Consider the following 930,634-nt stretch of genomic DNA (forward strand, 5'->3'; position numbering starts at 1 on the left):
GGTCAGTTTCTCACCAGCTGAAGTCATAGTATCATTAATAAGGATGTCTTTTAAAAAACTCTTAACGTCCTTGCATTTCCACTTCGTGGCCTTAAGCTGAAGCCCCACTGACTAGGTTTCTATAAACTAAAAGTGCAGGAGGACCTGCAGTCTTCCCTTGTAAGGACTCAAAAGCACTTGCAGAAGGACCAGCCAAACCTCAGACCCTGTTCTCACTGGCAGCACATTCTCAGAAGCACGGGGCTTTGGGAGGTTCAGGTTTTCCTAGTTCAGGGGAAACAATTTAAGAATAGATTAAACCCAACATTTCTTCAAAACAGAACTTTTGCATTTCACTGTGCGAATTGCTTCAGCTCCTGTCTCTAGCATGTCTGAATTTTATTGTTCCCCTGTTTGTGTTGACCTCCCTCAATAGTCTAACAAACACCAGCAAATCTCACTGCCTTTGCTTCTTTTTGCTCTCTGAGTTATGAAGTAGAAGACAGTTGTGATTTAGCCTTCTCCTTTCACCCCAAGCCACTTCTACCTTCTAGGTCTCTTTGTATTTGATCCATCTTCAAGTTCCTTGTTCCCTTTTCAAGGCCTTCTGAGCGAAGAGATTTTGTGGTTTGCACAGCATGGTTGAAAAGCCTTCCTGAACAGAGCAAAGACTGAAGTGGAGTACTCAGCATCGGGGGGGGGGTGTCTGGCTTTAATCCCTTGATCTGCCTTTCTGACTCGGACAACAAGTCAAGGAAACTGAGGCATGTACGGTGAAAATGAGGGCGCAGGTTTTTCTGGGTAGTGGTGGAGTTGGGGTCATGGAGGCAGCTGGAGGGATCACAGAAAATGTGTGAAAGCAGGTGAGAAACTTTGCTTCCTGTAACTACACTGGGAGAGTTGAGAGAAGAAAGCCATGTTGGGTTTTGATAATTACTTGTTTTGAGTCACTAGTTGTGATTTTATAAGCAGGGACAGCAGTGGTGCACAAGGGGCTGAAATAAGATGCATGAAAGCCAGCAGGAGTGGAACAACAGGAAATGTCCTGTTTCTTTGACCAGAAAGTGCTGAAGGAGAGGAAAACAGATTTGGAACAGAGGACATCGGTGCAGTCAGGAGACTGTGTAGGATGAGAGACACACAAGGGAAGCAGGGGATGAGAGAAACTGGTAAATACTGTGAGAGGTGGGAAGTGGAGGAGTCTATACATCTGTTTCCTAATTAGGAGGGAGTATGGAAAAGTCTGTAGTCACAAACAGTCAGGGATTGGAAGGAGCGGGAATGCTGTGAAGAAGAGCGGGGAGTGGCTGAAAGAGATGGTAAAGTCAGGGAGGGAGAAGCTGAATAGAGAAAAAGGAAGAAATGCGTAGTGAAGGCAAGGTCAAGCAGGAGGCTGGGCTGGTGAGTGGGATGCTGCAGGGTTGAATGCGAAGGTAAGATGAGGAAGGTACAAAATGTGAGGTCTCAGCAGCCTAACAACGTGAGAATTTAAGTTATCCTCAGGAGAAAAGATGAGGGAGTGAATAAAAAGGGGAGCCAGATGTTAAGGCAGAGAATGAATGGGGAAGAGATGGGTGGGCACAGACAACAGCTGCTGAGTGGAGGCACGAGAGAGAACAGGGTCTGCCTGGACAATGCTCGAAAGTGTGGGAGGCAGGAGTTGGAAGCAGGAGTAGCACAAGAAAAAACTGGCATTCTCACTTATTCGGCACTGTGCTGCGGTGAACCAGCTTGCACGTGGTCTTTTGCTGAAGTCTGGTGTATGGTATCGATACAGCTACATTTAAACTTCAGCTAACATAAACAGGGCTGCAGATTTAGCTGGGACACAAACATTTCTCTTTAGCTTTGAGTAACCAGGAGGTTTTCCATGATTCCTGCAGCCTGCGTCATGGGCAACGTGGACTTGAGGCTCATCTGCTCAAGAACCCGTTGCTTGGTCAGACGTATCCTCCAATTTCACACACGCAGACCCGAGCTGTTACACTGCGGAGCGTGCAACTGCAAAAGAGCGGTGCACTATTTGTTTCATCTCCTGGACATACACATTCAATTTGTTCAATGTACAAGTTAATGTGAAAGCAGTCACTCCTGCGAACCTGACCTAGCATCTGAAAAACTGACCGATGCTCTTTGTAATATCCCAGATATTTACTTCACAACAGTGAGCAAACCATTGGAAAGTAGGAGTAATTTCACGTTACTGAAGTGTATCCAGTCTTTCCATGAAGCATAACAGCAGCCACACACATCACTGTCGGTTTAGGCAGAAAATTAGCAACATCATGCTATTTTTGTCTTGCATTATCTCTCTCAGTTGAAAAGCATCTACCTACTGGGAGTTTGGCTAGTACTGACGTGGCAAAGCATCCTTCATCATGGCTCCTCTCCTGTGTGCTTTACTGAACTACATATCAAACCAAGAGATCTAAGCCTTAGGTCTCAACGGACTTTCTGCTCCTAATCCGCTGGGGCTGAAAACCACAGGTCGTAACTTGATGTTTTGTCCCCTAGAGAGCAATCAACAGGCAAATGATAATCTGTGGCAATGGATTTAAAGCCAGGGAGTCTGGATCTTTCCAAATCTTCCCCAAAGGGTAGCACTGAGAGGGGCCCACCGCGTACGCATTCGTTTGTGGTCAGCCGTGCCCACAGCTGCTGCTGAGCACTGGTCTGTACATCTGGCAGGGAGACGAGTCAGAAGTGGGCTGGCTTGGATGTCTGCAAAACAAGATGGGGAGCTAGCGATCTGCCCTGGAAACCCTGGTGGGAAGCAGAGCAGGGAGACATGCAAACCCAAACGCTTTCATGTCTCTCCAGGTCTGTTGTCTCTACTGCTGTCCGCAGCTATTCCACAGGCAGCAGTGCTACGGCGTAAACAAAGAGATATTTTAATTGTTTCCAGACCAGCGGTTAGCAATGGTGCTGACACGCATACTGTGCGCTCCAGTACTGGTTCCTATAGACTGCCCCCGAACACCCAGCGAGAGGCTCATTGGGATTCACTGCTGCAGCCCAAGCTTGTTCGGCTCAGGTGCAGTGCCGCGGAGGCAAGGCGCTCACAGGCAAAGAGAACAGCCCCAGATGAAATGCAGAGGATGCTTCACAGCAGGGCGGTGCTCCATGCGTGGAGGAGCTCCCCATCAGTCATGCTGGGAGAGAAAAACTACGTTCCTTTAGGGTAATTAAAAGACAATTTTGCTTACCACCCATAACGATTCAGCTCGCTCTTCAACACCTTCTTAGAGGGGGATTAGAGGTATCAAAGCAGCTCTGGCAGGGCGGCTGAAATTTTCTTTGTTGTAAGCAGCCTTCCGTAGTCTGGACCTAAAGACGCAATATGAGGGAAAACTTGATTTCTTGTCTAAAGCCACTGATCCCATACAGCTACAAGAGGTTTTGCTGGGTACCTACCTGTGCAGAACAAGAGGGTTCCCGTTCAGAGCTGGTGCCAAAGACGCGCCGTCCCCACGGAGGCTTCTGGGCCAGATTCAGTGTTGATGTAAGCCACTAAGTCCATATAAATTAAAAAATGGGACAGTTGTGTGCATAGCAATTACTACAGCCATTGCAGGGGTTGGAAAGGCAAGACCCGGGATGGTTTAAGCTAACGCAATCCTTTCCAACACTTCGTTTCGCACCCACCTGTTAGTTGCTTTTCCTGCTACGCTGCTTCTGCGGTGAGTGCAACTCCTGAATGCTAACTGTTGCGACTTCATCAGCATTCATTTTCAACCTCACCGACACCTCTGCTTGTTGCTGCTGCATTTGCCTAGTGAGATACTCAAATCCCATTCCTTCCATAGCAGTCAACAGAAATTAAAAGTAATTTATTTCTAAATCCTGCTAAGAATGGGATCCTAGGTTACACTGATGCACGGGTCTAGAAATAAGGCAGAGCCTCACGGAGGGCTGAGAGGCCATCCAAACATTAGCAGGACTGGGTTGTGGTTCCAGCTCTTTCACTGAATTGCTCTGTGCCTTTGAGTAAATAAATTAATATACATTTTCCTCATCTATAAAATGGGAATGGTCATATTTAGATACCTCAGGGAAGTTGTGAGGCTTAATTAGTTAATGCTAGAGCCTTGTCAGCTCTCATTACTATGGTATCTCAGTGTTTATTGCTTTGAAATTGTGAAATGCTACGTACATGCTAAACATTGTTATTCTAGGTGAGATGGAGAGACTTAATCCAGTTTTTCGGTAAATACCAAGGGCAGGGAGTTGACATTCCCAGTAACGGCTTTGGTATGAGGTCTGGCCTACTTGGAGAAAAGTTTCCCTGACATATAAGAAAAAATATTTATTTCCAGACCCCTAATGTAGCTGCTCTTGAACCAGTCTAAGCTGCACTTTTACTGGTTTACTTAGTTCAGTATACGTAATTAAACTCATCCAGCATAAACACAATTTAAACTGGTTTAGACACATGCTTCGTTCCAGTGCAAGGAAACCAGCTAGGATCGCTTCCTCTGGCATAAATAACCCAGGCAGGTCTCAAGCAGAACAAGGTCCATGAAAGGCTTTCAAAACCTGTTTGAATGTCAAGCCGCTCAGAGAAAAGTGATTGTAGGCAGCTTGAACTGGCTGGCAGATTTGTGGAGCGAAGGGATTTTAAGTGCCCAGCCTCAAAGGGAAAGAGCTAGTGGGTAATCTGGTTAGTCATCTCCAGACCTTTCCCAGAACAGTCCTGCTTCTAACTAGGGAGTTTTAAGATACTCCGCTTTTTCTGTTGACCAGTGAAGGGAAAGCCTGACTCTCCACAGGAGCACAGTCTTGACCTTAAGGGCTATTTCCATTAGTGCCAAATGTGCATTAGAACAGACCTGAGATGCTGGCAGTGGGGTCAAGGAGCTGCCTTCACCCCTTCTCGCCCCAGCCTCTCTAGCAGCTGTGTCTAGTGAGGCAGAAGGTGCCTGGCTAGCCAAGGGGTGACAATCAGGCTGCTCTTCCTACTGCACGTCCACAGGGGCTGGGAAATGCTTTTATACTTTGCATTTTGCAGACACCAGCTTCATTCTTCCAAGGCACCAGCAGCTCATTGCTGTACCTCGGGCCGGTACCAAGCCCAGAAACATTCCTCCCCGGGGTCTGACGCAGCCTGAGTGCCGCACTGTGAATGCAGGAGGGCTGCAAGGCAGCGTGGCTGTTTCCATTACGCATGCTGCAGTGCACAGGGTGCACTGAGCAGTACGAGTAGCAATGTGGGGTGCTACTGTCTCCTTAGACCCCCAGGTTCTCTTGTCCTCTCAGCATACTGCTTTGTACATGCAGCTAATACTAAATCAAGGAAGCCTGGGCCACTGGTATGGTTTTGGACGTGCTTGTGCAAGGTTTTGGCTCCAATCGCCATAAAAATTGATGTTCTGAAGCTGCCCAAAGGATTGCTTCCTGGACATGATTTGCATGGCAGCGGTCTCCTTAGGGATGAAATAACCGTCTGCTGGGAAGTCGCCCTGCTTGTCCGATGGAGCCTTTGTGTCCTCCATGGCAACTCTACTGTTCAGAGGCTTTCAGAGGTGTGGACTTAGGCCATGCAATGTATTTAAGACAGGCCACACAATGACAGCAGCTGGTCACCTCTCTTGGTCGCTAGTCCAGTTTAAACTAGCAGTGTAGAAGTGGTAAGACGAGACTTGCTTGTGCCATTAGTGACACTATCATCCATTGACTCCTCCAGCTGGTTTTCATTTACTACCTCTCATCAAACACTTGAGGCTCAGCTCCAGGGTTTCCCATGCTAATAGTATGTCAATACAAGCTGCTAGCACTCCATACAGTCAGGCATTAGGCAGGAGGAACGCCGTAGGCTCCTGAACAGAGATCTGATAAATATATCACAGTCTTGGCCAGAGGAACCTCTAGGCTTCAGTTCCCAGCTTCCCAAACATCTCTGCCAATGCCCCTCCGTTTTTCCCTGTATTCAAGATGAGGGTCCTGCCACAACCGACCTGGCTGTGGTGGAATGGTTGCTCCCATGGAAGCACCTGAATTGTTTTAAACCTGTGACTTGATGAAAATACGAGAAGATATGTAATGGAGAAAGGCCTGCATTAGCAGGGAGAAGGGCCAGCTGATTTATTCTTTCTTCTGCACTTAATAGCTTTCAAGTTTTGGGTTCCCACATCCAGCCTTCCTGGTTCACCTTCACGTCTAAGCCTCATTTTTCTGCTGGGAAGAGAGGGATATATGCCAGCAGCTCTGTCTGTCCGCCTCAGCCCCCGAGATGCCATCTGCCCTGCTAGACCATGGCATCAAAAAAATCAACTGCTTGAAGTTAATGTTGTATGTAATCACCTAGATAAACAGTCCGATTTGCAAAGTAATCAGCACCCAACCATCCTGCTGGTTATCTGAGTGGCCATCTTTGCCTTGCCTGTTCCCAGGGCCGACTCCCAGCAATACGCAGACAAAATGGGGTAACTTTGCTGGCAGCTGTGGGGGTGACCCCACTTTATGCTCTGGGTGAGGGCAGAGTCTGCCCCCGAGCCCTGAAAGGCAGCAGCAAGGCTTTGATTTATACATCTAGACAAAGCCCCACAGGGAACTGCTGTATGGAAATAAAAAACATTATGCTTTACAATTAGAGAAGAAAAAAGACTTGGGGGGGGTTACAATATGAAGTGGTCAAGCTATTAACCTTCTCATTTAGAAGCAATGGTCACTAAATTATGGGGCATGTCTCCTTCCTCCTCCTCCAAAGAATGGGCCTTTGAAGATGATACTGGTCCGTTATGTGAACAAGTAATAAAGCGTAATTAATCCTGCTCTGAAAATATGATCAAATACCGGCAGTGAGTCACAGATGAGCCTGAGGGGGTTAAGGAACTTAAATCAGAGAGCCAGCACGTCAGGCAAATAGCAAATCCTCCCACTGCCTCCTGTCACCCCGAACACCCAGCTAGGGCTGTCCCCATCAGTGACATGAAGCCTGCTACCTCACGTGGACTCCACAGGGGGAAAGCTGGGTTCGTGCGAGCTCTCCTTAAGGTGGGCTGGCTCTGTATGGGACAGAAGGCCTCCAAGGGAGACCTAGGAGAGCACGGGAAGCACATCCAGAGTCAGCAATCTTCCCTCTGGGTCACTGCTGGACCAAGTGCGGCACAGTGCTTGGGGGCATGTGTGTGTTTGGGAAAGAAAGCGGGACGGAGTTTCCAAAGATCCTATCTTTCAAGAAGTAATATTGTATATAGGTCCTAGCGAGTCCTGGTGGTTAAAAATCCCCTGGCACTGTTTGGGCACACGTGTGCCGGGCATATTGCAACCTGAGCAATTGCATTTTGCTGGTCTTAAAGCAATTCCAGACAGCTTCAGCTGGAGGAGAAATTAATCTTCCCCTTCCCTGGTGAAATGTGCCCTGCTGTGCATGGTCTATGCTAGAAGCAGCTGGACTGCTGGGAGGTGGAGAAACGGCTTGTTAGTACATACTGCTTCTGGGTGAAACATGTTTCGTACATTCGATTGGCGGACAGAGGAAAGGGGACAGGGGAAAGTCTCTGGAGACAAGACGGATCCTGCAGCCCCCATTCAGGCGAGTGGCAGCGCGCAGCTCAGGTATTCTGAGATGTGTATACGGGGCCGATCACCTTATCCTGGCCCACTTGGCTTTCAATGCCTGCTCTCTGCCAAATGCACTGCTAGGGCACATGTGTTCTCTGTGAAGCAATAAGATGGGAGAAAACCCTTGGCAGCGTGAGGGAGATGTGGCAGAGAAGCGCTCTCTTGCTCACCGCGGCTGTGAGATTTATGGCGCACAGTTCACACACCATAAGATCATGCCCATCCTCCTGCTCCTCTGGGCGAGACTCTACAAAGAGCAGAGAAACAAAAGCCACCCTTCTTTTTGTAGAGTATCATCTGTCAAGAAGCATTGCCTAGCTGCCAGCCATACTTCATGTTTAAGTCCACTGCTCTTTCAGCTGGGGGTTGCGAAGAGGCAGGAGCTGGGCAGGCAGTTTTTTTGGGCGCACGTATCGAGCTGTACCCGGTTCAGGCAGCTCGGGCACCTCCTGCCAAACGCCTGCGTGTGTTCAGAGTGGAGTGGGATGGAGAGCCTGCCTCTGAGCCAGCACGTGGAGAGCCGTGGTGAAGAGCCAGCAGCGTAGGCTTCGGCACGAACTGGACCAGCCCACTCGAGTATGAATTTGGTTTATCAGTGACAAGTATCCTTGTTATGTTATGACTCGGCTGGCGAGCTGGCAGCTAGTGTGGGCGTGCCTGCCCTTGCCACCGTCACTCTCATTTGACTGTGTAGGCACACCTGACGTCAGCGGTCTCCAGTCTTCGCTGGCCCAAGGACATGAGCAGTAACGTACTGCAGGCAACACGGTGCTTTGCTACCTTTGTTGGAGGCGGGAATGATGCCAACAGAGGATAAAACATTGCTCATTGCAGACACCTGAAGAGCTGATTTTTTGTGGGACCTACTCAATGAGCTTTTTGGTTGGGATGACCATATACAATCTGTTGTGCTTTTTCCAATTGAAGCTTCTAAGCAGCCACTGCATCTTGCAAGAGTGAGCCCTCTTCCCAGCACATCTCGTCCCTGCGTCCATTGGCTGGGCTGCTGGCACATAACATTCAACTTTAGCTTGTGCTCTCCCATCAGCCCCGAGGCCGCAACTAACAGGTTGCCTGTGAGCTCTAGGCTGAGGCAACCACCTAAATGATTTCTGGGTTTGTGTTCCCAGCTTTCTAAGGTCTCAGAAAGGGGCCCCACATAAGGCCACTGTTTTCTGGGGAGTCTCTTTGCTTAGAGAGGCGAAACTTCACTACTTTTCCTTTTCTTTCCCTCCCCTCTCTTTCTGATGTAAATAGAGTCTCTAAATACCCATCACAACTCTACCTTCACCTTTCCAAAGCAAGTGCTTTTCTCAGCTGATTTTTCTTTCCCATTGTTCTGAGGTAGCATAGGAGTCAAATTGAAAGCAAAAACAAGCAAAAATTCATGTAGCAAAACATTCGGATACCATTACAACAGTGATATTAAATATAAACCAAACTGACAGTCAAAAATTCCTCTGCAGTCTTCCCAACCCGAACTTTGAAGACCGTGCTGGGGAAGATTAAAAAACAGAAAGAAAAGTGAAGATGACTTGAAATTAAAGAAAAGCCAGCCAAACTAATTCCTTTGATCCAGCTGAGAAAAATTACAGGGGGGAAAGAACTAGCATAAATAATAACCCTTTTTATTTTTAATGCTATCAGTTTTAGTAGTCCAAACTGCTGTTAGTAAAAGTGATCACTATGCCTCAAGATAGTTGTCTGTGAAATGAAGATGTTGACATATAGTTGTAGCTATATGCAATTTTATTAACAGGTCTTTGTTAAATGCCCTTAGATACTATAGGTGGAAGACTATAGAGGGAGGCAACAAGTGTTCTAATGAACTGTCAAATATGTTACTGGTTGCTACAAGATCTGCTGAACTGTGTGTTACAGACTCCATACTGCTAATAACCATGCTTTGGCTTTATTGCCTGTGTTCGGAGCCTACATGGTTAGGACAGGCAAGAAATTCTTACAGTGTTATTAGTGTGAGGAGGCCTGTGCGTGCATGGGCACATATCTGTGCGTGTAGACGTGTAACCTATATAGACTCTCCCTTTTTAACCATTCTGCTTAGGAAATTGCATGGAAACCTCAAAGCTGCTGAGCTATCTAGCAGCTCAGGCCAATCCTTCATCTGAAGCGGCACGGGAGAGGGCAGGGTTTGGGGAGAAACGTTTTATTGCTGGCTATACCCACAGGCTGCTAGGCAGCTCGCGTCGATGGCTGTCAGCCCGTTACATCTATTCCTGACATCTCCATGTCAGTGATCAATGCCTGGTAAGAAATGGTCCTCAGAAAAAAAAGTCTGTGAGCAGTAGCTGGGGGGTGACTTGAAGTCACTGGTCACTTGCTGATTTAGTGGCTCGTTGCTGTACTATCATTTGCGTAGCCTGCCCTGGGGAACTCAGGGGGTCTCCCTAACTGTTCTGCCCTGATTGCAAAGGATGAATGAGAGGCAGGATAGCATATTTTTGGTATACCCAGTATAATTCCCAATCCTGGAAGGAGTGTCTTTCATGCCAGGCTCCACCACTGGCCTTCTCTGCCCCAAATTTCCTCCCACCTGCAGGGTGGGGGACACAGAGGAAGGCAGAACTTCTCTGCAGCCCCAAGATTCAGTCAGAGTCATGAAGTATTTTAAGCACTCTCCATCCTTTTCCTGCTGCTGGCTGCTGCAGCTGCTGTGCCCCATGCTGTTTCTTTGTACCAGAGAGAGAAGGACAGAGGCATATTTTCTTTTCAGCACTTACTGCCACTCAGTGTTCTTCACCATCTCCTGGCTGCGGGCAGAGCAGTTGCTGCTACTCCTCTCTTGTCCTTTCCCAGACAGATGCCTCCTATGGTTTAGCACCAATTTCCTAAAAATAATAATGAACTTTACTGAATAAGGAATCACAGATTTATTTCTGTTCTCTTAGTCCACCTGCCCATTTTGGGTGAATCCAGTGCATAAGTGCCTTTACTTAAAGGCTACAAACAGCCTGAGGCAGTGATTGATTTGTCCCACACATATGTGTTGTACCTGGCACCCTGGGCTCTAGACTGGGGCCTGATGCACTACCACAGCTGAAAAAAAATACCTGATCTGAGAGAAGCCTTGACATAGAAAGAGAGAAATACTTGTATGATAGCACAGGGAATAGTTTTGGTGCTCACTTACCCCTTGTGCCCTAACTTTAACAAAAAAAACCCCACATCTAAGATTTTTTTTTTTTTTAATATATATTAAGCTGGCAGCTGGCTTTGCTTAGCTCTCTGAAGTTATGGCTATGAAACATCAGATCAGTGCCAAGCTGAACTCTGTCACTGCGGTCATACCCATCATGCCAGAGCCTCCCTCTATTCCTGTATAGATATAGTCCAGGAGACGCTACCAGCAAAGCACTTATGGCACAAAACCAGCTAAAATTGCAGTGCTGTGCTTTGCGGTGCTGTAACAAACCTCTCCCCCTCCCAAAGTTCCCCTCCAGATCTGCAGCTAATAGCACCTTGCAGGGAGATTGGAGTCTGCAGAGGAGCAGAAGGAGCACGGTCAGTGCACCCAGCCTCCTCGCACCAGCATCCTTCCCAGCACAGCCACCGCTGCCCAAAGGCACCCTGCTCCAGGGCCAGGCTGCCTGGGGCCCTGCTGCTGGGACAGGCAGCCACAGGGAATGAATCTGCCTCTCACCTATTTATTCTGGAGTCATGTGGGGGTTAATGCTCCTCTTTCCCAGTTGCAGAGTGACCCAGGTGGGGCTAATGAGTGCTTGCCTTGCTTAGCTAATTAGAGGCACTGAGAGCAGCAGACTGCAGTTCTAAGCATGGGGCACTTGCAGAGGGAATATAGTGTGGGGGGGTTTTATTTCCAGCCTTTTTTTTTTTTTTGTCAAATAACCTCTGGCAGGACTAGCACAGCACAGATGGGAAAGAGCAGTGAGATGAGGCTCCATAGCACCCTTCCTCTTCTAATCTGCATTATTCTGCGGTTTCAAGAGGAGGCAGGAGCAAAAGATTAGGAAGGCTGGGCCATTTGTTCCCCTTCAAAGATAGATTTAGTATCTGATCCAAATTAGCATAGTCCTTTGGAGTCCAGCCTAAGCCTCCCCACTTCCAAAACTCACCTCTTTTACACCACCCATCATCTCTGCGGCGTCCAGCAGAGCGTGTCCCCGTGGCACCTGCAGCCTGGCGGGTGGCAGCCCTTGCTGATGCCTGTCTCTGCCCAGAGGCACACAAAGCTTATGCTTTGCATAGGACACTTATGGACCCCAAAGTGCTCTGCAGGCCGGTCAGAGAGCGCTTCACCCACCCTCCCTGTCAGAAGTGCAGCTTCCCTACGAGTGGGGCTGTCCAAGGATGCTGAAGGATAGCCTTCCCTCTCAGAAACGGTGCAAGAAACCAAGGAAGCCCTGATACAGCTGCTGGGCTCAGCAGTCTTGCCCTGATCCCTCCTGCTTTCAGCCCCCAGAGGCTTTGCCACTGGGGTACAAGACCACGGACAGAGAGACGGACAGACAGTGTGCACCGCAAAAAGCACTGCCACCAAAAGCCTTGCGGCCAGGAGGATTTGGGGTGTGGGAGCCCTGCATAAGGGACCATGCTTGCCCCGCGTGGCTTGGCCTTGCTTGTTTGGGAGGTCACGGCCAGAGCTGCTAACGCTGCTCCAGGCCACCCCATGTGTGGCAGTGGGCTGGCCAGCGCACGACAGCTCGAAGGGATCTGGATTTTATTACAACATCACCTCTGTCATAACACACGCAAAGAAGGCCCTTAGCTGCTGACGAGCCTGCCCCGCACTCACAGGCTTGACCTCAAAAAGTTGTGGTCTGAGCTCTCTTTTCCTTGCCTGCCCAGCCCTTTACATATAAATAGGAGTCAAAACCCAGCTGCTGCTGAAAGGTGCTTATTTTTCCTCTCACACTTGCAAGCTGCATTTCCCTTGCCTCTTTCAAGCCATTATTTAGTTCCCTTCATGTTGTTTTCCCCTGGCTTCTCCTTTGTTTCTTTCCTAGGGAAGCAGCACATCATTGCAGCTGGTCTTTCTCTAGAGCTCTCCTAGCCGAGGTCATTACTTAGCGTGCGAGATCCAACGAGGTTGCTGTTTGTATGGCTGTGAGACCTATGAAAAAGCAGCTAATCAATTCAGAAAATCATCTGGGTGGTAACCCCACTGTCAGCTTATTTTCTTCCCTTCTACTTAGACATCAAACTGGCTGAAGAGGGCTCTGGGGAATGAGGCAGGCACTGAGAGCTGCTCCTCTGCAGACACATCTGTGTCTTTCATCAGCAGGGCTCAGGGAATACCACTAACCCGAGAGGGGAAAATCTCTTTGGAGCTGAGAGGCTTGCGGTCTCCATCCTCTCGCTCTGAAGAGACCCTACCCAGTGGGGAAGCGATCGTCTGAAAAGTGGCTAATGCACTAACGTTGTTTGGCAGAAACTGTCACATTATAGACAGAGCTGGGGGAGGACGGCGACAAAACACACAGCAAGGAGGGTGGCGTTAGGATAGCCTCACGTCAGCGAGCAGACCCTGGTTGCCAAAATAGCTCGTGATGGCTAAGTGGAGAAGCAATTGGCAACAGCACAGGCAAACGGTCTTCTGGCAAATGAGCTTACTAATTGTTACACTTTGCTTTCACCCACTCTTTCTCTGGTTTGTGTCTTTGGGGACTACACCAGGACAGCGCACGGTCAGAGCCGTAAAGCCTTTACCACCACCAGTTTTAGTAATTAGAAGTATAGATGCACAGCGCCTCGTACGCTGGGCCTCGGTGGTGTCACAGCTCATTCAGCGAAGATAAGTCACATCTGAAAGGCATTCTCTGGCAGACCAGCTAGCCCTTTGAAGGGTGGGGGTGGATCTGCGTGCGCGTGTCCTACCCGTGGATTTGGCCAGCAGTCTGGAAAATGTCAAGGTTAGGAAAGGCTGAGCTTCATTTGCTTTTCACAGATCCGGGTAATGAATTTTTCATTTTAAAGTATTGTTCTAGCTTGAAAAGCAAGTCTGTAGCACTGGCATCATGGGGTTCCACATCTGTCTCTCAGTTGCTCCGGACCACGTTTCCCTAACGTACTAAAAAGGGAATTTTTTATGTTTTGCAACCCTGCAAACTAAACAGGAGGCCTGAGGCTTTAGCGGGCTTTTCCTCTTCGTATGCCTTTATCAACGTGGCAGATTTTGCTCGCTAACCCTTTATATTAATCTCCTACGCTGGCGTTGCTTTTGCATGGAGACCAGGCAAAACCAAGGTGCAGGAAGGGGAAAAGCATCAAGAACTTACTTTTGTCACTAGACGGAGTACTTTTAATTCTGAATGCAAATGGGAAGCAGAACTGCACAATAAAAACAGAAGCATTTTCCTCCCCATCAAGGGTTGAGTCCAAGTCTTTTTTTCCCCTCCTTTCTGGCTGCAGCTTGATAAAACTCCATAAAAGAATGAGCAGCTTGAAAAGATTCACTGGGAACTCATCCCCCTGTTTCATTGTGTGAAATGCAGAGATATTCAATTACATTAGAAACAGTATCAGGACAATTAAAGGCAATATCTTTTCACACCATTCACATCTTACCTGTGCAACTTGCTTCTGCCGTGTGCGATGGAGCCCAGGGGTCTTAGCAGGAGTCAGAGAAGAGTTCAGCAGGTCTCAAACATTTTTACAGATGATATTAAAAGCTATAATTAGAGCAACAAAAGCTTCTAGTGATGTAATCCCTGCTTACCAAAGCAGAATTCAACCTTCGTCTCTGAAGTTTGGGAAGGGTTTCATAAGTAGGGATGTTTTCCTGCTCCTACCTACTGGAGGTTTTTGTGTCCCTGCCTGTGATGCTGACCCCTGGCAAAAACAGCGCTAGAAGAGAGGAAGAGTTAGTCTGATCCAACATAAACCAGTTCCTCTATTTCTACTTTAAGTGTCAAGTATTGAATATGCCCACTGTAATCCTGAACAGCCCTGAGGGCGATGCAAGGTTAGAGGGATGGCTCGAGGGTGATGCCTGCAGGGTTCTTACTCCAGTAGGGGCTTGTGCTAGGGGCTTGTGAAAAGGTGCAAAAAATCCTTTGCCTTAAACAAATATCTTGAGGCAGCAAGTTCCACGGCTTAACTACCTGCTCGAGTGGGAAACAAACAAGCAAACTTTCTTTTTATCAGTTTTATTTCTGTACTACCGGCTCAATTGGGAAGAAAACAAGCAAACTTTCTATCAGTCAGATTTATTTCCCCCAGAAGTTGGTTTCATTGGCCATGCTGCAGCATTGGCATTTCCAAAGAGAAAGTTCCCAAACATTTTCTCTCTAAAAGTGTTTTACCCATTTTCAACATCCCTGAAGGGTGCCCGCATCACACCAGCAGTGTGCACGTACCAACTGCAGTCACTAAAGGGCTGCTGGCAGCCAGAGCACGATTCCCCCATGTCACTGGCTGCTGCAAGCTGTAATGGAGACCAAGGATTTACTGGCGTCCAAAAAGGGACCAGCCCGGTGCCTGCTTGATCATATGAGAACAACCAGAGTTAAACCACCATACCCTCACACTTAGTGGTGTTCACACGTGCGGTGGCCTGTGGCAAGCCAGCAGCTGCTGAAGTGCAGCGGATGAGTGATGAGGGAGAAGAGCGGTGCCCCGGCCATGGCAGGACCGCGGGAGAAAGCACCAGGGTCGCAGCGTAAGCAAACCCAACAGCAAATGTGAGCGTGCGTTTAGGGGCAGTTCTTAGCAGAAGCCACAGCAACTGCTCGTCGCGAGCAGATTGTGACTAACCATGAGCATCGCCGGCAGCGGATGGAAGACCAAGGCATCCTGTTTGTCCTCGTGCCTTTCTCCTGCCCATTGCTGCCCGCTCTGCCTGGCTGTGCGGGCAGGAGGCACACGTGGGGCCGCCTTGCCCACCCTGCCTCGGCCGGGCGTATGTAGTTTCCTCCCAAGGTGCCCACTTGTTTCCCGGCTGCTGCACGCCGCTTGATCGGCCCCGCGGCTGCCGAGGGGGCCGAAGCCCTGCAGGAGGAGGGCGCAGCCGAAGGGGCAGAGCACTGAGCATCCCCAGGGGGGCCGCACATGGGATTTGGGGGGGGGTGATTGGAGGTGGGGAGCAGGTGGCGTGGTGCTGAGCTGCTCAGCTGTTGTGTGGCTGGAGAGAGACGGATGCAGCTGGGCGAGGGAAGGGAAGAGCTCAAGGTCTGGCAGTCTTTCTGCTTTACAGGTCTGTAGCCGGCACAGAAGAAGTGGAGAGTGATCCAGCTGGGACATGGGGCCCTGGGTGCTTACGGTCTCGTGAGGGGCTGTGCCGTGAAGCACCCTCGCAGGGGTGCGACATGCGTGCATGGGGGCCGCGACAGCCTCACCCCGAGGCCTGTGCTGCTCTGTGCCCAGGCGAGTAGCCTGGCAGCAGCCCCTGCTGTGTGCCAGCAGGGGCCCTGGCAGCACTCTCCGGGGCATACATTTATATCTGCTCATGCAAATAACCTGGAAGTGTCCCCCGGAGTGGGACAGCTGGTCCCCGGCAGCGTTTTTGGGAGCATTCTTTATGTGCCCGTGTAAGCACCCTGGCGATCTCTTTTGGGGCTCGCCAGCAGGGGCCCTGGCAGAGGCCAGGAGGCAGCGTCTCAGTAGCTGAAGCCATGCCAGCTGAAGCTTTCCAACAGCAAAGCTTTCTTCTGCCCCGAACAAAGAGCCAATGTGGCTAGCGTTATTGATCTGTTTCATGCCTTGCTGCTTTTAACGTGGCAGGAAAATACTGAGAGGAGTTTTAATTTGTCCAGATGATTTTAGACAAGGTTAATACAACTCATCGATAAATGCCGCTTTTTATTAAGTTTTAATTACAATGTCATTTCAACAGGCTGGACATGCCCTGCCTCCTCAGCGTAGCCGGTGGGGTTTTTGTTTAAGGTGCACTTCCTTGAGCTTCGGTGATTAATTTCCATTGCAGACCCAGGAGCTGACAGGCTGCCGGAGAGCCCGACTGTCTCAGCGCATTCTCCTTGGCCCCAGTCCCCGTGCTGGCAATTACAGCTTTACGTCAGCGCTGCCATCGGCGATGCACGCTGGGCTGGGACTGCGGCGGGAGAAGGTGGGCTGGCGGTGTCAGAGACATTAAGGTATCCACAGACTAAATGCAGTTGTTGGATCTTCTTTCTTCACGCTAATGGAGACTGTCCCTTCCAACAAGCTGCAGCCTGGCTGTGTCTCAGTGCCTGTGGCACAGCCCTCCATGTGTTTTATGAAGCCTGATTTCTTGTATTGCAGTAGGGCCTCGCCAGGGCAGAAACGGGATGCAGAGTTTAGACCAAAATCTTTGAACCGAGCACACTGCTGTACCTTGATACGTCTTCATCTTGGCCCAGAAAGGGTGCTGGTAGCTGCTAGCCCCCTCTTCTCCTCAGGGCCTGGTGAGGATGGCACGAATTCCGAGCGTTTCGTCTTTCCTGTCATCTCCCAGAGGTGGGTTTTGAACACCCAAGAGAGATGCAGGTAAGATCTGGTTCAGGTCCAGCTCACAACAGGGTGAATAAACAGAAACTACCAGACGCACTGGAGTCAGTTAGAAGTTCAGCTTGGCTTATAGTTATCCCTCTCCAGAGCGAAATCGTGAATACTCTTTTAGCATAAGAAGCTGTGTGTACGCACGTATTACCCCTGAGGCAGAGTTCCCTCCTATGCACTGCACTTCTTTCTGTCCCCAGCACCATTTAAAAAACTTTGTTAAAACACAGTTATTTTTACATGGTTGGCAATTTCTCTATTCGCTTCCTTTTTTTTACAGCAACTTTCCACATCCTTTCCATGCAAGCAGGATCTTTATAAGAGCGGAGAACTTCACTGCTGCAGCAGGCACAGGGGTGCCAAGCCACTGCTTGGTTGTAACGCTACAAACTATCCCTCTCTCCACTGCCCTGTACCTTCCAGAAAAGCCGGGGAAGTGGCATTGGTGGTACTCAGCCTTTAGCTCTGCAAAGAGTGCCTTACACAGATGGGCAGGGAAACTAGGGCTCAAAGTTGCAGAGAACTCACAGCGATGGAAAAGAAATGGCAGCCGGCCTTAAGTGGCACTTGCTGTCAGATCAAAAGCAAGAGGATAAAAAAGCCGGAGGCAAGATTTGGTGAAACCACAGTAGCCAGGTACTAGTGCATGGTTTGCCTCAGGTTGTATTAGGGCAGGGCTTGGTGATGTTCAAGGAAGCAGAACTGAGGATCAGTCTGCTGTACGAACACCAGTTATAACACAGGCTCGTCCCAGCCAGGCAGAGAGCTTGGAACAGAGGTGAGGGGTGTCTGAGAAGAGTCTTTTCCTTTAAAATGCCTGCTGCTGTTACCATGGGCATTTGTGATGGGGTGGTGCTTGAGTCTGGAGATTGGCAGCAGATTATATTAATCCTTGGCATCTATACCTGCCTTGAGAAGGCTTACACAACATGGCAGCTAGTGTCAGGGCCCCGAGCACATCCCCTGGGGGTTTGGCTCCCTGGGCTCAGGGCTGCCTTAGGTAATTGTGCAGGTGTCTGACGTTGAAGACGGCTCTTCAAGAAAGCTCTGCTAAAAAAGCCTCAGTGAGGGCCTGTTCTGCTGTTCACTTGCAAGCTGAGGCTCTTGCACTTGGTCCCTACCTGGGCTACGTCATAGCTGTGTTGCAGCCATGCCTGTGCCATGTACCCTGTTTATGTGGACCTTGCCTGTGGACTTCAGTGCCTGACTTGACCTTGGATCTGTCTCATCATCGCAGGCTTGCCCAGCAATCGCTGGACTCTTGGCTGAGCCTGGTTACCATCATCAGAGCTGCTCTGCTCTTGTTGCTTGGGTATGGAGGGACTGTGCCTTTGCCAGGGTGGCCGCTGCCCCGTGCCTGCTTTGCTGTCGCCCCCAGCTCCAGGCTCACTTTCCCTCGCGGAGCAGCTGGCCCTTGCTGCTTCCTCGCAGCTGACATGCTGATTGATGCCTACGTCCCTGACGTTGCTTGTGATTTTGCCTTGGCTGTCACGAACGGAGTGAAACCACAGTGGGAAATAGAGTTGTCCGTCTGCAGAAGACATATCGATCAGGCAGAATATAAAGGAAGCAGCTCTCACATATTATAATGCAAAGCAGCGATGGGCAGCATTCCTGCACGTATGTGGCACATACCAAAATCTTAATGTGTGCTAGAGCTATGAGGGCTGTCTCTCAAACTGAAGAAGGCCATGGGAACGGGGAATTTTAGGCAGATGGTGATAATGGCTCCCTAGGGCTCCTAACATGTCACTCTGGAGGTGGGGGGCTATGCTAGATGTGGAGTGGGATCCCAGGGAAAGGCAGAGGGATTGGTCCCTGCAGCCGTGCTTCCTCCCATAGCTGATGATCCAGGTTACACAGCGGACCTTGTAGCAGCACATTCCCCATCCTGTCCCACAGTGTATTACTCACACAGGAGCCATTCTCAGAGCTGACAGTGAGGTTCAAGAGCCAAGGCTTGTTCACCAGTGATTCAAAGAAGGTGGGCTTGAGCTCTCTGTTCTCAGGGTGAGTTGAGAAGTTGTTGTATCCTCATGACTACCAAAAGACATGGGCTGTTTGGCTTGAAGACCCTACAAGCCGTATCCTTGAAGCCTCTGTCTGTGCCTGACTTTGGGAGGTCACTGATCATATTGCAGCTTGTTGCTGAAGGGCTTTCAAAACTGACACTTATTGTGTGCTTCATCCCTTTCTTGTCACCCAGGTTGGGACGGGTGCATTGAGGACTTCTCTGCTTGCTGTGGTGATGCAGGCAGTGCTGTAGGGCTTTAGGGAAAGAGCATCTCTTGGGGCGATGCAGCAATTTAAGCGAAGGTAATATTGCACTCATCACTACCCGCAGGTGAGGGTTGGGTGGTGCCAGGGGACAAGAGGCAAAGTGTTATGGGCTGGGCTGAAATGCCTCTGAAGAACAGGATGAACAAGTCTAGGCATGCCAGAAATGCCCTGAGTTTTTTCTGTAATGATCCCAAGTGGCTGGGCTCTGCTGTTGAGTGTGTACCCTGGGCAGGTGACTGTTGCTGCGATGAGCACCCTTCACCTTGCTTTAAGCTCTGTTGCTCAGGTGTTGCTACAGTTGATAGCAATATAAATCCCCGCAGAGTGCAACCTTTCCTAAGAAGCTGGGTAACGCTTGGGGGGAATGATGTTTTGCTGGCAGCGCTGCTAGCTCTAACTGGCTTGAGGCCAGTGTCTGCATTTGCGGTGATGGTGTATGGAGGTACCTGTAAAGGGAACAAGGCAGAAGCTTTGTTTTGACATATCAAGGCTTTAATAAAGTTTGGAGGTTTGCCGAGGCAGGATGAAGCTTGGCTACAAGACAGACACTTTAGGGGAAAGCAGTCAGTTTTTAACTCAAATGTTTCTCACTGCCGTTAATTTTGTAGTATAAACCTCTTCTAAATGCCAACTTGCTTGCCTCATGCACAGGAGGAAAAGAAACCATACACAGTGGGGTGACTTCTGAGCAGCTGCCGGTGTGCTCCCCAGCCTTTGCTATCCTCTCTCCCAAAGCATTTCTGGAGCCTTAAAGTGTATGATAGAGCCATAGCTTTGGGATGCCGTGTAGCGTATGTGTCTTCTGGTGGGAATTCCATGAGAGCCCGGGGTGAGAGAGAGAGAAGCCATGGTGCTGTGCCACTGCAAGGCCTCGTACTTCTTACTGATCAGGCTTGAAGTCTACGTGACGGTGGAGCAACCTGAGTGATGTAGATGCAGAGAAATGGAGAGCCAGTGAGAGAAGATGGTTGACACTGTGGAGACACAGGGTGTCCTGGCAGAGGTCACAGGGATGCCCCCACCTGCAGAGTGACCAAGGATGAACTCAGATCTTCTGTATCAAGGCCTGATGGACTTCTGGGGCAGAGGTGGGGGGATTAGGAGTCTGGGCAGAGATGCGGTTTGTTTTAGGTTCTGGCTGGGGAAGCCAGGTGGGTGGAGCAGGAGCCAGGGAGCGAGGGGGATGTTTAGATGGAATATAGCTTTTAGGAACAGGAATTTTGCCCTGCTTGTTATACTAGGGCCACTCCCCTTCAAAAATAGACAGCCCAGGGTGGGCAGGAAACCTGATGTGACTAATGCAAAAAGCAAGAAAACACTTCCCACAGTGGCACTGGGCTTCTTCCCTCCCTAAAGTCATTCCCTAGAGTGAGTCAGATACTCTTGCTAATCCAGGATGTTTCAGTTGCCTAGTTTGCTCTCATTTTTGCCCCTAGTAGGTAGGCAAGGGAGAGAATACAAATAATAAACTCAAGACTCTGCTAATATTCTTTGGGAGTCTTTGCACAGAAACCTTGGAGACAGCTTGGGACCTGCCCTGGATGGTGCCGAGCCTCTTTCTCGAACACCCAGGGCTCTCAGCTCCTGCCCTGGGAGCCCTTGGCAGCTTGCTGTTTGCTCCCAAAGCAACAGTGTGCTAATACACACTGTCTCACTTTGTTTTGTCCTTCTCCTTCCCAGTCCTCTGCTGTGGGGTGACAGCAGCAGGGAACAACCCTGGGGTTAGGGATTTTGAAGGAAGCCATGACGTTTGACTTACTTATTTGCAAGCTCAGCTCAGCAGCAGCGCAGCAGCAGCCTGGCATGCGTGCAGGCTGCTGCCGGCGAGCACTGCTGGCTCCACTCCAGAGGGCGAGTGCCGCTGAAGCTGTTGGGCTCCCAGAGCTATGAGCCCTGCTCTCGTGAGCAAGACGGATTTGAATTTTTGCAGGTGTGCTGGGAATAGCCCAAAGCACCTCGTCTCGGTCGCTGGTCAGAGGAATTCACGGCTATTATATTTGGGAGCCAGGCAATGATTACAAATCAATGACTCCACTCCCCGAGTGATTCATTGTTAACTTGGGAGTTTAGCTCTTTCCCTGGCTCTCTCCATTCCGAGTTCCAGTTCTTGTAGCATCTCAAGTGTCTTATTTATTTTAAATCATCAGAGAGCCGCAGATGTAGCTGAGGAGGAGCAGAAGGACAGATGGACGGAGGCATGGTCAGGCAGCTAAGGGGAGGGAGGGTTTCTGAAGGGGGATGGAGCACCTTGAGGGTGAGCGGAGCTTGGCTGTAGGCTGAGGAGCAATGCTGCCAGCATGACCCATGGCAGACCAGCATCCTCTCTGCTGCAGGGCTCCCACTCACCTCCTTGCTTGGCTGGTAAATGGCCCATATTTTTGCCTGGCTGGGCACAAAGTGTGTGTGTGTGTGTGTGTGTGTGTGTGTAAAATAGAAAAAAAAAAAAACAACCTGTGCCCAGCCAGACCAAAGCAGAGGTTATTTAGCAGGCCAGTGGGGAGGTTTTACTCATCCCAAACATCCTGGGCCAGTCTATTCTTAATAATAATTTATAGCACTTAGCACTTTTACACATTCTAAGCATTTTGAAGGCATTAACCATGGGCTGGGACTGCTCCGGACCAGGGACTGGCACTGCGGTCTCTCCCAGGCCTAGCAGAGAGGTAGAGGTTCAAGGAGCAGGTTTTCCACAGCCTGCCCTCGTTCACTGCCGCGTCTCCCCACGTACGGCTGTCTTCAAGCCCCTTGTCCCACCTCACAGTTTTCCTTGCAAAACTAGAGTGTGTCCCTTATGCAGACTTGCTTTAAAACCACAGTCATCTAGCTGCTGGCCTGGGGAGTGTGGCTATTTCACCAGCAGGTACAGTAAATAATCACCACTGTCAAGCAGGGCAGCTAGGTAGGGAATTGGTCCCATTTCACAAATGAGGCAGCTGGCAAAGAAAGGATAGCTAATTGGTAGAGCTGGGAATGGATTTCCCAGCTCCAACTTTCTCTTCCAGGCCTTACAGTGATATTTACAGAGCATGGTTTAGACTTCAGCATGTTCAGAGAGGCTGGGAAGCTAAAAGATGCCCTGACCCTCTGTACTATCAGAAATACACCTTCGTTTGGATTTGGCTTACGCAAAATGGGTTGCCCACACAAGAAATACAGCCGGGTCCGCACCACCCCTAGGTCTAGCCTCTGCTGGATTTGTCATCACTGTAGCTTTTGATATCATCTACACACACTGCAGGGCTTTAATCTGGGGCTGGTATCCGCAGCAGCACACAGCAAGCTGATCCTCCATGCAGAGGCTGCAGCAGAAGGATGGACTTTGCAGGACGCTGTAAAGCACTGTGTGATATGGCGAGCTGAAAGATGAAGTGAAAAACACACGTCCACAAGCCTGCTGCTGCCTCTGCAGTCTGCCTCTTCCCCCCTTCCTGCACTCTGCTGCTGGGGACGGTGCCCATGCTCCCTGTTGCACCGCTGCTGCTGCAAGGGACCGAACGGTGGGAGCAGACACACAGCTGTGGCGGCAGCAGGGAAGATGCGGGAGGGAGAGGTGGGGAAACGTGCTGGAGGAGATGGTAGCTGTCGCCTCCAAGAAGCTCGGAAGGTTTGAAAAAAACAGGTTCGCATATGGAACTGAAACTGAACCAAGGGGAATTCACTGAGAGTGCTAAGTGGTGGCCACCAGCTATTTAAAGCTTCTTATGCATCTGATGAGCAGCTGGGCATAAAGAAAGGGTGTGCCTGCAGCTTGCACATATGTACCCATGACAGCTTTGAAACAGGGCTTTTGAACACTGCTAGGTACAGCTGCAGGACTCGAGAGGTCAGCATGGGCTAGAAACCACCCAAGAAACCAGGGAATAGCTGGGGCATTTGAGGAGGGAGCAAGCATGACTGGTGCCCCTATCAGCCCTAGCTAAACAGCAAGTGGGACCGGAGCCAGGGAGTTTAAGATTATTTCAGGAGCCAGTCAAGACTGGACAGGAACTGCAATCGCGGTCTTGTAGACAGACACACAGAGCTATTACACAACCTCCAGCCAGGCTACTCACTTCTCAGCAAGAATTCAAACTAGCTAAGAGATGCGTCGGTGTGGAAATGACCCCCGTAACATTCCTTGTTGGTCCTTTATACGGGACAAGTCTTCCTATACCATGCTTTGGTTCCTCAGGAGGTCTGAAGCCAGAGCTGTGAATGCCTGCAGGCACTAGAGGAACCCAGGTCCTCCCACAAACCGGGCTCCTGGCTGGTGGCAACCATACCCTGGCGTGGGGTTGTCCTGTTCTCCCTCCTTCCACCCTCCATGGCCAGACAGGTCCTGCCTAAAAGCAGCTGTGGTCTTATTTCACCAGTGCTGGCCCCCCATGATTTTTGTTTTCAGAGCGTAGACCACATTTTAACAGAGAGAAAAGCATCTCAAACACCTTCTTATTTCCTGGCACAACCCTTGCAACATCTGTACAGCACTCTCCTGGCCATGGCTGCAATTGCTTACATGGAAAAGTCCCATTAAAGAAGTGTTGTAGCACTGGACTTTGGTTTTGTTTTTCAAACTCGATTTGATGGGATGAACCAGTGCTGCAAATCTCTGAGGCACTCTGGCAGGCATTTCCAAGACCCCTGCCTGGCTCTGAGCTGCTATTTGAGGTCCTTTGCACAGCGTTTTAACCCCTCTCGATGCTCCTCCCTGGGAACCTGTCTCTAGCGCCCAATTTCTCGCTGCAGAGATGGCTTTCGAACTGCCTAGCCTGAATTCAGTTTTATGGTGCTAATGCCAGGCTTTACTACTCCAAGATAATTAGAGCAAATCCCTTCCCTTGCTTGTATTGTTCCCTTGAAGGTATTTGTAGGCAGAATGCTTGTCCTTGCTGAACCATCCCTTTTCTACTCCACAGACTTCCCTTTGCAGTCTCTCCCCATACCTCCTTGGATTGCTTTCATCAGCTATGCAGACCGTTGCATAGCTGGGTCGTCTTTCCGCTCCTCTGATCTCCCTTTGGGAGCAGGATCACCTCGGGACTCCAGAAAAACCCCATCCTGCCGAGGAGCGGGCAAGGGGCCGCAGCCGCCCTCCAGACATGCTGCCCCAGCTGGGGCTCAGAGAGCACTGGGGCATCCTGGCTGATCCCTGCGTGAATGCTGGGACTAATCTTGGTGACAGCACAGGGTGAAGGGACCAGGAGAAGAGGGAAAGCTGGCGAGTGTCCAGCTGAGATATTCAGGGGGGCCTCTCCACCCTGCTTTCAATCTGTTGCAGTGGTGCCAGCTAATGAAATTTAACATATTATTGGCCAGATTCTACTTTCTCGAAAACGGGCTTTGTGACTGCTGTGGGTTGTTTTCAATAGCTCTTGTCTTACGAGATCTTTCTTTTTTTATTAAAAAGAATTAAAATCGTTCAAATTTTGATTAAATTAAACCAAATGGACTTTGTTCTCCACTGGAAGCTGTTTATGTAACATCTGCTTTAAATAACTTTAAAACTCAGTCCATTCAACTGTGCAAAATAAAATGGTGAAATTACAATATTTGCTGTGATTTTTTTTTAATAAAATCAGACTGTACCCACCTCCACCTGATTTAGTCCCCAGGAGCAAGTTTAGCCCTGTGTGCCCAATGCAGCCCCGGTGTGGCTGGTTGGATCGACGTCTGCCTAGTTCACACAGCTGGCAAACAGTGGGCAAAATCATGTAAAACTACTTTCCCAAATTACTGTTTTCTCGGAGAAAAACCCATTAGTAAGTAGAGTTTGCAGTGTTGTTGGCATTAAATACACAGTGTTCTACATCAGATTAGATACCCAAGCCCACGTGTATTCTTGGGACAGCCTGAGCGGGGCTCAAAAGTTTCCCTGTACAGGGAACACGTGCCTACACGTTTCTTCCAGGATATTGAAAAGCTGCATATGCGTATCAGGGTATGGGGAAGGGCTGCACAGACAAGCCCCTGATCGCCTCGCAGGCAGGCAATGACGGGTTAAAGAGCCCACCTCTATCCTGTGCAGGAGCTGGAGGGGTTCCCTTAGATGACCCCGCTGTTTTGGCCCCCCTTGGTTCCCAGCCGAGTTCCCTTCAGCTGCCTGCCTAGGCGCCTGTGTCCTGCTTTCTCATAACCTCCCCTGCCTCCTCCTCCTCTTTATATATTCATGAAGCGGTAGGGACGGGGATAAATAAAAGCTGAGCAAGCCAGAGCGACAGCACAGGAAGAGGAACTGTCTGCGCCTGCGAGTGCCTCGCTCTGCACCGCCAGGACGGATCCTGCCGCTTTATCTTTGCTGGGACAGTGCTGGCTTGCAAGAGAGATAACTGTTCCCTGCTCTCTCTCGGGCAGCAGCTGGATGAGCTCTGGATGCAAGGAGGAGGAAAGTTAACAGTAAGTGAGTCAGTCTCACCAGGGATAAGATAGTGCCTTCTAGGATGTTTCTTTTACTAAGTTCAGAGCCAGGCCTGACATGGGGCTGCATCTACCCCCCTGCTCTGTTCCCAGCAGATTGCTCCCCCAGCACATCTTCGTCTCCTGGGACCCACTGGTGGGGCAGAGGCTGAGGGGCTGGAGGCACCACGGGTGGAGGAAGCAGAAAACACATACGCAAACAGGGACTTACTATGTAATTCACAGGGGACCATTTCAAAATGTTGAGCCTTTCTCCAGCCTGCTTTGGTCTGGAGGGACTGGTGTAGAGGGTCACTAAAGCCTGGTGTTGAAGGATTATATTGCAGCTGTGCTTTTTTTGGGAAGGGCAGAGTTCTCCGAGTTCACATGTGCCCGTCTCCTGTGATCTCTTACTACTTCTGTGGTCTCCTTTCTGTCCTCTTTCTGCTGGGATTGCAAGGAAGAGACACACCTCTGTCACTGCAGGGGAAGCCAGGGGTTTTCTGCCCATAAATTAACCCCTCTGATAGCTGGAATATACTATAGGGGTGCAACAAGGTCTTGACTGTAAGGAATCAGGATCTGATTAGCTCAAGCAAAAAACAAAAGCACCTCAAGTGCTATGGGCCCCTGCTTCCCTCCCTGGGATGCTGGCAGCACGGCCGGCACCTTGTCACCAGCACCCCTTCTTCTGCAGGGGGTCCATCCCAGCTTGCAAGCCAGAGTCCTGACCTCACCACTCCCCCATTCCAGGGCAAGACCTTTGCCAGATTGCAGGTCTGTGTGATGTGCTGCCAGCCTGATCCAGGGAGCAACATCTCCTCTCCACCCTGCACACAGTCTTGCTGTGTGCAGACAGCGTCATGGGGAGTGCGTGAACGCACAGTCCTAAATACAGGGGATGCAGGTACCAGATGCTCCCCCAGTACTGAACATCCAATTAACCCACTACTTCTGCAGGATGGGCCAGCAGTTTAACATGCCAGTAGGTCATTGCTAAGATGTCACCTTCTGACCTGTGCTAGTGCTCCAATTTTCTGTTATTCCCCCCTCAGGTGCAGTGCTAAGATGAAACCTCCATCTGGGCAAGGCATAAGGTTGGCATACCTTCTCCTGAATTTGGCTTCCCTCTGCCTTACCACCCCACTCTGGAAGGACCGGGACTCCCTAATGCAGGAGGAGAAAGCCCATGAGACTGGTGGCAATCTGGTGCTGAGTAGACAGGAAGAGCAGCTCAGTACAAAGCTTGTAAGCCTCAAGAATGAGGAGGTGGCAACAGCCATGACTACGGGACAGTTTCCTCCAAGCATGCACTTCTTTCAGGCAAAAGGCCTCATTGATCAGAGCACAGTGTTCAGCATCTTAAAGCGCATGCCGAAAGGTAGGCTTGGCCTAAGGGTTGCTCATCTTAGTCATCCTCCTCTCGCCTTTTCCTTTCTATGCTAGAGCTGGGACAAAGCATGAGGAGATGTGGCAGACCTTTGGTAGCAGGCGAGCTTTGAGAGCTGTAAATCGTGCTCGCTGGGTTGCAGGAAGAGCCCTGCCTCTGAGCTTGGGGACGGGGCAGGGGGGGAAGAGGAAGAGTGGGATGGATTGGATGAATACACGTTTCCAGCAATTGTAGCATTGCTATAAACTTACAATATGGATCCTTCAGCCTTTCAAGTGTGGAGAAAGGGCAGAGGAAGCAAAGACAACAAGACATCACAGGCACTCTCATTTGTTCAGCGTGTTCCAGCCAGGGCCTTTCCTTTTTCCACACATACCACAGACATGCTACCAACCTTCCCTTAGCCCACTTCGTAGTCAAAAGTGCTGAATCCCCCAATAAGTTTTTGTATGGGTGATTCTGCAGCAGGCCTGGAAGTCTACTGGAAAGTCTGGGGGCACTAGAGGAGGAAGGTGCTACCGCCAACACTGCAAGTTTTTTTTACTTATTGAATGGAAGTCAAAACCTGTGTTGATGTGACCTGCAGAATATGATATAAAAACATATTCTCAATATGATATAAAAACATATTCTCTCACTTAGTCTTTCTTAATCAGGTTCTGTTCTGTGCACTTATAGGAGATCTCTGCTTATAAGAGCAGGCATTTCTCCTCGTCTTTAGTTTAGAGATATCGTTTCTCCCCTGTCGTGCAGCAAGCTATGTGCTAATGGGCTGCCATGCCCTATACCAAAAGGGGCTTCTGCACTCTGCAGTGCACACAGTTTTTAAGGCATTTGGAACATTCTAGGTTAGATAACGGCATGAGATTGTCCCATACCTTCACCATGTCACCCTGTGCATCCTCTGACAAGCAGCTGGGACACAGCAGCATTTGAAAGCTCAGTACTCTGGTTTGTCATGGAAAGGAGGAAAATATATTTTTAGGCAAGTAGAAATCCAAGCTGCCTAGGTTGTATAGCAGGAGGCCTGGTGTCTCCAGGTCCCTGAGCCACTGACAGTTCAGCAGAGAGCAGGAGGTTGAGATGATGACAGGAGGAAGGCCTTGACTCCTAACTGACTGGTTTCTCCCTCTGCATCTCTCACTCAGTAAGGACGCATTTGAAAAAGGTGCCTTCCTTAACTGAAGATATGAGACAGTTGCAGCAGACATTGCCAATACCCCTGTGACTCTGAACACTATGTCCACCCTTCCAGGCAGTCCCTCTTTGGATGCAGAGTCTCATGGCCTTGCCCATGTGGCTGCCTGGAAACAAGTTGGTGGCCTGCTTTGGAAGATTTGGGAGTCAACTTCTCCACAGAAGCATTTTTCACTTGCAAGGCTGTGGCCCATGTGGCCCATGGATAAGAGCCATCTTCCTCAGTTCCCAGCTTCTCCCTCCCAGCCTCTGGTGTGGGATGAGGATCCCTGGCTTGCAGCATCCTAATCTGTTGCCATTACCCTTTCATTGCTGAACTGAATAGTAAGGAACTTAAAAGTAACCCCCCCCTCTTCAGTGGGGATCTTTGATACCAAGGAGGAATCAAAACAAACAAACAAACAAAAACAAACAAAAGTTTTCGATCCAGGAGATGCTAAAATGGGTTCTCAGAATCTTTGCAAGAGCTATAAGCTTTTAGGGCCAAGATCACATCCTTCTAACTGCTTGAGTAGTACCTAGTCTTAGAGGCCTCAGTCTTGATCAGAGCCCCTGGGGAATTACTGTTGTTTCAAGCACTATTGTAATTTCTATTGCTGCGCACATAGGAAAGAGGGTGGCATTGCCAGCGAGAGGAAGGTCAGATCTAGACAGCTGTGGCGCGCCCATTCTGGCACACTAGCTCTGGTGAGAGCAGTAACCACAGTTGCTCAGCTCAGACCCTCTGTAGTGAGAGATTATAGACATTATAGTCTATATTAGATTAGTCCACTATAGATTATAGTCTTGAAGTTTGTCTAATGTCACATGCGTACCAGTCTTTTGTTTTGTTCCTCTTACTCATGTTCTCCCTTTACCCCTAAGGGCATCAAAGCTATTTTGACTATGAGGTCTCCCCTAGGCTAATAAAATACATATCTGTAAGACTTCAGCTCTCACAGTATCTTCCCCTAACAAAGGTGAAGTTTAGTTCAGGCACGAATAACGTAAGAAGTCTCTGTGAAAGGAGAAATTCTAGCAAAACAAAAGGATGGGCTGAGCACACAGAGGACGCTTCCTATGCCAGGAAGACTGGGAGTTGCCAACGTACTGCACAATAACAGAGCATCCCAAAGGCCCTTCGTGTTGGCCAGCAACAGATGTACGATGTAAGTGAGCATGCTTTTGATAAGGGATAGAAGTAGATGGTATTTCTGCATCTGAGTGCAATTCCCCGGTATGTCATGGTCTGGGATTTTTGTGTACGCCAGAGTTTCAAAGAGATGAAAGAAGAGACACAGACTAGATAGATACAAACATTGAGGCTGGGGTTCAAACAGCTTAGATACAGAGGCTCGCTTCAGGTCTGCCACTCAGCTAGTATGCCTTGTAAACTGCTGCCTACTGTGCGAGTTCCTCTTTAAATCAGTGGGGCCTGAGCCAGCTCACAGCAAAGTCTGTCTGAAAGACCTTTAATAACTCGGAGCATTTTCCATCCCAGTGGAGAAGCAGAGCTCCCTATTGATTTCCCCCCTCCCTCTGCTCCCAGGGAGCTGTCACGCTCTGCCTGCCCCGCATTTGATGTGGAGGGGGCCACATCCCCCGGCATGGGGGAGGCAGAGCAGCCACTCCGTCTCTCTGCTGGGAGAGGTCACTTGCAGCCATCTAGAAGCATTTCCAGATGCCTCGGGATGGGCAAACTCAAACTATTATCACATTAAAACTCTGTTCCTTCTTTTCAGCTGCCTTGTCTCATTAGGATATACTTTTATTCCCTCCAGGTGCTGTCTTACACCTGCATGACTATGCCATCCTGAGTGTGGAATGGCTGGTGTACAATGCCACTTACCTCCCCGACTGCTACATCTGCTTCACCCACACGGGCACCGTTCGTTTTCGCTTTTCCAAGCCTCACCCTCCTCACCCAGTGCCAGCCCAGTGCTCCCAGTGGGTTTTGCTGGAGACTTACCGGAAAGAGCTGCACAACGTGACCGAGTTCGATAGCAGGTGAGTGAAGAGGAGTTGCAAGCCTGCCAGTACTTCATGAGAGCATTGTGTAGCTGACAGGATCATCCTGGTCCAACTTTCCCATTTGCTTGCTGCTCTGAAAGTGTGGGAAATCTGTTTAGGGCTGCATACATAGAACAATCAAATAGCAATATAAGAACTTGAAGGCTGCAGCATTAAGTACACCAGAGTTAGAGACCATGAAAATTGGAGTTTTCTGTGCACCCTCACTCTGTTCCTTTGCACAGCTGTGTTGAAGACAGTGGCTTAAGTAGGTTTCTGTGACCTGCCCCCACCTCTCCTCAGCACCCAGGCTGGATGTGCTCCCAGCATGGGACAGGGATGCATGGCAGAAGACCTTGCCTCATCCACTGAGGTACCCAGGAACAGGATGAAGAAGTGGGGTAGCTGAGGAACGGGCTCTCCCCAACAGCAGAGAAGTCATTTGTGAAGTCATTGTCTTGATTCAGAAGCAAGAAGCTGGGCAAACTACTTCTGTTAGTGCACTAGCAAAAAAACAAAACAAAACAAAAAACACAAAGCAGCCCAAAAGAAAACCCAACCCAACCTCCCCCTCCGAACACCATCCTTGTTTTCTGAGGGCTCTCTGAAACCCCACTAATACCCACCACACTGAAGCATGGGGCACTCATTCCCAACAGGACCCTCAGGCACCAGAAACTGTGACTTGCCCTCCTACCCTCAGCCAAGGGCTTAGGTCTCAGCCTGGGCATTGGCAGAGCCAATGAACCCTACACACAAGTCCTCTGCCTGGTAGCACTCCCCCCTCAGCATGCTCCTGCTAACAAAGCTTCTCCCCTCACAGGTGAGGCCTCCTATAGCAGTCCAGGAGCTCACACCTCAGATGGCTCCCCAAGGCATCACTCACTCTCTTGCAGGAGCTCTCTTCCCTGCAGGCAGCTTCTACCTTAACTGCTGGCAGACTTTTATCAGGACCAGGTGTTAGTTGGCTGCTCAGCAGCCACCTACCATTTAATCACTTACAGGTGGGCGGGAATAGCCTGGCTCCCCCTCCAGCCGGTGGCCGCAGGAAGAGGGAGCCCTATCTCCCCAGCCAGGGGCCATTGATCCTGGGACAAAGTCCTGCCGAAAAGGCCGGAGGAAGAGCATGTAGTTCTGCGTGACGTGCAGGGGGCTGGAGAGAGCATGCTAAATAATGCATGAAGTCAGTCACTGAGTGATGAGGACAAAGGAAAATATTGAGTAGTGATCCATTCAGAGGGCACTACCATCCGTGGCGCTCCAGGGGGCTGGGGTCCTGCAGAAAAAAATAGTATGGGGTGTCATGTAATTAAAGACAGTATTGTCATACCAACACATGAGGAGAAGGCTGGATTAAGGTGATGCAGATGATCCTAATTACAGCATTTCCTAAGTGAAACTTCATGTTTTTTACAGTAGTGGTCTTCAGTGAGGGTGCGTGCTTTTAAATAGAGACCTATTAACACTTACGGAGCTGGTATCCCCTTCACATGGAAGCTGTCTGGATCTGTGCCCTACAGATCTGGGAAGGAGGTCACGTTGGGAAGCTGAGGAGCTGCCAGACCTTTGGCATGGTATTGCCTTCCCTCCCCAACAACAGCAAGGGGCAGGGCAGAGGGAGCTGACTCTCCGGGGCACCCACTGCCCCTCTCCTGCAGAAGTTTGAGCACTTCCAGAAGAGAAGGAGAAGGTAGTGCCAGACCCAGGGCTCTTGACCTTTTATACCCTGAGACTCAACTGCCTTGACATGTGATGGAAGAAATAAGATCCAGTGAGAAATCACTTATCTATGTCTTCCAACGAGAAAACTGGTTCCCCATTAGCTCCCTTCCATTTCTACTGGGGGTCACGATGAGTGAAAGACCATGGCACCAGCTCTCTTCAACCCCACCAGGGGACCCATAAATAATGAGACTGGATTTTGAAACAGCTTCACTTCCTTAAAGCCCAAGCATTTGCACTGGGTATTCCAGAACCATCTCAGGAGCAACTCTTTTTTGTATTTGTTTTTGGTTGTATTTCCGTAGCGTGACATCTCTTTCTGGCTGAGGCTAGAGACCACGGCACCCTATACACCTAGGAGGGTGGAGCTGTGCACTGGTTGGTTCCCTATGGTCCTGTTTGGGAACATGACTTCTTTTCAGAGGCGGTGTTATCACATTCCTATTCTTTTGTATTAGTTGTCCGACAACATCTAGTAGCCACAAGTCAGATCAGGACTCCAGAGTGGCAGGCACTGCACAGGGACAGAAGACAGACCCCACTACAAGGGTCTCCCCAAGGGCAGAGGAGAAACCGAGGCAGAGACCAATGAAGTGATTTTCCTCAGCAAATGCCTGCCAGAGCCAAGTACAAACTTGGATCTCTCACATCCTGGGTGCTCAGACTTACTCATTTGAGTATGTTTTCCTTCATTTCTTGCCCTTCTGTGCTCATCTTCACAAAATTGCAGAGGAGTCATTGCACATAATGTGCAAACACATGAACAACAGCCACATTGAGGCGCTTCCCCTCCTATTTTCATCTAATCCCTGGGTACTAGTCTAGGGGTTAGGAATGTTTTTTGGCCGCCTGGAAATAGGTCTCTAGCCAGGAATAGGCCCCAATCTGTTCTGCTTCTCAGTTTCTGGAAACTCTCCCAGTCTCTTGAACATGTGCATCCCAGGCTACCTCTTTCCTGCACTCCTCTTTGCCCTTGAGCACTGACAAGCTGAGAGAAAGCAGATGTCAGAGGAAGGAACGGATGGATAGTTGGGAGGTTTCAAGGAAGTGTCAAGGGAATATGGCAGCGGGAAGGGCTCTCATGCAAGACACGGTGGATCAGCAAATGTGAAGGGAACAATGGAAATGTTTCCAAGAGGCTGCGCCTCTTTCACCTTACTGCATTCCTGACCAGGAAAGGATGAGGAAGAGAGGTATCTGCATTACATTTTTGCTGTTTGCATTTTTAGGTACATATGCATACATATACATATGTGTGTGCGTGTGTTTTGGAAGGAAGTCTTTTTGTTTGTTTCCCTCAAAAGAAGGTTTAATCATTCCTATTCAAAACACACATCGTATGGGCCAAGACCCTGGAGTATTCTGTTACTGGTAAGCTTCCAAAAGGATGCTATTACAGGAGTCAGGAGACCACAGGCCAAGAGACAGAGAAAGGAAGGGAATTTTGCTTTGAGACTTAAAAGAAAAAGTAATCATCACTTATTTACTTCACAATCAATTACGATAGAGGAGAATGCCATTTTTTTCCTCAAGATGCAACATAATGGCCACCGTCTCTAAAGCAAGAGCATGCCCCTAGATATTTAGGGAAATAGTGCTGACATTCCAGATATTTGTAAAATACCACCGCACACACCCCCCCCGCCCCCAGCAGCCCGAGGATTAGGGCCGTGCCCAGCAGCGCAGCTCCGGCGGCCCAGCGGAGCTCTCTATCACCAGGATGAAGTCATCTGTGAGGGAGCTGACACCATGGCCGAGGCTGCAGGGACAACTCCCCTGGGCGCTAGCGGCTGCCTGGACCGCCATCACCTTCCCCTCCATGTCCTCCAACTGCCTTATCTCACGGAAAAATAGGGCAGTGTGTGCATTAGAAGGAAAAAAAAAAAAAGAATAAAAATCCACTATAGAAACAAAGCACTCCGCTCCCTCTACAAGTCACCCCTTGGGGAGAAGGAGAGGGGACGAGAGAAAGAGAAAGCGAATGAACCACATGTGACAGATGTTAGTCACACTATTTAATGCACCACTGGAAGACATTCAGATACTATGGTGTGGAGAGGGGTATAATTACCCATCGAGAACAGAAAAAGAAGCAGGAAAAAGAATCCCTTTAAAAACGAGGCAAAAAACCTGTTCGCTTTGCATTATATAGCGCAAGAACGCAAAACAGTTAGGGGGAAAAAAAAAAACAGGAAAAGAGAAAGCAAAACCACAGTTGAAAATAAATAATCCTTAGCTGGTCGTTTTAGCTGTGCCCCTTTGGGCATATGCATTGCAATAGCATTGTTCAGTGCATATATGACATGACATGGAAGGCTATTTGTAGTCTGCACCTGATCACTGGCGAGGGCCCATTCCAGAAAAGAAGCAAAAAATGTGTTTATGAAGCTTTTCTTCATCTGCATGAGCTACTGATGGCAAAAGCCCCTGAACCCTTAGGAGATTATCCAGTTATCAAGGATGGATCACTATTACGCAATAAATCTTCAACAGTTATAGGGATCAATAATCAGTCTCAAAGCGAAGGGGATTATAAAAAAAAGTATGATTTGATTTATGTGCTTTTAGGAGCAGGGTGGTGTGGGGATTTATTGCTTTTTGTAGCCCAAGAGCACAGGCTAAGTAAACAACCACAAGTTTGTACAGCTAGATTTAAAGGCAGGGAGGGGAGCCCCGTGTGCGCTCGTTGCTGGAGGAGCCGAGTTCTCACAGGACAAGGGGAGAAAGCGGTGGGAGCCCGACTAACCGCCCCTCCTTATCTGAAATGAAGCTGCGTGGGGTGGCGAGAACGGGCTTGCACGGCCTTTTGATCCACGGGGAGGTTTCTTCCTCGGTGCTTGCAGGGCTGGTGGGAACGGCCCCGCTCGGCTCTCAGCTTCAGGCAGGTGCTCTCCGCCGGCGAGCGGGGCTGGAGGGAAGCTGCCCTTCGGCCAGGGCTGAGGCCAGGAGAGGAGCGGATGAGTCTGCTTTCTCCAGCTCTTCCCACACGAAACCTCCTCTCCCCTTCCCGCAGAGCTGCTGCACACCCTCTCTTCTCCGGCAGCTGGATCAGCGCTTTCAAGATGCCCCTGGCTCCCGCATTCCTGGTTTCTAGGGTGATGCTACGGTGTTTCCCGCTCCTGCATGCTCCCCACTGCCCGCCCAAAATGCTGCCCGCCCCAGCCATGGTCCAGCTGGGTCTGTTTGGTTGCATGGATTACTGAACAGTAGCTGGGGTTGCCCAGTGTCCTGTGATAATGGCACCAAAGCCCCTATTGTAATGCACAGGAGGGCAGAGCCAAAGTTGCTGTGGAAACCTTAACTCTGAATTTTCCTGACTGTTGAGCATTTAAAATCTCATCCTTAATATGGTATGAGCGTCTCTTTATGTACAGTTTTACTTCTAAAATTGTTCCCGGCAAAGAATTTAACAGAGTGAAGAAGAAATGAAACTGCAGCCACTGGAAGAGGGTCCTTAGAGAATGAAACAGCAGGCAGATGCTGGGGGAATGGGTTCCATCTTATGTGCAGGATGGAGGGATTCAAAAGGGATGTCCCTGCCCAGGATGTCTTAGTTCATGAGTTTGGACCAGATCACATTTTAGGTCTGTAGGAGGGAGGTTTTTAATTCCATCCACAGAAGTCTCCTGGAAGAAGATAATAAGAGCACAAATCAAACCCACATCTCCCATATAACAGAGCAGAGCGCTGCACGAGGATGGGGGGCAAGACATCAAACATGAAACATTATTAAAGATCAGTAGCTGTTATTGAGGGGAAACAGTATACTTGGATGAAAGATGAAGCACGGTTGAAGGTATTTCTATCTCAACCTGCTTAGCCCCTGACACTAGATAAGCATCAGGCCTGGCCAGACTGGTAAGCCCACCTGCCTGCAAGCAGCCGGCTCTGTAGCTTGCTGCGATGGCTTCAGTTTGTCCGCTCAGGAATGAAGTTAATCACCCCTGTATTGCCATTCAGACTTTGCCTACCAGCCTGAGAAACGTATTACAAACCCTTCTTCAGGTGGCCACCAGCGGAGGGAGAAGAGCTGTTGCCAGAGGCAAGGCTTCGGGCGGGATGAAGGCTACCGGCTTGTCAGAGGACAGCACTGCCGCACAGACGCTCGCCCTGTCCTAAATGCAAGCTGTCACCCGCAACTAGATAATCTTGCAATTATTGGCTCCCTTAAACTCTGCTTGATAAAACTACCCGCCGCCTCTCTGGATTTCTGAAAGAGGCTTAGAGGCCAGCTGAGTCTATGGAGGAAATAAATACGTTTCTGTCCCGCTAAGGAAAAGCCAGGACCTGCGATTCTTATCAGTTGTTTCCCAGCAGACAAATCTGAAGAAGTTATCTCAAGGCAGGCAGGATATCAGGTTTGTTACACTTGGGGGGAAAGGATTTCTGATCCACAATCATTTTCCCCCTGCTTATATTAGGTGACATATTTTGACAACACAAAGGTACCAGGGCAAGTTACAGGCTTAGTAAACAGGTTGATGGTGGCCCAGTACATGGCATCTCCTGGAGAATCTGGCTGCCTTTAGGTGGTGAACAGAGGGCCGTGTGTCATAACTTTTTACATGCATTGAAGATGTTTGGGAGAATATATTGTCTGCAGGAGTGATGTACTAGCCTACTTTCAGATTAAGGATACCCCTGGGTAGCAGAGTGCAATTCTTATGATATAAAATCATCATACTTCCTTTTGTAACTCTATTACTCCTCAAGATTTTGCCCTCAAAAAAGGAAGGGGCAGGTTTTGAACACCTAGTCTTACCCTGCTTGTAGCTCAAGATGTAGCATGTGACTTTTTACCTGTCAGCTATTATCTGTACCAGCCATTGGAAGAGTAAATATAGGTAGCAGAAAAACGACCTGAATGCTTCTTAGTTGCACCAGTCGTTGTTACGCTCACGTGTATTGCAGCGCCAACAGGTTCCGAGTTAGACATTGGGCCCCTATTGTGGCAGGAGCAGTTTTGCACCTTTTCGTGGTCCTGCCCGAAGAACACGTGCCTCTTTCAGCACAGCTGGGCGCTGCTGCACCCCGGAGCATGTGGGTGAGAGAGTGTCACGTCCACAAAGCTTGGTCTCGGACAATAAAACTCACACCGATCTTGGAGGAATCCTGTTTCTTCCTGCACTGAACACCCAGCTGCCAGCCGACGGCTTTTGGCATGCTGAAAGCCAGTTGACTTGTTTGTTCTTCTCATTCTTCCTCTTTCCCTCACCCTTTTCTACAGCTTGCTGAGAAACTTGACCCTGGTGACGGATGCCCCTGAGCTGGCCTACCCTTCTCAGGCTTTCATTTGGAAAAGATTTGAAGAAGTCTTTCTCATTGCCTCTGGACTTATCTGCTATGCACCTGTGTTCAAGGCCTATTTCTACCAGGGGCTGCTGGAGCTCTATGAAGATAACATACAGTATGTCGAGATAAGAGCTATCCTGCCTCCGGTACGTACTTTTTGGCTTCTCTAGTTATTCTTTTAAATCCTTATTTCTCTATAACTTTTCTCAAGTCCTATCTTGAATTTAGTTTTTGGATGTTTGCATACCTGCCGTTCTAAGGATGCTGGAAAACCTTGATCATATTCAAAGGTCTTTCTTTGTTGGAGATTTGCATAGGCAAGGGCTTGAAAGGAGAGATACTTTGTTCTTAATGGTTAAGGAAGATACGTACCGTGGCAACAGCAAAAAACTGCATTGTACAGTCTGGCTGGGAGCTGTGTCGAAGTCTTGCTGGTTGGGAAGATGTATCTCAGCTTTGCCTGCGCCAGAATCACCTGTTCTGTGGCAGCTCTTCTGGAACAATTTCCTGCCTTGAACAGAGACTTTTTCTGGAATAGTTACGTTATTTTAAATCCACAGCTTATTTCAGAATGATTTCTCTGAAGAGGCTAGTAAACCAATTGGCAAAGCAGAGTCTTCCACACTTTGCAGACAACCTGAAATTTTGGCTATGTATGTGAAGTATGAACTGCTCCTTTCATTGCCACTAACACTAAAATCTGTTGGTAATAGTTTAGGCATTTCTCCCTGCGTGTCACCCAGAGCCAGTGAGATTGTCCTACAATCCCAGGCTGCCCCAATGCCTTCCCAAGCACCAGCAGACGCCGCCACCCTTCTTCAACTATACCGGTTCCCACTTTCCCGGTGGCAGTTTTGACACTGCAGGCACACCTTTTCCATACAGCTCTCCAGACGCACTCCAAGCAGGGCAGTGTGGGGTGAGAGCTCTGTCAGAGAGGCAGATGCCTTATCAAAACAAACAAACCAGGGCCGCTGCTTCTCGCTACACCACCTGCCTCCATGGTCTTAACAGTCCATTGCAACGGGAAAGAAGCTGCCGTGCAATGTCCATCCGGCAGCACCTGAAGGACCAGGTGGTGGTGGCGGGTTGTGCATGGGAACGCAGGTAGCAGCTTGCTGCTGGCACCACGGCATCCAGCGGACAGAGCAGCCATGCTGACGTCCCACCGGTGGCCTGCCAGCAACTTCCTTAAATCATTGCCCTTGCATGCAATGGCTGGTGGGACCCAGCCAGCTGCAGATGAATGTCTGTGCCCCAGCAACCACCGCTGCTGCTGGGCAGGCCTCCGCAGCCACCCTGTCAGCAGACAGGCAGGTGCTGTGACAAATTTGGAGGCTGATCTGGCTTTGTGCATGCCTCCCCTCCAACAGCTGGGGAGCGGCGCTGCTAACCCTGTTGCCGCTCAGGCTGGCCCCATAAGAAAATAGTGCTCAGTGTCAGGGCTGCAGGCTGGCACTCTATCGTGCCTGCGATGAGGAGGGTATACTGAAAAGAAAAAAAAAAAAGGAGGGGGAGAAGACCAAAAAGCTTGTATGTATCTTACTTTGCTGGGGGGTGGTCATGAGCTAGTTGCTCTGAACCCAGTCACCATCTGTCTTTGGGGTACCTGGAAAGAGAAAACAACAGCAATGTCAAAATTCCTGTGCTGTGAGACAGCGCAAGTGCTGGCATCCCCCCCGGTCACACAGGTTTCCTGGCCAAGAGTATCTGCGATGATACGAGTGCGTGGGCCTGACTGGAAAATACCCTGCATTTACCGGCAGCCTTTAGACACAGTTGTAATGTCTTTTGAAGAGAGGCTTGGCAGGGAGGATTTGCTTCCCATCCAGCCCCTAATGCTGGCTCCAGGCCTGGGAGCCTCCAGAGCCCCCGGGCTTGCTCGCAGCCGGCAGCTCGGCACGCAGCGAGGTGCAGGCAGGCGGGCTGCCTGCAGCCCAGGTAGCGCTGCAAGGGCTGCGAGGAGCTGGGGGTGCGCTGGGCTGCCAGCCCCGATGGGCAGCGCAGGCGGCGAAGCACCAGCTAGGCTGGAGCCGGGATGAGAGGGAAGGGAAATGCTTCGCCGTGAAAGTCGAGGTGAGCAGGGTGTGACGGGAATAGCGAGATGCTTGTGTGCCTGAAGATCCTCTACAAGGCTTGGACAACAGCGCTGACACTCTGCAAAAGCTCGCCTTGCAGCAAAGCCCGCCAGAAGCGGCCCCTGAAGTAAAGTAAATGAAAGTCGGGATTTAGTGCGAAACAGCAAACATTGTGGAAAAGCCCCCCAAACCCAGCTGTGTTTGCAAATTCAGCTGTGTAAAGTCTCACATTCCCATGGGCTGCAGCAGGGGAAAATTCCCTCTGAGTGTCTGCAGCCGACCCACAGCTCCTGGTGCCTGCAAGGGGGACGCCACAGCGTGACGGGGCGCAGGGGCTTAGCGAGGGGCATCGCTGCAAGGGCAGCGCCGGAGGGCAAGTGAGAAGGGGGAGTGGACCAGTTAAAGGGTAGAGGAGAAGGATGAAGGAGAAAAGAAAGGTGAGAAGGATAAGAACAGAACGGACAGAGTGATTTCAGCCGCTGTTTGCGAGCGACTCCAGGCTGAGCCTTTGTGGATTAGTATCAACCAGGGAGCGCAGGGTCTATGTCCCTGCTGAAATCAGGGCAAAAGCCCTGCATATAGGCCTGGTAGCGAGGAAATCACAAAGTAAGTTGATGAGACAGAGCATGCCAAAAGGATTATTTTTCCCAGTTTGCAGCCAGAACTGGGAAACCGTGGCAAGAATGACCGACTCAAGGTCACAGAGCAAACCTCTGGCAGAGGGGAGCAGAAGCCCAGCTCAGCTGGTAGCTTATGGAGCTCAGCCCTCGCATGCCTTGGGGCTGCCTTGGCTGACAGACTGCCACCGCAAGGCACAGAGTGTGTGTGAGCCGCCAGACGGCTGGACAAAGCGCTCCAGCATTTGATACAGACATGAGTAAGAGGTCATGGTCTCCTCTGGGTACTCAAGGGCACTTGCTTGCCATGTCTGAACATGGAGAAACTTGTTTCTTGTATCACATACGAGGGAGGAAAACCACTCCTTGGTTCTTGCCAGCTGGTAAAGGCTTCAAGAAGAAAATGTTCTGCACAGATTTAACTGCTTTTTTCTGCCCTGTTGCCAGGACCACAGCACATTGCTTCTACCCAAGGTTTTCTTCAGTTCATTTCTCCTCCCCTCCAATAAAACCCCTCTTCCAACTTCTGCTTGCCATGTGCTTTTTGTCCTGCAGGTGTACGAACTGGATGGCACCCGGCACAATAAATCGTGGTCCGTGGCAACCTATCGGGAAGTGACCAGGCAGTTCGTGAAGGAGCACCCTGACTTTCTTGGAGCCAAGATTATATTTACAGCGCACAGGTAGAGGCTGAGCAGGGCTAAGAGCGGCTGTGCGTGGCTGGCTGTGCTACGGGGGAGGCGGGGAGAGAGGGCTCCAGGCCAGGAGAAGCGATGCTGAGGGCTGGGCTGAAGCGCCACAGTTGGTTAGCAATGCCTGCGTGCATCGTCAGACCTGGGGTGTTGACTCCCAAAGCATTCCCTGGCACGTGTAAAAGGCTGAGGATGAGAAGTCATCTATATAAGTCTGCGTATGTGCGAAGTGACCAGGGTTTGCTCATGGCGTGTGCCGGCAAGACAAGCTACTGTGAGCCCAGGGTGCAGGAATGAGCAAGGGGAGGGCTGCTTGTGTGTGTGCGTGTCCAAGCCGTGCGTGCTGTCTTCCCGAGCCTGGACATACTCCTCCTCTCTGCAGAAGCTGAAGCAGTGAGAGCAGTGCCCGAGTATGGGCACTCAGAATTGCAAAGGTCCTTGTGGGACCCTGCAAACGCTCTTCTTCCAGCAGCCTTTGTACGGTATGTTCGTGCTGCTGTTCGCAGGCAGGCACAAGGCTGCTCTCCAAGTCAGCCAGTTGCCATGAAGTCATGCGAGGTGATCCTGAGCAAATATAACAGACCTCTCAGCAGCACTTACTCACTCCGGCTCGGCACGATGCCGTTTCCAGTTCAGATCTGGCTTGCCCCTGGCCAGCTTGGGTATGGACAGAGTCTGTCTGCAAAATGCACTGTGATGTTTAAGTCTGATAGGGCTGGAAGAAATCCAAATTTCTTTTCTCTCTTGAAATGCAGCTACGGTCCCACCTCCCAGCAAAACAGTTGAGAGAAAAAAAAAAAAAAAAATTTAAACATTTTCTCTCCATGCTGTTGTGTTCCCTGCTTGGTAGATGGGAAAGCCAGTGAGTCTTAGACAAGCATGCCTCAACTCAAGTGGCAGCAGGGTCTAGCCAGGCATTTCCTGGTCTTTCAGGGGTTTCCGTTCATAATGTCAATTTTCTACTGCTGTTACACTGGAGACTTGAGGCCGCTTGTCAGATTCAGGAGCAACTTGCATTTTGGAAGTACCCCCAGGGGCCCTGTTTCACAACTCAAACCCGAAGAAGGCAGGCCCGTGGGAGTGAGCCTCTGCACTGCTCTCTCTCTCTCTTGCTTTTTAGGATGCTGAACGTTTCCCAGATTAAAGAAGCCATCGTCACTGCCATGGCACTCAGAGCCCACTTCCCAGACACCCTGGCAGGCTTCGACCTGGTAACCATATTCCTTCCGTGGCTTCGCGTTAACCCCTAGAGGTGCGATATAACTACATGTATAATACACCATATGTTTTATACCAGAGCCAGATCCTCTGCTGCTGTACTGAAATAAGTGTAAATGAAACGCAAATTCTCCAGCTAAGGATTTTGTTAAGGGCAATTAACAAAATCCCCTGAAAGAATCAGCTCCCTACCCCACAGCGCTGTAATTTCAGTACAGTTGGCACGTCAGTGATATACAGCTGTAAGTCCCACCATCTTCCAGAGCATGTTCAAAAATACCTTTCCTCTTTTTCCCAGGTTGGTGATGAGGATGAAGGTCATTCTTTATGGGACCTGAAGGATGCTCTGACCATCCCGTATTCCCTGGGGGTCAACTTGCCATACTTTTTCCATGCTGGGGAGACTGGTAAGCACGAGGACTCAAGGCCTGTTACTGCTTGCAGATGCAAGAGGTGAAGTCTTGCAAAGCACAGAAGAAACAAGTCTGGCTGTATCACGATGATGTGTGTGTGTGTACACATCTATATAATTGGTTTTCCCTGTGCTTCTCCCCGTATCATCTTGCTGCTGTAGCATTTCTACACGGCTCCTCCCCTACCTGCTCCCTGCTCTTGACTGTAGGCGTCTCATGTTGCTCAGCATCTTTGCCCTGTCTGTAACATGGAGTCATGCTGCAAGAGTGATTGCTGGTAGCCATTTCCTCCTCGGAGCAGCACTCACCTCCCATCCACAGCGGCAGCAGAATTCCTCGACCATTATTTTACATTTTAAGGTGAAGGAATGTCTGAGCCAGCCTCAAGTCAACTGAATACGCTCAAAGTAACTGATCATTACCCTTCAGTCCTGGGGAAATGTATGATTATTGGCAATACATTATTCAGTCCATATGGGTGGGATTTATCCTAACCATGCATGACAGTTGTGTCTAACTTGTGTGTCATGCTTGTTGCATGTTGACATCTACAGAGAAGATGTCTACATCTGAACTAGTTACCCTAGGCTCCCTTTATGGCCACGGACAGTAACAAGCACTTCTAAGGCACAATACATCTCATCCTAATGCACAGGCTACTCCCCAGAAATTATTACTTTTCTCCATTGACTATGAATGGAGACCAGCATGATTAGCTTAGCTGTGAGAGCAATACTGTGGACATCTAAAGCCAGGTGAGATGAGTGGGTATCTCTATGCTGGGCAATCTCCTGGGCAGATGTGGATCCCTGTTTCACTGAAAATGCAAAGTGGGAAGTCAGAGCATGAGCAACCCTCTCACCTTGCAACTGAGACATTTATTAACAAGACCATCTAGCAGTTTGAGAAGATATATTTCCTCACAACACTGCAGTGATTCTTACCTGTCTTTGCTCAGACTGGCAGGGCACCTCTGTAGACAATAACGTGCTGGATGCACTGCTTCTGAATACCAGCCGGATTGGCCATGGACTTGCCCTCATTAAACATCCAGTAGCCAAAAATTTGTCTCTGAAGAGGGATATTCCTGTAGAAGTCTGTCCCATCTCCAACCAGGTATGTTGGGAAAAGCTTAGGTCTTGGGACTGGGACACTGGAATGGGATTTACCGTAACAGCTAGAAGCAGCAGGGAGCTGGGGGACAGCTAGATGTTTTGTTGCACCCGGGCTGGCTCAGTTTCCTTTGCACCACATTACGCTGCGGTCTGCCACATAGACACACGCTGTGTATATATAAAGGCTTGTAATACCAGTCAGCTCAAAATCATTTAAATTCCTGTCCAGAGCAACCTGGGAAGGCAGTCCTCGCTAGTGGAGATGAGGCCCAGAGCCAGGGAGGTGCCCAAGGAAACATAATGGAAAATACTTCAAAGCCAGGAGGGCCAGAGGCTGATAAACTGGGATTGTAACTGGAAATCTTTTAGTTTTATAGAATCACAACCAGGGGGAACTCTTTTGCAACACATTAGCATGGTGTGCATTGTCCCCTGGGCGCAGCAGAAAGGATGCTCTGGGATAGAGGTACCACTGTGAGCCTTGAGGGAGAGAACCCTGATACCAGCTCCAGATGCCCTGGGATAAGTGTCATGGCGAATACATTACCAAAAGCTTGTTCCTGAAACGCTCACGGTCAAATTGTTATAAATAAGCAGAAGTTATTCACCCCACTGGCCTTGATTTAGGTGATTAATTTAAGAAACCAATCTCTTTGTATAGTCAGTGGAGACAAGCAGGCTCCTCCTGCACCAGTTCAGAGCAGAACACCTAACATGCTCTGAACAGCCCTCTGGAGGCTCTTCCTCCCTGATGACTACCTGCTGACACAGGCAGCTATAGCAGGTACGTGGTGTGATGGGTGCTGTAACGCAAACACAGCTACAGCAATAACCCAACGTCGTGTTGTCTTCCACCCTTCCCCACTGAGGTCCTGCTGTTGGTAGCTGACTTGCGGAGCCACCCCGCAGCCACCCTGATTGCTGAAGGGCACCCCGTTGTGATCAGCCCTGATGATCCCCCTATCTTCGGGGCAAAGGGTGTCTCCTATGACTTCTACGAGGTGTTCATGGCCATCGGAGGGATGAATGCTGACCTGAGGACCTTAAAACAACTTGCACTCAACTCCATAAAGTAAGTTCTTCACCTCTCTCATCTAGCCATAGTAATGCTAAGGGGACTATCAGCTTGCTCCCTGGAAACCCGCTGTATTTGGGTTTTGGCCCCAGAGTCTCCTCTGCCACATGAACTGGGCTTCCATTAATCCAAAGTCCCCTCTGTGTGTCTCCTTGGAGGCAAGGGCAAGACACAGGGACCCCAGAGGCTCCTCTGCCCGTGCCCTTGAGTGCCTTTCTCTAACTCAGTGTCTCGGTTTATTCCTCCTTTTCCATCCTTTGCGAACTTGCCTCCAGCATCTGGTTCTGGGTATGGAAGAAATGTTGTGGTTTTGTATCAGTTGTCTTATTTCTGCCGAAATCTGACTTGCTGTGGTGTTTGCCATGGCCCACTGGGGGAACACAGGAAAACAATCTACCAGCATGTAGTTTGGGTATGTTTAACTGCTTTTTCTGTTTATCTGGACAGCTCTCAATGTCCCAAAATAGTTTGGATATGGTGCCCAGGGTCTTTCTGTACATTCCTAGACTCTTGACTGTTTGCCAAATCCTGTGCCAGTCCTCATGCCAATCCCAAGTCCCCACGTGGCCAAGGACACAACAAATACTCTTATTTCCTACCGACTTGGACCAAGCCCAGGGGACATCCGAAAGCAACAGCAGCGCTGCCTCTTCTGTACTAGTCACTGGGTGCCACCTAGCAAATCCGTAGCTTATGCAGACTGAGCTGTTTGTCCTCATGGCACAGGACTCGGTAGCTGTCGATATGGCCACAATGCTCCTCGTCCCAGCGTAAGCACAGCCGGCAGGAGCTCAAGCTCTTTACGCTGTTACTCTGTGCGGTGTAGGTATGTCCTGCAAGGGTTAATCTGTTGCTGCTCCCTGCCTTTTAATTTTGGCCACTGATCTTGAAAGAGCTGCCCTCTTGTCTCCTGTCTGATACTGACTTTTCTCCTCCTCACAGATACAGTGCCATGCTACCAGATGAGAAAGCCAAGGCCAAAGAGGTCTGGCAGAAAAAATGGGACCAATTTGTGGCTGACCTCTCTGATAGCTTCTTGAGGGAGCTTTAGAGGGGAGAAGACTCATCTCAGAAGGCATTTGGCAAGCCAGAGTGAGCCAGGCTTATTGCTAAGAGGGACACTGCTTCTTCCATGTGACCTGAGCAGACGAATGAACCTCAAAGTCTCACCTGGCAATGGGCGATTCTGGTCAGCTGGGCTTAATGCTAAGAATGAGCTGCGCTATCCTGTGAAAATCATGGACTGGAGGTAAAAGGGAGCAGTGAGCCTTTATAGCAACAACAAAAGAACACCCCACTCAAAATAGTCAAAATGATTAAAAATTGCCAATGACCAAATCCTGACATCCTTATTCAGGAAAAACACTCTTTCTAATTAGAGTTAGTGGGAGATTGCCAACACGAGGATCTCTGAATTTCCCCTTATCATTACAAAATGCAGACCTTGTCCGGAAACAGCTAAGACAAACATCCAACCATTTGGGCCACTGACCTTCAGGAAAGCAAGGACTGAAAATGACTCTTGTTATGTTTAACCCTGGGCCTGCTGCCAAAATAACACTGCTAGGTCGAAGAACCAGTCATAGGTCTGATGTCTGCCATATCAGGACCTACCATGGCTGGAAAGGAGCTGATGGAACTTGCTCCCAGAACATCTAAGCCTGGTTGCACAGTGATCATAAAGCCAAAAAGAGGTGCCTCAGTTGCCGACATTTTTTTTTTTACTGCAAAATCTTTTCCTGTCCTCTGGTCACAAGGAAGCCACAACACTTTTCAGCTGAGAAAAAAAACCCAACACCCTGGCTTCCTAGATCCAGCTTAATTAAAACTGTCCCCCTGCACTGGGCCATGTTAACACAGGCCTCTGCATTTATAGGAAACACCTTTTGATTTCAGGGGGTTCCACTACCAGCCTTTGTCAGCTAACTCAGAGTGCAAACGTGCCCTTATTCAGCCTGTCAGACAGATTTTCACCTTGGTGGAGAACTACTCTCACACTGTGGATATCCACTGTGTTCACTTGGACCTTTGTAGTTTCCAGCTCTTTGGCAAAAAGGTATTGCAGCAACTACACGATAAATAGTGTCTGGACAAGCAGATTCCCTTTTTTAACATCATCAAACATATCGGGAGAAGAACTAGTTGCAGGGAGATTAAAAAAAAAAAAAAAGAAATCTTAATCAGAATGCTAAATAAATTCAGCAAAATCCTTTGGCACATATACCCCAAGCACGCAGCCAGGATCAACCGGCGTCTCTCCCTGACTTCAGTATGATCATGATGGTTTGCATCAGCCGAGGGAGAATTTACAGAAGTTCCCGCCAAAAGACGTCTCCCTCCTCTGAGCCGCAGACTTGCGAGGACTGTTTCCTGATCTGACCAGCTTGGGCAAATTGGCTCTCTTTATGTTTTCTGTTAATTGTCTCAAGCTGCCTGGCCATAGTGTTTATTTCCACTGACCTTGGTTAAAACACCTTAGCAGGAGGCAAATATACTTACTACAGAAGTGGATCAAGCTGCACAGCCCGTGCGTCCTGTATTAAATTGCCCACACTTCACAGGCTGCTAGTTCATCTCTAGTTATCTAGTTATAGAAAAAAAAAAACCCACACTACAAACCCCATAACAAAGAACAAATAAACCCACAACAAACCAAAGGTGTCTACATTGCAGAAGCCAGCAACACAAACCACAGAAAGCAAAAAGCAAGAACCCATTCACACACCTTGCTAACCGAGGGGGTTGAGCGCCTCACACCCTAGCCCTTTTCAGCCACAGCTGCCTCTGCTCCAGCTCTCTGCGCCCACACACCCCACACCTTCCTCTGAAGCACCAGCAGCTGCTCCTTGCAGGCTGGGCTTCCTGGGCCTTGCTGCAGATTTGGTCCTGGGATAAGGTTTATACTGGAGGAGGAGCCAGAGCAGAGCCACCTTCCCTCCTCCTCCATGGGTGTTGCACATAGAGCTGTCTGAAGTCCCCAAGGTAGGCTTTGGTCATGGTCAGATTATAAATGCTGACTTGGGAAATGCCTTATTTGTAATGCTGCTGAGGAAAACTGCGGCAAACGGGTGGCATGGCTGCTAACTAGTGACCCAAAGCCATGTCCCTCTGAGCCCCCTGATCTTTCAGCTTTGCTATATGTGGATGGAGGAAGAACTTTTATTTGCCGTGAGTTAAGTGAGTCTCTGCTGCCAAGGTGAAGCTAATCATTACAGAGCCACTGTGGGAGGAGCTGAGGTCCTCAACACAGGTTGACCCATGTCCCTTCCTCTTCTGCTGCAGTGGAAAGGTTTCAGCTCTTCCTGCACATGGTCTCTTGAGGGCTTGAACCACTTTGGTTACCTGTAGTCCTTCCTCTTTATTACCCGTATTAGCAGCAGGGCTGGATCTTCTGTTTGCCAAACACTTGCCGGGACCAGTTTACCTGTTGTGTCCAGTTTGTTCCTGCCTTCCTAGGAAAAGCCTGTTGTGCACTTGGCCATTTACCTACTTTGTATCGGGAACCGTGCCGTGATGCGGCCCAGTGTCTGGAGCCACCAGTGAGTGATGCTGTTTGGGATTACAGCACAGAAATCACTGGGGGTTTAAAATTCTACAGGTCCGAGGTGGTCTTCAGATGAAGCCCTCAGAAAGGTGAAACTTGACCCTACAGGGCTATGTTTGCATTTGTGACTAGCCTAGTGACTCCACTTCTGCTGAAGGTATCCATCTTAGGGCTGGTCAGATAGCAGAAACTTTCCTGTCCAGATCACACATTTTTTAAATGGGAACCTGAACTGCATGGAGATGCCCGACTCCATTGGCGTAGCCTTCCCTGGATCCCTGCTTGAACAGGGCATTGCTGTGTGCGGTGACTGCGGCTTCCCAAGAGTCCTCTGGCAGTAGATGGGCTTTAACCATTTTTAGGGCCTTAGAGTCAGACGGGAGGAGAGCCAGCCTGCTTTACTGCTGGGGATCAACTCTTCCTTAGAGTGTGTCTTATTTCGGAGAAAGGTGCAAACTGACAAACCCAGACTGCATCCCCACCCCTCTAACTCTAGCTGTGCAAAGAAGGAGGGATTTAGGCTGAATTGCAGCCATTAAGAAAGATCAATCCATTCGGATATCCCCAAAGCTTCAGGTACATTTGGCTACAGTGCTCCACTGGGACTTAGCTGTTAGCATTCACAGTAACACAGCAAGGATTTTGCTGCCAGTCCATTCCCTTACCCTTACCTTGGCTCCCTGCTCACGTTTGTTGGCAAATGCATTGCATATAATGATTCCTTGCCTGTCTCTTTCAGAACATAGTATATATTTAAATTTTTAAACCTGTTTTAATTGTGGCGGTTTGCCTCTGGGTTTTTTTTTCTGTTAAAAAGAACTGGGGATACCTGGGTTTCGTGTGAGGTTTTAATCTGGAACGTGCGGTGGAGGGGGCATGTTTTGCGTCACTCTGCCTGGAGTACAGTTATGAGGGGTGTCTGAAACGTCTTCACAGCATGCTGCAAAGGGCAATTTGATCCAGGGGGCTAACACGCTGTGGAGTCAAGCCCCAGCCACCTGGCAGGGACATGACACAGGTCCCCCAGCCCCCCCTTCCCCAAACCACACGGTAGCTGCATCCAGCTCTGAGCTGCGTTTTCATACAGAGACCACCCGACGGACGTGATTTGCTTGTGTTACCTCTCCTACCAGCTACAGAACCTGAAGACCCGAGATGAAAGAGGTATTTGGACAAGCAGGGCTGGAGGCAGCCACGAGGGTGATGGGAGGCTGAGCAGGGCAGACCTAAAGGGGCAGAAAGTGCCCTCCTTCGGTCTCCATCCGGACTCAGGAGCAAGGAAGGAGAGCAGAAAATCCATGGATGTTTCTGTGCTGCTTACTTCAAGCAGCCATAGGAGTACAGCAAGCCTTATGCCTGTTATCTCCCCCACCGGGCTGTCCCTGTGGCCTCTTCAGGTTCGATTTATTTAAATGGAAGGTGGATGGAGCTCTGTTCGCAGCACACCGTGTCACAGGTCTGGCAGTGTTTTGTTGCAGAGCAGCTTAGACCGCCTTTGGGGCACTTTAGCAAATGAAATGTTTGCCTCTTGGTCACTCACCGGCAGGAAATGGCTGATCCAGCACTAGTCGTTCCTGTCAAAAATCATGCCAATAAAAACAGAGGAGTAAAGTAGCTGGCTGAAAATAGAGATAGGCCCAAGTGAGCAGCTGGATCTATATGTCATGTGAGCCTCCATCACTGCAGTGGGATTACGCAGACGCCAGATGCTAAGCAAAGCCCTCTGGCCATAAAACAAGGCTATAGAGGTGTTTTCCACCAACTCCTGACGTTCAGCCGGCTTCAGGTTTTTCTCCTATAAGTCTCTGAATTAATCTCTTCACAGGTAGCAGAAGGACATTTCTTTGGCCAGAAACTTGAAGCTCTAATTGGCTCAGTACTTAATTCCTTTCTTTGCAGGCTTGCAGCGGTTGCAATCACGGCAGGTCTATCGAGTGTTTTCTGTCCGCTGAGGGACAGGCAGGTGAAGGGTCTGGCTCTCAATTCTTCTGGCTTGTCATTTTTATCAGGCTGTGTCCTCCCCCTTGGTCATTACAGGATAAGAAAGGCATTTTACTGTATTTTCTCAACCTTTAGCTTGTCCATCATTCCATGAGCAGTCTGCAGCAGAGAAAGAGAAGAGATAAACCCGGGGGGGTGGGGGGAGGGTTGGTCCAGGCCATTAGAGCCTCTGCAGTAAGAAAAGAGACGGAAGGTAGGGCTGCTTTCGAGGGGGATGTTAGAAGGTCGGGGGGGGGGGGGGTGATGACAGGGCTACGAGTCCAGGGAAAACAGAGCTGCAAAGTTTACACAGGAACCCACGGGAGAAGGCTGTGGGCAACTGCCTGTTTTGCTTGTCTTTAAAGGCAGCTATGAAAGAGGGTGGGGGAAACATCAAAGTACAGTGTAGGCAGGGGAAGAAGAGGGAGTCTCCTGTGGGCTGGCGTGAGAAGGGCAGACAGGCCATCTCTAGGGGTGTTAGGGGATATGGCTGTCACCAGACGTGCCTGCAGCAGAAATCCTACGGTCCCTCCATGTGTAACATGCAAAATGGGAAGCTCCTAATGGAGTCACAGAGAAAGTCTCAACTCTGGAAGGGAAAACTACACAACCGGGCGCCGAGCGCAGGGATGGCGGGGTAAGGCCTGGCTGCTGGTGCCGGGAGGACGGGGGTTCAGCAGCCCGAGCAGCCGTGCTCGGCAGCCGGGCCGCCCTCGCTCCCCGCCAGGCGTGCCAGGCTCGGCCTGCGCCCCACCGCTGGCAAACTCCCTCCCCGTCGGTTTAAAAATAAGCGTTGTTGGACAGCCTTCCTTGCAAAAATAAGCGCGGCGGCTGTGCCAGCCTGCCGGGACGGCTCGGGGGCACGCCCGCTCCTCGGGGGCACCCCCGCTCCTCGGGGGCACCGCGTCAGCGGCGGGCAGCCCGGCGGGGAACACGGCCGCCCTCTCCACCCACCCCCCTGTGTCGGGGGCGCGGTGTCCCCCGACAGCCCCGACAGCCCCGACAGCCCTGCCTGCGCTGCGGCGGGGCCCGAGCCACGACAGCGCTTTCTGCCGCGGCGGAGACAACGCCGCGAAGCACGCGAACGGCCTTCACCTCCCCCGGGGCCGGGAAGGTCAGGCACCGCCCCTCCGTCGCCCCGCACCCCCAAAGCTCGCTGCGGAGCCAAACAGCGCCCCTGGGGCAGCCCCGCTGAGCCGCGGGCAGCCCTACGGCGGGGCGGAGCGGGGGACGGGGGACCCGGGGCCGCAGCTGGGGGCGGCCCCGCCCCGCCCCGCCCGCGCGCCGGCGCCGTGGAGCAGAGGGGCCCCCTGCCGGCCGCCCCGCGCGCCTCCCGCGCGGCCCCGCCCCGCGCGCCTCCCGCGCGGCCCCGCCCCGCGCGGCTCCCGCGCGGCCCCGCCCCGCGCGCCTCTGTTCGCGGCGCCAACAAAATGAGGGGAAAAATCCCCGCTTCGGGTCGGCCGCGGCGGGGGCTCCTCCGCCGGGCTCCTCCCCAGCGCCGCCATCAAAGCATCGGGGCTTGGGCTGCAAGGGGGGCGGGGACGCAAACAAAAACCACTCACCCAAACCCCCAAACTCAATGATATTTAGATAAGCTAAACGTTTTAAAAATCAAGTTCTACGATAGGGAACCGGCTGGATGTCTCTCTCAGCGATTTGTCAAGCCTCAGGAAGAGGAAGAGAGCAAAAGCATCCTTACAGTGAAAAAGAAGGGACGGACGGACCTCAGCAATCCAGTTCGGTCAGCCCGATCCCAGCGACTACAGGCCCGTAACCAAACCAACCCATCTAACTTGCGAGTGGCCGTATCGTTAAAACGCCATGAATCCACGTTAGGCAATACTGAAGCACAGGTCGCAGTGAATCAATCACAATTTTTCTCTGCCAGGAGCAACCGCCTTAGCGGAGAGCTGAGAAACGCTTGAGACGAGGTTCCTGTGGTTGTCATTAGCTTCAGAAAGCCTTTGCCCCTCTCTCTGGCTGTATTTTTCATTGGCGGCCAAGGGAAAGGAGGGCTTCGGGTGGGCTGTCCCTAGTCTGTAAGCGGGTGTAGAAGTAGTTGGGAAGGCATACTTCAGAGTACCGGCTGCCTTGCGCCGGCGGAAGAAAGTTTGAAGCCCGGTTCTGCAGGCCCTGCTGGAGCTAAATACTTTCAGTAACGTCTCCAAGACCAGCATAAATTTTGCCAGAGCAGGAGGAGCTGCAAACACTTCCGAGAAATAAAAGTGATCTTGGCAAGTTGGGGAAATTATGTAAAATAAACAGTAGGTAATTCAGTTAAGGAGGAATAAGCACCTGTACAAATGTATAACCCTGCGTTGCCAGTGCTTTAATAGCTCTGCAGGAAGGGCTCCGGGTGTTAAAGTGGGTCAAAACCGAATTAACGCTGGTGTTCATGGCAATGGAAGCATAAAACCAAACAATTAGACTGTTTGTGTAATCGATGCCTGAAGTCGTACGTGTTAAACCTGCCGTATCGCGGGAGTAGGGAGATCTCAAGCCTAGCCAGAAAGCAAACAAACATTGTTTCATCTCCACGGACGTGAAGTGAACCTTTTGCTTTCCTCAGGTCTGGAAGGGCCTCAGCTGAGTTCAGCGTCAAGGTTCCTGTGCCACGCTGCAGGAAAGAGAGCGCGGCTGGGACTCAGTCCGTCAGACAGCAAGGAAAACGACCAGAGTTTTAGAAAACTTTACGATCTGTAGGAAGAAGACCAGAAGACTCGGGTTTGTGTGGAAAAGACTGAGCAAAGGCAGGGCGGCAGCTCGCAGTGAAGACGCTCGCCTGCGCGCTGCAAGCAGGGCGAGCTGCAACCCGCTTAGACCGACACCGGGCTGCACCGGGGGACGCCTCTGCAACCGCACGGCACCGGCGCGGCTTGGCGCACGAACCCGAGGGGCTCCCGTTCGTCGGTTTTGGGAACGGGCTAGGCAAACCCGGTGCGATTGCTCCGGAGGGGTCTCAGCCTCTCGCTCCCTCCTGCCCGCCCCTCTCCCCGTCCGTGCCGCGGCGGGGCCGCTCGTCCCCGCAGCGCTCCCGCTCCCTCCACCGCGCCCAGCCCCGCTGCCGCTCCCGGCGCCGGCTTTTGCAGCCACCCGCCGTCCCCGCTTTCTCTCCCAGCCCTGCCCAAACCTGCAGCCCTTCGCTCCGGAGCAGACGGGACACCGCGCCCCCGCGGCTCCCTGCCCGGGGACCGCGGGCAGCGCCTGCCCCGCCGGCTCGGGGCGAAGGCCGGCAGCCCTCCGCCGCGCCCCCCGCTCCGCCCGCCCCGGTCCCGCCCCGCCGGGCCGCGCTGGGAGCTGTAGTCCGGGAACGACGAGCCCCGGCGTTGGCCGCCGCCGCCGGCCGCGGGGCCGGGCGGGAGCGGCGCGGCATGGCGCTGCGCGGCTGCCTGCGGGCCGGGCGGGGGCTGCTGGGCGCCGCGGGGCGGCGGGGGCCGCCCGCCCGCGGCGGCTGCTCCGGGGGCCGGGTGAGCGGCGGCGCCGGGGAGCCGGGCCCGGCCGCCCGCGTCCTTGCGGCGGGCCGGGAAGGGCGTCGCGGGCCGGGGCCGGGGCCGAGGCCGGGTGCGGGGCGGGGGGAGAGGGAAGGGCTCCCGGCGGCGGGTGACCTTCCCCTCCGCTCGCCTTGCAGCCGCCGGCCTTCGGGTTCCTCTTCGACGTGGACGGGGTGCTGGTGCGGGGCAGCCAGGCGCTGCCCGCCGCCCGCCAGGCCTTCCGCAGGCTGGCGGACGGCGGCGGGCGGCTCCAGGTGCCCGTCGTCTTCCTGACCAACGCCGGCAACTGCCTGAGGTCGGCCAAGGCCCGAGAGCTCTCCCAGGCGCTGGGGCTGGAGGTAACGGCGGCAGGCCCGCGCCCCGCCGGGCTCCTCACGGCCCGGCGCCGGCGCCCGTTCAGGTGTCCCGGCTTTGGGACACCGGGAGGAGGAGGAGGAGGAAATGGGAGCCCCCCGCCCCCCGGCGCGACTTCCCCGGGAGGGGTGAGGGGCTGGGGGCGGCAGCACCGCGGAGTGACCGGTCCTGCCTCGGCCTGAGGGGGTGGAGGGAGGCAGGTGGCAGCGCGGGGAAGGGGTGCGACCCCACCGCAGGGGGAAGGGGGGAAATCTTCCCCACGGGTCCCCCGACCGCCTCTCCTCCCCCCCGCAGGTGTCTCCGGAGCAGGTGATCCTGTCCCACAGCCCCCTGCGGCTCTTCAGCCAGTTCCACCGCAGGCGCATGCTGGTGGCCGGGCAGGGGCCCGTGGAGGAGAACGCCCAGAAGTATCCTTTGCTGCGCGTCCCGCTGCGGCTTCCCAGCTACGCGCCGCTGCTCCGGCCCTGCCCGCGCCCCTGGCACTCGCTCGGTCAGCTTGTAGAAGCGCAAGGAAACAGAAGGGCCGTTGGTCTCCTCCTGCGGGGAGGCACCCTCGCGGAGAGGCGCGAACGCGGGCGCTTACTGTTGATCTCCATCTTGGTCGCCTCCTGGCTGTCCTTGGTCTGTGTTTGGCTTCTCACTCCCATTACCTCTCCCGTGAGCTGCTTTGCCGTTCCTGCTGGTCGGATGTCACCATGAGGACTCCATCCGCTTTGGGCCTCTCTCACTTTTGAGATAAAATTGTGCTCCTTCCCGTTCTTTCTAATGCATTAGAGACCACTCCCAACTCTCCCACAGCTAAGGTTTTCCCCAGGAATCTGACAGCAACTGAAGGAACTCAAATATCTCTAGAACCAGAGCGTCCCAGTACAGGGACATGGTCTAAATGACAATTCCACATGCATATGTGGCATGCTGAGGCGAGGGCGCAGCAGGTCTGACGTATCCCGTGTCTGCAAGGAGGTGAGAACTGCCTGCAGGGTCTGCGATGTCTCAGCCTGTGCGCACAGAGTCACCCCTTGTACTTAACATTTGACTTCATTTGGGACAAAACCTTGACCCAAGGCCAGTAGGGTGAGCTAAGGGCAGTGTTCTGAAGGCAAATGCAACTCATCCTTCACTTGCATTGTTTTATCAGCACAGATCATTTTCCTTTCACTAGCTAAGCTGACCAGAGCTTCACTGATTCTCCTCCTAGCCAAGAAGCCTGACCAGCCCCCTGCACTGCACCAGTATGACAGCGCTGGCCTTAAAGGTCTCCCAAAGCACATCCGTTCTGTCTTGGAGTGACCTCTGCTCTTTGCCTAATTCCAGGGATTGCTGATCACAAACTAAATCACCCCAGTCTGGTCTTTTTTGCAACCGCTGGGGCCACCTTTAGGTTGAAGCACAGCATACAGTTTGACTGAAAGCCAGAAGGTTATGCATTACCAGGTTAAATAACTGCTCTGCTATTAGGACTTGTGTTCCTTAATCCTGTAGATGCTTTTGCAAGTAACTTAAAAAAAACAGTCACTTAAAAAAAGTCAGTCTCCACACTTTCCTTGATGGTCTGAAATAGCCTGGGGTTCAAGAACGTGGTCACCATTGAGGCACTGAGGAAGGCATATCCCCTCTTAGACATGGTGGATCAGAGCCGGAGGCCAAAGGAGCTGGTAATTTCCTGATGCATCAGCAGAAGGGGTGGGCTGGCGCGGTGGTGCTTACAGCGTATAGCGTGGGGCGGAGAAGCTGCAGAGGCACAGAGCAGCTGGCTGCTAGTGACTTTCTTTAGCGAGAGCCTGGGACTGGTACTGAGCAGCCAGCATCTCTGTGCTCTTTCCAGCGCTGGCTCCTGCTGGAAGGGCAGTGACTTTCCCCTTCCCTTTCTCATGCCACGCCTGTCTTTCATTGCTGTTCCTTGCAGTGAGTGGTAAGATGGTTTGGTTGACATTTCTAGCTCCAAGACAGGAATGCAAGATCTGTGAAATCCAATCTGGGATAGGGGGGGTGGGGGAAATCTTTCTTCGGGATTCCAGGTGGCCTTGTCCTGCCTCTTTATGGGAACTGCTTTGGGGACGGTCTTAGGTTTTGCGTTACTAACCTGCCCTTTGCTTTTTTTCTGGCAGCCTCCTCCAACCACTGGCTTCCCTACTATAGAAGGTAAGCAATAGCCTTTGTTTACATATGAACAGCAAGCAGAAATAAGTCAGGCAAGCCAGCTGGGACGGGAGCTAATGATGTGCTGTTGGCTCATCAGTATCCACAGGCAGCTTATTCAGAGGGTACAGTCAGGAGGCAGCCTCGCTGCCCTCGTGCAGCATGAAGCACCGGCTGATGGGAGCAAAGCCAACTTTTCTCTGTGCCATGCTCCAACATCTGGAAGCAGTGGTGCACGTGGTACAGTGATACGCAGGCTGGAGCCCTGGCACAAGCCATGTTCAGACAGTAGCCATATAAGCCCTGGCATCCCAGCAGAGGGGTGCTTTTGCTAATGGGACTTGTACTTGGACGCTGTAAGTTCCCAAGCATCTCTTGAAATCTTCCAGGAGTGATTCTGTTTGGTGAGCCAGTGAGGTGGGAGACAAGCCTGCAACTTATCATTGACGTACTCTTGAGCAATGGGAACCCTGGGGCGGAGCCACAAGATATACCTTACCCCCATCTGCCTGTCCTTGCCTGCAACATGGATCTCCTGTGGATGGCCGAAGCCAAAATGCCCAGGTGAAAAGCATGTGTGGTATTTGTTTTAGCCTATTTCATACATCTCTCCTGCATATGATCTTTTCTTACATACTACATTTTTTAGTATTAGAGTCTTCCTGTATGGCTTAACTAGCAGCAGAGACATGAAAACTGCATGCAAAACAAAGACTAAAACTTTCAAGAAGCAAAAGTGAGACCACTGCCCATGGAGGCATGTGTGTGTAGATACCGTGTCCAAACTAGGCAGTACCCTGGCTACAGCAGATGGTCCTCCTCACTGAGGAGTGTTTATACGTAAGTGGTGTGACTGGAGATACTGATGACCTCCTTTCTGGAGCAGGTTTGGCCATGGTACTTTCCTTCTCTGCTTGGAGAACATCTACAAGAAAGTGACAGGCCGGGAGCTGAAGTACGAGGCCTTGATTGGCAAACCCAGCACAGTCACCTACCGCTATGCCGAATACTTGATAAAAGAGCAGGCAGAGAAACAGGGCTGGAAGTCACCCATCCGACGCCTCTATGCAGTTGGGTAAGAGACTTTTTCCTGCCGGTTTCCTTACGGGGTTGCGTACTGACTTCTCTTAAGTGTTTGGGTTTTTTTTTAATGGAGATTTCTAAAATGAATACCAAAATCTCCATGGTGTCTCTGGAGCTTCACATTCTAGAACAGAGGCTTGCTAGCTTTTTGCACCCTACGCTTTTAATAATTTGAAAGGCACTGTCAGCCTAGCAAAGCTGTTACTGTGGGATGCAGAGTACATGTAGCATGGCTGGACTAAAGAAGAATTTACATAAAGAGACCCAGATGTAGTACCATTAGCCCCGTTAGGCCAAACACTTTGGGATTGTAGGGTATACATTACAGTAATGGCTGAAACTGCTATGGGTGCTTTGGACGTGTCTTTTCCCCTTTGAAAGATGTTTGTGGGGCATGTGGCCTTCACCACAGCTGAACAGGACACACCAGTAGGTGAACTCACTGGTCCAGTCTGGGTGGTTCTCTTGATGTTACAAATATCTTGTGCCCCTTCCTCCCTCAGTGCTGCCTTAATGCCAGTCTGCCAGAGCCAGGAATCGATGCATGGGCTAGTTTCTCATTTCTGTTTCACACTGTGACCTTATCCAGGGATAACCCTATGTCCGATATCTATGGGGCAAACCTCTACAACAACTACCTCAAGTCAGCTCACCAGAACCAAGTCCAGACTGGGGTGAAGAGGAGCCCACAGGCAGCCGCTCCCCAAACTGAGGATCACCTCGAGCTGAGGAAGGACTGCAGCAATTCAGTGGAGAGTTGCGAGTCGATTCTGGTCTGCACTGGGGTCTACCGCCACAATGCAGATGTTCCCAGTAACACGGAGGAGTGCACGATGGAGACAGTGTTCCATGGCCATCGGGACTTCTGCTTTGACCCCAGCCTGGTGGAGGCATCTTACGTAGTTCAGGATGTGAATGATGCTGTGCAGCTTGCTTTCAAGAAGGAGAACTGGAGCTAGGGTTAAGACAGGTGTGCCTAAAGATCTACTGTCAGGGATTTTATGTACTGGAAAGGGAAGAGGGGAAGAATGGGGAGAGACCTGGGGTGATCTTCTAATCTAGCCAACATGAAAGAAAACTCCCTGTCTCAGCACTAAAAGCCCCTTGCTTTTATTGGTACTCATCTGCAATCCTGACAGCTGCCAGCAGGCTTTCAACTGTGAACGTTCATTGCTGCCATCAATAATTGAGCCATAATGGAAACAGGGTATAAGGAGAAGGCTTGTCCCAGCAATCCCAGTTTTGTTCAGCCATTGGAGTTCTTTCTTTTCCACCCTTTGTGCGTGAAGATCAGGCAAGCCCGCCCTCCTCCTCACGATGCGTTTGAGGATGAAGGTCTTCCCTGTGCAAGGAGCCACCGTCAGCCAATGTACATTCATACAATGTACTGTTTGTCCAGTCTGTGACGTGAGTGCACCAGAAGCTGTGTTGCGGTGACACTCTGCCAAGGGAAGGCTTTAAGTCTTAATATTCTCCTTATGAAGAATAAGTGCCTATGGACTTTAACAAATTCTGTTTGCTTGGGGATTTGCCACTGCATCACTGTCAGTCTGAAACAAAGTCCCATTTTGCAGTTCTCCGGCAGCTATGGAGAGGCAGGGCCCCTCAAAGGAAGCTGCAGTAGCCAGAGCAACTTGCTGCAGGGCCGAGGGGAAAGTTATATTATTCCCTCCTCCCCGCTATTTAGCATTCTGTGAACACTTCTGCCTTTTCGCATCCCGATAGGGAGCCAGCAGCCTGCTCTCAGTAGCAGAGGAAACCACCACAGATTCTGAATTTCCAGAGGTGTCTTTGCCGGGAACTCAGTGTTGCAGCAAGAGGCTGTTTTGGCATGTACCCTGACCCCAAATGCTGCAAGGCTCACCCACCTGCTCCAGCTGGCACAGCTTCCAAAGAGGGGCCCCTCTTTGGAGCAAGGGCCAACCAGAAAGAGTCACAGCCCACCTTTGCTTCCTCCTTGTACGCAGGGATTGAAAGAGGAGTACCATCCTGGCTTGATGATCCTGAGCCCCAAATCTCCTATCCTCATCTTTAAGAGTACAAATGTGTCTGTCCTTCACTTCCTTTTTTCCTCTCTTCCCTCATGTGGTTTGCAACTCAGGGATACCCCATATGGTCTGATCCCTGTTCCTCCTCTTCCTTTAGCACGCAGACAGAGTCCCCCTAAGATGAATTAGCAGCTGGGACTTGCCTGCCCAGGAACATTTCCATGTCCCTAATGACATGCACCTTCCATTGCGTCTGTTTTCCTAGCTTGGGCTATCCAGAGAAAGATCAAGCCCTGTGCCTCCTTAGACAGTCCAAAGAAGTTAAGCAAGCATTGCTTGAGAAACTCCACGTGAAAGACTGGCTCAGCAAGGAGTGCCTTAGTTCCAGAGGAGCATTGTGATTTTAAAAGCGTATATCAGCCTGCATATCTGATGGAAAGCCTTTGGAGCCAGCATAACTGAATTGGTGTTCCTCGTTATGCTCAGCTCACACCACACAGAGATCAGAAATAGGTCTGCTCTGCCTCCTCTTTCTTCCTTCCTGCTTTACCCGGCAGCTCCATACACAGAGTACAAACAAGATGTTCTGCGCAGAAGTTTGGGTTGTTCTTCATTAAAATCTCAGCATCCATGTGCACTGACATTCTGCTTCAGCAGCTCTCCATCCTCTCGATACTGATGTATCTTCCTAGCAAGGCCACACTGCAGAGCGGGCTCTTTTCTTACGTTATGCCAGGCTCTGTGTCTGAAGGGGACTGGGTGCTCTGTCAGTGACCCAGGCAACGAGGTCCTTCTCCGTGGCTTCTTTCTCTATACCTTATTTTCTGAATAGGAGCAGAAAAGTACCCCTTTGGGTGAATTTCCCTCCTGTGAAATCTATAGTGGGAAGCAGTCTCTTCCTCTCTTAGCACTAGCTAGTGCTTCTCCTTTGTCTTATCAAGACAAGAATTGCTTGGCTGCTTCTAAAAGCAGCTGTAATATGAGGAACACAATCTTAGATTTGAATCTTTTGCCTTTCACTGGGAGGAAAAAGAAATTACCATTTCATCTGCCTACACAAGACAAGGACTTGTCTCCAGTTCCCAGGAGGATAAGTACAGGGAAAGACTTTGCATATAACATAGGGAACGTCTTTTAGCTTTCAGAGCATCTCCACAGTCACAATTGTGCTGTAGACCCAGTGTGCAAGGCCTGAAACCGGAGGCTCAAAACCCATTTATTCATAAACTAGCTCCAGCGTCCCTCAGCCTCACTTTTCAGAGGTGACATCCAGTGCAGAAAGAGGAATGCTCCCTTTCCTTGCAATAGTTGCTAACTTGGGTGATAGCTCTCATAAGATTAATTGGGAACTGTCTTCTAGGCTGTGATTACATAGACCTCAGAGAGCTGGTTGCCGGCAATAACGTCTTCAATTTGGTAGGTACTTATTTGCAGAAGTACTAAGGTCTGTCCATCTGTGTGCAGTAACCTTTGGCAGAGCTCTTTCTTGTTACTTGTTAAGATGGTGATGTCAGTTGCTCAAAGACAAGGTGCTGCTGAACCAGTGTTCCCTTAGGGGTGTAGCACTGCTGAATCTATCCCCAATGGGGCCAGATGCACGGGCTGCTGCTCCGATGATGGCGGTAGCATTGTGGAAGGAATGTGCAGAAGAATTTTGAGAAATCACAAGCGGTTTGTAATTTCATATCAGCATGCATGGCACATCTCAGCCAGAAGCGAGGTAGGTAGCAAGAGGAAGGAGGTAGCACCTCCTTCAAGAAAGGAAGAGATTTGCATTTGCTCATAGAGTGAGCCAGGCATCTCTGTCTTTGGAACAGCAGTGGAGGTGAGCTGGCTGATGTGAATCTGCTTCAGATTCCAAGTCTGCTTTTAGGTCCAGTTTTTTTTTTTTTTTTTTTTTTTTTTACCGTGGTGGTGGTGGTGAAACAGTGCTCGGAGTCTTAAAAATGCGTAGGAGGAACTTCAGTGATAAGGAATTCAAGAAATGCTTCACTTGCGAGTTGAAATTGGACAGAGGGGAGGAAGAGGAGAAATCTAGAAGAAACTTGTACCCTTTCCCCAGTTCTTACCAAATAAGGGTGCATAAAAGGCCCTGCTTGTTGGTCTGTGCACCGATTAGTCAGATGGGCTGAGCAACACTGAGAGCTTTCCCCTCTTCCCCTGCTCAGCTCCTTGAAACAGTGCACTTTGTCCAAGTCACTGCCCAGGAACTGCCTGGGCACAGTGGATGGGTAGGAAATCTGGGTTCCCCAGCTGCTGTTGGATATTGGATTGTGGAAGATTTTTACAGAGGAAAGAGCTTGCGAGGTATCCTCTCTTCCAAGCATTTTGTGCTAGAGTGCTGTGCAGGCTCCTAGCTTATCTGCAGTTCATTTATGGACATCTGTTATTGCTAGAATTCAGTGAAATCCTTTTTCCTTGGAATTGCAGCTTCCTGGAATTAGCTTCAAGTGTGGCTGGAACAAAACCTTTCCTTTGTCTCATGTATTGCACAGAAGTGGTATTTCTGAAGCCGTATTTCTCTCATTTGGAGCAAGCATACATCTGTGCAGGACCAAGCAGGAGAGGGGACTTCACTTGCTGATGTAATACCTTAATATTTATATGGTGCACTGCCCTATACAACAAACATGGTGAAGACCCGATCCTAACAACTCCATCTTCCACAGATGGATGGGTTTTAGTCAAGCCTAAAGGGAGTAGGCAGTGAGGTGAGGCAACTGAGAATAGCAGGGAGGAACCAGAGGAGGAGTAGACCTTGTTTTGGGTCTGAAGCAGAGCTCTTTTGTGTCACGCAATAACATGGTGGGCAGAGAGGCCAGCTCCTTTATTCCACAGGACGCATGCAACTACTACCCTGCTGTTCAGGGAGTCGTATAACACTACAGTCCCCTTTCTTCCAGTCTTAACCCTGGTGTGTCTTTTTCCCTCCAATAAATGGGTAATGTTTCAGATTATGTCACGTAGACTGTAGCAGAATGATTACCTATCATACAGAGAAATCACAAGCTCTGATTGTTTTAGATTTCATATTAATTTTGACCCGGTTCCAGAGTTGCTCCGTTGATCTAGCACACATAAAAATAATAAAAGATGTTTCCTTTGAAAGAAATTTTAAGGTGTTGTGTGTACATTTCATGAATATTGTCCCGATCTCTTTCATGTCTTTGCCCTAGGAGACTATCAGGACAAATTCTGTCTTTTGTTCTGTTCATCAAGCCATTCTCAGATTTTCTTGAGAGAACCACCCTGAAAGATACCGCTTCAGTAGTTCTTTTGATTGGGCTAAACTGTAATTCCTTGTAAGCTCTACACCTGCCATAGTCAGGCGAGATGAGTGCAACTTTGACCGCTCCCCCTCTGAAGGGGAGAAAAAAAGGACATATCACGAGCTACGATGCCCTGATTGACTGTTCACAGTCAAGACTAGTTTTGGGATGCCAGCCCATATACAACGGGATGCTTTCAGGGTAGGCGTTTAGTTGTGACCTGACCTAAGCGGTTGTTTGTAATGGTTACTTCTGCTGGGTGGGGAAGCCACAAGCTAGATGCCACCAACTTAATCTGCTATTGTAGATGAAGAACCAGCCTAAGGGCATATGGAAAGCCGTCCTTACCGCGAGAAGCTTACTCGGCACTGTGTTAAACCCTTTGTGATCATAAAAGAAACCCAGTTTGTTTGACAAGGGCTGAGCTCTGGTACCGTCTGAGAAAGGTGAGTGGAGTTAGGGGGACGTATACTAACTGGCAAACTTTCAGATCAGAGCCAAAAGCTTCCACTGATTTCAGCAGGTGGAAAATTAAAGATCCCAGCAGGTGAAAACCATCAGCTTTAACGATCTAGAAACAGCCAGTTCACTTGCATTGTTCTTATAAGATATTCCACCAGAAGGTTTTCCATCTACAAAGTTCACAGCTCACAAGAGGCACGTTAGACAGCAAAACAAGCATGATTCAGAGCCCTGAGAACTTCTCAATGCTGAAAGGAACAATTGATAAAAGCAGTAAAAGCAGTTTTGGAGGGACAGGACAAGGATTCCCGTTCTCAGCAGAGAAAGAATCGAGCTGTATTCTACATCCTGAAGAAACGACCTACGGCCCCGACCTCAAATAATAATAAAAAACATTAACCAGCCCCCTCCTTTTATCCAGGACTCGGGTAGTTGGAGCACTCGCCCAAGATAGGGTGGATCAAGGTTCAGTTAGGCAGAAAGAGATCAAAACCTGAACCTCTCAAATGCTTTTAATCACTATAGTATTGTCAAAGCAAAAAGGCAGCCTAGGGTGAAGGTGTCTCTTGTAGGAGACAGCCTTAGCTGGAAGCTAGAGCCCCATAGACATCTTTAACCAACATAAGGAGCAGAGTTAAACACTGGCATCATGAAACCCTGAAGAACGAACAACTCGAAAAAGAGGGACCGAGAGCCCTGTTCAGGTTGGAGTTCGCTCCCAGGTAGATGCAGTGAGAAATGCCTACTAGAGTAAGCCCTGAGAAGTGCTTAGTCTATGGAGCCTGGGGGGCCTTGAACACAAGCTGAGCAGTTACCTGCTCACCCTGGTACAGACGTTGGCCCTCAGGGGCATGCCCAAACCCTTCCTTTACTGAATCTACCTAACCTCAACTATAAAAGCACAAGTCTTTATGGATTTTTTGCAGCCACACAGGCAATTTGATTACAATTATGCACCTAAAGACCTTTATGGATCCAGGCTGCCACAGTGTAAAACCCCACACCAGCAAGGCAGCTACACGTTCTCTAGGAACCAAACTGTTCCATCAAGAAATCACTTTTCTCTAATTCACTGTAATAAACCTGCTTTTCCTTTTCAGTCAGTTCAGCTGCTAAGATTGTACACTTTCTCCTCGAGGTCAGTTCCTTTACACGCTGTGTGCTGAGACTAAGCGCAAAACACTAAGAGCAACCTCCCAAATCCTCTTCACTCTCCAAACCCCTGCCCTGCTACAAGCATGAAAAAAAAGTCTCTTTGCATTTTATGCTGGTATCGAAAGCTCTTTGAATTGAAATGTCATTACAAGCAATAGACTGTTACACTTCTACACCCTTTTGAAGAGTATCTGTATTCCCCAAACCATAATACTGGATCAGCAGTTTAGTTACAAAGACTCTGCATTCAGAGGCGGACGAACCGAGGCGTCTTTCTTTGAATTTTGGTGCTGGCCAGGTGAAACTCTTCTACACTTCTCTATAACTTCAACCCTGATGGTTTGAGTGGATTAGGTAAGTGCAGCACAAAGCCTGTGTCAGAGAATCCCAAAACCTTCCTTTCCCACACAAAAGGCATTTTAAGTATGGTTAGAGCAGATTACTCTCAAACGCACCGAGATCAGCTTTGCCTCCTTCCCTCCCACTGCTGCCAGTTTCTGACAGCTTACTGCAGGGTATAATTAGGGATTTAGTTTCAGGTCTTTCTTTCAGGCATATATTTGCCTCTTTTTTTTTTTTCCTTCCCCCAAGAAATTGAGTCATTATTTTGTTTCCTCTTGAGTTGTGCCCTCAAGAAAGTTTTGTCTTTCCCCCAGCAGGGGTATTTTTGAGGGCACACTACTTGTTTCCACTAGGAGTATAAACTAAAAATGGTACCATTTTAGATATTCAGTATGATTATTTCACAAAACTCTGTTGTCTGCTGCTTGCCTTTAGATATATGTATACACACAGATATCTATGCATACACATAAATACATAAAGAAGCCAGAAACATAGCTTTGGAGCTGCTGAAGAGTAGAAGCTATTTATAGTTTAACCTTTTAATGTTTTAACAGTAATGGTTAAGCACTAACGCTGCCAAAAACTGCACATTGCATTAAATAACTGGATCACATGGGAAGCATCAGCTTGTCATATCCCATCCTACAGTGTGCTACAAAAAGCTCTTCAGTGCTTTCTCAAGTAGAAGACGTTTCTCCCCTCACTCCCATTTTAAGGTACAGGCACAATTTCTGCTTCCTTCCCCACAAATAAGCTCTTCTCTCATTCTCCCCTGTTTGTCTGGGTTGTGTTTGCCCTGCTGGAGCCCATGATCAGTCCAAGGAAACCCTTGAGCTCCCACCCTCCTTCCCAGTGCTCCCCCATCCCTGCTCATAGCTCCCCTTGCCCTATAGCCCAGCTCCCTGCTCCCACCTGCCTACCTTGGACACAGGGATCTTCCCAGCCCCGGCAGGGATCCTTCAGTCTCTGGAGAACCATTTCCATAAGGCTCCTCTTGCCCTGCTCAGGCAGCCTCAGCCCAGCAGGATCACGCTCCCCAGGGTATAAGAGGTGCAAGCCCTTCGCCAAGCACGTGCTAGCCCAGGCAGGCCCACTTAGCACCCAGCTGGCCCCCAGGTGCCTTGCTTCACCCGTTCCCCTGGGCTGAACTCGCCCCATCACCTGGCTGGGGTGTCAGAGCCCATTTCCCCAGGTGGGCAGGCCAGCTGTGGGTGACAGACCATCCCTCCCGAAGCCCAGGGACCCCCATCCAATTGCACTTACCCCAGCAGGTGGGACAGACACCAGTCCGGTAAGAAACGCACCCAAACCTTTGTGAAACGAGGCTTCTTTGTGAAACGAGCCTCTGGCCTGAAAGCAGAGGAGACGCGAGTGCCTCTGGGCAGACTGCCAGGGCAGCTAAGCGAGCACGTCCAGCCGGCGGCACCCAGGGAGGCGCATTGCCCAGGAAACCTGGAGCACGAGAGCCAACGAGGCAAAGCCGTCACCGTCTGCTGCCCAGGTAGGGCAGGAGCAACCCTCTCTGCGTGAGGGCTGTTGCCCTGAGCGGCCCAGATGGATGCTTGGTTTTCACTCCATGTCCTCTCATAGAAGTGAGGAGAGAACTTTTCTTGCAGTGGAATAGGTGAATGTGGTAGGAGCAAGACCGATTTAGCTAATCCTCAGGACTGACCACACATTAATCATGCCAGTGACACAAGTGTTGGCTTGCCCTGAAAAGGGTCAGGTGAATGTACCCACCTTAGATAAAGGCCAGGATCCAGTACGTAAGAACATGGTTTTACCCTCTACCCTTGATCACACACACACTTACACTGCTATCTAACCCAGCCTTCCTGTGGAAACAAATTAGGAGACACAGCTGGTGTCGGTCACAAACCCTCGCTGCCACCCTGAGCCATCCTGAACTGGGCAACCCCTGACACCAGTCAAAGAGAAGTAGCACTGGGCCCTGCTCGAACCTGAAAGTGCAAGGCAGCCAGCAAGCACCCTCCTTGGCCACGGCCTCGAGCCTCACGCTCCCTACGCAACAGAGAGCAGCTGACAGAGCCCTACGCAAGGTGGTTGTGGGGTTGCACAAAAATTGTAGTCAAAACAATCATAGAATCACAGAATCATTAAGGTTGGAAAAGACCCTTAAGATCATTAATTCTTAATTCTTTGACCATGTTTTTTTCTTTGGCAGGCAAGTCTGTCAAAGAGAGAAAGCTTTGCCAGCAAAACACACAGCGCTCGGTGGCAGAGCCCAGGCGCAGCGCTTTCATCTCCGACAAAGTCCATACACCTTGAGAGGCTGGAGAGCAAAGCAAACATGATGGGAGCGTATCTGGCAAGGAAAGGAGAGGCGGCTCGCTGCTCGCTGTCTTCTTGCATCTTGAATAACCTCAGACTAAGCTGCTCGGCTGAGACTGGTGCAGCATTGCTTCTGTCACACACAAGCTTGCCATTTTCTCGTGCTGGGTGGCAGCGGGCCGGCACCACACCCCAGCAATGCAGAGGGAAGAGTGTCCCCTGCGTCACTGCGGAGGCAGCACCGTGGCAGTGCCTCCGAGGCATCGACGTGGGATGTGGATCATGGGGAGGAGCCCCTGGGGAAGGGCAGCCCCATGGATCCGTGTGGCAGAGGGGATGCCAGAGCTGTGACCCCTGGGCCAAGCGCCTTGGCAGAGGCCCAGGAGCTGCCCGGACTAAATGTGGGCAGCGCTGTACAGGGCTGTCAGGAGCCTGCCGTGAGAAGTCCTCAGCCTCAGGCTGCCATGCAGTCACCTGCCGGAAAATAAATGGCGACAGCCCTCTTTGGACTCACCTGATCTTAAACTTGGGAACGCCAGTGACGCTTGTCACAGTTACAAGGCTAGCGGTGCTGCCTGCTGCACCCTGGTCCCTCTGGGCGCATCTGCATGGGGGTCCTGCCTGTTTTGCCCTGGGGTGAAGCCTCGTGTCCTCCGTCCTGGCACCATGCTAGGATACACCAGCCCATTCACCGCCCTCCAGGCTGGACTGTTCTTTTGAACACTCATGTTTCTTATGATCTGCTATAACTCCTGACCTTCTTGAAGTGTTTTTATTTGCTAATTGAAATATGGAATTAGGGAGACAGCAAGAGAGCGCATGCGTGTTCAGTCTCATCTGATGCTACATGCCATGCCAAGGTGAGTTAGAGGAAGGCAATGAACGCAAGTAGCGCTGATGCAAGGTTGACCCTTGGCAAGTGTAGCCTAGCATTGAAAACACAAGGTGAGTGCAGCAGAAAATAGGTGTCCCCCAGCCTAGCTGCGCCCCAGACACGCAGGTTACGGCAGCAGAGGTGCAGCAGCGTGGACCTTAAAGCAGGATAGCAACCAGCGTGGGAGCCCATGGGAATGCCTGGTTGTTGCTAACCCAGTTCAGAGGCTGTACCACTTCAGTACTGTGCTGCCCAAGTAACTATATTAAAGCTTGCATAGCCTCCAGCTATCTTTTTTCCCCCCGCTGTTTTGACCATGCTTTTAGAAAACTAATTTACCTGTGCCCCCTCACTCCAGTCTCCATTGACAGTAATGCGTTTGCTGTGATTCTTCTTCCCCTGCTTTTCCTCTTGATTATTGCTATGTGTCTAAAGAAATCTTTGTGGCGACCCACCACAGGTTCTCCCCTTCCCTTTCTCAATTATTTCTTTGTTTCAGGTTTAAGCATGAATTCTCCTGGTACCCCAGACTGATTTCTCCTTGTTGCCAAGAGCAGCCAGTGACATTTACTGGAGTAGGGCTCCTCAGGGGCCTACACCAACATGTATTAGATGGTTGTCACTGCTGTCCTGGATGTCCTTTCCCAGTACTAAGCATCTGGGGTTCACTCAGCCCCTTGTGTTGATTCGCAACACCCTCAAAAGTCAAGCTATTTCAGATCTTTATCACGAAGTGTAGTTAATACAGCTTATTCAGTATGCTTCACAGCATTGACAGGCAGCACCCGGCTCATCATCGGTGGGCACAGGTAGGAACGAGGGACTGGTGATGCCGAGCACCAAGCCACTTTGCACCATGATGTGCCAAGTCATTAGTGCTGGTGCTGTGGCAGATCCCGCCAGCCCAGCTCAATTTGAGGCTACTCTTAGCAGGTCAATAAAGGCCCTGACAGGTGCTTTCAGTGGAAACTGGCGCGTTAGGGCTATTCACATCAATTTAAAGCCACTGCCCCATCAGGGCAAGCTGGGCAGAGCCCGCACTATGCGGCTTGGCTCAGCTGAGGAAATCGGGGGGGTAAAAGCCACTTACTTTGATGTACAATTACTTAAAACAGACAGAGAGTATGGGCAGCCAAATGTCCAGCACCACAGATGAGGAGCCACAAGAGAGTTGCTTGGCTGCGGGCCCTGCGCCAGGCCACTGGCCCTCGTCTTGGTCAGCCTAGAGGGACTGGGGGAGACTGAAGTACTTCTGATTTTCTGGAGTGGGGGTCGGGGGGGCTGTGGCACGTCCACGGGTGACTGGCCCAGGCCCGGCTGGCCCCGCTCCCGGGGGCCTGGGGGGCAGGAGGCAGCCGGGCCGTGCTCCCCGGGACCTGGCTCTATGGCAGCCCCGGGGACGGGGCGGGGGGCGCCTTCCCCCCCTCCCCTTCTCGCCCCCCCTCCCCCGGCCGCACAGCCGCTCTCCGCCCCCCAGCCCCCCCGCCGCCAGCGGCGACGCCCGCCCCGGCTCCGGCAGCTGCTGCGGTTGCGGCTCGGCGCCGCCCCCGGCCTCCCCCGCCGCGCCCCGCCGGCTCCCGCCGCTCGGGCTCTCGGCACCGCTGCCGCTGCCGCTGCCGCCGCCGCTGCCGGTGCGGCGGCGCGGGGGGCGGGCCGGGGGCGGGCCGGGGGCCGCGGCGCGGCCGTCGGGCCCGGCGCGCCGGCTCGGGGGCCGGGGAGGACCATGCACCGCGCTGCCTCCAACCAGCGCTCGGTCTCCTCCTCCTCGGGCTCCTTCCAGCCGCCGCCGCCGCCGCCGCCGCCGCCGCTGCCGCACGCCGCCGACCGGCAGCCCCTCTTCCCGGGGGGCTCCAGCAGCGGCGGCAGCCGGCGGGGCTCGGGGTCGAGCTCGGGCTCGGCGCGGGCCCGCCGCCCCCGCAGCCCCCGCAGCAGCACCGAGGAGGAGGAGGAGGAGGAGGAGGAAGAGGAGGAGGACAGCATCAGCATCAGCAAGCCCCTGGTGCCGCCGCCCGCCGCCCCGCTGCCCGCCGCCGCCTCGCCGCTCCCCAGCAGCAGCAGCAGCAGCGGCGGCGGCGGCGGCGGCGGCGGGAGCCCGGGCCGCAGCATGACGGCGGCGGAGCTGTACGGGGCGGCGGCGGCGGGCGGCGGGGCGGCGGGCGGCGGGGCGGCGGCGGGGGCGCTGCTGGGGCCCGGCGGGGCGGCGGGCGGGCGGCGCTGGGGCTTCCAGGCGCTGTCCCTGGTGCTGCTGCTGGGGCAGGGCGCGCTGCTGGACCTCTACCTGATCGCCGTCACCGACCTGTACTGGTGCAGCTGGATCGCCACCGACCTGGTGCTGGCGGCCGGCTGGGGCATCTTCTTCTGCCGCAACAGCCGGGCGCGCCGCCGGGAGCGGCCCCCGCCGCCCCCCGGGCCGCCGCCGCCGCACCCGCTGCTGCTGCACGGCCCCCCCGGCGGCCGCGGGGCCGGGGGCCGCGGGGCCGGCGCCCCCCCCCGCGGCGGCGACTTCGCCTACGCGCACCTGGCCTGGCTCATCTACTCCATCGCCTTCACGCCCAAGGCGGCGCTGATCCTGGGCACCTCCATCCTGGAGCTGATCGAGCTGCGCCTGCCGCTGGGCACCACCGGCTTCCGCATCACCCTGGCGCTCTCCGCCCCGCTGCTCTACTGCCTGCTGCGGGCCATCGGCACCGAGGGCGCCGGGCAGCTGCTCCTGCCGCCGCAGCCGCCGCCGCAGCACCGCGCCGCCGCCGCCTTCCTCGCCACCTGCCTCGACCTGCTCGACAGCTTCTCCTTGCTGGAGCTGGTGCTGCAGCCCGGCCGGCCGGCGCCGCTGCCCGCCCCGCTGCGCTACCTCCTCATCGCCGTCTACTTCCTCTGCCTGGCCTCGCCGGTGCTGTGGCTCTACGAGCTCAGCGCCGCCCGCCCCCCCGGCGCCGCCCGCCTCGCCCTCCACCTCCTGCTGCCCGCCGGGCTGCTGGACGCCCCGCTCCTGGCGCTCCGCTGCCTCCTGCTCCTGCGCTACCAGCAGCCGCTCTCCCTCTTCATGCTGAAGAACCTCTTCTTCCTCGCCTGCCGCGGCCTGGAGGCGCTGGAGACCTGCTGCCTCCTCCGCCCCGCCGCCCCGCCGCCCGCCAAGTACGGCCCCGCCGCCGCCGCCCCCGCCGCCGCCGCCCCGCTGGCCCACGGGCTCTCCGACGCCGACGTGGGCCCCCACGGGTACGTGAACGCCTTGGCGGTCACCGCCCAGGGCTGAGCCCCCCCGGCCGCCGCCCCCGGAGGGGCTCCCGCCGCCCCCGGCTCCGCTCCCCGCAGAGTCCCTCTGCGTTTCTGCTCAGGTTCCCGCCGCCGTGGCCGCGCAGGGGAAGGGGCGCGGGCTCCCCCGCCGGACCCTGGCTCTCCTCCGCCCTTTCCCGCGGACAAATCCACCAGCGGAAGCTCGGCGCAACCCCGGCCGCCTGCAGGAGCCTACGGCCGGCGCTCGGCCCCGGCAAACGCACCCGCCCTTCCCGACGAGTCGTCTTCTAGCGCTTCTGCCCCTCCGCCCCGTTTGGAGGGTCCCACTCTTCCCCTCCCACTCCCCGCAAGGACATGGTGTTGCTTTGTGACCATAAAGGTTTAGTTTTTCCTTTCCCCCCTAAACAACAGGGCCCGGTGGATTTTGTCCCCTCCTTTGAGGACTCCTGCTGACCGCGATGACGAGAGGCGAGCGGGGTCTGACCAGCAGAGACGTGCCTTCGGGGTGCGGGCAGGACAAAAGGAAGCACGCTTTGGTCTCGCTGGGGCTTGCAAAGCTGCCGCCTCTGTCTCCCAGCAGCAGAGCTGCAGAGGGTCTTTGCGTGCCAGCCGGGGAACCTCTGGGAGCACGCCGGCCCTTGGGTCTTTTCAAGCCTAGGAGCCACTTTCTCCAAGCCGAAAATGTCTACCTCTGTGCTTCAACCTTTTGCATCTTACGTTGACTTCACGCACTAAAGAAACACGTGAATCCGGCACGGACATAATCCAGGGGCTTAGACCCCATTTTGCTATCACTGAGACACTTACTTCTGGTGAGAACAGGGTTTACAGCAGCCTGCTGCTTGCCTCAGACAGCAGCACCCACGTGCTGAGGCTCTCATTTCTCTGTGAATATGCATGTTTATGGGATCAGTGTTGGTTTTCTTTTACGCAGAGCGTAGGGACTCCCTTTACGTAGGCCGGGAAGGCTGGAAAGATTTCCTCTGGCCCCCCTCCGTGTCTGTTTGAGAGAGCAGAGACGGGGCTGAGCCCGCAAGCTGCCCCCTCTCAAACAGCAGAGCAGAGGGTGTCGGCGCTGCTCGGGGTGGGCCCTGCGCTCGGTGAACCTCACTTTCCAGCACACCGCTCGCGAGCTTTGGGGAAAGCCCACGCACCAGCATCCTGTCCTCCATGTGCATGTGGTTAAGGACGGGTGGGGAAAAAGTTAATTGTTAGTAACCTCTCATAGAAACACAGTTATCTTTGGTTTTAAGCTCCATGAATGTTCGGTGGGGGTTAAGGCCTGCTCTTCTGCCTGGCTGCGGCTGCTCCTGAAACCAGCCAAATGGAAGCAGGAGCACAGAGGCCATGTTTGGAGGAAGGACTTTGCCCCTCGCAGGCTTATATTTTGTTATCTGGGCAAGGCTGCACTCACTGGGAAAATGCCAGTTTCCTGTCCCGAGCCATTTCTCAAGCTGTCCTGATGGGAAGGGGAAATAAAGCACAAGCAGCTGCTACCCAGAGCCAACAGCAGGACGGCAGGCGCGGCCCAGACTCCTGCACATGCATCCATTCCCTCCTTCAGGGCTGGGGCTCCAGCGGGACCGAGCCTCTGTCCCACCTCCCTTTCACAGAGTGGGATCGACCGCCTGCTCCAGAGGACTGCTACAACAAAATGTTTACAGCCTGGCATCTTCCAGCCCCCGCAGGCAGAAGTGGGGGTGCCGTGGGGCTCTTCTCCCCCAGCTCTCGGGTGGCCGATGGATTTCGAGGGGCTCGAAAAGCCCCCGGAAGAGGTGGGGCAATAGCGCTGTTGTGTTCAGAGCTGCGGCTGGGATGGGTGACTTGCTGCTCTCCCCCCGCCAAACGGAGAGTTGGCAAAGGCTAGGCTTAACTTTCCCACCAGTGCTTTATTTTTAACCTGAGCCCTTACGTGGGCAATTGTGTGAATTTTGGCCAGTGGCCTTTCTCTTCAGTAACTTCTTTTTGTCTGGACAATCTTGGTGCTGTGAGTGACTGTGATTGTAAAACTTGGTACTGTGAACTTTTCCTATGTGATGTGAGATGTGTCGAGGGGATGCTAAGTTCCTGGCCAAAGGAGGTGTAATTACAGGTATATTACGCTTGTACAGATATTTGTTTCCTTGCACCTTCCTTTTTCAGCATTAAACAGATAGTAAAAGCTCAGAAAGAACTACAGAGGGAGAATGAGACGATACGTGTACCTAGGAACACTCCATGCTTCAGTCAAAGAGCTGAAGAAAAAAAGAAAACAAACAAACAACTTTGCCAAAAACAAGGTAAAGGAAAAAAAGCTGCTCACCCCCAACTATGTTTTGCTGCTCCTGTGGCCAAGTTCACGATAGCACCCAAGCGTCTACAACAACATCCCTACTACACTGAAGCGTAAGCATAGTTGAGACACTAGAAGAGTCACAGCAGAATTATTAACAAGTCTTACTTCAGTACCCCTTCATAGCACATAACAAAGTTGCTGTTTCAACAGTGAGTGCCTTTTTCCATTGAAGACATTACCGAGAAAATGGCATATTTGAAATTTATCTAGTCACGGCACATTTAAACCATTGACAGTGAAATCGCAGTTCCAATTTGTCTGTGGATGCAAAGGTTGCCTGGGACAGATGACCCCGCAAAGTGATGCTTCTGTTGCACAGAACTCCTTTGTAGAAAGAGTGGTTCTCTGTAGCGCCATGGTTCCTAGGTTGTTAGTAAGCGTGCTGTTTGGAGAGTGTGAAGCGCTCGTAGTAGCTGGCCGTACAGAAGCTCCCTTGCAACTAGAAGGGCAGCTCTGCTGCCACTTCAATTACTACAGAGAAACATTCAAAGCTCTTCAATGTCTTGTTTATAAGCCTGCTCCACCTTTTGAATTCCCTTCTCTTTGGTAATTGAGCTCTCACTTCCATTTAAACCCTTCCGCCGCATAACAGATCCGTTTGCAGGAGAGACAGACAGACAGTGGTGCCATTAAAGTGCAAACAATACCTCACCCGACGCCCCCTGCACACCTACTGTATATTCTGCCAACATTAAGTTACTGGTCCAGGTCAGTAACACTTTGCTAAATGAAGTTGTGCCATACTAAGACCTACATCCCTTGGGATTCTGTACAAGCCTTGTAACACAACTCAGCTATTTAGCATGTTATCGCTCTGTTTGCTATCCTGACAAGAGAGACGACTGCTCCCAGGAGGGGAAACTGAAGTGAGAGATAAGGCCTGCGGCCAACGGACACTTGGCATCCCCCGGCATTAATCAGAACTTGTATTTTTTAAAAAGCAAGATTGTTAAAATAAAATTAGAAACTTGTGACGGATTTTGCTCTTTTCTTCCCTCCTTTGAGTCTTGCTGGCTATTCAGTCTTGCATTCACGACCAACAGATGCATTAAAATGACTTGGTTTCCTCATGTTGGATTGCTAAAATAGCATCTGGATTTTTCCCTCAAACAAACTTCTTGTAAGTGAAAGTGAATTGTAAAAGCTGTAACACCAAGGGAGTTATCTGAGAAGGGAATGACTAAGGCAAGAGAATCCACATGACACTTCTGAGCTTCCTATTTAAGTGATTTACAGGAATTCATACCACTTGAAAGAGGCTCATGGGGGGGGGGGGGGGGGGAATCAGATTTACATGTTAATTGCTGTAAGATAAAAGAAACTTTAAGAAGTGGGATCATCAAGATGACAATTATTCACATAATCTGAGAAACGAGTTCTCACTGGAGAAGCATTGGGATCACAGCTGCCTCTCGCTCAGCTCCCGCTGGGCTGGGTCCTGCACAGATGGGAAGCGAAGGTGGCACCCAGTCTTAAGCGTGGATCTGGGCAGGGACTGCCCCTTTGTTAGTCTTCCTAGGCATCTGGCTGCGGAGAAAGCAAGTTTTCTTAACAGTCCTGCCTTACTGGCGAGCCCTGCACAGAAATTACAAACATTTAACTTTGTTAACAGCCGTTTTGAAAGAGCATGCGCTTCCCATGCGTGAGGGCCCTCAGCTGCATCCAGCAGCGCAGTGCTTCGCAGGAATGTTTTAGTATTTGCCAGCCAGTTCAGTTCTGGTTCAGGTTTTCCCTCAGATTTCTATAATACTAACATAAAGAGTTAGGCAGAATTGAGGACACCAGTAAATATATCCAAAAGTATTCTTGTTTTTTAATTTAAGAAGCAAACCACAAGTTATAAACAAATAAAATTATAAAATATACATAATACAATATTGGTTGCAAGTCAAGAGAGCAGATTATCTTCTGAGATACCAGATTTTTAAAAAGTTGAAGTAAAATTCTCTTAAGGATTTTTTTGACAAGTAAACTTAGAAGGACAGGAAGATGACAAGCTTATCTGAACACAAAGGAGAGAGGCCTGGATGTATTTACATCTCACAAGCCGTTATCCAGCAGGCCGGACTGCAGAAGCCGTGATAAATAGGGTAAACGCCAGCCTCGACTATTCCGCTACCCAGTCAGTGCTACGTGGGCCAACGTGCAATCGCTCGCAGGGAACAATTTTTTTCCTAGTGCATCATCCCAATCTTTTAAAAACACTGGAATTGATACAGTTACCATCACTGTTCCCAGAAGATGAACCCCTTAGTCTATTAAGTATTTCACAATGGTTCGCCTGAATTACCTCTGCTTGATTTTATACCCCCATAAGTAAATCTTACACTCCTTTTAGCTCAGCCTCCCCAACTCAGTTATAATCTCCACTCTAAAACAGCATCTGCTGAAGCTACACTTTTTCCCCCCTCCAAAACAGTCTTTCATTTCCATAATTGCGTGTCACTACCCACATCTTCAGTTCAAGTCTTTCTGGCGCTAAGATGTCCAAAAGCAAACAGCCATGCGTTATAGAATACACCAGACTCCCCTGATTCAGTAATTCTGTATTCAGTCCCAGATTCTTCTTATAATTGTATAATAAGCCTGAATCCCATTTTTTGATCTATTAGCCCCTTTTCCCCCTTCCTCCTATGGCTGATTTTCAAGCACATCCCTTCCAGCAGGGAGGGTTATGGAGATTCCTAATTAAAAGTTTATCCCACTGACTGCTGAGTTACTCCATTTCTGAATGGCCATGGAAATGCAGTTGCAAATGAATGAATGAGTGGCAAAAGAAAAAAAATCTCCAGATACACATATCAACCAGGCAGAGAGAGCCCTAACCTAGCTGAAGTTTAAGGCACACATCTTTAACACAGTATTTACAGCAAAATATTTAAAATGTGTATTAAAACAGCAACGCAAATTTTGCCATATTATCTAAATCTGTTTTCCAAACCCTGGCCGTGACTTTTATCCAGTGCAATAGAACCAGTACAGCTGGAGGGCATTTTGAAGGCACAAGTGGATGAGCTACAATAATTTTTCTGCCATCCATCCGTCAGGACTCAATGTAATGCATTTCCCCAAGGAACAGAACTACTGCCTGTTCTTTCACAGGGGTGGCTAATATTTCTTGCTTCTCTCCGCAGAGACTGGAAGCAACGTTACCAGTCTGCTGGGCAATCCTGTCTCCTAGCAGCAGACAGGAAGGTCCCACCAGTAAGTCATTCACAATACAAGGACAAGGATGGTGTTGGAAATGCAGTTTCAGCACTGTGCACGGTACCACCTTCCATCCCTGTATTTCAAATGGAGCAGGTCCCAGATAGCGCCTAACAGTCCTCCAAAGATTGGCCAATGTCCATCACCTCAGCTGGATACCCCCAGTCAGAGCTCCGTTGAATGTCCTGGAAAAACAGCTGCTGCTGGAGGCTCTTTAGACTGTTCAAGACCTCTGGAGAGAGCTCATGGAAGACCACCTGTTTTTCCTGATCCTCCTCCTCTTCTTCCTCCTCCTCCTCCACAAGGTCATCAGGAGGCAGAGGAGAACACCTAGAGATGTAGCCCTGGTCTGACTGCACTGACTGTCTTTGGTCTTTGCATTGGTCATCAAAAACCAACTGGTGTTGCTGGTTAGCCTCCTCTTGGCAGAGAGATGGCTCTGAAGGAATGACACTCTGCTGATAAAGAGAGTACATGAGTCCATTCAGATGGTGTCTCAGTTCACCTGAGAGGTTTGCAGGACTCTGGTCATCTATTGCTGAAGCTTCAGAGTCATCGTGGATGATGATGCTATTCCTCCTTGGAAAGCTTGTCTCTAAAAGAGGAACTCCTTCCATACAGTCCTCATTGCTCAGCACATGATGACCAAGTATATTTCTATCTTCCATGGAAGGGACTGGCTCCACTACCTGAACCAGAGCAGTCTCATCCATAGGAAGGACCATAGTCTGAGAAGTCGGATCCCCAGACAGATTAAGCTGAGGCTGCAGTTTAGAGCCTCTGCTTTCACCTTCATGCATGTGGAGGTTGATGACATAACAGCAGCTAGGGTCAGGCTCCCGTAGGTGCAGCTGGTGTTTCACAATTCCACCCGGTTCACTTAGCAATGGATCCACCTGGCTCTCTCTGTTTAGAGACTGCAACTCTTCATCATTATCCAAGCAGATGGTTTCACTCTCAAACCAGTCTGGGTGCTCCGCCTGCCAGTTCTTGAACTTTTGTACTGCCTCTTTCAACTTCCTTCCACTAGGGGTATCGATGTAATTTTCAGCTGTGATTTCCTGGATTCGATGGATGCGACCAGGTTCAAACTTCTCCAAATCCTGAATCCGAAAATAAATATCCTCAAACTTGTCCATCAGTTGGTACCTGGATGTGACGTTGAACAGATCAGGTATGTCTTTCTCACTACTTATCCCCTCAAAATAGCAGACTATATACATTCCAAAACAGGCTGGCTTCTTGAAATCTGGCAGGATCAAATTCAAGGCTGGGGTGAACAGGTCTCCCATTGGCTTTTGCTGATCTTGCTTGAGACATACAGGCTCACTCCCAAGCATGGCCTGCCATTTGGCCTGGGTGCCCCGTGAACATAAGATGATGATCTTTGAAGATAGGTCTTCCATTTCCTTCTTCTGTCGAGTAAGCCAGGGTAATGGCCCTAACTCTGAGATCTGATGATCTTCTAGCAGATCTAAGGCTACAGCAGTGCCACAGACCGTCATCAGAAACTCGGCAAACTTCAGCACCACATCCACGTACAGCAGGTGATCAGCAGAGTACACAATCCAAACCTTTCGGGGCTTCAAGGGTGGCAGAGGAACGTCGATATATGGTGCTGCTGAAAGACAGAAAAATATTCATCCCAGCCACATTCCCAAAAGTGTAATAGTACAATAGTACAAGCCGGCAGCAATCAACATAGGAGAACATTAACAAAAGGTTCTAACAACTACCAGTTTTGAAGCTATTTTGGCTTCATTGTAGAAATTTAATATGAAAGTCCAGACAGTGGAGCTGTGATTTATAATAATGCCTGGATGGTTCATGGAATTTCACCACACAAGTAATACACCAGCTTCAAGAGGCTTGCAAATGTAGCTATATTCTCTGCTGGAGAGCTGAGTGCATCCACCCCAAAACAATCTCCTATTGCTATGGCTTAGATGATTAGCAAAGGTTCTTTTGCCAGTACAGCCTCAGCTGGGTCAAAAGCCTCACCACTTCACAAAGCAATTATCTCCCATCTGCCAAATACAGCATTTCAACTTCCATGTTCTCTGTCCGAGGCTATTGCATATTACAAAGTTTCTTTTAGCTGAACAGGAAGGCTACATTTTGGTTTTGAGAAGCACCTATAGAGTAGCAGAGCCTACAAGAGCCCCTTCTGGACAACTGCGTGAGACTTTCAGAATGCGTTAAATGTGCTTGATAAAACACAGGCAGGACATCTTACCAGTCTGCAGATCATTGTGGTTGCATTTCCCTCGCCAATGTCCTGGAAGAGAGAGAAAGTCACTGTCAGTTCTGAAAACACAAGATAAGATTAAACTCTTAAAATGAGAACACCTTCCAAAGATTAGGTTAAAAAAAAAAATCTTTACCTGTGCAGGGATAAAACCATGAAGGAGAAGCCTAGTAAAAACATATACTAAATGAATACTCTTCTACAGCCAATTTTGCTATGTACTTTGCTACATTTTTCCTTTGAGAGGAGAAGGAATGCACTCAAAACCAATTTTCTCCATCTTCCCCAGATCTGGCCAGCCTCAAGAAGTACAGAACCCTCAATTGTTCTGCTACCTCTCCTTAAGGAGAAGCGGCTTTTTAAAGATAGCTTTTTCTTAAGAGGCTTCTCTGGAGATGCAACTAAAATGTCCCTAGCTACATCTTATCTATAAGTTTGATGTTAAGAAATTTTCCAAAAGATTTCAAATTACTCCTCTCAGGTAAAAAAAAGACCCAGTGAGTTGCAATTTCACTGTGATAACTGCCTCATGGTTGCAGCACAAAAGACTAGGAATTAGTCCTTAAGTACCCAATTTTCCAACCTGCTCAATGTCAACCTCTGCATCCTGTTTTTCTTCTTCCTTCGTAATTGAAAAACATTATTTAAGCTCAAAATAGTATGAAAATGAATTTTGTAGACACTTTGGGGGACAGGGGAAAGACTACAGTCTGGACAAATAGGAAGCTTCTGTCCTGCAAAAAACTCTTATGCAATGCAGGAGAAAAATAAATGGAAGAGATATCTGTAGCAATTTGCAGGAAACAAAGGGTTGAACTATGAAGTTCCTTTTTTCCCCTCGTGACCTCTGAACTGCTATGAAAATAGAGTAGCAGACAGCATAACCCATGGAAGGCTTTACTTAACTAGGTGGATGGTATTAGGATGTTACAAGTCCTGTGATGTAAAACAGAAGAAGGTGTTTACATAGGCATTATCTCAGTGGCAAGACATCAGAACAGCAAGGAAGAAAACAGCAACAGGAATAGGTACAGAAGTAGGAAAAAATATAGTATTATTATATTGACTCTTTTCTTCCTAGCTGGTATGAGTCTTACCTGCTCGTTTTTTGGTGATACAAATCACACCTGCTATGACTGATCCCACCAGTAACACACAGATCCCAGTGATACACCAGTAGAGCCATATGATCATATCACCTGCAGTACAAAAATAGTGCTCAGACATTGCTTTACACAAGTAGTTCCACCAAAGAACAGAAGTTTCTTGAGCAGCAGGGGCCAAGGGAGAAGGACCCTGGCTCTGCCCAAAACCACGGGTAGTTCAGCACTTCCCCCTTACAACATACCGCAGTCACTTCTCAAAATTAATTCCTGCTTTCACGATGATGCTCTACACCATAAACTTGCCCCACAAAGAACCCTAGGTGCAGCACGTTAAAGGAGCAGCAGCTGCCTGAGCATTCACACACCATTCAGGGAGTCGCACACACACCACCCGAGACTTTAACTGCTAGGACCCACGTCCCTTCGCAGCGGGCAGCTCCAGTGAGCTGATGGGCGCCCCTTTTCAACTCCTCACTCACACACACACTCACCCTCGGGCGCTTTCTCTCCCCTCAGGCTCAACCCTAGGTTTCCCTGAAGCAGAGTCTCTGACACGACCTATATCAGGCAAATTTTTTGAGTGGTATGGTAGTGAAGAGTAGCTTGAGCTGGATGCCTCCGGGGGGAACCCCAAACAGAGAGATCCCTGGGCAATTATACCCTTACAGTCTAGAGTTCCCCTCCCCTCACACAGCGGTTTGGTCCAATAGTAATATTTGGGCCTGGGGTCTTCTTGTTCCTTATTGAATCCTTCCTTTGCCTCCAGGCAGGACGTTTCCTATCTTGAATAGCTGCAGCTTCTGCTGATGGTTTCGGCTACCTTATCTTCCCAGTTTGCACTGGTTTCAGAGCCTTCCTTCATGTAGCTAAGCAAGAGTTCAGCATACAGTCAGTGTATCTAGGTGTGAGTTCACAGCTTGCGGTCTAAGGTTCCAACAGGCCTTGCTGCTAATGCTATGTATTGGATTCTGTTTGAGCTAGAAAGTGACTTCTACAACAAGCACATCGAAAACACAGATCAATAACCTTCCCCTGAACAGCAATGTTTATCCAGCTTTGACACGCATACCACCCATGTCCTGCCCGTTCATGTAATCCATCTTAAAAAAAGAAAAAAATCACAGTTTTGGGTGATGTGCTTTTTCAATCTACAGGTGCTTTTTTTCTTCTTAAATCTTGGTCAAACTAACTCCTTACAGGTGTTGTTGCAGCCAAAAAAAGATGTCAAATCATTATGCACATGATTTATCTTGACATTCATAAAAATGAATATATGCAAGCTATTCTCTCCAAAAGCTGCTTTATATTATGCAAATTTTTTAACACTGAGCAAAGTGACAGAAAGTATTTTATATTAAGACTCCTCTTGTCAAAACTGTTTCTCAAAGAATTTTATGCGAGTGAAGTGTCTCTAAAAAACTTGCTCTTTAAGGTTCACACTGCATACAAATACTTGCCTTGTATAATCATGGTGAAGTAACTCTTAACACAATTCACTCTGAATTCAGTGTTACAAGGGGACATTTCCTGCCCATTGGGTCATTCCCAGGGAGGATCATTTGTTACTCTATATGACAGGAAAAGAGCAGCAAGAAAAGTTTCAGGGTATTGGAAGAACTTCTTACCTGATGGGTCTGTACCTGCAAAAGACAAGAGTTACATTAAAAATTCAGCTCTCATCTGTAAGACAATGGCAATCTAGTTTACAGAAAAGCAGTTCTCACTTTGAGCTGGTGAACATGGGATGAAAGCAGAGTGTCTCGGACAGTCTGTGCCACAGTTTGCAAAGAACGGCTGAATCTGCAGTTGAAAGAAATTCAGAAAACAGAAGCTATTCTTAAAAGCAGTTCTGTTCCCCACTTTACTTTCCCCCTGCCTCTACATTCCCTGTATCTTAGCACAGGGACACAGAATTCCCATTTCCCTTCAGAAAACAAGATTAATCAAGAATTCTTACACTATACATTAAGAAGGCAATGAGCTCCTGGGGTTGCATACTTGCCATTCCCACTCCATAGTCTCTGACTTGGCAACCCTATACTAAGGAAAAAACACTGTCTACAGAGAACACCTATATAAAAAAAACGTTCTTTCAGCCATCATCATCATTTCCCTGTTACAAGTAATTAGGCATAAGGCAATCTCGGAACAAAACACTGTGTAAAAAGCATAACATTCCTAAACTGCTCATTGTGGTGTTGGTGAAGGAAGGACACAGGGACAACAGTGAGATCCTACCTGTATTCTGTAGGTGCAGCAAGCTCTTATGTTCTTCTCCATTTTGATTGTGACATTCACTTGCTGTTGCAGTCCACCCTGCAGAATCAGATGCAAGTTATAAGGGAAGGAAGAAAGAAAATGGAATGAAAGCAGGAAAAAAGAAAAGGAGTTGACGTGACACTATGGAGTGGTCCAAAGAAGCAGAAATTTCTTTTTTTTTTTGGAACAAGAAGCCTACAGAACAAAACGGATAAATGGTCTGGCCACCATCACTGCACGTGTCCTGTGTGACAGACATGGTAATAGAACAAAGACAGCAGGCGAAGGTTGCACAGGTAACAGGAAACAATTAAGCATTTACATTGTAAAACTTCAAATGTGTTAACTTAAACTTAGTTTCTTAGCAATATAAATGTCTTCAGTTATTTAATGTGTAAACATTAACAAGCTTCCTCGTTTAATTAAAAAAGCTGTCAACACTGCTGCTTCTGACACCAGAACAGACAAATAAGTTGTCCTTGTTACCTGCTGTATACAATCAATATCATGACAATCTAAATATATTCTTGACAAAGACTAACAGATACATAGTCCAAAATGAGGTATATACCCCTCTGCCAGGGCAATATGCACACAGAGCTGTACCAGCTGTGTCAGCAATAACTTAATACATATTCATGCACACGATACAAAGGGTTTTATATGTGGAAGGAATGGAAAGATTAGGCAAACTGAATGCCAATATATCTGCTCTCCCCCAAGGAAGGGTGGGGACCGGTACCAAATACTCAGCATTTCTCCTCCCTCAGATGCCTGAGGGGGAACATTTCTTATGTCAAAAGACACTCTGGATCTACTCTGAGCTTCTCAAAAACACAGGCTGTAAGACCTACAGGAGTTGATTCTCAGTTTGATTGAAACATCTGTTACAAAACCACTCATTCTTGATCTTGATTTATTCATACTTTGCACCTCAATTTTGGCTGATTTAGTCTTATCCCCCAGGCATTGGCTTGACAAAGGCAATAAAGCCCAGACAGTCAAGCACCAAATTTCCGTTTTCTTTGCAGATCTTTACAGACTGCTCCGTGCATTATAAAACCACTTCTTGCTCTTCTATCCACCAAATTCCTGAAGTAAAGTTCCCCTTTCCAAAGGTAATTAAAAATTTGTGAAAATAATCCCTTGAAAATTGCTGTACAAGTGCATTTGTTGCATCTCCTACATTAGGGCTCCAACTCCTTGCTTAGTAACCATTAAAGAAATGTTTGTCTAAATTACCATAGAGGATATAATTTAGGAAGGTAGTTACCTCAGTGAAATCATGTGTGATCGTTTTACACTTCTTCTCATTCAGGAAACTGTCCACATGAATTTGGTATCGGGCTGACTCCATCCATGGGTTAAAGCTCACAAGCAGAGTTGTATCATCTAGACTTTTACCTTGGATCCTGGGCTCCCACAAGCTGCCTGGAAGTAGTACAGATATTCCCAAGTTTCTCAACTGTCAGAAGTATTCACAGGCACTCATGTCTACGTGACTCAAACAGAAAAAATTTTACCTGTCTTTATACATGGGATGGTTCTTTTCATTAGAGAGTCCTTGCAGTCTGCAAGAAAGACCATCAGTGACTAGTCAGAAACATTGTACTTCCATTTAGGAAAAACACCCATTTTCTTATCAGAAGCCAGACACCTAACTAAGCCCTCCTTGATGAGGAGAGAGCTTTGGGAGAGACCTTTGTTCCAAAGCAGAAGCAACATTCTGCTGCAGAATAGTACTGGTTTCCAACGTATAAACTAGCCCTTCCACTGATTTTATGGTGTTTTTTTTCCAGAACAGAGATAATTAATAAGAAAAGACTGAAAACATACAATACTGTTATAATAGTAATATTTGACAAGTCTCGCTAATGTAAGACTTGTGCAGAGAGGGTCAGAGTGGAATTAAAACTTCATATTGATCTCTGGACCTTGGGAATGCCACAGTGGCAGATTCCTCCAAAAGCATTCTGCCCCAGGAAAACTAGGAGGCTGGAATCTTTCTTGATCACAAAACACTGTTACACATTTATAATTCTCTTTGCTTCATTTAGCAGATTGGCTCTGCTCTTTGGGACTTTCTTCAGAGTCAAATCCAGAGTTACATATTTAACATTTAGCAATGTGGGATTTACAAGTCTCAGCCTAAACTATGTCTCTCCTCCAGGGTTTGGACACAAAGGGAAAGGAACAACTCCCTGCTTAAACAGCTGAAAGAAAACATCACATATCTTAAATTTCCAGCTTTCAAAGTTGGAAAATATATAGCCCCTCTGTAATCCACAGGTAAGCTCTAATCAGCAAAGCTCCCTGCAACTGCTGAGCTTGACACAACGCACTAGGTTTCTGAAGAGCAGTGGAAGATAAAAGCCAGGAAGCTCTCAGCATGACCAGGTATAAGAAAGGATAAGAGGGTTGAAAACCAAGTGCCCCCTCTCCTTTTACAGCTTACGTTGACTGACACACCACATACTTTGCCATTTTATAACTAAATTCATGTTGACAACTATAAGCAAGTTAAGAAGAAAATTATGAACCAGTTTATTGAGTGCCAAATATTTATAAACTACTCAGTGCAGCCAGAGGGCACTGCAGATGCTCAGCATCTTCAGGGAAAACAATAAAAAAAAAGTTCTTTTTAGTTATAGGAAAATTTTCATATACACAAGAAAAGGTCAGGCACTCAGCTCTATCAAGTTTCTTGGTAAATTATGCCTAACTGTGCCTTTGAAATCAAACTTCACCTGTCTAAATTTAATATTAGAAGCCAAATTTTACTCCTTCCAATTTGGAAATTCTGGCCTGTACTTCCAGCTTCCACAAGCAGAGGGGCAACTTTGATAGATTTAAAATTGAGTAAAAGCTGCAGCAATAGCCTGCAAAGAGCGTGAAAGATTACTCTACAGCCCCATTCATGTAGATGAACTATCTTTGTGCCTGCTCCACTGATGAACATTTCAGCAACAAAATCCAGGAGACGTATCTTCAGACAGCCTCTCAGAGGAGCACCTATACTAGTTTTCAGATTTAATTACGAATTTCTTTTTAACCATAGCTGTAGCAGAATTCTTGACAAGCTACAAATGCCATTTCTCAGAAATCAAAAGGCCCAAGTCCAAGGTTTTGTCCAGCCTCCTAGTGAGCACATAAAATTTCTGTAGCAGTATCTTCCATGTAGGAACTACAGGCAACCAGAATCAAAGGGTCCGGCCTTCACAGAATAGTCCCTCCACATGCACTTTATTCCAAGCAGAGATTTGACAAACTTCTGCACACAGGATGCCAGAAATAGGGATGGTGACTTGTAGCACATGCAGTTTGGATATATACCACAGGGGTACTGTAGATAACGCTAGGACCATGGACTTTCTAAACAGCAATATTCAGAAAGGACAACAGGTTTTTATAATACTGTCACCCTACTGCCAAACTTGCTCACATTTTATGGGTCTGGTCTGGAAAACAAACAAACCAACCACCCACCCACCCACAGGTCCACAAACCATCAAAGTGCTAAGCTCAAGGCCTAGGCAAACTAGAGCATCTCTTACCAGGTATTCTGAGAGACATGGACTTGTAATTGTAGTCTCCATCTACGCTCACTTTGGGCAGGTGGTAGACAGTCACCTGGTAAGTCTGGCCAGGTTCCACTTCAAAACGGTCAAAAGTGAAATTCCACTGAAAACAAAACACATTCACAAGGACTTAAAATGAAAATGATGTCCTATAAGGCACTGAAATTAACAGCTGACTTGGTCCTGTTCCACTGTGTTCCCTCACCCCATATAACCCTTTTTCTGAAACTTGACTATAAAAAAAAAAGTGGAACTCAGGTGTATTAAATATACCAGTCCCTTGGTCTATCTCAAATTCTTCTGTTTGGAATGAGAAAAGTACAGTTATTTCTTGGGATCTCTGAACTGATACAAACAGTCTCATGCCAAACAACTGTGTGGAGTTTCCACTTAATTACATTCCGAACTGAAAGGAAATGAAGCTAAAATATGCAGTTTTGAGACTGAAATTCTAGTCTAGTATGAATCTTGCAGTGTTGTGCAAGTGCTAAGCATTTAGAACTGCCCTTATACATATATAGTTCTGTACCTGGCCATTCCATAAATATTTTCTTAAATCTATACTGTTCTCCACATATCAGCAATGCTGTGCAAATTCTGGGAGAGGCACTGGCTTCATATGGTAAGCCAACTATGGCCCAATTCTGTGTGATAACAAACAAACTCCAGATTCCTGTTGTTCGTAAAGGGAGTTGTGGATGCTCAGCATTTTTCTGACAAGTTTCCTAGACCGAGTGTAAGCTGAAGAACCACCCCCAAAGGTTGGTGCTTTCCTCCACAGCAAGACAGTACAAGAAAGAAGTGGAAGTAAAAGGAAGGGTTGAGTTAAAAAGAAGGCTATGTCACAGCTGTCAAGCAGAATGCAAAAACTCCTACAATTATTTGCTTTAAGCAACATCCAGTATGATAACACGTGCTAGGCACGGCGAACAACAATTCTTAAAACCTGAAGGATGGGAAGAGTGAAAGAGAAGCCAAGACAAACAAGCAGCTTGTACACAGTTACACACAAGTGTAAAACAAACTGGAAATGACAGCAGGTCTCAAGCCCAATACCTTGTTTCATCAACTCTTCTAACCAGTCTGTACTTTTTAATCGATAACCTTGCTGTATGACAGTGAAAGCAGAAACAAACCCATGGACTAGAAAGAGTAGTTTAGAGCCCTTTGCACTCACCCGGCCTCCATCCGGACGGACCTGAAGCGGCAAGCTGTTCTGAAAGTCAAACTGGGCACAGATCTGTTGATTGCTGTTCACTTGCATCACAGCCAGCTCTGCCCCTCGGAGACACCGGATGCTAGCTGCAGGCACAGGGACAGAGAGATGCCTTTTCCCATCATCTGCACGGGTAGAGGTTGCAGCCTCCACAGAGATTACCACTGTGCCTAGCCTTGTCACAGCGTTACTCCTTTGAAGTGCTGGGGACCCCAACACAAAGACAACTGGCTATGAAAAAGTGAGTGTGCAGGGTTGACTAACAGCACTTTCAGCTTAAAGGTTGTCCTGCACGGCCAGAGCTCCATCTGTGCAAATGAAGGGGCAGAATAGAAGGCAACTTCATTCTTCCAGACACCCTGGCAGTTCCACAGGTTCAGTGTTGTGTTTAGCTCTGCTTCTCAAGGCTGCTTCGTGCACTTTGGGCACCGGAGCAAATACACTTTTATTTTGGTATTGACAATCCCAATGAGAAAGTTTATAACCATAGCCACACAAAATGACTGGGTTACCCGAGTCACACCTGCTTCTACACTACTGTAGCTACACTGAGATAACAACTCTATACAGCCCTCAGACACAGGCCCTGCAGAAGGAAGAAATGAACATATTTAATTCTGTCTTGAATCAGTGCAAAACCATAGACAAGAGCATGCAAGGGAAACACTGTATACAAACAAACAAAAAATAATCAAATATAATTTGGAGAGGCAGAAAACATGACTTACTAGCACTCATTTAGGCTCTAACAATGAGACAATTATTCCTTTATCAAGACACATCTGCATATATGAAACCTAAGTTACAAGGACTAGATTACTCAAAATGGGAGGAACTTGCACTGGGTTAACAGTGTATAAGTTGTTTGGGCTCTTTCAAATTAATTCTCATTTGTTCAGTTCACAGATGTAATTCCCCTGTGTGAGACTGCTGTAGTCATTACTATGCCTTGAAAAGTGCGACCCTCCTTTCTCCCCTCGCTGCCATGGTAAAGGTGTGAGTCACTTGATTCCATTTTTATCTGCTTTTCCAATTTTAAATATCATTATCCCATGCTAGTGGAAACATTTTAAGTTCTTGAATACCCAGGACACACAAAACCCCAATTCGGTCACCAAGAGAAAGCAAAATCATCCCCCAAAACAAAATGAAGCAGCCAAACCCCCAGATTTCAAACCTCTGCTATCATGATTAGATCAGTAAAAGACTTCAAGTCATAGTTCTCCTCCCTATCCTTACTAGATGACACCTAATTCCTTTGCTCCACATTCACATTAAACAACCGCCGCTTACCATCAGTGGCTACTTTCCATTCTATCCGAAGCACAGGGAGCAGGCTTCCATCCATCTGACGGAAAACATCAGAGGAGACATGAAGACTGCTTGGAGCAGAAGGAGTCCACTTGGGAACCTGCAGCCAGCTCACCTCCATGCAGGTACCTGTCCAGCAAATGCAAGCCACCGTTTAGAGGGAGGCCGAGGAAACTCTCCTTAATTGCAATTATGTTCTGCCCTTTGGGTTAGGGTGATTCAGAAGGCAAAACTGGGTGACAGACTGCTTCACAGTTCAAAAAGGCAGTTTTCAGCATGCAAGGACTTTATAAACTGCCTGTAATATTCTGAACTCTCTCATTCTAGTAAATTACACTTCCTCTTTTCCTTAAAATCCATTAGTAATTATCACAATCAATGTAGTCAGGTTAAACAGGTCAAGTAAGTTTACTCATATCTCCTGCAGCAAGTCCACACCTTGCTGCTGAAACAGACCTATGTTAGAAGACTAGTACTAATTTCCAGCCTTCCAATGATAAGACGACTATCAGATACCCAGTGAAATTGTTCCAACAGTTAATTACTTTCTGTTTAAAAACTGCCTTACTTCTCATTTGAATATACATCTGAATTTAACTTCCAACAACTGCTTGTTATGCCTTTCCTAAACTAATGAACTCTCTGGACAGAAAAATAATTTATGCTAGTCAATACAGTGTTAGGGAAAACTGGTCCCGTAATCTCATCAGAAAATGAAATCAGGTATGACAGGCATTAGACAGACATGATCTACTTAGACTTTTGTAAGACATTTGACTTATCAGTGCATATTAAAAATAGCTCTGCTGAATATCAGTGAAGCACAAACACAGGAAGAACTAGGCTGACAAATCAAGGAGGAGTTGCAAGTGGGAAATCATTACTGTTTGAATGTTTTAAATAGCTCTGTGGGGGTGAGTGTAGGCCCAATGATATGCATATTTAAAAAAAGATCAACAATCTAGAAGTAAATATAAAATAACTGATGACAGAGCGTATGACAACTTGAGGGGAGGGGAAGGCAGAACCGTCAATAAAAACAAATCTGAGTCACTTTGTATACTGGACCCATTCAGACAAAACACTTCTTGACACACTGTAATATACATCTGAGCACATGTAGCACAGGCCATATTTACCTAATGAGAATTTATAATGGTATTTATTTATAACAGCACTGCTGAAAAACTAGCAGAAAAACTACAGAACATGGGCTGTGTCATGCAATCTGTGAATCATATGAACAGGCTAGTGTGATCACTGAATATATCAAAAAAAGAAGAAAAAAGGTAAAACGGTTATACAGGCTTCAGAGAGATTGGTATGATTTTCTTTAGCTATTTGTTGCATCCACACTCAACCACTGTAATACTGAAAAAAGAACAACGAAGAGAATAAATTTGTAGGTTGAAATCCTCAAAAGCAAAACGTTTTGCTACCAGTTTCAGCTGATAGAAATTCATGTTGCTAATGAAAGGTTGCTCTCTTGGCTACGTTTTCCGCTTATTCCCTTGCATGAGTTCAAACAATCACGTGGCTGTGTGATGATCTGGTTTGTAAAAATGACCCAAACAAAGATTTCCCCCTTTCCTTGATGGGGAAGGTGATGAAGCTACTCCATCAGGGGCACTATCCCTTCTTGGTTCATCCCAGCATCGTTTTAGGCTTAGGAAGTAATTAGACAATCCTCAAATGCTCATGCTACCAATAAATATCTATAGAAAACCTGATAAGATTAAAGTACCTTTCAGAAAAGAGTATTCTAAGCACTAAAAAAAAAAATCTTCCCCCTAGAGCAGAAAAACATAACAAGAACCCTAAGGCAGAATTTAAACCAAATATTCAAATAAGGCAGCATTTTAATGGTGGAGCTGCAGTTTGGCTTAGCCGTGTTTTCAAGCTGTATTCCAATGGCTGTCTGCCAGTGGGAAATATGATCCAATCTGATCCCACCCAATCCCTCTCCTGCCAAAAAAGTTTAAAATCTGGTTATTTTCAGCCTAGTCATCTCCCTGATCTGGCACGTCAAGCATGGCTGCAAAAATACGTGTGCCAGTACGATACAGGGTTGGACACCGAGGCAGAAATGAGCCTGCTTAAAACGACGACTGCAAAGAAAAGCCGAGGAGCTCTGCAGTGCTGTCCAGACGGCTCCGTGTACCAAACAGACAAATGCAGAACATTCTCCTTTTTTTAAGAGCACTACCCATTATTATACTAAAGTGTTTCAGATGTGTGCCATTGCTAAGGCTTGACCCCTTACACCTGATATGTCCAACACATTTGTTCAGTGGGACTTACAGCAACTCTAGCTTCCTTTTCCAAATCATAGAATCATTTAGGTTAGAAAAGACCTTTAAGATCATCGAGTTAATTCCTTGGACTTTATGCCCAATAATTTACATTAATTGCTCTCAGCTGCACCCCTTTATGCCCTTTTTTAAATTCTAGTTCATACATTAATTTTTCATCAAGTACTATCATAGATATAATAGCTTGCAATGAACATTTATTGACAAACTTGTCCGAAAATTCCCATTTCTTTAAAAACTGACCATCCCAGCTTTAAATAGAAATTAAACAAGTTGTGTTCCACCCACCCCCACCGCCAAACTCTATCCCGAAAAAGACAACTTCCGATTCCTCTTTTCGCTGGAGATGATTATGGATCAAAGCAAAAACTCCCAAAGCAAGGCATGATAGCAGTGCTTCACTTTACATCGCTCAGATTCTAGTGGGAAGAACTTGCTGTATGAACCCAGTTAGGAAAAAAAAAAAAAAAGCATGATTCGATGAGAAAACCGCAGTGAAGAAAAAAAATTACTTACTATTTCTTACGAGGCAGTTTAAATCCTGTGGGGGGGAAAGAAACAAGAATATTAGTCTCAGAATAGAAACTGGATTGACAGTAATTTGCTTCTGCTTGGTGGCAGGAGAAGGGCAAGAAGAAAACAATTCAGTGAATAGTGACGCATACAAACTGGAAGAATTAACCATCAAGAAACATTGCACAAAGTTGTTAATCAGAAAACCAAAGGACGCAGGGCATGAAACCTGTGCACACCCGAATTGCATATGTGACAGTAGTATTGCAATAATGGAAAGAAATTGGAGAGGCAAAAATGCAAGATGATGATAGTAAAAACCTTCCAAAATCCAGAACTGTGAAAATAGAAACCAGTGTGACATGAAAGACTGCTTGAAGTAGATGGGTATGGTTTTTAAACACCATTGCTTTAAGTTGCTGCTACCCAGCACTGATCTTGCTGGTAACGTTTGCGAGGTCTAAGCCCATCTGACTGCAAGCATGAGCTCTCTGCAGCTAGGCTTGCCACTGAAGTACTGGGTTACGTACTGCCTATTGCAGGGCATCCCCTTCATCTTATGTTTAGGTTCAAAACCACTATGTAATAACACTCTAAAAACGTAAATTCAATAAATGACTAGTAGCACACAGTGATGAAAGGTCCTGTATTTCCTGAACAGAAAGGCTGCATCAGTTATGGCCGGTCTTTTTCCTGATGCCTCCTAAGAAAAAGGGAAGGGAAAAGACAACATTTAGTAAGCGCCAGGCTTGTAAGTAGGATATGGTGATTTTACTTTCTAGAAATATATTTGAGAGGCAAACCATGAAGAAAAAAAATTAATCAGAATTAGACTGTTTCATATTAAGGATAAAGATGTTCTGAACATAAAGAAGCAACCAGAAGGTAAATGGGCTCTGCCTGGTTTCCCTCAGGTACATTTCATTTACACTGGAAAACCCCATGGTCACCGGGAAAAAGCACGTAAGCTTGCTTGATTAATGTGATGCAAAATCCTAGCGATAAGGAAGTCTGAAGTTTTCACTGACATAGTAAATCAAGCTGAGGGCTAGGTTTCCTCCCACTTGTTTCCTATGCCTTGACATATAAAAGTGGATATTATTGTCACAGTGTTGCCACAATATAATTCATTCCAGTGGAGGAGGCAAGGCAGCAGGGTTTTTAATCTCTCTGCAACTTGTTAAGGTCAACTCCGAGTGTATTTGGGGCTTAGCTTATTAATGCGGCATAGCCAAGGCTATCCAAGGTTGTATTTACATTTTCAGGGACAGATGCTTATAAAAGCCAGCTATGCCTTTTCAGTAGTGAACAGGGCCTCCAGAGCGGCACGGAACAGGGAAGTTTCACAGACGCTAAGCTGGCATTAGACACCATCGCTGCCAGAGATGCAGCCCTAAACCTCCCTTCACTGACACCCCAGCACTGCAGCCTGCCCTGTGCTGGCACAAGCATGCGTGTGACCACACAGGCACCCGGCTACAGCCTGAAACCGACTCAAGGGGAGGAAGGGAGGTCAGTTGTGAACCAGATCTTCTGCCGTGCCGCACCTCTGCTCCTGCTTGTACAGGAGAGGCTGGGAACAGACCACCAGGTCTGGCGGGCACTGCTCTTTCCCAGCTGTGCTGGCTTTCGTCTGCTTGTAACAAGCCAGAACTACATCCTGCCTTTGAAGAAGTCCTAGTGAAAACAAAACATCACATCAACTAATAAGCTTTTTATTATTTGAAGGAAATACAAAGTATAAGCAATTGATTAAATCGGATATCATACCAGCTGTGCTGAGCAACACGTTTCAAACATGAGTAGAGTTCTACTATGAAAAAAAATACTTCCGACATTAACACTCACATTTCAGCTAATATTTGTTTTCCTACAAACCTTGAGTGAAAGCAGGCAGATTTGGCATTAAGCTCCTCATGCTTACATTAAAAAAAAAAAACCAAAACCAACCAACCAACTGAAAATCTCTTCCAGACTTTTGTTACACAAGTCAAAACAATACACAGGTATAAATCCAGTCTTCAGGCACCCTTCACGAGTAATACATCCACGCTCCAATAAGCAGTACTACAAATGTACCCAAGTTACGGTACATTGACAAAGATTCAGTGCAACACCCAGGTTGTGTAATACTGACCAACTTTATTATAGTTTAGGAAATATTTCAATCAGTTCAAAGGAAGGAATCTGCCTAATTGGCCACTCTGACCTTCTAAATATATACAAATCTATATAACAATTTGCCTGAGAACTAAACTTTGGTGAAGAATTGTTTTCCTACCAGACAGCTAGTGACATTGTCTTTTTCAAACTGAAATCATCTTTGCTGCACTAAGTTAGGACTAAGGCAACACCCCAGAGTCAGAACAAATATTCCGATTACTTTGCACTGTTAATCAAAGTTTCTTTTATAAATGAGGAGGGAAGGGAGATAAACAGTGACAGACTTAACCTTTCCTTGCCGTTCTCTCACTCTGTTCTCTTCCTTTCTCCCCCGATCCCCAGATGTTAGCAGCTCACCTGCAGAAGCCACCTGCCTTCTCCCTTATCTTCGTTCTGGATCTTCTTTCAGAGTTTTCAACTCACCATTGGATCCCCAGCCTCACTGCTAGGTTGTGGCATTAACAACTCTGGAAACACCCAAACAGGGTCTGGCTAGATGGGAGTCTTGGGACAAATGGCCCCAAAAGCTCTGTAGCAGTGCCTGTGTGGTGCAGAGGAGCTCTAACATAACCAAGAGCAAAATAAATCTATGAACTTAATGTCAACGTGTAACAACATGTAAGAGGTACTTTTCATTACTTTCGTTGTGCTCAAAAGGTCAAACCAGCCACAACTAGGGGAATCAACTCGATCAATTTGAATATAAATACAATTTAGTCTGAACTGTACTTTAACTCTTATACTGCACCTAATTATTGCAGGCAAATGTACTGACAAATCCTCCATTGAGTATTTAGATCCTGTTGGACTTAAGGTGGTTACAAGCATAGTTATAGAAATGTTATTGCAACTTTGCACCTCCCAAATCAGGTTTCCTTCCCCCCCCCCCCCAGCTCGAAACACTCCCACATAGCATCTGCAACCTAAATCCTTTGATAATGGGAAAAAACCTAGAGAGCAAGCAAGCAAATGCTCATTAAACCAAACCAAAACTAGCTAAACTACAATCACTGAAAAAGAGAAAAATATAAATTGTAACTACCAGTATGGAAAAGCAGATTAAGCTATGAAAAAAAAAAAAAATTACTCCTAACACTTCAAATGCTTAATCAGACTTTCTTAGGTAAATTATTTAGCCTGATAATGCTCCTTGCATAAACAGGTGCAGTGGTTTTGGCTAGGATGGAGTTAGTTTTCTTCACAGCAGCTGGTGTGGTGCTGTGCTTCGGATTTGTGACCAAAACAGTGTTGATAACGCAGGGTTGTTTTAGTTATTACTGAACAGTGCTTACACAGCATCAAGGCCTTTTATGTTCCTTACACTGCTCCCCGCAAGCAGGTAGGCTGAGGGTGCACAAGAATTTGGGAGGACGCAGCCAGGACAGCTGACCCCAACTGACCAAAGGGATACCCCAGACCATATGACCTTGTGCTCGGCAATTAAAGCTGAGGGAAAAAGGAAGGGGGGGGCATTCGGAGAGATGGCGTTTGTCTTCCCAAGTAACCATTACATGCGATGAAGCCCTGCTTTCCTGGGGATGGCTAAACATCTGCCTGCTGATGGAAATCAATTCCTTATTTTGCTTTGCTTGTGCGCACAGCTTTTGCTTTACCTATTAAACTGTCTTTATCTCAATCCACAAGTTTTCTTGCTTTTGCCCTTCCAATTCTCTCCCCATCCCACTGAGGGGTGAGAGTGAGCGGCTGTGTGGGGCTGAGCTGCCAGCTGGGATGAACTCACAACAGGCAACAAAAATAGTTGGCTACTAACCATGTTTTTTGTTCGTAGTTTAATGACTTCTATTAAAACCTATCACTTAATATTCAGTCATTTTGTCCTTGTGCTGTTGCAGTTATCAGTAATTATTGTAAATTGCATAATGATAAAACCCTTATATAAATTATAAGGCATTATTTGCCTGAAGAGCAGCAACATCTGCTTTCATTTGAGTGCTGGTGTTTCTGTTTATCAGCATATAAGACATGGTTAAATGAGGAAGTGCTGCATTTCCCCTCTTTTCTTTTATGATCAATGTGAATATTGAACCAGCACAGCAGATAAATGGATTCTCTCTTCCTCCAGGTCTATTGTCCCAGGTAAAGTGTTCGCAATGATGTTCCCAGCATGAATGAGGCTGTGCCCTTTCTGACAGTCATTAAAAAGCCAAGAGCTTAATCAGGAATCATCAGTCAGTTGATGAGGATTCAGAACTGAAACTTGACAATATATCTCTTACCTTGCAACACTGGGTTTCTACAGGGACAAACAACAATCGTTTTTCTGGTGTGTCACTGTTCCCCAGCCCTACTCAGGATTTTCAAGGGGCTACCTACATATGTTTTTTTCCTGCCCCACACTAGCCTGTTTATCTGCTGTGCCAGTAACATTTTTTTAATGTGCAGCTGACTATGTTGGAGTGTTTTAAGCCGCCACCAGTTAGTCAAGAATTTAGCAGGTTTACCACAAGAGGGGGCAAAAGGATTCTCCCACCACACGGCAGCCTGCACCAGCTCAATTGTTGGTCCACTCCCTTTGCAGTCTCCAAAGCACTACAGGGATGACCTAACAGCCCAAAACGCCCACAAGAACAATTCATCCAGCCAGGAAGTCCTTGCTATTGGCATAAGAAAGTAAAGATAACAGAAGACGACGATAAAGCCACAATGCAGGCAGAGACAGAACAACCCCAAAGGATACCTAGAAAGCAGTCACCAGGAGAACCCTCATCTCCTTTTTGGATACTGCCCAGATGAATTGGTCTGGGCTGCAGCTGAGGGCACACTTTTGTACCAAGAAAGTCTAACTCCAGAGAATGATGTCCAAAAGTCAGGAAGCCATTTGGTTTTGCAGTAAAATAAGTCAACTGCTTCCAGATTTGCACTGGCTACCTTCTCAGCACCGGGGGGAATACCTGCTGGTTCTCCCTTGTAAAGGTCCAACCATCCCAAAACCTTATCTGATGCATTGGCTCGCTCAGAGTGCATTAACAAGCTGTGGTCAGCAGAAGTTCTTAACCTAGTTTCCCTACTTGAGCAAGCACAAATTTAGATGATACAATAGAAATAAAATCACAGCGCTGATTGTTTCTGCTCACCCACATAAAGCTAGAAGCACGTTAGAAGCGTTGATGGAATTGAGATGTGTGTAAGTCCGCACACAACAGACAAGCGGAGAAATGGGAGGAGAAGAAACAAAAACGAAGAGCTCTACAGAAAAACTGAAAATGGAGCCCCACAGCCAGGCAACACGCTCTGCCTGTTATTATAAAAGAGGCTTAAACTGAGATGCTCTCTTCTCATCAGCTTCCCATTGCCTTGCAGGCCCAACACGCAAAGCTACAGACATGGGAGGCATAAATATGAGAAGAACACGATTGTGAGGTGATGCCTGAAACTATTATCAGCAGAAAATGACGGGCACAGTCACCTCTTCATGTTTACTTGCTATGTTTTCAAAGAAAGCTAAGCAACTATTTCTTTCACCCTTTTTTCCAAGATTTTTCTTGCTTTTGACATCAAAAAAGAACAGACCATATGCTGTGGAGAATCGTACGAATCTGAAAAAAGTGGGAAACTGATTAACAGCACCATGGCATAACAATTCAATTAAATTAATAGGAGGCCAAGATTTCCCAGCAGGATGCTGTGGTAACTAGCAAAAAACTGCTGTGAGCTGGGCAAGCATCCAGTTTTCCTTTAAAGAGCGGCTGCTGAATGGGAAGGACTCTGGCTTCCCAAAATCTCCCTTTCACGTAATGAGCCATTCCACATATCTTCTGGGGCTTGGCCAATTTGAAGTTTACTGCAGTTCCCCTTTCCCGAGTCCTTAGTTAAAAGAAGCAGAGATCAATAGGACATGAACACATTACAGGAATAACTGCCAAAAGATGGTTTGTTTAAGGCTGGTAGGAAACAACTATCTTCTACAAAATTGTTTTTATTTTTTAAGCATTTTTCTCTATAGTTTCTAAGTTTTTCTCTTGCCCTCATATAAGTTCTCAGCAAAATCAAATCCAAACTCAAAAGTTGAAGCTTCTTCACAAAAATCAGTTTTAAAGTTTTCTTTATCATATTTTGGTAGTTTTGATCACTAACCCTTTTTATGCTGAAGTTCGGTGGTTTTCATCACTAATCCTTTTTGTGCCAAGAAGCCCAGAAATATTTTAGCAGTGCTAAGCGTCACCATGGTTTATAGTAACATTCTACACAGCAAAAAGACGACACAGAGGGGAATGAGAGAGGTCGGTCAATATCAACAGCAAAATGAACACATTTGTAAAGGAGGACCAGGAAAAGTCTTCTTCACATGCACCACCATTGCTCATCTTCACAAAGATGTTGCATCGATTGTTCTCCAGAGACTTTTAGTGAATACCCATCAAGCTGGCAAGATGGATTTCAAAGACCAAACTACACACACCTATCCAGCCCCTTAAAGATGGCAGGGTTACAAACACTGCATTCCTCCAGGACACGAGGCATGCTGTACTGTGAAACAGTTACGGCCCAATGACTGAACACAGTGATTAAACACTTGATGGTGAACAACCCAGATGGGTATTTAAGCTGTGGGATGTTTTTCCCCAGTGCATAGAAAAAAAACCCTGAACCCTACCTCCCTGCAGAGGACATATTCAAATAATAGTTACTAGAAGGAACTGGATTTGCAGGTCTACTATTCAGCCTTACATCTAAGCAGGTTTGATGGAGTGGTGGTGAATAAGGCCCATTAAGTGCATTTGTTGGCATTTTAATAAGATGAGCTGTTAACGAGCATTTAGTTTTACTTTCGCAATTTACAGGTGTCTACCGATACTGATATGGCACCTTCCCTCCACCACTCCATCTCCAAAACAGCCTCTGCCACATGAAAGTTTTACTGAAAAAACTGCTGTTGCTCACCCTGACCTACTCTGAAGCTCAGCAGCAGCAGCAGCTCGAGTGTAGTGGGTTAGAAAAAGGAAGTGGGTCTTACCGACCCCGCTCAGCAACGGCTTCCCTTCTGAACCACACCGCAGTCACTCACTGGAAGGGTTACTGAATCATCCTCTGAAAACAGTGCAACCGACAGAAAGGGAAGGGGAAATTGCTTTCAACTATCATAACTTCAGTTGATGGTACTTTTTCCTATATGTGTCAGCAGCTTCACAATTGCTTCTAAAGAGGCTGCTCATTGCCTTAAGCCAACTAACTTTTCTTAAGTCTCTCTGCATTTTAGAAAGCAGCTTACTGAAAGAAAAGGCCAAAGTAGCAGGCTTACACGTTCACTGATCTATGAGCACACCCAGAGTGTGGGGCAATGCGTTTCTGCAGTGAAAGTCGGTGATGTACTGGTGAACCCCTCACCAAGTTACTGTGGTTCACGTTCCCTAAAAAGAGAGGTACAGCCAGGAAGACAAAGTCAGTCAAAGCCCAAGCATCCAAGGACTCACAGAAACTCCATAATGTATCGCTCTCAAGGTCTGTGTGACTAACAGTGTTTGGGATATCCATGGTTATGTTAGATGCCTAAGCAATATTGTAATGCCCTCTTTCCCCTTTGCTAAGATTTTGCATTTTGTAATTCCACAATGTCCAGCCTAAAGTAAAAGTGCAGAAGTGAACTATTTTCTTGGGGTAAATATGAGTGAAGGCAGCAGAGCAGAGGTCAGGTAAAACAGGAGTAAGGATATGGTCAAACATTAGGAAAGCAGGCAGAACAGACAAAGGATACGAAACGTGTACAGGAAAAGATTATGCAAGCTTTCATCCCAAAGGACACATTTTAGTTTATTTATGTCTATAGCTACATCTGACTAGCTGCCTTCTCTAGACTGCTGAGAGTGCATCATGACATCTAAAACTTTCTAGCTTAGAAGACAGCTGCCCATTATGCTGTTTGTGCATGTAGTGCTATTGTTAACAGAAATAAAAAGCAAAACTAGATCTCTTCGTCCTCCTACACCCCCTTTACATGTATCTTAAACAAAAAACAAAACCAAACAAACCAAAACAAAACCAAACCAGAACAAACCCCAAAAATCCCCAGAGAGAGAAAGACCAACTAGGAGTTCATACTTCAGGCTGCTGAAGTTACCTCAGGTTGGTTAGTTCACTTTTTCTATAGACACCACATCTGCATCTCTCAATCTATATCCTCTCTGGCTGGTTTCACACTGAGAAAAGGCAACCAAAATCTGCCTTTTCAAAATTTCAAGTACATATAATGTTTGTTTACCTACTCCTTCAGCAGAGATTCCCTGCTTCCTCCTAAAAAACCCTCAGCTGCAAGGAACAGGTTAAAACATTTAGGACATTAGGCAACCTCAACTATTAGCAAAGACTTACATCCTGCTCAGTAACTTCAGGCAGTTTTCGCAAATCTCAGCCCCAGCTGCAGCCCCTCATGTTAGTGACAGGCATTTCCTGGCAGCCAGGCTAATTCTGCAGTATTTATAATTCTAGTTTAACATTAAATTAATGCAGTTGTGCGCTACGTACAGTTGCTTTGATACATATAGCCCACATCAACCACAACCAACCAACCGCCCCCCCCCCCCCCCCGTACTAAAGCAAGTACCGGGTCTTAACTGAGCAACACAGAGTGACGCAAGGATGAGGTCAGCAGCAGGACCATAACCGCCACCGACCTCGGACGGGCCGAGGGCACCCGCTGCCGGCGGCGAGAGCTCGGCGGGGGGGGGCCCGTCCGCCGCCACCTCGCTGCCGGCCCGGGCAGTTCCCCCCGCTTCCAGGCTCCTCTTCGGACCGGCGCTCGCCGCCAGCTTCGCCCCGCCAGGGAGCGCTGCCCTCCCGCGGCTCTGCCCGCCGGGGCCGCCTGCGGACGCGGGGCCACGGCCGGGACTGCGGTGGCTCCGGGGCCGTTTGCCCCAGCGCCACTTGCCGCTCCCCGCTTGTCAGGGAGCGGAACGGGCCCAGGCCCCGGCCGGGGGCACCGCGCCCCCCGCCCGACAGGCGCTGACGGCCGCAGCCCCGGCGGGGAAGCCGCTCCCGCAGCGCAGCTTCCCGGCCGCCCCCGCCCCGCCGGCTCCTCGCCCCTCTCCCGCCCCGAGCCGCGCGGGGACGGCCGCGCGTGGGACCCCCCGGCACACCGGCGGTTAGCGCCGTTGGCGGCGCGAGAGACGGCAGGAAGCGGGAAACCCCCGCCTCCCGGCCGGGCCGGGCCCGGCCCGCTGCGGAGGCCGCGAGGACGCCGCCGGCCCCGTGCCCTGCCCGGCCCCGCCGCCCGCCTGCCGGCGCCCCCGAGTTCCCGGCTCTCCCGACCCCGCCGCGCTTACCGGCTGGGAGCAGGTGAAGGGCGGCGCGGCGCCCAGCAGCAGCCGCAGGGCTGCGCCGGCGGGCGGGATGGGGGAGACGACGAGAAGGAGAAGGAGAAGCGGCAGGGGCAGGGGAAGCCGCCGCGGCCCCGCGCCCGCCATGGCCCCGCCGCCAGGGCCTCGGGGCTTCCGGGCTCCGACCTGGGCGCGGGGCGGTGCCGGCCCTCACCTGAGGAGGGGCCGTGGCGGCGGCGGGGCGGCGCTGAGGTTGCTGCGGGGCGGGGCGGTCGGTGGGGCGGCGGCCCCGTCCCGGGAGCCCGCCCGCCAGTAACCGCTGGGTCGGGCGGGCGGACTGGGAGGGCGCGGCCGGGCCGGGCCCGACCCGGCGGGCGTTGCACCGCCCCGGCCTGTGCCCGCGACAGGCGGCGGCTTCCCCGGCCTCCCCGCCCTGCTTCGGGTTGCTGTGAGCCCCGAGCGAGTCCTGACGGGAGGCGCGGCCCCGCTGGAGGCAGCTCTGTGGGCAGAGGCCGGGGCCAAGGAGCCAAACCTGGTTTTGCCCGGGGTTTGTCTTGGCGTTCACGAGTAGACGGAGGGGTTCCCGAGGTCTGCGTGCTCATCGTCCCTGCCGCACGCCCCTGGCTTCGCCTAAATACCGTCAGCATTAAACGCCGGCATCAGCAGCGGTCTGCAACCACCCCATAGAAAGCATTGTAGGTGTACGCTGTGTTTTTCCTGTCGCGGGGCTATTCTAAATGCATCCCGTTCACAGGGGGCTGCGCAAACCTTTCGCTCGCTCCTGACGCTCACCGCGTTTCAGCTGTCTCACAGGTTTCGCTCAGGGGTTTCACACCGTTCTTCGCACTGCAGGACACCCGCAGCCAGCTTTCACCCGGTTTTTGCCGTGTTTTTCACCGCATGGTTTTCACACAAAGCTGTAGCCTGGCCCCAGGGAGCTCAGCTGGGTTTCCAGCTCAGCGAGCTTTCCAGCAAAGCTGACCCGTTTGCTGGGCTTCCACTGACAGCCAAGAGCACGGCGGTTTCGTATGGTTTTGTGGTAGCAAACGTCTAACTGAGGGCTGGGCTGAGCCTGGAGATAACAAGGTTTCTGGTGATCGTTCTGCCATTCCAACGCCTCACGCTGATGACATCCACAGGTTTTAATCACCTCCTGGGTTTTATCATTTTGTGACACCACTAATAATAGTAGCAGCAAAGCCTGCAGTTCTGACATTTGCGTGCAAATCAGGGAAAAATATATACACACATGTAACTGAAGAAAAACATTCTTTTTTTTCTTTAGACATTATTTCACTCGATCTTATACCAACGCACTCAGCCTGGGTACACTATGATTTACAGTGCTGCGACAGCAAATGCAGTGCTCAGCTGGCATTGCAGCGTAATTGCTTGATAACCATGGTAGAACAAATTTGTTCAATCGAAAAGTAAATGCGTGGTATGTTACTTGTTATCGTCCCATTAACTTTGTGGCTTACGTATATACTAATTACGCTCTATTTAGGCTGTGGGCATTCATTTTTTGATGCATACACGTGGTGAAAAAGAATCCTGTGGAGAAAATGTTGCGTAGTTATGCGTGAGTCACACTTTGGACATCACGACACGGCAGAATTTCTGTAGTGACAACAGTACAAAGAGTGATCGGATTTCCCAAGTTACTGTTTAACGGGGCAGGCTGTGACTGTCCAAGACTGTTCTGCAGGCCCTGAAACGCATGAGAGAGAGCCCTTGAACGGCAGCGGGACTGGCGATGGGAAATAAGGGGCTGCAGGAAGCTGTCTTATTTGTCAGCCACTGCTGAGAGAAGGGAGCAATGTCAAAGAAGTTCTGATAACATTTACAATATTAAACAAATCTGGACATTGTTTAGAAATTTATTAGCAATTTTAAAATAACATCATTCCTTAGATAAAAATGCAATCTTACAGGAATATACATTTGTCCCACACAGAGATGACCCTATAGCTCACTGGCGGGCCATTCACTCTAACTTTCCTCTGTTGATTTTAAAACGTGCGAGAGGGCAAGACGGACTCTGGCACTGATGACAGGCTTACATGACGGTTACAAACTGTACAGCATTATTTACAAAAGCATTTCTGTGGGTTCATGAAAACTAGATATAAAATTGTGGAAGGAGGTGAAGAATTGAGACGGGGAAGGGCTTGGGTGGAGGTGCAAGGGAGGGCTGGGAAGGTGGGCAGGGAGTGTAGGGAAGAGTGGGAGAGGAGGTTTATATCTGGACTGATTTATACTTGAGAGAGGTCATTTTACAGCTCCGGGCAATTCAAATGAAGGCAAAACACTTATATTTATCAACATTTATAGCTGATGATCAGAGCAGGAAATGATGCTCCAGGGCCTGAACTTAAGAGGTGCTGAGGAACCCCATCTTCCCTGAAGTCACTGGGAAACACAGGTATGCAGTACCTTGCCGGGCCAGACCCAAACCATGCAGATGCAGGCCAGATACAGTACCCCCCAGACCTTAAAGAGTTTTGATCCTGCAGTGCTCAGTCATTGGCGCTGATGTGAATTCAGACTGAGTGAGAGATCAGCTCCTAAATTACACTTTCACTCCTGAAACTGGACTAGATTTCCAACCACTTCTTGCCAGAATTCACCCAAAGCGACTTATCCCTTGCTCTACCAAGCGGCAATCGTTTGGAGGGAGATTCCATCATTCAGAATTGATTTTTAAGGCAGTTTTAAAAGTATCTCCCCCTTTTTTTGTGTGTGATGCAGCAATGTTTGTCAAAGAGATATTTACAATCTCACTCCTCCTCTGAAATCATCCCACATTCAAACTGTCAAGACTGAATGAGCTTGAACTTCTGTGAGCAATCGTAATGTTGATGATGTTTAGGTAGTATTGGCTGCCAGTCTACCTAGGTGCTTGAGATGGGAGCAGACTGGCTTAGGATGCTTAAAATATTAAAAGCATTACAGCCTGTTTGGGAAATAGCTTGCATTTTGCCTGGCTGGACAAAATGCAAAATGCAACAGAAAACCACGGGTATTTCATAGTCTGAACGATGAGGCTAATGAATGGTGTCTGAGTTTGTGGGTCTGTCCTGAATAGGAAAATGCTTTGGAAAGGGGCTGTTCCAAGAGTGGCAGAAAAATCTGTTGTTGGGTGGAGCGACGCCTGCTCTCGCCTGGGCTTGCCCCCGCTCCGCTGGGCCTGGGACGCAGCCGCTAACCCTGGCCTAAGGTAAGGGCTGGGCAGAGCGCCGTCAACTTCAGGCTGCAGGAGCGGAGGCTGTCTGCCTGAAAAACAACAGCATGGGAGCACGGAGATGAGCTCCTGATCGTGCCTAACTAAGCCCTTGGTAATGCTAATGAAGATTCCCTTATTACATCAGTCATTGGTGCCGCTCCTCTCAATTAGCCCTTTAGAAAGGGACTTGATTAAGTTGCCTAATTGTCTCCTGCCTCCTGAGAGCTCTGCCATGCAGGTGGGGCTGGTAGCTGTGACACCAGCCCTGGGGAAGAGTTGTGTCTTTCAGGACCAGCTGCTGCAGGCCGGGCAGAGTACTGGTGGGTATCTCAAGTGGCAGTAGGTGCCCACATTTAGGCAACTGAGTCCAGCCCTGTGCCCCTAAAGAAGGCCTGGTTCTTATGCTCAAGTGTTAACAGTTAAGTCCCCTGTAAGGGGCAGGGGGAGAATGGAGGATTTAACTAGAACACTAAAGTTCATAGCAGAAAAGGTTTTTTTTTTTCCCATTCCAGTGTGATGCTACTGACTTCTCTGAAAGCAATTGGAGCCCAGTCTGTCTTCAGTACAGGACATATCTCTCAGCTGTGCTTCTGCCCTCACCCGCCCCATCTCAGGGCTCGTAGCAGCAAGGCCATAGTGGTTTCAGCTGTCCAGAAACAAAGCAGCAACAGAGAGCAAAGCTCCATGGACTGAGATCCCATTGGAAACCTTTTGGATCCCTGGGCTTGCTAACCCAAAATAAAACCTTAAAAACTTTGCAACATTCAAAAGAAGAAAAAAAGAAACCCTGTGCAGCTATTGAAATTTATATTTCTTAGACTGCTTTGGAGAAGAAAATAAATGGAGGAAAGATATAATCAAATTTTTCTGGGCTCAGTTCTGTTTTCCACATTCTTTGCATCAATACAACCTCGTTGGCCTCTGGTGCCCTCCATCCTTGTGTTAGCAAGATGGGAAATGGGGCTTCTGACAGCCTGGAATGTTTTCTTTATATGCACTACAGTTTTCATTATGGGAACTGATAAAATCTCACTGCTACCAGAAGATCCTGACTGGATTTACTTATTTTATCAACTTTGTTGCGCTCCAAATTCCCCATTCAGTGTTCCTCTCCCCCACCCTGCCCCTGCCACGGGGACGGTCACAACGGGACCATGCATATATCTTAGGATACTCAGTTCTGTCTCAGTAGGGCTGCTTCACTGCAGCTCACTGGACCAACGGATTGGGGTTTCTCATCTACACGTACGAAGCAAGGCCTCCAACTTCATCTATGACACAGGTGAACAACCCCACGGGCTCGCGGTGCCGTCACCTCGTACGATTGTGTCTGTGTGCAAACACGCATACTTTTCATACAGCAATCTGAAACTATCAGGCAGAAAAGACACAGGAGCCTGGCTGAGACCCATACAACTGTTATATTGGCGTCAGTCTAAAGAAAGCAATGATACATTGCTTTGGAAATTATCAAGAAATGTAAAAAATGCATTTGCCCTTTTTTTGTTGTTGTTGTTGTTGTCATCGTTGTCGTAGTCATCGGGGGCAGGGTTCTGAGTCAGAAAACAAAGCAGAAATAGATGCGATTCTGTACATGGCGCCTCTCTGGCTGTCCCTCCGCGCTGGGGTGTGGTGGGCAGGGTAATAAAACAGGCGGGACCCCTGCAGTAGCAGCAGCATCTACACCATCATTGTTCACATGTCCAGCTGAAGAGGCAGATGATGCAGAAAAGGTCTGTGGATAACGAAACTCCAGCTCTGGATCATGAGTTCCACTTTCTTCCCCATCACGTCAGCCACACAGAAATAAGGAAGAAAAAAAGAAATGCACCCGGTGTGGCTGGCCCAGTACTGCCTGGAATAATGAGCAGGAGTGATACAGGGAGGAGGTTTGTTGTTTTATAAGAAACGTCTTTAGTCTGCAGCGTACTCTTGCAAGTCAGAGATGCTCAGTGGCAAACAGCAGATCATTTTCCTCATTCTTTTCTTTCCTTCCATGCCACTCCTCAGCCATCGGTCCCTTCAAAGCTTCCATCCACAGCACAGTGATTGTACCCACCATCCACTCCCATACATAGGGAAAGAAGAACACTCCAGGAACTAAACCTGCCCCCGCCTTCCCACCGTCCCCCAGACGCCACCTCACCTGAAGGAGGCAGTAGCTCTTTGCTCAGGCCTGTCACAATGTGCGCATTGGAAGTACCTCAAATGAAAAACAAAAAAAAATGCTGCCCTCCCCAGAAAGAGAAATTTGCACAGCCGGCACCAGCAATTACTAAATTTAACACCTGCCCCTCAAACTGCAGAAGTAATCTGCATTCTCTGCTAGCCACGTGTTTTCCACTCTGCAGGACCTAAGGGGTCTTCCAGCAGAGAGCGGCGTTTCCCCTGGCCGTGGTAGGTTCTGACCCCCACGGGAGTCACAGCTTTCACTGGGAATACGTGTGGGGCACAACCCTTTCCACCATTTTCCTTCCCATCAAGAAAAATCCTAAAAGATGACATGCACCATCAAGCATCCAAAACGCCCATTGCCACCACTAATTTAGATCAGCACTTTATTTCTCAGGAGCAGAGAATACCTCTGTCTCCCACCGGGAGGGTCAGATGGACTTTCTAGTGGAAGGAAATGAGATAGGGAGCCCTTACACTGATTTCATTTTCAGAAACAGCCAGGCAGAGCATTATTTCCCTTCAAGTCACTTGGGAGCACTTCAGCACTAGCAGCAGCAAACTCTCAAAGGGAGACACTCTCGCATGCCTGTCTCGATACAGGCACGAGGGATGGAAAGGATGAGCCTGACTGACATCAGCTGGTTACTTTCTCCAGGGAAGTCTTGAATTAGGACTTTGATGCCAGATGGTTGTATAAATGGATTCATATTTCTCTAGTTTGAAAGGATTTAATTTTTTTCAAGGTACCTTGAACGGCTACTGGCCGGTTCAAAATGACACTGAAAAAAGTGCACTGTCAAAAATACCCTTTGCTATTTCTGCTTTATGCCTCAGAGAATCAAGAAGAAAAACAAGGGCATTACAAAAATAATGCACTCAACATATGCAATAAATGATGTTCTCAGACATCTGCAGAAGCTCAAGATTTGAATGAAAGTTTAGCTCTGAGTCAGATCACACCTCTTAGCTCAGCACTGATCTGCAAGTTTGTGAACCGCCTTGAGGAGGGAGAAAAAACAGCAGTAGTCTAGACAAAAATCAGTTGCATAAAATCTAACAACACCTGCCTGGTTTTTCAGCCTCTCTCACGGGTTAGGGCCGAGTACTGGTGTGAGGAAAGTCAAGAGAGGTTCACACTCATTAGTAGGGAAGTATGGCTGGGACATGCTGTGCCGTCAGATGTTTTGTGACTTAGAATCTGACCCATCCACTAAAGCCTGGGAAGAGGGATGAGACCGTGCATAGGAACACAAAAAAGCCATTTAACACCTGCATCGTGACCAGGCTGCAGCAATTCTCCCAAGCAAGGATCCGGGGCTCTCTCCCTCACTTACCCTCTGCTTTCAGTCCAGACCAGAGTTAGATAATTTTACTTCGCTAACGATTCTGCCTCTTGCATTTGCTCATCCCAGGATGCTGTTATAATCAATCAGGGCCAGCTATTTAATAAAAGAAATTTGAAAGCAGATTTTTATTTCCCCGCTCCTTGAATTGCTGGTGCCAGCTGAGTATGTAGGATGGATCTGCCAAAGGGCCTTGGGGGTCTTGTCACCCTTGAGTGGGACGAGACCTTTAGAGAAACTGAGCAAAAGGAAAGAGAATAAAGCCTGAATAAAATGTCCCGGTCTCGGGAAGAAAGATTCTCTACCAATAAAGTCATCGTGCATGTTTAAAGGGAGTGAGGAAGAAGGAAAATGAACACAAGATATGCAAAATCAGTAACGTTCAACCTGTCAGTGGATTGCAGAATAGTTACTTACACCAGGTACACTTTGTTCATTGTACAAATTAAAAAAGGAAAAAAAAAATAGTACCCCTTTCCCCAACCACACGTAGAAAAGCACTTAAAAGTTCAAAGGTAAAGCTTGGCACATTCCAAATACGAAATGATTCACTTGACATGCAGCAAAATATACAAGAAGTGATTCTTTTTTTTCTTTTTTTTTTTAAACAAACTTAATTCAATTCATTATCTTTGCTTGGCACAATTGCAATTCATTTTAAAAAAATATTTGAAAAATACTGAAACTGACCTGAATTCAAGTATAACGGTTTCTTCAACAGAAACATTATCAATGCAATAAAACATCACACGGAATATATCGAAGCTTAACGCCTTCTGGTTTTTTGTTTCCCCCCACCCCCGCAATTTTTTTCTATACAGTTTTAATGCCAACACAACTTACAATTGTATTTTAAAATTAATATTATTGCATTGTTTTTGCATATCTTGTGGAACAGAAAATGCAAAGAGTTACTGATTCCCCTTTCCAAAGCAGAGACAGTGGTTTGTTTTTGCATTCAAATGGCCCCAGATACAGATCTCCTGCAGCTCAAACCGGGATGCGGAGAACTGCATGCACTTACACACACATGCGTGCGCACGCACACTCGCTCTGTATTGCTCCCACACTCACAGATACGCTTAGCACTAAAAAGAACCCAAATCAATCACTCAAATGTGCAAGACTATATCAAGTGCATTGCCTACTATCTTTAAATTATAAAACAACAACAAAAAAAGGAGGTTTCAATTACTAGCAAATAAAATTACAAATTCTCGGTGTACATAATGGTTGGTAAAACTCGTCTATTGTTATACTTCTACCAAATTTCAATGGAGGAAAAAAAAAACGGTTTAAATAATACAACATGATCAAACCAATTTAACATTTGCAAAGGTGAAAATAAACCAAAACAAAAAGGTAGGTGATTACAAAATGCTGTAAACACTCCCTTCTCCCTCCAAAAAATAATAATAAAATAGTCAAAATAAAAACTGCAACATGCTTTCAAGAAAATACCAAACTGCAAAACGAGGAGAGATCTACACAAGCCCACCACCACCTCAGCGATGCGGGGCAGGCGGCTCCGCCCCGCCGCAGAGCCTGCTCCCCGCTCTCCCATTGGCTGGCACGGCTGGCTGTCTGAGCTCTGATTGGTCGGCAGGAGGCTGCCGGAGCTCGGATTGACTGGCAAGTGACTGCTCGAGCTCTGATTGGTTGGCAGGAGTGGCTGCCCGCGCTCGGATTGGTTGGCAGAGACCGCTGCCTGGGAGTCTGGGCAGGGCTGGGCAGCGTCGCCGCCTGCCCCTCGGGCGCCCTCGGGCTTCTTCTGCTTCCTCCTCCCCTTCGCGGTACGGGAATCCACAGCAGAAGAAGTCCTCCTCCCCTTCCGAATCAAAGGGCCTTGGCTTCATGGAGACGGTGAGGCTCATACAGAATATGTGCAAAATGATTTTTACAAGCAAAGTTGAAAGACACCCGTTTGACGCAGGGTCCTTTTGGCTAGGGCCATCCGCAGGAAGCTGAGGCTCCCCTTCGCGCTCGGGAGGCAGTCCTCGTTCCTTGTGCAGGGACTGAAAAAAAGAGGGAGCTGGCTCTCCTCCGCTTCCTCCTCCTCCTCCTCACTCTTTCTTCATGGACACGTGCTCGGGTTATATCCGCTCCTGAAAAGCTTTCTTACACCACCCAACTCTGCGACTCGTCCCAACAGAAATGAATGAAGAACGCTGTTCCGGTTACTCCAGGTCACGAGAACAGTGAGGCACTTCTGAAACAAACCCATTAGGAACATTGAAACAAATAAAAAACCAGCATCGCTTCCAGCCCTGGCAACTACAGGCTGCTGATATAAATCCTGCTGTCCTTGAGCTCCTCCTGACTTTTTCTACAATCCGGGTTCTGCACCTCTTCCTCTTCCTCTCCTGCACTGTCCTGCCCTGGGTCCCTGCAGTTAACAAAAGGCAAGAGGTTGCCATTGGGGCTCTGCTTGCTGTTACCATTGAGAATGTTGTCTGCTGCATTTTCCATCTCTTCTATCGTCATGTCACAGGCATCTGCGAGCTCCTGGGTTGTGACCTCAATGAACTTTGGATCTTGAGCAAACTGCATCAGTCCTTCCGAAATCAAGACCTTCAAAAGCAGGTGAGGAACCAGAGACAAAGACATACGTTAGTACTCTGCATCACCAACCCTATCGCATCCCATCACAACCCTCTTTACCGCTCTATTTTCCCCAGCGGTCCGTCTCCCATTCATGCTGCTAACCCCTGCTGGGAGATGGGCTCTCCTGCTCCTCGGCATTGTGAGCAGGAATATATCTGTTGCCCTGCTCTTCCGAGGGCCGCATTTCTAGTTGGCCTCGACACTGCTCGTGTCCTTCGTGACCCTGCAGTCTTACCGCTTCGACCAGGCTGCCAGCGCTGCCGTGAAACTGCCTGCTGCTCCCTCCGGTCTGGCTGGGGACGGTGAGGGAGACCGGCCTGGCTCTCCTCGGGCTGCTGCAGCCGGTGTTGTCAGTGTACCGAGAGCCGCAGTGGACCGACGGGAAGCTGCTGTTGAGCTTCTCACTAGACTCCGCCCCGTCGAGGCGCAGAGTCGGGATGGTCTGTTGCGGCCAGCCACGGCTGCAGGGTGTAGCAGGGGGCGTAGCACAGAGCCGAGAGAACATGGTGGGGGAATGGCTTCGCTGGAGCAGGGGACTCAGGCCGGCCACTGCTAACGCCTGTGGACAGAGGAGGAACAAGATGAGTGAGAGCCTGCTCTTAGCAGCAGGGCTGGAAGGAGGAGGTGCTGGAGAAACTACCTTAAGAAAGGCCCGGAGGGTCTCGAGGCTTGTGAAAACAGCTGCCGGCTGCGGGAACAGTTTGGACGTTTCCTGCAAACTCATTTTGCAGGCTTTCCTTTAAATGGTGTATCCTGCACTCGTGCCAAGCACCAGACTGAAAACTCTCATGACTGCAGTTCTTCAGCCTTGGAGCCGCTGTACTGTCAGGAGGGATGCAGCCCCACTCCCCACGGCCTTGCCAGAAACACCACCTCTTCTCCAGGGGGTGAGACAGCGATTCATTTTCCCGCCCCTGCCACCACCCATACCGCTAGCTTTTACTGCCAATTGCTGTGTTTTCTGTAAGTATCTACTGTGGAACCTGACCAGATACCAGATGTGAATTTTAGATGTGTCTGCAAGCTGGCAATAACTACAAATCTACCACTGGATTTTAAGGCATCTGCTCTTGGTGGGAGGACCAATATCTGATGATTATGCTTCGAGCCATCCCGTCCTTCCTGTAATCATATACACAACCGCTGAGTCATCCAGCCTCCTTTTATAACAAATTTCTCAAGAAGCCCCTTGTTGCACAGGGCTGATCTGATGCCTTATTCATGGCGACTGCTGCCTTTTTCCATAAACAATGCCATCAGAGTCATAAGCTCATCTCATAGAGCTCACTACTGCCTAGTATGAGCAAATAAATGCATAGAAAATACAAAAGCACGTGGATTGTGTTGCAGAGAATCCTCTTGTTCGGGCTGGGGTTAGTCTCATCCAGCTTCAGCTATCTGAAGGCTATGTGTTTAGTGTAAGCTAACTACTGTGTAGAGACGCACCGGCAAGCCTCCTGCCTCTTTTGGATACCTGCCTGAAAATGCTGTCTGGAGGACAAGACTCAGACAAGACTTATACTTGCCCTTTGGAGGTGCTCTTTCCCTCTGTTGACCACAGTGAGACTGAACTGACCGGTTTAAACTAGACAGCTAACTTTAAGGTATCTAAAGTTAAGTGAAGCTTGGTCCATCTGCCACTGAAATCCCTGGGAACTGATAACCCATGCTGTGCTGATGATTTCAGTGACAGATGAACAAAAGAATCAATTATTAGTCACCTACAAGCTTCACCAAGATTTTCTCAAGAATTAGATGTCAGACTCCTATCAAATTTCAGTGAGGAAGCAAGCTCTTAAGAACTCATCTGTATAAGTCATGCCCTGCAGGCTACGATGGCCTCAGCACGTCCCTTAAACTGCTGGGACTTCAAGGAGAGCCCTGGATCTGTCAGGCAGGACAGAACTGAACCAGTTTTTCAGCTTGCCAGCAGAAACATTTACAAGGTGTTTTATCCAAAATGTAAGGTACTGAGGAGGTTAAAAGAAGCTCTTAGGGATTGCTTTGAGCATCCGCTGCATATATTTACATATCATGATGTATGAGTATTTCGTGAGAATACCCCTTCAAGCATTCACGAGGAACTGAATCCATTGCACTTAGCAGAGGCAACCTTTATGTTCTTGTTTTAAGCACTGTTGCAGGCTAACATTTTTGTAAACATGTGAACACTGCTGAGTGTTGTCAGCTGGAGGCCAGATGCCTGTTTCAGTGTAACCCTTCAGTCTGGCTGAGTGACGCTGGGGCGGATAGAGCCCCATCCCTCTAGGTTTGGAGCTGCATGGTGGGATGAGGAAGGATGAAGTAGCTCCATCCTCTTTGTACAGGTTGGAGGGAGGTGATTCTGCCGGCTGGGTGGGATGAGAGAGTGGGAGGCAAGTGTCCCCTCTGCCTGGCCTGCTGTGGGAGGGCAGGGAGTCTCAGGAGGGCTGTTGCTGCTGTGGGGAAGGTGGGAAGCTGCCCACTCCTCCCTGCCCCAACACATTTGATAGTTGTCCCTGCCACAGCTGCACCTCTCTGCGGACCACTGCTTTCTGGACTTTGATCCTTAAAGGATAACTGGCTGGGAGCGGAGGTGAGAAAAGCCGAGGAGCCTCAAGTGCGCTCATCTCTCAGTCCTCTGCTCTGACTTCTCGCTCCTCCTGCCCCTGCCGCGTGGCATTTTCTGCCCCTGTGGCAGCTTAAGGAGGTGGGAAGGCCATTCTGCCCTGCCCTGGGGGACTGCAGAGAGCAGGACGCCTCACTTGCAAGGCTGGCACTACCATCTGCACCTGTTTCTTTTATGGTGACAAAAAGTGGCATCATCGAACTAAAAGACACAAATCTACTTTGGACTATGACAGCTGGCTAATCATCTAGGTACGTGCCTAGGCATACATTTGCTAGGCTGCTGAATGCAGTTACAAAGGGCTTAAGAAGCTGATTAATTACATGTAATCAGTTTATGTTTTAAAATGATTAATTACAGTTACTGGTTACCTTTAATTAATATGAAAGTAGACCCTGCACATTTTATTCATATGCATACTACCATCAAAGCCAGTTGCAGCATGCAATTTAGGTAGTTATTTTTATCTTTTAGCTAGTTTTTTTATTTTACTCTTTCATGGACATCAGAAAATGATAACTCTGCAGACTCCAAAGGACATGTTCCTGTGGCATTCTTCTGGGAATGATAAAAGTCTTGAAAGTAGGAATGAACATGATGGCAAATACGATTTCTAAAAATTGGACCTTTGATATGGGTGAGAAACTATCCCAAATGTTTTTTAAAAAGTTGGCTGGGATACAATGGGGGGGCACTGCAGATGGTAGGGTCTCAGTTACATTGCTGCGCCCTTTGTGGATATTAATGCTTACCTGATGATGTACCAGATGCAGAGGCAGAACTGTCTTCTGCGAGACGTCTACGCCCTGGTTTTTCTGTCTTTTCAGACACTCTAAGTGAAAAGATGCTCTTCGACCTGAAACAGCAATCAATCACACACAACTGTGTCCATCACTCATTCTACACTGCAGTTAATCTGATTTCAATTTCTTTTAGTGCAGTCCCATTGGAGATACAGCAAAGACACCCACATTTTAGGCTCTGTCCACTTTCCCTCAACACGTTGCCCTTTCCAAAGCCTTTATATTTACAAAAAGCAGTCACGCATCAGGGACCAACCAGCATTACCTTCCAAGCAAGCTGCAAGATAAAATTCTGGATGATGATTTTTATTTTTCCTCTTTTAAAACACTGTCCTAGTAGATACCACGCAGCTGATTTCCCTCCTAAGCAGTGGAAGTGTTCTCAAACCTCTCTGGTTCAGGTAAAGCCCTCAGCAGGACTGATGATGGCAGCCGAGGCCCTGGTGCTCTGCCTGGCTGTACAGAACGTGCAGGAGGGGACGTCAGGCTGCTAAGGTGACATCGGCCTCCCGCTTGCATGTGATCTGTGTCCCTTAGCTGCCAGACATACCACAGTTTAAGAGGCTGTGTCTATAGCAAGGTCAAGTGGAAGTGAATTAATGGCTGAATTCACCGGTGAATAGAAGGCTGCTTATATAGACATGAAGCATTTTCAAAATTTGGAAAGAAGGAAAGAGCAAAAAGCTTTTTTTTCTTGGAAAAAAAAAAAAAGATTTTAGGGGGAACTACTGAAACAGACGCATTGTTTACTTGCTGTAAAGTTAAACTTTACTTCTGTAAATATGAGGAAGGTACTCCTTATGCAGGAATTTAAAAGTACTGCAAAGTATGTTTATGAACAAGTGCACAGGCTTTACTTCTGAAGAATGGCAAATAAATCCAGTATTAAAGATAGAGCTGCATGGCACACTAAAATAGTTTGTGGACTTCTTCATCCTGTTGATATTTTTCTAAAGAAGGAAAGAAAATTAGAATTCTGAAAATAGCAAGTATCTATAATATTGATTTGTTGAGAAAGGGCCCTCTCAGGGGTTGGAGGAAATGTGTTACAACCCTGAGAACGAAGGGTACAATGCAGATAAAAAGTATTTCCTCATTCTAGAGAAAAAAAATGGTAAAATGAGTATGATATCACTGTATAAATATTCACCAGAATGTAGTTAACGAAGCATTGTATCAAGGACTGACTGCAAATTTGGTCTTACAGATAGGTATAGGAATGGTCATTGCCTAATATTTTAAGTTTTGAAATAAAGTAAATGCTTTTACAATACTCAATTGTACAAGCATCCTGAAGGATTTGAGTGAAGACTCAGTAGCCTCATTTTAAACATTACACTACCTAGTCTCTCACTTTTCTTTTGTAAGGATATATTTTATATACAGGATTCTTTTTAGTTTCTCCCCCAAATATCCTTCTTCTCCACACCAGTACTCAGTAAAAAGGCTGAAAAATATTCTACATAAAAGAGCTCATTTTCTTCCAGACTCTGACATTTGTCCTGATACTTTCATAAAATCTCGTGATGCATGGATTTCGCCTGAGCATAGTCTGCACGCTCAAGCACTTGAAAATCTCCAGGTACAATTAGAGCAGAAAGCAAATTTGTATTGTATTAACTTAATCTGAAATTAACTGTTTTCCTCGTAGCAGACAAAAGAGACAACATCTCCTTTCTCCCTGTTGAATACAGACAGAACAGAACACCATATACTCAAGGCTAGCCCATTCGGTGACTCCCTGGTGATTGTTTGGAGAGTCTACAGTGCACTAATAAACTGCCCTAATTCCCAGGCAGGCTTAATCAAACAGACCACATGGACTATCCAAACAGCCACAGATTCATCTACCGAGTGAGTGTGAAGTCAGTAGAGTCATGTGCATGATCAGGATTGTATGCACGCCGTGGGATTCCTGGTCTCACGAGCTAAATGCAGCAAACAGCAACACCTGTGCCCACACATGCTGGGATTCCTCCAGCAAGATGTGAGAACTCGGTCGAGGCAAAGGAGAACACAGCCCGCATGTCACGCTGGGATGTTACCTAGTGCTGAGGAGCACAGAAACCCTTTCTTCGGAGAGTGCCGGGTGTCCTCTCCTTTGTTGTTTTCTGGTGGAGTAAGTTGTCTGTTTTCATCATCTTGGTATGCAAGCCTGGAAAGGAGAACAGAGGGATTCTAGAAAAGCAGCTGATATTGGACAGAATAACCCCTCTTCCAGCAGAGAAGCCAGGAAGATCATGCTATCAAATAGAAGCAATAGCGAGCTAACTTTGAGCTATAACTGGTGCAGGAGCAGTGAGAGAGACCACGGGACAGAGAATGCTCTAAAGATGAGATCTGGGAACATTAGATGGTAGAAGGGAATGGGCGGGGGGAGGCCCTGCAGATCCAGACGTCTCATTCAGAGGAGAAAGAAAATGCTAGGTGAAAGATATCCTTTTCAATGTTACTTCTCAGGGCTGAACTGCATTTTTTAAAAATTATTTTCTGATATTTGAGTTGTCTGACTAAAGTCTTCTGGCCTTATCCCATAAATTGGAATTTTTGTAGAAAAACGGCACCTCTTCCCACCTCTCCCCCTTAATTAAAGAACCACCCAAACACCTTGACTAGCTGCAAAGCTCACATTTCAGTAGAGAGCAGACTTGGTTCACTACAGTACTCAATGTCTTCGTTCAAATTTTCATCATAAGTCTCATCCTGAGACACTTCCTCTTGGCAAACAATTGCCAGCTGGCTGTCTCTGGAACTGGAGCTAATGAGCAAAAAAGACAAGTCAAGATATGGAGATGGTAAAGACAACCTGTTATAAAGACAAGAATGACAGGCTCCATCTGTCTTAGTTTATTATAATGTTGAAGAGCTATTAGAGAAAAATCAATGACTGAGCAGAGCTGCAGAGTTCACAAACACAAAGCAACAACCTTTGCGTCCTCTTTCAGAGAAAGAGTTTCTTAAATCAATGCTGCACAATACTGCAAACATACTGTTGTCATTTGTGACTACGTGTACTCTATAAATGTGCACATCACACTGACCACATTCCCAAAGATACACCTCACTGAACTCAAAGTAAAATCCGAGATGGGCTCTTGCAAATACAGCTTTTTCCCTTGTTGCAATAGCCTCGGCTATGAATTTCAGAGAAGCCTCCTAGACACTAACTGTAACCCTCTCAGCTCTGTGGTGTATGGTGTCTGCCTCCCAAATTCCTTACTCCGCACCATCTCTCCCCTCTGCCTCCTGCTCATGTTCTCGTTCCTTGCTGTCTTTTCCATCTTTGGTCCCTTTTTTCTTATCACTAACTGCAGAGTGCTTCTACTGAATTCAGTAGGATCTGTGCAAACCCTTAAGCGTGACAGCCCTTAATTCCCTGCTTGCCTCCTCCTTTTCCCTCTGTTTCATGTCTCGGCCCTCATATTTCACTTCATTCTGAGTTTGTGTTTTCTGAGGAGTAAAGTAAAATCTGAAGGTAGTGTGAATCTTTGAGATACCAACATGGAGGTATTGGAGCCAATATCAGTCTGTTACTAGCGTCCACAGAAGAGAGCAGTGTGGCAGGTTTTTTTTCATCTTTCAGGGACTGGGTAGGATACATTATTTTATCATTTGAGCAAAAAGTACTAGGAGAAATGTGCATATGCATGGTATAGCACAGCCTGTAGGACAGTGCTGGAGTGACCTTCCTTCTGAGATGGGAGGCAAGTAAAATTGCTAAGGTGCAGAGGGGAGAAATCAGTACATGGCAGCTCCCCCTATTCAACAGTCTGTGTTTAGCCAAAACCATACAGAATTTTTGTATGAACATGCCAGGGTGTACTTCACTGTGCTGTGACCAGAGAGTGCCTACATGTGTGAGCTTGGCTAGAAACTCTAAAAAAACCCCAAATCTAGAAACCAACTAGAAGCAATCCATGCATCACTACCTGCCTGTGGGCAGAAAAGCCCTGAGTTGGGAGTATTTTCTGGAGATGTCATGGTGATCGTTACCTCTTTTTCAGCCCTACTGACACCACAAAGAAGAGCTTATATTCAGCATTAATGAGGATCTGGACTTTCAATGGGACAAACAATGGGTCTTACACCCAGAGAGCATTAGAGCATGAAGGAGAACACGTACCGTCCCAGTGTTTCGTAGTAATGCGTCCTAATTCAAGGAAGATACCCAAGGAAGCAAGGAGAGAAAAGAACACCATGTTAGCAGTGTCACATCAGCACAAGTCAGCAAGGGGGAGGGCAGATGGTAACACATGTTGTGCAACTCCTGAGGCCTCCCTCAGGAAGACATGAAATAGAAAAACCACTGGACTCTGCTTGGGCAATTCTGCACCCACTGAATTTCCTCCATCTTATTGTCCTATTCTGTCCTTTGCTGGGGCAGCATTTCTCCACTTTTTCACATTGCCCACTCTCTGCACTGGAAAAAATTTTCCATCTCCTTCCTGCTGTTACTGAAACAGTTAAAATAAATCCCCCACCGATAAAAATAATACTCCTTTTGTATTCGTCATCTGTGTGTAGACAGCCCGAAAGCTGCCCAGAGAAGGGGATTTTTCTTTGCTTTGCACAGTATTGCATTTCCGAAAACCTTGCCTCCCTCCTCCCAGAATGCCTTTGGTGACCTCTGTAGGGATGTGACCCACTGAATGAAAAAGCACTGACTTCCACAAAGCTCCCTATTGGGTGCTGAAGAGATGAATTGCAGTCCCTTTGTCTTTCAGTTAGCAATTGATAAAACACCTCCCTGTGGTGAAGGAGGGATAAATAAGGCTCCTTTTGGTTCTTACAAAGGTTTCTTCATGATAAAGCCCAAAGAAATCAAGTGTGTTGGTCAGTGAGAGTGCTGCTTCTTTGCAGTGGTCGACTGATGCATGTCTGTTGCGGTGTGGGCTTTACACAAGTGGAGAACCAGAAGGCTCAATCCAGGCTGAAGGCTGGGTGATGTCTGGTGGGCAAGTTCAGCTAGGCAGCAGTGTTCTGGTGTTTGCATGCATGTTCCTCTCCCTGGTCCCTTGACCCACTCTCTGGTCTGTGAAACTTACCTTTTGGAAGGTAGTTTCCAAGGAGCCTCCTGCACACGTATGGTGGGTGACAAGGGGGTCCCGTGGCCTTCCACTGTGCTGACAGTGCTGGGGTAGCTGGGTGGGCTGGGGAAGCGGCACAGGGCAGTGTTGTTGGCATTGTTGATGTTGGCATTGGAGCCTGAAGATGAGTAGCTGCTGGGAGTGAAGGTGGAGTCCACCAGCTTCTCATGAGATGGAGACTCGGTATCTCCCTGGTTGTTGCCAGACTTATTGATGTGCAAAGGTCGCTGGGTGGTGAATGTCTGTGGGAACGCACTCCTGCCATCGCTTTGGTAATAGCTGACATGGTTTCCGAACAAGCCTCCGGCTCTCTGTCAGAGAAATAGAAATCATTTTCCCCTTGTGAGTGAGAAGATGTGCAAGGGCCCTGGTGTTTCCTGCTTAGCCTGTTGTTGAGGAAAAAAAATGTGAGGACCAAAGTGTGCATGATGGCACTGGTGCTCTCTCTGCCAGAGGATAGTGCATGGACTTCCCTGTCAGAGAGACTAAGTACACGTAGGTTGTGAAAGCTTTAGCTTTCTAAGATATTTCAGAAGACTGGCGAGGTGGATAGGTGAGGTAAAGGTGTCTCTACACCTCCCACCAGTCATGGGAGTACAGGACTGGGTAGGGATGCAAGAATCAGGTAACTGCTCTCTGGTTTTCACAGTGCAGTTGCAAAGCAACATTTAGACATGAGAGGGAATTTGAGAAAAGCACCAGAAACTATTAATCACCTGGAGGAACCAATGAAGAAAGATTTAATGAGCTGGTTGTGTACTGTTTAGATGATAAGTAATGAAAGGGACCGACAGCATCTTTCTGTAAGAAAAGGAGGAAAATGCCAAAGGAGACAAAATATTACCAGAGGAGACAATTATAAGAAATAGGAATGAAATAAGAAAGAGAAGATTTAGGTAACTTGCTCAGAAAATTTCCTTCTTCCATAGAAGCTCTATTGGGTTCTGGTGTACTTTTTGGAAGGACGCTACTTGTGCCACTGAAAGGAGGAGTGACAAAACACCAAAGTGTGCTGCTCTGCAGACTGTAGGATGGCTGAACTGGCCTGCTCTTCAGACTCTTTGGCCATTCTCATTCTGATTTTATTTAGGTTTTATGAGGAAAACTTCCATTGAAAAGAAAATGGGATAAAAACTGTGCAAAGATCTCAGAACCTGGCATTCTGAGTCCACCACTCTAGGGTCTAGAAAACAAGAAGGAGGGCCCAGCTGAAATACAGAGTGCATAAAAGAGGATGTAGCACTCTGAGCTCAGCTACTGGTCTAGCCTGAGCTTGTAAACTTGTTCAGCACCTACCCGGAAGATATCATCTTCAGAGGCAGCAGAAACAGCTTCTTTCATGGCCTTATCTAGCTCTTCTTCAGCTGTCAGGTCTCCAGAAATTGCTCGTCGGATCTCTGGCCCAATGTCGTGAAGTGTGCGCAGACCAGCCTGCAAAACAGCAAACTATAGAGCTTCATATCTCCGAGTGGGTATATGAGAAATAAAAGCAGTGCTATTTCTTCCTAAGCACTGTGAAGCCCTTTTACTTAATATAGCATCCCCAGCTCCTAGGAAAACACCAACAAATTCTGTCATCTCCAGCTTAGAGAGGGAAAAGCTCTTAGCCATTCAACACCAGAATGTTTGTTGCTAGTCCCCTGGCTTCATCATAACAGAGGACATAGACATAAATCCCCAGGCTTGACTAAGCAAGTCTGTGTGCTTTCAACTTTGGGTTCTCAGATCCACAACCAGAAGCCCTAGAGCAGCCACAGTTCCAGCTGAACCATGTACTCGGTGCCTCTGAAAATCCTCTTATTTTTAATCAGCAGCTTAAATATGTATTTAATAGCTAAACTTCTGGCATGTGGACCTGGACAGTCCTCAAACCCCTCACTGACTGGAATCCGCTCCAGGGACTCCATCCAGGGAGGTAAGCTGTGGCTATGCCAGGACCTCAGTCTGTATCTGTGCCTGCGTCACAGCACTTTTTAGCTTGCTGGAACCCCAGAGTCACCCTTCTTCCTTACTGTACACTCCAGGGACATAAATGGTGCTGCTGGTACAGTCAATGGGGATTTCTCATTCTTTCACACAGCCTGGTAGTCCACCCAGTGGACACGTAGCACAGTGGTGAACAGATCCCAGGTCTCAGAGCCTGATGCTCGGTCTGTTTGATGGCCTTGGCGTCCAGGTATGCTTTTTGCGTTTTAACTGATTTTGCCTCCTGGCAACATGCTCTCCCTGACCGTGTTATAGTGACTCCCCTCAGAAAGGGCAGAATGAATGTGGGAATAAGCAAATGTCTGCTGGACACTTCATACCAGTTCTCTAAAAGGAACTCAAATTTCAAATATTACCAGCAGATTGATGAACTGTGGATATACCTCACTTGTGCCTTCCACCTCCAGAGCTAAGGCATGTGGCCTGTCGTACATACATATTTATCCAAAAGGATTGATGTGGTAATTCAAGAGGTCTACAAGCTCCTTTCCAGTGGGGATAGCCCATTGCAGCCCCCAGAATGGTTGAGAGGGAAGTGGGGTCAAATGCCTCTACTGTACCACCCCTGTCCGTCCTGTGCCCGCTTGTCACCTGTAAGGAGAGTGCGTTGCGCTGGGAGGGCTTGCCCACCAGTCCCTGTTCTTTACGTTTCTTGAACTTCCGGAAATACTCCTGAATCAGGAAAGTGGCGTAGAACTTCCCGACGGTCACCTCATCATCTGCAAAGGGGTATTAAAACAAATATTAAATTAAATACGCAACTGATTTTAAACAGTGTATTTGCTAATGGGAGCCTTGCAATTCACAGCAGAAACACTAGGCACCGCAGTACATCTCTGCTTTTTATGGCATCAGGATGCAGGGCTGAAGGAAAGGATTGCTCTGCAGCCAGAGCTTGCTGTAAGTAGTCAGGAGGAGAGGTGCATGTGGCATTTGGATAGACTGGCTCTGCTGGCAGAGAACCCCTACAGCTCTGCATCTCTGGATGTACGTTGTTTATGGTGAAGTGTCTCTAACCTTTGCAGTCTCTATTGGTTTACCACATAGGATCTTGCTATAGCAGCAGCCTCCCAGTCTGGGTCAACAGATACTGCTCTGTCTTGTGATAGCCTGGGGTAAAACATACTCAGAGTCTGAGCTCACCAACAGCATCTGACTGACCATCCATCCCAGACCTGATCTTGCCCTTCTCTGCATTGAAATTCTGTCTGGTTGTGCCAAGCATGGGTGTGAGCGAACCAAAATGATCACCTCTCCCCAGAAATGCAGTCATTGCTGTATTCTCACTCAATACAAACTGTCAGTGGGCCAAAATGTGCAATGAGGTTTTACCCAGGTAACTCTCCTCCCTTCTCCAAACCCACTGGCAATTTTATAAGACATGGTCCACTGACTACAGAGCAGACTGAGCAGCATTCAGGATCTGGCTGCAACTCTTAACTAACTGCCAAGTGTTGTTTTGTGCTATAGCCCCTGGAGCCACCTGGAAGGCCAGTGAAGGCCACACTGGATGCCCATGCACCTGAGGTCCTAAGAAGACTAGCAAAGGAGTTGCCTAGAGGCCTGGTAATTACAGCTTACCAGGGACACTGCACAGAAACCCACAGCAATCTGTTACATCAGTTCAGACTGGCTGAGGAATATGCACAGGTACATGAGTCTCTGACAGATATCATAGTATAAAGCAGTTATGTGAGTAAAAAAAAGAGTTATATGCCATAGTAAAGGCAGTTTTGCTAAATATGAAGAGCTTATAAGATGGGGCTGCATCCTTAACTTGAATGTAAGGACATAGCTCTTATGCAGTCAGATAAAGTCCACATCATCCTCCTGGAGCCACTCAACTCTGCCTGCTTCCTTTGCCTCCAGCAGGCACCAGGTAGCATCCAGGGGAGCAAATGCCTATGATCAAACTGGGGCGGGATCTAGGAATAAAGGTTTCTAACTCCTATTGATACACCTTTTCTTCCTTCCCTGATTTCTCAGCAGTAAGAACATGTTATTCATGTTAGTACAGGCAGAAACAGATCTCAGCCTGATGAAATACAGGTAACAGCTTGTAGAAGAAAGCTTGTCCCTCACATTCCACCTGATGATCATGAGGTGCAGTTAGAAATGTCAGGTGGGGAAAAAGACAGAGATTCAGAGACTGGGACAAGATCCTGCACTCACCACCTGCGGGGGGCACCACCTGGTCCAGCAGCTTCATACTGGTGCGCTTCCAGATTTTCTTAATTATTGCTCTCAGCTCTTCGTTGGCTTGCTCCAGGTTACCTGCAGGGTGAAAATCATCAGAGACAGGAACTAAGCAGACCCTGCAGAGGAGCAATTTCACGTCTGGCATGGCAATCTTAGGAGGAAAATATCAGAGTTTTTTCAAGAGTGGAAAGTTTTGGGCAAAGAGTTGCTCTGACCATTGCTAAAGCCCCCTCACAGCAAGAGGTCGTCTTCCTAAATATGCATAGTCATCTTAGGGTAGGAAGGTGACTGTGTTACTGTTTGATAGTCTGCAACAGCCAGAAACAACAGAACCATGGTGGTACTTTATCCCGAAAAGCAACAATGTCATCTAACACTTCAAATTTTAACTGAGACTGAGTGAAGGTTAAATATGATGAGAATAGAGATCAGTTAATGGAAAACTACAGATTGGGGAACACAAATAATTGGTGGTAAAGATGCATCTAGAAATCTGAAGGGCCTGCTTGCAGCACTTCCCAAGAATTACATGTTGCAATCCCTGCCTCCCAGCAGATATCAAGTTCTTCACATGGTGCCAAGAGTCTACCTTGGAGAGTCTGCACAGTGCTCTGACAAGGCACTCCAGGCATGAGCAAGCCTTTCACTGTCTGACTCAGAGGACTGTCCCAGGTTATTCGTGTTTATTCTCTGAAGAACAGCACAGGCTGTAAGAAGCCTTTTATGTAACTGTCTGAACTTAGACTTTACATGTTGCTCCAAGGGGCTCCGAGCTAAATGAGGCATTAAGCAAGCCACACTACCCCTTTGAGAGTGAGTGAAGCAAATTTGGTTTATATCCTTTCCCTCTAGATACCCATTTCCTCCCAGACAACTCACCTTCAGTTTAATTTCCCGATTTATGTACATTCAAACCCCTTATAATTGAAGCTTTCTTCTCTCTCTAGTTGTGTGGAAATCACTATCTTGTCCTCCTAAAGGTGCTGTTCCTGCAGCTTTTCTTACTGCTCCCCAGCATTAAGGCTCGTCAGCGTGCTTCACAGGGCTCTGCATGGCAGTAGCTCTCTTAACAGGATGCAGTGAAGACAGGGACACTAAGTAACTCACTGGGGATGAAAGAGGTGGACAGCATCGAAGGCAGAAATCTGACTCAGGAAGGCTAATTCCACACTCCTGCCCTAACCATTTACAAGATCCTGCTAAGGCAAGAAAGAAAGCAGTTTGAGGCTTTAGGTGGTTTCCCAGGAGTTCACTGGCAATGACTCCAAGAGTTTGAGGCTAAAACGGGCGAGAAAATTGAGTCTTTTTCGGGTCTCTGTTACATAAGACACAAGATGTCCTAGAGGGGTTGCGGTTGGTTTTTTCCTCAGGAGAACCTCTTTGGCTACAGTCAAGTTCTGTTTAGTGCAGTTTTCAAGGCCTTAATATAATTTTTTAATTTTACCACTTTTTTTTTGGCTCAGCTGTCTGCATAATCCTGGCACGGTAAGCTAGGGTTCTGCTGGTCTCTGCTTTCCCATGCCTGAAATATAATGCAGCCACTCCTGAGGCAGAGGTGTTTAGCTGTGGATCACAGATGTACATGCTCTTTTAGAGCATCTCATTAATACACGAAGCCAGGTTTTGACTCAGGACCAATATCTTTCATTACAGCAGGTGACAGAGTGCAACAAAGGGGACTAGCTGAGCCCAAAATCTTGTCTGCTTTCCCCAACTATACCCGCTGGTCTGTGCAAAGCTATTAACAGTCCCTTTGCTTCTCATCTGTCTTTAGGCCTACAACACCACTGTCACTACAATGTGATGTCAACTCATGCTAATGGAAGCACAGGAGGAGTTTTAGTGAGGTGAGACCTCAAGTCCAAGCTCTTTTGCCTCCCTTGGATTGGAAGATCAGTGGCAACAACAGTCAAAAAGTGGCCCAGCTCTGCAGCCAGTTTGCACATGGGGAGGCTTCTTTGCCCTTCTTCCTTCTCCTGATTGCTGTTTGAGCAAACATTGATCTAAAACTTTTAACTTTGAGACCATTGTAAAGAATGTGATCAATAATCTGAGATGATGCCATGGGAAGCACCAGCTTTCTAGGAAACTGGTAACACTGTTCTCTCTCTAGAAGATATTATTCCTCCAAACATCTTTACGTTGCCTTTTGTACCACGTGCTGCATATGAGTAGCTGGGATCATTTTACACAAGATGTCCTTATTGTTGTATTCCAGCTCAGCACCCTTTGGTGTGAACACTGCTCAGCTGCCTTTGTACCCTTGTGGTCAGCAAGCTTCTTACCTTCTGTCTTGATCCTCAGTGCTGTTCTGACCAATGCAAAGAGAGTGGCATTGAACATGACAGTCCCATCACTGTTCAGTGGCATATTCATGGAGACAAGGCGCTGTGGAGTAAGGAGAAGAAAGAGAACAGTCATACTGCAGACACATGGACTGAAGCATGCTCTTCCTTATGCCCTCATGATGCCCTCCAGACCTGCCACCCCTCTTATGTGAGCATCCATGGCCTGTAGATTTAGTTACACAATTATAAAAGTACTTCTCATATCCACCGATGGTCCCAACCATGGTGTGTTTGCCCTGGGGTCTCTCTCCCATTGCTAGATACTCCATTTTTTTCAATGTGGCTATCACTTTCTAACCTTTGTTTTCCTCAGTGGCCAGCGGGCATTTGCCCACAGTGTATTACACGGACAGAGATTTGTTCCAGTCCCCAAACCATTTGGCTTTTAAATGACACCTTTTTTTCTTATCACAGCAAACTGATTTCTTCATGCCTCACGAGGCACTTGCAAACTCACCTGCACTAAAGCTGTGCCTGGTGCAAACGTGTATAAACAGAGAGCCAGAATTTTTTTTTCAGGTGACAGGCTTGAAGAAAGGGGATTAGCCGAACCTGAAAGCTGGTCTGCTTTACCCAGCTATTCCCCCTCTCCCTTTTAAAACAAGGCTGTATCTGCGCTGCAGTAATTCTGTAAAGCCACGTAGGACAGAGAGCGAGTGCTGAGTAATGTTGCAGCTGCAGGATGAACTTCAGCGAGACCAACGACATGCCTCTGAGACAGATGTAGCAGAGTCACCAGATCTTAAGTCCTTACTTCTGTCTCAGGAGGCAAGAGACACCAGGGACTTGGTTTGAGCTCTTATGCTTTCAGGGGTTGATTTTGTTTGAGCTCTGTCTTCTGCCACTTTCATGCAACAGGCCTGTTTGGTACCAAACTGGAGGAAAGGGTGTCATCCCCCATCACTACCACTGCAATCATAGACTGGGGGATTTGAACCAGATTGAGACAACAAACTATTGCTAGACAGCAGACTGAAAGGGATCGGCTGTAGGCCACAGAAGTCATACATTTCTGTGTACAGGCCCCAGGCTCTGTATTTTGCTCTGAGACTGAGATAAAAAACAACTACAAATGTCACATACAAACTCTGGGACTTGTGAGGAGATGAACAAAGAACTTCAAGTGAAGGAAGCATAAAGGTTATAAACATGCCATTATTCACTAGAGAGAGCCCCTTTTCATAGCCGGAGTCTCACAACCAAAGAAATGAGTACGACATTTTCACAGTAAATCTGTCCTTGCCCTTCCTGTATTTTAATACCACGCTCACCTTGCTGTTTAATATCTGTCGTTTATTTAAGCAAGAGTGAGAGGTTACACTAGATTTTTTGGTGCGCTGCTTAGTCCAAAGAAAATCTCAGAGATATTTTTGCTTGCCCTGTTATTTCTGTCTGTCCTCATCTGTCTTGGTACGTGTGGTTGATACTGCAAACATATGCGTGGTTGATTCAGTGCTCGATATTTGAGAGCTGCAGTTAGCACGGATGCTCTCTCCTAGCCACAGCGAGGGCTGGCGCTGGGCTGATGTCTCCGACCAGCGGCCAACCCGCCTGCTGGTCACCCTCCAGCCCCGGGCAGGGCTGTTGCCGCCCAGAGGAGCCGGGGAGCGGCGCAGGGCGGCCGGGGGGGCGCCTCAAAGCCGTGCGGTTGCCGGCTCTGCCGCGGCGGGGCAGCAGACGCCGCCGCTCCGGCCCCGCCGCCGCCGCGCCCCGGCGGGACAGCGGCAGCCCCCGCCCGGCGGCCGCGGGGCGGAGGCGGCCGGGCTGCGCGGCGGGCTCCGCTGGGAAGTGCCATCGCGGGGTTCTCGGCGGCTTGCGACTTACTTTGCAAGCCACCCGGTGAGGGCAGAGCTTCCCGAAGCCCAGCGGGGGCTGAATCCGCCGGAGCAGCGTCACCACGTCCAAGTGTTTGATCCGTCCCCTAAAGAAGAAAACACCGTGAGGGTCGCATCCGTAGCGGGGGGGAGCTGCTGATCCGCCCGCAGAGCGCGGGTGCACCTAGAAGCATCCCTGAGATCTCGCCAGCGCTGCGCTGCTGCTCCCCGTAGCCTGGGCATAGCTGAAGGTAGCATTTCAGGCCTCTTGCATTCGGGGCATCCCTCAGGATTTGCCCAGCACTCATGTAACTCCTGCTAGTACAGAAACCCCGGCTGTCAGTCGCACACCAGTCAATACGCGCAAGAATTGACTTCAGTGTTTTGGATGCTGCAGTTCTGTGCATGAATGGACCATTTGAGGTTGTCCCCCTCAACCCCGACCTGCTCAAAATCTACAGCTGCTTCTTTACCTGCCAGTCTCAGGTCTATAGCAGGCACAGAGGTGCAAAGGGCTTCTTTTTTCCTGGTGCTTTACCTTCCACATAAATAGCCCCAAGCCACTGTCTTTTGATACGTATTTGTGCTTTGGGCTGTCACCGGAGCCAGTGCAAAACAAAGCGCTGAATTTCTTCCACAGCAGCAGCTGGGTTTCTTTTAAGTTCTGTAAATGGCATCTCAAAAGAAGAATTTTCTCATGGAGGGAGGAGAGCTACCAGAGCCAGAAGTGGGGCTTCAAGCATGGGACGTGGATGGGGAAGAGGGAAAGAAAGAGCTTCCCATTTATAGATGGGAAAGAACAGGACGTCATCTCGGCTGTGCGGCTATCTATTATATGGCTTCAGCCACTGCAGTCTTGCCTTCACACAAGCACCAATAGTAGCATCTGTTTTGTTAACAAACAGTATATTTATTAGAATTCTGTGCTTATCCCCTATCCATATTAAAAGTCTCTCTGGGCAGTCACCACAGATGGGAAGAAGGCTTTCAATTTATGTATCACTCTGATAATGTGACATGGCCTCACATATTGCAGAACCCCAGCCCAAATTAATCTTGACACTATGTCTCCTAAAGAGATCTGCTTTTAGTTTACGCCAAGGTCTCTTTCCACAGTTTTTGCATTATGAAGGGGGCTTTGCAATTACAATTGTCAACTGTACTGTAATGCCATAGGGATCTAACTGCACTTTAAGCCTAAGCATGTGTCAAACAGAGCATATAATACTGAATGTCAGTTAAGCCCTTGTGTGAGTTGTTCTTGTGTAACTTTAAATCCCTGCAAGTCTGCTGATGTGAATAACCCTGCAGACAATGTAACGCAGCCATGTGAAGGTACAGGTTGTGATGGGCCTATATGACATATGACAAAACGGAGATTTCAGCGCAGCAGCTCCACTGTGAGTAGAAAGTCAAATAGAAGAGTCACAGCTCAATATCCCAAACATACGCAACAATAAACCAAACCTCTACCCTCCTTTGCTCAGTCTTCTGCTGCCCCTCCCTAAACAGTCTGTATCTCCCCCTGACTGAAAGTGAAACAAACTCCTGCCAGGTAACACCCTAAATACTGGGATTTTTGTGTGTATCCTTGCACTGCTGGCTTATGGATTCACCAGCAATACCTTGGGGAGGTATCTATTTTAGGATTTTTTCAGAAAAAAAAGTGTTCCTGCAGGAGGAACATGGCACTTACTGCACTGGGTCTAGAGAACAGAAAATAACGGGCCTGTTCTCCTGAGGAGCTCTGATATCCAGGCTGGGTTACTTACTTGGCTTCAGGGTCATACTCTGCCCAGATCCTTTTAAACTCATCCAGGTGGTGTGGTCCTAAAATGGACCAGTCCCGTGTCAGGTAATCAAAGTTATCCATTATAACAGCTACAAAAAGATTGATGATCTGCAAACAAGGACAGAAATGACTTGATGGATGAGGCAGGTAACAGTAGACTTTACCGGGTTCTCCATTTAAGGTCTGGATTTGGACTCATAAAACTAGGAAGCCATTGGGGGTGGGTCCTCTGTTCCCCCATGCCAGCCCTGCAGTTTAAATGGGAAGATCCCAGAGGCGGGATATTCTCAGCTGGTCACATTTTCCCTTTCGCTACTGAATGGATGAGGCCCAAGTTTGCCGAATGCTTAGACATGCTGTGATGGCTTTTATTTACCTGTGTCTTTCCCAGCAGAACGGGGTAGTGGTGGGAGAACCTGGGATTTATCCTCTACAGGCAGTGGGGCTGAGGTAAAGTCCTTTCTTCTGGCCCAAGACCAAAACTTTTAAAATGTTGCTGCTGTTCACTGGGAGAGTTTTGCGCACTGATGCCAGCTGCAGAGCATGTGCTGTCGCTCTGAGCAATGCCGCATTGCCAACACGGAGCAGATGCAAGTGGGATATGTGTATTCTCACAGTCATTGCTGCTGGCAGGGGAGGAAAAACCTGCTCAGCAGCCAGAAGGAAGGTAGGAGGGAAGGTGGGAAGTGTGGCTGAGGCGTTGCTAGCCTCAGCACAGCCCACAACACGCTAATTTGGTTTTCTCATTGAGGGGGAGGGGGCAAGGGCGATCCTTTGCTGTGCACAAAGGATTGGGATTGGAAGCAGAGCATCCCCCACAGCTGGAGGGAGGCAGGAATGGCAGTGGCCAAAGGGAGTGTTGTCACTGAAAGGGTGCTGCTGGGAAAGACCTCATGGGGAGGTTTCCCCTCTGTGAGATCATTCTTCTGCTGTGCAGTGCTGATATCTGGGGAGGCAGGGGCTCAGTCTGACAGAGGGCAGGTTTTGGTTGCTGGGGCGGACTCACCAGGAAGGCACAGAGCATGTAGAAGCTGATGAAATAGAAGACGGCAAAGCTGCTGCCACAGGAGTGATCGGCTTCAGTGGAGTTGGCCGGCTCCGACTCCGGGTCACACTTCTTGTCTGGGAGACATGCCAGCATGATTTCCTGCCAGGCCTCACCAGTGGCACACCTGGGCATGGCAAAGGGCAAGGGGAGACGGCAGTGGTCTTTGATGTGAAAGAGACTGGCACATTAGCAATCTGTTCCTGCTCCCATGAACATTAATGGGAATTTTCCCACTGAGATCAGTTAAGAGCAAGTTAGGCTGATGGCCGGGCTTTGACATACACTGGCATACACTGGTCCTCTTTTTGGCTTTGTTGCCATCATCAGTGTGTTGTTCCTGACTGGCTTTGCCTAGTCTGGGTACAGGGCTGTCATGTTCCAACCAGCCAGAGTCATCAGGATGCCTGTGACATAGCTATGGATTGCATGAGAAAACTCCTTGAGAACAAGGAGAGAGTGTTTAATTTGTGCCACCTCCCCACCCCTTCAGCACCCCTCCCTGGCCCTGGCACACCTGGCCACAGCTGGAGCAGGATGATGTGCTAAGCTGAGCTGGGCATGGCCGTGCTAAAGCACGAGCGGGAGTTCATGTCCCTTTCCCTGCTAAAATAAGCTGGAAGTCATACTGGCTTGATTTGAACAAAAGGAGGAGTTTGTGATGCATATCAACGTTTGAGAGCACTGAAAACTGGCTACCTTCCTTCTGAGTAGGAGGACTCGCCTCCCTCCCCAGCACTGAGTGTTGGCCAGTGTCAGCTGGCAGGGTACGAGGCTTAATGGACTGGTCGTTTCATCTGATGTAACTCCTAGGCTCCCCCACTACGGGACAACATGTTTCTACTCACCTCGTGAGCGTGACACGGTAGAAGGAGATAAGCTGTGCCCAAGAGCAGAGGAATCGTGCTCCCAGACTGACACAATCCAGAGCTGTCAGACACCCACCTGAAAAGCAGCAGCACTGCCTGGGGGAAGGTCTGGAAGTTGTTGTTGCGGTTGATTTCTGTGGTATCGTTCAGCGCAATTTTACCAAACACCTGGCAGAGAGCAGAGGTCTTTTCAGGTTAGCCCTGCAAAATCCCCAAACCTCTTGTCACCTGTAGCTCTTGGCCTCACTCTGACTCTGATATTTAACAGAATCTGCTCTTCTCAAAAAATCTTTTCCACAGGTCTTTCATATTTGCTGTTGCTTCCCTTGCTTGTGCTTTATCACCAGAAAAGCACAAATAAGTGCATACGAAATATGTAACAAGAGGCATCTTTTCTTAAAACAAGACATCCTTCCTTATTTCATACACTGTGAATATGTGATATGGGGCCTTATTTTAACAGGCACTCATATGGGGATGGGATCCAGCTGAAAGAAATGAATAACACAGAAGAAAAGGCTCCTTCCGTCATTGCTTATCTGTCTTCACCAGGGGGAAATGATAGCAAAGACCAGCAGCTGCAAAGCCTTGAGCTCCCAACTCTGTGGGGTGCCTTGGATCTTCCCAAAACAATGTAAAGTACGTTGCCTTGGATCTGGAGATTGTCCAAATGCTTGCCCTTCTAGTAGCCACGCTTGTCACCAGCAGGTGTTTCAGGCCCCCCACCCAGAATGCAGCAGTGTGAGGACGATGACTAGATTTGCCCAGACAAGGATGGCTTACAGCTTCCTTCCACGCCCAACCCACCCTCGCTGCACCAGCTAGTTCATCCAGCCACAGGACGAAGCCTGCAACCATCAGCAAACCTTTTTAGGGGCCTGCCCTCAGATGTGAAGTCCCCAGTGCAGGAGAGTTTCAGGCTTCTTTGAAAAAGTCATATATAGCTTTGGTACTTTTGGGCACCGGGACTGAGAGCTTAACAAAGCTTGCCTGGCAGAAAGGTCTCTGCACAGCATAGTCAGTCAGGACTATTTATTCCCCATTGATAGCAATGTGACAGAGATCTCAAGGACTGAGAGCTGTAATCTCGTAGCCAAAATGAGCAGCAGGAACAGAGCAGCTCTGAGACAACATGGAGCTTCTTTTCAAGCAAATGTCACCGATAATTAACACCCCAAAAGAAATGACGACGTGGAGAGAAGCGCAGGGACAATGGTGGGGAGGCCATGCCAGATGGGAGGGAGGGTCTGCACATGGCAGGCTTTCTGCAGGGGTTCCTCACGGACGTGTGGGCCTTCCCCAGCCCCGACCGCCCCCACGCCGTGGGTAGCAGTGACAGCCCCAGCTGCACTGAGGAGGAGCAGGAGGACAGATTAAATGCTCAGAGGCAGTTTGAGCTGAGGCAGCCCATATTTTTCACTTCAGGCAAGCGTAGGCAAGGGAACTTCCCATGCTGGAAGTCTGATTTTCCTTTCGACCCTGAGGCTTCCCTCACACACAATGCACTGGCAGCAGCTACTATGGGTGCTTTGCAGTAGGCACCTACAAGGAGCTGCAGATAGAGGTTCCTCCCTCATGGCCTCTCCAGTCTGCGCCTCCTGGGCCCTGATGTCAGTGGCTTCATCCATCAGCATCAATTTGGATTTTTCCACTTGGGCACATTAGGTAGCGAGGCTTGAACGTTGTTACGCTCCAAGTCAGGGCAGTAGCTGAGATAAAGTAGTAGGTCTCCTTTATGTGGGATATTCTTATATTTTCATCAGATCTGGTACATCTAGTCTTTCAAGGTAGCTGCTTAATGGAGTGAGGAAGGATTTTCCTTCCTATGTGTCCCTATGTGTGAGGGAACTCTCTGTGTCAGCAGGTTCAAGAGAGCAGCACACAAAACGTCTGAGATGCCATTTGGATGAAAAGTAATGATAACAGGTCTCTGGGCTCTAAGCAAAGAGGGAAATGAGAAAAGTTGGTTTTCTCATTGGAAGACAGAAGGGCAGGGAGCGATCTAGTAATCTAGATCAATGTGAAAGACAGATGTATGATCTTCAGGCTGCTGAGATGATTAAAACAGAGGCTTGAAAGTAAGCCAAGGATTAAATAGCCAACTTAGAACTAGCTGACAGAAAAGGGAACAGAATTACAGAATAAAATATCTAGACCTGGGAGCACCCTGATCATTGTAGACCCCATTTGCCTGGGTGCTTGGAAGCCATTTTTAATGCTTTGTGTAGCTACATAACACTAGTGTAATACTTTCAAGTGATTTTCTGTATAGCACAGGTAATCCTGTAAGATCTTGACCATTTGAGCTAGTTAGGTATTAAAGGCAAAACTGCCAAGTTTACAGTATGAGCCTAGTAGACTAAATGACAACTATAATTACTGGGGGCAATTGAGATAACCTATGATAAGTCAAGAAAAGACTAGTTTTATTTTTCAAACTGGGGGAGGGTAGATGGAGTCTGTGAAAAGATATGATTATAATAACAGGAAACAAATGAAAACGAGGTCACAGAGGTCAGATGAATTTTGTTACAAATTCTGTCGGCATTGTGAAACCAAGAAGCCTGCCATGTTTGAAAACCTCTGGAAGCAATTATACCATGCCTTTCTATACTTTGGTCTCTGGTCCCAGATGGCTGACTTGTCTGAGATCTTTGATTAACACTGAAGTGGAACGTGAAGCTTAGTTTGAAAAGCAGCACAGCAAATGAGGCTGGGACTGTCACAGACTGTGCCTATATCACATGCGTTCTTCCATGGTCTGTATGCAACATCAGTTCCTTGCACAGATGAACGCTCAGGCCAGTTCCAAGTTCAATTTGCAAACTGAATAGGATATTGTATTAATGCAGGTTCCTGAAGAACTGGCACAAACACAGAGCATCGGTATGTTGGGTCTGATCCCATATTTACCTTCATGGGTGCAAATCAAAAGCTGCTTTTTACAACTCAGTGGAAGTTACACCAGTGTGAAAGTGATGCGAGAGAAAAATTGGGTTCGTTCAGTGCAGCACGGCCATAAGCCCACTGAAACAATTATTTTGAACCAACGAGCGAGGCAGTAAATCTCCTTTGCCACCGCTGCTGGGTATGCCTCTGAGAGTGTGGAGGGCAGGCATGGTCTTTTTACTGTTTGCATATTGCATTCTGCCATTAAATGGGTCATTTTTTGTGTTTTTTCTGGAGCACGTTGTGCTCCTGTTGGAAGTGCATAGACAGACAAGCTTTTCCAGCCAAGGTTAGCTGCTGTCTTACCTTATTGGGCAAAAATATTCTTGTAAGCCCCTACAACCATACATTGATCTAGTTACTTTATAAGTCAGTTCCTAAAACTCCTAACAGGAGAAGACAGACACAATTAAGCTCTTTAGCATCACTTACCTGCATCCCGATCACAGCGTAGATGAAGAACAACATCACTATTAAAAGAGCCACATAGGGGAGAGCCTAGAAATGAAAAAAAAAAAAAAAAACAGAGAGCACTGTGTCTCCACCGAGTCCGGGATGCTGGAGCCTGGTTCATGCTCCTGGCTTTGGGAAACGGCAGAGGCTGGCCCCAAGCGTGGAGTCTGTAGTTTGGCCAGGTGGCCACTAGATGCCTCTACAGGCCCATATTTGCTTGCTCTCCCCGCCACCACCCTGCTGCCACCCAGCTCAGGCAGGCTCTGATTCTGCTCCCACTCGTGATGGTGTAGCTCTGCTGCCTTCAAGTCACTGCTGCCCTTGACGGAGTGAAGAAAGCGAGGGCAAAACCAGTGTCTACACCTGCTTACCATGAGGAGAAAACTCTCATAACCAGTGTTATCCTGGGACTAATGGCAATGTGATTTTTTCTGGATCCAGTCTGGTGACATCAAAAATGCAACAGCTGCCGAGATCCAAATTCAAGGCTTCTGCTACAATGGCTGGTACCATCCTAAGTACCTAAAGCAGCATCAGCTTTGTTCCCTGTTCAGTGTCAGGTGTCTGTGACGGTGCCTGCAATGCACTAAGTGTCTGTGATCAGCTGCTGAAGAGGAAATGCAGGGCCCTGATATGCAGAGCTGCCTCGTAAGGAAGAGGCCGGTGCAATCAGCAAAGTGTTGAGTGCTATCGGTTTCCTCCGCCACTAGCAGGAATCAAGGGCACAGCTCAGGACCTCACAGGCTCAGGCTTTTGAGGAGGAATTTTCTACTCTGTTGCTTTTGAAATATATAGCGCTCAGACAAGAGATTTCTAGACCTCACTTCAGAGGCGATGGGAGGACACATTCATTCTGAAAATGTGAGTACAGTCCCTGATCTGGATTTTGAACACCCCATTTCACAGAGTATAAAAAGCCTACAACATTATTTTTTTTTCATATAAGATTATTTGCACATTTTATGTTTATGCCTAAATTCAACAGGGCTAAATCCTACAGGAAGAATCAAGGAAAAAATTTCACTGACCACTATGGAGATTTGACTAAGACCTGCAGAAATGTCTGCAGAAATGCAGAAACAATGTCTGTAATCATCATCTTGAGGCTCATGGGCAGATTGCTCTGTGTTTTATGGGGTCAGACAAATCTGTATGATTACCCCACAATGTCAGTGGAGATACACCAGCTCAGAATTGGGCTTCAAACATTTTGGGATGATCTAGTTGTGACTTGATACACAGAAGACCTAAGAAGAGCTCCTGGGATAGTGTCCAGACAGGACCTGAGGTGCATAACCTTACCAGTTCTTCTATCTTTCAAACAGGGATTAGGAAAGTGTCCTCTCCTGGCCGTCTGGCCCTCTACTTTCTTTCTATGTTCTTCCGCTCAGCCCACTCTTCTCCACTGGTGCACCTTCCTACTCATCTCTGCTCCGTATTCCCCATGGCTCCTTCGGCTCCCCACCTCCCATATTCCACTCGTCTGGCTCTGTCCTCCTCCGTCTCCGTCCTCCCCTGGCTTTACCACTTTGTCCTTGTGATTCCCACGGCCTTGCCTTGCCCTCAGCACCCCTCTCACTTCCTACTCCTCCCACTCGCCAGCCTGGGCTCTGTTGCTGTCTCTGCAGGCAGAAACCCCGCTGAGCATTTTCCCACCACGCGCTCCTCTGACTGGTGCCTCAACTTGTACGTAAGCCCTGCGTGCCATGCGCAGGGCACATGATAGTTACGATGGGCTCTGAACTCCACCGCAAGTTCATTGCTTACTAGGCTGCCCTGTGTGAGCAGAGACACTTCCTGGAAGCATGTGGGGACACGGAGAAGAGCCCGTGCCAGACAAAGTCTGCAGGGATCCCAGATTTTGGCAGTGGGAGCGGCTGAATTAAGAGCTCTGCAGAGTGGCTATTCTTAGCTACCAAAGGAGCCTCCCAGTAGTTGCAAGAGGAGGAGCTCTGAGCAGAGAATACCATGTTATAAATGGCTAAAGGCTTTCAAGGGAAAAAGCACTTGCTTGTGGTGCTATTTCCCCCCCACCCCCGCTCTGAAAGATACCTCCCTTGGTACTTTCTCCCATCACCCTACAACCCTGCCTAAAAGTGACTCTCCAATAAAAGAGGTCTGAAGGTCACTGGAGGGAAGTACCAGGCACTCCCTTTCCCATCCATCTCATCCTCTCCAGCCAAGAACTGTGGAGAGCTGAGCTCAGGATAAGAGCGAGCGATTGCTAAAGAGGCTGGAGGGGCACAGGGGCAAGGGGAGGAGAAGCAGGAACTGGAAAGTGTGACTCTGTCCCCTGCATCAGGGATGGCTGAGCTGTGCCAAGGGAATCTCATTCCTATGGATGCAGACAAAATGGTTCCCACTGGAGCCACTCAAATAACAACCTGGAAGTTAGCAACCATGTAAGCAATGGAAAAAGTTGCTTGTGGTACAGATGTGTCAGAAAATTGCCGTGCAATATTAGATCCTCTAGCAGTCAAGGAGTGTGCAAAATAAGAGTCCTTTGCATGAGCCTGGTGGTCTGCCTACCAAGACCACCTGAGAGCTGCACTGGAAAAGGTCCAGATTGATCCCTGGTGTACACGTGTGCTACTTCTGCTGACAGAGACAGAAGTTGTGGTGATCTACAGCACTGCAGGCTTTGGTCCCAGCTTGTGTTGTAGCTGGTGAGGTTTAAGTTTTAAAGCATGGATCAGCTCCTTTCCCATTTGAGTCAATACAAATGCTGTTGACCATTTAAAGCCTCAATCTGAGGGATATGTGGTTGATTTTTAAAGGCTTGTGTGTTGCACAAGTTACTCTTTCATGCTTTTATCGAGTGGCGTCCTGCATCTTTTCTCATGTTTAGACCATCCTTTGTATTCCTGTGCTGTCTTTCCCCGACACTTCCTCCAGACCTGACCCAGCTAACATCCAGGTTGTGCTGGCCCAGTAAATCCAGGTCAAGTACTTGTAAAATGCAGGAATATGCTATGCTTCATCTCTAACTACCATTTTCTATGCATGGCTAGGTTAGAGGCTGGTCTAAAATCAGTTTTTCTAGCAAATAGCTATCTCTTGGTGTTTGTTTTACCCCAGAAGTGATGATTCTTATCCAGTCTGGTCTCCTTCACCTTCCCCTACCTACTCTGGTACTTTATCTACCACTGAAATGCAACCTGCCTCCAGGGCAAAAGCAGAAGCAATTTAATAACTTGGCATTCTTACAAGGGCCAAAGGTGTGGGGCCAAGAAGGTGAAATTCTTCCTGGATGAAAGCATGGGAGTCACACACCTCTAATACTCACTGGAAATCCTCAAAACAAGGCTAAAGGGAACCTTAATTGAGACCCAGGCCTTCCCCAGAGCTGTGTATTTTGCTTAAAGCAACAGATATAAAATACAGCTAAAATAAAAAAAAAAAAAAAAAAGAGGAGACTGCAGGGTTACAGACAGGCAGTAATTGAGTTGAACTGAACTATCAAGGCTGTTCAGGAAGGTCTCAAGCAATTACTCATGCTTTAAAGATGAAACTCATACCCAGGCAGTCATCCCCTGTGAGCCCCATTTACTCGAGTCTCATTCGTGCCACGCGTCACTGGCGCGCACAGCCCTGACCAGCAGCCTTTCAGCCCAGGCACTTGGGTGAAACCCCACCCCGAGAGGCCACCAAGGGGCAAAATACCCTGTTAGGTCTTACTTAGAGATAAGCGAAGGAATACCTGGAAGGACTTGATGAAGGTCCAAAGCAGCGTCCGGATGCCCTCCCCTCGGCTCAGGAGCTTCACGAGACGCATCACGCGGAAGAGTCGGAAGAAGGTGATTGAGATGCGAGAGTTTTCCTCTGCGTTCTGGAAGCCATTGGCACAGAGGCAGGAGTTACAACAGCACGGGAGGAACAGGGGCCCTGGGCCACAGAGGACGCTACGCCGAGAGCTCACTGCACTGTTCCTTGTCCTGGTACCACTCCCTGGGCTTGCACTGCCCCGGCACCCCAGGGACGGGCCAAGGCTGGTTAAGCCTGCCCTCTCTCCCATGGTGGTGAGGTTACTCTACAGGGGCTCTCGAGGCCATTAGCCTCTCCCTTCAGGTTGCCTGGACTTTTGGGGATTAGGGATATGTTATGCTATAAACCCCTCCATTACATCTCCTCGCATTGGAAAGATGCAGTTCTCCTTTGACATTGTACTGGAGGAGAAAGATGCTTTCTCTTTTGACCTGTCAGGGATGTTTTACCCCAGCAAGTGCCTCAGCGAGCAGTTCTGGTGAATCTGGTGTCGGGCATTAGCCACGTGCCGCTTGCTCTGCTGGGAAACAGTAGCAGGTCCCCGGTCTGCTCCGGGGTGCGAAACCCCGCAGGGGCACGGCACGCACTGCCCCTGCCCGGCTGCTGGCGTCACCGGCACCGCTGGCAGCCCCGCTGCCCTGCGCGGCTCTGGCCGTGCGTCTGGGGGCTGGGCCGTGGTCGCTCGCTACCGCTGCTCTGCATTCGGGCCTTTCGCATTTCTCATGACCCCTTTGTATTTCCCACAGTCTGCACACTGATTTTTTTTTTTTGATTTTTTTTTGAAAAGATTTTATTTTGGCTTCACTGCTACTGTTCAAGCGTGCAGTATTTTAAAATAGTCTTTCTTCTGGCCTGTTTTTTTCTCACAGCATCTGCTTTCTCCCTAAGCATTTTCCCCTGGGCCTGTAACCAGCTCTGACGTTCCTCAGCCTTCGCACATGTGAAGGCAACGTTGGTCTGAGCGCTGCCGTGGCGGCAGGCTCACCTGGGCCTTGGCGGAGGACCCGCTGCCTAGCTGGAGGGTAGGCGAGGCACAGCACAGAAAATGCTGTGTTTCCCAGTTTGTTAACCCCTTAAAATACTGTGCGAAGCCTGCCGAGCTGGTGGCTGCCACTAGCAGCACTGTGGGAATGTGACCTCCTGTCACAGGGGGAGATAACACTGTCACCCTGCCACTTGACCTGCTGTGGAGCAAAGAAGTGCACAGAAGCCCCCTCTCTGTCCCCGCCCAGGCTGCAACCACTGCAGTCTGAGTCTGAACACCACTGAAAGAGCAACATTTAGGAGGAAGAAACAGTGCAGATCACCCCTGCTGTTAACTACTCACCACTGTGTAAACCAAGAGAGAACAGACCCTTTGGATTTCCTGTCACCGGGCAGCGAAAACAGCAGCTGCTTGTCTGTCTGCTCCTGATAAAACCCAAGGGAACCGCCTGGATGTACGTTTCTGGGATTAAATGTCCAGATGAGGACGTGTACCTGTGTGCTGTGTGTGCTCCTGTTTCCAACCCAGGAGGAGCAGATTGGTGCTCAGCTCTGTCGGCCCCCGGCTGGGTCCATGCCTCAGCTCCTGCTGCGCAGCCCTGGGGGCACACAGGGGCCATAGCTGCTTGCTGGTGTCTGTGAACCCCGCTCGCACAGAAAGCTCAGCGTTGTGTGCAGTAGTTCAGGATTGCACCCCAGTTGCAGTTTGTCTGTCTATCTGTGGTGAATCACCAGTGGGTATTTTGGGTAGCTTCCTCCAGTTTGCAGCAAAGGCTGACGCTCGCTGCCTGTGCAGTAACCGGGTGAAAAAGATTAGAGGAACGGGCTGTGTCAGGGAAAAGCCTGAGTGCTCCCTGCATCTTACATCACGCTCGTTTTCTGACTTGGACAACAGGCTGGGGGCTTCAGTGAATCAGAGGGAATTGCTCTGAGATGCAGGAGGGAGTGTGGCCTCCAAGAAATCAAAAATCATGGCATTTAATACTGTCAGCACTACAGTCCCAGAGGGGCTAACTATAAGGTCACACACCTCTCCCAATCCTACAGAAGTCCTGTCACCTCCCTTCCACTTTCTCTAAGAAGCTAAACTCCAATACCACCTTAAAGAGAGTTGAGGTGCAAATTTAAAAGTTGTGTGGACAGCAGTACTGCTGTGGTTGTGACCACACACACACACAAAAAAAGTGTTTTCTTATTCTACCTGCTGCTGCTCTTGTTGGCTTGGCCCTTTAGATGGCACCAAGTTCGGACAGGGGTCTGGACAGAGGTTTTAGCATTCCTTCTTCTTTCCTTGCTGAGAGGAGGCAGCTGCTGTAGGCAGAAAATTATCCCTGTCCTCCTAGGGTCCAGGAGTAGGCAAAGTCTAAGCAACAGGTGAAATAGAACAAATTCCTCCCTGATGCAAATCTGAAACTTACTGGCATAAAACCACTTAGCCAAAAACACTCAGCGATGCCTCAGGAGATTACAGTCATTTTAAGACTAGGTGGCTACAGATTAGCCGGTGCCTGAGTAGCCTTGCTTGCTTTCGCCTGGCTTTCATCCAGCTTTTTGAAGGTGTATCCTTGCCAGAGGAGGGAGGTTCTGCAAAGTGGCAATCAAGAGACTGGAGTTACTGCAACTCTGTTGGGGTGGTGTGGGAACTGCCTTGTACACCAAGGCAGCAGAGTTTGTGTGCACCATTGCACAACTTACTCTTTCTGTGCAAAGTACAAACTCAAATGTTACAGTGAATCACGTCATTGAAAAGGAACTTCGGAGTCCCAGTCCTTTCTAGTCTGGAGGCTTGGACATGAAGTCACAGTGCAAACTCATTCAGCATCACATTGATAGTGACATAGTTTGTTGCTAACAAGAAATCTTACCAGGTCTAGTTCTCTCTTGGTGAGCCATTAGAAGGCAGAACGACAGTTAACTTGACCAAAGGAAAGCTCAGGATGCACAAGAAATACACATGTGCAGCATATTCACAGCTCATGTGAACACCAGACTCACACCAATACACAACATGGCAGCTTCATGCACAAATAACTAGGCTGGGCTTGGAGAGAGAACTTGTGATCACGGGGAAGAGAATAAAGGAGTGTGTTAGAAAGAGTGTCACAGAAGCTGGGAGGGTGGTCTGTATTTTCGGTCTTACCATAGAGGAAGAGCATTGGGTATGTTCAGCTGGCTTTAAAGAAAGGCAGACAGAAATAAGCTGTAATAAGTCTCCAATCAAGAGCCCTAGTACACTAGGTCTTGGCTAACACAGGAGCAACAAAATGGCAGGAGAGGGCAAAAGGGAATTTGAAAGAAATGCACAAGAGGCTGGGCTTATTCCCTAGGATGCCCAGGATCAAAGCTGGCTGTGGCAGAAGTAGGTACAACTCCCATTGAATTTGATGTAAGCTGTATCCACTACCACCATATGTGAATTGCACCCAGTATCTCCTGAGTGCTAGACATCCTGGCATCCAGGCAGTGGAGGTACTGATATTGTTAAAATGTTTCTTGTATCACTGTTATCAAGTTCAATACAGGATCTGATTTAGCTCCCCAACTCAGATCCAGGCCATGTCTACACAGGGACCAGCCAGCTTCTAGTGCATCAGTCTGATTTGTAAACCCATAATATCCCAGTGCTAAAGCAACACTTTCTATTTACATATCCCCATTCCCTTACATGTAGTTCTGAGTGATAACGTTGTTACTAAAACAATGGGTTGGGACAGTCTAATTGCCTCTTGGCAACCCTGCAACACCCACCACCAGCTGTGGAAAGTGGGTTGGTAAAGCTGGTTAGCTTGCTGTACCCTCACCCACCTCATAGCAAAGCTCCAGAGACCCAATGGATGTGTCCTTGGAGGCCAAGCTGAGCTGAGCTGAGCCCTGGTCACGCCTGGAAGAGCCTATTTGCTGCAAACACTCTGCCTGACATTCCTTGATTAACTTCAGGGGCCATTTCCAGTACTGAGAGCAATTCTAAAAAACACCCAAGGCTGCAAATACCCTTAGGTGTAAGAAGCAGAATTGAAAATTAAATAAAACCAGCTTTATCAGGAATCCTTCAATTCAATAGATTCAATAGTAACATAATCCTTCAGGCCTAACCTCTACCATATGCCCCATATGCCAACCCTGTCTGTCATTACTTCTTGTGACTACATTAGCAAAGCTGAAACTGATGTATTTCTTCTTCTGCCAGTGGCAGAATTCACCTCTAGTGCCATGGAGGACTCCTGCAGTGTGCTCCTGCTCTCCAAGGACACTGCAGTAACCAAACTGTCATTGTATTACCTAAATAAAAACTGTAGTCTGGATGCACAGCCTATTTGGTGATATAGGCAAATGAGAACAATTAAAAACCCAAGGTACACCTAATCATATAATAGTGTTTTGGGTAGTGTCAGCTTTCATTGCTTTTATCCTTCTCTTTCGCATGTTTGCTCTTGTGTTTTCTTTTCAGATCACATACAGGCAAAAGTTGACTTGAATACCAAATTAAGGAGCGGTGCCCATAAAGACATTTCTTACAGACCAGGCATAGATTTAGATTTTGTGTTACTGGGTAAACATCTCCTTTCCAGCAAAGAGTTTCTCTGTCGCATCCCCCTTCCTCTTTCTAGTTTTGCAAATCATCTTTTCTAACAGTAGAAGGACCCTTATTCTGCTAGTTGCTGCATTCCTGGTAGAAGGTACAAAGCTCTTTCAAACTAACTGAAGGAAGCCCAAAAATTTTCAGCACCTTTCAGGATTCTCCATCCTTCCTGGCTGACAGTGTTGGTGCATCTGTGACTGACTGGCTGAAGAAGCCTTGTAAGTTACTGTGGAATATTATACCTTAATCGCCATTTTGATATTGTTGGTATTTCATCAGAAAGCACAGATAATAGTAATGTACAGAGTAAAAAAATCTGTATAAAAGGATATGACTATATAAGGCACTGTTGATATGGGATGCTCAACTTGGAGGAGTTGCCATCACATTGAAAAACTAGAAACCAAAGGTTCTGAGTATCTTTGGCACTGCTAAGAAAGTGGAGTAGAGGTTGTCTTACTCATCTCTTATTGCCTGAGCTAACTGGCCTGTGTTTTAAGATGGAGTCAAATATGTAGCAAATTATATCATTACCTACAGTAAAGGCTCAAAAGCAGCACAGGAAAGTTTCCGTTAATGCTGGCAGGTGGTATTTGTACAAACTGTGGCACTGTGGGCTGAGGTTCCTGATATGCTTGTGCATACAGTATTTTGTGCATGAGTATGCCAGGGGGAAATCAACCCACAGCTGCAGGTTGCTGAATACATTTTCTGATATCCACTGATGTTTCAGAGAGGAGCCAAATCCTACCATTTTCCACCTGTGCCAAAAAGTCACCAATGGACCTGAGCACGGATATCTGAGAACCCATTACTGGGACTTTCAAGCCATTCCTAACTGTAAAGCCGAGAGAGCTATTGCTAGATTTTCTGAGAATCTTCAACCTTGCAAGTGATGTGGGTATGCCAATTTTAGGGCAAGGACAGGCACCCGGCACCTGAGAATGTAGCAGTCACATCAGTTGAGAGGGATGGAGGCATGGTGATAGGTACTTGGAATTAAAGCCAGTGTCTAATGCCCATCTGAAGTGGACAGGATTTCACTTCTACAAATCTCAGAACATGTACAAAAGCGAATCCTCATCTGTTTAATGTCTTTGAAGGAGCTTCTGAAGAAGCTACACCACTTAACAGAAGGCAGCTTTCGCTGTACTCTGTTTTACTTGAAGTCATCTGTTCCCCTGCATGTGGTCTAACCTGCAAAAGAACTTCAAGTATTCTACCCTGCTCTTGCCATTTGGGGCACAAGTAGCATGCACGTAACTGAATGAGAAAGGGCAACAACAATAACAGCGAGATCAGTCAAGACATGATGCTCTGCATAATTTCTATCATAGCGAAAAGGAACCTGAAGTATAAATCACAAACAAGTCCAGGGGCATACTAAGAGTGATGTAGAAGGGAACCTGCAGGCTAAGAGTGGGAAGAGAAATAGGTGAAGCAGGAAAGCAGGATGCATCTGTGTAAAGACACTCAATGGGGACGAGTGCAATGAAACTGCTTGGGCCATTTCTTTTTTTTTTTTTTTCCCCTCTTGATGTCACCATATTAAAAAAGGTAATAGAGATACTAAGGAGCAGAAGAGGTCAAGAAACAGAAAAGCAGGTTCTAGAAGCCAAAGCAAAGATTCAGTAGCATAAAGACTGAGGGATCCCTGAAGCATGTCTGAAAAGCTCCTTCGAATATTGTTGCCTGCATATATCTCATTTTAACTATGTTCAGTGTGTACTAGAGCACCAGCATTTAAAACAGACACATTGCTCAAGCTGCTGCTAAACTGTGTGCGTCCTTAAAGCCCCTACAGGCACAAAAGCGAAAGGCACAGCTTATGCCCATCATGAATTCAAGATCCCAGGTAAGAAGGTCTCTGGGAAAGAAGACAGGTTTATTCAATGGAGAGATACTTAAAATCTCAGAGACCACAGCACTGAATAAGGTAACTGTACTGTGTTCCTGCTAATCGTGCTTCACCTGGGTAGGTGGGAGTGAGGCTTGCCGGCAGCTATTTGCAAAGAACATACCACCTCTGGATGGGTACAGGGAGCATCAGAGTCTCCTGAACCTCCACACTGACTCACATATCAAACTTGGTGTCTGATCTTGCCATCAAGTCAAGGAAAGTTTATAACAGGTTGTGTTTATGGGTTTCCAAATCCTGATTATAGCATGAATGCTTTGGAAGCTAGGAGAGGATAAAATTTGCACTCCAGGAGAACCAGTTTCAATGTTTCAAGGGCAATACGTAACAATCAATATCATACGATGTTTGTGCTGTAATGTAATCCATTCCAAAATTCTGAGAAGGGATGACTTGCCTCTTCAGAGCTGTAAAGACAGGAGCAAAAACATGAGCAAAAAGACTAAAGGCTTTGTAACATCATGGTAGTATCAAAGCCCCTTGAAATATCCATGGCTTAGAATATCTACCAGATAGATAAAGATTTGGCAGAAAATAATAACGTGTGTTAATAAATAGATTCAAATGAAAGCTTCAGTAGAAAAATCCTGAGAAGAGATATCAATCCCACCTCAACCCTGTGGAACACTGGAGATGGAGGACCATGTTGAGAGGTTCGAGTTCCCTGGGGTTTTTGGCTGGTTTGCTGACAAGTATAATGGCTATCCAGAGAAGTAGCACCTAGAAATGCCTGAAGGGGAGCTCCATTAGGTTTGTACAGCCTAATCAATATATCCAAGGAGGCTCCTTGACTGCTGGGTAAGGATGTTTCAGTAGTTGTAGAAGCCTGACTGCCACTGAGATGACAGTACAGGCAGGCGGCATTCCCATTACCAGCACTGTTGATGGTAGTGATTTTTTTACACCATGGGACACACTGCAGATGATGAGTTCATCTCCTTCAGAGGATCCAGTCTTTGCTAGGAAGTCCAAACTGATTTCTTCCCAATGTTTGAGGAGTAAAACTTCCTTACTGATAGTTTTTTTTCCTTTCTAACAAGATTTCTTCCATTCATAGGGGCACAAATCTCTTTTGGCAAGACAGAATCCTTTGAAGACACAGTCTTTATGTTGTGGAGAACTTTGGCCTGGCTTGATCTGGGGACCATTTAAGCAGCCAAATGCACAGTGTTATTGTTGCTTTGTTAGTCAGAGTTGTCTCAGTCAATGCAGTTGTACAATGGCAGCCTTCTAATTTTGCCCGGTAGCCCTAGCTTTGAAGAGATGAGAGGAAATCTGTGTTTGAGACTTTGGCACCATGATATGACAGAGTATCTTCATATTTCTCAAGAAAACAAATGGTCAGATGCTTATGTTGCCTTTTGTGACAAACAATCTATAATGGCATTTCTCCACTGAGGAAAATATGGCTTGTGGATGAAGCTCTTAGGAGACTACTTGCAGTAGTTAGTTGTTGGTGATGGATGTCTCCTAAGATGTTTCCTTGATTGCTGTTGACATTTGGAAAATGAAAAGTTACCCATGAAGATGCCGTATGTGTTGGAAACTTGTCCATTGGTCTGTCAACCTTCTCCCATGAGGAAGGAGGTGATAGATGTTCACTTCTTGCTTTTTGCTGTTCATTGCAGGAAGGGTGCCTCTGAGACTCCGCACTGTAGAGTTCACCTGAGGAGGCTGCAGTGATGTGTAGCTCCTTTGCAGTTGTGGGAGATTGGTCTTTTCTAGCTCAAGTTCTTTGTATCTAGAGGTCCTCCAAGAGTCCTGCCTACTTTAGCCATACTGCATCTGTGACCTTCTTGGACGCAAAATGAAGGGTGGAAAGAAACAATCTGGGTTATGAACTCATTGTACAAACACAGATAAGATTTTGAGGGGAATTAAAAGCAGTTTCATTAAGGGATACGTGATGAGGAACAGCTATTTGATTTTGTTGCTACAGGGAGTGAGAAAGAACTGAAGGGCTTTTTCAGCTGCTTGACCACTTTCATCTTGACTGGATGTAAAGGGCACAAATAGGGCAACTGCAAGCCAACAGCACTACTGTTCTGGAGCTTTTTCTTTCACACTTGTGGGTCACACGCAAGCTGAGATGGGATCTGCAAGGACATGAGCTTCAAGAAGGACAAGAATTTACCAGGGCATACGAAAAAAAGAGATTTAGAATTTATCGGTGCTGTGGAGACATGATAAAAGAAAAGCCACTAGACTTTTCTGGCATTTGTAGTATCAAAAGTCTGAAGTGACCTCAGGAAGCTGTCTGAGTAACAAAAGTCTTTGTGGAGAGCTGGAAAAAGTCGGGGTTTCAAATCAACCTGGCTGCTGGCAGGTAATAGCCTGCCATTACACTGGGGAGTTACCACAACCCCCTCCAGAGTCATCTGTCTGCCACTGCTGCGTGTGGTTTTAATCACAAGAACTCTAGAGATAATCCACCTGCCACCGAAGTCTGTGAAGTTATTATAAGACCAGGCAGAAATGTATCTGGTATTTCTCTGACAGGGAGTATTACTGGATTGCAGATGGCATAATTCTCAATTCCCACAACCTTACGGTGAAATCAAATTATTAGCAGGAAAAAAAATAAAAAATAAGCCAGGCAAGCTGCTCAAACCCTGAATTCTTCCATTAAGTGTGCCGTTCTTTGAGAATTTCTGGGAATATTTTGAATAAAACTAGCCAGAATTATTTTGTTTCTACAAAAAAAAATTCCATTAGAAGATTGCTGATGCTGAAAGTGAAATGTTCTGTAGAAACATGTCAATTTTGAAAAAGCATTTAAGAAATGTAAGAATGAAATCTCACATTTTCTCCTTGCACATTTTGAGTTTTCATTTCAATTAGAAATGTTATATAAATATGAAAAAAACAGTCCTAGACTAAACTGCTTCTACTTTACTTAAGCAAATGTTTTGATTTTCCTCAATTATTTCTGTTGGAATGATCTTTTACTGAAAATATTGCAAATTTTAATTTTTATTCTATTTTAAAACAGAAAAAAACTGTTACAATTACAAGGAGCTTTTGTGAAACAAAAAATCAAGCTTTCCTGTAACCCTAATCTGGGTGAAGCACTAGAGGTTTTTTGGATAATTTTCATAAATTGAGGTTTGGGTTTAGTGCCTGTTAGAAAAGGGTGCCATCTTACAGGAAAAGAGGGACTAAAGGTGTATGATGCTGCCTCTACTGGGGCAAATGGTGAACACCTTGCTGATTTCCCTGGAAAAAGCCCCGAGTTGTTCCAGTGCCATGTAACATGGTAATCCTCAGACAGCTCTGCAGAAGAGACTGAAATCTCTTGCACTAGGGAATTAAAATTTTATTTGATGCAATAAGAGGAATTTGGAAAAATGTGACACCTGCAATGAAATTTGCCATTACATTTCTGCCTGCACTAACTCATGTGGGTCAATAGACATGAAGTGTCAGCTCATACAATGCAATGTATATGCGTTTATACTTCACATAGATTCCACATGATCTCAGATCTCGGGGGAAATATTAGCATATCTGTATGCAACAAAAGCCTATTTTGAATACAGTTAATAAGGTCAAGGTAACTTTTAAAGCAAATGTGTCCTGCAGCTATCAGGTTTTTTCCTTCATTTCCTATGTATTCTAAGATTTTGAAATTCTAGAGCTTGCTTTTCTAATTAGCTTCAACTATGCAAATCATACCAATTTGAATAGCTTATTAATTAATTTCATATATATACCCATGAAATTGTCAGACAGTAATCTTATGGTTCCAAGTGCTTAAGGTAAATATAAGGAAAGTCAATTGCTTTAATTTGGTTATGCAGATTACCCTAGATTGACAATTACTGGACAGTTAATGGAAGAGTCACTTTTTACAGAGCTGAAAGCTCTATTTTTTCCCATGACTTTCAGAAAAGCAGAACAATTGGTAAAGTATGTCTATGCAAATTATTCTTAATTTTCAGGATGTTTTAATAATCCTTCTCATTAGCTCTGGGTAAATGATGAGTTCGAGTCTTATGTTAATCAAGCCTGGGGGGCTCCTGAGAAACAAGCAGATATTAAACACTGTCAAAGATGTAGCGCTCATCTTCAGGTACAAGTACCGGTCTGACTCAGAGAGGCACGGGCAGCTTGCCTGTGTTTTATTATTTGTGTTTTGTGGGACAGGTAGCCAAAAAAAGCCCCAGAACATCTGGATAGGAAGGCTCTGAAGATAAACTGAGCCACGAAAATAAATGTTGAAAGGCTACTTGTGTGCAGGACCTTTTACTTTTGTTTTACAGGTGGATTGACTTAAAGGATTTTCCAGTTTGAGTATCAGCTGAGGAGAGGTTTTGCTGATTTGAACACCTCTGCCAGAAGCCATGTGTGACAGAGTGGACTCTCTTCATTCAACTTGCCTTTGCACTTGACCAATTCTTGATCCACAGGGCAAGGGCTCCCAAAGGAGGCAATCAGGCTGTCCCAGCCCAGAGTGGACTGAGGGGGATGACCCTGGGAACAGACCAGACCACTGAGCAACACAGACAGAGAACAAGCGTGAAAATTTAGAGTTCCCAGGTTTCCAGCTTTCCTCAGCTCTATTACCATCCATGCCAATGGTTTCATCATTGCTGTTCCTAAGTAGTCCAACTTGCCTCACTGCCTTTCCTTGTGGCAAAGTTAATATGGCTTTTAAACACCAAACCCAGCAGTGAATTTATCACTGTGCTGAAAAGGGCAGTCTTCTTTTCCTCCACCTCTTTAGGAAGATTTATGTTCTCTCTTACATTGGTCATTATTCTCTTCTCTTTTTTTTTTCATTGTCTGGGAGGGAAGGAGGGAGGGAAATCTGTGGGGCTGGTTTTCCAAAAGGAGCACAGCCTGTATCTGGTTTTGACTCGTTCCAAATGACAGTTCTTTTCATATCCACATTCTCCCATCCCAAACACCCAAATAAATCCATCATCTTGACTTCTTATCTGTAGCAGTGTTGTGAAAGCACAGCTGCTCTGGAGGGCTGCAAGTAGAGAGATGGTCTCTGACATGGCTTGGCCTGCTAAGGTTCTTGTGTACTAAGACCATGCCACTGATTTTGATCTTGAAATGAAACAGAAGAAAGAGACTGTTCAAAGCATTCATACCGGTCTTCGTTACTTTAAAGACATGCTGTTGTGTGCTGTATAAGTTATCGATTTTTCCATTACTTGTACCATCCCACAGCCTGTCTTGGAAAGGACAATGGCAGCAGAGTTCTCCTCTAAGACAAATTTCCTGAGCCATAGGTAAGCAGGAGCTTTCCTTGTCTCCAATGCTTTGCAATACTTCATTAGTACTGAGAGGGTGAGTAACATCTACTGGCTTCATCTTCCCTGGGGGCTGATGATTCCAGGAATTAAGCAAACTCCCAGAAGCATGTCCTTCTTCTGTCATGGCTGTGCTTGTCTTCAGTGCACTGAGCGTTTGAGCACTTCTACAGCTATTTGTTAATTACTTATTAATTAGCTGATAGGATTCCATGGTGTGGGAAAAGGATAAGGAAGAAGGAAAAATGAAGCACAGATTGAAACTTGTTGCCCTCTGTGTATTGGTATTACTGGGGTTTCTCTGGGCAGCCTCACCTGCCTAGGGCAGAAATGAGGCTAGAGACCTTTGGACTTCATAGGGCTCCATCTGTGAAGAGGATGGGAACTCAGTATGAAGGGTTTACTGTGATGTGGTTGGCAGGAGCATGTGAATCCAGAAGGAAGCTTCAGTAGCATCTTTGCAACTCCTCTATAACTGATGGGGAATTACACTGGTGGTGTTAAGGTCAGAAACGGGCCTGTGGTCTGCAGCAACTCCACTCCTCAGTGTAATAACTCTTCTGGGGACTAATGGAGCCAGATGGAGACTAGATCATGAGCAGGTTTTTCCAGGGAGGAAGGCGGGCAGTCTACCAGCTCAAAGACTCTGCATGCAGCGTTGCCAGGATCCTTCCTTTGGCAAGCCCAAAGGCTCTGGGACAGGGTGAAGATGAATGAGCCATCTTATGCTTTGATGAAGGTGCTGAAAGAAACTACACATGCCATTGAAAACAGGAGAAAACCCCATCTGCCTTCATTCAAAGGCAACAGGACTGTGGATTGCAAGAGACAGTAGATACAGGTGAACTAGCAGCCCCTGTTACTTTTGGGTGATGAATCTCTGCTCAAGGGAGGATAGGCAGGGATACCAGCAGCCCAAAGAGAGAGTTTGTTATGGACTGTTTTCATTTGAGATTTGTAGCAGTTAGTATTTAATTCCCAGACTGTGTCTTTTCATTGGCTTTTAAATTAGAAAGTTATTTAATGTTGAGGCAGAATGTTTCGTAGAATAAAGCAGCCTACAGAGTCATATTGGATTTCTGTATGTTCATATGGGATACAATAAAGCCTGAGAGCCTTTCTGGGATTGGAAATGCCAATCACAGGCATTATCAGAGCACATTAGAGGTGGTCATATGGAGACTGCAGCCAGCTGTTACAAAGCTACCGAGCAAGAGATTTTTGTTCTACACCTCTTTCCAAGAATAAATGATTATTGATTTGATGAATTCTTTGGTTAAAAAAATAGGAGGGATAGTCTGGATGATATGTAATGCTCACTGTGTGTGACATACTGTGTTCAAGTCTGGGCAAACAGTTGAGCCTCAAAATCCCTAGCTCCAAGTATCAATTTGTTTTAGTGCCTTTCTATTAACAAGTGTTTCTTTACTGCTGAGGCATCTTTGCCTTCATGTCTGTTCAGCTTAGGAAAAGATATCACTTGATCTGGCTTTGGGCGAAGCAGATTTTCTCCCAGTCACTCAGACAAGGCTCAGCAGACAGCACGGCTGACTGGTGTCTCCGAGTTTAAAAGTGGGTTTTGAGAGAACGACTGGGATGTGGCCAGCTGGGATGTCCCATTACTCTGCAACATTGTCAATTTTACTAGCAATTAGAGCCAGAGCCACATTTTTGGCTATCAATCAGCTGACCATAAGCAGCAATCCAGTCTCTACAGCTAGGTCATCTGGATGCAGCTGGGAATGGGTCCCATTTAGCAGATGTCTAGGAAGATATATGAAGCAGAAGTAATTTTGTTGGCATGTTGTGCCAGATGGGCTCCACAAAGAACAGACCAGCGAGGGACAGTAAGAGCACTGCCATTTTAAAAACAGTTGTCTCATGAGAAATAAAAAAACCCCACCTTATGTTTGCCTGGCTGGTACATATGAGGGTAGAGGGAGCAGGGCAGGAGCTAAATGAGGGTGCTGTACTGACTGTATTAGAAATGGTAAAATTAGTTTACATGTGTTTACCTTTGATTATAAATCTGGCAGGGAGGCCACATTCTCTTGCCTACCAGCAAAAAACCCACAATCAGGTCTTTACTTAATGGGAAGCTGAAAAATTCCTGTTAGTCTGCGCATTTGGGTTTGCAAAATGGTACCCATCACCATGCTGAACTGATGCTGAGTGCCTGGCACAAAAACCTTCCCAACGGGGAACAGCCTTTCCCCCATTCCCAAGATGGTATCTTGGCTGAAGACAGACAGGAAAAATCACTGATACAATAGGTAGAGGGAAACTAATTACTGCCTTGCTGAAAACTACTGCTAGTGCTCCTGGGAATGGGAAACATGATCTCTCCTACCCAAGATTTCAGCAAAATTTGGAGAAAGTGACTGGGCATAAGAAGATGGGGGAGAAGAGAAAGTTAAAGAGGAAAACAAGGAAAATACTTGTGTGTGTTTTCCCTTCTTCCGTCACATTCATTGCTTTCATTGCAACTGGCAGTGCAATCTGGAACCAGTTAGCAGATCTCTAAATATGCATAATAGTAAGAGGGTGCACGCAATGAGGTCTTGGAGAACCGATGTTAAAAGGTCTTGTAATTTGGATGAAGAACAGAAGCTTTTACAGCAGAACTGAATGAGTGAAATACAAGGGATTGTGCACGCTTTACTACTTCAATCTGCGTGTGGAGAACAGCAACGTTGGAAAATTCCTTAGGCATTCTAAACAAAGTAGGTCTTAGAAAAAGGAGAATTAAATGCCAGAAAACATCTTTCACTGCTTCAAGGAATTGTGTTAGGTCACAGAACTAGCTGGATTTGAACTCACTTGAGCACATTTTTGACCATCTAACTTAGGGTGCCTGGGGAGCTATCATTAATTAACATTAATATATTAACAGATGATCTAAGGAATCAGATTTTCTGTGGACTCATATAAACTTGCAATCTTTACTAGAGTTCAGGGAAAGTTAAAAGAAACATTTGCTAGGCAAAAGGAATGATTTATCCTGGCTAGTAAGCCAACGGAAAATATAACCACCTTAGAATAGTTCTAATGTTTTTTATTGTTTTTTCTTTTGAATGTTTTAACTAGCTTTGTGGAAAAACATATTGGCATTAAAAGGAAAATGAAATATAACTGTATTATATCACAAATGTTGATGCCAGAATATTGTAGCATTTTTTTAAAGTGATGTGATAGAAAAATGACAAGAAAAATTAAATACTGCTCAGAAAATCTGGACGTAGCTTTTTAAAGAGCTCTTTGTACTGAAATGTAGTTGCCACACACTTGTTTTACCATCAAACGAACACAGGACAAGACCTGTGGTACTTTGTGTTTCCACTATTAGCTGTTATTGTTACTGTAACAATAATTTATGGTCAAATAAGAAATCAGGACTCCTTCCCTAAAAGCCTTAAAGCCCAACGAGGTTTTGGGCATGTGAAAGCCTGCAGTGATTAAAAGCACAGTTCACACCTCGGTGCAGTCAATGAGATGCTGTGCCCCACCGCTTTAGAGAGAGCTCTAAACATTTTCACTCAGAAGGACTCCAGACAGGTTTGTGCATCAAGCCTTACAGCTATAGGGCTATCTAACTTTCTTTTTACTGCTTTTACAATTAGCTTTTAAGAATTTGTTCTCCTGGATTCTTTATCTTCAGTTTCTCGTATTTTAATTAACTAGCATGCGTGTGGTTATATTTATCCAGTATGGCAAATTTATTTTTATGTTGCTTTTAAATCTCCCCTGCATTAAAATATGTTCTGATTATTCCATGCACCTGGAATAACGTCAGAAGCCAGGTATAACAAGTAGTTTTGTGGAAATCACAATATCGAGGTATTTCCTCAAAAATGGGTACTATGGAGACTCTTTCAAAGTGGTTTTCCCCATGGAAACTACATGTTTTCTTCTCACGGTGCTAATATTGCCGGTCATCAGTAACAGCTCTACTCAGGTAAACTGAGGAAAGAGTAATTTGCATTCACTATCCCCTTTTCTGCAAAAAATACATACATTATTTTTCTGTTTGCCCATATTTCATATAGAATTCCTTACAGAAGAAGTTGTGCAGTTACCAAAATCACCTCTTTGAATGGGCAAATCGTATTATGAACTCTGGAAATGCACTCAGAATACCAACATTTTTAAGCCAAAAGAGAAAAAGAAGAGGCCCCATCTTCATGACAAAACTATACATAAATAAAAACAAAACAACCCTGTTCAAACATGGTTGTGGTCAGACAGTCTTACCATACTTCTTTCTCACCAACACAATGTGAAAAACATGCACTAGAATTGTTGATTAAGCATGGGAGGTGATCAAGTTCAAATTAATCTAAGCCTAATTTGGGGAAGAGTTGAAGGCAGCTCTCCTGATGTTCACCAAAGGCAAAATAAACTTGTTTACTAGCATTTGCCACTGCTACAGCTCACAACCATGCTTCAACGTGGCTACCTACATACAGAAGCTGGGGCCACTGTGGTGTGTTACCTGGATTATTCTAGTGACAAAAACACCACCAGATATTAAAAAAAGCAAACTAAATCCACCCCCACATCAATTTTATCAGTAGTTTTTTCAAAAAGAAAACAAGTCATATATACATACATATACACGCACACAGGGATAGCTCAGGACTACATACAACTTCTAGGATGGCAGCAGTACGGGTATGACAACACAAGATGTCAAAAGAAGCCACTGTGCTTCTCCAGCCCTTTGCTACGTAATTTGGAGGCCTCTGCTACCCAGATGGCATTTAAGAAAGAGAGAGAGGGAGAAGGAGAGAGGGAGGGAGATGTTTTCTGCCTCTTCTGGAAGGTTTGGGTAAATGAACTTGCAAGTTCTAGGAATTGCAAAGATTTGTGTCCAGTGGCAGCTGATGGCCAAAATCTGAGCAGCAAAGGGCATGGAAGCGGAGAGAACCAGACAGGCAGAGACAGAAAGACAGACAGACAGACGCAGCGACAGAGATGAATGCCAGTCCCAACTGAGGTGCAGGCTAGATGTATGTCGTCCTTCCACCGATCCTTGCTCCCATTGCGGGGGGGTGTGTGTATAGGACTGTGTCGCAGGGGCCGACCGCTCCAGTCCTTGCGCAGGCGAAATGCCCTGGGGCAATTCTGCCTGAATAAGGACTGCAGGATTTAAGCCACTGGTTCTCTGCCTTCAGACACATTGATTGAGGGTGAAAATGAACTTGTGAGGTTTAGTGTGGCTGGAGACGAGGGAAAGGAAAGCAAGGGAGAAAAGGAAGAAAGGCAGGGGGTGGGTTAAAAGGGAGAAGTGCAGGAGAAGGTGAGAGGGAGACTTGAGTATAAGCTGTCAGATATTCCAAAGAATGGGAGCAGGAGCCCATGACAAATCATAGGAAGCCTCTTGACACCAAAAGCATGATGACTGTAAGGAAAGGCCCCATGCGCCTGGTTTAAGCCTGAGCTGCTTTACTTCAGAAATAAAAAAGACTAGAGGAGAAATCACTGCACAGGTCTCCAAGCTCTTGGGAGCTGAATGCTTTAGTATCTCTCTGGCCTTACTGCACCAGTACTCAGGAATCAACCAAGCTGCAACTCTCTGCTGACTTCCTACCAGAATTTGGAAAACTTTTCAGAAGTGCAAGATCGCTCCTGAACATCTGATAGACAAACGCCAAACCACTACCCAGCAGGCCTGGGCACAACAGACCTGACTAACATTTTCTAGGGGAAGGAATACAACAAGATGGGTTTTGGGTTTCTCTAACATTCTTCATAGGGGTGCTACTCCCTGAAGCACCCAGGTCCTATGTCTCCCAGATGCCACCCTGGATCAGATCACACACCACATTTTACATTCCTGTTTTCTCCTCTTGTCACCTCTCCCAGTAAAAACCCCACCATTTCCATCAATCCTCAGACCAGTCACAACGCTCACTCTTAGGGAAACATGTACTGCTACAACAGGAGGGCAACTTATGCAGGGAAATACTCCATTATTTCACAAAAGCCTGCAAGTCACCAATTCCCTGTCCCTGATAGTTCTCATCTCGTATCCATGCACACCTCCCTGGCTCGTCACATCTGCTGCATCGCATTGCGTACCTGTCACGGGTACCTCCTCCTCCTCCTCCTCTGTACTTCCTGCAGTGTTCACAGACACACTCAGACATGCAAGCATGGTCACTGAGTAGAACAGGTGGGATGGATACCAGTCCAGATGGTTTTGCTCAGTCATCCGCATGCACTCCCAGACACAGCTGATGAACACAGAGGTACTCACACATGCAGACACGCTCAGAGGCACCAGCACAAGCCCTCGGCAACAGGCTCGCAGGTGGGCGCAAACCCTCCCTCCCTGACATCCTTTCAAGACAGACAGAGTCAAACACACGACATCCCCACTGTACCTACGCCGGTGCTCTGGAAACACACATGCTCCCACCTGAACATGCCTCCCTAACTCTCACACATCTGCCCACCGTGAACTGCCCACTGCAGCTGGATGGGCCAACCTCTCGGCTGGCCACAGGGACTCATCCAGCTCAGTGGGCACTGCTATGAGCAACACTTTGGTGGCAAACGAAGACTCAGCCACAGCAAGTCTTTGGTCTGATGCTGGCAGGGGAAAGGGTGACAGAAAAAGGACCCTATGGACCAGAAAGGTGTCTGCTTTTCTCTCCGACTGAGAGGAAGGATATTACTTTAGCAGCTTTCCCAGTGACTCAGGGTCTGACTGTTTTTCTTTCATCACTTTGGGCACCATAGCACAGAGCACAAATTGAACTTGATTTCCCTCTTTGATACAGCACAACAAATAGTAATGAGCAACTTTCTTTGCCTGGACGAGGGGACAGCAGGCTGTCATTCAGCTTCACAGCACTCAACTCCAGGCTGTGTCTACTGACGTGGAAAGAAGGAAATGCAAGCCTGTGCCTGGGGCTACTTCTGGGATGACATATTCCAAATTTGCTGACTTTTATTCAACTACTATAACATTTTCTTTCCTATTATTATTATTATAATAGATAGTAATAATTTTTACCACCTTAATGTGTTCTTCTGAGGAACTTAAAGTGTTTTGTAAGCACTAATCACAATGCTTTCTTAACATAGGGAATAATAACAATCTCCAGTTTACTGATGGGGAGACTGAGGTATAGGGATCTTAGTCAAAGTCGAAGGAATACAACGCACAGGCCCTACCTCCCAGGCCTCATATATTACATCATCTTTCATCTTATTCCCCAAAACCCATTCTTGGTCTTAGCATTTAAAGAGAGTTGACACATGTGGTGTCTGCCTCAGAAATTCTTTTTTTAATAGCAGATTAAAAAGTCCTCCCCTCCCTCTTTAGTTACTTAAGAAGTGGCTTAAGAGTGGCCCAAAATAGAATCACTGAATATTTCCAGAAGATTTTGAAAAAATCTTCATTTTGTGGCTAGGAAGTTAGTTGTGTAACATTTACTGAGAAGCAAAGCTCTGAAAATGCATCGTGAAAGTAAGGCAATTTGAAAGTGAATTTAGCAGAAACTGTGCCATTCTGAAGTTTTCAAACCCAGCAGATTTTAACCTGCCCTGTGCCCTTTGCACTTACTCAGTTGTGTGAGATGCTCCTCTGTGTGTTTGTGGAGCTGGCTGGGGGGACTTGGGAGATGTTCCCAAGTTGCAGTAAACAAGCGGGCCTAACGTGATGCAATTGGACTTATCACTTGACATATCTCCACACCATGAAGTGTTTTAAGTGGAGGCTTCCTAAAGGACTCAGAAATGCTGAAGGCAACCTGGGGGCCTACCTCATGAGTACATGCCTTCCCACTATTTTTGAATGCACAGCCATGCTAACAAAAATATGCTGAGCTTGACATGCAAGTGTACACTCACCCACAGGCATGCAGATGAACATGCCTGCATACAGGAAACTCTCAGATAGAAACACCCACCCGTAAGCAGATCAAACTTGCACAGTAAGATAGCTACGTTGGCTCAGAAAGCATGTTCATAGACTCAGTTACATACACAACAACCCATGTGTCTCCATCAACAACCATTCACAACACAAATACGCATGAAATACGTATGCTTGCATACACACTCTCTTCGCCCCCCCCCCCCCGATTCACGTCTGTACACTCTTCCATGGATTTGTAGCCCATCCACAGGCATCCAAACACATTCAGGAACATATACTACAACCAATGGAGTGCACACACAAAGACCCACCCATGCACACTCACATATATCTTAACGAAGGTTTTGGTCTGGGAAATTCCTTTTCAAGAAACAAAAATAATTGTCAAAAGGAAAAAACAGAGCATGGGGAACTGCACAAATAGATGCAAGCACATACCTACACACACACTGTGGAGCTTGTCAGTCAGGGTTCCCACCACAACTACAGCTATTGCAGCTCAGCACCTGCTGGGTATGCTTCCCCTGAGTGCAAACGTCTGGTGAACCTCACGGAGATTTCAGGCTTAGGTGTCTATGTCCACGTGTCAAACTGACCTGTTCCAGGTTTCTCTGTCTTCCCTAACTGACAACAATGAAAGCTGTCCCTTAGCTCCAAGAGCAGCACCTTCCAAGAGCCTACCGCAATCATTCTTCGGCTTCTAAGGAGTTGGGCAGAAACATCTTACCTGCACCTGACCAGGCTAAACATCTCCAATTAGTGGAGTTTATTGGCATTTTAAAGTTGTTGGTTGTTTTTTTTTTTCAGACTCCAGGTCTCTTGGAACAAGACAAGACAGTGTACAGAAACACAAGGCAGGGTTTGCTCAAACCCACAAACAGCAAGAAAGCAACAAGCTCCTGAGGAGAAGGGGAGAATTGTATCTGACAAACTGCCTCACACTGCTCGGGAAGGTGACAACTGTCCGTCCAAGATGGGCTGCTACTTCCAAAGCCCATCTGCTACAGATGTAACAAATCAAGTGCTGCTAGCAGGAAGGGAATCCAACAGGACAAACCAACATACACAACATTCTCTTATTCAATAAGGGTTATAAGTGCAGAGGGATTTCAGAACATTTCAGAACAAACTTCATCCATAGCTGCTGCTCATTTATCAGTGCATCAAAAGATTGTGCAAGTTTTTAGTAACAAACATTAGAAACTAGTAGCAAAGAACTTGTCTAGATAAAAAGAGAAGATTTAAACATGCCAGGTAACAAAAAGACGTGTGCAGAAGTCTGTAAAAACTGTATAGAAGGAAAGGATTCTTTAGAGGAAACAGAGGGACCATCATGAAATGCTGTTCATAACCCTGACTCTTTAGTCAGGGCCACTCCTGCTGCCTCCTCAACTAAGACAGGTGATGGCTGTTTGGACAGAGGCATACCCTCATTTTTCATAGACTTCTGCAACCAAAAACTGGATTCTGGGCCTTGGCTGACACGAACTTGAATTTAGACAGGGAATGGAAAAGAGAAGGAGCCTTATCGGTGGTAATTAAACACACCAGTACGGATAGCCCTGGAGACTGAAGCTCTGAACACAGCACAGTTAGCAGCAGCGTGCCCTTCTCAACAACATGCTAAGAATGAACGCGATTTATCCTGCTTAAATTTAGCGTCTGAGAGCGGGGTGTCTAGACAAACCTAACAAACCTAGACACTCTCCAGTCACTGGATGGGCACCTCCAAAGAACAATTCATTTTCCCTGTCACAGGCGTGTACGGGGAGGCACCAGTTGGCGTGGGGAGGTGTGCATTTCTCTCCAATAATTCTGAGGAAGCCTGGGTGACTATCTGTCTTCCTCTCAGACGACTAAAGTTTAATGAGATGTATACCAAAGTGTCTTAAACCATGACGTAAAAAGTTGTTTAATTTATTGGAAATTACTGAGAATTTCTTCAAAAGGATGCATTAGATTTTCCCTCCAGTACAGGGTTTCTGACTATGATAGACCTCCATTTATTTATCAAAACACAAGGATTTCCCTCCTTTCTGCTTGGAAGACTTTTGTACGGATTCAAATACATCAGTCAGGAAAGTCTTGTGGATGTTTAGCATAATTCATCTCCAGTTAATCGTACTTATTTCCTCAATTACCACAGACAGTTCTGCCTCTATGGATGAGAATTGAACTGTTCCACAATCTGAAGGCTACTGCCAGGGTCCCCATTTAGTTTTCTTGTAACAAGCGTGGCATAAAAAAGGCTTTCATTTCATTCTTTAAAATTAACAACTTCACCCTGCTGATCATTGTAACTTCCCTCTACAAAGTCAGCCCAACCCTAATATCTCTCTAGTAAAAGGGTAACCAAAATTGTTTACGTCATTCTGGGGGAAATGCTGCAAACAATTTTTTGTGTCCAGAAAGTAGGACATTTAAGAGATGTAAAATAAAAGTTCATTTTCAGTTAGAAACTATTTTCTATTCTCTCAAAAGACAAAATAGACTAGTGTCAAATAAAATATTTCATTTATTCTAAATCAAAATATTACAACTTGGATAAATGTCCCTCTTTCAGAATTAAAAAAAATGAACTTGAACAGAAATTAAACTAGAACCAAGATATGAAAACATTTTGTTTGATAAATTCAAAGTAAGGCATTTTGATTTTTTCAAAATGTTGCCTATGTTTTTCCCTAAACACAGCACTGAGTGAAAACTATTCTGTCACTTTTCTGCTTGCGCTGGGTTGCCTCTACAGTACACAATTCCAAGCTGGAATGTTTATTCAACAGCCACATCATTTTGCAAATTCATGATTGTTTTGCTCTTCGTTAACATATTTACAGAAATTTTCTTTCAATCTTTCTATCTTCCTGGCCTCACTAATCTGGATTTTGCAGTGCAATTTTTGTCCATGCTCATAAACTTAGCGGGTCCTTTGTAGTCTTTCATTTGAGAATCTGTGTGCTTCCTGCCTGTCCTTTGTCTATTTATCCTGTAATTCTATATCCATCCACCTCCAAAAAAAGAGAGGAAAAAGTTTGCCTGAGGGGATTTATTCCTTGAACACCAGCTGCTCACTTCAGTCTCCGTGGCTCATTCAATCCTTCACCTGTCTGCTGAGGTGGGCACCAGTGGGGCCAATCAGTGTCAATTGTGCTGGTGGAATTTATCAGATGGAGCAAACTGGGTTGCAAACCCAAAAAACTGGGTTGAAACTCTGGCGCTTTGTTTTTCTTTGGGCTTTCTGTTTTGTTTTTATTTTATCTACCTTTTTCAAATTAGAAACTGAACATTAGGAGCAGGTTCCTCTAAACAGAGATGATTTGGTCTTTATTCCTTGTGGAGGAAGCCTGGGTAAGGAGGCACAGGGAGGATTCCTGATTTGGTTCCCGCAGTTCCACCTCGAAAGAACTGACCTTTAGATCTCTGTGGGGTGGAGAGTATTGAACTGCCATGGGAAGCAAAACATAACACTGGGTAGACCAAAGTGCTGGCCTGGGACTATTCTAGCAGCTTCCCATGGCGCAAATAGCTTATTCACTTACACTCCACGTTTCCCATCGCTTTTCCTGCTATACAGTTTAATTCATGCCAGGCGGATTATGAAGGGAAGAAAATGATGCAACAGTCAGAAAGTCCTTTAAGTCGTTCCAAAAATTAGAACAAAATAAAAAGAAAACAAAACAAACAAAAAAAAGAGAGAGCTTCAAAACTAAACAAAAAGCTCTGAAAACAAACTCAAAAGAAAGGAGGAAGGGGGAGGAAAAAAAAAAAAAGAACCCGGGAAAGACAAATGAATGTTAGAGCAGGCACGATCATGGACAGACGCCAGCTACTTACGTTCACCTCGGTGATTGCTATATCAACAATGCTACCCACAACAATCAAGGCGTCAAATGTATTCCATGCATCACAGAAATAGTGCTGCATGTGGCAGGGAAGCCAAGGAAAGAGAGAGAGAGAGAGAAAGGAAGAGAAAGGAAGAGAAAGAAAGAATGAGAGAAAGAGAGAGAGAGGAGGGAGAGAGAGAGGGAAAGGGAGAAAAGAGGGAAAAAAAGTAAAAAGTAAAATAAAATAAAATAAAAAACAAAACAAAACAAAAAAAAGCATGAAAGAGGGAGAGAAGAGGAAAAAAATAAGAAAAGAAAGAGGTTACGTGGGCATATTAAATAGTCTCTTACCACTCTACAGTATTGGTTGCTCAAACCTCTGTAACGTTTCACATGATGGAGGGTATCAACAAAAGCCTGGTTAGTCAGAAAGTTACACTCAAGCATATCTACCTTTTGGAGGGAAAAAAAGCACACACACCCCAAACTCTGTGCGCTTTCACCAGTCACAGCCTTGGGGCAAGCTATGACAAGTGAAAAAGAAGGAGGCATTTCCCCCCCTCCTTTTTTTTTCCCTGGGAGAAGGAGAAGGACGACGGCAAGTTCAAGAAAAGCATGACTAGAGGGAAAAAAACCAGAAAAAAAAAAAAAGAGAGAGAAAGAAAGAGAGAAAGAGAGAAGGAACAGCAGAGGAGGAGGAGGTGGTGGTATCCTGGGGAGGGTAGAGTAATACTCACATTAGTTTCACTGAGAATGACGTCTATAATGCTGCCAATTACGATGAGGAAGTCAAAAACATTCCAAGGATCACTAAAGTAACCCTACATAAGGAAGGGGCAGGCAGGATGGGGATTAAAAAGGAATGTTAGACAGACAAAAACAGTTCAAAATTACCATTAGAATTACTGCCCTGATACCTCAAGGGGTTTTCCTCTTAAGTCTACTTGTTGCGTCTCAAGCTGTAGCCCAGTCCTGGGATCCCTGACTTACGTGAGCAGTCCCTATCCAGCTAATGCGATCCCAGGGCAGCCAGTCCTCCCTTCCAACTCTGGGACGGAGCAGGGGGCGAAGGGAAGCCACACAGAGCACTTTGAGCATGGCTGCTCACAGGAGTAGGGTTTGTAGGACCAGCTCCTCCAGGCATCTCCGATTCCTAGCGACACTGCACCCTTCCCCATTTGGCTTGGATTTGGCGGGGGGAAGAGTACAGGAATGGTGTCATACGGTTCTCTCAAAAAACGTCTCCCCTTCTGCCAGTGTGAATATCAATCCACCAGTCCACATTCCAGATGTAACACTCTGTGTGGCACTGGGAACAGCCGGCTGCCGCGTCACGATGGAGCAGAGGGCACAGTTGAGCTGGGGACGTGCTATTTAAACCTCACTGGTTGTCTCCTTTATCTTTACCCAGCCACAATGAGTATTACAACAATGATTAACCTGACAGTTTCTGTTACTAATGCTTGAGCTCCTGTCATAAAACTACACAGCAGGGCTGGTATTTTTGTTACTCTGAAAGCACGTCTGCACCACAAAATGAAGGTGTGAACGTAGCATGTGCTGGCGCATCCCACCAGAAAGGGGTAAGAATGAGAGCAAAGTTGGCTTTAGCATGTGCTTAGAGACCTGTTGCTCACTCATGCTAAAGATAGTGTCACAGCATCACTGCAACGTCAGCTGTCTCGGACAAGCTATGGCACATCCGCTACCATGTGCTAAACTCATACCTTCGCTTTGCTGTGCAGAATTACTTTGGGGGCTATCTCAAACATCTCATTGTCCTAAGCAGGGCTCAGGAGATGCTAATCAGCACTGCTTGCCATTCCCATCCTGCATGATTTTGGCTGGATGGGCCATAAGGATACAGGACCCTTTTGGAAAAGGTGCCATTCAGCCCAGGAGGTGAGCTTCTGTATGTAAACTTCCTGTCCCAGTCAATGCCACAAGCAAAGAAAACTTATCGTGGCTCACTGAACACCTGCGCCAACCTCTTCCCCTTGTTCTGCAGTCCTAAAAGGAGGCAAACATACAAAATCCTCCGTACTCTTTTTATGTGTTTGATTTTGTGAGCATAGGCTAATCTGACCTCCCTGTTTCCCAGCTGCAGCATGTCTCCAGTGAGACTGAACCCAAGTTGCACTGTGACTGCTATTCTTAGCCAGAGAGTCAGGTCATGGGTAAAGTGTGAGTCTGTGTTCCCAGGCAGCGCTGCAGAAAGCAAAAAGGAGAAAAGAAAAAAAAAAAATTTAAAAATCCCAGCACTGGCACTGCACAAGCCAGGCTTGGGAGCCTGAAATTACTGTGGGTTCAACCACCACATGGAGCAGGCTCTGGCAAAAAGTATCTTTCTAAACACTGAAACACTGCCTCCAGGGTGCTTTGAGACTCATGGTTACAAACTGCATTATGTTTGGGGCAGGAAAAATGAAAAACAAACAAAAAGATGAAGCAGAGAAAGCCACTGCCCAGCTGGTTCCACACCAGTGAAGGGAGCTGGTAGAGTGGACTTTGAAATCTCCTCAAAATCAGAAAAAAACCACCCTTTATTCTGCAGCCTGAAACAGGCAACTCTTAGCAGATCTACATTGGGAGGAGTAATCATCCCATGGCTACACATTACTATGCAATTAGCTACAACAGGGAGGAAGGAAACAGGAGCAAAAGCAAATTCAGAGAATATTATTATTCAGCGTCCAGCCTAGAAAATACACAACAAATATTAGAATGAATTCAGCGGTGATGTCCAGCATCATTAGCAACCAGATGGACCTGGAATAAAACTGTAATTAGACTTCACCAAGAGGAAGGGGAGGGAGAGAACAGCAGATTAAATTGTAGAGGCAAACGCATTTTGAATAAATAAAGGACAGACACAGACCATATAGAGTTGCAAAAAGTGCCTTTGCAGCCTGATGAGGCCTTGGCAGAAAGTACACTTGCAGGATCAAAGAGAACGGAGTAGAAGACGACAGACCCAATCCTCCTGCCCCTGTTCATGTGCACAGTCCTGGTGAAGGCAACGGCACTGCTCACATGCCAAATGAATACGTGCATTCAACAGCATGGCTACCTTCCATTTCCTTCTCAAATTGCATAGTTTAGGAACTATTAAGGATTTCAGCAAGAACCCAAACAACTCCAAAAAAACAGAGTTTGCTTTTGGGCAGCTTCAAGGGTGAAGATCCAAAACATGTTCAGGTTTTGCCCATGAAAATGATGACTGTCTATTTTTAGATCTATGGTGATAGATAGGTGGTTATGCTTACTACGATTGGCATCATACTGCAAGAAAGTTTTTGGTGTAACCATATTCACAATCTCACAATTTGTTTTTACTGAGCAACTCCAGACATAGAGCCCAATAGCCATTGCTGCTGGTAACACAGCATTTGCTGTTGGTACAAAACCCAGGTGAAAACCAGCATCAAATCCTGTCCTTAGATGACCACTGAAGCCAGTGAATTAAATTTTGCTCCCGGTTGCAGTAACGTAACCTCACTGGAAGCAACGACACTGCACTGACACAGTTGGCACATCTCAGGAGAGACTCAGGCCTGGAAAGAAAAGGTCCCTTTTTCATTGCTATCGCAAATAGATGCTTTGGACCTTTGTGGCACTGCAGCACATCTGGAGTCACTCTGCTAACTTCTGTGGAGTTGCTCCAGATTTACACTGTGAGCTCTTTCTCCTGGAATGCTGTGCTGAGTCTCATCAGCCAGCTCCTTGCTTGAAAGTCATGGGCTGCTCTGCTCTGGGATCACAGAAAGAGCATTACCATGGTATGTTATTGTGTAGCCGTAAGGTGGACTCATAGAGCTTTTTGCTTCCTCCTGTACCTCTTAGATGAGTGATAGAGAGGAACCATGGATATGAATGCAGTTTTACTCAACCCCACATCCAATATGCCATTGTTGAATTAAGGAAACACATGAATTTAAAAACCTTCCTTTCCTCCTCACCTGCTCCCTCTGTGTTTCAAACAGAAGTGTGAAAAATAGAAAGATATTATTCACAGCAAGAGAGCTCAAAGAAAACAGAACATAGATGCTTCATTTGCGTGCAAGGCAATGGAATCCTTCCTTAAAAAGCCACCCTCTTAGAGACATTTACCTATGAACAGCCATGTGGTTACTTAGCTTTGGATCGGACCTCATAATCTTGTCAGGAGTTATGAGTACATATTGAGAGTAAACTACACCCCTTGGGGACTTGCCTCTTGCGACCTCAAAGTACCTCTTCAAGCCACATTCCTCGCTGGAGTGTACCAGGGTGGCTAATGAAAGACAAGCTGAATGAAGGAAGAGCTTTCACTCCAATAAAGAGGTTGTATTTCCAAACTATTTTTCCCACCAGAAAGTTCTGTATACTTTTCCCAAGGGGGTGGAGGTCTGACTGGAAATGAATTGATGGCACTGTTTGTTTTTGCAGTACAGGAATTTAGAGTGTAATACCATATTTTACCCTTAAAGGGAGACGCTTGACCCTGATTTAGCTGTATAATTACATGTCACATAATGGCAGCCTCAGGGGCTTACTGGGGAATGGTAGTCGCCCTCTCTTGTGGGATGTCTTTGGAGATCCATGAAGCTTTTGGGGAGAAAGAGGACAGAAAGAGACCAGGAGGATTGGACTGAATATTCAGGAAGCATGAAATAGCCCCACCATTAGAACACGTTTTTTCCCCATTTTTTTATTTCCCCAAAGGTAGCAAAGGATAGTGTATCATCATGTGATCAATAAGTTAATGAAAGGCTGAGCATAAATATGCAGTAGCTGACTGGAATGGAATCTCATTTGTGCAAGGGGAGCAGACATCGTAGCATTTCAGAATGAGTATGCCAATCATTTTTAGGTTTCCTAGTTGCTGAGATTAGCTATCAAAGAAGCTGTGGTTTGTTTTGCTACTCATGGAGCCATTGAAATCTCTGGAGACCATTTCTTTTACATTTTGTGAATATGAAATCCTAAATGCAGTACCTAAGAAGCCTCATTAACAGCAGAGAAAATTGCCCACTGGAGTCTATCTGAAGGTCTGAGCTCAGGGTCACCTGGGGCCCATAATAGGAACATGTGGTGGCTGGAGAGCTATGCATCTACACTGAAGCACAGAAATCCTCAGGGGAAGGGTGCTGTTGAGTCATGGTACCAGCTGGGTTTTGAGCATCCAGCCCTGTGGGAGCTGCAGGGTCACTTGTGTGTTAATTGATGTGCAGTTATTTATCTGTTTGGTCCCAGGTTTTCATTTCCATCTCTTGTGAGGTGGCTAGCAAAAATTAAAAAAACCCTCTGAGAGAAAAGCCTCTAAAGATGAAGAGCACAGCAAGGGTCAAGGTTATTCACTGGGTAGGATCTGAATGTAGGTTAGATAGTCCCCAGTAGAAGACGCTGCAATGTCATAGGAAAAAAGGGAAAGACAGAAATGAAGCATTGAGTAGGAGAAACGAAGACATATAGATAACTACACAGCCTAAAAGGAAAGCAAACTACACGAGAACCTTGCTAACACCTATCTGAAATAAACCTGCAAGTTAAAACAACAAAAAAGAAGCATCAATCTTAATCAGCTGGAAAGTATATGGGAAGGAGAGAAAGGGGCTGATACCCTGATATTCAGTGTGATTTCTTAGGAAAAATTTCCTGCTGATTGTAAGGGGCACCAAAGCTGGGGATCTGCAAAATGAGATGAACTGCTAGCTTGGCTGATGGTTGCTTAGCATGCAAATTCGTTTCTGAAAATGCTGCAAGCTATTTGGAGCTGTGAGAGTCTGTTCTCAGACTTCATTAAAGGAGGCTTTCCCTGAAAATATTTTTGCAAAAGGGACAGTTTCATTGGAAAACAGTATCGAATCAAATGACATTTACACAGTACCATGGCTCTTGGCATACCTTCTCACAGCAGATTTGAGCAATTCGCATGTATTCTGAACAATCTTATAAAGCTACAATAGCTCCCGACACCAAATGGAGATTTGTGTCAGATGCAAATTCTGTTATGCTAAGATACATTTAGCCATAACAGCAATCAGGGAAATTAGCAGAACCTAATAGAGAAGGAATAAAGTGGAGGATGCAGCTGCTTGGATCTCCTGACAGGCTGCAGTAAAACAGCATCTATTTACATACTATCTATCAGCTCTCATCCATTGATGGATTAATTCTGAGACACAGACTCCCTGCAGTTCACCTACCAGTCACTGTAATGAGTCACCGCTGCAGCGAATTGCACAAGGGCCCCCTGTACTCCGTCAAATCTTTCTGCAGACAGGGAGTGAGGAGAGGAGCTTTTCAGCTCCCCAGACTATTCCAAAGGTCTGGTCAGTTCTGAAGAAGCCTCCTGCCTCTGTCTGCTTATTCCATAAGAAAACAAGACCAACTTGTAGACCAAGATAGGTGCTCAATAACTTTGATGTCTTCCTTTATCCTGTCTCACTGTTTCATGCTCTCCCTCGCAATGAGGTCATTGGTGAAAGCAGACAGGCATCCCTTGGGGTACGAGGGCCTGCCTAGACATACTGGCCACTCTGCTTGATGGAAACAAAGGAGTTGGAGGACTTGAATGGCTCTGTGATCTGGAAAAAAACCTCAAATGTTTATTTCTAGGTCACTGGTATAAAACTGGGGTAGCTTGTTACTGGTTATAAGTGGCCACCTTCTGATTATTGTTTGAGAGCCTGTAGGTCCTAAAGAAAACTATGGGTCTCACCTGTGCTTCTAGTGGACAAATGGAAAACATCACAGGAAAACAGAAAAAACTCCACTGTCTGAACCAAGGTCCCCAAGCCACTATTTGACAAACTTAAACATTTATGGAAGCTGGAACTATATAATCTCTTGTGTCACAACAGAGCCTTTCTTATGCTCTCCACACCTACTGATAATTGACAACATCAGGGGGCCATGCCTAGAAAAGTCTTTATCATACCTGTTCTGTGAACTGAGAATTCCCATTTCCAGATCTCGCAGCCCCGTTCATTCCACCAGAATTGTATTTTCTAGATGGTCCCAGGAGCCCCTCCATGCCCACCTACATGGTGGTACAGTTATCTTACATCTCTCTGTATTTAATTTACTGTAAAGTGGCTAGTAGTACACAAGCACTCAGCCATGTAGAAGGCTTGAAGTGCAATGTTAGGGTCCCAGGTTCTCCAAAGACCAGGAAAGAAGCATAGCAAAGGCAGTACAGAAGCATTTATCATGAAAGTATCTCTTAGATGTGGCAAAGATTGTATTTTAAGGCAACATGCTGAGAAGGCCTAAGAAAATGATAACAGTAAAACATGCTGAAACTGGATGATTCAACTAGCTGACCCTGATGTAATTTTTGGCTTGGATTGGTCTTAGCTGCCTTTGAAGGGAGGGTGAGTAATGCCTCAGAACAGTAATGCCTAAGGCCTCCTTGATATAAATGCATGAAAATGGAGGCAGAGTAACAGAAAGCTCTCTCATAAATTCTGCTGTCCACCTAGAAAAATAAGATAAACATTCTTGATTTTCCTACAGCTATGTTGTGGTACAGTGATACCCTGTGAGGAGTTGGGCTCGTTTCCTTATGAATAGTAATTACATTGCAATCATTTAACAATCACTGTCCTTCAGTCAGAAACCAGACGTTCTCAGCAAAAAGAAACAAAATCAACACCAGTCTTTCTTACTGGAAAGACTGAAAAGTGAATGTGACGACTTGCTATGTCTGAAGAGATCATTTATCACAAAATGCATTCCGTGAGAATTTTGCTGTCAAATTCCATTAGGAAGAAGCTGTAAACGCTCAAAGACTTTGCAAGGTCTAGAAAAAGCCAGTCTTGATAAGAGCCAACAAATAACTCTTGAAGGCAATAAACCAAACCAGCAACATGAAACAGTCCTATGAAAAGAGCAAAAGGATGGGCTTTGCTGTTTAAGGTAGTCTACCTTCTACAGTTGAACTGACATCCCAGCCCAGGGAAGAAAGATTCAAAAGAAGTAAAACTCAACCTGTAAAAACAGAAGTGACACATCTTTCAGAGTGAAGAGCCACTTACTGTTGTGGGAAGATGACACAGTGGCAAGGGTGCAGAAGCATTCTGAATATGGGGCTGGACTTGGAATAGTTTCTGTGTCTCCATATGCACCATGGAAAAAGGCTATGGACTGCTCTGACACAGTTATTGTGTGGCTGGTGGATACTCACGGGAAGAAAGGCATGACCTTCTAGAAACAGGCCGGTAGGTATGAGCAATAGGTTTTTGCATAGTTTCTTTTTTTGTAAGTTACCTCCATTTTCAGAAAAGGCTTGATTTTATATGGATTAGAGCAGTTAATAAACTAGTGCTTACTTTCATGCAATCCACCAATCATAACTTTCCAAAAGAGGATGGTTACACTCAGTTTACACTTGGGGAAGCAGAAATGTAAAAAACTAAAGTTTCCAAGGTCCTGCAAAAGCCAGATGCATGATAGAAAAATCAACTCTCGCAGAGCTCAGCAAGGTGACCATTTGGCAGTGGAAATGTCATTTCCCACCATGATGAACAGTTCCTAACACAGTCTGTTACCTGGTATCATTCTTATGTGAAGAGAAGATTCATATCTGTGAGAACTTTTGACCCTTTAAAGGAACCTCACAAGAAGTGATAGAGGCTTGGGATTTTTCTTCTGAGAGTGAGAGCAAGTCACTTTTCCCTGGAACTGTTCCTTTACATGCTGTTGCTGACGCTGTCGACGCTGTTGTGAATGAGACCCCAGTTCACCATCCCACTGGGCTTTTAACACTGTGTGAATAATTTTCTGTATTAAATAATTAAGTGTAATAGCTAATACAGTACTTCCCACACTGCTGCATTGTGCAGTCATATCATTATTTTTGATCATTTATAATGACATTAAAACCCCCAAGTGCCAGACTGAAAATAAATCTGTCACAATGTTGCAGCAATATGCAAATTTTCTGGGTACGTTTGCTGTGAAGGAAAAGGTCCTCTCTCATTGAAAATTGCATACAGCTTCTTTAACAGTTTTTTCTGCCTACTGAATTCTCCATTGATCCTTCAGAAAGCTGAAGGATTACATAGCTCTGGCTGATCAGTGTTAGAAATTTCACACATTATATATAGTAATTAGAGGATCTATTTGTGTGCAGAAAATTGCTGGCCTCATCCTCCAGGAAGGAGAACACCCTGCATTTCAACGCGTGTAACATTGGAAGCAGCAGATCAAACAGCCTTTTTGTCCCTCACCAATTGGTTCGACCACAACATGAAAGGACAAGTTTTTTTGCACAGAGGGAAGTTTGTTCTGTATAGTCATTGCATTCTTGGCCTCTTCTTTGGGGGCACCAACGAAGAAACCAGTTGGGATCAACTCTGCTGATGCCTTTCCACAACATACATTTTCCATGAGGGTATGGGAAAGAGACCAGTATACTTCATACAGGATGTCAACTAGTGTTCAGAAGGAAGACTTTGGATGCTTCCTGAGCCAGATTCCACTAGAGGTATGAGCTAGGATTTACTGTGAAATTCCATTTCTCATCATCCATCTAGTTTCTTCTGTTACATTCACCTACCAAATGTTTTTCACACTGCATGACTTGTTTAGGTGGAGTCACGCCTATGCCATCTCAGAATATAAGCATATGCACAATAGAAAAACTTTAGTCTGGCACTACTTTCCTTTCCTTCAGAGTGTCAGGAATGGCCAGACTTCCCCTCCCACACACGCTCAGGAACTGGTAAGGAACTCAGTGAAATCTAGAAGTATCAAAGAGGATTCCCTGTACTTTCACATGACAGAGAAGGCAGTTACTTGCTTGCTGACTCCTCATTTGTGGAAATTGTTGCTAAATCAACCTCATCCCTAATGTTCTGTTGCAAATTTTCTGTACTAACTGGAGGATTTGTTGTTACATCAGGTATACTGTTTAGCTTGATGGGCCAGCACTCTAGGATGTGGTTCATTCTTTCAGTGTCACTTCCTTGTAACATGTTGGCAGCACAGACTCCTGAGTAGTTTTGATTTAAGGCTTGGAATAACAAAAGCAGCTGCTTTGGCCTTTGGCTGGTGGGATGTCCTTCCACGTTCTATGAGAAAGTCACAGCGCGGAGCTGCTGCGAGAGTGTTGTGGCACCGACTGTGCTGCAAGAGGCCCAGTTGCTTTTTTAGCCTCTCTTTTCTTGGACATATGGGCAGATAGAAATTCTGTCAAACAAGCAGCATCCAGGAGCAAGCCTACCGATGATCCTCTGGTTCCAACGCATGGATAAGTATAAAGGATTGGGATGACCTGATCATCTGTCCCGAATAATTATCCCAAGTATTTCTTCACATTAAAGTCACCTAAACATGCTGCTCTGACATACAGTACTTTTATTATTTACTTTTGCAGGAAGGGCTTGGAAAAGAGGTGCATTCTTTGTCCCAGACCTGGGGACCTGAAAGACCATATGGTCAAATCTCCACATGACAGGTATGCTATGCAAAATGCATAGTAATGCAGGTAATCACAGTAAAGAGAAAGTAGAGGAGTGATTAATGAGGTGTTAAGATTTTTTCACTTTTCTACTGTATTTTCAAAACCCTTGAGCCTGATTCAGCAGTTCCTTGAGAGCCTTGGACTGACTGCGCACATACAGTGCAGTGCCTGGTCGTGCACTACAGAGATGTCGGGGATTTCTGGTCAATGTGGCTCCTGGGCTTGTTGGAGCAGCTGAGATTAATTCCAGCTGGGCTACTGGCTGTACAGAAGATCCAGAGGAATATACAATATGTTCAGACTTCACCCAGATGAATATTTGGGGTGAAAAAGGAAAGCATTTCTGGGGTCACTTGCTGATGCATTTTGCAACGGGGCTGAGATTAATCCACAGAAGTAGGGAAATACATTGCACCCAACTTTTATTGCAAATTATTCTGGTGAGACAGTATGCAGGGAGGCTCTGTGGCTGAGATACCGATGTGTTTGAACATGGAGACCTGGGATGTCTGCCAGGGAACTTCAATAAAATGTAGAAGCAAAAAAAGATGTTCATTAGCTTAAAAGCTATGGGTTTTAATTCAGTTTTTAATTTTCTAAAAATCCCTTTCCATGTTTATTTTTTCCTTTCAGCCTTGTTTCTGTTTTTCTTTTCCTTGCATTATTTTTTTGTCCAATCATTTCTTTCTCCATTTTATTAATACTTTCCTCTTTCAGGGTCTTTGGTGTATTTTTTTTTCTTTCTGCTTTTAAGGATATTCTGTCCGTTCACACTCTCCATTATCTGTGTATGGCTTTTCCTTCCCTCCGGGTTTGGTTTCTCTCTCTTCCCCTCCAGGCATAGTCCTTCCTGTTTGTTTAGTTCTCTTTTTCACTTTCTTCAGTTCACACAGTCTTACCTGACTATTCCTAGTTCTGTCCATGCTCACTATTTCTTGCCCAACATCAAGAAGAGCTCAGTCTTCCTTTCTGTTGAATGAGGTATATTTTTTCTCCACCCACAGATCCTGAAACATATTAGCTTTCTCACCCCTTCTTTTGCCTTTTAAAACACTTGTTTCAACCAAAGGCAGGGTGGTGGTTGGAGACTGCCCTTCCTATTGCATGGGGCAGATGACTGCAAATGCTCTGTGTGTAGATGCTGTCCCTCCAAAACAGAAAGGGTAATACTGAAGCTGAGGAGAGGAAACAATTAGATGACTACTTAGGTTAAGAACCTGCCAAAACCAGCAGAGAAAATCTGCAAAGTAAGAGCCATTTGACAACTAGAGTTGTGTGGCCAAACTCCATGAAAGGGAGGCAGCTGCCTGCACCGTGGGCTCACGTATGCATTTATACAACCTAAACTACTAATTTATACCACCATACTTCATCCTAGACCATATGATTTTTAACTAAATATGACCCCATGTCTGTTGGATGGACCTGAATTGTTTTTCAGTGCTGAGTAAAAGACTGCTCAATTGTAACCAGTTTTCCTGACATTTTTCTGAGTGCAGAATGTCTTTACTTTGCTTTCTCCGTATCAGCTGGAGAAATAAAACTGTGATGAATGATGCCAGGGCAGCATCCTAAGCTATATAGGTGTTTCTAAAGGTACTAGAATGAAGAAGTGCCAAAAGCATTAGATTTCCAAAATTAACCAACCTTGTTTCTGTAGTGCAAGGGGATAAATTGGATATAAATTTCAGTTGTTTTTGAAAATCCTGAAGGCTCTGTCCTGACCAAGGAATGACAGATTATGGTTACAGTGAGAAAGAAGAATGCAAGTAGTATGAAGTAGCCAGAGTGACTTCAGGAGAGATTACTCAAAGATCTGTTTATAGGCATAAATGTACTAGAAATGGAGTAGTAAAAAGGGAACAAAAACAGATGAGTCATTTTGCAGTTTTGAGAAGAGATATCAGTGCATCAAATGCATGATAAATGCTGACTGAGAGGAGCTTTAAGAGGAATAAAGAAGGGCAAATACATCAGGGGAGAAAGAAGTACTAAAGACACATAGATCCTTCAGTAAATGGAGACTAAGAAATAACCATGGGCGACACTCATGACTTTCCCTACTTAGAGGGTCATAGCTCTTCCTGGGATCACATGGGATTATATGCCTTGTACTGAATGTGAAACTTGTTTGAAACAGTGCACAAAAATCTGAACTCTGCTACATGAAAATGACATTAAAGAATGGCAAGAATTCAGAGTAAAGTAGCAGTGATAAATGAGGGACCGAACTAACAATCTGAGACAGGACAGATGGCGTTGTTACAGGCTGCTTTACAAGTAACATCCATAAACACCCAGGGAAGAAAGGTGCTGACAGTGTCTGGTAAATGGAATAGACTTGTGATCTGTAGTCTCTCTGATAGTCATAATTCCACACAGGAAATCCCCAAGATTCCCTTTCCACACACAGACCTGGATTTGACAAAATATATGAACATGTGCTTTACTTTATGCATGGAAGTCATTCCACTGATATGTCTTGCCTACTTCGAGATGACAGGGACAGCGGTAGAAAATTCATAGCTCTTGGATTGCTAGTCCTGCCTGAGCTAATAAGAGGATAGATGAAATGTTCCCTGAAAGAAAAAAAATAGATGTGGTTTGTCAGTAAAACAGCCCATTCCAGGAAGCTGGAAAAATCTGAAATTCCTGGAGGAATATCCATCCCCATATTAGCACGTACGTTGACAGATGGCACAGCTTCATATCAATAGGAATTTTAAGTTGTTGTCTTTGAGTTGAAAAGATAAACCCTAGGCAGATTTTGTAGACCAGCTGGTCCTTCATGGACTGGTGCTTGTGGGGATTTCTTCTTTAAGACACTGGGACAGTGGTAGCTGTGAGCACCCCAGAGAGCACAGAACCTCTCATTCCCTTTAGTAGTTTTCTCTGGAAAAAGCACGAAGTAGCAGCAGCTTGCTCCATGCTCACCAGACTGGCTGGAGATTTTATAAAAAAAGAAAAACAAAGCAGCAAAAGACCTTGGCTCAACAGCATTACTTTTAGACTGTCTCTTTGAAGTAACTACTCTTGAATCAGTTTATGAGCATCAGCCAAGACAAACACTCAGGTCCGTTTGGGAGTTTTGCTTCAGAGCAGCACATTAATACTCTGTAAGGAGATGCAGGGCATGTAAGTGGATGTTTTCTTTATCAGCAGCCCTAATCATCCCAAATCTTGCTTGCTCATTGTTAGCACACCCCCCTGTCAGGGCTGCATCAGACACAGATGAGCTGTCTTACACAGTGCTTAGATTTATCCTGCAAAAAAACTGGGAGAACTGACCGTTTCCACCAGAAAATGCAACATGGGGGCTCTCAGAGACTGGCCTTGTCCCTGCCTGGCATATACTATATATACCAGCAGCAGCTGCTCCAGCAAATGTACCCCTCTTCTCTATAGCCTCCTTGGAAGCTAAACAAACCAAAAACTCCGTTCACAGATGGTGGCCAATAAAAAGGACAGGTAGCAAAGGGACTTGCTGACTAGAGCAACCAATCTCAACAGTAACAGTATGTTTAGTTAGGAAAGCCCTTGTCTTTCTGCCCCCTTCACATACTTTCTGTAAGTGTTAGGAGATGAGCCCTGACTCAGACTTGGCTCCTTATTCCTACAGCTGGCTTTTCAATGAGTAAACCCTTGCTCCTACCAAAAGAACTAGTTGCAGGGCTGGATTATCCATGTCAATTCTTTGCATTCAGGCACATACGTGATCCTACTTAATGTCTGTGCAACTGGCTGCATTTGCTTTTTTTACCTTTACTATCAAGAGTAGAAAATAAGAAGGACGTGTCTCCTCACAGAATACCAGTGAAAAAATAAAAACTGGATACAGTAAAAAAAAATCTATTCAGTCAGAGACTGCCACCTTTTCTGTTGTTACGCATGTAATACACAGGTAGCGTTGTAGTGCATTGTATTACTTAATATAATAGTGATTGCCACACCGCTGCCTGCAGCAGGAACTCCATGTATTAGGAACTTCAGGCTTCCCCCAAAACTATTTGTCATGGGCACATCCCTGTGGTGACTTCTGCAAGAAGCTAGGGCAATAGCAGCTCTGAGTACGTCAGAGATCTGTCCCAGTTCCCTTAACAATTCTCTGTGGTAAAGGTATGAATAAAGAGCAGCTTGTTCCGTCTTGCACAGATGGAGCAAACCGTGGTCCTCTGTTGCTGCTGCAGACCATTCATTCCAAGGTGCCTTTAGGAAGTGACTGTGCAAGGGAGAGCTCTGTGGCGGCTGCTTCAGAGTTACAAGTCAGTTACTGCACTGCTTGCTGTAGCTGAGGGTTAGCTGCAGCACCCACTGCTGGGCTAAGCGACACAAAGTTGGAGAAAACAGAGCAAATTTTACCACCTTCAGTTCTGTGCTCAGTTCTGTTCTGCCACATTCTGCTGGGGTTTGTCGCTAAGGCGAGGACACAACACCTTCAGCTACCCAAGTTTCCTGCTTACTTGTTGTCAGTCATGAAGCTTACAGCTCCCTCATTTTAGGGTACTCTCAGATAGAAAGAAGTGATGTTTGGGCACAAATTCAAAATGAGACAAACAGCTTAAATGAAGGCTGGTTTGTGTTTTATTGCTCTGGAAATGGCAGCCAAATCTGTCTTCAGCAGAGATCTCATGAGCATTTAAGCTTGCCATTTCACATCTGGGAAAAACTAATATCACTTAGCATCTCATTTCTTTGTCTGTGTGACTTGATTGGTTAGAGGGAAGAGGATGATGATTGAGTTGTAGTGATGTTCACGCAGAGGACAATGAAATCCTTTTGGACTTTTTCAGCTGGCGTTCCTGAGGACAACCTCCATCTGCAAATGTATGATTTGCATTGCTTGATAGGAGGACACAGGACACAAGGTCTGGCCAAGCAGAGGGCTGAGGTAACAACTTTTTGCCATGCTGGGAGACTCCCACATCAGAACATATTCTAGGCAAATTCAGGTTCAATCCCAAATGTGCAGCCTAAAGAGAAGGAGATTGTGCCCCCCAGCGTTGGTCCACATCAGTCCAAATGGTACCGAAAAGCCAATGGCAAGTTACACGAGGCATTCTGATGTTTCCAAACTTGAGTCACTGAACTGGTTCTCAACATCATCCAGTGTGTATATACTGCTGCAAGCGAGTCTTTTTGCTGTATCAGTTGTTTTCACAAGTTCATTCCTGTTATTCTTCCCTGTAAATCCCATGGTTCTGTTTTTGAAAATGTTGTTTATTTTCCTGAATTATTTAATTAAAATAGCAGTTTAATAGTTAGCACTATTTTTGGCATACAGGCCAGACTAGGACTTGAAACAGATTTATTCTTTTCACTGGTTGTTCTTTCAACCCGAGGTGGTTGTCTGATCCTTAGTTGAGAAGACTTTATTAATACTCTACTGTTCTGGTCAAAAGGAAAACTTCTTTTATATTCTCACTTTTACTATAGTGTAGTAGCTGGGGATTTAGTTTGGAAATTACAGAATCATAGAAAATTGGGCTGAGAGGGATCTCGTGAGATGGTCTAGTCCATTCCCTTGTCCCATGGCAGATCATACATTCCTAAACTGTTTCTCATGAAAGGTTCCCCTAACTTAATCTTAAAACCTCAAATTATGGAGATTCCACAATCTCTTTAGGCAACCTGTTCCAATGTTTCACTATCCGGAGGATACATGTTTACCCTCAGGTGATTTTGTTTAATACTTTGTTGTGCAGCAAAACTTGAAAAGGAGATTGAACACAGGAAAGTAAGACACAGGGAGCAGAAAGGACCTCCAATGTCATCAAGTCCGATTTCTTGCTGTTAGAGGCAACCATGTCAGGTAAAGCCTTCCTTGTATATGTACAGAGCTCAATATTTGAACTGGTTGAACTTTTCCCCTAAATGCTCAAAAGAAATTCTGCTGAGAATCTCATCTTTCTTAAAATTAAGAATCTCCTGTAAAGTAGAACCATGAAATCAGAAGAACATTACAAAGCTTGTGAGATACATTTTTGGGTATATAACGTGCAGATAATATTTTTACAAAGTGCCAGAAAATTTACTTGCTAATAGACATGGCAAAGTCTCAAAAGTGAAAGGTAGATCCCTCCTGAAAACTACAATCCTTTCTGAAACAGATAATGATACTTCTAAATTTCCAAAGACAGTGTTTGAGATCTCACAAAAAAATAAAATCAGTCCTTCACCAGGACTGCACAAGATGCTCTTAACTTTCAAGAGAACTACATCTGAGAAAGGATAGTGATATTGGGCTCAGGAAAGAAATAAAATTGTGACTTAGAAGAAGAAGTCCTAGAAAGTGTGGAAGAAGAAGAGAGAGGCTGGGTGGGAGTAAAGTCAACACAAAGTTAACAAGAAAAAGTAAGACCAAATTTAGCAGAGTTGGAAAGCAAAGTTTCTGAGCTAAGGATGAGGAAGATGTTAGGTTAGAGCTGAGAGGAGCTATTAACTTCAGTGATCCCCTAAATGTTTAACATGAAGGACAAGAATGACTATCAGACATGATTTTTCTCATCTTTACCAATGTCATAACTGATGCTTCAGACAGTATTTGCCAACTCCAATGTATCAAGGTGTCCTTCAAGATATAACCCCAAGGTATCACTGAAGACATGAAATAGCATGAAGTACCTGTGTTTAGGTATCTGGATTCCACTCCTTATGACACACCACTGAATTTAAACCCCAAAGAAGAAAGCCTCGTGTCATCTTAAATTATGTGAGGTCAGAATCTTTGTCCTTGTCTTGCAGCAGCTGTGCCAACTTAGTTGGAAGAGCTTGTAGGTTATAATCATACCCCATGGTGCACATATGCTAGCAGAATGCCATGGCCCTATGGACAGGACAATACTTTCAGACAGGACCTGCTGGGGTACTGAATATTATCAATGAAGTCTTAAATTCAAAACTGAAGTAACCCAAACTATCATTGAGATGTAGCCCTCCCAGAAGAAACATTTTTTTCCAAAGCTCATAACTCAAAATGCGTCATGCTTGATTAACTTCACTTGGGCCAGGAGACTAATCATGGGATGCTATTTATAGTGTATTTAAGGAAAGTCAGAGAGAGCATTAGAATAACATTCAGAATGGAAAACATGTTATAGCCTTAACATAGTATCACTATTATAACTTAATGAAAACAGAAAACTAGGAACCTTCTCTATTAGCAGGTGTTGCCTTTTTTTTTTTGTTGTTAGTGTGTCTACTCTCCAGTGAAAAAGTTATTAAATATATGTGAGACTCCAATCCAGAGAGCAACTGTCCAGCTCAGTTATTGGTGGGGTAATAGATCAGAAAGTTTCACCTCCTCCTTCTCCTCACAGCTGCCCCGCACACATGCGCACACACACAGAGGCCAGGAAACTCTACGCCTAGAGCACCTACCTTGGGTTTGAAGGCGATTAATTTCAGGACCATCTCAACAGTGAAGAGGCCAGTGAAGAGCATGTTGAGGATATTCATGGCTTCCTTGAACATGCAGCTCTGACCGTAGTGCTGAAAAATAGCATCCCGGCAGCAGTGTGAGGAATGGACACACCAGCTAGTTAGAAATCCACAGGGCCCCTCCTGACCTCCCTTCATGTTGAGGTTCTCTAAAGAAAACCCCAGCACGCTCCATTTTTTCAATTTAGAATTCCCATCTCCCTTCACATATAAGCATTTCCATACCTCTAGTAATTTTTGCCATCTGGCTCTGGATCTCCTATCTTTTAAAAAAAATCTTTCTGAGTGGGGATTACCAAAATCGCACTTATCATTCCAGTTGAGGGCTCATTATAAATTTGCATAATGGTACAAGACAGTTGCCAATTGTGTTTGTTATCTCACCCTTCCATAACACTTGGATTACTTTTTTGTTTGATTGCTACTGCACAGTGAACAGGGGTTTCATTGAGCTGTTCATAATGATACCAAGCCATTCCCCAAGTAATTACACTTAATTCAGGATTCTGCAAAGTACACGAGCAGCTCACATCATATCTTTCCAATATGCATTATCTTGCATTTGTCAACTCTGAATTAAATTTGCAATCATGCTGCCCATTCACTTAACTTTATTAAGATCTTATGAAGTTACTCTCTGTCTTCTATTAATTAATTCAAATAGTGTCTTCTGCAAGTGTTGCCACCTCACTCTTCATATCCCTATTTCCAGATCGTTATACTTGAGACTGATTGCACTGCCTTATTCTAAGGTCATCTTCCAGGTCATAAGACCCCATTTGTAGCTGCTTAACTTTGAAAAAATTTAACCAGCTGGGATGAATTTTCATATTCTGCATTGGCTCAGGTTAATCTATTTAAAGGAGTTTCAGTTAAAACAATTCAGCTACAGCTGAAAGCCAGGCCAGGGAAAAATACATTGTTGAGGCGTTTTCAGAATTTCTTGTAACATTTTCCTTGAAAGACTCTAGTATCTGCAGGACTCTGCTTAAAAACCTGGAATTTTACTGGAATGTGGCTTTTGTGTTTGCTGTCCCTTACGTTGTTTGATCCAAATCTGGCCACAGTATAAGCCTTTGAAAAACTGTACTTTTCTCAAGATGGACATAGACTTCCTAGAATCTCCAGAGATGCTGTGCTGCCCGTGGGCTCACAAACATCTCACAGCTTCTAGCCCTACCTGCCCTGGGCGTGGACCATTGTCACAGCAACTGAGCATGCTTCAAAGCTTCAGAGTGAACACAATAGTCCCTCTCCATTGCTTCATGACAGCAGGGCAGTAGATACTTAGCTAAGAGCAGAGCACTTTCTTGTGCTCATGCTGCCTCACTCCTTTGTTGGTACCTTACACAAGACAGCAGAGGAAGCCTTTTCAATAGGGATGGTAAAGAGCTAGACCACATGAAGAAAAATTAGAGGGGGTCAAGAAATCTGGTGAGATTGGACTAGAGGCAGTGAAAGAAAATAAGGTAAAAGCTGACTGTGAATACAGACTTAGACTGTTAATGAGTGACAGGAAACTGAGGCTAGTTTTGAGGGGAGGCTGGGAGTGGGGCAGACTGGGATTGATCCAGCGGAAAATGTAGTGGTGGGATGCTAAGGTCAAAAGGGAAGTTGGTGTAGGAGTGCATGGAGAGTTGGACTCACAGTAAGGGACAAACCAGAGAAGGGAAAAAAGTTCAGTAGGCAATCAAATGGAAAGGGCAGAGACAGACCAGAAAGGAGGTCCTTGGAGGGGTAACTGCAGCTGGGAGTCTGTGTAGAGAGGAGAAGAGAAGGACTGGTTGAGGGGTGGGATCTGGACTGTCTGGGCCACAGACCAGGGAAGGGAGTTCCGAGACTGACTGGGTGAGGAAGAAGGATGGGTTTCAGGGAGGAGAGTGATGGGAAGACTAGCTCTTAAGCAGACAGAGTGTAGAAAGGAATGGGGCTCAAGTGGCCAAGGAAACTGGGAGTGCGGAGACAGGCTTAGCAGGTGGAGTCTGGGACTAACTGAAAATGGAAGGGAGGTGAGGGAGGCCTTGGGCAGAGACAGACTGGAAGGAACAAGCCAGGAAAGTACAGATTTAGGGAAATGTACAGAACTGTGTGTGTCTATGAGGGCCCACTTCCTGACTGAAAGGAACGTAAGACTTCTTTTTTGTAAGCTGGCTAATTAGTAAAGGTTTTGACTCCTTCCCCTTTAGTGCTGTTCCACCTGCACACGTTAATCTACTACCTCTGTTTGCTATTCTTGTAGATTCAGCTGCAAATGTTTCTTTGGTGGATTCATATTAGCTGTTTAGAAAATCTTCACATCGTAAGGAAAATGAACGCACAGCTTAGCAGGTAGTAAGGCAATCAGTAGCACCAGTAATGAAGCAAGTTAGGCAAACACCTATCAAGAAATGTTTTAGGTGGAGCTGATCCAGCCTTTAGGTGATGGGAAATGACAATATGGCCTCTAGAGGTTCTTTCTAGACAGTTTCTATGGTTCTTAACACAGAATAAAGGAGATACTAGGGCCTTCCTACCCTCTATCCCCAGTTTCCTTGATTGCCTTGTTTGCCAAAATATTTGCTCTCTACTTTTTAGCACAGAAAAGCCCAACATTTAAGATTCAGATCTCAGGTGAGTGGCAGTTCCAGGCTTATTCCTGCATTTCATAGAAGACAAGTCAGAATTGAGAAGTCACTTGTTATTATAGTGGCCACTGAATTGGTCTGTGATGTAACTGTTGGGTTTTTTCACTTGTTTGTTTTTAAGGAGTTAAAACAGAATTGTTGAAGGTGTCAGATATTAGCAGGAAGAGGAGGAGAGGCAGATTCCTCGTTTTAACTAAAAGTCACCAGGAATGAACGTGGTACAATGTTTTTTATCATGTCCCTACCCCTCTCCCTCAATACATGGTGTGAAGGTGAAAGTAGGTCTCAGCCTCTGCCATTTCTACATTTTCCCCAACAAAGTCTAATAATTTATCACCTGTAAGGTTTTCTGCTTGCTTACTTACTTGCATGGCCAGGCAGATGGTGTTCAGCAGGATCAGAACGAACATCAGGTATTCAAAATAGGTGGAGTTGACCACATACCAAACTTTGTACTGGTACTGGTTTTTAGGGATGTATCTCCGCAGGGGCCGGGCCTTCAGGGCATATTCTACACACTGGCGCTGTGAAAGAGGCAGGGTAGATTTAAAAATAAGAAACAAATTACAGAGTTTGTCAGCTACTTCCAAATATAATAAAAACACAACGTGTTTCAAGTTTTTTACTGAAATGAAAATGCTTGGTAGAAGAATTTCTTCTAGGTCATAATCTGAATGTGTATATTCTACCCGTTGAAGAGTTCCATAAGCATTTACTCTGGCCAGGCAATGCTGCCATGCTCATCTAATCTCAGTGAACCAAATGGTACAGCACACATTTTTAAGTAAATGTTGTCCCTTGAGCAAATCTTACAGCAAGATTTTTTTTATCTGACTCCTGAAAGATGGCAGTGAAGCCAGCTTAGTGTTTTATCTTGTTGGCAATCTTCTCGTGTTCCTCTCCCAATGTATGTATTTCTCTCTTAAATGCTTACTGTCAATGTATTTTCTACCTTTGGTGGCAACGAGTTGTTGTAAATTACCTGGTTTTTGTCCAGCTCACAGTTCTTGTACTCCTGTTCTCCTTGTTCCTGAAATGTGACGATGACGAAACCAACGAAGATGTTCATCATGAAGAAAGCAATGATGATGATGTAGATAATAAAGAAGATGGAGATCTCAACCCTGTGATTATAGATGGGTCCCACATCCTCCATGTGGGAATCAATGGACCTATACAGCAACCTGAAAGCAAACAGGAGCCCAATGCAGAGAAAATCTGCAACTGCCTTGAGGCCTTATAGGTGATGTTATAAAGTTTAACTTTGTGATTTTCTTTTACTTGCATCAAAATTACTTCACTCACAGATGCACAGACTTGCACTGATCTGAGTGTAAACTCTTGCAAAAGAGAAGACATGGCTCTTACTAACTTTACACATTTGAACCTGTTCAGGGGTGAAATGTTTTCACAGTTGAACAATTAAAATTTAAAACAAAAGCATGCCCTTCAGTTAACAGAAGACAAGAGAGTCTGTGTTGTTGGGAACTGAGTTTTGTGAGAAAACGGGATCTTAGTACTTTTAACATTTGTTAACACTGCTGTTGGCATCACCTGGTGACACAGTTCAGGGTCAACCTCCTGATACCCTGCATGCCCATGTCACTCTGACAGAGTGGAGCTGTGAGAGTCCTTGGCCCCTGTGACACAGACAGCACAGCCTGGTAAGACATCCCATGCCTGCCCGTACTGCAGAGATAGCACTGCTGTGTTTCATATTGCCCCGCTGGCTCCATTGCAAAACTTGCAACACCTAGCAATACGGGTAAGTGCCTGACAGGCATTTTACATGCATTTATATACATAATATTTGTAACAAATATTGCTATCACTGCTACTACTGGCAATCCTTTTTTAAGAGCTAGAGACAGTGCTGTGCACTGTTTACAAGTACAGGAACAGCAATTCCTGCAGGCCCTGAGGAATTTACAAAGTACATAATACTACAATGACTGCTGCTACTATTGCTACATTTAATGCTTTAGACTTATTTAAATACTCAGAATGGGAAAGACTATGCTCTGTGTTTGAATTTTCTCTTTTGAAATGAATGAGGACATTGCTAGTGTTGCACTGGCCCACGAAGCACTCACTCTGGCCAGCCCTCAAAGGTTGAGACAGTGAAGAGGGCCATCATGGCAGTCAAGACGTTGTCAAAGTCAAACTTGCTGTTCTCCCAGCTCCGGGGCTGTATCATTGGCTGGTTGACCTCTCCATCCTTGTATGTAATGTAGTACCCTCTGTGGATGGAGAGCAGAGAGAGAACATGGCAGAACCGCACTTCCAGTACGAGGCCCTGAGAGTGCGTGGCCAGTGAAGGGGGCAAATTGGGAAAGGTCAGACTCACCTGCATTCTGCTGCCGTCTGCTTGGAGCTATCAGTGCAGCTGTACAGCTTACCCTTGAAAAGGAAGAAAGAGGAATGAAGCTTCCTTTCCTGACAGTGCAAGGGTTAGGGCAGATCATGTAGCAAGGAGACTGCATTTACTACTTGCTTAACCAACTATGAGTATGTTTACATGCTCTTTTGCAGGTAGATGCAAACTCGATTGAGAGTTGCCTGCATCTGGCTAGTTCAGAGCGCAGGCTTCCATCTGCTTGCACAGTACTTTTATGTGTATGTCCTGAGGTACATGACCACTGAGTGCTGCAGAACAGTAGTTGTCAGAAGGGTGGTGAAGGGCAAAGAATTAAAAGCAGACATAAAGAAGTGAATGAATAACCTCCCATGATTATCCGGCATGCCCTTTCCTTTACAAGATGGGGGGCAGACAGTCTGAAAGTACCAATCCTTTAGAACAGCCCCCTTCACCTCCTGGGCACTAAGTCATGCCACAGGCTAAAAGAAGAAGGTTACTGATGTTACTGATGATTTCTTACAACTACCAATGAAGGGCAGGAATTCTGAATATGCCTGGTCCAGTTTTGGGGAACTCCTGGTAGCAGGAGCCCAGGTAACACTGACAGTGCCCCAAATGTTTTCTCTTTCACACAGAAGATTCCATCTTCCCTTCCTCAGGCTCCTTCATGCTATTTTTCTTCCCACCACGGAATACAGCTCAGTGTAATGGATGAATGAATGGGCCCAATGGTTTTACCTTAAACAACTGAACTCCAATGCAGGCAAACATGAACTGCAGCAAAGTGGTGACAATCACAATGTTTCCGATGGTTCGGATGGCGACAAACACACACTGGACCACATGCTGCAATGGAAGATAGGAACAAAAGTAACTTGCAGGATTGTTCTGAGCTGCTCTGGCTAAGGGAGAAGACCAAGACTAAAAATACAAATAAAAGAATTTCATTTAACTATTGCCCATTAAGTAACATCTCAGGAAAGGGGAGAGAGGACCAACTTGTTATGTTCCTCACTGTACTCTTAGAAGCAGGCAGAAAGGGATAGGAAAATACCAGAGATCAGCTCTCTGAAACTTCCAGCAGCACCGACTTACATAGTTGGGCACCCACAGCCCACAGGAAGGATTTTATCTAATACAGCAAGGCTATGTTAAAACAGGCTTGTAAGCCCATCTATAACCCTATCAAACTATATCATTTAACCTCAGTGGTGATGCTGGGCCACCCTGCTGGAAAGCAGCTTGGCAGAAAAGGACCTGGGGATCCTGGTGGACACCAAGTTGAACATGAGCCCTCGCTGCAAAGGCGGCAAATGGTATCCTGGGCTGTATTAGGCAAAGTACTTCCAGCAGGTTGAGGGAGGTGATCCTTCCCCTCTACTCAGCACTGGTGAGGCCACACCTGGAGTACTAGGTCCAGTTCTGGGCTCCTCAGTACAAGAGAGCCATGGATGTACTGGAGGAAGTCCAGTGAAGGGCCACACAGATGATTAAGGGACTGGAGCATCCTGAGAGAGCTGGGACTGTTTAGTCTATAGAAGAGAAGGCTTGAGGGAATCTTGTGTCAATGTATATAAATACCTGAAGGGAGCGTGCAAAGAAGACAGAGCCAGGCTCTTTTCAGTGGTGCCCACTGACAGGACAAGAGGCAACAGGCTCAAACTGAAACACAGGAGGTTCATCTGAACATCGGGAAACACTTTTTTACTGTGAGGGTGACTGAGCACTGGCACAGCTTGCCCAGAGAGGTTGTGGTGTCTCCCTCCTTGGATATATTCAAAAGCCACCTGGACATGGTCCTGGGCAACCTGCTCTCTGTGGCCTTGCTTGAGCAGGGTTGTTGAACAAGACAACCTCCAGAGGTCCCTTCCAACCTTAATCATTCTGTGATTCTGCTGAAACACTACTTGAACCATTGAAAAAGTCCTTGTAGCTTGAAATAGCTTGACTTTATATTTTTCAGAATGTATTATGAATCCTCTAACCTTTAGTCCTTTGGCTCTGTTGATGGCCCTCAGTGGTCTAAGCACTCGCAGAACACGCAGAATCTTCACCACATTGATGGCACTGGACCTGAAAGAAAGTATCGGAAGGTTTGAGAGATACCACAATATAGGGGGTGTGCTGCAAGGGCAGATGAATTTCACCCACTCTTTCTTGTTTGAAATCCTACATAGCCTTAGACTGCTTAGGATAGTTAGAGAGTCAACAATTTGCTACGGCACTTCAGGGGTAAGGAACTACTCTCTAATGTTATCTTCATAGGCCTTGCTTCCTGCTCTGGGCAGGCTCAGTATTACATTCTCCTGGCTTTCACCATCTTTCCTGTATTAATGAAGGGAATGGAACATGGGCAGGTTATTTTTTTAAGCAGGGCAAGCTGCCAAATACTCTGTAGATATATAATGGAAATTGTGCCAAGACGTAGTCATCACAAGACATTTTCAGATAAGGGTCAAAGAAGCACTTCACTGAAATATTCACAGCAGAGTGGAAACTCCAGGTGACTCCAGCATTAAAGGTATACTCTCCACCTGGACTTTGATCCTGCAATGTGTTTGACCTCTGATCCCACAAATCAATTAAGTGTGTACATAAATTTAAGGATGTGGAAACTCCTACTGAATTGATTAAGATGACTTATGTACTTAATTTTAAGTACTGAACACAACTATCTACTACAACAGAGCTCTCTGCATCTTCCAAGACTAAAACCCTGGCTGAAAGTCTTCTCCATGCTGTATGACGTCAAGCCGTCCCACTGATTTTGGGAACAGTTTTTTTGCTAACATATTAAGAGTCTGGTTAGTTCTGTAAAAAAGAAACAGCAGGTCAAAATGAGCACTGTGCCATTCTTAAGATCTTGACTGAAAGCCCAATGGACCTGACAAATTGTTCTGCTTGACTTAGCTCTGGAACATAACATACATGAGCTGCTAAACTTTAATGGGAACAATTGGGAGCTTATTTCTTATCAGATGCTATACTATTTAGGAGACTCCTCATCCAACACATTGAGTTCCACATATTCAAGTAAATCTATAAATTTATTAAGCAAATTAACAGATCAAGCAACACAAAGTGGCACGACAGGAGCAGGATCAACTATCACTGCCACCAATACTCTGCAGTTTCTCACACAGCTCTTCAAGTGCTTGATGGGCTTCCATTGACCAAGACCCACAACATCTTAGGAAGCAGCAAAACATTACCATTTCATTTTCCAAAGACCTTATGAGAGCTCTAGGAGGGAACAGTAAGTCACTTAACTGTCCTGGACTGATACAGTGAATCAGAGAGCTTGGAATAAAGCTAAGTGTCATGATTCCCAATGAACCAAGTTTCTTGTTCTCATTTGCTCTTTCTGGAAGATCCCCCCCTCGAGGTCACTACTGTAGCATTTCCCAATTATTTCCTCCCCTCTTGAGGATGAATTTTAATGGTCTTGAATAATTTGAGAAAAATACCTCCAGGCTCATAAGAAAAATCTTACCCAGATAAGACAATGAGACTGAGGTATCACCTCCCAACCCGGCCCTACAATCCCAAAAAAACAGCCAGTTGAAAATAGCTCACTCACTGGATCCCAAAAGAGATGAGAGAAACGCTGACCACCAGCAGGTCTAAGATGTTGAAATAGTTTCTGCAGAAGGAGCCTTTATGGAGGAAAGCCCCGTATGCGGTCATCTGCAGGAAGGCACATGAAGACACAAGCACACTTTGCCATTAGCATGTGTTCAGGAACCAAACCCATCTGGTTATGCTCAGAGCATATAATTGGGGAGGGGCAGTATTTCTAACATAGCAGGCAATTTACCCCCAGACCCCAAAGGAGAAGTTGAGTCCCCATTGAAAGAAAAGAGAGTGAAGAAGACAGTAAGATAACTATGAAAGACTAGGGAAAGCCAATACTAGGTTCAGTGAGAAAAATACGCACTTTGAGTGTATAGAGCACATAACTTTTAGAATCAGCAAAGCAGCAGAATGACTGCTTGCAAAAACTGCTCTTTGCAATCATCTGCTTTTCCCTTTTTCTTCAATGGCAGAGGACTTTTGTGAATATGACGCTTTTATTATATAAAGGCCTCTTTAGCTAAATTGAATTAAAAATATATTAAAAAAAAGGCCCCTTTTGTAATGTTTTTCAGTGCTTAGACCAGCTGCCATGGACAGTTGAGCTCTCTTCCCTCCATGAAGAAAAACCAGAATTCTTCAGGGATTTGATGGTTTAGAGCTGAACTGAAGCACCAGGAGGAAGCTCTGCTCTCTTTAGTTTGCTCCTTCTGTTCAGCTCAATTCTCTAGCCCTTTTCCTACCCCTATCCAGCTTCCTCCATTTTTATTCTAGAAGCAGTTGCATTTTCCCCAGCCCAAGGTAAGATTCCACAAGACCGAGTGGTTTCTTTGTGGAGGTAATCATTATGAACATCACCCAGTAGAGGAAGGGAAAGATTTTACATATTTTACAAGGGACTCTCTGCCCCTTCTGGGTATGAAGGAGTACTGAATACCTGCTGGTGTTGGGGAGGATGTCACAGCTCCAGGATTGGATTAAGTGACAGTGTAAACAGAAATGGGTCTCAGCCACAATGTCAGACCTAAACACTTCTGAGCTCAGAATTTGAATTTTAGACTGAGCTCAGTTACAGAATGTGACTAAATGAGTCTGGCGTGGTTACAGAGTGTGAGGTGATGGGGGTGTTTGTACCACCTACCTTAGACTCGGTGAGCGATCTAAAGTAGCTGCTTTGAAGAAACCCCATCCCCACGAATGCTAATCTCCCTCCATTACCTGGGTTAGGAACACAGGCTTCTAAATTTGGTCCTCCGTATCTCATATAAGTTAGATGTCTAACATAACTTGAAGCAGACTCCATGAGACTGTTACTCAATGATGAGCTCTAGCCAGACTCCCAGCTGAGAAGTGTGGACTAAAAATTCAAACTGGAGTTTTCTAGCTCGCGCTAATAGTTCAGGATGGCATACCTGCTAGTGGTTTCAGCCATGCCTACCTGTGACAACTTTATTCAGAGGAGGGTGGAAAGGCACATGGTATATTAGATTATTGTTTTCACCAAACATCCATGACATCAGGGAACTGACTGTCAGTCAGTCAGACAGAACTTAGAAGGGGAGGAAGTATAAACTCTGGTCTTGGCTTAGAATTTATACTCATAGACACATTCAATTAGGGAAGGGGGGAGGGGTTCTTGCCATAACAAAGGTGGTAAAAGTGCCCTTTACTGGTTAGATTTTGTATGGCAATCTTGAAAGAAAGGAGACACCATTGAAATCAGGAGGGGAAGCTCTGCTGAGTCTAAGTTCTATACAAACTGTGGTTTTCTCAAGCCTGTTGAGAGATTTTGTTATCTCAGAAGAGACTCTCAAAGAGTGTATAATCTATGCCTGCCTCCCATCTGGGGCATTGAACAAGCTTTTAAGATGCCAGTTAAAAAAACCTGGTGGTCACCTTGCTAACATTCACCAGACTCCACCATGGCAGTGTGAGGCTTGCAGCTGTCATCAGCAACATGAGGGCAGATGAACCTTGTTTCTCTACAGCCTTGAATGGCCATTTATTCTTTTGTTTCTTACCATTTACACTAACTTTGCTGTTATGCAAAACATTGTGCGCAGTGCAAGGCAGCAGAGAAACACGCCCTGAAAAACCAAGCAACTTGTGAGGCAGGAACTGACAGGGTAAGAACAGAAGAATTTCTTAAAACATTTGTAGGCCTTGCACTCTTCTCCCACTTGAACCCAGAGAATATCCAGGGGTGTTGACATAAATCCACTGAAGTTAACAGGAGGACATCGGGAAGGCTCAGGTACTATGCAGTACACTCCCCTGATGAAAACAAAACAATATGCCAATGGGTTGGGTTAGGTTCTGCTTCCACTGAAGTCATTACGAGTGTTACCGTTTGCTTCAGCGGGAGCAGAATTAGTAATTGCAAGTTCAAACAAGTGCCTTGAACTATAGTTTTATTGTTAAATGTTGCTGTTGAGATGTTTTCCTTTTTTGACAGGCCTTTTTGATCAGCCATTTGGTATGTGCACGTTCAGATTTATTGTGTAAACATAGATGCACACTGCACAGAAGAGTAAAACGTACACCTCTGTGGAGAACATTATGGCTTTGGTGATTTTAAGTCATATCAGAAAGCACATTTCTCTACAAAAATATGCAGGGGCCACCCTGCTTGCCAGCCTTCAGCACTGATACTGTTATTAGGGTCTTGAGCTGTGAGATTTGAGCAACTCTAAGGTACTGCCTGCCAGCACTTAGAACTAGCTTGCTGAGAAAAAAATCCAAGCTGCCAAGTGAACCTAGCATTTACAAAGCCAGAACTTTGCTCAATTACTGTTATTTAAATTATTAGCCTACCAATTTGGGAAAATTAGAGTTAAGAACAAGGCAGCCTATTTTTATTTTCTTCAGAGCTAAACCATTCTCCTGCACATTTCCCTTGGTATAGAGCATGTTCCTGGGAAACGGGAAGCTGGGTTTCAAACAGGCGATGCAGCAATTCTCATTCGCAGCTACAGTCCTTGGTATTTCAGTGATTTGTACTCTTGGTTACCTCTCCACACGTAAAAAGTGAGCTTCTGCACTGCGGTCCCTGTCTCCTACTTGACTGTGCACCCTGTAACCTTACAGAAGTCATCGGCCGCCCTCTGGCCCAGCCTCATGACTTGTGCAGAACAGAGACCTTCTCTTTGGGTTGTAGCACGTGTAAGGGGAGGTGTATGTGCTCAGGGTTCCTTGCACAGCAAACAAATCCTCTTTTGGAAAGACTGGCCAGGGCAGAGAGAGAAATTTATGGGGTGATGGCCTTTTTCTTGGTCCCCTCTTACTTTTTCCCTACAGGATCATCCCTTCATTGCAAATCTCCTAAAAAGCATTGTTTTGATATAGGCTCTGAATTACAAGTTTGACTATCAAAATTTCACAGAAGACTTTTTAAGCAACTACCAAAACGATAAAATGAAAAGATAAACAATCCCTTGTGTTGAGATAATAATGGGTTAAAAAAAAAACAGAAAAAGAGAGTGATAGAGAGAAAGACAGGAAAAGAGAGAGAGAGAGAAAGAAAGAGAAAGAAAGGAGAAAACAAGTGTATTGCTCAGATTGGTTACCTTAAGAATAATTTCTAATGTAAAGATACTAGTGAAGACATAGTCTGCATTGCCTAGGATCTGAAAAATAAGCACAATCGGGTTAGTGGTACTGAATGTGACCCAGGAACAAACAGGCGTGTGTGTGTTAGCAACAGATAGTGGCAGAAAACTAGTAAGCTTGTGAACACGTTATGGTAGAGAAGATGGGCACTTTACCTTCAGAGCAATTTCAATGGTGAAAATGACAGTAAAAACTATATCAAAATAAAAGAGAATCTGTAAAAACAAAAGGGAATAGGAGCAGGGAGGGTAGACCAGTGACTGATCACTTGAATGGGAAATCACAGTTCAAAATCAAATACATATGCCTTTTAACAAGGGAACAAGGAGGACTATATAGGAAATGGTTTTGTAACAACGTCCTGTTGAATGCAATGAAGGTACTGGCGCAGAGGACAAGAAGCACATTACATGAAATCTTTTCCGAGTTACAATCCCATGAGAGCTCTAGAGGCAAAATAACCTTTTGGTTGTTGTTGTAGGATTTTCTTCAGCTTTTTTTTTTTTTTTTTAAATCTGATAAAGAACAGACAATTAAAGGGTTTTCCCAAATAGACTTCCAAACTGAGAATACAAGGATGCCTGGTCTCTCAGTGGAAAACATGAGATTCCTTCTTATTAACTTATATTCTGGCTTGTCTGTGCCTCTTGCAAAGGAAGAAAAGCAAACTGCAAATTCATGCTCTAGCACTTTTTTTTCTCTATCCTGATTTGGCTTGGATTAGGATGAATAACAAAGACTCTGCCAATTGAACAGAATCCCGGCTCTTGTATTGCAACCATAATTTAGTCGTGTGCTAAAGGTGCCTAATTTCAATCTTGCATCTTTCTATTGGCATCCTGGATAACAGGCAAGCTGAAACACTCATCATTCCCATGAACTTAGACCTAGTGATGGGGATACTGCTGGCATGCATAGCAGGCCACAAAAAGTGGCCCTAGAGTGTCACAGAAGGCAACAGCAAGTCTGGAAGCGTAAAGTGATTTTCAAAGTAACAGCATCAATGACAGAAACATCTTTCGATCAGTTGACATCCCACAAAAGCAAATGGGAACTTTCTCATTGACTAACAGGACCAGAATTGAACTCTTTGTTTCCAATGTATTCCAGTATCCCAAGCCATTTTAGTGTTATCTACACTACAAATGGTGAAAATCAAAAGTATCATGCCCTTGGATTACTGTTCTTTTAGCTTAACCAAGTTCTAAACCGGAAGGTCAATATATGGAAGCTGTAGAAAACTGATCATTTGTGAAATTTAAATCTTTACTGCTAAAACACTAATAAACATACAGCAGTAAACTGTCCTCTCCCATCCCACAGGTGTTTATTGTATCTCAATGCCCGTACCCTAACTCAGATTTATAGGTGGCTAGATTCTGACAGCATGGTATGCCATGGGCAGTGGGGTAGCTACTGCAAACTACAGGGTTATTTTAGATTGCACTGTTTAAGCATGATCCAAATCTGGACTGATTTGCAGACACTGAATGTCAAATAGGGGGATGTATCACTTACTGCTACTGTGTAACTTAAAATTCTTCAGGTCATTGCTCAATTTTTGACCCCAAGTTGTTCTCGCTTCTTCAAGGCTGTCTTGGGCTCTATCAATTTTTGCAACTTAGAGAATTCAAAAAGGGCCATTTCAAGGATGGACAGATCTCAATTGCATCCTATATTAATTTACACACATTATAACTGGAAATGTCCCCTTGCATTGCTGCCTTGTAGGTCCTGACATTTGGTTATTATATCAATGGAATAATTTTATAATCAATGGGTCAGATTCATGGGTACTCTCAGGCTGCTTTGCATGACTCCACCAACATAAAGCAGCCATAAACTTGATTAAAGTAGATGATTAAGCTGTACCTGCAGCTACTTTACATCACGAGAGCACTGCAAAGCAGCTAGAGCATACTGGTGAATCTGGCCCCAAAGCTGCAGCTAGTAAAGACATCTCTTATAGATGAAATCATGCTTAATGAAAATGATCACTGCTCCACCTGTGCAGGCAGTATCATTTATCAGTAGGCATATTTATTATTATCTAAATATGAATTTACTCTAGAATATATTAAAATGAATGAGCACCTTGCCAAGGTGCAAACAGGAGAATGTTGTGAGCGCATGAAGTCTTAGGACTTGCTTGGGCTTTAAAAGCTGTTTGATCAGGCTGGGGAGGCACTTCAAAAAAACTTGCTGCCTGAGCCCTGTGTGACACAAGACAGACAAAGACGCAGCTGCTAGCCCACCCCGGAATAGAAGCAGCCTCCAAGTCTCTTTGCTAGCCCATGCTAGAGGGTGTTCTTTCTGTTTCTGTCTTCCTGCCCTGGACAGTTTGTGTCAACAGCAGCACTAGTCTGCACGAGTCCTTGAGCACAGGTTAATGCCTGATTATATTGTCCCAGAGGGAAGGTAAAGGCAGTTGGTTTGCTTTCAGCTTGGTTTCTTTCTTTCCCTCCCAGGCCTCTGTGTGGGCACAGGACAGGACACAATCTTACTGTTCTACTGTCAAAGTGTAAAGGCAGACCACATTTGCAACCCAAACATCTTGTCTGTGTCCCCTTGTATGATACATTTTAAACATCTGTACCTGCAAAAATTAAACACAGATTTTCATGCAGCATCAGTGGCTTCAAATACACAAGACAACAATTTGCTCCAAACCTTCAGCTCTTTTATCCAGGACAACCAGCTTTGACTACTTTTTTTTCTCATTTAAATGTCTCTGCTGCAGATTCTGCAGCAGCTTCCGTGGCATGTCAGAAGCCCATATACCAGCTGACATCATGCTGCAGTGCTAATACATATTGACATATGTTTATCCCTACATGGTGGGCACACTCAGCCGTGTACTAGTGGGTCATTGGAGGCACAGGTTTGACTATTATTTAGCACCCTACTTCAGGACAAAATGGAAAGCAGCTCTGAGATAAGCTCAGGAATAAACCTCCATTAACACCTTCTCTGCATGCACATATGTGTTTAAATGCATGCTCGGGTCAGGATATTTCAGGGAGGTAGAACACTGAGCATTAAATTAAGGTTTTATTATTAAACAACAAAAAAAAAATTGTCCCACTCTTTAAGCCTAGCAAGCTCTTCCAGCATAATGGCACCAAAATGCCATTGCAGACAGCAGAGATCAGAAGTCTCACATATGACTACTGACTCTTCTGATTTCTGCAATGACCCCAGATTAATGGAAACAATCACTGGCAAAGTTAAGGGAGCACTGAACGTTTCAAAAGGCTAATCAGAATGGTCAGGAAAGAAGGTGAGAATGTATCTCCATGCTGAATGCCTTCCTCTTCTCCCCCCAGGCTGGTGAGGAGAGGAGCACAGCATATTTTCTGAGGATTATCTCAAATTTAATGATAGCTTTGCAGCTTACATTCAAATAGCCTGATTCTAACCTTGATGACACCAATTTCCCCCAGAGTGACTGCATCAAACTCAAGAATGTTACTCCTGATTTACACCAGCGTGAACAAAGCAAAAATCAGGCCCTGAACTTTTTAGTTCAAAAGAAAGCACGCGGCAGGAGAACCTGCAAATAATTAGAATTATCTGTATTCCAATCAATATTTCTACAGACCATTTCTAATGCCTTAATCCCAGGGAACAATAATTTCGCTTCAGCCTCCTGTCCTTCCTTCCCCTGCACACACTTCTGAAATGAATTAGAGGCCAAATTCTGCACCGACTCATGTTCCCTGCAAAGCCCAATGATTTCACACGCAGCCTACAAAAGCACAAATCAGGGAAGAGAGTCACTCCCAAAGCCTCTGATGCAGTCTCTTCTGCCTTTCCTGACTTCAACTCATGATCTGTTTGTACCACACACAGCGAGGGAAGGAGGATGGGAAGCATACTTGGTTCCTAAAGGAGAGGTGTCGGACGGGGTCCTCAGCTGCCAGGGAGATGCTGCTGAGCAAGATGAAAAATAGGATCAGGTTGGTGAAAATGTTATCGTTAACGATTCGATGGCAGTGGACACGAAACCTGCAAGAGAGAGGAGAGGAATAACTTTATCTCTCAGAAAACAGCAAGACCTGGGAAAAATTCCCCCCTCCTTTTTTGCCAGCAGGACTGGCCCCGGAGGACTGTTCTGCAGAGCAGCTTCCCTCTGCCTCAGCAGCAGGGAGATCGATGGGCCCAGGCAGCTGTGCTTGGCCCTGCTGGGTGCTGGGCAGCCTTGGCTCTCCACGTCATGCAGTGATGCACACAGAGTGATCGGCTGCCTGCAGGACTCACGCTTGGTGCGTTTGAATGGAGAACAGTCACTCCCTCGTGACAGAGCCTTTTGTGATTTAGATGTGGTCTGAAACCTGCCAACCCAAAATTATATCCCTTGCTTTCATTCACAGAACCATTGCCCATTCATTTAGGGGGAAAAGCAGTAGAAACAGGCTCCGGGGTGGCCGATGTCTTTTTGAGCTGGGACTGGAGTGTCACTGAGCAGGAGTAATGTGGGAGCTACCTTGCTAACAGCACACAGATCTGGCCAAATGGATATAGGGCATGCTGGCATTTGCAAAGGGCTTCTGGGAGGACATCGTGCCATGCAGGGCATCTGCTAAACATCACTGTAATATAAAGCGCTTGGTGCTCTTAGTGGGAAACTAGCAAGTAAACAAGTAGCAGTCTCCCATCAACAGCAGTATATTTACTGGAGACCATTACAGCACCTTCCATACACTGGTATCAGGATACGAGGAGTTAAACCTCATAACAGTCCTATGCATAATTCTAGAGGCACTTCATTAATCTATTTAGCTCTACTTTTGGCTGTTAAGCCTCCAAGCCACTATTACAGCAATTTTACAGATGATTGCAGAGGTTAATTTACTTCTTCAACAAGCGACAGTGGGTGGGTGGCAAAGCTGGCATTAGAGTCCATGAGTCCCAATTATCATCAGTCCCTCCCTGTTGCACATACCCAAGGAGGAGTGGCACTAGCCCTGCTGTGGAAAGACTGTCTCTGAATTCAGATGTACTTTTAGAGCCCTGCCTTACTTTGGGGCTGTGTTTGGAGGCCAATTCCCCAATGCGGGGGATACATGGTATTGCACAGACCACCGGGCAGTGAGCTCACTTCTGCACCCTTGGGAAGATATATTCCCCTGTGTCATAGCTCAGCCTGCCACTCACAGTATTGGTCTCGCACATCCGTGTTGGAAAGACAGGTAGGGCAATGTGAAGCCACACTGCAGGAGCCAAAGGGAAAAGTGTGAGAGAAGAATTAATCTTCTCAGTCTCCCCTCAGAGCTATGGACTCTCATCCTCCTCCCTTTTCTTGTATGCTTGTCCTTGACGCGTAAGAATGAGCAGAGACACGTGAACTCCCTACTGGGAGTGGATTTTGAGCAGCCATTAGGACAGGAAGCTCCTACCTCACGCTTGACTGATTGCATGATGGCTTGCTTGCCATTTGGACCTGAATATGTTGGGGAATTCCAATTACTGACTTGCCTCCAAGTCCCTTATTTCTGAAGCTTTCATGATTTGTGTCTTCAATCAGCCTTGCAGGTGCCATGAACTCCCACTGAATATTGTTAGGGGGTTCCCTACAGTTGTGCTTTCATGAGGATTTCATGCCAGGGCCTTTAAAGGAGTGACCGGTCAAAGGAGGTCTCTGATATGAACTGCTGGAAGGGAGCTCTACACCACATAACCTTTGGGGCCCAGCATGGAAGGGGTACCTGCTCTTCGCCTCCTTGTTCCAGCTAAGCAGTCTCTTAAATACCTGTTGTTAGGACTGAAGATGAAAAAAGCACTGGCATCAGGCATGGGCACAGCCTTTTCCTTGAGGTGCAGCTCAGACATTGGGCGAGGCCGAGGGCCGACAGGCATCTCAGGTTCTTCCTCATCTTCCTCTGCTGCAAGAAGCATTTTTGTCTTTTAATGCAAAACACAACCCGTTCTGAAGTGCTGGGGCATTTGTCGCTGTCATAACTAGAACTAAAAACTAAGAATTATTGAAATAGGATGATGAAAGCTTGAGGTTCCTTGTCCACTTCCTTTCTCCAAGGCAGCATCCACTGCCCAGTGCTTGCCCTGGCAGACATTGATCTAGTCTCTCTGTAAAACCATTAATGCTGTACATGCACAATATCCTCACAACGGTCTCCTCAGATGGTTCACTGTCCCTTCTGCAAAAAACGCTTCTTCTAATGACTGACTTGAACCTTTCTTGCTATGGTCTAAATCCATTACCTATTCTCATATTTTCCATGGACACAGAAAACAGAGAATTCCCTTCCTCTTGCAGAAGGCTTTTACATACTTGAGAACCGTTATCATGCCTCTGCGAGGATTTCTGGTTTCTAGAGCAAAACGACAACAGTCTTTCCTGAGGTGCTGTGTTCCTTAGGTCTCTGATCATTCTCACTACTTTCCTTCAGTATTAACTGCAGGATTAACCTGCAGTTGAGTTTCTACTGGTGCAGTGGAGAGCTGGATTACTTCTTATATTTTATAATACTATCTTCCTGTTTAAATGTCCTTCATAGGCACTTCTTTTCATTACACTCTGGCATTAATTTGCCATCAGGTTCTGATGTGCACAAAGCACAGATTATTTACCACAGAACGGCTGCCTAGCCTGTCACTCCCCTCTTTGCATTTGTGCTGCTGATTATTCCCAAGAGTGGCACTTTGACTTCATCCTTATGGAACTGCATCTTATTTTCTTCAGACCATTCCTCCAGTTCATCAAGATCTGCTTTCCTCCTCTTTGGAAGGCTCTCCATAGAGCCACTGCCACATCTGGGATTGTGTCTGGATGAGCGCATGTATGCTCCAGAGCAAACATGGAACATGGCCACTTTGACTTACACCAATCAGAAATTCTTAAAATTGTCCCCTTTCATAATTCAGTGGGGGGAAGATTGAAAAGGTACAAGGAACAAGGCTGACACTCTTGAACCTGATGCCTGTGGAGCAGATCTCCAGGCACTGTGCAGATCAGTGAGCACCCTCAAGGAATAAAACACAGAGATGCGGGCTAAGCAGTATGTGAAAGAGAACCTTCCACCTTTGAGGATTTCTTCTACCTGCTGAAGTCAGATGCTGTTTTGTAAATGACATGATAGGATTTTGCTATTTTAAAGATCCCAATCCTCTCACTTAATCAGCAAGACAGGAGAAAATATTTTAAGAAAGGAGCCTGACAGGTTAGATGCAACTGATTCATCTTCCAGCCAATGCAAAGGAGGAAACTCTAATTAAAAGGTTTATCTTGAGTCCATAAAGTGAGGTAAATTCCAGAAAGAGCCTGTTCCTTTAGGGTCAGGTACTGTACTCGATCTGGTAATGGACACATCAGAAAGAACAGATGAATCAGCACAGATCCTAATCTAGATGTCAGAGACAGGAGAAAAGTGGCCTTTTCAATGCATGCCATTATTGCATGCAAATAGGATTCTTTCTTTACACTTCTAGTAGCAAGAGTTCAGCTCAAATTCACTTCATAGATTTTTGGATAGATGTTTAGCTGGTACATAGAGCTTGTACTTTTTAAGGCAGTCTATTTTTTAACAGCTCAATTTTATGTTGTAATATACTTTATAATGCTCTTTCTACAGGCTTTATTAGTTAAAGAAACATTCTTTCAGAAGTACTTTTATGCATAGTACTTGTAAAACTGGTGTTAATGCTCATATTTATATAATATTACAATACTTTGCACTTGCACCTTTTATCTACAGATTTCAGAGTGGGCTGACAACGAGCGAGGTAAAGAAATTATTTTTCTTCTTTAACAGTCCAGAATACCGATGCCCATGATCACATAGGATATTTGAGAGAGTGAGTACTAGTATGCTGAATAGTATTCTGAGTCCCTGCTCTGTGCCTTCACTATTAGATCATTCTTTTTCTTTTACTTGGAGGAATGCTTAATAAAACACTTTTAAATGGGTATGGAGCAACGTCTCAGGAAAACGGACTCCTAGCAGAAGGATCAACCCCATAAAGACCATAAAGAACACTGTTCCTCTCCTCTTTTTCTTGTGTCTGCCATACAGCAAGGAATATATTAATGACTCTGGCAACCACATACCTTCAGACTGGAAAACACATTCAGTTCCTCAGCCATAGATAAAGAATAATGTTCTAAATATTTTTCATTTAAAGTAGGGTCTAGGGCACAGAAGAAAGGAAACACTGAGGCCCAAATACGCAAAGAATAATATCATTACAGCCTTAGCTCAGGTCACTACCTAAGCTATCTTCCTGCATATAGAAACAGTATGTTGCACACTTGCCAGCATTCCTAGAAGCAAAGGTCAACATGGTATTCACAGATGGGCTGGGCAGCACATCGGCTGCAATCCAACACTTGTTCTTTGACTGTTTTCTATACCTAAGGTATATTTATGTTTAAAAAGTGACCCTTCTAGTCAAGCTTGCCATGAAATCATAAAGAAACATGACTCAGAGCTGCCAAGTTCAGATCTAGGTTTGAACTCTTCTAAAGTTCCAGGAAATTCAAATCTGGGACTGTCATCTTGACTTGTCATCTTCATTAGAATGGTGATGTCCTTTGGTAGTGAAGCTGTAAGCACACACAGGCTACAGTGCAGCATCAGTGAGAAATTCGACGATGAGGATTTTTTTTTTTTTTTTTACTGTACAAAGACCAGAACTCTTGTGTAAGGACATTGCTTTGCTTCAAGCTCCCATGAATCATCACAAGCTTTTACCTTCATCTGACGTTCTGAATTCTTTCTCTGTTTCTGTACTAGACTGCAAGACTAGCTCCCTGTCTTCCTATAATAAACATATCATCATAATAATCCTTCTAGTGTATACAAATCTCTGCAAGAATTAGTCTCTCCTTCCAACAAAGAGGATAGGTAATCTGATGAGCTGCGAGTACACAGAGTATTCTGAGGGCTAAGAGGAACACTGTGTAGCAAATAGAGTCAGAAGAGGTTATTGAGAAAACTGGTTGAAGCAGCAGAAACAAATAGGAGATTGAGCAACGTAGGTTGAAAGAATAAAGGGAAAACGAAGTGACCATTTCAAATTGTTTCTGAACACTGAGTTAGGGTGAAGGATGTTTTCAGAGGATGGAATGGTACACAGCCATGGAAAGGTCACAGGCATTAACAGCTTAAATCATAAACAGAAAATAGGTAGAACCAGCTGACTGCATCTAAGAAGCAATAGGATGCTTCACTCAAAGCACAGCCGAAATGGATCCACACGCAAGTGGGCAAGAAAAGCTGTGTTCCCAGATGGGCTGTATATGGCTGCACAGCATCTCCTGTACCACAGCTGGACCCATCAGCAATCAGCAGGATTCTGGACTGGTCAGATGGCCACAAGGGAACGGGACAGGTGTACATGTGGGCACTGGGAAATTCTTTCTTGCTAATGCCAAGGAAAGACTTGGAGCCTTGTTCCCCAAAACTGACAAGGCAGATATGACATGCCACATCAGCTCTGAGAGGGCCTGAGTGTGTCTGAGCTTTATACAGCAAAATGGAATAGATGACTATGGTAAATCTGCTGTAACAAGGAATTTACAAAACTTTACTGCATCTGAGTCATGGTTGACTTTCATGAACTCTAAAAGAAGTGGTCAGGTAATTTTGTGACCTGTTAGAGATCAACTTCACTCTTCACAAAGAATTGATACACAATTTAGAGAATAGGCCTGGTTAGAAATGGCATCATACAATGGCAAATAACCAAGATGCTGTTCCTTTGCATTTCTAATCGGAAACCGGACAAAACCTGACCATCCATTCAAATTTTAGGTTCTGTTCAAAAGTATGCCAAGCCAGGGATTGGCACCCCAAGGCAGGAGGAATTAAAAGTGTTTTTACTTAATTTTCTGTGCTCTAATCCGATGCACGGCTGCAGATAAAATGTCCACGACACAAACTGTAGATGTAGTTTTTGTCATATAGTTCACATGCCGGATTATTTCTAAGCTATCCGCAGAAGGTAACTAAAACACAATTCTATTATCAGTAGGCTGAAATTTGATATGCAGGTGACTGTACCTTCACTTGAAAAAAATGTAATGGTCTGCAAATCCAAGACAGCTGTTTTAATCTGTGCTTCTGACTAAAGACTCCCACAAACCCCTTAGCAACTGGGGATGTGTGTCCAATAAGTGCCTCTGCCTATAGAGGTGCTGGGAAGATTAAAGACAGAGTGATCTGCCCCAGGCAATGTTAAAACAGTATTGCATGGTGTTGAAACCACACTCTATTCCTGAGAAGTGTGCTATAAACATGGATGAATACAAGTATAGCAAATGTGGGCATTTTTTGTACTGAAAATCAAATGCAATGAACAGTTTTCCTTTTCGCTTGTCTGAAACCCTTGTCCATCTATTTAAAATGAACTATTGTGTCTTTTTTTACCCTATCACATCAACCTATTATCAGACATTTATCAGGAATCATGGAATTGAAGACTGTGTTTTATTACCTATTACAGCCTGTTACATAATCATAGAAATGCAGCAGAGCAGGAAAGGATCACAAAAGGCCCTCTGGTTCATGCCTCTGCTAAGCCAGGATCAACAAATTATTATACCTAAGCCTTTTCTGGCAGATATTTTTCTGACCTGTTCTTAACAACATTCAATGATGCTGGGCTTCCACAACCATCTTCAAGATCTTTTCTAGCCTCACCATCAGAAAATTCTCCCCTGGTGTGAATCTTAAATCTGTTACTTCTTCATAATGGAGATCATTCCCCTCCTACCCGTAACAGGCTTTCATGCATTTGAAGATATTTCTCCTGCCTTTCCCAGCTCAAGTGACCACAATTCTTTCAATCTTAGTTCTTGCTTCCTACTAGCATTGTTTTCACCATGCTCTTCTAATTTCCTTCCAGGTCAGCCCCACTTCTCCTAAGCAGAGCACCCAAAATGACATATGATATCCCACCTGAGATCTTATCCATAGTGAACAGAATAAAACAATTGCTTTGCTCTGGTTAGCTTTCACTGATCAGTTAGAAGAAACCCATAACTGGACTAAGGGTCATGTTTTCACTGTTTATAAATCTCACTACTTGCTTGCCTTTTGAAAGACAGCAAAATGTTGTTGGCACCTGTTGAGTTTGTGATCATAAGATTCAGATTCTTTTCTCAAGGACTGTTACCTAACTAGCTGTCACCTAAGATCCTTTATTTGTGAATTGTTTATTCACGTCTACGTGTAGAGCCTGGCACTTTCAGTTTTATTTAGACCATTTATCCAGTTCCTCAAGAGCTCTTTGAATTCTAATGCTGCCCTCCAGCATGCTTCCTGTCCTTCCTAGCTTCACGCAATCTGCAAATGTAATAGGCATATTTCCTCTTCCATCATTCGGGTCATTAACAATGAACTGAACTGAACTCAGGACAGGCCCTTGGGTTGTGGAACCTCACTTGGGTCATCATTACTCTCCACATAAAGGGTCTGACCAATTTCTCTCCCAATCGTCTAGACCATGTTTTTCTAGCCAGCTTATAAGAATGTTACAAGAGACAGTCAGAAGCCTTAGCAAAACTAAAGAATATGACATCTACTTCTTTTCTCCCATCTACAAGTCTTGTCAGCCCCTTTTAGAAGAAAATAAGGGTGGTTTGACGTGATTTGTTCTTGGCAAATCTATGTTGGCTAGTTATCTTCTTATCTTGCAGTCATATAGTTTGTTTAATCATTTGTTCCAGCACTTTTCCAAGAATGGAAGTTGAACTGACTAGCTTATAATTCTTCTGCTCCAACCCCAGCCCCCTATTCAGGATCTCTTGAAGAAAAACTACTTGAAGTTCTGAGATTTCTTCAGCCAATCTTTTAAGTATCTGACGATAAAGTTACTTAGGTCCAACTGACCTGAAGACTAGCCTAACTAATGATCTAGCTTGTTTTTTCCAATTATAGGCTGAGATCTAATGCCTTTAGAATTATGTTAATAAGTCACACTGTCTTTTTTGATTAGAAAAAAGTGCAAAAAGGCATTCAGCACTTTGGCTTTCATGAGTATCTGTTGTGAGTCTCCCCTGACTGCTGAATACTGAGAAAATGGACTGAAAACAGTCATATGTATATTTTCATATACAGACATTTGTATATAATTTGATTTGGTTCTCTGTAAAGCTCTGTATTTCCAATATACCAATCAGTATAGGGACTGCAAAGGACCAAGTCCACACCTGTGCAAACACAGGCAAGCACATCATCCTGTCCCATCATGAAAGCATTACATGTTCAGCATATCTGTTATCACAATTTGGCTTTATGTGCATTAGCAACTGGAGCTTCTCTTTGTCGAATCAGGGCTAAGAAGAAGAAGATACATACCTGGTGCTTCTGTTGTGGGATATGGGCTCTTTTCTTCATTTTCATTGGGCTGATAATCATCCACGTTGATCTGACAGAAATGGAAGAGAAGCAAAGCCTTTATCAGACAAGGCAGAGGGTTTTCATTCCCTCAGAAACTCAAGCTGTTCATGCCATCACTGCACAGAGAGCGCTGGCTGGCAGCAGACCTTACCTTGGTAGCAGGCGGGGATTCTCCATCAGCAGTGATCGATTTCAGCTCAATTTTCTCCTCCTTTGTCTCCTCCTCCACAGCTGTTTTTTCTATCTCCTGTTTCTTTTCAGGACTAGCAGTCCTAACAATTTTACAAGATAAAAAGCAAAGAGTTGCAAAGGTGAAAAGCTGTTTCCCTTTCAGGAACTTCACGTAGTACAGCACACACCATGAGAATGATCAGCTGCCTGGCACCTCCATTCTGAGTCCAGCTCACATACCAGCAGCTCCGCCTTGTCCTCATCTGCAGGCAAAGGCAGAAACTCTGCTCTAATTCTATACAGCATCCTTTTATTATATAGCTTTCTCAATGCCATGGGTTTGTGTGTGGGGGGTGCACGTACATGTGGAGGAAGTATGTGCTTGTGTGTTTCTGCACATGCGTATTCTAGGTCTGTCAGTAGAGATCTCTTTGTTCACCCAATGACAAAGGCATGAACCATTTTCAGCCCATATCTTGTGGACTTCCACTAGGTTGCACACAAGGTTTTGCCCCTCGCTGCACTCCCAGAGCCAGGGAAACCTGCTGACTAGCATACAGGATGAAGCAGAAAGATCTGCACAAGAGATCCCCCCCAAGCATCCTGGAAGACAGTGAATAGAAATAACCAGTAAGGAGAGGCTTCCCCACTGTGGGCAGCTGGGAATGACAGAGAAGCTCTAAATCTAGCTTGTGCCTCCTCAGAGTCTGCAGAAACACTAAAAGAACTGGCAAGAGAAGAACAGCATGTGGCATCAAAAGAGAAGGAAGCTGCTGAATCTTGTGGGGGGAACGACGGGTCTGAAAATATGCCTTGTGGTCCAAAGCAATCAGAAGGTAACAGGGAGATTCAAATGGGATTGTGGCATTGACACCATTTCACACTCATTCTCTGCTGATGCCCTGAAAGCTCATCAGTCACCCAGACTTCCTTTCTTCTGCTCACATCATTGCAACTGTAGGGAATCCCAGCTCATGACACCTTTTTGTCCTTTAGTTTGAATTCTTTTACATAAAAATTTATATATACATAATTCCATATATAATTACATTAGTCACATATATAATCTATACACACCTGCACAGAAGTTATATATTACATGTACACACATACTTACTTGCACATATATATGTGCGTAATGTGTGTAATTATATTCACAGGAATGCGTGCATGTGAGTGTAGATCATAGAATCATAGAATCGTTAAGGTTGGAAAAGACCCTTAAGATCATCGAGTCCAACCGTTAACCCAACACTGCCAAGTCCACCACTAAACCATGTCCTCAAGCACCACATCAAAACATCTTTTAAATACCTCCAGGGATGGAGACTCAACCACTTCCCTAGGCAGCCTGTGCCAGTGCCTGACTACCCTTTCAGTGAAGAAGCATTTCCTAATATCCAACCTAAACCTGCCCTGGCGCAGCTTGAGGCTGTTTACCTCTCATCCTATCACTTGTTAACTTGGGAGCAGAGACCGACCCCCACCTCGCTACAACCTCCTTTCAGGTAGCTGTAGAGAGCAATAAGGTCTCCCCTCAGCCTCCTCTTCTCCAGACTAAACAACCCCAGCTCCCTCAGCTGCTCCTCATAAGACTTGTGCTCTAGACCCTTCACCAGCTTCATTGCCCTTCTTCGGACACGCTCCAGCACCTCAATGTCCTTCTTGTAGTGAGGGACCCAAAACTGAACACAGTACTCGAGGTGCGGCCGCACCAGTGCCAAGTACAGGGGCACTATCACCTCCCTGGTCCTGCTGGCCACATTATTCCTGATACAAGCCAGGATGCTATTGGCCTTCTTGGCCATCTGGGCACACTGCTGGCTCATGTTCAGGCGGCTGTCAACCAACACCCCCCAGGTCCTTTTCTGCCAGGCAGCTCTCCAGCCACTCCTCCCCCAGCCTGTAGCGTTGCATGGGGTTGCTGTGACGCAACTGCAGGACCAGGCACTGAGCCTTGTTGAATCTCATACAGTTGGCCCCAGCCCAACGATCCAGCCTGTCCAGGTCCCTCTGTAGGGCCTTCCTACCCTCCAGCAGATCAACACTTCCACCCAACTTGGTGTCATCTGCATAGGTGTATCCAAATGGATTTACCTAGCTAGCTTTTTCCTTTCTTTTTCCTCTTCCTCCTCTTTCTGTGCAGACGTTAAACTCTCAGCATCAGCAAGGTTGTCCACAGCAATGGCCAAAAATACATTCAGCAGGATATCTGTTTGTGTGCTACTTAAAGAAAATGGACTTTGAAAACTGCAGAACAACATTATACCAAAGGTTTCTTAATTGAAATTTTTTAGCAACCTGTCATCAGATCTCTTGTATTTTCCAAACTTCCATTTCACATAAATGTTCAGGATGTGCATATCCAGCATGCACAAACCTACACCTTCCATCCAAATGGCTAACACACTGTGTGGGGTTTCCAAAATTTCACAACAGAATGACTGATATAAAACATCTAAGTCCAGACTTACATTTTAGTTTCCGATTTCCCAAACGAGTCTTACTTTGTGCAACAAATCCCACTGAAGATAAGGGAGTGCCGAATGCTTTGCATCTTTGACAGCTTAGGTCACTTTTTTTAAGACACTTATATTCAAGAACTTCGTACCATAAGGAACCTGCGCTTTCCATTTTTCGTCTATGTACTTGAGTTGAACAACCTCATTATAGGTATTCCCATAGACATGAGTGGATTTTATGGACAGCAAGCATAGCACTCTCATTAGCATTTCTGAGGCAACCAAAAAGAAATTGATTTAGTCTGGGCATTGAAGGGTTGAGCTTACAACTCTGCCATCTCCTAGCAGAGAGTCCATGCATGGCCAGTCATGCCCATGTAGCTGAAGGGCAAGGAATCACAACTGTTTTCTTGTCTTGCCAGTCAGCGTTCAGATCTCATGTTACAAATATGAACATCAGCTTCTTTTATAAATTTCTTAAGAGTGGGTCTTATTACTCCATGATAACTTTTACGTAAACCCCAGTTCAAGGCTTAGTCTGGAAATACAGCCACCCCCCTCTCTGGGCTCCAAGGTCTAATGGCTCCAAAGTCAGCCAGCATGTAGAGCTGGCTCACATTTTCCTCTGCAGTTCACAAGGAGATCCAAATTGTAGCTTTTTTAAGCTGGAAGGCAGACTGCCTACCTCGACCTTCAGATAAGTGGAATTGCACCATCTCACTTTGAAGAGAGGGCATGTAGGTCAACTGAAATGTCAAATACCAGGGTTTGAGAGATCTGAGTTATGAGGAAAGGCCAGAAGAGCTGGGCTGAGACTACAAGGTGGCTTTATAGAAGAATCAGTATAAAAAGAAATGTCTCCTCTGACACAGGAGGGCCATTTATTAAGGAAGCAGAAACTAAACATGAACAAATTTGGAGCAAACTGAGATATGGAACAGAACCACAGCTCTATGTTATATGCAAATTCCTGTGAAAAGACACTCACAGCCTAATCATGCAATGTGCTTTGTGCCTCCTCGGATATGTACAGTGCCCTCACTTCACCTTGAAGCCAGAGAGAACTGAAGTTACTTAACACCAGCACAGGCTGGAAGATAACAGAGCACGCGATTTTCTGTTTGAAGAACACATAGATTGCAGTAACTGAAATGGAACGCAGTTCCTGTTAGTTTATACATGAATTAATATATGATCTCACATAAATCAATTATGTCAAACATATGTTACTCCTATTACAGCATTTGTATATAGCATATTGTAGATTATACATATTTTTATTCCACATAAGGCTTGGATGAAAGCACATGGAATATATTACTGAAAAGGCAATTAAAGCAAAAATATGCAGTAAGTCCGGCAGGTACACACAGAGATTAGTTTCTGGAGGAGGCAGGAAAGAAAAACCTACGAGAGAATTAAGGGGAATGAAAAATAAGAACACTAAACATGTAAAGATACTAAATAAAAGCTAGCATACGGACCTGGCATGCAGCTGGCTCTTACATCTGTTTATATGCCTTAGCACTAGCTAAAATTAAACAAACTTGTTTAACTTTTGGCAGTGCAAAGCCAAAATTCAGACCTAGGGAAAAGGTAAAAATGTAAGGTATTAAATTCATTATTTTCTGACATAACAAAGTAGTAAAGGGTGGCTTTAAATTCAGCCCCACTTGGAGAAAAGAGTAGCATCAAAGGATACAGTTTCCACAGATGAAGAGGATGATGAAGTAAATACAGACCAACATTCCTGGAAAAGAGGGGCCGCCATAAGCCATGATCCCATCATACATCACCGAATTCCAGTCCTCCCCAGTCAGGATCTAAATGACACATTCCCACCAATAAGGGATACAGTGTTAGACCACACAGAGAATTTGAAAACCCCATTAACACAAAGATATCTACTATCCTAGAGAGCACCCCCTCCCCCAGGATGGTTGGAGATTCTGGCTGTGTCCATCTAGAAAATTAAAAAAAAAAACAGAACAAGGAGAATGCAAAGAGGGCCTGTGCTCAAAGTGTAAAAAAAACCCCAGATGTCCCCTTGAAGTTGATGGCTGAAGTCAAACGTCTCTCCCAGACAGCTCTGCTGAAGTCTCCCCACCTCTCACAGGCAGTTCACTCCCACATGTCTGTTGTTTCAGACAGGCTGCACAACCTATAGCACTGAAGACATCCCTCAGCACAGCCCTCCCTGCCACTTCCCTTCAACTTGCACATGAAATCATGATGCCGATGCTCTCAGCTGATCACTCCCAAAACTGCAGTCAGCTTAAAGGCCATTTGATTACTTCTCTGGTGTTGTGAGCAGATACTTGTGCTCCAGTAGTGTGGGAGGGGGGAGAACAACTGCAGGGTTGGGCTTTGGCATGCAGGTGCTGCCCTGGGAAATGGCAATAGCCATTCTCTTGTCCTACCCTGCTAAGACCTGGTGGCCTTGCTACACGCAGGGGCTGTAGCCTTGGTTCCCCAATTTGGGAGGGAATACCCCTCTGCTGGCAGCACAGCATGGTGCCTTGCTTGTGGAGCTGTTAGCCTGATGTCCAGTCTTGGGGACTGTCTGGCTGCAGGGAAAGGGTGCAGGACCTGATCTCTGTTTCGCCCCGCGTAAACACAACGTGTTGGCCCCATTGGGACCACTCTTGCCCTTACCTGAAACACAGTGAGGAGGGACTGGGGGAAGTTGTCGAATGTACTCCTCCTGGTCTGCATCTCATCAAAGTTAAACTTGCCCCCAAAGAGCTGCATCCCCAGGAGTGAGAATATGATAATGAAGAGGAAGAGAAGCAGCAACAGGGAGGCAATGGAGCGAACTGAATTCAGGAGTGAAGCCACAAGGTTACTCAGGGAGTTCCAGTATCTGGGAGAGAAAATAGAGACAGTTAAAATTCCTTCAATCCAAGACAGGTGCTCATGGACTGCACAGGATATTGGTTCAGGCTGCCTTCTGCGTATAAGGAGGCATTTCCAAACACCCTGTTAAGCGGTGAATCATTGATGTGCTTCCCTAAGATAATGAGACCTACTGCAGCTAATGAGTAATTTTACTACCACACATATACATACACAATTCCCTCCACCCCCCACCCCATATGCACACCCAGAAGATTATTGCTGCACTCTCCATCTAAGGCTCTGCAAATCTTATATCAATATACGGTGATTAGTTCTTGCTGCTTCAGTGAGTTACATTCTCACCAACCTCATTACAACAGTCACAGATGTTATGGCAGCCAGAATACCTCACTCCAGAGAATGGCCTGTAATAACTAACAAGAGCAGATGGGGAAACAGTTTGGATGCAAATACAAACTTGTCCAAAATCTGGTGTATGTAAGTATGTGCTCGGGCTCACTCATAGATAGAGGTTCCTAAGCTTTCCTGGATTGAGAGGAATGAGAAAGATATTAAAGGTCCTTTTACATGGACCCTAAAAGAGACTCCAGATCTGCACCCGTAAAGTCCAGAGTTTCCTTTGCTCTTGGAAGAGTACACCATCACTGCTTTTTTGGGTATCAAACCCACTATACTTCCTCAAACAGGCTGCAGAACACTTTGGAAGGGCTTCATTCAAGAAAGAGGATGGCTAAGACCTGTTCTCCCAGTGTATTCAGGCTTGTGCCCAGATCAGACTGATGTATCATGCAGAGAAAGGATCTTCTTGCCCTTGAGGTCCCACTTTAGGGTTCAAAGAGATGCCAGCAGCATGCTCTGCTGCAGCATGTCAGTTTGCTTGCATTCTTTGCCAGCCTGCAGAGTAGCCATGTGTTGGAAAAAGGCTCTAGAAAAAATTTCTAAAGAATCCACCACATCACCCTTGAAGCAACTTCCATGTTGATCTTGCATCTGCTCAACCACTCCTAGTCTACTGCTTAGCTGGTCATGACCACTTCTCTTTTATGCAGTTTTGAGTCTGACAGAGCTTTAAGACTGGGCTGAAGATTAGCTGTCATCTTCCAATCACCTCATTTTGAACGCACATTACTAGCAAGCTTCAACAGCTTTCACAGGTCAGCAAGCCAGTAGTTTGCCTGTGATCTCCAAGTCTTCCTTCTAGCACCATCTCTTGTGGCCTACCACCATGCTTGGAGATTCCACCATGGCCAATGTCCTCCAATCCCTTCTCCCAAAGCCCATAACATTGAACCTTTCTTTTCTTAGAGGACTCTGAATTTCTAACCATATTTTCCTCAGAGACAAAAGTTCCACTTGAGAAGGATGGCAGACATGTCTAATGCTCTCGGTCCTTTGAGGAAAATCCTTCAACACACAAATCTGTTCTGAAGGTACTATAGTCATTAGAGACAAGGGTTCTTAAAATTCCAGTTAAATTAATATTTTTAAAATGTCAGTGTAAAAAGATGACTTTCCTTGTCCCGTGGAAGACAGGAATGTTTGAGCAGCCCAATCACTTTATGAAGGTTAGCTATCTGATCTGCAGGGGGACACCGCCATGTCCTCTGAAGTTCAGCAACTGGTTCATCTCCAAGGGCTGAGCTTCAAAGAGAACTGTGATGTTTTCCCTCCAGCCCAGCTTCAGCACTTCAGAGAAAACTAGAATGCTTTAAAGTTTAACTGCAATTAAAGAGATGAGCAATGAAAAACTACAGAGCAAAGGTAAGGGCATGGAAGCTGTGGGCTCAGTGCCACCAAATGTCCACGCTGAATGTGCAATATAACAGCTCGCTGTATTTGCGTTGATGCTTACAGCTCACATACTTTCACACTTTGGGAGGAAGGGAAAGTGACACAGGAAAAGGGGAAAATTCATTTCTGATGAAACTTGACTGGCTTTAGCATCCTTAAACCAGAAACTCATGGGGTCCAGAATATCTCTCCAAGCCCTCCAATGTCAGCCAGGACACACATTTTCTAGGTCTTTCTAGCAGTGCCCTTAAGAGGCATACAGTAGAGCTGTTACCCATCTAAATAGTCCCAGTGACTCACTTTAAGCTTATTAAATGGCTTGCTATCTCAGAGCACAACTGCACAGACTTTTATCAGCTCTGTATTTCTTACAAATGGCTCAGTACCTGAGATTCAGTTTCTTATGTAACTATCAAACTTAAAGCAATTAATGAAGATGACCTGGTGATAAGATTAGTGCTGTTTTATCTGTGCACTGAGTGCTAGCTAGAAATACAGCACCATTAGAAAAGTAAACAAACCAATCAGGGAAAAAAAAAAAAAGAGAAAAAGGAAAAAGAAGAGGATAAGGAAGGCTTGACTTGACTGGGATGTGAAAATCACAATTGTCTTATCTTAGTGTCCTAGAAGCCTGAACTGTTACCATCTGTCACATGAGGTAGTTGCAGAAATAACATGAACACCATCTCAAAGTGAGATCTGGGGTTACTCAATGAAACACAAGACTTTTAAGCCAGGAATGGATGAAGCTCAGACAAAGAAAAAAGTTTCTCTCACTACTTTGTCCTCTTCGGTTAATATACTACAAAGAAAAAACAGTTACAATAAATCTGATGGCATTGTTGGATAGATTCAGAAGGTTTGGACCAAGCAGCATATAATGGGAGGTATGAGAGGAAGCACTGATGCTTCCTCAGACTTATAGGGAAATGAATGTGCTTCTTAACATCTCCCACTTGCAGATCTCAGACCCTTGAGGATGCCAGTGAATGAGGCACTGCAAAACCCCAGTGAGCAGGACGTGATTATGATCCCTGTTTCAAAATGGACAAATGATGCAGAGAAGTTAAATGGTTAGTTCAACATCTCACACAAAAATCAATTACAGAACTGGATTAAAACTTAATGTGTTCTTTTATTCTCTTTCCTCTCCTCTCCATTGCCTTCCACTATGTCTTTATGATACTGGCAATCACAGATGCAGAGCTTAAAACAGCAGCAACAGCTGGCAGTCTTATTGTAGAAAAGCTTCCCACAGTGTTCATCCAATATAAAACCACTTTGAAAGCAGGTACACAAAAAAAGGTGCCCTGTCTCTACTCCCTACAGTTAACAGTGACATATCTAGTGGCAGGATTAGGTATAAAATATCAAATTTCAGTATGCTGTTGCAAATAAATTTATTTTTTAAGTATAAAGGACTAAATACAGGGATTTATAAAGCAGTAAATGATGATTTATGAAGAGAAAATAATTTGTCTTCTCATAGCAAAGGGAGATTTTCTGCAGAGCCCTGTAAAAATTAGGGAGAATAAAACAAACAGTTTATATTGTCTGCTTATTGAATGTACAAGACTAAATGATTCTGAAGAGTATTCATAATTTTGGAAGAACTATTTGCTCTTGAAATTCTAAATGTGGTTTCTAAAATGATGTGTTGTTCATCAGATGGTGTCTTTATTTGTTTCTATTATATTAGGGAGCTGTATTTGTGTTATTCCTAGAAGTGTATCATCTTGACACACCCAGAATTTGTTTGTGCTTGGTGTTTACCATGGAAAATCCATACAAATACATAAAGATCAGGTTACCTACTGATACACTCTCATCAGAGTAATTTTCCTGCTTTGTGCCTTTTTAATGCCCTTGATTATCACTATTTCCAGCTCCACTGTATGTCCCCATGTCACTGCTCATGACTATATATTTGACATAAAACATTACACTATCATCCCTCCTACCCTTCCCAGCTTTCTAGGATTGTATCCTTCTGTATTATCATTGCACTAAGGTGGTGTATTCCACCAGTATTGATAACGACGTCAATAAATCATTATTGTATTTAGAACTGAGTGAATAATGGAAAAATATGTATTTTACTGGAGAACATCAGAGGTAAAAGTTTTGCTTTAATGCCAGCATATTCTCTCCTGCAGTAAGACATGAGTGGGCCTAAAACACTGCTTTGGAGGCTTGTGCTAGGGCCTTCCACATGAGGGTGAACTTCACCCACGGAGGGGAAAAATCATGAAGAAAATTATGAATAATTAAAAAACACAGATAAATCTGAGACTACTGCAACCTACTTGCCAATATTTTAGGAACGGGAAAGAAGGCAAAATCTGATTAATACATTATTCATTATGAGTTATTCCTCAGCTCTGTGCTTTACATATAGACCCCTGTACAAATTGCAGGAGATGTATTCCAGGTAACATTTGCTTCCATGCAAAATTGTATTTTAGTTCTGCTGCAGAATGAAGGTAAATATAACTAGTCCTACTGCTGGTTGGTTCCAACATTACATCTCTGCCAGAAGCTTTAGGAACATTTGAGTACTCCAATAGCTCAAGCTTCCTAAAGTATTAATGATATTCTCTCAGCATTTGCTTTCTATTAGAGAATTCTCTTAGCTAGATTATATGTTTTGTGTAGAAGTGGAGAGATGTCTTGAAAAAACAATGACCTCTCCAGGATGCTATGTTGAAGCTTATGCTTTTATAGCTATTGGTATGTTGCCCTGGGTGTATCTGATTACCCAATGCCTGAAACAGCTACTGGTTTCCTCAGAAACCAGGCCTGGAACTCAGTGATGATAGCTTTCAGACCCAAAGATCCAGGAAAAACAGTCACCAGACCAGAGATCCCCACTATTTCTGAAAGGGCAAAGATGCCTTTCTTGCTGGAAACTCTTGTTAGCTGGAACATTTTTCCCTCTTTTATGATCACACATCTAAACAGACCACTTTTTTTTCTTTTTTAATAGTTGTAGGCTTGCTTCGGCCTCTCTCTCTCAGACTGCAAAATGCTTTTCTGTCTCCGCCATCTGACCTTGAAAACAACCCACCCTGCCAGAGCACTGAGGCTCAGAAGCTTTAAGGGTAAATCTTGTATGATGCACAAGTCCAAGTCTGTTGTTTTTTCTGCCTTACAGCTCTGCCATCTTGACTGTCTTCCAGTTTTGGTCTTGTTTTTCTCATGTGCTGTGTTTTTTATCTCAAATTTGTCAGAAATTTCCTCTGGGGGAGTTTATAGCAATTCTAGGGACATATTCATAGCTGAGCTTGCAGAAAATACACTCTTTCACCACCTCAGTCAAGCTTTTTATAAGGTGCTGACTGGTGCCCACATGGGAAAAAGCAGGCCCTGCGCTGCTTCGGGTGAGCACTTGGATAAATTTGTTCCAAGAGCTCCCATCTGGGTAAGCTGGGAGCTGCTCTCTCCTACAACCTCCCCTCAAGCTGAAAAATTCCTGCCAAACCAAGCTGGTGTTTTGGAGGTACCTGACTGCAGGAAGCAGCAACTGTTTAATAGACACCACCGTGCCTTTATGCAGAAGGAGAGGAGAAAGAAGGAAAAGGAAAAAGAGGGGTGACTGGAGTCTGGAAAAGTCTGGTTTCTTTGTGAAGCTGCTGCTTCATGCTGGACGCCTCTGAAGGAGAAGGGCTGGCAAAGTCCTTTGCCTATAGCTGCTGGTGTTGACATTATTTCCCACTCAGGCCACTGTTGAGTCTACTGGAACTGGCATGGGCTCCCCAGTCCAATGTTGTTTTGGCTCAAAGCAGTCTTTCAGGCTCCTCTCTGTTACCATAAAGCAACAGAAAAGGTCACAAGGCTATCTGCTGTTTTGTTTTCGCTTTCCATTTCGCAGGGAACCCTAAGAGCCCACACTCAGCTCTCGTCACCCTTCCAGATTTTAGTTTAACAATTTGAATGGCATCAAGTGTCTCCAGCCCCCTATGCCAGACTCTTCACCGATCCTTACCATTCACATCAGGGATATCCAGTCTGTACAGCCCTCCCCATCCTGCCACAGACTTCAGAAGATGAGGACTGTCAATCTAGCACTCTCACTACCCAATTAGTAGTAGAAAAAGTGAAAAAACAGGGATGTGAGTGACTTGTACCTATATATGTTGTGCATTGAGCAGTAGCCCTCCTTCATTCCCAAAGAAGCACAAAAGTACCTTGTGATTTTAAATATTCTTAGGAGTCGAACACATCTCAACACCGAAATGCCCAGTGGTGACATGATCTTTGTCTCAACCAGAATCGTTTCCAGGATTCCTCCACACACAATGAAACAGTCAAAGCGGTTGAAGAGGGACACAAAATAGGCCTGGAGACCAAGGCTGTACATCTTCAGCAGCATCTCTGCCGTGAAAAGGGCTAGCAGCACCTTATTGGCAGTGTCTCATGAAAAACAAACAGAAACGGATTAATGAAACTTAGTCAAAAGATCATCACATCTAACCACCATAGGCCCTTGCCTATAAGAAACCTCTTCTGGGATCAGTTTGAAAGGTTAACTTCATATCAGCTTGGGTCAAAGAATGGACTTCAAAAGCATGGGCATCTCATTCACAGAAATGTTTTACAAAGATGCTTACAGCAATTCTTATGTACTGCACATACAGCTGTGGTGTATTACACAACCACACAACCTCCATGGCAGGGACATGCCTTCCTGTGCACGACCTCCCATCACACTTGTCATCTGCAGATGAGAGTGGGAATAGAAGAGCTGCTGTGCTACCTACTGTTGCTTAATTAAGCCTTTCAGCTGCTCTCACCTCCAGTGAGGATTCAACTGTTCTGCAGACAGAAGAACTTTACAAATCACTCTTCCTTCCTCACCTCCGTGGTAACTAGAATTTATCATAAATGCCATTTCAGGGAAAATCTTGGAGAAACTGTGGCTCCCAGTAGCTGTCCATAAATTGGAAATCCAGTTGCTGCAAACATATACTTAGCATAAACTCCTGATTTCACCTACACCCAGTGGAACACTGCTGGAAACAAGGAACTTGCATTTTCCCTGAAACTTCTCCCACTGCAGGCAGATATTTTGTTGTATTATTTAAGATCCTCCACACACAGAGGACTATTCGGAGCTGTGTATGCTCCTTTTACGTTGTGTGCACTAGCTCCTCCCTCAGCCCCCTTTTTTGACACTGACCACAACAAACAGAACCATCAGCCTCTCCTCACCTTGGACCTCCGTGAGCCAGTCTGGCTGGTTGTAGTGTTCAGAGGCAATGGTAAGGGTGTTGAGAAACACAAGGAAGATCACCAACCAGTAGAAAACATTGGACTTGACAGCGGCACGGCACTTTCTCCTGCAGAATCGATTCCATCGGCGCCAGTAGCGACTTGAAAAATTGGAAAAGTTCTTTTCAGATAGAGATCCTTAGGCTATTGCAAATCTCTGTCAAGAGAGACTCTAGTCTTGATTTATTGTTCAAGAGTGGTAGAGAATAACATTAAAGTTCACCCTGAGAAATGTTGTCTCATTCTCATCTGAGTCGACAGTTATGATCATCCTTCCTTTAGCTATAGGAATAAAGTTAGTCTTAAGCTAATTTGCAACATTGAAGGGTGAATAAACCTCTTCAAGCAATGTTTTAATCCGATTAAGACATCCAACGCAGCTACCCTGAGAGGTTTTTTAGCCTAGTTCCCACAAAAATAATTATTCTTCTTGTATTTAGTGCTTGTGGCCTGCAATGGGACCTTGCCCAGCCTCAGGATAGTCAATGAAAAGATACCCTCTATATACTATAGACCTTTGGATTAAGTCCTTGGAGAGATGAGGTCAAATAAAATCCATGGAACATTTCCAACATTCAGCAATGTTTAGGAGTAAGCCCGATATAAGAGCAAACTGTGAACAGAAAAAAAAAAAACTTAGGGGACCTCAGCATCTCACCTTCATGCCTGGAACTAAGGATACCATTTGCTAATCAACAGACCTTTTAAAGTTTGCCTTCCATGAACACATCCCCTTGTGTCACTGATTTCTGAGGGTAATTACTAACCACAGAAGATATTTAAAGCTAATTACACACCTCCTACTCTTCAGAATTTAACTTGCATAGCAACCAGTTTCCAGGCAACACTTGTCACTGTATAATAAATCTAATAGTTTTATATAGATATTATATACATATATGTGTGTGTGTAGTGCACGCATGCACAACATTACATGAGGAGAGAACTTTTCTTGGCTAGTCTTCTCTTATCTGTTATTTCCAGTGATAAACTATGGCTGTGCTTGAGGTCAGGGTTCAGCATCTATATGAACTAAAGCCAGGCAATGTGAACATTGCACACTGGCCGAGAATTTTGCAACATTTTAACAGGTAATCAAATCCAGGCTGTTTTAGCTATGCAATTTATAAAGGCACCCAGTCTAGCTAGCACAAACATTTAATAAGGGTTGTGTGTTTTGCAGTGGATTTGGGACAAGAAATGATCTTCCCAACTTTCAAAATGGGCACAATACTTAGACATTCATGCTGTCATTAAATCATTAGCAATCCCACACGCTTTTGTGTGTACTTGTGCACAAATGTGCATGCACCTGACCATGTGAGGATACAAGTGGTTTTTTGTACTTACACCTACATACAAATAAATCTGCGGATTGTAGGAATGTGATCATGTATGCAACTCTATGCACAGGGATGCGTATAGGCAGTACGTACACATATGTGCATTCCTGAATTTACATTACTGTTCGTTATTTAGGTAAGCTGAAGGACAGAGTTGCTCACGTGTTCCAGTTATTCTGAAAATTAATTTAGTTTTTTTATAAAATTGACTTTGAATTCAGAGCTATGGAGGCAGCTGGGCTCTTACTGAAGAGGCAGAAATGGCCTGGGACCTCAGTAACCAAGTTCCATGAGTTCAGTCAGCCTTTGCAATGGAAACCCACAGATGACCACCTGGGGATGGCTTCGCATTTGCAAAAGTTTTAAGTCAACAGAAAGAGAAATACCACCAGAAAAACTCCACGTCTCCCATGGTGAAAGGGAGCATTTCACAAATAAGATGCAAGCCTCATCAGTTGAAAGATTTACAATCAAGCAGAGTAGAGCAACAAAGTGTAGGAAAGGGAACCTTGAGCTGACAAGGTTGATTGTTGATAGATGTAGTATCATTATGTGGTTGAACTTTTTCCTTCTGCTTTTATATTTTATGGCTTGAGATATGGAGGTAGCAATCAGATAGGTACTTCCGAGTGAAATACTGTCAGTAGTCCCTGCGCCTTCTCATTTCAGTATGAAACTAAGAAATCTTGATTTTTGGTAGATGACTGACTAAAACCTGACAGGTTTGGCAGTATGTCCTAGAATCACCATTGTGTCCCACAGGTCCAGCAGTAAACCACTTCACAAAGTAAGGAACAAAGCCAATGGAAAGGAGGAAAAGCAAGTCAGTTTTACTTACCTAAACTTTGATTTTGAGATCCGATGCCTGAAAGATAAGAATTGCCATTAAAGTCTCTGAAGCTGTCCCGTACCTCCCAGGCTTTTAGGAAAGTAGCAATAGAAAAAAACAAAGTTAAGCTCAATTTATTTTTTAATGGATGCTGTTTTTCTCTTGAATCCCCTGTAAGTCAATGTAGGTACTGGGCATGGCTAGAATTCCCTGATATGCAGATCTTGGTTTTTGGCAGGAGTCATGCCGTGATGGGATTCTACCACCTACAGACATCAGTGAACTAGCTTTTCTCTTGGGTAAAAGGCTGGCCTAATACTAGGGGCACTCTACATCTGCTACCAAATTTATTTTTCAAGTATTACTCTCTTTTCTTTTAGTCACTAGTTTTTTTTCTTATATTAAAATATGTATGATTTTATACAGACAGACTTGTTGCTTTCACACATCACCTGTCACTTCAGGATATATAAGCACGTTATGAAACCATGGGGAAAATAATTCTTTTTTTCCAGCAATTGAAGGAAAGACAGTGCATGGTGGATATTTTCAAACTTAGAGACTAACATTTATTTTTTTAATCTATGTAAATTGGTTTGAACTCAAAAGGGTCCAAACAATACCAGATTCTGTTGCTATCAATGAAATTTTGGGAATTAAGCATTCCTGAAAATTTGACCATGTTCCGCCTATGTATGTTTTTAAATATCTAATTCCATGCACTTGGATTTATTCACCTAAATAATTTCATTAAGCTTTTACAAGAAGTCACAGGCAAAGCTAGAGATAGACCCCAATTCTCTAACCACTGTCTTGCTCTGCTTGACACATCCTGTGAGGCCTTTGAACTCTCTGGCTGTCTATTGGTACGTACATAATGGTGTGCAGAGAGAATTAAAGGCATGTGGATGCAATGACATGAGTCAGAGGTGATTTAGGAAGCTGCAAAATCCACTACCAATAACAGAAGAAATGAGAATCTGGGGAGTGACTATGAACAAGATATTTCTTCTGGGTTGAAGCATTTCTTAAGGTTCCCTCTATGATAGGAAAGTGATTCATTGTTGACAACAGTCAGCAAAGGTCTTACTGTACTGGCTTAAAAATGGATTCACTGTTAGTAGACATGAGACAAAGTAATTCTCAAAGCATCTCACACTACTTTCTGTAGCAGTCTTAAAAATGCTTATGTCCCTGTTTGAGGACACCAGTCACTGACAAGTAATCAGTGATGGGTCAGTTTCCTTATGTGGAAGAGATTTTAGTGATAGGAACATTTCACAAGCAGATGGTCCAAGCCAAAAAAAAAAAAAAAAAAAAAAAGCCTTTGCACGGAATGCATCATTCCTGCTGTGTCACAGGCAGCTTGTCTAGGCCACATACTAGGCAGCAGTGTGGTTACAGACACATGCAAGAACTCCTTTGATAAAGAAGAAATAATGCACTGGCTGAACAGAATGCTAAATTATGCTGCAGAGACAAAGTGAGCTTTAACAAGGATGACGAGTGAAGCACCTACAAAGCACATCCTTAATGTTAAAGCTATCCCAACTTCTCATTGAGAATTCTTGCTTGATAAGCACTAGCTACAAACTGTAACGGGTCAGATTTACAGGCAGCAGGAAAGATGGCTCAGACAAAGACAGGGGAAAGAAAAAGAGGAAAAAATCACAATGAAGGAGAAAGCTGGGCACAGAAAAGGAGATTGCGAGGACTTTCATAGGAAAAGGTGGGGGCAGGAGGAAAAGAGAGCAAGAGAGATGTCATGGGAAACCTGCCTGGTGAAAGGTGAAGGACAGGGAGTGTGAAGTCCTCTGGTGACCTCTCTGGCTAATGGTTTCCCAGCAAGGGAGCTGTATGGCATTTAAGGAATCTTTTATTTATTTAAGCAAAAGAGATGTGGCAGGTGTAGTACTCATCATGCATGTGATAATTATATCTTTGGAGCATTATGAGCAGCAGCCAAGTGCATTCAGTGCTCCCACAGGTTAGTTACAGCCCCCCCCCCCCCCCCCCCCCGCCTTACTGCTATGGCAGAAGGCTTTATCACATGTGGGTGTGCTATATATATAGAACAGGACAAGGAAGGAGGAAGAGATTTATATTTAGAGGCAGAATCCAAGAGTGAAATGGAATTTTGGAAACATGAACTGTACAATAACCGATTCTGAAAACATTATGCCTGAATCTGAGACACATTTTTCAACTAACCCTTATGATCAAGAATCTTTTGTCTTTCAGAACCAGGGTTAACTATGTCATATAACAGAAATGCCTTTATAACATCACTAGGGGCTGTCAAATAGTCTGGATTTGGGGCTGTGCCATGGCCTCTTTGTGACACTCCAAAGTGGCACTTGCCAGGGGTTCAGGGTGGACCAGATTCTCTGCTGAGTTTAAACATGGATCTCTCACATCCCTGGTATCCTGGGAGCTTTATGTCACTGGGAGAAAGAGAGTGTCCCCATTTGTGTCCAGCTCTGGAATATCTTGAGAAAATATTGTTTAAAATCATGGTATAGGAGTCTATATAAAAAACATTTTAGATCACTACTGAGTGTTTTTATCATAGCAACTATGTAAATCAGATTATCTTTCAGAAAGACAAACACAAAAATCAGACCTCTACTCTTTGACCAGCTATCTTTTAAATTCTCTAAAACTCTTCTAACCTTACATAGTCATGTACCACATACAGGTAAGACAGTGAAACTTTCTATCAACATAAGCTCAGGATAATCAGCATAATTCAAATGTAGTAAGATATCCCACATTCTAAGAGATAAAGTCTTCATAACTCCGTTCATGGTGGACACCAGAGAAGAGAAACTATGCACTTGTGAAGGATGTGACACTCTTGTATAACAGGGATTGAGGACTTTGTGTAATTGTACACACAACAAACAATTCTGGGAAAATCTTGTAGGTCTCCAAGCATGACACAAAGGCCATGTTACAGTTGTTTTCTGGGTGCAGAAATTACTAAACACGCCCATGAAATTGTCTGGCATGCTGGTCACAACTACTTTTACACTATATGATCCCGCCTATAGGCAACTATCTTCATAAGGACTTACAAAAGCCCTTGGATACTAGTAAATCTCAGAAAATCAGTAACACAGAAATTTACTTACTATGCCTCTAGGTTATGCATGACTTTGGGGAATGTCCAAAGAGCTGCACTGTGCATATCTTACAGATTTTAGAAATGTGAGAACACAGTCCTGGTGTGATATTGATTCTGTTTTGGTGCAATATGGTCATTCGTGCCATTACTGGTCAAGCAGCACAAAAATTTTTCCCTCTCTCTATTCCCGCTGATGATATTTCATTGCTTCTAGTCAGGATGCTGGCATCCCCGAAGAGATGTCCATGCTAGGGTCCTTTTTCCACATATTACTGGGACAAGAGCATATAGTGACTTGGCATTTTCAGGAATGTATGCTGCATACCTGATAATCTCTCAGCCTAACAAAGTGTTAGGGCTAAGTTCTACCCTCAGCTAAGCCTCTGCGATTCACACTGAAGCAATGGGCCTCCATCCTTCTGCCTGCTATCCTCCATACAACAGAATTAACACTGGGCAGTTGTACAGGGACATGAAATGACCATTTCTCATTTCTGACCATTAATTAAAAGCTTCCAGCAAAGCAGAACAGATGACTGGCCCTGGAGAACTTGTGTTCTTATGTGGACTGAGATCCTCCTGCTGGGGCAATCACCAAATTTCAGCAGAGTCTACACAGCAATGCCTCTTCTCTTTTTTTACATTCTTGCCCTTGCAGAAGCAGTGGAGAGCATGCCGACCTGATGGGAGTGATGCTGGTTTTAAGAGAGAGGTGTTGTTGGCCAGCAGCAGCAAGAAGCTACAGAACATCCTTAAGAAAACTGGATCTGTCTAGCTTAGAATTGAGCTGGTTTGCTATTCAACAGGCTTTCTTACAGGCTGGGAAAATAGGCCAGCACTTCAGCATTTAGTGAATAATCTTGCTCTCCCTGTGGCAAGTCACAGGCAAAGCCTGTCACAGAATTCGAAGTAGGAAGATAATTCCTCCTCCACAAGGGCATGCTATTGTCCTTTAGACGCATATCTAGAGCTGACTGTGAATATCAAAACCACCTTGCTCATAATAAATCGGAGAGCAGTAGCTGAGGCTGACACATAAGGGTTGATCCTGCTGAAGTCAGCAGTGGTTTCAGAGCTTTTGGCAGACTTTTCTTACCACTGCTCCTGATGTGATGTGGACTTTGGTCCTCACAGAAGGAGGCTATCTTCTCATTAGGTGAAAAGCAGCAGCAACTATAGCGAACCTGCAAGCAAACTGACTCTTTCGCCTTTACCACTGGCTTCTACGCTGATTATTGCAAGAACTGCATAGGATCTATTTTCCCAGCCAGAAAAGCACCAAGGGAAAATCACTGATGGTTCAGCTGCCAGGGAAAGCTTCCATTGTTCATAATATTTTCAGGACATGCTGTTTTCAGTTGGAAAGCCAGTGTAGGTTGTTCATTTTGTTTTATCCTGTTTTATTGTTTTAACCCTCTTTGATGGAAAAGCAATTGAACTGTCCCCCAAATGTATGGAAATCCTGGCCAAGGTGAAAATGCCAAGTGGCTTACTGTTTCAATGAAAGCAGATAATTTTAAGCTCTCTTTCCCTTTGAGCTCAATTGCTTCACTTTTCTATTGAGGCTCTATGGAACATTAGCTTCCACAAAGGTCTTTTTTTTTAGCTAATACATATGTATAAAAGCAAGCCCTATTGTGGCACTCCAGATCTGTATGGTTGTATTAGAAAATTAACATTCTGGTTGTATTGGAAGATTGTATATGCTGACATCCCGCACAGAACAGATTACTACTGATTATGAGAAATAGCCTGCCTTCAGGAATCTAAGTCCTGCACAGCAGTAACCACAGAGGCTCAGGAAAACTACCCGCTATTGGGAAGTCCTGCGTATAAGGCCTTCCTGTAAACAGTAACCCATTGCTCCTAGTTCTGGGTTTATCCCACTGATGCTTGCTGCAGAGGGAACACGTTTCTTTGTACCCAGAGGCAACAGGTTATTAAATCTGTGACACATCAGAAGTAAGATAAGTTCCACTTCCAAATGTTGTCCTTGAGGATAAAAGCTGTTGTGTTTCTACTGCAGGGCAGATATCAGTGCAGTACAAGGCAAAACCATGACAGGGATGATAGACTGTGGAAGTTGTGGGATGCTTTTCAATGTCCTGTGGAACCCTACAAAACCTTTTTCAAATTCAGATGCCTGATAAAACTAACATCCATGTTAGGAAGGGAACTACTCCCCGCCACAGCTCTCCTGGTGGCAACAGAATTACACCAGGAATGCATATGAATGAGGGTTTTTTGTTTTAGTTCTAAGAAACTGGATTTACACAATAAGCAAAGAGAGATTAGATGTTAGATTCCTCCTGAAACTCCTTTTGCTGGTTTGAAGACTGGCATTGCTCCAGACAGCACAGCTGATGAAGGCAGTTTCTATAGTATGGATACTATAGAAATAAAAGCTTCTTTGAGACAATTCATCAGTAGGAGATAGCTTGTGTTTGAGAGGTACTCTCCTGATCTCACATAGCATATGTCTCTGTGGAGCTGAGAAAGGCTGTCAGGGAAGATCTCCTTTTCCAAAAGGCATGCTTGAGCCTGGCTTCTCAAGCAGATCTTTCTGTCATTCACAGACCCAGCCTTTCAAAGCTCTACAGCTTTTTATAAGAACAGAAGGAACAGCCAGTAATTCTAACGTCAATAAAAGTGCTTTTTCTTTCAGTCTCCTGGGTACTTTTTTCGTTTTATCACGAGCACATTCTGATGACAAGGTCAGCCTGTAACCATGGTGGTGGTGCTGGGGTGGTTAAATGCCCTAGCAGCCTGATGCCACTAAATAAATAAATATATTACCTTTGACTGGAAATCTCCCTGTTGCTTCAGTCATGTCTGGTTGCAGCCTGCCCAGTGCAGTCTCTGCCCTCTGGGAAAAAATGTGTTTATAGCAAGGCAATGGGGACTCATGGCCACTAGGTGATTTTAGCAAGCTGGTAAAAATGAAGACTTGTCTGCAATAGATGAAACTCAACAATTGAACAAAAAACTTGTCTAGCCATTTCAACTGTAAAAACAAAATCCAGAGGGCAGATGACTGCTCAAAAGTCCGGGCCTAATCTTCAACTACAGTAAATTAGGATAGCATGACTATCATTATTAATGCTTACTGAAAGTCACCACTACTAGATAAGGAACTTACTTGAAAAGCTCAGCCAACTTCCCACATGAATTACCTCTACTCTTGAACACTAGGCCATATTCTGATGCTTTTAGTCATGTTCCAATAAAGGAAAATACTCATTTGAATAGATTTTTGCTTACATTTTATATGTTCCAGCAGGAATATTGGCCTATGGGAGGTTTAAATGAAGACTCAGTAAGAAGAAGTGGACTTAATACTTCTTGAAACCAGGAAAGCTGGTTTCTCTCTATGCATGAGTGTGTGATACAGTTACAAAACCAACCAGAAAGGAGTCCAAGCCTCAGAATTAAAGGCAGATCTGAATTTACCCATAACTGAGGAATTTGCAGCTCTACAAGTTTGAAGCAAACATTTTACAAAAGCAGAAAGCACTGGCAGAATTTGTATCTCACTCCAGAATTTAAAATACAATGACCAACCAGGAAAATGAATGGCTGTAAGGAGCCTATCCATCTCTTAGAGATGAAAAGCAGTCTGAGTGAGGCCTTGAGGATCTTAACTGTCCTTGGGTAACGGGTAAAAAAACCCATCTCAATAACAGACTTCAATTCCCCTACTATACATCACTCATTTTCAAATGAAGTGGAAAGTGGCAAGGAAACTGTTTATCTCCGTGAATCCTACATGTCCTGCTCTGGTGAAACTTAGGGCCTTGTTTTAACATTTACAACATGGGAAGAAGAAATGAAGCTCTATTTTCCTGTCATTTTCCTATGTCTTCTTCCCTAAAATGTGTTGGACATAGCCATCACTTCTTCTAATGCCAGGAGTGTAGTGATAGCAGTACCAGACTGCAGTACTGCCACTCTCCTGTGGGCACATTGGGCTATTTTAAGTAAATTCCATTCTAAGTCACAATTACGTTTAGAGTTGGGTTTAACTTCAGCTCTCCTGGCCACATTCCAGCTAAGATAATTATGTTCTGCTTGCCAAAATTCCCCATGCAGTTTCAGTGCAAAACAAGCTATCCCTCATACATCTCCTTATACACTTGTGCCCTTTGTTTTTAACCACCTGTCACATTTTACCCTGAAGGTAGCTGAACTCTAATGCTGTGAAAACAATCCCTGCATTTACAGTTCATAAAGTGCTTTAGGATCCTTTGGGATTAAGGACATTAAATTAATGCAATCTGTAATATTAAAAATATATGCAACTTTATAGTAACAGCTGCCATTGTTGTTGGCACTGTGTAGCACCAGGGGACCCATTGTGTTGGGAACCATAACTGCAGAACAGAGGTGGTTCTCCAAATTGGATCCAGCTGGAAGAAGTGGTCACATATATCCAGCTGCTCCTTCCTGTAAGGCAACAAGAGCACAAGCAACTTGGCGGGGTGCTAAAGGGAGGGCTACAACTGCCTCAGTGCTGTGAATAGATCTAGCCTGGTTCCTTCAGAAAAGAGTTCATAATCTAAACTAAAATGCCAGACTCAGCAGGTAGGCAACAGCAGGCAGGTGAAGGAAAGCTATCACAAATAATTTCTCCTTGGGTTTGTAAGTCGCTGGCTGACACTTACAGGAAAGCAGATTGAATTTACAACATATTCCACATATTACATCTTGTAATGCAGATAAGACCTCCTCCTCTTCAGTTTGTAGAGGAGAGAGCCAAGGGTGTGTGTGTGAGATACAATCAAGGTTTACAAAGTCATGAAAGTGATAGATAAGCTGAATGTGGAACTCTTGATCACCAAATCTCACAGTATTAGAAGGAGAGGACATTGACCAAAAGTAGTAGTAGATCAGCTTAAAATAGATGCAAGAAAGTACTTGTCTACGCAGCAGGCAGTGAACTTCTGAAACCTGTTGCCACAGGAGACTATGAGGGCAGACAGCCTCAGTGGGTTCAGATAAATCCATGGATGACGGGTCCATAAATGGGCACCAAAGGCAAAAAGCAGAAGTGTGGCCTCTAACATCTCTAACCCAATAATCATAAATTTGGGGGCAGTAAAAGGGGACTGGAAAGTGGGAAACGGCCAGGCTTGCACACTTGCCCTCCTGTCACTGTCAGGACCTGAACACTGGGCCAGCTGAACCGCAGGGCTGACAACTAGAGCATTTTGTGTGTACTTAAGACCAGCATTTGACCAACACTGAAGGGCTCAAGGTATGCCCAAGGACAGGACAGAGCCTCAAAATACTGCAGCATGGTACAATGTGTAGCACTGATATTCTTAGCCCATTTTTCAAGGAAATTTGGAGGGACTAACATATTCCGCCACAGCATAAAGTCCATTCTTGTTCAGGTCACTCAAAAAGGAAGAAAGGACCCCCCTTGCCTATTCTTGCTCTCTGTGATGCTAAAAAATACACTATATAATATGATGCTATCTCACACATTCTTGAGCATCTCCATTAATACAATGGTGCAATTTCAAGGAGACATTACTCCCTCCCAACTGATGCATTTCTTTGTCACTACAGTATTGTGTTCAGCATTTAAAGGGTATAATTCAGGCTGCAGGATGGGAGTTATCATCCATGTATTTCTATTACAAGACACCGAAAGGACACAAGAATCATTAAAGAAATTAAAATAGACCAGTCATTTCCACTCTTTGGTCTACATATACTGGATTTGATTATCTATCACCAAAGAGGAATTTAAAAATAAGAACGCTATTATCCATCAGTTCTTCTTTTAGCTATTATGCAAAACCAGATCTGCTTATCACGGGCATTCTGTGCCTTATTTACATCTATGTAAATCCAGAGGCTCTCCACTAACGTCCAGAGTGAATTTACACTGCAATTAAGATAAGAACCAGGATCAATATATCTTACGCACTCTCTCCTTTCACCCATTGTGGGGTTTTCTTCCCCTTAAAAAGCCTGGCATTTGCCCTGGCTTTAACCCACCAAGCTCAATCCAACCCCTAAATACATATATCTGTATACATGTACTCACGCTAGCCTAGCACCGCAGTTTTCGCCTTCAATATCTGCTCCAGGGACGTTGTCTGTGTTCACGGACTCGGTCTCACTGGTGGGCATGCTCACTGTAAGAGTCAAAGGGAAGAAAAAGAGAAGGTTGGCCATTAGAACCTGGCACATTTATTAATGAATCACATGAGCGAAGGAACTGGCTTAATGAAAAGACCCTCAGCTGCAGCTCCTGAGGATTAAGCAATATGCCGAGCAAGTCTAGTGCCTCCCTGCACAGGCCAGGCTGGGCAGGTAGGCTTCAGGAACATACACAGGTTACTCAAATGCTAAAGAAAAGGGAAGAAGCAGCGCTGTCTTTCTTTCAGAGTCAGTTCCTGGAAATTTTATGAATGAGAACCATTGAAAATTAGAGAACCTGGCAAAGCCAACAAAGAAGCTTTTGCTTGATTCAATGGAACACTTAAAAAAATGCCCCTTTACTTGCACCAGCCCAACCATCTCACTGCCCTCCCCAATCTCTTGCGCAATGAGTAGAGTGCAAATAAAAAGTACCGGATTGACAGGTATTCATACAAATGGCTTCTGTTAGCCTGATAGCAAGTACCACATAAATAATACTGATGGCTCATCTGTCATATACTAACTATTAATGTGTTTCAACCTTACACTTATAAACTAGACCTACAGGTATAAAAGGGGAACTCAGACTCTCTGACCCATTCAGATATTACCAACAAAGGAACTAATGAACATAGACTATGGTGGAGATTTTATGTTGACGCCCACCAACTGAGAACTGGACAGAATCTCACAGGCTTTTACAGAAGTATCATGGAACAAACATCAAATGAAAGCAACCTCAGGTGTGAACCTATCTCATCTGGATCCAAGGACCTGTCACATCTTCTATCTGTTAACAAACCTCAATATTTTATTTGCTTCTACAGATCACAAAAAAAAAAAAAAAAAAAAAAAAAAAAAAAATCACAATTTCCATTCCACCAGTTGCTCCCAGCTCCTGTATGAGCTCTAATAACTCCTTAATATATAATCATTGAACATAAGTTAGGACAATGGATAGATCCAACATGTGCCCTCTTCCCTCCTCCCCCCTTTTCAAATACACAAAACAAATGAAAAAAATGATACTTAAAACTGAATTAAACAGAGTTAAACAGATCTCCCAGATGCGTGGTAGAACTTCAGAACATGACCTGTATTAGTAGTTGGATATATATCTCAGATGAGACTTGAAAGCATGCACTATTAGGCATGCTTGGACAGGCTTCTAACAGCCTGTAAGCAAGAACATAACTATTTGTGGATCCTTGGTACAAAAAGAGGCCACGTAGAATAAATAGGTTCTGCATTTCAACTGGGCAGATGCTTAACGGGCCATGGGACCGGATCTTCTTTCAGAGGCTAGAAAGATATCAGAAGGTTCTTCCAAATAGGTCCTGGGTTCCTGCTTTGAAAGCATTATGGTAGAAATGTCCCTCAAAGTGAACTATCTTTCCTTCATCCCATCCCAACAATTCACATGCCTACAACATACGTCTTGGGAAATCTAAAGTTCTTCTGCTGTGTTCTTAGGACCATATAAAATAATGGACTCTCTAGTACTCTTGACATAACTATAAAATATTGTACTCTAATGGTGTCTGTTGCTTTACAAAGACTAGATGTTTTAATAATCTTGTCTGTTTGGAAAGGCAAATCAAGGAATCAACTGAATTCATATTTTGATGCACATGAAACAGTAAAGTAAGCTGTAAGAAAAAACAACATTCATAATTAAAATTTTTCGTCCAGACTAAGCCCTTCAGGAAAAAACCAAAACATCGATATTTTGCAAGTCATCTTTGAAGATGAGGTAAAGCACTTTCAAGACATATTTGAGCTTATTTGCAAATGGAAAACAATTTTGAAGACATCAGCATGAGATCGATTTGCAGAGCAGCTTATTATCTTGAGTGCATGAAGAGGACACTGCGCAAGCAATAGAAAAAGCAAGGCACGCACATGCAGAAGTATACAAAGCTATATTATATGTCAGTCTGTATAGAGATATATAGACACACACACACAGAGATATATGCAGTGTGGACACCGAGTGCAGTGGAACATTACCATGGGTTTCTGTGGAGTGACTAAACCAAGCAAATTTTCCTTTCTTCTTATCGGGCAAGCCAGCTGGAGTGTTTCCTTTCACAGACAAGATGGTCAGTGTCAAGTACCAGGAACAAGACATCAATAGAGAACATGCAGCCAGTGACAGGCAAAAGAAAAAAACAAGGAACTCAGCTTACACATGACATCCACGTCTATCTGAAAACTTCATCATGTGAATTAGAAGTACAAAATTAAAAACAAAGGTATATGGAAGTATGAAATATTATAACAGATCATCACCGGATAATTCTTCCTTGCTTTCTGCTCTTTTTTATACCTGACTTTTGAGAACATGAAGTTGTTGAATCCAAGTTTATGGGTAAAATCCTTTCCCCAGTGATATCGATGGCAAAATTCATCTTGTTTGACTGTTAGACCTATCGAAATTGATGAGACTAAGGCAATCGCATTTTGCCCCCAGGCTATCTCCTGATCCTAAGGGTCAGAATCTGGACTAGCCAATTTTTGAATGAGGTTCCTTGGCTTTCTTCCTAAACTGCTCCAATATCTAGGAACTCTCAAAACTGTCAGGGCTGCTAAAGGAATGTTGTTGGGGTAATCACATTTCTCTGTCTTCATCTCTAGAGATTAACAACCTTCATCAAGCACTCAGATGTACACTGCCTTACCCAAACTAGGATACCCCTAGACTATGTCTCATGATTTCTATTTGAGTTTACATCTGGCACTGGCCCTCTGGTGTCCTTCTGCTGGATGGCTTTTCATGGCATTAGTTAATGTTGATCCTCTGCCTACCGCGCACAAAGATCCTCAGCCCACGCAGATCAGATGTGCATGCACAGAGAAGTCTTAGATCGTACTTCACACTTCCCTAATCTTACTGCTGCAGAAAGCCAAATTAAAGTGAGGGGTGCAGGTGCAGTGGCACACAGGCTGAAGCGACTCCTGTGGTTCAGGCTAGCGTGCTGCCACGAGCTCACAGGCATTCATTACACTGCACTGATGGAAAACGTTAAGGACAATAAAAAGTATTAAGATGGTATCAAGTATAAGAGGAATGATGGCCTAGAAGTTAAAGGTCAGGACAGACAGGAGATTAGGACTGTATTCCCCAACACGGTATGCTCTCAGCGGGGCAATCGCTTATTTTACGTGGCACCTCACATCACCTTCAATATCAGGGGATAATCATGTGTGCAGATGCTGTGAGGTTCGTTCAGGCCAGTTAACGAAACCTGAAAATAGAATGCTGCAGGAGAGATGTATATAAACTGGGGCTGAATATGAGAGGAAGTAAATCAAATACTGCCCAGATGGCTTTGTTATCTGACTCAGTTCTCAGAGACACAGACCTTGTGCCCACACCCTGGCTCCAGTCTAGAAACAAGGCAGGCATTTTTTGCAGTCTGGGTAATTAATTACTGGAACCATGTACCAAGAATGCTGGTGGTAAATCCACCACAGGAATGTTTTAATCAGGAAGAGATGTTTTTTCTAAATGGTGGGCTCTAGTCCAGACCAGAGTTATGTTTAGGACCATGGTATACAGACTATGCCATCTCACTGACCACTTCCTCCTTGAAATTTTGGGAGCTGAGACAAAGGCAAAAGAGAGGCAAATGCAGATTTGCTCCCACATGGGCACAGAGCAACTTAGCAGTGGAAATCCTGGTGCCTCACCTCCTATGCCATGTGTGGTTCTCTGTCAACTTCAAGAAGTCCACCGCTTGTAACCAAATCAGCGATCACCAGGGGGCTTGGTTCTGCCAGAAGTAGAGGGCACATTGTCTCTCTGTGGGCTCCCCACCTCCCGCCTTGAAGCAGACCATTTAATCTTCCAACTACCACATACTTTGCATTGAAGGCGCTTCAGTGTCCAAACTGCAGCATGGGCAAGGCAGTGATCGATCCCTGTGTGTACTATTCAACTGCCCACCTAACACCCTCAGGTATTAGGGTTAAGCAACTAAATACTGATGTTCTATATAGGCTCACTTCAACCAAACGAGCACAGTGAACCACTAACAACAACACAGGGATAGGTCTCATAGAAGATATTACATATTTCATAGAATCACAGAACGGTTTGGGTTGGAAGGGACCTTTAAAGATCATCTAGCCCACCCCTCCTGCCATGGGCAAGGACATCTGTCACTAGATCAGGTTGCTCAAAGCCCCGTCCAACACGATGAACACTTCCAATGAAGGGGCATCCACAACTCTGGGCAACCTGTTCCAGTGTACCTGTTCCTGGGGCCAATCATGGTGGCTTTGCATACATGGCAACATCTCTTTTTGGATTTATCATCACAGCCATAATTCACTCTGGTTGATGAAATCTCCCATTAGTTACATATTCTCTAGATAGCATAGTATAGCATTTTTTTTAAAGGGAGGTGAAACAACTTTTTAAAGGCATGCAAGTATTTCACAGTTTCAACAGAGTGCAAACCCTAAGGACCAGTAGGTTTTATACTCTCTCTACAGTTTCTTCTGAAACCTTTGCACTTTGCACTTCTTGTATCTTGCCACAGTGTGGCCCATTTCTGAAGGTAGACTTTTCCTCCTGGACTACCTAAACTCCAGTTTCACATTACTTACATAGCATTCCTGCAGCAGCTAAAGCAACAACAAAAGCTATGTAGCAGCTTCCTTAAAAATAAATCTGAGAAATTCTTCATGTTATGTTAATTCTATCTCTGAGACCCAACAGACAGAAATAAGGACAAAGCGTCTGCAGTCTGTGACTGGCTAGACAGACAGATGTGCAAGACCCTTTGAGAGCCTCTGTTCCATGTCACTGGCATCAAGCATTTACACTCGCTCTACTCTTGCACTAACATATGTCGCTCCTGCAACAAAATGCCCCACGGACATACAATGAATTATTAGATGGCAGGTTGCCAAAAGACAGCCAACCACTGAAACAGAAAGCTGGCACAAGCAAATACCCTTCTGTGTAGCCCTGAGATAATTTTCCCTTTACACACTTGGAGAATAATATTTGCTCCGAGTTCAGAAATATCATTACCACTGTTGAGTCTTGCATTTATGACATATTTGTCATCTCGGCAGTGGAAGTAATTCTAATATCCAGGTTTATCTCCATGGATTATATAATGTTGCCACACTTGTTGCTGAATCTCACTTTAATACTGTGACAATTTAAGACCCAGAGAAGATCATGCCTGGGCAAAGGGTGCCCAGTTCCACAAACACAGACAAAGCATAAATTTTTCACAGATTTTAATGGGACATGTTACTACATGACTTTGCAGATCTGGGCATTAGTTTTAGAACTAGGTATGTCAGAGGCTATTCACATTGCCTGACTTTACATCTCAGATTTAGCTGTTTCAGTTAGGCTATAGAGGCAGATAGATTCCTATCACAGGATTTATGAATGCCATACTGATGTCTCCCTCAACCGTATGGACAGGCTGAGCATTTACCTTATGCCCTTGGGTTAGGTACCTGACTTGAAACAGTATGACTATCCAACAGTATGTCCATTCATATCGAAAAAGACCCACAGTGGGTTTTTTAGATTATGAAAAGCAACAATACACTTGATTGTGTTTTCTAATATGGTCACTTAGATGCCAGTTTCTCCAACACGCCAGTTTCTACTGGTATTGAATTACTTTGCAAAATATGGGTCTAAATCACACCTTTTGCCCATGACGGCATTTGAGGCCAGAAAGACCTGACGTGACTCCACCACCATTTCACCTTCATGTGTCACCCTGGCCATATGACCAAGCCTTTCTACATATCTGTTCAGTTTCTCTAAAAGGAGGATTATAATTCTGCACTCACCTTGCAAATCTCTCTGAGTTCTGCAGATGAAACACATTACAATAAGCGTTAAGTACTATAGTTATTGCTGATGCTAATGTCTCCCAAGTGGGACTCTGCAGAACTATAAAGCAAATCTAAAGAGCAGAGTAGTCCTGTGAATTCTTCAGCTGGGATTTAAGATTTCTTTTTCCATCAAGCACAACAAGAATAAATTGCAATATCTAGGCTGCTTCCTTTACCAGAATGCGCATCAAGTGAATGACTTTGTCTCCAGTAAAAGCCCTGCTTCCCGTGGTGTCTCTCATGGCCATCATTTCATGAATGAGTCTATGGGCAGCTGTCAGTATATCGATCGACTCATATTTTTTCAGTGGAGAGCTCTCGTTTTAATTAATACATGAATATTCCCTAGCTTTCCTCTTCTCATTGCCTGTTTTGGAAATGCTGCACTCATTCATCTTATTCATTAATTTAAATAAGATACAGCTTTCATTCTGCTACATGCATACAGTGTCTTGGGAACGATCAATGAGTATGTTTTTAAATGCAAGCAGTATGCAGAAAGTAAACTGCAGAGGTATATGATTAGTTTTCTCTAGATCTCCTGATTTTGTCAGGAAGATATACCAGGTATGACTGGGGAACTCTTTTGGGTTTTCTGTTTTGAAAAGGAGTTCTGCAGTAGGAGAGCTTCTACAGGAGAAGAGGCAAGGAAACTTGAACTCTACGTAGGATCTTGGTGGCTACGTACCTCCCAAAGTTAGACAGAATGCCAACAAATCTAATGCAGTAAAAAAAATCCATAAAAATTGTGAAGACACTTTGAAAATGCCTACCAAGGGCTCAGAGGCCAATGCCCATACAGACAGTATTATACACACAATATTACATTAAATACATGTAATATATGCACTTTGCATGACCTAATTTTGGGTTACGTACAAGTGAATGCAATTGCAAGGAGAGAGCTTGATTCACACTTTCACTCAAGGTCAGCCACAGAATCTAGGATAGTAATAAAGAGCCATAAAGTGATTGCCAGCTGTATCCACTTCAGTTAAATAGAAAAGGGTTTTTCGGTAAAACGATCTTTACACCAGTGCACCAGCAGCAAAGATGTTGCAGCTAGTATGTAGTAACAAGGCTTGTCATTACAGCGAAACCAGGCTGGGCATTGGACTGCATCACTGAAGGCTGATGCAGTGTAGCACAGTTTACTGAATGGAGCAGTAGAAAGTAGAAACATTGCTGATACTAAGATGGAGTATCGTATGGTCAAACCTTTCATTCACAGATAAATTATATATTTTATAATATAAATCGCAATGTTTATTTTTTTATATAAAAAGACTTGCTTTTACATGTCCTCCTCCCCTTATGGAGTGTCACCAGATGCACATGTACATCCTATGGTGCTGAGGGGACATAGCCTCGGGCTAAGTGAATTTATACCATACACAAAGAGGAATAGGAGCGATAGCAATATGTATCAATTGTGCAGGCATGTGATTAACAGATCTGTCATTACCACATGCAGGTTACTGCGCACCTATGAATGCGTTACCTTGCCACTAATTAATCTTCCTGGGACTTACTTTAGTATAACAACCTCCTCAGCTACTTTAAATAGCTACCGGTTTTCTTCTTTTTATAGCAATATTGACAGTAATACCCAGCGTCCCACAAATATTTGTTCATTCCAACCGGTAAGTGGAATGCACGTTGCACAGAGGACCACATAATGGGCACAGTCAAACTCCTGGCCCTGCCAAGAGATGGCCTTTGCAAGCCTCACGCATGTTCTGTTCTGTATTTGAAAGGAAGAACTTAAAATCCTCTTTGCACTTCTCTGCCTGAAAAGCAAAGGTATTCTTTGCATAATCTGTGGTATCTCAAATGTCTTGTAAACACAGGATGTAGGACTCACCCAAACAAGCAGACTTTACAGAAAGGAGTCTAACTCTCTGCTAAAAAGGGCAAACCGAGCAATCTCCCTGGGTAACTGGTTCTACTGCTGAGCAAACATCTAAGCCTGTGATAGGAGTCCATTCACTGCAGAGTATCTGCCTGCAAGTGCAATGGAAGTAACTCTCTTAATCCCGGTGGCTGAAGAAGGACAGATGGGCTGGGTCACAGGGTGACAGAGCTGCTACCAGAACAGATCTTGAAAGATGTCTCTCTCCTGAATCTGGATCCTCCTATGGCATCCTAAACTGGTTTTCTTGTCTGATAAATGACTTGCATTGTTTGCCTTGTTAGCAGCAACAACTAATGTGCCAAAGTGCAAGGCATTTACTTGCCAGGACATGGTTTATAGCGTAAGTGTCTGGTGTCAGTCTAATACTTTTTAGCAACCCCTCTGGTTGCCCACAGAATTCTGAAGCAATTCATTAAAAAAAAAAAAAAAAAAAAAAAAAAAATAGAAGAAGAAAAGAAAGAAAAAAGGAAAAGCAAAACAATTGAGGATCTATGACTCTTTCAACAGTATTTTGCGATGGTGAACAAATCACAAACAGCACATTCTGAATGGTTCTGCAAGATTTCTCTCTCATTCTTTATGATTTTTAGTAGAGGAAGGTTGGACAAGCAGCAGTGCCATCAAATGCACCTGAATCTACGCTGTAAAATGATACATGGGCACAACAAGCAGGAGCATCTCACTTGAAAACCAGAAGGATTCTATTACTGCAGGCTGGTCTGGCAGGCGCCTTAGATATGGGGGCATGAGAGCTGCAAATACTCCAGATAATGCGTTGGGAAGTGATACAAATGTTGATAACGAACAAAACAACTAACCACAAAGAAAGTGCCCTCAAGACAGTGAGACTGACAACTAAAAGAAAAAATCCCTCCTGCTTTGATTGCTTTTGTCCCTCTAATAATCATGACGCTATTCATGTTTTGCTCACTAGCATTGTTGTTAATGAAAATAACCAGCACAAAAGTTTCAAGCACAAAAGTGGTTTTAAAGCTGGCCACAAGTTTCCTGAAATTCCTGTGCATGGGGGAACTTCTGCATCGGCCCACCCGTACAAATATACACCTGGGTGGTGAATCAGTAACATTGATGAGGACGGCTACTTCAGCAAAAGCATCTTTCTTCTTTCAGTTCACAGCCCTGTGAATTCACCTTCCCTGCAGAGCCCAGAAGAAGCAAAAAAATTACAGAAGCTAGTTCCAGCTCAATCTGCTTAGGTCATCAGAAACTCCCTGGGGAGAGTAGCTACTCGCCACCTAAATTGCTGAGCTTCAAAGTGACAGATACAGCTCTGGCTGTTTTACGACATTCCTGTCTGTCACAAGCCATTTCAAGGCGGGTGATGCCTGAAAACTCAGTGAGTGGCCTACAGTTTGTGAGCTACAGCACATAAGAGGATACATCAGGACAGCAGGGACGGTTTGGATGGTGCAGTGGGTGGGGAGTCAGGCCCTGGTAGCTCACAATGGAAATCATTCCCGGAGGGAGCTCGCACAACCCTGCAGCCAGGGAGCTCAGGCAGGAATTGTGCCAACGAGAAGGTAGGTCTTTCTGAGGACTATGTCTGGTATAGAAGAAGGAAACTATTCTCCTGGAGGCTGGCCCTTGTTGGCAGAACATCACAAAAGAAGGAAAAGTGAATGTGAGGGAGAAATTGGGCTGTATTATTTCAAAGGACAGGCAGGGCAACTGGGCAGAGGCTGGGCCACAGGTGAAGGGACTGTGGGAAAGAACAAGTGACCAAATATTTTCATCTGAAATACCACTCTGCAAGCTGAAAGAGTAGCGTATGCTTCCTGCGTCTGGGAAGACTTAATTTAGGAGTGACTTGCTCAAAATATTTAAGCATTAATATTGTCAAGAAAAGAGAGCTGCAAGGCCCTGTCCACCTGAGCAGTCCCGTTGCACAGGCAGTGCCTGACAGAGGTTAATTCTCAGCAAGTGCAGACATTTTCTAATAGCAGTATTCATGTGGGATGTGTGAGAAGGCTTCTGGATGATGCCTTCCTTGATGGTAAACAATCAAGCAATTCAGTTCACTGATCAACAGGTACAGCAATACACACATCAGATCTAGGTCACTCTGGAGCTAGGGCTGTGTGAAAGCGCTGGACCCCTGTAGTTGCATTCATGGATCACACTGAACAGATTCTATTCAGCTTCATGATCTGAAATGGAAATCACCTCTCCTATTCTGAAATGTGCATAAAATTCTGTTTTGAAACCCCAGTCTGCTACATTTCTTCTGTGCCTAGTAAATAAAATGCTTGTGATTTTGTGTGCTGCTCCTGCATGTGGTGTTCTTTCAGACACTTTTGCTAACATAATGACTAGTCTGATACTAGACGCTATTATCACAATATCATATGAGTCAGAAGCATGAGACATGCTAGCTGGGCAGGCTGTGTGTTACTGTGCAGCCAGGAGAAAAGCAAAGAATTGAAGTTAAAGAGTTTTGCCCTTAAAGACAGCTTGTCAAACCTGTAATTAAAGCTTTTACACCTCTTGAGTAGGGCACTGAGAATAGGTCAATTACCCCAAGCCAAAGAAACAGGCATTTTACAGTGGCCTTGAAATAACAGATTCCTAGTTTGCAAATACTTCTAGCATGCAGGAGAATGAGGGACTGATAACAACAGCTTGAGCTAAGCTTAGTGTGGGCAGGTGTTATGCAAGCTTCCCTCACACAGCTGTTTTAAAGCAAGTCATTCGTGACCTGGCATAGCCCTGTTATTCTGCTCGTGGTTCTTCAAACAGCTAGATAACACACTTACATTTTGATCTGCACATCTGTGAGGATCCACGCAGCTCTGCACTGCATCCTTGTTCTGATGTTTAACCCTTCTGCTACTTAAGCCTTCGGATTTTAATGTAGTTGGTAACATCCTCATCCTGATCTCCAGTGACCCCCGTGCTACCTGTCGTTGGGTCCACTACAAGATCTCTATAATTTGTACTTAGAGGGACACATCTGATTGCAGTCCTTCCTCAAGTGGACAAGGAGAAGTGAGATGCATCCCACTGTGGCTTGCGAACTTTGTAAATGGAAACGAGGACGTGAGCAGCACTACAAACACCCATGCGCCCTAAAGCTGAATTTGAATTTAGGCCTCAAGATCTGAAAGGCCAATTCTCTAATCTGTTGACTTATCTCTACAATCCTGCTAACTGAAGAGCTGCTGTAATCTGCAGGCAGACTCAGTGCCACAGCTATTTTCAGTTCGGTTCCCCAGTTGGAAACATTTTCCTTCCCCCGCCACCTCTCCAGGCTTGATGTTGTTTATGAGATAACTGGGATGGAGAGACCTGCTTCTCTTCCCAGGAGCAAATACAACCGGAGATTTTTATCCTATTAGCAGTCTGTACTGGAGTGGATGGGAAGTTTCTCACCCAATAAGCGGAAGCGAGCAGGCACAGAGCGAGAGTGTGACTGCTGCTCCGTAAGAGCCGTGCCTGTACTGGGTCCTGCTGCAACCTTCCCAGGCTTCCTACCAAAGTGCTGAGAAGGGCTGGGTGCCATTCACAACTGCTAGTTCTTCTCAGCTGCACCAGCACTGGCTATCAATTTGGTAACATACATACTAGTTCAGCTGTGTAATGTCGCCCAGACTCCTTGTCTCCGAGCTCTGCCGCAGGAACATCACAGCGTCACAGACCTCCTGTCAGCTACAGCTCATCGCGCTGCTCCACTGCCCTGCCTTCACAACAGCAGGGGCGGCTCTCTAACCCCACTTGCATTTAAAACAAAACACTATTATCTTTGCATGCTTGTGTGCTCTCTTGTGAATCCATTTAAGAAAGCGATGGACTACTCGAGCTACCTTGCAGTCAGGGGCAGGGAAGATGTGACAGTTTCCCCGGGAGAGCTCTGCTAATGTACCTCCTGCCTCCCTCAGCCTGTCCTGGTCTCTTAGAGGCTTCCCAGTTTGACCCCATCCCACCCAGAGTTCTTGGTCTGGGCCAAGGAATACAAGGTCTGGACCTCAGTATTTATCTTTCTGCACATGAATCTTCAAGTTATAATATAAAATACATAAGGAAGAAAAAGAGATAAGTAGATAAGTCATGATGAATACACACTTAGACCAAGGGGGAAAAAAGCTCATATCAGAACAATTTCTGTTACAGTTGGTCCTGTCGCATTTTTCTATCTACCAAGAACATTTTAAAGACATTTAGCTTACAAGATCCATATTGAAGGTTCTAGTTGTACTAAATTTTCCTACATCTCTTTGGATTAACCACACTCAGTTGCCTGCTCTGAGGCACTGAATGGGATTTTTTGACATCCCACCTGGGATATGCCCTTCCAACTATCACACCACAAGAGCACAAGCCCCAGATGCTGTATTTTATCTCTCAGTCTACAATGAACGTCTCAGGTACCACAAAGTGTCTAAATTGGCATGAGATGAGTGTGTTTAGGCAGCTGAACCCCACCTATACCAGCTTTGGTTTCCTGTAAAAAGGAAGTACACACATATACTTTTAATTTGTGTATATACAGTGTTAGGCACACTGTGGCTTTGATCTCGGCTGGCATTACTGTAATACAACTAATTCTCACCCCCAATGGTTGTTTCTAACTCCAAACACATGCTCCATGTCCCTCAGCTACCATTACTGAACACCACAACCTCTCTCCTGACAGTTCTTTATACCATGTTAAAAAATCCTCAGGGTTTCAGCTGCTATCAGTCCTGCTCACCAATGCTTTCTTCTCAATGAAGAGACTCTTAAGGCTACATCCTCAATGATAACTGATTTTCAAACACTGATCATGGGCCATTCTCACTGACTTCAGCAGGAACTGCTGAGTACTCCACAGTTTTTAAAACCACTTTATAAGTGCCCTTATAAAGATTTAAGCACATGTTAGGCATCTAAAAAATGGCTTTGCTGTATAAATACTCAGCCTGGGGGTTCGTGGCATTTATTCCTAAAATTTTCTCTGGAGATCCTGATACTGAATGCCTTCTACGCCTCTCTAACCATGGGAAATAAAGCACGTTCAATTTGTCAGAAGGTATGGCAATGGCAGTTTTCTCATAGACTGTTTCCTCTAATGTCCCTTCTTGACAAGTGGAATCACAGTGTCAGTGGATAAATCCTGCCAACTTCAAGAAGTTCTTCCCAACAGGGCAGACGGAGATTAATTTATTTGCACAAAGGTGGTGTCCCCAGCTATATAAACAATGGATTCTCTCTAAAGCCTTACCTTCAAAGATATTTCTCTCTAACATATTCATACTATAAGAGGATTCCTACATCAACATAAGTCTCTCTTCCAGCAGGCAAAACAGAGGTGTTATCTCACCAGACAGTCTCTGCTAGGGAAATAGCTTTTACAGTAGATAAACTTAATGCCCTGTCAACATTAATGTCAGCCTCTATATGCTGTAGCTGGTCACACATCACTGCTCTAGCAGTTCTCAGTGTAATGTTGTTTGCACTCCAGGTTACAAGAATCAGGGAAGGGAGAAGCTGGAAAAAACTGTAAGTTGAACAACACAAGCCAGATCCTCAGTTGCAAGAGAGCAACAGCACAGGTAGATCACCACAAAACTTTTTCAGTCACAGAGGATCTTATAGGAAAAGTTTCTTTCCAGGCATGAACTATAGCAGCCTGGGAGCTTATCTAATTTATGTAGCTTTTGATGCCTGCAAGGGAGTAAGAAATAAAAATTAGCCCGCGGGCAGAAATTAGCACAGTTTTGGAGTTTGCTCTCCACACTGCCCTCCCTTCTTCCACGCAAAAGTGGCAGCAGTGGCACAGAGATTTGGTAGATGCTCACTGCCGTGACCCTTTCAGGGTCAGTTAGTTATCTCAGAGCTGTCACTATTCACCAGCACTCACTCAAGAAGCTGGCTGCTGGAGTCAGACACATGCCTGAATTCGGCCCACCTTCCCCAAACTGAAGAGCTACTCTGCTCTACTTTCTAGAAATGCTTTTCCCCCTTCACCAAACAATATCAGGCCTTCTGATGCTATGTTGGAACTTCAGAATTACTTCAGAATTATAGATTGTAACATTGGCCACAGCTTTGTCCTGAGGCTTCCTGAATACCAGCAGCTCTTTCTTCTTTTGCTCTCCATTCAAACAAAGGAAACAATTTGTTTTCTCCATACTGTGCTGTGACATCAAACACAGGCTTGAGATAAACAACTTCTACATCGCGTTTGGTTAGATGGGATTTACCTACCCTCAGCAGTAACTATCAGCAGAGAGGAAGGGGAAGAAGGATTTCAAATGGTTGCTTGCTTTTTGTTTTATGATCAAAGCTTCCTTTCAACCAGAAAGAGAGAGAAAAACTGGGAAGTTGTGAAATCTACAGGACAACGAACCTAAATGCTGCTTTTTGATAAAAGCTGGGTTGTTAAATTATATTACTAATAAAAACCAAACCTGTTGATTAACTTACACAGAGCGAACCATCTACACATTCAGGGGAACAAGAAAATTTTATCTGTTGAAGTGATTAAGATGATTATGGTGAATTCCCAGAGAAGGAAAATAGTTCAAAACCACCCTGATCAAACCGGCAAATGCCTTGTGTGATGCAATCCAAGGTCAAAAATCTGGTCTAGAGGGAAGAGAATGGTGTGAGAGACTCCGGCACTGAGAGGGCAGGTGACCTTGAGAACACCGTTTAGCCTTTCTGTGCCTTTTTCTTTAAATTAGGCAAAAGAGCCCAGAACAACATTTCTTCCCTCTCCAAATATTAACCTGCATAAATATTTTAAAGAATCAATGTTGTATATGAAACTTCTAAGCACAACTTGAATGCCAAAGTTTTTAATTTCACTTTGTTGAGACAACTAATTTTTTCCTCTCTAAGTATTTCCTTTTTTCTCCTCTTGGAAAGAGGGAGGAAGACAAAACAATCAAGGATAAGGCCCTACTACTTCCTTGCTTTTTCACTCACAATGAAAAAAGAAAGCCACATGTGAAGAGAGTCAGGAGGGAAGTCTACTCTCAGTTTTGTTTTCATTCCAATAGGAAAAAGTCAAATGTTGGCGTCATAGTTTTGTTGACATTGATGGAACATGGGGCAAAAGTGGAAGCACAATCACCCTAAATGATCTTTATTCTGCTACTTCAGCTGCACGGAAAGTTACACAATGAAAGCGACACTTTTAAATGGCAGCTTTACTTTCTCTCACCTACAGCGCTGAATATCGTTGCCCTAGGAACTCTGCTACCGCAGCTACCTAAAGGGTCACTATGAAGCCTCACAAATGCTTTCTCATTCTTTTCTAACATATGTTGTTTTTCCTTTTTAAGATATAAAAGTTTATCTGGGTCTGATTCCACATTTCCTTAAGTACAGCTATGGAAGCAAAATGTTAGTAACGACAGTGGGCCAAATTCATGCCAGATATAACTGCATTTTAGCCTGTGGAATTGTGCACTGGGCAAACAGTATTATCTGGACTATTCAGTTCTGTAAGCAATTTCAGATCCTGAATACCTCATGCTCTCCCTTTGGCGGACGACAGTTACACAATATTGAAGTCATGTGTGAGCAGAGAAGCCTCTGGCGCATGAAGACCTCACATTGGGCAACATTTTCAAGCGCTGACACTTGCATGTTTTGTTACTAACCTCAGATGAAACAGATTGGGGCCCAAGTCCTTACCCAGGCAAAATCCCCAGCAACTTTAGTAGGATTTTTGCCTAAGGACTGCAGGAGTGATTCAGCCCAATGTGAGAACTAATGTCCCTGAAGCTTTTTCTAGGCAGCATGCTAATTATAGACTCCAGCTTGACATCTGTAGCACAAACCCATGCAGCATTTTGCAATCTGAGCTTCTCTGTGAAGAAGAGAACAACCACACAACAAAACCAAAGCTGACTTATCATTTACAAAGGCCTTTTAGTAAGTGCCCTCAAAGTGTAGTATTTATATTAAGAGCAGCGTATGAGCTACTTCAAAAGATAGCAAGGTAGAAAAAGGCCACTGGGACCGTTTTCTACAATGCATGCATTGGGCACAGCACACGCCTGGGAGCTGCTGTCACTCCTGTCCAAGCAAACCACGTTTTGGAACCTCCGCAGCTGAGTACATGGAGGTTTGTTTTTCCCTAGAAGAAACTGGTGGTGCAGCAAACACCAAACCCCACTTCTTTTGTCCCTCTGTCTCCAGGTGAAAGAGAATAAATCTCTCACAGTTACTAAACTCCTTGTGAAACACCTATCAGGCGCCCTTGTGAAATGCCTACACTTGCTGGCACTGCAGCTATTCTTTTCTTAGTTACCAGATGATTATTTTCCACAACAGTGGACAACGATAAAGGCAGATGACATTGTGCTTTCTTCCGCTTTAGGTGAGGTTTTGACAGATAATAAATCATTTTACAACACTGGCTTTTATTTCCTTGTATTTACGCATGGAAAGCAAAATGCAACCAAGTTATATGATACCATTCTTAAATCACCAACTAGTGTTGGAGGAACTAAACTGATAAAGGTTTCTTTTTCCAGCCTGTGCCTCTTAAACCTTTTGCTTAGAGGATCTTAAATCCCATGCGAGCATCCTGTGGTTTTTTTTAATTGCTTTTTGACAATAGGCAAAAATCCTATAAAATATCAAGCTGTACATGCCTGTCAAAGGGTGGTTGCCCATGTCCTTCCAGGTGTATGTGAAATACATTGGGTCAAATTCTGCACATGAAACTAGAAGAAATCAGGGTGAACTGACTTGCTGTCAACAGAAAAGTTCAAGTGCGTTTTAAGTGTGTTCTGTTAAACAGGAAACAAAAATTAACTCAGTACATCATCTTTTTGCTCGTAGAGTAAGAAGACACAATTTTAAGACAGTGATGGTCAAGACCGAGTTTAAAATAGACACCTTGTAAATATACTTTCTCATTTCCCCCCTCTACATCTTCCGTGTTAATTTCCTAGCTGTGCATTTCCCATTATATTTCATCATAGAAAATGCACCAAGAGTTTTTTAGGCCACCCTGAAATTTTAGCCTGTAACCAAGTCTTTGAAAACCCTGTTATGTACTTTCTGCCTTAGACATTATCCCATAGCACCATGCTATTTTTTCAGGTTGAAAGTAATAAGCTGCTTCGTTGTCAGCACACTAAGCACATGATTCGGAGGCCACAGAGCAAGCTGACATATGAAATGACTAAATGTAAAATTTGAACAAGTTGGTGTTCTTTTGTCTTGGTATCCCGATTAGATCCGTGCACAAAACTCTCTCTAGCCAACAGCTTCAAACCGCTGCCTTTTCCAAAGGGTTGCACAGGATTTAGTGACAACTTCCATTAAAGTCAATGGAAAGTATTTGGTACACAGCCTCACTGAAATCAGCAGAGTCTTCTTATGGTATAAAAGTTGACTTTGCAAGAGGAAGTCAAGTCAACAGGAATTTGATAGATAAATCCTAAAAAGCCTGAACTTTTAGAGAAAGGTGGTCATGCTTTTATCCCTGTTATATAATAGAGTCAAACTACTATTGGAGCTTTTCGGAATAAAACCCTGTTTGGGTTGAAATAACTGAGGCTTCTATTTCTAGATTTCTCAAATTTCTCTTTTCCTATTTGAACCATCAGCTCTCCTGTTCTCATTTCTGTCCTGATGTTCAGAAGCACAAAATGTTTCCATGAAAGACACAGATTTTCCAAAAGTTCTAGTGGTCCAAGAAGTCCCAATTTCTCCTAAAAGTTTTACTTTTGCAGCTGAAAACTCCCTCCCTGTCTCAAAATCGTTTTCTCCTAGGGAAGACTCTCATAAGCCTGTGATTAAATGCACTCTACTGCCCAGTCATGACTAGTGCTGTTCACAAGTAACACTGGTTGTAGGAGTGAGACAAAGTTTGTGGTCCACCAAAAAGTTATGTTGCAGTTGATTCCTTAAAGGTAGTGAACTCGGATGTTAACAAACATTTCCAAAGGTCACTAAGGCACTAAAATAATTGCTCTAAAGGTGAAGATTCAAGACTATTTATTTTTAAACAGCTTAGTTTTTTACGTATTTTAGAACCTGCCTGTATTTCTGTACTTTTTGTCTTTAGTAGGGCACTTTCTATTTCCACTTTAACTGAGGCATAAATCTGCATGTACAGTCAACCTCCCTCCCATACCTTTCATTATTTAATGTACTGTCTGAAGTATTGCTATATGCTTTTGATAGGCAACGCATTGATTTGTATTGCTTTTTCTGCTGTGTTACATTAAAACCTGATTATCTACAGTCATCAGTCCTATTACAATAGAGCCCTGGAGTATGATTAAACTTTAAATTTTTGTAGGGTAAGCTACTTGTGAATCAGCTCTTGAATTTACAGTACTACCTTGGATATAACTTAACTAGAAGAATGAGTTGTCTTGAATCACAGAATGCCTTTGTTATCAGATCCCAGGCCAAGCAGTGGGCTGTGTTACTCTTAGGGACTCTGTTGACATTAATGTGGTCATACTGACACTGCAGACAGCAGCACCAAACAGAACTGAAATAGAGGGAAACGAAGGGAGGGCAGAATCTGAGCAGTCAGAAACATCAAATTACTTCTCCCTGCCCATTCACAGCTTTTTCCTGACCCCAGTGCAGTCAATGGGAGTTTTGCCAATTAATTTCAATAGGAGGAGAATCTGGGTTGGATTGAGGTTTCCTGCTTCTGCCCACAGCAACACAGATGCATTCCAGATCACTCTCAGGAAGAAAAAAAAAAAAAGGGCCAATTCCCAGTTACTGTAGCAACAGGAGGGATGGTTCTCTTTGCTATCATGTAATTTTGAAATTCAGTAGCTGTTTTGTGCCATGACATGTGTTTCTCTCCTCTGTCAAATTAATGTTTTCTTCCCGTGCGGAAGGCCCATCAGGGAAAGAGCATAGAAGAAAACCATCAACACAAACAGCCCCCAGAAGCCTTTTCACATTTCCCACCTCACATCTGCCATAATGGCAAAATCATGTTTGCAAACAACAAGGAAAAACTGCCTTAAACATGCACTTCCCAAAACACAGAGAATGAATTCAGCCTGCTCTGTGAATGCCCCTCTATGCATGTGAGAGACAACTGGTAATAAACTGCCTCAGAAGAATGCCAAGACCTCTGCTACGGAGAGCATCAGCTAAAGGCTGCACAGATTGTCCGACTCTGGCTGCATTTATCTTTCTTTCTCACCCTTTCCTCCACTAAGGCTCTTGTTGTTGTAGTCCTTGGACTTGTTGACCATTTCATTAAGGGTTGTAAACACCCAATGAGACTTAGGGCAAGGTTTGACAGCTTCAGGAAAGCAGTGGCATATACAAAATATGACTGATGATGCCCTAAGGACTGGCACAGGCAGCCAAACCAAATGGGGATGCAAGTGAATTTCTCTTCCCTTCCACCTTGTGTTCTCTGTTTTAAGGGGGCAGTTCCTATGCTGACAGGCAGGCAGCCCTCTCTACAGAGTAAGAGGACAGCAAAACCTGCCTCTGCAGCCAAGGACAGAGAAGAAACTGGAAACATATGTTCTCTGTGTTTGGGATGATTCAGTTTAGGTAGACCACCTGGGTCAGAGCCCAGATGCTGTAAACTGCTGAATCTTAGAGTTTACATTAGCTGAGACTCTAGTTTAATAAATATATTTTAATTAAACTTCTGAACTCTTCTGATATTCTTTATAGAAAAAAAACCCAAACTTCCAAACAACCTCCAAGGGGAAACTGAGGAAACAAAAACTGATGTGACTTCTTTAAAGTAACGGTGTGAGTCACTGTCAGAGTTCAGGCAGGAGCCCACAGCTCCTGAGCATCAGTGCAATATATCTGATGCAAAGGCAACCCCTAAAGCATGTTAAGCTAAAACAGCAGCTTTGGGAGGTCTGAAATGCCCTGTGCACTTCAGTGAATTGATATCTGAAAGGCTGAGGGCTGATACCTTAAAAGTCAACATTATTAATTAATTCATACCGAACAAAGTGTGCTGGCAAGAGGCAGTAACACTCTTCTGTGGAGTTTGGGACGTTGTGCTAGAGATAGAAGGCAGTGAGCTTTGAAGAGTGCTTGAGAGAGAAGCACACTGAAGCTGCATATGAAGCATCTGAGCTTTTTCAGCAAGAGCTAAACACAAGAAGACATCGGACCATCAGCAATGCAAGCTCAGCAGAGCTATCAGGTGGGATTCAAATTTCTTGGGGGCAATCAAGCCAAAGAGATTCCTGAGGGCATTTTCAACTCTGCCTGAACTGCTGTGCCGTCTGTCCCTTATAGTTGGCGTTTATTTTGTACATGGCTTTTGGAAGAGAATTAATACCATCTTTCTCCCTCAGTTTAACCCTACTGGTGATTGACTGCTGGCAAGAATGCCAAAACATTCCACACAGTAGATAACACACACAAAAAAAACCCAAACAAAACACCCTGTCACTTACTCATGGCACCTTTTCTGTGGTATTATCTTAAGCTGAAGCCATTAAGGAAAGGGCCTCTAGTTCTCTGTTTGATTTGGTTACACAGTGTTCATTCAACCCATTTCTAGCAGGTATCTATCAAGCCCCAAGAGCAGTACAGCGGCAATGTGACACAGCTTCAGGAGAGCAGACAGGCCTTGTCAGAGCTGGTTAGTAAACTAGTCTCCAGCACCTGCCTGGGTTGAGATGGTTCTGTGAAAGGTATGTTCATAGGTGGTTAAGATAAGCAAGATGTGGAATCACATAGGTAGGTATAGTAAGTATACCAGCAGTTTCTTCCCATATGACATACATGACCGATAAGCATGTCAACCAATGAAGTGAGTATGACATCTTAGGAGAGGACGCCTGCAAGCTATTTGGCTTTGAAAATACATTCTCACTTCTCATGTGAATAAAGATTGAAATTCAGAAGTATTAAGAAATACAACAGAGCTTAAACAATACGGTACCTGCAATTGTGCAAAAGTAAATACAACAGCCAGAATGTGAGCTCCGCAACTCTGCTGGGTGGGGGCATGCATCTGGGTATTTTTATTGGCCTCGTGATGGGGTGGGGGGTGTTGCTCTTTATCATCTGTATCCAGAGGCTATTTGCTTCCTCACCAGAGGACAGCAGCACAGAGACCCTTTACTTCCATAGTCAAAAAAGCCTGTGGCGGGAAGAAGGCCAAGGTACGGCACTGGATAGTACACCAAAGCTAGAAGATACATTAATATAGCATTCATAGATACAGGCCACAGGTGCTAAGAAGAATACTGCTAGCAACAGCCTGCTCTAGATGGGGCACATATGTCAGAAGAATAGGCAAATAAACTTCATGGAGTGACCTGTTTGCTTGGTCTCTGCTATTCTCTGGTGCAGAGACTTTAGTTAGCATGACCATTGTTCCCAGTACATGGCCAAAATCAGTCCATGGCCTTCCTTTGCATCCTGAGCAATTCATCTCCACAGAGGTATAATTCTACTGTATAGCACTAAGCACTGAGATATCTGTTCCGAAGCCTGGTCTGTCACGTAACAAAAACAGATAATGTGACCCAAAACCACAATGTCACAGAGAATGATATGCTGTGTACTAGGGACTGGTCAGCAACCACTGCCCTTAGACCCGACCCTTGGAATCAATGGCATTGAATCATAGAATTCCAGGCTGGAAGGGACCTCAAGGGTCCAACCTTTCTTGGCAAAAACACAGTCTAGACAAGATGGCCCAGCACCCTGTCCAGCCAAATCTTAAAAGTGTCCGATGTTGGGGAATCCACCACTTTCCTGGGGAGATTATTCCAATGGCTGATTGTTCTCATTGTGAAAAGTTTTCCTCTTCTGCGCAGTCGGAATCTCCCCAGAGTAACTTGTACCTATTACCCTTCATCTTTTCCATGTATTCCATCTTTTTCATTATTAGTTTGGAAAACAAATGGGTAACAAGTTAGTTTGCTAATAGCATGCAATTCTGTCATTAACAGCCAACTGTGAAACTCTAGAGAACTTGTGAGATGTAAGAGGACTGATTTTATAAACCATATCTTACAAAACTCGCCTTATTAAATTGAATAGGAAGAGCTAAAGCAAGCTGAGCATATTCAGTTCTTAACTTTACCACCCATAAAAGGAGCTTGTTAGCTCAAATGTGGATTGACACCACGCCACAGCACATGCAATGAATCTACATCTGACACAGTTCACAACTCTTTTACCAAAGCAGCATTATGTTTGTGTTAATTAAAAAGGAAAAAAACTTCAAATCTGCTAGTAACCAAGGCAGGTTCTCATCATGCTACCTTACCAGTATGCCCACACTTTAGCAGGCGTGTCCCTAAGAGGAAATGTGATAAACATGACCCAGTTCCCACTGAAGTCAAGGGAAAGCCTCCTGGTGACTTCAGTGCAGCTGTGTGTCAAGCCAGCCATTGGCCTCCCCACTCAGATGTCATATAAGTATACCAACCAGAGACTACTGCAGTCAAGTTCGGCTTTTTTTTTAAATAGGAAATTCTATCTACAAAGTAATTAATCTGGATCACCAGACATCACCTTCCGTGTATGATATGCATCAGAGCTGCAAATTTTGGCCATGAATAATAAATTCATTTCTGAGTGATTACTGAGGTTAAATTGAGAAAGTAAGCTATATGTCCTATGAAGCACCAATATAAATAAAAACAACCTGATTTGGGGAAAGTCTGAGCAAGTCACCCCAGTGAATCCTTCAAGTCCAGACACTTAAGTATCATGGGTATGACCTGATATAATGACCCCGCTTTTTTTTCTAAAAGAACTTAAATGTTCTGGCAGCAACAGGGAGCAGTGCTTACTCCCCAGATCACAAGCATCTGATACAAATCTTCCTTTACTCTGTAGGCACAACTTTCCCATGTCCAATCTTCCTATTACTAGGATATGTTTCTGATTGGATCATCCCATGGATTTTACTTGTTTGGTAGGAAGGGTGATCTCTAGGGAAATGTTTCATGTCTTCTCTTCCAAAATCAAACTAGGAAAACGCACATTTTTGTAATGAAAGCTAAGCGTAGAGCCAGTGTCCATTAACAACTGTGTAACTGTCTAAAGGTTCCAACTCTGACATTTCCCAAGTGCATGACCCACAATGATAACTGCTAGGTGTTTCTTAAGTGTTACATAGCCTGTACTGGTAAAAGAGGAGGTAGAAGGAGAAGATTCAATGAAGGTAATGAAATGCAGGGAATCACTGCTTTCTTCAAGCCCTTCCTTCCTGAGGATTTCTAATAAGAAGAAATAGTTGGTGAATTCGCACTTTCCACAAACATCATCTCAACTCCAGAACAGAAGAGTAAGAGATAGTTCTATTACAAGAAAGGTCTGAGCGCTTAATTCCAGCCTGGCAAAAGCAAACACAATTCCACTGATTTCAACGGAGTTACAGATGGCCCACTTAATGTACAACAGGGCTGATTTGGCTCTTCTCCCATACTGTAGCACTGCTTTGCCTTGAAACCTTTGTTTTCGAAGTAATTAACCATGTGTCAACAGTCTGCAACACTAAACTGAGACTAAATAAATGGAGATAGGTGTATATTTTAAAACTTATCCCAGTAGTGGACTTCTAACAGCAAGTACCGATCTTTTTTCTGTTTAATATCAGGATCTTATGTCAGTATCACAAACAAGAAACTGAGGATCTGCAGAACAATATAAATTATTGTACACGTATTTCTCCCGCCCACAGTTTCCTACAGGAATTAAACTGGAATAATGTATAAGCATAGTGAGAGTCTCAGGAATAACTTGTTCTTCCTTATAAGCAGTCTCAGCACTAGAGCAGGTGCGCACGGGCTCCCTTGCTAAAAGCACAGAGAGAGAGACAGACAGAAGAAAATTGCTTACTGTTTCGAGGCTTCTCCTCATCCATGCCTTCATCTTCATTTTCTGGGTCAATATCTTCTGCTTGAGTTATCCAGTCTAAGTACCCTTTCAAATCCTCCTCTAGCTGTTGTTTTTCCCGTAACTTCTGGAAATCGCCCCGAGCCTTAGCCTTCTCTCTTTCTTTGGAAAACTCCCTAGCAAGAGGGAGGGAGGGTCAGGGCATGGGCAGAGGGAAGGAAGAGATTGAAAAACAATGGGTTAGATTCATATCCACTAGAAAGTCTTCACATCCCGTGTAGCACATCCAGCTTTCTCTATTCTTTCAAGACAGACACATAAATGGATTATCCTTGCTAGATACACATGTAAAACAGCTGGAGTGTCCACATTTTTACCAATGCTTAGGAAAAGATGAATACCTTTTTTAATCCTTTCATTCTCCACATTTGATTGACAATTCAAATAAAACGCATATGTAACATTTATGTACAACACCATACACTTTCTTATATTCTTGACCACTTGATATTCTCCAACAGTTATCCATAAATACCTATATGAATAATGGTTAATTTAATTCAATGATGAACTGCTTGACAATAATCTGACATCTGGAGAGTGAGATGGTGGCTCTAATTTTTAGCCAGGCTTCAATCTGTCCTTAAGATTATATGTATAATCACAACAATATTGGGTTAAGTGTACGGGTAATTAATGGTACTCACAATTCTGTACACACTTAATTATGGGCAATTTCATCCACAGTACCGGACAATATATTTGAAAATTCAGACCTCAGTGTTGTACTGCAGACTTTCAGTATTCAGGGCTGTTACCTGACATGAAACAAGTTTTTCAGATCTCAAACTGGGTAGACAATCATGATAGATTATGTGTAGACAAAACTAATAGTTTCTGCCAGAAAGCGAACTAGTGTTGACAGTTGATAGTTTTGTGAAAGACCACTGTTGGGAACACAGGCTTAAAACAGAGGGCATAGGAACAAGAATTTCATGTTCCTTAGTTATGAACATGGCTGCTTGCTTTGCCTTCTTTTTGGCTGTGGTGCTGCTTCTTCCTGTCTTTCAGAGACATCTATACTGCATTATTTTTTTTTTCCAGAAATACTGACCTACCTCCATTTAGAGACTCTCCTATGGTTCTAAACCAGGTTTTAAACACTTGTATTTTAAAAAGTAGAGCTTAATGGTTGTGAAAAGTGCTGGAGCAAGAGTACTTAAGCACTGTCTTATATCTGCTGAAGCAGATCACTACCGAAGATGCACATGGCAGATAATATGGCCCTTCTGTCTAGAAATGAGAGGCAGTCATCCTTTCCAATGCATTATCCATTAACTTTGCTCATGACTGTCAGCAACAAGTGGATTTAAAAAAAACTCCACCTAATATTTGTCTTAGGTTTGCTCCTGCAAAAACAAACAGGAAACCTAACGCTAACTTTGGTGGGATAATATTAGGATTATGAAAATCCTACCCAAAATGTTAATGAATGCCACGTGAAGTGTTCTCAAGCAACTGAGATGGAGGCAAGTTTCTAACAGTGATGGTGAAGTACTTCTCTCCTGTCTGGTCCAAAACCCACAGAAAGATTTCCATTGACTTCACAGGCTTTGGATCAGGCTTTCAATATTATCAGCTGTGCACAAATCAGCACTGCAGCAGAATGAAAGTAAGATGATGCCTTTATTTCAAGCCAAAGTATGTGACAAAGTATGCTTGTGTGATCTTCACCCCTGCCACATTGCTGAGGGTTCAGCCCATCCCATGGGACTGTGATAATGAAGGTGGAAATAAAGAAGAGAATCTTTGGCTTCTCAGGCCTGAAGGTAGATCATAGTCAACCCTGGGACCAAACTTAATCGCAAGGCAGAAACAGCTATTGCAAGCATGGCAAGAATGAAAAATCAAATTTTCTCATGCTGGTAGCGATATTTTGCTATTCAAAATGTAAACCAAACAAACAATCCCCAACAACAATAATAAAAACTGTACAAAGACTTTTTAAAAAATCCAATCAATACTAGTTATATTTTCTGCTTTAATAACATCTTTCCTCTGGGTCTCACATAGTGCCTTATCCAAATTAATGAACTCACTCTCAAAGAAAAAAATAAATCACTGAATGAAGCTATATATTATTAAACCTGTTTGATAAATCAAATCCTAATATTTCAATAGTTGACTCCTAAACTGCTTTTTTAGAATCTAGAACAAATGGATAACATTTTGAAAGGGACTGAGCCCTCAACTCCAAGTGGCAACTATTTGTATTTGCATGGATATAACTTGCAAGGAGCTGTTTTAGAAACCAAAGTGGAAAACATCATGAAACAGCCCAGCTTACAGAAAGTGAAATTCCTACTGTGCACTGAAATGGATCATTTATGTTGGATGCATCTAAGCTGCCTGCCTGCTTGGGTCTTTTCATTCCCCACTTATTGCCTTTCTCAAATGGGACTTGGGCTGGGGGGAGAGCTGACTACACTGACGTGAGATTTTAGCATGTCTTTACACTGACTGTCTGCATAGGAGTGAATTTGTAACCCAGTATTTTAATGGCACAAGTAAAAATACTGTGATTGCCTAGTCTAAACAATCTGCAATTGCATGTCTTTTTCCTTTGTAGAATGTATGATATTCCACATTCCAGATGACTGTCCAAAGAAGACAACTTATTTAAATTATCTTAACGTCTATGCTCTACTAACATTAAACCATTGAGAACGGGTGGCTGAGGGAATTGCTAATGCAATTCAAACCACTTCCCATGTGGAATGCCAGGCTGTACTCAGGCAAATGTGGTTCACTACCAGTGGTCATTTACCACCCCATGTGAAATGAGTCGGTGACCTCAGTCCAGTTCCTATTGCAGGCAGGTGTGCACATTACCTCTGCCACCTTTGCAGTTGGCAATAAATGGTCATTGTTTGCAGTTTCAGCAGGGAGGCCAAAGACCAAATAAGCTTTCTGATGGAAGTGCCATCTTAAGTCTGGAGGTGGTCTTCTCAAAAAAGACTGCAATATCATGTCAGGATAAGGTCGACAAAGGCTTGCAGAACTACCAAGCAGTCTGTATCTTGACAGTGAACACAAGAACATCAGTTTAAGAGCTGGTGAATCTGGTTGTTTTTACCAGAATTCAGTTTGTGACACCTTCCTTTGCCTCTCCCAGAGAATTATAAGATATATATATTGCCATATTGCCAATGGAAATACCAAAAAGCAGAGTATTCGGGAGAGGTGTTTTCTCTGTGTGAAGTTAAAGTGGGTCAAGATCATAAATATAAACACCCAGCTCTGTATCCTGTGCTGTTCCAGCAGAAAATTTCTTGTGCCCACCCTGATGATGGACTATAGGTAATTCTTATCTATATCTGATCTCAATATGATTTTTCATGTTTAGAGGAGTAACGGAAAGTGAGCAAAACAGCAGAATTCTAGCAGTTCAAAACTCTTGCTTACTACTAGAAGTGCAGCACAGTCCTTCAAACCTCATCCACCCGGACAAGCACACCAAGGAATGGGAAGGGTTGGAAGAGGGGACAGAAGACTAGGAAAAAGTCCTGAAAGGTGGCAAAAACTGCTCCAGGAGGAGCTACAACCATAGCCAGCCTCCCATTTCCCTTCCTTGGCAGTAAAAGCGTCAAAAGCAGCCAACTGGGTTTTCCAGGATCCTCTCAAAGCAGAAGAAAAGGCTGTTCTCCTGCCCTCCATTCACCCTATGCAACTGCTTGTTTGGCCTGTGTCCTGGGATTTGCATCACTGCTAAGCAAAATATAAAAGAAATGTGAATCTATATGCTTGGGCGTGCGGGTCTGAAAGTTGAACCCACGTTGCCGTTTTTTTTCCTCACTAGCTGACTGAAACAGATAACACAGACGTTGAACATCTCTGATCTCAAGAGACCTCTAAGAGGGACTTCCCTGCTCACAGCAATGATGTGGAATCCTTTTGCCTGGGCTTCAGGAGATCTACTGTGTGATCTGCTGACTGGATATTTCCTTTGGAATACATGAATTTTATATTGTGCTCAGTGAATATAGGAAGAGGATTATAGCTCTATATATGAATACTCTGTCATACTGTTTAGCTTAGCATGTGACTAGTAAATTCATCAGAAGGACCATGAATGGATGACATACCTGAGGAAAAACAAATTACAAATGAGCTCTTTAGGCAGAGCAAAAGTCAGCATTTGATTTTGCAGGTGCAATCAAAGTGTCTTTGTGAGTACAATTAATTACACTTACATATTCAGAAGTGATTAAAAAAAATAAGCTAATCTGTCATTGACGAAGTCTACCTACACGACATGCTTGGTGAAGTTCCTGAAATAAATAAATGGGAAGAAATCAGAGATGCCCAGAATGGATGTACAAAGATTCCCAGGAATGCTGCTTTGTATCTACATAGAACAGACAGGTGGATCATCTACATAGATCAGACTAATAGCAATAACAAGTCTCTAAAAAAAAGCTGAGTCTGCAAAGTGAAGACACTTTCCAACTCAGCAGAATTTAGAACTGCTTTAGAAAGTTAATTGTTTAAGAACTGCTTATTTAACCCCCCAAAAATCTGGAACATTTCTCCCATCATTTCTGTTTCGTTGGTTTTTTTTTTTTTTTTTTTTTCATGGATGCAAACTCTGAAGTTTCTTTTTACTTTTCTCCAGTTGGGAAAAATTTTGCAGAAACAGTGCAGCTGTCATAACACTGTGAACACAGCCAGAAAGAGTGACTCACAGCTTAAACAAGGTGAACTTCATCTTTGGTATCAGTTCTCTCTACAGACTGTTTCCATCTCTTACCACTAGCTGTGGTGGTCTAGCTGCAGTATGTCAGGAGGTGGAAGATCTACGCCCCAAAACACTTTCTTGAGTTGAAAAATGAGAGAGAGGAAATTCAATTTTTAATTATGTACAGACACAAATCCAAGCGTGGGTAAATTGAATCAGGACTGCTTCAACAGTATGCACTCCTCAGGGCTGGGGTCACAGGTACTGTTTATCCAACCAGACACTATATAATCTTTAACCACTATCTTATATGGTCCTTGAGTGCACCTATGATACAACAGATCACTTTCCCTCTGTCAGCTGGTCATCCTCCTCCACTACTGCTGGCATCCTTACCTGCTAATCAGAGTATCCATCTGGAGAAACGAGGAGTTTACGTTTTAAAATTGTACCCAGAGTTATCACTCTCCAGATATCCAAACACAGACTATTGCCTCACACTTCATTACTGGGGATATTTTCCTTCTCCAGTTACTGCTTGGAAACCCTTCACTTGCAGCAGTTGTCTTAGCTGCATGTCTCCTTCAACGGAGTAATGAAGATGGTAGTAATACCTCTTGTAGATTTGCTATTACCTGTCTCTTTGCAGGATGGCCAATGGTGGATCTTCTTCTCTGGTCCTGCTACTCCCCCCTCCTATGTTGTTGGCCCAAGTACTGAGGACATAATTTCGGTGAGGCATCAAGTCCTCTCTCCTGCTCAGAGATCATTTTCCCTCTCTTATGATTAAAAGACAGGGGACTTCAGGGCTGCCCACTCAGGCACCAAGTACAGGCTCTGACCAAATTCATTTAGAGCTCTTTAAAGTAGGCAGGATGTTAGAAACAAAGAAAAAGAGGATACATAAAAGTCCTCATGCTGTATTTATCCATGTACATAGAATGGCTGTAGGCACCCAGTCATGCCCAAATATGGAATTAGAAGCCTAATTCTAGGAGATCTTTTTTTAAAAATATTGTGAGGAATGTTTGCTGGCTTGATTCCTCTAATTATGTGGCTCCCCAGTGGCAGTAAAGTTTTTAACTACTGGGGACAATATCAATTGTTTTAAATCAAAGCTACTAAAATGATGCTTTGCAGTGAGGGTTATACTGCAGAACTGAAATACAGCTATATGTCTTAGGGATGCTTAAACACTAGAAGGAATTCTCCTGCTTCTCTGTTCATCCTTAGAAAAAGTTAAAGGGAAATGATCTTTTCTCCCTGCATCATGCTAGGTTTGTAATCCGCACAACAGAGAAGATGTGCTTATTGAAGAAGAAACGTGCCCAAGATGCTCTCCAGGGAAAATAGTCTCCCATTAGGCTGTGCTTTAGAGATACTAAGCAATATGAAAATTTCTCATGTGAGAAGACATAATTTGGCAGGAATCTCATCCCACAAATGTGAAGGGATTTATCTCATGCTCTCATTCCTCCTTCAGTCCCACTGACTCTTCCAGAGATTTTACTATAACCCCCTTCTTCTATGGTGAATGGTATGCTTTGCCCACAGGGGAGCATAGTGTTGTCCTCTTCCCACAGAGCACAGGCAGAGGTTTTAGGGAGAGGAACACGTTATAGGCAGAGTTGTCTCATATTGTTTTGATTTAGTCAAAAGCCTCCTTCTATGCCATTAGGAATGCCATATTTTGCTACTGGCACAGCAATAGCCTAGGCCTTCTATTAATGTTCCTGAAATCAACCCACCACTGCCCGTTGTTTTGGTAACCAGAGAGTAGGAATAGAAATACAAATTTTCAAAAATAAACAATAATAAAACATTTTCCTGGTACTGCTTACCCGCTAAGTACACCGAGAACCAAGTTAAGTACAAAAAATGACCCTATGATGATTAGTGTAACAAAATAGATCCAGGGCCAGTCCCTTCCTATGGCATCATTGACCTGGAAGAGTGGAATGATAATTAGTGAGACAAGCTCAGATTCTGAGCACTGCAAGGCTCCAGCCAAAGAGATCCCAAGTCACCAGCAGTAAGATTTTTTAATAGCCATTTTTTTTGAAATTTATGACAGGTTAACATTAGCGATTTTGAATGCCCTGAAGTTGAATTGCTTTGTCAGAGAATAACACCTCTTTTGTTACCTGTCTTATTTGCAATGTTTGAACATTTTGTCAAAATATTTGAGAGCTGATGTGAAGCTTCCTTGGATTCAGATTTTTAATCCCTCTGAAAGAATCCTGGTGACAGGGAAGAACCCTTATTATGGAGTCTTGCCCTGTAGCATTGGAAAAAGGACACCAAAACTGTCAGCTTACCCGCTCAACACACCAAGAACCAGATTTAGAACGAAAAAGGATCCAAAGATGACCAGACTGACAAAATACACCCATGGTAACTCATAGCCCATAGCGTCCTGCATCTGGAAAGACGAAGGAAAGTTAGAAGACAGAGAGGGAAAGCAGAAATGATCAGGCAAAGGAACAGATGGAAAGGTTTGTAAACAGAGCCTGTGGTTGGTTTACACATAATCATAACAAGTGTTTCTGTATGTTCTTTCTGATGTGACCACTTCTTTGATTGCTTTTTTCCTCTAGCTGTTTCCTTACAGACAGTGATTAATATAGGCTGAGATATAACCATGTGCCACAACAGCACTTCTTTGGATGCTCAGAGTTGCAGACAGTCACTTTCTGGTGTTTACCCACAGCACCACAAGGGTCCATCTGATGACTTCTAAACTTCTATTCTAACCACCGCACATATGTATGACTCTTTGCTGCCAGTGAAAATATTGCTAGGTTTTGCTAAGCATTGCCAGAGCGTGTTGTCAGATCACGTTTACTTCCCATATGTAGCGCAGGTACCTGTACCTCCGACAGAAGCATGTAGTAACTGTGGGCAAATACTGATCTTTCCCTGGCAAAGCTCTGGTAATCTTCACAGTTTGCCACAGTGAGGGCAGTCTCTTTATGCTTTTGAGGAATGTCCTTTCAAGGCCCACCATGTTCTGACCTGGTCAAAGTGTTTTCTAAAGCTTTCTCACAACCTTCCTTTCTCTCCTGGAAGGATAAATCTGTCCTTCAAAATGTGATTCGTACACAACTTCAGAGACTTTGAGACTATAAACTGAATGACATGAGCATAGATCTGGCTTTCATACTACGATAAGAATCTGCAAATGAAGCAGGCAGACTATTGTTTTAGCACCAGAACCTGTATGATGTGTAGAGCAACTCTAGCACATAATAAGATATTGTATATATTCTAAAAGCATCTAGTACATAAACACAATTTTATCTTGAAATCTCCTTCAAAGTTCAAAATTTTGGAAAGTTGCTGGATACTTTAATAGAATCTCACTTTCATGATGGTATCAAAAATATCAGTCCCTTCTTCTTTACTTTTCATAAACACTTATCTCCTGAGCCAGACATAGCATCATTAAAGAAACAGATGGTGGTTAACATTTTCAGGAGCACTAATATGATTTATGAATGTAAATTGCAGACTTAAAAGTACCTAAAGGCATAAAGCAGCCCAGGTTCCTTTGTTTTCCGTGCTTCCGAAAATTTTATCTTATGTTGTCCTCTCCTTCCAGGAAAACACCCTCTCCTTTGCAACCTAAGCATTTGTTGTGATCACAGAAGAAATATTCTTCCATACATGGGCACCAAGACACACTTCAGGGGAAGCAATCTGACTCAAGATTCATAACAACTCAGGAAAGGAATTTCAGACCTTCAGTAAGACAAGGCAGGAGAGTAACACTAATATAATCAGTTCTTTGCGGATGGAAGTCCATTATCCATTTTTCTTTCAAAGTACAGCCACTAAAGTCCTTGTCTGGCAATAGTCCACAGTCAATGGGCCGATCCAGAACTCTATCTCAGGGCTCCTTCAGTTTCAACTGAACTGAAGTAGACTCATTAAAAAAATAAGCTCAAAATGTGCCTCTGTGAGAACAGTTCATCAGCTCCTTCCTCACAGGATTAATATATTTGGTGGTCAGAAGAGAGTTCCTGAACACCTCTCTTCAGTAATCCAGGAGTCCCTCTACCATTCCCTAAGTATATTCAGTTTCCCTTTGAATACTTTTGTAGAATTGTTCAGTTAGTTTCTAAATAATACTAATTATTCTTTATGTTTGCAAGCCGTATTTCATCCCACATGACCAAAAAGTAGACACCTCTGGTGTGAAACATCAGTGCTTTAAAGAGAACAAAACATCATAGTACATAAAGATAGAAGCAAATATTCACCTGAAATCATAGTGGAGAAATCAGGCAGGCAAAACGTAACTACCCAACTGGAATTAAGTAAGGAAATGAGACTTAACATCCTCTCTCTTCTACAAAGAACACCACTATCTATATAAAGCAATCCACACAAACAATAAGTATGGATGACTTTGAAAAACTGCCATAAGAATTTACCAGTGCAGGCACAATGATGACTTGACTTCCCTCTAATTATGATGGATGGTGATTAAAAAAGCTTCAGCTGTACGGTATTTATCTATCAACAGGGTTGTTTTCATCAGCTGGGAAAGTCAGCTGGAAAAGTAGAACTTCTCAAAGCTGTGGTACAAGTGAATCCTAAATAGCAAATGCCAGGGTATCGGGTACAGAATTCTGGTGCCTGTCCTTTTGTACTACTCTGGCATGAAGAAATTTCCAGATGGTAAGAAGCTTCCATCGTGGCCTGGTAAAGTACATAACTAGAGTATAGCGTACTCTGGCTATTCCCAATGCCTGCACGATTGCATAACGATTGTACCAGCTAACATCAGCACAAACTAGTCATGAAAAATAGACCTACATTCTGGTATAGCAGAGCATTTGGGACTTCTCAGACTGAACATTCAGGAGGTTAGCTTTTCATCTCCTTTTTATTGCCCAGTCATATGCGTAATGGAGAAGCTGAGAGGAAGAGACAGTGACAGTTTCTCAAGTGAAGAGAACCCATCGGTATCTGAGTACTTACTGTCTCTCTGTTGTTGGACTCCCTATGTTTGGTGCTCTCTCATCTAATTTTCTTTAGTAGAAGGTGAGATTATTCCATACATTGTGGGACTGAGCCACAGGTAACAGGAATGTATGTTATATGTTGATATAACATTAGGTATTCGGTAAATTATGTTAAAAAACCCCTTTGACAAGGAGACAGTACATTGTGAGCTTACTATTTGCTCTTGAAAAACGTCTGCAGGAGAAATGCAGACATATAGGCTGCTTGGCAGAAGTTGGGGGAAAAAAAAGAAATAGACTTACTCAAAACAGCAACAGCAACAGCAACGTATCAACATTTAAGAAGTATTAAGTTCTTGGCTAAGATTGTATCCTTCCAAATATCTGGAAATGCTTCCTCCAAAATGGAAGTATCCTGGAAGTCCAGGACGGACTGTCTTCAATTGAACAATGCTCCCATGCAGTTATCACTAAAAAACTTGCACCTGTGTTTGAAACGGCTTCCTGGAAACTTATCATCATTCTGCAAATATGTAGCTATTAATCATGTGTGTATGCATACGCGTGTCCTGTTGACTGCAGCTGGAGGCTTTCACTTGCAAGCATAACTTAGGTGGTAGAGCTGATTTTTCTAATTATGCTATTGAAGTGGAGAAGCTGCAGAGGGTCATGACAAGACCAGAAGGAGTGTTACCTTTGGTACACTACTGAGTGCAGAAAACGAGGTCTGCAAAACATATTTTGTACTGTTGTCTACAGTGAACAGAAAAGGGTTCAGTTATAGGTTACCTCTCTAGGACAGACAGTAGAACTCCAGCACTCTGGTCACTGAGTGTACTACTTCTCCTCAAGTGTTTACTATTAACTATGCAAATCTCAACAGAAAAGGTGGATCATCTTCTAAATTTACAGTTCTGAACAAAGACTATCAGCCAGTGTAGGTCTGAATTATAATATTCCAGCTACAGTAGTCAAGATGATTGCAACTTGATGTCAACTTGAGCATGTATGGGACAATTGTTAGGTCAGCTGGAAGCACAGCATTGGTGGGAATCTACAGATTGTAGTTTATAGAAATAATTCCGCTTTCTGAGTCAAACTGCCTGACCTTTCACAGCTCACATCTCAACACTCACATCTGGCTACTCGCAACAGTGACAAAGTTGGTACATTTCTGAACATTAATGCCTCATCTCTCAGAGATAAGGATCTTAGATTGCTTCTCATGATTTGCTACATACCCTCTCTGGCACTGTGGGGACATCATTTTGGCTCACTATGCTTCAGCTTCCCAATTTGCAAAGTGGGATATTACCTGGCCTCACTGGGTACTGTCAAAGAAACCACTCAGCATCATGACAAAAAGAGAGTATTTAAGCATATTTGAGGTCTGATGGATCTTGTGTACTGGGGAAGAGCTCTTCCTTTCCCAAGCATTCTTAATTGCTATCATGACTACAGCATTTCAATATCCAATTGAAGGCTTTTCTCTCAATGATACAGATAATCTCCTAGAAATAGCACCAGGATTTTTAATTCTGTAGCTTGCTGATCACAATTACAACCAGCAGTTTCCACAGGGGCCAAGGAATAAAAGTCTATTTATCTCTATAAATAGACCTTTGTGCCTATGTCTTCTGGTTTTTCAGAAGACAAAGGTGAAGACACAGTGGTAAAGCCACAGGAGATATGCATGCTTCACTTGCTTAGAGATTTTTTTTTTTTTCCCCACGGATAATAGTCTGGTACATTTTGCAAGTATCTCATTCACTACACAGGCAACATAGTTCAAAGATAATGTTAGAGGCATATTATCTATTAAAATAAAGGTTGAGCATCACCAAGCACATAGTGGAGGTCTTTCAGTCACTTAATGGGAGGGGTAGTAGCAAATTCTGCTGACTTTACAGTTCACACACCCACACCCTGACACTTTGTGCCAAACGTCTTTCAAAAATAACTGAAAGTTACAGGAGAAGTTTAATCCATCATAGAAGGGCAGCTGTCACTGGAAAGCAGCAAGCTGAAGAAAAAAAAAAAAATGAAGTCTGTCTTGTTCAGTGCACAATACTGGAGAGTTGCAGCTTAGTGGAAAGTAAGTTAGCTAGGACTCCAGGGCTAGGCTTCTATTACTTGAATAAATTGCTAATTGATTTCTAATGACTATAGAATGTTATGATAGCCTTTTTCAAACACAAGTCAAGTGCTTCAAGTATTCTATAATGAAGTGTATAACCTTTCACAGAATAACATTAATCAAGAGGAGCAGAGTACTCAATAAAATTAAAGGGCAGTAAATTTGGAAATTTTGTGTAGAAATTCTATTTTATGCAGCCTATCTGTGGAATTCACTGCCTCAGGAAATGATCTAGCCAAACGTAACGGTTATGGCCAGTAGCAAAATCGCTAGTTGAAACCAAGTCTTTCTTGTAACAATATAAAATTGGAGAATATTGGGAGCAGGAGACAGCAGAGAGAAGAGGTAACAATTGTCAATGAATATATCTTCCTGCTTGAAGCCTTCATTTTGAAAACCATCTTTTTCAGGAAAATTATTTAAGCACCTTCATAACTTTAAGGATGCGTAGAAGTGATTTCCTCAGCTTAGATCAAAGATCAAATGGTAGCCTACTGGCAGGCATGGCTCAGTTGATACATAAAGGGCCATGCATATACTAATGTGGGATTTAGATATTTATCATTGATCAATTACAAAGTAAAGAGATTTAGATTAAAACATAAATTTTCCTTTTCCACTCCCTCTTTCCTTCTCTTCCCATGAATATCTGGGTGAATGCATTTCATTCACACATACGCTCATGGAACTACAACTTTAGACTCTGCTTAAACAACGCTAGAAACTTTTTTTATAGGATGATGCACTGTTTTGCACTGTGAGGGAAAAATGTTTCCTCCCAAATTTTTTAGTCAGAACTCAGGTACAAAAACAATTAAAATAAACGGGAAGTTCCAGAGGATGGAACTTCACCCTTCACAGCTATGGCTGTGTTGACAATTTTAAAGAAAAAAAAAAAAATTCTACATTATAGACAGTCAGTAAATCCTACATCTTGGGCAAGGGCTATGTGGCCTAGAAAGGAAAGTACTCCTACTCTTCTATTATTTCTTTGGCTTCCATTATATCTTCACACTGCTTTCATGATAGTTAAAGCTTTGCTTTGTTTCTGAAACTTCACAGACTGACTAAAATGTTTTGCATCCATACAATCAGTGAACAAAAAAGGTCTCATAAAACCAATGTAACACTTCAGAAGTAACTAAGGTGGGGTGAATTTCCCAGAAAACGTCTGGATAAATTTGTCCAGTGAAGAAGCAAAACTTTGAAAGATTCATTTTTCTACCTTTCCTCATGCTAGATATATTACATCAGCAGAAATAGCTGAGGAACAAAATATTCATCCCAAATGCGAAAAAGGATATTGCTGGCAGTTCCTAAGAACATCCAGCTAACAACTGCAACTGGCAATAGCATGATTTTTGAGGCTGCTCTGCAAACAAAAAATAAACTATTCGTTCAACGAATCATTCTCTTCTGGTTAACTTCTCAACCGCAGAGCTGATTTGGGCTATAAGAACACCTTGGCTCTGCAGTACTTGCAGTCTTTGCCTTGAAAGTTCTTGCTAGTAGTCAGAGCAGGCAGAGGACTTGTGATGTGAGGGTTTGACTCCTTTCTTTCTCTTGACGACTTCTCCTTAGAGATCTAAGACATCTGACAACTCTCTCTTTAGGGGTCATGCTCTTAAACAACTCATAGGCAGGTAATTGGACTGTGAGTATTGAGACCATGACACAAATAAACCAACCCCTAAACATGCAAAAATTTAGTATTGTTGGTTAGCTCTGGTAATAAATCCTGCACATTGTATTTTTCTCTGATCTCTAAACAGTACACTGCTTATGTTATACTGGTTTTTTATGTAATACTTGTGATAAATATATTAATTATGCATTTTGCAACTTATTGTAAGCCCAACTGCTCTTAATATTGCTTTTAACAAGGAAATTACTCATTGTTATTCACGATTTCTAACTTTTTCACAAAGCTATAAATGTTTAAGAGAAGCCTCAGAAAGATTTCAATGAGGTGACACAGAACTAAAGGTACAGTAAAAAGGGGCACAGTACTAAAATTGACTTTCTATGTGTGTTGGGCACCATAAGCACCTTTTCCAACTTGTGGGGCAAACTATGAGATTGCTTCTTTAGCACTGAATTCCTACACATCCTGAATCTGCTGATTTGTTTGAAGCCTGAATGGTGTGAGGCTGCTGCATGTCATGTCAATAAAGACATGAAAAAACCACATTTTTGCTTGAGAAATTCCTGGCTGGTCTCCACATACACCTCAAGTAAGTCTATACGCAGTATGTACCCATCTGACTTCACCATTCACAGAAGGAGCAAGAAAAGGACCATATTTCTTATTACCCATCATATGTTCTTAAAGCTGGATTTAGACTTAGTGCATTATTATCCTAAGGATGAAGATTCCATCTCGCAGATCCTTCAATATTTAAAATCTAATTAGTTGTCTTTGCTTGGTTGGTTTTTAATCCAATACTCATGTATGTGCCTAATTTAAGGCATATGAATAATTCCATTGAAGTCAATGGTCAATATTATTGTTACCAGCAGAAATGAACTGATATGCATAAGTGCTTTGCTTGAATGGGATGGGGCACAGGTTGGGAGAAATAAATGAGGAGGAGCTCATTTTCTGAAATTCCCTGGGAAAAATTAGAAGTTTAATGTACATGGTGACTAAAAAGTGACAAAAAGATTTAAGCATTTCAGTCTAGACATTGTAGTGCATCATGAGAAGTATTGTAATTTATCTTGTCAACCTGAAATACTCTTTCAGCCTTCCTGAGTTTTTAAGTGATAAGGAATGGGAATTTAAGGTCTCAGAGCTGACTCAAGGCAAAAGGACAGAGATGGGTGTAAAAAAATACAAAACTCCAAACCTTGTAATTAGCAAAAATATAAGAACTAAAATAAACTAGACTTACTTTTATGGACTTAGGAACAATGGAGTAAAATTGCTTCTGGATGGCTTAAAATATAAGGAAAGATCTCCAGATGCCTTTGCTCTTATTCTGTGTAGAATTTCTTTCTAAGCATCAACATTCTAATAGTCTTAAAGGGACTCCAAGCCACGGTTGCTCCTTATGACTGTTCTGAAATACTCTGCGTTTTGTAGCTGGCACTATCAGATGGATGCAAAGGAGAGACTGAAGAGTTCAACCCAGCTTCAGTCTGAACTGGTGACACTCAAAGGAAGGAGCAGCACTTGATCAGTTGCTCCTGTCAAAAATTATTTGACAATCACATTTATTTTTAAGTACTGAAGGAGAAGGCAAATTTTAAGCTCAGTTCTTCTCGCCAAGCACTTATTTTTAAGGGTCTTCTTACCGTGTTACCTCAATTATAGAATTTTACAAATTCCTTATGTGCATTCTATATGTACATATAGACATCTATAACCTTTTTTTCAGGGTGTCTTCAGGAGAAAGGCAAGACAGAGCTGGATGAAGACAAGTGTACAGGGATCACGAACCAGGGCAGAGAATGCTCCAGACAGGTTATTCTGCTATACGGTCACAGTAGGATAAAAGCAAATAATGTAGGTGAGTTTCATCGTACATGGGCAGTGGGAAGAATAATATGATTCCTATGTGTACCTTGGTTCCCCAAATATTCTGTATGCTCTGTAGTGATGTAAAGAAAAAATTAAAACTCCACTCTGAGTTAGAAATATTGGCAATTTGTACAGAACTCTCTGCAGGAGCTAAATGGAGCCATTAACTGAGAAAGGACTGCCTCGATAAGGACAACAGAAACATCAAGGGAGGAGATTAATCTGCAACAGAGAACCCTTGAAAAAGAATCAAAGAAACTGCAGCAATGGAGGATGAGTCCAGAAGACAGAAGGGGAAGGGGGCAGACAGATCTGAGAAGATGGAGTCTGCAGAGGTTGCTTCTTCACCTCTGCTAACAAAGACTATGTTGAATCTGCTGTAGATGTCCTCACCCAAGGACACCTGCTCTGATCCAGGTGAACCATAATTCCTGGTTTATTTTAGAAAAACTTTGGGTATAGCTGTAGTTCATTGCTATGCTGCCTGATCTCCCTGACAAGAGGGTGAAGTCTCCAGAACTGACCAAGCTTTCCACACAGCACTAGAGAGAAGACAAGTGAAAGCAGTGCTGGGCTCAACCTCAGAGTCGTGAGAGCACACACTCCTGCAAAAGATACACAGTGACTGGCATGAACTTCTTGGGGAGACACTGTAAAGGCAGGAGTCCTGCAGAAGAACCCTACCAGGCTGCTGAAACCTATGCAAGAACACAGCTAGAGCAGAGATACAGAAGCACTGCCTTATAACCATGTCAGCTGCTTGATGGCAAAGTGAAAACACATAAAATAGTTGTTTGAGCTTCTCTGAAACTATGCAATCACAGTGGAATGCCATTTTGCTGTTAAATGAACACCCTTCAATGAAGAACACATAAAAGATTTGAAGCAAACTGTATTTGCTTTTTGTTGCATACAGTATGCGGGAAGTGCATTGCTACCAGTAGAATTTGCCAAGCTTATTTCTTTATAACAGCACTGAGTCATATTCTCATCGCTCCTGAAATACTGGCCCCACCTTTTCAAGGATACACTTTCTCAGCTAGGAAAGACTGTATAAAGTCTGAGACATATAAAAAAACCCAACTTTCAACCACCTAGCTCTGGATTACTGATACTATATGCTGACAGTGAATCCTTCCACTGTGTTTTTTAGCCCACGGTATATAACCACTGGACTCCACAACATTATTTCATTCTTTAGTGAAGTTCTATATTCATATTTCAGCTGTTTTCAATTTGGGTGCACATTGGTTTTTGCAGTCAGCTGTTCTTTAACAGACTGAGCTATTATGGGAAATATAAGGTCTCTGTCTGAGAGTGGGAAGAGAATTAAAACGTGTATTCAAATACCAGCAGGTCAGAATGTCTGTGGCACACAATGATTGCGCTGAACTGTTTTTTCCACTGCAAGCTATTTCTGTTGAAAATGCTTACTGATCCCATACTTCTACAGCACGGTAGTTTGTGCTTGCTGGAGAGGTAGGGGGACAATATTGACTTGGATGTATTTACTACTGTCTTAATTAAATCTGTAATTTTAAATGGCCTTCACACAAGTTTACTGTACAACTTCAACTGACAGCAAAGGCCACTGGCATTTGACTTCACAATTTTCATTTCAAAATAGAGGAAAAAAAGTTAGGCTCTCCCTTGACTTAAAGAAAACAGCAGTGTTACTGGGTTTTGTTCTTGAAAAGTTGCAACATTTATTAGCACTAGTAATGTTCCAAATGGACATGGCTTACCATGGCAAATTAACTATCTGAAAATTGGATTTTGCTGACAAAATCTCAGCATATTAAATTTTGTTAGTGCAAGGACCACTGGGAAATTCCTATAGTCAACTATACTAGGGGAGGGAAACCAGAAATAATCAGGAAGCTACCATTTACACCTCCTCCCATCCCACCTGTACTCTTTATGCTTTCTTATGGGACTTCTCAATTTTTCTGTGAAAACTGGAGGGGGCTACGTACCTCTGCAGCATGTTTGGCAATACAGGGATTCTGAACTCCCACTGAAAACATTAGTTACACAGCGAGAATTCCTTACATCAAAGACAAATTCTGAGCTCCAATAAGCCTCCTGCTTTGCCACCTCACTCTCTTTCTCCAGGTTTAATACGTAAAAGAGTAAAAAATAATTAAATGTATTTCAATTCAGTTTAGCATAGAACACGTTACCCAAAAATGAAATACTGATATTCATTTATTGCTAAGTGATAAAGCAACTGACATTTTAGAGTGTGCTGGAACAGTTGCACCTTGAGGATGTAAATAATTCCCTCTAAACTATTCCCTCAAAAGTGTTTATTTGTTTGGGGTTTGTTTTTTCCAGTGGTGGCTCAGGTCACTCACTGTCTTCATTGAGGCTGACTGTGTCATACAGACTAGCTGGGAAAGAAGAGGCCATACACTGACCCAGGCAGAGCTCTTAAAGACACCAGGCCCAGACTGAGCAGGTCTTCAGGACTTGCCACAAACACGGCCTGGAATCTAGTACACCAAGCCCTTGCTCTCGATCCATTCTGCTTTTTGATACAGATGGCTGACAGACCATTTTCCCTACCTCTTTCCTACTCAACAGCTAACTTCAATAGTGACATTACTTTTGCCTTCTTATTACACTACTCTTGGTTCCTGAACCTGAAGATCTACTTAAAGGAGGTTCATGTCATTGATCCATCTGCAGCGTTCTGCCAAAGTCAGGTCCCTAATACAGGTAACAGCACCCATTAAGGCTCTCCGTTCTCTCACATGACCAATTACATGAGTGGGTTAGCTTGTTGGGTGAATTTGCAATTTGCAGAAACACCACGTAGCGACCTCCAAAAATTATTTGGACTCGTGCGACTTAATCAGGATTTGAATTCAGGCCTCCAGAGACAAAAGTCACAGAGCTTTATGTGAGTTGCTTTGTTCCTATGTAAGTGTGTATAGCTTTTTTTCCCTTTAAAAGGAAAAGGTTGATCTTTGAAAAAGTCCAAAAGCCCCAAGGCTATTTAGCCACAGGGCTGATAGTTCTTTCATTACAGCAGTTCCATCTCTTACTGCTGCTCAGTTATTTAAAAACCTTTCATCTTTTAAAGGCTTTGGAAATTCACTCCAAAAGAATGAAGTGCTAATTTCAAGCATGAAAATACCCCCTAGGATGGTGGGTTTCCAAATCTAAAGATTTCATTTCATCTTAGAATTCTGGGCTTTCCCTTCCTGTCTCTGTTTATTTTGTATTTACATTTGCACAGCTGATTATCCAGAAAGGATTTGCTGCCTGTTTTACTGTATTGCTGTTTTATAGCTGCTTCTATTTATCTCAGTGCAGACGGATAGCAAATTCTACCACAAGTATATCAGAACAGCACTGATTGCTGCATGCGCAGGAATACACAAGCACATAGTGTTCGTAGATTTACATAGTCAATTAAGTCCTTACAAATAAAGATAATGAAAAACAGTACTGTAAGCTGTAAGTAATCACTACCTTCTTTACTAAGTGGAGGCATGACTGTTGATTCTTTTTTCGCACTTGATCAGTATATCCCAGTTTCCTTTGTAGCCAGTTCCCAATCTATGATATTCCTAGAAATCCATTCTACATTGTAGATGATGAAGCCTGCTTTCAGTTGTGAAATCACACCCAAAAGTATCAAATAAAACGTACAATATCTAGAACTCATAGCACACAGCTAATAAACCTTCATCTTACAGGCACACTAGCTACTCACAGATATTGTATAAGCACCAGAGGTTCACTGGAGAAACTACTATCAAAGAGCCTGAATGAGGTGCAACTGCATTATCAACAGACAAGACTGCCCCTTCACTTTTTCTTGTGAGTCTTATCAGCAACACCAAGTAGGCAAATTCAGCATGATGTCCAGGACTGATTTCTTCTAGATATGCTTTAAAAATCCACAGTGTGGGTGTTCTGTGGTAAATATTCCCCTGATTGAGTCCTAAACTCTTAATTTTCTACTTCTGGTCACCTTGTATCTTTAGGGACATGTGCCCAATATTGTTCTGAGGCCTCCAATTTGGGTGCAGTTCAGAGGATTGGAGTTAGAAGGAGACAGCTCTAAAGGAGGCCACGGGTGCAGCTAAACTATACATTTATGATGGTATGACCACCCATCATACTGAGCCCTCAAGTCCTGCTCAGGCAGAAATCCCACTGAAATCAATGACTAAAGCCAATATTACTGGACCAATTCTCTTTGTAGGCAGGACTGTAAGATTGGTGAGGGATTAGTTATATTGCCCTTTGTCCTGAAAACAAGATGTTGAAATAAATTAAACTGAAAATAAACATGAGTGTTATAAATAGTCAGTTCTAGAGCCACCACTTGTGTTCTGACCTTGGGCATACTTGCCAGTCTTTTTCTTTCCCAGGGTCTAGATAATGAACCAAAGTCTATTATTTGTGAATCTGTCTAGTGGATATGGGTCCAAACTTAACAACTCTGAAGACGATTGTTTCAGAACACAACAATCATCAGTTCTTGAAAAACTGGTAGTAAGGCCCAAGCAGTGCACCCACAAACAGCAGCACTCAAAATCCTACATCATATAGAAGTGTCCCAGTAGCTTAGCTCTTAATTTTATAGCTCTGGGATCAAAGATTAAAGACTAAAGACAAGGAAGGTCTCTGTGGTGATTAGACAGCAGCAATTAGGGAAAAGACTAAGGAAGAACAAAAGAAGAAAGAAGAGAGAAAGGGCAAGAGAAAGACAGGGCTATTAAAGAGGTCCTTCCCACGCAGGAGCACTGGGCAGAGGGTCTCTATTAACACCTTCCCATAACCAACCCGAAGAACCTTATTTTTAATGGAGAGTTTCTTCCATATAGAGGAAGAGGGCTGAGAGCTCCGAAGTTGAGGTCTGAAGGGCTCACGAAAATTTCATTTCACACAATAAGTGCCTATTTTGCGTTGAACAAATGTTCAGCAGCAGGTTTTTGTGGCAGGTGGCCACCAGCAAGTCACTGCTGTTCCTCGCTTTCAAGGCAGCAGAACAGGCAACTGTGACAGTTGCATGCACAGTTGTTAATGAGAAAAAGGAAAACAGATTTAGGTCAGCATGTTTGCAAATTAGGTGTGGACACTGCTTGTTCATTGCATGAATGCTGTGGCCCTTCAGTGCTCTGAACTATGGGCCCTCTCCCCTTACCCACCACTGTTACAGCAGATGGAGATGAAATAACCTCTGCAGTCACAGAGATGGGTTGCTCATACTTGCGTGCTTATTCTTTGTAAATTTTTCACATCCATGCAAAACCCTGCCAAAAAGATGATTAAAAAACCTCGACCCCACAACAATAAAAGCCCAGCATTTTCTTGGAGGGGTGGGGGTGGATGGGGAATAAACACCATGGAAACATGTAGACAGATATATTCTTAGAATCAGATCATTCTCTTGTGTGGAAAGCCTTACTAATTCAAGCCTAAGTGCTGCAAGAATAAAGGGTTAGAAGGAAAAACACAGCTGGCGAAAATTGGGGGTTGCAGCTCTGTGTTTAATGTCTTCCACTTTGTGGCAATATCTCTGTATTCCTCACAACATCTTCCTCATTGGCTGCAACAGGCTGTGGGGGGATGAGAAAAGCTCACAAGAGATGTCAATGCTGCCAGAAAAGTAAATTATATCTGTTGTCCAGTTTGTTCCGTTTTGATTTCATGATGGGAATTGTAAGGGTGACTGTGAGTTCCAGTTTCAAGCTCATTTAGTGGCTCTTGAAAGTATGATCTCACAGATTCAGAGATGGAATGATCTTCCAGGACAGCCTGTCTAACCCACTGAGTCTATGTATGCTACTCTATGCTGTCCTTGGGGATGTGATGCTTCTGAATGTTTCCACTGATTCAATCTTACTATGTTGTGGCTCTCATTACATTGTGGTGGCTCTACTGCACTGTTTTAGACTACTAAAACGTTTTCTTGCCTAGGGACTGGGCAAGCCTACCAAGGATTGTTCAGTTAAATTTCAGGGAGTCAACTTATTATGTGCCAGTTCAGGCATCTCTTCCAGGGACAGGTTAGTGCCCTGGATCTCACCCAGACCTGGCTTTAGTCCATCTAGAATAATACCACACTCTTCAGTTTACAGTTAGAGCCTTGAGGTAAACTGTCCCTGGAGGCAGTGCATGTTATTTTCAGAGACTCAACCAAGTATTCTGAAGCGTTGTCCAAATGACATGGGACGAAGCCAACACTCCAAAAACAATGGCAGGCTCAAGGCTGCTCGTTATTAATAATCATCAAGCAGATCAAGTAGAATTATTTGATCCTAGAATTCAACCTGTAATGGGCAAGCTGTACACAGAACATCTCAAGACCAGGTTCTCCACTACCCAGCAGTAGGAATAGCCCAATGCAACAACGTATGGTTGCGTTTTGCACTTGCTCTGCACTCTGTTTTCATTTCTATACATGATTGTTTAGATGCAGGGGAGTGGAGAGACCAGGCACGTAAAACTGAGGCTGCAGTGGGCAGTTTTGCATGCAGTGTCACAGGGCTCCAGCTGCAGAAAGCAGATTTCACACAAAGATGAAAGCCTTTCTAGAGACAGGGCACTGTCCGAATTGTATTTAACTCAGAAGTGAAGCTTCCCCTGAAGGACAGTAACAAACTGATTAAAAATAATTAAAAAGAAGCCCCATTAGGGAAGGTTGAAAGAACTGAATCTGCTCAGATTAGAAAGAGATTAAGGGAAGACAACAAATGCCTACAAATACTTAAACAGGATGTTACAAACTGCTCAAGGATTATTTTTTCTCCTTAGTCAACAAGGCAATAAGAAATAATGGACTGCAGCAGAGACTAATTACAAAATACCAAATGACTCAATTTGTAACATTTGGATTTGCATCTGCTGCTGGAAGTTCCCAAGACCGAGGGGTCTTCAGAAATGGATCTTGGTGCCTGCACGAGGGAGCTAGCTGCTAACGCTGGCTGATCAGACATTAAGAAGAATTTTGAGAATAATAAGCTCAATATTTCTACAATGCATCAGAAAAATTATGATGTAACATATCATAAGTGCCTGTCAACTCAAATGATTCTATGAACTGGCTGCATGTGAGACCAAGCCACCTGGCAGTTATACTGGGGCAAAGTAAACCTTGTAAGACTGAGGCATTGTAGGAGATGTGCTCCTATGAACACTTAACGTTCCCTTCAACAAAGATCAATTCTTCAGCGAAGAGTCAACAAGGCTGTTTTACACAGATTTTCATCCGGTCCAATATAGGTATTTTACATTAAAAATTTGGCTCCTTATAAGTAATTGCCTTACCTGCCGCTATGGCAGTGTCAAACTGTTTTTGCTAACATTTTTCTTTCACATTTCAAAAGAAGCCAATCTACTCACAAGTCTTATCTGCTGAGTGAAAGAGGAGATTGGAAAGTGTATCGATCTTACTAATGTCAAGTCCTTCTAGGGAATAAAAGTTCATTGCTTTCCCATCTCTGATTATCTTTTTGTGAGGATGTGGATCACAGGCTGGGAAATAGTACTCCATGAGAGAGGAGACAGGCTTCACTACAGATGTGAAAAGCTGAAGGAGGTATGAGGGGAAGCACGAAGAAGGAAGCAGGAAACTGAAGGTAAAATTTGAAGAGCTACTAAGCGGATTAGGAGTCCAGGGCTTGTGGAAGGTCATACAGCTTTCTAACTTTTAAACATGCAGGTTTAACCTTGTGAAGTGTGGCATAAGACAGAGAGGTTTCATGAAATTACTAGTATATTTTTCAGGGCAACATGCTGAAATGTGCTAAGCTCCTTCCATTCCCACTGAGAAGAATGCAGAGATCTAGGTACCTTTCAAAAGCTATTTTTCAGAAAATAGGAAGATATAATTAAAAAGCACTTATAGAGAAGTTCAAACCAAGGGAATTGCTCCATTGGCTAAACATTTCCAGCTAAGTAATTCAGCCCAGAGCTTTATCTGTTGTTCTGCTGAGTTTTAGGTCAGGCTCTTATTTTCAAATTTAAGGAGGGAGCAAAGAAAACTCCCTACATCCACATGTATGTCCTTGGAAGACTACCACAACAGACACCAAGGCCCTGATTAGGCATCTCTAAGTCCTCATATTGTGCACATGACCGCATGTGGAAAATCTCAACAGCATGATCAAGATTTTACAAAATAGAAGGTGAGATCCTGACCTTTTGAAATTAATTGGAATTTTACCATTGACCTCAGCAGGACCAGATTCAAACCTTGGTATCTACCCTGAATTGCAGAGATGCTAAGAACCTAACAGTCTGCTTGAACTTTGAATGTTCAGCACTTTTAATATGAACCCATTAGCTTACATCATTAAGTTTAAGCAATGACTTCTGCAAATCATCACCTAAAGTTTTCAGCTGCAAAATTTTCTGATTTTCAGTCAACATTTTCTTATACCGTTCTTGAATCTGTACTTTCCTTTCAGCGTAAAATGGACAATCAATTCTCTGTCTCAGGACGTAGTTGGAGAGAGGGGATCTTTTAAGTCTGGATTTCTAATTTAATTAACTGTGCAGATTTATTTTCTAATAAAGCAAATTTTAATTTCCATGACCTCACTGTGGAGCCAGGAGATCTTTCAAAGTGTTGTCTACTTGAGAAGAGAATAGGCTCCTATCTCTGCACTCTTGTGGAGATGCAGCCCCCAATGGGTTGTCTATGACAAGTCTGCTCTTCCTTGGCTGAAAAGGCAAAGGCCAGGGAGCAGAGTATATATCAGTCAGATTTCACTAAAGAAACAGTGGCTCACAGGAAATTTAAAATATTTATTTATACCCTACCCCACTTACTAAAATTCTTCCTTCACTCTCAGAAATTGAAATGTTGAATCTTTTCTATTCTTTACTATCCAGAAATACTCTTCCTTTTGATCTGCCTGGAATGCCCTTTGCATGGACTATAAAACTTACTGTATAAACCACAATAGATATGGTTTGAAACACCCACATATGAAATGACAGTGTGAATGTTTAGAAACTCTTTCTACATATAAATATTAAAGCCACAATGCTCCTCATAGGTGTGCCCTGCAGTAATTGCCCAATCAACATCTGCCCCCGGCGTAGCACAGACCTCTCTGCAGAAGGAAATACCCGTCGCATCTCAGATACCTTCTCTACCATATGGCAAACACTGATTGGTGCTGGCTTCTATCCACTTTGTCAATATAACACAAAGAGGCAAAAAGTCATATGGCACAATAATACTCTTAGGATTGTTTACAGCAGCTTAACCGAGTATGTCTGTCATCTCAGGCGTTCAGGTATTTACTCAAATTTTGTATTTCATGGCCTTTAAACATGGGTGATATTTTTTCCTTTGCAAAATAATTTCCTCCTCCTCAATTACTGAATTTTATCTGCAGTGCTACCTCTTCTCTTTTGTAGTCTTGTCTAGGAATAACTGGGAACTGATAATAACAAATATTTCTTTTGTTTCCAAAGCAAGCATTCTATCAAAGCCATAATCTGAAAGGCTAACTATATGGATGCCCCTAAAAATAATGACCATCAATCTATTAATTTCAGGTCTCAGTTCACCATACTGTCTCTAAAGGAAAAAGAACAGCTCTGGAAATCAGTGGAAAAAGCTGGCTGAATATCAAACAAAAGGCAACAGCTAAAATCCAGGTTGCTGCAGGGATGCCATAAAAAAATCAGACCATCTGCAGCAGTCATGGTAGAAAATCATTTAGCAGTGAGTATATGCTTTTGGCTCCTGTTATTAGAAAACTGTGTTCTGAACAATTCACATCCAGTCACGCAAATGACGCATGGAGCCAAAAGTGTGGGGATTGGCAGGGTCTTTTATAACACGTGCCTTTGGAGAAAATTGCGATAACTTGTGGATAGGTTTCACAATACTAAATGGTATACACTGCCAAAGCTATTTTAATGTTTATTTCTGATATCTTTTACTCTCTCCTATTTCCCTTGAACTACCTGTTAATCCTCTCAATCACACAGACTGGAGGAATGCGAGCTAAATGTGATAAAAAGACAGGTATATTATATATAGCCATAATTGAGCAGTGGAGTAGTTTTGCCCAGTTCCTTTTCTGACTTAACTACTGTTCTTCTTCATTATTTTATTAATCTATACCCTCTTTCAAGTAAAAGCAATTTTTGTGCTCTGAGACCCAGACTCCCCTTGTGGTTTGATCTCTGCCCTTTTTCTCAGGCATTATAAGGAAGCTAGAGTCACAATTCTAATCTAAATTTATGAGGATAAAGAGACAACTGCTTGCTGTTCCACATTGAGAATATCTATTTCAGATAAGCTAAATCTTCAAAGGGAAATCTTGTAAACTCTAACTTACTGGTGGGTAGGAAGCAGCTTCAGGCTCATGTTTAAGAGAGAAGCTGATGTTGATTAACAGTGCAAGCTGCCTCAGTCCAGTTTATCCTTTTGTGTGCTTTGGGTCTTCTTGAGTTAAATTCCATCATACATTGTAGCACATCCTACCATCTTGGAGAACCAGGAGTCATAATATGCCAGTCTTCAAAGTTAGTCAGAGTTCAGGTTAGTCTTATACAGATGGGACTGGGCTGTGTGTGAATTAAATTCCTGGACCATAACATATTGTTGCAAAAGTTGATAGCAAGAGCTGAATCCAGAAACATGTTTATATCTGGTTTACAGGTGAAGGCTAAATTTGATTTTAACTCCTACAGTATAATTGTATTGCCATTGAATTTCCCAACACATTAGGAATTACAAGGTAGAAACTAAAGCTACTGAAACTTCCAGAATTAGGGTAAAGGACAAGATGAGACTGCATTTAGATTAAAAAATAATATCATGTTTCGGCTGAACATGTAACCATGATTGATACCAAGATCAGAGTCAGGACAATTTATTCTAATACTATTATGATGAAAGTCATAATCAGAAGTAGTGCTGGCATGAAGAGGGATTTCTGAGGCCTTATAAAACCTATGAGCTGATCAGTGTAGTGCCTTTGTAACATTAATGCTATGGGTAGAGCACAGAGTTATCTGTCACAAATACTTCTACATCAGTAATCCAGAGATGTACGAGATACTTCACTCCTGCAGAGAGGGTCTTTACATGACATTCTGCTCAACAAAGGTACATTGCAAATCTTCAAACCAATAAGCCACATGCCATCTTCCAACATTAAAATACCAATGGAAAGTCAACATTTACATTTGATTTAACTGTGCCAGATAAACCCTCCCACTTTATCCACTAATATTCTGAGTTAATTAAAGCTCCATGCTAGCAACCATGCCTTCACTATATAGAACAAGCAAGAAAGCCAAAGCCCCAAAGTTTCAACATAGCCAGAGCACATGAACAGGCCTTTCAGCTTGTCATTTTCGGATACGTACCCAGTACAGTACATCTGTCCAGCCCTCCATCGTGATGCACTGAAACACCGTCAGCATGGCAAAAGCAAAATTGTCAAAGTTCGTAATGCCGTGCTTAGGACCCTCCCAGCCTGCCTTGCACTCCGTGCCATTCTGACACTGCCGCCCATGCGCAGACTGGGGGGCACAGGGAGATGGATCATCTTCTGCAGGCGTATCTTAAAGGAGAGGAGGGAGAAAACGGCAATGAAGAGAACTAATTGCTATTTGACACACTGGTAAGCAAGTGAAAGATAGCTGATTTTAACACATACATTTTTGCAGTGAATTTGACAGATTCCTCCAGGAGTACACAAGGAACTCTCTTAATTTTAATGGGTAGAGGGATGTGTTGTGCTTCACTTTCTTTTTGTAAAAATAATGGCCGAACTGTCAAATTTTGCAGTCAAAACTGAAATGTCTTTCAACATGAGAGGGAACATTAGAGCAAGTCTATTACATTTCTTTAGGCTGTATGTTATGGCTGGTGTTTTCATACCGCAGTCACCTGGCATCTGGGTTAATCCTGGAAGGGAACTGCAGCACTGACTGGCACTCTGTTGAAGGAGGCCGAACCCCTGCAGCAGACACGCTTCTCTCTGGAGATAGGCTGATATGATGCTGGGCCACTGCTAAATTACAGCAGAGAGTCTCTGGAGCTCTGCTCTTTTGGAGTTTAGAAGCTGTGTGGCATTTTATCAATAGCCCAGTAGCACTCAGAAACTCTCCAAGACTCTACTGCTTGATTATCCACCCCTTATTCTGTACAGGTGTTTCCAAAGATCTGAGAACCCACACAACAAGCCTGCCTAGATGCTTTGGTATATGTGACATGTTACAGAAAACATTTTTATGAGTACAAAAATTCCTGCAATAGGATTTTTTTAATATATGGATTTCAGCACCTATCGCTACATTTATAACAGGTGCAGGTATGCATGTGTGTGGGAGCAGGTAAAATGTTTGTTTCTTATATGGCAAAAAATGTAATTTTCTAAAAGTTCTGATCATATTCTGATCATTAAAGCATGCCAGAAATAGCAGTATTAGAATTAGATGCTGTAATGTATAATAATTATAATAATTTCCAGAAAAAGAAATCTACCAACTTTTATAAAAGTAGAAAATATAGAACTTCTGAAACAAATTCCTGCTGTACAATATTTTCTTGGCTACCAACTGAACTGGGTTCTAGACATTGGCACCCACTACCACATGGGGAATCACTGCTGCTCAAGTTAGATAAAACAAATTAAAAAGAGCAGATGGTTAGGTGAGTGAGTGACAATACAATTGAAGTATTTTGAAACATGAATATTTCTTTCTGTAAATAATTTGAAAGCTCTTTCCTGATGGATTTGGTGTAAAAAGTTTCTTCCCATTAATACACTTTTCCTTTCTTATTAGCTGCACTTCTAACTACAGTTGCAGCCTGTGATTAAAAAAAAAAAAAAAAAAAGGCTTCTAGACCTCAATTAGATACTCCTTTACAATGATGCCAGTTTAAAATGAAGAGGTATTTGTGTACAAGATTAATAATAAAATATAAGAGTTGTTCATTTCTGTGATGCCATCTCATTTGCAGCTCAGTCTACTAGTGGTGAAATCATCACTACTTTAGTGTTGCTTGAGCCTCTGAGAGATTTGTTAAAGAACTCAGGCTGGCTTGTAGTGCCAAAGGTCCACATTAAAAAGTCCACCACTCCGTTTAGCAGGAATTGACAGTTCTGCTTGTAGCCTTTACAGACAGGCCAACAACTGAGTGCCCAAGATGAGCAAGCTAAACTCTCACCGTTAGAGACAGTCTCTCTACATCAAAGGTGATTCATATCCAAGGAGCAGAACAAAGGAATCACCACTGTGAAACCCCAAACGGGTACACAGCAGGGAGCAACCACCACCCGTCTCCTGTGCCAGCACAAATGCTTCATTATATAAGGGAAAAGCCTCCCTCAGAAAAATCTTTGTATGCATGATATAGTGTTCCCCTTACCTATAAGTCCCCCTTGCACATGATAGCAGGTTTTATGCATCTTCCCCATGAATAACTCCAGTCCAATGATGGCATAGATAATAATGACAAACAGCACCAGCAGGGCAATATGCAACAAAGGGACCATGGCCTTGATAATTGAATTTAAAACCACCTGGAGACCTGCAGAGAGAACGGAAGGAAGCACTTATCAGCAAGAGAACAAAATTTAGAGAGGCGATAAATTGCACAATAATATGTCATTTTTATTTCATTCCCCCTCACCCGAACTCATTATCTTGATGATGTAAAGACGTACATTTACAGATCACCTCCCTCTAAAAGATCCCTAACATTTCAGAAGTTTACCATTGCAGCCTAGATCACAGACTAAAGTAAAACAGGTATTACCTCACCTGTCACTGACATACCACCACCCCAGGGAGGGAATACATTAGCTATTTTGCCTGTTCTTGAAAACCAGACCTAAGCTGATCCCCAGACAGTACTGAGGAGAGTTAAAGCATGGAAAAAACAAAGAACAACCAGAACTGAGGCAGGACAAGAAGAACAGTGAGACACACAAGAAAGCAAATGCTGGGGTACCACAGAGCTGCACCCCAGAGCATGGGGAGAGGTGGTAAACTGACATTGTGTCCCTACTCTGATTCTGGGTTCTTCCAGAGGTCAAGTCAGTCTCAGGCAGAGCCTGAGCTGCTGAAGGCCCACCAAACCCATACTGACTGGGAGCTCCTGCCCTCTTAGGATCTCCCTGCACTTCAGATCCACCTCACCTTCCTCCAGTCTGAACAGAGGGAGAGTCAGAACCAGCAGTGCTGATTTTGCCCCAGGATTTAGGGATCACTCTATAACAGTGGTCGTTCAGGTCCCCAGAAAGGGGTATGAACAAAATACTATTACATGGCTGTTGTTAAGGCATGGGACTGGTGTAAGTCCTAATCACGAGTAAGCCACACATTACCAGGATGGTCCAGGGAAGGTGGCTTGTAAACAAGTTTGCTAAAGTGCTAAGCAGCTGTACCTTCAGATACAGTTAACTCAAGCTGCAGATTCATGGGCTTCTCTGTGTCTCCTTCTCCTCATTTGTAAAACCAGAATAACAACGCCAGTCTCATAAGCCCTTAGTAAGGATTTGCATTTACAAAGGTCTTAAAGTTATTATCACTGGTGGCAGTGATGGCAACCACTGTCACTGGCAAGTTATTAATGTTGGAAGTATTGAGAGACCTCTAGAACTCTATAGTCTACAAATAGCCAGATCAGAACAATTACGAGCTCATGATTTTGCAATGACTGAGAGCCAGAAGCCATTAATGTCTCCTGCAAATGCTGTCATCTCCTCACAGAAGTTGATATTAGCTGTGATTTTTGAAAAATATGATTCATGAGTTGTAAATGTCTGTTATGTATCTGCCAAGAGAGTTTGTGATAACTATTAACGTTTAAAATCTATCATCTAAGATCTTAGATTTTCATTTTTATTACTTTTTTTTTACTAATTTAAATACTTTCTAATAAGGATGACACATCTCTTGACAAGCACTTTCACTCGTAGGCAATCCACTTGTCAATTCACAGCTAAGGCTGAGACTTTGCATTTGCTCCCCAGCGACGGTGGAATGCAGCAGAAGCAACCAAAGGTGGCATCAGCTGCCAGGCCAGCAAGATCATTCGCTGCCTGCTAGTAACGCAAAGCTCGCTACTAGCATCCTTCTAGTCAGAACAGTTTTCCAGGTGTCTGCAGTCAGTTCAGTTATCTCTTAATGGTTCATGCTACTATCCAAAGGGAGTGATATTCAGCATGAAATATTCTGACTTTCACAAAGAGATCCTTACATGAAGTATGATACTGACAGGATCAAAACTCATCCTGTACAAGAGTGGGATGTCCTGCTCATTCAGTTACCTCTAGGTACTTACTCTGGATAAGCAATGTCTTTGGCGAAAAAAATATTGCCATGATTACATGAGGCATTCAACCTTTTCTCCTCATTCAGTCTAGTAATTCTAAATATGTACAAAACCAAATTGTACTCCGTCTCAACATCACTCCAATACTTACAGCAGTCAAAAATGTAACATTCACCAGAAAATTAAAAAAAGGCTCACCTTCTCCCAAACAACATACAACAATACAAGAAAGTTAAAAGACTACAGATGTCTATGAACCTGAAAAAACCCCCATAACTTTGCAGACTGAAATATTTGTAGCTTCAAATAAAGTTACGCAAAAGCAAATAAAGCCCTCCATCATTTTTAGTGATTTTTAGGAGCCTTGTTAATCTAAAATGTAGCCAAGATTCCAAGGTCAAGAGTTCTAATACCAGGCCTTACGTAATTTACTCTTTATTATTATTATTAATTGATTTAATACTCATCATAGGATATACCCACTGCTCTTGAGAGGGTAGCGAGGACAGACACAATGATGAACAAAAAGCTCTCTCATCTTACATGTAGATTCATTATCACCCATGCCATGAAAGTGCTTCAGTGTATTGCAGATATCCAGAAAAGATAACAACTGCACAAACCAATGCCCTTCGTGTTAACAAAGCAGTGCTTGTGAAATCGAAGGCTTGCACCATAAACATGAGACGACAAGGTGTTTAGACAGTCAAGGGGAACATGTACCACCAGAAGATTTACAGGAGCTTCAGCTAGCTTAATTAGAGAAAAGCTTCTTGACTATAATAAACCAACTTTGAAGAAGTAGTGAGCTATTGAGTAGTGTTAGCATGAATTGATGTGTGTGCTGTGCAGTACCCTGTTAGGACAGTCTAGTTTTAAATCCAGATGATTCCACTAATTAGCAAGCTTACATACATTACCATTAAAGTGTTCAGAAAGTTTCTAAAAGTTCAAAACATCTAACTATGCAGCAACTTTAGAAATGTCCTCTCAGAAGATGTAACGAATGCTACTTCTGGAAGGGCAAGGGATATATGTGCATCACCGTGCTTCCCGCATTGCTGTCAAGCCTATTGCTGCAATATAGCAGCTGCCAGTAAGTTACTTTAACTTCAGTTCAGGCAGCCACTTGCAACATGAATAGCTGTTGCAGGGAGTTGCATGAGGAATCAGGCCTGGACAATCAGAAAAGTTGGTGTAGTAGCAAGGGGGGAGAGAGCAGATAAAGAAGGATTAAAGCACTGAGGGAGAGCCATGGGTAGGTACAACAGAGACTTTTTTTTAATTAAAAACCCACATGCTTCAAAACACATCAAAACTGTGTCCTGAAATCTGAGAGGTGCAGATCAGTGTCTGGATGATCAGATGCATTTCTGATCAGGGTAAATCAAGGCGGATCATCCCCTTACATGCAGACACACAGCTTTTTCTAACCAATGGTGAGAACTTCAGCACACTTTCACATGCTCTTTCCCAGTGCAGACGAAGAAAAGGCAGTTGAAGTTATAAAAAAATGACTTCTCTGTCCCAACTCATGCACGCTCTTAATCTTTGCACACTGCGACACACAGATATCACTGAACACGGGTGCTCACAATATAGGAGCAGTACAGTCCCGCTTGCCTGATGCTCTCGCTAATACATCATTGCACATCTTTGGCATTTTCTCCCTTGCGGAGGTAAGGCTTGCACTTCTAGCGATGAGCTGTGCAGCTTATAATCATGATTAAATCAGAATGCCTGGTGACCTGTTCAGACTGAAAAGCTGGCATCTGGATTTCAAGTAGGTGATGCCAATAACTGCTTTCCCACAGCAGAGCGAAAAGCTGTTTTTACACTGCTGTACAGAGGCTGGCAATGCCATTATTGGCCAACCATAACCACAGAGTCCTGAATTTATGTCCCAGCAAGTAAATATAAAAATAAATGGTTTTCAAATATTTGGCATTCTAAATGTACTTATTCATTCGTGGAAGCTCTCTCCATATGCTAGACACTCTAGAGACATCCATGAAGGCACAGTATCTGCCTTGAGGAGGTCAATCCAGGCTGGACAAAGAGGTAACTTCACAGAGGTTAGGGAAAGTGCCACAAAAGGGATTGTTTGCAGTTTTTCAGCCCATGCTTTTCTTCTGTTAATAATTGAAGATCTTAAACAGCTCTTAGTATTTATTTTAAAAGCACTTTAGTTTACCTTTAAAAAAACCCAGCTTGGCTGCATTCTGTTGGCTGACATTGACTCCATAAATGTTTCAGTAAGCAAAACATGTTAATGCCATTCCCTGGGCTCACAGAATTTAGCATTTATTTACACTGATAAAACATTTTAAGTATTTATTACATGTGAATAACATTGCTTTTTATACCAGGTCAAGCCCTTTTCAGCCTCTAGAAAACTGCGTTGAGCCAAAGGTTTAGGGCACAACTGGGGAGTAGAGAGAATGGGGAAGAGAGAAAGAAAAGAGCTTATACCAAGCAACATTGATCTTTCTCAAAGCTATGGGAAATACACTGTTAGGGATGCTGCAGGTGTTTTAGAGTTGTCATATGATGCTGTATTTTTCTCTCAGGAAGACAACCATGAGAGGTGCTGGTTGCTGTCTCATCAATTCAGGCAGCAACTGAGGAATGTGCTTATCTCTAAGCATGTAAGTGTCTGCACCTAAAGCAATAGGATTACCTACATACCCCATTGTGTACTTACAAGCTTTTTTGGATTTCAACCAATGCTCAGCAAGATGGCACAAAAAACCCTGTACACAGGACCCAGCTGCTAAAATGCACTTGGCATTGTTGCACTGTGGCACATATCCAAGGAAACTAATGGTAGGTTGGTCTCAGAAAAAACATTTGGGCCTTTCCAAGCACAGCTACTATCTCACATTTTCATGTGTCTTCAATTTTGGATCAAACTTGGTTTGCTGAACAGGGTGGTTTCCTGTTCTAATCTTTTAGTAGTCCAGATCTTCAGAGAAAGCGTATCCTGAGTCTACTTTATTGGTTTTGCAGGGCTACATTTTGCCTACACCATGGCATTGCCTGAACCAGGAGTATGAGCAGGCACAATTTCATACAAATGACCTTCTGGGAATGAGCAGGATTAAAAGGGAAAAGAGAGGACTTTCACCTCCTTCCATACTGCCCCCCCGATACATACACACACACACACACACAGATTTTCATATTTAAGCCAGTGCCAAGGGTGTGGGAGGTAATTATTTTTCTGCTAATATAGTTCAGAAGAAAACTACTACTTTCTGCAAGGCAAGGAGGAAGCAGATTTGTGACTCAGCACAGTGCCTGAGTCAGATCACTTCTGGGAACCACTCTTAAGTGGTAGATTTTATGCACCATCCCCAGCCACAAGCTAGGCCTACCCACAAATCACAGTTATTTCTGATGATACACTAAGAGACTGCCACTACAGTTATCTCTATTTCCAAAGCACAAGCATATAACCAGTAATATTCCCCAAAGTAGATGTTTATCATTTAATGAACATAGGCATTGGCTAAGAAAATTGAAAAACATTAAATATTCATAAATATGAAAGGTTTTATACCAATTTTAAAGGAAGCCTTCAAAATGACAGACATTTTTATCACAAAACGGTCCACAGTCATGGCAAGATATCTTAGATAAGTATACCTGCAATGATCTGTGAAGGAAAACACTGAGGACTTTCTTCACCAGTGTTGCAAAGGGAACTCATACGGCACAGTTCAGTTAAGGACAGCTGTACAGTAACAATTTGGGGAGGTAGTCCTTTACTGTCTTGCTGGAGTCTCAAAATACTAGTGGCAGATTGCTAGATAAACCAAACTCTGTGGGTGTAGTACAGCATTCTTGGGGCTTCAGATATCATTTCTATTTCAAGAATAATAGAGAAGATCTTGGAATAGGAAGGAAAGACACAACACAGGACAGAAAAGACACTTTTCAAGATGAACAGTGACTGTTTTGGAGGAGGTAATGCCCTTTAAACATATACGAACATACAATTCAAAACCATGTGCTGGAATGAAGAGAAAAAGAAAGTTTTTGGCATCTGCTCCCAATGTTCTCATTCCTCTATTTTCAAACCATGTTTTCATTGACTTTTCAAACTGAAATACACACACACAAAAGGAGATTCATACAAATGGGCATGTGTATGCGAACACAATTGTTTTATATTTGTCAAGTCTTGCAATACCACCCTTGCCTCATCCTTTGAGGTGAGAAAGGAACAGCAGAACAAAAACAAAAGCCACAACAAACACCAGCTCTTCCTTCTGGATCCTTTTCTCTTGGGAAGCAATGCATCTTCCGTATCCTCTGCTTGTCAGAGTGACCTAACTTAGACAGCCAAACAATACAGCTTGCCCTCAGCATGGTGGCCACACAGCCCCAGCTTTTGGCTGCCTGGGGAGGATGGTTGGATAAATGTACACACTGCCTTAGGCTCTTTACCTCTCTGCTGGAAGAAACCTCTACTACTACTCGTAGAAGCATCTCTCTCCCCTCCTGGGGGGCTTTAACCTTTTTTAATAGCTTTTTGTTCAAAGTATGTAAGTGTTCACTTTCTTATAAAGTTGTTTGCTGATCTTGCTCATCTTTCCATTCTCAAGACATTAGGTAGCTCCTACACGCTCAACTTTATTCTCCAGCCATTTGATCCTAGCTCAGTTCAGCTGAGGATGAGGTCCAGGCAAGATCTACAGACTTTCAATGTAAAAAAAAAAAAGGCATAGTGTCCCTCCCATGCAGCTACCTGTGTATAGAGAAGGAGCATGGAGAGAAAAGTGGCAACTAACTTCCTACTGAAAATTACACATTACAGAAAGACCATTTTGATCAAAACCACAAATGAAGTTCAGTAAGTTAATTTTGAGGCTGTTTTGAATAAGGACCACAGTGTGTTGTAAAGTAGTCTTATGCTGAGAGGGGGGAGGATGAGTTCAAGTATTCACTGCCAGACAGGGATTCCTAAATATGGACTGAAAGTAAGGCAGGTAAAGGGCATGCAGAAGCCCTGCCAATTCCTAGGCCGACAAGGATCAGCTGTCACCCTTTCCCAGGAAATAGCTTTGATTTTCTGCTGACAGGATGATCATGGACTCAGAGAAAATAGTTCTTGCGCTCATTGTAAAGGTTTTACCTATACTTAACCACTGTCAAGGATCACAAATAGGAAGAACTTTTATTTGCCCCTCTCCCTACAGAGCTATGCAAAACCAAAGATGGTCTGGCCAGAAGACTGCACCAGTTCTCAGTGAAATGATCCATCACACTTCCACTTTTTTTAATTTCTTCTTGCTCAAGCACAGCTGTGACAGAGAACAGTCTTTCAAGCTCCAGTACAGAAGCAAATATTGGCCTAGTCCTGTGCCACTGGATTCAGTCGCAAAACTTGTATAGGAATGTGTCAAAATGCTGTACTGTCATTAGACTGGTCACGTGAGCATAACCCTCCCGCCCCCTCCAACCCAATAGTTAAGTAACCTCTGAACTGAGATAATGATGAAAGAGCTTTGTTTCAGAATGCCAAATGCTGTTTGTACGCAGCTCTGAGGAATGACTACACACATTTACTGTGTCCTAAGGATGTAGTTTTTGAAACAAAGAACTAGGGACACCTGTAACTGCTAAACCATCATGGTAACAGAAATGGGCTCAGAACACTTGAGTCCCAATTGTGCGTGTACCAGCATTTAAGTGGAGCACAAATGCCTTGGTAAAGTTGCCAAAATCTCAGGGGCATGAGCAGCGTTATTTTTAACTGTTTATTCTCATACTTCCCTGGGTAAGTGGACATTAGCTCCTTTTGTTCATTGCTAAATAATCCTTTCTGTCTTATAAATAATAAAGAATCTTTTAGTTGCCTGAGCTCTTCCTCCTGAGGCTCTAACTTACCACTTGTGAACAGGTTTAGAAAAGGTAAAAGCTAGGAAGGTAACAAATGTTAACAGGGATCCTGCAAATATAAAAGTGCACTGAGGGATGATAATATTACAGTCTTGTAGTACTTGGAGAAAAATATATTGATGACAAAATTTGATCTTCTTGCAGGTTAAACACTGCTAAACACTTTCTATCACTTTCTCGTGATAGAAAAAGTGCAACAAAATACCAGATAAACCCTAAAACTTTCTCTTTGGATGGCCATCTATGTAGAAGCGCAGCATCGCATCTAACAAACACAGGCTATATAGCCCTGGAGAAGGAAACCCACCCCACCTCTTAACTTGGGATAGTGCTTAATGGGCAGAGTTGGGACTAAGCTCTGGAGAGACATAGCATTACATTGTCAAAATCACTGCCATACAGGGTTTTCAGGAATATTTTGAGAACCTAAAAATAGAAAGTTGCCTGATCAGGTAATGAAGGAATTTACGTGAACCACACGATGTGCGATCACTGCTGTGTTACTGTCTTGATGCACACATGGGCTTCGTTTTCTCATTTTAAACTACTAAAAATGATGTTAATGAAAATGCATGGTACAATGCCAAAATCCTTGAAAAGACGTGGCCAGACAAATCTGAACAATTTTGCCTCTTAGTTTTAAGACAAGGTTTGGATTTAGGGACTCATCTATTGAGTGGTTAAACACTCTCATCTCAGAATCCCTAAAACTCCAGCTTTTTTTCTTTTCCACACTAGTAATACTGTTGCTTTTGATCTTTATAAATCTGATTACACTTAAAACTCTGCTTGCAGACATCAGATAATAAAATAGCTTTAGGGGAAAAAATGCCTTCTGATATAATAAGCAAAACCTCCTTTAGCTCGCTAGGTAGCTCCAGTATGTTTGGACAGGAAAATTAATGGTTGCAGTTTTCACAAAGATGTATTTGTCAGATGAAAAAAATGGTTCTTTATTGATATTTACTTTCTTTGTAACTTTCTTTACCACTTCCACAACTTAAAAGATTTTTTGTACAGATTGTATGTATTGCTGGAATGCCTTGGAACTAAACATTTATTTATTTTGAATTTCCTTTTACATATAATAAGCTGTCAAGAGGGAATCATAATAAGGCTCTCCTGCTGCAAAATGAACAGCTAAATTAAATTATTTACAAATACAGAAATCTACAAATACAAATCTGAGTGGAATTTGGCCCCCTCCAAAGTAAAGACTTTAAGTGAAATAACGATTTCAACACTGGAATGTGAAAAGCAAAAGATGGGCTAAAGCTTGAATTTAAATTTTCACACCTATATTGTGAGGGCAAAGGTGAGACTCAACCCTTAATTCTTTCATTGGGCGCTGTTTATATTAAACATCAGCACTATTACATTTAAAACAGGCCTTTGCAAAGCTTGTGTGTATGGATACATGACATATTGGTTCGATTTCTGACCAAGACATCAAACCTGATTAAAAGGAACTTTATCTTCTGTTAACTTCCAATACATATTAAAAAACAATGTACAGCAACAACCTACAAGAAAACATCAATTGCAGAAACATGCTGAACAGCAAAGAACGGCAGTTACCACAGAAAAAAATTACTAAACTCAATAGCCAACGCAAAACAAGACAGAAATATCAGCCAGGCTGCTAGTTTAATGTGTTAACAGCAATATAAAAGAAAACAAACCAACAGATTATGCTTCTAAGATATATAGCATTTGCTGTGTCCCATGTGTGTGCTACCGCCTTCAAAAAGGGGAGCCCTCTGCAAGAATGGTATCTGATTGAAAGACGAGATGCTTGAAGAAAATTTAGAGAGGAACTTTTGTAATCTGATAATGAAATTGAATTTCTATAGATCTTTCCACTCCTAAAGAAAAGAAAATTTAGTAAGCCTTATGAAAAAAAGTGACAAAAATAGGATTTTTATAATTTTTTCTATTTATTTTATTCCATGAGCTACTTTCTGAGAAAAATGCTTCTGATGTAAAAATGTTGATCAGCTTTAGCATTACTGAAGTTAAAAAAAAAAGATTCTTCGCAGAGGGCTAGCAGATGTTTTCTGAATTGTGATTGATGTGGCAGGGCAAAGGAGGAGAAGATAATCTAAAACTGAAAAAATAAGAGGCATAGCCATTCAGGCAACTCAGAAAAAATAGTTGCAACAAAGGGCAAAACCCATATGGGATAGGTTATTGTTACATGTGTTAAACAGGAATTGGATTTGCTTCTGGGAAAAAGGGAGATTAAGAAAGATGTCTGATCTCCTTCCCTTTTCCCTGGCAGAAAGAAAAGTTTGACAAAATGTTAAGAGACTTGGCAGGTTATGTGGGCTGTAGTTTAGCTTTGGTCAATACTTCCCCATGATCAGAATAACAAATTATTTGTTCCATCAGTGAACATCTTAAGCATGGAAAAGTTTATTAGTTGTTCATACCAGCCAATATTCTCGTGTTCTCAGCTAGCACAGTAATATCAAGCAGACGTAACTCAGAAGGCAGTAGCTGATTTTGGAGAAGCTAGATTAAAGAGAACAGGGAAGGTCTCCAATAGATTTATGTAGCCACTGAAATTTTTAAATATATTTCCTCAGATTTGCCTCCTCTCAGTTCAGCGTGCCTTGTTTTTTTTCCTCCTATAGCACTTGTACAAGATGCAACATTATTACAAATTCAGATCATCACTGAAAAAAAATAATTTATTTGGAGACTAAACAGGAGACTTGAAATGTATTCACTGGTTGAGAGAACTGACTGGTCTGCTGCTCTGTGCTTTGCTGATATTTTGATAATATTTTGTGAAAATCACAACAATGACCACGGGCATCTAACAATGCTTTTGGAAGGCTGGGGCAAACAGATTATTTCAAATAATGCCAGAGTCACAGAGCATCCATGTACCACCTTGTGTCCTGAGCAAAACACTCTTCTATGAACTCTCTTGTGTCTTCTTCTGAGACAAACGCTACCCAGTGTGTGTTAGTCACCTCTTCAAGAGAGGACGAAAAAGCTTCAGGCATGTTGAAAAGTCCCAACAGTTCAGTAACAGATTAATAGACATTCACTTTAGAGAAAATGAACAAAGGACTTGAAATAATTCCTTACAAGATCTTAAATTAATAAGCAATGCAAAATTTAGCCAATTGGAATCAAAGTATGAAATGACATTTGATGTAAGCTTAGGACGACATCAGATGCAGTAGAGATGTCATCTGGGAGAGAATGTAAGAAGAAAACAGAGTAGATCATACCCTTACTATTTTGATCTGGGACAGCAATATCTTCCCTCGCCAATCATGGAGACAGCAACAACCAGCAATTACAAGTGAGCAACTGGGAACTCAACACACTCCCGCTGACACCAGTTAGCTACAATCTGTATGTATACTTCTGCTCCTTTATGGTCCAGACAAAAGCATATCTAAACAACAATGCAAACTGTTCTTAGGAGACAGCAGATGGTATTCTTAGATTTTCAGATGCTTTAGGACAAGCATCTTGATGGCATGGGCTCTCTCCCAGAGCCATGCCCTATACCCATTCTGAATGAGAACTCTAGGCATTACTAGAGGAATGAAAAAAAAGGTGCTAGAAAGAAAGTCTGATCCATCCAGAGCACTTCTGAAAAACCTCTTCCTAAGGCAAGCTAAGATTTTTTGACTATCTCCACGTCTGCTTTTTGATGTCAGCGTGGGTTTTATTTTCTTCAGTTGGAAGGGACTGCCTACACCCTGATGTGGTCCCACATTATGGTATTGGGATTTTTTGTTTTCTTCTGTTGTGAAGACATGTTGAATAATCATGCCAGTATGCACAGTAATTGGTAGGATAAAGGCTGACAGAGTTATTGGGTACATTTGTAGTTAGTGCTATTTTTAAAAGAGCTACATAGCCAAGATCAAATAATAAATATTTCCCCGTTTTCACTGGCATTCCTTAAATATGAGAGAAACCTTTATTACAACAAGAAGCCTGTGCCTCTGTGAGTAATCTTCTTTATTAAGACAAACCCCTTTTTACTACACTGAGTTAACCTCTTCTGCCATAAGTTACATCATTCTGCAGGTTGTACCACTCAAGGAAACATGCTTTAGGTCCTGACTGTGTAAGCTCTACTCACAGGAATGATCTGTACCTATGGGAGATGTTACGCTGGAATCAAATTACTCCCTTGAGTAACAGTGACTTAAGTAAATAAAGGCCTTGCAAGCATGTGTAGAGTTTTAAGCTAACTATGAAGAAGCAAGCTTAATGAGGACATTTGGTTCAGACTGTTCTCTCCTTTTTTCTCCACTCCCTTCCCATTTGTAATGAAAGCAAAACAAATTGGCCACTTGAGATTAAAAACAGCTAGGCAATGACATGGGAAAGGTGGTGCAGCTTGTCCTCACATGGTGCTGTATGTGCTGGAGAGATGGTACAGATGGTTGAGAAGTCCTGTTCAAGAATGAAGGAGGACGTAAGAAATCTGCTTGAGAGCACGTTTCCTACAGCTTTTAGAGCCCCAGAGAAAAGAAAGGAACTGGACTTGGCAAAAGCTGACATTATTAAATGCAACAACAACAAAGTTTAAGGCAGAATTAAGATTTGGAAGCCAAATTTTGCCCAAATATATTTGCAGCAATTCCCTCTGTTGTCAATGACCTTTATCATATAGGTTTGGTGGAAGTAAACTGCCAAGTATACTGTCTCCTCCAGCTTACTCTACTCTTTTTTACCTACACACAAACCTTTCACACTTTGGAAGCTTTGATCAGGCCGCTTCTCCTGTCTCCTCACATTGAAGGCAGGCCAGAATTCTCCACTGGTATGCTGTTTATACCATAACCTCACATGCATCAGGAGAGGAAATTTAAGCCCCTAGCTCCACTAGTGACAGTGTATAAACACAAACTGTGTGCAAAACAGATGACTGTCAACTATACTTGCCAGAAGCATACACATTTTGAAAAAAAAAAAAAAAATTGTCTTCCTGACTGCCAGTTAGTATTTGCTTAAAACTTAAGACTTAATATGTGCTATTCAATGTATAGAAATAGGCAACGGCTCACATTTCTTTGCCATAATCCAAAAATGCATGGTTTTCAAAAGAGATGTCATTTTGGATTTCTTGAATTCTCTGTGTTTATTACCTCAATTACATTATTTCCTCAACTATGTAAAGTGGTGTTAATTTTCTTGGGCTGTGCAGAAAACAATGAGAAATTACAGTTGAAAATTTCAATTGTGCACTAAAAAAAATAAATCTCAAATGCAAGCCAAATAACTGCATTAGGTGTGTTTATTTCAACAGCTACAAAATGGAATCATTGCAATAGACTGAGCTGCATTAACTCAGTGGCTGGCAAGGGCATCACAAGCCCAAGCAGAAGGGCAATCACAGGCCAGATAGTCAGGTGCTGGGGATGGAATAAGGCGAATGTCACCGTGGCACGCCGAGATACAGAAAGAACTAACAACTTGTAGAGTTGCTCTAGGTCCCATCCTCACCCTCCAGTAAAGTAGTTTAGCACACCCGAGTCGACATGAAGAGAATAGTGAATTTCCCCTGGGAGAGGGCATTTGAGGGTAGTTAATCACCATTTCATTCTCCCTGCTTTATACAGTACAAGCAGAACATAAGATTTCAGGAGCAGTGTGCCTGCAGCAGGAACTGGGATCTCTGCATGGTGCTTGATCCTTATCTACTGGCCTTGCCTTCTCCATACACAGGGTAGAGTGCCTTTGAGGATGCTTCAATTACACCTGCCTTCAATTTGGCCTCTGGACAAATTCGGCTTTACAAGGATTACAAGAGAGAAAACATGTCTGTTCCCCCCAGTTAGGTACACTACCTCCAAATCAGGTGTAGCTCAAGACTAAGTCTTCAGTACAGTACCAGTTTCTAGCTCACAGCACTCAAAGGCCTTCTGATAGGCAACAAGCATCAAAACCCCATTTGTTATAAATGATTCAAGAGCAAATTCAGAGTCCTGGAATCAAACATGAAATAGAGGATTTGCTTAGTCTTATGTAAGGAGGATTACCATGGTGAGTCTGACATGTCCCTACTGTCTTAAACTCTGTAAGTTACTCTATATTTTGCTATAGAAGTCCCCTCATACTTTTCTTTCAGTGGGGGTTATCTCTGAATTATGAGATCATACAGACAGAAGTCCCCTATGATTTGAAATTGTTAGATTAGATCATGCTCCATAAAAAGGGGGCTTAAAAGAAGAAATATTGCCAGTCTTAGAGTTAAGAACAATCTTCACTGGAAAATGTATACTATAGCCTAAACATCTTGTAAGCATCTGTAAGCCGTTTTCTCCTCCTTCTCCCCAAAAACTGACTGGAATTTAGTATGTACAATGTACTTATGCAGTGTCCCACACAGACGAAACCTAGACAGAAAAAAACCAGTCCAATCACCCCTGGGGTTTCCTTGCTTCACCTACCTGCAGCAACATGGCAAATTAACTACAAACCCAGCTGGATCACTTTTCCAATCCAGCATCTCTCAAAATGTGCAAAACTTTCCTCATGCATTACTCTTCTCATAGAGCCCTCAGGGGCTTTTTTACTTCTCATCTTCATTGCTGTATGTGGTGAATGTGACATCATATATACACACCTGAATGGCTCAGATCTATCAGGATATTGCAAGTAAATACAGGATACTTTCTTACATACTACAAAGTTCAAAGAAACAATCTTATTAATGCCAGAGAGTTTGGGATAAGGATGGAAAAAGACTGTGGTAATGAGAAAAGACTGCAATGAATATGGGGCAGAGAACATTGCTGAGACTGAGAAAGCATTGTACATTTTCATGGAGAAGAGCATTTCAGGGCAAATGAAGACTAATTGTAATGACACAGACCAAAATCTAAAAATGTCCATATTTTTCATTTACCTTGTCTGAAGGTGCCCAATTTTCACATGAACTCAGAGCAATCATGGACTTCAACAGCATCATTCCAAAAAATTAGTTGCTCTAGTTAGTTATTTAAATGCACGTGAAGGTAGTAATCTCTAGGCATTCATACATGAAAATTCTGGTCTTATTTAATTTTAACTAAAAAAATATACTCAGCCAGTTACATGCTGTTGTTTCACTGACAGAAAGACATTGCACCGTCATGAGGGGGGTCTGGCTTAGGTTCTTTTGCTCATACCCTCTGTTTCACAGTTATGCGACTGTCCCATCTCCAGCAGACCACGTAAGCACTGGGTGCTAGAGACCTACCTACACTGCCTTTGAGTAACTCTCTCCTGCTAGGAGACTCCAGTGAAGCTTAAACACATCACAGGCTTAGCTTTTTGTGGTTCTTTTCAAAAAAAAGAAAAGACAAAAATATGGCAAGTTTTTGTCCTAGCAGAACAGTCAAGTTTCCTCGCTAGCTTTGGTAAGGATATTATGGTCTTCTGCCCACATAAACCTGGGGGGTCAGCAGAGGATCTTGTTGAAAACACAAGTCTGAAGCACAACATCTACTCAAATTATATGGCTTTCAAGTTATCTAGAAGAACTTTTAAATTAAGTTCGGCAAATATCAGGCAGGCAATAACTAGTGGCAACAATGTAGGTACATGAAGACGAAGTGCAATGTAAAGAGGATGAACAGAATGTATGAGCTGGTATAATTGAACAGTATGAATAAAAGTGATATAAATGGAATTTAATGAGTTAAATGGGCGTGAGTTAGCATGTGTAGGAGTAACTGCTCTTTCCAATAGTCAGGAGTGATTTTCTTTTTTAATTGGATCATGCTTCTTCATTGCCAAATCAGATGCTTCATTTGCCCTCCTCAAGCACAAAATGTTTAAAACAAGTTTTAAAATATTTAATAATGTAAAATGGAGATAGAAGAGTAATCAACAGAACTCCTGACAGAAAATGGTTGACTTGATTCTGTTCCTAGAAAGCTTTGCAATGCTTTACTCCTGCCAAAGGAGATACTGGGTAACAGTTTCCAAGACACTAAAGTAATTAAGTTTTGGTATACATGCTGATTTTGCACTTGTCTACTTATGTCCGTCAAGGGAATTGTTTTCCTTCTCTATCCTTTTTCAAGCCAATATATTGATCTTAATGTCACATTAAGATGGGTGCTATGATGCACATGTGAAGTTGTTGGTTTGGGGTTTTTTTGTGTGTGTGTGTGTTTTTTTTTTTTTTTTTTCCCAAGGAGACTGCTTTGGTACACCAGCAGTAAAGTTCTTTCAGCAACTGAAATAAAGTATGCACTACAAGAATTAGGCTAGTATGACAGTAACAGAATAGTTGAACAGTGAAGTCTAGCCTGCATATCAATGATATAAAGTGCTTATGCCTAATTTTCGAAAGTGACTTGCCACTGTGAAACCTAAGTCATCTATGTGCTTTTGAAAATATTCACCATTAATTTACAAGTTAATGCCAGGCTAAACAAACTGGAAGTGGATAATTTTTCCAGCAGCAGTATAACTTTAAAAAAAGTTAGAAATAATTAAAAAAAGAGTTTGCTTAATTATCCCATTTAAATTTTATTTTGTTCACAAAGCAACTGTCAGCACTGGAATGAGAGCTATGTGAAGTATCTAACCTACTGCTCTGCCAGGCACCTCACACAGTCACAACAAAAACTGTACTTCTCACTATAAAAAAAAATAAAAAAAGTTTTCAAGAAAGGAACTCAAACTACTTTTTGTTTGGTTTTGTTGTTGTTGTTGCTTTTTAAAAAACCCCAATCAATCCCTATTGCACTGCTTGGAAATGTAGAAATACTTAACACCAATTTTTGAAGGTGTAATGGGAACCCAAAGACATTAAATTCAGTGCCTTTGAAGGCTTCTCCCATGACACTATGATTGCTTTTGTGACATGGGTAAAAAACGTCTGTCTCACCTTTTAAACAAAATGTCTCCCTCCTTCCTTATGACAAGTGGTTTTGTGAATGTCCATATAACCACAAAGAATAAAAGTATCATCTGTTCTCTTTAAGATTATGAAATATTTACTTGCCCTTGACAGTCATCCAGACGTAGTCTTCAGGCTTTGCTGAATTCATGACCTCAAACCCTTTTGGTTTTAGGATGCACTAACGTAATTTTGGGGCTGGGGCAGTTTGATCCTAACAAAGATCGTCAAAGGTACCTTTGCTTATCTGCCTGTGGGTGAACCAACTTTGCTTGCAGATGAATCACTTTCTGTGCTGAACAGTCCCTGAATTCTTCGCTACACAGCTGAGACGTTTTCTGGCAAAAGACAGCCAAGTCCCAGGAACTGAGCATGGATGGGACTTAGAAAAAAGGGATTCTCAGCTCTGAGGCTAACATCCTCTATCCATCTATTTGAAGCTTTCAGATACTCGTGTTGGCCCAGGTATCTAGCACTGGTAGCCAATATGAGACATATAGAATTAGAAGGCCACTTCTGAAAGTGTTAAACCTTGAACTTCAGTCCCTATCTGCAAAATGCAGACACTAGTAATTTACTTTAGATGGCAATTCATATGTTTTCCCCTACTTCTAATCATACTTATGTGGAAACTCTCTATATTCTGAAACAGGTCTTTAAATGCTCAAGCCTGTATACAAAAGATGTCCCTTTTAAATTGGATTATTTTCTATGGATTGAGCCAGAGGGAAAAAAAAAAACAAAACACGCAAACTCCTTTTGACTCAGAAAAAATGATTCCATGCTGCAAGCCAATCTCCCCACCTCAGACAACCTATTTCCCAACCCAATCCTGAGGAGTTTAAGATTTGCGTGCAAAAATTAACCATGTGCTTCATAAATTTGGTTTATAAGAATTATTGTGCTTTACACTTTTCTTTTTTTCCAAATAGTGGTAGTTAGATCTGGACCTCAAGCCAAGCAGCAGATGTTGGGCTTTCCATGCAGAAGGCGGCTGCCAATGACCCAGAGGATCCCCTCTTACTAATGAGATGCCGCTTCCATATACTTACAGAGTCTGTTGAAAGAGAAGAAACTGCAGTGCATGTAACATTCATGTAATTTTAGGACAAATCTGTGTGGGTCATCTCCTCACAGACAAAAGTCTACTACATTTTGGAAGGGGAAGGAAGCAAAAGGCATTTTTTTATGGATGGCAAAACACAGCAAGTGCAATGTCGGTAACTCATCCACTGGTGTTTATAATGTCTCAAGGACAGAACTTGAATGAGACCCAGAGATTTGACTTCTAAACCTCTGCACTAACTTATTATGTAATAATGTAGTCCTGTAATGTACTATTTAGGCAATCTCATCTAAAAGGCCTCACGAGAAAAGTTACGCTCTAATACATATGGATGTGATAACATCTATCTAGGCTAATCAACAGGCATTTGTACAATTCAAAAATGCACAGTGAAGATTGAGGCTGTATTAGCTACAGACCTCAGGAGGGTTTCTGAAAGCCACACAAGCCCCAAAGAAGCCTGGTTCAATAAATACGTCCCTGGTCAAAACCATAAAGTCTAATAGAGAACGCCTGTCAGGTCCAGTTGATGGTTTGCCTGCTTCACACTGGACTGGCATTTCATTGCCTAGACCAAATATTCGTTAGCATGCACCAGGCTCCCTTGCTCTGCTCTGGTGCAAATTAATTAATTCTCTTGATGAGAAAACCCACAAATGGATGATTAGATAGTCTACACTGGGATCGAGATCATATATGCATATGGGTATGAACTGTGTCACATTTGACTCCCTCAGCTTCCTCTGGTCCTCTAAGAGCAGTAGTCAAGAGACTTGAACAGCAGTAACAAAATCCCTTTGTCTTGGGGAACACATGTTCTCCAAAACAGCAAGAACTAAAAGCACAGTTAAGCTCAGCCTATGTCAGAACAACACTCAGAATACGTCCCAGAGTAAGCAGCATCTCACCAAGAATGCTCCAGTTCATAGATGTTGAAATTCAAGTGCCTTCCCCTTACCGTACAGTGGGCACGCAACTAGAAAGCACCAAAAGACTTAGATCAGAGAAGGACTAGGAAAGAACAACAAAACCTTAATTTACAGCCAGGAATTAAGTCGGTGCCAGTGCAGACTGAAGACCACAGACAGAATACACTTCATGAGACAAATCTGGCCAAAAGCAGAGCTGCATTCTGAATGGACTGAAGGTATCGCACGGTACACGATTGTCTGCATGAATCAACCCATGCAGTAATCCCAAACAGAGGTGGCATGAATAGTAGATGTTAGTTCTGTATCAGAGGGGAAGGTCCTTAGTTGCCTAATAGATAGCATTTACTTTTCAATATTTCCTACTCGCCCACTGATGCCCAAAGTAACCCCAAGCTGGGCACAAGCTGAGGCCTTGCAGACAGGTTACCAAGCATGGCTTTTTATGAGACAAAATAGTAGTGCTGTCAATTGTCTCAGTATTTTTTGCTTTTATCAGTACTTCAGCTCCTCCCACAAAGATTCTTACCTCTGATTTAAAAAGTTTCTACCCTTTATGGTTGTGGAGAAAAGCCTACAAACATGGCTTTAATATAACATAGCGCGTCAGAAAACAAGCCAAAGAAAAAGAACCTCACGCTTTTTTTCCCTAACAAATAAATCAATATTTTTAAGATTATCTCAGAGAGTTTATGGTAACTTGACTCAAGTTTTTTGAATGACTAAGGTTAGAAGTACTTTAAGTTATCAAACTAGCAAACTCCCCAAATAAAAATAAACAAAGCTCTCTCCCCAGCTATTCTGGAGAAGATTAACTCCTTTCCTGCTAACTACATCTCTCATTACTATAAACATGGAAAGCAATGACAGCTTTCAACTAGCCCTCTGTCCAAAAGGCCAATATGTCCCATCTATAAAAAACTCTCAAGCCAAATGATATAATCCCCTCACACTGTGATGTGCGTATTCCACCTTCACATTAGAATTACCAGACTTCCAGTTACTCATACCTTCATTGTAAATAAGAAAATGGATGTCAGACTATCAAAAGCTGCTTGAGGACTTTCTCAGAGGCATTACAAATAATTTAAACAAATAAGACTAACAGAGAACATGACTGTGTCATTGCCCTATGTCCTGGTGGTTCTTAATTGTTCCCAGCGCTCTTGATCAGAACATCACATGCAAAGAGGAAAATGCAATTTTAATGAAAAAGCTCCTCTCCCTCCAAAATCAACACAAATGACCATACAGCGTTTCCATCAAGGTCAAGTATTTATAATACCAACAATGCGCTATAACTTCACAATTATTTAAAGGATCTTTTGCTTGAAATAATGAAAATCTTGGATCTCCCACTGTCATTGTTTACAAAGGTTGCACAATCAGATTGAGGTACCAAGAAACTTTCATTCCCCTTCAGCTCTAGTTTGGTCACCCTTTGATTAATATCACGTTTATCATGAATCTACATTAATTCGAAAAAAGGCCTCCCACACACACCAAAAATAATCTGCATCATGCTCCATCTTCAAAACTGTTACACAAATTACTGCTGTCCCATGTCACACCACAGACATACATAAAAGAAAAACAATGATGTTACTTACTAGGAACTCCAGACACCAGCCGTAACGGACGTAATACTCGGAAAGCCCGCAGTGCTTTAACATCGAATCCGGCACCTTTTCCTCCTATTGAATTCCCCCCATCTGCTTTGGTTGCTTGTTCTAAAATTGCACTAAAAAGCCTGCAAAAAGAAAGAGGAAACAATCTGTAGGCAGACAGCAAGGCTTGGGCTAAACAGGAACAGAGATCATCGTCATCATATCACCCAAACTATCTCACAGACCTGTGAAGAGTGTCACATATCTCAGTCGACATTCGCATATGGTGGAGGAGAGACAGACTCTTCCCATATGCAATAGCCTAATGGTGATGTCTATATCATTTGCAAAACACTTGTTTCTGGAGCAGACTTAAACATGACATGCTCCTCCTTCAGCCTCATGGCTCCTTGCAGCCAGCTATAGACTACCCCAGCGACCAGCCTGCCTGGTGGCACATGGAGGGGCGCTCCCTGCCCTGCGCCCTGGGGCATGCCGGGTGCTTCAAAATGGCCATTCTGGCAATGCCTCATGCTGAATTTAAAGGATCACCAACAGCAGAGCATGTGAGTCAGATTTTGAAGGCAGTCTCCATGCTGTCCTTACCAGACATTCTGGACATACTCAGTGGGAGTTGAGTAGAAAGGCAAGAAAGCACAAATTTTAGGTTTTGCCCTTTCTGCTGCCAATACTTTGCTATCTTTCTTAACCAACAACCCACCTTGGGGAAAAAATCATCATCCATAATTAATCCAATCATTAATTATCTGTCACCTATTTTTACAAGGAATTAAGATTCACCAAGGTCACTGCAGGTAGAACTTGGGGTAAAACTCAGGGATCCTTCAAGGTGCAAATTTTTAGGTAAGGGAGCATGCTCAGATTATCTGCTTGTGTATCCATCTGTAAATCCCCTGATGCATTGGCTAGGGAAAGCACAAAACTGTAGGAGTCTTATTATTAGAACGTTTTATTATACCAGTCTTAATGTTTTATCTTGGCTAGTAGGAGTAGCTGCTTTAAGGAGATGATGTCTCACTCAGAACACATTTGAAAAGGCAGAGCAAGGCAGAAAAGACAATGTTCTTCTGTGAAAGAACTGAAGGCTCACCCTATGTGTTAATAACAACTTCATTTAATAAATTAGCTTTCAGGAAACAGTTTCCATTTTTCTGGTAAAACATTAGTACCTTTGGGGGAGGGTGGATTCCTCATGAATTTGCTAATGACATTGCTTTCAGCCTTGAAGTCATCAGCTTGAACCCAGCCAAATTCAGTAGACGTTAAAAGCTGTTCCAGTCTAAATGGATGTTTGGTGCTCTGTAGAAAAAGCTTGCCTGCGAGTGGCAGAGACCCCGTGGCCCATAGCATGCCATGGAGGTACCAGAGGTAATTTTAAAGGAGCTGCCTAGGATGCCAGAAACAGCCTCGTTGGAGTGGCCTGGATTCAGCACTGACTGATTTTTCCCTCAAACTTTGCAGTCTGCAGTGCCTCTGTCAGGATCTCCTCTATGCGCCCTGACTGCCATATTCCACAGAGAGCCCCCAAAATGCATCTCAAGCAGAGACTGAGCTGCCTGATTGCTTTACAAGGAGCTCCAGTCCCTGTAGTCTGTGGTTAAAACTTACTGATAGGGCCACAAACATAGGGAGATTGCCCTGGATAGAAAAAGGAGGATTCATTTACTGAAGCATCTAAGCCAACACATTTCCCCATCACTAAATCCACACAAAAATGTGGATTAGGGAAGTGCAAACACAAAATTAGTTTCTTAAGCATTTGTTTTTTTGGTGTTTTGTTTTTTTTTTTTTTTTTTTTTTTTTTTTTTTTTTTAATTTCATATAAAGTCTTATAAAACTTGTCAGCTGTGCCTGAGGAACTCCTAACTGGATCTATTCAAAGCCTCAACTTCAAGCACTGCAGAAAGATTTAACAACTAGGTAACAAGCGTGGGAAAAACTGTGTGTGGGGAGGTTGGATGCCGAGTTTGTAGGTGTTGCAGACTGAGAAGCAGGATGCAGAGAAGACAAAAACAGAGCCTATGAGAAATACAGCGTTGACTACAGATACCACAGAGAGAGATAAACAAGGGCTGATGAAAAGAACATGAATTATTGGAACGTATGTATTTCTTGAGCTGCGTACACAAATTATACAGTTGCAATTTTCTGCTGGTCTTCAAAATAGAAACACTGTAGGTCAAATTTGGCCTAATGTATTTCCAGTAAGCTAGTGATTAAGCTCTAGAAATGTACTCTGTTTCTTATTCAAACACTTCTATCTTCCTAGTCAACAGAATTCCTATACCAGATGATGAGTGACATACCTATACAACAGTCCCAGTCTCCTGGGATCCTCTGGAGGAAAAAGAATTCACTGCAAAAGGTTTCTTATGCCATTTTTCAGCTTTCTTGCAACACTGAAGACAAGAAATCTCAAGGAACTCTGAGTCAGCAATTGTGCAAAACTGAGAGTCTGTTCTCCTGGTCCCCATCATCAGGGGCCCCATATTTTACCAAACAGCAGCTCGTGGCAGCTGGCACCAAGGGCGTTTCTCCCACCTCTTATGCAATGAGCAACCCATGGGCTGCTCTAGAATTCTGCATTCTAAGAAAAGCTAAACGTGCTAAATTAATTCAGGAGGAGCAGAAACACAACCAGTAGGACAGCTCGCTCCACTGGAGCTAGAACCTGCCTTCCCAGACTTATGCAGCTCCACTGCAGGCCAGCCGGCCCTGTTTGTGTGCTCCAGTGTTGACGTGCTAAACGTGCTGTCTTGAGGTACCCCCAGTCATCTGCCTACTATACTTCAGGAATAATTTGCAGTAATTCCTGCTGCTCTTCATTTAAAAACCTACATTTAAACTTGAATTGCATTACTCCTGCTAATCCTGCTTTAACGTATTTACTCCATGCTTAATATCTCCCTCTGTACTAATCCTGCTTTTTACTAATGCAATACTACTTTTTATATATCTCATTTATTTCATTCTCTTACCCTTTTGTATTGGGACCTAGACCAATATGGCCTACTGAATCTCTACTCCACTCTTCAAATTTATAGTACATCTTGCCAATCCTACTTCATTGTCCCTATCATCTCCTGAGTTAGAGCACGGACAGACATCTATGACTCAGAGGCTACAACTACCACATGCTTTTTTGGCTATAACTCGTTATGAACCAGAGGGGAGGAAAAAAAATAAAATAATAAAGTGTCCTGTTCAGAAATAGCACCAATGACAAGACACAGAAGAAAGGTAAGGCTTCTGACAGCCCCTTCCATTATCCTCTATTAAGAAAAAAACCACAAGCCATATACAATTTGTAGTTTCTATGAGCTCTATAGACTCATTCTAATTTTTCAGCTAATTGTTTTCCAACCCTAAAAGAAATAGATAGATGTTAAGCTACTGATATAAAACAGGAGGCCAGAGTCCTTCTACCCTGTATTTACATGGGAAGACCTGCTCCTTGACGAAAACCTCTGGGAAAAGCTTACAGCAGGTATGGTGGAGCAAGGTGCAGTTCTTTCCTTCTCTTCTCAGCAGGTGAGTTAGCTGAAATGCACACTTCAAGCATGGTGTGAGAGAACACTCTGCTGACGGAGAAACCAAAGTTTGGATGGTATAAAAATGCAAGAGGGCTAATCTCTTGTGGCCACTGAAAATCTCACCATTTAAAAAAAAAAAAAAAAAAAAGAAAACAGAAATCAATTTTATTTCCTTCCAGCTAACTACTTTCTGCCAGCCTAAATTCATGCCCCATTTTCATTTGGATATAGTACTTTCCACTGACAAAGCACAATTAACAGCATCTTGATTTCTGAATTTCAATTGTGACATGATTACACCTAAACTAAATTTATTTGACACACATGAACTGTAAAGCAGAAAATAAATTTCTATCACACACATGTATGTATGAAGACACTCCACTTTTTTTTTTTTTTATTTACCTGTGAGGTATGAAGCTAGCCTCACTGTTTTTCTTTCTTATATTTTTGTTTCCCTTTTGACATCTGAAATACCAAAAAGGTTTTCACTTGGCTAGATGGCCACAACAGCGTGATAAGGCTGTAACCTGCTCTACAGCTCTTCATCTCTTCCTCTGTGGGAAAGGCACACTGATTTTTATAGCATAAAAAAAGAACTTGTCAAGGGCCTCCAGAATACAAACAGAAAACAGAAGACTTGGTATTTCTAAGGCCAAGAATCAGCAGAAAAACACAGCTCACAGAATCCTCATAGGTATAAAGAAATAATAAAGTACAATGATTTTTTTCATGATGTTTTATAGTTCACCTGTGATTTGTGAGTGTGAAAGTGTTTGGGTCTGCCCTTTAGAAACTCCCCACAGGTCTTCAGAAAGACATACACTGTGACCACATTTTCCAGTCTGCTCTGAATTTCAGATCCTTTCCAAATACCTTCACTGCTTACCTTCCCAAGTAAGACTGCCTTTCAAATTACAAAACCTTTTTTTCTGGCAGAAGCTATGGGTCCTTGGAGAATGACTGTGCTTGGCCGACAAACCACAGCATTGCCAGGAAAGACAGACATTCTTCTAGCACAACATTGTCAAGTTAGCCTTCTCTCAAGAGAAATTTCCTCCAACAGCCTAATATTAAAGGACATCACTGTTATACCTGAAAGTTTTAATGTTTTCCAAAAGAGGAACAGTAAAACTGAAGGAAGCTGGAAACAATTTGACTAATTGTTACTGTTTGTGGGTTGTGCCTCATTAGGCAGCTTAGGGGTGTGATCTCTACACTTTAATAATGTTCTTATCCACAGATCCTCTGATTGATACCCACACACACAGACATTTTTCTTTAAAGCAGCATTTAATGGTCTGTGCTATAGCAGGGTCATAGGCTATTTAAAGATAAGCTAGAATCAAGCTTTAAAAGACTTAGCTGATGAATAAGCAGATCTCCCACGGCGCAAGAATGATAAACTGTTACATGCTTACAGGTCTAAAGTGCATCCTTTCTCCAGAAAACGTAGCAGTTGCGTTCAGTGCTCCCCTCTGCTGCTGCTGCTGCTGCGTATTCCTGTGGCCTTGTTAGAACCACTGACTAAGGTCCTTTTGGATACCAGGGACCTATCTTCAGAAGGCAGGGGAAAGTGTACAGGCACATTTTTATAAAAACTGAGACTTCCCTCTAGAATTTATGCTTGCTCCTACACATGTTCCTTTTCCTCTTTCTCTACTGACTTGTATATTTTAACATAAAGGAAGACAGTTGTGGTGTATTATCTCTTCAAGATATATGTGGTAAGCAGTGTATACTAGGTGGATTTAGAGACAAACAAAGGATCTAAAACCTGTCTTATTTTTGCTCCTTTAACTTCCAATAGTACTTGAACAAATACTTCCCACCTATCCTTTCTATTTTTTGTAGCAAGGACAATCATTGAAAATGAAGATGATTCCTAAGGCAGAACAAGCACGAATGGCAATTACCACAGTCGTTTTGGGACTTGATGCTTCCAGTATGAGTCCCACACCGTCCTTTGCCCCACACACCAAATAAATCCCCTCTTCCTAGTGCTATAGCTGTGTCCAAACTACTCACTTTCCCCAATAGCTCCATCAATAGGCAGAAAAAGGCACCACAAGGAAACGTTACCAGCACTTGCTTTCTTCCTCCTCTCTCTCTCTTTAAAATTTATTTTAAATCTTTTCCATGGGACTTCCTCCCTGGCAAAATATTAAAATACACTGAAATTTAAACATAAAGGGTTTTTGAGGGGTTTCAGGCAGCCCCTAGGAAAAGACGACAGGGCAGAACAGGAACAGATGGTATAGCCATGTAGATTTTGCAGAGGGGTCGTGGAGAGAAAAAGCAGTGCACCAGCCTAGGCTGTGGTACTGTACGAGTGTGTTTAAACAGATAAACATCAAAGGAACCCATCTGGCCTTGAAGTGGAATCTGTCACTTGAGATTGTTACTATTTAACAGAGACCTTGGGGGTCTTGGCCATGTTTATTATACTCATCTAATCCCTCCCCAGCTACATTTTTTGTTCCCCATCTAGTGACTAAGAGCTGCTGGAGGCAAGAGCAGATAGAAGAGCTGAGAACTGCAGCTTCTGTCAATGGCAAGGGAATTAATTTCAGTCTGAATATCATCTTGCTGATTAACTGCCCTAGTAGGAAAATTAAAAAGGACTGTACTTACACTCAATATAATGCTGCCCTGTGATTTCTGGAGCCCTGCTCTTTCACATTCCAATGGAAGAACAAGAGGTAACGCGTCCTCTCTGTGAAAAGTCTCTTTCTCATAAAAATGAAAAGGGAATAATCACATTTACAGGACTTTTGTTCTCCAGTCTTTCTTCAACTTAAGTAGCAACTCCTAACACCATGTGAGATATCCAAGGGCATTCAAAGGCAGAACCAGCTACAGAATTGGACATCAATGCCAGGGGAGGGGTTGGGGATTTGCCAATTTCCAATTAATAATTTGCTGTGGGTAGGAATGAAGGAGAAAGACAATTGGGCACTGCCATAAGAAGAACTGTTATGCCCACGTGGAGGCAGAGGTCTTGGGACTAAGAATAAGTTCCAGCTTGTCCTCCCTCCCCCTTACTGGGAATTCTCCTTCCACCCACTTTTCCCCATGATGATGGAAAGTGGGAGGGATTAGGTAGCACACAGCAGTATGCTGACGTAATTTTTTGGGGCCACCACAAAAATGGTTAAGAAGCTAGATGGACTTTGTTTGGGGGCAGAAATTATGATGGGGTTGATGACTGAAAGTGTCCCTTTTGATGTTGTCCCTAGGAGCTGACGTAGGGTTTCCTTGGTAAAGAGGTGAAAAGACTGCAAGTTTTCGTGGGCGATGAAACTCTTTAACAATGGAGTGGTGGGAGGATGGGACAAATTACTCAGGCGAAGAAACACTTGTTCTCTTTGTCTTCAGGGGTAGTTTATCCTTAACCTCTTCCCTTCAACAACCACAATTTGAACCCCTTGCTTATCTCTTACCCTCAGGTAGAAAAAGCAGAAGGTGTTTTATTTTGCTCTTATTTGAATAAATTAAATGCCAAGCTTGAAAAATACAGAGAAGAATAACAGGATTAGAAAGGTTGCAGCTCAAAGTGGCAATTTGATGTACAATATTAAAATTAGTCTTTAAAAAGGTTAAAACATTAAAAGGGTCATCATCAAAAACATTGAAATCACCAGCAGAAGAGTGCAATTGAACTGAAGAACTTATTTTGGTTTGTAAGTATGAAAACCTGGGATTTAAATTTTTCATCCATTTTAAGAATACGAAAAATCAGTAAAAGTTCACAAAATAGCAGAATTTATTTGTCATACAACTTTAATCTTAATTAAAGGATCCCACCTAGATATTCTTTTTTAATATTCATGCAGATTTACAAACAAAGGGATTTTCTTCCAGTTAAGCATATTCAGGCATTTGACTTTGTCCAATAGCTTTGCACTACTTCCTCTTTTTATCCCTGTTCCCAAAGAGCAGTTTAATTTCCATGTCTTGCAAACCACTAAGAGCCTTGGAAAAGGCTAAGTAACAAGGGATACCAGACAGAAAACATGCATCAACTGATTGTCAATCCTTAATATTTACCTGAAGATAAATCGCTGCTACACACTGAATGAATTAAGCATGAATCAAGTTATACCTGCAGAAGACCAGTGAGTTAACTGTATTTTCAGACTACACAGTAATACTTGGTAAAACACATGGAGTCTGTAGAGGTCTAACACAGGAGGGACAAATGGTGGTGGTAGGAGAAACATGATGGACAGCAACCTCTAACATCACCCATAAGTAATGTACCAAGCATTCACCCACCCTCGTGCTCCCAAAGTTTCCCAGTGTCCCCACGTGTGCAGTGTGTTCAAAGACAAAGTGTTGGTACTCACCCTACTACCACAATTATAAAATCTAGTAAATTCCAGCCATTGCGGAGGTAAGCGTTGGGGTGAAAGAGAAGTCCATATGCTATTACTTTTAAAAATGCTTCCACTGTAAAAATTATGAGAAAGAGATATTCCACTCGTTCCTGTGGAAGATAAGAGAACAAGAGAGACAATGGTTAGCATGAGTGACAAACCATGGATAAGGACGTTTTCTTCTGCCACAGTCCACCCATGCAGCCTCCAACTCTCTCACTCATCACTTGGGTACATCTAACATGCAAGGCTTGCCAGAGGGCTTTTCTCCTCATGCTTGCATCGTCTGCAGCCAGTCTGACAGGATGGTGGCAGTAACTTTTGATTAGGCTCTGAAATTTACTGCCCTTGCCTTGGTAGGGACTGACCACTGCACAGGCCTGTGCAAAGGAGAGGGTCAACAGGCACGTTCTAGCAGTCAGCTCTCTACAAAGTACATTGCCAAAGTATTGTCAGACATCAGAATGAACTGCATCCAGTCCTTTTCTACCTCTGGAGAAGAAACATTGCTGGATGCAATGCTGTGGAGATAAACAGGGAGAAATAAAGGGAGTGGCCCACCCAAGACTGATGTGTGTGTCAAACTGTGCCTTCTTTGGGATTCCTTTTTCTGTTGCTGGGGAAAATGTAGGCTGAATATTGGTGAAAAATGATTTACAAATCAGGCTGAGTAATGCTAGAATCTTTTAGTCATTCCATCAGAAATGTACATGTCCCTGTGAAATGCAGGCTGCAATTAAGCATATCCAAACAAAGTCACTTCCAGTGACAGTACAGTCTGATTCAGGACAAGCAAGAAGGCTTTTGGAGTCAGCACACAGGCTCACTGTTTCTCATATCTGAGTTTTTAGCCCCAGTGTGGAAGAAGGACAGTAGTGTTGCAGAAATGGTAGGGACCTCCACCTAAGTAGGAGGGAAACTGCAGCATTAGGTAATCACTACAAAAGTGCTGCGTGGCAAGCTGAGTGGGAAATAAGTACATGACAACTAGATGACAGCAGAGGGAGACTAGGTCCCTACAAGGTTAAACTACAAAGTTATTAAAAGTTCACACTGAAGAAATAAAAATATGAGATAAATACAAATTAAAACATCCTAGGCATTCCTAGTCATATCTTATATGGTACCCTGCAAGACAATCAGGCAGGTCACTACTTTAGTTTTCTTTTCAGCTCCAAACTGCAATTGCCCTGTTCCTCTGTCCAGCTGAATGCACGTATGACTCTTTCATATGATACAAAGTGTGCAGGATTACAAAAAATCATTCCATCATTTAACTCAGCTGCCCATTTGAACCTCTTCCATTCAGCTTCAGGTAACTAACAACTCACAAGCAACCCATTGATCAAAAAAGGCAATTTCCAGTTCGTCTGCATGTTCACATTAACATGTTATTTTACACAACTGAGAAATTCCATCTGACAGTAGCAGGCACATGTTTGTGCTTTAAAATATTGCGGTTTTCTCTCAGACAATGCTTTCACAACACCTGCAGTATTATTCCCCAGTGCTTGGTATGGGGAATACCTAAAAAAGAAGTGTCATTCTATAGTTATCTGATTGTTGTAAAGCTTTTGAATGTGCCCACAGCACAGAATTTACCCATTGTTGTCCCAGGTGGAGATGGGTCAGCACACTAAGGACTTCCCTCCCTTTGAACTCAGAGAAGAAAACATCAGTATACAATATTAGTGACTACTATGTCCCCAGCTCTACATATAGTAAGTGAATTATTTTATTTAGCACAGGAATTGGCACATAAAAGAGCTAACAACCAGGAGTCCAGCCATGGGCTTGGCCACAGAAAAGAGCTCCATAGTGGCTTGCACACTCCTAGAAGGGACTAACCTGGCAGTCCTTCTCTCTCCACTGCCACTGACAACTGAATGGGTACTAATTGGTGTACAAACCATACTAAAACAGACCCAAATGATCAAGCTGTATGCACACATCTGTAAAGTAAGACGAGCTGTCACAAAACTTCTTAAAAAACCAACAACAAAGTCATTGTGTGATAGGAAATCTTTACACGGTGTCTTTCTGATTGCCGTGCACCTTTGTGCTGCCCCATGCTTCTATCAGCATGGCACAAGGCCAGCTGCCAACCCGCGCGGCAGGCAGATAGCCTGTGGTAGCTCTGCCTGGGAGGCAATGCCCTGCCTCTGAAAGGACAAGGTAAAGACCGTATGGAGGCTGGAGGAAGATGGAAATGGGCTCTGTGGGGGAAGAACATGCCCTGAACTGAGGATGGGAGCAGGCAGCATTGCATCTGGGATGGATGTGGCCTCGCTAGGGATGAATGAACACATTTTAGGATGGAAACAAAGATTTCTCTTGCTGCAACCCAGTCCACTAATGGGTCTCGCTCCCTGTTTCAGCCAAGGGCTTTCCACAGTTGTGGGTAAGCTGTCTTTCCCTCCTGCAAAAAGGGTCACAGTAGGTCCAAGACCACTCTCTCATTCAGACTACCTTTGAGGTTGCCCTGTGCTTTCAATTTATCTGGCATCCCACTCTGTAAACAGAGACATGGGCTCATGGAGAAATGCTGTAGGCCCTAAAAAACAGACTTCCCCCAAAACCTCTCCTGGCAGTCACAGCCACAGCTGAGACAGCTACCAAGGGGATGTTGAGGAGGCTACCCTCTAATTTAGTAACTCCAGGTCCGATTTAAAACAGACTAGCAGAACAGTTGAAGAGGAAGACTTAAAGCTGCTCCTATGCTCAGTGATTTAACAGCAAACACTGTCCTTGACCTCCAGGTGCCCTGGGACAAACGCTGCTGCCAGCTCTGTGTCTGGCTTCGTGCTTCTGTGGCCACCGTGCTGTGCTGTGCAGGGCTGCCCAGCCAGAAGAGCCTTTCTACTCCATGAATTTCATTGAAATACCTGTACTAATGCGATCAAAAGTCCAAAAAAGCAAATACTTGAGAAAACTCTGGAATAATTTTTGTTTTTGAAAGATTTAATACTGCACAGAGCAGCCACTATTTCAACAACTTACAGGTTCCATTTGGTTGGGTTTAGGAGCCTCATACCTGTTTGCCTGTAAAGAAGCCTATGAGACTACAGACTGCTGTTTTCTTATTGTAATAATGCTGCTTGTTGAACCATGTTATTGAGGTAATAATATGCCAAAATATTACACACACATGCATATGTACACTTATACATAAATATATGTGTATATACATATACAACTACAAACCGTTTGAATAAATTCCTTACAGTGCTCTGCTTAAGGTGGAAAGATCCATAAAAAATAAAATTCTATAAAAGCCTCTGAAATGAACATAAGATACAGAATGCTGAGCAGAGGAGAGAGGTTTTATGATCCTCTCCACTTAAATTAATGATTTCAGGATCTAAAACTGAAGGAAAAATACTGCCAAGATTAAACAGTGCAGCTACTCCAAGACCATTTCAGTAAACTACTCCTGCTTAGACTTGAGAAGAATTTGAAAAGCCTACTAATTAGTGTTCCATTTTCTCTTTGTATTATAAAACTCAAGAGCTGTTATGAACACAGCATAACTGAGTAATGACGTAGCGTAACCGGGCTCCCAGGAACCTGGGTGGCAGTCCCAGTTCTGATGCCACCCTGCCTGGTGAACTCTCAGATGTGACTCAACCACCCCCTGCCTCAGGTTAGAAATGAGAGGAGGGCCTGTTGCCCTCAGCAGCCGCAGAACGATTAATTTGCCTCTTCTAAATGGGCTTCTACACTGCTGGCTGCTCATTTGAAGCTTTGCTCTCACAGGTAAGGCAGACTGGGCCCAGTGTTTCAAGCTCCCAAGGGACATAGCACTGCGAAGTATCCATAACCCCCACTCTTCTGAGAAGCCCATTTGGTGCCTTTTTAAAAGAAACCAAGCTAGGCAAATATTGGCACTTCTCTTTGAGAGAGCTCCGTACTGATACGGAGGGAGGGAGCTGCCTGCTACCTTTGTGGGAAGGAAAGGAGACAGCAACAGCATTTCCCCTTGAAACACAAATTCAAACCACAACATCAAAAGAGAGGGAACATATTTTGGAGCTGTAGAAAGGGGGAACAGTATTTTTTCATTTGTGTCTTAGAAATGGGAACCATGCTGATGTGGCTGAGAGACATGAAGCGTATTGCAGGTTGCAGAATTACAAAGCAGGAGCTTTCTGCTTGGGCAATAGTGATGAAAATGTTTTGAAAACCAGAGAAAAAAAACCCAACAACATATGAGTGGAAGAAGAGAAAGGACAAAGGTTTTAGAAAACTGACCAGACTCTGGAGCATACACAGATGTTCTAGGGCTGCTCTACCCCTGTTATTTTTGAGTTTGTTTTGTTTTTCATAGGTATAGGACATGAGCATCAGCTGCCCTAGCTGTTGAATTAGCCAGGACTAACATTACCAAGAAACAAAATGTACATCATCTTACTCTTAACAAAGAAACAAACATTAACTTACCGTTAAGGCTCTAAGATATATTTCCAAAAGAGGATTACTGTATTAAGTACAAAACCCCTCTAATCCCATTTGCCTTCCGAAGACGTCATAGGTTTGTTTTTGTTTATAATTTTTAAACCGTACCTAATGACAGCCCGGGTTCACAAAAGGAGTCTGAAAACAGGAAATCCAAGCAAATTACTGTAGGGTGCCATAAGGCTTTTCTCCCATCAGGAGAGGAATGAGTGGACCAATGCTGTTTCTGAGAAACGGTCCTCAATGATTCACTGTATCTTGATCCTAGCTCTCCAAACCCCATCCACCCAGCAGCACCACTAGGTTATAACATTTTCTTTGCAAGAGCTACTCAAGGCTCAAATCGCAATCAGGTCCTCACCTCTCATACACCCCAGTCTAAAGAGTTTACAATCTAAAATTCAGTCACTACAAGGTTTTCTCAAACTTTGCTGTCTCTCTCTAGATCTTTTATATTTGAAGTAATGTGCAGCAAACCCTGCACAGCTAGAACCTTTATGAAGCTGCCCGTTTGACCTTAGACCAAGTTACGTCAGTGTCTGCGTTATTATTCCCTAGTGCTTCCTTAAACATAAGAGAATACATTTCTTCAGTAATGCAAGTACTCAGTAGTCCAAGGAAAACAGCAATATTTTAAGGGCCACTGTCATATAGGATATTTTGGCATTAATTGCATAAATAGGCTATAAAAGATACAAGTCAGAGTGGAAGCACTCAAACTTTTTGCTAGTAGGGAAAACAATCTTTTCTGATGGGCAATAAGGAGATTAAACTGCAGTGCTGGGAAAGATGGCCCAGAGACTTTATGAAAAAAGGTTCCATGTTGTTGGATTACACGTTATCATCACATCTGAGATATGGATATCCTCACTGTGTGAATATGCTGACCTGAAGGCTACTGTTAGCATTAATAACTTTGACCTTTGGTAAGGAAGAGCCACACGTGTGCACTTAAAGAATCAATTCAATAAAACAGATGTTAAGACAGGTTTGTTGACGTTGAGTTACTTCTGAACATACTCAGTTACTCAGGAGACTTTTTCAGCTAAGTATGCATGAAAATAGTACACAAGCACAGGAGGGAATAAAATTTAAAGGAGAAAACATGTTTGGATTTTTTTTCTTTCTTTCTCCTTAAAATTAATGCCATTGCAGAAACAAGTGGCCATATCTATTTGTTTGATAAAGAGAAAGGGATGATAACATAGCATGCTGCTGAACATAACTCAATTTGCTGTTACTGCTGGTCGTAAAACACCATGTCCCTTCTACCTGTTCCCCAAAAAGAATATTCCCAAAAACTAAGCAAAAGAACACTATCTGATTTTACCTGACAAGGATAAAGTAAGCCCAAAGAAGGAAGTAAGCGATTAGCAATCAACTAAACATAACCCACCGTGTTGGTGAACAGAAATCAGAACAGCTTCTGAAAGGCTGGATTTCCAAATATGATCAGCATTGCCTTCTTTCCACGCCAACCAAAGGCAGTGTCTGTATAACATCAGGCTTTACAATGACCAGAGTTAAATTCACACCAAGTGCTGCAGAAATACTACCTTTTAACTAACACCCGTAAACGGGAGATACTCTCGCGTGCAGCTACTTTAAAGGTGTCCAATGCTAGAACAATAAATCAAAGGCAGAATTCTCACTAATTATAAAACAGGAATATAATGCAAGCCAGCCTTTGGTACTTTATGATAATTCATAACACGCCCACGATCCATTTAAAGAACATCCACTGAAATGAAAAGACATTAATAGTTTTGAATGATTACAGACCTGATGCCCTATATTCATGAGTTCCTTGGCAAATCAACGAGTATTTCATACATCACTCTCTTGTGGGATCTGGTCTAAGCTCCTTATTTTTCTTACAGCACTTTGGCATGGATCAAGTTGAATTTATTTATGGGTTCAGTGGAATTACATTTTGTGTCAGAGTCCAACTGTAATACAAAGCCAAGGTACAAGGGGGTCAATCCCTGTGCTACGTACCTTGTGCAAACACACTTTCCCTTTCAGTGAGCCATATGTTCCTTATTTACTCAAACCAAAATAGAGACGATGAATGCCATTACTGATCTGATTTACCATTATTTCACCTACAGTTTTTACTAACATTAGGTGGAGAAACAGTCTTCAGCTATACAGAATAATGTAATTATTGGAAATCCTACATTTCAGAAGGGGTTGACATGCTAATATCATTTGGACCACAATATGAGAGGAGCACTATGTTGAAACCTTTATACTAGAGAAGATTATGAGCAACTTGATTTAATTTTGAAGACAGCCCTGCTTTGAGTTGGAATTTGGACTAGACAACCCACAGAAGTCCCTTTACAACCTATATTTTTTCTGTGACTCCATATGCATATTTTATCATTCTAAATGCACCTCTAGTCCTCAGAATAATCTAAAAAACTCACTGTTTCCTTTCCATTGCACATCAATGCTTCCCAGCGGGATACCTCATTCTCCACAACAGACATGGTCAAGCGTGCACCTTTCGGGATTCATATAAAGGATTATGCATCCAATTGGACTTAAAATTTGGACTCTGGTACTGGTTAGATAATGTCTAACCTATATAAGATTTTTCTTTACGGTGTTTGGCTGACAGTAGCAGAAATCTCTTGGGTGTTGTTGCTCAAGATTTCTTCTTTTTTGGACTGAAATGGAACAATAGGATCCTGCATATATATGAGTTAAATCCAGAGAATATATTCTTTATAGACTCAGTTTTTCTTTGGTGCGACTGAGAATTGAAGCCATCTAAACAGGCCGTGTACAAACATTCCAACCTGAACAGCTCTGAAGAGGCAAAGAATGTCGTATCCTAGTTTCTTTTGGTTTTGGTCCACTACTCTGATTAAATTGAAATAAACTGTCACTTTATATTCCAATCAGACCAATAAGAGATTACCCTTCTAGGAGGAAACAACATTAGGGAAGGCAGCATAAGGTTTATGACTGAGGGAGCCTCATTTAGGATCTCTGGATAGAAATTAAAAGCTGGCTAGGTGTTGTGTTCTTACCATGCCTAGGAATTAAATTCACCCCTAGAAGAAAGCTTTTACAAGTTTCCTTTATGCAGTTTCAGAGGCAGTGAGGCAGTCCAGTGTCTCCTCCCAAGGTTAACACAGCCATTTAAAACACCACAGTCAATTGTCCGTCTACCAACCACTGATTAAGGACAGGGTACCAGAAGCATCCATTTAAATCAGAGCAGCCCCAGTATGACAGCTACATCTAATAGATCAGCACAAGGTATATCGTGTCTCATCCAGCTCCCAAAATGACTCAAATAAGTTAGAAATTGGCTACTCACCATAGTCAGGTGTTTGAACTCGATCATGTATGCAATGAGATATACAAGTCTATCAGCCATAAAACATTTCAGTGCTCCTTTTTGTTAATATTTTTTATTATTATTAATATTAAAAAACAGTGCCCTCTAGCATAACCTAACTTTTCTGTGCTCAAAACCATGCTAGTGTTAAATATTGAGCATTTTGTCGCCAGGCAGAGCAGTAAACGTATATCCTGCTTTAAGGAGGAATTCTAAAAACACTATCGAATTAAATATTAACTCACTAGGACAGTTTCTGAAAGGTCTCCTTTACAGCGCATCACCTAAGCACAATACACAAGCACACTTGCTTTTGGAAACAAGCTACATGACCTCAGCAATAACTATTCTAATGATTTTATTGTTTTGCACCATCTATGGGCTGGTTCCTAAAGTCACAGGTCCAGAGTTGTTCTCATTATATCATTTTAATCTGATCATCATTACACGATCAGTGCTTTCAGTACATTATTTTTCAACAAGTCTCTCAACTTCTTAGTGGTAGCAAAAAAGTTTAGCAAAGATGAATCCCAAGAGTCTGACTGCTGAAAAGAAGTAACCCTGTCCCCATGAGATTTATTAATTTCAAGTCAATCACATAATTTCAGGAGCTGACGATTTTTTAACTGCTTGGAATCAACATTACCACAACTGTAGTTTGTCTGCCTTGTAAGCTTAGACTGCTGTCACATAGAGAGGCATGCTGAGGAACATTCATGTTTGTATTCAGTCATCTTTTCTAAGAGATCACCGAAAATTCAGCCCCAAAATTAAGGACTGAATTTCCAACAGAGCTCAACGTGTGAATAGTGAGTTCCTTTGGAAATATGCCCATAATGAGACTTTCTTTGTGCCAAGGGTTTTTACAATCCCCTCATGGATAAGGGGTGTGGAGGAGTTGCATTCCGTACCCTTAATTTAATGAAGCATCTTTTCTCTCAGAAAGCTTTTTTTTTTTTTTTCTTTTTCAAAATTATCTGCTCCTACAAGGTTTTGAGTAATTCTAGTACATGCCAGGTTAGACTAAAATATAGTGTAGATCAGGGAGAATTTTCCTACTAATTTTAACATGGAAAGTATTATCCTCTTAGTAGGTAAGGCAGTAATTGTCTACAGGCCGAATTCCCCTTTTCTCTTCATTCTCTTTATAACTTCTCAGGTGATGCTAAAGAATTAGAAACCTTCCCTAAATTGCATTGCAGGGGGAACCCCAATTTGAAGGGGGCACCACCATGTACTGAGCGGACAGAATGACTGACATTGCCTCTCTCGTGCAAGCCCTTGACATAGCGCATGGTTTTAGACAAGTACAGGGCTGGTGGGGAAAGACGAGAAGAGCCAAAGAAAGAAGTATTTGGGCAGCTAGCATGGGATCAGATGTCAGCAAACATGGGCTCCTCAAGAAACCATAGCCACATCCAGCACAATTTAGACCCTCTGTGAATTACTCTCAGCTACTGAGCTGAGAACTAGAGAGCCACAAGAGACCCCTTGCAGAAATCTGGCCCTGAATCTTTGTTTTAATAGGCTGCTGAGCACAGACTTTTCTCTGACTGACCACCCAGAAGAGCTCATCAAATCCCACTTTTAAAACATTTCTGTCAAATGTATTTTAATCCAATCACTCTTGTGCATTTTATGATGCTCTAATTTATGTTTTTAATCTACTACAATTCTTTTATAATTGTTTGTGCAGTGCAGTGACGCCTGACAGGGAATGCCTTCTAAATAAATTGAATTTATGACTATTTATAACCTCTCCCTCTTGAAACTTCTAAGCAAATAAATTGGTCCCACAGTTCAGTGTTCTAGGGCTGGGGTGTCTCCGTAACACATTCATACAAATGCACGATATAGACACATGCATGAGAGAAAGAAAGAGAGAGAGATGGAGTATGTACGTGTGCGTGACCTTTTCTTTCCATGAGTAACTTAAGGGCATATTTAACATTCTGTTCACACTGCTCATGGCAGACAGGAAAAACACAACTGAAGGGAATGAAAAATGAAAAGTCCTTGCAACTTCTCCACCTCAGCCTCTGTCTTTGCTTTTGGGGGGCAAAGATTTCCAGTTTTTGTATACTACCTCTGAGTAAGTTTCTATTTGTTTGCTTGCTGCTTGAATAGACAGGGCACATGAAATGAGGCAGCTATAAGAACCTTTGACAAGCAGCACATAAAACTCATTTTATTTCCTTAATGGAAGTCTAATTGGTAATTAAAAACATGACTGTGACCTGTGCAGTACCCAGAGAATAGAAATGGACTTTAAACAGATAAAGCTCACAAGGCTGCAGCTCTGCAGAGTAGCAAGATTTCTTCCGGGCAAGCAGAAGTGAAAGAAGTGCTTTAGTTTTTAGCAGGTTTTGCAAATTTAGGCTAATCAAAAAACCCCAAGCAACTGATATTCTTTGCCAGTCCTTCTGTCCCTTGGTTGACTCCCACCAGCCACTCTACTAACCCTCACTGTAGCAGCTTCTGGTGTTGAAAGAGACCCAGGGACAAGAAGCTGGAAAGTGGAATTTGGATTCTTGCCCTGCCCCCTTCCCCGTCAGACTGGGGCATGTATTTCCCTTTCTTGTAAGACAAGCATGTGTTTCATCCTCATATGTGTGCGTATTGCAGGGGTAAAGGGGCAAACTAATAATATTGCCAAACACCACCACCTTCCATCCAGTTAGGCTGGGGCTCGGTGTCAAGTTGGTGGAACTTCAGCCTGCAGGACACTAGATCACCCTCACAAAGCCCACAGCAGTGCTTGGGTAGGTGCAGAGTAATGCAAGGTCATGTCATAACAAAATATTTGGATTTGCTTCAAGCAAGCCAAACACATGAAAATCTGGGAATGTTAACACATTTTTGTTCAATAAAAATGTTTAAACATAATGCTCTGTTATTTCTGCACTGAAATGCTCTGAGAACTTTCCTTTAGGGACAGTAGAAAGGGAGAATATCACATATAGAACCCTTCAACTTTTCATTCTAACAGTCAACAAAACCAAGTTTCAAAATATTGGAATTTCCCAGACAACGCCCAGATTTCCACCAGCCTGACTGGCAAACCAGCAGGAGGGAAAATGGAAAGAAGAGAAAGCTCTGAAATGAGTTAATGCGTGTTAATGCATTTAATTCATTAAAAACAAGGAAGAAAGATTTCTAATGAAGTTCAGGCATTAATAAGGAATGAACATTGCACCCATTCCACTTTTTGCAATGAAAAGTCTGCAAAGAGCTATAGTGAGCTGCTAATTCTCATGCCAGAGGAGAGGAGAGGCAGCCAATGTACCTGTGTTTTCTCTTACTATGGTAAACCCTTAAGACAATATTTATTCTCATGTAGATATACTTAAAATAAAAACTATGAAAAATATTAGACTCTGGACAGTGCAAGGTCAAGAATGTTATTAATGTCCTATAATGCTCTTCAATTAAACTCAGCTTGATTACCATCTGGGTAGTTTGCAAAAAGGCATACTCTTCCTACATTCCCTGGTTTCAGGGGTGGCTTTATCTCCTGCAAGCATTGCAGGCTGTGGGATCTCTGTCTAAAGGGAAAATTAGGTTTCAGCTGGCCTGTCTGAAAAAAATCTAAATCCCACCCACAACGAGAATTCCCTTTCATCAGTTACGGTCAAATCCTTATGACGCCCATCAGTCAGGAGGTCACTCCCGGTGAAATGATCTCTAAGAACTCAGCCAGATTTCCTCTACGTCAGACAGACTACTGCTCAGGGCTGGCAAGCGTTTCGCCAAATGGACTTGGATTTCAAAGATTTTGTGTTCACTTGATGAAAATAAGATGTTACACACTCTGTGTTTTCACTTACTCTGTTCCCAAGGCTCCCTCTCTCTTCAATCACCGTCAGGCTCTAAGCAAACAGGATCATATTGATCTGCCTGAAAATTATTTTTAATGCTATTAATGTTATAGGCTGCTGTACTGGATGTCTTCCAAGTTTTTCATCCTGACTAGCTGTTCTGACTGATCTGTAATACACTAAACCCATCACTTTCGCCTTGCTGCTGGCCAAGTCCCAGCTCACACCACAGAAATAAGACAGCCAATGCCTGTACACGAACTTCGGTGGGGCAAAAGTGTTTTATTGTGCTCAGTACGTACTCTTCATAGCCTCGCAGACTCTGCACAGTGTCATCCCATGACATTTTCTGGCTTTTTACCCCTCCATTCCCCCACTCTTCTTTCTGTACATTTTAGGTCACACATAGTAAGGTTGGGCTCATTCCTGCCAATGCAAAAGTGGCAGGAGCTGGATAAACTCCTGGATGCTGTTTTAAGACAATTATTCTCCTATCATATTGTTATCTCCCAGTCAAACATGCAATGATTAGTGTGTTTAACTGAAGACTACCACATTAAATTCAGAAACGTCAAATCAAACTACATATTTAATATTGCAAAAAGTAATACCTTAAACGAGTGGTATGGTATTGCAGGTAAAGCTTAAAATGTATCTTAAAAGATACATTGTATAATAAGCTTAGACTCAAAAAAAAAAAAAAAAAAAAAAGAGGATAAACCAGATTTTGCATACACTTAAAAAAAATCTCTCATGGAACAGATTTTAAATGAAGTCCTTATTTGGACATAATTTCCACCAACTTCTAGAAGGTCTGCATGAGCAAGAACCAAGTAAGTACAGTAAGCTTTAGCCCAGTAATACCAGAAATGTTCTCTTATAGTAACATTAAATCAAATTGCACAGACTTGGGGGATTTTAGTGTTTTCTTTTAATTATCTACAAACTGCACTAAGGCAGTGTTGTGCTAATGTTTGAGCTCAATAGTGGAACTGATTAAAAACTATAATTAAAGGGAATAAGCTGCTATTATTTACAGAACAGCAAAAAGGGTGTAAAAAGGAACAAACGTAGAAATGGTGAAAAATAATTTCAATGTTACTCTTTCATTCTGTTTTGACTATCTTTGGTACCACTAGTAAGTAACACATAGATGGAAAGAGAACAAGTTTTGCAGGTAATAAGCATTGCTCAGTCCACAGTTTCTTCTAATCCCTTGAAAAACTGTAAGAACAAACACAGCAACCTAAAATTTTTTTTGTAGAATATTTTATGGATGGAAAAGGACCTTGTGATTAAATTTTTGCAAACGCTTTTATACTTTGCTGAAATCTTCCCATTTTAGTTTATTGGTCTAAACTGAAATTTTCCAAGGTCTTTTTTTTTCTCTCATAACCATTCCCTCCTTATAGGATCCATCAAGATTCAGGAAGATGTACAAAACCATTAAGTAAGATAGCATGTCACAAGGACTCCAGGGTGACTCCACAAGCTACTTTCCACAACTTATTTTCCAGTCATGTCTGCCACTTGCATGTCCTCTGTTTCACTCTCCTATGCTGTCTCACTCTGCTTTATTTCAAACTCAATTTGTTTTTACAAGGAGATGAAACAAAATAAGTAAGGAGGACTATAAATCCACTGGCCTATGGCAAAGGCCATAAAATAAAATAATTAAGAGAAATTCTTTAATTTTAATTAGCTTCCTTTCTGCAGTCATTCCCTTCATGAAAAGTTCAATTACCAAGAACTGATGCCATTAGATTCACTGTACTATATTATGTTTAGTTGGGCTGTTACACAGAAAAAAGGAAATGACAGTGAAATCTCTTGTATAACTTGCCAGATGTGAAACTAGTAGGGCTAAATTATCCCACAAGTCTTCCAGAGCTGACTGAAAGGATGAGATTGCCAGGGATAAGTTTGTCTCATCACCTTAGTGCTTTAGATCTTCAGAAAAGGCTCCAGGGTTTATAGTCAATCACAGACTGAATGTGACTCAATGTCATGCTATTGCAAAACAAAAAAAGCAAACAACATGCTGGGATGTGTAAACAAACGTACAAACCACAAGACGCAAGAAAAAGTCCTTCTGCTATACACAGCAGGGGTGAAAGTTCTGCTGAAATTCTGTGAATGAAGGAATACAGGGACCGACTGGAGAGGGACTGGGGAGACCAACAAGGATCTTCTGAACCTAAGACAAACAACCTGAGAGGAAACACCGTTGTGAGGCTGTTCAGCGTAGATAAGGCAAGACAAGACAAGGCTATAGACTGCTGCAGAGAGGCGGTGAATAACCCATTTGCCTGCATCCACTTTGAATACGGCAGGAAGTAATGGCTTTACACTGGCACAAGGAAGGCTTAGGATGGACAATAAGGAAATGTTTCCTTGGGATGCTGGTACTGGTGATAGGGCTGTGCCAGAGTACACTGCCTGGGAAGTTACAGACTTTAAATCACTATAGGTTAAATCCTCCTGTGGGGCAGAACGACTAAATGGCCTCCCAAGGTATCTTCTAGCCCTAGATTTGTATTCCTGAGGCTCTAACAGATGTCCGTGGCCACAAGACCCAGCCAGATTTATCTCATCAGGGAGGCAGCTGTCTATTGGTTTTGGACAGACACACACCAGGGGACAGTCCTTCTGTATTCATGAGTGAATAGCCTTTCAAAATGTCTTTGACACCCGTGCAGCTAAAGCAGATCAATGAAAAAAATCTGTTAGTCGTTTGGGATTTCAAGGAATGCCTCCATATGTCATCATTTGAAAAAGGAGCTCAATAGCTCTCTTGTGGGAAACGGAATTCAGGCTTCTCCCCAGGGCTGATCAGTTTAGAAATACCATTGCGATCGCACTGGAATGGAGTAAGTTTTTCTGTTCTTATAGCGTAGTTTCAGGGTTTTCTAAGATGACGTAGAGGCTAAGTTAAGCGGAGGTATCTTCCCCTCTCTGAGAAGACTCTCAAGTATTATCGTTCTGACTGATTCCCATCTGGGCTGGTGATATTCATGGTGGAAGTTTCTCTTCCTCAGTGGATACGCCTCTGAAGGGCATTTGGGAACATGACCTTGTGAATGTTTAGTCTTCTTTTGATCTGTTTTGCTTTGAGTCCACAGAGCCCCTGTAGCAGAAATCTATGAGCTTTGCTGAGCATATTTTTAATTAATCCTGGACTTAGAGAAATTTGGGGATTAGTGGATTGCTGAACTCCTTATGTCTCTGGAGCAATGCTAGAGTTTCCTTGTTACAAGGAGCAGAGAAAGAGTCAGCATTTGTTGAGACTTTGGCTTAGGCCACTGAATCTACCAATTTCCACGTATCAGAGAAGCCTTCAAAGCAGCAATACTACTAGCTTGAATAAATATAGTCTCCTTCATCCAAGGGTTGCAACAGACTTCACAGACAGTAACAAATGAATTAAAATATAAATCATACCACACGGGTAAAAGAGAAACTGCCTCTGTTTCACAACTGGGAAAATTGAGAAATGCATAGGATAAAGGTATTTGAAGATCTGAGGTCTTCCAGTTTCTAAGTACCCATTTTAGGACAATGACAGCCTGATTATTTTTTTTCAGAGACACCAAGTGGTTTGTTGACTAATTGGAGCGATGATGCCTCTAGGGATAGGAGCTTGGCACGCTGACTTGGCTGACTTAACCAGCTAACGAGCTAATAGCAATTTAGAGAAGATGAACCTCTGACAAGCATGAAAAGAACTTGTCTAAATGTTTAAAAATCTTTGATTAATTCCTGGTGGATGAAAACTGAGATGTTGCTGTCTCTGCCCCTCTTTGTCCCACTCGGTTGCTTCCACTCCATCTCCCGCCTCCTGTTTCTGCCATCTTTCTATGCTTTTGTCTCTTTTTTGTTGCTTTGTTTTGCACCTTGCTTTTCTTCTCCCTGTACACAAGGATTTCCAGAGGTTCAGCTGAAACCGCAGGTGTCTGGGTCTCCATCTCCAAAACACAAGCTGTTCAAAACTGAGGGACAAGTTTGGAAATTGGACATATCTGATTACCACCTTATCACAAAATCAGGAGTGGGATGGTGGAACCCTGGGAAAATACTTTGCTATTCCACACCGTAGCTAAGGTGTACTTACCAGGCAACGTTCATGAGGTGCTAAAGAAACTTCATTATCTGAGAAGGGTATTTTTTGGGTCGTTTCTGTAAACTATTCTGATATATAGCGCTATAGCAACACACACGTTATTTGGTGCTGTTTGCATTGTAACATCAAAACGATACCAAGACATCACAAATACAACCGCAGCACCGATGGGGACCAGAAGCGCCAAAACTCTCTCTCAACCGGCAAACTATGTCTGAACAAAAACCAGTCAAAACCAGTCTAGCAGCCTTCTGTTGCCACACTGGTTAAAAGCAGCGAGGATATGATATAACATATCACAGCGTAATGAATTTATTGTATTGTAGCTGGTATATAGTTTCATTTGCTAAAACCTCACTACTGTTTAATCTACAATCAACTGCTGACTGGGGTGCAGAAGGCTGCAGCATGCCTTGCACGGTAGAGGTATGCTGCATTTACACTCACCAGAGAGGGAGCTGCAATACTTTTTGCACAATAGAGTTCTGCTGCTCTCTTCATAAACCCTGACTTGGCTGCCAGGGTCCTAATGAAGTTGAGTTAGACCCTGTGCATCAACCTGCCGCTCCTCCTACCTGTTGCTCTGTTTTTTTTTCTCTGTGAAACCAAAACGTCCCTTGCGAAATTGTGCTTCAGTTCGACTAAAACAGTAACTGACAGGATGCGCTCTCCAGGGCTGCAACAAAGTAATGTGGTAGGCCTCTGCTCTTATAAACGCAGAACAACGTCCAATCATATAAAAAGACAGTGCACCTACTGAGTGCACAACGAGGTGTACGTCTCTAGGTCTCTCTTGTAAAATAGGCACAGTATAGCTCACTGCTCAGGCTATGGCACTCCTCCTTAAAAGCAATCAGAATTCACTCTGTGGGTAGATTGATGAGAATGGAGATCTGAGATCAAATTCTGAGCAGATCATAAATAAAAGGAGATAATATTGGCTCTCTGTTGACAGTATGCATTCTTCCCTAACGTAAACTTACCACACTCCCTACAAATCTGTACTGGTGAGCTTTTGGTAAAGCTGGTGTTCTGGGGCATTGCAGCGTGAACAAGGAAGACCTTCACAAGGAGGGAAATTGGGGCCTCTTATAAGCAGCAGTCGGTGCACCAAAAAGATCGGTGGGTCCCCAGAAAAAGGGATGCGGCATCGTTGCAGCCTTAGCTGTGTCTGCAATGCCCTTCCCTCACCAGGGCTCCAACTTTGTACTCTCCCAAGGGGAGCTTTACAGCTTTCTAAAATAATCTTTATGGGGCTGTGTTTTACCAGGCAGTAATTTCTGAGAGGAATACTGCAGTTTTAGCAGCTATTCTTAACTGTTTAAGAATATGCTGGTGTTTAGGAAAAAAGAACCCAAGAGTAAGCAGGTACTATCAATTTCTGATTATCACTATCTTTGAAATTCATCTCAGTTAGGAAGGAAAAAAAAATATGTGCTGTCACACATAGAAGCCTATGAGCATCAATATGTTTTAATGGATAGATTTTTCTCATGTATCTAGCCTCTGAGTTTTTCCACCTCTGAGCAAGACGTAAAAATTTACCACATCGTCTGTACTGCTTCGTAACCTGAAACCCCAAGTCTCCTTAGGAAACTTTCCTTCAGAACAATTTAATAAGATGTGATATTAACATCCCAATGGCTTTTCCCTCATGAGTTAGAAGTGTCACTCTCTCTGTTTTGACTAATTTCTGCTACATAAATACAGCCTACCTTGATTAGAGAAATTCCCATGTTCTGCATTTTTTTGACTGGTGAGGCTTTCTTTACTCTGTACCCTGAGCTCTTAAGTGGCTTTGCCTCGTTTAAAAGCTGTATCTCTGCCCAGCATGCCTGCATTCCTGCAGAGAGTTGCTTAATCCCTCTGTATACTCCCAATCTGCCTGCCAGGAATGCAGAGCATTCCCAGATCTTTAAATGGAGGCGACACAAAAATCTATTTTCTTTTATTACTGGAAAAGAATCCCTGTACTATTTAAAACAAACAAACAAAAAACCCCAAAAAACCAAACAAACAAAAAAAAAAAACCCAAAAAAACCCCCCAAAAAACCCCAAACAAACAACAAGCCCCCTCCTTTTCAGTATTACCCTTTTTCCCTGTTTTACTCAATTATAGCTGATTGGTTATTAACTGCCATGATGTATGAGTCATGCAGGATCTAGGACACAGGATGTGTTCAGAGTTGCCTAATCATGTTCTAATATTTAACATGTACACTTGTTTATTAGGTAATAGAGTTGTGCATCATATTTACATTGTCCTATATTAATTTGGGATGTTACCACTAGAAGGGCCAGAGAACGATAAACAAAAATGATACAGGCAAATGAGGAGGAAGAAAGAAAAACTAAACCAAAGCACAATGAGAAACAGACTCCCAGGGCATGGGAAGGAAGAATTCGCATTCAGACTTTTCTGTTGGGGCACTTGTAGGTCTCATCTCAGTTATACGCATTTAAGCTCAGCCTAACTTCCTTTTCATTGTGCTTGTCTAGTTTTACCCTAAAGCAGCCAACCTTTCTACACCTCGAATTTTCCTCAAAAATACCTAGCTCCCAAATGCCCCTAAAATTGCTTCAGTATATGAGGACAGCCATCTGTGCACCAGATCATGACTTTTGCTGCCTGTTATGAAAAGTGCTGACATCTGCCTCCAATTACATGAGGAAAGGGACATCCTATATGAAAAAAAAAAAAAATAAAAAAAAAATGCTTTTCTCTGTTCCCTCTCTCATTCCAGCAGTTAGCTCTCAGTCAGCACAGCAGACACAGCTTTCGAAAGAGCGCACAGAAGGAAGCCAAGCTGTCTCAAGGTGAGGCAGATGATCGCAACATTGTATTCAGTGGTGGTGCATGCATGCAGATGAAAACACAATTTAGCCTGAGGGTTCCACTCTAAAGAATCGTTACCTTTTTCATCGGTAAAAACAATAAAAATCTAAATAAGATTACTTAGCTGTGAAACTTACCCAGGAATGACAAAGCTACATAGGCAAGATGGAATAAGAGAACAGAAATAAGATGTGCTTAACGTATGCAAGGGTATTGGAACTCAGGATACTTAAGGAAGGTAAGGAATATGCAAAAGCAAAAAAATGCTATTTGGCTAACTTCTCCTGGAAGCGTTTGACAGCTGAACGTGGTTTTGAAAGGCCTGAAGGCAGTTTACCGCAGGGACTGAGTCAAGACAGCTTTGCATGAGAGAGGACGATGGCATTCTGCAACACACAGAGGGTAGATGCCTATTTTAAGGAGGCAGTTTGCTGTCTCCAGAGACCCTTGATGTGGATACAAGACAACATGGAGGACTGCAGCAATAGCAGTCATAGAAGCAGATCTTAACTTGGAAACTGTTTTGCAAATTAATTGCTTGTTACTTCAATTCTTTGTTTTTCTTCCTCACACTTGATGGCTTTTGTCTCTTGTCCTCCTTCCTGTGACTTCTCCTATTTTCATCCCACTTTACTGCCCCTATTTAATTTTTTTTTTTTCACTTCTGTCACACTGTCAGCATTCCCAAGCCACTGATAAAACACTACAAGCACCTTAGGGTAACGATGTTTGTAATCCCTAGACTAGTTTTTTTTAACAGAAAAGTACAAGAAAAATGTATTCCTTGGGAGTCATCAGAAGCTGACAAAAAGGCATGAAAAGTCCAAATAAGACAGCACCAGGAAAGCATAAGGTACAAAGCCAGACTCAGTCTGGAGAAAAACAAGTGGTCTGAGGATCGGTGGTGCTCTGGCTCTTCTTTAATAGCATGCAGAGACCACTGGTGCTGGCTCCATGGCTCATTTCTAGCTCTCTTCCCCTGATTTGCAGAGAAATGCTGTGATGATACCATGCTACTGTTCGTTGAACAGAGGGTATATGGACAGCAAAGTATTCTCAACTGCTGATCCAGACCTTTGGAGGCAATAGCTGTTAAACTTCTAACTTGTATTATGGACAAAATGACTCCCTAGCAATTCCCAGAAAACAGAAGACCCCACAGTCCCACAGCCACATTGCCCCATGCTATTACTAGTCCTGCAATGGGCACAACAGTGAATCAGAGCCAGTATTTTAAGGCCACCTGTCCAAATTCTGGCTTCTCTGGCTGTACCAAAGCACCTACCAACATTTCCTGAGCTATTCAGTAGCTTTCACTGTCTTCAGTGGGAAAAGGAACAGGGTTGTGTTTCCCCAGTAAGCAAAGAATTTTGCACTTTGTACACCAAAATTTTACAATTATTGTGTTTGTGGCATATATGTATCTTATTCTTTTCAATTCCCCCTTATGCCTAATTTCCAGCAGCAGTCCCAAATTGGTCCACTTGGTCTTGAACCCAGTTGTTCACCTAGCTGCCCCCAAAAAATCTGCTTGCTGGGCACTCTGGGGAAGACTGATCAATTCTGCAGGCATCCCTCATGTCTGTTCCCCATCCCTGGGCTTCATTTCCATTTTTTCTATTTTTTCCCCTCAACCACCAAGCAGTTTTCTTGTTAAGCAGTCTCTAAACAAAATGCACATTTCCCCTTCCAACATTACAAACATCTCAATGACATGGCAGAAAAGCTAACACACACAGCGATTAAGATATCACTTCAATTTATTGCCCAATTCAAGTTATCAAGGCCCACACACTCCTGACAGTTCTCTCAGAGAACAGATTCTGATGGGCACAAAACTCGTACCTCATCTCTGCAATGCTTGTCCAGAAACGTTACCACTTTAGTACATCACAAGCGATCACAAAAACAGCAGCATCTCCAATACCATAATACAGAAGAGCCTTATAAAAATTGATTAGATTTAAGGGAGGAAAGACAACCAATAGATCTATGTCCTCCGTCAATCTGCTAAAGGAAAAAGAGTAAAGCAGACTGGTTTACAACATTGGAAAAGAATTAATCTGACTCATGCAATTACTAAAGGATATTTGTCTCCATAACCCAGTAGTCACCTGCATTTTTCATCCTGTTGAACAGTATTTCCAACTTTTGCTTTCTTTGCCTTGTTAACAAATAGCCCTTTTATAGTCTTACTGGTTTTCAAGTGGTATTCAACTAAAAAAAAGAAACATGAAATAACCAGAACATGTATGTAGGATATTTGCTACAGGGGGTAGATGATGGAGGGAAGACATTGAAATCCCCTCAGCCTGGTTCCTGCAGGGAAAGAGGAGAGAAACACTACTGTCTTGAAGCTGAAAGCCAATGTTCAGGGACAAGAGTGACAAGGGCTGTGGCAACACAGAAAAGAAGCAGAAATTAAGGAATGTCACTTATCTTTGGTATGCCTAGGGAAATATAAATTAAACCTACATAACATTGTGAAGCCAATGGAGCTCCTTACAACAAAACACTTGTTCTTTAGGTGCGTCAAGAGTACCTGAATGAACAAATTTGTCTATATGAAATTACATGCCAGCAGAAGTTTGCTGTTTTGCCTGGATACTAGAAGTGGTGTCATTAAACACTCAGCATTGACACCCAGTTACCAGGGAGAAATGACCCTTTTTTAACAAGTTCTTACCCATTTGCAGAAGATACACCAAATTGTAGTTCCACTCTAATGGCCACTTTAAGCAAAACGTTAAGATCTTTCATAACCCCAAGGATTTTTCAAGTTCAATTAAAAAGGAGGGAGGGGAACCTGGGGATTTCTTCTGTCCTAGGCTCCAGATGAGTGAAGGCTCATCAGGCACAGCGATGTTTTAAATGGGCCACTCAGCCCAAAGCAGCACTGAATTAGGGCAGCTACTCTGTCTACAGCAGAAAATAGCACTGCAAGGCTGGTTTTGTGAGTAGCTCTTCTACAGTGTTTCAGGCCCACTCAAAAGCTCCACACACACATGCAATTTGTTGCTTAAAACTGGGCATTCAACAATGAAAACTCTGGCCTATGTGATTTACCCAAATCATACGCAGTGAGCTGAGGCTATTGGAGGGCACAAGCCAGAACTCCTTTGTCAGTCCCCTGTTCTACCAACACCATCTGCAAGGCGCACTGCAAAAGTGCTGAGAAAGAGGTAAACATCTTCTCACATGTGGTCTTCTCTCAGCAAAACAAACATACTGGTTGACTTCGAACTGCAGCTATTGTAAAGTTAATTATTGCTGCTGTTCTTATTATTTTCCACCCATCATCTTTCCTGTAATGATTCACTAGCTTCCTTGGAGAAAGAAGTGTGTCTGCGGGTAATGATTTCACTGTTTTTCCTCCTCTGCCCGCCTCTCAATCGCTCTTTTATATTGAACAATCATTTATATGGTAGCTTAATTAGCTAATTATGAACGTGTTTGGGTATTTTAAGGAGGAAGAATCATTGTTTACTTGCTAGTAATTAAGTGTGTTGCATTTGATTTTGGTGCCAGGAAATTTATAAGTATTATTTTTCTGGGTGGCAGTACCAAATATTAAAAACATAATTATTTGCTTATATCTTGGTACACTGAATGGGGAAGTAAATTTCCATGACTGTAGGCTTTGGGCTTCTGGTGGATTATCATTAGTATAACTGATCTGGGTATAGTTATTAGGATGCAGCAAGAGCAGTCGAGAAAGGGACACTAGTTACAGACAGAAAGCCTCACTGCATTTTGAAGGCGTTGCAGAATACGCAGTTCACCTGTTTGCTGTCAACGCCAGCACAAACAGCTTCCAACTCCTTCCTCCCCCTCCAAGGGTGTAGGCAAAAGCAAGCATCTAAATGGGTCTTCTATGGTCCTTGTGATCTGTATGCAGCAGCTGTACTTTAAAGTCAACTTTCATCTTGTGAGCCCAAGAGAAGCTCTGCATACAGGAAGGCTCTGCTTGATTCTCTTGACACTAACAAACAAGACAGGTTACCAGAAAACAGCAGCAGGCCTGAGTAGAAGGAACAGAGGCATAGACAATGCACTCCACTCTTAACTTTCAGCATGATCCTGAGAGAGGGAGGCAGTAGCGCATCCACCGCGATTCTGCTCTGCCACAAATGGCAAGCGATCAGATTTCAGCAATCCCAGTAAGATATTTTTTAAAATGCACAGACTATGAAGGAAGACTAAAGAAAACCATGTGAGCCCAGTCATGATGTACCTCTGAATACTGCTATTAATTTCCCAGGATCAAGTCCTTCTTGTGGCACTCATCCTTCCTTTCCAATGGGGGACAGCATGGAATGAGATGAATGATACAGAAAAAAATACAGTAGGAAGACTCTGGCCTCCTCAGACTTTTACTCCATTGCTCAGCCTCTCAATTTGAGAAACATACATTACTCAGTCACTCCAGCTTAACTGAGTATGATTTTAAGACCTTCATTTGCCAGTTGCCAGGACAGCAGAGCAAAACTTCTGTCACAGGTGAAGCCCCTTCCATCATCTGTACTCCACAGCTCACACCGTGAAAGCATTTAGAAAACAGCAACAGGAGAAGTATTAAGTTTTTGGTAATGCAAAACAAGGAGCAAAAGTTAGTGCATTGACTCAGAGTGAGAGAAAAAACACATTCCTGCCAGTGTACTTTATGAGAGAGCTCCTACAAGGAAGAGATGCCTGTAGGATATCTACAGTTCAGTTCCCTCCCAAAGGCTGACTTCTGTTCCCAATAGTGAGAAAACCAGCACAGCTCCTATAGTTTCCAGTAGCACTGCTTCCAGCTTCATTAATGCATAAGAAGGAGGATAATTTCTTTAAAAAGCAAAACAAAACAAAATCCCACAAACAAAACCGCCCTCTAATGTCTCTCCTATTTTGTTCCTTTTCAAGCAAGTTTTAGGGGAGATTATAAATCAGCTCTTCCACACTCCATTTTTTACTTTCTTGTATACTGCTCATTGCTCTTTTCAAACGTATTTTTCCTATGAACTCTGTATCTATTTCAAACTAGTACATACTATAACTAACAGCAAATAAATACACAAATCCTGAATTTGCCTTAAAAGGATCTATTAAGAACAGCAGTAGTGTGTTTATAGTTCTGTTTCTTTGATTTATAGTTCCTGAGGCTTTACTGCACATTTTCAAACTTTACTACAAAAACTACACAGGCTAGAATTTTACCATTTTTCAGACCAAAGCTGAGAGCAACGTAATTGCAGAAGACTGGGCTATCACAAAATAATAAACTACTGTGAAACTCAAGGTAAACCTGTGAGATTTAGCAAGATATGCAGATTAGACTAAGCATGCAAGCAACGTCCATCCTAACCCACCAGAATTCATCCATACCCAATTCCTATATCCAAAGGTCCCAAAAATTAAATCCATCTTGCAATGTGAATTGAAGGTCATTAGAGATGGGTCCAGCTGCAACAGCAGGGGGAGTGAGCCCTGGACCTGGGCTAAATATAACCTGCCATCAGCTTCATTCTGCCTTAACCTCGAGGCCATTATCAAAGCATTCCAGTGAATTTCAAGTGCCTTGGTATCATGTGAGAAGAAAGTTGCTCTCGGGTATTCATATCACTGTAATTCACAACTTCACAGTTTATTGATGACATACGTGCAGTGAACTTAGATGTATGAGAATCAAGCCTCCGTGTCCTTACACCACTTCCTCAGAAGTACAATATTTTATTTTTTTTTTAAGCCTGGAGTGGAATTACAAATTGAGAGCAGAGTCCATTCTAGTATCTCATGGTTAATTAATATCTTGGCCATACACACAATATTTTATCACTTAAACACTTTTAAAATCTAGTTTATATACATTTTCATAATCTAATTATCAATAATTGGTCTCCCCTCAGTCGTATGAACATCTGAACTGACTAATGAATATTAAAGGCTAATACTTTATCAAACATCTTGAGGCCATATATCGTCAAGATCTAAAGCACTGTGATAGCTGCTAAAGTATGCAAACTACGCACACATACATCCAATAACTTGGAGGTATGTTCACTGAAGAGCTGGCCAGATTGCAGAGCCACAGAAGACTGCTGCAAGCGTACAGTTGGAATTTCCTTCACAGTTGGGGCAAAACCCTCCAAAATTTAAGATTCCTTGGAATCAAATAATGACAATTGCCTTGTGCAGAGCCCCCCCATGTTTGCAGGGTCATTGCATTTTAAGTCAGTAACACTACTATGTTTGAAAAAAATCACTTTGGAGCAGGAGAAACAATATTGTAACTTTGCTCTCAACAACATATGTATGTGATCAAGAGTCAGGAAGACTCTTACGTTTCACAATATAAACTTTTAAAAGCTTCACCTTCATTAGGAAAGTTTCTTATTCTGCCTAATCAATATATGCTTCAGCCCAGGTGTTACAGCCATTATGACCCAAGATTTGTAGATTTCTCTCAAGTTCCATTTCTTACAAATATTAACACTGGCAGACAAGGACAGAGAAATTTCCACAATGCCCCATTAACCATTGTTTTTCAGCCTCAAAACCACAAGAGAATGTGCTGCTGAGCACAGAGGCCCCACAAATGCTATATATAAAACTTCTATTTCTGTTCCTATTGTTGACAGAGTCGGGGAGAATGAGGGAGCAAGGGGAGGTGGAATGCCTTCAGAGATGAACAGACAAAAGAAAGAGATATTTCCCATTTTTTCACCTCTAGTCTTGAAGGAACCCTATTTTCCTCATTTGATGGTTAACACCACACACAGAGACATGAACTTCTTATCTTGGCAGAAGCAAAGCTACTAACAGCATAGAAAGGAAAGTCAGAAAAAATTTAACAGTTGCAGATGAAGAAATAGGACTGAGTTCTACAGCATATTCTCCCCTGCAACGTCCAGTCTACTTTTGTTGTATTATACACATGGAGCTTCCACTATTTCTCTTCCAAGCCTCTCCTACAAGCCAGGCAGCCTCAGAATGTTTCCTAACACTTGAGTCATCATTTTATTTGTCAAATACTGCTAGTTTTTACTCCATTTCCTTCCTCCAGATGAGTTTCCAAAGCCAAGGACTTCTCTTTTTAGTCTTTTGGGAAAAAAGCACTAACCAAATACTTCAGAAGTGTCGCATTTTTTTCTGCACTAAGAAATCAACCCTTTTCTTATTCAATGCTTAGTAGCAAAAAGAAGTCTACCAAAATAGGATCAAAGATTTTTTTAAACCGGGGCGGGAAAGGGAGGACAGGTGCATCCCCAGAGTCTGCAAAATAGAAATGAGATTGAAAAGTGAATTAGGCTCAAATAAAGTCACCTTGATTCAAATTACACAATCACATGCTGCAGTAGCATTAGAAACGTGGCCCTGTGATGTCTAACTAGAAGTTACCATTCCCTTACTAACACAGCATGCAAAATAAGCCTGTAACCAGAAATGAATATTATATTGGATGTACTAACATCCTCAAATTAGCATCCATACAGGCAAGCTGCAACCCACAGAGCACTAGCAATTACCTAGGCCAGCCCAAGTTGTGTCAGCCTGATAGGTTACAGCAAACAGTTCAGTTGACCCCAGGCTGCTCAGAGAGGCAGCCCACCTCCCAGTGAGGAGAGAGAATGTCATTTCAAGGGAAGACCTCAGTTCTGCCCAAGCAGCGGGGCTGCAGGATTGTATCTTAGCTAAAGGTTCATCAGCTGGTTTAAGGATGAAATTAGTGACAAGATAAGCAAGACCCAAACACAAGTGGTTTTGCTGCTGCAGCTGGAGAAAGCTAAGCACCCTCCCGCCACGGGGCTGCAATCAAGACAGGATGGAAGAGCAGCCTGGATCCAGCACATAAGGCTTGATCACTGGGCTATAACTAAATTGTGATGTGCTATGCAGCACACCTCCATCTTCTAGTCCCCTGTTGTCCACATCAGAGCATGCCACAGGTGCGCTCTAAGTCCTTGAGCCTGGATTTCCTTCCCAGGAAAAGGCCACGTGCCTCCAGGCATAGGGTCTGGAAGCAGCCAGGAAATACATTTAGACCCAAACAGCGCAAAGCACACTTGGACCTCACTGTGTGTTTATAGCTGGAGCGAACACAAAGATGGATGTGCATTAAGCAACGCCCTGAGGACTGGGATCCTGCCCAGTGCACTTGCCCTCTCCCTCTCATTCCCAAAAGAACAACAGTTCTTTGGATCAAGGCTTGCTGTGCAGTCTGAAGTGATGGTTATGCTAGAAAGTATATGTCTGTACTTTTGCATGCTAAGAACTTGTTATTTTGGGTTATTCCTAAGTGGAAATTACATGAAGCTGCAGATGAAGCCTGCTTTGTACAATTTACAATTTTTTTTATGTTTGGATAAAAACAGTGGTTTATAGATAAGTGTATCAACCTTTTCCTTCCAAAGCCAATCCCTCCTCTCCAAAGACTGCAGGAGCCTGGGCCTGGTGTAGATAAATGGCAGTCTCTGAGGTGGGCAATATGAACATTTCAAAATTTTAATCACTCTCAGGTACATGCACCTCACAGCTTGTACAAAAAAGGACAGAAGATATTCAGCTCATAAAAGAAGTCTTTTCCATGGAGCCATCTGTCATAAATTTATATTAAATCCATTTAATTTGGGAGCTGAAGATTATGGAGTTGGAGAAAGTCATATAGCTAACCACAGTGATTTGGGGACTGCTACTACTGGATTGGAAGGAGATTAAAAAGGGGCAGAGCTTGGTTATTTGGTTTGTCTTTAGCCTCTCCAAGCTGGACTGTTCTGGACACTCAGTCATCAAAGGAAGCAAGAAGCTGGATTTAAAGTTGTTATGACTTCCAGATAGGGGTAAAAATGAATCAGAGGAGATCATTATGTGTCATTTGCACACTAAAGGGGGAGTACTTGCAGTGACTCGAAATATGGTGCATTTGTCAAAGGAACACAGTTTCCCGTGACAAGCTGAGGCATCTTGTACACAACTCTGAAAATGGGGTTTGCCTTGGGGTTAAAGTTTACTTTGTTTTCAGCTGAAACACTGCTTGTGGTTTTTCAAGGTTAAAAGAAGAGACTTTGTGGAGTCCCAGATGTGAGGTCTCACTTAACCTAAGGACTGCCAGGGAGGCTGGAAACTGCTGGTCTCACACTCTATGGTCACATTTTCTGAAATGTTTTCCATGCAAGTAGGCATCCACATTAACTGTCTCACCAACTTCAGTAGGTGGCTTGGTGGCATTCATTGGCAAAAAATTGAGTGTTGGGGGATCTGGAGCCTCTGGACTGATTCTCTGGGGCTGTCACAGCTGATGAGCTTGCTCCCCAAGGTGGCCTGGCTACAAGTACGTGTCTGTTCTCTCTACAATTACACACATGCACACTCACACCAACATTTTCTTAATAGGCAGCTGACAGGCAGGAAGATTATTTCTAATAACTTGGCTTATCATCACAGCTCCTGATGACATAAAGTGACCCACATGGAGGATAGCATGTTCATCTGCGACCTTCACCTACGTCAGCAGGAGGAAGGACAAAATAACCAAGTGCAAGGACAGCAAAATGCAATATGCAGAGTCTCTAACTTTAGACCAAAAAGGTGCAGCCTGGAGGGAGGGAGCTCAGGTGATCTAAACAAAGCCACGCAGAGCAGAGACAACCTGGACTTTTCCTCTGGCTCATTGCTAATGCAGTGAGTGCCAGCAATTTAATCCTGGGAAAGCTCCAAGCCAGGCCTCACAACAAGAGATACCAGACCCCAGCAGCTGCACTGGCAGAACATGCTGGCACGCTGTTCTCCTTTTGCTGTCCCAAGGTGGCTGGGTGAATGCAGTCAATCTTGTAACAGAGGGAATTTTCTCAGGACTGTTCAAACAGATCTAGGACATTTCACAAGCCAAGTTGTTTAACTCCCGCTTGCCTGATCCGAAGCCAGTGTGTGACCTTCTCCTTCACAATTAATCTGAGACAACTTGGTTATGTCTGATGTTGGAAGGTTTCAGATCAGCCTTTAGACAGCAGAGACCAGGCAGCTGCTTGACCAGAGTTATGTACATTTTGGAAAGCATCAGTCATCCCCTCTTCCCCAAGTCCTGACTGGCATGATGAGAAACCAGCTGGTACAGGGGCACAAGTATCTTACGAGATAGCACATAAGCAAAATGAAGGTCCTTTTTTAACTACAGCTTTAAGACCATCTTATTGGTCTGCTGCTTTTTTGCTCCCTCCTGTCTCACAAAAGGCCCCCTTTTCTGTCCTTCCCATAATATCACACCCCTATCATTACAATATCCTTCTCTGCAACTTCAGCCAGCTGGAAGAACTATCCAATATCTCCCTACTTTACTCCTTGCAAAGTCAGTGAAATATGTGCATGAAACAGCAAAAGTTGGGGAGAATGGGAAAATGGTGTATAAACAAATCACTAGAGAAACTGGCTTGCCAGTGCAGAAACAGCAGATGAAGACAATTTCTTTCTATCGTGGAGCTTAAGCAAACGGGGCAGCTGCTAGCCAAATGCAACCCAGGGAAGTACGGCTCTTTCCATCAGTGGCAACTCAGCAGGGGTTAAAAGTTCAACAGGAGAGGACGCTAATGTGCACTAGATAAATCTCTTAGGACTGCAGTAACAGGAGCAATAATATAAAATTAGAGATACCAGCAGGTGAAAAATTTGCTCAGAAAAACACAGGCCGGCAAAAAATAAGACAAAGGCATTCTGGTTTCCAGCTGAGGACAGCTAACTGGGTCAGAGCCATATAAAGAGATTCTCTGTGTGGCTATCTTATCTGCCTTCACTTGTGAAAGAATTTGTGCATTACTGGTATTAGTGGAAGACAAAGATATGCTATGAAATAGTTTTCTCCATGTCCCAAAATTTATCATCATGGTATAAGATTTTTTTTGCTTATCTAATTTATTTTTACAACAGTTTTCCTAGGTCAATAATTTACTGATATTTGTCCTAAACAGAGATTTAAAGAACTGATATTAACAATGAGTTTCACCGACTGTTCTTGTGAGGATATTTCATGAAGAAAATGAGGGATTACAAAGTAAGACAAACCTTACTTTATTCACTTGCAGGAGACAGACCTTGCAAACAAACAAACAAAAAAACCAAACCTGCCCCGCTTGGGTGAAATAGAATAAAATATCTACTGTAAGTATGAATATTGGGGAGGGGGAGAAAAGAAAGTATATTTATGTTCTGCAACGTGAGAATTCAGAGCAACTTTTTTGCCAAAATGACAAAGAAAAAATCACATTCAAAAAATTGCAGAGCATGTAAAAAGGTATGAGAAAGCAAAGCTTCCAATGTCTGAAGTTTCTTGTATTGATTTCTGGAAGAGGTAGAAAAATGGACCAAGAGATCTCATATTCAAGCTGCCCTGCTTTAGTAAGGGAACTTTTGACTGAGTGAGCAATGTGATTCCATAGTTTCAGGAAGCATTTTTGGAAGAAATGTATTGGTGTGGGGAAAAAAATGAAGAAGGAATCAAAGCCAAAAATGGGTAGTGAAGAATAGCTACAGCTTAGAAGAGACTCCATCTTAATGCCTTAGTAATTGTCTCCAGATCAGAAAAACACAGAACCACCAGAGTCAATACTTCCTTCCCTTCACCCGTCTCCCATCTAGAGATCACAACACGGTCTGCAAGGCTTCACTCGTCCCTGTGGTAAAAAAGGATCAAGGGGAAAGAGGAAGATGGCATGAGGCAAGGAAGTACTTGGGAGGATAAAAGATCCTCTCCATGCTGAAGAATGGAGGGCACGAGAAGGGAAGAAACGAGCTGTGGGCCTCTGCACAGAAGGAAGGAATGCCTAAAGCCCTGGCACAGAGAGACTAAAGGAACAACCTGGCCTCTGAGGGAAACCAGGGGTGCAAAACTACAGACACAGGAAGAAAGGGTACGGGAAAGATGCACAGAGCCCGTGGCAAGAAGGGAACGAAGTCGCAGGACTGAAGAGAGATGGGCAAGTAAGACAGGTTGCTCAGAAGGGCAGGAAAACACATGAATGCAAGAAACCCTTTGAGTGTGCAATGTACTTACACACCTATAAAGCACAAGCTGTGTGACTGCACTGACGTTTACTCTGGTTTTTTCTATATGGCAACAAACTGGAACAGACAAAACCAGGAAGTCTAAAATAAGAGAGGAAACAACAATCACAAGGACAAAGACGGCATCTTACCAGGTAACAACAGGCAAGATGCAGCAAGAACTCCTCAAGGAGGTAGGTATCTCCATACCGACTAGTAGGAGGCCAGTACAGTGGTCTGTGTTAGTCTTTTCTACTCTCTAGCCCTCCAAGAAGAATATGTAAGCCTGGCAACACACAGAGGGAGAAGTCCCTCTATGCATAAGAGGACTGGAACTGCAATGACTCCCAGCAAAAGCAGTGGGTATAAAAGGCTTGGAAAAGTCCTTTGTAGCTCCCTGTGTACATCTTCAAAGGCCAAAGAGATGCTTGAGCTTTCTTATCAGGGTATATTCTGTTCTGCAGGGAGGTCAACAGTTTAATGCAAACTAATTAAGACACAACACCCTTTCCTCTTGCTATTATACAGATTACTTTCCCTTTTATTGGTGATCACAGTCCTGTAGCAAATAGAACAGCTTATATACATGACTAATATTAAGAAATGTGTTTAATGTACTCTCCCTGTAACAAAATTTAGTGTCTAGGGGAAGAGACTGCACTTTGTGACCAGACAATTCTTTGCAGACCACATGAAACATAGAACTAGGGTTTTGCAGACCATAGTCAGTCAGCTCTAATCTACAGAATAAGAGAACAACTTTTTCAGCTGCACTAGCTTCTAAAGAAGAAAGACTGCCAGAAAAACCTGAGTATCTCTTACAGAATTGTAAAATTAGTGGCTGTAGGGAATATATTATACATGATGTATCTGAATTACAAGCATTTGACAGAGCAGCTCAGGAAATATTACTCACAGAATTAATTCACTTCAATCTTGATGGGAACAAAATCATCCAAAGCAAAACCAGACTGAATGGCAGTAAACAAAAACCAGTTTTTGGCACTACATCAAGTTTGCGCACTTAGCTTACTGGAATATTATAGGGAAATACGTTACTTCACTATTTGCCTAGCATCTTCATCATTGTTCCAGAAAAAAAAATAAAGTGTCTATTAATAAAGAATGACACAGGTATAAACCGAAAAATGGTTTAAAACATTAGTCAAATCAGAAATGAGAAAAAGAAAAGAAAGGTAGCTTTAAAGGGTGGAACCACAACTAGAAAAAATGAGACTGAAATGAGCTCTACATAGAGGCATCAGCCACTGTCACAGACCGACTGCGAGGATCATATCTGGTGGCGTGGATTGCAACAGTGCAAAACTGTCACTTCCAAGTTCTCTTCCACATACCTTGCAAGAATGTCACTGTCCCTCTAACAACCTTGAAAAATAGCTTCAGGGCTCAAGACGTGCAAAGTAACCCCAGCATAGCTGAGGATAAGGTAGGGCTGCCTTAAGGATTTTGGTGGCCCATGACACAACTGTGATTAAACATCTCTACAACTCCAGACAGACACATGCAGACAGCAAGTCTGGCTACATTCACACAGCATGTGACAGAGTTCAGACGAGCCTCCACACTAAATTCAACACACCACACTTGCTCTGCGTGCACAATTTATTTGCACAGGTACATTAGCAGCCTTTCCAAGCTGCGAGCGCTGGCTTCTCCAGCAATAGAGGAAAAATTATGTCAAATCCCTTATTACACAAGATATTTTACGCATATGGGAAATCCTGTAATAAATAGGATATCTGGGAATTCCCACATTGGTTCAGGGATCTTTTGACCTTCTCACTAGCCCATGCGTTAAGATGGTTTTGCATTTGGGGCCAGCACATCAGAGAACAGGTCTGAAGTCTTTCAGTCCCTGTTTCTAGAACACTCAAGGATATTTCATTCATTTTGAGACATCTCATTAACTAAAACAAAAATCTAGCTAAAGCAGAAGCAGAGGAGAAACAAGAACATCCAGGGGCTGATTTAAAAGGAGATGCTAAGAAAATGAAATAGACAGACCTTGGCTCAGAGACAATGAAGAAGAAGAATATAACAAGAAATGACAAATACTTGAAGGCTATAAACACCAAGAAAGGAGAGGAATTTTGGGTTGTGCAAGAAGTAGTAAACCTATGAGCAATAACATTAAATTAAGAAAAGATAAACTTGCATTGAAACAACAATTTGTCTTTACAAGTAGTTCTAGTATGATATCAAGCAGTCTTCCAACAGAAAGTTCAGAAGATCCATTGCTTTAGGTATTTAGGAGGATTTTAGACAAATAACTGAAAGTGCTCTGTAGGAAAAATATTCCATACTGAGAGCCAGAGAAGTTGCACGATTTAGCAAGGTTTTTTTTCTTACTGTGACTACCCTGAATATCTGTTTTGAAACAAAACATTAGAATGAGATTTTCTAGCTCGAAGATGGTGAAAGTTAATTTGTCTTCTCTTGCTAAAGAGGTCCTACAAATTATAACAGTATTATACATTGCTTATTAGATACTCTTTGACATCACTGCATCTAAACTCATTGTAACTGATTTAAAAGGAAAGACTATGAAAAAGTTAAATATGCAGACCTTGGCAAAGAGACAATGAAGAAGGAGAACTCAACAGAAATATCTGTTTCATATCTGAAGGATATAAACCACAAGGAATCGGAGAAAAACACACTCAAGCAATAGCAGCTTAAATGACTTCCTCAGAGTGCAGAACTAGACAATGGTGAAGCCAAGAATCGATCCCAGGGGTATCTCGAGAAGCTGGACACTCTGGATTCCCTTCTTAAATCAAGGTATCTGCTCATGTCATGACTAAAAGCTCATTCCCTCTAAAACAAATGTACTTTGGGTAAATCTAAGCTATAAGAGGTACTAAGAAGCATGCTGGCAATCACAGAAAATTAAAGACGTGTTCAATTCCAAACCAGTCACACTGTGGAATGGACACCTTTAGCTGTATCAATGTAATGTGACAACTAAAGTACAAACACTTTTATATCAGAAGTAACAACAGCACCTTTCAAATGAACAGGACCTTTATAGCCCGAAGGGTCAAAAGTAGAAGAATTGTACCTGTTACGCGTGACCAAACTTGAATCCATGAAGCATGTTCTCATTCAGGTATTGAAAATATTTGGGTGATTTTTATACCTGCTAGAGAATTGAACAGAGACCTTTCTGACCTCAAATGAGATCATTTCTGCTTTGCACTAGCAAAAACAGACTCAGTGTAGCTAAAAAGCACTCACCAAACCTTACTGTCATAGAGAGGAGATACCATGCTTGCATGGGCAGCTGAACATCAACCACATCCCATTCTGCTAAAGGTTCTCCTGCCAGCGTCGGCAACGGCTGCAGATAATCCAGGCAGCTAGACTTAGAAATCTTCTTTAAAAGCCTAATGATTAATCAAGTCTAGTTTTGCAGTATTAGTACTGTCAGGGGTCACAGGCAGGCTGATGAGAAGAGCCCAATCCCTTGGAAATTAATTCAAGTCCTTCTAAAGGGATGAAGCAATTGCATCACCAATGGAAACAGAAAGCACCAGCTGGAAGTCACTGCTCACTGATGGAAATGAAGGACAGCAGCTGGATCCCACTGGCTCACTTTGTAGTTGCGTGCAGCTCTCATGCAGTGTTTTAGTCTCCAGGCTAAACATGATGCTGTGCAAGTACTGCTGCTGGACACTATTGAAGCTATGGCAGCTTAAGGCAGCAGAAAATTAATGCAGGATCCTAAATGGGGCCAGAGTAGACAGGATCTAACTGTAATCTCACCTAGGAAATAAAACTTAGTGACTGTACCTCTAACAGCAAAGTGGTGCTGTGCTCATATTGCTGGTGGATACCTGGCACAGTGACCATATAACTGCTGGCTCAGTGCGGCATCTGCATTTCCACAAGATGAGGCTTTCTGTGATGGCTTCTCCAGTTAAAACACCAGCATGGGGACAGTGCCTCTTCTTTACACCTGAGAGAAGGGAACGAACTGCCATTTGATGGGCAGACATAGCTCCCTGGCCCTCCTGTCCAGGCATGAGACTAGGATTACAGGGGAAAGCGGGGTCACACCAGCTGTTGGCTGAACCATACTGCAGTTTCCCTGGAGCCCATCCTCATATTGCGCTCTCTGCTTTGAGAGGTGAGGTATCCCAGGGAAAGAAGCTCTGGGCTTGAACTTAAAGGTTTTCTAGTCTCTGCAAAACCTGCCTTTTCCTTCAATTTAATACTCTTTACAGGGAAGTGGAAAGGATGGGGACTGGAGGGTGCAGCATTATTTACATAATAAAACATAAACCAAATAAACAGAAAAGGAAGCATCTGAGCTGTCAGAGTCATTAACACACCAGAGCCCAGGGCTGGCAATGGGTGTGCCACACAGCTTGCCATCTCCTCTTTGTTTCCTTCTTATCTTGTGCCCATTCTCAGTTTCCCCTCCACAGCATGTGCATTCATACATATTCTTTACAATGCCATGGGGCCAGGCAGCCCCCACGCTGAGCCTGTAGGACAAACTGCATCGCTGCTTTTATTCCATGCAGCTGCTCCAAGGTGAACATACTGAAAATGCATGGCTAGAGGAACACGCTGAAAACGTGCAGCCACAGGAACCTCCCTCCAGTACAGACCTGACTGGGAGAGCCAAACTCCAGCACAGCTGGTGGCTGCCCACCAGGATGCACCCCAGGGCCACCTCAGGCAGCAGGCGGGGGAAAAGGGTCACGGGAGAAAGAGCTGAGGGTGGCCGTGGCTCTGAGATGAGCCTGTGTGTGGAGCACTGCCCCTCTCCCCTTGGGTACAGTGGTGAAATTAAACAAGCTGGGGGCTCTGACTGACCGGCCAGGGAGATGGAAGCCCCTGTCTTTGTCACTCTGTGGAAGGACGCTGGGAAATGACTGGGCAGGTTTTTGGCCCACAGTCCTAATTGCACTCACCAGCCCCCCCCATGTCCTGGCTCGCTTTTCCTTCTCTCCTCCCCACCAGTGCAACATGTACCACTGCACAGGTCAAGGCAGGCAGGAGGGGGAAAAAAAAATACGCAAAGTATCACTTTTCATTTGGTAGTTGTACCAACTGAATGCAGAAGTCTTTTTAATGAAAAAGCTGAAAAAGGCTCAAGGCCAAGCCTTGGCCAAAACATGAATCACCATAAAACTACACTTACAAAGATCCCCATATAAGGAAGTTTAAATAATCAGCCCAAGCCCCCTGCACATTCAGATACCCTTGCGCTAACAAGTGGGACAGCTTTACTGAGCTGAGTGCATGTGTGGGTATTCACACACACACACGTGCCCATTCCTGGAAAGTAATAAGAGGAAAAAAAAAAAAAATCTGACAAGAATATAAGAAAAATTTGAGGCAGTAGTCCTGGAGCAGCAAATCTATAATAGCACTACATGCAAACAGGGAAGTCATATACCGGTCTTGAAAAAAGTCTGCAAAAGTAAAGATCATACCCACCAGGTTTCTTTGTAACTGCGCTGTACTACTAAGAGCAGTAGTATTTGATCTGCCCTGACCCCCCGCTTCCCCCCACCTTGGAGAAAGTCTATACTGAGCTCTGCAGAGCCATAATACAGAAGGTGACAGCACTGTGCACACACGGAGACTGAACACAGACACCATTCAATTTCTGACCACTTTCTTCTGAAAAGAAGATCCCCATATAAGGAAATCTAAGATTTTCCCCTTTGGGGCTCAGGCAGTGGGTGGCTGTGGAGGGATTACACACACACACAGGCTCACTCTCACAGTTCAACATTTTAACCCATTCCTTGGTGATGTGGATTTGAAAGTGCTTTGCTATTGTGGTTCCCAGGGCTGAGGAGGCAGGGGAGGGAAGCGAGCGAGGAAGGGGCGGCTGCTGGGGATGCCTCACAGGAAGCGTTGGGCTCCTGCCTGCTTGACGACCAGGCTGTCCTGACCTTGCTTGCGGTAGGGCTGAAGGGACGGCACATTTGGCACAGCCACCCCACGCACCCTCCACCATGTAACAGAGCCTATATGCTTGGCGAGGTACTCGGAGGAGCCCCAGCACTACAGCATTTGAGTCATACTCTAAAACAAAAGGCAGACGGAAGGAAGAGGTAGAGATGCAGTTGATTCAATACAAACAGCTATTATTGGAAGATGATTTCATTAATGAATTATCCCAATTGCAGCTTAGCTAGTGGGCATGTGAGAAGCCCAAAGTCATTGGTTAAAGCTGAAGTGATTTTCTTTTGTTCTGTAATTTAGCTCCTTGGGAAGTGTCAGTCTCCCAACAGTTTCTAGTCACACACGTGCATATAGAGCTCACTATACAAACCACATGCTAATTTCAGCAGACAAACTGGAGGTGCCTCCCATACTCCAAAATGCCTTTCTGATGGCAAGATGACAACATGGATGGAAAAGGGAGGACAACCACTTTAACGAAGTTGGGGAAGGGGGAGGGCATGAAGAGAAGGTGACATTGATAGGATACTCTTGTCCCCAGCAGCTATCCTGAACAGAGGATAAGGGAAGAGCTGCTACCAGCACTGCCAGGCAAAGGAGATCTTCCTTTGCTCCAGCATTCACACCTGCCTTTTTCCTGCTGTGGGAGAAAAGTTCTTTTCCTACGTCTTGGGTGGGAAGGGAAAAGTATGATTTATCATTAACTGAGCCTGCCCTCTGCACTGATTTATTTGCTGTCTGGACATTCCTGGAGGAAATACAAAGGGCAACCTTCATGCCTGTCACCACACCAACATACACATATTCCTAGCTCCGTACAGCAGCACTGCTCCCTTAATCGGCATGGATTGCACTTTGGGGTGAATTATACCAGGCATTTGTCTTTTCTGCACATCCCTTCTCAGAGAAGCACTGAGAAGGAATATAGTATTTCCTGTGGAAATAGAAGAGCAGAGGCTAAGACGGGAGACACAAACATTAATTGGGAAGAACCAATAGATCAAGGGAGGAAAGGAAAAGAATGGAAGTGGAAGGAGAGTGAAGAAAAGGAGAGAAGTGGAGAGAACTAAGAGGATGGCTGCTCATGTGATGCAGGACAGCAAGCATTTTTAATGGCAAATGACAGTCTCTTTTTACTGTGTATTTTTGAACTTATGTAACCTTAGCACGCTCCCTTATTACAATACATTTTATTGCTAATAATTTCCATCTGCAAAACAATCTCTTACTGAGACAAACCGTATGGAGCATATTGGAGCTGAAGTTACGGCCACTGATTTGGTAACTGAATCTGGATTTTCTTGGGATTAGGAAAGTTGATTGGGTTTTTGGCACTACTAAGAAAAGAAATCCACAATTTTTAAATCACTTTAAAAACATCCATCAGGAGTATTGTTCAATGTCTACATTCAAAGTTTGGAGAATTATGGTAAGAGATAATTTTTAATGCTTTTAGACCAAGGCTGGGTGTGAACATGCAGCGACATAAATAGCCTAAGAGTTATAAAATAAGACAAAAGTATATTGTTATGCATGCACAAATATATATGTGCATAAAGGACAAGCCTCCCCAGAAGACACTGATATATCTTTAGTCAGCTACTACTAGTAATATAAACAAAAACGAAACAAACATCAAACACTGTGGGAAACCTTTTAAAATCATTACATATACATGTAACAGTTTAAAAATCCATGTGGGCATAAAGTTTAGATTTTAACTGCACAGAAGTCAAGAAACATGGTTGTGGCAAGATATGGCTTATTGGCTTTCTGTAAAGCTGCTGACCTTGTATAAACCAATATGAAATACCCAACATATTTGTTCAAGATACAAGTGATGAAGAAAAGTATATTAAGATATACTTTTACCATTGAAATCCTTAACCTACAACTACTCACATTTGAACCTGTTTTGTTGGGGCTAACATAGCACGCTCAGTTCTACAGACAGTATCATCAGAAACCTGTATGTCCCATCTGCACTTATGTCTGCTTGCTCAAAGTATTCCTCATTTGAAATAGCTGGAACAAGAAGAAAAAATGAACCTACAACATACGACATGTGACTATAGGTTGGTGTTTCACCCCAAGAAGCGCAAGAATGAAAAGGATTCTCCCCATTCTAAGGCAGTGTTCCTACACAGCTCTCTTGGGCAATATTTATTCCTATACCTTGCACCAGCCCAACTTACATCAGCTTTGAACATTATTTTGGTAGTAAACCACATCAGAGCTCTCCCTGGATATGTGCATCAACCTAAGTGGCACCCGTTCATTTCCTGATGGGCAATAAACTGCTATATGCTGTGTTTAAGAGTGCCAACACACAGAGCCAAACTTCCCTAGAAGTATTAAAAAAAAAAAAAAAAAAAAAAAAACCATCTTTTCCACTCAGTTGCCTGCAGAATCTATGAACTCTCTCAGCAGCTTAAGCAGCATAACTCTCAAAAACACAGTTCAGCTGTGATTGAATGCAGCTGGCTACCCAAATTACAGATTACCTCCTTTTGCACCAATATAAAAAGCCAGGCAATGGCTGTAGACATGAGCAGGCCCAGCAACTGAGAAAAGCATTTTGTCTTGTGGGAATATGCTGTTGCTATGTGAGGGGAAGAGGCAAGTAGCTCCTTATATAGGGAAGGAGGCTGCAACCTGCAGCTAGGTCCTAAAACTGAGCCCCAGGTCCCGAGGCTTTGGTGGTTAGACCACTTCTAGCCACAGTAGGAAATCCGCCTAATTAAGGACCACAACAGAGACAGCTTGTTCAAGTCTACCTACCACCTCAGGTAGAAAATAGAAAAAGAAATATCCCTGACCTGATTACAAGGTCCCTAAGCACTTACAAATCTCATTTGACATTAATAAAGCTGTAGGTGATCAGGTCTTCAGTAATAGCAGTTGTTTGCAGAGGCTCACTCCATACCTCAGACTAGTTGGACTAGCGAAGTACTTTGAAAAACAGCTGCCTAAAAGTGAAATGCAGTAGAAAGTATGGCAATAAAAAAATATAGGATGAGTCTGAATGAAATATTTTGTTAAAATACAATGGAGAAGGACATTTGTTTGCATCCTGTAAAGAAACTGCATTCCTCTGTATCTTAAGCACTAGCAATAAGACTGTTAATCAAGGTCTAATTGTATCTTGGAACTATACATTCTACTTGAACCAAGAAGAAGCCAGCTTAGCTCTCAGATTGCATTTTCAAAACTGGCTGTTATGTCAGAAACACACATACACGTCTCTCCACTTATAAATCAAAAGATCTGGTCTTGAGTAGGGACAGTATCGAACCCACACAATACAACTTTTAATCCTTTTCATTTTATATACAAATACTACCCAATGTTGTTGTTCTTCAAATACAGTACAAAGCATCAGCAGAACAGGAACTGAATATTAGTTACCAGGAACCAATAATTCCTAACGACTTGGAGAAATTGCTACTTGCATGTACTGGGCCCAAGTCAGTTCTCAAATCCAAGAAACACCATGTGTACAAAAACTGTGCCAGAAGAAGGCAGCAGTGGTAAACTTGCAGCATAACCTGAATCCCTTCAGACTCCCCATTAGGATTTTAATCGCGACCTGCCCTAGGAAGTTTGCAGCAGAGCTAGAGTTGGAAAGCAGCTCCCCAAGAACCCAGGCTCGTTTCTTAAATGACAGCATATTTTAAAACTAGTCAGTGGTAGGGAAAATGAGGTGCCTGGGATTATTAATTAGTGATGGAAAGGCTGAAACCAAGAGTAAGAACTGGTTTTGGCTCTTGGATCAGCCCTCTCATCGAGCAGCCAAGGTGAATTTTGCCTCTCCTCTGTTCTCACCTGCACGCTCCTGCTCTGGGACATGCTTCTCTCTTCAGGAGTCGGGGAGGTGTAGAGCCCACTTGCTGTGGCTGACACACAGTACTCAAGGATACTTAATACAGAGGATAACAGAGAAAGATTTTCAATACAACCTCCTAAGCAGAAGCAAAAAGATCCAGAAATCTGGAGTAAGTAAATTCTTACTAAGCTTTCATAGAGACAGAAAATGTAAACTCAACTTAGAGATGATGCTGTCTTAACGAGGTATGCGAGATCACATTTCCTAATAGCCTCCAGAAAAATCCACTTTTTCCACTCTCTGTAAATGGTCTCAGTTCATGTGTGCAGAAATTGTCACTTGTTTACACCTACCTAATATCTGGAGAGACAGTCAGAGCCGCTTCATGTGCAAATATGCACTTGAATGCATTCATGCATTGCTCTGCAAGCGTGTTCATCCACTGACATTCTGCACAGTTTTGGCAACTACCTGCAAATCTGACTTTTAAAAGTCAGTGCCAAAAGCAAAAATTAACTTGGATCGAAAGGTCCAGATTCACATATGTCCTTATTTTATGTCCCGGCTGGTCTAAATTTGGGGGGTGGTTATATATTAAAGGGAAAATAATTAACTGATAACAATGTATTCAGAACTCCACAAGTACACAGATTTTTAAAGCCATGAATTTTATTGCAATTTATGCCCACTGTAAACAATGTTTACAATTGTAATTAATTCCTCTCTTCACAAAGGAAAAACGCACATTGAAATGAGAAACGTGAAGAGAGTTATAAAGAAATCTTTGTGCCTGCTCTGTAAGCAGCACACCCTTCTGGAAAGCACATCCATTTAAACTCATTTGGTCTCATGTGGCAATTTTGTTTTAATTCCAGGCTCTTGGGATTTAGCATGTATAGTACCTCCTGGTACTTCTGTCAACACACCCACACTCTCCTCTGAAGCACGGATGTCCCAGTGTCTGAGTGCCTCTAACCAACACATACAGCAACAGCAGCAGCATAGAAGCAAAAACCTGAAGACAGGCAGACAGAATCCAGGACAAAAATGCATCCTTCAACTCACAGCTTCAGAGAATTTGAATAAACATATGCTTAACCTAGAGGAGTTTACATTTCCAAGCAGGAGGGCTGTGCCAGCTTTTGGAATGGGCTGCAGCCCACCAGGAAAAACTGGAGGGCTCACTTGGCTTTTTGCCATCGTGGCTAACCTGAAGGCCAGCGTATTAGGTCCGCAAAGCCTCTTGGTGTGCACAGAGTTGCCCAGTGAAGCGTGCGCTAGAGGAAAAAGCATTCCTGGAGACATGCAGCCTAGCTGGGCTCCATCCACAGCCGGAGCTCTGAGCCTCGGTACAGCCTCACGTCAGCAGGGAGGAAGGATTATCTGGCTGAGCTGTTGAGTCAGAAGCTGCGAGAACGCTGCAGGGCATCGCTGACTCCTGGCAGCGGGTGGGCTTGGCCCTTACTGGCGTACCATAAGGAAGTCCCTACATAGATATTCCCTAGAAATCACCAAGTCTGGCAGGGAGTTTTGGGCAGGAATTTATGATTAAAAGGTCTGCATACAAAATACCAAGTCACAAAAAAGGGACAAGTTTCAACACTATCCCTTGCATTGAAACTCTGGGAAAGCCAGCTACTAACATTCATGCTATTTCATCTTTAACAGCATTACTGAATGCTGACATCTGTGGTTTAGGTTATTTACCCATCAATCCCACCTCTTTTCTAACAGGGAACTTTTTAACTTGGCAAAGTTTTGTCCCTCCCTTCACTTTCAGTGAATCAGAGTTAAATCCCACAGTGAACTATAGTCTTCCATATCATGACTTCCCACCCCAGTGCACAGAAAGGACGATTTCTCAATCAGTTGAAACTACACATATCCATTTAAGTAATTCCTGGCTGCACCATGCACTTCTCTGTAACAAGAAGATGAATTCTGCTGCCCAGTTCTGTGGCTGCAAATCGAGGGCAGATTATTAACAAGATTGAACAGAAGAGGTCTAAAGATATTCTGAGCAAGGTCTAAAACATAATGTTACTCGGTCTGAGAGATAGTCTTGTATCAGCTAGGGCTATCTAGGAGGAAAAAAAATGCTTTTAAGAAGAATTTATCATTAGCAGGGATCTCAAGGAATTTCTCAAAGAAATTAATCTAATCCATGAATCAGTGTAAATACATTGGAATCGCAGAACCCTGGATCCATGCATGGCAGCTTGGGTGACCTTTGTAGATGTCTGCAGACAAACATATACAGCCATCTGGGTGCGATGTCTTAGCCACTCCATTCATGATATTTCAGTGTTCTACTACCATCTCTTTAAACAAACCAAAAAAACCCTCATATTTTTGATTGGTAGTAGTCTTCCATTAATCTTTTATTTCTATTTAAGCCCCTATTCAAATTCACACCCGTTTATCAAATTAAATAAGGAAACCTGCTTGTTTATTTCAGGCTTAAAGGCCTGAGACAAACCAATAGAAGACTAATAGACTAAACAGCCTTTTTTAAAATGAAGGCAATTAGTATGATGTGTAAAACAAAAGCGAGAACAGAAATGAAATCCCCAGGAGTCTCTCATAAGGCATGAGAAGACCCAAGATTTGTTCTTATAACCAAGTACCAAATGAGAACCACACACTGCTCTAACATTCACCTCTGGAATAGCAGAATGAGTATAAGAGTGCAAAGAAATCACACAGTTGAGGGAGTCACTTCAGTAAGGACAGGGACAGGACCTGCTCAGAACATTCCCAGAGAAGGTAACAAGCTAGGTGAACATGTTTTGGCCCCAGTCTTGAGAACTTCATGAACTTCTAAATCTTATTGTTTTTCCTGGGCTGGTAGTTTGAGAGCTGGAGCTGCAGCTGCTAGAGAGTATCAAGAGCGGCAATTAGTCCATTATCAGGCACCAGTACATGACAGTTCACTGATCATGCTCTGTTACGTGCACCTACAACATCTACTACTGAAGTGACTCTTTTGTCCTTCCTTCTCCTCGACATTTGGTTGAAAACATACCTATCAAAATGTACCAGTTTAGGACCTGTGTACTTCATGTTACTGCCTCTCCAGAAGAGGTATCACATCCAAATATGATTTTGTAAGCGACTGTAGTGTCGCATAACCCCAGAAACTTCCTTGCTCATCTTGGTCATCCTTCAGCTTGTCCCCATGGGACTGTACAGGACTACACTGCAGCTAGTGCTGGTGTTACCTGCAGCTCCCAGAGACATCCTAGCCTGTAACACTTAACCACATTCCCAACAGAAGCAAGGAACCCCAAAACTCTAGAATCTTCCCGCACAAAACTGACAGAAATAATTTTCTCTTCAGACCAATTAAAACCTTTCATTCCAATTTCGTGTTTTTGTTTTATATTGTATAACATCAATATAGCTGTTGAAAACAAAATAAACATTTCAAAATAAAAAACCAAAATATTCTGCTCCAAAAATCTAGAAATAAAGTGTTAGAACGTTCTGCCTCTGTTCTTTCTGTGTTTTATTTATTTCGTCTAAGTTAACACACATCTTTCAAGCATTTCAAGTTTGCTGAAATTACTTTTTTAGAAGTGAAATCCTTCCAGAAAATGTCTAACCAATTTCAGCAGCTGTGTCAATCACTACTGCTTGTCTGTCTCTGCACAGTTGGGTTAAGACACCCAGTGAGAGGCTGTAAGCCGTGAGTTTGAGATAGTTACATTGGTAGCTGGAGATTAACTGCTGTTGACTAACCAGAGCATGACATTTAATTATCAGCTGATTTGGCACAAGATGGAAACACCAAAAGAGCTGTTTGAACTCTAACTTTTCCTTCTTTATATCTAGTTAGCTCAGATTTTGCAGAAATACAGACCAAATTTCACAGTGATATTAAATATCTTGCCTTTTGTGTTCAACGTTGCATGGCAGCAGTTATCCTTGAAAGGTGCACTGAGTATTAGATTGCTCAACAAACAAATAAAATATATTTCTGTATATGAAAACAGCATGAACATTGAATTTTGGAGGAGGATCTGTTTAAATTTCAAAATAAATCACTCTCATTTGTTATTTACTGTGTTTGTCCTAATCATATAATGCCAATGCATCTATAAATCGCCTTGTCAGAGAGTAACTGCTGAAAACGATGAAAGCTGTCACTTAATCAAAAAGCCTAAATTAATCAAAAGGAAAGGAAAGCATAACCATTGCTAACATTAAGGCTTTTTCCTGCTCCACCAGAGATGACAGACATGACTGAGGGAGCTGCACAGTTAACAGACAAAAACGATGACAAAAAGGAAGAGGAAACCTCGCAGGCCTCAACACAAAAGCAGCTATGCCGGCTGTCCCAGCATCTCCTCCAAAACACTAAGTCTACCCTGCAGTGTTAAGTAAATTTGATCTTCACCTCAATTCTTCTCATGGTGATAACAAAACACTCTGCTAAGAAACCACTGTATCCCACCACAGAGATGGAGCTTCACTTCAGCAGTGGACAAATAATCTTCCTATCTAGTTTAAACATCATTTTGCAAACTGCTTTCGGATTCACCAAGACAAGCAGCACTACAGAAGTGACAATATTTCTTCAGAAATTATTCTCTTCTAGAAGCTGCTGACAGACCACAGGACTGGGTTTGCACAGAAGAATGACTCATCACTTCTGATTAGAGGAATGAAATAAACATGGGCTTTATCAACACTGAAAGTTTTACCACTTCAAATTCTTTAACGCACAGTTCCAAATTATAGGGCTACATTATTTTCTCTTGTAAAGGAATGCATTTCCACTAATGCTGGGGTGAGTTTGGAATGTAATCTCTTCACCTGAGGCTAGCCAATAATAATATTATACTGGGGGTCCGTAATTGCTGTCTATACACAAATCATGGTAAATACTAGGGAGGGAGAAGACCTATTTAACCAAAAGGACACAGTGGCTCAAGAAACAGCACGTGCCTATGCTTCAAGCAGGAATTAGAAAAAGATTTCCAACCAGAAAATAAATGAGGTTCTAGGACAGCCTCTCAAATAAGAGTCATCAAGAGAAAACTGTTGTAAGATGGGATTTGATCAGTTTATAAAAGGGATTATTCTGTGGTTTGCCTGCAGCACTAGGAGACTCAGCTTCAGGGACCATGGAGGTCTGTGACATTCCCAAATTTTGCTTTTAGTCTTTCTTTCCCCAGAATAACAATTAAATCGATACAGACAGAAACTCTCCAACAACGTCAGCTACTCTGTATGCAAATACAATGAAAGAACTATAGAAAATCCAAATCGAAGTACTTGACCTACACAAAACCATACATGCATAGCTGCATACATGCATGATTTCTTTCTGATGCCAGCTGCAAGTTCCTTAAAACTCAGGGAGCTGACATGTTTCTAATCTTATCCCAACCAGATTAATCGCTATTTTTATTCAAATACAAGTCCAATCTTCTCTTAGTAACTTATTTGCCTATTTGTAACATAGGTCAAATTGCATATTGCACAGAAAAGTATCTTGCTTTATTGTGTTGAATTTGTTTCCTTTCAGGACATCCACGCTCAAGCCTCTCTGATATCAGACCAAGTATTTTTTAATTCAGGCTGGCAGTGATGCTGCTGCCATGTGATGCCACATGTAATGGAGAGCCAAGGCCCAGAGAATAAGCTAAGCTTAATCAAACCAGAAAGGAATCCAAGCCAAACCCTCACCGCTCACCCCTCTCAGGATACTCTGGAAAATAAGTCTCACACAATGGCATGATTTCTAGAAAGGAAAGAGAATGCTGGCAGAAGCGGGCCAGCTCTGTGTGACATGTATCTGCACAGGACACTGTCAATTGCATGATTAATCCAGCATTTTGTTTTTTTTCAACAATGATGTATCTTAACCTCCCTCCAAGAAATATAATAATAAGCAAAATTACTAATGAAGCCTACAGTCTGGCATACAAATAATTAAGGATGCCCTAACCTTTCTATTTCTGCCAGACATTTTTCAGCCCAGCATCTCTTCTCCCCTAGCTGTTCATCCTCTTCTGCTTCGTTCTCTTACAGCTTTCAACCAGAAGCCCCTTTTCCTGCAGTTGCCTTACAGTTATTTGACTAGCTCCTTCACACAACTCAGGCTCACGTGCTCTCCTCCATTTCTACTTACACTGCAGATTCCACCCTATGCCTGTCAGCATTTCTCAACAAGGTAGTGGTGATAACACATAAAGAACACTCCTTTTTCTTCTCGTATGTGCCAAATGCACACTTTACTATCATGAACCTTGCAAAAGACTGATTTTGAATCCCACTAGTACAGAGAAAATCTGGTCGCTATTCTCTGCTTTCTAAAGGTGTCACCAGTAACAAACAACATGGCATCTGCTATGTGTTTGCTGCTAACAAAGCCAATGGGCTACTAGAGCTCAGCGATTTCTCCGTACAGTATTCCAAATTAGCAACGGTTTTCTATTTCCATTGATAAGTGATGGATAATCAAATTGTTTGGTTTATTTTCTCTTGGAGACACCCTACCAAGTGATTCAGCAGTATTGTTTACAATGTCCATTCCACATCTACAGGCTAGTGCTTGTCCCCATTACAAAAACTGGCAAAAAAGAAGTGCTCTGCCTGTAAAAACTGCTGCAATTTTCAAGCTTCAATTATGGTACTGCTCTGCCATGTCTGTTAAGAAATTCATATTGCTGAACAGAAGAAAGGGCATTTTCTTTCCCTTTTTGTTGTCATGTCGTTCACTTTAAGGTTTCTCAACAGACCATCCCCCTGCCAAGTCTCTGAAGCTGTGCTGCATGTGAACTCAAAGATCCTCCTCCTAAGGAATTCCTTCAACTTCTATCATATCTTGTAACCAAGCTAAAAAGGATCCTCTGGATTACAGGGAATTTGTGGAAAGTTGTCACTCAGTGTCGCTAAATCCAGAAGAAAGCCCTGCTACTAGAACATTCTTGACAAGAGAAGATCATTTCTGATAGCCAAGCTACGTGCCTGAACCACCCAAACCACCCTGTTCAGGAGCAATGACAAGGTGATTCATGACTATTTTCTTAGGTATTCAAAGCTACCACCTCCCAAACCCCATTCTCCCTTTATGAGAGAAAGTCTGAAAAAAAAAAAATCAACCCAATTTCTAAAACTGATCTTCCACCCAACTAATGGATAATCTGATTTACTGAATTTATTCCTCTGCCCTCAGAAAGGCAAAGATGTTACTAACAACCCCACAGCCTCTGGTAATACCGACTGTGTAACTGAATGCTTTCCTTGTGGACTAGAAATAACTTACAAAAGTAAAGGGATTTGAATTTAGTTTTGCAATGTGTTCTTTTTTGAGAACACATTTGTCAAAAATATCTGCAAACTTTTAGTTTGAGAGGATGTTGTCTTCCGTTTGCAATAAGCCAGCTATACCAGACCACAAGAATTCAAATGTCTTTGATGAGCTCTTTTGCTCTGCCAAGCAACCAAGAGACCCAGGGAAGGAAGATGTAAGAGGAGATTATGTGTTTTGGGTCAGCTGAATTAAATCATCTAAATACTGAAAACAGTCAAGGCCAGACTGAGGAAATTCTCAGCGCCAAGTATAGAGAAGCAGCTCGGGAACAGGCAGCGTCATAAAACGGGAGATCAAGGCCCAGGGCATAGGGACACTCTCTGGCTGCAGGTGACCATTAATAATTTTAATTTTTATCAGCCAAAACGTCAGTGAGCAGTTTTTCTGTTACTTGTGTCATCTGCATTGAAAGTAAACACATGAGTATATGGGACAAATAAACCCAAAAATAAGCAATCAGAATAGATTGCAAATCCTCTTCCAGACAGACACAATTACGTATGGTTTTCTTCTCCCAAATCTATCACTACAGGGCAAGAAATGAAAAAGATTGCAGAATAAGGCTATTTCCACATTGAGCAACCAGACAGGATAGGCACCAAAGATTCACGCAACTGTTAAATAATTCACATTTATTTATTAAAGAGAACTGGGAGTTCTGCAGCTGGCGTAATGCATAAACACACCTAACACTGAAAATATGCCCTGAAGTAGCTAAATTTGGTGACATACACAAAAAATATTTTTCAGTCAAAGAGCAAATATATTTTTGACTAATAATTGTTGACAGAAATCAGAGTCTCTGCCAAAATATTTACACTCAGTTTGATTACAACAATGATCAGAGAGCATTGTTGAATTTACTGTGTTCATTCAGTTTTGGCAACAACATCAACACAAATATGAAATAATTCTCTCCAGATCTTTGATATGTATTTAGTACACATTAATTTCTATATTTATGCATGTGCATAATTATGTATATTTTTGTACACATTCCAGTTTGTTAAACCTTTTCATTTAGCACAGAATCATACCCAATGTTTCTGACATAAAGCAGCGAGCACCTGGGGTAAGCTAGCAGTTCTGCACCCTCACTAACTTGGCACTAACCAGATCTGCACACAGGCCACAGTTTTTGCTACTGCCTTGAGAAAAAACATGTTCTAACTATATGTGAATTTTTAATTCCACAATATTACTACGTAGATCTGTTTCAAGATTATATTGTGCAGAATAACAGAGGTTATTATAAACTAGCCTTTTGCATCTAACCCTCTCACCCTTAATCTGTCTGGAAACCTCACGCGAATCCCTCTGGAAAACATGGAGTGCGTGTTCCTGAGATAGAAAGCTCATGACCACACCAGCATACCTGGTTGGCGGCAGCCATCCCTCTAAAAATGGCCTACCATAGACCAGAGCCAGCTTTGTGAAGGAACTTAACAAACCAAGACTTTAGGCTAGGTTTGCTGCATTGCACTGAATCTCTCTTTGTAAATAACCCAAATACCAGAAATAGACTTTGACTGGGTGCAACTTGGTTGCTCTGAATTTGATGCAGGTGGCAGGATTCACCTGCCTGCTGAGAGGACGGAGAAAGGACACCGCTGCGCTGCTACCCATGTTGCCCTCTGTTTGAGCTGGCTCTCACAACATGTCCAGTGAAATGGAGTCCAGACCTTAATCTCAAATGTTCCCCAATATCAGAAGTATGCCATAGTTAATACTGACCCATCTCACTCCTGCAAAATGTTGTTAACTAGTACATCCAACAACCTTGGAGTCAATGCGTACTTAGGAGGGAAAAAAGGATTGGTGGGTGGGAAGATTAAATAAACTGCCAAGAAAGAGAAGCTCTGATAGTGGAGGGGGTTTTCTTTGGAGCTTTCATAGCAGCCACAGAGCACTGCTGCAGAAATATTCCAAGGTGCTGTGAGGTTTTCCTTTTTTATCAAATAGTGACTGCCAAAACATCTACCTGGCTCCAAACGATTTGGTCATTAAAGGAAGCTCTGGCGTTCCTCCACCTCCACAGCAGAGTAATCTTTTAAAGAGGATTTCTCACCTTGGGGTGCATTTTCTGCTCTGTTTACAGCAACAGCCTGTTGTGAGATCCTTAGCTTGGGGCCTTCATTTCTCATTAGGATTCTCAGTTTCATGGAGAAAGGTTTGAGCAGCAAAAGCTTCAGGCTCTGTGCATGTCAGAATGCTTTCATGGCACGTTAAATTCAAACGCAGCCATAAACTGAGACTTCTCTTAAAGAAACTGGAGTTTCTATTAACTGCAGCAATTACCGAAAAGTGTCTGTAAACGTTTCAGTGTCTCGCTCAGTTCTTTTTTCTGGCTGGAAGGTTAGTATAGGATGATAGACTAAAACACCATGCAGCTTCAATAGCTTGCAGCAGAGGGTTTTTTTAGTTACAAAAAAATAGAAGTAAGGAAGGTACGTACGTAGTGTTAAGAAATAATAGCAGCATTTTACTGTGCCTCATATCTGCATAGTCCAGAACAGTTTTGAAACATTAATTAATTAAACATTTCAGCAGCCTGGAAGATGAGTAAGAATTATTCTCATTTATGGATGGTTAAACATAGGCTCAGGGAAGTTAAATGTCTTATCCTAAAAGACAAAGCCAACCAACTGCAAACCTGGGACTTGCTTTTTCACTACCAAACTCTTGCCACTAAATTAATCTTATGTCTCTTGGAAATAACAGTGCTGTGACAAAGTCATTTTGGGGCTTGCTAAGCTGTGTGATGCCCTCGGTAATGCAGGAATCTGTCACAAGTAGCACTGTTGACAGACATGCTACTGTGTATTAAGGTGCATACCTGCAGTAGGTCTTCCTCTGCCTACTTTCCTAAGTCTTCTGCCACGTGACTTCAGAATGAGTATCCTCTCCAGTAAGAGAAAATTTACTTCTACTGGATTATTCCATGTCCCTGCCTTAAATATATTCCCCCTTGGGCTTCCTCTTACTCTGACTTCATCTATTCAGCACCCCAACCACTTCCATAGCTCCCTTAACTTTATGAAGCCTTAAAGCCTTATCTGCTGTTGTCCCTGCCCCTATCACAAAGATTCTCACTGTACATAGCATCTTGTACAAAGTTACATGGAGAACAAAACAACTGGCAAGGATTAGACAGGAAAAAGATAGTGTAAGAGATTTCAGTTTTCTTGCATAACAGAGAGAGTATGTCAAGGTTATCACCGAAGGCACTATGCTATGGAAATGAAGAGTAGCTGGTGGGACAGTATGAACCTCAGTATCATACCACATGCAAAAAATGCAATACAGAAAACATTGACTTCGGAGCTTAATGAGTCCTATTGTTACCTGCCATTGATGCTGCAATTTTGTCTTAATTTCATAAGATCAGTGCAAATGTACTACAGCTGATAAGAAAATGCAGACTAAACGCTATAAATCAAACTTGTCTGGCATGGATGAGGTAACAAGAAGCTAGAATCTCTAGCCATGTTTTCCAACTATGCTGTTGAAATGGGACTTCACAGCAGTTGCTTTCTCCTCTTCCTCCCCTCCCCCCCCCCTTTTTTTTTTTTCCCCCCAGTTCTGACCTTTATTGTCACTCCTCAGCACCCCCATCTCTTCATCCGACTTCCAGGATCCTGGTGATGACTCCAAAACACAGATTTAGACATTTATCTGTATAATTAGCAATCTTGGCTCCTTCAGGCTTAACACCCAATGGACATTTAAGGAATCTATTCATGGACATTTTATTAATTCTGTAATTTGTGACCCATGGGATGCTTCGGCACAGAGTCATCTATAGTGTTGGGTACCTCCCATGCCAAGAAAAATGGACACTTGTTAAACCTTGATGCTTCTCTTGGTGGGATGGCCGAAAGAAGCTTCCTCCAAATTGTGTGCAGAATGCTGGGATGTGAACAGTGGTGAACATCCGCACAAGGAGACAAAGAGGTCAGAAGTTGCGCCTTTAGCTTAAATGTCATGGAGCCCGAAAGATATGCAAGAAACATGAAAAGGCTCACAAAGACTCCTGAGCAGGCCTGGACCTGACTTCATCGCTCAGAGGTCTCATGGAACTAAGAAACCCACTGAGAAAGGAGGAGCCTGGCTAGTTAGGACAGAAAGAGACCAGATAAATACAAGGAAGAATCCATACATATTATGAGAGTCTCTATGCTTCAGTTATTATATGCCACTCTAAAAGCCCCTTATGAACTTGCAGATATATCATAAGTGGATCTACAGAAAAGGGCATAAATAAGCATGAGGCATAAAATACCTGGGTTGAAGGCAGGGGACAAGTGGTCAGCACTGATCCTGAAGAGAGAAGGCAAATCAGTTGCACATTACAACGATGACTAGTAGACAGAGAACTTCTACCTCATAAGTATTGCAGAGCTCACAACTTCAGTTAGCTCTGTATCAGGAAAAGTAAGAGCACATGAACAAGTAGGCTCTAGGTTGTAAGATGAAAACACAGCAGTCTAGTAAGCATTCAGATGAAGAAGCTGTAACAAGGGCTGAGGCCTCAAACAAAATGTGGCTATCATACCCTGGTAAGAAAATAGGAGACTGAATAATCATGGTTTGACAGGCTAAAGAAGTTTTATATCTTTTAGACGTAGTGCTTTGGAAAACTCAAGTCGGTCTTCACTCTGACAGATGTTAGTTGAGAAGTACATGATTTTGGAGAGCATAACAAAAATAGCTGTGGTGTTTGCTGCAAGATACCCGAGTTCATTTAGAAAATCTCTTTCTGCAATAAAAATTTACACATCTTTCTGATACTTATTTATTCTACAGACTATGAGCTCTTCTTTTGGATCTCCCATAGGAACCTTTCAAAACATTAATATAATAGTACATCACCTCAGTCCACAGCCTGGCAAGCACTCACAAAACACATATGAAATCTCACGAGAAAGTAAGGGAGAGGAGTAAAAATGCTCTTGAATGTGTGTGCTGCAGTTATGGCAAGCATAATTCCTGATTTAAGGGTCAGGATTGTTTCTGAAGAAGTTGCTAGCTGTGTAACTATAAGAAGGCCACAGAATTTATCTTGTTGTGCAGGGACTTATTCTTTTTTTCCAGATTACGTAAGTGAATAGACAAAAACTGCAGGCTTTTCACTATGAAACCACCACCAAAACACGTATTCTGCTTCAATGCAGCCTTCCATGCTGGTCAGTGACAGGCAACATCTGTGGCTGTGCAGAGATGTAATTTTCTGTCTCAAAAGAACTAGGAGTATTAAAAAAAAAAAAAAAAAAAATCAGTTCAGGTTGCTTGAAAGATTTAATACTAAACTTTCTAGTTTCAAAAAGTTTTTAATAATTAGCTTAGCTTTCTAAAGGAAAGGTCATCTTGAAATGAAAAAGCACTATTTTTAAATCTAAAAATGTCAGAATGGATGTATTGCAAATTTGGAAAATTTCCGCTCCCCCCAAAATATTTGTTTTGAAAAATTAATCAAAGCTAACTTGAGACTGTGAACTGGTTCAGTTTTGATGAATCCACTTGCTCTGAAAAATATCATTTTCATGGAAATATTAATGACTAGTTCCATGGTGTCACTAGTAGTACAGTACATGCTGTAATGTGTCACAGAGCTGGAGTCATGAGTCTTAGTGGGCTATGCTTTGTTGACAGAGAAAAAAAAAAAAGGATTAAGATACTGGAAAACAAAAATGTTTTTGCTAGATTGGCCTCTCCCAATAAACTGAAAGGCTACTTTCGCTGAAATCAATTGCAAAACCTTTTTAAAAGTACTATGTAGGTGAGAAGTTGGATTGCCTCTATATTAATTTGGTTACTTAAAACTAATCTCAACACATAGTCATTAAGTTGGGCTAACATGACCAAGCAAATCCCCAAAGCAAGAACAAGGGAATCTCGAAGCCCAAACATCTCTACCATTAAACAAAGTCAAGAAGACAAATTATATGCACTCTTCAATTGCATTAAAATATCAATAAGGGAGCTTTAGATTTTGCAATGAAATATGACACAGCTGAGCTGCAGATCATACTGAGAAAGGGAAGGCATTCTGTTATAAGCATTTAATAGGAGACAAGCCACCTTCAACCTCCTTTAATTTTGCCATTGGATAGGCATGGAACAACTCCTCCTCCACCAGTAGTCCCTCTGCCAGGAGGAAACAGTCCCAGTCGCTCAAGAATGAGAGACTAGCCATTAATAGTTTTGGTGCAAATAATCAAATTTAAGTAGCTAATCATACAGGCTTAAAGCTGAAGAGCTAAGTTAATTCTCTTCAACATTTTTCTGCCAGTTAATTGCACGGCCCCTGTGACCCTGCCAGCCAATTTTTAATTTGAAAGAAACCTTTCAGGTTGTATGGTGAGGAAGTATTATGGAAGATGGAGAGTGGGAGACAGGATACCAGGCTGTGGAGCACAGGCTGGAATACTGTTCCAGGTGGCACTCTGATTGCAAGGTGGAAGGAAGATGACTGGGTACAGGGTACCAACACAGCGTGTGAAATCATATGCTGTTGCTGAAAGGCTGAGAGAACTCCAGGGCAAAGCCAGACTGTTGCTTGCTGGTGGCACAAAGATCTCAGACGTACAACAGGAAAGGCAGCTTTCCTTTTCTAAGCGTTTTGCAACATTCAATTAACCGTATTCTCTTGCGATGCACAAAGACAATCTGCCACTGCAAACGGTGCTGATTATTTTTCTTTTCTTAGATTGCCTCTTAACACGATCACAGTAAAACTCTCAAGGCTAAAAGCTTGCTCCATTTATGATACAATGTGAATAGAAAATGACAAAGAGATAAGAACTCTTTTTTAAGACTTCCCTAAAAGGCTGAGGATTCTAAACAAAGGGGTCTTGATTATTAGCTCAGGACAACCTATCATCACTGCTACATGGACAAATTGCACTGCATGCCAGAGCACACTGAAGACACAATAATTTACCAGTCAGAATGCAGAAAATTGTACAGTGCATGGTGACTTTCCAGATCACATTTCTTCCCTGCATGTCCTCCATTTCTGTCTTAAAGAGACATTGCAATGCAGTGTAAGGCTAAAATGGAGTTTGGGAGGGAAAGCAAAGAAAGGCATTACATGGAAAAGCACCTAATTTTGAGCACCAAACGTAGATGCCTAAATTAGGGATTCAATCTCCCTTTACATTCCCTAGAAAACAGAGGGGCCCTACTAGAGGGTAATTCAAAGCAAGAGTCAAAGCAGTCTGTGAATCACACTCTGATAACGCGCGCGCACACACACACACGGCGCCCACCTCTTTCCATCAACTATTCTGAGAGCCTACAGAGGCTAACTGCTGAACTTGGACACTTGAGTAAGGTAGGTGATGTGAACGAATACCCTCTTGCATGTCAAATTTGGGACAATTGCAGGGAACTTGTAGAAACAAAAACACAGATAGGGAAAAAATCTGGTGGCATTACGTAAAGGGAAAAGCTAAAAGTATTCAGAGTTCTTCATTTTTCCACTCTTCACAATTTAGGGTGGGAAAGCAGCACAACAGGAAAGTAAAAGGAGTGGATCTCAAGAGACCACACTTCAGTAATCCCAGAAGATCGTCAGGAAAGACCTCCAGGGGATGGACTAAGTAAAAAGGCATTAAGGAGACATGGAAGCTCTTGAATATAACAACTCTTACAGCCTTAAGTGCCAGCTGTTTCACTGTGGAGAAAAAACAAGTCACATCGTAACCTCGACTAGACTGTGAGCTCTTCACTGACCTGAAGCATGAAAAGGAAGCAAACCAGCAGTGACAAGTCAGATTACCAAGCAGAAGTATAAAAACCCAACAAGATTACATTAAATTACAGTGTTATTCCCTAAGAGTGTCCAGGGTACAAAGTTGGATGTAGCCAGCAAGAAACATCAAGAAATCATTCAATAAAGGCATTAACAATAAAGGTAGGCTCAAGAGTAGTCTGCCATGAAACTGAAAGTTATTGATGGATGATGTCAAAAAGGTCAAGTTGTTGAATGCTTTTTTGTGTGGTGATCATCACAAGAGATAAGCTTTCATCAAATGGCTATCATATCTAATTCCAATCACAAAACAGCAAGATCTAAGTCTTTGAATAGAAAAAAAAAAAAAAACAAACCTCCACAGATTAACAAGTATTAGTTAAATTAAATTGTTTTCAAATTGCCCAGACCTAATGAGCTTCATTCCAGCCTAAACCTAAAGGTTTGGCTGATGATATCTAGAGCTTTTAGCACTTATTTTGAGAACTCATCAAGACTGGGTAAGGTATTAGAGATCACATTTACCTTTCTCTAGTCTTCTATTTTTTAAAAGACACGAAAGGAGAAGCAAGGGAATTAGAAACAGTCAGTTTAACTTCAATTTCTGGAACAAATTATGAAATGTTTGTAACTATATGGAAGGTAATTACTAACATCCAGCAGGGATTGGTTGTGAAAAAAATTATGTCACACCAATCTAATTTCTTTTTAGGACCCGGTAACAGCCCTTGCAGAGAGAAAGGAAAGATATTAGATGTCGTACGACTTGACTTCAGTAATGTATGTAATGTGCTCTTATGTGCCATAAATGTAGAAAACCAGACTTAGATGAAAATAGATGCAAACTAGTAGGAACACTATTTTAGAGATTACTTCCCAATATACAAACAATATTTATCACTGACAGTGAAATATTGATACGTATACGAAAAGTTAACATGCAAAAACATCCTTCCCTTCTATTGAACAACTGGAAGACTTCAGGTCTGGGTGTCCATTTCTGGGTACCACATACGAACTGATTAAAGTCCAAAGGGAGCAATGGAAGCTATGGGAGGACTCAAAAACACCATCCACAGAGGCCTACCAAAGGCACTGACACTGATGATAGATTCTAAGCATCTTCCATGGCAGAAGTCTCCAAATAGTAACAAGTTCATCCTTTCAATAAAGGTACAGAAAAGCAGTAACTGTCTCTATCTATTTCGCATTTTAAGATGAACTCTACCTTACCTACAGTGGAAAATTAATCTTTTGTGTTACATGTGTTTAAGTCAATGAGCCCAAAATGATTAGACGCTGTCATGGCAGTGCACAATTTTACATTATATATGTATGTCTGTATATATATAAATACATATAAATATATGCATATATACACACACAAAACAATGTCAGTATGTCCTCAGAACAAGCCTTATGCTCTTATATTTCTTAGAACTGTCCTTATTTATGCTGAACTATAGAGGGTCAGCCTAAAATAGCTAGATCAGATAAAATAACGACCTGACACGCTGCAGCCCAGTATAAGTGCTAACACTTCCCATTAATAGGGCCACCTCAGATCTCTAGAAACAGGTTCTGCCTCGTCCCCTGATGTCTGCATGGTTAAAAGCCACTGCTTAGCCCTAACATCACATCAGCATTCAGTCACGAACTCAGAGCTAAGGGAGACCTCCATGTCCTGCAACTTGCTACCTTCACTCTGCTCTCTTCACCAGCTTGCTCATTACCTAGTCTCCATATCCGAATACTCTTTTCAATTAGCTACATTCATAGGTTTTGTATTCTTAAATTCACCATTAACAATTATTAAAAAAAAATAAAAATTACACACTTAAAGACTTTTTTTTCCTCAATAGTTACAGCTGGGATGTGTTGAAGTGTTTTAAGATGTGCCCTTTCTGTGTTGAAAGCTAGACAGTGGCCTGCCCTTTCAAACAGCCTGTTGCCCATGGGAGGATTTATGCCCTGGACGATTCCACTGAAGCCCAGAGCTGCCCTGTGAAGGGGTCCCCTTGTGAAAGGCAGGAGAGACTTTAAAGGATCACGACTGTACTTAAAGATGCCAAGGCCTGCCCTCTGAGCTATGTTATGGCAATCTACACTTTTGACTATGGCCGGACTTCTCATGATGCCCCTTCCTCTCCCCTGTAAGACAATCAGACTTCCAGATAGAAAAACTTCCCTTTCATGCCCTCAGCTAATACTACAGCTAAAACACTCGCCGTTTGCAGGAATGACAGCTCAGCTAATTTCCTGCTGTGTTGGCTCCAGCCCAACTCTTTACCCCCTCTCTGCCTGCACCCCCCCTTTACCACCGCAGCAGCTGCAGAGTTGTGCCACCCCTAATTATTCCCAGCAGTGCCAAGCTGGAGGCACCGCTGTCACGGAGGATGGCAGCAGAGTGCAGAGCATGACAACAGCAGCAGCAGGTGGGCAGAGCAGAAAAGGCCAGATTACTGTCTATGTGATTACTGTCATTTATCTCAAGTCAGGCAGAAGGCAGAGCGTGCTCTGCCTTTGCTTGTTCCTTCCCTCTGCTGCTACAGAGCAATTCCTGAAAACACTGCACAGGGATGTTATGCACTTGTTAAGCATTGTTTTAAGCACTGAAAACCACCGCAGTCAGAGCAAGTAATTGCCCCTTACAGCAGTCACAGGTTTCTCTCGAACACAAGTGCTATGGGAAAATAAACAAGGAAGCTTCCAACGTTAGGTCCAACTTGAAAAGATGTTGGATTTTTACAAGTGTATATATTTCTGTCTTTCAACGTATTGGGCAGAGCAATGTTTGAAATGTAAACGAGAACTTTATCCTTACAGCTCTGCCTTCTCAAGGCAGCAGGACTGTGATGCTGCCAGGGCAGCTGCCTGCTGGGAAGGTTGCAGGAAAGCCGCTCGACTCCGGTGCAGAACGGCCAGTGCACAGGCGAGAAAGGAAGCACTCCCCTCTAATGCCGGGATCAATCTAAAACATGCTCTTACATCTGGTTCTCATCTTTGCTAATTCTTCTCTCTTTTCTCCCTGATATTTAACAGGGTAATATTCTGTCATAGCTAAGTGTTTTCAATTCTGGCTGTCAAATTTCTAAATGAAATCCATATATTTAAAAGCATACGGATTTATGTATCAATGCTTTAGACAAAAATGTCATTTCTGAATCTTAAAACAGACTTTCTAAATTTAGCCAGAAAGCTTAACACCATCACAAATACAGTCTTCATCGCAACACATACTTTCCTCCTCCAAAACTGGATCCAAACTTTGCTCCTTGGCCTCATCATTAGGTTAAGAACAGATGATAAAATAAGACTCAGCTAAAGCCTGTGTCCATATGAAATATAAATCTATTTTGAGGCCTGAAAATATTCCATATGCCCTGATTTTCATTCCATTGGTCTTGAACTAGAAGCAAAATTGAGAAAAGATTTGATTTTAGGGGGAAAGATTTTCCTTCCACATTAAGGGAGCAGAAAACTCTATAGCCCAAATGAGGTTTAACAAAAACCTACTGAATAAATCTATGGGCCTCTTAAGGTTTTTTTAATCACTCAGACAGAGGGAGGGGAAGAATAAATGCATCTCAGAGGCATCTGCGTGAATCCAAGACAATACGTATGAAAAATGTAGGGGCATGTTAAACGTATTGTAATGCTCCATTTCTCTACTGGCTACCTAAGATTTTCAGGGCTGCCAGTTTCATATGAAGACAGCCTACTCATCATTGAAAGCAAAACTTATTTGCTTCTGCATTTTGTAGCATTTTCTGCTTTAAAAACTAGGCAGTTAGAAAGCTCTGTGTTAAACTATTAGGAAGGAAGTTCCTGGTAGAACATTCAGAAATCATTATTAACATGGGTTAAGCATTGGCCATTTTTAGTCAACAGTGTAACTAAAGCGGCTTCACCTCACAGGACACACACCCACAGCTAAACAACTATCTTCTGGTTGCATGTGCCACTCTGCCCTGAGAGCACACAAAAGCCCTGAAAAGATCAACATAAAGAGTTTTCAACCTATTCTGGGCTTAGAAAATATTTCCCTAATTCCTGCCTCCATTGTCAGTCTTCCTTACCAGCCTACTCTTCACAGCCATTCCAGTTTCAAGCTAAACAAGTAGTGAGTGTATGAAAGCCCATTTAAAGAAGCTCTGAGTACCGGGTTGCCAGAGCTACACTTCCTTTTTTGCAGCTCCAGGAACTCCTCCACGCTTTCCAGCAACAGGTCCTTAACACCAGCAAGATTCTGCAAGACAAGCCCAATGAATGCACAGAGGTGGTCTTCCTGGGGCCTTCCTATGTCACCCTATCTTCTGTAACAACAGACCCCAAACATGACAAGCTACTAGAGCGACACAGCAATGCTTGTGAAGCGTGTGCGAGAGCGAGGGAGGAGTGCTGAGACTGCACGTTGCTGTGCTCTGTTTTGCCAGGCAGCCCTTGGGCCGGAAGAGCAAGGAGGCAGCTTCTCCTTCCAGCCCCAGATTTCACAGCTACAGAGGGCCAATTGTAACAGTAATAACTGCGCCTAAAGGTGTATCCTGCTCAGCTCCAACAGGGATAAGCAAGCATGAGCAAAAAAAAAAAACAAACCACCCCATACAAGCATACACCACAGCCTGCACAGCTGGACCAGAAGGCTAAAGGATACCACCTACTCCACCACTCCGAGTAAGTTTCCTGGCGCTTAGACGATGAGCGATTTGAGAAAGAAAGCGTGGACTTGAAGCATGATTTCCCAGTTCCCCAGTTGATGCGCGCTGTCTGTCCTGCCCTCCCTCCTGCGTGAGGGCCACCCCCAGCCCTCCCCGAGCTGGGCTGGGCTGGCCTGCTCCTCTCGCTGCGCCCAGGCAGCAGGAAAACGCCCTGCCGGCGCCGTATTGCGGACGCAGCAAGAGCTGAAGCCGCCAGCGAGGAAGGACTGATGGCCAGAAGAACACAGCTGCACACCGGGGAGGCTAAGGGCAGGGTCCAGAGCATGCACTAACTGTGGCCAGAGCCAGCATTGAGCCAAAGCAGCCTGACTAACCACGCTGCGTTCAGGGAACCAAAGGCACAGCCTGTCTCACTGCAGGGTTAGCAAAGAGCCACTCGGAGCAACAAGCTGCAAAAGGATCTCAAAAAGTACGTGGAGCCATGGCTTTCCAGCTCTGCTGGCTGCTCACCAGGAGGGAAACGGGGAGATTTCCCCTTGCTGCAGGGTTCTGAGAGCACCCTGCCTCCCCACGCACCCACCAGGCAGTGCCGCTTCCACTTGCCCTTTACTGCCAGCTCCTGCCATTAGCCTGATTAGCAATTATTAAGAGACTGATTGACTTTAAAGGAGAGGAAAAAAAAAACCCAACCCAACAAACCCAACACCTCTCTGGTAACGTATCTGCCTCCTCCTCGACATATTAACTCCAGATACCACAAGCTGCTGCTTTCAGTCTGCATAAGATAAAAGGTGCGACAAGCCGACCTGAGGTTGCCATGGAGACCAAAATCTTTCGCAGTGCCATGGTAACTGACTCCGGGATGTGCTATGAAAAGCTGACTGCACACCCTAGTTGAGCTTTTTCATATTTTTAAACCAATTAACTGAGAGTTCAGTTAAATTAGTTTCTGTTTAAAGAAAGGCACTGACAAAATGTAAGGTATATTAGTTGCTATCTTTTTTCTTCGCAAAACAGAAGAAAACAAAAGCTTAGGGATATTACCGAGGTCCGTTGGATTGTTTTTGAAAAGCAAAAGCCTTATCTTTTCACATAAGAAATTCAATTTTTATATATTTATACTGAATCAGAAGAAAGAAAGGTTTGAGCAGCTCTAAACCAGCTTCCCTTAGGGCACAATGCTGTACTCCTTACATGACCAAGTCTCTGACATCACTGGAAGTTTTGAATGGACAAGAAATATGCTTCTAGAGGAGAATAAATAAGCTTTCAGTAAAACATTTAAGATAAACATCATAAAGCTGTGATGGCAGCTGGACATGATACAGCAAGCATCAGCCACATGCATACCCAAGTCAGTGAGAATGGAAATTCTCAGGCAGCCCTTTGACTTCTCTGTGCCTCTGTTTCCCCCCTTTAGTGAGCCGTGATTCTTCCCTCTCTTTACAGTATCCTGCGATATCAGTGGACTGAAAACTCCCAGATATCATCAGTAGGTACTTCAATTCTTTCTTTTTTTTTCTTTCTTTTTTTCCCCTGCTTTGAGCGTCACAAACATATGCTCCTAACTGTGAAACGTGATATCCGGAGTTTTCTGCACATGAGGCTACTACTGATAAACCAGGAGTTTCCAAAATGCTGCTCCATCCTCTGATGACAAATGTGCAGTGTGTAGGTGCTGTTGCTTCAAGTTAGTGAGCAGGGAATATAACATGGCTTAATCTTTCCCACATGACTAGGAAGGAATGAAAGTGGACAGGCACAGGAGAAGTAATGAATCTGCAATAACACACTCTCCAGGGTAATACTGAACCCGCTAAGCAACACCTGGGGAATACCTGCCAGTATGCAGTGCCACATATACTGTTTGCAACGCTGTCTCCACAAGCTGAGGTGAAGAGAGCTCACGTCAACAGCCATGTTCCCATGCTTCCTAGAGTGCTTCCCAGAAAAGTCTGCTAATTCAGAAATTTGGTTTGAATCCAATTCATGTATTTTGGGGGTCGGAAATCTGGCCCTTGAAAGTGAGAAGAGTTATGAAGAAATAAAGAACATGTTGTTCATTTCAGGGATGTAGGTGGCAGAGCTCTCCTACTGAAATTGTGTAAAAGACTGTCCTCGTTTGACCCAGTTGTAAATGGATATCTGGTCATTTGTGCTGTGGACTGAAAACTGGGCAGCTGCAGCAGCAGTCACACAGCATTCCAGGCAACGAGAGATGCAAACCCAATCTTGCCTCACTTTGAGGTGTGCCTTTTACTTGTTTACCTGTGCTTCAAACTCATTTTTACCTTAGCAAAAGCTTCAGCAAGAAATGTCCCTGGAACACAGCAGTAAACACTGCACAGCCACTCTAGGCTCCCAGCAAGTGTCATGAGAGAGGCCAGGCAGAAGAATACCAATTCTGGAAGTTTTGATATGAAAACTGCCATTGCTAATAAACAGCCTGTAATAACAAAGAACATTTTCTCTGAGTTTAAAGTGAGCAAACTCAGGTTTCTATATAAGGCAGCTATTGCATCAGGAGAAGATGTACTGGGTAGGTCTAAAAAAAACACCCCTACAGTCTGTCTTTGTTCAGAAGACAATTCCTCTCTTAGTTTTAGTTATTCTGCAATAAAAAAAATCCTACTGCATTAAATACACAGAAAGGTTATTTTGTCAGAATTAATATTAGGCACATTCCTGCAGTATCACAAAAAGCCATGCAAAGAGAGAAAGGGACCTCTTACACAAGAAAAATACAAGGCAGATACTACAGTAAACATGTTGCAATCACCATGGAAATACACCCCTAAAGTTTTTGACAGGTATTTAAACAGCAAATCAAGAGTCTGGGGAAAAGACATCCAAAGTACAAGCTAGAATTCATAGGTCTCCTTCCCCAAAAAGAGCGAACACTTGCTAGGAGATAAATATTACAGACATTGAATAGAAAAAATAGGTGAGTAAAGAGTGCTAAGGAAACAGATAGAAGATATTTTGATGGCAGCTACTGGAGAACCCAGCATTGGCTGATCAGCAGCAGGAATCCATCTCAGAGTTTTTCAAGAGATGCTAAAAATACTCACAAGTATAAGATGCCAAACCAGCTAGCTAGTCGAGGAGAAGCAAGAACAACAGAGGAAAAATCCCAACATGTTACAGAGGCGACTTATGAAGGAGAAGCCAGCAGAAAAAGCGAACTAAGTGAGAATATACTCCCATCTCCAGCTGATATTCTGTTCTGCCTTATATTTGCTGCACAATTTATTTAGAAAAGGTTTTCTAAACACTTCAGTGAATGTAAAATTGTGGAATAGGCATTTGTTGTTAGAACAGATTCTTCAAAGAGGTTCCACATTGCAGAGCAAGCGCTCTAAACATAGGGTTTAACCACAAGGCCTAAATACGCTTAAATGTAGTCTTATCTCAACGATTTGTACACTGTTACTCCAGGGACAACTTTTAGTGGTTATCCTCTGTTATGCATAACTACATCCTCAATTCTACAAAAAAAAAAAAAAAAGCAAAAAAAAAACAAACCCAAAAAAGTAATATCTCATTCTGGGTGGCTTTCCTTTTATCTGTCTAGGATGCTAGTTAAGTTTGTCTTAAACCAAATGATTAATAAGAGAGTTAAGCACATGTCAGACTGAAGTACAGATTGAAATATTGGCTGGGAGGACAGATCTGTGCTTCACTAATGAACCTACAGAAACCAAGTCTTATTTTGTACCATAGATTATATTTCTTGAGATTCAGAATTAAATAACAGACGGAGATAGATGAAGTATGCCTGTCCCTGAAAATAGCTACCCATTCTTCTTTATCATATTATAAAGTCAAACATACTCTTATGAAAATATCCTGCGTCCTGAATTGCTGTAGCTATGTGAGGAATTGCCTGCAAGTTCTTTGTGTACTATGAATGTTCTAGAAGTGGAAACTTTCCAGATGTAAGAGAAATGACCAACGAGGAGATTAATAACAATAAAAAAAAAATTTCACATCTCCATTTCCTCCTCTCCTCACTAAATACAATGCTAATTGATGGTCAGGAACAGCAAGATGAAAATATTACTCACTTTGAAGACACAGAGATTTCATTTTAAATAGCTGTCATTTTGGCATAGGCAAATGCTGTCATACCCAAAAAGAAATTACCTGCACTTTTGTTCTCATCTAAAACAAATCTCAAAACTTCCCCAGCTATTTTTCGATCAGTCAGGAGCCCCACGTTTATGCTACTTGCAAGTTTCTACACTTCCATACTAGTCCTCAAAATACGATGAAAAATGCTACTGTCAAAACACTCTAGCCTCCTTCGAAAAAGGTTATTTCCCAAGTTATTACAGGGAAGTGTGTTCCTTTGAGTTTTCAAGCACAGTGCCAATGGCAGATGCCTGTAACTACAGCCTCCTCTGAGAGGACGCTATTACCATTTGGCTTTTCAGCAAAATACATCCAGGTACGGTCTGCCACCATTTACACCTGAAATCCCGCTGACGCCCAGGAGCTCGGTCAGGTATGACTAAGGGTAGAATTTCCCTTGTAGTGTTTCATCAAATTAACTGACTTTACTGCTCCTTTCTTTTCAGCTACCCTGACATTTTCCCTGTTTACACTAAATGCATGTTAAGAGCTGTATAAACAGCAAAAGGGCAACTGGCAGACCCTGTATTATGCATTACCAATCCCAACCATCACTTTAAGCAAGCAAATGAGCAGCATCAGTAAAAAAAGAAAAGAAATTACACAGGTTGTAGGTTTTTTTTTTTTCCTCCTTTCATCTTGTGGTAGAAAAATCAAAGGAATGCTTCACGAACTGACATCCCAAAAAGGGGAAGACAACTTTCTTAAAGGCCTGTTTGGTGAAAAAAATAGTACCTCCAGGTACATTACTATGGAAAAATTGTCATCCTGAGCTGCTCCCTCCAGAGCCAGCCGGAAATTAGTCATGGGAAAACTGCAAATACCTTGAAGATTCAGACGGGCATTCAGAATGTCTGATACTTATCATAATCCCTTGGGTCTGCAGAATAGTCTTTATTGCGGTTTCTTGATGCTTCTGCACAAAGTGCAGAGATATGAAAAATATGAAAAATTAAGGCAAAAAAGTGGCCAAACATTTCTGAATTACAAAAAGAGCTCCATCTGAGTTTTGTGGGAGGATTGCAGTTAGCTCTTATTTTATCTAAACTGGCTTATATATCCTAAACTGCTTTCATGGCAGGACTATTTGGAATTCTTATAATCCTTTAAGCTACGTACACTACCTTAATCAGATTTTAACCTGATCTCTCAAAACTCTGAAGTACCATTTTTTAATGCAGAAAACAAACAAAAAATTGCATATTTTTGTGTGTGCTGGCAGAGAGATTTCACTGATTTGGGAAAAAGGTGGGAAAAATGGTCACAATCATTAGCTTTTTTTCCTTTTAACTTGGGAATAAAGGTATAGTGAAATAAGAAGTTTTATAGCAGTGAATCCAGAGAAAGAATCACTGCTGTGTGCAATGCACTACAACATCTGAATATAAGAAAAATGAGAAATAGCCAGAAAGACTTGTACAGTCTACAGCTCGGTGCAGAGAGACACTAAAGCGAATATAACAGTAACCATTCTTATTACACCATTCACATACTAAATTTCACCCATTGGACTGTATTCAAACATTACTCAAGCAAAATAGGCTTCGTAGAAACATACAACATGGGCATATTTTTCCACGGCTTATCAAAACTGTAGCACTGCCCATGGATCTGAGAAATGAACTAAATAAAACGTTATGCAAAACATGAGGGGATAAGTATTTTTCTGAACTGATGGTTACGTGATGGAAAAAAAAGTCTCTAACCCTGATAGATCAGTCTCCTAGACAGAGCTATTGATGTCTATGTTCCTAGGGGAATTCCATATTACGAAGCGGAATTTCAAACCAGAGCTGGTGCAATGATGTATATTAACAGGGGAATAAAAGGAATAGGGAATTGAAGCAAAGAAGAGAGAAAAGAGCCATCATACTGGGCCCAATCACCTTCTCCCAAGAAAGTTTCTCATATAAAAACTTTCTATGATCTATTTTTTGTTCCACACAATAGAAAGAAAAGAACAGTTCTGCTGAAAACAAGAAATGATTCCATTACCGTGTTTCTAAAGACAATCCCTTTATGAATTCACAGTGAAAGAGGAACTAACTGTACATGGAGCCACAAAAAGTTTATATAAGGAGTATTTAACTCCTTGCACTAGTCCAGTACTAAATCTACTTGCTCATCTAGTTTGGTATCTTTCTCTGTACATTGCATTTGTTTCTTGTAAAAGATCTGTTGAGCTTATCTAAAAATAATCTGTCTTTGAAAAGTGGCCTCTTGCTTTTTTTGGAAACAAACAAACAACCCCCCCAAAAAAAACAAAAAAAAAAGCCCAAAAGCAAAGGGTTTTAAGTGATTCTTTATCTAGAAACTGCCTAAAATGACAGAATTTTACATGGAAAAGTCAGAAGAGTGAAGAAAAACTGTGTCTGAAACACAGACAATGCAACCTGCTGTGTAGTTCTACTGGTAAGTCAGGCTGTGTAGAGTGAAGTGTTGCAGGTACATCCCAAATCCTTGCAGCTCATCACTATTAGGGAACAAAGTAAAAAAATTCTCTCTTTAGAGTCTAAAATGTACTTTTTGAAGCAATAGTCCAGATAATGGCACAAGTTTAAAAGGAGAGACATTCCAGAAAACCACAAAGCCAAGTGCTTTAAAACTTAAAAGTACCTTTGAAGACACACTTTGCCTTTACTGTAATAAATAGTACCATTTCTGATACGTAGAAAACCAAACAAAAAACAAACTGTGTGGTAGCATTGCGCTGCTATAGGGCATTTTTTTCAAACAGTCAGAGTCGCTTCATTTGGAACAGATCTTTTTCTGAATCACATGATAAATAAAAAGATTACCCTCACTACAGCCTTTTACAGAAGTAGAAAGTGAAAAAGCAGACTGCAATACTGCTGAACTGCTTTAAATATACAGGTACAGTTTTTCGTCACATTGATTTAACATGAGAAGCTCAAATAAAGTTATTGTAAAATGGACAGCAAATGTAGCTCTATTTGCCTGGCAAAATGAAGATAAACATCTTGATACTAAATGCCTTTACTGAGAAAAGAATGACCAGCCTTTGTTTCCAAGCACCAGGAGAAGTTTATGAAAAACAGCAGGAAAAAAACCCAAAGAGTCTGTGACACCAAGCCAGTATGAGTTTATGTGTAACAAAAGTTTAAGAGCTTTTAGTTTCTTGAATAGTTAACGGTCTAGTGTCCCAACTTCGTGGGTGTTTTTCATGTTACCAAAGCAACTTGCAGTTTATTGAAAAGTTCAAAAAAATTCAAGTTCCAGAAGAGGGGTGAAAAAACATGCAAATCAAATATTTTGACACCAACTCTATGACAAACAGCTGAGACAGAGCTTGACTGCAAGGCAGATTGAAAGAAAATACTAAGCTCAAGAAGGATTGCTAAACCAGTGTTCCCTTAGAAGACACAGCTACTCTACATAGAACCATTAAGAATAGTTTTGTCTCTTCTCTACACTTGTAGAATTTAAGCTCCATGAGATTATCTAAGAATAACTAAGGGCAAAATTTGGTTCATGCAGTTTTTATTCCAGCTGTCTGTACCCAAAAGATGTATCCAATTATAAATTCACATCCATTCCTACTTTTGTTGTACAGGAAGTCCAAAAAGAAAATAAAAACCAAAAACACACAACAAAAGTCTTTATTGTATTTGAAGTATGTGAAAACAGATGCCCCAGACAGTTGAGAAATGACCAACTCCTGCATTGTTCAGGGAAATTTAATTATAAACAACCCAAAGACCCATTTAAGCCACATGTTTTGATTTAAAAAAAACAGGGTAAAAAACCCAGATATATTCTTCTTGTTACCTTCTTGCTTCAGGCCTCTGTATCTATGGTAATACAATTACCATCCTGGGACTAGAATTGATCAGAATTTTTTTAATTACATTCAAACCTCACAAATCAAATGCCTTTTTCTGTGTTTGGTGGTTTTTTTTTTTTTCCATTTGAGTTTTATAGAGTTATTGTCTCAATACTCTCCGCCTCACCATAAAATAATATTTTAAAAATAATTGCTACTAAATGGTTTTCTTTTTCTAGTCCTCTTTACTATGAATCCAATCAGCCAGAAAAATCCTATATAAAGCAGCGTTGGCTTTGGATTACTTTCTGTCTCTTTCCCTCTTTCGCCTTTGATCAATTACATTTTATTGAAAAAGCATACACTCGGCATTAGAGAAATGTAGCACAATGAAACAGCAAGGGAGGTTTGAAGGCTTGTCTTATCACTAGGCCTTCTACAGTTACAACATTAATTTTGCTGACTTGCAAAGTGATTTTGTTTCATCTTCCAGTTTTCATTCGCTATTTCATGGCTTTTATTTTTAATGATTAAGCACTTACGTCATCCATGTAATTCCCTTTTATAAAGGGATATCCCTAGCCAGTTCTCCCGGACAAGGAGCATGCACTGTCTAGCCTTATTAACAAGTAGAATAAAGAAAAAAAAAAAATCATATGGTCTCCTTCAGTTGTAAGGAGATAGTGACAACCAGAAGTCCATGCTAAGAATGGAAAACAGAATTGAATCCATGATTTACAAAAATAGGGAAAAGAACTAATTTAAACCAGGTAGGAACCTCAGAAGTGGAGAAGCCAGAGGAATACCATTGCCTTTGCTCCCTAGACTGAGTGGGAGCCAAGGCAAGAACAGCTTAGAAAGGTCCAGGTTTTAGACTCCCTGTGAATTGCTGAGGTGTAGATCGAGTAAAAGCAAATGCATGTATGTATCACACTTGCTAACTGAGTGTCCCTCAACCAACAGCGTATCTTATTTTCTTATGCCTGCATATTAGTTCATATGGCAACATACATACCTCACTAAACGGCTTACCACATTGAGCAGATACTATAAAAACACAAAAGAAAGATGAATTCTTGGCTATTGTAATGGCCTGCACAGTCTGGAACACATGCCTATAAACTGAGAGGACAGATAACTAAACCTGCCTGTTGGAAATCACTGGAACTTCCCCAACACCCAGGGCATACAGGACTTGCCAGGTTTCTAGAACAGAGAAAACAGATTTTCAGCTCCCTTAGCCAAATGTTCAAAGCTATTGAGAAGACTGAAAGGGCTAATAGAGCCAAGTGAGATTTTCAGACACAACTAACCAAGTAAGGCATACATCTCCCAGGCCCTAACCTGCTTAGGCACTTTAGAAAATCTCATTAAGCACATGTCTGCATCTTCAGATACCCGTATGTTTTGAAACTCTGGTCTCTTTTCTCTGACAATTCAATCTTTTATCTACTTGTTGCCTATTCTTGCTTACATCTAGGCTTTCACAACAAGATGCAGTAGGCTTTTGACCTTGGAAAATGGATCCCGGAAAGCTATTTTACAGTACTTTTTAAAGGAGGGACTAAGCACAGACTAATACTTCTCAAAAGAATAGATCGAACAGCATTTTTTTTTCTGTTTAACTAGCACAGCCATAGATTATAGGGAGTTTGGTTTCATTATATAACAACCCATCATTGTTCCCTAATACATTATCTCATCAGGAGGCCTCATTTCAGAGAGGCTACATAGACACACGTTTCTTAATAGCAGAGCTAGCGGCGGCATGATCTAGTGGATTAATTACATAACTGACAACTAAGCTTTCCTTGTTGTAATAAAATTTTAAATTTACATCTTTAAATCAAGTTTTTAGACAACTAAAAAGTGCTTGACTTCAAGAGATCTATATCTAGCTCATTTGTTGAAGAAAAAAAAAAATCATTTACCTCTTTAGGAGCTCCTTTAATCATGTTTTTCCTCACTACAAACAGAAACTTCTGGGACACCACATTCATTTCAAAAGCATACAATAAATACCTTGCAAATTTCAGATATGGAAGCAGAAGCCCAAATATATGAATTAAAATGAGACATTTGATAAAATTATTATCATTAGTAAGAAAAAGAAGGAGGAAAACTAAGTGGAATCTCAGAGTGCTTACAAATTTTTGCCTTCAGAAGGAATTTGTCTGAAAACGCCCAAGTAAAGGACTTCTATCGAAGTTGCACCCAGTTGCTGATAGGAGTAAAAGCAGCGATATTCTAAGAGATCTTTGGGTAATGCTTTTCGTTCCCCACCTGGAAAAGCTTTACATTTTTTGTTACAAAACATCGTATGAGATTATGCATTTAGCACACACTTTTAGATCTTCTCCATATGGTACCAATCCTTCTACAAATACAGACAACGTGGCTATCAGGATTTATGAACAATGTGTGCAAGCTATCAGACCACTGAAGTGGATTCTGAAATAAAGCATGGTAGATAAGTAGATCCCATATAAATTCTTCCCCAGGCTTCCTCTTTTTCTGCATTTTTCCTCAAGCTCTGCTAAGAATCAATACAGAAAGGACTTTTACTCTTCTGGAGTCAGAGCACCTTATCAAATTATCCTAAGTGGTTTTCCTACAAAATTATTTTAATGCTCTAGACATGGTTTCATGCTGACATTTATGAAGGCTTGCAACAAAATTTCACTTTTAAAACAATGTTATGATGTACCTTTGTACAGTGGGAATGGAAGAAAACAGGATAAAATCCCACTCTGATTTTTACATCAGTGGCAGAGCCAACCTCAGTAACAAGAGTCAATCCAGTTTTGAGAGCTGAAAGCTTTCAGCCTGCTCCTTTTGTCAGACCTACTTCTTATACATTTGTTGATTCTGTTTACTCCCTCTCTGGGGGGGTTGAATATGAATGTGCTTCTTTCACATCTCCTCTTATTGCCTGCAGCTTCCATCTTATTCTCTCCAGATTAGCAACTGAATAATAATTGTATTGATTGATATACATTATCCTTCACAATGTAAATTGCCCTATTTGGACAAATTTACAAAATAAACTAACAACTCATGGTCAAGGTAGCTGCTGCCAAACAGTCAACAACCAACCCTCTACTTTCCTTAACCCATAACCACCGCCTCTTTATTCATGAGAAGGATCTTCTTGGCTCCTAGCCCAGGCATAAATTAAGCCTAAACCAGATTTTGGATCTCACAGGAAAGGATCATTTCCATTCCACCTGATTCTAATCTCATTTGCATTGACTTTTCACTAGTGTTAATTCTGCTAGTTTTATTAGGGGTGTTTCTAAACTTCATCATTGTAGATAAAAATCAGAACCTTATATTTCAGGTTTGAAGATCTTTTTCCATCTTGAAACATTTGCAATTGACTCTAATCCTATCTATATTAGTGAAAATCTGGAGTAACTCCAGCTGGAGACTGTAACTTTTTGGCAAGCAGATAGTGAGAGAAATTTAGCAACAATTTCTTTTGCTCATGTAACAGAAGGCAGCTCCAGTAAAAGAAAAAGTATTAATGGTCATAAACTGTAAATTCTAAAATCTTCTCTTTTAGCATGGAAAAGAAATTACACATCATGATAAAACTATAGAAAGTAGATGCTTTTGTAGTCAAAGACTAAATTGTCATCAGTCAAGTGATAATGAAGCTTCCAGAAGACGCTTTTACCAAATCAGATTAGTTAACAATACTTAAAGAATACTGGCACAATATATTCAAAAGGAAAAGTATGAAATTTTTTAGCAATAATTTTTATTATTTCAAATCATTGATACGTCTGTTAGGACTTGCTGCTAAATGTTGCACAACGGAAGGGAAAAAAAGGCTAAAAATGTTGGCTTAAATTGAAAGCCATCCCTCCCACAGAATCATTTTTGATAGGTAAGATTACGCACAGTGTAAGTTACAGGGTTAGTAATGTAACTTGAATAAAACTTAACAATTATCTCTGAGCTACAGATTGTCACAAAGTAACACTTGATGGACAGAAGAGAAGAGACATAAGCGATAATATTTAATAGCAAAGAATCCTCTACTTGTCTAATATTTGAAAATAATCTCTTAGGTCGTCTTTTCTTTAGCAGATATATTGGTTCCTATTATCACTATTCAAATTTTTTCCTTTGGATGGAGAATAGTCAGAATGGATTCAGGCTGTTTGCTACTGAAAGAGCAGGCAGTACACATGCACTAGACCAGACAGACCAAAGGACCCAACTGATGGGGGCCCAAAGGAAGAGAAGTGAGCCCAAACCAAGGGGTCCTCCCTCCATTTCTTGAGTTGGAGTCCATGCCCTTATATTTCATTTTTCCAGACCTGGTCTGAACAGAGTCATTCTCTTTTTCACCTCTCTTGTATGTCCTCCTTCCCTGGTTTTGGTTTGTTTGGGGGTTTGTTGTTGTTTTGGAGGGTTTTTTTTCCCCCATGAAAACAAAGGGGCCATGTTGTTGCCCTTGACCTGGGTGTAGTACAGGCTAGTGATGGCTCATTTCCATAAACTTTTTTCTCTGAACAGTCTAATCACAGCATACAAGATCTTCTGGCCTTATAGATGTTCCTCTAACATTTTTTGCTATGCCATGTCATGCTGGTATTAAAATTTGTCCAGTGACATAAACCAGCAACGCTACACCTCCAACCCTCTGCTCTCATACAGCTCTTCCAAAGTACCACAGTCCTGAACTCACTATTGCTACTTCCCCAGCCCTTGTTCAGTACTGCTCTGCTGACAGAAGCATACAGGTCTTTTGAAGAGGTGCAGAAGGTTTCTCTACGTAACTATTAACAAAAATCAATGTTACCCTTATGTGTAAAGAAACATAGCTTGGAATCACCCATTTATCGAAAAACAGTGATACCAGTCTGACTGCTTTTGCAAACCTACAGTGGTGCACACAATTATTACAGACAATTTATTTAACCAATTGAGGAGTTGTTATGAATTGTGCCCCACACAGATCACAATATTTACACTTTCCTTAATGGTTTAGTATATTTCGAATCTATGGATTGCTGGTTAATATTTTTGCTGATCTGCATGATAATTCAAATTCAAAATTATCCTGACATCTACTATCAACTAACTTGTGTTGTTTCTATTCCCAGATCACCTGGATTAATATTATAACCATATACTTAATGGTAGATTAATCTATTATTTCTGCTTCCACCTGAAATTATCACATTTGAAATTAATTTTAGCTCTGGATCCAAAATTAGTTTTTTCAAATGTTCTCATGAATAAATTTTCACTATTAGAAGATTTATTGGTTTTATTTAATGAATTTATGAAGGGGTGCAGTTTAGGGTTGAATATGAACTAATCAAAATTAAATACAGACTCCACAAAAGAACTTTTAAAGAATATTTCTTATAATTTTCCTGGCTTTAATGATTGGTTTTGCTTAAGCCTGGCTTTGACATGGGCATTGTTGTGATTTAAGTAGCTTTGGCTTGAGATTGAATGACAGATCAACAGGAGAACATCAATAGGGAAGTCACATGAATGCAATAATTTTGAAATTGTCCAGTTAATTAAATGTCAAGCAAAACAAGGATGTAACTGGCCTTGGTGTAAAAGCCATGGGGAACTTTTAATATTTCTTTTATCAATTTCATTTCAATGGAATGTGAAGTCAGATGACATCTGTGGTGAGATGATGAGTGGTCAACCAACCTACTTGAAGAAATGACCATTCAATTATGCAAAGTTAATTTCCTTTTATTAATCTCGGCATATCACATGTCAGCGCATATCAGTCATCAAAAATTGGCATCCCTTGGCTCAAAGAACCAAAATGACTACCATCTTTAAAGGCACTTTTCATGAAACAACTATGTGCCAAAACACGTATGTATTACAATGCACAAAAGTTCCATTTTGGGGAACAATACAGACATCCATCAGTAACTGTTGTACAGAGTCTTCTGTTCGACTTCACACACTCAGCAACATCTTTGTGAAATGCTGGCTCTGATTAATCTTCTTGACAAAGGCAATGCTTTCTAGAACTTTTGTTGAGGGTGAAGAGACAATTGAAATTCAGATGAGCCGTATCCAGTGAAGTCTGGATGGGTGTTCCCTATTGTTATGTGGGAAAATACTAAACTTGGATGAATCTCGTCATACATCTTGATGCCTCCAGCAATGAAAAACTGATGTACCCATTACTGTTTACAAGACAATGTCCTTATCCAGGCAGCCTTTCAGTTTGGACATTTCTGCATTGTCAGTTGCAGAGCTAACTATGCTGTTGGAAATAACACCCAAGTGACCATAGGGCAGAAAAAGAAGTGGCTCTTGAAGACACGTTAAGAACAGACAGCTCCAAGAACGCAGGTACTTCAAACAGGTTTTCTTGCTAGTAATAGGCTTTAACTTTTGGTCAGCCCTAAAGTGGTCAGGCAGTTGGACTAGATGGTCATTGTAGGTCCCTTCCAACTGAACTAAATCTCCTAGTCACACGGAAGATATTTGGCTCAAAAGAAGCCATGCACCACTTCAAGTCCTAGAAGAGCTTAACAGATGATATGAATATTACAGACATCAAACTAAAGGCTAAATAAAAGGCCAATTGCTTTTATTTTTTGAAAATAATTGGAACTATTTCACTACATGTTTAATTCAGTTCTGCTTCATTTACAGGCCACTATTTCTCTAAATAGCTCCACGAGTTAGCTGTCCAAATCACTTCATGGGACTTCTTTGTCTTGAACCAAATCTGATGGGTACTCTCAGCATACTAAGCTCTCACTCAGCTTAGAAGCTCATGGAGGTCTTCAGAACTTCTCTTTAAATATACAGATATTAGAAAATGCATTTTCTTTGCATCACTTAGTAACTTATTCTGAAGAAGAATCTCTGGATTCTTAGAGATTCACGTGATTTCTTCACCCAACAAGTAAGTAACTTTAATCTTTATTCTATGGCTTTCTGCTAAAACTGACCAAAAGGCAGGCAGCTGATGCTGTTTGTGTTCCCAGGTGGTCCAATGAGACTTAAGATCACCAGTGTGTGCTCCTCTGAATACCACCATGCCTTTTAGTCTTTTGTGATTTAGATAGCTTTTAAACCAATGACCTTTGAGTAATAGTATCCTTGTTTCATTCCTGAACTGTTGAGCTGCCAAAGAACTGTTATTCCATTACTAAGCATTCCAGTGTGGATCTGTATCTTGCATTTACTTATTAAACCTGATCCCCAGCTCAGAATCCACCAAATTTTATAGCTAGTTGGATGTTTCTGCCTTCCTCAGGAAAACTCTGCAAATGTTGGGACTGAACATCAATTTGTAGTATTCATCCTTTTACAGGCTACTGTCACATACCTAGATTACATGTTATATGTAGCCCTATGGCTATTAACAGTTTTCCACTGTCATTAATAGAGTCAGAAAAAGGTTCCCGTATTAGCATTTGAAAATAAAAACCGAAATACGTTGCAAAAGAAAACTTCAGGACCACATACACCCCTGTGTATTTGCTGTTTTAATGGAATTTGCCCTTCCCAGAGAGACAATTTCAGAAGATAAATTTAAATGATTATGAAATTCTCCTCCCTGACCCACACCCCTTCTCTAGGCTTCTTACGTATTCCAGCTTTTACTGTGGGAATAGCTATGTCACAGCAAGAGGATTGGGTGTCCTAGAAATACATTCACTAACCAATAGACAGAGGATATGAAACGAATAAGAAGGGTGACAAGCTATCCCTTTTCATATACAAATAGATTAGTGTAGTAAGTAACAATTTTGGGACAAGAGTTTCCTGGGAAAAGAATCCAATGTGAAGGGTAAAAGGATTTCTATTTATACATTATGTTTCCATTTGTATTGTTCACCAAGTATGAAACCTCCTTTTTAAAATCTATGTCTCCTGGTGTCTTGAAGAAGAACAGACTATTCCTGCCTGTCTGACTCATGTATCTCTGGGCAGTAAGACCTTCTGACTCATTGGATAGTCAAAAAATCTCAGATTAACAATAGTGCGTGGCTGCTAAAAATAGGAACTGTAGACTCTGGAACTAAACGCAAGCAGAAATAAACACATTTCCTCTGAATATGTGCAATCAGTGAAACAAGAACAAAAGTGTTTGCATTATGCTTCTTCACTTGGATTTCATTAATTTTGTTAGAAAAGCAGATCTCAAACTGCCTCTGCAACTGTTTCAAAACATCAGTAGAAGAGACACCTCAAGAAGCAATGACCATGTATCTTTCTGACCTGTATACCTGATCTGTTTAAGAAAGAATGCCTGAGCTGATAATGGAGTGATACCTTATCTTGCCACCTAAACCTCAGTCCTTTTAACAGGTCTCTCAGAATACACATTCCAGTGGCCAAACGTATTAGCAGTATCTTTGCTTACTTTTTTTTTCTTTTTGCCTTTGTTTTGTGCTAGTAAGTTAGCCATTCTTGAATTCATCAGGAGGACAGATTTCAGAAAGATACACTGAAAAAGATGATTTGTCTATAAAAATTTGCATATCTTGCTCCTAACTTCTGTAAGTGGTGTGATCATTGTGATATAAGTTATAAAAGCAAATTAAACCATAACCTGGAATGCAGTCCTACAAAATTTTCAGCAAAATTCATCATGAAAGGCACAAAGACTATTCATATCGCCTTTTATCCTGAATCAGGTGTTGATGCTGAGGCCAATAGTTAACTTGTCCAGAGCACGGTTAATTTATGTTAGTATTTCAATTACGTTCATTTTAACCAATAAAAAAAAGTAGTCTACCTATATGACAGAATTTCACAGAATTGAAACTGCAACTATCTTCTGAACTGATATAACAAAAGAATTCTGTTCAAATACAGAATTGGGGCATGTGATCAGCAGGAACTCCTAAAGCTTAAACTTTTGGTGTCCTGCATCAGCACATTTTCTTGCATAGAAACTTCAATATCCTTGACACTAGCTGCATGCTCCTATCTTGTAAAATGGCCCATGTGAGTTACTTAGAAACTACTACCATCAACGCCAAGCAGCATCTACATGATCAACTTAATGGTTGGGAAGGATAGAGAATTACTATCTTCAAAGAGAAATTAAGTATATGAATTTAAGTAACTTCTAAAGAATCCTACCAAAATGCCAGTCTTAGGAACCAAAATTTTAGGCTTGAAAAAGAGAGTTTAAGAACTGTCAGAATTCATCAACAGGCAGCAGTGCTTTAATCAGGTTCTCTATTTTAAGATGTAATCTTAAAAAAAAAAAAAAAAAAAAACACACAAAACCCAAACAACATAACAAAAAAAAAAAACAACTGTAGAGCAGAAAAACATTCTCCAAACATATTTAAACTTTTTCTTATCCGATCTAAGTACTCACACATGTGCTCATGACTGCCTCAGTTAGGCAGCCTTCTTTTTAAAATAGTTATTCCATGTTGTTTCGAGGAGTATTTTTTGGCTGTAATTAGAAACAATGCTCTATCTGGCAACCCATTTTTGCTGGTCCCTGGAGTAGCATTTTAAAGGAGGCTAGGCTAGAGAGAAAGAATGTGATCATGCACAGCCGGCAAGCTGGAAAATAGATATTGAAGCAAAGGTGGAAAAAATTCCATAGAATTCTGAAAAATGAAATAAGATTGGCAGGGATTAAGGTGATTCAATGCCAGAAAAGAGTTCTGCAACCCAAATAGTCCAGTCTTTGACTGCTTTCTTAACTCCTGTCAAGTCTAGGAAACAATGCTTTGTAAAAGAGTGCCGAAAACTCCATGTGGCTGCCAAAAATTATCAAAGATTGACTAACAGACTGAAATTGCTTCTATTCAGTGCACCATTGAACTGGCTCTTGAGAGATGTAAGTAGACAGCTATTTGGACATAGAACCTTTGGCAACAACAGAAGTTATTGTATTTATGTCACAAGTAACAAAAATGAGGTGCTCTTTCTTAAAGTGTTGGTCTACCCAGACAAGAATGTCACATTTCTAAAGAGCATTCATAGTTGATTAGAACATCAGCTTTCCATCTTCTTTAGATGGAATTTAGGTTGAAACTGTAATCCTTCTGAATTAACCCACAATTTTATCAGAGATTCAAGGAATTAAATACAGGAATTAAAGTTTGCTCATTCTGGCACAATCGTTGTTAACACTTGAGAGCATGCTCTCAGGTTTTGAAACTTCCAGGGGGCCTGGCATCCAAATGACCTTAAAATATTTCTTTTTTTTTTCCCCTCCTCTCCCTCTGTTTTTTTTTTTTCTGAGAAGAGTCTGAAATTACAACCAAGAAAACAAGAGGAGGCACTTGTAGAAGTTACTAGGTAGTGTCAAATTTATCACTTTGACATTGGTCACATGAATTGATAGGATGATACGAAAGAAACAGGTGCAGAGGTCCACAGAAAATCCTCAGTCATTCACAGAAAACAAACTGATGGCTGGAAACAGCAAGAAGCACCATCGTTCTGTCAACATGACTTATACTATATTTGGAAGAAGAAACTTGAGCTACTTCCTATCATCATCCATGTCTGGATCATGTATCGAAGAGATCTTATCTGTTACAAAGGGTTTGTCTAAAGATGTATTACTATAAAGAAGTAAGTTGAATTCTTGGTCTCATTTCAGTCCCTACCATACTGTTATCCGTATATCAGTCACCATTATTGCCAAGTGGCCTTCTTCCTGGCAATCTTAGCAAGAGACAGACTCATGAGGCCAGTAATGATATTTTCTTTGTGATTTATGCTGAGGCAGTTTGTACTATTGCATACTTACCCTGGACCCTTCATCCTATCAAAAGCATATGTTCAGCATGAAAAACTCATGTTGAGCACTAGTGCTAAACATACTTCAGAATATATTTTTCAAATATATTTTAATCTTTAAGAAATCTTACTTTAAAAAAAATCACTTTAGAATGAATTCTTCACTGTATTTATCACTGTATTAGAGTACAACTCCAAATAACAACAGATAAGATTTTCCAGAAACCTCTTTGCAAAAGAATTAAACTAGATATAATTATGCCAAGCACACCCTTAGTAATAAAGATTCAAACATGTATCTATGAAATTATGAACCTCTTCTTGACAAGAATCAAATGCAGCTAAAGCGGTTCATGTTTTGATAGATATAACTAGGTTCTATATAAAATGCAATCAGTTTATAGGCCACACACCAGAACTTCCACATTCAACAGTTAAGACTTTCCTGTGTCCCAAGACATTTAAAACAGGTTCTGCTATCTTCATTGGGACCATAGTTTTATAGCATTGAAGTGATAATATTTTTTAACCATCTCACTTCATTAGCTTTTTTCTGTTTCAGAGAAAAACACATGCATCTTGCATTTAAAGCAGCACTGATCTGATCATCAGCGATGTGGCAAAATTCAATGAGTACTTCCACACAGGACAAGCCCTATGTAGCTTCTACACCTGCTCCAACTCCTTTTCAGCACGTCTGTTAGAAACTTTGACCCATAATTATCTTGGGCAAAGTCTCAGCTGCAATTAATTATTGGATTTGCCTGTATACATGTGCACATGGGAGCATACAAGAACAAGCCTAGCCATGCAGCGCAGTAATGCTTTGCTTGTTCTATTTCCCTGTTATTGATCCAATAGAACCGTGACAAAAATAGAAGCATATATATTAAAAAAAAAAAAGCATTGTCCTACCTTCTGAATGGATGTAAAAGTATCCTGCAATAAAACTGAGGGTTTTTTTTAAAAATTTTGATTCAACAAGAACTAAATGTTTTTCTTTCTCTGCCTAGGATAAGTTGGAAATAGGCATTCCTAGGGTCTGAGTTTACATAAATATCTTAAACAGATGCTAAGCAAAAATACCTTATGGTAGGTATGCAGAAAAAAAGGAAAAAAAAAACCCAACAACTCATTAATCAGTTTTATCATGTCAGCTTTTTTCAGAGTATTTATTTCTCTAGAGAGGAAAATTTCATCAGTAGCTCTATACAAAATCTTTCCTGGTTTCTCAGTGATATTTTCTTTATCAATACATATAAAGCAAGCCATGATTCCTTTTAATGACCACAGCAATGTTCAACCAATGCACCTAAGATACAAGGCCAGAGCAATTCTTTCGTGTGGAAAGAAGGGATAAGCTTAGGAGAAGGAAAAAAAAAAAACAAAAACTAGAAAACAACCACAAACCAAAAAAACCAAAGAAACTTCTTAAGTAGAGAAATGAAAGAATGGGGGGAAAAAGCAAAATATGATTTTAAATCTCATTTGAAAATATAATATACAGGCCTAATTAATAATGGTGGATTCAAACACCTCAAGTGCTGAAAAAACACGAATCTGATCTTTGTGCTTAGACCTATCTAGAGTTTTCTGATCTTCATAGCCAGATGAGAGGTACTGAGGGATAGTGAGCCCTGTATTCAGAAATAGCTCTCTGAACTTGAGAGAACAACTGCATTGTTGGGGTTTTTTTGCTGCTGTTTTTTAAAGACATTTGTCAGTACATCCTCTTAAGCTCCAAATCTCTGACTACACCAGAAGCTGCAACCATGCATCTTTTGCAAAGTATGAGTTGCATATGGTTAAGCATGAGATCAGAGTGTAAGTAGATTTTCAACATAATTTTTTTTGCTGTGGTAAAATGAGAGAACTAGACATTGATATCTGGTGCTAAAAACAGGCAACTCTCTATGAGGAGCCCTGACCACTGCTCAATTACCTTGAAAACATTAGAGAATTAGCAGCTTTCCGCTACTCATCACCTGGACACACAACCAGTCATGGTAGGTGTTTAACTAGCAATATGAATCACCTTGCTAATGCCAAAGCGATCTAGATGTCACATTTGGAGAAACAACGCTAAAAATTAGAGGAAAGTGGTGATTTCTCCCTGTTCAGCACATGTGAGGCTACATCAGGCTCCCCACCAAAGATACAAGCAAGATATCAACATACCAAGATGATTAGGGGGCCAGAGCAGACGATATACAAGGTGATGCAGAGAGAACTGAGTTTGCTCAGCCCGGAGAAAGCTGAGGTTGCAGGAGGAGGGTGCAGGGGAGATGTAGCTGCAAATGAAGGCAGTAACTAGCTAATGGGAGGGTGGATAGGTGGTGGAGCCAGACTCTACCCAAAGCTACACAACAAAAGGACAAGAGGCAATGGCCACAAGGCAATGGCCACAAATTATAGCAAGAAAAATTCTGAAACAAGGACTTTTTTTTTTTTTGCTGGTTGTTTTTTGTTTGTGTGTTGTTGGTTTTTTTTGTTTTGTTTTTGTTTTTTTTTGGGGGGGGTGGTGTTTTGGTTTTGGTTATACAATAAGGGGATCAAACACTGTAACAGGCATCTAGAGAGGCTGTGCATCCTTTGGATACAATCAAACTTCAAATGAAAGAAGCATCTGAGCAAGCTGATCCAACTTTGATGTCAGCAGTGCTTTGAGCACATGGTTGGGCCTGACGACCTACAGAGGAACCTTCCAATCTAAATTATTCTATGCTTTTGTTATACTGTATAATTTCTTAGTTTTGCTTTTTCTTTTTATGTTTTTCACTCAGAAAAGCATATTTCTTCTGTTGTGCATCCATTAAATGCCAGCAACAAAGATGAGCCATTACTGTAAAACCCAGGTTTAAATTATGTAAATATGTGGTCATTTCCTAAAGTATGGGCAGTGCTTCTCACTTAGGCATTGGTCCACTAAATGAACTGAGTAGTTCATGGTGCACTCATGCACTCTAGAGACATTTTCATTTGTGTCTGACTTCCAGAATTAGCAGCCTTCCTCTATTACTGAGGCTAAACAGGAGATTTGTTCATGGAAGACTTTGAAAACTTCCTGTGCTTTGCTATGCTCTGTCTTACATAAATGCTTTTTTAAAGAACTGTCTGTAGGGTACAACATTTTATAATTAGTCTTTGTCCACAGGAGTGAGCTAATGTTTCTAGCCAGTTTATAAGTTACATGAGGAGAAAAATACAATATTTTCGCATGTCTTTCTGCAGAAACATTGAGTAGCTATATAAAAAAATTACTACAACCTTAAACACCAATGGCCATTTAGCTTAAATTTTGACAGCAATGACCATTATATATTTTTATCCATTAAAAATGAGTGCTAGAGATTAACCTAAACTGAAATCTGAATTTCAGATCTGCTCTGCCTACTTTGCTTTGCATTGCTCTAGCGGCAGTTCTGTGGCATCACAGAGTGAGAAGGCCAGGAGAAACTTTCAAAAGCCATTTATTACAATAGTTTTGATCTTCTGAAAAGCACATCTCTTTTGGATTATACATCTTCTTGTAACAATTAGGTGAATAGGGGCCAAAAACTTCGAGGTCAAATGGTGTTAGGCATAGCCACTGCTAACACTTCAAGACTCGTTGAATTCAAGAGTAGCATGACCCAGAGTTTGAAAATCGCTAGTTTATTTCATTCCTTTAAGCATAATTTACTCCTTCTCCATGTTCCAAGGGAGAATCAAATATACTTACATCATTTTCAACAGACATTTGCTTAGTCTTTTGGAAAACTTCCAATGAAAGAGACTCCACAGCCTTCTTTGGCAGTGTCTTTCAAAGCTTCACCATCCTTATTGTTAAAATTTCTTTCCTAATATCTAGTCTGCACTTCCTGTCTCTAGACTAAACATTCCTAGGCTGCAAGTCATGCCTTGATCATTCTTCCTCTACAGTTGGTGCACACCCTTCTTAAACATGTACTACCTAGGACTAGCCTCAGTGTTTCATCTGAAGTCTTACCAACGCTCAGTAAGATTGAAGGGTTCTGTCATTTCTTCTGCAGCCTATTCGCCTGCTCATGCACCTCAAGATTGCATCCACACTCTTTACAATGGCATAATGGGCTACATAGCTCTGTGCTGGCTTCCCAATATCATCTTCCTTGCTTTTCCTGTCAAAGATGCATCTTGACTTTGCCTCAACAATTTCTGGATGCCAGAACAGCCATTTAGGTCCCCAGCCACCAGGGATATCAGTTACTCCTGCTGTGAGCTTCTTACACTGGGAACTAGAGCAGTTCCCAGCGTACACCACAATGCAGCTATGTCCTCCAAGAGCACCGAGCAAGCACAGCCTAGAAGGCAGTGGAAGACCTAATCCTGAATGGGTAGCCACCATCAACAGCAAAAAGCATGAACAGATTTCTAGGTACATTAATCCCTAATGCATTTCTCTAGCTGCAAGGCAAATAAAATAAGTCAATCAGCTCTGGGTTGGTTGTATTCTTCTTATATCTACAGGAGGCACATGCATACAGGCTACAGAGTTGCCAAAATAACGATTGTGTAACTTCCCAGGATAAATGCTGCCAGCCTTTTTAAATTATTTTCTGCATTTAATTCTTTTAAATTTGCTTCTGGGAAATTAAATACAAAAATCTAGGATGCTATAACCTTATTTTTCAATACTAAACATTCCTTTGCTAGAAAATACAGAGGTTAACCATATTAAGGTAATTTGACCTTAACTACATGTCTTCTTTTGGATAACTGGTATAAAGTGAAAGATGCAAGTTAGTATATAGTCTGTGCTGTGCAGGGAGCTTGATGTTATAATAGAAAATTTAACTTCTACATTTCCTCACCTGCTGTATTCAATTATGGAATCTTAACATGAGCTTTGGCAAGATACACGTATTCTCCTCCTCCTTTTCCCTTCATTGCTCCTTGCCCTCCTTTCCTCTCTCCTCAATTCTTTCCCTTTATTTTTTCCCAGAAGGTGGAACAATTAGGTCTTTTCTGGCTTGTTGTTCTGAACAATATAGCCACTTGCTCAGCCGAGGCAGGCAGCCCTCTCTTGACTTCTATGGAAAGTGGCTGTTGCTTTGCTTACCACACCTTTAATTTAGAGTAATGAAGCACTGTAAATATGTGATTACAGGCTATAGAATCAGACCTTCCAATGCTTTAAATACCTGCTGGAGTCTTTTTATATTCTTAATGCCTTAATTCTTAAGAGGTTTAGCTGCAGCTCCCATCAGAAATGGAAACATTTCAATAGCCCTGCGCAGGCCTTTGGGATGATTGCTGTCAGACTCCAGAATAATTTTCATACAGCATGCATTCAGTGAAATGGCCACATCACTATTTTTTAGTTTCTGAAAGGAAATAAGGAGTTGCATGGTAAGTAAACATTCTCATGGGAGGTTAATTGTATAGGGCATGAGGATCAAGAGTGTCTGCATATTGCAAGTAATGATGGAAATCTGAACTGTGCATTTCGTAAGCAAACATGACAATAATTCTGCAATTCCTTCTTGAGTTGTCTAGTTCTGTTCTTGTCAGTGAATTTCATAGACACTAAAGGCAGATGCCTGAAAAAAAAAAAAATTCTTTACAAGCTAATTCACAGGTGCCTACAGAGATACAAGAAATCCAAGATATCCAGTAGATATAGCAATAAAACATAAGAAAAAAACCATCTTTCTATAACGTGCATGTAATTTAGAGTAAGTCTGGCAGTTACATACTTTATTCCTGTCTGCAAGAAGTGATATTCTGTAATTCTCCTTCCAAGTCTCCATTATTTTTTTTATTTCTGAAAAAAAAGAAAGCCTCCTTCTCCTATACAATCCAAGGGACTATTTGCTCTTTACTGGTAACTTCCAGCATGCAGGAAAACGCTAGCATTGATTCCATTAACTGAGCTTGGGGCAAAATTTATTTTCTACCAAAAGCTTTATGAGACCTGTATGAATAGTAAGCGCTATATGGAGGACTCAAAAATCGAAACAATTACTGTTCTGGAGGAAAGGTTTGGGCTTCCTTCTAATGCATTCATTAGTAGAGGAGAGCCCGATGGCTTTAATCCTTCCAAGACTTCAATAAGGAAATCAAAGCACTACGTCTCATGCTTACTCCATGACGTTTGCCAGAGAGAACGAACAACAACAAATAGCAATATTGTTTTGCTTCACTTGAGCAGCAGAGGTCTGGGAAATTGCTCTTTCACTTCCACAGTCCTCATTGGAGGAGTCCTCAAGAATCAGATCTTTCCTCCACGTTACCCACTGTCTGTACAAAGCTGCTGGGAGAGCCAGTAAGATAACAAACACTGTCGTGCTGGCAGTCTGTGAGCCAACCCACAGCTTTAAGTCTCCTTTTTATCACATGTAAACAGCACCATCCCTCAGCTTTCTCAGTGCCTCTATGAAAACAGCACGTGGAGGCATGGTATCTACCTACAGCTGAACAACCTACACAAGACTGAGTAACATCGGTAAGAAGTAGCTTTTTTTCTCTCCTCTCAAAGACATTTGTCCTCAGATTTTCTAACTGGGTTATTTAGTCTCATCTGGATTCCTTAAGACATCACCCAAATAGCCATTGTAGCAAGAAAGCCCACTTGTGTGCATGTCTAGAAATAAAGAGGACCAGAGAGGAGAACATCACCTAAGTATCTGTAGACACTGCCATGCTTATCTTAGAGCTTTATGCAGTCGGCAGCACAAATCAGAAGCACTTCCCTGCAATATTCTGTTCCCTATGCCAATAGTTTGCTGGATACAGAGGTGAAGGTGTCTGTTCAGAAAAACAAATCTTCTTGGGGTTATTCTTGCCATGTAGAACTACCCTTTTCCCTTGTCCAAGCCTTTCTACAACACCTACCTTTCACTGACACCAGTGAACAGTGTTTAAACACCAACTAATGATGTCACAACTTTCAAGGCAGCTAAGCCCATCTTGTAAGATTACACTTACAAGAGGGAAAACTGATCACACTCTCATTAGATTCAGAACCAAATTCATTTTTTTTGTCTGTTGAGCTTTCCCTTGACAAATTTCTACCCATCCACAAGCACAAAAAAAATGAGCAAACAACAACAAAATCCTGTGACTGAAACAAGCAGTTCCTTTCTCCAAACCAGAAAGAAATTGACCGAGACCATTAATTTCTGAATATTTTTTGAGATATACAGATATCACAGTCACATAGGCTATACAAACACTTAAGTGGATAGTCTCCAAATTATGCAGTCATAGATGAGAGTATAAAACCCATGAAGTAATCTGTGTGAGTCCCACTGCAGTAGTCCCAGAGGAAAGACTGGCCCTTTCATCCTAGAGAAATCAGTTTATAGTAACTAGGTCAGATTAGTGGCTAGGAAGGGATTACTTTTAGAAACCTTATGAAAAACAAAGTTGTAAGCAGAGTCAGTGGTTGAGATTTATCTGTCCCTCGTGGTAGGGATAAGCAGAGCCTCCATAGTGCCCTTCAGCAGAGCGTGTGCAAGCAAGAAAAAATGGACCCAAGAAGATTTGCTGTTATTAAAATATTTAGGGAATGTGCAATTCCATAGGATAAGGCTGCAGTCACTTTCAGACTCAACCATGCTGCGGATGAACTGCCAGCTACCAAAGCTTCCAAATAATGACTCAACCCAGTAAATGAAACTCAGTCACTGTCAAAACCTCTGAGTAAGAGCTCAAATAGCTGAAGACATCTCCCTCTTCCTTGTGGCTTTCCAAGTACTTGAAGTCGGTTCGTGGCAAATGAGGGTTTGCTTGCTTGGTTTTGTTTTCAAAGATGAAACAGCTTAAACTAGAAGGTAGAGAGGACTATACAGGTACAAGTCAGCGTATACAATTCTGGCTCATCCTGATGAGAACCAATCTGGTTTGGGGACAACTCTGTGGGAAAGTGTTTTATTTATGACTGATTCATGGTTATTATATAAAGACTTCTGCTTTTCCAAATGGGTCTTGTGAGAGGATTTTAATAATACATGGTGACCCCAAGAGGGATAGGTTACAGTGCTATTAATACATCAGAACATGAACATCTTTCATGTAGCAATGGATATTGTGGACTTCTCTCTCTGTAAGGTGCCAGCTGGGTAACAATTTTAAGAGACCAGAAAAGAAACACATCATTGTTTTGTAACACAAACTTCTGAAACCCCCTAACTAATTTTCTCAGCTGTTTTTATCTTTTATAGATAAAACTATTTACAGATTAAAGTAATTTTACATAAATATTTGATGCTAGACTTCATTATGAATCTGGGTTTAGTAACACAGTCTAAGACAGAATTCACAGGCAGCATTTTCCAATACAAAATCATTTAAGCATCTGCCGGCTGCAAGAATAAACGTCTCTACCAACTTGTCAGAGCCTGTCAGGCCTATAATTATGTTCTACAGCATTAAAGAAACTACTTTTGATTGTGTGGGTACAAATTGCAGAAACAACAATACCAAATTACGAAGGCTACAAGCAGAACAGACTCAGTGGGAATGTGAGCACTGTTTACTGACCAAGGGCTCCTTATCTGTTGTGCCCCTCTGATGTATGCATGGGCCCTGGCAACTGTTACCTCTCATATATCATCCTACTGCAAAGAATTTTTATTGCAAAGCTGATATGCACCTCCCCTGCTACAGTGACTCCAGTATCTCAGCATACCACTGACAGCCTACAGCCATCCCACCTGACACTGCTATATCACAAGGTCTTAGGAGCTGAAGAAAGTCATATTAGGTCAGCTGCTTAATGGAAGTCCTCCAAAGAACATATTTAGCATTGGCCATTTAGGAGGTGACAATGTTTTCTGTATATGGCAGCATGGTCACTGTTCCCACTCAGTTGATTAGAGGGTGCCTTTTGAAATTCTCACTGCAGTTTCAGCTGTAAGTGGTATTCAGCCTTACCTCTCATCCCAAACTCTTTGGTAGCATCGCTTTGTGCTGTTGTGGAGCTTTCATATTCATCTTCCTTTGCACCCCAGACAGCTAGCTACATTTAAATAGTATCCAAGCAGCTTCCTTATATCCTATTACCAACATGAGAAGGTAGGGTTATGAGTTTCAGTATTTACTGACTTCAAAGAACAAGGGCAAATATACCTTTCAACAATGTTGTTTTTAAACTGAAAGAATGCATTTCCAGCTCACTAATCCAAAACACATTTCGATTCCCAAACTTTTTGATTATACCTAGGCACAACTTGCATTTCTCTCACTTGCAGAAGGCAAAAAGAAGGTACTGAAAGAATTAGTAGTTTTACTGCTTGTAATTAGCATAACAGTAATATTATAGATATTACCTAAGTGGTACAGTATATGCTAATTATATGGATAACAAAGCTACTCAAACACTAAACACTAATTCAACTTCAAATACTTAATCTAACCACTTGAAAAATGTCCTACATTAAACTTTAAGTTTTACCCAATCTCCAGAAATAACCATCACTTTTAGTTAAAAAATGAATTTCAAAGCTATGCTGTTAGGATGTCTATTGTCTTGTCTACTATTTAAGCACTTTAGAAAAACTAACCTACATTTGGAAAAAACACACCACCAAAACCAACACATATTAAAGGCTTATGCTGTCACATTGACATTAAATGACATAAGACAAATTATTTCTATGATGCACTTTTTCAAGAAAAAGTGTGACACTACGTTAGGCAGCAGATAGAGGTTAGTTTTGCCAAAACCCCCACAACACCGTAAGATGAGCAAAGAAAACCCGCAGGAACTCACACCAAAGAAACACACTCCCTCTTTTATCTCCATCCTCAGACTGTCATTCACCTGGAGCCTAGTTCCTTTTGCACAGAATTCAGTGGACAAAAACCCCAACTGACTTCAGTCAAAGTGGAATTAACCTGCTAACGTCCAAGACCTCAGAGTCATCACTTTCTTTCAAGAGACAATTATCATTCAAGACCGGGTCCATATGGTCTTGTTTTGTTACAATTCTGCTGGTACTTAAGGAAGTTCTCTGTTCTGTTATAGAATAGAGTTCTTACAGAGAGATAAAAAATGGTGTTGCAAGGAAAATAATGTTTAAGTCAGAACTATAATCTCGATGCCGAAACAAGAGAAAAATCTATAAAAGTAGCTGCACAAAATACGCAGTGTAAAAAAGATTTTATTTTCTCAAGAATTCTTCTCATTCTTTGCTGCGTTGGCTGTTTTTCAGTCTTGGCACATAGTCAAAACACTGTTCATGGCTACTCTCAATTTCTTTTTTGTTGTTTCATCACCCACAAAAACCTTTTATGGCTTCATATCCTCCTATAGCTGAACAATACCCCTTAACTATTTCTAAAAACCCCTCAGAACTAAAAAAAAGGACCAGTGTGTTTTAAGAAACTACAGCACAAACCGCTGAACAAGTCAGAAATCCATGACCAGCTTAAGGGAAACAATGCTTAAATGGGGAAGAAAGCTTTTGTCCATTCCTTTTAACAGCAGCTGAAGAGGATAATTTCATCAAGTGGTCTGATAGTTGTGGCAATCCATACGGCTGCAAACTGAGTCACTAGTCAAAGGTCATTTGAATGGAAGCAGCCCTGCTCTTCCAAACACAAGCCTGCTGCAGCACAGAATGGGCAGAAGCAATCTGTAGGAAGCTGTCAATATTTTCTGTATTTCACTTAATGGAGAGATAAGCTCATACTTGACCTACTTACAATCATCCAGCCACCTCTTTTCCCCAGAAGTACTGTGTTTCTTTTACATAGAAAAGAAAGCCAAGCAATGACCACCACGACTCTCATTTGCAGTGTACAGCAGGGTCTTCCAGCCCCATGAGGGCAGATCTAAAGACCCTTCCTTTCCCCCTACTCACCCCTGCTCCATCCACAATCCCTCCCCATGGCATCTAATCCACCCTTCCCAAGCCTATTCCCATCTGTGTCAAGCACAATCAGCTGCCAAACATATCCCTTCCCACAACATTGCAGAGCTCTGCTCCTTCTGCCAGTGCTGGGGACACAAGGAATGCTGGCTGATGCTATGAGGTGCCATTTCCCCTAGTGGCATCTGCCCTCTCCTTTTTAGTCTCTCTCCGAGCTGCAGCAGAAATGGCAACAGCAGTAGCAAACAGCACGCTCAGGCAGGCAGAGAGGTGTTGAAGTGCTCAGATAACATATTCTGCTCAAATGGCTATTCCCCATCTCCTTTGAGTAAAATTTAATAAGTTGAATGGAAGTGTTTTCAACTAGCAATCAGGCCTACTGACATATGTGATCATAGCTATTTTATTCCAGGAGAAAGTATTCTTCCATTTTCTTATAAGGGATTATATGAAATGCATGATGAGATTCCCAGCTTTTTGGTAGATAAGAGAGAGGATTCATCTTTATTACAGGTCTGTATCAGAGATAGTCAACCAGATTTTTTTTTTTTTTTAAGTTGGTGGCAAGTAGAAAACACTCCTAGGCTAAGATTCAACCAATTATTTGAGACATCTGCCTTCAAGCAGATGAATCTCATTTTAGACATGGACTGCCGAATCCTACCCCACACAAGCTGACCAAGGAAGTACAAATGGATACGCTGGGTTAAGGAGGCAACCATGCTTAGCTTTGCTGTTTGTTTAGGTGAGGCTGCTAGAAGATTGGGATTTCAGTAATCATTCAGAAAAAACCCTAAGTGGATCAGTGGAACAGTTTAATTTTTGTGTCTCAGATTATGGGACAGTTGTTCTTTGTAAGGCTAATTTTCTAGAAAATCAGGAATAAAACCTTTTAAAGTCATTACCATGGGTTTTCGTGGGGTTTTTGTTTATTTTGAACTGGTCTCTTACTATATGACAGCTAGGTCAACTGAACTGTGTACTAGCATCAAAAGACAGTTTGGATTTTCAGGAAAAGTTACATTTTAATTAAAACCTCATAAAATGGCACGAAGACCACAGGAGCGGATCTCAATTTTACAACCGTGCTGCAGTCAAACTGAGAGTATGCAAAGAGAGGCAATAGAAACTGAAAATGCAACATGTATTTCTCATATTTTACTGCATGTGCAGCAGTATCTTGTGGGTATTTTGCATGACACCTAGAAGCTAAATGTTATTTTGCTACTACAAGTCTAAATAGGAAGGTAGAAAACGTACTAGTCACAAAAAATAGCACCATCTGAGCAGAACTCTTATTTCTCAAAAAAGTGGTGGCAAAGCAGAGATCAGTGACCTTGGCTGAAATATTTGACAACATGCAAATATTCAGGAGAATGTATGACTCCAGCATGGAAGGCTTATCTTTGGGCCTTTGGTACATAAATACACATACAGTGACAGACACAGAGGTTAAGAGAAAATGCGATGCAATTCCTACCACAGCAGGGGCGGGGAGGGGAAGGAAAAAAGGTAAAGCAATAGCAGTTTGGTTTAAGAGTTATGAGAGATGATGTGGATAGAGCTATTTGAACAAATACATTTATGAAATGTTCTTTTCTCATTAAAGAGATCACATGTGGTATAAGTCACTCACTTGGACATGCTACTGATATAACATTGCATTGAGGATGCTGTCATGCCATTACTATCAGCACTTGCTATCTGCTACTATCTGCTTACTACTAGTTGGGCAATGCACGTTTCCTTCTGTTTCAGTAGGAGGTAGGAGTATATATAAATTATTATTGACATATTGAAGTCTTGATGGAGTTGATTGGTATGAAATATGGGAAATTTTCTGCTGCAGAGCAGACTGAGTACACTGAGGCTGGAATAGTGTAAACAAAGGCTAGAACTAGTCAAAAATGGGAAGTTCAGTACTGTCATTTGGTATTTCAGAACTGTTTTTTTAATCGAAGAAGCATGCCAAAACTCAGTCAAAAAGCCAAAACATCATGCATATTTTGTAGAACATGAAGTACCGGAAAATTTCAACTAGAAACACCAATATTTTTCATTTAGACATTAATGTCAAATTGAAACTCAAAGCTATGTTTTGAATAAAAGCATTTTGTTTTGCATGGAATATATGAATCTCAAAGTACTGCAATGGTCAAAGGATATCACAACAGAGAGTGCCCCAAGGAAAGGCCTAGCCCAGGAAGCAAACAGTGACATGGACCATCTGAATTGGAACACACAGAAGGAATCACAGCAATTCAGGTGAACAAAGATTAACATCAAATTGACCTGAAACATGTTGGTTTAATAGCTTGACTATACAGGGAAATGTCAATTTGAATTCCAAAAAGAAAAAAATTGAGACTATGGGTAAAATTGTAGATTTCCCCATATTGTAGACGTTAGTAGAAAATTGCTAATGCCTCAGAAAAAAAGAAGAGAGTGTGTGTATATACACATATACTTACATATACAATATGCATTTTATAATATAATCTCCCTATATAATCTATAATTTTCCCCAAAATCTGCAGAGCAGAATAGTTTCCCTGATTGCAATGGAAGTAGGTGGCAAAGAAGGGTCAAGCAGGGCCAGCAGTTATATTAAGGGGGCTGTTGCTTCCTCCTTCCCTACTACACCGCCTGTGGAGCCGCCCAACAGCTCACCTTACCGTGGAGAGGCAGCATCACTTTGCAGCCTTAACGCAAACCACAGCTGCTGCCAGCCCCAGGCACAGCATCTTCCCCAAAAGGTGGCTGCTGTCTGGAGCACCTCCTTTATGCAGGGTGTGACTCTAGAATTGCTGTTGACGAAATTGTCATCTTTGAAATAGTTTATCTCCAGGCACCAGCAAAATGGGTTCGGAATTTGCTTCATCTGATGCATGTTGTGAGTCACACAGCAGCTTATGTTTCATTGTGTAGACTTTCAGAAGCAGGATGATGTTTGTTAATTAGTGCTAAGCCCTGGTTTTTTTGTCAACATTTGTTTTCCATTGTTTTCACTAGATGCTGTTTTATCCTGCATCTTAAGATTTTATTAACCTTTTTTTTTCCTGAAAGGTTTGCTGTGTTTCTTTTCTGTGGAGACCCTGTATTTTGCTTCCTCTGCGTAACACGCTACTTGTTGGGATTGTAGGGGTCCCTAGCTAGGTTCCTTCATCTCTAGGATACATAACAAGAGGTTGTGAGCCCTCTCTCTGATGTTAAAAGTAGAATTAGGTTTAGTGGGTTTTGCCCCTTAAGTAATCTCAGATCATATCATCCCACAGACTGAACATGTGTTGATTTCATAATAGAAATGAAATATCTTGGCAGTTCATCTTTCCTCATGCAGCACTCCATCCTCTGTGTGCAACAGTCAAAATTATTGTTTAACAAGGAAAGAACAAGATTATTTTTGTTAACACCCATGATAGCAAGATCATCAGTGATTTCCTTCCCCTTGCAGGTAAAGGAACAAAGTCACTCAATTGTGTTTGTTTTTAACACAGTTGTTTTACCTTGCTTGGTATTAATATAAACAGTTAATTACAGGCTTACAGGCCTGGTGGTGGTGGCACTAATTAAATCTTGCAGCAATCACATTGCAAATCACCTTCAAGTTGGGCACGTGCAGCCCCAAGTACAGTTACGGTATGGGAATGTTTGGGAGCAATACAGTCCCACTGACCACCACTGGCAACAGCTGGGAGACATTGTGAACCTAGCCAAGGAAATTTGCTGTTAGGTAAAGCAATTTCCTTTAGGAAAGAGGAATTAAGTTTTAGTTTCTTCCATACTCTGCAGTACCCTGCAGAACCAGGTCAGGAAGTATGCAGATGTCAAGGAAGAGGATTTACGCATTGAGTTGCAATCACTTCTGGAGTGGGTGGGCAGGGGGAGCAGCAGCAAAAGTAATCCCCCCCTCCCTCTCCTAAGTAGAGAGGAATAGGAACAGGGATTAATATTCAGGAGGCATTTGCTCATTTGCAATGCCAATCTTTAACTCTGTTTCTTGAGAGGAAAACTATTTAAAATTATTTAGCTTGGCAAGGCTGAAAAGCTTTTTTTTTGTTTTGTTTTAAATCTCTCCAACACTTCTCCTTCCCTATTATTTATTCTGTGTATGCCTGGAAACACTTATGTGAGACTGGCTCTTAATTCTGCTTGGAGGAAGCAGCACATGAGACAAGTAGTACAAGATCTGAGATCTCCTCTCTTTTCTCTTACTGGACACAGCAGCAACTCTCACGTAGCACTCCAGTGGAATTTAGGCAAGATAGTGGTCAGATTGAAGGTATGGGTGTCAGACCATTTATTTTACCCTTCTTTAGGGTTGTCACCAAATAGTTGCTGAGGATTTTTTCATAAATAAGAGGGATAATATGTCGATATATTTTTCTATTCACTTTAAAGTGCTACATATGAATAACAAAGTATAGCAAAAGATATTTCTTTAACCTAAATAGACCAGGCTAATCCTAATTACACTGCAGTGTTTCAGACACAAAATGCCATTAAAGTAGAGAGTAAAATCTGTTGCCCCAACATCATACCTCCTCAGATCAAACCCCTTGCTTCTCTTGGAACCTTGGTCTTCAATGGTATGCATAATCATACTGCAGTTATACCTAAAATTAGTAGGAGCTAAAAAGTAGCAAACTGAATAAAACATAACATATCCTTTTAAATGTCCAGTAGTTTTCAGTGGTCAGGGAAAAAAATTCTTTTTTGGAAGCTATAACTTTGCCCACATGAGGAATGGAGCTACACTTGTGCAAAGTCGAGTACCATTACTGTACCCTCAACATCTTGTAACAGCAGAGAGATAAGATGGTAATCTTATGTTACAAGAAAGCTCAGTCTTGCACTTGAGACCAGAGTTCCTCAACAGGTTTTAATGAGATTCTGGTTTTCCCTCCACTGGCAGAGGGACTCAGGAACATAAGGTTGGGTTCAAGCACAACCTCTGCCTCTCTGGACAGTTGGCTAAAAGTCAATATTGCTCTGTGTAGCCAAGCCTGAACTCCAGCACAGCTACCAAAACCAATATAGATATATCCATGGTGAAATACATCATGGAGTAACTGGGTGATCAAGTAGCTGTATTGCAGTTCACCAGCACAGTCATAGCTTTGCAGTGTAGCAGACATGACAAAAAAAGAGCAACATACTCATTTATCAAGATACAGAGCTTATTTAAGTATACACAGACATACCAAATAGTATATCTCTCTCTTTGCCCAAGTCCTGACTTCCTTGCAACGTTATTAATATATGATGTATGCTTATGAATCAGTGCTAGAACTTCATGCAACTATTACAGAAATATATCTGAAATGCTCCTGTGGCCTGTTTTAGAATGTGAAAGACAGAAACAAAATGGGTGAAAATATGATGCTTTCACATTTGGGAATATTTACCAAATAGTTTATACATTCTGAATGAATCTTATGTAAGAGCCAACATGTTCAAACAACTAAAAATAGGTCTGAAAAACTTTGGTGAGCAAATTCACAATATTTCTTTGGAGTTTTATTCTTTAACCCGTTAAAGACTTGATACATTTTGCCTACTTCCTGCAGCTTTTATTCGCCTCCTTCTAACAGTCTGGAAAACACCAATATTTCTAAGGATTTAAGCAGGATCCTAGGTGGAGAACTACACCTCAGTGCCTGATATGTAAATATGGGATTATTTCCATTTACTTTAAAAAAAAAAAACAAAAAACAAAAAACAAACAAAGAAAAAACATACCACAAAGAAGTCAAGTCCCCTAAGGAGGTGGTTTGCACTCGGAGAAAGAAAAGTTGTACATGATCTTCTAATTATTCTCTCATTAATGTATTGCTTGAGCAAAGTAATGTGCTATAAAACTGCAGCGAGCTAGATTAAGAGGATGCCATTAGATATAAAATGATGTTTCTTACCCAAGGAAACAGGTGTCACCATATCAAAACTCAAGAGAAGGAAGATCAGAAGTAAAAAAAACTGTCGAAATTCAGACAAATGACACACAGAACTTAATGCAAAATTTTGGGTGTAGTTTGGAGCCATTTTTTCTAGTTATATTGTTGTTATTAGTCAAGAAAAAGAATGATATTACAAATATTCTTACAGGCATGAATTCATCTTATTTAGATGAAAATCTAAACAGTGACGAGAAAGTGGAAGAAATAGTTATTGCTTTAGATTGGTACAAATTTCAATAGAAGATTCAGCCACTGCCCTGGACACCCTTTCTGGTCTTTTCACAAATCCCTGTGCCACAACTCAAATAACCAATAATAGTAATAAAAAAAAAGTTAAATAGTGAAGCAAACTACTGAGGCACAATTTCTCTGTGCCTTGATGTCATACATCAAGCATGGGCTCCTTTGCTAGAAGGTATGTTCTAGTTTAAGCCTGACTTGGTAGTGGAAATTACTTCGCGAAATTCTGCAGCCCATGGAATTCCAGAGGTCAGAGGAAATATTCTTGATGGATCTTAATCTTTCATCTGTGAATACAAGTATAATGGACTAACATCCCCTCATACAACTCCCAGAGTTCTGAACATCTGTGATAGACCTGCATGTATTACCTCATCAGTGAGGGGAAAAAAAGGGTTTCTTACTGCACACACTGAAGAATAAGAAACCTAAGAAAGTCTGACCAGCCAAGCTCCTTTATCTACTTGCTCCCTTCCCCTTTGTACTATTGCTGCCTATAATAACAAAACATTATGGTAAGAGAATAAGTTTCTTAGACAGTAGACCCAAACTAGAGAAAGTTTCACAAAAACCATATACAAATATATCTGAAAACCAACAAGAGTTTGGACTGACAAGGACAGGGCTAATATGTTCATTAAAGAAATAACAAAAGTCCTTCCTGCCTGCAAATCACTGCAATACCCAAACAGCTTTAAGGGGTAGCCTCACCTAGAGTTCATCAAAGCAGGCTACTCAAAGTGACAAAGACATTAGTAGACCACACTCCTCATCATCTTAGTTTCTATTTCTAGCCCCACTAGCAATGCTGGGAAGAGGAGGATTTATAGATATTCTCACAAGATCTTGCATACTTTCAGATAAGTACTATTCGTACAGAATTGATTTGCAGTGTAGCCAAAAGTGAAAAACCAGTAATACGAGGAATTCACATTCTCCCTAGAAAACAGTAATTGTATTGGGTAAAAATTGGTGTGATGTAATGCCTAGACAGAAGAGTTACCAGTAGTTTTTGAAAGAGAAGAAAGAATATTTTCTAATACCTTATGTTAGTAGTAACACTTGCTGCAGAGTAAACACAGCAGCTTTTACTTCAAAAGATTTTAAATTACCCTGCAAAACATACTTCCAGAAATCATTGCCTTCTCCCTTGAAATAGATCACCTCTGGGGTGCAAAGTGACTATAGTAAAGGGGATTAACCATATGTGCACGAGGAGTTGGTTCAAGACAGACTGAGCTGCACATCAGCGGGAAGGAAGTCAATAACCTCATTAACATCATCTGCAAAAATACCTGAGATAATGCAAAGGCCATGGTCATGGTTTAACCCTGTATGGGGCTAACCCATATACTATTCTGCTATCAAAAGACATGGGAAGAGACAACAAAGGCTACAGTAAGGTTTTAACGTAAAGCGCTTGATCTTGGCAGAGAGCAATTTCCAGGACACGTTCACAGGGCAGAGGCTGGTGTCCCCAGACATTTCACACAGTGGGAATAGAAGGGTGATAAATTCAGGAAACGGAGCAACAAAAGCTGTATTGTGCCGAGTCGGGGCAGAGGGGAACCGCAAGGTTCTTTGCTAAAAGAGGTCCAGGCATGGGGACCTTCCCAGGAAGTGCACGCACTCAGAAGAGAGGTCCTGACCCACAAAACCACCACCAGGAACAAATGCTGCATAGCATTTTAGGACTAGAAGCGAATACAGTATGCAGCTGTAACTTCACAAAAATTCAGGCAGGGGAATTTACTTCCCTGAATTAGAATATGATTAGCATATATGTATGTACAAAGCTCCTATCCTTGTGAACAGTTCTGAGGTATCACTGATGGCCAGAAATGCATCTCTACATACTATTAGGTCTCCACAACTCGGTACGTCCAAACAGAAGAGGCACACTAACTCAGTATTAACTTAAAGCTAATGAGAAAGCTGTCACTGACACAGCTGTAGTCAATGCACTGAGAGGTGAACAGTGCAATATTTTATTTTGCTATCCCTAATGAAAAATTTGGAAATCAAGTTCTTCTATAGTTTCTTATTCCGCTTAAGAGGACTGATTGCCTGCCTGCATTCCCTGCAATGCATGGGCCAACACAGCTCTGTTTTGCCTACCTTCATGATGTACCTCAACTATTCATGACAATTTCTGAATATTTTGAACATTTATTTGACATGTCCTGATGTTAATCTGAGGGCAATTTGTAAACCAAAGGGCACTTTCTGCTTGTATTTGAAATATTTTCAAAAAGCAATTATTTTAGTCCACTAAGGATGTGAAATTGGACAATTTGTTCTGTTCAGCCATAGCTATGTAACAGGGGAATTCCTCTAAACAGAGAATTGAACAGAAGAGGAATTAGGACTGCTTTAGTGAACATGGCTAGAAATATCTTAAAACTAAGAAAGAAAAATGTAGATATTTTTGTTTACACTAACTTACATTAGTATTTCTTTTATATACTTTTTTCTAAACACAACTTTGGACTTGACCCAAATTGTCCCTTGGCTCCTGTGAAGCTTCCATTGTCTCCCTTTGTTAAGTATTTTCTTGCATAGCATTGGTGCAACTTCTGCCAGGGAAACATGTTTGTGCATGCATATTGATGGGACTCCCGATGAAAACCAAAAACTATATTGCCTGGATTAAATCCCTGGTTCCAAAAGCACTACCTTCAGAATAGTTCCTGAAGCTGGAAGGCAGTAAAATGTCTTGTCCTTGTTGCTCGGGCTGCAGATTGTCTGACCCAATTTCTTCATTCCCATTAATGCTCTTTAAATCCTCCCCAACACCTGGATGAGCCCTTTCACTTGCCACTCATGCAAACTATAATCTTATGGTATCCCTGTAAGCTCATCCTTTCAGGCTTCTTGGTAAATCTTTTTCACTTGTCTGAACACCTCCAGAGTAATAAAAAAACATATGCAAAATCCACATGGATAACGCGCACGCGCACACACACACAGAGCTTGCCAAATTTAGACGTTTAGATGTGCTTGCAGACTAAATCCTTCAGGTATAGATCTCATGCTGTTTGCCTGCATCATGACACCCAAGTCCATTGGACATTTCCTATTGGACTTTGACAAAATTATGACAGGTCAAACTTACGGTCTCAACAATAATACCCAACAGCTCAATCTGAATGGCTGTGCTGAGGTTTGAAATTAAGCCCAGCATAAAACAGATGAAGTCTGGTGAGACTTTTGAAAGTATCACAGCTCAGTACACTGCAAGTCTTTTGCATGCATGAAGTCAGAAGGCCAGGTTCATAACTTCCCTTGCAACTAATCATAAAAAACAAAATTGTATCTTGTACCAAAAGGGTATCCTGAAATTTGAGGGCAATTTATTCTTGGGGGGCAGGGGAGAGAACATGATAAGAGCTCCTACAGAGATATGAGGTCACATTTCTCTCACACACAGAAGGTGTACTGAAGTAGCACATTACATCAGTGCTCTCCTTAGCCAAAGCCCAGGTCCTCGGGGTTTGTTCTGCACACCACCTTCCTGCCCTGGCAAGGGAAAGGGAGTAAAGCCTGTAATCTAAGTCTGCCGTCTGGGCAGTCTTTATGCTCTTGAAATAGGTGATATCATAATAAGAAAATCTTGCTACAAATGTGTAACCTAATAACAGTGTCTATTTCCATCAAAGGCTTTGTATTTGTCAGTTTTAGCTTGTGTAGAAGATTACTCTATCTCTTTTATAACACAGCCAATGTGGCTGATAAAGCAAACAACCTTTAAACACGTCTGGTAAATGCTCCTTGTCAATAGCGCAGCTCTCTGTGCTGACAGCTAGGGTAATTTCCCCTTCTCGCCTTCCTCATCATTGTGGATAATTGACATTAAGAATTTAGACATGTCAACCAAGAGGAAATAAGCAAGTTCAGAAAATTTGCAAATACAAATCAAATTCAACTTGCCTGTGTTACATTATCAACATTTTTTTCACCCAGCAACTAACATACCTCTTTCCACTCCCATTCCTTTCCTAGTTGCAAGATCACTGTGCCATTCACAAGTCATTCCTGAGAAGTATTGGCACAGATTTTGGGCACCCTACTTGAAACGTTAAAGACTCGGTTAAAGACTCTCAGTTCAAAGTGGCCAAGTTGCATGAGCCTAGTTTATACATCTCAAAAATCTCTGAGAACAAAATAATCTGACATTCCTCTTCCCAGCTTTGCTGCAGCAGAAATATTGGGCTCCCTAGCTATTTAGAAGTGCAGATTCATGGGTTGCAAGCTTACTTAAATACCTGTCCTCAGATTGGTTTATTCATCTTGTCTAAGCTACTTGACAGAATAATGATCAAAAGGCTTAAAAATTATTTCTTCTGTTTGTCAATCCTGCTCTTTCCACTTTCTCTGCTTCCCACGCACATAGACCACCATACCAGTCAAAGGATAAAGATAATTGAATATTATATGTGCACACTGAGGCACCCATATTTTGGGCAAACATTTCTACTAACTTGGAAGCAAACCCCTATCTTACTAAACCCTATTTCTCTAGGGAAATAAGCATTACTTGCTGAAAGTTGTCCACAGGGTTCATTGTACAAGTTATTGGAATAAAGGATCTTATCACTACCTGGCATAGAGAGTATTGACAATGACAAAGCAAATAAATGCATAAGCCTTTAATTTGTCAAAACTTTATTTTTAAGTACAATGTCTTTACTTCTACATGGACAAGTACCTAATGTCTCAGACACCTGAGACTTGACAACACTACTCTCAACCTTTTAACATTGGAGTTGGAGCAATTTCTTCATCTATTTGCCAATAAATTAATGCCATTTTTTGGATGCTTCACATACAGACAAGTATCAGTTTTATCGCCAATGAATAAGTCGGGTGAGACAAACAGAGTAGCTCAACATAATCTAATCTTGACAACAAAAAAGGAGTTTGCCTATTCATTTGTATTTGCTATGCCTTCACTGTCACCAGGACACACACATTTGTACATGTACCCACAGAGCCACACATGCAGTTGCAGGCTCTTAAGCTTCTTTTAGCACCTGCGACATACAAGTCCTATTAGCAGGTTATTCACGCCAAGCTTTCTTTCCCCTAACGCAGCCAACACTCAGTTATCTCACCAAGATTATCTCCACATTAAATTACGGAAGTTGTTCTCTGCAACGTCTCCAGCTCACTACTGCATATTTTTGACACTGTGCATTTCTGAAGTCTGCACCGGCCAGAGTTTCAATTCGTGAATATTAAGGCTTACGCATTTTACAAAGATTACTTCCATTATTAGCTCAGTTTTCTATTATAAAACATATATTACTTCCATTATTAGCTCAGTTTTCTATTATAAAACATATATTACTTCCATTATTAGCTCAGTTTTCTATTATAAAACATATATTAAAGACAGCACTGCTGCTAGTGACCAGTAATTTTGTGAGCTCATTTGGACTGTATTGCAGAGGTACCCAAAGCCATTTCTGAGATGTCTGCTTTGCACGGCTGGACAGGGCACACCGAAGGAGGCATCTGGCATAGGAGCCACAACTCCTGCTTCACAGAACCCAGAATAAAGTATCTTCACTTCTCTGCCTATGTTCATTACTATATAAGGAAGGGAACCACTCAGATATTTAGCAGAGCTAAGTCAATTTTTAACTAGCCAATGTAGTGCAGTCTTATTACTAGAAAATTCTGAATCAATGAAGCCAAAATTTTTCATAGAAGAGGGCTGGTTCCAAATGGACTTTTTTTTAGGGCTTTGATATAATTTCTATGCCTTTGTATTTATTTGGGAAGCCATTTAATAACTTTTTAATACATGAAAGATCTCCAGGATACAAGTTCATTTTATTCTGACAAGGAAGTTAAAGGGGTTCTCTCTTTGGTGCTGAAACTAATAAGTTCAAGTAGCCTGATCAAAGTCAATTTAGAAATTCACAGAGATTAATATTATCCCATCCCAAATAACTAGTTTTTCATCAGCTGTGAAGGCCCCTACACAGAATGCACACATTTCAGAAATATAGCAGATCTCCATAGTTTGCCAAAAATTACTTATAAACATGTCTGATCAGCCCCTTGCAAAAGAAAAACCCTTATCAGCTACAATTCATATTAAAAGTGGTAATGCTTTAGGCTTAGATGGATTCTGATTACACATTATCAAATATTTAAAACAAAAGTCAGTAGGCTCTTTCACAAAAATACTGTAGAGAAAAGAAGATGTCACAGTCTTTTTTGTTAAGTTTATGTGTAAACATAAATTTGGATGAGGTATTAATATACTAAAACGATGCATCTGAATATTTTTAGATATTAAAATAGGATTAAAAGAAAAATCTCTTCAGAATTTCTGGCTCAATTAAGTTCAGTGTCATTCATTTCAGAGGCAAGGGTCATGTTACACCCGGGATCAATGAAGAAAAAAAAAAAAAAATCAAGAGAAAATATACTCAGGAAAGATGAGAGAAAAAAAAGGAAAAAAATTTAAGAAGTTCACCATTTAGGGTGGGACCTCACAGACAAAATTCAAATACATTTAAGTAGCAAGACACTAAACAAACTGCAGTAACTGGCATATCATAGACACAATTCATGAGATGTGTTACCAAGGAGATAATGTTAATAGGGAAGAAGCAAGAGAGTAGGAGTGGAAATAAATAACTATTCTTTATGCCTTTCGTGTCGATTGTGTTCATGTATATGGAAGGATAAATAATCTATTTTAAAAAAAGAAGGGAAAAGCATAGCTCTATCTTTAAATATAGTTACTGAAGAGCTAAAGCTTTAGCTCAGCGTAAGGGTTTTTCAAAGAAATCAGCTCAGGCAGGAGGGTTGGTTTATTTTTTCCCCGAATACCTTTTATTTATGAGAAGATGAGTACAAATGGTTTAACAGCAAGCAATTTTTGGCAAAAATAATGGATGCACCAACCTCGGAGTACTTCCTCATGTCCCCATGAAGTGACAGCTATAGTATTAGGGTGCTCAGCCTCAGGATTTTCTACATGATCAGCAGCTTTAGGTATACTCCCAGCATAAGAAAGCCCTCATGCTGCAGCAACAACACCCTAATCTTTCTCAGGTCTGGCAACTAATTATTAAATTACTATATTTATTGAATGACAGACAAAATGAAACAGCCTGTCGAAAGCTGTCTGTTTAGAGATATTTCAGCTTCAAATGAATATACGCCTTTTTTTGTACAGAAGTTAACAGGAACGATTTAGATTTAGGAAGGATTTCTCATCCATTAGGTGGTGCTAGCAAGTTCTCCAGTTATCTAAATAGCTGGCATAAGTATTTCAAAAAAGAAAGAAAACCCACCAAGCAGAACAAAACCCAATAGTCTGTCAATACAAGGTTTCTAAACTACACTTATATTTAATATCTTAGAATTGTTACTTCCCTTTGAAATGTTCGAGTTTCATTTTAAAAATTTCTCCAATGTTTTCAGCAAAAATACGTCTGATAACATCAGCTTGTGTGTGGCTGCATGCATGTATTCTAGTGAACAGCTATTCTACTTTCAAATTTCTGCTGCTATTTCATATGCCCATCGTTCCTTAAAGTGAAAGGGAATTTGATACTACCACAAAATTTGATCTCTAGCCTACTAAAATGATATTATATTCTCCCTTTTAAGTCACCACATTTTTTTTCTAATCTTCCAATTGTAACATATTACTGAAACAGGAACTGGCTTCTTGAGGAATGCATGAAACGGGGAAAACTAGTATCCCATTCACTGATTTTTAGGTGTCTTATCATTTTGTTCATCTGTCCTCCGAGAAACAAAAGGTACATATTTATTTACGTATAAGGTCAAGACTAAGGTATATCTTCATGTAAGCTGTGTACCACAAGTAAAAAAAACTAACCCGGATTTGCATGAAATGAGAAAGAGGGGTAAAACAATTAGAGATCACAGAATTTAGATTTAGAACCAGTTTTGTGGCAAAATACTCTGCAAACAATTGGATTAAAACAATCAAAAACCCCAAAATGACACTACCTTGATAGTTGAAAGAATTAAAAACAAAATTGATGTCAAAATACTTGCGTTCAGAATAGAATATTTCAGCTAGTCATCAAATTTAAAAAAAAATCTAAAAAAAAAAAATCAAGCCTACAACACATAATGCAATATTTTAGAATTAAAAAAAGCTTCAGTTTTGGAGGAAGTCCAAAAAAGTGGGGTTTTTTTGTTTGTTTTTTTCCACCTACTTATTAACCATACACAAAACCACATTCTTCATATTTTTGCTCATTTTCATTTTTCCAACACCAGTTTGACACCTAAGTACAACTTCACAGAGCTCAGTGGAGCTATTTGTCTGTGTGACTAAACTATAGCCTTCAGTCTCCAAATTTATACACTAAATTATCATTTCTCAGATCTTTCATTATGAAACACGTGAAAAATTCCTGAATTTTCTTAGGTACTAAGTAAATGAACAACACTAAAACAAAAGCAAGCATAATGCATCACGCAAAGTACTTAATTTATTTTCCAAATGTCATTTATAGTGTTAGTTATTTACAATAATATATCATAATGTAATAGTAAATGTCCTTTGGCTTATTTCTAAAAACAATGAAGTCTTAAGTAATAATAATAAAAAAAAAGTCCTCACTGCAGCATTCTGCTATTACATTTTTGCTAAAAGTGGCAGGGAAACCATAATTTTTTTTTGTGGGCAAATTAGCAAAAGGTGTATTAGTGAGGTTCCTTAAATCTTCTAAGAGCACTCTGGCTTCTGCTACACTGCTTTAGATTCAACAGTTTCTGAGTATCCTTGAATCATTAGCATCACAACACCTCCTGAGAAGGAGGGAAGAAAGTAAAAAAACAAAACAAAACAAAAACCCCCAAACCCCAAACATTATTTCACCCATTGCTGAAGCCCTCCCCACCTGAATTCAGGGAGAAGAGAGTATTTGTAAGAACACTAAAAAACAGTATGTGAAGCTTATTGTATCCAGCCAAAAGAGCAATGTAGGAAAGAGGAGTGCATTTCCTAAAGTTAAAGCAGTTAACGTCCCAAATCTTACAAAGAAGCGCAATACATGACCACAAACAGGTTGAATGCTGTCGCTTTCAAGCTACTGTTCACAAAGCCAATATCTAAGCACAGGCTGACACCCAAAGAGGCAGCCCTGCCTGCTTAGCTCCTGATCCCCAGCCACACATCCCCAGACTCTTCCCATTCACCTGAGCAGGGATCAGCTCTGCTGAAAACCAGTCATGGCTCTCCTACAAGTTTAGCTTTCACCCTGATTTGACTCACCACAGTGCTGCAAAAGTATTAAGTGCTGGCACAAGAGACATGGCAGAAAAACATAGTCAGAGTCAAGAAAAGAGCAGGCGTACCTCTTTGGGGAGGACCACAAATGATCATTGAACTACAGTTTTGCTTTTATTTGTCTGTTATGCTCAAACAAAACACAAGCCCTGCAACATTCAATCTCTCCATACCCTCAACATTCTTAACTTTTTTTTTTTTTGTTCAGCTTTTCTTCAAGTTTGCAACATACTGTGACCTTAACACCACTGTTCCGGAAAAACACATATCTTGATCTCTGCTACACTCCCCAGCTGTTGTGCACCTACTTGGCCACTTCTGGCCCCTTCTGGGAGATGGTAACAACTCCCTAACACCATGGGAAGCAGAAGAACTGTATTCCTTGTAGCCATGATTTATAGTTCATACAAGGATCTGACTTTGCTTGTAAATACAGGAAGTACGACCCAACAGTATTACGTGATGAAGCTGCGTGCTGGTGGAAATGCTGCAAAGTTACCAAATTGAAACAGCTTCCATATGTTTTCCCAATAACTTCCTTTGGGATTTGAAAGATACTAGCAGTATTTTTTTTTTTTTTTAAAACAGAAAAAAATAACTCACCCTACTTGACACAGGTAGGAGGACAACAGATCCAAGACCTGCCAAGATAAGTTGAACACATACCACACAAGGTTTGTTCCATACTTCACTCTTTGCACACCTGTAATGTCTCTAGCTAATGCTGAGTGGGCTGACATCTTTCAGATGTTCTTATAGCAACAACAGTTTTCCAGAGCCCCTTCCTCTCCAGATTATCAGAGCAGACAGTATTACTCTTCCTCAGAGCTGCGTGGTAAAGATAAAATGTATATCAAAATGGTCAGAATTCTGGATACCACTGTTAACATGGGACCTATGAATAACCTTGACCTTGGAAGAGCAAGACAGAACAAAGAGTGCGTTTTCAGTTACTAATGGGTTAATTAAATTCAGAAATTATGCTGTTGAATTCCTTAGACTCCTTTGTAAATCAGCTTTAATACTATTTTGCATAGAGCCCAATCAGCAAACTGAAAATAATTGGTAATGGGTTAAACCTGCACTTTCATACCGCAATTAAAATGCATCTACTACAGACACCCCATTGCATTACCTTAAATCTATAGCACAGTCATACTCATATAAATGACTTAGCAAGAAACACAACTACAACATTAGGTAGCCATGATCCCAAATGGCCCAGTCATCCCTGCCCAAAGTCCCTGATGTCTATGAAAAATCACAAAGTTTATAGGCTGAAAAGACTTCTCTAAGTCAACAGACATCTACGTAACGGTGATCTTGCACCTCCAGCCCACTGTGCATCTCCCACCTTGCCCTTTGCCCTCAAGCACTCCTAATGCACAAACTGTACTTGTCTCACAGTCTCTTTATTACTCAGGAAGCTTCAGCCTGCCAGGCACAACTCCATCCATTGTGGTGTTGCTTCACAGGGCAGACACATTTAGTGCATAATTATTCAAAGGTGCTGAATTTCAATAAACCATATTTTTCAAATGGGTCCACTTTGTTACATGGAAACCCTTTTAGTTTGACTGGCAAGTTGACAACTTGGCATCCCCTCATTTTAATGAGCTACATAGCTTTTGAACAGAGTTTAATTAAAATTGTCTATACTACATACACTGCCCTGCAGTTTATAGTATAATTTTCAGGTCAGATGTACCTATTAGCACTACCTTTTGACAGTCACAGTTCTTCCAACCAAGTATTCTAAATATTACTTGACAAAGGCTGTGAGAGCCACTAGATAGCAGCAAATCAAGCAGTGTGTTCATTAGTATGTATGGTATCCTCTCCCCCACCCGTTTGTTGCATACACGAGCGGCTGTACTGTTAACGTTCACTGTGCAGCCTGTACAAAGAAATACTTGTAAATGGAACAGAACACAACAAAAAAATATAGGCTTCCCATAAACTAAATAAACACCAGAAAAAAAAAAAAAATATATATATATATAAGATAACAACCAAAGGCTGCTAACAGGCAAAGTATCAGCACTCTCAATAGGAGGAATACAAGCTGCAGAAAACGTCCTAGCTCAGATTACCAGACAGATGCTATACTCACACGGGTGCTCCTGCAGAGGGGCCAGGAGGACTAGGAGCTGTCACTCAGCAGATGTCTGTCTTAGGAGGGAAAAAGGCTCATCTCTATACAGAAAGGAAGGGGAGCCCACCCTTATCTCCCACACTGCCCCAGGGAGGACTGGCTCTTTCACACCTCTAATGGGAATGGAGAACACCTGGGCAGCCCTCTGATCCTCAGCACAACAGCCTGAGTTACGCCTGCCCCCATCTGGGGGGAACCTGCAGCAGAGCCCCCTCTCAGAGGCAATTTGCTCTAACGAGAGTAACCTGTGTTGGCCAAATCAACACAAACTCCTGCCTGTGTTCATTTCAACTTAGAAATGAGTCAGGTTTTGCAGGGAACACACCCCTCTGAAGGTCACCCTAGGGACCTTCTGTGACTTCTAGAACCAGACAAATGAAGACAGACGTTTCTTCACCATGGTTTTCAGGCCTTTTGCTGCTTTCCATACTGTGCCATGGAGGGTAGCAAGTGGTCTTGCCCTTTCATATTTTACTGGACATCAAAGGTAGTGCTGCACTTGTAGAAACCTTGTGAAACGAAAATGACCACAAAGACTCAGTAACAGGCACTTCTTACACATATGAACAAGAAAAAGTCCACATAGGAGGGAGAATATAGAGTTGGGCAGAAATTTACTACAACTTTGGTACCAAACACAGAACAACAGGAAAAGGGGAATTTCACTGGCTTCTGTAAGAGGCTGTGAAAAGATTAGATCAACGAAACAAAGCCAGTATGGTGATATTACATAGTTCCTATTACCTTGTCGGGGACAGCTGGGGTCAGGCTTGTCCCTGCAATCACTCAATCCGTGTTTTGTTCCTCTTTGTGACAACTGCTAAGGAGACATGAAACACTCAGGCCTTAACTCCCCTTGGTGGATAGGCTCCGTAAAGCTTCAGTAATGTCAATACTGGTTTTGAAATAGCCAGCTATATGACAGGCGAACCCAAAGGTGCACTTCTCCACTCCGCTGGAGGGAGGAAGCAAGCTGCCAGAAAAGATCAATGAGGAATGAATTGTTTCCTGTTAGGGATGTTTACAGCATGAAACATTTAAGGCACTCTGACCATAATGGAGGTGACTTAAATTAAGACTGACATACACTTTGGGAAGCAGCTATTCCTCACACCAGAGCCTTGCTCTGAGCCTCTGTTTGGAAGACCACATTAGCTGCAAAGTTTCAGATCAGAAACTGAGTTTTTCCAGCTTCAGGGTGTTCAGAGCTGGGCTTTCAACTTGAAGCAGCTCTTTAGCATACGTCTTGGAAAAAGATGGTACACCATTTTGCCAAATGATTGGCATATAAAGATAAGGAAGACTCTCTAGCAGTTCCATCTTCCACAGAAGGAATCGTGTGTGTGCTCATGCAGGTGCATTTGCTGCATGTGGGTGGGTGTAAGAATGCATGGGTGACTGTGGGTATATGCATGCAGGCAAGTAAAAGATAAGAAAAAACTATTATTACTAGAGAAAACAATTTACAGATGTTTGTCAATAACATAGAACATTATTAAAGAATGTCACATAATGCTACAAATGAAAATGCAGCAGCACCGTAAAAAGTGCTAGACATGGAGGAATTACAAGAGCAATTAAACAAGCACAGTGATTGATCTCTCTTCCATATCCTATCTCGTATCCAAGTTCTTTTACGCCCCTAGATAAACCATCTGATCAATGAAAATGTTCACTGTCATCGCAGGGACCGCAGACTCATCAGTACATGCAAAATGATTAGAGCTAAATTTCAGGTTACATATCAACAGCAATCAGGCCACATACTGCAAATGCTTACTACTGAAACTATTTATTGGAAGAAGCAATTGGTAAGGTTGCAATATGTCATATTCACAGCTTCATGAAATCTACCCTCAATCTTCAGGAGATTGAAACAACCTGTAAATTGAAATTAATCAGTAAGTTGAGGATACAAATACATCCCCTCATGAACTCAAATCCTGAATTCAAAATGACTGATCATAGAAAGAGATACACATGCTGGGTAAAGCTTTTTTGATGTTCTGACAGCAAAAGTCCATCTGAGTCAGTCAACTAAAAATATAGCTTAAAAAATGGAAGAGGTGTGACTTACTGACAAGTCTTCTCACCCACTCTTTTATAGACTTAGAAGATGATAGATAGAAATTGGAAAAACGTTTTGGTAAATTGTAATTAGGACTCCACACACAAATTAGTAATAGAACGGTGAGGGAGCTCTGGCAATGCAACAGCTCAGGTCTCAGCTAGGAAACACAGCGAAGAGGACGAGCCTGAAGAGGCCCCAGAGGGGGAGGGGACAGAAGGAGACTCGCTGGATCCTGCTTCACCTCCAATGCCAACTGTCCTGCTGCAGCACTGATCTGAATAGAGAAAAGATCTGTTAAGGGAGCCAGGAATACAAAAGTGAAGCCTGAGGGACTTGGTCTACTTAGATTCTCACACAATTATTTTTCCTTTCCTTTTTTTTTTTTCTTTTCTTTTTTTTCTTTTTTTTGGATAACTTTTAAGATAGGGTTTCCAAAGCCTCCTGTTCTGGGACTCCAAATCCTCTAGACAACTTTGAAAATCTCCACACTGCTATGTGCTTTGTTTACTTTAGCAGGCATTTCAATTGTCTCGCTCAGAAGGAGGGCTAATAATTCAACTTCTTTTGCCCGGTTACAGGGACTGAAAAGCTGGGGTCCACTCTCAGGTGTTTCTGCTCAACTTGAACATTTGGAGAGCTGTAATATCAAAGAGGAAATTGTTTCTAAACTATACTGAAGGATGATGTTCTCATTCCAAATACCTGTATTAAATCTAGACTTTACATAACTTATATAAAGCACCAAAAGGATTTCTTGTCTGTAGATTGAAGTTTCTCAGTTGGTTCCCTTTTTCTTAAATCTTCAGGGATGCAGAAAAAATTCATGTTTTCCAAATAACCTATTTGGAAAGGAATACAGTCCTGGTCCCCAAATTCTAGTTTTGCAAACAAGAGGGTTCACTGAGGGTGGAATCAGGTCACCATGATGGTGAAAACTGGTCAATAACAGTTCATGCGAGAGAACTGTAAAATTAAAATGATATGCACAGAACCACTGTCCATATTACACAAAAACAGAAAAAAGCAAATGTACAGAAAATACTTTGTACTAGCAGGAATCAGGACAGCTAAACCAGACACAAAAAACTTAAAAACAGTAGTGAAAGGCACACAAGACCAAAGGAAGACAGGGAAATTTGACAAACATAAAACCAACTCAGGAATACTGTAGTATGCAAGTCATTTAAACTGGCTCATATGCTTAAGAAAGGGAACCATCCTATTTACAACCACTGGTGTTTTAATAAGAAGGCTATGCATAGCTGTACCTGAGCTGGCTGGTGTTGGGATCAGCTGGAAGCTGTCAAGTATTCTCCTTAAATCTGTCTCCCTGTGTCCAAATAAGGCTACCTACTAATCCCATCTGTCCTTGCAGCAGGTGAGTTTGGCCTTTTTACAGAGGACCACAGGACATCTTCTATGACTAACACCAGTGGTGCTATGGCATGACAATGACAGATGGAAAGCATGGAGTTACTTCGGTCATGAACAGCGAGCTTCTCATAGTTGTTAATGCACACAGCAAGTGCATGGCAAGCCATGCTCAGTGTTTTACCCCCTGAATATCAAGTGGGTTCACCCCTAAGCAAATATTGAATGCATTTCTGGTGTTTGGTCAGCAGTTTTAGCTTTGGGCCAGAACTCAAAGCAACTCTTAAAATGCAGAGGAAAATGTATTCTCAGGGAATTAGCAGTTTCATTCGGCTTTCTTTTTGTTGCCTAGTGGAAAAGCTTTACATCTGACGCCACAACAGAGTTCAAGAGTTGAATAAATGGGAGAACTTAATTAATATACAATGAAAATAATGTTGGCAAATATCTGAGGAAAGAGAAAAGTCCCAAGAGTAGCTAGTCATTGAACTAACCACAAAAATCAATACACTAACAGCAATTGTGTGCTTCAGAAATTGCAGCCTACCTGCCAAAGCATGGTGGTCAAAGGAATTTGAATTATATTTATAGTCTTCTAATAGGTGTTCTAGTCTGTGTTGCAAGATTTCTTACCAGTAAATGTGGTTCCTCTTGCATTTATTTCTTCATACTTGTGCACTGAGAATGACAACCAAGAACCACCTCTCAGGCACTTTAGTATGTAAAACATGATGAAGGATAAGGCTTTAATAATTAAATATTTCCAGCAATTATTTCAAATGACTTGGAAGATGTTAAAAAATGTTTCAAATTGTTGAACTATTTCTGTTTGACACCATCCATTGAAAAAAGAACTCTTTCTTCAAGTTTGATTTAATATTAGTGTGAACTCTTGCAACCTGTCTTATTGTTTCTTAGATGTGTTTCTGGTGTTTCATGTCAGTCACACATGATAGGCCATGCTCTAGAGATTACATCTCCCACGATGGACACTCAGTGTACAACCAGAGAACAAGCTGTAAGTGTGTTGTAGACCAAGGCTGGTCCCTGCAGGAGGAGGGAGTCAGCAGGTACTTCAACTACCTCTCTTGTGAAGCATTAAACCAGCTCAGGAAATTAACAGTAAATAAACTCAAAGGGAAGATGCCCCTATTCAGTTCAACACAATGACAAACTTTTTTTCAGGTTAACCAGACTCAAAATGAAATACTTCGTTTGCTTTTTCTTCCAAGAAAAAGAAAATACTGGTAAAAATTTTCTGAAGGAAAATATAAGTTTTTCAAAGGACAGTTTTTTTGTTAAAATGGTGTTTGCAGAAAATGTTGTAACAAATAGGAATACAAACAAAAGAAATCCTCTTTCATTTGCAAACTGCTTGAAACTGTCACAAAACCTAATCCTCTCAGGAGATATCTGGTTCCTAAACTACAAAAACAAATCACTTGTGTGATTTTCAAACTATTTTAGCTTCCAAGTTCAAACCAGAATAACGAAGATAGTTTCTGAATTGGAAGCTGTAAGGGCAAGCATAATCAAAATTTTAGTTAAACAATATCTCAATTTTTACTCTTTTCTAAGCTGGATCAAACATATTTTATATGCTATCAGAAAATTTCAGATGTATGTCTTATCACATAACATCCCAGCAACCTTACTATGTGTTCTCGAATCATGAGTTTTAACAGCAGGCCCAAATTTAAAATAGAGGGATGTGTGAGATGCCCATTGCTATATTAATACGTGAGTATCAAAACAACTGTCCATGATGAAATATTGCTGCTGAGACATCATAATACAAAATAAAACACAGAGACGTCATGTATAGAAACAGAACTTAGCAACAAAACCTAAGTGGAAAAAACAGTCAAGAGATTTTGCAGAGGGCATGTTACCAAAAGCCTTTTTAACTGTTGTGGTAATAGCTGTAATAAATAGCAAAGCTCCCCTTAAAGCTACAGGAGGACAGGCATACCAGGAGCCCTTTCACTTGCCGTTCCTTATGTATCCCATTGTGAAAACTTCCATCTAATCTTTGGCTTCACGCCTCTCACCCCAAAACAAAAACTGAACAAAAGAATATATTTTCCTATATATTTCTGTGTTACATCTGCCTTTTAGTTATGCACCCAGAATTCCCAGTACCATAGGGGAAAAGCTTGCTATTCCTTCAGAAACAGATTCCCCTGAAAGATGGTCCTCAGAGCCATGAGAACATTTACGGGTGATTAAAGTATGCTTAGAGAATTGTTTTTCTTGGTTTAAGTTCAACTTGGATTCCAGCTCAGAACCCATTCTGAAGGAAGGACATTACAGACCAACCACTTGAACCAAAGAAAACCCCAAATAAAGCTTGTTAGGAGTAGCTGTCTCTTTAGTTCAGACATTTTGACTCTAGCGTACTCACAAAAACAAGTTGTGCCAGACACTCTGGGTATAAACATTTCAAAATCAATCAAATCATAGTTTATGGTAGGAGTTATAATAATATTTAGGTAACAGCATTATGACCAGATTAAAGGTTGACTGTGAATCTAATTTTATATTTAGCAGGTCCCTTAGCTATTCTCACTTTTAGTGCTGAGGTAATAGGATCTTTTTGCTAATTAAACGTTAATATGCAACAAAGGAGAAGCACTGGAAAACAAATCCATTTTGGGGCGTCATATAAACAGCTCTCTTCGAATACAATTAAAGTGTAAGAAATCTAAAGCCAGTCTTAATGGGCTAACAAGAGAGGTGATAAGCCACAGACCAAACTCCAGACTCACTGTAACCTGAATGCTGGATGGGCAAACCTCATTAGCTTAATATCCAGATGCAGACCATCAGGCCAGTAGAATATTATTTTATAAGCTGAGTGCTTCCCATTTAAAAGGAAAACCCTAGTGGTACAGCCCCTGCTGCAGGCTGCCCAGGGAAATCAGGAAAAGCCTGGAAGCAGGAACAGGATTTGAGATGCAGCTCTATCACCAAGTCCCATCCCCTCACCAGCCACATCTTTTTATTCTCTGACTCAATTTCTCTATTTATGCTGTAGAACTAAAAATATTTTCTAGCTTATTTCATAGAAATATTATGTCAATCATGTAATGTGAGTGTTAAATCTTGTTAGTACAGGACTAAATAAACATTTGGTAAAATGTGGTATTGCTAATTATTATTAATAGTACAGTAACATCCAGAGGTCTCACCTGGATTCAGACCTTCACAAAACAAGGCACTTCACAACACGCTACAGAATACAGTTTCTTTACCAAAAAATACAGTTCACAAAAATATGAAAACAAGTGGATACAGAAAGGAAGGGGAAGCATAGAATCACTTAGGTTAGAAAAGACCTTTAAGGTCATTGAGTCAAACCATTAACCTAACACTGCCAAGTCTCACTAAACCATGTCCTCAAGCACCACATCTACATGTCTTTTAAATACCTCCAGGGACAGGGACTCAACCACTTCCCTGGGCAGCCTGTTCCAATGCTTGACAACCCTTTTGGAGAAGAAATTTCTCCTAATATCCAATCTAAACCTGCCCTGGCAAAACTTCAGGCCATTTAGCCTCATCCTATCACTTGTTACTTGGGAGCAGAGACCAACCCCCACCTTGCTACAACCTCCTTTCAGTTGTAGAGAGCGATAAGGTCTCCCCTCAGCCTCCTTTTCTCCAGACTAAACAACCCCAGCTCCCTCAGCCGCTCCTCATAAGACTTGTGCTCCAGACCCTTCACCAGCTTCATTGCTCTTCTCTGGACACGCTCCAGCACCTCGATGTCCTTCTTGTAGTGAGGGACCCAAAACTGAACACAATATTCAAGGTGCAGCCTCACCAGTGCCGAGTATAGGGGGACAATCCCTTCCCTGGTCCTGCTGGCTACACTATTTCTCGTACAAGCCAGGATGCCATTGGCCTTCTTGGCCACCTGAGCACACTGCTGGCTCATGTTCAGCCAGCTGTTGACCAACACCTCCAGGTCCTTTTCCGCCGGGCACCTTTGCAGCCACTTTTCCCCCAGCCTGTAGCGTTGCATGGGGTTGTTGTGACCCAAGTGCAGGACCCAGCACTGCGCCTTGTTGAACCTCATACAGTTGGTCTTGGCCCATTGATCCAGCCTGTGCAGGTCCCTCTGTGAGGCCTTCCTACCCTCCAGCAGATCAACACTCCGGCCCAACTTGGTGTCATCTGCAAACTTACTGAGGATGCACTCAATCCCCTCATCCAGATCGTTGATATGGATATTAAACAGAACTGGCCCCAGTACTGAGCCCAGGGGAACACCACTTGTGACCGACCGCCAACTGGGCTTAACTCCATTCACCACAACTCTTTGGGCACGGCCATCCAGTCAGTTTTTTACCCAGTGAAGAGTACGCCTGTCCAAGCCATGTGCAGCCAGTTTCTCCAGGAGAATGCCGTGGGAAGATGTGATAAGGCAAGTCTCACCACAGCTCTAAGGAGACTTTATCATCACACTCATTTAGGTAAATACAAAAGGAATTGAGACATATTTTTAAGATGTGCACTTAAGAATAATACTTCACATCTACAAAGTACCCTTCATCTGAAACTGTTCAAATATTTAAAGATGATAAATTGAGCCATCCCACCTTTGAGGCAAAAGGAATCATTATTGGTTTTAGAATAGTTAATGTATATAAAGACAATGGATTCAGATGAAGAAGCTGTGACTGTTGAACTCGGTAGTTCTGTCACCGATTTCGGTCAAAGCTAGGATTTCACTCAGTACTGTGAGGCTAGAAGAGACTTTTACGATAATCAGATCTGTCCTGGTGGATGAACTGAAGCACATTTTTCCAAAAGACATAATGATGAGTTGCAAATCAGCATGACTTTGGGATAATCATATTACTGAAGACAACAAACAGCACTTTGTTTTGTTTCTAAGCTAGAGGCTTCTCACTGCCGTTGGCTTGCTGACACTTGGGTTTTGATTCTCTCTGTAGGAAATCTCTCACCAGAGTTTGGTTCCTGCTGGAGGGGCACCCACCTGTATCAAATCTGGCCCTCAGCTTGCTCCATTTATTTGTCTGCACCCAAGTGACTGGAGAGAGATTCCCAATTCGGCTATATTTCAGAGGGGCATCTTTTCTAATAATCTTGTGGGGCTGCAGATCATACTAGTCGTTGTGACACGAGAGAGATATAAGGTGTAGTTCACTAATTCTGAAAGTGTGTCTCTGCATATATATCCATATAACATATTTAAATGTATATTATAATGATATAGTTATAACTTGATTATAGTAAGAAATTCTAACTGAGGGAGTCCTTTTGACACTGTACTTAAGCCAAATTTCACCAAGTAAATGACAGCTGACAAGATGTCTTTGTTGAATAATCAATGAAAAATCAACAAAGAAACCCAAAAAGCAAGGCTGGAATTGACGTGTTCCACCTGAGAAAATATTGAATGGGGCAAATGTGGCATGGCGTAGGGACAAGAAGATGCCTTGGGAAAAAAAACCATCATCATCATTTTGGAGGCACAAGCCCATTCACAATTCCCATATGCAATGAAATACTGTCTCAGAACGTGTGAGATGACCTTAAAAATGCATGCAGTAAAATGTTTGTTTTAAGTTGTTTAGGATTCTGTTTGGAGATTAGCAATTTTCCCGGTATGGGGTCAGCTTTCACCAACTTTTTCCGTGCAAACACATGTTGTTAGCAACATAAACACGCTAAGCTTCTTTAGTTAGAAGTTACAGATTTCATTTTTATGATAGTGACTAATACTCCTAGCCTGTAAAAAAAAATAAAATATAGAAGTAACTCACTCCAACTGCAATGTGTATTATGGAATTTCATAAAGTATATTACATTTCAGAAATAAATCAAAATAGGATGTTGAATGTGTCCTTTATTATTTGTAGCTTGCTTTCTTAAAGAAATATTAAAGACTTATGCAGCCTTTCAGATTTATACTCTATGAGTTGTGAAAGCTCCAGTATTCTCCTGAAGAATGACAAAATGTCAGTAGATCAGTCATCTAACAATTTTTAACTCCCAATCCATATTTCTAAGATCTTTCCCATTTTTTTAACCTTATTAAAAACAGGATCCTTTACATGTTAAATTATAAGATTATCTGCAAGTAATCCCCTTTATTTTAATAACTACATTAATTTCTTGACCTTTTTTTTTTTTTTTAAATTACAGTTTTCAATTATTTGTGGGTTCATAGATCTGGTCCTGCATTCCTTAAGGAAAGTCAGAACCTGTGTAGCATGAAACCATTATACCATCCCAGGAAACTGGAAGAAGATTATAGCTTCCCCTCAATGTTTTAAAACCTTTATCAGGATAAAAAGGATTTGCATTTGTTGTTCTGCTTAAACATCACAAGACCAAAAGAGTTAGTTTCCCTACTGAGACCTTGCGTGTGGCATATCTGAAAAGGAAAGAGACTGGGATGGTATTGTCTTAGTCTGCATTTATTAATTTTACAAACTCAGTGTTTTAGTGATGGTCTCAAATCCAGATTCATGACAGGAATTGCTCTGCTAGGGAAGTGTGGTTTGGGATTCACTCTTTATGACTGTAGACTATTATCAGGTTTGGCAGGACTTGACAGGAGTGACAATGTCTCTTCAAGTGAGGCCTGTGATTCAAATAGCAGAGCTATTACACAGGTCAGAAGTGAAACACATTAGGCAAACTATGCGAGAAACTCTAAAAGGAACAGAAAAGGCTTTTGCAGATCACATATGGTAGAGGTAGTGCACACATCTGGAACAGCAGAAATGAGGAGAGTTGAAATCAGAACGTGAGACATGGTCACAGAGCTGGATGAAGGTCACAGGCCTGAAGTAATGAGGTGTCGCAGGCCAGGATGAGATGCCTGGGCAGGTCTATCTGACAGCAGCTTTGACTACATAATAATACAAGCCATTGCAAAAACATATTTACCCTAAAAATGTCAAAGAGTAAAAACTGAAAATGTTGTTAAGTCTCATAGTCAAATGATGACTGCTGAACAGTGACACAAATTCTACTTATAGGACATATGGCAATAACTAATTCATGGGCAGATCAAAATAAATCAAACCAAAAGATATATTAAAAACAAAGCTATCAGTAAATACATTAAAATAAGACTATATAATATTCTCTCTCATTTCTCTTTTGTGAGTTTCTCTTTTCCACCTAGAGAGTCACTGATAAATACGCACAGCGAGGCAACTGTATACCCCAGTCAGAAACTTAAGATGACTTCCAGACTTCCAGTCATTTGAAGTACAAAAATGTCCAGAGCAATACTAAATCATACCTCCCCACTCAACCACCCACTTACAAAATAAGACATCCCAGGTCCCAAATAACAGATCTAATATTTTTCAGTATCCTAAATCATGAGATTACAGTATCTCCATGGTCTAACACAGTTTAAACAATAAGGGGGGGGGGGGGGGGGGGACGACGACGGACGACGACGACACCAAAAAAACCAAAAAAGGCACAAGCACACAAGCAAAAAGTTCCTCCTAGCTCTTAATAAGACAACCAGAGTTCAAAGGGTATATAATCTGCCTGTCTGAGCTGTCATGAATAGGGCTCTAAAATCTCTGTGATAAGATTATGTTTTCTGACAAAAAGAAAAAACGCTTTAGATAATCCCTGCAGATGAAAGTTGAGAAATTCTGCTCTAAGTATTGCTAATATTTTAAAAATGCTTTGCAATAAGAGCTGAGGCATTCAATGTACTTTACAAACGAATTCTCCCCCTTTAAAAGAAGAAACTGAAATAAAAGATTGGCAGGATGGAAAAAATGAGGACGGAAAGAAGGAAATCTGCAAGTCATCATTGCACAAGTGACTCACAGATTATCCTTCCATCTTCTGACTCTTTTCCATAAAATGTGGCAGAAGAAACATTGCAAAGCAAAAGAGCAGAGAGCTGAGCATGGAGCATGTCAGACAGCTGAAATTAAATAAGGGGTCAGCACTATTTCCAGGCTGACATGCCAAAGTGCAATTTCCTTTGCTGAATTGAAGGTTAAGTGGGCCAGAAGAAAGTCCACAGTAACTGGAAAATGCAAAGGAGGGAATGGAAAGGAGAATAGAGGAAAACTTATTTATGAATGATACATCCCAGCAAAAGAGTTCAGGGTGGGAAAGAGGACAGGAGATTTGTCCACAAAAAAAACTTTTCTAGACCTTAATGAGTGCAGTTACTACAGAATGGAGAAGGAAGAAGACAGACTGAAGTGGGTTATAGGTGATATCAGACAGGAGGATGTGGCACCTGGGGCAACAGCTGCAATTTATTAACTCAGTGAAGTTTTCAGGTGAAGCAAAAAAAGGTACAAGGTGGAAACCAGAGGGACAGATGAAGTCACAGAGAAGTTGTTTAATTAGAGACAGAAAAGAATCCACCTGCACTTTGAGCAGAAGAGGTTAGAGGAGGAGAAGGTAGCATTAAGGCAAGATGGACAGTTAATGTTTTCCTTTCTGAATTGTGACTGTATGGCTAAGTGCACACGCAGGCAGCAGGTCTGGTCTTGTTGATTCCTTTCAAGCCACATTATAAATCAAGTAGTAATCCCTATTACTATCTCTCTGAATTAACATTCCCTGAGGGCATCTAAATTTCTTCTGCATATTGAAGTAATTTTGCTCATTGCTTGCTCTCCAACAAGTTACTGGCTGGAGCATTTTGTAACTGTCAGTATTTTGACAGTGTGTGAGCATTTAATTATATGCTGTCTTTACCCTAGAGATTAAGCTTCTCACTAGCCTGCAGCACACTAGCCAAGGACTCATCAGGACCGCAAGGAAAAAAATGGGTCAAAAAGTCCAGGTAGAAAGAACATTCCAGTTCACCGTATTACATGAACACAGTCTGGAAGGGCCACTTCCCACTTCATCAGAGTGTTGCTGTCCAGAGAGCCACAAAACTGTAGCTTCCATAAGAATTTTGCTGGAAGCTTTAGGTCTAGTCTCACTGAACTATACTTAGCATTGAGTTTATCGGTAGCAAAAGGGAAAAGAAGAGACTTCATGTGCCTTTTAAGAATTAAACCTATGTTTATATTCCTGGTAAGAGAATGGAAGACAGGAGACGTATACTCAGATCTTTGGGAGGAGAATAAAAGCATGCTTGGATCTCAAAGAATGAGGCCTCGAGAGTCCATGTATGGGTTTTAGCAGAAAGAATCTACCTTGGCCCTGCAATGAAAACAGCAAGGGATTTATAAGTGGATTCCAGCAGAGCAGAACTAGGCAGACAGAAACAGAAATCACATGCCTGTATCCTAGCAAGAGGAAGCTGATGTTGCACATCAAAAGTGCTTTTTAGCAATGTCATTTACAGGTCGTTTGTGCATGCTGCCCCTTACCTATGTAGCAAATCATCAGTGATTTTGGGCAATTAGGTGTGCCTGCACTCTCTGGCTGATGAGACCCCTGTTCATTTTAGGTGACAGAACTCGATTAGTAGTGTTCCCTACATGATTTAGGAAGTCAGTATTTCTTCAGATCTCTCTTACATAGGAAACTTGCTGCATTTTTATAATAGGATTTTCAAACAGCTGATTCAAAAGGCCTCCCTTAGCAGACAACAGCATAAAACCACTGATTTCTCTGAAAGCAACAAATTCTCCCCAATGGTGCAGATTCCCCACAACTGAAGTTGTCAACCAGAAAAATGTTCCGTCTGTGTGCAGGGCTCTGACCCTTCTTCATTTCTTTCATTTGGTTAGCCAAGCTTCCACATTGCAATTATCTATTTCAGGCACTTTTGTTTGAAAATTCTGGAAAGTATGACTTACCTGGAGCAAGTTAGTTAGAACGCCAATCTCTATGTTTCTCACACTTCTTGCACTGGAATATATTCCTCCCTACAGGGCAAAATACATTTCCCCATCTATTTCTTTAATACTATAATTCTCAAATGGAAGCCACACACTACTGATAAACAGCGTATCAAAACTGCCACAGAAACAAATTCTGCCACTTTGTTTTGTAGGCTCAAGTCAATGGAACAGTATAAGCCACTCATCCTTTAATCTTTTCATAGTAGCAGAACACTCAGAAACATACTATCCTGAATTTCCTTTAGTAGGTGTTCAGTAGCAGCAGGCTCCCATTAAACCAGGCTGCCTTTTCTTCATGCTGTCACTGCACTCACACCAAGGACGAGAAGGGAGCATCTGTGTTTCAATCCTAAATGACCTTCCAGAGCAGGAGTAATAGCAATTACATGTTACCACTATGAGCACTCCCACTAGGAAGACAGGTTAGCATTTTATATGTCATTTAATTTTGTTTCGTAGTGGCAGCTAATACCTGCTCTTTGCCTGCAGAGCTGGAAGCATGAAAGACTATTGTCCTATGACAATATTTCCCATTTTGATCTTCTATGGCTTACCTTATTTTCAACCATCAAGTGAGGCTCTAGAACGCAGTACAATATCCCATCAGGTTCAGGTAGAAAGAAGAATTAGAAAGAGAATGGCTGGTGATAGTTTTACAACAAAACTGAAAACCCACTGGTTAAAAAACTGCTTTCTTTGACTATGTCTACATGAGAAAGTTTTCTAACACAACAGAAGAAGATCAGCAGGTCAGAGCAGTCAGTACTCACGCCCCTACATCTCCACTGTACGAAGTTCCACTGTTACTTCAGATTAAATTTAATCTGTTTTCCTGGATCAAAACATCCCCACTGTGTATGTGGTGTAAAGCTTTCTAGCAGATTGATCCTTGGTTCAGATCCCCATGCTCCCTTTAGGATTTTAAGTCCTCTGAATATGTACCCAGATTAGAGCTTTTGGTTGCAATTCTACTGAGAAGAATCTATTTAACATGAACCAAAACCACACAAGAGAAATGTACCAAGAGGTGGTAAGTGGGGACAATCAGAGGACTCATTTCAAAACTGCACTGCTTCTCTGTATCAAAATGCTAATATAGAGTCACCTTTCATTTTGGCTGTAACGGGATAATTAAAAATAAACAAATAGCACAGAAAAAAATAGTTGAACAATGGGAGTAAGTCTGGATTGGATACTCAACGTAGAAAGGTATAGAGCTGTGAAAAGAGGGACTTACACCGGAGTACTGTGATGATTGCATGGATTCATTCATATCACATGGGAAACCTGGGGCCCATCACTTAATTGTAACGTATGGTTCATTTATTTTGTCTGTCACAGTGTAGACAGTGAACTCAGATTTTTTTTTTTTGGTCCCATTTTTTCAGCTGAAAAAGTACTATCTGAGGAGAAGCATACAAAATTTCACAAATATATGTCCTGCATCATTTCATGATCAGCAAAGAGATACTTCTTTGACCTGAAAGTCTACCCAACTGTTGTACTCACCTGAATATGCTAATGGAAATACTGTTTTCCCAGTCTGGGATCCAGCAGTTTTCAACCCTGTTGGTTTTCCAACTTGTTCATTTTTTTCAGTCCAATAAAGCCATAATATTTGCTAAGAGCATTCAACCCTGGTGGACTAAGACATTGTGGTATGTAAGAGCTAAATTATTTGGCTGAGTTTTGGAAGTGATTTGTGGCCCTGGGAATTACTAACTGCCAAAATATTTTAAAAGAGATGTCTGTACAAAAAAGAGTATCTATCAAAAATATTCTTGTTTGAAAAAGTCTTTACCTTTAGAGATGTTAAATTATTTCTTTTTAGAAATAATTACAGCAACAAAGTGAACATGGAATTTTTTTGTTAACATGAGGTCAACTTGACCCTTTATCTGTGTATTAAAATGTTAGTCAAGATTCCTGTTCTCAGGTTTTATGAATGGACAAAAACTTACATGAATGGTATTCTTATACTCTCAAAAGCCTGACAGTGATTCTGCAGGATGGGGAAAATGTAATTCAGATGATACAGTGCTTAACACATCCTTCCATAGACACATACACTTCAACAGAAAATCAGACAGTTTTAATATCTTTTAAAATTAACTCATATGTAGTAATATCATTAAAGAGGCTACTGGAAGTGCTAACACAGGTTTCCTTTTGAGTGGTATGATGACATGAATTCCCTGTGTGGAAGCCTAGCATAAAGCTTGAGCCCTTGCACTTCTTTAGCTTTACTATGAGCATTATAGGCAGGGTGGGTGTGATACATAGGCCCTAGGTTGGCTGTGAACATTGGCTGAGGAGATTCTGTAAGTCAGCTAGCCACTTCTGTTTGGCTCATCAAATAACCTGCAGAAGCCTGAGAAAATATTTTCAAAAAGGGCTGAACTTCTCCTCAGGTTGACAGTTTTGCCATAATCAAGTTTATACTCAATACAACACATCTGAGTCATTCTGTTTATAGGGCACAACCAAATCACTAAGCAAAGGACAATATGGAAAATCTAACAGCTTGAAAACTATTACTATAGAAACACTACATTGAAATTTGCACTTAACCCTGTAACATGACCTTCCAAGGAGGAAAGAGAGGTGAAACAACAGAGTACCAAACTGTAAAAGCCTATGCTACACTTTGGTTTCACCTGTGGTTTTCTTATTCTAAGTTGTCTGGTCTACACTAAATGCTAATAAACATCTACAAGAGCTTAAAGGCCTCTAGACGTTAAATAACCTATTTGGTACCTAAATTAGAACTATAAACTGAAATACAGAGATTTAATAATAATAATGGCAGCCAAACCAGTTCAAAAGTGCAGTCAGGAGGGGCACTGAAAACAGAAGCATGGAACAAAGTATGCAAGTCTACAAGGAAGAAAGCCTACTAACCCAAATCCATAGTTCTGATCGAATCTGATCCAGATCTATAGTTCAACTTAGTGTATTTTGAAGTAGAGGATGCAAAGACAGGTATTACTTACTGCAAACATGAGAAAAATTAGAAGGAACTAAACAACTCCTATCACCATTTTAAACTTAAAATTCTGTAAATTTAAAAGAAACCTTAAAGTATTTTCTCCTACTCTTTCTACACTAAACTTGAGAAAGTAATTCATCACAAGAGGAGGCCAAATGATATGCAGTAGTTGGATAACTTTGTCAATAACATCTGGAAAAATGCAAGCTATTATCAGTGTCCAAAATGCACTTCCATGGGAAGAGAACTCTCATTCCTCACCCCAGAAGGATCACCACATCCCTTGAATGTTGGGGGGGACAGGGACAGGGGACACACGTTTATGTTCCTCCGATGCCTTAAATGATGGCCACTCCCAGGTAAAGGTACTAGACTTGAGGAATGAACAACTTGATTCAGGGTTGCAAATCCAACCATACCCTCCCTATGTTCTTCAGAAATTGCTCCTAATTCTTACAAAGTAACTGAAAAATAAAACGTAAAGGAGATATGAGATCCAGATCCCTGGCACTGCATTCTGTCATTATCTGTTCATCTAGAAACAATTATTCCTCCTCCTCTTTACCTTTCCCAGAGCTGCAGGAAGACTTTTTTTTGAAATCTCTAGGAAAGACGAGATTCAAAGCAATATGACCAACAGCCAACACGTTCCAGACACGGGGAATACACACACAGTGTAGCCAGGATCCTATAAATGTCAAAGATAATCTGTGGCAGTTTCAGATACATATTTGAGCACATTTTTTATTCTGGTCCCTGCTTGGGGTGTTTATCTGAGAGTGCACCAGGTGCATACTAACTATGGGCGAAGTGCTTCCAAGCTATTATGCCAAAGCAGCAGCTTGTTACAGCTTTCATTTCACTGCTTTTATTGTTACTTGTGGTGATGATAGAAGAAAAGTCAGTGAAATGGCACAAGGCATTGCTTAGGAGGCTTCTGTACATCTTAAATACTACAGGGGTTAGGAGGACATATGTGGAAGAACAAAGGCTGTTTACAAGCAGCTGGATCACAAATTCCCACTGAGATTCCAATTTCCAATATAGTTAACAGACAAACCCCATTTTTCAGAAAGGGGCTTAAATTGCCTGGTGAAACAGGTGCCAAAGCAGAAATTGGGCCAAAAAATATATGCTTGACACAAAAATGTCCTCTATTTGCTAACTCTCCCAAAGGAGTGTTAGTTTGTGTGAGCGCATGCCTTTTGAGAGCAGAGTGAACAGAAATGTTTATTTTTGGACTGTTGAAAGGACTGTTATTCCATATACCTCCCTATTTTTCTGTTTCCTGACCAAACATTTTCCTTTCTCCTAAGAGAAACAGTGGAACTTTCTTACTGAACTAAAAATGTATTTGAAATTTCTTAGAAACTTTCATGGTTCAGAGCAACAAAACTAGCTAGAGTCCATGATGTTTATTGTTCATGTTCCTTCCACATCATTTCTATGTCATGTTTAAATATAAGCGAAATTTCCTAGTATCATAAGACATTCTCTTCCATCTTCTAACCAGCAGAGCCGGAAAGTATAAATTCCATTTTATGGAAACTTCGCGTATTTCTTCTCTTTTTTTTGGCCCAGATTAGAACAAAACACAGCCCCTTCCTGCAGTAATGCTCGTGATTATAGCAGTCACATGCATATGAGAGACCCAGGTTTGAGTACATAGTCCTTAGCAGACAGAGGTGGAACCTGAATCTGTGGTTTCCCTCTTCTTCCGTCTGGAAGTTCCATGCAAGCCCCCAGAAACCTCTTCCAATAAAGATGTAAATTAAGATGGACAAAATTAAAACAAAATTTATGACACGGGAACATATGACTCCTACGTTCCCCACCTCAGGTTTTGTTTTTACACCTAAGCAAACTGGGAGAAGATGAGTTCCTGCTCAGATAGCTATATAAATGCATGACTAGGTACAAAGCTGTGTGTTCCACTACTTCAGTGATGTGAGCCCATCAATTCTTGGAAATGATTGTGAGCTCATTTTTATAAATTCTTATTTAACATTATTTTTACATGTGTGTAAAATGAAACCCTTAAAGCTGGGAGAGCACTTAGGTTACACAGCCCAAGGAACTATTTTATCACTTATTGAGAGGGGCATGCTTTTGATTCTGAAACAGTCCATATACGCAGAACTCCAAATGTCACAAAAGAGATGGCAGCCAGGCACTGGCACTTGAGACATAAGATAAAACGGACTAAATTCCAGAGCGTTTTATCCTTTGGCAGCAGAATAATCAGGTTTTCAACATAACATAATAGGATAAGACACAGTCACAGAGCTGTGTTAGCTATCCAACAAGAAGATTGCTTATAATGACACTGTTTTTAATTGGCTCTTAATGTGTATGTTACACCATTGCTTTCTGTTGAACAGAACCCAAATTTTTTATGGATGTGCAATAGCCCTTCCACTTCCACCGATATGAGACAGTCTCTCATTTAACTCATGTGGTTTGTGCTGTTGGAACAGCAATCGGTTTTACTGCAAGATGTTCTCAGCCATTACCATGAAGTTCTGACTGGCCGCAACAGGCAAGAAAATGAAGATGGTGAGGATCTGATGTGGTGAAAAACTTGTTTTAATGCCTTCAGGTCCCCTGCCAGCAGCTGCCCTGCTCATTATACATATAACTATGTAGAGTTACATAGGAAAGCAGAAAGCACAGACAGATATACAAGGAAGGAAATCTCAACAAGACAGAACAGGAGAGGTATCGGGAGACAGTGAAGTTACACTGTGGATCTTGTGAACTAATTCAGATTCTTTTTTCTAATATACAGAAAGCACTCTTCTCCTTAGACCTAAACAAATGTTAACTGGGTTTTTTGGCTTAGACATTAGCGGAAAACTTTTTTTTTTTTCAGGTTGATGAGAAACAACTTGTTTTTCTTTTTTTTCCCCCAGCAAAATTAAAAGCTGAAAACTTATTTCAAGTTGGGTGAAATATTTCCTATCATTTTGTATATCAAAATACATACAATCTGTTTTGAAAAGAATGAAATATTTTTACTTTAATTTTTTTGCATTTCTTAAAATTGAAATTATTTAACCAAATTCAGCACAAATACAAGTATATTTTTTAGCAGTTTGAATTTAGATTGCTTTGGGCTAATATTGCCCCAAATTTCAATAATTTATTTCATTTACTGTTTCCTCTAGTGAGCTTAGATATGGAAAACTCACTACTATGGCTCGCACATGTAGAAGGTACATGTTTGTGGATACAGTGTAAAGACTCCTGACTAGTTCCCTATAGGGAACTCTCTGGTCCCTCATTCCCCTGAAAAATGCTTGATTTTAAAGATCCGTTACAAAAATAAATCCATGGCTATGACACCACTTTCAGTGCAACTAAATTAAAGCTTTTAAATGAAACTTTTTTGTATACCATTCTTTCATTGCGTGAACATTTATTCACAAAAGCTGAGACCCAACAATACATCTACTTAATATTGTAGAAAATATTGCTAGAAAGGCAATGCTTAGTGAATATTTTAATTCTCTGAAACAAAAGTTATAACTTTAAAATCAAATTTCCTGAATTGATTTAGGCAGAGGCTTCAGACTTCAGTTAAAAAAAAAAGTTTGATAAAAAAAGAATCCATTATTTTAGTTGAAAACCTTATTTTATTCAGTGTGCTTGTTTTTAGAAAAAAAAAATTCTTTATATTTTTCACTTTTGGAAAAAGGGAATGTAAATGCCTTTCCACTATTTTTTATCAATTAACTTCCCTGTAAGGAAAAGAAAGTTTAATATAAGAAAAAAACAGAAGAAACTTTCAAACTTTCTTTCATCATCAGAAGAATGCAATAACAGAAAGTAATTCATTTCCTAAGCTTGAAAATTTTGCCCTCGATTTTTTTCATTGCCCAAGTATGGGGAGTTACCCATCCCTGCTGCCAAATTCCTAACCTTAGTTTTCTACTTCCTTTCATTTTCTCTGTTTCTTAGTCAAAAAGAGTGTTCAGTAGCTAACAAAGAAAAGGAGAAAACCCTAAAATAGTTCTGTTTTTTATACTTCTAAATGCAATTAAAATTTCAATTTGAAACAAAGGAATAAAATAATTTCACTTGTAGTTCTTTCAAATAAAACAAATAATAGTTTTCAAAAAATTCTACCATTTGGAATACTCTGAAGCCAGAGACAACCAAAGACTTAAAAAAAAAAAAAAAATTGATAGCCAAGATTTCTTCTTGTTTGAAGCATTACCATAGACTTTCTCAGCAGCTTTGGCCAATCTTCTTAATCATTCTGCTCCTCATTCTTAAAACAGAAGTAATAATATTAGCTTGCCTAACAGGGATGTGATTGATATGGTTTTATGCACTACAGAGAGTGAAGTTCTTGAGGAAGTTTGTTTTGAAGTCAAACTGCTGGACACTATAGATAATCTGAAGAACTGCAAAGCAGTGCCATCTTCATTAAAAGGAGGACTAAGAAAAATGTTTTTATCACCGTGCTACATGTTTCAATAACCAGGTTTCTGAAAACAAGCTTCTAACTCATATTTAAATATTTAGAAATGCAGTGTGGTTTTAAACAGCACTGATCCCTGTAGCTCCCCATCTAGGATGATGAAAGATGTAGAAGCCTAATTTTCATCATGCCTTTAAACTTTACTTAAGGCCTGGACCTAGATTTTCTTCTAGTTATATCAGCTGAATTTTCTGTCATCTGCGTATCTCAAATATTTCACTTCACATAGAAGTACAGACGAATATTCAAAAATCAGTTAGTCTTTTCCCCCTCCGTGGGCATAACACAGCATTACTTTCTGACTTTAATGCAATGGACAAGAAGTATCACCTGCTGTTACTCCTCGCCTCACACTCCCCTTTTGTGAATGTTCAGAGATCAAAGGCACAGCCTGAGCATCACTGGTAATGCTCATCAGACAGAGTAAAGCCTGCATGCGGATAACAGAATTTGTGCCAGTAAAAGAAAACAACTCTCATTCATCAGGTAGTGCCACCACCTTTCGTTATGATCTATTTCCTATGTAGGATGCCAATGAGCAACATATATCACCTGTCAGTTTTTATGGTACCAAGGACCCAGCTCTTCACTTGCAGCTAGAAGCTAAATATATTGAGGAGCAGGAGTGGAGGAAGGGCTTCAACTTTGTTACAAAGGAAAGGAAAGTTTTCTTGCTCATTGGCCATGCCACCGGGAAATGTTCCTTGGAAACAGATCAGAGAGATTCCAGGCATTCCTGCACCGTCACCACGGCTGCGTCTGCTCACTCTTGCACTGGCCTTGGACTAAAGGTGGGGGGCAGAGGAGAGAACACCATGAGCTTGATTTATTGTTTCTTACAAAGGATGGCACTACAGCGAGTGAGATTAAGAGAATGTTCAGCATAAACAATCTGAGCAGGAATGCAAAATGCGTGGATGATTATCCTGCAATGGAGAGTCTGCCTGAGCCATTTTAGGTGCTTTTAGATTTCAAAATAGCTCACGAGTGTTAAAGTCTAAATCTGAATCTTTCCTGAGACGGGATTGTAGGAGCTAAGCCTCTGTGAGTAAGGGATGCCCCGGTAAAATATGAGAAGGGGAAAACTCAGGGCCTTATCCAGAGCTGAATTTTAAAGAAGGTTTCTATATTTTTCTCTTCCTTATTTTTGCACTGAATTTCAATAGCCGTTGCCTTTCTGAAAAATCAAATGAAGATGAGGACAGATGGATCTAAAATAAACACAGAGCTCTTATTTGTTTGTCTAAAGTACACAGATAGCTGAAGGCAGAATCTGTACCTAAATTATTGAAACCTGTAAGTTTTAATTAATACTGTCATAGGATCCATTTTCAAGCAAAGCAAAAACTATTGGAGAGTTTGAGGATTGTGACCGATATCCAACCACATATTCACTCAGCAACAAAGACAGCAAATGCAGCTCTGCATAATGAAGCGTCTCAATGTCCCAACACCAATATGATGCACTGTCATCCCATCCTGTAAAAAAGCAGAAGCTAATCAATTCACAGTGAGTATTAAAAGAACTGATTTGGAAAGCTCACAGTAAATGCTTTGGGACAGATTCTCTACCACCAAACTGCTCTTCTGCTGAGAACAGTATTTAAACAAGGAAGCCACCAGAAGGCAGACAACTGCCCTGGCCAGCGTCCAGCCAGCCAGGGGTCTGAACTGCAGCAAGCAGAGGGGAAGAAAATAATTGCAGCACGCTGTATGCCATATAGTCTGTGAGCCCTTACAAACCACAGCTAACAGGGTCAGGTTAGAGCAGCCTGAGAGCTGCTGTACTCTCTACCACGATTGCCACCAAGATTCAGGGACATAGAGAGTGTATCACAGTATCACCTGGCTTGGGAGAAGGAGGCGGAAAGCAGGGACAGAGAGAGGGAGCCCACAAAGACAAACACAGATGGAGGGCTGGGCCCAAAGTATGGAGGACAGAGGAGTTCCCTACTAACTTGAGCACTTGGGCAGACCCCTGAGGACAGGGGCCAGCAGCAGAAGGTAGGGCACTCAGGATACGGCTTGCAGACCAGTTGTGTTTTCAGTTATTGGTCTGACTAAACCAAACTGAACTGCTTCCGATATCTCATATTTTCTGTCATCAGTCTGTTCTCCTTTTTTTCCCTATCCTTAGCTGCTCCAGGTGTCTCTGGAGGAGAAGGGGGGCTGCATTTTGGCAGAGGCACTGCTGCCCCAAGGAAGATGTAGGTGATGCTCTCCCTTTGACTTCCACAGCCTGGGAAGGAAGTAGGGTGCAGAACAGAGAGCAACTGGATTCTCCTCTTCTGCTACCGTAATACAGCTGCAGCTAGGAAGGGACAAAGCTGCACAGATCACTCTCATCTTACAGGACACAGAACAGGGCAGTCATGGGAAACAAATGAGAGTCAGTGCTTCCGACTACCTCTCCATAACAGTGAAGCCGATCTGAATATTTCATTACCAAATCATCAGGCCCAGTTCAGTAAATTTATTTTCCATTTATGATCCATTCAAAACATTCCTCTCAAACCATCATCAACAAGTTGCACACCTCTGATCCAAAGACACTTTCCAGGCAGAACTCATTATATTCAACTTAGCTTCATCAGATTCCGAACACAGCTGATTACTGGCACCAGACTGAGCAGAAAGTCTGTTGCTGCCACTGATCCCAGTCAACAGCTTTTTTAACAGTAGGAGAAATTTTGCAGGGAAGGATGGCGTGCAAGGTCATATGGAATAGCTGACCAGAAGCTGCCCACCCAAATAAAAATGGTGGGAAAATTCAACAACTATTTTCAAACTACCTAGAAACTGGGTTTGGATTCAGGCCAGATTTGATTTGGATGGCCTGGATGATCTGTTTGCAGTCTAAGAGATTCTGAGAATCCGATACTGAAAAATTTAATCATGCATTTTCTTTGAGAATTTGTTCAGGATTTACTATAGGGAGCCAACTTTACTTGCTGGAAGAAGCCTTTAAAATCAAAGCATGTCAGAAACTGAAGAGGTGTCCAGTTTTATTTTTGGAGGAGAACCAAGGGACAGAATGAAAAATCTGGAAAGCAGGGTAAAAACAGAAATAGAGAAATACGCGGCCTTTTTCTGTTCTGAACGTTTCTTAGATTTGTATGTCCTCTGCTAGCTATCATCCAGATATGTGTCAAACCCAATTCTAGCAGAGTGTATACCTCTGGAGGCAGGAATCAGCAGACAATGTATCTTTTGAACAGAAGCTAGGCAGCAAGGAGAATGGAATAGTATTAAGTTCACAAAGTTAGACGTCATTAGGAGGCAAGACCATCTCCACCTTACCTGAGTGTGAGGACTGAATCCTCCCAGCAGCTCTCATGTGAATGATATTAAGGATGGTCTAAGTGCCACATTTGAAATGTGAGCATGGAGTGACACTCTGAAGGTGCAGCTCCAAAACAGGACTTGTTCTTGGTAAGCACATCTCACTCCTCTTAGTTGTTTTTCCCTTTTTCATGTACAAACAGGGAAATATTTCTGAGCCCTACTATTCAAACATGGAGCACTGCAGGAGGGAATAAAACCTCTTAAAATCAACTGCAAAATATACTTATTTTAGTAAGAGAAATGAATAAGCTTTAGAGCCAGGAAGGTCTTGAATCATACTTGTAAGGGAACTTGGGATTTGAGATTTGTCACAATTACCGATGATGGAAAAGATTTTGTTGATTTCTGCGTCTTTAGATATTGTTTATGGTATTTTTAGACTCTTCAGTATTCATGAGGAGGACCTTCTTTCCATTTTATCCTTGGCCTCATGTTTCTGTATATTAGAGCTTTTCACCTGTAACTAACCTGAAAGAGATCTTAGGATACTTCTTTTCCTTTTAATTTTTTTTTCTGTTTTTTTATAGATCAAATCCTGTCCCTACTAAAAACATGGAATAAACCTCAATAATGTCAGTAGCATTAGCCGCAGACCCCATGAAATAAAATTCAGAGGTCTAAAGAAACTGCTGGCAGGTCCTTATTGGAAAGCCAAAAAAGGAATGAAAAAAAGATAGATGAGCTAGTAAATCACTGTTAAATACCCAAAATGGCTGTGAATCTTTCAAATCAGTCATATTGTTTTCATAGTATTAGCTAGTAGTACCTCTAGCTGAATGAGGTGGGAATAGGTCATTAAAAAATGGAGACTATGCAAAGAAAATAAAATAAAGTGCTGCAAAAATTGTTAGTGAATTAGTACTAGAACTTGGCTACATTTGAAGCATTTTGTGGTTGCAGGTAGGGACCACTTTTCAATAGCAGCAGGAGGCTTTGTATCAGATCTTTCCTAACAAGCCCCATCTATTCACAGAGCATGTTTGTTGGCCTGGTACCTCAGCTAAAGTCCAACCTAAGGAATTATTTCTGAACTATTTGAAAAAGTCAATTTTTCAGATTGACTCCCGGAAAAGTCTCGTCTAAAATTATTCTGTAACTGTGGGTACTTTAAAACAATTAATCTATTTTACTATGGAGGTGACTACACATGGATTTGTTTGTTTGCCAAACAGACAAGCCCAACTTTTGCAAATAGTGGTTAGATAAGAACTTGGTTGGGTGAAATGTGAATGTATGCCTATCATGCTGCATTGTCTTGGATTATACAGGCCTGGGAACTGGAGAGGGGGAAGGGGGGGGAAGAAAAAGTCTTCAGATATCTTTTGGCTTGAATGAAAATGATTGCATGATGTTTTGCTGTCTCCCCACTGCATCTTGTGCCGTATTACACCAGCCTGGGATGATGAGCATCTGCAGTCCTGTGATTACAGAACTTGGCGACCACTCACTTGGGGCACTGATGAGGAGCAGAAACGTGGAAAGGGTGGAGAAAGAAAAAAGCACTTTATAAATTTCCCAGCCGATACATTGGATTGGCAGGCAAACTGCTTGGAAAGGTTGTGGCAGAGCCATCAGCATCAATACGAACCAGAATGTTTACTTTAAAAGAAAGAAAAAGAAAAACAGAAAAGAAAAGAGAAGTGACGCAGCTGTGTTGTTCTGCCCATTAAATTACATTACACAGATTCAAAAGATGCACTCCAGGCCTTTGCTGGCACCAAGCTCTTTTAGTCATCAATCTTCCTAATGCAGCCAATGAACTTTAGAATTAAAGAATGTTATCACGGGTTCTGTGATTCCTTACTTTTTCCAGTTCCATACAGCTCTTTAGCTGTACACACATAAATATGCACTTACGCTACTCCAAACCTTTGATGAGTTCAAATGATGTCAATTTACAAAAGAAATTATCTTACACACTAAAATGATGTTCCTGATCCAGAAGAATGATAAATTAAGAGGCTAGAAATACCCTAGGTTTCTTTGGCACACAAGATGCAGGTTTTAGTGTTGGGACAAGATAGGAAAAAAACATCCCCATATATCAAAATCCTGCTATGACTGCAAGCACATATGTTAAATGCAAAGTTGTTTTGTTCATGGAAAAAAAGAGGGAGTAGGAAGATCAAAACAAAAACACCATCTCAAACCTACTCTAACCTACATATTCACACACTTTCTTTCTCACATAGATGCTCTTATTCCCATCTACCTCACCAAGCCTCCATCTACCCACCTAACTAAGATCCTCATCACTGCTACTAGCGCATATGCACCACCATAGACATATACTCACTTTCTCTCTCACCCACATATACATATGTAATCCATAGGCTGTCGGTCTAACTGTCACTATGCTTTAGCCGTGATACAATGATATTACAACAGCTAGAAGACCGAGAAATGTTCATTGACTTTCATGGCAACAGAGTAAAGTCTAGCCAAATTGACTGTAGTTATTTATGTGTTAGAGGCTTGGACAGCAATCAGAAGATACCACACCATCCTTGTTCTTCCTAAGTGACCATAGCCTGATAAATTCAACGATACTGACAGCATCCACATCCTTCATCTCCTGCATTAACAGCAAACTTTTCTGGCTGTCAGTGAAGAGTGAATCAGGGCAAAACACACACATAGAGGTGACCCAAGGCACTGAGTTCCCTTAATCAATGTCACTGTTACTACAGATTGTCAAAAGTTTCCATCGGATCCAACCTTGCTTCAACCAACGCAGTAAGGGCAGCACTGGCAAGACTCTTCAAAAGTGCAAAAATAGTTCAAACAAAAAATGCCCCCAGCTCTAAACTTCATTGCAATCACTGGGAGTCTGGCTGAAGAAACTTTGACCTTTGAACTACAGAGAAAATGTGTATGACATTAATCTAAAGTCAGCTTTTTTTTTTTTTTTAATTCACTAGTAGGAGATTTACGAGCAAAATGACACCGATAGAGAAAAATACTGTATTGAGAAAATATGATGCTTAGGAGGAGAACAATCAAGCATTACAATTGTTGGTATTATGTCTTCTTTGTAGACTATAGATCAAGCAGAGTAAAGAGTTATCATCCATAGCTATTTGTGTTTCATGTAATAATGCCTTAATGATTCAATTAGCATTGATTCTTCAGCTGCAACAATATTTTCTGACTGATCTAGTAATTTAGCTCTCACTGTTGATTGATACAATTCCTATGAGTAATAAAGCAGTTTGAAAGAAATTTATTTAATAATTCACAAAATGCTTTAAAGATGATTTTTATTGCCTCTGCCACTAGTAATCCCTAAGATTTCAGAAAGTGAGATATTCCTTTTAACAGCTTGGCATTTGTAATGGTGAGTCTTTCTTTTAAGAAGCCTTTTTTCCCACCTGGGATGGCTGTGGTAACTCCATTTTAGAACACTTACCAGCCTTTAGGTGGAGAAGATTAAGACAAGGATGGGTGATCTGCAGATGAATGTGCATTGCATATAACGTGCACAGATCATGTAGAAGCAACACAGGCAACTTGTACAAAGTCAATACATAGAATCTGGTTTTGAATCTCAGCCAGAAATCTCATTAGCTCTAAGGAAATATCTTAATATTAAGTGTAATCATATATTAGAGCAGATCTGCACAGACAAGGTTAAAGCTGTTATTGAAGGTGGTCAGAGAGAGATACTCAAGCTGTATGACACAAGGAAACTTCTTCTAGTATGGAAATGGTAGTATATAAATGAATTATAACATCCTCCTAAGTGTTTTGGGGGAAAATGACTGCTTCAGAACTTCTGAGGCACAGACTTAACCAATACCAGCTTCATGATGCTTCTTGATGCAGTAGCAAAAAAATATACAAGGAAAACTTCATCGGCCTTTCAAAATAGCATCCTGCCCATGATTTGTGTTTGCCCATGCTCTACAGTGCCTCATAAATTTCCATGCTGATAAGTAGATTCTGTCCAAATGAAATGCTCTTTTAATGAGTTTGTACGTGTCTCTCTGTGCATGTATTTATACACACTTCTTATTTCATGATGGCTCCCTAGGCAAAATCCCTCATTCTGCTTTATTAATTGGCTAGTATTTCCTGGGGAAAGCAGACAGTTCTGAAACACAGAGATTTATCTTTAAGTCATATTGTTTGACATTTATTTTTAACTCAACGGGGAACAATCCAACTGAAAAGACAATGTGAGAAAAAAACATTTAGCAAACAAAAAACAAATCAGAGAAGCCTACATGAAGCTCTGAGTAGGATAAATCCTCACTGGGATATATCATCTTCCCTGTTAATTTCAGTCTTTCAAGGAGGATGAATAGCTCTATGTTTAAAACACAGTACAGGGAGACTTAAGACATCAGTTCTCTTCCTCACTCTGATTAAACTCATTACGTGACCGTGCAGAAAAAAGCTTTTAGTTTGAAACTGCACTCAAGTTACCTGCATATACATGTATCAGCTTTTTGCAAATATACATGTTCAACAGTTGACTGCTTTGCTATGAGATAGTGCTTTCACAATTTGGGGTTGAAATTCAGAGCCTTAATCTGCCCGTGCTTTAATGTCCTATCTTGCTCCTGCATAAAACAGAGATAATGACTCTTACCTCGTTGTACTTCACAGGCATGTTGCGAGGCTCCATTCATTCATACAATATTCATAAAGCTTTCTGAGATCCCTAATAAAAGATTCTACATAGCTACAAATTATTATTTAATGATGGAAAATTGAAACATGGCATGTAGAATGCAAATGAGAGTGAGATATAGTGGTTTTGCTCTGACAGACTGAGGTTGTCTCCTTCAACTGAGTGTCAACCAGCATGCAAACATGAATGCAACAAAGCTGTGTCTAACCACTGTGCTACAAAAAGCCTGTTATCACAAGGTTCTCAAGAGCAGCAGAAGTTCTTTCAAACAAGATTGTACAAATGGCAATTATGCTACCAAAAAGGAAAAAAACCCTGAGTAGCCATTGTAGGTTTGTTTGTCCCTCTCCTCCTGTCAGCTAAGGAATTCACACGTACAGTTATGTTCCCCCTCCTTTACTTTTAATTGGTATTATTAATATATCTAGGTCATTTAATAAAAACATTTCTTGGGCAGGTGAACAGGAGGTGACACAAAGAATTGGCTGCTACACAGTTGCTTTCATACATTTTTAGAATTAAAGTACAGAACACAATAAACATTAAATCTTGTCTACTCTTTCCTCAATCTGCTTCAGAAATCACTATTTAGCAATGGACAGCCTTTCAGTCAGTCTTGCCCTGTTTGATAGTGTCCTGTGAACTCAGGATGTCCCCAGTTTCCTGCCCTTCCTTAACTACAGCTACCAACACTCACCCATCCCAAACATTTTCCTCCTTCCTACGTAATGCCTCCACAGAGCAGAAGTTTTCTTCACCACTCAGTTTTTTCCCTCCTGCGTATCTTTCATACTTGACAGACATTGCTCCTGAGCTTAGAGGCATCCTGAAACCTTTCTCCTTCTCTTTATGTGAATCTAGAAAAGAATTTAAAGCATTGAAGTACACACTCAGAGATTCATTTTCAGCTCCATCGGACTTGCTGAAGAGCAGGTTAAACTGCCTGCCGTATACCCTGTCCCTCCATGCTTGCCAAGGCAGAAATCCCCATAAACCCCACAAAAAAACCTTCATAGCTGCAGTGGTAACGTGCACTTCAGTGCATCAATCATACCATGCGAGCATGACTTTGGTGAGGCAGATCCCCCTTCAGCCCTCAATACTGAAATGTCCCAGGTAAAAACAAACCTAGAAGAGCCATTACCTCAAACAGACATCATCTGGGACCTCGACTGTTTACGACACCATGGATTAAGTGTTTATAGATCCAAAGCCCTCCCAACCCAAAAAATGTTCTTTCTGCTTCAGAACTGAGGCATGGGATACTCAATTCCTGAGAAGCGAGAAAAGCTGAGTATTCACTATTTTCCATTTAGGATGAGCAACTCATGTCTTAATGCTCAACTCAGTGTAAAAGAAGGAAAAACTCCTCAGTACCATTATTTTTAATCACAGGATCTCATGTAATATTCTCTCATGAAAAGGTATCACCATAAGACAGGTAAGGAGCACTGTAAAGAAAAATTTAAATAAGAGACAGAGTATTAGGTTTCCACAAGTCTGCTTCCAGGTGATTGTCTATTAGCGGAACTACAATACTGAACTATGTCAGTACTTTGTTTCTTCAAAAATAAGCTCAGTGGCATACTATGTTTCTTTATTTTGCTTCTTGGGTTAAAATAAAGCTATCACACCTCTGATGATAAGAATTACTTTGTCTTCTCTTGTTGGTAAGTATCAGAATTTCAAGGAGGTTTCCTACCATGTAATCTAGTCAAATATTTTAAGAAAGAGAGCAGATGCATGAAATACTTTTTTGCTATATAAAATTTAGAAATAATGAACATTACATATGAACAGGAGAACATATTTTCCTTCTAAGCACTGTGACTATGAATCTCAAAACATACAATATCACAGAAAGGTAATTCCCTTTGATTTGCTATAAAGTTTTCAAATATCATCTATAATTCACTAGCTCTCTCATGAAGTCATCTGACTGTAAAGCCAAGCCATATATTTTCAGAAAGGCAGCAGGATTCTGGTGTACATTAACATAATGAGGATACCTTACAATCTGTTTTGAACTCCACTCTTTTGGATTTCACCTATGATCTGTAATGTTCCTCACCAAGAAGGCCTGTGGTAGTGTCCCAAAGGAAGCGGCCAGCTCGGTGGCTAGCAGAAGGGAGAGGAGTAGCAGGAAGAATGTGCTGAGAAGTGAAATGTCAGAGTGAAGAGTGAGAATTAGTAAGGAGGAAATCCTCAAGTTAAAATCATTTTAGCAAACTGAGGCAAATATAGTAGGGAGAATTTTTTTCTTACATTAAAGACTTTTTTTACTTTTTTTTTTTTTACATTAAAGACTTTTACTTTTACTCAGCTATGTTATAACCTTAAGACTGGTCAACCGCATTTTAGCACATTCCCGTTGCTGCACCATGTTTGTTGTTAGCATACAAACTCTCTGGACAACAACTGACTTCTCCTATACCTATAGAATGTTCAGGACATTTTGTATACCAACAATTTGTAAACAATAAATTCCTGTTAGTGAGAAGTGAAGACCTTATCACATGTATGGTAGCTGCAAAATATCTGGACCTCCTTGACGAAAACAAGTACCAAATATAAATTATTTTTATATGTCTTTGGAAAGGTACTTTTCCCTAGATTTACGCTAAGTTCTTACACTTGACCTACAACTTCAATGTCAAGGACCATTAATTATCTTTCAACATGTTATACTAAAGCAAACACAATTTTCTGAAGATTCGCTTGAGTTTAAAAGGATAAACTAAATTAGCACAACTCAATCATATAAAAAAGGTATTCATTTGAATGTATCTTTTCATTAGATGGCAGCTCCACCACTCTCAAACTGTCTTGCCTGCAAATTAAAAATTACCTTTTTGATAGTGCTGATTGTTTTCAACGGTCTAGTATTGGTGATTCATGACTGTACGATATTGACAGGAGGTTAAGAAAATACCAAGATCAATATCTAACAGATCCTGCTGACTGCTTCCATAGACACATTCCTTCCTTCCACAGTTTCAGTAGGTTTGCAGATTCAGAGGACCACATTTGAATGCCATTCCCTTCTCTGAAGATACTTGTTGAGTGATTTACTAAAACTGAACAGGTTAGTGCCTTTCAGGTACAAAAAGATAAATTACCACCGTCTATGCACTCACTAGGTGCAAGTCAGCAGAGAACCTGGTGCCCTTCAAGACAACCAAGGACAGTGGGTTGAAATCAAAAGCATAATGTTTGAATGGAAAGGAAAAAAAAAAAAAAGAGAGAGAGTAAAATTTCCTTTGATAAATAGGACAAATTATGTTGCATTTATATTAAATATAAACATGTTTAAAGTGAAATAAAGTTCACAATAAAGTATATTAGAGAACCTGACAGTCCTTTTTAAAAGACTCATTACTGCATCCTTTCCATCTCCTTGAGCACAATGTCAAATTGTTCCCTATTGTACATTTATTAACATTTTGTCCAGTCTATATTTAAATGTGTCAACAATAGGGTTCCCACCATTTCTCTGTTCCACAATCTATTCCCCTCAGGTCTAAAATTACCCTGTTATAATTTCCTGTCATTATCTCTATTTAACCCTCTAGTTCCATCATAAAAATGTTCTCTTTAGTGTTAGATTTACATCATTCTACTGTGTCTCCACGCACTCTCTACTATTGGGCAAACGGGCTACCAGAGGTGGCAATACCTTTGTCAGCAACACCTAGTACAAGGCTGTTAAATGCCTCATATTAACAGTCTTTCCCACTGCTTATTACTGACATGTAACTGTCTCGCTAGAAATTTTTCATCCTGCCTCAAGCTGAGTTTGGGGGGATTATTTTTTTATTTCAGTTGAAATAATTGTGCTGTTAGCCAATGGGAAAATATTCTTTCATCTGTGTCTAAGAATTCCAGTGACTTTTCTTTTGAGTACCCCTAGCATGGCTGTTTGAGAACAGAAACTTGAAATATGAATAATCTTTTCTCCTGCTTTTCTCTTTTTTCTTTTTTTTTTTTTTTTTTTTTGGTATACACACTTAATTCAAGTAAAACTTTTCTTTATCTCTCAAGACAAACTCAATACAAAAAACTGTATTTCACAGACAGCCACCTATTGCTTTCATTAGCACTGTGATTACCCTTCTGTGCTCCCATTGCCTGGAGCATTCACTTATGGCCTGTCCTGCAGGGTACTGATTATCCTCAGCTTCCACTGAATCAGTGGAAGCCGAGCACTCTACCCCCGACACAGGAGGCCCTCAGTCACTGACAGGAGCAGGTACTCACAGATTAACAACATATTGACAACATCACAGGAGCAGCCACTTGCTAATAATAAAACTGCCCTTCCAAAAAAAAAAAAAAAAAAAAAAAAAAGGAGGTCTTATTACTGATGCATGTGGGGCCTGCTGTATTTAAAGCATGTTATTAACTGTAGTGAAATACAGTCAAAATGTTACAGCAGCAAGGAACTTAGGGGGAAAGCGAAAGAGAGGAAGCGTGATATATAGCATGTGCTTTGCACACTGCACCAGCCCATCCATCATGGGACACAAAGTCTTCCCTGTTCGTGCCCTAATAACTGCTATGGAAATCAGCTGCTATGCACAGGGGGGGAAGAGGAGAGCGGGAGAAGGGGAAATTTGACAAAAACGCACACTTCGGCATATGTTATAAAGCAACAGCAACAACGTGAAGTACCGTGGGACAAAGATCGGTCTCTATGGCCCATCAAGTCCAATTTAAGGCTATTTGAACTAATTTATTCCTTCCTACAGCCGAGTATGTCCTTCAGAGCAAAGTGATATCATGTGGCTGTCCAAACATTATCTGATCTTCTACTTGAGTAACTTTTGTACAGCTCCAAAGGTTGGATGATCTATTCACTAGGAGAGACCGGATGGACTGACAGATTACTAGTCCCGCAAAACCAGCAGAGATGAATGAGTGTGAATATAAGACTTGTACGCAAGCCTTCCAGTAGATAGTTCATGTGTGAGCATGTGTGAGGTTGGATATAATATGATGATTCCCACCAGTTGTGTAGTGAGTCTCAGATAGAAATAAGTGCCACTGTAATTCCAAATTAAATACTCAAAGCAAACCGCTATGGAGTTCAAATGTTGCACACATCCAAATAGACCGAATAGTTTGAAATCTGCCTTTCAATAAAAATACTTGGGGGTAGTTCTGCTTTTACCTGGTTTTGCTCCGGAAGTTAAAATAAATGTTCCTCGACTTGCAGAATAGTTTCGGTAAGTGAGGTTTTTTGCAAAGCATAGCAGTGAGAACTTGCTAGTGGAATTTTTGCGGGGGAAGCCAAAAAGACAGAAAACAGGAAAACTATGGGTTGTGATGTTTCCAGATGCTATGGAACACTAACTATTCTACATTAAAAACTCTGATCTCCCTTTGGAGTGTCTTGATATCTTACTGACTCATTAAAAACTGTGTGGACCACATAATTTGCAAGTGTTAGAAACTGTTACATTTGTTAGTATTTTACTTTTTAAGAAATAATGCAGAACTGAATGAGAAATAGGAATTACAAAGTAAAATTCAATGCAAAAGAAAAATAGGAAACACTGCTGCAGCAACCTAACTCCTAGATGTTTACACCATACCTTGCATTAAAAAAAAACCCTTATAATCTCACATAATTGTTTAGACTCCCAATATCTAATTATGGAAGACATTTAAGAATTCTCAAAAGACATAGAACAGAAAATTGGCTATTGGTCTTATAAGTGAAATGGAGATGCTCTTTAATGCATTTCCATTTTGTAGGTACAATAAAAGTCAATTAGATGTAAAAGGTCTATAATAAATGAATGGTCTGGATTCACACCATCTATGAGTAAAAATGCTCTTCGTTATCAAGTATTGCCTATATGATGCCAGGAATACCACCAACACGTTCATTTGGAAGAACTTTGAGTTTCCACTACATATGAGCTCACAGCAACTGCAAAATATTCCAACTTATCTTTCACAGAAGGAGAAATGAACAATATAAACTACTTTGGTTTTGCTGTGGAGAATGAATGCATATGTAGAGATCCCACTCCTAAGTGGTGCTAAATCTATTTTTGGAAGCAGATAAAATATGTATCTCCACACTAGTTTCCGTGTATGAAGATATACACACAGCTGTGTTCACACAGTTATGCCTGAACATAGCTTACAGATGTTTGACTACCAGCATGGCTGTGGAATCCCAGAATGCCAAACAAGCTGCAAAGCTTTCCTGAGAAGCTCAGAAAATACTTGGGCAGTTAGCTTGACTTGAGCTCTGTGCTGCTGTGATTAAAGAGCTATTGCTAGTCAAGCCATTCAGTTTTAAAGATAGCTCCACTACTTTTGCACAAGCTACTCTTATATACATCATTGTTCAGAGATCTGTCAGCTATTTAGATTAAACAAGAAGCTGCTTCTGAGTCTTATAACTCCCAAGAGTCTTTACATTGTGTGTATTTGGAAAATACTTCCCACTCTACAACCCTCAGTAGTACATGTAGAAACAGGTATTCTTTTCTTTAAGGCTGCTGGTGATTTGAGCATATCAGGCCAGCACTTCAGTTTGGAACTAGACAATTTAGCACTTCCCTTCCTGGCTCCCTCTTTTGTGGTCCTCCAACATTTCACAGAAGTTGAAAGCAAGTGAGCTGAATCCTGATGGCAATTTTGACTCTCTCTTTCCAGAGATGTGAATACACGATTGAAAATGTTTTTACTGTTGCATAGTTTGCATATACTGTGCCCTTACTTACCCCATGGCAACCTCACATCAGCAACACGTGCCTTGGTCACCACGTGGCTGGAGGTGCTGTAATTCTGTCTTTGCACGGCAGCTCCAAAGCTTGCAGCTTGTTCAGAATGGATTAGCCCATCTGCTCTTCTTTTCAGCGAAGAGCCGTCAGATTTAGTCTGCCCTGAGTGCTCTCTGTGGGCTTCTCAGAGTGGTATTTTGACTTGAAGGTGATCTCATTAAGTTTTAAAACCCCAATTGGAAAGGCCCTATATAACATAGAAACCTCTGTGCCGACTTGACATCATCCTTGTTCCAGGGATTCCACTGCTGCCTGTTGAAGTGGTGGCTCTTTGTACATTATCATGGCTGATTTCTTGACAGTGGAATTCCCTACTCTACAGCACCCATTTCATCTTATATTCTTACCCATTTTTTATTAAACAAAAGCCTTCAGCATTTTTTAAATATCAAGGGAAGTTTTTAATGATATTTATTTAATGATTGCTGCTGGCCTTATGTTTATTAATGCTACATCTTTCCCAGCCTCCCTTCTGAGCCTGTGAATGTGTAGGAGAGAAAGGGATAGTAGGATGCTGCCTTTGTTTTTAATCTGTTTGCATTTTAATACTATGTTATTTATTTAGTATTACTGAATTTTTATGTTTAAATTAACAATTTTTCGTTTAAACAAACAGAATAAAACAAGAAATGGAGAGTGCTTTATAAATAAGAGCACTATTCTAATTCTGCTGGCATCAAAACGATAGTCTAGGCAGGATGGGGCTGCTGTTCTTAGGCATTACCATATATAAATAACCACAGTTAACATCGGTAGCAGCCCCAAGACTCTTGAGGCAAAGGTGAGTTTTTCCCATCAAGAGCTAAATAGCACCTGCTCAGAGCGACTCATTTCATAGCTACACAGTGGTCCCTGAAAAAGAAATGCAGCTGTTACCCAATCCAGGGACCCTAAGGGCTGTTCTCTTTAAGGTATGGAACAAAAAGCAAATCCCCTGGGAAGCCTAACGGAAAAAGAGGTAGATAAATTTAAAAAATTCAGGGACTTAAAGGGAGGGCATGGAGAGAAATATGCCTGGCAAAAGGCCAGCATCACCAGGATCAAGCAAGCACAACCAGAACTGAAAAAGAAGATAACTTTGTCTTCTGTAAGACCTCAAATTTTGTATGGAAGTGCCCAGGCCTGTACAGGCCACAGACAGTGCAGCTTCCACCTTGGGGCTGATTTTGCAGCATTGCAGAGAATGGTGAGTGGGTTCCAGGGTTCAGATATTTTGCATGAAAACAGTTTTGCAAGGTGGTTTCTTCGTCTTCTGTCATACAAAAGGCTGAAGCTACAACCATACAGAACTTCAGTGCAAACCAAAAATGAAGGCAGGTCAATTACCGTACAAGTTAAATCATTTGCAATGATTTAATCCATTTGATCTACCCATGATTTAATGTGCACTGTCTCACCCATTAAGTGCTACTACAGCATTAATGCATACATATAGCATATCCGTGCCTATATCCAGATACATAATTACAAATGTTTTGTCACACAGTAAAACATGCGTAGAAAAAGGGAGTAGGAGAGAGGACAGACTTCCAAGATACCAGTAAGTCCTACTGAAATTACTCTGCCATAGCAAAACCAAAGAAGTACACAGGTTGCTGCAACCACCCCTCCCTCTACAGCATTTTGCACAATGAGCAGATGCACTCGGTAGATAGGACAGACCCACATACAAGTGCAAAGAACCAGCACCCTGTGCTGTGCCAGCCATCCCGAAAGAGTTAAACCTAGAATTGATCTAAAGGGATACCACACACACATCTGTTTAGCACACACTGACTAATTGCAGCGTTGGCAGAGCATGGCTGGTTGCCAGCCCCTTCGCTCATGCGCAATACGCTGGTTTATGCATTGATCTGCTTTTCTTGTGTGGGATTTAAATACCCAGATAAGCCTGCAAAGCTGCAAGAAGATCACATCGATATATTTACCCCACAGGCTTCCCTCTCCCTTCCTGTCATTTTGTTATGTGTCTACCAAAGGTCTGTTGTGAAACAATCTCCTGAGCCCTGTTGTGTTGTAGCTTTCTCTAATGTTAACTGAATTTCCCTTGGTAACAGAGACAGAGTATCTCAGCAGTGTTCCCACTCTCTTCTCTGAATAGCTTATCATTTGATAGTGGAGCTATTCAAAATGGCATCTAGCGTTTTCTTCGTAAGACTTCACTGCTGAATTATTGATGAATTAGAGTGTAATTTTAAAGAAGCTGCAATTTAGCAAAACAGCTGGGTAAGTGATAAATAGAGGGTTGGCACATTTGCTCTGTGGTAAATTTTGCCTATAACAGTACTACATCCAATTTCAAGGTCAGGACTCTCATTCTCAGGCAGCATTATCTTTAGGAAGAACACCTACCAAGGCATGAACATAAATTCGTTCACCCTCACAATTTCAGTATGAGGCAGGCAAGCATTATGATCTCCATTACCGAGGGAAAACAACATCTTCTGAGAGACAAAAAGTCCTGTCCAAAGTCTGACTCCAGTCGCCGGAGAGAAAGCATTTCAACCATAGTATATCTGAAAGCTAGCTGAAGATTTTCAAATAAAGTATTTGTTATTTTTTTCCAGAAAGATGTTGATAAATTAAAGTCAAAACTTCAAATGAACATCTACGCCTGTATCAACAAAGATGGATTCTTGGACCCAAAAAAGGAGAATGGCTCAGCCAAGCTCAATTTGGCAGTAAGAGAAATCTAGATAAGTAGAAAATAACTTGTTATATTCTAACGGGAGAGAGAGGTTTAAAACTTTGCTCCAAGCAAGCATAGACCCTAACATGGAAAGTGAGTGCCTTGCCTACTGCTCTAGAAGGAGCACCTTTACTTGGAAAGACTTGTCCATCTACAGAATGAGTCAATATTTGAAATGCTGCAACATCTCACAGTCTTTTCTGCCCATTTCTACTAATGGCTTCTGAAGACCAGATCAAATAATATCCACAAAGATTTGCAGAAAGATAAATGAAGCTGTCATGATTGGGGAGCAGTTGTCTTGATATGAAACTTATATCTTAGGAAGCTTATTAAAAAAAAGAAAGCAAAATAAAACTGGCTTATTTCTTCCAGCAAGTGTTCCAGCACCAGATCAGAATTAGAGCAAATTCTGCCTCACTGTGAAGTAGGGTAGGATTTGTACAACAGCAAGGAAAGCATAATGAGACAGGGATTATTTCTGACTAAGAGAATCTAGTTGTAGAGAATACAGACTGAATAGAGGCAGGAAAAAGACTGATTCAATTTCATGCTAATGTGAGCATACAGTACTGGAAATTGCAGGTTTAAATTTATCAGCATCTATTTTTAAATTATCAAGTAATAAATACATTGTTAAGATTATTCTTCTTGATCAGTTCTCCCCTAAAATGTAATTGTTTAGGGAATGTGTTTTAGTACAATTTTGTATGTTTTTGCTTCTGCTTTATTTCATCCCTCATTTTTATCAACTTCCGGGGCGGGGAGGGGAGAGATGTATTTAAAACTGGTTTTATTTGTGGATGAATTAGGTTAGAATAAAGCGTGGGACCGTCTTCCATCTCCTACACAAGTTCTTTCTTTTTTTTAATTGAAATTGAAAGGATTTTGGAAAGGAATCTCTGAACTATGCTTACCTGTTTTCCTAGGAGAGGGAACCAAAGGAGGAAATGCTAACAGTTGCTTTTAAGCTCATTGTATTAACAAAGGTCAGTCCAAATCACTCTTGTAAGCACTGCCATTTGGTACATGTGTCTTAGAGTTTCTATTGACATCCTTGTGATCTGCAAATATGATCCTTAAATGTGTCGTCCTTTCCCTGCAGCCCTTTGAAAGAACCTCACTTGAATTGTTTCCTGATCATAGAATCCTTTAGGTTGGAAAAGACCCTTAAGATCATCAAGTGCAACTGATAACCTGGCACTGCCAAGTCCACCACTAAACCATGCCCCTAAGCGCCACGTCTACACATCTTTTAAATACCTCCAGGGATGGGGACTCAACCACTTCCCTGGGCAGCCTGTTCCAATGCTTGACAACCCTTTCGGAGAAGAAATTTTTCCCAATATCCAACCTAAACCTCCCCTGGCGCAACCTAAGGCTGTTTCCTCTTGTCCTATCGCTTGTTACTAGGGAGAAGAGACCGACACCCACCTCGCTACAACCTCCTTTCAGGTAGCTGTAGAGAACAATAAGGTCTCCCCTCAGCCTCCTCTTCTCCAGGCTAAACAGCCCCAGCTCTCTCAGCCGCTCCTCATAAGACTTGTGCTCTTGAGCCTTCACCAGCTTCGTTGCTCTTCTTTGGACACAACAACATGTCACTGGAGACATATAGCAAGCATTTCTATGCCTCAGCTCCCTCAATCTGGACTAATTTATCCAGCTGTTTCTTGGCCTAGTTAATTCTCACTTGAAAAAAACCCACAATTTTATCTTATTTTTACTTAATTGCTAATATAATTCCAGAATATGACTCTGATAAAAGTATGGAGAGAATGGTAATGGCAAAAGGAAATCTTTAAAATAGAGAAACTTCTGCTGGCTTCATATCCTAAGTTACCATAGCAGCAAATTCAACACACTACCTGTAGACTGAAGAGCAACAGATAAACAAAAGCTGGGAGAGATCATATTAAAACCTAAAGGTCTGTTCAGCAGATTCTCTATTTGTACCCATGAAAACAAGCAGATACGTGTGTTGTTTTGATTCCTGGCACCCCTAACACAAAAGAACCATGCAGAAGGTCTCCTTGGTCCTCATTTCCTGCGGCAGTATTCTGCAGGCATCCTTTGTGAATTAATTTCTGGTAGATTTATATAATAATACAGCTCCACAGAAGACATCCTCTCTGATGATGAATGTTTCTTTTCAGTTTTCCATGAATGAAAAAGAATGCTTAATCCCAGATGCTATCAACTCACTAAAACTAACCTAATCTTATGTGACATCAGGTTGCTCTCTGAATTGAAGGCAGACTGTTAATGCTTATCTAATGACAGTGATTTGTGTTTACAAGTCTAGGAGGATACCTCATACGTATTTTATATTTTACATTCATACATATACAGCATTGAAATCTATGTGATAAACTGTATATCCAGGTGATACTCAGACGATTGATTCAGTCATCAATCTTTTACATACCAATGGTATTTTGTTTTAACATTTCAAACCACTGGAGCCTTGTTTACATGGCACAATTCAGCTGGATGGCATAACATCTAACAAATCACTATTGTATCATTGGAAATTGTCATCCATCAGATTAGCTAATCCAGATTAGCTAACCATAGTCATATCAAGATGTTGGATCCTGCAGCCTCCTTATAGCCAATAAAATAGTTTCATTTTTTAAGTTAATAAAACTAACAGACTAATAGCAAAGAGCCATCACTGATGCATAGGTCAAACACAGTTCAGTTTGGCTTCAGAACAAAGTTTTTCCCCAACTTCAAAAACCTCCCCAGCAATACGGAGGGATTCTTGCTTGAAGTTTGTTGTTTTTAAGGAGTTATTTCCTCATTGTTACTTTGCTGGGTCCAAGTGAACAATACAGGGCATAAATAGACCTTCTCAAAGGTTAATAAAGAAAATACTTAAACTGCATGGCTGGGATTCTTCTCTGCTACTAATGTATGTGACGACTATTTCTCTACGCAAAATGGAAATCAGGAAAGAGATTACCCAGTTCAGTTCTACAACAACGTTAATGAGATTTAGTCTCAGTGGGGCTCTCTTGGTGTTTGTCAATGTTTGTCAATTATGGCACTTTACCTGTCCTTTTGGCTTTTATTTCTCCAGTGACTGCTCTATGCGATTTGCCAAATAACAAAGGATAATAGTAATGAAAACTTCCATTTTAATGCAGGTTTTCTTTTTCAAAAATAATCACACTGCAACAGAATATAATTCAGGCTCTGGCTACAGAAGAGTGCTTAAGAATATGATTAACTTTGGGCCTGTGCAGCAGTTCTACAAAGAGACTGAAGCAAATGCTTAAGTACTTTCTTGAGTAGGTTTTGTACAAGTTTTAGTCTGCATAGTATTTTTCTATATCCCCTATAATGCAGGCATTATTATTTTTCCTGAAGCTTTATCTTTTTTCTATTGAGAGTGCTTATGGAAGTTCAATCCCCATTACTTCAAAGATCATATTTCTACATCAGCTGAGACAGCCCCTTTCTCAAAGATATTATGATGTTAAATGGGCAAGGAAGACAAATGTGAGAGAACTGAGGGCAATAAAACAGTAACAGTAAGTAACCATCAACAGAAAAAGAACTGGGAGAACGTAGACCAAAGACATGTAATATGCTTTCAGCTGAAAGAAAAGAGTGGAGCTGAAGGATGCTAATGGTGGGAAGAGAAGGCTAATCTGCTTTCTTGCATTCCCATTGACTTCAAATAAGGTATATCGAGGAGTTTAGACTTAAATTTTCGTTCCTAATTTTTGCTGGTTTGGGAAGTTAGATCTCCTGTCTTTAATATTGAACCATGACCTTGAATATGAAAATGTCTGTTCAAATGCAGTGCTATGTAATTGCTTAGAAGGACAGTGGAAGTGTGCAGCAAGAATTTAACTTTTCTTGACAGATTCAGCTGTTCTTAGGTAAAGTATAATCTATGCAATTTTTCTTGTGTGGAAATTAGTGACTGAAATATATGACTAAATTAAGTTGTACGTAAAGATACCAAAGTCATAAAAGATGCATTGAAAAAACTCCTGAGTAAACCTAAGACGGAGGAGTAAAGGGAAAAAAAAAAAAAAAAGGCAAAAAAAAAAAGCTCACATTATAGAGGTCAAGCAATCACCTGCCAAGTGTCAATCTGTTCAGTCATCCAAAAGCATTGATGACTGCCCGGCAGCACTTCGAAAAGACATAATTACCAACTAGTCCTAAATCTCAGTTTGGGCAATGATTGCAAATTTGCATAATTAAGAACAGCCACTGTAAAGCCCAAATGGTTGTCAGTTTAGAAAAATCTCGCTGCAATCTGCTGAAGTTTGTGTGCTAAAAAGAAGTGTCATAAGGATTGGCAGGATGGTCTCACAGTTTAAAAGGGAAGTTTGTTTGTGAACTTGGATATGTCTGCTTCATTTGAGACCTTCAACCTGCATTTCAAATACTATTTAATTCAATTTCTTATCTGCAAAGTGTGTATAACATGTGGCCTTTTTCATAAAGCACTTCATGATTCTTGACTGAAAGGACCTATAGAAGTGTAAACTATTTATTATTATGCAAACTGTTGTTGAGAATGACCCTGTGACAGCTAAATGTACTTTCTTCACTTCAAAAACACATCCTCTCTTCCAATGGAATTCTCTCCTAATCCCAAAACATACTTTCATTGTATTAAATTACCATGAAGAAGCATCCAGGGGCAAGTTCCCACATTTTCATTCGTTCCTTCTTCAGTCAAGTTAGTAACATGTCTGTTTAAATAATGACCAAGTCAAAACTGATTAAGGAAATCAGGATTGAGCCAGGAAAGTAGCATTTTCCTGTGCACGTGGCGGGGGAAGGGATTGACCTTCCTTAGAGATTATCTTTGTTATCGTGCAATAAAATGGATTTGGTAGATTTTCATTATTCTTAGTTAAGAAATACACCTCTCGGGAGCACATAATATGCATTCCAGCTGTCATTTTACATGCCAAATATATTTAGATAGGTTTTAAAATAGCTAGAATTATTAACTCAGAAAGTTAAGTGTATCAAAGAAACAAAACTCATGGTTTTATTCCTAAGATCTTCAGGAGCATCACTAGACAGATTGATTAAAAAAAAAAAAAAAAATCAAGATTAAAAGATTCCCGAGTTCAAAATGCATTTGGAAAAAGCACATCCATGACAATGTTTTTATTTTGTTCCAGTTCAGCATTCATATCTGAAAAATCACATATCTTAACCACAGTCCCCTAAAGCTGATGAACATCTTTATTTTGACTAAACTACATCTGATAGCCAGTCTCCAATGCCTTTCAAAGTCCACTTAAATCCAGAATTTTATTTGCAACATAGAATCATTACTCCATTCCCCATCTCTCACTTCAATATAGAGGTACTGCTAAGCAGATGACAAACTAACAATTTTGTGGTATATAAAATTCTGCCAACTGATAATCCCACTTTCTTGTCCAAGTTGAAATACTCTACAAGTCATGCAGAAATACCTTAAATTCAATCTTTGATCTTCATGCATTTGGATAAAAAAAAAAAAAAGCAAACTACACATCACCATGAAGTCTCTTTTAAGACATTCAACACTGCAGTTATCAAACAGGAAGCAGTATTTCTTAAGAAACAGCAGATCTCTGCAGAAGATTTTCTTTTCTATGAACAGATTTTATTTCAGTTCCTGGATAATAGGTAAAAATCAAACTTTCTTGAAAAATATTCTCTGTCCTTCTGTTTCACAAGGAAAGGTAGCAAGTTCATTTTAGTCATAAAACACACAGAAGGCTTGCCTGAACATCTCCAACCAAATTCTGCATGTTTACCTCCATAGCACATAGAGAAAAGCCCTGTTACAAGTTGCCTGAAAGAAAACAGAGACTTTCCCCAAACCGGTGTTTTCTGAAGTTTGCGTGATTCAATTAGCTGAGTAGGCTATTACTAGAAAATTCTCCCACTTTGCTTAATTTGCTTATTTCCATACAGCCTAAATGGCCTAAGTGCTCCCTCAATCCATTGCTTGAGCCTAAATTGTCGCTGTCTCCTGCTCTTTACTTCCCTCCACTGACTGCTTGGTCCCTTCCATCACCGTGTGATAGACTATCCCTTCACTCGCAAGAAAGTGGAAAACAAAACAGCCACTTTTTCATGGGAGAGTGGAATTGAGTGGGGCCTTTGAAGAGCCTTGGACTATGCACCAAGACACAGATCCATTTCCTTAGGTTGGGATGGCAACCAGAATTAACATTTCAGAGACATATAGCTAGTCTGCGTCTTACTTGCTGGTGATTAGCAGAATACAATTTTTTTTCTACCATGCCCTCCCCATTGCTTGCAGTTTTCTCCCAGATCCTATCTTTCAGCTTTCCATCTTCAGACACCTGATGGCTCTAAGTTTTTCAGACATCTTTCCATCAATGACCTTCAGCTCAACCCTCATTCTGGGACACCAGTTACAATCTTACAGTATTAAGTATAGGTTTGCTTTCACATTTTATTAGACATCAAAATGTAATAAACACATTTCAAGATACTTCACTCCTGTGAAAACATTTTCTTCTAATCTTCCTGTGAATACTGTCATCCTTACTGTGTAACAGTTCACTGTAGTCTTAATTCCTCAGCGTCAGGAGTTGTTTTATTTGCCTGTAGAGTGCCACAAACATCTGTGGCTCCGCATGAAATAATGAAATTCATGAAAATACGTGAAATGAAATTAATGAAAATACAATATTCTTATTTTTTCTTAACAGCTTCTCATCTCTGTCTCTCACTTATTAAAGCAAAGTCAACTTGAAAGTTTATCACAAGTAGACTGACCTTCACTTTAGGTTTTGTCTTAAAATAGGCATGCAGTATTGTAGAACAAGTCAAAAGCATCACCCTGTCTTCTGCTGGTTTGCTACGTGTCAATGGCTCAGATGTCTCACTCTGCTGTTTCAAGTGGTTAACTGCATTATCTAAAGTAAGCCTTGATTGTCAAAGCTTAAGCCCATATTCTTCCCTGTTTTATCTGAAGGTAATGCAATTTCAGATAACTGATTATTTCATCTGATGAGAAAAAAGAATGACAATGCTCTGTCTAATGCACTGAAAGGATCTGAGCACTAATGTTTTAATACGCTGTAATGAACATTAAGAAAGTATCTTTTCATCTTGTGAAAGGGGAAATTTTTGATTGCAAAAATGCATCTGTGATAGCAACAGTATATGGCATTGCATATTCAGTCCAGCCTGATGATGCTTACAGAGCACACAGCACACATGATACAACACAGCAAAGCACTTTTTGGTTTTTTTATATGCTTTTGTTCCTGGATTTTAAGTAAGACGTTCAAGGAAAGTGTGAGGGCAATATTTTGAAGTTACATAACACACTGTCAACCCTTCACAGTTAAAAATAAAAGGATTCAGGCTCTCCTCCATAATTGTAAATTACAATGAAGAGTTGCATAGATGCATTCTCCTAAAGAATTTCAGGATTTATTCCTCTTTTTAGCACTGTGAATCATAAAGGCCCACTGGCTCTCTCTTTAGGCAAGTTACACACCCAGTGACTTTAATGGATTAGGAATAAAAAAGATCAATCCCAATGTACCCTTGTTTTCTGCTTTTGTTGCTTAAAGGCAATTGATGGGAAGGTAAAGAAAACTATTGGTACACCCCTCAAAGCTACTGTTGGAATGCACCTCAGGTTCTGCTTCTGCCCCCAACTTTCCCATACCCTTGTCCTCTCCTAAGTGCTCCCCACAGTTTTGACGTGCTGTATATTTGCAAGGTGTATTTATATCCCAGCTATGGTAAGAGGCTTCAGCATAAGAGAGGCAGAGCGGGACAAAACAGAATTCAGAAAAAACTGGTAGGAAGCTGCATGTGGCTGGCAGGGGAATCTCCTAACAGAAAGGTACTGCCAAAGCTACAGAAATGAGAGAGAAGGAACATTTCTTATTTTTCAAGCATCCAGTTTCAAGAATTGGGATGCCAAAAGAGAATAAACTGTGGCTCAGCCACAATTACAATTCTGAATATATTTCTAAAAGTCTACCTGGACAATGGTCCTTCCCCTTGACAACACAGTCCTATTTGTAATAGCTGTATTTTTCTATGAATTTTTAAGGCTTTCATTCCCAAAGGAATGATGAACTACAAGCAGCCACTTGCAACAAAGCTATTATTGCAATAAGAGTTGTAGCTTGGATGTATTCTAAAGCATCTTCCATCCTGCCGACAGTTTGTTGGATAGATTATGTTATTGAGAGAATAAAGCGTTTACTATGTCAGCAGGGTAATTATATCCAGAGAAGAAACCCCACATGAACATTCATAAAGTCTCCCAAAAACTGAGTTATGTGCTAAAATAAAGAATGATGGCCGTATGAGTAATCTCAACTTTAAAAGAAGTTTCTCTTGCAAAGCTCACAGTAACCTATCCTTTCCTCCCTATCTTCCAAAGGTGTCAGTCATCTTCTATCTTATCACTATGAACACAATGCAGCCCAGCGCTGCCAACTTCTTATCCTAGAAGAGCATTTGAGTGATTAGAGGTTTCTCTTTTGTTTCTCTTTTGTTTATGTATTCTTTCCAATAGCTTCCTCACTCTTAATAGTGAAAGAGACATTTTTTTCTGCTACAAAGTTTGTCTAAGGTTTCCAGTGACAACTTCTACAGATACCAAAAAGACTCCTGATGTTCCCAAGTCTTGTGTTAAGGGCTTAAGCTGACTTCTGGAGCCCTGAAACTGAAGTAGAGGCAATAAAAATCATAACCTCAGCTTTTAAGTGTTAAAATGATAAGACTCTTGGAGGTATCTAATGAGTAAAATATGTCTTTAACATAAGATAACCTTAATATTTCCAGTGGCCTGAATAGGATCAAACCGTGAAATTATTACCGAAGATTGCAAAGGCCACCCAGTAGCTCCAAATTGTACTGTAATTTTTGGATCAAAAAGGAAAGGAATCTCTTTATAAATATTTGATTGAACCTTTTTAATTCTTTTGTACTAGTTAAATTCTTTTAAAATTCCTATTTATTGTGACTTCCACAAATCCTTACATGAGAACCTCAACAATCTACCAGCGAAATCTAGACTCAGAGTAAAGATCAATTACTGATGGAATGAGATTGTAATGATTGCTATATCACATAGCTAAGGAATTCACAATAAATCTATGCTTTCACAGGCTTTATTTGAAAAGTCATCTCCCATAAGTAGGTCACTATCGTGATTTAGGAAATCATTTAATTCACGGGATTCAACAATGCAGAGCCCACCAAGACCCAGAAACAGGTTTTACTCCCACTGATGCTAAACATAATACTCTCAATCAGTGAGTATCAATTGGAACTTTGTCTGTAGCTTTATAGCAAATCTTTTTTTTTAAACTCAATCTAAATTAGTAACTGCAGCTGCTTCTAAGATGCATATAATCATCAACATATTTCACATGTAACATAATACAGCATTTCACCCATGAATTATGAATGGTGTAGAAAGCAAACAGTACAAATATTAGATCTCATAATTTCTTGTAGTATATACACATGCACATTCAAATTCCCCCAAAAAAGTCAAAGTGAGATAACCCCAAATTTTCTAAAACAAGACATGTATTCTAGAAATTCATGACTTCTCTAGTTTGCACCAACCCAGGAATTTCGGTCAAGTTCAAGTACAGAATTGAGCATTAGCGCTTGGTATTTTCTTGCTGCTAACAGAGGTATAAGATGAGAGTTACTAAAATACCAGACCAGTCACAGAATGTTCTATTCCACTGACAGATAAGGGAAATGAGCATATCAATCAGTGCTTTTATGGGCAACTACAGGCCCTCAAAGTGACATGACAGGAAGCATATCTGGGTTTTAATAGCATATATTTGGTATTGTTGGGTAAAAATGAAAAATATTTCACTGTTACATTATCAAAACCCTCAAAGCGGCATTACTGAACCTAACAAATTGTAATGTTTAGAAAATCTAAGACATGAAAATGTAAATAATAAAAAAAAGCAAAAAAGAAAAAATATCCCAAACCTACCAATCCAGATTCACGATGAGAAATTTCAGCAAACATCAGTGATCTGCCTGCCAAGAATAGTGTATCAAATGGCATGCTTCTTTCCCAGGTAAGATGTTGAATATTTGAATATGCTGGTGGAAACTCAGCAGGACCCAAGAGATGTTGCTGTCACTCACTTCATGACTACAAGGCAAAGCCTCCCACTGAGTTCTGAAAGCAGGCCCTGGGAGGCATTTGCCCTCACAAATGTTTTTGGAGGGTGCCTAGTATCCTAGATCTGCCTTTGTGCTGGCTTTGCTCTGTGCCACTTAGTACCTGCTGCGTTCGACCATTAGTGCACCTGCCATAGGCTGCTCCCTTTGCCCTAAGGAAACTTGCTTTATAGCTCCCTTACACATTCAAAAAGGCAGTCACAACATCAAAGAACTTCATGACACATTGTTTATTGATCAATTTGGTTACACTGACATCAACCCAAAAGGAATGGCAAACCAGCAGGTATTGTATTTAAATGAGAACTGTTTAGAGTAGCCTTTCGGTTCCCACAGAAACTTCTGTGAGAAAAATCAAGTTTTGACACCAGCAAACTTCCCAGGAAAGAAGTCTGCTTTTCTGTAGGTAACATTGATTTAGTTTTGACAATGTTTAGTAGCTTCAGATTTTTGGAAAACCAAAAGAAAATCAGCTTCTGATTACCAGTTTGAAGGCATTCTTTAACTTAGTTTTTCTTCTATTGTTATAATTAGTATGCCCCTCTGTTTTCACACGACAGGGGGAAAAAAAAAACACAGCATGTTCCAATCCTCAGGAACCCCCCCTATTGCCATTACCTTTCAGAAAATAATCAAAAGCAGTCTCACAATGACAGAGGCAGCTCCCTCCACTCTCGTGAGTGCATCCCACCAGGTCCCATGGACTTGTGTATGCCCATTTTGTTTACATGCTCCCTAAACTGATCCTCCCCTATGGAGGGTAAGTCTTCATCACTCCAGACTTTCCCACCAGTCTCAGAGGCCTGGGATTCCTGAAGGATGGTCTTACCAGTAAAGACTGTGGCAAAGAAGGCATCAAGTTCCTTGGTCTTTTCCTGTCCTTTTTAACCAGGTCACCTGCCATATTCAGCAGCAGGCCCACATTTACCCTCCTCTTACTTTTACAGCTGATATACCTGTAGAAACGCTTCTTGTTCCCTTTTCAAATCCCTCTCTGGATTCAACTCCAGGTGGACTTTGCTTTTCCTAACACCATCACTTCAAGCTTGGACAGTGCCTCTGTAGTCTTCCTGGGTCACTTGACCTATTCCACCTATTGTATGCTTCCTTTTTAAAATCTGAGTTTTGTCAGGAGCTCTGTGTTCATCCATTCAGGCCTCCAGCCACCTTCCATTTCCTGCATGTTGAGATCAACTGGTCTTGAGATTTGAGGCGGCGATTCTTGGGAAAAAACCAACCAGCTCTCCTGGACCTCCCTGCTCCCCAGGACCATCTCCCAGAGGATTCTTCCAAGCAGATCCCTGACCAGACCAAAGTCTGCTCTCCTGAAATCCAGGGTTGTGATCCTGCTATTTGCCTTGCTCCATCTCAGGATCCTGAACTCTACCACCTCATGGCTGTTGCAGCCAAGGCGGCCCCCAACTTTAATATCCCTGACCAGTTCTTCCTGCTTTGCAAGTATGACGTGCATCAGAGTGTCCTCCTCTTGTCGGCTCCTCCATCACCTCTGGCAATAAGTTATCACCAATGCACTCCAGAAAATTCCTGGATTGCTTGTGGCCTCCTGTATTGCCCTTCCAGCAGATATTGGGGTGGTTTAAGCCCCACATGAGGACCAGAGCCTTTGAACATGAGGCTTCTTTCAATTGTCTGAAGACCACCTCATCAGCCTCTTAGTCTTGATCAGAGGGTTTGCAGCAGACCCCTATTACAAGGTCACCCACATGGGGCTTCCCTATAGCCCTAACCTACAAGGTCTCAGGTGGCTCATCAGAGGCAGAGCTCCTAGGCAGAGCTCCATGCACTCCCACTGCTCCCTCACGTGAAAAGTAACTCCTCCCATTCTGTCCTGGCCCATCCTTCCTAAAGAGCTTGTACTCATCCATTACAGCGCTGCTCTTTTGTGTGCTATCCCATCATGTCTGCAATTCAGATGAGATTGTAGCCCTGAAACTGCACACAGACCCCTAACTCCTCCTGTCTGTTCCCTACACTACATGCATTAGCAGACAGACTCTTCAGATGGACACTTGGTCATGCTGATTTCCCAGAAAAGGTATGAAAGCTTTCCCTGTAATGCCGTCCTGTAGACACTTCCTTACTATGTGCAAGGGGCCCCCTTCAGGTGGGCCCCCCTTCAGTGTTGTGGATTAAGAGCTCTCTCCTGTCTGCAAAACCCTGCACCCTTTGTTTACGAACTCAGTCCACCCCTTCCTCACTTAATTGTGGGTCATCATTCCTTTCCCCTATTGCTCCTAGTTTAAAGTTCTCACCCAGTTGGCCAGCATGTTGGCAAAGATGCTTTTGATCCCCTAAGTAAGGTGGATCCCATCTCTCCCTAGAGTCCTCGATACTCGAGGAGGATCCCACAGTCATAAAAGCAGAATCTCTGTTGTTGAAACGAGCTGTGCAACCAGTTGTTCACCTGCAGGATCCACCCACTCCCCCTCAAGCCGCATTTAGGAGTATTTCAGGAAAAACATTTTCTAATGCAAAACTGCCAATCACTTCTAATTTGCATGAGCCATGCAAGGAAGAGCAGTCAGGCCTGAGTCATATTCCCCTGAGTTAAAACCAAGATATGGAAGCTGGAGCAATCCAAAGCTGGTAGCAAAGCTAGCAATGTGTCCTAACATCCAGGGGAGAGAATGGTCTTTGTCTAACAACTTTCTCTAGAAAACTTTCATGCCAAGGTCTAACTTCTGAACTAGCATTAAGTATTACATTAATTTACAAAAGGACGAATAGCTCTTTCCTGTTGGGCTAGTTTAACCTCATCATATTAAATGGTCAAAGTTCTGCTCTGGCTTACAACCTCAGCACTGAAGTCCCAGGTAAACTCTAGCATCAGTGACAAAACTACCACCAGTGTCTTGCAGAAGGTACAATGCCAGGCATGAACCATCTGACTGTAATCAGGGCATGTTCTAGCATCATGGGCTGGGTGCCTCTGGCTGAGAGAAAAATTCAGAAACAGTAAAAGAAAAAGCATTTTCAGTAAGCAGAGTAAGGAACACAAACAGGTGCCAGTGCAACTGCAGTTGTGAACTGAACAAAGATAACGAGCGTATCGAGAGTCTGGATAACAACTCAAGAGGAGATGAATTTGACAGGAATAGCTCTCTATTTCCCAACAAAAATCTGAACCCCAGGCAACAAGTTCCTTCCTTCCCTCTCCTTCCACCTCTACAGCACGCAGGAGGGCCCCGGCAACACTGCAGCATCTCGAGTGAGCAAGCAGTCTGTCGGTTTATGCCTGTCGGTGGCCATAAAGCTACTGCAGCGCTCTATCTATCAGAGGGACCCAGACAGAACAGACAGGCTGAGCCTCACTCATCAGCGCAGCGTTGCCATGGCAATCAGCTGTTGCCAGGTAGCCCGCAACTAAGAGAAGACTGAGAATTAGCAAGGCCTAAAAATAAAGATGTCGGGGTTTTTTCCTAGATGTTCATGTGTAACAGGCAAAATAATAATAAAACCCCCTCAATATCTAAGCAGTTATGGGGTGTTTATATTCTGCAGGCTTTGATCACCTTTTAAAATCAGCACATTTTTCTAAGCAACAAAAACAGCCAAAACATGACAGTGGGAAGATTTTCCAAATCAATGAAAACATGAGACTAAAAAGCAGGAAAGGAGATAAACTGTTCTGAATATTCAAAGAAACTGACAGATAAAAGGCTAAAAACCTTCTAAATCTCTACAGCAGCAGAGTCGGAAAGCATGGCAGCTCTGCTGGTTTACATCATCTGTGTAGGAACTGTCCTGCAGTTAAGAGATGAGAAAAAAATGGACTTAATTTCCATCGCTTAACATTCCCTATGCATATGGACCCTATAAAATAAGAGAAAATGCAACTGAGAATATTGTGCAACCAAACACATCAAGGGCTTTGGCATTCTCAGATTGAAGACGTGATAGGAATACAAGATATGCCACGTCTAACTGCAACAGGGTTTAGGAAAGCAAATGTTGCAAAGGCTCATCAGAGAGGAAGGAAAGGCTGTTGAAGCGAAAAACTCTTCAACAGAAGTTAATAAAAGTTGCAACTACGAAAACAAAAGGTGGCCTTCACTGCTTCTTCCTGGTCAGTACGTGGACACATGACAAAAAAAAGCCCCTAAAACTCAACCACAACTCACCCCAAGATCACATGGAACGACAGATCTGCAGCACCTTTCTTCCCAGGAGCAAGTATTTTAGAGGAGAGAAAGCTGTAAGAGTCCCTGCAAACTAAAATATCAAAATCAAGTCTAATCCTAACCAGTAGTGTTTTACAGTTATTTACTCCAAGATCTGCGTGGCTTTGTGCTACTGGATTCCCTGGAACCATTCCTTGGAGGTTTCAAGGGATAAGCCCATGGCAGAAATACGTCAGGGTTGGGCCAAACTGCTTGTCCAGCTGACTCCTTTCACAGGAAAACTAGACAAGGAATGAAATATTGAGTCTAAGTCCATTTCAATGTACAAAATAAACAATTACTTTCGGTTAACTAAAAAAGGAATTTTATTTTTTCATTTTTTTCTCATTTCAAGTAAGGACAATCTGAAGAAACATTAATTCTTTCTACTAGGAAACATTTTTCTTCTTTTTTGTAAACCGAAAACAAGAAGTAATGGCATAAACCAAAACGGAATTATGAAATGGAAAGCCATTTCAGATTAAAATAATGTAAACTTTCATTGCTTAAGATGCTAGAATGAAACATTTGGTGGTTTTTGAACATTGTTGCCTCAAATGAATGACTTGGCAACAAAAAAGGAATTTCTAAAACATCTTGGTGTTGCAAAATCTGTATGTTTCAATAGCAGTAAAATCTGAGCAAAATATTCAGTCCTCTACCACCTCAAGCACCCAGCCCAGACAATATTTCTCTCCTAAATTCTATGCTGTACATGACTCAGTGTTTAGAAAGACACAGCATCAGTGCACATCAGTTGCACTATGGTGAAAATTATTCTCTTTTTTTTTTTTTTTTTTTTTTTCTTCTTCTCCTCCATGTTGCAATAAATAATATATCTGCTTCAGTGTATATTGGGAATCAATGGCAAGTGGAAAATGTCACAATAAACACTCAATAGTGGCATGGTGGATTTGAGAAACTGGAATAACATCCTTGTACACAAGGACCTTTGAACCAGTGACATAAAGAAGCAGTGGATTTACTGAGAATATTCTAAAAAATATATTTTTAGACACCCTACAAAGGCACTAGATTAAAAAAAGCCAAATTTGAGTGGAAAATTACTTCCAAAACTGAACAAGAACAATACAAAGAAAGCTAAAACAATGAGAGCTGGATTTCTTACTAGTGACTGTTTGTTTTCAGAAAGGACTTAAAATGAAAATGTCTCTTCTAGTTAGAAGAATCATTCTTATCCTCTTCCCTTTGTTCTGGCATCCATCACTGAATTTTATGCAGTTTGACTTGCTGAGTATCAGATAAGATTAATCTATACAAACATAGCCAGACACACAGAACACTTAATATAACTGTATCTTAACTCTGCTGATTTCAGCCTAGAATTTGATTTTTGTCCGGATGGGCTTCAGCTGCCATAAAAACACAAAACAATTGCAAATATGGTAATAACGTTTAAGGAAGCCACAAACTCAAAATACTGAAAAAAATCTGACTAATTTTCCCCTCTTGTTGCATCCCCTTGGGAAACACAAATACCCATCCAGGGACAGTTTCCAGAGATACCGTGTTTTCTGATGTTCAAAAGAGTTATTTTGGACTCTCCAAGTTTCTTAGTTTTGTTTCTAAAGTATAATTTGGGATTCTTTAGCCTGAGCCAAGTTCTTGCGTATATGGAGATGCCAGTTAGCAACTCCCCTGAAGAGGAGCACGAAGTGGCATGACTTTATAAAGACATGCTGTTCTCTGTGCCATGCACGAGACTCCATTTGTCTCCACGCAGCTTAACTAGTTAGAGCGAAGTGCTCCCCCAATGAGTCTTCCATGGGAAAACCCTCAGCAACACCCAAACGTGGCACCTGAACGCTGCCTTAGGTACACAGAGCAAAGCCCAGCAATGGCTAATAGTAACGCTGGAGCACAGTGTCCTCACTTGGTATCACAGAGGCAGTTGGGAGGGTCGGGAGGCAGGGGAGGGAGAAGGAAGAAGTGAGCTCTCATTTTAATTTTAACATGTACAGTATTAAGGGCAAATACGGGAACAGCCATCATCAAGTGGTCTCATTATGTCTTTCTTTTTTTTAATTCTCCTGCACTTCTTTTACCTATAGTAAGTCTTTCTTGTAGTACCTTTTAAAGCTAAAAAAAAAAAAAAAAACAAAAAAAACCCAAACAAACAGCAAAAAAACCCAAACCAAAACAACAACAAAAAAACCCAAAAACAACCCACAAAAAACCAACAGAAAAACCCCCACAATGGCAGAAAAGTTCTTTTGCATAAAAATTATTTTATCAAAATTGCAATGTTTTGCAGAAATGTTGTTATCAACTAAATTTTTGACAGAAAATTGTCAAAGCTTTCCACTTCAGATGTTGAACATAGCAATTAATCTACTCCTCCTCATATTAAACTATTAATTGTAATTGTATATGTAAAAATAATATATATTATGCTTAGCGAGATAGTGCAATATAAAAGTGGAAATTAAATTAATCAAAATGTTTTGATACCATTAAAATGATTGCTATATTTTGAATCTTCACTCAAAAAATGTTGGATGTGTATTCCAACTTGAAATTATTTTCTACTCGAATTTTGGGATTTCCCATGGAAGAGAAAACATAGTATTTTAGACACAAATAACTATCACACATTCACATGAATCTTCTGGGGAATACAGCTGCAGCCCAGGAGCATTAGCTAAATTGAATACACTCAAGAAAAAGTGATTATTAATTTACCTCCAGAATATTGGCATTAAAATATCATTTAAATTCAAACAATTCTGCATATAGCCTTCTTCTAGCCTCAAGATGTGTTTTATACTTTTTTTTTTTTTTTTTTTTAAATCTACATTTTATTTTATGGTTAAAACAACAGCTGCCCCAGGAAATACATGAAAAAAAGCTGCCATAACATTAACCTATTTCACTGCAAAATAGAAATAAAAGCTTTGTGTTCAGATAACAAATGAGAGGAGCAGGGGAAAGCATGTAGTTGGAGTCCCACACCAGGAAGCATGCAAAACATAACAAATATTTCTCTATTAATCTAAAATTCAGAAATTGCATACTGGAGGAAGAACTGCTGATGAGACCTGCAGCCAAAACACAACATAGATCTCATTCTTCTGCAGCACTAGAATGAGGATATGCTAATCTCATCTTTCAAATTCTACTGGACCATTGTTCAATTTCAGAAAACTTGACCTTAAATGCACTGTAAAAGTGTTATGTCATCTGAGGAAGTATGTTTTGTTCTAAATGTATTGGAATTGCCTCCTGCATGACTTTCTCTGTTTCAAATAATTAAGTATTATGACCATCTCTTACACCCTTAGTTAGGAAGGCAGGAGCACTTAGTCATTAGAAGGCCAAATCTCTCTGAAATGTCACCATTTATATGTGTACAGAAGTTATACAAAGTATAGCAGCAAAGTATAAATTTAAAATAAAATAGGTATTCTGGAATACCTTCCCATGAGGACATATTTATCCTTTTCTTTCACTAGACTCTTCTGTGGTTTTGCTCAGTTGTAACTAATTCAGTCAGTTACAGGATACTCTACCCTCGTCCCTTGACTGGGTAAGAATTGTAGAATTTCTGACCCAAAACTACACATCTAAAAGGGTTTTTACATGAATGCGTATACATTTTGGTGTGAACAATTTTTTTGCCAGTTAAACTCTAATTAAACCTAAAACCTGGAGAAAAATCCTCCCTAGAATCATTGAATGGCAGGTAATTTCCACTAAAACCTTGTAATTGATTCAAATAAACTTGGAAGATTCATAAATCTCTTTACAGTTTCTCCTCTACAAAGCAACCCATAAAAATAATTTTATCAACATGAACACCTAGCTATAGAACATTGTTATAAATAATTGCCTTAGGTGCTGCTTTAAATTTCTTTTCTTCTTTCTATCAATGAGGAAGAAACGTGTCTGTCAAAGTCAGACAGGTTCATTTTTGGCTTATATATCAATTTACAGGTTTCTATTGAAGTGCCAGATCTGGAAGTTTATGGCACCAGTAAAACTACACTGAAACAATGGGCTTGTATAAGTTTCATTAAGAGTCAAATCTATGCTGCAGAATATTACTGGTGATGATGCACAAGTAGGAAAGAATCAGGCTTGTCTTTCTTTGCTAAGTCTGCAAGGGTGACAGCAAAAATATCTGTAATCTAAATATATTTGATCTGAAGATATATAGAGAGAAACATGACAACCTATCACATCTTTTTTTCTTTTTAAACAAAGTCACATTTCTGAGAAGAACTGCAATTTAAGGAGTCTTTCAAGTTTTGAGGTCTGAGTCAGTTATGAAACCAGAAAGCGGGCATAATGAACATGTAAAGCTCCAGCAGGTATCTTTAGATTTGAGTCAATCATTTTATATGCCCCTTAGGAAGGTTGCCTTTCCCTCAGAGAGATATACAGGATAACTGAGCAGAACTTTGTCCTTCAGGAATGATCACCACCTCCTACCTCCTGGGAAGCTCTCAAAACCAGGCTAGAAATCAGCCTGTTGACCCATTGCAGTAGTTCTGCACCATTTTCCTTCTGACAATTACTTCATAAGAGAGGCCAGGAGACCTGCCAGACTCCAGCCAGCCTCATTCCCTTCTCTCCACTCTACGGCTTCAACCAAATTTCTTTACAACATCCACAGTGGTCCACTGTTGTTTTCTCAAAATGATTCAGGGTGCTACTACATAGGGATGAATGCATTTTGAAAACCTGATACACCATTTTGAAAGGCTAAGATCACAAGATCACATAGAGATCTATATTTTCTACTGTTTATTATTTTTTAATCATCCTAGCCTATCTCATTGAAACAGGCTCATCACCTTCAAACAACTGTGTTATCCATATGGAATATTGGTAAGGCTGGCAAGAAAACAACAAATTTACATATTGAAAGTGTTTGAAGTTTTGATTTCTCTTGTTTTTTGATCAGCAGATGAAGGACTTGATCACATATCTCCCACGCCTTGTGTATGCACTAATTTACACTAATCCGTACCTGTTTTGCTGAAATTCTGTCCAAGATTTTATGTAATTGTCATCAAAACTGAAACTTATTACTTCTTGGGGAGAAAAGGAAAGATTTAATCAGCTTTAGTTATGGCTTTAAGTGAGGAATAAACCAACATCACATGATAAATTAAACAGCGACTTCCAAGCACCACCTCAAAGATTTAAAAAAAAAAAAAGGAAAATAAAGGTAGCATGATGCATCCTTTTACTTCAACTAATAAAAGGCACAAAGGAAAAAAGAGAGATGTTGATCAGCATCCAAAGAACATGAGGTTCTTGAATATGGATATTTCTGACTTTTTTGAAAGGTCTCTGACATAGCACAAATCTCTAATTTACAACCTTCAAAGAAAATTTGAATGTGACAAGCAAAACAGAGTCAAATTAAACCCCAAAATTATCTTCTTTCTCAATAATAGAGTCTGCAAATATGCACAATATTTAAAATAAAACTTCTACAATTCAAATCTATCTTTGGGATGAGGACCTTCATGCAGAGATGCAAGCACTAAACCTCTACCATATTCAGCTCTACCTAAAAGGAGGAACAGTGCCCAACCCTCTCCCCCCCTCCCCCCCAAAATAAAAGGGAACAAATGGCTCCTGAGGCAGGAGAACTAATAAAATTGGGGTTCCAACAGGTTTACACCAGATGTCTTCTGCCTCTTCCATTTCCATGACAAGAAGCTCAACTCACCCCATGTTTCCTAATATACTTCCATTAAATCTTCCATGTTTCCACAGATACTTGCAATACCAGTTACCCACAAAAGACCTTCTGTTCCTCCCCATATTCGCGTTATTTCTCCATACTGTTCTCAATGTTCCTTTACCCCATCTCCTAGCAGCAACATTCCTCATTTGCTCCAAACCTCATTGACTTTTCTTGTTTGAGCAAGGCATAGCATGAGTTTGTCCGGAGCCACAGATGCTCTTTGCTCATGTGCTGGTTGCTTGACTTGTACACTTGTGCTGACTGCCCAACTGGCTGTTGCCAAACTCGATGGATAACGGCTGAGTTTTCTCTGCCGTTCTCTCAGTGGGGCCATTAACAGGGTTTCTCTCCTTTAATCAGCCACCCTTTTTGGTAACGGTTTTAGGAACTTAACACCTTTGAGATCTCTGTCTACATGCTAATTTTGATTAAAATTTGCCAGCAAACTCAAAACTTACTAGCAGAAGACTGACAGAAAGTGCTATCACTTATGCTTTTTTCTTGAAGAACCTATGCAAAAAACACAGTTCAAAGAGCTGTCATTCATGGCATTCTTTCTTTCACCACAAAACTCATCTCAGATTCTGTATAACTTTTCTTGTGATATTGCACGTTTTTTCAGAGCTTCATACAGAGTTACAAGAAATTGAAAGGTGTTTTGCACAAGGTCATGCAATTTGTCACTCACACAAGTGGGATTATAGTTTCTATTTCCCTGTTCAGTCTCTCTCCCCCTTTTCTCCTCCTTCATTCCTATACCAAAAATCTTCTGTTTGCTTTTTTCCCAATACTGGAAAACACAAGGTGTGGCCCTGCATTGGTCCTTCTAAGAGGATGTGGATTTCACTTTCTTTATAGAACAAAGGTAACTAAGAATGTTTAGGAAAAATCTGGACAAACTTGCCTGAAAGGTATTTCATTCTAGTTATTAAGGCAGTTCATAAAGGAGGAAAGCTTTTAAAATGACTGAAATGCTGCTGCAACTTCTTTGATGGGATTTTTCCATCCTAAATGTGATTAAGCATTTTGTTTCTGTTACATGTTACCTTTAAACACTTCAATTGATAATCCAGTATAAAATTAATAAATATACAATCAAGAATGTTGTTTGTTTTCTACCACAACTTTCTGCAATGTGTTAAAAATAAATACATTGTCCCCTCTTCCAAATAGCTGACTCCTATTTCAACAGATTGAACACACAGCACTGTCCCTTTTGTTTAAATATATTGCACCTCAGAGTCTTGAATGAAGCAACACGAGAAGGTCATAATATTTCATGCCCTTCCTTGCAAAACAGTCCACAACCTTATTTTTAAATTTCTGTTGTATATACATCAAATGCAAAAAAGATTAACTGCAACAGATAAAAATACCCTCCTAATTTCATTATATCGGGGATTTACTTTGTGTGGTAAATACCTCATTTTAAATAGCTATATGGTTTCTGAAAAATGTGTTATTTTAACAGCACTTGTCACAGTATTACATGCTTTCATTTCTGTTATTTCAGGCACATAACTGTTTTCTGGCTAGTTCTACTCTCTGTCCTTGTTGATTCTCCAGCTGTAGCACCAATAGGTCTACAATTGTAGGTCTACAATGACCAGTACTGAAACCAGTGACTTGCAAACTATAACCGATAGGCCACTAATGGTCCCTACAGACTATATGCAGAGCAGTTTCTGACTCAAGAGTGAAATATTCTTTCTTCAAGAAGCAACAATTCATCTGTAAAGAATGACAGAAATTTTATAAAATGTCTTTCCTGCCATGTATGATTTTTAAGATTCAGAAAATTGTTTGCTTTAAAAATGCAAAATACTTCTGATTTTTTTCATCTAAAAAGAATTGGAGTGCTATACTGTAAGACCAACCTAGGTATTGGGCAAAGAATGCCTCTGACATGTAGAAAGCGACATCTAAAACCCCTTCCCACAGCCAGGACAATAAAGGTTTTAATCCTAGGTAGTCTAAACTCAGCTGAGGACTTAGCCACAGCTGTTTCTTTCTGGTGTCTCCTGTTGTAATAGCCCTATTTTATATGAATAAGTAATAACAGGAACAGAAAAATATAGTCCTCAGTGTTTAAGAGTCTCTTGTGGGATGAGGATAACCAAGTTTCACCTGCTCACTGCAACGAACGGAGCTGCACTTTTCCAGCAGTTGAACCATTTCAGCTGAAGTCCAGTCCCAGATTCCCAGTAGGAAACAGCAGAGAACTTGAACCCTTGTTTCCTGTGCCCAAATCAGCGCTTCATCCACAAGAACGCTGGCTATGCTAGAAGTGCTTTCAGCCAGGAATCCCATCCAAGATTTCAGAACCCCTTCTGGCTTAAGTTTCATCAAAAGTGCTAGGTTCCTACAAAAGCTTTCTTTTCACTGAACTCATATTTTCACATGGAAACATTTAGCTGAAAAAAAAAGTCCTGACCAGCCCTATTCACAGTTGTTATGCAATTGTTTTTAAGGAATTTGCAGACCCTTGTGAAAAAACAGAGTCCAAAAAGCAAGCATTTATCAGTACTTTGCTAAGTTTAGATTTCCTTTGGTGCTTCTTTAACACTGGCCATATTTGTTCACAAAATGAGAGGACCAGGAAAGCCTAATAACATTTCAAAGTGACCTTGAGATATTAGCACCTCAGGGATGCTATCATTGCTCGCAAAGAAGGGGATACTGCAGAACATATACAACCTGGTTTTGTGGAAACCTACAGATCTACAGCATCTATTAGATGAGCTCACTTCAGTTGTGACCATTATTCAATTTACTCCAACCCCTGAGAAACCATCAAACCCTACTTCAAGTGACAGTTGCAGATGCAATGGATTTTGGACTCTACTAGGGTATAAAAACAAAGCAGTTGTGCTGTCCACAATATTTGAATGGGACACTCCAAGTGTATGATTTTATACTATTAGTCTTTCTGCTGTTCTAAAGAGAAACATGGACATCAATTTAAGTAGGACAGACTGTGAAAATGATGTAAATTTGTCACCACAACTACGTAACAGCAGAACATTCCTCAGTACTCATAGACCTGAGCTCCTTTCGCCTCCCCAAGATGCTCACCCTCTGCTCAGCTCAGCCTCCACCATTCCCCTAGTACCAGGGCTTGTAGCGAGGACCTTGCACAATAGCGTAACTTGAAACATGCATCTGGGGAAAATTCTGTTCCTGAGTTTTTCTGGGGTTATACTGGCTACTTAAGAGAGATGGGGGGAAGCACACAGCAGAATCTCTACAGAATCTTTGTAGAAAGCCTCATCCATGATTCAGCACATGGCTTTCTCTTACAGAAGCCAGTACTGATAAATCAATAACTGAATGACTGATCTGACGAACTCTTAGAGGGTGCTGTGCTGTTATTAACATAGGCACCATTTTACAGCTGAAGGTCTCTAGCATTTACAGTCACTACAAATCCCACAGTTCTACGTAGAAGACATCGCTATTCATGCCTGTTTGAATTATTACCTTCTCTGCTTCAAAATAAGTGGTAGTTGTTCGGGTATTAGTGAGGAACGAAAAAAATTGTCTATTTTTTCTATGTAAAATCATACACAAATTTAAAATGAGGCTTAACAGTGTGATAAACTATTTCCCCAGAAATGTTATAAACCATTAAATTATCCTTTAAACAAAGTATTTTTCTCTTTAGTACTTATTTCCTGAGAACTTGTAGGCAGTAACTGTACCTCCTCTCCAGCGTTGTTTTGTTAAGCAGGACTAGTGAAACTACGGCAATCAACTTGACAGATAATGGTTTCCATTCTCTTATTCCTCCTATTACACCCTTCCCCACCTTCTGTTTCATTCACGTCTGTCACTAAAGATCACCGTCTTTGGGGTACCATGTATGACAGGGTTAATACCTCTTTCAATCTATTGGACTTCTGTTGACACAAGTTAACACATTAACCTCCTTCTCAGCTAAGTTACACTGGAAATTCATACTCATCCTCTGGTCAAACTGTAACTATCTTAGCTTTTTCAAAAAAATGCTCTTCCAGATGATACCAGAAATGTCGTCTTCTTAGTCCTTAAGGCATGACCTTGCATTTTGTGCTACCAGACTACATCTGATTTTTACTACTTTAATCTAATCATCAAGTTGTTCTCATAGCAGATCTTCTTTCATAGTGATAATGCCTCATAACTTTAGTGACCAGCAACTTTCCTCAGCACATTATTTTTTTTTTTTATTCAAAGTCAGTAATGATAAAGAAAATATTTAACAAAACATGTTAGTTTTCAGGCAATTTCCATCATGGGAAACAAAAACAAGCAAAAAAACCCTCCTCTGGTTGCATGGTAATATGGAGAACAAAGTGAAATCATTCATTTCATAGTTTAATCAAAATTCGTTGTAGAAATCTAGGGTTCTACCTAGCTCTGTGTACCTATATCGATATCCCTATCTGTATGCACATCTAGTGAGAAACATTTGCTTATCATAAACATCCTGAAAATAAAAGCTGGTTACTTTACCCCTTAGTGTAGCAACAGCATGCCTTTAGTTTCCATCTGCATGACATGAGCTTGCTAGACGTGCCACATATCTCCTAGGCACAGTCCTGCAGCCAGTTACTAACTCCTGCCTCACATGTCATTGATGCAAAACATTATATACAAGCCAGGGTATGTTATGCACTATCACGTGCAAAGGAAACAGTATCCCTGCTGGTCTCTAAACAAAAGTATGTTTAAGTATAAAATATTAAACAGATGTACAAATTTCACATAAAGACAAGAGGTATTTCCAGCAGAGAACACATTACATAAAGAGAGCTGTGGATGTAATGAGCAATTTCCAGGGTGAAACAGATCTCTAAGGCCAGTAAAGCTCTACAAACCAATCAATTATGTTTGAGTCTGACAGGAAGAAAGGATTAATTGATACATCCATCTTGGAAGTGCTTTCCTGTTTTGTGGGTGTTTTAGCATGGAAATAGTACTGCTCCCTAACTAAATGTCAAACCCCAAAGAAAGATAAAATCTAGATTCCCAGATCATGTTTTTGAGATCTCTTAATGTTTTCTTCATTGCCTACTCCAGAAAAGAATTCACAAAAGACAAAAAACACTAAAAGACTTTGTTGGGTCTCTTACACACATCCAAATCTACTGGCCACAGACTCCTGCTAAATCTTTGATTAATGATGTACTGGCAACCACAAACATGTTAAAACATTCTAATTATGCTTCCTATTTTGTCAGATCTAAATGGGACATACATGCTCTCTGCGTTTCCAGGGCACATCTAAAACAGCCTTGAATGAGAAGTAAGGAACTGACAGAGATGATGGAAGATATGGGAATATTCAAGCTGTGAATGTGTTTATACTGAAGATTATGAGACTTTATGAAATGGCTTTCCTCACATGACTAGAATGCTATCATCTCAGATACTCTATTTCACCCTATTTGTTCCGTCTTCATTCCTAAAGCAATGACACTTAGCATCATAATGTTCTTCCTTCCAGGATCATTCAAATAAGCAATTTGCATCAGTTCCATTTTGAGAAAAAAAAAGGAGAACTATTGTTACTCAGAAGGTTTACAGAAAGGAGGAGTCCAACATGTTCTGGACATGGACACCATCCAAGAACAATGGTGGCTATGAACTGAAATAAAACTAACAAGAAGTGAATGCTTAGTTCCCTAAAGCAAGGGCAAAGTGAGCAGGCACATCTTCGCAAAATTAAGTCACATTAAGCAGCAGTACAGGTGAACCAAGGTGAAATCAAGGAGCCAGTGCAAAAAATGCCTATATAGGAAGGAAAGCTGTTTGGCTAGAAGAGTCTCACTCAAGAAATAAAAAACACTGAAGATAAAAAAAAAATATATATATATAAAAATATATAAATATATATGTACATATATTTATCCCACAGAAAAAGGCAAACACCATGAAACACTGTTAGAAGCCACCCAGAACACAAAAAAAGGAAATGTTTCTAGCGTTTCTTACCTATATGCAATTGCAACTGAAACTGACACATTCCTCTAAAACCTTTGGTATAAAAAACATTAAATAGGAATAGTCTGACATAAAAACTGAAAATTTGATTTCTAGTCCTTCACTGCCTACATAACAGAGTTAAACATACAGATATTTAATTCCTGGCACATTAAAAAAGATATTTAGATAATGATTTCCTCTATATATAGACTTTGCTGCTGCAGAGAACAATATGATTTTTCACAGGTATATATTAGCATAGAAATATTAAATCTAAGTGTTTCAGATTTTGTTCATCTTTTTAGTGCAATTTTGGATCACATGACCTTATATGTTCATAAAAAACTCATGCTAATGAAAAGGAGACAAACTTTTCCTTAAGAAATAATACCTTCCATTTTGGTGCCCCAAAGAAACATACAGATGTTGAAGACTAAGAGTGAAAGAAAAAGCTATCTAGTTTCTAAGAGTTCAGACACTTCATTTGCTTTCTCTCCTAATGTTATGTGCCTAAAAATTATTTATAATGGAAGTATTTCCTCTACTTTTGTAATTACAGTTTGCCAGAAAAAAATGGAATAGAATAAAAAGAAATCGGTATTGAAACCTTCTGAATTATTAGAATGAATTGCAAACAGTTTCAAACTACATATATATCCTTTCTGTCATAGCAAGATGTAACTCAGACCAGACTTTACATATATAGAAAACCTTGCCACAGCATTTCTGATAAGATATTAGGAAAAACACTTCATCACAAATGTAGTCAAGCTGACAGGCTGTGGAATCTCCATCATTGAAGAAGATCAAAACTCACCTGTTCATGGCACTGAGGAATCTGATCTATCTATGAAGTTCAAGCTTTGAGAGGAGGCTTAGACCAGATGACCCTAAGAAGTCCCTACTAACCTAATTTGTTCTGTGAGTCTATTTTCAAGGTCAAGCTTTCCAGGTTAAGGACAGAAGCATCTTACAACTCTCATGAGTACAGGCTGCATTTATCATCATACTACGATGATTCTTCACTGAGTTCCACCCGCTGTTCTTTTGCGAGGCCTGTTTTCAAAGCATATCTTACATTGCATGACCACCTCCCCCAGCCAGTCATCATCCAGGCTCGCACGTATTTCCAACCCCTCTAACTTTTTCTGTGGGCATCCATCATCTCACACACCTTAGAGTCCTGAAGGAGGAAGGACCCTGATGGAATTTTGCCTGAAGGGGGATCTTGTGTGCTTCTGTCCCATTCAGCCAATTGCATCTGCACCAGAATTGTGAGCAGAACAGATGTCTCCATGTTGTGGTTCAAATGAGTAATACGTAGCTGCAGAAGTCAGAAGATCATGAGTTTGAAACTAGCTGAGGAAGTCACAAGCAAGTATGTGAGATAAGAGACATCTGTGTCAAGAGGTAGGAATGATATACATTCATAGGACTTATGCCAATGGTCTCTTCAGCTTTGCTAGAATTTTTATTTTCTTTTTAGTGTTGAAGGTCTTGTTATATGTAATAGGACAGTTTATTCTTGACTTTGAAAATGACCAATGAACATGATGTGACAGTTAACTTCCTACAGATAATATATTTTATCATCAATGTTCTAGAAACTCCATTAGTTTCCAAAGATCAATCTTATTAAGAAGTAGCTTTTCTAAAGAGAATTATCTGCCAATATGTTAGAAGGGGGTGGGAAGGGAGAAGAGACCTCGAGGTACACGCTATCATCATAATAATGCAGATAATATTAACTATCACTCCAGGGAATGTAAACAAACTTTATTCTAAAGTAAATAGTTTTTCTTTTCTTTTTAAACAGTCAATGGGCACACAACTGCTAACCTACCTCCAGTGTGAGAACGACTGCATGACTACTTCTGCTCCACTGGTGCTTCTGTACAGTTGGTGCACAATTCATGTCCAGTTCTGTGCACCTCCTAGGCTTCATTCTTCTACATTGCAGGAGACTCCCATAGTTTTTATCTCATAACCAGATTATGGGCTATAGTATCACCCAGTAGACATGACTGAGTTAGATTGCTGTGGTTTACTCCAGTTAGGACTTCATGATCAGTAGTGCTGAGTGAGAGAACAGGCTTCCAAAATCCAACCTTTAAGCATTTGCCGTGGAGGGAGTGCTGTTGGGCCATTCTTTATTTTCTGCTTGTTCTGATTTTTACCTGGCTGTCCCAATTAGGGTAAATATGTTTGTAGAGTAAATACTGAAATAACCTAATCAGCGTACCATCCCTACCATCATCTGTCACGCCACTCCGAAGTCTTACTCACTAATTGTCTTGAACAACATATGGAAATAAAGTAGCATGAGGCAAAACAAGAAGTACTATGATTTTATCCAACTACTTCCTAATGAATTAGTCTTCAGATATCTCCAATGATTTCATTCTTTTAATCTGCCATAAGCAAAAAGATTATACAAATGCAACCGGCATGGGCTTTACTGCCAGTTTCCTGGCCGCAGCATGTGGATCACTGACACTTATTAATTAGTGTTTCAAGAAAACCAGACAAAATTCTCACTTCAAGAGTCAATATTATGTTTCGCTGTGGAACCGACTCTTTATGAAGTTATTATGATGTTCTAAAAGAATGCAGAGACTGGCTTTCTGATTGCATGCACGCACACACAAGGATACTGCATTTTGCTTGGCACTGTTGAAGTGTCAGCTCTGGCTTTATTTTATTATCACTGAGGAATATACTTCTCTGACTTCATCTGACCTTTAAGGAATTGTCCGCTAACGATAATAGCATACTACTGTGTCTGAAGCACACTAAAAAAAGAGACTGGCTGCTAGATACGCATAGGACACTCAAACAAGGAAAGCCTTTTTAACTCTGAACAGTGATGGTCAAACCACTGGAGGCCTGAGGTTGTTAAGTACACCAAATGGCTGATTACCCAAACCTTTACCAAACCTCTTTGGTCTTTTAATACAGAAGGAAGTCTTTCAAGAGCAGATGTGGGAATATTTGTTTCTTGCTTTGTTTTCCATGGGGAAGTTTCTGGTCCCTCCCAAGTCCGGTCTGACTGTCATAGCTACCGTTCCATCATGCGGATTTTGCACAAAGGGACATCACTAGGACAAGGAAGTGCAGAGTGCATAAAAATGAACAAAAGTGGATTAACTTAACGAAATTGAAAGATCAGACTCCTGAATGAGTGATTCCAATTAAAAACCTGTGAGAGATTTGACAGTTACTTCAAAAGTAATCTGATGTAGGTTTAGTTCAAGGACTTGGTAAAGAACAGAGTCAGTTCTAATTTTAACTGGACTGATTCACCTGTTTGTAATGGCTGTCCTACGTGCTCTAATAACACAGCCCTGTGGATCTTATACCAGCACTGTTACACAGATGTCAGATTTTTAAGACCCTGAAGAGTTTTTTTGCTGACAAACTGGCAGCTTGACCAAGCATATCTTACTAGCTCCCATTAAGGGGAACATATTGTGGAGATTCCCTAGGGCAAAGCAATAGGACAGCAGGCAAGACAGTATGTCTCATAAGGAAAACTTAAAATAGCAGCCAAGTCAGAACAACTCAGAGCATACAACAGGTTTACTGTATTAAAGGTAGAGAAAACACCAGCGAGTGTTAGAGCAAAGTAAAGAATTGCAGAATACATTTTCTGTAAACACCCAGACATAGAATTACTACTGATACTATTGTCCATAGTACTGAAAAGGCAGCAGGAGAAAGTCAGGATTGTATAGTCCAACGCCCTTCTTTACATTCCTCAATTTTCATTGAATTTTAGTTTGGACAAAAATGAAACTTTTACAGAATTAGAAATCAAGGGGTTTTACCCAAAGAACATCTGCACCAACGCTCACCAAAACCCCCCAAATTCCTTGCCAATGTTTTTTAACATTAGCAAAGAGAAACTCCTTTGAAAGGCATTGAGGACAATCCTGTGTGAACATGTTCACTCAGCCAATTATGGTCAACTGTTAGTGGTGACTTTTCTGACGTGCGCAGTACTGATGATTTATAGAGAGACTATTACTGTAGCAGCGAAACATTTACTAGAAACTGGACTGGGGCCACCAATTCATTTCACACAAGCTATTGAAGCAGTAAAATGGTCTCTTGTCTCATTACTAATTTGAGCCAACATTATTCAGTTCCTTTAAATCAATGTTTCTCATTAGCCTGCTTTGGGTTCAAAAAGGCTGCTTACAATATTTCTGACTATTTATAAGACTTTTAAGCACTTAGTTTAGTGTAGTTCATTAAATAAGGGTTAAAGTAATTGAAACATCCCAGTGAAACATACACAGGCCTTTTTCTAAATTTTTTCCTCTTGCTATACATTTGAGGCATTTCAAAACAGCGAAGGCAGTTTAATAATGCAAACGGTATTGCTGTTATTACTGGCTTTCATCATTCTTTCTGACCATTTATATGGGGAACTGCAAAGAGAAGCCAGCTACAAGTAGTTTGGTATATAGATGCACAGCCTTTGTCCACAGAGGGTCATAATGAAAGAGCAGCAACAGAAGAACATACATATAAAATGAAGTGGAGCCATCTACCATCTTTAACACTGAGGCACCATGTAATGCTCCACCTAGACGCAAATAACTGAATCTAAGCATGAAATAGGTCCCTAGTTTCCTAATGCAAGAGTTTGAAATTAAGTGAAACAAATTCTTCTTACAGATGAGGGTGTTCTGGAGTCTACAAGAGAAAACAGAGAGCCCTTACCCGCTGCATAACCAGTAGCTCTGCAGCTGATTACAGCATTCATCTTGGGTTTGGGAAATCCCAGTACAGGTCTTTACTCTGCTTATTTAAGGATGTGAATCTTAGTTTTTTAAAAGAATGTCTTAGCAACTAGATTACAGAATTATTCTCTCCCAAGGTTTCCTGTTGGAGATATCTCATTATATATAAATGATTGACGCATTGCAGACCAGGCTTGAATCTCTTTTGCCTATCTTCAGTGGTCGTCCTAACTGTGGACATGGATTCAGTCCCCCTCACTTTTTCCACTCTGTATTTGATTATGTTCACCAAGAATATCTCCGACAGGTAAAAAGCCAAGAATGATTCTGTAACCTGGTAGTTGGGGTATTTGCTGGGTAGAGGAGGCATCACTTATGTTGCTGAGCTGTTTGAAGACTTGAATCTGAATCACCCCCATCAAGTGAGCACCCTGGACACTGAGCTCTCAGTGGCCATTTCAGGTTGTGTATTTTCTCATCTTAGCTATAAATTCCACTCTAAACCTGAAAAGCTTTTCCTGCAGAAACTGGTAATGTACATTGCTATAAAAAGTGCCTATTCCAACACATGCACTAATCAGAAAATTCCAGTCTGACATTTATGCAACCTATATGTTGGAAACTCATATTTCTCCAGGCTGGATCGGAGTTGGAGGACACAATTGCTGGTTCTCTGTCTTAAAAATGAGGCTTCTATCAAAAAATTCTCATCTGCTGCCTTGATTCCTCCATCTCTCTACAAAATAGGCTACCACAAGAATCTAGGTGTCCCAAGTAAAAAGCTGGCACATCTGAGAAATATGATGGCAAATATGATGATGCCACCTCAGGCAAATTCAACTACCTTCCTTCCACTCATCATTTTAACAAGCACACTCTGATGATGGTGTTCCTAATCTCCTTGCTCCTCATGCACTGAGGAACACAGAGACTATGGAACTGCCAAAAGGAATAATCTCCTATTCCTCTACTGTTAAATTCTTTCTCCCCTACAGCCAAAACTGGGACAGTGCGCCATTCCAAAACTAAAGTTTGCAAGCAAATCAAGGAATATCATTACCTATCTTATATAATTTGCAATATATATCAATGCTTTTTAACATTTGAAGGCGCTTCTGAAACAGAACTGGTACTTCAAAGAAATAAACACAACAAATGTCCCAAATGACCTTTTACTGCAATATACGTAAGCTTAATATTTTAAAATTTTACCTGGGATGTGACTGAGGAGCAGTTAAGTACCAAATGAATTACAAATACATACTGGCAGTACAGTGTCTGTGCATATGAGACAGAACAACCATTGGCTCAGTAAGAGATAACATACATGTATTTCTCATTGGATAAGACAGCCATACTTTAAACCATAACATTTAATTTCACAGCCATAAGCATTAAATTTGCTTTAAAAATAGTGAACCCCAGTTTGGAGCTCAGTGTTTCAGGAAGGTGAGGCAATCAATCAGATAAGAAACCCCAAACCTCCCCTAGGCAAAGTTCAGTCACCATCTGAAAGATATTTCCAGAAGATCTTTTCTCACTCAAACAGCATACTTCATATGACTCAGGTAATACACCCTTAGTTTATGTTTGTGCTACATCAACCAGTCTCTGAGGATAGTCTCCTGAAATATATTGTAACTGCACAAATAGATTTTGTTCCTTGGTATGACTGTTAAAGAAAAAAGACCACTATGTAGGTGGGAAGACTGCAGGAAAGTAGTAAAATAAGAAAAGGCCCAGGGAAGAGGAGCTTATAGGTAGGTTTTTCCCCACCCTCACCACAGTTAAGTTTGTTTTTAACATGACAGCCATGTTTTCCAAGAGTTATAACCTAGTCCCATTGAAATCTGTGGGGTTACACCAGTTTACACAGTCTGAGGACCTAGCTCCAAGACTGGGGCTTTTTTTTTTTTTTTATTGTAAACCATTTCATCTTCACAAATAGCTCATCACCATAAGAGTCTCATATGGGCAGAAATGATCTCATCTCACTAGCTTTCCATGAACTGTAATTAAATAACTTATAGTAGGAGTCCAGAGGCTCCTGCCTGGTTTTAATTGTGTTTTCATTAAAGCAAGCATTGCTATTGTCCAAGTGAACTGCGAGTTCTGCCGCGTGGCCTGAACTGCCTCTGCAGAACCTATGTGAACTACAAGCTCCAGCATATCCTAGCTGAGCTATTATACTGTAAAGAAATTAAATGCTACAGCTAGAAATGTAGATGGTCAATTTTAAAGCCACTTGATTTAAAAGAAAGCACCAAACATAGTTGTTATTTCCTTCTTTTACTTTACTGCCAGGAGAAATAATCATGCTTAGCCACTGCTGAGGAAAGCAGCCTTAAGCAATAGACAAATGGCACTTGCAAATACGCATACAAGTCTCACGTAATGCAGGCACAATACCTTCCTAATAGAGGAAAAAAAGCACGATACTTGAACAACACACCTTCCAACTGAAACCTGGCAAAGAAAGTAAATAGTTTGCACATAAAGTCTAGGCTATGCAGTTTTAGTTTAACATCTGCTGCAAGAGTAGATTTTCCCCTAAAGCCCCTGCAGTTATTAATATTGAGAAAATAGGATTATTGTCTGAACAGCACGGAGATGAAAAACTGTTTGTATCTGCAAGCTGTCTGCTTATTTAGAAAGCATTCGAGACTGTTTCTCTTGATAACACATTTGAAGAACAACTTTGGGAAAATGAACCTTTTGGACTATTTTTTGATTTCTCTTCCTCCCTGCAGATGACCTGTGGGTTTTTTTCTAAGTGACACAAAGCACACAAATTCTTGCATCTTCTTACACATGCATGGGAAGGGTTTCCAAGAGATTAAATTCAAGGATTCCAAATCATAATATTAGAATAGTAAAAATGATTTGGAGGGCTTCCTACCACAGTAAGCTTGCCCTGAGGTACATAAAATCAGCTATTGCCATTACATACAGCAGTAAGTGTCTCTCAGGCTGTTTTTATTTCATACCCTAGCCAGAAGAAACTGGAAAACACTTCAAAGGGAAAGTGGATGAAAATACTGACCCTGATGATGGTTGCTAGGCACCAAGCAATGCAAAGAGGACTACAACAAGCCAAGTTTCAAGCAGATTTAGATATTGTCCTAATGAACATAGAGTGTCATTAAAAAACAAGGGCTGGTTTAAACAATTTTGCCTAGACTATTCAAAAAGGAAGATGATTTCATCTTGGCTTACTCTTCAAAAACAGATACAATACCCATGTAGGTGAACACACTGACAGTTACAAACACACCAACTCATCATACTTAATTCCCAAATAAAGGAAGATTAAATAGCATTCAAGACTCCTACTGAGCACAAGCTCAGTGGTTCACTTGCAAAGCATCTGCTGCAGAGTGGGAATCCAAATCCTAACCCATCCATCCTCACTTCACTCCTGGAAGCATTTGTATCTTTGTGGCTCTTGGCTGTACATCCAGCCATCTTGGGACCCTACCCACCTTGTGCTGCCTTGCTGGGGGGATCGGGCCAACTGCCAACAAACACACCAGTCAGCACGCTCCCTGAGAGGGACACTTACGCGTGGCAAGTTGTACCATACAAAGAGGCATTTCCAGGGGAGCTGCAATGTCTTTGAGTTCATATGGCACAAGTTCAGGGTAAAATGTACCTCTTTGTGCCTACTTCTAGGTTGGAAGGGACCTCTGGAGGTCATCCAATCCAGCTTCCCACTCAAAGATGGGCTCTGGGCTCAAAGCAGACTTCAGGTCTTTAAACAATTCTGTCCTTAAATAGATTCAGTTTCAGAGTCTGAACAGTTTGGGATTTTTTTTTTTTTTTTTGGCAAGTTCAAGTCTTTGATCACAGTTGTTTTTGTGGATGCATGATGTTTCCTCACCCATATCTGCCATTTCTTTTCATGCTTTAGATCTAGAGACTGACTGGAAACAAAATAATATCCTAAATCATCCCAGATTTTGGACTATAGATCCAAACTTCTCAGTTGTTGTCCATCTGTTCAAAATGCTTCTGTGAACATAATTTGATTCTGGTGTTTTCATTTTCCCCCTATATTCTGATTATTACTATAGGTACTTAAATAAAATTAAAAGTCAGCAAACTGCCATCACCCCAATCCAAAAAACCGCCAAGCAATCTTGAGCCAGACAAGGAGTAGACCAAACTGCAAATACATAAAGAGACATGAACTCTATTCCAAAATTTTTATCTTCAGTTGAGGCCATACTAAACTTCTCTATTTAAAAAAAAGCTTTTAAATGAGCAATTTCCTCAATATTTTCTGCAATAGAGAGAATTCTCTAGGTCATCTGCTACTAGGGCAGAAGCTTCTATTTATGTATTCAGTTACCTTACATCATATCTTCAGAGCACTTTATTGTTTGTATTTATCTTCCTATCTTTTAATAAATACTATTTTCAGGTTGTGTCATAACTTGTGCTCCAATCTACTAATGGTGTTTGGACAGAATTTCCGTTTTTTAAAAGTTTTTTTAGGCTCTAATGAATTAGTTCTCCTCTGTGATTTATTGTGTCAAACTTCAGACCTTTATTTTGTTTTTAATTTACTCTTGTAGCAAAATGCATTTAAATGGCCATCTCCAAGATGATTTCTTAGTTTAAGATTTCTCTTGTTTTTTCCATCTTTCAACCACATTTTAACTATTTTTCTTCAAGTCTCACAATAATGAAACCATGTAAATTCCATCAAAACACCTCTGCTAATAAATTAGAGTTCCCTCACTTAATAGCTCGATTACTCCTAGCCCTCTGTAGAGAGGGTTGGTCTATGAATTTCTGCCACTGTAAACTGGTAAAAATTACCATCATTATAAGAAGTAGTTATCAACCTACTATCTCCAGCTATTCAACCAGTTCTTTGATTAAGTTGTGATCCTGACAGCAGCAGTATTAGCACAGGGAAAAGAAAGAGGTAATGGGGCAGTTGAGTGTAGCAGAGGAACAGGCATCCCTTGGGACCTGCATGGACTGGAGCAACTGGAGGACAGGTGCATTGTGCTCACTGCTGCCCCAGGTGGAGAGGAAGAAGAATCACAGAATCGCTAAGGTTGGAAAAGACCCTTAGGATCACTGAGTCCAACTGTTAACCTAGCACTGCCAAGCCCACCACTAAACCATGTCCTCAAGCACCACGTCTACCCATCTTTTAAATACCTCCAGGGATGCGGACTCAACCACTTCCCTGGGCAGCCTGTTCCAGTGCCTGACTACCCTTTTGGTGAAGAAGTTTTTCCTAATGTCCAACCTAAACTTCCCCTGGCGCAACTTGAGGCCGTTTCCTCTTGTCCTATCACTTGTTACTAGGGAGAAGAGACCAACTCCCACCTCACTACAACCTCCTTTCAGGTAGGTTTGATTGAGTTGAAGAGTTTGAAGAGTTTGATTTCATAAGCAAACCTGGAGATGGTTGAATATGGCAATAACATGGATTCATCCAGTGTACAAGCCATTGCTGCATCAAATGATCTGCTCTGTCATTTCACATGACTGCAGATAACTCTCCCCAGAGCTTGGGCAGCAGCATGCGGAGCATCTGCCAGTCATTCAGCAGCCACATTTCACCATCTAGTATACCGGCATGATTCCCAAGACAGGTGAGCTTACCTTCCAAACTGAAACCGGTGGCCAAGGGAAAGGCCCATTATTGCCACCATTTGGTAACTTCTATGATGCCCTAATTTGCCTCCATCAGTCCCAATAAGAAAGTTCCAAGTCCTCCCTCTTCCTTTATGTACTCCAAAGCCAAATATTTATTATGTTGTAAAAAAGCATTTATTTAAACTATGTCCTCATGTGTTATTCAGTCATTTAGTATAGGGTAAATTATAATAATTCCTTCATGCTTTCATAATAGATTTTAATCTATTATCACACAGGTCTTTTCATTATTTAGATTCTGGCATGATGTGGTATACTTCTGCTATTACCTATGTTCACTCATATTTGTAACCAAAGCCAAGAATTTGTAAAGCAACTACTTGAAGCTAGCATTCTACATCTATACTTAGGCATCTAAAGCAGTGGTTTAATTCTGAAAAGTGCTGAGCATACAGCTCCAACTTTAACTTTCAGGATGAAGAATAAAGGCCACTGAAATTTGGATTTTTTTTTTTTTTTAAGAAAGTGTGTTTTTCAAAGTCCATTTGACATGTTTTGCTTATATTTTTCACGATACAGCTAGAAAATTTGACAGGTGAAGCAGAAAAGCCTTACTAAATAAATAAAAGCTTTTATATCAATACTGGAATTCATTGGCACTAGAAATGAGGGAGTTCAGAACTTCAGTGAGGTTTTAAAAGGAATGCACATGAATAAAATGTCTTTTAGAGCCTAAGCCAACTGGTATGAGGAAAAGTATTGCTTGAACATTATAATGGCTTTTCTTCTTCCACTCTTCTATTCAGACACCATTACAGTCCTCTACCAAAGGAAGGACGGTGAACATGAAAGACAGTATCTTTTGTAATGTGGCAACTGCAATGTTCTCATGAGGGACCCTAAAGTTCACTACAGCACGACTCTGTGCTCATTCTTAAAATCCTAAGTTCCCATTCTGAAGTTCAAAAATCCCTCTTAGATTGCACCATATATGGACACAAAAATAGCTGTATTCTTCCTTTTTGGTCTTAATACCAGTGTACAGCCAAGAGTTTATCAAGAATACAAATTTTGACATTCCAGATCAAAGACAACAATATTCAGACTACTGAATTTTAAGCACAAGCACAGGATGAAAGCTCCACCATCGCAATACACAGGAAGTCAGAAAAGAGAATAATAAACTTATCCTAAGAACCCATGTAATATCCAATACAGTCAAATCATTAATCTAGTCTGATAACCTACATTGGGTAGTGGCCAGTTTCTGAAATTTCATAGGAAAGCACAAATTCTTCATCATACCCTTGGATGAGATTAGCAATTTGTGAACATGCGGGAAGTATAGAGATGCAAGGAACTTCACTGATTCCCACAGGCAAACCTCTTATGTCAAAGTATGTGGCATAATTAAACTGTGATAGTCATTACATTATTGCATTGAAGTCCAGCTACCACATTGTTTTATCAGTAAATCCTACAGTTTGATATCTTTATAAGTGTTTCACAAATTTCTGCACACATTTACATGCGAAGAAAACAAAAACAATTGTTTTGCTAGCAAATATGTTTACCCTTAATACAATTACATACTATAAGACCTATGGAAAACAAAATGAAGGTAAATCATGCTCAAAGTGTTCTTCCTTGTCCTGGCACAAACTAGAAGTTGCCCCTAGTCAATCAGTTAGTTTTACCTAATGTAGCTGGAAGAGTGTCAGGCCTGTCAAGGAGATAGACATGCTCACACCTCTTCTCTGCCAGCTGCACAGTTCTTCCAAATGACTTGTCGTGCATGAAGAAAAGATGGAAGAGTCTGGTTTAATCCACTACTATGTCAGAACATAAAGTCTTCAGGACAGTGACTCACTACAATGACTGAAGTTGAATTACTATATTTTTTATTTGAATCACTCTCTATCTAGCAGAAAGCTCTCATTCTCTGTGCTGGTCCTACATCAACATTTTATACCACGTAAATGTGTAATAACAGATCTCCCTCCAAGTTTTAGACTTCAGGAAGGGGATGCAGAATTTAAAGTGTATATATCCCACTTGCTGTAAGAGGTTGAGGAAGGGAGGAGAAAGCAGAACTGCAAGACACACAAAATAAAGATGCAGCTTATCTTGGTTACTTTATTCCAAATTGCTAGTTACAAACAATTCTTTTCTTAATGGGCATTCTTACTATTTTTTAACAAAGTTATCATAACGCATAGTTCATAAGAAACTGTGCCTCATCCAGTCTGGAATTGTTATCCACCTGTGAAGTATCTGAAGGCAATGAGAGGCTACTGTCCTCATGCCTATTGTTCCTTCTCTCCACCTAGACCACTTTCCTGATTTATTGTTAATTCCAGCACCACAAGATTGGAGAATTTTAGTAAAGTAAAAAACAAATCTTTGGCCACAGTCTCAAACCAACCACTCAAATTAATTTAAAAATACTGTAGCTATATCCATGATTCTTGGTGCTTAATCAGTTCAAATTGTGACATTTCTCAAATATTAAATCACAAAAATTAAGGAGGTTTAGGCATAAGGAGAACCTGAATATAAAATCTAAGCAGAAATTTTGTAGGAAGTGGACTGGGTAATTATAGTGGGAATGTTCTTCCCTTCTAATCCTCAGTAAGCCAGTATGGGGCTAGATACACAGGTTCTGAACCCTCACCAGCAGTGTAACATAGTGGAATCTCATGACCTTTATTGCAGGCAAAGGGAAAGGGTCAGTAAAGCCTGGGCAAAATCCCACTTTATGAGGTTTTTTTGTTTGGTTTTGTTTAGTTTGTTTTAAATTTACTTCGTCCTCTTCTGAAAAGCAAATGACATTTGTTCTTCCATAGTCCTATCATGTTGCCCTACCCATACACAAGCTGAATAAGAACGTAGGGTACTTCAAGGAAATTCTAAAATGAAAGTACGCCCATCTCTGCCAAAACTCACTTCAAGCAAGTGGTCATGTGTATCATGCTAGCCTTTCAGAATGGCTGATAGTTGGAATATTAAACATTAGAGAAAGCATACAGGCAAGGAGGGTCCCACAAGTATGTATCAGCAATTTCAAAGCCATAACTAGCTTTATTCACAATAAGACAGGAAGGAACACCTGCACATGCCACTGACTGGAACCTCAGGAGTAACAAGCCTAGCAGTGCATGTAAGCAATACCATCTGTCAAGTCTCAGCCTGCTGCCTTAAATTTAAATGTGACATGCAGTAAAGGTGGCACAAAACTTTTACTGTGGGGTATCAGATATTGCAACTATTAAGGATTCATCTTCTGGTGGAAAAAAAAAAAAAAAGGCAGCAAAGTAATATTAAACATGGCCTGAAGATAACACAAACACCATTTTTTTTTTCCTCTTCACAAAACAAAGAGAATCTGACATGGCCTACAAGCTATTCTATTGAAAGTACTATAAGATCATTGGCCTAATGTTGCATATTTTCTATTAAAAATTTCTTACCCATATGTTTTGTCTTACATTCATTAGATGCAGGTGAAAACAGCCATCATAATTCAGAACTAATTTTATAAAGGACAAAAAAATGCCAGTAACATTCTTATACATTTTTTTTCAAGGCAATGCTACTTTATTGTACTTCTAGACATGCAAGAGCCAACAGACACCTCTTCTTCCAATTGAACCATGTAATAAAACGTAGCTTAAAAAAAAAATCCATATTACACTAATAGTTATAGTGCTGTTACGGAGTAGTCCTAAACCCCCTCCTCCTGTTTTGGTGACTTTGCACAGCTTAAGAAACTGAAAATGCTATGTAAACTCACGTGTTCTTAAATATAGGCATGTAAAGCAGTAATCTGCTATGATATATGCCACTTGCTATGATACGCATCTCTTGCTTCGAGACAGCTCTTGATACTCAGATAAACTCACTCAGATATCAGCTTGTATTGATATATACATTCTCTGTTCACGTTCAGGAAAAAGAACCTAGCACTTTGAGAAAGCTGTTTGAGTTACACAGGATTGCTTCTTCCAAGCACTACGCTGAAAGATTTAGGGCAGGGATCATCTTTTATTCTCTATAATGCCTAGCACAATGGGGTCTGGCCTACCACTAAGGCTCCTATCAGCTTTGATTCTTTAAATAATTTTACTGCAGTCTAATGGCATAGATAGCGCAGATCAATCTGTGCACTACTCTGTGCTGCTAATGCAAATGCTATGTGCTACTCAAGTGTTATTTCACTGTGTGGCTGCACTCACTCAAGATAGCAAACCCGAGAAGACAGCTTCACCTAAATCTGTATTGAAGATATTTTCATAAGGATACACAAAATGCTTCTAGAATCAGCTCCAGCCTATTGAAATTCAACCTACTCCTCCAATTCTGAAACCCCTGTCAGAAGCCGACTGCTACTAAACTGCTTTCACCTGAATGGTGATGACCACAGACTCTCCTCCACCCTCCCAAACACACACATAGACATGCTGTCCTAAACAGCAAGCACTAATATATGTTCAGAACTAATATCTTGCCAACCGTACCACAAACGTTCGTATCAGTAATGGAAGGGACATAGCACCTCTGAGAGCATCAATATCACTTACAAACAACAAACCAACTCACAATTGGTAACAGTTCTAAAAACAGTATTTACACATTATCTTGCTCGTGTTATTCAATATAGTTCCATGTTGCTTAAAAAAAATCAGATAAATATTAGTAAATGCAGCTTCCTTATTTTTTCTAATAAAGTTCTTTCAAGAAACAAACACGTAATTTATATTTCTAGGGACTATTTTTCTGCTAATGACATAATTTCATTTGGAGAGAAAAATAAAAACATTTTCTTCTGCAGTTTTGAATTAGTCTTTTAAAAAGTGGTTATCAATGTTTATATTCAGAGCCTTCTCAGAGCCTATAGTAAGTGTTATTCACATAATCTAGGTCATATATATTTTTACTGGATTTATTTGTCCTGGTTGAATTAGGACTATCAGTTTGAATCACTTACTGGAAAATTTCAACTCAAGCATTTTTTTATAACTTTATAACTCTTTTGTCCTATGTACTATCAGAGTCTTTTCAAAAGTGTATAATTAGTGTGCCTAATAGAACTAAACTGCTTTTCTTCAAATCACTACATTAACTATTATTAAAATGACAAAGGCATTGTCATGATACATACACTTATAATCTACAAGTGGAAAATACTATAACATCTCACAGATGATGATACTTCTATGGGCTCTGCAACCTTCTCTTGACATTGTTAAAATTGTGGTCTTGAAGAAGTAAGTGTCAAACAGGAGCTGAGGCCTGTCCTAAATCCAGGTACCTACCTCAAATGCTGGAAGTGAAAGCAAATGTGATAAAACAATTAGCATACCACTCATTTCCTTATTAGTTGTACCTAGATGATTGTTTTTTCGTGACAGTTCTATACTTAGAAAAGTTGTGAAAATGGGAATGAAATGACAAGAAAGGTTCTGGTCAGATTTCTAGGCCATAAAAAAAAAAGAAAGTAGCTTCATCAACATTTTCACATAGGGATTGAACCTAGGATAAGTCCAGGTAGAGGATCTGGTGACCTGAAGAGTCATTATAGGACCCTCTTGATCTTATGTGATGCGTTGCTGTATTTCTGTCCTGTTTTGAATCTGAGCTTCCCAAAGGTTCACTGACCCAGAAAGTGGTTCATGCTAATCACCCTCCACATCTGCTGATACAGAGAGCGCAATGGCCAATTAGAAGTCAAGTAGATCCAACCACAGATTATGTAACACAGCAGTTTTGTTTTGCCCATCTTTAGAAATTCAGAACAGCAATTCCAAGTTTCACTAGATTAACATCCTCAGGAGATCAGTAGCAACCACTAGTGGTCCATAAAAGAAACCTTATCAAAAAAAGATAAATTTAACACCAAAATTTAACAGAAGTGTTTGTATAGAGAAAAGGATCTTGATTTGGAAATGCATCAATGTCTAGATTCTAATGGTATCCTGGTGATATATTAGTGTGCTAAAAAAAAAAAAAAAAAAAAAAAACAAAACATTTTCAGCTTCTTTTTATTGGCTTTCAGAATAATTTTGCTGAACTGTCTTCCTAGAGAATCTGAGAAATGCCAAAATCAAATGCAAAACCAGCAGGATATTTTCCAACATAGAGTCAGCATCCAGACCTTCAACTCAGACAACACTAGAGACTGACCTAGATGCCACAGAGCTCATCCCAGGCTAGTTCCTGAGCCCAGAGAAATTCCCTTTCGTTACTAATATAGAGTGAATGCAGTTGCCTCAAAAGTTCTTACATACCCAGTGTTGAATGAGTTGCAGTATGACCTCTGCACAGTTGGTAAACTGGCAAAGCCACCTTGGAAAAATGTCAAACCAGTGCTGTGCTTACTTTATGTAGAAAGTGAAAAGACTAAAAGGGAAGCAGATACGTTGGTAAAAATGGGTAGAATACCCCTATGTGATTAGAGCTGGCACTTGTTGATACCATGTGCAAGTAGTAAGCATAGGCTGTTCCTGTAAGCTGTCTTCTAAGAAAGTTCCCTGGTCAGGAACTTTATTGGAAAGACTGACAGGATTCTGTTCAAGCAAGGTTTCCGAGGCCTCAGATCCATTTTTCTGATATCTGGGACACTTATATCTGGACTCAAACTTGCTAGGGAATTGATGAAAATAGGGACAGTATCTAGACCATGCTGCTAGGTCTGTTTTCCTTGGAGAGAGGCTGAAATGTCTTGGGTCCTGCCATCTCCTTTATAGTCCTTGTATGTGACTCTCCACTGAAAACTCCTTGAAATAAAGCTACTGAAGGACATCATGAATAGAAAAAAAGTGTCACAAGTCTGATGGTGTGTTGTCACCTTCTTTGTGACACTACATTGCCATGACTCTAATGCAGCATTTGTGGTATCAGTTCACAGATTTCCAATTTCTCTTGCTTAACTTCAGTGTGAAAACAAAATTAGATTTAAAAAGATATGTTTTGAATAGAGGGCTGTATCACAAATGAACAAACCAATGTTGTGATATTATCTGCCTCCCTCCCCTTCAATTTCTACCTGAGATTGCCATCTCAGCTTAATACCACTCTTCCAACTCTCTGTACCATCCTGAGATGAAGAATTTTTGCTGAATACTCTTTCACAATTACTGAACTCCCAAAACGAAGACTTCTTTATATAACAGGAAGACCACTTCACTTTCAGTGCTTTGGAGAATCCATGACAGTATCCTGAAAGATTCAGGAAAGCACAGAATTTAGTTCTGCTGTTAGCAACGCCACCTTAAATATATCTGGACAGTATTATCTCATTACAGGAGTCACTGGTGCTTTGGGTTTACAAGCCACAGCTTTGATGACCAGCCTGATTAAGAAACCAATAAGAGGTAATTCAAGTGATGTTCTTGGGAAGAGTTCTCCCATGTGAAGGGATGTGAAAGAAGAAAATTCCCTATGAATAGTTTTACCAGGTACATTCAGATTTAATTTGCCAAATTCATTCAGATCTAAGTCCACAATATGTATGAAGCCAAAGCTTATTGCCAACAAAACTGGCAATTTGAGGTAAAAGCACATTTTCAGATGTCTACCTGAGTTTGGTGGTTCCTGCATTATTGTCTCAGGATGAGCTTCTCAGCTGACACCTTGAACCTTCCTCCTTCCTCATATTTAATTACAATAACAAGCCACAAATCTTCAGCTTTACTTACACTTATGTTCTGTTAAGCCAAATTCACTAAAACGCAAAAGACCTTAAAAGACAGTTTCAGCATTATGAGTCTCAAGTATTCAAAATACATTGCTTCCTTTTCTTTTCTTCCTCTCCATGCCAGCAGAAGGTTGGCCACTAAACCATAAAACAAAAAGTCTTGGACTCTTTCTGGATTTTGAATCCCAAAGCTCTGGTTTTCAGGCTTCCCCACCCCCCCGAAAAAGGGTCTACCTCAGTACTGTGCCTCCAGGAGTGACCATAATCAAAAGCCAAAGGAAGATCAATGACTGGAAAGGCATGTACCTCTTCCACATACTCTCCCAGCCTTCAATTATTTTCAGTTCAGGGGATTTCTTCAGCCTGATGCAGTTTGGCTATTTATTAACCCTCAATGGACCTCCCTTCCAAATTCTTGTCCCATTCTCCCCTAATGTAAACCTTCTGCATTCTTATACAACAGTCATACTTCAGACTAAACCTCTTGATTCTTCATGAAGTAATGTCAGAGGGGAATGGTACAAAGAATGAGTCATTTCTCTCTTCTGACTCAACTTTTGTCTGGGAATGTTATTTTCCTATGAAACTATAGGGAATAGGTAGAAACTACTGCTCCTTGCACAAATCAGTCAGCTCCCAAGTGCAAAAATTCATTTTAATAAGCTAGCAAAACAAAAAGCTTTATTGAGAGTCATAAAAGGCTTCTATGTGTTGGTCATTTTCCATCTTTAAAGTGTATAGACTTCTCTATGATTCACTGAAAGCAGACTGGAAAATGAACTTTTGCTCACTGAAACAAAACATCACTGAGTAGCAAGAAAAACTCTACCAATAACTCAATCTATTTATCAGCAGTCCAGTCTAAGATTATTTAACATAAACTAGCTTCTGTTGTCACAGGATTATGAGTATTTCAGCATGAAAAAAAATAATCTAGGGTGAGAAAGAGTCATCACAACCATCATATTCTATTCCTGTTTAGCACAGACTGTATCATTTCAAATGAAGTTAGGAGTCTACTTTTGGTTTTTTCCAGAAAATGGTGAGTCAATGAGAAGATTTTAATTTTTAAGTAAATAACATCCTTGTGAGAATACAGTGCTTTTGCTTTCCTCCTTCCTCCCTTGTCCCTGTTCTAGCACTCAGTGATGGAAGCAAAGACAAGTATAAATCACTATATGCCATCAAGGCAAAATTGTCCCTGAGAGTCTGGCATCATGCCCAGGATTTTACTCACTCCATGACAAGTGGTGTTCTCTTCAGCTAGGATTTATCCAGCCTCATCAATAAATACCTCGAGCATGGTCATTTGATGGACATGATGAGATTAGATTCCAAAACATTTAGGGCTGTATACAGTATTTCACTATTGTAAAGAAAATGGCTAATATCCTGAAGCAGGAACAATTTCTTTTTCCTGACATTAAATGTCTGAACAAATTGTTGTACAGTCTTTGTTGGCCAGTCATAACATGAGGGCTTTTTAAAATTCACTTGGTGCTTTTTTTCTGTACGTTATTCTATGAGCCATTTTCCCCTCAGTGTTTGCTTCACAATCATCACTGCTTTTCTCACTTATGCATGATGAGGGAGAATATGTTCTCATCTGTGTCTTAGGAAGAAAGGTCTGATTGGTTTACAAGCTTTCAGTTCTTGCTTTTCTGATTCCGACCAGGAGATCTAAAATAACAGGTTTTAATATGGCAATGAAATACAACAGACTCAAAGCCCACAATCAGTCTCTCTTGCTCTCCAGTCCAATTAAAACGTATTTGCTGATAGCAGAACAGAATAACTACGTAATTGCTTGTATACAATGTGGGGCTCCAGCAGGTAAGATGGAGAGAAGATGTAGAGACACAATAGGAGTAGCCAAACAGCAGAAGAAACACAACATGTTTTTTGCAAGCTGTTTGAGTGAAACTCGCTTACCAACTGAGATCCATCTGAATGCTTCCGATTTTGCAAAAGCAGTGCAAGCTGAAGAGTATTTATCAGAGAATTGGGAACTATTGAACAATGTGTTTCAGCATAGCCAAAAACAAAGGCATATGTCCGAGATCAAGGAACGTAGGCCAAACTTATCAAACTGTCATTACATATTGGAGAGCAACAGTTCTTCAGGGTAGCTTCCAGATCACACCCAAGGTCAGCTGAACACAAGCATCAGGGCAAAGCTGTTGGAAAAAATGACTAATAAGATTCTAGGATGCCCAAGGAGAACAACTGAATCAGAGAAGAGTTATTACCTTTCTATGCTATGCTAGTGAAAGCATTATTGAAAACTTATCTACCTCCAATGTCCATCCTTCAGAGATGATGCTGATGAGTATTTTCAGAAGAAAAAAACCCATAAGAATCGTCATCAGGAAATAGTGAAAATATAGAAAAGGTTATGGTCCTTCTAATAGGGACAATTAAGCCATGACTCAAGCATTATCTGTCAGAATTTACATGGAGTTAGGAAAGACATGTTCATTCTTGTAAATTTGTATAGTAGTAGAAGAATGTATGGAGGAATGAAAAAAACTGTCTTTTTTCAGGTTACATTATTCTTAAGCAGCTTTAAATTAGAATTGAGGTTGTCCTTACAAATATGCTATACACATCTTCCCTTCTCTTCATAGAGGAATTGCTGCACAAATTTATACAACCAGTGGAAAGCAAGACTAGATGCTTGAAATCACCACCTCCCACTTTACAATATAGTCTGATCTATGGGGTTTGCCTCCAAATTTGAGTTTGTGCTCACCTCTGGGTCCTGGTATGGTCTAGTTCATTTGGTCTCTCCCTAGTCCCTCAGGGTCAGACATACTTTCAAGAGGTCATAGCGCCACTTTATTTTAAGCAGTTCAACAAAAAAGGAATAATTTTCAGCTCCCTATGGATTTTCATGCTTTCAAAAGGTCAAAGGGTCTGCTGAGCCCAGTTTGCCTTCTGGACTGGAACAGCAAAGGCACATAGGTTTCTATAGCCAGAGGCACACAGAGCAACGTGGTTATCACTGTATTTAGCTGTGTCCAGCCCTCTGTCCATATATGCAGATGCATCGATTAGAGAGAGTTTTCAACACTCTACTGATCAAAGCTTAAAAGTCACCCATGTGAGAACAATGAAAGGCCTTACCTGCTCTGCCACTCTTCCAAAAGCGAAACAGCCTCCTTTCCCGCACAGACTGTCAAATGGACCTGCTACCCATCCCAGTGAGACAGGAGGGAAGGTGCAAGGAAGAGGAAGAGGCACTCCTCCTACACACGCAGCTGCTGCTGTGTCTGCATGCGGAGACAAGGGAGAAGCCTCCAGACTGGTGCCTGTTACCCTGAACGTCTGTGTCAGTATGAGCGTGTACTTGTGTTAAAGACAGGGAATGACAGGGACAAGGCCTACCTCTGACAATTACACAGCCTCTCGGTGGTGTGAGTTGCTGTGAGCACCACCCAGCAACATCCATAATCCTGGCCTCCAAGAAGATCTCAAAAGTGAATCCTAGCAAAGGTGGAACCATGCTCTTCATGAGTTCTGCTTCAATGTATTAGTTCAACAGAGACTTTTAAAAAAAGCCAAGACATACTGAAGAACCAATGATTAAAAAATCCTTCTTTGGAAATTATTATTCTTTTAAGAAAAGGAAAAAATGTATAATTTATCATTCAACAAAACCTTTATTTGTATTTTATTGACAAGCAACAGCAGGCACAGAGGCTGGGAGCCATGTTAGTTCAGGTCTGGATAGTGGAGAGGGTGAATGAACCACAAAAAACACTGACTGTTTTAAACACACTCCTTCAGATTCATACCAGAGCCCAACAATATTACCTGCCGACCATGGAAAATGGCTTGAGTAACCAAGATGAATAGAGCAGAGAAGCACATGAGCAGCAGCTTCAATACAAGCTGTGATCTCTCTTCCTCTGAAAGGGGGATCAATCTCTCTGTGGTATCTTTTTTCAATACAGTATTGAAATGTGAAAGCAAAGGTAAACATTTCCAAAAGGAGCTGTCAGCCAGGACTGAATTTATTTCAAGAGATATTTATCAAAAATATTTCCATAGTCCTATCAGCACTTACTTCTCTCAAATACTGCATTGCATTTTCCCTACATTAGCTACTACTCTTTAAACCTTTAAAACACCATGTCCCTCATACAGCCATATCCTCTTTAAGGTGACTGCTATCTATATGCTTAAAACTTAGCAGAGAATTAGACCTTCTGAGAGTTACAAATACATTTCAGCATATATTTTTTTTCCTCCTCTTTTTCTTTCACTCTAAGATTTCAGTACGGAAAGATCATCCAAAAGACTCAAACACATTCTCATACTTCATGGCATCTGAAAGGCTAAAACATTCAACTTTTCTTCATCTGCTGCTTCCTTTTTCCCCTACGGACTGTCAAATACTTGCATGCAACAGCCTAATGCTTCAAAAGGCAGACAAAGTAGCAGCAGTGCTGGTTTTATCATAGGGACAATGAAAATCAGAGACAAAATAGATTTTGACACTAATATTTTTTTTTTACATTGGATATAAATAAGAGGCTGAAACTGGAACGTAATTTTTAAGTGTGTCATAAAATGTGTTAAACATTTAATTTGAGTAAGTAAAAGGTAATGCTGGAGTTAGAACTGCTATGAACAACTTATTTATGTCAGGATGAAAGCATCACACCCCTGAGAAGGATAAAAATTATATAATTGTCAAATGAGAAGTAGGATACAGTAAAAATGTTAAATAAGATAAGAGGTATAAAAAAAGTCAGTGACTTGATTCACAGCTAAAACTTGGTTCAGGCTGAATAAGGGAAGAATAAATCACGGTTAATGACCTATAAAAATTAGGATACAAGTTGTTTGGTTTAAAGGAGATTCATCAGTTTCTTGCTGGTAGAAATCAATGCGACATCAGGTGTACACCACAGCTGCACATCCAGCCTGGATATCTATATGCAGATGGCAACTTCTACCTGCTGTTCTCCCTACTTTGACATACTGCACTGGATTTCATAGAAAACTCCAGATGAAAATATAGTACTGCTCCGTTACTATAGTTGCACATGATTATTCAGTATTTGCACAAGCAAATGCTTAGTTAGCTTCTTGGACTCATGAGGCACCTGAGGCATTTAATAAAAGTAGGAAGCTGGAAATCCTCTATTTCCTTCCCTTTGTTGCAAGGACAGCAGTGGCTTTAAAGAGGAGAGGCAGCAGATTTCCTTGTTCTACAGAAAAACAATCCTTAACACAGTTAAAAGCCCCAATATCTGTCACTACAGTGGTACAAATCTTATGTGCGTTTGAGATCTTAGTTTGTCATTGTTATGATTTAGCCTTAACAGCTAAAGGATGTGAATAGGAGCTGTTCATTCTCTTCCATGTTATTTCATCTTGCAGTCTTTCATGTCAGCCAACAACTCCTGAAGGGCACTGATGTGCATTTTGTTCAGATTCAAACATTATCTTGGTGACCATAATGAGGAGAAGCTTTCTGTTTGTTTGTTTTTAAATACAAGTTTAGATTGTGAAACAATTATGCAACTAGATCTTTAAAAATCTTTTGTAACCACATGTTTGGCTGCATAATCTCATTTAAACAGAGATTCTTGTTTTAAAGTGACTCTAACAAACAATAAGGCTGCACAAGGATAACAGCACTGTAAGTGGTTCGCAATGGATGAAAATACAATAATAAAATAACACGCAAGTTCTGCTTTTGTGTGAGGTTTTATATTTGAGGGTATTTAATAGAACTAAAACATTTTAAAATGTCCACATAAGAAGCATTCACCATGCTTCAGATCAAAGAGTAATAGTAAGAGATTAAGTACATTTTTTGCTAACTAGAAAAATATTTCAACATACCAGATGAAGATAATCATATGCAAAAGTTGATTGCTTCAGTTTCTAATATAAGCTACCTAAATACAAATTTTACAAGCAACAGACAATAGCAAGCCAGCAGAAGAGGAAGAATTCCAAAACCCCAAACTCTCCATCAGTGTAAGTTTATCAGGACAGCCTAAAAAACAGTTGCACGCTTGCCAACACAGCTAGCTGGGGAACCGCATACACGCCGCTTCTGGAAAGCTTATACTGTGGGAGTAGGGCGTCTTGCTCCTGCCGTTGCCAAATTCAGTGCATGGGGCTGAAGGTGTTGACACCACTGTTAGAGAAACTGTAAAGAAACTGTACTACCAGCAGCCACAGGAGGGTAACAGTTTTCAAAGGGCAGGTATGCTCCTTTAGCCAGGTGTTCTGCATTAGAGCCTAAAGTCTGCACGGATAAGCTCTCTATTAGCATCAAGACATCATTTTACATCATGCATGTATAAAACTTTACAGGTATATGTCATTAAAGTGTCAGCCGAGCAAAATATGCATTCCTTGATGTCCCACAGACCCATCACAAGTTATTAAGGTTATAGCAAAAGGTTAGAAAAAACACTGCAGTCCAAAGATGGTCCAGCTCCCTTGCCTGGGCTTAGGTGCAACAAAACTTGCTAAGGATGTCTCAAGGAGACAACCTGCTGTGCCAGCTTCCCAGCATCTGCCAGAAATGCAACATGCTGAAGAGATGCTAATGAATATTTTCTGCTGCTTACTGGAATTCTTTCCCTAACTGGTGAACTTCCAACATCATATTCTTAATAGAGAAATATCATTGATAAATACAGGCTCTTCATGGCTATTGTACAAGAAGAAAAGAGATTTTGTTCCATGAGGTTGTAGACAAACTCATTTATAAAATTGTCCAGCATTTCTCAAGAGTGAAATTCAAGGATGGTCTTAGCTTACTTTGAAGTACAAGCTGTCTGCCAGTCAGCCAGGAGGACTGAAGAGCTGCTATGACATATGGACCTTCATGTTGTAGGAGTTAGAAAACATGGGAAAAAATAGGAATTGTCCCTGAGAGGAAGAGCCAGTCAAAACTTTGACGAACATACAAAATATATTCCTCCCTTCTGGCAGTTCTGCCCCTTGGCAAGCAGCACATCCATTCTTTTATTTCTAAGGGAATTATGAAAAGTTGTTGGGGTTTTTTCCAGTTAGCTCAAGTACAAGGAGTATTGCCTTTAGAGTCAATGATTTTGTAGATGTCAGCAAAGCCCAATGTTGCAACAATTGTTTGTCAATGGCATACGCTAAATCAGTGGGTGGATTTGGGTCACTTAGCCAAGTAAACTCCAGTGAAGTCAACAGGAAGTTTGCCTGACTAAAAGCCCAAGAATGTGGTATAATACAAACTATACATAAAGGAATCTAAAGATCATATGTAAAACCATCTATTGAATTTCTAGATAAAGATGCTTAATTCCTATCATTAAAAGGATTCTGATGAACTCATGAACAGAAGTCTAACATCCCACAGACTTACAGAGGGATAAGGATACTTGTACCAAAAAGACAATACAAAAAGTACCTGCCGTTTTGGAAATTTTCACCACTTTTAAAAGACTATATTACTTTTGCAGGAAAAGGAATTAGACTACAGTGAAAACCACAGTACTTAAAACCTCTTATTTGGCCTGCTTCCACATTTTTCCTCTCTTTCCTGAACAGGAGGGAGAGAGGGAAAAAAAAAAAAAAAAAAAAAAAAAAAGCATCCTACAGTGAACTTGAGGTTTGATAAACAAGAATAATTACCACCTGAAAAAAAAAAAAAATCTAAAATACACTTGATAAGAGATTTAGAAAGCTTACACATAAAGAAAGGGAAAATGATAATCAGAGCTGTCTAAAGAAATGGGATAAATGGTTTAATGTTTGGACTAAACCAACAAACTTGCTGTCAATCAGAACCAAAATATATAGTTAAAATTTCAAAATCATTTACACAGAAACATACAACCTGCAAGTTACTATTTCCAGGGACTTGGACTAATTTGTGTAACAGAATTTTTTTTTTTTCCACAACTTACACTTACAGTCCTACTGTAGGTGAATAGGAGCATCCATTTCTCCTATCAGTCTCGTAGCTGTTTGTACAAAGGTCCTTCCTCTGCAGCTTCTCCAAACCAGGACAGCCCTTCTTGAATAGTTGAATTTTGCCTCAAAGGCACGTATTCCACTTTCAAATCCTATCTGAAACCTACTTTGTCCCCTTGGTCTGTATCTCTTAATCCTCTTCTCTTTACTACATTATATACTGCATAATGTAAATGTACTTGATATCGTTACAGCATTATATATAATTCATTATTTAATTCTGAAAGCCTATTATGCCACTTTTCAATATCTCACTGATTCAGTGAAGCACCGGTGTTACATTTTAATATGGAAGATATTAATGGAGGTGAATCTCTAGCACTACTTCTGTTAAAGCTACCCAACACTTCCCATTATTAAGATACTGTTTTCAGCTGCTTTTAATTGTGATTTTACCAGTTAATACTACAGTTTTCCAGGCTGGTTTCTGTCTCAGGCTGAATATTTGTGCACTATTTCAGACAAAACAGTTTAACAATATCCATTGATTTACCCCAGTTTAAAAAGAAAATCTCAACAACTATTTTCTTTAGTGACCATATTCTTTGCAACAAGGTCATATGAACTGCCAAATTAATGGCCTTTATGTCAGGGCTGCATCTTTTGCCTTGCCTACCCACTTAAGTTTGGCCAGATTGGCTCCATCTGCAGAGGCTCCACAGAGATTTGCTAAGGCTTAACACTCAAACTGTCATTACAAATACTAATCAGGCATCTTACAGCTTCTGCAGACTAGAATGTATGTGTCACATCCACAGAGCTGAGCAAGGGGTATAAAGGCTTTCAAGGACCCATGTAATAACTGTTCTCAACTGGTCTGAATCAAGCTGGAATAAAGCAACTGAACTTTGAATTGGGACTGCTCTCTCAGTATTTCTACCGCTGGTGTCCAGACATCATGGGGAAGGACACTACTGATTTCAAAAGCAAAAGGGCTAAGGCTGAACCAGGGACAGGGTCAATGTGGGAGGCCAATGTGTTGAGAATGGAGTTGGAAAATATGAAAGAAGCAGCTGGAAGGAGCACTGGGATTGCTTGGTTACAGAAACCAGGTTTAGGAGCAGAAAGGAGTTTAAGACTAGAATTAACAAGAGAAGTGGTCAGGGAGCTGAAGCTGAGCGAGGACAGCACTGAGATCAAATGAGAAGAGAGATGAATAATATATGAAACCACTATGGAGGGAAGACTGCAGCTAGGAGGAAAATGGGAAAGCAAAAGGGACAGGTCTGATGGAAGCTGGACTGGAAGAAGAAAAATGACTTGGCAAAGCAAAGAATGAATTTAAAAAGCAACAACAAATAGGGACACACAGACATGAGAGATCTCCGAGCAGATCAAGAGATGGTAGACAACAACAAGCACAGACTGGGTGAGGACACTGGGACCACTGGTATAAAGAGAAGCAGAAGGCTGGGATTTGATTGGGACTTAACAGCAAGCCCTGTGCAGGACAGAAAACTGCTAATGAAATGGTAGAAAGATAAACCTAAAGTATGGACTCTAAGTCAAGCAAAGAAAGAGAACAGAAATGGCAGAACTGAGGAAGAGTTATAGCTCAGACAAGTGTCGCTGAGATAGGGGGAGGTTCAGAAGGAGGCATTATTGGAAGAGCGAGCCAGAAAAGCCCTTCTTCCAAAGATACAGAAGAGCCCTTCAAGTATATTCCTTTCCAGAGCCTGGAATAGAACTTGGCATTCCTCTCTTGTGGGCGAACACCTCTGAATCCCTCTGCCAAACTTCCCAATCCTATCCTCACCTGGTCCACACAGAGAACCACCTCTTACCACTGCTGATTACCCAGCCAACTCAAGTGACAGAGGCCTGCCCAGGGAACCCAACAGTTTTGGTCCTGCTAGTAACACGTATAGGTGTTAATCTCTGCTTTACCAGTTTTGTCTTCACAAAGCCTAGGAAATGACACCACAATGTTAAAAGGAAGATACAAAGGCTGCACATTTAAGCATCAAAAGCTAAGAGTCCCCCTCAAATTAATTCAACACACATGAGCAAATCGTGACGATGCAGTCCTATGCACTTCTCTGTGGAAATTAAATTCTGCCCCCACCAGTGCAAAGGGAGGCCCCTGTCCTACTTTTTACCGTTCTTGTTCAGTTAGCAACCACTGGCTTGGAACTGATTGCTACAGATTTTATTCTTTTCTTGACAGTCTTTTCTACAGCGTTCCTGGTAATGGTCTGCATGATGTAAGGCACTGACTAATTACCTTCACCGTGAAAGCAGTAACCAACCCACTTTATAGATGGGAAAATTGAGACAGCAATTTATCCAAGACCACGCAGTTTGCCAACACCAGAACCAGCAGACAAGCTTGAATGTCTTCCTCTCAAAACCAATGCTTATTCTTCCTCCCTGTACTTCACTACTGCTAGAGATGCTGAGTATCAGCCTCTCCCTGCCAGAGGGAAATACTGAGCCATGAGTTCCATCCTATTCAGCTTCCTTAGCATCACACTGGCCAGTGATTTGCAGTCTTTCTGGAAGAAGTCCTCAAGGATTTTTTGGAACAATCTCCTTTCTTCTTCTCCTCATCCTGACTCCAGTCCCTTTCCAGCCTCCTCAGGTCTTCTCTTCCATCTTCTGTCACCTACTCCTCACTTTTCAAATTCTACAACTTCCCCCAGCTGTAGCAGTGCTGGCATGAGGCCCAAGCTAATAAACCTATCAGAGCTTATTAGCTTGGTATCCACTCTGTCCTGCCCTGCACCTCACCCCTAATGTTAGCATATCTCATTACTGCACAAAAGCTTTTGGTTCTCGTGTCATTGCTATCGTCCTCCTGTGTGACAGTTCCGAACTAGCAAGTGAATACAGTATTCTTCCTTATCCTTATCCAGAAAAGCCATCCTTTCTTTTCCTGACCCCCTGACCCCCACTTTGCTCTCTAACTCTTTCTGACTTTGCACAAGAAAAATTGAGAGACTGCTCAATATGCTGACTCCTGAATTCTCTGATATAAAAAATGCTGGTTTGTTATGCCAGTATCTAGAAATGTAATATATATATAGCCACATCCACACCTATTGTGTCAGTCTGCTGCAAATGCAAAAAGATTAAAAACATTTTCTTTTTTGTACAGGAATCACCTGCTCAACTGGATACTACCATAATCAGTTAATAAAGCAGCCATACCTTCCTGAAAGGCAAGCCCCCTTTCTATAGGCAGGCATTCCCACAAACACCCGCTGGCACAAGCACTGACAAGCAAGCAGAAATCCCATCTTTCCTTTCACAGGGTCCTATTTCGGGTTCAACAAATTAGTCTGAAGGTGACATCCCATTATAAGCTCACATATAAACAGAAGAGATCTTTTTTTAAATTTAACTAGTGTACAACAGAATTTCCTTCCTGTAATAAGGACAAGGGAGGGAAAGCAGAGCTAGCAAAACAACACAAGGAATCTTCTCCTGCTATTTATCCAAAGCATAAACAACCGACTGAGTCACCTTCCACAGAAAGTGTGGTAAACCTTGGTCTTAACCTTATTATGTTATCGCCATGCTGTGACATTGACCAGGCTTGTGCCATTTGCAATTGCCAGTAAAGTGACAGAATCATTTTCCTCTCAGCTTCCTATCTTCGGCAGTCTATAGTTTTATTCCTAAATGTACATTATCTCTGTTCGAATGCATAATTGCAGGGATAACAAGCAGAAAGCCTCCATATCAGTTGCAGCCTCTCATTCAGGCTAACTTTAATTCCCCTCAACCTAGCTCCAATTTTCCTGACTGCATCAAGAGAATGCATAACTGTTCTTTGCACAGGGTCATGCATGAGCTTTCTTTACTTGTAAATTTAAGCAAAGTCTCAACAGAGTTCATTAATACCAAAAAAATTTTGTACCCAATACAACTCCCCTCCATTTGTGCAAGTTCAATAGTTTTCTAGTGAACACACTCTAGAAGTAAAACATAAAAACTGCTGAAGCCAATTTCAAGCATTTGTTATTACTACATTATGTTGTTCCAGCATTTTTCTTAAAGCCAGCGACAAAGACACTGCAGCAAGCACAAAAATACAAAATCTGGATTTTAGTATAAACATGCATTTGAAAAATGAAACTGCTTCACAGTCCAAGTTACCATCCCTAGACTTGATAAAAATGGCTTGAGGATTTATAAGAATTATTATTATAGGAAGCCGGACTGCAGAAAACCAGCCAGAACATCTGTGTGGTATTTGGCGTATACATGTAATATATAACAGCTAATCACAATTCCTCGCTAACACAAAAGGGAAGGAATCATTTATTGGACTCTTCTGTATTTAGTTCCAATGCTCATACTAATTACTGTGGCATCCTATCAAATAGTTCTTGCACCTAAAGATAAAATGGAGATATGACTATAGGTTACTGGTTTTGTACAGGCAAATGAGACTCTTCAAGGCTTCTGTGGAAGGCATACAGCAATAAGTACACACTATTTGACCAATGGCTGATCACAGCTGTGAAATTCATACAGAGCAGTTATTTATCAAAACATTATTTAGCTATCATTTTTCTACTTTTACAGAGAGAAGGAAAGAAGCCACTTGCACAATTCAGAATTCCTTTCTCTTCTCTCACCACACTCTGCTCTATTAGCTTGTTAAAAACAACTGATTGAATTTTTACCTCAGCCCCCAAAGAAAACATTGCTTGAAAAGTTATGATGAAACCATGGAGAAGGAACACTTGGACCCTAAGGGAAAAGTGGCAGCTTATTGGAAAACTGTTGTGTCACTTTCAGACTTTGTAAAACAGTTACTATCCATCATCTGTTTTCTGTAGATAGTTTCTTCTTTTCTCAGGAAGTTAGGGATGGCTCAGGAAGCCAGCGATGTGGGAGTTTCTGTGGTAGCTTTACCCCTAAAAAAACCTAAATTGCAGAATAGAAAGGAATCAAGAGTTCTTACACAAGTGAAAATTTCTTCTGGGCAGCTAGGAAGATCCTGTACACATTTGGTCAGACTCACACTTCTGCACAGTACAGACATCTGTGCACACTATTAACCTACATGCACACATTGCAGACATACACTCCTTTCCTGTTTCAGATCATAGCCTTGGGAGCTCTAGGCTTCATGGCTACAAAATAAATCTGATTGCAAAATACATGCTTACAGGTGGTGGTGGGGGGGAAATCAAGTGAGTACATGAGCTTTTACAGGAACACATTATTAACCCCAGCTTCTTTCTAGTCATTTCCATGGATAGTTTGGCTCTTTGAGCATAAGGTCCCACTCTTCTGCAGTTCCTGCCATCTGGAATAGCTTTCCTTTAACTCCAAGTTTCATCTATTCTTTCATCCCATTCCAACACAACTAACACATTTTTTCACCGTTATCTCACCCATTTGCCTCCATTTCCCCTCCCTATTGCTCAGTACTTTACTCACCGATCACAACATACAACTCTTCATAATTCTGTGAAAAGTTTCAGAACTTTTGCAGCATGTGACATATAATCAAAAAGTTTGTTTCCCAACAGCAGTATATATGCGCCAAGATACATGTATATCACCCTGATAAAACAAACCCAAACCACAAAACACACAAAACCCCACAACCACAAACAGGGACTAACAGGAGATCACAGGACCAAAGGCTACTGAGCAGTTGGAGCTCCAGGATTTTATCTATAGTGTAGAATACAGCCTTAATTCCACTAGTGCAAGCCCCTCATGGGATACTAAGTATCCCATTTTCCATTTTTAATTACTTTTTCCATTGAGACCCAAAGAACAAAGCGTAGTCATGCAGATTCCCCATTTTACTTTCTTCTCCCCTTACTTCTGTGAAACAGCTATTTAGATAAATTAACAATGCCTCCTCATCTTCAAGGCTATAACATTTCTAAACTTTCCTGAGATGATGATTCTTGCTTGGCTAGGGTTTTTGAATCCTACTCACAAATAACATGAGTGTTTTGGTAGACTGACCAAATGATGCAAAAGATGTCTTGGAAAACAGATGCAGAATGTTTGCACTCAGCTCACAAGGTGCATATATTTTCTCATAATAGAAGAGTTTCAATATACCTTACTCAGTTATGAATATACTCCCAACTTAGTATTAGCCAGCAGTCTCCTCACTGAAATAAGGCAAATACCCACACCCAATTAAACTCAAGACAAATTAAGAGTCCTCTAACCTTCAACTCTGTTTCATTTTCCTCATTCAACCTTGCAGCTCAGAATGTGCAATAAACAACATACTGCCTTTTATAGCCAGAGGATCAATTAAATCTGCTTTATTTTATTAAAAGACATTCATTTTTTGAAAGGTGCCATACTGAAATGTTGTAAACATATCCACCACAATTCATCATTGTTAAACACTAAGTCAAGCTAACAAAGAGAGAGCAACAAAACAGAAACAAGACCAACTCATATATTCTGTAAATATAGAGAATAGTTAAAAGTTAACAATCACTTATCTCATTCTGCTCCTATTTTTAAACTTCTTCAAGGAGTTACAGTGGAAAAGCACTATGCTACAATTTTTCTGTTTATTTTTTTGTTGTTGTTGTTTTGGGGTTTTTTGTTTGTTTTTGTTGGTGGGTTTTTTGGGGGGGGGGGGGGGGGCGGGGCGGGGATTAAACACAGAAGCACTGTTCCAACAAAGTCCTGAAGTTTGCAATTTGTTTTATACAACTTCAAGAGATATTTAATCAAATGACTGACTTCCAAGAACAGCATGCATCATTTTAACTACAATGTCTGTCAGCCTACTTTGGAAATAGGCTTTTGTTTTCCTCCTCTGTTGCTCTAAAAGTTCTTATGTCTCAGTAAATTTTAATCAGGAAATAGCATCCCAGCTCTTAAACTCTGGGAGCAAGTTTTCATCCTGATCCAACCAGACAAGTAGGAGATTTGTTCACATATTTGAGAAGAAAAATGTTTTCTGCTAATTCAGTGAATTGCGTTCCAGAGCTGTTTTGTGTTGTGCCCTTACTGAACAAAACTCTTTGCTATGACTTCATGCTAAGCCAAACACTCTCGCCTTTTTATATAGACAGCTCTATCCCAAAGTACCAACATTAGCATCAGTGGTGACAGAGAAGAAGCTATATTCCCCCAACAAGAGGGAAGGAAGGGAAAAAAAAAACAAAAAAACAAAAAAACAAAACACACCACACCAAAACCAAACCACACACACAAAAACCCAAACCCACAAACGTTGTTCAACCAAACACATGCGTCTGCGAAATGCAAGCATTAATGCACTTCCTAGAAATTAGTCAAGCTGTGCTCTCCCGTATCACCTGAGAGGACGACAGTATAAATTCCGCAATGGCACTTTGTAAGACAAAAGCCACCATATATTCCATGATTAAAAGATTTCTTCCACAAATACCTGCAGTTTCAAACTTACCAAGCACTTTTGCAGCGTGCAGAAATTTGTTAACCAAAACATCACATGCAACACCCGCGCAATTTTTAGAACATTCTTTTCTAAAGCCAGCTCAACTGAAACAGGTGCTAACATGAATAGAGGAGACATAGCACTCAAAAACAATTTTTACTTTATTATGTTCTCAGCTTTGGTGGATATATTTATGTTCCCTAGCTTCAACGGTCTCTCTGATCACTTTTAAAAAGGACTTTCAAAATAGTGAGACTAAACACCATCAAGGACTTACCAGATTGGAATTGGTGGCATTGGAATCATCTTCTGGAAAGGGGATATAGATAGCTAAGGCCACACAATTGGCAAAAATAGTCAGTAAAATAATTATTTCAAATGGTCTGAGGAATGGAGTTAAGGAAATTGTTCCAAAATGTGCACACACAAATAAAAAAGAAGATTTATAAGAATTCTGTTTAAAGAAAACATTCCAAGCCCCTTATATTCTGAAAAGAAACATATGCCTTTTTAAGTGCTTTTAGGAGCTCCCAGCCAAGAATCTTCCTAATATGTCAAAAGGAGTGTAGGCCAGTCGCGTGCCAGAGTAAACACAGATTTCTTAAAAGTTTTTTCTTCTTTTATTTATTTAGATCGCATTTTCCCTATTTTCTTTCAAGTGTGGCTGTACTATTTTTAATAACAGAAGCCTGTTCTAGAAGGACTGTCATCTTTCCTCTTACGATTAGTTTCTCTTGGTCTTTTCCATCTGCATTTACAAACCCTGAAATAGTTTTAACAAAAGTTTGCGGGGGGGGGGGGGGGGGGGAGTGTTGTATTTTTATTTCCCCTTTCTCAATCTCTCTCTCATATCTCAAAATTAAATGCAAGGGCTCAAGAAATGCATGCATACCTTCAGTTAGAAGACATTTAAATGATGATAAAGTTTGTTAAGGCAAAAAAAATGGCTTTGTCCAAAATCTGCTTATACTGCACATTGCCATGTATACTTGTTTTGCTTAAAAATTATTTGAGTAAGTATTTCTTCCTTTTATTTGCATTTCATTTGGCACCACAGGGAAAACAAACGTGCCTATGTAGTATATTAGGGACACCTAATTATATTAGGAAGCCTAATATATATATAGACAGTATAATAGGGACACCTAATATATATTAGGAAGCCAAGAGTTCCTTATGACGGAGAAACTAGCAGCAATTCAGGGGCGTTTCAGCCTGGCATCAACTTTGGGGGAGGAGGAACAAACCACAAACTTTTGGCATGTTCAGCAAACAAATCCTGCACAACCTTGATGCCCCACTGACTGTCCATTGGAATCAAAGGGCGTTTCTCTACTGACCAATATGCTGGCACTGTACTTCATCTACTTGGGTGGACTCCTTAACCTTAATTGCTGTGAAGTGTCTCCAAACTCAGACTAGAGACCACATTTAAAGTCTGTCTACATTTACTTGCCTGCAAGAATATCCTGGAGGCTAGCTCTGGGATAACTCACCAATATTCTGGAGGGGAATGAAGAGCAGGATAGGACAGGGAGTGTCAAGTATAACCTCTGCCATACAGTGCATTTGAGCATGAATTTGTCTACCATGGGACTGGCTTTGCAGTGTTGCCAAATGTCAACACAGCACGTATGATTTCTGTCAGCAGACTACTGTTCTCAGCAGGTTTTAGCAGGAAAGAACTGGAGATCAGGATGTGCAGCAGCCTGCACTGCGAGATATCCTGACCACAGTGTACGCTCAGATATGTTCTACATTTCACATGTGGGAGAGTCAAAGGGTTCCAAACTCGGCGGACTACTGTGCTTAAACCTATGAATAATAGGAGATATATGATAATATGTAGGAAGAGGAGCAAATCAGGGTAAGTAGATTACATGTGAAATCAGTGGGACTCCTCAGATACCTCAGGCTGTATATATACTGTTTACTGCATAAAGACCTGAATTTCCATAGGCTTTCCTTAATAGCTTTTTTCCTAGACTTTTTGACACAATTATTTTCTATTAACTTATCACTGGTTATGCATTTTTTTTTACTTCTATTCTCTTTTTGCACTGTAAAAATAAAATGGTATAAAACCTACAACTACACTGCACACATAGCAGAAAATTAAATACATAGCTAAATCTTTGCTACTATGCTTAGACTTTAGTGGTTCATCAAATTAAACTAAGCTTTCTTCAATAGTTTTTAGAAATTAGGAAAATTCAGAGTATAGAATAAAATTAAACCTTATCATAACCCTTTGATATTGTTATTTGTCATTGAAGCGTTTCATGTTTATGAACACTAGATGTCCAATGAGAGGTTCTGAAGGGGAAAAAAATACTTCCACCAACTCACCTAAACCCAAACAAAACCAGGAAAATGCAAGCATCAGCATCCTTGCATTGCTTTAATTGCATTGTTTGGTCCTCTCTTGATCTCAGCAGTGCTGTATCCTGTTTTACAACACATCATTCCCATCATTCATTGCTGATCTTATTCATTTATCAAATGTCACTCTGTGCTCTTTCTCTAAAGACATGTGGTTACTGGGGTGCTGGCAAGTAAACCAATATTCAGCTTCATCCTGTTAGTCATCATCCATCATCTTATGCTTAAAGTATCACAGCTATGCCAGAAGGGATAAAAAGTAGCAAACTTAATCAGGGAGATTAAAAATTAGCATCTGAAGAAGAAAGGAATAGGCAGGCAGGTAGTTTAAGGACATCTAAGAATTGACAGGAACATTTTTAACAAGTTCTTAATCTGAAAAATATGTCCATGTCAGCAAGGTCTAATATACTATGTTTTCGTCTTTCTAACATCCCACCAGGCCCCTAGAGGAACAATATTATCACATTGTCGTAAATGCCATCATTCATTTTTTATCATATTATCTACTGCCAAGTTCTGTACTGCCTTCCCTTGACATGCTTATCTATCCCTAACAACATGCTTTTTCCCTTTGTATTTACTGAAGAACCCCATTAGCTTGTGATTTACTGACAATGGCTGTTCGGGGTTAGACTTGGTTTCTCTTTGGGGAGGCAAGGGAGGTATATTTTATTTCACTTTGTGTTTCACGCCAAATTCTCAAATTCCAGCTTGCGCTGATCAGACTTGGGTGACTAAAAAGGCTTTGCTCCTTCCACGTGATGAAGCCAATGGCCAAACTCTCACTGACTTTCCAGGGAAGCAGCACTGACCCTTACATTCTGCAGTTCTGCGTCAGTGGTTATCATCTATCATTGTAACACAGTCTGTCTCTTGTTCAGACTACTAGCTCTGGCCCTGTAATGTATTTGTGCATGTTGCAGGATTACTTTAACTGTCTTTCTTTTTCCCTGCTTCCAGATAACCAGTATCTCTTACCATACATTAGTGAGCCTTATTAGTTTAAGTGGAATTCCAATATAATTAACAGACCTTAGCCCTGTTTCAGGGTCTTATTGCATACATTTGGGGTTTTTTTCTCCACCTTTTGTCCCATTCTTTTCTCCATACTGTAGAAAGTGTGATGCCACATGTTTAACAAAAAACCATATGATTCAAAGTACCAGAGCTGTTTAAGTGGTGGCACCTCTTTAAGTGCCTGCAAAAAAAAAGAAGGGAAAGCTAGCAACTGCTATCAATCCCATAAAGTCAGTTCAATTCTGGCCTCAGATATCTTGCATATCTGCCATCAATTTCAGCCTGGGCCACGTGTTTTTAAAAGAGCAGAATTCAAGCCCTAACCTTTATCATTTAAACTTCTAGTGGTTTCTTACACAAGGGTATAGTTAAGGCTTCAGTCCTAAACTTCTTTTTTCCCCAGCATAAATGATCTCAGTTAAGACATCAAAAACTATTTGTGTACTTTACGTTCCCAGTGGTGCCTTTCAACTTAATGTATTGATTTCTTCACCCTTATGAATAGCGCCTGATGTGCACAAACAATTTGCTGTTTTCCAAATGAGAACATCAAAAAGGATATTTCCATTCGACGATGCTGATGCATGCCCTCCGGATGGGATTTTTCAGTGTTAAACACAGCAGTGCCCGGGGAGGACGTGTAGCTGTGGTGGTACCCTGTTTTTTCTGTTTCCCATACTGCTGCCGTTTTCTCTGCGTGGAGCTAGCTGTGGATATTGTTGCATTGCCAGCACTACCCATCAGTTTGGCTTGCCTGGCAGCATCAATCGCAGCTTGCCAGGACAGAGCTGCCCCTGGAGTAGGAATATGCTCTGGGGCAAGCCCTGCAGCTGCATTGGCATTCATGTTGGCATGAGCTGGACGGGGACTCCCATAGTTGGAACCTGCAAAAGGAAGAAAAAAAAAAAAAAAAAACAAAACACAAAAACACAGAAATTTGTGAAGATGTTTTTTAAACAGCGGAAAAGAGAAATAGTGTTTTTAAAAATCTTAAGTATCAGTAAAATCAAGAGCTAAGGTTAAGGATAAGTGTAGGGTATCCACTTACTACCAGCTTGTTCCGCCAATTCAAGTTCTTCATTTTAAAGTAATACTACTATGCAATCGTTCACCTTGCAGCAGTCTCCCAACAAGACCCAATGGACACTGAGCTGTTAGACCTGCCTCCAATCAATTCAGTCTCCAGGGATTCAGAGAAAATAAACTGTCCTCCTTTTTCGTTTTTACCAACACATTTTGCAAGTTGGGTTGTTTGAAAGCTCAAAAGGTGAGGCTAGTTCTCATCACTTTATCACACAGACGTGCAGCACTATGCAATTTAGTACGTGGCAAAGCACCCAAATGAAATTCTCAAGTCCTATCATAAAAATCCTTATGTTTTCAAGATTGCCTCAAGGTAAAGAGAAATTTTAACAATGAGCTTAATTCTCTCTGCAAACGGTACATATGTATAAGCGTAAGAACAGCCTGACTCGAAGGTATGCTGAAGCAGAAACTGGAACACAAAGGCAGGGTTCATGGCTTTTGTGCTTTATAGGATGCTGTGCAGATAGTTTAGGCCAACCGACATATATTTAGACACTGGAACTGATTCCTTACCCTGATAAGCTGATTTTAAGATAGATGAACTATTGAAATCAATGGAGTAATGCTTACTTAAAAAGCATGTATTAACAAGAATGTTGACTTAGCAGTCCCAAGTTTTGCACTTCTTTTAGCCAAAACTGAGGGAATATATTCTTTTGCCCAATCATAATAATAGAATATATATGTCAGGTGACATGTGGCTGATATTTAGATCTCAGCAGTACCAAAAAGTGAAAGTCACACTTTCAAGCTAGTACAATTTTTCCGTTGTTTCAGTAAAGACAGTTAAGTCACCCATGTCTCGTCAATAAGGCTTTTTCAGTGACTCAAATTAAAACCTCAATCACTTCAAAATGAGTGCATTTTCAAACTTCAAAACAGATTCCCTTACTCTTTGGAGTACGCTTCAATTGAGATATGTGAGAACTTGTGAAAGATTAACTGAGTTTCGCCACAGACACTTCATAGAAGAAAATATAAACCATGTTAGAAAAATGCAACATAAAATCTACACAAAGTCACAACAGCAAACTTTAAGTAAGAAGAATGTCCTGTTTATATATGCCCTATATAAGATTTAAAAGACTACTTATCTTTTTTTGTGGACTTGCAAGTTTGCCTGTGGCCCATTTGTTGAGATACAGGTAAAAGGAAGACCAAATGGTCTACAGATCTTATTCCTTCACAGGCTATGAAACCAGAGTTCAGTTTCAAAAGACTGCACACTCAAGAGATTGTGTTTCCCCTTACATCTGATCAGCAGAGCCTATGCTTCCGAAAAAGTGTACATACAAGAGGCAGACAGTAGAAACCCAGTAAAGGAGTTAGACCACCTTTTATTTCAAAGCAAGCTTGAAGTCTACTATTGACCGTGTTCCACTGTAGATTAATATAGAAATCTGTTGTTACTACATATATCAGATGGGCTCCTATAGACTGCTGGACAATGCAAACAGAAGACCAAGCGACACACTGTTTTCCTTAAAATATCGGATGAAAGACATTGAAAACCAGGGAACTGGCAAACCGTTCTTGAACAAACATAATTACCCAAGATGCATATTTCATAGCTGGATGTGCAGTGCCAAGATATCATAGCAATGACTGCACTACAAATGAATTAAAGCAGGTAAAAAAAATACAATCACATTGACACACAGAGTGCAACAGGATATGCCTCTACCTAGAAAGCATGCAAGGTTTTAAAATTCATCTCACTGAATTGCAAGGAAGGACATGACAGAGTCAGATGTTACTTTATGTCAGGCATTGCCATAAGATTTCCAGGCTGTTATAGTTTCATTGCATAGCACAAAAGTGTAGAGCTTCTCTCTGCTCACTGAAAAACCTCCTAGTTGCAAACCAGCCAAAGGAAGCTGGTGAGTAATACGACTGATATGTGAAAGGGAAAGCTGAAAGAAACAAGAAATGGGAAATAGTTAATTCACATCCCTCAGATTTTGAAACTGAAGAAAAAGCGCTTTCAGAATCACACAAGCTAAGCAGATTTCCTCGATGAAGCAGGCAATCAACTGGCAGACGAACTTAGTTTTCTAAGACTAAGCAAATTGTACACAGCACTGCTCATGGGATACATATTTATTTTCAGACTAGTTCCAGCTGCAGTTTTTCTCTTTAACATCTATTTGACCTCCCTAGCCTGAGGCATGCTGGAAAGAAAAATAAATGGAAAATTACTCTAATTATTCTCCAACTCCAGCTCTTCTTTAATACTGACCTATTAGATTGGATAAGAAAGACGTGTGTGTTTTCCAGTAAAAGCAAACTTGCTGATCCATTGCCACTGTGTTCTTATCATGCTGACTAGACCATGTGGTCCTGAAAATAAACAGCTGCAGCATCTTAATGAGGACTTTTCTGCAATTTGGGAATGTGTCAAGCTTCTCCATTATTATTGCTTATTAGTTAGGTTTCACATAAGGATTCAAGTCTATGCATTTTGACTTTGATGTGCCAGCAAAGTTAAGGATACAGCTTCTGGTGGTTTCATTGCTTTTGCTTCTACCACGATCACCAGTCCCATAATAAAGTGCTTTGTCTCAAATTAATTTCAAAAGATGAGTCAGTAATGACAGATTTATATTAACAAATATTACAGATATTGATTACTGATCAGGATCTGTCTGTTTTATGAAGCTCAGAGACTGCAGACTATCTGTACTAAATAACTAATGGCAGTGACGAATGACTTAATCTACAGGGAGTTTATAGAAATAGCTTGAATTAAAGAGTGAAGCTCACACAGCTTCACAGAAAGTACATTCAAGAACTGAGCAAAATATTTTCAAAGACAGCATAGCCAGACTTTGAGAAAGAATGAAATTCTACCCTATAATCTAAATGCTTAGTGTTAAATCCTACGAAGCAAGCAGAACACAATTCATATTGAACTTGTGAGGCACCATGCTAAATTTGACCTATAGCTCTCATTTCTGCCCCACCACAAAACTTTGCTGTAACCCGAGAGCTGCAGTTACTGGATTTGCTATTTTAATTTTGCAATGTAGCAGTTAAAATACTTCACTCTGTTTCCCCCACTACAAATAAAGTTTCACGATACCTAAATCACTTCAATCATATTTGTTTACACTGTTACTAAGATCGAAGTTGACCAGAAGTGGGAAATGGAGATTCAGCCCCCCTCCCAAATGCAATAACTCACTAAGCACTGTGATCCATAGCATCATCACCCTGCTAATCCGTACCACCCTTTAGCAAGAATTTGTACTGTTGACTATGTCCAGCTGGTACACAAAACTCTTCTCTCCCAAGTAATTCTGTGCTACAGATCATGAGTTTTAAGCATTTGAATAGTAATTAAACATAGAAGTCCATATAAGTGAACAAATTTGATTGTGCAGTCTGTAGGAGACACTTTCATTTCTGCAAAAACGCAAAGTTGCAGAACTACTTCAAATGCAGCCACAACAGAAATACAGGTCTCAAAAATGAGAGTTAAGTCAGAAAAGTAACAGACAAGGTTGCTATACAACAGGAAACAAACCATGTTGCACAAAATACCTGACATCATAAGCTTACAACTAAATCACCAAAAAGATCATCACCAAAATCACTATTAAAATATACAGTGATGACCATTAATACCTTTATAAGTGCTATTTGCATTCTAATAACATCTGTCATGCCACCTATTAAGTATTTCAAAAGCATCATTAAAAAAAAAAAATAAGCAGTGACCATTCTATATGAGAAGGAGGCAAGTTAATGACACAATGGAACTGCAACTTTTGAGTTTCTTGACTTCATCTGGTTAGTCACACATTTATTTTAGAGGAATTTGTGCTTAGATTAATTATTTAAATGAAAACAGAGCTATGCCAATGTGGAATGTCACTGTTCTTTTTTTCCATCCCTTTAAAAACATCAGAATCCTAAAAATGCAGACCTTGAAACTGGGTTGCACAACTGTATTTTTCCCCAAAGCAGAGGAGAGATGGGTACAGTAAAAGACAAAACTGGTTAAGTTATAATGTCTTAACTGAACACTGAAAGAAAGCAAACAGAAAGTAGGAAACTGGTCACACTACTAAGATCACGTGTACGACCAATGCAAGCACACAGGAAAAAAAGTTATGAGAGACTGAAGCGAGAGGTGCCTAATGAGAAACATGAAGAATAACACCAAAAAAAAGGTCAGTGTATGAGATCATCTGTTAATAGGAAGAAGAATGTGGAAAACATTGATCCATCAACCAACGGAAAAAGGAGAGCATTTGATAGATGATTGTAAGAAGGCTTAAGTGTTACATGACCTTTTTGCATCAATTTTAGTAAAGTAAAGCAGGTGACTAGCACAATTAATCCCCAAAGCAAAACAGGTATCATTTCCAACTGTAAAGGGGAAACAACAAGTTATAAAGTACTTAGATAATGTCCATGGTTTCAGCTACTTAGGTACCGCACCCTAGAATATCCTAGAATATTTAAAGAACTTTCTGAAGTAATCTCAAAGCTGTTAGCTGCTGATTTGAACTCAAAGAAGACGGGAGACATCTCAGATGACTGAGAAAGAGTGAACAGAGTCCCCAGTTAAAGTGAGAAGGGGGGAAATTTAAATCCAGTTGAACTTCAGTCTCCAGAAAAAAATCTGGAATAAGTAAAATAAACAAGTGTCAGCAAGTACTTGGAAGACAAGGAGAAAAACAGCAGCAAACATGGATCTGTCATGAATATATTGTGCCAAAGAAAATTAATTCCTTCCAGAACTGGGTAACAGAACTCACAGGCAAGATGGAAGCAGTAGGCACCGTGTCTCCTGACTTTATTAATAGTTTTATGAGGTCTTGTATGACAATTTCACAAGGATGCAAGGGACATATGAGCAAGAAAAAAATTGCTATAACATTAGGACAAAAACAGTGGATGCCTGAGAGCAGTTATGATTGGTACACAGTCTAAAGTGGAGGATGTACCTGGAGGTACCCAAGTGCCTGCCCTGGATCAGATTCTGTTCAATGTTTTCGTTAATGATCTAGATGATGAAATGGTGAATGGTGTTATTAAACAAGCAGGTAACTATGAAGCTGGGAGGCAAAGCAAATACACTGAAGGACGGGATTTGAATTCAAAATTAACTTCATGAATTGGAGAAAAAAAAATCTTAAAAATAGAATGGTGTTCAGCAGGGACAAATGCAAAGTATTTAAGCAAAATGAATCAACTTCCCAAATTATTTTCAGAAAAGCCTTGAGGGTTATATTGGATCCCCAAGAGAACAGAAGTTGATATTGTCATACTGCCTTCTTCCCACAAAATGCAATCATCGCAATATAGTATATAAACAGGGTAAAATCTATGCAACGCTACAAGTAATACTTCTCTTCAGCTCCACACTGGGAGGGCTTCAGCTGAAACACGGCGGGCAGTTTCAGGTTCCACACTTCAAGAAAGATGTGGCTCTGTTCAGGCTGCCCAGAAGAGAACAAAGATACCAACCAAAGCCCTAGAAAACATGAGCTATGAGGCAAAGTGACAGAAATGGGAATGCCAGAACTTGGACTGCTGCTCCTGAGGATGTGAGTGGGAGGAGGGTATGATAACAGTCTTTAAGTGTGTATATATTTATACATATCTTATATATGCACATATATCTTATATATATGTTTTTAATATATATTTATAGATATATGTGTATGTGTATATTATTTCAAAGAACAGAAAGGCAATGTCGATCACCATACTCACGGTGAATAAGCAGAAGCAATGGCTTTTGCAGTAAGAAAAATTCGGAATTTACCTTAGGAAAACACTTTCTAAGCATAGTGACAATGAAGCACACCTATTGACTTCCTGGATTGGTGGCAGTACCTCCCACACTCTAGGTCTTTTAGACCCGGCCAGAAAAACATTTCTCCAGAATCACATACGTGAGGCAAGATTTATAGTGAGAAGTAGTTTCTTTTGTTAGTCTAAAGCAAGTTTGACCTGAAGGATGGCCTTTGCACAGAAAGCTTATGTATTTCTTCCACCAGTTAATTTATCAAAAGAGAGCCCTCCGAGTAAACCATGCTTCACTCGGACCTTTAGATCATCACAGCTACATCAGCACATTGTAAGACTTCTATATGCATGTTCATCACTCCACGGTGGGGAAGATGAGGGCCCGCAGTCCAACTGACCTGGAACCCTGTTTCTTTGGTTTTAAAACCTCACTCTGCAAATATATTTTTCTAAGTCTAAAAGTCTTTCAGTATCTCAGGATGATAACAAATAGCCATACACAAAGTTTAAAATCTTGAAGTGAAATAAACACAGTTATTTGTACGGGAAAACAGTCTTTTCCAGAAACCTTTATTAAATTTTCAGCTGACAATCCTGGAAATTTCCCCTAGAAAATGCAGGGCTGCACACATACAAAACTCACTTTCTTTAAAGCATGATTTGGATATTTTTCCTTATTTGCCTCTAAAAAAAGAAAAAAAGTTGACAAGATGTTAATTCTGACAGCTAACTGCTAAAGTGACACTAGATTTTTCCAAAAAGAACATTTTTGGAGGTAATTTGTAAGTAGAGATAGGAATTATAATGAAAGCTTGATTGCAACCTGAACTATGGCTTTTTCTATAACAAAATTTATAATATATACGTACACGTTTAAACATCATGTCAGACTAAAACTCAGTGTGTAGTTGTTAGCCCAGATAAGAGAGTTACAGAATTTTTCCTGTAAATTGTTTTGGGGCTTCAGAACACACACATAAAAGATACATGATTTAAGACACTTCGTTTGCCATAGTTGAGACTAAACATTTTTTAAAATCTAAACAAAAAAATCTTATTCAAGGAGCACGCTTCATTTGCAACTAGCAACTTTGTTTTCCTTTATCTCCCCCCTCCAAGCAGAGGGGTTTTTTTGCTGCATGCCATTAACATAAGAAGACGCAATGAGCTACTAGCAATGTGAAAAAAACAAGTCCATTTCAATAAAGAAAGCAAGTGCACAAGCTCCTCTTACTTCAAGTATTGAATGTCTCCAAGTTAAAGATTTATGCTTGAAAAGTAACTACGGACACTGCATAGTAAGTTATCGTAACTTTGCCAACACTATTTAGATTTTGAATTTTCTGAGAAAGGGACAGACTTTTATTCTATATCGGTAGATCATCCAGCACAACAGATTCCTGGCTTGTGAATAAGGCACAACAAGAATACAAGCAATAATAATTCCCTGTCAACACTGGAATAAATCATGGGACAACTCTTCCCTTAAAATCACCACATATGTAGTTCTCTCCATGCAAGAATACCTTGTTTCAGAGTACATTGGAAACCCATTGCTTCCTGGTAAGATCTTTCCTTCATATATATGCACTTAGACATGTAAAGGATCTAGGCACCAAGATACAAATTTCTAACATTTCCCTTACTTTTCTGTTTGAAAATGCTCTGGTTTTCAATGAACACAATTCAGGTGTTTGGGGTGTTGGGTTTTTTGTTTGTTTGTTTGGGGCTTTTTGTGGGGGGAGGTGTTTGGGTTGCACTGGGGTTTTTGGGTGGTGTTTTTTCTGTTGTTGTTGGTTTTTGTTTGTTTGTTTTTTTAATAAAAGACACAATCCTGGACTTGTAGTAAAAGCGTGTTTACTTATTTACTGGCAAATTTGGTTTTTTACAGCTCAGTCTACAATAACACCAATGATAGCATCCCCCTCCTTTTAATTAGCAGGTGATAACAAGCTGTCATCTAAGATTTCATCACTTGAGTGTTCCTTCTTTTACTTTTCTAGTTTTATCTTTCCATTCTGAAACAAAACAAAGTAAAGCAACTGTCTGTTCAACCTCCTTCAGTGAAGAGGCATCTTGTCAAACCTTGCTCAGAAGAATCTAGAAAGCCACAAGTTTGAAAATCCTCAGCAGTCACAAAAATCCATCTAGCTTCTGACTTTCTCTTCTGTAACTATGGATTCAAGAGAACTAGACTGGGAGGTAAGATTTTTTTTTTTTTTATTTATGCTTTCCAAAAGCATGGAGCCTACTAAATGTTAAGCCCCAAGGCAAGTGTCTAATATGAGAAGTTTGATAATTGATGTAGCTATCAGGAGAGACAGAGAAGTCTATAATACAACTCAGCTGGACTACAAATTCTATTAGAAGATAAATTTATTAGGCTGAGGGTGGGAGGGTGGGGGTGTGTTAAGAGGCCAATCTCCTTTGGCTTGCAAGCTACAAGAAAACACAAAGAAACCCACAAAGAATTCTTTTTGGTTTCTTGAGACATGTTTCTGGTGGTATCTAGATTAAGCTCTCGGAAATCAAGCCAGGGAACACTTTCCTTTCCTTCAACCATAGCTCACTGAAACATTCATAACACTCAAAAATAGCAACAGAGGACTGGCAACTCAAAGATCCTTTTTACTAATAACAGTATTTGTATTCATCTCAAATAAGCCTGAGAGAACCCAATTAGCCATGTATTTGAAGGAATGGCTAGCAAGAGCTTTTACGTAAAACCATAGTTCTGCTGTGATAATGCATCTCCCACAGAATGCAAAGCACAAAGGCATTTCTAACGTCAAATGGCATATGAATTAAAAACCAATGTTCCTCGCTTGAGGCAGTTATAGATGCACGCCTCATGGTATAGCGCATTGATACATCTTTTTAAAGTATTTTAGGGTACCTATCAGTACAAAACCATTGCAGTAACGTGCATACACGTCATGGGGAGTTTCTTGGAAGAACAACATGCTTCTTGGACAAACTCCAGGCATAGATCCTCAAATGGAGACACCAAGAGAGTGCTTTCTTGCTTAAATGTATATTTTTGCACCATTCATCTAAATTAATGTTACCACCATTAAGGATACTGGGATCAAGCACATCTTTGGTAAAATTTCCTTGACTTCAGTAAAATTCCTCTGGAGATTAACTGTAACTCGATAGATTGGATTCTTCTGACAAAGTTGTCAACTTAACTGCTCATCAGTTTCTTGTTGGTGAATGATTACTCTTCACTTCTTAGTTAGTAATCTAAATATAGCTTCTTTACAGAAAAGAAGCTTTTACAGGTTTAAAATAATCTTTACTGCATTAGATGGTCTCCAGATTCTTTGTCTGAGAATGCAGAGTGGGATAGAAATCAATACACAAACCTGTTAATGTGATTTGCCTCACCCTACCCAAACCATTTTAAAAAAGGGATCTTGTCTAAGCTTCGTCTACAGTCAGTGCAGAGGACCATTTCTTCCATTCTTAAGACCGATGTCTGAAATACAAGTGAAACCAGATGCTGGAAGTGCCAATCTCTCTTCAGATTGTACACAAGTAATCTAAAACATAAGTTTAATTGCACATCAAATTTAAGTGGATTAAACGAGATTAAATGACTCCCACTTATGTGTGGGGAGTATGTGCATGCACATGTGTTTGTGCTCAAGGTACAGAGCAATTCTGTAGCTGCTTTTGGCCCAACTCTGTAGCTGCTTTTTGGCCCAAAACATGACAAAATTTGGAAAATATGTACAACATATGATATCTAAATAATTCAAAGCCTGCAATTTCAATGATTCTTCATCCTAGAAAAATCAATCACAATTCTTTCACAACTCATAGTATTCTCAGTCCAGAAATAGCAGTCTGTTACCAGTTGCATCAGGTAGATGATGACTAAAAAACACAAAAGACATCTCCATATACGTCTGTATCTGAGTTACAGACAATATGAATTTCAATAAAGACACACACGCACACAAACCAACAAATCAAAACAACAACAAAAAAAACCTTTTAGCATCCAAATCTAAATGGAGATCAGCCCTGATAAACAGTACACAGTGCAAATTCTTACAGGCTGAGTTTTTTGCTTCCTCTTGCTGTTTATGGGATCAGTGTTCAGCTGCATGAATCCAGACAGCAGGCAGTTTGTTAGAAAGAGCTTAGCAAGTGTATAAAAGGAGAGTGTATATCTAACCTTCCTATACAAGCCATAAGTACTCCCTGCCAGCCCTCCCTCCCAGAGGTGATACCCACATCAGAAAGCCATTAATTCACATTATCATACAACAACTTAGTTTAAATGGGACCTCTGAAGGCCATCTGGTACCCATCCCTCCTCCTTCTTAGCCCCCTCATTCAAAGTGGTCAAATTTCATCAACCTCTTTGGCTATCCAGCACCATAGCTTGCACCACTACTACTGTCTCTCAGTCTGTGGGTAGGGTTGCAAGGACTGGTCACAGCAGGCACCCAAATCAAAGGTTCATTCAGGTATTGGGCATACAACTTAAGAGAATAGTGTATACCTAATTTTAAGAGGTACCTACTACCTTATACTTTGTCAAAACCAGACATCTGTAAATTATATCATTAGCACCCACACAAAACAGAGCCACCTAAAAACTATTGTCGCTTTTCGGAAAGGCAGAACTTGGGATTTATTTTAAACTGCATTTACCTGATTTTAGATTATGCATGCAATATCCTAATAAATTAAAGATGCACTCCCTTCTTGAAATGCAAGCAGTTTCAAAGGAAAAGGTATTAAAAGATGTTTCAAGTGTCAAAACTGACTTTGATTTCAGCTATTAATCTTAGTGTTCTAAAAAACACATCTTTCTATTTTTAAAACACTACTTTTTTTTTCCCCCGCTGCTTGGAGTAAGATCAGCAATACATCAGAAAAAGCTAATGTACAGGAAAGTTTTGAAACAGACTGTGCAAAAAGTTCTACCAAATCCTAAGAATTAAGGAAGTAAAAATAGATAAATTTGGGCTTTCTTCTAATTTCAGTCATCTAATTAATGTTATCTTATTTTGAATAATTTTAGACAAAATAAAAATATTCAAACAGGAGGACTCTTTTTAACTTGGCACCGTTAAAGTGCTAGAAAGAGATCCTGCAGAAAATAGCAAAATTTGAACTGAGGGAAGAAAAAAAAAAAAATTATTCTGCCTCAGTCCTATCCTTCTATTTCCTTTTATCCACAGAATCTCAAGGGGATGCTCTATATGCAACATGCTGTGCAAAGCAAGAAAAGGAAGCCCTGGCACTTGCAAACCTCCATTAAAACAAACCCACAGAAAATTACTAACCACATGAATAAAAACCATGCTACACAACAAAGGAAAACAGTGGCTTGTTTCAGGGTGCTATTAAAAGGCAATTTGAAAAAAAAAAAAAAAAAAAAAACACACACAGAAAAAAACCCCAAAACACCAATCTTTTATTCAAACTAGACCTTTGTGATTTAGAGTCATATTTTTATAGTCACTTTGCATAGAAGAAAATAATTTTACTGAGTTGTTTGATATTTAAAGTAGTATATTCTAACATGCAGACTTTTCTCTAACATTATTTTTTATTTACTGGTACCCTCTTGGAACACATTCCAAGTCTGAATATCAAGCATGTGTAATATCCAGATGCAAAAACAAGCACTCTTGACTTGCTCTGCTACTTAAGAGCACTTCCAAACTAAATAAGGCACTAAATCAGAAGATTGCAACTGTAGCAAAGTGGGGGGCAGGGGGAGGAGATAATAAAAGGTGGGAAAGATTAGCAAAAGACAATCTTTGTAAGCACCTGTATGAGAAAAAACAGCATCTGGCTTACATCTTAGGTTGAACACTGTAACACGTAACCCTGAAACAGTTCTTATGTCACTGATTGTCTATACAAACACTGTTAACCAGCTTCTCTGTGACCTTTTCTGCAGTAGATGCAGACAAATGTTTGAGACAGTCTTTATAGATTCTTTCTAAAAATAAAAAAATCCTGCTTATATAAAAGCAGATTCATTGATCATTACCGAGTTTACACATACAAGGCAAAGGTGGCAAGAGCAGATGCACACCACGTTTGTAGAGCACTTGCTTAGAAGTCAGGGGGCAATTTTTGTGCACTGCCATGGAGTTAGTGCTCCAGCCACTGCTCCAGCTCCATCTTTCTGATAGTTTTCAGATCACCTCGAAGGCAGCGAAAGCTGAGGCTTTTGCATTCCTTTCTTGGGGCGCTCTGCGTGTCGTAGGATCAGCATCATAAAAGAGGCAAGAAATTTCCCACAAATCATCTACTCTAATAGCATCTGAACACTGTTCAAGAGATTCTACATTTCTACTGCTCATTAAAAAAACAAAAAAAAAACCAAAACAAAACATCCAGCCTATTTACAAGGAGCAGGCATCTCTCATTACCTCTGGAGCTTGGCATCGGTATCGTGCCCTCCCTGTTTGGAGGCAGAGCATGCATGCAAGTTAGCTCCTCTTTCATGACTGAGCTGCTTCGTCCTGAGAGCAAGGTGGCTGGCTTTAACTCATGGTCAGAGTGAACCAACACACAGACAACATGAACCTCAATGAGTTTCAACCTACATGTGAGCCTAAAAGCCCAGGTAATATGGCTGTACAGAGCATTACTATGGAACACAACATCGCAGGCCCCGGTTCTAGAATCCACACCTCAAAAAGAATAATAAAATAGTTTAAACAACTGAGAAAAAGAGGTACAAGAAAATGTAGAGTGCGATATGATCTTACAATGAGAGACTAAAGGCATCTGAATAATTTAGTCTTATATGAGACAGTTTAAAAAAAAAGATCAGAATTTATCAGCATGAGCATGCAAAAGATTTTTGACACCACATGACCCTTTCAACTGGAAAAACCCTTATGAGATTAAATATTTGGTAGCTGTAACTAAGTAAACTCAAATGACTAATAACATATGCATTGCTAACAACGAGGAAGCCCAGCAAGTGGAAAACTTAACTGTGAAATGTCAGGGGTCACTTCCACTTTGTCTCCCCAGGTCAGGCCTGGGTATTTCTCTAATGTCCCTGTTGGTGCTCAAACAGAAGGATTCAGAAACTGCTGGGTGAGATTCTTCAGCTTGGCAGATGTCCTCAAAAATCTGTTATCCACAGACAGCCCAAAGACAGTAGGAAACAAAAAGCTATTACGATGATATTTAAAATACATCAGTTGGCAATTTCTTTGTAAAATGGTATCTTTTGCAACATATTGAGGCCTGTAGCGGGGATAAATGCAACATTTTCACATAGACTGGGGATCCCCATTGTTGTCCTTATTTCAAGTTATTTGCAGCACAATGGCTTAATCAGAAAAGTACTGTTACAAAACGTTATGTTATTTTAAGTAAATTACGCCCACTTAAATTTATACATTTTTCTGAAACATTCTCTTGTCTCAAGTTTTGAGTCATTGTATCATTACCAGGCACAGGCAGTAAAAGAGCATTCAAAAGCAAATGGTGAAATCATGACAGAAAGCATCATAGACAACCCTATGCAAAATTATAGAGTAGCTTCCCATAGAGGCATAGCATATGTTTGTGATGTCTATAGAAAGTTTAAAGTGGAAGCTGCTGATGGGAGATACTACATTTTTAAATTGTTTTTATTCATCAAAAAACTCCCCTTTCTTCCTATTTTCAAAATTCAATTTTCAAATTCGAATTCAAAAAGTTCAATTATTTTATAAGCACCCCGCAAGAAAGAGTTTGTTTCAAGAAGGGCAAGTATCGCTTTGAACTGGTCTACCCCATCGCAGATGACAATTTCTGTGAGCAGAATTTCTTGTTGATGCTCTTCAGGAAGCTCCAATAGTTGCTTCGCATACCGTAGCTGCCGCAGCACAGCCTTTCTTCCAGGGCACGGCAGGTGTTTGGTCACTATATAGCTTACGCAGAGGGCAGCACGATAGAGTCAAGGCTATAAATTCTGGGAAGAGAGGCTCTGAAGAGATAATAGGATGATACATAAAGACTTCATATCCCTGCTTGTGGCAGTGAGAGGAAGAAATTTTGAAAAGATACATGTTCTTTGAGATAACATAGTATTATAAAGATTTAAAGAAAGTGTGTGTATCACCCTTTATTTACGATGATAAAAACTTGCCCTGCCGAGTTGGGTTAACCTTTTCTCCTGATGTCACCAGAATGAAATACCTTTCTCCTTCTCCTCTAGTTGCATCCTGGAGGGACAAGGGCTCTCCCTCTTGCTGAAATCATGGACCCAGCACACTTCGCCCGGTACTCCAGGCTCTGGCAGGCAGAAGCCTGTTTGCCAATGCGTCCAAAGTTGCACAAAGTTGCCAAGTTAACAAGACCAAATGAATTTTGCACCTCAGTTTACCTTCTCTTTGGGATCCTGTTACTGTATAAGTTTGCAATGATTCAAAAATGGGACTTTCAAAATTAGGCATGCTGTGTTTGTTCACCCGAAAGCACAAAACACACAAACCACAGAGTTACTGCAGAGAACTCTTTACATTGCTACTACCTATTAATCTTTCCTTGTAAATTTTTTACATTCCAGCCAGCCCAGCTAACCACACTCGCTAGCTAGGAGAAGCGGATTAATCCGATTGCTACATGGTTTCTCTGATGCTGTGTCTTCTGGCATGCTTACCATTCCTCGCTGACACCGCCTGGAAAGCCCCGTCTCCTTCCTGAAGCTACCGATTTTGCACTCACAGTATTCTCCACTCTTAAACATAGTCCTGGGAAAAATGAATTGTTCTCACCCCAGATGGAGACAGGGATATTCCTCAAGAAGCAGCTTTCCTCAATTTCCAAAAGGGATTTTTTCCTGAGTTATTGTTTGTCTTGTCATGCTTTTCTTTAACAATCTCTTTTGTTTAATGGCATGTATTCAGGCAGGAAGTATATATTTAATCTATTTGCATTCACACAGATCACCTGAAAGACGGGTAACTTACTTACTAAAACCTATTATAGGCACATAACTCCCTTTCTTCACACTACACTCTTGTTATTGACAACCAAAATTAGAAATCAACACACATGCAGAAGGTGGAATTTATTTCACTGGTTCTAGCAATCTAAAATCTGACATTTAGTCTAACTTAGTCTTCAAAGCTTTATCTACATAGTCAAGGCACAGTTAAGTACTTCCAAAAAAGCAGTCCGTCCCACCTATTTTAGATATCTATAATGTTCTGTGGCCATGGCTGCCTTCCTCTCCACTGACTACATGTGGACTCTAGATGATTAGCTCTAACTAGACAATTTAAACAACTGCAGTGAGGTAAAATGAAATCTATGACAAATGATTAGTTTTACTATATGAAGAATGACAATTTGAAAACATAAACCATTTCTCTCTTATTTCATGCTATTGTGTTTCTTTCCAGATCTTACATAACACAGCTAGATCCTTCCAATCACAGTCACTTATCCATTCTGGTCCGCTAAGCAAATTATACTTCTGCCTATGTATATACACAACTGTGTAGGCACAGTGCAACTGCAGACATCTCTGAGACATTCTAATGGTTCCAGAGCATAGATAATTTTTTTCTAACTACTTGAAAACAAAAATAAAAACATCCCATGATACACACACTGGAAAGATGGCAGATAAAACCAGAAATGCCTCTATACCTAGGTTGCTATTCAAGCCCCGGTGATGTCTACTGATAAGTATGCGTACAGTTGGGAGGAAGAGAGAGGTGTAATTCCTCTTATCCATTAGCACCAAGTACACTGTGTGCACACCACATACTACCATGTGCAGTCCCTAGGGACAGACCAGACAGCAGTCCCCTTTTCTATCAGATTCACGTTTGATCATGGTAACATTACATTCAAGAGAAGAACACTTTATCCCTGCAACTTACATCCAAGAGTGAAACCACACACACCCTGATGATAAAGTATCCAGTTCAAAATTTGTACCAAGATCTCTGCACTGACTCCTCATAAACCTGTGGGGCTCTGACCAAACCTGCCTGATCATTTGTTTCCAGTTACCTAAGATATTGGTCTCCTTCCATGACCATTACATCTCCTAACTATAAAACTGCTGATCACCAAGGAAAGATTGTAAGTACAAAGAAGAGAATCCTCTTTACTTATTAATATACGGCACTCACTTGCTAAAGTTGACTACTCAGAATACTTGGTATTAGGGCTGCAGGCAGATTACACAGTCCTGGCCTGGGTAACTGAACAGGACATGGAAAACTACTGGATATGACATGAGAAATTACCAGACACGACAACAGAGTGAGAAGCTGACAAGAGTTACAGGTAGCATTGTGAGGAATGGCCAGATTTCACACACAGTTAAGAGGGAGCCGAGTCAGAGATGACCAAACTTCACAGTTAGTTGAAGTACTAGAGTCCTGTTGGGGAGTATTGCAAGGCCAGCAGTGCCCAGGTAACTGTGTCAGTAATGCCAAATAAGGCCAGGATTACTGAATACAAGTATCAGAAAAATGGATTTGGGTATGGATGTAAAAAAGATGGGACCAGTGGGGAAAAAAAAAAAGTAACAATGGGTGGGTTGTTCATTCTGGAGAAGACTGGACAGAGAAGGGAGACACAAAGGCAGAGAAAAGGAGTGAGCAGAACTAAAAAGGGATAATGCAAATCATGGGACAACAGTCGTATGGGGGTACCCATTGGGACCCCTGCACTTGATTACCACAGCTGGACCAGCACAACAAACCAACCTGTTGTTCTGACCGTACCACAAGATTCGAACCTGCTTGTGCAGTCAGCAGGACCAGGGCAGGGGTTGCTCTCCCTGGCTTGTACCCAGACAGACGGATCAAGCATCCTAGTATTGCCATGTCGATATCTGTTACAGGCTCGATGACATCAGTATCTACACACCATTTTATAACACTCATCTCATTAAAATTAAATGCCATGATAATTTCTTTGCCTGCACCTCCCAGAGTAATATCTTCACATAAGCACACACAACATAGCTAATGAAGAAAAAGAAAATTAATTTTCCAAGCCTATTGACCTGGCATGTTGGGAAGAGCAATAGTGTTTAACACTGGGAGATGTTCATACTACAGGGATCATGACCACGTAAATATATAAGAACATAGGTAGATAACTTCAGAGAAAACATTTCTTTGCCAGCCTTACAAAAGGAAAGAAATATAGCCTTTGCAGAGGTATAACAGACTTTCTGGAAGTCTACATCCTAACACAGAAATAAATTAAAATACAGTCTGATCCTCTAAATGTCCGTACACAAGTCCTTACATTAATCTCCCAAATAGCACCTGACAATCTGTCAAATCTCTCTGTTCAGTGTTTTGTAGCTGCAGAATCAGGTTTAGATACTCTTTATTGCTGTTATTAAAACAACTAGCTACACGAACTAGAGGTCTAAATCCTAAGATGACAAGTGGGGCTTTCCATCTTCTACAGTAATTCTATCTTTAAATAGTATTTCAAAATAGTATTTCAACACTGACATAGGGAGACGAGTAATAAAATTCACCAACATATTAAGCCATCTGGATAAGCTTACATCACATTCCTTTTGAAGTATCAAAACACCACCCATACGTGCTATAAGAATAAATTTCCTGCCCTCTGATATTTGTAGAATTGACTCCACATAGGGTTTCCCCATCCATATTTCTCGTAAATAATGCATCCTCTGGCCCTACAGCATGCATGCCAAAATCCTTAGCAACATTCCGTCAAACCTAGCTCTGTATTCTATGCACTAAAACTCTCCATGGGAAACCACCCTAAAGCACAACAGGCAAAAATCTCAAAAATGCATACCCCAAAATAAAAGTAAAAAGGTTTTCTGGTGAAATAAGAGCAAAATCAAGGAAAAGCAAGATAACAGCAAAGTTCTCAACAAGAATGCTAAGTACTAGAAAAATAGATAGAAAACTCCTGACGCATACGTACCGTAAAATTCAAATGAAAATTTACTTTAATGCAAGCTTTGCAGTAAGACAGCAGGATGTGTGTTCTAGTCAAATACATATCTATTGACAGAAATACTCTAAGTTGTGTAACTCACATTGCAAATTAAAAGCACTTAAGATGTCTAAGCATAATGTTTCATAGGAAGTAACGGAAGTTGCATTATCAGTGTTAAAAACGTTTTGCAATGTTTTGTTTAATTATTTGTATTTTAAGATGTGATCCTTTTTAAAGCGCTTCAAGTTTGACCATGTGCTAAGATACTTTCTGGGGAATTCTGCCAAGCACCTGTAGAGCTCTATGCTCAAATTTTCTGAAGCTTGATATCTGACTTTTTTTATTTTATTTTAAAACACTTAATTAGTTGGTTTTAGGAACTGCCAGCAGCAAGTACCTCTAGTTATTTTTTGACTGACTTCCTGGCATGCATAACAGCTTTTATCACTGCATGTGAATTAGGAAACAAGTCTTCATCTCTTAGGATCTTTCTTGACACCCTTTGCCTTAAAGCAGATAAAAGCCTTCAAGCCATGTTCATCTTAATCTTTCACTCTCTGCTTTTATTTCTGACTTTTGCTATAATGGCCAAATTGACAAGAGATACTCTCCTTATTCCAGTCACCGCTGCACCATTGCATTGGCTTTCAAATCGAAAATTAAAAGTGAACTATAACTCTTTTGTTCATAATGTAAAACCAAAAAAACAAATTAAGAATTAAGCTTCAACATAGTCCCTCGTGAACGTGTCAGGAATTTGGGATTCCTCCATTTCTGATTTAAGCAATAAACTTCATTACATTTAACAAATAACAAACAATTCTCTTCAAAGAAAACTGTAGGGAAATGTGTTTCAGAGCTCAGCAGAGAGTGTACTGCTGTGTACAGGACTACCACATCCCAAGCACCTGCTAACAAACATTTCACACTCACAGGATTTGTGCACTTGAGCCAAAGCTAGTGAGAATCTGACAGACAAAAGATATTAGAATTATATCACTGAAGCCATTCACCGATTTAGGAATTCAATTTTGCCACTGCCTGCACCAGATCTAACTGATGTCTGCAAATCTCAGGTTTTTCACTTAAAATTTTCATTTAGGTGAAAGTGATGTAAAAATTTCATATAATTCACTCCTACCTGATGCTCCTGAATACAGTCATACAAAAGTTCCATTCAAACCACAATTAAACCTGATCACTTTCAATTTTCACTCTATAAACGCATTTTACTTCTCTCTAAAGACACCAATTCAAATTTAAATTACACCTGAAAACTCTCTGTGCATCTATACAATTTATAAAAAATCAGCAATAATAGGCAATTTAAGTATCAGATGGGAATTCCAGCACACAGATGAAGCTTTCCTCCCTACACATAAGTCTATTTGTTTACAACTCGAGAAAGTAATGAATACTATGTATTTCCTCTGTTTTCTTAATGGCACTTGGGCTTATCTGACTTAATTTGCTAACTTTGCTGTCAATATGTTAAATTCATCCCAAGGAAATCAGACCCCTTGATGCTTAACTAAAACCAAATTTCTAGTATTTACACACAGGGTCTGCATAGAAAATATTCTTTTGTGAACTATATGAAAGCTACAACATAGAACACACAGAAAAGTTTGGCATTGCATATCAGTTCTAACTTTCAGCTTCCTGACATTTGTCGATCTGTATCAGACTTAAACATAAGTTCAACATAAATAAACTATGCAGTGTATTTAAGTGCAATAATTCATTTTTCCACTATCTTCAACAAACATCAATTTTAATTCCTGAATTCACCTGGATTCCATTGCTTCTCACACAGTCCATTGTAGCATTTCTGTATCTAAAATTCATGAACTCTACTACTAACAGCAGTATCATACAAGTTTCAATTTCAGAATCATTATTTTTGTCAATAATGCATGAAGCAGATTATAGCTGGTACCTAACAGAGTTGGACTGACTTGCAAGCAAAGAGACAGAGGTACTCTTTTTGGATATTTAAAAGATTATTTCATCTGACAAAAAGTGTTAGAGAAACATCTGATGTATCAAAAATACATATTAAATTTTAAAAACTGAGGAATCTTAAGAAGTTTTACATCTAGCCAGCCATATTGAAGAATGAAGTCTTTTTTTCTCCTTTAGAATAAAGAATCTGAAATCTGATCAGTAACATGAATTCGTTCCTACAATGCCTTTAGGAAGAAATGTTGAGTTAATTACTCAATTAGAGCATATTTACTTTGTAATTATAATGTCATGTTCAGTCATATTTAATTGTTTTTTCCAAAATACCCAAAGGCAACCATCCACATCATGGGCTGAAAACCTGAAAAATTTAAGATGAATAACAATACCATTTAGAGAAGCATATTTTAAACATATGATAAAGCATCCTTTAAGGTTAGATGGCTCTCAGACAATATTTTCCTTAAAACTATTAACTCTTAAGATTTATGTACAAAATGCAAAGAGAGTTCCCATGGGATGACCCAGATTTTTTGGTCTCATTTCTGGGTCTAGTTTGAAAACCATTAAGTCTCCAGTCACCCTTAAGAATTACTTTATTTTAATCTTCTGTTTTTGATAAAAGCAGCAAATTTTCCCTCCCTCTTATCTGTGCCAAGTTTGCCGGTGCCCAGTTCACGAGACTGATGAATCTCATGGTTTTCTTCTATTTCCTTACAGCTGCCAGTTTAAATAACTTTTTTTTTTTTTCCCCCCCTACATATAAGGCTTTAACTGGTACTCTGATAACTCCTCCCAGCTGTTGAAGAAGATTCAACTTGCTGGTCTCTTTTAATGGATTCTGAATGCTTTGCCTGCTGAGACAGCCACTGAGATTTAGAATTTAATATCTGGGACTAAAAAAAAAACCACAGACACACACAGAGAGAAAAAAGGAACACTGCAGAAGTCCTCTACAAATACATAGTCTCAGGGTTCCTATATAAGTTTCTACACCCCCGTAGAACATCCATTAACAGTTATCTCAATTTTCTTTAGTCAGTAGGGAAAAAGGAATCTAATCGAAGTTAGGATCCCAACCCTGTTTGGATTCAAGCCCTATAGTCATCACTTCCATGGTGATTTTATGTGTGGGTATATATATCTCAACAGTAAGTAATTAGATTCAGCTAAATGTTTGTAAATTATAGCAGGATTCATCTATTGACCTGATATGTTAACATGTATTGGAACATTAAGGTGAACTACTCATAAATTTCTACTACCTCATCATTATATATGCTGGTCTCCGTCTCTAGCCACAATTCTGCATGAAAGCTATTCTAGCACAGTGCAGGAAAACAACCCACTTACAAACTCAGTGCGTCTGTCAGAGCAATTGAGACACCAGGGTTGTCTCACCTCACTTATAAACTATGATAAGATTTCCAAAAAAACAAGCAAACTACTCTGAAACTGGTGTGAGGCATTGAGGCAAAAGTCCCTCCATCTCAAAGTTTCAACGAATGGCCACTATGTCTGATTAAACACAGAAACGTGGTTGCAGTTTAGCTATTGGCTGACATATATAAATTATCTCCCCATCTTAAAATATACAGATTTAAATATACAGAGTAGATACTAGGAAAAATATCTTGGTTTTTTTGTTTGTTACCATGAGAGTAGTTAAATACTGCAACAGGCTGCCCAGTGAGTTTGTTGAACTTCTGTCCTCGGGGACATTCAAGATTTGACTGGACATGGCCCTGAGCAACCTCATCTAATTAGACCTGTTTTGAGCAGGGTGTTGAACTACCTGGCCTCTGCAGGTCCCTTCCACCCTACGTTATGATTTTATTTAATCCTCACTCCTTAGAAATGCAATTCTTTGCAGTGAAGCATGTACCAGTGAGAGCCATGTCTCAAAACTATCCTTTCTGAGAAAGATGCCTGGGAAGGTGACATACAGAGCAGACCAGCTTCAAAGCCGTTATCAGTGGGTTCCCCTCAATCTAAGCTTCTCTTGAGAATGAACCGTGCTAATAATCTCTCAGCTGTAGATCACAATAATTCACCTTGATATCTGGACAACTGCCAATATGGCAAAATAAAGACAAAATGTGATTCCATCGAATCTTCTGTCACCTTCTACGATACATATCTTAATCTTTTCTCCTTTTTTCCCACCACACCCCCCATGGACTGTCAAATGCAACAATCCAAACCATACAATCTATTAATGTTATATTTAGGTTTCTGTGAGAAATTCAACAAGGCCATCCATTCTTGAAATCTGTATACACAGTACAGAGACACCTGTGACTCCTCCAGTTGAAAGAGAGCTACCCTGAATCCCTCTCAAGTTCTTAATGAAGTTTATATTACTCTCATCAATGGAAACTGATGAAAACCATTTCAGACACTGTTTTGGAGAAAGATTTATACATACACTATCGACTACTACACCCAGATTTATTCCACTACAACCTAGCAATAGCAAGGGGTGCCCTTGCGACCATACAACTTCATCACTGTGTTTCAGAGCTCCCAGCAGGACCATTCTACCACCTAAAACTACACCTGCTCTCTGGCAGAAGCACTGTAAGCCCATCACCATGCCCTCTGTTCTCTGCACAGAAGACTGACTGTGGCTTCCTCTCCCATAAGAAAAAAAGTGAAGGATGAAGAAAAATAATCCTCAGGTAGCTTAAATGCACAATAATTCTTTTACTCCAATAAAGTAAAAATGGTAAATATTAATTTATTTTTTTAAAACTTCCATTGGTAAAAGTTACAAGGAAAAAAAAAATTACATTAGGTAATAGATAAACTATGCCAAAAGAAAAAGTATTCAGTGGTAACCAATAAGTCTGAATGTTTAATAGTGTCATCTTTTCTTAAAATTAATGATGCTGAAATCCAGCAACAAATATGTTAATTAATAAACTTTCTGTCAAATTCATCTTATCCCCACTATTTAAATAAAAAACACAGCATTTCAGATAAATGATTGACTCAAAAAATACACTGGGTTTGTCTACAGTCTTAAAAAAAAAAAAGATAGGCAATTGAATGATTTAATAACATTATGTTTTGTAAAGCATATATCTGCCATTGGTAAAAGCTTTCTTCAGTGTTGATCTGATTTGTTGTTTTCAATAATTTACTGCACATAGTCACATCTGTTATGTTGGTTGATAGACAATAAATTTAGAGAACACATTTGCTCAGAAGTGATCTTATGTTTGCTGTTCCTGAACTTCAGCGAATCTGTTCCTTGAATTAATTCCCAGAAAGGGTTAAACAGGACAGTTCCTAACAAGTCAAACAGCCACGATGACAATTCGCACATGCGCACACACACACACCCAAAAAGTAAATTTAAGAGTGATTGCCATTCAGATGAATCCTGTTTTAAGTATGGATGCAAACCCATTTTCCACAAACTTGAAAGAAAGTAAGCCAAACCTAAGGGCACGTGGTCATATTGCAGTTACCTGACATGTTCTCTAAACTGAAGTGTTTTGAGGAAACAAAGCAAAAAGATGAGGACAAATAACTCAAAGTAAATATCTCAGTAGGATAAATTAATTCCATATGGCAAGGGTGCGTCACATCTGCTGCAGTGAATTACATAGATGTAACCCCAAAAACATATTTGACTGCAGAGCAGAGATGCAACCAAGAGTGGGTTCGTAAGGGTGTCTTGGTTGCAGAGAGCATGCCAGCTAGCTCTTCAAAAGTAAGTGTTCGTGATGGCAGAAACACAGAAAGTTCATGAAGAACCAGTCAGCAGGAACACTGATGATGACCTAACCCAAATTGGTCTCTATGACTAAAGATGACTTCAAAGAAAATCTTTCAAAAGTATATACACTTTAAATTCCATGCCTTTAGCAGGATATTTAAATACTCCTTTTAAGGATAGGGAATGGTTGAAAGCACTTAAATACTTTTCTGAAGACTCTACTGGCAACTTTCACAAGTAAGTGCAGTGCACTGTATTATGCAAAATGTTTAAGTACTGTTATTTAACATTATTTTAAATATTTTTATATTACACTGCTATTTCATATTATGTTGAATTAAAAACTTAATGCTTATTGAATGTGCCAAGTACTTTGAGGTAGAAGATCATACTTTATAAATACAGGCATTTATTGTTACGTCAGTGGGGGCTGGAATTTTAGTTCTGCATTTTAAAACAGCGATTCAGATTTTTCCCCAAAAAATCCTGAAGATAAGCTGTTTCAAACCACTTAGCAGTATTCTTTGTGCCCCACAACTAATGCCTGTTCTGACAAACCTTTACAACAAAACGAGAGCGTAAAACAAATACTCAAAAATGAAGACTCAGTTTGCTAATCTGATCCCTTTGTCACCACGGAAAGAGCACGGTTTCTCCTACACGTAAAAGCATTGCCCCCCAAAATTACAGGAAATAAAACTGGCGTTCTGAAAATAGAGCAGAAAATTAAAGCAAACATCCAATAAATTCTAGTCCGTATCTCCAATGGTTTTGTCTTGTAGCACAGCATGAGACAGATTTCAACCCTTCAATTGAAATCAGCTGTGAAGTGTACACAATCATCTGTGTATTTATACCTGCAAAGTTAAGGGGAATATTTGTGGGTTTGACCCTCACTTCAGGTCAGAAAATGCATTAGGGACTCTGCTTGTCACTTGACCCTCTCACTATCAATAGGTTTCCGAGAAATAAAGGGAATACTAATTAGTTCCTAATTTAACCGATACAAAAGATACAAGGACTATGAAAAGAGTGTCTTACAGGGGAAGATTTCAAGAACAGAATATGTGCAGGTTAGGAAAGGAGGTTGCAAGACGACCTAATTATGGTTGACAAATACCTGAGGGGGTTCTTTTTTACAAGCAGCAGGTAGAAATCTGTTCAAAATACGCAATAAGGACAAAGCCCAAAGGCATTATCTGAAATTGAAGGAAGGGTAGTTCAGACATGGGATCAGAAATGGCTTTTCACTCATTACTATAGGATCATTACTATATGGAATAAATGACCTACCGGGGGCTCTTCAATCCTAATGAATTTTATTCCGGGATAGATACGTAGCTATCGGTGCTATGTCTGGCCTTTGCTCCTGAAAAGCAGGGGATGGATGAAGCAGACCTGGAAGTGTCTTCTGCCAAACCCCTCTGGAGCGCCGCCAGGGCTCCTGGCTGCGCAGCCCTGTAGTGCCACCTCCTGGGGGAGGCAGCGCCCGGGACCCCCACCCGCTCTCCTTCCCACCTCCCCACCTAATCCCTGGAACTGGAATAACGCGGCAAAACTACTGGGTTTGGTTCATTTCCTGGCCGGTCACCAGATCGCACCAGGAAAGATCCTGCTGAACGCCGGAATCGCAAGCAGCAGAATTTAACTAGATGGTTAAACTACGCTTGAGATTCAAACTTGCGACACCAGAGGCCAGGTTGACTCATTCTGGTCCCTCCCTTGAGAGGGCTGTAAAACGTGGGTTTGCAAACTGATTTTCCATTTTACATTACGAGAACAAGTTTTCAAAATATTATGAGGACACGCATTAAAGATGCCCATCTAGGATTCCACCCAGTCCCACATGTGCATTAAAAGTGATGTAGTTAGTTTTGAAAGCTTTTTCTGCTGCTTGTCGGGCAGGTTTTTAAAATTTTCTAGATAAACACATGCTCTATGGTAATAATGAATAATTAATTGTTATAAAAATACATTCCATTGTGTAGCAAAAATAAACATTGAAAAGTGTCTCAGCATCAACAAATAATACTATCAGCTTCCCTTTCTTTGTGCAATAGGAGACTGTAATGAAAGCACAGTAGACGTACATTTTAACATCCAAAAAATTAGGAAATTCTTACTTTAGGGGGAAAGATTTTCAGTGTATAAAGTCACATTCAAAAGCATGAAACAAGTCTATTACACACCTACCCAAATTAGCAGCTAAGAAGTCAACAAAGCACTTTCAAATACAATTTCTCTTCCCCACAGTCCTCACAATCTAACTAATGGCCTCCAGCAGGCTTTATTTATTTATTTTTAAGGAAGCCACTATTACGCTGGCTCCCCTGCTGCCCAGGCTCCCAAGCATAGGGCTGTTCAGGTAGGCTGATAAGGGGCTGACTGAGAACAGACGTGTGCAGAAAGCAGCTGCCGGCAGAGGCCTACTCGTGTCAGTCACATTTTAAGAACAGACAGAAAAATTTGTCTTGCATCGGTAGTACCTGGAACATTCACCTTGCTGCCAGCAACTGAGAAGGATACAAGAGTAAGGACTTATCCAAATCAATCTTCCCTCTTGTAAGTGAGGAGCAGACCAGGATCACAGACCTAACTTTGCCTTCTGCTCACCTTTTTTATCTCCACCTTGCAACTGGGAATCTGTGGTTGCTTTAATTATTCCATTCCACATTATGATTGGTTTGCTCACATCTCCTTGCGACCAGGTTTTCTTGACTACTGATCAATTTAACCTTTCAGGTGCTGTTTGCCCAAAATAAAAATAGATTGTAAATAAATGGCAGCCCGAGCACTATCAGGGAACAGAACTTTCTTCCACCTGGCTGATTTTCTGTTTGCTTTAGAAGTTGGTCTTTCACCTGGGAGTAATGACAATCTGCATCAAGAGACAGATGCAAAACTGTTCCTCCAATTATATAATCACTGCAGCTGATAAGGAGGGAGCTGGATTTAGGTTGCCATAGCGTTGGCATATTGCTATGGAGGCTGAGCTCTTCGTCCACTTTATCAGCTCTGGTCCAGGAAAAGCAGCCCAATTATGCCTGCTGAATGCATGTGCTGTGGACCTGCTCCCACTTGGAAGGAGCACTCTGGATCAGGGGCTCCTTCCTTTCCCCTCCCACCTCATTTCGATAGAGTGGCTAGGGGTGGGGGTGCTGGTGTGGTTTTTTGTTTGTTTTTTTTTTTTTTTCTTTTTAATCTGTATTTAATCGGAAGGAGGGTGGTGTCATCTCTGAAACCCGCGGCCCCTCCACCATTAAGGGCTGCCACAGCACTAACGCACCCTTGGCTGCCCCTGCAAGGGATGCAGGGGTCGGGGGCACCTGGGGAGCTCCCCAGGGATGGGGGCCCCTGCCAGGCCGCTGCCCCCCGCCCGGGCGCCCTCGCACCCAGACCAGGTGCTCAGCCACAGCGGGCGGGGGCACGTTTGCGGGCAGGGAAGCTGGCCCCGGCCGCCGGAGGGAGAGGCTGCCCTGCAGGGCGAGGCCGGGGGCGAGGTGAGGAAGAAGCTGGCCGCGGCTGGGGCTTTCTGCTGGGGGGAGAGCGGCAGCCCGGCAGCCCGCTGCCGCTGGAGCGCTGCTCCCCTCTCGCCGAGGGAGGAAATGGCTCTGCCTGCTCTGCCATACCGGCGTGTGTGTGCAGCCCGGGCGGGAGGGGAGGGGAGGGAGGGAGGGAGGGGGTGACAACATGCAGGTAACAGGATAAAAATAACTTCGGGAACGGTAGATCGGGGTTGGGCGGGGGAGGGGGGGGGGAAAGGCTTCTGGAGTTTGGACAAACAAAGTTTTACTACAGGGAATAGCTGGGGACGTTTGCTAACGCCGAGGAGCAGCAGCACGGGTTGGTGTCCATGATGCGGGCGATCCTGAGAGGAGCTCGGCGAGAAATCACTGCCCCAAGTAAAATCCAACTTTAATTTGAATACAGGCGCTCCCCGGTGTCCCTCATTCTCTCAGGATGTCCGTGTGTATGTGTGTAAATAGATAATTCCTCCTTCCCCTCCCATTTCGTGTGAGAGATTAGGAATAGCGTAAGAGAAGGGAAGGGCTCCTCTCCCGGTGCCTTGGGAAGCCGTACCCAGATGGGGTTAGGACCGGGAGGGCGTTAATTGGGAAAGATCCCCCAATCCCGGCGGCACTGCGAGTTCCTCTTCCCCTGACGCGGGCGAGCGGCGGCTCCGCGGCTTCACTTCGCCCGCGGCCACGGCGCGCAGCCCCTGCGCCGGGCGCCCCTCCTCGCCCCTCCGCTTCGGGAGGCGACGACGGCGACTTAAAGCAACTTTTCTTTGCCCGGCGTTTCCTACGAAGCACCCGTTCCCCGAGGGGCTGCGGGGGTCTCCCTGCAGCACACCCGGCTGAGGGGAGCTGGGTGCTCCGAAGGGAAACCGGTGTCAAAGGCTGTCCTCCGCCCCGGCCCCTCCGCCTGCCGCTGGCGGCGGCGGCAGCGGCTGAGCCGAACCGAACCGAGAGACTACGGACAAAGGCTGGGGGAGAGACCGGTTGCTAGATCCTCGGAGGTAAATCTCAGGCTTACCTTGATGGTTTTCTTCTGGAATGTACATCCTCTTGTTTTCATTGACCATTTAAAACGAGTCCAGATAAATCCCTCCGAAAATCGGCTTGGTAAAATTCAAGGAAGAATGGAGCTGCAGAATTTCCCCTTTTATTATTACCTGATTCCCATTATTGCATCAAACACCAAAAACTGATCCTTTCCACTACTGCCTCCTTTAGTGAAATTGCAATGCATCCTCAGTACATCCGGGCCCCTTCCAAGAATTTAGCACAGCACCTCTGGCTGTTAAACCATAAAAAAGAACAGGAAGGGGGGAAACGAGAGAGAGGGGGGGAAGAAAAAAAAAAAAAGGAAAAAGCAAAAGCATCCAGGACAAACCTCTGAGGGTTAAATGTTTTTAAAATCCACCAACTACAAGAGTAAGAAAAGGAGGAAAAAAAAAAGAGAGAGAGATGTTCAAACGCTGCTGCTCCTCCTCTTCAAAGCCATTCTGAGCGCGTTGTGTTGGCAGGGAGCTGTTTCTGCAGAGGAAGAGAGCACAGTCCCAGCCCCTTACTCCCTCCCCTCCCTCAGCGCGCTCGCTCCCCGCTCTCTCCCTCTCGCCGACAGACAGACATACTGAACGCTTCCAGATGTTCCAGCTGCGGCGGCTGCACGCAGCCCCCCGCGCGCGGCGTTAGGAGCCGCCGGACTTGATCTGAAAGTTTAACACGCTGCCTGCCGCCTTCACTGCGCCTGCCGAGGCCGTGCTACAGACATGACGTCAAGGAGGCGAGCTGGAGCCGGCTGCCTGGAGGAGCGGGGGGACAGGCGAGGGGAGCGCCGGGGGCCGGGCCGGGGGACGGCGGCGGCACGGTGGCCCGGCGGCACGGTGGCCCGGTGGCCCGGCGCCGCGCTCGCCGCCCGCCCGCCCGCGCCCAGCACCCCGCGGCAGCCGGCGCCGCCGTCCTCCGGCCCCGCTTCGATCCGGTTTCTCAACAGCGTGGGCTCTGCCCTGCGGTTCCAGTAGGGAATGCGCCTGTGAGCTGCATCGCAAGGAGGAGAGCATCGCCTGCCGGAGCGTTACGGGCGGCACCGGGTGCGAGCCCTCAACGAGCGGGCAGAAGGCGCTGCGGCGGCGTTTGATCCGTTCCGGGCAGGCGGGCAGCGGCAGGGCGGGCGGGCGCCGGCAGAGAAAGAGGTGCCCGGGGATAAGTTGCACAGACGGGAGGATGCACAGATGTTTAAACAGATTAATCAAGCTAGGATTTGCAAAATCCTTGGTGGAAACACCAAAGCGCTGCGCTGGTACCCCACCGCTTGCCTTAATTATGCCTGTCATTTGGCCCTCTATAATGGAAGCCTCCGCAGAGAGCGAAAATGACTTCTTTAAAACGAAACGCGAACTGAAGGCAGTGCATGTTAAATCTATCTGGACTCTCCGAGCTGCCATGTTAAACAAGAGATGCAGAGTGCAAAACCACCCCTCAGGAACCACTGCAGAAACTGCCACAACCTGAGAAACTAAACCGCTCTGACTCACGGGGGGGTGAACGTCCAGAATACCGTGTCCTCCGTGCAAACCCGTGGCTCTAAATTCCCATGATAACAGAGCGTCCATCTAACATCACATGCATGCAATACTATTTGTGGAACTTAAAACACAGTGGCTCTTTCCTTTCAAGTGGTTTTCCATTTCAACTAGAAAAAAGAGTATTTTAAAGTTGGTAATACCCCTATAAAGGAATTACTTTTGAACAAACTGAGTGCCTTCCCTACAAATGGATTTCAGTGGGATGTATCAAATATCTGTCTCTTTCTGAGGCTTTCCCCCCACCACTTTAAATGAGCTGTCTCTCAGATAGAACTCAAAATACCATAGAAAACACCACCACCTAACAGATTCAGGCAAAGAAACAAGAAAACAACACATCCGCTTGCAGCTACAAGAAAAACTGGAATAGATGTAAAGCACTTACCAAAAACTGGATGCAGTCAAAGCACTTGTCCTAAAAAAAGGTCATTTTGATTTCTAAGAACCACTGATCATCACAACTTCTGCGTTAAATGCTGTTCAAAGCGTAATTCACCAACAACATATTGCCATTGACAGCAAGTAGAAACGCAGCTTTATTTCTGACTCAAGGGGAAGAGTTCCTCTGAGCAATTAAAATACTCTGTCCTCTATTGCCTAGTTTTTCTCTAATAATGTCACATGCACTTACCTCGTTTAACTTACCAGATCAAGCAAGATCACAGCTAGAGGTGGAATGGCAATATATTAGCTTTCATTTTTAATTCCAGTTGCCTTTTTCTTTAAAAAAAGGTCCTCCCTTCACCATTATAAGAAGGACTGAACAGCAAATCCTTCACTACCTATATTTGTTGTGTAAACACACATTTTATTTTTCTCCTTGTGACCACAAATCCTTGCCATTTTGGATTGTGCTAACTCCCATTTTTCCCAGCCATGAGTCAACCAAGAGTTGCATGATTCACCCTTGCATGGACATAATCTCTAGGGAAGTCATTAAGTGCATGCTGATCGGTCTTGTACAGAAATCAAACACCAGTGAGGCACCTGTAAATATTTCTTTTGCCCTTCCTGGGTCACATTCACAGCTAGATAAGGATTTATATACAGTATTAGTTAAACAGTTAACATCCACATAGCCTTGCTTTATGCCAGCTCACATACGTATGCAGCTACATCCACAAGCTGTCCCTGCCACCTACAAATCTTTTTCTCCGTTCTTTATCCCTCTCTCTCTGCCAAGCTCCCCCAGGGGGACCCAAGTTGGGCCAATTACCAAAAATCAAATACAGAAGAAAAATAGAAAAAGAAACAAGAATATTGGCTGGCATTAATTTCTTCAGCATAAATAAAATTCTACTATAACTTGAGATTTCCTTATTCAGCAATTCTGATGCAAATAATTTTCTATACAGATAAGTCAAAAGAAACTGATCATAGGATTAAGATGGAAAGGTCCTGCTAATGAAGGAGAATGAGGGGACATAGGTGTGAACATCGCGCCTTTCCCTAAAGCATTTGTTCCATCAAAGTACGCTGGGAAGATATAGTCCATGAAAACAGGTTTGGTAAAGAGGTGGCATTTGAACTAAAGGTGCTCGTAAGATTTTTTTTCTTAACAAAGCAATTACAGAAATTCACATTTAGTAATAATTCTCACAGGAAAGAACCCAAGCTGTTACCCTCTACAGAAACCAGAAAAATTCAATTGGCCTTAAGTTTGTTTCTTTCCATTTTTTACACTTTCTTTCCTTGTTTCACACTTTCTTTCCATTTTTCATAGAAGTAGTGCAGAAGGGATTTTATTAGGGATTCCAGAGCAGCAGCTTGGAGACTTGAGGGAGGACAACAGCCCTTTCCTGCACGGCCTCTGAATCCTGAGCTCTCCGATTGCGTATGTTCTGGGCCAGGACTCTAAAGGCAAAGCGTACAGCCTAAGTGAATTAGAAGGCTTTCTATCATTTTTGAACAACTGATGCTCTGAAAAGCTTTATGGCCTTCTGAAGGGGGAGCATAATTAGCCTTCTTCAGAGTTAGATCCCCACACACGCAGCCCAAAGATGAGTATACAAGTGAGAGAAAGGTCTTAAAAGATTTATGAAAGGATTATTCTTTCAATACAAAAACAATTAGAAAGTTCTTAGTCCCTGCCTGATATGGCAGCCAGCAGATTTAGAGGTAAGATGGACAGTGTAATGATCAGACACAAGGGTATCTCACACCAGGCTGAAGCCGTGCTTGTAGACTTCCTCTAAGCAGATGACCATAGATTGGACAAATGATCCAATGTATGTTCAGCCTTAGCCCAGCTCTAAAGTGGAGATACTGGTTTTCTACCCCACAGGAATGCTGCGAGGAGAAAAACTGTTCTGCAGTTGCTCTGAGAACAATAGTTATGAGGGCCATATAAAGCACCAAGACAGAGAATTCTGAGAAACAGCTATTTAAAGTTACAAAGTGGCAAAGATGATTTGTAGGGTGCATGATGTGAACATGCAACAGTCCATTCTGCATGTCAGGAATTTTTTTGTTCTGTGTACAACGTAGTATTCCTTCCCTCTTACCCAGCCATATATAGAGTATGCTGGGCACAACAGCTTCTTCAAAATCCAGTATCAGAACCCACATCCATCTTCAGAACAGAAATTGCCCAAATAGGTTGCACAGGAGAGTGTCTCCTTGATTCAAAAAGGAAGAGCTACTGTCATGCTGTATTTAAAGATGGGGCTAGAAAGCAATGGGATGAAAACAGACAAGAGCAAACAATAACGCTGCATTGAACTAGTCTTATAACTTATAAAATTATTTGAAAGGCTCTTTTAAGCAGTCTCAGTACCTTTTAAATGATCTAGGGTTTTCACTGGGCCTACTGCATAACTTATCTAGCTATCTAATTGCAGTAGATTATATTCACGCTTTTTTGTCAGTAATGCCTCTTACTATAAAATAAGAAGGTAAATTATTCAAAAGTGGAAAAGAAATGTATTTATCCCCAGAAATAGTATTAAGGCTCACAATGCAAATGTGCTTCTTACCAGGGCCAGCTCAGAGAAACAGTGCCAGGGATCTTTATTACTTTGCTGAAAGGTATTTTTTTCCCAGAGATTTAAGGTTTTGCACCTCCGCCAACAGAGAAGGCTTCCCATAAGAATCAGCACTTTCTTGCACTGAAAAATATGGGATTTTTTTTTTTGTCACTGATTTAAATAAATGGGATCTAAACACAGTGCAATCTTTGCATGAAGACTTCGACCTTCCTTTTTTCAAAGGCTAACATGTCAATAATTCTGGTTTCTGTCTAGTGTCTGTTTCCTTCAGAGCATTGATACCTAAAGTGACAGCCTGATTAGTCCTGGGTACATTAAAAGAATCATCATGCATGAATAACATAATGCTCTTAACTTCTGTCATTTCTGACAATACTGCATTGTCGGTCCATACACAGTATAATAGAAATGTTGGGTATTTGCTGGTGTTGCGTGACTACAATATATTTTGGGTTTTGATCAAATATTGATGATGATAGCAAATTTTTCTCATATTTCAGGGCTGCTCTGTTTAGAATTGTTCTCAAAGTTATTTTTGATTCTTCTGAATTACATACCATCTAAAAATGTGAGTATCATTCTCTCCATTTGAACTTCCTAGTTGTTACTGAAAAAAGTTCCTGTTCACATTTATGAGTATGGATTTCTAAAAATGACTTTTTTTTTTTTTTTTGGTAGCTTAATTTTAATTGGAATGAAAGCAATTGATAGTCCAAAGCTATTCAAAGTGTGGTCAGGAAACTGCAGACCTTTCAAAACTATCTACTAGCTAGACAGATGATGCTTATCAGACTCGAAGAGAACTTGTGGCGGTTTTCACTATGCCACCACCATCACAGACACCCGGCCACAGCACTAATTAGTGCACTGAGGAAGGTCTAACATTCTTCCAGAATTTCAAAACAGAAGTAGTCTCTGTTCCTCAAAAAGGGGCAAAGGTCAATCGTTGACTTTGCCATAAAAGCTTAAGGGAAAGACTTGAACTTAACAAAAAGTGTTGCACTGTTTGTATTTTAGATAAGAAATAATTGGGCCTATCTAGATTGGGATATGTACTGTACAAAGAGATTTAAACTCAGCAGTTCATCATTAGCTACTGCCAATTAAATAAATTAAAAAAAAAAAAAAAAAACAGAAAAAAGCAAAATAATTACTGTTAATAATAGTCTAAAATAACCAGTCAAACAAAAGACATGACCTAATAAAGTCTACAAGGAGATCTACAATGAAAAATTAATTTTTAATCCAACCAGCCTACACTTTGTCAAAAAAAAAAAAAAATCTTAATGCAAACTGTTGAGGGTATCTTAGATACTTGCCACAGCTTACACAACAAAAATGAGCAAGTTATTACCATTCTAATCTTCTAACATAGTTCTACAAAACACTCAGGGATATGTAGTTTGTATCTAGTTCGTAACTAAGTATCATGCATAAGCTGAGACTTAGGGCAAGTACGAAGAAAGACCTTTTTGGAAGGGATGGATTCTTCAAAGAGCAAATTTTTGCAAGCTGTTGAGAAAGACTTTACATTGACTAGAAGGATTACAGGATGTTGGCATTTGGAAACATCAGTGAATCTAATTATTAAACAATGAAAACTACACAAAGTTACAATAAGAAGGCAATGCAGAAAAGTATATTTAGCCAGAACAACCAATTCCAAGTATAAAAGTCATAAACTGAGCTCAAAAAAGAAAAACAGATAGATTAAATGTAGGGTTGGGCTATAAGACCAAGTTCCTTCCTTCTCTTTTGGCATATAAAGTCTTGGAACTTCTAAATCTGCTTTGTCAACATAGAAAATTATTGACAAACTCAAGGAAGCCAACAATTTGGAATTCTGACAGATTTTGGAAGATCTACAATAATCACTAATGAGATAAAATGGTCTAAAAATACAGTCTTATGTGTCAGCCGCAAGGATGATGATTAGATTAATTCGTTAGTATAGTCAGCTACTGTGATATTGGCCTTACATACAATGTCAAGCATTTCATTTTGCACAATGGGTCTTTCTATACTGAAGGACTAAATTTACTTAGTATGTATATCTGGTTATAACGCAATCTTTGCAGTGTTCTTCTGGCTTTTTTCATGATTATTTCTTTCCAAAATGGAGAAGTTCACAACCCACCCGGCAATCAGCCTCTGTTTCAGCTGCAGCACCTTTAATTCATGTAATCTTAATATCTGCTCTACAACTTGCATTTCTCCTTCTGCCTTCTGTTAAAATGACTGGTAACTGTGTTTAGCTGCATAATGATTTGTGGTCAATTCAAATGGGCGCTGAGTTAAAGACAACTTTGATGTGTAGCAATATTTGATTTCAATCCCAGTTTCCAGAATTGTATGGTTACAGACTATAGTCAATCCAGGGTTATCTCAGTACCACCTAAACCTTGCATTCAAGTGATCTAAAGCCCTTCTTTGCAAACCGTCCTTTAAAACAAAATTAGTTCCAATAGATCGCTCAAAATAGCTCTCTTTATTTCCATAAAAATCATCATCAAAACACCACAAGCGAATGCTACGCAGACCCTAATTGAATTGGTTAAATCATCAACTTTAAAACTGTACATTTCATTATGGTTCCATCTTGACTAATCGTTCTCCTAGGACATCCAAAAGCTCATTTAGTGGGACTGTAATAAAGTGTTACAGAAGTTCTGGAAGTGTGAAAGAAAGTGTTTCAAAGTGTGTTTTGCTAGAGACATATTAAAGGCATCCTGGAAAGGTTCCTGAATAACGTATAAATTAAATCTGCTTCAATAGCATGGATTTGGGCTTGCACACAACAGTGATTCAAATAGCTTTAATTTCAAAATGGTTGTGTGGCTGTCACTGTTTCTAAACTCCTCTACTGTAGAATATTCCAAATACTTGTAGCAATATCTAATGGGTGGTTTCCTGAATATGTGCCTTCGAAAGCTTCCTTAGATGCAGTGGAACCTTGATGGAACAGAAGCAGTAAAACAGATGAAGTGACAGGCAGCAAAGCTGAGAGCATTATTTGATTTGGGGGATAATACAGTAAGGTAGGTTTTGAATCAACATAGTGTAAGAGGTATTTGTTCTGTTTGCAGTTTCTCAAAAGAATCTGTAGCTTTAGAAGATGAGAAAAATGTTATACCGTTACTTAAACTACCCCTCCAGCGTGCAATCCAAACAGTTTATTTATGTCTCCCCTATCATTTCTTCCCATCTTTGCTTAAACATGCAGACAAGAAAAATGAAACAAATAAACAACTCTAAAATCTTTACTCACTAGTTCCACATGTTCTGAAGGAAATATTTATATTTCCTTAACATAAATAGCTGAGTTCAGTTATTTTATAATGCCATTGATGTGTACAGTAGTTTATAAGAGTTGCCTCTCAAGAACGCCATGAGACCAAGAATGACCAAGCTAAGCTCCTAACACACACACACACACACACACACACACACACACAGAGGCAGTTTCATCCGAAGGAATGCATCACAAGAAGTAAGCTTTCCAGATCAGGTTTAATATCACCTTTGATCTAGGATGAGAGTAGAGTGAGAACTAGAGGAAGACCACCTTTTGCTGGAAATTAAAATAGTAACAGCATTTAACACTGAGAGGAAAACTTGTTGCCTTCTCACCAGCTAATCAAGACTACACTATTCTGCAAAGTAATAAAATAGGTAGGTTTCATAATAGTTTACATCACCAGCTAAAGCTGCTTGAGCTGTTATTCATAACGCATCCTTTTTCAGAGCACCATGGAATTTTTCAGTCTTTATTTAATCCCCCCTTTTACACTATGGGAAGAAAAAATAATAATTGTTTAAATATGACTAAAGAAATCAAAAGAGAATGGAAAGCTCACACCAATTACACATATAGCAAGCATACACAATTGCGTCACCTCATTCCTTGCCTTTATACCTCCTTCCTGTCCTGTCCTCCTCACCCTTCTGCATTGTTTTCTTAAACTGAAAAAAACAGGAGTTGCATCTTATATTTTTTGTAAAGAACTCAGGCCTTAATCCTGATCCAGAACTTTGGACATTAAACCAAGAAACTGATGAAATATAATAACACTTATCATAAGTAATCTTACAAATTGGGAAAAAAAGAATAAATGTCTGACCCAATGTTGCACGAGCAACAAGCTGTAAAGAGAACAGAAGAGGTCACGCTTCCCACTTTGTTCTCCAATTGCCTTTTCAGGAGATGTCCTTTATATCTCATTTACTTGTGTTTCCATGAGACAGTTTGAGTCTTCTGACTTCAGAAAAAGACTGTGTGAGTGAAAGCCAGATGAATATTTCAGACCTAGCTCCTTAACAACTAAATCCCTGAAGAAGTCTCCCTATCTAGTTCCTTAGTTTCTTCTTCTAGACTTCCAGAGCAAGACAGAGCCAGGCTCTTTACAACAGATACAAGTCACAGTGGCCATAAACTAAAACACAGGATGGTCCAACTTGGCATACAGAAAACTTTTTTCAACCTGAGAGCTCTCGGGCACTGGACCAGGTTTCTCAGAGGGGCTGTGGTATGTCTTGCAGGTTTTCAAAGTCACCTGGACAAAACCCTAAGCAAGCTGGTCCCTGCTTCAAGCAGGAGGTTGGAGTAGGGGAGCTCCCAAGGTCCCTTCCAACATGAATTGTTCTGGTTCTAAGACTGAAAGAGGTAAAAATGCCAAAAATTTTATGAAAATTGACTGTTGTTTCTTTTATTGTAATCAGTATAAAATGTCTATTGGTATACTGAAATTATGAAACAAGAACAGGTGAAACAAAATTATTCATTCACTTTCAACTGTACTTTACCATCTTCCTTTTGTCTGGAGGGTACTTCTCTTGCATCAAAGGAACACAAAAGGCTCAAAATCTTACTCAGTTCCATCTGTATCATCATAATGCAACAGGCTTGCTCATTCTATTTTTCAACTGAGTAGCTGTTGGACAGAAATAAGGAATTTTTTTTCCCTTTTCAGTCTCGTAATAGAGTCTCTGACTTCTACAATTACTGTATCATCTACTGCCATCTCCTGCAGAAACACAGCTTGAACTTTGGAGGAAGACAGAAGAATGGAGGTATCAACATTCTGAGCTTTCTACTGGTCAGTGCTGCCTGTCAATCCCAAAGGAAAAGCGTGGTCTGCAAGTTCCAGGTTGGTAGAATTTGAGAATGTAGAAAACGAATCTTTAAATAATATGGGACTATTACATCCCTCTGATTCCATTTCTCTTCCATTCAAGTCTGTAGTGTTTATGGCAATTGCTGCCATGCACAACAGGGGCTGCTGGTTTTCCCTGCAGCCTGAGGAAGGAACTCTTATCAGCACAAGCACAACAGTGGAGCTTATGCAGTATATAGCAGAGCAAATCCACAGTACATGGGCTGCACAAAGAGTACCTGATTTAATAAGACATGTGACTGTTGTTCTAACATGAATAGGCATAGACTTGTGCCCAGGGGATGGACTGACAGATTTCACATTTTGAACATCTGTATTTAGCTGTACATTACTGTACTGCTATTTTGCAGCCTGACTGATGTCTAGAAGTGAAAGACATCAATTAATTGAAGAAGGAAGAAACTAGAATAGAAATTCTGTTCTCAAAATAAAATAGGTTGATGGAAGAATGCTACAGAGAAAAAAAAAAAAAAAGGAAACAAAAAACAAAACAAACCCTGCTTGGCCCAGTGACCCAAAGACATGCCAGTAAGATCATCCTGACCACAGCCCGAAATGACTCCATATCTGTACTTACATAAACCTTCCTTTTTGTGCTACTCTAGTGTATCGGATAGCTTCAGTTTACCAGAAATAGAACTACAGAAATAGACCTATAACCATATATAAACAATTTTTTCTTCTGTGCTCCTCCAGTTTTTAAAAATCATTTAAAAATCATTCAGCTATTTTTAAACTAGATTTTTGCAGCTTAACTGGCCTAGCATATCAAAACAATGTAGTCATCAAGAGAGTTACAAAGATAGAGGAACAAGCACGCTGTGAAAGAATGGCAGATGGTATTATTGTCAAAATGGAAGCGGGCTGGTGGTCAAGTCTAATCATTCATTGAAAGCTACATCATGCCTGAACTTTCACACAGGAAGAGCACATGGATTGAACATGTTCAGTGCATTTATTTTACAAATATTCTACTGGTGAATAACAATCAGAATCCAGACATGCTCCCCAGTGCATGGGAAATCCACATACTTTTCAAGGGAACTAAATATATGCATTTTCCAAGACCAAACCTATTTCCAGTGAAGCTGTTGAATCTGACAAGATCTCACACAAGAATTATACTGATGTAGGTCAATCAGTTTTACCAAATTATTCCCAACTTACATTATTACAAATGAGATCAGGATGCCATTTAGTCTTCAATGGAAGTAAAATCTAACCCATAAAGATACATCTGCACTTCAGGATTCAGCAAAATGGAAGTGATGAATCACACTCTTGCCCTAAGAGTGACACAAAGGAGCAATCAGCCCGAGCTGATGTTCTGGCACTAGTTAGGAACATACTCATGACTCCCCATGTTCTAAGTTTCTCAGTCCTTGAGATGAAGCTCCCATAGTCTGCAGCAGCATCAAATACAGTCACCGATGATATTCAGAGTGCCTTGCATCCAAAAAACTTCAGAGCACACAAAAATTGTTTAAAAATAATTTTACTAGTCACAAAGATAGAATTGACATTTGAGTTAAAGCTTCATTTTGAACTAACGCTGCACCATACTTCGAGACTGGAATTGAAAAATGCCACGTGAAATTATTTAGCTATTGTAAGAATTTGGTCAGAATATAATTATAAGAATAGGAAATTAGCTTGGTCCTCTAAATTTTACGAAAAGATTCAGTGAGATCTATAATGACCATAAATTGTTGAGCTATCATCAGATGTATGTTACAGTTACAGAAAGGTAGCATATTAGGCAGCACAGTGAAACCCAAAGCATATAGTTTTATTGGCTCAGTACTTCAGGAGAAGAATGCAATCTGCTCACTCGCTTTGCTACATCTGGTGTCACCCTAAATTCTACTTGAAGTCTCATTCGATTAATAACTATGACTGATTTTGCTTATTTTGCAAGAGTTCAATTCCCAGTAATATGGCGAGCAGAGCAATTAATAGCTGGACTACACTAGAGTGAAGAACCAAATTATAATGCTGACATAGCATTTTTAACTCTTTAAAGCATTGCAAAGCATGGGCTAATTAATTTTTAGAGCATCTATGAAGGCAACGAATAAGATCTTGTGCTTTATGCTCAGATTCAACCAGACTAAATTGCAGGGATCTTGGAAACTTTGCTAGTAGCAAAACCATACTTATGGAGGTAAGATCAAATGTGTTTTCAAATAAAGCAAGGGTATCAGGTCAATGATGTGTTAGGAAATAAAAAGGTGAGTAGATGGCTGCCTAGCAGTATTCTTACATGCTAACATTCCTCTCTCTATACATAAATACCTCTGAGAATAAATGTTAAATGGACCCTCACAGAAGAGTATATTCCTTCAACTCTGTAGTTAAAAAAAAAGTTCGTGTGTTTTTCAAAAGAAAACTTAAGTTCTAAACCAGCTTCCACCTATTTTTTGTTTTTCTTTATATGCTTAGTGCTCTAGTACACAACAAATATTCTCCTCTATCAACCAATACACTTACAAGTATTAGGTCTTTCAATTGCAAAATGAATGCTAGACCATGGGGAGTCAAGAGTAAGGGGTAAAAGGTAAATCACAATTGTACTTCCAATTAATTCGCTGTTTCCTGTTAGCTGTGACTAAAGAATACAGGCCATCATTTCCAAGCTGGTGGAGCCAGATGGTGTGATGTGATACAGTTAATATTAATGGTTGCATGCTGCCTTCTCTTGACTAATCAAGAGCGCTGCTTCACGCTGTTTTTGGGGAGAAGGCTGCAAAGCCAAGGAGATCTGTCGTTCTAAGGAAATATGAAGCAGGAATTTCCCTTTGTTCAGACAGGCTTTGGTTTCTGTAGTTAGTACCCAAAGTTTTAGGCAGACTTTTTTCTTCCAATTTTTATTTAAGAGAGTTGTCACAGTACCGGGAATATTTTCAAATATTGAAGAAAGTGGAGCAAAGTCCTCTTCAAAATGCATTCAGATTTACATTTTTGATTTGGAGTTGTGGATCATTGCTCCAAGGGCACTTCCCTTCCCTCCCAAGTGTGCTCTAAGATAGTATTTGAAAAGTCACAGCAATAACTCGCAACAGTCATTTCTTTTACTCCCTATCACAATTAAGCATTTTACAAAGAACGTGGAAGTTTCTTTCGTTGAGCTGAAAAACACCACAGTGTGTTACATTCTTTGCCTGAGCCTTAAAAGAGAAACACAGGATACTTTTTTACTCTTTCAGTCCCGTCAGTATATGATTTCTCAAATCAGGAACCATTTCCAAATTTGGATACACTTCTGATACTGGAGCACTAATGATTGCCACCACCTTAAAATCAATTGGGCCACATCCTGCAGTACTTGACATTCGTTCAGGTAAAATGTTAATCAACCTGAATAGTGACTTCAAATCAATAATGACTTCAGGATTCCACGTATTGTTGCTTTTCATTTTTAATAAGGATGGATTTTGAAAGTTCACATAAGCTTCCCTCACAAGCAATTAAGGAAACTTTTGATCCTAAATAATCCAGTTTTTAATTTTAATCTAGAACACATTTTCATCTTAATTTATAGCACTTTGTTGGTGATAGAAGGGAATCCCATCTTCCCATAGTAAGCAAAACTATTCTTCTAATATCAATTGCCTCTGTTTTAATTTGAAAGATCTAATTTCTATGGCATATTTTCTGATACTTGGTATATTCTCTTCTTTAATAAACAGTAATTCAACTATTTGTCTTTGTAACCTCTAACTACAGAAAATACAGAATTTTTTTTTTTTTCTTTATAACATTTAGTAACACAAAACCACTCCAAAATCTAGACTGGAAGAAAATATTTTCAGCTAAATTACATTATCGAATTTCATGCAATTTCTATTAATAATATCAACTAAAATCCAGTTTTGTTTTTCATACTGAAGTGGTACATCTGATCTTCTCAGGCACAAATGCTATTTTTAAATAAAAAACTGCTTCTATAAATACTTCAGCTTTAAACACCCATAATTCAGTTTCTCTTTTTTTACATCTAGAACTGCAGCAGGGCCTTGAAGAGGTTAAACAACTACAAAAAACCCGAACACCCACATAATGACTGCTAGTAGCATTTCCCCATGTTCAAAGCAGACTGTCCATAATTTAAAGGACAAGACAAGGTCACTAATAAACATCAGTGAACTGTGTCTGCTTTTGCAAGTTCCACATAAAAATAGTGCATCCCTAGGAACACAAAACAGACATAATAGATTGGTTCACATCAGAACACATATAAACACAAGAAACTAATCATCTTTTGATTGCAACAGGCTCTGACTCAATTATTTTGCAACAATAGCAGCCCTCTCCTTTGTATAGGGTTAAAAGAAAGGAATAAAGTTGTTTTGTAACTTTAAACAAGTAGAACTAATGCCAGGCCCAAATTCAGCTCTTTGTAGAAAAAAGTATAAGACTGCATTTGGCCTGTTATGGTCTGCACATCTGGCAGAACTGGACCTGAAAAACTACAGTGCACATCATGAATGCGTCACCAATTGAATTATCATCTCCCACCAGAAAACATGCATGCAGCAGGGTGGGAACAAAGATGTTTTCCACCACCTTATTCCTTCTGAATGTAAGAAGTGATTCCAGGAGGGACTGAGGGTACCACTTACCCGCAGCTATCTGTGTCACAGAATATCTGACAAAGCAAAAAGCGCTCTCCACACCCCTCTCTATGTAACCTATCTTGAGGTCTGAAAGGAAAAAACACCCACCAAGTGAACGGAGCCATGAGTTATAAGGTGGGGGGAAAACTACTGGGTAATTATGAACTCACTGAGTAAAATGGCAGCCTATGAAGGGCCAACACATGGAAGTTACTACAAGTGGTACATAAAGAAGGTGCTCCTGAATCATTTACTCTCATAATAACAAAATATTGAGGAAGAGAGTGTTGTCATCCTTAATACCCAAGTGACAATGACTGTTGAATAATCAGAGAAAGATCAATGACCTCTGAATTACTCAAGATCTTTGTTGTTACAGATACTTCCTCTTATTCAGTAGCTTACTAAACACATGAAAACATTTCAAGTTCCAAAGGATAAGCCAGAGTATATCTTAAAATATGTTGTATTTGAATAAAAGAGATGTACCAGCTGTCCTTCCTTCCCCCCCTCCTAAAAAAAAAAAAAAAAAGGGAAAAAAGAATGTGCAACATATTTTATTTTTGTTTCTTCAGTACTTGGCACTATTTAAGGTATCATAATGCATTGCGTCTTCTGCATACTTTCTTCTTAGTTTTTCATTTTCTGTGTTCAGATCACATTTAAAGTACCATAAACAGAGAAAGACAATTTCTTCCTTAATATTGGTTTCAAGACATCTCTTGACTTAGCCAAACTGTCATGTCCTCCACCCTTCACTTCCCAGCCACCACATACAGTTAGTAAGGATGTTTGCACTGACATCTTCCCGTCTTTCCCCTCCATCTGTGAGGCACCGTGGAAGCTAGTGTGTTCCCAGCTGGGGGTGGGAGGAGTAGATTTGTAAGTGCAGAAACTTGCAGAAATGGAAAGAAACACTTGACATCTCCTTGCTAACTTCTAGTTGTATCTCTGCCTAGGTACACCCCCAAGATTTTTAGTCTCTTGTAATACTATGAATCAAATTGATCTTTCTCCTCTATGCTCTGTGTTCCTCTCCCCATAGATTCTGGTCTCCACATTTCACAGGGAAAGAGAGCACCAGGGAGACACAGTTACAAGAATGAAACCTGATCACGGCATGCACGTGGCTTTCTATGGCTAAGCCTACGTTTCACATGAGGACATGCAGTCTTCCTGCTAACCTCAGGTGGAAAAGATTTGGTTTGCAGGAAAAGTTTTGTGGATTTTTGGAAGTAATGAAAGATCTAGGAGAACACAAGGCTGCAAACACGTTTAATCTTTGGGCAGATTTCATCATGACAGGACGCAGTGTGCTTCACTATTTCTTTGTATTACTTTTCCCATCCATCCATCCATCCATCCATCCATCCATCCATCCATCCATCCATCCATCACTTCATCTCACTCTCTGAGATTGAATTTTGACTTATCTGTTTCCTATGTTTTGCTAATATCACCCAGGCATTTGGATAAACAATGATGGGGAAAGCTACATGCAAGTAGGCCTCCCTTCCTCAGATTAGAAAACTAATGATCAGAAAATAGATTTTTCAGGAAAGTAACACACATCCTAAAAACCTCTGAAGAAGCCTGAGGATGATTTGGGAAAAATAGTGTCCCCACGGACCCTAGTAATTCACTGACATCTCAGTGAGGGAAACTGCATCATTAACAGGCAATACTGGCAATATTTCTACTAGAAAACTTTCTGAATACTGGAAATATTTTTGAAAAAGTTTCTCATTATATTATCACCAGCAGAAAACTGTCCAGACAGATGATGTATTAGGTATCTTCAGAGGTATTTCATTAATGTGGGTAAATCCTTGGTTGTAAAGAGGTTAATAACTTCACCAAGCTACATGAGATGAAGAACTACTGACTAGCGCATTAGAAATAAAAGGTGGAAGTGATTACAAACAAAGAACGATGCTGATCATTATAATAAGAATGAAAAGCAAAAGGTAAACAAACAGTATCAGTGTTGACTTTTTAAAATTATTTCTAAAAGATTCAGGCTTACAGCTAAAATATATTAAAAATTTTCCCCATACAAATTTTTGCTTGATAGTGTCCATTTAACTTACAGTCAATAGACTTTATTTAAAGAAAGGGCACCAAGGGAGTCCTCTATTAGGAGCCATTCAGAATTATTTCCAAGTTAGTCTGTGTGTTGACAAGTGCTTTTCTAGACAACAAGATGTCACAGGTGTTCATGGTTTCGCACTAACCAGGCCAAAATGATGGAAGCAAATATCTAAAATACTTGTTGATTCACTGACCAGGCACCTGGGCAAGACATGCAGAGCATTACCTACAAAGGAACATGGGGCGGGGGCAAAAAAATATAGATTCTTGTCACTAAGCAAGATTTTGTGACTGTGCAAGCAATGATAAGAGATCTAATTCAAAACTTACTGAAGTCAAAGAGTCACAATGACTTCAGTGAATAATGCAGCCATCCTAAACCAAGATGGAATTACTAAGTTTATCCCAAAGATCCTTTCAGAAGGAAGAGCTGTCATTTCAAAGGTTGGCAGGAAGGACTTGGTAAGTTATTTCATCTCTAACCTCAAATGTATGTTGCCTCTTCACTCATATTGACCAACTGCAGCCTTTTCCCCCCTATTTTTACTTAAAAATAAGATAAATATAGTATTTCTGCACCTCACTGAGATAATATTTGTGAAGTTATTTAAGATCTTGTAATGAAAGAACTGAAAATCCATATTAGTACACATGAACTATGGTGTTACTGAATGGTACACTGTAATTTGATTTTCATTTAAAAATAACCCTCTTTTACACAACGTAAGTACAAGGCAACACTACTACAAGACATTCTTTTCAGTTTTTGATAGCAAAGTTTTAACTGTTTGGATTTAAATTTCTCAGGTTGCAGGTTGAACTTATTCTGCAAATTTCGGGGGGAAAAAAATCAGTAATTTCTAAGAGAAGGGTAAGAAGTGCTTTTTCTTACAATATTCAAAAATTCATATACTAGAAAATCCCAGTGAAAATGGGTAATAAATGCTTCAGAGCTAGGACTTGCAATCTGACAAGCAAAATTGCCCAGATTTCAAGGCCTTCTGTCACGTACATGACTTGAATCTAGTCAAATCAAAGTTCCATAAAAGAATTGCAGCTTCCATACGCTCAGTATGGAAAAAGAACAAGCTATAGGGCCAGAAAAATCCCAGACTAAAAGAGTCACTGACCTCAGAAGCTAGACTAGAACTTCATACCTGGATCTCTAGCACTCTTCTGCTCAGAGAGAGTAGTTTCCACATCTTCTGCAGGTGTAGTCCCTGTTTTCTCTCCAAGGCTAACATGACAGTATGATCACCTACACTTGTTACCAGTTACTCCTGTTTTTCAAATGGAAAAATAAGGGCTATGAATAGAAATGTTTCAGCTGTTTTAATAAACTGTGCAGTAATAACATTCTATATCTTTAAATTTGGGGGTGGGTGAAAGTGTGTGTTTCAGGAAATGCATAACAAGAAAATTATATCCAAAAGACTATGTGAAAGAAACAAGAATTAAGCCTGGCTGAATAACCTTGTAATTCTGTTTCCATGGAGTTATGTCTTATAATACTTGCTATGTTCAAGTACTACTTTCTGAGAGGACCGGTGGAACACCTTACTTCTATGATACTGATTTATCTTCTCTACCTTTGGAACCAAAGGACTGAGTAAAGAGGTCATATTTACAATAAAATTTCTGCCCCTAAGAAAAAGGCACATCTCTATACTGAACCAACCTAGTATTACTGTAGCTTCAGGCAGCAGTCACAGTCCTTGCTGATGGACAAGTGGGAAAGAGCAGTCTGAACACAGTTGTTTTTAAACTATGATGTCATGGCCACTCGGAGATAGCCACCTTATCATTTGGTACTCCAAATCAAGATGTAATCCTTCTTCATAAGCAAGAACTTGTTGATGGTCCAATGAAAGTGACTAATGAAAATTAATTTTCCATCAGTTATAGTGTGACAAAGACTGTTCTCGCATTTACATCTCTAGTAGAATGCCTTGATGGCCAAATTCATTAAGAGTTGAAAAAAACAGGAATTTGAGGCTTGGGAGACAGAACTCAACTTTTACAATCCTCCTGAAAATGCGATTTTTCAGCTGCTGATTATCAGCTGTTCTTCTGGGACACTAAATACCTCTATGAGCCTGGGCCTTCAATGACCTAATTATTTGGTCTTATTTTTCAGTAATCTGCTGTTTTCCTTGCCCTTTGGTAGGATAAGGAAATGTCCTACTTTTTGACGGTGCCCTCATGAACGTCCTATCCTCAAAAAAAAAAAAAGGGGCGGGAGGGGGGGAAACCCCAACTATGTGGAATGCAGGAGATAGATACTTCCAATAATGAATCTGTGCATATAGATGATGTACAGTAAGAATACAGATAATGCTGTTCCCATTTTATAACTTGTTGCACTTTCATGTTTGTAACATAACAAGGACTAAAGGAATATATATTTTAATTATAAGGTTGAATATCCTGAGATCTAATATTCAGTGCAAGAAATAGTGTTACAGGATCGATATGGCTGTGTTAAGTGTACACTGTTTGTGAAATTAACAAGTTTTGTTTCTGAAGCTTTATATCCTTTCAAACATGCAATAGCTTGCACTATATCATGTCCTAATTTCATCTCTAAGTATATAACATGTATGTGCATAGTTGACTTATTTTCCCACAGGACAAATTTCTGGTGTTCTGGACAGTCATAAACTTCAGTTTTCAAATTGTAAAAACATTTCCCTCCCTCATTTGCTTCCCTTCACTTTGTTTAGAATGAGTAAGCGAAGCAAACTGATCATTTTCATAACGCATGAAATAATATCTTAAAAATCAAATATTTGCATAAGAACATGCACGTGACCAGAAAACCCTTTTCTAACCTAGTTTGACAAAGGTTACTAACTGCTCTGAACAGACATGTATAATAGGACATTCAAATACATGTACAACATTTCTTGGAATACTATGTGGAAAAAAATTCTTAGTATTTGGTTCCTCGGACCTCTCCTCTCTAACGTGCATATCGTAACAGCATGCTGGGCCTGCATTCCAAAAAGTCGTCTTGATGGCTCCTTTTAGTCCACTTGCCTGGAATAATGCCCTCTGATACATGGCTCAAAAGTACACACTGGCCTTCCTGTACTGGGCAACTCAACAGTTGACCATGTAAAGTCAGTTCACTTCCACAGAACAAACAGTGATACCTGATCCTATTAGCCTTTTTACTCTCCTGAGAATCTTTATGTAATGTTGCATTAGTCGCCTTTACTAAATTAGAAAACCAAAAGGGAAGATAAATCAATATGAATGTACGCTTGCTGATATTGATTTTTCCCCTCATAGTCAGCATGGGAATATTGTGGCTCCTATTAATATAAAGACTGGGAGAGCTTTAAACGGTTCTGTCTGGATAGTTACCCATAGTTTTGAAAACTTATTCAAACTTCTTCGGTCTGTAATTTTGAACTAGACAGTTCATGAAATCAAATCCTTCTCATCAATAATCACGTTAAAATGTTGATGACAATTTCTTGATGCAGATTATCAATGAGATGACTAGGAGAGGCATTCAACCTGTTAGTTATGAAAAAGGATGAAGAGCTAGGCAATGTGAAGGCCAAGGGCAGCCTAGGCTGCAGCAAACATGACATTCTGCGGTTCAACATCCTGAAAGAAGTGAGCAAGGGAAATACTGGAATCACAGCTCTGGAACTCAGGATATATTTCAGCTGGTTTAGGAATGTGCTGTGTGGGATCCCACAGAAGACTGCCCTGCAGGGCAAAGTGGCCCAGGACAGGCGGCTGGTCCTCATGGACCCCCTTTTCAGTGCAGAGGAACAGGCCATTCTGATATGCAAGGGTGAAGCAAGCATGGCAGAAAGCTATCATGGATGAACAGGAAACTTCCATCTGAGCTCGAATGCGAAAAAGTGAGTCTGCAGAGGGTGGAAGCAGCAACGGGGTACCCAGGAGGAATACATGGACATGGCCCAAGAATGCAGGGGTGGAGTCAGGAAAGCCAAAGCTCAAAGGGAGTTGGAAATAGTGAGAGACATGAAAGGCAAGAAGGGCTTCTGTAAGCACATTGGCAGCAAAGGGAAGGCTGAGAAGAATGTGGACCCACAGCTTAGTCTGGCAGGGAAACTAGTGACAGAGGACATGGATAAGGCTCAGGTACTCAGTGCCTGTTTTGCCTTATGTTTTTGTTTGGTTTTTTTTTTTTTTTTTTTCCTTCCCAGTAAGGTTTGTCTTTAGGCCTTCCAAGCCTCTGAGCCCAGCGGCAGTCTGTGGGCGTGGCGCACTTAAGCCTGCTGGGCGTACACAGATCCTTGGAATGACATGAGCTGTATCTAAAGGTGTGGAGAGAGGCGGCCAATGTCACTGCAAGGTCAGTCTCTCATTTTTGAAAGGTCATGACTGTCAGGTGAGGTTTTTGATGACTGGAAAGACAAACATCACATCCATCTCCAAGAAAGAAGACCCGGAGAACTGTGGGGCAGTCAACCTAACTTCAATTCCTGGGAAGATTATGGAGTAAGTCATCCCAGAAGCCATATTCAAGCACACAAAGGACAAAAAGGAACAGCCAGACTGCATTTACCAAAGGCAAACCATGCCAGACCAACCTGACTACCTTCTATGGTGAGATGACTGGTTCTGTGGACAAGGGGAGAGTAATGGGTGTCACTTACCCGGACTTTAGCAAGGCCTTTGACAGTCTGCCATAATATTTTGTAGCCAAATTGTAGAGATGTGGACTGGATAAGTAAGAAGGATGAAGATTTCCCCAGACTGGCATGTTCAAAGGGTTGTGATCAGCAGTGTAAAGCCCTACTGGTGACCAACTACTAGTGGCATATGTCCCTCAGGTATTGAAATTGGGACCAATACTGTGTAACACCTTTATTAATAATCATGATTATCAGAGGGAGTGCACTCTCAGCTAGCTTGGGGATGATACCAAATTGGGGAGAAGTCAATATGCTGGAAAGCAGAGCTGCTATCCAGAGGGATTTCAGCAGGCTGGAGAAATGGACTGACAGGAACCACATGAAGTTCAACAACGGCAAGTGCAAAATCCTGCAACTGGGATGGAATAATCCCATGCACCAGTAGAGGCTGGGAAGCAGCTTTGCAGAAAAGGACCAGGTGTCCTGGTAGACAATAAGCTGAACATGAGCCAAGTAGCATGCCCTGCCTGTGAAGAAGGCCAACCACATCCTGGACCTAATTACCAAGAATGTTACCAGCAGCTCACAGGGAAGTCATTCTGTGAGACCACAACTGGAGTACCCCATCTAGTTTTGGGCTACCCAGTACAAGACACTGACATACTGGAGGAAGTCCAGAGCCTCAAAGAAAATTAGGGGGCTGAAGCACATGACGTATGAGGACAGGCTGAGAGAACCAGGCTTGTTAAGCCTGAAGAATTTACTAAGGTAGACCTTGTTGCTGTCTCCAGGTATTCAAGGGGAGAGTATAGAGAAGTTGGTGCCAGCCTCTTGTCAGAGGTACATAGTGAAGGATGAGAGGCAGCAGACAAACCAAAGGAGGAAACTCCAATAAGACATACGGAAAATAATTTTCATTATAAGGGTGGTGAAACTGGAACAGATTGCCCAGAAATGCTGTGGAATCTCCACTCCTGTTGCTACTACTTTTGCTTTAAATCAAAGATCTGTTCAGAGTCACTTTTATGGAAAAGGCAAATTCGGGATTTTTTTTTCTGTTACTGTAGCAGTTTACATACAGTATTCTCATTCACAGAACAAAGATCATATTCCTCAGTACCATAGGACACCTCAGAATCAATGAAACTACAAATTTAACATGGTTATAATTCTCTCCTACCATAGCAAGATGGATTTGCCATGTGAAAGGAAAAGCCCATAAGCCAAGCCATCTTGTTCACTTACACTGAATGAAAATGGAGTCATCATTGATGGAGTTAACGCAGATAACCAAATGCTAGAGGAAATCAAACTTCAGAAAAGCTTTACATCAATTCATTGCTTGAAATTTTTAGTGACAAGTAAAATGAGCCTTTAATCCTGTTTTTTTTATTTGTATACAAACACACATCCATATACTACCTAAAGCTCAGACAAAACAGCTTGGTTTACATAATTTTTTGCAAACAGCAATATCCAAGATAGAATGTTAAAAATAGTACCCTACGCCTTTTCCTCCCCCTGTATCCTAAACCACATTTCAAACAGCAGTGTCTATTGACATACAGTTACTTTTAGGATAAAATGTAACTGCTATTTATCAGTTGGAATTAATGATATGAAGACATTTGAAAATGTTAGACGGTATCATCTCTCTTGGAACTGTATAGGGGGCTTTTACATCTTGTGGCAACTGTTGCCAAGTAGTAAGGAAAACAGAGATGCTTTCTAGCAGGCTTTATCCTTTCATAAATGCTTCCTCAATAATTACAACATTTCTCTTGATAGTCAACCAACTTCTACAGCCCTTGAGTCTATGTCCCTTTCTTCCTCAATCAGGCAGAGAAAATGCCTGTTGTTCTGTATCCCTCAGAAACCACTCAGAGACAACAAGACAGAGAATGTATGTGATGCTGTATCTGGTTCCTAATTGCTCAGTGCTGCATGCGGAGAGACTCTCCATACGTTCTGTTCCATAACAGCATCCTCTTCCAACTAGGTCATGTCATGAGCAGTGATTAAAGTGACCCTAAAAATGGTCGTGGCAGAAGGGCAGTTTCCAGTAATGACGGCACACTGTTTACCCATCCTTGTGATCAGTATTTCATTCCATCAAAACCTCAAAACACTCCTCTTACTCTACTTCCAGTTATAAAATCTACCTGAATTTTTCTGCCCCAAGATCTACACAACTCTGCCCTTTCCATTTCATTTTATTCCTAGCAGGTGTCTCATTCTGGCTGCAAGCCTCCTTCAGTTTTGCCCCCATGCTAATCCTGCCTTCCACTCCACCATGGCAAGCCTTGTTTCAGCTCTGCCTCCTGTACTCCATCCCATTCTTCCTAGTTCTTCTGTCCCCTCATCTCGTCAGCTGTGCCTCCACATGCGTCCTGCTTCCTCAGCCTGTATGCCCATGTATTGTATCAACAATAACACAATACTATCACTAGTTCTCTTCCAATCCTTCTCTTTCCTTTATAAGCCAATCTACCAAGCTGTCTCATCCATTTTCTCTCCCTGTCCCCCACCTTTTCTTTTTGATTCGGAGATGAAACCAAACATGATGGCTCTTGCATCAGAAAGGGGAAAAAAATCATATTGATTAGAATAAGAACTGAAGGAGCTGTTTAAGATGTCAAACTCCTGTTTAACAGAGTGCATCGTCAGCAAGTTTGCAAATGACACAAACTAGGAGGTGTGGCTGATACACCAGAGTCATGCTGCCATCCAGAGCAACCTCAACAGGCTAGAGAAATGGGCCAACAGGGAAGTGAAGTCCAACAAGGGGAAGTGCAAAGTCCTGCACCTGGGGAGGAACAACCACATGCACCAATATATGCTGGGTGCCACGCAGCTGGAAAGCAGCTTGGCAGAAAAGGACCTGGGGATCCTGGTGGAAACCAAGTTGAACATGAGACAGTCATGTGCCCTTGCTACAAAGAAGGCGAATGGTATCCTGGGCTGCATTAGGTAAAGTATTGCCAGCAGGTCAAGGTAGGTGATCCTTCCCCTCTGCTCAGCACTGGTGAGGCCATACCTGGAGTGCTGTGTCCAGTTTTGGGTTCCTCAGTACGAGAGAGACATGGACATACTGGAGAGAGTCCAGCGAAGGGCCACAAAAATGATTAAGGATCTGAAGCATCTCCCATGAGGAAAAGCTGAGAGAGCTGGGACTGTTCAGCCTAGAGAAGAAGAGGCTCACAAGGATCTTATCAATATACATAAATACCTGAACGGAGGGTGCAAAGAAGGCAGAGCCAGGCTTTTTTCAGTGGTGTCCAGTGACAGGACAAGAGGCAACAGGCAGAAAATGAAACACAGGAGGTTCCCACTGAACATCAGGAAACGCTTTTTTTTTACTGTGAGGGTGACAGGTTGCCCAAGGAGGTTGTGGTATCTCCCTCATTAGAGTACTGGAGGTCCTGGGCAACCGCTCTAGGTGGCCCTGCTTGAGGGGGTTGGACAACATTACCTCCAGAGGTCCCTTCCAACATCAACCGTTCTGTGATTCTGAGAGCACCATGAATTACATTGTATTATCTGATCTGTTAACTCCCTCAGAAGCCATGTAAAACTTTTTCAGAAAGATCTTTCCTTAAAGTTGAGTAGTAAGTCAAGAATAAATAACAGAAGCACCTAACAAAAATGTCCCAAACCTGTTTTAGTTTTACAGGGTCTTGTTAAGTTTACTGGTGCTTAAATGACACAGCAATTTCACTGTAGATCACAAAGCAAGTTCAGCTGAAGATTATATTTATAAGATTAATTTAAGATGATAATAAAATTAACAGATTTGGGCAAACCAGCAGGAAAAAGAAGAGGAAGAAACAAACCTTGGCCTGTTACTGCTTATGGAAGTCTTTCTTTAAAAAATCCATGCAGTTCATGTTTCTGTCAAGCAAGGCAATACGCCTGTAAATTTAATCTGACAGAAGACATAGCACAGCATCACCAGAAAATGACAAAATCAGATTGTAGGAGAGGGACTGCCAAACGCCTTCACAGCTCTCAGAATTCATGGGGGGAAACAAATTCACACAAGTGTAATACACCCAGACTCAGATACCCACTGGAGGTTTGTGGTGCTAATACCTTTAGTTTCCACTTCAAAATCTCATTCAAAGTGCTTAAATCTTCTACTGGTTGCCTGCTGGAAGGTGCCTTTGCCCAAATCCATCCCTCCTAAAAAACAGGGATAGACTGCATTCATTGTTACCAAGGGCAACACTTCAAATGTTATCAAATTTTATCTTCTGGAATAGTTACACAAATCTGAGCTCCTTTTTCTACCCAGGCCTTTCTTCCCATACCCACAAACCCTAGAGTAACACAAATAATAATCAAAATGAAGAAATAAAATAAAAATGAAGCATTCTTAAGTTTCAGGAAGAAGCAAGTAATTGCATTTAAAGCATAGAGGTAATTGTGGATCTTTATTGCAACATGCTGCATAACAAAAGAAAAAAGTCAATTTTCAGTTTGAAAGGAAGTTTACGTTAAAACAAGTATCTCATTGATATTTGCTAGTCAAATAAAGCCAGTAACAAATAAAAATGATCACCCAAAGTGTTATACCAAAATGTAAAGATCATACTATTATAAGTTAGGTGATGTCACATTAAAAGATACGTACAATAGCTTTTAAGCCTAACTTTAACTACAGAAGATTTGTGAGAACCTTCACAAGCTCTTACCACCTGCAGGAGCAGATATGAAATAGTCATTAGCATCACAAGAATTTCCCCATGGCAATTTTCATGAGGAGCTATTAAAAATACAAAAAGATTGGGGGAATATTTGAGGCAGAAACCCCACTTTACTTGCTTGGTTATTTTAACTTTAAGGATCCTGCCTTATATCATCATTTACCTGTTGTAGCTCTCTAGAATTCGGTACTGTTACAACACACTAACTTCATTCACTTATGCTATGTCTGAAGCTATGAAATCCTTTATCAGTCTTTAATAAATACCAACATTCTTCATTAAACAAACAAACAAACAAACAACAAAAACCCCCAACAAAACCCAAGAAGATACTTCTGTCAGTTGGGAACGCAATAATGCAAATTCTCTTCATAAAGTAGCACTGTAACAGCTACAGGTATAACAGTTATTCAGAGTTTCTCCTTACTTCATCAGTTAACTCACAAAAAAAAAAAGCTAATTTGATCATACAGAACTCATTTTCCTATAAAGATGAAACCACAGGCACAACTCCCTATGCACCCCATCCCAGCCCCCTGGCCAGACTCAGCCCAAGTACTCCTCCAGCCTTGCTACCAGCTTCTTTACAGCAGCAACAGTAGCGCATCTTTGTGATGACTCCACTTCCTTAATATGGCAAGAGCTCCTATGCCAAGTGAGGTGTAAAAATTAGGTCCTGACCTAATGTAATTATCTAATGGAAGTTTTCATATCAGGAATTAATTAAATGAGGCCATCTTCTCTGTAACTAGTTGGAAAAATAGCTCTTTTAGAGCTACAGGTGTTTGATTCTGCCAAATTAAATGGTGATTACCAGAAAGATGTGGTTGGAAAGGTATTATCTTAGGTAAGATATAATTACTATTATATCTTATTAACCTATGGGAAATAGCAGGAATGCCCTATCCTCATCAGTATTTTGGTGGTTTGTCTAGACAATCAACTGTGTAAAGAATGACGCTGATGGATCAAAACAGTTTATGGCAGTTTATCAGGATAGCAAGAAGGTAATGGCTACTGACAATATTTTATTGATTATAAGCACATACAGTTGTGGTAACAAAATTACTGAAGAACTCAAATACTGGCCCAAAAGGGTTGCTTCTCATAATAAAATCCAGTGTCAATTTTTTTAACTGTAATTAAAATAGCATGGGGGTGAAAGTAAAGGAACTTGTAAAGTTAAACCTTATGAGAAATATTACTGAAGGAAGTCAGTGATTTCTGCTACATTAGATAAACAAAGAAGGTGAAAAAAGCCAACAGGTTTTGAAGTATTTTCCCTTTATTATAGCAGGAAAATCAACGATGTATGCTTAGAACATTATCAGCATTAGGGAGAGACTGGAGGATGTAATCTAGAATTTTATAAAGACATCTGACAGAATCGTACTCACAAGTGTGTACTTATAGAAGTCAGGCAAAGTTTATGGATAAAGGTAACACCTTTTATTGTATCAACTGGTATAACTGGGAAAAATTACTCCATGCACAAAAATCTTTTTTTAGGTTTATCATTTTCTCATTTCTGCTCTACTGAAAGATAAGACACTGAAATCATATAGTCACTTAAAAGACTGAAAATCTAACACTGATAAAAATCAGAATTTTTACTGATTAAATGTACACAAGAAAGATTTTTTTTTTCTGTATAAGACTATAATTCAATGCAATTATATTGGTACAGCCTCTCCCTTCCTCCTTCTGAAATAGTCTTTTCCTGGTATTAATTTTTTTTTTTTCAGCTCAGATTATGTCCTCTGAAAAGTGATTAAGCTGAATCAAAAAGAATACTTCACTCCAGAAGAAGAATATCTACATAAGAAGTCAGAAAGAAAAAACTGTAGTTCAATTAACAATAGTAGGGAACTTTCCTTTAGTTCTCCTCCAACTAGGCCACTAACAGAAGCTGGGCCTATAAAAAAGGTAAAGCTCAGTATCTTGTAAATAAATGTACAGCAAAAGAAAAAGTGTAGAGTTCCTTACTACCAGAATCACTTAGTAAAATGTAAGTCAAAGAAAGAAACAGTCTTTTGGTAAAAACCCGGGCTCTTACATGCAGAAAAAAAACAACTTTCAACTGAAAATCATAGTAAATTATAGTTAATTATTTCACACACAGTATGTATAATACCAGAATTTCAAAACCAACAATACCAAAGAATACTATCCCATTCTTGTGTGGACTAACATTTGTAGAAAATCTCAAAATGGTGTCACAAACTTCACCAGGGAGCAACATTAGAGACACACATGCATGCTAATAATTTAATGCACTGGGGTTTATTTGAGGGCGGGGGGGGGAGAGTTTTTTTGAATTGGAATGAAAGTAACTATGTTTAGTTTTAGCTCAGAGAGGTATTTTTTTAATAACTACACAAGATGAAACTATATAGTCTGGCCCTATACTTGTTAAGGAACCTTTAGCAAGTAATAAATTACTAATAGAAAGACTAAAATTCCTTTAACCATTAGGACTGGAGTTAAGAAGTGGTCCAACAGTACAACAAACAATTTCAGCTTTTGAGCATGAGGAAAGTACTCTAAAGCTAGCTACTGAGAGCCTGTAATAAATGTGGTCTGAAAAGACTGTACATTTCAACAGTGTCTGAGAAGGGATGCAGCTAGCCTCCAGCACAAACCACAGGGGCACTGGTTCCCAAGTGGTGAGAGGTACCATGCTGCAGCGTTGTGAGCACATCCCCAGAAATATATGTGGAGCATTGGTAACCAGGCCTTGTGGGATCATCCTGGCTCCACAAGAGCAACCCACTGTTCCCCTGGAAGCCAGCACACTGGAAAGATATTCAAGTGGCCCTGGATGGGGTAAGAGGAGCTTATTAATACTGCCTCAGCACCCTTTCTGCTAGCAGGGGCAGCAGTGGTGCCACCAGTCAGAGTGAGAAGAAAATTATGGCAGCCTTGGGGAAGAAATAAAAAGGAAAAGGCAACTACTGTGCAATTATAGCTCCAAAGGGGCTGGAGATGAGGAAGTGAAGCAAATGAGGTGCTCAACACTACATTTTCTCAAGTGATTCCTGCTGTTTATTAAAAAAATTGCTGCTCAGAGAAAGGACTGAATGTGAACAGGTAGGAAAGTAGTCATTTGAGGCTGTGATCTCAGCAGCAGTATGAACACTTGTTTTTCAATCAGTTCATTTTCCCAGTCTGACTGGTTCGCACTGTGGCCACTCATGCACTTATGCCAGTACACTACCAAGGTGCCAGAATGGCAGGACTGAATGGCTGGGACCTGGGGCAGGGGTTGCGTATGCGCAGCAGTGCCACCAAATATATTCACATAAAATCATATCCTCAGTGTCGATAATTTGCTGTAGGAGGCACGGCTTAGTCTTTACAAGTGCCATAGATTCTTGAATGTGAAGCAAAGGCTTAATAGTTGTTTGAACCATTCTGGTGAAAAGGTTTGGCCTAACCATCTTAATGTTTATTATTAATGGAGACCTTAAGAACATCATGCTGTGTGGATTTTGCCTTAAATCGGTCTGGATATTACCTTCACAAAATGCCTTTCATACCATGTCAAAAGCATAGGTGTGGTTTTTTAACAGAATAGTATCCAAGTGGGTGGAAGACAAAAATGTCACATTCTAATTATATACTTCATGAAATTATGACATTTTGAAAGCTGGAAAATTACTTTGTTTCATAAACAAATTACAGCAAAATCATTCTAACTCGATTTGATAGTTATTATGGACTACTAGATTACTGACTGTAAGCAAATAACTGCAGTTTAAGAATCAACCTTTTTAAGCTGTGACATTTTTGCTAAAACGTCCTTAACTTTTTAGATGCAATGAGAATTCACAGTGTTTCTCTTCTCAACAAGATCTTGTTTCATTGGAAAATTTTTAGTCTCCTATCAAGTGATCCCATAAAGCAGGGCAGAACTAATGGCTTTATTAAGTACCTTTACTTCAGGCTAAAAGGAAGGAGCAATTACATCCCACTTACATAGCAAAACAGCTGGAACCAGCAGAAGCTACCTCACAGTGCAACAGAAAATATAAAAAGGCCTGATCAGAAGCTTGACAGGTTCGCTCACTCAAAACACAGGGCTAGGGAACAGTCTGTCCAGCTATGTTAGAAAGGGATGCAGTAATCCAGAAGGGAGGTCATTCTAAAGAAGCATCCACAAACAGGGCACCGAAAATAGGGAAAATTTTTGACAGGCCTACTTCAAGATATTTAACCTCACAGTTTGGTTTTCTTTCACAGAGCTCAAGGAAACAGGACACTCTACAGCCTTTGTATGTCAAGAGAAGGGCACAGGAGACACTCTTGAGCCGGTCAGTCTGTCTCTCTAACATAACAAATGTGCAAGGCTTCAAGTATTGGTTACTACTTGGCCTGACAAAAGGGGCAACAACAGAAACAAGGTAAGTTGAAAAAGTTGAAAGACACCCTATTTCTGCTTCAAACATTTTTTTCAGTTGGAACAGGGCTGCAATCCATCTTCTAAATTCTGTATACTGCTTTCTCCTACCTGATAACAGTTATGAGTAACTATTTTCAGTTTAAATAAACAGCCTTTGAAATACAGTTTCTATAACACATTCTTCCTTATGCGACTTTGCAATACCCCCTCCCCACTACCACCAAAAAAAAAAAAAAAAAAAAGCACGGCACCTTTTTTGTAAGTATTATTGTTAGAGGGAGCAAAGGCATCCGGAAAGGGAAACTCCAGGAGTGGGACTCCAAGAGTTTGACACTTCTATGCCTTGGTGACAAGTTGGGACTTTTTGTAAGCAGGATAATTGCCAAAGAATTGCAGATGAGATGGTAATAAGAAACTCCAGCACATGAGGAGAAATGTGGTTAGGTGTGCCTGGAACCTGGGAACTGAGGACTATCTAATCAGCAAAAAGAAATGATTGTGCATCTGTTCACTATTTGAGCAACATGACTTATCTTTCCTACTTACTACTTTTTCTTTTTTTGCCATTCTACTCTGGTCATTTCCAGACCAAGGACAGCAGTTTCCCTTGTCCACCCTGAGCCCATATATCTTCCTTGCTGTTACAGAATCTGTCAGTCAGCCGGAGCTTTGCAATGGAACTGCTTAGAGCCATTTTCCTGCCATGAGTATACCAAAAGCACTTTAAAACTTCTAAACTGTAAAGCTGTGTTTCATTACAGCCCCAACTGAAACAAGGTGGCTTTCGAAAAAGAGGAACTAAGAGCGAGATGGATTATAATAAAAGGGTATGTATAGAGGTTTCCTCTCCCACTGTATGCTTGCAGAGCAAGCTGTAGGTCCTTATTCTTAGTAACACAATTTTTAGTGGCCTTCTGGGCTACAACAAAACCTACATATTCTCTCCTGAGTCCCAAAGAACAGTCTCTCTTTCTGTTCTTTCTGAGACCATGCCCATTCCTAACTCCACTCAAGAGACTCACTGTCCCTACATTTAATACTATGAATTCCCAGCTTGCTGTCTCTCGGTTCTCTCCTATCCCCACTTGACACTATGGAAGCTTTTTCATCTGGGCTTGCCCATTTGCTCTCAGAGCAGATGCTACTGCTCACTCTATCCCACAGGCTCCATCTGGCCTAGAGTGTAAAGGAGGGAAGAAAACAAAATGGCAGTCTTCATCCCCTATGTCCAGCTACTGCCCTTTTAAAAATGTTGTGTCAGGGATATTGCAAACCAACAAGATAGCATCCGTTACCTTTGACTTTAGTTCTTCCAGGGTATCCCATTCTCTGGAAGGAAATATATTGCCCTATTGCTTCTGTATACAGAAGGTGGTAACTCCTTCCAAAATTGCTATGTTGGTCTGAGGTGATGAAGTAAAAAAAAATTTGCTCTCGCAGGGGTTCAGGCTGGGCGGTTAAGCAAATCTTTTAACTGTGAGTACGTATCGAGTTTATCTGCATGTCCCATAAAGCTCATGTATTTGCTGTAAACTGTTGATATCAATAGATTAATAATAAATATGTATGTCTGATGGGAAAATATGGTAACTAAATTCATGGTTTTGTCCATCTGTTCCTCTGCTGTTTGTATATCTTCATATCATAGTATGCTTGTTTATGCTTCAGCTGCTTGTCACATGTATGTTTGTATATATATATGTATATATATATACACACCAGGGTTCTATGATGGCTTGGTTTGCACTCATGTTCTTTTTCCCTTAAGCTCTATGTAGAATTCTTTGAGCGTATGTCAGCAGGTACAGACTGTGTATATTCATCGATCTGAACCAACTTCTCTTCATGTTTGAGTGTCGTGCATGCATTGCCTTGGTGCACCTGTGAGCACACAGGAAGCCCACACCTCCTAACAGATATACGTGCTTACAGATAGGCGTGCTAACTTCGCGCAGTCTCACGCGTACAACCTCTCCTCAGGTACACCGGTGCGCCCAAATGCTCCCACGCACACGCAAGGCCGAGCCTACGTGGCTTCAGCTCCACCTTGGCGTGTGGCTCCCTGCTCTCCGGAGGCTTTGTACGTTGTGCTGCCCACCACACCCTCTCCCGCTTAGGCTAACGGGCACACAGCGCGTCTGTGGGGCTCCCTGCTCGGCACAGCGAGCGCCCGCGCCCTGGCAGCACTTCCCGCCGAGGCTGGCCGGTTCTCTCAGGCCCGCAGCCGCGGGAACCATGTTGTTCCTCGGGCGCGCAGCTGCCGCCATGGAAAGCGAGCCAGACAGCGGCCTACCCAGTGGCAGGGAGAGGCCTGGAATCGAAGAGTGACAGCACCGAGAGAAAACGAGCCACCAGGGGCGGGTGGCTGCCGGAGGAGGCGCGGCGATGCCGGCGGGCCCTCCCCGTCTCCCCGCGGCCGGGGCGGGCCCCGCCCGGCCGCCCCTCAGCTTGCCCCGTCGCCAACGGCAACAATCCTGGGCCGGCGGCGCTCGGCGCTCGATTGCGGCGGCTGGGCTCCGACTCTCCCGCCCGCTCTCGCTCCGACTGGGCGGGCGGGGGGAGCCGCCACCCTTCCTCTCGGCCTCTCGGCGTTGGATTAGTTGCGCCTACTAGGAACCCTGTGTTGTTGTCGGAGGCAAAATGGCGGCGGCGGTGGCCGGGGCCGCCCTGCTGGGCAAGGGGCTGGACATCAGCCTGGCGGCGCTGCAGCAGCACGACCCCTACATCAGCAGCATCGTGGACGTGGCCAGCCAGGTGGCGCTCTACACCTTCGGGCACCGCGCCAACGAGTGGGTACGTGAGACCGCCCCGCCCCCTCCCGCCGGCACGGGCGGGGCGGGGCGAGCAGCGGCCCCGCCCACGCCGCCGGGGGGCGGGGCGTCGGGCGGGGGGCGGGCGGCGAGGAGGCCCCGCCCCTCCGCCGTGTGCGGGGCGGGGGGGCGGGGGCCGCCATGGCGGAGGTGTGAGGGCCGTGCCTCGGCCCGGCCCGGTGTCCCGGGGGTGCTCCCCGCTTTCACCGAGCTGGGTGAGGGGTTGTGCCCGGCTCAGCCTCTCTGGGGAGTGTAAGAAGCCCTGTGGCGCCTGGGAAGCGGGTCTTGAAAGGCCCGCAGGGCTGTGAAAGCTTTATCCTGCGGGGCAGGGCTGTAGGAGATGGGGGTTTGAGCCTGGGTGTGGGCCTGAGGAGCTCCTCTGCTCTCCGAACATCTATAATGGAACCAAAACATGTACAAAAGTGTATGGGAGTTACAAATACTAAAAAGGCTATTTAAGATGAAAACAATTAATTAACTTGGGGAATCTTTTGGTAGTTCAACGTTCTGGCTATTTTGCGAGTGGTCCTTGGTTTGCTATAACGGTGGGGCTTAGGGCCAGCGTTTGAAGAAGCTGCGCAATTTGCCTTTTGTGTGGTTTCCCCCTTACCCGTCCTCGGCGCCTTTTGGAAAATCCTCTCCCTGAACCTGGCCTGCGTGTCACCCTCAGGGGCCACAGAGAGTTAATCCCGCGCAGGGTTTAGTCTCGTGGTGTCGAGCCTGTAGGCTTTTCGTATCTCGTCATAAAACTTGGGTCAGCTGCACAGCGACTTGTGCTAGCTCTAGTGTCTCCCCACCAGCTGATGAAGTTGGGTTTAGTTATTTTTTTTCATGGCTTAGGTGAGAGAGGTGTAACTGATGGTATTGGTAAAATAGAGATAAAGGGGGGGCTCGCTGATGGCTAGCAAAACACTGCCCAGATTTCAACTTTCTTAACTTTCCTTTTCTTCAGGAGAAGACTGACGTGGAGGGAACGCTGTTTGTTTACACAAGGTGAGGATGTAATGTTTTAACATCTGCAGGTGAAACCTGTGGATGTGGAAAAGCTAGGGATGGAGCGTGGCTGAATAAAGTAAAATGCTCCTCCTTGTTCAAGGGTGAAAACAAACTGAAATTGGCAGAGGCAAATGTGGGGAAGAAAACACCGTGAAGGAGACATCACCTTATATTTGGATGTTCCAAATGTGATTTAAATTTCAATATGGGTAAACCATAGAAATCTGTTATGTTGTTTTAAACAGGATGTAGCATTTGCAGTTTAAAAGGTGTCTGAACAAAAAACAAATAGTGAAATAAATAATGGTATTCCTTAAAGTGAGGGAACGGTAGAACTTATGAAGTATTGTGTTCCCTACTTAGGGAACTTTCATATTAATTGTGTCTGATTATTCATTTTTCATGCATATTTCATCCAACATTTTGGATGTTTTTAATGCTTTCTTTTAGCAGCAGCTCTGGTTGCGGCTTTTCAGAGCATTGGTTTCATCATTTATTCTAGCATGTACCTTAGATCTGTTGGGAAGCCTGCCCTACATTTGGGTTTCCAAGTTAGTGCCCCAGCATTTCCCCATGACTGTTGTTAAAATCAGAAAATAATAGAGTAAGAGATCTTGCAGTGGCTGCTGGGATGGGACACCAAAGCAGAAACTTTCTCCTTCAACATTTATGTTGATGAGGATCTGGTAGGAGAACTGAGAAAGCAAGAGATTGTTTTGAGAAGGTGAGAGATGTATGTGTGAAGTGACAGGGAAGCCCAAGAGACTGTGAGCTTTGTGTGAAGTGGGAACGCTGGTTTTAATCTTCTGGGCTCTTTTGTACCAGCAGTGGAAATCGTCATCAGTAATTTTTCTAAGCTGCTTTCAGGTAAGTGGAGATAAGATGCTGGCATAATTACTACCACAGGAGGAAAGAACTGGCCCTTAGTTGTGCTAGCAGTAGATGGAGGTGGCTAGTTGTGTACTGCAAAACAGAAGTAGTATTTCTCTGGTATGTTGGTTTTAAAAATCCAAAACTGACAACATGTAACCTGGCACTTACAGCATCTGTGATTGTTCACTGTTCTTTTTGTTGGCCGAGGAAGTTTCCAATTACAGCAGAGATTGCTACCCTCACTGCTCTATAGGCAACAGCATGGAGCAGGTTGCGATCTGTGAGTAACGTCATACATTGCCCTCCCCATCAGTTTTAACTTTAATTTCCTGTGGCTTTGAACAAAGTCAGAAAGTCTTGTGGAAAAAACATTGCCAACAGACAGTAGGTTGGAGACAGCTGTTGTTGCCTTTGTTGCTTCTCATTACTGTTGTGACAATGTAAAGTAGCGTGACCATTTTACTTGAGTTGACTTATCACCTATCTCACCTTTGCGAGTTGTAAGGAACAGTCAAAAAATCAGACTTCCAATGGGGTTAACGCCTGTGGAAGTGGACTGTTTTTTTATTTCTTTGTTTGGGTTTTTTTAAGTGAAGTACTGACTGTTACAAACAAGGATTCTTGTTAAGGGTTCCACTTTTGTTTAATTTTTTGTTGACTCCAATCCTGTAATGCAGGTTCCTGTGGTTTGGATTTCATAGAGAAATCCACCCACGAGCAATTACCAGAGTTGGCACTTTTCCCAAATGTTTAGCCATAATCTTTTCCTTTATTGTCATACTTTGTCTGAAAGTAATCTCCTGTCAGGATCGTGATGGGTTTAACAGCTCACATTAATAAAAATTATCTAACTGACTTGAAGTATAACCCCCATGAACGAGCATTATGATTTAGAGTCATAGAATCATAGAACAGTTTGGGTGGGAAGGGACCTTTAAATATCATCTAAAGATCTGCCGCAGGCAGGGACATCTTACATTACATCAGGTTGCTCAAAGCTCTGTCCAGCCTGTCCTTGAACACTTCCAATGATGGGGCATCCACAGCTTCTCTGGACAACCTGTTCCAGTGTCGCACCACCCTCACTTTTATGCTTTAGATGGTATGGAAAATCCTGTCTGGGATGACTGTTACTATCTGCAATTGTTAACCTGAGTGTTGAAAAATATACTTGCTCTAGCCACGACTGAACCGTTCTAATTGCCGTTTTCTGTTCCAGCGAGAAACTATAGGGTAGATGGTGGTTGGATAACGTGATGCTGATGGTCTGGGACAAAGTGGCATTTTGTAACTGCCTGTTCAGAAGTTGTAGGCCTTATAACTTGAAGTGAAAACTGGACATGCAGATATGATTATGCTGTGACTAAATCATTGGACCTCAAACGGTAGTATCACAGATGTGGCATGCTCTCTGTAGCTATTGTGAGACCAGTGGTGCTTCTGTTATTTCTCATACATAATGTAGGGTTTTGACATAATTAAAAGGATTGCATGAAACACTGCAAGAGTCAATTGTTTTTTCCTTGGCAACAAAATTAGATTTTTTTTAGTATCTCTGAGAAATAAAAAAACAATTCTGGAGAACTATACAACAAAGAAATTCTAGTAATGTCTTTTTTTTCCTAAACTTGATGTGATTTCTAATGGATAATTTTCAGATCAGCTTCTCCAAGGCATGGCTTCACAATTATGAACAGACTGAGCATGGAAAATCGAACAGAACCTATTACTAAAGACCTCGATTTCCAGCTGCAGGACCCTTTTCTACTGTACAGAAATGCCAGATGTAAGTATGTGATATGTTGGGTTAAATACTGAAGAAGTGAGCTCCTCTTCAGAGTCTGTTCTTGGTTAAGGCAGTCCAAATGATTAGACTGCAGTTTTCAAGGGCTGAAACTAGCTGGTTAACAGTTACAATGGAAGGAATACATTCGGCTTTTTGACATGCTGAAAGAGAAGAGTCACTCAGTGCTTCCTAAAATGCTGCTCTTCTAAAGAAAGTATTAGAACGTGCTTAACAGTAATCTCTTCATTTAACTGACAAATAGCAGACTTCTATGTTCGTGTGCATTTGATGGGCATAAGAGACTCACACAGATATTGTGTGTTCTGAATACACCCCAATCAGTGTTGGGAAGTGTCGCCATAAAGCAGATCTACTGAGGGTTGGAGTAATATTTGTAGTCTTGGTTTTCTGCATAAAAATAGACAAATGCAGCCAATTAAAACCGTGTCTTCTTCTCCAGCTCCAAAATGCTGTCCTTACAGCAAGCTGGAAGGCAGGTTACTTCTAAACTATTAGGGATAACTCTTGACAACGTGGTGTTGAGCCTAATTTAAACCCTGATGAAAGACAAAGTTATTACTCTGTCTTTCTCTGTATTTGTCTTGCATGATTATCTTTATACAAGAATTAGCACGTGTCAGGCAAACTCAGAAATAAGTGGAAGACATGAGAAAGCTGTACTTTTACATGCAGATATACATACAGACTGTTACAATGTGCAATTATATGAGAATAAGCAGTTATAAATATACAGTTTATATCTGTACTTGGGAGCAGAGCTGTAGTATGATCTATACTTTGTGCTTGATGCATAAAAACAGATTGTAAAAATGTTTTATGTAAACTGTGATGCAGAAGCATTCCCTCTGGATAAAGTAAAAGCAGAGGAAATTCATGGCATAGAAAGCAGCCCAGTTTGATAATCTACTAGACCTTTTTACTTCATAAACTTAATTTGGAGTTGGAAAGTATATCAAGAGGGAATCCTGTTGTTCACACACACTATGTGGTAGAAACAATAGAGAAATAACATTTTAAATAACCTAAATGAAACTTCTATTTTTGAGAGTATTTGATAGGCTGACAAAGAAGTGAAATTCCCAAAGAAACTGAAAAGAAATGCAGACATCTCCACGCTAACCTAGACTAGACCAGACATTAGGATTTGAAGTACCATGAGACCTATTTATCCCATCTGATTTTGAAGAGTCTTTCCTATGTATATGTAATCTTTTTTTATCTCATTTTGAAGTTCCATTAGGAGTTTATGTATGTACATACTAATATCTACCTTTTGAAATCTGATCTATTAATTTTTAATTTTTGTTGAGACAATTGGTATAAAGAGTAATTAGAAGTTGTCATAATTGTATGCTGACATGAAGTAAGACAGTCTTCAGTCTGAGTACTACCCATAAACTGTGATTCGTTTGTTTTTTTATTAGGAGAAAAATTGGGGATTTTGATGGGGTGTAAGCCGTTTGTTCACTAGGAGATGTCAGAATTTTAGATTTTGCTTCTGAGCAGTGGCCCTATGTTCAAGTACCTTGTCCAGGGCTTTTTGGCTAGTTGCAGAAGGCTGCTTTTCTGCGTTCTTCTGTCTAGGCAATGGTTCTTTTAGGGTAGTTACTGCTGAACTGTGTTTGCACAGCATCAAGGCTGCCTCTGTTTCTCACACTGCCCTGCCAGTGAGTAGGCTGGGGGTGCACAAGCATTTGGGAAGGGACACAGGTGGGACAGCTGACCCCAACTGACCAAAGGGATATTCCATACCGTATGACGTTGTGCTCAGCATGTAAAGCTGGAGGAAGAAGGAGGAAGGGGGGATGGATGCCATTTGTCTTTCCAAGTGACCATTACACAAAGCCCTGCTTTCCTGGAAATGGCTGAACGCCTGCCTGCTGATGGAAAGTAGTGAATGAATTCCTTATTTTGCTTTGCTTGTGTGCACAGCTTTGCTTTACCTGTTAAACTGTCTTTATTCCCAGCCCACAGGTTTTCTTACTTTTGCCCTTCTGATTCTCTCCTCACCCCACTAAGGGGAGGGAGTGAGCAGCTGTGTGGAGCTGAGCTGCCAGCTGGGGTGAACCCACAACACCTATGCTAACAATTTGCCAGTGGCAACATGAAAGTAACACATTTCTTTCAGTTTAGGATCTCTCGGCCACAAGATCTAGTAGCTTCTTGACCTCGTGGCACTCTTTACTGTATCATTCCTTTGAGTACAACCATGAAAAAAAGGAATAACAAGATCCCCAGCCAGCGTACTCCTGGTTTTATAAAGTCATCTTCAGCCTGAGTCTGTGGGTCTGATTTTTTACCACAGTTAGCTGTTCAATCTAACCATGGGTAAATCTGTATCTGTTATTTAATTTGAGAATTTTGTTTTCTGAGAGAAGATTCATGTTTGCTTTACTAAAAAAATCCACTGGTTTAGGATTTCCGTTAGTATCAAATATGTTCCAGGTATAGGGATATGTTACCCATAGTTATTTATCTTCCTAAAATACTCTTACAAAGGCTTAATCATTAGTTCTTCAAGAAAACTGAAGGTCTTGGTACTTCGAAAGACAAACTTTTGTTTTCTTAGATTTTCACGGAAACATCTGTGTTTCCAGAGCAAACTGGCATTACAGACCCATAGAAGAGAAGTTATTTACCGACTCATTTGACTTTTCCAGGTTTTCTTTAGGTCCCTGCAGATGGTTCATATAGTGATTTCTCCACTGAGATGCAGATACCTGTAGCCCTTTCTTCCTTACTGTGTGTTTCAAAGCCTTTGCTACAGAAAATAAAGGAACCTCCTCAGCATTAAGTATCTGTTTTCACTACGGTCTCATCCAAACATGATTCTGAGTATGTCTTGAATTTTCTGTATGAATATTTTCCTTGTGTTTTGCTTTATTATACAACTTGTCTTTATTATTTTTGCAAAACTAAGGCTTCAGGCTTCTTCATTATTAAATGGAGTTTTCATCCAAAACTGGGGGTTTGAGGCCCTAATCTTATGATACTATTTTTATCGCCTGCTTCCAGATACTAACAAGGAGTAGTCAGTAATAGCTGTTTACTTGGCAAAACAGTAGACGGTGCGGCAGTAATACTTAACGGGATCTGGAAACATGTTATCTTTTTCTAACCTTTTGTTTGACTTGGTTGCTTCTTACTCTATTTTTCATACATATCTTGTTATTAGATATAACAAAACTAGCAGAGTTTCCTCTGTTTTTCTAATTGTTATATGTGAAAGTGACTATACCAATACTTACATTTGGGTTTTGTGACAATGTAAATTTCAGAAAAACACAGAAGCAAGCATTTGGAGGAATAAAGAAGTCCTGCCCAGTGTTTTGTTTCTTCCAATATTCTGAATGTTTGTTGAAACCAACTTAATTTCAGAAAATTTAGTATTATTTTCCCAGATTCCAACACTGCAAAGATGGCCAGTGGATGAGAGGAGAGAGAGAGAGAGAGAGAGAGAGAGAGAGGGAAGTTTTGCCAGCTGTCCAAAGAAGTAGCATAAGTTTTGGGGTTTGTTTGCGGTTTGTTTGTTTGTTTGGTTGGTTGGTTTTTTTTCCCCGTTGGTCATAATTATTTATATATGAAAATTTTTCCAAATATATGCTTGGGGGCAAGTGATTGTAAAATCTTTAGGAAAATATAATGGTGTATATTTTTCTTAAACTATTATTTTTCATTCTTAAATTCTATGTTACAGCATCCTAGAGCCCTCTCAAATAGAACAACTCATCTTGGAGACTGATTGTGGCTCATTTCAGTTCACCCTTCTAAGTAAATATATCCTGGTAAAAAATACTAAAGGGATAACAAGTGTCCCACTTCTGTAGGCATTTCTGAAGACCCATTGACCCTGCAAGTAGCATTTCTCTTGTAAAGGACATCTTAGTTTGAAGGCAATTAGAAATTTACTTCTGAAGGGAAAGTAGGAGACAACAGTAATAGAATTTGTGTGATGTGTAAAAATGAATATGTCATGAAAAAGTCTTCTTTTGGATACTATAGTGTCTTTTTTACTCTGAAATATATTCTTAGTCTATACTACATTATATATTCTGTAATTCAGTATTCTACATTTCTTCTTTCTTCTGAAAGGTGGTTTTATTTGAGAATGAAACCAGCATTTGGTGGTTAAATTTACTTGTGTATATATTTAGATTCAGCCCTCTGCATATTGACCAATAAACAACTACTTGCTCGATTGTTTCCATTCAGACAGGCAAAATAGATATTCCAGGCTTTGTTTTTACAATGTAATAGAGTTTCTGTTTGGTTTTTTGGTTTCGGTCAGTTTAAAATGGAGAGCCTTATTTATCAGCCTCCTACCTGCCAACATACAGTATCGGGTTCAATAACAAAAAAAAACCCAACAGGATGAACACAGTAAATTGAAATGTATATTCAATTGATTATTCCCCAGATGCTCATTGGTCTTTTTTAATTTTGAAACAACTACCTTTAAATGTTTTTAATTTCATTTAATTTATATTATTTTTCTCTAAATTCAGTGGTCTACTGATTTGGAAATATTACATGACTTTTTGTTGCTGCATCATTAAGCAAAACGCAATGTTTTTGTCACAGCTGAATAACTGAAAAACAGTCTTTTTGAGGTTAAGTTTCATTGCAAAATTATTATTCTGGCCTGCTAGAACCTGCATGTTTTGTTGAAGAAAATACTTCTGTAGTTCAAAACTCTTTGAAAAATGTTTGTCAGTTTGGAACAAAAGTGTTTGAAAAGTGAAAGCTCAGACTACAGAAATTGAAAGTAATTTTGGCAGAATGGCCTTGCCCTCATTAGAGGTATGTTCTTCTCAGCCTGTCGTTTGCTAAACAGATTTGGCTAAAGCTTTTTTTTTAAAAGCTTGCCTGGACTGACTACTGCCATTTGTTCAGAATACAAATGCTTGTGGTTTACCTGAGGTTCTGTCCTTGGAGACATTTTTGTCTCAGAGAAATAAACAAATCGCGTGTCCTTCTTGCTATTCCACTTTCTCTCCTTTGATCAGCATTATAAAAATTCATCATGCATCCAACAAGACAGAACAGTAGCAGAGGTCACGATTATCTTCCCTGGATGTTATTGACCTTGAAGTAAAACCTCAGTTTTGCTGAGCGCGTTGGAATGTTAACACTATTAAGCATAGATATTATTTTCCTTTTTCAAATTTAAAAGGAAAATATGCATACTGAAAATACATTAAGGTTGTAGTAAGTGTTGATTCTAAACGCAGAAAATTAAGGTCGCAGTATGAGCTTTGTCATGTTGCTTTTTTTTTTTTTTGAAACCTGTTTTACACTTTGTGTCTAACCTAACTATTTTATAGCTTGTCACATCCAAATTTTCTTGAGAGAAGCAAATAAATAGGAGCAGGAAGAAATTTGCTTACCAATCAGATGCATAGTGACAATAATTTTTTGTTCATGAGATGCTGTCTAGCACTCAGTTTACTGGCTTCCTTGTACGTACACTGAGAAATTACCTGTTCTTAGACCCGTTCATAAAAGCATTACTAATTTCCTACTACTTTGTGGTCTATATGTCAATCTACTAATGATTTTAATGTGCTCAGAATATGGTAAAAGTTGTTTCAGAATGTCAAGAAAAATAATAAACTGACCCTTAGAAATTGTATAGATATTGATTTACATTTTATAAATAAAAACATGAAATATGTACATTTATATATCAGATATTTGTGCTTTCTGTCTCTCATTTTAATTTTCAAGGATGCCTAAAAATCTTTAACGGTTGCCTGTTGAGATATAAAAATATTATTGTAACTTGATGGCATAACTAAACACTATTTTGCAGTTGTGTGGATGGACATGCAGCAGTGCTGGCTCAAGGCAGGTGATTTTTAAGATCGGGAATCATGATCTTGCTGTCTAGTGGTTAGTTGGCTTGCCTGTTCTAGAGTATACAACCTGATACGCCTGTCTTTGAAATCTGTAATTAAACCCCACTTCAGTCTATGGAAGCAGGAGTGGATTTTTAATGTAGTGAAAGGGACAGGATAATTGTTGTAAAGAAATATGTATATATGCAAATTACTTTAAAAAAAATAAATTGGCTGAAAAAGTGCCCTAGAATATACTTTTCTGTACTAACTTGTAGTTGATCATAATTTCTTTTTTTCCTAACTCTCTATCTTCCTGAAGCTAGGCCTGTTTTGAGCAGAAGGCTGGGCTAAATGACCTGTGAGGCTACAACCAAACTAAATCATTAATGTGATTCTAGGATTAGCAGGTATTGGTTAATTCTACTTTAGGGTGTTTGGGGTTTTTTTGTGCTTATTGTGGAGTGTAAATGTAGTTCTGTGATTTAGGTTTTTAAGGTTCAAATGAAAAAAAATCAAAACAGAGAAGAAACTGTAATATCCCTTTTTTTGTTGGTTTTAAAGCAAATTGTTTGAACTAGTAAGTATTTCTAAATTTATCTTTTCCAGGGCTGCCTTATTATTAATATTTTCCTTTAAACTAAATACAATATATGTTTTTCAGTGGAAATTGTACATGCCAGTTGTGAAGGCCTTAATCTTACGATATAACTTCTGAGGCGTAAAAATTCCCCTTGTCACCCTGCCCAGCACAGATATTTCTATTCAGACCTTCCTGAAAGGATGTTTTTGTTGTTTCTTCCTCACCTTTCCTACCCTGAGGATTTGGTACCAGTCGTGGAAGTCTTTGACTGAGCAAAGCGAACAATTTGGAATGTTTTGCATTTGTAAAGTGGCTTTTCACAGTTGTAACTATGATGACTACAGCCATCTTTTTGCTCTAATGATGTGTTTCTGTTGTGTGATAAAGGTGGTAAAAAAAAAAAAAAAAAGTGTAAGGAAAAGAAGTGCAGTAATCCTAACATAGGTTTTCAGTTATGTGGAACAATATGTGGAGTCCAATCTGAAAGTCAGAGAAACTATATGTCATGTGAGAAGAAACAGGCTAAGGATCTAAGATAACAAAGCTATGTCGTTTTTTGATGGCTGGTAATTATTTTGTGTATGGTGGAACCGTATCCCTGCCTGGGCAAAGAAATTGGTAGGAAAAGTATATGGAATAGAATTAAAAGCATGTATCAAGCATCTTGCAGTTGTGGATGAGTTTCTGTATAGAATGGAAGGAGTATAATACTGCGTATATCTGCTAGACACAGTCTTTGTTTCCCATTTATGGATGTCAGCATATAAGCAACATATTAGCTTGTCTGGACATTTACTGCTGAGAGTGTACTGCCAGCGCTGGGAATTCCGGACATCTTTTCAAGATAAGATAGGCATATGATGCAGTAAATCTCAAGAGTTCAAGTTGGAACAGATAATTTTTTTGAGAGAGGTTATTTTCATGTGACTACCTGTATACCCTCTACTTCATACACACCTCCTTGTATAGCATAAAATGGTAGATGTTTCTAGATCAGTGTAAATATGTCTGTGAATGCCTACGTATTTCTTCTGCGAATGAAAATATTACAGAGCTAGTTGCTTTTTAGAAATCTCTCGTGTAACCCCCTTTTCAGATTAGTCCCTTCACACGCACACATATGCATTTAATATTTCGAGCTTTTGTATGTTTTAAACTTCTTAGCCTCTTTGTCTACGAAAAAACCCTTTTTCTTTCTTTTTCCTGATACTTACATGCCTTTTTCTTTTTTCTTCTCTCATGTCAAAGTGGAAGTGGGAAAGCAATGTTCACTAGGTGCTCAAAAGACAATATATTACCAAGAGAAGCCGTCTATCTACTTAACTCCACAGGTTTGAGATTTACCAGGATTATCTAAATTATCTGTGGTAGTGTGATCACACATACAGGACTTCACAGTACATTATCCCCAACTATTACTATAAGTTATTAGGGTAGTTTCATACATTATACAGACTGTTCTATTTAAATAGAAAGGGAATACTTACCCAGCAGGTGGATACCAGTACAGTTTGCATGTACACAACTGGGTAATGTTGTCTTACCTCCAGGTTTGATGTAGAAGCAGTTTAGCTGAGTTTCATGCACCAGCTTCCCCTTATACTTCATGTCAGGTTCCCCTGGCTGGTGGCTGGGTAGCGGGTGATACGCTTGCCGAACAAAGGCTTGAAACATTTTAAAATTCCAAGGAGCGTTGAAACAGCTGAACCTGAGTATATTTTCTATATATAGTAAAGGTAAATTCCTTTTGGTCAATTGTTTCTTACTTCAGAGTTATTTTATGTAATAGCCTTGTATAGAAATTAAAACCTGAATGTTGCTTTAAACTACTGACAACTTGGTCTTTTAATCTAGAAACTATTTTCCAGCTCTTTGAAACCTCTGCAATATCTCTTGCATTGTCCTTCCTTTCCTTGCTCTTCACTCCTAATCCTTTTCTTGTCCTCTGTGCCTTATGCTCAGTTGGAGCCTTCTCCTCCCTCTGTGGTTTTTCAGGAAAACTTGGATTGAGAAGTGAAGATAATGGGCGCCATCCACCCGTCAGCTCATCACCTCACCGAGCCATGACGATCTCTGGTTTCTGTATATCAGCACGGACTTCTCTGATAATATCCTCTTGTGTTTGAAAAAAAATAGGTTTGTCTAGTAGGGGGTGGACTTCACTCCTGACATAGCCAGAAAACTTCTCTTGGAATGTGAGCTTGCTCACTAGCACTCTTTTATATGTCTGTGTATATATATAAAAATATTTGTAACCTTCTCTCAAAACATGGAAGATAAATATGTGAGCAAGTATATCCCACAGCGCATATACAAGCTGCTCACTTCTGTCTAGTATTGATTTAATACAAGCTCTTGAGTGCCTCATCAGCTCTCTCTTCATCAAAACAAGCCTTAAATCGGCAGTAAACAATACTTTTCAATTACGGGAGGAAAAAAGAAAGAAACCCTTCTCAAGTATAAGATGGCATACCCTTTAAAGGACAAGGAATGTGTTCTATACGGAAACACGGTGCAACTGTTCCAGTGGAATTACACTAAGGCTGCAAATGCAGTGTTGCTTTTTTGTCTTAACCTACGTACAAACTAGTAACAGCACTGGGCTTATTATTTGCTATCTGCTGTGCTTTAATGGTTGCGGCTGCAGCCCACTTGTTGGTTTTGCAATGCAGAGCTTGCTTTAATAAAATTTAATAAAATATAAAGTCTTCATATCATAATGTATTGCTTAAAATCAGTCTTTAAAAAAAAAGTGGGTTTTACCTGCTGGCTTCGTTATTTTGGACATACATACTCCTAGGTCTTTTGGAGCCTGTTTCAGTAATCCTTTTGCATAGCAGAGAGATTATTTATATGAATAAAAAAAAACAGAGATCCCGTAGCCAGGCAAAAAAAAATGTAAGTGATGTAAGACACATGCTTCAGGTCAGAAGTCAACAATAAAGGGACTAGGAAGATTCTTCCTGTGAATCATCTGGTGCTGGTCATTGTCTTAGACAGGATATGGACTTTCAGTTTGATGAACTCCACCAATTCTTTTGTCTCTGTCAAACAAACTGCCTTTCTGTAAAATTTCAGTATTACTTGCTTAACAACATGCAGTGTTAAATCCTCTACAGGGGAATGTGTAGCATCTCTCAATGAAGAGGTTCATGAAATTTCAAAATAATTAGGAAAGGAGAGCAACGTTGGATTTTTATGTAAGGTATCATATGCCTTCCTGCAGTGCGTTGCTTCTTTTTTTGTTGTTGTCATCGTCTCTCTTCTGTTTTTATTCTGGTTTCTCTCACATGAATATTTTGTACATCCCTTTTAAACAGAAAACAAGGTAGAGGTTCAAATTTGCACAGAGAGAGTTAAAAGCTGATGGAGGGGAGAGGCTGAGGAAGCAGAAGATGATTACTGATATGTTTTATTCCTAAAGGATTATGCATGAACCAGTAAAGTACTGCTGACTTCTGAAGCAAAATGAAATACGCACTTTTACGTTCTGTGTGAAAATAATACAATTGCTGTAATGAAAGTCACCCAATGCAAAATGCCAAGTTTTTGTTTGAATTTAAATGTATCTCTGTTCTATATTGAGGGATTCAAAATTGCAGGGTACCTCCCAGTGCTGCTATTGTGAAATGTCTAGCTGCTAATATAAAATGAATTTGATAAATGTGGTTTTTTTCTCTGTTGGATTACAGGTTTAAAACAAGGAAATGCTTACTGCTTAAATTGCATTTTCTTGGTGACAAACTCGATCTCAGGAGTACATTCTGTTTCTCCCTCTGTACATATACCCACACAGAATGTCTTGTGTGCACGAAAGTAGAAAAGTCAGTAAACTGCTAATGTTCATAGTAAGCTGAACACTAACTTCAATAGTTAAAATAACTTTTTAAAAGATATACATTAAAAAAGAATTACAGCAATCAAAAGAAAAAAAGCGATAGGGTAGTTCAAAGAGGTGGTATTTGTATCTATCTTCATGAAAGAAATGACTAAATTGCAACTTTCACACGAAAAAAGTAGGTCGTAAAATATATTTTAAACATTTTTATTAATACTTCGAGATTAAATTTAATGGTCCTTCAGTTTTCAAGCATGTAAAAATGCAGTGGCCATATGTGAATGATAAAGGGTCCAAGGTACAGCCATCTACTGAAATTTAGCTTGTGAGCAGAGCGTGAACCTACCCACAATGGGAGTAAACCTATTACTGTTTGCCTGTCATTATGTGAGAACAGTGGAAGTTCCTTCTGTGCCCGTGAAATTGTATTGTATCACTCAAAATTGTACGTACTTTTTTTTTCAATTTCCAATCGCAGCTCTACAGATAAGCAGATGTTATTGAAGGCAGCGTAACAGCTGACTATAAGAGAAAGAATGGCTACAGAGTAGTAGGGAAGAACTTTTTAATGTGTTGAATATAACATGCTAACAGGCTGTGGCAAATCAATAAAAGCAAATACATAAGATACGCTGTAAATATGAACTAAACATCTGAAATTTCAGGAAGAGTGGTTGACTTTACCTTTTCCTATTTCTATGTGGATTTTTTAATTCTTTTTCTAACCATTTCAGAAGTAGAGATGGTGTAGGAAGAAATTGCCTGTAAAAAATACAAAGTTTGTTTTTTTTTTTTTTTAATTCTGTTAATCTTGTGGTATTTCTTAGGGGTTACTTATTACAAGAACAAGAATATATATACAAGCAACTTAGACTTTCATTGTTGTAGGTTAAGAACTTAGTCCAGATCTGCAAATGTATTTCCATTACTTAGGATCTGAAGGTATGCAATGAACAAATATGAGATGAGATCACAACAGTCAGAATTAGAAACATCATCTATAGTTAAGGTTGCTTATTTTCCTCATGAAGCCCTTTTTGAAGTTGTTCATAATTTTGTGGGAGTTAAACCATTTGGGGTGACAGCTCATCAGACTGATCATAGTAAAAATTCAGGTTTCAGGAAAAAATAACATAAAATAACATGCTATTGAACACCTATTTGAGGTTAAAATATTCTTCCTTCATTTTTTTCTTCTTTTCTATTTTACTAAAAAAATGGCATGGGCAGAGCTTCAAAAGAACTTGACCTTGAACTTGACTGTAGCTCTGGAATTGAGAGATGTACTTTGACCTTTGGCAGGTACCTCAGAGATGCACTTTAAAAATCATTGGGAACATACTCTTAGATTTGGCTAAATTGTGAGTTAAAACCATGATGTTCAAATCCTGATGAGTCCTCTACCAGCCGTGTATGTCACATACAGTGCAGCAGGGTCTATCCCCACAGGACTGGAAGCCCAGATACTCCACAAGAAACATAACAGAAGCTGCTGCTTTTCTTAACCTAGTGGAAGGCAGGATGGAAATAAAAAGGCTGGAAATTGAGACGGTGAAGGCAGCTCTCTTTACTATTCTTTAAAAGAAAAGCAAACTTTTTTTGCCTCCGGGTTGGAAAGGCGGTGTTGTCCCCTTCTCCTTGATTGAGGAGAGTTCTCATTGCTTTTAGCTACTAGGTACTATGTGACATGCATAGAATCAAGAAAAGAGCATGGTTTCTAGTTTAACCTCTTCCACTTGTGATAGTGTTATGTTAGTGTAAGCTTTTCTGCTAATAGAAGTTATGGATTTGTGTAATGGCATTTTTGTGTTATGTTCAGATGATGCCTTAGATCAGGGCCTGGCTTCATTTCAGTGCATTGAAGACATGTTTCATGGTTTGCTGTAGAAAGTTAGCAGAGAATATAGAGCACTGGTAAGCTAATACAGGTAATAGTTTCAGCTGTTGGGGAGTTATGTTTCTTTTCCACTGCGCCATTCTCTGCTGGAATTTTTTTCACAGGAAGGATGTTTTTGTTGACTCAGGATATTTGGATTTAGTTTTTAGCCTTGCTGCAAACTTTTTCACTTACCTTTCTGAAGTCAATGTCTATCATTTTTCTGTATCAAAAATGGAACAGTACTTTCACCTACCATTTGTTTATCTTAATACGTCTTCACTTAGCTTTTACACTCCTTGAGTGAGACTGTTTAATTATTTCCATTACAAAAGGCAACGGAGCTCCAGTCCGATGTGGACATTTCAGAATTCTATTGTGAAATAGTAATGAGAACCACTTGTTATTTAAGAACAACTTCTAAATAAGAACAATAAAGGATTTGTTAGGAACAACTTGTTATTTAAGAAATTGATAGTCTGGCATCTGCAGACTTCCTGCCTTAATTTCAGTGTCACGCATCATCATGATTTAAAAATTATTTGGAACTGATGATGCAATGGCAGAGGATGCGACTGGAAAACCAGTGGTGGGGGAAAAAAAAATGCACTAAGCCAGATGGATCATAACATAGATGCTATTCCTGTGTCGTGACTAAGAATTTCTTGTAGCATCAACAGAATGTGATTTTAAGGGAAATCTTGCAAATTCAGTTTGCTTTTGGGCTCTTTTCCAAAAAGTAAAGAACCTGCTGATGGACTCTTGTATCTGCTGAGCTTTAGGGAAATAAATGCATCAATGGGCTTTAAAGTTTCCTACAGTACTAACATAACTTTAGCTTTGAGGCTATTTAAGGGGCATTCTAGTGAGCCAATCTTGTTTGTCTGCTACAGAGTTGATGGTTTTTTAATAAAGAATTCCTGATAAATTTTGGCTAAAAATCTGCTTGAAGTGAGACTATCACAGTAGAGCCACAGACATGATTTAATGAACAATCCACCATTTCTGAGTTGTCCCTTTTTTGTCTCATGAAATCAGAAATATTTGCTGGCTCTATCTGGAAGTCTGCAAATTGGTCACCCAACTTTAATGACTGGTAGAAGATGGCAGGGATATTTCAGAGTCCATCCTATTAACAAAAAAATTGTTTCTTGTGTTCATTTTTAAGGCATAGTTCCAGGCACAATTAAACAGATGGTGGTGGGGAACTTATTCTTGACTTCAGTAGTGTTGCCAATCATTGCCCACTCTTAAACCATCTGCTTTTAGGGAAAGGGGTTTTGAGGGGCTTTTGCATTTTGTTGGGGGTTTTGTTTTTGTAATTTTTTTGTTATTTTTGGGTGGGTTTTTTTAAGAAAGTTGCTTGAACAGTTCCCTCCTCACTTGAATTTGACTAGTTAAGCTGAAAAACAGCTTTTTCGCTCTCCATGTGTGATCATCAGTTTGCATTAAGATGTCTCTGAGCAGGGTTCTTTTCGCTTTAATAACTGGCTTTTTTTCCTGCTTGTTCCTATATAATGTTTTAAGTGTTTGAAATAATGGAAGCATCAAGTCATCCTTTTCCCTGTCTATATTAAAAGTTCCCCAAGTAAGTGGATCAGGAGCTTTATCAGCCTTTAAATGAAAGAACAAGTGTCAGATGATTTCACTGTTTGGTTTTTTTTTCAGCAGCTTTTTAGGAATTTAAGTTAAAATACAGGGTTTTGTTGTTTGAAAAACTCCTACCTTCCTTCAGTTTCTTGGCATTTTTGTGTCTGGGACATCATAAAAATTTTGGTTCCCCTCTAAGAACTTCCAGAAATAACAGGATATATCTAAGCTGGATTTCCATTATTTAGGAACAAATATGTTTGTTTTACATATATTTTGTATTGTGTTTACACAAGAGAAGCAAGAGACCTAAAAGTTCCAGACCTGTTGATAAGCCACGTCACTGTCACTGTGGTATAATAGGATAAAAATTAATTTCTTCTCTAGTGTTTTGTTTTTAAATACCTAAATAGCTAAGCAAAATGTTATGTTTGAAAGAACTTCAAGGCTGTAAAAACTAAAAGAACTTTAAGGCTCCTAAACTAACAAATACCAAAATTTAGGTTGCTTGTGCAATCTCTCCTTTTTGTTTATGGAATTTTAAATTATGTGATTGTCTTCTTTTGCAATAAGGACTTTGCTTCAGTTATCGAATAGTCTGAATGTAGTTCATGTAAAAAGCAGCTACTCAGTATTCTGTTTTTTCCTCATTACTGATATGTGGGTCTCTTGCTTTGACTGTTACATACTGCTGAAGTTCTGCACTAGGGACAGAACTATTAATTGCTTTTTTCTCGTTGTTATTTTCTGTGATACTAATCAGTATAATAGCTAATTACTCATAAAGAAGCTGAACTGTTGTACCTTGCTCAGATTACAAGTATTATTCTTCCCTATCAAATGCTGGGAAATGAAACGTACACAGTCAGTGACAGCCACTTAAGATGACATTTCACAACTTGCATATCATTGCATAATATCTCTGGGGCAGCGTCAGAGATGGAATTCAGCTCTCCAAGACAGCATGCAGCTGCCTTAGCTGCAGGTTTTTTATATCTTCTTTCCTTTGTTGCAGTCCTCTCTTGCTTTATGCTGCAGAGCAGGATGTCGAGCTTCAACAGGCAAGTCTTGAGCCTGAGCAAAGTGGAAGGAACATCGTATGCTTGTATCGTAATTGTAAAGATGGCATCGTGGACAAAGGGATCACATCTGCATTGGAATAGAAGAGCAGAAAATTAGCATGGCATACTTTAATTCATGTTTTAAGTTAAGAACTCATAGATTAAAAATTATTATTGTGGGTGTAACTTCGGTTCTTTTTTCAGTAGGTACTGCAAAATGGAGGCTGCAATATTCTAAAAAGTACTAGAAAAAGAAATGCAAACATTGATAGTTTGCTGAATAGTCAAATATTACATGAATGATAGATAGCAAAGAAAAAAGGTGACCAACATAAAGGAGTCTGGCTGCCTTATAAGATATGTGTAGAGAAACTGCATTTTAATATAGCCAAGTGTGGATTTACATATTCAAGAGCAAGAGTCTAGGCCATACGTAGGGAATAAAGTACTTTAAGAAGCATGATATCGAGAATAAAACATAAAAGTTGAAGAATTATTTATTTATTTATTTTTAATACCAGCAAGTGTAAAACAGTTTCTAGGTGCAGGGGAGTCTCTAGTCAATAGTTATGATATTTCTGTGTTTATTTTTACCAAGCTTAAATACTGTATGCAGTCTGTGGAGCAGTAGCTTGAACACTGAAAGCAAAACTTTGATAATGGAAACATCTATCCAGAAGACAAAAATCTAATAGCTGGAAGTTGAAGCTAGGCAAATGAAGAGTAAAACAAATAATCCTAGAGAAAGTGCCTTCCTTTTTAATAGGATACTTAGCATGAATTATGAAAGTTGATAAGAAATTCTTCATCATCATCATAAATAAATAAATGCTTCAGGTTTTGAGAGGTTAGAAATTGTCATCTATAATTCTGGTAGATAGCAGCTGTCAGTTTCTGCTTATAAATAGTATCAAGTGCTCTAGTGTTTGTGAGGACAGGAGAAATCCGTAGCCAAAAAATGGAAATTGTAAGGCGGAAGCTGTAGAATTGGCTCTGAAGTTATGATTTAAAAATTAAATAATATACTTCCTGAAATTCAATCACTGAGCTATATTAAATGAGTTTCACAGATTTTGTTAAAATTCTTCAGTTTTGATTTTTGAGTAACCTGCCTTTTTCAAATTCTAAAAATTCTAAAGACTGATATCTCTTAATATTTAATAATTTCAATTCGATGATTTAAATAATTTATTTAGCTTATTCCCATTCAATATTAATTGTATCTTGTTGATTTGATAGATGCATTATATCCTTCTAGTTTTGTGTAATCTTGTTAACAACATCGTAACTTTGTTGCCTTTTTTTTTTTTTCCTTTAATGTGATCAATTCATTACTGAATCTCATTTCTTTTAGGAAATGACTTCAGAACTGTTGAAAGTGCACGAGTAGATGTGTACTGTCTTGTCAGTATAAAACTAGCTCTCCTTATTGGGCTTTTGTTAGCTACTTTTCATGTAACTGGCTCACTTGGTTAGCAGAAGATACTTGACTTTGATTTGTTTTTTCTTTTTCTGTTTTTTACAATAATCTCTTCTTGGATAACTTTATAGCTGAAGCTGGGCCTAAAAGTGACTTAATATTTCCTCTTTTGTGCTGCAGTGGAAGAATTTGATTTGTGCATCTGCTGTTTAGTGATACAGTTCTGCCTCTGCTGTTTAATGATTCATTTTTAACATGTGAACATTTTAGTGAAATTACCACTCTACAGCTGATACTTAGATCAGGATTTCCTTTTTGTCAAACAGTCTGAAAGAGATGGAGGGCGGATAAAAGTAATCTGTTTAGATTTAATTCTGATAAGACATGCAGTGTTTTCATGCTGGTGGAAAGCTTGTAGTAAAATTTGTATTGTATGTGTATTTAGTTTTTCTAAGTTGAGAGCGTGCCAGGTTCCTAGCTTGACAGTTATAGTTTGTAATCATCTTAGGTTCTTTTGCTGGTCCTGGGTTTTTATGTATTGTCATACATGTAAAAAAATTTTTTTTTGCCATTTTGTGTTCATCATTAATCAAGAAGACGGCCGTTAATACACATTTTTACTGCTATTATTTACATTTTTGTTTCCTTAAATGTAGATTATAGCAGAATATACTACTGTAGTATGAATTTACACCATGGTTACTCCAGGTGATGAGCACCCAATATATATGAAAACATACATTAGTGTGCTTTGGATACCCGGTATCTCAAATTTCTACCAAGTTATTGCCTTCTCACTGGTACATCGCTCTTCCATACATGAAAGAGCTTGGAGTACGTTGTGCCGCAACAAATGGAGCGGCTGTGTGATTATTTCTCAGTGTGTTTCTGAAGTGTTCATCTGCTCTGGACAAATGGGAGGAGTGTGGAAGGAAGAAGAGGAGGACTGTCCACTTCTGAAAGATTTCACTACTGAAAGGGTGAGCTGTAAGCTCGCGGATGTTGGGTTTTGGTCTTACCTTGCTTTCAGGTGTGCTTCCTAGTCTGGGTTGAAAGTACTGTTTGGCTGAAAGTAAGCGTGTGTGGGTGGGTTTGAAGCTCGACTAACATCTAGACTAAAGGTCTCTGGATCTGCATTGTCCTGACTTAAAGCTTCAGTTAAGATATGATGTATTGTTGGGGTGGTCGTTTGGTCTGGTGGGACAGACAACAATTAGTGTCCTTATTCTGTGATCTGAAATGGGCATGCATTTGTTTGAATTGTATTTTAAAATATTAGTTGTAGTTCTGTAACTGAATTGGTCTTTTTTACTGGTAATCAGACAGTTTATTTGTGTTTGTCACTGAGTTAAGGTAGACCAGCTTGTTTCTGCTGTTGATTCCAGTCTTTCAACTTTTAATGGCCAGAAGCTCTGCAGTATTTCCATGGGACTGTCAGCTTTCAAATTTATCAGATATTCATAAATAGCCTATGACATGTTTGATCAATTGGCCAAAAGGTGAAGCTGTTCAACCTGTCTTGCATATTGGTGATGGCACCAGCTGTCGCTGACATAAAAAAAAATTGAGAGGATGGAGCAGATGGCCCAAGTTTCATCAATACTCTTCTGCATTGCAGATTCTTTTATAGCAAAGAAGAATTTTGATTAAAACAAATTTGACTTGTGTGGGGTTTTCAGTCTGCTTGCTACATTGTAATATGGACAACAAGAAGTCTGCAGATGTGTTTCGTCAGGAGGATGTGTAGTGTTGCGTAATAGGTATTTTGGAACCTTGCGAATCATTCAGACACTTTTCTACAGGTTTGTAGTTTGTTATTGAATGCTTACTGGAATATGCTAGAATATTAATGTCTATTTTAAATGCATATTCTAATATTAATTCTATGTTACAAAAAGGAGATTTTTTGTGCAGTTCATATCAGCTCTTATGTTGCACATTTGTAGAACCACTGGCGCATATTATGTTACTTGCCTTTTGTTAGGTGAATAATAGAAATCATCATCACACTTTTCAAAAGTTAATCATAAAAAGGACTGTACATCTTTTAAAAGTTATTTATTGTATGTCTACAGGATGGCTGTTCGTTTGTGGGTTTTGTTAGGCTTTTCACCATTATGCCGTATTAAACAGTTGAACCATTTTTAGCTATATAAAAGACAACACATGGCTGAAAATCTGAGGGGGAATGGAAATAAGTATTACACTTGTGTCTTACAAACAGCTGCACATTCGTTTTCTTTCCAAACATTAACAAAGCCAACTTGTACTTTATATGCCACAATTTTGGTTCTGTGGAATTGAAGAAGTGATTGCTTTTAGATTCTGCTAATTTAAGGAAATATTACATGATTGGGGTCAGTGTTGCAATTGTTTTTAAACAGGTACTTAATCCATTTGTGTCCCTTTCAAACAAAATCTAGCCCCTACTATGTTTGAAAACATGTTAGGAATTGCCATTCTTGGTAAGATTAAGGGAAAGCTCTTGCCTACAGTATGGTAGGAAGGGGAAGGGGGAAGAAACACGGCGGCTACCTGTTTGCTACCATGTCATGTAAAGGGAACATGAATGTTACACCAGGTTGTGGTGATAGAGAGGGGAAGATCCGTGTTAACCCTTTAAGTACTTCTCCCTTCCTCTTCTCACAGCAAATTTGTGCCTGAGGTTAAAACTAGGACAGTTACCCTAACAAATGTTTTGAGACAGTGTTGTAGATTTATTCCCAGGCTATCTTACAAGAGCTATGTGGTCGTGAGTGGAAAAAGCTGCCTGTTTATTATGGTGGAAGCTGCACTAACTACAGTTCCATTATGGCTATTACCATCATGATGGTTTCATTAGTGGTGTGTACGTTTGAGAATCTTGAACTACTTGTAAACTTAAATATGTTGTTGCTGTGCAAAGCTGCAGGCACTTACATTAGTGGAGGTCTGAACTTAGATATAGATTTTCTAATCCTGGGGTTGGCTACAGATAATTACTTCTTTGGTGGTGAAAATAATGGGCAACATTATAGGAAATCTGCAGGGAGGCAGAGGTGCGTTAGTACTACTCTAACAACTTTGATGATATATAAGATAGGCCTGAAGGCTGTTGAAAACTAAACAAATCTTGCTTGCTTATATATGCGTGCAACACTACCTGCAGTACGCTAACCACTGGAGTCTAATGGATATGATATGACAACTGAAAAAATGGGCAGAGGAAAAGGTTTTAAAGAAAAAAACCCCTCTCGTTTAGTGTTCTGAAGAAAAGGATCAAATACCTCTGCCTTTATTGAAGGTTCAAGAGCTTGTAATTTGCATCCTTAGAGATATGCCTTTGATCTTTTTTGGTTTTGGAGGATCTGAGGTGTCATTTTTATGTTTATAGATGGGGAAAACATAAGACAGAAATAAATTTAAAAATTCCTTTACAGGTCACTTTTAAATATCTACCAGGTAGAATTGCTGTTTGAGAAGATGCTCATAGTTTGTGTTTGATGTGCATTTACAGTGTCCATATATGGGATTTGGTTTTATGATAAGGAAGAATGCCAAAGAATTGCAGAGCTCATGAAAAAGTAAGTGATGGGTAAACAAGACTTTTTGTGCTTTTTTTATGTATGTATTTCTGTACATACATGCACATTATATTACTAGGATGGTCATACCTTTCTACTTTAAACCTATTTTTATAGACTTAAACCTATTTTATAGACTTTGTTGCAAGTAAAATTGTCACACACCTGCATTTTGTAAAAGCAGAAATAAGTCACTGTATTGCAATACTTTTTCATAGCTTTTCAGCTACATCAGAGTGTAACAGTTCATCTGATTTATTTCCTTATAACTCAGAGATCTGTTTTGAAGAATTGTATTCTTTGGGGTTTTAATATATTTTTCAGTTTGGGGAGATTTTCTTTTTTAATGTTGCTGTTACCTTTTTTTCCCTATATCGATGTAAGTGAGGGCTATCATGAAGGCATCCTGTAATAATACAATTTCTGTGGTTTTTATCCTGTTTCTACATCATGGTTGAATTCCCGCTTCTTCATTTCTTAGCAATATGTACAAAATTCACTTTGTTTTTGGAATATAAAGCAAGACTATAGCTCTGAATTCATTACTTTTAGGTACATAACTATTATTTTACACAATCTTTAATTTTGCAATCAAGTTAGAGATTAACATTTCAAACAGAACTGTATTCTCAGCTGTATTTTAATCTAACAATATCATGGATGGTTTTTTCACTGTCACTGCTTTCTTTACATGTCCAGGATGGACAGGGCTCATTCTTCTGCTCTGCCCTTTGGTTGGCCTAATGATGGGCTTGTTTGAAGTGATCCCTCTCTTATGACTATATTCTGCAGGTTTTCATGTTTGTTTGGAGGAGGAAGGAGCTGAAGTCTTAGAGATTTTTATCAACATACGCAGTCTAAATTTTTTAGAGGTATATCATGGAGGATATAGTAAAGGGGCCCGACAGGAAAGAACAGAGATCGGATATACCGGTTGCCTGCGGTATATAGGGTTGGACAGATCATTGTGTCACAATTCTTTTAAGGGACAAGAGGAGGGATGATGCAGAGCCAGGTCTTTGTCATCCCAAGAAAAGCCATGGGAGGCGGATACAGTCAAGCTGACAGCGTTGGGTACTAACAGAGCGCAATGCAAAGGCACTGTCAGACCTGTGAATCTCTCCTTTTCAGGTCATCTGTCCCGTTCTTAACAGCTTCTGTAGCCAGAAGCATGCTGAGGAAGTGACATCAATTTTGATTGCCAAAGTTACCAAGTGCCCAAAAGCCCATTTATGTGCCCTGCGGCACAAGTCCAAACAAGGCTCATCCTCACACATCTCGATCCATAGCAAAGTGCTTTAACTCTTCTACCACTATGTTCCAGATAGGATTTGTTATAAAATACTGGATGGGAAGGTAGTCATGTTTCCTCTATATCTCTTTTTTAAAGTAATACCTGCTGCTTTTCATTTTGCAGTGACAAAACATTGTGAAACACAAACTGTGACAACGGTGGGGGCTTGTTTAGGGGTTTTTGTTGGTTTTGCTGTATATCCTACAGCTCAAAAATGAGTCAGTTGTGACCAAAGAAATAATTGATGGGAATGAATTTACAGAAATAAGAAATAAACCCTAGGAAACCCAGGTTTTTGACAGCTAATTTTAGTTAACTAGCTCAAGTTTCAGTTGGTGGTGATTAGGTACTCTCAAACTGGTAATTTACTACAATAAAAACTAGTTTTCAGAGGATTCGTGCAACTGTAAACCACATGTAGTGGTTTATAATAGCAGTGTTGCATATAGATAAAAAACACCCTGTCGCTCAGCCAATTGGCTGTGTGTTTTAATTCTCAGCATTCTACAATAATAATAAAACAGCTGGGGCAGGAAATTGGTCATTTGCTAGTAGTTAATGACTGATTTGTGTGTGTTTGCCATCCTCCACCACTAGCAGAACTGAATAACACTATAAATTCCCTGCTCCTTCTGGTATAGAAATTGTGACTGAGTTCCGGAAATTTTACTCTATAGCCTAGCGTATTCAAGATTGGAGAAAATGAATCTCATGCCTGGTCAAATTATGTTTTAATATAGATCTTTTAATAGGGATTTTTTTATACGTTTTAATGTAGATGGGGGAAATATGAAAATATTTGAATTTTGATTAATTATTGTAAAGTAGTTGTGGTTAAACTTTTTATATTTTATCCGTTTTTTGTCTTGTATATTCTCCTCTCACCTCCAACTTTCAGCCTAACTCAGCAGGAACAATTCAAAGCACAGCAGGGCACAGGAACAGGAGTGTCCCCAATGATCATGAATTCTGCTAATAACAAAGAAGTGGATATCTTACGGATGCTTACCAAGGCCAAAGATGAGTATACCAAGGTGAGACTTGCTGTTTATAAAAAGAGAACATTTCTTTTTGTTCATAGTATGATGCCAACTTGCTTACACTTTACATTTTCAAACATAAAAGGTTTTGTTTTGTTTTGTTTTTAAATAGTTTTACTCAAAGTAAAATTGTTTTGGATGGTGTGCTCTCTCATTTTGTGTAGAAATGGCTGGTAGAAAAGTTTTGTCAGAATTTGCTAAAGATTCAGAAGAAATGAATGCTGTCAATAAAAACTTCTGAAACGAGAACATGTATATGATTGATTATTTGTTGAATGCTAGGAGGTAAGAACAAGTATAAATTGGCTTTCATTTTGACCCTTAGAGCTCCTGTGCTTATTGGTTATTGAGTAGCACCTGGAAGTTGTGTCCTCTTTCTGGGTGGAGTATTCAAACCTGCTAATAGTTTCTGTGGTTTGTACAAATAACTTCCTTCAGAGAAGACCTTTAACAGTGAAGTTAGTGCTTTTAATTGTGGTTGTTAGCTACTTTCAAACACTAATGGAAAGAAATGAAAAGGTTGCAATGTAGTATGATTTCAGCCCATGTGCTGCTTTGGTCTTCTGAGGCTTCTAAATAAAGAAGTAACTAATGGACTAATAATGTTCTGTATTATTGAGCAATCAAAAACGTTTTACTTTGGGGAATAAAAATCTAATAATTTTAACTAGTCATATATACGCTGCAGATTGTTACAGAGCCTGCAGGTTCCTGCTGCTGTTTCCTGTATTTCATATGTGTCGTCATGCAATAATAAAGCCCATAAGTGTTCTGAGTCTAGAAATATATATATCTTAAACATAAGCAATTTAAAGAAAGAAAAGTTCTTTTTCTGAAATGTGGCTACTAATAAGAACCTCAGAAAGATAATAGCCAGCTATTTGACTTATGGTGAAATGTAGGCCTTTTTGTGGTGGTATAGCTTCTTTTGAAGCTTAGGACCTTCAAATTTTCTGTAATAGGGATTTAATGTATTATAGTGGACAAACACCTCCAAAACCCGATATCTTTTCTATGTTTTAATACTGAATCAGTATCTAGTCTTGGCATAAGAGAGTGTGATTTGAGATACTATGAATGTTTAAGCATTTTTCATAAAATAACTTTTAAAATAATGGGAAATATTAGGCTGTCTTCAGATTCTATGAGAAGGAGGCAATAAATCTTTAAAAAAGTTACCTTCCATTTCTACATGAGCACACAGAAAATCAAGACAAAGTGGAGGAAATTCTAGAAGATCTGTTGTTTAAATAATATGTTTTTGAAATCTTTTTCCTGCGGATAAGATCTCTTGCAGATTTGCTTCTTACTTCCTCTTTAATCTTTCTACACTTAAGTGCTTGCTAAGGAAATAACATGAAAACTTCCTCTTCAGCTGGAACATAAATACTAGGAGTATCTGACCTCTTAAGAACTGGATATGTGGGTTTTTTCTTGTTTTGTTAATAATATAAAATTAGGAAGGGTGTGATAAATAAAGGCAATGACAACCATTTTTGTATTTAATACCAATATATTTCACAGCAGTCATGCTTTTTTGGCTGCTTTATGACATCTACATCCTTGCCAGTGTATGTCTTGTGACTTAAAATGCTGATGTGCTGAAATCAGTTATGAAATATGTTGTTCTCCTTTTCTAATTCTGTGTGGTTTTGGAGAAGAGGGTGTTCTAAAGTATTGGGAGCTGTAAAATAAGAACATCAATTTTCAAAGCATCTAAGGAATTTTGCTCAATTTTTAAGTCCTAGGATGAATTTATTTTTTTTAAGAGTGTAACTAACTTTGAAGGGTATATCTTATTCCCAAATTAAGTTACACATTTAGAAGTTACATGAAAAATAAAATACATAGCCTCTCCCCTCCTTTTTTTGTTAATGGAGCTTTAAGTTGCTAAACCACTGAAGTATTTTTTTGAAAAATGTACTTCTAATGCACACTTGCCTTTTCTTGATTTCTGGTAAGAACAAGTGGCATTAGCAGGCCTCATAATGATAGCTTGGGAGATAAACAGTTGAAGAGCTGCTAGGGTACAGAACAAAGCATGACAAAATGTTTTTCTCTTTAACCACTGTGCCTTGTCTTGTACTACAAGACAAGCTCTGCTTTTAGCTCTGTGCTGCACAGTTCTTCTACAGCATCTACCCATTTACTACAGCATCTTTGACCTATTAAAGTTCAGATTAGGTGGACATCCTTTGTCTCGTTGATGTGCCCGAAATAACTGAAGCTTCCTCTTCACTACACACAACCATTTGATAAGAACATAATTTCTGGTAGCGAGCAAGCATGGTCTCTGGGCTTCTATTTCTGTTCTTTGACTGCTTCTTCACTGTCTTTCAGCAAAATGTTCCAGTGGTATTGCCCTGCCCAAACAGGAATATAGTTTCTAAGTTTTCAGGTGCTTTAGCTTTTGATTTGTTAACTGTGTGAAAGACTTGATAGTAGGACCCAGAAGGCCTAGCTTTCCTGAGGGTACTGTGTCATACTCAGCCTGGACGATGCAGAGTCTACGCTACTCTTCTTAAACAGTATGAATTGGTTCTGTATGTCTCATTTAAGCAGGGCTCTGACTGGAAATCGTTTCTGCTACTGCTCTTCTTTGAGATAGTTCTTGTCCTCCTTAGCCCCTCTCTTCTGCAGAGCACCTTGTACACCTTCATGTGACTGTTCATTAATGTTATCTTGTGGCTGCTTTACATCAGCTAGGTAGAAATCCCCAGTTTCCAGGTCTTCTTGGCTCTGTGCTCGAGCTCTGACCGCTTCAAAACTTCATCACTTTCAGCATAGCCATCTATCTACAAAGCTCTTCTAAGTTCCGTCAGGTCTTGGCTGGCCTTCTCTCCTTGTATCAGATCTTCTAGCATCTCCTCCTTGTACCTGATTGATAGGTCTTTGCAGTTCACGTGTCTCAAAGTCAGGTTTTTGCTGCAGAGCATGAGATTGAGATGTGACGTGATATTTGCTTCAGAACTACAATACTGAGGTACCATGCTTGTTCATTGTTTGTTTCCTTTGACAATGTTCTGTTCAGCTTGAGCTTCATATTGTACAGGTAGACTATGAAATCTCACAACACAGAGCAGTTGTTTGCCTCGGATGACTCTGACTATACCAAACTTGCCTAAAACATCCTAAGTGGTGGTCTTGTTCTTTTTGATTGACATTCACCACATATGTCTGGGTTTTTTCCAATGTTGCTTAGCATTTCTTTGACTTGATCTTAGAATCTTTTGATTTCTTATGCATCTTTTGTAGGAGCATAGCTTTGAACAAGACACGTGACTAAAGGACAGACCTGTGAAGCAAGTCGTAGTAATCGTCAGAGGTTGTAGCTGATCAGTACTCTTCTGGTTTTATCACTAAAGAGCATGGTGACATTTCTTTCATGCTGCTTTTTCCTGTTTGATGATGATGGCATCTGATATCTTCTTTACCTATCCACCTGACAGTTGCTTAAAATGTCATGCTGGTGCTCCTAATGTACTCATCAGCAAGGCCATGCTACCCATTTGGCAAAATGACTTTATATTCTGAGCTCCAATAGTTACAGATTCCTTTGAAATCATCACAGGCTTTTTTGCTCTTCAGCATACTTCCCTGCATTTGATACCAGCCTACTAGCCATGTTATCAAATCATGGGAATGATACCAAGTCAGGTCAATGTCATTCTCTGTAGGCCTTTGTGTATACTGCTGTTCGTTTTGCTGAGGAATTTGGTCTGAAAATTGTTCATATAGTGATAACTCTGTTAAACTCTACTGCTTCTCACCTCGGTTTTATGTGCTTAGTTCTGTGATCATGCAGAGTATGACAGTGGACTAAGGTACTCATGATTTCTGAAGAAGTCAGCCTATTAAAATATCCTGGAGGGCCAAATTAATTTATTTAAATTCTGCAGAACTCATGGTGAAATATGCAAGAGTATGTTATCCATCATGATAAAGAAAAAAGTTTAAATATGTGCTTATATGTTTTTTGACCAAAAAGCTATGCTGAAAAATAGCAATAAGAAGGAGAAATTTTAAAGAAACGGCAGCATCCTGTAGGAGGAGAACAGTTTGGGAGAAAAAAAGCTATTTAATCTTACTGAAGTGTGGTTTTGTCTGTGTATTATCATAACGGGTTAGGATCTGTCCAATCTAAAAAAGAAAATGATCTTCACTTGTTTTAGTATAGATCAAATAGGGGCTACAGAAAGTGCTTATTTGGACTATGAAAAAAAACTTTCATCTGATGATTAACTGGGTAAGATGCCTAATTGTCATTAAGTGAATGAGAGATAACATACGTCACCAGTCAGAAACTGGGTGGGGAAAGTGACTTAAGAATAATTCAGTCATTTCTTCTAGTGTATTTAAAATTTTTAAAAAGTTGAAGAGATTGCAGAAGGCTCTGTACTAGGACATTGTTGAGGGTCCATATGAACTGCCTGGAAATGATGATAAAATAAAGCTTGTAGAAAACAAACAAAAAAATAAAGTTACTCAAATTCAAGGATAACAACATGTAAGAACCTAAGAAAACAATTTGTTTGAGCAGTGCATTGATAAATTTGACTCAGAGCTAATAAATGGAAAGGAAACTTTTCCTTAGTGTAAAAGCTTTGATAGTTATGTTAGTGTTGTAGGCTTGTCTTCTACACTTTTTTTTCATGGCTTCTTTCTGTTATGGTCCTTCATAGCAATTCATTCATAACTATTTAAAATAAGAGTTGCAAAGCAAAACTGAAACTTCAATTAAGTGTAGATTTCTGTCAAGTGCTTCCATTAATCAGGCTTTGAATCATAGAGAAGGGAGGTAAGCATGGACTAGCTTTAAAAGAAAACTGTTTTGCTTACCATGAATAGTCTTTGGACTTAGCTCTTTATTTGAATTTTGGGACATCTTTAGTGATCAAAGTTGCATTGCACTGTGGGATAGGTAGAAAGGCTCTGGGTGAATGAAATAGTAAAATTCTAGTAAAATTATTTCTTTGATTCCCCACCCCCACCCCAGAAAGGGCAAAAGATGTAGCTGAGTTTAAATATATTTCTATGTTGAACGTGGCCTGCTCACGTTAGCCACAAGGCACTTGCTATGTGGATTTATATTTAAGTGAAATTCAATTTTGCTGTGAAGTTCTGCATTATTGCCAAAGTCAGTACTTCGTTCTTCATGTTTTTTCCAATCTAGTGCTTGAGGAAGTTTCTCACTTTATGCAGTAGAGGTATACAAGGAAAGAAGAGACAGGTGCTTGTTCTTTCTTCAAACCAAACAGTTAACCACCCTATGGCATGATTGTCTGTGCATGCTTTAAAGTTATTTCTAAGAGCAACATTTGAACCAAAAATGGTCATACAATAGAAGAAAGCCAGGTACATGAGTGGAACTACACTTCTACTTTGCAAGATTGTATCTTCAGAAATTCACTGCAGAAGTCCTTAACTGTCCAAACACCCACAAGGTGATTTTTCAGCAGAGACTCACAAAATCGTTGAGATTGGAAGAGACCTCTGGAGATAGTCTAGTCCAGCCTCTCTGTTTACAGCAGTATCGATGAAAGTGGGTTGCTCAGGACCATATTAAATCAGGTTTTAAATATCTGCATGGACGGAGACTCCACAACCTCTCTGAGCTATCTGTTGCAGTATTCAAACATACTTAAACTAAAAAAGTTTTTTTTCTTAAGTTTAAACAAGATTTTGTATATTCTATTTTTTGCCTCTTGTCTTCACGGGCCACCACTGAAAAGAGCCTGGCTTGGTCGTCTTTACTTCCTCTCATCAGGTATTTATATACATTGATATTATATCCTGAGCCTTCTCTTCTGGAAACTAAGCCTCTCCTTGCTTGACAGGTGCCTAAATCAACTTCATAGACTTTCAAAGAACTCACTCATGTGTCTGCATCTTTCTTTTCCTGGGAAGCCCGGATGCTGGTGGCCTTCTTTTGCCACAAGGGCATGTTGCCGATTCGTATTCAACTTCTTGTCCACCCAGGTCCATTTCTGCAAAGCTGTTTTCAGTCAGTCAGCACCAACCTGTACTGCATAGGGTTATTCTTCCTCAGTTTCCCTTGATTGAACTCCATGTTCCTGTCAGCCCATTTGTCCAACCTGTCAAGGTCCCTCTGAATGGCAGCACAAGCATCTGGTCTATTAACTACACATCCCTGTTTGATATTGTCTGCAAGCTTGCTCTGCCCCATCATTCAGGTCATTAATGAAGATGTTAAACAGTATTGACCCCAATGTCAAACCCTGGGTACACCACTAGTGACTGGCCTCCAGCTGGACTTCATGCCAACAATATTTTGAGTCCAGCAGATCAGACAGTTTTCTGCCCACCTCACTGTCCACTTACCTAGTCTGCATTTTATCAGTTTGAGGATGTTATGGGAGACACTGTCAAAAGCTTTGCAAAAGTCAAGGTAAACAATATCCACTGCTCTCCCATCATCCACTGAGCCAGTCATCTCACTGTAAAAGGCTATTGGGTGGATCAAGCATGATCTCCCCTGTGTAAATCCATGCTGGCTACTCCCAGTCACTTTCTTGTCCTTAATATGTTTAGAAATACCTTCCAGTAGGAAGCCATTTGTTTCATCACCTTCCCAGGGATAGAGGTGAGACAAACTGGCCTGAAATTCCCCAAATCCTCCTTCTTGCCCTTCTTGAAGATAGTACTGGTATTTGTTTTCTTCCAGTCCTTGAGAACCTCTCCCAATTGCCTTTACCTTTCAAAAACAGTGGTTTCACTATGAGAGAGGCAGCTGTCTCGGCTCTTACGAGTGGATCTTACCTGGTCCCATGAACCTGTGCATGTCCATTTTGCTTACATGCTACACAACCTGATCCTCCCCTACCAAGGGTAAGTCTTCATCACTTCAGACTTTCCCACCAGTCTCAGGGGCCTGGGATTCCTGAGGATAAATGTAGCAAAGAAGGCATTGAGTACCTCCTAGAGCACTTCAAGAACTCAAGTTCTGTTTTACTGAGCAGCCCTGGAACCAGTGTGTCTTTGTTTACTGTTGCGGTAGGTGTCAGAAATGGATTAAATGATCAGTTTTGTATATTTGAGAGTGGGGGTTATTTTCTCACCTAACACATTTGCATCCTAAGGAGTTTGTCTCGGAAAGTTCTGGAAAGGACACTGACATTTTCATAATCCCACAGCAGTAGCTCTGCTGTGTGTCTGTATGGCAGTCTGTCCAGTCCAGAGTTCTGTCCCCAGTAATGCACAAGACTGGGCTATTTGGAGGAAAGAATGAGAAACCAAAACTGATCATTCCTTACCCAACAGTTAGTCCTGCAGCATAAAATTTAGAGCCGATCAAATTCAGGTAATTCAGTGTGAATATTCTTGTTAGATAGGATTAACTTTTTGTTAGATAATTCTTAAAAAAATCTTTCCGGTTTCTTGGTTTCAATTGTATCAAGCAACAATGACTTCCAATATACTGTTTTCTTTTCTACTGACAATAGCGTTCCTTGTATACCTAATGCTTTTTTTAGTTTCATTGACTATATTCTTATTTTTTGTACAATGTAAATAAGACCATCTTATTCACCTTTTCCTATACCATTTATTATTTCTCTTTAATGAAGCATTTTCTGTGTGTTTTTTCTGAATTAAATCATGCCCTTCTCTGTTCATATGTCAATTATTCCATGCCTCTGATCAGTTTGTCATCTGTCTCTGCCCATCTTTTTATAAATATTGTTATTAATCCTGTCATATTTAATAAGAAAACATACTGATTCTACAAACTGATTAGATCTTCAATTATTTTTCTGTGCAGGTGTATGCGTCTTCCAAGTTCCCACAATGCGGAATATTTATGTAAAAGAGTTTGAGTTATAATTCCAGTTTTTAACAAAAAGCATTTTAAATGTTCTTTATGGGCACATTAATCCTTCATGTATCTCAACTACTTCTAGCTGCCTACTGATGCAGGAAAAGCATGTCTGTTGCTTAGTTTCTAAGGTGTGCTTTTTTAAATTTTTTTTTTAAGTGCTGGAAAAGCAGAAGGTAAGAAAGACAACTGAGATTTAAATAGAGGGAAGCCTCATACTCAGGGAATCTGGGAATCAAGTGCTTATTTTTACATATGCCTTGTGGTTTTAGAAAATTATGTTGCAGTTGTTACAGTTCTTTCAATGGCATAACATTTCATAATCAGTGCTGCAACTAATATTTTTGGTTATTGAGTACTTGGCGCTGGATTTTACTACAGTGGAGAACTATGGGAAAAGATATTGTTCCACTTACTAAAAAATACTTCTTTTCTGTTGCAGTGTAAGACCTGCTCAGAGCCAAAACAAATAACCAGTTCCTCTGCAATCTATAACAACCCCAACCTAATCAAACCAATTCCAGTGAAGCCTAGTGAAAATCAGCATCAACGAATATCTCAGCAAAGCAAGGTAAAATGTTTTGTGTGTTTTCTGCCTAGTGCTGCTATAATCAAGTAGCCATGTAGGAATATTTATTTGAGTCAGAAGGTCAGTGCAAGAATTTGAGGTGGAACCTCAGTAAGGAATTATTTTAATGAAAAACTAATCTGTTTTATAGAAAGCCTCCAACCCCCACCATATAATGTGGAAGCATGGAAATTACAGGTGTGCTATCCTGATGCAACGAAGAAACACTAGTCTTTCAATTTTCAGATGCTGCTTTGATCGCAAGCTGATCTAGTCAATTGCTGGATCACATTTTTTTGTGTTCTTTTTCTTCAGGTGAATTCAGTTAATCTAAATAAAGAAAAGTCTCTTGATATATCTTCAAGCTAAATCACACTGCAAAATCCTAAAAACTGAATTCAGCTGTGACAGGGAGATGCACAAGAAGTGGCCCTACTTGACACAACAGGAGATTTCTGTCTTTTACTAATATTGTAGCTGAAAGGGAAGGGTTGGGTGAAAAGGAAAGATGCTCTTCTATGGTATTTAAAGTGAAGCCACTGCTATCTCTCAGATTCACTGGTTTTCTCCCACATTAGCAGTTTTGCAACTGTCTTCTTGCCCTTCCTATGTGGCAAAACTATTAAAAATCCTCTTGGGAGGAAAGAGCATAGCAGTTTTCTCAGCTTTTCCTTGAATACTGCTGGCTAAATATTGTCGCCACTTAATGTAACTTATGCATGAGGGAACTATGCTTACTTTTTTCCTTTGTCCCCTCACAGAATGTGGACCCTGAACCACAGCACTTGTCTTTGACAGCACTGTTTGGAAAACAGGAAAAGCCAGATGTCTCAGAACCACTTAATAAACAGCATCAAGAGAATCTTCCTGTTAGGCAGGGTGTGGTACGTTCACTGTCCTACGAAGAACCTAGCAGCCATTCGCCCTCTGCAGAGAAACAGCTTTGCCCCGCCATTCAGAAGCTTATGGTGCGTGGGACAGACCTTCATCCACTTGCTGAGTTTCCCGAGAACCGACTCTGTGAAAATGGCAATGTCCACCCTGTGGGTGAGACTTTCACAGGACTCTTCCAGCCTGTGACTTCTCATGGTATTGCAACATCTCATGTAGTTCAGGATACTGCTGGCACTCAGAGCTTATTACAGAAATTACAGGGTCAGTCAGGGTCAGTGACTAAAATGGACCCCAGCGCAACAGCATCTGTGAACTCGACAGCTTGTGTGTTCAGCAGGACTCCTGCTGCTGTTGGAGCACCAGCAGCACCGGTAAACAATATGAGCCAGCCACCTTTGGTATATTTCAATGGTTCCCTACCAGGCCAGACTTTAGAGTCTCAGACACTTGGTAAAGAACAATCCAAACTTCCTAGACAGCCACTTTCTCTCTCTGGCAATCAAGCAGCCAATTCTGGGGTTATTTCACCTCAAGAGTTATTGAAAAAACTCCAGATAGTCCAACAAGAACAACAGTTGCATGTATCCAGCAGACCAACCTTGGCAGCTAAGTTTCCTGTTGTTACTCAGAATACCAATACACTGAAACCACTGGATTCCTGGATAGAAAAGGCACCGGCTGCAGAAAAACAGACCTCTCTCTTTCAGGTAAATGGGCAACTTCAGAATTTAAAACAAACAAATAAATGAAAATCTGGTAATCTTTTGAACTTGGAGTTTTGTGAGGTTAGTCTTTGTTTTGTTTTGGCCAGCATATTCTTGTTACTGTCTTACTATGTGTTGCACATCATTCATTTTGCAGGTGGTAATTTAACAACATCAAGTAAGTTATGACTTACCAAGCTGTGATATTGTAAATACTGAAGGCTACTTCTCTTGCATATCAGTAATGACCAAAAATACTGCAGTCTTGGGTTTTTCCAGAGGCACTTTGAAAAGTCACCTAGTTTTCAGTTGCCATACTTGGTCTCAGGCTGTTGTATGTAATTGCTGGTTATTGAGTGTAATATTTTGGGTTTAATAATTATTTTTTCTTACAAAATTAGTCATAGCTTTCTCTGTGCAGGTATGCATTCGTTTGTATGCCAGTCGCTAAAAGTGCTAAAGGTGCTTAAAAGATCACTTATTTTCTAACAGCAGTTTTTTGAAGTATTTGTGTATTGCTGAATTAGTTATCTTGTGTTGTGCCTGAATGCCTTGCAAAAACTGAAGCCCCTTAATTCTGGTGATTGTGACCCTAAAAGTCAGATTGGTGCCTTAAAAAATTCAGGAGATGTCAAGAGACTGTCTCTCTCATGAGTGAATTTTTCTGTTCTTCAGAAAAGCATCATGTGCAATTACAAAATGTCCCATCCTGGACAACTACTGTCTTTGTTAACAACTTCATTCTCTATAGGATCTTTTACACTTGAATGTCTTTAAATGTCCTGTTTGGGGATAAGCAAGCATCTAAGCCTCTTTTAACTTCCTTTATTGCGGAAGGACTGTCTGCAAGACTTGTGTTATACTGGAGTCTGAGTTTTATTGTATTGGAGTCTAGAAGTTACTTATCCAAATCATAAAGCTTTCACCTTTTCAATGTATAGTTCAAAAGCTGCTTTTCTATTGCAACTTCTTAAAAAGCTGAATGAAAGACTACAGAATACTTCAGCATGCTCCAAGAATCCTCCTTATTCTAGAAAGTTACCTTAAACATAAAGAGGCTGAAACAGTTATTGAACAATTAAGGGCCACATCTGTCACTAAAACTGTGATGGGTCAAGATTTCTAATTCTGCGAGAAAGGTCAGAGGAAGATGAATTTGATATAGCAAATAGCCATCATTATTTTTATTCTTTTAATTAAAGCAGCATGACTTTGAATCTGTGTGAGAGAGTTTTGGGGGGATTAGTCATTGAAATTATTCAGGATCAGTTGCTTACAGATGGTAATCTGACTTACCAGTGGAGTACTAATGAATAAAAAGAGGATCCAAAGTCACAAAAATTTACTTCTGTTTTCACTGGGAATGGAACTTGTCTGCTATAAATGAAAGAAATTGTCTGATTCACTGGTAAATGTACTGATAGCAGGGAGACATAAGACATTCCTACTTTGAAGGTAAAAGTGAAATGAGGCAAGTGCCAGGCTATACATTATAAGCCAGTACGTGTAAATAAAAAATGGCAAATACGCTGATTTATTTTCAAATGAAAAATCCATATTGATGGATTTGGCTATGATGATATGGCTAATGACTTTGTGTATATTTGAAAAAGAAGATTATGCCAGCATTAGTTGCAATATGGAAAGGGAATTACTGAGGTCTGACATAATGCAATTTCAATAATTTTATGCTTGAGTATGAATAGAACAATAGCTTGAGAGAAGAGGGAAGTCTTCACTGGAACAAGTCTCATTCACTGTGATAATTGCTGCAAGTTTGCCTTAAAAAAAAAAAAAAAAGGGGGCAACTAAGGAGACTCTCAGTCTCACTTTGCATGGCTGCGAGCAGACCAAGTAGATTGAGACTGCCTAGGAGTGGCTTTATGGACTGACACAGCCACAGCTGCTATCAAAACAGTATTAGATGCAGTTCTTCCAACACATTTACTATTGTTTATGAGACTTAATACATAGAATAAAAATGGTGATGAAAGTAAGACTAATTATTGTTAGGACACCTAAAGCTCTGCAATCTGGAAGGAATGGCCTCTCTTACATGCAGCAGATTGGAAAAAAAAGAAAAAAAAAAAAAAAAGGAGAGGGGGCTAAAAATGAACTAACGAGTCTGTATTCCTGTAGAACGCCATGAATTAGCCACATGAAATATTCCTACTTTTGAAAAAAAATTGGAAGATAAAAATTTGAAACAACTTTTAAAACCAACATTAATCTTTTTATAATACCATCCTTGCTGTAGACCAAAGGCTTTAAGTGCTGCCATGCCTGCAGACAGACATTCGAGTGAAATTGAATTGGCACAAATGTATCTGCACATGCTCATGCAAAATTGATCAAAGCAGATCCTGACAACAAATGCAGCAAAAGGTTTTGTTCTCTGTAATTATTTACCTTTTGGTATTGCCTCTTTTACTACAATTCAGCATACAGAAAAAGCAAATTCTAAAAAGTCTGACAGGAATAGAAAGGTATTTGGACAGTCTCTGTTGTTGGAAAAATCGTATTAAAGGAACACACTAGATCCATCAGCAGCACTGAGAAAATGAAAGCAATAGTCTTTTCCACAATTGACACATTACAAGTCCAAGTTTAAATTGGCTTCTGCTGCATCTCCATATGGTGTAAGAACTGTGATCTCCCACATGGAAAGGAAGAGACCAGTTACCAAGAAAAAAAAAAAAAAAAGAAAAAGAAGAAGAAAAAAAGCAAAAACTGAAGAATAATACTCGGAAGCATTCAGCCTGGTCTGGTGCCAGCCCTGTTCTGTGAAGTATTCCTTATGCAGACAGTGAGTAACGTGTGCTTAAGGTGCAATAAAAAAGCATTAATCTGCAGTGGCCTTTTAAGCATATGCTTAGTGTTAGGCATGAGTTATCCTGATTATAGATACATGCATGCTTAAGTGTTTATGTTAATCAGAATTACGCTTTTGAAAGTGCTTACAATAACCTTGACACAAATTTATCTTTTCTTCAGAAGGCCACTTATCTTGCAGCCCATTTTTCTCATTTCTTGGAGTATTTTCCATCACGAATGTATTTTGTAACTTTATTATTACATCTTCTGAATACATGCATGGTACCTAATATCTTTGGTGTGTGCATCACACAATTACCTATCAATTGCCCTGACTGCAGTTTCAGCATGAGACTGTAAACATGCACAGGAGGAATGCAATAGGTACATTAAACTTGTTTTGAACAGTAATTTAAGATTCTGTAGTTAAACATCAATTAAAAAATTATGAATTAATCTTTAAAGACAAAGCAATGTTAGCATTGTAGCCAGCTTTATTTTAATAGTGTCTTTAAAGTTCCTGAACCATTCTTAGATATTAAATGTTCTCAGTTTTAAGTAATGCCACTAAAAACAGTTAGAGGTCCACAGCAGCCACCGGGTGCTGGTGTTCCAGAGGAGCACTTGATGCACGTGGGATTCTGCACGCGTAGGAAGCAAAAGTGAGTGCCAGTTTGCATTACAGGAGAGCCAATGCATTCCTTAGTTCATGGTGTTATGTGAATTTGCCACCTATCATGTCATCCAGCTGCCAGCAGCCACGCAGAATATCAAACAGATATCTCAGTGAGCATTTGTGCTTCAGAGAAGGAATACTAATATGCTGCAATGATTATTTTGTGCAATTTTAATTGTTCTTACTTCGTTGTTGCACAACTGATAGTAGACTCCTACTCCATTGTTAGTGACTCAGAGATTCAAGTGTTGACCTGATAAAGCTAGAGATAATTCAGTAGCGGCTGGGTGAACGAGCAGCTCAGGTTAGATTCTGTGGGAAAGAAGTTGATCAACAGCATTTTGGAAGGGCTGTTATGTCTTGTGAGAAATTACTCAAAGCTAAAAGACTGGCCCAAAGGCTATTATGTCCCTACAGAGCATTATCGGTGCTTTCAGCAAAAGTATGGTGCTATAGGAATTGCACTAGTAATGCCAAGATCAGCGTCCCATTTTCTGGTGGGTGTCCGTTATCCCAGTGACTGGAGGTGATCTAAACTAAATCTGAAATGAAATTTTGCCTTTATGTTTTTAAAAAAACACGTTGTTTATGTAAAAGTTTGTTAAATGGCAGAAGCTTTGAGCACGAACTGTTAGCAAAGAATACATTTTAATGTTTGCATACAGAAACAAATGCTATGCACTGACAAAATGATACATATCTTTTCTATTCTTCTGAGAAATATTTCAAGTTTTGCAGTAACCTGTAGATATTAGCTGTGTCACCAGTAGATGGCAATATTGCTTATTCCATATAGCTTCCATATGCTTGGCAAATCCTACCAAAAAGCTGTTCTGTCCAGGGAAAACAAATAATTTTTAATGTGTCTTTTAAACCACAACATTGTACGTGTTTGAGAGTAGTAACTCTGTATTATTAAGAGCACAGTTTGTCTCAGGTTTTGTTTATTTGCCTTGGACTCTAGAGACAAATGTCTTTTGATTTCAAAGGACGTGTCATCTAGGTCTTTGACATAGTCTGTCGTAGAGTCAGCTGTATTAGTGGGACAGTTTATCTCCTCCAGCTGCTCACCACCATCCCTATGCTGGAGGTTCCTGCCCTTGGAGACCAGTTTGTATATGCATTGTTTAAATCACATTAGGGAGAATCATATGGTTTAAGCAAACCCTGTCAATTTTGCTTGAGGTAAATTAAAGAGAAGTTACTTCAGCTGCATGGATGAGTAGAGCAAAAGCGTTGTGATAAGTATGTGGAGGTATTCAGTCTTCCACAGGCAGGAGAACAATCTTCTCACTTACAGGAGAACATCTGTGCACAGTCTGAAGGTCTCGCTCCACAGAGGGATGTCACTTTGGACTTATATTGGTTTTCTTCTAAAACGAACATTGTTTTTCAAGCATAGGTGCACAAACATATGCGCTACCTTACTGTTTGAAGCAAACCTACAATGAGTCAGGAATACCTTAACTCATTCAGGAGCTTGTACCCCAGACCTGATGACGGCTGTTACAATTACATGTCATGGGGTAGGAAAAAAGCTGTAGGTCAAGAGTTTTGTTTTTAGGTAGTATTCTAAATGGAAATAATATTTCAAAACATGAACTGGGAGTTTTTTTGCATTAGGTGCATATTGCATGCTTTCTAATATCCATGAGTCTTTCCTGACCCCTAGTCTTTCTGCTTCCTTCAATTTTGTGTAAAACAGCATGAGATCTCAGTCCTCCTCGTTTCTTTCTATTGCTATTTGTATTGTAGTCTAACTAACATTGTTCAGAAATGTCTCGGGTAGAACAATCATAACTGGGAGTAAGACAAGCTACAGAAATATGAATGTTCTTTAATATTAAACTACGTTGTTTTGCATACCTGGGAGATAAACCTCATTTTTAGTTTCTTAATTTTAATTTTTCTTCAGAACTGAAATGTAACCCAGGACACAGAGTGAAGTGATTCAGTAGCCTTTCACCTTCATACAGGAGCAATAAATCATGCTCCAGTCCAAAAGAGAGGAGCTTTGCTGAGCTTGTATCAATTCCTTTGTATGTTCTGTTCTTTGAAAAAGAAGATCGAATACTTGAATAGCGAGCGGTGGCTGATTAGGATTAAGATTTATTACTAGAATTACCTGGAGAGAGCTCCATTATCTGCAAACTGAGTGAATAAACTTTCCGTTATGTTGTATATTATATCTGATGGTATTTGCTAGTCCTGCATGTTTTACAGTTCCAAGATGCATTGCGAAATTTAAAAGTAAAAATTCTTTGACACCTATCTTTGCAGGTTGGCATGGATATGATACTGAGGAAACTTGCAGAACTATTGCAGCATCAGGGTGTTCCTTCTCTTTGAGGGCCTTTTTGGTTTTGTCACCTGAGTGTTGGTTGGGAATTGGTTCTCTTTCTGACAGTGCCATCAGCTCACTGTGGCTCTTCAGATAAATCACTTAATCTCTGTTTTCTTTCCCCTATCCTTAAGTAAAAAGAGAAGGAAAAAATATATACATATGTATATATTTATAAAGTAATTTGAAAGTTATAATTGGAAAATATTTTCTAGTATTAGGTACAATGATTAGTCTTTAATAGTGATATTTGCATGCAAGTATATTCTCAAAGATTAAACTTAATGACTTACTATCCCTATGTAGAAGACTTTACAGCTGCATTTTCTAAGAGTGCTGATATTTAATAGTAGTCTGATTTCTGTAATAAAATGCTCTTGTCCTAAGATCACTTGCCTATCAGATAGGCTTAATCACACTTGAATCCATTGCTGCAATCTCAAACTGGATGGAAGACCTTTTAATCTGGAAATAGATCATACAGGTGGTCCTGAACTGGAGTTTCACATAACTGTATTGATGTCCAGCAGTCTCTGTACCTGTTGCCAATCAGTCTGCAGTTTTGATCATCTTTATTCCCATAGAATTAAGTAGATAGGTTTAATTGATGAGTTTATTTTTATATGAACAGGTAATCTCACCTCAACGCATTCCTGCCACTGTGACTCCTACCTTGTTGATGTCCCCAATGGTGTTCGCTCAGTCCACACCTGCTCCACCAAAAGCAAATGAAAGTGGGCGATTAACAGCAGCAAACCAAGAACCTGCTGCTAGCTCAGCTAGCCTTCTCCTGCCACTGCAAACCCCAGAGCCATCCGTGGTCAACAGCAGTTCAATGACGAAGATGCAGCTGCAGGAAACACTTCTGCACCTGATCCAGGTAAAGGGCCAAGAATTCTTCTACTTTGCTTAAAATTCTGATTCCCATTTTGATATAAGCACCCTATAATTGTTTTCATCGATCTGTCTAGAGGCTAAATGGGTAATTAGAATGTATGATGGAAGTTGTGCTACTTAAGGCTGCGTGTTAACAGAGCACTACGGCGTAGACCACATGTGATAGCCTCTCCTTGCACGCTGCTGGCTTAACTGCATTTTGATTAATGTATCTGGTTTGGGTTCAGGAAAGATAATAAATTTGATGGAAAAGAACAAAGATGACTGAAAGCTTCATAAGGTCAGCCTATGAGCCAGAGAGCTATCTATTATATTTTTAGCTAAGGATAAATAATGGGTGATTATCCTAGCTGCCAAATATTTCAGGGATGCATGTTAGCAGTAACAGGAATTCAGATGGGAAATTAAAATTGCAGGATAAGTGTAAGCAACTTCAAAATATGGGTTAGATAACCTAAAAATATACTAGTTCAGTTTATTCAATGTAATTCTTTAGTTCAAATGCTAAAATCCATCTTGCTGCAGTTATTCAGGTTTAAATGTAACAAAGCATTAACAACATTATGTATGAGATGATTGTTTACTGCTCTGGCATGATGTCAGTGATTATGAATATTTTTTTCCTTAACTTGCCATGTGATGAATATCTGAAGAGTAGAGGCTGAGGAAAGGTTTTATAACTAAAGGTTTTGTAAAACTAAAGTTTTATAACTAAACTTTATAACATAAAGCATAAGAAATAAAGACACAGGTTTAAGCGTCCAGTTTGTAGGCCAAAACTATGTGCCTGTATGTCTTCAGAATAAAAATAAAAGTTGTTATTGGAATGTTGAAGTTACTCACTTAAAATGCGATTTAAATTATAGACCCAGAAAAAAAATAGTCTCTTCAACAAATTAGAAGCTTTTCTCATTTTCCCCTGTATTTTTAGTTTGGGATTAAAAAATAAAAATATCGCATTTTCCCGTCTTTACGTAGTTTGAGTATCTGGATAGTAGGAAAACCATATATGAGGTTAAAAAGGAAACTAGCCAAGGCAAATCGGATTTTACCCTCTGAAACTGTAGTTGTATATTTGACCCTGCTGTTCTTCATGGTAGTTAGGATTAACAGAGTTATCTGGAAATTACTGCCAATTTCTTACCTGTTACTTTCCATTATATAAAACTACAATCTCAAATGCTCCTGATTTTCCTCAAATAGTATCTTGATTTTAATTATCTTCATAAATTTATGTGAGCTACTTAGGATATTGTTTCTTAATGCGGGTTGACCTGTTCTTGCAAAATGATCTTCAGAAGGAAAAAGTTAAACAGGCATTAGAGCAAAAGGAGCAGCATCAGTTTAGGAGCATTCAGTCTAAAAGAGCTAAATAAGATGCAAGGGTTTGCCCAGGTAGGATTTAGTATAGGATCAAAACCCAGGGTGTTTCACTGTTCCTTCAGATATGCTTAGAATTATCACTGACCTAATGGAGGAGATGACTTAAGGAAATCCTTAGGTAAATGAGGGCAGAGGGAAGAATTTACAGGATTGTATCGTCACTGCGATATCATTCAAGAATAGTGGTGCACTCAAGTCAAATCCACTGTGAGTTTGGAAAATCTGCTTTCTGTGTACTCATTCCTTCTTACAGAAATACAGTCATGTTTGCTGCAATAAAGTTTGTATTCACATCCAGTTCTTCCAATGCTATTAGCAAGGCTTGGAAATAATACATATTTTTGGAAAAGGAAATAGCCTTCCTGTTGCTTGCTTTTTAAAATAGAATACGGTTGAAAAGTATTTCATCCATGAAATGGAAAAAACTTCTAAGCTCTTTACTCAAGAACACCTCTTGTGCACTAACAATTACCTGGTTTGTTTTTCAGAATGATGACAACTTCTTAAATATCATTTATGAAGCATATCTCTTCAGTGTGAGAAAGGCAGCAATGAAGAAGTCTGTGTGAAAGATGATTTCAAAACTCAATTTCTATTGCTTCCTGAACTCCAGGAAAAAGGTTTCAGATTTTTCAAGTACGTTTGCGTTTAAAGAAGTGAATGGTCTTAGGCATTTTGCATACACATAGATTTTGCTTGTTGGCAAGTACATGCCGTACTGAGAAAGAGCAGCGGAAATGGATTGTGCCTTTAGGGAGGGGAGTGTCACAATAATGAAGACTTAACCACAAAATATCTTAAATTATTTTTCTTATATTCGTCCATACTTAGAATTGGTTTCCCTGCATAAGGACTCGGTTCTCAGAATTCAGTCTCCGTTTTCACTTGCAGCGTGGTTATTCATTGACTAGGTATCTGTCATGGATTCTCTCTGAGACGTCATATGCAACTGTCGCGGCGAACGTGCTCGTCTCTGACCACATGGTGGCAATGTTGGACCGTTTTTAGGAACGCGAAACTCCGGGTGGACTCGGAAGGGAAAGCCTTGGGAAGGCTGGTCTATCATCGTAGTTAGTTGTCTGCAAAGCAATTTAGATGAAATGTCATAACTTTCCCCCAAATTTTTGTAGAAAAATCTTTTTCTATTTTAACAAGAATATTTTTAGCGATCTGTAGAAATGGGACTCTGCAGGTGTTTTGAAGAATTGTGGGGGAGGGTTTGTTTGTGAATGTACTTGCGATCAGCATAGCTCTGGGGTGGCACTGGATTCGTGTTTCTATTATTCCAGATTCGATCTGCATTATTATAAGCAATGTACAACTTTGTTAAGGGGAAGGCTACCTGATGTAAAAGTCTTATTCAGTTTTTTTTTTTTAGTGTGTTCCTGGAGCACAGTAATTTCGTTGATCCATTTATAAAGAAAATAAAATGGATAATCCCTACTATGTGCTGATTTCATTTTATTGTACCATGGACTATGTACTTAGAATTGTTGGGTCACTTGTATTTGTATGACTTTAAAATGTTTTTACACTTGGCAGAAGACACATGAGGTTTTAAATCAATTAGAATAAATGATTGAAAGAATTTTTTTTGTACATTTTTATTAGCATCTGCTGTTGAAATGCCAGTTTACTACAGTTTAGGAACCCAAAGTTGTCACTGAGGAAGCATTTCTTTCGTGGGCGTAGAAAACCCAATCTGTAATCCATAAGTGAGTATACAGTCTTCTTTTCTATGGGCATTGATGTAGGCACAACTCAGTAGCCTCATCTATGAAGGTTCTTCAGTGTAAATTAGCATGCAGGTTTCAATTATATAGTTGTAATCATTCAAACAGTTGCCCCCACCCCCACACATCTGGCCTTTCTCTAGTGTAAGAGTGTGATTTGCAGGGACAACGGGTGAGGGGATTTGCTCACATTCCTTGGGAAAGGCTGTAAATCAATACTAAAAAAAAAAGTCAAGAGCTACTTTCTTTACACACAAGTGAATAACGCCAAGAGACTTGTGCCTACAAAACTGCTAGACTTTTCCTACGCTAAGTAGCTCATAGAGAGCAAGTTGTATTCTGGTTCCATTTTATTACCAAATTGCTTATGATTCTTGCAGATTCGGTGAAAAGAACATGTTGAGCAGATACCAGGAAGGGCAGACTTTAAAGACAGCAAGTCCTAATTCTAATCCCGCAGCCATAATAATTTATGTAGTCATTATAATTTATGGGATTCTACTGAGTTAATCGGTATTATTTCTGAATGAACTGGTGTGGAAGAAATTGGAATCTACACAAAAGAGTTTGTATGAGATTAAATACATGCATAATTGGTGTCTGTGATGCTGGATTATCTGAGAATGCAATTTAAAGATGATGGGGACACATAGTTAAAACCTTATTTGACATGTAGAACTTCTGTAATTGGTGGGTAAAAATAATCCTTAAGCATCTCGAGCTGTGTTTGTGATGATAGGTTTTCTAGTCATGGGGGAAACAATTTTATTTACAAAAGAGGCAAGTAGAAATTTTAAAAGCATCCTTATTTATTGCTTTTCAGAGTAACATATCATTTACAAAAATTAAAGGCATATTTTTTAAAACATGTTCTGTTAACTCTTGATGTTTATGACAACAGTATTATTGGCACTGTGCTTGACAAGCTGAGGCTTATCTTAAAGCAAACAAGGACAAAGCTAGTTCAGGGTTTCTTCTCACTGCCCTCTCTTCTGGTTACATGTACACCAAGTAACACTGATGGATTTGGATGTCTCTCACTGTGTTATGCTATAAGGGATTTCTGGGATTGTTCGGGAGGCATAAACCTGCCTTTTGTGGAGTGAAGAAAAGAACATTAGTCGCTAAAGCAGGGAGTGCTACTTTAGTTGACTTGCATGCTTACCAAGAACGACAGAGGTAAGAAGACAGAACAGGCTCGGAAAGAAACTCTGAATTTCATAACAATAAACACAGGAGGAAAAGTAGTGAGAGAATTCTATGGAGAAACAAAACCAAACTTGTTGTCTACGTTTCCATTTCAGGTGGCAGGGTCCACTTCTTCAGAGGCGTCTGGGGATTGGAGACTGAGCTTGGAGACATACTAAAACTGTGCGGTGCCCCTTTCTTCTTTCTACTGCAAACTGAAGTATCTGTCTCAGAAAAACACTTTTTCCAGAAATATAGTCAGAGCCTTCCAGTGCCATGGAAAAGCTGGAGGATCCTCGCGTAGCACCGAAAACCTCATCTCTGCCTTTTTGTATCGTTAGCAAGAATTCCAGAAGTTGCAGCAGTGCTTTATGCATTAATCCCAGTCTCAGCATTGAATTGATACTCGTTTTCAGTGTATTTCCACTTGACCACTGTCCACTTCCTTACAAAATTCCACACCTATTAAACCAGAGTGAGAAGACAAGGAGTAGAAAGTCAGTGAAATACTGAAGCATTGTCTCTGTCAGTGTTTATCATGGAAATCCATAATATTCAGTGAAGGCATCCAAATATTTCCTCAGGCACTTCTCACAGAAAATTCAAATCCTTAATTTGATTTTTATTCATTAGCTCTCTGTTGCTCCTCTATTTATTCCTCCTTGTTGTAGCTGCAACAGGGATAATTAAAATTGTACAGCAAAATAAAATTTTCCAGGAGCAGGATGCAGCTGAATAGGCAGGATGCTTCGTCTCCTCTGACACCCTATTTAGAATGTGTTGAGCTTTGAATTTTGGTCATAAAAGCAGTGAGTATTCAAGATATCTTTGTCCCTTTAGGCTATTAAAATCATAGTTTAATATTTTAGCAAACTTGGAGACCTTAGCTGAGGAAAAGGCAAAATTAAAAAACATTTTTCAGCAAGTATTTGAGGCTCTAATGTAGAAAATGTTATGAGACGGGAGCTTTACCCAGAGGAATTTCTGAAACCTAGAAAAAGGCAAAATTCTAGTCCTGGAGATGAGTAACACACTAAAAAATTAATCCTCAGTTAACCTACAGTAAACTTTACTACTAATCCAAAGGACTTTTAAGAGACTCTTACAAGTCCTTGCCTTTTCCAAACTGCTACAGATACCTCTAACAAGCTTGCTCTGGCCTCTAGATGTAAATCTGTGCGCAGCTGAGTTGGGAATATAGGAGGAGGGAGCTTGGCATATACAAACAAGAGGAGGAAAATGTGATTCTGCAAGACACTGAAGAAACAAAGGCTGTAGCTTTATAAACACTTTAAGCTGGCTCTGCTGCTGAAGAGGCAGCCCGTCCCAGCCACCCACTCCTAGCTGCTCATCCCTGCTCCCACACCAGGCTTTCCTTCCTTTTTCCTTTATTTTTCTCCTATTTTGTTTTGATTAACGTGGTAAAATGTGTTGCAGCAGAATTAGTCCAGGTTAAGACTCCCTCCACACCAAGGCTGGTTTTAACCCAGATGAGTTCAGTGGGCAGCAGCCCAGGCACCCATACCCGTGTATGGATAGGGGTGCACAGCCATGGGGTACGGGCGTGGGATGTGGGGAGAGGAAAGTGAGGCAGCAGACTTGAGCTGCAGTACTGCCTTAAACTGACTTGAAGGTTTTGCGAAACTGTGATTTAAGGGCCTTTGCCTCTTTGCTGATATTAAGACTCGGAAGATGCCACAAAGATCAAAATGTGACTTCGTTGTTATCGCCTACCTTGGCTCTGTGTGGAAATCCATGAAAGTGTTTGCAGATACCACCGCAAAGGGTAGCTACTGTTCGTGCGCCTAATCTCTCCAGGCTCTCTGCAGAGCCAGTGGAAAGACAGGATCCTCTTGAGGGCAAGTCTCAGTACAAACCTAATTTAGCCTGGGAGATTAGATTGACTAGGCTAAAGTTAGTCTTTGCAAACATCTTCCCCACCACCACCGTCTTGTACTGAACCAGTACTGACATCAGAGTCAGCCCCTACCTTTCCTCACAATACAGCAGATGTTTGGGTGAATTTTCCCTCCCTATTTTTTTAATTTAATGGAGACCGTACCACCAAACCTGAACAGACTGTTCAGATGTAAATCTGCCCAGCATGGAAGTGAATGTGAAATGCAGGAACCAGATTGCTTTTGTATGTGTAGCTGAGAAAACTACTGAAACAAGCAGGAAATAAGCACTGGAAAGATAAAGGGGTGAGAAAAAAGAGATTTTTAGGTCATTTTAAAGAATAGCTTTTGGAGAAAGTGTGTCCAGTGTATGAAAACCATTACTTTATAGCTATTACGGAAAGAAAAAAGAAAACTGTTATGGAAAGGAATGGTTGCAAGTAATTTCTATGCTTCTTCCTTTTAAAAAGTAAGCAACGTCGTAAAAACTTCCAAAGAATGAATTGAGAATAAACATCTGCTGTACACAATAGGAAGCCACCACACATTTTTTGAGAGTAGCAGCTTCAGTTATACATGTAATAAAAAAACATTTTTGAAAGCATTTGGGGTATATATTAATTAAAAGCCCCTTTTACTATATTTGGACACAAATTCCACAAAAAGCAAAGGAAGCTTTGAGTTCAGAACAATGTGTCTGCACGAACACCACCAGTCAATAAAGGCAGAAGAAAAAACCCTCTGGCATGTGGTAACTAAACGAAAGTCAAGAAATAGAGAGGATGACATCTTACTATCAGCAAGAGAATAGAATAGACTATTTCAGTTGGAGCCTGCTTTCAAGCCACGAGGGAACTATAAAATGATGGCAAAGTCCTACAGCTGCTGCGGCGTACATAGAGGGATGCTAATCCCATCGTTAGATCATACCTAAGTATTAACGCTTTTCTTGCCCGCGTGCTGGCAGCCTGCTCCATAGGCCCGTGTGCCGAATGCCGAGCTGCTACGCGTTGGCTTGAGCTGTGCTGCTGCGCATCTCTGTTACACCACGAAGCTGTGGGTACAGCCACTGGTACTGTATTTCTTCACCCGATACCTGAAATCTACTTCTGAAATGTACTAAAATAGAGAGATTATTATTATGGCGCTTCAAAAACCTACCCACCTGTGTGTTTTTCTTCAGCACTTGCCTGTAAATAAACGTTTAGAGGGAGAGAGGAAAGGAGCATGTGGGCTCTTGGCAGCACTCCCAGCGCGGGGCTACTCAGGCTGGGAACAAAAGCTCTGTTTTCCTTCAGTTTTACTGCTGCTTAGCAGCTTGGCTCACTGACAGCCACCTTCTTTCCACTTAGAGCAGTAGCCCCAGACCTACCACTTAGTAAAAGTGCCTGCATTTCTCATTCATCTAAGAAAGGGGGGTTTTATGCCTGAGGCTCCCCTCTCAGGTCCTTATCAGGGAAGTCCTGCCTCTCCTGGCTTCTCCCATGGATGCAGCGAGCTGTGGCCGAGAGTTTGAATTCAAGGATCTGTCAGGCTGTAGCATCATAACATAATTCAGGGATCTTGCTGTTTGGCAAGAGAGGTATAATTCCCATCTCTTTTAGAGCTATGTTTGCAAGCAGGATCAACCGCTTGTCCCTGCTCTCTCACCCTCACGTGGTATGCCTTTCCCTTCCCCTGTTTCTGTACCTGAAGGCCCAAACCTAGTGCTTCCATGTAATGTGTCCTCTTTCCTACCACTGCCTCAATTCCTATAATCCCCACCTCCAGTTCCCCCAAAGCATGTTTGCCCATGTCTGCCATGCAAGCACAAGCCGTCACCACATACCACTTTCAAGTGGATCACATCCCACCAAAAATGTGAGCCACAACTTAGGAATGTCTGGACAATCGCAACAGCACCAAAGATGAATATGATGGCTCCTATAAAAAATAAAAGCTTTGTTATCTTTGAGAACAGTCTCTGCAGGAATCACAAAACATGAGTTTCATCAAGGGAAGTGTAGAAGGAATGAGTAGAAACACAAAGAAGATGAAGCATCTCCAGTTAAATCCTTTGACTAAGAGGTATGAAGAAACACTGGCTGTGTACAGTAAGAAAGGAGAGGATAGTGAATAATTATGTAAACTGAAGTGAAAGCTGGGAATTTTCAGCTCTCCTGTAGGGACAGAAGTGAAGGGGTGGCAATTGGAAGAGGAAGCAGGGAGGTGGAAAAGCACAAATGAAACGCGGTTTTGTTCAGGAAAACTTTCACTTCCTTGTATAAAAGCAGAAATTTAGAAAGCGTTAAAGTTCAGAAGAAACACTAAGCTAATCCCTGACTGCAGGGGGCTGCTAAATCCAGCAGACAAATGTTCTTCAGTGTCAAGTGCATTGAACCAGCCAGATGACCAAAGATGAAGACGATAAGCACTCATTTCTGAGACATCAGCAGACAGTCAAACCACAGCCAGCTTTGCAAAGCAGAGCACTCTGCAAGTGCTACTGTGCATACCTTGAAGAAATCCACTCATGAAATGGGAAGATTTCAGAGATAAAATACCAGCTTAAGAGGTGATAGGAGAAAAGTTGGCGGCTCTTCTTGTCACACCATAACAACATGTTTAACTACACTGGTGCTGAGGGAGCAGGTCTGAGTATACAAGATGGTGGGGCGGGGAAGATGGGCAGGTTCAGGTACAGAATGGAGCGACACAAATAGTCTGGTCAATATTTAACCCAAAGCGATCTGCTGTTGTTTTGGAAGGATGACAATAGTGGTGATTTCGTAATCCACTTAAACATCTTTGGATGAGAACTCTTACATGATTTTAAAGGATTTCTATTTATTTCTTACATATGTTTTCTATGTCTTCATCATAGCTCTAAAAGTGCTTTTACACAAATAGCTAGACATGTACAAAGTATCTAGAAGTGCTTTTTATACAAATTACCGTTGCAAAGGAGAGAGAAGGAAATACTATTTCCATTTGAAATGGATGTGAAGAGTGGTTCCATAATGGATTTATGGAGGTCACAGATGAAGTCGAGAGGCAGAGACCGATGTTCAGTTGTGCCTCACTGGGGCTTCGCTCCTTTCTCCATCACTTCATTTTTGTTTGCAGCAAACAGAAAAATCCCTCAGTCCAGGCCAAACTGCTCTGTTTCCCAGATGCCGCACTTCGTAAGAGATCAGCATGTTGTGTAGGTGGGGAAAACTGGAAAAAACAAGGAACAGATAGAGGCAACAGCAGCAGCCTAGCGACCAAAAATGAGTCCTGACAAATGCAGGATTTCTGATGTTATATTTTTCCCTTTGCAGGTGCTATATGACCCAGCAGGAATCCCTTCCCCTCCCTTCCTCTGCAGCATCCCACAGGCTGGCGTGCGACAGCCTGGTGTGCCCTGTGCCTGTCGTCGGCCAGACGAATGAACAAAGCCAGCAGGAATGAATGGAACAGCGACAGTATTTTCATATGCAATTCCTGTATTGATCAAAAAATAAATTACCGTTGCTCCAAAATGTGCTCTCTCCAGCTGTGTAATAGAGACCATGCTGAAGAGGCCAGTCGGTGCAAGTTTCCCATTATCCTTCCTGTCCCATTAGCATCTGCTCTTCCCTTGGCTCTTTGCTCGGAGTCTCTGATGTGATTTGCGATGTGCTGCTGACAAAGCTGCTGTTGTGCTTCCTCCTTAGAAATGTTTTTCTTCTGCCAGATGACTGCATCAGCTTAATGGGAGTCTTAAAGGCTTTTTGATGGTCTGTCCAGAGGTGAGCAATTGCTATTGGCATTTCAGAAAAGACTGGAATTAACAAAAAGTCCATTTTCAGTGGGAGATGAAAGGGAAAAACCTCCCATGTGTTAGCGGCTTCGCCAAAACGCAAGTTTGCCGGAACAGGTTGGGCTATTGAGCTATCAAGATCTGGTTTTGCCCCTGTCCTTTGCCACTCTGGTCTTCATGCTCCAGAGAAAGCCCACAGCCCAGCATAGCACTGCTCAGCAATGCCGAAAACCACTGTAGATGATAAAATATCTTCCTGACTCCTCAACGGAGCAACTTTCCACTTTGTCTGCATAGAGCCCCTGTACAGAAACTCAGCTCGCTGTGTGCTCTCAAGCACATTATCTGCATTTGTTTCTACACCTTATTGGCCCTGAACTGCCATACACACAACTCGCAATTTTCTAGTGCTAATAACAATTTTCTACTTGGTTAACATGTGCAGCACCATACTAAATCCAGCTTATCAGTGTCCTCTCTGCCAAAAAGCAGGAAAAGGGCTCCACGGCTATTCTAGCCTGTCAGTTTTCCTAGCCCTCCTCAGCAATCAATTCTAAGGAGTTTTTAGTTTAGTCAACCTCCTCTGCTTCCATCTTATTCCATACTAGATGTGTTAGGGGGGGTTTTATATATATTTTAGCCCAGATATGCCCAGAGGTATGCAATATTTGAAAGCATGCTCGCCTCTCCCCAGCATTTTGGGAGGAATGTGAAAGCAGTGAGCTCCTTTCTTTCCTGATCACCTTCAGCAGATGTTCATGTCAGTGAGATGAGAAAGAAGAACAGCCTGCCCTTTGCTGCTGGAGACCATCCTTGGAGGGAAGGCTTTGGAAGTGAATAACCTTTGCATTTTCTGTTTCTGCCTGGATAGATGAGGAGGAAGCAGCTGTTGGTAGATGTGAAGCCAGACACTAGCACACAGGAAAAAAAATCAGCAGAGCTCTGGAAAACCTCTAGAAGATAAGTAGGATCTTATGGCACTTTAAAGATGGGACAAAGCTGATGAGAAATTGAGGACTGTGGCAATAGCCACAGCACAGTTTGGAGGTGCCCCAGGAAAGGACTTTCGAAGTCCTGGGCACTGTTTACATCTCCAGGGTGTGTTGAGGAGTGTTGGGTCTCTGGCCTTGCGTACCACCCTGCCGCGACCAGTTTCAGGAATTCACCTCCTAAACGAGCTGGAGCCTGCAGAGTGGAGGTGCAAGTTGAGTAAGGGGAATTTGCTGGAAGAAGAGAGCAGGTGGAGTGTCCTGGCAGAGGCGGCTGGCCCTGTGCCTCGACACCAGGGAGCAGATAACCGTAAGGCTGCATAACAGCGTATGCTGTAAAACCCAGCTGTTGTGTTTGGTCGTGGTTTCCCTCCAGCACTGGGCACCACATGGGTATGTGACACTCAGCAGCTGGTAGAGTCTTATATAGCTGGAAACTGCAGGGGGAAACTTGAATATGACCTGCCTAATATAATAATTTAGACTACGTACACCACTAATGCCGAAAAGGCAGGTCCCTGTGCAGCACCACGTGCCGGGTCGCAGCCCCCTCTGCACAGCCACAGCTGCTCAGCTGAGAGTACTTGCGTCCTGGCCTGCAAAGGAAATGTCACCTAACTCAGCCCAAGGCTCTCCTGCGACACACCACCAACAGCATGATAGGTCCCCCGTGCTGGCAGAGGCTGCCGTCCCTCTCCCTCCCAGTTAGGTACAGCTCTCACGTACCCTGCGAGAGCCACCACAGGGACCTGCCCCTTCCAACCAGCATTTGCCAGCGCTCCTGGGTCGGCATTGCCGGAGCAGCTTTGCTGACTCCACCCATCACGGTCTCTCAGATGTTGTCTTCGTTTCTTGCAACGTACTGCATTGGAAATGGACAAAGACATCGCAGTCTAATGGCTGTTGTAAGCACTCAGAGCAGAAGTGCTCCACCAGAATTACCAGCATACAAGCTGCAATACCCATTTCACCGCTGCCTGCTATGACATTTTGGCCGCTACACGGACATAAAATAGCTTAGTGGCTGTCGGAGTGTGAGACTGTACGTTAGAGTACAAGAAGAGGCAGGTAATGCTTTTTCTTTCTAGGGGATTTATAGGCCTGGTCAGCAGAGTAGATCCAGGTTTAAACTGCAGCTAGAAAAGGGAATCACTCCAAACTCAGAACACCAATTAACTCCAGCATCACTTGAACGAATTAAGCTAAGGTCAGAGCTGCAGCAAGCAACCATCACTAATGAGATTTCGGTGCCGCTCTGCCTACTTTATGCACATCAGATTTCCTGCAAAGGAATCCCTCAGGGCACAACTGTTTGGCTTCTGTCTGAAACTTCAGGAGCCTCTGGCGCAGAAAGATGTTAACTTCAACCCCAGTGCTGCACTAAACAGAAGGCAGGCAGTTGGAGTGCTTCTTTAGCAAATGGCAGATGATTTTAGACAGACATCATGTCTTGGAATTCAAATTTTCCTTTTTTGCAACATATGCATGCATTATTTATTTACCTATACCTCTAGTAATCCTAAATTCCACTTTTTGTCATGGACAATGAATGCTCGTTTTAGTTTTATTTCAAGCGTGCTGCAGACCACTCTATCCCCAACCCAAGCAAATGGTTTGCCGAGCTGTCCCTATCTCTCTACTGACTGTCCCATGTACTACCCAGATGCTGACAACAGGAGGAAGCAGAATAAGCGAGGCTGCTAGAAAGTGATTTTTTCAGACATATACTTTGCACACTGTTACATCTTCCAGCAGTAAGAGAGATATTATTTGCTCTCATAACATATGTGCCTAGGCCAGGCTAAATCCTCATGAGCCACTCTGTCCTGGGGGATTGATGTTCTCCTTGGCCAGCACCCATGTCAGGAGGAGAAGGCTGCAGCCTGGAGAGATCCTCACCCACTGCGGGGGGCTCCCGGCTCCATCATCCCATGCTGATGGGGGTTAAAAACATGAACAAAAACCGCTAGCAAGAAATGCACTGGTTTGCTTCCTCAGCTAATTTGTGCTCCTTGAAGGAAATCAAAGAAGGCGTTTAATGATCCTTCTGGGCACAACATGATTTGTATATCTTCGTTGTTTCGGGGCAGGCTCACAGCATGAAAATCCCTACGGTGGAGGGGAAATCTCTTTGAAGGCCGCTCACCGAGCGAGATGCTGTCAGATGTTGAAGGGAGGAAGAGTGAGCGTGCGTTATGAAAGTTGGCAGGTGACTGGGCTAATTACGGACTCAGAGGCAATTTAGGGTGACGGGAAGTGACTTGAATTGTAACCAGAGGTTAAAAGAGTTTAAAAGGAGACAGTGCCGGTGCTGCCACGCTCGGATGGGCTGAAGACCGTTCCCCATCAGCCCATTGAGCATCCGTAGGTCAGGGGAACACCTTTCACACGCACGACAGAGTAATTGCGGAGCAAAATGCAAGCTGCTGCAAAATGGTGTTAATCGGATGTGGAAAGCCTTGCAGGCCCTTCCCCCACCCCTTTCTCTTCTTCAAAACTGTCAGGGTATTTTTAATAACAATTGCTGGTTGCCTAAAATCACAAAACATGTTTTCATTAATATTCATGAAAGAATGGACTGTTTTTATCTACACCTACATCAATGTGTGGTAAAATGGATCCAAAGCCCAGCTTTTATCTTCAATCACACAGAAACTGATCGCCTCTGATTTTTGTGGGGAAAAAAATACTCCTGTTTTCAAAGGAGAAAAGCATGAAATGTTATAATTTGTGACCCAGAATTTTGGCAAAGCTGCTCCCTTCTGTGAAATCAAAAGGAAGGGGAAAAAAATCAAACTTTTAAGAATTTTTAATTGAGTTCTGAATATTCCAGCAATGCTGATATGCATTTCTACAGTAGCTCTTGCCTGGACACTCAGTATCAGCAGCAAAAAAAAATATAAAATTAACAGAAAAGCTTTGAAAGATTTAAAAAAAAATATTTAGAAAGGCTTTCTGCCTAGACATTGCCCTTTATTTATGCTGCACTAGCATGCAGCAGCTTCCCCGGGGATAAGGCAAGGCTGCTGTATATATTGCAAACCCGCAGCCACAGAGCCCATGGCCCACAGACGCTATGCTGGGGATAGTCAGCTCATCTGTACTGATGCCATTTTTCCTGACAGGCAGATGTTTAATGCCCAGATCACTACAGAGAGGTCTGCAGAGTGCTGCAGCCCAGCTCTGCTGGCTCCCTGACCCACCTCCATTGCCAGGGAACAGATAAAACCATCCTGTGGGCTCAGTCCAATCCCTGGACCACTGACAATGTGATCCAAATAAATCAGGGGAGGGGAGGGGAGGGAAGCGGAGTGGTTTGCTGCTTTGCCCCTATAGATCACTTGCCGAGCGAGAAGACAGTGCCCGGCCCTGGAGGTTATGCTGTCTCCTTTTGCAATTAGAGAGCACTCTGTATTTCCAAAGCACCCTACAGCCATTACCTAATAAATCCTCATCAGGATTTCAGCAAACAGGTGAGGCCATAACATCAGACCATGAAGGCAAGTAACTCATCTCTGCACCCTCCACATCTGTTGACCCTGACAGGGGAACACATGGGAGGAGGGACCCTCCTTCCTTCTAGCCCAGGCAGGCTGAAGCAACCCTAATTTGGCCCAAATACCTCTGTCCTGATAACCTTGCGAAACTGTGAATCCTTATTAACACACTGAGTAGGGAGAAGGAGGTGTTTGTAGTGTGTCCTCTGAATAGGGTCATTGCATCATGCATTTAATACGAAGGATTTGGCAACGTAAATGATGTTGCTAGACGTGCACTGAGTCAAGTGTCTGCAGCCATGGAGATTAGCAGAATAAGTGGCATCATTTATTTAGTCACTTGAGGCACCGCAATTCCTGGGGCTCCCCATGAAGCAAAGCCTCCTCCCTCGAAAAAGCTGTTCTAGTGCAGCCACTTTATCACAAAAGGCTTTAATCTCTTTTAAAACAGGGTTTCCCCTCCTCCTAATCAAGTTCCTTCAGGTCATGTGGACTTGAAATGGAAAAGATTAAGTTTAACCCTTTGGCAGTTGAGAGATAAGGATAAAGTTGACTTTCACTCTGGGTGCCTTTGTGACAGCACCCAGGAAAGTTGCTGTCTGCTCACAGTTCTCCTCAAACTGAGCATCTGCTTTCACTTCCTTTTCCTTTCCCCTTTTCTTTATTCTTTGGGTTTTTTTTTTCTTGCCTTGCCTTCAGAGACAGTGGGAAGATGCTTCAGTGCTCTTTGTTTCCTGGGCATTCTGCTCTCCCTTGGTGTCTTCCTCAATGCCCTAAATTTCCTGCTGCTTAGAACACTGTGCCTGAGGAGGGTTTGAAATGCTGCTAGCAAAAAAAAAAAAAAATGCTCGTTTCATCTTGGAGTATTTAAACAAGTCTAAATTTAGAGCAGAGCTGTGGAAAAAAATAAAAAGGAAAAAAGGCAAAGTAACCAGCCAAAGGCATTAATTAATGACACCTATGTGACTGCTTCTATAAACAATGGGGAGAACATGCGGCTTGCAGATGAATGGGTCTGCAGGCAGATATTTACAGAGCACCTGGGTGGAATGTGGGCTCTAAAAGGACACATTTGGTCCGAGTCATCCTGCTGACGTCCGATGATGCTCTGCAGGCCAGATAATCATCCGTTATTCACTGCTCCTGAGGCAACCTGAAATGAAGAAAGTCAGTGGTATAACACCTGCCTACATGTCAGTCGGTGTACGACTCCCTGTATATCCCCGCTGTGTTACACTAGGGATGAATCTGTCCTGCTCTACAGAGATCCTAGTGAGGTATCAGGTATGCAGGTATTAGCTGCATTCCCATGGTAAAAAGGCTTTTGTGTACCTGCTCTTTGGAGTCATATCAGGGTCTCCTTGTGACCACCAGCACTTGTCAGCCTGGGCTCCAGTGGCAGAGGAACCCTTCCACACACAGCTTCAGAATGCGTAAAGCATTGCCCCGTCACCCAGATGGTGTTAAAAGCAACTAATTTAACCCAAAATGCACCTGGGAGTGAGGGAGGTATCATTTTCCCACAACGACTGCAGTGAGAAAGGGGCACTCAAAGAGGCTGTGCTCACCCAGCACCACCCAGCACCTTTCAGCTCTCACCAACCCAAACTTCCCGGGTCCCAGGCACACTGCCAGTCACGCGGCCAACCCAGTCCTAGACCAAACAGCATCTTCCCATGGCATTGCAGCTTCCCGGAGCTCAGCTGGGATTGCACAGGCCCTGATATGACCAAACCAAGAGGGAGGGCAGCGTTCAGCTGCAGGGACACCTCCCCAGCCCCCAGCCTGGGGCCTGCCTTCAGCAACGGCACTCATGCAGAAGCGAGTCTGCAGCCCTCTTCCCCGTCCCCGCTCAGCTATTAAATCCGCACCTCTGCAAACTCAGCTTGTGAGTGCTAATTCTCCACAGCACTGAAACCTGATCAGAAGAGATTTGCATGACCAGCCAGTAAAACCGTGACTAAAAGTGCTTTTCCATCGGTGCTTCTGGCAAGGGCCCCCTCCTCCTGGCAGCTGCTGGGACAGGGAGATCGGGTTCTCTGGTATTGGCAAAACACTGCACGACTGCTTTCCAAACCACTCTGAGGAACAACTAAACCTACTCAGGCAGGCCAGAGTCATCATCCTCATATCTCCCAAACAGGACACAAGCTCAAACACCATTGAGAGAACAGTTTCACAAGCAGAATGTTTGACCAGGGTAGAAAGGAGCTTTTGTACCCAGATACTTATCTAAGGATTCCTGCCAAGAGATAATGAGAGGCACAAGATCATGATCTCAGATAAATGCATCTGCTGTGAACAAGATCGCATAGTTTATTCCCATCGTGCCTTGTTTTAAGTTATTCAAAATCAAAGCAAATTATTCTTATTAAGTGATTATGTCTCAGATGTTTTAAGTTCAGGATCATGAGGGAGCAAAGACTTGCTTTGATGTATGCAGTGGTGGCAGGCACACAGCAAGATCCCAGCATCTCCAGAATGAAAAACAAGTCAGTGCTGATCTCTGGCAACCTCTTCCTCAGTCCTGATATCTACAGTGCAAAAAGGATCCTGATGCTCACTCCATGTGGACCCTGAGACACTGCTCCAGAGTACCCAGAAAATAGGAGGGAGCACCCCTGCCTCACTGCATGGGCCAGCTGGGAGATCAGTACCATGGGTGCCATGGGGAAGAAGTGTCTCTGGCGACCAGCCTCAGCCCAATAAACCTCCTGGCAACAGGAGTAGTATCACAACGCGCTTGATGCCTGACAGGGCTGAGACACTGTCCCGTCTGCTCTCCATCTCCACGAAGCACCGTACTCTTCTCTTTGCTGTGTTCAAGGTTGTTGCCATATTCCCTGTTCCAGCTGACTTTCTAACAAAGAGACACTTGGCTGGTACAAAATGTGCCTTATTGACCAGTACGGCATGGAGGGAGGTTGCCTCAAGAGGTTGTGCCATGCCCGGCACATCTTTCTAATCAGCTTTCTCTGACTTTCAGTGTAGAGTTCCCCTTTCTTCATTTTGCCCTATACTCCTTATATTTATCCCACTGTAAGACTACACGTTATTCTGCTCAGGCATTTCCAGGTCAGGGTCACCACATGAATGCATTAAACAAATGAGGATTTCTACTGTCTTTAATAAACTCTCCTCATACACTGCTTACACCAGTGTTTTGATGGTACTTGTTCTTTGTCCAGTCTTGACATTTGCCAGTATCTTCTCATAACAAGATAATCCAAACTGAACTCAGGTTCTAGTCAAATCAGAAATGGATAGAGCTGGTAAATCTCCCCCCTGCCTGTGACTACAGCACAAAATCACACTGGCATTTTTTTATTGCCCCATGGTTTTACATATTTAGCTCTAATTTGCTGTACTCGGTCACCCCATATCTCTTGCAGCCTTAAATTCTCACTCCTTCTTATGTGTTTCCTTTCATTCTTTCTCCTAGGATTCATTTTCTTTTTCCCCAGTTAGACCCTGCCATCGTTTATGTCCTCCCCGTGCTCCAACTGTGCCCACACGCTGAGGTGGCTGAGCTCTGCAGAAGTAACTGGATGCACGCTAATCCCATTAAGGGCCCTCCAGTCACCTGGGGGTTTTCAGTTTTCTGTGCTATTTTCATTTCATCTTCAAATCCCACTCCCTTGCAACTTTAGATCATTAAGGGGTTAAGTGAGATATATCCAGTAAATGAGATAAAACCAAATAAAGGGATTTGGGTCTCCCTGTTCAGTGTGTTGCTGTGTCTCATTGCCTTTTCTATCAGTGTTTCAACGTTTTCCAAATACACCCAGACAAGGGCTCTTGCCAGAACCCATCTGGATTAAACTGGGTCTCAGCTGCAAATAGCATGCAGTGGCTGGAAGGGTTAGTGAAAAGATCCTGCAAAAATCACTCACAATAAGTATTTGCTTATGGTTCCTTGCAAAGTGGAGAGAAAATGCTATCTAAAATGTTGATTCTCCTGCCTTCAGATCTCATTTCAGATTTTTTTCGGAACACGAATTTTTATCATCTCTTCCCTGAAATACCCAGACAGGGAAGCCTGCCACCCTGGACGCTACTCCTCATTTTTAATCCTGGTAAACATGGAGAAATGGGACCTTGATGGTCAGCCTTCCTAGCCCCTCCAAGAGCATCTTCTCCTTTTTTCAGGCTGCAGAGGAAGGAGGAAGCAGCAGGAAGCCCCGTGGTCCCCAGTCCCAGCAGCGTGAGGCCGGAGTCAGGGGAAGGGCAATCAGCTCCTTCTGTTCCCATGGGCAACACACTGCACCCCCTGTCTGCAACGAGCATTTCTGGGAAGAGAACATCGCCTCCAGATTCTCCCTGGGGCCATCCGGGTCTCTATGTACCCCTTTTCAGGGCAAGAGCCCCCACACCACATTTTGGCCATTTGAGAAATGGATTACTAAGATCCAGATCTGCTCTGCCTGATGCCTTCATATGCTGACTATGGCATTTGCTGTACAGCCGTGTGGTACCTTGAAGGCACTGTCTCTAGAGTGTTTGTGTGTGTAGAAATGGATTTTTTGTAGATTTTATAGTCAGAAAGAACCGTTTCAACCTTCCTGTGTAACCCTTTGTACAGACTTAAGAACATCATCTGGAAATTTCCGCCCTTCAGGCCCACAACCTCTGCTTGAAGAAGATCATAACTTTAAAAAAGATGCTCAGTCTGGAGTAAAGATTGTAATAAATGATGAAACCATCCTATCCTGAGGTGAGTTATTCCTGTAATTACTTAATTGCTCACCCTGGGCTTTCAGCCTCTTCATCATACAATTTAACCTCTATTCCACGTTTCACGGTTTTATTCCCTTCTCTATATTTCCTCTGCTGCTTCTATTATCCCACTTAATGTGCGGCACCAATACTGCACTCAGTAGCACATCTATAATATGTGCCTTAGTTTTACTTCAGTGCTTTGACAGCCAGTTTCCCCCTCCACATCCTTACGAGAAACCTAACAATCTAGCATGGCTTTGCATTTTATATTAAATAAGCCATTTGTAAAGGTGCAAAAGATGATTGGAAGATACTCTAATAAATGGGTTAATCCATAGCCATAAAGTCGAGCTGTTCAACAGGTCATTCTAGTCATTTATAATCTTTCCGCTGCTGTATCTATAGTTATTTATAATTCATACTTCTCGTGATGATAATGAGCTTATATAGTGTGCCCCTCATCCGAGCGTGCAGTTTGCTACTTGCTGCTATTCATCAAGTTCTGCCATTGGGCTCCTTTGATTCATTGGTCTCTGGACACAGATGAAGGGATGGCAATCTCAATTGAATGTTGCCCCAACGGAGAGGTTCGACTATTAATAAATAATCACTCACATTAGGAGGCGATCAGTTAACCGACAGAGTCCTTTTTTTCATGCCATTTTTGCTTCCCACTGACCATATTCTCTCCTCTCCTCACGCTTGTGTGAGGTCCTCAGACATGGCTTGGAGGACAAGCACTTTGGTAGAACCTCCACTGGATGCTGCCAGGGTGCCATCTCTGCCCAGCCTCATCGGTCCTCTGCAAACCTCAGCGCCAGGTGGGGCCATGTGCCCCACGCTCCTGGTCCCAACCCTGGATCCCCAGGGGGGAAAAGATGGTGCCAGGGTGACCTGCCAGCATCCCACCGTCAGGGAGGCCTGACAGACAGAGATCAAAGGTCGGGGGGGGAGGTGGTTCGGGGGTGTGGATGTGACCCCTTTAAAGCAGGCACGGCCTGACCTCCAGCTGGAGAAGCCAAGACCCGTCTTCAGGAATCAGAGTAATCCTGGGTGATTTTATCCCACTCCACTTCCCTAAATCTGTGGCTGCTGCTGCTCGGCGAGGGGATTAAGGGGCTGGCGGGGGATTACGTAGTCGTTGCAGCTCCCAGCACGGAGCTCCCTCCTGGCGCGGCCGCTCCTTGGGGCGCAGAGACACACCGCACCCGTGGGCGCCCGCAGACGAGGGTCCCCGGTGGGTTTTTGGCTGCCTGCCCGGCGCCAGAGACCCCTGACGGCGCCTGGCAGCAGAAGCGACGTCCCCGGGACAGAGGCAGCCGGGGTCACCCCGGGGCTCAGCCCCGCAGCAGCAGGGCACCCAGCCCGGCAGCATGGCGGGGGCCGCATGGGACCCCCCCCGGGGCAGCAGGAAAGGCGGGGAGCCCCCGCATGCTGCCGGCCGGTCCCCTTGTTGATGGTTGGTGCGTGGAGGATGGGGCCCAGGGCCGTCCCGTGGATGATGCTCTGGCTCTTCTGCCTCCTGCCCTCCACCAGGGCTCAGACGAAGATCCCGCTGGAGACGTAAGTGTTTCCCTCTCTCTGGTGTGGGGCGTTTCTGGCGTGGAGAGGGCAATGCCGCGGCATGGGCGGGTGCGTGGGAGTGCCTCCCTGGCGGTGGCAGGCACTGCGGGTGCAGGCTCCTCTGGCAGGGCACGTTGCAGCAGGGGGGCTGGCATTTCCTTATGATGGTGGCAATGGCAGCAATGGCTCCTGGAAGAGGACACGGGCACGGGAGCCACAAATTCAGTTCCCAGGTCTAGCACAGATGCAATGCCTCATTTTCCCCATTCGTCAAGCAGAGCAACGATACTCATCTGCTTTAGTTAAGCACTTTGACATCTATTAATGCTCTGCTTAATGCACTGGGCAGCAGAAGGCAAAACCAGTTTAAAGACACATTTGTAAAACCCCACCGCTGGTGCAACTTGTGGAGATACAGCCATGGAGGCAGACATCAGCGGTCCTAGTTTAGCAGGTCCCCAGTTTAGCAGAGTGGTTCCAGCAGACGCTGCTGGTTTGCAGCCTGCCGGGGACACCCCAGGGGTGCACAGCACTGGTCAGGATCTGGCCATGGGAGGCATACGCACAGGTGTTTGAGCAAAGAAGCATCTCTTCAACACACACGAGATCCAGATCGTGCAGTGCAACGTTTGCAGCTCTGAAGCTCTGATCCCTTTTAGTGGTCTGGTACACTCACTGCTGAAGAAAGCCTTTGTGCGCACATATACAGTCTGGGTAATACATACACACATGTTTATTCATGTGTGCAGATGTCAGGGGATGTTAGTGGGGGAGGTTAAATAGAGAAAAGAGGCCACGGCACCTTTTCTTGCTTGTTACTGCTCCACCTTACTACAAAGGGCGTAGTAGCCCTTCCCAGAGCTCTGGAGCATAGGAATGAAAAGCTGAGCTGCCATACAAAGCATAAACAGCCATGTTTTGTGCATGCGCCGTCTGGGTCCGGATTTGGGTCCAGGTGCTAGTGCACATGCAGGGAATCTTGACGCACCTTTTTGGATGTGGGTTTGCAGGGTACCCACGCCCGCGTGCGTGTTGGTGTGCACGAGCGGCTCCTCCAGCATGGTCGCTGCTGGAAAGCTCCCCACCAGCAGTGCAGCCTTCCCTGGCAGCCTGCCAGGAGGCTAACGGCTCTCAGCAAACCCAGTTTATAAAAACTTCACCTTGTTAAGCTGATTTAGGCAAGTTAAATCCTTTAAGGATTAAAAATGTCAGCACCACAGTTGGTAAAAGTTGTTGTGGGGCAGCTTCTCTAGAGCTGAGATAGGTCTGTCTGTGCAGGACAGCAGGTTGGTCTGGAGAGGAGACAACACTGCAATCCAGTTTCAGGAGGAGATATGTCCGATAAACTCACAAAAGTCAGCTCGAGCCCTTTCCTGAGATTAAGAGAATATTTTATATTCAAAAACTGACAATAAGACCCTTGCAGATGTGCTCACCAATACAGCCCACGTGATTACCAAGAGTTGCACTGACTTTATCCCGGGGGGGTCTCAGGAAACTTTGCCACCAATTTTATTCTTGGCTGCACTGTCAAGCCCTTCCTCAGCAAAGTGCTTCTGATTTGGGTTTCACAAAAAGGACGCAGAGGTTACACAGAATAAAATCCAACTTCTCGTAATTCCAAACCGTGCAAAATAAAAATTGACTTTCTGTGCCCAGGGTAAATACCGCATGGAAATACTTTTTGGCCTTGAAATCCGTGGCATTAAGAAGCCAACCCATCCTTTCTGCTGTTTTCACCACTGAATACAAGTGCAGGGATTACCGGCAGGCAATCTCTGACCAAATCCTTTTCTGATGTGTTTGGTTATAATGTGATAGCCCTTTACTATTGAGAGAAGAGTTACATCACTTTGCACAATTTGGAACTTATTCATGTACAAGAATAAAGAATAAACAATAGAAAAAGAGCTTTTTCTCCCCTGGTACTGAAACCAGAACAACAGCTGAATTAATCCCTGGTGTTTCAAACCCGCTCGTGAATTCAACTAGAACACAAAAGTTGCCCTTTTCAAATGAAATTTCAGTAGAATACATTGGCCAGAGGACCAAAGGGAGTAAGTCACCAGAAAATGGACCTGCTCCATAGATTACACAGGGGCATTTTGGGGACACAAAACCAGAGACTTTTGAACACCAGCTGGGTTCAATCACAGTTAAGTGACACAAAGCTAAGTCAGCCTGTGCTGCTCCCCAAGTCATGCTTGGCTTTGCGGCACTGCGCTTGGTTCCTCGCCAACTTATTCACATCTTTGCAAAGCTCACTCAGCTTTAACTCCAGCGGTGCAAAAAATCTGCTCAGCCAATTACTAGCAATGTGTCTGGGGCACAGGTCCACCACAGAAGCCACCTCCTTTTTCCTCCTGGCCACCGCTCTGCTCATCAGCTGGCCATGGCATGGGCAGGAGTGCTTGCAGTTGTGAGGATGGTGAGGATTTGGGGCTGGCTGCTCAGCCTTTGCTTCTTGGGGTACCGGGAACATCAGGAAATGCTGGTGGGAGGTGAAGATTGACCTGGTATGGCCTCTTTAGGCTGTCCCTACTGCCTCTGTATATCTGCTCCTGAGTTCATGGAGCCAGCAGCCTTAGATGAAATTTCTCTGCAACCTGATGAATTTTAGACTGACCTTTTCTCTCACTTGTTTATGAAAAAAATAAAGAAACCTATTTAAATTCAGCAGGCTGCCCTTAATTTCTCAGTACTCTAAGGTCACTTCCTTCCCTGGCAAATAATTGTCTTTTAAATATGTGAATGCCAGCATATTTCTGCCTCTTCACTTGCCTCCTTTTCAACTTCCATGAAATGCCACCATATATTTTTAATTACCTACTCTCCAGCCCTGTCACACAGGGCTTCGGGACCTTTGTGCCCTCTCATTCCTCTGTGCCCCCTAACTTTCCAACCAGCCCTCCAAAGCTGCCGATCTCTGGCTGTCTCTCTGCTCCCCCCTGCCTTCGCTCCTCCTTCCTCCTCTCCTCCTCCTTATGCCCTTTCCCTCTCCCAGGGCAAGCAGGTTTTGCAGCATGGTGCCTCAGAGAGCTGCTTTGAGATCAGCAGAAATAACAGCCCCTGAGCCGGAGCAGTGGCTGAGAAGTGGCTGTGGGGCTGCTGGGAGAGCCGTCCCCAGCTGAGCATCTGACACTTAGGGCACCCGCGTAGAAACTGTGAATTTACACAGATCCCAACCTTTTTATCGTCGAGTTCTGCTGTTACTGGAAGTTTCGAGGTTCATATATTTAGGCTTCTTTTGCCACATCCTCAAAGGCTAAAAACCGACCTTCCCTTTTACTGTTTTTATGAAAGTGGAGAATCCCAAGTCATGGTGGACTTCAGGACTTCACAAACAAGCAGATCCATGAGCAGCAGGGCCGGGTCTGCTATGAAACTGTGTCTGTGGCTGGCCTCTCTACTGACTGATGGTTGCAAAGCTCGTATTGCAGACCTTTTACCTCAACGATAGCATCTTTCTGCTGAAGCTGCCCAACAGCACCCGCTAGTCAGAAATTAATATCACAGACTCTTCCACCCTGCTGGGTTGAAAAATGATGAGGGCTGGAAGGAATAGGGGCACACACACAGCCACAGCCACGACACAAAAAAAAGACCAGGATGATGCGCACCTCATTTTTTGGGGGAGGAAAATGGGGTAAAAATAAACCTCCCTGCTAAAATTCCTATCATCATCTCAAACGTCATGTTTAGGTTCTCTCTTTCTACAGTAAGAGGTGAAGAGACTGGAGAATATTAGCTAATGTCAGCACAAAACATCTCATACATAAAAGTTACAAAACCAGCAGCAGCATATGTGCATCGAGTTAAATGCTGATTCAGAGATCCTCATACCTCAAGGAACGCGTTAGTCGCTACAACAAGCAGGAAAGCATCCCATGGGGTCCCTGTTTCTGGTTTCCTCTTTTATTCTAGGCTTGCTAGAATAACTCTGATATGGGGCAATAAATCCTGGTCTCCTAGCAAATACCCGTGTTCTTTTTTTTCTAAGAATGAAATGAAGAGATGAAAGCTCTAGCTGTCAAAATAAGATGCAGAGCACAATGTAAAAAAAAAAAAAAAAGAAAAAAGAAAAGAAGCCTTGTTCCTATTGACTTCAGCTGGTGCTAGATCACACTCAGTGATTAGAAATGAACACCTCATTGCCAATTAATGAGTGATTTAAAAAGGCACCTGCTCACTTATTATGCTCCTTTTCTAGGCAGTAGAGAGACGTTCAGTTCAGAGCAGAAGCCTTATAGTATGCTCCGAATCACCCCCTATAGCTGCCTATCTGTCTCTATTTGCAAGAGGGGAAGCCTAAACAGGCTTTCCTAGGCTAAAGTTAGCTGTTGTGATTATTTCACCATTGCTGTGCTGGCTTTACTCCAGAGCTCATCTCTATGTTGGCGTATTATTCTGCCATGAAAGTGGTGCAATGCACTGGGAAATCAGGCCCTGAGGTTAAAGTCTGCTTAGGACTGGAAGAAATCTACTGGAAGTCATATGCAAGACTCTGCACTCCATAAATAAGTAGTATATTCTGGTAAGTGGAGAAGGCCATTTATTCCATTAAATAAATCTCTCCTAAGTGAATCCTTGTTGAAGGAACTGCATGTAGGTGGAACTGCCTAATGTGAATCATGTAACAGATTTCTGATGAAGTGCTCTGTCAATTATGAGAGCCATCTATTTTGATTTGGATGGCTCAGTGTTCAGGCTGCTCTTCAACATCCTTATGTTCTCCATGTGGTATTGCTATCATCAGTTATTTACAGGATGGCACAAATGCGAGTACTGTTTTACAATGATGAGGTGCATAATCTACTCTGGCGTTATCAAGCCGTAGTATCTCCACTGAGAGCAGTGAATTTGTCTGGCTTGTTAGTCTCTGCCCCATGCAGATCCAGGAGCTGGATCCAAGGGGTGAATCTTGACAATTTCTTTCAGGTCTGACACTTATTTCTCTTCAGGAGTCTTAACATTAGGTGTCTAGCCCTTCACCCCAGGCTCCGTCTGCAATCAGTGAAGACAAATAGGTGTCTGCAGAGCTATTTATTTCACTTTACTAACAATAGAGGGAACCAGATGATATCTAAGACCAAATGTACAACTTTTGCTCCTCTAAAGTTAGGCGAGACAAATTCCACTCTGAGTCAAAACATAGTGACCAAGAGCAGCAGAACTCAGTGTTTCTCCTCACTGAGCGATGTCCTGGGCAGAATGTCCAAGAGTAGCGCTTCCCTCCTGCCTTACTGTTTGTCTGGCTGGCAATCTGGGGAGAAAGCATTGTCATTATAGCAGCTTAGAGAAATACAGGAGGGGTTCATACTCACAAAGATGGAGTTTTCCCTGTCTGAAGAAGTAAGCAGTTCTGCTGACTTTGAATTATTAACACTGATTTTTCTTTTTTTCCCTCTTTTTAGGGTGAAGTCTTGGGCAGATGCCTTTGGTGGGGAGCTGTACTCCATTGTGACTAAGTATTCGGGCTCTCTCCTGTTGCAGAAGGTAGGCAAAAGCTGCAAGGCTTCCCTTGGCTTCGTATCACCTCCCCATGTAGCGCTCCAAGGTTTCCCCCTGGGGTGGAAGAAAGCAAAACACACAGGCCACCAGCTAACTTTCAAAACCATGCAGGTTCATATCCATAAGCACAGAGTGATGCCTTGCGGCCATTATCCATGAACTGGAGAGGGGGATCCATCTAACACCTTTCCTGCTTTCATTAGCCATGGCCAAACACCACCTAAATTGTCTTATTTTTTAAAAATACTTTTTAACAGTACTCCTCATGTTTCCCCTCTGATGATCATTTCATGCCCTTCCATACTGACCCTTAACTCTTCCCTTCCTAAATGCATATCAGTCCCTCTGCTCATCACTCACCTGCTCATTGTCACCCCATCGTCCCCTCCTGCAGCTCTCCAGCTGGCACTCTTGTTTATTTCTTCTTCCTCATCTGTCTTCCTCCAGTCACTCATCAGTTCTTTGAATTGTGCCTTTAAAACTCTGCTTTGGACAGGGTTTCTGAGGCAGATGCCCTGGAAGCCGTGATCTTCCAGAGGTGCAGAGCTCTGCCTCCTTCATGCCTGGCTCAGTCACCGAACAACAGGCGCCACTGCGCTAAACTCTGCCAGCATTAAAAGGTGTAGCCGGAGGGGCTTTAAATAAATGTTCCCATTTACAGCTGTAGAGAAGTTGCCCTGTTAACTTTGATTCCTGAAGTCAGGGGTGAACGGCTGCTCCTCTTTCAGGGTTGGTGAACTCTGCACTGCAGCAGCAGGGCCGTATGGATCAGCACCTCCCAAGTGCTGCTCGGGGGCCTAGTGGCTGCTGAGGGGGATGCAGTCCCCTCTCCACCTCATGTGGCTGTCCAGTTCCTTTTCTTTACTCTTTCTCTGATTCTTCTCTTTGACGCAAGCTGTACATTGCCTTTTAGGTGTCTAAATTCTGTCTTCTGTCTAGTAATAACGCCCACTTGCCAGTGCAAAAAGGGATCTGGATATCATTTGGCTTGCCTTGCCCTTGGTTTCCCTGTCCCCACAGTGCTGCTTTCTGTCTGGAGGAAGGGAGCATCTCCTGCAGCACCATCTTTGCCAGGCTTGGCCAAGCATCCACCACAAAGGTCTATACTGACCATCAGCTCTTCTTAGGAGGAATGTGCCACCATGCAATAAAAAGTTGTCAGCACTGGTATAGGTACTTCATGCCCTAATCATGAGGCAGCTGTGGTGTGGTATCAATGCAGGGAAAAATTTGGCTTTGAGCAGTTTTGATGATGTTTCTGCATTGCCTGTTCTTCTGTGGGGTCCCCAAATGGTAGTGCCAGAGGCAAAGTGACATGCTGCAGCATCTCTCGTGGGCACTGGAGCTCCAGTGGGCAGGAGATACAGATTGGGGATATTTGATAGTCAGGTATCTGTGTCTGATGCTCTATAGGTATTTGCTGACCAACAGAAAGTCTGCAGATACCAGCTGCTTCTGGAAGATGCAAAGCGTGTCACCTTATTGCGTGAAGAAATACTGTAGCCGTTATGTCTTCTCCTTCCTGCTTCAACACAGCCAGCTTGTGCTGCTTCTGTGGCTACCTCTACTGACAGATTAAGGGGGTTCACATTCCTTAAGGTCCGAAAATCAGTGGGACTAAGCAGAACAGTCCTTAGCTTGAAAATACCAGTGTTGCAAAAGTTAACAGTGGAGGCCGAGGATGGCAGATACAGCACTGAGGTGGGTATCAAGATAGCTGTGCTGCGTTGGCCCTCTGGAGATGTTGCACCAGGTCATTTCACCTCCCTCTGTCCACACTATGTTTTGACTCTTGCAATCTTGATCTCTTTGGAGTAGGGGTTATATTGAGACCTGTAGATGCTGCTATAGTACCACTAAAAATGACAGTCATGGCAACCAGATAGTGAACAAAAATTCACAACTCTATCAGCTTTTGGTGTAATTCACTGGAAGCAAAGAAAACTAATTTGTGATGAAAAAGAAGCCTGAATGTAACCAAATCCAATCTAGCATTCATGTCGAGGGGAGTCAAGGCAGAGTTATATTTCCCTGGTGGTCTGAAGCCTTATAAAATAATCACGCTTGCCTGCCCCAGTCCATGTCCACATGGTTTTGTTCTTGGAGAGGGGAAGGTGTCTGTTTTGCTCTTGCACATGTTGGGGCCTGGATGCAGCACAGACCGATTGTGCTTTGCATAGTCTCTGGACACCCCTGAGTGAGACAGTGTCACCTGTGACTCAGAGGAAAAACGTCCTTCAGTGGGTCACTGTCACCACTTCCAGCAGCGGGTACAGGCGAGCTTGATCCAGCCTTGCTCTGTTAACACTTCAGCAAAGAGTCATCTCCTAAACGCATGTCCTGCCCTGCCCTAACTTAAGCAGTTTAAACAGCTTAGGTTTACCTTTCACCACTCAAGTCCCACTCCTTGAGCTCTTTCATTTCCCATTATTGCCCTGGGACCGGGGAAATAGTCCCAGGGACACCCCCTTATTTCCCTGGGACCAGGGAAATACGGGAGGACTAGCCAGCACCCACTTCTTCAGTCCTTCTCTCAGCCTCCATTTCTTTAGCAAGCACTGGGGCAGATACCTTCTCACATATCAGCATCTCAAAGCAAGGGACCATCCTGGAGGTCTCCCTCTGCATCGCTGACATTTACAGTGCTGCAGAAGGACAGCTTCAGGAGGGTGCAGACAAATCTTTTACTAACAGGCAACATTTTCATGCCCCATGAGATGCACCTTGGCAGACCCCGAATGGTTTTATGTAGATCACTGCACTGGTCCACATTGTGGGCAAGTCAGGCCTGGGGAGCCAAACGTGCAAAGTCTGGAAATGCAGCCACATGTGCTCCCCAGTCACCTTTCTCTCTTTGGGCCATCGCCTCTTTTTCACATGAAATATTTCTGTGTTCATGAGTATATGCAGACCAGCAGAAGGGTGGGGAGCACAGTGTAGACACCCAGACAATTCTTTCCTCAGTGCTTGTTTAAGTCGACGGGCATTTTGCCTTTGAGGAAATACAAACTGAGAGATAACAGCACCATTTCAAATTTGATTTCATGTCTCCCTTGTGCCTAATAAACTTGAAGTAACTAGCTTATTGTTGCTTTGAGAGCCATAACTTTTCAGTTACTGAATGTTTTGCATGTAAACTTTCTCTTCAATATTTAGCATAAATTTCATTTTGTGGTTTTGGGTCTGTTTGGATTTCTTTGAGTTTTTTTGTTTGTTTCCCTCAAAAGAACCCTAATATCGAGTTGCAAACCCAAATTGTCTATTTCTTACCAGGATTTATTGTTTCCAGAGACCTGGTGAACCAGTAGACATCTCTTGAATCCACAAAGGCAGGTTCTCACCCTGGATCAGAGAGCTTTGAGAAAGCCCCTAGATCACTCTCTGTCCCAACCAGTCAAGATATCATCAAATTAAACCTCACAGAGGTAGCAAAAGCTGAAGAGTGGTTTTGGTTTGATGGCTGAAGCATTCATTGTATTCTCTTGACTATTATGCAGCAGAGGTTAAGATAAGCTTGTGCACTTGTCTGGCATATCAGCCTGGCTCAGAGATGATGGATCTGTATTAAAATGCTGGCCAGGGTCTAGGACAGCTGAGGGAAATACAGTTAGAGCAAAGAGGCAAAGTGAAAGGCTTAGTAGGAGGAGGGCAGTAGCATCTCCTAGAGCTAAGGAACAGAGAGCTTGAACCTGTGGCTTGTTAGGTCTGTCTGCCACAATCCTCCTGCTGCAGTTGGCCAGGCAGTGACCAAAGGCCTGGGGCCACTGACTGTAGCCATGCCGGGAGGACACCGTGGTGGTTCTGGGCTTCTCAGGGCTTGCCTTGGAGTGATAGAAATACCATCAGCTTCAGCAGACCCAAAACTTACTTTTTCTTCTACTATGTTAATGATGCATTATAAGCGTTCCTGAGCATTACCTCCTGCTTCCTTCTGTAGCTGAGGGGCCGATTGCCTTCCCCAGTGGATGGGGCTGAGAAAGGACAGCAGGGCTTGGCTCCAACTATGTAATTACTAGAAAGCACTACAAAAATAACTACATGGCAAAGAACAAAAAAATTAAAGAAGTGCAGTCAAGACACTTTCCTGGGTGAAGATGAAAGGAATGTCTTTCACACTCTTAATATAGTTTCACTAGCAGTGAGTAATGCAACACTGTGTACTTCAATGGGCTAAATTTCATGGAGGTGGGAACAAGAAAATATACTTGGTGACATATCTCTGTTCACAGATAAAACTTAGGATACTGAATCCTGGATCTTCCACTTCTAAATCACCACCCCCATCACTGCGGAAGGAGAATCTTAATGAATTGCTCCTGCTGTTTTAAGGAAATACTAAGTACTAGATGAATATGAAAAGACTTTCTGTTAGATCAGAGTTAACTTTGTGGCCCATTTTCAATGTCAGATGCTTTCAGCCAGTTCTCCCAAGCCTGTAGCTGATTCCTGTTCTGTAAATTATAATGATCTGGTAATGTGAACCCTAAACTCAGGTTGTGCAGGTTCAGCTACAAGCACCTGTGTTGACATTTGCTGCATGCTTTCAGCCATGGTGTCTGGTAACAGTATTGAAATCACAGGTACCACTCTGTTGTCCACCTTTGGGAACTCTTGCAGTGAATATTCATTAATAGCAGGAGATTTTAGCGGCAGGGATACAGATACAAAATGGTTTGCTGGATCATTTGTAGGAAAAAAGCTCAAAGGGGATCTGAGCTCAAACCTGGTGTATTCCTCGCAGCCAACTGAATCTTTGCAGAAAGTTTTTTGGGTTTTTTGTCTTCCCAGCTCTGGCTAGTTCCCAGGGCTGAGACGTGTGTATGGTATTAGCAGACTGCTCCTGATTACTTTTACCCTAATAACATCTACTTGTCAATGTGTCAAAAGCACATTAAAAAATAACTGAGAGGTAAGGAGCCCTGTTCTTTTTAATTCAAGATATGACCCAAGGTAACCGATGGCAGGTCACTTTGTAAAGCGCGTGATTGCCTGTGCTGGTGTGGTCCTCCCCCTTCGCTAGCTTTCCCAGGAGAGATTACCCTCCTCCCCCCAAGAAGGTCCTGATTAAAGCCCAGCCTGGCAGAGATCACTTCCCTCCTGACAAAACCATGACATGGAGCTAAATGGGACAGGCACCAGCTGGGATGTGTGCTGTGGTCTTGTCAGCAGCCAGGGACCTCAGTCGGGGGGTGGTTGTTGCACATCCCTCTTTCGGCAGCATGGTTACGCTAACCTTCGTGCTCAACCTGACCTCCTCCTCCTCCCCCGCCTGTCCCAGCTACTCAGCCGCAGCAGAGGGGATGTGAGGCCTGGCGTTTTTAATCCAGTAAAACCCTTGCTGTTAATCATGCCAGGCAGAGTGAGCAGCCTCCCCGCCATGCCTGCTGCAGGCTGGATGCTGCTGCTATTTCTGTCTGACCTCCTCAGCCTGCCCCATCCTTAAGGCATTTCTTACTCTGCCTGTGCTCAGCCGCCCTCCTGGATGGTCAGTGAGCTTCTTGAACAAAAGGAGCTCTACTTGGTCACCCTAAAGACATGCAAAGTCGTCCCCCCCATACTTTCTTCTAATTCAAAAGTGCCACTAAAGCCTCCGCCATCCCCCTACCCTCTTCACTGCCTCATTTTGTACCAGCGCAAGAAGTCCAGCCCTGGCTGAGATTGCTGCTAGAGTGCTAATGGAACATGAAGATGGAGGGGATGTGCATACAGAGAAATTATGATGAAGGAGCAGGAAAATTCACACTTCAACAAAACACTCTCATTGCTGGGGAGATAAGGCTCTGTCTTTTCTGAAATAGGTTAATCATATTGTGTCCTTTTGCAGTTTTTTTTTTTTTACTGTTTCTGCCTATTTCTGTTAGCTTTGGGATTTTTTGAAAAGGAGAAATAAAGGCCATTTTATCCAGTCTTGAAAGGGCAGATTTAGGGATGCAGATTAGTTACCCAGTTTGGGAGTACTCTCAGGTTTTTAATGACTAGGTTATATGAAATGTGGCCAGAAGAAACTGGTTATCTCTAAAGCTGTCAGACCCAGATCCTCCTCGTTATGGCATCTCTCCCAGTGGGGGCAGTACTAAGTAGCCATGCTCGTAATTCCTAGTTTCTGGGAAGTGCCCCTCTGCTGCTCTTGGCCCAAAGCATGCTCATGTGTGCTGAATAAGTAGCATCATAACTGTCTTGCTGACCTTTCCTTGGCAGTCTCTCACCTAAGCACTGAGCAGACCCTACTTGCTGCAGACTTGACCAGCTACCCTACAGATATGATGGTGCTGTGGGAGCACGGGACATGCACTAGCATGACATTTCTCCCAGTGGTGCCTCAGAGCACATATGACATAGGAGGCAATATAATGACAGCATACAGCTCTGTTCCCCTGCCCATTCCTGTGTCTTAAGCAAATTTCAGGTGTCATCTGATGCATATAATGCTATTATGGATGTAAGCACAATGTGTATTTTAGGCTTTCAAAAGTCGCCCTTCTGCTTCTCTCCCTTATTTTCAGGCATAAACAGGTTCAGGTACATTGCTGTTTTCAACAGCCACGAGCTCACAATTAGATCAGTTCCTTTTACTTAATCAAAATGCTTCGTGTTATGGACAGTGATCTGCACATGCCCAAATTATGGGGTGAAAAGGGAGGAAAGGCAAAGATGGGAGAAGGTGGTAAATCAGACCAGTTCTTTCAACACATCTTTCTCCACCAAAGGCAATACCCAGCTAACAATAATAGATTCACCCCTCTCCTTACGAGTCTCCTGCTCAGCAGGATTTTCTGCTTTCCCTTGGGTAGAAGTACAAAGATGTGGAGCCAACTCTGAAGATCAAAGAGGTGGATGGCTTGGAGCTGGTGAAGAAGTTCTCGGAGCAGATGGAAAGCATGCTCCGCAGGAAGGTTGAAGCCGTTGAGGTATGACCATGGGGGCTATGGGAAGGAAGTCCTCTCCCGTCAGCCCCAGAGCAGTAGACGCAGGCCTCCCGCCTGTAGCAGGAGTGTGTGGGCGCAGGGGTTGCGTGAGGACTTCCTTGCCCAACCAAATGCCTGCTGGTGCAGCTGGCTCACTCTGAGCTTTAAGTAGACACTGGTGGGAGGATGTGGGCGTTCAGACAAGGGAATGCTGGCTTCTCCTTCAGCCCAAAGTAGGAAATAAGATAAAAACAAAGTCTAGGAATAAATATGAGGGAATGAACACTCTTTTAGGAGAAAAGAGGCTTGATTCTATAGCTGTTTAAAGAGAAAAAAGCCTCTCACAAGTGAAAATAAAGTTCATCCTTGCATAATGCCCTCTGGGCCATTGAAGACTGGTAGCTTGTTTCAGATGTGTGTGTGGCTCAAGGGAATTTCCTGCAGCCCCTGAACGTGAGCTGCAAGGAAGGTGCTTGGATTTCAAGATGTGTACATGGGGAAGCGTGGAGGAGGTGGCAAGAGGTCTTTATCTGTTGCTGTGTTGGAGATCAGAGCAGGTAATTGTTATGGCCCCTCTTGTTGCATCTAAGGATCTATCATATTCCCTTATATTTACCCACTATGAAAAGCATATTACTGTAGCCACAGAGCCTTTACTGTTTAAAGCGTCTAATGTGGAAAAGTCATCCAGAAACACATCATTTGAATCTCAAAGTGAAATGTGGGCATATTTAGGCCCAGAGCTTTGGCCCATAACATTAAATTCATAGCCAGACTTTTCCAATGTTTGGATTGCCTTATCCTTTGTAAAGGAGCAAAAAGTAGTTTTGCTGAGACTGTCGCTGAAAACATGTACACATTTAGCTGTATTCATTCCCAGTCTGTACCAATTGAGAATTAGTGCCCTGAAGCATCATATTGGAGAATACTAGTTGATTATATTGCCTTCCATAAATGGTAAGAGCTTATAAATGGCCACAGCATTGCTGAGCCCTTTATGAAATCAAGTCATGGTCTTTGTCTCTGTAACAATACCAGACTGAGACTCCCACAAGGCCTTTTCCTTTGATGAGATACTGACATCAGGCTGGGTCTGAAATGCCTTTCCCATGGCTTTTTGGAAGGGTTCACGGAAAATGAAATTAGATCTCTGGCTGTTGTTTCTCTAAATGGACATGTTTCTGTTTGTATATGTCCTGTGATATCTAAGATTGCTCAGGGGTTTAGTAGGGACTCTGGAGTAAGTAGGTGTGAATATACTTGGCAATAAATAGCTGTGAATACACCTTCCAAGCTGTAAAGTTGCAGCACAGAATGACAGGTCAGCAGAAAAGGAGGGAAAGAGGGAAGTTTATAGCCCCGTGACTCTGTGTTGTGGTGAAGGAGGCAGTCATGTGTCTTTTCACTAACTGTGTGAATGGCTGATGCAGCTGGAAGAGCTTCTGGAGGGCTTTCCACGGCACCCCCTCATCTTTCTTTCTGTGTGTTTGCATTAGAGGTTGGTGGAAGCAGCAGAAGATGCAGATCTGAACCATGAGTACAACTCCTCATTGGAGGTAAGTTTCTCCTGGTCAGTGACAAAATATGACATGCATCCTCAGGGAGACTAGCCAAAAGGCAGGCCTAGCAGCACCCAGCCACCTCAGGTTCCTGGACAGGTTAGGAGTTCCCTTGTCTTCAGGACACTCAGCTTGTCTAGAAACTACTGTGAATAAGAGACTCCCTTGGCAGATCCCAAACCTAGTAGCACCAAGGATGTTAGTCCCTTTGGCTCTGGGAAGGGAAGGATTTGAGAAAACTTTGGGTTGTGTGATGTTATTGGCATTACATTTACTGCACACCAACATTGTCATTATGTGACGTACTAGTGCAAATTAGCTGGTGCTTTGTGGGTTATTTGACTGGAAAATGAGCTAAAAATTGAGTGTGTATGAGCAATGAGGAGGATGCTGTAACAAATACCCATAGCAAACCATTAATCCCAATGAGCTGAGTTTCTCACCATCTTTCTCAACAGCTCCCATTATCTTTTCTCTAGCCTGCAGACACCCACTTGTCAGGACTTCTCGTTAGGTGAATGTTTGGTACTGTCCAAGCAATTTGGATAATTTGCTTTCTGATAATAACTGTTTGTTGTAGTCAAGCTATGGGTTTATTGCTGGTAAAGGGAACTGGAGTGAAAACTCTGATGAAGGAAGTCCACTGTCCGCTATACAAGCACAGAGTGCTTAGCAGTACAGGCTATCCCTGCAAGTACACCTCTCCATGCTGGGCAAGGGTGGGAATGAAAACGCCTCTTGAAATCAAGCTAGCTACCAGTTTCACCTCTCCCACCTCTTTATTTAAGAATCATATTACAGTCATACTAGTTGGGTCGTAGAATCATAGAATCATTTAGGCTGGAAAAGACCTTTAAGATCAAGTCCAACCATTAACCTAGCACTGCCAAGTCCACCACTAAACCATGTCCCATCTACACGTCTTTTAAACACCTCCAGGGATGGGGACCCAACCTCTTCCCTGGGCAGCCTGTTCCAGTGCTTGACTGCCCTTTTGGTGAAGAAATTTTTTCTAATATCCAATCTGAACTTCCCCTGGCACAACCTGAGGCCGTCTCCTTTCGTCCTATTGCTTGTTACTTGGGAGAAGAGACTGACCCCCACTTTGCTACAACCTCCTTTCAGGTAGTTGTAGAGAGCAATAAGGTCTCCCCTCAGCCTCCTCTTCTCCAGGCTGAACAACCCCAGCTCCCTCAGCTGCTCCTCATAAGACTTGTGCTCTAGACCCTTCACCAGCTTTGTTGCTCTTCTTTGGACACACTTCAGCACCTCAATGTCCTTCTTGTAGTGAGGGGCCCAAAACTGAACACAGTATCCACGTCAGCAGCGTTCACAGTAAGGGTCACGGGTGAGTTGAGGTACATGACTGTATTTGCACACACAATTTGTACCCCATGAGTACTGTTAGTGTTTGAACATAAATCCTTAAATAACCGCTGCCCTCAGACAAAGTCAACAAAAATATCTTAAAAACATGTGTTATCCAAGGGTGAAGAGTGTCCTGAAGATACTAAAGTGACGGTAGAGGCTAAATCCCCAGTGGCCTTCACAGGGGGAAAACTGCGTTTTCTTTGAGCACCTTCTGCTCTATCCTTTGCGCTTGACAAGTGCCTGCTGCGTGGAGTGACAGAGTGAGGGGATAATCCTGGCTGGATGTACATCAGGAGTTAACTGTAGTAAATGACAGCTGTAGAGACAGGGCAAGTAAGGTCAGCATCAACATGCCCTGTAGCAAACCTGGGAGCCAGACTCAGTGAGACACTCCACCTCTCTGGCTAGTCACTTAAATACCTCTGAGGGACCACAGGAGCCTGCCGATGTGTCCCTTTGCCCTCAGGTGGCTCTTCTGCTGCTGGTTATCACCATGCTTTCAGTCATGTGGGCACCTGACTGGGCAGAAACCATCATTTGGGCAGCTTGACACTTTCCAGCTGATAACGGCTCTTGTTTGCTGTTCATCTTGATCCTATTTGAAACCCGAATTCTCCAGATGTCCCTTTTTTAGAGTGTTTTTTTCAGGCAATGCTGGTAATAGTCTGTCTTATACTCTCTTGTTGCCTTTGTCTTTTCCATTGTCTTCATCGATAGTTTGATTACTACAACTCTCTCCTGATTAATGAGAAGGATGAAAATGACAATTATGTGGAGCTTGGAGATGAATTCATTTTGGAGCCAAATGAGCATTTCAATAACCTGCTGGTGAACACAACATACAGTGATATCCAGCTCCCCACCAATGTCTACAACAAAGGTAATGGCCTCTACTGGCCTCTACTTTCTCACTACTAGTAGGTTGCTGTGGAAACTACCAGTAATAATACTGAAAGAAAGGATGGGAATAGAAAAAAACAACTGACACAAAGAAAACAGGGCTGGAAAGGTACTGTCCCAAGGTGCGGTCATGTCTGTGCTGTAGTCTATCACTTGTGACAGGGCTTTGGTATAATCTGCTTTTGGAAGACTTCTAATGATGGACAGTCCTTCATCTTAGGCAGGCAGTATATTCTCCTAGGGTTCATCTACTCAACCAAAGATGCTGTGAAACAAACTGTGATCTGAATTTATTGGCAATTGTTACTCTGTACAAAGGGTCAGATCCACCAAAGTTTTCAGGTGTCAAGAACCTCATTGATTTCAGCTGAGAATTTAGACCCCAAGTACCTTTGTGTTATGAAGCACTAACACCTCACAAGGACACTCTTAACTCCCAGTGAGCATATCGATAGGGGACTGGGGGTAATTCACAACTGCTACTGGGACATGACTGTTCTGAGCTATTTTCCATTCTCAGCAAGCCTTTGGCACTCTGGCAGCTGCAGGAGCTCAGGGAGGCACCAAGGCTCACATGGCCTCATATGTGCCCAGACTGTGTCCTCTCCTCCTGTACATTCACACCACCCCAGCTACACACCAGAAACTAGTCCATCTCCAGGCTGGTCAGGACACTGCCAAATCTGCAGGCTGAGACACCAGTTGCGATTGTCCTAAGTTTAGTGCCCTTTTTGGCCAACATTCAAAGCTGCCTGAACTGGCTCCTTCCCTGCCTCCCCATCAGCTCTTCCCCTTGCATATGTTTTGGCAAGAAAAAAAAGTGCCATTACTTCTTTCTTAGATGGAGCTCATTTACAATCTTCAGGACCAGACGGGGCAGGCGCTGGTGACTGTGCTCACGACTGCTAAATTATTTAGAGGGACAATAGAGGGAGTTCTATTTCTCCCATGATTTTAAATTAATTCCATCTGGTCTGACAGCCCCAGACGCTAAAACCTTGCTCACAATAGAGACACCAGCAGAGCTGGCTGTGGGTAGCTACAGCAGAGCTACACAAAGTACGCTGCTGCCTACAGCAGCACACTGAAAGAGGTGGCCAAATGGCTGCTGTCAGAGACAGCAGAGAGGCACTGCCCAGCTAGCTGATTTCTTGCCTGTACAGCTTGACACAAACCATCCAGCTGCTCTGGCTATGGCTGGAGGATGAGCAGCAGATAGAGGAGGAAGAAGAGGGCTGCTTCCATGCCCAGGGCTCCTCCTGGGAGAAGTGCCTTGCAGTACTCACTCCCTCTCTTGCAAAAAAACTGCAAGCCTGGCCCTCCACAGCTCTTCTGGCTCCCTTCCTGCATGAGTTACTTTGGCCTCATCACTGGGGAGTCACAGTTCAATTTTTCCCTTATTTTGACCAAAACTGCCTTTAGTAAAGTGACTAAACAGGAAGTGGTAGGTCAAAGCCCCATCCCTTTCAACATTAATACAGTTAATCCTACAATGACCAGTTTCTTATAATTCCCTGTTTCTATTGCTGCTGCTCTGTTTGGTCTCCTGAGGCGATGAGTCAACACAGACACCAAATATATGCTGCCTCTTATGAGTTCTTGCAAGTCTGCAACTTCCTATTGATTCTGATGAGATCAGGGGCAAGGGAGGACAGCTCAGACTTTGTGAAAGAAAGTGCAGGCAAAGAAGAAAAGAAAGAATTGTTGGGGAAAAGAGGAGAGAGAGAGAAATGGCATGTAAATCCTAGAGCTCCTCTGTCTTAGGTAATTACATCTCACATAAATTTAAACACTCTTTGTAGAAAGGCTGTTCCACTTAGTGGTGCATCAGGCAGTTGCCTTACAACAGCCACACATCCCCCCTTAGGCAGCAGCCGAGTCCTGCCTGTGTGGTGTGCCAGTTGTGCTCAGCAGACTGCTGGTTTCCCTGGGTCTCTCGGAGCCCTCTTCCAACCCGACATTAATGCCCAAGGGCAGGCAAGGCTGGAAAAAGAAATGGGGATAATAGCATATGACCAAGCTGAGATCACCTGTGGTGGCCAGCGGTGACCTTCTCTCCAGGATTTACTTGAATGATGCATCCAATTCCTGTCCAATGTCAAAGCTTTGGACAAGACTGCATTCCTCCTGGGGCTGCCTTTTTTCCCATCCCTCTCCTCCACTGGGGGTGGTGGGTGCCCTCCCCTCTTTTGCACACTTTTTTTCCCCATATTTCTATTCTTTCCCCCACAGACCCTGACATCCTGAATGGTGTTTACATGTCAGAAGCCTTGAATCCTATTTTTGTGGATAACTTTGAAAGGGATCCCACACTGACCTGGCAGTACTTTGGCAGCTCCACTGGATTCTTCAGGCTCTACCCAGGTAAAAGAGCAGAGATCAGCTTCGCTCTGTCAGCGCAATGCAATAGTCTTGCAGGACAGGGTCCATGCCGTGGAAGAGCCCAATCTGGGAAGGTTGGGGTCAGTGTGGGCCCATGAAGGGCAGGGTACAGTGAGCAAAATACTCAGTGCATGGGCTGCTGCTGCTTAGGCTGAAGGAATAGTGTCCACGGCAGGCATAAACCCCTTTTTCCCACGTGGACCAGCTCCCCAGGCATGTTACCCTTGCAGTCCCAGAGGAGTCTGCTTGCAGGGGTGTGCCTCGAGCAGGCTGCCCTCCAAAAGCTCACAAAACACCATGGAAGGACCTGCAAATCTCACAGGCAGGGTACAGAGGCTGCAGGAGGGCTCCCTGCCTCGTGCTCCCCTGTGGTTTTTAGTGGCGGCCACAGCTTCTCTCCACCTCTGAGGCCACACGTGGCAGATGCAGCTGGTCGGCCTGACTTGTTATCCACTCGCCAGCTGCAAGCGGCACGTAAGGTCACGGTGCAAGAGGGAGGCCCCGTGCTTGGAGGAACCCACGAGATCCTCCGCAGCTGTAGCTTGGCCTGGTGGCCCCTTCGTCAGATGGCTGCATGCCCTTGTTCTGTGACCTGTCACGTGTTGTGGAAGGGGAAAGCAGAGATGACTGTGAACAGAGCCTTTAGCAGGAAATCTAGGACACGTCCCTGTCACTGCTGCTGCTTTTTTATGCTCTCAACCACCCTTGGGGAGAAAAAGATGTTGTTGAGAACTGCATCAAAGTGGCAGAAAGTTCAAAGTAAGTGCAATTGCTCCCCAAATTCGAACAGACCATGCCTAGGTACATTTTTTAATAGAAATTTAATAAGCAGTTTACTGAGAACTGCCAAAGACCGTGCAGCTCTGCTTGTGTTTCTGCAGAACGGCTGCTGCTGTTGCTGGCCAGACTTGCATGCCCCCGCGGCGTAGCCGGGTCTCAGCAGTGACAGCAGAAGTGTGGGTGCCTGGGGAGCAGGGAGCAGATGCCTGCCTGGCTGTGTGTGTTGATTGCTCCTTTTGCTGCTTCCTTCAGGAATAAAGTGGTTACCAGATGAGAATGGAGTCATCTCCTTCGACTGCAGGAATCGTGGCTGGTAAGAGTTTTGGAGAGACTTGGCCAAAGCACCTTTCAGTTTTCCTCTCTCTGCCTCTTTTCCAAGGTGACACCTTGGTGAGTTGCTGATCAGCAGATACCGCCCCATACTGCTCGTGTGAGAGATGAGGGTACATAAACGGAAGCAATATCAGGTTAGGAACCCCTACCACCTGCCAGCGCCAGCTTTCCATATGGCATCTAACACATGCCACATGGAAATCACCACCAGTGTATCCTTCCTCTGTCCCATCCTCCTTATAATTCTGTGACTGGCGGGATGGGGCTGTTCAGACTCCAGAAACGCAGGGCAGTTACTCGGTCTACTCAGCATTGCTAAAGGAGGCTTTGGCAATTGTCGCTCTCAGGTGAATCTGGACATACATCTGCAGTAGGCCCAGCACTTGCCAATGTGGGAAGTGAGATGCTGGGGCCGGTGGGAGAGGCAGGTTGGTAGGAAGGGACCCATCGGATTCCCAGCCTGACCCTGCTGGATAGCTGCGCTTGTGGTGCACGTTATGCTGCGGCTAGCATCGTGTGACAGCAGCATACGCAGCGTTCCTCCTCCCTGTACGCTCACCCTGCTTCCTTGTATTCTTTTTATAAAGGTACATCCAAGCGGCCACCTCTCCCAAGGACATTGTCATCATTGTGGATGTCAGTGGGAGCATGAAGGGCCTGCGGATGACCATTGCCAAACACACCATCATCACCATTTTAGATACTCTGGGAGAAAATGACTTTGTCAACATCATTGCAGTAAGTATGTCCTATTTTCAGTGCTGAGTTGTCTTCCTTGTGCCTCGTACCAACCCTTTGGTCCCCTTAGCAAACTACAGGCATTACAGTGGCGTAACAACAACACTTAGCACCTATGTTGGATGGGGGATTAAAACCAATTACCCTTAGGAAGTCAGCTTCATGTGGTCAGCTAAGTCATCTCACCCCCCTATGGAGGATGTCGGGTCTATCCTTTTGCTTACTTAGCAATGTGACTGCAACAGATGATAAAAAAGTGCTGTAGAGAGACACCTGAGCTAACAGGGACCTGAGTTCATAAATTCACCTAGCATAGTATAGCGTAATCCTGTGTTTGGGTCCAGTAGCAGTATAATCCTCAGGATAATGTTTCCAGGCTAGAAAATTACCACCATATGCCTTTTTGTGCACCAGCATCCTGCAAGGCTGCAATCCAGTTCAGAGTCAATCTGCACAGGCCTGCATGGAGTTTGGTCAGGTTGCCTTGGTGTTACTCTCTCCTTTTTTAAGCTCTGGCCAGGATGAGGATGGGCCGGTTACCCACACAGAACCAGCACCACTCATCACAGAAAGCTAAACTTTTCCATGATCCACGCCAAGACTGGAGGGGTTGGTGCCAGGTTAAAGGCAAATGGCTACTTACCTCCTAATTTTCAAAGCTAATTCAAGCACCATCTCTTTCCCCAGGCTCCTTTCTATAAAAGTTTGCCAGGGCACAGTCACTAAGATATAAAGTCTACTTTTTGTTGATAGCTTCTTATTGTATAAGATAGTTAGAAACTCCAGTGGTGACAGCTCTGTCTTTATATGGCTGGATAGGTGGAAGAGTGAATAGTGTCAGCAGAAAAATGGAGGGAAATCATTAAGGAGTTTGAAATACCATCTGTTCTTTAAAAACCATCCCAGAGAGAGCATATAATACATATTCCTTTACTGTACTCACACCAAGAACCTACTGGCTCAGACACATTATAGCCTGACCTAAGCACCTCTTGATCAGCTGAGCATCCGTGGCCTCTTAGCCATGCTCTTAGGAATTATGCTCTTCTGAACCTTGCAGGAAAAGGTTTACACTGACATGTTTTACCTCACATATGTATCAGGCTAGAAGCATACACCCCACTAATTATCACAGTTCGGTGGATGTGTGGTAACTTGATAGTTATCATTCAGCTGTGTGCCAGAGGCATCAGACATCAGGCTACAAAACCACTTGCAAGGTTCAGCTGGTGACTGGGGACTCACAAAGTCTTCAGAAGTCAAAAACATGCAAATAGTGCTAGAAGCAAGGCCAGGGGCACAAGCTAATAGACTGTGGAGAAAATCTCTACAGTGCGAGTGGAAAAAAAAGTAACTTTGTATGTGTAGATATGCCCAGATAGGACTCAGCAGAACACCATAATTAACACATTATTTAAACAAATAAATATGAGATTTATCAAAATTATAATTTGCCATGATCACTACAAGCAATTCTTAAGGGAAATATGTATAAAATGGCATAATGCTCCATACTGTTTTCTGAACATCCACCTAGGACATGAATCTGTTTTGTGAATTTTCTCCCATTACAACCCCTTTCTTTTCATTTTCTCTTTGCAGTACAATGATTATGTTCATTTTATCGAACCCTGTTTTAAGGGTATCCTGGTCCAAGCAGACAGAGATAACAGAGAGGTGAGTACCAGGCTCCTATCGATGTTATTCAGGTAGCTCTCTTAATGTAAGAAGTATATGGGGTTAAGGTACTGTGGCATGAAACTCCAGGGGCAAGAAACAACCGTCTCCCAGAAGCATGTGGGTTTGCATTTCAGAAACAAGCACCAGTTCAGTGGTGTGTGCTGGCTCCGTGGGTCACCTTTGCTTACACGAAGCGGCTGTAAGACGGGGTCAGCTGGCTAGCTGAACAGCAGCAACCAGCTTCCCTGTGTCACAACAGACTCGGCACCACCGCTGCCAGAGCACGAGGGGACCTGGGCCAGACCGCTGTGGAAAAACAGCGCACAGAGGTCAAAGGTTCTCCATCTTTGAAACCCCACAACCTCAGCCCTCAGAAAGGAGAAAAACCAGCCCTTCCCTGGTGAATGTGTTCTCAGCCTGGCCTGATCCTTCGCCAGGGTGGACTGCCAGCAAGCTTCCTCTGATGAGGGGCTTTGCTGCCCTGATCCAGGAAGGCTCAGGAGCCCCGAGGTGGTCAGCCTGTGTCTGGCTGCTCCACTGCCTTCTGGGCTGACTTGTATTTTTAGCTCTTCTTACTGGGTTTTCTTCTTCCTTTTTCTCTCTATATTAATACCACAGAGGTAGCACATCCCTCCATGTCTTCAACAACCAGAATTCTCTCCAAATTTCTTTCCCAGCTTAGCCCTGGGTCACAGAGCATGACTCCAGAGGGTGATGACTCCTGCAGTTTCCCAAAGGATCCCCAAGCCTTTTGGACACTATGTGGAGAGCACTGTCTGAGGGTTTCATTTACAACCAGATCAGTGTCTCTTAAGTAGTAGATAAGCAGTCATTTTTTTTTTCTTTTTCCCAATCCTGTTGCTCTTGCATGCACAGGAATGTTTTTTTTTCCTGAAGGGGTGGATAAGGCAAAGTCTGATTTCTAATAGTTTTGTCCCTTGCATGGTGTTTCATGGACTGCCAATGGTTCACAGCCCACAGGCTGAGAAATGCAGTCCTGCCGTGGCAGCGTGGGCAAAGGTGCAACATGATGGCACTTCCAATGGAGCAGCCCCTTGACTTTCCCAGCTCCATCCATCGCGGTACTGCACTGACCTGCCAGCAGTGGTGAAGGATCAGGAGCCCAAAGGCACAGACTTTTCTAGGTCACCCTTTCCTCCTCTGGTCAAAGGGAGCACCCTGCCTGCAACTCATTGCTGCCTTTTTCCCCTCTCTTCTTGCCAGCACTTCAAGCAGCTGGTGGATGAACTGCAGGCAAAAGGAGTGGGGACTGTGAACAAGGCTTTGACAGAGTCCTTCAAAATCCTGAGGGAGGTAAGAGAGTCAGAGCCGATGCTTGTGTCGGGCACAAGTGTCACTGCCCACCCTTACTTTCCCCTCTACATCTAATGACTTAGCAGATCCCTCACGGTGCTGCAGGGGGGAGGTGGTACGAGCTGATGTCACGGGCCCCAAATTTGCAACAAGCAGTGTGCCGGGGTGACCTGGCTTTGGGGAGGGAGGTGTTGGTTTGTGCATGATGCCCTGGGGCTGCTGATCCCTGCCTAGGAGGAATTAGGAGCTGGAAAGGCTGTGGCCTCATGAGTGTTTCCTTAACGAGCCCCACAACTGGGCATTGCCCAGGCACCTTGGTTATAGATGGTGGCAATAAAATCTAACTGATCAGCTGAGGGCAACAATTCTGGTCATAAGTAATGTTATTAGTGAGCCTTGATAAGTAGATGATGATGAAGATGTGAAAGATTATTCTCAGGCTTCAGATTTATTTCAATGTCACTTTGCTGAATATCAGTGCTTGGGGAAGAAATCATAGGTACTGGCGAATTAATCAGTCAGTCTGATCATGTCCTGTGATAAGAATCATAAATGATTCATTGCCTTATATGAACAATTGGGACTTCAGTAGCCTGGAGGTAAACATATGACTTAACTCTGTTTCTTAAGGAATGTTAACAAAAAAAGGACCAAGAACCAGCTGAACACCCCTACCTCCTCATGGCACTGTCTATAGTGGGGTTGGCTTAAAGATGCCAGTGCCTTTGGTGCTGACGAAAATACGTACGTGGCACGATGCTAGTGGCCGTAATGATGGCATTGATGTTAAAGGTAGTGTGCTAGAGGTATTGACACCCTGGGAAGGATTTTCTACTCTTTCTTATTTTACAAACTGAAAGTTTAAGTTTGTCCGCTATGGTAATGCGGTTCCTAATTCATGCCAGTGCAAGCATGATCAGAGTTGAACCCAGGAATGGTGGTAGCTGAGCTGACTTGTCAGTGGTAATAGAAGCATAATGGTGTTAATGGCAACCTGAGAAGAGTGTGGTGCAGCCTTGGCATTGCAGTAATAGGCTGGCAGCACTCCTAGTAATGGTTCAGCATCTTTGGAGGAAGGTAGTTCCTGAAAAGAACCAGGAAAGCAGTAATGATATAAACCTAGAACAATTACACGGACTAGATGCCTGATAGATTTATCGACATGTATCCTTGCACTTCATGACAAAATTAACTTTATCTTTAAAACCAAAGATCCAGAGCCTATATAGGCCTGTGTTGTATAAATCCAAATATTTATACAATTTTTCTACCAGAGGAAAAATGATTTCTTAATATCTAATGTAGCACTGGTTATGCACAGTGACAACAGGTTAAAGAAGCCCAATGCAATACAACTGCAGACTCTCTCAACAAGCACAGCTTTGAAGGTCTCAGTGGAGAATAATGGAGCATAACCCTAAAGAAAGTCTGCTTACCCCAGCTGAAATAGCAGCCAGTCATGCCAGGCACAGACACCAAAACTGGTCTGGTTCCACTAATGAGGAGACCTCGCACCTCCTTTCTGGCAGGCATGGCTCACCCATTAGACTAGGCAATCCTTGAGCCTCCAGGAGGCAGGACATTTATAAAACCCTGCATACTTTAAGCCAGGCATGCCCATGGGAAATAGAAGGTACATGGTGGAACAGCTGAGACAGAAAAAACTGTCCTCCGCTAACACAGCTGGACCAAAAATACATCCAGAGAGTGATGTCCATGCAGCCCAGTAGACTAATGTAACTCAACTGCAGTAATAGAGAAGAAACTCTTTGGCGAGTAGAGAAAATATTTTCCCTCTCTATTTGGCATCAAAAATGCAGTCAGCAGTTTAAGTAATCATCACTTATCTTGATCCTTGCTGATTCTCCCTTGGTTAAGGAGCTCAAAACAGCTCTGAGATTGCTCTTAGACAGTACAGCACCCAGCAGTGAAAAAACTTCTGACGTTATTCACTCACAAGGTGAGGTGCTGCTTCCCTCATGCCTTTCGTTATCACCTCAGATCTGGGGAGAGGGCAACTGACTGGGGCATTTGAGCATCTTTCCTTTGAGCATCTGCAGATGAGGAAAGGTGGCTGTTGTCTCAGTGACTGCTGGTGTCACACTTCTCTGCATCTTGGAAGCTGCTGTCCATGAAACAGGAGTTCAGAAACAGTAAATTCATTGTCAAAAAGAAAGGTGTGAAACAGGCCTATATACCTCTCCCTCCCAGCTTTCCTTTCCCACCCAGTAACACTGGTTGCAGCTTTCTTGCAGCATCATTCACTGGAGCATGGACCATGATTGCCTCCTCTTTAGCAAAATGGGACCTCAGTCCAAGGTCACTGAAGCCATCAGCTGGGAGCCTTGTTTGCAGCCAGCTGTGGGACAGCTGCACATGCAGCAGGAGGCCTGCAGGACCTCCTGCAAGTCACTCTGCAGCTTCATCCCACGATTTCTGTCTGCCGGGTGACATTCAGAAGAGACAGAGATTGTGTCTCAGTGCACACGCAGCAGCACCAGAGGCTGCACGTACATAGACGTGCAAGTGTAGAAACAGGCCTGTTGTCCTGCAGCAGCCTTCCTCAAACTGTAGCTTCCCTGGTAAGGGCTCATGTAGAGAGTGCCTTGATATCACCAGCTGGAGGATCCCAGGCTCTGCAAGTACCACAGCTTAAGACAAAAGGGTACTACTTGCCAAGTGCTCTTATGCTTTAAGGACTCTCTGAAATCTTCTCTTAGAGCTTCTTAGATCCGTATCAGTAACAGGGGAGGAAAAGGGTTTCCATTAGTGTGCCCTGAAACAAATCTATGCTGCTGCAGTCATGCAGGCAGGAGAAGGGGGAACTTCGGTGGAATTGGCCACCCCCTTCCTGTCAGACAAAATTCACATTCTCAGCTTGTAATCGTAGCCGTTCCTCACAGACTGTCCTGTTATTGTTCACAGGAGCATACGCAAGACAATGAAAATGAAAATTGCTACATCACACTGATGAAACAGGCTTTGCTGATTACAATAGACAACCAGTAATAATATCTGTAATGAAAGTGACTGCAAAATTTCCCTGGTAATTTTCCTCAGTCCAATTGCTCGTAGAATTAATAGCCCAGTAGAGACCTACTGAATGAGGTATGAGTAGCAGAGAGGGGCTGAAGAAGAGCACGATCTCTCACCGTCTTTGTTTTCCTCCATTATGTTCTGGGGTAAACAGGGCATATTTTAATCTGTGATGCAATTTGCAGAACAGCTTCAGAACTGTTAGCCAGAGCCTCCCCTGCCCCTCTCTGCCATGCTCAATAAACCACTTAAACTCTCTGTTTCAATTTAGCCACACACCAAGTGGTTTCGATAAAATATGTGTCCTAGGGAAACCATGGTCTTAAGCATACATTTATAAAGTGCTTCAAAATTCTCAGGCGTCAAGTGCTCTCTTTTGAGCTCCTTTCTTGGTTATCAAGTTTTAGTCTATCTTACTGCTATCTTCTCTTCTTTGTTTCAACAAGCTTGGCACGTCTTGTCTTCTCGCCCTTTTCCTGTAGGATTTATACCCCTTTGTTCTGGCTGCTGCTCTGCTCACGGCCGCTTCCAGGCAGGCTGCCTGCCTGCCCTGAAACACCATCCTCCCAACAGTATGTAAGTGCTGCAGCTGAGAGCTATCAAGTGCTAAGCAGAGCAGAATAATTACCTTTCTTGTTTTACACACCACAGTCCTCTTAACACAACGTAAGACAACAGCTACATTTCCTCAGACACTGTCATATAGTTAATTCAAAGCCAGCTGATCTGCCTCTGCGGTATTCCTTTCCAGCCAGTATTCAGCCTCCTGTTCGGTATTTGAGCCTCTGACTGTCCTTTCCAATGTACGTGAATTGGAAAGATGTTTATATATTTTTATAGACATGCCAACTATATGTGTGTACATACATTTATATATACATACACATACATATGCAAACACACCCCCCCTAATCCTAAGAGAGTCTCATATATATATTCATATATTTGTTACACATGAATCTTTTAGGCTTAGATAGTACAAAATCTGTGACTTTTATGGGTCCTCCTTTCTCAGGACCTGCTCAGAGTAAGTAGGTCTTTTGAAAGCTGATGTTTTTCTGACCCTGTGGAGGAAAAGAAACCCCAAGTTCTGTTCTCTGAGGCCACCTGGGAATGATGTCTCCTCCTGACACCAAGCTAGTTTAATGGTGCCTTGACTCACTGCTGAACTCAGAAATGACATAAATTTTGAGGTTAATTATGAGTAGGTCACTCCAAAATGGCTATAGGTGAAAAAATGGAGAAAACTGGTAACAAATGGGATTTCAGTGAGAGGTAAAATTTTGTGTAACTTGAGCAAACTGGTGTCATGAAAAGAAAGAACCCATCTGCTGACGTGAGTAATCAAAGGAGTTTGTGGCCTCTTATGCCCCACCTGTGTGCGGAAGAATTTAATTTGTGCACTCACAAGAGGACTGTGTTACTAATTTTTCTAGCGACATGCTAGATATTTAAGGACAATTCACCTATCTAGTTTCCTCCCTTCTTGTAACACATGTTTTCTGTTGATTCCCTCTTCGTCCTTTGGGATCTCATACAGTCCCAGTCAGGTCTCATCCCATGAGGCAAGCAGTTCAGCAACACCTTCTGCAATTCTTTCCCTTCCTGCTGAGCACAGATTATTCAAATGCTTTCAATTAACTTTTTCTTTAACCCTACCACTTTGTGACCCTGCCTGTAATTCATTCATTCTTTTCTTTGTTTCTTATCACTTTAGTGGGTAGCCTGCCATTACAATATTGTCCTTTTGATGATGAAGTATGGAGGCTATAAAGCATCTCTGCCTGACCATTTCCCTCTGGTTTTTATCATCTGGCGACATACTCTTTTTACTCCCTTTCTTGCTCCTTCTCTGAACATTTATAAATCTTTTCTTGATTCCACTCGCATTTTTATGGACCTGGATTCTGCAGCATATTTTTCAGGATATGCAAAGCTCAGGATTTCCTGTTTACCAGTTTATGACATTTTGCTTAATGCCATCTCTCGTTTCTTCTTCGCTGGTTTTCTGTTTCCTTCTCTACTGCTAATTTTCTACCCATGAGGCACTTTCCACTAAGTTTGAATTTTCAGTAATTCTGTAGGCCACTCTGGAGGCAGGTCTGCATAAGAATGGGGCAGGAGGAGACAGAGGGGGGCTGCTCAGTCATCTGGCCAGATGTGTATATAATCAGCATGCGTGCCAGCGCATCACTGAGCTATGCTGATGTTATATTGCTTCACTAGTAACTCTGCCAGGCTATAACTGAAAAATAAATGACAATGAGCAAACGAGAGTAAAAAAGACTATGACCCTGAATTAATTAGATCATGCCTGTTACTCCTGGCAATGTGACCAAAGTTATACAGGAGAATATGTAGCTCCGTGCCTCATTCACCGACCACAGCTCTAGCCCGCATCTCTTCAGACATCTGTTCTGTGGACATCTTGTTCCTCGTCTCCCCTTCTTTCACGCTTCTGAGACTTCAGTCAGGGCAGGGAATTATGCTCAGAGCTTGATGTGAATGCTGTCAGATCATTTGCCACAGCTGCAGCCAGCCACAAAAGGACCTAAAAATCAGGGATTACCTCTTGTTCAGTTGTTTTCTAAATCTGTCTTTTTAATCTCTATTTCTATGACACTGATGATCTCATTTTCCCTGTTGAAAATATCATCTACTCCTGTAATTAGGAGATTGCTGGTTCTGATACAAGATCTAATTTCTCAGTATCTCAGTATTATGAGGTCTGAAGTAAGCTACATGAATAGATGTCTTAAGTAGTTTGATGAAATGGTGGCCGACCTTCATTAAGCGTTAATTTAATAATTGTCTAAACAAAACATGTTGTAGATTACAACAGCCTGGAATAAGCTGCTTTTGTAACTACAAGGTTTGCATATCTGTGATCTGAACCTCATTCTGACAGCATCTCCCGCAGCATCGTAACCCTATGCCTCCCTAATGGACGCTCACACTAGCTATTCTCTCTGCTAATCTGCACACAGTTGATCTCTGTTCTAGGAATAGCTCACTTGAGACTCCTTCTCTTCTTCCTACCTGATGGTCTGCAGCAGAATCCCATGCGGCTGTCAACTGCTTTTCCCCTTTCGTTTGCACCTAAGAGCATCCTGTGCTTGTTCCGGTTGTGCACCTTCAGCCTTTGCCCTGAGTCTCCTTGCTGAGCAGGGGGCATGTGTGCTCTGACCCTTCCTGGAGCTCCAGTTGCCCTGTAGCTGGCACTGATGGTTTGGGGTTTTTTTTGTGGTATAATGTGTAGAAGATTTTTGGATCCCTGGAATTGTCAGACCTTGGGGACTCTGTAAAGAAAGACATGGGAGATCCCCACTGGCATGACCACAGCAACAGAGGTACAGTCTGTCTCCCCTCTGAGTGTGCTGCTCTGGTGATATGAAAGAGGAGGAGCACGCCCAACCACCTCATCCTGATTCAGTAATTCACATGGACGTTTTGCATGAGAACAGCTAGTTAGAAATTACCCTGTCACACCACCCTTCTCTCTCATGATCATCTGTACTGGTTCTGGTCAGTGATACAAGTAATGGGATTCTCATGAAACAGGGAGAGATGGGTTCATACGTGTGATCATTCAGAAGCTGTTGAATCCACGCTTACCGCAGTAGAGTAACAGGTACCTCAGTGGTATTAAGAGTAATGTTGAAGGAGGCAGGACTGATAACATAAATGGTGGTGGAAGGAGATGTTATGGTGATATTAGCACTGAACCTGGTAACTTCATAATAAGGGACAATCACAGAGGTAATTGTAGGAGTGGTGAAATGACTGGGGAAATCTGGACTTGGAGTTGGCTTCCAGGTATTGGTGGTCATGATGTTAATCTGTAGTGGAACCGCAGTACCATCCCTGTTAGTAAAGGCATTTGCCTTTTGTCCTAACATAGCATTACCAAACCAGAAGGGACTTGTGAATTGAACCCTAAAACATCTAAAAAGTCCCAGTTCACACACTGTGCTCTTATTCTCCCATCCAGTCCTTGCTTTTATTTTATGCAATTAGTCTTACCACTTGGATACCTTTTTCCTCACTTGTAAGATATAACTACCCTCTGCAGTTTAAGATTGCTGCTGTGTTTAGTATAACCTTAGTCACCCTTCAATTAGTCTCATGTAAGCTCTCCATCTCATGCTGTTGCCTCTCATTAATCTCTTGTACAGAGTTGTCATATCTTCCTCTTGCCATATTTTTTTACTCTGCAGCAGTTTTTGTATCCTCCTTTGTTGATTAGGCTTTTCCTAGCTCAGAGCGTAGAAGCGGTGAGATGCCGTGCAAGGAGAAGTGCATACTGACGCTGAGCTGGGAGCTGCAGCAAAGCAGCTGCTTGTTTTTGTGCCTTGATGGCCTCTGCTACCTCCTCTGGTGACTGCTAATTCAACACCTGGGTTGGTGCTGCATAAGGCACTTGGTTCGCTGGAGCTGGTGTAGCTGAGGGTGTGAGAGGCGAACACGGCTCTGCGTGCAGGAGCACTAGCTAAGCGGCATTGGAAGGCTGGTCTTCCTGGCTGAACAGGCAGGGTCTGGCTTGCCTGTAAGAGCACGCCTGTTCAACACCTCTCCGTGTGTCCTTGGGAGCACATCAACATTTGTACCAGAGTCCCAGCATACTTCCACTCTACCTCAAATATCACTTATGCACAGATAACAGATCATCTGTCATTACAGTGTATGGTCTTTCTATCTGGCACATTCATAACCTGTTTCAGCTCTGATGGCAGTAGCCTTCTCTTTTCGTGTGCTCCTGCCTTTCTCTGCTCTTTTTTGGCAGCTTGATGGATTTACCCTGAAATAATGAGTCTGATTTCCACCCTCCTCTCACATTTTCTGCCATAAAAAGTGACAGTTATTGCTGTCAAATCAGAATTGCAGTGTTTGCGGTCAGTCTGTAGTCGTTTTGCATAAACGAATGCGACTGTGCAAGATGCAAGGCAGCAGGGAATCACGCTCTTGCTCCACAGCACTTATTTTCTCCTTATTATTTTACTTCTGTAAAGCCTCCTGTGTCCACATGTGCTAGGAAGGGCTGTATAAATAAAAAAATTATACAAACACAGTCCTTATTTAAACAGAGCTCTTTCTGAGCACAGTGTGAGAGTTGCAAGAAGTCAGGATCTGGCCCATCGTGAATAAATATGCTGCCATTACACAGAAACGGCCTGTGCAGAGGTAACTAATGCTCTTCCTCTCTGTTTGTAGTTCAGAGATGCCGGTCAAGGAGGCTTGTGTAACCAAGCTATCATGCTGATCACAGATGGAGCAGTGGAGGATTATGAAGCTGTGTTTGAAAAATACAACTGGCCAGATCGGAAGGTTTGTCTGGGGAGTGATAAATAGAAAGGGCAAGGAAAGGTGCTATCCTGCTATGGTGGGAATAGAAGGGCGTGAGCCAGGACGACGAGCAGAGTGGAGCATTCACGTCCTCCACGTCCTCATGTCCAGCTGTGGACACAAAACAAAGCAGCCAGGCAGGAGCCTGCTGCGGTGATTTTAGAGGTGGTAGGATCACAAATGGATATCTGTGGGTCAGTGAAGATTATTTTTTTTTCATACGCTTCATTTTCTAAAGGTGTGGGCAATCAAAACATTCTCCTGATAAGATAAAGACCGAGCTGAGTATTTAAAAAAAAAAAAATTTTTTTGCAAAGAATTTTAATCCCATCCAGGACTGTTTATAATTAGTACCGTTTGGGAAAGGTTTGGCTATTACCAGCTCTTATGGTGGGCAGGGGAATGGCCCAGACAACCTTTCTAGGTGTCTTCCAGCCCTATTTACTTTGAGGTCTGTGATTACAGGCTTGTACTAGCAGAGCAGACTGAAAGTGGAATAAACCAGGGCTCATCCTAAACCCTCCTGATTTATTTGTTTATCTCATCCCAGCTAGCAGCAATGCACAAAGAGAGAGAAGCAGGCTACTGAAAGACCAGAGCATGGGGCTGTTAAAGCAGTTTATTTCAGGATTGGCTCTTTTGTTGTTGGTCAAACACAAGAGAAATGGTGAAGCTTTCTCTAAATGATTCATGCGGCCAGCTGTTCCTCTGGGTAAAGGATTCCTGTGAGCTATAAACCTCTCTGCATGTGGTTGCTGAGTGCCTGGCAGAGCTGCTATCATAAAATCAAACAGAATTTGCACTTCTGCCTTGTTATTCAGATGATCCCGGGTGCTACTTGGCTTTCTGGGCTTATTGTAATTGGAAATGAAGTTCCAGCCCACAAAATGCGAAACAAATGGAGCGAGAGGCTCCTGTCTCTGTGTGAAGGCAGAGCTATTGCTGTGCACCACAAACAGGCATTCACACCAGTGTATAGCAGGATGCCAAACCTCGGCCATTTGGATTCAGTAGTACATTACAGCCTAATTCTTCTATCTTTGCGTTCTTGTTCCCAGGTCCGGGTTTTCACTTACCTCATTGGACGGGAGGTCACTTTTGCCCCCAACGTGAAATGGATCGCCTGCAACAACAAAGGTGCTGTATGGGAATGGTTCCCCAGCCCCAATCACACACATCACACGTGGGCTGCAGGCACGGGGCCCTGGACCCCTCTGAAGCTTCCCCACTACAGCTGGGGCCCACGAGCCCTTGGCTGGAAGACGATCTAAGGAAAAAGCAGACCCTGCTAGTCCACGTGAAGCGTGCCTGTGTCCAACTAACGCAAGTCCTCTGTGCTGAGCCACCACATTTTCCTGTCACGGTGCCAAGGGACACTATGACCGAGATTCATGCTGGCTGTAGTCCACCTAAGTCCTTGTGCTTATTGTGTCCCAGATGCTGGCTTTTGACAATCTGTTTAAACCTCTGTCAGAAAGCCTGACATCTTTTGGCTGAGATGTGAAACGAACATCTCTTCTTTAAAGATTTTACAGCATTTTTCACAAGATCTGCTGGTTAACCCCTATATCCTGGCCAAATTCTTTGTGTGTCAGTGGTTTCACTGAGGTACCAGAATAGCTTGTTAATCCCAACCCAAAACCAATATTCTCTCTAGCTGGCATGAAATGCCATGAATGGGAAAATCCATTCAGAGCATGTGTGTCACCGCTATGCATTTGGGGCCAGTTAAATGTCCAGTTAGCCCTATAAGAGTCTGCAAGGGTAAAGGCGGGGCGGGGCAGGGAAAGTCTGCCCTGTTTGGGCATGACTTGGCTTCAGTGTGTCTGGAGACAGTGAGCAATGCTTGCTACACCAGTATCCTTCTTAAACAGGGAAAGGAAGGGAAGACTGAAGTTGGAGGCTGACTAGCTATAGGTATACCGACTCTCTTCCTGTCTGAGCAGTGGCTCCAGCAGACTATGAAATGCATGGGTGCATTTGCTACTGAAAATAATTGACAGACAAGAGTTGCTGGCCTGAAGAATGTGAGCTGTGAGCTGGGGAGGTTCAAGGCTCAAGTGTTCGTTTATTAGCACTGTGAATCACACGTAACATTTTTAGTTTTTGTTGGATGAAACAAAACCCTGGATTTCAGATCACATATTCAGCCATGAGATTAGTGACAGGGAATTCACGGTGCTGTTGGTTCACCATAAAATGTGAGAATGGATTCTCCTGAATAACCAAACAGAGAACAAAAATATGCTCTTTGCACTTGAATTCTCACTTACCAGACTTGAGCTCTGTGGAAGGCTCACTGATTTTGTTTCTTCTGTTTCAACACATTGTATAGCTCTTGTAGTCCTTGTTTTCAAGCATACTAAATCTGTTTCCACACCACAAAGCTTATCAGATCATGAGCCCTTTCACGTGGCAGTGTTTTCCTAGTGGTAACAAAAGTTTCCCATCTGACATACTCCATCCTATACTGAGTACGACCAATCAGTTCCATGTGGTGAGAAGAAAGACAAGAGTCCTCGTGACATTACACTCTGTTAGCATTTCTAACCAGTTAAGCAGCTAGTTTAGAGGACCTTTTGATAACTTGAAAACATTCTTCCCCTGTACTCCTTGTTGTAGTGTTAGACTGTTATGGGTCCATCTGCAGGGAGAAAGCTCTGGAAATAGGTAACTTAGTCTTTGACATCCAGTTTTCTAGCTTTGCACAGACACTCATTTTAAAATATGGAAGATGTGTTAGCAGAGTGATTCACACCTCTGTTTCTCCATGAAGGCTACTACACTCAGATCTCCACGCTGGCAGACGTCCAGGAGAACGTGATGGAGTACCTGCACGTGCTCAGCCGCCCCATGGTCATCAACCACGACCATGACATTATTTGGACTGAAGCCTACATGGACAGTGCGGTAAGGACCTACAGCACAAGTCTTCAGTCAGCAAACAGTAGGGCGTATGGGCCAAACTGGCAAAGGTGTTAGGCACCCAGCTAGTATGTTAGGCATACAACTTGTCCCAGCTTCGCATCTAAGTATCTTATGTGTATCAGAACCAAATAAAGTCCGGAAACTTATGTAAAACCAGGAGTTGGTTGATTGATTGATAGAAATTACTGGTCTCTGGCCCTGCTGAGACAGACAATATTTCTTTTCTGCTCACTCCTGGAGTTGAGATGTGTATGTAGACTCAGGTCTGAATCTGCAGTGATCCAGGAGCTCAGGACTAATCACACATGCACAGCATGACTTAAGTAGTGCTTCTGTGAAAGCAGGTTACCTTCTAAGGGATTATTCACAGGAAAGATTATTTACAGCTCAGGATACAGGTCGCAGAGATTTATCTCCTCCGGCCCAGTAGCTAAGTGCATACTGCTTGCTACTCAAAGATACAGATCTCAGTTTGGGAAGCAGGCTCACTCTTTCATCCCTTGGGCTAGCAAGAACTAACGTCACTGCAGTGGCCCTGTGAGTAAAGGACATATTGCAAAAAACCGGAGAGTCAGCACTCCCAACACCCCTTGCTTTGTCTCAGGCCTGCCCTACAGGAAGACTTAAGACATTTGGACCATGAGCAGGTGCTATTACAGTGTTGTGTTGCCAAGGCAGCTTTGAAATTCAAAGGAGTAAAGGGAAGGATAAAGGAGCAGACCACCACTGAAGGAGCCTTCCCCTGCACTTCCCCAAATAGATGTTCCTCAATCGTCAATTCCATCCCTTTCTACATTGCAGAAAGAGAAAGTTACAGTTCTTCTTTTGGGGCTCTCTGTACTTTCAGGGAGATAAAGTGGGGGTTTTTTTCCTACACTGGACTCTTCACCCCAGAGAAGCATCTGCATAAGTGTGACAGTTAGAGCTGACCAGTAGTCAGATTCCCCTCTTCCAGAAACAAACCTGAGGTCTCAGGACTATTTATCCTATCCGAGGGGAAAAATCTTGTAGAAACATTGATAATGTTTCCATACACAATCCCACTGTGGGACTGAAATTATTAGCCCAGGTCTGGCCAGCAGCAGCTTTAGGCTGTCTGCCACAGCCCTGGGGAGCACCCACAGTCTTCAGGTTTAAGATCCGTGGTGAGAAACCCAAACACACTGAGTTGGAGTAAAACTAGGGATACTGAGCTTAGCTTTGTAGCAGGAAACATGGAAGTCCAGGTCACACATGGCAGTGCTTGACGCTGTGTTCAGAGTCAAGACCACACAAACCCCAAGAAATACCTCCAAGGCAGCCAGGCTTGCACCATCATGGTGCGTAGGTGCTGTGCTCTCACGGGAAGAGCCTGTCCCTCACCTCTGTGCTGTGGCTGGCCACTGCGGCTGCAGCTGTGGCACACTAGCTCTGTGAGGGTGACGTGGGGATGTCTTCTGTTGCAGGAGCTGTGCCAAGTGAGAGCTGGGAACATGGTACTTGAGTGTGCTAAGCAAAACCTCCAGAAACGCTACTAGCTACCCAACAAGTTTATTCTAATAGCAGGCATGCCACCCCTGGCACCAGTGTATGGTGTCATGCTTCCCAAGGCAGCCACAGGGATTTGTTTGCTGCACTTTTTTTGCTGCACCTCTTTTCTTACCTCTTGGCTTGGCTTGCCATTCACTTCCTCTGCCCCAGCCTCTCCCATCTTTGATTCATTCCTCCATTCATGTATTCATTCATCTGTTCATCAATGTTTCTCACTAGCTGCCACAGTCTGAGGAGGTAAATGCACCCCTGTGTTTTGCGAGCGTGCTGTTTCCCTTGTGCCAGTTGGTGTGTCAGTGCCAGCACTCACAGCCACAGCTGGCCTGTACATCTGGAGGGGGGTGGGGGCTGCAGCACTGAAGGAGCCCTCTTGCACTGGCAAGAAGAGGAGAGGAAATGCTGGATGTACTGGAGAGCTGTGCTGTGCTGTTGGTTCAGACTAGGTAGGGGTGTCTGTGTTGTGCTGTAGTTTAGTTCACTGGATCTCTTTTTCCATATGTCCAGTAAGTGCTGGAGAAATTTACTTGCTGTGTGTTGGTGTGTGTGTTGCTGTGAATGAGAAGTTTCCACACAGAATCACCCAGACCAGTAACTGAAGATACCAAGCTCAAATCTCCATCAAGCAACTGCATAATTATTGACTGGCTCCTTTATGGCTCCTAGCATGTACAGTAATGGAGACAGGAGGTCATTTCTTGCCTTGCTACTTACTTGACTAAATGAGAGATAGAAGGGGGATGCTACTGGCATGGAGGGATTAGGTCCTTTTGATAGCTAGGCATGTTTGGGAGACTCCTTTGCATGTGCCTTGCCTGTTTTACCTCCTTTCGTGTGTGTTTTTTAGAGCATCTGTCTTCTGCAGTACTGGGAGCATCTGTTACCCCGTTACACGTGCATGTCCTGTATCCCCTGCAGAGATAGCTCACCATGTTGTATCTGTTTGGATCATGATTTTGTCTCTGTTTTTCCTAAGCTTAGGTGCTTGAGTAACAAGTATATATAAGCAGGCTCTGTGTGTATTTGTGCCTTTTAAATATTTGCCTGTGGCGTTTCTCATTTGTGGTGTTCATGTGTTTGCAATATAGATGATAACTTGTTTGTGATTTTGCTCATATTTGTGTTGCTTTTCTCTATTCTGTGCTCCTTGTGTTGGTGGTTTTTACACTTGTTGCATAAGTGCTCATGTCTGCACTCCCAATGTGTGGTGGGTATAAATTGTGCCACCACTTCTACAGGTTCCTGTCTCTTCATTAAAACAGCTCTTTAATTTCTCCTGCTTCAACACATTTCACTGGCTTTCATCCCATCCTCATCACCCCACACGAGCAAGCATCCATCCCACGATCCTCTTGGATACAGAGTATTGAAAAGTGCTGCCATCTGTTTTTAGAGGGGAGTGGGAGGCAAGGAGGTGGCTAATTGTAATCAGCATCTGGGGTCCTTGGGAATTCCAGTGCCTTGCGTTCGGGTTATCTGCGGTATTGCATTTGCTAACACACGGCTCGTTGTTCTGTGGCAGCTCTTTGCATCTCAGGCTCAAAGTCTGTTGCTCATGACAACAGTGGCTATGCCAGTCTTCAGCAAAAAGAACGAGACGGTGAGTGCAATGCGGGCTTTGCTCTCCTTCCAGCCAGCAGAGATGAAAGGATGCAGTGGACCTTTGCAGGGTTTTAAAGCCAATGGGTCTCTGAAAGAAGAGCTGGCCATTAGGGACTGCAGTAGACCTCCAGCAGGATGTGTGGCTGATAATTTATCTGACAAAACGATAGTCTGTCATTTCCTCTGAATGCTATTTCTTCAAAATACCCCTTAAATATGACACTTCTCCCTGTTTTATCCCTTCCATTTCCAAACCTAGCCTAGTTCACAGATGCATAAAGTTTCAGGCTGGAAGAGATCACTACCTTGTCTACTCTGTGCATTTTATTGCAGACCTTTACGTTTCATGTAGACAGTCCTTCATGAGCCCAATAACCTGTGTTTGGCAAAAATGTCATTGAAGAAAGGCATCCAGCCCTGAGGTCTCCATCGTGGTTTCTCACTCTCTGTTAAAAACTGGTGTCTAAATTCCACTTTCAATTTGTCTGGCCTCACCTTCCTGTCATAACATCTTTCTCTGCTAGATTAAAAAGCCTATATACCCTTTGGTATCTCCTCCTGGGAAGCATCTTCTACATTGCAATAAAGTCAAACCTGTCTATCTTTTGATAAGATAAAAAGGTTGAACAATTTAGGTGTCTTTGATAAGGGCATTTCCTCTGGGTTTTGAAACCCTTTAGACACTCTTTTCTAGACCATTTCTAGTTTCTCAGTATCCTTTTTAAAGTGGTGGACGGTACCTTACCATTGTGTTCAAGGGATAAACTCTTCATCCAGATCCTACAAACAATTGTCCTCATTCTCCACCTAAGGCTGGCCTTAACCTGTATTAGCACAGCACTGCAGTGCGAGCCTGTGTATCATTTTTCCATCGTGCTCCCCAAATGGTTATTAAACAACCAGTTCCCCATTTCATGGGGATTTCCTGCATTCCTTTTTCCTAGGTTAACAATTTTGCATTTGACATTTGGTTTAGTTGGCCCAAGTTATCAACCGATCCATGCTGTTCTGCATGATTGCCTTGCCGTTACTGTTATTTACACATACTGAATGCAGGATTTTGCCCTCAAAACTTCTTGTCATGATTTTGTGTTACTTCTGAATCATAGTCAAAATGCTGACTAGTATTGGGTACAAATGCTTCTCTCCATAAACACTGGAGCAACCCCTTGAGACTTTTTGAGGCATGTTAGTTGGTTTTGAATGAATATATTCATATAAGCCTAGAGAGAACATGTGAGAGACTAGTAGGAAGGCAATAATGTGTATTCAGGTAGAGAGCTACCAAAGTTTGGCTTCTGAAAATGGATTCTCCTTTGTTTTTAAGCGATCTCATGGAATTCTCCTGGGTGTGGTGGGCTCTGATGTACCCCTGAGGGAGTTGTTAAAACTTGCTCCACGGTATAAGGTAAGACTGAGATAATGCAATTTGTTAATTTGCACAGCAAAGCCACTAGTCATTCTTCCATGGGCATGACTGAAAAATCATTCCTCTGCCTGTAGGAAGAACTATGAGCATAAAGCAAAAGAGGCTGGATGCGGTGATGTGTGGTTTCTATATAGCACATGGGAAGTCATTCACTACTAGAAGCTCTCAGGCTGCTTCAGAAACACAAGGACTGGATGATCCAGTAGACTGGCAACAGGTCATGGAGCCTTTGCATATTGATGGTCACCCATCTAGATCCCTCAGAGATGATACGGATCTGACAGCCTGTCTCAGAAGTTTTAAAGTTTTATATCCAGTTCCCAGTGGACAAAAGCTGCCATGCCAGCTGGCAAAAAAAAAAGACTAGTTTCACTGTTAATATTCTTAGCAGAAGAACTGAGGACTGAATGGACTACGGAGAGCCAACTTTTCTGTCATGCCTAGAGGTTCCTTTCTCCAGATCAGCATGAAGATTTCTTGGCAGGACAGTGTACAGGAAGTTGGCTCTCACTCGCTTGTGCTGTACCTAGAGAGAGTATTTGCCCTCCAGAATTGTTAGTCCAACAACTTTTCATTAGCTCTACGTTCAGTATATCTAAAAAAAATATGTTCATCCATAGGAAACCCCCCACAGAGATGCACTGTTTAGTTTGGTTTCTGCTGTAAATTCTGTGCGGTGACCTTTGGTTCAGTTTGCACATCAGGAAACAGCAAGCACATCTGAGGATCATCACGAAATCAGGCAACTTGAGCCATCATTTCAAGTTTTCAGTTGCTCTTAAATAACTATCAGACAACTACTAGCAGTTAGGCAGTTGTCCAAAATCTGATTGCTGAAGCCTCACAGGACTGAAAGTGCTGTCAGAAGCTATGAATTTGTGTGGCACTTCCAGACATAGATGCAGGGCAGACCATTCACGTGAAGCTGTAGGAAATGATCCTTCAGGCCACCCAGGAACGATGAGTGTCGGGGTGCATGCACTCAGCATGCAAAAGCTAGCTGGTTCAAGTCTGGGGGAACCTTATCCAGGAGCTTCAATTTTTATACACATTTATTTTCTCTATAAGACTAATACCTTTTCATCTTCCTCCCTCCATGTCACTCAAAGGCCATGTATCACAATAATCTTTCTTCTGGGCCAAGGAGGGACACTGGTCTTTCCTCCAAGCAGTGCCAGGGAAGGAGGGAAAATTATCTGAAGGATTTCTTTATATCAGAGGCAGGACATGACTTCCCAGAAGCTCTTCCAACTCCAGACCAGTTTGGAAACCTAGGATCCTCAACTTGAATCCCCTGGCATACAGGTTACAAAGGACCAGTTCCAGAGTTATAGCCCTTGAGAGCTCATGCATTTATGATCGCACTTACTGGGCTGGGAAATTTCAGCTTTAATAGGCCAACAAAGAAGTTTGCTGTAGTCCTGATCCAATGTCTTGGATTCATTCTTGCCACGCTGAGCTGAGCTCAGTGTGCTTTGCAAAAAACTGTTTCATGTAGAAAGAGTCCAAAGTTTTGATCAGGGATGTGTGAAATACAGAATTCATTCCCTCCAAAAAGGCACAGACGGATTGTAAATGACTTACCTCCTCCCTTCCCTGTTGTTATCCCTCCAGGATTGTCTCTATAGGAATATAAAGTTGCAACATTTTTTTGAAGATAGAAACCTTACCCATTCTTGTTTTCCTTGAGACACCTCTTGTTTTGGCAAGTGCAGGCTATCAGTGGGTTTTTAGCAACTCAGGGTTTAGCTGGAATTTGTATTATATACGGGCTTGATCCAAGTAATTGCTCTCTCTGAAATCTCTTGCAGATCAGGTCAGCCAGCGTCAGCTCTTGTTAGATTATGCTATTCCTTAAAAAGCGTTTTAAGACTACAGGCTCGTACAATTGGCCTAGGCTAGGTCTGGTCTTGCCAATACTGAAACATAATGCAGAGCTCCTCTGAAGACCTCCCGGGTTTCCAGGGAAGCCATCTGTGAGACTCATACTCACTTGTTCATTCGCTGCTATGCATATGTAGTGATGGGCATACGGGCCTGTCACCGCTGTTTCTGTACCGTTTATGACATTCCCCAATGTTGCCCATTTTATGTGCAGTACTGCTGTGCCTGCTGTGGAGAGCTTATTCTGCCTGTGGGTGGTAATTGTCCACGAGGACAATCAGACTCTAGGAGGGCATCTTTTTCTGACTGTGCAAACAAATCAACTACCTGCCCATCCTTTTGTGCATCCAAGCATAGTCAGCCTGCTCAGACAGAGCCTCCAGAGATCCGGAGATAAATGGTTTGGGATCGACCCTATTTTCTGCTGGTCAATACCTTTAAAAGGAAAATATTTCTGAATATTGGTGGTGCCAGGGTATCAGTGGCACCCATTACACAGCAGTGTTTCTACCTAAAGCACTAATTATTCTAATGCCTCTTTCTCCAGTTGGGTGTCCATGGATATGCCTTTCTGAACACCAACAACGGCTACATCCTTTCACACCCAGACCTCCGTCCTTTGGTATGTATAGCTGTGAATTTGAGAACCTTTGCTTACTTGGAAACAGTGGCTTTCAGGGATGCTCCTGATTTCTTGTATTCTATTGAGTAATGAAGACTACCAGGCTCTGACATACAGGCACCCAGGAGCACAAGGGCCAGATAAACCAATTCCACGTGCATAGATGTATATATGCACACACGTGTACGAAGTGTAAGGTACCCTGCCTGTCTATTCTCCATAAGAGCGCATGTGAGGGCTGTATTTTTGTGCACTTGCTGTACTGTGGGTGCATGTGTGTCTGTGTCCATGCAAGGTTTCACTGCCGGGCTGAAGAAACAATTCCCCTCGCTCAGGCATATCTCCTACAAGAAGATTCAGCATGAGTAGCACCCCAGTAATAGCTACCCAGCGGCTGTAGTGTTGGACATTTTGGTAATCTGAGGCTAGCAGGGTCCAGTACCACAAATCTTAGTAACATGTTAAGTCAGAGACAATTTAGAGCCCAGCAGGCTGCAAAGAGCTTCTGGGATTTGAGGTAGCAGACACAAGGACAACGTTTCTCCCTCACGGTGCCACCTGGAGCTCCAGACCGTGCATCTGTCTGCAGAAACACAGCTGGCCTCATTACTCAGCTAGATACCCAGGCACACAATGATTTTACATTTCATACACATGCCTGTTGGCACAAATCCACCTGCACGCAGCTATAAGCGTTAGTGTGGTTACTGGCAAGGGAAAGTGCCACCACAAGGCTTCACAGCAGCTGTCTTCAAAAAGACCGCTTTGCACAGGGAGACCACAGGCATAGGTAGTTACTTCGCTAGGTGAAGAGAAGGGACACATCGCGTTTCCAGGATGGGGCAAGGCAAAGCTAGGCAAGGGCACTGCTTTATCCTCCATCTGAAATTGGCCTCTCTTAGTCTGCTTCACACCTTTTCCTTCACCTGGAAGATTGCAGGGAACTAGATCTCTTGCATCAGCTAGCCCTAGGTGAAAAGCCTACCTTTCTGTCAGTGGAGCCAAAGCCTAATTCCCATCAGAAAAGATCTCCTGCTGGTATTATAGTATCAATGGGATTACCCTCTTAGCTGTGGGGAAAAAACTGGTTTCCTGGAGGCATGTGTATTGTTCTGATCTATTTAGAAGAATATTCTCACAAAGGAGGCTGTAGCCTTTATCTGCAAGTTTACCTGTGTTCCTGCTTGTCCCTTGCTCCTGGAACAGCCTCTCCCACTTGAACTGCATAAAGAAATACATGGCACGGGACCGAGACACCCATGGGCACTTGCACCCAAACACTGCCTTCCCAGTCAGAGAATAAATGAGACACCTCTATTTTTCAAATTAGATGATATAAACTTTTAAAGGGATAGTTTAGGAAGTTATCTAGCCACTTACTGGAGTATTTTTCTTTTTTTTTTTTTCCCGTTAATAAATGTCAGTATAAAGAAGGAAAGAAACTGAAGCCTAAGCCAAACTACAACAGTGTAGATCTCTCAGAAGTGGAATGGGAAGACCAGGATGAAATAGTGAGTATCAGAAAGTGAATTTAGCCTTTTTTGTAGCTCTTTCTTTCTATTATTTTGTGTTCTTGTATGGAAGGGGTGGGGGAGCAGCCGGCACTCCTGTTTTTTTCTGTGCTGGACTGGCCCTGACTAAGAGGGTCTACAGGAGGACAAGAATGATGCTCCCCCACAAATGCTTGTCTTCTTTCGCAGTATGAGTTCTCCTTCTCATGGAACAGGGAGGGAAAGCGCTGGCAGGAGGAAGGAAGCACTTTGGAGGGTGCTCCAGGGAGCCAGTCTGTGTGTACATGGCCCAAATGCTGCCTTAATACAAAGCCAAGACAGCTTAGGAGTACGGCGGTGTCCCATGATGATACCCATACATGTAGTATGTGAGATATAGCTGAAGCCCCTCAACTAATGAGATCTGCAACAAGGAAGAAAGTGCATTCAAAAAGAGGCTAAAGCTTGCAGTCACTATTAATAATAGACAAAGAGAATAAGGGACTTAGACACTTGAGAAAAACAAGTCTCCAGAAACCACCGTATTGCACAGGTGTGGAGGTACTGAAAACAATGGCTGACCAGAAGGAAAAGATTAGAAGATACCTTTTCTACTGTCTTTCGAGCAAAATTATTAAAAAGTGGTAAACAAGAAACATCATGCACCTTAATGGCTGCACATTGCCACATTGCATGACTAGGAACCCAGAGATAATGAGAAGGTGGAGAGGTTCCTCTGTAGGTGGTTTTCTTTTACTCAGAAGAATTAGGAGAGAATAGATACTTAAGTTACTAAGATAAGAACTGAATTTGGAGTAAGATAGAATTAGCTGTGGGACACATGCTTCTGGATTACAGGGGAGACTGCTGAGATAAACGGATCTGATGCTATAGATATCCACTTAAACAGGTAGGACAACTGAACTGCCCAGCAAGAGGATCAAAGTAGCTGCTGTCGCTAGTGCAGGCCAAGTACAAAGGGCTCTGCTCCCATTGTAGTTTTCTCTCTCACTGGAGCCACTTTTAGAGCTGCTTCTCTTTACCCAGTTTGCTATTTTACAAAAAAAACAACAACAACAACAAAAAAAAAAAATCGAGGAAATGAGAGGAATTCGCTTTGTTGTCATATTTATTTGGCTAGCAGCTTCCTGTGTGACCAAATAACATTGATACCTGAATGCAAATATGATGCAAAGTGTAAGGCTTCTGTCCGTAGGCAATCAGAGTAAAACTATCCAGTGAAAAAAAAAAAGTCAAAAGAGGTATGAAAAACAAAGACACTTTGTGTTCCTGTACTGCATCTTCCAGAAGAGAGAAAGGTTGCAGTCACCGAGGGTACAGAGACATTCAGTGACACGAACGATATCTGCAGTGTGACTTCAGCAAGTCTAGAGACTCTCAAGATACACCCACTGCAGCAGAAAGCTGCCAACATTTCAACACTCAGATTTGCAGCTATGGTATTAGATCAATGACAGACTCAACATCGGTTGCAGTATAATCTCAGCAACACTGATAAGCAGCAAATTCAGACTGGAAAAATATGCCCAAGTGCTAATGATGTGTAATACAGCCAGCTGCTAAAAAGAAATGTAGGGGAGGGAAGATGGCACTGTCTGGAAAATCCCAATTGATGCACAATAGTACTATCTGCAGCAAGGAAGTCTGGGCTTGCTCGTAAAGCAACACAGGGATATTTTCAGTGTGAGGGGGAAAGGGATTCTCGGTTGAGGGATCCTGCCCAGCAGCTGTCACCCAAACATTTTCTTCAGCCTTGACAGAACCACTGAAGAAGAAATTAGCCTGCAAGGATGTTGAAACCGAGTGGCAAAACACCTAGATGTTGTGAGACCCCTCAGGTAAACTGTATGTCTGTGTTGGTTTGAAACTACACAAGCAGAGAGGGAAAAGGACTCAGCAGCACTCGCTGCCAGTGATGGGGACGGCAGAGACTCATTGCCCTGGAGCAGCAGAGTTTGCCGTTTGGGGTGTGGGAACGAGTGCTCCAGCATGCACCAGACCACCCCTCCGTCCAAACTCTGCTACATACTTTTCAGACTTGAGGCCAGCTCTTGCCAGAAGTGTCCTGCCTGAAAAAGACCAAGCATTATGGAGCCTCCCAGACACTAGGACAGTGCAGGAAAAGCTATTGAGGAAGAAGCAGCAAGCCAGGATTGTGGCACCAACGTACGGCCGCTGTCACCTGGGGGCTGGGCACAGGAGAAGTAGCCTGCGTGCAGACCAGCTGGAGCTGAGGAGATCCAAGGAGATCTCAGATATCCACTGATTTACTTCTCCACTGCCTTATGGGGCAACAAGAGATGCCTGACATTCAAGAACATGTGGATGAAGCAACAATATCTGAACTAAACCCAGAACGCATAGAAAATGCTGCAGGCTGTCAGACCAGAACAGAGAGTATGCCGTGGCTCTGGCAGGAGGTCAAATGCTCTTAGCCATAAAGGAGTAATAGTACCAGTCAGTGTTTTGATTTCCAAGGCATGGGCCTTGGGAAACACAAGCTTTATATTCTAGGTCTGTAAATAACCCACATCAAACAGCCACAATAAACAGAACTGTGGCCTTGTAAAGCAAATGTTGTTGAGACTGGCCAGCACCTGAATGGAGGCCTGTCTCTGGAAGTAAGGAAGCAATTTGTGTGAATGAATAAGTTACTTCCCACCTTTTTTTTCTATCCAGGCTGAAGCAATAGGCTGATATGCTCTGGCAGGCTGGATATAAAGTTAAAGCCTCTGCACTTGTGGAAAAATTCCCTGGCTCTTTCTTGCAAGAGGCTGAGAGTCACTGTGAAAATTACATTTTGCCTTTGGAGCCTGGATTGAATAAAGTGGTCTTCTCGCTGCCTACCCTGCTATCATACAGTCTTGCTTTGCTGTCTTAAGCAGCTGCTTTGCTGCACCTCAGAAGTGGTGCTGAATACAGCCTATAATTCATAAATCAGTTTAAAAAATGTCCAAGATCTTTGGAATCAGTCTGGGGGAGTTAGTGGGTTTCTCAGGTGTCTCCTCTTCCAGGCTTTCAAAGCACCATGCTAATGACTTTCGGGCTGTCAAACCGTGAAGTCTGAAACTTGGACTGGCAATTTCATAGCTTCCAGATCCTTTCCTTTCACTAAAAAGACATATCAACAGGCTTTCAGCATAAGCCATTATTATTCTGTGTCACTTATCAGCTTGACTGAACAAGGATCCTGACCACTGAGAACAGGTTCTTAGTTCAAAAGAAGCAAGAAAGAGCTGTGGGGGGAAAAAAAAAACAGTCACTCTTTTCTGCCAGCCCCTTTTCGCTAATGACAAGCGGCTCTATTAATTCCTGCCCTGCCCTGCCTGGAGACACTAATACTAATCTTGTTCACCTCTGCAGCTGAGAACTGCCATGATCAATGGGGAAACGGGCTACCTCTCTATGGATGTGAAGGTCCCTGTGGATAAAGGGGTAAGAAATTATTCTTCTTTTCAGGTCACACAAGAGAGGGGATGGGAAATGGATGCTGAAGAACCATGAAGGATGTGGTTTTAATGCTCAACATTTCTGAGTGTGAGGATTTTATTGTTTCACCACATATATAACACATGTGCTAAAGACATAAAATAGAGCATTATTAGAAGTGCTCTTTATACCTACTGACATTCTGCTCTTACAAAGGTATTGGAAATGCCTCACAGCTCCCTACTTTCTCCAGGCAAGGCCAAAAACCATGTTGTTCATTGTTTATAGGGCTGTGAAATGAATCGGAGATCTTCAAGAGTTTAGAATGAGGAAAGACTATGCTGAGCTGACCTAGACAGAAAGAGGTTTAGAGGCTGTTTTGCAACTCCTTTTCCCTACCCAAAAACACTCATGAAAACTTTGTCCCTCATTCTGTCAGAATGCGATTTCCTCTATCCAGGTCCAGGATTAAATTTCTATGCAAATATTTACAGACGTTTTATGAAAAGTCCTACTGAAATGGAGACTTTTGAACATTCCTTACCAGTTCTAATGTAGGGTTATACATCTTCCCTTGGAATCAGTGCAAAATTGCCTTGTACATTTATGTTCACTGGTACTTTTTCATTCAGGTTTATTTAACTCACCTAAAGATTTTGGCTTTCATCATTTCCTGTTAGGAAGTGTTCCAGAGTCCTGCAAGTTACACTGCTCAGAAGTCTTCCATATTTCAGGAAAATTTTCCATCTTTTATAGAGAACATTTTTTTCGGCAATCAGCCTGGCTGAACTGCTCCCATGCTAAGCCGCAGTCAGCACCAATTCCAAAAAACCGACGGCTCACAGCCACTGCTGAAATGAGGCCATTTCCTAATGAAGACACCCCTCCGTCTCCTCTGAATGGTTGTACTGCTAGATCCTGTAACTAAATTGGCTTTCTCTGTTCTTGATGTTTGCAACTATCAGGTACCTGTCAATGGCTTTGCCCTTCCTCTCTTGGGTATCGCCAACATCTGCATTTGAAATAATTGCATGCTTTTCAGTCCAAGCAGTCCAACAATTATTTTTGTTCCCTTTGTCTCTTGTATCATTTTGGGTACACAAGTACCAGGGCTTCACTGAATTATGAGTAGCGTTTCCCTGTTGCTCTGTAGAGAGCATCTGTTCTCTGCAATAGGATATTTCCGAACAGGGAGCCCCAAGTCTCCTTTCTGCTGTCCCTTCAATTTTTCCTCCCTTCCACAGTTGCACTGGAACAGCTGCCTTGGTTTCTGCGTTTCTTAGCTATTTTTTCCAGTTGCCATTTTTCCATGTGAATCCCACTCCTTTTTGTCTAGTCTTTCTAATTTTTAGGGCTGTTGGGACTTTTTCTCAGTATGCAGAGAAATGTTGTTCTATTTTGTCTTACAGATCACTGTACATAAGGGCTCCTAAGACAGAATCTGTCTGTTCCTCTCACTAGATCTTTTTCCCTCGATGCCCTGCTGTTTACTGGTTTTGTTTACAGTACTGCAGCTGGTTCTCACTTCACATCTTATGTAAGCCCACTTTAACTGATTCTTTAGAATACAATTTCGTGAGAAGCTGTTTCAAGTGCTTTATATAAACCCAGATACATTGCATGTCCTTTATTCCCTTCATCCATTACCTTTGTTATTCTGTCAGAAAAGCAATCAGGGTTTTCCAGCAAGATCTATCCTTTGTAAGTCTAGATTGGTTATTTTGCTAGCTTAACTTCTTTCTCTGTCTCTGTGCGCCCTCAAATAACATTTCTACTGAGTCATCTGAAGATACCTTTTTAGTTCAATATTTTAGTGACATCTTTCTGCTCCCCTACTCAGGGAAAAAAAGATAACAAAAGGTAGCTTTGGTAAGAGATATTACCTGTTCTATTCTGCAACTCTGCAAGCGTTATGAAGCATAACAGGAGACTGAAGCTGAGTATGTGACAGTTTTACTATTACCAGAATACACACGGAGCAAGGACCAGAAGTGAAACTTAGCAATTCCCACTTATACTCTGCTAGCTGATGAAGCAGAGCAGCGCTGAAACAAAGAAAGTGCTGACAGAGCCTTGAAACAAAGAGAATGAGGCAGGCAGATGACGGAGAGAAGGGCTGAGTGAAGGAGGTAGAAATTATTCTGTCAGCCACGTAAACGTTGATTCCCCAGGTTGATCTCAGGAAGGCACTGAGAGCGGAGTGAGATAGAGAGGGAAGCATAAGGACCAAAGACAAGGGGCAGTTGTTAGAGGGATTTAGTGGCAAAAATGCCTTTGCTTGCAGCTAGTGTACAAAAGGGTTGTGACTGTGAAAGTCCTGCCTGATCATCCTCAGCCCCGCTTGGCTCAAGGGTGCCTCTGCTTCTCTTCCTTCCCATGGATAAGTGGCGATACCTCCAGCTGTCTTGGGGAGGGCTGGCCACCCATCCCTTCCCTCCCTCCCTCCCTCCCACAAGGCGCAAGTGCTGAGTGGCTGCATGTGCAGAAGAGGGGCAGGTCAGGGGAACAAAGGAGGAGCAGAACAAGCCCTGCTGAAGGAAAGGGTCTCAGAGTAGTGGTGCCCCTGGGCCATTTTCTACTGCATCCTTTCCCCCAAGAGCAGGCCTACACCCCCAAGTCTTTTTCTTCCCCACGCCTCTCCTCCTCCACCATCAGATCAGACTGGCAAGGAAAGGGAGGCTTGATACCATTTGTACCTTCCCCACAGTCACCAAAACACCACCATGCCGTGTTCCTTGGGGGTATCACAGCACTTTTTGGAACATCTCGGCTTAGCAAAAGGCTCAGACCCTGTTGTGCAGCCGTACACGATTGCCATGCATGGAGAGAGAGGGGAGGGAAGGAGTTGAGCCGTCTGCCACTTCCTCACCTAACAACAACCCCCATCCCCACCAGCGCATCCCCTGTGTGCACAAATTTGGGAGACACGGTGGAGCTGACGCTGGCTCACCTTTTGTGCCTCGCTCCACTTCCACTGCTGCACGGCTTGAGCAGGTTAGAGCAGGCACGACTTTCCCTGGGGGACACAGAGTTTTCTGTGTTCACTCCCTGTCTCCCACACACATCCTCTCACCTCGTTTTCAGACTGGGGCTGGGATTTTAAACATATTAGGGTTCATATACTGGCACAAGGGTTGGATAGAAACTTTCCAAAAACTTTTCTCCTTTGGAAAAGAGTTCCACTGAAATCAACACTTTCCTACAGGAAAAGGCCAGTCTGGCAAACAGCTGAAGTTCTGAAGCAGCTTTCAATAATCTGAAATGTCTTCAGTTGAAATGTCAGTCTGAAAAAAATATTTTCATGCGAATCAAAGCGGCTTGGATTTCAATCAGCACTTTTTTTCAATTTGAAAATGTAATTTTTTTTTTTACTGATGTTTTTTAACAAAATTGGAATATGTTAATGTTTTGTCCCAGTTTGGCATGAAAACAAATGTCAGGAATCTCAGCATTTCCCACAGGAGTGGGGAGACTTGGCCCCGGCTGCCCACCCACACAGTGGGTAGGTTTGCCACCCTGCCTCTCCTCTGACGCCACATCTCCTTCCTACCTGCCCCACTGAGCCCCCCGTCCTGCTTGGGATGATGATGATGATGTGCAAAGCCATCAGGGTTGCTCTGTACAGCAAAAGAGCAGCAGGGCCCCAGCGCGTTGGCTCGGAGGGTGCAAGAGGGAAGGCAGCTTCCCCCCACCCCTTCCTGCAGCCTGTGCAGGAGCCCTGCAGCAAAGAAAGGTTTAACTGAAGCCCTAGATGAAAAGACAGAGTGGCTGCCTGGATCCTAAAAGTCACAAGTTGCTGAATACGCTGAATACTGCACATTCATCCCTGCCTCCAGCCAGCCCTAGCAGGGTGTGAAGTGTTGGTAATGATCAACCGCTTTGCTTAGCCTTGGGGACGTATATCCCAGGTCCCCATCATCACTGTGCCTTGGTCTGTCAAATGGGCTCTCACTTTATTTTCATGCTCTTATTCCAGAAACGAGTTCTCTTCCTCACCAATGATTATTTCTTCACGGACATCAGTGGCACACCCTTCAGGTGAGCAAGGACTCTCACAACACCAATATGGTGTATCAGAAGTCTGCGATCAGGGACAGCAAATTGGTTCCTTTTCTTCATAAAACTGGCTACAGCTCATGAGTAGAGCAGGGTGAATAACTGAATTCTTTGTTCCTATAGCCATTAAAATATTTTTGGGGGTCAACTTAAAAGGAATATTATGATTTATCTGAAGTTCAGTGTCCAAAAACTATACCTTAGGTGAAGCATGTTGTTTCATTTCAGAGAAATGAGACGTCTTCAATTTTCAGTTCTGGTGTATGGCTCTAAAAAAAAAACATTGTTATAAACTGAAAATTATAAAACATCACATAAGAAATCAAGCAAAAATTCTTTTGCGTTTTTTTCCCCGGCTGAAATGGTTTGAAATTGGCACAGATTTGGGAGATGTTATTGCTATCCTGAACCTACAACGTTGGCCAAAAAGATTGTCACCAAAAGTGCCTCATAGCTCTACAGACAGGTTCCTTAGCCTCTTGTGCTGAAATCGGATCCTCTTTTGATGATGTTCTTTTCTTTAATAGCTGTGGAGGGAGTTAATGTCTTTAAGGGTTGTAACTGCAGGGAACGCAGTGCCATGTTTAGGGATTACACCTCTCCTTGCTGACAAGCCCTCTGCTTTCCTCCCTGCCTGCAGCCTGGGTGTAGTGCTGTCCAGGGGACACGGGGAGTACATTCTGCTGGGGAACACTTCAGTGGAAGAAGGTAGGTTAATCTGGAACAGCCACGCCGTCCTAAGGGACAAGGTAGCCGCTCTGAACCTCACTGCTTCACTTCTCCTTCACAGCCTCTATCCGCCTGTCTGCTACCTAACCAATTACTCTATGTATTATCTGGTTTCAGGTTTGCACGACCTGCTCCAGCCAGACTTGTCTTTAGCGAATGAATGGTAAGTGGAGCAAATCCTCTCAGTGATACAGGACTTTGTCATGAGATTTTGGCAAACTTCCCAGCAATTTGGCTTGAGCTCACCGCCCTCTGCAGCCTAGAGAAAAAAGCAGTGTTGTTCAGGAGCTGTACCTGCAAAGACCTGGTTGTCCCCAGGCAATTCAGTTCCACCTCTTCCTTTGGGAGATCCCACCAAGGCCTCGCTCATCCCTCTGCTAGGAGACATCTCCTGAGACTTATCCTCAGTCTTCCGTGCTCAGACTTATTTTGTTCCTCCTTGTGTTGCTCAGAATTGTGCTACAAAACCTACAGTATGTCAGACCTGTCAGGAAATTTTGTTGCAAGCTTGGTGAGAGATTGAAATGCTTTTTTAAATCCTAGCTTCTTTTTGGTTGGCATTCTTCCGAACTGAGCCTAGACCTAATTTCTAGTGAACATGGATGTGATTTATGACCCCTGTTTCAATAGCAAGCATAATTTATGGTTTTGCTTTGTTTGGATATGAAACAGGGTGAAGCATGGCACTTTCCATTTATTGCTGTGAGATTTGGGATTGTCAAGAACCCAACATTCAGTTACACCCAGGCACATGAACCCAGCCTGTATCAAAGCCAAAATAACTATATTCAAGAAGCCCTGCAGCCCTTCACACCTCTCATTACACTGTCAAGTTTCACAGGCAGTGCATTTGAGACACAAGCGGTGACTTCTCCTTCTTCTACTCCCTACTTGGGGTGTCAGCTTACCACACTTTACATATTCATTTCTCTTAGACTTCTCTCCTAAATAACTCCTTTCAGCCCTTTTATGACTTGTAATTCTCTCTTATAACCCCTTCCTCTCCATTGTCTTGACAATGAAGCCGTCAAAATTGGAAGCAGGATTAGAAGACTGGTTTCTTTTATAATACATTTGTAATATATTCTCCCACTTCTCCCCAGACTGTGTCCTGAGGCTCCGGCAGCTGTGTCCCTTTGGGAGAGGTTTTGTTGCCACCGTATCATACTGCAAGCTTATTACTCATCTCACATTTTATTTCTCTGTCTCTTGGTTTACCTGCTCCCAATCCATTTTTACTCACATTGCACGTGACCCTCTGCTTTTCAGGTCTCTCCATCACATTGTTATTGTTTATATAGACACAGGTATATATCTTAAATAACATATAATACAGATAACTGCTGGAAGTATTTGGGACTGCTACGTTGCATTGTGAGCTTATGCTGGAGAACATAACAGCAGTCCTACTAAGAGCAGCGGTCAGATTAATTGGTGTTTGGTTTATTGGTAGGGTTTGACTTACAGCCACATTGTTAGATTTTGAGTGGGCATGGCATGCAGCAGCAGCAAAATCTTTGCAGCCCAAGCCTTCTTGCTGAATTTTCGTTTGCAGTTATTATTTTCCAGGAGCATTTGCTTGATTGTGGTTTCTCTTCGCCCTTGCGGGCTTCTTCTCCCCTCCCCACCAGGATTTACTGCATCACCGACATCGATCCAGACCACCGGAAGCTCACCCAGCTGGAGGCTGTGATCCGTTTCCTCACCGGAGAGGAACCTGACCTGGAATGTGAGTCCCGGGCACCAGAAGGGCTCTGCTGGGTTTTTTCTGTACCCATCATGGGGGAGAGAGGACTGTGACAAACTGATTGGTGTCAGACTGAGCTCCTGTGGCACCTGCTCACACAGGCGGGACTGAACTCAAGCCCAGCTTAATTCACATGTGGAAATGAGCTGAGGATCCACTTCCTTGCCTCTGTCAGAGGATTTTTTTTTCCATTTCAAAGCTGTCACATAACTCGACCTTATTGAAGGTCTCAGCATCGGAAATACTGAAAAGTGAAAGGCTTGAATGGAGCTTGGCGGGGGCTGCACACCAGGTTTAAGACAGACTGGCAGGCTGAGCTAGAGCAGGTGATGACAGGAGAAGCCAGGAAAGCTGTTGTGACTACTCTGCTGCCCAGGGCCCCAGCCAGCATCCTCCAAGGGCTGCATGGTGCCATCTAGACAGATGGGTTCTTTCAGAACAAGGATTATTAATTTTGTTTTCCAAACAGAACGGGTAAGTGATTTGGGGAAAAAATTGTCACAGAATTATTATCTTTCCTGCTCCCCCTGCTGCTCATCCCTTGCACCAGGTCCCATTCTCCAGGCAACATGTAGCCACGCAAGCAGCTGATACAGCACCGCTACGGAGTGGGATCTCTGTCGGGGGTGGGGGGGCAGAGGTGGGCAGCTGTGCATGGGAACCTCCTAAAGCAATTTAGCTTTAGGATGCCCTTCAGCCCACCTCACTCTCCACAGCTTCAGCCCCCTTAGTTGTGCCAAGTACAAGCTTTTGCATGTAATGCTCCACCTGACGGGCACAAACCTTTGGCACGAGGATGGGAATCTCTTAAAACTAAACCAAATGTAATCCAATAATTGTTCCTCTCTTGCATGGTGTGAGCAGACCCCTTCTGGCCATCTTTGGAGGAGGCTGAAAAGAGGAGATGTATGAGTTGAAGAGGCTAGGGAAGAGGAGGAGGAAAGTTTCAGGAGAGCCCACTATGAGAAACATGCAGACTTGAAAGTGCTGTGGAGGAAAAAAAAATATGATTTGGACACATCCTAGACATATGGGGCCTGGGGAGGGAAAGAGCTGCTGGTGAGCTCTAGTTTTGAGGTCTGAATGACAGCAAGGATGGCGAAATGGATTCTGACAATTGTGACAAAGAAAGGAGAAAGAAAGTTGGAAGAACTTGGGAGAAAATATTAGGGGAGACCTTGGACCTCAACCCAGTAAGTGGAGGCAGAAACACTGAAATGGGGGCGGGCAGAGTGGCTCCATCTAGAACAGCACTGAAAGGGGCATATCTGCAATATGACAGCCATCACATTCTCACAGCAGGAAACAAATGCAGCCAGGGCAATACAGAAATGAAGCAGGTCAAATAAATGGGATCTTAGAGTATGCCATTTAGCACATGGCACATTCGAACCTTCCTAAACACCTCTCGGTCCCAATCCAGGCTGGACTAGACTGGTAGCCTAGACTGGCTTGAGCATCTGGAGGAAACCAGGACAGGACGGCGTTTTGTGAAATTTACGGGAAGGACAGAAGGGTAACAGAGAAGGCAATGAACACAAGGACAGAGTAGAAGCCATGAAGAAGTCACTAGGGTCTTTGAAGAAGCTTCTGGAGTGGAATAGGGTGTCTGGTGTCCTTCTACAGGGCACCTATGAGAAAGGTCAAAGCAAGGATTTGAGGCAATGGTTGTGGACAGCCTGTTCGATCAAGGAGAAGGTCGGAGCGAAGGCCTAATGAATAACTTCATTTGAAGGCCTCTCTCTTGCCCACACTTTCAAACCCAAACCCTTCCACTGAGTTTGCAGGAGAACCAGTCTGATGATCTTCGCTCCAACATCTGTTCTTGTGCTCTCCACCATCCAGAGCGGTAGGTCCTGTTCTCAGCCCCGCAAGGGAAGGCTTCTTTTTGCGCCATGTTGCTTCACTGCCCTGGGCCAGGCAGATGCTGCATAATAAGGAACTCTGTAAGACATCTAGGGAGGGACATGTCTTTCTCTCCTGATTCTCGTTCTCTCTTCTTCTTAGGCGATGAGGAGTTGGTCCAGGAAGTGCTGTTTGATGCAGTGGTCACTGCACCCATGGAGGCCTACTGGACAACACTAGCCCTCAATATGTCCATGTAAGTGTATCAGAAAAAAATATGAGCAAAACACCATTGAGGATGCATCTCCAGATGCTATGGGCTTATGCAGTGCCTGAAACAGTCACAGATCCTTGCACAGCATATAAGAAACTTTAGAAATAGCTCAAAAAGCTGATAGAAATAGTTCAATAGCTTTAGAAATAACTCAAAAGTGTCTCTTAGAAGTGGACTCCAGCTGGTTAGGCCTTTCAGGGGAGCCTTTAGTTTGGTGAGTTTATCTGAATATCACTGGAGGACAGTAGTGATCCAGATGTCCAGATGTGTCACTGCAAGAGGTGTTCAGCACCAGTTCTTTGCAGCAGCTAGCTCAGATGTACTGCATTTGTCTCTTTAGTTGATATCTCAGGGCACCTGGGACCATTTCAGTTTAAAGTTGTTATGAGTTATTTCCCCATGCATCAGTTATCCCATTGAACAGCAGCAGCATGGTTTCACTCAACTTCCTATATGACTGTAGCAGAAGTTCCATCCCAGGTGGCAAGCAATTTGCTCCCTTTCCAGCAGTGAAGAAAAGGGAGTTTGATCTTGTCGCTGTTGGTGATGGCTTCAGACCGAGCCTCAGGAAGGGAGTGGACAGGCTGGCTTCAGTAAACAACCTTCTACTATATTATTTGCAGTGAGGCACATGTTGCTTGTAGTATCTAGTATCATGTCACATAGATCTACTTTCAGCAGACAACATGCTACTTACACAGATGTGTGGCCATGGGACTCCCGTCCCTGTTTCAGTTACCAGTACCCCTACCACTAACAGGGCTTGAGCCAGCGGCAGTCATACTAGGACACCCGATTATCAGCATACCTTTAAACGGCTGTACCAACACACACTCCTCGCTTTAAGGCCACCACACTGCAGCAGGCTTTCCACCATGTAACTGTACCATCTGTGCCCTTGATTCCTCCAGCAAGACATCCAAATCAGTCTACTGCTTCAGAGTCAGTCTGCTACCCTGCCCATCCTGTGTGTGCCTGAGACAGCCATTCTCTGCAGTCCCTCTCCCTCACTTCAGCCTCATGCGGGCAGTCTGGAGCAGGGCTAGCAGGGGAGAGGAGCCTATGGTCTGCTTAGAAGTGAATCAAATGAGCAAATTTCAAAGGTGTGAATCTAGGCACAGGTCTAAACCTGCCAATTGTTACCCAGTACCAATGGCTTGCAATGAGCAGGGAGGAGCGAGTGTCACTCCTGGTGCGAACGGGTTATATTGCAAATGAACTTGGGACCGTGGCTTCTAGTTTGGAAGGCCCTCACCCTGGGGCAGGGAGATGGCTGTTCTTCTGAGAACTGTTTGCTTCTGCTTGTGTGTTTCTGTTCCACAGGGAGACTGAGGCAGGTGTTGAGATGGCGTTTCTGGGCACTCGGGCTGGACTCATGAGGAGTGCCCTATACGTGGGCTCTGAGAAAATTTCCAACAGGTAGGTCCCTAAACTGCATGATGAGGTTTCTCTCAATGTCTCTGAAGAAGCAGCACGAAATCACCACCAACCTTGGAAATATATTTGGGGAGACAGAAAGGAAAGGAGCGACACCTTGAAGGCATTAGTGCTGATTTTACAGAGTCCTGGTAGGGGTCCTTTGTCTTCCTCTGGTCCTTTTGAGTTTTTCTTAACATACTGTCCCTAAGTGCATTCCTTTCAATGAAAACCTTCAATCATTCCCTGACTTCAGTCAGCTAACAGAGAAACTGTCCACAGTTACTATATATCCCCAGGACCATTTTGCAGTGCAGAGGCTCTGCACTCCAGCGCCCTGGTGACATTCCAGCTTGGCTAGGTTTGATCTTTCTGTCTCAATTCCTCTTCCAGGTTTGTTCTGTTCTGCCTCATACATTGCCCACGTCGCAGTAGTATCCCAGTGCCTTCCAGTGAGGCATTAAGTGATGTGACTGACATCTGTCATATATGATTCATTCTCTTGTCCTCTCCCTCGAGGCAAAAGTGTGTGTTCAGCGGAGGGTTTTGACATGGAAAGGGTATAGTTTGCATTTTTGTTGTGTTTTGAATACGCAGGCTGGTGCACGCTGCTGTAAGAAAGGACAGGTCACAGAGGCACACCAGCAGATGAAGGGGACAGTGTCGGTGGTGGTCCTTAGCCTCTTGGTAGCTGTTTCACTGTCTCCGAGTTCCCCAAATAGGACTTGTATGTTCAAGGCAGAGAGCTCTGCTGTGCCTGAAAGGTGACACTCCTCACGTTTTTGAGGCAGTCCGGATAAGTCAGAGTAGCCAGGCTCTGGCAACAAGGGAGAAAACGACGTGTGCTGACGGTTCCCTATCCCGCACTGCTCATCTGGAGTGTTGTTCAGTGCTTTTAAACAGCTGCAGCCACCACACTGCAGTGACAGGCCCCCGTACGCCACACGAGAGGCAATTCTGGAATCCCCTGAAAGGAAGGAACCGTATAAATGAGTAGTTATCATTATGTCAAAATATACAGCAAAACGAGAGACTGCAAACAAAGGGGATTTGTCCGGCAAGACGCAGGGACCTCCAGGGAAGCCAATGACCTGATTTTCACGAGGTCTCTCCTCTGCACCACTGCCTGCCTTGCCATGCCCTCAGGACCCACCCTCCTGCCTTCAGGACCAGCCGCTGCCTCAAGTACTTCAGTCCGTGCATCTCTAGGGGTTCAGTATTTAGCCACAGCAGCACGACCTTTGGGGTTTGGTTTTGTGGTGTGTTTTGGTTTTTTTGGTTTTTGTTTTTTTTCTTTGTAGGAGACCGTCTAATTCCCGTTTCTCACCTGCTCCCCATTCTCCTGCAGTAATTAACGACCTCCGACTGGCCACACACCAGCTCGGCTGCCCTCACGGCGTAACCCGCCAGGCCTCCCGCGGGGCAGGCGGAGAAGGGGGACATCTTCCCTCCCGCCCTCCCCAGCCCCCGGCGGCCGCGGGACGCCGCCGCAGCCCCCGCCCTGCCGCCGGCAGGAGGCTGCCGGCCCGCGGCCTCCCCTCGCCCGCCCTGGGGGCCGGCGGCGGCGGCGGCGCCGCGGGCCTCGGCCGGGGCAACAGCGGCACCTGGCGGGCGGCCGGCAGAGGCGCGGCGGCGGCGGCCCCGCTGCGGCGGGGAGCGGCGGGGAGCGGAGCGGGGGCCGCCGCCGCCGCCGGGCCCCCGGGCGCTGACGGCGAGTGGCGGCGGTTGTGGCAAGGGGAGCGGGCGGGGTCTGTCCCGACCCGCCCGGCTGCCGCTGGGAGCGCCGAGCCGCTCCCGGGGCCGGTCGCTGCCCCACCCCGCCGGGAGGTGCGAGGCGCGGGGCGGCGGGGCGGCCGCCTCCGCCTTTCGGGAGGGAGGGGGGCCGCACAGACCGCCCCAGGGTCCCCGGGGCGAGGGCTGCCCCCCGAGGAGCCTGGCGCTGGCGTGGCTGGGTCACCCGGGGGTCCCTGGGCTCCCTCCGCCGCAGGGGAAGCCCCAGGTGATGAGATGCGGGTATGTCCCAGCCCCGGGGTCCCACTGCGTGGCCCCGAGGAGGGCTGCCGCTCCTCTGCCGCGGACAACAGGCTGCCCTGGCTTTTCTCCCGGCAGGAAATTCCTGACGCGGAAGGACAAGGAGAGTATCTTCACCATGGACCACTTCCCTCTGTGGTACCGCCGGGCGGCCGAGCATCCCCCCGGGAGCTTCATCTACAGCATTGTTTCAGAAGACGATTCAGGTAACCCCAGCCTGAGCAGCAGAGCAGAGGAGAGAAGAGAAAGCTTTTCACATCTCGTGTCCCGTGCCACGCCGATCTCTTTATTGCTGCCTCTTGCGTAGTGGGAAGAGCTGAGACCTGGCCTCTTGGCGTTATCTTCGCACCAGCATAGAGATGGGGGTCATGGCCAGGATATGGGAACTGAATGCAGCGGAAAGACAAAGCGGGAAGCTGCGGGGAAGGCAGTCAGGGCTGCGTAACGTCAGGTTGCAGAGGCGATGAAGGATGCGTGGGAACGCAAGGCCTAGGTAGACCGAAGGATTTAGGGACGCGGGATGTGGGGGAACACAAGGTACTTGTAGGGCTGGAGGACACATGAACTGTGGGAAGGGGAAGGTAAAGGTATCTCAGAAAGAGTTAGACACATAGGTGTGGCCAGGCCTGGGAGGGAACATCATCGGGCATGCTGGATGACAGGAACAGCTGGGACTGACGAGGGATCAGCAAGCACTCAGTCAGGAAGCGTACGCTTAGAGGGTGTCATTTTTTCCATCACCACTTTGCATGACAAGAAAGGATGAGTTTGTTATGGAAGATGGTGGAGGAAAAGGGGGGAAGGCTTTTCCATAGCTTCCTCTTGGTGAGGGTGTCTCATTGGTACCCTGCGTCCTTCCCATCATACTAGTAGACTGTGGCACCTCTTGTCCAGCTAAGGAGCTCAAGCACGAGAGGAAAGCAAGGAGTGGCTTTTCAGTTTCTCTTGCTTAGATTGTTGGTTCCTGTGAGTTTGCAGGGCCAGCCAGGACCTCCTCAAAGGCTGGAAGAGAGCAAAAGAGCCTAGAAAGAAACATTCAAAACAAAATACTCATGTGAGACTCCTACACAGAAGGCAGAAATCCCCTGTGTGCCTCCCTGGCCCCTAGCTCTCCATCTCTGTCGTGGAGCTTAGCGCTTTAGCTGCTAAAGCTTTTTGTGGCGCAGTGGTGGGAGGCTGGTGGGTGGGAAAGCAAGTAGCAAAGAGCAGAAAACCAGACTGGGAGGCAAAAGATGAACCAGGATGGAAAGAGAAAATACTTGAAACCTTCCGCAAAAGCCTCTCTCTGCCCAGCACCTTTACATCTCACTTAAAAGGCAAGTGTGGAAAGAGGGGGAGGCATGGCAGGAGGGACCTTTTACTCCCCTGCATGCCACGGCATTTGCTCTTTGGAATAGAGCATGGGTTAGAAAACCAGGCAGCGATACCCTGTGGTGCTTCCTAGGGCAGCCAGGACCCTGGCCACAGTAGTCACTGCTGGCTAAACATTGGGGTTGTGGCCTGATGTGGCTTTCTTAGAAGTCACAGGTAGTTTTGCATGGATAAAGACAGAGGACAAGCAGCTGCCACTGTTTTTTGTATTACATGGCTATTGGTCAGAAGCTTCAATCAAGTCCAGGATCCCATTCACCTGGAAACCCTACAGGCACATCGTAAGAAGTAGTACCTGGCCCTGAAGACCTTATGCTCTAAACTGTAAGGGAGATTATTAGTCTCTTCAGAGATGAGCAGCTGGTGTTAGAGAGACTGTGATCCATGAGAACACACAAGATGCCTGTGAAGAGCCAGGAAATAATACTCAGTACTTCTGAGCCACACTGCTTCACTGTCAGAGCAGAGTCCAGGGCCTTCCTTGACATCTGATGAAGCAGGCCCCACCTTTTGGCCAGAACAGACCACCCAGTTTCTTATGAAATTCTTCATGATTAGATGCTGAAGTCCCCTTTTCATGCTTTCAACATGACTGAGTACATGCCTGGCCTGTGACAAGAGGTTTTCATGACAGATGTACTTCTCATCACATAAGAGGGAAGAGCCCAAAGGCCTCCCTGTTGGGGAGAAAACCAGCAAGAATGGCTGCAGGTCATCAGAATAATTTATCCAGGGCTCCTCCTTCCAGTGTCCAAAAGTCCCAGAGAGAAAACAGCAGGGAAAGCTCTCCAAGTCAAGTAGAACTGTTCTTCCAGCCCAGATCTCTCATGTGTTGGGTGTCTGGTGTTCTTTGGTTTGTCTTTTTCTAGGGTTGCTAAGTGTATTTTCCTTATTTATCCCATCCTAGGGACAGCAAGAAATTTGGGGTTCACCAAAAAGGCATGATTAGGCTCAAGGCATGTGAGCATAAGTTGGGTGGGTATTTGTTTCACAAGGGCTTTACTATTTCTGACATCCTTGAGCAAGTTAATCTGGCTTCAGTCCAAAAAAAATGAGTGAGCGAAACTCCAGGCTAAATTGTGGTGGACACAGAATCACGCTCAGGACACACTGGGTACCAACAAGAATGGTGAAGGCAGAAATGGAAAGCAGTAACAAGTGCTGGAGCTCTTGGGAAGGAAGGAGTCCCTGACCCATCTGTCTGAGCAAGAGATTTCTGTACAGCACACAAGGAGGGAGCCAGTTGCAGGCTACATCGATCATCCTGACCTTCAAACTGTCCCCTGGCAGTTCCAAAAGAGGTGCCCCAGCTGAAGCTAATCTAATCGCTTTAAAAAAATACAGAAATGGAATCTGTCACATGGACAATTGCAGGCTGAAACAACTGCACTAACAAAGAGAGGGGAGGTGGGGTTCAGTTGCCTAAACTTCTCCAGCCATGCTATTTTAAATGCCCTGTGGGAGCTGAGAGATCTGCACGGGGCTGGCAGATGTGACACAGGACCTACAGGATGCTTAAAGCAGCAGCTAAAGGATAATTGGGAGACCCTGAGGTATAACAGAGTTTAGGCAGCAAAGTCCCAGAAGACTTTGTTGCTAAAATGGAGTGCACCCTGGAAGTGCTATGTCTGTCTCTCCAGTTTGTAGTCCTGGCCTGGCTTGGGTAACAGAGCTAGGTTACGCCTGGCCTTTGCTGTGCAAGAGTCGGTGTCAGAATTACCTGTCCTGCTTTCCTCTGTCTACAGAGTTTAGCTGGTGCATGAAGCAGAGCAGCTTTCTGGCCTAAGAGAAGCTCTACATGCCCAAAATTGAAGAGGCCAGTCCTTTACATTTCATGCTGAGGATGCTATTTTCATCATGGGACATTATCTAGATGAAAAAAATCTACTCATAGCCCTTTTAGTTGCTTATGTGTCTTGAAAGATGCAGTCCTCTAAACTCTTGGATGTTTCAGGGTTGAGGCATATGTACACACTGGCCTGCATGCGAAAGTGTGTGAGCAAGCTGCTCCTGCTGTGTTTTACTCGTCTCTGGTAGTAAGCTAACCAAGCCTGCTGTATTTGTGTCTTGACAGAGGGAGGTGGCCTACCAAAAGTGGTGACAGTGAGCACGGCCGTGGCTGTGGCTGTGGATGGGAAGATGGGTATTGCTGCAGGTAGGACGTTCTGGTTTCTCTTTTTATCTTGAATGAAACGGTTGCATCTTGTATGGAGAGTGGGAGCTGAGAGCTGTTAGCTTGTCATTCAAGGGAAATGACGAGAGCCACAATAGCTCGTGATGTTGAAAACTAGGCAAAACAGAGAATACTAGAACAGGAACAGGTACTGATGGGCTGATAGGCTTTTGAAAGGGAAACTGGCTGTTTGAATGGAAGCTTCCCATCTCCAATGCTGGTGAATTTGTGGATTGAGACTATTTCTCTGGAGCATAAGTAGGTTGATAAGTCCGTGTAGGTTTTGAACTGTTTGCAGGAGACACTTTTGGTTTTGGAAGAACAGCACGTTCTTGCATCTCCATCGTTATCTCAGCTGAAAAATAACTTTTGCAGGTGGAATGGGATTGTTGCTAGATTTCCAACTCAGCCATAGAGATTACCAAACTTATCTTTGTATCCGAGTTTTGTATCTGCGTCTACTTTTGGAAAATTCGTAAAGCACATTATTTCCAACAGAACCTCAAAGCTTTTGAAGCTTTACCATTTTCTGCAGCAATTGCTTCAGCCTTTACGGAAGTACAATAAACTCAGAAGTGAAACAGCAGCCACTTAATGAAACAAACCAACATTAATCAATAATGCTGGCATCATATCCAACTTAAACACTCTGTGTAGGCGTATTGGGGTAAGAGAAGCGTGGTGGAATTTTTTTTAGACCTGGAAGCGTTGACTAAGGGAAGAGGTTGCTGAAACAGGTAATGGAGTAATCATCACCAGAAACATGCCAAGATGCAAAGCTGCTTGTGAAAGAATGGTTAGTGTTAATGGAGTCCTGTATGGTGGAAGGAATGACTGAGTAGCATAGATACCAAACGATGACTTTGTTATAGGAGTATTCAGTAGAGAGAAGGCCATATAGCAGATACCTTCAGATCAAGAGTCAGCCATTGCTTTTGCCTAGGCTGGGTAAGATACAATGAATGGTCATCAATACTACTAGTCAGTAAAACTATGGCAGTTTAACTTCATCTGATGAAGCATTCCTTAATTTCCAGGCTTTCATTAAGTCCCAGTTGAGAGTGGTACTCTTTAAGTATCACTTGGGCATTGAGAAAGTACTTATAAGCTGAAGGACGGGTGTTACGAAATAGCACTTTTCATTAATACACCACCATTTCAAGTCCAAAGCCAGAAAATTATTATGAAGTCTGTCCAGAGCCCCCTGTGAAATAGAGATAGTTTCAGTAAAGTTCATGTGAAGTAGGTGCTTGGGTCATAGAAACTGCTCTCAAAACTGATGTTAACTGGCACTGTTATAAATATACCCAGCAGAAAATGAAATAGCATTGAAACTATACCAAGGGTCTCCATGTAGCACTGGAGCATTTTTCTAAGCATGAATTTGGGAGGAGAGAAAACATTTTTTTAAAAAAAAAAGCTTGTTTTTCTTGGTTCTTTTCCTTCCCTTTCCTGACCTGTGAGTTAGAGCAGAGGCACGCAAGCAGTTCATCTGGCATTCGGCGTAAATACGAGGAAGGAAACTTCTGGGTGGAAGAGCTGGAGCAAGAACAAGTGGCAGGAGGATCTGCCCCTGACGGAGCCATTTCTCTTCTGTCAGCAGTGCTTTTCACAACCCCTGTGGAGCTTTCCACCCCCTCAGTTATGCTGACTGCTGAATCGACTGTCTGTGTGGACATGCTGTGAAGGGGCAGGATCCTCTGCAGAGGGAAGAGGAGGGTGGAGAAAGCAGCAGAGGATAGGGAAGGAAATCATGTTAAAACAGTAACAATAAGGTAAAATTTCTGTCATTTCTGGAAATGATACAGAACAAACCAGTTTCCTCGCTGGTAACCACAGAAGTTGAGAGACAGAAATGAATTCTCAATTGTTTTCGTTCCTTAAAGGTACCACGGTCCCTGTGACTAGCAGGAACGTTAGGTGACCTGACCACAAGCATCTTCTGCTTACTTCCATACATGGTACATTCAGCTGGGTGTCTTTATTCCCCGTTTCTTATGCGTTGAGGAAAACTACCCGTATTCCATCCAAAGTATGGGCTGCAGGGCAACATTGAGGGAAATAATTTCTCCCAAAGGGTCCAAAATCCTTCAGGCCCCCAGCCGTAAGCCTCCATTGACTTCAGTGGGAGTGCACGGGTTTGCTGATGTATGTCCCATCTCCTGTCTTGGACGTAGGTTTACAACACATTTTGGGGGTTTCAGGGAGCAAAAAGGTACTATATTATCATCTGCTTTGTTTCCAGTAGTGACTGGATTCATCATCTGAATCTTTCATAATACCAGTAGTGGTTGAAACAAAGAAAAAAAAAAAAAAAAGAGAAATAATTGTGGTCACGCTACCTATGGCACTACTGTTTGATCTTGACGATAGCGGCTTTGAGAGTAAGAATGTAGGTCTATCTTCATCTCCCCTCACACCAATGTAATCATCCTCAGTGGCTGGGACCTGATTCTAGGGGACTTCACCCCACAGCGGAGGCTGCAGTGCAAATGATGCTGGACACTGCTGAAATACCATCCTGGGTACAGGAGAGAGGTGAAGGAAGAGGAGTGAATGGAGACAGAGCAAGAGGCAATCAGAGCAGAATGGGATGCAGATTGTTGTTGTTGTTTTTATTCTGATGGCATTGGCCCGCAGTGGGCTTGATACCATGTTCATTTAGAGTTAGGATATTACCAGAAGTCAGTATGGTACCCAGCATTGGTTCCCAGAAAGCCAAATATCTGGGTAGGCTTGTAGTTTGTGGGTAAATGTTGTTACAGTTCTGTAAAAGGGGAACAACAGAGGCTTGTTACGTGCCCCTATAAAAGTGCAAGTGGTATGAACTGGCCTGTCATTCTGCCACTGATTGTTACTGTCACTTGTTTGACTTGACAGTGCTTGGGGGGGATTTGTAAGCGCTCTGAAATGTTTGCTATGCATGTAGTGAAAAATTAAGCTCTAGGATTTACAGCCATGCCTGTGGGGAGGGAGCACTCCCAGTGTCCCCTTGGGGAGGACGCCAGTGACAGGGAGCGTTGGGCCCCTTTTCTTCTGGCAGCTGAATGGCAGTCTCCAGCCAAGGCGGAGAAAGGCGAACTGGTAAAATCAAATGTCTAGGAAGACAACACAGGCCTGGACACTGTCAGGGTGTGAGGGAGCAGTCAGCTGGGATTAGAGAGCAGCCAGGCTGGAGGGCTGAGGGCAGAGATGGAGGGGGAGCATAAGGGCCTTCTTCCTCCTGTTTCGGTCTGGCTTGGCTCAGTAGGGAATCCCAGAATGGGTTTTGGGGGGAGACCGAGATGCTTGTCTCACCATTACAGGGGCTAGTCCACACAAGGACATGTGGGGAGGTGGCCAAATTCAGGAGGAAAAAGCAGTGTCCTCTGCCCTACCCTACCCTCTCCCTTTTTCATCCATCCTTCTCCTTCCCCTGTGGGCCAAGCCCCTGTACCTGGGGCTCAAGGGGGATGCACAAAGGGTTCCGGGTACCCATAGGTCTCTGGGAGGACATGGTGGAGCCAAGGCAGGGTCCACTTGTGTGAGCTGAGTTGGTGTGGTCTCTTTGGTGGGAAGCCACAAAGGCAAACCTACCCCTGGCTCAGCTATACCTGTTTCTTTGATGTAATGATATCTATCTGCTATATTGTGCTTTGGCACTTCAAAGCACTATGCAAACATTAAGTAATGCCTGGATGATTAATTATAATTAATTAAAGGCAGCTATTCTCCTGGGATGTCAGTCCAGCACATCTCACGCACACTAACTTTGTTGGAAATGAAAAATAAGGAATTGTGATGGCACTCTCCCCAAGCCAAGTCCTGTCCCAGATAGCACTGTCATCTGCTCCCTCCCATGAGTCAGAAGCCTGGGGCTTTCTGGTCCTCAGGGGGTGTGTGGCAGAAATCACATGTAGCTGCTGACAGAAGCTTTTAGTGATTTAAAGCCCCGGTGAAACTGCTGGAATCTGCGCAGGAATTTAGCTGTCACTTCGGGCTGTGTATGACGTCTCTTTCATTGCCTGACCTTCTCATTGTTCGATTTACGTGGCTGTCAGCTGGCTGCCAGTCCCAACAGGGGCAGGTAGGGGTTTCTTTCCATTAGGTTCCTTGCCATGGTTGTCATGTCTCAGGGATGGGAAACAGCCGATACCAGCAAACCTTGGGGCATGCACAGGCTCCGTGATGCCCGATAAAATCCAAACAGGCACTTGGGAGATGCAGGTTTATTTTATATGATACCTTTCTCCTCTGTTTATATTGAATGTTCCTGTTAGTTCTCATCTGCAGTGACTGGACCACAGTGAAATCATTATCCCATGACGCCAACAGTATATACTGATGTATTTGGGGAGAGTCCTAGGCAAGCTCAAACAAGGGTGAGAGAAGAGAAATATTGTCTCTATTTTACAGAGAGAGCTGGGACACTGAGTTATTAAGGCCAGTATTTTCAGAAGAGCTCTGTACTCACAGGAGGACCAGATTTTCAAAAAAGCTTAGATTTTTTTTTCAAAAGTATTTTAAATCAATCAGTCTGAAAAATAGATAATGGGAAGTCATTTTGCCATTATACTGCTGGTTAAAATCCAACCTCTATCAATCTGACGGAAGCTCTTCATTCGAAAAGCAATTACTGGCCAGCTTGATGTCTCTTCATCCTCTTCCTTGGTCCCCAGTTTCGGCTACCTGCTGTCTGTTACCAGCAAGCAGGGAGAGGAGCTGCAGGTGGCTTTTTCAGCAGTTCTGTTGCTGTGGCATCTTTTCAAACTAATCTACACACAATTCTGTATTCCTACAGTTTTGTTGCTTGAGTGGATAAAACATTTCAACTTCCTCTCTAGAAAGTGACAGTTGCATCTGTAGAAGCTGCTAAAATGCATGGGAATAAGCTACAATAGCAGAAGCACCTTTTACACAGGAATAACTGCATCCAAGCTGGAGAATTAAAATGATTTTACTAGACTGGCTTGGAAACCAGCATAACATTATCCATACAAAACCTGAGAGCAGCTGATCTCTTGAACGTGTGCTGAGGTATTCAGAAGGAATGCTGCCCCTCGTTTAATGCTGAAGGTTGTGCCAACATTGTCCCAGTGCAGGGACTTCTGTGAGCTCCCGAGGCGTCACCTGGGTGCCTTTATGGAAATCACGGTCTTCCTTGCATCCAGTGGCAGCACGGGTAGAAAGAAGGAAGACTCAACTCATTTTCAGCCCATCACCTGCTATGTTGGGTTTCTGCCTGATGCCATTCCCTCCTCGCAATCCCTGAAGCCCAAGCAGTTTCTCAGGCATCCCTTTGATCTGACAAACTGAGAGACATCTGAAGGGGCTGTGCCTTGGAGCTCAGTCATAGAAAGTGTTAGGGACACTCAGTAAGGCAGAAATGCTGATGATTTTAGTACTAACAGCAGCCATGCCTTCTCCACCTCTCAGGACATCTGTCTGGGGGCTGTTATCAGTCAGTACACATTTGGCTGGCCTAAGGGTTGAGCCAATACTCCGTGGGCCAGGGAATCAACATTACACGGTGCCAAACCCAGTGTCTCTTGCATCCTTCATCCATCTGCTTGCCTGCCATCCATTGCATTCTACTTTACATACTGATCCTTGGGAGAGAGACCTGTAAGCATAAAGGCTGCTTTTTGGGCTGTTCCTGGGGCAGACACAAGCTGTTCAATGAGCCAGACAAAAGTGAGGTAGTTGCCATATTTTGCACTCGCTCTGATCTTACAAACTCTGCTTTTTGCCAAGGTTTGGTATCAGTGCTGGGGCCACACGGGTCCCTGTTCAGAGCTATCCTCCAGCCAGGTCAGTGAACAGGCAGAAAGAGCAAGCATCTGCCTGCAAAACTCCATATAGATGTCTCCATGCATAGACAGCAGCTGGTGACAATGGGGTCAAATAAGTTTATTTTATTGTCAAAAGAATGCTAAAGATAGGTATGCGAGACATCTTACCATAGCATTCTGCCCACCCTGGCTGGACATCAGTAATTTCCTTTTCTTCCAAGGTGTATCTGCTGTCTGCGTAGGCTGTAAGATCTTCAGCACAGGGATAGTGCCTCCTCCCTGTGTGCGTGGACATTGCCTGTTGCCTTGGGAATGAGCCCTTGGCTAGGGGAAAAGAGAAGACAAGAGCCAATTCTGTAGAATAAATATTTCCTTGTAGCCTCAGCTGAGTGCTGGAATTTGCAGCTGCACCACTTACTGGGAAAAAAAACACTAAGTGAATCAACTCTCCTTTCCTCAGCCCATGCAGGCAGCGCTTCACCCCGCACAGAGGGAATGCCTCCACTGTGGGTGCGTGCCTGTGCCCAGACCCTGCCCTCAGCAGCTGTTTCAGGGTGTTTTCTCAATGGTGTTTTCTCAATGGGACACCATAACAACTTGTGAGCAATGGGATTTCTCTTGTGGGGTCTGATGAGACATTTCTCTGGGACACCCCCAGTCCTGGAGCCTGATCCAGGCTGGAGCTCCAGTCCAGGAGCCCATTCTTGCCTGTGCATAGCAGAAATCTTCTAGCCTAAGGTTATCCATCACTGCCGCTTCTGTAGCTCCTCTGATTGCCATGGCTGTCACGCTTGAAGGGAAAAGAGCCCTTGACACTTGCTCAGGAGAGGCTTGCATATAGCTGGATTTTTTAGATTGGCACCCGGTGCCTTTGCCATGTTCCCTTTGCTTGCAAATTATTTGAAATCATTTTAATTCTGAGCCGAATTAGAGCAGTGCACGAGTAGTCATGGCAACCATTTCCTTGTGCCTTTTGGTCTGACTCATTGCAGACAATTACTCTCGCGCTCCAGGATTCACAGATGTGATAGGAGAAGAATCATGTGCTGGGCTTTCAACTTTTTTTTGCTTTTAATTTCCTTCCCAGCCTCTCTTGCATTAACTCCTACCTAGCCAGCATCAGCAGGGACCTGTATCTCTGCCCGGCGCCACATGGGCCCGTGGGAGTGCATTGCATGTAGAGTATGTGTAGACGCACAACATGTGAGGGGATTTGTGCATAGGTGTGTGTATTTGCGTACACAGTTTCTCTGCAGTGCTTTGTGTGGCTGTGATTGATACCTGTCTGTGTGTGTAACTAGGGGTGTGCACAGGTGCATATACTCACAGAGCGATTTGCACTTATTTCTGTCTGTGCTGGGGCTACATACACAAGCGTGTTTTCTGTGTATGCACATGAGTAACCTGTGTGGATGTGGAAGTGTACCCACTGTGTAGAGCCTGTCAATATGCACTGAGTATTCAGGGGGACTGACAAACTGCGAGGGTTGTGAATGGGCCGGGACCTTCCATTCGGAGCTGCGTGAAGATCTACAGACTGTCAAGCAAGTGGCATTAACACCTCTGACCAATTAGGGTGCAAACCTAAATCTTGTGTGATTGCAAGGCCAGTGCATTGCCTCACTCAAGTGTGTCCCCCCACAACAGCCCACACCTATTTAACGGTTGGACTTGATGATCTTAAAGGTCTTTTCCAACCTAAATGATTCTATGATTCTACGCATCTAAAGTACATGGAGGAAAGCAGTGTTGTCCGTGCAAGGACTGTAACCTTAGCGGTATAATTGATGTCATGACCTGTGTTAGGACCTATAGTTCAGCAGAGGAGCAAAGTCATGTGAGAAGATGCTGAAAGGGATCACAGATCCAGTCTGTAGATGTAGGGATGAAGGGGGTAAATATTACAGCAGAGGAGGTTGTAAGAAATGTCTTGTGAGATGGTTTGGCTTAAATTCAGCCAGAGCACAAGCAGACAAGTTTAGCAGGGTGAGAACCACAGAAACTTAGCAGATCTGGGGACAGCTCCAGTCTACTCCTAAGATACATTCCTTTTACCACCAAACTCAGCCTGTTTCCTTCCTGAGTTCCTCTTCTCCTGCCCTACCTATCTACTTAGGGCACAAATCTCATCATCGTATGGCTATGTAATGGGCCTCCTACTACCAGCCCATTCCCCTCATAAGACCTTTTGCTTCTCCTCCTTTTCCTCACTGGGATACAGAAGTCCATTCACAGGACCATAGGATAATTCTGGTTGGAAGGCACCTCAGGAGGTCTCTAGGCAGCCTCCTTCTCAAAGCAGGGTCAACTATGAGGTCAGACCAGTTTGCTTAAAGCTTTATTGCAATAATATTCCCAGAAATATTCCTTGTTCCTCCCTGATGCTCATACACACTGCTCCCACCATCTGTACTGTGCAGAGGCTGTACTGATAGCCATTCTCTTTTTCTCTCCCTATCCTTGCTCTGCACGGGGACTATCAGCAAATCTTCATGCGGAGGTGCTGGATGCAGGGTAGTTTGCAGTGGGTATGGGCCTGCTGTTGGGTGGTGAGGCACGGAGGGTGCGAGAGGAAAGGAGAGTTGGAAGGTGGGCGACCTGCTCCTGCCTGCAGGAGAGCTTGGCTGGGAGCCCTTGCCTGGAAGCCCTAGGAAGTGCCAGGCTTTCCCAAGGCAGTGGGAAGGCAGGGGAGAGATGTTTTGTGTGCAGGAGGTAGGCAAGATGTGGACAGCACTGCTTGCCCAGGGTGTCTGGAGGGGGTGGTCTGCTTCTGGCTCTTGGCACTGCTTTCACAGGCAGTGCAAAGTCTGGAGTGTGGGGAAGCAGCAGTTCAGCTTTCGGGGACACTGTGGAGCCGACATTTCTGGGAGGAGTCAGTAAATGGCGATGCCTGATTCTGTTGCCCTCCATCTGTCTGCCACCGCAGGCAACTGCTTAGGCTCCTTAAGCTGGCTCTGCAGAGAGCCTTTGTGGAATGGAAAAAGAACAGACAGCAAAGAAAGCTGTGTCTTAGAGGTCAGGAAATGTAGGGATAAAGTGAGGATTGCTTACAAATCAAGCTGAGTTAGACCTTGCAAAGGAGATTAAAACAAACAGCAAAAGGTTCTTCAGCTATTTGGAAAATACAGAGAATAAGAAGTGAGACCACTTCTGTGCAGTAAGAGTGAAGTCAAGATCAAGGAGACTATAGTCTGAGTCAAAACCAAAGAGGACTCTGTGCCCAAGTTATTGGTAAGGACAGCAATATCGTCCTTGGGGAAAGAAACAAGCTGACTACTGGGAATAAGCAGCTCAAGCTGCTTAGTGCACTCACAGTGCCGGGCCTGGGTGCTCTCCAGCCCTGGGAGAGCTGGCATGTGGAAACAGACTTATAGCAAGGATTATTATTTTTTTCAACTCTACCTGCAGCGGTGATTCCATGCAGGCTGGAAAAGTGAAAATTCAGCAGTTAGGATTAAGGAAGGGAGAGAAATAAGTTTGTCTGTCTCAGACCTGTGTGACCTCTGTAATGTTTATAGCACTTTAGAGGAGATCTTGAAGGAAAGTATAATTATTACCAAGCAGTTAGGGGAAAAGGGATTCAGGCAGTATGAGTTTATCAATGCTAGATCATACCAGACTAACCCAATAGCTTTCTTTCAGATGATTGTTTTCCTGGAGACAAAAGAAATGTCAAAGTTCTCAGCTCTGTATTTCAGTAAAGCACTTGATACAGTGCCACATAAGAAACAATTAGTTAAACTGGAGGAGATCAGGAAAGGCAGAGGAGTTGTAAGAGGGAGGGACATAGAAGTCAATCTGGGAAGATGGCAGCAGCAAGATCACCTATAAGCAAAAGGTCACTTGTAGCACTCCCCCATGGTCAGCCAAGGGATTAGTCTTTGCTAATATTAACCTGAGACCCTGACTGAGGTAGCAATACGTAGTGAGGAGGTGTCCTGATGATTCAACACTAGAAGGCATTGCTAGTACAGGGAAGGACCAAGATATCGTAGAGAAAGCCTTATTTGACCTTGGCAGGAGTACCAGAAACAGAATGAATTTCAGTAGTACGACAGACAAGGTCATATGCTTGAGAACTAATATTAGAAACCTTCTGTAAGCTGGGAAGTCTGTGAGATCTGGCAGAGAGCACAGCAAGCAGGACTAGAGGCAGCCCTTGTCTTCCGGGAACTGTTGGGCCCATTTTGCTAAGTCTCAGTGAGGCTCCTCAGCGTAGGCTGCATTGCCCCCTGATGCCCACATAAAATTCAGGGAACCTTTGTCCTCTGCCAAGTTCCATCCTGAGATCCTTGCCGAAAGGCAGCTGGGTAGACTCAGTAGTAAACATATCCTGAGAACGCTCAGGAGAAAAATGCTGAGAACTTCTGTATTAGGTGATGGTAGGATGATGGTGACTGATAGTGGGATGCAGTTGTGGACGAAGCAAACGTTGTCCTACAACATACCTGGAGATGTGTTCTCAGTGGGGATGGGGATGCATTGGTGCTCCTACCCAAAGCCCTGCGAGACCTCTCCTCTAGTTTGTGTTACAGTTTTGGCCAAAGGAATACAGGTTGAGACAGGTACAGACAGGACAGAAAGATGATGAAAGGGAAGCCCGACTTCGTGAGAGGAGCCTGGGAGAACCCAGCTTGTTTAACCACATGCACAAAGGCTGAGGCAGATAAGATTGCTCTAATAAATGTATCTTGGAGGAAACATTTAAACTAAAGCACACGGCTTGTATGAAGACAGTGTAGTATAGATAGGCCATGAAAATATTTAGGGTGGAAAACTAGAAGAGGGTTTCTAGCTGTTAGGTTAATGCAGCTTTAGCCGGAATCTGAGGTAAAAAGATAAATGGGTTTAAGCTGGAGCTTGAAAAGTCTGTAAGAAGGTGGTGGTGCCTTGAATAGAAAGAGATGAGACTCTGCTGGCCTGCACTCCCTTCTCCATCACCAGGGAACAGCTGAAGTCCCTTGTCTCATCATGCCACAGTACAACTACCAGCAAGCAAGCGAGCCACGGGGCAGCCACTCAGGGCACTCCCCATTCACCACAGCCCTCCCTTTGGGTACAAGGCTGGGCCTTTTTACCATATAACTCACACACTCCATGATTTTAGTCATGACTGAATAAAAATATGCTTGTTAATGCAGCTGAAAGCCCCAGCAGAGCACCTGGAAGGCCAGAAGTTAGGGCTGACCTAAACCCCTCTCTCAGCCTTTGACAGCGTGGTGGTTTCTCTTGATTGATTTGGGTTTTGCGAAGTGAAGAAGAGTGAGCGAAGAAGCCCCTGCTTATGGTAACAAGCCTTTAAAAAGCAGATGGGGATGTGGGGGCTGGCGTTGTTTTGTGGCAGCTGAGAAGTGACAGTTGAGGAGATCAGAGAAGGGAGAATCTGAAAAGCAGCTGGTCAGAGGCAGTCACTGAAAAGGGATGATCAGTCACAAGAGGATGAAAATAAGGGGGGGAGAGAAAGAATAATTGGGGAATCAAAGACATTTATGTCCAGTGGGAGAGATGTGAAAGATAACCATATGAGACCATGAGTGGATGAGAAGGTGGAGATTGCTAGAAGGGAACCATCAGTTTAAATAAAGGGCTAGATTTTTCTCTTGCCAAGAATTGCATAAATCTGGAGACTCTTGTTTAAAATCCAGTGAATTTATACTACTATAAAGGTGGTTATGAGTGGGATCAGAGCCAGTTTCTCATAATCTGGCTCCTTCAAAATGACTTGTTAGGGTTTTGCCCTAGCATTTCCATATGCCTCCATCTTCAAAGTAGGAACAATGTTCACACAGCCTAGCAAGTGTGCTGTGAGACATTGCTTGGTGGGGAGGAGTAGGGAAAGGTGATATTTACTATTGTATGGCAATAGTCAGGTAGTATCTACAATACAAAGCACAGATTTTGATGGATGAGGAGCATACTTCTAAAAGGAGGAGGAAAGATTGCAAAGAGTGCAACAAAAGGCTACAGTGCTGTTCCAGAGGTGAGGAAATGCTCTACAGCAAGAGACTTAATGAACTCAATCTGCTTATCTTACCAAAAAGAAGACTGAGAGATGATTTGATTAGAGTATAAAGTACCATCACAGGGAGAGAGGCTGGTTACTGAACATTTGTTTTTTTAATCTAGGGGAGAGAAGCATAACAAAAACCTGTGACAGGAAACCAAACAGATTCAAATGAGATATTAAGCATGAATGTTAACGGTGAGCATGAATAGTTATTGTAGTGTGGTACCAAGGGAAAAGGGGGGTCTTCATCTCTTGAATGGTTTTTAAATCAAAGGTAGATGCCTTTCTGGAAGATTCACCTTAGCTGCATGTAAACATTCACTGTTGGACTTTCTACAGGATAACTTCTCTATTTTCTGTTTCATAAACTAAACAGATTGAGCTCTTTAAGCCTTTCACAGCAAGGAATTTTCTGCCACCCTCAAATAATGTTTATGGTTCTTTTCTGCATACTTTCCAAGTAGCATGCAATACACAGAAGGTCAGACTGGATGATCTAAAGTCCCTTCTGGCCTTTATACTCTCTGAATCTCTGCCTCTGTGAATTCATTAATGTTTGCAGGCTCCCAGAGAGCTGCCAAAGGCAAGCACTATAGAAATGCAAAGCATTGTTGTTACTCTGGATATTTCCCTTGAGCTTTATGCAGAGCTGGTTGAATATCTCAGTGTATCGTCGGTGCATATTTCCTCAAATAAAATACCTGCATTTCTCCCTATTTTAATGCCCTTTACGAGTTGATTTTCTGCAGCTGTTCTAACAAACAAGTTTATTCCCAAGTTAGGACACAGAAAAAGCAAATGTGAAGGGCCAAATCTCAACTTGGAGCCCCGAGCAAAGAGCGGCATGTTGTTGTCCTGCCCCAGAAGCTCCATGCAAGGCAGAGTTATTCTTAGCATCACGCTTTGCTTTCTCCTTGGCTCCAGGTGCCCTGCATATGGCCTCTGCCTGGCTGCAGCACAGTGCCACTGTGGGAAGGAGAGGTCTAGCCACTGTTGGTTGCTTCTCCCCCACCCTCTAAAGGGAGAAAAGCTGTCAGGATGCTGCCTTGTCCCCAGATTTCCAGGGCTGCTACTGATGTGGAAAGCTCCCCAAAATGACACAGGAAATCTTTATTTGCTTGTGTTCCATTCTGTAACCATACTCATCAGGGAATGCTTATTCTTTTGTATGTATTGCATGGTGTTCTCAGAGGGAAGGCTTTTTGGTCCTCAGAAATCCCATGCTAGGACTTGCACTCATCTAATCAGAGGATAGAAGCTGACCCTCTGACTTGTGCTTCCAATCAGGGCTAGCAAACGCTGTTCCAGCCAGCACAGCAAGCTGCTAGTGAACAAGATACTGAGGAGGAATTGTATTTTATATATTTTGCATGTATTATGTAGACATATACATAATTACATGTTTATATATATGGTGTTACATGTGTGCGTGAGTAGATATGTATGCAGGGCAAATACATTTGCCAAATGAAACATAATCAAATTGCAGAAAATCATAGCCTGCTCCCAGATAATTCATGAACTGAAAAAGCCTAGAGTCATCAAATGAGTGTGTTGGCTTTGCTTTTTTTCTGCTTTACATTTCTGGTATTATATGAATTGCTTAGTAGTATCTGTGTGCACTCCTCTACCTACATGGCAAAATTAGATTAAACTATGTGTCATAGACACCATACTGTTAAACAATAATGGTGATTCTCTTGTGGCACATACCTTTTCAGCAGAACAATTGCCTTAGCTGTTATCAGATTAAGAGTATCATCTGGGTTCTGCTCCCAGTTTCTCTCTGAAGATCAGACTGAGTATAACAGGGTGGCCGAGTATAGCAGTGTGAGTACAGTGGCACAAGTGTTTGCTTGTGGTGGGGTTTGACATCTTTTGTGGTTCCACATGCATCAGGATGAGTTTTTTCTCACAGGAAGAGTATGTGGTGAATTGTGTATGTTTAGCGCTGAAAGTGGAGAAGTGGGGAATTTAAACTTCTTAGCTGTGTGTGATAGACCTAGCCAGTGAACAGCTGGTGGAGAGCTCTTTTAGCTGTAGGGGTGACAGCTTGTGTACTTGGGGGTGCAATAGGATTAGGTAGCAATTTCCATTCATTTCAAAATAACCTTGCTCGTGAGGGTCAGGAATCTGGAGGTGGAGGAACCCATAGCTCACTATTTGTTACTGTAAGTTTTATTGAACATTATGCTCTAATTAAAAAAAAAAAAAAAAAAAAAAAAGCTTTTGGAATCAAATTTGACCTGAATATAGCTCCATTGGCTTCTGCGTTCTTACACTAGGGATTAATTTGGCCCTTTCTACTTTTATGTAATGAGCTGATTGCCACAGTATCTTATCCTTGTTACACAATCGCCCTTGTCTGGCTGTGTCCCTGGAGCAGTGTGTGTGTGTGTGTTTCTAGATCTAGGGTCTCACCTTCACTGACTGTGTATTTAGTCCTACAGCCTCACCCCGACTACAGGTACGTGCTTGCCTAGGACTTACACTGATGTAGTGTGTGTGTGTGTGTATATGTGCATGTTCATTCCAAGTTCAAACACTATGTACAGACAAGTGTACGCATATGTGGGAATTAAGGGGCTTTTTTGTTTGGCTGGCCGTATCCCTGCAGTGTTTGCTTTTGCAGGGGGTAGGGGAGAGAGGGAAGGTTACTATCAGAGATCTCATTTAAACAAGAAGGAGCATAGGAAAATACATTCTTTATTATTCTTCTGTAACAACAAGCCAGAAATATAATATACCTTTAAAAATTTTCTGTCTCATGCCAAAGAAACCTCCATTCAATCATTTTAGAAAATCTTGTTGCTCTCCCTCAAACAGTAACGAAAATAAAAAGAAATTACAAGTGCCATCTGTTCCCTGCAAGAAATGTGCCTGCCTGTACCACAGGTGGGTGTGTGGGGAAGGGGAGCAGGGGGAGCAGAAGGGGTGTTTCTGGTGGCCCTGCCAGCCCCTACATCACCCCGGCACGTGTTGGACCCACCTGCCCCAGAAGACCATTTCCTGAGGGCAGGCACCTACCTGTGGCATTGGTACACCTGCCTGCAGCAAAGGGTGCGTTCAGGGGGATTCCCCTGATGCCTAGCCATGCCTTCAGGGAGAACGGGGGCCCCTGTCCCCACACACTAGAGGAACCCCTTGCCTGGGCACACAAGGAGCGCTGGGTCTCGTTCTGTATGCAACATCCCACAGGAAAGCTTCGTTTTTGACCACGCTGGGTACCATCTTCCCTAGAGTGCCTGTGGACAGTGCAGCAGCTCAGTCACACTAGGGCAGCCCGTTTTCCAGGTGTACTAGGGAACAGTAAGAGCCTGTTTGCAAACGGTGGTATAAAGGTGGCATTTCCCAGTGAATGCTGTTACTCTGCTCTGCGTGAAAGAGGACAGGTCCTTGTCGTTCCAAGCACAGTATTTGCTTTCCAGTGGGACTCCCCATAGCAGCCAGCCTTCCTGTTTCTCAGCAACTCTCTTTTCTCCCCTTTCCTATCTTCTCCTTTGCTGGGTGGGTTTCTAAACATAGCAGTCCCTTGTCTAGGGTTGAGATGAATCCAGACTTTCTGCCTTATAAATGAAAACAAAAAAGGAAAGGATGGGCAAGGTCATCATCAGCCCCACAACACAAGATATAGAAAATACTATTAGCAACAAAGAAAAATTGGTCAGGGCAGGAGGAGGTCATAGGGAAGGTGCAGGGAAAGGAGGACTTCACCCCCCCCCCAGCTCCTGCATTGTCCCCTGCCTCCCTCCCATTCATTTTACCTCTAGTCTATCCCCTTAAAAACAATCTCTCTCTCACTCTCTTGCTCACTCACACACACACGCACACACATACACACACATATATAGATCCCATTGGTTTTGTGCAATATTTCACCATTATCTGATGCAAGTAAAATATAGATCTATAAATATACCACTCTGACTCAAGTCCCATTTCAAGTATGATTGCGGAGTCCAGTATGGTAAAGGGAGAAGTTCCCCTGAGAGGGAGGTTGGGGGGAGGTTTGGATCCAGCAGGCAGTCTAGTCCTGGCTTGCTGGGAATGTGGAGCAGAAGTAACACGCATACGGAGTCTGCAGTGCACCAGTTCTGCCCTTCAGAGCGGGCTACGGTTGCAGCAGATGGGATGGTTGAAGTGGCTATACAGTGCATGGGGGAAGAGTCCTTCCTCCTCGCATCTTGCCAGCCCCTCTCCTCCTCCTTCCTCTTCCCCACGAGCGGTGTGCTGGAAGTGGGGGTGCAATGTGTGCGCACACTTGTGGGTGGACTGCTTCTCCCAGTCCTTCTTCCAGGGCAGCCTGGTCTTCTGCTTCCTGAAGAACATCCGCCTCCGTCCCAAGCGTCCCTGTGTCAAAGGGCAGTCATGGTAAAATAGCCCAGAGCATCCTGTCTCTTTGCCTCTGGTGGCCCTGGGTAGACCAGGAGGGATTTTGCCATTCCAGGCTTTGATTAAAGACTTGGCATTGTGTGCCCATGGGTCAGTACAACCACCTGTCTGGGACCAGAAGGGGGTGAAGAGCCGGCATGCATCACTTCCACAGGGATCCAGCAGCAATGAGCAGGAGGGCTGTGAGACATCCAAAGGCATTGGGATCCAGCTGGAGCAGGGGAAAGAGGTGGCGTGCCCTGGCAGGGTCCACCTGCAGTGCGTGCTGGGCTCTCAACACGGGTTGCTAGCGAAACACCCTGCAAAGCTGGGCTGGCTGCCAGCTTGTTTCCTGATGGCAGGGATCACACCATCCACAGGCACTGCGGATGCACGACCTTCGGTGTCATCTTCCTCGCCCAGGAATACCCACTGTGACGGGTTAGAGCAGGTTACCATGGCAATGTGCGCTCTCCCCTGGAGACAGCATTTTATCCCACTTCCAGTGATACAAAATGAGTCCTTATGTTGAGTTCCTTTCATTTTTTTTCCCCTCTCACTTTTTTTTTTTTTCTTCCTGTCAGGTTGGAAAGAGCTAAGACTAATAGGAGGCACTGCAGTCTGAGGGCTTTAAAATCTGGTTGGGGGAAGTCACCCCACGTGACGGTGGCAGTGTGCGCAGTTGTGTGTGTGGGCACGCTCATGTGCAGCTGTGGATGGCAGTGAACACAGCAGTGATGGTGAGGGGAGCGGATGGGGGCTGTGCTGTGTAACGTGTTGGCCCCTTCCTGGGTTCTCCCACCTGTGCCACGCTGTGGTTCAGGTTTCAGCCTTCACCTCAAGACCTTCCAGAATTGTGCACCCTCTCTTCAGTCACCCCAGCTGTATAACCCTGCTCCATACACCGTGCTTGCCCCTCTGCCAGCCATGCCAGCTCTTGGCTCGTGTGTCTTCTCCCGCCACCTTTCCCTAGGCTCACACTGCTCCGCAGCAATGGCTTACACTGCTGAGGCCGGCAAGCCACCTCCTCCCCTAGTCTTTCCTGATGGCCCACTTCTGCTCTGCCAATCAAACATTTCCAAATGGAGGCTTCACGTCCTTACCCTCTCTATTTATCATAGAAAACATAAAATAGATAACAAGAACACACCTTATTTTTTTCATGCTGTGTACTCATTTCCACAGACTTATGCTGTAGCCTTAATAACTTTGCCTCTCTCCATCCTCTCCTGCCCATTTCCACTGGCTCTGCACTATGGCTGAGATGTTTTTGTTAGCTCCTCAGTGGCAGGGTGCATGTATTTTTTCTGAAGCAGAAGGTGCTGTGATTAAGGTAAAGTGGCTGAATGTATTCGTGGCTGCATGCAGAGGACAGATCAGCATGGGCACATGTGGCTCTGCATGCACAGGTGGGGAGCCTGGATGTCTGGAGTTGGGGCTGACTGTGCACATGTGTTGGGATCAGAATGAGTCAGTAAGTGTGTGTGTGTGTACAGGAGGAAGGTTCTGTATCTGTGCGCCTATAATGAATGATGTGTGTGTGTCAGCTCGCAGATTTGGACTTGGCCAGGAGCAAGAAGAGGGATGCTGTGCTCCCTGGGAGCATGTTAGAGTGATACAGGTATCTTTCCACCTTTAAAAGTGAGAAGGGAAATCTCCCCCTGACTGCTGTCATCCCCTAGGGACCTTCCCTCCCTTCTGATGTGCTCTCGGCGACACTGACTTGTAGGGTGGGCAGCAACTTACTGTCACACAACAGCAGTGATCCTAACAGCAAGGCACGGACACTTCTGGTGTCCTGCTCCTCACACAAGCTTTCACAGAGCTGCTTTCTCAGTTTGCAGAGAGCTCTTGACAGGACACAGGATGACTCAGGACTGAAGCTGAGAAGATGACACAGGTTCCCAGAAGGTGCCAGCTGCCTCCACAGCAGGCATGCGAGGGAAGCTCTGTGCAAGGGCATGAGGCACAGTAAGCACTCGAGGTCTGACTCTACTTTATTTGTCTGGGAGGGCCCAAGGGTGAAAGGGCACAAAATGGGCCTGGGGCAGAGGAACAGAAGTTGAGCCAGGTGCCCTGACCCCCCAGAAGCATGTTGCACTACTTGGGTGAGTGGAGCAATAGCACAGTCTGTCTGTCTGTCTGGGAAGATGTATTTTGGGAGGACCCCATGCTTGACTGCTCTCAGGTACCTTTGTTCATTGCTGTCTCTTCCTTCCTAGAAGAGTTTCATGCCACAGAAGAGATTTGTTTTTGCTCTTCATGTTCACCTTCTGTGTCACCCATGAGTGGCTGCCTCTTCTTCAGCTCCCGGTGGTACTTGGCCATAAGGGAGGCATAGATGCAACCATAAGCAGCTGCCACCACCATCATGATGCAAACAATGCCACAAACCACCCCTGCGATGATCACAGTGCCAATAGCCCGGCGCACGCTCACAGGCCTATATCGCTGTTTTTGAGGGCATCCCACACTGGGCTCCACTTCTGTTTCTGGGCCCGATTTAGATTTGGAAGGAGTTGGGCTTCCTTTAGTGCAGGGTGGGCCAGTATTGTCCAGCACTGTAGAGCTGTTCTCATCATCCAACTGGGAGCAGTAGTTAAACATCTCCATGGGCACCATTCGCATGTCCTTCCCTTTCAGCTCCTTGGGCAGGGTACATGCCAGCTGGTCAATTTTCCCACCTGTCCCAACAGAGATAATAGGAGTGAACCACGGCTTCATCCTGATACAGTGACAGCAGAGCTTACCCCCTGTGGTGGGGTAAGTTCCTATGACTCCGTTCACACCTGCTAAGGATTTGCCTTACAGAAGTCAGGCATAGCAGCATTATGGTTATCAAGCGGGGAACAGTTTTATTATAGCAGTGTGGCTATAAAAGCCAGTCCCTCATGTGTGAGTGCATGGCTGAGTAGAGAGAGTATTCAGAGAGCTTCTCCCATCCCCAAAAGGCAGCCATGATCTAGTGCAGGATGTTTCTAGAGTTCAAGGGTGACACTGAAGTCAGGAGGTGCTGCAGAGCCCCGTGTCCTGCCAGATCCACAGTGCATGTCAAAGGTGGAGGGAGGAAGTGCACCTTCAGGTACCAGGCAGAAGCACATGTGATATCCTTTAAAATTATTGTTTTGCCTAACTTGGAGACATTTTGCATGCCTTAGCCCTCCACAGCTGGAACAGCTTCAACCATGGCAGCTGGCTGGGATGCTTCTGCCTAGGTTGGATTTGACAGTAGAGCTCATGGTGCATGATATCTGCATAGACATCTTTCAGGCTGAGACATGAAAGCCCTCTGAAACCGTCTATTAAGTCAGCCTCATACTGTTTAGTGAGTTATGTAAGTGTCAGTAGAACCATTTTAGAAAAGGAGAAATTAAAGCAAAAAGATAGGACCAGGCTGTATCTTCTCAAAATAACAACAGACACACAGTCCCATCTTCTAACAACTAATCCATCCCCCCTCTGTGAAAATAGTGACAGATGTTGAAACAAATGCTTGAGCGAGTTTGGGCAATTTCTTTGGAAGGGGAAAAAAAAGCAAAATTAACTCTGTGTGCTTTCCATCGACTCTGTGATATGAGAGTCAAGAAGGAAAACAAACAAAAAAAAAAACCTCAGGAAAGTGGCATTTGTATGCTTGTTTGATTCTGCTCACACAAATGCATATTTCAGACTGCAGTATAGCCATAGGCATAGATAATCTCTTTGCAGCATGGCTGTGATCAGCAGGGATGTGACAGCTGACTGTTGCTATCCACATGATTTGAGACCCTTTCCTACTCATTGGCTCCAGCGACAGAAGGTCAGGCCTTCAATCGTCATTCCTGTAAAATGTGCCGTCTGTCTTTGAGTCACAGCTCCTGAAAGCATGTCATCCCATCGGCATTCATGCTAAGTGATACATACCTTTCCAGCCTTCCATATTTTGAGGAAAAGATGGAAATACAAATGTGTCAAAAACTGCTTGTTTTGAAGTGACAATTTTATAGCCAGTGTGACTTGGGGCCCCGCTTGTTAATTTGAGCTTTAGTTTGGGTTTGCCAATATTAGTTGCAGTGTTTTCCTAAGTGGCACTGTTTCCTATGGTTCTTTTGTCGAAAGCAAACCTGATGCTTTACAGCCAAATCTGGCTTTTACTTCTCCTGGCTTAAGGAAGAGAACAGGATGGTTATTTTGAAGCATGAAAAGCATTTCTTCTCTTTAGGCAGAAAGGGTAAGGGGAACTCATAATCCTAAAATTTTGATGTTATTTGAGGAAAGTTCTTTCCTCTCAAAAAAAAAACAAAAAAGAAGTGATCTTGCAGATTAGAAACAAAATAAGGAAATAGGATATCTGGGGCTACAGAGGACTTCTCAGCCTGGCGGTGTTGCTATATGAAGGTGCAGTGGCACTAAACTGTCTCTTAGCATTGTAGCATGGTCCTCATGCTCCTTGGCTAACATCTGGCATTTGGGTCAGCCTGACCTGCCAGAGGTATCTGCCCGTGCTTCTTCCCTGCCTGCCTTTGTCTGCCTTTCCATGGAAAAACAGTGCTTCCACTCTTGGCTCCCGCTGCGCGAGCACCTACCTCGGTAGGAGAACCACTCCATCCAGTGCTTGAAGTCTCGGAGGTTGCAGTCACATTCCCAGGGGTTGTCCCCAACTTGGAGTTGCTGCAGGCTGGTTAGCGGTTCGAAGGTCACCCTGTCCAGGCTCTGCAGGCGGTTGGACCTGAGAGAGAGGGAGCGGAGAGCAGGCAGATCGTCAAAGATGCCTGAGGGTATCTGGGCCAAGCCATTGATGGAGAGATCCAGCTGGCGCAGCAGGGCCGTGTGTTGTAGCAGGTCCTTGTCCAAGGCCCGGATGCTGTTGTTCCTCAGCTGGAGCTCTGTGAGGTTCCCCAGGTCGCTGAAGATGTTCTGAGGGAGCTGGTCCAAGAAGTTGTTGGATAGATCCAGCCTCTGTAGGGCAGAGAGGTTGGAAAACACTGCTCCCGGCAGGATGCTGAGTTTGTTGTTGAGAAAGAGGAAGGTCCTGGTGTTTGTGGGGATGTCCGAGGGGATGGAAGAGAGGCCCAAGCCGCTACAGTCCACTTCCAGGTTGCCACTGTTACACTTGCAGGAGGAAGGGCAAGCAAAGAAGGACTCGGCAGCACATAGCGACAGCCAACAGCCAAGCACTGGTAGGTGAAACGCAGGGAAGAGAGAGTGCATGTATTACAGCAGTGCTTTCCCATCCTCACCCATTGCCGCCCTGACCACAGCTACGGCTACAATATGACCCTCACAGCAGGACTCTTCACTGCAATGCCCTGCAGTGTAATGAGCTTCCCCACAGATACATCCCTTTACTGCTGGCCTGCTCCCTGGCAGCATGGCTTTCCTCTTAGCCTTTTTTTTTCATGAGCAAGCAAGTAAATATCCTTCCAGTTTCACAAGGAAGTAAGAACAGTGCATCCCAGAGGACTTCGCTGCCAGATACTAGAGCACTGGAACATGTCAGAGGAGAATGGAGCAGAGCGCGGTGCAACGTGTCACCTCTGAGAAAGGACAGCTCTTTCTAAACAGTCAGGGTTGAGAGAGAAGGGACTGGTGTATATTTAAGAAGCTCTATTTTTTTCAGAAATAGGCATGTTAATGAAAAGCTTTTAAGAAAAATGAAAACAAAACGACCTACATCATCTCATTTGTGCTCCTGCAGTTTGAATCCTAATCTTTGTGATAGATGAGACTCAGGTCTAAGTTAGCCTCTGAATTAGGGTATCATTTGCTTTCCATATCCACAGTGTGTTGTGTAGGCCTTGTAGCAAGAGAGTTTTTTATTAATTAGATTACATTACAAAAGGATGACCAAGAAAGCTATTAAAAAAGCAGCAAGGAGACCCTAAACCACTGGACACCTGGTACTTGCCATTGCTCCCAAAATAGTTTCTGAATCCCACAGCAATAGCCCCACAAGCATCTCCTCTGACCAAAACTGTCCATAGCAATGGAGATGAGGAGAAAAATTGCAGGTTGCTAGTTGAAGAAGGGGGTGTTAGGAAAACGGTTAGCATTTACCTCCCTTTCTCCTGCAGTGTCTCAAAGATAAGGTTGGACAATCCACAAATGAGCATTTTAAGAGCCGTCGTGGACCACCATTCCAGACGTGGGTCCAGATCCTGTGAGTGGTGTCAGGGCAATAGTTGCCAGCCCTCCCTGGGAGCCAGTGGCTTTTAAAACTATCATTTCTGTGACAAAGAAGCATCAGCAACAGGAAAGCAAGCTTTGTGCCTCCTGTCATTAAAGGAGTAGGAGTTATGTTTAAGCAGACTATGTAAAACATTTGCATCCTTCATCTTAATTCCTTTTGTGGAATTTAGAATAATTTCTGCAATGTGGGAAGCAAATTCAGCTCCCTTGCTGTTTGGTAAGGTGACAAGTTTGAGCATTTGACTATAACTGAAGCAGGTTTGCCTCTACGTCATGCCCTGTCCTCTCCATTTCTCACTTTTCTGCAGAGAAGGCAGTCCCTTGGAGTTGATAGAGTCTTTTTAGGAGTGAATGGTAGCTAAAGTTGATGCCTTTATGGTGTTGCCATTCTTGCCTGGACTGGAAACCGGATTCTTCTGACCTGTTTTTTCCAAAGAACCAGCAAGCAGGTGTTTTGTTTCTTAACCCCAAGGGAATTGTGAAATCGTGTCATAGGAAAGGGAGCCAGTAGAGACCCATGCTATTTAGAAGCTCTGCCTGGACCAGCTCTGCAGTCAGCCATGCTCTTCCTCTCTTCCCTCGCAGCACTCTCTCTAGAGTTTAGTCTGCCCCGTAGCCCTTTTTCTCGTATCGACTTGGTTTCTGTCAGTGATGCTGCCTTCATACGCAAATCCTGTCATCCTGTGTCAGGTCTTTTTGTGTTCCCAGCGATCCTTGTGAGAATTGGCAGATTTTTGGACTGGTAGTCTAAGGAGACTCCACAGCTTGGATCCTAAGCTATATGACTTTATTAAGGACCGAGGGACAAGTGTTCAGAAAGAGTGTCTCTGCTCTTTTTTATTTCATCCGTCTTTCACAATTCCTTCAAGAATTTTTTTCTGTCATACAGTTGAGATCTCAGGTTAGGCCGTGCCAGTCTGTGTGCTCTTTTAATGATAATTATGGATCCTCATGGTGAAATACAGGAGAGATCTTTACCCTGAGTACGTCTGTGCTTTCTTGTCATGCAAAGGTTGGGGTCAACAGCAGAGATTGCCATGAAAGCAGATCATAGCCTGTGGACTGGTGCAGTGCAGGTACCGTCTGTCTGGCTGATATTTAATTCTGTTCAGAATACATCGCGCTCTTGTTGTAGGGAGAGAATTAAAAGAATGGGAGCTAGAGTGGGGAAGGGAGAGAGCCGTGAGTCACCCAAGTGACCCCGTCTTTTCCTGGATGCTTAACAAAAGTACAGTATTAATAATAGATTGACAGCTGTGATGATGAGATAACACTTAGCTGCTTTGTACACCACGAAAGGCAAGAGCAGACCGTGTGTAATGCTATACAGGTGGCATTCTGTTCAGGGCTTATCTCTCAAAATACCTACCCGCCACCGGCCCCAAGTGGGCAGCTGTGGGGTTCCACCAGTATGTATGCTGGCAGTGGCTGGTAGGAACAAAGTCTCAGGCAGCTGGCTGTGGTTATGTTCAGGAGCTGGATTTATGCCAAGTTTCTGCAGCCGTGTAGGATGTGCCAAAAATGTCTTCTTGTTACCCATATATTGCTTTGTGCTCTTGGAAATATTTTGCTAAAATCATAGAGAGGAGAAGGTCTGATTTCATTTTCAGTTCCTGCAAGAGATGCATCACTAGGATGTGAGCCGAGACCAAGGAATTCGTCACACTGGTTAGGATGCAGCTTTACAGGGAATAGAGGCAGGGAATCGATAGAAAGAACTTGAAGCTGTCTTCCAGCCCTACAGAAGGATGAGTAGTGTGTGGTTTTGTGTTAGGGGAAGATGAAGTTACTTTGTGGGGTGTTGGGTGACTCTAGTAGGTGGCAGAAAGCTGATCCAGGAATATCAGATTAAGTCAAGACTCAGTAGCATTCATTGTAAATAATTTATACAGCAGTCTAGTCTGCAAGGATGGATTACAAAGATGCCTGTTTTCTGGAGAAGGAAATCATTCCCCCAGCTTCTTACAGTGGTAGCCCCACATTTGGCCAGGAGGACAGGAGCAAGGGAAACCACAGACCCACTAGGCTGCCTGGGCATGCAGTAGTGATGGACACTCTCCAAGTGTTCCCTTTCCTCTGCTGCGGTCCCCAGATCTTCCCTCTGAAGTGCGGGTACATTCCCTGAAGCCCCATATTGCCCTAGCAGTCTGTGCTCTGCACTCAGGGATACTGTAGCAGATGCCTCGGTCCACTGGGAAGATGCACAGGCTGAACTTTTACAATTTAATTTAAAAGCGATCTTCTTTATTTACTCCTTGATTTTCACTACATGTGGCAGTGCCCAGTAGGAGAATTCTGCATTAGCATCCTGCATTCCCTTCTAAAATCTGTCATGACTTCGTCTGCCATGGAAAGCTGGGAGCTTAGCAGCCTGTGTATAAACCCCTACCACAGAGAGGAGTCTGCATCTTACAGGATGCCGATCTGAGAAATGTTCGGAGTGGATCTTTGTGTGGTGGTATCTGTCTCGCTGTTTCTCACCTGCCAGGCCCACTGGAATTCAGAAGCAATCATCATTTGCTGTCCCACTTTAAGCCCATCTTCAGCTTTAGAGTCTCGCTCTCCCTCCCAACTAGCCTGGCCTCTAAAGGAATCAGGAATTAGTTCAAACATCTCCATTCTTAGCTGTCCCTCTCCCCTATTCTTAACCCTGATGTGACCTATTTTCTTTCCACTCCCTTGACAAACAGGATCATCATACTTAGTACCTGAGTAGGCATTACTTACGACAAGCCTCTTGCCACCTCATGAGGAACCTGCTCCTCCACCGGTGGCCAGCAGTTGTAGGCAGCATTGTCGTCTTCTCCAGCGTGTCTTCACATCCACCTGCCAGCCTGGCACACGGCCCCAGAAGGAGGAGGAATGACCTTGTAGCCTGCCTGCCAGGTCCTGGAGGGGGAGAGCAGAGCAGAGTGGGTGGGATTCAGTTCCCTGGGTGCAGGACACGGGGCTGGGCTTGCTGTTGTCCTTTCCCCTCCCCAGCGAGAGTTTTGCCTTTGAGGCATCAGCTCTATTTTTGAGGAGAGATGGAGGATGTTTCAGAAGGTGCAGTATGACGAAGGTGCAACATTAATTCACTTTGAACCTCGCAGTGCAGAAATAAGGCCTGATTCACCTAAGTGCCAAAGAGACAAGCCTGTGCTTGAATAGCCTGCTGCAGTAGCTACATTAGCTTCATGCTCAGGGTTAACCTAATGAATTGCTGAGGTGACCCTGCCAGGGCAACAGACTCCAGTTCATCCCCTCTCGCCGCTGCACAGGCTGGTACCACCTGTGCATCCTTTCCCTGACGCACAGCTCAGACTCACTGAGGTCTGGGTACCAGCGGCTGCCAAGCCGCTTCTCCCCCCCTCCCTGTATTCCCCACCAGTGCTTCCTTTCTGTTTTAAGGTAAAATGGATGTGGTGCCTAGAGCAGGGCTGAGCAGAGCACAGCTTCAGCTTGGGGATTTCACACTGCAGCAACTGCAGGAGCTGAAGAGCAAGCAAGCCTCGGAGGAGAAGGGAGGACCTGGGGCGGGGGAGACTGAGTGGGAGTGTTGAAAAGAGAGGAATTACATCTTAATTAGAAGAAGGAAAAATGCTCAGTCTAATTAGAAACCCAAAGACCATAAACTCTCCCCTGACAATAAGTGACTGACAACAGGTTCCTCCTTCCTTCCCGCTTCCCTTTTGGATACAGGCAAGCAGGAAAAGAGGAAACACCACGGACCCTCCTGTCCCCCTGCTTGCTCTCTGACGTGCCGCCCACAGTCACAGCAGCAGTTAGATGGACACATTTCAACCAGGGTACAAAAATAAACCATCCTCCCTCCTCTCTGAGGGGCTCTGACAACATCCACAGCCCTTATTTTAGCTGGGCGCTGCACTCCCACCGGGACACTCTCCCCACACACGTGCCAGCTGCTCCCCCTCCCCCAGGCTCCCATGGCTGATTGATTTTATACAGGAGTGTAAACCACCAGGAAATATTTAAATTAGCATCTCGGTGAGAAAGACGAGCAGGTTCAGTGCCTAGACTAGTACATTTTGCAAGGCTGTTTAGATCATTTACCCAAATGCCAATGCACCAAATAGATGAATAACTCTCACGGAACCGAAACCAATCCAACCTTCACCTGCTGCAGCCCCCCCACTCCCCAAACCAAGCTGGAGCCCCTTCCCTGCAGTCCCCACTGAAGGAGAAGCTGCAACAAATAGCTGTCCCCATTCGGTGCTTGCGCTTGCCCTGGCTGAGAAGGAGACTTTCAGCCTCCCCCATATCAATGTCTCCATCCTAAATGTCACCCCTGAAGTCTCCTGTCCCCGGCTGTCGGCATCGACAAGGAGGATGAAAAGCAGCAAGCACTTACCTGGAGGGGCTCTGCCCACAGCTACTTCCACCCGATTCCCCGGGCACTGCCCAATTACAGTCTCTTCCTTCCCTCTCCCTCCTTGATTTTCACTCCCCGGCAGCAGGCTTTCCGTGTGCTCTATTTAACTCCCTACAGCACAGGAATAAACGGCAGAGTTAAGCTGACAGCCACAGAGCCTTATCTGCCTGCTGGATAGCGGGAGTCAATCAGCTCCAAATCCCGTTGCCGAACGATCGCGTCCTTGCTCTCAGCATCAGGGGCTGCCTGCCACGCTCTGTCTTCCCCTCTTCCCCACCTTCACTCCATCTAACTTTGTCAGGGTTATAGATAGCTCTGTTCCTTGCGCTCTTGCCTTTTGGCTCTGTTTTGTAACACCCCATCTGTATCAGCTGGCTCGGCTCCAATCAGGGGGGCTAAGCTTTAAAAAAAAAAAGAAACAAAAACAGCTTCCTGGGGTGCTTCGTGACACGGCTTCCCTCTGCGGTCTCCCCTCAGCCCAGGCCCCCGCTCAGGCCATGGGCTGGTGTACCCCCCACCCCACTTGCTGCTCTGTGCGGTTCAGCCACAGCATCCCCAGGTGACAGTGAGGGGCCGGAGCAGGACCGGCGCACCTGGGCGCGAGGACGATGACAGGGTCGGGGTTTCTACCCCTAGCTCCTTCTGCTCTGGCAGGGCAAGTCCAGCTCTTGCACTGGTTTCTGGTACCTCACAGGCACCTCTTCCTCTCAGGCAGCGCCAAGGCTCAAGCACAGAGTGCAGGGTGGGAGGAGCAGCCGTGTATAAATAAGCCCTTTCCCTATGTTTAGAATTTATTACAGTGCATAGTGATTAACACCTGTTCAGGCTTTAATGCTGTCTCCTGCGCTGCAACACACGCAAAGATGGAGGTGCCTTGATGAACCCAAGATTATTAAAAGCATGTCACATAAACAGAGCACTCCCCGCCCCATAGATAGCAGCCACCCTTTGTGCACTCATACACATGTTTCTAAGACTTAAAAGCAGCTATCTTCATGTACATATGCAGATATAGTTGCCAATCTGGCGTACATTTACAAATGTGTGCACAGAGTTGGGCTTGCACATGTACCGGGGACTCTTCTGTGACCCGTATTTATCAACATCCATGCCTTGCACAAAACTGCCTGCTTCTCCAAGCATAACATATGCTCAGGTGGCAGAGCTGTAGATGTGGAATAGGTAGAGGTTCCTGACTGCTGAAGTGAAAGGGCCAATGAGCTTCTGCATTTATACCTTGAAGTAGTATGTTTATGGAGAAATTTTAATTCCAAGGATCCAGAAAAACCCAGTTTCTCCCATGCATCTATTGCCCATAGCACATTAGACCCTTAGTGATTAATATTTTGCATCCAGGAGAGAGCAAGTAGGCAGAGAGGATTTTTGAGAGTCTCTTTTATAAAGGTTTTCTCTGATTTGTCTTGAATTCTGACTTAATTAGCTGTTTCACTGTGGCCCAAGAGATGCCTTCTGCTCTGCAGAGCACCAGGCCAGCTGCACTCACTGCCAACGCAGCACTGGGAACCCTGTAGGCCTGGAGCAACCGGCACCTGCCCACACCTCAAGGCTCTCCAGAGCACCACCAAATCTGTCTGGCTGCTTTCAGCCTGACAGCCAGGGACTTTTCCAGCAGTGAGGACTCTGCCAGACCTAGGAGTGCCCCCCATACACCCTCAGCCCAAGAGGAGAGGCACTGTACCATCCGTTCTGAACTAGCATGGCATTGCCTGGGTTTGGGGGCTCAAGGCTGATTGATTGATAAGCATTGCTGGAGCTCTGAATGCTCTGAAGTCACCCAGGGGCTCCACAATCCAGGCGTTAGTCTTTCTTCCAGGCTTACTAGATGGTTCCTTCTCCCTGCAGAAACATGTCAGCCGAATGCCCTGTGATCCATGGGACACGGTGTCCAAAGCTTTCTTCCACATGCTTGGAGTTGAATCTCTTTTCCAAATATTGGAGAAATGAACAGAGTAGCCTGTGGGGCTGGTGATGGCCTTTTCTCCTTGCCATTTGATATAGGACAGTAAGACAACTTTTTTAGTTTCAGCTCAAAGCAACAGAATGAAATCATCCATTTCTGGCCCATGGGCTCCAGTGGCCAAAAATACACTGAGCTGAAGTGCCACTTGGACATTTGGCCTCCTGTCAGACTCTAGAGGACTCTCTAATGAGGATTCCCCTAATTAGCTAGAACAGGGAACTTTACTGCTGGGGGGGATGCTGAGGAGACTGTAATGACTCTGCAGCATTTGCCAGGACATAAAAGTTACAGCAGGCACTATCACTATCTTGTGCTTCCTTTCTCCCTGCCCAGACACCAGTAATGTTTGCAGTATCACTCTAAAGCCTTAGCTTTCGTAAGTTGGGTCCCAAAGAGCATACTGTGAGGGTGAGGAGGGTTTCCGTTTACTGCATCCACATACTGTTTTAGTAACACTTCCCAATTCTGTGACACCTTCTATCCAAAGCTTTCCATCTGCTCTACGAATGGCTCTTACCATGGTTGTAGGTGGTGTTGTCATTATTTTGTATTTAATGACCCCCAGAAGTAAGGCTGAGGTTGTAGCCACTAGTGCCTCTGCTCTATGTAGGTGGATAAAGTTATCTCATTTTCCAGATGGGGACACTGAGGCTAGAGAGACAGGTGACTGTGTCACTAGGATGAGCTGCAGTCAGAAACAGAGCCCAGCGGCCTCTGTCTCTGATTCTCTCTCCTAGTCCTTTGCGCTAACCCTTGGATCATGGCTCAGGGATCAGACTCCGTTAACAGCCTGGCTTACGACCATTGGCAGGGCATGTGGGTGACCTATATTACAAAAGGGTGGGTAGCAGAGGCTGCAACAGATGCCAGCGATAAATTATCAGGAAGTACACGCAGACGTCCATCCCTCCCCCACACTCTCCTTGACAAGTGATGGTAAAGTCCCTTTCCCCTTTCCAATGCTGAATTGCTTTAGCCTTTATCAGAAAAGCAGCAGGGTGAGGGAGGGCATGGAGGACACTTTAAGGAGATTATCTTTTTTCCCTCCCCTTTCCTTGTTGCTTTTCGGATTCCTGTTTGTTACCGTCACCCATAATGTAGGGGGACAGTGGTGCCTCAGAGTCCGGTGATTAAAGCACGTTGTTCTGTGTTTGTTCCTTCATCGGCCCTTGGGGGAGGAGAGCTGGTACACAGAGGGCAGGGAGACACGACAGCCATGGGGGCCGATTACAGCACCTGGAAGTTCATGAAGTAACCTGGCTGATGAGTCCTAGTGGGGAATCCTGCTCCTGACAGTAACACAAGTGCGTTTAGATGGCATGGAGATGATGCCCATTCTTGGTCTCCCAACAGACCTAGGTCAGTCGAGCAAATTATTGACGACAAGAGGTCACCTTGTCTCAGCAGCAGCTCCTCATTTGTTTTCTATTTGGACTGCAAAAGCACCCAGAGGTGGCAGCCAAGCTCAGCAGCGCTGTAGAAACATACGGTGTGTGTCGCTGCCCCAGTGAGCTTCTAAGCTAAATAGCTGGGGGCTTCATTGCCAGCACTTGCTGATTTATTAACACATGTGTTCAGGATTCATTAGTGTTATGCTGTCACAATCAATGGAAAGCACATTTTAAATTCACACTAGAAACCCAGCTGCAGAAGAAATGGTGCCATCTGACTTGCAGTAATCGATCACAGCTAAGCAAAACACCTCACACAGAAAGAAGTAAAGTAAGTAGAAAGCATGCAAAACCCACTCAGTATTGTAAAGAATTCTGCCACATTCCTGACTTGGTGTGAAAAAAACCTCACCCTGTTCTTTGGGATGTGAAGAGGTCAAAAAGCTTCTGATCTTTGAAAGGACAATGCGTAGGCACCTCTGAAATGCAAATGTGGTTGGTGTTAAAAAATGTTTCCTCCCCAAGTCCCTCTGAGAAAGATCAACTTTATCCCCATTTTATGGAGAGGTAAACTATGAGAGAGGTAAAAATGGCTGCTGAGTTTGGCTGGCTGAAATTTCAGCTGCCCAGCTCTTGCTACCTCATCATGAGCCCACATCAGCTCCCCATTCAAGATTTTCAAAGCTGCCAAGTGCAGCGCTTGTACTGGATCACTTGGGCTTGTAAATGCTCTCCTGTCCTGCAGAGGTGATCTGTAGGGCTTATCAATTATACAGAATAAAGGAGTTTTGGCCAGGCTTTCCCAAGGTATCCTGATGGGCCTGGGGCAAAATCAGGAGAGAAGCTAGTTTCCTTGATTCCTCATCCTGTACTTTAACCAGAACACATTATTTGGACCCCAAGCCTCCCTGACCAATGCACAATAACAAGACCAGGAGATGTTGGAGGGGCTGGAAATACCAAGGGCATCAGGCCTTCTTGAACCCTCTGAGAAAGCACAGAGCATCCGAAGGGGAGCCAGGGCGGGTAGCACTGATGGGAAAGACCCAGATTGCTGTGGAGAAGTGGGATTCCTTGGGAGGCTGTGGAAGCAGGTGGGGAGACCGGGATATCCAACACCGGAGTGACAGGAAAGTCCCAGCACAGCGAGAGTGCGGCATATGGAGGAGGCCCAGAGCAGCAGCAGGAGAAGAGCTGAGGGGGCAGTTGACAGGAAGAAATCCAGCCATGTGTGTGCCAGCATCTTCTCTGAGTATTATTGAACGCGACAGACCACGTGCAGGTTTCCTCCGTGCAAAACGGAGGCAGCTGAGAAGGGAAGCGGGTGAGGGAGTGGGAGAGGGGCTCAGAGGAGGGACACGTGAGCTGGCTACCCAGTTTCCTCCTCGTTTTCTTGCCACGGAGTGATGTTTTTGTTCTTCTCACACTGTTGGCAAAAATTGGTAACCGAGTGAGATGTGGAGGGGGGTTCTACATGAAGACTGAGATAACATTTTCTGATCCAGCCGGGAACAGTTGGCTGTGGGTGGTGGCTTGTCACCAGCCCTGCCAATTCTAATCCAGATCCCAGTTTTTCTCTCTCTCTCAGCTGTGGAGTGAAGAGCCTTCTCTACAACTTTAATTTCCTGCAGGGGTTAATCCCATGGTCAGTAGTAGCTCAGGCCCTTAATCCTTGCACTCAGCCCCTCGACAGAAGGACTGCAGCCGCTCCCAACCCGGCAGGTCTGAGGGAGGCACCCTTCTGCTCCCAGCTCCCCCTTTGCACCCTGCGAGCATCCTCCAGCTCGCTGGCATTTAAAATGCCGCTCCCCGCTTCCTGCCAAGCCTACCCCGGAGGTGTGGGTGGGTGACACACCCCAGGGGGAGGCTCCAGGCAGAGAAAGCAGCTTGGTGGGAGAATCCTGGTTCTGTGGTCCTCATCCCCCTCCCTACCCGACACGCAGGTATTTTCCGCACTTCTTAGTGGAATGGTGCTCCAGATCCCAAAGTAATCTCTTGTTTTTATTGGGGTGGTGTTCCAGAAGAAAGGTACATAAGGACCCACATTTGTGAAGGATTCTCTGAGGGCTCAGAAATCTTGAGATCACCCAGTACCTTCCCTGGGTCTCTCATTAGGGGCAAAGGATGCAGCAGATCCATAACAGGGAAGGTGCCAGCCTGCCTGAGATGAGAGATGCATTTACATGCTCAGAGTAGTAGATGTAGGTGCATCAATTTAGCAGCAAGATTAGAAAATATAAGTTTTTTTATCAATATAAGCTCTCAGTTCACAGTTCTGTTCCTGGAGTGCTAGGCCAGACGTCTGTCGAACAGTTCGGCCAGACTGCCAAATCAAGGGGCTTCCAGATCAATACCAAGAAATCCCTGTTATATCTTATGGGGGCCAAGGCACTTCAGCCATAAGCCTTTCTCCTTGTGCTTCCTCATTCCTAGAATCAGGTGAGCTTCTGCAAGCCTGGGTGATCCCATGCACACAAAGTGCCCCACACCTGCTTATTTGCCACCATTCATGTCTGCGTTAGCCCAGGGACTGGTTTTGCCTCTTTTTGTAGTCTGTATTCTGAAATACGCCAGGACCCCAAGATCACTAGCCTTCCTACTGCTTGACTCTTGTTACTTTTGCTTCTGGTGGAGAAGTGAACGTGATGGAGAACTGCTGCCACCTAAGCTGCTGAGTGAGAGAGTCCTTCCCCCTCTTCCTCACCCAGCACCCTGGCTTCCCGTCTGCGGCTGCCGGCCTCTCGGACTCAGACCACCGGCTGCAAGGGTAGTGGCTTGCCACTTCAGCAGTTGGAGCAGGAGGAGGGAGAGGAGGTAGAAAACACGATGGGACAAGGGAAGAACTTTACTACCATCTAACTTCACAAGCCTGTGCCCCAGGCATGTTCACAGGGGCAGGGATCATCCATGCATGCACAGTGGTGGGGCAGAGCACAAGATGCCAGTGGTAAAAATCCTCTCTGCTCTTATCGTAAGGGGATCGGTGACCCGGCACACACACAGCTCCTGGCAAACTTCCCAAGGAAAGGCTGACTGTCATTGTTCGTACACGATGCATTCATACTGAACTCTGAAGGAGACCTTTTTCTGCCTTAGTGAGTTGCATAGATCTGTTTCACTTGGTTGCCACTGTGGCACGAGGTCAGCGGTGCTGCCTGTTAGAGAGAGCCTGGATCTCTTCTTCCCCTTCCCCATCGCCCCCATCACCTTCTCAGAGCATCCAAGATGGGCATCCCCACAAAGTCCACACAAACTGCATGGGGTCCAGGCTGCTGCCTGCAGCTCCGGGGGTGCCTGAGGATCTCTGGGAAACTCTTACACTCTTTACAAACTGGGAACATTGCCCATAGCTCAGCAAGATGTGGTGACGGCTCTCACAACCCAGAGCTCCAGACAGGATCCTTGGATGCATCTGGGCTAGCACACACATCACAGCCCTATGCTGCAGAGCTTGCTGAGGCTGGGAAAGGTCTTCAAATTTGATGTGACTTTAGTTTTCTGGAGGGTTTGCAGCCACAGAAGAGATACGGGCGTGGCAACGTTCACATCTCATCAAAATCACTAAATGCAAGTGGTGTGGAGAGCAGGACCCACCTTCAGCCCCTCTGCCCCCACACAGGTACCTCACAGCAAAGCTGCAGCAGCAGCACACCCTGCTTTGGGGAGCACCGGCAGCAGAGAGCTTCACCAGGAGTGGAAAGAGAGCCCAAATGATGAATGCTAAGGCAAGTTGCCTCTAACAGCTCCTTTCCAGACTCAGGATGCGGTCCTACTTTTTTTATTCCTCGTGTGAGGGCATGGTCCATGGGGAAGGAAGCTTCCCAGCTTCCCAGCCTCCTTGGAGTGAGGAGGAGCATGGTAGGAGGGCCTGTCTTCACAGTAACAGCCTTTGCTTACAGTCAGTGGTGAAGTTCAGACTTGTATGGCCCTGCTGTACACTTAGGTCTCAGTCCTTCTTGTGATGGGTGTGAGGCGTTGCAGTGTATAAATAATGGAAAGTCTTTTGTTTTCCCATTCATAAAAAAAGAATCAGAAAGGGTCATTTTCATTTTTAAAAAAAAATTGCCATATGGTAAAATATGCCATTTGGCTTGCAAAGCCAAGCACTTAAATGTGAGTTAATGCCTGCATAACCTTCATTCAGCCACTTGCATGTATGCATTACAACACAGCCTTTGCTTATCCAAGCAAGTACTATTTCTTTTTTCACAGGACCCTGTCCCATACTCAGTGCAAAGGACACATGATACTCAAGCTAACAATGAGGATGTTGTAATAAATAAGGCTATTATTTTTATACGGCCAGCATTAAATATTAAACTACGGTTTTGGCAGGTGGCCACAGTCTGTACATTCCTAATTTTGCGGGTGCCCAACATGAGACCCTAGGGGCCATTTTGCAGAACTGCTGAGCACTCACAGCTGTTTTCAAAAATGCTGGCAGCTTGGCCAGTAAACTGGTACAGTCTCGAGGACTCAATGGCACTGAGAGCCAAGAGGCCCCAAGCTCTGGTCCTGCACCTGCTGCTCCTTCCCTGTGTGGCTAAAGGGGAAGTCTCTTTTCCCTTCAAAAGCAAGGAAAATAACTGTTCTCTCTTGCCTCATCAGGAGTATAAATTCTCTATCATAAGCTACGAGGCAACTGTAGCAGCGAACATCTTCTGAACACCACAAGACAATGAATAACGATGTATTGCCTGCAGGGCTTGGATGGCAGGCAGTAAACAAATAAAACAGGCACGCACTTTGCAGTACCAAAAAAACCCAACAGCCCCCTGCTTCACTCCCTGAGCACCGTGTAGCTGGTGCCCTGAATGAAGCAGCCTGTGAAAATACAGCGTGTGATCCTACCAGTCAGGACTGCGACCTGGTGCAGATGGCACGCTGCCCCGAATCCCGACACTTCCTAACTTTCAACTGCTTGTTTTTGCAATGTGAATAAAACCGTATTTCATATAATCCCACCCCTTGCAGGTGAAGCAACTTTTCCTTCCATCTCTCCAGCCTGGAATTGAACTGCTTTATAGAAAAAAATTTTCTTCTTGCTATTAGGATGTCCTCAGCCACACAAAGCATTTTTGTGAGCCAGCATTTTGGTAAAGCCACAGCAGGAATAAAGTATGTGTTACAAGGTATTTCCATGCAGTAGGGACAGAAACAGCCTAGGACTCCAACTCCAGCTCCTTCCCACTGAGAACTGGAGTGTGTGTCATGGTGTAGCACTCTGGAGCATTACCCAGCTGGCAGGAGCATCCCAGTATGGTCATTCGAATTACGGCTTGAGCCACCCAGGGCTGGGAGAGATGTCAAGCGGTCTAAGCAGCTGCTTGTAACCAAACATGGCAAGTGAAGGAAACTGCTTGGTCTCTCTTTTGAATCAGCAACAGGCAAGTGCTGAAGAGTCACCGAAGAACTGCCCAGAAATAATCTCCCGCAGGCTTGAGCCTGTCCCTGTCCTGTCCCACGCGCAGCTCCAGCCTCTGCCGCTCCTGGATGCTCCTGTCCAGGTATCCTCACAGATGGCCCTGTGCTGCTGCTGGCCCTCCCTGTTGCACCGAGACGCAGGTCTGCCTTCATCAGGCTTCTGTGGTGCTGAAGAGCCTACAAAATCCTTTCTGCATCAGGCTTAGAAAAGCCAGAGGAAGGGCAGAAAGCTGGAGCAGCTCATGAAGATATCTGAGCTGGGAGTGCACCTTGCTAGCGTGTGGCATTCACTTTGCTGGAGGCAAGGGTAAAGCTATGATCTGGTATAAAAATTACATAAGAGGGCTTCCCCCCTTTCTCTTTGCAAAGAGCCCCTTTGCTCAGGGTTTACCATAATTCCTCCAAGTAGGCAAGATGCACTAACAGAGACTGCACTGATGTCTGACAGGGAGACAATTCCCGCAAGCCTTTCTCTCATGTGGAATAATTCCCTTGCAAATGTTGTTTGCCCACAGCAGTTAGAGGAAGATCCATCCCCCCGCCCCCCAACAGACCCGAGCGACAAAGCTCAGAAGAAAAATGTTCTGCAATTCTGGTAAGGCACCCCCTCCTCCTCACTGCTAGAAATGTCCCCTGCTTTGTGACAAGTCCCTGTGTGCCTTTAAGGGTCCCCCTGTCTTTTAGGGGTTTTCTTCTTTAAACCCTGCAATAGCAGCTGCTCCAATCCTTCCCCAAATGAGGTCTTCATTTCCCCCTCCATCCTTGGGTGGCAGATCAGGCACCGGCAGCAGAGCAGTGCTGTACCCTGCTAACTACCATTGCCATCGGGGATGCGCTGTACGTGGCACATTCAAGCTACCTGAAGGTCCACATGGTGGGCCTGGGGCCCGGCTCAGTCATGACTTGGTTGGAGCAACAGCTCCAAACATCCTCTCTCCCCAAACCGGGAGAGCTCTGATTTTACATGTCTCTCTTAATTAGCATGAGGTGCAGTGGCAGTAATAAACTGGGCAGGCAGCAGGAGAAGGGAGGCAGGATGCCCTGAGTGGGATGTATATGTGCACGTGTCTGGGCATGTGTATATATGCACACACACACACACATGCTAACGCTTACATATATGCCCCTATCCATAGGCGGCTTCACATCAGCTCATTCGGGACCTTATTCTCCCCCTTTCCTCCCAGGCAGGGCTGGAAAAGGCTGTGAAGTTTCTCTGTGCTGTGTTTCACCCCCGCCCTCAGTGCTGTGCCTTCCGCCCAAAAGTTCAGAAATCACAGGCTCAGCCTGCAGGGATGCTGGAAGCAACTTGGGACTTATTTTTGGCTCTACTTGTGATATGGCATCCTGCACTTCATGTCCTGTGGTCTGTGAGCTTTGTGCGTGAAATTGTACATACACACATGTACACACCCTTCATCCTAAAGCCCGTTTACTGAATGCTGCACCTGTCCAGTTTCAGTCCTCAGTTCTCCATTTTAGATTGTTCTTACTGAAACAGCTGAGACCAAAATGATACCCAGCAAAGCCACCACAGGTCAGGTGTGTGGCACCTCGCATGCTGGCCCCTCTCTGCAGCCCTGAGGAGGGGACAAAAGCCAGGGCTCACCGGGAGCTGCCTGGTACCCGGTGACCACAGCACCAAGTGCTTAGCCTCAGAGCTGCACCTGAGCTGCCCGTGCTGCAGCGAAAGACGCTGATGCCATTGACAGCTGGGAGAAGTTGCTCCCAGCTCCCCGCACTGAAACTGGACTGGAACCAGTACCAGCAGCCTCTGCGGCAGGGTTGTCGTTCTGCCTTATCGGGAAGATCGCTGCCCGTCAGCCTCGCACAACCGGGACTTCTCCGCCGTGCCGTCTGGCAGACGGTGCTGCCCCCGACCACCACTTTCCTCCCCAGGGAAGCCGGTTCCTGGGGGGCAGCCCCACTGATCTCGCATAGGCGGGGGGGAATACAAAAGAGAGACGTCTTTACTTACCTCTCTCAGGCTGGGATGGACCCTCCTGTGAGAATGGCAGCTCTTCCAGCAAACCTGGTACAATCCCAAAGCAAATCCAGCAGAAAGTCCCTCCGTTGCCAGCTGGGCTCTCGGTGGACCCTAGTTGGCAGGAGCCCCTCCTAGCCAGCCGCTCGCCCTGCGCGGAGGGCAGAGGAGCCTCACAGCGAGATGGCAGCGTGGGAAAGGGACTGTAATCCTCCGTAAATAATAAATAGGGGGAGAGGGAAAGAGAGAGAGAGGCGGGAGAGGGAGCGACTGCACGCAGTGAAGTGACAGCTGGGGGTACATCTGCGATGGCAGCAGCACACGCACAGGAGCGCACACAGTGCAGAGGAGTCACCCCACCAGGCACGCAGGATCTGCTCCGAAACACCCAGAGGAAGGAGCTCGTGAGGTTTTCATTTCTCTCAGCCCATCCTGGAGAAAGGGCTGTTGCTGTCAGTCCTTCTCTCTCCCTCCTCCCCCGCTTGCCGCCATCCCTCTCCAGGTGCCGGGAACCGAGGGGCTCGAGGAGGGCTGAGGAGATGCCGGGGCAGGGGGAGCTCCCCGCAGCCCCTCGGGAGGCAAATTGGTCAGGCACAGGTTATGAGAGGAGGCACCGAGCCGAACGCCTCCTCCCCTCCCTCCATCCCTCCCCTGCCTGCTATGGCTGATGACAATAAACCCAGAGAGAAAGGCGTGAGGAGGAGAAGCAGCAAGCCCTGGGTTTTGTATAGGGGTGAGGTGAGCAGCTGCTGCAAAGGGGAGGCAGCGGGGGAGAAACCGGGGGGCTTGAGAGCAAGGCACCCCCTTCCCACCGGTGCTCCAGAGACGGCGGGGGGAGGCAGTGCGTCTGACGTAGAGATTTGAGTGAGAGGTGCCCACCGTGGGCTGGCCGCATCCTGCCCGGCCACAGCGGGCGTCCCCAGCAGCCGAGCACACGGGCTGCTGGAACGCTTCCCTGCTTGGATGCAGCACGACCTGGTAGTCTGTTTCCTTGGGGCTTCAGGGAGAACTGGAGGAGTGCTGGTAGGGGGTAGCTGGGATGAGGGGAATGGGTGAAAGAGGAGCGTTTGCACCCACAGTTTGATCCCCTGAATTTGGTGTGTGGCGGGGAGGGTGTGCTCAGCCGTATGTCCAGTGCAAGTGTCGGGTACAGTTACATCCACGCAGTGACAGAGGCATCCCCTGCCCTCCTTGACACAGCCTGCTGATACGGGGGTGTGGTAAGCACCCAAATCCAGCCCACTCCTCTGTCAGGCTTCCCTCTGTTCTCTCCCATGGGCTTCTGCAGCCTGCCCCCCCAAAATCAGACTCCTCGCTTGCCTTCCTCCAGCTTGCCGAGGACCTCAGTAGCTTGTGTTTGCAAGAATTATTCTTTTGCTGATCCACTTGAACTGCCTCTTCTGTCAGGTCCAGTACCATAAGCAGGCTGCCCTTGGTTTGGGCTTTTTGTTTGTTTTAATTTGCCTGGAAGTTATTTTTTAAGTAGAATTTTTAGGGGACTTCAAGTAAAATTTTGAGTGGGGCAGCTCTGCTGCTGGCTCGAGAGGGAAAATGGGAATATTTCAGAAATAGGAAATGGGGAATGCAAATGGACAGCACGGGCAGGGCTGCTCTGCTGCTCTGGCACCTTCTTTCATTTGAATCACAGGTTTTATTTAACCATTGGACTGGCTGCCATGAAAACAGGTTGTGAATGGCAAGGTACATCTTGATAAGCACTCCACAGGATGCAGTCTTGCGACTCTTTGTTATGCCTTTTTGTCATGCGGCAGGCCCAAGAATTATATCTTGGGGAAAGCTCCTTATGAGAACAGCATATGGATAATCAAAGACAGAAGCCAGAGAAGGCAGACAGAAAGAGAGACAAGCAGAGGATGAGCTAATGAGGCAGACATGCTCAACGGAGGGATGAACAGGTGGAGGGGAAGGCTCTTATCTCCACAGTGAATGGCAGCACGCAACCCTGGAGAAAGCCAGCTGCAGCCATGCAGAGGGCACTACTTGGGTTTGCAGGCAGGGTGCCTGCTGGTGGGAAGTCGTGCACAGGTCTGGGTAGCTCATTGACATGGTGAAGCAATGTCTAACTATGCAAGGTGTGCAGCATTGCTTGTCCTTGTGTTTTATTTCATTCCTGGGATGCTACAGTTGCACAGGTTGTTTGCACATTAGTAGGAATAAAACTATTAGTCATGGTCTCTCCGAGGACTCTACGGTCATTGCTGTGCTGCACACCAGAGCCGCTCATTTCACAGACTTCAGATCTTCCCGCTCCTGCAGCATCCTCTTTGCCACCAGAGCAAAAAGGCTCATTAACGATCAGTTATACTTCAGAACAACCAGAGAGGGGTTTATTCCAGTTTTCTCCCTCTGAACTCAGCTGAGCTGAGCTGAGCTGAGCTGCAGCAGGTTTCCTCCTTTCTCGCCGGCCTCACCAACAGCCTGAAGGCACCCAGGGGACTATTTGTTACTAGCACTGGGAGGGTGATTGTGGCCTGTTTCTCCTCAGCTCCCATGTCTTCCTGAGGTCAACTGAATGCGTGGAAGTTTCTCACAGTTCTTGCCAGGAGCTGCCAATCCACCCCGACTGGCGAGGAGTAGTGCTGCCAGGCAGGAGCATGGAGCGATCCCTCTAGTATGGTTCCCTGGGATGGGTGCCATCCAGACAGACAAACCTGGCTGCAGGGCAGGATAGCCCCCAGCTTTGCTTTCAGTGACCTCTTCAGACTGTGCCATGACGTGAGGAGGAGAGTGGTGCTCACCACAGCTCCATGGGGAATAGCTAGAAATGTGTGCTGGACCACTGGGAAGGAAAGAGCAAGCTAGTGCAGAGAAGATGAGTAAGCACAAGCCCTACAGAGAGGTTAGGGCTGCAAAGATTGCATCCAAAGGACAAGGCTTGCTGACAGATGGCACAGATGGGTTAGACATGGCTGTGAGCAATGTGGAGAGAGGAAGAAAAGAGCTGGGAGACTCTGCTTTCTGTCCCTGCCGCTGGCCACCAGTGTGAGCCCCCAGGTACTCTCCTTCCTCATGTTGCAGGCAACTCTGTCCAAGTTCGATACGTGCTACTCGTGCCTCCTGGGCAGAGGCAGGGTTTTACAACCAGGGGCTAAGCTGTCTTTGAAGAACAGTTTGAGGCTAGATGTTCCCTCTGGCAGAAACATGAGCCACTGAGTAAGTCTGTGCATTGCAAGGTCAGTTATGTAGGTATCAACTCCTCTTCAAGTCTCATTAAAAACTATATGTCCTGGCTAATGCTCAGTCCCATTGATGTGATCTGCTGTGATAAGGGGAATAACTCTTTCTTGAGATGGTTTTAAAGGATAACGATGAATTTATTTAAAGCTACATACCAAATCGGATGTGTGGGCCTCATCGGACTCAGCAGCAACAGCACTGTTTGCCTTCTGTCATGGACTGCCGATTTGTCAGCAGGGGCACCAAGCCAAACCATGCCTGCGATAGCCTCGCGCAAGCTGATGAATCTTCACTCAGGCTGGACTCAGCCCCATCCTTCCTCCTTTGTTTGCATTCTTTGTCTTGTCTGGTTCGTGCTCTTGCTTAGGGCAAGGCAGCTCTACAAAATCATTCCTTTCCCCCACGTACAGGCAGTCAGACTCAGTCTACAGCAGGGAGAGCTGGGTAAGAAAAGCGCCTGTGAATGGGATTTTGTAAGATGTATCAGCAGTGAGAATGTGACAAGGACACTGGTATAAAAGGCAGAGCTGATGCCATGTGCCAAGGGTCTCTGTACATGCTGCAAGAAAATATACCATTGCATATTCCAGTTTTAATTCATACCCATCTGAATTAGAGCATCAGATCATACTGTTAACTTAAAAGCACCCACACGGCATGATTCAGATTTAAAGGATCTGTTCCCCCCCTTTGAAGCTCCTGCTAATTCAGAGGAAATCTGTAGAAACAGCAACACTTCATCCGCCCGATATTGGTGGTTGTGAAAAAAGGCTCAGACTCTCCCTCTCCCTACTTCTTTTTCTCCCTCACTTGCACTTTATATTCTATTTCAAGGTCCCGCTTGAGGCTGTAATTCCTGCAGAGCTCTTGGATTCAATTAGTTGACACACAGCCCCGTTGTTCCCCGTCACCATGCCAGGCTGCGCACGACTGCGCTGGTTATTACGTGTGCTTGTAGGCAACCTCCCCGGGGACAGCTCGGTTGTTCTGTCGGGGAGACCCTGCACCATTTCTTCTCCTGTGGAGCTGTGCTTTACTTCAGGAACATGATGGTGGGAATAGAAGAGAAATTAAGCCAAGAAATTAGGACGCACTTCATTAAGAAACACGCACGCTTTTGCTTAGCGGAGCGTGCACTAGGCTGGGATGGGGTAACGAAGCACTACTTCTAATTGACACTGTTCCATCAAGTGGCATTCATATTTGTGTGCTTTCATAGTGGCTTAGGAGAAATCTAAATCACTATGGTCTCCCCTTGAGACAGGTGGGGTTTCAACTGAATCCCTTCCTCACGCTGGCCTACTTTATTTCTGATTGATGCCGCGTGGTGCAGGAGATGAGGCTGGGGTGATCAGAAACATCTGCTCTGGCCAGGCAAATCTAGAAAAGACAAAGATGAAAGCTCACGCGCTCACTCTCCTGGGTTTTTTTTTGGTGGTTTTTTTGTTGTTGTTGTTATTGTTAATTCGTTTGTAGCTCCATAGTGTTTAGTGGGAGGGAGGTGTCGGTACCTTGGTACAGTAGTCAGTGTCCCCTTTTGCTCTACCTTGTTAAACCTCTGACTCCCACTTGGCAGTCTGACTCAGCGCTGATCCCCCTGTGCTTATCGTTCGCACTTGGAAGCAGGTTGCAATTGTGATTTCCATCCCATCACTTCAGGCAAATATTTACCCTTCCTTTCCTAACTTGTGTTTGCCTTTCTCTCTCTCACACATTCCTCTTTTCATCCTCCCCCCCCCCCCTTTTTGTTTCCCATAGCGGTGGGTGTGCAAATTAAGCTGGAGTTGCTCCAACGCAAGTTTTGGATGGCCATGCAACAGGTAGGACCATCAGCAGTCATGCAGAGAGACAATTTAATGCTCTGTCGGTTAGGTCGATCCTATGTTATATCATACGATGGCATTTTGATGAGGGCTTTTGTGAAATTCATATTAAAAGATTTATGAAGTAGATTAGTTTGAAGTCACACATTTCTGTAATCCTTTGACGGCACTAATGCCGTGTGAGCCGTGAGTCTGTTCCACAAATGCCATGTTGACAGTGTCAGCATCCTGGCCTGGCATTAGCTCTGCTGCATATGACACATTTAATTGTGGAAATATGTTTTGTGCTCATTCAGCCTTTCAGAAACCTCATGGAAATACACAATTTTGGGCACATGGAAAAAAAATCTACTGCCCTCTCTTATCATCTTGATAATGGTAACAAAATGCTACCAGCTTGCCAAAATAAAAATTATTTGCTCCAGGGATAAGCTGTCAGTGTTGTCCTAATTTTGGCCACACTTGCTGGACTGAGAGAAGTGGAATAATTAAAACAGCCCCCAGTCTGAGAGGCAGGAAAAGTGAAACACCTTTCCCTTACCACCCAGGGGCTTTCCTCCCAGGCTTTGCTTTCGGGGAGGTATACGGGAGGGGTGAGACTGATGGGACCAAAGCAGCACACAGTAGAAGTGGCTCTGCTGTCAGGTGAAGGAACTGTCATCAGACGAGGATGACAGAGAAGATAGGAGGGCAGGGGGCTGCTCACTGGGAGCGGGCACACGTGGGAAATGGAAAAGCCCAGAGTTGGCCACGGTGGCAGGAGCATCCTCACAGGTGGGAGATCACGTAAACCTAACCTGAGCTAAAAAGACTTAGGCAAAGCACATGAGCACATTCTGTAGCATCAGCAGAGAGCTTCATTTTAAAAAATCTCTTGAGGGCCATACCCAGGCAGTTCTCACACAAACAAGCCCACATGGGCGTTAAGTGAAACCGGCAGGGCTTATTAAAGAAGCTGAAAGGAGGCCCGCGTACCAAGTGCCTGCATGCTGTGGCCCTGGTAGGTGCTGGTATGAAAAGAGCCTGCGTATGGTTCCCCAGGACACGACCGCCGTTTGACAGAAGAATGACTAACAGATTTTGTTTTCTCTCTCTCTCCCGCTTCACCGCATGCTGTGTCGCTCTGGATGTCCACGCTGTGCCTCCCGTCTCCCAGCCCAATGACAGTGATGTAAGTAGACAAAAGCTGGGGATGGGGAGGCATCCTGGTGTGCCTCACCGCAGCTTGGCTTCATAATTGTGTCATTTGTGTGCCAGCATATTATAGGCACTGTCCCTTGTCTGTAGCCACTGGAGATGGTCCAAGCCTGTCCTAGGCTGTGTTTGTCTTCATAGTAATTAAGGGTCTTTGGCAAAGCTGAAAGTACTCTGGGTCACAGCATTTCAGAGACCTGACCAACAGCAGGAGGATGCTGTGAGGCAGGCTGGTCTCTGAGGAGGGAGCTGTGCCCGTAAGGCAGTAGATGTGGTCTCAGAGTGACCAGGGAGCTCAGGTTCAGCTCTGCCCCCTCCTCAGGGGCTCCCTGCAAGCTGCTGGTGCTCTCAGATCAGGCTTCTCACTGCAGTCCCGCTGCTGCATGGCCAGCCCAGCACCGGGCACTGCTGGAGCTTCTCCAGGTCTGGAAGAGCAGTGGCAGCGAGACTCGGTCCTCACACTGCTGAGGAAGATCTTGTGAGACATGAGTTCTTCTTGTGGGAAACCACTCTGGTTCACCTAGGTTTCTGTTCTGATTTCCAAGCTCTGGGCTCTGTATTTGTTATCCCCAAGGCCATAATAGTGGTTCGTTGTGGCCATATTTCTCTGCTGACCAAATGAAGGAACCCACCAGGGATGAAGTACAGGGCCACCTCTATGCGTGCATCCAGGGAGACAAAACAACACGATGCTGTTTTGTGGTGAGGCAAGAGTGAGGTGATGCTTGCAACTGTGGATAAAGGGATGTTTTTAAACCATCATCCCTAGAGCCTCAAAAAGCCAGTCAGGATTGGAGCACGAGCATGCGATATTGCAAAGCCACAGGGCTTGAAACAAAATCAGGCATCTCTGAGTCTCTCTGAAGTTGAGCAGACGGATGGAAACCTGAAACTATTGGTTTTGTTCTGCAAAACTCTAGAGGAGAAACAAATTCTAACAGAAAGTAATGGTCTTCTTGTGGTTTGAAATGGCAAATTCACCTCTTGTTTCTGAGAATCATCCAGAAAGGCGGCTGGGGTTTATGTATAAGAGTTCTGTGGAAATAAAGGGCAGCTGGCCAAGAGCAGACAGGCTACGCGACATGCCGGTGTCCTTCCCTGACCCTAGAAAAACTCTGGCAGGAAGGGGACCCCGTGTACAGAAATGGCAACACCATGTCAGCTTTCTTCCCTCTGCTGGTAGAGAAAATAGCACTGAAAAATAACACAAAGAGACAGACACATGCAGCAGTGACAAACTCGGAACAATTGCAAAATCAATAAGCACCTGAAGGGCTTTGTTACTCACCACGTAACCCCTCATGTCCCCACCCAGTGCAGTGTTGTGAAACACATGTCAAGTCCGGTACACAGAAATCCTAAATGAAACAAATGGATGGTGCCTTGGGCTACACGAGCACCGTTCACATCCTATTTTATCATTAGCTGTCTGGAGAATAAAGAAACCAACAGCAACAACAGCAAAAAAATCCCTGCCTGAGAAGAATCCTGATCTAAAATACCATGCCATGTGTTTAGTCCAGATACTAGCAGATGCTGAAATGCATGCTTGTTTCTCACTGGTGCACAGTAACCTTTGCTTTCTCAGGCAGAGAGCTTGATGCTGCCCCCTTTCTTCACAAGTGCCACCTCTGCTCGAAGTGCATAGGTACTGCTGGAAGCGTGGCAGGGAGGCAGGGGCAGGATCAGAGCCCTCCGCAAAAGGGACGTTGCTCAGAGAGGTGGGGAGTACGCAGAGCCGCTGAGTGGCCAACTTGGGGGGTGCTAGCTGTGCATGCTGTAGAGCTCGTCTTGGTGGAAACACCAGCTAAATTGCAGAGCTTTATGGGATGCTGGTATGGAGACCTTTAGCTCAGCAGTCCCAAGGGGGAGACTGTAAGATGAGATCACGCCACGGTTAATGCCCCGCTTTTCCTTTCCAGTGCAGTGCCTTGGACGGTGCCTGTCCACTAAGCTGTCAGGATGATGTAAGTTGCCCAGATTTCTTCTCTGTACCTGTGACAGGTCTGATTGACTACCTGCTGTCTGGAGGTCTTTGTCTCCCCCAAAATCGGGTATTGCCGGTCGTTTCCTCACAAGAGGTTGCACAGCTGGGGCAGGACCTCATGCTGTTGAGACAAACCTGCAGTTTAGGTCTTCCCCTCAGCTGTGAGATGTCAGCTGAGCCTGGCCAGGGGCATGGGGATTCCAGCCAGTGGCTCTAAGGAGAGTCCATCTCCTCTAAGGGTGTCTCATTGGCATCCCAGGTCTGCCAAAGAGACTGGATGTCAGCATGCCACACGTGCTGGGCACCCTTCTTTGCATTTACGCCACTGCTTCATCCTTGGTCTCAGGCATATTTGGGACAGGAGCTCCTCTGCCCTGGAGAGTGGGATCACCAGAGAATTTTCCTTCCATGTTCGTGTAGGATTTCCTCTGCATCCTAGTTTTTCCCTGTGAGACCTAAAGATTTTCATCTAAACTCTGTGCTTCCATTTTCTGCTCTGCAAAATAAAAATAAAAGACCAGCACTGGTACTCAGTGGTGAGGTGAAGGTTATTTCAAGAGTGGTTATAAAACTCTGAAATCTGAAGATGGCAAGCATCCGATACCATTTTATTAAAGAGAAGTGCTCTCCAAATATCCTGCTGGTTCCTGCAGGATGTCTTGTCTTCTTGAGTGTGGCTCAGAGCCTGCTAGGCCTGCACACAGCCCTGGCAAGGGACAATCTCTGTCACAGAAAGCTCACGAACTAAATGCCTCAAAATGGAGGCAGAGAGGGAAAAGTCAATTGTCTAAAACCCGTGGTAGCTGAGCCGTGGGACTACGCATGGAAATGCCAAGGCTGTTGCCATAAGCACAAGCCCACACCGCTCCATCCCGCACACAGCGGTACGTTCCAGACAACCATGGAAAAAGCTGTCTTTAATGTTGCTTCTCTTTCATCTCTGCAGATTCTGAATTGCTTCCTCATTGATAATAACGGCTTTATACTCGTTTCCAAAAGACCTGCAGAGGTAAGAGAGCATAAGAGAAGAAGGAGAATGTGCTTGGCTTGTTCCTAAATAACCCACCAGAGCTGGTTAAAACAAATGAAGTTCTACTGTGTAATAAGGGGGAGGGGGCCGCTGTATAATTAAATTCAGCTGTGCGGTGAGGGGGAAGCCTCCTGGCAGAGTGACAGCATATCCTAGGTAAGGAAGGAGTTTGCAGTGATAAGGAAGGAACTAGTCAAAATATCTTTTTATCTAGAAGTGAGGAAATTATTAGACTCCTTTCCCTCGGTGCAGATGCTACTGAAAGATGATCTGAGACAGTCCCAGAAGGCAGGCGTGCGTGCCCTGACGTGGGAAGGGAAGGGAGGGGAGGGGAGGGGGGGGGAGCAGCGCTTTTGAGCACCTCTGAAGTCGAAGCAGGCGTTCTTCAGGGAAGGAAACTGAGGGGCTGGTAAGAGCAAAATGCCAAAGGCAAAAATGAAGACAAAATCATTTAAGCAAATTGGAAACAGGAGCACACCTGAAGAACTGGAAGATTTACTGGACTCCCAGAGGTGAAAAGAGTAAGGAAAAAGACTCGGAGTAGTAATGAAAATACAAGCAGCAAAAGTTGTTTCCTTTCCTTCTGCTGCCGTGCCTCCACGACCATTTCTAGGGTGCTGAAGAGGCACAGTTTGTGATGTGACATCCATGGCAGCCTGGGTAAAGTCAACACTACCAGTCACCGCATGGTTTAGCTATACTTTTCTGCTCTCCAGTAAACTCACCACAGAGCTATTTGTTTCAAAATAATAAAAGGCCGTAGATTTGGACGTCAGAAAGCGACGTGTTGGAACAGTCTCATAAACTACAAAGCAATAAGTCAATAGCAAGAGTGGGCTTATACAAGAAATGGGAAATGAAGCAGTTTTGTTACCGACAGAAGTGTGGAGTTTCATTAAAATTTCCATAGTACTGGAGTTAACAAATACTGTATGTGTATTTCCAAAAGGCAGTAGATCCTATCCCAGAAATTCCTTTCTTCAAGATGTGACAAATAGATTGAAATAGAAATTAAAAATAAGGTAACAGGACACCCAATGTATGTGACTGGGACAAGCAGCACAGCTTCTATAAAGGAAGAAAACCTATCTTATCAGCTATAGTTCTTTGAAAGTGTGAGTAAATCAGGAGATAAGGGGGAATGGATGACCTACTGCATTTCAGTTTTTCTAAAAGCCTTGAACAGAGTCCCTTACAAGAGGCTGTTAAAGAAGTTCTGGTTAAAGAGTGAAGCGTGAAGTAGTAGCATTGATCTCAAAGTAGCTGCGACAGAAAAGAAAGAGGAGGAATTTTTAGATGGATATTTAGATGGAAAACGTCAGCTATATGAGTCCCGTGGTTTCCCATCTGGACTTGTGTTGGTTAGCATATTCAGAATAGGCTGGCAAAAGAAAAAGGTGAGATCGTGAATTCTGCAGGCATTACACAGTAAGTTCAGAGAGGCCAAGATGAGAACTGTTGAGACTCAGAAAGCAAAATGAATCCACAACATAGTGGCACCGGGGGGTGATACAGACAGATATCACGGGGGGCATATTGCAAGGAATAACCAACCTCTTTTCTGTTGGGAACGTGACCTACGCGGCGCACTGAATATTCCAGTAAAAGTGACCCTTCAATGATGTGGTGTGCCAAAAAAAAAAAAGGAAAGAAAACTTGAAAAATAAAGGAGCAAAATGCTGTAAAGTTGTATTGGCTCCCTACTCTCGGAGGCCAGGTCCTGCTGCATGTTTGGGATGGGTTGGTAGTCCTAGGAGTCACTGTTTCCTCCTCTGACTGCCATGGCATTTTCAGAGGTGCTTTACTGAGTCCTGTGGCATGTGTCCATAGATAAAGGCAACTACGCCCTTTAGGTACCACGTCTACTGTTCATCCTCAGCACCTCCCTCCTGGGTTGTATCTCTGTATTTTTCCTGTATCTTATGGCTTTTTTTCCTGCATCTAATGGGTTTTTCAAAAAACTCGTCTCTGAAAGATGTGACTAGCAGAAACATGGCATTATAGTGGATTTGGGTAAATTATAAACATTATCCACATGCCTCCAAGATCAGGCATTTTGGCAGGCACCAGAGCTGTCATCTCCTCCAGTTACCTCCCCTGATCTCAGAGAGTTCTCCACTACTTTTCTTCTGATTTCTTTATCTTGTTCCAGTTACTGCTTTTATTTCCCAGTGGCACCATGAGTGTCCACACTGTTAAACCCTACAGGGGATTCAAGACAGCAGTGGCATTAAATCAATACCCTGGGTTTCATAGCCTTGCCACCTGGATATTGCTGTGTGGGATCCCTTGCTGCTATGTGGCCTGCCCTGCACTATCCCGCGCTCTTCCCTCAGTGCATCCTTTATCATAATGCAAAAAAAAATGCCATACCTGGATTTTTGTGGGGGTTTTTGCCTTTCTGGAGAAGTCAGCTAGTTCGCTGCCCTCCCTCCCTGCCTCATACTTGACACCAGGACCAGCAAGAGTGGCTCAGCTTCCCAGGTCAGCGTTTCAGCCCAGCAGTGGGGAGAAGGGCAGCCTGCCCGCATGCTGCCTCTTCTGCCCCACCGGCCAGGATGGAGGGGAGCTTATCGGATGCCAAAGGAGCGAGGGTGCACAGGCGAGCCATCCAGCACAAGCAGGGCCCCACATGCATCCCGGCTTCCCCGAGGAAGGCAGCCAAGGAACTTTCATGTCCAAAACACCTGCTTCCCGGGGCAAAGTGCAAGCTAAAAGAACAGTGGAGAGGTGCCAAAGTGCCCGTGTCCTTATAGCCCCTGGGCGAGCAGCTGGCACTGGAGACCTGTTCTGGGGGCTCCGAAATGTTTTGTTTTTTCTCTCTGCTCGCTCCCTTGGGGCTGCCATGCTTTACAGTGCTCTCAGCCTGCCGCCCCCCCAGGGCTGCCTGCCGCCCTCACCTCCTTCCCGTGGTGATCACACCAGAGTGGCTTGGGTTGGGGGATCAGCTCTAATAACCTCTGCCTGAAGGCAGCAGAAAGCTTACCAGCAGCCAGAAGCCACCATGGAAGAAAGAGGGACTCAGGATTTTAATGAGTGAAACGTTGGAGGCTCCCTGCAGGATTACTTGGGGAAGAATGGGTAATCTCTTAATTCAGGCTAATCCCCCCATCCAGACTCATCATGGAGGGAGCAAAGAGTTAATAGCCAGAGGCAGGAGAAGGGAGTGGGTGAGGGAGAGGAGAGGCGATCTAGGGCAGGGGAGGAAGGGAAAGTAAGTGGCAGGCCCAGGCTGTGCTGCAGCGAGGGCTGCTCCACGCTATGGTGCTATGTTTCTGCTCATGGCCCCACGACCGCCCCTGAGTTTTTAGCTGCCTTTTGCTGCCAGCCAGAGGCACAGCTGTGGATCAGAGGTCTGGAGCTCCCTCCACCTGCTGCGTCCAGATGTCCCCTTGCTCACTAAACCTCTTTCTCTAGGACTGCTACCTTCTCCCCGAGGCAACTGCAAGCTCTGCCCAGGCGGGATTCCAGGGACAGGGTGAAGGGTGGCAGCTAAAAGGCCAAGATCCCACTGGGGCTGGGCAGAGCTTGTGGAGAAGTAAGGTCTGGCTTTGTTTGAGACATGCAGCGAGGAGCCTGCCCGCTCGCCCAAAGCCTGGCCCATTTGGCAGATCCCATTTGTCTACAGCTTTTGCGTGTGCCAAAAGTACAAATTGCTCAACGAGCCAGCAAAGCATGGACACATACATGTCTGTGAGCAGTGATGTATCTTGTGAGCCATATGTGTGCTCCAGGATGCATCTCTTTCCTGTGCATAGCCTGCACGTGTACTTGTGCGCTCTCAGCTGCAGGGGGATGTGGTACAGCGTGTGTCACGCAGGGTGTCAGAGTAGATGCTTTGTGCTGTGAACCTGTGAAATTGCAAGGGCCTGTGGAAACCTGCCCAGAGCTGGGAGTTAGGAGAAACACAGCAGAGGGATGCCTGGGAGAGCAGCAGCCAGTCACTGGAGGAAGCAGGTTGTAATGACAGCTGCTTTGCCAAGTGTCGCTTCAGTACAGGACCGCTTTGGTTTCTGCCAAGTGATGCTTTCCTGTGTTACTACCTGCACAGGGTACCTAAAACAGCACCAAGCTTTGAATGTCTGATTCAGTGTTAAAGGCCGGTTTGCTGATGCTTTTCTGAACACGTTCCCTAGGCCTTACTCCCAATTACACTAATAGCTCCTCATACTTGTACCTATAGGAATGACATCCTGCCTGGAGAAATTCAGTCAGACATCAGCATCTCTGGACAGGGTGGGCCCCATTTACAGTCCTGCAGTGGCCCTCTGCCCTTGCCACACCGGCTGCAGCCTGCGCTGCATTAAATCCTGCTGGCTCCTGCTGGGGCTGCAGACTGGTATTAAATGGAAGCAGCTGGCCTCCTCACCACCCTAATCAGATTGAAAGAGCGAGGGAGGTGAAAAAAAAGTTAGCGCTTGCTCAGACACATTTGACTATGTCTGAGACGATTATAGCCTAAATGCTCAAAGGAGAGTTTATGTTATGTATCGATTTATACAGTGAAACACTGTCCAAAGCCTGTTGGGAAGAGGCTCATAACCATGTAACACTACTGTTAGGTGATTACCATATGATCTTAGGTAAATCTGCCTAAGGGTTGGGTTTTTTTAGTGGAAATACCCCACTCAAATAAATGAAGTCATCTGTCATCTGCTAATAAGTGCTAAATGACTGCTAACCTATCAGTGGAAAAGTAAAATGCCCCCCCAAACTGCATGAACAGTTCCATAACATATGGGAGGTATTGACTGTGTCAAGACCCATGAGACAGAAAAATAGATGGAGGACAGCTCGTATCTGCGCTTTTATTCTTTATGAGTATTTTATTTACTTGCTTGCAAACAAAGCAGTGGACTTGGCAGATTCGAAGCATTTTTGCAATAGATTTGTCATGGTTTAGTAATAAGGAAAGCCAGAACCATTGTTTGTTTGAAGAAGTCTTTTGAGCAGCAGTTCCAGGATTTGGGATTGGGACCGTATTTGAGGTTATCGACTCCAAAACATAAATGGGACCAGAGGACCATGAGCTCTGCTTTTAGTCCAGGCATGCAAATGCAACTTTAGCTAGGATGGAGTCTGTGCTAGCACAGTTCTGGCCGTGCCAGTGCGTAGTGTGTAAGCTAAAGGGATGGGTCAGTGTGTGTTGTGTCGTTTGTGTTACTGCCTGCTCAGAACTTGCACAGCAGGGGGTTGTAAAATTGTGTTTGCTACCTAAGTAAATGTGTATGGCGCACTTACGCCTGGTGAGTCAGTTTGCCTAGGGCAGGAGGAGAGCAGAGGTTTCCGAAGCCACTGCGGCCGCAGGCTAGCCGAGAGGCTCAAGCAGAAGAGACTCAGGCGTTCAGATCCAGAGAACGTGGATTCACAAAAACCCACAGGAGAGCCTGGGCTGCCAGTGAATGAACGTGCCTGGGTCTCTGCAGCTTGAGAGTCTGCCTTTTTCTGTCACAATCTTCAGGGACTTACATGGGCTAAATCATTTCCAAGCACAATAGGAATGGTGCAGGATGCCAGCTGGTGATGGAGGAAGTCCTCCCTCAAGCTTTCCAGCCAGCCAAAGGACAAAGCTCGGCATTACCTCCTTATAAAACACTCGTTATGTGTAGTAGGGCTCCAGACAGACTGGATCAGCTGGAGCCATCAAGCATTTGGAAATTTTACCATTGACAGTTTATTCTGTTTTTTTCCTTTCTTGTGCTTGCAGACTGGAAAATTTTTTGGTGCAGTGGATGGCTCAGTAATGACCCAGCTGCTAAACATGGGCATGTTCAGGCGGTAAGTGGGGGAGCTCTGCACTGTACTTCTCTTTCTTCGGCTGGTGTGTGGGTCAGAGCCTACTGGTCCCCCTAAGCAGCACCACTGAGCAGGGGAAAATACACGTGCAGGTGCATGTGGCTCTCTTATTTGGCTACAAGAGCTCCTTTAGCTACCTGCCCCCTCCCCTGACTTGCTCAGCCATCGTCACCACACACTGTTTCTCCTCATCCCCTGCTCTTCCACCTGCTGCAAAGCACCCAGAGAGACAGTAACTCCTGATCTCCGTTTTGCCAGAAAGCAGCTGCTCCTCTGTCTTTTCCAGGGCAAGATGCTACGGGAAACACTTCTTGGTGTTTCGGGTGGTTCCTCCTGCCACTTGGAAAGCCTTTCTATGAGCAGTTGTCTGAGAGCCCCCCAGATGTGGCGTTGCAGCTGGCTGAGCACATTTCTCTCTCTCCTAAAAATACCTCTGTTCGTCTCACTCCACTCCCCCAGCCCATGCCAAAAGAGAGTTCAGAGTTTCAGTGGCTTGAAAACAGAAACTAGGGGGACCTGAGGTAGATGATACAATTATAATTCTCCACTTCACAGCCTGCTTTACTCACCATCTGAAATTAGGGACATATTTCCTCCTGTACTGACCCAGTTACATTAATCCGGGGCCTGTATTTCTCGCTTTGTGAAATCCAGCCCTCACCAAACAGCAAAGACATGTAAGCAGGCCACTGCGTTAGTTCTCCCATACAGAAACTTTTATAGAAAAAGTAGTGCACGCTGACGTGTGTGTGCCGTAGGCAGTTGCATTGCTTGCTTTTGACTGCTTGCTTGTTTTGTGTTGATTGCAGGGTGACCATGTATGATTATCAAGCGATGTGCAAAGTACCCCACCACCACCACAGTGGTGCCCGGCCTCTGCTCAGCGTATGTATCTGTCGGCACGCAGCCCTCTCTGAGCTTGGCTGTGGAGGCTTTCTCCTAGGATGTCTCCAACACCTTGGTGTAGCATGGTCCCCAAAAGAGCTTAGGAGCTGTTTGCTTTCAAGTGATGGGAATGTCCAAACTCATCTAAGGCAGATTTCTGAGGCAGTGGTGGCCACTGACAGTGGTTTCCAATTTGGCTTTCTATTGGCGTATAGGATCTCACTGACAATTGGAAGGACCAGGGAGAGGACAGGAACTAGACTATGCCAGGCTTCTCCTAAAAGCTGAAGAACCAGCTTGCAGCTGACATGAACAGAAATGCTTTTACAGGGCATGGTTTTACTCAGCAGCTCAAAGAAAGAGGAGAGTTGCACTGTCAGGGAACAGAGCATCTGAGAGAAAGCTGTCAGCCTCTCAGGGAAACGTGAGTGGGCTTGGAGCAACGGAGAAAGGGGTTAAAGCTGCCGAGAAACGCTGATAGCCCAGGGAAACAAGCTATCAGAGTGAATAGTTTTGCCAGTACCCAAATGCAACCTCTCTCTAGTCTGATACAAGCTAATAATCTAATCCCACTCTACCTTCCTAACCTGGCCTTGAACAGGCAGGACTAAGTAATTACTCAACACTCAGGCCACTTCAAACTAAACAGGGATGTGTTTATTGCTGTTATGATTGCATTTTTGATACTTTAAAATGTGGTGTGCTGGAAGTACATCCTACAGCATGACATGGTCGTTTTTTTCCAGTAAAAGAATTTTCAACAAAACATTACTTTTTAATAATGTGTTACATTTTTAACAATATATCAGTTTTGGTAATAGCTGTACTTAAGCTGGATAGATGATAAAATATTGCGATTGCAATGAAAATATTTGCTTGATCATATCCTCAAGAATTTTGATTACTGAAAGAAATGTCACAAAATACGAGCGGCCAAAAAACAGGTGAATGAGGAAGAGAATAAAAGGGTGAGCATTCGGCCTTCATCTCTCCCTTTCCCCTCTTAGCAAAACCCTCAAAAAGGAAGAAACAAAAAAAAGTCCATTTTTCATATGCATCATTCAAAGGAAAAATCAGTGAAATTCCCAACCCTCTGTGCATTTTACTATTTTCTGACTTATTTTGGTTAAGTCAGTTAGCAGTAATGGAACATTGTCTTGTGTCCTGTGACTGCTGCATCTGTTTTGGGTTTGAGGATACAGGCATGATTATGAGAAGGAGACATGAAAATTAGACATGGTTACCATGAAGAAAAGCAGCAGCAGGATCCTCTGCAGATTAATTGTCCCTGGGACAATGCTGGGTTTCCAATTTGTAGCTGAAAAGCAGGAAGATGACAGAAGTCATGCCATCTTGAGGAAAAGCTGGATGAAAGCACAGTTAAGCATAATCAATCAATGGCAGATAATACTAAATCCTGGGCAATGCTGTCACTTGTCCCAGAAACACCACTTGCTATCAGAACATAAAAGCATCCTAAACTGGTGGTGTCCCATTTAGCTGTGTTTCTCTTCTGCTCTGAGCTCTCAAGGTCATCCATACTGGAGAGAAATCATCAAGCAATTACATCTTCAAAGTCCTTCATACATTTGTGATAAACTCCCTGACCCTGACGGGGAGGGGGTGAGAAGATATTATTAGTAGCAAGGCAGCTCCTCTGGCTTTTGATGTATTTTGAACATTTTCCAGTGATGCTCAGACCTTGAATTTCCAGCCTGTCTTCAAGAGCTCTGATCAGTGGAGGGAATTGGTCTGAAACGTGGGGTCCTGCATAACAATTATAAACTCTCTGACCAGGTCCTTATGGTATTTCTCATTTCTTCTTTTGTTCTCCAGCCAATTTATGCCTTTCTAGCTGCAGTGAAATGGCTGATAAGTGATTTCCTCATGTGAGTACCAAAAGATGGGGGTGTTTGGGAGGCTCAGACCAAGGGGGGCGAGAGCTGAGAAAGCTGCAAGCAGAGGCCTCCGCGTAGGGCATTGCTCTCAGCCTTCTCCTGACTTTCAGCTCAGCGCCTTGCTCCTGGGAGACAGAAAGCTATTACTATTCCCATTTTGAGAGGCAGAGGCCTGGAGCGGGTCTGGGATTTACCTGAAGTCACTCAGTACAAAGTGGCAGAGTCAGAAATAGGACTCGGGTCTCCCGGGGCCCCGTGCGGATCCTTGATGCAAAGTCCTCTTGCCTGTCTCCTTTGCCCGTGATGAGCAAATGCACACCTTCGCTTTGCAGAGGGCGAAGGCTGAAGGAAGGAAGCCAGGGAGCTCAGGTCTGAGTGACAGGCAGGGGAGGAAGGAGGGGAGGCCGTGAGTCAAGCTCCGGATTCAGGCTCACCTCAAACTGCTGGGGGTAATCGGAGTGCAAGTTCAAATTAGGATGAAAGTGCCGCTGCTCAGCTTGCTGGGTGTGCAAAAGGCAAGGTATGGAAAAAATCCAGCTCCTAGGGCTCGACTGTGATTCAGAATAATTCATGATGTGCAGCTGCCTCCGTGTAGCCAGTGTACGGGCTCCCTGTTGGCCACCTGTGCCTGCTCCTCAGGTGGGTCTCATGGTGACTGAATCCCCTCCCAGCCTTGGGGGCTGCTCAGTCCTTCCTTCACTGGCAAGGCCTCCGCAGAGCACGCACTTCAGGTAAAAGCCCATTCAATTATTCCACAGTACCGATCCCATGATAGAGAGCTACACTCTCATCATGTGGAGAGGAAAGAAAAAAAAATTAAAAAAAAAAAAACCCTCAGACTTCCACTGCCAGCAAATTCATAGTAAACATTTTAGAACTGATACTCACTGGGCGACGGGGCCATCTCCCTGACACCTGCATCCTTCCAGGCTGCTGAAAAAGCATCCTCTGTTCTTGCTCTTTTGACAGCTTCCTTTTGGAGTTTAACATGAGTAGCTTCTGGCACTCAGACAACTTGGCAGATGGTGAGTACACAAAAGTCCAGCCGCCCCATAGCATGTGAGTGTTACAGCCGCTGGTGGCAGAAGAAGCTGTACAGGGAAGCCTCACAGGAGGCCACCATCTGCTCCACCACCTCTCCCTCCGTGGACCCTGGAATCCAGCTTCCAGGTCCCACCACCACCTCATCTTCCCCCACTCCCACCCTCATTTCAGGCTACCACATCAGCTGAGCAGTCAGGGCGAGGTGTGTGTGGCTCAGAGCATGCTGCTTGCTTTCCTCAGGGTAGCTGCTGGGGTGGGGGGAGGCTCTTCTTTCCAAGGACCCCCACCCTACAGGCAATCAGGTGAGAGAGACCATCAGCTGCAAAGCCCTTCGGTTGGAAACACTCCCTTGAGTCTTTCCTGAGGGTGGCCTACAGGACCGGACAGAGCAGGGCTGGAGCAGCAGGATCTCCGGAGCCTAGCAGGGGTCCCAAAAAGCTAGTCAGAAACCTGTAAGGTTCAATAACACATGGAGGGTCTTCGCTTGCCCACTGGACCCCCCTCTGGAAGAGAAAAGATGATGGCACATGGTATTGCACAGCAGCTGAGTGCAGCAGAGGGGTATGTCTGGGTTGAAATCCAGTGATCTGCCCTACAGCTGCAGTGCTGCCTCCTAAAAACATCCTGGGAGTCTCTGCAGTCCCATCCCTGGCCCACAGGCGGGGGGATATTAATGGCCCTGAGGTGAGCCGAAGGGAAAGGTGAGGAGTGCTCTGCACAGCCACGTAGGTGCCGTTATTACATCCTCAGTAATTATTCAGCACTACCGGTGCTTTTTGTGGAGACAGCGGTACCTTCCCTGCTAACTGTGGGGCTGAGTCATCTGCACTGAACTCTCCTGGCGTAATGGGGAAACAGTCATTTTTAGAAAGCATCATCTTCCTTCTAGTCAGAGAACCAGCCCAATGCCTGGGTACTGTTTAGGTCCCGCTCACCTCCTCCAAAAAGGATCGCCAGAGACAGTGGTAGCAGTTGCAGGTATCCTCTGTGTGGCCCTGGCTGCTGCTTAACACACGTCAGGATAACGGGAGTGGCCCCATGCAGAAACCGGTGGGGAAGAGTCAGATGAGCAAGTGCAGTACTTGGGGCACTGCAGGAGGGACTGCTCTTTCTGGAGGACAGACAGACCTGGTGTTCCTCCCACCTGGAGCTGCTGTGGGTGCTAAATGCCTGCAGTTTGATTTAGTCTTTGCTTCAGGTGTGAGAAGAAGGGAGGAGGGTTCTCGCTGCTGCCCTGCTCATTGCCATTTCCTTTTGTGCTTTCTTCATCTCTCTCCTACATCACCTCCATGACTGCTGCGTGCAAATTCATCTCTTCGCTGCGCTGTCATCATGTGAAACTGTCACGTGGCTCCATCTTCATTGTGTGTCTGTGTGTCGTGCGACTTTTCCAGCCAAGGCTGTCTTCCATCACTGTAAGTAGAACTACTTAGCAGTGAAAAGAGGAGGATTTAGCTAGAAATCCCAGGCTAGGAAAGACTTTTTTCCACATTTTGGACAATGGGGACTTGCAGAAAGGTGTGACAGGGACAAAGCAGTGCCTGGCTCTGTTTCCCTGCACTGCAAAGAAGCACGCGATGCTGTTGCTCATTTAGCTGGCTGAGCTGGTGATTGAAGGTCTGTCACTGAGAAGTCAATAAAAGAAGGAGCACACCAGCCTCCTCAGTGGCTGCAGGCACAGACAAAACCATCACTTCTTACTATGGCATAGATGAGCCTGTAGCCTGTGTACCATGGCGTGTCCTTAAGGCACTGTGGTTCCCAGCTGTCCCGTTCTTTTCAGCCGTTACACCAAAACCAAAGACCAACCCGTGCCTTCTCGCAGCTAAAACTGTACAGGTCTCGTAGACTTCAGCTATTAAGAGGCAACTTAAGTCTTCTTTTCCACACCCCGTGGCTTAGCTCCTTCTGATGAATCCCAGCCCAGCTCCAGGATAATGCAGAATTACTTTCAAGCAGTTCAGCTGATTGATAAGTATATGCTTTGGCTCATAAATCTGCTCCTACAGGCTAGTTAGAAATCCCTCCAGACAGAGTCCAGACTGTGGCGGTGTTTGTATCTCCCTGCTTCCATATCTAGCTTGTATTCGCTGAGTTGCTCTCTGCCCAGCGAGACGTATGTGTGAGACAGAGATAGAGAAATAGAGACAGTTGGAATGTGTCTTGCTGTGTGAAGAAGAGGAAGAGAAAGAGAGGGTGACTACGGATGAAAAAAATGAGTGTCCATGTGTGTGGGGGAGTAGCGGGGTGGAAGAATACTATTGGGACTGGAAGAAATGGATTGCACATGTTGTTAAGAAGGGGCTGTAGATTTTTGCCAGAGATGTTAACATTTTCTTGACTGCATGCCAAGGCTAGTGTATGCAAAAAGCACGGAGAGAAGGAGACATTTTGTGAGAGAGAAATGGAGCGCAAATTTATTCAGGGATATGGGCAGAGGAATTCATGGTCAGGGATCTAATGCCTGACTGTGCTGTGCACCTCTGGCTCTGCAGCACTGAGCCTATTTCTGCTTCCCAAGTTCTCTTGCTGTCTGGGAAGGCAAGACTTGCCGTTGGAATATGGGCATGGTGTATTCAGAGTGCACTCATCATGCAAGTCTGCTTTTCAGAGGTGGTGAGAAGACATGTTTGCTTCCACAGATTTTTCACTGCTCTCAGCATCTCATTCCTCTTGGTGTTTGTAAGGGCTTCTGCTTTTATGGACATCACCACAGGTTTTAAAGCCATTAATTAAGCCAAAAATACTTCCAGCCAAGGCATACAGCCTAGAAAGTACTATTTCTAGAATTCTGTAGCTCAGAAAAGTCTCTTTTTGAGAGAGTAATCAAGAGATGGTAATCTACACAGAGGATATTTTACAAGATAATTGATTAAATTCTGTGGTTTGTATTTGTAACTAAAAGTGGCAGATTTTTGTCTGGTGTCCCAGAGTAAATCCACTGACTTGGGTGATTTCTGCTGATGGGAAAGAGTTCACAATCTGGGCTCTATAGTTCATAGCAAGGCACGGCGGCTGCCTTTGCTACTCAGAAGGATTGGTTGCCAAATGTCTGACAGTCTTTCTGGAAGTGCAGATGGTAGCAACGACAGCCTGGAATTAACTCACTCTTTGCTATAAAGTTTGCAATTTGTTATCAGCTCCTCTGACTGTTTGCTAATCCCTGACCACCAGACTCTCAGAGCGCTGATAACATTTTGATGTCCAGCATGTGCATGCAGAGGCTCAGCTCAAGCATTTTGCTGATGATGTACATGCTACTGGGCTCCTCTGAACTTCTCAATACTGCTGCAGCTGCATTGCTTCCAAGCAAATTAAGCTGCAGTAGGCTTAAGCATAATCTCTGTCATAGGTCTTGTCTCTATGCAGAACTTCGGAGATTTTAAAGTGGCTTCTTTTCATTTAGCCTGTGCCAAGAAACTGGTTTAAGATGGTCTGTGCAGGGGACTTGTGCCAATTTAGCACAGTTTAAAAATATAGCTTGGTGCCCGTGATGAGGTTAACCCAGAGCAAGTCAAATTGCAGATGTTCATGAAAGATTGCAAACAGAAACGCAACTTCTGTTCATGACTTAGCCCATACTGCACTGCAAAAGTGCCCCTGAAGGGACTAAACCCGGTGCACTTCCCACCGCTTACCTCCGGATGCACAGGCTGCTCCTGTGAGTGCCACCACGGCACAGTTTGGCCCAGGATTACTGCTTAAGTGTTGCCTCTCTGGTCCTGTGTCCAGAGCTGAGGTACAGCTCTTGCCCATGTGTGCGGGTCAGGCCAGCAAGCAGTGCTGGTGGGCACTGGCAGAGGGTGCAGGTTTATCCTGGGTGGGGGTCGCGCAGTCTCTTTAGTTGCCTTTCCCCTTGAGGCCCAGGTCTCCAAGCCCCAGTCCAGCAGAGCAGCGCCTGATTCAACACTGGCTGAGGCTGGGAGGCCTCAAATCTCCTTCCATCCCATATTTTCCAAGCTGATGGTCTGATTCACCCCCTCCCTGCACCCTGTCCTTCACACCACTGTTTTTTATATGGCTTTAACTCCATTCGCTTTGATGACACTACATCAGGAAGCTGGAGCTAGCGGAGAATGTCATTCTTTGCCAGGGACAGGAGAAAAATGAGGACCTGGATGAAGTCTCTGCTATGTCAGGACCCTTTGCCACTCCTGACACGAGCAATACGCTAAGTTCTTGCAAGCAGTTGTGCCCCAACTTTATCAGGTCAACTTTATGGTCATCACAGCTGTTCTTCTGAGCAAAAACTGGCACAGTCCCTTGCCGCCAGCTGTGCTGCGGTGGCAGCCCCGGTCACTCAGTGCTGTGAGTCCAGGGGTAACACACCAGGACTTTGATGGTTCGTGGCTGAGGGACCAATGCGTGGTCTTGCCACAAGTGTGTCCCTAAGAAGGTCTGTCCCTGGCCCAGCCTACGATAATCTGGCCACCTGTTTCAGAGTTTGGAGCTGTTTTCCCAGCCACTAGTACAGTGAATTAAGGCTGAAGGAAGGGCTCCCGCTCTGTTCCTCACACTCCTTTAGTTCATCAGGGACTTCACTGGCCAGAATACCCTTACCGGCCTTGGAGCTGGTCTGAGCTGGAAAGCATTTGCAGCTTCTCTCCTTTCAGCATAAATGGGGATATTCTGTGTATTTCATCAGAAATGTCTAAGCCTTTGAAATTCACCTCAGTAATAGGGTCTTCCTCTGCTCATCCCGAATGTCCTCAGGACTGTTCGTCCCCATGACAAGTACTAGGCAGAGCCATTCTCCATTAGCAAAGATGGGAGGGGCTTTTCCGTGCTGCTGCAGTGTGGGGTTTGCACAGAGGGACAGTGAATGGTGACAGAGCACAGGCAGGCAGCTCCTGGCTGCTGGCAGAGTTGCTGCTGGACCCTGAAACGACGAGTTTAGTTGATTAATTAGTGTGAATCCAGGGTGAACACAGGACAAGGCATCATGCTGAAATCAAGCCTTGTGTGCTTTTGGATCTGTGCAAAATAAACCTAGCCATGATATTGAAAGGTGAGTCCCACCATCTGGGAGGATTTAAGTAGGAAGCTGCCTTGTGAATGACATTTTTAGAGAGTTCAGAAGAAAACCACAAGGCACAGCTACGGAGGACTCTGGACTGCAGGGATGTGTTTGAGTACCCATCATATTCACCTGGGGAAGGCATTAGAGGGGAGACTGGGCTGCAGCTCCTGGCTCTTAAATGGATGTCTTGTGTCGCTGGATCACCGTGGTGGAGAGAAAAATCAGAGAAAATCATCCGGCTTTTCTCTCTCTCACGTAAGCCACATTGTTTAGACAGCAAGCTCCACGGGGTAGTGCCTGCCTCTTTCTGTGTGCTCTGGCAGTGTCAGGGGAGACGACACTATAGCTCTCAGTGAGGGTTTTACAGTGATGCAAATTACCCATCAGGATCATGGATGCCCTCTTGGTGCCTTCTTACCATACATTTACTGATTAAAACCCATGCTGCTGCATTTTTTTCTATAAATCTTCAGTGTCGCTGCTGCAAGGGATAAGTTGGTCGTCCTCCACATCAGAAGGACTCTCTTCTCTGTCCGTCCCCCCGGCAGGGCTGCCTGCAGCCGCTGTGTGGGTGGAGGGCTGTGGAGCGAGTCTTTTGTGCTCAGATCCAAAGCTGATGTAGAAACCACTTCTCATACTTGTTGTTGGCTGAGCCACAACCACCTCTCCCCTAGCAACAAAGCCTCACATTTCCATCGGCGACGTTCCCCTGTGTCTGACAGAGGCAGGAACTGACTTTGCTACCTCTAACTGCAGAAAATAATTGCCAGAAGGGCCCAAGGCGGTAGTTTCAGGCAAGGCAGACTTCACTGAACTCCTAGAAAGGATGCCCTTGCTTTGTGAGGGAGGCTCAGTAAGGCAGTCCAGCTCCCCGCCATCCCCAGATTAGTTTGGGAGTCCCACAGAGTGTGACTGATGAGCGATGGAACCGCTGCTCCCTGCCTCTGCGGCAGACGGCTCCCTCCAGGAGCCAGCGCCACACGTTAGCTGGGTCTCCGCTGGGCCTCGAGAGCCGTCGTCTGCTTCCCTGTGCTCTCAGGCCAGATCTCTTTGCTGGCAGTGTTTTCTTTTTTACGTGGCACGTATTCAGCCCCTCAGATTGCCTGCTGTGGGCTCGCTCTGAAATGTCAGAGGGCTCGGGAAGGATCAGCGGTTGATGGAGAACCCCACCACAGGCACACAGGGTCCCGATAGGGGCAGATCCCTCAGCACAGGCACTGAGGACTGGCCCAGTCGCAGCTTTGAATGTTTAAAAAAGTGCGTGAACCAGGGCTGGGTTAGGCAGGAGGGACTTTATTGATGCTGCTGATTTGGTAGACCCCCCCTTCTTTGAACACGGGGGTACCGGTGCATAAATGCCCCTGTGTAACTGGCCATGGGGGTCCCTGGGGTGCTGCGGCCACTGCGGCCCCATGGCTGCAGCTTCAGCAGGGCAGGGTCCAGGCTTGCTTCGGGGAGGCGAGTGGGAATATTGGGCACATTTCTCACATAGGCCGGTTTTCCCACACCACCTAGTGGGACTGGGGATCACTGCCTGGCTGCTTTCTGCAGCATCTCCTTCTCCTCCTTCTCTGGTAGGCACCTGCTCTTGGCCACTGTCGGGGGGGATGCAGGGCTGCTGCTCCAACCTACATCGCTGGTCTTAAATACTTCCATCTCAGTGCAGACTGCTCCTATACGATCCTCTGCCCTTCGTTTCTCACCTTGTCTCCTTACCATCACAGCTCACAAGCACAAGAAGCACGACACCTTGCAGCCCTGTGACACAGAGTACCCCGTTTTTGTGTACGAGCCGGCCATCAAGGAGACCAATGGGCTGATCGAGTGCGGAGATTGTCAAAAGTAAGAATTGCAGCTTCCCTTTCATTTGCGGGCTTGCACACCTATCCCCCCCCAGGTCGTGACAGCACGCGAGCCTGGTCGCAGAGCCCACCGGTGATGGCAGTAGCTTGAGAAGAGTCGCCTGCTGCAGTGCCCATCGCGTGGCCACTGCCACATCCGCAGCTCTGGCCACAGAGCAGAGCTAAACAGCCCGCTGGACAGCGAGGAGGTGAAATGACCAAGTTACAGCTTAGCGATAACTTTTTTAGAAAAAAATTAAAAACATCTGTTAATAAGCAGAGGTGGCTGTAGAATGAGGGAAAGAGCATTTAAATATACATATATCTTTCCATTCCACAGATTTCAGAAAGGAACTTTTACTGTTTTCTCACGTTTCTGGCAAAAGTTTTCTCCTTAGAAAATTTTCCTTTTTGCAATGCTTTCGGCTTTCCTTTTCCTTTTAATATTTTCTCTCTTTTCTGTTTTTCTACAGAAAAGAAAAAGCAGAAAGGGGGGAAAAAAAAGTGGTGTTAAACTGAAAGAAATGAAAACACAGGTCCACTTTTTTACTTTCCGTTTTCATTTTAAGAGAATGAACAGTCCAAAATAACAGAAAAATCATTGTGAAAAGAGGCCATTTTCAGCAGTTGCATAGCACCATCAGCAATGACTTGTGGAAAGGTGACAGAGGAATGAATTTCCACTGGTCCAGCTTTTCCTAACATGAGGCGTCCAAACAGATCTGACTGGAATCCCTCTTAAAAAAAAAAAAAAAAATCCTACCTAGCCTAACTTCAGTCTTGGACCAACCGCAGGAAAGACTTAAAGGTTAGGAAAACAGCCTGCGCTAGTCAGCATGACTTCAGGAAAACCAGGCCTTGCCAAACATTGTTTTAGAAGAGATTGCAATTTGGTGACAACAAGGTATATTGTGTCAGTACAATAAGCTCTGGGTGGATCCAGAGCAGCTGAGTGCCCCAAAGCAACCTGTTTGTGCATTAAGCTGTTGCTGCAGAGGTCTCCACCACCAGCGCAGCCCAAGGCTGAGCCCTCCTTGATGGAGCCTGGCACTGACCCACCCACCCTCCCTGGGACAGCTAGAAGAGGTTTCCACCATGGGTATTTTGTACTGTGGTGGTTACAGCAACCCCCTGAGTGGTGGGAGATGGGGAGGGGGGTTGAATGATCTCAGGGTGATGAGCCTAAACCCTGTGTCTCCTACTGCCCGTCCTGCTTGAGTCACTGCCTGATAGTACAAGGGGGGGAGGCAGCACCTTGCCAGCTCCAGCAGCAGCAGCCCTTGCGTCCTGCTCAGCTTCTTCATAGTTACAGGTGCGGGACTGGATTGCACCCTCTGGATACCCCACGCCATCTCTTTTGCAGCTTTCATGTTCAGGAGAGAAACACGTGCCCCGACACAGGCTCTGTGGAGCATTAGAGAGTGGCCCAGTGGGACGTGCAGGCTTTCCCCATCACGTTTTGCAAGCCCAGGTGGTTCCCAGTGGAGCAAGGATAGGCTGGGTGCTTTATTCTGGGCAAAAAGTTGGCTTGTGGATTGGTGCATGGGGCACCTCTATCCTGGTTACAGAATTTGTGCGTGGGTTAAAATCTGCTTGTCAAAGCTCCCAAAGCAGTCATCAGCCAGGAATACTAATGAAATGGTCGAGCTGCAGTGCATGACATTCAACACCTCTAAAAGTGAATACAGAAAGCCCTGGAGGCTAGAAGCTGGCAAGACTAGGTGGTGAATAACCAGGGAGACAGGGCGGTTAGCGCAGTGGGTGCATCCTCACAAACCTGTATTTCTAATCCAGAAGCCCTCTCCCTGGGCTGAGAGGTGGTTAGCAGGACCGGGAGTGCACAGAGCCACGTACCAGCTGCAGTATTGTGGCCCTGCCACCAGCACAGGCACACCAAGCCCACCGTCCCTGGCCTTCCCTGTGCCCAGCGGCCCCAGCCCAGGCTGCAGGCTCCTTGCCAGGGCTGTATGGCCGCTCGGTGCCCGGCGGCAGCGCAGCCTGCATGCAGGCAGTGGAGGACGGCAGCGTGGGCAGCTCAGCCTTGCTTCGACTGGCTGCAGGCTCTGCGCTGGTAGAGGGCAGGCAATGACTGCAAGGCATGGGGCAGGGGCATGGCGCAGGCTCTTGAGATGCCCAGACAAGTACAGCACCTTGCGATGACACCGGCGTGCATACGCTTGGACACGCACCCTCCTGCCACCCCCGTGCTCACCCAGGGGGGCCGCAGATGGGCACGTGCCAGTGTGCAAACCCAGAGTCACAGGCGCATGCAGCCTTGTGAGCACAGAGACACATCTGAGCTGCCCATGCACACCCACGTGCACGCACATTCATGAACAAAACCCTGCACGCTGCCGAAACACGTGCCTGCCCTCATCCTGCTCTGCCCACGCCAGCCCTCCACCGCCGGCAGGCACAACCGGGCAGCGGCGCTTCCGCAAGCCGGCACGTGCACGTCCTCAGGCAAACACTGACACCTAGACACAGCCTCACCGGCACGTGCCCGTGCTCGTCACCGGACCTTTCTGTAGTCTGCTTGGCTGACGGGGAGGGGAAGGGACAGGCGAACTTGTGGCTGCACAGGGAAGCTGCACGTTTTCCATGCCAGTAGGCAAGACCAAGCACCTGTTGGTCAGTCCCATCACACCGATGTAATGTGCGATGCTATTGGGATCCTCGATTTCTCACTCCAGTAACATGAAATTTAGCAAAACTCTGCCCCTTGCAGGACCATATAGTACATACATCCTTGCATTGTATAACCATATGCATAAATATACATTGAATGGGCATTGACACAACTCACGTACTGTCTGCTGTGACACAGTGCCCTATTTGGGGAGGGCTTGTGTCGGGTTTTGTTTATTGGTTGGTATTTTTAGTTGGGTTTTTTGGGGTTTGATTTTGGCTTTTGGGCCTAGTGTGGGATTGTAAATCTGAGCCAGTTCAGAGCTTCCTGAGGCCAAAAAGGTGTGCTAACGCCACCACCCCGTGCTCGCTGTCTCTCCTGCTTCCTGCTGACATCCCGTTTCTGACGATCTCTGTTTTCTTTGGATTTCTTTGCTGTGGGCCAGGTGGTGCCGGGGCAGCTGCTCTGGCTTTGCAGTGGGAGGGATGTGCTTTCTCCCACCCGCTCCTTTCTTCGCAGGATGTTTGTGGCGCAGCAGATCGCCAGCAGTAACCTCCTGCTCCTGGTCACGGATGCCACCTGCGACTGCGGCATCTTCCCACCTGTCCTGCTGGATGCGAAAGAGGTCAAATATATCCTTCCACGCACAGCAGGGACGCACAGCTCCACAGGCCCTTTCGTCTCCGTGCTTGCTAGGGTGGAGAACCTGCTCCCAGGACAATTGCCATGGGGGTGGAGGGCATGGTCTGACCTGTGGGACAGCCAGGGAGAGAGAGAGACGGAGCGGGCAGGGTTGTGTTGTGGTGGAGAGGAGGTAACAGCCCTGCCCTCCAGCTGCCCAAGAGGAAGCCAGCCTCAGATGCGCTGTACGAGGGTGAGGGTGGGACAGTCCAGGAGAAAGGGTCAGTGGTGGCATGAGTGCAGCTGGGCTGGCTCCCCAACACTGCTCCCAGGTGCTTCTGTAACCCGGCCCTGCTGGGTCCTCATCCCTCACTCCTCGTAAGGGCAGTGACGTGGTGCGGCTTGTCACTGTGAGGCTGAGCCCTCTCCATGCCTTTTGGCCACTTTCAGCTGCCCGTCATTCCTTGGCCCCTTCTAGCGCTTGGAGCTGTCTCCAGCCCATGCAGGGTGACCAGCCCTTCCCTTGTCCTCCCTGCTCTGTCTCCCAGGCTGTGCAGACAACTTGCATCAGGGCCCTCTGGGTCTGTGTGGCGCTCGTCCCCCTTTTCTTTGCCTGCCACTGCCAGCATCCTTAACAGCCTCGCACATAATGCTTCAGTGAAGTGTGAACGGATGCGGTCCCAGAAGCTGAGGCGGCGGCCGGACACGTGCCATGCGTTTCACCCCGAGGTACCCCGGGGCAGCGCGGGAGGGAGGGAGAGCACAGGGCTGGGGTTCACCATGGGCACGCCTGCACCCATGTACACCTCTCCTCCTGCACCCCTGCGTTGTGTGTGTATCGTGTGCCCATCCTGCTGGCTGGACCCAGACACAGCCACGTGATGCCCCAAGAGGCTTCCTAGCAGGAGGACGGTCACACTAGTGACACGTGGGAAGGGCTTGAGCTCAGACATCACACGGTTGCTGGGTTTCTTCCTGGGGGTTCATCTGCTGGAACAGCCCCGATTCCTGTAACCAGCCCACGTGACCCGGGCTTGGTGCAGCCGCAGGCAGCTCTCCCGCCTGCTGGGCTGGCAGGAGTTGGGTCTGGGCACCTTCGCACAGCATGCGAGGCAGCCTGCGGCCTGTCCCTGCCCTGTGGGGCCAGGAGCCGGCACAGTGACCCGCTCGTGGGCAGGGGACTCCAGAAGGAGCTGCAGGAGGGATGTGCAGGCAGGAGCCACTCCTGCTGCATCATTTGAGGCTGAGGGATGGGTTTCAGGGTGTGAGGCAGAGCATGGCAAAAGCCGAGGAAGCGAATGGCTTCCTAGCTTGCAAGTAGCCGCTGTGGCCCACGGACATCAAACCAGCCCCTTCCTTTGCCCCCGGTGATCCTTCTTTTTGGCCACAGGCATTTCTCCCCCTTCCAAAGGCAAAGAGCGGGCTCCCTTCCCTCTGCCAGCAGCCACCCTGGTGCTAAGAAGCTGATGCCTTCTCTCCCATCTCCCAGGAAAATGCCCAAGACTGCGGTGGCGCTGCTGAGGTCTCCATCTCGCCGATGCTGCTCCTCCTGCCCCTGGCGCTGCTCCTGCGGTGATGCTGCCTGCAACAACGCGCCTTACGCGGCAGAGACCCAGGAAGACGGGGCTGCCACTGGCGGGAGCGGCGGGAGGGGAGGACATGGGGGCGCAGGCCATTCTGGGACACCCGCTGCGACTCCCTGGGGAGACGAGGTGTTAACGACAAGGCACAGATCCTGTGTCCATCACCACAAGGTCCAGCGTGGTGCCGATGGTGGAAGCTGCTCCCTCCTCGAAAGCCCATGGCAAAGACCTCTGCAAGAACCAGCAGGGTCGTCTCCTGGCACACCACCTACTGAGCTGCTCCTCCTGGCCATCAGCTCCCAGCCAGAACGGCCGAGGTTGTTGGCGTGACTTGGATTTCACCGTCACTCTACCTCTCTCGGAGCCACTTTGGGGTAGTTGGCCCCAGGAGGCAGACAGCTTGGTGGAGCAGATCTGGCCTTAGGAGAGCAGGAGGGGTTGGGGACGCTGTCTGCCTGTCCCTCAGTGGGAGCCGCTGGGATTTTGAGCACCCGGGATCAGAGCAGTGCAGGCACAGCCCTGCCAGAACAGGGCCCTTAGAGGTTCCCAGCAGGGAGGCAACATCTCTTGGTCTTGGGGGTGGTCCTCGACCAAGACCCCAGGGGCAGGACATGGCACCTAACCTGAACTGCACTAATGTAACAGGCAACCAGACGATGGGAAGTAGCACGGCTTGACTAATTAGCAGTAGCTATGCCAGCTCTGCCGAGGAGACCCCTCCTAACACTGCTAGCGCAGCATCCAGATTCTTGTCTAGATGTGGACTTACCTCTGGGAAGGGGTTATGTATGAGCCACCAAAAGAGGGGGTATGTATGTTCCCCGCTGCTAGTTTCACTGCAGACGCAGCTAAGAAACAGGCGCTCTTCCCCTTGGAGCAGCACTGCCCTGCTCATTGAAGCAGCCCTTGGTTGTCCCAGGGTGAGCAGTCGCCTGCCCTGAGCCTGGCGTTCCCAGCTGGTGGGCGTGGGCCGTTTCTCACAGAGCTTTATGGACAATGGGTGGGGAGCACCCATTTTTCCTTTTTTTTGTATGAACTGCTCCGTACCATCTTGTTAAAAACAAATATATGGCATATTTTAAATAGATACTTAAGCTTCAGCATGTCATGTTTGGTGCTAATCACTGCCCTACACTACATCCCAGAAACCCCTCTCCCTGCCGAACGTGTTGTGACAGGGTGCAGGTGGAGAGACTGCAAGCAGAGCTGCGGTGGCCTGGCCATCAGAGATGTGCCAGCGACTCGCAGGGATGCCAAGAAGTGCTCCTGGTTGCTGCACCGTTGTTTTTACCAGAGCTGCAGGAAAATAAGCCCCTGGCCATGTAGCACGCACTGTGAACCAGCCGGCTGCACCACACAGCCCACGGCTCTCTGGTCACCCCTGAGGCAGGGTGGGGGGGTCCCAGCACCGGCGGAGTACATGCCGGGGTAGGGATGCCACAGCCAATGGCTACAGAAGGAAAGTTCTCACCTTGAGCTCCCCACCGTCCCCGTCTGTAGCCACCCCAGCACCTGTGGGTACACCACAGTGGCACCAAAGGAGCAGGCTAGCAGGCAGTGCCTTGCCCTGGCCTCCTCTGCCAGGTGAGCCAGTTCGGGAGCCCCCTGCACCTCTCCAGGCCCCCTGAGAGCTGTGTGGCTCATCACACTGAGCTGCCCTCCTGCAGGACAAGCGCCCGCACCCCCTTCGCTCGCTGCCTGCAAGCAGTGCTGCCTGCGGTGCTGCCCTCTGCATGTGCTGGCCACGTGGAGCTGCAGGGCTCCTCACCGAGCTCACCAAGCCACCCGCTCCCGCAGCCACTGCCACGGGGGTTAGACCCACGTGCAGCTCCTGCAAAGGGCAGTTTTATGGGAAAGGGCTTTATCCTCACACCAGGGCTGTCCCCTTCCCTGCACGAGCAGGGGCCCACAAACGCACCCCAGGTGTGCTAGGGTCAGTACGGATGCCGCCCCTCCTGCCACCAGTGTCACCCGGCACTAAGGGGACAGTACCGGTCACAATCAGGTCCTGATGGGGACCTTTCGGGATGGTACAGCTCCTGCTGTGGCGGGTTTTGCCTTGTCAGAGGGCGTATTAACAGCAAAGAGGAGAGGAACAACTGTGGTACTGGAAGTAAATCTGGAGGTGGAGATGGTTTCCAGGCTTCAGATGCAGTGACCTTATCAGAGCCAGAAGCAGCTGAGGAAGATGAAAGCACCATGGAGGGAAAAGGGGCTTATGTCAAGGCCAAGGAGCTCAGGAGCCACTCACAGACAGAGGAGCCACCGGTGCAGGGCGTCCCCACCGGCTGGCACAGCTCCCCCAGCTCTGTGTGCCTGCCCTCCTGGGGCACTGCTCTCAAGGGTGACCTCCCTGTCAGAAAGGATTAACAGTCCCAACTCCACTCAGCTAAAAAGATATATAAATACACATTGCCCTCCTGCATATGAACCATGTTTGATTTCAGGTGCATTAAATCCACAATAAACATGGTCCTGTAGAGACCTGCACTGAAAAAGTGAAGACATGAATTATACCCAGCTTAGTTGCTTCAGCAAGTTTCTGTATAGGTTGTAACTGGAGGCAATAGGACAAGGGTGAGAACTAGATTATTTCTTAAACCAGAAAATAAGAGTGAAGGTTTGCCCTGACTTAAAACCCAAGCACACACTGGGAACCAGACTGCAGAGCCACTCGCATTGTTTGCATGCTGCAGCATCGAGCTGCTGCAGCGAGCAGCAGGATGGACGTCTCCCTCCGTGCAGCCAGCACTGGCGTGCACCCGGCTAAAGCAAAAGGAGCCATTCCCAGAGCTGCTGGTGCCTCCGTGCTGGGGCCTCCCCAGGCACCTGCCAGGCAGCAAGAGCCAGGCTGTGGGCACAGCTGGCCGGTTCACCTGGGCCCCGTTGGGGCTGGCAGAGGATGCCAAGCACTTGCCTCAGCCCGCGGCCTCGGTCCCACAGATCGCATCCCAACCCGCCAGCCTGTGCTGCCTCCTCCAGCGCTCACCAGCTGCCCCCTGAGTGCCCTCCGCGCCCTGCAGCAAACGGCTGCCCTCCCACCCATGCTGCAGGGCTTGAGCTGGGGATTGGGGGGTGAAACCGGATGGCAGCTAATGATCGGGAGATTGTCTGGTGTGTCTCCAGAGAAGAGCGGCCCCTGCGAGGGGGCTAGGGTAAGGCATGACCCCACAGCCCCTCACCACCTGAGCTGGGGCTGATCTGGGGGTGCCCCACTCCCGTGGCAGAGCTCCCCAACCTCTGGCTGCAGGGCCCTGGGGGGAAAACATCTTCTCGTGGCCCTCACTGGGCCGCACCACCGGCTCCCGCTGTGCTTCACACTCGTTGCTGGATAGGGATGCCCTAGGCATCCCCCCTTGGCCATGTCCTGCACAGGGGGATGGAGGAGACCCCAGGGTCCCTGGGAAGCTCCAGCAGCACCGTTTGGGCAGTGCCGGGTACCCGTCTGTGGGGAACTCCCTGCTGCCTGGGGAGGAGGCGTGATTTATAGACCCACTGCTGGAGCTGGGACAGCTGGGCTTGCTGCAGGGAGCAAGGAGGGGAGGCTCCTCAGCCACCCGTACAGCTGCCCTTGAAAGCCCAGCGGGTGTGCTTGGCCACAGCGGCTCCCGGGGGCCTGTGCCACCGCTCCCCAGGGGATGCAACACACACATGCTGCGGCACGCAGTTTTGTGACAGAAGCTCCTGCTTCCGTGCCTGAGGTTTGTCTTAGTCATTTATTAGGAGGCAAACACAGCCCTGTTCTTCCCATGGTGCTGCTGATCCACGGTGGGTTGAGCTGTGCCCAGGTATGGCTTGCTTTATTTTTTTTTCCCCAACAAAGCAGACTCCAAGCACACCTACCTGTTTCTTGTCTCTGACATGGAGTTAAGCAAATTCCACCGCCTGCTCTGCTCGCCTGGCAGAGATAGCAGCTCACAGCCCTACAGCAAGAGAAAAATCCCCAGGAAGAGCAGCTGCTCCAGCTCCCAACTTCTTCAGCCGTATGCTGGGCACAGCAGATGAAAATAGGTCAGCAGAAGTAGAGATCTGAGGCCAGAGGATCCAACCAGCAGCGGAGCAGCTGTGAGAGGAGCCATCTCTCACTTCCAGCCAAGCAGCATCCCGCTGCCATCCTGATACGGCGCTATAAATCACAGCTGTACCTCCTGCAAGATCCCGTCCACCCCTGTAAGTGCGCAAGCTGTAGGCATCAGGGTTTGTTCTATTAAGGCAAGACTCGACGTGAGAAAAGTCACAAGAGTGCTCTGCAGTGAGGGGCGTCCGTCAGACCCACCCAGCCACGTCTGGCTGCCACACAAATCAGGGGCTTCACAAGCCCTAAACCTGCAGCCGGTTTCCTCCCAGGCAGGTGGAGAGGGAGCCGGGAAGAGACCTGAAATCTCTCTGTCACACTCCTTACAGGCTTCAGAAACACTCCACTGCAGGCTGAGGTAACCCTGTCCCCCCCAAATGCTGTGGTGGGCACTGAGGGCATCCAAGGCGCGGGCAGGGACACACACCTCGCACAGCGTCGTGTACACGTGCCCTCCCTTGACTCATGCCTTGGGACAGAGCAGACAGATGACTACACCTTTGAGTATGACCAGACAGGGATGACTTCATCCTACAAAACAGTAGGAAAATCAGCCCTGGATTTACAGCAGCTGTTTGCAATTGGGAGCAGGCACAAAAGCAGCAGCTTTTCAGCAGGCTGGCCTGAGTCGGCTTGTACTTAGCAAGCCTGGCACATTCCGGGCTGGGGATGGCAGCGGTCGTAGCGAGGAGCCGCAGGCTCCAAGTGGGTTAAGAGGGGGGTGCCCTTCTCTGCCCCAGCGAAGTACCAGTACCACACTCTTGCTTGGTTTTATACGTACCTCTCAAACTCAAGCTCCTCAGAGTATTTTCCAGGATGCTTTTTTTGCCGACAAAGCCCACTGGTACTTTCTGCACAGAAGCACTGTGCTCTCACAAGCCTCTGCTTGCCGGGGAGGGGGGACCTGAGGGCAGCCAAATGTGGCACTTTTAACTTTTGCACAAAGCAATTTTTTGAAAGCAAGTGGGGGAGGAACATCAGACTCCTGTGCACTGAGTGACTCCATCGCCAGCTGGACCCCCGCTGGAGAGGGTCGCTGCTCCTGTCTTCCCCAGACACTGGGGAGCTCCCCCATCCCTTGGTGCAGGCTGTTGCCCACACCTCTGCCCTGCCCTGCCCCAGCTGCAGGGCCCCTTACGCCACCTCTGCCTGCACTTGAAAAGAGACTTTACACCTTCTGTCACTCAGCCAGCAAACCCCGCCGTCATTACCTCCCATGACATCAGCCACAGCAACGCAGTTTGTCATCAGCGTGTAACGCAAACTGTAATAGCCCCACTTGAACGCCACCAGGCACGTTTCTTCAGTAAATACCTCCTGGGCCACGCACGAAATTTCATCAGCTCTTCCTGCTTTGCTTCCTGCTGCTGCCTCGCATTTTGGGTGCCCTGGCACCCCGTCTTTCCCCAAGCAGGCCCCACCGACGTTAGGAGGAGTTACACCGGTGTAATGCTGGCGTTACTCCCCGGTTTGGCTCCACCGGGGCCGGGCAGCCGCCGCTGTCCCTCCCGCCGGCGTCATGAGGAGCAGCGCGTGCATTGCATGGGGGCGTGCGAGGTGCTTCCTCGGCCCCCCTCGAGGAAAGGCTGCGGGGCCGGTGGCAGGAGCCTGTCACACCAGGGGCTGGCCTCTCACGGGCAGCAGGGCAGGGGACAGGGAGCTGCCAGGGAAGCCCCCACGCTGGAGAGTGCGAGTACATCGATGCTGTATGTTGCACACCAGCCAAAAATCCAAGCTGTGCTTGCTCGTCTAAATTTCAGCCAGCAGTGGCTTGCTTCTGTGCCGCGCAACCGGCCCCCCCGCAGCAGGGGCTGGAGCCTGCTGTCACCCCCCTCCTGCCCAGCTCTGAGGGACACTTTCAAAACTGGCAGGAGGCTCCCTGGCAAAGGCAGCAAACCCAGCCTGGCCGCCCCTGAGGGCAACGGGACACGGGGAGCTGGGCCAGAGCCAGGGCAGAGCCCGGGGCTGGCTGCCACAGCCAGGAGCAGGCAGGGAGGTGGTGGCAGTGGCTGCTCCCTCCCGGGAGGGATGGCTTCCCATTTCTCCTTCCCAGCAGCAGCTGCCGCCCCACCACACCGGCTGCTCCTGGTCCAAGCGGGAGGAGCTGGCTCCGGCTGGCCCCACAGCCAGGCGTCGGCTGCAGAGAACAACTGCTTCGCTTTAGGGGAGCTTGGCGCCAGCCAGCACCAAGGCAAACCTCAAGCCATACGCACAGGTTCAGCATGGTTAGAGATGGAAACAAAAGATAGCTACTGGAGCGGGTGTGGGTCTCATTTGCCTCTGTTAGGGAAACGCATCGTTGCTCTGGGAACCCAGCCAGGCCCATGATTTTCCCATCTTATTTACAACTAGACCGGTTCGTTTTTTATGCCAACTGTGAAGAGCCTCTGTGCCCAGTTGTACCACTACCAGAGATGAAGCTGCTAAAAAGCAAGATAATCTTGAAGCTCCAGTGCAAACATCTCCGAGCTCAGAATCAGTAATGGCTCTGTTGCTCAAACATGAATTTTACTAGAGGAGAGAAGGGCAAAGGTGACGCTCCTGGAAATGCCAGAATTAAGACCGAGCAGGCAAACCATCCCCTTGCGCACACGCGGGAGTGCCAGGCTCGCATCCCGCCAGCCCTCCCCAAGGAGCCTACCTTCCCGACAGTGAACAAGAGGGCGAACACGGGACCAGCTACGCTGCGTTCCTCTCACAGCGGCTGAACAGCAGCGCTGCCCAGGTGATGCTGGGCAGAGGGTTTCCTCGTGCACTTCTCCGATGTTGCTCGTTGTCAAAGTACTTGAAGATGATCCAGTGTGACGCGCTCGACCTTGCTGTGAGCTCAAGGCCGGTATTCCTTCTTCATAAAGAGCAATATGGACCTAGGAATTAACACACATCCTCTCCGAGGAGCTGATCTTTTTAGAGAGCTTCCTTCAAAGCACATCAGTGCTCAGCATTCCTGGAAATCAGCCCGGAGAATTTCAGCTTGGGCACTCCAGACACATACAGAAGCACTGGCCAGCAGGAGAGTTTGGTTCAAACAGATTGCTTGATGCCACACAGGTGGGGGGCGGGGGGGGAAAGAAGGGGAAGAAAAAAGAAAGGGGAAAAAAAAGTCAGTTTTGCAGGGAAGCCTCTAATAGCTCCAACTAAACTAAACTCAGCTCCTCCATCCTAATCATATGCTTCATTTATTTCCAGCTCCTTAAAAAGTTAGGCAACGGCCTTAGACACTCACCTCGATTGCAGTGCTTTAATCCACACTCAGGGTAAGTTCACCCTTTGCAATGAGCGAAGCGAGTGATTCTTGGGAGAGGGCAAAGCATGGCCACGACTCCATGCAGCAGAGGTAGGACGGGCAACTCCAGCCTGCCCAGGCAATGGAAGTATCAGTCTGCTTCTTGAAAACAAAATAAAATAAACCCAATTCATATTCAAACGTGGCAGCTTCTTTTAGTGTAATTCGTGTGTAATCTGATGCCGAAGTTCTCCATGCTCCTTGAATTTGCTTTGCATTTTTAAAAAGAAAAAAAAAAATCCATCCTGAGACCTCAAGCTGTCACAGGTCATTTACTAGAGCTGGCTCTCTTACAAGGCACTGCAAAATGTGTATCTTGAGTCAAGTAACTGATAAACAGCACAGCTGCAGATGCCCAGGCTCAGTGTCAGCCAACACAAGAGGAGGATTAGGCGTATCTTGCCCGGGCGGTTCACAGATGCTTGCTGACAGCCAAGGACCGGCGATGAAGCAGCAGAAGGCACAGGGCTGATCTGGTCAGCGCCAGCCGCACGCCCTCCCCAGCCAAACCTGACTTCTTCCCGCTCCTGCCAGCCCCTAAGCCTGCACACCAGGAGAAGACGATTAATCCCTTCCTTGGGTACAGGCCGGGAGGCATTTCCTCTACACCAGGAGGTGGAGTCCAGGCCTCCTGAACGTCTCTTCTCCATCTCCACTTACCTAAAAATTTGCCCACAACCACCAAGGTCTCCAGCACCCACCCTCCTTCCCCCCAGCTCTCGTTCTTCACACCCTCAGTCCCTCCTGCCCATTTTCCTCCTCGCAAGCTCTCACCCCCCAGTACTTCACCTTTGGCTTTCCAATACTGTCCATAAATCACAGCTTCTGCTCCTTCCGCCACGCCCCACCCGGTTTGACTCCTTGGCCAGTTTGTTCCTTTCCCCTGTCTGCCTGTTACCCCCGGCACCCAGCCCGCAGCGGTAAGAGAAAGCCCTTTTAAACCTTCGAGCGAGGAAGGGGACAGTTCGCCAGCAGTCTGCTCTAAAACCTGCGAGACCAGGAACGGAAAACTGAGCCACCGAAAATGAGTGTCTCTGAACACACAGCAACAGATAACCTTTGGAGTTACAGCTAGCCTGGGTTCAGATGGAGGCTTGGGGGATGCAGAGAGACCCGACAAAGGCCAACCAGCCCCAAGCCCCCCCTGCGGCTTCATGCCCTCGCTCTACAGCGCGGGCTCAGCTAAGCTTTCCAAAACAAAAGATGAAACTTAGCAGTAACAGCAATCCCACTTTGTTCTCAAGTTACTTTTAAAATATGGCAGAGGTCAAAAACAAGCAGACATGGGATTGGATAAGCGTTGATCCAAGCTTTTCATTCTCTGCAAGTTCAGAATAATGGTATGTCAGGGGAGTTCTTATGACGAGCAGCTTCATGAAGCGGTGGCACCAGACACACCTAACACCACCGCCTTCCCCCCACCGCTCTCGGCCGCCTACTACAGCTGACAACTCCAGTGGGCATCGAATGAAAGTCTAGACTTTGGAAAAACAATTTTCCCTCAAGGTCAGCACTAACTAAGAGGCAGCACAGTCCATGGATACCTTTGCCTGCTGCAACATTTATATACATTAAACAGTATTGAAATCTTATGGCAAGACCAGGCACAAACTTGATGTAAATTATAGACATCAAGAGGATGCCACATAGCAGAACTAATGTTTCAGTCGCACAAACTCCCACCCGCTGGCTTTTGCTCGAGGGTGGGAGCAAGCATCGGTTCAACTGTCCATAAACAAGCATTTAGGCATCCGTTTGGTTTCTGCACCAGCAGAAGTCTTTTACCTACAAAGTGTTGCCTGTAAGCGTTGGGAAGGAAGAAAGGGAGAGTGACTCTTTCAAGCTTCGCACGCAGCATGGAAAGACCCAAACTAGACAATATTCCATTTGGTTCTTTTATTAGCAGAAGTTAAGAATACAGCAAGTAATAAGATCCCATCTTATATGGAACCATCACCAGAGTCCCCAACCATCAAAACCCTAGAATGTGCTTCATTGCTTTCAACAGTAAGCAATTTTTAAAAAGAAATATACTGAACAAGGCCACTATTTAATGGGGAAGGAAAGAAGCTGTAGGTCCTAACTATTCTATGGCAATAACCTGCACACAGAGCAAGCAAGCCTCTGACTGCTGAGAGTAAGGCATTCAGGTGCCAACCTGGGAAGAGTTCTCAGCAAGAGCTACAGAAAAGTGCACAGCTAGGTTGTTTTTATTGGAACACACAAACTTCTCGAACGGAGAGACTGACTGGGTTAAGAATAGCAGGTGGAGTACTGTGTTTTTGTAATAGTTCTGTGCTGTGTAGGACCAGGTTACAATCACCCTTCAAGGAGTGAATGTGGGATGATCCAGGATGGAGACTGCCACTTCTGCTGGTACTGTTACAGAGGTATCCCAAAGCGCCTTACGGACAACTCTGAATCTGATATGCACCACGCTCTTCTCAGACACCAGTATACTTCCTGCCAGGCAACTCGACATCTTTGTCAGGGATGCCAGTGCTACTAGCCTTTACATCCAAGTTAATACTGCTCTTTACTTCATTTGAGTGCCACACAGACCTGTGATAAAACTTCTTCTTGCCCTACAGGCATCCAGTGTAGTTATCCTACTGAGAACACGTCCCTCTAAGCTCGCGGGCTCTGCTGCGGCACCTCTTTCTGCAGCTGACCTTGCTCTCAGAGGCTTTACAAAGACTCCATTTGAGAGGTGAAGCCTTAATATCCAGTCAACTTTCAGAAGGCATTCTACTTCTACTTGACTCCATTAGGCAAAGTAACTCCCCAAAACACACTCCACGATATCCAGGGTATGGGAAGATCTTTGCAATCCACATTTTTCTCTTGAAGGATGAAAATTCAAACTTGCAGGAGCCTTAAAAAAAAAAAAAAAACCCACAACAAAAAACCCACCCTTTACCTTCCTTCCTCGTGAAATACAGCATTTTATGAGCTGTTTAACTCATCTCTGAAAGAGGTAATTGCTCTGAATTTCCAACTAAACACTCCAAGCAATACCTGTGCCATAACAAACAAAACGTTCAAGTTTCATCTTACAACTCCAAAGATTCTCCTTCAGTCTAGCTTCTGACTGGGCTCCAAAGATCAAGCTACATCAATTACACAAGAGAAGGGTATATAGCTCCCCTTATATAGGAGGTGCGTCTGCTCCACAGCAATTCAACTGAACTCTTAGTTTTAGGTTTAAGAAATACCAGCAGTCCCATTGCTAAAGCACAGATGGGAAGCAGACCTAAGGAAAAAAAAGAAAAAAAAAATGGAACTGCATTGGGCTGATTGTGGATTTTTCCTCTTAAAAAGAAAAACCTGCAAACTCCCTTGGCGTATGGAGCCTGACACATGAGAGGGTAATGTGCTTGAGGTCTGCAGTAATGTTAACTTCAAGTCCTGCAGCACACAGCTTCCTCTTTCCAATCTGTCTTAACCCCACCTCTGTTTCCCCTCACATGCTCAACTATCTTTTGACAAGTGCATTACCATCATTTGTTCAGACAAAACCGGGCAGGCCTGCAAATGGCAACCATCTACTCAACGGGGGCCTTTGGGTATAGGCAGGCACTGATGGAGTCGGACTGTTTGCCATTTCATGTGCAGTTATCCCATCATGCTCCAATTCATATGATGAGAAGCAAAACAACTTACTGTAAGATCCACTATCCAAAACTACACAGGCCACGCAAGCTTGGAAGGCAGCTGTCCCACACGCTTAGGCAGGGCACAGATGTATCTTTCAAGTTACTTGGGTAAATAAACTTGCTAACGCTGTGACCTGGATGACAACATGATTAATCCAGCCTTCACAACCCTTGTGTACACGTACTGAACCTACTCCAAGTGCTGGCCAGGACCCAACATTGCCCAGGGCATGCTGGCCACCAGGAAAATCTGCAGGGCCAACATGCTTCACTCCTGGGAATTTTACCTGGTCCTCCTGCAATCATTTATTTTGTGCAAAATTGAAACAGTGTGTGGTACTTGCATGTTGCATTCTTTACAAAAACCCTTTTCCCCCCACCCATTGTTTAAAACATTTATATAAATTTTATTTAAACAGAAAGTTAGAAATCTTATTTACAATTTGTTTTTCTCCCAAAAGAGCATCTAAAATGAACTCCCAAACCCTCCAAGAGGATATAAATTTAACCTTGATTTTTTTTCTTTTTAAAAAAAAAGGAAACTGCTAAGCTATCCCTCCCCACTTCTACAAATAAATATGGCATTGAACAGAAGCCGATTTGGAAGGGTCCTCTGTAGCTCAATCTGTAGATCCCAAGAATAAATTAGGGTTTCAGAATTTCCTGGTCTTCAAACTGATTCATTCCATTGCTTGAGGTATAGAATTTATCTTGGTTAGTCAGAATCCCCATGAAGCTCCATGCTCCATCAGCTGAAACTTGGATTCTTCTTAGGTATTCATTTTGCTAGCCTGTATGCTTCAACCGCGCTTGCGGTACTGTTTTGGTTACGATCTTGGGCCGAAGGCTGGTTTTACTGCATCCCATCTTCCTCTGTGCAGCCTCCTCCCACCGTGAAACGGAACTCCTGGAGGTTCGAAACCCCGTGGAAGTGCACGAAAGCGCCAGCCACGACAAAGACGTGAAACAGCTGATGGGAGTGGAACTGTGGAAAAGAAAACACTTCTGTTCAGCCGGGGTACTTTGGGTTCTAGTGCTACCCTGTCTCCAAAAAAGCCACACATTCAGCTGAAGTACACAGTAACACGTAGCAGTACCTCAAACCACAAGCTGCAAGGTTCTCCAAGTTGTGTGTTAAAAGCCCATCCCTCTCCTATCATTAGCAAAATAATCAAATTCCCCACGCACACACCCCACCCTTTCCTTCAGTCATCTTAACCAGCTGGCCAATCAACAAATACACTACATAAATGATATAGCGCATCTTCGTGAAGGGACAAGGATAACTTCAGAGCTTTGGGCAAAAGGTTTAAGCAGGACACTTAAAATTAGTTCCTCCACAACACACACTGGTGATTTATTAATAAAAAGGGCTATCTCATACAGCTAACAGGTACAAGCTCTGCTCTGGTCACAGGCATAAATTTTACCAGGTGGATTTGCAGAATGTTGTTATTTTTTCTCTGCCACAGAGAAACAGAACGGAAAAAAAAAAATTGTATTATTTTAAAACCGGGAAACAACCAGATGTTCTGAACGAATGCGCAGGATGCTATTGATTATAGTACAGCCAAATGAAAACCATGAGGGATCTACATGACAAAGCATGCCCTTGTTTGAGGGAAGCCATACCAATATGGATAATCTTGAAAAATTTCTACAACTGTGCATTTGCAGGCTCCACAGGTAGCTTAGAAAAGAGTTGGTGGTACATCAGTGCTTTTGGAGCCTAGTTTATTATCGTTACAAGGCTTTGGCCATTTAAACAAATCTAGCAAACTGGTGCTGTGCAAAAGCTACTCAAACAACCCAGACCTCATTCTCACTTCTCATCTTCTTTAGGGGCCTTAAACTATCCTAGTGAAAGTACAATGGCCTTCCAAAAGTTCACCTCCCTCTCATCTCTACTTTTGCTCCACCCAATTTCTTTCTTTACATCTTCCCCACGTATTTGCCCTCTACAGTCTTCATGATCCTTTCGCTCTTCCCAAGTTTCCCCCACCCACCCACTTGCTCACCCCACTTTCCCTTCTTCTGGACCAGAGATCCCTCCAAAGTCTACCATCTCTATCCAGCATTTTCACTGGCTGCACAAGATGAGGTGCCAGATGTGGTGAAGATCCCGGAGAACACACCGAACATCAGAGAAATAACCATGCACTATTCTGCACAGAACCAAGGCAAGATGTGTGTTTGCAGGATCCTCAACACACACACAAAAAGGTTTGCAAAGTTGCTTACCCATCTATTAAAGCTATCTAGTAGATGTGCTGGGGTGAATTTGCATACCAGCAGTTACCTCAGACCAGGCAGCCTGTGATAACTCAGCAAGAGAGGCACCAGGTAAGCCAGGCTCAGAGAGCCCACAGTTATTTGGCCCCTTAAGACCCTATGCTTCTGGTGGAGCAGTTTGATACTTGCAATAAGAAAACATTGACACAACATCCTGCAGCCTCAAGGGGAACCAGCTTTCACGTTGGTCTCCTCATCCAGTCATTCTGTAGACTCACCCAGATGTCACACTTGCCAGGGAAGAATCTCTCCGGGATGCGGGCAGCATATAGTGCAGCACCAGTGATGTACAGGCATGCCATGAGTGCCAGCCAGCCTATCTGCCCCATTGTGGCTGCTTTCAGGAGCCCCTCAGAGATGACAAAGTGCAGGGTGGGAATAACCCCACTAAGACCCAGACCTAGAAATACTCCTGGGAGGTAAAGAAAATGTGGGAGAGTCAGATTTGAACACAGTGGCGGTAAAGGGAGACAATGAAAACACAAAAGCTATGGAGGGAAAACTCAGTATTTGCCACAGCAGCAGAAAGGTGACAACTCTTGAAGCTGGAGGTCCCCAGAAGAGCTTTATTGGAGAGGAAGGTAAAGAATGCACAGACTTCCTTCACATACCAGAAGCTACTTAGTTATATGTTCCAGCAGATACTGAAATATTTCGTTTAATGATTGCGTCTGCCAGCTTTAATGTAGCTTAAGCCAGTTACACATCTTGGACTGTAGAGGGCACCGAGACTACATGAACTATGTCTCACTTTACCAGAACTTCTCAAGAGCAAGACAACAAGGAGAGACGACAAAGAGATTATTTATCATATACTGTACAAGTAGTCCTAGGAAACAGAAAAGTAGCATCTAAGGGTCATCTGATCTCCCATATATAAGAACATGGTTTATTCATTTAGATTTTAGCAGGAAGTACAGAAATCTTGTAAAAAAAGTATGTGTGGGGGGAATAATCATGTCCCATCCATAGATTTTAAGTTTGGAAGGCTGAACTCTCTGAGCTTGTCCAGGAAATCTAGATTTACTGTAGACACCATGTGCAGGTTAAGTAACAAGAAATATTACTATTCAACCCAGCTGTGTTCAGATTCCATAGCTGCCCCCTAAAGCTTTCTCTTTCTTCCTACCTCAGAATGTGAAACCAAACCTGTTTTTGTTCTTTTGGTCATGTGAAGAGAAAAACTAGGCCCTTTGTCTTAAATACGTACTTTATCTAGGCAAATCATTCAGATTAATTAAATCATTCAATGATTTGCTAGTGTCTGAGCCTAGTATTACAAAAACAAACAGTAAAAGGAATATACACATACACACACCAAGCAGTCAGTCATTTTTTGAGAGCGCAAAGTTGCTAGATATAGCTAGAAATACTTTGCACTACCTTTCCTACTGCATGTGTTACTGTCCATTTCAGGAATGCACTTCCAGGACTTGCACCAGTCCTTATCTGTGCATCCAGGTGGCTATAACCAATGCTGAAAGAAAACCCATCAAGCTCCCAATCCAAGAATATTATCTCTCTATAACATTAAGCTCTCTTAAACCTTCCCAAGACGGTTTTTTCAAGTGGCAAGTAGGAAGGAAGAAAGGCAGTCAAGAAACAAAACAATTAACTTCAGGTCTTACCTGCCCTTACACCCCGGTATTCAGGGGTTGCAAACATGTCCCATTGTGAGACAATTATGGCTGCGATGCCCAGGACACAAATCACAATCAAGTAGATGAAGCAAGGCTGAGGGTTGCAATAGAAGGAGTAGTACAGCCATGGTACAAAGCTGCCCATTATGAGAAGTGCAATGCCAGAATAATCCAGCCTAGAAGGAAACAAAAATCAGTTTGATAAGACATGCGAACTTTTTTAAGTCCTCATACAAACATTCTCTTCTTTAGTAGGCCAACTGTCTACTTCTCACTGCAAAATGAAGTTATTCTCACTATTGCAACTTACTTGCTGATGGCAACTTTTCGACCAATGCCCTCCTACAGTAACAGATTACTGTGACAGCTAGTAAGGCCATTTTTGGACAGTCATCAGCAATACATACAGCAGCCTTTAGACCAAAGCTTTTTGAAGGAAACTCAGACTTAAGCTTCAGATGAGGAAAAAAGCAGCACAAGAGTCCTCTGAACACAAAAAAGGGCACACAGTATGTTGTGAGAGCACAGCCAACACAAGCACTTCAGTATCTGACAAGCACGAGTTAGTTAGGCATCAGCTTAAGTGACCACTGGGGAATAACGTTGCAATTTATCAACCACGCTGTTTTTCTATATACCAGTGAAGAAAAGGAATTCCTACAGCCATTGCTTTTTACCACACCCTGACAAAATGCTCCTACAAAAGATAATGGAGCTAATTTTTCAGTAGGAGATTTTAATTGCTGGGTTACTTTAGAGGTGGTCTTGCAGATTACACAATCCTAGGTCGAGTCATCTTAGGAAATACAAGACATTTATCAGCCAGCCAAAAAAGAACACGTAGTAAAACCAAAAGACCAAGACATCATACACATTGTGGAGCTGTCTTATAAAAGTTTAAGATTCAAAGTTACTCAGAATAGTTGAAATGACAAGAAGTGACAGTTGCATTAAAAATTCAAACTCCTGCAACTAAGCTCTAGGTATATTTATTACAGCAGCAAAATGCATGCACACGCCTGCCAAACAGCAGAAAATGAAGGAGTTTTAAGACTAAAGCAACAGCACAAAAACTTATGCTGAAACAAACAGTAATTAGAAGAAGCTGCATTGAATCTCTGCTCGATTCTGTTCCAAAGTACGTGCAGTCATGCAATGAACAACTTCAACACTGGGGCTCCAGGCATAAATCGCAACCATGTTTTCCCACCTGTTTCCTATTTGGCCTACCCTGTCCTCTAGGCACTTACTTGGAGAAGAGCCGGGAAACACCTTCTGAGTGGCAATAAACTGTGTGGAAGAGCCATGAGAAGGAAAGGCAGAGTATGGCTCCCAAGAAGAACAATCCAACAACCACTTTCTCCTGCACAGGTGCTACAAAAGACATGTTTGGCCGAAACATGTAGAAGATTCCCAGACAAAGGAAGAACACGCATCCTGAAAAACAGTAAGGCAGAAAGGTGTCAAGTTCACGCATACGGAAAGCCTTTCTTTCTAAAAGCATGAGTTTAATGTGCAGGAGCACTAAACACAGGAGCTGCATGACAACCAGCAGCACACATGCAAAATAAAGTACTGCCCTACTTCAGTTACGCATTCCAACCGCATTTCTGTCTCAGACTGATGCAATACAGACTTGTGTGGACTCTGTATTTTTAATTGTTTTGCAAGATGCCTGACAACTCATTCGACATTCTAGAAAAAAAAAAAATCTGTTGCAAAATGTAAAAAGAGAAGGGCATAGTTCAAAGAAACCCTTTCCCTTCAAGGCTCCTTGCAAGTTGGAAACCACTCATACAAGGCACAACTAAAATGTGTTCCTGTGGCAAGAAATGTGATCTCAAGTAACACCTACACACTTGGGAATAAAGAATGTCTACTGATAATTTATTAACAATTGGGAAATTTTTAATTCATTCCTTTGTATTGAATGCCATAATTAAGGAAGTCCCATCCAACCCTGGTGGGATAAAATTAGGAGAGGGATCCCAACCTGTTAATTTAACAGGTTACTAATGGAACAATAACGCTGGCCACCCCACACCCCTTTTGATCTTGCTCTCAAAGAGAGCAATGAAACAAATTAGCATTAGAGCAAACTGAAAGTACCGAGAAGATGTGTCCAGATGTTACCAGTCTCTGTATGTATTCTGAAGATACTCTTGAAACAAGCCCGGAAGGAAGGCATGGGTGGTCTGTGTCCATGCAACAGGTAGTCATTGTCCTTTAGCCAGTCAGGCAGAACATCATGGGGAATGACTCTCCACCTGCCCTCCCATACCTAGAAATTAGAAGATTTTAGTTAAACACAGGGAATTGAGTTCCACTGATGTATGGCAAAAGTCAGAAAACTCGTATTAGTAAAAGTGTTAGAGTTAATCTATGAGTACAGTAAACAGAAAAGCGTTGATGGGACATCTCTGGGGAAAAGGCTTTACACTTGAAATACAATGCTTAAGTCACTGTTCCTTCTTCAAAACGGTATCATTATGAAGCTGAGCTGCACCACCAGATAAAGAAATACTTGAGCATTTCATTGAACAGGAAAGCTGTTGGGCTTTTTTACTGCTAATGAAGGGAAAGCATTTAATTCATTTCCATGTTCTGTTATTTTCACAGATCATCCTTTCCATTTAATTGAAGAAGCCTACATCTAGTTCTCTCCAAGAAAGAAAAAAGTAGAAGTCCGTTCTTCCAACCACAAGCCAATCTGACTATGTATCTGCTAGCATTTGGGGGAGTCTAGCAAAAGAGCTACCCATCAGCACTAATATGGGCCAGAAAGCATGAAGTGGCAAGAGTCCTGTGAGAAGTGTCCAATCCCTATCCAGGTTGGAAAAAAAAAGAAATGCTCCCACACTCCCAAAACAAATGGTGACAGATCAGTTAAGGCAACAGATCCATGACACTCAATTCCATCAGATTTCTTCTTTAAAGGGAGAGAGAGCATATGTGCACACATCTATTCTTGCAGCTGGTTCCAAATGAAAAAAAGTGTGCACAGGCGTTCTTAGCACTGCTTCAGTAACATAAGATACGTGTAGTCTTCAGTTTGGCTTCAGAAGCAGCACTGCCAAGCAGAGGGGTATCAGGGAACTGCTTTATGTACCGGGGTTGTTTCTGCAGTGTTCCTTGGATTTGTCGTCTGGCTAGTAATACAGCAGCGAGCCTGAAGAATCCTGAAACACTAAGTTTAAAAAGCTACATTCTTATTTCAGTTTCAACAACAAGAGCCCAGAGTTTTTATATCAATTCTCCACACTCCTTCATGGAAGCAAAACAAAACTAATCAGAATAACCAACCCAGCTGAAGCCTGGGTTCTTAAATACATTAAACAAGAAAATAATTGGGAATGAATCAAAAAATTGAATTGAGGTAGCAACAGCAGGAGGGAAATCATTTTACACAATCCACCCTACAGAACATCTAAAAAAGGGAAAAGACACACAGTAAAAAGCAAACAAACAACCCCCACACAAAAGCCAACCAAGTAACTAGGGTCCCCTCTGTAAAAACATCAAAGAAAAGTTCATAAAACCAGCAGGAACAAGTGTATAAAGGGGCAGCATTCCTTTCACCAAGAAAAGAGGGCCAGAGACTTTAGAGCCCCAAGGCTCTAAAAGGTAGCAAAAATTGAGCCAAGGTCAGCAATTACAAAATTTACAATGGATTTACTTAGATATAGTTTTAATATAGCTTTGTTTTCTTTTCAAGTAAGGGACAAAGCTTATTCTACAATGGATGCAAATGGTGTGGGAAAAGCAAAATATTTGCAAGTCTGAAGAAACCTGGAAAAAAGTGACCTCGTAAACTAAAGTGCCTTGAACCAGGCGGCTTTTATTCTGCTTTGCACTCACAGGTGTTTCTCAAGAGAGACTCCTCAGTTGCATGATCAGCTTTAGAGTTTCATTTGTAATCCCTGTTGTTCCATGCTTTACAATTTATTCATTTATGACAGATTGAGATCCTGAGAAGCTGTAGTGTTACCAGTTATAATAAGAGACGGCCATTCAGTGATGGTGTGTACCTGCTCTCCCTTACATTAGTAGTGCAGTTGCTGCAGGTATAGTCTGTTGCCCACTGGAGCTTCCTAAAAAAGGAAACTACTTCAGCAGTTTCCATATGCCCTTACCTTACACACAAATTCTTCCATTCTCTCCATAGCATGGTGGGCTTGTAGAAGAGGTGACATACCCATAAACCCTTCGTCTTCTTGAGGTGATTCATCATGGTGTTCATAATCCTCAGAACACTGGGGGGGGGGGGGAATAAAAGAGAAAATGCTTTGTAGAAAGATGAACAGACAAAGGTGATGTCATTTTCCATACAAAACTATGATTTGAGGTTTTGGCAAATAAAGAAGTCTTCTTTCCTTGTACAGCACTGAGGAAGGAATTCAAAAGAACCAGCAAAAAATTTATTACATTCTTAGGAATCTGAGAACAACTCACATGTCTAATCCATTTTGCACATGTTTTCACCAGGTTTGGAAGAAAGCAGTGTTCTTCTGTAAGTTACGCTTCATTAAAGCCCAGATATGGAGTCTGAGGCTTGCAGCCTACCCACCTCTAGGGAAGGATTATTTCCTATCTTATGTTTCAATGTCACTATGCCTGCCTTAATGCCTCTTATAACATATCTGGCATTTTAGGATAATAAAAGGCAAACCAAGGAGAGGAATCCATTTACCTTGTTATCAATGCTTCACCTCAATTTTTAGTTCAAATCTTAAGATCTATTCTGTTTAACTGACACTTCTGTTCAGCTCGTAATCCAGTAATGGACATTTACTTATTTGTTTGACTTTCAAGGTATTTCAGAAACTAGTATGAAACTTTTGCCAGTTAGACAAAGGCAATTTATCAAAGAAAAGCAGTAAGAGATATCAGCGTTTTAAACAAAATTCAAAGAGAAACATCATATCCCCAAGGTGTACCAAGAGAATTATGAAAACAAAACCAAACAAAAAACCACTAAGCCTGGATATTCAGCTGGTACACATCACTAATAACTTTATAGCAATGAGGTTTGGTAGTTTTCTACCCTATGTTGACTTACCACATCATCTACATATTATGATACACTTTAGATTTCCATTTAGAAAAAAGCAGGGGGGGGACCACAAAAGTTCTACATTCCTGTTTGCTTACTACAATGCTCATGGTCCATCAGAGACTCCATTCAACACTTCAGCTTCCAAGATAAACAAGTCTGAGAAAGCTAGAAAAGAGAGAATGAGCCTTTTGTACCCTTCAGGCTTGGCAGAAAGCTGCCACACACCTTGTGACCAAGCCAAGAAAGCCCCACAATCTGTATAGAGACTGGCCTCCTCCATATTACAAGCCACAACACTTTTTCTCCCTCCTATCTCCATATCAAGGTTAACAACTTTAAAAAACGAGATTACTTATCAATAATGCCAACCAAAGTGACAGAGAATCTAGTATATAACCTCACATACTTCATCTATGAATTATCAGTAATGTTCAGGTTAATGTCCTGAACTTCAAGTCAGAGATCAGATCTGGCTGTGCATTTGTCCCACAGTAGAGCTCTCTCCTTCGCGTAAGGCCTTATTAACTATTTCCGCCAACAAGTTAACTGAACAAGCTGCTTAAAACTTTCATTTTTAACAAATAAAAGAATACTTCTTCCAACGTACAGTGAGCTATCTAGATTCTTCAACATTTTTGGTTTTTGAGAAAAAGAAATTACATGCTAATACTTGCTTTTGTAGTGCAGTAGTCACTGAAGTTTCATCTTTTGAAGAGGTTCCCCCCCCCCCCAATTCTTGACCCAATTTTGCTTATCCAGAATGCAGATATGTGCTATGTAATATATAGTATATATCCTTCACATTTTATGTATGACCTCACATTTCTCCACACTAGGACAACATGATTGACTAAATGAATCTTTGTACATAATCCATGTCCCTTGTACTGTCTACTCGCCTTCATTTATCATTCCAGCCAACATCCCCTCTGAGCAAGTCTGGGCAATGATTTCATATTTTATAGCAGATGATTGATATAAATATTGATCAGCTCTAGGCAGATCATACAGCAGTATAAGACAGCACTAAATACACTCTCACTGCCTAGATTATCCCATTAATTCTATTGAGAAAGGCATCAGGCAACACCAAGACATAAATCGGTTTAATATCCTTCTAAAATAGGCACATGTCCTCTTGGACCAGAAAGCATATTAATAAAAAACAAATTTTATTTCATTCTGACTCAACAACATTCACTGACATTATTTCCCACACTGTCAATTGTACTGGCTTTTTCTACTAATGGATCTCTCTGGTTAGGATTCTCAGTTTTCAATATTATAAATAATTAACTCAAGGTCATAGAAACACGGAATGATTTGGGTTGGAAGGGACCTTTAAAGATCATCTAGTCCAAGCCCCCTGCCACGGGAGTCTGGATAAGATGTTCATAATAATCTGCACAATCTTACAAATCAAAGAAATCTTCCGTTTCCAAGAATACGCCTTACAGAAAAGCAAGGCTGGTGTTTAAGTTCCAATGTACTTGATACAAGAAGCACTGCTATGCCTTTTAGCTACCCTAGAATTTCGTCCCCCAGCACCACACAATGACCAGCTGGAATGGGGTGAACAAGTTAGTAATCCTCAATTTACAAAACTGGGTGGACTGAAGGAAAAAAGGTCCCTTACAGAATCAAAGCCTGCATTCATTGCAGTCTGCCCAGTGACTCAAAGCCAAAAAATGTTCATTTCCCCCTCTCCACATACTCCCCATTTCTAGAATGCTAGGTAGGTTTAAATTTGAACAGACTGTAAAGCTCGAAGAGCACAGCTATTTATGAACTAGTCCAAAATCTTTGCATTTTGGCAATGTGCCTGCAAGCAAATCATTACTGAGCTTCTTTTAGTGATAAAAAGAATTCATATCGTATATACAGTCCAGATTACTGCCAGAAAATGGAACTGATTTTACTATCTCCTTCCTGCCATTAAACAGCAAAATTTGCATTCAAGGAAAAAAACTAAAGCTGAGCTTCTTAGTCCTTTTCTTGCTATGGAGGCAAAATGAGGTCTGTTCTGGAACATCCGCCCTCTCTTGACTCCTTCCCGCAATGTCCCATTAGAAAGAACAGTAAACTGTGCTTCTTGGAAGCTGGAAATCTATAGTTGGAGCACACCACCAATGCCAGTTTTCATTTGGAAATCTGAAGGAGTCTATTGACCTTCAATTCTTCAGACAATGACTGAAGGGAAAAAACACCACTTTTCTGTTGAGAAGGCATATTGTTGTAAAATTTCCACTGTGACAAGTTCCTTCGTATTTTAGGATTCCCATATTCTCTCTTCTTTGGCTGATCGTTATCAGAAATTCAAGAATACTTCTAGAACATAACAACATAAGCAAGCATATGCTTTAGGACCTGTTTTCAACTATTTAAGTTCTGCCCACAGAATCACATTTTAAAATGGGGAACACATTGGGTAAATAACCTCACTTGCCTAAGACCATGCAAGAAATGAGAGCCCAGAACGAAACTCTGATACTCCCAACTTTTAATGCAGTATGGTATATCCTGAACCAAGTGCTTCCAGAATAATTTTTGCCTTTGTACTTTCTAGATCATTGGCCAAAAGCATTTTCACTTGACTAATATTTCGGCTGTTCTTTTACGTCATCTAATTTACTCAATTTCTTTTAAAAGCAGTCTCAAATTTTGACTAAGTAATTCTGTGAAGTCTTTAGAGCATTTTAAGAGTACCTTGAAATAAAAATCCTCATTCACTTGTAACAAGCAAACTTGTTGCAATCACCAGCTGTCATTCTTCTGCTGCACATATGCAGCAATGCGCAGAATCAGTCTTTCATACAAATCAGAAATCATGGCTTCTGTACACTTATACTCTAGAGTGTCTGAACACTTAATTCTATGGAAATGCCAAACAATCGTTCCAATTTTAATCCTACCCCGGTTGCAAATTCAGAGAGTGATATAGTACTAAAACATAGTACAGATATCTAATGAGATGGAAATCATACAACAGAAATATAGATGCATCCCAAGTTGAATAATAGTACTAGAGAGTAAACTAAACCTGAAGGGCAAGTGACAATGGCCAGAAGAAAACAGTTTTACTGATTTATCCGTATTCACTTCATTTTGGGAAGTTTTCCAGATTCTTTTGTGATAACAGTGATAGACAAGAAGGTAAAAGAAAGAGGTAGAACAAGAATTTCAGAGTATGCTTTGGTAGGGATAGAAAAGGTTTAATGCCAAAACCAAGACTTAGAGCTCCATACCAAGCAAAAGCAAGAAATTTAAGAGCCCAGTTGCACAGTGCCCATCATTAAATAAGTTTATTTTAGCATTAAAATATCCCTCTTTTATAGCAATGGCACAAAAGTTTAAAAAAAGGTTTACATTTAGTACAATAAATTGTTGCCTGAATGCAGTCCAAAAAAGTCAGATCACATAGCCAAAGACCCTGTAAGAGACAAAACTGCAGTAAAACCTGCTCTAGTAAATGCAATATACTTCTCTTGTCTACTACAACAGCTTATCCTTCTCACATAGATTAACAGTTTTTATAGCACTGCTCTCAAATCTGTTAACAGACGCACTGTCCTTTAATGCCCCTACTATGGAAAAGCCTGTCAGAGGTCAAAGCACAATGGCAGAAAAAGATTCCAGAAACCCTTTTCCCACTTTTGAGAAAGTTGTGTTCTCTGGACTTGAAGTGGTGTAAGTGTAGTTTCTTGAGGTCTGTAGTTTCTTGATGTCAATTTGAAGATTCCTAGAAAGTTTGAGAGTTTGCTACTTGCACAGGTGACAATCAAGCTCTTGTTCATCACTTGACTGCAATTTTGCTAGAAAACATCATCAATCTGTGTTCATTAGAGCATGCAAACTGAAACATAAGTCAGACTCGAATGAAGCCACCTAACTTACTCTGTCAAAAGCAGTCCTCTTCTCCCTCACCCCCATCTTCCTTTACACTGCTTCTAGCACCCCTCCGATCCTTGGGCTGATTAGCTGATCCAATACTAATCGGCAAAAATTACTCACATTTTTGCTAGGTGAGCTTCCTATTAGATACTAAGGTTGGTTCAGGTAACCAAGGGATTTAAGGAGCTCAACCAGTGCAACAGAAACAAAGAGAGCATCAGCTCCCATTTTATTGAGATTCACTACAGAATACTTTCTGTGGATCATGTTCAAGGCCAAGTTTCTTTTAGATACAGATCAGTTGGATGCCAAATGATCTCCAGTCCCCCTTTTTGTAGTGTTTATCAGTTGGAAAGGAGCCTAAGAACCTAGCTAGGCATGGATTAAGGAAAGTTAAACTAATGATCACTTCAATAGGCTGCTGCATTCTCAAAAATTCTAGCAGCTTTCAGGACCACACTTTCAGAAATGTGAGTTTTCATTGGTTGCACATATGGTATTTGATGCAGAACCATAAGTGCACACATTAACCAGTAACACTAGTAACTGCAATACTCCTAAACCCCAGAAAAGGCCAAACTCTTCTGTGTTAGGGTTCCTTTTTGGGCAGAGTCATCACTCAGTTACTCGAGGACCTATCTGACTGTGCACATACCTATGTAGTAGTAAGCTCTGGAGTTAATCAAGTACCATGTCTCAAAGCTCAACTGTTTGTGATGCCAATTCACCATCAAGATGTCACCAGTGCCCTAAAGCTACCATCACAGGAATTTCCAAAGCATGATGCGTAATGTTCTTGTTGCTTCCTCCAACTGCTGATAGATGCTCCCCCACTCGCCTCTTGATCTGTGTCCTGACAGAACTCTGCCTTGGTACAAACACATCATTGTAATACAGGCAAGATAGTTCAGAAAAAGCAAATGTCTTGGTTAACGCTGAGTCGTGGGATATTATATGACTCAGTACTTATATACAATTCTCTTCTTAAAATGCAAGTTAGAAAACATACGTTGCTGCATTTACAATACCACTGTTACCCCCATATTAAACTGAAGTCACAAAGTCTAGACGTGAACTTGGAGTTCTTGCTCTTGTGTATCTTGATCTCATCAGATGAATGATTAATAGTGTTTAACATGACATTCAAGTTATTTAATGTTTCTTGGGGCAGCATGCCAGATTCAGTAACTCGAGAGCATTCAGCATAATGGCCAAGATATGTTCAAGGCTATAATATAAAAATGCTATTTTTCTAATCGCAGTCCTGTAACATCCTTTTCAGCTAGTCAAATTGCTTTTTTCAGCAACTCCTCTGTGCCCATTCTGTCAACTGACCTTTTATCAACCAGTCTTTCGTAAGAGGAAAGCAGCAATAGGTGGTGCCACGCCACGCCACTTCTCCTAACAGACTGTTGCACATTTTTCAGAATTTTGTCAGCTTATGTTCTTTGGATTGTAAGTAATTAACTGGAAAAGCACAGCATCTTAAAACTTTCCCTGACTTCCCCTAACTTCTGCACATACCAAGTTATTTTAAAATAACAGCTTTGTCATTCAGAGTTTACATTCTCTCTTAATCTGACAGGCTTGTAAACACAGACACACCACAGTTTCCAAAAGGCTAACTACATTCGCCCTCTAAGCAGGGTATGCAAAGCTGTTTTTGCTGTCACAGGACCAAAAAAAGTCTTTCATTAGCACTGTGCCAAAGACCCTTTCAGCCTGTTGGTCAAAATGTTAAGTACTTGAAGGTTCCTGGCGTTCAGTATTTTTCCTTTGTAGGTCACCTTCTTATAAAAGCTACACTCCATTTAATATAGCACTTGGAAACAGTTTGATACAACTGGTCATGGGTGACTGATTGCTGGCACTCATTAAAAACAAGCACTAACATTTAACACTGGTTTAGCAAATAGTCCTAGGACAAAGTCACATTTTGGCTTCAGCAACCTTGCTAATACACCCTTGTTAGAACTAGCTTCCTCGTTAAATATCTTCAGATGAAAAGGGTTTGTTGAGTCTCTAAGCAGTAGCAACTACCGATTTTCTGTCAATGCTCAGTACTTGACAAGGACCAAAGACGTCAATGTGCTCACCAGTACACTTTGGGGACAAGCCTGTAGAAATTGCTTCTACTACAGAAGATTCTCATGTGCCATTTTCTGCTTCTCTGTCATTGTTAGTCCTGACAGCAGAAAAAGAAAACAAGCATGCTGGGCTTATTGGAAAAAAAAAAAAAAAGCTCTGTTAAAAAAAATAAACAAAGGGAGCCTGAAAGTGTATTGCTGAACTTAACATAAGAGCAGAGTCAAGCAATCTAAAACAGTTGGAGGAAGATGCAAGTTAACCCACCAGTACAACACTATTTTCCTCTTCTATCACTGTGAAAGGCCATCCAGTCCCCCACTGCTGCCCAAATCAGGCAGACCCAATCTCCAGGAGAACAAAGGCCAAAACTGTGGAATCTAACCCTTGTCCAGGGAAACAGTTGTGCCAGTGAGTTATAAACAAAACCACTCCCTCCCTCTCCCAGTTTCAACACACAGCACAGCAAGCAATGGTTACAAAACCAGCTGGCAGGCAGCGAACTCAGCAGAGTACCAACACTTCCCCTCTCAAAGAGCTAAGACTCTCCAGACTCAGAGGAGACAGTTGAACCCAGCTGCAACTCAACAAGCCATAACCTATTACAACTTTCTTGTTAATTCACATGAGAGTTTTCTGGGAGATAGGGCAGACAGAGACATGGCCGTTTCCCACATCTTACCAGTCTTCTGGGCCAGAATACTGTCTACTCGTGGTTGACTAGGCACCAGTTTCTGTCTTTTCTGCAGACATTCAAGCTCTAAAAGCCTGTTAATAAACCAGGCACATCAACTATCAGTGAAGGATGCATCAGCATCTGCCCAACTCAAGCCTGCGGAGCCTGGAAACCATCTCCACAGACATATCGCATGTCTTCGTGCTGTTTAACTGGGAATACTTGGAGATACTCTCCTCTGTGTATCTAAAAATGCTTTGCTGCACAAAAAAAAGGCGTGTTTGTAGCGAAAGATACTAGATTCAAGCACTTAACTTCAGTGACTAGCAGTGTGAGTAAAATATGCATTACTTCCAGTGCTTAGAACAACATCTGAATTTCTCCTTTACTTGCTAAGATCTTTTGACCTGAAGTAAAATGCCAATTCACATGCTTTCAAAGAAATAATGTTCCTTCCCAAGAGCTGCAAAAATGGAGGAAAGGAAGAGGTGATAAAAGTAGTCTACAGAACAACAAATTTTGAACATAATCTGCTTTAAAACAAAGGCAAACATGCTTTGGTGGGACCTCAAATTCTGTTATGCCAGGCCTCTCCCATACACGCTCAGAAGACAACCTCTACCAATAAAACCTATAATGCAATGCAGGAAGAAGGCAAGTACAGAAGCAGATAACAAATTTTTAATCATAACTCCAAGTACCAATAGTAAAATGCTAGATTGAAAATAAAGCTAAATGGTTTCAAACTTTACTTGAAAGTAAATCTATAAAGGAAAAAACTTAAGGTGATCAGAATTTATGAATATCATCTCCAAAAAGACTATTCTTAAGGCTCAAATGTCTACCTTTCGCCTTCAAGACTTCACCTAAATCTTTTTCACTCAGATAGCATGCACCATAAAGACAAGTTGACAATTCCATGAATTTACATGCATCCTTCTGTAAATACCAAAACTAATTTTGTAGTCTATTTTTGTAGATAATACATACACACTTCTGTAACAGAAAAGGCTTTGAGTAAGTTATACAATTCAAGTTAAGTCTCAAGTCATTTGCTCACCTTCCAATTATTCTAAAACTTTTCTTTTGTACCTGAAAATCTGTTACATCCTTCTGTCTCCCTCCTTCAAGTCACTTTGGTACTTATGCTCTAGAAAGACTCCTGTAGCTACATGCAGGTATCACGAAATTTGTCAGAGGTCAAGTAAGTTCCACTTGAAGTCAAAACCCATGCTCCCTGAGAAGCAATCCAGACGCAGTATTTGCCCAAATTTCTTCTGTCCATTCAGGTGACTTGAGAGCTACACATACCTCCTCCCAAACCCTTACTACAGGTTATCAAACACTTCAGAGCAAAGGGTCTCCACTTCATGGGCGCATTTCGGTGCCACACAGGACAACTGCACAACGCAGCTCAACCGCATGAAAGCAATCATCATTCAGGAACACAAAAGCCTGATGACTGGAATAAAGGCAAAGAAAACGGTTCTTCTGTTTATCTCCTGTCACTGACAGGTTAAAGTATAAAAGGAAAGAGTCAAGCACAGGTTTTTAGGGCTGCAGAAAGAGCCCATTCATCAGGTTATAAGAAGTCACGTGCATTTGATTGTGTCAGCTTAACAAAGCCACAGTAAGAGAGACTTCCTTAGGAACTATCAATGCTGGAATTACAAAGGCAGTTGAGACACAGAAACACTAGGACAGGAGAAAAAATTATGTCCCAAAGGCTAGGCAATCCAGTGTGCTACAGGAGGGAAGCATTTGCTGAAGAATGCCTTATCAGCACATACAGAGCACATGTAAACTAGAGAAAGGAAAAAAGTTTAAACTGCTGAAAGAGAACAATTATGCAGCTTGGCCGATCCTTTTCTCATCACCAGATCCTTAACATTCAGATAAATGATCACTATTTCTCGAAGTCACAGAAGTCACACCACTGATCTGCCACTAAACTAATTGCATGTTTAAACAAGATAGCAAGATGTGTATCTATTCTTTGGAACAGATACTTGGAAGAGGGGATAATCTACGAACATATTTGCACTCTAGAGAGTTATGGGATAAAATGCAGACTAAGAGGTTCAGGTGTAAAAGGATATTGATTTTATATGATACATATCTTCTTATAAGCATCATTATAAAACTGGCAGATTAACAGCACTGGCAGAAGGACGCAGCTGTTTTATTATTATTTTGGATAAGCATGCTCAATACAGTTAGTAAATCTTTGCTACATGTATTCAGTGAATGCCACAATTTACAGGAAGTAGGATCTTTAATGTAATTTTGCAGCCATCCGGGTAGGTTACTGGTGCCGGGGACAAAGGCCTCAGAATAAAACTTTTAGGACTAAATTTGATTTCTTAATACCACCTCCATTTTTTTCCATGAAAATGCTTTATATCCAAGAGGACCAATATTTTGGCCCATCAAAATTAGAAACAGATAGTATACAACTCAAGCTCTGCGGGAGATGGAAAATAATTCTAAACAATACAATGGTATGCTTCCACACATCTCCTTAGAAAAGGCTATTGAAATAATTCATGAAAAGCAACAACTACCTCTTAAGAGCTCAGACTGCTTCCTCCTAGAGCAGAGCAGAAACTGGATATACAAGTAAGCAGAGGGAAAGGAATCTTGTAAAGGCGAGTTTGGGACAGACTTTATATAAATAAAGAAGCTGCAATTATATAAATAGGATAATAGGAGGCAACAGGAAAAGTAAACAATGCAGTATTATCACAGGATAAAAATACACATTTTTACACTAATGCCTCAAGTCTTAGGCCCAGTAAATTTGGGGAAGTATCGTATCTATTAGAATACATCTATATTATGATATTCAAGAAAGTCAATACAATTATCTTGTCAACAGTAGAAGCATTAAAAATCATATTAAATGACTATGGTTGTTCTACCATCAAGACACTATATAGCCCTCATCCACTTTCCTTCTCCAACATAGCAATTCCTTGATTGTTACCATCGGCTTCAACGTGGTTGCATTTAGCCACTAGAACACTAATGTAGCAGGCACCACTTGAGTCCTTTTATAATGCTATGCTTAGCTTGTGTACCCGAGTACTATTGCCATCTACAGAAGAACAATAACCTTATATTACTGTTATCTAAACAAGAGCCTCTTCAAAACCAGAGGAAAATCATGCTTTTGAACTAATTAGTCATCTCTACTGAGGCAGTTGCACATAGCCAGACAGTACAGTAGAGCAAAACAGTGAATCCTAGCTGGCATTTGAGTAACAGCTGTGCTGAGGCTTATACAAGCCAGAGGAAGATATATAGTGTAATGTTTTTTCCAGATTATTTAGAACACTGCAGTATGTCACATAATAAAGGCCATTTGGCAAGCTAATATTGGTACTTTTGACAGCAGAGTGTTTTGGGATACTCCATCTGAAGCATCAATTATTCAGCCTTTTAAGAAGAAAAAAAATTAAAGATACCACAGTATTAAAAACAAGAAGTCAGAGGATAGGAATAAAAGTTCAGGCTGAAAAAAAAGTCAAAAAAGCAGGAGACCATATAAGGCAGAGAAAGTGATGCAGTTCAAGACAGAACAGCAAGGCCCAAATGACAAAAACAAATTTCTGTGGCAGCATTTTAGGAGACTGGGAAAGAAAGAAGACATCAAATACAAAAAAGCTAAATATTTGTAGTGAGCCAAAGCAAAAGAAACACATACTTTTGTCATAAGGATGAAAGCAAACACACACACACACACACACACAAAAAGGACTAACACATGCTAAGAAGGCCTGAAAAAGCAGGAGAGAATGAGAATACTTGAATCATTTTATTCCCAAAATTCTAAAACTAAACACTTTGACTCATCCAAATCATTTCTATTTGGCTAAGCAAATGTACAGAAAGAATTATAGGCCATAATCAGCTACAGGCTTTTACTTTGGGCTATTCCATCTGTAGGCAACCGGTAACTCACATTATTCAACCAGGAAAGTCAGAAACAAGAATGAAAACAGCCTTCAAAAAAGATGATCCCAAACACAGTGTCAGATAAACATGTGTATGTTCAAAATATCTGCTAGTACAACTCTTCTTTTTTCTAACCTTAGCAAAGTCAGCTATTGGCTAACACTTTGCACCTTATACACATGCTTTACGATCTTCCACATAATGCAAAAAAAAAAAGACTGAGTATTTCCTGTTACCATGATACTGAGAATGTCCTACAGAAGTTTTAGCAGTGTACAACTTACAGTGCATTGGCTTGGCTTATTAGCCATGAATACCTGTTCTGACTTCTCATTACAAGGACACTTGAGACTAAATTCAGTAAGGGCTCAAACTAATCAAGTTAAGAACCTGTATTAGCCTAATACAGGTTCTCATGCCAGCTGAACCATGACAGTGGTCCATGCACACACCCAGAATCTGTGGCAAATGCAATTACAGCAACACCCCAACTCTTCTGCATTGAAGGCTATGTTAAGTAGCATCAGCATGTTTTTGCTCCTGGCTAAAACCACACAGTTGCTGTAACTGAGCTGATACAGTAAACTCATTAAGACATGATAAATTTAATAGTGAGCCTAAGCTGAATGCCTCTGCCACTTAACTGTGCTGATACCCATCTGTATACAACCTGGGAGAAGCATTAATTACAGTTCTGAAACTCCCTAACCAGAAGGTACTTTTGTCCAATGCTTGGAATCATTACCTGCACACAACACCTAATTAAGCCATGGAACGCCTTTCCGCAGGATGTTGTAGCTGCTAAAATTTACAAAGGCTCATGCACCAAAAATTCAAAAACATTGCCACTGGCTCAGGAAATCTGTGACCCACCAATTACTAAAGGCTAGGAGAGTGTCCTCGGGAAGTAACACAACATGCTTCCCCATCTTTGTACTCTTCCTTATGAGTCTGTTACTGGCTACTGTCTGAGACAGGGTATCGCTCACTGTGGATGTTTGGTCTAAGCCAGTATGGCCATTCTTCCAACAAGAATGCTTGCAAACAGATTTTTCTGTCCTAATCTCTGAGACAATAGCAATTAGCCAAGGTTCAGATTACATTCAGCCAGAGTCAATATATCTTCTGCTTTCACTTATAATTAATTGGAAGTTACAGAACAAAAAAATCTTTTGATATGAGCAGCATCTCAGCAGAGAACAAACCAGTACGAGTCCCACTTCTTTGAGGAGGGAATAAAAAAATATAAAGCTGGTAAACTTACACTTCTGCCCCGTCTTGTCACCCAAGTTCCCATACACTCAACTGAGTATTTCTGGCATCTTCCTGGTTTTATTACAATTAGTTAGCAGGCATAGAAAGGTTGTAGGCTCACAGTTCACATTTCTGGAACTTATTTCAAGCACTGAAGCACTTATGTCAAAACTCATTTTTCCTAGCAAACCTAACAGATAATCATAGAACTTACGTTTTCCTGGTCAGAAGACAGAGGTGGCTCCACTAAAAGAAGCCTCTGCTCAGACCTGTCCTCTTCAAAGGCTGCCTGTGTTGTTGCAGTGTCAGACATGTGTCCTTTTCTGAGCCGTAGACCTGGCTCTGGAGAACCAGCATTATCGAGTTCCGTTAGTTCATTCATGAGATGCTGGGAGCCTTCTCAAATATTCTGGCTTCCTCTTGGTTCGGTTTGGCTGATTATGCGTTGGCTCTGAAAGACAAACAGTTTGTATAACTAAACTGAAGTTAAAAAGAAGAGTGTAAGAGTTGGCTGGAAGAAGATCATGCTTAAAAGGTACCAAACAGCTATGACAACTGCTTTTATATTTGCCCAAACTCCCACAGGATCAATTATATAGACTTCTACACTGCTGGACAATGAATTCTGATCTTGTGACCACTAATACTTTTGTATCCTAACACAAGTTAAACACAACTTTGAAAAATGATAGAAAGCGAGCTCCATAAAACAGTAAATTCACAAAAGCACAGTGGTGTTTTTATAAAATATTACTTTTATTTTTGCAAAGTTGCAAACACTGGGCTATTAATATTATTTACAAATAAACTACTTATCACAGACACTCTATATAATTATCAGCTTTTTGTGGGTATGAAGGTCATTTCAAATCATCTGGGCTAGGCTTCACTAAAACTAGGACACTAAGTACTGGTACAGCCGCTCGGGTAGTAGCAAGCAAGCAGAGCACAAGCAGCAACTAACTTTAGACAGACAGTGATTATGTTTCCCTTGCTTAAATCAACATGTTCACAATTACTGCTAGCAATAGGTCTGTACCTTTCCTTGTATAAGGAATTAGACTAGACAGATTTAAACACCATTCATTACATCACAGCAATCAGAAACAGATAATTCGCCCAGAAAACCATAACCCATGCTTTCTTCTCAGAAAACTAACTATATTTTATGCCTATAACACTGCAAAAAGGATTCGGGGTAAACTTAAGATGCTAAAGAGTAAATTTGCAGAAAATTACCTAATGACAACCTGTTAATCTGAGCCCTCATCCAAGAGCATTATTGGTTACCTATTTATCTTGTACATCACTGTGTGGTGGTCACTTCAATAGCCAGTCAAGAGACACCTGTTTGACACCGGTTGCCTTGGGAAGCACAACAGCCAGAGCATTTTGAAATCAGAGTGCCAGAAGCCATCAGAATGAATTAGCATTCAGCTGAGGCTTCAGAATCGCTTTGAATGAGAATCTCTTCATTTTGTACTAATCACTTGGTGTCATTCTATTACTGTAGCATCTAAGTACTTAGATGTGACTAACACATAACATTAAGATAACCCATCTAACAAGTTTTAACTTGCCAGGGTGCATAATTAGATTGGAATTTTAGTGCCCAATAAAAGATGCTGAACTTTGTCATAATGTAGGAGGGCAAATTAAAAATATAAGATGGAGGATAGATATTGGTAGTCTTGTAATAAAACGTCACCTGCAAAAAGCCAATAAATAATATATTCCTTCCTTTCAGGGTCTAATCTCATCTACATATGATCACTGCAAAATAATTCTCAGCTCTGACAAATGTGCTATAGTTAATTTTGCTGCAGAAGTTTGTAATATTATATCCCCTCAGCTGCCTGGCAATCCCCACAGGAGAGAACTACTAATGAGCCGGTACCAGACTTTGCAGAACTAAATGATACCTCAGCTCTCCGAGTTCAGTATGGCACACTGCTTTAATCACCCAAGAAGGTAAGTTTACAATATGACAGCAGAGCAGATGGTATGCCCACCTTCCTGCTAACTCCACTACAGGGTCAGTAACCTCCATCTGAGAAGTACCATCTAAAATAGCCACAGCTGTTTACTTGGTAAACACAAGAGCCAGAGGACTATCACCCCATGAGAATTAAGCCAAGGTTTAACAACATTACACAGGAAGCCCAATGAAGAAGTTGAGCAAGTGGATTTTAAGACCAAGAACAAGTATTTAGAAAGCCAAGTATTTAGAAATCTTCACTGTTTTTGTTGTATTTTGAGCAACCAATTCACAATTCTATTTTTACGAGAGAAATGTGAAGACATTGTCACATTGCCATTTGGCAACGCTGATCTAGGGAAGAAATAAAAGAGTATGCAACAAGAACTACAGTTTGAAATGAAACTTATTGGGCATCTTAATTTAAAAGGCAACATATAAGGGACTAATTTCAGTACAGTATGCTGTACCAATTTGAAGGTGTAGGTAAAACAAAAAGAAATGCAAGTAAGCAGAGCAGCTGTTTGTAAACAACAGTTACAAACACACACACACACCCCTACCTGATATTCCACACAACATTTCAAACAGGTAGTTAGTTGAAACAGCCATAGTTAGTTTCACAGATTGTTCAATTTGCATTAGGCATTTAACCAGCAAGTTTTACCAGTTTTTCTTTCTACCAGCTTTAAGCAATAGAATTGCTATTGTGTGCTGCATTATCTGCTATATTGCCTAAGAGCATGTCCTTACATCACCTCCATGACACTGTGGGAGCAATGCTCAAAGAGACACCGTAACAACCAACACAACAGGGTTAACCACATTTGGCTAAGATGCTTGCGCAAGGTTCTTCTAACACATGAAGATACAAGAATGGCAAGAGACTTCTTAAATCAGGCCTTGAAGATTTACTTCAATAGCACTCACTGCCAAGCAATCACTAAGGTTAAAAATAAAAGTTGCATTTAACCTCCAGCAAGTGAGATTTGCATTCAGCAGTAGAGTTGAACTTTAGAGCTCTGCATAAATACAAGTCCCCGTTCCTTGAAATTACAGTGGAATTGCTCAATGAACTAAGATGTTTCCGTTGTCCTTCGCGGAGGACCCTTTTAGTGCTAAATATGCTTGCCCTTACTGAGCATGCAAAGGTAAGCAAGCCAAAAGATAGTTCAAAAGCATCGCTGCTGGTTTTTAATCCTTTTTGAAAAAGTACTACGAAAGCCAAAACCACGTTCCTAAATGCAACACAGAGTTGCCAACAGACAAGTGCTAATAGCCAGCACTATTTGTTCACAAGTGAAAGAAAGCAGTCCGAGATTATGAACAGGAAACACACAGATGGTCTTTACTTCAATTATAAAGTTTCCATGGCTCCACAGTTCAGTGAAGGGTTTGAATGACTAGGATGACCTTTTCCTAAGAAAACAGGGAGTCTAAGTATGGTCAGTAGCATCTAGTGAGAAGACGACGGTTGAAACATTGCGAAGAGACTTATTGCCCCATTCTGTCTCTAAGACTAGGCAGTTTGTGAAATAAAAACTAGAAAATGGAAAGCTATAGAACAGTGGAGGTCTTGGAAGAGATTGTTTTGTGTTTCACTGAGATTATAAATCTTATATATAAGTCCTTTAACTTTTTTGTAGCACGCAACAAACTAAAAGCTTTCATTAAAATTATCTTCCATTTGAAGAGGAAGTTGCCATGTACAACTTAAAATCTACTTAATGATTGCATATATAATAATCATAATAAGAGTTTTGTTTGGTTTTTTTTAATACAGAAAACTTCTAAAGGCTAAGTTAGCTTTTAGAAAGGACTTACCAGTTTAAAACTATCATAGTTCTAAACACAGCCTATAAACACAAAATGTAGCACTCCTTTAGTCAACTTAATATGCTGCTTCCACCACACAACCTACAATAGCCTAAGTTGTCATCACTCCCAGCTGCTCACTCCACCCCAGCTCAGAAGTCAGCCCCACAGCGAGGAGAGCCAGTGCCAGTTTCGGGCTGTAGACAGATACTCATCATGTTTCTGAAAACAGAATGAGAAGGCAATACTATTTCAGCAGTTCACTGCAATTGTGCAATGTCAGAGGAGTCAACATCCATAATTACAGCATATTTAGGACACTGCTTCACTCCTCAAGATGACAAGGAAAGAGTAGTTACACAAACTGAAGCACCACAGGATGATGCTACTATTCTTTGTACAATCTTCCTGGATATTCACCTGGATAAGTGATACAGCCCTTCGAACCGCCCAGAATTCACCTGGCCATGAGGACTGATTTTCTACCTAAGATAAACAATGCCACATCGTAGCAAAACAAAGAAAGCACACTAAGGGTCCTGTTTGTAGTTGAATTTAAGAGATCTGTCACTCCCTTTTTAGGATAAAACACAGTCCCGGATTGTCAGACTACCTCCCACTACCCCTAAGCAAAGCAATCTCTCCAGCATTCAACTCTTCTCAGTATGTTCCTCCTATAAGCAGCACAAGAATGATCCCTTCAAAGGTATTTCATTCTGTCTGTAGCTGGTATTTGGAAGAATGAAATATGCATTCCCCTCTCATTGATCCAACAGCCTTTCTGACAGAAACTTTCCTGTTCAGGAAGGCAATGGCATTCACTGTCTGCTCTTTCCTCACTAATCCTCTTCAAAGCACCCATTAAACTATCATAAGCAATGTATACACACTAGATGAATCTTCATAAGACTAGCTCATTCTCCCTAACAGAGCCGAGTTATCAAAAGAACAAAAGGTTGTCGTGAAAATTTCAGGCTACATCATTTCTCAGAACATTCATTAATATTTAATGAAGGGCCTGAGTGCCTCAAAAGTCTTGTAAGAGATACTATCTCTTATTCAAATACAAACTTTGCCTTGCCTGTGTCTGCGTACCATCACAGCTACAACAGCATCACTAGTTGCTAGCTACATCCATGCCAATAGAACGGCAAAGCTAATTGAACAGTAAACCACCTACGGGTTGAGTAACTTTACCAAATCCAAAGTTGTTTAGACTAGGCCTTAGTAACAAAATAGGCACAACTCCATTTCCAGAACTGTTAGCATAGGTACAAACAGCAAAGCACTTCCAGTACAATCCATGGGCAGATTGTTCATGATAAGAACACAGCTTATATAGGGTCATGGAGGGGATTTTTTTTTTTGCCTACAAAATAGTTGATTCTGAGTACTTTGACTGAAATAAGGGATACTAAACAAAATGCAGCTTTCTTGGCACATTGTATTTCTACTGCTATCTTCTGGTAGGGAGGTTCTGTCACAAGTAGTCCCTCACAAACGGTATAGTAACAACAGTATTCAGTAACACTGCACAAAAGCTTAAATTATTCTCAGGTGACACTGGCATCATCCTATCGCCCATCTGGTTCCCTTACTCCCTAGCACCAGTACTGATGCTCAATTGAGTTCATCAACAGTGAGCTGTTGGCAAGGTGTTGGGCTTTGTGCTTTGGGGCTTTTTTTTGGGGGGGGGGGGGGGGGGGGGAAGACAGTCATCTTTCACTTTCTGCCTATGTGGCACCCTGGTCCGTTTACTGGGGAAATTAGGCAAGCACCGGTGTCAATGCAAGGCAGGCATATATGGTTTGGGTAAGGGAAAGAGGAAGAGGAAGTCACGACAGCAAGCGCTGTGTCACATGAGTTAAGACTGCTGTTGGGTGTCACCCATACGAGTGGCCTAGCTAACCCATGCTGGGTCACTTATTAACCATATGGGGTATCCACTGGTTGCCTGCTTTTTGCATTATGCATAAAGCAAAGCAGAAGAGATAAGAAATACATGCATTTTAAGTAGATTTGTGAATTGCCCCTAAGTTAGAAGGCCACAGCTAAAAAGTTAACAAAACAGTAACATTGAAAGATTCAAGAGTATAACTTGAAATAAGGGGGTTTTATCCTTTTTTTTTTTTTTTTCCTTAGAGTCATTCAATGATTGAGCTGTCTTTTTCAATTACAGAGTTAAACATCCACGGCAACGTTCCAAATATTCTCCAAAACTACAGTCAAAAACAAAGCAAACAAGGGTATGTATGAATGAGGGAAGGAGGAAAAAAAAAAAAAAAAATCACAGAAACTCTTGTTTTCTTAATGTACCCTAAAGGAAAAGCGTGAATCAGGCTGTAAAAATTCTTTGGAGGTCATCTTTAACAATGAGGCACAATGAGGAAGCAATCCAGCACCTCTTCTCTTAGATGTAATTTCCCTAGATAAAGAGACATCTACAAAACAAAGATTAGACTCCCGCAGAGGGTCAGTGGCCAAAAAGCTGTCTTTGTAACTTGTAAACTGTCACTGGACACTTCAGCCTAAGCTATTTCACAGCAGGCTGCAGAGGCAAACAATCAAGCACATTCTGATGCATTTGGATCCAAAGAAAGGGAACAAGCCAGCAGCCTGCCTACATTAGCGAAATGCTTCCATTTCAGAGGATCCCATTACATTGTTACAACATTTGTCCAATTTGTACTGCAAATTGGACCCCATTTTTGTAACTGGGTTAAGCGTTATGTCACAGGTTGGCCCACCCCCACTGCACAATGTCCAGTTGTTACAGACCGGATGACTGCTGGAAGTTAGTTTTACTCTGCAATAAACCAAAACCAAGAGAATTGCCACAAAAGCAGTACAAAACGAGGAACAAAAGTTCAAGTTCTTTTCACATCATGTTCCACAAAAATCCACAGTCCGGACCTGAAAAATTTGCTTTTGGTTCGTTTTTTTCATTAAATGGCTCAGTTCCTCCAAGTGAGAAACATTCCATCTTTGTGCCCTTTTATGATTTTATTTCTATGGCATGTTACTAACTCACACCAACTTACTTCACGGTTGCCAACAACAAAAAGATGCAGTTGGTTTTTGTTAGTAACACTTTGGATCACAGACTGTCTAAAAGTGAAAGACTGAAATTAGACATTACTTTCCTCTTAAGTGAAAATTTAGAATACATCCTTTTAACTACTGCCTCAAGGACATCCAATTCACAGAACTATTGGGTGAAGACAAAGAAACCAAAGTCTTTGGAGCAGGCACTAAAATCCAGAGCTAGACTACTAAACTGAAATTACATTCATTTAACCCCTCCAGACAGAGAATATTTGCGTGAGAATGCAAATGGCACTAAGATCAACAGCAGCAATCCAGAGAGCAAACATTCCTCTAGCCTGGCAGGTACAACACTCCCTCCTCGGAAGCGTGGGTTTGAGTCTCTCTGGAAACTGAAGCCAGATCTTTTGCAACTCAAGAAAACGCTTCAATGCTTGGAGCAACAGTACAAAACCGAACACTACCACCTTGCTTTTAAAACCAAAGAGGACTACAAACATTTTAGGCTGCAAACTGCAAGCAGGAAAGCATTTAAGACAGTTGCGTTCAGTGCTTCTTACTGGGTTGAACACCTCTCAGCTTAGATGCCATCACTGTGCAGGTTTAAGGGCTGGCTGGTGCCGAGAGGGGGCAGCCCCACTCTTCCCTGGGTGGGCATCAAACAGCTCCACTTCTCATCGCTGCCCCCCTCAAAGGCACTCTGATGTTTGTCACAACCCATTCCAGGTGGCAATCTGGAAAGATCCTAACCCAGGGAGGGGAATGAGATAATCGTTTTCTATCAAAATTAGCAAACTGAATTGGCTCAATACACTGTCAGAGAAACAGCGTGGACAACATGACTGAAAGGGTAGGACCACGCACCCAAGATTTTAATTCTTTACGTATTTTATAGGCAGCATTTTCCTAACCTGTTAAGGACTGACAGTTATCTGTTGGCCCAAGTCTTTAATTGTCATATCTGTACATACCATGGCCTTTATTATGACCTGTTGACCAGCTGTAGACCACACCTGGCATAGCAAACCAGACAACTTACCAAGATTACGGACTTTAATACAGCGGTCAGGATTCCAGAAGCTTGGTTGCAAAAAGCTGACCATCACACTCTTCCCAGTTTTTGGAAGCACCTACCTTCTAGTTTTGCTGATAATCTTGATAAGCTTTATTCATGAGGTTGTAAGATTGCTCATCAGTGTTTTATTTTGTGGCCGACAGGTTTGGTCTACAAAATATGTTTGCATTCTTGTATTTGTAAAAATAAGAACAAAGAAAACTTACTCCTTTACTAATGTTCAACAATGGCATTTCTTCAGTTGAAAACAGCATATGTTCTACTCAAAAACCATAATGTTGTTTTGCCACAAGCCAGACAACTCTAAAAATTTGCTACTTTTCTGTAGCAAAAATGTTACAAGAACATTGTAGGAATAACCAACATCCACACCCACAGCGTTGTATCAGTCTAAGATGTAAAGGGTGGTGCAGCAGTTTTTTCAGATACTTTCTTAACCACCAGAACTCAAGCAAAAGACACAGATCTACTGTAACTAGACTGCATCTAATGTATGTCAGACAGAAGCAGATTTAGTCAAATGGCTGAAGTTCTAGACAAAACCAGCTAAAGCTACTTAGTAATTACATATCTTAACCTCCTTAATGCAATAGCCAGAGAAAAATTTGGTTCTTAAAAGATAATCATTGTTGAGAGTTAAGAAATAAGCTGAAGTCAACTTTTAGTCTCCTCTACCATTTAGTGCCACTCTTGCAGATATACATTTCTTTCCTGGTAACACTGTTTTAAATCATCCCAAATTCTGAAACAAGACCAAGGACACCGATATCACAATACATCACTGACATAATGCAAAAGCAGAAACCTTAAGTTAATCTTTTACTTTCTACTGTCCTATAACTAAGGAGAGATGGCAAAACACCCACGGTCTACTTATGATACTCTGTGAGATTACTGCTAAAATTCTAAAGACCAAAATTATTATCTGTATACATGCAAGCCCTATAAGTAGGGATGCAGCTTAAACTCAGAACACATCTACAGGACCTAGACCAAGACGCTCACACAAAAAGTCATCCTGCTGTGGTTTGTTTTACCATCTTGACATCACAATTTTTGCTAGTATAACTGTGCTCCCTGCAGAGGTTTTTGCTAGTATAGCTGCAGCCTGCAGTCTAATCAGCACAGCTATTTTCAAGTTTTAAATTTTAAGTTTTAAACTTTAAGTTTTAAACAGTTTAAGATGATAAACATGTTCCAAGTTGATTTTCAAGTAACCAGGAAGCATTTCAGGAATATACACATTAGATTTTTTCATGACTTGATATCACGTATTGATGCATTCAGATACCCATATGGGGGGGTGGGGGTGGTGATCCATGTCTCTTCCAACTCCAAAAAAAAAAAAATAAAAACAAATCCAAAAAAGCCTCCCAACCATACAGCATTTTTTTTAGACAATTCCAGTGTAAGTGAGCCATGGCAATGAGGAGCACTTCACCTCTATATACTTTCAGTGAAAAATATATTGTCCCTACTTGGAAGCATGTAACTGCAATCCACCCTTTGATAACAGAGCTACACTGCTTGTTTAGTAAAACGAGGACTGGCTGTAACATTGGATGAATGACAATCATCAGCACCATTAAAGGAAAATAAAGATTATTTTGTTATGTCAAACTATTTACAGTAGATAACTCACAACAGAAGATAGTGACTACAGGAGATTAAGCAATAAATTCCTCAAAGGAAATAGACATAATACTTATGCTTACAAAAATACCTTATTACAAAACAGAAATAAAACTGTAATTTCACATAAAACAGAAAAAGTTGGAGTTAGACATCCGACATCCAGGTTGCCTTTATCATGCACAGAATACAGCATTTACTGTAATTATAAAATTCATAAAAGAAAACACAAGACTCATGTGAAGCACTTACACTAAGTAACAATGGCTATATAACACAACAAAGCACTACCAGCTACCCTCAAACCTACACAGGTCACCACAAGGCAAGAGAAGACAGAAAAGAGAGGATGCCTCCAGGATCCTTTGCTTAAGGACCTTAAGTCATCGGAGGGTTTGCAACACCCTTCCTGACCTCATGAGTGACAGGCAGCGATCTGTGGACGTTGAACAGGGGGAATCATAACCATATAGCCCTGCAATACAGCACTACCAGTAGGCCATAAGCTCCGTATCAAGCCACAAGGCCTTAAGACCAAGGCTTGTCAGGCTTGCTCTGTCTGCACTTTTCTTGACCTGCCTTTTACTCGGTTTAGCTGTGACAGCAACTTTTCTAATTGACTGGATGTCTATGGCTAATTTATTTTACTGTTGTTTGCCTTGGTGTGATATAACCTCCAGTTATCCTCCATAGAAAGAGGTATTTACAACGGTGTCAGGAAATACTGGCCTAATATGACAACAGAGCCCCAAGAAGTGGATAGACAGGATGCGGTGCGGAGGAGTACAGGCGTGGGACAAGAGATGGGGCACAGTCTTGCCACCAGAGACCCCATGGCCATAAACAACTCACTAACGGTCAGTTAAAAAAAACAAAATGCAGACCTGGAGTTGGGCAAACCCAGCTTTAGGGATAACAAAGAAACAGTGACTAACACACATAAAGGGCACCATATATTGTAAATTCAGAAATAATCTGGAGCTGTAGACCAATGAAGAAACAGAAGAGGTGTAAAAGCATGTTAGCAAACATACAAAAAACCCTCAAGCAGATCCTAGAGGAAGGAAGAAGAAACGGGCAACATCAACATCATACTCCTCCCAACAAATGACTCCCAAGGCTGACGACCTCCTGGTATCCCCTCCAGCAGTCCAAAGCTGCTGACTTAAAGACCCAGAGCAGCAATGGAAGGGTGAAAGTAACTCCAGGAGAAGGGACAGAAACCAAAAAGTGTGCATGTTACAATTTTAGCTACGTTTGGCAACATTTTCCCATAAGTAAGTACTCTAACTGCAATATTCTTCTAAACTTTTATTTAAGAATTAAATCTAGACTAATGATTCTTGAGTCAGACAGTTAAGACTTCCATTACACCAACAATAAATTCTTGGCTTTACTTACACCTTATTTTCATATACACACAGACACATGCACAAGGGATGCTTCCTCTTTGCCCATAAACAAGAATGTAACAACATGGATGGAATCCTCCATTCCTTCTCCCATTTTGCAACTCTGAAGAGCATTGTTAGTCTTTAAAGTGTTACAGGAAAATTACAATATAATAACAAAGCCTGAAACAGCCCCAGGAAAAGCAACCAAATGGGCCATCTGAACTTGTAACACATTCTTTCCCCAGAGGGAACTCTGTGCCAGGGTGACGGGTGACCTGGTCAACGTTTTGTTTTGTACCAAAGGGGCCTTCATCCATGTACATACAGTCCTATGACAGCATCTAAACACAAAAAACAGCGAGTTAAGCAGTCGCTGCCTGCACTTTGTTTGCAGAAAGAAGTTCTAGACATCATAGAAGACACTTGATTTCTTTAAGAAACCCTAAGAACAGGAAGGAAGCATGGTCAAGTTGATAAGCATCCATGCTCTTAAGAGTAGGAAGGGTAGGAATTTGGGTTGATTTCCTGGACAAGGGCCCAGAGAGGAGGAGCAACAGCAGAGAGCAAGAACTGGGTCAGCAAACTACTGAATAGTTATTTGTCCTAGTTTTCAAATACTCACTGAAGGTACTCTTACTCTAGCCCAACTGCATCTGTAAGGGGTGTTAATACATGCAGAACTATTCAGATAAACTATTTTGGAAAGATGAAAAAAAATTACGTTATGCTGACACAACACCTACTGTCAATGGAGTTAGCAAATAAGGGATCTCATTCTACAAGTTTGTCACTCTTTCTGTAAGAAAAATAAGCTATCTAGTATAATTTTGATGCAAAGACTAACTACCATGTCTGTGGCTGTGACTGAGACGCAACGCAGCTCTTCAGATTGATCTGATGTGCACAGACAGCTATCATCAATACTGAGAAAATGCAGGCCAAGCTTCTCAGTAGAGACTGAGTGCTACACGTAGGAGCCAACCACTAATCTGTATGCCAAAGATGTACTTGGAAACCTAGCCGAGAACTCTATACAGGGGTCAGGTGTAAACAGAGCATAAACACTGCCTTATGCACTCCTAAAATCCCCAGGTATACTATTACAAAAAGCATGAAAGGTTCTTCCAGTATTGACAGCACAGTAGTGGCATGCATGCTTTCAGGAAAAAAAGCAGACACTGACAGATTTGTAAGTCCTAAGAAAAGTCAATAATCAGTGTTGTGAATTTAGTAGGTTAGAAGAGAACAGAAGTAGAATCTTGGAGGACAACTGACCTGCCCAGATAACCAGGCAAGCCCCATCCTATGTAGACAAGCAAGCATCTGTAGCTAAGGAAACAAGAGTATGAAGTGACACAAGCCTCGCATTTATGAAATACAAAATCAGATATCTATTCTTACCATGTGCTAGTTAATCAGTAGCAGTTCAGATGTTTTACATCACATTTTACACATTTACTAAATGATTTGAGAAAGGATTTGCTTTGCAATAGCAAAGAAAGTTTTAAATAAAACCAGAGCTGACCACTCAAAATTGCAGTAAGATTTCAACACAGCACAAGGTTTCCCAGTCTTCACATCTACAACAACCGCACCACCACCCAAAACAGCAACAAGAAAAAGTGAAAATACCAAGCATCACCTGTCATCCAAGGTAAGGTCACAGAGTTAGCAGATGGTGACCTCAAACACAAAAAGAAGTTGTCCTTGACACAATAAATAGGTAAACCTTGGAACTCCTTGCTACAGCATGAGGATTTGACACGGAAAATGGACAAACACAGAGGAGAAATCCATCAAAGGGTATTAAGCACATGAAGCCACCACTAGCTCTAGAAGACCCTAAATACCAGTGCACGTCTATTGCTTGCATATTCATGCTTAGAAGCTATTTTTCTTCCTTAGGGGATGGGCATCCTTACTAAAACCTTAAGAGTCCTCTCTGAGAAAGGTCAGGAAGGGGCCTAATGAATAAAAACAAAACAGGGAAGAAGTCAAATGATTAGGAGAGAGAAAATTAAAAACCTCAAAGAAGAAAGGATGAGGGTCAAAATAGAAAACTTCTCAGGGACACCACGCAAAGCACCCTAACAATGCCAGTAACTCACCAAAGGCATCCAAGAAGCCAGCAGGCACTACCCTGAGACACGCTGGCCAGCAGCTTATAAAAGAGGACAAGGGAACAGAAAAACCCCATAGCTGCCAGAATCTCATTTGCCAAGTTTGTTCCTTCGCCCCTGAATGGCCAGCTTGGCTGGGACCAGTAGGTGGTCCTGCAACTTGGCTGGGCTTCAGACTCAAAGGGTATAAATAGAAAGGTTAGGGACAAAGCACAGTCAAAACCTCAGTAAGCGGTGCTGCAACCTGGCACATTTGGTATACGCACGTCAGGATTTCGTGCTGCAGCAGGGGGACACATCAAGTGAACCGTACCACGAACATGCCCATAGCACAACTTTCACACTACCCATGAACTTAACTTAGCCCCAGTGAAACACAGAATCTGCTGAGCACAAGCCAGCCCAAAGCTTCTCAGTCTCTCTACTTCAGGCAGGAGGTCTTGTCACTTTGTGCATGGGTGGGACACAAGGGCAAGAAAACTGAGCAAGTGGAGCACGAGAATGTAAAGATGTTTCTGTAGCATGGCTTGGCATCAGACTGGGTGTACATCAAGCAGCCTACTTGGGTTATACATATGAGGGTGGCCAGAGAGTCTCATGGGGCAGAAGCTTAAGCAGCAGCTCCACAATCAAGGTAGGATCCTGAGCTAGAGGGATTTCTAGTTTGACCCAGCCTAGTTTATGTTATAGCTATTCTGGAATCCCAAGTTTCAATAGAATGATTCACCCTTTTTCAGAGATTCAAGGAAATCAAAACACTCAGTGTGCCCCAATTTTGATTCTTACATACAGATCAGATAAAATGTTAACCACTGACTATGATTTTTACCTTCTTCCATGAATAGTGTTTAAACTCTCACACAGCAATTTGATGTCATTGATTTCCATTGACAAAGTCAGAACAGTAAGAGCAAAGATTTAAGGAAAAACTTAAAAAAAATACCAAAACCAAACAAAAAAACAAAACCCCACAAAACCAAAACAAACACAACACAAACCTGAAAGGAAAAAAAAGAACAAAGAAAACCCCACCCAAAACCGCAACCCTACCAAATACCTGATACACTGCTACAGTTTCCCTCCTGAAGGGGAAAAGGAATGAGTAGTTCAAGTTCTGTCTCTGACTGGTTTATACACTCATGCATGTACCCAGCATTCACCTCAACTATCAACTCCAATTTGGAAGCCAAGTTTGTCACATTGTCACCTTGTTTCAGAAACATACAAATTTCTTGTAAGCCTTGGTCCTGAGAAACACAACTTAGAACAATGAAACAAACAGATCTTGTACCTTCCCTGTGGAGTAACACACAGCAGTTATCTTAACCACTAAAACACATTTCCCCAAAACACCAAATATTCCTAATCTCTAATTTGTTACTGCTCTCTGACAAATAGCTGTGCTACCTATGACAAAGCAAAGATCAATTTCTCTCACCTCAAACTTGTCACTGTTTCTCGAAGTTTGTATTCAAGCTTGGGAAGGTTACAGTCCAAGACTCCTACAAGACGGATGTGAAATCAACATGAGGCTGTTTCTCCAAGTTAGCTTAAAACTAGGTAATAAATATACGGGAGTGTGGGGGGGAATCCTTAGAGTCTGCATGCTATACAGCAGCTATTAAACATTTACAGTGGATGACAAAATGCACACATTCCATTTAAATTAGAATCCTTTGATTTTTGTAGGCTTGCTCACCAAGATAACAACTTGACTTAAATAAAACTCCACATCGTTACAGCTGAATTGTACAAAGATGCATCAGCACAAAACCAAGGAAAGCAGGAATTTTTTTAACCATCTCAGCTACAGCATTCTCCATAAAACATTCAATGTAACTCCAGATACCATATTTTATTCAAACTCTCTGCCAAACAAATCTCTGCCTCTGTACTTGTTAAAACTGATTTATTACTGTCAAATACATTAATCCACATGTTAATCTGCCCCAGGTCACTTAAAGTTAGTCAAGCCATATACAATGTTGCTTTTGGTCCACATGGGAGTTTGAAATCAGAGCTTGGGAGAGATCCTCTACGACATAAATACTACAGCATGAAAACAGCAAGGAATGTAAAAGACTTCTGTTGTAATCCGTTTCCATTTTCTCTGCTTCACTTCATGGCACGTTGTTAGAGCCTAAAAATTTAACTAAATGAAGGCTTTTAGTTATATACTTATATACTTATATACTATAAGGAGTATATCTTAGGATCTTGTGTCACTGGAGTTGTAAAGCATACAGCATTCACATGCCAGCTTCAAACTGACATTCATTGCACTCCAGCAGAGGAGGAAAGGCTTGTAAGTTATACAACCTACTTCATCCATACTGCAAGTAATCCATGAGACAGAAAAGCTGGCTCAAACACTACACGTATTACATTATGTTCAATAAGTGCTGGTAATATTTCTATACAAAGTCTTGCACCCAACAGTTTAAAGCCTTCAAGTTGTATGGCTTCCCTATTCAGTATTTCCAACAGAAAGCACAACTGGTTTTCACTAACAGACCTCTTGCCTCCTAGTATAACCAATTCTCTAGATCACTTACCAGATTATCCAAGACTTTCAGCACAATCAAATCAAAAGTTGAAAGACAAATAAAGACGGTTGGACAATCACTGAAGAGAAGCAGTTTCAGCATATACATCCTGCATGTTTGCTTAGCGACTGGATCACCATCAGCACGATATGCTGATACAGGTCTATTACCTGTCACATCCCCTGAAGAAGCAGTCTCCAATGCAAGCAGCACTAAGGCATACATTCTACACCTTTCCTTTTTATGTCTGCCCAGTAATTCATTTTAAGTGCCAGTAATTCTCAACTACTCCATCATTAGTATGACTAAATGTCATTCTACAATAGGAATTATGCAACTATGCTTTGGTGAACCCCAAATACCACCACTGTCACCTGTGACTTTGAATGTTGTAACAAATAACATGCCTATAAACTGTTCATTTATTACAAAGACATAACTTAGATGACCACCCAATTCAGGAGTGCCTTTGGCTTGAAATGAGAAAGTGTTTAAGTATTCTGTTACCTCAGAACAGGATCTCTAAGAAGGGAGGACCAAGTTTTAAGGGAGTTTTAATCTCTGCGTAGGATAGAGCCTCTCAGAAGGTAATAAGATTTCAGATGGTACTACAAGAACTACTGGACACATCATACTTACTGCTAAAAGAACAGGAATGTGGAATTGTACCTTCTCAAGGATGACCTTAGACTGCACAAAACATTCACATGAGTCCTACAGGCAGATAAGCCCTCAGGCACTTACATAATAATGAACTATTGAAACAGAGCCAAGACATGAGTTTTCAGAGGAAAACAGTCATGGGTTCTGCAATCATGCTTTGTTTTTCACAATGACTTTACTGTGATGTGTAACAAGGGGGTATTTGAACTGGTTAACTAATACAGAAAAAGTCAGCTGGAAAGGGCTTACATGGAAGAATGAAGAGCATCTTGTACCACTTTTCCAATAGCACTTTAAGACTCCGCTGCTCAAAACCCAAAGCGGACCTGGTTACCCACAAGTCATGCAGAGCTGTACTGTAAGTAACATCAACCCTGACCGTATCTGAATATTTGAGATTTTTCAGTATCGTCTCGGACAGTCTTGTGTAACATCTCCCTTTCCCTACACTGACCCATATACTGGAGTCCTTCCAGATCAGTTGACATAACTGGCATTTTCAAGAGCATCACGCGCTAGTTAGATATTTTGGACAGAAACATTCATGCAAGTGCTGCAAAACTTGGTCAGCCTCTCTCGCTCTCTATCAAGGACCAGCTTAACCTAAGATTCTGAGTTTGCCTTCATGGCAGAAGACAGGAAATATCCCACCTTTACACTCCAGAGTATGGGATCAAGGCCAAATTAGAAGAGTTTTACAGATACAGTAGCTGAACCCAATATACATCTTCTCAATTATTTTAGCAACGAGTCACCTCCTACTGAGTCAAACACTGGATTTTTGTAACCCAGAAAGTTTTAATACTTGATTACTGATTTTCCTTCTCTACAGTCCTAGTTGACATAAGAATGCCAGAACACCTATGAAAAATCCTAATAAAATGAAAAGGAAGCTTTGGCAAATTATATTGTGTGTTTCTGGAGGATGACTTAAAAAGAGAACAAAAAAAGCACCACCAAAAGTTATTCCTTTATATCCTTCATAGGAGTGAAATGAATAATTCATAACTATCAGGTGGTCCAAGAAATTTAGTATTCTTCTTCTATACCAAAAATGTAGTAAAAAAATTGCCCCTTAAGAAATATCTTACAAATCAAGTCTAAGCTACCTAGCAACTTCCTTCACTGCATTAGTGAAGCTCGCATAAAGGAAAGGTTTTTTATAATACATCCATTATTGAACTATTTCTGTAACACTGCAGAATTCATATGGTTGCCAATTATTAAAAGGTCACCCAGCAGGAAGTCAAAGAGCAGTTGCACTTAACCATGGACATTAAGATCATCAGGACACAAGCCTTTTTTCAGCATCCTCCTCTTAGCTTGGACTATATAAAGGTCAGAAAACCACTAAGTAAAGCTTTTGTTTACTTTGTTATGCTTTTCTCAACTCTCAGGACACCCACCTCACAAAATAATCCATTTTGTTCCTCGCTGAAGGTACAGCAGGCAGAAAGCCAATAGTTGGCACTGTGTCACATAGCTACTTTAATAAGAATTATGAATAGGCTCTTCCTTTTATTTCTTCAGTCATGTTCCATTAAAAAAAAAAAAAAACCACACAACGATCTGCCTAAAAGGTTAATATTGAGAACAGCAGAATATTGCTGTTATCAGCCTTGCAATGCTATATGTTTTTCTAGGGAATACATAGACACACAAATAGCCACTTAAACTACAGCAATTTGCAAAGCACACGGTTCTTCACAAGCAAATTGGTTGTATGATCCCATAATGTCAGAAAGCACCAGATTCCACCACCACTAACTTATCTCCACAGTACTAGTATTTGTCTAAGCAATACATGCCCACAAATTCCACCAGCCAAGGAGACCAAGAGATAAACGAAAGCATTAGGAAAACAGAAAAAGTACATCCTTCAGTTTACACTAGGGAATGGCAGCCACTAAATCTCTGAAGCAGCCCACTAGGAAATGCAGTGCAGTATTGTTCATAACAAAAACATACCTAAATTGTCAGCTGAGAGAAGCTGAAATGCATGTTCAGTGGCTCTTCATCTCAAGTCCTACTAGCCATCCACTTCCTTGTCCCAAATGCCAAAATACCTTTCCCTGCAGGTAAAAGCTTGCCAATACTCTCAGGACTGAGTGTATAGCCAGTGTCAGCTATACTTATTTTTGCACTGCATGGCTTTTTAAAATAGCTCCCACTGCAGACTGGGAGACAGAGATACAAGTATTTCTAGTACACGCAGGAGTTAAAGATTAGCTAAAGGAATTTTAGCACTAGCTAAAGGAATTTTACCATTCAGATTTAATCTAAGAAGCCAGAGGTGGTATTTGCTCTCAGAAGGCAGCCTTTACTGCTTCAATTCAATTATTCCATTTTCATCAGAAGTCCTGCATTTTACAAAAACTCAGAAACAATGTATAGACATATGTTGGCTTGAAGTCCTTATCATGGTAACAGGTCCCAACACCTAGCATCACCCACCAAGTAGTTTGCACAAGAAATCAAAGGAGCACAAATAATTGCCTTTAATTAAGTCTGCAGAATGATGTGAAAAAAACGTTTCATACAGCAAGAAGGTCCATGGCATGTTCCCTCCAGAAGAACAGCCTGTTTATTCAAACATCCATAAATATCCAATTTACTAAAACACACTTATGACAACATTTTGAGAAAATCATACTAGTCAAGCAATAAACGTTACCCATCAGTAAGAAGCTAAAGCAGGAACCTCACCAGAATGCTATCATTAAAACAGAGAAAAGCCCACTAAAGGTTCCTACCAACAAAACCCTTACCTAGAAGCGGTAGGAGAACTGCTTAACATACCCAGTGATCTCCTAATGAAATCTGTAGCGTATAAATTGTCATCCTCTAGACCTAAACAGAGCAGCACAATTGACCTTGGTTTCAAACAAGGAACAGCAGTCTGCAATCCTCTAAGCAGATGGAACCAAACAGGTTGGGGAAAGGAGCATTTAATTTGGCTAAGAAGAGAAGGAGGAAAATCGGATGAACAGATATGAAAAATGGCTTTGGTGTACTTCTGATAAGTCAGCCTAGCCACACCTTACCTTGGAATATAGGCAGATGACCACAGCTACATTTAGAAAAACAACAATTCACACTGGCAACGACAACTAGACTTTTAAAGGACGTATTCAAATGTGGGCAACGCTGTAACATTATGACATCTACACGTAGTATAAGTTTCATTTTCAGCATTAGATGAAGAAACATGAATGCTAACCATTCTGAGACAAAATACTGCCAAAAAGAAGAGAATAAGACAGGGCAGAAAAAGGAAGGCCTTTCCTGCAGCAGGCCCCAACAGAAGTTTGCAATGTACTTAGATCTGCTGGCAGAACCCTGCCATACCCATTTTACGTATTCAGACTTGACTTCCAACCCATTCTGCAAGTAAATAGTCTACTCTCTTGCTTACTGCTGTCTAAAGGTACCTTAGAGCCAATGATTATAGCTCTGCCTGTTCCAACGCTTTCTTCCTGTAAATAGTGCCTGACTACTTTCTGTTCTCACAAGGGCTTAATTAGTCCTGTTCACAGAGAGCTACAGCAGCTGGCACATCCCAGCAGACTCCATCGCATTTTCACAGCTACTGAAATCCATCTGAAGCGCACTGCAAATTTTTCTATGCTGACAATCACATGTCCTGTGAACCTTACATCTACCTATACACATTTGAAGACACCTTACTGCAAGCAATTTAACCACAAGGCAGCCCTGAGAAGTCCTGAAACATTCGCTGACTCGCGTACAGTTCACAGAAGGCCAAAGAATCCTGCGTGGCCAGAAAAAGACTCTCTCCTCCACTAACAGAGCAGCAGAGATCTGTAACTCTAGAATACAAGAGTAATCATGGCTACATGCAACAACAAACACAACTGCCATCTAATTTTATTTTATACCCATCACCCCTACAATATATTTCATCTGCTCAAGAGACCATTAAGCTACAAATAAAAAAAAAAACCAAACCTAGACAGTAATTTTTTTCCTACCCTGATCATAACTCAAACAGATGTCACTTAACAAAAAACAGCAAAGGACAGAGATATTTCCATGAGGTTCTGAAAATTCAAAATAAGTTATAACTGAAAATCATATTAAATCAGAGGGCAAATTGGTATTAAACAGATAGTATTTCCTCTTCAAAATTCTGAGCACCTCAATTTTGCCAGCACCTCCTCACTTCAAGTTCTTTGCTACTTCTCAAATCAAGCAGCAGCAGTATAGACTGTGGCACCTCCTTTCCTGAGAGAGGCTGTCTGCTTACCACCACACCAGCGGCCACATAGCAGTGTGGTGAGCAGTCTTCTGTATACAAAGAGATTGTCACTGTGCCCTGAAAGGAAACCTTGAAGTTCATCTTCAAACTGGACTAAGATAAAGATTTTATTTTTATGTCAAACCATTGAGACAAACTTTGCAGAAAACATACGTAATCACTGGGCAAGTCAAACTCCAGCCCAGTTTTACAGTTACCTGGTGATAAAAGTCTGAATCTCTCACTCCTAACAGAAGGCAGGAGGGCATTCTTTTCAAAGCACTACAACAGGAACTATGTGGAAACAACTCACCTCCTGCTTCTTATTAGTTTACATACCGATCTGCAGCATCCTACTTCAAAAGTAAAATGTTATGATAGTAGGAGCATATTCAAATAAACAAGTGAAAGTTAAAAATGTTTTCAGAAATCTGTTTTCTGAAGAAGCGGAACTAGTACCTTGTTTGTCACCGTATTCTTGATTTTTGAAAACGAGTTTCTTTATTGAACTTGTCTTGACAAACATATTGCTTTAACAAGCAAAGCCAGACGGTCACCATGTTAAGTACAACCATCTGAAATACAGTGTCTTGAAGAAAGGATAAGGCATTTACAACAAGCTTTATCAGAGAACAATACAGTTTAAAGTAATAGTCTTCCCCTTAAACACTGTCCCAGATACTTTTTCATAATCACTACCATTATCTTGTGCAACGTCTTTTCAAATCCAGCAACACCGTCTGCCAGAAAATTCACTGAATGACTCAGACACAGACACTTTCAAATCATAAATACTCAAAACTGCTATTTCCATTTCAGAACTACTTCTATTTAAGCATTTGAATTGCTGATGGCATAACAATGCAACGACCTCCTGAAGTTTCCTTATCAAGATTTTCCTCATGCACAGACAGCATCTCCTCTGACGAAAGCAAGCCTTTTTTCTTTGCACAGTGTCTTGGACAATATGGTTACGCAACCAGAAACCTGTAAAACTTGCAAAATTTTTAGTGTCTAATATTGAGTGTCTCTGTACATGAATGCTTAACACAGCTCCTTGAACATGCAACTGAAAACATAAGATAACAGCAGAGATCCAAGCATCAAGATCACCGGCATTACATGCCCTGCCAATTCCCATTAATTTTCCTTCATGACAAATCAACAGAAACTCTTGCCTAGAGCAAGCACAGGCTTTTCGAACTCCAGCCTTTTTATCCTGTACCCAGGAGTCAGGCTTCGAGTCTGAATCTCACCCACAATTGCCAAAACCACCGCTCACTAGTCACTTGACCAAACTTGCAGTAATGCCACCAGTTCAATAGTACTGACACAACTCCATCAGTGTAAAGACTGGGATAAGGGGGAGCCCTTTGTTTGTGGCTGGCTTTCTTGAAGACCTGATACAACGTAAGCTCCTATACTCATCACATTTTATATGTATGTTCTCAAACATGCATATAATACATAAGAATCTGTTGAAGGAATTTTCACCATGAAAGGTTTTGCCAAGAGTACACTCTTTTCCTTCACACCAGATTATTTTTTCTTATCTGATTTATACTCAGAAAACACCATTTTGAAGACCTGGACTGAGCTGGGATGCAGCTTTTAACTCCTCCATCACTAACTCCGATTCAGTTTTCCACATTAGCAACTATTCTCCATGTTTTTCACCATGAAGCTGCCAATAACCTTATCCACAGGCTTATTTAACCATATCTAGTTGTCAGCTCAGACAAGGGAGTCATTTCCATATGTTAAGCCACTAATCTTACACTTCCAACACAACAATGAGCTTCTTTCAAGTTGCCTACTAACACAAACTCACAGTCTTCACAAGCGTCACAGTACAGCTGAAGTTTACACATAAGTTATCTCTATAATCTAAGAGCCACACCATAAAATCTTCATAACTGGAACTTGCTAGTACCCCTACACAACCACTTCCCTTCTTCTATAAACAGTATTAGCTCATAGCTGAAAACAACAAGGAAAACAGGCTGTGTTTTATGACCATGCTGCACCCGTAACTCCATGACACAACATCTAGTTCTGTCGATCATAAACACATTTTCCTCTGTTACAGCAGCTACCACCAAATTTGAAGTAGTCTCATTAAGGTGCTGCAGAAAGCAAGCACCTTGCTACTGAAATGCTACAAAAAGGCCTCTGAAAGCTGAGGATTTTTACAATATAACTCAGAAAGAGGACTCTGCAGTACATAGCTCTTCACTGACTTCCAGATCTGTGAAGCCCACAGCCAGGACGTAACCAGGAATTTAATATTCCCTGACACTGACTACAGCAAGGGAGTGAAAACAGGAGTTTAAATTACACATTAAGACCTCAACTCTTGAAAACCAGATTATGCCCAGAAGGGTTTGCCCAGAGGACCTGGCCAACTTTATAAAACCTGGTCCATTTTAAAAAAAACACAACACAGTTGCAATACACAAGACAAGTCAACTGCCCAAAGAACTTCAGTGCTGCACTAGCAACAAAATGTACCTTTAAATAAGGAATAATATCTAAAAGCTTTTCTGCTATGTGACAGGTGCATATGATAGTTTACATCCATGAAGTGACAAAGCCTGTATGTCAAATAAGTTATAATTTAATATTAACAGCTTGCTTAAACATACGCCAGCACACACATCTGCTAAAGCCACTAAACCAACTGACTTGTAAGGCTAAGGCAGGCACAAAAAAAGAGACCAACACTGCTTGAAAAGCTCAGTAAGAACAACAGCTGTCATATCTTCTTTGTCTTCTAGTCGATTACCATATGTTTCAACAGCTTTGTTGCTCATCCTAAGCAAACAAGAGATGAATACCTGATCCTCTCAGAAAAAAAAACAACACCAACTTTTTAAAAAGTTTATTTAACTGCCATTGGGAACATCCAAATTGTGGTTACACTAGCATCGAATATTTACATTATCTACTGTTGGTAACTCCAGCATTTATAGATATATACATACAGACACAGAGTGCTCTATGGGGGAGGCAAGGTTCCCATATTGTGCAAGCTCAGGAGTTGTTATTTTTATCGCCTCCATAAAAAGATTTTAGGGGCAGCAGCAGATTTCCCTGTCCTGACAAACAACAAGTGTACAAAAGGCAACAAACAAAACCCACTTACAGTGCTCTTGACCCACTTAGAGTGCTTCGCTGGCCTAAAGCCTCCTCCAGCCGAGCGTTTCCAAGTGCTCCTTCGCGCCCCTAAGCAAACACCCTGACCACGAGCCCGGCTCACCTCTGACCCCGGCCAACGGCCCTCAGGCCCCTCTCCCCGCCGCGCCGGCCAAACCCGGCCCCGGCCGAGGGCAGCGCCCACCGCCGGCCTTTCCCCGACACCCCGGCCACCCACCCGCGCCGGGGGCACCCGCCACCCCGACCTCCGACCCCCGCCCCACCGCCGCCAGGGCAGGAGGCGCCCTCCCTGCCGCGGGGGCTCCCCCTCGCCGCTCCGCCGAGCGGGCGGACGCCCGGCCCCGGGCCGGGACCCTCCCCCCGCCCCGGCCCCGCGGGCGGCGGCCAGGCCGCGCAGCCCCCCCAGTGACGGGGACTCACCAGGCAACGGCCGGCGCCCGCCCCGGCGCCCGCGAGGTGCTGCCCGCCGCCCCGCGCGCCCCCCTCCTGCGGCAACCGCTGCCGCCGCCGCCTGCCCGGCCCTGTCGCCTCCTCCCGGCCCTACAACGTCATCATCGCACGAGGCCGCCGCCGCCAATGCGGGACGGCCCCGCGCGCCTGCGCACGGCGCGCCGGAAGGAAGCGCGGGGGGCGGGCCCGGCTGCATGGCGGGGAATGTAGTCAGGGAGGCGCCGCCGCCGGCGGGGGGCGCAGGCGCGGGGGGCGCCCCTCCGCCCCGGGCCGCGCGGGCAGGAGCCGGCGCTGATTGGCTGGGGGAAGCGAGTGACGCTTGCGCGGGCTTTTGTTCTCCGCTGGCGGTTGCTGTGGCAGGGGCGGTTGGTGGCCGTTGCGGGGGGGGGGGCCGGCAGCCCCTCAGGAAGGGTCGGGCCTGTCGGTGCATCCGTCCTGCCTCCCGGGGGAGGGGTGAGGGGCGAGCGACGGGCAGCGCGGTGGCGGGGGGTTCTCCTGTGACACCGCTTCCTCCGGGCCCTGAGCAGGCGGCAGAGCGTCACCCTCTCCTACAGAAAGCGGCGTCACAGGAAACCCCAGGCCACACAGCTCTTCCCGCAGGCGTGACGGAAAGAGGCCCGAGAGGGGCCGCCCATGGTGACAGCTCGGAGCCATCGAGGCTGAGAGAGGCAGTGTGCAACTCACTGGGGTGGGGAGGTGTGAAGTGTCCCCGGGGGTCGCCTCAGCTGCCACAGGTCCTGCTGAGGCAGGGAGAGGCCCCACTGGACCGGGGTTTAATGCTGGGGACAGACCTCCGTGCTCTGGGGCATGGCATGGGGTGGGCAGGCCACAGCCTGTGCAACGCCAGAAAGATGATGAAAACCAGCTGGTGTTACCAGGCCTGGTGCTGCTGGAGGCATCTGGGAAGCCTGGCTCTTGTGACAGGGCCCCAACACCTATGTCTGATACAGAGGCACAGAGAAACAACACCAAAGAAAACAAGAAGTTCCTCTGTTAAGTAATGGGAAGCATAGGCAGAACAGCAGGAAAACCCATGTGACATGGAGATCTCTGTTTCTGAAATCGTGTCCTTGGGGAAAATGGTGGAAGCCCTAAGCCTGCACATTGTACAGCGAGACTAGTCAAAACACTACAGAAACACTGCCCTCTTAGAGGACAACCTTGAATTGCCAAGGCTGATCTGGGAGGACTTGTGTAGTTTGTGTGGCTCTACACACTTCAGTGCTCTGCTGAGCCACACGCCAAGACACTCGTACCCATGCCCAGAAATTTTAGCTCTAACCGGTGACTGTGAACAAGATAGATAGTTTATGGAAGCAAAATTATCCCTATAAATTAATATTTGAAATGTTTTGATCCCTAGTAACCACCAACATTAAATGCATACTGGCCATTCCTTAAAACTCTGTTTATAAAACTATGATTCCCTATTGTCTCCTTTAAAATATGTCCCATCTCACACATTTGCTAAAATCTTTATTATTGCGAAGGCAGCAAGGTAGTTACTGAACATCACGGTTGCACTATTACATGTATTCACGTTTCTCTCGTCAATGAAGATGCATTTTGACAGCCATCAGGCAGCAGCGCAGAGAGTAGCAGCTGCAGCGCCTGCTCCAGCTCCACCCCGTGCGGTCGGGTGAAGTATTTCCTGCCCCGTCTTTCAGTATTTCATCTGTAAAATGGTCCTAATGATTTTAAAGTATTTTGAGCTCCGTTGACCAAAAATATATATAAAAACTGCATGCCATTTTCGGCTGTCATTTCCTGTCACCGTAACTCAACATGCGCTCAGCCAATTAAGAGGGGAGATTGAGATAGGAATACTGTTTCATTAAATATTAAATAAAAGGAATTAGGGTGGTTGGTTCTGGTTCGAGAGCCTGGAAATCAAAAAGGAAAGCTGTGCTCCGCCATATGGGGCAAACCATTCAGAAAGACACATTTTAAAAAACTGAGTTATGTACTTCCCGGGCATTTCCTAGAAATCGTACCATTGATATAAAATGTTTGTTGCCTTAATTCCATCTCTGAATGTTTTTGTCCTGAATACCTAGCCCTGCGCTTTGTGAAAGTTGGCAGGTCATTAGTTAACGCTGCTGTTGTTCCCGAGCAAGTGGGAATGAATTTGCCTGCGGTAAATGGAACTGAGACTGGCCAGACTCATCACAGTGAATTGCAGAGGGCTGCCACGCTAAAATCCTGGTCTAGATGTTTTCTCGGCCTGAGAAAGGTAATGGCTAAGCACTTGTGCGGCTCCCTGGGGCTGTGAACAAGGCAGGGCTACACTTAGCTCCGGCACAGTGACTGTGACGGTCATTAAGTGACACTGCGTCTACCCCACTTTTTTTTCCCCCCCGAAAGGCAGGATTGCAATGTCTCCTTGCACGGCCGTGCCTCATCCCGGCCATCCCGCGTGACCACCACGCTCTCGCAGTCATGCGAAGGACTGACGCAACTCTGTGGCGCTCTAGGAAGAGCCAAAAGACAAATTATGATTCAGAATAAAACTGCCCTAGGGTGAGGAAGAGCCTGGACCTTTCTGGTTTGGTTTTTTTTTCAGGATATGCCGTATTGCTGCAAGCCTTTAAACTGTTTCATCTCTATGGGCAAACATACGTGAGCGGCTCCCTTCTGAATTCCCCAGGATGGCTGCCACCGTGTGAGTGCCATGCGGCCCCGCTAATGGGGAAAGGGCCCGGGGGAGGTATTATCATCTCCCTGCCTCCCAGTAAAGCGGTGCCTGCTCATTCTCTTTGTATTTCCTTCCCTATCAGAGTCTCCTTCCCCTCCCGAAGCACGAAGGGCCTGACCCTCACCACCCGCTCTCGAAGGCTGGTGCTTGCTGCAGCCACCACGTTCCACACAGCCGGAGCTGTTGCTGGTACCATGGGGCCCTCAGACCCAGCTTGCTTTGGGCAGGCAGCGTGCAGAGGGAACGGTGACACTTAGGGCAGGTGTCCAACTTGAGCGTCACAGGGCAATATTTAGTGCTCCATTTTATGTCTGCTGCATTTTATCGCTGCTCACAGGGAGAACTCCCGACCCTACCGCTTGTTCCCTCTTTCTCTCTTCAAGGAAAAGCTATGAGTAGGTCATGCCTTTTTTGCATCCTAATGCAAAAAAATAGATTTCAACTGTCATTTAAACAGAGCTAAGAAACAAGAGGGTATAGCAACAGCTTCAGGCCCTACAGGAAAAGATTGATGGATGGAAGGCATGAGCATGCTGTGATCATTGCATTATACCGGGGTTTTTATTATTGCTATTTGGAGATTTACAATGGCTGATCAGGATTCTTTTTGTCCTTTCTGGCATGTGCCCTGTTGGCCACAGAAATCTGTTTTGCTTATCTTTGAGGCTGGTTATATTTAGACTTCAGAGCTGGTATGCTCATGACGTGGCCCGCTCCCAAAGCCACCAGCTATCTACGCTGGAGCTGGAGCTGGGACAGGCTACCCGCTCCATCGTCCCCACGTCCATCAGCCTTTGCACACAGGGTATTGGTGCCTGCGCTACCCTGGCAGGGGGTCAGGATATGGCCAGGATATGGCCAGGATACACAGCCGGACCAAGGAGATGGGACGCATCTCGGGGTCCCATGGATTAGACATAGCCAGAGACTACCTTTGAGGAGAAGGAGATCCAATATTATGTTCATATCTGCTCGCTGTCTGTCGTATGGCAGTTCCTTCAGAGCCTGCCATTCTGTGACCTTGATTTCACAGAGTATCTTCTAGAATCTGTTTTACCGGAGATGTAGTTAAACAAAAGCCAAATGAACGTGAATGACCACATAAGCAGTAGGTTCTGGAAAACCTTGTGACAGACACGAGAAATGCCCTTTAGTCGCTGGGAGGTATTTCCCAAGGTCTCCTTGGGATGTTCTGTGTCTGTGTCAGCTGATGAAAATACCGTCTATGTTGCTGTAGCCACAGGTGATGAGGAATTTCTCCCACAGCGTAATTTAAACCTACTAGGTTTCTCCCTGGACAGGGTCAAGTGAGAAGAGAGAGACCCTTGCATGTTTGATTTTATATGACTGAAAAAGATCTGCTTCATTTGTGCTTTGTCAGGGCTACAAAGCTTGGGTCCATATAGAAAATGTCAGTTACGCTCCCGCTGCGTGGCTGGGTTCAACCTGGCTGCTTCCTGACTCGCACAAGGCAGCAGTCGCTCTGTTGCACTGAGCTCTGGGTAGGCACAGACTTCTTGCAGACAAAGAATGGCAACCTCCAAACGATGCAAATGGCCTGGAGTCCAGCAGTGTTAAAAGGTTCATTGACATTTTCTCACAATCCTGCCACTATCTTTTTACCATAATCAACATCAAATGAAAGTTTCCATTTGTTCTGGGATCAGCTATTGCTTAGCTTACCTTGCAGAACATACTAAGGCCTCATTCATTCACATTATAACTTATGTATTACTAGCCAGTCGGAAAATGATGACAGATTTGCATCCTGTTCTGCTCCGTTTAGGAGCTGATGTTCACTGACTTGCAATAACTGTATATTTGCACAGTGCCTTTAACTCCAAAATATTTTAGTTTTACATGACTTGCGGGTGGTCATTTCTATCAGCCTTGAGGTGCAGCGCCTTCAGGGTTGGAATGTGGCAGCCGGCTACCAGCACACACTATATAATAGCGTATTGTGTGAATATCTTATCCATATGAAACTGCAAACAGAATTTGAGCAGGCAGGTATTTGATTCAGAAACCAGGCTAACCTCCCTAAGCCTCACTCTTGCTCCCAGGTATTCAATACCCATAAATAAACACGCCCTGAGTTCACCTCTCTTTGGTAGAACGGCCTTCCCTCCGGCTTTGTGCCGGAGTAGGGCTTCGCTGCAACAGACTCTCCGAGGCTCCCGCTGAGCACCCCAGCAACCACCTCCGAGCCTCAGACCCTCCGAGGTGCCGCTCAGCCTCTTTGTCCCGAATTGAGCGTGTCCCCGCACAATGGGGATACAGCTGTCTGCCTGCCAGAGTTAATGAGCGTAGAGGGTAGGCCTTCAATTACCTTTTTTTCAGCCATATTTCTCAAAGACCTTTACAGAAAATGGAGGTATTCTGCTCCTCGTTTTATACAGGAGGAGGCTGGAGGCTAAAATGCAAAGAAATTAAGTAACTTGTTGACGATTACAAAGCAGATAATCGGCAGAGCTCACAATCAAGCTTAGCTCCCCACCACCACATGCCTCTACCACTTTGTGCACCTAACAAGGCACAACTTCAAATCCACCACTTTTTAACTTTCATGGTAAAGAAGCAGTTCTGCTACAGCTTTCTGTTTGACTTTCTTTGGCTTTGCATCAAACCAAACCGGCTGTGCTCTTATTTTATACTTACTACCACCCTAAGGAGGTTCTTTTATGTGAAGGCGCCATAGAAATTAAGTTTTAAGCTAGAGTTTAGCAGGATCAAATTTTTGGACACAAAACTCCCAGAAAGTCGAGAAGACTGAAACCTAGGTCTTGTAAAAAAAAAAGGGGGGGGGGGGGGTAGGGGGGAGAGAAATCCAATGGTCACTTCTCTCCTATTGCTCTATGGTCCCAGTCCAACAGGAACTGCTGCATCCAACCGGGCTGCCAGAGGTCCGGAGTGCTGGGACAAAAGGCCAAAAATCATCTTTATTCCATCCAGACAGCATTTTAGGTGGAAAAAGAAGGACATATCCAGGGACACCCAGATGAATAGTAGCCCTAACAATGCCAACTTTTCTGCTCCCAAAATTGTTTACACCCACAAAATTAATTGTGGTGCCAAACTGCAAGGAGAGTTGCGACTCCCTTAAATGTGTGGTCTTTATCGGAAAGGCCAAATGAAATCATTTTGAATTATTAGACACATTAACAATGCCTGAGGGTGTCATATACAAATAGCTGACACCTTTTAAGTACCGACGCAATAAGGATGGACAAGAACATGAGGTGAGGGTGGTGGGAGGAAAGGTCTTTTTTAGAAGTATCCAAGGTAGAGTAAGTTTTATTACTGGGCTAGAAACGTAGAGTATCCCAGGAGTAAATAGCTCACACATTTGATCTGATCTTGGGCTCAGTCCAGCTCCCACTGAAGTTTAATGGGAGTTGGATCAGGCCGTTGCACTCACATTTTTTCCATGCATGGAAAACTATTTCCGTTACTTTGAATTACAATACCACTGGCTTTGGATTTTATATAATAAAATAAATCTAGGCCACTGTTTATATTCCAAGAAACTGTATTCTGGGATGCCAGCAAATATATTGCCTGTTGGATTAAAAAAAAAAAAACAACCAAAAAAACTGGACACATTGGTTTAAAAAAACAACAGCTCCTAATTATTAAACATAATTTTTCTTCCTTGTGCTTTTCTCGAGTCCTCAAATATTTGAAGTATGAAAGGTACATACAAATTCTTCTCTGGTGGTTGAAATGGTGGAATCTGTGAAACAGCAATGCTTTATAGGAAACAGAGGTTTAATATAAAAATAATAATCTTCATGACTGGCTCTTTGCTTATTGGCATATTTTGCGCATTTTAAAATTTACAGTAAAACAACCCCACACCCTTGGAATGTCAGTAACAAAGGGGATGTATATTAGCAAACCCTTATATTTTGAGGACTGGCTTCTCTTGATTGCTCTGACTGCAAATGAACTCTGCAGATGCTGAGAGGCACAGGAAATGTCTTGTGCTAGAAACAGCATTTGTTCCCTGCTTTATGAATTGGATTCTACTAAAATTCCAACGTGGTAAGACTGATTAGCAGACTTTGGTAATGCCTTCTGCCCTAGTACAATTTTATTATACTCTTTTATTACCAAGGAAAAACACAGAAAAGACTTCCATCGGTGAACATACGCCCACATTCTGGGAGCAAACGTATCTGTGGTTACCTTACGCCGGGGAAGAGCACGGCTTCTGGACTCTGAAATACAGAGCAGCAAAATAAAAGACACTCCACCAAAAGAATAAAACAAAACCACACATATAAACAAGCAACAGAGGGAAAGAAATGTCATTGAGGGGTGTTTAATGTTAAAGAGAAACTATACATCTGGGATGGTGGTGAGGAGGATTTAACAGAGCTGAACAAGGTGACCACCTGCATCCACTTCAAAGAGGAAAACCAGCAGCGGTGTGAGGAGTGCTTGTGCAGTCATGTGCACGCATGTGCGTGTGCAATGCTTCTTTCTACTGACAAAATATGAAGTATATTGCCTTTGCAAACATCCCTGGGCACCGGCAGCTTCTCCTCTATACAGACAAATTAAGTTTCAGCATGGGATTAAAAGGGGGGGAAAAAAAAAAAAATCTCCCTCATGCACATAGCCATGTAGTCTGAGTTGGACAGATTTCCCCCTTGCCCAGGCCGTATAGAAGAGCTAGGTGCTGGCTTCATGGGAACTCTCGGGCTGTGCCCTGGTCAGCCGCAGGTCACACCCCTTCCTCACAACAGCAGGTTGTAAACCTTCCTCCACCACACTGTGGCCTGTGCAGCATCCAGGAACGGTTTACAGGATTCTGGATTTTAAGCCATATTCTTGTAGAGGAGCCTTGGCTAACCTTCCCTCTAATGTGACAAAGCCCTTTAGAGGGACCAAGAATCGGTTCCAAATTCCCCAGTGCGTTTAGTGGGGTGGAAGGGTTTGAAACTCAAATAACTAGGACTCACCCACGTTTGGCTGTAATTTCAGACGTGCAATAACTACGCAAAATGCTGAGATTTAGAGATGAGAGAGCAGAAAGAAGCCACCCTTCTCCTCCTTCTCGCTGGCTTTGTTTCTGTAACAAAATAGCGTGTGCTTGTGTGCAGGGGGGAGTTCGCTTTGTCAACACCTCCTCAGCCTCTTCACCCTGACTGAAATATCCAAGGGGAAATGCGCCCAAAGGCAAATTCCCCAGCAGAACTGCAGGAATGGCAACCCAGCCGGCCTGATGGGGGAAATTTCAAAACGAAAATGTCTCTTAAATAAGCTTCTTTAATTATTATCATCATCTGTTTATTTATACAAATATAAAATATATTTATATAGATTTATATAATATAGATTTGTTGCTTTGGTGGCTCTTTTCATTTACAGACGTACTGGTCAACGATCTCTGTGCACTTTTTACACTTGACATAACAGCACCAATGGAACTTGCAGTGGCAACGCTCCACCTGGACGCTCTTGAACTGGTCATAACCCCGTCCGCAGCACATCAGCTCACACCCATCCATGCCCTCTGAGGTCTTGTTGCACAGTCGGCCCTGAGTGCCCAGCGAGCCAGTGGTCTCATTGCGCAGGCAATAGTCCGGGCTGGGGTCGACGTAGACCAGGTCCTCTTGCGTCGGCATGTTGAAACGGTTGTTCACCAGCTCCAGCTTGCCCTTGCGGCTGATCCTCATGGCGGCGGCGCTGTCGTACTTCTCCTTCAGCAGGTCGCCCACCTTGCGGAAATCGGCCAGCTGCAGCCAGCAGGTCTTGAGGCTGCAGGAGCCCGACACGCCGTGGCACTTGCAGGCCACGTCCGCCAGCTTGTACACAGCCTGCGGGGAAAGGAGTGCCGTCAGGCAATGCTGCATTTATTCCTGCTGCACTGGCAGCTGGCGTCATTACAATGAATTCATCACGTTTTCATAACGGCTTTCATTATCCCCCAATTTCTGTTGTTTCGCCCTTCAGAAGAGACAAAAGTCTCCTTTTTCTCCTGTTGCGACTGCTGTGTTCCTGTTCCCTAAATATTTCTATTTCTGGCCACACTGCCTCCAAACATGACTTTCCCACCCCACCTTCTTTCCCCCTGGCAGATTTCTGACTTGACAGCAGGCTCAAGAGCAGGAAAGGAGAAAGAGCCCGCTCCACATGGCCTCTGGAAATTCCCCCAGTCTCACGGACCACCCTGGTATTGCATGTTTTTCCCTTCAGAGCTGCGAAAAGGGAACACCTGGGAACCTGCCCATTTCCTACCACCTGCACCAGGAACCGACGCCGTCGTTGCACGGATACATCTGCATCCTTTTGAAATAAATCCACGGACCCACACCCTTTTCCCTCCAACTCTGCTGAGAGGAGCTCATTCAGGGGCGGCGTCCAGAGGAGGCATCGCCTTCCAGAGAGGAGCAAGCAGGGTGGAAAACGGTGGTGAGAAACATGAAGACCTCTGCTCTGGAGCAGAGCTGCTCAGCTCTGCTCGGGGTCTCACCCAGGCGCCCTCCTAGAAGAGCAGGGCCGAGCTGCAAGCCCTGACTGCGAACCTGCGCCATCTTGTGTCCAGACATTTCCCTGCGCTCACAGGACATTTTAAACATTTCAAACAGCAAACGCAAAAGCTTTCGGGGCTGTCTTTTCCGAGATACTTTCAGCTACGTTTTCAGAAACCTGCGGGGGCTGTAGATGCATCATACTCCCGAAAATACGGCATCAAATAGTCTTGAAAATTCAGGCCAGTGAGTGTTAAACCCTCAGCACAGCAAGTATGGGGTGTAAACGAAAACGGTGGTTACTCTCCTTCTCCCCACACCAGCTGGGAGGAGAGAAAAATATTGAAAAATATTCTAGAATAACAAAGCTCAAAACCTAGGAAAATGAACTGAAATGCAGGTTGGGTTTGTTCCTTCCATTAATTTCAGAGACAGGTACAAAACCGCAAATTATGTGAGATCCCGTCGGCGCTCGCAGACACTGACAGAGTTTGCAGAGCGAAGAGCTGGCATCCCGACGCCATCAGAGCCACGCCGGGTTACAGCAGCTTACCCCCCTCAGCCCTGGCTCTTCACCCTCTCACCGTCAGGCTCACATCTGCTCTCCCGTGACCACCCTGCACGTTCGCAGGGCAGCGCCCCTGCCAGATCCCGCGTGCCGAGCAGAGCTGTTCGGCATCAGCCGCAAAATTGCCACCAGCTGCATCTGGTGGGGGAGATCAAGGAACGTGAGAAAAAACTAGGATGTTCTGAAGGAGGCGGCGATATGTCTTCTAGCCAGGTTTTCTGGTGAAGAAAGCAGCCAAACACTGAGGTTTCTTTTCTGCCTCACTCACCGCCACAGAAGAAAGCTTCCCAGCTCTCTGCATTCGCTTGCCAAGGAGCCGGTGATTAAGGCAACTGAGCATAGTGCAAGCAAAACCTTCTGCCTATGACTACGTTCTGGACCAGCAGTGAGAGGTCCGAGTTCTCCGACAACAACTGGTTGCTCCTGGTCTAACTAACGTCTAGTGCTTTTGACAGCTAGTGAAGATTCAATTTGGCTTAATGGCTAAATCGCATGGAGGCCAGTCGAGCTCCCAAGAAAGTCAATGGAGTGAGTCCTTGAAACAGAGGAGCTTTAGTTCTGCTCCTCAGAGCTCAATTTACTGAGGCAATCCCTCACGGTGCAATGTAACAGCTACAGGCTGGGAGTTAAGCACTTGTCTTGGATCGAACTACAACTGCAGAGGACCAACCACGCTGTTACTTAAGGATTCCTGCTGTACTGTAACCAGACAGAGCTACAGCTGAATTTCCCGAGCCCCAGACACTTACTATATCCTCACTGCATTGCCAGCCTGCTTGTTATAAGCTTGTGTTAGCACTTTTTGGTTATGGTTCTGTCAAATCCCAGGCCACTCGTGCCTCCCTTGCCCTTGCATGTGTTTTTATAAAGTATTATGATTCTTCCTAATCCTGGGCTTTGTTCCTTTAGAAAAACACTGCAACTCGATCCCTCTCAGTTAATGTCATGGGACTGAGTTCACTCCGACTTGGCTTTAAGCAACTGATGCTCAAAACATCTGGCCCATGTGGGCAGTAGCTGTGCTGGGGAATGCGAACGCTACCAGTTATCACAGGTAAGCATGGCGCCACTCAGCCCCCACTATCAACGTCCCATGGAGGTAACCATAGCTTCAGCCGCTAAATGGCTCTCCCGCTCTCCCCCTTTGCTGCCCGGATGGGGAGAAAGCAGAGGAAATTGGAGAATCCCTCTCTGACCGGGCTCAGGTCAAGGTAAAGAATAACAGACCCCACATGCAGCTCTGAGGGCAGGGGCTGATCGATGGCCATGCCACTTAAACAGGTTCAAAACACCTCTAATGGACAGGCTTAAAGCCCCTTCCCATAAGCCCAAGTTCTCTTCCAATTCTTTTCTTGTAAGAATGGGAACGGGAAGAGAATTAATGGGGAATTCCTATGTGGTCAATTAGCCAGACCCCTTTCCAGGCTCTTCTGGCAGTGGCTCAAGTGACTGATGACTGAGGCCTGCCATATGCCGACTGGGTAAACAGCGTGGAAGGACTGACTGCCACAGTCTGCCAGACAGGGCGACAGATAAGGAATGGGGGAAATAAGAGAGGGTAACGGAGACCGATTGGAAGAAAAAGACAGATGGAAGGAAAGGACATATTGAGATAACAGCCAAAGACAAACAAACAAGGGCAATAAAGCCAGGAGCCACCACCACAAGGACGGTGATGCGGAGTGAAGGGGTGATGGGGTCAGGACTGCCTGGAAGATAAAAGACCTCTGGTCCCCTCCAGTCCCTCTCAGCTCCTTCTGAGAACCACAGAGAGCAGGGAGATGATCTTCTCTTCTGCCACCAGAGCTCCTCGGGGTTCAAGGAGAACTTTCTCATCCACAGGAAACTGAGCGAGGGGACATGCCAAAAGTCTGCCTAGAAATCAGAAGACATCAACTGAAACACCGGCTGGGAAAGCAGGGCAAGGCTGTATGTGGGATGGCACCTGGTGGCCACTTAGCAATGCTCACTGCCGTGTCTCCTTTCTTTCAGCATCAACTTTTGGGAGTATGGAGTTACACGTGCACCTTCCTACTTCCAAAACCAGAATCTCAGAAGTGAAAACTTAACATTTAGGAATGCAGGACTAGACGGGACCTCCTCGGTTATTAAGTATGATCCCTTGCTATTGTAGGCACCACTTCAAATAATATTTTCCTTAAACGTATAGAGTGCTCTTTTAAAAGCAATTAGGTTTTCAGCCACCATTATTCTGATCACTATTCCAATGATAAAGTATCTTTTTCTAATTTCCAGCCTAAATGTATTCACTTTATGCCCATTTGCTATTGTGCCAAATTGGCCTTTTGCTTAAAAAGTACTTTTCCTCCCCTATTATTTCTCCCACTAACACAGACATCAGTCATATCCTCTCTCAACTTTCACTTTGCTAGGCTAAACATGGCAAGCTATTCTAGACCCCTTTCTTAAGAAAAGATTCCTATCCCTTGGGTCAACCATAACAAGCCTTTTCTAGTCTGAGGTCATTTTGCTTGGGAATATGAGAACATACAATATTTTGCGGCCTCACAAGAGCTTAATACAATGGCATTAGTATTCCCTCATGTTTTATGAAAAGACTTTCCCTAGTACATTATAGGATATTTACCACCTTCCGAGCCACATTACACCTGCAGTCATCTGCAGCTGACTGCTGTGCCCAATTCTTTTCTACTCATTTCCTAATGACTACAATGTTTTTCGTACAAGACCTCAAATGATGGTCTTAATGCAGTTTTATTGGATGTCATTAGCTGCTGTACAAAATTCGGATTCTCCTCTGTATTCATAATACCTGCCACGTTTGCATCATCAGCAAATTTCATCAGCTCATTCCTAATTCTTGTGTTGAGGCTGAGAAACAAAAATACTAAGTGTTGGTCTTGAGGCAAGTCACTGAAGACCTCTGCTAATTAAGCTCTGTCAAGATCAAGATATATCCTTTCACACAACTTACTGACATCTTTCCTTGAACCAGTTTCTTGTCCACCTCATAGCTGCTGCACCTTTCCTTATCTTTCCCAATTTAACCAAGTGTTTCCCGTGTGGTAAGTACATTAAACGTCTCACAGAAGTTCAGATAAATGAGACCTATCATCGGATCTATTTTGCTTTTTAGGAAATCAGCGATGTTCCAAATGATTGTGTGATCAATCTTTGAGAAATTCTTCTCAGATTATTTCCCATTTTGCCTCTTCCTCTGAGATATCCCTTCCCCCAGGTTCTCCTGTAAACGCTGCCAAGGTCACACTGCCTGTGCTGCCAGCTGCCAGCTCTGTCAGAGTGCCAGGAAAGAAAGTGGGCGCTCCCTGTGACTTGAGAGCTTTACGCTACCTGAGTTTTGCTTCCGCCTTGGTTGTGATAATTTCCATTTCCAGCCTTTCACTTTTGCTCCCATGCTAATATATTTCTAAAAGCCAAGAGGAAAGGCTGCCCTGTACTGGCCAACCACCACCCTGACCAAACAACCCTGGAACCCATAGCAATGCCATCTCAGAGCCACCCCGGGTCTCATCTCCATCCAGATCCTTTCATATTCATCTCCCTTCCCAATCCCAGCACCTCCATTCCTCACTACCCCCAAATCCTCATCCACTCAGTCCACCCCAAAGGCCCACTCATTTACTCCAGAGCCCCACTATCATTTATTCCAGAGCCCTCCGGTCTTCCAACCTTTTGCTGCCACCCGACTCCCATCTGAATCATTCGACCCAATCCCGAACGCCCCTCCATCAACAGCCCCCTGCACCATCCCACCCATTTCAGGTCCACTGGCCCCGAACTTCACTACGTGCTGCTCAGCTCCTCTTCCTCTACCTGTCTGAACACCACAGCTGCCTCCTCACACCTTCCTCGCTCCCTCAGGGGGCCAGCACCATCGGCCATTGCCTACTGTGACAGACCTTGCCTGCCCCTAGGGCACCCTGCCTGGCTTCCCCCGAAAAGCACAGTCCTACGGGGATTTAAGAATCTAACCTACAAGCACTTTTTCCCCTAGGCAGAAGTGTTGAGGACAGAAAAAGACGTCTCCATTGTGCAGCAGACATACCGTACCCCTCCCCACAAGCAATGCCCCCCCCCCTTCTGACTTGAAGCCCCAGGTAAAGCACTCGCCTACTCTGGGGACCAAAACTACTCTGTCTTTAGACTCAGCCCCATCCTCATAGACTAGCAGTCTCCTTTCTTCCAATCTCTTTCAATTTGCAAAGTTTAAAAAACCTTCGCTGTTTATTTTACTACCCTTTGCAAAGTCTGACTCAGCGTGATTTTTTACTGTTCTCACTTCATCTTTACACTTCTTGACCTCTAAGACAGAGCTTTTCGTTATTTATTTGCTATCAGTTCTTTTTTTTCCATTCTTAGTAGGCTCTCAGTCTATTCCTAACAGCTTCTCTGTGGTAGTTATTCATTCAGTGAGGTCTGGATATTCTTCCTACAAGCTTTTTCCTCTTGCTTGGCATGCAGAATTGTAATGGCTTTAGCATCTTTGACTTGAAAAAGTTCCAGACCTCCTCCACATCGAGTTCCTCGGCTGAGTTTACTAACCGGCTCCCTTAGTTTATCAGTTTGTTCTTTGAAATCCACAAGCTTAATTACACACTGTTTATACTACCATTTAATTTAATCTAAAATGACTCGTGTTCATTTAAACTAAGGTTTTCTATAGCCATCTGCTCTACAGAGTCTACAAAAACCAAGCTTGAAATAACCTTCTCTTTTGCTGGCCCCTTTGGAAAGCATTTGTCCAGGTCCTTGTGGAGACACAGAAATCACCTTGAGAGCTGGCCTATGGAGTCCCAAGAAGCATGGGCACTGTAGCATTCCAAGCACAATTTAAACAACTTTCTGCACTGTAGTGCAGACAGGCACGTAAGTGGCGGGACACAACCGGTTTTAGCTCTGTCCTTAAAGCAGGACAAAGCTTTCTTCCATCTAAAACCGTATCATCATCTGAAATCACAGCTCAGTGAGATTCTTGCCCATATAACAAGAATAACAAGATAGGGTAGTGTTTTACCCAGGCTGTGGAGCAAGTGTCTTCTGACTTGATCTTCCAATACAGATGTTACTACAGTTCAACTGGCGCCTCAAACTATTGCCCATATTCTGTCTCTGGATCCCTCAAGGCAATAGGACTGGCTGTTAAAAAGTCTCACGACATGTTCACTCCCTATTTTAGGCAGGGTTTTTATTTGTAGTAATCCAAGTTCATGACTCCAGACATGCAAGATGTTCAAAGCAAGTAATGCAGAGAAGAATGTCACTTTCAGGCTACTACTCCGTGGAGGAATGCCCCCCCATTTCTAAGCAAATGGCAGGCCCTCTGCCCTTCCAGGCAAAAAAAACCCAACCCAACCCCAAACCAAACCCCGCTGAGTTCTACAGCTTTCAAGTCCACAGTTTTCCACCTACTGCAAATTTACCCTGATTTGATTTTGCAAAAGAAGCATGGAGTATTTGCAGTGCTTCAACCTGACACATTGATTTCACAACCAAAAAAACCAGAGCAAATCTTCTTTGGTGGCAAAATGAAGCCGAAATTACATGCAGAAAAGACAGACATACATGGGAAAGGGAAAGATAATTCAGTAACAGAAATAAGAAAGGGCAGAAAATTGATAAGGAAACTAAGGATATTAGTTAAGAATGGGCAAAAGAGCAAGGCTAAGTACACTTAATAGGATTTTTTAATATGCATTAGAAATAAAATTAACCTTAGAAAAGCTCACTATTAGGGAAGAAAAACAAAAATTTTAAACACCTTCTGGAAAAGGCACAAATGATCAAGTAAGTATTCCTGTTCTACATTTGGAAAGAGGCAGGATTGCACAGTTGCACCGCATACGAAAGATGCTACACCTTCCAAGCTATTAATCACAGACAGAGGAATGGTGTGAAAAACAAAGGTGCATATACTGAACACATACAAAGGGGGCAACTTCACCTACGTTTACACCATCACTGAGACCAATACTAGAACCCAGCATGTCATTTTGGTATCCAGTTTCTTAAAGGATATGGGAAAACTGGAAAAGGTACACTAAAGTGATGTGAAAATGATTTGATGGCTGATGAGAACATCTGAAAGTGAGAGAGTCTTCAGTGCTCAACCTACTTTGTCAAGAAAGAGTGGTGAATAAATTACAGTAGATAAATACTTCTATGCAGAGAAAATTCTGATTATCAAGAGGCTATTGGATCTAGCTGTAAAAGTCAGAAAAAGAAGTGACTGGAAGCTGACGCCAGATAGATTAAAATGATAATGAGGTACAGTGTTGAAACAGGGTGATTAATGACGGTAGCGTACTACAAAGGGAAGTGATGGATTCTCCATCCCTAGAGGTCTCTAGATCAAAACCGTGTATCTTCTCAGAAAATGCCTGTCACCTAGACGTGAATTATTTATTTTGCCCGATACCAATGTAACTGAGCAAGGCGTAAGTTTCAGAGACAGCCAAGTAGCCTGATTCGATGTTTGCTTCTGGCCTTATATTCCCAAAAATCTGAATAATGGCAGTAGAAGAGAACTTCACATGCCAACAGATTCTTCTTTTCACCACCAGCCTGCCATTTTGGCAGCTCTGGGAAGCCAGTTTCTGAGACGTAAACATTGAAAGTGGTCCATGACAGCACCTAGTTTATTTGGAAAGGGCTTACATGTCTGCATATGTGTACCATACAGTATCTCAACAGACCCCAAAACTCACTGGCTTTAGCTGGCAACAGAAGCCTGCCATTAAAACTGGAATATGATATTGTCAATATTGTCTGCAATATTCACAAAAATGCAAAGAATGTGACCATACACCGTTACTGGGGCATCATTGGACTATCCCTCATCAAACCTCCAAGTAATTTGGTATCTAGCTATCTCAAGCCTTCTGAATCTGCCTCTGAGAAAGAGGAAAGGGCCAGCATTCATCTTACCCTGCGACCGGCCTCGTTGTTCTGCAAGTTCATCAGCATGCGAGCCTGCTCCTCTGAACCTCTCACGTAGTTCTTCTCCCTCTCCTTGGCATCCACAAACTCCTTGGCGAAACGATATCCATACTCCACGTTATCCCCGCAGCCACCCCACAGCCAGTCTCGGGGCAAGTCCTTGGGCCGGGCGGTCCGGCTGCAGCCACAGCTGGAGAGCTCTCCTTCACGGCAAGCCCGGCTGATCGCGTTCACCACCCCGGCAGCACTGACGGCGTAGGTGAAAGCAGTCTCTCTGCTCCCTGTGAGAGAGACGTGAGAAGCAAATTAACGAGAGGCGGATCTCATTTAACAAATGCAACGCGCAGCAAGGAGCAAGCAAAGGGGCTCCGCACGGTAGGACACGGTGTGCTCTGAGAAGGTGCGCAGAATTAACAGGAACACAGGAACGGGGTGGTCAAGCGCAAGGGCCCCTGTTCTGGTAGAGGGGGAGCTGTCGTAACACATGCTTGCATCCCGTTTTTGTTTTCCTTTCACAATAACAGCTCCAGTCAATTGACTGTCCAGAGCTGGCAGTTTCTGTGTAACCAGGATCAAACCCAAATCTGATTTGCTGACACACACCAGGGAAGGGGCTGAGATTCCTGCTGTTGCCTGGAGGAATATTCTTGGGAATAGTGTGTTCTTCATGAATTTGTTACGTGCTGCTCCTCCAGGGTTATTATTTTTATTATACTTACGTTTGACCATTTAAGAGCCCTGGAAACTTCAGGCCTTGCCCAAAAGAAACGGCAACACCGTAGGCAGGGAATGCTTGGCCTCCTTCCTCTCAGATCAACCCTTCAGTACGCTCTCATTTTAACCCAGAGGAAACTCTCAGGCAGCAAGAGGGTTATTCACTCGCTGAAAATACAGCTGCTGCCACAGAACTTGCCAATAATCATTGAGAACAACCAATGAGTTTGGGTCTGTGCAAAAGGAGCGTTCTGGTTAAGCCAGATATCGCTCTGGAACGGTTTTCATTTAATTGGGACAAGCGTTCTTTGTGGGCTCCTCAGTTCATCGACCTTATTTTGGTTTACATAAGGTCAGCTGAGAATTGTTTTGAGACAAACTGAAGGAAACCCATTTTTGCACTAAAGCATCAAGGCAGAGGCTCTCCCAATGCCTACAGAACTGCAGTGCTGGAACAAGTAAAACTTTCCCATGTAGACAATAATAAATGAAAAGACTTTCCATTAGCAGGTTTACTAGAGACTGCCCTGCTCGGAGTGTATGCTCTATACAGCTTAAGAGTCTGAGCCAAGCAGCTGGATCGGGTCTCCAGCTATGTATTCCTGGCAGTGATTCAGCCCCAATTTGACCGGGGCACCAACGCAGCCAGAACGCTGCATGAGGCCAAGCGTGCTGCACCAGCGAGTGCTGTGGGTCTGAAGGGGAGGGAGTGGGGGGGGGGGGGGGGAGGAGGAGGAGGAGGCAATGCACACCTGCGCTCTCACCACCCGGTGTAATAAATAGCTAAACTGACACCTTCAGAGTCATTGTGTGCACCACCAAACTTTCAGGTGACAAAGAGAACAAGTGCCAAAGCTTCATTGGAATAAGCAATCCAATTGTCAAGAGCTACTTACACCAAACCCCAGCAAGGGCGACCCTCTAATGCTCTCAAGCAAATCTGAATGACTTCAGAGGGCAGATCCTCCAAGAACAGTTTGTCACCAACCCACGAGGCTCTCAGTGCCAGCTCCCTCAGTGGGACTGAGCTGATGCTTTTGGTATGCTCTTGTTCCAATTTGCATGTGCTGACAATCTGTAATTAATAGCAGCTTATCACCAGCTTAGTGGTAATGACCCAAGACAAAGGCAAGGCTGTGAATGGCATCCACCTTGCAGAACAACTTGTGATTTCCCCCCCTCCCCAAATGAGAGTTGTACACTAAGGGCTTCTGCTCTGGCGTACAGCACAAGGCTGATAAAATGCTATGGGACGCATAATACAGAAGAGAGGGCCTTACTAGCAGGTCATAAGGAGAGGACTGTGCCCCCCAAACCTCCCTGATCCAAGAGGTAAAGAGAAGTGACTCCTAGTTAAGGTCATTCAGCTGAGACTAGCCCATAAGGGAGCTATGGTCATTTTTCAGCAATCAAAATCAAGCTTTTACTCTCTAGTTTGTTTTGCATGTTATGGGTATTTTAAGGTAACGGTTCAATGTGCAGTTTTGCCCCTACCAGTCCGTGCCTGTACGGTGAGAGCCCTGCAGACACACCAATTGCCCTGTTAAGCGGAGCACTCCTGCTTCTACAGAGATGAAAAAACATACAAGGAAAGGACCTTCCAGTGTTACAGCCTTTGCAGCAGAGCCTGCATGGCTCCAGGTGCTTAGCATCCTTACAGCTTGATTGAGATGCCTGTACTGAAAGCACAGACCGGATTGCCACTGTCCATGTTTTAACCACCTCCAAGTTTCAAATGTAGCAGCACGACAACTCCATGTGCAGCCCCTGGATCTGCATGAGGAGTTCAGGCTGCTGAGGGTGGTGGTGGGAGAGGCTGAAGCAAGTCACGGTGTTTTGTTTGGTTTGGTTTTTTTTCCCCCTTGCTGCCCACAAAGCAGAACAAACCACGGTGCTTGCTAGATGTAGGTTTGGAAGACTGCGGCTTGGTTTGAGAGGCGGGATCAGATGTGTGAGCGAAACCCTGAGCTAATACAAACCAAACTTGTAGCTGGCAATTGCGGGCTCACGCATCCTAGTCTCCTCTGCTCTGCTACGACACCTTCCAGCCTTGGAAAAGCGTTTGTGTTTTTGCTCATCATCTCAAAATTCACTCTGATTCCACGCCACCGTGCCGTCACCTAAACAGACCGGGGTGTTATTCCCCATATTCGTGCAAAGGTGAACAGAGGTTACAGAGACGGTCAGGCAGCAACCCCCCTCCTGCCCCCTCGCACGCCCCCGCCCAGCCCTCCCGAGCGCTGGGCCGCAGCCCCCCGGGCCGGCCCGGGGGCCCGGGGAGGCTCTGCCGCCGGCCCCCAGCGCCGCGGAGCTCTGCTGCCCTCCTGTGCCCGCCGGCCACCCGCCGCCCGGACGGGGACCCCGGGGCTGCGGCGGCTTTCGGGGGGCACTGGCGAGGACGCCGGCATGAGCTGCGCCCAGGCAAGGTGTCGGCGCCCGCCGCCTGCTCCTCTGCAGCTGTGTGGGAAGGAGATGGGAGAAGAACGGACCCCAGTGGGGAGACTGACACAAAAATGATAAAAATGTGTCTCTAACTTTTTTGATGAAAAAGTTTTCGTTTCAACTGATTTTTTTTTTAAAAGCATTTCCCTCAAGTTTGCCAATCTCGAAGAAAACCAAGGAAAAATATTTCTCTTTGTTCTCTTCTTTTATGACTCCTTTTTTTTTCCTTTTTGCATTTGAAAAGGCAGAAGAGATAAGATCTTTGGCTCCTGAAATGACTGGACTAACCTGGAAACCCCGGCCTTGCGTTTAGGATTGCACTGAAGGAGATATATTCTCTCCCCCCCTGAGGAAATTCTAACACGACCTTTCTGGGTGCTCTGTCCTCTCCCTCATAAATGTAGAAGGAAGGAATGTGTCTGTATATAACGTATAGAGAGAAATATATACACACACTTGCAGTCTAAAATCTGTATTGACAGAACAAGAAGCAACTTCAGAAGGATAATTTTTGTACATCGCCAGATATCATTACTGAATAAACCACATTTAAAAGAGCAATTCTCGCAACACCACACACACTAGGAAAAACCCATGCTAAAAAGCAGCCTACTTCAGTGCTACGGATGCCTCTACAAAAGCTTTGTATCATTGGACTGCCTCACCTCTATGAAATGCACAAAATGAAGGTGTAATGATTAAACACAGACCAACCGGGTCTCCCATTTCCGAGCTGAGCCAAGTTCTGCGAGGGGGAAAGGAAACTAATCTTCCAGGTTTCTGAGTGAACGCTCTCCCGAGGATCTCCCAGGCTTTGGACTTGGCCAGGGCAGGTTCTCCTCCCCTCTCACAATCTAGAGCAGCTCAAGAAATCATATAATACATGCCATGCCTGCACTGGTGGGTGGGCAGTCAAGGGTTGTTGGCACACTATGCACCTTCTGGGTCCTTCTTATCTCTTCCCTGCCCCCCCTCCACAACACTCTGGCATGCCTCTGCACTCTTGCAGATATTCTGGTCTCCAGACCTTTCTTGTGCCATTGGCACAGAGTACAGAAAAAGGGCTGTGGTCCAGAATTGGGGCTCAGAGGTTGAAAACAGGAGACAGGCACACAGTATGAACCCAGGGAAGAATGACTTGATAGTTGACATGACCTGAGAGACTGAAAGGCTTTGTTTTCTTCCCCAGCGTGGAAAATAGATTTGCTGAAATGATGAGCAACGCCTCATTACAAAGTAAGAAAAAGTAAAAGTGGAAGGTGGAACTAAGAGGCGAGGCAGCATCCCCCCCCCCAGCACCTTATCCCCGACATAGGCAACAGCGATGAATCATCACAGGCCCTGTAACACCCCAGGCCACCACTGGTGACATTTTTCTTACTTCTCTTCTGTGCCGTCTTGTGCTGGAGTATAAACATCTGAACATGCTCTAACTGACCAGAGTACCTAAAGGAGTTCAAAACTCTTTTGTTAGTGTTTTTGAACAGCGGGCAACCGCAGGCAGTCACCTCACAGGCACTGCCATCAGCAGATTCCTGCCAGAGATACAACAGCAGTCCCAGCAAACAAGGGCACGCAGACACAAACCAAACAACCGCAGCAGGATATACCCGTCACAGACCCACACCGCCTCTTTCCTCATCAAAACCCAAATCTACTCCCAATCTAAACTAACAGGATCAAATTCATTTCAGAGAGGAGGAATCTTCCCTCTTCCACTATCCACTCTAGTCCCTTCTTCCCGTACACCCTCTGATCCTTCCTGACTGCTTTTCATCCTTTACCTCTGATCTTTGCTTTCCCTTACTTCACCCTTACTTCTTTTCTCCAGGTGTGGACTCACCCACTGGACCAACCTGGGGCTGCAGGAAGGTACTGAGGAAGAGGAGGAGGCTTGCTCCAGAAGCGGAAATTCCTATTTTCTTGCGTCCTTGTGTCATCACTAGGATCTCTTTGGGGGATCTGAAATTTACCCCATTCTTTGGGATAAGTTACATGGGAGGGAGGGACACCAGAAGGGAGAGATGGAGGTGTAATTTCTGTCCTTTCCCTTTGGTGGCTGAAATTTCAGTTTTCATACCCCAAAGCACGAGTTTTAACAATCTGGGATTGCAGGCAGCCTCATCTGGCCACCACCCTCGCTATCAGAAAGCAAGAGATCAAGGATGCGCAGATGCCTTGGATGTGTGTCAGGAGCTGAAACTATGTTTCAAGAAGCGGCATTTCCCAGGGGAGCACCCCAGAGAAGCGGGGATTTGTTGGAGTATGAGCTGGGCGAAAAGGGAGGAATTAGAATGGCTCTGGTGGGCTGGATTAGGGATTCCGAAAGGTTGAGTAACACATGCAAAAAAGTCCTTACAATTCTCCAGGATGACACATAAGAATTTCAGGATCAAATGGACAGGATCACGGGACTTGGCTACCCTGGTGCCCTATCGCCTTGACGCCCCAGAGGTATTAAAGATGCATCGCTTGCTATCCTGCTGCCTGTGAGGGGTTTTTTTGAGAGTGAAGCCAAAAAGGTGCAACGAATGCTGGGGGCAGCTGGGGGTGCAGGAGCTGGAGTCTTTTTCCATCCCTTGCTAAGTGTTTTCCCTGACCTTACAACCAAGAAATAGTGCTGGTTCTGGATTCTTCAGTGTAAATGATCGGCTTTGTGGGTGGGAAACAAAACCTGGGGCTGATGAGAGAGTGCGTGTGTGTGTGTGTGTGTGTGTGTGTGTGTATGCGGCTGTTTTAACACCTTTTCTTTATTGTCCTGGCTGTCGGACACATCAAACCAAGCCCGGATTTCTCAGTTTCTTGCCATCAGATGATTGCATTTCAAAAGGAGCTAGGACAATGTAGCTTGGTCACACCTCGATTCAAGTGCAGCAATGGCCTGTCAATGTGCCTCTTATGGCCAGCAGGGCAGGAATTATAAAAATCTCTTCGGTTTACACAGAAAGTGGCAGAATGGGGGGGGGGGAGCGGGCGGGGGGGGGGGTGGGGGTGATCCCATGCTAGGGGAGCCCATATTTCCCACATCTCAGGGCTGCATTCCCTGTCCAAGCGCTCTCCAGATGCTGGGAACGATAACGTGGGTTCATTGTTCCTGGCTCCAGCTTCTTCCCTCCCTACCTTCAAACAAGCACACAAAACCAAAGCAGCCCCCCTCTCCCTGGCCTTCCCGTGCCCCCTAAAGAACGCGTGTGTCCCCCGTCCCCCCTGCTGCGGCTCAGGTGCACGGCTGCCACCCGCTCAGGCACAGGCAGCACCCAGGCAGCACCAGCGCACCAGGGAATGGAAAAGCTCGTTAAAGGCAGCTTTAGGAGCGGTGCTAATGGGGCTCATCGCTCCTGCGTGCCTATTTGAAGAAAGGGAGAAAGCTGCGCAGGGAGAGCCGGCCTGCGCCCAGCACCTGCTCCGTACGGGGTGCTCCTACCTATTTTCATGACCCTCCCAAAGACAGAGGTGTTGTCCACCGTGCTGCAGTTCCACCGCCGCTGCCGAAACTGGTACTGGCACTCCTTGATGGCACTGCGGGCCCCTTCCCCGATGAAGACCATGTGCTCCTGGTAGAGCTGGCAGAGCTTGCGCTGCCCAGGGGAGAGCCCCGGCAGCTGGCTGCACACCGGCTGAGCGCCGATGATGTACATCTCAGGCCTCTGGATGGGGTTCATGGCCAAAGACCTACGATGAGAAAAACATCCGAGGGAGTCGGGAGGGAGAGGCCCCCTCCGCGAAATGCCCGGCACCTCTCCCCGCCAGCCCGGCCCGGCCCCGCTCCCAAAGCCCGGGCGCATTTCTCATGTCAGCTGCCTCCCTCTACGGCTCTGCCAGATGCGAGGCTTTTCCACGGCTCCAGCGGGAGAAAAGCAGCTCGTTTGTAACCTGAGTTTTAAACACAGAGGACACCCGGGATGGGGAGGGGGCAGAGAGAAAGCTCAGCACTTTCTCTGCAAAAGAAGAAAGTGAGCTGCTTTTTTACAGCGAGCGATGCCTGCCTTCAAGCCAGGCTTATTTTCCGCTCTTTAGGGGAAGGGGGCTCCGCGGCTGCTCCCAGGGCTTTTGGCAACGGGTAGGAAACCTTCCCCATCCTCTCCTCACGCTTTCCCCGCATCCTAAAGCCCGGCCGGGATTTCAGCGAGCCCGTACAAAAGGAGCCCAGAAACGCCGGCAGGAGAGGGGCTGCGTCCCACGTCCCCAGAAACTGGGCAGGGACGGCGGGAGGAGGGGGAGAACCTGGAAAGAAGCGGGCAGCTGCGAAAGAAGCCCGGGAGGCAGCGAAGTTCCCGCGGGGAGCGCAGAGCAGCCGCCCCGCTCCCGGCCCCGTCGGTCCCCGCTCGGTCCCCGCTCGGTCCCCGCTCGGTCCCGGCCCGCGGCGGCGGACAAAGGCGCGGCCGCCTCCCCCGCGCCCCCACTCACCACCAGGAGTTGGCGTCGGCCACCGGCGAGGTGCAGCTGCAGAGGAGCGCGGCGGCGAGGGCCAGCCTCGGCCCGGTCATGGTGGGCTGCGGGCGGCGGCGGCGGCGGCGGGGCTGGGGCAGCCCCCGCAGAGCCGGCCGCCGGGACGGGGCGCCCTGCGGAGAAGAGCCGAGGAGAAGCCCTGGAGCGGGGCCTGCGAGCGGCGGGGGCGCGGCGAGCACAGCCCGGCTGCGGCTGCCGCCCCCTCCCACCCCGCAGGACCCTCCCCCGGCCGCCGCCTCCCGGGGGCTCCGCCGGCGGCCCTGCCTCCCGCCCGCCCTCGGCCCCGGGGCAGGGGCCGCGCTGCCGGGGCTCCGCCGCCACCGGCAGAGCCTCCCCGTCCCGCCCGGGGGCAGCGAGGGGACGTGGGCGGCCGGCCTCGCCCCTGGGGGCGTCGGGAGGGGCCCCCGCAGCCTCCGGGCCGCCCGCCCCCGGTGCCCCCGCGGCCGCAGGTGTGCGGGAGCCGGCGGGGCACATCAAAGCGCCGCGCTGGCCCCGCTGCCTTTGTAATGCAGGGCCGGCTCGGAAATGAGCTGCCCCCTCCCCAAAACGGCCCCCAGAAGGGCCCCGCGCACGGCCCCAGCCCCGCGCCCCGGGCGGGGGGGCGGCGGCGAGGCTGGGCTGGGCTGCGGGCGGCGAGCGCAGATAGGGCTGGCACCGGAGCCTAATGGCTTTATGGGCAGGGGAGGTGGACAGGAGAAAAGCTTCAAAGGCTCCTCTTGTCCAAACATCCCTCTCCCTTCCTCGCTCGACCTGCCCGGAGCCTCAAAGGCGGGGGCGATCTGGCAGCTCCTCAGCCCTTTCCCCCCCAGACACCGGCAGAAAGCAAACGCAGGCACCCCAGACCCCTGCGGGTGCCTGCAACAAACGCTCTTCGCACCCTGCCTCCCTCAAGCCGCAGGGACACGGCCACCTTATCGCACCATCGGCGACGACGCTGCTGCCTCCATCTCTGCACGGCCTCCCACCCTCCTGTCCTACCCTGCGCCGCCCGGTCCCCACCTCTCCACCACGGACAAATGCCCCCTCCTCTCCCACGCAGCCTCCTCGCCGGGCCTGGCGTCCCCCCGACCCTGCCCCTGCGGCGGCGGCTCCCGGGCTCAACGCGGGCCGAACGTACGGGTCCCCTCCAGCAACTCCCAGGTTGCGGCCGCGGCGTACGTGGTCGAAGACCCGCGAGTACCCGGCCTTTCGCTTTGCCTCACGAGCAGCGCCCGAGACATGAATCACCAGACTCAGCAGCTCAGACCGCTGAAGTATATTTTTTATCGAATTCCTCGCGCCCGCCACGGTGGACTTGCTGTGTTTGTTTGCAGCACGCTTCGCTGCCTCCCCCATCCAGATGTGCTGTACCTGCAGCTGGTGGCCCATCTCACCTGGCAGGCAGATGTGGGGCTGCGAGTGCCAGAATTAGCCTCAGGACAAAAAAGCCTTGTGTGACCCAGAACCTCGGCGGGAGGGGAGTTTTACTGCTCGGGCACAGCAGGATCCACGTCTGAAGAAAACAGGGTGACTTTATTCACATCTTCTATACCCTCCCTTTTCCTCCTCCCACAGCCCCGAGCGTTGCGAAGGGACGGCGAGGTGTATGTGTGCGTAGCCACGCATACATGTTTTGGGTCTGTTTCTATAGGGAATAGACAGAATGGAAAGTTTATCTCCGGGAGTCTGGGGAGGAAGGAAGTTGTGTATGGATGAATGGCTTTTCCATGACAAACAATGAGTCTGCACAGACACCGTGTGATGTCACCTAAAGAATTTCCAAGCCAGCCTCAGATACAGAAAACCTTCTCACTGGCAGAGATGAGAGCGTCCCACCTTTCCATCTCACCACAGCCAGAAAGAAGAACTAGGACAAGGGGAAAAAAAAAAATCCCTCGCTGTCTCACACATGCACACAAGGCATGCACCATGTAAATAGATGACACGATGGGAGAGGTGTATCTCCAACCTTCGCCCTCACCAAGTCTCCTCACGGATTCTGAGAAAGGAGCAAACCGTGGCGAGCCGCCCCGGTGCCTCTCCCAGCCAGGAATGTGAGACGGCACCAGCTGATGAGGCACTTCCACAAATACGGGTGATGTCAATGTCCGCGTTCGTGCGAGCTGCTCCGAGCGCATGTGCGCAGCTGCAGCACTCCACGGGGCAACGGGGATGTCCCACCACGCGGCACTGGACTGGTGGTCCACCTCCGGCACTGTGGCGTGCTGGAAACGAAAACCTTTCCAGCTGGTAAAGTCTGGGAGATGCTCATGCGAAACTTGGTCCAGAAACACACGGCATTAATTAAATGTCTCATTTTAAGTCCTAATATTCGAAGGCAGCTGATGATCAACAAAAGCAAAGTGTTGTGAATACTGCTAGTAGCAACTCAACCTCCAAAAAGCACCAGCAAGGCAATGATCTTATTTTGAAACACGAGACACAAAAATTGCCATACGGGATAAGATCTTATCCAGCCAACCTAATATCCCGTCAAAGGCAGCAACTAAAGGAAGATGCTTCAGCGGGAAAGGTCTGAAACTCCAAATTCTACCCAAATTCTGCTGCTGGCAAGAGCGACTGCCATTGAGTTAAGATGTGAATTATGAAAGTGAGTCCTTTTTAAGGTGCTGGAAGTAATTTCTCCACTGGCTGTGTTTATGACTTCAGATAAAGTGGTAATAGCAGGTGAGGCGTTGTTGGAGGGATTTAGCTTCAGCCAACAACTTCCAGACCAAAAGCTGCAAAGCGCTTGGCCAGTGGTCCACAGAATACTGTCCATCCCTCTTCCTTACGCCTGTTTCTACTTGTTACCAAAATCTTGACAGCCAGCTTTCAATTTTGTAAATAAAAAGCTTGGGTTACTTTTTTAAGCCCAAACAGCTTTGGCGAGGTGGTTTGCCAAAGCAGGGCTGGGGGGGGGAGAAGTCAGTGAAATTTTGTGAGGATGAGAGGTGGGGTGAAGCGGGGCTGCTGGAGGGCTGGGATGAATGGAGCCAGCAAGGTGTCAGGTAAGAGAGGGGGGTAAGGAGCTGCCAGCAGGTAATCCCGAATGACCAACTGGGATGCTGGGAGAGTCATCTGGATTCGGGTGGCTCAGGGGAAGGAGACTAGGAGTGAGCAGAGCTTTGGGATGGCTCCATATCAGTGACATGAAGGGGTCACTACACTAACAGGTATAAGGGAGGCCCTGAAGAAAGCCGCTCTCACCCATTCTTCTGTTCCCTGGCTAACCCCTGTCTCAAATCCAGGAGAGCCCAACCTGACCCCAGGCAGACTGCCCTGGCAGACTACCCCCAGGCAGGGCCATCACCCCTGTCCACTCTCCACCACCCAAGTGACTCCCACTTTCATCCCAAACCATCCCTCCCCTGCAGCAGCCCACTACACCAACTCACACCAACTCACACCACTCCTGCTACAGGAAGGGGCAGTAGAAAGAACTCGGAAACTGAGGGTTGCTCTTGCTTCTGCTGTAAAAGGCCCCATCCCACCCCTTCGAGTGGGCCTGGCTCACTCAAACAGCAGTAGTGAACCCATACTGCGCCCCGAGTGCTGATGCTTTCACCCAGACTGCTGAGGGTCACCTGGGCCAAATAGGGAGCTGTCACCTGAAAACGGGACATGAATCTCAACCTTCAGATTAAAGGTCTAATGCTCCCTTCTTAGGTCTAGCTGGTCCCTTCTTAGAGGGAAACGCAGCGGCAGCAAGCCTGCGTCTTCATAAAGCCTTGGCATTCTGCTGCGTTCAACAGTCTGCTGCCCTAGGCAACTGTCTACTGTGTTGCCTGGCTGCCTAAAATTAGTACCTGTGTTTGCCTTTGTTCGATTTGCAGAGGTGACAACTGTGCATGAAGCACAAATTTACACATCGAGTTTCCAAAGTCACGGTGGAGCAGCTGGAGAGCTATCACCGCTTTCCCAATACCGTCCCTGCTGCGTTTGCTGGAGGGAAGCTGCAGGACTCCAAGAAAGAACGGGAGGTCATGTCCATGAGATCATTTGCAAAGATTTGGCAGACCGTGAAAAAAGTTGAACCCTGGCTGGAAGACAGCCCTGATACATTAGAAAAGGACTTACTCATGCAAACTCCTTGTCCTACCCTTATTGTTTTCCAAAAATTTGGGATGTCCCCAAGTGTGACACAGATCTTTATCAAGTGCTATAAGAAGTGCTGAAAGAAAACGTAAGTCTTTTTCCACGTAATTTCAATGATCCTCTTTTCTGCATCTTGTCCAGTTTCTCCCGGACTGGGGAGAACTGGAAAACATTCTTGATCAAGAGCCTCTTTCAAGTTCCTGTTTATTGCAACTTGACTGTGGTTCAATGCTTGTTTTCAATGCCTCGCAATGTCCAGTGCATCCAGAAACATTTATTGCACTCTCTGACATAAGACACTTACTCAAGATGGGAAAAATATTCACTGAAGTAGAGTCTCCTCTACTTAAGGAGCCCGTAGAGATGGCATGACCCGGGAAGGAGGGCTTACATGTACTGCTGAAAAGGGAATCCCTGCCCTCCAGTTCTGTGCCATGGACTTGCTGGTTGACGACACCAAGAGAGGTACCGTACCGTCCTGCTGTACATCTGCTTCTGGCAGCCAGGCTTGGTTTTAACCACAGTTCTTGCTAAGACTTTAGGAATCTCATTAAAGTCACATACCTCCCCATTCAGCTGAACCAGTTTTAGAGGGAGTGTAGATTAAAAAAAAGTCCCTTGAAGCTAAATCGCAGCCCTCACACAGAAACCCAAATCGTCCTTTATCCCCCCGCCCTCCCACTCATGTGGTGCTGTGCTGCTCCCCTGCTGCCGACCTCCCCCTCTCTCAGCACCATACCACCATGTTGCTGTACTGGTGTCAGCCTTCCCAGATCTAAACGTGTTCTTTTATTTGTATAATGATTATTACTTAAACAGCAACTGAAGTGACCTCCAAAGGTCCCGATCCAGCTGGGGTGTTACGGAAGATGTAATAAAACCACCTCAAAGTATCCCAGCACATCAGCCCTTCGTGTCCGCCTCTTTTGTCTTGATATTGCCTTGCCTTGTTGAATTGTTATGCGCTGTCTGTCTCCGCTGGAAGGGCAGATTATTCCTGCCTATGTCCTGCTTGTTTCTTTTGGTACTTATACACTCAGTTTTATCTCCTGATGTGCTCATGCGCTACCTTTTTCTGCATCTCATCACCTGTCACCCCTGCTGACAGATCCAGATTTCCTTTCACCACTACCTTGCTCTTTCATTTTTCCATGACTCCCCTGGCCAATGACATCCAGTCTCACTGTCACCAGGGCATGTAGTGCAGCAAATCCCAAGATATACCTGCCAGTCTCAGCCGACCCAGTGACAGCTGTCCCTGAAGTGCCTCACCAAGGAGAGCAAGAATGGAGGAAGGTTGCAAGTGAAGCAGAAGTATTAGACAACAAAGGAGGCCAGATACTAAATATTTTCACCATTTAAAACCAGAATAGGTAAAAAGGATAGTGATTCTATGAATAAAACAGCTTCTCATTAGCAAAAGATACAGAATACATGTAAATCCTTATGAACATTGCCATTTATGCCACAATATTTCACATGACAGGCAACAAGCTCACCTGCAGCAAGACCATCTCACCCACTACAAAAGAAGCAGCAAACGCCAAGGATAAACCTGGACATGACCCTCCTCTCTCTCAAGGTGATTCAATGGTAGTTGTACTCTTACAGCAGATTAAATCCCAGTGTGAGCCAACCTGGTCCACTGAGACCAGATGTCCCAAAGAAAAGTGCAAGAGACTCAGCAGCAACCTGCGGAGCACCTGCAGAAGCTGCGTGTGCTGAAACACAATCGATTTCAATTTTTCAAAATCAAAAAGGAAGCAACATAGAACCATCCCTGCAGGTACACGGCTGCCTGGAAACCTTCCATATTTCCCATATCCCCAGGGACGGATCCAAGCTATCCAGTTCCCTTTTCCACGGGAACTCTATTTGCGTGTTGGTGACCTCAGTCGAGAGCCAGAGACCTGAACCAGGACATGTCTGGCCCAAATTTTGCACTTCTTGTTCCCACAACTACTAGAATACCAGGGTTTCTGGGGCTGCAGCAAATCGTCCTTAATCACAAACTGAAATCTTCTTAGCATCCTTTATTTACATGGGCAAGCCCTGTAAGAAATTAGATGAGCTCCGCCATGTGTAGTCATAATCTAACAAATCACTAAATGCATATATTTGAAAAATATATCAAGCATTATCCTCTGATGACCGTTCAGTGGCTTATTTAACATGCCCGCGGTGTCACAGATTACTTGCCAAACAGGCACCCCATCTCCTTAATTTGCACTAACAATTTCTTCTTCAGAAATTGTTTCCCAGACCCCCTCAAAGGAGCCACGGGAGGTCAGGTTGAAACACAAGCCCAGGCAGGGTTAGGAAGCCCACGCTGCTGATCCCCAACATCACAGGTTTCTAGGAATGAAAGACTCCAACCCTTAAGGCCATCTAGCCAACACCTTCCCCAAGTGTTAAGTTTACATGGAGGATTAACCATCCTAGAGGGGAATAAGACATGAAGAAAGTGAAAAGAAGAAAGCACATCCCTCCTTTATTTGTTTTCCAGGGGCCAACCCTGGGAGCTGGATTGTTACCTGCTGTAGGTGACCGCAGCACGGACCCCTCAAGCAGTGACGGGAGGGCAGCCCGCGTCCTGCTAGAGAGCTGATGTTGGCTGCAGGATTTGCGTGAGAACTCTGGACTCAGATTATGGTGGTTACGAGCACGTACGTCAGCCCTCCTTGAAGATTAGGAAGGATAACAGGACAAAGTTCTCCAACAGCGTGAGCAAGGAGGCAGCAAAAGGCGATCCAAGTCAAAGCAACTTCTCTGCAGAGATTTCAGAACAGGCCAGGGGATGGAAACAGCTGGATGTCTTTAAGTGTTTTCTTCCTTACTCCGATCTTGCAAGGCACACAGCACCCTTCATCCTCCCGAAAGTGGTGTCTAGCTCCCCTAGTCCCACTGGAGTCATCCCAAACCAAGGAGATTTATGTCTCTGCATCTCACAGGCCTGGACCTCATTTTTGGTCTGAGTATATATTCCTTTTAGTTTGTTCCATACTCTGTAATAATTACATTAACTGGCAAAGACAGTGAAATATTTAAAATACAGTTAAGCTGCTGCTGCAGTGGTTCTTAGCTCTCCAGGAGTGAATGACCAGGGGAAGCATGGAGTCACTGCTCTGTCTTGGACATTCAACACCTCGGTGTAGGCCACAGGGACCGGTGTCAGACTGACTCGGATCTATAGCCTCCTGTCAGTTAAATCATTGCCAGCAAAGCTTGATATAGACATTTCCAAAGGAAACAGTAAGCCATGGAATAAATTCAAATTGAATTTAATTTCTCTCTTTCTTGTTAGAGTCTTCAAAGATGTTCTTATAAAGTCCAGTCTAATGAAAATAATATTAATGATCAGCTTCCTCCACTCTGGAATTGCAAAGCAAGCACATACGCACCATACATTAGACCCCACAACTCTAACAGGCGCTATTTTTCCCTTACCTTACAGAAAGGGAAAAAGAGGTGCAGGAAGGGCTGAGAAAGGTTCAAATCAGTAAATCTGTGGTGCAGATTGACCTCCATTCAGCAAAGCATTAAACCAGGTGCTTGAAAGTAAGCATACGCCTTACTCATTTTTGCTGAATCAGGATCAAAATTAAAATCTGCTTGCTTTTTCCATTCTTTCGGCCACCAAATACTTCTGCCATCAATTAAATGTTGTTCCTGCTCAAATACAGTGCATTCAAAGTACAAGTAATAAACAAAATATTTTGGGAATAATGCCCCAGTGTATCAACTGTGTCATCTACATAGTTATCACAAACAGTTTCCCAACCAAAGAAAAAACATTTTTCAAGCATGCTTGTTATGCTTTAGTATTAAAAAAAAAATATCGAAAAGGCTGAAACACTATAAATAAAGCCCTATCTATATCAGAAGATTACACTGATTTAACCGATTTCAGAACTTATCTTCGATACTGTCACACTTTGCTGTAGGAATTTCCTGTTAATTCTGGATGGAACAGATTTAAGCTAAACCTGTTCAAACTGTCTTGGGAATAGACTGCATGTACCTTTGTACCAAAAAAAGGATTATTTTATATCTCACCTTTATTCTAGCACCAATCACATATGTGCAATTCTAACTGCAGAAAATAAAGTATCCTAGTTAAGATCTTGTTTGTAAAATGCTATTATAACATTATTACCTGCTTAAATAAAGAGTTTCCAGATACATTTTTTCAGCAAAATGTGCATTCATGCAAACCTAATGTGGAAGAGTTATATCAGTATATCAGTGTTGTGTAGGTTAGTTACCCTTTAAACTAAAAGCAAAGCCTTCAAAATTAAGATCTGTGCTGATTTAACTAGACTGTCCAGTTAAATCACGGAATTTTTTTTTTCTTTTTAAGTAGATAAGGTCTAATATTAGGAACAAGGGGTTGTGCCTCTTTTCAGTGACACATCATAGGACCCCATATAGAAACTCAGTGAGCATCTTGAAAGCTGTGGTTTATTTGGGGTCCCTACTCTGGCATCTCACTATGCAAAAAGCTGTGACTCTTTCTCTAATTTCCAGTCTAAACTTATTCATGGTCAGCTCACGCCCATTTGTTCATGTGCCAGCTTGTCCTTTAAAGCTCAGGATGCCAAAACTGAGGCCGGAGCCTGACAATATGGTTCTGCTGGCAGCATTACCAGGGTAATAAAGACCTCCCTGTCCCACCCCGGGGGCTCATCCCAGCCCTGCGCCGCAGGACACTGCTCTTCCAAGGTGCAGCCCCTTGACGACACAAGCAGTTAAAAGGACGATATAAGGAGTTGAAAAGATTAAAATTAAACTTACAAAAAGAAAAGACCGGGTTTTACTTCTTTTAACAGCGTGGGCTGGTTCATGTGGGAATCGGAAGCGCAGTGAAGCGGGGCAGGAACGCGTGGCTGGAGGGGGCTGAGCCACGGCAGCACCACCTTTGCCTCAGTTAAATTCTCATGGAGCCACACTGGCACTTTAAGAAAAGTTATATTCCTGGGAGGTTTTTTGATTGTGGATCCGTTCCCTGACCGATTTCACAGCTCACTGCTGCAGGCTGAGGGCACAACTGCACAGAGGGTGCACATCAGCTTCTTGGCCAGGAACTACCTAAACCCATATTGCTGCCAAAGCCTCTGTGTTACCAGGGCAAGGCCTGAAGTACAAGAACATGGTAGTAAAAAAACCCCAAATTTAAATCTAAGTCTTAAAAAATTAGTAACAAAGCATTAATTTGAAAGATGCCTCTGTGTAAAATTACCTGCTTTGGAACAGATGAGGTTTCCAGTGTAGCACCTAGTATTTGCTGCTTTGTAAATCCTTCCCTGAGCAGAAAGAAAAAAGAACTGGAAAAGTAACTAAAATTGCTAGCACACTTTACTCAAATTTATTCTTTTTCAATGACTTTGAATTTGACTCAGTTTTCAAAGCATATTATACAGATATTTTAACTGCCAAAGGTATCCAAAAGCTTTCCAAAAAAAGCTACGCTTTTTTCCTGCTTCTCTCCTCAACATGAACTGTAATGTGACATTTTTGCTGGTGGTACAGACACAAGAATAGCACCCATCTCCTCCTCCTACAGCTCTGCTGGCCCAGCAGGGCTGATGAAAGTCAAAACTTGCTTTACATCAACACAGCCAGTGCAAGTTGTCACCAAACTGGCTTTCCACCCATCGTGAGGGCTTCTGAGCACATCCTGCACTTCACCGGTGGGGACTTTATCCTCCAAAGAGCTCAGCCCACACCTAGGCTTCAAAACAAGGAATCGGATTTCAGGAGTGCCTGTGGAAAACTGAGCTTTCCCTTTCCTGCTTTTGACATGAAAAATGTTGTAACCACCAGAAGCAAAACTCCAAGGGGTTAAATTATCTGGAAAATGTAGGTGCTTATCTAACACCTCATCTACTCAGAAAGTGCTGTTCAAGCTTGTGGATGATGGACACCAGAGAATTTGGCCCTAAGCTGTTCTGAGAGTCCAGTCAGCAGTACTCACAGTTTGCAGCTCTTCAAATACGCATTTAAAAGTCACCGTTCCTGCAGCAGGTGCAGCTGGGCTGGATAAGGGTACCTGATTCAGATCGCTATGATCCCACAAACTTCAGAAAGGCACTTTGACTTCTAATGCCACCCAGTTTTTCAAACCAGTTTGCTATCAAGAGCTGAGGGAGGGCAGGACTGCTTCTTTTGACGCAATATAGGTTGATGTCATCTTTGAATGATCGCACACCTACAGCGGCAGATGGCGTGAGATTGTCACCAGGTCTCAGAATCACGCTTGAAGAAGGAAACAAGTAACGACCGAGTCATTCTCGTTCCTGGTGAAAATTCGGGTATGTATATGATCATGTGCTAATTTATCAGAGGGAAGGACATTTTCCTCAGAAGCAACCAGAGCTTGGAAGACGGAGGCTAAAATCCCCTCCTGTGGCCAAACTTTACCCTGGGCACAGGGTGGACATCAGGTCAGGTCGCCTGCAGGGACAGCCAGCCTGCCTGCCTCCCCTCCCCGGTCACACTGAGGCTGCATCACACCTTTATGCTAATGGTACTCTCTGGCCATGTAATGTGTGACACTTAAATTGCACTGCATTGGCATTTCCAGCGAGGAGCACGTACAAAGCCGACGATCTGGCACCAACAGTCCTCGCCGCAGTGACTTCGTCTGGAGCTCTGCTGATCTAGACAAGGGGGGGATCTGACCCCGTGTCTGGTGACTACAGCAAGGGGTCGGGTCGGGACCTTGTCTTCCCAGCACCGCTGCTGATTTGCTTAGCCACCTTGTTTTGGTTATAACTAACTGTGACTCTGAAATTCAGTTTCTTCATCAGCTAAGGGGAGGTAAATTTATTTCAGGACCAGTATTGTGATCTTGCCTGTGGATGCTGTGATACGTTACAGGCGCTAATGCATTTAAAGATCCTTCAGCGAAACCATGTAAATGGAGTTATTATTAACTCCATATTCATAGTAATACCTCAGGCAGAACTTACCAAACACAAGAGAAGAGTCTATAGGACACAGCTTTTTTTCAAAGAAAGAAATGTGTTTATTCTTCCCCTGAAGCTGAAGGGAAAACATGTACCCAGCGGGAGAAATCCAGTGGGTTAAGTTCTTCCAATTGCCACTCAAACAGAGAAAATTAAAATTATCTATTTTATGCTGTCATTGAAAAGGACATTTACAGTACCAGAGTGTTTTTTTCCCCATTATCTTGAACATATTTATTCTCTCTGGGCAATATGTTATTGAATATGTTGACTAGATCAGGACTAGGGAATTTCTGTAGGTGGAACGGCTGTACATCTGGAATGCAACCTTGGCTTTTTTTGACAAATACAAAGTTCCTGCAGTGAAAAATGTGTTTGTCCTGCAAAAAATGGCGTTATTTGTAGAGAAGGTAAGGATTGCTTGTCTTGCAGGTGAGGGAAGCATGCTGTGTTGCATAGAAGGGTTATCCTTGTATGTGTGTTAGCAGTTGTGGACCACAGAAAGCTGGTCTATGAGGATATATGCGCCCATCCCTGCAGTGGGCCGGGTGTAGGAGGAGAGACGGAATTGCCTGAGTCTCTATATTGCAGGGAAAGCAAGAAATCCTATTAAGGATTTATGCTGTTCCAGCGAAATAACTTCCTCACTTGAAGCAGAAGCCAGCTTTTTCATTGTCTTGACTTCACTCGTGCTGACAGCGTGCAGTTCTTCGGTCAAGCCCAGTGCTGGTTTTGTACCAAGAGATTCATCACTAAGAAACAGGGTACCAAGCCTCCTATCTCCTATTCCTGCTCTCGGTCACAATTACGGTTGCCTTTGAAAAGTATTTCCAATGTGGACAGGCCTTATATTGCTAAACACTCATCGAGTGAAAGCAGTTATTTATTACATGAATGGGTTTGAAAATATAGCGACATGCACGTCCAAAAATATGTTCTAGAGAAGCCATGTATGGGAGATGTCTGAGAAGACATTTGTGCGTGGTGCGTAATAATTATAATATGTTTTCATTTACACAGTGTCTCCTCCACGCACAAGGGAATATAACGAAATGTAACTAAAACCGCATAACCTTACAAATAAAGAGAGAGAGCGCGTTACATGCAAAGGTTAAACAAAAAAATCTGTTTAATGTCACTTTGGGGATTAGAAGAACTGGAGTAAAAAAAACATCCAGAACAAACTTTGAGGGGTTGCTTCAGGAAAAGCACGTGTGTGGGTGTGTGCCATCACATCTGCATATTCAATACGTCTTGCTGGGACAGCTCGAGGAAAATAGGAAGCTGGAAATTTTCAGTGTGGGAATTAGATGGAAGAATGTGAACCATTCTAAACAAAACACAGCGAAGTTGCCAGCTGACTTGCTAAAATGCCAGTGCTCTCTAGGATCCCTTGAAACGGAGCTGAGGACTGGCCTTGCCATTCAGGCAGTGGGTAGGGAGCCAGGAGATCTGGGCTGTATTCCTGGCCCTGCAGCAAACCCAGCATGTGATGCTGGAAAGTCATTCGGCCCTAAGTTTCCAAAAACTGATTTCATGCCTATACTTCTGGGCACCTAGCGTGAGACAGCGTGAGCCCCAACAGCCAGGATTTCAAACAAAGTTAAGCCGCAGGTACTAACTTCCCATCCATGAAGAGGATGTATTTTGGGGCTCGGTTTCATCACGGATGCAATGGGGCAAAAACCTGCGAGGCAACCCGAAATGCCACACAGCTGCAGGTATTTCATGATTACATAGACCTCTCATTTTGCCAAAAGAGAGGTGCCCTGGATACGCAAAGGAGTATTATTTAGTTACCTCTTGTTTCCCACGTCCTGGCAACCATTGCCATTCTATAAATATTTTCATAGCTTTCGATACATCTGAAAATTTTTGTTTATGTTTCCCATTTCAGGGCATCGAGGAATACTCTCCTTACGAAAGGATTCACTGTTCCAAAAGGAACATAAAGAATACAGACCGGGACTGCTGGCAAAAAGCGTGGAACAACATCACCGACAAGACTAGGAAAATAGTAGATCTCAGGGGTGAAATAGTGGAAAGAAAGCAGCTTTTCCACATAATTTAGTCAGCATGTACGCTGGGGGGAAAAAAAAAGGAGTAAAAGCAGTATTTCTAGCTTACATTTTCCTGTGCACACACATTTTTTTAAAAAAATTGGGAACCATCTGGATTAAAGAAGGTTGTGTTCTCATTGTACATGACAGGGCCCGGTCACACAGAAGATTAATTTACATTATACCATAGGCAAAGGATTATTGTGTCTTTTCTGAAGGGTGTAGAAACAAGTTGAAAGAGCTAGTTTAAAACACAGGTCCTTTTTTACCCATTTATATTTCCACCTCCAACACGGTGAACTCTGTACTTTCTTCCCACCCTGTTTGCGTCTGCCCTTAATTTTACCCCCGCGTTTTCAGAGAGGATTTTCAAGATTTTTGTCGTGCACAGGTAGATAACACGCGTTGGTGAATTTAGCAGTTTGAACGGGGTTTTAGAGTGTCCACACCTACCCAAGAAGAGAAGCGAGAACGAAAGCAATTTCTGAAAGGCACCTCCTTTTGCCACCACTTCTCTGTGCATCCATTGGAGTTGCAGCAGAAAACTTTCAGAAAATCAGGGGAATTTAGCACCAACAGTTGCTGCGTTGTTACTTTTAGGAACAAGATGTTAAAGTAACCTTCCTTTGGCCAGAACTAATCAAAATCCTCCATTAAATATAAAATTGTATTTTATATCTTTATCCTGCCTTCCATCTAAAACTGTATTTTGTAACTCTCACCTGCAGTTTGTGCTGGGCTCTAACTGTGACTCTGATTTTCACAGCATGTTTCCAAAACAGTATTGCCCTATTTTTCAGTTTTCCGCTAAGAACTTACTTCGGAGCCGACGCTCGTAGGGCAGGTGACATAACTTTGTCCAATTCTAGTAAACGGCCAATTTTAGAATGCTATTTACTACCTGAAAATGTGCTGGTGGCCACGGTCCAGAGAGGGAGGAGTTAATAGTTAAAAGTAATGCTGCAGTAATCCACGGGTACAAAAATCCTGTGTTTTAAGAACCACACAGCTACATCCGTACCCTCCCCGGGCAGAGCTTACCTTCTTGTGAGGTTACCTCTAACTCTCGCTATTGCAAGAATACACGAATTACCCGTCCCTGGACCTCGCTCCTGGGGCCCCATGGAAGGGCTGACTGGAGAGGGACAAGCCCAGGTACGGATGCCTTGTCTTCCTTGGAGCTTCTGACGGAGAGGACAGCAAGAAGCTTCCCTGATAGCCAAACAACCCTTACTCGCAAGCTGGCCAGTATTGCCACATCTGCCCTGACTGCATGGAAACCTTCGGCAGAGGGGAGGCTGCACCCACTCTTCTCCAACCTCGGCCAGAACATCTCCTCCATCCCAGGCCAAACATGCCGGCTGTCAGTGCAGTTACATGCACGCAGTGTCTGGCCATCTCTGCTGGGTTTTGAACTAAACAGCTGCTACAGAGGAAAATTTCACAAACCTGCTGCCCTAACAGGTACCACACAGCATGTCGGACACACATGTTTCTGCTGTGACTGCAGGGGCTGCCCCTTTTCGATCGAGTTGTAGAGGTCTCAGAGTTCAATCCCCAGGAATGGCTTATGAAAGTAATTGCTACCTGAAAGGTCTCTTTGTTTTTGTGCTACTGCTTTTAGATATTTCTAAATATTCTAGATAAATATTCTAGATATTTATATATTTTTAGATATTTTAGTTGTCAGATATTTTCTGCCATCTCGATCTTCTTTGGTACTGCTAATAAAGAAATGACAAAGCCCAACACTTAAAATAGCACCCAATGCAATGAACTGCAAACGCTGAGGTTTGGGATTTTACATCCTGCCCTCCCAGAGCGCTTTCCCTTTGATGATTTTCACCATTGAGTAGCGAGCTTCGTATAAGTCACGAAGGGTGTGACATGCACGGCGGAGTCAGAGAACCGCCGGCGGCCAGGGGCCCAGGTCGCCTGCTCTAACCACCAGACAGTCCTGTCCCACAGGAGCAGCCGAGCCGTACATGATAGGTACACGACATTCAAGTGCAGTTGCCTGGACCGTAATATATTATTTTGGTTCTTCAAGCGATCCTTTCATTTATGCTTGGTTCAATCTGTTACAGCAGCAACAGCCGCTGGCCAATTTAATGACAAAACCGGGAATATAATCCAGACCTCCCGTGCTTTACCTCCTCTGACCGTTCCTCCTCTTATCAGCATAGTTATATTCTCGTCAGCTATTGACTGACAAGTAAAATCAAAACCTGAAGAAAATACCCAAATCTCAAAGGCTCAAATTTAGAGCTGGAGTCTGCACTGAGACATCAGCTCTGAATTTTGCCCCAGCACCTAACCATACATTCACAGTACACTGTATTTTGAATAAGCCACCCCCAACACCAGGAGACATACGGCAGATCAGAATTACTTTGTGCAGGAGGAACCACGTAATCTTAAGACACAGTCTCACGTAGCACCTATTAGAGACATGACACCTGCAAAGTACAGAAAAAACACCAGTTTTTTATTTTTAAGGAAAGCTTCATAGTGCCCTAAGCTTCATAATAAAGCTTTGCAATGCAAGAGGATCCTAATGTTAAAATTTCCAAATAACCCACTGGTTAGTTACATTTTCTTTATAATCTCTGGTCAAAAAAAAGATCAGAACCAGCATGAATTCCAAAGGGAATCCATTCACTTAACAGCCCCATCCTGATTTATATATGTGTGTATGCCTGTACATAGATAAGCATATATGCTTATGTATCTAAAATATGCACATTACACATCTGTTCTGCCTACGCTTAAATGCATAGGTCTTAATAGAGATCTTTGTCATGTAATTACTGCTTGCATTCACAGAGTTGTTCTAGGGGATCATTTTTGCTTTACGTTCAAGAAAGGAAAGGAACCTCTAAAACACCCCTCCGCAGCTTCTCCGACACCTTGCTAAGAGCAGAAAAGCTCTATAGCAGTAGTCAGGAGCCCACTAGGCACGAAACGCTGATGAGCACCACGTTCTCTCGATGACAAGCGGGCACCCTCGCTTTGCTGAGCCACGTCAGAAGATGGTGGCTTAGGTGTCAACAGTGCAAAAGGGCCGTTTTGGTCTCATCCATACACAAAAACCATTCCCCAAATTGATTTTTAAGAAGTTGCACTAAACGAACTTTAAACCCAGTTTAAGACCATGGGCGATATCAGGCTTAGATGATTTTTGTGGGCATGCTTCAGATCTGATGAAGAAGGCCTGGAAGCCAATTTGTGAAGGACAACTGTAGCCCCTGGAGCATGGCTGACATTAGAACTTGAACCAGTCCCAAACCAGCATTAGCTGAACTACTCGTTAAGCCAGTTGCGGTTTTTTTGGAGAGGAGAAATTTCCCCACTGTAGCTTAGACCGCGGCAAAACGCTTTAAACTGAGAAGTAATGTAGTGGTGGACTGGACAAAAGGACTGAAAACTCAACATCAGCCAGTCACAGGAAATTAGCTAACGGATTGTATCGGGCTGCCCCCCAAACGGCACCAGCCCGCGGCCTCCGCAACAGATGAGCCAGGCTGAGGCCATTCATGCCTTGTTTTTTTGAAGGGTGGGAAGTAAAGTACCACCATTTTAAATGAAAGCCTAGCTCTCCAGAGCCGTCTGCGTGAATGAGGGGACCCCACTGGGCTCCTACCCCCCTAATATCCCTCTGATCATCACAGCGGTACCGCGCGGAGCACGTGAATCCGAGCTGCCTGCACACCCCTTCCCTGCAGCCTTCTCTGCTCCCTCGGATGAAGCCGCCTCTCGGACGTGGGACAGCTCGGTCGGGGGGGCAACGGGAGGGATCAGCGACCACAGGGCACAGGAGAAGGCAAGGAGGAACACAGTCCCTCAAGGAGCCAGTTCATGGAAAGGAGCACGGTTAGCTAGGCAAGGCAGGGAAATAGATGACTTTTTACAAATTAATTTAAGGTTAAATGGATCAAAAGAGAGAGAAGGGTTAGCGGACCATGGGCTTTATTGTTCAAGCGGGTTTGTGTCATTTCTCTCCTGCAGTCCCATAGGTAAGAAAAAGCCAAAGGCCACGAAGATTCCTGTGGCTTCCAAGGAAAGATTCCAAGAAGATTCACGAGTTTTCCATTCCATGGCTGAAGCCGTGAAAATGCAGAAAGCACAGGGAGTAGGGTGGCAGAAGAAAAGGAAGGGTAGGGAAGGACTCTGTATCTTCTATCTCTTAAATGTTTAATTTGAGCTAAAAGTTACACTGCAAATTGAAAAGCAAAAACAACAAATAGGGATAGACTGAGATGGGAGCTGCAGAAAGACCTGGTGGACGTTATGCCCAACCATGCAATAAAAGATACAGGGCAGATGATGGTGCAGCTTTATCAGCACAAATTACTTCCAATCGCAGAAGCCACAAGTGAGTTATGCGGATCTTCCTGAACCCCTGCCAAGCAAAACTGTCCGGCCTCCGCTGAACACCGGTATAATTGGGGGGAAAAAAAAAAAAGAATGAAACATTTATCTGGCAAGTGCTTTCAAAAAGAGAAAGCGGCTGTTGGGAGCTGCTCAAGGGGCTGGAATGCTGGAGATGGTTCCAGGAGGACGGATCAGCCGTCAGAGTGCATACGAGGCAGGCAGGGATTTCTAATAAAATGCAGTTTATCACAAGGTGATTACCACCTCCTATTTATATCATATGAGATCATGAAAAACATAGCACATATTTTGTTACTCCTGGAAACAACCGAAAATCAACTGAACAACCATGTGATAAATTGGCCCTTTTCATGCACTTTTACTTTGTCTTTCTAAACCTCTGTTTCCAAACATCTGTCACTTAGATAAAGCAAGCAATAAAAATCTACTAGAAAAATACTTTCTGTGCTCCCCCCTAAAAAATCAACCCCATAGTAGATGAGGATTACGAGTCCAAACTCCAGGGCTGTTCCATTTAACATGTAAATCTGAATTGTTCACAAGGAAGCACAGACACTCAAAATATATAACATGTGAGAAAGGGAACTTCAGGGTCTCCAGAAAGTGCATCATCTATTTCTAACCTTTGCTGGTTACACAAAACAGGCGTTAAAGACACAACGTGCTAAGATATAAAGAAAAAAGTATTTCAGGTAAGCCTTTGCACCTTTAAAGAGCATGCCTTTCCCTGCTCCCCCTCAAAAGGTGAAGGGCTTAGAGAGAGGATACCGCATTATTTCCATGGTAAGGTTCTGCAGTCGAATTCGGGATAATACGGTAAAAGACTTCATTAGCACTCTTTCAGAACGACTTGTATAACTTGCTCGTAGCTTCGCCGGTTATGAGTAATGCAACAATCACTAAGATACACCAACACCACCTTTGTACCACATTTCTTTCACGCGTTGCCTGATGTCTCACCAGGCTCAGCCTCCTCCTAAGCAATCCCCCTGTCTTCAGCCGAGCCATCCTGGCCGCGGCAGGCCCGTGCAGCCCGCCAGGCGCCGCACCCCTCACCTGCTCCTCACTTCACGGAAACACTCCTTTTCGGTTGTGATGCTCTGTGACTGCTCTGAGCACAGCAGATGTGCAGCGCGGCCGCTCAGCAAAGTCTATTTCCCCTAATCTTTTTCCGATTAACCTGACGGTTAACCATCTCCCCCGACAGCGCAAAATAATAACGCTACAAAGATAATTCGTACTGGGTGACACCCCGTACAGCGTCTGTGTGGGACTGCAGCTCCACGATCATTAAAACCAGGTCTACACGTTGCTGGATCACCCAGGAGTACAAATTTCATCGGGATCGGGCCAAGGCACGTGATCACGCTTCGGCTGAATGAGCCAGAGCGCACGATACGCAGCCAACGCCAATTTTACGCTGGCCGTGTGCCAGCCGCAGGGGTGCAGACGATACCTGATCTGGCTGGAGTTGCGTACAGTGATACCTGATCCGGCAGAAAGGCTGCTAGCAAAAAGTTACCCTGTCAAAAACTTCTTGAATTAACTCGAGCCGGCAGGGTGAATGAATACCAGGTCAGCGCTTCGCATCATGCAGCCACCCCGTTTTTGAGCCAGCAATAGGAGCTGCACTGCTGGGTTTTCTGCGTTGCCAAACCGCAGCCTAATGTCGATAGCGATGCTTATATGTGCAGGGATCTCATTGCCGGATCGGGGCCTAATCGTCCTTCAACTCGCGTTTCCTCCAACTCAAAGCAAAAAGGAAAGAAAAAAGCAGAATAAAATCCAAATGTTTAACCTCTAAGTAGTCAACAGAGTCCACTAATACGGAATCTGTAGGTGAAGATGGAGCCACAGGCATTTCTGTAGCAGATAAATGTAGATGATGATTAAAATAGAGCCTGTTCCTTCAGGTTAGTGAAAGTCTCGGTACAGCAAACGCATCAGCAACTAGGCTGATTTTAGTAGTATTTTAGTAATCCAAACAGTATTAAAAATGCGCCCTGTTGTGTTGAACAAATGTGAACTTTATTTTTTTCTTTACAGCCCTTTGGCACAGAAGAGCAGTCTTGCTCTTTTGAAACTGTTTTGAAAAGCCTTACCTGATCTCTGGTAGACCTTAACCCATTTTTAACATTGCCGCAATAGGGCCCAGTGTTGAAACATGCAGAGTTACTATTACACAAGGCTACAGACATATAGGAAATGTGGATTTCAAACATTCTTTCTTGAAATTGCTGGAAATCACTGGAAATTGCTCGGTTTATGTGAGTACTTCAACTATTCTCAGAGCTAGCTCAAGGAGACCATTAGCTGAAAGCCATTTTCAGAAGTTTTTCCATTTCCTATCAGGGAGGCCTTAAAATGGTCCACCCAGAGATCCAGCAACCTTGACAGTTACCCAGATCTCCGAGCTATTTACAGCCACGCTCCTATCGCTCCTGCAAGGATGCCTAGACAGGGGGTTCCCAAATTTTGGCCCTCAAGGGCATCTTGCTGTCTGGAGGCCAAACCGCAGACGGCAGCAGCCTGCGCTCCAACAGCCACAGGGGAGGCGGTGGCCCGCTTTCCCCTCGCCTCCCTGTGCAGCAGCAGGAGCCCCTGTCGCTCCTGACGGGGCCCGGCAGCCCGGGGCTCCCCAGAGAGCTCAAGGGCCCGTTTACCGGCCGGCCCACGGCAACCCCTGCCGCCGAGGGGGGCCGGTGGCAGGCGCCAGGGGCTGACGGGGGAGCAGGGAGGCCTGAAGCGAGGGGGCTGGCTGGACTGCGGTGCGGGGCTGCGCGGAAGCGGGGGTGCTCTCCGCCGTTCAACCCTCCTCACGGCGGGGGGCTGGGGGGGGCTCCGCCACCCCCGCCCAGGCGGGGACGAGTCACCCGAGGGTGACAACGCAGCGCCCAGCCACGACTTCTCCTCGCTGACAGGGCGGGAAGGGGGGCGACGGCCGCCGGGAGCGCCCGGACGGGCAGGGCGGCGAGGCCTGCGCGCCCCAGGCGGCCCCGGCCCCCCCCCGCTGGCGCCCCCGGCGGCGGAGCGGCGGCGGCGGGCGGGGGCGCCGCGGCGGCGCGGCAACGGTTAACGGCGGGGCGCAGCGAATGGGCCGCGCTGTTGCCAGGGCGACGGCTCGGAGTGTTCCGGATCGTACCATTGCGCAAGCGGCGCGGGGGGGAAGGCGAGCGGCGCCGCCGCCGCCAGGCCCGGCCCAGCGCCGCCTCCTCCCTCCCTCCCTCCTCCTCCTCCCCCCGCCTGGCCTCGCCGCGCCTCCTCCCCCTCCCGCCCGGCCGGAGCGCGGCGCCGGGGCCCAGCAGCGAGCGGCGCGCGGCGGAGCGGAGCAGGCGGCCGGCGGCGGCCGGGCCCGGAGCGGCGGAGTCGGTACCGGCGGCGGGGCGGGCCGGGCCGGGCCGGGCCGGCGCGACCCCCTGCCCTCGCTGCCTTCTCGCCGCCGCCGCGGGATGCAGGCGGCCCGGGGCCGCGGGCTGTGAGCGGCGGCAGCGCGGAGACAAAGGGAGGCGGCGGGGCTCGGCGGCCGGCACCAGGGACGGAGCGCGGGGGCCGCCGCCGCCGCCGGGGCGCACCCGCCCGCCCGCCGGGAGGCGGCACGATGCGGCACGGGGCGGCGCGGCCGCAGCAGCGCGGCGGCAGCAGCGGCGCGGCCCGCCCGGCGCGGCGGTAGAGGCGGCGGCGGCCGCAGCGCGCGGGGCCGGGCCGGGCCGGCGGTCGCGCAGCAGCGTCTCCCGCGGGCCGGGCCGCGCCGCCCGGGCCGGCGATGTGAGGGCGGCGGCGGCGGCGAGGAGGAGCGGAGCGGAGCGCGGCGCGGCACGGCGCGGAGCGGAAGGCGGGCGGGCCCCGAGCGGAAGCGGGCCGGGCCCGGCGGCGAGGAGGAGCGCGGCGCCGGCGGGGGCGGCCGGGCGCGGGCGTGCGATGGAAACGCACATCTCGTGCCTGTTCCCCGAGCTGCTGGCCATGATCTTCGGGTACCTGGAGGTGCGGGACAAGGGCCGGGCGGCGCAGGTGTGCACGGCCTGGCGGGACGCCGCCTACCACCGCTCGGTCTGGCGGGGCGTGGAGGCCAAGCTGCACCTGCGCCGCGCCAACCCCTCGCTCTTCCCCAGCCTGGCGGCGCGGGGCATCCGGCGGGTGCAGATCCTGTCGCTGCGGCGCAGCCTGAGCTACGTGATCCAGGGCATGGCGGACATCGAGAGCCTCAACCTCAGCGGCTGCTACAACCTCACCGACAACGGGCTGGGCCACGCCTTCGTGGCGGAGATCAGCTCCCTGCGCTCGCTCAACCTGAGCCTCTGCAAGCAGATCACGGACAGCAGCCTGGGCCGCATCGCCCAGTACCTCAAGGGGCTGGAGGTGCTGGAGCTGGGGGGCTGCAGCAACATCACCAACACCGGCCTGCTCCTCATCGCCTGGGGCCTGCAGCGCCTCAAGAGCCTCAACCTGCGCTCCTGCCGGCACCTCTCCGACGTGGGCATCGGGCACCTGGCGGGCATGACGCGCAGCGCGGCCGAGGGCTGCCTGGGCCTGGAGCAGCTCACGCTGCAGGACTGCCAGAAGCTCAGCGACCTCTCGCTCAAGCACCTGGCCCGCGGGCTGGGCCGCCTCCGCCAGCTCAACCTCAGCTTCTGCGGGGGCATCTCGGACGCGGGGCTGCTGCACCTGTCGCACATGAGCAGCCTGCGCAGCCTCAACCTGCGCTCCTGCGACAACATCAGCGACACGGGCATCATGCATCTGGCCATGGGCAGCCTGCGGCTGTCCGGCCTCGATGTCTCCTTCTGCGACAAGGTGGGGGACCAGAGCCTAGCCTATATCGCGCAGGGCCTGGACGGGCTGCGCTCCCTCTCCCTCTGCTCCTGCCACATTAGCGACGAGGGCATCAACCGCATGGTGCGGCAGATGCACGGGCTCCGCACCCTCAACATCGGCCAGTGCGTCCGCATCACTGACAAGGGCCTGGAGCTCATCGCCGAACACCTCAGCCAGCTCACGGGCATCGATCTCTACGGCTGCACCCGCATCACCAAGCGGGGCTTGGAGCGCATCACCCAGCTGCCCTGCCTCAAGGTGCTCAACCTGGGACTTTGGGAAATGACTGAGAGCGAGAAGGTCAGGTGAGAGGAGGGGGGCACCCCGAGACCTCCATCTCCTCTGGAGGGACTCACTGACTTACTGACTGACTGCTGCAATGGAGGAGAGAAAGAGAGAGAGGGGCACGCACAGAGCCATGCTACCCACGCACCCTGGCACCGGAGGGAGGAACGTAGAGAAAGAGAGTATATCCTCAACCCTTCTGTGCTGCCAACCTACCCTTGCCCTGCAGGAGGAGGAGGAGGAAGGGGGGGCAGGAGGAGAGAGAGAAAGCACCTATCCTTTTTCCAGGTCATGCCTCCAGCTCTACGCTGGGGAGACAGAGCTCCCCTTTCCCCAACAGCATCCTTCCCTGCGGAAGAGGTAGAAGCCCACACTCTTATGCACTGGGGCTAGAGACACCCCTCTTTATCCCCACTCCCCGATTCCATCCCCTCATGCACTAAGGATGGATAAAGACAGACCCTTGTTCTGCCGTGTATTCAGGATAGATTATTTTTGGTTGCTGTAAAGGAGAGTGGGAATGGAGATGGGAACAAACAATAACAGCAGAAAAGGCTTCCTAGCTACACTTATGTACCCGACCAGCCAGTCATCCTGCGCTGGGCACAGGCACAGCTTTTGGTAAAATAACCATTCCACCTCTGCGCTTGCTCCTCCCCTGTCAACTGGGAATTGTGACAGAAATACTGCTCCCTAGGTACATTGATTTTTTTTTTTTTTTTTTTTAAACTGTTTTCAATCTCCAGTTCCATGTTATTCTCTGCTGTGGGTGGATACAACCTCCCACTCTTCCAGTTCTCCACTGCACTGAGACTAGGGATAGCTGCAGCCTCTCCTTTTGTCAGTACGTTTCCGTGTCATCCTGCACTATGGTTAACGGAAAAGCCTAGGCACTCCATTCTTTCTCCCCATCTCTGTAGTGGAGATGAAGATACCATTTCCTCCTTCTCCTGTCTCTGGGGGGACTGGATTGGACACGGACCCCAGTCTCTTAAGCCTTCCCATGCACTGGGGGACACTGAGAGTTACTGAGACTCATCTTCCCTTTCATTATTCTCTCTTTTTCTCCCCTCCTTCTTCTTGGCAACAGGGATAGACATATCCACCTACATATCCATTCCTCTCTGGGTCGGGGCTGAGTGGGTAGAAGGGGTGGCTAGCTCCCCTCTACCCCGGGGGAATTGAGGAAGAATCTCCAGCTTCATTTCTGCTTCATTTGAGATACTGTGACCTGTTTTTATTTTGAAATGCATAAAAAAAATTACTGCTACAAAAACAGCCTCTTACAGCATCTATCCCTTGCTTATGTCCTGTAACTGATCCCAGTTTTCCTCACTCATTCTCTTTACAGTATTCATTTTCTTACATGGTTTTATTTTTAAAGACATTTGAAGTTGCTGTTCTTGTGGATTTTTAAGTACATTTTTTTTCTGCTGAATATATTCTATATATATAAATATATATATGATGTCTGGCTACCTCGTTTTAATTTGTTACTTTTTTTTTTTTTCCCCTCCTCAAAAGCCCTGGAATTCTTACAGGAAAGAGATTTTGAGACTGAAACATTTTTGTGCCTAGACTGGAATAATGCCCCTTGGGTTTGTTCTTCTTTTTCTCCCTGCCACCCCCCCACCCCCCTTTTTTCTTTAATTTTTGTTTTGTTTTTTAAGCTTACCCTATTGTGTCCCACCTTCACATTCTGGTTGTGCCTCTCCCTCCCTGTTCACTGGGGACCGGGGACCCGAACTGTGCTTCTGCATTTTTGCTCTTCTAGCACAAACGTGTAACATGCGAGAATCCACGCTGAGGATTGGGCTACTACAGAAATGTGTAAAATGCAAGTTTGTTTAAAAAAAAATTATATATATAGATATATGCAAATGCTTTCCCCTCCCAAATCACCTACAAAAGGTCACTACGCGAGGCTTCCTGGTTGTAGGTGGAGAGGAGCAGAGCTGGCCTGCAGGCCCTGAGGCTGCAATGTGAAGGGGAGGAGACTGAAGTTCATCTGTCTTATCTCTGTTCTGTCAATAAAATGGAGCTGGGTCTTTAGATTTTTTTTTTTTTTAATTATTATTTTAAAGAGGAAGTTTTGGTTTTGTTTCTTTTTTTTTTTTTAAAGAAAAATACCTTGGCTTTTTTTTTGCTCTTCTGTTCAAAATCTCAAATCCTCCACAGTAACAGGCCAGACCACGGAATTAACGCAAACCCAGAGACCCCTATGGATTAATTGTACTGTTTGTGAATTTGTATAAAAAAAATAACAAAGATCCTCTTAAAACATTTTATATTCTTACAGTAAAAGGTTAAACATATTTATATAATAAAAGAGGAAATATGAAGTATGTTTTTGAAAAAAAAAAAAAAAAAGCCGTATCTGTGTTGTCTGTGCTTTTTAAAGACAAGTATCTATCGATGCGTTGGGTTTGGTAAGTACGCCGTGCGGCTCAGCTCGGGGGCTTGGGGGTGCTCGCTCTTGTTGCCGGGAGGGAGGGAGTAGGAGAGGGAAGGAAGAGCGCCTGGTGCCTCCCGTGCAGGATGTTGAGCAACATCATCACGGAGAGGTCGCGAGGAAGGTGTTTGGTGGGACCAGCCTTCTCTGCCAGGGCGCTGGCAGCGACCCTCGGGGAGGAACCGAGTTCGGCTGCCCATCGGCTGCGTCTGAGGTCAGGCAAGCCAAAAGTGCTGACGCTCGCTAGCAAGTGAATCGGGTATTCAGTGGTAGAGGAAGACATCTGGGAGGGGGGACAGAAGGGCTGTTTCTTAATGTTTTAAAGCTCCAGGTAGACGGCAGAGGTTTTTGTGATTTACTTAAATTGAGGCCCACCCTGGGTGGAAGACCCATCAAATAAAAACATTTCCCAGCAGTGACAGCCACCGGGAACCGTGCCCTCGCCGGCGCACAAGGACCTGGGAAATCCGAACTGTCCTGGTTGGTTTCCACTGCCCAGGCTAAGATTAAAGAGGAAGTAAAATGGGAATGTTTAAAAAAAAAAAAAAAAAGTTTGCCTAATCTAAGGTGTCCTTTGTCCTATACCGTAATCTTTCTCCTCAATGTATGACTTTTAACCCGACGGGGTCCCTTTTTAGCCTTCCCCGATGTGGGTTTTTTATTGTTGCTGGCGCTGGCGCTTAAGCGGTGTTTACAGGGCAGCGACAAAGCCCCTCTCCCCGCAGCCCGGCAGCGGGGCTCGCCCGCTGCCCCCTGCCTGCCTCCAAGGAGGGGGAATGCGAAATGGTGGAAGAAGCCGGAGCCATTGTTCAGGAAAGTTAAAAGAGGAGCTGTCCCTGCTTGCTTGCTCAGTCATGCATACTCAATCTGGCCGGGCCCGGGTCCCTATGGAAAGGAGGAGGGCGATTCTTCCCCTCTTTTTAACATTCCTCTCCAGGCCTGGCTGTATTTAAGCTGCTTTCCTCCGCGCCGAGGAGGAGGGAGGGGGATGGTCTGAAGTTCCTGTATATTTGCATTTTAAGCACTTCCAGCCCTGAGCAGGCCACTTTGTTCCCCCCGCGCTGCCCCGCTCCAGCAGCCCTGGCTGGGTGCTGCTCCAGCTGGGTGGGATGCCCGACCAGAGCGGGTCCCCTCCGCCGCCGGGGCCGGCCTGCCCCGGGTGCTTACCCTCTGCCTCCACGCGTATTTTTGGTTGAGGTCGGACTGGGCATACTCCTTTGCTGCCAGCTCCAACCACCTCACCCCATCTAGGTCAGTGCTGCGTTTCAAAGGGGAAAATCATGCCCAACTCTGGACCTCTTCAAAAGAAACACTCTCATCTCCTCCGCATCCTAAGGACCTGGACTGTCTCAAGGTTTGGACTTTGGGGCGCGTGTTGGTTTTTCCTCCCCTCTTTCCAAGACTTCCAAGCTTTCTGCTGGGAGTCCATCACAAAAGCTGCATTGTTCGCTTTAGGGAAAGCCACCACAATTGGATCTAATTGAGCCTGACACTATATCCATCTTCCTTTCCTTGGAGGGAGGTGTGGGGTCTGTCTTTCCTGCGTTAAGAAAAAAAGTTTACAGTAACTTCTTGACCCAAAAAGAGGATGTGTGTATGAACATTATAAACAACGGGAATTCCAGATCAGGTTCCCATTACTGCTGTAAATGTAAATGTTCCTGGGGTAGGCAGCAGCTCCAGCCAGGGATGGGGAACGATACATCTCTCATCAGGTAAGTTTGTTTCTGCTGGATTTGAGTGAAAATGGCATCTCTTCTTAATAAGCCCCATACTTCCTCTCCCCATTAAAAAAAACAAAACAAAACAAAACAAGTCAAAACATTGCCCACATGGCCTGCAATGCTATTTAAGGGGAACCCAAATGTAAGGAAGCTGCGGAAACCAAAGCCTCCGCAAAGCCCAGCGTTCAGACACCGGGCTGTTCCCATAGATGGAGCAAGTGCTCCTCATGCCTTCCTCATGCCCTGGTGTGACAGCACCTCCTCCAGCACAGAGGCAGTCCTCCCTGTGCAGCCAGGCCAGGGCTGGGGGAACACATCTGTTTACTAGTAAAGAGAAGGGTTTCTTAAAATAAATAATCCATTGCCAGCAACCATAGACCAATTACCATATGACTCCTCAGGGTAACAAGGAAACTTAATTTTCACTCTCCATCCGCTCTTGAATTTTTGAAGATGACTCAGCTGGCAACTGGGGTAGAAAAACCATAAAAAAAACCCAAAACACTATTTGGAAGTGAGGTGGAAGTCTCCTGTCTGTGTCAGCGAGCCCGCGGTGCCCCAGCGGTGGCTTTGGTGCCAGCCTTCGCCACTGTGCCCAGCAAAAGAGCTCCCGGCCCACCCAGCCGTGCCGGTTGGGGCAGGAGGGTCCCTTGCCTACAGCCGCACAAGCTGGGGCACAGAGGATGGAGGATGAACCAGGGACCTGCTTTATGGACTGGTGGCTCTGGGCAGCACAGGGGCCACGCTTGAGGTGGCGGCAGAAAGTGGAGCAGAGCAGGAGCGATGCAAAGGGGGGGGGGGGTGAAGGGACTGGGCGGCAGAGGAGGTGGCCGGGGACCTAGGGGCAGTGGTGGGGGACGTTGGCTCGCGAGCTGCAGTGAAGTCCCTGTGTGCGCGGGGGTCCCTGGTCTGCTGCAGCAGCTGCTTCCCTGGCCAGAGCCCGTGGCTGGCTCCTCTCCCCACGAGACGTGGAGGAAAAGGAGGCTCCACCTGGGTCCTGCTGCCCTTGGACTAGCATACGGGAGGTCCGCGCGTGACAGATTGAGATGTTTTATACCTTCCCATCTCACACCGTGGGTTTGGCTGAATCAGTTTGTTGTGGTGATTCTGGGGTCCTTTGTTTCCATGATAATAAATAACGGGGTCACGGGGCAGCTGTCACGCAAACTGCCTGGGGCCTGTGCTAGGACGAGAGGTGATCTCCGTGCCAGATATTACAGCGCTTACTGCTGAACCTGCCCTTTGGCAGTCAGGGAAGAGTTAAAATGAGACCTGGGTGGCCAAGACACCCAGAGTTTTTGGAGCCAAAGCTAGAAGTTAGCACAGGCTGCCATTAACAGCTCAAGGGTAGGTGTCCCTTGGATCTGGCAGCCTCGCTACATGCACACACAGGATGCTTCTAGCAAAGTGGACCCTTTTTTGTTTTCTCCCTCTCCCTCCTCTACCTTAAATCCCACTCTTTTAGTCGGCAGGTTGTTAATAGTGCCTTTTGCAGAGGAAAAAGATAATCGATAAACTCAAGTGGGTGGTGTGGGCTGGATGTCAGGACCCCTTGGGACATCGGCGAGGCCCCACGCCAGAGCTGCTGGCTGGGCTGCACGACGCTCCCCGCCGCGGCCAGCCAGCCAGCCAGGCCATCCCGCTCAATTCCCCAGCCCCAAGCTGCACGGAAGAAAGAGCTGGAGAGGGTTCGTCGGGCTCCTGTGCCAGAACTTAGACTCCAGCCACATTTGGCAGGGATGCTAGTGCTTCTCCCCCTTCTTTAATTAAATCTACCAAATGCATTAGCTCAATAGCAGCCCAAACTGAAACAGCACCACGGAGATTTCGAAAGATCCGAATCTGATCTGTCCTTGCAACAGAAGGATGAACGGAAATGGGATTTTCCTACAAGATTTCCTAAAATTTGGGGTGTGTTTTGGAAAGAGTGTCAAAAGTTTAATGCCAAGGCCTGGACATATGCCCTCAGCAAGTATTTCCACATGAGAGGGTTACTGAGACATAAACCAAACTCCTATTCTGCTACAGAAACTAACTTGGATCTAGAGACGGGCAACTCCTCCTAGTTATTTTCCTTCCTTTGAGTCTTGTGTCTCCAGGCACAGCTTAGTGATTTCAAGATGAAGCTATTTCCCCTCCTAGCTTTAAAAAAAAAAAACAAAACAAAACACAAACAAACAAACAAAAAAACCAAAACAACAACAAAAACATCTATATGTGAGGTTTATCCTCTTCCTCCCGCAAAGCGTCCACACTTTACAACCCTTGGCCATTCTCTCCTTCCGTGACACCATCCTCATCCTCAGACCCCTTATCCTCCCGCCACCCGTCCCTCCCGGGTGCGGGCTTGCAGGAACGGCTCCCTTCCGCCAGGCGGCAGCATTGCCCGCCGAGTCCCGCCGCCCGCCCGGTACCGGTCAACCCGCTGCCCCCCCCCGGGGAGCCGGGGCTCCGCTGGGGCCCGGACGGGCCCCAGCGGAGCCCCGGCTCCCCGGGGGGGGGTTTAACTGGTGCTGGACCACTGGTCGCTGCACCCCATCGCTGTGCGAGACCCACACGCCTTCTAGAAAACACCCATCCTAGATGTACTGCTTCTGCCTGAAGCCTGCCTCTCTCGACATCTATAGCTTGACATCAAGAAAATTGTTTTCTTGTTTATTATTATTATTATTATTATTTTTCGGCCGAACAGCGCCTGGTGGCCACCTCTCCCGTCTCCAGTCCTGCTGGCTTCTGCCACTTGGAGCAGCAAAAACCCAAAATGAATTTTCCAGCCTAAGAACCCTGGAGAGCGAGGATCAGGACAGAGAAACGCCAAGCGCAGAGGACATCTTCCTACTCTTCCCACACCAGGCTCTGCCATCCAGAGCCCCAGAAGCGTTGGCGTACGAGTGCGGGCTGCGGAAGAGCTCCCAGCAGTAGGAACGGCTCCAACAAGCCATCCCTACCTGTTCAGACTCCTCAGCCCTCACGGCTTTTTATTTCACGCAACAGTGAGCCTCACCAAACAAATGCTGAGCTGACAAAAAGTGCCGCCTTGACAGCCCTGAAGGCCGACGTCCCAGGTACGGCTCGGGTTGCAGCTCTCCCAGCTGCTCTATCCACATCTTCACCAGGACTGTCCCTGCAGCGATGCTCGGGGACCACCCGTGCAGATCAAAGGCGCGGGCAGGACACGGTCCTTAAGGCTGCAAACGCTATCGCCCGTCATGGTTTTCCCTCCCGAGAGGCACCTGTCCATTAGCAAAAACTCGCCCAGACCAACACCAAAGACTGACCCAGCGGCCACGACTTTTGGTATCCAGACCCAGACCACACGGCGCGAGGACTTGCGCCTGGGCTGCCCGCTGCCTTCCCCTCACCTCTGCGGGTTTCAGACACAGCGTGCCCTGGGGACATCGGAGGGGGGACATCTCCCGCGCACCTGCCGGGGACGCAGCCAGACGGGGGGGGGGGTGGGAGGCCGCATGTGAGCGGTTGGGTGTAACTTCCACCCTGTCCCTAGTGCCAAAAACAAGCATGTTAAAGCTAATCTACCCCTGTCTCAGCTCAACTGCTTTTCTGTGACTAAGCCCCTTATAATGGTTTTACTAAAATCCCCTTTTGATGGAAAAAATCCCAGCTGGAAGTTTTGGGCAGCGGCACAATGTGCAAGTCTGCGTGTCCCTTTCCCCAGCTTCACAAAAGCCTCTAATCGAGTGGAAAATTTGCTGGAGGCCAGAGGTTTAGGCCTGCAATTATTTTTTAAGGGATTATCAGGAGAGAATGGGGGTACTTACGACCCTCCCTCTCTTTGTGTTTTGCTCTGTGCCGCTTTCAGACGGACCAAGCCAGAAACCTAAACCACTGCAGCTGGATCCAGCGAAACCAGGGCTCGGCTGGGCAGCACACCTCCTCTCTGTCCTATGGGACGGACCCCAGGCTCCAGGTTAGATGAGTCCCGCTCCAGCACCGTGCAACGAACAGAAACGCTTTTCCGCACAAGCAACACTAGAAGTTTGTTGTTTTTCTTTAATAACAGCTTGAGAAAAAGCAACCGGTTCCAGCCCTGTGAGCCTCGCCGAACTGAAAAACCAAGGAGCAGGCAGGGACATGGTCCACTGGACAGGCTGGGCTTTGGCTCTGCAAACCCATTATGCAGGAGGTCTTGCACAAGTTACAGGCAGCAAGCTCCAAAAAAGACTTGGCACAGAAGATGCACGCGCTGCAACACCCAGCTTTTAAGGGCCTTGCTCCAAGGGTGGATCCCAGGGTTAGGGTCCTCGGTGCTTTCGCGGCCTCCAAGAAGAGTCAGACACCTCTGAGGCTCCAAAACAACTTGTTGGGCATGGAGCCGCTTAGCATGGGCTGGCCAGAAGAGAAACGCCGCTGGCTCTCCTGCCTGAGGAGCTCCGTACCTTGCTCAGAGCTCCCGGGGACTGCCTACGCTCACACGTGACCCAAAATTAGGTGCATCTTGTCTACCATCAAATTGCCACGCTCCTGCTTGCGTGCAAGCAAGTGAGCCATACCCGAAGGAAGCAGTAGCATGCCCTGCTTTAAACAGTAGCCTAAGGAAGCGGGAGACCTGCTTTAATTCCTCTCTTCCTTCGTGGCACTTCAAACCTATCCCTCCTGGAGAAGGCACTAACCATCAGCCCTCAGGCGAGGGCCAGGAGAAAGGGCCACTCTTCACTATCCCCATATAAGCCGCGCTACAGTGTGGATGATTATTCCAGATTTGGCACAAGAAACAGTGCAGATGAAGGAAGCAATGGCTATAGACCACGAGCATTTACTCTGGGGGCCCGTCTCCTTCCAAAACCTCTTGGCGTGTTGCATAAAGCAGCTGTTGGATAAAATGCAGAAGGAGGTTTTGATCCCCGAGCCTTCCAACCATTTGGCTGCTATATAAGATGTTCCAAAAGAAAGTGGCAGCTGCCACTGGGTTTTCAATCTTATCGTGTCTGTGTGTGCTAGGTGTGCTCCGAAAACACCCGGGGATGCTGAGGGGCCAGGATGCTTTCTTTCTGGACGGTGATCAGACTCAAGCAGTTTTGGGCAGGCATGCAAGTACAACACTCAGCACTCAAGGGGTGTTAAAATAAAAATTAAGAAAACCCACAACAACAAAAAAAACAGTCCAGACAAACACAGATAAAAAGGCAAACGAGGCATTTGTGGAATTTAGATGCCTCCAGGAGCTAGGTGGTGCCTAAGCTGGAGATCTTGATTTTGCAATTTTGAATACTGCCTAAATGTCATTTGTTTGGGGTTTTTGGTTTTTTGTTTGTTGTTTGTTTTTTTTTTTTCCTTCTTCTTCTTGGATCAGGTCTTTTGCCCCTCTCTGCCTCATTCTCTCCATCCACACAGACACTGTTTTTGCAGAGTTTTAAGGCAGCAAGAGAAAAAGACAAATGGTCTAGCCAGCTCATAACTGCTCATTAAGGCTGATGTGCTTTAAGATACTCTGTACGTGTCTAACTTCTGGAAGATGGATGAGTCTGCTCTCCAAGATAGTTTGAGCGCTTCACTGTCCAAAGATAAGGGACCCAGAATCGCCAGTAACTAGTAGTGTAGGATGTGACCTGTGATTCACTAGCAGCACTAGAAACGAGAGGTCAGGTGAAGAACCAGCTCCAGCTCCATCTTCTCACCCTAACGAATTGAGTGCCAGCCGTAACACCACAGGAGAGCCTCACTCTTGGAGTCCCGAGTCTTTCTATTTATACACAGCCTGCTGTCCATGGATAACCTTGAAAAGGCCTGCTTACAGCATCACTGAAACACTGGGGACTTCCAGAGATCACCATCCAAATTCTGCATGGAGGCAGGATCAAGTATACTTGGATCATTCCTGACAAGGATTTATCTTACCCATTACTAAAACTCTCCCTAAAGCCATAGACTGCGGCCCCCCTACCCAACCACTTCCAGTTTACTTCTAAAAATTCTTCTCCATATCCACCTCAAATATTCCGTTTTTCCTGCAGATTAAGCTGTGGTTTTAATGATCTCCACAACTGACAACAGAAAAAGAGCTGATTGAGTGTTCTGTTTAGGGCAACCTCTCATGGCCTGGACCCCAACTCCTTTCCCTTAGTCCCCGTGCTCAGCTCCATGCAGATGCACCTCAAATGCAACACGCTTCAACCCCACCTCTGTGGGGGGGTTGCCTTGTGAAGAGCCCAATTATCACGCTGTGTTATACAAGTGGGTTTCTAGATGTATGATAAACATGTCTGGAAACTATTATGATCCTCCCAGAGGTCCTCGGCCTGCAAGACTTGAATCCAGAATGCCAAAGTGAAGTGATTTGCTCACCGGGATGTTATAAAGATGTTATAATCTACAGTATTCTTATAATACCATAAAGATATTATAAAGATACAACTTGCCACTTGTAAATTGTTAAAGCTTCCTAAGACATGGAGGTAACTCGGTGTCTACCCTCTGTCCCAGCACTCCCACTGCTTTATTTGACAGATACCTGCCAGCCCCGCTCCTTTATCCCCCTTATGGGCATTCTCTCATACCCCTTGATCCAACAGCAGTGCTCCCCACAGGAGACTGTATTCCTGTCCCCTACCCAGGGGCAGCCAACGGAGACATGAGGGATGTGCTCAGTTCAGCAGGACTAAAGATAGCCAGCGTTTTACATGCAGTTGCACAAAGTAGAAGGATCTTGTTTTTCTAGCATAGCTTTATGATGCAAGTGAAAAGAGGGGACTGACAGGCAACAGACAACTGGAACCACTCCTGTTTGAGACGGACACTGCACCAAAACTGTCCTAGCATGAGTATTACAGACCTTTGAACTTCAGGGGATCTTGTCAATTCTGTCCCCAGTATAGGATGTCCCACAATCATAAACAGAGGCAAAAAAATCCCTTAAACTGAGAGTAGTACGTACCTACGAGAACAGAAAAGCTTATTTTTGGAAGTTCAATAAAAAAAAAAAAAAAAAACCACACACCTCAAGACCTCTGCATGGAAGTCATCAGAGAAGTCTTGAATATAAATCATCAATATTCCTGTGTAGAGGGCACCGTACAGGAAAGTTGCCAGAGCCTCCCGACACCACTGGAGGAGGTCTTAGCACATGTTCATTTCTGCCCCCTTCCATACCATTTCCCCGAAGAATGGGCCTTGTAGAAAGAAGGGTTTCAAAACGCAGCTTGAGCGCAGTAACTGCAGACATATTGTGTCAGACGGGGGCTCGGTGTTGAAAGAACTGTCTATATATTCAGCCGCATACTGTTACAAACATTTAAAGAAGCTGCTTTATCCAAAAAGGAAGGACAAGTGATTATTATTACGAAAGCTGGGGGGTTTCCACGGTTGCTGGTGTGCCAGCAAACGATCCAGAGCCAGGACAGATAAGCCCGGTAGAAATGATAGGAAAATCTACAAGTGCCTGAGGACCACCTACGCAACATCTGCACGTCTCGTAAACCAGGTGTTGCTCCCTGGAGCACATAATTTGGGCACACGTTCAGCGTGCCACTCCTACCGCCTCCTGGCCCCCACCAGAACAATGTCACGCACTGCCTACAGCTACGTGCAAAGCCAGTAGCGCCAACCCCGGTTCAGAGAAATCTGTCATTTACCCAAGAATATGTTGTGTCAGTACAAAACTAGCCCACAGCTGGGAATCGGCAGGAACATATTTGAGGTATCACACTCACAGAGGGGGAACAGAAAACTGCTTTGCCCACAACTGCCCAAAAGCAACTGTGGCAGCTTAAGTTAAAGGGAGGCACACAGAGAAGTCCGGGGTCAGGCTCCAAAACGGGCAGAGATTTGCACTCCAGAAAACAAGCTACAAAGCACTAAATGCAAACAGGAGTTTATCCCAGCAGCAAGCTTCACGCCGCGCACAGATCTGCTTTCTTTACAGAGGCAAATGCATCTTGGTATGCCCAGCATCTAGCGCGGCTCTGGTCGCTCAGCCCATGGATCCTACCACACTTCAAGGATGGGAGCATCTCTCCTTTGTGCACCAGCTGTTCTCAAGAGCTAGGGCTGAAATCCTGGCAATAGTTCCCCCCTCTCTTTAAAAACAAAGGAAAAAAACAAGAACAAAGAAAAGACCAAAAAAACAATCCCTAGTCCGGAGCCTTCTACACCACAGAATGAAAAAGTGCTTACTTTTCTTCAGGAGGAGATTATATTTCTTATATCAGGTTGGAGGTGGTTGTGGAATGGGGTTCAGCACATGGATGCAGTTCTGGAGCATTTTTATTTTAATAAATATGCATAACTCTAGGGGGAAAACCTCTGTCAATACAAATCCTATGGAAAATATTGCTCCTGTAGACAGAATAGAGACCAGTTCTGTTCATGTATTCAGGCACTGTATATATGAAGATATTTTAGAGGCCTCTATACTTAGCCATTGTGGTTTCAATCTTTCCCAGGCCAGAGGTAGCTGTGTAAGCATATAGTCAGCATTGGCTAAACAAGTACTTTTAAAACCATACTATTATTACCAAGTCAGTTAAAGAAGGCTTTTTTCTTCTTTTTTTTTTCATTGGGGGGGAGAATATCTGTAATTCGAGACAAAATCATTTAAAAAACCAAACAACCACCCTTCTAGCCTTTAGAATAAGTGTGTTTTTTTCAGTATCTCCTTATATTTAAGGGCAGCCAGACCACTTCAGGTCATGAGCTCATCTGATCTCAGCAGGATGGCAGCGCTGGGTCTCGCCGATACTCCCGGGCAAACCAGGGTCCCTCAGGAAGCGATGCGGGTGACTCAGGCAGCGGAGCTCCTTCCTCTGAGTCAACACTGACCCAGTGTTTCAGCATCATGCTGGAGGGCGCTGACCTGCTCGGCATGTTGTCTTTCAGAGGAAATAAATGGGTGCCTGACCACACTTGTGGTTATTAAGGACGACATGTCGCTTTACACAAACATCAGCATTTGGCTACGTGACCGCTCCCTATGTGCGTAATTACATTTCTGCCTTCCTCCACTTTCTGTCCTGAATTGTTTCAATAGCTGCTGTGTTTCATCCAGCCCTAAATGCACTTTGGTGGTTGGAGAAGCAGTTCCAGCAGAGCCCAAAATTAAGAACCTGGAATTTTATTGCTGACCCCACCTTTGGTTGGCTGCATAACCAAAGCATGTCTCTTGTACCTTCCCCTCTCCCTTGGTTCCCCCCTATGCAAGAGGGGGCTCACGAGAAGAATCTCTTCTGTAAAATGCATTGAGAGCTACTGGTGGAAAACCCCATGCAAGAGAGCACTATAAAGATGAATTATGCGAGACGGCGTTATTAATTAGGTATGCTGATTAAACACTTTGGGATTTTTTTTTTTTTTAAGTAGAAAGGTGTTAGGGAAAAGAAGAGAGATTTGTAAAGACAGCAGTGAAGTCTTCTGCATTTGATATAATTGTGCCCTATGATCTTTCTTTAATCCAAGAGTGCCTTGGATTACAGACCAGACAGATATTTCCCCCTTTGATGCAGAAGGGTTTGGTGATGCCTACTCTACAGTAAGTACTCTAAAGGTGCTGAGCATTAGCAGTATTTTTCCTTCCACAGGCAACTCAGCTGCCTATAATTATCTGAAGAAAAATTCCTCCTCCTCTTGCCTAATCCCAGTGCTCTGATCACATGCTACATTTGCTCTGGGGACTCCATGTCAGAGCCATGTGACATTTACAACACACAGTCCTAAAAACACATGAAAAATACACCTGGTTCTGGGATTTGGCACAAACTCAGCCCAGGTTCACTAAAAGGTTTGTGACCCTTCTGAGCACAGCTGGGACGAAGTTACAGTTTTGCATTGTACCTTGTGGCTTGGACAAAAATAATCTGATCAAACTTGGAAGCTTTAATTGAGATGCGCTTGGAGAGTTTGAGTTCACTTCAGGCATAAACTAAGTTCAAAACTCAGAGGCTGGAAACTGCCTTGAATGGAGAGCAGCTGGAGTGCCTGCACTCACCTGCATTGCAAAAAGGAGCAGGTTGACATGGGCAACAGGGACTCGACAGCAGATCTGACCACTACCAACACCGAGATGGCCATGAGCATGCTACTATTGTAGTTCAAACAGGGATTCACTTCTGAAGCAAATCCCCCATCAATCCCACTATCCGTGCAGTGGTTTGCAATTTGGAGCAGCCTTAGAGCTTGCAAACCGGATTCCCTCTAGATGAAACTGCACAGGAGACCCTGCTCGAGGAGGATACCTTGCACGCCTCCTCCACATGCATGGGACCAGACAAGAGGTAGTCCAAAATAACAACCCCCTCCACCCCACAGAGCTATTGCATGGACACCAGGTCTTCAGTGCCAACTAGTTCACCCTCCAGACCCTCTCCTCCTGGCCCACTCTGCCTGCTAACATGGCCATGGCCACTGAAAACCAGGGCTTGGCCACCAGGGAACTGGAGCGCAGAGGTCCCAGTGGTACTCGGTTACTTGGGATATCTGTTTATGAGCACCCTCTGCTGGGTACTACAAATTTTTCTTCCCTCCAGGCCAGCGATGCTAGCAGGCTACCTCTGCTAAACCAGCAAAATGCTGGGGTGTGGAAGCAGGGAACCTGTCCTGGGTACCCCCTGGATGCCCCAGTGTACAACGCGCCCAGTGCACTGGCAGGGGGGGACTACTCTGCACTGGTATATCTGCAGTGGGATAAATCAGCGTTAATTGAAATCAGAGCTCAAAGACACACTCGTAACAAGGAAAAGTCAAACCCAACAAAAACCTTTGACACGACTAAGCTGCTTACAACTCACTTCAGTCTGAACAGAACATATTGCTGAAAAAAGATGTCGATACAACACCCAAAATGCATCGTTCCCCAAGAGGATGGGAACCGTATAGGCTCTGATGCTGTAACGTTTCCTACTGCGGCTCAGACCTGCAGAGGTCACCTATCCACCACAACACTGGGGCAGATGACTAGCAAAGAGGTAACTAAGACAACTGAGTTGGTGGTTTGACAAGATGGATAACTGCCATCTTGAATCTATAGTCTGGGAGGACGACAACATCATCACCCTCATAATCTACATCTCAGCCTCCAGGTGATTATAAAGTTGTGGTCACCTCTGATCCCAGCCAGGTTTACAGTAATCATTCAATGCAGAGACGTTCGGGAACGCAAGGCTCGGGCAATGACTCCTCTAAGCTAGCGTCCACTGTCAGACGTTTCAAAGGAAGGTATGAGGGGTTTACGGGGCCAGGAAGAGCGTTTAACCAGCTGCAGCTGGAAGACTGTCCAGGAGCAGGAGGCCCAATACCTTCTAAAACAGCTAGAATAAAATTCATAAACTGTGCGTAAGATTTTTATCCATATAAATGTCTAATCCTTTCTGCATTCTACTATGCTCTTGGTCTCAATTATTTATGTGCTGTAGGGAAAAAATAAGTTTCACCTATGTCAGATGTTTTATTTCAATTTCATTGAAAACCTTGTATTATGTAAAAGTATACACAGGAATGCCTGGTTTACTTCTCTACTTCAAAGTTTATATACTTCTGTCATGTTGCTTTTTATTATTCTTCACTCTAACTAAGGATGCGTAATCTTTTCAGCCTCTCCACAGCTCTAAGCATTTTCATCACCTTCTCCTGCTAAATATTTGTAGCAGAGCGATCAGAAATGAACGTATGATATTTTAAGCCTGGAGTCCCAGAGAATCACTCATCTTTCCACCAAAGAGATCCAGCACATCCCCACTGCCAGCAGCCTCCTACTCATCCAAACTGAGGAGAGCAACGGAGGAAGCAAGGCTTACTACATCGCACCCTTTCACACTGCAAAATTCATGACTACTGGAGGAGTTATGTGCTCCTGTACCATGCCAGCCAGTGTTGGCTGTGGTAATGCAAACGAAAAGGCATTAACCCCGCTCCCTGCTAGGAAACAAAGTCTCCCACTCATTCCTTAGAAAAGTTAAAGGTACTCATTTCTGAGGGACTTGCGGGGTGGGTAGATACACTCGCTGCAGTTCTCCAAAGATAGCTCAGAAATAACCTGGGAGGATCCCAGATGAAGGCTGGGTGTCTTCTTACATCTGTCTGGTTTGGGAGATGGAGTGTAAACAGTGGCACATTAGCTTAGATTAATTACAGACTGCCGGTATTTTGCTTTCATGTAGGGAGCTCCGGGAACATAACACCGCTGATAATTAAATAGCGCCTTCCATCAAAAGGCTCCAAACCACCCAGCAAACCAGCCAAGCTGTTAAGGTAGGGCTGCTGGAGCAGCACACAGCAGCGGCTTAACAGGACGTAGGAACACAGCGCACTTGTTTAGGAAATGAAAAATTTCTACTGAAACTACAGAAGGAATTATCACGTGTTTTACATTACTTACTGCACAGTAAAACCTGGGCAGGATTAGCATCAGTGCCAGGACACCTTCACCGGTCAGACACAAAGGTTTAGATCCCATGAGAAAGACCATCTCTCCCATGACACAACACCCTATTTTTTCTTTTTCCTGGAACACTGGCTCCGTAATGACTGGGGCGGGGGAAGTATCTCCTACTCTGTCTTCTGCAGCTATGGGGTTTCTTTGCAGCTTTCCTACGCAGAATATGAGCAATGCGCAGGTTTTACTTCGGCAATGACAGCCCTCAGGTAAGCAAGGGTGAGAAAATACAGAAGGGGAGATAGGTGCCAACAGAGAAAAGCTTGCAGCAGCAGGGTTAGTCTTCTGTGTTACCACATCTCCTCCTTCCCCTTCTCCTTCCCGACACACGCACTGCCCGTGGGGTCACCAGCCTAGCACACCAGTGCAGTGTCAATACTGGGAGGTGGACCCGCACCCTTCCTCTCGTGCACCACAACCCAGCTGGGTTACCACATCCCCTCTCCCTGTTCGCTTCCTTTTCTGTCCCTGCTACTTTCAGTCCCGAGGCTGCTTTTCCCTTCTTCCCCCTCCCCTCCCTGCCCCCTTGCACTAAATGCCCACCAACAGCAGGGAAGCTCACGCTTATTCCGGCTGGCACGGCTGAATGATTTGCTGCTGTAAGGCCGGGCTGCTCCCCAAAACTGCAACCCTGATCTCATCAGCTGTTCTCTCAAAGGCACCGAAATGAGAGGCCCATGCAGAAACCAAAGGGAGAGCAGGGGCTGCCAAGATCTATCCGCTGCTTTACGTTCACACTTGCAACAGGGAGCGGAACTGGCAGAAAGGTGCACGCTTTTCCTGCCCACCACGTCCTCTGGCACTCTGTCGCATCCCTCTGCGGAGGGGGCTGGGAACCTGCAGTTCGGGAACTCAACATCTCAAGATCAGCTGCCCTTTGCAGGCAGTTTCCTGCCCTGGAGGTCCCAGGATACAGGGACTGGGGACATTAACACACCAAAACGCCAACCAAATCCTTTCAGCGCTCCCAAAGTCACTCTCAGGAACTCCAGCTTGAGCATCAGCAGCGTTACTGATGGGCAAAACAACCCGCTGTCCTCAGAGCGCAGCGTTAGCCCTCGGCGGTTTCACACAACCTGCCCTCTGTGCAGGCACAGTGACTGATTTAGCCAATTGCACCTTCTGCAGCTGAATTCAAGGCAAAGCCTCTGATGCTCTTCAAGAAGCAGACACTCAGGATGCAACCTGCCCACCGATACTAGATGGCCGATGTGCCTGGCCAGGAGGCAATCCATAGCGATAACGGGGGTAAGAAGGAAGGGAGCAAGCTTCACACAGGAGCAACGCTTGTTTTTCAGTGGTTAATCACATGTTATTATGGTTTAGTTAATAATCTGAGGCAGACTACAGAGAGACACACACTTCCATCCAGCACCTCCTTGCCTAACAGAGGTATCTTTCCAGCACATTGTGCAGACAGCATTTACTTTCCACATAACCTTTGAATAAAAGCCATGAATATTTATGTCACAGCGTGTGGTACAGCAGTTGGAACACGCAGCTGTAGGACAGCTATTTGTGAATTCTGCCTACCCCTGCCAGAAAAAAAAACCTTCCCCAAGCCCTGCCATCCCATCGCTGAAACCAGGTAATCCCAGCTACAGAAGCTGTACAGACACCTGAGGCAGGGGTACTGATGGATGGGAAGAGGGAGGGAACTTTGCAGATGTAAAGCACCAAGGAACACAGTACAAGAAAGCCAAGGAGATACAAAGCTGCCAAGCTTCTACAACAATATTTGCCAGGATCATTCACTTACCTACCACCTTCCTAGGAACCACTGGACAGTTTGAAAAGCAGGACCAGATGCAGAGCCCACGAGGGAAGCTAAAGAAAAGTAATTCCCATCTGCTCTCTCAACACTCCTATGTTACAGAGAGGATAAACTACACCTGGGCAGGTTCAAATGGCAATGGTAATCCTCTGCGCTCTCTGCTGCTCACAGCCATCGGTGCCCAGGTGAAGGCCATGAAGGAAAGGAGGCACTCAAGCTTACCAGAAGTCACAGAGCCTGGGTTAACCCCAGAAATCCCAGTGCCCAGCCCTCACCCTTCACAACCAAATCCTCCGAGAGAAATCTGCAAGATTTTATTGTCATTAGCATGAAGTGCACATCCCGGAGCTCTAGGATCCCTCGGTGCAGCCCAGGACCCCAGTGTGCCGGGAGCTCTGTGCCGCCAAAGCTGTATGGCTTTGGTCTGCAGTGTGTGGCTCACGCTGCAGTAATACTCAGAGGCCCCAATGCGCTAGGCACTATAAAGCACGAGACAGAAATTACTTCACATCATCATTATCCCCCTAGATAAATATAAAACCTTATACTGAAGAGTTTTCTCATCTCCTTTTTTAGTAAGACAGCCATATAGCGACACTGGCATTCCTCTCAGTTACAGTGGCATAAGGAAGAAGAAAGAAAAACATATTCAGCAGCCAGAGATGTGACTGCAGGACATTAGACATGCAAGCAGGAGCTCCTGGCAAGCTCATGGAGAAAGAGCAAGGGTTTCCACCCACCCATTTGCCTGGGTGAGTCCCTGAGAGTCTCCGGCAGGTTCGTGTCACCACCGTGGCTACACTTGCCCTGCTGCTGTTACTTGCACGAGGCAGAGACTAAAGCGAGCTCAGGTGTGCCTCCTCGCGCTGCATCCGCCCCTCCGCACGTCCACGCTGTGGGAATACCGTCCCTTCCCGTGAAATCACTCCTGCTGCACTAGCAGAAACAGCAGAGGAAGACAAGCCAAAAGGGAGTACTAGAAATTGCAAATCTAAATCCTCTTTAGTCACCAAGTTGCATCTGTTCCTCGCACATTTCTTGGATGTATACATTTCTGTCCCAACATAAGCGAAAGCCCGAGGACTCCAGCTGTCAGCGTGCTGCCAGCGCTGGAGTTCTTGCTGATATATTTAGAGCACGTAGCATCACACCAACTCCTCTACTCATTAAGCCATGATATTTGAGCTATGGGGGGGTTTTTTTGCCTTTTTTAAGGTGACCTATCGGAAGAAGCTCTTGGATCGTAAATCTGGTTGCTGAACAAGAAAAATATGGCTGCCCCAATGTTATTTTGTTGCTGAATTAGCTTGGCTTTTTCTTTAGAGAGTAGGTCTTATGACTGTCTTTCAAGGACAAGCTCCTGATCGAAACTAAAATTCTGGGTGAGACGACTGACCAACACATCTGACCCAAGGCTGAAAATAAAAGCTGGCTTCCCACCTTAGTTTCCAAGTAAACTCCAGCAAATGACGCAGCACCCCATACTGCATTTCACAGGCAGTGCAGATATATTTAGCCCGGTACGCCCCTCCCAAAGCGCAGCGCGGGGCACAACCAGCTGAGCAAAACCCAGGGAGGAATACAGGAAAATGAACCAGGCAAACCATCCTCTCCTATTCAGTAGCGTGGCTCTTGTTTATTTGCTTTGTTTAAAACAAGAGAAACAAACAAAAAAACAAACCAAGGGAACTTCGCAAGAGGAGTTTTATTTTCAGGTCAGGCAGCAAACCCAAGAGCTGTAATCAGGTCCTGGAAATTAACAGTTTAATTTATTTGTGTTGTCAAATGTTCTTTGTATTTCCATCCAACGCAGGGACGCAGGGGACGAGAATGGCATCTACCCTTCCTCCTCAGGCTTGTTGCAAGAGAAATTGGTGTAAGCGCCACACGAGCATCACAGAACTATGAACATGCTGGGACTCTCTTTCATAGATGTGAAACTAGGGGACAATAAGCCACTTTTTAACAGCCATATTTAGGTGCCCAAAGAAGCACACTGGTTGCTTTTGGGATCTAGCAAAGTGCCTGAGGGGGATGAATTTCAGCAGTGTATAGCCAGCTAACTTGCAAATGACTTTCAGCAGACACCTCCCCAGCGAGATGCCTCCGGGGGTCACCCCCAGGCTGTGCGATGGTCAGAAAGAGAGCTTAGCCCTAGGAAGCCCAGGTTTTGCCCTGAGGGCCCTGGGAAGGGATCTTCTCAGCCTCCATCAAATCAGCAAATAAATGATGGTGATCAGAACGATAGAAGGCAGTGGCTGCTCAGAAGCGTCAGCCAACCTGTTGGGTTTTGGCACCGGCAGGTTGTACACGGCGATTCCCTTCCACCCAGAAAGCTACAGGGAGGGCTCTCTGCCTTCTCCAGAAAGGCTCCCAGCTGCAGCGCAGGAATCTTCTTGGCTTCCATGCTGGACAATCTCCTGGCCTCAACTAAAAAAATTTCACACTAGTGTCTTAGTTGTAAAGGACTTTCTTTTCTTCTCAAATCAGGAAAATAATCCATTACATACTAGAAATGAAACAAGAAATCAGGGCAAAAATCTAACGATGAGGTTGTATGAACAGGAGTATCCTATCAAGACCCCTATCCTGCAGCTTTCCTTAACACAGCTGGTTTTAGTTCAAGCCTTTGGGAACCTTTCCCTCCATAGGACGAACTCTCAGTTCAGGGCTGGACTAAGCAGAGTGTGATTCCTTAGGGAGACTTCAGTGCGAAACACAAAGCAATTTCTCTTATTATTTTCCTCATCCCCAAATGGGAGGTAGGGTAGGGCCAGGGAAGGTTCGTGGCTGTGAAAAGATTTTAATGTCTGAGTAACACTGCAAGCCCAAAGACTTTTGATTTCTCAGAGTTGTGCTGCTTCATCCTCTCCTGTGACAATTTAGGAGGTTGAGTGGAGTAGCTGTCTCCTAGATTTCCCAATCTTTCGCTCCTTTCCCCTAAAGAGTGCTCTCTCGAGGCCTCCTTTCCATGTCTCTCCCTCAGCCAAGAAAGGCCGAGCACAGCTTTTTGCTCCCAGCACGAGTTATCGCTGCCCCAGGCCAGCCAGCTAAGAGAGTAGACTATTATTTAAAGAGGTGCAGAGAGGAACTGGGATATGATCGTAATCACTGACCCTTGGGCACCCTAAAGCACAAGACCACAATGTGCCGAGACATGAATAACCCTTCTCCTGCGGGGAAAGTTGGGCACTGCCGCTATGCGTGACCGCGATCCAAGAGCTAACCAGGTTCAGAAATCCCTACACATCGGTGTCCTGTTTCACACTCCTGCAACTGCAGAGACGAATACTACTTTATAACATACAGCTTGAGGAAACCTCTTTTTCTTATCGGATTTTTTAAAAAAAGCAATATAAGATTTTTTCTTTAATTTGAGATTAAAAATTGTTTATAAAAACTCTTGCAAATAATTCCTGTCCTGTAGGTTGCTTGTGTACATATTGCTGACAGTATCTGCTACCTGAAGACACAAGAATGACAGGCATGGCTTCTTATCCCTGACTGGATAAGTGCAATTCCTGGAATCAAATTTTTGATGCAAATATTTGAAGTTAAGATGTCAAAATTTAGGTCCCTTCAATAGCATTTGCTTTAGCATGCTAACGCTGTATTTGTGAGCATTTCCATTATGAAAATCATTTGCTAAAATACTCACAAAGAGTGTGGAAGTCTCTTAAAACACAGTCAAACACCACTCTACCTCTAAATATTGGCCAATACTAGCCAAAAAGTTTAAAATATTCACCTAGCTCATCGTTGTTCCAGTGACGTAATGTTCGTAACAGTCCCGCCAGTACCGTACACAAGGGAGGTTTCTGTGAGAACCAGTCTTTTCTCCTTCAAGAATATGTCTCCTGGTCGTTTAGATTAATTGATTTCACACACAGTTGTTTATGTGTGTGGCCTCCCTTGATTTTCTGAGCTCTCTTTGCTCCAAACAAAACAGCTTAGGGATGTAGATGGAGCCAATTGCATTTTGGAAGAGGGGAGATAACACCTCAAAGCCAAACAGAAAAAGACATTTCTTGCTTCAGAGACTTTTCTCTGGATTATGCTTTGAGGCAGCTATACAAAAGCATGCTTCTGGGGAACACCATAAAACTGCTTCAGAGACATGCTGCACAGAGCCCGGCAGGAAAAAGTTCCCCACAATGGTGGGAAGGAGAAAAAGTAACTTCTGAGCAGAAAGATATATGGCAGTCTGCGAGACTGCAAACAATAGACGACCAAGAAGCTGTCTCAACTTCTGAAACATCCTGATTTCATGTAAGAGCTCATAGCTAGACTGAGAGAGCACCGGAGTCCTCATCCATGCATGGAATACGTATCAGGCAGCTGTGCAGGGCACTACCAAATGCTGGTTAGAAAGGAAAATTGATCTTGAGAAAGAAATCTGGATATTAATTTGAAAGCACAACACAGAGCACGAAAGATTAACTGCCCTCAGCCTCTCCAGACCAGCCATGTGGACACGCCACAGATTCAATCTGCAGTGAATTACAAGTCATCACACACAAAGTATTGAAGTAGCCGGCCAGCAAAACCAGTGGAAATATACTTTTGTGGATCTGGTCGGAGAATGGAATCTCTGTTCCCCAAGAAGGGCTGGGATTTCAACATTTGCCTGCGTCCCAAATAAGGATGAAAGGTCAAAATATTATACTATTTCATGCCATGAACAATTCCAAACGCTTTTGATTTGAAAATGCAGGGGAAAAAAACCCAAGGTATTATTGATAGAAACAAAACATTCAGAATGAAATGTTGATCCAAAGCAAGAGATTTTGGGCTGTTGACCTGAAATTTAAGCTCTTGTTTCAGGTTTCAACTTAAAATGACATTTAAGTCTGAATGTCAATTGGAAACAGAAATCATTAGGTTTTGAAACATCACTATGGAAAAATATGTTTTTCTTCTGAAAATTTCAATTTAGACCAAACCATGTTTTCTTACGAAAGCCCTTCTATTTTAGCAGCTCTATGTTTGTTTGTTTTGCTGCTTGAGGACTGGGCATTTGCTCCAAGCATACGGATGTCCACAATGGGGATATCCACACAGGGGACACACCAGAGATTCCTTATAAAAGTCCAGGAATTTGGCATACCTGCACCCAGACTTGTTTAGGTACCTGAACTATTACAGAGCAATTAGAGATTTTAATTTAGGGGAAAGGGTCCACGGTGTCAGATGAGTACTGGACAAACAGAAACCCACTTTGCACACAGAGGAGGAGTGGGGTCTGAGGATACTCCTAGATGCCCTCTGAAGCAGCATCTCTTCATCAACATAGAAGATTACAGACCTCTTTCCAAAGGCCTGATTTGCAAAACCTAGGAAAGGAAAACGCAAACGGGCCTCTGGAAACATAAAATTACCTCTAATCGCTTGTGACTTATTTAATATTAATTCTTTGCAGAAAAACAAACAAAAGCCTAACTCCAGCTCCAGGAATCCACAAAATTTCTGAAGATGTCTTTAGGCAGATGTACGACTACCAGCAACCTCCGCCCTGCACAGAAATGACCAGCCAGAGTTTTCTGTAGAAGAGGGGACAATGAGAGAAAGCAGTATATCCCAAACAGGGGGTTGTAAACTTGGACCGAAAAGGCAACTACGCCACTAATGTCTGCTGCTTCAGACACATGGGACAATGGCTATGAACATGCCAGTCTGCACAGGACAAAAACCACACAGCAAGTCAATTTAGAGTGACTAGTCACAGATGCAGGACCTCAGATTACAAGTCATCAGGATGGTCTGGAAGATCCACTCAGCACGATGCTAAGGTACACTGAGAGAAAGCTCCACCAAGGAAAGAGTGACAGGATCAAATGATGAATTTGATGTGATGATGTTGGTATTAAAAGCCAAAGGCTCCTGCACATTTGGGCAGAGGAGCTGAACGGAAAAGTAAAATGCATTTAGGTGGAGTCACAACCGTGACTGAGCAGAGCAGCAACATCTGCCTGAGACCCAACAGGGAATGGATCATGTTCAAGTGACTCCACGGCTTTCAACATCAGACCAGCACCTGCTAGACTGATGGACCTTCTGGATGACAATCCATAACTTGGGAACGGGTGTTGCTTTTGAGCTCTTTCAATCCCAGGCTGAGTTTAGAAAGCTATCCCCACCCCACAGCAGCCTTTGACACCTATCCCAAGATGCGAATGAGCCACAAGGGCCGCACCCTCCCCCATCCCTGGTCCAGCTCCAGCATACCCTACAGGCCAGCATACACATGTCCTCTTGCACACAGGTCTGCTGGATAATCCTTCCCTGGCCATGGATGAAGGTTTTGGGCTCTATGAAGATTGCCACCTCTTTTACCAGGAGGAAGAATGAGTTACCGGACCAGCTGGGAAATCAGAGGATAATCTTCCCTGTTGCCTCAGGGAGGTGCAGCAATGGTACAGGTGACAGGCAGAGCGGTCCCTGCCGGCTCAGAGGCGTGTTGCGGCAGTCGCCTTCCGCCTGCTCAGCTCGGGATCAGTTGCACAAAGCACAAGGTTCGTCAACTCAGATCTTACAGAGGTTCACCAAAAGTGGCAATGAACTGACAGAGCCTTATCTCTAATGTATTTAAAATACATTTTCTAGTTCAGCCTTGTCCGAGTAACAAGCGATAGGACAAAAGAAAACAGCCTCAAGTTGTGCCAGGGGAGGTTTAGATTGGCTATTAGGAAAAAATTCTTCACTGAAAGGGTTGTCAAGCATTGGAACAGGCTGCCCAGGGAAGTGGTTGAGTCTCCATCCCTGGAAGTATTTAAAAGATGTGTATATGTGGTGCTTAGGACATGGTTTAGTGGTGGACTTGGCAGCGATAGGTTAACGGTTGGACTTGATGATCTTAAAGGTCTTTTCCAACCAAAATGATTGTATGATTCTATGACCTAAAGTTAGGCTTAGCTAACATAAACTAATTCTGTCTAAATGTAACCACTTTTCCTATTGCTCGGAGCTAGGTTTTATGCTTGACTTAGAAGCGTTACCTGGCATCTGTAAGTAGGGCCTGGTCCAGACTATCAAGTTTACCTCATAAAACTTTGTTAGTTCATGGAGTGAAAAAAAAATATAATAAAAACACACGCCTCCCAACACCACAGTGAACGCTGTTGTGCTGACAAAGATGCGCACGTGGCTGCAGCTGTGCCTGCAGAAGGAGTTGTTGTTGCCTTCATTCATGGTCTTTGGAAAGGTGTCACAGCTACAACGGGCAGAAAAGGCCGGTACTGCCCAGCCGTGCCAGCACTGCTCCGGCATAGACACAACCTAACACAAGCAACCAAATTCAGACAGAGATTGATCGGAGTCGATTGTTCCTGGCGTGCGAGTCTGACCTAAATGGCACCATTTCCTTAGAAGATACAGAGGTTTTACATGCTTTGTGGTCAAAAAGTTTGGTTGTTATGTGCAATGGGGTTTAATGCTACTGGAGTGCAACTGTCGTGCAGAAATACAGACCCACTCTTAAATCACCTCAGGATGCTATGGAGAAGACAACCAGCTCTCGAGCCTTTCAGGATTGCGCAGGCTCCTTGGAAAATGGCAGAGATGCTGAAAGAGCCTGTGCAGCTACAGTAAAAGCTGAACATAAACCGTGCTGCACTTACCAAGCTTACCCAGCTGAAAACTTTCTTGCCATTAATAAAAAATGAATAGAAGTTCATTTTGTACTTTGGCAAAACTCCCAAATAGCTTGTTAAGAATAGGGGGAAATGGGGAATAGTTAGAAAAACAGAAAAGAAATTGGGACAGGTAATTGGTCATAATTCACAGGAGCACTAACTCCACTTTACCTGTATGGCAGGCTGCGAAATCTCCGCAGGTGGAATAACAGCTGCAGTCACCCACAAGGCTGCAGATGTCAGTGAGAAATCTGGTTTGTACACACCGCGCACTGGAGTGAAAGCTGACATTTTGGTCCAAAACCAGAAGCCTCCACTACAGCATGTAGAGTCATGGGGCTACCGCATGAATATCTGCAGCATCTTGATACAAGATTGTAAAGCTCCAGTTAGTTTTCAGAGGAGCAAAGCTGGGCAGAATCGACAGTGATGACAGCCACAGGATACTCCAAACCATCCCAGCTGTGACACAGAAACGATAATGGCAAAATATTTACTAAACAAACCCCTGACTTTCTGCCAGGACCAATAGTTACCATAATTATTAACAAATCTGGGCCACGGAATATAATAAGGAAACCTCTAGAATTGCTCTATCTGTAAAAAGAGGAGGAAAAAAAAGGAACTTCATTTTCTTTTGTACAGTATCAATTTTTTATGATTAGAGACAACTTCGGAGTACTTAGGAACACCTCGGAGAGTAATGAACCCAACAGTCACAAAATGATTTTTTCTGAAAAATGTTCCATTACTGAAGACATATTTGGCTCATAAGTTTCTCTCGCCATTCTTTGATGCATAACAAAGCTCAGAAACGTTTTCACAGCTAAGCAAGGGAGATTCTCATTTAATTTGCTTTAGAACTCCAACTTGTCCACAATAGAGGTGCTACAATGCTTCAGGACTCAGTGAAACAATGATACCAAACCAGCCAAGAAGCTGAACAACTGGAAAAGGAAGATAAATTTAGGGAGACCACAGAAATACTGGAATTGGTATGACTTTTGTTAACCCTCTGCCCTTAAGGATGAAAAAAACAACCCAAAACATGTGCTCTACCCAACCAGTTCTGTCTCCTTCATCTTCAGCTGAGATGAGAGAGTTTACAGAAAACATATTTTCCCCAAACCCTTCAAATAAAAGAAGACTTAAACTTCACACACACACAGAGCTATATGTAAAGATACAATGTTGCTCTCCTTTTCTTTCCCCAAGATAAAACTATCAAAACCTTCAAGCCTTTCTCATGAGCTATCGAAAACCACAAATTAAAGTAAACCAAGAACTCTTTCTCAAACCCCTGCATGCAACAGTGTCATGAGCTCCCTGGCCACGAACCGATTCCCGCTCTAGGAAGACTCACTCCATTTGAGCATCCCTGCTAGAGACCTACATCGTGCATTATTCCATCTCATTTTGTTTTGCCTAATTCTGCTCCAGATCCTGAGATGAAAATTTGCAAAATGGGTTAGTCATTTTGAGTAATCGAGTCCAGACTATTTAAGCCTGCCCAAGCATCAGAAATAGCTGAACCTTGGAAAAAAATCGGGACCTTTGACAGTGTTTCAAATCGGATACCCCAAATCACTAGTCATTGCTGAAAACCTTGGCCTTCGTTACCTTTCCTCTGAATATGAGAGTATTAAACACAAGGCCACCGGGTTAGCTCAAAGAGTGACAGAGGAGGCCAGGATTCAAACCATCTCTCTCATGTGGTAGACCACAGCATTAGCGACACGACAAGCAGGCATGCCCGGAAAGGCAGAGATCAATTAGGGGTCTCTTGCAGGGTTATGCAGGACGTGAATGGTTTGATCCCGATGGTTTTATTTAGATGAAGAAGGCTGCCAGGTTGGGCCATATTTACTGTCCCAAACTCTGAAAACTCTAAAGAAAGTGAATTCTGTCCAGCCTGACAGACAGAGGAGCACTCCCTCTTCCCTGCTTCTCCCTCCCTCCGGCTCCTCTGAAGCTGAGGGGCACATCACTCCGTTCCCAGACAAACTGGGACGAAAGCCAGCTCAGGGACGCCCAGCTCTGAACAAAGTGGAACGAGGAAGGTGCCTCCATGGGGAAGCACCTACTGACCCCACTGCCGGGGTCCTGACAGGGGCTGAAAGAGGCATCATCCCTTTAGAGATGGCCAGGGAGCTCCTCCACATGCCTGGTCTCCATTTGGGAGCAACCACAGCCAGAAGGAAAACAGCTGTGGGCTGCAGCAGGACAAGGGAAGATTTCCTGAAGCCCACTGCAGAGTAAATACTCAGAGCAACCAGGGATGAGAGAACAAGGGATCCTCCAGTCCTGAGGGCTGTCCGGTCCCTTTCTGCGCAACCAGATTTAAAAATAAAACCTACAAGTGGGGAGAACTGGCTTGCCCAGGACCTCGAAAGAGCCAGAGAGAGGGAGCGAGCAGCAAACCACCAGCCCGAGGCAGCCAGGAAACGCTGCAGCAGGAGCCAGACCCACAGCTCAGCCACAAGAGAACAGGTCGGCTTAGGATGGATGAAGCTGGCTGGGGAGTTAAATTTAGACAGGTAAACATACCGAGGGGAAGAGACGGGGTTCACACAGCCCTCACCGTCCACCACTGCCAAGCCCTGGGGAGGACCCCCCAAATCAAACTGCTGGGGGGCTGTAGCTGTGGGCTGGGGTACCCCAGAATAGGGCCATCGGGGGCAAGCAGGTGGGGGAGCGCCCGACTGTGGGGACATTTTTACCCCATCGTTTGCTCCAAGCACCTCCCCGCGAGGCAGCACCCCTGAGAGGCGGGAAAGCTGTTGAGAGAAGCATGCAGGACACTGCAGCCTGAGGAGAGCCACCGTCCCACGAGCCGGGTACGCACGGTGCACAGGGACCGTGCAAAGGAAAGGTACCAGGGAAAACCCAACCAGAAACACAGGGCCCACAGTGCTGGCGTAGCCATTCGGGTGCCAGAGCCCTGTGGAGCTCCCTTTCTGAGGGAAAAAAGGTTAAAGGAGAGACTTGACAATTGCTGATGACACTTAATAAAAGAACAAGGAGTTAAAGTTTCACAAACTCAGCCAAACTCTAGCTTGAGTCACCCAGGCCCCGAGGACCGGAGGGGACACACACCGCACTCCTTTCCCCGCGCTGCCTGCAGCCCTGCTGCAAGCCCTCAAACCCCGCTGCCCGTTTCACAGCTCCCAAGGACAAGCGAAGGATCCCCACATACGGACAGCCTGCCATCCACAACGGGCTCCCCTTGCAAAGCGCTTTCGCGGAGAGCAGCCGTGCAATTACAAGGTACACGAGAGCATCCCTACTTTGTGGAAACAGCTGTGCTGAAAAGCGACAATCTGCTTTCAGTGACCCCGCTGCTCTACCTCACGCAGAGCAGGGGAAGGCGTGCGTAAGCTTTATCAAGGCCTAAGCCAAAGCTTGGAAGGGGGTGGCGGATCACAGGGTTTGGTCTCGTCTGTAATTCTGTCCGTACGGTCTCAGCCAGTTATCTCTGCAGTGAGCCCAAGAACTCGTGCTCCAGTAAAGCGTCACTTCCAAAAAGACATTCGGTCTTTATTTGAAGATTTTAAGAGCTGGAGAAGCTAACATCATTGCCTTTGGTTGTTTGTTTCGATGGTTAATCACCCTGCTGCTAAAAACGTTGCCCATTTCTAACGTGAATGCATAGAGCTTAAATGCCCAGCTGCAGGCTTTAAGTTCTCCTCTTTAATCAGAAAGCTCTCCGAGTACCAGCTACTCTCAGTGCCGCTGAAAGCGCTCAGGTATCACACCACACTGCCTCTTAATTTTCTTTCTGAAATGCTACCTAGGTCCACCTTCCTTAAATCTCCCATGAGAAAAGGATTTTTTCCAGTCCAGGAAAAATACCCATGACTCTTCTCTGCGCTGCCTTCAGTTTTAATGAAGCCTGTACGTCTTTTTCCTGCACGTGAAGGTCCCTTGCTCTGCAAAAAAATAGAAGCAAATTACGGACTGCCCTGTCTTACATGACAACATGCCTTGACTATCCACATCCTGATTTTAAAAGTACTGTGTTTAAAAGTCTCTCTGAAACGCTTATTGTGTGTGTGCCCAATTAATTTGGAAATGATGAAATGGTTTTCACTTGAACTTTGATCAGCCGTTAGGAAAAAGATCTTATGAATAGTAACAATTTATATTCATTTAAATGAGCAATCGTGCAGTTTTCAGAAAAGAAGTGGTTTCCCTGCACGCCTTGAAACCCAAACCCAACAACTTCAGGATAAAAGACTCACGATCTGAAGCAGACCAGAAAGAGAGAGGCCTACTGGGCTGGAGAAAGGAACAAATAGCATTAAAGGTGACTGCACTGATTTACTCTTTTTTTCAATTTCACAATATTTGATCTCCTCCTAAAAGTCCAAGCTCCTGGAGACTTCACTATACAAGAATGTGCATTTTTCTTTAAAAAGGTGTGTTTCTGGTCTTCACAGAATAATTCTGGAAAATACAATTGGGACATACCTTACTACCTGAAAAAAAATAGGACCCCTCAATTTTTAGACCCAGCTCTTTCAAAACTTTTGTTTTTTTCAACTCATGTCATGATTTTTGGCAGATTGGGAAGGAAGGGGCCGAGAGAGAAGACTTCCCAGGGCTGGGAGCCTGCAGCCACAATTTCAGCTTCAGCTTTCCCTAAACAGAGGTTAGTCACACACGGAAGGACATTTTCGTTGTACGTGCACTAGAGACAGGGGAAAGGACACAGGGGCTGCTTACAGCTACCGAGAGGTGTGCAAACATCGATGAAACAGAAGGAGCTAGGGAGGGACTCCTTTCCAAGAGGGAGGAATCTCTCGCAGACACTCCTGGGCACAGAAACGCGAGCGAGGGACGGAGCCTGGGAGCAGAGGAAACGCTGAAACGGGGCCAGCTCGCCTCTCCAGCTCTGCCTCCTACCCCGCACTGGCAGTTCAACCTCATGCTTTTCCCTTCACATACTTGGCTAATTTCTTTAAAGGAAGGAAAAAAATGAGTACTTGGGCTGGCTTTGCTGCCACATGCGGTAACTTATCCCATACGTTGGACGCTTGGGGTAAAAAAATTCCACCTGAATTCCTGCAGTGCCCAGCCTTCACCTTGGATAAACCCAGGTGTCCATGCATTGGACAAGGTTTAAGAGGAGTCTGTCTCTCCTGACAATTCTGAGGAAGCCCACTTCTTTCTCCTTTGGGAAGAAGAGCACGTACCAAACTGGGTTCTGCTTTTAAAACAGCAACTGTGAGCGTGACGGAAGACAGGCACCCCCAGGTTAAACCCGCCACCACCAGGAAGAGCGGCCGCCTCATCTTGTGTGTCGATATCCAGCGGCGCACATGGGAAAGAAGGGGAACGTGTTGGTGGTGCCCCCCTGCAGACCTCCCACCTGCCGGGGAGGGTGGGGAAGACCTTAGAGATACGCATGTCCCGGGGAGGGTAAAGGGCTCTGAAGGGACAGACGGACGAAGATGACTGTAAAGGAAGGAGATGCCTTGTGTGCCCATTAACACGTGTGTGCCCAAGGCTGTGAAGACACAAAAGCCCAAATAAAGGACAACAGGAAAGAGCCCTCGATGTGCAGGCAGACAAGGAGGCATCAGTGGAAAAGACAGTCCACGCGTGTGGGTGAAGCGTGGTAGAGATTATATCCAAAATGTGCAGGTGCAGATGAGGAATGTGAGGCACGTGCACCCAAGTTTTTGGCTATGAAGAAAATAAAGTGAGAACATCAATGCTGGTACATGCGTGAGCTCCGTCACAAAAAAACCCCAACCCCAAAGACGACCAGGTGAGTACGCGGGTGCAGGCAGCGGAGCAAGGGTGATGACAAACACACACTGGAGAGTGCAGGCAGGAAAGCATTAAGAGGCAGGTAAAAGTTGGACAGAGAGCCTGACAGGGATGCTCATCTGGCGGCAGAGGAAAAGTACAAAAAGCATGGGGCAGCAATGTGCATCACAGCATACAAAAATATGTTTGGGGAAGTGATTTTACCCAGACCGCTAAGGGAAGTATTGCACCACAATTCCCAGAAAAAAAACAAATTTCATAAAACAGCGTGTTTGTTACAAACATAACTGGGATGCTCGTGCCCTGGTACCATGAGACCGGGCACAACGTTGCTACTTGTCTGTGTTTCCAGGCGCACGAGCACCTTCTCCCGCGCCACGGCCCGTGACGGCGCACGCTGCCAGACCGCGGGCACGTGGGTGAGGAGGACAGCGTGGGCAGGGGGCTCAGGTCCCCTCGGGAAAGCCGCCGTGCTTACGCTCAGGGAAAGGGCCCTCATCCGAGAGCAACATCTCTCTGCTCAGAGCGACGTCCATCTTACCGGAGAAACATCTGTTTTGCCAAACTCGCATCTGTCATGTCCGAGGAAAACCTCCTTTAGCGGCTCAGCGCCCGCCACCCCAGAGGAGCATCCCTCGCACCCCAGCCGCAGTACGGCCCCTCGCGACCGGGCAGCGTCTCTCCGGCCAGACCAGGTCTCTCCCACCGCAGCAACGCCGCCAAGGCCACCCCGGGGCCAGCCGGCAGCCGGCCCCAGCCCCGAGCCCCGGCCGCCCCTCCGCCGCCCCGTGTCGCGGGGATGCTCCCTGCGGCTGCTTCCCGGCAGCGGCCGCGGCTCGGCCCCCCGACGGCCGCGGCCCCCGACGGCTCCTTCCCCTGGCCGGGGCCGCCCGCCGCGGGGGCTCCGCGCAGCCCGGACCGCCCCATCCCCGCGGCCCTGCCCTGCCCCGACCGGCGACCGTGACGGGCCGGGGGCGCCCCCGGGCCGCGCTGCCGGGGGCCGGCGGCGAAAGGCGGCCGCGTCTCCCGGGCTGGGAGAAAGCAGCGACCGCCCGGCGCTGCCCGCGCCGCCTCCCGCCCCTTCGGGGGCCGCCCGGGGAGGCGTCCGGCCCCGGGACGGGCCCGGGGAGCCGCGCCGCCCGGCACGGCGAAACGCCTCCCGCCCCCCGGCCTCCTCCCCCCGCCGCCGCCGCCCTCCCGCCGCCGCCGGCCGGGGCCGCCTCCTACCTGCATCTCCCGGGCGCCGCGTCCCCGGGCGGCGGCGGCGGCAGGTGAGCGGGCGCCCGCGGCGGGGACGGGGCTCCGCGCCCCCCTCCGCGGCGTCGCGGCGGCCGGAGACCGCGAGGGGACGCACCTGCCCCGGGGGCCGCGGCCCCGTCGCCGCGCCGCGCCGAGCCCCCGGCCGGCAGCGAGAGGGGAGCGGGGGGAGGCTGCCGGCGCTGCCCTCCCCGTCGCCGCGGCGGCGCTGGACTCCGGGAACGGCGGCACCGAGAGGCGACTCCCGGCCGAAGTTGGCGGCGGCGGCGAGTGCCGGGCCCGGGAGGTGCCGGCGGATCCCGGGGGCTCCGGCCGCCTCCGCCCCGCCTCCCCCCGCCCCGCGCCCGCCCCCCGCGCCCTGCGCCCGCCCCGCCGCGGGCACCGCCGCCGCCGCCGCCGCCGCCGCCGCCGGGATGGGGCTCGCTGGGGGGGGCGCGGCGGCCTCCCCCGCCGGGGCGGCCCCGGGGTGGGGCGAGCGGGGGGTGGCCGGGGGGGCGAGGTGCGGGCCCGCCGCCGTCGGGGGGGCCCCGTGCCGGCGGGGGGAAACGCGGCGGCCCTGTGCGGCAGAAGGGGCCGAGGAGACCCGCGGGCAGCGCCGCGCCGCTGCCGGGGGGCCGCGGGGACCAGCGGCGCTCCTGCCCTCCGGCCCCTGCAGCCCTGCCGCCCCCCCGTGCCCGGCGGCGCGGCCCCCGCAGGGGCTCTCCGTCACTCGTGGGTCGCCCCCAGCGCACCTCTGGAGTGGTCGCAGAGGGCCCGGCGCCCGTGAGCGCCCAGCTCGCCACCGCCTTGTGCAGCAGGCACGCCGCGCCATACATTTCTCGCTGTGGGTGCTCACGGGCACCCTGCCCTTGTGGCCCCTGGCCCGGGGGCCAACGCGCTGGAAGCCAAAGCCCCACCGGCGTGGGCAGTGGGTTTTCTGGCTCTGGCCAGAGGACGAGTTTTGACCTGGTGACCTGCTGCTTCATCTGAGTGGGGATGTTCGGCATCTGTATCCAAGTGCGGGCAGGGGCGGGTTGCAGGGAAGGTGCGAATGAGGCGCAGCCTGTTTGGGGGACACTTAGAAAAAGCTGGCAAGGTTTGGCAGAGGCTGCAGCACACAGCTTGCATGAAGCTCTTGATGGGGCTGGCTCTCAAGAGGCACGTCCATCCCTTGCCTGCAACACCAGGAATCACACTGGGGCTCTCCCCCGCCTCTCCCCCCATAAAACTTCACAGATTCATGGCCAGATCCTGTTCTCACTTTTCCTGGCAGAAGTAGGGAGTAGCTGCACAGGCATCAGCAGGATCACCACAAAGTTTTGTTGGTGTAACTGAGCACGGTGCCTAGCCCTCGGGATCGTTGGGCATCTCAGTGCTCGGAGGCAGGATTTACAGGCCCGGCCTCCGAGCTTGGTGGCAGCTCTGCAGCAGCCGACGAAGCCAGGATTTACACTTGTTGTGTCGGGATCCCCATCGCTGGGCCCCACAGCGTCAGGCATCCAAAGCCTCCGCGCGGCAGGAGCTGCGGAGCCTCGCGCGCAGTGCAAGGAGCGCAGATGCACAGCTGCACGCAGATGAGGATTCGAAGTGAGTTACATCAGGGAGGCATTTGGCCCCCTGGAATTACTCAAATTTGTACCAGGTTGGGACTTGGTGCAGCGTGAGGCGCACACCCCTACACGAGTGACTGGTTTCAAACAGCTCTGAGCGTCCGTTCAGGTTCAGAGTGGAAATACTCACATAAGCATTTTTAGAGGAGCAGGTAAATGTTTGAATACGGGCTACACAGTACAAATAATTGAAAGCTCCGAGTGTCTTAATTTATGACCCACTATTCCAGTGTTTCCCATCACTGTAGTCATTAATGATGCTTTCTTTTAATGGGAAGAGGAGATAGAGGAGGTACAGCTGGAGGTAAATAGTAACCCAGTGTTTGTGGTAGGAAATAAGGAGCCATTGTCCTCAGCACTATGTAACTAGAAAGATAATAGTTGGTACAGCAAATACCAACTAATTAGAGGGCAAAGGCAGTCTTGAAATTGCAGCTGGCTGCAGGAAATTTTAGGTGCCAGCTTTTTTGCTCCGAGATAAAGCTGGTTTACCATATGGGCTGTTGTTCCCTGCTTGTCTGTCAAACTTCCAACTTGCACGTTCAGGCTGCGGAGGGCAGGGGCAGGGTGCTCCTTTGGGGACCTGGCAAACGCCAGGGTCCTCTCCTGGGACCTGGAGGTGTGAAGGGGAGCGTCACAGACCTGAGGCTTGGTAAGAAATTGCCTGGCCTGTCGAGTAACATGCTGTTCCACTTTTGGCGTGACAAGGGACAGCTGGCCACAACGGTCCTCACGGGAATCCTCCTGGGGCTGGCACTGCTTCACACCCCGAGACGGTGTCTTACATCACGGTAAGAGGTGGCAGAAGGGCAAGGCAGAGCCACTGTAGGACCAACAGCAGAGGCGGACGGGCAGGACTGGATACACGTGCTCCTTAAAACCTCCAGCTACGAGCTGTGTGGATTATTCAGAAAAGATCCCGGCTTATTGAAAGCCCCTGCTGGCTTCAGTGTAGTCCATGGGGAAGATGGGACTTACTGCAGCTTTAATCCTTCCTTGCTGTCTCCACTCCTGCTTTGGTGGGACAAGAAGAGCCGTTGGGAGGCACGTAGGCATGTGTCAGTCCCGTGGTGGTGCTGGGTGCCAGGAAGGGCAAGAGGGAGACCTGGGGGCACACACCTCGAAAGCTGGGTGGGAGCGGGCACCTGGCTAGCCACCTGAAGGGCTGGAGAAGAGGCAAGAGGTCCTCAGCCAGCAGTAATGAGGTGTGTGGCCCATCTGGGGGAATGTGTGTCTCACAGCGGGGAAGACTTGGCACTCCTGCCAGTGCTGAGGATAAAAAACACTGAATGAGTTGGTCATGGGGCTTGCATGGGTGGGTGAGGACAGGAGACCACCTATTGCTTTACCTCACGTTGTCCTCTGCTGAAATGTCTTTGATGTCTTTCTCCTGGAAGGAGAAAAGTTGGTTGCCTTCCTTTCTTCTAGTTTCCCCTGCAAGTTTGCTTTATCCTCCACCAAAACAGTGACCCATGAATATCATACAATGGGTTTTGTCCACTGAAGCCGTTCCTCCATTTAGAGAGGAGGACGGATGAAGAAAGGGCACTTGTACCTGGCCAGGGGTGAGCCTCACTAGGTATCGGGGGGCACCAGCTACCAGTAGGAGGGGCTCCTGTCTAGTCTCAGCTGCCAAAGATGTTGTCCAGATGTTCTTTAGAAGATGTCCGGATATGATTAAGCCTCACTGATTTAATAATGAGCAGTGTCCACAACTGGAACTGGACTTTACTCCGTGACCAGAGTCTCAGATGTGACTAAGATTGGTGGGAGACGTTGTCACAGCACACCCAGGGAAGATGCCGCCTCTGATCAGTTGCGAAAAGTAGCTTAACCCGTGCAGCCCCCTGAACACCACAAGCCATTTCGCTTCTCTTCATCTCACCAAAATGTTCCTATGGCTCCCGTCGCCCTCACACTCCTCTTTCTCATTTGCTACAGTAATGGATGTCGTGTGTCTCGCCTGGCTGGCCTCTGCTGCTGGTGAGCAGGAAGAGGGTGGGGAAGTGCTCAAACTGTTTGAGATGTGGAAATACTCAGCTCACTTGGCAGAGAAGAAGAGCAATTTAAAATGTATAAGGAACACAAGTCCCTCTCAGTTAATGGCATGACCCTGCAGAATATGTTCAGCAGTAGACTTTATCACTAGAAAGTGAGCCATGTGGCTCCAGCTTTTCTTAACATAGATGTAGGCCTAGTGTAGCATTTCTGTGGTGCTCATAAGCTCTGATCTCTTGGGAAGTTTCTTCCATCCCTGTTGCATCTGTACAAGAAGCTGCCCCCTGGTCAGATGGGCCTGTGTCCTCTCTGCATGCAGTGCAGAGCCGAGGCCGAGATGATGCCTATTCTGTGACAGCTTTCAAGGAGCACCTGCTACTCCTTACTATGCTTTCTTTCATCGGGATGGACCTTTCATTACCACTTGCCCCACATTCCTGTGGTGGGATTATTAGCAGTAGTAGGAGCAAGTCGAAGGGAGTGAATTTGTTGTGAGGAACTGGACAAGTTTCCAGCAGTGAGATTTTTATGAGTCAAGGTGGAATTTATGGAATAAAAATCTGGAAATGGAAAAAAAAAAAAAAATCTTGAGCTCCTGCCAAAGGAGGGCTTGTTCCAGGCGAGTTACCTGATCTGACCTGCCTCACAGGTGTGAAAACCTTCATTGACCCACCCCCATGTTCTCTACCTGCCCCTGCAAACACCGAAGAAAACCACCACCTTGTTCCCAGCCGCTGCCCTCGTGGGAAGCAGCCAGTTTCCTTGAGGCGTAAAGCTCACGACCTGAGAATTTGTGGCACTCCACAAAAGGAAATATAGGCTCAACTTCTGAAACATTTCCTAATGTTGACGTCTTTCAAGCAGTGGAATTGTCTCCCCAGGGACACGTGGATGCTCTGCTCCTTGAGTCAGGGAGACAGGACCAGACAACGCACAGGGAGACGTATTGTTGGGAACCTTACTGCCCCCGTCCCCCGGAGAGACAATGAGGGGGGAGAGAGGAAATAAATTAGATGACTTGAATCATTTCCAGCTCTAATTGCTATGATCTTGCAGTATTTTTCCCAGCCCCAAGTATAACATTAACCATCGAAGCACAAATTCACTCACGGTCAATTAAACCAGGATTCATCTGGCCTGACATCACCAAGTAAAATCCACCCTGGACTCAGGGACACCCCGCTGAGAAGAGGCAGGAGCCAGACAGGGGCTCCATGGGATGGGCAGAAGCTGCTGCCTTTGGAGGTGGACATCTCCAAGCATGTTCCTCTCCTCCTCTGGCACAGGGCACAAAGGGCAATGCAGCAACTGTATGATGAGTGTTTGCCTTTCCTCACCTCAGTGAAGCACTAGTAGGGTCCCTGGGAGTGATCCCCCCAGCTGGACCATGCTGCTGGCTGGGGGGGCTGCTCCAGAGGTCAGGTGGAGACAGCCAGCTGTGCTGGCAGATGTGTGCCGCCCTGCAAGATGGCAAGCTACCTCTTCACGTTCAGTGGCTACAAATGTTATCCTCTGTCCAGTTTGCCCCTGCCTCCTGGTCCTCTGAAGTGCAGCTCTGGGAAGCCTGTCAGGGATTCAATGTCTGGAGCTGCATTTCTGAATGTTGAGCTCCACAGGGTGGAGGGCAGATCAGGGTATGGGTCTCTTACGGCAGATCTCCTACGGCTGCAGCCCTCCTCCTTGCAACTCCTTTCTCTTCCTCCCTGGTCCTTGAGCAAAGGGGTGAACCGAGCCATTTACTAGGTTTTGAATACCAAGAAATCAAATAATGAGAAACCCTTGTGAAGACACAACCATTTAAAGGACATGGCAGTAACCAGACGGACCTGGTGGCTGTGGTGGGGTGAAGTCCTGACTTGCCTGGCTCCACGTAACTCAGTAGCAAGGCTGGGGAGAGCACGCAGAGTTCATGCCTCCTCGTTTAGCGCTTTAATCATTAGACAGGCACTCCCGACAGTGGGCTCTGCGGGCTGAGCGAGTTAAACTGTAACTGCCTTCCCCAGCGGCCCCCAGCGAGGAGCCCCGGCTTGTGTGACCGGGGCAGGACCAGCCTCCCACCCAAGCCCCACCAGCTCTCACTGCCGGCTCGGGCAGGGACATGGGGTTGGCCTCGACCGCGGGCTGGCATGGGGGCAGCTGCTCCAGGTCCCCATGGTGGCTGTGGGGGTGGACCAGGACCCTGTTAGGATTTGTCCCATGGAGCTGGGAGAGTTTCCCCATCCCTCCCTCCCAGGGGCAGATAGGCATCACCCAGCCCCATGGCACGGCCAGGCAAGGGGGACAGGAGATGCCCCTGGGGCCAGCCCAGGGCACCGAGCCCCATACCCTGCCACTGGTAAGGACCAGGGCTATGTGGTTCGGGGAGGCGCAGGGCCATGGCCATAGCCAGACGGTGAGGTAATCTGCCCCCCGACTCCCCTCCTTTCAGACCAAGTCTCTTGGTCTTTTCGACTTGGCTTAAAACCTGAGGTGAAGACTTGTACATCCTTTCCAAAATTTTTATCGGCATGAATTATGACAACTCTGGATATTCTTATTGTCTGTTCAAATGGCCAATCCCATTATAAAGTCTTACTTAATTCTTGGCCTCGGCTCCTTCCTGTGGTAATGAGCTCCACAGCATAATTAAACGTGGTCTGTGATAGCAACCATGCGATGGGCTTCACCAGCAACACCAGCGCATGGGTGTGCACGCGTGTGTCTCTGTGTGCATGCATGTGTGCAGGCTGGGGTGCACGGGAGGTGACAGCGCACCCCTGCCCACTTGCAGGCAGGGCAAGCATCACCCCGCAAAGAGAGGAGCAACCCCAGCACGCAGCCGGGCTGGGGCGTGGGGGCTCTGAGGCCACGGTGCTGTGACAGAGGGCTCCCCCCACCGCCTGACTGTCAGGGAACGAGGAAACCCAAATTCCTGCCCTGCAGAGCCAGAAGGGAGTGGTTGCCCCACCAGCCCCCTCCCTCCGGATTAACGGAGTGATGCTGAAGTCCCACAAATCTGGCAAGAAGATGTCCCCGAACAGCTGAGCATCGGCGGGTGGTGTTGGGGAAAGTGCACGCGAGGCTCTAGCTGGGATCTGGCAGAGACAGACGAGCCCCGGCACCCCCCTCTCCTGCGGCCTGCGCAGGGGGTGCAGCTGGGCTGGGAGGGGATGCCCCTCCACGCTGTGCTGCGGCTCACCGCTCCAGCAAAGCCCCTTCCCCAGGACGGCACCAGGGGAATCCTGGCCGATGCTAAGGGTTCACCTCGCTCCACTACATGGTCCCTAATGTCTCCATTGAATATCTCACTCTCTCTCCTCCCACCCCTTCCTTCCCTTCTTCCTCCCTTTCTCTTTTCTTTCCTTCTTTCTTTTTCTTTTTTTCTTTCTTTCTTTCTTTCTTTCTTTCTTTCTTTCTTTCCTTTCTTTCTTTCTTTCTCTCTTTTTCTTTCTCTTTTTCTCTTTTCTTTTTCCCATTTCTCTCTCTTTTCCCCCTTTCCCTCTTCTCTTCTCTTCTCTTCTCTTCTCTTCTCTTCTCTTCTCTTCTCTTCTCTTCTCTTCTCTTCTCTTCTCTTCTCTCTTTTTTCTCCTTCTTTCTGATCTTCTCCCGTTGTAATTTCTTTCTTCACTTGCTTAAACATTCTGTAATTTCTTTCTTCAGAAGCAAGACAGGCCTCTGGCTGGATCTGGCACTGGCAAGGTGAGAGGGGATTATTCTCCTGGTAATCTCTGGGATTAATACCACAGGGCAACTTCAGCTAAAGGAGGAAACAAACACAATTCACATGTTATGTCCAGCTTTCCCATGGACCGTGCAGACAGGTGGGCTCACACCGATGGGGAGAAGCAGAGGACAACAAGGTCAAGACCCCTCTCCCCTTCCCGGCCCCACAGGCACCGCTGAGGGTGGGCACGGGGGGCAGAATCCCCCAAACCGATGTGAGAGCCCCTCCCTGGGCTTGCTCGGTGCCTCTCTGCGTCACCGCTGGCTTGGGCACTCCCGGCTGCGGGGCCAAGCCCGACGCCCTGCTCGGGTGGCCCCGGGGCCACACAGGTGACGCAAGCTGGCTTATGGGGCGGGTGGCACATGCTCCGCGGCCTGGCAGGCGGCAAGGGAAGGGACCGAAATGTGCTGAGATGCCAAGGCAGGAGGGTGCGACCAGTGCCAGCCTGCCACCGTGCCACCAGGGAGTCGGGACAGTGGGTAGAGTCTGGATGGGGTCGGGAACGTCACCGCGCAGAATGGGAGGGTGGGACGGAGCTGCCGGGACTGCAGGGCTGCAGAGGGAGGCTTAGGGCAGCGCGCCGGGAGGGGTACAACGTACGCCTGCCAGGGATGTGATTGCTAGTGCTGCTGCCCGAAGGCAGGCGCTGCCCTGGGCCGGATCTCACGCAGCCTGGGGCCGGTCGCTATTTACAGCTAGTGAAACCACAGCGTGTTTCCTGCTTTTATTTCTGGGTCCCACAAAGCCCAGGGATGAACTGAAGAACGTAAGCGAGGCTTAGGATGGGCTCTGGAGCTCCTGGCTTTGCCACTCACAAATCATTCTGCAAACCAACCCCATGACAATAAAGCCTTTGTATGAAAACCACTGTGTTTCGTAGGCTCCAAAGCGTCCTTTGATGAAAAACGCCTTTGCTTAATAGTCTCACCTTCACAGTGCAAGCTGAAGGGAACATAAATACATTCTTAGACACTGTGGCTTCTAAACAAATATATATAGCATGGGTAATATACAGGCTTACACAAACATCAGCATTAAAGCACGCAAAGTAGGCAGGGAAGGCAACTATAATAACTGAAGCACCAGTGCAGCCACAAGATACGAAGAGGGAAGAAACCACGTGGCAATAGATGGTTTTCTTCTAAGGCACTCGGATGTTGTGTTGAATATGGTCCCAGTGCTTGGCCACCAGACAAACGGATGCGCACAGATACCGATGCTCCCGTGGCACAAGCAGGCCGTGGCACGTTTCAAGGGCTTGTTCACAAAAAAAGTGTGTGTACATATTTACACATGCAAGAAACTAAAGACGTATAAACCAATGAGTTCTAGTTCAGACTGCTGTCGTGTACTCTTACAAAGGTAAAATTAAAGACATAGAGTTCCCCCATATAATTTAAGTGTAATTGTGCCTGTGTTCTGTATTTTCTGTGGTTGACAGCCTTAAGTCATGACTCTGAATTTTCAGCTTGAGACACTGATTTTCCCGGATGCGCAGAGCACCTACCTGCTAACACCGCTTGTGGCATCTGAAGTTAAGCCAAATCACTAAATGCTTCAACACATCCTGGGACTGTAAATTATACACACCTGCAAAAAACAACAACCAAAAAAAAACCCAAAACACAAATCAAAATAAAAACTCCACAAAAACTGAAGACACTATGATTCATGCCCCAAAAACATCTTTGCTCACATACATAAGATCTTGTTTTTTACACAGGGAGGCTTTTTTTTGGTGGATTTGATTCTTGTTTCTGAGCCTTTAGTGTTCACTGAAGCTGCATTTTTCATTTCCCTCCAGCAATGGGAGCTGGAATTCTTTTTTTTGTAAATGCAGATGGGGACCCTCTTTCCATTGCAGGGCTTCAGGGGCTGTGTTTGGAAGAAGAACCAAATGTCGTGGAAGATTGTAATGTTGTGTTCAACACCCTTCAAGATGTGGCTTGTATGTAATCCCTTTTACAGTAGCATGAATGACTTTGTGCATAGAGATCTATGGAGAGCGAATGAGCTTCTGCGTGGTGCAGGGGGCCCAGATCTGCCTCTCTTGATACTTAATGAGTATATAAAATTGGGCTTTAGGTGTGATCACATCAATGATTGTCAGTGAGTTACAAGAAACCTTCCTTGGCTCCTCCTTATTGAGAAGACATTAGTAGTTAATGGTGTCAGCGCTATGGTGAGGATGTGCCTTGAGACACCCAGATGGCAGGGATCCGGTCAGGCCTGGCTCCAGGTTGAGCACGAAGCGGTTGCTACGCCACTGACTCCTCACACGTCCACAGAGGTTCCCAAATGATCCACGACACCCTCGCTGCACAGCGCCAGGCTGCAACACAGCCCGCGGCGACACAACCCAAAGGCCTCCATCGCGTCTGAACTTGCCGAGATATCATCTTAAGATTGCACATGTAACGATGAGCATAAGCGATACTGTTATGCTGAATAAGGTCTCTTACCAGAAAAACAAAAACAGGGAAAGTTGGCGTCATCGTCTCTAACCCCTGTCACTATTCAGCTGTAAGCAAACGCAGAGAAAAGCTCTGGGTCAGCGTTAGGCTGGGTGACTTTGCTGTATGGATCTAAGACCGGTTTTCCAATGAAGTCATGCTCTGGTCTGTCACTTCACACAAAGGAAGCCGCTGGGTCATCCGTGGTGATATTTGTCTGTAGCTCTATAGATAGCTTTGATCTACTCTTCTGACAGATGAGCATATATAATTGTGTTACCGCTCTTGTTTTCAAGAGTCATCACTTCATTAACAAAGGGATCAAATTAAAGCCTCCAACCATAAAGGCAAGGAGCCGCCTTTCGCTGTCACCTTGAAGTCATCGTGCCTAACTTGGGCTACTGGGGGGAGATTGTAAGGACTGATGTTGTGTTAGGTGCACTGCATCTCCGACATCTACCGTTTGGCAAAGCGCTTGTTCCTGCGGCTTGGGTGCGAAGCCAGCAGCCACTGCCGCTCCTTGGCACACCAGGCTCACAGGCTGGGTGAACGGCCAAACCCCTCCTCAGGTCCACGAAGAACCATGGGTTATAAACAGAGAGCGGGTGTTTGAAGACATTAATCCCTCCCTGCCACCCCAGAGTGGCTGTGGACATGGGTTCCCAATGGAAGCTGCCAACGTACGTTACATTTTGCTGAGAAATCCTGATCCTGTCATTTCCTCGGGGTTCCTCCAGGCTGTTGTACCTCTCCTGCCCTGGGTCTAGCAAGGGATCTGTTCTGGATTCAAGGTGTCATGCTGCTGCCATGAGAGGACCCTTCACAGGGCACTGGCAGGAAGCACAATTTATGCTGCGCAATGTCATCACGGCAATGGAGGATTTTGAATCCTGGCCTAAATGTACTACGGGAAAAGAGTTTCTGTTATTTGTGTTCAAAACAACGTTTCACATTTCTCATGTCATTGGGGCAGGAAGAATAAAGACCTTACGTTATTGCATGATTTGAAACAGTCTCAAAAGAGTTTGAAGAAGCCAGAGTGGACTGAGCAACTTGGTTCCTACCATCTCCTCTTGAAGGACCAGCAGCACCATGTGCTCTGGGGCAGCGGTTCCTGCGTTTGTCACGCCCATCAGATAACTTCGCAGGCCATTCAAAGTAACCAGCAAACCCCTCGTGTTTAACGGTTTTGAATTAAAAAAATAGATAACAAAAAAGGGTGCTGCTTTCTGAGACACACAGAAAGCTGACAGTACTGAAAAATGGGGCGCTACTGCCTTAAAGCATTTTGCTAGTTTGTCATCTGAAGAGACAGCGCAAGCCATCGAGTTACTACCGCTTAACAAATTGCTGCAAGTTCGCTGAGCTTTAGCAATTGGCAGTATGCGTGCTCTCAGCCCAACGCAAATCTAAGTCAAGTACGTCAGCTGAAACAGTAGCTGCCAGCTGCCGTTGTCCTCTCCTTCCTCGCTGAGTCGCAGAAAGACCTTGCCATGGTCATATATCATCATCAGTAGAGATTCTTGGTTTTCCATACAATCCCCTGCTGTAGGGCCTCCCCTTATGCAGAGAATCAAGATAACAGCATGAATTCCCACTTATCCTGGTTCATTTTACATCTTTGGAGCCCCGAGAGTCTGTAAAAACGCGAGTATTCACCAGCCGCGCCAGGCGCAGTAAAGAGGACATCTTGGGAACAGAGCCAAGCTCCGCACGAACCTGTTAATATCTTTGTTGCCACTTCAGCTGCATTCCTGGATTTATGCATAAGAGATTAATCCCCCAAATAAGCTCCTCAGCAGAGTCAAAATTATACAGAAAAAGCCACTCAGTACTGCTGGTTTTTTCGCCCTCTGCATCAGATCAGGTGAGAAAGCAGCAATGAAGACACCCATTTCTGGTACTGCAGAAGGAGAATCAGGCGACTTAACATCGTCCTACTGAACACGGGCCTTTAACAAGCCCCCCCTGCGCTGGGTATGCTCTGTGCAGCACAGGCAAAGGCAGCCACCAGCTCCTCTCCTTGGCCAGAGCTTTCCATTGATCCCCACCCACAGTAACCTAACACAAAGCCATGTTTCCTAGGAGGAGAAAGAAGGGCAGTTTTTACAGCCTCTGGTAAAAATCATGATGTTTTCTGCTTCAGCTGAAAGTGTCTCCGAGAGGGCTTAACATTTAATATCAAGCAACAGCTGATAACACTCAGGTTGTAAGCTGCCTAGACCAGGTAAAGTGACAGTTTTATTGTACTTGCACGTTTGATCTTCTCCGCGGTAAGCGACACACAAAGCGCCTTCCCTACAAACAGCTGAGCTTCCTTGGCTTTGGTGGGTGCCACGGGCCTGCAGAGCTGCCCGGCTGGTCCTGCCCTGGCTGCTGCTAAGCCCCGGCTCCCTCTGAAAACAACCTTACAGTTACCACTTGGATTGGTAAAACCTGAAGCCAAAATATGGTACTTCACAGCAATGAAGGATATCAGCAAAAGTGGCAATAGTTCAACATATCCTTAATAGTCACACCCTTTGCTTTCTCAAACTTTAATGACTACCACCACCAAAATACTCATAGTAACTATTAATGCTAAATTAATTCATAGAAGAAGGGCATGAACTGCTGATTGAAGTCACATGGGGACCAAAAAACCAAGATGCTGAAATCAAACTTACCTCCTTCTGTACTTTGCAAGTCAGTCTTTAAATCCTATGTGCATGTATTTCACATGTCCTCCAAGTCACTAAGGATCTGACAGAGCATCTCGCGGTTCTTAGCAACCGCAGTCTACAAGCATCTGCAAACACGTGCCCCTTCGGTGATATGTCAGTCACTCTAGCTGTCAGGTAGAGTCTCAAATATTTTATACAAGACACTGTGGGAGACTTGTGCTGCTACCACAAATGACCTGGCTGAGAAAGGCAATGCATTTTGTGGACAATAAGGAAGAATAGAAGAAGCACATCGCTACCTCCATTTTAATGCCAAACCAGATCTCCCTCTAAGTCTTTGACTCCCTAACCAGCCTCAGGCAATCTTTGCTGTGTATGGTGTCTGATCAAAGTTAATGCCCAGCTGTGTGACTGAAGAAACAGGAGTCGTCTTTGCTAGATGAAGATTTCAGTTATCAAACCCATTAGAAATAAGTGGGGGCAATTAAAGTTCAAAGACGCGTCGCGTGGGGAAGTGCCGGCTTGCCCTGGGAGCAACAGCAGAAGCTGCTGTCATCGTGGTGCGGGTCCGTGTCTGGTGTAGGCGTGACGGTAGAAGTGGAGGTCTGCTCACCAGCAGCGTTGAATTGCAGGTGCTTTGCGGCCTTAAGCACCTTTGGCAGATGTTGTGTAGAGAAGGGTCAGATGCCTCTGTCAAGAGAGGGGGACAGCACAGAAACAAAGCGAAGGTTCGGGCAAAGGCAGGTGTATGGCTAAAGGGAACTAGATTGCATTTTTACACTTGCAAAACTAAACTAAGCCAAGTACCCAAATAGGTGCTTGATGCACATATCCCTGGAATAACAAGATTTTTCTCATCAACCTAAATAAAGGAACACATGTACGGATAGAAGAGATGAACACAAATTTAGCTCTGGATGTGGATGATGTATACGTATGCTGTGCTAGACCAAATCCCGTGCTCTGGGCACTTGCAGGCCGTGGAATTTGAAGTCCGGGTCTTCCCAAATGTCAGCAATTCGTTCATTTTAGAGTCATGTTAGAGCAGATACGAGCTCATGTCTCTTGAAAAAGATGGAAGGACTTTGAGGCAATTCCTTCTTTATAGGAGCAGCCCTCTTGATGTCTAAGCGGTCACTAATGGGAGGGACAATTTACAGAATCAAAGTAACGAGAGGCTTGCAACAGAGAACTGTTGGTCTTGGAAGAAGCATGGATGGCAGCAATGCTAGGGCGTATGCAATTACTGATTCGCAGAAATCAGTTCATCCTGCACACTTAATGAAGGAAAGGTCCGGCAAAAAAATAGTTACATAAATACATCACTGAAAATTGCATCATGGACCTATTAGGCATGAAGTCATGTAGATTTTCTAATTTCCAGACCTTTGGCATTGCAAACTTAGTATTCTTGAAACACAGTTTTCAGTGTGCAGCTGTATATATTTATATATTATCACACAGATGGGCACAGACACACAGAGATATATGCACATGTGCACTTCAATACATTGGGCTACAAGATGATATACTGTTTAAAGCTAAAAACAGTTTCTGTGCGTTATATAAGAGAGTTTAAGAGCGTTCATATACATTCCAAGAGTTGTGGTTCCCCAAAATGGTGCGCCCTTACAGAAAATGAAGGGTTTACTCAAGCTGAACAAAAATCCTTCTAGGAGGGGTTTTGAGCTACAGCAGCAACCCATCCTTTTTCCCAATACGTCAAGAAACCAAATGGTTTTTAATTTGCCTTGTCACAAGGTTTGCATCCCGAGATGTTCCTGGAGCTGAATTCCCGTTGAAGTAAGTGACGCCTTCACACAAACGGGCTGCAGAACCTGGGCTTAAGTATTTAACTTCTTACTCATTCCTCTAGAACAGTTTTAATGTTTGCAATTGCAACCATTGGGAAAAGCTCCTGATCACCTTAAACCCAGCCAGATTGAAAGCCCGCACCCAGAGAACCACTTGCTGTAACCCTATGGCCGCACCCAAGCTGGTCCCAGCCGTTCCACTTACGTTTTATAATACGTCGTCAGTATCTTCAGAAATAAAGTCTGCCAACACGAGGTGTACGGCTCTGCTTGATAAGCAAAAAAATTGTTCGCAGTTAATTCTATTATATACAGCTACAATACATTTAGTTTTCCAGGGCATAGGCCCTTTCTTGAGTTTGAGGATTTTTAAAGACAGTAAAAAAAGAGGACTTTGGCCCAAGATTTCTAAACATCCTGAAGCCCGGTGAAAAGAGTGGCTACTTGATATCTCAAAGTCCCAGTCTAAAGGTCAGTAGTCATATGTAAATCACTTCATTAGCACAGGCAATTAGTTTGTAATGACTGTTTTGGATAATCCTGCCTGGCACAGCTGATGCATGCCTATAGCATCAATCCACATAAGCAGAAAGCATCTGTGCAGCGCAAGTGCAGCAGATCCTGTTGGAAACAGGAGATCCTAAATATGCTGCTCTTCTGAGTGGATCGCTGCTGTGGTTTCAGCAGTTTCCCTGACCAGTGTAATTTAGAAAAGCAGGTTTTACAAAGTCATCCTGGCTAGAAGAGCGCAGAAAGCCCGTGTTTAATCAGGAGCCTGGGTAACCCAGGGGCTCCACGCACCCCTATGGACCTATCTTTGCACTATGTGCAAAGGAAAACGTTTTAAAGTTGTGTGTGTTCGATCCCAGGGCTGACCATCCGCCATTTCCACTGCTGCCTTGCCTGGTCTGTGTCACGGTAACAGCAGTCAACACGGACAATTTTATTCAGATGCCTTGTTGTGTTTTACTGCACAGTGCATAAAGTGTAACCTGATAACGCACAAAAGGGATTTGGCATCTTCGATTTGTAGCGCGAACAGTGTTATTGTTATGGGCCATCCAAAATATGAGTCAGCCGGCGGGGATACGGCTGTGCAACACACCAAGCAACCAGAGCCGGAGTGGGCTGCAGCAGCTCGGCGCGGCTCAGCTCTGCCTGCAGATGTGCTGCTCTCCCTGCAGATGTGCTGCTCTCCCTGCAGATGGGCTCTCCCACTGGCGGTGGCTGCGACTCTTGCCTTTCACTTGTCCTCCTCTTCCGAAAGGACAAGCCATTCAGAAATGGCATTTGTGCCTCTTTCGGACCGACAGATACCGCATTGTACAGTAATTGGTTAAATTTATGTGGCATGTGGTTTCATTCAGCTGATCTGGACTGCGCTGCAAAAGCCAGGCACACCCTGGCCTGATGGGAATCACGAATCCCCTTCTCAGCCAAAGACGCTCAAGCAAACATAAACCAGACTGGGAACCAAGAGGTCGATGGACTCTTCCTTTCCGAGCTCCCGAGACCCTTAATCCCCACGTATCCTTTTTCCACACGCTGCTTTACATGCCCGATTGAAGCCCAAGTGATTGAAACCCAGTTAGCAGAGGGAGGGGAACGTCCAGGCACTGAGAGCAGGATGCCTGTTCCTGTCACACATGAAGTCACTCGTACGGAAACTGCGAGCTGGGATCTTAAGAGCCCCTTGAAATGATAAATCTACAGAAAACAGAAGGGACAAGGCCAGCAAGAAAGCCTAGAGAAAAATCAGCTGCACAGATAGACAAAAGGAAAAAGAAGCGGAGAGGCTTTGAGAGAGAAAGCGTCCCGACTTGGGGAGGTCTGCTCTGCCAGGGCTTCAGGATAGCTGCAGAGAATCTGGTGGAGTGTGTTTAACATGGACATTGTTCTACCAGTGGGACACAGTGTTGCAATGCTTTTCTCTTTAGAACAGTTCAAAACACCAGAAAAATGAGATTTTACAATGACATTACTCAGGCAATTTCCCACGTCCTCAAAATGCGGCTGGAGGCTGGACGCTGGGTAGAGCCCGTTTCCTCCAGTGTTGCAGGGGGCACGGCTCACGCCACGAAGCGGTGACTCCCCTCTGCCCCTGCGGGGACGGGACCCGCGTCTGGGTCTCACCAGGAACACGCTCTGTAGGATGCTCTTGCTGGCCTTTGCACAGCAAGGCTTTCCAGGCGCGTTACTCCGCAAGACGTGATCCTGACATTGACTCAAGGCTGGATGCACATCTGGGATTCAGGCACTCGTTAGCAACGTTTAAGTCACATTTACTTGGAAAACAGGCACGAGAGAGACGAAGGAAACAGCTGACTGTAAACGCAGTTGTTATATCTCCACTTACCTGACTTGTGAGGTGCTGGGGTAACCAGGACACTCCTGTGATTGACAGCCCCTCACCTTCGCCTTGTGTAGCCCCAGCTATGCCCACGAGCGTTGCCAGGCGCGTGGTGCAGCCGAGACCCCCAGCAGGGTTGTTGCGGTGGCGCGGGTGGGCAACAACTGGGACCTCAAGCCTGGTGTCAGGGAACAGACCCACAGCCGCTCAGCCCCCCTGCCTGCCCTCCGACCCTGGGCACGCAGGAGAGGGCACCGAGCAAGGCACACCGAAATTCACCCAAATGAAGACACGGCACAGAATTTTTAAATAATTTTATAATTTCCTGATGAACTTAGTCTGTGAATAAAAAAAGAAGAAAAAAAAAAGAACAAAGTGTTTATATTATCAAGGCAAAGTTGAATATAACACATTTTCTTTGCAGTTTCATTATCCTGTCAGTAACATGACTCCAGCAATAAAACACATACAAGTTGAAGGCAGCGTGTGCACTTGCATCACAGACATCACTGTCTCCCGCTGCTGTTATTTCAAAAAGGAATTCAAGTACGCTAGATCCCGTCCCCAAAGCCTGCCTCCCCCTCCGCTAAAGTGCAACACGTCTCTTCCAAAGCAAATGAGGGATCCGTGTCTGTGGAGCGGATGGAGCATCCCACAGATTTTTTTTTTTTAACCCCACAAACGATTTGCGAACCTGGTGTGCGGCTCTCCTCATTTACTGACTTGGAGGGAAACGGCAATATACTGTTTTAGTGGGCTCGGAGCAGCATGTTAGGCTAGCACAGAAATTATTCCCCCGTTCATGGTCCCGTTTGATTCGTCCTCCTTCAGCATCTGAACAGAAAAAGGCATTTGCCACTAAAGCCTCCCCACGTACACCGTAACGAGCGTGTCAGTAAGGGCCAAACGCAGCCGCCCCTGGGCAGGCAGGGAGGGCAGAGACTTGGCCATGTCCGCAGAGAGCTGGGAAGATGGGGCAGATTAAAGGAACAATGCCTACTCATAAAATTTGGCTTCAAATTTGGTTTTTAGATAACCACATTTTATAACAAAATAACAGTACACGTGACTGATAGATTATTTTTTTGCCAGTTTCCAAAGGCAAAAGCAAGGTTTTCAACAGGAAGTCCCATCAAAGCACTGAGAACCTAAAGTGGAAACATCTATTTAAAACCCAAACTGATTTACTTGATTTTCAAGATCCAAACTAGAAGTGCAGAACGGGGACAAACAGCATACGATAAGTTTCATATAAAAATACATTCATTTCATGAAATTCTTTACCTAGTCTCGTAGGTAAAGCGATTCGCGTGGGTTTTTATCTTTATGTTACGTGTTGGTTTAGCCTCACGTTGTTCCTTTTAAGCAGTGCAAGTCTTTGATGCAACCGCAGCAGAAGGCGGCTGCTAGTCCTTTCCTGCACCATAACCCGCTGTGGCTGTGTGACCAATACCAGAGGCAAAGAAATGCAGATTTGATAGTGGCCCTACACATGACTACCTGCACCAGCCGATCCGCGCTTGCACATGTCCCTAGCATCGATGGGGGCGATTGAGAAGACAGGGAAAACCTGGCCAAAGCATTTGGCCCATTTGCATCAGCGGTTCCTATCTTAAGGGACACCTGGTGTTGACAACCATTACCAGAAAAGATTGATTTCCAAAATACTGTTTCATTCTGCCCATTTCTGTATTACATGTGTACAGTATAAACCTGGGAATTTATACAGGAATTTATACAGGGTTTGTAACGTTTCTTACGAGGCCAAGCTGCCTTGGACCTCAAAAGCCTGTGAAAGGCAACTGGTTATAATTATAAGCCCACAAATCCGTTTCCGTACAATCCCGAGAGGAGGAGTCACGGCTTTGTTGCTTCTTTACTTGAATTCCTTTTGATGAAATTTATTTTTATATATTTTCTAAAACACATCTTTTTCAGTTCTACTACTATCTTTTTTTAATCCGACAACAGACACACATTGTTGGTAACTGCCCCAGCCTTAGGACCACACAGACAATATCGACAAGCAGAAAACAAAACAGGAAAAAACACCCCTGAAAAAGTCAGGAGAGATACTGATGACAGGGTTACAGCACTCACCACACACACTGGAAAAAGTCAGGATTTCTGTGTTTATGCTTTTGACACTAAAAAGTTTTGAAACAGTTTTTCTTTTTTTTTTTTTTTTTAAAAATAGTCAGCAGACACAGCCATTTTGTTCAGAAGGATTTGCTGTTGCGTAAGGTTCCTTCCATTTACGTGGAAAAAACAATTAAAAACATTATTTTGTTTAAAAAAACCCCTCGACACTCCTTTTCCTCGCCACGCTGACAAGACGGGTTGGCAGAGTTGGCCTTGCCAGGCGCGATGCCCCGCGATACCCCGTGCCCGACCCTCCCACCCCACCGGCTTCGCTGGGGCAGTGTTAGTTATCCGCAGCCTTCTGCATCCTCTCCCGTTCCCCCTTTCAGTGCGGGCGTTGAGCTGAGTAGAGGCTTCCTTTAATATCAGATGCCTTGATTGTACTATTTCCCTTTTGCATTTCATTGGAGTCATTTGAGGAATATATGCATTACTTAGGTAGTGATTTTTTTGCTTTAAAATGGTATCAGCACGTGACTCTCTCTGTCCTTTGTAAAGACCCCTTCAGTGGCAATGATTGGCAATTAGTACAGGAGTGGGGACTCAACCCTGTCAACCTTCTACCAGCTGTAGAAATTTCCCAACAAATTGAGCATGAGCAGCAGAATGGGCGGGAATCACAGGGCAAATAAGAAGACGTGCCCCTTCGGTTCAAAAAACAGGGTTATGTCTATGAGATTTATGACATTAACGCTCCCTTGTGCAAAATACCAAGAGCCCCAAAGTACCAGAAAATTTGCTGGAGAAGGGACATTCCAGAAACAGCGCACACGGTTTTGTGCATCATGTCAGACCTTCACCTTCCATCCCCCGGACTTGGCAAAAATCGGATACTCCAAAGAGGGTTTGGCATTTTCTAGAGGGAAAGCCGGTTAAAGGCAGTCAAAATGAGAGAGAATACTAGAAGCTTAGAGCTTCGTTTGGGAGCACGCCAGGCAATTCTTCTTCCAATCACAAACAGTGCTCATGTCCTCACCCTGTAATTCTAGTGTTGTAATGTCCTTTTAGTGTTTTACATGAGGCTGGATTCAGAGGAAAATATGCACTTGGACTTGTGGATATCATGAACAAGCGTGGTTGGGGTGTCAGCTTTTACACTGTATGTGGGCTTCAAGCTTGAGTTATTTTTTAGCCCAAACCCAACTAAAATGACCTATTTAATTTTCTACAGCCAGCTCCTCAAGTCCTTACATCTCTCAGTTTCTTTACAAATGAAAGCTTGAAAGAAAAAAAAAAATTAGAGCAATTAAAACTTTCACAGCTCCCATAGCAAACGGAACTTCATTCAACAGGAGAAGAAAAAGCAAGTTTCCCCAGGCTCCCTGGGAAGGGTTCCTGAATTTCCCAGAGCTGCTGCATTGCAGGAGTGCTGTGCTAGGAAACTCTGCATCTGCCTGGCTGCTGACACCTGGGTATAAGATTTGAGAAGAGCAGTGGTGGGTTAGGCAACTGGATGAGCATCGCAGTATGGGCACACATGCGGCCCTTCTGCCATGTGCCTGATATGCAATCTCGTGACGGATCACGATAACAAAATCCCTTCGTTGCCCTAAGGCCAATGGTGCGGCACTGGATATGAGCAAAAAGAAAAAGCTTTCACTGGTCACTTTCAGCATTAAATTGTGGCCAGCAGCACCTCCCAAATCACATAGTTCCTCAAGATCTCTGTCAACACAGGATCAGAGAGATTACCTGAAATAGTTCAATGGAGATCAAGTCGGATCAAGTCTGTTCCCAAATGAGGTCTGCTCTCTCCCTGAAAGCACTTTACTGAGATCTAAGATCAATGTTTAAGATGGGAAGCCTAGAAGACCTAGAAGATAACAGCGGTTAACGAGAAAAATTGCAAAGGCCCGACAATCCAGATGGGAGGAACAGCAGGTGTGTGGCTGGGAGATAAAAGACCAAATGGCCAGCGTGAAAACTAGCCAGGCTTGACAAATCCTTTCAGGGAAGAGGCCAGGAGATGTGTAAACAGCGAGATTCACCTGGCTGCCAACGCACAGATCCTCCACACGCTGTCCTGAGAGCAACACGCCTTTGGCTGGGGCACTCTGAACTCTAGAAACGCAGCCGGCAGCTGAGTTAAAGACGCAGAAGAACTAGCACTGAAACTTGCAGCTTTCCTGCAATGAAGGGGCAATGCAGTAAACCAAGAGAATTGAAATAACAGCCCGAAGTGACCACCCCTCGTTCCCATCCCCTCCCCCTGCCCCTGCCTGCAGCAGAAACGCTATCAAGGAACATCTCAGTAAGAGGTTTACAAGCAGGAGTCATTTGAACCATCGATAAGGGAAATTCCACAGCTTCTCACAGAGGAGGGATTGTTTTACAGCAGGGAACCAGGGCAGCTGGAGATTTGACCATATAAGTTAATGAGATAGTCAGGAGTGGTGGTGGTGGTGCGATGATGTTAGGCTGATGGCTCTGATGCTTTTACAGGCGGCATTAAATTCCTTAAGTGAGTAATTAGGGGTGATGAAGAAAAAGCAAGAGGAAAGATTTCAAAACAACAGCTCCTATCGAAACACGCTGACTCAAATAAAGGGACCAAAGGGGTGGTTCTGGGATGAGGCACGGCTCAGTGGTATGTACAGTCACTGTCTACATGCCTTCCGGTGTTCCCCCCTTGCACGCATTCAGGTTCCCATTACTCTCCTCATCCGTGAACAAAAAAAGCTTCAGACACAGGCTGCTACTGCAGCGAGAACTAAAGCTACATTTCCTGATTTGCAAAGCACTGGCAGTTCAAAACATGGAAAAAGTGTGAATCACCTCTTCTTTGGAGACGTACGTATTTCTTCCTAGTGGACACCATGGTTGTGGATCCAGTTCCTTCTGCTGAATCATTACGGTAGAATGAATTGGGATGTGATTTATTTTAAATCAGTTAGTTAGTTTTCAAAAGAGTCTACAGGTATATAAGGTTTCAGTTTTGTCCAATTTTTAGTGCTTGTTTGAAAAAAAGACAGGGTATATCTTCCCTGACTCAAACTTTTGCTGATCTCCTTTCTATTGGAAGCAATCAGTCACTTCTAAAGATAAAACTAAGGTGTGAAAGACCTACAGGGGAGCTGTGCTGTGAATATGAAAGACATAAGAAAGGAAGTTTTCCTGAAAGGACTTGGAGCATTTTCCTTAGCATAACAGCTTAGTCCTTAACCTCAAAATATAGTAAGTCATATGGAATTAAACTGCAGGCTCTGAATGGGAAGTTTACCAAGAGGATTCATAATCAGCTACTCACTAGAAAACCAAGATTTCTTCCACTGCTGTGTTGATATTTGGTCTCCTTTCCCCCTCCCCTCATTCTCCTAAGTAATATGAGAAAGCTAAAGGGGAACAACTCCTTTAAGGAGCAGATGGGGACATGTTAAAGGGTTCTGTCCTGCAGATGCCCCCAGACACACATAACCACTGGTAGCCAGGAAAAAACATGTCTCCCCATTAATGCATAGTCCAAGAATGAATACCCAAGTCCTGCTCATAAAATAGGATTCTGACTTGCTACCACAATGACAAGCTGACCTGCTATTTCAGGTCATATTACCTATCAGCAGGGGCTTTAACGAGTGTCAAAGATGGATGGGAACAAGACTAAGGCCTCTCATATACATATAAGAATTGCACTGGTTTAACTACAGCTGCGATTTTATACCTATCTACTCAGCTGGGTGCCAACTCCAGCAGAGATTCTCCTCTTTATAAGACTGGGTTATTGCTCTGAACTCAAACTCATTCCTTGTCAACCTAAGCTAAACCAAAATAAATTAAATTATAATTATAGTAAGAACTATGTCACCGATTTACCTAACTTTGCTTTGAAAGTATACTTTAAGCTAAATGGTGCAATTTTCTCATTTACAAAATGCCTAAGACTATTCTGATGGCAGCTAGTGTTCACAAAGCTACGGCCTAAAAAATTGGCAATGAACAAACTATACAAGTTAAAGCTGAGAGCTGACCTGTTGACCACACCTGCTTGAAGGGAGAGAGCTCTGCATAAAATAAGAACTTAGGAGACACAGACCTATGATGAGAAACCTCAGCTAAAAAACCCAAGAAATCAACAGATGAAAACAGTTAACTGAAAAAATGCCCTACTCAGCACTTCAGAGTCAGATCAGTGAACAATAAAAATCAAAGTTAAGTAAACAGAAAGTACCAGTACGCCTACCTTGTTTCCCAGCTGATAGATGAAGTGACTAACAGGAACAAAATGGGAAACTTTCCTTTCCTCTCTCTGTTATTTAAGAACATAAGAGACATTGAGACAGGCAGCGAGACCTGAGCTAGCTAACTGATGCTAGCCAGTCATGAGCCATAATCAGAGCACACTCAGGTTTGGTTTTAGCACTATGAAATTCAGGCTTTCAGCT

The 930,634-nt window shown here is 43.7% G+C and overlaps 11 protein-coding genes and 1 pseudogene across 34 annotated transcripts; 6 read left to right on the forward strand and 6 right to left on the reverse strand.

Annotated features, from left to right (window-relative positions):
- Positions 1-25,492: 25,492 nt before the first annotated feature.
- ADA2 (adenosine deaminase 2) lies at positions 25,493-48,317 on the forward strand. Of its 2 annotated transcripts, XM_082309707.1 has the most exons (10): positions 25,493-25,650; positions 26,706-27,031; positions 29,998-30,223; positions 37,176-37,386; positions 40,491-40,618; positions 41,748-41,838; positions 42,144-42,252; positions 43,217-43,374; positions 44,243-44,445; positions 45,391-48,317. In XM_082309707.1, the coding sequence occupies exons 2-10, from the start codon at positions 26,719-26,721 to the stop codon at positions 45,497-45,499; spliced, it is 1,548 nt and encodes a 515-aa protein (XP_082165833.1). In that variant the 5' UTR covers positions 25,493-25,650; positions 26,706-26,718; the 3' UTR covers positions 45,500-48,317. The 2 variants fall into 2 exon arrangements, 1 of the variants encoding a protein (XP_082165833.1); XR_014227941.1 differs by lacking the exon at positions 45,391-48,317 and having other exon boundaries at positions 43,217-44,157; positions 44,243-44,269.
- Positions 48,318-53,336: 5,019 nt separating this feature from the next.
- Positions 53,337-58,224, forward strand: HDHD5 (haloacid dehalogenase like hydrolase domain containing 5). The gene is made up of 8 exons (XM_082311229.1): positions 53,337-53,439; positions 53,601-53,801; positions 54,112-54,224; positions 55,379-55,472; positions 55,926-55,959; positions 56,346-56,520; positions 56,843-57,031; positions 57,629-58,224. Exons 1-8 carry the CDS (start codon positions 53,344-53,346, stop codon positions 57,996-57,998), a joined length of 1,272 nt encoding a protein of 423 aa, XP_082167355.1. The 5' UTR covers positions 53,337-53,343; the 3' UTR covers positions 57,999-58,224.
- Positions 58,225-69,147: 10,923 nt separating this feature from the next.
- On the forward strand, positions 69,148-70,677 carry TMEM121B (transmembrane protein 121B; the record flags this gene model as incomplete). Its single annotated transcript, XM_082310194.1, has 1 exon — positions 69,148-70,677. The coding sequence occupies one exon, from the start codon at positions 69,148-69,150 to the stop codon at positions 70,675-70,677; it is 1,530 nt and encodes a 509-aa protein (XP_082166320.1).
- A 4,218-nt stretch (positions 70,678-74,895) lies between these two features.
- Positions 74,896-100,350, reverse strand: IL17RA (interleukin 17 receptor A). Of its 2 annotated transcripts, none has more exons than XM_082310088.1 (13): positions 100,184-100,350; positions 90,747-90,771; positions 87,901-88,047; positions 86,569-86,693; positions 85,368-85,494; positions 83,337-83,384; positions 83,087-83,244; positions 81,793-81,870; positions 81,279-81,354; positions 81,180-81,194; positions 79,546-79,647; positions 78,437-78,478; positions 74,896-77,818 (listed from the first exon to the last, which is right to left on the reverse strand). In XM_082310088.1, the coding sequence occupies exons 1-13, from the start codon at positions 100,322-100,324 to the stop codon at positions 76,311-76,313; spliced, it is 2,592 nt and encodes an 863-aa protein (XP_082166214.1). In that variant the 5' UTR covers positions 100,325-100,350; the 3' UTR covers positions 74,896-76,310. The 2 variants fall into 2 exon arrangements, with proteins under 2 accessions (XP_082166214.1, XP_082166213.1); XM_082310087.1 differs by having other exon boundaries at positions 74,896-77,821.
- An 8,217-nt stretch (positions 100,351-108,567) lies between these two features.
- On the reverse strand, positions 108,568-589,755 carry CACNA1C (calcium voltage-gated channel subunit alpha1 C; the record flags this gene model as incomplete). Of its 20 annotated transcripts, XM_082309329.1 has the most annotated exons (50): positions 108,568-109,492; positions 109,761-110,084; positions 112,886-112,989; positions 114,982-115,091; positions 115,566-115,694; positions 117,060-117,086; positions 117,982-118,334; positions 119,320-119,454; positions 120,601-120,728; positions 122,182-122,283; positions 124,494-124,596; positions 126,381-126,477; positions 128,143-128,270; positions 129,169-129,334; positions 130,153-130,244; positions 133,458-133,523; positions 137,179-137,307; positions 140,368-140,400; positions 160,709-160,792; positions 161,436-161,519; positions 178,526-178,636; positions 181,575-181,733; positions 182,192-182,393; positions 183,303-183,449; positions 183,557-183,609; positions 184,307-184,414; positions 185,554-185,641; positions 187,149-187,255; positions 190,708-190,767; positions 190,906-190,965; positions 194,629-194,758; positions 196,503-196,635; positions 203,071-203,140; positions 203,264-203,384; positions 205,381-205,495; positions 207,448-207,568; positions 208,401-208,608; positions 214,583-214,808; positions 215,607-215,767; positions 217,848-217,874; positions 227,021-227,111; positions 250,697-250,869; positions 257,273-257,376; positions 277,423-277,619; positions 279,434-279,595; positions 299,732-299,871; positions 307,632-307,771; positions 512,881-512,986; positions 516,568-516,889; positions 545,023-545,071. In XM_082309329.1, 50 exons carry the CDS (start codon positions 545,069-545,071, stop codon positions 109,196-109,198), a joined length of 6,582 nt encoding a protein of 2,193 aa, XP_082165455.1. In that variant the 3' UTR covers positions 108,568-109,195. The 20 variants fall into 20 exon arrangements, with proteins under 20 accessions (XP_082165455.1, XP_082165444.1, XP_082165457.1 ...); XM_082309318.1 differs by lacking the exons at positions 117,060-117,086; positions 545,023-545,071 and adding an exon at positions 589,626-589,755; XM_082309331.1 differs by lacking the exon at positions 117,060-117,086.
- DCP1B (decapping mRNA 1B) lies at positions 577,775-623,201 on the forward strand. Its single transcript, XM_082309339.1, has 9 exons — positions 577,775-577,968; positions 578,938-578,978; positions 581,513-581,640; positions 601,363-601,429; positions 603,622-603,757; positions 612,040-612,168; positions 612,927-613,766; positions 620,226-620,474; positions 622,363-623,201. Exons 1-9 carry the CDS (start codon positions 577,816-577,818, stop codon positions 622,441-622,443), a joined length of 1,824 nt encoding a protein of 607 aa, XP_082165465.1. The 5' UTR covers positions 577,775-577,815; the 3' UTR covers positions 622,444-623,201.
- Positions 623,202-641,159: 17,958 nt separating this feature from the next.
- On the forward strand, positions 641,160-771,661 carry CACNA2D4 (calcium voltage-gated channel auxiliary subunit alpha2delta 4; the record flags this gene model as incomplete). The annotated part of the gene is made up of 40 exons (XM_082310195.1): positions 641,160-641,224; positions 646,639-646,720; positions 653,527-653,643; positions 655,137-655,196; positions 657,288-657,450; positions 659,703-659,834; positions 660,885-660,945; positions 661,553-661,703; positions 663,306-663,380; positions 664,608-664,697; positions 672,945-673,058; positions 674,135-674,213; positions 675,853-675,986; positions 677,754-677,771; positions 679,054-679,131; positions 680,461-680,541; positions 682,994-683,068; positions 684,493-684,579; positions 687,943-688,014; positions 691,985-692,046; positions 692,705-692,772; positions 692,911-692,956; positions 694,425-694,522; positions 696,548-696,641; positions 697,983-698,078; positions 700,185-700,312; positions 703,552-703,632; positions 746,076-746,137; positions 747,297-747,311; positions 749,257-749,301; positions 750,268-750,330; positions 756,059-756,129; positions 756,957-757,032; positions 758,869-758,921; positions 759,900-759,955; positions 761,369-761,389; positions 766,719-766,836; positions 769,984-770,094; positions 770,724-770,814; positions 771,575-771,661. 40 exons carry the CDS (start codon positions 641,160-641,162, stop codon positions 771,659-771,661), a joined length of 3,276 nt encoding a protein of 1,091 aa, XP_082166321.1.
- LRTM2 (leucine rich repeats and transmembrane domains 2) lies at positions 722,029-728,761 on the reverse strand (the record flags this gene model as incomplete). Its single annotated transcript, XM_082309244.1, has 3 exons — positions 722,029-722,483; positions 724,365-724,955; positions 728,695-728,761. The coding sequence occupies 3 exons, from the start codon at positions 728,759-728,761 to the stop codon at positions 722,029-722,031; spliced, it is 1,113 nt and encodes a 370-aa protein (XP_082165370.1).
- LOC309589271 lies at positions 761,935-762,788 on the reverse strand (annotated as a pseudogene). The gene has a single exon. The product of its transcript is annotated as an uncharacterized misc_RNA (transcript).
- A 9,276-nt stretch (positions 771,662-780,937) lies between the features above and the next one.
- On the reverse strand, positions 780,938-827,746 carry ADIPOR2 (adiponectin receptor 2). 2 transcript variants are annotated; one of them, XM_082310728.1, is made up of 8 exons: positions 827,639-827,746; positions 803,751-803,987; positions 790,751-790,870; positions 788,727-788,898; positions 787,868-788,054; positions 786,606-786,793; positions 785,196-785,389; positions 780,938-783,670 (listed from the first exon to the last, which is right to left on the reverse strand). In XM_082310728.1, the coding sequence occupies exons 2-8, from the start codon at positions 803,916-803,918 to the stop codon at positions 783,539-783,541; spliced, it is 1,161 nt and encodes a 386-aa protein (XP_082166854.1). In that variant the 5' UTR covers positions 803,919-803,987; positions 827,639-827,746; the 3' UTR covers positions 780,938-783,538. The 2 variants fall into 2 exon arrangements, with proteins under 2 accessions (XP_082166854.1, XP_082166855.1); XM_082310729.1 differs by lacking the exon at positions 827,639-827,746 and adding an exon at positions 827,208-827,226.
- Positions 827,747-835,720: 7,974 nt separating this feature from the next.
- WNT5B (Wnt family member 5B) lies at positions 835,721-853,438 on the reverse strand. The gene is made up of 5 exons (XM_082308893.1): positions 853,328-853,438; positions 851,913-852,067; positions 850,930-851,177; positions 844,338-844,630; positions 835,721-836,188 (listed from the first exon to the last, which is right to left on the reverse strand). The coding sequence occupies exons 2-5, from the start codon at positions 851,990-851,992 to the stop codon at positions 835,730-835,732; spliced, it is 1,080 nt and encodes a 359-aa protein (XP_082165019.1). The 5' UTR covers positions 851,993-852,067; positions 853,328-853,438; the 3' UTR covers positions 835,721-835,729.
- A 19,830-nt stretch (positions 853,439-873,268) lies between these two features.
- On the forward strand, positions 873,269-875,956 carry FBXL14 (F-box and leucine rich repeat protein 14). The gene has a single exon (XM_082309594.1). It carries the CDS (start codon positions 873,373-873,375, stop codon positions 874,573-874,575), a length of 1,203 nt encoding a protein of 400 aa, XP_082165720.1. The 5' UTR covers positions 873,269-873,372; the 3' UTR covers positions 874,576-875,956.
- Positions 875,957-930,634: the final 54,678 nt, after the last annotated feature.

The sequence above is a fragment of the Platalea leucorodia genome (assembly GCF_965183815.1).
Source record: "Platalea leucorodia genome assembly, chromosome: 4".
Classification (NCBI taxonomy): domain Eukaryota; kingdom Metazoa; phylum Chordata; class Aves; order Pelecaniformes; family Threskiornithidae; genus Platalea; species Platalea leucorodia.

Coding starts and splice junctions, on each gene's coding strand:
- WNT5B (XM_082308893.1), bottom strand. CDS start 851,992: ATGACCGGGCCGAGGCTGGCCCTCGCCGCCGCGCTCCTCTGCAGCTGC. Junction 851,178..851,912: donor GCCGACGCCAACTCCTGGTG/GTGAGTGGGGGC, acceptor TTCTCATCGTAG/GTCTTTGGCCATGAACCCCA. Junction 836,189..844,337: donor ACAACGAGGCCGGTCGCAGG/GTAAGATGAATG, acceptor CTTTCCCCGCAG/GCTGTGTACAAGCTGGCGGA.
- ADIPOR2 (XM_082310728.1), bottom strand. CDS start 803,918: ATGAATGAACTAACGGAACTCGATAATGCTGGTTCTCCAGAGCCAGGT. Junction 788,055..788,726: donor CATCTGGACACATCTTCTCG/GTACTTTCAGTT, acceptor ACTGTTTTTCAG/GATGCGTGTTCTTCCTTTGT. Junction 783,671..785,195: donor CTGGCAAGTGTGACATCTGG/GTGAGTCTACAG, acceptor TCTTTTCCACAG/TTCCACTCCCATCAGCTGTT.
- FBXL14 (XM_082309594.1), top strand. CDS start 873,373: ATGGAAACGCACATCTCGTGCCTGTTCCCCGAGCTGCTGGCCATGATC.
- DCP1B (XM_082309339.1), top strand. CDS start 577,816: ATGGCGGCGGCGGTGGCCGGGGCCGCCCTGCTGGGCAAGGGGCTGGAC. Junction 601,430..603,621: donor ATTGCAGAGCTCATGAAAAA/GTAAGTGATGGG, acceptor TCCAACTTTCAG/CCTAACTCAGCAGGAACAAT. Junction 613,767..620,225: donor AACAGACCTCTCTCTTTCAG/GTAAATGGGCAA, acceptor TTATATGAACAG/GTAATCTCACCTCAACGCAT.
- ADA2 (XM_082309707.1), top strand. CDS start 26,719: ATGAAACCTCCATCTGGGCAAGGCATAAGGTTGGCATACCTTCTCCTG. Junction 30,224..37,175: donor GTGACCGAGTTCGATAGCAG/GTGAGTGAAGAG, acceptor CCTTTTCTACAG/CTTGCTGAGAAACTTGACCC. Junction 43,375..44,242: donor TCTGTCCCATCTCCAACCAG/GTATGTTGGGAA, acceptor TTCCCCACTGAG/GTCCTGCTGTTGGTAGCTGA.
- IL17RA (XM_082310087.1), bottom strand. CDS start 100,324: ATGGCGGGCGCGGGGCCGCGGCGGCTTCCCCTGCCCCTGCCGCTTCTC. Junction 90,772..100,183: donor CCTTCACCTGCTCCCAGCCG/GTAAGCGCGGCG, acceptor TCCCCCCCACAG/GATTTAAACTGCCTCGTAAG. Junction 83,385..85,367: donor CATGTCTCTCAGAATACCTG/GTAAGAGATGCT, acceptor TCTTTCTTGCAG/ACTGCAAGGACTCTCTAATG.
- HDHD5 (XM_082311229.1), top strand. CDS start 53,344: ATGGCGCTGCGCGGCTGCCTGCGGGCCGGGCGGGGGCTGCTGGGCGCC. Junction 53,440..53,600: donor GCGGCTGCTCCGGGGGCCGG/GTGAGCGGCGGC, acceptor CTCGCCTTGCAG/CCGCCGGCCTTCGGGTTCCT. Junction 57,032..57,628: donor CGACGCCTCTATGCAGTTGG/GTAAGAGACTTT, acceptor GACCTTATCCAG/GGATAACCCTATGTCCGATA.